The sequence below is a fragment of the Lagenorhynchus albirostris genome, chromosome 6 (assembly GCF_949774975.1).
Source record: "Lagenorhynchus albirostris chromosome 6, mLagAlb1.1, whole genome shotgun sequence".
Classification (NCBI taxonomy): domain Eukaryota; kingdom Metazoa; phylum Chordata; class Mammalia; order Artiodactyla; family Delphinidae; genus Lagenorhynchus; species Lagenorhynchus albirostris.
Window position 1 is genome coordinate 81,047,809 of NC_083100.1, and position 1,153,433 is coordinate 82,201,241.

The 1,153,433-nt window shown below is 38.4% G+C and overlaps 6 protein-coding genes, 1 non-coding gene and 1 pseudogene across 15 annotated transcripts; 2 read left to right on the forward strand and 6 right to left on the reverse strand.

Annotated features, from left to right (window-relative positions):
• Positions 1-8,394: 8,394 nt before the first annotated feature.
• KIF5C (kinesin family member 5C) lies at positions 8,395-171,587 on the reverse strand. Its single transcript, XM_060151509.1, has 26 exons — positions 171,462-171,587; positions 116,402-116,492; positions 108,111-108,184; positions 101,240-101,344; positions 95,963-96,011; positions 95,640-95,695; positions 94,648-94,735; positions 89,945-90,069; positions 87,185-87,289; positions 86,666-86,814; positions 71,584-71,732; positions 60,686-60,861; positions 55,144-55,212; positions 53,015-53,221; positions 50,688-50,834; positions 44,184-44,372; positions 40,359-40,476; positions 37,943-38,019; positions 36,881-36,990; positions 34,937-35,038; positions 34,487-34,547; positions 29,390-29,461; positions 26,380-26,484; positions 24,242-24,458; positions 22,984-23,097; positions 8,395-8,434 (listed from the first exon to the last, which is right to left on the reverse strand). The coding sequence occupies exons 1-25, from the start codon at positions 171,585-171,587 to the stop codon at positions 22,991-22,993; spliced, it is 2,874 nt and encodes a 957-aa protein (XP_060007492.1). The 3' UTR covers positions 8,395-8,434; positions 22,984-22,990.
• A 48,015-nt stretch (positions 171,588-219,602) lies between these two features.
• On the reverse strand, positions 219,603-327,145 carry EPC2 (enhancer of polycomb homolog 2). Of its 2 annotated transcripts, XM_060152939.1 has the most exons (14): positions 326,956-327,145; positions 284,772-284,931; positions 260,064-260,209; positions 248,959-249,165; positions 242,660-242,808; positions 241,547-241,679; positions 238,952-239,143; positions 235,584-235,673; positions 234,167-234,312; positions 233,714-234,057; positions 225,111-225,247; positions 223,778-223,937; positions 222,506-222,839; positions 219,603-221,506 (listed from the first exon to the last, which is right to left on the reverse strand). In XM_060152939.1, the coding sequence occupies exons 1-14, from the start codon at positions 327,106-327,108 to the stop codon at positions 221,434-221,436; spliced, it is 2,424 nt and encodes an 807-aa protein (XP_060008922.1). In that variant the 5' UTR covers positions 327,109-327,145; the 3' UTR covers positions 219,603-221,433. The 2 variants fall into 2 exon arrangements, with proteins under 2 accessions (XP_060008922.1, XP_060008924.1); XM_060152941.1 differs by lacking the exon at positions 238,952-239,143.
• A 145,189-nt stretch (positions 327,146-472,334) lies between these two features.
• MBD5 (methyl-CpG binding domain protein 5) lies at positions 472,335-877,974 on the reverse strand. The gene is made up of 19 exons (XM_060152942.1): positions 877,961-877,974; positions 877,315-877,351; positions 814,041-814,109; positions 808,692-808,817; positions 807,011-807,108; positions 736,320-736,413; positions 704,972-705,159; positions 616,059-616,180; positions 537,314-537,488; positions 526,555-527,227; positions 522,982-523,084; positions 521,736-521,916; positions 515,217-517,352; positions 501,959-502,984; positions 500,126-500,334; positions 495,351-496,559; positions 484,794-484,867; positions 475,887-475,962; positions 472,335-472,911 (listed from the first exon to the last, which is right to left on the reverse strand). Exons 10-19 carry the CDS (start codon positions 526,665-526,667, stop codon positions 472,840-472,842), a joined length of 5,199 nt encoding a protein of 1,732 aa, XP_060008925.1. The 5' UTR covers positions 526,668-527,227; positions 537,314-537,488; positions 616,059-616,180; positions 704,972-705,159; positions 736,320-736,413; positions 807,011-807,108; positions 808,692-808,817; positions 814,041-814,109; positions 877,315-877,351; positions 877,961-877,974; the 3' UTR covers positions 472,335-472,839.
• A 299-nt stretch (positions 877,975-878,273) lies between these two features.
• On the forward strand, positions 878,274-973,742 carry ORC4 (origin recognition complex subunit 4). Of its 5 annotated transcripts, XM_060152948.1 has the most exons (15): positions 878,274-878,408; positions 884,913-885,050; positions 932,173-932,246; positions 935,374-935,450; positions 936,017-936,107; positions 944,430-944,505; positions 944,940-945,025; positions 947,981-948,029; positions 949,869-950,020; positions 952,756-952,929; positions 958,753-958,839; positions 969,388-969,496; positions 970,224-970,319; positions 970,405-970,472; positions 972,699-973,742. In XM_060152948.1, the coding sequence occupies exons 3-15, from the start codon at positions 932,190-932,192 to the stop codon at positions 972,885-972,887; spliced, it is 1,311 nt and encodes a 436-aa protein (XP_060008931.1). In that variant the 5' UTR covers positions 878,274-878,408; positions 884,913-885,050; positions 932,173-932,189; the 3' UTR covers positions 972,888-973,742. The 5 variants fall into 5 exon arrangements, with proteins under 5 accessions (XP_060008931.1, XP_060008930.1, XP_060008934.1 ...); XM_060152947.1 differs by lacking the exon at positions 884,913-885,050 and having other exon boundaries at positions 878,280-878,408; XM_060152949.1 differs by lacking the exons at positions 878,274-878,408; positions 884,913-885,050 and adding an exon at positions 878,587-878,672.
• Positions 950,659-950,849, reverse strand: LOC132522562 (U2 spliceosomal RNA). Its single transcript, XR_009541298.1, has one exon. It is a non-coding gene; the product is annotated as a U2 spliceosomal RNA (small nuclear RNA).
• Positions 973,743-975,711: 1,969 nt separating the features above from the next.
• On the reverse strand, positions 975,712-1,061,718 carry ACVR2A (activin A receptor type 2A). 4 transcript variants are annotated; one of them, XM_060152943.1, is made up of 12 exons: positions 1,061,171-1,061,642; positions 1,030,297-1,030,353; positions 1,011,554-1,011,761; positions 1,007,992-1,008,101; positions 1,007,640-1,007,794; positions 992,144-992,287; positions 989,880-990,023; positions 988,712-988,857; positions 986,910-987,024; positions 983,787-983,925; positions 980,551-980,681; positions 975,712-979,465 (listed from the first exon to the last, which is right to left on the reverse strand). In XM_060152943.1, exons 1-12 carry the CDS (start codon positions 1,061,223-1,061,225, stop codon positions 979,271-979,273), a joined length of 1,599 nt encoding a protein of 532 aa, XP_060008926.1. In that variant the 5' UTR covers positions 1,061,226-1,061,642; the 3' UTR covers positions 975,712-979,270. The 4 variants fall into 4 exon arrangements, with proteins under 4 accessions (XP_060008926.1, XP_060008929.1, XP_060008927.1 ...); XM_060152946.1 differs by lacking the exon at positions 1,030,297-1,030,353 and having other exon boundaries at positions 1,061,520-1,061,718; XM_060152944.1 differs by lacking the exon at positions 1,030,297-1,030,353.
• Positions 1,061,719-1,088,003: 26,285 nt separating this feature from the next.
• On the reverse strand, positions 1,088,004-1,088,439 carry LOC132521840 (large ribosomal subunit protein uL24-like; annotated as a pseudogene).
• A 54,184-nt stretch (positions 1,088,440-1,142,623) lies between these two features.
• On the forward strand, positions 1,142,624-1,143,945 carry LOC132521841 (heterogeneous nuclear ribonucleoprotein H3-like). Its single transcript, XM_060151510.1, is given in 2 exon segments — positions 1,142,624-1,142,888; positions 1,142,891-1,143,945. Coding segments are annotated over 2 exon segments (993 nt in total). The 5' UTR covers positions 1,142,624-1,142,725; the 3' UTR covers positions 1,143,721-1,143,945.
• The last annotated feature ends 9,488 nt before the right edge of the window (positions 1,143,946-1,153,433 follow it).

Below are 1,153,433 nucleotides of genomic sequence, written 5' to 3' on the forward strand. Positions count from 1 at the left end.
CGGATCCCAGGCACTTTCTAGTAGAGGGAGCAGACAGCTTGTTTCCAGATGCTGAGTGTGCTTTTGTGTTCCGGCTTGGCTAAATGACTCCTTGAGCATCCCTGAGCTCACCTTGGGGGACTTGTTAAGCTCCTACAAAGATGCTGCTGGGCTGTAGGCTCTCAGCACTAGCTGTAATTATTGGGAATCTGAATAGACTTGATTCATGACTAGCGTCAGGGCATTGAGTGCGGAGCATTTGCGGGAGCCCTCAGTATGAACAGCCACCAGGCACAGAGGTGGAAACTAGCCCTAAACACTGCTCACTGCAGTTCTCAAGAGGGAGCATTTTCTCTCCCCATGAAACAGCCTAAGAGCAGACTTTCCCCCAAAGAAGAGGGTGGAGCAGTGGGAAGAGGGAGGACCCTAAATGGAGAGGTCCAGTGAAATTCCATTTCACTGGTAGAATTAGATGACTCCTGGGGTCTCCTCACAGCCTTCTTTCTCTCTTACTCTAAGTATCTGTGATGCTAAGTGAAGGTATAGCTGGGGTCCAAGGCAAAAACACCTGCTCCTGGGAAGTATTTGATAATAACTATTAAAAACAAGGCAACAGGGCTTCTCTGGTGGCGCAGTGGTTGAGAGTCCGTCTGCCGATGCAGGGGACACGGGTTCGTGCCCGGTCCGGGAAGATCCCACATGCCGCGGAGCGGCTGGGCCCGTGAGCCATGGCCGCTGAGCCTGCGCGTCCGGAGCCTGTGCTCCGCAACGGGAGAGGCCACAACAGTGAGAGGCCCGCGTACCGCAAAAAACAAAAAAAAAAACAAGGCAACAGGCCCCAAATGGAATCACTTATGCTAAGCCCCATGTCACCAAACTGAGACGAGACTGAATTACAGGTTCGGCTCTCCCAGAAATGGAATCTTAAACCAGGCAATAGGTAATCGCCTGATAGGCGCTGGTTAGGTCATCTGCCTTACAGACCCCTGACATTCCCTAAAGGAAACCGACCTTGCAATAACCAACCTGCTTTTTGCCTCTTTGTTCCTGCCTATAAAAGTCTTTCATTTTGTACAGCTCCTCGGAGCTTCTTTCTAGCTGCTAGATTGGATGCTGCCCAATTCATGAATCACTGAATAAAGCCAAATAAAATCTTTAAGATTTAGTCCGTTGAATTTCATTTTTCAACCTAACAATCCCTTACATTTGAGTAGCACTTTTATAAGATGCTTGCACACAATTTCTCATCTGATCCTAACAACAAACCGAAGGGCGGAGGACAGTGGGCTACAAATCTCCGTAATTCAGGTATGGAGATGAGGTCATCGAGATGCTACACAGGTAAACAACTTGACCACATCCCACAGTTGGTCCATGGGAAGTAAGAAGAGTCAGATCCAGGTCCCAAGTCCATCATTCTTTCCATTTAGGATGACTGAGTAGCATCACTGCTTGATGGCCAGTGCTCCAGGGGTATCTTGCCGCTGTGTACATGTCCCAGAAGGGGGCATTGCAGGGCAGCAAGGACGCCTGGGCTGCTGGTTGGGGTCTGGCTTGCAGGCAGCCAGGTTGCCACTAGCTGAAGGAATTAGCATCCCGTGACCTAGACACACCTACTACCAGCCTGTCCCTCCCAACCCTGCAGTAGCCCATCAGAAGCATCCTCAGACAGGTGAAGCACAGGTAATGGGAGTCTGCAGTAAAGTGGGGGGCTCAGGGCGAACCCCACTTGTGCTGTTCCTGCCCCTTTCTGTAGTTGGATGTGCACATGCATGTGTGGTATGATTGGCATGTTTACTTTTTCTAAAACTTAAAGCACTAAAGTGAGATCCTATTAATCATTATGACAGGGCTGGAGGTTAGGTACGGGGCAGCTATTATCAGCACAGCTCCCTGAGAGTCTTCTCCGAGGCCTCACACAGATCTGGGTGGGATAAGGGAACCCACCCAGTGCCCCCTCAGACTCTCCCTTAGAGCCGGCTCAGCTGGGACAAGAAAACCCTGCTTTATTTTTAGCTTGAGAAACTGAGGAATATAGGTTATACATTTTAAAATGCAAGCAGAGAAAATTAGTGTCCTAAAGAGAAAAAAACGTCAACATGGATAAGTGAAATTCTTACTACACACAGTTTGAAACCCGTGACACAAGTGACTGCTGCACTTTCTAAGTGTCCACTATGTACGAAAAAGATTCTAAGCACTGCGCTCCTGCAGGCAGCCTTCCTCCAGAAGCCCTGCAGTTGTATGTTGTCAGGCCCCCCCCCGCTGTGAGGCATCTCTTATTATTTCGATGATTCTTCCCTAGATGCTTTGATTGCTTAAAGTAATTCAAAAAACAAGGTCTCGGATTCCTATGAAAGGAGAAAACACAGAAAAGTTGCAAAGGAAGAACACTTTGTATGAATTCTTTACAAAAGGATTTTTGAGGCTGCTTGCTGGTTATCACTACACACACACACACACACACACACACACACACACGCAGCACTGTTCTGAGCAGCAGTGTTACTAGCTGTGGAGAGCACACACCTTAGGACCAGTCTTCCCGGGTTTCAATCTTGGCTTCTCCTCCCAGCTGTGAGACCTTGGGCAAGTTAACTAACCTCTCTGTGCCCGTTTACTCCCTGCTAAAGTGGAGATAATGGTGCCTACCTCCTGGAGTTATTAGGAGGATTAGATGGACTATTACATGTAAAGCACGTAATACAGTGTCTGGCTCACCGCCAGGATAGTCTCTCACCTTAATGCACTGCCTACTGCAGCTTTCCAAGCGTTACGAGGTTCTGGTGCTGGTACACGTCATCGGGAGCAAGTTTGCCAATTTCTCTCATTTCGGGTATACATTCTGAAGGAGTAAAGTATCTTTTCAGGTGAATTTTTTGAAAAGCTATCGTAAGAGAATGATTTGCAGCCTGGTCACGTGGAGGAGCGAGGGTCTGAAGGGTCCCAGAGAGAGGGGCTCCAAACAGAACCTCCTTCAGCGCTGGGGAAGCAAAGCAGGTGGAGGAGTCCAGCCTTTGCATCCATGGTGCATCACAAGTGGAAAGATCCCCAGGGATTACCTGCAAGTCTTTTATTTTGAGCCCAGCTAACCACACAGAAATCGGTGTTTTCTCTGCAGATTGGCTGAAGAACCACCAAATGCCGAAGGGAAAGTAAAAATCCCATGGCTCAGGATGCATTTGTCAAGTGAGCCCACATATTTTCATCTGATGTGTCACCCGAGAGATCCCTCCCACTCCTGTTCAATTTATTATGTACATGAGACAAATCACAAGATACAACCTGTCACAAATGCTAGAATTAAACCTGCAAATACACACATCACCGGTAATTGCCTCGGCAGATTATAGCTTCCTTTCCACATTCTACCACAGTTGCTCTAGCTCTGTAGTACTTCCGAGGCATAGCCCGAGCACCGTTCAGCACTCAATAGAACAGGAAACCTCGGGAAAGGCTCACAGGAACCCGGGGAACAGTGGGTGTTAGTGCAGACCTACTGCACTGCAGAGCTGCTTGTCCTGGAACCTATAGGGTCACTTCTCAGTGATACTGAAATGTGCTTTGTCATCAGGTCCTTTCAAAAGACCGCTTTCCCATCTTAAATAAACAGGCTTCAGCCTAAATATTCATCCACGATGTTTGAAGTTTTACTACCTAAGTCACCTTTAACAATCTGATATTTGGTAACTGCCTCTTCCAAGTTCTTTGGAGAATAACAAAGTCAAGGAGATGGATAAGACATCATAAAAGCACATGATTTGCAGTGTCCTCAACTCCACTTATAAAATCTTTATTCGGCATCCATCTTTCCACTTTTAATTGATGCCGGCAGTCGACTGTCTGGCTCCCGTGCAACATTAACCAAACCAAGAACCAGAATGAGGGTGTTTTAGATACACAAGGCCGTGCGTGGCCACAGGATTTCAGTGACCTGAGGCAGGGAAGTCTCCTTGCTAAGAGAGCAGATAAAAGTAATCCTGTGTCCCGCCATTTGTTATTCTCCAACGGCTTCACACTCTGGCATCCTCTCACAAGATCTCAGACCTGTACGTTAATAGCAATAATCAGTAAGCTAAACAGGAATACAAACACTCCAACACTTCTCAAAAGATGCCAATAACCTTTCAATATACGCAGAGGTCCAAGGCATTAGTTGGAGAATGCCAATGAGCTAAAACATATTATTAGAATAAGTGCCTTTCTTGAACAAGAAGGAATTCAGAAATTCAGCTAATACACTGGTCTATTGCACCTTAACTCGATCCTACTTTTTAAAAAGTTAAGACGCTTATTGACATAGGCGGCTGTCTTTTCAGTGCTGAAGGAACAAATGTCAGGTTTTCTTGGGTCCTCAATGAAGGAAAAATTTAAATACAGATACTCAAGCAAAGTAAAAGACAGAAAGGTCACGGTTGACCTTGCTCAGGCTTTGAATTCAAGCAGCTGCTCACTGAAATGAACTCCTTCAAGGCCAGAAAAAGGCCCATCCTCACAATGGCATTGAGGCCTTCAAGGAGAGTGTCTTTAAGATGACTCTAAGAAAAAACAGACCAGCCAAAGTTTAATTCAATTTTATTTTCCACTTTTAGTATTTTTCAAATTATACAACATGCAGTCCGCCAGAATATCCATACATCTTCATTTCAGAACCTAGAAGATCACCAAAATTTTCCATGGGCCAGGGAAGGGTTACTCCAGATCTTCTGTTACATGTACTATATTACAGCATCGTTACTTGATATAAACTGCCCTTCTCCCCCTCACACCACCAAAACAAGTTAGTCCACAATTTTGTTTTAATGAAAGCTACTGTACAGATACACAAAGCCCAGAGAACATACATCTGCAGTACACACGACATACTTTACAAACTAGACATGTATAATTCTACAGAGTGCCCTATCCCCCTTATATCTGCACATGGTGAAAAGTATTTTAAACTGAGGACAATTAGTAAATGTGTAAGCAGACTTCACGGAGCGGTACTGCCTTCGGCTGTTCCCTGACCCTTATTCAATACTTTCTAAAAAGTCTATAAACTGTTATTGTTCAATGAAGGCATTTTAGAGTGGGATGGTTCCTTTAGCTTGCTCACAATATGCGGGTGAGACAATCTATAAGTGAAATCCTCCGGGTCCCCCGCCTCCTGCCCCCTGCCAACAAACAACTTCCCTAATGTGTCATAAAGCCAGAGTCTAAATGTTTTCCACCTTGCTTAAAAAATACACTTCAAAGAGGGGACTGTTAAGAATTTTTATTTGCTTTCGGTTATTCCTCTAGGAAAGGAGAGGTAATAATCCCCCCATGCGTCCTGCTGATGGCTTAGTCTGGCTTTGGATAGGAATATCACGCCCTCATGTGAAGGTAGGGCTTCCAAAAACTCTCTAGGTGCTACATTCTAGACAGACGTTTTTATTTCTTCACTTATCCCAGTATTTCTACGAATTCTAATTTTCTTAATCATATGAAACTATTTCCTTTAAAAGTCTTAATCCACACTTATTTTTCTCCCTACTACCTGCCATTCCACATGGCAAACTGTAAAACGTTGGAAGAGATGATGCATTTAAACAGAATTCTCCAGTTATTGACCAAAACACACTTGGCGTTAATATATTTTAGCCTCTGACCACACATGTTGATATAGCAAACAGCATTCCTCTAATTTAACAAGCCACCATCCTGCAGGGAGACATTATTTTTAGAAATCATCTGGTTATTCCCTTTTAGCATCAAAGAGTAAACTTTCAAGAAGTAGCACGAAATATAAAATGATTCAGAGAGGAGAAACACACACACACAAGCACACACACACTAGCAAAAAGCAGCATACAACCGAAAGTATAATCATAGGCTCAGCCATTCACAAGTGTGGTTTTTACGCCTGGAGTACAAATGTAAAGGAACAATAGCCTAAAAAAGTGAAAACTGCATAAATGTGGCTTTTAACAAAAGAGGCCTACAGAATATGTGGTCCTGATATTACCTTATTAGACAAAGTAATATTAGAGATCCGTCTGAATATACCGTATAATCCATTCCCACGATCTGCCTACCTTTCAGTCACAGTGTAGGAAAATTAGTTTAGAGGTCCTATAAAGACTGAAGCTAGGTGAACTGACTGGCTGATCAGCAGCTAGCAGAATTATCTTTAAGAGACATCAAAGCCAACTTTCTCTGTGAATAAAAGGAAACTGAATTTTGTGAGTCCCTTATAGAGATCAAGAAATACGGAACTACAAGCGAATGTTTCTTTTTGAAACATGAAAGGGCCAAACACTTCTTTAGAATTAGAAAAGGGGTGCCCAGGGAAAACTTACTTCGGAAAAAACCTAAAATAATCTGTTAACAAGAGAGCCTGAAGGAAAGAATGCCTAACCTTTGTTCAATTTCCAACTATGGAGTTATTACACAGTTGCATAACAGACAGCAGTGGTATGACAATTTATTATTTGGCGATCCTCTCAAAGGCCGGTTTTAACTTCTAATATAAGAGGCAAACATCTCAACAGCAAGGTTATCATCTATGGCATATGTTATTACCTGATAAGGTTTGCAAAGCCTGCCCTACAAGGATCCTTCTGTCAGACGGCAAATAGCATTGGAGCGGTTATGTTGGGCGAGCATTAGCAACAATGTAAAAAAAATCAGACAGAATTTTTAAAACGTAAATGAATGCAAAATTGTCATTTTTACTAAATAAATACGTCAGTAGAATTCGTCCTCTTCTCTCTACTTACTAGCTGCCCCCCCCCAAAAAAAACCCACACATAAACAAAGTGCAACATTTAACAAATAAATTAAGTCAAAGCAGCTTTGCTTGGTTAGGGAAATTTTATACAAGAAAAGTCTAGAAGTCAATTCAGTCTTTAGTGCTTTATCCACAGACACACAAACGCACAGACACACACACACACGCACGCACGCACGCACGCACGCGCGCACACACACACACACACACACACACACACACACCCCTGAACTATCTTTCACCCACCAGCAATGAGAAAGCGCAAAGTCTCTTCTGGCAAAATTTCATTCCAGTGGTGACAGCAGCAGGGACAGTACCAGCTCACTCATCCTGGGCTGACACAACCATAGGATGGGTGCTTTCACTGAGACTGGTTTGGTTATCACTGACTTAACCCTCAAACTTATCAAAACAAGTAGTTAACCCTCAAATTTATCAAAACAAGTAGCAGCACACAAGACTAACTTAATTGAATCCTTGTCAGTTTCCCTGAAACTTTACTACTTGGAATCCGATCATTTTAATATGCACAACTGGAAATAAGAGTTGATTCAGCTCTAGATTCATGTATTTGAATAAAACAGTAGCCGAATGTAAAAAATCCGTCCACACCGATTTCTTCTAATTCTGCCTAAGAGGAAACCTATCTATTTGATGCCAAGGAGAGAACTCAACTAAGTGGTCGGCAAGGATGGGTTAATGTAACACATTATTCATGGCAACTTATTCACAGGCACAAAGATATGTCAATTGCTTTCCCCCTAGGGCTTCCTTTTTCAACTGCTGGAATGATCCTGGATTTCGTCAGCAATACCCCCACCAGGCTCAAGATGGTTCCGTAGAGAAAGAGGCCATCCCTGATGCAAGCTCCAGTAGGATGAGGGAAGAGGAAGCAAGGAGGGGGGCAGCCGCATTTCCACTCATCCAACTTTGCAGCATTTTCAACACTTCTGAAGGAATGATGTTCTACCTGGGCTGGCCGAGACTAGTCACTGCAGGTTCAATAGCAAGCAGCTCAGAGGTGAATGCTATCACTTTTCGCATTTACACAGATGTGTCTGAGTGAACAATTTCTACATTGCTACTGTCAGATTGTTTTTCTGCCTCGAAGAAATTTGCTTTGCATTTTAACGGATGCCATACTAAAAGGTGTATTTTACAGATCCAAAGATGCGACCAGGATATTCAAAATGCGTCTTTGGGGTGATTTGTATTGGAAAAGCGTCCAGAATGAAAATTTTGCGCCCTATAGCAGCACTTTTGTGTTCCCTAAAAATATAAAGTAATGTGTTTATTTTACAGGAAACCAGACAGTTGCGGCGGCGAAGCAGAAGCTGCTGCCTCCACGGCACTTGGTTGTTCCCCTCCAGGGAATGGTATTTGCTGGGACGTGGCTGCAGAGAAGGAGTCTCCAAGGACCACCCAGGGACCGCCCAATGCCCCGAGCCCGGGGCCACAGCAACAGATCCCAGGAGTAAGTGGATCTTCTGTAATTGCCCCCTTCAGATTTCTCGGGAAGAGAAAAGTCCAAGCACACATCTGTACACAGAAACTCTACACAGCTCAAATATCTGAAACTGGTGTACTGCAGATGGCTGGGGTGAGCAAGTGTAAAAGAAAATGGAAATTGTGTAGGAGGGAAAAAAAGTAAAGGAATTGGTGATTAATGTAGTCCTTGACATGCTACGTGGAGAGTCGTATCTGTTGAAAGAGAACCAAAGAGAGAACACAGGAGTTAGAGAACACAATGGAAATTCACTCCTCAGGAAGAAAAACAAAAAAAACTTTTAATTTTAGATATTTAGACCAGAGCTGTCCCCATAGAAATACCATGTGAGCCACACATCTAATTTTCAATGTTCAAGTGGCCACATTAAGCAGTGAAAAGCAACGGGTAAGATTAACTTTAATAATACATTTTATTTAACCCAATATACTCAATATTATCATTTCAACATGTAATCAAGTAGTAGGGATTGAGATATTTTCCATTACAATATTGCTACTAAGATAGTTCACAGTCTTTTTTCCCCCAGTGTTTGCCATCTGGTGTGTATTCTGCAGTTCCCACACATCTCAGTGTGGACTTGGCCACACTTCAAGTGCTCAGTGGTCACATGTGGCTAGTGGCTAGTCTACTGGACAGTACAGCCTCCTATTTACTGCTTTTACTCTAAGTATTTAGCCCTGACAACTGTCTCTTCCCAAAGCCATGCCTATTGAAACTATAGATGTTTGGAGAAACATAACACATTTTCTCATTCCTCCAGGGAACCCAAACATCCTTTCTCACTTGCCAGCACTTTAAGATACCCAGGCAGGTCAGACACACCCCCTTAGCCAGGCTCTCTCAAGAAGGAGGCTCCCAGTCCTGAAAGGTGTGTTTCACCTCCCCAGTGTGACGACGTTACTCAGCAGGGCACCCCCTATGATTTCACTCCACGTCCCACCAGATGTCCACCTGATCACCGTCAAGTCTCCAGGATGAAAGGCGACTAGTCCCGACTCAGAGGCCAGCCCTTTATCAGCCTTTGGACCAACTCTAATGAACTCAACTTTCAGGAAGAAACGGAAAGGCTCAACTTCCTCACATCAGCTGGAAGCCCTGGGTCTGCCTGTGATCCTGCCTGTGGGTCATGTGCAGAGCTCATGGTGCTTCTGGGGTGGGGAGTGGGTGACAAGAGAGCTAGGTGGAGGCTCATCCTTGAGAAACACATGGGGACTGCTGGCATAGGAAATGTGACAGACACGAAGAAAAACCCACCTGCTCTTCTGATTTTAAAAAGAACTCCATACAGATATATAACGGAATACTACTCAGCCACAAACAAGAATGAAATTTTGCCATTTGCAACAACATGGATGGACTTGGAGGGCATTATGCTAAGTGAAACAATTCAGGCAGAGAAAGACAGATACTGTATGCTACCACTTATATGTGGAATCTAAAAAGATAAAACAAACTAGTGAATATAACAAAAAAGAAACACACTCATGGATATAGAGAACAAACTAGTGGTTATCAATGACAGGGGAGGGAAGGGGAGAGGGGCAAGACAGGGGTAGGGGATTAAGAGGTACAAACTACTATGTATAAAGTAAATAAGCTACAAGGATATATTGCACAGCACAGGGAATACAGCCAATATTTTATAAGAACAATAAATGAAGTATAATCTAGAAAATTTTTAAATAACTATGTTGTACACCTGAAACTAATGTCATATTGTAAATCAACTACACCTCAATAAAGAAAAGAACTCCAACTCAACACCTCATGCTGTTTTTGCCCCTAGAAGGCTTACGTCCAAATTTAGTGCTTGACTGTGGTTCCTGCTACAATGCTCCCCGAGCCCACCCCCTGGACTCAGGTTCCTGCTATAGTGCTCTCTCCCTCTCTAATTTTTTTTTGGCTTCACTCTCCCGATTTATGTGTTTTAATACTGTAAACAATCTCACACATTTTTGTATAAATAAGCAGGATATAAATTATAATAGAAAAACTTCAGAGTGTGGAAAGGGATTTTAAAAGTAGATAAAAGCAAAGTGGGTGAGGGAAAAAAAAGGAATAAAGAACAAAAATTGAGTAGAAAAAAAAGAGAACACATTCCTTTTTAGAATACTACCTCTTCATGCAGCTCAATATCAAAGAAACAAACAACCCAATCCAAAAATGGGCAGAAGACCTAAATAGACATTTCTCCAAAGAAGATATACAGACTGCCAACAAACACATGAAAGGATGCTCAATATCACTAATCATTAGAGAAATGCAAATCAAAACTACAATGAAATATCATCTCACACCAGTCAGAATGGCCATCATCCAAAAATGTACAAACAATAAATGCTGGAGAGGGTGTGGAGAAAAGGGAACCCTCTTGCACTGCTGGTGGGAATGTAAATTGATACAGCCACTATGGAGAACAGTATGGAGGTTCCTTAAAAAACTACAAACAGAACTACCATACGACCCAGCAGTCCCACTACTGGGCATATACCCTGATAAAACCAGAATTCAGAAACAGTCATGTACCACATTGTTCATTGCAGCTCTATTTACAATAGCCAGGACATGGAAGCAACCTAAGTATCCATCGATAGATGAATGGATAAAGAAGATGTGACACATGTATACAATGGAATATTAGTCAGCCATAAAAAGAAACAAAGCTGAGTTATTTGTAGTGAGGTGGATGGACCTAGAGTCTGTCATACAGAGTGAAGTAAGTCAGAAAGAGAAAAACAAATACCGTATGCTAACACATATATATGGAATCTAAGAAAAAAAAATGGTTATGAAGAACCTAGGGGTAAGATGGGAATAAAGACACAGACCTACTAGAGAATGGACCTGAGGATATGGGGAGGGGGAAGGGTAAGCTGTGACAAAGTGAGAGAGTGGCATGGACATATATACACTACCAAATATAAATCAGATAGCTAATGGGAAGCAGCCGCATAGCACAGGGAGATCAGCTCCGTGCTTTGTGACCACCTGGAGGGGTGGGATAGGGAGGGTGGGAGGGAGGGAGACGCAAGAGGGAAGAGATATGGGAACATATGTATACGTATAACTGATTCACTTTGTTATAAAGCAGAAACTAACACACCATTGTAAAGCAATTATATTCCAATAAAGAGGTAAAAAAATAAAAATAAAAAAAGAATACTACCTTTTCCCCAACTCAAAAAATACATATTCAGGGAGCTCATCTGATAACTACCATTTCTTGCTCCAATAGTGCAATCACTTGCAATTACAAAGCTGCTCAATTAAAAATGGTAAAGCAACCTTATATTCCTGTCCTTTTTAGAAGTCCCAGAGAGAGAGGGAGAGAGAGAGATTTGCCTTTGGGAGGAGCCTCTGTACTGTTTAGACTTTCTGGTGAGATTTTGTGCTTATTATTAGGACCAGAAATGAAAAGCCTAAGAAAGCATAGTCACAACTGTCATTCAAATCCATTTTGAGCTGAAAACCAAGAGGCTCGGGAACGCTCTCTGCACACTCCCTTTGAAATGCCCATTTCACTGTCCTTCCAGGTTCATTTTTCCAAGCACAGGATCTCAGAATCACTTATGGCTCACCCTGGTCAGCTGAGACGGCCGTCCTACACACCTGGAGGCAGGGAGGTGCGAGCCCCTACCTTAAATTGTAGGGTTATGGCCTGACGTGATGACCGCAGCCAGCCCATGCTGACAGCCAAGCGCTAGGCACACAGACTCAAGAGGGCAGCCTCAACAGCTCCAGCCAACCACAGAGTGACACGATTTCCACAGAAGGCCTTTCATTCAAATCCCCCCTTCCCCCAACGTGTAAGATTCTGCACGTATTAGCTAATAGTTTGGAAGAAACGGGGCCACAAAGGAGGCCCCATCTGCTTAGTTTAAGCACCTCCAGGAGCGCAAGAGAGAACTGAGACTTTGTGAGGGGCTCTGAAAGGAAAACACGGAAACTCCACCAAGAAGACGTCCCTTATTATCTAGAGGTGCTTCTTTTTCATCCTGAGTTAAAGATCTTTACAGACATGTCTGCCAAAGCAGTCTTTCCAGCAGGCCCAAGAATGGATTTAACTAGGATATTCCCATCCATCCCACAACCTTCTGGAAGTTCACCTCCTTTGACAAATTCTGGGGAGAAAATGGATATAATGTATAGAGGTAAATGGGTGAGCCCCTAGAAAAAACATTTCTGACTGTTCCAATCAAATAGACTGACCATCCAGAGAGGTTGGTGCATCTCAAGAACATTTAAAACCCAGTTCTGTTGACCCTCCTTAGATGGTTTACAGGAGCCGCTCACTCTCCTAAAAGCAGGGTACTGAAACCAAGTGACCCGCTACTGGACTGTCCCTGGGCCTCTGCCCAACTGGAGATGGTAATGCAGAGTGGCAATGTGTGACTGACTGAGAAGGAAATAAAACCACCTTTCTTTAGAAGGGATGGGGAAGGTTGAAGAAAGAAGCTAATTTTATGTGGGTTTTGCAAGAAGTAGTCAGAGATGTTTCCCCCCCCCAACCTTGGCTTTTGCAATTGCCTGCAGTGGATTTATGCTTAATCCAAACAGTACATAGTTCTATCTTTCCTTTGCCTTTCTACAATTCAATCCCCACATTATAAGAATTAACAACTGTACTGGACATATCATTGCTGAACAGAAGTGGATTTATCCTACGCGGGCATTCATGCAATCTACTGTAGAGAGACAATTTTACTTGCTCTGAATTCATAAGTCTGAGAACCATGCCATTAAGGTGAATTAGGTCCAGCAGCTGACTGCGCTGGAAATGAAGGGTCCCTCTGTGATCCCTCCTGTTGAATTCACAATGCCAGTTTCTAAGTCCCATCCCAGGTCCCACCAGTGCCCGCCTGCAGGCATTTCTTTCCTCTCTTCCTGAGGTCCTGCTTCGTCTACTCCTTTTAGGCCTGTCCCCATGAAACCACCATAACACTGGAGAATATTTGTCAGGGCCAGATTTTTGCCAGGCATTCTTCTATGACTTTTCATTCTCTTTTCACATTGTCTTGTTCAATTCCCAGCACAAACCTGTGATGAAGGTACTATGATCATAACTTCTCCATGCCACAGTTTTCTTAGCTGTTAAATGGCCAAGAACCTTTCCTGGAGGGAAGAGGTTGGGTTTGCTTCATACACTTGAACTAAAACAACCCACTGCAGCAGATAGAAGGCAGCAGCAGATATGAGAATCCAGTTGTCGTTTATCAAGCTAAATAGTAAAGAGATTTGTGAAACCATAAGAGTGCCATGCTAAGTTTTTTGTTTTGTAAAATAATTATGTTTCATTAAAAATGGCATTTTTTTAAATTAATTAGTTAATTTAGTTTTGGCTGCATTGGGTCTTCATTGCTGCGCGTGGGCTTTCTCTAGTTGCAGCGAGCGGGGGCAACTCTTCGTTGCGGTGCGCGGGCTTCTCGTTGTGGTGGCTTCTCTTGTTGCAGAGCATGGGCTCTAGGCACGCGGGCTTCAGTAGTTGTGGCGCGTGGTCTCTAGAGCGCAGGCTCAGTAGTTGTGGCGCATGGGCTTAGTTGCTCTGCAGCATGTGGGATCTTCCCGGGCCAGGGCTCGAACCCTTGTCCCCTGCGTTGGCAGGCGGATTCTTAACCACCGCGCCACCAGGGAAGTCCAAAAATAGCATTTGTTAATAGAATTACTATTTTAAATGTTTCAATTTCTAACATAATACCTATCATAGATACAACCCAGAAATAGAAAAGCTCTTTGATGTTGATACTTTTTAAGAATGTCAAAGGTCCCAAGGTCAGGAACCCTGAGAACTGCTGCAGAGCAGATCACAGCTCTTAGACCAGCATCCACCACTACCAAGTTGTTAAGATCTTGACAGTTCACTCTGCCTCTGTGTAGCATGTTGAGTGAAGCTGGACTCCATCATGACCACACCAGCGATCACTGAGAGCTGGCTCTGTGCCAGGCACTCATCTAAGCCCTAAGATACTCATGTATCTAATCTTCACAGCCACCCTATGAGTAGGGGCTATCTGGCCACGTTTCACAGAGGAGGACACTGAGGCCCAGAGAAATGAGGTAATTATCCCAGGACGTGTCCAAGCTGGGATTCAACCCCAGGAAGTCCAGCTCCAGATCCTGAGCCCACAACCATCCAGCTACCCTGCCTGTAGCAAAGGGTCCCTCTCCGCATGCACATACTAGCTACTCATTTAATTGCTAGGATTTTCCAACAGCAGTAGCAAGTTGAACAGCCCAGTGGCTTTGATGCAGACCACATGTGTGGCTTCACGACCTACTGTAAAGGAAGCTTTTCGGCTTCAAAGGGCTAAATCCCAAAGCAGCAGCTCTCCCACCCTCCACGTGTGGAGTGAACCCATTTCTGCTCTGGCCAGAAGTCAACCTGTGCGTCTTATGCCGCTATATTTTTTATTTGTGATTAGGGTATCAAGAACAGGAGACAGGTCAAGATGAACCCCAACAATGGTGCAAGATAGGCTGGATGCAGGAATTCAGGACAGAGAGAAGGGTAATAAGAAGGAAAGACACAAGAGGGAGGGGATATGCAGATATATGTATACATATTGCTGATTCACTTTGTTATACAGCAGAAACTAATACACCATTGTAAAGCAACTATACTCCAATGAAGATGTTAAAAGAAAAAAGAAAAGAAAAAAGAAGGAAAGACAGAGTGTGTCAGAAAAGCAAATAGAGGGCTTCCCTGGTGGCACAGTGGTTGAGAGTCCGCCTGCCGATGCAGGGGACGTGGGTTCGTGCCCCAGTCCGGGAAGATCCCACATGCCGCGGAGCGGCTGGACCCGTGAGCCATGGCCGCTGAGCCTGCGCGTCCGGAGCCTGTACTCCACAACGGGAGAGGCCACAACACTGAGAGGCCTGCGTACCACCAAAAAAAAAAAAAAGAAAAGAAAAGAAAAGAAAAGAAAATAGAGTATAAATGAGCAGATGCCATTTTGAGAAGCTCAGCCTGAACCTAAGGATATACCAAGGACCAGCCAGAAACAGCCTTGTTGTTCCAACAGGCAAAAGCTTAGAGAGAAAACTCCATTCTGCCTGGGGTGGGTGAGGAAAGCAGTTAAGGGAGAAGGGTGAGGTGGGGCTTCAGAGAAGGTGGAACTTTCTCAATTCAAAGAAAGAAGAGCCAGCAGCCCAAGTGGACGTTATGTTTAGGGCTTCCGCTGGGAGTGGTGAATATGAGGAAATGGCCGGGGGCGTTTAAAGTGAAGGAGATCTGAGGTGTACGTGCGAGGCTAGAAAATACTGGGTTTCCTGTCTTTAATGCGCACTTGGAATTTCCCTGTTTGGATGTAGCTTACTGTGAGAAGACTGCTTGCAAAAGAAAGTCATTTGTGCGTTCCCAGTGCCTGGGCCAAGTATGACAGGCTGAAGATCCTGACAGCAGCAGGTACACAGGCAACACGGGGTCCAGGAATTCAGACCCTTGGTCCCAGATGACCACCACATCATGGCAGCAAAAGGAAAGGGTGGTGAAAGCCCATAAATCTTTGTTATGCGTGTGCCCCATCCCACCATTTAAGGAGTTAAAGGTCTTATCTTTATTAATATATGGGAAAAGAATCTGAAAAAGAATGGATATAGGTATATGTATAACTGAATCACTTTGCTGTGCACCTGACACAACCATTGTAAATCAACTCTACTCCAATGTAAAATAAAAATTAAATTTAAAAAAACGAAAACACTTAGACATACACTTTAAAAAAGAAGAAAACAATTAGCAAATATAGTCACGATAAGCTCCTGAGGTAGTAAAACCAGAAAGAGACAGAGCCATCCTACAGTGACGGTTAGTGACCCACGGAATGTCACATAAATCGTGACACAGGGGTCATGACAGACTCCTGGGCTCCTTTGATGGCTTCCTGTAGTTACGTTCACCTGGGTGACCCTGCTATGAACTGCAGAAGTGCTTCTCCAGAGCTCTTTTCTTTATGCCTCAAAACATGAAATCACAGTGTTAAAAAAAAATGCTTCTTCAAATGTACTGTAAGAGGCCAGTGAGTCCCTTCCAGCTCCGCCACTGCGATTTCGCCTAATATTTTATTAAAGTGTATCAAAACTTCATTAAATAGAATATGATTTCTAGACTTGATATATATGGTTTCTAATAAAAGGACAGTCCTCAAAATATCAGTCTTCATCTATATCAACAAAGCGAAAGGCATCCTCAGTCTTTGGTTCATTTCACAATATTTTCAATTTTATGCTTTTCTTGCCATGAAAATCTGAAGCGTTAACATGTGCGTATTCTAGGATTTTTTTTTTTTTTTTTTTACGCGGGCCTCTCACTGCTGTGGCCTCTCCCGTTGCGGAGCACAGGCTCCGGACGCGCAGGCCCAGCGGCCATGGCTCACGGGCCCAGCCACCCCGCAGCATGTGGGATCTTCCCGGACCGGGGCACGAACCCGTGTCCCCTGCATCGGCAGGCGGACTCTCAACCACTGTGGCACCAGGGAAGCCCAACATGTGCGTATTCTAGATTATCTAGCTGACCACCTGTCACCAGCTTCAGCACCACACCTGCTTTATGCCAACACAGAGTTGGTGCTTCTCCTCACAACTTTCATCATCTTCAGGCTAAAGCTGGGCAATGGGAAAATGATGCGTTCCAGCCACAAGAAGACAAAATGACCTGAAAGCATGCTGTGACTCTGCAGTGGTTTTTAACAGAGAAAGAGGGTGAAAGAATTGTCATGTCTTGACACATGAGCCAAACTTGACCAGAAGCAATGCATACCAGAGTCACACGGCACACAGCTCTTTATTTTCAGCAAAAGATTGTCATTCGTTAAATTAGTAAAGCTTAGTAAAGGTTGGTGATTTGGATTTTTGACTTTTTAAATCTATTTTCTAAATTTGTTTCAACTTGATAGTTATGGAAGATCCATTAAGTATAGGGAGCGTACACTGTTTTTAATGTGCAAATACTTGAGTATTAAAATAATTGAAATATTTTATAATTGTTTTATAATTTAAACTCCAGGAATCTGTGAGAATTTTATTTCCCTAAAAGTACTCTATTTACTACTCAAGCTTGAGAAATAACAGTCTACAGATAGGAAAACGAAGAGAACACAATTCTGCCCCAAAGCCGGTCAGAAAACAGGTTTCAGCAATGCCCCACTGGCGCCATCTGGTGGGCAATTCGAACCAGTGCCCACTGGCACCGCCGTACTCCAGGGCCCTCAGAACCAGGGAGCTGAACACGTATTTAAATGCTGTCTACTTTCCATATGGGGCCTCAAGTAAGCACTCAGCACTGCCCGAGAGGCCTATGTCACGCCTTCTCTCTTCAGCCTGCAGCACGGTCTCCCCCCACCCTCTCAGCTGGTAACCTGGCTTCTTACTTGCATGAGAAAACAAGCGCTAAGATGGCATCCACCTTACTGGATGGATCTACCAACACCCCCATCTACCAGCCACCAGCATCCGTACTTTCTGCTCTGCCTTCCTGTCACCTTGGGCGCAGTGTTGCCTCTGCTTATGTTCTGGATCACAGCACCTGTCAGAAAGCCAATACTCTCTACTGTAATTCTCCTGTCTCCTAAGTTATCAATTTCCCTTCCCAGCTGGATCATTACCATCAGCGTACAAATAAGCTGTAATGGCTCCTACCTTCAAAAAGAAATGCAAATCCCATCTTAACCCCACATCCCTCCATTCCTCTGCTCCTTCAAACAAAACTTCAAGCTGCATGCAGTGGCTGGCTCTATTTCCCCACCCCCATGCTCTGGCCCATGCTTCCCCCTCGTGCTGAAGCTGACATCACTGCCCTCAGTCTCTGTGGTTATCCTCCTGGAGCTCTGAGCAGCCTTTGGCACAGCTGAGGACCTCCCCTTAGGAAGCAGGGCTCCACTTCACCTCCTCAAACATCACATTCTTGCCCCCTCAGACCCCTTTACTGGTGCTACCTCCTTTTTCTGACCTTTCCATTGGCCAGTCCCCAGGCCTGGCCTAACTCTCCCCACCCTCCGCCTCTATCCACCTTTCTGCAGGTCATCTCCTCCACCCCATGGCCTTAAACACGATCTACGGGCTACAGTTCTCTATGATCTCAGCCCTCATCTTTCTCCCGAGCTTATGGGTCCCACTGCCTACTCAACATACCCGCTTGGATGGTGAGCTAGGTTGGATTGTCTAAGAGGCATCTCATAATCAACCAAACTCTCTGTTTTTCCATAAAATCTGTTCATTGCCCAATTTTCCCAGTCATGGCTAAAAGGTACCAGTATTGACCTGCTTGCTAGGACCCCAACCTAGGAATCACCTTTGATTCCCACCCACCCCTCCTTCTCTCCCCTCCACCCTCAGCTCTCCAACACAGGCTGACTCTGACCAGTTGCTGCTGCCACCCTGGCTCAATGCTACTCCCCCCAAAGTGGACACCCGCAATAGCCCCCAAGGGAGCCCCCTGCTCTTACGCTCACCCCACCCCCCTCCTTCCTCCAGAGTCCAGCCCAGGCAGACCTCTCCTCATCATGAACTGAGTTCCAGCACTCCCATGCCCGAAGTCCCCACTGGCCCTACACGCCTAGCTTACACTCTAAACTGCTCACCTCGGCCTCAAAGCCCTCATTTATCTGGTCCCATCTCCCTCCCCAACACTCCTAGTTTTAATGGTCTCCCCTGTTCTCCAGCCTTATCAGCCTTCCTGTGGTTCCTCAAATATGCCACAGTCTGGACCCACCTTCCAGCAAGTGTCTGTGCCCATGTCATTGCGGGGCTGGCATTTCTCATCATTTAGTTCTCAGCTCAAATGTCACTTCTAGATAAGTGTCCCTCGTCTCTATTTCATTAACCTGTTCTTATTTTCTTCAGAACACTTAACACTATTTGCAGTTACCGTCTTTATTTGCTGGCTATCTCCCCCCGACAGCGTGTCAGTACACAAGAACAGAGCCTTCTTTGTCTCTTTACTGTTAAACCAAGTACAGAGCAAGTACAAAATGCCTGATCCCATTTGGCGGATGAAGAAACTGAGGCTAAAAATAATCAAGCAATGTGCCCAATGTCACACAGGAATAGAGCCAAGGCCACATCTGGCCAACCCCATATCCCGTGTCGTCAGCTTACTGCACTGTACTGCCCCATGTCCAGCTTTGGGGGTTGAAAAAGATGGACCCCTCCTCCTGACGCAGCCCACCCCCCCCAGATTTGAATGAGATGAGATAAAAGCTGGCATTGTCCTGGGTTCTTCTGATTTCTGTATGTTGGCATCCTCGGTTGCTCTGAAACTTTGGGCATAAATTGAAAGACTCATTGTGTCTATATTCCTTGAATCCTAAATGAAGCAGAAAGAAATCCCAAAGGTACCCAGATGCTGCCCAAGTATGAATGTGCCGCTCTGGCTCCAAAAGGAGGGCTGGGAAGAGTCAGCAGTTGAGATCATTTCTACAGGACAGACACACTTCAGAACGAGAATCCAAAGAGCAGGAAAGATCATCTCAAAAAGCAATTAATTGCTAATTAATTAATTAGATCTCATCTAAGCGATTAATTCCATATTTTTTAAATAAGCTTATTTTTTAAATAAGCTTATTTTTTAATAAGCATTCCCTCACTTCCAATTATAATTCCCTACTCCATTGGTTATCATCCTTTTTTTAACCTCCACTGACCAATGCCCAGTTATTTTCATAAAAATAGTCAATGTTGCTGTTCATAACTTTTGGATAGATAAATGATAGTATCTTTAAAACCCCTTATATCTGGTCATAGCACCAAATAGGATACTCAGACATGGGCCTTCCCTGCCGTGGTTATGATCAATTGCTACAGACTAAAAACTATTTTGTAACAACTATGAGAATTAGAAGAGAATATAAACCAACATTCATGGACCACCTACTGTGTGCCAAGCTTGCAGTGCTAGCCTCTCCTACAGCTGACATTTTCTTGAGCACTTGTTATGTGCCAAGCAGCTCAGAAGTATGACCTCATTTAGTCCTCAAATCAATGCCCGTGGCCCAGGGAAAGGATTCTCCCTATTTCACAGACAAGGAAACCGACCGTAAGGTTAAGTAACTCGAAGGCAGTGGAAGACCTGACACCTGACCCGGGTCGCTCGTCCAAAGTCAGGCCCTTTGACCCTACCACCATCCCGACACCTGGATGGGGCCTGTTTGTTTGGTGACACTGTGAGGAAAACATGCAGTTACAGGAGTCATTTGAATAGATAAGGTGGGTGGTGGAGGTTCCAATTTCAGATAAAATCATCAAAACCACTCAAAACACTTTGAGTTAGAGAAAGAACGGCCATGACAGGTGAGGGTGGTTCTATACGCTGAAGGTCTTCAAAGTCTCACCAGACCTATTGATTTTCGGTCTTCAGAGTGAGAAGGGGATATACGGGTGAGGCCTAGCCAACATCTGGTTGTACGCACCCTCCATAAAACGTGGGTCTGATAGGCATTTACGGGCATGCACGAGGAGAGGGACTGTCCACTGCAGTCTCTGACCCTGGAATCCCTGGGCCGGTATAGTCATTAAAAGCTTGCTGGGAGCCAAGGGCACACACTAACCCGGTGCTCCCATCAAACGGGGTGATGTAGATATTATGTCTAGCACAGTGCCGCTGCAGATCAGGTGTCCAACAAGCAGAGTGTTGGTTGCCCACCCAACCTCCATCTCTTTGTCCTAGGCAACAGAACCCTACTCTTGTTTGGGGCAGTGATGTGCCCAGCTAAAGACGACCTTCTCCAGCCTCCCTTGAAGCTAGATGTGGCTGCGTGTTTCAACTCTGGCCAGAGGGATGCAGGCATCAGAGCTGGATGGGACTTCCGGGGAGGCTACTTAAAGGAAGCTCATTCAACTGTAAGAGCTGCTTTTGCGTCTCCCCAGCCTCCTCTCTGCTTGCTGAACACACAACACACAGGCACGATAGCTAGAACTGCAGAAGTCATTTAGGCGAGCTTGAGGAAGTCATTTAGGAGACCAGCAAGGAAGGTACGTGCTGAGGACAGTGAGTCTAAATTTAAGAGGCTATAGCTTTCTGTTGTCACTGTAGAGTTTTTCTACCAGTCACTGACAGACCACCCTCAAATGTCCTTTACGTGACAAAGAAATAAATGTCCATCCTGTATCAGCCACTTTAGGATATTTTAGGCTAGCAGGTCTCAAACTTAGGTGGCTAGCAAAATCACCTGGGGTACTTGGTAAAAATACAAAGGCTCTGGGCCTATGCTCCTTCAAGGAGCCTGGGTGTCTGGGGGTGCTAGATGATGCTGACACCTGTCAAAGGTCGAGAACCACTGCTTTAGGCTTTCTGTTCTAAGCGGCCCAATTTGTTCTTACAGTTCCCTTCAAGCGTCATCCCCGACACTGATAACGTGCGGTCAGAAGCAATTTTATAACATCCAGCTTCACTTTATTTCTGATTGAAAGCAGAGATCGCATCCGAACAGGGTGGCCCACAGCCAAGATAATTCTGCATCCACCCTCCCAGAATACGGCGGCGGGCACGCTGCCCGCCCGCGGCCTGCCTCGACCTGTCCCGCTCCTTGACATGCTGCCTGGGGCAGGGCAGGTGAAAGTCATCTGGGTGCAGCCGCCAAGCTTCCTCCGTGGAAGTTTTAGTCTGAGCCTTAGCAATGTTGTCGTACCCCCTGAGTGGAGTCTCCAGCCCCTCATATTCACTTTCCTTACCTGGATGCAAAAAGGACTGGGTGAGGAACCAGCGCTCTCCTGAGTTGCCCCTGATTGCTGCGGCTTTGCTGTCAAGCTCACAAGCTTTCCTAGTGAGGACGAAGACTCCAAGGTCAACGTTAGGATCCACCTCCTCCCATCTACGGGTTACTGGCCCAAAGTCAGAGTTTCTCTAAACAGAGTTTTCTGGCCACCTAGCTGTCTGCCCTGCCCAACAGTAAACTCTTTATCTCAAGTACAAGAGGACAGGCTTGTGCTCTCTCCTTCTCTTTTCTAAAAGGACATCACTTCTTCCCTTGTGCTGGTACAGCAATGTCAGGCATGTGGAGTGTGGGAAGAGAAGTTTTCAGACCGCCATCTCAAAGCAAAGAGTGGTCTGGACCCACCTAGACATAAATCTGCACAATTCTTAAAGACTCCATTTGTTGCGTTCAGATAGTAATTATAAAAATGTGACTTTCTAGGGCTTCCCTGGTGGCACAGCGGTTGAGAGTCTGCCTGCCGATGCAGGGCACACGGGTTCGTGCCCCGGTCCGGGAGGATCCCACATGCCGCGGAGCGGCTGGGCCCGTGAGCCATGGCCGCTGAGCCTGCGCATCCGGAGCCTGTGCTCCGCAACGGGAGAGGCCACAGCAGTGAGAGGCCCGCGTACCGCAAAAAAAAAAAAAAAAAAAAAAAAAGTGACTTTCTATTATCTGGCTCTTTCTTTATATCCAGTTCCTGAGACTTAAAGCAGGCACCCACACCTGCCTGCTCTGGGTAAAAGCAGTTGACAGACAGGTAATGCCCTTCTGGATGCCAGCTACAGAGGGGAGTCCCGCAGACAAAAGAAAGCTCGGATGATTCATTCACCGCACCCTGCCCGTCCCTGGAGGGTCCCTGGCACCAGGTGACCTTAGCTGGAAGACCCTGAGGTCCTAGACTGAGTTGAAGGTAGACCCAGGCTCCGTGCTGGGGTAGAGCTGCACCCTTTCCTCTCCACTGCAGGTCCACACACACATGGCTGAGAGCCAGGCAGAAGCAGGGAGAGCCCCAGGGCTGCCCCGGATGGAAGCCACCCCTGACACTAAGGACTCACTTCGTGTTTATTTCTGGTAGTGAGTGGAGTTTGAAGAGCTGCCTCCTCCCCCTCGGATGGCGTGGACGGCCGTTGGAGACGATGCTGGGTAGTGTCCAGGGCGGATGGGCTTGGCTGTATCCAACCGACAGAAAAGAGAGAAGAGACATTCAGAAAGGACTTAAACAGCTGCGCCGAGATACCTCCAGGTCACGTGCGAAAACCAAGAGGCACACTTTTTATCGACATTACAATTCTTATCGATCACCAGATCTTTCTGAAAGTGGGACGTTTGCCCTCCGATTAGTACAGTTAATCCAAGGCACCCAATGTTTAGGGGACAAAGAGACCTTGTGTATCAATTATTTCAATTCTTATCAAGGAAAATTAGAAACAGAGGACTTTCAGTTTTATCTGAGGCAGATCCGTGGGTCCCAATGGGTTCCAACAGTATCTCCCTGAAACTGGATGCAGAACTCTGTCTGTGATGCATTTTAGGGGGAGAGGGTTCACAGTTTTCAGTAAGACAGTCCAAGGGTATAAGACCCAATAAATGCGATGAACCACTAATGTAAGTTATGATCTTAAAACTAGAAACGTGAAGTTGCTGGTTTACATAACATCTGCACAGCAATATCGGATGAGAAATAATATTACATGTTATTGGAGATGTTTCAATTGAAAAAAGAAAAAGAAAAGAAAAGAAAAAGAAAGAAGCGCTCTAGACAACATCCTTAAATCCCTTCTACTGTCACAGCATTATCCCAAGAACTATGACTCAACAGGCACACTCTCATTCTTTGCATGGGTCCAAATCCAGGTCTTGAAGGGGCTGGATATCCAGGCCCCCTGCACTCACTGATGCCAGGCCTGGCTCTCTCCAGAGTATTTCCAAGGCTGTGCTTGCAAGCAGCTCTCCCTGAGGCTTCTGGCTACACGTAGCTCCTTCATGGTTCCGCCGGGTGCAGAACAGAAGGGGCCTTCGGGCTTTCCTGAGCAAGCCATATATTCCGGTATTCCGGAGAAAGTAGACCTCTGTCTGTTTACAGCCAAACACCTCTGCCTACAGCCAGGGCTGGCTGCCTTCTCTGCTCAGCTCAATAGCTTTGACGATCACAAGGTCCCCCAGAATCTCTCAGTGTAAGGAAGCGCACGCCTAGCCATCCCATCCTCCCAGGATGGACGCTGGGTGCCGGGAGGAGCCGGGCCGCCCCGCCCAGAGCTTCCAGCCAGAGGAGCCCTCGCCTTCTGTCAAGGGCCCGGGTGCGGGCACACGTACCGATCTGGGCCGAGTGGGCCCTCCTGGCCATGTTCTTGGCTCGCACAGCCTCCTTGATGCGGTCCACCTCCTGCTGGTAGCGCTTGCGGTCCCGCATGGCGTTCTCCTTGGCCTCCTTCAGCGCGCTCTCCAGTGCCTTGACGCGCTCGGCCGTGGCACGCAGGCGCTTCTCCAGCTTGGGCAGCTCACAGCGCAGGTCTGCGTTGTCCCGGACCAGCTGCGGCGGGAGGGGGAGGTGGGGAGTTACGGGGCGGGGGGGCTGGGCAGACGCACTGCGGGGGCTGAGAAGGTGACAGGAGAGCAGCTAGAACCACCACCCACGCGCCCCACCAGGGCCGTCTTGGAGGGTCTGTAAGACCATAAACGGTGGGACCAACGGGAATAAAAATCCCATACCCTGAGGCTCCAATTTGCCAAACACAGGATTCACAGGTACGAGAAAGCGGGGAGGGGTGTGCGATAGAATCAAAAGCCATTTCCAGCTGTAGGAAACTTTCAGGCGTGGGTGGGATTTACTGCCTCTTTTGTTTGAGGGGTGAGGGGGGGAATTGCCAGAGAAAATTGACTACTTGGACATTGGCATGTGAAAGATAAGAAATGTGAAGCCAGTTCAGACAGGCTCAGTGAAAGGCATTCATGTTCTAGAGCTCTCTGAAGGCCTCCTTCCAAGCCAGGACACATTGTCTACGCCAGCACCGGGTTTGGACCCCACTTTGCAACATATCCAGAGGCTAACAGGTAACTCAGGGATACTGCTCATTCTTTCATTACCTAAGACGCTCAGTTAAGAAGGAACAAGCTCACCCTGGGTTAAGAATGGGCTCAAGAGCCGTATCTGTTACTGCCTGGCCGTCTGACCAGGTGGGCGTCACTCAACCACTCTAAGTCTACAGGCTACATACATAGGATCACTGTGGGAATCCAAATGGATCAGGAAAAGTTCTGAGAATCTTAAGTGCTAAACAAAGGTTGAACTACTGCTGGGTCTACACCTGTTTTCTTTACTCCTGTGTCCCCCCGCACCCAGCACCAGCTCCAGTGCCCGGCAGAGAGTAGGTTTTTAATAAATATTCATTGAATTCATGAATAAAATAATTAATGAATTTCAGAGCTCTATTTCAAGTTCCCTGGTAGTTTCTGCTTTTCTATTTTTCATCAACAATTTGCTTGAATGACTTCAACCATGTTGAATCTGTCATCCTCCCTTTGGGGAAAAATGCCATCATCAGTAATGTTGAAGAGGATGTAACAAGTCAAAGAGACTTGTTATGACATCCCCTGGGCCACGGGGTCCAAAATGTTGGACCATTTTTATCAGATCCCAAATCTTGAGGATTTAGGGAAAACCGTCATGAACCTTCCAGCATTTAAACAGAAAGGAGACAAATAACCTGCCTAAGTCACCGGTAGGTTTGGACACTGTCACTCTGTCACTCTAGACAAACTCCAGGGTGTTGCAGGAACCTGAGAGGATGCCCAAGAAATAGGGTGACAGTGCAGAGAGGGGGCTGGTTCCGGCCCCAGTGCTCCCACGTGTGGGATGAAGCCAGTGGCTTCCTCGCCCAGTCTGTTTCCTCATCTATAAGAAGAGGGAGGCTGACCCAGCTCACTGGCATCCACTTTGCATTCTGTGGAGTCTTTGGGTCCACAGAGGGTCCTGAAAAGCATCACGGGAGACACCGAGGCCAGCTGGGGTTGGAGGCTGGGATGGGAGGCAGGATGAAAAGACACGACTGAACACCCTGCTCCCCAAGCCCCAGAGAGCTCACACTCAATTCCTTATATTTGGCTTCCATCAGGAAAGTATTTTAGGACTTCCCTGGTGGTCCAGTGGTTAAGACTCTGCGTTTCCACTGCAGGGGGTGCGGGTTCGATCCTTGGTTGGGGAACTAAGATCCCGCGTGCCAGGCGGCACGAGCAAAAAATAAAATTAAAAAAAAAAAAAGGTATTTTCTATACAAGGGAAGTCACTGAAGACTAAAAGAGTGCCAGGTCCCTTCCAGCACGGATGTTCCCTAGTGATGTACTGTCCTTTTACCTTCTGTATCAGAGTCACCTCCCTCACTAGGGCTGAATCCAGCGGGGCTTCTCTCCAGGAGAGAAAGAGAAGCAGGAGGAAGATGACGCAACCCTCCTACCTGTTTATGGACCTTAGTGAGCTGCTCCAGGTTATTCTCCAGGAAGGAAATTTTCTGCTTCTGGGCAGCACTGCCTCCTCCCTCGTCGCTGTCCAGCTCTACACTCTGCATCAACACCAAGGGGTCAGCGGGACAGGCCTCCACACTGCCCACCCCCAGTCCCAACATCACATGGATGAGCCGTTCGAAAGAAAACCCCCAATCTTACTAAAGGTTATTCTGAAAGTGAACATGAAGAGTGGTTCTAAAAGTTTAGACTCGACCTTCTTCCCAATTAATTTCCTTGATTGGTATCAAAAGTGTTCTTTCTTTGGACAGCTGACAAAAAAACTTCAAATCTTTTTTTGAGGGATTCAGCTCTCGTTGTGAAATATACCTCTCCCTTACACGCAGGTAGAGGCTTTTCTTTTCAAAAGGAAGTGTTCCAAAACTCATTAAGAAGAACTAGTGTGAAAACATAAGCCCAACAGGACAGGAATAAAGACACAGATGTAGAGAATGGACTTGAGGACACGGGGAGGGGGAAGGGGAAGCTGGGATGAAGTGAAAGAGCGGCATGGACATACATATACTACCAAATGTAAAACCGATAGCTAGTGAGAAGCAGACGCATAGCGCAGGGAGATCAGCTCCGTGCTTTGTGACCACCTAGAGGGGTGGGATAGGGAGGGTGGGAGGGAGGGAGATGCAAGAGGGAGGGGATATGGGGATATATGTATACGTATAGCTGATTCACTCTTATACAGCAGCGACTAACACAACAATGTAAAGCAATTATACTCCAATAAAGATGTTAAAAAAAGAAACAACATAAGCCCAAGACCCAAGTTTCATTTCAAACATCACAAGTGAGATAACAAGTCATCAAGCTGTGGGAAAGTGTCTGTGGTCCCACTGGGAAGTCTCAATGGCCTCTGCTTGTCCCTTCAGCTTCCAATTCCATGAAATTACTTAATGAATCCATCTCAGACTAGTCCTGGCATCTGCGCGCTGTGCTGGATCAACTCTCGAAATTTATCAGGTCTTGAGATTGATAAAAACACTGTTCTCCCAGCACTGCCACACTGAGTGGCCAGATAAGTTGGGAAATACATGTAGAAACACATCCTGGAGTCCCAAAATGGCAAAGCACGCTTGCTTTGTCTCATTATAGAAGAGATCATCACCCTGCTCTTTCTGAGACGTGATGTCTATATGAGCATCTCAAACCTGTCTCTTTGATCTAAATCCGGGGTTCTCAAACCCAGAAGAGGATTTGTTAAAACTCAGATTGCTGGGCCCTACCCTCATCTCCGAGTCAGTGGATCCAGGGTGGGTCTGAGAATTTGCACCTCTAGCAAGTTCCCAGGTGACGTTAGTGCTGCTAGCCAGGTGGCCACACTTTGAGAACCACTGGTCTAGGAATAGGCTCTTCCTAGAGAGTTTTATATCATGAAGTCAGGGAAGTCTGATCTCAAGCTCTGCACCCTCCTTGGAACACCTCCTCCCTCCAACTGAGCCTTTTTGGTTCTTGTCATAACCTCTCTAGTCTCTGTCTCCATCACCTCTGCTCTGGCCTCTCTCTCCTCCCTGGTCCGGGTCCTCCAGTCATTTCTATTTTGATGACGGTGATCACTACCTACCTGCCTGACCAGTGCCACCTTGAAACCTCCCATCATTCTCCACCCTCTTTCCTTGTTTTTATTTCCAGGCCTCCAAGCTCACTAGAATCGTGCTGTCAGGTGCCACGACAAATCCGTGCTCTGACCCTCAGCTGGACGCTCCCACACTGCTCAGCATCCTTTTGTTCGTCCCCAGCAAATCCCCCACAGCTGCCTGGGCCGCCTCTAGTCTCTGTGGGCTTCCCATTCTCTTCCTTCTTCTCCATCGAGCACCTTCTTCTCCACATTAACTGAGAAGGTCAAAGTCTTCAGATGCATCTCTTCCCAGTGTCATATATTTCCCTACGAATATCTCCATCTTGGCTTCTCCACGTCTCCTCTCTGGGAAAGTGGGTCCTTTCCATCTACCAAGCCTAATACATTCCCCTGTACCATCAATTCTGTCTTCTCAGATCCGACTCCATCAGTCACCTCCTCTTTTTTTTTTATAATATATTTCATCCCTTTTCCTTCGCTCCTTCACACAGACCCCCATGCACACACTTTTCTTAAATATACCTTCCGTCCATCCTGTCACACCTCTGGGCACGCCCACTGCCCCTCATCCATCACTTTCAAATATCTTTAAAGCATTTTGCTGTTCCCCCTCCCCCTCCCCCCTCCCAAAACCTCTGCTAGCTGCTCTGGGGGTTCACCGTTCAGTGACTCCCAAGATCACTGTCACTGTGTGTGGCACAAGGACCAAAGCAGCTCAGACTCTGGAGTCACACAGACCTGGATTACAATCCCATCTCTGGCTCTCCCCAGCTGCGTGATCTCGGGAGGTCACGTAACCTCTGAGCCCACCTCCACAGCTGCAAAACAGAACGCTAAGAACCACTTACATGGCTCCTGGGGAGAGCAAACAAGACGCCGGATGCTAAAGTGCTTCGTACACTCTGACCTGGCCCCTCATGGCCTCTTAACAAGCAAAGATGAGGCTCTAGCCCCTGACTTCTACGTTCCTGACATCGTTCACCAGGCTTCAGGGCCACGCCGTCTGATGAGACCCCTCTGGGTTTTCCCTGCAACGCTCAGAGGTTTTCACACTGTGGCCAGATAAATATGCGTTCGTTTGAAAGGATATTGGGTTGGCCCAAAAAGTTCGCTCGGGTTTTTCCATAAAATGTTACGGGAAAAACCCTAATGAACTTCTCTGGCCAACCCAATAACTTCCTTGTACTAAGAAGGAAAAATGTTCCCAAGTATTTTTCCCCCTCCAGCACATTCTTTTAATCACATTCTCTGGCATGAAGTAATTAATTTTTAAGCATAACCAGCCCCGACTTAAGCAAGTGATACTTCAACTGAAAATGATTCGTTCTGGCCAACTTTTCTTCTCAGTCCCATTCACACAAACTAGAACTCACTTTTTTAACCCGGGCGGTCAGATCCTGGACGAAGAGTTTACGGAGGTTGTGCAGAGTCTGTAGCTCTCGAGACTGGAAGAGAAGATTGTTAAAATGCCACTTAAATGAGGGAACACGCTGAATTTACGACACGGCTGGCACCAGACCATCAACCCCAGACAGCTCCATAAAGCTCTGTAAGCCAACCATCGAGGCCATGGGGCTCACCACTTCCTCTGACCTGCCCACCACTCATATCCTCCTCCACCTGGCATCTTCCCACGGGCACCCCAAGGTTCAGAGACTGGGAACTCGAACAATGAAGTGTAAACTAGAACAAAGCCTGCTCGTTTGCTGTGTTTTAAATAGAACCTTTTTTCCCCTTCAACCACAAAAATTCAAAAGTTTTCTCATAAAAATTCCTTGGAGGGCTGTGTTGTACCAGAATGGACTCTTTTTTATTGTGTACATGTTATACAAAATGCTGACAAATTTAAATGAAAAGTTAGCCACAGTTTCTCCCACCCTAACTGACCGACATTTTTCACGTTTCCACACCCCTCTGGCCGTGGTCCATATGCTCCTTTGCTTTACATCACTGAGCTTATGGACTTTCCACCTGGGTGACCCTGGGCAACTTATCTAACCTTTCTGTGCCTCAGCTTTCTTATTTGTAACATGAGGATAAAAATAGTAGTTGTCTCTGTTATATCCTTATCCTCTGAGATAAGGATCATCTCACTGAAGCTGTTATCAAGCTTCAGTGAGATGATCCTTATGAAACTCTTACAACCATTTCTGACACATAGTAAGCATTCAATAAATATTCGCTAGTATTAATGTACTGATGCATCATATTTGACAGACATTTCTTCATTAGACTTCTATTGCTTCCTTTGGTTGTTGTTACAACTTTCATGAAATTAACTTCTTGGGAGCATTTTTTTCCTTCATTTTGGAGTCTTTTCTACTAATGAACCCATAGGAATTAGATTGCTAAGACAAAGGTCTAAGTCAAATCTGGTGATCTCTGTTTAACAAAATCAGAAAACCAAAATATTTCCTTCCATTCAAGTCTCCGTGTATTTACCACAGGACGTACGACTAGTTCCCTTAAAAATATTTTCCCATAAGGAGAGAAACACACTCACATTTGTTTTTCAGTTTGTCTAAATTGACCTACTCTAACACAGAATGTCAAGGGATGGAGCTCACACAAGTTCACAGAAAAAAGGAAGAAACAGGCTCTAGAGCCATGGAAATAATAAGTTTCTTGAATAAAGGTTCTATGTTAATTTAAGGTCAAATTACTGGGTCCAATTCCATAATTGAGTTGAAATAAAAAGCACCTGAAGTCAATTGATTCCTCAGATGAGGCAAATTACTTTCTGCAGGGGGCCAAGCGGGCCTGCTGTCAGGAACGCCGTGCACGCGGTGCGTGCCCAGAGCTGAGCCACCGGCCGGCAGGTGCAGGGGGGCTGCTCCGAGCTCTCAGTGTTGTAGCTGTGCTGCCTGTGCCCCTGCCCGAGGGAGCTCGGCCTCGGCCCCCTGCTCTGCGAGCTCTCTCTCCCGCTTCAGGGATTTCATTACTGATTGAACTATAATCACAGTAAATACTTTCCATGAAAAACGCCACCACCCTGCAGGGACATGAGAAGAGAAGACCCGGGTGTCTTGTCAAAGGGCCAGGCGATTCTTCCAGGCCGAGCACCAAATAATCCAGAGTCCGGAGTTTGGCGACTTTCTCTCCTTACTGTTTGTTTTTAGGTAACTTCAAGAAACAGTTTAGGAGGGGCAGTTCAAGGCCTTGGAAACAGTTGATAAGTTGCACATGAATGCCTGCGTAACCCCATTTTGGCCTCCTGGGGCAATCAATTTTCCTCCATCGTATCCATTAGCATTCCTTCACCCACCCCGATTCCCTTCCCTTGTGAAGTCAGTCACAAGCCTTTCCTGGCACGGACGCTGCCCTCTGTGTAAAAGCCCAGGGCTCAGCTTCCTGTCACGGGGGACAGCGAGGGTGTGACCAGAGACGTGGGGACACAAGGCCCATCAACGCAGCAGGAGAGGTCCAGCCCCAGAGCCCACACAAAGTGTCCTATTAAAGCCAGATGGCTTCCCGGGACCCCAGAGACGTCCCCACTGGCTGGTTGGCCTTTCCCAACATCGCCCCCTGGAGTGGGCTTCACAGACTACAACCCCTGGGTGGCAGGTCCCACCCGGGCCTGTCCAGACAGTCCAGGAGGCAGCGCAGGCCTAGGGCTAAGGGGGGCTCAGGAAGGGTCAGCCAAGGACAGCAGGCCTGCCCCTGAGGAACACTGACAGCTTGGGGAGGATGTGATGGAAGGATAAGTAAAAACACCCACGTCTGGAATGGCACAGACCGTGGGGTTCCAGTTTGGGAATTGAAAGCGTGTGTGTGCGTGATGTGTGTGGACGGGCAGTGAGGGCTGCAGAGGGAACGTGGGAGGCTGTGTCAGTGGGTCCGTCCACGTGTGAGGGACCAAGTGTGTTGTGTGAGCATGTGTGTGTGGTAGGGGGGCTGGGGAGAATGGATGTGAGGGTGGGAACATAGGTGAGTGGGCTGGGCGGGGAGGTGGGGGAAGGAGAACCAGTGGAGGAGGCTAGTGAGGAAAATGTGTTGTTAAAAATGTATTCAGTGGACTTCCCTGGTGGCGCAGCGGTTAAGAATCTGCCTGCCAGTGCAGGGGACACGGGTTCAAGCCCTGGTCCGGGAAGATCCCACATGCCGTGCAGCAACTAGGTCTGTGAGCCACAACTACTGAGCCTGCACTCTAGAGCCTGTGTGCCACAACTGCTGAAGCCTGTGTGCCTGGAGCCCGTGCTCCACAACAAGAGAGGCACCGCAACGAGAAGCCTGTGCACTGCGGCGAGGAGTGGCCCCCGCTCGCTGCAACTAGAGAAATCTGCGTGCAGCGACGAAGACCCAACACAGCCAAAAATATAAATAAATAAATAAATAAATAAATAAATAAACATGTATTCAGTGGACTTCCCTGGAGGTCCAGTGATTAGGGCTCCGTGCTTCCACTGCAGGGGGCATGGGTTCGATCCCTGGTCAGGGAACTAAGATCCCACAAGTCGCTCAGTGAGGCCAAAACAAAACAAAACAAAAAAACATTCAAAAGGGCAAAAGAACATGCTCATGAGTGAGTGTGAAAGACAGAAAGCTTGTGAGTCTGGGAGAGAGTTAGCACGTGGGGTGAGTGTGTGTGAGTGGACATGAGGGAGGGTGTGAGAGTGAATGAGCAGAAGTGTGAGTGTGCCAATGAGGAAGTGTGGATGGTCACTAATGAGTGTGAATGTGTGTGTCAGCATGTTATGGGGTGTGCTGGGCGAGTGTGTAAGAATTTGTGAGTGGATGAACACAGGCGTGCGAATGTGAATGTGAGGGCCTGTGGGTGGGAGTGTGTGTGAAGATGTGTGTGTGAGAAAGAATAAGTGATTGTGCCTGAGCGTGGGTGAGGCCGTGAGAGAGAGAGGGGTGAAGAGTGAGCTTCTGGGTGTGGGCATGGAAGGTGTGTGTGCTGCGTGAGAGCGTGCATGAGAGAGTGCGAGGGTGTAAAGGAAGAAAAGATACTGAAATATTGATCTCTGGCTGGTGGGAATACAGTGACATTTTAATGTGCAATATATTTCTGAATTGTTGTAATTATCTATGATTATGGGTACCACTTCTCCAGGAGAACAGATGTGGAGGAAGCAACTTCATGGCTTCATTTCTGTTTCCCCTCCAGCCGCCCTGTCCACCGTCTTCTCCACCAGGCTCAAAAGGCCCAACTTCCTGTGAACAGTCATCCTACTTCTGTCCCGAACGGCTGGTGCCCTCCCAGCCCACACCTGGCTTTAAGGAGCAGCTAACGCTGGCCCAGCGGCCAGAGTGCAGCCTCGGGTCCAGCCCTGATCAACCACTTGCCTCCAGTCTGGGGTCACCGAGTTCTTGGATTCAGGCTCAGTCCCACATAAATTCCCAGGATGTGGGAATGAAATCAGAATGCATGACTGTATGTAAACAACAGTTTCTCTCTGTTGTCATGTCATGTGAAATGACTCGACATGTTTTCACCAAATTGAGACTATTTGGGGTGTCTGTCTTCAAACACAGGCTGCGTGGCATTTTGAAGGGCTCTTGAGAGCCCTCGGAGCCAGGCAGCTACCCCCCAGGGCAACTGAGACAGAAGTTGACCAGAGGAGACAAACCCAATGAAAGCACAGAGAAAACTAACCAGGATCTCAGATGGTGAGCCCTTCTTCCAAAGGGAAGTAGATCTGTCACTCTTCTGCCCCAAACCCTGCAGGTCCCAAGGCCCTACCTGGCCTGCACCTCCTCTGGCCTTGACCTCTCTGTGCCTACCTCCTGCCTTCCCCCCTTCTCTTGGTCACATACACATTGACCTCCCTGTTGTACCCCAACATGCCTGCCACGGGCTGACCTCAGGGCCTTGGCACTGGCTGCTGCCTCTCCTGGAAGGCTCCTCCCCCGGACATCCCCATGGCTCCTTCTTTTACCTGCTTCAAGTTCCTGCTTAAATGTCACCTCCCAGTGGGGCCACCCCAAACCAGTACCCCTGCACTTTCTATAACCATCTAATGGAGGTCATGATCTACATCCTTATTTCTCACTGTCTGTCTCCCCCAGGTGAAAGACAGCTTCACAAGGGCCAGCATCTTAACTCTGTTTTGTACTGATGCAACTCAAGCACCTAAAAGCATGCCAGCCCTCAGCAGGTGATCAATAAATATCCACTGATTGTTGCATGGAAGTAAGTCACAACATACAGAGGCTGTAAAATTGCAGGCACTGATTTGAGTTTAAATCTCAGTCAGGGCTCCATGGTTACAGTCTTAAGGATGGATGGATGGATGGATGGATGGATGGATGGATGGATGGATGGATGGATGGTTGGTTGGTTATTCACTCTGTTAAGACCAGGGGAATAAATTCTACAGCTCTCATGTTTCCATAGGAAGTTTTATGTTTAAAATGATATTCAAGAAAGGCATGCACAAATAAAATTTTAGAAGAAACAAATTCAAAAGATCATAAACCAATCTGGTCTCTGAGACTAAAATGAGTTGGGAAACACATCAACATACCACTGTCTCCTCCAGCCCTTTGAGGTCCTCTCTGGCTTGTTCTCTTTTATCATTGAGCAATCTAAAAAACAGAAAGGAACTGTGAACCACCAAAGGGGCATCAGAGATTCTTACAGATACCATCTGCATCTGCAGATAAGTCAACAAAACAAACCAACTCACCCAAACGGCCACGGTCTGTTTTTAAATTGGCCTGACCTAACCTGAATATTTGGGTATCTGAATCACCAAAGCAGACTTTTTAAGACTTTGCAGGGTGGTGGGGGGACTTCCCTGGCAGTCCAGTGGTTAAGACTCTGCGCTTCCACTGCAGGGGGCATGGGTCCGGTTCCTGGTCCCTGGTCAGGGAACTAAGATCCCGCGTGCCGTGCAGTTGGCAAAAAAAAAAAAAAAAAAAAAAAACTTCGAGAGGATGAGAGAAAACAGAGGAAATATTTAAAGCACACTCACAAGAGCTTTTCCAGTTTCATTTCTCTCTCTTGGTCCTCTATTTTCAGCTTGTTATAATCAGAACTGAGCTTCTCCTGTTCCAGTTGCAGTTTCTGATTCAAACTGAAATGGAGAGGAAAAAGCAATACATTCCACATCAGCCTGAAATTCTGAGTCATGCTGCTAAAGACGTGGTTCTGTTCTAACCCCATTAGCCCTGTGCAATAAAGGCGGCAATTCTGGAAGATTTGGAGGGATCACAGAACAACCTCACAGCTTCCTCCCTGCCCAAGTGAAAATGAAATTTCTGGGAACATCTAAGAGGCATGAAACATAAGGCTTTAATAATGTATTTATAGTTGGCTTGCGCAAGAGCTTTGGGAGGGAAAATAATGAGATGGGAAAGGGGCCGATATTTTAAAACAGAAAAACAGAGCCCAGTGAGAGTTCTGCTTTTCTGCCCTACAGATGGTACATACGCACTCCCAGAACCTTATTTGGCCACTTTGACCTTCCCTTCCTCTCTGGTCTGACGCTCCAAAAACACCCCCTAAATCCAAATCCCTAGCTGACACAGGGACAGTTCTGTTCTGTGAAGTCTTGGGGGCGAAAGGGGGCAGTGGGCAGAGAGGGGAAACGCAAAGAAAGTCCAGGGGCTGTTGCAAAAAAGAAACTCACCATCCAGTTGGGGGTATTTGGTCACCATTTATATCAGCCCGGTCCTTATAAAACCTTTCATACGGCCATGCCTACATGACTGTAGACAACAGATTATACACTCTCTGAAGGAAAACCCATGTGAAACGCAAAGGCCAAGGAAATGTCCCCACTTGTCAACTGACTCAGAGACCCTCCATCTCTCTCACCTTCCTTCCCTCCCCTCCCCTTCCAGCTGAACAATCTGAGGGTGATTCATCAACATAACAAATAAGAGTCACACTTACAGGGGAAAGCTCAGCATAAGTGGGAGCATGGGGGTGGACCAAAAGAAGGGGAGAGGCGATGCTACGTGCTTTCCTAGGGAGACTGTGCACAGAGCCCCATCACAGCATTTACATTTTTGCTTTTAAAATGCAAATGGGCTGTGTGAGTATCTCACACGGACATTGAGAGAGAATTAAACTCCAACTCCAGTTTGATTCTTGTTTAGCAGCGTGACCCTAAGGAAATCATTTAATCTTGCTTCCCATCTAGCAATGTTTCTTCATCTATAGAAACAGAGAGGAGGGAACCTTGAGTCTGGACCTGGGGTGGCGGGGAGGAGGAAGACAGGGGAGGAGGGTGTCAGTGGGTCGAAGTGTATTTCAATATAATTGGTTTTCTTATGTCTTTAATTGGGGGCATCTAAACACAGCCTGGGGACTTGTGTTGATGACGCGGGAAAGTGAGAGGAGTGGGGAGGGATAATTGCTGAGCAGGGGGCTCTTCAGCAGCTACAACAGGAGAATGGCCTTGAGCCCAGCTGCAATGCCCTCGAGCACAGACAGACACACAACAGCACGGGTCCCTAAGGCGTGTGCCCCTGCGAGCAGGTGTCTCTGGGGTGTGCAGTGTTCAGGTATGTATTGGGCTGGGGCAGCGGGAGCTGACTGTCTTCTCTGGAGCATTTCTTAACCCATCAGAAACCCTGAATCAGAAGCAATTCAGGGTCTTTGGGGGTCTTTTTCATCCTCTCATAGGAACAGCATCCCCACCTTCTGAGGTATGCGTCTGCCCAGCTGAATCACCAACGTGCCCCTGCTCCACGGGGACCAGGCAGGGCAGCTGGACCCGCCTGCCACCTGCCCACCAGAGCCCCCGGAGGCTCGGCTCCAGTTGGGGAGCAGACCGCAGAAGCATCACGTCCAGCTTGCTGAGGCACCGGGGCAGAGCCCAGGGTCCATGGGGCGGGGAAAGCAGAGACCTCCAGGCTGGCCCAGGGGCCGTGTCTGCCCCAACGCCCCACGAGCCCCCAGGCCAACTCACTCCCGAATCTCATCGATGATTTTCTGCTTCTCCTCGATTTCATCTCGGAGTCTGGACAGCTGCTTCTGATGAGCTTCCCGGTGGCTCTCCATCTGCTGCTCCAGCGCCTTCTGCAACCCAGGCCGGGAGAAATGTATCAGCCGCTCGTTGGCTCTCAGCCGGCTCTGTGACAAAGCCCTTGTTCGCTGTCTCCTACCCCATATCCCTCAGCTGTCAGATCCCCAAACCGGGGCCCTCGGAACCCACCGTGCTTTACAGGGATAACAAAACTCAAGGATCTGTTATAAAACTGAGTGGTCCCTACGGGCAAATTAGCCCATTCCATGAGTAAAGGGTCTCCCCTGACCTTCTATAGCTCATCTGAGCCACACGGCTTCTCTCGCCAGGTCAGTCAGAGGGCATGGACCTCTTACCACCTGGGTGACCTCAGACAAGCCATGGAACCTGTGGGGGTTGCACTTCCTCACCGTAAAATGTAGATAATTTCCCGGCCCTGCCCACAGCATGGATTTACAGTGCTAGTCAAAGGAGGCCTTTCCACCAAAGTGACGCAGACCCAGGAGAGGGGTTTGCCTAAAGCTAATCAAAAGTTCCACATTTTCTCCTATTTCATTGTATCCACCTAAAAATCTTATTTCCCAATCATCTTTCCCACTTTTCCTTTTCTGTTTAAAATGTGACCAAAAATAAAGATCTCTATGTTTAAGATGAAAACTCAAATTTGGGCTGTTTCGGGCGACCATTCCTGCAGAAGTTGTGCCAAGTGGCCCCATGCAGTGACTGGAAGGTGTGCCCTCTCCTTCCTCGTCATGAACGGGAAGAGAAATGTACCAACACAACATAACTACTATCTACAGACACCTCGGGATTCCTGGACACCTCCACCTCCATCTCATTGCTAAGCCCAGCCACACTCTGCGAGCAGCTCTGATGCCCAGCCCCAGTCCCCACCCGCCTCCCTCCTACCCTGCCACACACATCTCCGAAGGAGTTGGATTTTCCTAGATCAGGCAAATCCAGTCCAAACATGGGCTGGGCTTCTGGAAGGGGCTGCACACACACCTTCATTTCCTCAGCGTCCTGCAGCCGGGTCAGATGTTCCTTTTCTTTATCCTGGAAGCTGACTTCATGCATTTTTTCTGTTTTGAATTTTAAACGATGATTTAAGATTTAACTGGCAGGACTCACATCCAAAAGTAAAAATTAGAAAACGAAAAAAGAATGGGGTGAAACATCAGCTTATCTAACCAATTACAACCGTGGTAGAAAGGAACGTGCCTCTGAAGGAGGACTTCTGGCTTTTTAAATCAAGGCTGATCTCTCCTGGGAGATTATCGAAGTCCCTTGGGGACAGTGGCGATTGGAGGGGAAGTGCTAACTTGGAGCGGGTTACGCTGCAGCTGACCTAGCTGTCACCTCACGCCTCGGAGGACTGGTTCCCCGCCAGGCCTGGTGAGCTACTCCTGGGCAGCACACGTAAACGTGCTTTGTCAATGGTAATGCGCTGTGCTAATATTAGTGGTGTTTGGATTCGCGCCACTATTAGAGTTTCGGAAAGAGCTAATTTACCTCCCATGGTATTCTCTAAGAATCTGGAGCAGGAAAACAACCTAAGGATAGGCACAAAGAAAATAGAAATATAAAAGGACACCCTCCAGACTAAACAGGAAGGCCACGCCTCGTACTGGGGGCAGGGCTGTTATGTGGCACACCTCTGGGAGGGAGGGACAAGTCCCATCCTATTCTTGGTCAGTGGCCCTCCCTGAGCACAGCCCGAGGTGGAGGGAGCAAGAGCGTTTGGGACAGTGACATTCAAGTCATTAGGTATTCTCTCTAGTCTGTTTCACTTCATTTCAGCTCTTCTTGCTTTGATTCCATTTCCACTCAGTGGCACCACTGCAGAAGCCATTTACCAGAGGGAAAAGTTCTTTTCCATGTCAAGTTTTGGGTGGAGCATTCTGTTCCTAACACCCCCTATGACATAAAGAAAACCTTACAAGGTCAAAGCGGGGGTGAGTGTGCTCTCTTTCATCGTTAATTTACTTTGGCATTTGAAGTAACATGTATTTACTGGGCAAATGACTCTACAACAATAAAGGACATTAAAAAGGATAGCATCATCGCCAATCCTATTATCCTATCAAAACCATTTCCTTTCAAATATTAATTTACAGGCCTTGGGACATAAGCATCTATTGATTTTTAAATGTTATAACCACAGTAAAGACGAAATGACATATTAGGATGTTTAATCTAATGCATTATAAGCACTGCTGCATGGCCTTCATCTCCAAGATGAAAAAAATTGTTCTTTTAAACAACATACCATAGTTCATTTAACTCTTGGACATTTAGGTGGCTTCCTTTCTTTTTTTTTTTCACTAATATAAATAATTCTGCAATGAATATAGGAGATTTGAGGAGCAAAAGGTATGAGAAGTGTTAGAATTATTAATATGTATTTTCAAAATGCTTTCCAAAGGGACTCTACCAGTTTTCGTTGCAACTCATAATATGATCTGTATGTTCCCGTTTCACCACAACACCTACATTCTTAATCCTGTTCTGATTTCTACATTTCTAGTCATTTCTCTCAAATCTCTTCTATTTATTCACATTTATTGAGTGCTTCCTATGTGTTGGGCACTTCCCTCAACAAAGGGGGTCAGGAGACTGCCTGGCAAAGGAAGAGCTTGTTCAAAGGATGAGGGATGGGGCTTCCCTGGTGGCGCAGTGGTTGAGGGTCTGCCTGCCGATGCAGGGGACACGGGTTCGTGCCCCGGTCCGGGAGGATCCCACATGCCGCGGAGCGGCTGGGCCCGTGAGCCATGGCCGCTGAGCCTGCGCGTCCGGAGCCTGTGCTCCGCAACGGGAGAGGCCACAACAGTGAGAGGCCCGCGTACCGCAAAAAAAAAAAAAAAAAGGATGGGGGATGCAGGTAAGCCATGGGTGCAAGTTCAGGCTTTATATTAAGAGCAACAGGACACCAGGGAAGGGTCAGAGGCCTGGGGTTGGACACGAGGTAGAACTTGATTTTGGAATCCTCCTTTGGAATACAGCACAGTGGTCAGCCTAGAGCAGGCTGGAGATGAGCTCCTCAGTAGATGGATGTGGCCATAATTCTTAACTAGGATTAACGACAGCGACAGTGAAGACGGAGAAGAGCAGAACCAGAGAAGCCCCTGGCAGGTCGAATGGACAGGCCTTGGGGACAGACTGGACGCAGGAGGTAAAGAAGGGAGAGGATTCTGACTTGAACAGCAGGGTGGACTGAGGGAAAATGGCAAGAGGAGCACATATGGGGTGGGGGCAGTCTTCTAGACGTTTCTCTCCCCTCCCCGCCCCTGCCCAATTATGCCATTGTTTTCAGTAGACCTAGAAATGCTTTAATCGAGCAGAATTAAACATCATGAGTCCAGCCAACCAGACAGTGATTTAGGCTGAGAGTCAGACACCTGCAAAGTGGTCAGTTACTCACCTTGGGCTCGGAGCTTGGCCAGTTCTTCACTGAGCGAGTCTTGGGACTCTTCCAGCTGCCTCCTCTTCTGCTCCATGTTCTGCATGTAGTCTGTCAGGGATTTGATCTTGGCTTCATGCTTTAAACAAGCGAACAGATAAAAGGGAGCAGTGAAGGACTAGCAAGTGGCCATCCTGGCTCGCCCGGGACTGTCTGATGGGACAACGCAAGACAGGAGGAGTTCTTGAGTCCTTTTTCTGAGTCCCAGCACCCAAATGGTGCATATTCTGCCCTTTGTTTGGGATCTGTCCTTTTTCTTCCATGTGCTTCTCTGCTTCGTTCCCCACAGACCCACTCATGGCCGTGCCCTTCCTCACTGTCCTCTTAAGTGAGATACCAAAGCCCAAGCTGCTTTTCCTCCTTACAGAAAACAGAGTGTGCTGGAGAGAAAGGGACTGGGAAAACGTCCAGGCTGAGGGCTTCGTTCTTTGAAACTGCACCTCTGGATTTCTTCTTTGGAACTCAAATATGATGTCTTTTCTTTTTCTGTCTCTCAAACGCACCGATTCCTGTCTCGGGGACTTTGCGTTTACATTTTCCTCTCCCTAGGAAGCTCTCCCCAGCACCCTCCCAGCCATGGTCCTGGCTGGACCCTTATCACTCAGGCCCCGACATTTTCTTATAGCACCTAACTTTTGCTTGATTTATCTATTTTTTTTCTACTTGTTAGCTCCATGAAAATAGAGAGTTAATAAATAATAATGGTGTGAATGAATGAATGAGAGCTCGTGACTGACTAGGGACAGTAGTCACTTCTAGGCAGATGGAAATATGCAAACACTCCCTGCTCCAGATCTACAGGGTTCATATTTAGGCAGGAACACTCTGGAGACTGAGCTCTAATCTAACGAAATAACCTCTGGGAAATGGGACCCTGTTGGAGCAGTTGTTTTATAAGCATAGCTTTTGGTGACAAGGATGAGTGTAAACAAAGGAGATAACAGCATTTTAGCTGGAAATATTTTGTCAGATTCCTTAGATCATGTCAGAAAATAAAGAGCCAAGATTTCTCTTACTTTTGAACCCCAGGCAATTATGGCTGAATCTTTGGCTTTATGTAAATTGTAGCAGAGTACAAAATAGCACCTAATGGAAAACTGTATTTGTTGCTAATGCAGAAAGCACTGTCTAACTAAAACCGCCCTAATATTCTTGACTCTGATCTCATATACCCTGAGTGAGTGTCACTCTAAGATCTGGGCAACTGTCCTGGGCCCTACACTTTAGAGCACCCCACTTGGGCGGTCCTCTGGCTGCATCCCACTCCACTGAGCAAAGTTCATATGCCAAGGGAGCATGCCCACCTGGAGCCCACATCCTCTTCTAGACCACAGTGAGTCTGGGAAACTAGAAACTCCTTACTCCAATGGCCCTAAGGCCACTCCCAGGACCAGCAGTGCAGCTCCCATCATCCATTTATATAGATTACAGCTGACCCAGTTACACATTTCCATCAGTTCACAGAACGTGCAGAAGGGACTCGACGTGGACATGGAGGCTGGTACATCCAGATGGAAGGAGAGACACTGGGCTGCAGGCCGCAGGGCCTCTGTCTGTGCTCTTGCCTTGGCCTCCAAATATTAGGGGCCTCCGGAAGCACATGCTCTCAGTGTAACAGGTGATCTGGAAATCAGACTTGAGGTGTACCATGTCCTAATGTTTAGTGTTTTTCCTCTCAACTTCCACAAATTATAAAAATGTCAAACAGTAAAGCAAATACAGAAAAAGTAGTATAAATTTCACCCATGAACCACTCTAATTTATTAACCATGTCCCCCTAGATTCCTGGTCTTATCTATATGAATGCATATTTTGCCAAGTTGCAAGGCATAGCATAGATCTGTAACTCAGCATTTTCATTTTTACTTAACTTTATATAATTATACTTTCCAAATGACTGGTTTTTATCAGTTTTTTGTAAGAGCTGCATAAATCCTTCCATGTCACTTTATGTTATTAGTCTCTCAATAGATAGTTGCCTATTTTATTTAATTAAAATGAAAGTAATACTGCACTAAACATCTTCCATATAAATGCTAATAATTTTAATCAGGGAATGATAATACCATATGAAATGAAAAATTTTCATTTTCATTATCAATGAAAAATGCTATAAGTGAAATTACTGGACCAAAGTATACTTACATTTTTATGGTTTTTGATTCCCAAAGTCCTTTCCAAATGGACTGACCAAATTATACTTTTCTCAATAAGTTTCACTATCACACACCAGCACTGAATAATCTCTTAAATATTAATACATCTTTGCTTATTATGTTATTTATAAAATGGAAACTTGATGTTTAATTTGCATCCCTTAGACGATTATGGTAGGAGACAAGGAGATGGTTCTATGATGACACACCCCTATGTTTAAAAGCGTACAGGATGAAGTATGCTTTTGTCTGTTTCTCAGCACTGTCTGATGCGCCACTCCATACTGGTCTCTGTTTACCTCAAATGACTTCAGCTGTTTTAATACCTGGGCTAAGGCAGTGAGTAGCACACACTGGACCACTCACAGAAGCCTCAAGCCCAAACACCAAGCTCAGGTATCAGTGGCAGGTCAGAAACGAGGCTGCTATTTTCTGAAACCACCTTACTAAAATGAAAATACCCTTCTAATGGAAGAAGAGTAGCCTTACTCATTGAGGGGATGACATATGCCCCAGGAGCTTGAAGATTCCTTCAAGGCTTTGAGTTCACACACAGTTTGGTTTGAGTCCCAGCTCCGCCTTTCACTGGCTATATGAGTTTGGACAGTATATTTAACCTTTCAAGTCTCATTTTCCTTATTTAAAAAACAAGAACAATAATAAAACCTGCAGGCTTCCCTGGTGGTACAGTGGTTGGGAGTCCGCCTGCCGATGAAGGGGGCACGGGTTCGTGCCCCGGTCTGGGGGGATCCCGCGTGCCGCGGAGCGGCTGGGCCCGTGAGCCATGGCTGCTGGGCCTGCACGTCCAGAGCCTATGCTCCGCAATGGGAGAGGCCACAGCAGTGAGAGGCCCGCGTACAGCAAAATAAATAAATAAAACCTGCCCATCAGGAATTTTTTAAAGATCAAGTGAGAGGGGCTTCCCTGGTGGCGCAGTGGTTGAGAGTCCGCCTGCCAATGCAGGGGACATGGGTTCGTGCCCCGGTCCGGGAGGATCCCACATGCCGCAAAACGGCTGGGCCCGTGAGCCATGGCCGCTGAGCCTGCGCGTCCAGAGCCTGTGCTCCGCAACGGGAGAGGCCACAACAGTGAGAGGCCCGCGTACCGCAAAAAAAAAAAAAAAAAAAGATCAAGTGAGAGAATGCACGTAAAGTGCTTAACATAGTATATGGTGCGTTGTAAGCACTCAGTAAAAGGTTAACTGCTACTACTATTAATAATAGTAGTAGTGATGGTAGTTTCTGTTGTCCCATATTAAATTGGACCTGTGGTAGAGGTTAAAAGACGAAAGAATGTTGTCTTAGCTGATAGGAGTTTTAGATGCCACCCAGTCTTGTCCATTCATTACATATCTCTATCTATCCTACCTATCTACCTACTTAGCTAGATAAAGATATATAGACACGTCCTTTAACAGGGACTGAAGGTAATCCATGTAATTCACACAACTAAACCTAGCCTTAAGAAATAAGCCTGGGCTGTCATTGCCTAGGAGGCCATGGACAAGTCTTACGTAAAGCAAAGTCCATCAACTATCCCTGTTATGCACCATCGGCCCCAGAAAGAGCACGGAGGAAGCAGATTTTCCAGAGCACAAGGGTGTGAAATGAGGAAGAAAGGCGTGGCCTACCTGGGAGATGAGCAGCTGGCAGGCTGCCAGCTCCCGCTCACTGGCATTCATCTTCCTGTTGGAGTCCATCTGGGCGCTCTCGAGCTGTTTACTGCGGTTCACCAGAGATTTAACCTCCGACTTCATCTTGCTAATGTACAGCCGGGCCATGGTGAATTCCTCCTCGATGACTCCATTCACATCTGCCAACTGAGCACAGGAGGGAACACACTCAACTATGCCTACAATTTCCAGAGGTTCATGGGGGCCCTGAAACCTGTCCATGGGAACTCAAGATGTCTGTGGATTTCTGGTTAAGAAACCCTAATTGGAGGACCACAAGCTGAGAATTTTTCTCTAAAAAGTACTATATGTTTAACCCCAAGTTCCCTGGAACCTCGGGTAAAACTTTCAATTAAAAACCTCTACTGGGGGCTTCCCTGGTGCTGCAGTCGTTAAGAATCCGCCTGTCAATGCAGGGGACACAGGTTCGAGCCCTCGTCCAGGCAGATCCCAAAAGCCACGCAGCAACTAAGCCCGTGCGCCACAACTACTGAGCCTGCGCTCTAGAGCCCATGAGCCACAACTACTGAAGCCCACGCGCCTAGAGCCCGTGCTCCGCAACAAAGAGAAGCCTCCGTGATGAGAAGCCCATGCACCACAACCAAGAGTAGCCCCCCGTTCGCCACAACTAGAGAAAGCCCGCGCGCAGCAACGAAGACCCAATGCAGCCAAAAATAAATAAATCCTCTACTAACATAATCTTCAATTAACCAGGTTTTTCATTACAACTGATTTTTAGGATAAAAGAGATGACAGAAGAAAAAGACACTGAAATTTTAAAAAGAGCTAACTCTGAAGAGGTGTTCCATTCAATGTCTTACACCTTACATTTCTGGACCAGCAGCAAAGCCCAGTGTTCCTACGGTGACTCTGGGTCCCCATAAGAAGGCAAATCAAAATTTCAGTTATGTTCTCTATAATCTGCTATCCAGAAAGGCAAGCAGTCTAATAGCTTGAATATGTTTCCATAAGCAAGGGTTGAAATAAAAAGGATTTTCTATGTAGTCTTTGATTAAATAAAAAATCTAATGACTAAGAATGTGCTATTACCAAAAGTACCTCTGGATGAAAATTTTCCTGCATAACTTCTCAGTACTACCCATCTGTTTCCCTGCCTCTACCCAACTGTCCCTTCCAAGCACACAGGAATCTAGATCACCTAAGAATAACAATGTAAATCCACCTTTAGAAGAAAAGATTCTGACAACCAGCATTCCTGTACCATCTCATGTTTGTTGTCTAATTTTCAGAGTTCTACTGGAAACAAACACTGCAGCAAGCTACTTGGGATAAAAACCCATTTGCTGAGAAGCAGAGATGGTCTTGAAGGGCAACTGACCACAGGAGCAAAGCAACTGTGTGAATATTTTGTTTAACCACCAGAGGGCATCCTAGCACCTCAGGAGAAAACAAGAGCCCTGTCCAGTACCCAGCCCGTGAACAGAGGCTTCAGTTGGTTCTAAGACAATGATTCCAACTATGGTTTTTTGATGTTCCACAGTTCGCTGCCCACTTTTGTCATTATTGCCGTCATTAACTCATCGTATGACTATTTTTTCAGTAAACATTTAAGAGCTAGGAATATGGAATCGTGTATCAACCGGAAAATTGGTAGCAGATAGGAAATACGCTAGACAGTGCTGAGTGCCTGTAATTTGGTGTCACCCTTCCCCTAAAAATTCCACAACAGTATTTGTTAAATGACTCCAGTGTCCGTCAACACAATGCAGAATCTATGTTAACAGCAAGAAAATCCACGAGCATCGATATCTGACTCCATCTTACTTTGGTGGAGGTTCTCGCTCATCAGTTAGTTACATTTCTGACTGTCAACGATTTGCCTAGCAACACCACTCCTCATTACATTCCTTTTATAATCCAATACTATGGAGGTAACGGGTGAGAAAATCCCTCCATCTTTAAGTTCAGTTTTGTCCTTCTGCCTTGGTGACTGGTCCAACGTGGAACAGAGATGAGAAGCTCATTCTTTAGCCTGACCAGGTGTGCCTGCTTATTGTCTTTCTGTATAAAGGTACGGGGACATCCATCTCTTTCATGTGGAATTCACAACCTACACCATCTCCTGGTGGGAAAACATTGCTGAACCAAGAGGTAGAGCATCATGAGAAGGGAACAAACACCTCCTCCTCTAAGGCTCTCCTTAGATGAGGACACTTTGTATGCTATGCCCAGGTGCCATGTGAATCGGGCAAGAGTGAAAAAAATGTACAATAATGGGCTCCCTCCAAAGTGAGAGCTGGATATTTCTTCCCCCAAACCAGAACCATAACTTCTGAAGCCTACACTTGTCCTAGGAGGTCTAAAAGGAGATTTTGAATCCATACCTGATGGAAAAAAACAATACTCCAAACAAATGGTTTTAACTGTAAGGTTTCCTACCACTTATGAGTTCATATATTTAGTCATGTTTAGTTCAGAGTTTTCAGTAATTCCAGTAGATACTGTTATTTCGAAAAGAAGAATCAGAGTTTGCTGCTGCGCTATTATTTCATAACTCTCCCCTGGGTCTGACAATGACTCCACTGTACGTACTGGACTGTGCGATCCAGTATGGACGACTAATCCAGCAGAAGAGGCTGCCTCTCCTTCCATCTTGCCTGTATGGAAGGAGTCACCCCCACGCCCACCCCATGACTCTAGAGCACGGAGCAGCTGAGCAAGGTGCCATTCCTAGGTCAAGTAAAAGGTGAGTGAGGTGACTGTTCACATTCTAAGACCTTTAAAAAATCCTTTAAAAAAAAAGTGCTCAGAATCGTCAGGTTTATTTATAAGTGCAGTACAGAGCTAAGGTATGATACAGTTGCTTCCAAGAGCTTGAGGGGCAAGAGGGGACTGAAGAAGCAAGCTGTCCTGGGGGTGGGGACCCCAGTCACCCTTCTGGCTGGGGACTGGACCTCAGACCCCAGCCCCAGCAGACCCCAGGCTGTGTTGAAGAAGTTGGTGGAAAGGGAGCTGTCGGTGATGAAGACTGACTTCAGACCCAGGATCTGGAGCAGTTTTATCTGCGTCTCTGGTCCACCCATAGTCAGGTCCCTGATGGAGCTGGGGCCCAGGGTCTGTGTCACCTGCTTGAACTTCTTCACCTCCACCTCAGCCAGACCTGAGGTCGAAAGAAAATTAGGCAGCTAATCCAATCCATCTCGTTCACTCTACCTCAACCTGCTATTCTGCCTGTGGCTAGGAATCTGGAAATCTTCGTTTTAAAGAAAGACCGGTGACATCGGAACATGAAAGGAAGGGGAGGCTCGCTAATAAACCTGAATAAAGTCAACACTAGGCTCATCTTGTCATCAGCTGCTCTCATCTTGTTTTGTTGACTTAAAGTATTGCCTGGGCTCTGAAAATGTTTCCAGATGTGATTGAGCTGGAGAAATATGGGTTCTTCTGTTTCCTTGCTGTTTAGGCCCGTCATATCCTGGAACTGAGGACTGAGGGAGACTCCAACACCTATCTTTCCCTCTCACCCCAGAGCACTATTAGGAGGGACCTTGTGGGGACCGAACAACATGTTAGGAATAAAAATACAAGATCACTGAAAAAGATTTCCTTGATCTCGTTTTTTAGATCAAAACAATTATATCAGTTGAATACTCATAATCAGTAAGAAAAGTATCTGTACCCACAATGATAGATCTAAGAAATATACACATAACTCATGCAATTCCTGAGCTGACAACCTTCAAGATTATCTGGACTCATCTTGCCTTTTTTTTTTTTAAATTTTATTTATTTATTTGTTTGTTTTTATTTTTGGCTGCGTTGGGTCTTCGTTGCTGTGCACGGGCTACTCTTCGTTGCAGTACGCAGGCTTCTCATTGTCGTGGCTTCTCTTGTTGCAGAGCACGGGCTCTAGGCACGCAGGCTTCAGTAGTTGTGGCACGTGGGCTCAGTAGTTGTGGCTTGCGGGCTCTTGAGCACAGGCTCAGAAGTTGTGGCACACGGACTTAGTTGCTCCACGGCATGTGGGATCTTCTCAGACTAGGACTCGAACCCGTGTCCCTTGCATTGGCAGGCAGATTCTTAACCACTGCACCACCAGGGAAGCCCCTCATCTTGTCATTTTACAAATTAGGAAAATGAAACCGAGAGAAGTAAAGTAACTTGCCCAAAGTCACATAATTCCTCCCCTTTAGCTCTCATTGCCCTAATGATTAAATCATAATTGTAAGAAAAAAACCCAGAACAATTAAGAATATGATGCTATATAAGTGAAAGTTACCAATGAACTTAGTTACCAATGAAATTAACTAGGGCATCCGATTTCTGGAATCCAAAAAGAACTTAAAAACATTGAAAGTATTTAAAAAATAATCTCAATCATACTTCATATCCCAAAGGTAAGGACTCTTTTTTTTTTTAAATTCCAAAGCACCCGGACACTCCTTGATTTCATTAGCATTTTTCATCAGCTCTATTTTAGAACTTAGCATAAAAATATCTTCCTTTATCATTATCAGCAGCAGGCGCCAACTTCCCATAAATCAACTGTACCTTCACATTGCAAGGGCCATTTAATCACCCCAACCTCAGAAGTTTATAGCTCAACACCAATATATGCTTCTAAAAATAAATCCTCAAATACAAAATCACTAAACTGGAAAGGATTAATCTTATAGTACCTAAGAATTCGACGCTAAAATTAGATTCATTTGCAAAGATTCATGAAATATTCAGTTACAATACAGGTTCCATGAAAGAATGACTGGGTTTACAAGAAGCCATATACTCTAAACCTAGATCTGTTATACCATCGAAGGAGGACTTTCAATGTTTCCCAGAAATGTCAATAAACGAAAGTAATATGGGGAGGCTTCTCTAGTATTTAACAAACTCAACTCAAAACCTGAGTGTTCCCACAGAGAAGACTGACGTAGAATTTGGCCTTTTAAAGGCTGAAGGGCTAAACTCTAAGAATTTGGTTTTAGGGACCTGTGACGAAGCTGAATACTATAACACTATTCCCTGGCTGGATAAAATCCACACACGTTTAATCAATGGATACTCCCCAGAAGGCGCTGAGTGCATATAAAGCTATGGTAATCAAAACAGTGTGGTACAGCATAAAGATTAGATCACTGAAATAGACTAGAGAGACCAGAAATAGCCCTACACACTTCTGGAGGTGGCAGACATGCTCATTATCTTATTGTGGGGATGGTTTCATGAGTGTATACATATGTCAAAACTTCTCAAGCTGTATACTTTAAATATGTGCAGCTTACTTTCCGTCAATTATACCTCAATAAAGCTATTTTGTTTAACGTCACTTTCTTATTTTCCAACGTCCTCTCTATATTGTGGCAAATTGTTAATTGTTCTCAGATGATAACATCGTTTATTCTCTTTTCTCTCTATTCCTAACTCACAGACAACGTTACACCACCCTCTTTCTCCCCATCTCCCTTACATCCTTGCTACACCAAGGTGCGCCACCCAAGGGGTTAATCATGGTTAGTTTAAGCCCATTATAGTAATACTATTTCTCTTTGCCTTCCCAGCTTCCCTTGAAGTTTGAGGTGACCATGTGACCCAATTCTGGCCTTTATAATGTATAAGGGGATGTCTATTGGGGATTTCTAGGATTATAGTTCCCTCCTGGATGAAAGCTGGCTGCCTTTGCAGCCCATCCTGCCTTGGATGTGGTTGTGTGGGGATGGGATGATTGGTGCTATAGAAGCTATCTTGCTACCTTGAGATAAAAATCTATAGATGTGAAAAGCAATAGGCTGAGGAAAGCAGAAACAAAATAAAGAAAAGGCCTGGATGCCCGACATTGTTGAGATACTGCAACAAACCAAATTTTGCTTCTAAAACTTCAAGAAGCATAAGAATGACCTGGGGAATCTTGTTAAAATGAAAATTCTAATTCCGTAGGTCTGAGGTGGGCCTGAGAGTCTATAGCTCAAACAAGTTCCCAGGTGAATGCAGATCACAACCTGAAATAACAAGATTCTAGACTTCTCATATTGTGAATAATTAAATGTGGCTTTATTTTTTTAAGCCACTGTTAGAATCCTATTACTTCCAGCTGAAAGCTCTCCTAATTCATACTGATGGGTTGGCGATTTTCACTCTGTTGGATTCTCATAGAAAAGGAGAAACGTTTCTGAGGGTAGAACTTTTGCTTAACGTATCCAGTCCCAAACCTCTGTGACACTGGTATGCAACTTTGAGGAATAAGCCAACTTACATAAGGCCAAACAAGATTCGAGGACATCTCCTATAATTGAAAGGTAAATGTTTCTCTCCTCCTTAACCAATCATTTACTTAGTCACTCGATCAGCCCTTCGTTCGTTCATTCAAATATTATCAAGCGCGTAGCAGATGCAAAACACTGTGCTAAGCACTGGATACTCAGGAGAATAAAACACAGCCTCTGCTTGCTTAGAATCATGCCATTATACGAGCAGGAAGAGAGGATACAAGAAAGGCTAGCTTACAGTCTTCACATCATTGGTGCCAATAATTCCTCCTATCTCCCCCAGATCCTTCAGCAGCAAATTCAGGATCTCGGTAGCCCTCTTTTTCTGGTGATTGCTAAGCTCCTGCAGCTGGCTCAGCTCTCTTTGTGTGGCTGTCAATGTAGTCTGCAAAACACATTTTAACAACAAATTAAAAGGGTCACTCATCAATTTCATACACATGGCGTTGCAAAGAATAACAACAGAATGTAGGATAGCGTTCTTTTATCATTTCATGTGATTTCAACATAAGAGCCCTTTTCATCCAGACTATAGTATAGCACTGCATTCTCTGATAAGAAAAGGAATTTGTCTTGGCCTGATATGTCATTTATCTGCATATTAGACAACAACTTCCAGGTCACTTATTAAATAAGTTATCAAAAATAAGTTATTAAAAATAAATAAAGCCCAAAAGGAATCTTTACGTTTATTCTGTGTAATCATATCGTCCTACCTACCAAATGTTCTGTTTCAGTCCACATTCTCCAGGGTCTAAACATACCTGCAAGCATCCCCACCTCCACTTCCAAACAAAACCTGCTCCCTGGGACCACTTCCAAATTCCCATCTGGCTTCAAAACAGATGGGTCTGGGAGGCCCAAAGGGACATTAGTGAGTCTCGAAAACAACCTAGAAAAAGTCTTTTAATCTTCGCGGTGAAGCTGAATTGAACACTTCACCTCGTTTCAAAATTGGTCTGGTTCAACTGGAGACGGCTTCTTAATATATAGCAGACGCTCCATTTTACTGCCAAACACGAACAAATCCACCTTTCCCATCCTTCATGTATGTTACCCAAATGTACATATTTTTAATTAACAAACTCTCAACACCGACAGAACAGCCATCTTTTGGTGTCTTGGTACTAACTCAGCCAACAAAGAAAATAATTTCCCTAAATTATGGAGTTGTAGAGGTTAATGCAAAGACATTCATGTAATTCTTCCATATGCAGCTATTTTTACTAGAGCATTTTTACTAGAGGACTTTTAATGATATGACTAAAAATAGCACTCTAAACCAGTCTAGCAGTACTTTGGCTTGACAGAAAATAAAACCTGTATCATGGAAAACATTTCATTGTTTTGGGAAACAACTAGTACCAAGGACTAGTTAAAGAATCTGACAGAAAACCATAAGCAGAGAAAATCTAAGTCTCCTCCTTTCCTATATGACTTCTGCTTTGTTTCTCTGGTTCTTGTTTTTATTTTGGCATTGCCACTGCTTCTTTCATTTTGTTTTTAAAATCCACAGAAGCAGTAGTTCCCATCTTGCGAAACATTAAAAAGTCTTCCTTTGTGCAGCTGAATGTATGGAGTAAGGAGCATTTTCTATCAGCTCTACGGTCAGCAGATCAGAGCTTTCCTGCACCATCTGCTACTTCCCCTTGCCTGGGAGGACTGGCTGTTTTCCACAAAGCAGGCTGGGCACAATCCCATGACACCAGGCCACCAGGCCAAAGTGCCAAGGGCAGCCAGTTACAGCCACTCGGCTTCCCACCACCCATCTTCCAAGTAGAAAAAGACAAAATGGACACATCCCACCACCAGCCACCTCACCAAATGTTCACTGGCCCTCTGCCACTAGCTCACTGAGCAGAACCCGCAGCATCTTTCGCTGGGAGAATCTGAAAATTAGGAAATGTGAAGACTGAAACACTGGCTGAAAAGGACAACAGACAAACCAGGACAGCTTGGTCCTAGGCGAGGATAAGAAGCTCTGGGGAAGGAATGGACTGCATTCAGGAGGGTGTAAACAAGGAGAGTGAAATCCAGACCTTCCACAGGTCAGCCACTCTCCCCTGTTAATATAATATTTTGAGACTTATTTGCTAAGATTGTAGCATATGCACAGGTCCGTGCTAAGTGGTTTATGTAAACTGTCACTAATTCTCACGCCCTGAAAGGAACATGTTATTATCGCCATTTTTACAGATAAGGAAATGTATACTCAAGTTTAAATGTCTCGACTAAGGCCTAATAGTTGTAAAGTCAAAGTTTTAGCTAGGGTTTTTCTGGCTCCAAAGTCTGTGCTCTCTTGACTATCCTACAAGGCGTCCCTGCTGGTGTTACAAATCCCCTAGATATAAAACAGTTCTGACATGCAGTTCCGGGGGGAATGGACAAGTCACTTACACAAAGTATTTCAATAATTGGAGGATTTCAAAGAATGCATCTATGCCTAACACTGAAAAACCACTCAGCCAACTGCCTTGCTATACACAGTGTCTGTCAGCAAACATTAATATAAGTACACGATTGGCTGCTGAGGAAGTCCTGCCCCCTACACACAAATGCTCCAACCGTTTTCTGGGCCAGCTCATCTGTCAGCTGCTCATTGGCCCTGGTCTTGTCCTCCACTTCCTGTGACTTCTGGTCGTAATTGACAGCCAGCTCCTCCAAGGCCTGGAGAACTTCTTTCACCTCATCTTTGGCTGCCTCATTTTCAATCTGGAGACGTGTCAGCTCCTCCTGAATCTTCTCATAGTCTCTTCTTGTAGAAGCTAAAAGCTGGGGAAATTAGATGGCATGGAACTGGTGAATCGAACGTTCAAGAGTTTATACTCTGTGCTCTATCCAAAATAAAGTAATTTTTTTAAAAAACAGATAAAAGAAAATAAGTTGAAAAGCTCAGGATAACTAGAAATGGTACTATATATCCAGATGCTAAATGAAAAAATAGCATATTGTTTTGAAAATCTGTTTCTCTTTCTTTCTAATTTTTCTTTCTTTCTTTCTTATTTAAAGCTACATAGGCTTAACTCCAAGAATTGATTACACATCAAAAATCACCACACACACACACACACAAAAAAAAAACAAAAAACAAAAACACAGGGCTTCCCTGGTGGCACAGTGGTTGAGAGTCCGCCTGCCGATGCAGGGAACACGGGTTCGTGCCCCGGTCCGGGAAGATCCCGGGAGCGGCTGGGCCCGTGAGCCATGGCCGCTGAGCCTGCACGTCCGGAGCCTGTGCTCCACAACGGGAGAGGCCACAGCACTGAGAGGCCCGCGTACCGCAAAAAAATATATAAATAAATCACCACACTTTGTAGCTGGCTGGCTATTCCACAAGTTGAACAGAGGACGAGGAGGAATAATTTCCAAGGACTATAATAATACTTACATGGCTTTTTACTATTATCATTATTTCACATTGTAAACAGGTCGATTTTAGAGTCAACCAAAACAGTATAAAAGGGCAGTCACTAATTTTTCTTAATATTCATCACGGATTATAAAAGAATATACCCCAAACATTAACACTAGTTAAAAGTGAATGACTGAGCTTATGGATACTTTCATTATTTTTGTGCTTACTGTATTTTCTGATTTTCCTGTAATGAACAGATATTGTCTTGATAGTAGAGAAAAAAATATTAAGAGTTTTAACTGTAACAAAAAGGAAAGGTTATCACAGGCAGTTGTACCAAGTTGGAGATGAAAAGCAACAGAATGGGAGGAAGATGGCAGGAAACACAAAGCAAATGAAGACTCTAGTTAAAAGCGGAATCAGTTAAATATGGTTCCTGCCAAGGGAAGTGTTTGGGCAGAGGGCATAATCATTGTCCTGGAGAGATGAAGGATAACAAAGAGGAAGAGAAAAAGATCGTTAGAGAGAGAGTTATGTCTACGAGAGGGCTGGGACTGGGGCCATGAACTTAAGCCACTTGCTATAATTGCATCATATGATCCAACTCACAGCATTTTAGCAACAAAGCAGAAAGCACCCTAAAGCACAAAAGAGAAAACATACTTAGATGGCCTCAGTAAGAGAATTACGAATCATTTGTGTTTGATAGATTGGCTATCTGTTCTTTGCTTAGGTTCCTATTTGTAAAGTGCTTGGCAAAACACAATACAATAGAGACATTTACTGGAGAATTGAATGCCATCCAGGAAGAGACTGAAAAAAATTTCCCTCCTCATTACCGTATCACATATATTCTAACGCAGCACTTGGACCCCTATCTTCTTTGCTTTCCTCTCCTCTACCTTCTACTTCTGTTTTTGGGCTATTTTTTTTCCTACAAGACAGCACAAGAACATGGTGCATATCAAAGGCCTGAGCTGTCTGATTTGCAAAGCCGAAGAAAGGCAGAAGTGGCACAAACCAGGAGCGCTGGGTCCTGAGTATGAGGAAGCAGGATCATCCTTGCCCGACCTCCAAGCTCCTCTATTTCTGCCCTTCATAGACTGTGTAGCAGCCAGCTATGCGCTCTCAAAACCCTAGAGTTCTAGGAAGTCACATTTATTTTCTAAATTCCCCTAAAATCAGCTTTCAGCAGGCACTGAAAGGAAATCTTCCAAGAAATTTTCACATGATGCAGTGATTTTAAAAAAACACTTTGCGAGTTAAATTTCTGGAACATACATCAACAACAGAGTCATAAAAGAACTGTGTAAAAAAATTTTTTTATTGCATTCTTTACCTCATCCTGATCCAACATCTGTTGCTTTAGCTTTTCAGCCAGCTGGCTCTGCTGGTTAATTTCATCATCCTGAAACGAAATACCAGATTTAATTTTTTGTGGTTGGTTATGTCATTTTTGCTATCCTGGTTTCTCGACGGATGACCGTTGGACACCAGGATGCCAGCTATAAGCTGGCTGGTAAGATGAAGGAAATGGTGTGGTGCTTCCCCGCAGAAGAGAGAATTGGTTAAAATACCACTTTGCCCACCTTGCTCAGCCAATGAAACATCTGGATATTCTGGGAAATACAATATCCTACACATTCAACTCAATTCCTGCTCATCCAGAAATCGGCGATGAAGGGCTTGGGAACCGAAAGGAACTTTGGAGCTATCCCTCCAGCTTAAAGATGTTAACAGTGAACTCCTAGCTCAGAAAATAAGGGAGTGAATTTCTAACCACCTGCACTGTAATACATGCATGTCCCAAATCTTGTTAAACACATCTGTGACCGGGAACGCTGCCATCTGATAGGTAGAAGAGACCAGTATTTCCACTTCAAACCTCTTACGTGGAGAAACTGGAAAACATTTACTAGAGAATTAATCTTTGGCATTAACAGAGCTCCCTTTGATTAGGAGCTCATTTTCTTACCAGTCTGAAAAAACCTCAAGGAAGCTGGTGTGCAGAAACGTGATTGCTTCCTTTGTGGCCTGTCATGGAAGCGGGAAAGGATCTCCCCACAGGCGAGTTCACTCTTCTCACTCTCAACTTCTGCCACTAGGTGTTGCTGCCACAAAAGCCAGAACTGCGGCCTCTCGCGGCCCCATGCAGGCACCTCTGCCCCTCCCCTCCTTGGACGCGGTCCACCCAGTGTGGAAAGCAGCAGGCACCCAGCAGGCCTAACAGCACGAGACTCGCTCTTGGTTACGAAGATTTTCATGAGTTCAAACGAACTTGTGAAGCAAGACAGCTTGGCTTCACATGTGCCTCTCCCTTAGGAACAGGAGGAAATCCTCTGTGGTGACGCTTCTGGGGTCTAAACCCCAAGCAGAGTCGGATCCAGTTCAGTGCTGCCGTGTCCATCCTAGTGCCAGGAGCTGCCCAGGTGCTTCCACGTGCAGCCCATAAGAAACCTGCACTGTGCTTTCTGCCTTTTCCAGGGGCGGGGAGGGAAGAGGGTAAACTCAAGGGCCTAGGTGGCAGAACCTCAGTTTCCCACGGGATATCTTCCTGCCTGTTTGGTCGTGTCTGTGCATCCGTTTAAATCAGATTAAATGTAAAAATCGATTAAATCACAACTTGATGCTTTCCAGGGAGCAAGAAAATGCGAACACCAATATTATGAGATCTGCATCTCCTTTTCCTTTGTGTAGAACATCTTTGGGGCTTACTTCTCTGCTCAGGGAGATCCTGTTTCTACTGAACTTTTTACACCAACTCACCTATTTTATATATAAGAAAATTCAAATACCAGAATATTTTCCGAAAAGTGCTCGGAAACCTATTATCCACGGACTAGATCTTACCAGCTGGCATCAAGCCCGTGTAAACATGTTCTAAGAGATGCACTTGAATGTACAGATATAGACCGCACAGCACATCTTACTCTGAAGTTTTGAAAATTGTTTTACAATTTAAAATTCTTTAATGCTTCTAAAAAATACTTCAAGTCAGATTTCTGGCAGGAGAATTAGGGAAGTTATATCAGAGTGAAACCTCCCCCCCCAAAATGGTACTTCCACAGTGAGAAGACTATATGTTGGGCATATTTTCTCTTCTACTTTATAAACTTAGAATGCCATTTACCAGGAACGATTTTGTGCTTATGTCCCTCCGCACATAAATATTAAACATCTTAACAGAAAAGACTCAAGAAGTTTAACATGGGGGAGCTACCATCTCTTCCCCTGGGACGTATGAGCAACAGCTACAAGTGATATAAATCACAAGAGAAGCAAAACAGTAGTGCAAGTGTTTTGTTCTTATACTGTGTTCATTCCAAAGCCTGAGACGCAGGCTTGCTCCTGACAGGTGAAGGGCTGTGATGCAGTGATTTTTGAGGTACCGTGAGAATCTAAGGGCCTTAGCCCACCTGGGAAGGATGAAGAACAAGGACTACATTATAAAGATACGAATCACTTACATCAGAGACATTTCCAAAACTACACTTACCCTTTCTTAAGGAAACTTCTCTAAGGAATTAGCATAGTCTACTGTGATTCTTTTTTAATTTTCAAAACTTTCAGAGTAAGATGTGCTGTGCAGTCTATATCTATACATTCAAGTGCATCTCTTAGAACATGTTTACACAGGCTCACTCTGATGCCAACTGTTAAGATCTGTCTGTGGATAATGGTTTTCCAGGCACCTTTCAAAAAATATTCTGGTATTTGACATAAAATAAGAGAGCCGTCAACAGGTCACTGGTCACCTTTACTTATAAAGATGTTTTTGTTGCAATGGTAATCAGTGAAATGAGGTTCAACGTCTACTTCTACTTACACTTAATTCCTCTCTTACAACTCCAACAGTACAGAAGCTCTGGAGAGGTGATGGGGAATAAGAGAGACAGTGGCAGTGCTGAGCTGCCTATCTTACACCTCTGCTTTCGGCCCACCTCTGCACCACCACCCCTCTGACACCATATATAATGTGGCTTCTCCCTTAAGCAAACAAAGGGAGGAGACAGAAAAGAAAGAAAGAAACCAATATTTATTGAGCATCTGCTATGTCTTAGAAACTTTTATGCCCCAATGAAACCTTTTAAAGTAACAGATGCGAACTCCATGTTGCAGATGAGAAAAACATCTTCAGCAGGTGGGTCATCGGCCCAGGTCATCTCAGCATTGTTAACTCACAGGTCTGACTGCTTTTTGGAAACAACCTAAATGTCCATCGACAGATGAATGGATAAAGAAGATGTGGTACGTATATATGCAGTGGAATACTACTCAGCCATAAAAAGAATGAAATAATGCCATTTGCAGCAATGTGGATGCACCGAGAGATTATCATACTAAGAGAAGTAAGTCAGAAAGAGAAAGACAAATACCATATGATATCACTTGTATGTGGAATCTAAAATATGGCACAGATAAACCTATCTACAAAACAGAAATAGACTCACAGACATAGAGAACAGACTTGTGGTTGCCAAGGCAGGGGTGGGGGAAGGACTGGAAGTTTGGGATTAGCAGATGTAAACTATTATATATAGGATGGATAAACAACAAGGTCCTACTGTATAGCACAGGGAACTATATTCAATATCCTGTGATAAACCATAATGGAAAAGGATATAAAAAAAGAATGTCTATATGTGTATAACTGAGTCACTTTGCTGTAAGCAGAGATTGGCACTACACTGTAAATCAGCTATACTTCCATTAAAAAAATTAAGTATTAAAAAATAATAATAAAGTGCATGTTTTTCCATCACACAGAGCTGCCCTGGAAGAGCACCTGTCCTTAGACCCCTGGAGGGGCAGCACAGAGGGACAGAGGGGGCAGCAGGGAGGAGACCGCATAGTCTTTCTCCCACCGCATTCTAGACAAATTCATTAGGGCTGAAAAGTTCCTCATTTCAAGGGCTAAGGCCAAAATGGGATGAGCACCGGACTGGGAGTCAGAAGATGTGTAATCTCACTGCAGCTCTGCCACCTACAGGTGATGTAAGTCATCTAACCACCCTGGGCTAGCCTTTCATCTAGACTTAGATACTTTCAGCCCTGCCACTAATAATCTATGAAGGTGCCCTGTCCCGACCCATGCATTCTCAAAAGTATCACACCACCTACCTCATCAGAAGCATGAAATAGCTCCTAGAACCCTTAAGAGGAGGACAAATAAGAATGACAGCTGACAAATCATAATCAGGCCATCCATGGGTAGAGATATGAAGGTCAAACCACTAGCTTTGGTGCCCCCCTCCCCAGGCTGAGGCTCTGGGGCTCAGTCCTCTCCCAGATCTCTCAGCATCACCCTGTGATGGAACACACATGCTAATCTCAAAATGTGTGCTTAACAGGGTTTTCAAAACACACGCTAAAGGAAAATGATATAACAGAAAATGTCCTAGGTTGGTCATTAGGAGGCAGAGGCTCTAGGGTCAGCTCTGCCAGCTACCAACTGAGAACTGCCAAGGCCTGGCATTTCCTACACTTCAGGAGCTGGAGTTGAGACTCTGAAGTCTCCCTCAGAGCAAAGAGAAATCCTCATGCTGCCAACGTAAAGTTCCCAATTCCAATCACTGCGGGCTTCTATCCATAGAGACTAGAGAGCGGAATCAGGTTATCATCCCGCATCCAGGATTCTCTGGGGATACTAAAAATGAACCATCAATTCTAAATGCTATTAAACAATTGCATTTCTTTGGCGAAATCGAGAAATCCACAGACACTATTCACTTACTGATCTCCCTTTTCTCTCATTTTGTTTGAGGTTTTACATAAAACACCTGGGTAGAAATGGAAGGGTAACTATGTCTAGTGCCTAAAGAGTAATTAACCCAGCTCTCACGGTGTGAATATCTTATTAAATGTTACCCAAAGGGTAGGGTGACCCCAGTTTAACACTGCAGTTATAATGCAAACCCCCAGAGTCGTAAGCACAAAGAGAACCAGCTTCCTTATGGCAACCAGTTACATTTCCCTTGTGAAGGTGATACCAGACTCTGAGCTTTACTCAGAAGAGACAGGCCTGTAAGATTAATGACAACGTTAACATAACAAAGATGTTTCATCCAAGCCAGAGGTGTCCCCGAGCACTCTGAGCTGAACCACAGCAGAGAAGATTAAATCAGACTAAAAATATCGGCAACCTTGATGAAATGCACTGAAAGGATTTAGATATTCCAAGGGCAATACGCCAAGATCACGTGAAACATCAATTTAATTTCCTTTGCCTCTGGGATTCCTAACCCGACCTTCTTTGGGAATGAATGATACAGTGTTCTCCAAGATCTCTTTTCCTTTATTCCAGTTTGTGCACTGACATGGTTCTTTGAGTCCCAAAAGTTTGCCATGAAATTAGACATCCCAGCATGTCCAAACTACTTCGTCCAAGAGGATGCCCCTGAAAACAGCCTTCCTGATGCTGCTACTACTGGCTCCTCATTCCAGGGTCTTAGAGCTACATAATTAAAGTACACACCTGAGTTTTGGGAGCTACCACCTTCGCCCCTATAGCTGGGACACTGCTGGAATTTCCAAGAGGTGATGGACAGGCCCAGAGAAGAAAACAAGGGACAATTCAAGAAAGATCACGCAGCCTCCACTCTCATGCAGTGATAAGGCCCCATCCAATTTCTAGAGGTGAAGACTCTGTCTACCCAGGTCAACACTCCACTCTTCCGATCAAGTTTCCATTCCACGTGAATCCAATTCCCTGAGTCCGCCCAATGAAGAGCTAGGGTAAATACTAGGAAGACGGGCACAAACATCAGTCTGCAGCCCTACATCAGTTCTGGGGGGCTTGAGCTGCTTCCAGCCAGTAAATCTAGGACCTGCTGCTTTTAGTTTTTGTACCAGTGTGAGGTCTATAATCTCTGACTACAGACCTTATCATCCAGTTGTCGGTAGAGACTGGAGATCTCCTCATCATACTTCTCCTTCTCCTCTGCGGAGATGCCAGCAACCACAGGAACAATGTTGTCTATGACGGGGGTGTTATCACAGGGCTCCAGGGACTTCTGGTCCTTAGCACTGATCTGTTCATCCTCAGGCACAGCTTCTCCTGCAAAGCACAGCCGAGAGGAGTTAGGGATTGAAGAAATTCAGCGTGCAGCCCTCCAGGAAGAGGTCCAAAAATAGTCACTCCCGTGAAAAAGACACAGAGGACAGACTAAGGAGCTGTTGCATAGAGTTATAGCTTGTGTTCTTTCTATTTGACAAGAAAGGTCGCAGTGAATTGACCAAAATGGGTCTAAGGAAGAAGGAGACTATGTAACACTCCCTCTCCCATGATGCATCACTGAAGTAAACTGGTTACATCAACCACACGAGCTCTCCAACTTTGCAGCGATACCCAGAAATTTTGCATACAATTTTCTTTGTTGAGGAATATGCTAGGGCTTTACTAGACTCATATTCTCTCTAGCGATTGATTCAAAGGGAAACAGACCTCTGAGGCATCCTAATTACAATTAATTAGGTTACTGTTTCATTAATAGAAAGAGCCAAATCAAGGAACAAATTTGCCATTGTTAATAGAACACCGTAGGGCCCCAATCCTCAGACTCTGAGAATCTCTCACTCTGAAACAGGAAGTCAGGGTAGCCCCGGACCCGGGAACTCTGACTGACATCGCACCAACACACGTCCCACTACCACTCTCTCCTCCAGGAAGTCAGAATTAATTGTCTCAACTGGAGAGTTCAAATAGAATAATTTCTTATGATATCAGGTAATCCCAGGAAAGAAAAAGCAGCCCATCTAGAATATCATGCAGACACTCTGCATACCGCTTCTCGGTCTGCAGAGGAGCATTTATGGGGCCTTCGAAGGAAGTAGTACCAAATGTGAACGCAAATTGAGGGAAAAGGTGACGTTCTCAAGCTGGTCAACGGCTATCCCCAACAAGAAAACCACCTTGCAAAGACAGACTGCATAAAAAGGAGTCTATGAAAACCATGTGGCTCAACTGTGTCTTTTAAATATCTTCTTGGAAAGCAAACCAAAACCAAACATACTTTTCCATCACAATGTTTACCATCAGTTTCACACTCAGTTTGCTACAATCAGTGAGTGTCTGCAACATTCCAAACCTCACCCAGTTCTCAGCCCGTAAAATGCGTTCTGTGGAAATTCCCCAGGAAAACTGTCCTGAGCCAGAGGGAATTTCTCACAGAAAAAAAAAAAAAAAAAGACACCCCAAAACAAAGGAGAGAAGAACTGAACTAATCCATGGCTTCATGAACAGTATATATCAAGTCTCAAGAAACCCACCTGAACACTGATTGTGTACATTTATCTCAATATAAACAAAGCACTGTGATGGTTAGCTTTGCTGCCTAAGACTCCATTATCTCACTTGATAATCACAAAGGTACCACAGGCCTCCACGTCAAATACAATGAACACTCAATGATCTCACCTCGGTATCACAGTTCCATGTGAAGCAGCAACTTGAAGCAAAGCCTGGAATAAATGATTACTGTGCTGAATATACAACTGAGCCAACCTTTTTTTCTTCTGAAGCTCAACTACACTGTGCTGTACACCTAAGCTTTTTTCTAAAATTATTGACCTGAAACAAAACCAGAATATCTGAGTAGCCTTTGAGTTGAATCGGAACCAAATCATTATTTCATTCAGTTCCAATTCCTGGTTTGAAGCATCATCAACAACCTTAGTGTGCAGACCGGATTTCATCCAATGAAAGGATCTATATGATCTAGAGCCTGCTATGTCCATGGGCTATAAAAGCAGTACCGTGTTCTAGTTCCTAAGGATTTGTGTGTGTGTGCTTCAAGACATATATATATAAAATTATAAAAATATATATGTAAATATCTTTTTTTAACCATAGAGTATATACTAAAACTTTCGCCCTCCTTCTCCTCTACCTCCCAACTCTGTTCCTTCTCTAGAGAATTTCACCACTAACACTTTGGTAAATGTCCTTCCCCCACTCGGATCATGACTCTCTCTCTCTCTAATTTTTCAATCCTGGCTTCTGAAATTTGTGAACAGGGCAATCCAGGGCAGTATGAATTGATCTTCCAGCTAAAGCATATCGAAGATGAAACTCTTAACTGCACTAGACCAGAAACCAGCCAGAATACAGTCATATTGTCCACAGGCCAATTCAGCCCAAGTCCAGAGGTAAGATACAAAAACATCTGAAAAGGACATACTCCCTGCATTCTTTGGTTCCAAATGGCCACAGAGGCAGTGAGGTTGGGGTGAGCTAAGGAGTTGCCCAGTGTGTATTTCCGTTTGTCTGGGTGGGCAGACAAATGAATCCCACAACCTAGCAGTGGGTGACCTGCTCTAACCAAAAGTCACAGGCTTGACTACCCCTAAAGCTGCCTTCGTCTTCCACTGAGAAGTTATAGCATTACAAAGTTCCAGAGTTGTCCCAGTTTAGAGAGGTTCAACAAGCTAGCCAACACTGCTCTGAGGCACCTGAAAGTGACCGACAGACACCGCATAAACATGGTCAGTGGGACAGTAAGCCACCTATCAAGCCATTTCCTGATTAACCTCTCGCTTTTTGTAAAGGCGAAGAAATAACAATGCCTTTAACACAGCGCTGTTCTAAAGATTAATTAAACTAGTATATGTAAAAAACACAAAAGTCCATCTCTTATCCCCTCCTCTTCCTGACGAATTGTCAACTTTTTAGGTTTTGCAGATAAAATATCACTTTTACTTATCCTGAGATTAGTGTTTCTGGGGTCTTCACAATACCTTTGGTAGTTAGAGCTCAGTTCCCCCAAAAAATACAATACGGCCATACGAGTAGTGCCTTTAGGGTTTATTTATTTTTAACATCTTTATTGAAGTATAATTGCTTTACAATGTTGTGTTAGCGTCTGCTGCATAACAAAGTGAATCAGCTATACGTACACATATATCCCCATATCCCCTCCCTCTTGCATCTCCCTCCCACCCTCCCTATCCCACCCCTCTAGGTGGTCACAAAGCACCGAGCTGATCTCCCTGCGCTATGCCGCTGCTTCCCACTAGCTTGGGTTATTTTTATTATTGTGAAAACAATATTTGAAACCTATAGCAGGTTTTCTGGTTTCCCTTGAACAAGTCTCTGAATCGAAGCATCAACATGTTCCCCACAAAACTACATCTAAACAGCGAGCCCATCCCAGTTTTTATTCTAAAGGTCAGGCAGTCAGTATTATTTTTTGCAGCAGCCGTTCAGGCCAAGAAGAACAAAGCAGCAACACACAGGAACAAAAGCAGAGGGTGTCTGGGGGAGAGCACAGCTCCTGCCCAGAGAGGAACCAAGAACAGGTTTTCCCAAACACCGCTGCCCTTCAAAGGACCGAGCAAATGACTTCCAGAAGCGTCCCTGGTAACTACACTGTCCAGCTCACAGACATGTCTGGGGATTGTAAATTCCCAGCACTATGAAGGACCTGACACTAGGCAATCTGTCTCCATGGCAATCTCACAGCATTAATGGAGAATATTCCCTGCAATGCAGTGGATAGGGTCTCCGGAGAAGCCCCCATGAGGTGATTATGGAATAACTGATTGTAATACAGAAGACAGCTGCAAACAAACCCTGGAGAAATAATGCCCTAAAATCTGGAGGCAGGAGAACAAGAAAAGGATCACAAATGAAGATTAGCCTCTATTTTTATTCTCCTTTGCATGAAAAGCAAATTTCTCTTAATTTATCCCTTGAGGATTTATAAGGAAAGAGCTTATAATATTGTAAAGCATCTGCTATTTTAGAATGAAAACTCCGCCTCCCACCCCCCCCAAGAAACATTTCCCTTTTTTACATAAGCATTCTGGCATTTCCTAATTTCCTATTGTCAGATGTAATTACCTTTAAGGACTAAAACGATTTGTGTGTACACCGGAGCATTCAGTTGGAGCATACCTATAAGGTTGCAGAGCACTTTAATTATAAAATGAAAACCCCCCAGAGGGCATAAATAACATTTCCACAAGAAGTAGAAATCCATCAATCGCAATAAACAAGAATGACAGACTAATCAAAAATTCTTGTTAGTGCTATTAGTTAAAAAATGCTAAAACAGGCTTTTGGGGGTTTTGTTTTTTTCAAAAAAAAAAAAAAGAAAGAAAGAAAACCATTAGGCTGCCAGTAATTCATTAAAATTTCACACATGAAGTAGCAACAAGCTAGTTATCCTTTTCATAAATGGAGTCCCTACAGCCTCTGGAGAACATAGTAAGGTAATTGGCTTCTCTCTGCAGCTCCAGGGCAAAGATTGGCTGGTCACTCACCGCTTCCGCCAGAAACCAGACCAGATCTGGCAAAGGAGCCACTCTCTTTTAACACCAATTAAACAGGCCCAGTGGCAGACCTAATGGCAGGTAATTTCTATATCAAAGAAACGAAAAGGAAACCTTTAAGTTGCCAGATGGGCAGCTGGATACAAGATGTCATTATATAAATGGGAGGTTTAAAAAAAATCATTCCTTTATGGGATTATTTTGCACTCAAAGAGCATCTTTTACCCTATTTCCTCAAGATATTGTAAGAAGTTTAAGACATTCTCTAATCCTTTCTACAGTACTTTTCTAATAAACTGGTCACCCAGGACTCAGCATCCTCTTTACATTCTTCTTAAACAGGCCACACGATTCTCCTAGCGATCAGTATTTCTATTAGTGTTTCGTTGTGCTCTCAAAAGAAGGAAGAGGGCCTAACAAATTAGACCTCTCAAATGAAATGCTAACTTCTGAAGTTCTACAATAATCATGAGTCTGAGAGGGGGGCCAGCATCTTCTACATATTTAATGCCAAAAAAAGCAAATTGGGTCCGAACTACGGAGGCTGCACAGTTCCACAGAGCCCCCATCAGCCTCGAGGTTACAGATTTAGCTACTTGGAGAACCAAGCCTGCTGGCCTGGCAGGTTTTAAGTCTGGAGAACAAATCTGCTCTAGAGATTGCCGATTTTTCCACACCTTCTCAGATTGTGATGAAATAATTTCTTTGCAGGACTTCAGCAGATGGGGTAAATCTACATCCACTCTGTTAGAAAATATTATATTATGCAAGAGATGCTGCAGATATGCAGTTTCATCAGGTCATTTCCCTGCACTTCTGACACCTGGATATTCAGGGCCTCTTTTTCTGACTGAAGCCCTTGTAAAAAGTTATCATTTTTTTTAAGAACAAAATTCAAAGAAGTACCAGAGAAGAGGGCATGTGTAATGACTGACCTGGCAGAGACTGGGAACGATGGACTCAACCCCTCTCTAAGCATCATGCCCCTGGGCCTTCAGCCCTCCTTCTCCATCCTCTTGTCTAGAGTCTTTTTGATGGATTGAGGAGGAGGAGGGGGCAGCGGTGAACTGGAAGCTGAACTACCTAAATCTATCCCCACTTACAGGATGGTTCAAATCCTTTCTGTACGTCCGATCAACAAGCAACAGAGCTGGAAAAAAAGAAAGATCCTATTTCTGACAGCTGCCCACTCCCTCTATCTGTCCTTAAGCAAGTAGGCTGAACAAATTTCCATGAGGCTACAGTTGCCAACAGAGCCTCCAGATTTGCAGAAAGACTGCCCGTCGATTTTAGCCCACAAGATGTCACTAGGAGATTGTGGTGGACATGTGTTGTTTTTCAGACACTCAACAGCCACTCTCACAACAGCACCTTGACTGCCTTGTGAGGAATTACCCTCTCCAGTGCATGTAGTCTTGGTCAGACAACACAACAGGGTGTCCTGTCGTTCCCCAAAGCACACCACCCAGCGCAGTATCCTCTGACTCTCCAGGGCCTCTGGGTCTCCAACGCACGAGACAAGGATGGAAACACATCTAGAGGGGATCCACTCCAGGTGTGGCCCCTTATAAGCCCAGTTCCTCAGCTGTTCTTTCGGTTCTGTGAGTCACTCATAGCCTTCTTTTTTTTTTTTTAACTGAAGAATAGCTGATTTACAAAGTTGTGTTAGTTTCAGGCATACACCAAAGTGATTGTTATACATACACGTCTATTCTTTCTCAGATTCTTATCCGTTATAGGTTATTACAAGATACTGAATGTAGTTCCCTGCTTTCTCTTTTTGTTTAAGCTGGCAGGACCTTCACTGGCCCAGTGGGGAATGGAGCCAGGAGAGTGGAGGGTTCTCCCCACTCCTGCTTTGTAAAAACAAGGTGTGAGGGCTTCCCTGGTGGCGCAGTGGTTGAGAGTCCACCTGCCGATGCAGGGGACACGGGTTCGTGCCCCGGTCCGGGAAGATCCCACATGCCGCGGAGCGGCTGGGTCCGTGGGCCATGGCTGCCGAGCCTGCGCGTCCGGAGCCTGTGCTCCGCAACGGGAGAGGCCACAACAGTGAGAGGTCCACGTACCGCAAACAAACCAAAATAAAAAAAACAAGGTGTGACACCCCCCCCTTAAGCTCCCACGCACATGCCCTGGGCCACGCTGCCTGAATGGCAGTGGCAGAAATGAATTAAGGCTTGGTGTGGTATGTGCATTACTACGAGTCCCAGGCCATGTTCTGAGAATCAATGTTCTACTACACCCAGTGGAGAAAACCGCCAGGCTTGCATCGGAAGTAGCCCATTACACTATAAGAATATAGGTGGGGATGGGGTGAGGACCAGCCTACAGGCACGTAATAGGATAGTATTTCATGGCTTTTGAATGACTGGGCAGGGAATGCTCTCTCCTGTGGCCAACTGTATCAGACGTACCGCTCTTCACTTATTTACAGTATCTGCCTGGGCCCAACTGGCCGCTGAGACATCATATTATTTTGCCTCTCCTACTCCTTTGTATTCCTACCTCATTCTGTATAACAGCAAACCGGCAAAAGCACAGGCATGCACACATATGCATGCTTTTCCCTGCTCCACTCCTCCTCTCCTGCTCTCCTACCGCTGGGGTGGGGCAGCCAAATTCTTAAATGGTAAACACTGTGCGAGGAAAGGAATCTCTTTCCCTAGGGAGGGTGCACGCAGCTGACAACGCTCCTTTATCACGTTCTGACTGCAACCTGGGAATATCCATGCGTAGCTGTCACCGCAGCGAACTCAGCGGCTGCCCTCCCACACGTTTAGAACCAAGGTGCGTACCAAATTTCAGAAGCAAGTTGGAAATATCCTGCCACTTGGGTTGTAGTGGAGGGCACTGCCTCTTCTCTCCACTCCACCTTTCAAAATCCCCGCTCTCTAGTTGACACATCCCAGCCGTGCCCTCGTGACCATGAGGAATCAGGGTGCACGGGACACCATGGAAGGAATTCCAGTCCCTTTTTTTCACACTCATCTCCGTGGCCTAAACACAAACCACCAGGGCAGCACACAGGCTGCACCCACAGGGAAAGAGAATGAATTCAGGAGTCAAGCGCCCTGTGGAGTCACCTAGGGCGAGTCTCCCATCCTGCCTCAAGGGCTGCCGGAGGATTAAACACCTAGTCTCTCGGAACAGGACAGAAAGCCTCCGGGTTTTGTTGGATGTGCAGTTAATCCTTAAAATAGTTCTTCATTCATACCTGGTCAAAGGACCACTCCACCATGCCTCCACCTGTCTCCTTTCCTGCCTGACATTTTTATACCACTACAGTAGGTTCTCTACATTTGAAAACTTTTGCTTCCAGAAAAACAAAGTGTTAGCTTGCCGGACAGGAGAGCTGCAGCGATCTCCCTACTCTTAATCACTCAGTGATTACGTGGTAATGGTGGGGGTGAGTGGAGGGGTCTCTCAAGACCCTTCCTCTTCTCTTCCCTCTCCTCTCTTCAGAAGTCTATAGAGGACCTCACCCCTACCTATGACTTCAATTACCTCCAGAAGATCCATGGCAGCTCCCCTGAGCTCCAGACCTAACTTCTTATTTGGCATTTTCACCTGGATGTTACATCGGCACCTCAAACTCCCTTCTCACCTCCCTCGCCTCCCTTCTGGTTCTCCTCCTGTGTTTCTTGTCTCAGGGAGCACTTCTGCCCTCCATCCAACTCAGCAAGCTAGAAAACTTGACACTCTCTCTCCCTACGGCTTACTCCTCACCAAGCACTGCTGATTTCACCTCCTAAATATGTCTCCGGTCCGTCCATCTCTCTCCCTTTCCACTGCCCTGTCTCTCAATTCAACGACTATAATCTCATCTCTGGAAGACCACCCCAGGTCCTAGCCCTCCTCCCACACCCTCCAGTCCATCCTCCAACACAACCAATGGATCTTCAAAAATGTAAATCTCATCATACGATCTGCAGCTTCTCACTGCTTCCAAGATAATGACCAAAATCCTGAACAAGGACTACATAGCCCTGTACGGGCCTGCCTGTCCCTCTCTCACCCATCTCAGTCCGTCTCGCCCAGCCCCAGATCTCCACACTGGCCATCACTCCCGCCCCGTCAGCGTCATTGTAAACCTGGCTCCTCCCACCCTACCCGCACTTCCACCCTCACCTATTTTGCTCAGCTAACTGCTCTGTTTCTCTCAGATCTTATTCCCTAGGTCACTTATTGGGGGAAATCTTTGCTGACTTGAGTCAAGCTCAGGGCCCTCTGCTGTAAGAACTCTTAGCACCTTATACTTTCCCTTCTTGATGAACAGCACAGACTAGCATCACACGGTCATTCGTCGCGGTTGGAGACTATCTCCCCCACCAGCCTGTAAGCTCCGTGAGGGCAGAGACCATGCCTGACTGCTCACCCTTTAACCTCTGGCACTGCATTAAACACATGCTTACTTAACAGACATTTATGAAAGTCTATCACGTGTCAGAAACCATACATTAGTTCTCCTGAATTATGTAAGTTAAGGGCTTAGGTACGATCTCACCCTATAGGGCATGGAAAACAGTAAATATCTGAGTGGATCTGCAAGGTGGGACAAAGAATTAAAATGATGTCAAGTGAGCAATCCAAGAGCAGGGGACAGTACCCAAAAGAGATGCAAGGCATGAGCGTGGGTTAGGCAAACAGGGCAGTGGGCAGACCCCAGAGGACAGCTGACTAAGGGATGGAGAACTGGAGGGTTGGAGCTTGGCAAAGGACAGGAAAGAAAAGAAAAACACAAGGTTAGTTGCCCACACCACAGTGTTTCTAAGGCCAGTTCCCCCTCCCCTTGTCAAAAGGCTTTACTGAATGTTCCAGTTGCCCAGCAGAGAAGTGACCCAAGAGAATCCCAGAAATAGAACAAAATTTCATACAGCCACTCCCTGCCTTGCCAAGCACTCCTCCCCACTTTCCTACTCCTGCCAAATTGCAAGGAATCATCCACCAGCCGCAGGTGCTGAATTATTCAATAATTCCAGCAGCTTTCAAAACACTTGTGCAGCTAGAAAATCTCCCCAAAAGAAAAGAATTGTGTTATTTAGACTACTAGGTCATTTCTTGAACCTCTCTTGAATCCTGGTTGCCCACGTAATTGTTTTTTCAATTGAACAGTAGCTCATGGACACCCCACCCTTCCTAGCAAAAACAGTGGCAAACATATAATCACAAGATGATCTGCTGCTAACTCTGCAGTTATAAGCAGGCAGGTTACCTGCCAAACCTGCACAGCCATCCCTAGGCTCCTGCACTTACCCAAGACTGAGATCTGATGCAGCACCCGAAATAAGTACCAAACCCAGCAGCAGAGAATCTGAAGAACAACCTCCAACTATCCACTATTCCCCTACACACACACCAAGCTGCCTTGTTTCAGTGAAAAAAAAAAAAAGGGGGACTGCTACCTTCTAACCTCCGTCACCAAGCGAAAACCATTAAAATAATCTGTCTGAGCCTGGATCTGGAAACCCTTCTTCAGCACCTCACCCACAACCCACCCACCACTGCATGTCAGCCCTCTGAGATGTTTTCTTTGAGCAGAACGAACCAAAGAGAATGTTTCAGGGAAAAAGAAAAATGAGTCACGAAACAAGCCTTTAAGGCTCCATTTTAGGACAGAGTTTCTTCAGGAATCCCCTATTTCTGGCTCTGAAGAAGCAGAGCATGAGGATGAATTGGGCAAATAAAAATGCAAATATTTGCCAGCGGTGACTTTTAACCCCAAATCGATTATAAGACTCACATAGGAGAGAATGATATTTTTCATTTAATCAAAAGCAATCAGAGCCCCCAAAGTCTTGGGCACTGCCCTGTAAACCTCAAATATGGCTACCAGGGAGTGAATTACAGTGATAGAGGCGCATCTCACTGCAAACAGATTAAGGGAACCTTGTAAACAGTCACTTGCCCACACTAAGCATGTATGTCAGGGGCTTCCCTGGTGGTGCAGTGGTTAAGAATCCGCCTGCCAATACAGGGGACACGGGTTCGCGCCCTGGTCCGGGAAGATCCCACATGCCGCGGAGCAACTAAGCCCATGCGCCACGACTACTGAGCCTGCGCTCTAGAGCCCGCGAGCCACAACTACTGAAGCCTGCACACCTAGAGCCTGTGCTCTGCAACAAGAGAAGCCACCACAATGAGCAGCCCACGCACCACAACGAAGAGTAGCCCCCGCTCACTGCAACTGGAGAAAGCCCGCACACAGCAACAAAGACCCAACGCAGCCAAAAAATAAATTTTAAAAAATTAAAAAAAATTTAAAAACCCTTCCCCCGAAAGACATCGGGGAGTTTGGGTCAAAAAAAAAAAAAAAAAAGAGTGTACATCAGCCAAGTGATGGGGTGGGGTGGGGATGAGTGCTAGGGAATAAGACAATATCTGCTTGTTCACATAGGTGGTTGCAAGGCAGGACCAAGCTCCACCATCATCCACTCTTTCCCAAGTGCCCCAGGATGCCAACAGTTGTAGGGGGAAAAAAAGCACACGCTCATGCCTCATTCTTCCTTACCATTTCTCCACCTGTTTAGCTCCATCTCCAGATGCTGGAGAACATTCTTCAACGTCTTGTTTTTCTCTTTCTCTTTTTCATATTTCTTCTTCCATTCTTCCGCTGTCAGCTCCAGGTTCACAGAGACTGTATTCTTGATGGTCTTAGCCCTGGGGTGAAAAACATAAGGGAAAAAGTCTGAGCATAGCTACTAGCATTTGCTAAATCATGAATATAATTAAGCCTCAAATTCCTTTCACGCCAGAAGACTGGGACTTGGGGAGCACGAGGGACCCTGAAACTTTTACCTATCACCCTCCTAGCTGTATTAATGGCACCATTATTCCTAAGGCTCTAAACTCACCTTTCCGTTTTTATTTCTCCTTTACTTCCTGCCAGTCTCTAGATCCCATGGGATTTTCGTTCTTTTTTTTTTTTAATGAATTTATTTATTTATTTATGGTTACGTTGGGTCTTTGTTGCTGCGCATGGGCTTTCTCTAGTTGTGGCACACGGGCTTTCTCTAGTTGCGGCGAGCGGGGGCTACTCTTCGTTGCTGTGCACAGGCTTCTCATTGCAGTGGTTTCTCTTGTTGTGGAGCACGGGCTCTAGGTGCACGGGCTTCAGTAGTTGTGGTGCACGGGCTTAGTTGCTCTGCGGCATGTGGGATCTTCCGGGACCAGGGCTCGAACCCGTGTCCCCTGCACTGGCAGGCGGATTCTTAACCACTGCGCCACCAGGGAAGTCCCAGCATTTTCAATCGAATTATCTCTTGGGGTCTTTCTCTATTCCCTCTGCCACCACCTTGGTCTATGTTCTCAGTAACAACTTATGGTTATAGCGTTTTTCAAACATTCAGCATCCTCCTTTAAGCATCTTACATACCACTACCAGATTCATCTGCCCAAGTAGAGCTTTCTTTCAATTCAGTTAACTATGAAACACTGGGGATATACCAAGACAAACGAGACAAGGTCTCTGGCCTTGGAGCTTACAGTTTCTCATACCAATAAATACACAGACAAATCAGCTGTTTCTCTTACCCACATTTGGTACCTAGAATCATCCCTGATGTGTTTAACACATGCCAACACATGACACCCGAGACAGGTGGGTCACTTTATGAACTCAGCCTGGCCAGGTGAGACCGTGGCTCCCTGCCAGGCACATCCTTCCCCACCACACAGGCAACTGTCACCAAGTACGAGTGGAGGGCCCACTTTTCTCAAGAAAAGTCAGAAATTAAGATTTTTATTTGTATCTCCCAGCTTAAGACAATTCTTCAGAATGATGTGTGGGACAAACAGACATGTCTAATGGACACCATTTTGCCACTTGGGGTATAAGAGATGGAGTGGCCTCCTAGGATGGATGGCCTGGGATGGAGTGTGATGCCACAGTGCATTTTTGGACAGTATCTCAATGGAGCAAGAAGTGAGAGTTAAGGCACTGGGGGCTCCAGCCAGTAATGAAAACCAAATACATGATTCACTGACTTATGCACAAAAATGAACACATAAGCAGATCTGTCCAATTAAAAAGTAAATTGATGGAGGGAGATGCCAGAGGGAAGAGGTATGGGGACATATGTATATGTATAACTGATTCACTTTGTTATAAGGCAGAAACTAACACACCATTGTAAGGCAATTATACTCCAATAAAGATGTTTAAAAAAAGTAGGGCTTCCCTGGTGGCCCAGTTGTTGAGAGTCCGCCTGCCGATGCAGGGGATACGAGTTCGTGCCCCGGTCCGGGAAGATCCCACATGCCGCGGAGCGGCTGGGCCCGTGAGCCATGGCCGCTGAGCCTGCGCGTCCGGAGCCTGTGCTCCGCAACGGGAGAGGCCACAACAGTGAGAGGCCCGCGTACCACAAAAAAAAAAAAAAAAAGGAAATTGACGATGGCAGAATTCCACTTATTGCATACTTCTGAAGAAGTACAAACTTCATTTAAAAATATGTGATATCCTGTTTTATTTGCTATTGACTTTTTCATTTTAAACTCCCACCAGTTCTTGTCCTGTCACATTTGCTGGCACTATCTGATGTGTGATTCGGGTTAATTGCTGTTGTCATGAAACGACATTTTGGACATGATTTCTATTACAGTGAAAGAAATTCAGCAGTCCTCACCAGTGCTGCAGACGTCATTCCAAAAATTAATTCCTAAAGCAGACAACTAAATAACCCAACTGTCAAAAGAGGAGTTAAATGATTTCAATGTAATCATTTCAGTGTAATTCTCCCTCACTCACTGTAGCTTAAGGCTGCTGTCCCCAGAAGTGCTTCAACTCTAATTTTTCAAATAACAGCAATCTTATTGCTACTTTAAAGTCTATGCCGATTTGACACTTTCACCTCACCTTCTAACATCCTCAGGCAGTGTCGTGGGTGTTTCTCAGATACAAGCACAAACACTGCAGCATCCATTACCAACTTAGGTTAGTAAGAAAGTGAACAATAACCTATGGCTGAAATGCTTGTGGACATTTAAGGGTATACTTTGAGGATACTAATCTTTTTTTTTTTTTTTAACATTTCTTCCTTCCTTCCTTCCTTCCTTCCTTCCTCCCTCCCTCCCTCCCTCCCTTCCTTCATTTCTGCGTTGGGTCTTTGTTGCTGCACACGGGCTTTCTCTAGTTGCGGCGAGCAGGGGCTGCTCTTTGTTGTGGTGCGCAGGCTTCTCACTGTGGTGGCTTCTCTTGTTGTGGAGCATGGGCTCCAGGTGTGCGGGCTTCAGTAGTTGTGGCACACAGGCTCAGCAGTTGTGGCTTGCGGGATCTAGAGCGCAGGCTCAGTAGTTGTGGCGCGTGGGCTTAGTTGCTCTGCGGTGTGTGGGATCTTCCTGGACCAGGGCTCGAACCCGTGTCCCCTGCATTAGCAGGCAGATTCTTTTTTTTGTTTGTTTTTTGTTTTGTTTTGTTTTGTTTTTGCGGTACGCGGGCCTCTCACTGTTGTGGCCTCTCCCGTTGCGGAGCACAGGCTCCGGACGCACAGGCTTAGCGGCCATGGCTCACGGACCCAGCCGCTCCGCGGCATGTGGGATCTTCCCGGACCGGGGCACGAACCCGTGTCCCCTGCATCGGCAGGCGGACTATCAACCACTGCGCCACCAGGGAAGCCCGGCAGGCAGATTCTTAACCACTGCACCACCAGGGAAGTCCAAGGCTACTAATCTTACTTTTTACATCATAAAGATTCTCTTGATTTCCAGTGATACTAGAAAGAGAAGAGTAGAGCCTTTATGCTATACTCGGGCAGGTTTAGCCACAAGTCCAATTTTGTGAGCGGACCCAACAAGGTTATCCCTCGTATAGCTGAACCTCATTCTCAAAGTTCTTTTAAGTTGTTGAGAAAATTCTTTTTTCCCCATTCTCCCATTTCTGTAGTAATTTGAGTCCTGGCAAGAGATAGTCTACTCAAATTGGGAAGAGCTTAACAAAGGTATGGGAAGGGTGATGGGAAATAACAAGGGATAATGGGTACCCCACATTAGTGATGGGGGTGCCGTTACCACCCTTAGGCTAAAGGGGTCCCAGAGGGAGGGAGCTATAAGAAGAAGGCTGTCCATACTCACAGATACAGAGAACGAACTAGTGGTTACCAGTGGGGAGAGGGAAGTGGGGAGGGGCAACATAGGGGTAGGGGATTAAGAGGTACAAACCACAATGCATAAAATAAATATGCTACAAGGATATATTGTACAGCACAGGGAATACAGCCCATATTTTATAATAACTATAAATGGAGTATAACCTTTAAAAATTGTGAATCACTGTTTTGTACACCTGTAATTATATAATATTGTACATCAACTATACTTCAATTTTTTAAGAAGAGAACAAATTAAAAAAATATTTTAACCCTTAAAAAAAAGAAGGTGGCTTCCCAGTAGAAGCTGTAACAGTCTTTGGTCTAAGAACACAGCCAACCCAAAGTGACCCTTCAGGGAAGGAGTCAAGAAATTAATACCCTGACCTCACTCTCTCCTCTCCTTATGACTGCCTGCCCATGTTCCCTCCCCATTGGTGGAACCTAACTGGAAGCCAGAGGCAAGGGAGCCCATTGTAGCTGTCCAGACTGGTCACTGTCCCAGGGCACAGAGCAGAGCAGAGATGGTACAGAAACAATCCAGAGGAGCAGATGGAAGATACACAACCCAACTCCCATCTGGAACTGAGAACAATGGTGGGAAACTACGTCTCCTGCTGCTGTCCTAGACAGACTCCATTCAGTCCCAGATGAGGCAAAAACATCACGCCTCCCCACCCCCTAAAGGTAGAACATGAAGAAATCAGCTAACACTGAATGGGAGAGAGATCAATTAGCCCACAAGTGTTCTACAGATTTAAAATAATCTGAGATAAAATCTCAGGAGTTTTGCATGTGTCTGTAGAAATTGACAACCTGATTCTAAGATTTATAATAAAAATAAAGAGGGCCGAGAATAGCAAAGACAGTTTTGAAGGACAAAGCTGGAGGATGGAATATCAACATATTATAAAGCCACAGTAATTGAAACTGATTAAATAGTCCAGAAACTTTAGAATACAAACAGAATAGATTATCCAGAAACAGACACTCAGCTATGTAGCCATTTGATTTACAACAAAGGTGCGCATACAGCACAGAGGGAAGGGATGGTCCTTTCAGTACACGGTGCTGGGGCAGGGGTGGAGGTGACGATCTTTATCAACTCCCCCAGTAACATATAAAAAATTCTATTACAGATGAATCATTTGCATAAACGTGAAAGGTAAAACAATAAAGCTGCTAGAAGAAAACAGGAGAGTATCTTTAAGACCTTGGGGTAGGCAAAGATTAATTTCTTAAATAGAATAGAAAGAAAAGATAAATTTGACTTCATAAAAATTTAAAACCCTCTCTTAATTAAAAGTCACCATTAAAAGAATTAAAACATACGCTGCAAAGTGAGAGAAGATATAAACAATCCATATATCTGCCAAAGGACTTATCCAGAATAATCCCTATAAATCAATCAGAAAAAAAAGCAGACAGTGGGTGAAAACACTGGGCAAAGATCCGAATAGGAACTTCACAAAAGAAGTGCCAATAAATACCACCCACAAAGGGTGCCTTCAGGGAAATGCAAAATAAAATGACAACAGGATACTTCTACACACCCAATAGGATGGTTAAAAAATTTTAAACTGATAATACCAAGTGTTGATGAGGATGTGCAGTGACTATAATACTCAATTGCTACTAGAGGGAGTATAAGCTATTCCAATCATTTTAGAAAACTCTTTGGTACTATCTATTAAAACTAAATATCTTACATCCTGTGAGCTAGCAATTCCACTCATAGGTATATAACCAACAGAAATGAGGACATATGTTCACCTAAAGACATGACAACGAATGTCACAGCAACTTCATTTATAATAGCCACAAGCTGAAAACAATACAAATAACCGTCAACAGTAGAATGGATACATACATGCCATATTCATACAACAAAATATTATCTAACTATGAAAACTAAACTACTCCTACACCTAACAATGTAGTGTACTTCACAGATACAGTGTTGCATAAAAGAAGCCAGATACAAAATAATACTGCATGTTTCTATTTGTATCAAGTTCAAAGACAGCAAACAGTCATCTAAGTTGACAGAAGTCAGAATGACACTTACCCTTGAGAGTTGGGTACTGACTGGGAGGGTTCAACGAGAGGCTTCTAAGATGCCAGGTGGTGGTTACATGTGAATATACATGTATATTTAAATTTTAACTGAGTTGCATACTTAAATGTATTTTACTATATGTATGCTATATTCAACAAAAATAAGTTAAGAAAAATAAATTGATGTGGAAAGAAATCAAGTCAGATACAAATATTTCTAAATTGTGGAAGAAACAAGAGTTACTAAGAGAGATACTGAACTTCTGTGCCTGGATTTATTTCTTTTTAATAGAACAAATATTCTCCTATGTAGGACGTTGAAACCAACCTTGCAAAATGAAATAAAGAGTGTCTTGGTCCCTTGCTCCCACAAGAGACCTAGAATAAAAGGATGATGAACACGTATAATCTCTTGTTGCTTCTTACCATGAACTTTAGGAAAATCTACAGAGTAAAAGGGCCTAATGATTAGGTTCTATCTAATTTTGCCGCCAGTGTGGATTAGCTAGTGGTCTGATGAGTTTTCTTTTGTTTTGTTTTGTTTTTGCCCTGTTCACTGTAGAGCATGTCCAAGTGTCTTCCAGCTCTCATACTCATTGCTCTTTTATTTTGGTATTTTCCACATACGTGCTAGCTGTCAATCACACTAAGCAGCGTTACATCTGGACCCTCTGTTCAAACACAGTGAATAAACATGGATCCTGGGCACTCAGGACACAGTGCCAGGACCCATGAGCATTTCCTGCTCAGCCTGGTTTGCAAAAGGATTTCAGGTAGCTAACAAGGAAACATAAAATTGATGGGATAGCAGAAATTAAGAAATGCTCTTAAGGCAGGTTTTATCATTTTTTCTAGCTGAAGCTATATAGCAATAGCAATACCACCCAGCCCCATAGTTTTGAGACATCACCTCCTTGATACAGGAAAAAAACCCAATAATCCATAGGAGCCTTACCATAGCCATGAACTGACTACTCATTCATCATCTTTATGGGTCAATCTCACTCTGCTAACATATGATTAATCCAGTGTGACCTCATCACTCACAAGGGAGCACAAAAGTATCTTGGGTCTTCACTTTCAGAGATCCTCAGTTTGGTTTTTCAACCAGATCCCCTAAGCTGTATACAGAAATAAATGCCTGTTCCACAAGCTATGACCACAGCAGACACTGAGCAAAATCCTAACCAAAGGCTACTTAGGGGAAGAACCTTAATTGATATTAGGTTTACAGCTTAATAGCAAGACCTACTTAGCAGGAATGAGTCAAATCTTAAAGGTACAATGATCAGGGTTTCTGTTTTGCAGTTTTTTCTTTGTTTCAGCTTTCTTTAGAGAGATAAGTACCACTTAAATAATACGATCTAGGCCTGCACCAGATATAATATCTCTTCTCCCCATAGGGAGGGACCAGGATCCGGTTTTTAAAAGATCTCAAAGCTAATGAATGTTAACCATTTTTGGAGAAGGCAGACCAAGCATAGCAGACAGAGAGCAGAGACCACAGTACATACTCCACCTAGATCTCCATACAAACACAGTTACGTCAGAAAAGGATACACTGACATATTCCACTGAAGGATGGCAACGGAAGACTCTACCCCTCTGTCCTCGCGTGTTCTGTTATGTCCCTCCTCAGCACCTCTCAGTTCCTCTGTCACTGAACTCGCAATTTGCTTGTTCAGAACCACATGCCCAGGCTTCCAAGATTACTGATCGTGTGCATTTCTACCACCTTCATTAAGCCCCCATATGTGATGTCACCATTATTTGGCACTTGAATCAAACCCTTGTTGAAGCGGGGAAGTCGTAGAACCACTGGTTCACATCACTCTATGTCCTGTTAAATCCCATCCCCACCTATTTCCTGAATAATTGCCTATATTTGTACTTTCTGGCCAAGATCAGTTCTAAATGATATAGAAACTACATACTGTTGGAGTTTCTTCAAATTACCTCGGCCTCCCCTGGAACAGCCAGGAAGATGTTTGCTCTTGGTACCTTCCAATCTCTTGTGTTCAGCATTTTCTTTCCCTCTCCAGGATAGCAGTGGCATTTGAACAAGGAGCTCTAGACAAACCCACACCTTCAATGCATAGAATAAATCTGTAATGTATGATTCCACATGGCGAATGGTGTTGCGTGAGAGAGAGAGAAAGAGACTGAGATCTCTTGTGGGGTGGAAGAGGGTAGCCCGGCATCCCTCTCTATCAGTCAGGGTTCTCCAGAGAAACAGAACCAACAGGAGGGAGAAGGAGGGGAGGGGAGGGGAGGGGGGAGGGGAGGGGAGGGGAGGGGGGAGGGGAGGGGAGGGGGGAGGGGAGGGGAGGGAGGGGGGAGGGGAGGGAGGGGGGAGGGGGGAGGGGAGGGGGAGGGGAGGGGAGGGGAGGGGAGGGGGAGGGGGAGGGGAGGGGAGGGGGAGGGAGGGGAGGGGGGAGGGGAGGGGAGGGGAGGGGAGGGAGGGGAGGGAGGGGAGGGGGGGAGGGGAGGGGAGGGGGGAGGGGGGAGGGGAGGGGAGGGGGGAGGGGGGAGGGAGGGGAGGGGAGGGGGGAGGGAGGGGAGGGGAGGGGGGAGGGGAGGGGAGGGGGGAGGGGAGGGGGGGGGGAGGGGGGAGGGGAGGGGAGGGGAGGGGGAGGGGAGGGGACGGGGGAGGGGAGGGGAGGGGGGAGGGGAGGGGAGGGGGGAGGGGAGGGGAGGGAGGGGAGAGGGGAGGGATCTTATATATCTGATATCTTATATATCAGAGAGGATATCTATCTATCTATCTATTGAAATTGTCTCACTGGAAACTCAGGCAGAAATCGATGCTACAGTCTTGAGGCAGTCTCTTCTCCAGAAAACCTCAGTTTTTGCTCTTAACGTCTTCATCTGATTGGATGAGCCTCACCCCTATTATGGAGGATAATGTGCTTTACTTAAAGTCAACTAATGGTAGATGGTATCCACAAAAAAATTTCAGACCTAGGTTAGTGTTTGATTAAATAATTGGCTACTACAGCCTAGTCAAGTTAACACATAAAACCATCACACCTTCTAATCTGCTCTGGGTCCTAGTTCCCATATAAAACACCTAACCTTCTTCTGGACACATGACTGCCACAAAGCACCTTTCCGTTTCCCAGTAAGGCCATTTCCCTGCCCATGAGTCAGGGATGTAGGGAAGGAGAAATTAAAAGCTTTAAATTTTGTCTTTTGAAAAATTTTAATCTCCGGAGAAACATTAAGAAATGACCAGCTTGGGTAAAGATTTGGCATCTGGTTAAACTAACTGTCATCCACAGCGTTTCCTCCTCCAAGAGCAAAAATTAACCCTATTGGTGTTTGGCAACAGGCCCTCCAATAGGGGGTGATTTGATTCTTTCTCCATCCTATGTCAAACCTGCAGCCAAGCATCTCCCTTGGCCAAAGTGCTTGCTCTAGTCCCGCAGGGAACTTGTTGCTATGCTCTGGGGACATGCATTTTGCACACACACCACCCAGGCTCTGCCTAATCCAGCTGCCACTAAACTGAGCATGAAATGGCACAAGAGGTTTTTCAAAAAGTGCATATCGGAAAAAGAAAGAAGAATATTACTTTTCCTAAACTATCCATTCTCCTTTCACATTTAACATATAAATAAAGCCTTTGAATTATTCATGCTGGATCAATCAAACTCTTGGTGTCAACAATGTGCTGATTCAGGCTTTTTCTAAACTGATTGGTCTGCCCCCTGGGGACCCACCTTTCCCTCATTACCATCACAAATCAGGTACATTAAATAGGCTTCCATGACTGGGTGATTTGATAATTGTTAACTGGGTGATTTCCACACTTCTAAAACTTAAAAATAACCTTTTTGAATAGTGCTATAAAAGTACTTTGGGGACTTCCCTGGTGGTGCAGTGGTTAAGAATCCGCCTGCCAATGCAGGGGATACAGGTTCAAGCCCTGATCCGGGAAGATCCCACATGCCGCGGAGCAACTAATCCCGTGCGCCACGACTACTGAGCCTGTGCTCTAGAGCCCGCGAGACACAACTACTGAGCCCGTGTGCCACAACTACTGAAGCCCACGTGCCTAGAGCCCGTGCTCTGCAACAAGAGACACCACTACAATGAGAAGCCCGCACACCACAACTAGAGAAAGCTGAGTGCAGCGATGAAGACCCAATGCAGCAATTACATAAATAAATAAATAAATTTATTAAGATTAAAAAAAAAGAATGCATTACCTTTCCTCCAAAGGTTTCAGTATGCCTGACAGCACTTCATTTAAAAAAAAAAAAAGGGGGGGGGGCTTCCCTGGTGGTGCAGTGGTTGAGAATCTGCCTGCCAATGCAGGGGACACGGGTTCGAGCCCTGGTCTGGGAAGATCCCACATGCCACGGAGCAACTGGGCCCGTGAGCCACAACTACTGAGCCTGCGCCTCTGGAGCCTGTGCTCCGCAACAAGAGAGGCCGCAATAGTGAGAGGCCCGCGCACCACGATGAAGAGTGGACCCCGCTTGCCGCAACTAGAGAAAGCCCTCGCACAGAAACGAAGACCCAACACAGCCATAAGTAAATAAATAAATTTATTTTTAAAAAAAAAAGTACTTTGGAAGACTAATTAAAGACTAAGAAATGAAACTCTGGGAGCCAGATGAAAAAGAAAAATTGGTGAAAGTGCTCTAATTTGAGTCCCCATCCCTTAAAGCAGGAAGTGTTCAGCTTCCTGACAGAGGACGGCTTTTTGACTCTCTGCTGCCCTCAGGCATCTGTATACTCTGTCATGTTTCTACTGTATCAAAGGACCTACTACTGTTTTATTCAGAACATCAATACAGTATAGCCTAGCAACAAACATGGACTTTCTTCGTGTCCTTGAAAGAACCACGTGGCAAGAACTAAGGAACTTCATGCTGCCCTTAGGTTTGGCCACCCCTGCAACAAGAATATCATGAACACTCGTTATACTGAATTTGGGAGATGCCCGGCAGTCTTTTCTGAGTTCATAGTGCTTAATCTCATTAGCTATCAGATACCATGTCTAATCTGATGTTCAGACTCATGTCTGCGTGTAATTGGGTTCAATGTGTGTAGTTAACAATAAAGCGGGTACTGGCCCCACAGAGGAGTTAGACGTCTTTGAAGAATCCATTAACTAACTCGAAGATGGAGGAAAGGGAACAAAATTTCACACATTTCTAATTAAGGGCAGGAAAACAAACCAGATCGAAACCCAACCAAATTTCTGGACATAATGGTGTCATAGTTCAGCAACCGCTCTAATGTTCTAGGGATTCCTACATAATAAGCATTAGGTTCATCTGTTCATTCATTTTGATAACATTTGCCTGCTGACCACCTACGGTGTCCTAGTTGTCCTAGGTGCTTGTTAGGACAACAGAGGCTGGTAATAAACTAGTCCTTGTCTTCATGGAGCCTAGTATCCAGATGACTCTGACTAAAGATTATAGACCAACCTATTTCATTTGAAAATATAATTGACATACTATTTATTTCCTGGAATCCTAAATTATCAGCAGGATTTCTTTTTTTTTTAACATGCATACTAAAGGTCTTTTTATTTTTATATTTTTTAACATCTTTATTGGAGCATAATTGCTTTACAATGTTGTATTAGTTTCTGCTGTATAACAAAGTGAATCAGCTATATGTATACATATATCTCCATATCCACTCCCTCTTGCGTCTCCCTCCCACCCTCCCTATCCCACCCCTCTAGGTGGTCACAAAGCACCGAGCTGATCTCCCTGTGCTATGCGGCTGCTTCCCACTAGCTATCTATTTTACATTTGGTAGTGTATACATGTCAATGCTACTCTCTCACTTCGTCCCAGCTTACCCTTCCCCCTCCCTGTGTCCTCAAGTCCATTCTCTACATCTGCGTCTTTACTCCTGTGCTGCCCCTAGGTTCATCAGTACCTTTTCTCTTTTTTCTTAGATTACATATATCTATATATAGATTCCATAAATACGGTATTTATTTTTCTCTTTCTGACTTACTTCAGTCTGTATGACAGTCTCTAGGTCCATCCACCTCACTACAAATAACTCAGTTTCGTTTCTTTTATTGTATATATGTGCCACATCTTTTTTCTTTCTTTTTTTTTTTTTTTGTTGCGGTACGCGAGCCTCTCACTGCTGTGGCCTCTCCTGTTGCGGAGAACAGGCTCCGGATGTGCAGGCTCAGCGGCCATGGCTCAAGGACCTAGCCACTCCGCGGCATGTGGGGTCTTCCCGGACCGGGGCACGAACCCGTGTCCCCTGCATCAGCAGGCAGACTCTCAACCACTGCGCCACTAGGGAAGCCCTGTGCCACATCTTTTTGATCCATTCATCTGTCAATGGACACTTAGGTTGCTTCCGTGTCCTGCCTATTGTAAATAGAGCTGCAGTGAACATTGTAGTACATGACTCTTTTTGAACTATGGTTTTCTCAGGGTATATGCCCAGTAGTGGGATTGCTGGGTTGTATGGTAGTTCTATTTTTAGTTTTTTAAGGAATCTGTTCTCCATAGTGGCTGTATCAGTTTACATTCCCACCAACAGTGCAAAAGGGTTCCCTTTCTCCGCACCCTCTCCAGCATTTATTGTTTGTAGATTTTTTGATGATGGCCATTCTGACCGGTGTGAGGTGATACCTCACTGTACTTTTGATTTGAATTTCTCTAATGATTAGTAATGTTGAGCATCCTTTCATGTGTTTGTTGGCCATCTGTGTATCTTCTTTGGAGAAATGTCTATTTAAGTCTTCTTCAGCAGGATTTCTTTAATCATTCATTCCAGAAATTTAATTCTACTCCTACTTCATTCAGTCCTGATCCTTATATTACACCCATATCCTTGTACATTATGTCACGTTCAGTCCAGTCCCATACATGACCATGACTTTCCCAAGCCTGTTGAAAGATGGAGGAAAGAGGGGACTTGCAATCACTGGACACCTTATTCTGTGCCAGCCCTTGTGCTACGTAAAAAGTGAAGCAACTCGGGGGCTTCCCTGGTGGCGCAGTGGTTGAGAGTCCGCCTGCCGGTGCAGGGGACACGGGTTTGTGCCCCGGTCCGGGAGGATCCCGCATGCCGCGGAGCGGCTGGGCCCGTGAGCCATGGCTGCTCAGCCTGCGCGTCCGGAGCCTGTGCTCCGCGGCGGGAGAGGCCACAACAGTGAGAGGCCCACATACCGCAAAAAAAAAAAAAAAAAAAAGAAAAAAAAAGTGAAGCAACTCATTTAATCCTCCCAATAATTATCAGAAGTAGGTGTTATTATATTTCTTCATATAGGCAAGGAGATTCAGGCTCCAAGAGAAGGAAATGAGAGAAAAAAAATGGGTGAGAAGCAGAGCTTAGCTTCAAAGCTGGAGTAACTGACCCCAGAGGGCTGTGCTCATCAAGGTCCCTGATCAAGCAGCCCATATGGAAGAGGCTGTGGGTCAAATGATATAGTCTCGGTCCTATAACATCCCGCACATTTAGTTATTTACTGGCTGTGTCGTCTCAGGGGCAGGATGGCTTGGAGCCAAAGCCTCAATTTCATCCTCTGCACAAAGGGGAGAGATGCCTACCTGATAGAATTTCTATGAGGATTTTGACATGCCTGGCACACACTAGTTCCTTTAAAAAAGTGCTAGTGGGTTTCCCTGGTGGCGCAGTGGTTGAGAGTCCGCCTGCAGATGCAGGGGACACGGGTTCGTGCCCCGGTCCGGGAAGATCCCACATGCCGCGGAGCGGCTGGGCCCGTGAGCCATGGCCACTGAGCCTGCGCAACCGGAGCCTGTGATCCGCAACGGGAGAGGCCACAGCAGTGAGAGGCCCGCGTACCGCAAAAACAAGAAACGAACAGAAAAAGAAACCAGGAGAGATGGGGCAGGCAGGATGATCCCCACAGTCCTCTACGTTTCCCATAAACAGATACAGGTTTATAGGTATTCTGTGACCCTTAAGGAAAAGTAGGTGTTATCCTACTGCAATCCATTGACCTAAGCATTGTGCTAATCAAGGAAGTGATCTGAGAGGAAGTAAAGGACCCAAATCCAATTTAAAAGATATATTAGTTCTACAACCATTCTGTGTAATTATTATTTATTTAGACATCCCACAGGTGCCATGACTGGGTAATTCTATGTTCTGTTGAGGGTTCAGGAAATGACTGGGGTTTAATGCAGTTTAAACAAGCCGTAACAATCTCCCATTCAGAATGCCGACCACCATCTGGCCTTTCGCTAGGCATCTTAAACGATTTCTCAGGCATAACCACACAACACACTCCCAGGAGGAAGGCGGAGGGAGTGCTCCGTGCATAAGGCAGCTGGAGCCCACAGAGAACTGGTAACTTGTCTAAAGATCACACAGTTGTTTGAAGGGAATGACAGCAGCAGAATCCACAACTCCCAACCTCAGGTTCAGGCTCAGCCCATTGAGCATGGAAGATGCTCAGATGGCCCCAAGCCACAGCACCCCAGCACTCTGGGAACTAGCACCTGAGGCAGCCCTGCAGGGAGGATGGGGCTCAACACCTGGAACTGACAGACCATGACTGAAGATCAAGAAAGGAAGGAACAAACTAATCCATACCCATGAATGTTGTTGTAGGATTACTTTTTTTTTGTTTTGTTTTGCGTTATGCGGGCCTCTCACCGCTGTGGCCTCTCCCATTGCGGAGCACAGGCTCCGGACGCGCAGCTCAGCGGCCATGGCTCACGGGCCCAGCTGCTCCACGGCATGTGGGATCTTCCCGGACCGGGGCCGAACCCGTGTCCCCTGCATCGGCAGGCGGACTCTCAACCACTGCGCCACCAGGGAAGCCCTGTTGTAGGATTACTGACTGTCCTTGCTGCCTACCTCGTAAAATTCTCAGACATCTAGGAAATCTCCTTCGGACATTTTTGAAGGTGAGAAGAGGGTGGCCACCCTCCCCTTTCCTCAGCATACATGCTGCATCTCCTACCCCCAGGGTAAGTATCAGTATTTCTTCTCCCCACCCTTTTATATTTATGCAACTACTCTACAATCACCTAAGTTTCAGTTATTCTATCAAGCAAATTTGCAATGGATCCCAAATATGGAAGTGCTTACTGGTAGTAGTGGTACCACTAATCATACTACCAAGACTGGCAGTTACCAGTCGAGTTATATACACTTGAAATCCTGTGAACCTGAGAGACTTAACTGCATGACGAACAAAAGTAACACTCCATGGAATAACCAACAATCACATCTATAATAAGTTTGAGTTGTTTTTTTCAACATCATACCTTTGATAGGCATATTCCTACCCATTATTTTAAAACATACTTGTTCCTTTGGCCTCAATAAATGAGGTCTCAAGTTTACAGGTCACCTGCTGGATGCAATTTACTAACAGGCTGCTTGCTTCCCCACTCTGTTCCCTCTCTGACCCTAGCCCCTCGCTGCTCACTCCTAACACCTAAGACCCAGCTCAGAGCATAGGTTACGAGAGGCCACGCCCACCTTTGTCCAAACATTAGCGTTGACTTGGTCTCAGCTTCATTGAACACCGAGGGAGAACAGCAAATAACGATGGTGGTTCTACAGTTCCCGCCCAGAGAGTCCTGAAGAATCCGAGTCATCTTGCTGTCCCGGTACGGCACGTGTGTTTTCTATTTAGGAAAAGAAAACATATTGGCTGTTACAGCCCATTCAAAGAGAAAATACAGAGGCAAGCAAGTGAGTGATGGGAGCTGGGCTTAGAAACATGTGAAATAAAAACCTGTTGCCTGGTCTTTGGATCCTGCCAAAATTTAGAATGCCCATTCTGGGACCACCCGGGTCATACGAAATTAGCATCACCATTCACACATTTTAATGGGTTAGATTTCCCAGCAAGCAGGGCGTCCACAGCCAGGATTTCCCCTGTCCCTTTCTGAACAAAAACAAATGAATCTCTGGGGTGTGTGGCCAAGAGAGTACACGAGCTCAAAAGGTGACTTCTCATAATATCATTGAATAGATGGGGACAGGATCACTTACTGTCCCTTCTGCCAAGGCAGAGATCACGTTTCCAAGAGCAGACAAAGACTTATTGATATTTTTAGCTTCGTCGAGAACAGCTCCCTCGGCACCAGTTTTGCTGACCTACCAGAGAGAAGAGAAAACAGTAAGCTGCACAGGACAGCAAAAGCACAGAGGAGAAAATTCCAATTCACAGGAGGGCAAGCGGGGAGGAAGGGACTGACGTGAATCCTCCTGGAATGCAGGGGAAAATAAAGGTAAGTAAGAATCATGGTGATAAAACCTTCCCTTGTACCTGAGGCTGGGGATTTGTTCTCTCTTATTGTCATTTTCCTCTCAACTAGGTTTTACGGGGAACAGCTGAGATGCCTCAAGTGTAGAGCTGCGGATGCTTCCCAGGGGACATTTGTCCAGGGACACCAGGCTCCAAAAGTGCTGTCACTACAGAAAGGCTGGGGTCCTGCAAGACTGAACCATAGTCTACATGCCCAGGAAGCATTAAGAGAAAACACGGTCCCAGCCACAACGAATGCACTATTGGGAAAGCGTAGATTACAAGCTCCAACTTCAAGCAAAGGACAAGAAGTGGTAGGGATGGTTATCCGGACTCTCTGCTCCTTCCCTACTTATTCCCATAGCAAGAAAAAAAAAGGAACAATCATCCAAAAGGAAAAATACTCGACAAGACATGTAAGGCAAGAAAATGTACATTACATAGTGAATTTGTCTTTTTTCCTCTGCAGTTAGAGGGACCATGCACCATTCCTCCTCGGCTGTGTTATTACTGGTAATTTCCTATTTACAGCATTTGCTCTAGGTAGAAAGCAGTTCACAGATGCTAGAAAAAAGGGAACTCAACATGATTCATAGCTCTGCTGACTGGACAAACGACACGGCGGGGAGCGGCTGCGCTCTGAAGAAAGAAAGAAAAGTAGGGAAATGATTTTAAACTGTGCGAAGATGGATTTCAATTCTGTATAAAGGAGAAACTCCCAACGATAGAGATGAATGCATGAACAAGGGGAGATTTTTTCCCAAAGAAAAATTCAAAGATTTCTCTGGAAATCATGTGTGGGTCCCCTGCTTACAGATGAAGAAATCACAGAGCTGCTGTGTCACAAGTATTAATAGTAATAGTCTATTCACAAGGTGTTGTTTAAGGTGCTTTCACACTTGAGCATCTTAGCTCCACGAAATATGCGAGACAAGTACAATCACCTTCCTTTCACAGACAAGAAAATTTTGAGCTCCAGGGATGTCAAATTGCCCACCCAAGGGAAGAACACCATTTAAGAAAGACAGGACTAAGACCCAGAGCTCTGTTCTACTAGATCACACTGCTACATTCATGCAGACACATCTAGAGCAAGGAAAACAGATGTTAGCACAGGAAATGACGTGCAGGACCACAACTTTAAAATGCCTCATAAATATCATTAGTAATAACCACTGACACTGTGCAGGCCTCCACTCTCAACTGCCTGCATTAAGCACTTTTCAGCTGCGTTTAGGCCTTACGTACTCATCTCTGTGCTCTAAAGGGAAAGGGGGCAAGCTTGGGAAGAGGGAAGGGGTCACTGGGAGCTTTGTCTGGACCCATACAACAGGTGCGGCAGCAAAGCAGATGCTAGTTGCTAATGGCTGGTCTGGAAGTGAGCAATGCTGCTCTCTACTCCCGTTCTGGTGGGCATCTGTTTAAAGTTACAAGCCTGGACCAGTTCGATTTTCGACTGCCAGCTAGGAGGATACGTGTGATCTGCTCAAGGCTGAACAAACGCGGACAGGAGGACAATCCAAGTAGCCATTACTCACACGGATGTTAGTGGCCATAACTTGGCGTCCAGCAACTCAGTGGTGGGAGGAGTAAGTGGGGATCAATGACACAGTCTGGGAGACTGACTGACAGGAGACTGACTGACAGTCTGGGAGACTGTCCCCTGATGGGGACAGTTAGCACGACATCAGAGATGAGGGAGGCCACATGGTATTGTGCAGAGAGACTTGCTCTGTGATGCTGTCCGAGGTGCGCAGTGTCCCAGCCGGGGTGTGGCAGCAGGAGCCTCCGGGGGTGCTACGGAAGTGAGGCTGGGAGGGCAGAGGGGAGTTTCTGGGAAGCCTATTCGGTCTGGAGTATGGCCTCAGCCAGTGCCTGGGAGAGCATGGAAAGGGTACAGATGCCAAAAGAAAATCCTCACAAAATCAGAGAAGGGTCAGGGCTTGTGGCTAAAACACTGGCTCCAGACCCCGTAGACTGAAGGGAGTGAGGCTGCCCACACAGAACACGGTCAGTTCATGCCTCCTGCAGAGAGAAGCCGGGAAGGCAGGGAGAGCCCCACTTTCCAGATCTTCTATCAGCAAACAAACCTGCAGAGGCAGGCCTGCCACATTCCAGCGTCAAAGCCCCTTCCTGGCCTATTTGAATCTGTTAAAACACAGAGATCTTTCCTGTTCTCAGAAGTTCACGTCCCTCCACCATTTGTGCCACTGCCTTTGCCAGGCTAAGTTCACACCAACACTCGCCTCATGTCATCATCAGGGTCTATTAGGCATAAATCAGGTTGGCATTCAAAACACCTCCTGTGACATGAATAGGGGACTTCAGGACCAGAAAAGAAAGAGCAGAGAAATGAAGGTTAAATTTAATAACATCTTAGCACAACATCAGAAACTTTAAAAGCTCTTTAAAACCAGGGAATAGAAAGACATACAAATTATCCCATTGCACACTGAAGCCAATAACGGGGAAACTGTGGATAATACAAATAAAGAACCAATTACCTTTTCGCTCCCAGCCAAATCAACTAGATAAAGCTTCCCACTGAGTTTTTTTTCAGTCTCTACATTCTCTTGTTTAATATTAATCAGGAAGATACTGTGACTTCTAGAGCTGTGTTCATTCATGTCTGAAAAGGAAAACAGTTTACTGCTCTACAAAGAACATATAAATTTAGGTAGCAAGCATCTCAATAAAAAACACAACAAATCATGCCTAATAGCTCCGTTTTTTGTAAGTCCACCCAATTTAAAAAATCACCTGAGACCATTTCTCCTGCAAAACAACGCCCACTCTAGAAATGAAAGATTAAAATATTTTCACGTGGCAAAGAAATTAATCTAAAAATCGTGGTCAGTGGTTTAAGAAAACAGAGTCTTGAGCTCTGCCTAAAGCTGCCATCCTCCAACACCCCAATCCAGCCTACCTCTCTCCTTGAAGAGCTCAAGTCTTCCTCCCCTGCCTCATTGTAAGTCCCTCAGCCTTTATCATTCTGATGTATTCCATCTTCTTCATGTGTGTAAGCCTTGCCTTATCAGTGATATCATAAGCTTTCGTAAGGAAGAATTATGACTTTCTTAAGGAAGGATCAAGACATACATTTCTTCTATAACCCATGCTAGGCATATAGAAGGTCTCAAAGATGAAATATGCTTCATTAGGACCAAGTACCAAAAATAAAAATCTTCTTGGACCCTGGTCTTTGCTCACCAGGCAGGCAGAGACCCCAGTGACTGTTTTACTCAACCCCACTAGCAATTATTTCTCAAAACTATCTAACCAGATTATGTGGGAAAAAACCCTAAAAGATTCCACAAAAATGTTAGAACTAGTGAATTTGGCAAAGTTGCAGGATACAAATGCAATACATAAAAATCAGTTGCATTGGGCTTCCCTGGTGGCGCAGTGGTTGAGAGTCCACCTGCCGATGCAGGGGACACGGGTTTGTGCCCTGGTCCGGGAAGATCCCGCATGCCGCAGAGTGGCTGGGCCCGTGAGCCATGGCTGCTGAGCCTGCGCGTCCGGAGCCTGTGCTCCGCAACGGGAGAGGGCACAACAGTGAGAGGCCCGTGTACCGCAAAAAAAGAAAAAAAAAAATCAGTTCCATTATATATAATAATGAACAATCCAAAAAGGAAATTAAGAAAACAATTCCATTTAAAATTAGAACAAAAAGAATAAGATACTTAGGAATAAACTTAACCAAGGAAGTGAGAGGCATACACTGAAAACTATAAAATATTGCTAAAAGAAATTAAAGAATACACAAATAAATGGAAAGATAATCCTTGTTCTTGGAAAGACTTAATATTATTAAGATGTCCATACTACCAACAGATTCAATGCCATCTCTATCAAAATCACAATGATGTTTTTTGCAGAAATAGAAAAGTCCATCTTAAAATTCAGATGAATCTCAAAGGTCCCTGAATAGCCAAAACAATCCTTAAAAAGAGTAGAGTTTAAGGTCTCACACTTGCTGATTTCAAAACTTACTACAAAGCTATGGTAATCAAAACAGTGTGGTATTGTCATAAAGGTAGACATATAGACCAATGAAATAGACAGCCTACAAATAAACCCTCACATAATATGGTCAAATAATTTTCAACACGAGTGTCAAGAGTGACCATTCAATGGGGAAAGCACAGTCTCTTCACCAAATTGAAAACTGGATATCCACGTGCAAAAACGAAGTTGGACTCTTCCTTTAAGTCATATACAAAAGTTAACTCAAAAAGGACCAAAGACCTAAATGTAAAAACTAAAACTATAATACCTTAGAAGAAAACATAGGGGAAAAGGTTCATGACACGAGATTTGGCAACGATTTCTTGGATATGACACCAAAAAAACACAAGCAACAACAGCAACAAAAAAGATAAATTTAACTTCATCAAAATTAAAAACTTTTGGGCTTCCCTGATGGCACAGTGGTTGAGAGTCCGCCTGCCGATGCAGGGGACATGGGTTCGTGCTCCGGTCCAGGAGGATCCCACATGCCGCAGAGCGGCTGGGCCCGTGAGCCATGGCCGCTGAGCCTGTGCGTCCGAAGCCTGTGCTCCACAAGGGGAGAGGCCACAACAGTGAGAGGCCTGCGTACCGCAAAAAAAATAAATTAATTAAAAAAAAATAAAAACTTTTGTGTGTGAAAGGACACTATCAACAGTGAAAAGGTAACCCACAGAATAGAAAATATTTGTACATCATATATCAGGTAAGGGATTGAGATCCAGAATATATAAAGAACTCCTACAAATAAACAACAGTAAAAAGTCAAACAACCCAATTTAAAAAAAATGGGCCAAGGATTTGAATAGCACTTCTACAAAGAAGATGCACAAACGGCCAATAAGCATATGAAAAAATGTTAAACATCACTAATCCTTAGGGAAATGCAAATCAAAATCTCAATGAGATAGCACTTCACACCCATTAGGATGATGATTAAAAAGAAAAAAAAAAACCCAGAAAATAAGAAGTGTTGGCAAGGATATGGAGATATTAAAACTCTTGCACACTGTTGGTGGGAATATAAAATGGTGCACCTGCTATAGAAAACAGTATGGCTGTTCCTTAAAAAATTAAAAGGAGAATTACCGTATGATCCAGCAATTCTACTTCTGGGTATTTACCCAAAAGAACTGAAAGCAAGAACTTGAACAGATATTTATAAATACTTCCATGTTCATAGCAACATCACTCACAACAGCCAAAAGGTAGAAGCAACACAATGTCTACCTGTGGATGAATGGAAAACAAAATGTGGTCTATGCATACAATGGAATGCTATTCAGCCTTAAAAAGGAAGGAAATTCTGACACATGCTACATGGATGAATCTTGAGGACATTATGCTGAGTGAAACATGCACGTCACAAAAGGACTTATTTCATTCCACTTATATGAAGTACCTAGAGTTGGCAAATTCACTGAGACAGGAAGTAGGGTGGTGGTTACCAGGAGTTGGGAGGAGGGAGTATGGAGGGTTATTATTCAATGGATATGGAATTTCACTTTGGGATAATTAAAAATTCTGGGAAAAAAATTCTGGAAATAGGAAGTGGTGATGGTTGTAAATATTGTGAATGTACTTAATGCCACTAAATTGTACACTTAAAAGTGGTTAAAATGGTAAATTTTATGTTATGCATAATGTAACAAAATAAAAAAAACAACAACTTACCAGAATGATAAGAAAAATAGTAATGTTCTGGACCAACAGTTCTGAACCAGGGGGCCAAGAAGGACTGTCAGGTATGTCATGAATAATTCATAACTAACAATAACTTAAGAAACAGTGAAAAACTTCTTTACAAATGAGAGATGCTATTAGTATAAGAATATCAGTCTTACATTCTTTCCTATATGCGTATAAGCGGAAGAGAAAGAAGTAGAGCTTAACCTACACTGTATACAGGTCTAGGCTCACCTATGAAACTTGCCATGTATAGGAAGATCATCTGATACATTTGTGGGGGTAGGGAAACAGTTGAGCATTACAATTCTGGATCAAAGGATCATAGCACCAGTCAACCAAGCAAAGCTTGAATCTCTTCTACACAATGAGGGTAACTCACTACCTCTCCAGGTAGGCTTTACTTGGGGCAGCATCAAGGACTAGAGTTCTACTTGTGATAGGTTAAAATCTGCCTCCATGTAGCTTCAACAATTCTGGGTGGTCTACTCATTCAGATCAAACAAAGCAAGCTGACTCTCTTTCTTAATGTCAGCACCTTGAAGATATTATGAAGAATATGTTAAGAAACACTGCATTGCCCATATGCCCTCCCCAGATATTTTTCTCTCTTCAAAGCTAGAAATCCTTCAGGGACTTCCCTGGTGGTCGAGTGGCTAAGACTCCGTGCTCCCATTGCAGGGGGCCTGGGTTCGATCCCTGGTCAGGGAACTAGATCCTGCGTGCCGCAACTGAGAGCCTGCATGCCGCAACTAAAAGATCTCACCTGCCACAACTAAGACCCGGCACAGCCAAATAAATAAATATTTTTAAAAAAAAGTTAGAAATCCTTCATTCTTTCAAGTCCTCTTCACATGAACTCACTCTCATCTGTGCACATCTCATCTGAATAAGACAGACAGCCCCCATCTTTTCATGGAAACTCTGCTGCTCTAACCACCACCTGACCTGCTTCCCTGAGACAGGCCGAGGAAGGCATCGCAAGGTAAACCAGCTGACCTGACTATGTTTGTTACCAACAAGGCATCACAAAGTTTACAGTCAAGCTCCCGTTCCTCCATGTCTTTCTTTTCCTTGTTTACAAAGTGCAGAAATCTAACATGGTTTCTTTCCATGCGTATGACTGGCCTATAGAATCTGTTGGTTTGGATTTTTTTAAACAATAACATAGATAAAATAAATGAACTTAGAAGCTTACTTTCTTCCCCCTTTAGTTGGTTGGTTGGTTGTTTACCCCAGTTTTCAGGCTTAGGCTGTTACCAGGGCCCAGTCAGTGAGTGTCACCCGACATTTCCAACAGGCCCCTGGACAGCAGGAGGCGCTGTTTCCCAGGACCTGCCCAGGCCTGCTGGTATTGCTTACAACCCTGTGTTCTGAGTGCCTGTCACTGCTTTACAACCGCCTTCCCCTGCATTATTCCACTTGGACCTCATTACCCCCACCCAACCTGGTTGGTAGGCAGACATTTGTGTCCTAAGTTAGAGGGGAGGGAACACCACCCCAGGCTTACTCGTTACAGCCACGTGGCGGTTTGCTTTGCCTTCATCTATCACGTCCATGACCTCCTCGGGGCTTGACACAAACCGCTCGGTGCACCCCTGCAAGACAGCCAGATCAGGTTGGTCATGGAAAAACTGAAAAGCAACATGACTTTGAAACAGCTAAACATTTTCCCACTTCTCTTCTAGAGCTGCCAATCCAGAGAAAGGCTGCATTGTCGACCCAACAACTTTTCCTCCTCGCCTAGGGCTTGCAAGTGTACATTAAAAAGAAGTCTGGGGCTTCCCTGGTGGCGCAGTGTTTGAGAGTCCGCCTGCCGATGCAGGGGACACGCGTTCGTGCCCCGGTCCGGGAGGATCCCACATGCCGCGGAGCGGCTGGTCCCGTGAGCCGTGGCCGCTGAGCCTGCGTGTCCGGAGCCTGTGCTCCGCAACGGGAGAGGCCACAACAGTGAGAGGCCCACATACCGAAAAAAAAAAAAAAAAAAAAAAAAAAAAGTCCGAGCAAATGCTAGGAAACCCAGAAGTAAACCACAAAATAAATGCCAGACTTTAGGTACATATCCATAATCATCAGCAGTGGAGACAGAAAATAAAGAAGGAAACCAATGACGGAAAAAGAAATGGATGAAATCTTGCTTTGCCTTTCAATCTAGCCACCAACTTTAATTAGATACTGAAGTTGTAGACATAGTGCTATGACAGGTTTCTCCTAAGTGCAAAGTATGAACAACCGTACTCAATACCAAAGCCTCTTTAAAGGTGAATAATGTTCAGTTCTCCAGTTCTTACCTCATGTGATTTGACATCTGTGATAAACTTACATAGAAACAACTGAAGAAATTAAAAGTCAGTTTTTTAAACCAGATGAATATTAAATATAAGGAACATGATTAAATATCTATATGCAGTTTATAAGGTAATATTCTGGGCATCTTATGTAATAATTATGACAGTGACTGGAGGGAAATCAATTGCATCATCAATCAAGTTTTCCTCATACCTTTACGTACGGGACTCTGTTTTTATCTTCATGAACAGCCAAGTTTGTCTTGGATACTACAGAGATGATAATGATGACATGCAAAGAAGAAAACAAAAGTTAAAGACCCTGTATTGGAGAAAAAATAGAAATTGTTACAGAAGATAGGTAAATCTAATCACTTTGCAATGACTCAAGTTAAAGCTTTGGCTGAGAATAAGCAGATAGCCTGAAGGCAACAGAACATCTCTATAAATTCCTTAAGCAGAAGTGCTGTACATCATGCCAACCTTTCTGGACTTCAGTTACAGAACAAATAAAAGACAAGAATTCGGGTTACTCACCATCGAGTAAGTCCCTGATTTTGTCCAGGTAGATTTCAAAATAGGAAACCTGATTAAAAACAAATTGATTTTGAAACAGAAATGCCACCCTGTATTTCAAAAACATCATTATTAGAACTCTGTAAAAGCTTTTTGTTATGCCACGAAGAGTGAGAAGAGCTCTACAAAGTGAAGATTCAGAGTCTAGAGGGCGGAGCCCCAGCCCACTCCCCTGGCCTCCTATTTCCTGCTTGTCAGCTTGCTCTACAAGTCCCTGCTCAATGGGCCACTCTCCATCCCCACATCAGAGTGGCCTTCACTTCCAGTCAGGTGTTATTTACATCCTGTGCTAGACAGCCTTATAGGAGAACTCTACCTTTTCACCTTAGATGAGCACCAAGCAAACTTCTAGGTATGACAACAGCTAGAACAGAACATGTCCTTTGCAAGTAACTGTCAAAGATCAGTAGACCTCACCTCAGGCATGACATTAACAGCCGCTTCAGACCAGGGAGGGAGCATGTTCCAAACATTCACATGAAGAAGGTGGGGAGGGGGATAAGGGCAGTTTGCTTGGAACTACAGAACAGTAACAGGGAGAGAGCTGGTGATAGTGGACAGCTTTGGGGAGTCCAGGAAGGATCTGAACAAAATGCAATTTAATGAAACACAACTAGACTGTGAGAGGGAAAGGACGCCTTCCAATTAGTTATTCTCAAACTTCAGTCCCAGCACTGCCTATATCAGCATCTCCCATAGCGTCTGTTTAAATTGCCCTGAACCCTCCTGCAATCCTCCTGAATCAGAATCTCCAATAAGATTTAGGAATCGGCTTCTAAACTCCCCAGGTGATTCTTATCTTATCTCAGGCTGATATCTGAGAACAACTTTAACTGGATACGTGACCTTGGAGATTTAATGCACAAGTAACCAAGACCCCAGACCTCAATGTTCCCATCTGTCAAATGAAGCCATTCGACGTGATGATATCAAAATTCCCTCTAGGATTCTGTACTGTCTACACTTGCCTTCTGCAGACCAGATCAACTGTCCTCTCCTTCAAGTTCATGGATTTTTTTTTTTTTTGAAATCTAAACAGAGGATTGAGCCAAAAAGGTGTTTTAAAAGTTGAAAAGTAGTTGTAAAGTTGGGATGTAACTCTACCTGTGAAATCTCACCCCTACATCCCAGCTCTGGACCAGTCCTGCCTCGAGGCAGGGGAAAGTGAACACTCCCTAACCAGCACTAGTCCCAACCCAGCTCAGCCCTGGTTCATTATCTTTTGTCCGTGTCTCAGCCTGGAACCTCCTGATGCCTCGTTTCTCTGAGACCTGGGGTCCTGGCTTCAAACCCTGGAATCTGTAGCTGAGCATCCTCTCCCTAACAACCTCTGACTGCTTGAATGTCTGTCAAACAGCCCTGTCACTGACCCTCTCTGTCATAGATACAACTACCTGACCTTTGAAAGACCTACTGCTCTGGAAACCTCCCCCTGTGGCTGGAATCCTAGGGTCTGCTTGGCCTCTAACCTTAGACATTTCTAACCCAGCCCTTCTGCAGCCCACTCAACCCTGGTTCCAACCCATTCTATGTATTTCAGAATTGTCTGGTCTTCATTAAGACTTTTCTGTTATCTTTGAGATCTTAAGCTTGTGCCCTTATTTCCATAGGTTACAGAGAAAATTAATGACATCCAAAGACTGGTTGTGAACTAGATATTAGGAAATCTGGCAATTAGAATCTTGTTCATTTAATATAAGTAGAAAGAGAATCCTGATTTATTAGTTTCTTTTTACCATAGCAGATAGTGGCTGCTTTGGGGTGGGGGGTTGAATTTTTTTATTTTTGTCACCTCAAGTACTTTGTAAAACCAGATGGAAGAAAAATAAATAATCATTGTTTGGCACTAGGAGAAAGCATGTTCAGAAATAATGTTTAAAACCTCTGTGAGACCGGTCAGAATGGCCATCATCAAACAATCTACAAACAATAAATGCTGGAGAGGGTGTGGAGAAAAGGGAACCCTCTTGCACTGTTGGTGGGAATGTAAATTGATACAGCCACTATAGAGAACAGTATGGAGGTTCCTTAAAAATCTAAAAATAGAGCCACCATATAACCCAGCAATCCCACTCCCGGGGCATATACCCTGAGAAAACCATAGTTCAAAGAGTCATGTACCACAGTGTTCATTGCAGCACTATTTACAATAGCCAGGACATGGAAGCAACCTAAGTGTCCATCGACAGATGAATGGATAAAGAAGATGTGGCACATATATACAATGGAATATTACTCAGCCATAAAAAGGAATGAAATTGAGTTATTTGTATTGAGGTGGATGGACCTAGAGATTGTCATACAGAGAGAAGTAAGTCAGAAAGAGAAAAACAAATACTGTGTGCTAACACATATATATGGAACCTTAAAAAAAATGGTTATGAAGAACCTAAGGGCAGGACAGGAATAAAGATGCAGACATAGAGAATGGACCTGAGAACACGGCGGGGCGGTGGGAGGCGGGGCAGCACAGGGGGAAGGGCAGGGGAAAGGGTAAGCTGGGACGAAGTGAGAGAGTGGCATGGACATATATACACTACCAAACGTAAAATAGATAGCTAGTGGGAAGCAGCCGCATAGCACAGGGAGATCAGCTCGGTGCTTTGAGACCACCTAGAGGGGTGGGATAGGGAGGGTGGGAGGGAGGTTCAAGAAGGAGGGGATGTGGGGATATATGTATATGTATAGCTGATTCACTTTGTTATACAGCAGAAACTAACACAACATTGTAAAGCAATTAAACTCCAATAAAGATGTAAAAATAAATAAATAAATAAAACCTCTGTGGGACTCACTTTAAGGAAGAGATTTTCAATATTGCCTTAATCAAGCCTCTTTTTCTTGATTAAGCCTGTCACTACTCAGTTCAAAATAAGAAGCAGTCAATAACGAACCTGCTCATTTAGAATTATTATTTGTGAAATAAGACAGCCTAACTACAAATGCAGGACAGGAAGCTGGACTGTAAAATTCAGCCCTAGACGTGAGTGTTCTTCCTCCTCTCCTTCCCCTTCATGCTGGGGCTATTTTTATCTTAATAAGATTCTAATATGAGACCTTATTTTGAGGGCGATAATTGGTTTAACATCTTACTCCAGGATTATCCCATAAGAGCCCTATAGTGGTTTAAGGTATTTAAATGCAAACAGCCTTAAAGATGCACTAAGCTCCCAAATCTTGATCCCATCAAAGCAACAAGTGTCTGTACCCTCAGATATAAAAAACTCTAGCAAGGAGGAGAAGCTGGCTTCAGCCAACAAAAGGAGCTGTAAAGAAAAAGAGTTGCCGGATGTACTTTATAATTGGGCAAACAGTTTCTGACTTGTTTAAATATAATTTGGGGAAGGTACACAGCAGGAATAAGTAGAGGTGGAAATTTAATATAATGGAATAGGTACTGCATGTGGGGTTGGTCAGATCAAGAATCTAAATCTCAACGCTGGGGCTTCCCTGGTGGCGCAGTGGTTAAGAATCCACCTGCCAATGCAGGGGACACGGGTTCAAGCCCTGGTCCGGGAAGATCCCACATGCCACAGAGCAACTCAGCCCACGTGCCACAACTACTGAGCCTGAGCTCTAGAGCCCGCGTGCCACAACTACTGAAGCCCGTGCGCTTAGAGCCCGTGCTCTGCAACAAGAGAAGCCACTGCAGTGAGAAGCCCGCGCACCCCAACGAAGAGTAGCCCCCGCTCACCACAACTAGAGACAGCCCGTGCGTAGCAACGAAGACCCAACGCAGCCAAAAATAAATAAATTAATTAAGTCAATAAATCTCAACTCTGCCGAGGACTTGATATGTCACTCTGGCCATCTGGCTCTATATTCATGAACTTCAGTTTCTCACCTCTAAAATGATGGGCCTAGGCACCTGGGTCCCAGCCTTCAAGGATGAGCAGCCTCTTGGTTGATCTGCTCACCTCCAAGTCTGCTAACTGCCCCTTTCTCCTCCACCTCCTTGTCAACCCCGTCCCCAGTCACTGTGGCAGGGACCCTATCAGCCACGTGCATCCTGGACACAGCTGATCGGAGCTGGGGGCAGGGGGTACCTACTGGAGGCTGGGCCAATGGGCCCCTCCCCAGGGGAATGATGAATTGGAAATAAGGGAATGTAGAGCAGGAGCTGCCATGCACCCTCTTTCCCATACACAGAAAAGAGAAAGATGGTCTGGAACAAGGGAAAGAAATTAAGCAAGAGGGTGGGGATTAAAGAAATTAAGAAACGTGGGGACTGTGATGGAGATGGAGTTACTTTTGGGGGTAATGAAAATGTTCTGGAAGTAAATAGTGATCATGGTTGTACAATTTTGAAGATATCCTAAAAACCATCAAACTGTACACTTTAAAAAGGTTAAATTTATGGTATATCGCAATTTTTTTTAAGTTAAAAAAAAAAAAGGAAAAGCAGAGCCTGGATTTCTTACTTCTCCACAACTCCCCGCCCCCATGCCTGCTGTCAGATTCTGTATCTTATAACAACTTCCTCTATTTGCTTAAACAAGTAGCTTTCAGTCACTTGCAAACAAAGGCGTTCCAATGAATATACCCCTTCTACCAAATGTTATGAATTCACAGCTATAGTTGAGAGTAGAAATCTCTCTTTCAATTCAAATTTAAGCCAGAACGTAGGTTTGAAAAACAAAAACAAAAACGAGGAGGAAAAGAATTCCCTTTCCTAACATTTCTCAGAAAGCGCTCCTCAAGATACTAGTCTGTCATCCTCCAAGGAGGGTAAAGTATGTCCACAGTCAAATAAGATAGGAAATATAATACAGTACACGTCCACTTTGCAGAACTGCATTACACGTTAGCATATTTAAGCTTGGGGTAAGTTTAACATTGTTCAACAAAGCATTTTCCCAGCTAATTTGACCACATACGCCTTTTCCATTGCAGCCCACTGAGTAATAATATGAGGGATTGTATTCCACGGAACACACTTTGGGAAATGCTGTCCTCACCCAATCATGGACACAGGCCAGTCAGATCTACAGAAATCCACAGGGTAAAGGGTAGAATTCAGACAACTACCAAGATGATTCCATCCTAAAAAGGGCTTTGACTTTATCTCAGTATTTCCTCAGTATTAGCCTGAGTCATTAACTAATAAATATGGTTCTGCTGATCACAGGGATGTCATTTAAATTAGATAAAATCTTCTATGTATACATAAAAGAGAAAAGCAAAGAAACACGATCTGGGACTCAGTTTCTTCTCTTGGGACCCAATAATAGCACTTACCTTGATGTGGAACTCCAGGTTCTCGTCCATGGAATAGATGTGGTCAAAGATGTCATGTGCAATCCTTGGGATGATGCCCATGAGTTGAGGGTCGTGTAGCTTCCCCTAGTGAGTGAAAAAGACAAACACAGGGAGCTAAAGAATGCTGGGCGACATGTGAGAGGGAGAGAAGGGACCGAACCTGGGCTTCTTAAACAGGACTCTGTGGAACAGGAGCACCATGCAGGACTGCCTGCTCCCTAGGAGATCTACCCGACCTGCCAACAGACCGACCGTTAGCGGGGTAACTCAACCAGGCAGGGGAGAGCATGTCCTGCTGGCCTTGAAGGCCCCCAATATCCCCTTGTGCTGTCACTGCGGGCTGCAGATCAGTGTGTATGTGGGTGAGCGTGTGGGTAGGAAGGAGGGAAAGGGAGAAAGAATGAGGTTACGTGTGTGACTGTAACATACTAAATGTGGGCTGTGTTTCGGAAATTTTACAAACTGACCAGAACCTGCAAATCCAAGTTAATCTGCCTTAATGAAATCACCTTGCGAGCTGATAGATAACAGTTTCATTCACATCATCGTTGCTCAAAAATTTCTAAGAAACTTGTTCTGGAAATACCTTCAGTAGCACTTGACACACCAATCAAGAAAATCCATTTTATCGATTTCTTTTTAAAATCTGTAATTCCCAGCCCAAACTGTTCCAAATAAGTTTTGACTGTTTCTAATACATAAATCTGCTTATAAAATATTCTCTTATTCTTTCCTGGCCTTTTTCCACTTCTATTCATTTTACCTAAGGTGTGGATGGATAGGTGAATGTTTCTGTTATTTGGACTATCACTAAATCCATTTTCAAGATCCAGAATTTGCCACCTCTGAAGAGTTTCAAAAAGAGACAGCATAGGACCTGAAAGCAATTCCTAAAGAAGATTTCTAGAAGTGTTTCAAGCAACAGGCTTAGCAAGGACCTCGGTGCACACCTCCCAGAGAGCCTTCTTCATGCCCACACCAAAGGAACACTGAAAAGTTCTATCACGGGTTAAACAACCCGTCGGCAGACAAACACACGTCTAAAGGGATTGCCAGCAACTGTCTTCCCAGAGAATCACACATGCCTTTGAGAAGTTCTAAAACTCTAGGAAGAAACGGAACTGGAAGCAAAGCCAGTCTGCTCTTCAGTTTTCCAGGAATGCTCAACAGCCTTTACAACTTTGACGCATACATCTTTGTTCAAAATCTGCCCAATACCTGCAAGATCTGCTTTGTCTTCCTCAATTAAGTCCTCTCTTTCTTTCAGAGGTTCACTGCCTGGTGCTTCTCTAACAAGATGACTTCCGAGCCAACATTTGAGTTACCAAAAGCAAGAAGTTGCATGAACCCTGGCACTGACTACAGGCCACAAAGCACTTTCCATTATGAGTCCTCCTTCACGCACCTGATTCCCGACCTTCTACTCTGTTCAAAGCAAGAGAAAAGCCGAATTCAGACACATCTGGCCTCTGGCTCTTACTCGGAAAACAGGTACTCTTCTGGAATGCCCCATCTGCTAAGGACCCTAAATCATTTGAGGTGTTTCTACACTCCCTAAAGGCAGGGTGGCCAGTGCATATGTATTTCCTCCCACTGCTTATGATACTTGGTATAGTATCTACTACATAGAAATTACTGTAGAATTTAAATTAAACAGGGCTTCCCTGGTGGCGCAGTGGTTGAGAGTCTGCCTGCCAATGCAGGGGACACGGGTTCGTGCCCTGCTCCGGGAGGATCCCACATGCCGCGGAGCAGCTAGGCCCGTGAGCCATGGCCGCTGAGCCTGCGCGTCCGGAGCCTGTGCTCCGCAACGGGAGAGGCCACAACAGTGAGAGGCCCGCGTATCGCAAAACAAATAAAAAAATAAATAAATAATAACTTAAACAGTATATATAATGTACTTAGTGACAATAAATGTTATTATTCAGCTCATGATACATTTTCTCAAGAAGTTGCTGGGGTTTACTTGACTTGAAGAGTCTGAAAACATATATATTAATGGTTTGGGGTGGAAACATATCTAATGAAAACAAAACCAAATCACTGGCTTTGTTTTATGATGGCCTTTTGTTTTATGTTTTATGATGGTCTCCTGGACCATCATAAAACATGTAACAAATCAAATATTGGACCCCACCTGCTCTGGACTATAGAATTTGCTGGCAGAAATGGTACCTACAGTGAAAACACAGTCAAATGCGACACCACTGGGCCAATCTGACTCAAGAGGGTCCAAAGAGTGCCCTCCACGCTGCCACCCAGAGCTCTTTAATAATTCATCATAATCCTTTAGCTTCTCTTCAGTGGCCCACAGCCAAAGAAGAATGATCAATAATCCAAAAATCATTTATAACTGACTCAAATCTGTTTCCCTAGATGCTTTCCCTTTCAACGGATTTATCTTCCAATTGATTCTGGGTGCACACAAGTATCGACAACCCTTGTTTGCCTTTGGCAGGGTAAGAATCAAGGCAGAGCCAGGATGAGTCTGGATACTTCCTGTTTTGTTGCCCTGAAGACCCAACAAGGAGCAACAAGACCCAACAAGACAAGGAGCACACGTTCATTTGGAGAACACCTAATAATACCCCCATCCCCACAGTGACAGAGGGATGTCCAAGTCTACCACAGGTTTAGGGGCTGGGATGCTTGCTCTAGCTCATAAACCCAGGAGTGGTGAGGGACTATACTCAGTAAACTGAGGTTGCCCAAACAATCTGTGTGTGTGTGTGTGTGTGTGTGTGTGTGTGTGTGTGTGGTGTTAATGTACATGCTGTGTAGTGTGTGTGTGGTGTTCACATACATAGTGTGGGTGTGTGGTATGTGTGGTGTGTGTTGTGTGATGTGGATGTGTGTCATGTGGGTATGTGTAGTGCTGACTTCTGTGGTGGTGATGTATGTAGTCTGGGTGTGCTGTGGCTGTGTGTTCATGTAGTGTGTGTATCTGCAGTATATGTGGTGTGTGCAGTGTGTGGGTGTGAGTGGCATGTGGATGTGTGTGCAGGGCTATCGATGTGTGGTGGGTGTGTGGCATGGAGGGGTGTGGGGTATGTGCGTGGTGAGGACGGATGTGTGTGGTGTGTGTATGAGACAGAGAGGTGTTCCAGAAAGGTCTTCACTGCATCTATGTTGACTGCTTTGCAAATGAAATGCACATGTACACATACAATAAACAGTCACCTCAGGCAATAAAAGGTGGTCAGGAGGCAAAGAGCTATAGAAACTTAGAACAGAAAAGTCCCTTCCAGCTGGGGTGATATGGATGGCTTCCTTGAGAGACACCAAATCCTGAGGGATGAGTAAGATTAAGGACGGACAAAGAGGATGTGGGCAGAGGAGAGGAGATGGGAGTAACAGAACAAAGGTAGGAACTGAGAGAACAACGACAAGTTTAGTCGGCTGGAGCATCAGGGATGGACTCGAGGGGAATGTCCCACTCCGTCTTCTCGTTTCTCCCAGAAAGCAAAAAGAAGAGACATTTTAATGCTTGCATCCTGTATAATCCTCTTCAAAAACTTTTCCCACTTCTGAAGGTGGCCTTCTCGGAGCACACGTGAAAGCATAAAGCAGACCCAGGCCACTGGCCACAGAACAAGACTCCCTTTGTTCCAGCCCCAGTGGCCGTCTCAGTCTCCCAAGCAGGACAGTTTCCTGAAACACTTAAGATGGGAGAGCAGGGGGCCTGTCAGCGCAAGAGCACCAACGCACTCAGACAGGCTCATTAAAAATCACTTGGCAACTCCTCGCAGCAGAGCAGCCCACACGCTTCCAGGGCCTCCAGGTGTCCCTTTGGGCAGAAGGAAAAACACTGCGTGTCTCCATCCATCTAAATCCGTGTGCAGAAGAGGGCCACAAAGTGAGGCATGGGGCCGAGAGAAGCCCTTCCCAGCCTCCCGCGCTGAACGAAGGCCCAGCCCTCTCTTCCCCGGGCAGCCGGCACCCAGGGACCTCTCTTCCAACCCTCCCCTGAGCGCTGCCTGCCAGAGCCCAGCCAGGACCCAGTGCACCAAGGGTCCTATGGAGCTTAGCACCAACACTGCCAAGTATTTCCTCTTTGCACTGAAAATCCGCCTGAAATGCGCCATTTTCGGAAGCTAATCTTTCCAATTTTATGTCGGCTCATCTGTTTGTTCCCCTCAGGAGAAGGTATGGAATCACCACTGGATGTCAGACCCAAAATGGAGGGGATTAAAATGAAAAACAGCTTTTAAATGTGACACTTTCTGTCCATTCAGGGAGTTAACAGCCCCTTGCAAAAGCCTTTAAAGGATCACAATGTGTAATGCTGAATACATAAAATCCTCCTTTCAGATGGTGAGAGCCCTGCAGGGTTTTTTTAAATTTAATTGCATTCCAGGATCTTGGGTTTCCTGGTCTCCTACAGCCTCTGGATTTCAGCTTCGGGTTCCTCCTTTCCTCTGTTTTCCTCTAAAATATCCCCTACCTTTTCTCCGACCTAAAATCACCCAACAGAAAGAGCCAGATGAAGTGGGTGTAGGGGGTGAGAAGGTGCTAGAAAAGGACCCACAGCCACCCCTCTCCTTCCTCCTGTGGGCCTAAGCATGTGATCCTTCAAAGTCACGATAAAGAAAAGCAGCTCATGACTAGCAACCTTTTAAAACTGGCAAGGATGGAAAGGACAGAATTTAGGCAACTGTTAGAGCGGCCCGCACAGAATCCCATTCCCTTTAGGTCCCGTGGCTCCCTCTGGACCCACAGCACTGCTCCAGGAGTTGCGTGGCTGACACCGTGAGTCACAGAGGGCTGGCGATGCCCTCATTTAATAAGACGTCTCCAATTTTAGTGCGAAAGAGCTGGCATACCTCTTTGCCATCTCCTCACACCCACCTACCCCTGCCATACACACAAAACACAAACTAAGGTTTTACTCTGGGGACAGGTCTCTCCTTTGATAGTTTACAGTTTAAATTTCTGACATTTAGCAAACACCTTGTATTTCCCAAAGACGAATTAATCCCAAAGCTTAAAAGGTCACTCGTAGAGGCATTTTTGTAAGATGTGGGGGGATTTTAAATATTGCATTTTTTATATTGTATGTTGTTTGGTAACTTTCCAAAGAACTAAAGAATGATTCCCTCATGAGAAGCCATCTCTTAATCAATCAATCACTCTCTCTCTCTTTTTCTCTCTCTCTCTCTCTCATGCCTTATGAACCATGAAGAAGGTTCTGTCCATGGTTACTGGAATGGGTGGAACTTAGGAAATGTATGCCACTGAGGCTTTTCTAGCACCTAGAAGGTTAAGGGTCTGGGGCCCAGGAGGAGAGACAGGTGAGGGGCCAGAGCCGGAGAGTGGGGACGGCTGTGCCTGTACCGCCATTTCCAAGGAGTACTGCAGTAGGATGTGAGATGCAGAGGAGACGGAAAGGCTCAGGTGTCAGGAAACAGTCCTACTCCGTCTAGAAAAGGTGGCAAATAAACCTCGTGCTTCCTTTAATCCGTACAATCTCTGAACCACTCTGTCTCCAGCAAAATGGGGGGGAGGCGAGTCAACACAACAGGAATGAGATCCCCGGAGGCACACCCCACACTGGAAATCGGTGTGAGCAGAACATCAGAGCCCTGAGGATTTTAGCCTCGAGCCTTTGAAATCTCTTCTTCAATAGCAATGATTCATAAGCTAAACCGATGCTGCAGCAGCGTCTCGGTGACATTCCCAAGAGGGGACAGTAAATGAAAAACATAAGCTTGAAGGATTAAGGATTCATCTTACCCTGCTGCTTGTAAGCTGAATTCCCCAAACTTCCTCTGTGTAGTTTCCTATAATAACTGCTCTTCACCTCGCCTCACCTGTCAGGTGGGCCCAGCCTTTAGAAGAATTATCCAGCCCCAAAGACCACACAGGAGTCCGATCCATGGCAAAAGGCAGGAAAAGAAGAGGTAAAGGGGGCCAATTTTGTCTGCAGGCATGCCTCATCTGGAAGACAGCCTGGAGCCAGAGAGCTCCAGGGCTAACAGTTAGAGCTGGTGTCACACCCTCAAGAGCACAGAGAGGCCAGGTGTGTAAGTCTGCGGGGAAGGATGCTGAACACTTGCTCACAATGTGCGTGGAGGGCCCAGCCCCACCAACGTGGGTCAGCCAGGGCCACCATGAGGCTATCATTTTCACAAATACTTTATCGAAGCCTTCCTAGGTGACCACCACGGTCCCACACAATAGCAATGTAAGTCAAAAGGTGAACAAGACATTGAAGAGCACTGCTCCAGTGAAGCTTACACTTTATATTATGGTGAAATTTCACCCAGAGTTGCTAGATCTTCAGCATTTTCAACCAAAGTTGGACACTTAGAATTATTTGAAACCATCCCATTTTAAACACTGCCTGCAATTAAAAACAAACCAAAAACAAAAAACACTGTGCAGGTCAAACAAAAATATGTCTGTGGGCTGCATTTGGTCCACAAGCCAACTTCTCTCAACCTCTGACCTACCATTTTTCATTTATTCAGAAGAGACTCACCTCCCCAGAGGCCCTTCTTAGACTAAATGATTTTCACAGCAGACTTTCTCAGTAAGATTGGGGCGGCAGTCCACAGGGATACTCACACCACTGTTTAGCTTATCGATGATTATTTTAATTAGAATTTATTATTCCTATTTTGACAGAGCTATCAACAAAGGATTTTCTAAAATACTGAACTCCTGAGATTTTATTACTCAACAATATTTTTAAAACTCCTCAAAGACACAAAAAATTGTGACACGAACATAACCATCCCTTAACCATCTACCGCCCAGTCAAAAAGCCGCATGCACCTCGCATTTTGCTGGAAGCACCACTTCCGTTCAGTCATCTCAGAGACGACATAACAGCACGCTGCAACCTTACCTCCATGGTGTGCGTTTTTCCTGATGATGTCTGTCCATACGCAAAAATTGTCCCATTATAACCCTCAAGGACATCTGTGAGCAAGAAAAAAAATTAAAATTAACTCATTACTTTGATTGCATGCTAGTGCTAGTTGCCTGTTTTAAAATTGCATTTTCCAAATGGCCCACCTCATTTTTCACACAAATGATGTATTTCAACTCCACGTGCATTTTAAGTAGAATTGTGAGATAAAAGCAGGAACGAGGGCCTCCACTGCTCCACAAAATAAAAAGAAATGGACTCACATGGCTGCAGAATATACTAATGAAGAAGGAGGCAGACACACCTTCTCCTGGCAACATCAAAATCGAAACAGGTATCAAGCAGTGTATTTTCTTTTTAGTAGAAAGGTATTTGAGTTTTCTTCTCCACGTTGATCTCTTGAGATCAGTTGAGGTGGGGAAAAAAAAACCAAAACATTATCGTGCCCTGAGTGTCTGGAGTGAGGTGTAGAATAGGATTTCTCTCCTGAAGATCTGATTTGGGTCGGTTTAAACCCTGGCCCCGGCAGGCTCCTTGGGGAGGTGTCTTGAGAAGGCCGTGCTAAGCCCCTTCAGAGCAGAGCTACTCCACAGCTGGGGGGACAGGGTCCCACTCTATAAGCTGAGACACACGGTGACAATCCGATCAGCCCGGAAACCAACTGGGCCCTGACTCGAATTTAGGGCCTCTGTTTTTTCAGTGACTGTGCTAGCGAGATGATCCTGGCCCAAGAGCATCGGGAATTTCTTTTAGTTAAACAAGAAGCAGACTGTGCCCCACGCTGCAGGCCGCTTCCCTCTCTCTCATCCAGGGACGAGGGGAGGCGTGCGGACAGATGGACTGACCCTGCTATGAGCTGACGATTATCTGTGGGAATTCTTTCAAAGCAGCAAAGGTGATTAAAATATATTTAGTGCTCATTTCCCTCGATCCTACTTCATCCACATAAACATCACTGAAAGCGGAATGATGCATAATTAATATTCCCTGACCCACCATCTCTATATAAAGGGAGGAAGTCCTCATTCCTAAAAGCACGGAGGGGTGGGGACAGGAGCCCCATAAGGGGGTGTCCTCTCCAAGGCCATTTACAGAAAAATCAAGCCAGCCAATCAGCTCCATCTATTTCAGGCCCTGATTAGGTTGGTTGGTTTGCTTTTTTGGTCTCTCTCAATTTTATGATGCTGGTTAGTTTCTGTTGTTTTGTTGCGTCTTTTTTTTTTTTTTTTTTTTTGCTGTACGCGGGCCTCTCACTGCTGCGGCCCCTCCCGTTGCGGAGCACAGGCTCCGGACGCGCAGGCTCAGTGGCCATGGCTCACGGGCCCAGCCTCTCCGCGGCATGTGGGATCTTCCCGGACCGGGGCACGAACTCGTGTCCCCTGCATCGGCAGACGGACTCTCAACCACTGCGCCACCAGGGAAGCCCCTGTTGGGTCTTTTAAAAAAAAAATTTTAATGCACATTGTACTGGTCTGAGGTTTTGGAGTGTGAACTGGGATCAGAAAAGAAAGCAGGATTTTCCCTCGGGTAGCTAAAAAAAGAAAAATTAAGTGGCAGTTTTTTTTAATCCTGGCAGCCCTCAAGAGTTTGTGTCAAGCTATATTGAGAGAGAGAAAATGTTCGCACGTATCCAACTTCTGGTAATGGTTTCCCTGGTAACGGGGGAAGCAAAACTGTGAAGACTACAGTGTAAGGGTTGGAGGTTCAAGCTTCAGTTTTCTCAAAAATGCCAACTTGCCCAGAGAAAAGATTTCTACAGTCTGAAAATGGTGGCCGGAGTGGAGAGCTTCTACACAACCACAAATGTGACAGGCTTTCAGGGACCCAGGAAAGTGGTCTCCACCCTTGGTGGTTGTTTTCAAATTCTACATATCCATGGCACAACAACTCCAGACAATGAGAATGCCAGCCACAATCCCAGCGCTAAAGCTCCTGTTTATTAGAGACTAAACCTCTCCCCCACACTGAAAGGGCCTTCTTTCTTATCTTGAGTCCCCGTGGAGGAAGTAGCCTGGGACGACCCCTTACCTCAGGTGTTGGGGCAGGAAGACGGCAGCCAAGGCCAGGGGTCCAGCTCCCTGGGTTCCTCATCGCAGCCGCTGGCCACCCTACTCATTCGCCTGCACCACACAGGCGGCCCTGAACAACTGCCCCACGCTGAAGAAACCTCAGCTCAGAACCCAGCTCTGCAGATGGGAGAAAACCCAGCACTTGCTTCTTCCTCCGCCAGGAAGCAATGGGACCAAGGCATCTGAATGTTGCCCCGCAGACAACCCCCAGGCTCAGTCCACCCCTCTAAATCCACCCTCACTAAGAGAATGCACAATCCTCCTAACTCCTAGGGAGTCACCGCTCACCAAACTCCCTCAGGTTAAGGACTGGGGCACATATATGAAAACAAGAGCTCACGGACAGCATCGCTTGTTTGGGGTAGAGAGCTGAGAGGCACACGAGACTCTTACTTGGAGAATCCCTGAGTCTTTGCTGCGGCTATTTCAACACTGCGGGCAATTTCTTAGTTTTTTTTTTTTTTTTGAGAAAAAGAGAACACATAAGAGAAGCCCATTAGGACAAACTCCGTGTGGCCTTTTTTTTAACATCTTTATTGGAGTATAATTGCTTTAGAATGTTGTGTTAGTTTCTGCTGTATAACAAAGTGAATCAGCTATACAAATACATATATCCCCATATCCCCTCCCTCTCAAGTCTCCCTCCCACCCTCCCGATCCCAGCCCTCTAGGTGGTCACAAAGCACCGAGCTGATCTCCCTGTGCTATGCCGCTGCTTCCCACTAGCTATCTATTTTACGTTTGGTAGTGTATATATGTCCAGGCCACTCTCACTTTGTCACAGCTTAACTTCCCCATCCCCCGTGTGGCCTTTAAAGTGTTCAGAATCATGTTACAATTAATTTGTTGTTGGAGAACCCACCTCTGGTGCTCAAGGTTGAACAGGGCTGATGCCGCCCTCTATCAACTGGATTCCGAATCAGAAGGTAATTTTAAAAGAAAACAGGAAACTCTTCAAACCCAGTGTTCTCTACTTTCTTCCAAACTCCAGGTCTGGGGGAGTTTGTTTGTTGTTGAGGCTGTATTTGCTTATGAGAGGAGAGGAGAGGCCGGGAGGGGGGCGCAGCACAAAAGTGCATCTGGGGCTGGACCACTGAGATACGGGGAGATGGACACCCGCCAAGCACAGAGAGATGAGGGAACAGGCCTGTGCTCGGTGCCACTGAGCCACACAACCAACCCGCCTGCCTCTCGCAGAAACAGCCCACAGAAAGGCACTTTCATCCCGCTGAGGGACAGGTCCTGGGGCCGAGGAGAGCATTTGTTTCAGAGTCTCCGCCATAACATAATGACTGTTTCTATACACCAGCCACAGAGCCAGGAACCAGCCCAGCTGGACAGAACCTTTCTTTGTGATGGAGTCTGGCGTGATGTGACCTCAGCTCACACCACACAGCCAGCGGCGCCCCACGAGCACAGCACACGTCCATCGAGCGGCCAAGCAAACCCAAAAGAGAGTCCACAGCGGGTGGGAAGAGCCCTGGGAGGGAGGAGTGGAACGGGGTCCTTGAAAATACTTGCTGCTTCCCGATGCAGCCTTGAGGGCCAAGCTTTCCATCCTAGGTTTTATTAGTTCTGAGTCCAGGTCTTGCTGAAGCAGAAGAGTTAGTTCCATTATCAGGTAAGAATCTGGGGAAGACATAATCATACCTACGCACCAGGGTGCCTGAGGAGGCTGCTGTGGCCTCCTATCGACTCTCCAGGTGAAACAGTGGCCTGGTCGTGGCACCAGAGCCCCTGGCAATAGTGGCTGCAACTCATCCCTGGCTTGGAATCCTACGGCTTTTGCCAGCCAACCACACTACTCAGGCAGGCGGTGCCCAGAGAACGCAGAGACCGTTCTGCCGAATGCCAGAGGCCAACCAGGATACTGGCCCCACCAGTCCGAGGGCAGGCACTGTGCCCAGGTGAGGGCGTGCAGCGTCTTCAGAAGGCAAGTGTGTCTCACTATCGGCAGACAGCCAGGGCCACCCTTCAGCTCTGGAACCCAGTCTCCGTTCTCTCCCCTCTCCCCTTCCCCACCGCCATTCCTACCCCTGTCTTTTTGCAATGTGGTCCATATGGCCTGATGGAAAAGGAACAACTCATAAAATAATTACCAAATGCTCCTTATGGGCCCACCAGAAAAGTGGGGGCAGGATAGTAAAATTCAAGTAAGTCAGACGAACTCAGGTTCGAGGCCCAGCCTCGCTTCACTACTCCCTCAATGACCCGGCCAAGTTACTTCACCTCAATTTCCTCTTTAGTACAAAGGGAATAATAATGTTCACACCTCATAAAGTTGTAAAGATTTAAAATGCAATAACATATGTAAAATGCATACAGGGTGCCTGACAGATAAGAGCAGCTAAATAAATATAATTCTTAAGAGTCATATATAATAAAATGATAAAATAGATCTGATAATATCCTAAGCTTGTGACTCTTCAGTGGGTCCACATCACCTATAAGATAAAGCCCTTCAATTTCTATCAAATTCTGGTCCAGTCTAATTTTTTAGGTCTCATAGCCATGCACCCTGTACCATTCTAAGCTGCCCATATAATTTGGGTCTTTATGCTTTTGCTTTTGCTATTTCTTCTGCTTGTACCACCCTGCATTTTCTATGCTCCTCAGAACCCAACCTTTCCAAGAAGCCTTCATTCTCCAATCCTCCTCTCTACCCACCAAAACCAGTAGTGACTTTCTTCTGTGCTCCCATAGCATTTTGCACACACCCATCCTAAAGCACATAATCCCCACGTGTATGATAATTGTGCATGCGTCTGTCTCTTTCCCTATACTCAAAGATTCTTGCAGTCTTATGTATCTTGGTGACTCCAGTCCCTAGCAGTACTTACCACATGGCAAATACCTAATATACTTTCATAAATATATGAATGAAAGAAACAACTAAATGAATGCAATTTAAAGAAATTAGAACTGGAAAACAAGAAACCATCTTCTCTAGCACTGGATGGTCTACATCCAGTTAATTTGGAAGGCAAATGCCAGGGGTGGCTTCTGTAGGCTGGGACGCAGTTATTCTTATTTCAGTAATAGTGTCCGGTAGCCATGGTTTTTAATTCCTAGGGCATCCATAGGAACTTTTCTATTTACCATGCTGGTACTCACAAACCCTATAACCTCTTCTAGAAGAACTGGAAGAGATTCTACAGACTCTTTCAGAAGATGTTTTGAGAAATACACACCAGATAAAAAGGGGAGCGTGGGAGGTGCCAGGATTCTACAATCAAATGTTCGAAATATTTTTTTTTAACTCAGTGAAGTTGAAGGGAATGCAAAGACTGAGAGAGAATAAAGCTGTCCAGTTAAAAGGAGTCTTCCTGATCTCAAAAACATTAAGGGTTTAGATAGACTTGAAAAGAAAGCTCACCAGTCCACTACATTACCATGAATCACAGAGACCGTGATTTAAACTTCCTTTAGAAGTCATTTGATTCAATTCTTGGCCTCTAGAAAAAAAAGACCTCCACTGTACCACCTTCCACACTTGATGTCAATAGGGCTTGTCATGGCCACAGATGCCTCAGCTGTACCTAGTAATCTATTCCAAGCAGTTCTTTCTTATATGCCTACATTTTATCTTGCTGATGCAGAAATACACAGCCACTTCCCCTCACACTAGCCTCAGTGGATATTAAAAAAAGTTAAACTTGGTCTTCATTATGCCCCTAATAATTTTCTTTCAAGGGAGAATAAGATACTCTTTATTGCTACAAAATGAGTATGTTCGTGTTATATGTATGGTGCCCAAGAAATGTCTGTTTACTATATCATGTCAGAGCCTGATTTTATTCTATTATTATTATCTTAATTAATTAACTAATTAATTATTGGCTGCGTTGGGTCTTCATTGCTGCACGCGGGCTGTCTCTAGCTGCAGAGTGCGGGGTCCATTCCTCACTGTGGCGCGCAGGCCTCTCACTGCGGTGGCCTCTCTTGCTGCAGAGCATGGGCTCCAGGCATGCGGGCTTCAGTAGTTGTGGCACGCAGGCTCAGCAGTTGTGGCACACAGGCTCCAGAGCGCAGGCGCAGCAGTTGTGGCACACGGGCCCAGCTGCTCCACGGCATGTGGGATTCGATCCTCCCGGACCAGATATCGAACCTGTGTCCCCTGCATTGGCAGGCAGATTCCCAATCACTGCGCCACCAGGGAAGTCCCGATTTTATTCTAAATAGTTTTCTTTGTGGCTCACTATATATTTGGGCCTCAAGTTATCCATAGTTAGGGTGTCCACAGGAACCCCCCAGGGATTGCCCATTTCTGGCATTTCATATATTATAGAGAATTCCAAGCACTGAAAGGACCCAAACTTATCTAGTAAATAAAGACTCAAAGATTATTATTATTGTTTGTTAATCACAGGATTTTTAAAAAACAGAGTGTATCCATCTCTAATTACAATGTCAACTTAGAGAGGGCAGGTATGTGTTTAAATGGCCCTAACGCTTAGCATAGCACGTAGTAAATACTATTTAAATCTGATAATGAAGGAGGAGAGAAAAACAAGGAAATTCTGGCTCATATGTGATTAATCTTACTTTAATAAAAATATGGAAGAGTCTGACAATAGAGGGGAAGGAGGGCTGACTAGAAGCAAACTAGAGCTATATATTCCAGAAAGAAAGAGCAAATATGTTTAGATAGAAAGAGAAGCAAAAGAGTAGAAGTAGAGAGAAGACAAAAATTACCACCAGATACAGGCCCCAACGATTAATTCAAAAAAAGCTCATATTCAGGCATATTTTTTCTCTTCAATTTTCTATAATAATCTTACTGTGAACACCCTCTAACTTAATTGCTGTCTGCAACAAGAATGTGAATAACCATACACCTCAGCAAGGAACATTACATTCTGATGGGCGTCTCCCACGCAGGTGTCCAGGGTCAGAATTAATCTAACAGATGTACCCAGGGCTGATTTTCACGCATTTCAAGTAGTTAGGTTAGTCAGCTCAGCTTCTAAAAATAAGTGGATCTAATATGACAAGATGTTTGGGGTTTTTTTGTTTGTTTGTTTGTTTTACTTTTCACTCTTTGAATCTAGCACTGCCTATAAAAGTGGCAGCATCAAGACATGTGAAAGCACAATTGCTGCAGCATTCAAATTTGAAGGCAAGGATTTAAGGATGAAAAGCAAAGTATGAAAGGCAAAGATGCCCCTCAGCTCTGTCCAGATGGTGAGCTCCCCAAAGGCAAGCTCCACCCTGCCCCCGATTTAAAAGGGCAAGGTAGAGCAACGTGTAAATTGCTTTGTCTCCTTGCTGTTATTTTGACACAGATCCTTCAGGACCAAGGCCAGTCCCAGAGAATAGGATTGATCTCTAAGACACAGATTCAGGCTTCAGGCTACCTATGGGGAAGAACAGATGTCAGGATCTGGGTGGCATGCTTGAAAGTGGGTTAGATGAAAGTATAATTGAGGAATGCTGACTAGCAAGAACAACTCACTAACCAGCAAGGTAATGTGATCTTAGGATGCTGCAGAAAATTCCTTGATGCCCAAGAATTTCCCACATTTAAAGCTTCTTCCTGAAGACTATACTTTCAGGGATCATTTCTATTGACACATACATACTACTATATATAAATAGATAACTGTATAGCACAGAGAACTCTACTCAGTACTCTGTAATAGCCTATATGGGAAAAGAAGCTAAAAAAGAGTAGATATAGGTATATGTATAACAGATTCACTTTGCTGTACACCTGAAACTAACACAACATTGTAAATCGATTATACCCCAATAAAAAAATTTAAAATTAAAAAGAAAAAAAAGCTTCTTTCTGAAGAGACAGATGCACAAAATAAATCAACCAAAAATACACAACTGGAGTCTCAGAATAGATGTTTTTCTCCTGAGGAGGTACTATACCTTCAGCAGTATTTTAGAACCATTACAGAAATAGCATGACTATAGCTTACCTTGCTTTTAAACTTCTGGGTGACAGAATAACTCTGCCCAAAAGGTGGCAAAAGAAATAAAGAAATCTCCTTGGAAAGGAGGTATTGAGGAGTTAAATAACTTGCCTGACATCACAGCAAATCAGGGCCAGAACTCGCTATAATTCAGTGTTTCCAATTAGCAGGCCCCTGCTTATGGTCAAAGGGTATTGATTCCTAGGCTGCGAATACCACTTACTGTCTTCCATTACTCTGAAGCGCCCCGAGGAAATGAAGAGTTAGCACTTACCTTTGACAATTTGCTTTGCACACGCGTTGTAAACCTGCTCTTGGGTCGTGGTAGGAGGCAGCACTCTGTCGAAGACATATGGCTTTCCTTGCTAGAAGGAAATGGCAAAGCACATTAGACGCTTAGGAAGAAAAGGCACTAATGGCACTAGTCAGACCATAGGCACTAAGTCACCAAGCCCACTCTTTAAGGCAGTTCCTTACCAAGACTAGGGAAATTTTCTTTCTTTTTTTTTAAAAATAAATTTATTTATTTATTTTTATTTTTGGCTGCGTTGGACCTTCGTTGCTGTGCGCGGGCTAAGCGCGGTGAGCGGGGGCTACTCTTCGTTGCAGTGCGCAGGCTTCTCATTGCGGTGGCTTCTCTTGTTACGGAGCACGGGCTCTAGGCACGCGGGCTTCAGTAGTTGTGGCACTCGGGCTCAGTAGTTGTGGCGCATGTGCTTAGTTGCTCCGCAGCATGTGGGATCTTCCCGGACCAGGGCTCGAACCCATGTCCCCTGCATTGGTAGGCGGATTCTTAACCACTGCACCACCAGGGAAGCCCAAGACTAGGGAAATTTTCTAACATGAACGACATGTTTGTGTGTGTGTACTGTATGTTGAGAATATACTGTTTGTGTGTGTGTACTGTATGTTGGGAATCGGAAAGGAGAAAGAAGAAAAACATTTTGTTTTCCTACTTGAAGCACCTTTTCTGATGAAATGTAGGTTGACACGTCATTCACGCATTTAAACAAATATTTAGTCACTGAGAGTTTCTTCTGATCCAGGCATAGACTAGATGCTAACCAAATCAGAAGACAGTCCTGCCTGGAGAACATTCAATCAAGTGTGACAGCTATAATGAACAAGAAAGCAAACACACAGGAAAATGCAACGTGCCTAGGAATAACGTAAAGGGACAGAGGGGATGAGAGAAGGCCAAAGACGACCTCCGTGAAGCAGTACCAGTTAAGTGGATCTTTAAAAGATCAGAAAGGTGAAGAACCGCGGAAGAACATTCCAGGCAAAGGGTGGAGCAGACAAGAAGGGGCCTGGAGTGCTCAAGGAACTAGAGGGTGTACAAGAGGAGATGGGAAAGGAAATTAGCCAAGGTAACGCACTTGGATTTTATTCAGTGGGAAGATGCCATGATCTGATTTAAGAAGCTGCTCTTAATAGCCAGATATTATTGCTCTGTGTCCTAGATTACTCTAGTGTTTTCTTCACATGCATAAGTGGTGTCTTAACTGGGTGGAGGCTTTGGAGATAAAGGGGGGCCTCTACATAAATATATTTATAAATATATAAATCAAGTGCTCTCCCCAGGTGTGGGCTCTGGGGATTTGGCCCGACACTGGGCTGTGTGCGATTGGAGGAGGGAACTGCCGGAGGGAAGGGAAGAGGTTCTGCTGAGGTGCTACTGACCCCGGAGGTGCAGAGCCCTGCACTCCACCACTCAGCGTTCAACAAGCAGTTACTGGGCGTCTCCACGCCCGGTGCTGCACACTGGGGAAGCAGGTAGGGAGGACAGACACAGCCTTTTCCCCGGGAGAACCCCCCATCACAGCACCTCTCCCCCACCAATTACCACCCAGGCAAGGGGTGGTCTTCCCCCGGCCCCTTCACCTTCATTTTCCCCAAGTGCAGAAGGGAGGGCAGGAGAAGAGAAGGGAGGAGAGGAGAGAGCCAAGAGCCTCCTTCACTCCCACCCTGCACCTCCTACACGTGGCTCTGGACACGGGGAACCACCCAAGGTCAAGTCTGACACCTTGAAAAGATAACCGCTCATGGGGGATCCAAGGACAAGGCTTGTTACATCCCATAACCTTCACACAAAAGGAAGCACACAGCTGTCAGACCGGCTTAATATTTCACTCCTCTATGTCTATGGTAAAGCCACGTGCAGGTGAGGCTACGCGTTAGGGCTGTGCTCTCGAGCTTTAGTCTTTAAAAAAACAAGATTGCGCCGACCAGGTAAACGAGCTACTTCCAGCTTGGTTTTAGAAAAAAATGGAGAATTTTCAGGTACGATCAAATTTTGTTTTTATACAAAGCAGCAGAACCATTCATTCTGTTAAAATTCTGGAAAGGGATTATTTCCTGATGTTTTGTTCCCAGCAAGTCTCATTCACTCAGTGAATCTAGTATTGGGCTGAATGATCACGATTATACTCCTCACTGCAATCTATTGCCAACGATCAGCCCACCATATTCTTAGCAGCTTTATCTATTTGTAAAAGTCAACTAAATGTCAGTAGTGTAAAAGGTTAGAATAAACATTTACAGAGTCTGCCTAAGTATTTGTCGTCCGCTGAACCTTCTGGAAAGAAAATGCAGCTTTGCTTAATTTAAAACAAATCCATCATTTCTCCAAACTTGATGAGAATCACCAAAATAAACCGTCTTGCGTACAGCATGATCCTGCTTTAGGTTTTAGAGAAAATGCACTTGACACAGCAGGGGAAAGGGCCTATTAAATTATAGTATATGATACAAAAAATAGGAGTCCCCAATTTTGCCCTTTCATTTAAAATGTTTGTTGGAGTGTGCTGTGCTTTCACTTTAAAAGACGTAGAAAGCAAGAAATCTCTACTCTTCATTTCAATAGTATCACATTTACCAAGTGACAAACGCATAATATAACAATTTTCCATAAGCTGAAGTTAATTCCCAAACAGAAACTGCCTTCGAGAAAAGAGAAAATTTAGAAAATGATTTGTTATGAGACTTATCTTGTCAGGATTAGAACATAAATTAGTTAAAAATGTAAGCATTTTTATGTGTCTTTTCCTGCACCGAGGCGGTCATAGGCTTTTATTTTTAAGAACTGACTTGTGGCACAGTGGCCCAGCTGTATATACAACGGCCATTTAAGCAAAAATAACAACAACGAACTCATCACTCTCTGCTGTTTTGGTAAAGAAATGAAAATCTCACAAATCCTGGTCGAGACTGCAGCAAAGACCCCCAGGAGACAAGAGTCTCCCTGTTTCTGATCCCACTGCGGCTGAGGGTTTCTGTGCGCAGGCCATGGGCCCAGCTTGCTCTAGCTGTCACTACATTTGCAGCTGCAGAGTAAATTTTTGGATTTACATCTTAATACGGGTGCTGGGTGCTAACATTTGAAACTGAATGATGAGGTCACCAGTTACTCCTTCTAGAGACACTTTCCTTTCCAGGCACCTATTCAGCACACGGTCCTCTGAGACCTCTCTGGCCACTCTGTCCGTGACCTTTGCTGATGTCTCTTCCAGACTTCTGAGTGACAGTGTGTCCTGGACCCAGACCTCAGCCTCCTCTCTGTAATTCAAATGAACATGTCAGCCTTCAAATCTCACCCAAGCTCCAGATTCATATACTCAATCGCCTGCTAGACATTTCCACCTGGATGTCCATTAGCCATCTCAAACTTGACTGGACAAAACAGAACCATCAAGCCCTCTATGTCTGAGTAAGAACTGCACCACCAATCACCTAGTACTCAGGCCAAAATCATCCATCACGTCCCATAGATTCCAAATCCAAAATATATCCCAAATTCTATCGCTTCTCACCATCTACACCACATAACCCCAGTCCAAGCCACCATCGTTTCTCATCAAGACAACAGCTACAGTCTCCTGACCGGTCTCCCTGCCTCCATTCTTGCTCCTAACAATCCAATCTTCACTTAGCAGAGTGAGCTTTCTAGAACTGTAAATCGAATGGTATCATCCCTCTTAAAATTCTCCAGTGGCTCCTATTATACTTAGACTAGACCCTCTCCACCCTCAGTTCCCTGCATTCTCCTCCATCTTACTACAGCGTAGCCCACTGGACTTCCTTCAGTACCGTACTTATTCCTCGGCTCAGAGCCTTTGCTCTTAACGCTTCCACCTTCTTGGAATTCTCTCACTGCAGATCTTCACTTGGCTCACCACAGATCTTCATTTGGCTGTCTCTTCATCCCCTGCCAGATGACAACTCCAACTTCTCCTCCTTTGAGGGCTTCCGTGACGCTAAACTAAAGCAGCCCCACCCCACCCTGCCATCACTTTCTATTACATTACCCTATTTGGTTTGCTCCACAGAAATTACTATGTGACCCATTCTCAACCAATCAAATGGACCACTACTATTAAAGCATCTAACCGGCTAAGACAGAAGCCATATAAATGCCAAGACCTAATTGCATGTTATGCAAACCTGCTGCAATTTATGAAAGGAACCTGGATGGGACACACACTCCACATACATTACAACTGAAAATAAGGTAACCCAGCTTTGCCATGGAAGTCTCTCGCAGAGCAGTGCTAATTGCATGGGAGCAGTGTAGCTAAATAACTTACCAGGATCACATACAAAAAAATAACAGCAGATGGTTCTTACATTTTTATAGTTAAAATTAAAAAACAAAAAAGTCAAACCACCAGAATTCCTATCAAGTGATTGAGAGCAAAGTGTCTGTGAACTATATGGCCTGTCTGTTAACACATTTGACCTGTTACCCAACAACTGTTCCCCATCCTGGAAGGAATATTACTCTGGGAGACAGAAGAAAGCAAAAGACCCACTTAAAGTTTTAGAAAATGGGCACCAGGAGAGAGGTTAAGGAAACTGAAATTAATTATGCCCAAGAAGAGATAATCAAGAGGTAATCTAATAACAATCTCTGAGACCAACCAAGGGTTGTGACCAAAGGGGGCCAATGATTTAAATGATTTTTCTTCTATCTTTATTAAGAAAGAAAGAAACAGGAAAAAAAGACTTAAATTTCCACAACAAGATTTAAACTCACTCTGTGGGATTATCTTCAGACACTGAGTAGAGGAAGTGATTACTGAGAATATCACTAACCTCTCCATCCCAGGTGTTTGCGTGACTTCACTCCTGAAAGTACAGAATATGACAAGTTCTTCCTGTGCTGACCACCTTCTCACTACTGTCCACCAACACCATCACCAGCCACTGTGATCCAAATCCTTTTATATTTTATCTCTTTTAATTCTCACAGTAACTCCATGAGGTAGGTATTATTATCTCCATTTCACAAACTGGAAAACTAAGGCCCAGGCACATCACCAGCTCTATTACTTTGGGGAAATTACTTTAAGTCTCTAATTTCAAGTGTTCTTCCTTTACATCATGCTGTTTTCCTAGGTAGCTAATGATTTACTGGAAAAGTAGGAGACACATGGAACAGCAGATGTTAGGACTAACATGAAAGATGGAAGCAAAGCGATTAATGAGGCAACAAAAGACAGAGAGCCCTACCATAGCCTACAGAAGTCGAGACAGCGTTAACCATGAAGTTGGGATTGACAGGAACCCAATGAGGAAAGAAGGGCTTAAGATCAGGAAAGAAGGACAAGACTGGCAAGAAACACGGTGGGCATTATGCACATGGCAAGGCTTCCTTGCAACAGAAGGAATTAAAAACAGGTGAAAGCCAACCAGAGGCAAGGAAAAGGCAGATGTAAGACTTGTTATGAAAAGAAGGAGTTATTAAGAAAAATTCTAAAATTTTTCAGAGCCAAAAGGTCCTTGGTCCAAACCCAGCATTGTGTTTTACAGACAAACAAATGAGATTGGGAGAGGGTAGATGACCTGCAGAAAGTCACCCAGCCAGTTAGGTGGCTAGCAGGTCTGTGCCTGGAATCCAGACCTCCTGGCTCCCTGTGTCATGCTCTGAGAGTTCTGGCTTTAGAATCAATTGCTCTCTCTGAACATCAAGGAAACAAGCATGAGCCTCTGGTACTTTTTTCCCCTGCTTTCTTCCCCATCAATTCTAAATTATTTCCAAATATACAATTGATTAGTTCAACAAAGAGTTCTTGCTATGAGAGCTGGAGCAGTACAGCAGGAGAATTAGAATCATGGCCTCTCAGAGTTAACAGGAACTTGAGAGTCAGCCCATCCAATGCCCTCTCAATGCACAGCTCTCATCTCCACAGCCCTGCGAGGCAGCAGGGAACCTGCACGAAACTCAACTAGCTCCAAATGTTAGAAAGTTGTGTTCTTGTATCGATTTAAAATCGGCATCCCTGAAGCATCAGACCTGGCGCTGTCCTCCAGAACAAGACAGACCAAGGCTCTTGGCCTACATTTACATGGCAGTTTTTTTTCACTTTGGGAGCTAAGTGTTCAACATCCAAATCTCTTTTCTCTGAGAGAGAAAGGCAGATGTGCTTCCTTCCGGAAAGGTGTATGGATTTGTCTTGAATTGAAGGACTCCAAAGACGTCCAAGGTTAAGACATCAGTAAAACATTATATTAGTTTGCACAAGAATAAATCAAATAAGATAAACTCATAAACTGTCCAGGGCTTGGCAAACAATCTGAAAGAATGTTTCTAAAACATTAACTAAAAAGCAGGAAGCCTTTGGGTTAATGTTGATACTCATGTTTTTATTGACACAAATATTCTGCCAGAATAAGTTTTGTTTTGTGTTGTTTATTGAAATACAGCTCACATACCATGAAATTCACCCCTTTACTAAGCAAGTACAATTCAGTGGTTGTCAGAACATCCACTAGGTTGTGCAACCATCACCTCTGTCTAATTCCAGAGCATTTTCACTCCCCTAAAGAGAATCTCTGTACACATTAGCAGTCACTCCCCAGCCTCTCAATTCCCCCTGCCCTGGGAAACCACTAAGCTACTTCCTGTCTTTACAGATTTGCCTGTCCTGGAATCATATGATATGTAGCTTTTTGTGACAGGTTTCTTTTACTTATAATGTTTTCGAGGTTCATCCATGTTGTAGAATGAACCACTTCATTCACTTTCATGACTGAATAAAATTCCACTGTATGCATTTACCACATTTCATGGATCCATTCACCAATTGATGGACATTTGGGTTGTTTCCAGTTTTGGGCTATTGTGAGTCCTGCTAGGAACATTCATGTAGAAGTTTTTACGTAGACATATATTTTCATTTCTCCTGGTAATGTAACTAGGAGTGGAATTTCTGGGTGATATAGTAACTCTATGTTTAACTTTTTGAAGAACTGACAAATTGTTTTCCAAAGTGGCTATACCATTTTACATTCCCACCAGCAGCATATCAGGGTTCTAATTTCTCCACATCCTTGTCAACACTTGTAATTATCTGTTTTCTTTATTATAGCCATCCTAGTGGGCAGGCAGTGGTATTTCTTGCTGATATCGGGAGAATTTTTTAAATTGACACTTACATCATAAAATTTATATTAATTTATATTATGGACACAGAGATGTTCCCAGGCATTGTAACACATTGCTGTGCTGTTAACATTTATAAAATGGCCTGGAATGAATCATCTTATGAAAACTATAAATTATACACATCCACATGCTTTAAGAAAGAGAACAGTGGACCAGGAGGAGGGGACTTATAAAAGGATTTATAACGGTGTTTCTGTACTCCTCACTCCAGTAGCCAATACTTAATGTTGCCCAAAGAAGGCTGCCTACCAAAATATAGTGGAAATGAAGCCAAATACACTTGGGTATAATTCCCATTTCTCTGAGGCTCAGTTTCCTTGTCTGTAAAACAGAGTCAATATTATCCACAATTCAGGCCTCCTGTGAGGATTAGATGTGCTCATGCAAGTAAAGGATCTAGGGCAGCGCCTGGTGTTACAGAAGATGCTCAAGACATGGTCAGTGTTATTCTGTTACGAAAAATTTGAGCCAATTTTCACCGGGCATTTGTACTGCAAACTTACTCAGCAGTGACCCTTTAAAGGAAGGGATGCTAATAAGTGATAATCATTTATCATGTACCAGCTCCGAGACTTGGCATGCCGGTGCCCCTACCACACCCAAGTGCCAAATCACACCTCAGGCATCTAGGCCCCCAGGTCTGCGACTCGTGAGCTCTGCTCCACAGAGCACGGGGGCCACTTAATTTCCAGGGGTCCTCGAAAAAGTTACTCTGTGCTAAGGCCATCTCCTACACTCTTTAAAAATAAATAGAATTTCCATGTTCAGTCATAAAGCTTGTTCAGGAAAGCAGAGGAGCTGTGTCTGGTACGGGCACTTGTAGACCCACCAGCTTTGCTATTACAGATTTGGACCCTCCTGGAAACATCTGTGATTATACCAACTGCAAACCTAAAGTAGACGCTTCCAGGGTCCTGACCATATCCCCTCCATCTTCACCATTTCCACGCACACTGGCCTGACCTCCAGCATCTGCATCTCTGCCTGAGGGCTCTTCTGGCGCTGGAGCCCTCTCTGTCACCCGCAGCAGGCCAGAAGGACCTCCCCAGCACCAGCCCAGTGGTCTTCAACCAGTGACTGACAGAAGTTGGGGTAAACACTTCAGCTCCCTCACCCAGGGGTGGAAGGGGAGGGGAGAGTGACTCTGAGGCAGGTATTGCAAACTGGCTCCCAGGGTTCCCCACTGGGATGGAACTCCCATTGCACGTGGTGGTAACCTGGCGTGATGACACGCTCTCTGTTGGTTTCCTTCTCTTCCCTGTCTCACTTCTCCACTCTTCATCAGTGTGTCCAGGAACCACTTCCCAAAGAAACTTGAATTTGAATCCGTTCCAGTGTCTGCTTCTGGGAAGGTTCAAAGTAAGGCAAAATCCCAGACATTGTTGCTCTTTCAATCAGTAAGTAGGTCCTAAGAGATTCGGGGTTTGTTGAATCACTGTCAAATATGGAGCCATCACATTTGGTTGATGTCCAGACCAGGGACGGGGGGTGGGTGAGTGGAGATTGAAATCCTTATGAAAATTTAACAGGGTGTGGGTTTGGGACGCTGTCCTAGAAAAAGAGGTGACTTTTTCTTCATCAAAAGGTGCTGGTCACTTGCCAAGCCTGGGTCCATGGGGCCACATCTGCCCAGAGGATTACCAATTTCTCGCCTACACAAATGAGGGCTCCAGGCTCCTGAAGATCCTGACCTAGCAGAGTGTCTTGTACATAGCGGTACAGGGTAGGTGCTAAGTAAAATTCTGCTGCTGCTGCTGATGACTAATGCCTGCAGACGAGCATGCAGGGTGCCAGGACGCCGTGAAATGGTGCTGGGGTGCTGGAGGGAGGGACGGAATCCATACTCATTGTCTCTCTCCAGAGTATCAGAAACATCAGTTGTTACTGACCATACTCGTGCCCCACCTCCAAGATTTTAGCAGTCATGGAGTTGCCCTATCTTTTTCTGCATCCCTTCACTCCTCTTTACCCCATCACCTACCTTCCCGTGTATCTGGAACTGGCCTGCAAATTCCCAGAGCAGAAAGAAACCTCCCTGTGCCAAAGCATCCCATACCCAGCAGTGACCAGCTCTTTCCCATCACCGTTACATCCTCTCCTGGGTCCACCAATCTGCAAATGTAGTCTCACAAGGAAACCCTGAGGCCAATCAGCCCGATTGTTCCCGTCAGCTGAACCCTCCAGCTCCATCTTCTCGCCACTCCACTGCCTGGCCCCATCTACGCTGGGATGACTCTGTGACCGGGGATAGAAATGCTAAGCCAGAGCTGGGCGCAGACATTCCCATCTCCCTCCCCACACTGGCTCTGTGCCCCAGGGAAGGAGCTTGGTGCCAGTTCTGGCCAAAGCCAAGGCTGTTCCCAGGAGAGGCTGCAATAAAACTGACGTCCGTGAAGCCAGTGGAAGCAATTGGCTTCCACTGGAGTTGCCAAGGCAATGCCAACCTCTGCACGTCTTGAGAATGAACAAAGGCAACACACAAGCATGAATCTTGTAAGCCTTCTTCCTGTAGGGAACCAGCCTCAAATTCTTTCCTTTCTGCCGAAAGTCCTGTGCATGGACACACAAGCACTGTCAAAATCACAGACAGCTACGAAAAAACACTCTGGGAAGGCAAAGTGCCCAAGTGGCAATGAAGAAATTCCAAATTATTGCCTGGCTAATGGACAAAATGAAGACAGAAGCGTTACTTTTGTGAGAGAAATTAATGGGATCTGTGTTTCAAAAATAAGGTTCTTATTTGTATGTGATTTTCATTTCTTATCAAAATACAATGAACCCAGTCGTTGCCCTTCAGCTGTTCTGTACCCTAATCTACCAAGACGTAGAGATTAGGAGAGAGAGGAATTGATTCTACTCTAGGACCTCGTCCCACACATACTTTGTGACCTTAAACAATTTACCTATATTTTCTGGGTCTCTTCCTCTCTGACAAGTGAAAGATTGGCTGTTTCCAGCTCTAACATGTTGTAATAGTAATGAGGACCACAGCGGTTCTGGAATTTTTCCCTTTAAGAGTGGCTTCTGTCTTGACCACATAGGGCATGAGAGGAGGTAATCTTTAAACTGGAGTGAGCTCAATGTTCTATATACTTGGAGAAATGAATAAAAGTTGCTGCTGTAGTTGTTTCAGGAGATCTGATTTTCTGCCAAGTCAATTCGTGGGGAATAAAAAAATCAAACCTTTCTCACTGGAGAGAAGGTGAAAAGCTATTTCATTGAAGGGAGGGTTTATTTTGCCAAATGAAAGAGAGCAAAAACGACTCCGAGTCTTCCTTCTGGGGCACGCTGCCCTGGTGGCAGCTTCCTCGTGAGGCACTGGGCAATCCAGTCCAACTGCCACTCTGCAAATCTCTCCCAGTGATGCCAAGACTCCTGGTGGCATCTCCAACAACACGGAAGCCACATGGTTAACACATACATGTTCTCGTCCCTTTAGTTAAAAAATGAATTATAAAAACTTTTCCCCAGACCTGCACTTGACTAGGTATGGGGCGCACAGAGACTTCTGATAAACGTGCACTGCAAATATTCACTACAAATAGAACTAATATTCTACTAATTTTTTCACTCTTCATAAACAGCTTACATAATTGTGATTTTCCCATGCATTGGACAGCAGTTTTGCTTTTATGGTATATTCAGGTCCCTCATCTCCATTTCTTCCACATGATTTTGGTGGCTGGGCAGGAATATTAGCTTCCCTTTCCGAAGAATAACTTTCCATGACCATATGCAAAGCAACAATTTGAGCTGAGACTGGGATCCAGAATTCCTGGTTCCCAGCCAAGCCTTCTACCCATAACACCATATTGCATCTTGTCATTGATCCTCCAAGAACATAGTTAGTCTCCAACTACAGATTTTCTAAGAATTCCGCACATTTGAGTTTAGAACGCAGTATAACTTTGCTTTTAAGGTTTTAACCTTGCTTTTACATATTACTGAAAAAACGACTCCCATACATTACAGAAAAGAATGTCCCACAAAATAGAATGCTTCCATTAACCAAAACCAGCACCAGTTGTTAAGTTTGGGGTAGCTATGTTATAGTGGGCATCTAGGGCGCCAGCCCCGTTGAATTAGAGAGCATTAGCACTATAAAGGGGAGCTGCTCCATGCAAGCTCATTAGATCTTCCACATCCAGCGAAGCCTCGAATGGACAGGCTGGAACTCAGGATGCATAAGGCTCATGCATCCCAATCTAATGAAACTATATCGTCATCTAGGAGAACAGAAGTTTGACCCATGGAAGCAGACTTACCCAGTTAGCAAATGAGGTACTTGGGACACAACAACAACAACAACAACAACAAAAAATGTTTTGTTGTTGTTTTAAAGATTCAGTGTTACTGAATTCAGCCACAATTGTGTATTCAGCAAGCCTAAAAAAAGCTGTTTTAAGTGCAGTGGACACAGAAGGCTTGCATCTTTTAAAAAATTTAAATTTTACTTGGAGGATAGGGCACCATATTTGTCAGCACTTAAGGCACTGGAAGGTCTGGGTGACCACAAACAAGTTGGGATTTAAAGAGCAAAGTCTCCCAACACTTCCTTCTGCCTGCCCACGCCGCTCCTCCTGACTTGAAGTTCCACCATGTGAACCATTAACGGATCAGACAACAAGAGAAACTAGTATGGTTCCAGAAGGCTGTTAGAAATAGCTTTCTAGGGGCTTCCCTGGTGGCGCAGCGGTTGAGAGTCCGCCTGCCGATGCAGGGGACACGGGTTCGTGCCCCGGTCCGGGAAGATCCCACATGCTGTGGAGCGGCTGGGCCCGTGAGCCATGGCCGCTGAGCCTGCGCTCCACAACGGGAGAGGCCACAACAGTGAGAGGCCCGCGTACCGCAAAAAAAAAAAAAAAAAAAAGAATGTCCCCAGCTCTCTCACTGGACCTCTTCTCTTCTCCTTTGCACCCTCCTCTTCTGTACTCTCTCCCATGGGAGAGCTCAATCACTTCCATAGTTTCAACCATAAGTTGTGTGCAAAAGGCTCACAAAAGTCCCCTCCTAACTCTGAACCTCTCACCCATGTTACCAACTGTTTGATTAAAACCTCCAACTAGATGTCCCCAAATACCCTATACAATGGATGCTGACGAGAGAATCCATTGCCTTCTTCATCCTCATCTTCTCCCCCACCACCTTTTTCTACCCCTGTCCCCAATTATCTAAACTGAAAAGCTCAGAGTCATCTTGCCCACAGCCCTCCCTCATCACTGTCACCCAGACCATTGCCACAGAACAGTGGTTCATTTCTTTAGCCTATCTCTTGCTTTGCGTCTCAGCTATCATTACTTTTTGCCTACACTTGTGTAAGAGCCTTCTAGGTGGTCTACTTGTCTCGCCTCCCTCCAGTGCATTCTACATCCTTTGCCAAATCCATCTACCTTTGGCCCTGCTCCTAAAAGATGGCACTCAATTACTTGCTAGGATGACCTACTATACATAAGTTTGATGCTTTCCACAATGCGGGACCAACTCAGAGGTGGGTCCTTCCCTGCCCAACACTCCAGTGACGTGCTCACAGCAACTTCCCTGCATCCACCTCACTGCTGCAACTGTTCCCTCTAACTGGAATAACAACCTGATACCTTTACCTTGTTATCTGTCAAAGCACTACCTATTCTCTAAGATTCAAATGTTATCTCTCCCACGATAAAGCCTTTTCTTGAGCCTCTCAAATAGATGCCTGCTCTCTCTCTCACACTTCATATCTCTCCTTTTCCCTCCCCCTCTCTCTCTCTTTCTCTCTCCTTTGAACTTCCATAGCACTTTCATATGCTTCCAGGAGGACTCTGATCTCAGATCACAAGCTACTTCATATTACAGTCACCCAGAAGCACCACGTTATAAGAAAGCAGGATCCACGGTCAGAGATTAGGGTGAGAGAGAGAGAACTTACTTCAGTGACTCTCACCTGCCAAACCCTGTGCTTTGCCTAGGTCATCACATAGATTTCTCACAATTACTCTCTAATATAACTATCACTCCTTGCATTTTACAAGTGACGAGGTCAGGTTCAGAGAGGTCCCTGACTTGCACAGGGTCACAAAGCCTGTATTATATTTGCTTCACACGGTATCAGTAAGAACCAACTAACAAAAAGCATACAAAATCACTTTACAAATTGCAAAGTACTGTACACATATTTGTTATTAGTGTTATAACCTATATTACCCTTCTATAGACTTTTAATTATTTAAGGACATGTTTTCTACTTTACCCGTCTTTGGATTCCTGGCAATATTTATAATAATTATTTAAAGTGCTTAAATAGTTGCTTAATTAAATTGGATTTCAGGTGCCATGTCTTGAATTAACTCCAAAATAAAAGTTGCCATTTATTGAGCAGGTGTGTGGGCCAGACATAGACCATCTCTAATCTCCAAAGCAAGGCTGGAAGGCTGGTATTACTGTCTCATTTTACAGGTGGGAAAATCAGAGTTCAGAGACAATCAGGAACAATCACACAACTAGTAAGGAGCAGAAGAAGGAGGGTTGGATTTCAAAGCTCATGATTCCCGCCCCCCCATTCCAGACTCCCAATCACAAAGATCCAGTTCACCTAAACACCAACACAATCCAACAATGTTTCTGCATCAGAGATGATCCCCATCCCTTAGGAGCACAGAAACATTATTTTCTCTCTTGTACCCACAAGCACTGAGAGCCCCCTCTCAGATTCCCCTCAATATTACCACACAGCTGGACGTATTTCATATATTGTTACAGATTCAGAGTTTCTCTTCTCACTGCTTTATTCAACAAATATTAACAGACTCCTTCATGTGCCAGGCACTGTTCTAGACACTGGGAATGTAGTGGTGATGAGACATGAGTTCCCTGCTTTTATGGGGCTTTTATTTGAATGGAGTGGGAGGAGACAGGCAATAAGCAATGAAGTCATAACAGAGATCCTTTCTGCTAGTGTTCTGACGTGATGGAAATACAGAGGGTCAGGAGGACGGCTCAGAGCATGTGACATCAGAGTGGAGGCTAGGAGGCTTGTGAGCCACGGGAAGGATGAGGGGCAAAGTACTCCAGATAGAGGCAACCAAGACAGTGCGTCCTTGAGTTAGCAGGAGCTCAGTTTGCTGGAAAGTGGGCTGGTGTGTTTGGAGAGCAAGGAGCAGGGTGGTATGAGATGATAGGGGAAGAGCCAGGTGGGAGCTTGGTGCTAGAAAGCCCTGTAGCACATCCTTGTAATGTACTCTTTTTTTTTAATTTTTTTTATTGAAGTATAGTTAATTCACAATGTTGTGCTAATTTCTGCTGTACAGCAAAGTGACTCAGTTATACACATATATATTTTCTTAATATTCTTTTCCATTATGGTTTAATTCAAACCTATGTTCATAGCAGCATTATTCACAATAGCTAAACATGGAAACAACCTAAAAGTCCATTGCCAGATGAATGGATAAAGAAGATGTGGTACATATATACAATGGAATATTACTCAGCCATAAAAAAGAACAAAATCATGTCATTTGTAGTAACATGAATGCAACTAGAGATTATCATACCTTTTAATGTACTCTTAAGCAAAGGAATGGCCTGACTTGGCTTCTGCTTTTAAAAATATTACTCTGGGTTCCCTGGTGGCGCAGTGGTTGAGAGTCCGCCTGCCGATGCAGGGGACACGGGTTCGTGCCCCAGTCCGGGAAGATACCACATGCCGCGGAGCGGCTGGGCCTGTGAGCCATGGCCACTGATCCTGCACGTCCGGAGCCTGTGCTCCGCAACGGGAGAGGCCACAACAGTGAGAGGCCCACGTACCACAAAAAAAATATATATATATTACTCTGTATGCTCTGTGGGGACTTAGTGTTTGGGGAGGGAACATGAAGTAAAAGAAACATGAAGACCACTTAAGAGGCCATTTAGAAGTCCACAAAGAAAGGGGGCAACTTGGGTGGAGTGGGCAATGGAGATGGAAAGAGGGCGGGTAGGGGGGTGGGGACGCATGGTGCAAACGTGGATGACAAAGAACCACACAATGGACTCTTGCAAATGTCCATGAGTCAGATACGATGATCGCCATGCAAGAGTCACAGGCCTCAGATCACTTAAAGTCAGCCCGACATCAAGGCTGACCAGGCCAGGAAGGCTTCACTCATCCTTATCTCAAAACACTCTTCAGAGATTGCCTCTCCTCTTTCAGCCTCCAGGTTCAAGCACGCCAACGGGAGAGTCATCCAAATAGTCCAGAAATCAAGGTGAAGAGAGAGCCCGAGGGACCAAGTACCTCAAGTCAACATCTTTCATGCCCACAACGATCCCATGGAAGAGGTGCTATCATACACCCCCCCATATGACAGGGAGGGCAGAGTCCTCAACATCACTCAGTTGGGACATGGCACATCCATAATTGAGCCCAGGTCTGTCTGAGCCCATTGCCCACACTCCTCCAACCACACCACGTACAGAATCCAGACTTCACTGCAGGGACAATGAACTTCAGAGTATCTGGAGTGACTGTGAGTTGATAACACCCACCCCTGAAACTACTCTGGGTTCTCCTCCTTAACTTCCATTTCCTCCATTTTTTTCAAAATTTTCTAGGTATGGGACTTCCCTGGTGGCGCAGTGGATAGGACTCCGCACTCCCAATGCAGGGGGCCCGGGTTCGATCCCTGTTCAGGGAACTATATCCCACATGCATGCTGCAACTAAGGAGCTGGTGAGCTGCAACTACGGAGCCCGCCTGCCGCAACCAAGACCCAGCACAACCAAATAAATAGTAAAAACTAAAAATAAATAAAAATTTTCTAGGTAAAAAATATTTTCATTTATTTAACATATAATTATTGATGTTCTCTTGTGTCAGGCAACCTGCTAGGTCAATAGTGAGGAGGACACAGTTCCTAAGGACCAACAGTCCAGGGTCTGATGGGGGAGGCAAAGAAGCAGGAAAGGAAGGTGATTTTTCTCTCCTAGGTTCTTTAAACTCCATGAATGGTAAGGTTAAACGGATACTGGAGATCTAGCTGATATTTTCAGGGACTTCACTGCTTTGGTGCCACACTGGCCTCATTATGTTGATAACTTCTCATTCCATTTTATTATTCTGTAGGAGTTCCGTCTAATAAAAAAATGTGTCAGCTTAAAAAATGCAAAGTCTCGGGCTTCCCTGGTGGCGCAGTGGTTGAGAGTCCGCCTGCCGATGCAGGGGACACGGGTTCGTGCCCCGGTCCGGGAGGGTCCCACGTGCCGCCGAGCAGCTGGGCCCGTGAGCCATGGACGCTGAGCCTGCGCGTCCGGAGCCTGTGCTCCGCAACGGGAGAGGCCACAACAGTGACAGGCCCGCGTAACGCAAAAAAAAAAAATGCAAAGTCTCAGACAAAGCAACTCTTTTCTATTTTAAGCAGCCTTCAGAATGATAGCAGGGCTAAGAGCACCTCACCAGACAGGTGAGCACAACGCTGGGAAGGGTAGTAAGACAGACTGCTTGTCAGCTGCTGGACCCAGGCACCATGGGGAGCAGAAATCATCTCCTTGGATCCCAAGACAGCCCCATGGAGTACAGAATATTAGGATGCCTGATTTACAGTTAGAGAAACTGAGGCTCAGGGTGGGAAGGTTGCCCAGTAACTAAGTGTGGGATGGAACATGGGCCGTGTTCTGAACCCATCTTCTGTTCTGCTAAGGCCAGGGTGGGACTTTGCAATGACTAAGGGATTAGAAATATGAGACTGGACTGATGGACCTAGCTTTATTTTGTCTGGAGGAGAGAAATCTTGGAGGGTGATTCATGATAGCAAATTCAGGTTAGTTTTTAAACAAATTGAGACAGCTGCTCTCCATCTCCTGTGAGGGTAAAAGAAAAGACTCTCACGCTCAACCTGACAGGTGAAGTAGATAAAGAACGTCCAGACAGTGGGGTCTTGCTGGACCCTGACAAGCTCTGGTGTCCCCTCTAATTGTTTGCCAAACCACAAATGCTTCCTCTTAATCCTACTCTTTCTTCAAGGACCATTTCACATCCCACCTGCTGAGAAGTCTTTTTCTCTGGTTATTTTCTTTTTCTTTTGAGAATATATGTCTTCTCCCTAATTGAATGGCAACTCTCTGGAGGGAAGGAGCCAGGCCTTACCCAACCCCCTAGGTCTCTGATGAATTTCTCTGGAAAAGGCAAATGGAGATAGTGGTTCTAAAAGTTGCCATCTGAGCTGTCTGGAAAGGTCTACTTTCCACGCTGGTGAACCCCAGAATGCCCTTTCTACATCAATTCCATATCTGGGATTGAGGGCAATGCTGTAATGAAAGAAGAGCCAGGCCAGCCGAAACTTTCGATGTAAATAATAGCAACCATTTGAGTAGGTCGGAAAGATCTGAGACGGGGAAGGGACTTCCGGCCTGGAGTCTATGGGCTGAATCTCCAGTTGACCCAAACGACAGGAAATTATTGCTTTTACTCTAAGAGAGCCCGCTGAGAGGCCCCAGGTGGACAAACGTCCCAGGCCTCTCTACCGAGCTCCCTTAATTCAAGAAGCCTCACAAGACGCGGCACCGGAGGGCCCCAAAGTGCTGACTTTTAGATTAATAATCCCCCTTTGATGGGTCTGGAAAGCAGCTGCAACGTTCTTTGCCCTCAGTTTTCTAGCAACATCATGCCCTGAGCTCCAAGACTTCCTGCAGGAAAGCACCTCCCTCCCTGCGTTTCCAAAAAATCAGTGAGTGGGTATTTGACTAGATCTCCTCGGTCTCCACTTTCACAGCCACCTGCTTCCCTTGAGGCACTCCTGCTTGCTCTCCTCCCTCCTCTCCTAGGTAAACCCATCGTCCCGCATCCCTGGTCCTGGCTCCATCTATCCCCTCCCACATGCGTCTCTGCCGGCTCCTCCATCATTAGCTAAGAACATGCCCATGTCTTTACTATTCGAAAACAAACACTCCCATCCACCTTGTTTCTACCTTAACTTTCTGTGCCATCATCACACACCAAGCTTCTTAGAAAAAAGTAGAAAACCCTGCCTGCTTCCTGCCTCTAACTCACTCCTCAGTCTGTGACGGTCCCTGTGCTAAACGGGTACCAGCAAAGGCCTCTCAGTGGGCCCATCAGCAAACCCAGCTGCATCTCCTCCGTCATCACTGTAGAGCCCTTTCTGCGGTGTCTGCCCCCGTGCCCACATCCTGCTTCCAAAAGGATTTCTCCTGCAGCTCTGCATTCTCTTGGCACTCCTCTGACTTCTCTCACTTCTCTTCTTTCACATCATTGGCCTTCCCTAGGATAAGGTTTTTGTCTCCCTTCCCTCTCTAAACCATCTTTTCCCAACTCAGAGATCTGCGTGCTACCATCACAATTTTTGCTGCAGCCATGTACCACCCACTCACTTTTAATTTAGCGTTTTTCTTTAAATCAAGTCATCTTTCCTTAAATACACTTTCAATGAAACTCTCATATTACTATTATAAGTGAAACACTAGTATTAAGTGCTGTAAATAAAAGGCAGTAAAAAATACAATGCCGTATTAATGAATTCTAGCCAGATACCAATCCCTCCCAAGGGCTCCAAACCTAAGACCTGCTCTTTCCTTTCTTTAAAAGGGAAACTCCAAAGTATTCTAGATTAAAGGCTAGCACAACACTGAGGCTTTCTCATTGACAGAATCAGAAGGATTAAAAGAGGAATGAAAAGGAAATAACTTCTCACCATGGGATTCAATGTCATCTAAGGCCATGTCTACATACTGTTTAAAATTATCAACTACCAAGATAATACCCCTACTCAATACTAGGATTAGCTCTTATTCCCCCATGGTTCTCTCCAGGGGACTTACAAGTGTGACTTCTTCAACGGTTGACCATATTTCTTAGCTCCATTCTGCATGTCCTTAGAAAATGAAATTACAGACATAAAATGGAAACAAGATAGAGAGCAAACACCTGAAATGTCAGAACTGGTGCAGAACAGCAGCAATCCATCCAGGCTAGAGCCCAGATCCACCCCAGACGGGGCCATCCATCAGCGCTGGAGGCTGGAATGTGTCCAGAGACTGCCCATCATCAACATCTAATCAATCCATAAGAAACAATACTACAGCCAGCATCTGAAAGGTTTACATGCCAAATGCTGCACCATGCACCTCATATATACGTTCTTTGATATTCACAACACCCTTATGAAGCTGATGCCATTATTAGTCCCAATGGACTAATATGAGGAAACCAACATTTAAAGAAGTTAAGGAACTTGCCAAGGATTTCCAGTAAGTGGCAGATCCAACTTGCACCAAGTGTGTCTATAACTCTAGAGCCCTGGCTCTTAACTCTTCTGCTCCCCTGATGCTCAGACACAAAGCGATTTTAAACCTCATAAACCTCAAAATAATAGCCTGCTGCTCTTAAGCACGATTAAGACAATGGGTTGACACAACAGGAAAACTGTTCAATATGTAATTAAACATAATTACTGGTGTCCTCTAATTGTTTGGGAAAATAAATTTCTCGCAGTTGACACGCTATAATTCTGGTGTGTGCTGAGATAATGTTCAAGTCTTTGCTTCGATCTGTGAATCTCCAGCACATCCACAGATCATTGGTCAGATTTCACGGTGAGTACTAGGGTGGCTCAACGATACCTTCAATATGTAACTTAGAATCAGATAAGGTAGGGCTTGGAGGGATCTTAGCCAGCCCATCCAACCCTGCATTTTATACATGGGGACATCAGGGCCCAGAGAAAAAAACTTCCCAAGAACATGCAGGTCTCTGCCTCCTGCTCAAGTGCTCAGCACACCTCACTGATTAGACAGGTTTATGTCAGACCGCCTAAAGCTGAAAACCTGACTTCACTTAGCAGCTGTGTGACCTTGAGCAAGTTACTTAACCTCTCTGAGCTCGAGTTGGGAAGATAATAAGAGTAACTATTTCATAGGGTTTTGTGAGGATTAAATGAGCTAATATATGTAAATACTTGGAATGCTACCTGGGCACATGACATCTGATCAATACCTTTAGCCATTCATACTACTGCTTTAAATAGTAAGCTACATGGGGATGACAGGCCTTGGAAATACTTTAAAGTTCTCATCAGGGCTGCTATGAACAGCAGTAAGTATGCATTATGTGCTGAGGAGCTCTTAGAGGAGACGGCCAACATCTACTACACGGAGCTCAAACTATGAAGCAAAGGAGTTTAGCCAAGGTTCATTTCAGGAGGGAGAAGGGCACGGGAACCAGACCTTCGTGCCTTGTATTATGCTACTTAAACTCTGCAGGAATGAGCATCAGTGTCAGCTGCCATGATCTCGTGGGTAGACTTGTTTATTTGGGTGATCATGTTTCTAGAAGAGCAAACTCAAAAAAAAAAGTAATATGAGCAAATATTTATTGAACATATACTTAGTAAAAAAGCACTAGGCACTATATAAGATACAAAAAAAATTAGGATAGGGCCATCTAAGGCGAGCTTGGCAAATACAGGTGTACCTCAGAGATACTACAGGTTGGGTTCCACACCACTGCAATAAAGCAAATATCACAATTAAGTGAGTCACACGAATATTTTGGTTTCTCAGTGCATGTAAAAGTTATGTTTACGCTACCATAAAGTCTTCCAACTGTGCAGTAACATTGTGTCTAAAAAAGCCAATGTATATACCTTAATTAAAAAACGCTTTATTGCTAAAAATGCTAACCATCAACTGAGCCTTCAATGAGTCATAATCTTTTTGCAATAGTAACATCAAAGATCACTGATCACAGGTCACCATAACAAATATAATAATAATGAAAAAGGTTGAAATATTAGGAGAAGTATCAAAATGTAACAGAGACAAATGCTGTTGGAAAAATGGCACTGATAGACTTGCTTGACACCGGGTTGCCACAAACCTTCAATCTGCAAAAAACGCAATGGTGTGAAGTGCTTTATCGCAAAGCACAATATTAGGAGGTATGCCTGTCCCTAGACCTATACCCCATTTCTTTCTCATGTCCCACAGCAGACATCACTAATCAATCACAGCACACTTGCCCATAGAGTCCAATACAGCTCAAGTACGGCCTTACAATTCTTCTCAAACCAGTGGTCCACTGCCAGTTCATAAGTGTTGAGTTTTAGGGGATGACAGTATAAGCAGGCAACCCAAGAATGAGGCATGGGACTAAAACTCAGCAGGGTTCAAGGATTATTTTTACTTGGGTTCTTTGGATAAGACAGTTACATTTAAAACAGCTAAGAATACAAAATTCATCTTGTATGTGTTTCAGGGAAAAGGTGCAGAGCATCCAAACAATAATAGGTATAAGCAATATGAGATGCTCTTTTTTATAAGGCTTTTGTAGGAATACACAAGCACTCCAGAAACATTTTCATTCTCCCCAACCTCCCAGAAGAAGACCTAGCAGCATCCATTTGAAAGGTAAGAAACGTGAAGGAACAGAGACTGCAAGGTTCTTGTTAAAGATATCCTGGCAGTTAGCAGCCATCTGGGCCTTGTCCCCTGTATGAACAGTGGGAGGAAAGCTCAGGACCCAGAGAAATGAAACAAACCAGAGGAAGGGGAATCCAGGAATGTGAGTGGCGCTTCCGCTGGCCTGTCAACCAAAGAAGGTGTTGCACAGGCTCCACATATAGAAAGGAAGCATTGAAGTGAGAGGAAAGAGGGAAAGGATTTTTGTTCTGTCCGGGTCCAATCCTGACTGTTAGAAAGAGCCAGTGAGCTCAGTGAAGACGCCACCTCCATGCACAGCACCCCCACAAGAGGCAAGAAGTACAGACCCTACCTGATTCAAGCCAGAAACCTTGTTTAAAAAGTATACCTTGCTTACATTTGTTCGAAGTAGAAATGGAATATTGTAGAGCATACTGACTCAGTAAATGTAAAAAAAAAGGCTGTAACTGAGGCCATGTCTCACATAAGCCATTATCCAGATGGCAAATAATGTTTCCTCTTTAGTGCCAAAGAGATTGATGGGGAGAGGTTCCTGGGAGCGCAGAGCTGGGATGGAGTGCTATGCAGATAGGAGCCTGCTACGGGTGTGCCTGGCGTGGGGGTGGCATATGTGCCCCAGCTACTTGCCAAAGCAGCATTGAGAGAAAGTTGCTTTAAAACATTCAACTGGTAAATAACCTGCTATAAAGAATAAGAAAACCAGACTCCCTCATGCAAGAGCACCAAAATCACAACTGCTGAACGATCATCGACAGGAAGACACTGGAACTCACCAAAAAAGATACCCCACATCCAAAGGCAAAAGGAGAATCCACAATGAGACAGTAGGAGGGGTGCAATCACAATAAAATCAAATCCCAAAAACACTGGATGGGTCACTCACAAACTGGAGAACACTTATACCACAGAAGTTCACCCAGTGGAGTGAAGGTTCCGAGCCCCACGTCAGGCTTCCCAACCTGGGGGTCCGGCAACGGGAGAAGGAATTCCTAGAGAATCAGCCTTTGAAGGTTAGCAGGATTTGATTGCAGGATTTCGACAGGACTGGGGGAAACAGAGACTCCACTCTTGGGGGACACACACAAAGTAGTGTGTGCATCGGGACCCAGGGGAAGGAGCAGTGACCCCATAGGAGACTGAACCACATCTGCCTGCTGGTGTTGGAGGGTCTCCTGCAGAGGCAGGGGGTGGCTGTGGCTCACCATGAGGACAAGGACACTGACAGCAGAAGCTCTGGGAAGTAATCCTTGACATGAGCCCTACCAGAGTCCACCATTAGCCCCACCAAACAGTCTGTAGTCTCCAGTGCTCGGTCGCCTAAGACCAAACAACCAACAGGGAGGGAACCCAGCCCCACCCATCAGCAGACAAGCGGATTAAAGTTTTACGGAGCTCTGCCCACCAGAGCAACACCCAGCTCTACACACCACCAGTCCCTCCCATCAGGAAGCTTGCACAACCCTCTTAGGTAGTCTCTTCCATGAGAGGGCAGACAGCAGAAGCAAGAACTATAATCCTGCAGCCTGTGGAACAAAAACCACATTCGCAGAAAGACAGACAAGATGAAAAGGCAGAGGGCTATGTACCAGATGAAGGAACAAGATAAAACCCCAGAAAAACAACTAAATGAAATGGAGATAGGAAACCTTCCAGAAAAAGAATTCAGAATAATGACAGTGAAGATGATGCAGGGTCTTGAGAAAAAAATGGAGGCAAAGATCAAGAAGAGGCAAGAAATGTTTAACAGAGACCTAGAAGAATTAAAGAACAAACAAACAGAGAAGAACAATACAAAAACTGAAATCAAAAATACACTAGAAGAAATCAATAGCAGAGTAACTGAGGCAGAAGAACAGATAAGTGACCTGGGAGACAGAATGGTGGAATTCACTGCTGTGGAACAGATTAAGAAAAAAGAATGAAAAGAAATGAAGGGCTTCCCTGGTGCCGCAGTGGTTGAGAGTCTGCCTGCCGATGCAGGGGACACGGGTTCATGCCCCAGTCCAGGAGGATCCCACGTGCGGTGGAGCGGCTGGGCCAGTGAGCCATGGCCACTGAGCCTGCGTGTCCGGAGCCTGTGCTCCGCAACGGGAGAGGCCACAACAGTGACAGGCCCGCATACCGCAAAAAAAAAAAAAAGAAGAAAGAAAAGAAATGAAGACAGCCTAAGAGACCTCTGGGATAACATTAAACACAACAACATTTGCATTATAGGGGTCCCAGAAGAAGAGAGAGAGGAAGGACCCAAAAAAAATATTTGAAGAGATTATAGTCAAAAACTTGCCTAACATGGGAAAGGAAATAGCCACCCAAGTCCAGAAAGCACAGAAAGTCCCATACAGGATAAACCCAAGGAGAAACACACCGATACACACAGTAATCAAATTGGCAAAAATTAAGGACAGAGAAAAATTATTGAAAGCAGCAAGGGAAAAATGACAAATAACATACAAGGGAACTCCCGTAAACTTAACAGCTGATTTCTCAGCAGAAACTCTACAACCCAGAAGGGAGTGGCATGACATATTTAAACTGATGAAAGAGAAGAACCTACAGCCAAGATCACTCTACCAGGCAAGAATCTCCTTCAGATTCGATGGAGAAATCAAAAGCTTTACAGACAAGCAAAAGGTAAGAGAATTCAGCACCACCAAACTAGTTCCACAACAAATGCTAAAGGAACTTCTCTAACTGGGAAACACAGAAGAAGAAAAGGACGTGCAAAAACAAACCCAAAACAATTAAGAAAATGGTAATAGGAACATACATATCGATAATTACCTTAAACGTGAATGGATTAAATGCTCCAACCAAAAGACACAGGCTTGCTGAATGCATACAAAAACAAGACCCATATATATGCTGTCTACAAGAGACCCACTTCAGACGTAGGGCCACATTCAGACAGAAAGTGAGGGGATGGAAAAAGATATTCCATGCAAATGGAAATCACAAGAAAGCTGGAGTAGCAATACTCATATCAGATAAAATAGACTTTAAAATAAAGAATGTTACAAGAGACAAGGAAGGACACTACACAATGATCAAGGGATCAATCCAAGAAGAAGATATAACAATTATAAATATATATGCACCCAACATAGGAGCACCTTAATACATAAGGCAACTGCTAACAGCTATAAAAGAGGAAATCGACAGTAACATAATAATAGTGGGGGACTTTAACACCTCATTTACACCAATGGACAGATCATCCAAACAGAAAATTACTAAGGAAACACAAACTTTAAATGACACAATAGACCAGATAGATTTAATTGATATTTTTAGGACACTCCATCCAAAAACAGCAGATTACACTTTCTTCTCAAGTGCACACAGAACATTCTCCAGGATAGATCATATCTTGGGTCACAAATCAAGCCTCAGTATTTAAGAAAATTTAAGAAAATTGAAATCATATCAACCATGTTTTCAGACCACAATGCTAAGAGATTAGAAATGAATTACAGGGAAAGAAACGTAAAAAACACAAACACATGGAGGCTAAACAATACGTTACTAAATAACCAAGAGATCACTGAAGAAATCAAAGAGGAAATCAAAAAATACCTGAGACAAATGACAATGAAAACACGATGATCCAAAACCTATGGGATGCAGCAAAAGCAGTTCTAAGAGGGAAGTTTATAGCTATACAAGCCTACATCAAGAAACAAGAAAAATCTCAAATAAACAAACTAACCTTACACCTAAAGGAATTAGAGAAAGAAGAACAAACAAAACCCAAAGTTAGCAGAAGGAAAGAAATCATAAAGATCAAAGCAGAAATAAATGAAATAGAAACAAAGAAAACAATAGCAAAGATCAACAAAACAAAAAGCTGGTTCTTTGAAAAGATAAGCAAAATTGATAAACCATTAGCCAGACTCATCAAGAAACAGAGGGAGAAGACTCAAATCAATAAAATTAGAAACGAAAAAGGAGAAGTTACAACACACACCACAGAAATACAAAGCATCCTAAGAGACTACTACAAGCAACTCTATGCCAATAAAATGGACAACCTGGAAGAAATGGACAAATTCTTAGAAAGGTATAACCTTCCAAGACTGAACCAGGAAGAAATAGAAAATATGAACAGACCAATCTCAAGTAAGGAAATTGAAACTGTGATTTAAAATCTTCCAACAAACAAAACTCCAGGACCAGATGGCTTCACAGGCGAATTCTATCCAACATTTAACACCCATCCTTCTTAAATGCTTCCAAAAAACTGCAGAGGAAGGAACACTCTGAAACACATTCTATGAGGCCACCATCACCCTGATAACCAAAACCAGACAAAGCTACTACCAAAAAAAAAAAAATTACAGACCAATATCACTGATGAACATAGATGCAAAAATCCCCAACAAAATACTAGCAAAGAGAATCCAACAACACATGAAAAGGAACATAAACCATGATCAAGTGGGATTTATCCCATGGATGCAGGATTCTTCAATATACACAAATCAATCAATGTGATACACCATATTAACAAATTGAAGAACAAAAACCACATGATCACCTCAATAGATGCAGAAAAAGCTTTTGACAAAATTCAACACCCATTTATGATAAAAACTCTCCAGAAAGTGGGCAGAGAGGGAACCTACCTCAACATAATAAAGGCCATATACGACAAACTCACAGCAAACATCATTCTCAATGGTGAAAAACTGTAAGCGTTTCCTCTAAGATCAGGAACAAGACAAGGATGTCCACTTTCACCACTATTATTCAACACAGTTTTGGAAGTCCTAGCCATGGCAATCAGAGAAGAAAAAGAATTAAAAGGAATACAAAGTGGAAAAGAAGAAGTAAAACTGTTGCTGTTTGCAGATGACATGACACTATACAGAGAGAAACCTAAAGATGCCACCAGAGAACTACTAGAGCTAATCAATGAATTTGGTAAAGTTGCAGGATACAAAATTAGTGCACAGAAATCTCTGGCATTCCTATACACTAATGATGAAAAATCTGAAAGCGAAATCAAGGAAACACTCCCATTTACCACTGCAACAGAAAGAATAAAATATCTAGGAATAAACCTACCTAGGGAGACAAAAGACCTGTATGCAGAAAACTATAAGACACTGATGAAAGAAATTAAACATGATACAAACAGATGGAGAGATACACCATATTCTTGGATTGGAAGAATCAATATTGTGAAAATGACTATACTACCCAAAGCAATCTACAGATTCAATGCAATCCCTATCAAATTACCAGTGGCATTTTTTACAGAACTAGAACAAAAAATCTTAAAATTTGTATGGAGACACAAAAGACCCTCAATAGCCAAAGGAGTCTTGAGGGAAAAAACCAGAGCTGGAGGAATCAGACTCCCTGACTTCAGACTATACTACAAAGCTACAGTAATCAAGACAATACAGTACTGGCACAAAAACAGAAATATAGATCAATGGAACAGGATAGAAAGCCCAGAGATAAACCCACGCAACTATGGTCACCTAATCTATGACAAAGGAGGCAAAGATCTACAATGCATAAAAGACAGTCTTTTCAATAAGTGGTGCTGGGAAAATTGGAGAGCTACATGAAAAAGCATGACATTAGAACACTCCCTAACACCATACACAAAATAAACTCAAAATGGATTAGAGACCTAAATGTAAGACCAGGCACTATAAAACTCTTAGAGGAAAACATAGGAAGAACACTGACATAAAACACAGCAAGTCTTTTTTGATCCACCTCCTAGAGTAATGTAAGTAAAAACAAAAATAAACAAATGGGACCTAATGAAACTTAAAAAGCTTTTGCAAAGCAAAGGAAACTACAAACAAGTCGAAAAGACAACCCTCAGAATGGGAGAAAATATTTGCAAACGAATCAATGGACAAAGGATTAATCTCCAAAATATATAAGCAGCTCAATATTAAAAAAACAGACAACCTAATCGAAAAATGGGCAGAAGACCTAAATAGACATTTCTCCAAAGAAGACATACAGATGGCCAAGAAGCACATGAAAAGCTGCTCAACATCACTAATTATTAGAGAAATGCAAATCAAAACTACAATGAGGTATCACCCCACACCAGTTAGAATGGGCATCATCAGAAAATCTACAGGGCTTCCCTGGTGGTGCAGTGGTTGAGAGTCCGCCTGCCGATGCAGGGGACACAGGTTCATGCCCTGGTCTGGGAGGATCCCACATGTCACGAAGCGGCTGGGCCCGTGAGCCATGGCCGCTGAGCCTGCGGGTCCGGAGCCTGTGTTTCGCAACAGGAGAGGCCACAGCAGCAAGAAGCCCGCGTACCACAAAAAAAAAGAAATAAAAAGAAAATCTACAAACAACTAATGCTGGAGAGGATGTGGAGAAAAGGAAACTCTCTTGCACTGTTGGTGGGAATGTAAATTGATACAGTCACTATGGAGAACAGTATGGAGGTTCCTTAAAAAACTAAAAATAGAATTACCATATGACCCAGCAATCCCACTACTGGGCATACAGCCAGAGAAAACCGTAATTAAAAAAGACACATGCGCCCCAATGTTTATTGTAGCACTATTTACAATAGCCAGGTCATGGAAGCAACCTAAATGCCCATCGACAGACAAACGGATAAAGAAGAAGTGGTACATATATAGAATGGAATATTACTCAGCCATAAATAGGAATGAAATTGGGTCATTTGTAGAGACGTGGATGGACCTAGAGACTGTCATACAGAGTGAAGTAAGTCAGAAAGAGAAAAACAAATCTCGTATATTAACGCATATATGTGAAACTTAGAAAAATGGTACAGATGAACCGGTTTGTAGGGCAGAAATAGAGACACAGATGTAGAGAACAAATGTATGGACACCAAGGGGGGAAAGCAGCAGGGGGTGGGGGTGGGGGTGGGATGAATTGGGCAATTGGGATTGCCATGTATACACTGATGTGTATAAAATGGATAACTAATAAGAACCTGCTGTATAAAAAAATAAATAAAATAAAATTCAAGACAAAAAAAATAAAACCATTTATATCTCAGTTTAAAACCTCCTTAGTTCCGTTTCAACGTGCTTTCTTTTTAATTTTTCGAATAAGAAAAATGTTTACGTGGTTCCAACACCAAAAAGCATAAAAAAAGGTATACAGTGAGAATCTCCCTCACAACCCTGCCCTCCATCCCCTCAGATGCCAGCTGCCCCCCACCTCCCAGGCCACCCACTGCTACCGGCTCCCCACCTGGCTTCCTGAGTTCTCTGTTCATACAGAAGCAGACAAACATGGATTCTTAGTTTTCCCTCTTTATGCCCTAAAAGGTGGTAAGGTGGTGTGTGATCTACACCTGTCTCCACCTTGCTTATTTTTTTTTTTTAATTTATGGCCATGTTTATACCCTCCAGGTGTCATAAAATGTACTGGTCCACCTTGCTTTTTTCACTTAGTATATATTGAAGATCTTTCCATATATTAGGACATAGACAGCTTTCTTGCAATAAATTTTATTTTTAATTTACATATAATAAATGCATAGATCTGAAGTATTCCACTATTGATTCTGACAATCATGTACCCTTGTGTAATCATCACCTAAAACAAAATAATAGAACATTTGCATTGTGTTCCTTTTTAGTCAACCCCACCTCAAAACCACCAGTTTTGATTTCTGTTGCCATGATGCAATGCTTTTTTATGTGTGTCATAATGATCAAAAGATATCCTGTTCCTGTTAGAGACCAGAAATGAATGTCATGAGCTAGTTCACCCCTCTGTGAAGGCTCCTCTAACACAGCTCCCTGCCCCCCACACCTGCCCCAGTCTAGACCAGGTGCCCTCCTTGTGCTCCCACACCTGTACTTGCCCTCCAACTCTGCACCATCATAGCCTCTAAAATGATCTTTTCTCCCCCTGGTCTGTAAGCGCGAGCTCCATTCTTTGTCACCAATGCCTCTCCAGTGTCTACTAAGAAAGCACCAACTAGATATTTGTTAAACCCTTTCCCCAAGGCAGGTTGTAATTACAAAGTAAAAATATCGATTCCCTGACCAGTGTTGCTATGGAAATGGCTAAATGCAAACTTCGCTTCACAATTACGGTAACTGTCAGAGAGGAGGCAGGAACCTTGTAAAGAGGCAACGGTGTGTCAGCCCTGTGATGGGGAAGGGCCACTCACAGGATTCTGCAGGCGGACAGGGAGGGGCCTCTGTGTCAGCTGTCTGCTTTGCTGATGATGGAAAGAATGACGGACATTTCAGAGTTGATTTCCAAGGTGTCGAAAACAAATCAGAGGCTTTTCTTGGGCTGAGCATGGAACATGCACAGATAAGGCATTCCCTGCATCACTAAATCACTGAACTGTAAACTTTAAATAGAAAACGGAGAATCTAGGCAGGTTATCGGACAGAGTGTCCACAATGATGTGGGTTTAAGAATGAGGGGAGATAAATTGTCAGGAAAACAATCTGCTTTGAGGTCTGGGAAGTAGAAGGTATTGTCAAAATAGAGACATCTTTGGGGAATACTGAAAACTGAGCTGCAGAGAAGGCAAATGGGAAAACCCACAAAATCAGCAGAATAGCTTTCCAAGGAATAATCAAACAAGGAACCTGAAGAGTAGAAAAATGGTTCAATAAAGCTGACCGTGCAGCCAGATTCTAGGGCAGCTACCATCCTTAATTGTTTCTGTATTGGTTTGAGCAAAGCTTGAAGCAGGGCAGGATGAAGTGGCCCACTTGTGAGCCCACTTGTTCTCCATGGGATCTGAAGTCATCCTGCTGCCTCAGTGCCCCAGGACAGTCCTACGTTTAGCCATGAAAGCAGGAGCTGTCCATGAGGCTACAGGGGAGATGGGGAGACCCAACCTCAAGGAATTCAGGAAGAAGAAATTCCAAGACCTGGCTGAGGAAATCTGTTGAACTAGCTTTTAAGGAGCCTGTAGGTAAGTGGAGTGTTAATTATACATTTTTTTTTAATGCAAAGCCCAAGCGTGTCTAGGATGTTCTCATTTAAGAGAATAAAAGAAATCCCTTTTAATTTGCTTTACTTCAGCTGGTTTCCATTTTTTATTATCCAAAAGCTGAAACTGCCAAGAGTTTTTAACAATAAAAGCAGCAACTAGGGCTTCCCCGGTGGCACAGTGGTTGAGAGTCCGCCTGCCGATGCAGGGAACACGGGTTCGTGCCCGGGTACGGGAAGATCCCACATGCCGCGGAGCGGCTGGGCCCGTGAGCCATGGCCGCTGAGCCTGCGCGTCTGGAGTCTCTGCTCCGCAGCGGGAGAGGCCACAACGGTGAGAGGCCCGCGTACCGCAAAAAAAAAAAAAAAAAGCATCAACTAGTTAACATAAATAAAAGGAAACAGTAGGCTATAGCTATACATGCTTTGTCACTGAATTTTTTTTTCTTAATCTTTTTTAAACAGATTAAAAAGTCTTCTCTGCCAAAAGAATTATATAGGTCAATAATTGTGAATTCTGAAAAATATACTATTTAACTAATATTGTGTACAGCAAGCACCTGAAACAATTCTTTTATTTTAGAAGCAAGGATTGTACACATCTCCATTTCATATAAAATTTCCTTCTGAATATTGAACATTTTGTTGTAAATATGAAGATGGGCCCTTCAAATATTACTGTTTTTCTCACCTTAATTCATTTCTGGCAAATATACGTAAGTTTTCTTTGTAAAAAATTAAATAATCATGGGATGGTGTATTAGTTTCCTATTGCTGCTGTAACAAATTACCACACATTTAGTGGCTTAAAACAACACAGCTTTATCATCTTAACAGCTCTGTGGGTCAGAAGTCTGCAGTGGGCCTCACTGGGCGAACGTGAAGTTTAGTGCTGCATCTCTTTCCTAGAGGCTCTGGTGGAGAATCTGTGTTCTTGTCTTTTCTAGGTTTCGGAGGCCGCCCGCATTCCTTGGCTCATGCCCTCCTTCCATCTTCAAAGCAGCCATGACCAGCTGAGTCAAGTCCTGTCTTTCTCAAGATGTCATCATCTGTCTGGTTCTGACTCATCTGCACCCTTCTTCCCCATTTAAGGACCCTTGTGGTTAGACTGGGCTCACAGGGAAAATCCAGAACAACCTCCTTATCTTAAGGTCAACTGATTAGCAACCTCAATTCCATCTGCAACCTTTCCCCCCCCTTGTCATATAACATAACAGATTTAGGTTCCAGGGATTGGGAAATGGACACCTGTGGGGGCCATTATTCTGCCTTCCTCAGATGGGATGGGAAGTGTCTCAGGAGATACTTATTTCAGGGTCCTGGGACCTTGTGCATCTAATAAACGGTTTGGTGGTGATCTTAACGACACTCACTGAAGTCACCGCAGAAATAGGGACATTCAAGGTGAGCCTGCCTACTCGCTGCACGGGAACTGACAAACTTTGGCTGCTTCTGAATGGAAAGAGCTGCTCAGTCTAGGACTTTCCACCACCTAGATGCCTGAAGGTCTCCATTCCTATGTGGACTAGACAGGATGTCTGGTAAGAAGAGAGGTCTAGGGAAGAGGCGGGACTTCACACGATGGGCCACATGCAGAAGGTGCTGGGAGCGGGTGCTGCCAGTACATTGTGCAAACTCCTTTCACTTACAAGATCAATTCTTCTTCACTCACATCCGCCAGGTTTCTCAGCATCTCCATTTCACTGCAGACATGTTAAATTGGTCAATTTGCCTGAGATGATGCCCTCAGAGAAATAAAGCCAGGGCCCAGTTCATCTCTACTGACCCAAACCCCAGGCTTTCCCCACCAGCCACACCTCTCCCTGGAGCACCAGGACAGCAGGCCTATGGTGACTTACGGGGCACCAAGGTCGGACATCACACAGTTAACCTAAGTTAAAAACAGCAATTTTAAATTGCGTTCTATAACTCTTAACAAACATGCCACCAGTCTGGAAAATTTATTTCACCAGTTCCTCACATAGTGTCTGGCCCAGAGCTGGGGCTCGAAAAATACCTGTTGCACAAATAATCACATACTTTTGTAACACCTGTCAGGTGGAGTGTTGAGCTGATCAGGACATGAAAATGGTGAAGAGTAAAATTTTGATGTCCTCCAGCCTTTCCAAAGTAACACAAGGAATTTGATTTGGGGACTGTAAACTCGTAAAAAACAAAACAAAAAACTCCTCAGTAGGGAAACACTAGTCTACTATGTGCTGGTTCAGAATCTCATTTATCAGATCATAACTAGCATCTAAAAACATAAAAGGAGATAGAGTAGAATAGAAAAGGTCAGAGTACAGCACACATACTAATAGTATTGTTTCATAAAACTATTATTTCAGATGTGTGCTTTTGTGTCTGTGTGCTGAGCTGTAACATCAAATGTATTTCTGGATTTCCTGGTAAAATGGATCACGGTCTATTGATCAAAAACTTGAAAACCGCTGCTCTAGTCATCACAAAATTTTAGAATAGGCCAGCCTTTCATAGAATGAGAATTAACAATAACTCAGTCCCAAATGGCTGTTAGTTTTTAGCTTCTCAAGTTCCTATTGTCTTTTCTCCTGGCCATACACACGCACCCAGACTCCCAGACAGTTCCAGCAAGACAAGATAACAAATGATGCTAAGAGAATCACCTCCTTATTCTCTCTTCCAAGGCACTTTCAATCCCTTACCAAAACATTTGTCCAGGATTCTCCTTTGTCATCAACTAAAACAGGAGAGTCATCAGTATCATGATGCTCCCAAAGGGAAGAAGTCTATAAAATTGGTCTGACTGCTGCAGAAGACTTTTTCTTACGCAGTCATCGACCCCATTATGACAGCAGCATCTGGCTTTCAGGGAAGCCACTTCCAATGCTCAGGGTTCAAACTGCAATCATGCATCCCATCGGGGAAGCTGGCATGCCTCTTGCTTGGCCCCTCTATTCTCTTGTTTGGAGGCTCAGCTCAGCTCAGTTTTCATGCTCACATAAGTCACTCTCTGGGAGGGCTCCCCAAGAGTTCTCCTCTGGGGAACCTTAGCCGTTTTATTAGGAAAAAGCCAGGAAACCCCCCATGGGCTATAACCTCTAGAGGAAATGCTTGAGTTTTATCATCTCTGAACCCCCTGCGGGGTGTCACAGAGCCGTAGTGTGTACCACCTGTACAGACTAAACTAAACTGTTCCCCACAAAATTCGTATGTTGAAGCACTAATGTCCAATATGACTGTGTTTGGACCAGGGTCTTTAAGGAGGTAATTAAGGTTAAATGAGGTCATAAGGGTGGGACCCTAATCCAATAGGACTGGTGTCCATATAAGAAGAAGAGAGACAACAGAGATCTCTCTCTCTCCGTACACACACAGGGAAGAGGCCATGTGAGGACACAGTGAGAAGGTGTCACCTTCACCAGGAAGCTAGATCCCCCCAGAACCAACTCTGCTGGCACCTTGATCTTGGACTTCCAGCCTCCAGACTGTGATAAAATAAATTTCTGTTGTTTAAACCACCCAGACTGTGGTATTATATGATGGCAGTGCAAGCAGACTATTATCACCTAGACTGAACTGGATTTGAACAGGCTATGTTTTCCTACCATCGGAATTCATGGTGACTTTAAGTAGCTATCTTGAAACATAAATGTTAAGAGAAAAAAGCAAGTCACAGAAAAATATACACAGTAGTAAATATTTTACACATAGAAGGCCAAGCAAAGGTAAATAATATATCATTTAGGGCTCTAAAAAGTGTTTGCCATAAAACCATAAAGAATATTATGGAGGTGATAAAAGCAAAATTCAGGAGAGTGGTTGCTTCTGGGATGAGGGGATAACAGCTAGGACCTAGGGAGAGTCACACATTGGTAACATGCTATTAAGTACACAGTGACCTCATGGGTGTTAACTTTATTCGAATGTCTCATAGTTCATTTTTGTTATTTTTATACATATTAAATATTTTACAATTGAACTTATAAAAGTAAGATGTTGGAATAATATAACACCCATCATTTAACAGTAATTATTCTGGAGAGGGGGAATAGGGGGCATTTCTACCTTACAAATTTTACTTCCCTGAATCTCTTCAATTGTCTTGAAATATTTATATTATATTTATATTTGGAATAAAAAGTCAAGAAAATTAAAAGAGGTAAAAAGGAACTACTGAACACTTGTAATTACTTTCATAGTTTCTTTAATCTTCCCTCCCCTGCTTCCATTTTCCCGAATAATATGCTAGGATGAACAACTGACCATCTTTAAGAAAAATGCCTTGGTTGATCTCAAGTAATTCTGATCCCCAGACCATATGGCTCATATTGACTTATTAAATATGGTACACACACACTTACTTGAAAGGTAAGCTTCAGCTAGAATTAACCCATACTCTTTTGAAATGAAAACAATAGCTATGGGATTATAATAATAATTCAATCCCTCTGTAGGCTGGTTATTAGGAAAATGCCAGGAAACAGACATCCAAGGAAGGAAGTCTCATTTCTTTTTCTTTCAAGCCAATTTAGGTAAATTACAGACATTTCCCTTTCAGAGCTGAGGACTATCGACAGAACTTTAAGTATGGCTCATTTATATTAATGTCTTCAATTTACAATTTCCTGGATGCTTCTTTCTTTATGATGCTAGTTTTCAGTTCGTATTAAAATAATTTTGTAAGACTAGTTAAGTCGCAAGTCAAGAGAAGAGTGTTTTGTGTGTGGCTTCTACGTTTTAGAAGAAGAGGAAATCATTTGAAAGCAAATCATTTTCTGTACTTAATGAATCTCTAATTTCTTTCCTTTTTGGCTCTGCCAACTGAATAGAACGTAAAGGAGTTTGGATATTCAATACAAAACAACTTTTTCCTTTGGAAAATGGAACCACTTTGCAAAATTTACCCCAACTTTAAAGGCGTTTCATGCTCAATAAACCTTGAGTACTATTCAATCACTTATCAGTCTCATTGCCATTACTTGTGTGTGTGTGCGTCTGTCTGTCTGTTTCTCTCTCTTACTAGACAGAGTTGGTTGCCGGTGGGATGAATGGATCGTGCACCCTAAGGAATGCCTGTTCTCAGTTTGGCCCAATTATGGTGAATTCCGCAAAAGAAACATATGGGCATGTTTAGTCCTCAGGTAGGACTGATGAGAGGCATAATGAAACAAAAAATAATCATAACAATGAGCACTAACACCACAAGAAATACTTTTTCAGTTAGTCATTCATACATCCCATTGTGTATTACACACTCATTATGAATCATATGCTGAGAGTATGAAAATAAGTCAAACAATGTATATCAATCATACCTCAATAAAACTGTTTTAAAAAAAAAGAAAGAAAGAAAATCAATCATAGAAACCCTAACCTGGAGAGGAGCTCGCATCTAAGTGGGGTAATTCCAAGAAGAGAGAGACTAAGGACAAGAGAAATACCTACTGTGAGTTTCTAGTGTGAGAAAGAAGTTCAGGAGGACAGAAGGATGGGAATGGACTCCACGAGATGGGAACCTCATCAACAAAGGCCTGAAAGAGTGAAAGCCCAGACTGAGTTTGGCATACAGCGTACGGTTAGGTTTGAGAAAGGTTGAAGGGAACATATTGTGGAGGGTTTTGCTGAATAGCAGGAACAAGTTGAGGAGTTCACATTTATTTTAGTAAGCAAAGGAGAGTCCTTAAATGTTTTGAGCAGAGAATTGACATATTCTGGATGGAACTTCAGAAAGATTTTAGCAACAATATTCAAGAGACTAGAGAAAGTGAAGAGCAAGCAGGGGATTGTTTTCCAAGACTATCACAATCCAAGTAAGAAGTAATCAAGGTCCTCAAAACCCGTTCATGACTAAAAACAAAACAAAACAAAACAAACTAGGAATAGGTGGTACTTCCTTACCTTGATTATGGACATCTACTAAAAACCTACATCAAACATTGCTTTAAGATCAAGACCGAGACAAGGAGTCCTGCTTTTATTGTTTCTTATTTCAGACTGTCCAGGAGGTCCTATCCAATGCAGTAAGACAAGAAAAAAGAACTTAAAAGTACATGTTTGGGAAAGAAAGAAAAAAACTGACATTATTTGAAGATGACAAAAAATTATCTTCATGATATATCTTTTTAAATTTATTGACAATTTTTAAAAGAGAGTTTAGTAATATGGTTGAACACAGATGGACTTAGAAACCCAAGAAGCAGTCACAAATCTCTCCACTTTTAAGACACAGAAGAGTGAACACATGTTTTTATAAAAAAGCATCATAATTCTTTTCTCTGTGGACAGATCCATGTAGATTAATAGCAGACTGAAATATTCAGAAGTCTAGCTTACAAGGCTTCCTAACAAATACACCACACCCTTGAGAACAGTGGCATTGTATTCTATGGAATGCCCTAAACAGCCTTTCAGATGGAAATCACAGCAATAACAGAGAAGCTGATTCTGACCATCATATATAATTTGATATCAATGCAAAGACAAGAAAGAGACAGAAAAAAAATCCTCCATTTTCAAGGGTAGCCCTAGTTTACAGCTACCTTCTCCTACAGCGGTCCCAAACTTATGCCTCAGCTCAGAAACACCAAGTTAAACAAAGCTAAGTGTGCTGATTTATGGCAGGACTGCTTGAGGGGGCTGGGGGGCTCGGATCTCCAAGAGGGAGAGAATGTGGGTAACTCTTCCTACATTTAATTGATATCAAACCCTTTTATCAGGGAATAACTCAAGGAACTAGTGACCTAGAGAAACTCGAATTTAGAAAATGCTGTGCACTCAAACATTCTCAATTCCTGGTATGAACCAAAATAGCAAAATCAACATAGCAAACAGTTTAAAGCAAGGCCTCTGAGGCCAGTGTGCCTGGGTTTGAATCCCAGATCCACAACTTACTCTTGTGTGACCTTAGGCAAGTTACTTAACCTGTGTCCCAAATTTCTCATCTGTGGAAATGAGGAGATGGGTTAGGACAATAGTGGCTACCTCATAGAGTGGTACTGAGGATTAAAATAAATGGCTGAATAAACGTAAAGCATTTACGTGTTTGTTAAGTCAAGCAGATTTTGTGATACGCTGTCACTACTCTGTTAGAATTACAATATTTCGCAAGCAAGCAGGGAAGAGTATAACCTCATTGGTGTAAGAAGAAAATTACTGGTCATCAAACAGGTTCATAAAGGTCTCTGAGAAGAGCAGTAACACACAGATTGTCTGTAGTTCTGCTAATGAGACACTCTTATCAACTGATATTTATACTGAACACTAGAGTTGTGTTTGGGGTGGGGTACGGCAAATAGGAAATAAAAAAACAGGCTATTCTTAACTTTTAAAAGATTCCGGAGTTTTCTCTAAATACGGTTCTCCCAAGCATCCAAGTTGAAGGCACTTTCTCTCTGACCTCCCACACCCACTTTCCAGAGTAAGCTCCAGCTACTGAAATGCAATTTAGTGCTGAAGAAATTCTGCCAGAATTAAGCCACCTTAGAGGGTTGTTTTCTATCATCTCTTCCCTTAAAATAAGCGATATCAACAGACATCAACAGACATGAAACTACTGTTGTACAACGAGGAGCCTTTGACATATACAATATCCCAAATGAGACCATTCTTACCAACAATGCAAAAATCTTCCAGGAAATGTCTAGATCATCAGAAAAACATTATGTTAAATGTGGCTTAAGTTATGTATACTTTGCTGTGTGTCAATTCCTTGAAATGTGGTGATCCACACATGAAAAAAACCTCATCCCCTAACTATTGGGGTTAAACAAGATATATTAATCCTTTCAGATGACAGATCAAGGGACCATAACTGTTGAACTTCGTCTGGGATAGATGAGAACATGCATGTTTTGCATTGTACCACCAGGCATAAAGCTGTGAAGAGCAAACTTCAACAGTACCCGCCTTCGTGGGAACCTGAAAAGGTTGTTTGAGGCCAAGGGATACATGATTTAAGGAGAAATGTTTTGTGGGTGTATTTCTGAGCCAGCTACAGGCTAGAGTAGAGTTACCTGTCAACCAAACCAAGTTTCAATTCCTCTAGCCCCCTTTCAAGACCCTCTGCATCTCATTCCTTCCTGTTTATTCTAATCTGACCACCTTGCTGCTCCTCTGTCCTCAAGCCTCTTGAATGTGGCTTGCAGGCTTCCTCCAGTCCTTGAACACACAGTGATCACATTGAATACCTTTCCTCCCCTGTAAAAATTCTTACCTCATCCTTCCTTTTCTCTTTATCTCCTTCTGTGTTCTTTGAGCTTTATACCATGAGTATGCCTTAATTTATCACTTTTATAAAACCTAAAAGTTAATCAGAGTAATAGGTAAAAATTTCACAAATGAAATAAGTTTCTTAAGTAAGTGGTATTTGACACGATAATCAAGGCACCCCAAAAAAGTGACTAAACCTATTCAATAGAGAGCAATATTTTGTATTCAAAGTCAATTTTGTAAGAAAAGAAATGTGTCCTGTCTTCTCTAGTAAGATCAGAGAATAGAGACACCCAGGAAGGGGGCCCACAGCACTCTTTTCCTCTCATTTTCAGGCTGGCCCGAGTTCCTATTCATCTTGCTTTTCTTTTTGTTTACCTTACCTGGGTTCTTGTGTCGCAGCGCTGGGTTTGCCAGTGATGCCCACAGGACGATGAGCCTAGTTGGTGGGCTACCCCAGAACTAAAGAGCATGCTGGTGCCTGGATGTATAGAACCACTAAAGCATGAAGTCATGCGTTTTGCATGGTGTCACCATACCTCCTGGAAGGATGGACTCCTACAAGGTGCCCCAGGTCATCCGGCAAGATGTATCCCTACGTGAGCTGCTGTTAGGTTAGAGAAGGTCTGAAGTTCATCCAATGCCACAGCATGAATAATTATATCTGTGAGCATGTGAGAAGGGCCTTGAGTTAAACATAAGTGTAGACCACCACCTCCGAGCAATTCCTCTGATGAATGTTGGGAGGTGGACCAACACTTCCAAGTCCTTCCTTCGTCTTTAAAGCCCAGGAGGCTCCCCATTCACCAGCCTGACCCCAGAAGTGCCCGATGCCAACAACATGCCAAAGTAAAACAGATCACTGAATAGTTATACTTTTAGTTTAAAATTCATATAAAATCAGAGGAAATGCCTGGAACAAAACCCAAGACACATGAATCCCAGACCGCTGCTCTATAAATTACCCTCTCAAATGATTATCTCCTTTGCCTTAAAAATTAATTCCCTGCCAGATGGGATACTCACATATCCCCAGAGGCCATAGGGATGGGTAGACCCCTATAGAAAGCAACAGGATAATACTGAATAGGATCAATTTAAATATTCACAGCATTGGGTCCAGTAAATCAACTTCTGGAGAACGTATCGTCTAGAAATAATTCAGCAAAAGGAAACAGCTCTGTGCATGCATATGCTCACTAAAGCATCACCCACAGCAAGGGGGGACGAGAGCTGAATAAGCAAACTATGATCTATCAGCCCAAAGCACACTTAAGTCATCATTGAAAATTATAACCATGAAGATATTATACAACATGGAAAATCATTTCTGGAGTAGGATTTGGTTTTTTCAAAAAAGGCAGAATTGTATATCTATGGTATACATTTATTTTCCAAGATGTTAAGTGTCAACCGAGAGAGGAGAAAGGAGGATACAAAATAATTAACGTGGATGATGTGCGGTGGTAAGTTTATGGCTGATTTTGCCGTTGCTGTTCTTTCATGTTACCATCACGTGAATGAGCCTTTATGCCATTTACAAAGGAGGAAAAATCAATTCTGTGCCAACCCACACAAACAGGGACATAAGTAGGGGTGGAAAAGTTTCCAGCTCCTTCTCCAAAAAGCTGTGTGGCCTTCACCTGCAAGGTGACCTCTCCCCCAGATGCCAGGACAAAGAAGAGGCACCTGTGAGCGACGAAGGCGGCGTTGCCTAGGTTTCCCACAGCAGCGCGGCCTCCCCCTGACGTCCTCCTAATGGGAGCTTTTGTTCCGCTGCGGGGAGGGACCTTATTAGAAGGTGCCTGCGCTGAAGGGGAATGTATTTTCAGGACAAGAGGTCTCATCATTCCCAGCATTAGCGACAGAATGGAGACAAGGTAAGCAGCAAATTTGCCATCACCCTGGCGCTCCTTGCCTGGAAATTAAAATCCGCCAGCTGGGGAGGTCGACCCAGCACCCAGCGGAGGGTAGGGCGAGGCCCGCCGCCCCCGGGGCGGCTGCGGCTGGAGCCTGGCGGCAGGACGGCATTTCCAAGACGAGGCCCCCGTCACCTTTTGGTGTTCTCAATGTCACCCACGCAAAGGCATCACAAACCCGCATCACAAACCCGCTGCAAATGGCTGGTACTTAATTACAAGGTGCGGGGTGGAGCACAATCCTGGCGGCGGAGGCGGGGCTGGGGGGTGGGGGTGGGGCGGGGGTAGAGGAGAGTGACGCCCAGCTACAGCACACATCCCTTATCAGGTCTTTTTCTCAACCATATTTAAAACAGAAATCTCTAAAGCGGCTATGCAGAACTGCAAAGTAACTGAGGATAAAGAAGCAAATTTTACATTTGCAGAGCAGATTCCTACCCCAGCTTCGAGGTAAGGATCAAACGGTCCCCCTGCCTGAGGTTTCCCAGAACACCACTGGATGTGCTTTCTCTCTTTTTAACTCCATCAAGGTTGTGCTTCCTCTTCTCTTCGGACACTCATAGCACACTACTTCTTTTTTTTCACTTGCTTCCGCCCATTGAGTTAATTACATACACGGTTATTGATGGCAGGGATCTTGTCTTACTTATCACAGGAAGTCCACAGTGCCTAGCACTGACCTTAGCATACAATAAGCCCTCAATATGCCAAACTGGAACCAAAATTAATACATGCAAAAACAATCAGAATGCTAGCATCTAAATGTTACAGCAGCACTGTCATATATAAATATATTGCCAATAGAAATATAATGCCAGGACTTCCCTGGCGGTCCAGTGGTTAAGACTCCTCGCTTCCAATGCAGGGGGCGGGGTTCGATCCCTCCTCAGGGAACTAGGATCCCACATGCCGCATGCCACCACCAAAGAATAAGAAGAGAAAAAAAAGATATATATATATGTATATATGTATGTATATACACAATGTCAGACAAAAATGCAAGCCACACATGTAAGTTTAAATTTTCTAGTAGTCACATTTTAAAAAGTGTAAAGAAAAGGGGGGAATTTATTTCATCAATGTTATTTAACCCGATACATCCAAAATGTTATCATTTCAATATGAAATGAATACCAAAAGAATTAATGAATAAATTAATATTTTTACATTGCTTTTTTTTTTTTTGGTACAGAGCCTTTGAAAGCCAGTTTACATTTTACATCTCCTACACACCCCAGTTTGGACAACCACACTGCAAGTGCTTCATAGTCACATGAGGCTGGTGGCTACCATTTTGGACAGCATAGTATTACAGTGAAGCTCCCAAAAGTCCACAGTGCAGAAAAACACCTCTTTATAGAGGGAAACATGTTTCATAGTAATAAAGAACTCATTTAAAGTTTTACATTAACCTATATGTTACCTCTTTATATTTGTTTTTAATAGAACGAAGGAAGTGAGCATTAGATAGGTGTATATTTTCCCCTTTACAAACTTGTTTAGATAAATGTCTAGATCAGAAAATATTGTTTAAAATACATCCTCCACAGGGAACTATATTCAATATCCTGTGATAAAACATAATGGAAAAGAATATAAAAAAGAATGTCTATATTATGTATAACTGAATCACTTTGCTGTACAGCAGAGATTAACACAACATTGTAAATCAACTATACTTCAAAAAAAAAATTCTCAAGCCAGTCTTTTCCAAGAGGCATATTCATTAAGGAAAATTTAACAACACACATGAGCAAGCAAGTGTTCCTCTAGGATACAGTACTTCAGGTGGGGGTTTTTTCCCACTTGTTTGAGCAGATAATTAGTGGGTTGTGTTGTTTAGTAATTATTACTGAAGAGCTAAACACTTCTCTTCTAAAGTCTACTTTCACAAATATTAGATAAACAAACTATTAGTAGTTTGAAGACGGTTTCGATGCTATCGTGATGACATTAGTACCAGGGGCCCTGGAATGCCAGAAGCCTCCCCTAACAGTCAGCCGCCTTCTCCCCCTGGGCGGACGAGTTTGCTCTACACAGGAACAGGGATACAGCAGGTGTCCAAGCACCACCTGGGTAGGGCACTAGCACCCATTATCCCAATATCAAAATTGGCCAAGGCTTGGGCAAGGAGGCTTGTGTGGTCTTCCTGTTTTCTTCACCTCACCACCCCACCGTCCCACAGCCCAGCCTGTTCTGAACCTTAAGACCAGCCCACAGGGGCCCGAATTTGTGGGCCCAGACGAACTTATCCACTCAGCAGTAGATGATGCTGAGATGGAAAAACAGCCAGCCCCCGGGAGCCAGCCCAGGAAGCCAGACCCTGCAGGGGTCAACTTACCACAGAGGCCAGATAGAGGAAGGAACTGACCGCCTCCCAAGGGATCCTGTCCACCAGTAACCAGGACCAATAGAGGTTTGGACACTGACCAATCAGATTGGCATTTGCTCCTCTCTATGGAGCAAGAGGTGCCATGAAAGAGGAGCAGAAGTCCGTTCCCCCAAGGCTACCCCAAGTTCCTGATGTCAGACGGAGCCGTTGTCTACCCAGGTTCCCAGATGAACATCAGTAATCTCTGTGGAGTGAAGGACCCGATCATTCATTCAGTAAAAAACTATGATATAACCTCCTCAGAGAACTGAAGCAGGCTGTTCTTCGTTTCCCCTTGAGAACAAATGAGACCTGGGAGTGGGGAGACGGCTCTGTGAGAGAGCCTGGGAAGAGTCCCTGAGATTTGCTAGCCCGGAATTGTGTGACCAAGCTCTTCAAACAAAATGCTCCTGAAGTAACATTACTGATCAGCAGCTCTCACGACCATACTCTGCAGTCAAAGAAGTTAAAGCATCGATCGATCATGTGGGATTTGGTGTTTATTTGCACTTTTTCTCTAACCTCAACTCCCTTCCAAGGTTTCTTTTTTTATGAGAAAATGCGTAAAAAGAGAACTACAAACCTTTTTCCTTAAAGTATTGTGTTACACTGAATTCTCTTCTCACCTGCTCACCTGCATGTTTTCCCTTCAGCTCTGTGGATTTATTTTCCAGTATTCAGTTCACATCAAGGATGAGTATGCACTGACTGAAAAGATAATAAATACTAACACACCAAGACACACCTAAAAGAACTGCTCTAAATGTAGTTGGTACCGATTTTATAAGGGTGGGTACTGAGCTTAGAAGACAAATGAGTGACGTGTCCTGCTTTGCTGACGTTTATGCAAGCCAACTAAAGCAAGGGGAGATGCAGCAGTGAGGGAAGCTATAAAGCATGTTGCTCTTTAAATAGCTTTTGTGGGTGATTCTGCAATGCTGGCATTGGTTTATTAAAAAGGATAACTAGGACATTACTACTGTTAAGGGAGATGCGCTGGACATCTCGATTAGCCCTGATTGCTCTGTGTGTGTTTCTACTGCCACACATGACTCTATAGCAAAAGCCTCCCTCCCTCTTGTTTCAAGGTTGGTACGTATGAGCATTTCTTTTCCTCCACACTTGTAATCAATAGTACCTAGTATTCTGATCTGAGCAAACCAACTGTAGAAGAAACTTATAAGGCAATGGGAGGAATTTGTCTGGGTATTTGACATTAAGGAATTCTGCACATGTTAGCTGTGATCATGTTATTGTGGTTTTAAGAGTCCTGATCTTGTAGAGGTATCTATTAAAGTTTAGGGATAGAGTAATGTGAGACATCAGATTTCACTTTAAAATAATTGAGTGATTTGGGGAGATAAGGTTAGGGGTGTATAGAAAAAATAAGATTAGCCCATTTGTTGATGATAGCTAAAACTGGTTGATAGATTCATGGGGGTATATTTTGATATTCTTTCCACTTTGGTGTATGCTTGAAATTTTATATAAGTTTTTTTTAAGAGTAGCTAGTAATCAAAGGAAAAGAAAAAAAAAAAAGCTCTTTCTAGGGCTTTTTTGGGAGGGCTATTATATCCCTTCTCATCTTACCATTGCCTGGAAGATATCACAGGCCATTCACTGTTAGCTCCAAGAAGAAAGGACACATCCATCCTAGTTTTCTTTAAGACTACAATCTTGACCTCTATCTCTTGCTGTCTCAAGGGACAGATTTCGCTTTTGATCACCTCCAAGGAACAACATCCTTTAGGATACTGAAACTGACAAGAGACAGCCAACAAAATCCTATGGTTTACATTAAAAATCTGAAGACACTGCCGTGTTCTGGATCTATGGGTTAACAGTGCATGACGAAGCACACGCTCTTGGTAAGAATTTAATTTAGCTGAGGTATGAAGGGATGTCTTATGAGACAAATTGGCACCAACCCCATGGAGTCTGCCATGGGGCAAAGAAGTGAGAATATAAAACAGAAGACAATTCACCATCTCTAAATTGCTCCCCCTCAAAAACTGTGGATACCTTAAAATCATCTATATCCTTTTACCCAGCAATCCCAATTCTAGGAACGTATTCTAACAAAAAATTGGGCAAGAGCACAAAGAGATGCATACACCGATGTTTATCACACCTTTGTTTATAACTGAAAAGTAAAACAGAAGAAAAACAAATGTCCATCAGTAGAAAATGGTTAAAGTACTGATTAGACACATATGGAATTATATACAACCTTTAAAAATGCTGATGTCCGAGGTATACCATTAAGTAAAATGCTGGGTTTCAAAACAGATTTTATAAAATCATATCTTCATTTTAAAACAAAGTATGTTTCCTATAGAAAAGAGCTGGAATAAATAATAAGATGTTAACAATGATGTTTTCTGGTTCATAAAATTAACAGTGATTTTAACCTTTTCCTTCATGTTTTTCTGCACGGTCTGAGGTCTTTTCAGTGAGCATATATCAGGACGCCTGAAAAAGCTATTTCTTTTAAGACAACAACAACAAAACCATGAAGATATCCAAAGCAGGAAAGAAGTTACCAGAGCTAGACAAAGGTCAAAGGTAAAAATCCAAGCAAATAACCCCAGGCTTGGACATCTGACAGCCCAGGAGGGTCGGCATTCTTTCACTTCTTTCAAATGACATCTTGTACCGAGCAACCACTCTATTCCAGCTACTAGTCCAGGACTTGCAGATGGAAACGAATGGCACACGCTTCCTGCCCTCCAAGGGGTTTAGTCTAATTGGGGGAAAGGACACTTATACCCAAATAAATGAAATGCAGTAGTGGGGGAGGTCTGACAGGAGTCCTGCGTGGTACGAGGGGTGCAGGGAAGAAGCATTTAACTTGGCCAGGGTGGCGGGGGGGAGGGGGAGAGGAGCTGGTCACAAAAGTGTTCAGAAAACGCACCATGGGATGAGATTCTAAAGGCGAGTGGATGTTGCCATGCAGGTACACTTTGAGGACGGTCATCCCAGGCATGTGGGATGTGGGCAGCTGTGGCGGTGAAGGGCAGACATTGAGAAGCCTACTATTTTAGGGGAACAGAAGCCCAGATGTAACATGGGGTCGGGGGTGAGGTTAGGAAGGTAGGTAGGGCTGGGGGATGGAGGTCTCCAATGCCCCCACTGAAGCATCTGGGTTCCAAATGAACAAGACTCTCTCCCCTTTTTTTTGGCCGTGCCACGTGGCATGCAGGATCTTAGTTCCCCAACCAGGGACTGAACCCTGCAGTGAAAGCGTGGAGTCTTAACAGCTGGACCACCAGGGAAGTCCCAAGACTCTCTCCTTGATCGAACTTTAGTCAGGCTCCGCTGAGCCCTCTTCTCAACTGGGCCTTGACCTTGGACTTCCATGCCTGTCCCTGCAGAGTCCAATTTGAGCAAGACTCCTGCTAAGGCAGTTTAGAGAGAATCCCCGCCACCGTCAATATCTAATCACCCTCGATACTGCAATACGTGTATCTTAAAACGTTGATATCTGGCCTGCCTGCAGCAAGAATCCTATTAGGTCAGTTCAGCAAGAATCCCCCTTACCTTTCATGTCCCCTCTTAGCGACTGTCCATCCACCTATCCCCCCACCAACCTGCTCCACTTGTACTTGAGCCTGATTTCTCTTCCCTATTGCAGTACTATAGACCCCCTACTACAATAGTCTTCCTTACTATCTTTACAAGTGTGAGAATAATTTTTTCTTTAACACAACCTGAAGGTACCAGGGCACCTGTGAAGGGTCTAAGGCTTTCCCCAAATTAGTCAGTCTGACAGGTGTGCAGAGAAATAACCATTGTGGGTCTTACAACAGTGTACATTTTCTGAACCAGGCACCGTACTTGGCAATCTACACACGTTAGCTCATGTAACTGTCACAAGGTGGAGAGTGTTATTATCCCCATTTCACAGGCCGGGAAACTGAAACAGCATGGTGTAGCAATTTGTCCAAGTTCTTAAAGCTAAGAAGTCGCAGAGCTGGGAAATGATGGTCCTGGGCTGTCTGCCTCACGTCCAAATTTGGTGCTGGGGACAGTAAGATGAATCTAAAACTCTATTTTCTCGCAAGCTCTGCAATATTTGCAAATAACCACAAACTCAACATCTCTCTTCCTACTAAAAGGAACTTGGTTGATGTGCAGGAAATGGGTTAAGGGAGGAGCTTTCTCAGCCACAAAAATAGGACTCTATGGAAAACCTGACAGAAATCAAGTGAAATTGGATCTGTCAGGGAGCCTTTTTTTTTTTTTTTTAACTCAAGAGAAACCATTAGGGAGGATGTAGTTTTGTTTTTGCTTGTGTAACAAGTAGACACGGGTGAGAAACCTGAGGCCGGTACTAAAGAGAACCCAAAGGTGGGGGAGGTTTCGTATTCTGAAGGGAGGAGAAAAGCCAAGGATGCAAAACACTGTCATTAAACAGGGGCGTTAGGCCAGAGGAGCACAGGTGGAGGCAGAGGGAAATCCCCAGTGATGCCCAAGTTATTTAAGGAAATGCAGAAATTGGCATTTAGGGAGACTTGATTCCAGGCAGGGGAAAGGGGAAGACAGAACTGTCAATCAAGATACACTTACTAAGCAACAAGAAAATGACAGAAAAGGGGACAAAGACGTAAAAAAAACAGCTCCTGCTTCTCAGAAGCTTGCAATTTACATGAGGAGGATATACACACGCATGCGTGTGCACACACCTATGTGTGATCATTGCAGATAATAGGAACAGCTGATATAGTCTATGAGTAAATGGAACCTGAGCTCTGCCTTCCAATGGTTAGGAATTCCACAGGTAAGAGGAAAAGAGTGGCTATTCCAAGCAGGAGAATGGGGTGAACCAGTTCCTAGGAAATGGGGACGCAAGAAGGGCTTTCAGGGGCTAGCCAGAGTTAAGGGCAGTAATTTTGGGGGGCAAGGCTAATTCTGAAAATGAGGAAAATTAAAAGGGGAATAGGAAATGTGGGAGATAATTAGCATTTATTGAGCATTTTCTCTGTGCTAGACCCTGTTTTGACCACTTCATTTCATCCAAACGACCCTGTGAGATAAGTAATTATCTCCACCCTAAATATGACCAAACTGAGGCCCAGGAAAGCTAAGCAACTTGAAAAATGCTCCACAGAGAGCTAGTGAATCCACACTCGGTTCTGTCTGACTCTCCCCGCTGCCTCTACCAACCCCCCAGTCATTTACATAGCATCGACTGTGTGCTCACCACCAACATGAGTGGCCTCCAGTGACACATGCCAGGTTATAGCTACTCTCCTGTGTTCACTCATTCCAGGGTTTCAGAGGGTAGGTTTACAGGAAACCACTAAGTCATCTAAACATGTGACATCTCATGTAAACACCTCTGAAGTTAGGGCACAAGAGAGTGAAGGGCTGGTATATCTTGACACTACTAAACACTACTGTTAGTATTCACGAGACACAGTGACTGAATACATTCTTTAAAAGTCTGGCTTAAAATGTTACCGCTTTTAGGTGGGAACACAAAATGGTACAACCACTTTGGAAAACTGGCAATTTCATAGAGTTAAACATATAGTTACAATATGATCTATTGTAGTAATCCCACTCCTGGGTGTTTACCCAAGAGAAATAAAAAATTTATACTCACACCAGAACCTGTATTCAAAGGTTCATAACAGCTTTTTTCAGAATCATGCCAGATTGGAAACAATACAAATGTCCTTCAACAAGTGAATGGATAAACAAACTGTGACAAACTTGTATAAAGGAATACCACTAAGCAATAAAAAGGAATGAACTATTGATACATGCAACAGCAACAACCTAAACCTCAAAGGACCCAAGCTCAAAAAGATACTTAAATTTATGAGTTCTTTTTTTTTTTTGCGGTACGCGGGCCTCTCACTGCTGTGGCCTCTCCCGCTGCGGAGCAGAGGCTCCGGACGCGCAGGCTCAGCGGCCATGGCTCACGGGCCCAGCTGCTCCGCGGCATGTGGGATCTTCCCGGACCGGGGCACGAACCCGTGTCCCTTGCATCGGCAGGCGGACTCCCAACCACTGCGCCACCAGGGAAGCCCTATGATTCCATTTTTAAATATACAATTTGGAAAAGGCAAAAATTATACAAAGGAAGAACAGATAAATGGTTGCCAGGTGTTAAGAGAGGGGAGAAGGTTTGATTACGGGTGGGGGGTGGGGCAGGGCATGAGGACTTTTTTTTTTTTTTAGAATGATGAAATTTCTTTGAATCTTTTTTTTTTTTGCTTTGTATCTTGAGATGGTATGTGGAGGCAGAATAATGGCTCAAAAGATGTCCACACTAATCCCTAGAAGCTGTGAATATGTGAAAGTTACAGGATAAAAGGAATTTTGCAGATGGAATTAAGATTGCTAACCAGCTGCCCTTATATCAGGGAGATTATCCCCGATTATCTGACTGGGCTCACTGTAACCAAGTGGGCCCTGAAAAAGTGAAAGAGGGAGAAAGAGGAGTCAGTGAGAGAGACAAGCCATGGAAGAAGAGGCAGGAGAAATTTGAAGCATGAGAGGGAATCAACCCACTGCTGGCTCCTAAGGTAGAGGAAGGGGGCCATGTGGCCAGGACCTGCGAGTGGCCTCTAGAAGCTAAGAACAGCCCAGGCTGACAGCCAGCAAGGGGATGGGGACCTCAGTCCTACAACCACAAGGAACTGAATTCTGCCAACAACCTGAATGAGCAAAGAAATGAATTTTCTCCCAGACCCTCCAGAAAAGAACATGGCCCTGCCAACACCTTGCTCTTGACCTTGTGAGACTCTAAACAGAGAAACCAGCTGACTTGATGGACTTCTGATTGTCGACTGAAAAAAAAAAAAGCACAACCTAAAAGCTGAGAAATATGTTTTATTTAGGACAGTTACTGAGGACTATAGCCCGGGATGGCAGCCTCTCAGATAGCTCTGAGGGACTGTTCCAAAGAGTTAAAGGAGGAGTCGGGGTATACAGGAGTTTTTGCAGGGGCAAAAAACAAAACAAAACAAAACTATGTAGTGGAACATCAAAAGATTACTGCTAATCACAACAAACAGACATCTCAAGTTAATGATTTTAGTGCTTTTCTATGTATGGGAAGATGAAAGAGTCTGGGCTAAGGAAAACATTCCTTCGATATGCATCTTAACTATCTAGGGTCAATATTCTGTTTTTCTATGTCCTGAATTCCCCTCAGGGTGCACCATCAATGGCAGGCGACATCCTTTGTCCACAGGACCTATGGAAGCTGTGTGATAATAAACTTGTATCATTTTAAGCCTTTAAATTTGTTGTAATTTGTTACAGCAGCAACAGGAAACTAATACAGCATAGCTACACAACTCTATGCATTTTTCACACCCCTACAATAGAACTATACACCAAAAAAAGTGACTTTACTCTGTATACATTTTAAAAGAAAATACTCTTGCTTTAAAAGACCATTGCTATGGACAAAAAGAAAAGTTCTAGCCATATTTCTTCACATCTTCAGCCTATAATCTCCACAAAGATAACTCAGGCTTGGAATTTGGTCTCTGTCCTGGCTCCTGCCTTCCCTGCCCATCCACTGCCCAGAACTAATCTAAGCTCCTACAGCCTGAGGCCACTTTCCACCCGAAGGCCAGCTCAGGGTTTATAGATAATATTTTGCTTTGGCTTTCCAACAAGTCAGAACTTACACTGTCCCAGGGAAAGCACCCATGGTTAACAACACCTGCTTTCCCAGGATTGCAAACAAGAGGAAAGCCCAAAACTGAAGGGTATGAGTCCATTTCAAAGAACCTCACTGAGAACTCTCTAAAACAGCGTTCCAACAATACAGATGCATCAAAACCAACAGGCAGAGCTCAAAGTAATGGATGACTCACGCGGAATTTTAGCAGCTAATGGAGGAGTATTCTGAGAAATGCTGTAAATCCAATATTTTTCTCTGAAGAATTATGGAGTCCCAGCCCCGCCCTCCACTTCTAGCTCACCACGAGTATCATTAGTGCTCCTAATTTTTAACAAAGCTGGATACAGTTCTTTCCCAATTTTCTTATAACATTTAAGTGTATTACATGCTCTCTTACCAGTCCTGCTCAAATGAATAGCACATCTCTTTAAACTTCTTTTTTAACTACCCCCGACAGCCTACAGTCAATTAAAAGTCCATGAAATCAGTTAAATACATCAGAGTTAAGATTTCTAGACTCAACAAAGAGATCAATAAATATTTATTAAGTGCCTTCTATGGGCAAGGCCCTGGGAAGTACACAGAAGCAAAACATGGATGGGCCTTGTCTCTACACATGCCTTACAATGTCATTAAACATATGATCAAAATTAATAATAATCTAAGGCAAAAAAATCAGGAGATCATATACAGAATAAATGCTACAAGAGTTCATAGTGGGAAGAGACTGTGGCTGGAGCAGTCAGGGAAAGAAAGCTCTGCACAGGATGGGGGACGGTGTGGAGGGCGGGGTGGAGCAAGAATGGTAGAGATAATCCCTCCAAGACAGGACATTTCTTAAAAAAGAAAAATCTAGGAACTCCACCTGCAAAATCTCCCACTTAGCATACATCTCCATAAGAAATGAACAAGACATTAAAGGAAATAAAATCACCCCAGTTTCAAAAACAAATACAATGTCTGGGATTCTGAATTTGGACTCACAGATAACTGCACAGAAATTCATTCTTCACTCATCTCTCTTGGGAGTGAAGGTGACATTTCTGGATGGCTCTGGGCTTCTTTGGTCATCCCCACAATCTCTGTCCCTGCAAGCAAGGAAGGGAATGCCCCCCTAAGGCAGTTTCCACCTGCAACTGAGCCATGTGGGATGGTTCCTACTGAATTGACTTGGGGAGCCATTCTATTTGGTGTACAAAGTCAGATACAGGCTGCCAGAACTGTCACTTCCTTTAGTTACACGTTATTAATCAGGAATGGGAAGGGTTCTAGCACATGCCAACATAAGTCCCAGCACCCTTCAGCATCTGGCAGTCTTCCGTTCTGTACCACACTCACTGAAAGATGTGCAAAACCGTGTTCATAGCAGCTCCATCCATAAGAGCCCCAAAGTGGAAACTATCCAAACAGTTACTACCAGTTACTGGATAACTAAATTGTGGTATATTCATATGAGATACTACAGAACAATGAGGATGAACAAACTGCAGCTACGCACCACAACATGGATGAATCTGACAAGAGTAATGTTGAGCGCAAGAACTCACACACAGAAGTAAACATACTGTATGGTTTTATGTAGATAAAGCTTAAAAAAAAACTAAACTAAACCAATCTATGGCATTAGAAGTCAGAATAGTAGTTACTCTGAGGCAGAGGGAGTCAGTGACTGGGAGGGATGCTAGGGAGAATTCTGCAGTCCTGAAAATGTCTGTTTCTTAGTCTAAGAGGTGGTTACAAGGGAGTGTTTATTAAAAAAAAAAATCATCAAGCTGTACACTTATGAAAACACTTTTCTATATGAATGCTTTATTTCAAAGAAAAATTTACCTTAAAGAAAACTGAAAACTCTCTGTTGTATTAAAGGATTATAGTAAGGGACTTCCCTGGTGGCGCAGTGGTTAAGCATCCACCTGCCAATGCAGGGAACACGGGTTCGAACCCTGGTCTGGGAAGATCCCACATGCCGCGGAGTAACTAAGCCCGTGCGCCACAACTACTGAAGCCCGCGCACCTAGAGCCCGTGCTCCGCAACAAGAGAAACCACCGCAATGAGAAGCCTGCGCACCGCAACGAAGAGTAGCCCCCGCTCGCCACAACCAGAGAAGGCCTGTGCGCAGCAACGAAGACCCAATGCAGCCAAAGATAAATAAATAAATAAAAATTTTTTAAGAAAGGATTATAGTAAGATGATCATAAATGTTAATTTACAGTTGAAGAGCTACATGTGTATTCACATCTACAATCTTTTGTTTAATATACTTCTTTTATATGGTGACTTTGTTTTTACTTTATTCACTCAATAACATGAATATGTAGATGGGAATTAAATATATCCTCATAGTAGTGTCAAAATGAAAGAAGAATAACTGTAAGATTAAGGATCTCTGCCTTGCACACAGATCAAAGGGATGATTTCTTATTACTCCACTTCATTAGTCCTGGTATATCACCCTTAGAAGATGGAGGAAGAGGAGGAAGAGGAAGACGGAAAAGGAGAAGAAGGAGGAAAAGGGGAAGAAACAACTTCAGCTTTTCTTTAAAACCTCTGAAAAACTAGGGTCATCAGACCATGTTCTAGGGCTGCACAATTACTTGTTAAAACATTGTTACAAGAAAAGGGGCAGGGACTAGATGTCCCCAGTAACTCCCACTCTATCTAAACCATAGTGTGGCTCAGGAAGTAGCAAGTCAGACTATAGGCTGACCCTAGCTTAGAGGTGTATGCCAGCACCTCTGCCCCATCTGCCCCATGTACTGGCCATAGATATGTCACTATCCCATGTCTGCCATTAAGTATAGAATCTTCCTCATCAATAATTGTAGCATACATCTTTTCTTCAATTTAACACTAAGCAGACAGAAAACCCCTCTTTCCTGCCCTCTTAGGTCAGCTCTCAGGGTGAACTACCATCCCCATAGCATTTGGAGGTCATGGTTTTCTGATGGCTGTGAAAACTGGGAGGAGAGAAGAGGGCATCGAGAGGAGCTACCTTCCTAAGGGAGGTACAAGATGAAGCCCCGAGGCCAGAGCCTTGCCTCTGTTCCCCTCGCGCGGAGAGCGCCTGTCTTCCGGTTCAGCCAGCATCTGCCAGTGCTCAGGTCCCTAACCAGGGACTGCGGCACAACCTTGGCGAAGATGCTGGGACTGCTTGGGCCGGCAAATGTCGGCCTCTGGTGCCTAAGAAGGGCCGGGCTGACTCGGGCAGAGACCCTAAGTAAATTGTCACTTGTCAATCACTTGACCTAAATACACCAGCCACTGGGTGAAATAGGAGGGAGGGGGTTAGTCGGAGCATGCTCAGTAAACGGGATGACATCACTTAATCAATGCTGAGGCCGGGAAGGCTGCATCAGCAGCCTCGAGCAGGCTGCCAGGAACGTGTCAGCAGGGATCGGGAGGCTCCCATTAACTCGGTCCCTCCCCACGCGACTCGCATACAAAGAGGGCACCATCAGCTACACACGCTGGGGACAGCGGAGGGGGAAGGGCGGTGGAGCTGGGGGAGGCTGGCTTATTTCATTTGACATATTCTTTTGAGAACTAAAACCCAATGGTATTCCCTCCCCCCCACCAGCAGCCCCGCTGCAGAAAGAGCCAAGTCTGCGGAGGTGAGGGAAGGGGGGAGGGGTAACGTGGGAAGGGAGACCAAGAGGGAGGGGACCCCAGCCACACAAAGTAACTTCTTTGGGCACAGAGGCTATTTGGTTGCGCTCCGGACCCCCAGCCCCACAGACGTGGGCGCACAGCCTCCTCTCCACCCAGCGTGAAGCACACCCGAGGATCTGCGGACACCAAGTGGGGGTCGCCCTATTGCGGAAGGGTCAGAACCGAGGCCCAAGCCAGGGCAGCCTGGGTTGAGAGGAAGCAGGAGACACCAAGGCCACCAGTGTTCCCCCATCCCCCGCCTTCCGCGTGCAGAGCAAGGAGGAACGCCGCGGGGAGCCAATTCTGCACAGCTGTGGGAGCTCCGCGCCGAGGCTAGGATTTTTCCAGTACCTTGTTTCTTTCACCAAGCTCGTGAGAAGAGGCAAAGTGTTCGATAAATTGAACCAATGACTGGAATCATTTGTGGGTTACACGTGGGCTTGAGGGTAACCTGAACACACTACCCACGCGGTGTGGCCAGGGCGGGGAACAATGGGCCCACTCGGGCCCGCACCCCAATAACAATGGCGGCGCCGAACACTTCCTCGCCCCCCACCCCGACCCCCGCCGCCTGGGGCCCGCCCCATGGTCCCCAGTCGACCCTCCACCGGCCCAGGGGGGAACTACGGGGGGGGAGGGGATTTCTCGTCGAGTCCACCCTAGAGGGCAGCCCCGAGGGGATGTCCGAAGGGGTAGCCCGAGCATCTCTGCCAGATCTGGGGCGTCAGGGCTGCGGCGCGAAGCAGCAGGGGAGGCCAGACTTCCCAGCCACTTACCCCGATCACCACGGTCTCATCGCCTTTAAATTTGGGGATGAATTTGTCCCCGCGGAGGATCTCAGCTTCGTTGAGCGGCCGGAACCGGCACATCACTTTGATGCTGCATTCGGCTGGATCCGCCATCTCTGCCGGCGGCAGAGGGAAGGGGCGCGGGGATGGGCGGGGGGACGGGGTTCCGCACAACTAGGGAGGTGGTCGAGAACCGCACCGCCCGCAACGAGGCCGCCTCCCGCAGCCTCCGACGAAGCTTCTCAGCAGGTCATCGCGAACTCGGCGGGCTGGGCAGCTCTGGCCGCTCCGAGACCTGGTAGGTGGGCAGTCTATCAACCTTTGGCCCGTCCAGCTGCACACCTGCCTTCCCTGGCCCTGCCCTGGCCCTGCGCTGCGTCCCGGGACCACCTGCCCAGGACCACGCGGCGGGCGGACGAGGCGATGCGCAGGGAGCAAGCCTCTCCCGGCTCAGACCTCCCGGGCTCCTGCGAGCTCAGCCATCCTGCATCAGCACCAGCGCGCTCCGGCGCCTCCCCGCCCCGCCCCTTCGCCCCGCCCTCCCTCGGTCCGCCCCGGGACGGTGACGTCACTGCGGAGATCCGCCCCGCCCTCGCCCAGGCTCCACGAGCGAAGCGTCCTGGGACTTGTAGTCGTTGCACCTGCGGGTGGAAGGACAAGGATGCTCGGAGCTGGCTTTCAGAGACAACGCTGGTGCCCCGGGTGACACCTCCGAGAGCCTGCAGGTCTTGGCTGGCTGCCCAAGTCAATAACAGGATGGATGTCACATCCAATATTCCCGGTTAAAATCTCTATAAATAACCAGGTCTATATCATCTCTTTACATCATTTCATGATCCCAAAGGAAAAATCCCCTCTTAAGACAGTGTCCAACCAGTTATGAAGCATTTTCTCTGTGCTCAACAGTTTTTAAGCGTCGTGAGGAAATCGGAGGGAGGGGGGCAATGAGATTTGCATGAATATTTGAAGTCAGTAACTCCTGAAAATGCCTGTACATAGCAGTTCATACATATTTTGGGTCAGGGACTCCTTTAATATCTGATGAAAGTTAGGAACCTCTTCCATAACAAAAACAAAGACAAATAAACCTGTACACACCCACAGATTTTTTATGCTATTTGAGAGGGACTGGAGACAGCTGAAGCCTGTCTGTGACTCCCAGGTTAAGAGCCTCTTAATTACTACTAATTATTGTACAGTTTACAGAACCTCTGCCTAATGCCTACTTATAACCCCGTAGAATGAACAGAATGTATACAGGATCAAGTCCAAAGTACTTTGCAAAATATATCCAGGTCCCATGATCAGATTCTGTCTACTTATTAGCCTCATCTCTTGCCACTTCTTGTCTTGATGTTTACACTCTGACAAACACCAAACTACTTGCGGCTTCCTCCGTTTAAATTCACCTCTTGCTCTTCTTGCTTCTGGTATTTTGTTTAAGCGTTTACTCTCCCAGAGTCAAGCATTCATGCCTATTAGTAAGTACGTATATTAGGGCTCTTACCGTGGAAAATGATAGAAATCCACCTGGAGCCACTGAGTTAAAGGAGGGAGGGTGGGAGGGAGACTCAAGAGGGAGGGCATGTGGGGATATATGTATGCATATGGCTGATTCACTTTGTTGTACAACAGAAACTAACACAGTATTGTGAAGCAATTATACTCCAATAAAGATGAATTAAAAACATAAATAAACAAACAGAAAAAAAGAAGAAGACAGATTGATCTGGCTTATTAAAGGAATGATGAACAACCAAGCCAGGGAACAGGCAGACTACCAAGGCTCTCTCTCTACCACTGGTCCCTGTTCTCTCTTTTTATTGGCCTTACTCTCCCTCTAGATCATCCCTTCAACATGTCAAGAAACCCAGCTGCCAACAGCCCCTGCATTCATTCTTCAATTTCTGCCATTAGATAAGGATAGATGTTTGTTCAGAGATTTGGTTTGAAAACCCCTAGGGCAAGTCTGTGATTGGCCTGGGCTTCGGTTGGTGTCTACCTCTAGACAACTCGATCAGAGTCAAGGACGTTGTGAGATCCTGCAGGAATCTCACGGTCGGAAGCTACATGAAAAAAGAGGGACATCAGTCCCAGAAGAAGAGCGTTCTGCAGGGCTGGCAGAACAATTAGATGTCCACTCTCCCTTTCCAGTGCTATCTTTTCCTCTAAGACTCAGCTCAGCCCTCCCTCCTTAGGAAGGAGCCCTAAGTGAGCCCTCCCTCCTTAGGAAGCCTTCCCTGACTCACTAAACACTGAGAGAGTAGGTGGTCCTCCTTGTTGTCCCATTATCTCCTGTGTCCACCTCTGTCACTGCAATTCCACGGGCAATGATATCTGCCTCATCTTTATGTCTCTAGCATTTAGCACATAATAAACAGCACAGATGTAGAACCCATGGCAAGGTATGTAATTTCCTTAAGACTCAGTTTCCTCATCTCTATCATTGAAGTAATGATACCATCTCATAGAGTTTTTGAGGGAATTAGAAGAAATAATACTTTTAAAGCACCTAGCATGCTGCCTGTCACATGTATGATATAAATCTTTAAAAGTCAGATATGATGATGATGATGAAGTTATGAACAAATGAGTGTAAAACAAGTAATTTACTCAGTTAATTTTAGGAACACATCTGTTGATTAAATGCAGGTGTACCTGGGAATAGAGGTTCTCTACCTAGCTGAGAAGACACACCTACTGAAATAAACTTTTGTCAGCTATTGTGAGCAGTACCAATTTTATTTTCTGTCCTCAGATACAGTGAAAGTAGGTTTTAAAAGGCCCAAATGCTACATGTTCATCTATTTTCACCTTAGTAGTTCTCTGGCTCAGACACCCACAATCTTCAGTTGTCAACTTCACAATATACTGGAGAGGGCAGTCCAATCCCCAGTTTCCCTGAGCCCACCATAGGATGCCTAGAAGCTCACACACACTGGTTTGTCTGAAAAGGTCAGAACATGGATAACCTGGGGTGGTAAGAGAGAACTGACTGTGTGTCCCTGGGTTCACTCTTCATTTATTCATCCACCTATCCATCCATCAACTACTGATTGAACAAATGACATTTGCTGCCACTATATACATTTAGGTTTATTAAGTGAACTCAAGGGCACTATGGTCCCCCGCTTGAGGGGAAATTGCAAAATAAGTCATCACCCTCAGGCAACTTAGAAACAAGTCAGTACTGAGGTACAATGCTCAGTGGTGCTGAGAAGGCTTAATCAAGGAGACGGACTAGGTAGGATTTAAAAAAATTAAAAAGAAACACCAAAGCACAGACAACAAAAGAGAAAGTAGATAAACTGAACAATATCAAAATGATAAACTTCTATGCATCAAACAATACTATCCACAGAGTGAAAAGGCAACTCACAGGATGGGAGAAAATATTTTCAAATCATATATCTGATAAGAGATTGATATCCAGAATATATAAAGAACTACAAATCAATAATATTTTAAAATATGATTTAAAAATGGGCAAAGGACCTGAAAAGAACTTTCTTTGAAAAAGATGCACAAATGGCCAATAAGCACACGAAAAGATGCTCAACATCACTCATCATTAGGGAAATGAAAATCAAAATCACAATGAGAGGGGACTTCCCTGGTGGCGCAATGGTTAAGAATCCGCCTGCCAATGCAGGGGACACGGGTTCGAGCCCTGGTCCGGGAAGATCCCACATGCCGCGGAGCAACTAAGCCCGTGCGCCACAACTACTGAGCCTGCACTCTAGAGCCCGCAAGCCACAACTACTGAGCCCATGCACTACAACTACTGAAGCCCGCGCACCTAGAGCCCGTGCTCCGCAATGAGACAAGCCACCGCAATGAGAAGCCTGTGCATCGCAACGAAGAGTAGCCCCCGCTCGCTGCAACTAGAGAAAGCCCGCGCGCAGCAACGATAACCCAACACTGCCAAAAATAAATAAATAATAAAATTAATTAATTTAAAAAAAATCACAATGAGATACCACTTCATACCCATTAGGAAGGATTTTATCAAAAAAAGAAAATAAGTGTTCAGGAAGATATGGAAAAATTGAAACTATTGTACACTGTTGGTTGGAATGTAAAATGGTGTGGCTGCCATGGAAAACAATATGGCCATCCCTCAAAAAGTTAGAAATAGATTACCATATGATCCAGCAATTCCATTTCTGGGTATATACCTCAAACAATTGAAATCAGAGGCTCAAACACATGTGTGTATACCCATGTTCATAGCAGCATTATTCTCAATAGCTGAAACGTGGAAGCAACCCAAGTGTCCAAGTCATCTATGGGGAATGCGTAAACAAAATGTGGTATATACATACAATGAAATATTATTCAGCTTTAAAAAGGAAGGAAATTTAGACACGAGCTACAACATGTATGAACCTTGGGGACATTAAGTGAGATAAGCGAATCACAAGAGGACAAATACAGTATCAATTCCATCTATATGAGGTGCTTAGAGCAGTCAAATCCTAAAGACAGAAAGTAGAATGGTAGTTGCCAGTGGCTTGGGGGAGGGGAGAATGGGGAGCTATTATTTAATAGGTATGGAGTTTTAGTTTCTGAAGATGAAAAATGGAGATAGATGGTGGCGATGATTGCACAACAATGTGAATTTACTTAATACCACTGAACTGTACCCTGAAATAATGGTTTAAATAGTAAATTTTATGCTATAAAATATAATATGAATTTTATGTTGTTGTAGTATATTTTACCACAATTTTTTTACAGTGATTCCTATATTTGGGGTATGATTCTGACATCACGGGTTGGCGCACTCAGCTCCATTTGTTTTGGGGGTTTTTTTGTTTTCTGTTTTTTTGGACCGCACCACATGTGGCATCTTAGTTCCCCAACAGGGATTGAACCCATGCCCCCTGCAGTGGAAGCACGGAGTCTTAACCACTGGACTGCCAGGGAAGTCCCTATTTTACCACAGTTTTTTAAAGAAACGTTTGTGCACTGTTGGTAGGGATGTAAATTCATGCAGCCACTATTAAAAAAAGAAAAAAAATCAGCAAGGAGTTTCTTCAAAAAATTTAAAACAGAACTATCATATGATCTAGCAACTCCACTTCTGGATATTTACCCAAAGGAAACAAAATCTCTATCTTGAAAAGATATTTGTACCCTTGTGTTCACTGTAGCATTATTTACAATAGCGAAGACAGGGAAAAAATTGTGTCCATCTGCAGACAAATGGATAAAGAAGATGTGGTATATATACAATAGGGTATTATTAAGCCATAATAAAGAAGGAAATCCTGCATCTGCAGCAACATGGATGGAGCTTGAGGACATTATGCTAAGTGAAATAAGTCAGAAAAAAGATAGATACTGTATTACCTCACTTATACGTAGAATCTGAAAAAAAGCAAACTCATAGATATAGAGATCAGATTTGTGGTTACTAGAGGCCGGGGGTGGGGGAGTGGAGACTGGATGAAGGTGGTCAAAGGTACAAACTTCTAGTTATAAGATAAATAAGTCCTGGAGATGTCATGTACAGCATGATGACTATAGTTAACACTACCCTACTGCATATCTGTAAGTTGTTAAGAGAGTAGACCTTAAGAGTTCTCATCACTGTGTACAGTGATGGATGTTAACCAAACTTATTCTGGTAATCATTTCACAACATACATATATCAAATCATAATGTGGTACACTTAAAACTGATACAGTGTCATATGTCAATTTTATCTCAATTTTTTAAAAGATAAAGAAAAATAGAATAGAATTACCAGGGCTGGTGGTTGGGGGGAATGGCAGATGTTGGTCAAGGAGTACAGACTTCCACTTACAGAATGAATAAGTCCTGGGGATGTAATGTACAGCATAGTGACTATAGTTAACGATACTGTACCAAGTACTTGAAAGTTGCTCAGAGAATAGATCTTAAATGTTCTCCCCACCAAAAAGAAATGGTAATTACGTGACATGATGCAGGTGTTAGCTATCACTATAGTGATAATCATCTTGCAAAATATAAGTGCATCAAATTAACAAGTTTATATACCTTAGACTTATACAACATTATAGGTCAATTATATCGCAATAAAGCTAGAGAAACAAACAAATTAATAATAGATTTCCCCGGGGGGCGGAAGGAGTAAAAAGGGAAAGGGAGGTGATTGGGTCATTGGGGTTAATTCCTTGACATCCAGCCCACCACTCCCTACTGTGAAGCCAGAACATGCCGTGGAGAACCATCCCCAACTCCGGAGATGGGCTTTGGTTAGTCTCAGACAAACAGTATCATCCCATCCTCAGGGGTGGGCAGGATGAAGCCAAGGAGATAAAAGTTTGCCAGGTTTTTGGAAAGAGATTCTATTTCCCAACCTCTTCCTCCTCAGCTAAAGGATGACATTCAACACCAATTGTTACTGACACATTCTGTGACTGCATGGAGAACAAGGCTTAGGATGAAGCCAAGCTGTGGGCAACAGAGCCAAGAGACCAAAAATCCTGGGTCTTTGATCACATGATTGAGCCACTGAGATTCAACAACCCAAAACCCACCCTTCTCTAGATTTCTTTCTTGAGCCAGTAAACTTGCCTGTTCTTCAAGTCAACTTTCTGTGACTTGCAGCTGAAAGGGTATTAAGTGATACCAGAAGATATCTAGGGAGCAAGAGAGCAAGAGACACAGTCTGGAGGTCAGATGAAGCTTACATACCCAGGACAGCGAGAAAACCTATGCGACCAGAGTGAAATTAATGAGAGATTATGTCAAGAGGCTAAGTGAAACAAGCCAGAGAAAGATTACACCGCATGATCTCACTTATATGTGGAATCTAAGAAAAACAAACCGAACTCGTAGATACAGAGAACAGATTGGTGGTTGCCAGAGTAGGGGGTGAGGGAGAGGGGCGTCAAATGGTACACACTTCTAGTTATAAGATAAATAAGTCCTGGAGATGTCATGTACAGCATGGTGACTATAGTTAATAATACCACATTGCATATTTGAAAGTTGCTAAGAGAAAATCTCAAAAGTTCTCGTCATGAAAAAAGAAACTGTAACTATGTATGGGGATGGATGTTAACTAAACTTACTGTGGTGATCATTTCACAATATACATATATATGAATACAATGCTATATATCAATTATATCTCAGTTTTTTAAAATATATTAACAGTGAAGGAAAAAGAAATTGACTTTTAGAAAACCTTCCTGAACAGCTCTAGCCCACAGAGCTCTCTGCTGTCTCAGGCCGTCGGTCCCCTTGACCTGGCACTTGAGCACTTGCTGTCTTGCAGTGACATTCCCAGCGTTGTCTGGTTCTGTCCTCTAGTTCTTTCCTCTTCACAGTATTTTTCTTTCTGTTAAATGTCTTGTGTGTACGTCTTGCTCCCTCATCTATGTTGTGGGGATCATGTATCATTTACGTGCTTGATAAAAATATTTTCTGGGTGATCAGCCCATGTCCATCATGATCATGATAATGGCAAGGACAAATGAATGAATACATGAACCTGGAAATGATGATCTTGCATTGTAGATGGAGCCCTGGGCTCAGGACATGCATTTTTAAATAGAATTTTGTAGTTCATTTTATTTTTTTTTGCCCGCACCATGCAGCATGTGGGATCTCAGTTACCTGACCAGGGAAAGAACCCCTGTCCCCTGCATTGGAAGTGTGGAGTCCTAACCACTGGACCTGCATTTTTCATTCATTCTGCTGCTAGCAAGTTCTGCGACTTTAGAAAATATATTCAACTTCTCTGAATGATTTTTTTTACACCATCTGTTGAAATGGTGCTAAAAATATTATCTCTTCTGGATAAGTGAGAATTGAGAGAGAAATATGTGCCAAAATGCCTGGAAATAAGGTCTGGGAGAGGCTGTGAAGGGATTGAGGGAATCACCCCTTCCAAGAAAGCATGAGAAGAAAGAAAAGTATGTAATAATATAAAATGAATTATTCCAAGGCCTGGCATAATGCCAGACACAAAGTAGCAACTCAATAAATGTCTTTCATGTGCTCATGCATCACTCATTCATCCAACAAGTGTGCATTTCCCGTTGCAGCGATGAATCCCTGAGTGCCCTAGTCAAGGAATCATCTGCTTCAGGGATTGGTCAAGTCCTGCTGCCCTGATTTTTGCTCATGGTTAAGTTAAGAGGTGTGCTATGCTCTTCCAGGACAGCGCCTACTCCACTCCCCTCCCTCCTGACCCAGCAAAGCCTTCTTGAAGCTGGAATTTATAGGTCCTTTGAGGGCAGTTAAGGAACTGAGGAATTCACCCACTAGCACAGGGTAAGAGCCTCAAACGGCCTCCAAGTTCCCCAGCCACAGTTTCTTCTGACGCCTCCACCAGCAACACCTGCTTGGTCCAAAAAATTCAATGTTGAGATGGGACAGAAAATAAGTAAGGAATTATCTGGATCATTCAGGCAACAATGAACAGTCTCCCTTTGACTAGCTTGAGCCTAACAGAAATCAAGGCATGTGAATCCCACCCCATCCCCCCTTCTCTCTGGAGTGATCAGAATCATTTTCTGAACACTCTGCTTCTCTATTCAGCTCAGTCCTGGAGAACAGTTTCTATCCCAGTCTCTACTGCTAGTGAGAAGTGTAAATTGAAGCAATTATCTGGATTGTTCAAGGAAAAGAAGGCTCAGAAATCCTTCTGCCTGAGTTATCTAGGTAATTGCTTCAATTTTCACATCAGCTCCCCATCTTTGGCAGTCACTGGGATAGTCGTTTAACTCAAACCCTGGGGTCTGCAGGTTCCCGTGTGGGTTTAATCATTTCTGATGGTCTGGGCCCAGCTCCATTCCTATAAGTACAAAGAATATCTGGCCCTAGTGAAGATTAAAAACCAAATGAACAGGTGAAAATGTTTTTTAAAGTGTCGAAAAATCCCTTTAAAACTTGCAAAAAAAACTTGCAAAAATAGCCTATTGCCATGGAATGGAAAACCAGGGTGTCTTTTATAATTTATCACCTCAAGTGGCCCAGATAACCCAGCTCAGTGGGGAAGAAGCAAAGACTATCACTTCCTTTTAACATGACATTAGCTGATCTGAAGGAGAAAGCCTGTTCTCTCTAGGGGAGTTGACACATCAACTGAGATTCATTTTACTAGATTAAATCTTTAGAAATCTTTAGTATTAATTCTTGCAGAAAAAAATCCAGGGCTCTGAACAAATACAATGGAGAACCACTGAGACTAAGGAGGGAGAGCAGAGGAGAGAGAAAAGCCAAACTCTTGTGTCCTGGGGGTAGAGGTAGGGGCCCACCTGTGAATGAGCTCTGGCAACCAGGTACAAGGCACCAGGCCCAGTTAGGAGCTGAGATGCAGGAGGTGAGAGGCATGGGCACCTCTGCCCTTCCCCGGGCTGACAGCACAATCCTAGTGTGACCTGAATGTCAACGACTCCCTCATCTTTCAGCAACTATGCCTAACTTCATTCAGGCCCTACTTGGAGACAGAATTCAACATTGTTAGTTCCTTTAAAAATCCACCCTCAGGAAAGCTTAGGAAGTAATGTAAACTTTGCTAAAAATGTAACAGGAATCCCAGATGAGGGATTTCTATTGCACACCCCACAGTGAACTATTTAAAAACCACTGCTAGACAGACTTCATGTCTCTAAATTCCCATCTCCATCATGCACCACAGAGGGTCCTTTTCCATCCCAACACCCTATGTGACTCCTCTCTCCAGGTCCTGACATTTCCTGCACTGTTCTTCCCTGATGCAGAGTCAGTCTGTGGTGTTCCACCTGCCTCCCAGGCTTGCAGCCTCTAACTTATCACTGTGCTCAGCAAAACACAGGGGGCTCCTCTACTCAGCAGCTCCATCCTCCTCAGACACTGTGGGAAAGAAGAATAAATAAAAACACGTTTCCTATTGCCCACAGTGGAGAAATACAGTAGCATCCCTGGCAAATCAATTCATTGTAAATATGTTAAATAAAGACTGTGAATTCCAAGGTTGATGTGGTTCCCTTTAGAGATTCTCCTTTACTTTTTGAAACAGTAAATAAGATGAGGTTTTGTCCAACAGAGGTCAGAGAAAAGTACACAAAGACTAGAGCATTTTTTTTCAACAATGGTATTAGTTATCTACTGCTGCGTAACAAATTACCCCCACACCTAGTGGCTTAAAACAACATTTGTTATTTCACAGTGGGTCAGGAATTGGGCATCACTTAGCTGAGTCCTGTGGCCCAAGTTTCCTCTCTCATGCAGGCAGGGATGCAACCATCTCAAGGCTCAGACTGGGGAAGGATCCATTCCCTGCTCAGTCTTGTGTTTTTTGGCAGGATCCCACTCCTCACTGGTTGTTGGCCAGAGGCTACGCTCAGTTCTTCGTCATGTGAGCCTCTCAAGAGCAGTAGACATCATCAGAGCAAGTGAGAGAGAGGAAACAAGACCGAAACCACAGTCTTTCATAGCTTAATCTCATCCAATCATTTTTCCATACTTCCTTGATTAGAAGTAAGTCACTAGGTTCTGCATGCTTTCAAAGGAAGGGAATTACACTTAGGTGTGAATATCAGGAGGCATAGATCATTGCGGACCATCTTAGAAGGCTGCCTGTCACAACAATAAATGAATTAACTGTCACTTATTTGTCACTTACACTGAAACAGGGCAGAGAGTAGAGTCAAGGAGTACAACTTTGGAAAGAGACCCTTCTCTCAAAGAGCTTCAGTCTAATTGGGAGACAAGATATAAAGAGATTAAAAGAGAAATAGTCATTCTAAACAAACAACAAAAAAACCCTTAAGATGGCTACTATCAAAGGAAAAAAGAAACATATTAAACTTCATAAAAATATAAAATCTTATACATCAAAAATCATATGCAATAATAAAATAACACAACCTGCTAAGGAAGGTTTTTGCAACATATATGACAAAGAGTCGATATCCTTAATAAAGAATTCTTACAAGTCAATATGACAGTTGTAATGCACAATAGAAAAACTAACCGAGAGCATAAAAACTCAATAAACAAAAGAATTACAAATTACCCTTAAATACATGAAAAACTATTCAGCCTTATTAGTAACCAAAGGAATGCCTACTAAACTGGCAACGATTACAAAGAACGATAACACCCAATGCTGTAATGCACACAAAGAAGCCAACCTTCTCTTATCCTACTGGCAGGAGGGTAGATGTGTATAATTTTTCTGGAAGGGCAACATAAATCAAACCCTGAAATGTGTACAGAGGTAGACTTCCTACTGAAAGTGACAGAAATACCAGGCATGCACCACTTGTACCTTCAGGGAACAACAAGTGCAAACCTGAATGGACACATCTGGGGACTAAAATTGGAAAAGTGTGTTTATGCCAGATTACTGAGCGCCTTGGACCACAGGTGGTGGTGTCTGGGTGGCATTCAGCTGACAGTGGGAAATCACTGGAAGTTTTTAAGTGGGGAGTGATCAGATGAAAGGAGTTCTAAGCCCAGTTAGAAACACCAGTGAGATACAAATCCAGGGATAGAATGGGAGAGACTCATCACTCTCTCCATGGGCTCTCTGTTCCTCCCCCTTTGGCTTCACTGTATAGCAGAGCCAAACAGATAGCCCTTCTTACAGAATGGAGACTGTATGGATGGTTTCAGCCTTTGGGTCTCACTTGCAGTGGCCTTGAAATAACAACTGTAGATTATGTCTGTCCAGTCTATGAGTCTCTGGACAGTTCTGCTGACTTGGCTGGGCTCTCTCCCATTTTGGGGGATCAGCTGGCTGTCGGTGTGTTCTAAGATGGTCGAGGCTTCCCTTCACTTCTCTCCATCACCCCAGGAAGCCAGTCCAGGCATGTTCTCACGGCGAGGTAGCGTGAGCAAGCCCAGCTGTGTAAGAGATTAGGTGCAAACGTGCGTGTACGTTTCAAGCCTCTGCTTGCCTCACACTTCAAGTCAAGTCACATGACTGAGACCAGAGACAGAGTGAGAGACGACTGCAAAGCTGCAGGGCAAGGCTGTAAATACGGACTGAATCGTGTCCCCCTAAATTCATATATTGAAACCTTAACCTCCAGTGTGACCATATCTGGAGACAGGGCCTTTGGGAAGGTAATTAAGGTTAAATGAGGTTATAAGAGTGGGGTCCTAATCTGATAGGACGGTGGCCTTGTAAGAAGAGGAAGAGAGAAATCTCTCTCTCTACCATGTGAGGACACAGTGACCATCTGCCGCCATAAAGAGAGCTCTGACCACAACCGGACCCTGACGGAACCTTGACCTTAGACCCCCCCCAGCCTCCAGAACTGTGAGCATGTCAGTTTCTGTTGTTTAAGCCCCCAAGTCTGTGGCGTTTGGTTATGGCAGCCCGAGCTGACTAAGGTATGGACACATGGAGGCCATTTACTACCACGATGAGGGAGGGAAGGAGACAGGAAGCAGGGAGGAGGGAGGGAAGGAGGGAGGGAGGTTTACTTATTTTTAAATATGTGTATAGTTGAAAAAATGAATACGTTCCACTCTCTTTCATCTGAAAGTGCGTCATGCACTCTGTGCCTATCTGCAGTCTCCATCTGTGAGCAGAAGGCAGTCAGAAGGTAAGGAGGATCAGAACCAGAGAGAGAGAGAGAAGCGCCCTGAGACTGGCTCACTTTATTCCAAAAAGAAATAGAAATGGCTTGGGGATTTTCCATGCGTGGGACAAAACAAATTGCTGTGTGAAAGGTTCTCATTCTGCCTGGAGGACTCTCATCACAGCCTACTCTCTTCCTATTTTCAAAATGTCAAGTAAGCCTGAGGAATCAACTTAAAAAACAAAAGACAGGGCTTCCCTGGTGGCGCAGTGGTTGAGAGTCCGCCTGCCGATGCAGAGGACACGGGTTCGTGCCCCGGTCCAGGAGGATCCCACATTCGGCGGAGGGATGGAGGGACTCCCCTGGCGGTCCAGTGGTTACGAAGCCTTCCAATGAGGGGGTGGCGGGTGAGGGTTCCATCCCTGGTTGGGGAGTTAAGATCCCACATGCCTCAGGGTCAAGAAATCAAAACATGAAACAAAAGCAATACTGTAACAAATTCAAGAAGGACTTTAAAAATGGTCCACATGAAAGAAAAAAATAAAAAAATAAATAAGTAATTAAAAGAGTGAAGACACCTATAGGCCTCCCTGCCCTAAAATATAAATAAAAATTGGTCTTAACTAGCAAATCTACCTTAATATACTTTTGGTTTTTTTTTTGGCCACACCATGAGGCATGCAGAACTTCCCCAATCAGGGATTGACCCCACACCCCCTGCAGTGGAAGGCGAAGTCTTAACCACTGGACCACCAGGGAAATCCTACCGTAATATACTTTTGGTTGAGTTATTGGAATATCCTAATCAAAGGAAAATATTTATTCCCTCATTTAATGAGATTGATCACAAGACTCTGTCCTAGGAAACGATACCATGTAACTCTAAGAACGCTTTCAACTCAAAACTAACATTTATATTCTTGCTACCACAGGAGCTACTAACATAAGCAAGGCATGGTGCCTGCCTTCCTGGAGTTTGCCATCTAGGAGAGAAACAGAGACCTGGAAAATAACTGAATTGGGGGCTTCAGAGGAGTGGAATTGCAGTGTTCACAGAGTAAAGCCATGTCCTTGTGGGAGAGGCGTGGGGTCTCCACTGACAGCACCCCCAGGAGGGAGGCAGGCCTCAGGGAGGTTGGAGAAGGCTCCAGCTTCTCGCTGGGTCTCTCTGTTTGGAATCTTGGACATCAAGGGGTCCAGTGGTGGTAGGGCTCGAGATAGCAGGGCTGCACGAATGCAAGCTCCTGTGTATAACCCACTCCCCTTCCTCCATGTTCAGGCATTAGGAGTGAGGGAAGGGGGGCTGAGGAGCGGGTATTGCTTCTCTCCCACCAGGGGGGCCAACTCACCGTGCACCTCAGTGACACAGGGAAGGTCCTTCCTGGCTTCCTCATCCCTGGACACTGGCAGGGTGGCTTCCAGAAATGCAGACTCTGTAGAGATCCCGCCACACCTGCTAGCCTGCTGGGACCACCCGGTGCTTGGGTGTAACCTCTCTGAGGACCACGCTGCCTGCACTCACCTGTTTCACCACCTCCAGGCAGAAGAAGGTTGTCTCTGGTGGAAAAGCTTTGTAGGATGAACAGAGGTGTGTAAGGTGGACAAGGCAGCTCTTTTTTTTTTTTTTAATACTTATTTATTTGGTTGCACAGCGTCTTAGTTGCGGCAGGTGGGCTCCTAAGTTGCAGCACATGGGCTCCTTAGTTGCAGCTCCAGGGCTCCTTAGTTGTGGCATGCAAACCCTTAGTTGCAGCATGCATGTGGGATCTAGTTCCCTGACCATGGATCGAACCCAGGCCCCCTGCATTGGGAGCATGGAGACTTATCCACTGCCACCAGGGAAGTCCAAGGCAGTTGTGTCTTGATTTGGGCTCCCCAGAAGCAAAGCCTGAGATGGGCAGTCCCATGGCAGTGGTTTCTGAAAGAGTGAGGGGAGCAGGGGAGTGAGGCATGGTGAGGCCGCAGGAGACCGGCTCCAGCCTGGCCCCACCAGGAAACTCTGGTATATAACTGCAACCCTTTGAGGAAGGGGGTAGCCTTTTGTACCCCCGTGTCAGTCAGTCACTGGATGTGTGGGGTTCTCTCTCAGGTTAGGAGGAAGGCAACTCTCTAGAGAGGAGCTGACACTCCCAGCGCTGGGAGAGGGGAGCACAAGCTGGTAGAGGGGGTCTGGGTGGGGCACAATGGCGTCCACAATGGGCGGACGTGCTCAGCAGAGAGAAGGACCTGTGTGTGTCAAGAGTATATTGTGGGGGACTTCCCTGGCGGTCCAGTGGTTAGGAGTCAGCGCTTTCACTGCTGAGGGCCCAGGTTCAATCCCTGGGTGGGGAACTAAGATCCCGCAAGCCGTGTAGCACAGCCAAAAAATCCCCAAACAAACAAAAATTATGTTGCATTCAGAGCCCAGTTCTGCTGGTGTGTGAATGATGAGGATATAAATGAGCACGGAATGAGATGATGCAGGTGAAAATACAGTCCACCTGTAAGGTGCCGGCTAAATGTCCCATGTCTCACAGGGTTGGTGTGAAGACCAGATGGTGCACAACAGACAGAATGTCACTCTAGAAACTAGAAAAGCTCTACACAAGGGCGGGCTTCCCTGGTGGCGCAGTGGTTGAGAGTCCGCCTGCTGATGCGGGGAACACGGGTTCGTGCCCCGGTCCGGGAGGATCTCACATGCCGCCGAGCGGCTGGGCCCGTGAGCCATGGCCGCTGAGCCTGTATGTCTGGAGTCTGTGCTCCGCAACGGGAGAGGCCACAACAGCGAAAGGCCCGCATACCGCAAAAAAAAAAAAGATATGTTTTTGATAGTCATAAATCCATGCAAGAGGATTATGGATTATGAACTATATTCCAGGCACTGTGCTGGGCACTAGGGATTCGGCAGGAAGAAATACAGCCTTGGTGCATGTCTTCACGGAGCTTATGGTCTAGTGAGGGCAACAGACTTCACAGTCACACAAATACCTATTGAATTGCAATCGTGGCAGGTACTTTGGAAAGAAAAGTGCAGGATGTGTGGTGGTATTGGCTGGAGGGCTGGGGCGATCAGGGCAGGGCTCTGCAGCAGGTGTCATTTAAACTAAGATGGGAGGAAGGATAGGGAATATAGTGTGTGGAAGACACGAGGGGGAAGGATGCTGGTGGTTCTGGAGCAGTCAGACAAGCAATGGGGCTGGATAGTTCAGGGACTGAAGACTGAACCACAGAGATCTGATTTTTTAAAATTAGATAGATTGATAGGTGGACGGATCCATAGATAAATGGATGGATGGATGGATGGATAAAGATAGAATCTCTCTCTCTCTCTTTCTCTCTCTCTCTCTCTCTCTCTCTGCTAAGCTGTCATAAACTGAGACTTGTGATTCACTCCCTTCCTCTTACCCCTTTTAGATGACCAGACATATGTTTTCAATCGATACCAACATCTGTTACAGATTGTCACCATCAGGTAGAGTACTAGATTTCAGGTAGGATGTGTTTATTTAATTGCTCAGCCACATCACTAAGTCCAGTAAATTCTTTGTCTAAAATATCGTGCCCATATATCCTTCCTTATACGTCCCTAGCAACTATCCTAGACTAAGGTATAATGACGTCACAGCTAAATTACTGCAGGAGCTTCTTAACTGCTCGCTCTGCACCATATACTCTGATCTCATATTTATCCTTCCAATAGCCCCTCTAACACTTAATCCCATTCTTACTATTCCATAAATTACACTCAGTGTGGTAAGGCAACAAACCGAAATGGGAGTCATAGCTGTAGAAAAAGGGGAAGCAAAATTATACACAATCGCAGGAAAGATGTTCACGACCACCACCACCTCCAAATAGTAAGAGTTAGCTAAAAAGCTAATTGACCTAATATGTAAGGTCAGTAAAGTGGTCAGATGAAAAATACATGGATGAAATCACCTGTTTTTTCTTTTCATCAGGAATATACAGCTTGATAACGAAGATGGAATGCCATTAATAAGAGCTCAGGATTTCATGTAGCGGTGGAAAGAAACAGACACTTTCCTTACGTGGACAGTAAATTGAGAAGGTCCCAGGCTCTGGAGCTGGACTGCATGGGCTTCAATCCCAACTCCACTTCTTCAGAGCTGAGTGATCTGGGGCACGCTACCTAACCTACTATGCCTCAGTTTACTCATCCGTAAAATAGGGATGATAATCGTACTACCTCAAAGGTTACTATGAGGATTAATAAAGTAATACAGATCAAGTATTATGTGTTAGAGCAATGCCTGGCATAGAATAAGCACTATAGAAGTATTTGCTATTATTGTTTTTATTTTTTATTATTAGCTCTCAGCTACCTGTCACCTGCCCTGAAGTTCTGCCTTAAGCCCTGAGTCTCACAAATTCTTCTTTGAAAACAGTTCTGTTATTGCCTAACCTCTATCCCTTTGATTAATATAGGGGTTCAGTGCAAGTCCAAGACCCAGGTACCATGCTAGCTCTTCCATCATTATTGTCCCCCTTTATTTATTTATTTATTTAAATTTATTTATTTATTTATGGCTGCGTTGGGTCTTCGTTGCTGCGCACAGGCTTTCTCTAGTTGTGGCAAGCGGGGGCTACTCTTCTTTGCGGTGTGCAGGTTTCTCATTGCGCTGGCTTTTCTTGTTGCAGAGTATGGGCTCTAGGCACATGGGTTTCAGTACCTGTGGCACGTGGGCTCAGTAGTTGTAGCTCATGGGCTCTAGAGCGCAGGCTTAGTGGTTGTGGCACGTGGGCTTAGTTGCTCCGCGGCATGTGGGATTTTCCCGGACCAGGGCTCGAACCCGTGTCCCTGCATTAGCAGGCAGATTCTTAACCACTGAGCCACCAGGGAAGCCCTGTCCCCTTTTAAGTTAAGGGCATTTTCTCCCAAAGCCATCAAGTTTGTAGAGAGAGATACTACTCAGCATTCAGCAAGGATGACATTTTACTATCTTAAATTCTAAGTTTAGCTCCTGGGAACTAGTCTCAAATATCTTCATTTACAAGAGGATCTTTGCTTTACATTTGCATTTATAAAATTTCCATTTGAATGTAATTCTAGGTTCAAAATAATTACCTTGACAAGGCAGTTGGGTTTTTTTTAAAGATTTTTTTTTTATGTGGACCATTTTTAAAGCCTTTATTGAATTTGTTACAATATTGCTTCTGTTTTATGTTTTGGTTTTTTGGTCCCGAGGCATGTGGGATCTTAGCTCCCTGACCAGGGATGGAACCTGCACCCCCTGAACTGGAAGGTGCAGTTTTAACCACTGGACCACCAGGGAAGTCCCCTACAAGGCAGCTTTTAAATTACAAAAGCTGTTTGTTTTTTATCCTCTTCGATATTGTTTCAAAAAGTATTAGGATCCAGGTCTCAGCTTGGGCATGCCAGATACAGACATCCACTACCTTCATATTCCAAAGGCTTTAAGATAATGTTATGGCTGCATCTGGATAGCTTGGCCACTGGAATGTGAAGATGACAAGGGACCAAAGGTATCTGTTACATGGAGGCACCAAAGCATGCTGCAGGGCCCCCAAGCTAAGAGGAGTGAAATAGATGATTTTACTGGTGTTATTTTACTGTCTTATTTATTTCTCCTTTGTTATTCAGAGCTTTCAATAATCTTTAAAGAATATCTTCTAGCCTGTTCTCAGCTGTGCCAAATGGAATTAAGGGAATAGTTGAGTGTTATCTGTCCTCATACTTGGGTTGAACCCTCAAAGGTAAAGCAGTGGTCCCTGAAGCTAGCCAATAGGTAGTAGGGAGAAAGCCCCAGGAGAGAAGTGAATCTCAGGGCAAGGATGAGGGCTTTGAGGTCCAGCCAGCACTCCTCACTTGTTGATTCCTCCCCCATGGCCGGCCTTGGACGATCTGGACTAGATTTTATTAGGCTAGCTATTTGGTTCCTTTCAGCATAAAACTGAGTACTGTTAATACAAGGAGAAACGTTATATCATGTATCATGCCACAGGGAGTTAGAGGCAAGTGCTATGAGAATTCAAAGGAAAGAGAGAGCATTTCTAGCTCTCAAGGGGTCAAGCAAGACTTAGAGGAGGTGGCATTTGAAAACACAGTGGCTTAAACACACAAAGATTTATACTCGTTATAAGAAGGCAATGCAGGACTGATATGGCAGCTCCAGGAAGTAACAAAGGACTCAGGAATCAAAGTAAAAATGTTTTCTATGTTTCTACTCTGCCACCCTCACTGCGTGACTTCCATCCTTAAGATTGCCTCATTGTCCAAGGTGACTGCTAGCACTCCAGCCATCAGGACCATATTCTAGTCAACAAGAAAGGCAAAGGGTCACAATCCTGACTGAACAGCTCCCTTTAAGCAGTTTTCTTCAAGACACAGGTGATACATCCACTTACAGGCCAGAATTCACTTACCTGGCCACACCTAACTGCTATATAGTCTTTTGTCTGGGTGCACTGCTGCCTCAAATAACACTGGGGTTCTGTGCTTGAGGAGGAAGGGGGAAATGGCTATTAAATCTCAACTATAGTCTCTGGCACAGGAATTTTGAAAGTTTCTAAACAAAGTAATGGTATTGATCAAAATGCCCCAAAGAAAACCTCCTCTCAGTGGGGCATAGAATGGATTGGATGGGAATTCCACTTCCAGGATGGTAACATGAGGAGCTGAGTGGACCCAGTCCCCAGCAAAACAAGCAAAGCTGGTGAAAACCAGTTTTAAAACAAACATTTGTAATCTCTGGAAATTGTCCTATGGGCATACAACAAAGGAAGAAACATTTATTCAAGAAAATATATTAAACTTGATAAGAATAGCAAGTGTCCACGGCATTTGAGCCATGACCTACTCCCTCCCTCGCCCTACCCATCTCAGCTTGACGGAAGCTCCACTCCAAAGAGCTGTGATCCAGAAGACAGGACTCTCTCTCCCCTCATCTCCTAATCAATGGTTACCATATTTCCCTAGGAGAGCCAAGCCATCAGCATTTCTCATTCCCCCCATCTCCAAAGTAAAGAGGCTAAATTCCTGATGAGAACTTTACTACCATCCAGCCTTAACCCATAGGATGGAGGTTCTATCCCAGTCTTGACGAAACAAGAACACTGGGGCCTCAATCACCCTCATCGCAGTGCTCACTTGTAGGGTAGAGGCAAGCCAAGAAGACTAGAGACTACAATACCAGCCATTGCTCAGAGTGGTGGCTAAGAAATTTTGCCCAAGGGAGAGTCAGTCCATAAGAAAAGAGAGCTCCAAGGCTCTCATCAAAAGAACGGACTTTATTTGAAACAGCGTGTGCAGTAGTTCAAGCCTAAGAGTGCTATAGAAAACAACAGGTCCTTCTAATTAAGAGCAATAAGCTAAAACATAGGCTAACGTGTTCACCAGAGAGAACTAGGGAAAGACACTGCTAAAAACAGCCCAAGTGGCGTCAAAACAAATGTCAAAGACCAGCCTAAAAAAAAGCTAGTCTTGGGAGGGTTCTGAGAAGATGGCAGAGTAAGAAGTTCCAGAAATCTGTCTCCCCACCTAGGCAAGAGTTGTCGAGCAGAAACTGTCCAGTAAAGCAATTTTGAAGTTCTGGAGCCTATTGACAACCTAACATTCCACCTTAAGACAGTGGGTAAAAAAAAACAAAAGAGAAATTAAACCCAAATTTAGCAGAAGGAAAAAAACAGTAAGGATTAGAACAGAGATTTTTTAAAAAATAGTGAACAGAAAAGCAGGAGAATCAGTGAAATCACCTGGTTGTTGATTCTTCAAAAAGATAAACAAAATTGACAAACCTTTACCTGGACTGACCAAGAAAAACAAAGAGAAGACTCAAAATACTAAAATCATAAATGAAAGAGGGGATATTACTACTGGTATTGTCCCATTTTACAGATGAGGAAACTGAGGCTCAGAGAAGTTAAGGAACATGTCCAAGACCACATAGTAGCAACACTGGCCATCAAACCCAGGGCTATTTGTTGGAAAGCCTTGGATTTTCCCATTGTATCATGCAATGTGATCGTTTTTCTTGATACACAAAGTGAGTCCATGGACCAGCAGCATCAGCATCACCTGAGAGTTTGTTCAAAAAGCAGACTCTCGGGCTTCCCTGGTGGCGCAGTGGTTGAGAGTCCACCTGCCGATGCAGGGGATACGGGTTCGTGCCCCGGTCCGGGAAGATCCCACATGCCGCGGAGCGGCTAGGCCCATGAGCCATGGCCGCTGAGCCTGCGCGTCCGGAGCCTGTGCTCCACAACGGGAGAGGCCACAACAGTGAGAGGCCCGCGTACCGCAAAAAAAAAAAAAAAAAAAAGCAGACTCGCAGGCCCCACCCAGACCTGCTGAATGCAGAACCTGCATTTCAACAAGGTCCACAGGTTAAGTCAGATGTACGTTAGAGTACAAGAAGCACTATTCTGCTTAGTCTTTAAAAGACCTTGACAAGTGTCTGTTCCAAAGTCCAACTGCCTTGCTTTATAGACGAGGAAACTGAGGGTGAGAGAGGACTAGCAAGGTGCCCAATGTTCCTACCCTGATGTTTCTAACAAGGTGGACCATCCTGAGGACCCTGGCCAGTATGTTGCTGTGGCCAGAAAAGGCAGTCACATCATGGGAGTTGTCAATCAAGAATGACGCTAAAATTAAAGAAAAAACACTGCTCCATCTGTCACAGGAAAGCGACAGAGGGGCAGCTGCAGCGTCCCAGTCCCTGACCCAGCTCTGGTCCAGGCTCCCTTGTAAGAGCTGTAGTGATGCTTCCCCATGCCAGCTGTGAGCCTCTGGATGTTCTCACTTCTTTCTTCGCATCTTCACGGCCTGCCTATATGCTGTGCACACAATACGTGCTTAATTCACATCTGCTGACGTCACTGATGATAGTGGGTGGGAGAGATTTGCACAAGGAGTGAGGCCCCAACAAGAAGGGATGAGCTGAAGACAAAACCTGCACATTTGCCTGGGGCAGCCCTGCCAGGCTTCCCTCTCCCATTCACCTCCTTTAGTGTTTATTACAAAGTCTTAAGCTGCTTCAGCAGCTCTTGGGCTTTTCCAAATTCTTTAGCCAGCGTGCTAGTGTGTCAGCACTTTACTCTCTTGCATTGACCCCATTTCCCCTTCAATACCATTATTCCTGCTGGAACTGCCAAGGCGCTTTAGCTTTGAGCTCTAATGGACATTGGGCATCTGGGCCCTAAAGGATCAGCAAAAACTCTTTCCAGCCGCAGCTGGGCACCTGCGCCCAGTCCTCTCCATCCCCCAACCCCCAGGCTCTGCTTCCACCAGCCACTGCTTGCACTTACCCACTGCCTCCTTGCAGACTCTGCCCACCTCTGGACAACAGCGGGACCAGCATCCAGGGAGCTACGGCATGACCAAGGAGATAAAGAAGCCAAGAGGACAAAAAGGCCTGCAGAGCCTCTGGCCCAGCCTCCCTGCCTGAGTCAGGAACGTCCCCTGGCCACAGGCCCATGCTGGCCGGCCTGATCCCACCCCTGCAGTGGAGCGAGCATGATGGGGGGGGCCTTGCCTGTGCGCCCAGCCCCATTCCTTTATGCTGCTTGGGCTGGTTGTCCCTGGACAGCTCCTGGATTCTGAATCCAGCTGCCAGCTCCAACGCTTGGTATTCTTCTGTTCCCTCCTTCCTGATCTCAGCCTCTGGACTCAGCTCCTTGGACTGACAGAGCCTCTACATCATTCTCTAAGATTCTGGCCTCTCTGGCAGCAACTCCTTATTGTTCATGCCATAAGTTGTCCCGCTTACCAACGACCTGCCAGAGTCCAGGCCCAGTGGATGGTAGAATCCATCCCTGTTCACCTCCTTGGCTGGAACACAGGAGGCTGCCACGCATCCTAGACCCGTGTGGACTCACATCCCAGCAGCAGTCATACATACGTCAGGGGACAGACAGGAAAGAACAGACACATGGTCATTCAGCCTAAGGAGCTGATAAAATAGACACACGTTGAAAAACGGAACAAGTCGCAGCCATGTGTACACACTGATACCTCAGCCCCCTCATCTGGGCCTCTGTCCACGCATTTTTGACCAAACCCAGGAAACTTGACTTAGCGGCAGGGACAGCCAGCAAGGCTCTTTCCCATGGCTTTAGGGCAGATGCACAGAGATGGTCCATGACCTCTAGGAATTTAGTACCAAAATAGAAAGATAAAAAAAGTACAGCTGGATAAAAACCATTAGACCAGAGCCAAGTGGCCAGTGAAGTTGGATACCACAGGCAGGTCAGCTGGTGTGTGTGGGGACCACGTGAACTGGCCTCTGGGCTGCCGACAGGGCAGGCCCTGGGCGCTTCGCACGCAGCCTGGCTTGGGCGAGGGCAAGCCATGAGCTCCTCTTGAGCACAGACTCAGCAAGCCACCCTCCCCTCCAAGTCCAGGCACAGCTCACAGCACAGGTGGGAGTATCAGAAACTGTTCGCTCGATAGAAGACAGGACTGGCCGAGGTAGAACAGGTGGAAAAGGAGTTTTGGGCTCTCGGTCCTGCCCCGAGGAGGCGCAGAGGGAGGTGGGGAAGGGAGACACACGACCCAGCAGGGCCTAGCCACGTAAGAAATGGGGGGTTAGGGCACAGGGCCGGGAGAAAGTGCATCAAGATGAGGATGTTGAATGGAATCCATGAGCGAGACGTAGCGTTGCTTTAAGTGCAGGCAAAACAGTGGACAGAGAAGCGTAACGGTTGAAAGATGTGAGATGAATTCGTGAGAGCCTGAGTGACAATCTCGGCGGTATAACTTACTAGCTGTGTGACCTTGGATGCGTCAATTCACCTCGCTCAGCGTCAGTTCCCTCATCGGTAAATCAGGGATGCTGCTGAAGTTCGTACAGGCTTTCAGTGCTTGGTACCAACCCACGGCAGCCTCTGGGTTCAGCCACAGCGGGTGGTTGGGGGGCAAGTTCTGTGGGCCTCACTCTCCCACTCACAGGTTTGCTGTTGAGGAACCCGCCTGGTGCTTCTCAGCCTGCAGGCGTTTGGGCCTCAGGGCCTTCTCTGAAGCCGCGGAAGCCCTGTGTTGGAAGTTCAGGGAAGTTTGAGCCCCCATTAGGAACCCTCCACCAAAAGCAGATGGGAGCCAGTGGGTCAGTGGCCTAGCTGAGGGACAGTTAACCTCCTCTGCTTGGGACAGAAGATCTGGGGGCATTCCGTGTGCTCCTTAGATATCTTAGGGTGTCAGGCCTCTCTTGCCCATAGCAGCGACCTCCTTACCATTCTCTGGAGTGATTTTCCCTGTCTCCACCTCACTCTCCCTGCTCCTGGGATCACTTTCCCCTAGACAAGCTCAGACACATCCTTGTCTCAGGCTCCGCATTCAGGGAGGCCCCCAAATACAAATGCCTTCCTTGTGAGGTGATTGTAAAAGGACTAAATGAGATAATCCGGGACTTCCCTGGTGGTCCAGTGGTTAAGACTCCACGCTTCCAATGCCGGGGGCACGGGTTCGATCCCTGGTCGGGAAACTAAGATCCCTCATGCCCTGTGGCATGGCCAAAAACATACATACATACATAAATAAATAAAAGCTCCCTCAGATGATGCTGATGTACAGTCAAGGTTAAGAACTACTGAACTAGTGCAATGGTTCTTAACAACGAATGTACATCAGCATCAGCTGGGGAGATTTTAAAAAATAAATAAAAATAAAGGAGATAACCCACGTAAAGTTCTTGGAAGAAAAAAACAGCCTCTAAGTGACTGAGAAAGAAAAGAGCAGTGCCTGATACCTGTGATCCGGTCTGGTGCTCAGGGCTGGCTTCCATGTTCTTAGAAGTTCTTCTGATGCTCACAGCCAGGCCATGGGCTCCCCTGTGGGACATAAATGATCTCAGAGAAAACCACCGTCAGACCCTGGTGCTGTCAAGAAGTGAGACAAAAACACGCAATCCACAGAGCTCCCAAAGCCTCGCTCCCTCCTCAAGCCTTTGTAACTACATCAGGAGTAATGGAATATTTGTTATTTACTTTATCTTGTTAATAAAAGAAAAAAAGAAGACATTACATGTTACTAGCAAACGTGTTGAAGAATCTCTTCTGGAACTGTATTCTGGACGATTGTATATGATAGGAAACTCCTCTGATGGTCGGGTTTAACATCATCAGTGATAAGTCGTGGTGATGGTTTATAGTCCTGATATGTTGGGAAAAGAACGACACTTCACCTCTGGGATCTGCCTCTCAGAAACCCATCATCCCAGCTTAATTGTGAAAAAAGCATCAGACAATCTCAACTTGAGGGACATTTTACAAAATACTTGATCAATACTCCTCAAAACTGTCAAGGCCAACAAAAACAAAACAAGTCTGAGAAATTGTTATTTATAGCCAAGAGGAGTCTGAGAAGACACAAGGACTAAATGTCACGCAGTATCCTCGGTGGGATCCCGAAACAGAAAAAGGACATGAGGTAAAGGCTCAGACAATCTGAATGAAGTATTGACTTTAGTTTATAATGATGTATCAATATTCGGTCCCTAATTGTGAGGAATGTACTATAGTAACATAAGATGTTAGCAATTAGGGACCCAGGAACTCTCTGTACTGCCTTTGCAAGTTTTCTGTAAATCTAAAATTATTATAAAATAAATAGTTTATTATAGTGAGATAAACAAACCAATAAGCTTTGAGTACTGCATGTCCTATACATTATTTCTGTAACAGTAAATTCTGGTCAGGTTTGTCCTTTCCACCGTTTAAGATCGTCGGAGTGTGGTCTGCTCGACAGAATCGCCTGGAGTGGAGGCAAGCAAGTGGTGCATGGGCCCTGCCCCAGAAAATCGAGTTAGAAGTTCAAGGTCAACCAGTCCTACGTATGGCTGAAACTTGTCATCTCCTTTTGATATTTCAATAAAGTTCCCCAAACTAATACATTTATATTAAAAATTCAAATAATATCAAGTAAATAAAATAAGATGAAAGTCTGCCTCATTCCCACTGCTATCCTGCTCCTCCCTTTGGAGTTAAGAGCCTGGGCTTCCGTTTTTCTTTCATTTACAAACACACAGGGTCTTCTCTACACACATGGAATCACTGCATTGCATGGCATGCAGGATCTTAAGTTCCCCAACCGGTGATCGAACCCATACCCCTGCAGCAGAAGCGAGGAGTCCTAACCACTGGACCACTGTGTCCAGGGAATTCCCACTGTGTTATTCCTTTATTTCCCTCTGACTTTTACTGGACTTTCAAGGATCTTACATTTTTCCCTCCCTTAGTTATTTGAAAATTATATATTTTATTTCTATTTAACTGATGTCACATTTACCTTTTGACAGATTTTTAAGCATATTTTTTTCTATTGCTGTTGAAAATTAGTAAGCACCCATAATGTCCATACTCAAACAGGGTAACGCTGTCACCAAAATTGTGCCCCAGTTCTGCTCTTTAAAAGTATCCACTATGGAGAATTTCAAATACAGGCAAGAGTAGACCAAATAGTATAGTGAATTGCTCTGTGCATCTCAGCAGCTTCAAAAGGAGGAGTATGTACCAATTCAGGGCCAATCTCGTTTCCTCTACATCCCATCCACTTGCTCCTCCTGTATTATTTTGCAGCATATCCCAGATATCATATTACTTCATCTGTAAATTAAAAAACTATCTATCTCAAAATAGTATAAGGACTCCTCTTTTATATATAACAGTATCACACCTAAGAATCAATCAATAATATCATCAAATATCTAGTAAATATCCAGAACTTCAATTGTTTCGTAAACTTCATTCTTCATTGTTTCTTTTTTTTTTTTTTTACAGCTTGTTTGAATTGGAATCCAATTAAAGTCCACACACAGTAATTGGATGAAATGTGTTTATACTTTCTTTAATCTATAGGTTTCCCTTCCATCTTTTTTTTTTTTCTTACAAGTAATTTGTTGGGGAAAAAAACAGGCTGTTTGTCCCCCAGTTTCCCAAGTTGGCATTCTGCTGACTGCATCCATGGGGTCCTGTGTTCTCTGCATTGGCAGGTAGATCTATAGGCTTGGTCAGACCCAGGCAAGAGACTTTGGGAAGAACACCTGCTGGATGGTGGTGTGCACTTCCATCAGGAGGCACACAATGGCTTGCTGCTTTCTTTGTGTGATGTTAATAGTAACACTCAAAGATCCAAAATTATGATATTCAAAATCCACTATTCTTTATTTATTAGCTGGAATACTTCTACTAAAATAAATGTCACCTTGTGTACTACTGCTCTAGCTGGTGGCACTGTTAGTAAAGAGAAGTCAAGACAAATGCTTACTTCTTTCCTTTTATTTACTGTTTTCACAGTAATGGCTTGGTTCCTCAGCATCCTCCAGTGGTGACCAGTTAGATTTACTATTGGTGTCATTGCTGGTTTAATTCTATTATACACTCTTGCCTTTACACATATTTGATGTACTTAATCCACTGTAGTCATCATCCTCAGCGATGCTCACATTGCCCATCTTTGGCCAGTTGGAAGCTCTACAGGTTTGCTCCTGGGTACTGGCTGGGTTAAGATAAGCTATCACAACATCATATTTTGACGTTAATCTCTGGTAAATATCCAAGTTGAAAATCCACAAGGAATGGTTTTGCCCTGCCAAAAGATTTTATTTCTACAAGTCTTGGAGAATGGAAATCATCTCAACTTGACAAGAGGACTACATGAGAGACAGCAGATCATACTCCTCTGTGGAGGGCATACATCCTTGGTTAATATTATATGTAAATATGCTTTACACCTCCTTTTAGGCACAGATACGTCCTCTGATATGGGCAAAAATAGTTGGTGGTGAACTTGGCAGCCATACATTCATCCTTCTTCCAGTTTTCATCCTTTGTACCTAAACGCTTAGACTCTCCTGTGTGAGATTTTATTATTTGTTTCCCCAACCTCTTTCTTACTGATGTATAATTTACATAAATACAATGCACAGGTTAAATTGTACAAGTTGATGGGTTTTGACAAATGGAAATTTCATGTCTCTGTCACCTCCAACAAGAAGTAGAACATTTCCATCCTCAAGAAAGTTTTTCATGCCTCTCTCTACTCAATCCCATCCAGCCATTCACACATAACTACTGATTTGTTCTCTGTCACCGAAGATTAGATTTGTTTGTTTTGGACTTTACATGAAGGGACTCATACAGGACAAATGCTTCAGTGTTTCACTTCTTTCTCACAACTACATAATGTTTTGAAATATATCTCTGCGGTTGAACTAGTAGATCATTTTGTTTTTTTGGTTTTTTTTGTGCGGTACGCAGGCCTCTCACTGTTGTGGCCTCTCCCGTTGCAGAGCAGAGGCTCCGGACGCGCAGGCTCAGCGGCCATGGCTCACGGGCCCAGCCGCTCCGCGGCATGTGGGATCTTCCTGGACCGGGGCACGAACCCGTGTCCCCTGCATCAGCAGGCGGACTCCCAACCACTGTGCCACCAGGGAAGCCCCTAGTAGATCATTTTTAATGCTTAGTAGCATGCTGCAGTCTGTCAATCCTTTCACCAATCGATGGACATTTGGGTTGTTTCTAGTATTTGCCTGCAAATGAAGCAACTGTAAACATTCTTGTATAAGTCTTTCTGTAGACATATGTTTTTGTTTCTCTTGGGCTGGGATCGGAGTTGCATTGTAAATATATGCTTAACTTTATGAGAAACTACTAAACAGACTTGTGAAGTGATCAAACCATTTTACACTTCTATCCACAATGTATGAGCCTTCCAATTGCTCCACACCCTTACCAGCACTTGGTATTATCAAGCTTTTGAATTCCAACTGTTGCAATGGGTATGAAGTGATCTCTTGCTGCAATTTTAATCTGCATTTCCCTAAAACGACTAACGACATTGAACACATTTTCATGCACCTATTGGCTAATCATATATCTTCTTTTGTGAGGAGTCTGTTGAAGTCTTCTGACCCTTTGTTATTGGGTTGTTTATCTTTTTATCACTGCTTTGTAGAGATTCTTTGTATATCCTGGATATTCTTTCTATATCCTGGATATTCTTTCTATATCCTAATCCTTCATCAGATAAAACTAGGATTAAATGTTCACAATATTCCATGGCTTGCCATTTCATTTCCTTGGATTTTGTTTTGAATTTTATTTCTCATTCCATTTCCACACTTCAGGATCTTCCCCCAATTGCTAGCCCTCAATTGCTCAGCTCAAAATAGAAGATACCATTTATTGAGCACTTACTGTGGTCCCTCCACTGTGCCAAGCTCTACATACCCATTCACCTCTCCTGCTACTCACTACAATTCTGGGAGGCGAATCATGTCCACCACATTGAATCACTGGGGAAACTGAAGTTGAACAGCCTTCCAGTGTCACCCAGCCAGTAAGTGGCCTGCAGGCTCGAAAGCAGTGCCGTTCAATGTTGACTGCACATCTGAGTTACCTGGGTAGGGACAGGGTGAAAATTATTGAGGCCCAGGCTCCAACCTCAGAGATTCTGATTTAATTGGTCTGGGGAGGACCTTAGGCATGGGTATTTTTTAAAAAGCTCCAAAAGTGATGGTGATGTTCAGAACCTCTGATTTTAAATGAGCTCTGTGCTCTCCGCTGCTGCTGAGTGTGGGTCTTGAAGATCGCCCTGCCCACCGGTGCTGAAAGAGTTCAGTGACAAGCCTTCCCAGGGGCCATCTCTGTGTCATTTACTGGCTGTGCAAAGAGAAAGCGTGCCTGGCTCAGGCAGTTCTCACTGTGCAGACTGGATATGATTTGAGTTTTAACTTAAGGAGCTCTTTAAAATCTGTTCTCTCTTCCACCACCACCCCCCACCCCAGAAAAAGCATATCCAGACGTCAGCTTATAATACCAGGTCCAATTTTGGAGGCTGCGGCAATCTGGGGAAGCATCCAAGGTGTCCTTACAGACAGGCAGTCACAACTTGGAAGTGACGATTGCAGAGGGGTTTCAGTGTTGCGTGCAAATCTCCTCTCTTGCCAACAATTTTCAACTTGCTGCCATTTAGTGAGGCTTCGCCGCTCGTTCTCCAAGGAAAGCTGGCACCAAGTCGGGGGAGAGGGCTTGCTTTTCTTTTTACTATTCCACCAGTGCTGCTGTGGCTTTCAGAAGGTGAGCTGGGGTTCCTGAAAAGCCCGCATTTTTATCAAATGGGAAAAGGGCACGAGCCAGGGAGAGATAGGTTTCTCTAAAATAAGACGCTTCTTAGTTTTTCTCCCTGTGACGTTCACAGCCCGTATCAATGAGTCCAGAAAATCCTTATTTGTTCTGGAATCAGAACCCCGATGTCACTCAGTTCAGGGTAAAGGGACTGGAGGAATTCCATGTAATACTTCTGTGGCGCTTTGAAAATTACCATCATCGCTTGGTATCAAACACACAAAGAGTCTGCAAAACTATTAGGTATTTGTTCCTGGCAAACAAGCTTGCACAGAGAGGATATGCAAGACTTGCTGAGGGGAAACAAAATGATCCACATGAGGACAGACTCTCTGCCCAAAAAGCTCAGGCACCGTGTTCTGCAAAGCAAGGACATCTGAATTTGAGGAGTGGAGACGAGGGTCACGGCCACTTCAGGTGGTGATGATACCTGGAGCACTACATCTGGAGCTGTGGTTTTCAAAGTGCGGTCCCAGAGCCAATAGCACCGGCCACATTTGAGTCGTGGTAGAAATGCAGATTCATGGGTCCCATCCCAGAGTCAGAAACTTTGGGGGTGGGGCCCAGCCACCTGTGTCTTAAGGAGTCCTCCAGCGAGTCTGATGCACCTTAAAGTTTGAGATGCACTGACCTAGTTTAGACCTCAAGAGCCAATCTTGGAAAACTTGAGGGCTACTGAATTACAGGCAGGAGGCAAGGGGTGAGGGCCCTGCCTCAAGCTGTCTTCAGTCATTTCCTCCCTGGTATAAATGGGATGGGAGTGGGGTTGGGTGGGTGATGGTGAGAACTCCACCTAGAAGCAGAAGCAGAACGGCTGAGGAGGCAAAAGAGCATCTTTTCTGCTTTCCACTGAGGCTCCACAGGCAGCTTGGCCACCTTCCTGCAGAATTTTCCTGTGGGAGGAGGATACATTCCAGTGCGATAACAGAGCAGCAACATGAGTAGGATCCTGCCTTCTATTTCAGGAGCACAAGGTCTGCAAACAGCTGGAAGGGCTCCATGATGGGTTGGATTTAGGGAGGTAGGAGGGTGGCAGGGAGGTTCCCAGAAACAGTCTTGCCAGCCCACAGAAAGAGGGACCTCCTAGGGCCGACCCAATGCAGGCTGGGTATCAGCCCTAACTGGTTGCTATACACAGCCTGCACAACTGTACATGGCGGGCCTGCTCAGGAAATAGGAGCTTAACCAAACAGGAGCATCATGCTCAGAGCAAAGAAGAAATAAGAAGGAGCATGCCAGGACTGGGGGGGAGGACGAGGTGGATGAAAAGGAAGATAAGCCCCAGAACAGGGTGGTTTATGGGTACCTGAGATGAGACACACAGACACTGAACTGACTGTCATGAAGGAAGAAGTTTATTAAACTCACAGTTCCCTAGAAACAGGAGCCACGCTGCAGCATGCAGGGAAGCCACATCCAGAAGTGCTGGGGTGGGTCAGGAGGCAGAGAGAACAAGGAGAAAACATGGGTGAGAGTCTTTACTGTGGCTTCTCAAGAAGGCATGGGCAAGGCAGGATACGCTTGTTTAGGACTGGCTAGTTTGAGTCATTTCGATGACTACGGGGCTGTCCCTAATAGTCTGCTTTCTGGTCTGGGGGTGATTAGGGCAGGGAAGAGCAGAGAGTGAGAGCCCGACAGTGGTGTCTGGGGAGCAGGCTCTGGACTGGCTGCTTTGCATAGGGAGGCAGGTTACAGATGTGCTGTTTGCTCTCTCTAGGAACTGGGAGGGGCAGTCCTTCCAGGGTCAAAGCCGCAGAATACAGGAAATAAAAGACACAGCGACTGCGCAGGGAAAACCAAGCAATATCCTGAAAGCTGGCCTGCCTAATCGAGCCTGTCACTTTGTTCCCAACTGTCTGCGCCATATGCTGTGCAGCCCATAGCCCTCCTTACCTGGGACTATCAAGCACTTGAAATGTGGCCAGTGTGACTGTGGAGCTGAATTTTACACTTTTATTTAATTTTAATTAATATAAATATTTTTTTAAAGTATAACATCATCTTTCATTAAACAGATTTAGTAAGAGTGTAAAAACATTTCAGGGCTTCCCTGGTGGCGCAGTGGTTGAGAGTCTGCCTGCCGATGCAGGGGACACGGGTTCGTGCTCCGGTCCGGGAAGATCCCACATGCCGCGCAGCGGCTGGGCCCGTGAGCCATGGCCGCTGGGCCTGCGCGTCCGGAGCCTGTGCTCCGCAACGGGAGAGGCCACAACAGTGAGAGGCCCGCGTACCACAAAAAACAAAACAAAAAATTTCATTAATGATTTTTATATTGATTACATGTTGACATTATAATATTTTGGATATATTGGGTTCAATAAAATACTATTAAATTCATTCCACCTGTCTTTTTACATTTTTAATGTAATTTAAAATTACAGATACGGCTTGCATTACATTTTTACTGGACAGTGCTGGCCTATATATTCAATACTTCACAGTGATTAGAAGTAAAATCCTAAAACCGGAGTCAAAAAGCGGGATGCCCTGAGAGGCGGTGCTAACGAAACACACACGGTGCGTAACTTCCTCGTGCTGGAGGGTGACATTCTTCCTACTGGGGGTTGGCGTATGCTCCAGAGCATCTGGGAGAGAGGGGTGGGGTAGGCAGGAGATGTCAACACAGCTGAAAAAAATTTATGTTCAAGCAATGTCTTGACAGAGAGCGAGAGAGAGAGATCTACGTTACTTTCTGCAGCCCCCAAACAGCCATGAGGTCCAGAAGCAGCTGGCAATGTTTCTCGGCTGTTGCAGACCATGAGGGCTGCCAAAGCCCACCCGACTCCCTGCTCCATCTTCCCTGCCCCAGAGACTGCTCCCTGGATGGCCTGGTATGGCAGAGATAAGGGAAGCAAAGAAGGGCACGTGGAAGGACAGACAAGAAGTTCTAACAGCCTAGTGCCCACCGTGCTGAGTGCCTGCTTCTAAGCTGCCCTCTGGCCCCGTGTTCCTGTGAGGCTGCCAGCCCTGGGATGTGTGTGTGACTCACAGATATCCTCAAGGTTAGACTTTTGGGCATTGTGGTTATAAGTTATTACAAAATGTTTCTTGGCGCTGGATCCAGGAGCCCTGGCCCTGTGTCAGTTGCGGGAAAGCTTCTCAGCTGATGGGAATGAGGGGTAAGGGGCCAGGGCTCCTGTGCAAAGGACAGAGGCATAGCTGCCACCAGGCTCACTACCGGGAACACTGAAAGTCTGGGCAGGGCAGGGATGCAGGCCACATATGTACAGAAGGGTGGCCTGGCAGAGCTCCAGAGGACAATGTGTCCCAGCTGGCAGCCGTCTGCACACACACACTTTTGTCAGGGGCCGTAAGGAGCACCAGCCTCCGTGCAATCGTCACCTGAAATCCTGAGTCACATCCTCTGGTGAGCTGGGGGAGGGACCCCTTAGTAGAGGGATCTCTTAAGATGGGAAAGAGAACTTGCTATATGGTCCAGAAGAGGGACTATCTTGAACAAGGGAACAACCTTCTCGTTCCCACTGGTAGAAGAAATCCAATTCGTTCAGTCCAACAGGTAATATGTTTGTGCCTAATATGTGCCAGGCATGGGTGGAGAAGTCACCCGAGGTCCCTCCCTGTCCTTAAGTAGCTTAGAGGCAGATGAGGTCACTCCGTAATGAGTTCAAGTGCAAGTGCTATGAAAGGGAAGTAACGGGAAGTCAGCCTCATTGGAGAAGGCAGCCTCATCAGAAGACAAGGCTTGGGGCTTCCCTGGTGGCTCAGTGGTTGAGAGTATGCCTGCCGATGCAGGGGACACGGGTTCGTGCCCCGGTCTGGGAGGAGCCCGCATGCCGTGGAGCCGCTGAGCCTGCGCGTCCGGAGCCTATGCTCCGCAACAGGAGAGGCCGCAACAGTGAGAGGCCCACGTACCGCAAAAACAAACAAACAAAAACAGTGGCGCTTATTAAGACATAGAATTGGAAAAAAGTATAACCTTGGCACTGAGGACAGACTGGTTAGTGTGATCACTGGCCAGCATTGAAGGATAGATGGTCAGTGTGATGAGACGAATGATATCTGCGGCTGTTTAAGTTGTATTGAGGTGCACTGGAGGAGCAGGGGATAGGGAACCACTTGGAGGTAAGCGCAGAGATGATCAAGGAGAGGGAGTAAAGGCCAGGGTACCTCTTGGTGTTAAGGAAAAAACAAGCAATAAATTAATGAAGAAATCATGGTTTTCCAAGTAATTTACAAGAGCAACAAAAACCATGCCTAGGAGTAAGGCTAACAACAAATTTGCAAAGGTATCTATAGGTATATTCCATTCAATTTCTCCAAGATTCAGGACAACTCCAAGCAAACTGCCTACATAGATCTTAGAACCTAGGAAACTGATTCTAAAATGCATATGGATGGTATCGCGTATATGTGGAATCCTAAAAAAAATGATACAAATGAACTTATTTACAAAACAGAAACAGACTCACTGCCTTAGAAAACGAACTTATGGTTACCAGGGCGAAGGGTGGGGGAGAGGATAGATTAGGAGTTTGGGATTGACATGTACACACTACTATATTTAAAATAGATAACCAACAATCATGTACTACACAGCACAGAGAACTCTGCTCAATACTCTGTAATAACCTAAATGGGAAAAGAGTTTGAAAAAGAATAGATACATGTATACGTATAACTGAATCAATTTGCTTTACTCCTGAAACTAACACAACATTGTTAATCAACTATACTCCAATATAAAATAAAAATTCATATGGAAAGTTGCAAGAATAACCAAAGTTACTGAGAAAATAATATCTTTAATTTACCAGATATTATGAAATACTAAAAACTGTAGTAATTAAAACAAAGGTGGGAATAGGCGGTTAATGTCATGTGTTCTAACAATGTGGAAATAATAAAACTAACAAAAATGGGAGATAAAATGGGAAGTAAGGGCTTTCCTGGTGGCGCAGTGGTTGAGAGTCTGCCTGCCGATGCAGGGGACACAAGTTCGTGCCCCGGTCCGGGAAGATCCCACATGGCGCGGAGCGGCTGGGCCCGTGAGCCATGGCCGCTGAGCCTGTGCGTCCGGAGCTTGTGCTCCGCAGCGGGAGAGGCCACGGCAGTGAGAGGCCCGCGTACCGCAAAAAACAAACCAAAAAAACAAACAAAAAAAGGGGACTGTCACTGCACTTATTTTACTTCCCTTTTTTTTGCGGTACGCGGGCCTCTCACTGCTGTGGCCTCTCCCGCTGCGGAGCACAAGCTCCGGACGCACAGGCTCAGCGGCCATGGCTCACGGGCCCAGCCGCTCCGCGCCATGTGGGATCTTCCCGGACCGGGGTATCAGCAGGCGGACTCAACCACTGCGCCACCAGGGAAGCCCGACAGTCCCTTTTGAAATAGCTGAGAATCAAAGGATATCACTTATAGTAACATAAGCGTAAGTACTTTTAGCATACAAAGGGAAAACAAAGTTATTATTGACTAAAATTTGGTGCTGGAGAAGAGAGGGGCAGCAGGGCAAGGAAGACACAAGCTGATGAAATTGTTACTCATGGTAGGGAACCACTAGGTGTTGTTTAAAGAAAGAAGGAACTAAGAGTATGAATTATACAATGACCTACATGCAAAGAGAACCACTAAAACAAAAAATAGAAGCCTTCTTAAACACAAAGAGGACTACAACAACAACAAAGATGAACAAAGAAAGCAGATCACATGATGAAACACACGCACAAGTATGCATGCACACACATAAACATTAACACAAACATTAAACGTAAAACAATATGAAAGAACTGAGACAAAACATCTCTCTCATATCAGAGCATGTAAATGGGCTTAAATGATCTATCAAAAGCAATATGGGACTTCCTTGGTGGTCCTGTGGTTAAGACTCTGCACTTCTAATGCAGTGGGTGAGGGTTCAAACACTGGTCGGGGAACTAGGATCCCACATGCTGCATGGCACGGCCAAAAAAAAAAAACCAGCAATACACAATTCTATAAAATCTATGCTGTGTCGAGACGCACACAAAACAATGAGAATGATAGAGATTACAAATAAAGAGATGGACAAAACTATATCTGCCAGATGTCAGTGAAAATGGTAGAGCAGGCAGTTCCAAGGACCCATCCCGCCACAGAAACATCAAAAAAAAATCAAGCAAAAAATTTTAGAACCAACTTTGTCAACTCTGGAAAACAAAGGTTTACAGCAGGCAAGGGAACCCTATATCAAGAAAAAGGCAATCTATGGGGCTTCCCTGGTGGTGCAGTGGTTAGGAATCTGCTTGCCAAAGCAGGGGTCACGGGTTTGAGCCCTGGTCCAGGAAGATCCCACATGCTGCGGAGCAACTAAGCCCATGCACCACAACTACTGAGCCTGCGCTGTAGAGCCCATGAACCACAACTACCGAGCCCACGTGCCACAACTACTGAAGCATGCGTGCCTAGAGCCCGTGCTCTGCAATGAGAAGGCACTGCAATGAGAAGCCCGTGCACTGCAACAACAAAGAGTAGCCCCCACTCGCCGCAACTAGAGAAAGCCCACGCACAGCAACAAAGACACAACACAGCCAAAAATAACTAAATAAATAAGTAAAATAAATTAATTAAAAAAAAGAAAAAGGCAACCTAAACATGGTAGAAAAGCTTTGTGGTGTTTTTCTTTGCCCTTGTCCCACTAACCTCTGTGGCGTATCAGTGGTCTTGAAGATGGTGGTCCACATTCCCAGGGTAGGACTCTGGTTCCAAAAGGAGCAAAACAAACCTAACTTGCAAAGAATTGTGTTTGTCTATTCTAACCTGTCTAGGAGTTACCTGAAGAACTGATACTGGTGTTCTGTTTTTGTTTTGTCTAACTTGGAACTCGCTCAGGGTAGAAAAGTGGTGGACATTCCTTGAAAATACTGTAAGGCAAATCAACTGTCCAAAGCTACTTGGGGCAAAAAGATTATAACTAAAGCACAAAGTGCCCAAAGGCTTGGTGGAAAAGCTAGGGAGAGAGTTTTGGGAAATCAGGGAATTCGCAGGGACTCTTCCACACTGGGGAATTTAGAAAGCCACATGCATGCCCAGGGCAGAATACATGCACAGAAGATACCTGAGAAGACTCTAAGCTTTCTCCTCCAGCTGATCTCTAGGCTGAGTCCAAGAGGAAGGGAAGGCTAAAGCAGAGTTATAAATAGCCTGGCTAAACACTGAAGGAGTGCTCCAATACAAAGCAATTTGCAAAGACTGGGAAATATTTGTTTTTATTTATTTATTTTAATTTATTTATTTTTGGCTGAGTTGGGTCTTTGTTGCTGCACGAGGGCTTTCTCTAGTTGCGGCGAGCAGGGGGCTGCTCTTTGTTGCGGTGCACGGGCTTCTCGTTGTGGTGGCTTCTCTTGTTGTGGAACATGGGCTCTAGGCATGCGGGCTTCAGTAGTTGTGGCTCGCGGGCTCTAGAGTGCAGTCTCAGTAGTTGTGGCACATGGGCTTAGTTGCTCCGCGGCATGTGGGATCTTCCCGGACCAGGGCTCGAACCTGTGTCCCCTGCATTGGCAGGTGGATTCTTAACCACTGTGCCACCAGGGAAGTCCCTATTTGTGTTTTTAAAACTTTTTATTTCTCTGTCAACTTCCCCCCCACCCCAGCCCCACGGCCGCCAACCAGGGAAGGGGATGACTGAAGGAAATCTTTATTAAAACGCTAGCTGAACACAGATAAAAAACAGACACCAGAAACCCATACATGACAAAGAATACTGACTTTATAAATATACTTTAGAAAAGTTGCTAAAAAACAGCTACAGCCAACAACAAGCAAGAAAAACAAACTCTAAGGAGAGGAAAAAATCTGATTTCCAGAGTTACCATGTTATAGTATTCAAAATGTCCAGTTTTTCAACAAAAAATGATGAAGCATGTATCGGGACAAGAAAATATGGCCCATTCCTAGAAAAAAATTAATAGAAACTACCCCTGAGGAGACACAGACATTGGACTTATTAGAGAAAGACTTTAATTCAACTAGAAAAACTAGAGAAAAAAAAGCAAACTAAATGTGAAGCTAGTAGAGGAAGGAGATAAAGATCAGAGTGGGGATAAGTGAAATGCAGAACAGAAAAATGATGGAGGGAATCAATGAAACCAAAAGTCAATTCTTTGAAAGCAACTAAATTGACACACCTTTAGCTAGACTGACAAAGCAGAAAGAGAAAAAACCACAAATAACTAAAATTAGAAATGAAAATGAGACATTGTTACTGACCTTACGGAAGTAAAAAGGAATATAAGAAAATACTATGAACAATTAAATGCCAAAAAATTAGATAACATAGATGAAATGAACAAATTCTTATAAATACACAATTTACCAAAACTGATCCAAGAAGAAATTAAAAATCTGAATAGACCATAACAAGTAAAGAGATTGAACCAGTAGTAGAATGTCCCCCCACTTCTAGCACTATACAGAGTCATTGGTGATTCGAAACATTTGAAGAATAATTAATACCCATCTTTCCAAAATTCTTCCAAAAAACAGAAGAGAGAACACATTCTTTAAGGCCAGTATTAACCTGCTAACAAAGCTAGACAAAGACACCGCAGGAAAATTACAGACCAATATCCCTTATGAATATAGACACAAAAATGCTCAATAAAATATTGGTTAACCAACTCTAATAGCATATTAAAAGGATTATATACCATGACCAAGTGAATTTGTTCCAGGAATGCAAGGGTGGTTCAACATGAGAAAATCAATCAACATAATACAGGTTAATAGAACTACAAAAACAAACAAACAAACAAAACAACACATACATGGTCATCTCAATTAACACAGAAAAAAGCATTTGACAAAATCCAACACCCTTTCATGATAAAAAACAACAAAAAACCCTCAGAAAACTAAGAGTAAAAGGAACTCCCACAATATGATAAAGGATATTTATGAAAAACCCACAGTTAACACCATACTTAATAGAGAAAGAATGAAAGCTTTCGTTTAAAGATCAGGAACAAGACTTGGGTACCCACTTTCACCACTGCTATTCAATATTGTACTAGAAGTTCCAGCCAGAGTAATTAGGTAAGGAAAAGAAATAAAAGCCATCTCAATTGGAAAGGGAGAAGTAAAACTTTATCTAGTCACAGATGACATGATCCTATACATAGAAAATCTCAAAGATTCCACAAAAATAACTACTAGAGGTAATAAACAAATTCAGCAAAGTTACAGGACCCAAAATCAGTATGCAAAATCAGTTGTATTTCTGTATACCAGAAATGAACACTCTGTTAAAAAATTAAGAAAATCTCACTTAAAACAGTATCCAAAAGAATAAAAGAAATTTAACCAAGGAAGTGAAAGACTTGTATGCTGAAAACTACAAAACATTGCTGAAAGAAATTAAGATCTAAATTAATGGAAAGACAACCCATGTTCATGGATTGGAAAACTTAATATTGTTAAGACTGCAATACTACCCAAAGAAATATACAAGTTCAATGAAGTCCCTATAAAAAGTCCATCAGTGTTCTTGCAGACTTCTAAAAGTCAATCCTCAAATTCTCATGGAATTGTAAGAGCCCCAAATAATGAAAACAATCTTAAAAAAGATCAAAATTGGACAACTCACACTTCCTGATTTCAAAACTTATGTAAAGCAATGGTGGTAGTGGTATAAGGGTATATGTGTGTGTGTGTGTGTGTGTGTGTGTGTGTGTGTGTGTGTGTGTGTGTAACAATGGAATAGAATTAAGAATCCAGAAATTAACCCATACATCTATGGCCAGACACCTGTATTTTCTACAAGTGTCAAGACCACTTAACAGGGAAAGCAGAGTCTCTTCAAGAAATGTAGCTGGGACCATTGGGTATCACATGCAAAATAATAAAGTTGGTCCCCTAACTCACACCTTTTATGAAAATTAACTCAAAATATATAAATGATCTAAATATAAGAGCTCACAATCATTAAAATCTTATCAAAAATCACAGGAGTAAATCTTTATGATCTTGGATTTGGCAGTGAATTCTTAGATAATGTACCAGAAGCACAAGTAACAAAAGAAAAAATAGATAAACTGGAATTCAACAAAATTAAAGACTTTTGTGCATCAAAAGACATTATCAAGAAAGTGAAAAGATCAGATACAAAATGGAAGAAATTCTTTGCAAATCATATGAGTTACAAGGGTGTTATATCCAGAATATATAAAGAGGTCTTACAATTCAACATAAAAAGGGAAACAACTCAACTTAAAAATGAGTAAAGGACTTGAATATACATTTCTCCAGAAAAGATAAACAGATAGCCAACAAGCACATGAAAAGATGCTCAATTTCATTAGTCACTGGGGAAATGCAACTCAAAACAATGAGATACCACTTCACAAACACTACGATGGTTATATACATACATATACGTATACGTATACGTATACATATTTTAAAAGGAAAATAATAAGTGTTAGCGAGGATGTGGAGAAATTGGAACACTTGTACATTGCTGGAGGGAATGTAAAATGGTTTAGTCATGGTGGAAAACAGTTTGTGGCTTCCTCAAAAAGTTAAACATAGAATTACCACATGACCTAGCAATTCCATTCTTAGTTATATACTCAAAAGCACTGAAAATAGGTACTTAAGCAAATAAATGTATACACTTGTTCGTAGTAGCATTATTCACAATAGCCTAAAGGTGGGAAAAACCAAAAACGAACACATCAACAAATGAGTGGATAAATAAATTGTGGTAGACACTTACGCAATATCATGCAGCCATAAAAAGCACTGGTATATACTACAACGTATATATGCCTTAAAAACATTATGCTAAGTGAAAGAAGCCAGACACAAATGTCACATATGGTTCCAATTATATAAAATATCTAGAAAAGGTATATCCATAGAGACAGAAAACAGACTGATGGTTGCCTGGGGCTGGAGGGAGAGGGAACTGTGCGTTACTTACTGTCTCCTTTTGGGGTGTTGACATGTCTGGAACTAGATGTGGTAGTGGCACAACACTGAATTGTGTACTAAATACCACTGAACTGTTCACTGTTAAATGGTTAATTTTACGTTGTGAATGTCATCTCAGGAAAAACAAAAGCAAAAAACGTATATCCATAAAATTCAAACAAAGGAAGAAGGGGTCCATGACTTACTTTCGGGTGGGGTAGAATTTAGACAACTAAAATGCTAATTTCAAGCCATGTAGTTTTTAAGGGTCTCTTAACTTATGCAGTGTGTATAACAAAGCATCTAAATGTTCACTAGTAACATGGCCATCTGACATTTTTAAATAGAACTTATAACTAAGAGCTGAAAACTACTTAACCAAGCATTTGTTGGATCAAGGTTATGAATGTTCAGAAAGCACACAGGATTGGCAGCCTTCTGGGGTTAGTCCCAGACTGGGCACCGTTTAGTTCCAGATAAGCTTCTTCAGCTGGCTGGGTCTTCGTTTTTTCATATGTAAAATGAGAGGGTTGGACAAGATCATCAGTAGGCCTCCTTTTTAGTTACAAAAAGTCTGTGCAATCTATTCCCCAAGACAGAATGCAAAAAGGCAAAGCCTTTGAGAAAAGGGCTATACTTCATTCATAAACACCGAGACAAATCTCACCTGCCAGTGATGGAGGTTGGAGAGAACAGCACTTTCTAAAGCAGCCAGGACAGGATGGTTTACAGATGAAAAATTAACCCCAATTCAAGCCACATCTGGAAAATTGGTGTCAAATATCAACAGCTGGGTACAAATGTTATTTGCATTTTTTGGCAAACATTTGATGTGGGTTTGGTGTGAGCAAGAATTCTCTCTCCGAACTATAATAGCTTAAGTGGAAAGCTTTGATAACTCAATGCATTCCTGGTAAGTGTGTTAAAATCTGAGTTTTTGACAAAAATACACCTGGAAAGCATAGTGCCTAAGGAAACAGTGATTAGTCACAAACCCCAGATACGAGACTTACAGTGATCATTGATGAAGAAATATTTCTAGCTCACAAACACAATGACAAAACCAACAGCTACCCAATCTGCTCCCTGATTTTCTTATACTTGAGCACAACTGCTAATTTTGTATAAATATAAGCAGAAAAATAGCTTTTGGAAATCTTAAAACAAAGCCTATTTTCTGCCACTATCTACCCACAACCATCTGCCAGGTTTTGGATTAAAGATGACAGCAACCTCCTAAGGAAGCTTCATGGGGAAAACCAGTTTCTGAAGCTATAGGTCAATCATTTTAAGTGTAACTAAACTATTTTAGATTTCAAATCTGTTTGTTTAATAAGTCCAAGAGAAATAAAACTAAGTTTAGTGGTCACCACATTTTGGTTTAAAATAACAATAAAAAGAGTAAAAAATAAAAAAGAAATCTTTTGACTCTGAAGCTCTAATTGTTACTCATTCACTTATTTATTCAACAAATATTTCAGCAACTACCATGTGCCGGGGTCTGTGTTGAGTGCAGGAAATACGATGGAGAACCAGTTCCGGCCATCACGAGGCTCATGAGGCAGATGAAAGGACTAGTAAGCAGACAAATAATTTAAAATATTTCCTTCATATCACTCACAGATAAAGGGACAGAGAATAACAGCGGAGGACGGCCACAGAGCACCTCTCTGAAGAGGGGACACCTGAGGCCTAAAAGATGAAAAGGAGCTAGCGAATAGACAGAGAGGAGTATTCTAGGCAGAAGGAAAGCCCATGTGCAAAGGCACTGAGGCAGAAAATCATTCATTAAAGTCTGGACCGAATCCATCAGTGGGCTCAAGTGTGGTGAGGCGATAAAGTAATATGGATGAGTTTGGAGAGGAAGGCAGTGCAAGACACGAAAGATCTTACAGTCATGGTAGGATTTTGGGTTTTAAATGCAATGGGAAGCAGTGGGAGTGTTTTTAGGAAACAACTGAGAAAATCTGATTTGCAAAGGATAACATTTGCTACCACGTGAGTTGATTGGAAATGGGCAAGAACAGAAGTGGGGAGAAGCGCTGCTGCAGTGCAGAGAAAAACAGATGAACTAAATATATATATTGGAGCTCAGGTCAAAAGACTTGTCGGGAAAAAAAAAAAAAAGACTTGTCTAGGGACTGTTCCAGGTGTTGGGTTGAGGGAAGGGAGGAATCAAGGTGAGCCTTAGATGTCACATCTGAGATGGCGAAGACTGGGGCAAGCAGTGGTGGGATGGAGAGGTGGTGGTAACACATTTGGGAGCATGCAGGCGAAAGATTGCACATGGTAAGTGTGGGCATGTCTGTGAGACTTCCAAGTGTTGGCGTCAACAAAGCATTGGATATAGAAGAATGGAATTCAGCGTAGAGTTCTGGGATAAAGATAAAAATTGTGAAGTCACCAGATAAAGATAGTATTCAAATTCATGGCAGGGAAGAGTACATACAAAGAGAAAAAAAGCGAAGTCCCAAATGCTGTGTAAATGTTAGGCAAGAAAAGTTCGCCTAAGGCAGCTTCTTAAGGACAGTAACTTTGTCCCTGTAATCAAATACCACAGTCATATACAATTGGAAAGCATGTACTGACAGCCATGGTCTAAACAACCTGAAAGCATCTAACAGTGGTGGTGAATGAGCATTTGAAAAGTGGTGATTGGACCATCGCGGCAGGGGTGGGGAGGGACGACAATTCTCTCTCTGGGCACGCTGATGTTTGGGGGGTGATCTGGGAACTTAGAGTGCTTGAGATGGTAAGGTGTGAGGTACACTTATGAACTGCTATAGAGAATTTAAGCAGCCATAATTTTCATCCGTGATAAACTGCAAGACAGAATTATTTTTTAAAGCACACAATCTCAAAACTTTAAAGGAAGCATTTGTTATAAGCTTCATAATCAGCACTATTTCTAGTGGCTGTGAAGCTTGCTTAGTGAGAGGCACTCTCTGTGTGCCCTTGGAGCTAATGGGACTGGGCAAATAATTTAACCCTCCTTACTTCACAGCTAAGGAAATAAATCCTGAGCTTTTCCATAAAGTTACGCATCCATGGTCACAACTAATAAACAGAAAGATTAGACTAGTCATTCCCAACCTTAGCTGCAATCAACAAACACCATCTGGGGGAGTTTACCAAAAACCAGTCAACCAGCAAATCACACAAGCAAAGAAAGAACTAAAACAAAAGATAATATACTGACTCACTTTTGGAGATCCTGATTCAGTCAACCTGGGGTGAGACCCACACATCTGTACTTTAAAAGCTCTCCTGGGGGGCTTCCCTGGTGGCGCAGCGGTTGAGAGTCCACCTGCCGATGCAGGGGACACAGGTTTGTGCCCGGGTCTGGGAGGATCCCACATGCTGCAGAGCAGCTGGGCCCGTGAGTCATGGCCGCCGAGCCTGCGCGTCTGGAGCCCGTGCTTGGGCTCAGGCTTTCTGATCCACGCCCTCGTTTTTTTACCTCCTCACTGCTAAATCCTCATCACCTGTACTTCCTTACCTACCCAAACCACTCATCCCTTCCCCCCTGCACTCTACCTCTGCATGGTTCTTCTGAAGGAAATTAGAGACCCCTGGATCCAGATCTTCCTCCAAGATCACTACCAATCTCTTCCTCTGCCTCTTCCTCTCCCCACTTTCCCCTGGCCTCACGGACACTCAGAGTTTTGCTCTTCATACTTTTCCTCTTTCCATTCTACTTTTTCTCTAGCTGGTCTCATCCACTCCAGCTTCCGCAAGGTTTTTGTGTTGATGCTGGCCAGGAGGCTTAGCTCCAGCCTGGACCTGACCCGCTGCCCAACATCTAGGCCTGTGGGACTTAAGACTTACTTACAAAATAGCAAAGTGTTGCATTATAGAGTACTTTAAATCGTTTCCCTATATAAATATGTAGTTCCATTGAGGTTAATCCAAGGTATACTGAGATGGGGAGACTGGGCTGAGTGGGATGGAGTTAATTCAATTACACAGATGTGGCAGACACACACTACGGTGGCCCTATAATTCCTGTCCCCTAGTACCTATGTCTTTGTGTAATTCCCACCCCTTGAGAGTGGTCAAGGCCTGTGACTTGCTTAAGGTATAGAATATGGCAAAGGTGATTTTACAGATGTGACTAAGGTCTTCAATCAGCTGACTGAGCTAATCAAAGCGTACCAGGCTGCATGGGCCTGATTATAGATGAGCCTTTCACAAAGGCCTAGGTCTTCCCTGAAGCAAGAGACGTCACGCAGCAGAAACTCTCTCTTCCATTGCTAGCTTTAAAGAAGCAAATTCCTAGGAACTCTACAGCCGCAAGTAAGTGAACTGTCTGCAACCTGAGGGATCTTAGAAGTAGATCCTCCCCATTTGAGCCTCCAGAGAACACGAGAGCGGCTGCCACTCTGATTTCAGCTTTGTGCTGGACTCCTAGCCCACGCTGTAATATATGTGTTGTCTGTAATAGCTTATCACTCAGCAGTAGATAACTAATATAGACGTCTCATGTTAAAAAGCTGAAATCCTGCATCTTGGCTATTCCTAATTTGGGCTTACCTGGCCACTGACCAAGATCTACTTATGAGCGAGGAGAGCACATAAGAGACAGCCATTAGTAAGACAGGAGCTGTGTGTGCCCATGACCCCTGGTGGCGGTGGGACTGAGCAGAGGAAGTACACAGTGTTCTTCTATACGCTAATGGTTAAAGGTCTTCAACAATGGCAAATGTCATTGTTCTAGAATGTGCTATTTATCAAATCAACAGTTTGTATACGGCAGGTGAAATAATTTTTTTTGATTGGAGTAGAGTTCTTTCGTTCTATCAGTGGAAGATAACTGCAGTGATCCTAGGCTTTCCTGAGGATAACAGATGTTCACTCTGAGGGAGGGTCAACGTTCAGAGATACTTTATCATCTTCTTGACCTGCAATGTTACTCTAGTCAGCCAGCCAGGGAAGTAGGGGTTTTGTTCAAATATGCATTGCAAGAGAGGTTTCATGAGAATAACAAGACATCTTTAAGTATACACATAACTCTTAATCTTGATACAAGACCCCATTTCGAGACAGCCCATGCTTAAAATCCTGTGCCAAATAAATTACTGCTAAAGAAATATGTGGCTCAGTGTTACCTTCCTCTTCCCTGTTAAAACGTCAAGCTTTGCAGTAGGTCACAACTAAAAAGCTTAAGTCCATGTGTTTGAAATAAGAAACAGTCCCCCTTCAGACAAATACGAAAAGAAAAAGATGTGGTAGGAAGGTGCATAGGGTCTGATTTGGTATTGATCCTTTTGAATGGTGCTGGTAAGTCAATGGATACTGACAATGGCATGGAAGGTGATTTTCCTGGAAAGCAAGGGAGCCACCTGGGGAGGTTAAGAGGGGTAGGGGGAGATTTGATTCCTATGACATCAGAGCTGGCAGAGATGTCAGAGGTTATCTAATTCTACCCATCTGTCCTATGATACAAGTTGGGAAATATGAAGATGATAAAATCACCAGCCAATTAAATGGCAGAGAAGGGATTAAAGCCCAGCTCAACAAATTCTCTGATATTCTACTGCACTGTGATGTCTTGTTTTCCCCACTGATGCCTCCTCCAAAAAATAAGTAATTCTTGTGCCCTTCTGAGACTTGTAGTCACTGAAGTTGGTTAGAATTATTAGTTCTGCACAGGATAAGTTGCATTACATGATACAATTGTCAATATTTTACAGTCATCAATGACAGTAATGACTTTATAAAAAGCAGCTCTAGACTAACCATATGCTCAGCCTTAGCTCCCACATCATTTACTTCCTTGGTGAGAAATCAATGACACACGGGCCACATGTACACCTGCACCAAGCTTGGCAGGGTGGCCTCCTTTCTAGAGTTTTAGGAAATTGCTCATCTTACAGATGGGGAAACCAAGGTCCAGAAAGGGCTAAACTCAGCCACGTCCTGGCCCAGACCCAGCTTCCAAAGCTTTGTGCTGGTTGAGAGCTTTAGCACTTACCGGCTAGGTCTGGCAGACAGAGGAGGATAAACTGATAGGGCTGGGTTTGATTGATGGATGGCTAGAAGCCACAGGTGGATCTAATGCACTCAGTCTGGGAAGCAAAAAACAAACATTAATTGCCTGATGGTGTTAAGAGTGGAGGAGGTTGTTTTCTAGATGAAATTTAAAACTCTGCTACACAGATGCTGTCAATAAGTGGACTGAGAAGTACAATAAGTACTCCATTGAAGGTGGTACTTCTTTCACATTAAAGATGGGAGGCAGTGGTTAAAAGGTGGTGACTACCTGAATTTAATTCCTGGCTCAGTAACTTAGCTGTGTGACATAAGGCAAGTTACCTAACTTCTCTAAACTTCATTTTCCTGACCTGTAAAATGGGAAAAATAATAGTACTTTACACAATTGTTAGGACTAAATGAAAAACGTCACCGAGAGAGAACTCGACATGCTCCATGATGCTTGCTGTTATCATGCTGTGGTTAAAAGAAAAACAACTCTTGTGTTACAGAACATAATAATCAGAATTACTTGAGATACCCTTAACCTTTTGAAATGTAATAGTTTGTCAAGTTAGTGAAGGGACGACAAAACCTTTCAGTCGAAGGTGTACATACAGGTCAATAAAATTTGTTTGAAATACAGCATTATAGTCAAATACAGCAGTACACACTATGGAGCAATTTCTGAAATGTTACTACTTCTTACTACTCTCCCCCTGCCTCCCCAAAAAACAACCCTGGCAATAATCAACAAACAAAAAAACCCCACTAGGCACAGTTGCAAGTACCCTATTCAACATTTTTTTTAGAAGATAGAATGTGTGTGTGTACTGTATATATTATTTATTTTCTGTATATATTTTTTAAATGTGTCCTCCAGATATTTTAATTTTTCCCTTGGTCTTCTGCAAAAGGAAGATATGTAACACATCTTCAAATATACTTAGAGCTTTATCTTAATATTAATCATAATGATGATCTTGAATTACCAGGAGAAAAAAAGGGTACTCTCTTTAGAAAGGCAGAAAAATACAATTTGTAACTATTTTTACCTATACTCAATTACAAGATATCCCAGCACATGAAAGTTACCCCTTTGTTTAAAACAAACAAACCACCCCATCAAAAAACACACTCCAAGGACCCTAGAAGCTTATTGAACTACAAGTACCAATATTAGTTTCATCAGAAAAACCAAGAAATGGTGGTGTTGTCCAGTGGAGGACCTGTGCAAAAATAAACTCTTCAATTTAATAATGTAAAAACAAATATGTCACTAAAGTTCTTGAAAAGCACTGGAAAAATGTGTGTGCAAGTAACTGAAATCTGTGAAACAGTTATAATCACCAAGATATGGAAGGCTTAATTTTTCTATTTTACTTAAAAAACAAAAACAAAAAAACAAACTGGTGATCAGTTTCTGATAAATTCTGGATTTGCCACATCTCCAGAAACTGTACAAATACAGTTCTTTGTTTTATTTATATTATTTATAACATGTGTATCACAAGGCAAATTTTCTTCATGCTTTACTTCAGTAAAATGGAAATAAAAACCTTTCTCCAAAATCGGCACTAAAGTTGTTTTGAGTTCTTAATAGCAAGGAGATACATCCAACTAAAAGCAGAATGAACACAGTCATACTACACATCAAATCAAAATTATTTTCTTTATATCATCAGCAATGAGTAACTCCAGAGGTAGTATGGAAGAAACGAGCATGGATCCTATCAGGTCACAACCAATGAAGAAATTAAATTTATTTTTTCCTATGGTTTTGACCATAAATTGCTTTACATATTCAGGACCTGAATAAAAACCACTCTCAGCAGAAACCCTGGTCCATTAAATCAACTGACATATCAATTTACAACTTTCAGGACTGCAGATATAAAAAATGTAAAGTATAAAATTATGAAGTTTGAAATGGTTTTAATCATATTCATTAAAAATATTTACATTTCCCAGTACTTACTTGACAAAACCCCTTGCAATATAATTCTACTCTAAACTTTTATTTATAAAATGAGGCTAATTTATGAGATTTCAATGAATGTTATACTGCAAATTACTTACATTCTGTAAAATATTTTAAGAACTTTTCATATCAAAGGTAGTTTATATTGGATTATCTGAAACCCAATAGTGCCCACAGATGAGCTTCTTATAATTCTTTTCATTAATGCTTGGAAAGCACTGTGAAAATGAAAAGTGCTGTTAAGTGCTATCATCTCCCTTAAATTTTAACTTATACTGTGTGCACATTGTGAAATAAACACATATGCAGCATGTCCATGTTTTGATATGTATTTTTATTTCCCTGCAGTTTTCACTTATCAAGAACAAGTAACAGGGAAAGTTGTCTGAACTAGTGCATAAACAAACATTCTGAAACACCACTACACGTATCTAATATACAAGAACCGTATAAAAAAAGTCACTAAAACACTACACTGTGAAGGTGTCCAACGCTTACAGTCAGACGTTTTCCAACCCGTTACTTGCCTTGTAGCCACAGGAAACCTCTCCAAAACTGAAAAGACAAAATCTTGCCACGACCCCCCCCTCCCAGCACCCGGGATGGCTCGATATCTAGACCTCCAATGGTTACTGCAATCACACAATGCAGTACATACCTGGCAAAATATCCTTTATGTGGTGTGGTACAGGTAAAGCCAGTTAAAATATGCAGTCTTCAGATAAAATGTAATCCTTGAAAAATGTTCATACCTGCACAGTTTAAATGTGCTAGATGCATAATTTTTCCTAGTCCTTTTTTCTGTGTAATCATTTTTTATAAACTGGTATTATAAATAGAAATATACATTCAAAATATATGGAAAAGTGAGTTACTACATTAAATTTGCATGTATCGATCCATCCCTTTCCCCTGCACAGTAATAGAAAATACTATTTTGCCTTGAACTTCATATTTGACAGTGAAATGCCACTAAAGTATTTACCAAAAAGTCCATCTAGTCAAATTGTGAAACAAAATGAACCAAGTGAAAACTTTACAGTTCCTTTAGAAAAAAATTACAAGAATTTCATTTCCTAGCTATGAATCTTTAACTTTTTAGACACAAAGTTGGATTTATTTTTACAAGATACAAAATGTAAACATGGCAAAATAAATAGTTAAAACAAGTGATGCAGGATCCCATTTCATGCTCATGATCCCATTAAAGAATTATTTTTTAAAATCCATTCAGTTGCAAATTCAAGTGCAAAAGCATGATGATGAATATCTACTATTCAAGTAACAGAAATAATATTGATGATACAAATAAACTATATTACAAGGTAGTGATTTTCCCAATTTTACAAAATATACATCATATATCGATTTAACATCCGATATACTCTAGTCCATTTAGGTCCATTGTTACGCTCTGTGATCCACAGAGTGTCGCCTTTTGCATTCAGCTGGAATATGAATGACTGCACACCATCAGCACAGGTCAAAGCCACATGTTTTAGGTTATGTCACTTCCATAGCTACTGTTGTCTCTGCTATTCCATTTAAACCCAATCTTTCTGGTTCATGGTTCTCTCTATAATAAGGCAAAGAGTAAAATAAACATTAATACTCTATAGAATATGATGTGTATCACTTAGTATTTATAGATACATTTTTATGTAATTACAACAAAACACATACTGCAGAAGAACATCTCCCATTTTTATAATTTCTATACAGGAATGAGGAAACGTTTTCTTCAGCTAAAAAATCCTAGTAATTCCTAAGAACTTGATTATAACTATTTACTTAGGAAAGACAGTAATTTAACACAATATTTCAGTAGAAGCCAATGATAAATTACTTATGAAATATATAACATATGACAATCCAAGTGTTTTTACAATAGATGGAGCATATGATGCTCAAAAAGAATAATCATTTGGAGCACAATATTATTTAAATTATTTTCTACTATAGTTTAATTTTACAGCTTTACGGTCATGTAGTTATTAATCCATGCAAATCAATTTTTTTTATTCTCACGCATTAGTGTCACAGAAAGAAAAAATCTGAAATACATTATCATGGATTTAGTTAATTTCAGAATAGTCTCAATTTTAAAATATACATAGAATAATTTACTTTCCCTTTGTGTATAATACTGAAGAAAATACAAATTTTCATTTGAAAACTAAAGCTCTGGAAGCTAATAACAACTCTAGCCTTCCGGACTGTCTACACTACAAAGAAGTAATAGAAGAATAAATTAAGCTTCTAAAATAGACTGATGTATTTTTTCAGTTTGATGGTTCCCAAGTTGATGTGGGGTTTTTTCCTTTTTTTTTTTTTTTTTACAGTTCTGATTGGCATTTAAACATCCTACCAGTGACCTCAAACAAATGATCTAAGTCACAGAGCTTTAGACTAAGCAGATATTCAGTATCTGTTGAAAAGCAAGTCAATCAATTGACAAGACATCTATTGCTTGAGCAGTTAAAAAAAAAAAAAAGTATCTTTCCTCCCACAGGACAGCAGAAAGGGACAGAATGATACTTGAAACACACACAAACACACACACACACACACACACCTTGCTATGCTGCTGATGGCACTGCTAGGAGTAACCTTTGGCACTCTGTCCATACTGGCAGCAACTGTGGCAAGTTTTAAGGCTGTTGGCGATGGTGCTGAAGTCCGTGTATTGATATGCACATTGACTGGAGAAACAACACTGACGTTATTGAGGTGCACTGCATTTGTCAGGCAGGAATTGTTCATGGGAAGTGTTTGAGGACTGCTTGTGCACAATGCTGGGATTAAGTGGTTTGTAGTGGTGTGGCCAACTGTCCTTACAAGTTGTACAGCTGAAATCCCTGGGCTGGATGATAAAGCCATGTTGGTGGAGTATAATGTTTTAGAGGTTCCTGAAGGAGAAGGAAAAAAAAAATCGTTCCATTCAAGTCATGAGACATTAAACTTTTTAAAAAATTAGGAGCTTAAAAATAAAAAGAAATGCAAACATTTGTAATCTAGTTAAATACCAAATTAACCTTCCACATAACGGCCGCTCCAAAGAGACCTTCTGATTGGTAACATATTCACCTGTTTCAACCCCAAAGACACCCTCTTTCTACTAGCCTACACAAAAGGGTTTGCAAAGTATTGTCCTGCCTCCATATTTGGAAACTGTATAATAGGACAGAGAGGTCCTCTCTGGAGATTGAGGGCAGGTGCAGATGAAGGTTGGACTTCCATTAGAATTTACACATGCAAGAACATCAGTAAGGAAGGGCAATCACAATCATGGGTGTATGTAAAAGCAAGAGGAAAACCCTAGGGTCTGAGCAGTAGTTGAGAGTTGATAGGAACAGCAAATCTTTGAGGACTCGGTAGTAAGCAGCAGAAATACGTTCACAGCAATGCTGTATTTCATGAGGAGGAGTCAGAGAAAGCAGGCCTGTGAGTAGGTAAGACTGGGAAGGTAAACCCAATTTCCAATTTACTGATAAATTGTATTTCACCTTTTTATAAATGTACAAATGATTCAACGATGATGGTTAGCAATTAGCTCGATGTGTTGCCTAAGATGTGAGGCAACTGACAGTATGTGGATAAAACGAGGCAGGGTGAAGTGTTACATAGGTAGGAATCCAGTGGGTGTGGGAGGAAACAGGGAGCAGGCTCTATGTGAATTCTAGAAAACATCCAGCTATTCCACCATACATATCCATAGATATTATGAAGAGTCCAGATTGATTTCTTGTACGATGTTTTCCCTTGGATTTGAAAACCAAAAACCATACCTCAAATCACTGAGTTGCAACTTTGAGCTAGTAAGTATCACATGAAACAACAGGTTTACCTGAAGGCTGGACTACACCGTTTATGTTGTTGTGGCCAGTGTTCTGTTCCTTGGTTACCTCACTGCGACTTGGAACAGGTGCACTGACCACCGCAGATGCAGCAAAATGGGCGCTGGCTGAGTCAAGTGTTTTAGACATACAGTCAGAGGTGCTTGAGCCCTATAAAATAAACAAAATTAAACTCTCAGCTTTTTAGACATGAGTTCACGAACATGTTAAGAAATGAGCAAACTCAAGAGGCTGCTGCCTTTTTCATCTTGAACAGTTACAGGTGTTTAGGTTAAGAGATCTAGGACTCGATAGGCTATTTTCATCATATGAAACAGGAAAGCGACTAAAAACTGGGAAGCAATTATTTATGAGAAAGAGCTAGGGTAGTAAACAACCCAAACCTTTAATGCCCTATTCATTTTGCCAATAAGTGTTAATGAATGCCTTTAAAAATACTTGACAGTCTACATACTATGGGCAAAATGAAATAACAGAGATGACTAACAGTCATTTCTGTCCCAATGTAAAACTGTGTCTTAGCCTAATGTTTCAGTAGGTTGGACATACCTGAGATTCAGAAAAGGCAAACAAAGGCAAAGTTAATGGTCATATTCCTTTTGATTCTGTATTGAACTGCTTAGCTGTTACTAACAGCTTTTTAGTGGCTTAAACAACGTGAGTTTATTCTCATACAGTTCTGGAGGCCAGAAGTCCAAAATCAGTCTTAGAGGCTCTTATCAAGGTGTTGGCAGGGCTTTTTTTCTTCTGGCAATACAGTTTTATAAGGTATTTTTACTCTTATCCCGACTGTCAATCATTTAATGGTGCCTAGGAAAACCTCACCTAGTGGCAGTTTTTTTTCTTCAGGGAAATGTGATTCAAATAGGCAAAGGGCTATGTTGTCTGGATTTATGGCACAAGTCGAGACAATTACCTCTCAGCTCATGGGGCATGTTCACATGGCACTTAAATGCACAGGTTAGGAAGGAGTTAGGATAGTCATATCCTTGACAAAAATATTTTTGGAGGAGTAGGGGTGGGCGATGATGGTTCTAAGAGAATATAATCACTTCTATGAATTCTTAATAACCCTTCCAAAAATATGTACTTATTTCTTTCCTAAATTAAAAATACTATATTTGGCTCTAGTGCTCCTCTCATAAAATATAAACTAGTCACTTAAAATTATGTAAATGAACTGAAAAGACACTTAGGTTTGATCTCCAGAATCAAGAGTGGTAATGACAAGGTTATCTTCTGTGACCTGACTAAAATTTTCAAAAAAAGATATAATTATGAAAGAAAGGAATAGACATAACCATGATTAAAAGACAGGTTTACCTGTGCTTTTGGATGTGTCTGTTGCGAGGAATGCTGAGATTGCTGTTTCTGCTGAAGCTGAGCAAGTTGCTGCCTTTGCATTTGAACTAACTGCTGTTGATGAGTCTGAAATTGCTCTTCTGTGATACCCCCTGTCACTGGAAAAGGACATTAATTTTAGAAATACATATGTTTTAAAGTACCTTTAGCAACACAAGTAGAATACAATATGAAGTTATTCCACGATTAAGATGAAAAGCAATTTCAAATCACAATATACATCAGCAGCAAAGAACTGAATAAAAACGACAGACCTTTCAGCCAAAGTGGCTTATGCTAATATCTATGACCTTCTAATATCACATGCTAAAAAAGTTCCTATATGTAGATTTTACTGTATAACGTAGTTCAAATATAAGGATTCTCCCTTTTATTCAGACTTAAACCATAGTTTAAGCCAATAGATTTGATGTCTAAAATAAGTCCTATCTATAAAAACATGGGCTGGAAATCAGAGAAGTGTTCAGCATCCTCGGATGTAATCAACTATGCTGTTACCAACTGTTAACAGTTACTAAATGTCAAATAAAAAGAAGACATTTAAAACTTTTATTTAAAAAATTACTTAAGAAAAAGTTACAATAAGAAACACTTTTTTCAAAGAAATGTAAACAAACTTTCATTCACCACTGATATTTAAGGAGATCACTGATAAACTGATTTAGAGGACACAAAGCTATCTCCACAGAAGTCAGTATGTTACTAGAGTCACAAAACATTAAATCACATCAGAATACATGTACTACTAGAGTAATTTTACTCTATTTTTCTTCATTGCTTTCTTTCCTCTCTCCCAACTATTTCACTTAATCAACAAGTATTTACTATCTATGATGAAAAGTGCTGCATTAAGAGTTAAGAATGAATACAGGGAAAAAATAAATTAAAAAGAGGGTCCCTGCTATAAACTCCTACAGTGTAGTTGGGAAGAAAAGATACATATAAAGAAACACCAACTAATATGAGCCAACCTTTAAATGTAATCTAGCTATCTAATCTATATGACCTGAAGGAGTTTAGATAGGAGACTATACCTTCAACCTATGTTACTTAACTAGCCCCCGTCCCCAAGTTCTCCATTTAGTAGGATCATAAATGAGAAATTAAAAAAAAAAATTTGATGGTAAATTAGACATATAACAAGTTATGTAAAGTACAGCTTATTTTCTATGAAAAAGAATTAGGCCCCAGAGATGGACAAAGCTTTATATATACCTTCATTTCTGTTCTATAATGTTATCATTAAAATTAGTACTGGACTATCAGGAAAAAACAGTTCTGAGATAGCAATTTTATTTTTAGAAGATTAAAAAAACTGGGCCTATGATAGTGCTCACTCTAAAATTTTACTATTACCTGTATTTTTGAAGTACACATTAGTTATCTTACTGAATTACCAACAAAATCAAATGTCTTTCTTTGCACATGTTAAGTTCACTGCAAGTATTCTATTTTTAGATGAAAAAAAATTTAATTCTAAATTTAACATCTTCAAAATGAAATGAAAATGTGAAGTATTCATGAATTTCCAGCTGTTTTAAAACCTTGGGAGAGATGAAAAATAGTTTATTAGATACAAAGCCAGGAAGGAAAATCTTAAGTTAAACCCAAATAAATCTGTTTAAGTCCTATGTGTATAAACAGCGTACCAATTCAAAAGAAATGGACTTGGAATCTGATGTATGGTCTGCTCACTCAAATTCAGCATTATGTTTGTCCAGAGCTAAGATTTATGTTGTGATGAAAAGGTGAGAAGTCACAGTGGTTAATTTTAAGTGAGGAATAAACCAAATAAAGAGAATACACTTTTAGTAGCTATTTAAAAATTGAGAGAGAAATGAGAATCTTTTCTTTTTCCAAAAGCTTTTAAGTCAGACAATTATAAAATCTTACTAATCAGAATAAAGTATACATATAAATTACTAGAAAGAACAAATTGTATTCTTTTAATAAAAAAATTACTTTTGGTTAGTAGTCATTAGCTAACAAAGTGTTGCCAACTAGAGTATTCTACTTGCTTTTATAAAAAGATGATCACTTTATGTAGCTATTAAAAAGGGATGCTAATAAAATTTCCTGTTTTCTGGGGGGATATGTCTACTTACTGCCCTGACTTGTTGAAACCATTAATTTGCTCAGGAACCCCATCCTTTTCCCCATAGAAAACTCATAAAATCCCAACCAAGACGCAACTGAAATTACTCAAATAAATGTTCAAGTGTTGCCTAACTTTTTAAAACTCAGGCTGACTTTGATACCAAAATTCTCATCCCTGATTCTGTTATTAGTTGAAAACCACTGATATAAAACTTAATTCCAAAATATGGATATGCTTAAAATATTACATTCATTTTTTTTTCCTCTTCCCCCTCACCGCAAGCTCAGCATGTTGGATTCATTCTTGACATCTAGTTCTTTTTTTACTAAAAGGTGTTTTGTGCTTGAAAAATGCTTATGTTCCCCATTCAGAATTTTCTAGAGCATTAAACACTTTTAGACAAAAATAGCAATTAGTAATCATGACACAGAATTAGAACACATACAAAACATCCTCCCTAAATGACCTCTTTCATTTTGTTAGGGTGAGTGGAAAGTGGTAAGAAATGTATGGTTTTAATGACACAGACACAGTATTGAATTATCATCTTCAGGGTTGACTTACTAGTAGGTGGAGGATGGTAATGTGATTGAAAGCACCTTCTCCACTAATTATTTTTCCTTTCATAAATTACTGAAATACTTCCATAAGAAATTTATTTCTCACATTGGCTTTGAGTTATCAAGAGGCAAGCATTAAAATAACACCAGGAAAAGGTCATACTTAACAGTGTGAAGAAATCTCTTTAGGAATGAGATACAGAATAGGGGTCCAACTACGGATGGGTGGTAGTGGCATAAAGGGGAAGTGGGAATGTATGAAAAGAGAAACGATATCTGCTTCTCTTGCTTAGGGCCAAGCCAAGTTCTTTCTACTAGTTGCTCTCATGAGTTGCTAGCTTAAAAGTAAAATCCATGCTGGTCATCCATCTCCCCTACCCCACACCTCCAAGTCCTGTCAGTTTAAAAGTAACCACACTCTGATTGTTTTGTGAAGGCAATATTTCACTATTCCAGACAGACAGGAAGTGTTCCTTTCCCTAAGTAAGGAGTTTTGCAAATCTCCCTGGGTAACACATTCTAATAGGTCACATATTACAGAATTTCCCCTTTTACGTATGCAAATATGTCATTCTGTACATTAATAACACACTTGTATTTCTAAATATTTTGTGTATATAACTGACAGTCTGTTTTTCACTAAGCCTCTAACCTTTCTGGCTTTCTTTGTACCTGGCTCTTTACCTATCTTGGGTTTATCGGTCTGATTTACTCCTCAGATGAATCCATGTACTTTTTCTTAGAACACTTGTCACCATCCTTAGAATGTTGATTCTGTTTTCAAAGATCCTAGGCATCCCTCATTTCTTTCTTCACCTTTCAGGCATGTGGTTCCTATAAGGTGGTTCTGCTAGGTTGGTCCCTCATCACCTTTCCCTCTCATAATCCGACAGTGATCCATCAAAAACATACTCTAGGCATCTCCACTAGATTTTACACTGCTGTATTGATTCTAAAGCCCTAGATCACTGTTCCTTAAACCTGGGCCCATGGAGAATATATTCTTGAGTACGTGTGAAATCTTTACAAGTATTTGTCAACTCTGTACTGATGTTTCATTGATAAACTAATAAAAAGAAAAATCTAATCAAAACACCTTCTGTATTTTCTGGATGACCGCCCCACAACAGAAAATAAACATATGATTTTTGGGCTTGTACCTGCTGCCTTTTTAAAATAGTCTTTTAACTTTTAATGCAGTGTTTCTCAAAGTGGGCTAAGATGATGAATTCTTGGGAAGCCATGAATTTTTAAAGACACTAGCTGAGACCAAGTTTTTGTAGCTTAATGAAGAACATCTAATGTGGTAGGAAAGATTATCTAAAAGTCGAAATGAATATATTATTCAGCACTTCTTCACCTACCAGGCAGGTCTTTGTTATAAAAGTTTTAATACATGCTTTGTTGAAGCAATGCTGACTATACGCAATTTTTGTTTGTTTTAAAAGCTAGATCTGGGGCTATATGGAGGGGGAGAGAGATCCTATTTTAAACCTTCTAGGTCATAGCAAGGAATCAGGTAAAAGTTCACATAAAAACACTGGAGCTACTCTGAGGACAAATCTTCCAATCCATGAAAGACGACATTACCTGTCCAGGACTACACATCCTATAATGTAACTAATGAATAAACTGAAAAACTGTGGGGATAATAATGAGGGTGAAGATGGGAGGTGAGACGGTGAAGGGGGTGGGGAATGAGGAACAAATGAGATGTGAAGATAAAGAAAACAGACTAAAGATCCACTTAAACTTCCGACATCCAAGCTAAATAGTTATAACTGAAATTTCAATATTATTTCCTTTAGCAGTCAAACTAAAATCTTTTAAACTCCTGAAGTCTGAATCCATTTCCTACCCTTAGAAGTGACCCTAACTAAAAAAATAAATCCTTGTGAGTACCTTAGCTAGTTGTTAAAAACATAGTTTTACCTTTCTTAAAACTTTTATGCTTGCAAACATTTTATGGCAATTTTAAAAAGAATGGGAAAAGACACTGGAAAAATTAAAAACCAGGAATTTCTCTTGGAAAACTGCCCAAAATGTTGCTGATTTTACAAACTGGTAATATTAAGATATTTGAATCTGGTCAAAAGCTTCAAGAAGAGTTGCTAGTATCTATCTATTCAGTATACAATACAAATGAGAAAAGAAAAAACATGTTAACTTGCAACGATACTTTAGTCTAAACCAAGATTAAAAGTAAATTAATCCTTAAAGATGCTAAAAAAAAAAAAAAGCAAATTAATCCAGCCCTTCAAGTCTGAACAAGCAATGCTACTTTTAGATGTGAAATATATTTGCTTAAGGTTAGGATTTAAGAATAGTGTCTCAAAAGAATAGTTAAATACTGCAGTTTCAAATGACTGAAAACTTTACCACCTATTTATATAAAGAATATAATATCTGTCATGTATAATCCACGTATAAGCTCCTTGAAGGTAAGGATTATTGTCTTCTAAAACTCTGCAACTTTTAAACACTTAACATAGTGCTTTGCATATATTAGATCCTAAATAATTATGTATAAACTTAATTTTCCTTGGTTATCCACTTGCTATGTTCAGCACATCTATCTTTCCTTTCTGTCCTGCTTCTATTCTTTGAGAAGAGATTTTCAATTAAGAAAACATACTTTTATTTAACAGTTAACTAAATGAAGTCTTTAGTTCTTACTAATAACTATGACACACAGTTCTATTTGTTTCCCTTTAAGTCCATTCAGTACCGTATTGAAAATAATAATTAGAATACGTTCAGGACACAGAGATTATGACTTGAAAAACATTAACTGGGTTAAGAACAACATAAAAGTAAGAAAATACTTTGCCATTGGCCCTCAAGTTCAAGGTTGTTGTTTTTTTTTAAAGAACTAAGGAACTTGTGATACAAATAAATATTATTGTCAAGTATATCAGGTTTCTATTTATTTTTTCCCCCATTATTTATTTATTTTTAAAATTTTTATTGGAGTACAGTTGCTTTACAATGTTGTGTTAGTTTCTACTGTACAGCAAAGAGAATCAGCTATACGTATACGTATATACATATACGTATACATATATACATATACATATATGTATATACATACACATATACGTATATACATATACATATCCCCTCTTTTTTGGATTTCCTTCCCATTTAGGTCACCACAGAGCACTGAGTAGAGTTCCCTGTGCTATACAGTAGGTTCTTATTAGTTATCTATTTTATACATAGTATCAATAGTGTATATATGTATATATGTCAGGTTTCTATTTCTGATTAAATCCTTTATTTGCCGGGATTTCCCAGCTGTGAAACAGAAAATTCAGTACTTGACTCTCTGCCAGGTAACTGACGAATATCAGTCCTGTTACTCTTAAAGACATGCATGCTCTCCTGATCAAGTCCACGAAGAGTAAGCAGAAGGCAAAAGTGTTAGACACACAGATTAAAAGAAACCAAATATATGAAGATTCAATTCTTTTGTACATGTCCATCAAATATAAAAATATAACTTAAAAAAATTCCTATAACCTTCTCTTTAGGTAGAAAAGGAATTTCTATCAATATTTACTGAATTATAACTGAATCCACTTAAAATGATCTATCCAGAACTGAGAAACTATGTAATGAATATAACTGGTACAGGTGGGTACTTAAAACTGCCACAGGCGAACTCCCTGGCAATCCAGTGGTTAGGACCCCGCACTTTCACTGCCGTGGGACCAGGTTTGATCCCTGGTAGGGGAACTGAAGTCCCACATGCGGCATGGCGTGCCCCATACAAACAAAAATACTGCCATAGCTTTTCAGCTGTTTACAAAACTGCTGTTAAAAAGACTTGTTTCATTATGAATTTATACACTGTGCCTAACATTTTGAAACAAAAGAAATTTGTTAAAAACAAAACACCTTGTGGCCTCAATGACTAGAGGGTCATAGTTAGCAGAGAAAAAAACTTGAACAAAATCCTTTACTCTAGTAATAAAAAATTAAATACATATTTGAAAGATCTGATTCTAAAACATTGATTCTAATGTAGCTTAGCTGTTGCTTAAACCTTGAACTTTTTTAAGGGAAGAAAGAAATGGTACTAAGTTGAGACATAGTACCATTACATAACATACATAAACATAAGGCAGGAAAAATTACACAGACCAAAACTACTATTTTTTTTCTGATGGTAGGGGAAAGGCAAAAATAAAAAAAGCCTTATTATCTACGATGTTAGCATTGCATATTTGTGATTTAAGTTCCCTGAGAAGTGCATGCATGCCTAAAATAATACTTTAAATGCTTATTTTATGCTGATATATGGTAGTGTCATAAAATTCTAGAACTGACTGTATGGAATTATTTACGTTACATTCTGAATCCATACATACAGAGTACTGATGATATAATAACATGCGCAACAAACATTTTCTGGAAAACAGTCGAGTCACATAGATCTGGAGTGTATCAGGAATGTACAGTAGAAAGCTGCAAATATTTGGCCATATTCAACTTAAGAAGGAACATATTAAAATCACTTTTTTGTTACGGTATTCATTGGTAGAGAAAAACTTCAATCGATGGTCAAATCTAATTATAAATGCCTATATATGATGTTTTTAAACTCACTTTTTGGCAAAAACTATTGTGAGTAATTTTTGGTACAGGAATTCCAGTTAAGTTAAATAATTTGAACAATGTCTTAGAGTTGGCTCAAAAAAAGATTTGACCTAATATTCGTCAACTTCCTACTATTTTTAGATTTCTAAGAATCCTGCAACCTGAAGTCATAATAGGTATTTATCCATCTGAGCTTCAAAAGGTCATTAAACTTCACAGACTCATGAACTTTATATAACGGGATGCCATTTTCCTTACCTAAATTCGTTTGGGAGAAAATTAACCAACTAATTTGGAGAAATGATATGCCACCTTCCAATCATTCAAACAAATCCAATTTTCCATAACAACCTTTAAATAGATAAATGTCTAAGTCAAGTTTGAAAATAAACAGTTCAGTAATTAAGAAAGACGGAACACTATTGAGACCAAATGTCAACCTAAAATGATTTAAAATCACTTTGAAGAAGTTTAACAACAATTTTGCATACTAAAATGCACCATCTAGGAAATAATTTAGAAATATATATATTTTAGAGAAAGAAAGAATATCAATAGTATAAGTCAAGCCACATCTAGCTTTGCCTCTGGGTACCACGCATTTTTTGCAATGTATACATTACAAAGACATTTATAAATTATACATACTTGTATACATGTGATAAAGAGAAGACTATCCACAGAAGAAAACAAATCAAGATTACATTTTAGATCCTCTAGATGTTATATTATTTTATAATGCCTATGTATATTAATTTGAATACAATGTCTCTTAAGAGGAAAAACCTTTCCAATCTCAATTAGAGAGGTAAGTTATCAGACCAAAATTACAACTATTCATAGGGAACCTCTTTAAAAATCATTTTTCAGAAAGAAAACTTTTAATGGTACTCCTGAGAAGCAATGCTTACATTTAAGCAAAGTTAATATAATAAAATGAAAATTTTCTTTAACAAAAGCAGACAGTATTGTGCTATGATGATCTGAAAGCAGCTTATAACCACTTTGCCCACAGGGAATTCCCTATGCATTGTGCCTACACATTCACCATACCAGGCACACACATTCAAAATACAAGCCAGTGGTTTTATAGGTATCAGTTAGGACATTTTGGTTAAAATGTGAACCACAATAATAGAGTTTACTTTCTTAGGTTGGAAAAAAAATGTAATAGGTTAAGATAAAGTTCCTTTCCTCAGTAGGATCATGAAAATAAACCTTCAAAATTCACCCTGAGAGTCTATTTAGTGGATAATGAAAAATTAAGGAGAAGAGGATATACTTTTAACAAAGTGACAACTTACCTGATATGCCATTCTTGCTGGTGTTCAATAAAGCTACAGATGCTGCAGAAACTCTTTTATTGTTCACAGTCTGCCCTGGTTTTCTTGAGGTACATTCTTCACTATCACTGTCCTGTAAATTTAGTAGCCTTGGCTGGAAACACTGTAGTCGACATGATCTGATATTGCTTAATATTTCAGAAAGGGACAGTCTATTTTCACAATGTTTACTGGAAGCATTGGTCCGAGAGAAATTAGAAGAAAAGTCTATAGTTTGGGAAGCGCTTGAAAAACCATTCAGCATTTCAGGGTCTATCTGTTTCAGGACTGGGTCATGTTCTGTGGATATCCGGTCCATTATGACCCTGAAAAGCAATATAAAGCCAAATATTACCTAGAAGAACTTAACAACATTTTCTTTATACCCTCCCTTCCAGCTTGTAAACAAAAACCAGGTCAAAACAAATAGTTTACCTTCCACCTCTGCCAATTCGCCTCCTTGCAAATCCTATACATCTTCTCGGGACTGTGAGCATTGTAAGGCAATGCCTGTATCTCAACTTATCCAAATCTACCAATTCTGAATTTTCAAACGAATGGTTAGTTTGGTCCAAACGAGGCTGCAAAAAAATAAATAAATAAATAAAAATAAAATAAAATAAAAACTCATGGAATGATTCTGAAATGAAGAAAAGTTAAATCATGATAAAAATAAAGTAACTACAGCATTAGCAGAGCAATTAAAATTTAGATATAAAACTTTAAAATTAGGGTTTAAATATTAACCAGGTAAAATTCTACAAAACTGACTTAAAAGTTCACTCACCAAAATAACTCAAACTAAATTTAGTTTATGACTACAAATACATTTAAGATAATATTATATTTTAAAAGAAATATATCTTTAAAGAATAATGTGGCTTTTAACATTTATGTAGAAAAGTAGAGATAATGAAGTTAGTAATTTATAGACTTCCTACAGAGATAAACTAAAAGGAAATTTTTTGGAGTAAAAATTGCACTTCAAGAAGGTATGCATGTGTCAAATTCATACTTCCTCTTTACTTGTAAGAACATACAGTCCATTTCTTTGCCTTCCTATTTCTTCTAGCATTCTATTTTTCTATGTTACCACTTTCTGTCTCCTTTTTCTCAAACACATAACTTATAAACAATTCTCTACACCTCCCCTACATTAAATACATACATACACACACACACACACCTGAAAAAGCTGTAAGTGTATATGTTTACCATAATGCAACAAGACAAAAGGTCTCCAAAAGCCATATATGAGAGCCATCCTCACTACTCCATCGTTACACCTTACTTGAAACCTTAGCATCTGGAAGTGAGGGTCATTCCTTGATATAATATGCACCAAAACTTGACTTAACAGCACAAAGCATTTTCTAAGTGGGACAAAAAGTTATGAATATAATTATTTGACAATATATTGCCATGGGGGAGGTTTAAAAATGATTCCTTTATGTTTGATACTTACTGGGTTTGTATGGAAAAGATGGGCTTGCCCGAAAGTAAATTTCAATAAACACTCATCAGCCATCTAGGGTTCCATTAGAGATTCTGGGCTCCCCTAACTCCAGCAATGACATAGTGAGTAGCTGTCGTAACTGCTGAAGTAATAGTTAAAGCCCAAAGTGAGCTAGATTTCTAAAATACGAGCAGTTATCAATTTCCAAATAAAGCGTTCTGATCTCCTTTGAAAGGACTCAGTACCTTCGAGCATCTTTTACTGGTATCTGCATAGGGGATATTAAATAAAAAATGCTGATTGACTTCCCATTTTTAGATCAAGACTAAGTCACCCTGACATGAGTTACCTGTTAATTCCAGTTCACAAAAACACCACAAAAAATAAAGTTCTTACAGCATAATACTGGCATCCTGCCCGCCTCCTGAAAGCACAGGGACCATCAGGATCATTTTCTTCTTCAGGTTCTGATATTGGGGACGGTACCTAGAAAAAGAGGCATGAAGCATTCCATTTAGGAGTTATCAAAAGTCAACAATCTTTGTAATGGTCTAAAATTAGAATCTGATCACAAACAGTGAATCACTCCTATATTACATACAGTAGGCAGTGAATTCCCCAAAACATTTAAAGATTAGCAAAATTTTTCTATGGTTAAAAATCATTATTCTTAATGGACTGGTTCTTGCAGGTAAGCTCACATGGTATTATTGCCTAACTGTTTCTGAACATGCAAGGATTATAGGCTTAAAAAGAATTAGTATGGTTTTTATATATCCCATTTACATTTTGTAAATATTATACGTGGCCATAAATACTTTGTAATAATAGTTATGCTTCACCTATAAGTAGAGATGTTTTTACACAATAACTTTATTTCTCTATAATAAAGCCCAAAACTAGGAAGATAAAAAAGGTTTATGAATAGCCTCCCATCCCCAAAAGCCAAAAAGGTCATACATTTCACTCAAAGGGGAGTCCCTTATTTCCCCTCATTTTTATAAATCACTTTTTAAATTTAGCAGATCAGAAGCAGAGAATCAGAAGAGGAAAGAGGACCCGCTAAAAGGTAAGCAGACTGGTTGCAGAGAGAAGTACTAAGCCCAGCACCTGACAGCAAAAGAATAAAGACTTTCAAAAAGCTGTCACATATTAAAAAGCATAGGACCAAGTGATACTAGGTCAAATATCCCTACATAATCTGAGTGGACCTCTAGGGCAGCACTGATATATTATACAACAGCAAACTTTATAAATGTCATCAAAAACAGATTAAATGAAATACAAATATACTCTGATATGGCAGGGAAATAATATGGTTTAGATAAATTTCTACCCATAATGGTTAAAATTAAAAAAAAAAAAAAGTTTTAGTACTTAAGTTTCAGTTGTCTCGCAATTTCACTTTGGAGTACATCTCTTTTTCTGACAACGCTGACTCAACCATATTTACTTGCAAATTACCTCACGAATCCCTCTCTTCCTATTTTGAGAGGAAAAATGCTTTCTCCACATTATTTCCAAACTGTGGTAATTACCACTGAGCAGGGTCATCCAGGGGAGAAAGGCATTTGTTTGAGGTTCCAATATACCTCCACCAACACTATGGGGGAGACACAGAAATAGTAAGCTGGGGCTAATTCTTCTTCCTGGGGAACAAAACCCAAACCTGAAATTTGAAAGGAAATCCCAAATGTGAATTTTACACTTTGATTCCTTTACAAATCATCTACCTCTTTTAAAATATATACAGGAGATGTCACAAAGCCTCAGAAATTTTTTGCATCCCTTCCTCCTGACTACCCCAGGAGGGGATTCCAGGATTTGGTCTGAGACATAGGAAGAGAGAGCTGATGTTAGGAGAATCAGAAGCATGATCGAGAAGAGGCTGGGTTTTTATTCTGCTCTGCTGCAAATCAGTTGGAGAAGTCTGGTTAAAATGCTTGTTCTCTTAAGGCTCCCTATTCCTTTGTTCTTGTTTATTGGACAAAGAAGAAGCATATATTATTTTAATTATCTTTTTAGCAATAAAATCCTGATTTTGTAAGAGCTACATTCCAAATAGCTGCCTCACTGAATAATGTCCAACTCTAGGTACATGCCTACCTACAGTTTAGCAACAGGGGAATACCATTATAAAAATTAATGTTGTCAAAGACCTAGTATAAGGACTCAGAGGAACCTAAAAGTTTCAAAATGCAATTTCATGTGGGAATGGGAACTATATGAATAAACATATGAATTTAGAACAGAAATGAAGATCCCTTAATAGATGAGGAATATATGACTAGTATGCTGAGTGTGTCTATCAGGATGGATGGACTGATTCTAGCAATAAGGGAAAAGATTCTACTGGACATAGTATCCCCCTGGCATCATTCTTAAAGGGCTGGGAGTGTATAGCAAAACTTTACTGGCTTTTATAAATGCATTTATCTAACTATGTCATTTCTTACTTAAAATTCTTTAGGAACTTCTCAGTATATATAATGTCGATAGAGGCCATTTGCCATCTGACTACTACTCCAGGCATCATTCCGTTCACCTCTCTTCCCCTTTGTGTTTTATGCTCCAGCAATGCCAAACTGCTAGCAGTTCCCTCTAATATGCTGTTTTCTCTGCCTTGAGGCCTTCCCTACATCTTCTACCTGGGAAAGACCTACTATTTGTTCTCTCATTCCTTCAACTGTCATCTAATTAATGTCCCATGACTATTCAAAGCCCTGCCTGAGTCTAACTACATGATCCTCTGACAATTTTAATAAATGATTTCATTTAAGTGCTTTTTAAGGGCATACGAAATTAAACACATTTTTGTGCATTTGTTACAACGCGTAGGAATGCTAAAATATTATCTGGGGTAGAAAAACTAAATCATCTACAAAAGAATAAAACTAATATAATCTAGCCAAAGGGGACAAGTTTTATGTAAACTCTAGATTTTAAATAGTTACAACAACAAGGTGTTTTATGAACTGTCTTGCTTCCAAACATATCTGTCATGTTGGTTAAAAAAAAAAGTTTTTTAAATCAAGTAAGTCAAAATGTTAAAATATGATAAAGCTTGTGATAGTACTCTCTTTAGGTTGCCTACAACATACGGAAAAGAAAAAAGGAGGGCATTGCTAGATCAGGTGCTAAACAATATATGTTTTAAATTGATCCTTTAATATATAAAATAAGGTCTTGTTTTAAAGATAGCACATATGAAACAAAAATTAAGATTTTTACACTGCAAACATTTTGCTATAAAACTGTTGTGATATAACCAAATAATTATGTTCACAAGTTAAAACTTGAACCAGTTCTAAATTTTCTTTAGAATCAAATAGTTATTGCCAAACAAATTAGCAGAATTTACATTAAAAGTTGTAAAATACAATGCTGGTGGAATTATTGTTGGTGAATATTTACAATGATGTATTAAATGTCTTAAAATATTTATAATCTTTAGTTCAGGAATTCCATTTCTAATAATCTATTTTAAATACAGAGGGAAAAGGTAGAGATGTTAATTTTTATAAAAGGGAAAGCTGAAAACCACCTAAATGCTACACAACAGAATAAACTTTATTCAACTGATAGAAAATAACAGAAGCAAATACCATTTCAGTAACAAACATAAATAATGTGGAAACTGTTTATGTCATAACATTAGGTGAAGAAAGCAAGAATCAAAACTCTAAGATGTCAATTATGTTTTAAAATATAGCAATACAAAAGACTAGAGGAAAATGTCTTTAAAATAGTTTTAAAACAAGCACCTGTGGAAATTCATCTTCATCTGAGCTGTGAAAGTCATACTGCTTAATGTCACTCTTATTGATCACAGGCAGTGTCTCAGGAGCGGGCTGCTGAGACGCTAGCAAAGCCTCTGCTTTAGGCTTCTTTGGGTACTTCTTCTTTTGACGAACCACATCAGAAGCCTCTTCTTTCAAAGACAAATGATGCGGGTGCTGTTTACATGACGATTTTTCCCCCAAAAGGAAGAAATGAAAATCATTTTAGAAAGCACGAAAAACTATACTGCTCTTTAAAAAACATACATTTTTACCCCAGAGGTGATTTTACTTTCTGGTTTTAATATGCAAAAATTATTATGTGACCATAAACTGAAAAATGTTTTGCTTTCACAAATTACAGTGAAAAATAATTATGACACTTAAATTTACTTTTTACATTGTTATCAATACTTAAACTAAGATGTTAATGATTTTTAAAAATTGTTCTATTATGCAATCCAGCATTTAAAAAGTATTTAAATTATATTTTAATTTTATTTAAATCTACTAATTAATGATGAAAATTAACAACTATTTTTATTTTTAAAATGACTTGAATTAGATTATAAATTCATAAATTCATTTCTATGCTCATTTTCAATTTTTAAAAATGTCTACCTGTGGGGTAACTTTTTTTGAGACAGATAAACTTATTAATTAGGAAAAAAACTTCACTTTTTCAAATGAATAATTACTGCCTCAACTGAACAATAATCAAACTGTTCTCAGGTACCCCAGAGTTCAGTGGTGGTATGTGAGAGGCCATCTGGCAAAGAGACTGACTGATGGGGTGGGTTCTAGCACCCACCTCTCCTCAACAGAGCAGCTCTGTTTCTGTTTTAACATATTGCCATTCTTTTTTTTTTTTTTTTTTGGCAGTACGCAGGCCTCTCACTGCCGTGGCCTCTCCCGTTGCGGAGCACAGGCTCCAGATGCGCAGGCTCAGCGGCCATGGCTCACGGGCCCAGCCGCTCTGCGGCATGTGGGATCTTCCCGGACCGGGGCACGAACCAGTGTCCCCTGCATCGGCAGGCGGACTCTCAACCACTGAGCCACCAGGGAAGCCCTTGGCATTCTTTTAATAAATAGAGATCTACTACTTTAAAAAGTTTGAAAATGACTGTTCTAAGCATCAAAGTACAAGCACTATGAAAGTGTAAAAATATTGAGGAAGTTATACCTTTCCCCATGTAGCTCAGATTTTTGTAAAAACTACTTTAGGGTCAAAAATGTTACACATGATGAAAATGTTGCTTAAATGCCAAGTTACTGAGATATAAATGGTTTTATACAATGGATGTAGCTATGACATCAAAAAGAAACCCCCAACTTCTCAGAAACTACTTATATTTTAAGGTGGGATGTGTGACAAAGGAAATATAGTTAACTATGTGAAATAGGGTAGAGCAACAATGGATGCAACCGTATTTCTAAAATTAATATTTAAATAGGGTGGGTGTTTAATCTTAAAGATGATCTAAAATAAGAATCAATATATAACAAAGGCTGATTCTGTCAGTAATTTGGGGTTGAGATTTTCATATTCTATGCCTATCAATAATATGCCTTGGAAAAGCATTGATTTATCTAAAAAGGATTTTTTAAAATAACGTACAAAATGACATTTATTGTATTGTTAATGGCGAAGCAAGTGTGATTTAAAGGGTAGGTGGGCTAGATGCCTGTGATTAATAAGAAAGAACTTTGCTGTTTGAATTGACATGAGTTGAATAATGGAGGAGTCTTCCTGCTCCACATTCTTCCTTGACCTTTAGGAATGAACCCATGAAAACTGAGGATTGTGCACATTTTTAAAAGATGAATTTTCCACAAACACCCTAAGTCACTTTTAAAATCTTGCTACACAGTACAGCTCTACTGTCTAAATGCTCAGCCAATAACCTGTTTCTTTTTAAAATCTAAGCTCCTTAAAGGTTTTATTAATTTTTGTATTTCTCAACTGAATACTTTAATATTCACTTGGAACAGTGAATAATGAATAAATATAATTCTTCAGTCTAAGAAACTAAAGTAATTACTAGTGCTCTTTATTAGGAAGAAACTGTGATCCAGAAGTTATAGGACTTTTTCAAGTCAAGACAGATAGCAACTGATAAATGCTGGTTATGGCAATGGTGATGACAAAAAGAATAACTTCCAGTAGTCTCAATGAGGAAAGCTTTAATTTTAGATTTTGATGCCTGCCACTACGATGCAGGATTTGCTAAGGCTCGTGATAATAACTAAGCTTTAATTACCCATATTCTATAAAGAAGCAGACAGCATAGTTGAAAGCACACTGTCTTTGATGTTAGACCTAGACTCAAATTTTGAATCTGCCACTTAACAACTTTATGATCTGGAAGTCACACAGAGGTAAAAATCTATCTCAAAGGGAAGTTATAAGGATTAATGAATCAACGTGTGTATAAAAAATCCTAGCAAAGTGCTTGGCAAAAAGTAGGAACTCAAGCATGTTAATAACTTTCTTCCTTAACCAAACTATTATAAGACAACTTCAGAAAACAACTGTCTGATCAATACTACCATACATGCTTCTCCCCAGAAGATACTCACCTTAGTTTTACATTCTTGGACTTTGTGATGATTTCCATTATGATGAGTTGCTGGAGTGGCATATAACTCTTTTTCTGATCTATTGATCTTCACTTCATTAAGGATTTCACCACCATAGTCTCCCAAATGATATCTTGAAAAGGAAATAATACATAAGAAAATGTTACAGTTTAAAAATAAAAAAGAAATAAAAAACCAATGATACTTCATTTACTTGGAACACAACTAATCAAACACAGCCAACAATTAATCAGATTATTCTTTTTTTTTTTTTTTTTGCAGTACGCGGGCCTCTCCCGTTGCGCAGCACAGGCTCCAGACACGCAGGCTTAGCGGCCATGGCTCACGGGCCCAGCTGCTCCGCAGCATGTGGGATCTTCCCGGACCGGGGCACGAACCCGTGTCCCCTGCATCGGCAGGCGGACTCTCAACCACTGCGCCACCAGGGAAGCCCAATCAGATTATTCTTAAGAGAGAGAACTTACAGGAATAAAGAAGCCCATATTTGGGATTTAGTAAAAACAAAACCATCCCCCACCCCCACCCACCTAATCTCTAAGGGACACAGAAGACGGAATCCTCATATATTTTATATTTTCAAGCACTAGGAAATGATGTTTAGAATGCTTACCTCAGCAAACACACAAAATTTTGTTAGGTTTAGCACAGTCTACTTAATTATGTAGGAAAAGGATGATTACATCAGAGAATACATTTTCAAAATGCAATGAAACAAGTATTTCCTAACTAATCAGAAAATAAAATCAAATAAACATTTCTCTCTCTCAAATTTTGTTTAATAGAAACTTTAATTCAGAGAACTGGATAAAATGATCTCCAAGTTCTTTTCTAAATACAACTCAATGATTCTGCAACAACAACAAAAAATTACATATAACGGATCTACACTACACACAAAAATATCCCCCAAATTTGCAACCCGAACTGGTAACTTAATCTGATTTTTAAAACAAAAAAGTAGTAATCACAATTTTCAAAAAATGTAGATTTTGTTATATAATCAATTTCAGTTGTTATAAAGCTTAAATTTGGTTACATTTTGCCTACCATTTGACTAAAGCTGTTACTGGTTTGTAATAGTAGCAATGTTACCTTTTTTCCACAACTTCTAAGGTTAAGTGCAATAATTCTCGTTTTGTTTTCTCTCTTCTCTTAATCATTTCCAAAATTGTTATAGCTCTACTAAACTCTCGTCTCAGCTTCAACATCTTTTCATAAGAGGCTTCATCATTCTTACGATTCTATTGAAAATAACAAGTTTAGAAGAATAAATCCAATTGTCCACATTTCCAGCTTCATTCAACAAAATCTTATCAGACCCAAATTCATTCTATAAAAGCAAAATGTTAAAAAATCATCTAAAAAGCAATTACATTAAGAGAACCTATTTAACTCTGAAAATAAAAGTATAAGCAAATATCTCAATAAATATTAAAAAAAAATGTTGCCAGCTGTTGAAAAGATGGAATGACATAGAAGGGATAATTCCAATGTAAACAAAATTTTTAAAGTCTGTCTGAAACAAAACCTACTATATCAGAAAAATGCAGTCTTTTCATTTTGTTACAAGGTATTTTGCAATAACAGAGGGAAAGGGTTGTCAAATCAAGGTTACCTAAAAATAGCTAAAATGAGAAGCTTATTTGGGGGCTGGACAGTTCAATACACTACAGTGTAAACAATCATAATGATAAGCAAAGCATCACTTCAGAAACTCAGATATAAAACTGATTATGGGATATAAAGGATCTCAAGGAATCGAATGATCATGCTTCAGTGTAGTAACACCTAATTACAGAGTAGAAAAGACATCCAGTGAAAAGTCTGAATTTCATTAGAAGTTCTTACTTTGAACTGTAAGAAGTAACTTGAACTAACTCACAGGTGAAAGTCCTATCATAACTAGAGAAGGATCAATTGTAATTAGCAGCATCATTTGCATATAAAAGTAACTGTTAATAAAAATATTTTGTTCAATCAAATATCCACAGAATACTTACTTTATATTAGGCATGGGACTATTTGTTTTAAAATAGACCACTACCACCCCTCATTCTATATGTCTAGACAGACTGCATTTAAGCAAGCTTTCCATACCTGACTTAATAAAGCAATATGACATTAGAAAGAACCCAAAGAAAGCCAGGTTTCATACTGGAGGATTATAAAAGAGAAAATAAAACTTGAGAAAGATTCAAAGTTTTACTTTTTTCCTTTTGTGTATAGTTACTTGTATTTGAAAATTAATCATCACCTATAAAACATTACCTAAACTAAGTCCCATTAAGGTAGTGCATACTGAATATTAAAAAATACTATGTTAATAAATCATTCTTTTATCTTATCCAAAGGAAATCAATCTTTTTTCCCCCTTCAGCAGTACTATGTGAGAAAAGGCAAAAATCTAAAGCATGGTATTAAGCAAATATTTTTTTGTAACCAGGCAGCAATAATACCTTCCGAATGAAAAAAAACTAACATTACCAAGAGGAAATATTAAAAGTGGTCACTCTGTACAAAGTATTGCACATGTCCCCTATGCTCAAAAGGCTTAAAGTCTAATAAGAATGAGAGATATACAGATTCAAAAGATGAATAATAATAGCAGCTGAACCAAAAGTGCACCAGAACCTTTTAAAATTGTCCTCCTTTTCACTAAGGGTCCCTCTTGGACTGTATGCTTCTCTCCTTTCTTATTCATTTCCCGCTCTCTTTAGGCCCAAATAACTAGTGTTCCTAATTTTTCTTTATCCCAGTCCTGCCCTTTCTGCTCTACTTTGTAACCTTTTATTGTGAAATAATTTCAGATTACAAAAAAGTTACAAAAAAAGTATAAAGAATTCCCATATATCTTCATTCAGATTCTCCAAAGGTTAATATTTTACACTTGCTTTATGTATCTCTCTTTATGTATGTATCTATGTATGTATGTACATACACATCGTTATGGACCGTATGTTTGCATCTCCTGATAACTCATATGTTGAAACCCTAACTCTCCAATGTGATTTTTATTTGGAAGTAAGGCCTTTGGGAGTCCTGTAGAATGGATTAGTACCCTAAGAGACCCCAGAGAGATCTCTTGCCCCATCTGCCATGTGAGGACACAGCAAGAGGACCATCTATGAAACAGAAAGTGGTCCCTCAATAGTCACCAAATCTGATGGTACCTGGAACTTGGACTTCCCAACCTCCAGAACTGAGAAATAAATGTTTGTTGTTTAAGCCACCCAGTCTAATGTATTCTTGTTACAACAGCTCAAATGAACTAAGACACATATACATGTATATATATAAACACATACACACATACATAAACTATTAGCAATGGTGTTTTAAATATTTTTCGAGAAAAGTTGAAGATATAATGCTCCTTTATCCCCTAAACACTTTAATATATATTTTCTAAAAACAATGATAATCTCTTATACAATCACAGTACCATTATCGAAATCAGAAAATTAACATTGATATAAAAACTATTACTTAACTTACTGACTTTATTCATATTTCACCAATTGTCCCATTAATGTCCTTCACAGCGAGAAATAGTTATATACATATTTTATATATTTATATAATGTTGCTATAAAGGACATTAATGGGACAATAATAACTTTATTATTAAAATTCATTAATAATAATAAATTCTTTTTCCTGGTCTAGATTCAGGATTAAAATTGCGTTTAGCTGTCATGTCTCTTTACTCTCCTATAATTTGGAATAGTTCCTCTGTCTTTCTATGGTGATCATAACCTTGATAGTTTCAAAGAGCAGAAGCCACTTATTTTTGTAGAATGTTCCTCAATTTGGGTTTCTTTGATGTTTTTCCACAATTAAATTCATGTTGTAAACTTCTGGTAGGACCATCACAGAAGAGATACTGTGTCTCTCACTCAGCATATCAGGAGTTAAATGATACCTATTTGTCCCATTACTGCCCCATTGATCACTTGATTAAGATGGTGTTTGCCAGATTTCTCTAGTCAAATTAGTATTTTTCCTTTTTTAATTAAAAAGTATGCTGTGGGACTTACATAAGCATCTTGTTTCTCATCAAATTTCCCCCATCAGTTTAGCTTCCATTAATTCTAACTTTTGCCAGAAACAATTGCTACTATGGTGGTTGCCAAATGGTGATTTTTGAACTCCATCATTCCACTGACATTTATAAGTTGGAAATCTATGGTAAGGAAAAGTGTTCTCTTTCATCTATCAATCAATCAATCAATCATCTACTTATCCATCTATCCATCCATCCATTTACATCAGTATAGACTCATGGGTTACTTTATGGGTTATAATCCATTACTCTCCTTATTTTGACATACAAACTTGCCCACATCTGATCAGCAGGGTCACCCTTTAAGCTGGCTCCTGAGGCCTTCTAACATGGCTCCAACATTCTTCAATCACATTCTTATATTCTGGCAAAGCAGAATGTTCCAAGCTTATCTTTATGCTTTCCTAGCACAAGACCTAAAATCATTTTTCTAAGGAGTCCTGGTTCCCTTTAATGGAAAATAGTATTTAAAATCAAGATTTACATGTGAGTGTAATTGCTTCTATACCCTCTCGCAAACAGAGCTAGGAAATAAGCCTGTAATATATTTATGTACATACCCATGCATAGATCTATATCTATTTCTAGCTATATCAATATTAAAAACTGTAAGTTCATACTGACATTTTTTCTGTGCTTTTAAGATGGCCCTACTCCCTATATTCAAATCTACTCAATTCCCTTTACCCTTCTTCACAACTGTCTCTGCTTGGAGCAAATTCCTGTCTTCTTGTTCCAGTTACATATTATAGTTCTGACCAACTGCCAAATCTATAAGGAAGTGGTTTTCAAACTGCTGTAATTTAGAGTTAACTATAGATCTTTTTAAACCAAGGCTAATTCACGAGTGATTGTTATGTGCAGCCAGACTGAGAACCACTACCTTGGAAGTTTCCTCTCCTAACTATCTTGCCACACAGAGGGAGGAGAGAAGGCACAAACGCTAACAGTTTTACCTATGGGGTTAAACATATAAACGTATATGCTGATTCAAGACTTCCCAGTCAGTGCACTCAGAGATGCTGGTACCTTAACACCATGTCATCTGAGAATGTCCTAAAGCACTTAAGCACTCCCAAACTAAACATTAGTTTAATGATTAAAATTAAATTATAGACTTCCAAGCAAATATTTCAGAAGTCCTTTACTCTAGCTTTTGCATCAGCTATATAAATGTTTTTACGTTTGTGGGAATAGAAAAGGAAGCAGAGGACCTCTGTTAGCTGGTATTCATTGTTGCATATCTCAATGCCTGACCACCTCCTGAACACCTAGGGTGTCCACTCTCGATTGCTTTCCTAACTTTCTCATTTTAAAACTCATACACATTTCTAAGCAGCAAGAGTGTACATGAAGGGGAATAGTTTTTGGTCCCATAACTGAAAACAGAGAGGAATAAAAATACCATTGGAAAAGAAAATATACCACCTTGGAGAGGAAGATGAAAATAACAGGTAAGAGAAAGGGTAGGAATCAGAGTGTCAGGAAAATGCTGGCCTAGTTATTACACAATGGAGAAATGCCTAAACACAGGAACCTATTTCTAGCAACTCTCAAAACACACTGGTTAGAAAATAGTGATTTAACCTATTTAAGAATAAAACATATTTAAACATTTGTAATATTGTTTATATGTCAATAAATACTGATAATTTTAAGTACTTCATACCCATTCACTAAAAGAAGCCCAACAGTACTTTTCCTTCAAAAGACATTGCTCTAAGTCTATCTTTTGCAATATATCTGAATCAATTACATTTCTTTTAAAAAGTAACTGGAAGTTCAGATTTTTTCAATAATCCAGATAAACCTCTCCTTCCTCATGTCCATATTTATAAAGCTTTACTGTATTTACAAACTCATCTCATTATAGTCTTTTCTAAACAATGCACTAAATCTTCAAGAAATAGCTAATATTTCCTTAGCTAAGAACCAACACACCAAACTGAAAATTCAGTCTGGGTTAGGGAATGTCATACACAATTGGGAAATCCAAGAAAGAGTTATAAAAACTCTGGTTGTTAACCAGTAGGGAAGTTTCCCCTATAATGTACTATCCCTGGCAGCTGTTATGCTTCACAGCTGTTATATTAACAGCTGACAAGGACAAGCATTCAAGAGAATGAGAAAGCATTCTCATTCAGGAGAAACAGGAATCCACAGAAAATGCTTTGCCTCCAATTATAATTCCTCATGGTTTTTACATTTATATGTTCCTAATATTCCGCAATGTTAGAGAATGTGTTACCATGTCTGATGTTTACCGTTAATTATGAGAAATGGAAGGCAGTGACTACCAGTCTGAAATAATGCTTTCTTCTATACTGTATCATTTCACAGCCTGAGACCCCATTTCTCTTAAAATTCTGGCTCATCTTGCTTCTGAAAGCCAGATTAGGACAAGTTTGTCAATTCGAAATCTGACACAACCGACAACTCAGAAAAGGAGAAAAAGGTTCCATTGTGTTACTTGCGACTGTTAGCAGAACAGGCTTGAAAATGAACCTTTCCCAACTTCCCATGACCCCACAGTAGTTAGAGGGAGTAAAGTCCATTTTCACATGCATGATTTAGAATATGGTTTCAAAGGAACTCTTAAGCTTCCCAAACAGAGGATATGTATAGAATGTACAGTTTACTGAAGAATTCAAAACTTCAGAGTTTTCTTCCTAACACGAATTTCCTCACATCACTTCAACTGCAAGCCTAAAATGGTATAACCAATAGATTTATAAAGCCCATAGGTATTAAATAAACATTGCAAACAACTAGGGGACAGAAGCTACTGAATAGCAGCCTTTCTAATATAAAGTTCAACAATGTCATTAGCTTCTCTTTATATTCGAATTACTGAAAATTACTCAAGCTATCAGCAAAAAAAAAATATTGGTCTTAAATACTATCAAGGTACATTCAGTTAAATCTAATTTGCATATTACCTTTCTTTCTTTATTTATTTTTTAAACATCTTTATTGGAGCATAATTGCTTTACAATGGTGTGTTAGTTTCTGCTTTATAACAAAGTGAATCAGTTATACATATACATATGTTCCCATATCTCTTCCTTCTTGCGTCTCCCTCCCTCCCACCCTCCCTATCCCCACCCCTCTAGGTGGACACAAAGCACATAGCTGATCTCCCTGTGCTATGCGGCTACTTCCCACTAGCTATCTGTTTTACGGCTACTTCCCACTAGCTATCTATTTTACGTTTGGTAGTGTATATATGTCCATGACACTCTCTCACTTTGTCACAGCTTACCCTTCCCCCTCCCCATATCCTCAAGTCCATGCTCTAGTAAGACACAGACCTACTAGAGCATATTACCTTTCGAGTTTGCATTTTCTCTGTTCTCCTCCGAAAGGCAACATAAGGGTCATTGTTGGTAGAGCCATCTCTTTTCTCTTGTTTTATCTGAGGAATGAGGGACGGTCCCCTGCAGTTTTTACGTTTTCTCACCCAGTAGTCATATACAGCTTTAATAAGGTAATCATCTTCGTTTAGCAGCAGTTTTGCTTCTTGAAGTGTTACAAGCTAAATAAAAAATAAAAATGTCATCAACTACAATGCTTAAAAAAAATTAAAATTAAACTATACCTACAGGAAAAAATGTGATCAGTCTAACAATTATGATCAGATACCATGATGGCAGAAAACACAATTCAAACAAAGACTTTATTAAGATTCACCAAAATTAGAATTTTGCCCTAAGAGGTAGTGCGTTCCACCACTTAAAATATTTAAGAAGCCTGGATTAATGATAAGACTACAACAGATTTATGACTCAGGAAAGTCTTGAACTGGAAGACATCCAGGGTCCTTCAAAATTCTGATATTCTGGGATTCCACACATTGGAGGATCTACTAGTTTTCAATAGTCTAGTAGCTTCTTTCAGTGTTTTTGTTTTTCAACAGAAACTAGAATTTACAGGTGGTTTCTTTTTACCTCCCTCCAAAATAAACTATGAATATTTTCCAATGTATTGCAACTAAATAAGCACATGCCTCCTTTGAAATTGAAAAGGACAAAGTTAGCATGTTTCCAGAAGTCTCAACACTATGCAATCTTGAATTTCTGGTACCAATTACATATATAAACAATTCCTCTAACAAAGCTGATTAAATACTAGAGAATCCTTGTTCTAAACACTCATTTTGTTAATGACATTGTCATGTCTGGGACAGTGGCATCTCAGGGATCTATTTCTCCTTTATCAGTGCAGCCAATATATGCTGACATTATCTCAAAGTAAAGTTTGTAGAAATTTGCTTGGTCACATCTGTTTCCTTGCTCCTTGTGAAGATCAGAGAGGCTAATCAGCTTTAGTAAGATGGATTAGGGGTTACACATATCCATTTATAGTGAAGCTTAGAAAAAGATTATGGAGTTTTAGAGTTGTGAACCCTTACTGAAGTGATGCTATCCCAATCTTTTTACTTTTATCATTCTAGAGATGAAGATTCATTTTCAAAACAAATTGAGATATCTCCTAAAAACTTGGAAATGAGGGGAAAATTTTTATCACTGAAATTTTAAGATCAACATACTAATCAATTTGCAGGTTGTAGGAATTCATTTGAAGAAAGCATGACTTAGCAAATAAATTTTTGCTATGATCTGACTTCTCATATTGGTATAACTTCATGGAATAAATGTAATAATCAACTGGACTTCCAGTCCTATGATGGTGCTTACTAAAGCTAATTAGTTGGTTTCTTATTATAATTTGGTTGCCAAGATGGTTTGACCACAGCAAGAGAATACAGACGGTATCAACTCAAGTATTCTAGTCCACATGACAATAAAATTATAAGTGGCCATTCTTTGGTTTATTCAAAGTCTCAGTGGAGTCAGCTTAACTGCATCTGAGACACCGAGTAACTTGACCTTTAAAGTGGAAAGCCGGAGCCTGAAACATGAGATCAAACCAAAAGAACCAATATTTCCAAACATCAACTTTAAGTGGACACTCTCCCACTGTTAGCTGAAGTTCTCTGGAATGGTGATGTGTGCCTCCAAAGTCTACAGGGACGGTGGCAGAATAAAAATAGAGCTTTCTGGATCTAACAGAATTCCACCAAATGCTTAGAGCATAGCATAACTGGTAGCTCTCAAGTGCTCTGGGGACCAAAGGGAAACAATGCTGTGATATGCTATACGTGCTTCAGCTGTTTGGTCATTCTGCTTCTGATAAAATTTTATAACCTTCACTAATTAAATCAAGAACTTAATCTAACCTTTGAGTGGGGAGGAAGATAATCTCTTTCCTTCAACCAGCAGAGCAGTGGTGGGTTTCTTATATAACAACATTATCAAAATAACACTGCTTCCTATCTTCCTGCAGGAGGTGTCAGGAGATTAAAACACTGCCTCAGATTTTCTTCTCTGGTGCTTCTTGCCCCTGCTTTCAGAAATGTCCTTCTGCCTCATGCTTAAGTACCCTCTTTATATCTGAGGTAATAAGAATTCAATACACAGTTCAAACATCCTGACATTACTTTCCTATGTTAGCTGTAAGTCAACAACTGCTGTTTTTATATTGTCACACGGCCAATTTTTATTTTATTGGATAATTTTGGTTTTAGTCATTCTGTAAAACTTATCTTTAGCTATTCTAGGGCAACTAGTATCAGTGTCTCTCTGCTATCATGGTGACAGCATCAATTTGAGTGGACAAGAACTATTTACAGATAAAGTAGTCACAAATTATGTGACATGATTAAAAATCCACAAAAATCAGAATCCTACTACTTTTATACCTAAGGAAAAAGTTCTGCCATTTAGCATTTCATCTACTAGAAAGCAGTAGAAACCAGTATTCAAGTGGCAAAGGGGTCTGTGATAAATTTATTATTTCCAAGACAGCTCTGACTTACTTGATTTACTTATTTTGGGGGCTTAGGGATGGGAGATAAAAATTCTTCTTTTTCTAGATTGCAACAAGCTCCATCATTTAGTTTGCTTATATACAAAACTCATGGTCTAGCAATTTCAATAAATGCACAAATTTAATACACAAATGAATAAATTACATGTAAAAATTAATGCTTTTACATATAAAATAGCCAACTAAGCAGTAAGTAGTTAATAACTACTATCAGCCATCATTTGTGCTACAGGTTGTGGGGAAGATAACAAAAAAAACTTTAAGACAAATCCAATACTTAAAGAAACTTACAGTATGGGAATTAAGGCTAGACAAATACAAATTGAACAATAAGAGAACGTAAGAACTTTGCAACTGAGTATTAGTGCAGTAAGATAGAGGACACAGTCACAAAAAACTCCATCTGAGAGTGCCTGTGTTGGCAGCTTACGGTACAAGAATAAATTCTGAGGATAGATACCAAAGGAAAAGAACAAGAGGTAGAGGAGCAAAGGAAGAGGAGATGAAGAAACAAGAAGAATCAGGAAAGATGGAGGTCAACAAATTCAATACTACAGGGATATTAAGTAGGACGCAGACTAAACAGAGACTCCTGGATGATAATTAGGAGGCCATCAGTGACCTTAAACAGTGCAATATCAGTAAACTAAAATGGACTAAAAGGTAAACAATATGGCTTATCTTTTGAAAATTTAACTGCGACTTAATAAAAAAGGAGAGACGTAGGGTAGTAGTTTATTGAAAATTTAGGGACTAAAGGAAAAGGATTTTAAAAACCCACAAGATCCTGAGTTTTGGGAGTCACTGGAGAGAGAATGAATACAGTATAGGATCATCTGGAGTTAAGAGAGTAAGTTAAGTTTTGAAAAGGTTAAACTTGAGAGGTCTGTGGACCATTTAGATGGAGATGCCAACAGTCAGCACAAAAAGAGAAAAAAGAAAATCCTGGGGCTTGAGAAAGTGGTCAAGGCTAAAGGCATAGGTATTACTATAACCACAAAAATGCTCGATGAGGTGATATTACCCCCCAAAATAATCAGGACAAGAATACCAAGAACAGAATTTCAAGAAACCCTGATGTTTGCAGGAGTTGAATGAAACAGAGTCAGTAAAAGAAAATTAGAAGGAATGGTCATAAAAAAATCATAAGAAAACCAAAAGGGCATGAATTGTATTCAAAAGAACAAAGGTGAGGACAATTTGAAGAAATAAGGAGAACTCAAATAAGACAAAGGATGGGAACTGAAAATAATCACAGACTTTGGCAACAAGAGTTTTCAATAATGACTTCATTGCAATAGTCTCCACAGAATAATGCCAGCAGAAGCTTCTGCCCCAGTCCATCTTTTATGTCTTTCTCTACCAACTTAATAAATATTGGTTTAACCACAAACTTGATTCCTTGCCCTGGGATCTGGTACTATCCTAGCCCCCAAAAAGAGAAAACAAAGAACTCCATGAACCCCCCAGATCAGACACTTGGAATGAAGGGAGGCTTTTGCTATCTTTAATCCTTGGTTCTATTAATAAGACAATTTTCTTGTTCCTGTAACAAAGCCTTCACCTTAATCTCCTCTGCAGAAAGCAGATGCTATCAAGCTCTGAGAACCTAGCCACTTGTTTTAGAGTCTGGAAGCTTGCCACTGAGCAAAGAGAACTAAAATAGGATGGTGCTGATTATAGTGCATAGTTAATTTACTGTTTACATGCTTTTTGTTTATCTTGTACCCACTTAGATGATAAGCTCCACAAGGGCAGAACTTCTGTCACTTGTCTTGCTCACCTGAGCGCTAAATAAATATTACTAACTGAATGAAAAAAAGCAAATTACAGAACACACGGAAGAAGGCTTCTGATGATATAATTTCAACCACCATGAGAATTTTGGAGCAATCATGGAAAACAGAAGAAATGCCAAAAGTCTGATCAAGCCTAGGTTTGCTAGGAAAATTTACACATAAAGAAGAAAAACTGAAATTATATCTGATGCCAGTGACCAAAATCCTAGGAAAACTGTGAGCACTAATTATAATGAGTATCAATTTGATAATTAAACAAATTTCCAATAAAAAAAGACAATCCCTCAAAAAACAAACTAAGTTGAATTTTACAAACTTCAGTTTTAATGTACTTTTTTGGACAGTACACTAGATATTACTTTCCATCTAAATGGGGGACGGGTCCCATCCAAAAAAATGAGATGACAAAAAAAATATGTTACAGACGAAGGAGCAAGGTAAAAACCTACAAGACCAAATAAATGAAGAGGAAATAGGAAACCTACCTGAAAAAGAATTCAGAGTAATGATAGCAAAGATGATCCAAAATCTTGGAAATAGAATGGAGGCATGGATTGAGAAAATACAAGAAATCTTTAACAAAGACCTAGAAGAACTATAAACAAAAAACAAAAGGGGATGAACACAATAACTGAAATGAAAAATACACTAGAAGGAATCAATATTAGAATAACTGAGACAGAAGAGCAAATAAGTGAGCTGGAAGTATGGTAGAAATAACTGAGGAAGAGCAGAATAAAGAAAAAAGAATGAAAAGAGAATTGAGGACAGCTTCAGAGACCTCTGGGACAACATTAAATGCACCAACGTTCGAATTATAGGGGTCCCAGAAGAAGAGAAAGAGAAAGGGTCTGAGAAAATATCTGAAGAGATTATAGTAAAAAACTGCCCTAACATGGGAAAAGAAAGAACCACCCATGTCCAGGAAGCACAGTGTCCCATACAGGATAAACCCTAGCAGAACACAGTGAGACACATATTAATCAAACTAACAAAAATTAAATTCGAAGAAAAAATATTAAAAGTGGCAAGGGAAAACAACAAATAACATACAAAGGAATCCCTCTAAGGTTATCAACTGATTTTTCAGCAGAAACTCTGCAGGCCACAAAGGAGTGGCAGGATATATTTAAAGTGATGAAAGGGAAAAACCTACAACCAAGATTACTCTACCCAGCAAAGATCTCATTCAGATTCGATGGAGAAATTAAAAGCTTTACAGACAAGCAAAAGCTAAGAGAATTCAGCACCCCAAACCAGCTTTACAGCAAATGCTAAAGGAATTTCTCTAGGTGGGAAACACAAGAGAAGAAAAAGACCCACAAAAGCAAACCCAAATCAATTAAGAAAATAGTAATAGGAACATACATATTGATAATCACCGTGAATGTAAATGGATTAAATGCTGCAACCAAAAGACACAGACTGGGTGAATGGATACAGAAACAAGACCTGCATACATGTTGTCTAGAAGAGACCCACTTCAGACGTAGGGACACATACAGACTGAAAGTGAGGGGATGGAAAAAGATATTCCATGCAAATGGAAATCACAAGAAAGCTGGAGTAGCTATACTCATATCAGATAAAATAGACTTTAAAATAAAGAATGTTACAACAGACAAGGAAGGACACTACATAATGATCAAGGGATCAATCCAAGAAGAAGATATAACAATTATAAATATTTATGCACCCAACATAGGAGTACCTCAATACATAAGGCAACTGCTAACAGCTATAAAAGAGGAAATCGACAGTAACACAATAATAGTGGAGGACTTTAACACCTCACTTACACCTATGGACAGATCATCCAAACAGAAAATTAAGGAAACACAAGCTTTAAATGACATAATAGACTAGATAGATTTAAATGATATTTATAGGACATTCCATCCAAAAACAGATTACACTTTCTTCTCAAGTGTGCATGGAACATTCTCCAGGATAGATAACATCCTGGGTCACAAATCAAGCCTCAGTAAATTTAAGAAAATTGAAATCGTATCAAGCATCTTTTCCAACCACAACCTTATGAGATTAGAAATCAATTACAGGAAAAAAACTGTAAAAAAACATAAAACATGGATGCTAAACAGTGCACCGCCAAATAACCAAGAGATCACTGAAGAAATCAAAGAAATGAAAATATTTCTAGAAACGAATGACAATGAAAACACGATGGCCCAAAACCTATGGGATGCAACAAAAGCAGTTCTAAGAGGGAAGTTTATAGCAATTCAATCTCACCTCAAGAAACAAGAAAGTATCAAATAAACAATCTAACCTTACACCTAAAGCAACTAGAAAAAGAAGAACAAAGAAAACCAAAGTTAGTAGAAGGAAAGAAATCATAAAGATCAGAGCAGAAATAAATGAAATAGAAATGAAGAAAACAATAGTAAAGATCAATAAAACTAAAATTTGATTTTGAGAATATAAACAAAATTGATAAACCTTTAGCCAGACTCATCAAGAAAAAGAGGGAGAGGACTCAAATCAATAAAATTAGAAATGAAAAAGGAGAAATTACAACAGACACCACAGAAATACAAAGCATGCTAAGAGACTACTACAAGCAACTCTATGCCAATAAAATGGACAACCTGGAAGAAATGGACAAATTCTTAGAAAGGTATAACCTTCCAAGACTGAACCAGGAAGAAACAGAAAATATGAACAGACCAATCTTAAGTAAGGAAATTGAAACTGTAATTAAAAATCTTCCAGCAAACAAAAAATCCAGGACACGATGGCTTCACAGGTGAATTCTATCAAACAGTTAGAGAAGAGTTAACACCTATTCTTCTCAAACTCTTCCAAAAAACTGCAGAGGGAGGAATACTCCCAAACCCATTCTACAAGGCCACCATCACCCTGATACCAAAACCAGACAAAGACATCACAAAAAAAGAAAATTACAGACCAATATATCTATCACTGATGAACACAGACGCAAAAACCCTCAACAAAGTACTAGCAAACAGAATCCAACAGCACATTAAAAAGAGCATACACCGTGATAAAGTGGGATTTATCCCAGAGATGCAAGGATTCTTCAATATATGCAAATCAAACAATGCAATACACCATATTAACAAATTAAAGAATAAAAACCATATGATCATCTCAATAGATGCAGAAGAAGCTTTTGACAAAATTCAACACCCACTTATGATAAAAACTCTCCAGAAAGTGGGCATAGAGGGAACCTACCTCAACATAATAAAGGCCATATACAACAAACCAACAGCAAACATCATTCTCAATGTTGAAAAACTGAAAGCATTTTCTCTAAGTTCAGGAACAAGACAAGGTGTCCACTCTCGCTACTATTATTCAATAGTTTAGGAAGCCCTAGCCACAGCAATCAGAGAAGAAAAAGAAATACAAATTATAAAATATGAAGTAAAACTGTCACTGTTTGCTGATGACATGATACTATACATAGAAAATCCTAAAGATGCCACCAGAAAACTACTAGAACTAATCAGTGAATTTGGGAAGGTTGCAGGCAGGATACAAAATTAAGGCACAGAAATCTCTGGCATTCCTATACACTAACAATGAAAGACCAGAAAGAGAAATTAAGGAAACAATCCCATTTACCACTGCAACAAAAAGGATAAAATACCTAGGAATAAACCTATGTAAGGAGGCAAAAGACCTGTATGCAGAAAACTATAAGACACTGATGAAAGAAATCAAAGACAATGCAAACAGGTGGAGAAATATAACATGATCCTGGATTGGATGAATCAGTATTGTAAAAATGACTATCCTACCCAAAGCAATCTACAGGTTCAATGCAATTCCTATCAAATTACCAATGATATTTTTCACAGAATTAGAACAAAAAATTTTACAATTTGTATGGAAACACAAAAGACCCTGAATAGCTAAAGCAATCTTGCGAAAGAAAAATGGAGCTGGAGGAATCAGGCTCCCTGAGTTCAGACTATACTACAAAGCTACGGTAATCAAGACAGTACGGTACTGGCACAAAAACAGAAATATAGATCAATGGAACAGGATAGAAAGCCAAGAGATAAACCCACACACCTATGGTCACCTAATCTATGACAAAGGAGGCAAGAATATACAATGGAGAAAAGACAGCCTCTTCAATAAATGGTGCTGGGAAAACAGGACAACTACATGAAAAAGAATGAAATTAGAACACTACCTAACACCATATACAAAAATAAACTCCAAATGGATTAAAGACCTAAATGTAAGACCAGACACTATAAAACTCTTAGAGGAAAACATAGGAAAAACACTCTTTCACATAAATCGCAGCAAGATCTTTTATGACCACCTCCTAGAGTAATGAAAATAAAAACAAAAATAAGCAAATGGGACCTAATTAAACTTAAAAGCTTTTGCACAGCAAAGGAAACCATAAATAAGATGAAAAGACAATCATGGAATGGGAGAAAGTATTTGCAAACAAAGCAACGGACAATGGATTAATCTCCAAAATATACAAACAGCTCATGCAGTTCAATATCAAAAAACAAACCACCAAATCAAAAAATGGGCGGAAGACCTAAATAGACATTTGCAGATGACATGACACTATACAAAGAAAAGAAGAAGACATACACATGGCCAAGAGGCACATGAAAAGATGCTTAACATCACTAATTATTAGAGAAATGCAAATCAAAACTACAATGAGGTTATCACCTCACACGGGTCAGAATGGCCATAATCAAAAAATTTACAAACAATAAATGCTGGAGTGGGTACAGAGAAAAGGAAACCCTCTTGCACTGCTGGTGGGAATGTAAATTGATACAGCCACTGTGGAAAACACTATGGAGGTTCCTTAAAAAACTAAAAGTAGAACTACCATATGGACCCAGGAATCCCACTCCTGGGTATACCATGAGAAAACCATAATTCAAAGAGACTCATGTACCCCAATGTTCATTGCAGCACTATTTACAATAGCCAGGACACGGAAACAACCTAAAGGTCCATTAACAGATGAATGGATAAAGAAGATGTGATACATATATATAATGGAATATTACTCAGCCATAAAAAGAAATGAAATTGGGTCATTTGTAGAGATGTGGATAAACCTAGAATCTGTCATACAAAGTTAAGTAAGTCAGAAAGAGAAAAACAAGTATCGTCTATTAACGCATATATGTGGAATCTAGAAAAATGGTACAGATGAACCTATTTGCAGGGCAGGAATAGAAACGCAAACACAGAGAACGGACGAGTGGGCACAGTGGAGGAAGGGGAGGGTGGGATGAATTGGGAGATTAGGTTTGACATAAATACACTACCATGTATAAAACAGATAGCTGGTGGGAACCTGTTGTTTGGCACAAGTAGCTCAGCTCGGTGTATAACTGAATCACTTTGCTGTACAGCAGAAATTAACACAACATTGTAAATCAACCATACTTCAATAGAAAACTTACTTTAATTAAAAAAAATGGGGTCAGGGGAGACTGGTAGAAAGGCTAAAAATGCAAGAAAGTCACTTTACAATGGAAAAGTTTGGGAAATGTTCTGAAGAGTTGGTAATGCCTCAGGGATTTAAAGGACTTACTTGGAAGTTGGGGGGAAAATAATGAATTTGTATAGGTAAACAAGTGAAAACTTTTAACAGTCTAGTGTAAAAAGCTTATTTATTTATAGTGGTAACTTCTTACTACATTAATAAAAATTAGCATATTAATATACCACAGAGGTATACCAACAATTATTTTTTAAAATAGTTTTAAAATGTAATTGTAATATCATCACATGCCCATTATAGTAAATTTTGGAAAATACAGAAAAATAGAATAAAGAACATAAAAATCACCCATAATTCCAGCTCCTAAATATAACCATTGTTGGCATTTTGTTGTACATTCTTGTTCTTCTATGCACATGTAGAAATGCTTTAAACAAACCTTCAATAATTCTGTGTCCTGTTTTTGAAATCTCACATTATATAATGATCAACTTCCTGTGCCACTAGATACTCTTCAAAATAACAATTTTTAATGGTTGTATGATATTCCATCCTACAGACAACTTATAAGTTATTCTTAACAACCCTGTGCAGAAATCTTTGACACCTTCACTAATTATTTTTCTTGGGAATGATTCCTAGAGGTAGGACCACAAAATCAAAAGGTATAAACATTTTAAGGTTCCTGACATATGCTGCCTAACTGTTTTCCAGAAGGAACATACCATTTTAAATTCTCTATACCATACATAGAATGTCCCATTAAAGAAAATTCTTTATTACTTTGTGAATAATTTTTCCTTCACTTAAAATTTTAAATAATATATAAATAAGTAAAACTAAAATACATTTTAAATGATAAGAGTACCTTAATATAAATCTGAGTAATTGAATTGGTATGAGGTGTCTACCTAAGACACCAGCCAAGCAGTTAAGTTACTGAAGCACCAGAAAGACAGCTCCATGAAAAGGATCAAGAAGATATTATAAGAATGTAACTAGTATTAGTTTTATATCCAAATAAGAAAAAAGTCGGAATTGTACTCTTCATGCTCCTATTCAAAGAAAGTACGCTTAAGTATTCCTTAAGGAATATTGAACTTTCAAGGAATATTGTAAATAGAAATTCTAGGATCTCAGGAAAAGAAATTCAAGAGACAGTAAAATGTAATATACTCAAGTCTAAAGAAAATGCAAAATAAAGCTGCTAATTAGATTAACTGTTAATACAAGAGACATTTTTACAAGGTACAGTACCTGATTAGAACTGGCTTTTTCAAGTCTGTCAATCATAATTTCAAATTGCAAAGGCTTAATTTCCATCTTTCTGTTAAGTCTATTTAATAAGGTCTCATCTTCTGAATCCATATCATAATCTGGTTGTTCGTTGTCTAGATTAAAGGCTAGAAAAGAAAAAAAAATTCTTCAAACTCAGGAGAAATCATGGAGTTATACAGAGTCTATATTCAACCACAGGATACTCCCAAAGTATAAAGCATTGACCAAAGAGGAGTTCACGAGCAGACATCAAAAAATTGGTTTTAGAGATTCCGTTGAAGAAAAAATAAATTTTAATTCACATATGATTTAAAGTTTCACAGAACAGTAAAAACAGCAACTAGAATTTTTTATTTTAAAAATAAAGGGTCACAAATATATATATTAAAATATAAAGTAGCAATTATAAAAAAAGATATTTATTCACATGGTAGTTGGGAGCATAAAGAGAAGCTATGGAACTAAATTAACAGTCCAGAAATAAACTCAGGTATAAAATATATGATGGGAATGGCATTTCAAATCACTGGAGATAAAACAGATTTAAACAAACAAACAAAAAAAGAGGCGCTGGCCTGACAGACTAGTTTTCTTTAAAAATAAATAAATAAAATTAACATTTGCAACATTATAGATGGACCTGAGGGCGTTATGCTAAACGAAATAAGTCAGAGAGAGACAAATAATGTATGATCTCACTTCTACGTGGAACCTAAAAAACAACCCAAACTCATAGAAAGAGATCAGACTTGTGGTTACCAGAGGCAGAGGGTGGGAGGAAAGGGAAATAGAGGAAGGTGGAGGAGGAAGAGTATGAGAGAGAAGCAAAAATTGATAGGAAAGTATAATTTTCAAAATTTCACTTTTTTGGGGTACAGTTTCTTCTCTTGGCTATCTCTCAGGCTTTATCATCCATTAACAGAGAGAACAACCAATATGTCACGTTATCAAGAGATACTGCTTGGAATATTCTTAGGGATGTGAGCTAACAGCAAGAAATATGCTGTTTAAAATGAAATCTTCTTTAAGGATTGCCTAGCTCTGAGAAGTTGAATTCTGAATGTGCCCAGAAATTTATTTCTGGGCCCCTGAAGTCAACTGCTTATTTTTATGAACTGACAAAAATCAGCATGAGGTACTCACTAATATTTAGAATGGACCACTATAATTTGATTTACATTAGTACTATAAAAAGTATACACATTCCTGCTATAACATGATATATGAGTTTCTCAAAAAAAAATCCTCTATATGCAAAATTGTACACCAAAAATAACAGGCTTATGTAAAATCTATGTAACTTTGTGTTATCAGAGTCCAAGCAAACCATAAACGTTACAGTAGATGGCCACGTCTACTACCTCAAGGGATACTAAAAATGCACAAAAATAACAGAATGGAATTGCTGGCTTGTGGATACTGAGAGAACACAGACTGTAAGGGAACTTGGCGCGTTGGGGCTCCAGCAGGAAATGCAACCTGCCTCTATATGAGAGCTGTGCAAGGCTAGGGGGTACACCTTTCTGGGAAAGGCATCTTAGGTGCAGGCACTCATTTTTAATTTTTTTTTTTTTGCGGTACGCGGGCCTCTCACTGTTGTGGCCTCTCCCATTGCGGAGCGCAGGCTCCGGACGCGCAGGCTCCGCGGCACGTGGGATTTTCCCGGACCAGGGCACGAACCCGTGTCCCCTGCATCGGCAGGCGGACTCTCAACCACTGCGCCACCAGGGAAGCCCTAATTTTTTTAATATAGAGTTGAAAGGACTCTTTCCATGTTGAGCAGTCAAGGAAAAGCCTTTGCTCCTCCCTACTGAAGATTTTAATCCTTCTGTTGCTATTCCAGCCCCCTCTGGCAAAGAAAAATCATAGAAGAACCAGGACAACTTCTATGTAGTATTGACCTCATTCCCTCCTTTTATTGATTGTTGTTGAGCTAATTGGTATCATAAACACTTGTGCAGAGTAGTCTGTACAGCAAATGTGTATTACTAAGGACAAAAGTAATAATTTTATCCAGATCACCTGTCCTGATATTATTTTTCTTATAAAATCCTAAATGATACAGATTCCCCATGTCACAGCTCTTTTTGTAATGAATGAGATAGTGTTTATAAATCTACCAATTGATAAATAAATGAGAGAAATGTATATAAAAATATTTCACAGGGGCTTCCCTGGTGGCGCAGTGGTTGAGAGTCCGCCTGCCGATGCAGGGGACAAGGGTTCGTGCCCCGGTCCGGGAAGATCCCACATGTCGCGGAGCGGCTGGGCCCGTGAGCCATGGCCCCTGAGGCTGTGCATCCGGAGCCTGCGCTCCGCAACGGGAGAGGCCACAGCAGTGAGAGGCCCGCGTACCACAAAAAAAAAAAAAAAAAAATTTCACAGGCAATCAACTACATAATTATATAAGCATCTATGTTACTACTCACATTCAATTTGCATTCAAAGGGCTTTTATTTTGGATGGGGGTGTCAAGAGAAAGTGTTTTATTTTTTTAATGTGGTAAAATACAAGTAACAAAATTTATTATCTTAACCACTTTTAAGTGTACAGTTTAGTGATATTAGGTACACTCACAATGCTGTGCAATCACCACCACCATCCATCTCTAGAAAGCACAAGAAGGATTTTATAATTTCCTACTACCATTTCTTGCTTATGCTACCAAAAATATGGATATACTTAGTACTGTCTAGAAATAATACCTACCTCCTACATGTATCACAGAAACAATTTACAGAGTAAATCAAAAGATGTTTGTAAAACATACAAAATCCTGGTTTAGTACTAATTCAATTTATTAAGTGCTTACTTAATACGTCAGGTAGAAAGCTAGGTATGGTAGATGAAGAGATGAATCCCTGTCTGTAGTTCCTCATTTGGAATATGACAGTATTGACTTATACTTGTAAACACTCCTGTATAGGAAAAGAACTTTCCGTCTCTCAAGATTTTCCTCCCAAACACACATACCTGGTGGTCACTGGGCTTAGAACATTGTTTTTGTGTGTGTGTGTGTGTGTTTAAAAATCATTATTTATTTCTCCCGCAGTGCATCCCAAGTCTCTCCTACATCTGATTAGTTCCAAAACTATTCAACTCCAGAACTGGTCCAGCAATGCAGCTGCCTGCAGCCGAGCCTGGGAATTGTCAGATATCTGCCAAGGTGTTGTAAGGCATGGGCTGTGTCCAGAGATGGAAGTGTGGAAAGCAATGCTCCCAGTACCACTCAGCTCCACGTCTGTCAAGCACCTGGCTCAGGTGGGGCTCAGAATACTGTTTGTTTGTCTTAACAAAGCATTATAATATATCCTTTGAATTACATGACCATATCCCAGTTTACATCTTTTCTGTTCTCTGATTTAGAGGAGCAGTATGGCTATATATCATGCTTCTTTTGGATACTTGCAGTAAAGAGGTCAACTTGGGTACATATTTCTGAATTCTAGTTCTTTGGAAGGGAATTGCACCCCTGATGGATACTGTGTGCTACTGATGAGAACAATTCAATTTCCATTCCAAATGAGTAAACCCTTTTAAAACAAGCCTGGCAATATCCCTCATGCTCTTCCTTTCCTACCAGGTCCCAGGCAATATGGCTCTAGGAAATAAAGAGAAAAAAGGCCATTCTGCCATCAAAAAGAGAGTGACCAGAGAATACATTATGAATATTCACAAACACATCCATGGAACATGTACCTCATATATCGAGAAATCTGAAAACTCACCATGAAGGAGATGGAAACACCTCATGGGTATACTGCTAACAAGCTCAACAAAGCTGTCTGGACTAAAAGATTAGGAATGCACCCAACCATATTTGGGCTTGTTTATTCAGAAAACATTAACATGAAGATTTACTGAAGAAGCTCTATACACTGGTCACCTATGTACATATCCTCACTTTCAACTTGCAGAGGTACAGGAGAACAGTTTACAAATCCGAAGACCAGAAGGCTTTGCATTTCTTCCTTCTACACAGCATAGAGTAATAGGTATCTTGTAAAACAATGGGCAAACTAGGGTCATCTGTGTGGTCTACAAAGCATCTAATAATAAGCTGGTCTGCACCAAGACCCTAATGAGAAACAGAATTGTGCTCATCAACAGCACACAATACCTAGCAAAGGTACAAGTCCCACTATGCACTGTTCCTGAGTCACAAGGGGCAAAGCTGACTCCTAAGAAGAAAATTTAAACAAAGCCAGTCAAAAAATTTAAAACAAATATGATTAAGAAGGAAAATTTCTGAAGGAGTTCCTCCTCCACAGCAGACAAAGCTTCCTGAGAGCTTCGCTTCAAGGTCTGGCCAATGTGGTCAAGTGGCTAAGTAGATCGCTTTATGTGCTCAAGAGTGAGAAACTGGAGTTCCATCTAAGGAAGATCAGGGCCCACAGAGGCAGACCCTTCTCCCTACCATCTTAGTTCAAAAACCAAACAAACCCCAACAGACAGTTATTATGAAAAAAGTAATTGTTTAAAATCACAAAGTTACTAACAAGGAGAAAAAAAAGGGCTGCCCAATCCACCTTGAATACTTCCAGTGAAGGGGCAGACAGATGTATTGTTTGACAGCTGCTTCTTACACTGAGTCAGTATCTGTCTTGTATATTTCTTCTTCCACACCTCTAACAATTAAGTTTACTTTCATGTTAAAGAAAAAATTTTCACCTAAAAATCCACTCATACACACATTTTTATCTTCAATTTGAAACAGAAACAAACCATAAACAATACTCTTGAGATTTAAAAGTTTCACATGTAGATAAAGTGATATAAACAAGAGAGCAGCAATTCCTGATTTTAAATGTTTTTTTATTATCAAAATTACTCCATTTTTATTAGTGAACATTTTTTTACCTAAAGTTGCTTGTCTTCTGAACAGGAATCAAAGACAAGACTGCAGACACTAAAGGCCATGAGAATGGAGACAATATTTATTACTATGCTTTCAGATTCCTTTCCTTATGAGTTTATTTTCTCTGAAGATCAACATATATCATTAAGGGTCTATAATGTGCTAGGTTCTAAAAACAGAAAGGAAGAATGGGAATACTCAAGATTGTAAAAAAATTTTTTAAATCTGTATGCAACCTGTCAAGAGGAAAACTAGAATAAACAATATGCTGGGAGATCTAGACTCCAATTACCTTTACCCAAATTATATAGTAGTTACTCTTCTCTAGTAAACAGAGGGTAAAAATCTTAAAAAGTAATAGTTCTGGGACTTCCCTGGTGGTGCAGTGGTTAAGAATCTGCCTGCCAATGCAGGGGACACGGGTTTGATCCCTGGTCCAGGAAGATCCCATGTACCACGGAGCAACTAACCCCATGTGCCACAACTACTGAGCCTGTGCTCTAGATCCCATGAGCCACAACTACTGAGCCCATGAACCAAAACTACTGAAGCCTGCATGCTCTAGGGCCCATGTGCCGCAACTACTGAGCCCACGTGCTGCAACTACTGAAGCCCGCGTGCCCAGAGCCTGTGCTCCACAACAAGAGAAGCCACTGTAATGAGAAATCCGTGCACCGCAATGAAGAGTAGCCCTCGCTTGCTGCAACTAGAGAAAGCCTGCATGCAGCAATAAAGACCCACCGCAACCAAAAAAAAAAAAAAAAAAGGAATAGTTCCTAAGGATAGTTGCAGACCAAAACCCCGATGTTCAATTAATCATGTAATTCCCTTTCCTTGTGTTGGTGGAAAAACAACAGGTGTGGAGGAAAATTACATAACTAAAAAAAGTTTACTCAACAATATTTAATACAGTAAAAATCTCACTGTCATAAAGTAAACTGGATAATTTTCATTTTAAACAAGTTTTTTTTTCTTATTCCTGGAATCCATTTTGAATTTTCTCTTTCAAATCTCCTTGTTACCTTTTTTCTTTTTCTAGTACGCCAGGGTCACATTAAAAAGCAAGACAAAACAAAAAAGTTTACAAATAATAAAAAGTTACATGACCTAGAGTTGGAAACATCTTATCTTACAGATCAGAAAACCGAGGTTAAGAACTTTGGTGAGTTGAGCACAGGTTTCAGGGTCTTGACTCAGAGCTCAGTGCTTCTCCCACTACACCACACAGATGCTAAATTAAACTCTTCTAATCATAATAGCTGTAATAAAAAGTTCTTTGACTGTCAACGGGAAATAAATTAAAAGACTGTTTTTGTTCAGCCATGGACTTAAATTTTAAGATAATAAATTACATACATTTAATAACCAAAGATAAAAAAGATTAATTTACAAATAAAACAAATGCCAGTTGACTACAATGCATGTAAAAGAAGATACTGCGAACCCAGTGCACCAAGCACTCAAGGATTTGTTAAAAACAAACAATAGGGCTTCCCTGGTGGCGCAGTGGTTGAGAATCCTCCTGCTGATGCAGGGGACATGGGTTCGTGCCCTGGTCCGGGAAGATCCCACATGCCGCGGAGCAGCTTGGTCTGTGAGCCATGGCCGCTGAGCCTGCATGTCCAGAGCCTGTGCTCCGCAACGGGAGACCACAATAGTGAGAGGCCCCCACACCAAAACAAAAAAAACCCAAAAAACCCCACAAACAATAAAAATTAAAATGAGAACGAACTCTAATAAGACTTTCCCACTTAAAGTTATTTTACATCTAGAAAATGTCCAACATTTACCTATGAATCATCAATGATAATTTTTTAACATAAAAAGAAGCAACATTATACAAAGCTCCTACTTTCATGCATCTTTAAATTTCTTAAATGCTTACTTCTGGACACTATTTGCCAATATCCAATCCCTTTTTCTTTCTTTTTTTCCCTTTCTTTCTTTTTTCCCCCAATCCCTTTGATGCAAGCAACAAAATAAGACGGAGGCAATAGTGCACCTTGTTTTGTAAAGGTTCTTCTTTGAAAGTATTAACAATAACACTTATAAGAGTGTCATTCACTTAAAAACTCTCTAGTCTACCTCTTCTTCCAGCTCTGCATTTCCTTTCTTATACAACTTTCCAAAATTATGTTTATTAATCCTTTGAACCCAGTAACAACAAACACTGACTATACAACATGTACAACATGTGTAACAGGCTCCCTGATAAATTAAGATAGATAACAACACCATAAAGCATAGAGAAAGTGGTGAAAGGTAATTCCAGACAGAGAGGGTAGCAGGAAAAAAGACAGAGAATATGCTTAACTACAAAAGACATAAATTATCAATAATGAGTTTGGATAGGAGGCTATATGATTCCAATGTACCTTCAAATAGTAGGACAAAAATTCAAAACCATATGTCCACGGAAGCTGTATGCACATATATAAAATGTATATATATATATATTTTAAAAGTAGAGTTGAAGCGTTTTACAAGTCTAGCATCAGCAATGCTATTGCATATCTAAATCTCAGTTAAATGGAACCCAGTGTACAATAAAGTGGGCTCTGACCAGGTAGACCTGGAAGCAGTTGGAATAAAACATCTTCCTAAGATCCCACATACTTAACTCTAAGGAAGTCCAGGGATCTGACAAAGGCTCATAAGTCTCTCCTTGACATAAGTAGCATCAAAGCCTTTAAAACAGTGTTTCTCAAACTTAAGCATTCACCAGAATCATCTGATTGAATCAAACAGATTGCTGAGCTTGATGACCAGTTTCTGACCCAGTAGATCTGGAGTGTGCCTTGTGAATTTGTATTTCTAACAAGTTCCCAAGTGATGCTGGACAACCTTTTGAAGACCTCTAACCTAAACCCAAGTCTTCACTCTTAAAAGATTATAAACTTTACTTATTCCTAATGTGAAATACAATGAATTTTAAAAATTCTTGTATTGTTAAGATCCTCAGGCTTCAAATAACTTTCAAAGATACTTAATGATGAACTAGTATATCTCAAAGTGCAGAAGCAACCCAAGCACCATCTCCTCCTCTGCTTGGAGCTCTCCAAGGTTCTGATAACCTCCAAATCTAGTTATTCTAAATGTTGTACCAAGAGATCATATGAATCTTGATAAAGTCAGAATTCTTGACTTTGATTCCCCAAGATTTCCTATTGTTATAAGACTTGACTAGAGACCTTACTTACACTTTCCTCCCAATGTATAGAAAAAGAAAGTGAAGTGCAGAAGAGTTCAAGGCCACTTTTTACAAGATTATATAGTGATCCAAGGCTGTCTACCAACTAATTTATTCTGTAAGGAGTTCCAGGTTTATACTATAATCAGGATTATTCTCGTAGTCTTTCTGCTGACTAGCCAACAAACTACATTCCTGTCTCACTTTGAAGAATTCACTTTTTATATTAAAAAAAAAGTATTACTGGTCAAAATCAGTAGCAATGACTACAACTATGGGAAGCACAGACCATGAGAATGGGTAAGTGGATACTCTGAATTTTCGGGTAGAGATTTTCATAGTTAGAGAGGGGAAAGAGCCTAATGATATTAGATAGGACCCAGGGGGTGTGATACTGATTTAAAAAAAAAAAGGTGTATAAAGATAATGATCCCTTTATTCTCCCTCAAATTATGCTTTTTCTTATTAGTCTTCTCTTTTCTCCTCCTTCAGATTCTTCCTCCCGTGTTTTCTAACAACTCAATAGACAACTGGGCAAGTAACTGTTCAGGACATAAAAATGCTAATGGATTCTAATCACATGAAAAGACCCTCAACCTCATTCATAAGAAATCCAAATTAAAACTATACTGAGAAATCAGAGTAAAATCTGGGTTTCAGGTAATGATAATAATGTACCAGTATGATTTCTTAGATTCAACACATGTGCCACAGTAATGCATGATGACAATATTAGAGGAAACTGAAACTGGATGAGAGGTATACAGGAACACCCTGTACTACCGTCACAACTTTCCTGTAAATCTAAAATTTTTCCAAAATCAAAAGTTTATTTTAAAAAAATTACTACACTGAGGTGTATTATCTCTTACCTACCAACTGGCAAAAATCAAAACATTCAAAAGCAATCTTTTGACCAGGATATGGGGAAACAAGCTCTCTCATACTTTGCTAGTGGACATACAAACTGGTATAACCCTTAAAGAGGGCAATTTGATAACTTCTGTAAGAAAAAGATATAATCGTACCCTTATGAAATTCTTTATATTCAAAATTATTCACTGAAGCACTATTTGTAGTAACAAAAGACTGGAAACAATCCGAGTTTCCTTCCATAGGAAAATGGATAATAAACTAGCACATCCCAAACACAAAGGACTACTTATGCAGCAGTAAAAAGGCATGAGGACACACTCTACACGCTGATACAGGACAATTTCTAGACCATACTCTTACACACACACACAAAATATGCTAAAAAGTACATATAGTGTGCTAATTTTTCTGTAAGAAGGGGTATAAGAATATCATTTCCTATGTACTTCAATTTGTGTAACAAAACCCTAAAAGAATAGATAGACTAATACAAGTGGTTACTTATAAGGGGAGGATGACTGGAGTAGAGGGTAGACAGGGATGAAGTTGTTTTTGTATATTTTTATTTTGGAATATTCTAAATGCATTATCTATTTAAAGATAAATTAAAATCATGTTACTTTGCGACTCTAAAAATGATTTTGTGTTTTAAGAAAATATTCTGGGTCTGTGATCCCTATGTACTGTGATCCCCAGATTCTTCTGTTCAAACCTCTTATCTTATTCACTCTCAACCAATCTTTCAACAAGTACAGTAGGAGGACAAAAAGCCTCACTCAGACATCTGGGTTCATGCAGTATCTTGGCTTAATTAGTACAAACTAATTCTACAATTATATATTTTATATCAGTAAGAACACACATTCTATTAATATCTATAGTGTAAAATAATTAATAAATAAGTCACAGAAAGAGAACGTATCTTTCTAGCCCACTAAATGGTCAGGAACTTGAGAAATTAAACAGCAGTATTCTTTTTTTTTTTTTTTGCAGTACTTGGGCCTCTCACTGTTGTGACCTCTCCCGTTGCAGAGCACAAGCTCTGGACGTGCAGGCTCAGTGGCCATGGCTCACGGGCCTAGCTGCTCCGCGGCATGTGGTATCTTCCTGGACCAGGGCACGAACCCGTGTCCCCTGCATCGGGAGGCGGACTCTCAACCACTGCACCACCAGGGAAGCCCTAAACAGCAGTATTCTTATAAATAGACTTGTTTTAATGTTAGTAAAGTATTAAATGGACAAGGAAGTAAACTCAGTATACAGAAGATATCAGAAAGATTTAAAATAGAAATCTTAATAGATCTGAAAAAATCCAAACATATAGAACATGAATTAGAGAGCAATGAATAATTTCCTTTACAAAAAGAGACTCTTTAACTAAAGATTTCACCAAATATTCTTTTCAAAAACCAGCCCTACGGAAAAAAAAAAAAATCAGCCCTATGGTAGATATATCTCATTTTAAAATACACATTTTAGACTTCAAAACATACTGCAATGACACAATAATCAAATCGGTGTGGCTGCCATAAAGACAGACATACAGACCAATGGAACAGACAGCAAAGAAATAAACCATTATGTATATGACCAAATGATCAAAAAGGGTGCCAAGGCTAAACAATGGAGAAAGGATAGTCTCTTCAACAAATGGTGTTGGGAAAACTGGAAATCCACATGCAAAATATGAAGATGGACACTTATCTTACATCATATACAAATATCAACTTGAAACTCCTAGAAGAAAACAAAGGCAGAAAACTTCGTGACACTGGATTTGCCTATGATTACTTGAATATGACACCAATAGCACAGGCTACAAAAGCAAAAATAGACAAATGGGACTGCATCAAACTTAAAAACTTTTGCACAGCAAAGGAAACAATCTAAAGAGTGAAAATATGGAGTGGGAGAAAATATTTACAAAACATATATCTGATAAGGGTATAACATATATCTTTATGTAAGAATATATAAAGAACTCCTACAACTCAAGAACAAAATACCAAATAACCGATTTAAAGGATATGAATAGACAATTTGCCAAAGAAGATATACAAATAGCCAACAAGCATATGAAAAGATGCTAAACATCACTAAACATTAGGGAAACACAAGGCTAAAATGAGATGTCATCTCACCCTCATTAGGATGGCCACTTCTAAAATAAAACACAACACAAAAAATTACACTTGGGGTGAAAGTGGAGAAATTGGAACCCTGTGCATTGTTGGTAGGATGATAAAATAGGTGCTGCCACTGTGGAAAAAATATGAAGTTTCCTCAAATATTAAAAGTAGAATTACCATGTGATCCAGCAATCACACTTCTGTGCATATATCCAAAAGAACTGAAAATAGGATCTCAAAGAGATATGTGAACACCCATGTTCACTGCAATGTTATTTACAACTGCCAAGATATGGAAGCAACCAAAATGTCCATCAACAGATGAATGGATAAACTAAATGTGGTATATACACACAATGGAATATCATTCAACCTTAAAAAAGAAGGAAATCTTGTCATATGCTACAACATGGATGAACTTGTCATATGCTACAACATGGATGAACTTTAAATAAATGGAAAGTGAAATAAGCCAGTCACAAAAAGACAAATACCACAGGATTCCACTTAAAGTAGACAAATTCACAGATACAAAAAGTAGAACGGTGGTTGTCAGGTACTGTGGGGAGGGTGTTAACAGGGAACTGTTTAGTTTCAGTTATACAAAATAAAAAATTCTAGAACTTCCCTGGTGGCGCAGTGGTTAGGAATCCGCCCGCCAATGCAGGGCTCATGGGTTCGAGCCCTGGTCCAGGAAGATCCCACATGCCATGGAGCAACTAAACCCATGTGCCACAACTACTGAGCCTGCATTCTGGAGCCCGTGAGCCATAACTACTGAGCCTGCATGCCACAACTGCTGAAGCCCACATGCCTAGAGCCAGTGCTCCGCACCGCAATGAGAAGCCTGCGCACTGCAACAAAGAGTAGCCCCCGCTCGCTGCAACTAGAGAAAGCCTGCACGCAGCAACAAAGACCCAACACAGCCAAAAATGAATAAATAAAATAAATAAATTAAAAAAAATTTCTAGAGATCTGTTGTACAATGATGTGTACATAGTTAACAATACTGTAATGTATACTTAAAAAGTGTTAATAGAGAAAATTTGTTATGTGTTTTTTACCACAACAAAACAACAACAAAAACCCCATTTTAGGGACTTCCCTGGTGGTCCAGCAGTTAAGACTCTGAGCTCCCTACGCAGGGGGCCTGGGTTCGATCCCTGGTCAGGGATCCCGCATGCTGCAACTAAGAGGCCACATGCCGCAACTAAAGATCCCGCACACCGCAATGAAGATACCGCACGCTGCACCAAAGATCCTAGAGCAGCCAAATAAATAAATAATAAATAAATATTTAAAAAACAAAACAAAAACACCCATTTTAACCTGAATCAAATCCCAGGAAAACAGGCAAACCCAAATTGAGGAACACTGTACAAAATAAATGGCCTGTACTCAAAAATGTCAGTGGCATGACGCACAAAAAGATTTAGGAATAGCCCAAAGCCATCATGTGATGGCTGGATGCAACATATCATCTGAAGTTTTCCTTCACTATTAAGAATATTAATGGGGCAATTATTAAAATACAAATGAGGTGAACAGATTAGGTAACTGCAGTGGCAATTACTGATTTTGGTAACTGTGCTTTGGTTATGTAAAAGAATGTGTTTTTAAGAAACACACACTTGGGCTTCCCTGGTGGCGCAGTGGTTGAGAGTCCGCCTGCCGATGCAGGGGACACGGGTTCGTGCCCCAGTCCGGGAAGATCCCACATGCCGTGGAGCAGCTAGGCCCGTGAGCCATGGCCACTGAGCCTGCACGTCCGGAGCCTGTGCTCCGCAACGGGAGAGGCCACAACATTGAGAGGCCCGCGCACCGCAAAAAAAAAAAAAAAAAAAAAAAAAAAAAATAACGTGGAAGTAAGGACATTGCTGAACTCAACACCACTATCAATCATATTATGGATATAATAGACATCCATAGACCACGTCATCCAACAACACAGATTACACATTCTTTTCAAGCTCACAGGGAACACTGACCAAGATACCACATCCTGGGACATAAAAAAACACCTTAATAAATTTAAAAGAATAAAAATCATACAATATCTGCTCTCACATCACAATGGAATTAAACTAGCAATCAATAAGAGAAGCATAGCTGGAAAATCCCAAAATACTTAGATATTAAACAATACACTTATAAATATGGTCAAAGACGAAATATCAAGAGAAATTTTAAAATATTTTGAACTAAATGAAAATGTAACTCATCAAAATTTGTGGGATGTAAAAAAGCAGTGCTTAGAAGAAAATTTAAGCATTGAATGCATATATTAGAAAAGAAGAAAGATCTAAAATCAATAATCTAATCTTCCACCTGTGGGAACTGGAAAAGAAAGAGCAAATTAAATCCAAAGTAAGCAGAAGAAAAGAAACAGAGTAAGAAATAGAGCAAAAATCAGTGAAATCAATAGAGAAAAATATCAACAAAACCAAAAGCTGGTTTTTGGAAAAGATCAGTAAAATCAATAAGGCTCTAGCCAAGCTAACTCAGAAAAAACGAGACAGAACATAATTACTAATATCAGAAATTTAAAAATAGGGAGCATCACTACCGAAGCCACGGACATTAAAAGGATGGTCAAAGAATACTGTGAACAATTCTATGCCCACAAATTTGATAACCTTTATGAAATGGACTAATTCCTTGAAAGACACAATCTGCCAAAACTCACACAAGAAAAAATATACAATCTGAATAGGCCTGTCTCTATTAAAGAAATTGAATCAATAATTAATAATCTTCCAAAACTGAAAGTACCAGGCACAGATGGGCTCACTGGTGAATTTTACCTAACATTTAAGGAAGAAATCATATCAATACTCTACAATGTCTTTCAGAAGATAGAAGCAGAGGGAATTCTTCCTAACTCATTCTATGAGGCCAGCATTACCCTAATACCAAAATCAGATAAAGACATTACAAGAAAACTACAGACCAATATCTCTCACGAACATAGAAGCAAAAATCCTCAATAAAATAGAATCTAAAAATGTATAAAAAGAATTATACTCCATGACCAAGTGAGATTTATCACAGTACCTGTGATAAATACATTTTTTCCCTGCAAAGCTGGGGGAAAAAAAAATCAATGAATGTAATCCACCACATCAACAAAGAAAAAAAATCAAAATTATATCAATAGATATAATTATTTCTGCTCTATTTTGGTTTCTGGTCAAACCAAAAACCAAAACTCTATTGGTATCAGTAGATTTCTGCTCTATTTCTTATCCTATTTCTTTTCTTCTGTTTACTTTGGATTTAATTTGCTCTTCCTTTTACAGTTCCCACAGGTGGAAGATTAGATTACTGATGCAGAAATAGTGCAGAAAAAGCATTTAACAAAATCCAACATCCATTCATGATAAAAACTGACAGCAAACTAGGAATAGAGGGAAATTTCCTCAACTTGATAAAGAACATCTACAAAAAACTTACAGCAAACATCATACTTAGTGGTGTGAAACTAAGAGCTTTCCTACCAATATCAGAAACAATGCAAGGATGTCCCCTCTCACCACTGCTTTTCAACGTTGTACCAGAAGTCCCAGCTAACGCAGTAAGACAAAAAAAAAAAAAAAAGGAAACGAAAGCTATAAAGACTGGGAAGGGAGAAATTAAACTGTCTTTGTTCACAGATGATAAGCTTGTCTATGTACATATGTATATACATTCTATTAAAGAACTGACCCAAAACTCCTGGAACTAAGTGATTATAGCAAGGTTGCAGAACGCAAGGTTAATATACAAAAGTCAAACACTTTCCTATATACTGCAATGAGAAAGTGGAATTTGAAACTAAAAACACAAAACCATTTACATTAGCATCCAAAAAAATGAAACATTAAGGTACAAATCTAACAAAATACGTAAAAGTTCTATATGAGGAAAACAACAAAACTCTGGTGAAACATATCAAAGAATTAAATAAATGGAAAGACAGTCATGTTTATGGGTAGGAAGACTCAATTTGGTTAACACATCAGCTTTTCCCAACTTGATCTAAAGATTCAACGCAATCTCAATCGAAATCCCAGCAAGTCATTTTGTGTATCAATCAGTACTGACAAAGTGGTTCTCAAGTTTATATGAAGAATCAAAAAAATCCAGAATAGTCAACAGAATACTGAAGAAGAATAAAGTCAGAGGACTGACTTCAAGACTTACTATGAAGCTACAGTAATTCAGACAGTGTGCTATTGACCAAAAAACAGACAAAAAGATCAGTGGAAGAGAACAGAGGGTCCAGAAATAGCCCCATACAAATACACTCAACTGATCTTTGACAAAGGAGCAAAGACAAATTCAATGGAAAAAGAATAGTCTTTTCAACAAACAGTGCTGGGACAACTGGACATCCATATTAAAAAAGATGAATCTAGGCACAGACCTTACACCCTTCACAAAAAAAAACTCAAAATGAATCACAGACCTAAATGTAAAACAGACCTATAAATCTACTAGAAAGTAACATAGGAGAAAATCTAGATGCTGTTATGTTTGGTGATGAAATTTCAGAAATACCACCAAAAGCAAGATCCATGAAAGAAAAAAATTAAGTTAGACCTCTTTAAAATTAAGAACTTCTCCTCTATGAAGGACACTATTAAAAGAATGAAAAGAAAACCACAGACTGGGAGAAAATATTTAAAAAACTCATATCTGATAAAGAACTCCAAAATATACACAGGACACTTAAAATTCAACACTAAGAAAACAAAGATCCCAATTAAAAAATGGGTAAAAGATCCAACAGACACCTCACCAAGGAAGATATACAAACTGCAAATAATGATACGAAAAGGTACTCAACATCCTAGGTTATTAGGGAATTACAAGTCAAAATAATGAGATACCATTATATACCTATTAGAATAGCTAAAATTCTAAAATTGACAATACCAAGAGCTGATGAGGATACAGAGCAACATGAGCTCTCGTTCACTGCTGGTAGAAGTGCAAAATGGAATAGCCACTTTGGAAGTCAGTTTGGCAGTTTCTTACAAAGCTAAACACCGCCTTACTGTACAAACCAACAATTGCACTCCTAGGTATTTACCCAAAAGAGATAAAAACTTACGTCCACATAAAAACATGCTATTACTTAGAGTACATTTTTCATAGTTGCCAAAAATTGGAAGCAACCAAGGTGTCCTTCAATAGGTAAATGAATAAACAAACTCTGAATTATCCATACAATGGAATATTATTCAATGATTAAAAAAAAAAACTATCAAGCCAAAAAAAAATTAGAAGAATCTTAAATGCAAACTGATAAGTTAAGGAAGCTAGTCTGAAAAGCCTATGTACTGTATAATTTCACCTATATCACATTTTGGAAAAGGCAAAACTACAGAGAGAGCAAAAAGATCAGTGGTTGCCAGGGATTTGAAGGAATGAATAGGTGAAAATACAGGGAGTTTTTATCGTAATTCAACTATTCTATAAGGTAATGTAATGGTGGATCTATGACATGGATTTTTAAAAATCCATAAAACTGTACAACACAAACACCAAAGAGAATGGACTTTAGTTAATAAGGTACTGACTACATTAACTGTAACAAATGTACCACACTAATGCAAGATAATAATTGTGGAAATTTGTGTGTGTGTGTGTGTGTGTGTGTGTGTGTGTGTGTGTGTGTGTGTGTGTAGGAGGTAGTATATGGGAATTCGCTGTACTATCTGCTCAATCTTTTGTAAATCTAAAAATGTTTTAAAAAAACCCTATTAATCCACTTAAAACTATGTAAAGGACCTGAACAGGCATTTGTCCAACGAAGATACATGAATGGCTAACAGGTACATGGAAAGATGCTTGGCCTCACTAATTATTAGGGAAACGCAAATCACAATCACAAGATATTACCGCATGCCTGTTAGAATGACCAGCACCAGAAAGACAAGAGATAACAAATGCTGGTAAGTATGTGGAGAAAAGGGAACCCTTTGTGCACTGTCAGTAGGAATGCAAATTGATACAACCACTATGGAAAACAGTATGGAGGTTCCTCAAAAAGTTAAAAATAGAACTACAATATGATTCAGCCACCCCACTTCTGGGAATAAGCCAAAGGAAATGAAAACACTGTGTTGAAGAGATATATGCACCCCCATGTTTGCAGCAGCCTTATTTACAATAGCCAAGACATAGAAACAACCTAAGTGCCCATCGACAAACTAAAGTTGTGGTACAATGGAATATTATTCAGCCATTAAAAAGCAGGAAATTCTGCCCATTTACGGGCATTATGGATGGACCTTGAGGGCATTATGCTAAGTGAATTGAGTCAGACAGAGAAAGGTAGCAAATACTGTATGATCTCACTTAGAAGTAGATATAAAAAAAAAAATTTCCAACCCCCCATCCCAAACTCATAGAAAGAGAGATCAGACTTGTGATTACCAGAGGTGGGAGGCTGGGGGAGGGATAACTGGATGAAGGTGGTCAAAAGGTACAAACTTCCAGTTATGAGATAAGTAAGTTCTGGGGATGTAATGTACAACATGATGACTATAGTTAACATGGCTCTATGTTACATATGAAAGCTGTTAAGAGAGTAAATCCTAAGAGTTCACATCACAGGGGGAAAAATATTTTTATTCTTTTTTCTTTTTCTGTATATGAAGTGAAGGATGTTAACTAAATTTATTCTGGTAATCATTTCAAAGTATGTGTAAGGCAATTCATTATGCTGTACACCTTAAACTTACACAGTCCTGTATGTCAGCTATATCTCAATAAAACTAGAAGAAAAAAAAAGCATGGATTCTGGAATCTGACTGCCTGGTTCAAATTCTGGCTCCCTTAATTACAAGGTCTTGGGAGCATGCTTGGGAGCAGGATTTCATTGTGTATATATACCACATCTTCTTTATCCATTCATCTGTTTATGGACACTTAGGTTGCTTCCATATCTTGGCAACTGTAAATAATGCTGCTATGAACATTGAGGTGCATGTATCTTTTCAAATTAGTGTTCTTGTTTTTTTCAGATATACACCCAGGATTGGTACTGCTGGGTCATATGGTAGTTCTATTTTTAGCTTTTTAAGAAACCTCCATACTGTTCTCTGCAGTGGCTGCACCAATTTACATTCCCACCAACAGTGTATGAGGGTTCCCTTTTCTCTACACCCTCACCAACGTTTGTTATTTTTTTTCTTTTTGATGACAGCCATTCTGACAGGTGTGAGGTGACACCTCATTGTGGTTTTGATTTGCATTTCCATGATGATTAGTGATGCTGATCATCTTTTCATGTGCCTGTTGCCCATCTGCATGTCCTCTTTGGAAAAATGTCTATTCAGTTCTTCTGCCCACCCCCCCCTCGTTTTTCTGGCCATGCCAGGCAGCACGTGGGATCTTAGTTTCCCTGCCAGGGACTGAACACGCGCCCCCTGCATTGGAGTGCTGAGTCTTAACCACTGGACCACCAGGGAAGTCCCCTTCTACCCATTTATAAATCAGGTTGTGTTTCTGATGTTGAGTTGTATGCGCTGTTTATATATTTGGATATTAATCCCTTATTGATATCATTTGCAAATATTTTCTCCCATTCAGTACATTGTCTTTTCATCTTGTCAGTAGTTTCCTTTCTTGCACAAAAGCTTTTAAGTCTAATTATGTCCCATTTGTTTATTTTTGCTTTTATTTCCTTTACTTTAGGAGGCACATCCAAAAAAATATGGCTGCAATTTATGTCAGAGTGTTCTGCCTATTTTTTCCTCTAGGAGTTTTATAGTATCCAGTCTTACATTTAATCCATTCTTAGTTTATTTTTGCATATGGTGTTAGAGAATGTTCTAATTTCATTCTTTTACAAGTAGCTGTCCAGTTTTCCAAACACCACTTATTGAAGAGATTGTCTTTTCTCTATTGCATATTGTTGCCTATTTTGTTGTAGATTAATTGACCATAAGCAAGTGGGTTTATTTCTGGGCTCTCTATCCTGTTTCATTGATCTACATGTCTGTTTTTGTGCCAGTACCATACTGTTTTGATTACTGTAGCTTTGTAGTATAGTCTGAAGTCAGGGAGCATGATTCCTCTGGCTCTGTTCTTCTTTCTCAAGATTGTTTTGGCTATTCAGGGTCTTTTCTGTTTCCACACACATTTTAAAAGCATTGTTCTAGTTCTGTGAAAAATGCCCTTGGTAATTTTTTTAAAATAGTGGACATAAGTAAATGCATATAGGCCCAAGGGGCATGCTCCTTGTACTCAGACTTCTCTTTCACTTCTCTATCCCAGACTGTCAAATGATTATTTCGTTTTCCCAAATACCTGGAATGACTTAATATGTAATTTTCTAAGTTTTAGGGCTCCTCATCCTTTCCTGGATTAGTAGTTACCCAGATACTGCTCTACCATTTTAGCACTACTGCCCACACTCACAGCTTTATCCAAGGATAGGAGGCTCAGCACAATCTTGAGAAGAGAGGAAGACCCTTAAAGCCAGCTAACCTGAATGCAGGTTGCCCTCAGGGCCTGACCTTGCTCACTGCCCCTGATATCACTCCTCTAACCACCTCAACCTGGAATCTAGCTTCACCTGGAATGTGTTATCCACAAATCTGATACAATCCACTCCTATACTTGTGGCCTGGCTTTTCTGGTATTTATTTAAATGTGTGATGTTATTTCTGCTCAATTTGATTTCTTAATAGATATCCAGTGACATTTTTACAAGAAATGATGTTCCTAGAATGCATCCTTTCCACCAAAAAGTTTTACTGTATAAACAAAACAATGCTCTTCATTTGGTATCTTCTCCAACTCCTTCCAATCAAAACATATTTGCCCTGCCAAAGCAAAAGGTCAGTTATCATCATTTTTGTTTAATAGGGAGAACAGCAAAAAACATTCCAAGGATAATGAAATTAAAGTTGGATGTTAGATCAGCATCTGTCTCACTCTTGCTGAAAACCTAGTAGAATACATATGTCCACCTTACACTAAATAAGCAGAATTTTTCTTCTTTTCCAATTGTAGACTTGACAATGGTCAGCTTCACTGAACTGAGGAGTCAGTTTCAAGTGTACTGAGGTGTACAGCAGTGTACACGCATGGACAGGAACCTTCCCAGGGCTTAAGATGTTGGCTGCAGACACAAACAGCAGAATTCAGTTTCCTTTGAGTGGGTTCCTCTCCCTGCCTGACAGATAACAAGGGGTGCTACCCCACCAATTCTTTCTCCTGAACTCTTTCTTTCAGCCAAGAAACAGGTGAGACATTCTACTGATTTGTGTGTGTAGGAGTAATGCACTGAGAAGGGGAAGTGAACCTTCATTTCAAAACAAGCAAAGGAGTCCTGTTTCAAAGAAGCATTTAATTGAGTTCAAAACTGGACATAAATTAACTACAGAATACTTATGAAACAATATCTTAAGTTCCTTCACTTTCTAAAATTCTGAGATACTGTAAAATATGATATTAAGTAAAAGGGGTAATGGAAGGTCAAAATAAAGAATTTATTGCTATGTAAACAGTCATTTCCTTAAAAAAAAAAAAAAAGGTTTGGATCTTGAATTTAATGAAGTTCTTAAACTCCAAAAGGAATGAAAGAATTTTAACATCTGGGTTGAGGTACCCAAAGTAAATTTGTTATAACAGTAAGTAAAACAGAAGTAGCATTTTCTGTATGTCACACAACTGACCAATGTGTAGAATTAGCTTAAATGAGGAACAGTTTGAGTATCTTGGGTCATCAATGACTATAGGTCACCAAGATGCTTTCGACCTGGTCAGAACACCACAATGTGTTGTGATTAAATAAGTTCCCCAGAATACCAATATGGGTTACTATGGCGAACTGGTACCAAAAGGGACAGGAAAGAACAGGCAGGTTTATCTCACATCCACACCAAGACTGGAGTCATTCCACTCCTAACTCCTTCTTGGCAGATAATTTTTGTCCTAAAATGACACTGTTGGTGAATAAGTGAGCTCAATTTTTAACCTGATCCACAGAGCAGGTCTCTCAATTTCACTGTACACACCAATAATTTTATTCTTGTATTTTATTCTGTATATAATTTTGAGTCCTACGAGATCAATGTCTCAAAAAAGTCATGATGTGTACGCTTATATCTTCACCATTCATTCACTGATTTATTTATTTGGCAAATATTTAACTGCATACCTAATCATATGCTAGGTACTACAGTAAGCAGTAAAATTAAAAGGGAAAAAAGAAGTCCCTCCTTTCAATGAGCCTTATGAACTAGTGAAGCAACAGAGGGCAAACAATCACAACTGCAGGTGGTCGATGCACACAACACAGGAGAGCTTGAGGTAAACAGTGCCAAGAACTCTGCTTAGAGGGGTCAGGAAAAGGCTCCTAAAGGTAGTCCTGGAGACGAGCCTTGAAGAACAAGTTGTATTTTAAAAAGAGGAGAAGAGAAGTAAAGGGCTATGTAAAGCCCTGGAGGCATGAAAAAATAAGAGATAAGTCAGAGATCTAAAAGGAGCTCATTATTATTGTATCTGGAAGTGTGAAGGGTTAGAGGAATGGGGGGTGGGGTGCGGTGTACTGAGACTGTAGTGTAGGAATGTATGGAGAATGAGATGCAGCTTCTGTTCCTGAGGAACTTACAGTCTAGTGGAGGAAACAGACCTCCAACAGTTCATTTCAATGAGGCTGATGTCATGGTGGAAGAATACACAGCAAATTGTGACTGGACAGGCACAAAGGAGGGCCTTAAACACCATACAAATATGTTAAAATTTTATCCCACAGGCAACAGTGAGTCTTTGAAAAATTCTAAATGGGTACCAATCACAACAGTGGCAGTGTGGATGACTGGAAGGTACAAAGACAAGAGCAGAGCAATACAATACAATACTTTGGCAGACCAATACAAAGGTGTCTGCCAGAGCCCAGGCAAGCAATGTGATGGGCCTGAGCTAAGCCGCCCTACTGTGGCAACTATGCTTTTCTAGCCAGGGAAATGGGAGGCGATTCTTTCAAATCTATCATTAAAAGAAGAAAAAGAAAAATCCAGAGCAATATTTTCTGAAATTCCTTGTATTCAAGGGCTTAGAAAGAAGTTATAGCAAGCCTTCCTTGAAAAAAGAGTCAACAATAACGAGTTTAAATTTTAGTACAGATAAACTTAAGGTCAATAATAGGCATAGAGGTAAGCAAATAATGGAATATAAATTTGATAGAAAATTATATACACATTGAAAATGACAACAGGAGACTACAAAAACCTGAGGAACTTAAAATATATGTAGAAAAGGCAGGAAAAAAACTGTATGTGTAATACAATTTAGTATAGTATATAAAATATATATATGCTGACAGACTAAAAGAGAAAAAATGAAAGTTAAAATAATTTTCTATTATTTTTATTCCATTTATTACAACAATAGAATAAAATGAAATGAAAAAAACAACACAGATTAATGTTTATTGTATCTAATGGGCCCCACCCAGATGGGTTACATCCAAATTCTGGTTCCAGTTTCCTACAATGGCTTTTACAAATGGTCCTATTGTCCAGCTACATTGTTATTAAAATACAAAAAAAGGGGGGAGGGGATACGTTGGCTTAAAAAATCCTTAAAATTCATATTAAGAACAGCTATCTCATTCCTGATACAAAGACAAGGAAAATTCAACATGCTAAAGGGACTCAAAGTCAAAGACATAGTGGAAACAAATCACACAATTTTTGCAAGTGTATTTCTCTTGAACCCTTAGGGGAAAAGTCTCTGGAAAATGTTTTTGACACCTAAGGGCTTTTAAGCCATTTAAAAACAATTGAACCAGTCAACAAACATGCCATTTATTGAGCATCTATAAGCCATGCATTTAACACTAAAGATACAAAGGGAAAATAAAACATAGTCCCTGCCCTCAAGGAGCTCACAGTCTAAAAGGAGAGAAAGAATGGCTACAAACAATTGCAATCAAGTATGCTGAGTCCTCTGTTAGAGGTATGTACAAGGTACTAAGATAAGCAAAGAGAGGTAGAATGAGAAATCAGGGTAAGCTTCAAAAGGGAGTTTAGGTCTTAAATGAGCTACAGAAAGGGAAAGAAGACTTGAATAGCATATGCAAGGAAATGTGAAATGTGAAACAACAAGGCAAATGTGGATAATTTTAAGTTATTCCCTATGATGCAAAGAGTGAGGGAAAGAGCAACAGGAAATGAGGTAAAAGGGGTAGCAGGTAACAAATCACAAAGGGCCTTGTATTTGAATTAGAGAATCTGGCTATTACTAAATTTTGTCAAATCTATATAAGATGCACCATTACTTTATGTACTGCAAGAAAGAAAAAAAAAAGCTTTATATTGGGGTCTATCAATAAATTTAATAGAATACTCCTGCATAAAGCTATACTACCAAAGGGCAACAGCCTCAGCGTAAGATAAAGAAATAAACCAGCCATGTAGAAAGGAACAGCGTGAAACTATATTTCTCAACTTGCCCTTAGGTGGAAGGAGGGGAGAAAAAACCTCTCGCTGAGAACTGAATTCCAATCAGGTCTACAGCCTACGTGTGTGGTCTAAAAAAACAAACAAATAAAACTAAAGCTACCAGTGTGGTCCAAAAACAAACAAATAAAACAAAACAAACAAGTAAAGACTTTAAGGTGGTCTCAGGTTGGTCCCCAGATGCCTGGCAAAAACAAGTAGAAATTCTCTTTAGACAAACCAGATTTTAATCCACGAGAAAAGCAATTTAAGATATAATCTCATTTCAAATATGACAAAGGCACATCTTAGAATCGATGAAAAATAGTAGATCTTACAGCCAGCCTTGAATCTGGAGACGTTTCAGAATCACCTGGAGAACTTTTCAAAAAAACTTATTACCAGGCTGCATACCAGAGATTCTCAAACAGGGAGGCCTGACACAGCCCTAGAATCTCTATTTTAACAAACTACTAAAGGTTGTTTTTTTTTAAACACAGCCAGACAAGATACCAAGACACCAGCATTCTGTCTGCAAAATTAGCTGAAAATTCCTATTGTAGAATAAAGAACAACAGTAGGATTTTAAGCCACATCATGATTTGATCAGAAGACCACTCTGGTGCCAGTGGACCTGTGGAGAAGATAGGTTAGAAGAGGGTAAAGATAGGAGATGGTGGATAGTAAACAGAACAGTCAGGAGATCAGTGAAACAGTTTTAAGGCAAAAGATGGTGATCATTTAAATAGTAACGATGGGGACAAAAATAAGAGGATCGAAGGAGGCAGAATTAGAATTCCATAAAAACTACATGAAGGTAGAAGTGTAGGATCTAATTCTAAAAATTTTAGAAGACTTGCCCCTAATCAGCATAGTTGCCACTAGGCCTTGAAAAATAAATTTTTATTTGGGTATGGTAATCTACCACCTTTTAGCTGTATGATAAAGTGTAAGTGCTATAGAAAATCCTGTACTACATAACTATCAAATGTTCCAAATGCAACTCACACTCCAAATGATCTTGAAGTTGAGATGTAAGCATAGGGGGATTTTATTCTTTCACGTTTAACATTTCTATAAATCAGTGCATACAAACTGAAAAATTAAAATCTCTTTGGGCAAAAAGAAAGGATTCTTCACTGGTTGATAAATTTAAATTACAAACAGAAAACAATGAATTAACAAACTTACGCTGAATATGAATGAACTGCTTTGGCTGTTTAAACTCTCCTTTGTACAAGCGATTGTAATAGTTGACATTGCTCTCTGCCTCAGGAACTGGAATGACCATGCTCTCTTTTTTTTCTCTGAACACTTGCTGTGCTGAAATAGCTCGCTGTAAATGATGTTCCTGGAAAATGTAAAGTAGGCAACATGAGTTGTTTTAATAATGTCAATTCAATGCAAAATTCTATTTACAATTTACTGTTCAATAATTGCACAGTGCTTTAAGAATCAATTCTAAACAGTTCCTTTGCCACAGACCTTCAGAAAACATTGCTATCATTCTCCCTTAATACTTGTACTCATACTGATACCATGTTCGATGATTACAATTTTAATAAGTAGGATTTTTTCAAAAAATATTAAACATTCACAAACTAGAATTTAACATCTCAAGAATTTAACATTACAAGAAAATCGATCCCCTGGTTTGCTAAATTAATTGAGGTGTTTATCACCAATAACAAGATGACAGAAAAACATGCAAATAACAGGAAAAGAATTTGTATCACAGATTTTAAGTATCTTCTGCATTTATATACCTGAAACTTCAACAGTACAAAATTCTGAATATATTACTATCACGGCAGGAAATATTTTTTAACAAAGGTGAAACAAAAAGTTCTTATAAAATACACCCAGATTCTAGTAACTTTTCATTACCTCCACCACTTAGTGGACACTTTCTCCCTTGACCCACTATGGACCATTCCCAACAAAGCACCTTTACCTTGTGGAAAGTAGTAAATTAGGTCATGTCATCCCCCAAAGGATCCCCTTCATATTTAGATTAAAGGTTAAAATCACTCAACGCTTACAAGGCTTTATACCTCTCTGACCTTATTTCCTACTTTTCTCCTCCCAAACTTTATTCTAGCCACACTTCTCCTCTCCTTTAAGGTTCCTAAATATCCAAATGGATTGTTTCTGAAATTCCTTCAGTCTCATGTCATCAGAGAGGCCTTCTGTTATTTCCTTACCTAAAAGAGTACTGGCATATACCCAGAGAAAACCATAACTCAAAAAGACACATGCACCTCAATGTTCACTGCAGCACTATTTACAATAGCCCAGTCATGGAAGCAAACTAAATGCCCATTGACAGACAAATGGATAAAGAAGATGTGGTACATATATACAATGGAATATTACTCAGCCTTAAAAAGGGACAAAATTGGGTCACTTGTAGAGATGTGGATGGACCTAGGGACTGTCAAAACAGAGTGAAGTTAGTCAGAAAGAGAAAAGCAAATATATTAATGCATATATGTGGAATCTAGAAAAATGGTACAGATGAACCTGTCTGCAAGGCAGAAATAGAGGCACAGGCGCAGAGAACAAATGTATGGACACCAAGGGGGGAAGGGGGGGATGAATTGGGAGATTGCGACTGACATATATACGCTAACTAACATGTATAAAATAAATAACTAATGAGAACCTGCTATATAGCACAGGGAACGCTACTTCACTTTGTTGTGCGGTAGAAACTAACACAACATTGTAAAACAACTATATCCCAATTAAAAAAAAAGAGAGAGCGTACTGGCTATGCTGCAATGCATAAATTAAGATTTATTTATCAGCAGCCATCCTTTCAACACATTTCTGAGTACCTGGCAGACACCAGATACTACTCCTGTCCCTGAGAATTATGAGTGAATGAGAGACAGACTTTGCCATTAAGGAACTTAGGTAGTGAAAGAGAGATACCCGAGTATGCGATCTGAGCTTGACAAGCGTATCTCTTTTCAATTAGTCAAACCACTCGTTTTGGGAGGATAAAGATGTCCAAAGAAAGTAAAATGTAAATTAAGAGTTTTAGGATCAACAGGGATTTTTAGCAAGGCAAAAGAGGAAAAGAAGAAAACAACCCAGGCAGAGAAAACAGAATATCCAAAATGGACAAAAGCCCAGAGACATTCAATAAAAGGCAAATATTGAACAAAGGGACATGAGGGTGGGTGCTGGTTTAGATCTGAGAGTTTCTTCATCTTCAGTGCAAGGAAGAAATATGTTTTTCTTCATAGGGTAGAATCCCAAGTTGGAGTACTAAGTAAATTTCCCCATATAAAAACTACTATTGATTTAGTTAAAATCTATTAGTACTCAAATTTTTGAGTCGTCTAAGAAGTTGTGATGGGATCAAACATGCAAACAAACAGCATCAAGAAACTAGGAAGCCAGGCCTTGACTGAGGTTGGCAATTTCTAGCATTACTTAAGCCTATACTTTCCTATTACCTTCATGATATTTCACCTCTCCTAGTTAAAGAAAGTGATGCAATATGCAATGCCACCCTGCATTTATATGTTTTACAGCTCTCGAAGTACACCCACAATCACATGTCTATTAGCTCCTTACAATCTGGGGACACAGGCGTAGATATTATCTCATTTTGTAAATGAGACTCAGGAAACAAGTGACTTGCTCTTAGCAAATAGGAATGATATATAAGAGAGCCAAATTTCAGGACTCTGATTCCAGTGTTCCTTGACTATTCCATCCTTATTAGAAAAGTCTGACAGATAAAAAACCATGTTCTTGTAATGCTAATAATCTACAGACACAGGTAAAAAAAGGAAACTGAGTACATTTTTTATTTGAAGAGATTCTTTTGATATATATTTGACTTTGCCCTAAATACAAAACATTTCTAGGTATTATCCAATTTTGAAATACATCTTTAATAGATTAAGATTTAACATTAATTTTACAAATGAAAAAACTTAAAAACAGATCATGGATGACTCCCTTCTTAATGCGGCCTACAGATGACAGATGCAGCCAGAAATTGAGGCCAGATCATGACACCTCCCCCATTTTAATCTACAGACTAATCAGTGGCAAACATACAAAAGGCTCAAAGTAGGTACCGGTTTTGATTTGTCATTTTATTGGGGGAAGATGTTGACAGGAGTAATGCTGATTCCTTGTTACATGCTGCATCATACACTGGTGAGGTTACCTAATTTTTAAAAATAACTAAAAACCAAGCACTACCTAATTTCCTTTCCTTTAAAAAAGCATGCCTTTGACCCACTAACTCCACTAATGGAATTCATCAAAAGGCAACAAAGAAATGGGCAACACTGACTAAATGAAAATGCTCATCATGGCACTGTTTATAGCACCAAAAAAAAAAAAAAAAGTCTAAATAGCAATAAATACAGACTTAGTATATCTATTATGTCATATCCATAAAATGGAACTCTTAGGTAGTAGAAAAAAACAACATAATTTAGACCTCTACTGACACGAAAAAAGCCTGGAAGAATACAGAATAGAACACTCCACAAAATGCTGTAAGTATTTCTTCTTTGTCTCCTTTTGCAGTTTCAGAAATTTTCTATAGTAAATAGTAAATCTACATTTCTTCCATAAACTAAAAAAAAAAGAAAAATGCTATAAAAGTTTAACATCCTAAATGAAAGGACTCTCCACCAAAATACACAAAAATCACTTCTCATGGTTACTTTGACATTCTGAAATATCCTTTTGAAACCTACCATACTGTACCTAAACACGTTTTGTGTTTCCCTAGAAATATTATACTTTCTCTGTACTTTATACTTTTCCTAGTAACACATGAAATTACATGAAAAGCCGTTAAACGCAAACTAAAAGACGCTAAATAATTAATGACTTCTAGTCATGTATAATAAGTATCAGGTACAATCCTACAGGGACAGAGTAGAAATATTTTTTCTTTTGGATATGAGTACACTGAGACTCTATGATTTCTATGACGGAAATCAGCAGGACTGAAATTTGAATCATTATTTGTATGTCTCTTTTCCATCTTGCCAAGCTCATGCCCCAATTTGTAGGGTTTCAGAATGTATTGGGTTAGGCTGCATACAAAGTCAAACATTATTCGTTGATGTTTTAAAAATTTACATCCAAAATTCCCAATTAAAGATACCTGACTGAATAACTACATTTACCTACTCTACCTCACTATAATAGTAAACTTACTAGTAAAGGACTAAGAAACTTAAAAAGCCACTATAACAAATTGAATTAGAAATGAGCCATCAGCACAAAACAGAATACCGCAAAATTCTGGGAGATCAAAATCAAAAGAGGAAGTTTCAAATCCTTGCAGAGAAGAAAAATATAAAAACTGAGACCACCTCACCTATCCTGCAGAAAACCAAATGATGGGGATTTTGAAACACTAGCTAGAAAGAGCCAGAACGAAACAAGCTATTCTCTGCCTACTCCTCAAAAGCAGATCATGCTACACAGTCTACACAGACAAAAAAGGGAACCATTGAACTACGAATGTTGTGAACCACCCCAAATCTACAAAAAACGAACAAAAGAAAACCTAGTAAGTCTAGTACTATTATTAAAACCCAAAAAACGAGATTCAACTATACATCTAATAATGAACTCTCTCTACTCCAAAGTGGAGGTGGAGAAGAAAACTTTAAGAATGTCCCAAACTTAAATATCCTCAAAAGAAACACTTACAGATATGAAAAAAAAAAAAGTCACCCAAATAAGGAACTTAAAAACTAAAATCAGAGAAGGGGGCAAAAAACTCAGGGAAAAAAAATAGCAAGAGTTGACTGAACTCAGGAAAGAAAGAAAAAGACAATTACCTCAGAGATGAAAACTAAAATTACTAGAAGCCCAATGCAAAATGTACTCAAAGACATAAGTGTGTTGTATAAAGGCTGTCAAATAATCAAGAGAATAAAAATAAGATGAAAAAAGAACTAAAATGAGTAAGAAAGAAAATGATAGGATACAAAAACAGGCAAAGAACAAATGACATTCATATAATTGGAGTCCTTGAAGAAAGAACAAAAAATGCAACAGAACTAGTATTTAAGATAAAAGATATGAATCTACTTATCCAAAAAAAGCCCAACAGGGAGCAAAATGGCACACAAGAACTTGCATAACCAGACAAGATCTGATACTGTTTGGAGCAATCAGGAGAAAACATTCTGCTCACAGCTTCTCCCTTGGGAGGGAAAGAGAAAAGTGGAACGTGTGTCTAACATTCCAGCTTTTTGGGAAGTTGCCCAAGGGACTATCTTCTGTCTCACTTAACTCAGAAGGCTGACTGAACCAGCATTCTTTGGATGCCTGGGGGTTGAGGAGAACAAAAAAGAACTTAGAGTCTTGCTGCAACACCAGAAAACTTGCAGTACCACTGACAAACACCAGAGGGAGCAAAAGATTACAACAAGATCCGGATAAAGAAACAAGTAAACCTCTCTAACTGGGAAATTATGTGCAGATGCCCAAAGAAGATGTATCTCCAGAAAAGGTTTGAGGGGCTTCCAGACCCCCTACCTGAGTTGATTGGTAAGGGCCTTACCCTGTATGAAGCCAATTCATAAAGACTGGGAGTGGTGGCTACTTTTTCAAATGCACAAATTACAACAAAAATTAAAGGCACATGAAAAAAACAGGAAAAAAAATGGGTCAATCAAAAGAACAAAATAGGGCTTCCCTGGTGCCGCAGTGGTTGAGAGTCTGCCTGCTGACGCAGGGGATGCAGGTTCATGCCCCGGTCTGGGAAGATCCCACATGCTGCGGAGTGGCTAGGCCCGTGAGCCATGGCTGCTGAGCCTGCGCGTCCGGAGCCTGTGCTCCGCAACGGGAGAGGCCACAACAGTGAGAGGCCCGTGTACCGCAAAAAAAAAAAAAAAAAAAAAAAGAACAAAATAAATCTCCAGAAACTGACCCTAAAGAAATGGAGATCTGTGAATTTTCTGACAATAAAAGTTTAAAATAATCATCTTAATAAAGTTCAAAGCACTAAGAGAACACAAATAGACAACTAAAGAAAATCAAGGAAAATGATGCATGAACAAAATGCAAATATCAAGAAAGACATAGAAAACATAAAAAAGACCAAATGGAAAATCTGGACCTGAAAATTACAGTAACTGAATTGGGGGGGAAAAAAATCCACCCAGAGGGGTTCAACAGCAGAATCAATTAAGCAGAAAAAAGAATTAGTGAACTCAAGAAGAGTTCATTTGAAATTACTGAGTCAGGGGAATTTCAATACTCCACTTTCAATAATGAATACATCAACCAGAAAGAATATCAATAAGGAAACATAGGGCTTCAACAACACAAAGACCAGCTGAACCTAACAGACATAAACAGAACACTTCATACAGCAGCAGAGTACACATTCTTCTCAAGCTCACACAGAACATTCTCCAGGACAGATCACATGTTAGGCCACAAAACAAGTTTTATCAAATTTAAGAAGGCTGAAATTACATCAAGTATATTTTCCAACCACAATGGAATTAAAGTAGAAATCAAGAACAAAGGGAAAACTGGAAAATTCACAAATATGTAGAAACTGAACAACATACTTTTGAACAATCAATGGGTCAAGAAAGAAATTACAAAGGAATTTAGAAAAGAGACAAATGAAGATGAAAACACAACATAACAAAACTTACGGGATGCAGCAAAAGCAATACTAAGAGGGAAGTTTATAGCAATAAGTTTCTACCTACATTAAAAGAGATCTCAAATCAACAACCCAACTTTACACCTCAAGGAACGAAAAACAGAACAAACAAAACCCAAAGTTAGTACAAGAAAGGAAATAATAAAGATTAGACCAGAAATCAATGAAATTAAGAACAGAGAAATTTAAAAACACCAACAAAACTAAAAGTTGTTTTGAAAAGATCGACAAAATTGACAAACCCTTACCTACACGAACTAAGAAACACTCAAATACCAAAAATCAGAACTGAAGGAGAGACACTAAAACTGATGCCACGAGGGTGGCGGGGGGATGGGGGGGTGCGGTGGGGATCATAAGAGATTACTACAATTATATAACAACAAATTGGATAATTCAGAAGAAACACATAAATTTCTAGAAATATACAGCTTACCAAGACTAAATCATGAAAAAATTAAAACCGTGAACTACAGTAAGGATATTGAATCTATTCAATCAGTAATCAAACACCTCTCAACAAAGAAAAGCTCATCAACAGATGGCTTCACTAGAGAATTCCACCAACATTTAAAGACTCATCTACAATCCTTCTCAAAATCTTAAAAAAAAAAACTGAAGAGAAGGGAAAACTTCCAAACTCATTTTATGAGGCCAGTATTAACTTAATACTAAAATCAGAGAAAGCTACTACAAGGAGGGTGGGGAATAGGGAAATGGGTAAAGGTGGTCACAAGGTACAAAATTCCAGTTATAAGATTAATAAGTCGTGGGGGTTTAATGTACAGCACAGTGACTACAGTTAATACAGTATTGTATATTTGAAAGTTGCTAGGACAGTACACCTTAAAAGTCCTACTCACAAGAAAAAAAGAAAAGTAACTACATGAGGTGATAGATGTTAACTAAACTTATTGTGGTAATCATTTCACAACATATACATATATCAAATCATTATGTTGTACACTTTAATACAATGTTATGTATCAATTATATCTCAATAAAACTGGAAGGGGGGAGGCAGAAGGATACTACAAGTAAAAAAACAAAAAATACAAAACAACAAACTACAGACCAATATTGCTGATAAATGTCAATGCAAAAGTCCTTAACAAAATACTAGCAAACCAAATTGAACACATGAAGATGATTACACATCGTGACCAAGTGGGATTTATTTCTGCAATGCAAGAATGCTCAACATATGAAAATTAGTTAATGTAATACACCATAATAAGAGAATGAAGGACAAAAACCACATGATTATTTCAATTGACATGCTGAAAAAAATTCAACACTCTTTCATGATAAAAACACTCAACAAACTAGGAACAGAACAAAATCATCTCAATACAATAAAGGCCATATATGAAAAGCCCACAGCTAACAATATACTCAATGGTGGAAAATTGAAAGCTGTTCCTTTAAGATCAGGAACAAAGCAAGAATGCCTGCTTTTGCCACTTCGATTCAACACAATACTGGAACTCCTAGGGAGAGCAATTATCAAGAAAAAGAAACACCAAATTGGAAAGGAAGAAGTAAAAATATCTCTGTCCACAAATGACATAGCCTTTTATGTAGAAAACCCTAAAGATTTCACACATTAAAAAAAAAAAAAGTTAGACCTAGTAAACGCATCCAACAAAGTTATAAGACAGAAGATCAACACACAAAAATCAGTTGCATTTCTATACAGTGAACAATCTGTAATGGAAATTAAGAAAACAATCCCATCTTAATAGCATCAAAATACTTAGGAATAAACGTAACCAAGGAGGTGAAAGGCTTGTACACTGAAAAACACAAAACACTGCCTAAAGAAATTAAGAAAGACATAAGTAAATGAATGATGTCCTGTGTTCATGGACTAGAAGGCTTAATATTAGAAAACAGAACTACCGTATTATCCAATAATCACATTTCTGGGAATATATCCAAAAGAACTGAAAACAGGATCTTGTAGAGATATTTGCACTCCCATGTTTACTGCAGTGTTATTTATAATACAATAGCCAAGTGGTAGAAGAAACCCAAGTGTTTATTGACAGATAAATGGATATCAAACGAAGTGTGGTATGTACATATGATGGAATATTAGCCTTAAAAAGGAAGAACATTCTGACACATGCTACAACATGCATGAACCTTGAGAATATTATGCTAAGTGAAATAAGCTAGTCACAAAAGGACAAATACTGCATTGTTTATATGAGGTCTAAAGTAGTCAAATTCTTAGAAAGAGTGGTGGTTGCCAGGGGCTGGGGGAGGAGAAGAACGGAAGTCGTCGTTCAATGGGTATAGAGCTTCAGTTTTCCAAGATGAGAAAAGTGCTAGATATCTGTTGTATAATACTACTGTACACCTAAATATGATTAAGATACTAAATTTCAGGCTCTGCATTTTTTTACCACAATAAAAAAAGCTCATCAAGTACCTGGCAAAAGTAACCCAGAACAACAGACTGTGACATATATTTGTTTCAAAAATAATGAAAAAATCCTCAAAGCCTCCAAGCAAACAATAATAGTAACAATAACATATAATAATAACTTAAAAGGCCAAAAGAATCAGATGACATCAGACTTTAAAAATAACATAAAGCAAAGCATCAATGAGCAGCATTTTCAGAAATCTCAATGAACATAAAGTATGAATCCAGGATTTTACATCCAGCTAAGTTATCCTTTAAGTATCAAGGCTATACAAAGTACTCAGGGAATTCTGTAGGGGACTTTTGAGGAATCTACTAGAATAGTACTGTTCAGAAGAAATGTAATGGAAGCCACAAATGTGACCCACACATTTAAATTTTCTTGTAGCCACACCAAAAAAAGTAAAAAGAAAAAGGATGAAATTAATTTTAATAATATATCTTATTTAAGCCAATATAAATATCCAAACATTATCATTTCAACATGTAATCAATATAAAAAGGTATGGAGATATTTTACATTTTTTCTTCCACACCAAGTCTTAAAAACCTGTATGTAACACGTGTTTTACACGTATAGAACATCTCAATTCAGACTAGCCATATTTCAAATGCTCACCAGCCACAAATGACTAGTGTAGCCCATCATCATCTTGGATTCATCCAACCATGATATGAATGGAAAACTTCAACAAAACTATACACACACACACACACACACATATATATACACACACACATACACACATATATACATATATGTCAAAGATGGGGAAAAGGCTGGAGCAGTAATGTACAAACATCTGCACAGTAAAGTAGAAATAATGCAACTAAAAATGGGAGAAGGAAAACAAGATGAGAGCAAAATAAAAAAAGAAACTAGCCAATATAACATAATACAAAACAATTAAATATTATGAAAGAGTTGAGATCAAACATGTTCAGTCATATCAATAAATGTGAGTGGACTTATCTCACCTATGAAAACAAAAAGATTTTCAACTTGTCTCATAACCAAAGACTCAACTATATGCTTTATGCAAGAAATACCCCACCACCACCACCATCACCACAAAGAGTGAGTGAAAAAGAGTAAAAGGAACAGAAAAGTTTATCAGGTAATGGAATACAGTAAGAAAGACAAGCAGATCCTAATATCAGACAAGTAGAATTCAAGCCAAAGAGCATTAAGCATGACCCAAAACCCACAATTCATTACAAAGATCTTGAACTTCTATACACATTTATGAATATCTATATATCAACAATAATTTATGATCAAATAATCATTTCATGAAGAAAAAGCTACAGATATGCAAAGACAGACAAAGATACACTAAAAATAATTTTAAAAGACCACTCTCAGGGGGCTTCCCTGGTGGCGCAGTGGTTAAGAATCCACCTGCCAATGCAGGGGACTTGGGTTTGAGCCCTGGTCCGGGAAGATCCCACATGCCACAGAGCAACTAAGCCCGTGTGCCACACTACTGAGCCTGTACTCTAGAGCCCGCAAGCCACAACTACTGAAGCCCATGTGCCACAACTACTGAAGCTTGTGCGCCCGGAGCCTGTGCTCTGCAACAGGAGAAGCCGCCACAATGAGAAGCCCTCGGCAGCTAGAGACAGCCCGCGCACAGCCACAGAAGACCCAACGCAGTTGAAAACTAACTAACTAACTTATTAAATAAAATAAATCTATATATATATAAAAAAAGACCACTCTCAGCACAAGACAAATCAAGTGGACAAATAACAAGCAAGGACCTAATAAGCAACTTAATAAGGTAGAACTTATAGTTATTTATCAAACTTCACACACAATCCCCCTTCTTCTCAAGTACTCATGGAACTTTCACAAAATTGATCATGAATTGGCTAAGAATCACAAAGAATAGGGTATTATGAATGGAGTAGAAAGGATAAGGAGGGAGTGACCATTCTCTGAGCATATATCCTTTAACAGTTCTGAATTTTAAAACCCTGTTTATGTTTCACATGCTCTAAAAATAATCAAAATTAATGACGGTGTGAAGAGAACCCAAATTATAACACAAAGAGAAAAAACAAACCCATTTATTAGAAATGAATATTCATAGGTCTACAATGAAGGGGATTGGGAAAGAAATTTACATTCCTTTTGAAAATAATGATTTAAAGCTTATCTGTAAAATTTAGACCATATACACTTCAAAGGATTGTTGTGATGATTATATAAGTTAATAAGGTGTTCAGAATAGTCCACAGCACATTGTCAAGGATAAAAGTTTCTCATTTTTATTAAAACATATAATTAAAGTGCAATATTAATAGTAGCGAAATTTTTGAGAACAAAAGCAAAAAAAAATTAGAAAATTTGACAATGCAAAATCTTTTTTCAACACCCATTCATAAGAAAAAATTCACTGAAAGCAAGAAAAAGATGTCCTCAATCTGATAAAGGGCAGGCAGCACAAAGGAAAACCTACAGACCATCATACTTAATGGTCAAAGACTGCATTCTTTCCCCCAAGAGCAAAAACAAGCCTAAAAGGTCTATTCTCACCACTTCTAGGCCACATTTTCCCTGAGTTTCTAGCCACTGCAGTGAGGAAAGAAAAAGAAATAAGGGCAGGCAGACTGGAAAAAAAGAAGTAAAACTGCACATAATATGATCATGTAGGGAGAAAATCCTAGGGAATCTCAACAGAGCTACTAGAACTAAAAAGTGAACTTAACAAGACTGCAAGTCAATATTAATAACTCAATTGTACCTCTGTATACTACCAACTAAAAAATAAAAATAAAAAGCAATTACCATTTACAACAGTGTTAAACCACTAAATATTTACAGATAGGTACTTGCACATCAACATAAATGGAGAGATGTAGTATGCTCATGAATTGGAAGGTTCAATACTGTTCAAAAAATTTACTTGTGTAAAACTTCCCCAAAAATTCATCTAGACACTCAACACAATCCCAATCAAAACCCCAACAGGCATTTTTTTTTTCTTTTTTTACAGAAATGGACAAGCTGATTCTAAAATTCATATGGAAAGGCAAAATAGCCAAAATAATCTTGAAAGAAAAGAAATTTGAAGAACATACAATCTGATTACAAGCTACATTACAAAATATAAAGCTAAATTATTCAAAACATGTGTTACCAGCATAAGAATGTACATATAAAGCAATGGAAAAGAAGTCTAAACATAGACCCACATACATACATACACATAATGAATTTTAGACAAAGGTGCCAATTAATGGGGGAACTGAATGGGGGTAAGCATAGTCTTGCCAACAAATTGTCTGGACGTCAGTTTGGAAAAAAATAAGCCTATACTCCTAACTCAAACTATACACAAAAATTAACTCAAAAATAGGTCACAGAGACTTCTCTGGTGGCGCAGTGGTTAAGACTCTAAGCTCCCAATGCAGGGGGCCCGGGTTCAATCCCTGGTCAGGGAACTAGATCCCACATGCATGCTGCAACTAAGAATTCTCATGCCACAACTAAGGAGCCCACTGGCCGCAACTAAGGAGCACACGTGCTACAACTAAGGAGCCTGCAAGCCACAACTAAGGAACTCACCTGCCACAGCCAAATAAATAAATTATAAAAAACAAAACAAATAACTAGATTCTTTGACTCCACCCCAGACCTATTAAACCAGGATCTCTGGGAGAAGATTTTAGGAATCTGTGTTTAAAAAAAAAAAGACCTAAACACAAAGCCTAAACTTGTAAAACATCTACAAGAAAACACAGGAGAAAAATCTTAGTGACTCTGGGTTTGGGTAAGATTTCTTAGAACATAAAGCAAAACACATTTTAAATGAAAGAACTGATAAGATGGACTTCCTCAAAATGCAAATATTGTGCTATTCAAAATACATTCTTAAGGAAATAAAAAGACAAGTCAGACTGGGGGAAAAAGTATTCACAATAAGTATGTGAGAGGCCTTGTATGCAGAATATATAAATAACTCTTATAACTCAATAATAAAAAAACAACCCTTTTTTTTTTCTTTTCTTTTTTTGGCTGCAGATTGCAGCATGCGGGATCTTAGTTCTCCAACCAGGGATCGAACCTGTGCCCCCTGCACTGGGAGCAGAGTCTTAACCACTGGACCGCCAGAGAAGTCCCCAAAACAACCCACTTTTAAAAGAAAATGAGCCAATGATTTAAACAGATATTTCACAAAAGAAGATGCAGGAATGACCAATAAACACTTGAAAAAATGTTCAACATCTTTGTATCAGGAAAACGCAAAATAAAATCGCAGACAGTTTTGACTACACACCCACAAAATGACTAAAATTAAGAAACTGACAACATCAACTGGTGGTGGAAGGGTCAAAAGGTATCACCACTTTGTAAACTGTTGGGCAGGTTCTTATAAATATACACTTATCACATTGACCCAGCAATCCTACTGCTAAGTGTGTACCTGAGAAGTGAAATGCATGTCCACAAACAACTTGCACATGAACGTTAACTGCAATTTTACTCAAAACAGCCAAAAACTGGAAACAATAAAAACGCACATTAACAGGTGACTAAAGTAAATACATTCATTCAAAGGAATGCTACTCAGTTAAAAGAAAAAAAGAGGAGGGAGGTGGGGGAGACAAACTAATCATATATACTACATAGATGAATCTCAAAAGTACAACAAGCAACAACGAGATACAAGCAGCTACATTCTGTATGGTTCCCTTTATATGAAGTTTGAGAACAGGCAAAACTTATCTATAGCGACTGAAATCAGATCAGTAGCTGCCTGAAAAGGGGGTGGAAGATATGACTGCAAATAGGTTAAATGGAACTTCTGTGGGAAATGAAAATGTTCTATTCCTTGTTTGGGATGGTGGTTACACAGGTATATTTGTTTATTAAAACACAAAACCATAAACAAAATAAATTCTTTATGGTAATTCCCTGGCGGTCCAGTGGTTAGGATTCCGCACTTCCACGGTGGGGGACACAGGTTTGATCCCTGGTTGGGGAACTAAGATCCTGCATGCCACATGGCACGGTCAAATAAAATAAAATTAAAAATTATATAAATGCTTGGGCTTCCCTGATGGCGCAGTGGTTAAGAATCTGCCTGCCGGGCTTCCCTGGTGGCGCAGTGGTTGAGAGTCCACCTGCCGATGCAGGGGACACGGGTTCGTGCCCCGGCCCGGGAAGATCCCACATGCCGCAAAGCGGCTGGGCCCGTGAGCCATGGCTGCTGAGCCTGCGCATCCGGAGCCTGTGCTCCGCAACGGGAGAGGCCACAATAGTGAGAGGCCCACGTACTGCAAAAAAAAAAAAAAAAAAGAATCTGCCTGCCAATGCAGGGGACATGGGTTCGAGCCCTGGTCCGGGAAGATCCCACATGATGTGGAGCAACTAAGCCCAAGTGCCACAACTACTGAGCCTGAGCTCTAGAGCCCACGAGTCATAATTACTGAGCCCACGTGCCACAACTACTGAAGCCCGCACGCCTAGAGCCCGTGCTCCACAACAAGAAAAGCCACTGCAGTGAGAAGCACGCGCACGGCAAGGAAGAGTAGCCCCCACTCACCGCAACTAGAGAAAGCCCGCACGCAGCAACAGAAGCCCAACGCAGCCAAAAAAATAACATAAATTATAAAAAATAAACAAATACTTTATACTGTATGTAAATTATACTTCAATAAAATTGATTTTAAAAATCTAGAAAAAATAACCTTTGATGTAAACAAAAATTTAATGTAAACAAAACATGCTGGTATGGCAATCATTATTCACAATGCTGGTGAAATTGTGCTGAGTAAAACAGACACTTTCAAGAATGAGTGCTAGTGAATGTGTTAAAGTGTAAATTGGTATGTTCTGGAGAACAGTTTGGTAATATGTTTCTAAGCCTTCAAAAACTTTCTAACAGTTAATCTATTATTTACACAATAATTATAATAAGTAAAACTGGAAAAAACCTTATTATCTCCAATACTGGCATATGATAAACTTACACACTGCCATTCAAAACTTTTTGCAAGACAGTTTAATGACATGAAAATGCTTACACATTAAGTAGAAAAAGCATGCAACAAAATCACATATTGAAGATAATCTCAATTATAGTGAAATAAATAGAATAACAGGTGATAGCATGCATAAATGCAGAATTAAAAAGTAAAAAAACAAAGCTGGAAAGAAATGTGTCAAAGTATTAGGTACTGAAACTGTAGCTGGTCTCTATTTTCTTCTCTATATTTTCTACAATTTTCTCAAAGAATACGTACTACAAGAAAGCAACCAGTGCTAATCTTTAAAACCACTTAAACTGATCCCTTTCATGATCAAAAAAAAAAAAAGGAGGAAGACAAAGAAAAAAGGACTCTAGATAAGTCCTTATCCTATTCTAACTAAACCTGCTTCTCTTCTAGAACTAACTTTCCAAATCTGATTCTTAGTCCTGACAGCATATTAAAATCACCTGCCAAGGTCAAATATGGACTCTGGGAGATAAAAGCAGCAGCAGAAACCAGTTAAAAGGCTTCAGCAGCTAACTTCCACTCTAACAAAGATGAAATACATACAGTGGATATTATTCAGCTATAAGAAGGAGTGAAATACTGATGTATGCCACAACATGGGTGAACCTTTAAAACATTACACTATGTGAAAGAAGTCAGATACAACAGGCCACATATTGTATGATTCCATTTATAGGAAATGTTCAGAAATAGGCAAATGCATAAAGAAACTATATTAGCGGTTATTAAGGAGGGGGTTGGTGAACAAGTAGGATGGAGAGTGATTAATGGGTATGGGGTTTCTTTTTAGGGTGATGGAAGTGTTCTGGAATAAGACAGCTGTGACACTGCGTAACACTGTGAACGTACTAAAAACCACTGAACTGTACACTTTAATATGGTGAATTAAATATTATGTGAATTTTTATCACAATAAAAAATTGCAAAAAAAAAAGGGAGAGGGAATGAATTTACCCTTATACCTGAAGCAACAACAACAAAAATCTGGCTAAAGAGTTGAAACAATGGTTTTCTAAACACCAGATATCAGGCAATAAAGGACAATGACTAAAACCAGTGAGCCCCACGACTGCCTTATCTTACTACCTTCAAAGAATATTCCACGTTGTGGAGCACGAGGATGAAACGGAGGCAGAGGCTAGAAGACCTCCTAAGTTGAGGGGACAGAAATAATAGTCCAGGAAGACTAAGGCACCTAAAGTCCATAGGGAAGAGTACCAAAGAGGAAAGAACTACACAGAGAGAGGACGCAGGAGATCTGCAGAGGGTTCCCTGGAGTATTCAGCAAAATATTCATCAGCACTTGTGTGTGAAGAAACTACGTAACAGTGGAGAATGAACTATAACAAAGGATTAGCGGGAACAGTGCCTGTTACTCAGGGCCAGAAAGATCACCTGCTTCCATTAACCAGACTGGAAAAAAGATATGCTAACATAGAGGAACGAAGATAAGGATGACATCTGATTTCTCATCAGAAATAATCCAAGTGAGAAGACTAGAGCACCATTTTTTTAAATACTAGAAGGAAAAATTGTCAACCTATAATTCTATGTCCAGCAAAAATATCTTTCAAAAACAAAGAGATCTGTTGTACAATTCACACAGCTAGCAGTCTGTAATGCACATTTATAAATTGTTAAGAAGATAAACTTATGTGCTTTAATACACACACAAAAAAAGGTGAAATAAAGACATTTTTAGATGTACAAAAGTAGAAAGTATTCATCACCAGAAGACCTGCATTACAAGATGTGTTAACAGAAGTCCTTCGCGAAGAAGAAAAATGATACCAGATGAAAGTCTAGATATAAGATATATTTATGAAAAGCAGGAGTAATGATAACTACAATGGTAAATATATACATCTTTTTCTTATTATTTTGAAGTATTTGAAAATAATTGGTTCTTTAAATTAAAAAATAAGAATGTATTATAGGGTTTATACATATGTAAAATGCATGAAAACAATAGCATAAGGGCTGGACAGGGAGAAGTGGAAGTACGTTATTGTAAGGATCTTACAGTGTACATAAGTGGTATGTCACTTGAAGGTAGACTGGAATAAAGATGTATACCCAAAATCAGAGTTTCTCAACTTTGGCACTATTGATATTCTGGGCAAGGTAATTCTTTGTTGTGGAATTCTGCCTTGTGCTTTGTAGGATATTTACCAGCATCCCTGACCTCTACTAAAGAGATGTCGGTAGCACCCTCTACTTGTGAAAAATAATAAGTTTCCAGCAATTATCAAGTGTCCTCCAGGAAATAAATCAGACCCAATTAAGAACCAAGTCCCTAAAACAATCACTAAAGTAACAAAACAAAGACCTATGTGTAATAAGCCAAAAACAGAGATAAAATGGAATCATAAAAAAAAAATCCAAAAAGAAGGAAAAATAAGAAAAGGGAACAAAGAACAGAAGAAACAAATAGAAAACATTAAGATGACAGAGTGAAACCTAACCATATAAAAAGTCGTATTAGGGCTTCCCTGGTGGCGCAGTGGTTGAGAGTCCGCCTGCCGATGCAGGGGACACGGGTTCGTGTCCCGGTCCAGGAAGATCCCACATGCCGTGGAGCGGCTAGGCCCGTGAGCCATGGCTGCTGAGCCTGCGCGTCCGGAGTCTGTGCTCCGCAATGGGAGAGGCCACAGCAGTAAGAGGCCCGCGTACCGCAAAAAAAAAAAAAAGTCATATTAAGTCTCAGTAAACTAGTAATAGAGTACTTCCTGAACTTGATAAAAATCTACAGCTAACATTATAGTTAATGGTGAGAAACTTGAAGCTCACTAAGGTCAGATATAAGGCAAGGATGTCCCCTATCACTATTTTGTTTCAACATCATACTGGAAGTTCTAGTGACTGCAACAAGACCAGCAAAAGGAAATAAAAGATATACACATTGGGAAAAACGACATAAAATTGTCTTTGTTCACAGATGACATGATAGTCTATGTAGAAAATCTGAAAAAACTGACAAAAAACTCCTAGAACTAATAAAATAATTATAGCAAGGTTGCACAATTCAAGGTAAATATAAACTACTTTCCTATATACCAGCAATTAACAAGTGGAATTTGAAATTAAAACCACAATATCATTTACCCTAAAAATGAAATAGTTGTAAATCTAGCAAAATGTATACACTATTTCTAAGGGAAAACCACAAAATTCTGATGAACAAAATCAAAGAACTAACTAAATGGAGAGATAGCCCATGTTCATGCATAGGGAGACTCAATATCATCAAGCTGTCAATTGTTCCCAACTTGATTTATATCATAGATTCAATGTAATTCCAATCAAAACCAGCAAGTTCTTTTGTGGGTATTGACAAACTGATTCTAAAGTTTATATGGAGAGGTAAAACATCTAGATCAGCCAACAAAATATTGAAGGAGATGAACAAAATTAGAGAACTGATACCACCTGACTTCAAGACTATAAAGCTACAGTAATCAAGACAGAGTGGTACTGGGGAAAAAACAGACAAATAGATCGATGGAAGAAGACAGAGAGCCCAGAAAGAGACTCACATAATTAGTCAACAGACCTTTTTATTTTTCGGCACGCGGGCCTCTCACCGCTGTGGCCTCCCCCGCCGCGGAGCAACAGGCTCCGGATGCGCAGGCTCAGCGGCCATGGCCCACTGGCGCAGTCGCGCCGCGGCATGCGGGATCCTCCCGGACCAGGGCACAAACCCGTGTCCCCTGCATCGGCAGGCGGACTCTCAACCACCGCGCCACCAGGGAAGCCCTAGTCAACAGATCTTTGACAGAGCAGCAAAGGCAATATAATGGAGTGAAGGCAGTTTTCAATAAACGGTACCTGAACAACTGGACATCAACACGCAAAAAAATTAATGTAGACACAAACTTTACATCCTTCAGAAAAATTAACACAAAATGGATCACAGACCTAAATGTAAAATTCAAAACTATAAAACTCCTATAAGATAACATACGAGAAAACCTAGATGACCTTGAGTATGGCAATGATGTTTTAGATACAACACCAAAGGCACCACCCATGAAAGAGTCATCATCCCTCCGTATCCAAGAGGGATTGGTTCCAGGAGCCCCTGCATATATCAATATCCATGGATGCTCAAGACCCATAGTCACCCCTCTGAAAATGGTTCCAATAATATGACATTCTGGAAAATGCAAAACAATGGAGACAGTAAAAAGATCAGTGGTTGAAGGGGGATGGAGGGAAGCAATAAAAACACAGGATTTTTAGGGTAGTGAAAACACTCTTATGATACCATAATGATGGATACATATCATACACTTTTTCAAATCCTCAGAATTCACCAAGAGTGAACTGTAATGTAAAGTATGGACTTTGGACATTTATCATTTGTCAATGTAGGCTCATTAATAGTTAAAAACATGTAACATTGTAACAAAACGTACCATTCTGGTGGGAGATGTTGATAATGGGGGAGGCTATGCACTTGTGGGGACAGGGACTATATGGGAAATCTCTGTATCTTTCCCTCAATTTTGCTGTGAACATAAAACTGCTCTAAAAATGACCACCTAGAAGGGTGGGATAGGGAGATGCAAGAGGGAGGGGATGTGGGGATATATGTATATGTATAGCTGATTCATTTTGTTATACAGCAAAAACTAACACAACATTGTAAAGCAATTATACTCCAATAAAGATGTTAAAAAAAGAAAAAAATAATAAAGCCTTAACTTAAAAAAATATTAAACATAAATGGTCTCAACAAGATAATTAAGAAACAGAAATTGCCAGACTGGATTAAAAAATTTAAGACCCAATTTATAGGCAGCCTACAATAAATGTACTTTAGATATAAAGACATAAACAAGTTAAAAATTTTTAAATGGAAAAAGATACACCACACTAACTCTAATCAAAGAGACTTATTATGACCATATTAACATCCAACATAAATTTAAGAGCAAAGACTGTCACCAGGGATTAAGAAGTTTATTTCATAATGCTTAAATGGATCAATTAGCCAAGAGAACATTACAGCCCGACCCATCTATGCACCTAATAACAGAGCCTCAAGATACATGAAACTAAAACGAATACAGGGCTTCCCTGGTGGCACAGTGGTTAAGAATGCGCCTTCTGATGCAGGGGACACGGGGTCAAGCCCTGGTCCAGGAAGATCCCACATGCCGCTGAGCAACTAAGCCTGTGCGCCAGAACTACTGAGCTTGCACTCTAGTCTACAGCCTGCGAGCCACAACTACTGAAGCCCGTGCGCCTAGAGCCCATGTTCCGCAACAAGAGAAGCCACCGCAATGAGAAGCCTGCGCACCGCAACGAAGAGTAGCCCCTGCTCACCGCAACTAGAGAAAGCCCGTGTGCAGCAACAAAGACCCAACGCAGCCAAAAATAAATAAATAAAAATTTTTTAAATGTTAAAAAGTAAGATAAAGTAAAACGAATACAACTTCAAGGATAAATAGATAAATCCACATTAGAGATTTCAATACCACACTCTCAATAATAAATAAAACAACAAAAGAACAACACTACCAGCTAACTTGACCTGACTTTTTACAGAATGCTCCATCCATCAAAGGCAGCATACATCTTTTCACAATTACAGGGAATGTTTACCAAGACAGGATATATTCTAAACTACATTACAAAAAATTTACAAGAATTCAGATCACACAAACTATGTTCTCACAGTAGAATTAAGTTAGAAATTGCTAACAGAATGATCTCTGTGAAACCACTAAGTATTTGGAAACTAAATAACAGAGTTCTAAATAACTCAAGAATCAAAGAAGAAATCAAATGGCAATTAGAAAGTATCTTAAACTGAATAATAAAAAAAAACAGGTTGTGAGATGCTGCTGAAGAAGCCCTCTGGAAGAAATTTATAGCTTCTAAACATTGTAAAATAAATGTCTCATATCCATGACATTAGCTTCCACTTTAAAAAAACTAGAAAAAAAAAGCCAATTAAGCCCAAAGTAAACTCTGAAGGAAGGAAATAATCAAGATCAAAGTGAAAATCAATGAAATACAAAGACGATCAACAGAGAAAAATCAATGAAACCAAAAGTTGATTCTTTAACAAAATCAATAAAATTGATAAACTTCTAGCCAGATCAATGAGGGAAAAAGTGAGAAGACACAATTTATCAATGTCAGAAACAAGAGAGACATCATCCTAGAGAATATTATGAACAGATCCATGCCAATAAACTTGTCAATTAGATGAAAAGGACAAACTGCTTGAAAGAAACCAACTACCAAAGCTCATTCAGGAAGAAATAGGTAACCTGAGTAATCTTATGTCTATTAAAGAAATTCAACTGTAGTTAAAAACCTTCATACACAGAAAAACCTAGAGACAGATCGCTTCACTGGTAAATTCTACCAGATATCTGAAGAGGAAATAATACCAACTCTACAAAAAAATTATCCGAGATACTGAAGTGCAAGGAATACTTCCCAACTCACTGTATGAAGCCAGTATTACTCTGATACCAAAATCAGAAAAAGACTTTACAAGAAAAGAAAACTACAAATATCCCTTGTGAACATACATGTAATCATTCTAAACAAAAATTTAGCAAATTAAATCCAATGATTTATTAAAAGGACAATACATGACCAAATGAGGTTTATCCCAGGAATGCAGCTCTGGTTTACACCGAAAATCAATGTAATCACCATAATAATAAATCAAAAAAGGAAAAGCTGTATGATCATCTCTGTACATAGAAAAAAGCACTTACAAAATCCAACATCCACTCCAAAAATTCTCAGAAAACTAAAAATAAAAGGGAATTTCTTCAACCTGATCAAAGGCATCTACAAAAAAACTATATCATCATAATTAATTGAAATATTGAATACTTCTTCCCTAAAAGTAGGACTAAGACAGGGATATCTGCTCTCAACACTTCTATTCAATATTGTACTGGAGGTTCTAGTCAGTGTAATCACCAGACAGGAGGCAGGCAGGCAGAAAGATGGAGTGAGCAAGCACCCAGACTGAGAAAAGAAGATGTAAAACTGCCTTTATTCACAGACCCATTTGACCTTCTAAGTAGGAAACCCAAAGTAATCTATAGACAAACCTTCTAAAATTAGCGAGTTTAGCAATATTGCAAGATACAAAATCAATATACAAAAATCAACTGTATTTCTATCTCCTAGTTACAAACAACGGGACAATGAAGATAAAACAGATTAATCAAGACAAAGACCCCATTTCAAACACTGAAATATAACAATGTTCTAGTTCCTATGAATATATACTGAAACAACCTGCCACATATCCAACTTACAGCTGTTTGAATCAGTTGCTATGCAACCCTGAGGTCTTAACAAGCATGAAGAGTTCTGACCAACTAAGCCTTCATCTAGGTGAGACCAGTGTCAAGCTTTTCAACTCTATCAAAATAATTTTAATTATGTGATCCATAATCCTGGTATCAAAACACCAGAATCTTCTCTTTATTCATTTAGCACATCAAACATTTCAATCTTTACTTTAATTACATGTGTTATTTTTTAAGAATCTGCGACAGATTTAATTTTGTAACCAACCCTATATTTCATTCTTTTACTTAATAGTTGGCACTCAAGTTTAAACTCTATCCAGTTCCACCTAAAAAAGCCCAGTTAATCAGCATTTTAGGAAAAAGGCCAAGGCAGTGGCTCTCAAACTTCAGTGTGTTTCAGAATCATCTGTTGGTCTTGTTTCAAAACAGATTGCTTAGCAAAACTACCAGAATTTTCTGATTCAGTAGGTCTGGGATAGAACCAGAAAACTTACATTTCTAACAAGTTCCAATGTGATAATAAATCTGTGGGAACCACCAGTCTAAAGCAGTGGTACTCAGATTGTGGTACAGAAATTTAGAATAAGCATTTAGGAAGTTCTGAAGCATTTTGACAGTAATTTTGTCTGTTAAAATTAATAATTAAAAAAAAGAGTCCTTGTATTTTCCACATTTTTCTTTTATTTAGCTTTTCTAGTAACTCATTTTCCTTATACTTGAGAAAAGTATTAGCAAGCAATGAATTAAAATTAATTTAAAAAAACTGGTCTTTCACCACAGAAATTTTGAAAAACATGGGCCTAAAGCACATACTAGTCGGCCACTCCTCTAGTATTCTAAATACTGCCTTGGTAAGTAAACTTGCAGGTACTTCATTAACTTTGCCTCCCAAAGAAATAATCAGCTTTAGCTAAAAATCAATAAAATAAAGTCACATTATTCATGTTTCTGTTATTTTTTTTCCTGTAAAACTGTATTTAAAGGCATTCATCGGGACTTCCCTGGTGGCGCAGTGGTTGCCTGCCAATGCAGGGGACATGGGTCCGGTAAGATCCCACATGACGCGGAGGAACAAAGCCCGTGAGCCACAACTACTGAGCCTGTGTGCTGCAACTACTGAAGCCAGCGTGCCTAGAGCCCGTGCTCTGCGACAAGAGAAGCCACCACAATGAAGAGTAGCACCCACTCGCTGCAACTGGAGAAAGCCCGCGCGCAGCAAGGAAGACCCCCCACCCCCACCCCGCAGCCAAAAGTAAAGTAAATTTTAAAAAAATAAAGGCATTTATCAACTGAACAGATAAGTGCCCATTTGCAATAAATTCCTTTTAGAATTTAATAACAGGGTAAAGATTTTTCTCTTCTGAAAAACAGCTGTGTTAAATTTTAAATGATTAAGAACTGAATCACTCATTGCTTCTCCTTCTCCCTTAACTGCTTGTGGGGATATAAAGAAGAAATGGGGATAAGGGGCTTTACTGGTCTAAGTAACTCATCTTAAACAGAAGTGAAAAAGTGAAAGCAATCTTATTGTGTAGAAATATTTTATCACAAGCATTATAATTCTAGAATGTCTAACAAATCAACTTTTGGAAAACAATTTAAAGTTATACATCACTAACTTGTTCCACTTGATAAAGTAAATGTTTACTCTCTTGTTATCTGTGGGTTTTGAAACCTCATCTTATGTATTTATTTTTAGAATTTTTATTTTTTGGCCCTGTGGTGCAGCATGTGGGATCTTAGTTCCCCGACCAGGGATCAAACCCATGCCCCCTGCACTGGAAGCGTGGAGTCTTACCACTGGACCACCAGGGAAGTTTGGAAACCTTGTTTTAAATTGAGAATTTTCTAATGCTCATTAAGACCATGACCTTCAACATCAACACTAATTTAGGAAGGTGACACTAACATCAATGTGGCTTGGTCTTAAATATTCACACAGTAAATGAGGATGAGTAGTAGTAGAAAAAAATTCGAAACAGCAGGCAAAATAAATGATGGATATTTGGCTTTAAAAGGCATTATTTGATATTCAGTTAATTTATCTATTGATTAACAGTCAACTTCTGATATTATTTTGCATCCCTTGAATACTAAGAGTAGATAGATAACCCATACTGAAAATTTCAAGATACCTATATATGAAAATAACCAAAAATTAGACCACTGGTTATGACAAAGAAAAGTAAGAACATTAGGGGGAAAAAATGCTAGCAAATGGACCCATTCACCAGATAAATTACACAGAAAGAAAATGAGTATCTCTTACCCACAAGAAATTGTGCCAAACTAGAGAGCTCTACACTAGAAAAATGCCTGGGAAGCAATTCCTCCTGAAACTACCAAATCTGAAACGGGCAACAGGCAAAAACACTTTATTGCCATAAGCAAATCACCAGAAAGCAATCATCTGAGAGGGACAGAACTTTCCAATTTATCAATATTATCTGTCAAGATTTTTAAAAACCTTCCTCCATCTCCCAGCCACATTTGAGAATTTCACAGAAGTGTCAAAGCCCTCAAGTGGTTATAGCAAAAAAAACAAAAAGGGGGGGTGGGGGGAGAGTGGAGCAGGTTGAGAACTACAGCTCTAAACCAGAGCTCTCAAATTCTAATGTGCTTCTGAACCACCTAAGGATCTACTTAAAATGCACATTCTGATTCAACAGGCTGTAGGATGGAGTATGAAATTCTGCAATTTTAAGGAGCTCCCAGGTAACAACAAATCCACAGACCAAACTTTGAGTAGCAAGGTCCTAAACTATGTAAACAGCTTCCAGAAGGTACCACTATGGTATTAACCACTCTGGAAAACAGTTGGACAGCTCTTTTTTTTTTTTTTAATGGAACGTTTTAAATTTACCGACCATACATTCAAGCCATTTCACCCACCAGGTATTATTTACCCAAAACAAATGAAAGCAGATGTTCATACATAAATGTTCACAGCAGCCTTATCCGTCATAGCCAAAATCCAATGAACAGGTGAATGGATAAACTGTGGTATGTCCATAAACTGGAACACTATTCAGCAATAAAAAGGAATGAATATTGATACATGCTAAAATATGTATGAATCTCAAAACAACTATGCTGAGTAAAAGAGGCCAGACCAAAAAAGAAAACACACCGTATGATCTCATTCACATAAAAGTCTAGAAAATGCAACCACTAATCTACAGTGATAGAAATCAGATCAGTGTTTGCCTGAAGTGGGAGGGAGCTTATAAAGGGACATGAGGAAACAACTATTGGAGGTGATGAATATGTTTATTATCTTGACAGTAGTAATAGTTTCACAGGTGTATACAGATGTAAATACTTTCCAAACTGTACACATTAAGTATGTGCAGTTTATGTGTCAATCATACCTCAATAAATCTATTTTACAAAAATATCTGCCAAATACAAAATTCTGGCTAAAATAATGTCACTATATGTAACAAAATTCTAATTCTTTGAAAATTACACGTAATACTGTAATATTGAGATTTAAAACAAGAAATATATATCTGGTCTTTGTCCCATTTGTGGCACAGAGCTCCTAAAGCCCTTGGAATTTCCTTAGTGATAAGACTAATAAAAGTGTCTTGATATTCCTAGCAAATCCCTTTTAAACACCACTGAGTTTATGTTAATGAAGTGACATTTGGAAAGCACCTAAGGATGGGAGCTGGTTGCCAGGAGGACCAATCACATCATTAGAGGGTTGGAACTTTCAGACCCACTCCCCTGACCTCTGGGCAAGAGAGAGGAGCGGCAGAATGTAGATCAATTACCAATGGCCAATGATTTAATCAATCGTGTCTATGCAATGAAGCCTCCATAAAAAAACCCAAAAGGACTGGGTTCAGAGATCTTCCAGGTTGGTGAACACATGGAGGTGCTGGGAGAATGGCACTCTCAGCGAAGACATGGACACTCCCTGTCCCTCTCCCCACACCTTGCCCTATGCATCTCCTTCTATCTGGCAATTAGAGGTATACTATTTGGAAAAGCAGAGGTAAACTACCTCTATTAGCAAGTGATATGATATCTATATTTCAATAACCCAAGAGAAGCAATTCAAAAACAAGTACCAACAATTAAATAATAAAGTCACAGGATATAAAATTAACATATAGAAGTCAACAGCTTTTTAAAACACAAGCAATAACAAGTTATAAGGTATAATGGAAAAGGAGATTAGATTTACAACAGCAACCAAAGAGATAAAATTCCTAGGAATAAGCTTAACCAAAAACACACAAAACCAATGTAAGAAAAATGCTCCTGAATGATAATCAAGTAGACTTCAACAAATGAAGCGACAAACCATGTTCCTCGATAGGAAGTCAACTTCACAAAGACGTCAGTTCCTTACAAGCTAATTTATAAATGTATGGCGAATTCCAATAAAAACACCAACATTTTTTTTTGGAGTTAGACAAAATAATTATAAATTCATATGCAAAAATAGGCAACAATGATAAGAAACACTCTGCAAAAGGAGAGTAATAAGAATGGTAGAAGTGGGCTTCCCTGGTGGCCCAGTGGTTGAGAGTCCACCTGCTGATGCAGGGGACACGGGTTCGTGCCCCGGTCCGGGAAGATCCCACATGCCGCAGAGCGGCTGGGCCCGTGAGCCACGGCTGCTGAGCCTGCGCGTCCCGAACCTGTGCTCCGCATCGGGAGAGGCCACAACAGTGAGAGGCCCGTGCACCGCAAAAAAAATTAATAAAATAAAAATAAAAAAAATAAAGATAATGAAATGATTAACGATAAAGACAATAAACTTTGTGCACAATGAAACAAAACAGGAAGTTAAGAAATAAACCCAAATGCCTAAGAAAATTCAAATATGAGGAAAGTCGCATCTCAAACCAGAGAGAAATAATTTCTTAAAAAATGGTGTTTGGACAATTAGATATCCGTTTGGATGAAAAAACTGGATCTACAGAATGAGTACCTTACTGTGCTGTATTAATGTCCTAACAGTAGAATGTGAACAAGTTAGGCAACTCTTAATTATGTCATTGTTTCTAAACACAATTCCACTGCAATACAGGCGAACAATACATTTTACTTTAGTGCTTAAAACAAAGATTCTTCCTTTATAATCAATACATTTATATTCTTCGGTGATGGGTTTCCATGTAAAAACTCCAAGAATCCGTGAATAAAATTCTGCATTTTGGGCTTCCCTGGTGGCGCAGTGGTTGAGAGTCCGCCTGACGATGCAGGGGACGCGGGTTCGTGCCCCGATCCGGGAGGATCCTACATGCCGCGGAGTGGCTGGGCCCGTGGGCCATGGTCGCTGAGCCTGCGCGTCCGGAGCCTGTGCTCCGCAACGGGAGAGGCCCGCGTACCGCAAAAAAAAAAAAAAAAATTCTGCATTTCACAACAGTATAAACTCAATATAGGGCTTTTTAAATACCTCCTTAGACATCTCAGAATATTTAGAACTTTGTAATTCATATAAAATGAGGCTTAACAATGAAAAATCTGTATTATCTACTAAAAAGAGATTCTTAACTTCCTCTGAGTCATTTAGTCCATTATAACTGGTGATTGGAGAGAAGGAGGAGACATACATATAAAACTGTGGTTAAAAAAAAAATTTAGTAAGTTCTCAGACCCCATTAAGTCTATCTAGGTACCAGAGACATTAGTTAAGAAACCCTGATATAAAATTAAGACAACTGAAACCTCTTAATTCACGAGGCATCGAAATTGTTTTTACTCTATCACAAATCTGCTGAAAACACACAGCTAGAAATCCCATTTCCAGTGCACTGGCCTCATAGCTAGCTTTGTCTCTAGTCTTCTGCCACTGCCGCCACCGCCCCCACCCCCACTGCTGCTACCACCCATGTGCCGCCCTCCACGATCCATCTGACAATACTGACCTTTTACAAAGACAAACCTGATGATGTACCTCCAAAAGCCTAGCTCCCTATTATCAAGATTAAACCCTATGGTCTCTAAATGAAAGAAGAGAGTGTGTGTGTACACATGGAGAGAGAGTTTAATATCACTTACTACTTTATCATTACATAAGGAGTAAATAATACATAATCTCTGTTGCTGAGTTAGAGCAGTGTTTTTCAAACTGTAGGTTGAACCACTGGTGAATCATGAAATGAAATCAACAGAGTAGCTCATTTAACAAAACAGAAATGAAAAGGGAAAAAATATGTACAGCCAATCCTCACTGGCTCACAAATTCCATTCTTGCAAATTCATCTACTAGTTAAAGTTTATCTGTGACCCCAAAATCAATACTTTGATTTCACAGTCATTCACAGAATGTGCAGAGTGGCAAAGAATTTGAGTCGCCCCACCGGTCCACAGGCTCCCAGCTGAGGTCAAACTAGGCAATGCTCTGACTTCCTGCTTCAGCTCTCATACTGTAAACACGTGTCCTTTTAACATTCTATTCAGTGCCATGCTTTTCACATTTTTGTGGGGTTTTTTGAAGATATCATTGTTTACGCGCCTCTCCCCCAAATACAGTGAGGTGCTGTCTAATGTTTCTAAGCAGGAGAAGGCTGTAATGTGCCTTACAGAGAAAATATGTGTTAGACAAGCTTCATTCAGGCATGAGCTATAGTGCTGCTGGCTCTGAGTTCAATGTCAATAAATCAACAACACATAAAAGTATCTTTAACAGAAACATATATAATGCAAGGTTATGCATTGATTGCTTGATGAAATACTGTGACCAGAGGCTAAAAGGAGTCGAGGAGCAATGGTTCAATATTCGCTACTTCATTGTACATGGCAACTTTATAGAACATAACTACTACAAAAAATAAAAACTGTATATTAGTATGTGTGTGTCAAGCTGTACTTTATTTGGGGCACACACACACACACACACACACACACACACACACACAGTTACAGTCAAAAAAGTCTGAAAGCCAATGAATGAGAGCACAAGAGAAGGAACCCTGAAAGGAGTGGTAAAATGGCAAGGCAGAAAGGCAGGGATCATAGGCACAGATACTAATCCTTTTTTCCTATCTAGAATCAGAATCACCCATAAATTGTGATTTGATTGGTAAACCTAGGGGAAAGCCTACACCTGTACTTTACAAAAGCATCCCAGATAATGTGATGTGTGGCCAAGATGAGAACAACTATTTTCCCTCTTAAATTGGTGGTTCTCAAAGTGGGGTCACTGGACAAGCAGCATTAGGATCACCTGGGAATTGTTAATAATGCAAATTCCGTGGGCCCCATTCTGCACCTACTGAACCCTACACTCTGGGAATGGAGCCCAGCTGATCAGTGTCCCAGGTGATTCTGAGGCATGCCGAAATTTGAAAATCACTGACCTAAACCTTTTGTAATTTTTTTTTTCTTGAGGTATTTTGAGAGCCCTGATGAATTCTGCTAAGATGGTTGAGCTATTTCAAATAAGGCTGAAGGGTAACTACTACTTATCAAAGCACCTATAATGTATAGACAATCTTCTTCCTAGTATAGTGCTTTCTTTATGGAAAGTGGCCCCTGTGCTTTAAACAAAAGGAAGTAAATCTGTACACTGTCTAATAATCAAGCAGCACTGTTTCTTTAGGCCATTCTCCATAACACAAAGTTTCCTTTTCCCCAGAACTCTTTAAACAGGCACTATTCTTAACACGAGTTTGCCTGTCCTAAGAGGTGAACTTACATGAGACCACAAAAATTCTTTCAACCCTCTAACAACTCTCCTGGGCGTTACACACTTCTCAATATGAAAAGTAATGACATGAATCTTTAAAAACTCATGGCATTCTGGCATATGGAAATAATTTCAAAACTAATTTGTAAAAATTACTTAAATAATGTATTATACTCAATTAGCTATTACTTAAATTCACGTATACTACTCCAATTCAAATCATGTCCCTTGTGACACAATTTCCACAATATCATTTTTATCTTCCACATAACACACTAAACCTCACATGGAGTTATCTGTGTACTCTTTTCGGGGGAAGTACAAGCTGAAGACAGGTAGCACATCTTATCCCTTTCTGTATCTCAAGTACAAAGCAGACGTTGTTCATTCTGTTGGCAAATATTTAGTGAGTAACTGTCATATGTCATTTACTGTATTGGATGATCGACACAAAGGTAACACACACACAATTCCTGTGTTCATGGAGCTATTTACTAAATGAATAAACATTACAGACGACTACAGTGAAAGTCTGACAGGGTGCAATCTGTACGAAAGATCCAGCTTACCGAAGTGATACCTGAAATAAGACAGCTTTCTTCAAAAGGGTATCCTATTGTTGCTCTTCTGACCTAGGATGCTATTCAAAACTGTAAATAATTGTTAGAGAAAACACACACTGACAAGTTACTTAATCAATAGTTAATCTGACTTTAACATACTTTATATATAGGAAAATAAATAAAAGCCTTACTATGTACAATGCAAGGCGTACTAACAACCAAATTCCCACATGGGAATAACAAGTTAAGGTTTGATAACCAAACTCCAAACAATCCAACAGAAAACTACAATACGCCAATTCTCAATTCCTGAGAGATTTTTTTTTTTGGGGGGGGGCCTGAGAGATTTTAAAGAGAAGAAATTTAAAATCAAAATTACCTGACTTTAAAAAAAAAAAAATTACCTGACTTTATGACTCTAGATTAAAAAATTAACTCTAAGGTCACATATTACTCACTTATAAAATGAATACAACAAGAGAAAAATGTGTCCACTTTACCAAGTAAAAAGCATTTGTTTAGAAATTTTCTAACGCACGCACATGCACACAATGCTACCAATAGCTGCCTCTGTAGAGTGTCTGGGGACGTAGGGAAGGACATTTACTTTTTATGTATGTTAGTTTCTGCTATAAGGTTTTTATCTTTAAATCATGTGGGCCTATTACTTTTCAATTTTAAAAAGCTAGAAAATGTCTTAAACATGAAAAAAAAATTCTGTTTATAGTAGCATCTCCTTTATAATGATGGGGATAAAATCCGTAGCCTGACTATATTTTGGGGACAAGGATGACACAGAAATAGAACTGCCATTTAGGCGACAGAAACTCTTGAGGGGTTCTGAACCTCAGGTCATATTCCCCAAAACATTCACAGAAAGCATTGAGGGGCCCATGAACTTGGATGAGAAAATAATCATTTCTCTAATTTCACTAACTTCTAACAAATTTACCATTTCCTTCAATTATTAACATAGGCAACAGACCACAGTAGTATTAGCAATACTTGTGACCTAGCAATGCAACAGAAATCACAAACCTTTTCATTGTCATGTTACAGTGGTTGCACTTGTCAAAATATTTATACTTACCATTACTTCGAAAAGATAATCAGATCCAACTCTAGATCCTATTATTAATGTCTTAATAAAGCATGTAAATTAAAAGTTGTCTTAATACTTTGATAACTTATTTCAATATAACTAGTTTAGTTGATTTTATGCATTTGAAACATCATTCTGAGGAGTTTCAACAGACTGCCAAAGGAGTCCAAGTCACAAAAAAAATTTAAGAAGCCTTGGATAATGGTTCTCAAATCAACTGCAATAGTCCACATTGGGAAAACTTGAGGGAGGGAACATTTGGAGGTTATTCCAATTGGAATGCTACCAGGAATTAGTGGGCAGAAGACTGATGTAACAAACATCCTGGTATGCCTGTGACAGTCCATTCAACCAGCTACGAACTGAATGTCGAAAATGTCCCAGTTTAGAAACATCTCAAGGATCAAACAAATGGCAAGATTACCCTCTTCAGTAGCCTGCTAGTTCCCAAACTTAGGTGTTCATCCCAGGGTTCATTGGTATATTACAATATCTCTCATCATTCATTCTCTAGTGTACACCTCCCACTGAACAGATTTTCATCACTAAAATCTCCATGAGTTTCCTCCATGACTAATCTGTCTAAAAAAAATAGTAACTTCTAAAAACAAATACAATATTTAACTAGCAATTATTCAGGATTCAATTATTACTCTGAGAATTATCTGAAGATTTAGTCCTCTTGGCTGCTAATTTTTAAAGACTTTCATTTTTTTAATCAATTTGATTGTTAACTGCTCTGCCAGGAAACAAAGATGGAAGGAGCAAAATATACATACTGATTTGCTAATGTTTGAAAGCTATAAAAATATATTTAACTGGCAGGAGAAAAAATGTGAAACCACACCACAGAGTAATGTATGAAGATACTCTGTATATTTTACTCTTCTATATTCCTTCACATTTATTATCCTGTATAACTGAAAATCGTCTTTAATAATTAAAAAAATAGCAGTCATCTGTATAAGGCACTGACTTAAGTTTTTACAAAAAAGGTAATCTTTAAAATTACCTTTTGAGATACTTCTCATTAAACATACGAAGAAATGTGACTTAAAGAGATAAAGTAATGTATCTTGCCCAGAGGGAAAGTGATAGAAGCCAAAATTGAAACCTACGTCACAATTTCAAAGTTCCAACAACTTCATCAAATTAGCTGTACAATTTAGGGCTGCTCGTCAACTCCCCAACCAACAATCTCATGCTCTTCTGCCAACAACGACAAAAAAGGAGGTAAGAAAGCGAAAAGCAAAGATACGGATGCGAGTTAGAGAGCTAACAGACAGGCAGACTCTTCCACTCTGGGTTCCTCTGCAAGTAAAACTAGCTGACAAGAAAAAAGAAACCTAAAAGCAGATATAAGGAAATGGTGGTAGGGAGAATCTGGAAGTGACTGCCCTCTTCCTCCAGTATTAATCCCACAAAGAACAGTAATGCATAATGAAGTAGGCAAATCTGAAGTTCTGTTCCATTTAAGTGTAGACAAGGCAAAAAATCAGTTTTAAGATAAAAATCAAATAATTATAATGGACCTTCTGCTATCTACATGGGTCTGCTTCATGGCTTATTCCTACCTATCATCCTTTCCTCCTCATGCTGTCCCCTATGCTTCCATTACCTTCTCTACTTCACCTCTACTTAAAATGAAATAAGATGCCCAACTGTATATTTAGTAATACAATCAAATTCAATCCCAGTGCCAGGATCATGGTCAATGTCTGTATTACAAACTTTCTATCACATAAGTGCCTGGGTAGGTATCCAGCCTGTGCTGAATAAAACGAAGAAATGAAAGCATCCTTAAGGCATCTGGTCTACGTGAGAAAATAAATGTCTATTCTCTCACATGTACTTACTCTGTCATGCTATAACCGTACCCATACACACACACCCCTCAAATGAAAAACATGAGATATTAAAAAATTAAAATAAACTCATGTTATGAGCTGTAAGTATACCAAAATTCAAAACATTTATAGCAATCAGTAATAGTAGTAAAGATAGTGAAAATTTCATGAAAGCAAGGGAACTGATCATACGCAAAACACACAGAGTGGATTGCTCTCTTGATCTCCAGGAAAAAATAGTACAAGATAGTGGATAAATGTAACTGATCCTCATAAAAAAAGAACTCTAAACCAAATAGACAGCATTCCAATAGTGTTAAAGAGTTAAATTTTACCTATTAATATCTTCCTAATATTCAGTCTCTCATTTATTAGTTCTTCTCATCTGATTTACATTCTGTACAATATGCCCAGTAAGTAGACATGTGAATTCAAAGAAGCAAGTAATTTTTAGAGCCAAAGGTACTTTAAAGATCATTCAGTCCAATTCTCAGTCCAATTCTATTTCACAAATGAAGAAACTAAGGGCCAGGAAGGTTAAATAATTTATTTGAAGTCACAGAAAATTTCATCCCTTACTGCTCTGAATATTAGTGTGGAACATTTGCTTTCTTTAAAAGGATTTTGGAGACTTCTTCTACAGTCCTTAATTCAAGTTTCATTAAAAAACATAATACAGGGGCTTCCCTGGTGGCACAGTGGTTGAGGGTCCACCTGCCGATGCAGGGGATGCAGGTTCGTGCCCCGGTCTGGGAGGATCCCACATACCGCGGAGCAGCTGGGCCCATGAGCCATGTCTGCTGGGTCTGCGCGTCCGGAGCCTGTGCTCCGCAATGGGAGAGGCCACAACAGTGAGAGGCCCACGTACCACAAAAAAAAAAACAAAAAAAAAAAACCCATAATACAAAATATTCTAATCTCCTTAGAACACCTTACAAATTTGAGGTTTGCAAAAACACAACTAAGTATACACATTCACCTTGGGTCAAACCACGGATTAAACCAATCTAACTTCGTAACTTCTAATAATGATGTTATATATCCACCAGTAGTAGGTCTCTCAGGGCAGCTCCCTAGCTAAGCCCCATTCTCAGGAGGGTAGCCCTTAACAGCACTTGTATACTAACTTCCCTTGTTCCTTGACTTAGAAGTAGATAGATACCTGATACAAGCTAAATCAATAATGTCCTCTATCTCAGGAATCTGGAGGGCTTTGTTTTTGTTTCTTTGTCGGTTTGTTTGTTTTGCATGAAATAGTGTGAAACTTTAATACAATGTGGTTAAACACAACATTCAACCACATGAAAGTCATCTTCTGACAGATGAACTGGGCATTATTTCAAAAGATTCCTTAGTGTAACTTTATAAAATTCTTGCCTTCAGAAGTGTCTGACATTGATCTTGATACTTGTTAAAAACTCTGATATAAGATAACCACATCTCAACAGACAGAGATTTAGGAGATTATCCTAATGCCCATCTTCAGAATGCATCACCAAAGAACTGATCACTGTCTCCATCCCTTAATTCTTGGTATTTCCCCCAAAGTCGGCCCTCTGGATTAGAGCTATGCAAGGAATCTGGAGTTTGAAGCTAAAAGAAATACAGCAGTGATGATAATAGCTAATATTTATTGAATGCTTGCTGCATGTCACAAACTATTCCAAGCACACTACAATTCATCTTCCCAACAATCCCCATGAAATTTTACAGATGAAATTAATCCGCCCAAGGACTCAAACCCATAGAGTCTGGCTCCAGAATACATGCACTTAACCACTACCCTATACTACTTCTCAAAAGTCGAGAATTACTAGAATTGAGTGATATTAATGTCAGTTGCTGCTGAAGGGCCCACAGCTGCCCTGGTTCCTGGCTAGCCAAGCCTTGACTGTTCAAACCTTCCTTGGTGCCTGTGAGACAACCCCCAGGAACCTTAAAGAAATCAAATTTGGTTTCTGTTACTTGAAACCAACCTAATGGTCCCACATGTCAAATATCTTTAGGCCTCTTTTTTTTTTTCAGAGTTTTAAATTTATTTATTTATTTACTTATGGCTGTGTTGGGTCTTCGTTTCTGTGCGAGGGCTTTCTCTAGTTGTGGCAAGCGGGGGCCACTCTTCATCGCGGTGCGCGGGCCTCTCACTATCGCGGCTTCTCTTGTTGCAGAGCACAGGCTCCAGACGCGCAGGCTCAGTAACTGTGGCTCACGGGCCCAGTTGCTCCGCGGCATGTGGGACCTTCCCAGACCAGGGCTCGAACCCGTGTCCCCTGCATTGGCAGGCAGATTCTCAACCACTGCGCCACCAGGGAAACCCTAGGCCTCATTTTTAAAGAACTGATGCATAAGAAATCTAAACTTAAGACAACAGATAAACCATTCCTTTACATTTTTTAAAAAAGGAACATGTTTACAAAAGGCATTCTCTACAAAGTTTCTTTCGTAACATCATTCCCTGAGACAAATGACTCCTCCGTGCCCATGGGCTAATAAATGATTGAACAGAAGAGATGTAATGAACTTTAGATATCATCTAGTTCTCAACCCACTCATTTTACAGATGAAGCAATGGTGAAGATGAGAGCACTGGAGTCAATCACCCACAGGGCATGAGTTAAAATACTAGCTCTCCCATGTTCTGGTATAGGTAGGGGTGACCCTGGGCAAGTTGCTTAATTTCTAAAGCTTCAGTTTCTTCTTCTGGAAAAGAGATAATAGCATCTACACATCCTACCATTATAATGAGCTCTAAATCACCTACTGAGTTTAATAAAGTGCCTGGCACATGCTCAACACACTCACTAACATACACTCAATAAATGGTAGCTGTGATGGTAGTGATGATCGACGTGAGGCTCAGAGAAGGTAGGCAAACTTTCCCAGATAATATGGCCCCTTAAGGACAGAACCAAAACTAGAAACAGACTTCATACTTACACCTCAATACTTTGTTCTACACCTTCCTACAAACTCCTGGACCTAACATTTAAAACTATCTAAAATCTGGTATAATTCTCCTCTTTCAAAAATCTAATTTCCATCCCAACTTTTATTCATTCATTCACCAAATATTTACATAGTGCTGTCTATGTTCTAAACAGTTTCTAGTGCTGAAGATATAGCAGGGAACAAAGGAAGGGGAAGAAAAGAAGTGAAAGCCATCTGCATGTCCAAATAAAGGAGAAAGAGCTACGAGAATAATGTGCTCAGAAATAACAGTGTTACCGTCCTGAAGTTTCTATCAGCAGGGGAAAAAGAATAAACAAGGATAGATTAAAAATATAACACGGAAGAACCTTCCTTTAGTCTACTTAACATCCATAGAACTTGCTTTAAATATTCCTGTACTCAAGTATTTGCTTCAACATACACTATAAAATCAAACCTTAAAGCCCAAATTACTAAATTTCTTTCCAAGAAGACTTCTCTGTACATTCCAGCAACAGTTTACTCTTATTCCTGTCCACTATATTGACATCTAACTTTTTCTAATGCTCTTTTAAATGTCTGTCAGGTTGACTTAACCTGGTAGTTTTTTGCTAACTTTCAAGATATGTTTTTGACCCCAATGACTCATTTAAGTCCCCAATGACTCATTTAAGTTCCCTGAAGTCAAGATCTGTATCGTACGCTTCTTTTAATCCTAACAACACTTCAGCACACAGCTTTACAATACTTTTGATATTCAAACCCCTTTAAACAGTTTTCCAATATCTTATTCAGATAAAGCCTGGCACTTACATGATACCTGGCCAATATTTGCTTTTGATGAAATAATAAATGTGTAATGTTTTTACAATATCAATCTACAAAATTGTATTTTATATCCTAGAACCCTTCTATTATGAAACATGAAATATATTAGTACCAAAGATAACTCTGAAATGGTAGAAAGACTGAATATATTCTGACCCTATCATTCAAAATATCACTTAAAATATTAAGATAACGACAAAAATCAGGCAACTAACATGAGCAGAGAAATGGCAATCTAAATCAATCATGGTCTTTTACTTTAAAAACAAGCGGAATCATATACTTCATGTAGATTTTGGCTCACTCTAATGTGAGGAGGTATTTTACGCAAAGCTACATACACCTATGAGAGGAATAATTAACGCAAGATAAAGACCAATACTGCAGCCATACTCTGCGTAAGAAATTCTGCATTTAAAGAGGCCTCTGACTAAAGAGGAAATAAAAAGATTTAGTATTTAAGTATACATAGTTCCAAAGTAAGAAACCAAAAAGAGCATCTGGAAGAGTAATTTACCAAATTCTGCTAATGAATTATACACATACACACACACACAGAGCTAGAGTTTCACAAAAACATAGCTCTTGGTATAGAAGTAGAAGCTCATCCAACACTCAACAAACATTTATCAAGCATATGTTACGTGTTAAGGCACAGTTCTGGGCAACTGGAGTATATTAATGAACAAAACATGCAAAGATCCTTGCCCTTACAGAGATTACATTCTATTAGGAAAAAATCTAAAAAATAAAATAGTTTACCACAAATTTCTTACATACTTAAGATACCATAAACACTCAAACATAATGATGCCAATATATGGAGAAGCAAAGTTGATAAGACTTCTAAGAAAAAAAAAAAAGACAAAAAAAATGTGAAAGGCCTAGAGCAAAAGTCAGACACAGTTAAGTGATAAAAACTACACTTCTTAATAATTTAATATTCCAATAAAATCAATATCACTTTTTAAAGTTCCCATAATTATAAAAGGTAAAAATTACTCACAGAAACTATAATGAACTTAATAACAGTTCAGAAGATAATTCGGGGTTCTGTAAGAAGTCAATACGAAGCACCGTGGTTATGAGAATGGGTTTTTGTTACACTAAAGGACAAGAGTTTGAATTCTAGCCCTGTCAGTTATCAGCAGTGAGAACTTTAGGGCTGTTACAAAGATTAAATGAAAACCAAAAACTAGAAATAACTCAAACATCCAACAACAGACGGATGGATGAATATATTATAGTATATCAATTCACTGAAATGTTATTCAGCATTCAGTATATAGACTAATATACCCAACAGGAATGAATCTTTACTGCATCACACTAAGCAAAAGAAGCCAGACATAAAAAAGTATGTATGATTCCATTTATATGAAATTCTAAAAAAGATAAAACTAATCTAGTGAAAGAAGGCTTAGAACTACTGGAAGGACAGACTTGCAAAGAAGCAAAAGGGAACTTTTAGGGTATTTGATATGTTCCTATATCTTGATTGTGATGATATTTCCATGGGTGTACACATTTGTCAGAACTCTTTAAACCCTATGCTTTAAATGGGTCTGTTTTATTTTATACAGATTATACCTCAAAAAGTTGATTTGAAAGAGGATTAAATGGAATAATATATGTAAAGTTCTTAGCACAGTACCTGCAGCTCAACAAGTGTTCAAAAAATGGTAGATATTATTAAAATCATCAGCTATCATTATACAACACTCCTGGGGAGGTAGCAGAATACCAATTACCTGATCTTTCTGGTTGTTTAGATTCTAAGTAACTCTAAAGTATCTGACCTAGACCAAGTGCCATGAGGAGCACCAGAGACACTGAGTTATAAGAGGATGCCAACTGGCAGACCTTAGGCAAATACGATGAACATAGGAAAGGAAAGAAAAGAAGTATGCTTTCGTGTCCAAAAGAGAAGAACTAAAAGAATGATATGGCCAGCAATGACAGAGTGCTTCAGTGCCAAAGGACACCTAGACCACCTCACCTAGGTATTATCAAAATGTAACTCAAAACTGAGTTTATGACTACATAAACAAAGTCTAATAATAGTCCAATAGCTACACGGAGACAGTCCTTCATCTTATGGCCGGGGTGTGGGGATAGGGAGATGGGGGCCGTGGATCCATGAAGCCCATAAAGTGAAGTCAAATTATTCTGCCAACCAAGCAGGAAGAGGACATACTGTGGATGATTTAGAAATGCCAAGCAACAACTATAAACCCATAAACCAAGGTTTTTGTTGTTGATTTTTAACAAGTTATGTGATTAAAAAGAATAGACTTACAAAGGGAACTAATTAGAATATTTTGATAATGGAAGTTAAATTGAAACACAACTCAAGTGACACATTCATGAAATTTATATTTTACTGCTTCTTAGAACTGTTTATCAAGGTAGAATATATAGAGAACAAATAATTATGTTTAATAGGTCATATAAATACGACCAGAACAACTGAATTGGCTGTTACTCACTGAAGCACAAGTCCTCTGACCTATATGTTACTTTAAAAAAGAAAACGAATGGGACGAGGTGGCCGAGTGGTTAAGGCAATGCACTACTAAAAAAGAAAAAAAAAAAAACACCCCAACTGGACATTATGGAAAGCAAAAGACTCTAGACTATAAATCTTAACTGTCAGAGTTTGTTTAGTTTTGATTTTAAGAACCTTCACTTGTAACATTGAAGAGGCAGAAAAGACAGGATAAAGAGTCAGAAGTCCTGAGTTGCAACTCTAGTTCTACCAGTTCTACCTGCAGTTGAAGCAGGCTACTGAAAATAATAAAAATTAGCACCCATGCTCTAGATTGAAAATCACAAGTTTTACTGAAAAGGTTAGCATTATAGTACAAAATTGTAAGGGGGTTAAGCATTTATTTGTAATGCATCATTAAAACAGGAACTAAATTGCAAGTTTTCTTCTAAATTAAGATAAAATACCAAGACCTATGTGACCAAGGACCTAAAGCAATAAATAAGTACACTGCTAATCACTGTTTGCAAAAAGTAATATATCTTCCAGGGGCTAACTATTCATTCTAGAACAAGTTTCTTGATTCAAGTTCTTCCCAAACCAAAATAATAGGGTCCAAGTAATTACATACAATATTGATACTTTAAAACTCATGAGCTTCCCTGGTGGCGCAGTGGATAAGAATATGCCTGCCCATGAAGGGGACACGGGTTTGATCCCTGGTCCAGGAAGATCCCACATGCCGCGGAGCAACTAAGCCCGTGCGCCACAACTACTGAGCCTGCGCTCTAGAGCCCGCGAGCCACAACTACTGAGCCTGTGTGCCAAAACTACTGAAGCCCACGCGCCTAGAGCCCGTGCTCCTCAACAAGCGAAGCCATTGCAATGAGAACCCCGCGCACAGCAACGAAGAGTAGCCCCCGCTCGCGACAACTAGAGAAAGCCCCCGCACAGCAACGAAGACCCAACAAATAAATAAATTAAATAAGCCAAAAATAAATAAATAAAATAATTTTTAAAAAAAGACTCATTAGCCACCTTTCTTTTTGGGAAATAACATTAATAGAAATGTAACTTTGTGGAATCCCAAGTTGTGTTTTTTAAAGCTCAATTAAATTAATTCTTGTACATACTATTCCTTATTTTAATTATCTTTCCCATGGAAAATTGAGCTAAGCTAGAAATAAATTTTATTTAAAAACAGAAAGAATTTTCACATTTGACTTAGCTCTAAACCTTCAGCATAAATGTTGGGTTTTTATCTTGCTTACTTTTTAGAAAGTTGAATGTTCATCTGATATTGAGGACATACTTTTTCTACGGCAAGTGCAAGGCTTTCAAAAACAAACACCGAGAAACGTGATTCAATCACAGCAGAAAGTAGTAATAACAGGGTAATATAATGAGGTCACAACTCGAGCAGCCAATCAAAAGCATAAAAGCATTTCCTGCAATATTAATAGTCAAAAGAGAAAACCAATCACAGAAACCTCAGGCCTTCTTTTGACAGTCACAGAAGCAAGAGAACCAATCCACGCACACCCGGGGTTGACAATAAGGCGGGACCACAGGTTCATTGAAGAAATTCTTGAGGTTGCAGTTACTATGAACTTCGCACGCAAGTAACACCACTCCAGAGTCATAAACATTGTCAAGCCAGGTGAAATTCAACCGTATCCAAAATTTAACCCATCAGGGGGAAAAAACATTTTTGCCCTAAACTGCTGTTGTTATAAAAAATGCAGCTGTCAATTTCGATGCAGTAGGTCCTCAACTTCTAAAAGACACCCCCCCAACGCACATGACAATTCTCCGGAACGCGGCGCGAGGACAGCGCAGCGCCGGCGGCTCGCAGCTGAACATCCCCGGTCCCTTTCTAACGCCGCGCACTGAGCGGGCGCCGTCCCGGCTAGGCAGGCCGAACGAACTCGCTCCGCGGAGCGGAGCTAGCCGATCAGCGGCTTTCTAGCGCTACATCCTGCTGGTAGTGGCGGCCCCCGCCCTCCCCCGCCGCAGTGCTGCACCACCTCCATCCCGGGCACCCAAGCGGGCCGGGGAGCGAGGATTACCTTGCTAGAAGGAAGATGATGTTTGTTTTGAAAGCGCTTTACTTTCCGTTAAGTCATTTCAAAGAGAGCCCAATGCAAAACTAAATCTAAAAGTGGGGGGGAAATCTTCCCTAGTTAAAGGATCCCTCGCATCCCGCGCCGGGGGAACAAAAAAAAAAGGTAAACAGAGGCCGTACGCCAAGTGCGGCCAGAACATCCCCTGCGCCATTCCGGGCCGCCGCTTACGGCAAGGCCCCCTTACGGCAGCGTAAGCGGCGCTGCGAGCTAATCACAACACTGGGACGCAACAACATGGCGGCCGCGGGCGGGCGCTGCGCCGGCCGAGAGGGTTTACGCTACTCCGCCGGCGTAGGGTCCCATGCGTTAGAGCGGCTGCGGCGCCCTCCAGCGAGCGTAAAGCGCTCTGTGAATGGCGAAGCCCGACTGACAAAGGGGAGGGGGGAGGAGGGAAGGGGGGGTAATAAACACTCGAGTCCCTACCGATTCCTCCTCCTTCTCCATCCCGGTGGGCATCTGGGGCACGGCCCGGTTGATGGAGACGCAGTCGTTGAGATCAGGCATGTCCTTGCCGCGGTAGATAGGCAGCGGTTTGGCGGCGTCCAGCGCCCGCGCTCGGAAGGAGAGTTTACTCATTGTCTCCCCGCCTTACAGGAACAGCCCGGGCGGCGGCGGCGGGGCGGGAGGGGAGGGGGGGAGGACTCCCGCCGCCTCCTCCACCTCCTTCCTCAGTGCAGCGCGGCCGGCCCGCTCCTCCTCCTCCTCCTCACTGCCCCCGGCCACAGCATGGGCGCCCACCCCGCCCGAAAACAGCCCCCCGCCGCCCGCGGCCGCTTCCACACACTAGATCCGCCGCTCGCCCGCCCGATCCGCTCCCTGCGCCATGGCCAACATGGCGGACATTACCACAGCGGCGGCGAGCGATCCCGGCAGCCCGCGCGAGAGCGCGCCCCCGCCGCGGGGACGCGCTTCGCCCTCTCCCTCCCTCCCTCCCTCCTTCCTCTCCCTTCCCCTCCCTCGCCTGCCCACCCACTCTCTCCGCGGCGCGGCCGGCCCGCGGGAGCGTGCTCAGCCTTGGGCCGCTCCGGGTGAGGGGGCGGTGGCGGCGTTCCGCTCGGCAGCCCGCGCTCTCGCCGTGTGGCAGGTGCCAGGTGCGCAAGTTAACCCGCGCCCCCGAGCGTGCGCCTCTGCCTCCGCGGCCCCGCCACCCTGCTCGCTGGGTGCCCCGGAGGACGGTGCCGGGCAAAACACAGCCGCGCTGAGCAGCGCGAGCGTGCAGAAGTCTGTGAGCGCGAAAGGAAAATGTCAACCGGAGCCACAACTGCCCCACCGAGCCTCTACTTATAAAGAGCTTATCTCCAAGGCGCCCCGAGCGCCGGCTAATTCGCATCCTCCAATTCGCACATCCCTGAGAGGTGCGAAAGGTCCATTCCTTCTGCCCACTCCGAGACGCGCAGACCTGCCGGGTCTCTCCTGCCGGGAAAACGCTTACGCAGTCCCAGCCCTCTTCCCCGCATCCTCTCTTTAGTACCTGACCGAAAGAGCTCTCCAAGGTAAGGTATCCTCGCTTTCGCCGGGAGGATGCTAACGGCAATGAGGAAAAACGCTTGAGGCTGCCAGATGCAACAAGTGCGCTTGAACCTGTCACCCAAACTTCATAGAATTCTTTAGTGGATGATAGATACTTCTGATTTCAAAAATATGAGAGTTCTTAAAAATTAAGCTTATAGCATTTAACCAAGGCAGCACACATTTCCAACGTGGCCGATCTGTGTAAAATATTGGTGCTGTGGAAGACACAAAGAAGTTTGAGATACATAGTTCCTGCCCTGTGCAGCTTTCACATTGATGGGATGACAGAAAGGTTGGACAGATGATTAACAGCAAGAGATTTAAATAGTTGAAGAACAGGGCAGCCGTAAAGATAAATGACGGCAAAAAAAAAAAAAAGTTTATCATTTGAAGAAAACTATATAGGCGATACAAGGCACTAGAACATGAGTAATTACCAAATGAGTCGTACAGGCCGTAACTGCCGCGAGAGTTCAGAGAAAGGAGACTTCTTTAGCCTGAACCGGTTAGAGAAAGTTCTAAAGAGGAGAGAAAATCCAGTTAACTCAAATAAGTACCAAGCTATTGTTGACATCAACCTCGTTTAGCTGAGTTCCTTGGTTAGACTTTAAGCATTACAGTTTTCCTACAAAATCCCTAGGAAGAGTGTAACACATTTTGCCATTTTCTAATAATTGATAAGTATTTTGCCTAGCTCAGAGAAAAGTCGATGGTTTGCTGACATCCAGAATAGAAAAAAACCTATTCCTACTGTCATTTTTATGGGACATCAAAGCCCCATCTCTTCCTCCACTTCCTCATCTACTTCTTCCCTTCTATCTTTTTCCTTCCTGTCCTCCCTTTTCTCTCCACCTCCCGCTTTGAGGGCAAAATGGTGGGTATAGACTGCATGGCATAGTCTAACCCCTTTGGCCCAGCAAGAAATTCAGGCTTTTAGTGGGGCTTGAGTGTTTTCCATCTAAAGAATGGAGGTGCAGTGACTCACTTCTTGTAAGCAATACCTTCCTCAAACTTATGGGCATGTCCTGATCCGAGTGCTACCCTCTGGAACAGTTCCAATTCTCTGCAAGGAAGAACAAGATGTTGTTGGGAGGGGGTCAGCCCTGGATTCAAGCCTGAGAGGGGTGGGGGGAAGCAATGGTTGAAGAAATGCGTCATCCAGTGCTTTCATCTGGCTCTTCTCAGGTTCAGAAATGATAGCTTTCTTCTGTTCCCTGTATTTATTGCTACTCTCTCTCAAGAAGGAAAATACTGAGTATCTATAATATACCAGCCACTCTAGGGGTACTGTGTATCTATTATCTCAATTAATTGTATTTTAATAGAATCCCACTTAATTCTCATTATAGCCCTGTGAAGAAATTACAATTACAATTTTACTAATAAGGAAACAGGCTCAGACAGATAGTTTGCCAAGTTTCAACAATAATAAACTTGAAGAAGTAGGTTCAAATCCAGGTCTAGCCTGACTCCAAAACTCTTGTTTTCTCAGCAATGCCACCCTGTTATCCAAGCTCTTCAGTTTATTGACCATTCATCATTCTAAACTTGCTGATCCAAGTTACTGAGACCTTCCAACCAATGGCTAATAGAGTGCATAACCCAGAACCTAAGGATGCAATAACCTCAAGGAGGGTAGGACCAACATCTGCTCTGTTTATCACTGTATCCCCAGTTCTATGCCTCACGCATAGCCGGCACCTACTATATAGTTGTTGACTGATATCCCCTGAAAAAATTCAGTGATACTGACCCCATTCCACTCCCACTTGGAATTCACATATCTTCTTAGCCTGTCACCTGACCTAGCCATTGCTGCCAATATCTGCTCTTATGGCCTAACTGGCTCTTCAGCTTCCTCTTTTTGGGCCTAGGAATTTTAGAACCAGTTAAAGCCATTCAAAGAAACTTTTGTGAAACCTGAAATTCTATTACAGGAATGGGTTTTTGCTGTAGTAGTTGTTGGTTTGTTCTTTTTCTTTGACCACGTAGCAGATTTTTTTCCCCAAATTTCCATTTTCCTCTTGCCCTGTAGGCAATGATTATAGAGCTGGGAATAAAACAGTTTGAGGCAAATAACATAATACGCTTTTCAAGTGAGACACAGCCTGTGTTTTCTTGGCTTCAAATTCAGTGCCCAAACCAGAATGCCTCTGTTTCACATTTGGAAAGTAGCTTTTATTTGTATACAAATATTATTTTTCATAAAGTTTATTTCTAATCTATTTGTTGAATACCCATACACTTGTTAGTGCTAAAAACAGAAAATATTCTTCAACTTTTGAAGTACAGCCTGTTATAAAATGTCTTTATCAAAACCTGTTTCAAATGATTGTGCAGCCTAATAGTCTATTTTAGTTTCCACATACAATGCACTGAATATAGTCATTCTAAAATCAGTCCACTTCAAATATTCTCTGGACCAATTCCAAAGGACATGAATTTGGCCAAGCAAGTGTAATATATAAACACCCAAGAATTAGAAATAGTTTTAAAGCTATATCAAAATAAAACTACTTCTAAATGTACTCTAAATTAGAAAGGTCAAGTAACTGTAAGAATTGAAATTATAGTCCAGTTTCCACTTCCCCGTACTACTACTACGATCAGGGCAGGCAGCTTCGAAATAATGAACAAATTACCTTTTGAAAGGAACCTTAAAACTAGTAAACACAGTTGCTATTCAACTACTCCAGAGTTTTGTAAATGTCACGTTCTTTCTAATTGGCTCCTTATTTCGGCAAACCCAATTGAAAGTTAATTGGGTTGGTATGTGAACTGCATCCCCACCCCTCCCCCTTATGTTCCCAGGAATGAGCCCAGTACCAATACAGCTTCCTTGTTTTCCATATGTAATCTGAATGTGGGGTCTGCATTCATTACCATCAACTGGAATCAGCCCCCTGCTTCCAGTGCCCTTTTACTGAGGCAACTCTGAATCTTTGAGACATGGGGACAGAGGCTATGCTCAGAGGTGATATGCCAAACATCTACTTCCACCTTTATATTCCCCACAGTGGGAAAACCAGATGCTAAATAAAAATCGGCGGCTGTGCTTCTGTCTCTTAGCAGCAACGCTCCTCTCAGACCTGGCTGGAATCACAGGGTGCCACCTTGTGTATAAGTTGACGATTTACTTCCCAAGTTCCACAAAGGGTCCAGACAGACTCAAAAATAATCAGCCCGTAAGCTTTGTATTTTATTAACCAAGGAAAAATGAGACACATGTAATTGGAGGAAACAGATTTGGAAACACATAGCTCCAGAGGGTGCACAACACTCAATTTTGAATCACGCCGACAGCCTGTCTCATTTGTTGCCCCATCCTGACCGGAAAACACACCCAATACCCCACACATGGAATAGATTGACGCTGCTCACTCAAGCTTCTGGATAGAGATACCAGAAATCAGTAAAGCTCTTGTGACAGAGCTAATGAATCTGACGAGGACAGTTATCTGTGTCCAAACAGCAAGTAAGCTATGTAGATTTAACTTCAGGGCTCTGGATTTCTGAGAGGCACTAGGTTCCATGGAGGTGATGATTATGATCCTACTTATTTTAATAAAGTGCTGAGTTTGAAACAGAGAAATAATTGTTGGAGCAAGTCCACAGGAGGTAACATAGGCTCCTTCCCAATCCACCTACCTTGCCCTTGGGAAATTCCACACTTTAAATTCAGCACAGCTGCCATTCAGCTGAAGCCATGTTACATTCATGGAACTGGCTGGACCTTTCATGTTATTTTCAGTAGAGAGTTGGAGTGGAGAATCTGGGGCTTTGGGGCTGCAGTTGCACATCTCCTGTTGGCTTAGGTCTCCCGTAACATCCATTCTTCTCAGTTGCCTTCCCTGGCCTCCTCCACCAGCGCATCCTTTTCTCCTCAAGCATCTCTGAAAAGTAACTTGGAAGGTGGTTTCTCTCTCCTTGTGAGGGCACTTGGAAGATGGTTTCTCTCTCCTTGTGAGGGCAGTTCTCTCTCCTTGTGATGTGCTGGTGCATCTCAGACAAGTAAACCAGGCTCAGAGCATCGAGCTCTCTGGGGTCCAAAGTATTAGATGAGAGGAGTCTCCATTGTTAGGAACCTTGGGTTGCTATTCTAAATGTGGCTTCCTTTACCTATTTTTTTCTCTCTCCCACCACCAAAAGACTAATGTTGGGCTTCCCTGGTGGCGCAGTGGTTGAGAATCTGCCTGCTAATGCAGGGGACATGGGTTCAAGCCCTGGTCTGGGAGGATCCCACATGTCGCGGACCAACTGGGCCCGTGAGCCACAGCTACTGAGCCTGCGCGTCTGGAGCCTGTGCTCCGCAACGAGAGAGGCCGCGATAGTGAGAGGCCCGTGCGCCGTGATGAAGAGGGGCCCCCGCTTGCCACAACTAGAGAAAGCCCTCGCACAGAAACGAAGACCCAACACAGCAAAAATAAATTAATTAATTAATAAACTTCTACCCCCAACATCTTCTTTGAAAAAAAAAGACTAATGTTTATAAACACAGATTTGTGAATGGAATATGTAGTTGGAATCCTGAATTAAAGAAAATTGGTAATTGATTTAGTAATAGCCACACACCTTGTTGACCTTATCTTTGTGTTCCCAAGAACAAAATGGCCTGTTTCTTAAGAAAAGGGCCTGATATCAGCATATTGAGAGACCTCTGAACTCCAGAGTGACTTGTTAGGAGGCAGAAAGGAAAACAACTTTGTCTCCAAATTAGAAAACAGGTTTGCTTGTCTTTCATCAGCTGCTAATGGTGACCTTGGCAGAGAAAGAAACAGAAACCACTGAAATAAAATACACTAGTTACCTAGATATTTACTGGCTCACCTACACCCCTCACCTTTTTTTCAGAAGGGATTTCAGAGTAGCTAAAATGCTAGGATAACATTTGGGCTGTAAGTTTCCTAGTAATGTGGCGTTTCATAGCTGTGTGAAACTAGGAAACCTTGTCAGCTTCACAGATCACAATGTCCATTAGATAAAATGATTGCTCAGAAGATTTACAATTATTCCTGGTCCTAATCAGAATATCCAAGAGTAAATAGAGCAACGAGGTGGTATGAAAGACACCTTAGCGGTATCCTTATAATAGACACAAAAGGGAGCATCCTCTGGCGATTTCTTATAGTAACTTTCTATATAAGCTGACGGCATCATATGCAATCCAGCATAAACAATCCTGCAAGGGTTAAAATGGACCTGGATGTCTGAGGCCAAGAGCCACACCCCATGCAGATTCTGGAGCCGTGAATGGACTCTTCAGCCTCCAAGCAATTCTCCCTGAATAGTGTTTTTCTCTCAGCTGTGTCCTGATAAACTCTGTGACTGAGAGCTCAAAATTGTGGCTCCATTGGAACAGCCTGAAGTGTGGCTCTTCTAAGCGCCCAATTAAAGGCAGCCTTAAATGACTCTGCTGTGGAGGACAGAGAACGTCCTTTTCTGGAAAGAAAGGAGATTAACAAGGACCAGTGCCTGGACAGAGAGCTGTCCCTCCTGCTCTTGCAGTGAGCTAAGGGTGCACCCACTAGCTGAGCGTAGAAGTAATTTTGCCTTTGCATAAACAAGACGTGCATTGCTCTCTCAGGTCAGATGGCATGGGGAGGTGGGGTCCTGCACGCTGCATCCACACGATGGTTGCCCTCTAGCTGGTGGCAATAGCTGTTGTTTGCCAGCTCTGTTCTCTAGCTTTGTGTGTAGACGCTTTTGCACCAAGTTCCCCATCTTCCACACTTACCCGCTCCCGCAGTCCTTCGCAGCCGTGGTTATTCCCCTCTAGGGCTGGTACACAGGCCCATGCCTACAGATGACCCTGGCACTTTAGGATAACTTAACGGGACTCCGTGGACAAAGGGACTGTGGAAATGGACATCAGTTTGAAGGCCAATTTCCCCCACCACATGGATGCCCTCCATTAAGTTTGGGGGCAGCTATAGCTTGGTCCACAGTTTGCTGCTTGAAGACTCTACTGACCTTCTTGGTCCTTTCTCCTACTACTTCTGTATTTCATGGGGATGAAATGGCCTAAATAGTTTGTTTCAACCCATATATGCAATAGCTCCAGCTGTTTAAAACGTGCCTGAGTCCTTAACCAAAGAAAACAACATTTGAAACCTATTTTAGGCAGAGACAAGCCTGGACTATTCTACCGAAATATTCCCCCTAGTGAGGGAAATGAGATTGCAGGGAAAGGGGTGGTGGTAGAGAAAAATTCTTACTTTTCACTTCATAAACCCCTCTGTACTGAGTAAATAATAATAATAGTAATTCTAGATAGATGAATTTAAAAACTCCTTCTAAAAAATTAAAGTCAGATAAGGGAGCACTTGGGCTTGGGAGAGAGACCAAGGTTGTCTCCATGTATTCTACAACTCTTGTTATATTGCTTAACCTCTGTGAGTTTACTTGTGAAATGGATCTACTGTGCCTATCTCATAGGCTCCTCATGAGAGCTAAATGAGACAACGTGGTACAAATTGGCTAACACAGTGCCTGGCAAATAGTAGAGGCCCAATCAACATTAAAACTACTATTTCTTTTCTCTGCCCTCTGCCTTTTTATTTCCATGGCTTGAGGTGGTTAAAATTAGATACAGTTAGAACTGTAGCATATATAAGATGAAACCCTGCATTTCTACTCTGGCTTATGTTTTACTTTAAACTCTTTAACTTAAAACTAAACTAAACAGAACATTCCTCCCACCCCCCAAAACACCTCTTTCCCTGGCCCTGTTTGGGTCCCAGGCTTGTAGAACTATGATTCAAATCATCACAGCCATAGGGCCATGCCAAAGACATAACATTAGATCCTTCAAAGTGAGAAGATCTTATATTTATTAAGGATGGACCTATTTATAGCTACATACTTAATCAAACCCTCTGAAAACTTCAGTTTATTTTTCATTTTCCCGAAGTTCTCTTCAATAACTATTTATCACGTGGCCTTAAGACCCAGATTTGAGGGGAGGGATCTGCCTTTCCTTCCTTCTTTTTTCTTACCCTCCTTCCCTCCTTCTTTTCCCTGCTTCCATTTGCTTCTTATTTTAGGAAATTCCAAAGCTAATTTTTAAAAGTTCAAGTGTCTAAACAGCAACACAGCCATTTCCTGTTCAAAATCAGACAGAGATAGGCTACTTACCCATGAAAAACCTCATACCATAATCATGAGCTCGCTTGTGGCTGAGTTTATGTTCCCCTGGAAAAGGAATGCTACCACCTTCACAAGTGAGATTATAAAGGATATCAGCAGGGGTTCTAACATACTGGGAGGACTTCCAGAAGCATTTGCAAATGGTGTTTGAAAATAAAGTTTGTCTGCTTGTTTTCAACAAATCTGTTGGAACACATCCACCCTAATGTATGCCCTGCCTTGGCTTTGTAAAGAGCCAGATATTCCTCAGAGTCAAACCTGGTGACTAAAAGTGAGCAAGCCATTAGAGTAGTTTGTTTTTGTTTTGGTCACAGAGGAAGGAGGTAATGATAATGGTTTGCTTGCATGATTTGTAAACTGTCTCTGAAGGCCTTTTTCCAAAAGAAGAGTTCCATAAATGCAGTAAACTTGTCCAAGTCTCCACGTTGCAGGATCACACTGATTTGGGGGTACGTATACTGCTCACTATGTGCTTTTAAGCCAGTCCCATTGCTTACTCACCTTCTCTCCTCTTTATGATCCATTGGTATAACTTAATTAAGAGGAAACTATTGGAACATAAGACAGATAACCTTAATTCTACCCACCTTTCCTGACTCCTGAGCAATGAGAAAATTCTTCAGATGAGAGTTTAGCCAAAAAGAACAATAACATCCTTCTCGGCACTGTGTTCTCTGACAAGATATTCCTTCTTCATTATTTTTACAAATTTATGAGCAGCTCTGAAGGCATTTTATTCGAATAAGATGGAGAATATTCAAGCTTGACTTTGTTACTTTTAATATAGCCTGCAGTCTGTACAGAATTCATCACTTTTAGAGTCACCTTATTCTAATTAGAAATAATTTGCCATTATATGAAATAGTAAGAAGAGCGGGAATAGCCCCCAAAATACTTAGAATAGAGAATGTCAACTTCGTTTCCACCTGCAAACTGAAGATTCCTTTCCCACCCTAGAAGTTGTGCTTGCTCTCAATAGTACAGCTAACAGCCCGGAGCAGGCACAATTATTGACTTCTCCTCTGCCCTGTTGCTTGATCTATAGCAATAAATTCCCCGGGCGGCTGTGCAATTATACACAACGTGATCACTATCACAGCAGGCCCAGCTAGATACGGATACACAACACGATCACTTACCCAGTAGGCACCGTTCGATATGATTACACAACATGATCACGACACAGCAGGTCCTTTAAATATGTATTCCTAACATGGCCGTGACTAATATACCAGGCAACTTGCATGCTTCTGGACTGCAACCACCACCCCTGCAGGAACACCTTGATGGGGACGTGTCATAAAATACCCAACTCCACATGTGCACTCAGGTGTAGACACGCTGCACGTTTAGCACAGCAGGTTCTGCCCTACAAAAATTTGACCGTGGACACAGTGGAAACATTTGATCCTGCAGACAACATGTGATAGGACCTTCCAATGGACTGCTAACATGGCAGGCAATATTCTGACTTTAGCCAAGTGCAAATAAGCAAAAGCCTAATGATGAACAAAAGACCTGTAATTTAGAAAACGCTGCAACAAATGGCCCCAAAAGAAAAGACAAGGAGCTCACTGCCTTCCGTGGAGTGTGGATTTTCCTGCACCCACACCTCCAGTGCCCCTGGCAGAAGAGGATGGCTTTGACATTATCCTGTTACTCTCATTAGAGCACATCCTTTTGATGGAAGGTGCTGTGTCTCTGAGCTGCTTTGATGTGTGTGAAAATACGCCAACTTCTTTGTGTAAAGTAACGTTATCAGCAGTTCTGTAGAATAAAAAAGAAAAGCTTTTTAAGCAAATAAATGGAATACTTCTTTTTTTGCCAGCTTTAAAGAAACAAATGGATTTGCAAATTTGAAATCCAAATAAAATTTGAAATCAAATTAACAAAAAGGAGAGTAATTATTTTATCAAAGAGCTTTTCATTTACTTTTAAATGATGTTACTCCCATAGATTCCAATTTGGCTGATCTGGAATGTGGCCCAGAAATGTACATTTAACAGATACACCAGGTGATTCTGCATCAGAGTATTTTATATGGCTTCATCCCATTGGTTTTCTTTTCTCCTTCCTCTTTTCTTTTCTCTAAGTTTCATCTTCCTCTTGCTTTCCCTCTGTCTCATCTCCCATTCTCTCATCTTTTTTCCCTTGGCTCTATCTTCCTCCCGTAATTTTTTGTTTTCTCCCTAGGTATGGGCAGGAATGGGGAGATTGGGTGAAGGGCCATAAGGAAAAGAGAAGAAAGAAAATCCTGTCAATTTCATAAGTCTCAAGTCATGTTCCAAAACAGTGTGAGGTGTCACTGTAGTCCCTGTGCCCCTTTAATTGTAGCACACAGATCATGCCACCTAAGTTTCTACAGTCATGGTTAATAGAGGGAGGTCACCAGGAGTCAAGAGAAGACAGGCAGAGATCTTGGACTGAGCCTGCAATCGTCCAAGTTTGTTTCCACCAACTAAAAAATGCTGCATTTAAAGTACTTACAGCAAACCCAGGATTGGAACAACTATCGTCTTAAGTTCCCACTAATGGTCTTTGTAAATAAGGAGGATCCAGTATTCATGGTCATCCCGTTCCTCTGCTTTCTACCCCGATTCTTCATCTATTTACTGGTCATCTGTTGTTTTTTTTGTTTTAATATTTATTTATTTGGCTGCTCCGGGTCATAGTTGCCGCATGCGGGCTCTTAGTTGCAGCATGCGGGCTCTAGTTCTCTGACCAGGGATGGAGCCTGGGCCCCCTGCATTGGGAGCATGGAGTCTTAACCACTGGACCACCAGGGAAGTCCCGGTCATCTGGTTTTGTTTGCTTCTCCCCTGGACTGTTTCATTGAACACAGTGAAGTAATATAATTTGAAGAACCCTAATTTAGGAGTCACGAGGTCTGTATCCCCATCTGGCCCTGGCATTAGCTACCCTGTGAACCTGGAGAAGTCCTGCAACCTCTCCAGTCTCATTGTCTTCACTGTAAATTAAGGGGGTTATCTGCAATGCTCATTTTAGTTCTAAAATTATATAGAATAAAAAGAAGTCATATTCCTCTCCTATAATGCTTCAAGATAAATAAGGCATAAATTATAACAAAGTTTTTAGCATCCAGAATAAGTGATTTTTTTGTCCTTAAAAAAATTTAAACTAGCAGTATCTTGTCTAGAGTCAGAATTAAATGGCTGCCCGTTTCCTACTGTATTTGTTAGCTCATAATCAAAGGGAGTCTGAATGGTAAAATATAAACTTAAAAAGAGGTTAATGTTTTGAATTGAACTACTAGCTTCTTAAATGTCCTGATTATTAAGGATATATTATTTTTATCATGATTATCATTTAAGGAAACTACAAGAATGCCTTTTTAAAATTAAACAGTTTGAGTGGATTAAAACATTGGCTTTATTATTATCACAACTCATATTTAGGATCCCCCTGAGTAGCGTGGGGAAAAAATATTTAAACATCTTTTCTGAACACTTATAAACAAGATGAGAATAGGATATAGAAATAAGGCATATGAGTTCTTAGGACAGAAATCTTTCTCCTTGGACACAAAGTATCAGCCTTTATGGTGATATTCCACAGAAGGAGGGAAGAAGGGTACGGGAGCTGCAGGGAGGGAGGAAGGGGAAGGACAGAACTAACACTTATGGAACAATGTCATTTATCAGGCACTGTGTCATTTACCAGGCACTGTACGAGGCACTTTGAATTCATTTAGTACCTGACCACTGAATATCTTCTGTGCCTAATCTGAGAGCTGATCATGGAGTGTCAAGGAAGGAAGACATGGCCTTTGCCTACATTTAATCTCATAAAAGTCCATCTTTAAAAGTCCATATTATTGACCCATGTTCTTTGCACAGCTCACCTTGCATTTTACTGAAATTCATAAAGTATACAGTGTTTCCTCCCACCCCACCCCCACCCCCACCCACAGGACATAAACATACCTTTCCTTTTCTATCCTATACCTAGTGTTGGTCATGAATTAAGTGCTATTGAGTAGAGAACTATACAGGATCTGTAAAGCAAGTATTACCTCCTTTTACTCAATTAACAAAATTAATAAGAATATTAGCATCCAACTTTTACCATCTTCCCAGACAGAGAAGTCAATCAGGAAAATTAACAACAGCCTGAAATTTCCTTGGATTTCATACAGTTCTATATTTTTTGTTTTGATTTTTAATTTTTAAAAATTAAACTTACTTTAGTTTCACTTTAAAATTAAATTAAAATTAATTTTTTTTTTTTTTGCTGTACACGGCCTCTCACTGTTGGGGCCTCTCCCGTTGCAGAGCACAGGCTCCGGACACGCAGGCTCAGCGGCCATGGCTCACGGGCCCAGCTGCCCCGCGGACCCGGGGCACGAAGCCGTGCCCCCTGCATCGGCAGGCGGACTCTCAACCACTGCGCCACCAGGGAAGCCCTAAAATTAATTTTTAACTGTACAGTTCAGTATCACTAAGTATATTCACATTGTTGTGCAACCAGTCTCCAGAACTTGTTATCTTACAAAACTGAAACTCTATGCCCATTAACTAACAACTCCCGTTTCCCCTCCCCCCAGTCTCTGGCAGCCAGCATTCTACTTTCCTTTTCTATGAACTTGACTACTCTAGGACCTCATATAAGTGGAATCATACAGTATTTGTCTTTTTGTGACTGATTTATTTCACTTAGCATAATGTCCTCAAGGTTCATCCATGTTGTAGCATGTGTCAGAATCTTCTCTTTTAAATTTAACGCTAATATTCCATTATATGTGCGTACCACATTTTGTTTATCCATTCATCCATCAATAAGCACTTGGGTCACTCCTACATCTTGGCTATTGTGAATAATGCTGCTATGAACATGGGTGTGTAAATATCTCTTTGAGACCCTGCTTTCGATTCTTTTGAGTACATACTCAGAAGTGGAATTGCTAGATCATATAGTAATTCTATTTTTAATTTTTTGAGGAACCTCTGTACTGTTTTCCATAGGGGCTATACCATTTTACATTCCTACCAACAGTACACAAGGGTTTTAATTTCTCCCTATCCTTGCTAACCCTTTTTATTTTCTTCTTCTTCTTTTTTTTTTTTTAATAATAGCCATCCTGACTGGTGTGAGAGGATACCTCATTGTGGTTTTGATTTGCATTTCCTTAATGATTAGTGACGTTGAGCATCTTTCACATGCTTTTGGGCCATTTGTATATCTTCTTTGGAGAAATGTCTATTCAAGTTCTTTGCCCATTTTTAAATCAGGTTATTTGATTAAAAATAAGTAACTTGATTGTGTGGCATTTAGTGGTTTATGTAGCATTTTCACATACTTTACTATATTTTATATTCACAGTAACCCTGTCAAATTGGCAGGTAGGTATTTTGCCATCTACAATAACAAAAACTGAGAATGAGAGAAACTGAGTACTTTGACCAAATAGCCATTAATAGGCAGGACCAAGAGTTTGTGAGTTGAGTTCTATATTGTTTTTGTTTGAACATTTAAAAATATTTAGTACATATAATCAATGGAAAAAGCACAGAATGAATTTCTGGACCACTCATTAAAAATCATAGACAAGATGGGAATTCCCTGGTTGTCCAGTGGTTAGGACTCGGCACTTTCACTGCTGTGCACCTGGTCAGGGAACTAAGATCCCACAAGCTGTGTGGCATGGTTTAAAAAATAAAAAAATCATAGACAAGAAAACCAAGCTGTGAGTTTGAGATAAATTTCCTGGTGTCTTGTGGACCTAATCCCAATTTCCATGCCCCATTGCACTATATACATTTTCTTTTTCCAGATATCAGATCCAGGAATCTATTGTCAACAAGACTCTTTTCCAAACTATGAGATAGACATCCCTCGGCCTTCCTTCTGCATTCTGAGGGAAGTGAAACAAGGAAGCAGTGGAAAGGAACCCTGGGATATTCAGTCAAAGACGTTTCCCATCATGGCCCTAGGATCCTTGTTCTTAATCAGACATGATTTAAGTTAAAGGTCCAAGACTCCCAAACATAATACTGGTTTTCCATATATGTTGACTCAAGTTTGATGCTCTCCCCTCGTTGACTTTGTGTACGAAATTAGGGGACTCTTCCATTAAAATTAAACAGAAGGTACACTGCTTGGGAATCTTTGGACTTTTCTAGAGTGTGTTTCTGCTTGCAACCCTGGAATAAGAAGGGATGTTGGGGAGAGAGGAAAGTTGTAGAAACAGTTTCTTTTCCAAAGACCATGTCCTTGGGACTTTCACCTTTTTCACATCATTCATTCAAACAGTCAGTAATGCCTGCTACACTATCCACTTTCTACCAAGTTAGTAATGCTTTCTACTAAGTGCTATAATGATTCAAAGATGAGAAAGTACATGCCTTTAGTGCCTATTGCCTGGTAGAGGAGACAAGACATATACACATTTAACTATGATGCAACATAGAAAGTGATAGGTATCTTAAGAAGCCCACACAAAAATGCTACGGGGAGAGAAACTATGGAGAGATTACTTCTGGCTGATAGGCTTGGGAGTACGTCAGAGAAAGATTTAGGGGGAAATATTCTCTGATCCTTGAAAAATATATGAACAGGTAGAAATGGGGCAAGAAGTTCATTCTTGGCAGAAAGAAATGTGTGAACAAAGACACAAAGGAGGAAAGGAGAGGATGCCTTCCAGGATCAGGAACCTGAAGGATGAAGCATGGTGAGTGGAAAGATCTAAGAAACAGTCCACAACAATTCCAGTACTGGTCCTGCCTTTTTTTTTTTTTTTTTTTTTTTTTTTTTTTGCGTTACGCGGGCATCTCACTGTTGTGGCCTCTCCCATTGCGGAGCACAGGCTCCGGATGCGCAGGCTCAGCGGCCATGGCTCACGGGCCCAGCCGCTTCGCGGCATGTGGGATCTTCCCGGACCAGGGCACGACCCCGTGTCCCCTGCATCAGCAGGCAGACTCTCAACCACTGCGCCACCAGGGAAGCCCCTGGTCCTGCCTTTTAATGACTATTTGTTCAAAGTACTCAGTTTCTCTCATTCTCAGTTTTTGTTGTTGCAGATGGCAAAATATCTACCTGCCAACTCCACAAGGGTTATTGTGAATATAAAATATAGTAAAGTATGTGAAAATACTATGCAAACCACAAAAAGCTATACAAGCGTAAGAAGTTTTTATTGGTGGGTTGGGGCCCAATGATGGAAGGCTTTGAACATCAGACTGAGGGATTTGCACAAGCCACCTGCATCAGACCCAGAGGTCCTTCACCAAGAATTCCCATTGCTACCCAGGGAAAGTCCAGTTACCTCTTCTACACAATGTGATGTAATCTGGTACACCAGCTGTATACACATTTGGTAACTGGTATAGGTTACACACCTGTAACTCACTTTGTTAAATTAACTTGCTACAGTTTCAAAATTTTAAGCACAACCTTCCAGGTTTCTCTGTTTTCCTCTTCTATAGATTGACAGGTTTGTCCTCTGGCCTGGATGTTGGGGCCACCATTTCAAATTTCTTGTTTTCACAACTCCCCTTCTCAAGCCCACACTAGGACATTCCTCCCAGCTCCACTGATTCCTGAAGAATCAGACTCAGTCCTGGTCTGAGGTTTGGAACGCACTGCTCACCTCACATTGAAGGTAGTTCCTGCTTCACATAGATGAAAACGATTTAAATTCATTAAGGGTGAGTATATTCATTGGCAACAATGTCTCAGAGGACCTGCAGTAGGAGTTAAACTGTCATTGTTTTGAAATTTGTGCTGGTTTTTATTTTATACTTAACTTTTCAATTGTTATTAACAATGGATTATTTGCAAAATTAAAACCATTCAGAATAAAGGTAAAGTGAATTCCTCTTTCCTGCTGCCCACCCACTAACTGCTCCCAAATGCAGCACCATTTCTCTGTAATCAAATACTTTTGCCTGGACTCCTACTGGTCTCCTAACTCCACTGGTCTCCTAACTAGATGCTCCTGACCAGTCTTACCTTCTTCCCGTCCAGTCTCCACAATGGTGCCAGAATGGTTGTTCTGAACAGGTACAGCTGTTTGCACCTTTCCTTTGCTTCCTCGGCACTGCCTACAGCCCTCCATGACTTCCCCCTCTGCCACTTCTCCCCATTCCACACCACCCCTCACCACCCCGCCCCGGTGGCATGCCCTTTCAGCCACACCCCACACCCACTGCACTCCAAGCCTGCTGTGCTCTTCCACAGTTGGCGTTTCCATGTGCTATCCCCTGGAGTTTCCACTCAGTATCCTCAGAGTGCACCTTCAAGTCTCGTATCTATCAATCCCTCCTCGGTGAAGACACCCTGACGGGGATGCCCGCCCACCTTCCCCATCCCCACCCGGGACATCATGGATTCAGGCTTTCTCTCGGCACTTCGTGCAAAATTAACTCTATTGGGGCACTATTCGTATTTCATTATCACTATTTGTTTGCTCACCTGTTGCCACACTGGATCCTGAGCCTTTTATTTTTCCAAGCCTGGGGATCCAGCACAGTTGAGCCCAATAAATAGTTGTTAAATGAATGAATAATGTACCCACAAACCTTGACTTTAGAAAGTGCTCTACAAATCCTAGTTCCCTTTCGCCCGTTTTCCTGTCCCCTATTCTCTTCAGTGTCTAACAACCTTAATTTCCATTTCAGCCCGACCCAGGTCACCATATGGGGACCCCAACCACAGATGTCCACTTGGAGGGAGCCATCTTGCCAGTCATGATGAAGAGGCCATTTTCTATCTTCAAGCAGACTAGAGTGAAAGAAAAAATTCTCACATCCATCAACTCTATGGCACTCTCTTGCCTCAATCAACCTTTCGGTTACACTTTGGAGAGAAATATTTTGTCATATTCATTTCTACCGAAGTCTTGTAAAACAGAATTTTACCCAACTGAGTAATGACAGAAAAGAAAACTAAAGGTGATATACCAACCAATTTAAACTGGAAATTCAGTTGAATATTGCATGGCTTCTCTGTGCCGGCTGGGGTGTGAGCTAGGTCTCCACACATATTCTTCCCTCTGTCTGGAATAATTTATTTAGTTCAGGTTTCTCAACATTGGTGCAATGGATATTTGGGCCTGATCATTCTTCGCTGTGGGGCTTTCCAATGCATCCTAGGATATTTAGCAGCAACCCTTGCCTCTACCCACTCGATGCCAGCAACACCCCTGCCCCAACTGAGACAACCAAAAATGTCTCAAGGTATTGCCAAACATCCCCTGGAAGGCAAAATCACCCCTGCTTGAGAGTCATTGACATAACTGATTCCTGCTCACCCTTCGTATTTTAGCTAATGTGTCACCACCTCTTGGAAGCTTTCCTTAACCCCTCAGAATGGATCAAATGCCCCGTTACATGTTCTTATAACATTGTACACCGTTTCTTCAGAATATGTATCAAGGGTGGCAACTCTATATTTATTAGCGTGGCTATTTGCTTATTATTTTTTCCTAATCTATAAGATCCATGAAAATGGAAACTGGGTCTACTTTTCTCCCTGTCTTATGCCTTAGCACAGTTCCTAGTTCATATTAGGTACCACCGTAAACAAACGCTGTGTAAAAGAGAGACCGGGAATGCAGAGATCAAAGATGCCCTCAATAGCAAAATTCAAAAACTTTCAGAGGAAACATAGATATGAACCATTGGCCAGAGGCATCTAAGAAGAAATATAGTTCAGGGAGATGGGAACTTGTAAGTAATATTCTTTCCATATACTTGAAAGACAGTGGAGAGCAGCTATGAAATTAATGTCTCAGGAAAGTCTCAGATGAGACCCCATGGGGGTGTGAGAGGATGGGTACATACAGACGTGGAGTCATCTGCAAGAACACTGCTGTGGAGGCTAACATTAGCCCAGGAGCTGAGGCTCACATAACGGACTACAAGAAAAATTTTACGATACCATCTTTAGATGGCAGGACTCGACCTGTACAGAAAGCAGCAGCCCTGTAGCCCTTAAGGGAAGCCAGGACAGGAGGAAGCTAGGGGTACAGGGAATCATCCACTCACAGTTTCTGATACATACTGTATCCACGGCTAAATTCAAAACAAAGTAAACATTTTAAAATTTCCTTTACTGAATGAATAACAGATCATTTTCCTTTGTGAAGATGTAAGCAAAATAGGAACTAAACTATTTAATCTATCTGCTGTCAACGTCTTTTCCAAATAAGGGCTCTTAAATTGTTCTCACCTTTTCTTACTCTAAACTTTCCACTGTGATTTGTTTGATGTTTGTTTATTAGAGGGGTGTTGGAGTCAGGGTCTTGGCAGGAAAAAGACGGACACAATAAAGGAATTGTCTATAGGATGTGTTGAGAAACCACAAGGATGGTGCTATATCTCGGGTCTAAGAGTGAGGCACTGTTGTCACCTCTAAGCCTGAAGGGGTAAAGGAGAGGGGAGTGGTTACAGGAACAGAGAGACAGTTACATAGATAGAGAATGCAGAAGAGAATGCAGCCGGCTTGTAGTGACCAGGCAGGGAGGGAGCACAGAAAATGAATCTATACCCAGCTTTGCTCTGCTTCCCATCTCCACCTCCCTCTCATCTGCTTTTGCTCCTTAGTGGTAGCAATCCAGCAAGCAAGGTTACCTGCTGATTCAGTTCACAAAGGTGAGTCTCCAGGGCCAAGGACAGGAAGGAGAAAGGTACAAAGCGAATGTGGAGGGGCAGCAGAAAATATCCAGCACACTGTTTCCTTACACACCATTTCCAGATGGTGGACAATAATGTTATTTTGGAATTAACACAACGCTTTGTAAAATAACATTGATTTTGTGATATCACTTTTTTACTGGGAGATAGAGTATATTTCAACTGTGTGTATACTTTGAAAGTAGACACAACATAGGAAATCCTGCATGGCTATCTCAGAGACTTGATAATTTCCATAGTCATTGTAGTGACTCAGACTAAGAACTAGTCTAGCGCTAGCTTCCAGGTCCCCTGTTACACTCTTGAACATGGCTGCATGACAGAGACACAAAACTTAACCCGCTTCTGCCTCTCTCCTTTAGGGGTGTGATAGGATCACATAGTAGAGCCTTCTTAACTTTCCCTGCGAAGGATGTAGGAGCGGCAGACATGAGAAGAGTCATCAGGGTCCTTTGAAGAAGTTTAGAGGGAGGGAGAGAGGGTGGGAGAGAGAGAAAGAGAAATAAGCAGCCGTTGGGATGAGAGGGATGCTGGGGCAGTAGGTGGCTAAAAAGAAATGTTAGGATGTGTGGCTGTTTGTCATGCAATAATACACCTCTCCCCTTGGAATTTTCTGAGACCTAAATAAAGATTGAAATTACTTCCCAATTTAAATATGAAGCTGTTCAGAAAGAGACCCCAAGTCATCTCAGCCTTCTATAGGCTATAGGAGCAAAGAACAGATGGCCATCTGGACAAGGGCCCTAGAGCCAGAAGGAAAATCCAAAGAGCATGGCAACTCAGAGATGCCAGCAACAACATGATGCCTGGGTGAACTCTCCCCTACTCTCCCCTACATTTTCCAGGAAGAGAGAGCACTTTCACCAAGGGCAACATGGAGAAAGTACAGCCTAGCTCAACACACTAATAGGTGCAAACATTAACAAATGGGCTGGCGGCCACACCTACTAGACAGACCCCATCTTGGGATGATGAAGCCTACTGGGGTGATTCTAGTTGCTGAGACCAAGCTTGGGCTTCTGTCTGTCCCATCTCTTGAGTCCTGACCTGGGCTTCTCGCCCAAGCTCCCATCTGTCCTGCTCATTACTTGGCACTCTTTCCTGTTCACAGACTCAGCCTCCACCTGTGTGTGCCTTTGATGAACCCCTTCTGCAAACTCTAGCCCTAGCATGCATTTGAATTCCAAGTTTTGATAGCTGCTTTTCTCAACACTGCATTTCTTCCAATTTTGTTTGGGATTCTTGACACTGTCTTGGCTTGAAATATTGATACACACTATTCTTACCTCATAACCAGGAACAGGTGGGGTCTGATGCTAAACCATGTTCGTGCCATTATCCTCAAGATACTCCAGCCTGGCCAACTACCTCAATTCCTGCAAACCAATATTATATCACTAATATTTGTTTTTTTCCTGTAAGCCTAGAACTTTGCATGAATTCTCTCTTGTAATCCACAGGAAATACCTGTATGTAAGAGAATACTGCCTTTCCTATTTTACAGATGAAAATACTAAAACATAGAAAGGTTGAGTAACTTGTCTAAGATCAGAAAGCCAGCTGGTGGTAAAGCCGGCATTGGAACCCAGGCAGCCAGACTGCTGAGTCTATGCTTTCACCCACACATTTCAGAACATTTCCAACCTTCCGGAAAGGGGATGACCCAAGACCTTGCCTTCCTTCCGGTTTGGAACACCCTCCCTCATTCTGTACCTAGTGAGATCCTTCTTCACGTCTCAGTTTACATGTTTCCTCCTCAGAGAGACCTCCCTGTTCACCTGGCTAAAGACAGTCTCCCCTGCTTATATTCTCTCATGCATCCTGTTTTTCTCCTCTGTTAAATTTATCCCAACAAACATTCCTTTGCATGTTTACTTGTGGAATGTCTTACCTTGTTTTCTAAGGGACGGGGTCTGTTTTGCTCTGTACCATGTCCCTCACATTCAGCTCAGCAACTGACCCACAGTGGTCAATATTTTTTGAATAAAGGAACAAATGAATAGACTTCTTTCTGGCATTCTCCTCACTGCAGAACCTTTCAAAATTCCATGCAGTACCTAAATTGCTGGGTCTGTGGCAAATGCTTTTTGCTGTGTGCTTACTGCTGAGAAAGCACACATTCATCCTTTGAAGGTAGATTTTATTTTTAGAGGTAGATAAAAGCCTTTTGAGATCAAATTTGCAAGGAGCAAGCTTGTCACAACTAGGTAACCTAACTTTGGTTCAAAAGTGCCTTGTGATTATAAAATAGTAAGGCTGTGTGTGTATGTCCTACGGACACCGCAGAAGAGGGGTTCTAATGGTTGCCCGAAGGCCGTGTTCCTCACCAGTGTACAATCTACAGGGAACAACTCAATTGGTCACATACATTCTAGCACATCAGTTCAAGATTAACTTCATTGCTTTCTAATTAGATTTCCAGTGTGCCTCATTTAGTCCAGTGTCCTCAAACATTTTGGACTTCTGTATTCTTAAAAAGTATTGAAGATCCTCAAAGAGCTTTTGCAATAAGGATTATGTCTATCAATACTCACCATACTAAAAAGGAAAACTGAGGAATTTTAAAATCATCGATTTATTAGATTGCTTCAAAATTACATTTCTTTTGCTATGCTGTTTTGGAAAAAAATAATCCAGCGTCACCCACGTATGTGGTTAGAAAAGGAAAAGTGTTTTAATAGCCTTTTCAGATAATTGTGGGATGCTTTGATAGTATACCCTAACTTAACAATTGGTAGTTTCTTAAAGACTAGTTCAATATGAAATAAGAAACCATGTCAATGAAATTTTTGTACTTTGCTACATTCAAATCCATTCCCCTATCTTGCATGATTGGATCGACCCATGCGTGATTTTGTAGTACCACGTATTTGGTCAGTTAGGCCAAATATTGGTTCACTGCGTTATGCACATCTTCCAAAAGTTTGTGCATTTTGTCATACAATATCAAAAAGTAACATTCATTAATATCACTACTAACATTGTCAGGAATCTTCAAGTACTGGGAAGTTGTCAAGTTGATACTGGCGGATATGAGATTTCCAAAATTAGTAATTTTAGTAATTTTTGTTTGAAAGCATGAATTTATCATTGGCAACAAATACTGTCAGTTATTTTCCTTCATAGTGATAGGTCCACTTTATTCATTTTCAAGAAAATGTCTACAAAAGAACCATGAAAAAAAAAGGGTAGTTTAGCTCACAATTCAATCAATCACACAGTTGCTTTTCTTTGAACTACATTTGGCATACAGAAGTGCTTTATTTGTACTTCCCATTATATCAGACAGAATGTTAAAAAGACTTGTACTCAAGACGCAAGATTAAATGAAATTAATAATTTTTACTACTTCAACAAGGAAATTCTTAACTGAAACTGGCTTTTCTTTTTCTTTCTTTCTTCTTTCCTTTTTTTTTTTTTTTTTTTAACTGTGATTTTGTGGCAATTAAGAACACAATGACTACTGCCTGGTATCTTGACTTGTGCAAAGGCACCAGCAGGTTTGCCCACCATTGCTTTCACACCAGTGCAAATGTCAACACAGCAGCAAGGCAAATAACATCTTAGTATCTTAAAGAAAATAGCTTTGACCTTTCTAATCCCCTGAAAAGGTCTTGTGGACTTCCAGGAATCTGTAGACCACTCTTTGAGAACGGCTGTGTCCATCTATCTGCTGGGAAACTTTCCAAAAGGCTTCAGCAAAGGTGTGGCATTATCCTCCAGCATAATGTGACCAGACAATACACTGGTAAAACAGTGTAAGCCTGAAACTGGAAAATGGCTCAAAAACCATGAGAGAAAAGAGAATGTGTGAGAAGAGAGACTCAGTTATAGACGAGATTAGCAATTTTTGTTACAATATTTAGATACAAACAGATTGTCGTGGCACTGATTCTAAAATCTGCTTTTCTTTGCCCACAACATGCTTCGAGAACAGTCTCAAGGATCACTGTCTCTTGCTGGCTTCTTCTAATTCCTATTTCTCAGAATATAAACTCTAGAAATATGAATTTGCTTTTGAGGGGGAAAGGTAACAGGAATTCAGGGAGGAGGCGCCTTTACCTGTAACCAGAATTTGCCTTTTAGCACAAATTCAGCTGCTTCAGACCAGTTGGATTTGAGTTCTCACCTCTGGCTAATTTCACTTCATCTACACTTCATCTCTTTCCAGGGTGCTTTTCTGGTAGCGTTTAGTAGCTAATTCATAAATGCCTGATGACATCTGTGAGAGGACAACTTTGTGAGTAAGATATTTATTTGGGGGGGGGGCAGACTTTATTTTTAAAATGCAGAGCACAGTGGTTCCTTTAAAGCATGTGGCAGCCATAGAGCTGTTCTCCGCGTGGAGCAAATGCACTGTGTTCACAGTCAAGGAGCAGTGAGCAGGGGAACCCAGCTCTTAAGTACCTTTGTGTAATGTTGAACAACCTGGGATGCTGTGTTTGCACAGCGGCCCTAGGGGAAGGGACCTCCAAGAGGGAGCAATCCAGGTAGGATCTGGATGAGGGGGGAAAGAGGGAGGAGAACAGGCCACATTGGTCACATTGGTGCAGTTTGACTGTCAGAGAAAACAAAACCTTCTGTCTTCTTGGCCTCTTCACTGGCTCTGAACGGTGCAGGCAGAGTTCTCCTGGGCAGAACCCATTCCACTCCTGGGGATTAGGCTTGTACCAAAACCTCACCCTAGCACCAAGCCAGTGAGCCAGAAGCACTGAGAGAGGTTGCTGACCAGCAGCCTTACCCTGAGGCGGTGGAGGTAGGGTATGGGGGTGCACACAGCGGTGGACTCCTAGAAGTGGGCCAGCTGCTGCTTCCTGTCCCCACCCCTAGAGTGGATGGCACGGACTCTGCTGTAGCCCCTGACTGATGAATTGCAATCGAGAGAATTTTTCCCAACCTGCTGTGTCAATAGGCAGGAGGGAAAAGATTATGAAATAGGAACCAGGAGAAGGGGAAAGGGAACCAGAATGTTTTTCTTCTCCTGAGGAAAGGCTCACTGACGGGAGAACACTCAGCCTGGGCCAAGGCTGCCCATGGCAACAAAAACAAGGGTGCCTTACATTTTCAGAAGTACAACACCGTCATGGGGCATTTCCACACTCCATGTCACCACGGCTGCAGCTCACTCCAACCAAATGAGGTGGGCAAAGGGAAAAGCGAGCGTCACGACTCACAGAATGCTGGGGAATATTTCTAGAATAAGGAAATATACGGCTTGCAAGAGCTGCCCGTACATTGGAGCCGCAAGGCTGCTCCTCCGCGTAAAGCTAAAGGTAGAAATGAATGCCAGTGTGAGTGCTTTTAGAAACATTTCTTTCTGATGTCACAAAAACCAAGAAGGACCTGACCTTTCTCTCAAACGTAGAACATTCACAATGAGAACAGAAGGTATTCTGTTTTGGAGGTTTCTGATGAGATCGTTACATTTTTCTTTTCTTCCAAACAAGAATAAAGGCATCCAGTGACTTTCAGTTTGCCTTAGTCTTTTTCACTCCAAGGGCATTAAGACTTGACAGTGCACACAATTCCAGTAATAAGCGTTTGTTTGGTACCCGGGTAAAATCGCCAGTATCAGGACTTTCTCATCCTTAAGCTCCCATGGGCCTCCTGTTGGCACCTAGTGTCAGAAGAATTGGGAAAAGATTCCACTTCTTGGAGCCCAGGCTTCACGTCTGTGAAATGCAATGACAATGTCTACTTTACAAGTGCTGGAGTAAAGGAGACACAACACAGGTAAATGTGTACAGCACAACTGCCTGGCACTATAGTGTTGAGTAAACTCCTTCGATGGTGTGCTGGAGTTGATTTGTATGAGCTCACAAGAGCTGATTGTTATACTTTCCTGAACTTTGCTAGCCAGCTGCTAAACCACTGGTAGCCTGAGACCCATCATGCTAAGAGTATTCACACAACAGAAATTAGCAAACTATAAATCAGGGTTCCTCCCCACCCAGTCGCTAAAAATTTACAAATGCACCACTACTGCTCTTTTTTTTTTTTTTTTAATGAATTTATTTATTTATTTATGGCTGCGTTGGGTCTTCGTTGCTGCACGCCGGCTTTCTCTATTTGCGGCGAGCGGGGGCTACTCTTCGTTGGGGTGCACGGGCTTCTCATTGCGGTGGCTTCTCTTTTTTGCGGAGCATGGGCTCTAAGCACACGGGCTTCAGTAGTTGTGGCTCACGGGCTCTAGAGCGCAGGCTCAGTAGTTGTGGCACACAGGCTTAGTTGCTCCGCGGCATGTGGGATCTTCCTGGACCAGGGCTCAAACCCGTGTCCCCTGCATTGTCAGGTGGATTCTTAACCACTGCACCACCAGGGAAGTCCCTACTGCTCTTAATAAATATGTTTTTCTCTTTTCTCCTATTCAATATTGTGCTAAAAAAATAGGATAAACTAAATATTTTTTGGGTATAAATGTCTTGAAGATGCAATGAATTTTCTTTCACTGGGGCAGAGCCTCTGTTGGTTTAAAGCACCAGTGAGCAATTGTGGGATTCCAGGCATCAGCAAGCTTAGTGGCTATAACAGACACTGTTGGCTGCCTCTCCAACAACCACTGCTCCCCACCCTGCCTTTCTTCCCTCATCACCAAACTGGATTCCTTGATTTCAAGGAAGGTAGGCTCCGATCCAAATTTACAGCCCCAGAGATGGATCATGATTGCTCTAGTCAGTCATGACAGTGTGATTCTCCCTCACCTTTGATTGGTCTAGCAGCACTCATATAACCGATTCTGGCTTCCCTTCTTGGATAAAAAAGCAGACCCTTGTTCCATATGACCCAAAGCAATCTACAGAATTAATGTGATCTGTATCAAATTACCCATGACATTTTTCACAGAACTAGAACAAATAATCCTAAAATTTATATGGAACCATAAAAGACCCAGAATTACCACAGCAATCCTGAGGAAAAAGAACAAAGCTGGAGGGCTTCCCTGGTGGCGCAGTGGTTGAGAGTCCGCCTGCCGATGCAGGGGACACGGATTCGTGCCCCGGACGGGGAAGATCCCACATGCCGTGGAGCGGCTGGGCCCGTGAGCCATGGCCGCTGAGCCTGCGCATCCGGAGCCTGCGCTCCGCAACGGGAGAAGCCACACAGTGAGAGGGCCGCGTACCACAAAAAAAACCCCAAAAAACAGCATGGTAGTGGCACAAAAACAGACGTATGGATCAATGGAAAAGAATAGAGAGCCCAGAAATAAACCCACACATCTATGGTCAATTAATCTTCAACAAAGAAGGCAAGAATATACAATGGAGAAAAGACAGTCCCTTCAGCCACTGGTGTTGGGAAAGCTGGACAGCTTGCATATAAATCAATGAAGAGAGAACACACCCTCACACCATACACAAAAATAAACTCAAAACAGCTTAAAGACTTAAATGTAATAAAACATGACAACGTAAAACTCCTAGAAGAGAATGCAGGCATAACATAGGCTCTGACATAACATAGGCTCTGACATAAATTGTACCAATGTTTTCATAGGTCAGTCTCCCAAGGCAATAGAAATAAAAGCAAAAATAAACAAATGGGACCTAATCAAACTTATAAGCTTTTGCACAGCAAAGGAAACCATCAGCAAAATGAAAATATTGCAAACCATGTGACTGACAAAGCCTTAATCTCCAAAATACAGCTCATACAACTAAATAACAAAAAAACATACAACCCAATCAAAAAAGTGGGCAGAAGACCTAAACAGACATTTCTCCAGAGAAGATGTACAGATGGCCAATAGGCACATGAAAGGATGCTCAACTTCACTAATTATTAGAGAAATGCAAATCAAAACTACAGTGAGGTATCACCTCACACCAGTCAGAATGGCCATCATCAAAAAGTCTACAAATAATAAGTGCTAGAGAGAGTGTGGAGAAAAGGGAACCCTCTTGCACTGTTGTTGGGAATGTAACATTGGTGCAGCCACTTTGGAAAACAGTATGGAGCTTCCTTAAAAAAACTAAAAATGGAGTTACCATACTCCTGGGCATGTATCTGGAAAAAACTCTAATTTGAAAAGATACATGCACCCCCATGTTCATAGCAGCGCTATTTACAATAGCCAAGACATGGAAGCGACCTAAATGTCCATTGACAGCTGAATGGATAAAGAAGATGTGGTATATATATATATATATATATATATATATATATATATATATATACACACATACATACAACGGAATACTACTCAGCCATAAAAAAGAATGAAATAATGCAATTTGCAGCAACATGGATGGACCTAGAGATTATCATACCAAGTGAAGTAAGTCAGAAAGAGAAAGACAAATACCATATGATATCATTTATATGTGGAATCTAAAATATGATACAAATGAACTTATTTACAAAACAGAAATATTTTCACAGACATAGAAAACAAACTTATGGTTACCAGAGGGGAAGGGGTTGGGGAGGGGTAAATTAGGAGTTTGGGATTAGCAGATACAAACTACTATATATGAAATAGATAAACAACAGGGTCTTACTACATAGCACAGGGAACTATATTCAATATCCTGTAATAAACCATAATTTGAAAGACTATGAAAAAGAACATGTATATATATATTTATATACATATATATATATATATATAGAACACACATACACACACACACTGGTACTTTGCTGTACACCAGAAACTAGTACAACATTGTAAATCAACAATACTTCAAAAACAAAAAACAGACCCTTGTTAGAAGAAAGACTTTGAGTCTTTTTCTGCCCATTCACTTTAGTATGGGGATGGGATGCCATGTGGCCATAAGACAACAGGCAGGTGGGAGAAAAGCCAACTCCCTGAGGAGGTCTGAGTGGAAGAGTGGAGAGTGTCTATTTCTGTGACAGCATTATTGAGCCATTGAAAATGGCTCTCACCAATAAAAAATTGTTTAAACCACAATTATATTTTTCTATTACTTATAGCCCAAAGAATTCCTATCTAATACAGGAAGGCAATATATTGCAAGTGAGGCGGTCTTTTCAAAGTTCCCTAGATTACATTGTGTAGTTAACACCTACTTATAAAGCCCACCCTGGCTCTAATCTCAAAGGGCAAAGGGCTCAGAGTGAGAGGGGACCATATTATGGTGAGAAGATAGGTATGGAATGGGAGGGGAGATATTAATGGGTCTGGGAACTCCCCTCTGGACCTATGTGGATTTATTCAACTATTATAATTGAATCAAGCAAAGATGGGCATCCCTTTGAAGTTCTTAAAGGAACTTATAGGGTATTCCTCTAGGTACAACATCATTAGGATCTTCTTAGGATTACTGTATCCAGACTTATTCTGAATGCTTCCCAGAAAGGATATCTGGGAAATTCATACACAGGTGGCAAATAAATGAATGAGTTTTTTTTTTGAAGTATAGTTGCTATACAATATTATATAAGTTACAGGTGTACAACATAGTGATTCACAATTGTGGTTATACTCCATTTATAGTTATTATAAAATACTGGCTATATTCCCCCATGTTGTACAATATATCCTTATAGCTTATTTTATACCTAATAGTTTGTACCTCTTACTCCCCTACCCTGATATTGCCTCTCCCCACTTCCCTCTCCCCACTGGTAACCACTGTGGAATCTAAAAACTACAACAAACCAGTGAATATAACAAAAAAGAAGCAGACTCAAAGATACAGAGAAAGAGGTTTTCAGTGCTGGAGGAGGCGGTAGGGCTCTCTAGATGCTGTACCTATTACCCTTTCAAACAAAACTTGAGAAGAATATGTCATCATACATGTGAGAAAATAAGAACCCAAAGAGGATGAGGCTTTTCTAGCAGAGGAAATAGTGAACTCGCAATGATGTACTGGCCAGGTGTCAGAATCTGCTTATGACCCTCCCAAATGACAAGAATCTTGCAGCCAAGTCAGGGGACTGCCAACAGCCATGGAGCAGGGAGGAGGACATTTCAATGAAGTCGGCAGTGTAGATCTTGTTTCTGGAGGCAGAGGCAGAGACCTCTCTGCTGGATGGTATGGTTTCCCTCCATGCTCCACAGCAGGGGTTTTGCCAGACTGCTATAGGAGCTCCAGGCTCAGGAGACAGGAAGTGTTATTCAGGAGGGTATGCAAACAGGCCTATATGCTTCATCTCTCATGGTCACAGTTCCCAGCTCATCTCTTTCTCTGCAGTGTCTGTGACCACGTCTGATGGCAGCTTCTTCGTATACGCCAAAGGCTATAAGCTTCAGAGAGCTCAGCTGGCAGGCAAGTGCCGGAGAGGGACAATGCCAATAGTGAGAAGCCACATTCAGGGCCTTTAGCACTGGGAAATGACAGAGAATGCTAGGAAGTCCATGAATGGCCTCTGAGTCTGTTTAGAGCTTATCAAGTCCTCCTTTCTCCTTTTGCTGAAAACTCCCATGGAAGTGAAAGGAATCTCTGTCTTGTTTATTTCAAAGGGGGGTTTGTAAAAAAAAAAAAAAAATTCAACATTATCCAAGTAGTTCCTTACTGGCTAATTTTCAGAGCTAAATATCTCAGCTGTTGCAAAACATATCTTTTTCGTATTGGTCAAAGAAACTGGTGATGGGGTCTGACATCAGATGCATTTTCCGTTTATACATTCTGTTTCTCTCTCTTTAAAGAAATAGCCAATGCTTAAGGCTTTTCGGAAACTATTTGTAAGGAACAACTGCTCACTGATAAGAAGTTCATCAGGATAAAATCAACTTCAGGAAGCAGGGGAGTTACTGCAAAGTGTTCTTGTTATTTGGGATCAATGAACGGCAAATCTCTTAAAGCTGTCATAGACCCACAAAAGAAGCCTGTTCCCCACATAGAAAAGTAAGCAAGGATGTGTCAGGGGCACTCAGGAGTCATGGCCTTTACTTGGGGGTGTGAGTGGAATATTCCAGAAGTGATGTCTGAGTGAGTGTACAACCACTCCACTTCTCCCTCATCCAGGAAGCAGGCACAAAAAAGCTGTGTGTGTGTCTGTAAGCTATAATCATGCTATGATTACATCATTCAAAATAAGACTATAAATAGTTTCAGTGACAGAGACACAATCAAGTTACCTTTAAAAATGTGTGTTGGGGGCTTCCCTGGTGGCGCAGTGGTTGAGAGTCTGCCTGCTGATGCAGGGGACACGGGTTCGTGCCCCGGTCCTGGAGGATCCCACATGCCGCGGAGCGGCTGGGCCCGTGAGCCGTGGCCGCTGAGCCTGCGCGTGCGGAGTCTGTGCTCCGCAACGGGAGAGGCCACAACAGTGAGAGGCCCGCGTACAGAAAAAAAAAAAAAAAAAAAAAAGTGTGTTGGGAGCCATGCTTCTGCTGCTACTGCTAACAAGTTTTAAAAAATGGGACCCCCCCCCCAAAGCCAAATACCCTGCCATAGGGAGATCAGGAATTGGAGTAGCGTTGGGTGAAAGGAGGAGGAGGAATTTGCCCAGCTTCACACAGGTGGACCATCACTTGCTCTTCCTCAGCTCCTCTGCCCTCCTGTGCCTCCATTTCACTATTTCTGCTTTCTCAGAGTTTTTGCTTCCTCATCTTACTCACAGTTTCTGTTTCCCCTTAACTTCTCTGACCATGTGTGGATCTAACTGTACCTCCCAATTTCTCTCCATACACCCTCTCAGCCCCTGAGCTTGCTTCTCCCTGCCTCACTGGCCAAGTGTTTCCTCATTCTGGGCTCTGGGAGAGGGTTTGATGGCTCAGTTCCCCGCTTCCTATACAGCTGGCTGTCCTGAGGATTGATTGCCCTTAGATACAGCCAGTAGTAAGTTATGAATAGGGTCATGTGACTCAAAATGGGGAAGTCTTGGAGGTCTCTTGCTTGGGTGCAGTGCATGGGGGCAGATAATAGGAGATGGTTAATAGTCCTATTAACAATGGTGGGTACCACGATTGACATGTCTAATATAAATGTGTAAGTATGCAGTTAAAATATCCTCTTAACTTAAATTTATATTGAGGATTAAAAAATATTGATTTGTCTAACAGGACTAAAGTGTGTGTGTGTGTGTGTTTTATCCTGAATAAGAATTCTGAGTGAAAAAACAAATGGCATACAATATGCATCTCAATTGAAATGTTGCCTCCTCATGGCCTTTCTTCACCATCAAATATAGAGGAACCACTGAGCCACTTGCCCCCAACTCCTAATCACTTTATTTCCTCCATAGCTCCTATTATCTGAAATTACATTAAAAGATAATTTATTGCCTCTTTTTCCCTCCCCCCGAGACTGTAAGCTTCTTGAGGGCAGGGACTTGGTTGACCTTGTTTACCATTTTATTCTCCAGTACCTGAGACAGTGACTGACACAAATAAATATGAGTTAAATAAATGAATTAATAAATAAAATGGAGTTGATGATGAATATATAAGAGAAAAAGTATTTGTAGTCTTTAGAGCTCTAGCTTTAGTGTATATAAGAATCACTTGGTTCTTGTAAAAATGCAGACTCTTTGCAGATATCCTGATTGAGCTTTTTTGGGTTAAAGTCCACCACTGTAAACAACCACTCAGTGATTCTGATGTGAGTGTGCAAGGACCACATTTTGATATACACTGATGTAGTTGAACCTGCAAGACCTTTGACTTGAAATTCCCCACCCAATCAATACAAGAACAGATGTGAGATTACAGGGGCCAGAACTTGGAAGATCAGAGCTTGTCGCCTTTGTCATCAGGGCTGTCATGAGCTATGTCCTATCAACTAGTTCATTGTCCCCAATTAGAGCGTGCGCTGCTTTTACCAGAAGAAAGAAATGGATGCTAGGCAAGCATGAACAACGGATTTCCACTACAAATACCTTGGCAAGATAGCGTCACTCCCAAACTCCTTTCCGTGGTGGTGAGGCATTTCATGACCTGATTTCTGAAGAGCCACCCAGCCACAGCTGTCACAACTAACCAATCTCACTATTAACAGGGAAAGGCAGCACTTCTGGCAGTTTCCAACAGACCAACACGCTCTTTATCACCTCTGGGCAAGGGTGTGTTGGTGAATGTTCATCAACTGGGTTTTCTGAGGCAAAAAGCCCTGATAATTGGTATTTGCCCATTTCTGTGGTGTAAATCCTCCCACTGCGACTGAGTTCAGGCTGTCGGCATCCAGTTGGTAAATGTAGGGTTGCGAGGAGAGGCACACAGTCAGCTCTTCCAATAGGTATGAACAGGATCCAGCCCACCACTTCCTCTGGCTCTTCACACAGTCTGTTCTTTCTGCTTAGAACCACCTTCTCCAAGTTGTTCCACTTCTCCCCACACAATTCCAGCCTAATTCCTGCAGAGCTTCAACTGGTGGCCCAGCTGTAGTCACCTTGCCTGGGGGTGGGAGGCAATGCTCCTCCTACCTGCTTCTGAGCCACCTGTGCTTCCCTCTAGTACAGATGCTCAGGAGTGTCTCCATTAGACCACAAGCTCCTGGCATCCACCAGACTTTGCACAGTACCCAGCACATAGTGAGTACTCCAAAATGTTTATTGCATGCATGAATGAATGTACTCCTTGCGTCGCATGAAATCTCTTCATGGGGGTAGCTGTCAAGTTGACCTGGTACGAGGCCATGCAGAACATATTTATTGAAGCCATAAACAATGAGCTTGGAAAAGACTTTCCAAGAGTTGGGCTAGTTGCTGGCTCATTCCCACTTCATTAACCTGCTTGTGCCCAAGAGATCAGTAATTGCATTTCTTGGTCCCTAGTCCTGCATTTGCCTTCCCTGTGTCTGAAGCCCCACGGAGGCATATCATTAGTGAATGAGCACCTCTCACAAGGATGCAAGATGTCTGTGTGTGAGGTGAGTGCTTTGCTTGTTTTTGTTTGTGAGAAATGCTCACCAGAGGGACAATAAAGCCATCAGGATGGGGTGTGTGTGGCATGGCAGAGGATGCTGGGGCGATGGTGGGAGGGATATGGGGACAAGGAACAGTCAGGAGGAAAATCTGAAGGATATTGATTCATTCTCAACGTATTTTCTGAGCATGGAGGGAGTGAACATTCTGTATTCAAAGGGCTTTGAAGGTTGTTTTAATATTGCACCTTTTTCTGGGAAATCAGAGATAATAGATCTTTCTGACTCTCAGCAATAAAAAATAGACCAGCACCTCAAAGAAGGATCAGTGTCTACTTGTACAGGAAGTAGGAAATGAAGTGGTCAAGTCTCCTGGGTAGCCCATGGAAGAGACCTTCTGCCCATGTCCCTGTCCTGCCCCATGCCTTCACCCCAAGGGACAGTTAGGGTTGGAGTGCGTGCATGGGCACACATCTGCGGGCACACTGGCTGCAGTGCACATGGGAAGCAGATGACCGACAGCTACTGCCTCATGAGTGTGCCTTTATAATCATGTGGACTCTGTTGAAAGGGAAGGGAACCATCATTCCTTGAGACTTATAGCTATAATATCACTGTTATTGGAAGTTTTTTTCCTCTTTATTCTCTGCTTCACTTACTCCTTACATTTCCTCCAACAGTTTCTAAAACATTTTCACATGAGAACAAACATTTCCAGAGCTCCACTGAGTACCAGCCCTGTAGTTAGATGGAGGTAGAAAAACAGAGGCCTTGATCTCTGACATTAAGAATTTTACAGATAAAAGAAGTGGTTCTTTACCTGTGACCATGATCCCTAAGAGAGACCAGGGATGGCCTTCAGGGGTCTTGCACATGCCTTGAACTGGAATGCAAAATTTCAGTTGTTTGGGGAAAGGGTCCATCACTTTCACTGGTGTGTCAAAAAGTTCCTTCCTGAAGCCCACGATGTTAAGAGCTGGGCTGATGATGTAACAGAAAAAGGCTGCACTCAAGGTATCAGGAAAGCACATGGTCTCAAAACAACCCTGTATGGGGGTCAGAGCTCGGAGGTGATGCCCTGAAGGAGAAACAGGTGGGCTTGGGCCTCAAACGGGTGAGCTTTAAATCCTGGCTCTGCCCCTGAGCTTTGGGGGACCTTGGGCAAGTTGGGTGACCTCCCTGAAACCAGGTCCTCCCTTGCTTTGAGATTTAAATGGGATAGGGTCCAGTGCGTTTGAAAAGCTGGGCAACAGGGTACAGATTATTTATGTATTTATTTATTTAATTTTTAACATCTTTATTGGAGTATAATTGCTTTACAATGTTGTGTTATTTTCTGCTGTATAACAAAGTGAATTAGCTATGTGCATACGTATATCCCCACATGCCCTCCCTCTTGAGGCTCCCTCCCACCCTCCCTATCCCACCCCTCTAGGTGGTCACAAAGCACTGAGCTGATCTCCCTGTGCTATGCGGCTGCTTCCCACTAGCTATCTATTTTACATTCGGTAGTGTATATATGTCCATGCTACTCTCTCACTTCGTTCCAGCTTACCCTTCCCCCTCCCCATGTCCTTAAGTCCATTCTCTACATCTGTGTCTTTATTCCTGTCCTGCCCCTAGGTTCATCAGAACCATTTTTTTTTTAGATTCCATATATATGTGTTAGCATACGGTATTTGTTTTTCTCTTTCTGACTTACTTCACTCTGTATGACAGACTCTAGGTCCATCCACCTCACTACAAATAACTCAATTTCGTTTCTTTTTATGGCTGAGTAATATTCCACTGTATATATGTGCCACATCTTCTTTATCCATTCATCTGTCAATGGACACCTATGTTGCTTCCATGTCCTGGTTATTGTAAATAGAGCTGCGATGAACACTGTGGTACATGACTCTTTTTGAATTATGGTTTTCTCAGGGTATATGCCCATTAGTGGGATTGCTGGGTCATGTGATAGTTCTCTTTTTAGTTTTTAAGGAACCTCCATATTGTTCTCCATAGTGGCGGTACCAATTTACATTCCCATGAACAGTGCAAGAGGGTTCCCTTTTCTCCACACCCTCTCCAGCATTTATTTGTTGTAGATTTTTTGATGATGGCCATTCTGACTGGTGTGAGGTGATACCTCATTGTAGTTTTGATTTGCATTTCTCTAATGATGAGCGATGTTGAGCATCTTTTCATGTGTTTGTTGGCAATCTGTATATCTTTGGAGAAATGTCTATTTAGGTCTTCTGCCCATTTTTGGATTGGGTTGTTTGTTTTTTTGATATTGAGCTGCATGAGCTGCTTGTAAATTTTGGAAATTAATCGTTTGTCAGTTGCTTCGTTTGCCAATATTTTCTCCCATTCTGAGGGTTGTCTTTTCGTCTTTTTTATGGTTTCCTTTGCTGTGCAAAAGCTTTTAAGTTTCATTAGGTCCCATTTGTTTATTTTTCTTTTTTTTTCCATTTCTCTAGGAGGTGGGTCAAAAAGGATCTTTTGTGATTTATGTCATAGAGTATTCTGCCTATGTTTTTCTCTAAGAGTTTTATACTGTTTAGCCTTACATTTAGGTCTTAAATCTATTTTGAGTTTATTTTGTGTATGATGTTAGGAAGTGTTCTAATTTCATTCTTTTACATGTAGCTGTCCAGTTTTCACAACACCAGTTATTGAAGACACTGTCTTTTCTCCATTGTATACTCTTGCCTCCTTTATCAAAGATAAGGTGACCATACGTGCGTGGGTTTATCTCTGGGCTTTCTATCCTGTTCCATTTATCTGTATTTCTGTTTTTGTGCCAGTACCATATTGTCTTGATTACTGTAGCTTTGTAGTATAGTCTGAAGTCAGGGAGCCTGATTCCTCCAGCTTCGTTTTTCTTTCTCAAGATTGTTTTGGCTATTCAGGGACTTTTGTGTTTCCATACAAATTGTAAAATTTTTTGTTCTAGTTCTGTGAAAAATGCCATTGGTAGTTTGATAGGGATTGCATTGAATCTGTAGACTGCTTTGGGTAGTATAGTCATTTTCACAATGTTGATTTTTCCAATCCTAGGACATTGTATATCTCTCCATTTGTTTGTATCATCTTTAATTTCTTTCATCAGTGTCTTACAGTTTTCTGCATACAGGTCTTTTGTCTCCTTAGGTATGTTTATTCCTAGGTATTTTATTCTTTTTGTTGCAATGATAAATGGGAGTGTTTCCTTAATTTCTCTTTCAGATTTTTTATCATTAGTGTATGAGTGCAAGAGATTTCTGTGCATTAATTTTGTATCCTGCTACTCTACAAAATTCATTGATTAGCTCTAGTAGTTTTCTGGTAGCATCTTTAGGACTCTCTATGTATACTATCATGTCATCTGCAAACAGTGACAGTATTACTTCTTCTTTTCCAATTTGGATTCCTTTAATTTCTTTTTCTTCTCTGATTGTCATGGCTAAAACTTCCAAAATATGTTGAATAATAGTGGTGAGAGTGGGCACCCTTGTCTTGTTCCTGATCTTAGAGGAGATGCCTTCAGTTTTTCACCATTGAGAACAATCTTAGCTGTGGGTTTGTCAGATATGGCCTTTATTATGTTGAGGTAGGTTCCCTCTATGCCTACTTTCTGGAGAGTTTTTATCATAAATGGATGTTGAATTTTGTCAAAAGCTTTCTGTGCATCTATTGAGATGATCATATGGTTTTTATCCTGCAATTTGTTAATATGGTGTATCACATTGATTTGCGCATATTGAAGAATCCTTGCATTCCTGGGATAAACCCCACTTGATCATGTTGTATGATCCTTTTAGTGTGCTATTGGATTCTGTCTGCTAGTATTTTGTTGAGGATTTTTGCATCTATGTTCATCAGAGTTATTGGCCTGTAGTTTTCTTTTTTTGTGACATCTTTGTCTGGTTTTGGTATTAGGGTGATGGTGGCCTCGTAGAATGAGTTTGGGAGTGTTCCTCCCTCTGCTATATTTTGGAAGAGTTTGAGAAGGATAGGTGTTAGCTCTTCTCTAAATGTTTGCTAGAATTCACCTGTGAAGGCATCTGGTCCTGAGCTTTTGTTTGTTGGAAGATTTTTAATCACAGTTTCAATTTCAGTGCTTGTGATTGGTCTGTTTATACTTTCTATTTCTTCCTGGCTCAGTCTTGGAAGGTTGTGCTTTTCTAAGGATTTGCCCATTTCTTCCAGGTTGTCCATTTTATTGGCATATAGTTGCTTGTAGTAGTCTCTCATGATCCTTTGTATTTCTGCAGTATCCATTGTTACTTCTCCTTTTTCATTTCTAATTCTGTTGATTTGAGTCTTCTCCCTTTATTTCTTGATGAGTCTGGCTAATTGTTTATCATTTTTTCTTTATCTTCTCAAAGAAACAGCTTTTAGTTTTATTGATCTTTGTTATTGTTTCTTTCATTTCTTTTTCATTTATTTCTGATCTGATTTTTATGATTTCTTTCCTTCTGCTAACTTTGGGGTGTTTTTGTTCTTCTTTCTCTAATTGCTTTAGGTGTAAGTTTAGGTTGTTTATTTGAGATTTTTCTTGTTTCTTGAGGTAGGATTGTATTTATATAAACTTCCCTCTTAGAACTGCTTTTGCTGCATCCCGTTGGTTTTGGGTTGTCCTGTTTCCATTGTCATTTGTTTCTAGGTATATTTTGATTTCCTCTTTGATTTCTTCAGTGATCTCTTGGTTATTTAGTAGCATACTGTTTAGCCTCCATGTGTTTATATTTTTTACAGTTTTTTTTCCTGTAATTGATATCTAGTCTCATAGCATTGTGGTCGGAAAAGATACTTGATATGATTTCAATTTTCTTAAATTTACCAAGGCTTGATTTGTGACCCAAGATATGATCTATCCTGGAGAATGTTCCATGAGCATTTGAGAAGAAAGTGTATTCTGTTGTTTTTGGATGGAATGTCCTATAACTATCAATTAAGTCCATCTTGTTTAATGTATCATTTAAAGCTTGTGTTTTCTTATTTATTTTCATTTTGGATGATCTGTCCACTGGTGAAAGTCGGGTGGTAAAGTCCCCTACTATGAATGTGTTACTGTCGATTTCCCCTTTTATGGCTGTTAGCATTTGCCTTATGTATCGAGGTGCTCCTATGTTGGAAGCATAAATATTTACAATTGTTATACCTTCTTCTTGGATTGACCCCCTGATCATTATGTAGTGTCCTTCTTTGTCTCTTGTAATACTCTTTATTTTAAAGTCTATCTTGTCTGATATGAGAATTGCTACTCTAGCTTTCTTTTGATTTCCATTTGTATGGAATATCTTCTTCCATCCCCTCACTTTCAGTCTGTATGTGTCCTAGGTCTGAAGTGGTCTCTTGTAGACAGCATATGTATGGGTCTTGTTTTTGTATCCATTAAGTCAGTCTATGTCTTTTGGTTGGAGCATTTAATCCATTTACATTTAAGGTAATTATCGATATGTATGTTCCTATTACCATTTTCTTAATTGTTTTGGGTTTGTTTTTGTAGGTCTTTTCCTTCTCTTGTTTTTCCTACCTAGAAGTTCCTTTAACATTTCTTGTAAAGCTGGTTTGGTGGTGCTGAATTCTCTTACCTTTTGATTGTCTGTAAAGGTTTTAATTTCTCCCTCAGATCTGAATGAGATCCTTGCTGGGTAGAGTAATCTTGGTTGTAGGTTTTTCCCTTTCATCACTTTAAATATGTCTTGCCACTCCCTTCTGGCTTGCAGAGTTTCTGCTGAGAAATCAGCTGTTAACCTTATGGGAATTCCCTTGTATGTTATTTGTTTCTTTTCCTTTGCTGCTTTCAATATTTTTTCTTTGTATTTAATTTTTGGTAGTTTGATTAATATGTCTTGGTGTCTTTCTCTTTGGGTTTATCCTGTATAGTACTCTCTGTGCCTCCTGGACTTGATTGACTATTTCCTTTCCCATGTTAGGGAAGTTTTCAACTATAATCTCTTCAAATATTTTCTCAGTCCCTTTCTTTTTCTCTTCTTCTTCTGGGATCCCTATAATTTGAATGTTGGTGCATTCAATGTTGTCCCAGAGGTCTCTGAGACTGTCCTCAATTCTTTTCATTCTTTTTTCTTTATTCTGCTCCCTGGCAGTTATTTCCACCATTTTATCTTCCAGCTCACTTATCCATTCTTCTGCCTCAGTTATTCTGTTATTGATTCCTTCCAGAGTATTTTTAATTTCAGTAATTGTGTTGCTCATCCCTGTTGTTTGCACTTTAGTTCTTCTAGATCCTTGTTAAATGTACCTTGTATTTTCTCCATTCTGTTTCCGAGATTTTGGATCATCTTTACTATCATTACTCTGAATTCTTTTTCAAGTAGGTTGCCTATTTCATCTTTATTTATTTCTTCTTGTAGGCTTTTACCTTGCTCCTTTGTCTGTTACAAAATTTTGTCATTTCATTGTTTTTTGTTTTTTGTTTTTGATGGATGGTGCTGTATTCCTGTCTTACTGGTTGTTTGGCCTGAGATGTCCAGCACTGGAGTTTGCAGGCAGTTGGATAGAGCTGGGTCTTGGTGCTGAGATGAGGACCTCCGGGAGGCCTCACTCTGATTGACATTCCCTGGGGTCTGAGGTTCTCTGTTAGTCCAGCGGTTTGGACTCAGAGCTCCCACCACAGGAGCTCAGGTGCGACCACTGGCTTGGGAACCTAGATCCCTCAAGCTTCATGGCGCAGTAAAAAAAAAAAAAAAAAAAAGGAAGAAAGAAAGAAAAAAAGGAGCAGTACGATATCAATGAATGAAAAACAAAATAAAATTAGAAAGATAAAAAAAATATTAGGAAAAATAAAAGTATAATTGAAACTACCAGTTGCTGCAGGTTCCTCCCGTCCCCTTAGGTGTCTGTGGTCCCTCAACAGTGCCTGTAGGTGCCCTAGTTGTGAGGAGAATTCCACATCCTCCTAGTACGCCATCTTGACTCCACCCCCAGGTTATTTTTAAACAGCATGTTGGTTATATTTTCCAATGCTGTGCTCAGTGTGTTCTTCCATCTCCAGACCCCTTTTCAGGTGAAGAACTTCTAACTTTAAAGCTATGAGTCCAATTGTTCACCTGAAAAAGTACAAGAAGTACTTATTTTCTCTGTGTTTCTAGACTCTGTGAATGCTCTGCAGTGTACTGAAATTTAGAAAAATTTTACCTGAAAATGTGTCTGGAGGTTAAAGAAAAATAGTATGAGCATGTTATTTGAAAATGCAGTAGCACCCTGTTTAAAAATATGTTTATTCTATGTGCCCAGACTTTTCAGACACCCCGTATATATAGGTTGTTGAGACGCCATTTTATTTTGCTTTTTTCCCTGTGTTAGAAGCAGAGGTATGTGACTCCCAAACACAGCAGTCAGCAGCACAACAAGAGGTCCCCTCGTTCCTGGGCTACATTCCATCAACTGTTTACCGCCACATTGGCATGTGTGACTGGCCACATGCCCTGTCCTCTGTCCCTCCCTCTGTTGCTCTCAACTCCAGTGGCATGGAGGCAGCTAGCAGCCCTCCTCCATGCTCTCACTCCTGACACATGACTTCCCTAGGTTTGGCCTGAGGGGAAAAGACTGCTGGTCAGAGAAGAGTTCAGTTACATCTATTCATATGAACATGGTTTTTAAAAAATGATGGTTAGAGAAGAAGAAACTTGGAAGAGTCTTTGTCATCCCCTCCTCAGGTGGGGTGCCCCTGCTGCATGCCCCCAGAGGGCCCTGCCCTTTCCTTCTCTCAGCTCTTTGCACCCAGATTGCAACTGCTTTCTGGGTGCTCTGTCTTCCTCCCTGGCTCACATCCAGTGTTCACCAGCATAGAAAGTATCTTTCAAAGAATTACTTCTTAAAGAAACTAAGGTCTTCCTGAAAATGTTGCTACTTGAGAGTACAGAGTTACACTTGGAGATAAAAGTTTCTCAAGGGCTTCCCTGGTGGTGCAGTGGTTAAGAACCTGCCAATGCAGGGGACACGGGTTCAAGCTCTGGTGCGGGAAGATCCCACATGCTGCAGAGCAACTAAACCCGTGCGCCACAACTACAGAGCCTGTGCTCTAGAGCCCATGAGCCACGACTACTGAGCCCATGTGCCACTACTACTGAAGCCGACATGCCTAGAGCCCACGCTCTGCAACAAGAGAAGCCACCGCAGTGAGAACCCCACGCACTGCAACGAAGAGTAGTCCCTGCTCGCCTCAACTAGAGAAAGTCCGCGCACAGCAACAAAGACCCAATGCAGCCAAAAATAAATAAATAAAAGTTATTCAAGTAAGAAATGCCTTGTTATTAAAGCCAAACATCTGAACTACAACTTCCCAAATTCTTTTCTCCTGTGAAGCTGTGACATTAACATAAGAAGATAGTCAGGAAGCAAATAAGCCCGTTGGTGTGTTAACGGACTTTATTAATGCAAGGAGTGCTAAGGTGTCCTTTTAGAGTCCTAGATCCACTTCACATTTGTTTCTCTGTGTGAGTAGCATACCAAAGACAACTTTGTGCCTGGAAACAGTGAGGGAAGTGGTTCCCAACCCCAGCAGGGCAAAGGATCACTTAGAAGGTTTTTTGGAAAATACAGTTTCCCAAATTATAGTCCTGTAGATGCTGATTCCAGAGGTCTGAAGTAGGGCTTGGAATCTGTTTTTAACAAATGTTGCCCGTGATTCAGTTGATCAGTTAGGATTGGGGACTGACTTCTGAAAAAACTGTAACTAACTAGGCTTGAACTGTTTCTCCTTGACTCACATCTTTAAAGCAGTGGATGAGTATGTGTAAGAATCACCCACAGAGCTCATTAAAAATGCAGATTTCACATCCAGTAGAAAGTGGCTAAAATGACAAAGAGAGACAACAGCAAATATACGTGAAAAAGGGGAGCAGCTGGAACTCTCATTACATTGTTGATGGGAGCATAAAACTGTAGTCTTTTTGAAAAGCTGTTTGGCATTTTCTTATAAGGTTAAACATACACCTACTCTGTGATCAAGCAAGTCCAGTCCTAGGAATTTACCCAAGAGAAGTGAAAGCATATGTTCACATAAAGACTTGTGTACTAGTTGGGGAAAAGACAGCCTCTTCAATGAGTGTTGCTGGGAAAACTGAACAGCTACATGTAAAAGAATAAAATTAGAACACTCCCTAACACCATACACAAAAATCAACTCAAAATGGGTTAAACACCTAAATGTAAGGCTGGATATTATAAAACTCTTGGGGGAAAACATAGACAGAACACTCTCTGACATAAATTGCAGCAAGATCTTTTTTTGACCCATCTCCTAGAGAAATGGAAATAAAAACAAAAATAAACAAATGGGACCTAATGAAATCTCAAAGCTTTTGCACAGCAAAGGAAACCATAAATAAGACAAAAAGACAACCCTCAGAATGGGAGAAGATATTTGCCAATGAAGCAACGGACAAAGGATTAATCTCCAAAATATACAAGAAGCTCATGCAGTTCAATATCAAAAAAACAAACAACCCAATCCAAAAATGGGCAGAAGACCTAAATAGACATTTCTCCAAAGAAGACATACAGATGGCCAACAAACACATGAAAAGCTGCTCAACATCACTAATTATTAGAGAAATGCAAATCAAAACTACAAGGTATAACCTCACAGCAGTCAGAATGGCCATCATTAAAAAGCTACAAACAATAAATGCTAGAGAGGGTGTGGAGAAAAGGGAACCTTCCTGCACTGTTGGTGGGAATGTAAATTGGTACAGCCACCATGGAGAACAGTATAGAGGTTCATTAAAAAACTAAAAATAGAGCTACTGTATGATCCAGCAATCCCACTCCTGAGCATATACTTGGAGAAAGCCATAATTTAAAAAGATACATGCACCCCAATGTTGACTGCAGCTCTAGTTACAATAGCCAGGACATGGCAGCAACCTAAATGTCCATCAACAGAGGAATGGATATCGTATGATATTGCTTATATGTGGAATCTTAAAAAATGGTACAAATGAACTTATTTACAAAACAGAGTTACAGATATAGAAAACAATTTTATGGTTACCGGGGGAAAGAGGGGTAGGGATAAATTGGGAGATTGGGACTGACATATACACACTACTATATATAAAATAGATAACTAATAAGGACCTATTGTATAGCACAGGGAACTCTACTCAATACTCTGTAATGACCTATATGGGAAAAGAATCTAAAAAAGAATAGATGTATGTATATGTATAACTGATTCACTTTGCTGTACAGCAGAAAGTAACACAACATTGTAAATCAACTATACTCCAATACAAATTAAAAAAAAAAAAGACTTGTTACTAGTATACATAATAGCTAAAAACTAGAAACAACTTCTGGTGGACACACTGTAAGGTGACTCCTGATAAGCCACAGCCTTGTATAATCCCCTTGTCTAGAGTCTGGGTGAAATCTTGACTTGTTCTATGCAATGTAGCAAAGGCAATGGAATGTCACCCCCACAATTATGTTATATTTTATAAGATTCCATTTTAGTAGACTGAAGGGGAAGCCTCTCCTGCTGGCCTTGGAGGAGCAGACAGCCATGTTGTTAACCGTCTATGGACAGGGCCACATGGCAGAGAACTGCAGAGGGCAGCTGATGGCCAGTAAAAAGCCGAGCTCCTCAGTCCCACACTGCAAGGATCTGAATTCTGAGCTTGGAAGAGGTCCCTGAGCTCTAGACAGGAGTGCAGCCTGGCTGACACCATGCATGCAGTTTTGTGAGACTCTGAGCAGAGGATCCAGCTAAGCCATGTCTAGACTCCTGACCCATGGAAATTGTGAGATAATAAATGTGTGTCGTTTTAAACTGCTACATTTGTGGTAATTTGTTATGCTACCTAGAAAAGGAATACACAACTCAAATGTCCATCAACAGGTGAATGTATAAACCAATTGTAGCATATTCCTGCAATGGGATATTACTTATCAATAAAAAGAACTAATTTTTTTTTTTTTTTTTCAGTATGCAGGCCTCTCACTGTTGTGGCCTCTCCCGTTGCGGAGCACAGGCTCCGGACCTGCAGGCTCAGCGGCCATGGCTCACGGGCCCAGCCGCTCCGTGGCATGTGGGATCTTCCCGGACCAGGGCACGAACCCGTGTCCCCTGCATCGGCAGGCAGACTCTCAACCACTGTGCCACCAGGGAAGCCTAAGAACTAATTATTGACACATGTAAAAACATCGATAAATATCAAAAAACATGTTGAGTGAAAGAAGCCTGACTCAAAAGAGTATATGTGGGTTTGTCATATATGGCCTGTAGTATGTTGAGGTAGGTTCCCTCTATGCCCATTTTCTGTAGAGCTTTTACCATAAATAGGTGCTGAATTTTTTCAAAAGCTTTTTCTGCATCTATTGAGACGATCATATGGTTTTTATTCCTTAATTTGTTAATGTGGTGTATTGATTGATTTGTGTATATTGAAGAATCCTTGAATCCCTGGGATAAATCCCACCTGATCATGGTGTAAGATACTATTAATGTGCTGTTGGATTCTGTTTGCTAGTATTTTGTTCAGGAGTTTTGCATCTATGTTCATCAGTGATATTGGTCTATAATTTTCTTTTTTTGTGATATCTTTTTCTGGATTTGGTATCAGGGTGATGGTGGTTTTATAGAATGAATTTGGGAGTTTGAGAAGGATTGGTGTTAGCTCTTCTCTAAATGTTTGGTAGAATTCGCCTGTGAAGCCATCTGGTCCTGGACTTTTGTTTGCTGGAAGATTTTTAATTACGGTTTCAATTTCATTACCTGTGATAGGTCTGTTTATATTTTCTAATTCTTCCTGTTTCAGTCTTGGAAAATTGTACCTTTCCAAGAATTTGTCCATTTCTTCATGGTTGTCCATTTTATTGGCATATAGTTGTTTGTAGTAGTCTCTTATAATGCTTTGTATTTCTGCAGTGTCAGTTGTGATTTGTCCTTTTTCATTTCTAATTTTATTGATTTGCATCCTCTCCCTTCATTTCTTGATGAGTCTGGCTAAGCATTTCCACTAAATCAGGAACAAGACAAGGATGTCCACTCTCGCTACTCGTATTCAACATAGTTTTGGAAGTCCTAGCCACAGCAATCAGAGAAGAAAAAGAAATATAAGGAATACAAATTGGAAAAGAAGAAGTAAAACTGTCACAGTTTGCCATTGACATGACACTATACATAGGAAATCCTAAAGATGCCACCAGAAAACTACTAGAACTAATCAATGAATTTAGTAAGGTTGCAGGATACAAAATTAATGCACAGAAATCTCTGGCATTCCTATACAACAACAACGAAAAATCAGAAAGAGAAATTAAGGAAACACTCCCATTTGCCACTGCAACAAAAAGAATAAAAAACCTAGGAATAAACTTGCCTAAGGAGGCGAAAGACTTGTACTCAGAAAACTATAAAACACTGATGAAAAAAATCAAAGATGGAGAAATATACCATGTTCTTGAATCAGAAGAATCAATATTGTGAAAATGACTATACTCCCCAAAGCAATCTACAGATTCAATGCAATCCTTATCAAACTACCAATGGCATTCTTCACAGAATTAGAACAAAAAATCTTACAATTTGCATGGAAACACAAAAAACCCTGAATAGCCAAAGCAATCTTGAGAAAGAAAAATGGAGTTGGATGAACCTATTTGCAGGGCAGGAATAAAAAGGTAGACATAGAGAATGGACTTGATGACACAGGGTGGGAGGGCAAAACTGGGGTGAAGTGAGAGTAGCATCGACATATATACACAACCGAATGTAAAATAGTTGGCTGGTGGGAAGCAGCAGCATAGCACAGGGAGATCAGCTCAGTGCTTTGAGATGATCTAGAGGGGTGGGATAGGGAGGGTGGGAGGGAGGCTCCAGAGGGAGGGGATATGGGGATATATGTATGCATATGGCTGATTCGCTTTGTTGTGTAACAGAAACTAATACAGTATTGTGAAGCAATTATACTCCAATAAAGATCTATTAAAAAAAAAGTATATGTGGTGTGATAGAAATGAGAACAGTGGTTGCTTCAGAGCCGTGGGGTACTTGACTGGAAAGGGGCCTAAGGAAACTTTCTGGAATGATAGAAGTCTTGGTTGGGGTGGTGGTTATATAGGGTATACATATTTTTCAAATCCCATTGAATGATATACTTAAAATATATGCATTTATTGTATATAAATTATACTTCAGTTTTAGAAAAACACAAATACCTCTCCCTTCCAGATTATGATTCAGTGGGTCTAACCTGGGCAGTAGGATGTGGCATTTTTCATTGTTAACAAGTATCTCCAGGCAATTCTAATGCAGAAATCCTTGGATCATAATTTTAAAAACACCACCGAGTAGCGGATTATTTAAGGAGGAAAGATGGAAGAATCAGGAACATATGGTTTCTTTGGACTCAATCTAGCTTTCTCCCAAGAGATCTGTATTCTAATTAGAACAACAATGTCTTCATTTGTTATTTAGCCAGTCAACAAACAGCCAACTTGATTCAGTTCAATTAATTGAGTATTTTTGAAGTACTTGCTATTTATCTTATTCAAAGCAAACATAAGACATAGCCATTCTTCCAAAAGAGCTGAAAATTTAATTGAGGAAAATGCCCATATACGCATGAAACTGGAAACTGCAATTGTAATACAAACCAAACAAGAACCCACTCTTATTAGTTATCAGATCTAGTTTTTCTTGGTCACTTTCCAAAGTATTCCCAATGGCCTTGCTTCCCTCATATCATTTTATCTTTAAAGTCACCTTTTTATGGGATAGTTAATCATTTTAATGATCATTCAGATGTTGTTCTCCCTTGTAGGTTTCTGTTTTTTCAATCTTAAGGGTTTTTTTTCCCCTCTCATTTTATCCATTTTTGTTCTGGTTGGCCATGAATCGTGCTGCCGGGAGATTTAAAGAGCTCTCAGCTGAAGATCATACCAATAATCAGCCCCACCTGTCTTCCCTGATGTGTTGGCAAAGCTCTTGGTACTGCCCTGTGTTGCAAGAACCAAGGAAGGAGACTTATTCCTGTCAGATGCCCAGCTGGATAGATGAAATACAACATCTTAATTCCCAGATGCTGCTGTTCTTCACTGAGCTTACTTCACTTGGGGAAATTTCTGTTAGCTACCTAAGCATTGAATTTTAATCCTAATTAAGTATCACAATCCATAATGTTCATGCAAATTCATACTTCTGAAAGCTTCCTGACAATTTTCTACTTCATTTTCCTTGCTTCCAGGTCATTCTACATGATGCTTTTCTATTATGGACAATAAAATTGTCGATGGTCCAGAAAATAATGTTTATCTTTGGTAATACAGATGGAAACATTCTCTTTTATAATGGAAGAATAAGATACTCCAAATTGGCAAAGACTTTTAAAACATATTGTTGTTATAGTAAAGTCCCTTTTATCTAGAATGTAAATCCAGGGACCTAAACAAAACACTACAGTAAAGAAAAGTAACCAGGGTGGAGAATGCACAGGGAATCTTTGGTCCAAAGAAGGGAAGGTTCAAATGGGCTGTATTCTAAGATAGGATGGGCTGTCTACATGGCTCCAAGAAATAAAGTTAGGTCTAATGGTGGAAGGAATGGAGTGACAGATTTTAGTGCAATAAATAAGGAGACATTTCCTTACGAGGGTTATTCAAAGATAAGCTTCTTGGGAAGGTTTATTCATTTTCCATTGCTGCCATAAAAAATAATCACGAATTTAGCAGTTTAAAACAACCCTCACTACCTCACAGTTCTGTAAGTTTGGAGGTAATGTGTTACAGAGCAGTAGAGAACTAATACACATAGATTGATCCCTAATGCCTCTTTTTTGCTCACATTCCATGTCTAATCCATCATAAAATCTTATTGGCTCTACTCGTATCTAGAATCTGACCATCTCGCACCATCTCCACTGCCACCACCCTGGCCCATCATCTCACTGCTTCCATGCCTGCACTACCTCAGTCTATTCTTAAAGGAGCAACCACAATCCTTGCAAGACATTAGTTAGATCATGTCACTCCCCTGCTCAAACCCCTGCAATTATTTTCTCATTTCCCTTATATAAAAGCCAAATTCTTACAGTGACTCTACGTGGTGTTCCCTTCCCACTCCCATCCTCTCAGATCTCATCAATTATTAATCTACACTCCCTGTCCCCTCTCCCATCTCCCCCAACACTCCACACTCACCACACTCACCTCTTTGCCTCTTTTTAAATTTGCAAGCCCGTCCACCCTCCACAGCCCTCCCTACATCCTTAGCACTTATCACCCCCTGACATATTGTTTGGGGCCAGGCCCTTGCTCCCTAGCTCAGGACTCCTTTAATGGGCAGTCTTACCCCAGAGTTCCCCTATGGGTTGGCAGAGGTGCTGTCAGATCTGCATATTGGTCTCAAGGCTTTCCCAGCCTAATCTTGCCTCCTTTTCCTTTTATCTTTTAAAGGCATTACACCCAATAATCTTTTGCATTCCTAATCCCATTTTAGTGTCTGCTTCCCAGAGACCAAAACTTACACATGTACTGTTAGAAGCAATTTACCTATATTAACTCACTTAAATGCTTGGCTTTTTTTCCCTTCCAGCTTCTGTTCATAGAGCTTTCAAAATTTCTTAGGATCTAAACCCCCAGCATCATGGGAATTAACTAAGCTTCCTAAATCCTTATTTTTATCAGCAAAACTCTCCTGTTCTTAACCGTAAATCATGGCAAAATTCCCCCATTTTTCTCTTTTTGGAGAGAAAATAAATCTTTGTTAGACCCTTTTGCCCCCTCTAATTATCTGTCTTTTCATTGCCACACTTCCTAAACAAGCTGTCTCCTTTATCTCCATGTACACTTGTCCATGGACCTGGCCATCTGATATCCCACAGCTCTCCTGGGACTACTGCTGTAGCCGGCACTCAGTAAATCCCTGCTTGCCTCTGTTGGTTAGTGGTCCATATAACCCCCTCCCCCTCCGCCTCATTCATTTGTTTCTTCTGGATTTTCTTTGCTTTCTCATCTTCTCCCTCCACCTCTGGTCTGGATATTCCCAAAGGCCCAGTACTTGGCCCTCATCCCTTCTGTCTCTGTGCACCTTCTCCCAGAGAACTCACTCACCCTCACAGCTTCGGTTGTCACTTGCGTACTTCTAATGATGTTGATGTCTATCACTTCAGTATTTTATTACCATTTCGGAAGAAATTCCATAGAGGAGAAAAGCTTGACAGGGAAACCAGAAGCCCTAAACATAGACACTGGTAAATTCGATGACCCCAAATTTAAAACATCTGCATGGCTAAAAATCCAACAAAGGAGTTTAAAAACAACCAACAAACCAAACCTACCATAAGCAAACTTAACAGATAAATCATCAATTGAGAAAAATATTTATAATTAATATGGCAAATGCTAATTCTCTTACTATACAGACAACCCTTACAAATTCATGAAAATGCCCCAAAACAACCCAGTAAGGAAAAAATGGGGAAAAAGTATAAATAGAAAATTATAGGGTTAAAAAAAAGGCAAGTCGGTGCCGAGATAACTGGATTTTGACATACAAAAGAATAAATTTGGTCCCCTACCTCACAACATATACAAATGTTAACTCAAAACAGATCAAAGCTCTCAGTGTAAGAGCTAAAACTATAAAACTCCTAGAAGAAAATGTAAATCCTTGTGACCTTGGATTAGGCAAAATTTCCTTAGATGTGACGCCAAAAGCACAACAATCAAAAAAATAAATAAAGAGGACTTTTTCAAAATTAGAAACTTTTTTGCATCAAAGGACACTATCAAGAAAGTGAAGAGACAAGTCACAGAATGGGAGAAAATATTTGCAAATCATATAGTAAGGGATTAGTAGTACCTAGAATACGTAAAGAAAACTTACAAGTTAACGATTAAAAGTTTAAAAATTTTTAAATGAACAAATAAATTTTAAATGGGCAAAGCATTTGAATAGATATTTCTTCAAAGAAGATATACAAATGGTCAATAAGCACATGAAAAGCTGTTCAATCTCAGTGGTCACTAGGGAAATGCAAATCAAAACTATGATGAGATACCTCTTCACATGTACTAGGATGGTTATAATTTGGGGAAAAAAAGGATGATAAAAAATACTGGTAAAAAAAAAATACTGGTAAAGATGTATAGAATTGAAACCCTTGTGCACTACTGATTAGAATGCAAATGGTACAGCCACTGTGGAAAACAGCTTGGCAGTTCCTCAAAAAGTTAAATATAGAGTTATCATATGACCCAGCAATTCTATTCCTAGGTATATACTCAAGATAATTGAAAATATATGTTCATACAAAAACTTGTACACAAATGTATATAGCAACATTATTCATAATAGGCAAAAAGTGGAAACAGCCCAAATGTTCATCAATCGATGAATGGATAAACAAAATTTGGTATATCCATACTATGGAATATTATTCAACCATAAAAAGAAAGCACTGATACCTGCTACAACATGGATGAACCTTGAAAACATTATGCTAAGTGAAAGAAACTAGTCACAAAAGTCCACATATTACTTGATTCCATTTATAGGAAATATCCAGAATGTCTTGGAACTAGACAGAGGTGGTGGTTGTACTATCTTGTGAATATACTAAAAAGCACTGAAATATATACTTTAAAATAGTGAATTTTATGGTATGTGAATTATATCTCAAAAAAAAAATGAAAAAAAAGCAAGTGGCTAATACACATGGGAATAGATGATCAAACTCAATAGCAATCTTGAATATTCAATTGTTTTAATTTAACAATCAGGATTCATTTTTCCCATCATTAGATTGGTAAAGATTTAAAATCTATTACATGGGCTTCCCTGGTGGCGCAGTGGTTAAGAATCCGCCTGCCAATGCAGGGGATACGGGTTCAAGCCCTGGTCCGGGAAGATCCCACATGCCGCGGAGCAGCTAAGCCCGTGCGCCACAACTACTGAAACCCATGTGCCTAGAGCACATGCTCCAAAACAAGAGACGCCACCATAATGAGAAGCCCACGCACGGCAACTAAGAGTAGCCCCGCTCGCCGCAACTAGAGAAAGCCCGCGCGCAGCAATGAAGACCCAATGCAGCCAAAAATAAATAAATTTTAAAAATAATTTTTTTTAAAAAAGAAGGTTTAGGGCTTCCCTGGTGGCGCCGTGGTTGAGAGTCCGCCTGCTGATGCAGGGGACACATGTTCGTGCCCCAGTCCGGGAAGATCCCACATGCCGCGGAGCGGCTGGGCCCGTGAGCCACAGCCGCTGAGCCTGCTCGTCTGGAGCCTGTGCTCCGCAATGGGAGAGGCCACAACAGTGAGAGGCCCGTGTATGCAAAAAAAAAAAAAAAAAAGAAAGTTTTTTAATAAAATAAAATCTGTAACACACATAGCGTTTCATGGTAGCAGAGAAACGCATATATCCTGTTCGAGGAAGAGTACTCTGGCATATTGTGTTCGTACTCTTCGAGTAAATCACCTCAATTCCAAGAATTTACTCTATGCTTATATTTGTACAAATAAGTAATGTTTAAAGTTGTTAGCTGTAGCATTGTTATTAAGAGTTAAAAACTGGAAACCATTTAATTGTATAGCCACACAATGAATGGAATGTTAAGCTACTGCTAAAACAATAAAGTAGGCTTATATGGAAAGATGCCCATAATATACTGAAATGTTTTTTAAAAAGTTATCATATATACATATATATGTGTATATATTATATATATATCAGCTATAATCTTTTAAAATGTTACATTACATATACACTTATATGCCTTATACTTAAGCATATATACATTATACATAAAATACATCCTATTTTTGTCCAAAGTGTATGTATGCTTGCATGTTAATTTGTAGCATAAAGACTAGAGAAGCATACACTGAAATGTTAATAACGGTTGTTGGGGATGAAGGAAGATGAGATTTGGGGGAAATTTTACCTTCTATCTATCATTATTAAAGTTTTGAATAAAGTTGGGACCTCCCTGGTGGCGCAGTGGTTAAGAATCCGCCTGTCAGTGTAGGGGACATGGGTTTGATCTCTGGTCCGGGAAGATCCCACATGCCGCGGAGCAACTAAGCCCGTGCACCACAACTACTGAGCCTGCGCTCTAGAGCCTGCGTGCCACAGCTACTGAGGCTGCGTGCCGCAACTACTAACCCGCATGCCTAGAGCCCGTGCTCCACAACAAGAGAAGCCACCACAATAAGAAGCCCCGCAGCAAAGAGTAGCCCCTGCTCGCCACAACTGGAGAAAGCCCGCGTGCAGCAAAGAAGACCCAATGCAGCCAAAAATAAATAAATTAATTAATTAAAAAAAAATTCTCTCTAAAAATAAGCATGTTTAACTCTTCTATAATCAGAAAAACTAATCACTGTAAAAATTAGTGAATATCTTGAAAGCTCAAAATATAATATGAATACATTATGGCATATTTCAAGGTATTTTAAAAAGACCATTTTAGATAAGAAAATAAAATTTCTTAGAATCTAGGATATCCTGGAATCCTTTTTTCTGAAGTATTTCTTTACATGTGTTTTATCATCAGTTAATATATTTCCCCCCCACCTCTCACACAGTTACTAAGAGTTTTTATCTTTTTCTACCTGAAACATAAAAGAGCTGGGACTTTGGAAGTAAGAAGCTTCTGCTTGTGGACCATAATCCTGCTACATAGAGGATGGCTGTGCCTGTGAGGAATGATTAATTGCTAACATTACTCCGATTATCAATAACTTCACAGCTAACAAAGAACTCGGCGCATCTCACCTCCTTGAACCTCCTTGAGGGGGTATCTCACCTCCTTGAACCTCCTTGAGGGGCCTAATGCTATCCTAGGTTCCTTAAGATCAGGTTCCTGTCTCATTAACCACTGTGTCCCTGAGATCTGGCTCAGGCAATGTGCACAATTAGGTGTCTTCTAAACTGAACTGAAGTTGGGGAGAGAAAGAAGCAAAAGGATCCCCATTATCCACATGCATTAGGGGGAAAGTAGGGGTGAAGAGGAAAATATTAAAATAGGAATCACCCTGAAGCCATTTAATAGGATTTCAAATTTCTCCCCATCTCCCATCGCATTTTTAAGATCTAGTTAAGAAGGCAAGACAGGAACTCCAGAGGAAAGTGACAAGAGGGAAATGGACAATGGGAAACGACAAACGCTAGTTTTTCCTAGGTCCTGTTTTCCAGAAGCCAGTCATGTTCCCTGAACTACAGGCAACGAGTATAAGGCTAGCCTCAATCAGATAAAAGTACCAGGCATTTCATTATCCTCCAGTCATAGTGAATCGGTTTGTTGGTTTTTGTTGTTGCTTTGTTTTGTTTTTTGGTTTTTTTAAGCCAACCATAGTCTGGTCTCTCTTTGATATTTAGCTGAGCTGTATCAGGAGGTTACTATTTGAAATGATCACGCTTTTCAAATACCTCAGCTGGTGGTGAGCATGGCTATAATGCAAATGGTCTAAAGTCTCCTTTGAAACTACCAAACTTGAGGTTTCAGGTTGAGCCTTGCAGTTGCTTTAAATTCTCTCTTTGCTCTGAATTCTGCTCAGTTCAAATAAAATTCATGCTTCCTACATCAAGAAAGACAGGGAGCCATCTGAAATTTCCTGAAACACCTGGTACCAGGCAGGTTGAGGCAGGCAAACCTGTCATGCTGCCCTTGACAGGTTTGTGATAGCATCTTTTTTTGGTCTTTATGTTATTTACTGGCAAATTCCATGTAATGTCAGTGCTGATGAATGCAAAACAGCTACTGTGACAGCGCTATCACCACTCCCCAGAGCACAGACTTCGATTGATCTAGAGCAGAGTTTTGCAGACTGCAGGTGGTGTGACCCATTGGTGGGTTGCAAAACAATTCAGCGGATCATGACAGTGTTTAAAAATAAAACCAAATAGGTTAAAATGAAAAAATATCAGTTTATAGTTCATAGAAAATGTGAGAATTGTTTTATGAAACAAGTATTTTTAATATATCTTTATTGCAGTATAATTGCTTTACAATGTTGTGTTAGTTTCTGTTGTACAACAAAGTGAATCAGCTATAAGTATACATATATCCCCATATCCCCTCCCTCTTAAGCCTCCCTCCCATCCTCCATACCCCAGCTCTCTAGGTCTTCATAAAGCACTAAGCTGATCTCCCTGTGCTATGCGGTTGCTTCCCACTAGCTATCTATTTTATATTTGGTAGTATATATATATCAGTGCTACTCTCTCACTTCGTCCCAGCTTCCCCTTCCCCCCCCCCACCCGCCCCAGGTCCTCAAATCCTTTCTCTATATCTGCGTCTTTATTCCTGCCCTGCAACTAGGTTCATCAGAACCATTTATTTAGATTCCATACATATGTGTTAGCATACGGTATTTGTCTTTCTCTTTCTGACTTACTTCACTCTGTGTGACAGACTCTAGGTCCATCCACACCCTTACAAATAACTCAATTTTGTTCCTTTTTATGGCTGAGTAATATTCCATTGTATATATATTTCACATCTTCTTTATCCATTCATCTGTCAATGGACATTTAGATTACTTCCACATCCTGACCACTGCAAATAGTGCTGCAATAAATATTGTGGTACATGTATTTTTTGAATTATGGTTTTATCAGGGTATATGCCCAGTAGTGGGATTACTGGGTCATACAGTAGTTCTATTTTAATTTTTTAAGTTCTCCATAGTAGCTGTATCAATTTACACTCCCACCAACAGTGCAGGAGGGTTCCCTTTTCCCCACACCCTCTCCAGCATTTATTGTTTGTAGATTTTTTGATGATGGCCATTCTGACTGGTGTGAGGTGATACCTCATTGTGGGTTTGATTTGCATTTCTCTAATGTTTAGTGATGTTGAGCATCTTTTCATGTGTTTGTTGGCCGTCTGTATGTCTCCTTTGGAGAAATGTCTATTTACGTCTTCTGCCCATTTTTGGATTGGGTTGTTTGGTTTTTTGATATTGAGCTGCATGATCTGCTTGTATATTTTGGATATTAATTGTGTGTCAGTTGCTTCATTTGCAAATATTTTCTCCCATTCTGAGAGTTGTCTTTTCATCTTATTTATGGTTTCCTTTGCTGTGCAAAAGCTTTTAAGTTTCATTAGGTCCCATTTGTTTATTTTTGTTTTTATTTCCATTATTCTAGGAGGTGGGTCAAAAAAGATCTTGCTGTGATTTATTTCAAAGAGTGTTCTGCCTATGTTTTCCTCTAAGAGTTTTGTAGTGTCTGGCCTTACATTTAGGTCTTTAATCCATTTTTAGTTTATTTTTGTGTATGGTGTTAGGGGGTGTTCTAATTTCATTATTTTACATGTAGCTGTCCAGTTTTCCCAGCACCACTTATTGAAGAGGGTGTCTTTTCTCCATTGTATATTTTTGCCTCCTTTTTCAAAGATAAGGTGACCAGATGTGTGTGGCTTTATCTCTGGGCTCTCTATCCTGTTCCATTGATCTATGTTTCTGTTTTTGTGCCAGTACCATACTGTCTTGATTACTGTAGCTTTGTAGTATAGTCTGAAGTCAGGGAGCCTGATTCCTCCAGCTCCATTATTTTTCTCAAGATTTCTTTGGCTATTTAGGGTCTTTTGTGTTTCCATACATATTGTAAAATTTTTTGTTCTAGTTTTGTGAAAAATGCCGTTGGTAATTTGACAGGGATTGTATTGAATCTATAGATTGCTTTGGGTCTTATAGCCATTTTCACAATGTTGATTCTTCCAGTCCAAGAACATGGTATATCTCTCCATCTGTTTGCATTGTCTTTGATTTCTTTCATCAGTGTCTTATAGTTTTCTGCATACAGGTCTTTTGCTTCCTTAGGTAGGTTTGTTCCCAGGTATTTTATTCTTTTTGTTGCAATGGTAAGTGGGAGTGTTTTCTTGATTTCCCTTTCTGATTTTTCATTGTATAGGAATGCAAGAGATTTCTGTGCATTACTTTTGTATCCCGCTACTCTATCAAATTCATTGATTAGCTCTAGTAGTTTTCTGGTAGCATATTTAGGATTTTCTATGTATAGTATCATGTCATCGGCAAACAGTGACAGTTTTACTTCTTCTTTTACAATTTGGATTCCTTTATTTTTCTTCTCTGATTGCCATGGCTAAAACTTCCAAAACTATGTTGAATAATACTGGTGAGTGGGCACCCTTGTCTTGTTCCTGATCTTAGAGGAAATGCTTTCAGTTTTTCACCATTAAGAATGATGTTGGTTGTGGGTTTGTGGCTTTTATTATCTTGAGGTAGGTTCCCTCTATGCCTACTTTCTGGAGAGTTTTTATCATAAATGGGTGTTGAATTTTGTCAGAAGCTTTTTCTGCGTCTATTGAGATGATCATATGGTTTTTATCCTTCAGTTTGTTAATATGGTGTATCACATTGATTGATTTGCGTATACTGAAGAATCCTTGCATTCCTGGGATAAACCCCACTTGATCATGGTGTATGATCCTTTTAATGTGCTGTTGGATTCTGTTTGCTAGTATTTTGTTGAGGATTTTTGCATCTATGTTCATCAGAGATATTGGCCTGTAGTTTTCTTTTTTTGTGACATCTTTGTCTGGTTTTTGTATCAGGGTGATGGTGGCCTCATAGAATGAGTTTGGGAGTGTTCTTCCTTCTGCTATATTTTGAAAGAGTTTGCGAAGAACAGGTGTTAGCTCTTCTCTAAACGTTTGATAGAATTCTCTGGTGAAGCCATCTGGCCCTGGGCTTTTGTTTGTTGGAAGATTTTTTTTTTTTTCTTGTGGTACGCGGGCCTCTCACTGTTGTGGTCTCTCCCATTGCGGAGCACAGGCTCCGGATGCACAGGCCCAGCGGCCATGGCTCACAGGCCTAGCTTCTCCACGGCATGTGGGATCTTCCCGGACCAGGGCACGAACCCATGTCCCCTGCATCGGCAGGCAGACTCTCAACCACTGCGCCACCAGGGATGCCCCTGTTGGAAGATTTTTAAGCACAGTTTCAATTTCAGTGCTTGTGATTGGTCTGTTCATGTTTTCTATTTCTTCCCTGTCCAGTGTTGGAAGGTTGTACTTTTCTAAGAATTTGTTCATATCTTCCAGGTTGTCCATTTTATTGGCATACGGTTTCTTGTAGTAGTCTCTCATGATCCTTTGTATTTCTGCAGTGTCAGTTGTTACTTCTCCTTTTTCATTTCTAATGCTGTTGATTTGAGTCTTCTCCCTTTTTTTCCTGATGAGTCTGACTAAGGGTTTATCAATTTTGTTTATCTTCTCAAAGAACCCGATTTTAGTTTTACTGATCTTTGCTATTGTGAAACAAGTTTTAATTACATATACGTGTGCTTATGTATGTTGTAGGTTATAACGTAATATTAAATGCTTTTTTATAGTTATGGTCAAAAGAGGTTGAAAGCCATTGATCTAAGGCAGAAGTTGGCAAACTATGGTTCAAAGACCAACTTGTTGCTTATTGTCTGTATGGACTGCAAGCTAAGAATGGCTTTAAAAGAAGTATGTATCATGACATGTGAAAATCATGTGAAATTCCATATTTCCTATTGTCCATAAAGTAAATATTATTGGAACGAAGCCACACTTATTTGTTTATGTATTGTCTGTGGCCGCTTTTCCAAGAGTTGAGTAGTAGTTGCAACAGACACTTTGTGGCCCATAAAGCCTAAAATATTTACTATCATTACAGAATAAGGTTAGTGACCCATGATCTAGAAGACTTTCTTGATGCCTGTTTTTCAAGTCTGTAAATCTGTGCAATTTGGTTTGTAGAAGAAATAGGGCAACGATCTGACAGGATTGGAATATGATATTGGGGGAGTGTCGTGGACACTGCCACTACTCCCCACGCCCCTGGGATCCCCATGCTGTTCTGTGTGACCCTCCTCTGGCATCTGTGCTGTCTAACAGCCCAGACCTGCCGCTTTCTGCACAGTCCTGCCCTTGGGCTTCTGGAGTGGCCCTGCCCACCTAGCAGTGCCTAGGAGTTTCAGCTCCTGCAGGCAGGACCTTGGCCAAGATGCAAGGGTACTAAATGCTAATCCTCTTGCCTCAAGTCGAGTACAAAACTCTGAATGGTAACCTCCAGCTGCAGAGGTGCCCTGTGGGATCAGGCCATGTTCACCTCCTCTGGGGTTTGCCAGAATCATACACTTGCTTAACTTCTCTCCCCTCTCTGTCCACCTGCCCCATTCCCTCTCAGAGCACATAAAAGACAACCTTTTTAAACAGAATTCTGGCCTTAGTGGGTGCCACCAGGCTCCCTTGCTGAGTGTGGACTCTTTGCATGCTGCTGTTGGTGGTTTTCAGAAAGGAGGAAGGTAGTGTTTCTTACTGAAGATGAATTTGCAATGCGTTGTAATTTTAAAGAGCTCTGGGTGGAGTCAAGAGAATTGGATTCTAACTCTAATCGATCCACTGGGCAAGTAGTAATCTCTATAAGACTCCTTTTCCTGCGCTTGAAAAAGAACTAGATCAGCCAGTTTTTAAGGTTTCCTCTCACCTTCTGAGTCTCTTTGTGAAGTGGGTGATTGAAACCATCTTCTAGATGCTGACCAGTCTTGATCGGGCCATTGAGCCCACAGACTTGGCTGGGCTCCAAAATCCAGACTCTACCCACACAGCAGAGGAGCTAGACCTGTCATCTCAGGTGGGTGCCCAGGGCTCAGCAGAGCCCCTCCAGGGGCCCCTGGGCTCCCTCTACCATAAACCCAGAACTTGGCAGCCAGTCAGCAGTGCTCAGAGACTTTGTTTTTCTAATGTGGAGCCGCTACCGGTGGTTTTAGGCTTTAAAAACCTTTAAAACCTCTCCATCCCAGCCTGGGCTCTGCTGTACTGGGCTTCTGACTTGGTACCAGATCTTTGGTCTGCTCTTATTTTCTGTCGCGGTCACACTCCATAGCAGGCTGTTTTGCAGCAGTCCTATCAGTGTATCAAAGCACCTACCTGTGAGGAAGAGCATGTCTAGTAGACACACAGGGGGAGGGAAAACCCTAAAAAGGAGATGGGGAGCGCAGGGTGGGGTGGTGAGAAGGTGGGTGACTATAAGATGGCACTACTTTATTTTTATCTCGATCATTATAAAAACTTTATTTATTTTTATTTTTTGTAGTACGCAGCCCTCTCACTGTTGTGGCCTCTCCCATCGCGGAGCACAGGCTCTGGACGCGCAGGCTCAACGGCCATGGCTCACGGGCCCAGCCGCTCCGCGGCATGTGGGATCTTCCCGGACCGGGGCACGAACCCGCGTCCCCTGCATCGGCAGGCGGACTCTCAACCACTGCGCCACCAGGGAAGCCCCCATTATAAAAACTTTAAACAACACAAGGATATAAAGTGTTTCTCCAACCAGGTCTAAGGACACCTAGGGATTCGAGACATACTGTCTGAAACTTGTGGGCTCTTTATACAAAATTATTTGTAGCTATGTCTATTCATTTGCATAGCCTTCTTGACGATTAAATGTGAAAAAACACTGTCATCCAGATTCCAGATGACTTAAAGCTAGACCTCAATTTTATTACCTTTGTTTTAATTTATGCTTATAACTTCAGGAGTCAAGTGACAAAGTGACAGCATATTATCTTTTTTCTTTTTTCCGCACAATGAAACCAGCCTTATTATTTACTTTTAATGTTGTGTCAATAATCACAATCATTGAAAAACATTCCAATAACGCATGAAAGGGCAAGGAAAAAGTAAAAATCACTCAAAATCCTACTCCTCGTGCCATAACATGACTTTTTCTGGTTTTTAACTTTTTATGAGTTGAAAAGCAGATGTAACTGACATAATGTTGGCAGGTCCCAATGTCAAAATGATAACTGTCACCCTTATGTTGAATTATTTTCTAATTTGCACTTGAGTGGTATTTTCATATATGAAGACTTAAGTCAAAAAAAGTATTTAATAAATTGGGAATTCAAGCTGACATCCTGAACATTAACATAATTAAAATGAGTAATGGACTACTTCAATTAATGAGGAATAATGAGAAAAGACCAGAAGCAGACTTAATATGAAGATGGTGCATTTGGGCTATCTGAAAGCCACAGGACATCGTACTGTTGGTCATTTGAACATTTCATTTGCAGACAAAATAGAAACAATGATAAGAAAACTTGAATTATGGTCATTTTCTAAATGATATGAATGATTCATATCTTTATCATTTTCTTTCTAAGTTTTGACTGTGAACTCTATGTTGAAACTGCATTTTTTTCAACATCTGAACCTGCTCTGTTTCAAAAAACAGAGCAGGTTCAGATATTTTCCTGTTCCCCACAATATTTGATGTGTTAAAAATGTTATAATAATAACCTTACTTTTAAGGGAATAAAATCAATTTAGAGCTATCAAGTATCTTATTAAAATTGATCCATAGTTTTGGTTAAATGTGGTCTGATAATCTTGAATTTCAAACACAGACCTGAAGTTTTTCATATTTTATAGCATGATAGCAATATAAAGAGTATTATCAAAGTCAAATGCAAAATGATTTAATATAGACTTCTATCTGAGGTCTCTCTACAATTGTAACTTCATCAGAGATCTCATTTCAGCATAACATCCTCTACCAATTTGAGTTTTTATTATATAATTTTTTGGCATTTAATTTATAAATTGCATTTGTATTTTTACTAATGCTCCAACTTTCTGGGATCCCCAGTTGATGCTAAAAGCACCAAGAGTACACTGATTTCCAATTCTTGTACCTATTTAAGTAAAATTTAGGATTAAAAATTTTAAACTAATAGTGAGTATCACAAAGAACTATTTTCCTTTAGGGGATCCATACATTACTCAAATTTGAGAAATTCCAGCGTAAGGCTAAAAAAATGTTTCTTGTTCCTGTTGCAGGCTTTAGACTGTAAATAAATATATATATTTAATATCAATGAGACCATCCCATACATGCTGTTCTGTAACTTGAATTTTTACTCAATAATACACCACAGAACTCATTCTTTTCAATGGCTATAAAGTATTTTGTTATATGACTGGTTAGCCAGTCCCTCATTAAAATACTTTTGTTGTTTCCAGATTTCACACTCTCATGAGGAACATTGCAGTATATATCATTCTTCGTTTTGTAAACTTGTGTAGGGTAATTTTTATAGGTATGGAATTGCTGAGTCAAAGAGAAGGCACATTTAAATTTTGGATAGATACTGCCCAATTGTTTTCCAGAAAGGCTGTATCAATTTTCTACCCCATCCACAGAGTAGGAAAGTTTTGCCACATTCTCACCAACACTGAGAATCATAGAACTTTTAAATCTTTGGAAATCTGACGGTTGAAAAGTTAAAAATTGTGTGTAAACCGAGTTGATGGTATTCTATGTTTCAAATCGAATGTGTATAGATGCTGCTGTGCTTGTTGAAATATAAAATCATTTCAAAATGTTATTTCATTAAGTTATCTATTTATCGTTATGCATTTTCTCAAGCAACAGCTCCTTAAACCACTATCATGCAGAAGTTTTTTGTTTTGTTTTTTTTTAATATTGATTGATTGATTGATTGATTGCTGTGTTGGATCTTTGTCTCTGTGCGAGGGCTTTCTCTAGTTGCGGCAAGTGGGGGCCACTCTTCATCGTGGTGCACGGGCCTCTCACTATCGTGGCCTCTCTTGTTGCGGAGCACGGGCTCCAGACGCGCAGGCTCAGTAATTGTGGCTCACGGGCCCAGTTGCTCCGCAGCATGTGGGATCTTCCCAGACAAGGGCTTGAACCCATGTCCCCTGCACTGGCAGGCAGGCTCTCAACCACTGCACCACCAGGGAAGCCCCATGCAGAAGTTTTTGATTTTGTTTCTTTCAAAACAAGATGCTTGCAGTAAAATATCTGGAAGCCTGTAATTATTTGAGCTCTTGTCTACATGAGAAAACTACCCAATATGATGCAGAGAAAATGGCAGAACAACACCTGGGATGGGGCAGCCCTGCCAGCTGCCCTTTCCCTTTGTACTGATAAATACCACCCTAGTTGCCCCTGGGTTCAAAGAGGTCCCAAGGAAAGATGGGGGTCCCTCTCTAGGAGGAGTATTTTTACTTAATTAAGGAATAAGAGTTTCCTTTGTCTTTTTTGTTTCCAAGTTCCAGAGTCTTAATTTCCATTACTGTGGAATCAGCATGAGTAGACATTACCTTAAAAAAAAAGTGCTCAGCCATGTACCCAGGTGACATAAAAAGACATACTCAGCTGTGCCACTGCCCTTGAAGTTCCTTGATGGCAGGCTATGTGCCCCCTCTGTCCTTGCATCCCCCAGTGCCTGACAGAACACCTGACACAAATGAATGAATGAATGAACGAATGCTATGAGTGTCCATGTTCACTCTGTAAACCTGTGCAGAGCAACATGCTTTCTAATACCTTTCTCCTTCTCACACTTAACTGGGTTTTAGCCTTTAGAGAAATCCTTTTAGAAATTACTGGTACAGGTGTGTCTGATTTACTTTTGCTGGAATTGGTGACAAAATAGTTAAAAAGACGAGTACAAGTTCTCTCTGAAAACACAACTGACTGACTTCTTAAAAATGAACCTTCCTATGATAAGGGAAGAATATAACCTCCTAGCCTGGTTCAGTTCACACTATTTCAAAGAGAAAATTTACACCTCTGCTAGTGTCGTGGATACTGGATTAACCACAGTTACCAATTCTGCCAGTTACTTTCATCCAGAGACGAAAGCTTTGAATACAGACAGCAAATATGTTCCTCAGTAAATATCAAACACTACATTGCCAGCGACCTTTAAAACTTCATAATTTAGGGGACAAAAATAAAAAGCAAGTCTAACAATTGCCTGTAAGAGAAGTCTCTCTGCCCTCTCTCGCTTTTCACTTCCTTCAAAAGACTTAAAAAATTGAGATATAATTCACATACCATAAAATTCACCCTTCTGAGTGTACAATTCAGTAGTTTTTAGTATATTCACTCATCAGCACCATCTAATTCCAGAACACTTCCATCATCCCCAAAAAGGAATCCCCTACTGTCCAGGGCCCTGAGATTCATTTCCTTTTAGTTACCTCTAGATAATAGTGCCTGTAGCCTTGGGGAGGTGGTGGCCATTAGTATCACAGGCCTTGAGAGAGTTCTGTTTCCAAGGATGCTTTTCTTTTTCTGCCACCATCAGCAAATGCTACTGACTGAGCACAGAAATCACAGGGAATTCTCTGTAGGGCAATTACTCTTTGTCATATTAAAAAAGAGTTGTGGGGGGTGGGGCGGGGGGGTGTTGTCTGGGGAAAGATTAACTGGTGAGCACATAGATTATTGCCTTTGTTAAAGTATAGTATTGATTGTCATGGATGGCTGCAGATCACATCCTCCTGAAGAGATAAGGTAGCGGGGCAATTTCTTTCAGAGTTAAGCAAAGGCATTTGCCATCGCAGAGTCCAAGACTGGGTCTTGAATTCATTAACATAATACAAAACTCTCGCTGACAATTTGTGTCTGGCATTTTGTCTGGGAATGGAGCAAGGTGGTTCAGGAAAGAGCTACATGGGAAGATGTAAGAAAGAAAAGCAGCCCAACACCCAGGCGTTGGTCTGGCACTCACAGCTAAGTCTTGCTCTCCTGCTGAACATAAACAATTGTACAGAACGCTAACATACGGCAAGGCCGTGCTGTGACCACCACAATGGACCAAGGCAAAGACCAGACCACTCTGTTATTACGTCTGAATAGGGATTCACGTGAATATTTCCAAACCACAAAAATGACCAAACATCCTCCTGTCCTGGCTAATAGAAGTGGGTGCTGCTTCCTTACCAACCCTAGCATTAGCGTACCTTCATTTCTCTCACCTTCTAGATAAGAGGTATTAAGATATCAAATCCTAGAATTGCCTGTCCTTTCTGATAGCATCCAATCCAGAGCAAAGCCCTGCTTGTCTGATCCTCCTCAAAATCACATAACTCAAACTCAAATCGCATCATAACTCCTTTCCAACATCTCTTGCTGAAACAAGTGACGCACACAACCTGTTCATCTACAGATATGTTTCTTCTACTGGTCTTTGGATGAAGGACATTGATGGGGGGAGTAGGTCATCTTCTGTAAGGGTTACTTCAGGGAACCACAGAAGGGCTCCTACCTGAAACTATTTCACCTACGTACCTGCCACAAGGAAGACCCGAAATTCCACCATGAGAATGTTATTCCTTCGGGTTGACACTTAATGACTATTTAGGCAGAAATGCTCTCAGAGAAGAAGATGACCTTTGAAACACTCTCAATCATAGATGTTTAACTTTGAGGTAAGCCACTTCCATATTTCATTTATTCATCAAATTTCCTTACATTTTAGCCCCTTGAAATTAGGATACCGCCTATGACCCATAGCATCTTAAATTCTTTGAAACATGGTGATACTTCTGAGCTCGAGTTTCCTCAATTGTGAGCCCCATTGGTGGGTTAAATACTATTTCCAAACCTCAGTCATTTGCATACAACTCTTACAATTTTTGATCTATGCACATTCTACAGTAATGACATTCATATTATATTTGTCTTTACAGTAACTCACTTTTAAGATTTAGTAAATCTAGCTTTCCCCTCATAATAATATCCGTGGAGTCCTGGGCAAGATATGCTAGTTATAGCTTTCTTTAAAACATATTAAAATATATACACAACTATTAAAAATTGTAAAATGTTGCTCACATTCCACCAAAAAACATCTCTCTTGTCCCCCAGTGGTAGCTGTGCCATCCTTGGACAACACTGAACTAGCTGATACCTAGGTGTCTTCCTGGCTCCTATGTTCGGTGTTTCTATGGTTCTAAGAGGGGCACAGTCTGTCCACCAAAGTTTACAATCTAAGGGTCATGACAGACATGAACAGGGAATTCTCTGTAGGACAATTACTCTTTGTCATATTAAAAAAGAGTGGTGGGGGGAGAAAACATACAATCATACATATTTCTAAACAGAAAAATAGATCCTACTAAGTATTTATCAATATATGGCTTTTAAGTAAGTAATAAGATAATTGTGTTGGAGTCACTGGACCTTGAAGATTAATTAGCTTTATGTTGGTAAAAAGCACCAGATCTCTTGATACTTGGAAACACACATGAGGGATTTCAGATATAATCTTTGTCTTAAATATTTTAGTGGGTGTTGGGGATTTTGTTTGAGAGATAAGGGAACAGATTCGTTTTGAGTAGTCTGGGAAAGCCTCTTAGAGGAGAAAAGATTTTAGAAATTACACAAACGCTTCCCTTTATTATGACCAGCCAGAGGTCCCCTAAGCCTTGCAATTCGAAGTATATTTGGTGAACATCATCATGGCCAGGGAGCTTGTTAGAAATGCAGGTTCTCAGGTCCTAACTGCAGCCCTGCTGAATTGAATCTGCTTTTTTTCCTGATCCCAGGTGATTCATATGCACATTAAGTGTGAGAAGAACAGAGAAGAACCACCACCAGAGCCTACCTTAGCCACTGCTTATCTAAAAATGGTCCTTCAAGGACATAGCCCAGGCCAGGTAGCAAGGAGACCAGAGGTCCCTGATAGATTAAATACATTAGATTCGTGTGTTTCCCCTCCACGGTCTTTGAGGGATGTCACATTAAACAGAAGACTTAGGAAGGTGTATTTTATTTAGGGGGAAAAAATAAACATCAATTTAAACTAAAATCAAAACCCCCAAGCCATAACTTGTGGTCCAACAGCTGAATGAGTCTAAGAACCATATTAAAATAATACTTGTTTTCTTCCTTCTTCCAACCATCTCTACCATCTCACTACCCCTGTACCCACTGGCTCAGAAACACATCTGTCCTCCATTGTAAAACTGAAAGCTTCAGCTTGAACATGTAAAGTGATAAAGATTCATATAAAGGAAAATATTTATGGGTGAATATATTCACATGGAAAAGAAAATGTCATCTTTTATGTGGAAAAGGCATGAGCATTTCTATGAGAAAACGTTTTCCCTGAAAGCATTAGCCCAGAGGACTCCTTTACTGAACTCAAGACCGCTGTTCCTTCCTTTATTCATTCATTCAGTCAATACCCAACATGTATTAATTGAATGAATGAAATCATTTCCCTTCATGGGCAATAGCCTACAAAGCCTCCTTCTCCTCTCAGCCCCTCTGGAAACTCTGGATTCTTTCCAAAAGCCATTTGCTAGAATGGTTTCTGCCATCCTATCAACAGAATAAATCAAAAGCATTTAAAATATTGCCAGTGACTAAGTAGAAATTGGTTATTTAAAAGGCCAAATGAAATGAGCCAACCAGAAAACAAACAGCCAGCCAGTGGCTGCACATAATCATGGAGTTTCTGTCTTTTGAAGTGAGCCACACTCTAATCTTTAGATATAAGAGAAAAAGGTTTTATTTTTGCATATTCAAATTCCTTATCCCTAGATTTCCGTTCTGAACTCAAAATATGCCAGGCTCCAACACTGCCACCATTTTCTTTCTGTGTCTTCATCAACATATTCAAAAATTTTCTCAACTAGCCTCTTAACATTTGCTGTGGGGAATAATAAGATGTTATTGTCAGAACATTATCTTATAATGATATGTAATAATGGACTTTGATATATCCATGTGAATAAGAGTAAAGTCATTGATTTGAGTTTAAATGTTCCTCAAGAAGGACATTTTGATGAGCGCATCTCAAACCCTGAATGTTACTGTGCTTTAGTTTTCTCCAGGTATTTCTAGCAAGGAGGAAGAGTGGGAAGCAACTGCCAATGACTGTGCCCCTATTCCGTCCCAGTCAGTCTGCTGGGAGGTTGGTGAGAAATAAAGGTGGACAAAATACTAGAATAAAAGATATCGTAGGTGACCTACTATGTGGCAGGTATTGTTTTGGACTCTAAGCGTCTAAGGCAGAAATTCTAACGCAATGGTTCTCAGTAGTGGCTGTACAGTAGAATCACCTGGAATCTTTCAAAATATATACTAATGCTTGGACCCCATTCCCAGAAATTCTGATTCAATTGGTTGAGGTGGGGCTGGGGACATCAGAGTTTTTTTGAAACTCTCTAGGTGATCTGCCTGTGGGCCAAAGTTGAGAACCACTGCTCTGAAACATGTGTATTATAGCATTATATTAATATCATCCATATGTAAGTCTGAGTGATAAATTTATTGAGATCTCAGTGTACATAATAGATAGAACATCTTTCTTTATGATTCTTGAGAACAAGGGCCAAGTCTTTTATTTCCAGTACCTATCACAGTGTACAATCGATAAACGTGTGTTGAAGATCTTAATGATGATGACTGGGAAGCTTCTTGAAGTCATATTCATACGGCCTGGCCCATCTCAATCAAATATATGTTTATTAAATGAAAAAAAAGTGATGATGGAGTGGCACAGTACCATATTACTTCCTTGGAAAAAGAAGACATAGAAACTCTGCTAGCTCCACTGTTCCTGGCTCTGTGGAACTTTACTACCCATCTCCTCAGCAGCAAATGAGTAGCTTGAGTTCTTTGCCACCGATGAACCAGAGAGCCCTGAGCCTATCTCTGAGCCAGCTGTAGAGGTCCTTGGACCCTCCCCTCCTTCATGTGAGGCTCCTCCTTGCCAGGGTCAAGTTGTGATCAGAAGGGGAGATCAGGGAGTGTCTTCAGTCGGGGGATGAGACACAACACTGTGGCACCATAGGAGAAAAAAGAATTCCATGAACATTGGTAGCCAATGACTGAATTCTGCTGTGAGAATATCTCCTTTATTTACTTACTTGGAGTCAAACCTTCGCCCTTTTACAAATTCTTCCCTTTTTGATATGACTGACTATGGTGGAACTGAGTTCTCAGGCATTGAATGAGATTCATAAGATCAAGGGATATTATGCATGTTTACGTGTGTCTACAAGTTGTATTCAAATGTCACCTTCTGTAATGGAGTTCCTTTGAACAATTTGTGATGCTAGAACCTAGGTAGCATATCTTGCTGTCTTGGTACACAGTATACAAGATGTATCACGTTGTGTTCTTACAGTACGAGCATCCCACCACATTACAACACTTTATAACAGAGATTTGGATAGACTGGGAGTCAAATTATTTCACAAAGCCTAAAATGAATGTTCTAATATTGTCAGCCTCTTTGGTGGATACTAGTCTCTTCACCAAATACCAGTACGATAAGAGAACTCTCCACTATTTGACATTAACCTGTATATCTGGTGTGTGAGGCTCTATGTAGGATATTCTAGGATGAGGTCACATGCTGCAGCCATCAGCCACTGCAAATGCAGTTAGAGTTCTGAAGTGTTTCACCTGAGAAGATATTAGCTCTAACAGAAGCATCCACTGTTTCTCAGGCAGACACACAAAGAGCAAACACTAGGAATATACACAAAGGCAGCAGGAAGTTCCTCAATTCCGGAAGCCCTGACAACACACAGATCTGTTCCATGATACCACCTGGAAACCAGGACATTGCCAGGAGGGTTCACTTCCATATGATGGCATAATTGTAGGAGAAGGATCTGTGAACCAATTAAACAGCTTTTTTCCAGCTCTTGTCTCCTCACTGGGTCCATCTCTCACTAATGCTCTTACCCAAACCTTCACTTTGCGTTCTTGATTGCATTTTTAAATGCACCTGATTTCTAGAATGAGGAGATAAGATATAAATACACATCTATATTATATAACATATAAAAATACAGAGATCCAAACATCTCATTCTTTCTTTGAAGTTTAATTCTTGTTATTATAGTTCATCCCATTTCACCTGCAAATTGCCTCTTTATCAACTTCTATCATATTTTTTTACACCTTCTTCTTGTAATTTTGCAATAGCTTCTTACCATTCCAGCATCTTCAAAGTGTTCAAACACCCATTTATCAAACCAACTCTTTCCCTTCCACTCCCCACTGATATTTAACTGCCAGTGAATAGTTATGAAAAAGAAAATCATATGAGGTGCCAGATATATTGTCTTCATTTTCCTGACTCAAGTCTTTTCTGGGATTTTGTTTATAAAAGATTGACTACTTTGTCCGTAGCTTGATCTTTCTCTCCTTTCACATTTCTTCAGTTTCTCAGCTTCTTTACTGAGAGGAAATGATTGCAATCATCTAGGGAAATGTATCTAAGAATTAGAGTTGGACGCTAGAGGGGATATAATAGTTTGCTAGAGTTGCTGTAACAAAGTACCACAAACTAGGTGGCTTAAACAACAGAAATTTATTGTTTCACAGATCTGGAGGCTAGAAGTCCGAGATCAAGGTGTCAGCAGGATTGGTTCCTTCTAAGTGCTGTAAAGAAGAATCTGATCATGCCTTTCTTCGGTTTCTGGTTCTTTCCTGGCAGTCTTTTGTGTCCCTTGGCTTGTAGAAGCATCACCCCAATCTCTGCCTTCATTTCACACAGCATTCTCCCTGTGTGTGTGTTTCTGTCTCCAAATTTCCCCTTTTTATAAGGACACCAGTCATATTGGATTAGAGCCCTTTTTAATGACCTCATTTTAACCTGACTACCTCTGTAAAAACCCTATCACTAAATAAGGTTACATTCTGAGTTTTGGCGGGGTTAAGACTTCAAATTTTGTGGGGGCACAATTCAACCTTTAACAGGGGATTCCTTTTTCTGAGCTGTGCATGGCTGGACTGGCTATGTCTTTCTTCCTCAACAGCAGACTGGACCACACATTGGGCAGATCCTCTCAGTTTCTTTCTGCCTTTTGCCCACATGACAGTGGACTCACTTGGTATCATTTCAAAGGAAATAGTCATTACTGGAGAGAGTGAAAATAGCGACCGGGTTTCAAAGGACCTGCCCATCATCCCTATGGGAGAACAAAAGCCCTCCCAACTCTACTCACGCTTGTTCCCACCGCCCCTCACCCCTCCCCACTCCCCACCTCTTCTCCCAAGCTATAACCCCGTCTAACATTTTCTTCTGACCCTCCTCAGAAGTTACTCTGGCTTAACTCACTACCTGCTGCTTTGCAGAAAGCCAAGGAAGCAGCTTATTGAGGTGTCTTTCTCAAATAACAGATATGCTGAGCCCTCCTGCAGAGAACCCTTTGTCCCTCTAAGTCCGGAGATCAGGAAAAGTCTTATCTGTGAGTAAAGGGGTCAGTGGGACGAGCTGAAAATGCCACATCTGCGGGTGGTAGGGGGCAAGGAAATGAGTTGAATGAGATAGAAAGTAAATGGAGGAGCTCTGCTTGAAGTTTTGGTTCATTTTTCCAACCCGCGCATGATGTTTCTAGACCTCCTTGTTACAGGACAGAACATACCCCTTAACTGCCTCTCAGGCCTAAGGGAACAAAGCTGCAAAGCTATGTGGTGGTTTAAGTGGCTCTGTGTTTTGTTTTTGTCTTTGTTTTCCCAATGGAAAAACCAGTACTTTGTTCTCAACTAAACCATTTACAACCTTTGTGTTCTTCTGATTCTCTGACATCAGCCAAAATAAAAGGTACGTTTGCTTCAGGGAAACTTGTAAGCTAACTGAGTTCCTACAGAGACCGGGAAAGCTTATTGAAAATCATCTCCTAATACATCTGGGTATTAGACTTTCTAGAAAGGTGATTACTAGGAGACTTGAGAGACTAAGACAAAATGAAAAGAAAAGCACCTTTTGTTTGAGAAGATTTTTGGCAAAGGGCATAACCTGGGTGTGGTGGAAAAGGCAAACATTTACCTCTTACCAACTCTGTGACTTAACCTTTTTGAACCTCAATGTTTGCTTTTTAAACTTTCCAGATGAGGAAAATAATTCCTGCCTCAAGGGTGAATATTAAGTGAGATGATGCAGAATGACAATGACGGGTCATTTGTAGGCAAATTCTCCTGCCCATTTCAATAGAAGTATCTCAATATAGTTTTGATTCAAAGGTAGGAAAGGAAAATTAGAAACAATCAAAGTGAGAAAAGGAAAGTAGTTACTTAATACTGAAGCATCTCTCTGCTTGGAACTTGACAACAGCGCACCACTTACTAAGAGGCGTAGGATTGGCCAAAGCAAGGTTGAGACCACAGGCACTCTCTGGCCACCCGCTCCCCAATCCGGACTTAGTCTCTTCCTAAAAGCATGCGGGTTTCCAGGCACAGAAACACATCCACCTGCACACACATGTTTACCGATTGACAAGGAGACTTTAGTATTGTGCTGGCTCAGAAGGTGAGGAACGAAGGAGAGTCCCTTCTCCTAACAGTGTACTCTTTTTGTAGTGCGCAGTAACTGCACGTGCTGTCTTGTCTCTCCACGTGAATGAAGGGCAGAGAACAAGTCTGTTACTTCTGTTTCATGCACTGAAGCTCCACAATGCTGAGCAGAGAGTAGATGTTCAGTGAATGCTTTATTAACTGGATTTTCACTCTGGCTATAACAGTCAATTTATGTGGGACCAGCTCTCCATTGAACCCAACTAAAATATCTGGATTTTTAAAAAGAGCTACCTGTTTAAAGCCATTAGAGGGGTTACCACAGCAGCAGAAATTAGGGGCAGGGTCCTGGAGAGAGAGGAAAGGCATTGAGGTGAGACCAAGGTTGGGCCATTTCTCCCCTCCAGGGAGTTGCTGATTCATAGGAGGAATGGGGTGAGAGGCTGAGGATACAAAGTGATTGCTAATCAACTGTATTTCAATAAAGCTGGGGGAAAAAAATCAAAACAAATGCTCATAGAGCTTTAGGGAAAAAAGAAAGGGATGATTAAGAGACAGAGAAGCTGAGCAAAGTCTCACAGTGTTGAGAAAATAAAAACTGGAGCTGGGGGTTCACCAGGGAGAAGGGACCTCAGGCTCACAGCTGTGATACCTGAAGGGCTGCACCAAGGAGAAAAGAAGAACCAGAAATAGCTCTGTCAGCAGCAAGATTGATATCCAACCTCAGATCAGATCAATCCAAGGCTGGATTAAGGCAAACAGCCCCATTCTAACTGCTTTCCAGAAGCAAAAGTAAATCTACTCTGGAGGAAGATGGCACCATCCAGAACTTCTATACTTCTTCATACAATTATTCAATATTTACCTTTATATAGCTCCCCTTGCCTTTCAGATCCTCTTGCTGAGATGTGGAAAAGGCATGGACAGTCAGAAACCCTGGCCTCTAGGTCTGTTTCCTTATTTAGAGGGTGAGACAGGTTTATCCAGCTTTGAATTTCTCTGTCTCTATGTGTGGAATACTCACAGCCATGTATACTCACACGTGCTCACAGCCCAGGGAAGGAAGACACTCATGCCATGTGAAGCCACAGGAAACAGAGTGAACAACCAGGGGCTGTGGGAGGCAGGCTTTGTAGTACCAAGAGGGTAGGGGTGAGCCCTGCTTCCCATGGAGAGATGTGATTGGCTTGTTTGAAGTGTTCCGTGGGCTGGCTGGGAAATGGGAACCCACTTCTCAGGGATAAGCGGGAGCTGTGCCTGGTCCCTTTGATAAGGAGGGTTGTCTGGCTAGAGGATCGCCTCTGTGGAAGCTGAATGGGGAGGGGGCCTTGCATTTAGGCCATTTGAGGCTCTCCCGATTTTACCAGGTGTCAAGGTAGCACACAATTTGGAGCCTTCATTTCAGGCCTTACACTATACCTCCCAAGAGAGAAGCCCGCGTATCTACACCCAGTGTCCAACTTCTGTTCCTCTCCTCAATTGTCTTGACTTTTCATGCATCCTCACACCTCATACTCCTTTCTTACGGTCCCCGTGGCTCTCACCAGAGTTTGGGTCCTTATCACTCTGTCAGTGAAAAAATGTTGCCTGTCTCATCAGTAAACAAAGGATGTTGCATTAAGCCATCGCATTACAGCCACCCCGACTACGCACCCTGAGGAGACTCAGGGTGAGGAACCACAGGATACTGGCCCCGGATAACTGAGGCACATATCAAAGGAATGATTTCAACGAACTCAGACTTTTGCATCTTCCCATACACAGAAAAGTGCTCAATTCGTTAACTTGAGATGTCTGGTTTTCTTTAATGAACAGGAATCTTTTGATGTTCTGACCACCTGGTCTTTGTTGCAAAAAAGCCTGGTCTTTGTTCTTACGTATCCTGGCTCTTCCCTTGCCTGTTTGGAGCAGTCCCTCAGAGCCATCTGAGACGCTGCCTCCCAGGCTTAAGTCCTCAGTTTTGTCAGCCGAGTAAAACATAATTATCAACTTTTAGGTTGTGCATTTTTTTCAGTCGACACCTCCCATCTGTTGTGATAACATCATGCAATAGGTTTCTCTGCCTCTGTTTCTCCCCTGGTGGAATCTATTCTTGTCACAGCTGACATATTAATCTTCACAAAATACCACTTTAACCACACAGCCTCCCAGTACCTCCTCACAACCTGCCATAGCTCCCTACTGAACCTGTGATTTGGCCTTCCCAAGTTGTGTGAAAATGCAAGGACGGCTAGCACAGGACAGGCCCACGGAGCTAACAGTGATCAGCTGAGCTTCGGCAGCCAATTCTCTGACTTCAGGATGAAAAATTAGCTACCTGGCTTCATGTTGCTACTTTCTAAACATGATCAGATAATGAAACTTAAAAAGTAAAGTTAGTGCCAATTTTCTTATTGACATTTTTCTTTTCAATAAAATAGGTCACCTTGGTTGTAAAAATAGGCTTCGTATTTATTATCAGCGTCAAAAGGAGCTATTTTCATTTTGAATGATTAAAAGAAGACACGACTGTAATCATTTTTATTTTTTATGAATTGATCCTCTGCAAGAAAAGATTGGGGAAGATAGGCCCATCATAAAAGTTTTCATTTTCCCTGCTAACTCCCTGGATGCACTGCCTATCACAGGTACCGCACAGCATCCCCGTCACATAAATCCATCACTCATTCATCCAGCTGACTTTTTTTTCTAAATAGACTTTATTTTTAAGCACAATTTTAGGTTCACAGAAAAATTGAACAGAAAGTATAGAAAGTTCCCATATACACCCTGCCTCCATACTTGCATAATCTCCCCCACTATTAACATCCCACTTCACATGGGATGTGTTACAGTAGATGAACCTACATTGACACAATGTAGTCAATAGTTCACATTAGGGTTCACTCTTGGTGTTGTACATTCTATGGATCGGACAAATGTGTAATGACGTGTATCCACCATTGTAGTAACATATAGGATCGATTCCCTGCCCTAAAATCCTCTGTGATCTGCCTATACATTTCTCCCTCCCAACTAAACCCTGCCAGCCACTGATCTTTTTACTGTCTCTATAGTTTTGTCTTTTCCAGAATGTCAATATATTTGGAATCATACAATACGTAGCCTTTTCGATTTGGCTTCTTTACTAAGAAATATACATTTAAAGTTCCTCCATGTCTACTCATGGCTTGATAGCTTCAGTGCTGAATAACATTCCATTCTGGAGGTACAGTTTATTTATTCATTTACCTACTGAAGGACCACTTGGTTGCTTCAAAGTTTTGGCAGTTAAGAATAAAACTGCATCTTGGGACTTCCCTGGTGGCGCAGTGGTTAGGAATCCACCTGCCAATGCAGAGGACACGGGTTCGATCCCTGGTGCAGGAAGATTCCCACACGCCGCAGAGCAACTAAGCCCGTGCGCCACAACTACTGAGCCTTCGCTCTAGAGTCCGCGAGCCACAACTACTGAGCCCTCGTGCCACAACTACTGAAGCCCAAGCACCTAGAGCCCGTGCTCTGCAACAAGAGAAGCCACTCAGTGAGAAGCCCGTGCACCGCAATGAAGAGTAGCCCCCGCTCGCCACAACTAGAGAAAACCCATGAACAGCAACAAAGACCCAATGCAGCCAAAAATAAATAAATAAATAAAAATTAACAAAACAAAAAACTGCATCTTGCACACTTTTGGCCTTATAAACAAACCTACCTGGGCTGGCCAGGCCAAATGAGACTGTGGTGGGATTCCCAATAAGCAGCAATTCCCAATTAAGTGCTACTGTATATTAAGTGCTACTGTATATGTGTTTGCTAACTACACCCATGCCCAGGGCTGCATTATAAAATTCAGGTCCGGGCACTTTCAGGGATACCAGATTCCTCCAATAGAAATTAGTCAGTTAGCCTGCACAAGCATTTATTGAGTATATTCAATGTTCCGGTGGATGGTGAGGTAACTAAGATGACTAACTGCCCTCAGGAAGGCTTAAGAGCCATGTAGAGAACCCATTACTACAATAATGTCCTTACAACAAACATTTATTGAGCAAGTACTAAGTGCCAAGTGCAACTGGAAGGTATTTCATCCAAGCCACACAGTGACCCAGCAAGGACATTTCACAGAACAGGGAACTGAAGCTTAGGCAGGTTAAAGGAAAGCCCTGCCCAGCTGAACTACGGATACTTGTAGTGCATTTGGGACAATCCAGACCTGCCCCCTGTCCATTTGTTGCTATCCATAGGAAGCTACGCCTTGGGCCCTAAGATCCAAAACTGCGTTCTCTATTACTTTCCTTTTAAGTCGAGGGAAGAGTCAAGGATGCCAAGCAAACACACACACACAAATCACGAAAAGTACAACAGGTCTCTTGTCCTAGCAAGGAAACTTGATGCCTTCCTGACAACAGTTTAGCCTCCTGAATTAGAGCAAGATTCAGGAAGACATCCAGCCAGGAATGACTATCCACTTAGGAGGGAAAGGGAAGAAGGGAAGTCATTCTGAGCCTTTGCAGCAGCAGACGCTGCAGTTTTGGGCTGATACCTGACCCAGGAGCTTTCTGTGACAAGCTGTTCAAGAGATATGCCGATTGAAACAGAAGAGTGGCCAGGGAGATCCGAAAAAGAACAACCGCCGTAACAAAGTAACAAAATACTCAATAAAGTAAAGAAAAAGGAATTAATAAAAATATAAGGAGAAATTAATGAACTGAAAACAGTAAAAACTAATATAAACAACCTCCAAAGCTTATTAGTTAACAATAAAAAATACAATAGGTAATCTATATTCTTACTCACCAGGGCTGGTCTAGCTACTGCCACTGCTGAATGTCCAACCAACTGGCAACAGGAACAGGGCTGAGTTCCCCATAAAGTGGGGACCAACCAACCAATTGGTGGTAAGCTGCTTACACTGGACTCCTCCCATTCTGCAAGGGTCAGTGCTTCCTCTTGACTGGCATGGACACGTCACAGGTTTTCTTTTGCCTTTCCAACATCGCTGTCCAAGGGCTTCCAGAATGTTTCATACAACAACACAGAATCCTGCATAGTAACACAAAAGATGAGGGAACTCATTTTACAGCCAGAGGGGCATGCTGTGGACACATGACCATGGGATCCACTGATTCTATCATACACCATTCCACCCAGAATTTGCAAACCTGATTGAATAATAGGATGACAAAGCCAAGGTGCCAGCTTAGAAAGGATACCATCTTCTAGGATGCAGTATGCACCCTAAAATAATGACCATTATGAAGGGCTGTATCTCCAGTAGGTAGAATTCATGAGTCCAGGAGTCAAGGGGCAGGGGGAGGGGTGGGAGAGGACGGCTGTGCTTACCATCACTCCCAGCGATCCACTTGGGAAATGCATGCTTATAGCTCCTGCAAATCTCTGCCTGCAGGTTTGGAGTTCCTGGTTCCCAGAGGGAGAAACTCTTCCATCAGGAGTCACAGAAAAAGTCCCATTCAGCTTTTTTTTTTTTAATTAATTTATTTTTATTTTTGGCTGCCTTAGGTCTTTGTTACTGGGCGCGGGCATTCTCTAGTTGCAGCGAGCGGGGGCTGCTCTTCGTTGCGGTTCGCGGGCTTCTCACTGAGTGGCTTCTCTTGTTGCAGAGCACGGGCTTTAGGCACGTGGGCTTGAGTAGTTGTGGCACACAGGCTCCGTAGTTGTGGTGCAGGGGCTTAGTTGCTCCACGGCATGTGGGGTCTTCCCGGACCAGGGCTCGAACCCGTGTCCCCTGCACTGGCAGGTGGATTCTTAACCACTGCGCCACCAGGGAAGTCCCCCATTCAGCTTTAAGCTATGACTGCTACTTGTTCACTAGGGCTCCTTGAGCAAAGAGACCAGCAGAGAAGCAGACGGGTTACTCTCTTGGCAGGGGTAATTGGCCCCAATCAGCAGGAGTAGGTAGACTGCTTTTATACAATGGACAAGGTAGATTATGTTTGGCACCCATGTAATCCACTGGGTATCTCTGAATGGTCCTCTGCCTGATTTATAAAAAATTTTATTGAAGTATAGTTGATATACAATGTTGGGTTAATTTCTGCTATACAGCAGAGTGATTCAGTTTTTTTATATATATATATATATATAAAATTCTTTTTTATATTCTTTTCTATTATGATTTATCACAAGATATTGAATATAGTTCCCTGTGCTATACAGTAGGAACTTGTTGTTCATCCATCCTATATATAATAGTTTGCATCTGCTAATCCCAAACTCCAATACTTCCTTCCCCCACCTCGCCTCCCCCCTTGGGGACCACAGAGCTGTTCTCTATGTCTGTGAGTCTGTCTCTGTTTCGTAGTCCTCTGCCCAATTGTGATGGTAAATCAAACAGGGCAGCAGCTCTGTCCAGGGACTCAGAAACCTCAGGGACGAATTCCTGATTTCCCCCAACAGGATAGCCACGTAGACTAGCAGAGACGCTCGCTGAGGCTGAGGAAAGTGGAGAATGGCTAGTAGGTGATGAGCATCAGTTGTATCGAGATCAGCTATAGCAGTGGGGGCTATGGTTTGTGTCACTAACCTTACTTTAAGTTTCCCAGGGAACTGAGGAAAGTGGAGGACATGTTTGCAATGAGACAAATGTATTATTCTAAAAGGTATACTGAACTCACAAGGGGTAGACTGTCCTGGATGCTGTGGTGCTTGCCCTGGAGTCCCTCTTCAGGACTCAGGCACTCATTTCTCCAGCTGCTGGGGAAGCGTTGTTTGCTGGTGACTTGGCTTTCAGTAGAGTCTCTTCCCAAGAACTGTCCTTGGCTGAAGGAAGCTACCTCACCCAGGGTTATACCCCTTGCTGGTCAGCCAGGATCTAGCTGACGTGAGGGTCCAAAGGCCCGGCCTCCCTGCCTCAGTTGGAGACATCTCTGGAGGGTCTTCCCAGCTTCGGAGTTCAGGCCTCCACCTCACAGTTGAACTTCTCCCTCCACCCTCCTGTTTCCCTTACTCTGTCACGGTGCTGTTTGTGAGAGCACACCCCAACAATCATCTGCACGCAAAACCTCCTCACCCAGTCTGTCGCCTAGGAAACCCAACTCACAGTCCTGGTGATTGCACATTTTAGAAGCTGGCCCCACCGGCTTTTTTGTGGATACCAACCACTGCATCCTTGAGAGGCCAAGAGAAGCTGAGGGCAGGGAGTGCTGAAAGACGGCAGAGAAATCTCAGAAATACCCCCTTGCATCCTTGCTAATGGTTGGCTCTTTAGGGCAACAGCAGCAGGACTGAAGCCAGGCGTTCCACAGGCCCAGATATTTTCCATCTCTCTCAACTTTTCTCATAGAGCCTGAAGCCCAAGGATCCTACTCATCACTCTTTGGGGCTGATGATTCTGCCTTTTGTGGCATCCTCGAGAGGTCTCCTGTTAAGCAATCAGCGAAAGCGCTAACTACAGCCAGGAATGAAACTAAACGTGCTCCTTCCACCTGCTCTTAAATGTCTCCTCAAAGAGAAACTAAGGGATATTTCCCAAGCAGGATATGGCTTAACATCTTTCTTTTAAAATATATTTTTAGCAGTCTACAGTAAAAGGTAGCCTTATCTAAAAGGAAGCTTTATCAACCTCAAAACCATTTCTTCGTATTTCAACTCTCTTCAACTTTGCAAATGTGACTTTATAGTCTATTAGTCACCAAAAAGACATTTAGAGCAGACCAGAAACAAAGTTAGAGACAATGAATGAACCAGAAGATAACCCTTGTGGTTTGGGGGCCCAGCACAAAGTGAGAAAGTGGCTGTGGACGTTTTAGCCAGATTTTCCGCAGTCCCAAATGTAGAAGTCTCCGTGTTTTAAGGTCAACACTGGAGTAGGGACAAATGGCAAGTCGAAGAATGAAAAAAAAAAATGGTTAAATGAAGGATTACTGCTGTTGCTTCCCTGCCACCAGGCAATCATACAGAGGGAACTGGGGAGCACAGGTAGGTTCAAAGACACCTGCCGTCAGCCTGGTCAATCCCCTCCCCACTCAGTGTTCACTGTGCAGGCCCCAGAAACATTGGCAGGAGATTGCCACTTGGTTTGTATCATAATTTTCTCCTCTCAGGCAGAAAGTAGGGCGTTGTGAGTGCCAACTGCTGCGTGGAAGGAGATGACTGGAGGCCTTTACTTCAGCCTGTCCCTGGCTTCCTGTCACACAGGGAAGGACTGGGCTGTAGGATGGATGCTCTCTGTGCCACCTGGGAATCCTCAGGTCACTAAAGGGCCAGTTGATCATAAGATGCATCAATGCAGCAGCTCGTTGGTCTCACAATCAATTTCCTAATAAACTGACTCTCCTTTCTGCTCTGACAAAGGCTGAGCTGTCAAATGTGCTTTTCCTCCAGCAGACAGTTTTGCATCTCAAGGCAGGAACAGGCAGTTAGAGGAATAAGCGCTAGCCCAGCGGAGCCCTGCTCAGCCCTCTGTGGGGTCCCCAGTCCTGACCCTCCTTTCTTCTCTTCCTGGCATCATTCTCTGACTCCTTTCCTGAGCACCGGGATGGGGATGTTTTCAGAAGGCTTTATCAAGCTGGCCCAACAACAGAGCCACTCTGCCCCTATTAGCGCTAACAGAGCCAGGATGTGGTGATGCTGAGAAGCTCCGTCACACACTCTCGAGGTGTGCCTGGTGGCGCAGCCCAGGCAATGAGTTCACACACACCCACGCTGCTTTCGCCAGCTCACACCCAGGTCTGGGCAACATTAGCCCCAAAGGGGACATTTTCTATGGCAGCCCAGAAAGCTCTTAGTTCATTTTCATTTAGAAATGGTTTTACTCCATGAGGATGGCTGCAGTCCAGCAAATATGCCCACCCTCAGGCTTAGGAAGCCTTCTGGTTCAACAGAAGGACAGAGGACTGTGCTCTGTCATGGCACAGATATTTTTATTGAACACTTTTCTGAACCTTTACCTCGTTAGCCATGTCCTTTCACCTTTCTACCGTCGGAGGGTCCAGCGATCTTGTTCAGTCCTCTGGCTTCAGTCATCTGGTCCACGGAAGAGACGAAACAAGAACACTGCTGTGGTGGACTGAGCTGATGCATATCACTTTGTGATCAGGCTGCTTCTAGAAAAATCTCTCCACCCTGAAAAACTTCTACGTGCTTAGGATAGAAAGATGGCTGAGAAAGCACCGTTCTAAAGTCCTGCCATTGAGGTGTGGCACACGTGATGATGAAAGCACATACAGAAACCGCATGGCAAGAACCAAATTATCCTTTTTCTTTTTTCTCTATTCTTTTTGGGTTTTTCGTTTGTTTTTCCTTTGAAGAAGTGGTGATCACGAAGACTCATAGAGTAGACAGGTGAGTGGGATGTTAAAATACAGCTCATAAAACTGCTGCAGGACTCACTGAAAGGATCATGGCAGTGTAAGCCCTGGAGTCACACATCGAGGTCCAACTCTGCCTCTGCTCCCTGTCGGCTGTGGGGCCTTGGGGAAGTGACTTAACCTCTCTGTGTCAGGGATTCCTTATCTAGAAAACTGGGGGAAACGAAAGTTCCTGTCTCGCAGGCTTATTGTGAGGACTGAATGAGTTAACACGTGTGAAGCTCTTAGGTGTTCAATACGCATTAGCTGGTAGACAATTTTAGAACATCTGCTTTTATCCTTCCTGTGACGGGAATCTTTCCATCTTGCCAGGTAGATATAAAAGTAGAGGAAAAACAAACCCCAAGAGATGGGGAGGGAAGAGGAGAGGAAAAAAGATGGGACAGGAAGAGGAAAAAGCAGCAGGAGGCAGATCCCTGGGGTGGGTGGTGGGGTCCCCCACTTGCCTCTGTGGGCCAAGAGAGAGGCTTCTCCCCTGGGGAAGGAGTGAGTTATATATTCCAAAGGAGGTGAATTGCCCAGGGTCTCACAGGAGCCAGAATGAGAACATTTACAGGATTTCTGAGAAAACTGAGAAGCTGAGAGGCCACGACTGAATACACACCCCACAGTTTCACATGTCAACCCAGGAAATAATGCAGCATCAACGGTGAGGGAGCCGTGATTGTGCCCTAAAGGACATCAGTCCACACACTTAGCATTTGTTGTCATACGTGTTGTTACATTATGTGCAGAATTTTCTATTGATTAAATTTCTTGACGTAAATATGAAACAAGAGTATTAATCCACTACTTCATATATTCAAGAATGGTGGGGGAAAGGGCAGGGAGCTTCATGTCATTTGAGTATATTTCACGTCATTGAGTACCTGGCAAATGTGTGTTAGAAAAATGCCTTGATGTGGGTCCCACCAAGGGAGGAAGAGGAGTTTCCAAGTAGACAAGTAGGAAGGAGACAGACGTACCAAGCAAGGGGAAGAATGTGTCTGAAGTCTAAAGATGCAGAACAGCATGGTTTGTGCAGAATGCACCAGCAGTAGGGTAAAGGGCAAGGAGAGGAAGATGAGGCTGAGAGCTGGGGCTAGGCTAGGACGCTGTGTATCTTGTCTGGGCACTTGAACCCGATCTTTCTAAGCTGTGATAAATCACTGAATGGTGTTGAGCAGGGGAATGTTGGCTTAGAAACACAGTGGAGAAGGGTTTCGAAGGGACCACGACTGGACAGTGGGAAAATTATGAGACCCCCAGCAATAGTTCGAGTAAGACTGATGAAGGCCTGAGCTAAATCAGGACTCCAGGGGACGGCAATTCACCTTCTGAAAGTGAAATCAGTAGAACTTGCAGAGCTTATCCATAAGAGAAGAGAGACTCCCTGGTTCTGGTTTGGGTGACTGAGGGGATAATGGTGATTCAAGAGACCGAGGGTGTACAAATGGGGAAGATAACTTCCTTTTCGGATGCAGGATGGAGAGGAGGGCTGGGTGGGTAGGGGGATGTGTGTGTATATGAGTAGAAGAAGTGCACTGAGTGAAAGACACTTTCCAAAGCTAAATGGACAAGATATTTAGCTTATCTGCTGTTTTATACTGTCTTTGCCACCTCTCCTCTTTAGACAGGGAATATTTAAAGACACACCAAAGGAAGAACCAACAACTCACATTTACTAGGTGTTTCCTTTGTGACTTTTTCCGGTGGTTAAGTACTTTACCTATATTACCTCATTTGATCCTCAAAAGAGTCTTTTGAAATGAAAATCATCATTCCTAGTTTACAGATGAACAAAGTGAGATTCAAAAGGATTAAGTAATGTGCTAAAAGCCTCACAGTTAATAAATGGTAGAGCTGAAACCAGTCCATGAGAATAAAGAAAATTTCAGTAAAGAAGTAAGAATTTTTCATTGTTCATATTTGGTGGGGGGAGGGATAGGCTGATGAGACATTTGGGTGAACAAATGCACTTTGACACTTACACTTATTTTACGTTCACGCTTTCAAAACATGTTCACATTCCTTATCTCAGATTTCTCACAAAATATCTACATGAGGCTGCCAGGGCTGATACTTGTAACTCTATCAATCAGTGAACAAACATTGGCCAAGTATCCCCACCGAGCGAATCACTGCTCACAGGGTGTTTGCCGAAGTTTCCTTCATGGTCCTGCTCACAAGGGGTTGACAGTTGCTACAGGGGGGCCATATAAAAACATAAGGCAGACGGGCAAAGCACCAAATGGAGGCTACAAACCATTAGTTTTCAAACTGTGTCCTAGTTCCTCTAGGACAGTGGTTCTCAAGGAGTGGAATGATGTTGCCCTTTGGCAAAAGGGGGGACATTTGGCACAGAGTGGAGACGGGTTTGGTTCTCTCAGCTTTGGAGGGGAAGGGCGCTGACGTCTGGTGGGTAGAGGGCAGGGGAGCTGACAGTCGTCCCACAAGGCACAGGACAGCCCTCACAGCAGAGAAGTCTCCAGCCCAGAACAACAGTGGTGCCAAAGCTGAGAAACCTGCTCCAGGGTAATACAATTACCTTGATTTGAATTTCATTTTTAAATTTACACTTTTTAATTTAATTTAATTTATTTGTTTTTTACTTTTGGCTGCGTTGGGTCTTCGTTGCTGCGCGCAGGCTTTCTCTAGTTGCGGCGAGCGGGGGCTACTCTTCGTTGTGGTGTGTGGGCTTCTCATTGCGGTGGCTTCTCTTGTTGAGGAGCACGGGCTCTAGGCGCGTGGGCTTCAGCAGTTGTGGTACATGGGCTCAGTAGTTGTGGCTTGTGGGCTCTAGAGCACAGGCTCAGTAGTTGTGGCACATGGGCTCTAGAGCTCAGGCTCAGTGGTTGTGGCACACAGGCTTAGTTGCTCCACGGCATGTGGGATCTTCCCGGACCAGGGCTCGAACCCGTGTCCCCTGCATTGGCAGGTGGATTCTTAACCACTGTGCCAGCAGGGAAGCCCTGGACTTTATTTTAAAATAGCAATAAAACAACAGATATGCTGAAAATTATTACATACTAAATTTTCACACACTGTACTCACCAAAGGATTAACCTGTGCTGCCAATTTAAATACTTTTGTGAACTTGGACTAAATCTTCCTAGCGTAGTGATTGTAAAGGAGAACAATTTCTTAACAAGATTACCCACTACGAAGAATATCCTAAAATTTCTAGGTAAGTCATTATTTTAAAACAATTTAGCCATTTCTAACTCTTTGTGTGTATCAAGGTTTTTCTCAACAAAATACAGAAACACATTTGGAAGCTGAGGCTGACACAGACTACAAACTGTCATCCCTATCACGGTTTCATATTTTTGTATTTATCAAACAGCCTAAATGATTGACTTTAGAAGTAAAAGTCATTAAGTTTCAACTTATACATTTGAATTAAAGAAATACCGATCTCATTTGGAAAAAAAAGAAAGGCCTGTGCTACGAAAAAGACCTTTGAAAACCACTGGTACAGGGCATAAGATGTGGCTTGGCCCTCCAAGTGTGTCGCTCAGACAACAGCATCAGCATTGCTTGGTACAAATGCAGAATCTCAGGCCCCACCACGGACCTCCTGGATCAGGGCCTGCATTTCAACAAGATCTCGTGCACCTTAGAGTTTGAGAAGCCCTTGATCCATGGGACATCACAGAAATGAAATCAAATAGGGCTTATGGTAGGAACAGTAAGGCCTAAAAGCAAGGTGGGATTTCAGCAGGGTATGATTTGAATCAACTAGACTGGGAAACATGGGGCGGGTACTCTAGGTGGGGGGAGGGGCAAGGTGAGGGGCTCGGGAACAGACCGCCCTGGCCATACAGAGGGTTCTGGTAGCAGAACACTTAGGAACAGTTTCAAGAATCTGGGGCAGAGAAGAACTTGGGGCTGAGAGAGTCCTGCCACCAGCCAGCTCTCCCACTCCTGGCCTGCTTCAGACCCCCTTACCTTGTTGACCTTGTTGACGAGCAGCCTCCGCTGAATTCCAGGCCAGGATTCCCAACCGTGTCGCCACCATGAATCAATTAAACCTTCAATAGCCCCGAGATGTAGGGCCTCATTATCTCCATTTTCTAGATGGGGAGCCAACCACTTCCGGAAGCTGTAATTACCCAAGGTCAGAGGGCACCTGGGGCAGGAAGTCCGGTACGTAACAGCACATTCTTGGTCCTTCCAGCTTCTCTCTCCTGAGGGGCACAGAGGCCATAGCTGCGAGCCCTTCCACAGCTCCAGGCTTCACAGGGCCCCGGGATGGAGGAAGGGGGAGGCTGGCGGCTCGTCCCAGGCCGGGCTCTGTGGAGAGCACTTGACTCTAAAAGTAGCCCGGAGGGAGGGGGCTGTTGAGAGCATTGGCTGGAAAGACGCTGGGACAGGGCAGACTTGGGGAGTGACGGGGGGTTGCTGGGGAGGGTGGCAGAGGGGAGGCCTGCCTGCCCAAGGAGGCTTCTGGTGGGGCTGTTCCCAAGAGGAGTTTGAACCATAAAAGCCTCCAGTCCAGCAGCGAGGTAACTTCAGTTGAGTCAAGAATCACCTAGTCGGGCTTCCCTGGTGACGCAGTGGTTGAGAGTCCGTCTGCCGATGCAGGGCACACGGGTTCGTGCCCCGGTCTGGGAAGATCCCACATGCCGCGGAGCGGCTGGGCCCGTGAGCCATGGCCGCTGAGCCTGCGCGTCCGGAGCCTGTGCTCCGCAGCGGGAGAGGCCACAGCAGTGAGAGGCCCGCGTACCGCAAAAATAATAAAAAGAATCACCTAGTCTTCTTCAGAATCCAGATAGGTAGAACTGAAGCCTTATGTGTCTGCTGAATTTATAGGCCCCCCTACAAGCCCTGGGAAACAGAAGGTGCAGCTTGGCTGGCGGCCTGAAGCGTTGATTCTGCCCGGGGCCACCTGACCAGCCCTGATTTTGCTAGGAGTCTGTCCTGGCTTTCTCTTGACCTCTTGAGAGGCCCAGTGAGGTTTCTAAGCCAAGGCAATGGAATGGACTCTGGCAGAAGGACCAGTGACCAAGGGATAAGGGGAAGCCACTCCATCCCTGCAGGGCCCCCTCAGCCACCCGTCCTGAAGATGAAGCAGCTGGGACACCCCTCAGCCCTGCCCCCACTGCTCAGGGCATGTTGACATCCAGCTGGGGCCCCTTAACTCTGCCTGGAGGCTGATTCATCAGCTCCTGGGGGCTGAGTGTGTTAAGGCCCCGCCTCCCCTTGATGCTGCCCTTTGATTCCTGGTTAATGACTCCCAGCTGTGCGGGGTCCTGAGTTTGTTCAAACTTTGTGGTAAGAAAAGGCTGTGAAACCTGAGCTCTTTACAGGGTGGCTGTGGACACCTCTGGGGACAGAGCAAGGGCTGCTGGTCCTGGTGGAGGCTGCACCGTGGCCTGGGCCATATCCATAAAGGGAGGGAGACAGAGGCTGAGGTTGCTTGCAGGGAGACCTGGGAAGTCACCTTTACCTCTTGGTCTCCCAGGCCTGGTGGGCAGGCCTCAGGCATGAGATCTGTCCCTAAATTCAAGGAATCGTCTTTGGGACAGGTCTCAGCCTAAAAAGCCTAGGACTTCACCAGAGCAGAGGGACAAGGGTTTCTTGCCTCTCCCCCAAATTCCCCAAACTGGCTTTTCTGGGATATTAAGAAACTGTTACTGACAGAACCTAGGGAGGGGGTAATATTAAGCTGATAATGTTTTACTATAGGAAGCCTTCTGCAAGGTACAGCTAACACAGAAGTTGGCAAGGGTGGGAAGAGGTATGAAGGTAAACAAGGAGGCCCCAAGTTCATTGTTACGCACCTGGTTAAGGGGTCCAACAGGAGGGGTCCTCCTCAATCAGGAGGTCATGTGGGTGCAGGAGAGTCTCTTGGGAAGCATTTCCGGGGAAGGTGGGGGGCAGAAGAGAGAAAGGAAGACAATGAAGCTCAAAGCTGAGTGGGCAGCCCAGCCCCAGCCCAGGTACCTGATTTCAAAACCTGAAACGCTGGACAAGGATAGTATGGCCATATCGTGGAATACTACCTAGCCACTAAACCATGCTGCTCTTTAAGACTATTTAAGTAGATGGGAAATGCTCATGATGTATCTGTAAGTGAAAAAAGCTTGTATTACAAATACTACTTACAGATTTCCCTTATTTTGTTGAATGCACACACAGACACACACGTGGAAATGTGGTAACTGGAAGTCGCCAAAGCGTCCACAATGGTTAGCTCTGCGTAGTAGCATTTGTGGGTGTTTATTGTCTTCACGTCTTTCTATACATTCCATATTTTCTATAACCAGTGTGCCTTGCTTTTGTAAACAGGGAGAACAGTAACTTTACATACATGTAGCACAGGTTTCCTGTAAACTGTATGGCGTGTCAAAGAGTCCGTGGGCTGTGGGCCAGTGAGTTGGGGGCTTGGTGGGCACGGCTTGTTGCCCCAGAGCACCTATTCCCCCCTCTTCCTTCCTACAGAAGCCTCAGTGCTGTCTGCATCATGCTCCATATCTTCCCTTTGCCCTTCCAGACCCACTTCTCTCTTCCTCACTTTGAGCCCTGGGAGGCTGACCTTTATGGAGAACATCAAAAGCTCTGGTTGGGTTTGGCTATTGGGGACACCAGCAGGAGATCAAAGGGAGACAGGAGCATGCGGCTGTGGTATTGATTCCCCTGGCTTCCTCTCAGTGGGCTGGCTGTGTCTCTCTTTAGGAGGTCTTGACTCCTTCAAAAGGCTTACTCCACACAGCTCTGGCTTTGGGTTCCCTGCCCTACCCCTGCAGGCCTTGGGGTGGTACAGTGGGCAGAATGGTGGCCGCCAAAAGACATCCACGTCTTCATCCCTGGATTGAAAATGTGACCTCATTTGGAAAGAAAAGGTCTCTGCAGATGTAATTAAGGATCTTGAGAAGAGGAGATAATTCTGGATTATCCAGGTGGGCCCTAAATCTAATGCCAAGTGTCTTCATAAGAGAGAGGCAGAGGGAGATTTGACGGGTAGGAGAGAGGAGGCAGTGTGACCACGGAGGCAGAACTGGAGTGATACGGCCACAACTCAAGGAACGCCACAGTCACCAGAGGCTGAAAGAGGCAAAGAATGGATTCTCCCCTAGAGCCTCCAGAGGGAGTTCCCAACTTCTAGCCCCCAGAACTGTGAGGGAATAAATTTCTGTTGCTTTAAACCACCTGTTTGTAGTCATTTGTTACAGTAACTGCAGGAAACTAAAACAGGTAGTAATGGTGTCCCCATTGTTACCTGCCCTGGTGGGAATGGGGTTGCATGGTATTTTTGTGGTCTCTCTATGCTTTTCCCACACTTTGGTAGATAGTCCCACTCTTTTTAAAAAATATTTATTTATTTGGTTGTGTAGGGTCTTAGTTGTGGCATGCCGGATCATTTTTTAGTTGTGGCATGTGGGATCCAGTTCCCTGACCAGGGATCGAACCCAGGCTCGCTGCATTGGGAGTGTGGAGTCTTAGCCACTGGACCATCAGGGAAGTCCCAACAGTCCTGCTCTTAAACTCAACTGCATTACCCAGTTTTCGTGAGCCACCCATTTCCTGCCTGTCTCACATGATGTCTGGGGTGGATCCTGGTTCATCCAAGCAGTCTCCTAACTCTGGCCAAGTCAGAGGGAAACAGTAGCCTCTGGGACAGTTCATTGCTCCTGTGAGGGAGCCACAGGAAGAGATGGTCCTTCTTCCAGACTTGGGCATGTCCGGGCATGATGCCTGCAACTGCAGCATCAGTCTTGACACCAATTTGAGTCAACTAGTGAGCCAATGAATCAATTTACCAGCCCTGAAGGTGGTCCCAGTCTTCCTGTCATGTGAAATAATACATTTCTATATGGCTTATTTCAGTTTGAGTTGGCGTTATGTTGTTAGTGGCCGGAAGCCTACTAATTGATGGAGAATTAGATTGGTTCTATGTTCCCTTAAGGCAGAGATGGTCAAATTGGCTTTAAATATCCTAGCACCTAAAAAAAAAAAAAAAACAAACTTTCAAAATTTGAAAAATCTTGGTAAAAAAATGTTCATGACATATTCTACGTGCTCACACTTGGTTGGCAAATAGTAGGAAAGCAAAATGAGTAGAGATTTATAGTCAACCACCACGTTAAACAGGGAGAGGGCCTGAAATAACAGCAAAAAGGTGAAACAGAAACAATTCTTTGTAACATAACTGGATATTCAGTTCAGCAAATAACTATTAAACCTGCTATATGCTAGGCACTTAGCACTGGGGTGTCAGACGGGAATGAGACATTGGTCATTTTCCTTGAGGAGCTCAAAGATTGTTTTTTTTTTTTAATCTTTTTTTTCCAAATTAAAAAAAAAAACTTTTTTTCCCAGGTTATATTTTATCCAAATCATGCAAGAATAAATGCGAAACTGTTCATCCAGCAACGCTTGTACTCTTCACTTGCTGTGCTGCTGTTGATTGTATACTCGGTGAGAAACGTACTGTTAAGGTCAAAATGAGCACAATTCAGAGGGAGAAAAATAGTTAGAAAAATTTTTTTTTTTTTTGCGGTACGCGGGCTTCTCACTGCTGTGGTCTCTCCCATTGCGGAGCACAGGCTCTGGACGCGCAGGCTCAGCGGCCATGGCTCACGGGCCCAGCAGCTCCGCGGCACGTGGGATCTTCCTGGACCGGGGCACGAGCCCGTGTCACCTGCATCGGCAGGTGGACTCTCAACCACTGCGCCACCAGGGAAGCCCGTTAGAAAAACATTTGATTCAAAAGATCACATAAACAGAGTATGGGAGCAAAACTGGTCTTTACCCCAAAATGCTAAAAACTATGTTGTGCTTGTAAAGTATTACTTGGAACTGCAGCAAGTATCCCCCAGGGTCCCAGTTTGAAGAGAAGTGATTAAAGCTTGGGGTGGTGGGGTGGGGATGGGGTACACAATGATAGCATGCTGGGCTTACCCCCCAAACTTCACAGAACAAGGCAGATGGAGATAGAGCGGTTTCTTCACCAGCCAAGAACCCCGCCCCTCAATTCCAGGACCTGGAAGCAGACATCCTTCAGTAAGTATAGATGCATTCCTCAGTCAGAAACCACTCCCACCAGCCTGATAGTTCAACAGACAACCATTCCTTTGGGTCGAGTAGGACCTCTGCGTAAATCCTCTTTAAGATACTGATACCCTTGGGAGGGATATTCAAATTAATTCACAACAGTGGGTGATTCTTTTAGTTTTTGAACAGAGCTCTGAGAGAATGGGACACAGGAGATGAAGAAGGGGAGATTAAGGGAGAGAGTGGGACACAGGGGATGAAGAAGGGGGGGTTAAGGGGAGATATTAAGGGAATGCTAGCACAGGTGGCTCGTTCAAATTGGAAATCCCTGGGAAGCAGAAGGCTGAGGGAGGGGCCTGGTGACAAACCACTTACTTGTGCCTCTCTCCTTGGTCCTATTTCTCATCTCTGCTTAGCCTTCCTCTTTTGAGAAATGCGTAAATAGAAGCCAACCTCATCCAATGAACTTTCCCAAGGTTCACTCCAAGGGACACTGGTTCTACAAGATACTCTTAGAAGATGCTGTGTATTGAAAGTCCTCGGGGAGTCTACAAGTAGGTCGGCACATTGACGCTTCTGAGGAGTACAGCAGCTGGGAATCCTAATTTGTGTTTACGTAACCCAGCATTTTCCAAATTTTTTTTTGATGAAATAACTGTTTAGTGCATGTGAATTATCATGTCTTAAGAATGGATTCTGAGAAACACTTATCTGATGCTCGTGGTCTTCAGTTGCAGTGTTTGCTATCTGAGTTTTCAGATAATACAGCCCAGACTTCCTTCTTTTGCTGTTTTCCCTTGTTGATGCCACCCCAGAGCACGTGAGCAGGAAAGAGAAGAGGCCAAATGCATACCGAACCCTCTGCTCTTTCTTGTCGGCTTTCCTAGCAAACAATTTAGTCGGGAACAGATTTAAATAATTCCTCACTGTATAGTTAGCTGATTAGCTACAGATTGCAATTATCTAGACTCTCATTTCTTTATTACTTTGGAAAAACTGGACTTATTCTCAGCAAAACTTTGCTCCTTTAAAAGCAGTAGCCTCCTTAGTAAGCATCTTTTCATTATTCTGTAATCTTTGGAAAGAGCCCAAACATCTCTCCTCCCCAAGGAGAGCTGGTTCAGGAAAACTACCATTGTTCCTGGCCAGAGAATAGTTAAAATAGAATCAGTACAAATGTGACTGGATGTCCAGGATGTTGCCTGGAAGCTGCCGAACTACCAAGTATTTGAGACCAAGTGAGCTCTCTGAACCAGACACTGAGAACTTGTTAGAAATGCAAAATCTGGGGTCCCACCCCAGACCCCTCAAAGAGGAATCTGCATTTGAACAGATCCCCAAGTGATCTGTCTCCCTTGTACCTCAAAGTCGAAGAAGCACCAGGATTCATCCCATCCTTTTTCAAAAGTAATTACTGAGCACCCCACTATACAACAGCTCTGTCCTACATATTGAGGACACAGTGGTAAAAAGGCAGAGAAGTTCCCAGTTCTCATGCACTTTACATTCTAGTGGGGGAGATAGACATAAACAAGTTTAAAACAAAAGATTTCAGGAAGTGGTAAATGCTGGAAGAAATAAGAGCACCATGGATTAGAAAACAATTGGGGGTGAGAAACATTGCTCAGGAAGGGTCTCTCTGAATGAAGACCTGCACTACGAGAGAGAGGGGACATGAGACAGGCTGGGACAGGCGCACTCCAGGTAGATGGCACAGCTAGAGCAAAGGCCCGGAGGAGAGTATGAGCTTGGGACAGAAAGAAAGCAAGCAAGCCAGTGTGGCTAAGACCTAGTCAATTAGGAAACTCAGAGGTCAGAGAGGTCAGAGGTAGGGAAGGGCCAGATTACGTGCATCTGTGATTCTTAAAAACTTCACATACATGAGAATCACCTGGAGAAGGGCTTGTTAAAACACAGATTGCTGGGTCCCACCCCAAGAATTTCAGATTTAGCCACTCTTGGGCCGCACCCCATAATTTACATTTCTAACAAGGTCCAGGTGATACTGATGCCTCTGGTCCAGGGACCACACTTTGACAAGGCCCCTTGTGGGGCCTTGTTGGGAGTTCAGTTATATTCTGTTTGGTGGGATGCCATTGGAGGATTCTAAGCAGGGGAGTGACAAGATCTGACTTTCTTTTCCTCTGTCACCACCAGAAGAGCAGACCTTTCCAGGCATCCACTGCCACCTGGAGTTGCATCCCTTTCCTGCTTTGCTCATCCCCTATTTGTCCCAATTTCCCACCCTTCCTTTCCATTTCCTCCCAAACATTCCCATTGTGTCTTCTGGACAACCCTGCCCCCCAGCTCCCTGATCTCATCCTGTAACGGCCTCCCTGCCCCTCCTTGCCCTGCTTAGAGCCTGGCTGGTCCTGAGGACACTATTCCTGCAGTTCTTTCTGGCAGAGCCTGTCTGATCTCTTAGAGTCCACAAACTTCAAGGCCAGAAGGTAGTGTTGGTGCCTGCTTCTTCTCCATTGTTGCTCCCAGAGTGTAAGTCTTATTGCCTCTCACAAAGCCCCTGCCCATTAGAGGGTCCTGCTGTCTGACTCTAAGACTAGACCACATGTTCCCGTTCACTGAGGGCTACACCCCCTGTTCTCCATCTTCCTCTCTGCGCGGCTCCTGTCAACAGTGAAGTTAACCACACCAATGCTCCATCCAGCACACTGGCTTCTCAGTTTCCTCAACCTTCTCATCTCTAATGACCTCAAGGTCATAGTCTGAACCTTGTCACCTTCAGAGCCTGTCAGGCCTCTGCAAGCTCAAATGCCCACTGTCTTCCACAGCTTCCGCTCCTACAAGGCACTTGTTCGAGTGTCCATTGTAACAATTTTTCAACTCTCCTGGGATCGCCCTTCCATTGGCTCCACCACTTTTTACTATCCATCAGCTACCACCTGTGTTCACTCTTCTTGTCCAGCTTAGGGTTCCTGGTCCATCACTGTACATACTCCCTTCAAAAACCCTCATGCTAATAATTCCCTCCCCTTCTATTATAGCATCCTACAAAACACCATCCATTTCTCCATACCTGCCCTCAAGTAATTTTTTTTTTTTTTTTTTTTTTTTTTTGCGATACGCGCGCCTCTCACTGTTGTGGCCTCTCCCGTTGCGGAGCACAGGCTCCGGACGCGCAGGCTCAGTGGCCATGGCTCACGGGCCCAGCCACTGAGCGGCATGTGGGATCTTCCCGGACCAGGGCACGAACCTGTGTCCCCTGCATTGGCAGGCGGACTCTTAACCACTGCGCCACCAGGGAAGCCCTGCCCTCAAGTAATTTAATGTTACTATGGAAAAGCCATGTCAGCAGACTGTTTTCACTTTAAGTTCATGATCACAGACCTCAAAGGGGTACTCACAACAGCTAGGCCATTTTACTGTGTTTTTCTGGTAAACTAGCATTCATATTTTTTGAAGCAAGTTTTCTCTACCTTTTCTATCTTTAAAGCTCCCACAACCCTTCCTGCTTCTTCCTCCAGCTGATGAACTCTGCTCATAATTTCATGAGCAAAGAGAAACTATCAGATGTGAACTCCCTCACTTTTCCACCTTAAATCTACACATCTACATTTGTTGGCCTCTTCTCCTTCTCTCTGGTTAGTGTGTCCGTCCCCTGTCAAAGGCCCGTCAGTCCACTGGTGCTGAGTGGCCTCCCCTCATTTGTTCAATCACCCTCCATCAGCATCTCCCTCTCTATTGGATTATGCCCACTGGCATATACCCATGCTTTAGTATCTCCCATCTGTCTCTTCTGTAATTTATATCTGTACTGCTAAACAATACAGCTATTTTTAGCTTCTTCAATTTTAGACACTTTCGATTGCTTTCCTTCACCGTCCTCATGCACATTTCCCCCTTCCAGCCTCCCAGTGTAGTCAGTCATATCACCATTTTTGGCTAAGTCAGTGTTCAGTGTTTGCAGTACCATGACTTAAGTACTCACAGCTGAACCATATAGGATGCTATTCTTTCATGGGTCAACTTTGCTTTTCTTGGAATTACTAATTACCTCATTTTTTCATTGCTTAGTTTTAAAAGTAGCTAGTACCAAGTTTTTACCAAACTTTTCAAATTGCAAAGCCCCTCTCATGAATCACAGGTAATGAATCAAGATGGCTTCATCACACTTGAGTCCGGTGCCTTGGCTTTTGTGGCTAAAATATGACTTAGCTGGAAGTGCTGACCCGTGTTCTGGAATGTGGTCTCTCCAGCATGGTGGTTATAGAATAGCTGGACATCGCAGCTCAAGGCTCCAAGAGTGAGTGTTCAAGCAAGCAAGGTGGAAGCTGTTTGGCCTTTTAGGACCTTTTAGATGGAAAGTAACACAATGCCACCAAATTGTAACAGCTGAAGTAGTCAAAAGCTTATCCAGACTCAAGGAGAGGGGGCATAAACCTCATCTCTCAATGAGAGGAACGTCAAAGAATGTTTGTGGCTATGTTTTTCAACTGTCACAGAGATACATACACTTATACTTGCATTTGAGTGGAATGTCTTTGGAGGGAATCTCAAGGAACTGGTAAGGGGAGAAACTGGGGATAGAAGTAGGAAAGAGGCTAACTTTGCCCTGTAAGCCATTTTGTATCTTTTATAATTTTGCATCATGTGCTTGAATTACCTTTTCAAAAAATTAAATATTTTTAACCATGTTGCAGCTTTGCCTGCAGCTACACTTACCCCTAGAGGCCATGTCAGTTTCTAGGACACTCTAGACCACTGTTGTCCAATAGAATTTTCTATGATGATAGAAATACCTCTGCACTGTCCAATGTAGTAGCCATTAGCCACAGGTGGCTATTACAGTTAAAATTAAACTAAGTTAAAATTTAAGTCCTTAATCATACCAGCCACATTTCAAGTCCTAAATAACCACATGTGGCTGGTGGCTATGTCTTGGACAACACAGCTCTAGAACATGGGAGGCGCTTACATGAATGGGATGAGTGTGGGGAACATGAGAATCCTTGGGTCGATGGTCTCCCTGTAGCTTTACACAGGTACTTCCTAAAACAACTTTAAAGAAATACATACCCCCTTGCAAAAATTAAAGTTGACGTTTAAATGCTTCATCCTTAGTTTGAAAGTTTATCTTCGTTAGGAGTTATAAAAGATTAAACATTTCATAAGATGAGAATGAACTATAATTAGCATAAATATTTCATGAGATGGTTTGATAAGATAGGTTTAATTACTGAATAATGCAGACTGAATCTGAAAGAAATCACGTAACAAATTTAGCACCACTAACCTATCCTGCTTTAGTTGTTCTAAATTTAGAGCATCTCAATGGGGGCCACAGAAATACGCAGAAGACAGGGAAGGACAGAAAGCCGTAAGGGGCAAAGATGCTTTGATGAATCATTAAAGAAGCGCCCCAGAAACCAATATGTCAATCTCCCCCTTTTCTGGCTCAAGGAGGTTTTTACACTCCAGAGCAAACTACATGTAAGAGTACGATGGGTATGGGGAACATGGGAAATTTTATGAAATAATTTTAGAAATCTATACTTGGAAGTTAAGACTCTGGAAGTGGATTCTCTTTAGATCATTTGTGAACTTTTACCCCCTTGAAAAGTCTGTAGAATCTCAGGTGTACTTGAACCTGGATTTGAAGACAGCTGCCATTGGAAGATGGAGGCTGGGCTCAACACCCAGGTGCCTGTTGTTGCTGCTGCTACTGCTGTGGAAGTTTCCATTGAAACCTGCCAAGGAGTAAAGATGAGGACAGTTCCCTGGTGCCCCTCAAACTGAGACACGGTGGCCCTGTCAGCATCCCTGCCATAGGCCTCTGGCCTGCTCTCCAAGGCTGTCACTAAGGTAGAACTACGCCTGGGGTTTCTTCCACAGAGGCTGCTTCTCTTGTCTGGAATTTTTAAGCCTGTGTCGGGTGGAAAGGACCAAACGCAGGGCTTGGGAAGAATCAGCAGGACAAGACTTAGTTCCTTCCGACCAGTTGACTCAGCTCCAACACGCCCCTCCTCACCGTTGCCCCCTCCTCCCCTCTCTGTCTAGTTACTTCAGATGGAAGAGAGAATGGAGATGGATTTGGAGAAGCACAGTTCACTACAAGAGGGGGAACGGGGCTGAGAGGGGCTGGCCCAGGGGACAGTAGGCTAAGTCGGGGCTGATCAGAGTGTCCTCCACACAGTGGTGTCGTAGCTGACTTGCGGATCGCTCACACGATGAAAATTGCACGTGGTCAACATTTCTCTTTAAAGTCTCTGAAATCGGCCTCTGGATACTGCTTATGGGGTGGTATTTTGGTGCCACATTGGAAACCAACGCACCATCTCTCAAAACATCCAGTGGGAAAACCACATTTTTCTTCTGGCCAAGTAAGGATAAATTGGTGTTTCTTTGGTCAAACACTAGATGTGGGACTGGCTTACGTCTAAGCACTATATTGTATAAAAAGTATATTTCTTTAAATTCGAGGATCATACTTAGCAGTGGGAGCTCACACCGGGAGGCGCCGGCAGAAGCTGAGACCCTGAGGGCGGAGCCGAGCCCCATCTCTCTCGCCTCCCTCACATCAGTGCGGGACTCACGGGCAGAGGCACTGAAAGGACTGAAATGGCCATTTAAAAATCCCCCTGCCCCTCTTTCTTGGCCCCGCAATTTATCGCTGAATTTTGTAAGTCTGCGTCTGTGTATGAAATGTCTCTGCTATATTCCGTCGCTCCCCCACCATTTCCGGTCATGTCAGGAAGCTAGCAGGTATTTATGGGTTGCTACTATGTGCCAAGCACTGCACTAAGCAGTCTGCGCAGACCTTTCAGACAGGGGTTAGCACATAAGCCCCGCAATCTCACCCCACTCCCCATCTAAAAACTCCACCTCTGTCTACTTGCAGAGTCATGAGAGATACGGGTGACAAAGGAGGTCTACACATTTGGCCCACTTTTTCACACATGAGATCCCTGAGACTGCCAGGAAGTGGCATAAGTGGCAGCAATTCAACACCTAACGATCAAATGAGTGTCTAGATGGAGCCTGTCCTGGGGGGGGCGGGGGGAGAGGCGAAAGGAACCCAGAGACACAGCAGCTGAACGAATTGAGTTGAAATTGAAGACGGACGAGTTGAGTCTGGAAAAGTGAAGGCACTGCATTTGCCAAGAGGAATGCCATCTTGACAAACTTCAGTGGAAGAAGCTTAAGCCAGCAATGTATTTTCTCTCGTTTTTTGCCTTGGGGTGACATCTAAAACGTCAATTAACTTTGCCAGTATGTTATCAATTTGCCTATAAGTGTCATTTTAAAGGAAAGAAATTGCCTACTGTGAAGATGGTTGATTTAACAGCTTTTAAGACTTGTATCCATTTATTCTATCCTGTCCACCGTGGTGGCACACGTTCATCTCTTCTTGGAAATTGGCTCCACATTAACTGTCACAAGGTCATTTCCTCACTGCTGATTTTCTTCTCCCATCACATCCCCTTCATTAAACTTACACTGCCCATTTCCCAAAAGGCCACTGGGGAAGGTGTGCTCAGGCGAGCTCTCAGAGGGGTCCCCCTTGAGCTACTACCTAAATAGCCCATCTCACCCTGCAGACTCCAGAGAATAAACAAGCACAAACCAGCCTGAGAACAAGAGGCCAGCGGTGGGTGACGTCAGCTCCTCAAGGGAATCGTATTTCTGGTCCAACGCTGCCAGTGACTGCCTTCTGGTATTTTTAATGATAACTTGACTGATACTATATTACCTCTGTCACTGTATTTTATTTGAAGCACCCATTACTAAACTATCAGGATGTTATTTATCCCAGTAGCTAAAAGGCTGGTGTTTCCCTCTTTAACTCAGAACCCACCCCTTCTGCATCTCTCTGGACATCAGGACCTGTTTGTTGACGTCCCCTGGTGCTGTCTGCCTGGAATTATTAGCTGGCTCATACGCTCTCTGCTCAGGGGCTGACTGTCTTTTAAACTCATGCTCAAGCCCCAGCTCACAATTCTGCTCACACCGCAGCCCTGTGAGATGCCTTTCCACTCCTCCTCCTCCTTCAAGGCCTGGTTCTAGGTCCCATGACATCCAACAATCCCCTCCCTTCACCCATACTGACGTCTTCCTGATCTGAACTCCAATAGCCCTCCCAAGCTGCCTGATTCTATGGTACCTATTTCTGCCTTGGAGCTGTTAATGTGTTTCTATGGACAGGTCTTAGCTTCCCAACCAGACAGGCCTTCACCATCTTCAGAGTGCAGGCTCTGGTTTATTTTTTATTTATTTATTTTAAGAAACCTTGTTATTTCGTATTGGAGTATAGCTGATTAACAATGCTGTGATAGTTTCAGGTGCACAGCAAAGACACTCAGCCATACATAAACATGCATCTATTCTCCCCCAAACTCCCCTCCCATCCAGGCTGCCACATAACAGGGAGCAGAGCTCCCTGCGCTTTACAGAAAGTCCTTGTTGGTTATTAGTTTTAAATACAGCAGTGTGTACATGTCAATCCCAAACTCCCTCACTATCCCTTCCCTTCCCCCTTCCCCCCACCGCCGCCCCCAGCCTTCAGTGACCATAAATTCTGTTCTCTAAATCTGTGAGTCTGTTTCTGTTTTGTAAATAAGTTCATCTGTGTCATTTCAGCTCACGTTTATTTATCTTGATGTCCTCCATCCCCCCCTTACCACCACGTCTGGCACAGTACCTCGGAAGAGTAGGGGCTGAATTGCACGTGCAGCGTCACGTCCAGAACTTGAGGGAGAACACTCCAGCCTCCAAACATGCAGCTTGTGGGCTTCATGGCTCTGCCAGGTTCTTGCACAGCCTCCCTGTTCCATTGTGGAGCCATCAGAACTTTTGGTTGTGCCCGCCAAGGTGGCCCTTGGGAACCCCAGGCTGGAGTGCTGGATGGCAACCACCTGGGTGGCCTCTGTCACTCCAGGTGGGATCACACTGAGAGTCAGGGGTTGTTAAGTCCCTCGAGCAGTAGGGAACTTGAGATAGCAAGATGGAAAAGATCCGAGGTAGGCCCTGCATCTGCTGTATCTCTCTCTTGAATTCCTCAGACAGGTGAAAAATGACCTTTTCATTCCCAGTCACCCGAACACGGTATTCGCTGTTCCTAGCCCTGCCACCTTCCCCCACTCCACCCCCGCCCCATCTCCTGCAGAGGAGTTGTAGCCCTTCCATGTGGTCAGAGGTGGAAAGGTCCTCGCTCAGCTATTTGTTTATTCAACAAAGGTTTACTGAATGCCTACCTTGTGCGAGTGAACAACTCAGACCCCTGCCCTCACGGAGCCTACACGCTGGCAGGGGGAAGGCAGGCAGCAAACAATGCACATATTCCATAATAGCCTTATCGAGGATGCTAGGAAGCGATTGAAGGCCAAGGAGAAAAGCAGCTGGAGTAGGGCGGGGAAACATAGCTGGGCAGTGAGGGTCAACCAACCCCCTCGGATATTACGGGTCACAGAATCCAAACCTCTAGAGAGCTCTTTCACTCTTATTTGCTCCGAGGAGATTTTCAGGTAAGAACTGGGAGCCTGGTAAAGCTCAGGGTTGGTAGCGGAAGAGGCTCTAGAAGGAAGTTCCTGGGATCTTCCTGATGGCGTTTGTATTAGTTTCCTAGGGCTACCACAACAGAGTGCCACAAACGGGAGCCTTAGAACAACAGATACACATTGTCTCACAGTTCTGGAACCCAGAAGTCCAAAATCAAGGCGTCAGCAGGACCAGGCTCCTTCTGAAAACTGTAGGAGAACAATTCCTCGCCCCTTCCTAATTTCAGGCGATTGCTGGCAACCCTTGGCTTATACCCACATCACTCCAATACCTGCCTTTGCTGTCGCATGGCATTCTCCCTGTGTCTCTGTGTCTTCACGTGGTTGTCTTATAAGGACACTAGTCAGATTGGATTGGGTCGTTATAAGTAGGGACCCATCCTACTTCACTACAACCTCATCTTAACTAATTACATCTGCAATGACCCTATTTCCAAATAACATCCGTTTTGAGGTACTGTGGATGGATTAAGACTTCAACATATCTTTTTTTAGGGGGACACAATTCAACTGTAACAGTATCAGACTGGGAAGAAATGGGGTGAGGGCCTCAGTATAGTCCAGCATGAGAGAGAGCCAGGGATGGTCATAAACTGCTCTTGAAGTGGAAATATTTTCGGAAAGCAACAAACAATACTGGGCACAAGAGTGTGGGTTTGGAAGAAAATAAGTCTTGCAGAGGAAAGGGAAGGGAAGAGAAAGTAAGACAAGAATAAGGATTGAGGTGGTGGAGAGGGAAAGTGGGTGTCTGAGCCCAGGAAGATACACGGGTGGTGAGAGGCATGGGAAAGGAGGGTGGGAGGCATGCTCTGAAGGACAGGAAACTACAGACTCAGTGTAGGAAATCTCATCTCTGCAAGTAATCATTTTCGAGTTCATGAAGCAACTTCCTGCGTGAGGCTAGAAGGGCAGTGGGTGTTCTGACCAGCAGGCTGATGGTCTTGCTTCATGTTGGTTTAAAACGTGGAAGAGCACATGGGAGGAGCCCAGGGCTGTGGCATTTTGAGCCAGGTCCCCTGAGCTGTGGACCGGAGACCAGGCTGACAGGTACCACAGCTCGGGGGCTGGCAGAACTGCCTGGAGGAGCAGAGCTGCTTCCTGGGGGAGCTGAGCCCAGGGCCTAGCCAGGCACTGCCCACCCCACCCCACAGTGGGGAGCAGGCACAGCCCAGGTCCTCCCGGCTCCCTCCGAGGCAGACAGGAACTCACAGCAGCTAGACTCCCCAGTGCCATCCTGCCCATCTCTGCTCCGAGGGCTTCAGCTATAGTTCCAGCCAAGAATGAAACAGCTGGGGTTGGTGGAGCAGATGTCTCCATCTGGGGTTCTAGGGAATCATGTATCGCCTCCTCCCAGACACAGTGCTGTAATTAGCACAGATCATTGTGAAACACCTATTTTTCAGGGTCATCCCTCAGCAGATTTGGAAAGGAGGTGATGGTTTCTCTACAACCTCTAGTCACCCAGCATCCTGGGCTAACACTCTTGACTTCTAAATAGAAGTGAGTTCTGAACCTCTCATGTCCCTGGCAGTGTCCATCAAAATGTCTCTACCCTGTGTTTCATTTTGTTTCCTAATAGCTGGCAAGTCAGAACAACATAAAAGAACTAAGTTGTTAATAGATGATTATTCTCAACTGAGTTAGAGGTTTCGGTTGCCCAGAGAAGGAAGTGATTCTAGGCACCTAAGCAGAAAAGTCACTTACTTGCACGGCTAGGCGTCGTTCACAGTGTGGGCAGAGGGCATGAACCGGGCTTCAGTGGGAAACAAGGCCAAGCAGAGGTGACTCTTGGGAACCATCCTCTTGGTTCCTGCCCCTGGTGACTCTGGACGCTTGGCACCATTCCTTTGGACTCGATGTGATCACGGCACCTGTGGATAATCTCCAGCTGGCCTGGGCCACTTCTCCAGGATTGACGGTCAAGTGCTGCAGCAATGGATTGGAGCACCAGGTCCCGTGTCTCTCTCCAGCTGTCTGGAGGTGGGGAAAAGACCATCCATAAATTTTGGTTTCTATAGTAGAAAGTGGAGCCTGTTTTCCTATTTTAGGATTCATCTTATTTTAGAATTCCTCCCAAATAGGAAGTGTTCAATGTGGGCAGCCCACAAGAACAACTGTCTGCTAGAATAATACGTATGTATATTCATGAGGGTCCCCAGGACAACTCTAATCCTAAAGCTGCCTCTCCTGGGGACTTCAGGCACCATGGCAGATGGATGGGGAGACTTGCCTAATGTCATAGGCAGAAGCCCTAGAATCAATGCTCAGTTTCTCTGATTATAGACCCAAGTGCTGTTGACTGCAATGGCCTCATTAAGTGCCTTACACATCGCTGATGTCAACTAATATTTGCTAAGTGAATGAATGAATTATAGGTCTTCCACTATGTAATCACCTGCCTCAAACACATCCTGAAAAGAGGCAGGATAGAATTATCAATCAATCAAATAAAACCTGAGGGCCCTGGGGTAAATGATTTAATCTCTCCAGATCTCTGTCTTTATCTTGTAAGATAAAAGGTGGGATGAGACTGATCTCTAAGGATTTACCTTTGAACAAACTGAGAAAAAAAATTTTTTTAATTAATTAATGGCTGTGTTGGGTCTTCGTTGCTGCACGCCAGCTTTCTCTAGTTGCAGGGGCTACTCTTCGCTGCGGTGCACGGGCTTCTTGTTGCAATGGCTTCTCTTGTTGCGGAGCACGGGCTCTAGGCGCGCGGGCTTCAGTAGTAGTGGCACGTAGGCTCTAGAGCGCAGGCTCAGTAGTTGTGGCGCACGGGCTTAGTTGCTCTACAGCATGTGGGATCTTCCCGGACCAGGGCTCCAACCTGTGCCCCCAGCGTTGGCAGGCGGATTCTTAACCACTGCACCACCAGGGAAGTCCTGCAAAAAAAATTTTGGTCACATATGAGACAATTGGAAATTTGAACGCTGACTGGATAATTTGATGATGTTAAAGAATTACTGTTACTTAATAATGAGATAGTGATGAGATAATGAGATAATGATGATGTGGTTTCGTTTTTAAAAGTGCCTTTGTCTTTTAAAGATACATGCTTAAATACTTTTGGATGAAGAAATATGATGTTCAAGATTTGCTTCATAATGAATTGGAAAGGAAAGCAGGCAGGAAAACAGGTGAAAAGGGCCTTGAGTTGATCATTGTTAAGGCTTGGCAATACATACATGGGAACTTGTTACAGTGTTTTGTCTACTTTTTATACGGTTGAAACTTTCCATAATAAAATGTTTTTAAAAATCACAATTCTTTTCCTGCAGCCCCTGAAGTACCCATCCCAGTCAGAGCCTGATAGTTGCTTACCCAACAACTCTTACTCCCTGGCTCTTTCCTGAAAGAATCCCTGATTCCATCCAGGTGTCCACTCTTCCGCAAACAGCCCCTGTGATCAAGGCAAGGTGACCCCATCTCCACCTCCAGTCCTATTTGTCTCAGCCAATCAGAGTGAGCCCAACCTTCTCACTAATCATTGGTTCTGGAAGGACACGGGATGCAGGAGAGCTTTGCTGGGGCTTCTGAGAAGGTTCCTCTGTACTCTCCCGGGGGGCTGCTGGAAGCGGCACTTCTCTCCTGCCAGGAGGAAGGAGGTGGTCCCAAATGCCATCAGCAGCCATGCTACATCCTAGAGGAACGTCAGCTCAGGATGAAGCCGACATGCTGAACAGCAGAGCAGAGACATGGACCTGAATCCTTGCTATGAGCGCTGACCTTCTGGATCAAACAACCCTGAAGTCCACCCTCTCCCTCTGGACTCCCAATCACATGATATAATAGCTTTTCTTGTTGTTTGTGCAAATTTGATTTTTTCAGCCAAGAACATATATAACCAAGAGTATCCTAACAGATGCAGTGCTCGGTGAACACTCGCCCCGACTACTGTGAAATGAGGGCTATGCTAAAGGGAGGGAGCCATCTGTCCCCCAGTGACCACCACTGTTTGGAGGCAGGAAGCAGACTGTGTAGGAGAAAAAGGAAGGGCAGTGGTAGGAGTAGGTCTATCAGAAGGAGGAGGCATTGGAATGCCCTGCACTATTTTGAGCCTAGAGAGACAATTCTTCCTAATGTCAGACCATCCTGCTTTGAACGCCACTAACATGAAGCTCCAGACACAAGACCACGTGCTACCAGCAGGAAAGTTGTGCCCAGCCCTTGCTCCTGTGGATCGTCTTTGGAATACAATGGCACCCATTCCATGGCAAGATATTCATCACAGAAATTATGCTAATGCGTTTTTATAATTAAGGAACAGGTGGCCGGGTAGGGTCTGCAGCCTTCAGAAGGCTCTGGCTTTCCCCACACATTAGAGAGGGAATTGCTGGGCTTCTCCCCCATCCATGTGTCCCACACTTCTCATCCTTCTTAAGTGGACTTGAAATCCAAGATGGCACCCTTGAATGGAGCATCTCTGCTTTTATGGGAGCTGGTGCTGAACATTTCAGGAGGCAATGAATACTTAACTGCGGAAATCCTCAGAGTAGGGGTCATCCAGGACTCTCCTCTCGCCCACACCCAACGCATGCAGCCAAGCCCCAACTTTTCACCCAATTACTCCTCAGCCTCTCGTTGATTCATCCTCCCTTTTCTAGTTTCTCTGCCACCACCCCTTTGCAAATCATCACTGTCTCTCACCCAGACGATTTCAATAGCCCAACGGATTCTTTGAATCAATTTCCAACCTTTCCAACTCCATTCTTTCCACAGCAGCCTGAGTGCTCCTTTAAAAATGCAAATCTGGGGGCTTCCCTGGTGGCGCAGTGGTTAAGAATCTGCCTGCCAATGCAGGGGACACGGGTTTGAGCCCTCGTCCAGGAAGATCCCACATGTTACAGAGCAACAAAGCCCGTGCGTCACAACTACTGAACCTGCGCTCCAGAGCCCGCGAGCCACAACTACGGAAGCCCGGGCGCCTAGAGCCAGTGCTCCGCAACAAGAGAAGTCACTGCAGTGAGAAGACCAAGCACCGCAACAAAGAGTAGCCCCCGCTCGCCGCAACTAGAGAAAGCCCGTGCACAACAACGAAGACCCAACACAGCCAAAAATAAAAATAAAATAAATAAATTTAAAAAAAAATGCAAACCTGGGAAATTCCTGGTGGTCCAGTGGTTAGGACTCTGCTCTTTCACTGCTGAGGGTGCAGGTTCAATTCCTGGTCAGGGAACTAAGATCTCACAAGTCACAGGGTGTGACCAAAACAAAAGCAAACAAAGGAACAAAAAATGCAAATCTGCCAGTGCCTTTTCCTTGCCCCAGAAGCTGTGAATTTCTTCCCACTACCAACCACATCCTCCCTGCTTCTGCCGACCTCCCTCCGTACCTCCCTTGCCCCCTCTGCTCTAGTATCCTGGACATCTTGAATTCCTTATACACGCCCATTCTCTCACCTCAGGGCTTTCCCCGTAATCTGATCCCTCAGTTTGGAGCTGTCTGCTCTCCATCCCCCCACCCCCTCATTTGGGCATAGCCCACTCCTTGCAGCCTTATCTTCATTGTTACTTCCTTGGGGAGAAGGTTTCTTACTCTATCTCCCACCCCCAGCCAAGTTCCATCCTCTTTACCTGTGCCTGCAGTACCATGTCCTTCTCCTTCGTAATAAGCAGCAGTTACTACGCTGCCAGAGTTACAGGAAACTTGTACTTAATATCTTTCTTGCCAATTAGATTTAAGCGTAAGGAGGGTAGAGATTTTGTCCACGTTGCTTCACGCTCCATCCCAAGCACCTATCACAATGCCTGGCACATAATCAACAATTAGGCAATGAACACTGGTTGGCTGCCTGCCGGTGTAGCCGTCGCTGAGGCCTCCAAAAGTGCGGCCCCGCTGACCCCTCGAGACCCTATTTGGCCTCTTAAGCATCCACGGAGTTTCACATCTACCAAGTTCCCGCTCGAGGAGACAGAGCATGGAAAGAAACAGAAGTAGATGGATCCGAATCCAGTCTGGAACCTGGAAGCAATGCTATTGCCTTACGGAGAGAAAATGGTTTATTAGAATTCAGGACCTTCCCCTCGTAAGCAGACTTGTTTCCCACTGTTTGTTCTAAAATGTTTGGTGTGACTCAAAGGTACACACCACAGACTTGAAACAGAAAGCAAAGGCGGAGAGGAAGAAAGGCTGGAGCCATTTCCTGTTCACCCACAGCCCGCGTGGGGAGAGGGTCCTCGTCCTCCTCCTGCTTCCTCGGCGATAAGTAGGGGCGTTTCAAGTCCCCACATCGGTGCTCGCTCTTGGGCTGCAGGCAGACATCTGGCGGGAGAAGCCACAGCTACGATGCCCAAGGCGGGGGCAGCTGAAGGGCTGTGTGGGGAACCACTGGTCTCTCTCTCTGAGGCCTCTGGAGCAGCTCAGCTTCCTGAAAGGAAATGTGACCCGGGGTCACACCCTTCCCCCGCCACACAAGGCTGTCGGGCCAGGCTTTTCAGGGTCCCGTGAGCCTCATCTCCACTCTGGGTTTGAGAACACCCCCTTCTCTTCAGGGTCAGCCACGACCACTAGAAACTCATTGCCGTGTGTCCCTCTGGAAACACCATGAGGTCGCTGTCTCTGGAGTCAGACGTGGAGTGGTTGACACTGTGCTGTCAGGGGTGGGTCACCGATGGGGTGCATTGGGAGTGCGGGCTCGGGTCGGGGCAGGCGAGGGCCAAGGGAGCCCAGGGGCAGCTCAGGCAGCATGGCCTCTTTCAGGTGACCAGGCCACAGGGCCCCTGGGATCCTGTCATGTTGGAGCTGGGGAAGGCCAGAAGGTGCAAGCATGGGGACGGTTTGTCAGAAGGGGCAGGGTGGCGAGATTCAGCAGGCCATGTGGCTGAGAGCTCTTTAGCTCCCTGAGGCTCACTCTCCTCTGGTAACATGGGCTTGTCGTGGACCTGCAGAGAAACGCACGTGGATTCCCTAGCACCCAGGAGGCTCTGGATCCAGGAGCCAACGCGTACAATTACTACCCAGGGCCAAGCTCAGGAACCTCGCCTCCATTTCTCCCACCTCACCACGCTGCCTTCAGAGAGGTTTCTCTAACACACAAGCCAACCCTGTCAGTCATCAGCAAGGAAGCTTTCGGTGCCTTCCGGGGACCCACGTCAGAACTTCTGCAACTTTTCTGCTGAAGTATCCCTAACAAGAGTAACGCATGCCCTGAAGCAGCAGAGATGAAATTTCTTTCAAGTCTCCTGTTCTATCTTAAAAATTCATGAATTTTTCTGTCTGACTCCATAATATATTCATGCTGGTTTTAATAGAAATATATCATTTTCTTCAAATATTCAGATAAAGCGTACAGCTCTACGAAGTTGCTGGGAGAAGGCGGCCGGGTGGTGAGGAAGAGATGTGAGAGTTTAACGCCTCACATCTGGAATTCCTTTTAATTTTCCCCATAACCGTATGAGGTAAAGCCTTTTTCTTTTCTGTAAAAGAATTAAAACATTACAGGCTTTATAGAGCAGGATGTGAGCATCCCCCACAATAGGAGTCCCTAAAAGAAACCCTGGTAAACAGCATCCGTGGCACCATCATGTCCACCGGCCTTGCCGTGTCGTTGACCACCATCCCTGCCCCTGCAGTCTATGCGGTGTGTCTTGATCGTACAGTCACTTGCAGACACGGTTCTCAGCCTCTTAATTGAGAGCAGTGGCCGCCTGCCCATACCCCATTCTGTTAATTAAATGTAAGCTTTGGCCCAAAGTCAGCTCTGTCAGAAATCAAGAGAGGTGATAGAGGGGAATCTAGTTTCTCGAGGCCCTCGCCTCATCTTGATTTTAGATGTAGCTGAGCCTGTTGGAGAGTCATCGTCCAATGGACTCATGAGCTAGCAGGCAGCTCAGGGATCTGTTGGCATAAAGAGAGGAGTTGATGTGGACTTCGATTCAGAGCCTGGAGGGGAGGCAGGATGGAGCTGGGTATTGCGGCATCTGTCCCCCCTGCCCTGTGGAGGAGGGGATGGGATGAGAAGGGAGCTGCAGACTGTCAGTGAGCTGCCTGCAGCAGGGACTTCGGAGAACCAGATCCAGAGGATGAAATACAACACAGGGTTGCCCAGGTCTGTGGGGAATATAGAGGCTCAGAAGGAAGGCAGTGCTCCCAGAGGTCAGGCCAAAATGGTCATGAGCAGCTTCATGGGCAGCAGTCAGCAGTGAGGGGCCAGAGAGAGAGACCAGATTGCTCTTTCACACAGACAAGACTCCAGCAGTAGCCAGAGGGAGACTTAAAGGGGATGCCTGGTCAGAGGCAATGGGCCAGGATAATTTACTGTTAATGTTTATGTGCCCTAATAAACATTCACATCCAGGGAAGGCTTGGAGAAATTCGGTTTAGAGAAAATTTCCATCAACTAAGCATTTAATTACATGATCGTTTTTGCCTATATGAGTTCCTGGAAACAAAACCAAAAAAAAAAAAAAAAAAACCAAACTGGAATTTATACATTGAATGAATTTGCCCCTTTAAAATGGTACCTCAGACAACAACAGGGATGGATTTGGAGGGTATTATGCTCAGTAAAATAACTCAGATAAAGACAAATATTGTATGATATCACTTACATGTGGAATCTAAAAAATACAACAAACTAGAGAATATAACAAAAAAGAAACAGACTCACAGATCTAGAGAACAAACTAGAGGTCACCAGTGGGGAGAAAGGAGTGGGGAGGAGTGAGATAGGGGTAGGGGATTAAGAGGCACGAACTATTATGTATAAAATAAATAAGCTACAAGGATACACTGTATAGCACAAGGAATAGAGCCAATGTTTTATAATAACTATAAATAGAGTATAACCTTTCAAAATCATGAATCACTATGTTATATACCTGAAACTTATATAATATAGTACATCAACTATAGCACAATAAAAAAATAAAAATAAAGTGGTACCTCAGGAGGTTACACGCACATCCCAAGAGGCTCACAATATTGCAGAAATTATTTTTGGGAGCTGATTTCAGAACCATCCTGTGAGTCATACTTTAGAGTCAGCTGGTTTGATCACCCAGCTTATTCTTCAGATTTGTCTTTAAGTAATTTTTGTTTGATTCCAAAGATAAAATCCTCTATTAAATGATTATGCTCTTTCCCAAGCCTGTTTCTCTGGAGATGGTAAATTTCTTGACCCAAGAGAGCATGTCTGGTCTATCTTTGGCCACCCAAGCCCTGTCCAGGCACTTCAGAAATGCTTGATCGGTATTTAGTTGTGAGGTTGTTCACTCCATAGGGCTGTTTCCAACACTGTCATGTCTTATACATATTGCAGGCATCAAAACATTTGCTTTCTTTCCTCAGGTGGCTTTTGGTATCAAAGAGTTAATATTTATTCCAGAAAAGGAAGGGTTATTTAAATTTGCACCTCCCAAAACCCACAGTAGAAACACTTTCTGGAACGAGCATCAATCGTTTGGCTTTTTCTGTTGGTTGACGTCACAGACAACAGTCTGTCAACATTTTCCCCTACACTGGTTTTCTTTTCAGGGGCATAGAATCAAGATGAAAAAGCACAGCTCTGGGAGCACACAGAACAGAGATCTGGCACTCAAGGGATTGATTATGTATTCACTTATTTATTACAATTTTTAAAAAATGGCCCAGCTGCTTTGGCTCATACAAGCCGGGCTGCAATGTTTCACTTGATAGGATTCTCATCTGGTGGTTACATTCCCGAGTGATTTAATGCTAAGTGTGTTTTTTAATCCACAGCCGTGGATCCTGTGGGTTGAGCCACAACAGCCAAGTTCTCCGAGGGTGCACGGGACCACCTCACCTGACAGAAATCCTCTCCTGGGATCTGGAAGGCCCAGGCCCAGACCTGTCCCTTTGTATCTTGTAAAATGCTCCCAGGTAATGCTGAAGCTGACCCCTCGTTGAGAACGTGTGATCTATATCCTTCTGACCACTGCTGCTCTGCGGTTTCTCTCCTGTGATCGTCATTATGCCTGATGAGTTATGTTTTGGTCAAATGACAGACTAGCCCAACCCCAACTGTCCTAGACAGAAGGAGAAATTTGTTGGCTCCTGTAACTCGAAAGCCCAAGGATAGGTCTGGTACAAGAACAAGTGGTTGCCTTGATTCAGCTGCTCAAATGGTGTCATGATGAGGATTGTCTCATCTCTTGGATTGGCCCCCTCGTGCTGGTGTTTTTCTCAGACTTCTTGTGGAGGCGAGATTGCGGCCAGCTGCTCTGGCCTCGAAACCTCCAAGTCCATCAGAAAGTTAACCTGTATTTCTCAACTGTTTGAATGAAATTCTGTGATCTGATCTTCTCCTTGGTCTAAATGGGGTCTGAAGTACCCGTCTCATCTGTACCAGGTACAGGTATTCACGGGTAGAATACAGAAGCCACTCTAGATATTTAGAGCAGAGAGGGATTTAACTTTAGTACCAGGAGCTCACAAAATTGTTGGATCATCTGAAGAAATGTTCTAGGTTGAATCTTTAGAAGTGACTCTCAGAATACAGCAGAACTGACCTTCTCGGGAGAGATGGGGATCCAGAGGCCACCATGAGAACAGGTGAGTTCAAGACCACCTGTCATATTTGTGAATCAGGGATCGGGAGACCAGGAGGCTGATGGCATCACTGCCACTACCACCAACCTGCTTCTCAAACTCAAGACACGACTGACCAGGTGCTGGACCACTGCTGCAGGAGAGAGTGTCTCTGTGAGCATGTATGCCTGCAGAAAACGTGAAAGTCATAGGGACACCATCTCTTCTGCAATTCTGCCTTCCAAATCTAGTTTCAGTGGAAAATTTTGGATTATAATTTGAGTTCAGATCTTTGCCTCTAGAAGAGACGGGAAAAGGTAGTTTTTAGCTGTACCGCTTCTGCAACACAGGACAGCACACTGGAGGGCACTGGAAAGGATTATGAGGGCCAGTACACCGCAGGAGGAGGCTAGAGGGCACAAGGCTTTCCTCAGCCACGCCTTGAGCCACACCCCTAGCTTCTGGGACTGGGGGAAGGGTCAAGTCCACCTGCAGCCTGGGGACTAACAGTGGGATGAGGTTGGTTGTCCAGAGGAAATTAGGTTGTAGCATAACCATTACACTGTTACTAGCAGGAGAGGTAAAAGATGCTGGGTGACAAAACCCCCAAAATGTCCCCCGAAAGGTATATGATGCTTTATGGTTTACAGGTAATTTCACCTGCACCACTTCATTTGATTCTCACAAAAGCCCCACGAGGGGGAAGGTCAAATACTGTGATTCCCACCCTACCAAGAGGGAAATCCAGACTCAGAGGTTAAAAGCTCACCCCAGCTAATCCCTTACAGCTGTAGGAGGCAGTGCTTCGATTCAGACCCTGACTCCTGACTCGAATCCCAGTACCGTGGGCTGGAGCAGAATGTGGAAGAAACTTGTTTCTGAAGCCAAGTTTGCAAACCCCAGCCCTCGTGTGCAGAGCCTTGTGGCGGGACCTTGAGCAGGACAGCACTGCCGTGCTTTCTGGCAGCTCTGGCCACGCTGGAGCACAGGGTCGTGGAGGACTCCGCACAGAGAAAGGGGCAGGAAACTTGCACAAGCACTTGGGTGCTTTGCTCTCCCCTCATTTGGTCTTCATTTGAAGAATGAAACAGGGAGTTTCATGTTTGTTTGTTTAATGCTGAGTGTTCCAGGATGCCACAATATCATTTAAAATATCTGAATTTAGGGCATAGATGGGCTCATGTTTCTCCCAAACAGCAATATTTTTAGCATTAGCCATTCTCACATAGGTGCAAAATCTTCTTCGATAATAGATCAAAGCAAATCCCTCCTCCTAGCCTTCCTTGTGGGCTGCAAAACGACAGGGTTTGCATAAACCAGATTAGGGCTGCGCAGAGCTGCTACCAGCATTACAAATGGCTGCTGGTGTCAGCACCCAGGGAAACCTCCACTGCCGGATCAGCAAGCGATTCCTCGCCATCGACCCTCAGAGACTTGGGCCACCACAGTGACAGAGACCTCAAAACTGGACTGCACGGCATCCAAGCAATACCACATCTTGAGGAAGGGGACTTGCCCTGGGGTCAGTGGGGCAGCAAGAATTTGGGGGCACGTTCTTGGGGAAGTTGCCCCCTGGAAAACCTGCCCTGCAGGCCCTGCACAGCTGCTGCCTTCAGACGGCTCTACTCACTGGGCCGTGATCAAGGAGGTTTTTCCTTTGCACATGTGTGGCTGGGTCATCACACCCCTAGAATTCTCACAATCTGCCTTAGCTTGTCTGCTGTTAACAAATGACCACAGACTGGGTGGCTTAAATCACAAACATTTTTAACAGTTATAGAAGCTAGAAAGTCCAAGATCAATGTGCTGGTTGTTTCTTTTCTGTTTGGGTGAGAGCCCTCTTCCTGGTTTGCAGATGGCTTTCTTCTCATGTCCTCACATGCTAGAGAGCAGAGAGAGAGAGAAAGTTCTCTAGTCTCTTTTTATAAGGACACTAATCCCATCACGAGGGCTCTACCCTCATGACCTAATCACCTTCCAAAGGCCCCACCTCTTAATACCATCACACTGTGGGTTAGGATTTTGACAAGTGAATCTGGAGGGACACAAACATTCAGCCCATATCAGTATCCTGCTATAGAGAAGGCCCTTAGTAGAGGCTGGTCACCCCTAGGTCCTGCCCAAAAGTGACCAAGTTGGGCCAGTCTTCTCTCATTCACATCAGGCCCCAGTGAAGCCTTTATGACATTTCACACAGTGAGCTGGTTGGTTCTCTTTTCTCCTATCGCTTCATTTTAACCAAGCTGAGAAAATAGTTATGTTATCAGCTGAATTGTTTCCTCTCCCAAAATTCATATGTTGACACCCTAACCCCCAGCACCATCTCATCCTTGGGCCTAATTGCTCCCACTTGGAACACCTGCTTTGGAAACGTTTTCGCCAAGTGCCCCAGCCTCAGAAAAAGCCAGAACCTTGGTGATCTGACCCAGATCCCAGGGTTTCCCACAGCAACATAACTATCTCCCAAGCCTCCTCTTTGACTTAAAAAATTCACGTGGATTATACATCCTATTCTATAACATAGCTGGGTTCACATCTATATATATATATATATATATATATATTTTTTTTTTTTATGGTACGCGGGCCTCTCACTGTTGTGGCCTCTCCCGTTGCGGAGCACAGGCTCCGGACGCACAGGCTCAGCGGCCATGGCTCACGGGCCCAGCCGCTCCGCACCATGTGGGATCTTCCCAGACCAGGGCACGAACCCATGTCCCCTGCATCGGCAGGCGGACTCTCAACCACTGCGCCACCAGGGAAGCCCCACATCTATATTTTGAGTTACTCGCACCTGAGTGGAATGGATGCTCTCTGAAGATGTGTCACGTCTATGGTGGCTTCCAGTGCCTCCGGCACATCACTGTGTATGTCCAGGGGGTCTACGTACTCTAAGTGATCAGCCCCAAGGCTTAGGCCAGGATGCAGAGAATATATTAGAACTCCTACTCATAGGTATTTTTTTTTTAACATCTTTATTGGAGTATAATTGCTCCACAATGGTGTGTTAGTTTCTGCTGTATAACAAAGTGAATCAGCTATATGTATACATATATCCCCATATCCACTCCCTCTTGCGTCTGCCTCCCACCCTCCCTATCCCACCCCTCTAGGTGGTCACAAAGCACCGAGCTGATCTCCCTGTGCTATGCAGCTGCTTCCCACTAGCTATCTATTTTACGTTTGGTAGTGTATATATGTCCATGCCTCTCTCTCACTGCGTCCCAGTTTACCCTTCCCCCTCACCGTGTCCTCAAGGTACCACATCTTCTTTATCCATTCAGTTGTTGATGGACATTTATGTTGTTTCCGTGTATTGGCTATTATGAATAGTGCTGTTATGAACATAGGGGTGCATTATCTTTTCGAATTATAGTTTCGTCTGGATATATGCACAGGAGTGGGATAGCTGGATCGTATGGTAATTCTATTTTTAGTTTTCTGAGGAACCTCCATACCGTTCTCCATAGTGGCTCCCACCAACAGTGTGTGAGCGTTCTCTTTTCTCCACATCCTCTCCAGCATTTGTTATTTATAAGACGGTTTAGTGATGTCCATTCTGACCGATGTGAGGTGGTACCTCACTGAAGTTTTGAATTGCATTTCTCTAATAATTAGTGATATTGAACATCTTTTCATGTGCCTATTGGCCATCTGTATGTCTTCTTCGGAGAAATGTCTGTTTAGGTCTTCTGCCCATTTTTTGAGTGGGTTGTTTTGTTGTCATTGTTGAGTTGTATGAGCTGTTTGTATACTTTAGAAATTAAGCCCTTGATGGTTGCATCATTTGCAAATATTTTCCCCCATTTTGTAGGTTGTCTTTTTTTTTTTTAGCTTGTAGGTTGTCTTTTCATTTTGTTTATGGTTTCTTTTGCTGTGCAAAAGCTTAATTGTATCATTTTAGTGTATGTTCTACCCATATTTTTAATAGTTATAGTTTAGAACGCAGGACATGTCAATAAACAAACAAACACATACTGCAGCTGCCTTCAGAAAAAGTTTTCACTAGGGGTTGGTACTTTCAGAAATGTTGGGAGACTCTTAGCCTAGATTAAGAACCAGGTGTTCATGCCCAGCCCAGGGTCTGCACTCCAGCCCCCTACTTTGGGCTGCCCATGCTTACAGTGGTAGAGCACCTGTGAGCAGACCTTCCTTCTTTCCTTCCTTCCCTCCCTCCCTCCCTCCTCACCTGCCCTCTCTATCTCTCTCTCTTCTTCTCTTTGTTGGTTGTAGTCATAGCTGGCAAGAAAAGGCAGGGGTTATAAGGACACCCCTCGGGCAGGTTTCTGGCTGACTTGCGAAGGATGCAAAGACTGGCTTTCCTGATCCTTCCATGTGTACTGCTCTCTCTCTCTTTTCTTTCCAGGCAGGTGGCCAAGCCCTTGTTTTTGGAAAGTCCAAGCCCTTTGAGGGGGTGAAGACAAGGAGGGGGGAAGGAGAGAATAGTGCCTCACACGAAATCGGGCCACAGGGAAAAGTCATTTGTTCCATTTGACCTGGCAGGAGGAGAGTAGGTCTGAAGGCTCTGCAGGTCCCCAATCTCTGCCTACTTCTGGCAGCACCCGGGGGAGCTCGACCTCCCAGCGGAGTGGCCCTGTGGTTCCTCACCCAGCAGGCTGTATGTCCTCCTAGTGCCTGGGACAAAGGACTTCTCTCAGAGGAATCTCAGGGATGTTGTGGAGAATAAACTCCAGGCTGGAAGGGGCTTAGAGAGTCTGGAGTCCAACTCCCTTATATAAAAAATGGAGAAACTGCATAACTGAGTTGTTAAAATGACTTGCCCAAGATCACACAGCTAGTTAATCCAGTTTCTTACGCTTTTTTAAGAAAATAATTTGGTTTACAATAAATTCTGGCGAGGGTGTGGAGAAAAGGGAACCGTCCAACACTGTTGGTGGGAATTTAAATTGGTGCAGCCACTATGGAGAACAGTATGGAGGTTCCTTAAAAAACTAAAAATAGAATTACCATATGATCCAGCAATCCCAATCCTGGGCATACACCCAGAGAAAACCATACTTCAGAAAGGTGCATGAACGCCAATGTTCATTGCAGTACTATTTACAATAGCCAGGACATGGAAGCAACCTACGTGTCCATCGACAGAGGAGTGGATAAAGAAGATGCATTTTATATATATATATATATATATATATATATATATATATATATATATAATGGAATATTACTCGGCCATAAAAAAGAATGAAATAATGCCATTTGCAGTGACATGGATGGACCTAGAGATTGTCATACTGAGTGAAGTCAGACAGAGAAAGGTAAATATCATATGATATTGTTTATATGTGGAATCTATAAAATGGTACTAATGAACCTATTTATAAAACAGAAATAGAGTCACAGCTGTAGAAAACAAAACTTATGATTACCAAGGGGGCAAAGGGAGGTGGGGGGAATAAATTGGGAGATTGGGATTGACATATAGACACTACTCTATATAAAATAGATAACTAATAAGAACCTAATATATAGCACAGAAAACTCTATTCAATACTCTGTAATGACCTATATGGGAATAGAATCTAAAAAGGAGTGGATATATTTATATGTATAACTGGCTCACTTTGCTGTGCAGCAGAAACTAACACAACATTGTAAATCAACTATATTCCAATAAAAAATTTAAAAAATTAAAAGAATTAAAAAAACGATAATACAAAAAAATATAAAAAATAAAAAACATCAACAACATAAAACTAAAAACAGAGCTACCATGTGATTCAGCAATCCCACTTCTGGGCATATATCTGGAGAAAGCCATACTCCAAAAAGACACATGCACCCCAATGTTCATTGCAGCACTATTTACAATAGCCAAGACTTGGAAGCAACCTAAATGTCCACTGACAGAAGAATAGATAAAGAAGATGTGGTACATATATACAATGGAATATTACTCAGCCATAAAATAGAACAAAATAATGCCATTTGCAGCAACATGGATGGACCCAGGGATTATCATATTAAGTGAAATAAGCCAGACAGAGAAAGACAAATATCATATGATATCACTTATATATAGAATCCAAAAAAAAAAAGGATACAAATGAACTTATTTACAAAATAGAAATAGACCCACAGACAGAGAAAACAAACTTACGGTTACCAAAGGGCAAGTGGGGGGGGATAGATAAATTAGGAGTTTGGGATTAACGGATACACACTACTATTATAAAATAGATAACCAACAGGGCCTACTGTATAGCACAGGGAGCTATACCCAATTTTTTGTAATAACCTACAAGGGAAAAGAATCTGAAAAAATATATATGTATAACTGGATCACTGTGCTGTACACCTGAAACTAACACAACATTATAAATAAACTATACTTCAATTAAAAAAGATGAAAACCAAACCAAAAACGAAACATGGAAGTGTACACTTTAAAAAATTAAATATAACACATTTAATATTTTACAAGCATTTCATAATTGCAAATGATTGCCCTGTTTCACCCCCTTTGATTTAAGCCTTTTTAAGACCCAGAACTGGCTACATTTCTTTAAAGGATTCTTTTATCTAAACGAATTCTTCTTACTTTTTATGAGGAGGCTTTCTCTGTCTCTGTCTTGCCTTTCTCAGCATCTCTGGCGCCACCAGTTTGAATCACACACTCGCTTTCGATCTGACTGCATCTGTTTAGGCACATGCATCATGTCGCCCTGAGGTCACATTCTCTCATGCACACATTTGGAGGTTCTGTACCTCGGGGAGAGTTTTGCCCTCTCGAGGTGTTCGTTCATAGCCACTGCTCAGATGCCCCTAGAAGCCCGCTTTAGATTTGCCTCAGCCACTGTCTTTGGAGTAACTTTGATGACAGCAAGTCTTTATCATTCAGGAGGTAAATTTAGTTTTAAGAACTACAGAAAGTTATTTCAGGCAAGTCTGGCGGATAGAGTGGGTAATTTAGCTGGGTGAAAGCATTTGGAGTCAAACATAAGAGGTGACTGAGGCTAAAAGATATCCTACCCTCACCCCATGGCTATGCAGGCTCTTCCAGAGATGTTTAGACCAAGGACAGCATCATTGGAATATGCAGGAATGTCCTAAGAGGCCAATTCAGAGCGCACCGGGGGCTGCATTACCCATGCCAAAGACACTGCTTGTCCCCTCAACTTCTCTCCAGGGCCAGACTTCCTCAGGGGCATACTGATGCCTGCCTGTGGGAGGTATTTTAGGGACACTAGAGGCGATTTTCCCTCTTACTCACTCATTTGCTCATTTACTCATAAGACATTATTTAACAAATATTTATGAAGGGATTATTCTGAGCCAGGCACTGTGTTAACTGCTAGTGATACAATGAAGAACAAGACAAACCTGGTCCCTGTTCTGCTAAAGATTATTTAGCTCTGGCAGGAAAAGTCAGTCACTGAACAGATGATAACACCAAAAATTAAAGAGTTAAATTTTTGAAAAATTTTAAAATGTCAAAATATTTATTTAAAAAAACATTCTTAACTATGAGTTTAAAGTTGAAAAAGAATTCCTTTTAGTGAAGGAATGTTCTTCTACTAACTTCAAATAAAACTTGAGAGGAAGGCCTATTGGGATATGCCTAGTCAGTAACACTTTTGAATGAATCAGTTACCATACTTTTCCCCAGATAACAAAAGGATAATCTAGGCCTCTACTCTAGGGGTCATATGGTAGGCAGGATTTTAAAAAACAGCTCTATTGAAATATATTGCATATACCATACAATTCACCCATTTAAAATAAACAGCTTAATGGCTTTTGATATACTCACAGAGTTGTACGTTCATCACCGCAATCAACTTTAGAACATTTTTGTTACCCTAAAAGAAACCCTGCACCCCTTAGCCATCACTCTTCAACCTCTCTTCCCTCAGCCCTAAGCAGCTACTTTCTGCTTATATAGATTTATTTACCTAATCTGGACATTGTATATAAATGCCACCATATGTGTGAAGTCTTTTGTGGCTTCTTTCATTTACAATAATGCTTTCAAGGTTTACTCACATTGTTTCATGTATCAGTACCTCATTTCTTTTTACTGCCAAATAATATGCCATTGTCTGGCTATAACACATTTTGTTCATCCATTCATCACCTGATGAATGTTTGGGTTGTTTCCACATTTTGGCTATTATGAATAATGCTGCTGTGAACACTCATGTACAAGTCTTTGTGTGGACATATATCTTCACTTCTCTTGGGTATATATCTAGATGTAGAATTGCTAAATCATATGGTAACTCTATGCTTAAACATTTGAATAACTGTCAGACCGTTTCCCAAGGTAGCTGCACCATTTTACATTCTTAACAGTAATGTATAAGGGCTCTGGTTTCTCCATATCCTACTTCTTATTAACCAACTTTTTGGTTACAGCCATCTTAATGAGTATGAAGTGGTATCTCATTGTGATTTTGATTTCCTTTTCCCTGACAGCTAATAATGTTGAACATCTTTTTATGTGCTTATTGGCCATTTGAATATCTTCTGTGCCTATTCAGAATGCTTTGCCCATTTTTATTTTTACTGTTACTAAGTTGTAATAGTTCTTTATAAATTCTAGATGAAAGTCCTTATTAGATATATGATTTGAAAAAGTTTTCTTCCATTCTGTAGGCTGCCTTTTCACCTTCTTGATAGTGTCCTTTGAAACACAAAAGTTTTTAGTTTGATCATGTCCAGCTTATCTCTTTTTCTCTTTTGTTGCTCATGTTTTTGTTATCACATTAAAAAAAAAAAAAAACAACTGCCTAATCCAGAGTCATGAAGATTTGCAACTATATTTTCTTCTAAGTGTTTTATAGTTTTAGTGCTTAAATTTAGGTCTTTGATCCATTTTGAGTTCATTGTTGCAGATGGTGTGAGGTAGGTAGATAAGTTTTAATATGAGTTTGAAGAGGAGGGATACAAAGCACAGAGGATATCCAAGAATAAATAATAAAAATATAAAGAAACATCAATAAAAAATTAAGAAAAGAAACATGGAATTATTAGTTCACATAAAAGAACATTTTTGTGGACAATTCTATGAAAACTGGTTGGAGATTGTGACCAACATGGGTACGGAATTCATCCAAGTGGTAGAGATGGTGATGAAGTGGGAGGACATTCCATGCATCTCTACCAAGTGGTAGAGATGGTGATGAAGTGGGAGGACATTCCATGTGGTCAAATGGTGACCACATGAGATGAGAGTGTGGTGCATTCGAGGATGTACAGGCAGTCCGGCTGGCTGGAGCACTGTTGTGAAAGGAGGAGAGTGGGTGGGGCAGAGCATGTAAAAGGCCTCTGTGTTAGTCTGCTCAGGCTGCCATGACAAAACACCCCAGACTGGGTGGCTTCAACCACAGAAATTGATTTTCAAACAGTTTTGGAGGCTACAATTTCAAAATCAAGGTGCTGACATGATTGGTTTCCCTGAGGCATCTCTCCCTGGCTTGTAGATGGCTGCCTTCTCACTGTTTCCTCACATGACCTTCTCCCTGTTTGCCTACATCTCTGGTGTCCCTTCTTCTTATATGGACATCAGTCCTATTAGATTAGGGCCCCATCCTTATGACCTCATTTAACCTTAATAATTTCTTAAAGGCCCTATCTCATATACAGTCACATTGGGGGTGTTAGGGTTTCCATGTATATATTTTGGGGTGGAGGGGACACAATTCAGTCCATAACAGCCTCCAAAGCTACATCCAGGGGTTAAGCCTTTATCCCATGATTTTACCCAGCAGTGACATGTTAGATCTGTGTATTTAAAAGTCCACGCTGTAGTTTTTTGTTAGAAAACTACTAACAATGAAAGATCAGAAAGAGAAATTAAGGAAATAATCCCATTTACCATCCTAGGTATTTACCAATGCCTAGGAATCAACCTACCTAAGGAGACAAAAGACCTGTACTGTACTCAGAAAGAGTACAGAAAAGGCAAAAGACCTGTACTCAGAAAACTATATGATACTGATGAAAGAAATCAAAGAGGACACACAAACAGATGGAGAGATACACCATGTTCTTGGACTGGAATAGTCAATATTATCAAAATGACTATATTACCCAAAGCAATCTACAGATTCAACACAATCCCTATCAAATCACCAATGGCATTTTCCACAGAACAAAAAAGCTTACAATTTGTGTGGAAACACAAAAGACCCTGAATAGTCAAAGCAATCTTGAGAAAGAAAAACAGAGCTGGAGGAATCAGCACCCTGACTTCAGACTATACTACAAAGCTACAGTAATCAAGACAGTATGGTAGTGGCACAAAAACAGACTTATAGACCAATGGAACAAGATAGAAAGTCCAGAGATAAACCCACACACCTACCATCAACTAATCTATGACAAAGGAGGCAAGAATATACAATGGAGAAAAGACAGTCTCTTCAGTAAGTGGTGCTGTGAAAATTGGACAACTACATGTAAAAGAATGAAATTAGAACACTCCCTAACACCATACACAAAAATAAACTCAAAATGGATTAAAGACCTAAATGCAAGGTCGGATACTATAAAACTCTTAGAGCAAAACATAGGCAGAACACTGACATAAATTGCAGCTAGATCTCACCCACCTCCTAGAATAATGAAAATAAAACCAAAAATAAACAAATGGGGCCTAATTAAACTTAAAAGCTTTTGCATAGCAAAGGAAACCGTAAACAACAACCCATAGACAACCCACAGAATAGGAGAAAATATTTGCAAATGAAGTGACTGACAAGGGATTGACCTCCAAAATATACAAACAGTTCATGCAGCTCAATAACAAAAAAACAAAAAACCAAATCAAAAAATGGGCAGAAGATCTAAAGAGACATTTCTCCAAAGAAGACATACAGATGGCCAAAAGGCACATGAAAAGATGCTCAACATCACTAATTATTAGAGAAATGCAAATCAAAACTACAATCAGGTATCACCTCACACCAGTCAGAATGACCATCATCAAAAAGTCTACAAACAATAAATGCTGGAGAGGGTGTGGAGAAAAGGGAACCCTCCTACACTGTTGGTGGGAATGTAAATTGCTACAGCCACTATGGAGAACAGTATGGAGGTTCATTAAAAAACTAAACATAGAGCTACCATATAATCCAGCAATCCCACTCCTGGGCATATACCCAGAGAAAACTATAATTCGAAAAGATACATGCACCCCAATGTTCATTGCAGCTCTTTTTACAATAGCCAGGACATGGAAGCAACCTAAGTGTCCATCGACAGAGGAATGGATAAAGAAGATGTGGTACATATATACAATGGAATATTGCTCAGCCATAAAAAAGAACAAAATAATGCCATTTGCTGCAACATGGATGGACCTAGAAACTGTCATAATGAGTGAAGTAGGTCAGACAGAGAAGGACGAATATCATTATGATATCACTTATATGTGGAATCTAAAAAAATGCTACAAACTTGTTTACAAAACAGAAATAGAGTTACAGTTGTAGAAAACAACCCCCTGGTTACCAGAGGGGAAAGGGGAGGAGGGATAAATTGGGAGATCGGGATTGACATATACACATTACTATATATAAAATAGATAAGTAATAAGGATCAACTGTATAGCACAGGAAACTTTACTTGATACTCTGTAATGACCTATATGGGAAAAGAATCTAAAAAAGATTGGATCTGTTTATGTATAACAGATTCACTGTGCTGTACAGCAGAAAGTAATACAACATTGTAAATCAACTACACTCCAATAAAAAGTAAGAAAAAAAAAAGTCCACCCTGGCAGCAATGTGAGTTCTCAATTAGAGAGGGCTGAGCTGGGGCAGAGGGCCCAGTTAGGAAGCGGTCGCAGGTATGCAGGATGGGCTGATGGTGGTCTGAACTAAGGCAGCAGCAGGCGGAATGGAGATTCAGTTTGGGGGCATAGGGGATATTCTGGTGGAGGGGGCTACTCTTTGCTGAGAGGAAAAAAGACCGGTGAAGAGCCTGTTTAAAGGGCAGCTGGTGAGTGCCCCAGAGCTGAGGTGCTGGTGGGACAGAGGGAGATTGAGATAAACCCTAACGGATTTATCTCAAATAACAAGAAGGCTGGTGGCAAGCTTGGTGCACTGGTTTCACTGGAAGGCTCCATGCGAGCCTTAAAGCAGGGGGGGGAGGGCAAGCCTGAGGCTGCCCTGCTACCCACTACTCACCCCTCCTGGCAACAAAACAGCAAGTTCAAGACCTCTGCTCTCAGCTGGTGACCCAACCACAAGGATAAAGGACACAACAGACTGACAATGCAAACCAAGAAAAGAGCAAGGAATCAAGACATGTAAATACAGAAAAGAGGGCTTCCCTGGTGGCGCAGTGGTTGAGAGTCCGCCTGCTGATGCAGGGGACGTGGGTTCGTGCCCCAGTCCGGGAAGATCCCACATGCCATGGAGCGGCTGGGCCTGTGGGCCATAGCCGCTGAGCCTGCGTGTCCGGAGCCTGTGCTCCGCAACGGGAGAGGCCACAACGGTGAGAGGCCTGTGTACCGCAAAAAAAAAAAGCGGGGGGGAAGGGTGAATTCTAGAATCCTGCCCACCGAGGTGAGGCTCTGCAGAGCAGGGTCTGAAATCATTTTACTATCATCTCTGAAATCCTCTTCCAGCCTCTAGTCTGTGATCTCTGAGGACTTAGTGGTCTGAGCCGGTCACCTCCTTGCCACACTGTGGGGAGAGTGGAGCTGGGGCCCAGGGGAGGGTCCTCACCTACTTCTCCTAACTCACCATCCATCCGTTCACTCCCCATGGGGGAGGGAGGGCTGGGCGGGGAGAGAGGCCAGGTGAGGCCATCTAGCTGAAGCTCCTCCACAGAAAACCAGGAGGAGTGGCCCCAAATGATACATCCTGTGACCCAGGGTGGGGGAAGCCCACTCACCTCCCAGGACAAAACTCCCCTGTGCCATGTATGTTGCTGTCCTTTCCTCCTGACTTCTTGCTGCAGGAAAACCCTTGCTCCCTTTGTCTAAGACCAGTCCGCATCTGCACCGGCCCCTCCTGGCTCCCCGGGTGCCTCTCCCAGGCACCTTCAGCCTCTCCTTCTCTGCCGGCCTCTCTTCATCAGAGATCAAAAAAAAACCCTGAGTGAAAAGGCCCTTGTTCCCTCTTCTCCTCCCTGTTCATTATGCTTTAGAAGAGCGCCTACGATTGGCATCTCCACTCCTTCCTTTGCATTCACTTTTTAAATATTCTTTTCTGTATTGTTTTTTTTTTTTTTTTTTTTTTTCTGCGGTATGCGGGCCTCTCACTGTTGTGGCCTCTCCCGTTGCGGAGCACAGGCTCCAGACGCGCAGGCCCAGCGGCCATGGCTCAGCGGTCATGAGCAACTGAGCTCACATGTGCCTCCCTTGTTTCTACTTCCTGGTAAGATTTCCTCTGAAGAAAGCCTTCTTGTGGTTAAAAAAACAAACCTTTTTTTTAAACCACAAATCTAGTACAACTGCCTCATTTTTCAGATAAGGAGGTCCAGAGAGTAAACTCTCATCTTCCTTGTTCTCAGTTTTCAGTTCTGATTTGGGCATTGAACATTTTCTTAAACTGGGTGATACTTTCTACCCAAGTTCCAAACTGGAACCAAAAGTATTACAGTGAAACAAATTTACCTTGAAAGCTGAATTCAGGTCAGTGACCTTGGCAATAGCCAACAAGAAGCAAACAAGTGGCAGGAAGCAAAGGAGGCATGGGTATGAAGCTGCTTCTCTTCCCTTTACCTCCTCAAGTGCCTGCAGCCGGTGACCTCCGGCCTGAAAGCCGATTGGCAAAGGAGTCTGGGAGGCTCTGGTCTCCAGTGTCATACATTTTTCCGTCCAGAGTTACATGCAACCTTGGAAACACGTCTCTGCCAGGTGTCCCCTGGCCACTGACCCCTCCAGGGTCAGATCATGTGAGGCAGGAAAGAGAAGAGAGAGAAAATGGGGGACCCATGGGTGGGTTTATCTTCCTGCACCATCCTTCTCAGCCCCCTGCTTCCTGGTTGCCTGTCTCCCTGTCTCAGTCAGCTGGGGTTGCCGTAACAAAACACCACAGGCTTAGTGGCTTAAGCAACAGAAACGTATTTCTCACCATTCTGGAGGCTGGAAGTCCATGATCAAGGTGCTGGCAGGTTTGATTTCTCCTGAAGCCTCTCTCCTTGGCTTGCAAATGCCTCTTGCTGTGTCCTCACATGGCCTTTCTCTGTGCGTGCTCCCCTGAATAAGGATGCTTTGGGCAGAGGCTTATCCTCGCATTCATTTCATAGTGTGTCCCCAGAATCAGGACTGGTACAATTCTCAGTAACTTAACAGCCCAGAAGTGGGCTGGGAACACACATGCTGCAGAGAGCAGTTTCTATTTCGCTCTGGAAGCTCTGAAATCCTTAAAACCCTGCTGAACGCCAGGAAAAGCGCCCTTGCCTAATATGACACACCTGAGACTTCCCTGCCCTTTGGAGATTTAGGTTAAACTTGGCCCAAACTGTAATTCTGTGGCCTCCCTAAAGTGCCCTTGCCTCATTATCTCCAGTTTCTCTATGAATTTTTGTTAAGTTCCTTGGGCTTCTTGGCCTCAGACTAGATACAGGAGTCCCTTCTTTAGAGTTTCCACACACATCCAGACACATGCAGCGTTTTCACAGGTCATGTACTTTCCTGACGATTTCAGGTGGGGACAGAGCGAGATCACATCAGTACAAGACAACCTTCTGCAGTCTCCTCCTGGCCCCTTTCAGTCCTCACTTTCCCAAAGCCCAGGCTCCCTGCCTGATTTGGCCTCCGACAAGTGGTGTTCAGTTCTTTGTGCAGCAAGTGCTGTGGTATGCTGCCCAGATCCCCCCTTTCAAGGCTGAGGCATTCACTCCCCACTCGCATCTGCACAGGGTGTTGCCTGCTGAAGCTCTCACACCTGAGTCTCTCCCCAGGACCTGCCCTTGACTCAAGGGAGCTGCCTCACCTAACAGGGCATCCCAGGCCCAGTGGCTTCTCGAAGGGTGTGGGGTTCAAAGGCACAGCTCTTTGCCTCGGTTTGGGACAAGTCTGAGGGGCCATCCTAGCTCAAGTTCCCCACGGAATCGGCTGCTGCCTTTGCCGCAACTTCTCCCTCTGCTCAGTCTGGCTGCCCTCACCCCTCACAGGTGTTGATCCTGAGAGCATTCCCTGATAAACTGCTTGCACTCAGACTTCCACCTCCGAGACAGCCTCTGGAAAACCTGGCTCGAGACCCCGGGTCTGGCTGCCACAGGGGGCAGCCCTACCGTGGTGCTCTGTACCTCTGTAGTTTCCCCAGAGTCCTGGAAAGTCACGTGCTCTCCATGTTTTATCATCATCCCCATTTTATTGACAGAGCAACTAGGGCTCGGAAAGGAGGAGTCACGTCGGCCCAGTCTCACCGGCTCCATTAGTGGCTGGGTCAGCCAGAAAGGCACAGCCCCTGGGTTATGTGTAACTCCTCTTGGTTTGGTTAGTTGTCTAACTTGCCATTTGGCACTGTGGGCGCCTGATGGTAAAACTAAGCCATGTGGTCCCGGCTATGGGACAAGAAAAATCTCTCTCTCACCCTAATCCCACCCCTTTGTGCTTCCTTGCAGGTCTGTTCCATCAACAATCCCTTTTTCCCTCTAATATTTGCAGTCTCTCTCACCCAGAAAGCTCAAGTCTCCCATCTCATTTGGTTTGAGTTCTTTTGGTTGCCAGGAACTGAAGCCACTCTGGATGGCTCAGATGATCTCAGGAAATCCAATGAAACTCAAGTGCCTGACCTTAGGAAGGGTTGACTCCCAGGGGCTTCAGGGAGCACCTCTCATCTCCCTTTTGAGAGGCAGTGATCAAGGTGGCTAAAAGCCAGCCTATTTAGTTTATATCATGGCTTTCCTGCAAGTCATCTTGGGCAAAACTTCTTTGTGGCTTGGGTACAACTTCTTTGTGTCTTGGATTCCTCATCTGTAAAATGAGGACAATCATAGCACCCATCTCATAGGACAGTCATGAGAAATAAATGAGGTAATATTAATGTAAAGACTTACATCATGAGGCACCATAGGTTCATTACTGTCATCCCTTACTCGTGGCTTCTCCACTTCTCTCCTTGTATCTGTTGTTCTCTTGTTCTCCTTTCCCAGCCACTTCCTGTGGGTCCTCACAACTTCGGTACGCATATGAATGGATAATGGCCACTTCATTCTTCTGTACCTGATTTTCAGCTCAAGGAACCATTCCCAAAGAGTATCTTTCATCTGTCTCTCTTTGTTCAGGACTCCTATGAGAAGGTACACGATTGTCTCCAGTCATCTTTTTTTTTTTTGACTTATTTTAAACATTTTATCAAGAAGGCACATTTTTTTTTATATAGCAGGTCCTTATTAGTCATCAATTTTATACACATCAGTGTATACATGTCAATCCCAATCACCCAATTCATCCCAACACCACCCCCACCACCCTGCCACTTTCCCCCGCTGGTGTCCATACATTTGTTCTCTATATCTGTGTCTCAATTTCTTTCCTGCAAACCGGTTCTTCTGTACCATTTTTCTGGTTCCACATATATGCGTTAATATGTGATATTTGTTTTTCTCTTTCTGACTTACTTCATTCTGTATGACAGTCTCTAGATCCATCCATGTCTCAACAAATGACCCAATTTCGTTCCTTTTTATGGCTGAGTAATATTCCATTGTATACATGTACCACATCTTCTTTATCCATTCATCTGTCAACGGGTATTTAGGTTACTTCCATGACCTGGCTATTGTAAATAGTGCTGCAATGAACATTGGGGTGCATGTGTCTTTTTGAACTATGGTTTTCTCTGGGTATATGCCCAATAGTGCGATTGCTGGATCATATGATAATTCTATTTTTAGTCTTTTAAGGAACCTCCATACTGTTCTCCATAGTGGCTGTATCAATTTACATTCCCACCAACAGTGCAAGAGGGTTCCCTTTTCTCCACACCCTCTCCAGCATTTGTTGTTTGTAGATTTTCTGATGATGCCCATTCTAACTGGTGTGAGATGATACCTCATTGTAGTTTTGATTTGCATTTCTCTAATAATTAGTGATGTTGAGCAGCCTTTCATGTGCTTCTTGGCCATCTGTATGTCTTCTTTGGAGAAATGTCTATTTAGGTCTTCTGCCCATTTTTGGATTGGGTTGTTTGTTTTTTTAATATTGGTCTGCATAAGCTGTTTATATATTTTGGAGATTAATCCTTTGTCTGTTGATTCATTTGCAACTATTTTCTCCCATTCTGAGGGTTGTCTTTTCGTCTTGTTTATGGTTTCCTTTGCTGTGCAAAACCTTTGACGTTTCATTACGTCCCATTTTTTAAAATATGTTTTTATTTCCATTACTCTAGGAGGTGGATCAAAAAAGATCTTGCTGTGATTTATGTCAAAGAGTGTTCTGCCTATGTTTTCCTCTAAGAGTTTTATAGTGTCCGGTCTTACATTTAGGTCTCTAATCCATTTTGGGTTTACTTTTTTGTATGGTGTTAGGGAGTGTTCTAATTTCATTTTTTACACATAGCTGTTCAGTTTTCCCAGCACCATTTATTGAAGAGACTGTCTTTTCTCCATCCTTGCCTCCTTTGTCATAGATTAGTTGACCATGGGTGCATGGGTTTATCTCTGGGCTTCCTATCTTGTTCCATTGATCTGTGTTTCTGTTTCTGTGCCAGTACCATATTGTCTTGATTACTGTAGCTTTGTAGTAGAGTCTGAAGTCAGGGAGCCTGATTCCTCCAGCTCCATTTTCTTCCCTCAAGACTGCTTTGGCTATTCGGGGTCCTTTGTGTCTCCATACAGATTTTCAGATTTTTTGTTCTAGTTCTGTAAAAAATGCCATTGGTAATTTGATAGGGATTGCATTGAATCTGTAGATTGATTTGGGTAGTACTCATTTTCACAATATTGATTCTTCCAATCCAAGTACATGGTATATCTCTCCATCTGTTGTATCATCTTTAATTTCTTTCATCAGTGTCTTATAGTTTTCTGCATACATATCAGTGATATTGTTCTGTAATTTTCTTTTTTTGTAGTATCTTTGTCTATTTTTGGTATCAGGGTGATGGTGGCCTCATAGAAAGAGTTTGTCTCCCTAGGTAGGTTTATTCCTAGGTACTTTATTCTTTTTGTTGCAATGGTAAATGGGAGTGTTTCCTTAATTTCTTTTTCGGATTTTTCATCATTAGTGTATAGGAATGTGAGAGATTTCAATGCAGTAATTTTGTATCCTGCAACTTTACCAAATTCATTGATTAGCTCTAGTAGTTTTCTGGTGGCATATTTAGGACTCTCTATGTATAGTATCATGTCATCTGCAAACAGTGACAGTTTTGCTTCTTCTTTTCCAATTTGGATTCCTTTTATTTCTTTTTCTTCTATGATTGCCGTGGCTAAAACTTCCAAAATTATGTTGAATAATAGTGGTGAGAGTGAACATCCTTGTCTTGTTCCTGATCTTCTAGGAAATGATTTCAGTTTTTCTCCATTGAGAATGATGTTTGCTGTGGGTTTGTTGTATATGGCCTTTATTATGTTGAGGTAGGTTCCCTCTGTGCCCACTTTCTGGAGAGTTTTTATCATAAATGGGTATTGAATTTCGTCAAAAGCTTTTTCTGCATCTATTGAGATGATCATATGGTTTTTATTCTTCAATTTGTTAATATGGTGTATCACACTGAATGATTGGCATATATTGAAGAATCCTTGCATATCTGGGATAAATCCCACTTGATCATCGTGTATGATCCTTTTAATGTGTTGTTGGATTCTGTTTGCTAGTATTTTGTTGAGCATTTTTGCATCTATATTCATCAGTGATATTGGTCTGTAATATTCTTTTTTTGTAGTATCTTTGTCTGGTTTTGGTATCAGCGTGATGGTAGCCTCATAGAATGTGTTTGGGAGTGTTCCTTCCTCTGCAATTTTTTGGAAGAGTTTGAGAAGGATGGGTGTTAGCTCTTCTCTAAATGTTTGCTAGAATTCACCTGTGAAGCCATCTGGTCCTGGACTTTTGTTTGTTGGAAAATTTTAAATCACAGTTTCAATTTCATTACTTGTGATTCATCTGTTCATATTTTCTATTTCTTCCTGGTTCAGTCTTGGAAGGTTATACCTTTCTAAGAATTTGTCCATTCCTTCCAGGTTGTCCATTTTATTGGCATAAAGTTGCTTGTAGTAGTCTCTTAGGATGCTTTGTATTTCTGCAGTGTCTGTTGTAACTTCTCCATTTTCATTTCTAATTTTATTGATTTGAGTCCTCTCCCTCTTGATGAATCTGGCTAATGGTTTATCAATTTTGTTTATCTTCTCAAACAACCAGCTTTTAGTTTTATTGATCTTTGCTATTGTTTTCTTCATTTCTATTTCACTGATTTCTGCTCTGATCTTTATGATTTCTTTCCTTCTGCTAACTTTGGGTCTTGTTTGTTCTTCTTTCTCTAGTGCCTTTAGGTGTAAGGTTCGATTGTTTAGTTGAGATTTTTCTTGTTTCTTGATGTAGGCTTGTATAGCTATAAACTTCCCTCTTAGAACTGCTTTTGCTGCATCCCATAGGTTTTGGATCATTGTGTTTTCATTGTCATTTGTCTCTAGGTATTTTTTGATTTCCTCTTTGATTTCTTCAGTGATCTCTTGGTTATTTAGTAACGTATTTTTTAGCCTCCATGTGTTTGTGCTTTTTCCATTTTTTTCCCTGTAATTCATTTCTAATCTCATAGTGTTGTGGTCAGAAAAAATGCTTGATATGGTTTCAATTTTCTTAAATTTACTGAGGCTTGATTTGTGACCCAAGATGTGATCTATCCTGGAGAATGTTCCATGCACACTTGAGAAGAAGCTGTAATCTGCTGGTTTTGGATGGAATGTCCTAAAAATATCAATTAAATCTATCTGGTCTATTGTGTCATTTAAAGCTTCTGTTTCCTTATTTATTTTCATTTTGGATGACCTGTCCATTGGTGTAAGTGAGGTGTTAAAGTCCCCCGCTATTATTGTGTTACTGTTGATTTCCTCTTTTATAGCTGTTAGCAGTTGCCTTATATATTGAGGTGCTCCTATGTTGGGTGCATATATATTTATAATTGTTATATCTTCTTCCTGGATTGATCCCTCCTTGATCATTACATAGTGTCCTTCCTTGTCTCTTGTAACATTCTTTATTTTAAAGTCTATTTTATCTGATATGAGTATTGCTACTCCAGCTTTCTTGTGATTTCCATTTGCATGGAATATCTTTTTCCATCCCTTCACTTTCAGTCTGTATGTGTCCCTAGGTCTGAAGTGGGTCTCTCCTAGACAGCATATAGATGGCTCTTGTTTTTGTATCCATTCAGCAAGCCTGTGTCTTTTGGTTGGAGCATTTAATCCTTTCACATTTACGGTAATTATTGACATGTATGTTCCTATGACCATTTTCTTAATTGTTTTAGGTTTGTTTTTGTAGGTCCTTTTCTTCTCTTGTGTTTCCCACTTAGAGAAGTTCCTTTAGCATTTGTTGTAGAGCTGCTTTGGTGGTGCTGAATTCTCTTAGCTTTCACTTGTCTGTAAAACTTTTGATTTCTCCATCAAATCTGAATGAGATCCTTGCCGGCTAGAGTAATCTTGATTGTAGGTTCTTCCCTTTCATCACTTTAAGTATATCATATCACTCCCTTTTGGCTTGTAGAGTTTCTGCTGAGAAATCAGCTGTTAACCTTATGGGAGTTCCCTTGTATATTATTTGTTGTTTTTCCCTTGCTGCTTTCAATAATTTTTCTTTGTCTTTAATTTTTGCCAATTTGATTACTATGTATCTTGGCATGTTTCTCCTTGGGTTTATCCTGTATGGGAATCTCTGTGCTTCCTGGACTTGCATGGCTATTTCCTTTCCCATGTTAGGGAAGTTTTCGACTACAATCTCTTCAAATATTTTCTCTGGTCCTTTCTCTCTCTCTTCTCCTTCTGGGACCCCTATAATGCGAATGTTGTTGCATTTAATGTTGTCCCAGAGGTCTCTTAGGCTGTCTTCATTTCTTTTCATTCTGTTTTTTTTATTCTGTTCCAAAGCAGTGAATTCCACCATTCTGTCTTCCAGGTCACTTATCCGTTCTTCTGCCTCAGTTATTCTGCTATTGATTCCTTCTAGTGTAGTTTTCATTTCAGTTATTGTATTGTTCATCTCTGTTTGTTTGTTCTTTAATTCTTCTAGATCTTTGTTAAACATGTCTTGCATCTTCTCAATCTTTGCCTCCATTCTTTTTCCGAGGTCCTGGATCATCTTGACTATCATTATTCTGAATTCTTTTTCTGGAAGGTTGCCTATCTCCACTTCATTTAGTTGTTTTTCTGGGGTTGTATCTTGTTCCTTCATCTGGTACGTAGCCCTCTGCCTTTTCATCTTGTCCGTCTTTCTGTGAATGTGGTTTTTGTTCCATAGGCTGCAGGATTGTAGTTCTTCTTGCTTCTGCTGTCTGCCCTCTGGTGGATGAGGCTATCTAAGAGGCTTGTGCAAGTTTCCTCCCCAGTCATCTTTTTGAGCCCAGTCACTGAAGCGGTATGTCATTCACAACTTGGGTTGTCCTCCTCAAATCAGGTGCCCCCCTTGGTCCAGTCATCTGAGTCTGGGAGCCTGGAGTTGGCCAATTCCCTCTCCTCTCAGCAGGCACAGTGGGTGGGGTAGACTCTATGAGGAGGGAGAGTAGGGAGGGTGGAGACCCCAAGTATGGTTGCTGCCTCATCCTGAAAAACGGCACAGTCCTTTGACTTCCCCCATCCCTATGGTTTCTCTCACTGCACATGTTGAAAGAGTAATCTTTTGTTGATGGGTTTGCTTCCTCTCCACCTCCTTTACCCCTTAACTGCCCCATCTACCCCCTCACCTGGAAGTATTTCCTCAAAGCCCCTATTTGTCTTCTAGAAACAAAATCTACAGACATCTCCTCAGTCCTTTTTCTCTTTGCATTCCCTGCATCATTGAGCCTCCCAATCATCCCTCCTCTATGAAATCTCCCCTGACTTTCCATGCTGCTAACCGTCCTTATGGTCCTCTTGCCTCACTCATCATCTTGGCCACTTCTGCTACTTTACAAGATACTTGGGTGTCTAACCTTCTTAGATTGTAAGCTTCTAGAAGTCAGAGACTGCATCTTGTACAACTCCATATTCCACAAAGCCTTCCACACAGCAAGTGTGTAATATACATTATGAGTGTTTTATAACAATCCCCAAATCCTAGTGGCTTAAAACCACAAAGGTTTATTTCTTGCTCACGTTTCATGACTCTTGCAGGTCAGCTCCAGCTCTGCTCATCTCTGCTCAGCTCCAGTCTCCAAATCTCATCCTTTTTCTGGGATTGAGACCAAAGGAATAACAACCATCTAATTTACCTGGTTCTCACCACAGAGCATTGGGTTAGTCTCAGTGAGTACTTGGAATTGGTTTCATAGACTCATTGAAGAATTGTTATGTGTCTGGACCAAGTGGGACCTACCTTCCTGGTAGATTCCTGGTATCTAGAGTGGGCAAAACAAGGTGAACAGCCCCTTAATCCAGAATTTAATGTCACCCAGGTTTGTTAGTATCTGGGTATGATCAGTGTTGTAGGCAGTCAGTAAGCTTATGCTCAGTGGAGGAGATTCATTCTTACTGGAACAGATTGAGTCTGATGCCAATTCCTGGCAAGGATGAAGAGGGCCTTAGTGGGACTGCAACTAGTTAGTGAATTCCATCACTCTGTCAGGGACATGAACTACTTGTTAGAGGGCAAGATTTAAGACCCTGGAAGTTAATGCCCCCCCTTTGAGCACTGGCTGATTCTGAGCCATTCGTGATACAAAACTCAGCCCCTAAACTAGCTATAACAGTAAATCCAACCACACCAAAACTCATCAAGATTTTTTGCAATTTCACTGAAAATTTTCAGAGGCATGGAGGGAGTTCATGTTGCACAGCACGTAGCATCTTTCCTGTAAATCTCTTTACAACAAGGAAATATCTTTTAGATAAGTTTCTTCTCCTAAAATCTCCCGCTGATTTGCCTGTGGGAAATGGGGTAGATTGAAGGGTGGGAGACCTGCCTCTTTCTTCATCCTTCCCCCACAACCGTCAGTACCTCCTCTTCCAAGATGCTCTCTCCTGCTCTGCAACGTGGCTGGGGTATCTCCCTTCTACTCCACAAAAGGATTATCACAGCATCTTTCTTTTAAAGCCAACCTCCTTCCTCCAGAAACCTTCGCATAAGAGCTACCAGGAAAACATTTTCTCCATTTTGTTATGAACTGTACAAATATGCTTTTCATGTGTGCTTGGATACGGTTATACATTCACTCATTAACTTGGAGAAATCTATTTCAAGTACCTGAACTTCATCTTATATATGAGCCTTGAGGAAACGGGACAGTTTGGCTTAGTGGATAAGTGCTTGGACCCTGAGCCCACCTGGGCTCCTCTCTTGGGGCTACCACTTTCTATCTGGGTAAAACAGACAAATTAGGGGCTTTCCTGGTGGCGCAGTGGTTAAGAATCCACATGCCAATCCAGGGGACACGGGTTCAAGCCCGGGTCCGGGAAGATCCCACATGCCACGGAGCAACTAAGACCATGCGCCATAACTATTGAGCTTGCGCTCTAGAGCCCGTGAGCCACAGCTACTGAGCCCACATGTCACAACTACTGAAGCCCGCACACCTAGAGCCCGGGCTTGTAACAAGAGAAGCCACCGCAATGAGAAGCCCGAGCACCGCAACGAAGAGTAGCTTGCACTCGCCACAACTAGAGAAAGCCCGCGTGCAGCAACAAAGACCCAACGCAACCAAAAATAAATTAATAAAAATAAATTTTTAAAAAAACCAGACAAATTACCTGAAATCTTTCAGTTTTAGATTCCAGATCTATGAAATGGGGAAATAATAGTACTTGTCCCATAGGATGGGGAGTGGTATGTCATTTAATTTTCACAACACGTAGAGTGCTTAGCATTGTTTCTCGCACATAAGTTTTCCCCAAATATTAGCAATTATTTTTATCTTAGCAATATTTATACCAGCAAAGAGAATACATTCCAATCACATATTTTGTTGAAAACCTATGTAGTGGCTTTAAATGTGTCTGCAAATTTTTGTCACTCGCTCAGGAGAGGCAGTCAAATTCCCCTCTTCCAGAATATGGGCTGGCTTTAGGGCCTTGCTTCCAACCAAACGAATTGGGCAGAAGCAAAAACATGTGACTTAGGAGGCTAGGTTAGTAAGGCAGTGCAGCTTCCCGCTGGCTCTTTCTAATGTGTCTTGGGACACTTGCTCTGAGAACCCAGACGCAATGCTCTGAGGATGCCCAGAGCACATGGAGAAGCCATGTGTTCTGGCTAACAGTGCCATCTGAGGTCCCAGTTGACAGCCAGCATCAATCAGCCACTGGACATGTGGGGAGGAAGCCTTCATCATGACTCTGCAGGCACCACCTGACTGCAACCAACACCTCAGATGATAGCCACCTAGCTGAGCCTGGGGTAGGCACACCCAGGTGATGTGGATATAGCAGTGGTGAATCTTGACCAGAGTTGCCACTTATATTCTTTATTATTTCCTAGCTGTTTTCATGGGTGAATGTCATAGTTACAGAACAACATATGAGTTACATATCATCTAAGTGGCCTCATTTTTAGGCATATTGACAAGTGGCCTTTGTAAAACAACATTATATGGTACCATAGACTCCTATGGTCATCACAATACTCATTACACTTTAATAATTTCTTATCTTTGACACTAGACTATCCATCCTGTGAGAGTAGGCACATGGCAGCCATAGTTACCACTGTATCCTAGAATAGTGCTGGTACATGCTAAGTGCACAACAAATATTTGTTGGTATGTGTATAGATGGATGGCTGTCGTTCATCTGGTTTAAGATGTTTTGAATGGCTTTCCAAGTTCTCCTGGCCTAAAAGACCTGCTGGCACCCCACTTTTACCATGAGCTGGCTTCTGCTTACTTTCTGGGTTTATGGTCTACCTCTCTCCTTCCTGGACATCACATTCAAGATTTACTGGATCCCTCAGAGTTCCCGAAAACCACGCTATTCTCTACCTCTTTCCATCCCCCACCCAGTCCCTGGCCTTTGTACTTCTTTCTCTCTCTCTTGAATGTCCTTTACCTCTCCTGGTAATGCCTGAATTCCTGGACTTCCATAAGTCACTTACCTGATTCCGCAATATTTATGCCTCCCAGTAGTATCCAAAGCTGTTTGTAAGTCACACCTGGCTTGTGGCTCTTGTCAGTGTATTGCAATGATTGTTCACAAGTTTTTCTCATTTTCAGGAACAAAAACCCTTGAGGAAGGGGCCTTTATCTCAGAGATAAGATGCTCTATAAATATTTATTGAAGAAATGAACAGACAAATCTCCTCCCTTGGAAATCTTGGCATTATCTAGAAAAATGGAAATCTACCCAAATTACTTTATGGGAGTCACCATTGTCCATTTGGTTTCTTCTTTAGGCTTATGAAGCCTCCAGAACTCTGGGTTCAGATTAGAAATCTACTATGAGCCAGTATCCCTCTGAGCTGGTCTCCTCAAGAGAGTTTCCCAGGATAGGTAACTCCAAGATTTCTAGGAAAAGTTTGTCTTTGTGCCTTGAAAAGACCTTAACACATAAGTCTAAATACCTTATGACATCAAGGTACTATGTTTTGCATTCTTTGCAAAATACCTTCATAAGCATGTTCATGTGAACTTCATGATGACCCTGTGGGTCAGGTAGGGTGACACCAGTTCCCCTCAGGACAGATGAGAAAACTCAGGTTGAGAGATGTTAAGGCACTTGCCCAAGGTCACACAGCAGAGCTGAGACTACAGCTTGGTTCAGCTCCTTTTCTACAATACTATGACCTCATGAATGAGCTGCCTAGAACCACACACATTGGGTTTCTTTCAAGAAAGCTCCAGAACTTTCCTGGGGCTGGGAGTGCATAGAATACACATGCATGCACACAGGGTGCCTGGCCCAGGTATGTGAGCATGGCGTTGGCGTGTCCTCTCACTTCTACAAGGGTGGGAGCAGCAGTGCAGGGCCTACAGTCTGGCCCTTGCACATGGATCAGCAACTCTCCTGAGAAGGTGACCCTGTCTCACAGCCAGAGCGATAGATTTGATAGATGCTTTGAGCTTATAGAAAGATCAAGGTTAGTCATATAACCTAATATAAAACATGGATTCCACATCAGTTATCAGGTTTTCAGGACACTTTCCTTCCTTTCTTCTTTCTTTACCTACCATTTAATTAGAACTGAGCATAGAAAGTTGAATAAGAAAAACTGGGTCCCTCCTCAAGGAGCTCCCGTTGATGGTTTGGTTCCATCGCTGCCTTTGGTATTGGAGCAACATGCCATGATCTCCCAGTATTTCATCACTTAGAGTGATCTCCAAAGTTGAGTGCACGCACCCCAGGCACAGTGCAAGATAATCTACTGGTGTGAGAAAGAGGGAAAAAATAAAAATTTCTATTTCTGTTTGGTTCATCTCAGTCTTTCCTAATTTTTATTTTGGGTGTTTTGTAACACACGTAGTATATTAATTCAGTAGTACACATAGTACACACACACGTGCGCACGTATACTTATATATAGTATGTCCCCAATTTTATTTTTATTTTACTGATAGGAATTCCTGATAATAAAGTTTGGAAGCCACTGCTTCAGAACAAGGAAAGTTATTCTTTGAGGCAGGAACCACATCTCTTTTTTATTTTGTTCTCTGCTCAGAAAGCTATGAGCTCCTCAGAATGGCCATCGCTATATGGCCTGATCTCTTGGCTAACCTGGTTGCCTTACGAAGCACAGAAACACAGTGCACACACTTTCTCCTCCTCCCAGGAGGCCTCACCTGCTCCGTAATCACCTTGGACATTTGGGAAGAGCTGGGAAGCCAAGAGAAAGGTGGGGTTGGGGAACAATCTCTCTTCAGCTTTGCCTGCTCTTGTTCAGACAGATGGCTTGTCCAGAGAGTGCCGGTATATTACTCCACACCAGTCCTTGCATGCTTTCTTTCCTGGCTCCTGTGAATTTTTGCTTCCCATTCTGTGCCAAATAAACCAGAACAATGAGACTCAGCCTGAAATCACAGGCTCCTAACCTCCATGCTTGTTTTGAAATTCGAAGGAACCTACCGATTCTAGATGATCCCTATTTGATTGGAAAAGGGGGACAGAGACTGTAACAGATCTCAGATTTCCTAAGGATATCTTCCCTGACCATGAAAGCTATTTAAGATTAACTTGGCGGGGAGAGCTATGTTCTGGGGGGATTCAGTCACAGTCCAGGGACCAAAGCCCCGGGGGGCCAGTCATCCTGGCCACATTCCCCATAATCAGTGTTCTGCAGAGGCCCACGGAGCGGAAGACAGTAAACCCTGGAGAGGCCCTGCCCCTGGCCACTAAGTGTTCAGCTAAACCTACTCCTTTCACCTGTGTGTGACAAATTCTGCCCCCTCTTTTAGCAAGATGTGCCTAAGGCTTCACAGTCTTAGAAGTATTTTTCATATACTTCAATACTATACCTAGACTTTTTTCTACCTAGACAAAAAAGTCTAGGTATAGTATTTAGATATAAACTTCCAAGTAAGAAACAAATAGTAATCCTTAATAGCGCTGAAAAATACTACCAGATCATTAGTTCTTTCCTCTCCTCTTTAAAAGCATGCTTCCGTGTATTTCTCTCTTTTCATTTTCATGCATGTCTGAGGACAGGCTCATCCTAGGAGAGTTATGAACATCTTCTTCCAACCCTCCATATTCTCAAATGTTTGGGGAACTTCCTGACACTTGCTTGGTTCAAAGACACCTATGTTGAAATCAGGGAAGAGAAATAAATGGCTCCATGTGAAGAGCACGACCCCCTCAAGGGATTTCCCCCAGGAGACTGGTTCAAGATAAGTGAGGGCTTCGTCGTTCCCATCTGTGGATGAAGGAACTGAGTGAGGCTCCACTTCTATTAACAGTAATAACAGTACAATAGCTAGACTTGTATAGCATTTACTCCAAGCCTATACTCTTCTAAGGTCTTCATGTCGATTCATCTATTTAATCCTCAAGCAATGTTATGATCCTAGTAGCCCCACTTTCAGATGATGAAACTAAAGCACTTAGAGGGCAATTTGCTTGAGGTCACACCGCCACTGAATGACTGGACTCACACCCTAGGAGTCTGGCCCCAGAATCTTTTCAGGGGTTTGTCCTAATTCACGGAGCCAGTCAGGGGCAAGAATAGGGACACCATCTTGAGCTACTTATTTGAAGAGCCGGTTCTAACTACACTCTGTGGCTGAAGTTCCGTTTCTGTTCTGGTTACCACAGCCAATGCACTTCTTGGAGAAATCATTTTCCAGACTAGTTTCTTGGGACATCATTTTGCTGGTCCATTTCTGCATGTGGCATTATAGACAATGGAATTCATCTGAGAAACACCCCGGGAAGCAGATTCAGAAACTGGGCTGGACAGGGTGCACCAGAGAGGGCTTCTGTGTTGCAGTTTGCCCTGGACAGGGGAACCACTCTACCTTTAAAAGGCTTCCTGGGGAGACAGCAACTCTACACACAACTCCTCCTTATGTCTGACAACAACTTACCCTGGCAATAAGTTCCCTTTTCTAATTTAAACCTTTCAAACTGCAGCTTAACAATAAACAGTCCCTGAGTGCCTGCTATGTACCAGGCACTAAGAGTTTATCTGCATTATCTCATTCTATCCCTCATCAACCCCATGAGGGAAGTGCTGTTATTATCCCTCTTTCTTAGACCTGGAGGCTAAGCACAGAAAAAGTAACTTGCCCAAAGTCAAACAGCTATTTAGTGGTACAGCCTAGATTTCAATGTAGACAATCCCCCTCCAAGGACCAGTTTGTAAACGTTATAATGGGCTCTCTGTTGAGGCTCCATTTCCTGTGTACAGGACCCTGTGCTAGAGAGAAGGGCTATTTGCTGGCATCTGGATCATAAAATTGCTTCTGCCCCCACCTCCTTTTTTTAAACAGATAATTAGCTTTAAAAAGCCCTCGAGTTCAATGTTCATTGAATGCAGGAGGTGACTAATTGTGGTTGGGGATATTTTGAAGGGCATGTACATAAACACTGGCTGGAATGGATGATGAAAGGCCACTGTGGTCCCCCCTGCTGTGGGGCAGAGGTCCTTGTAGCCAGATGGCCTTTTCTGGGCCCTGACTCCCTGTGGGCCTGCTTTCCTGTGCCTTCATAACCCTTGGTGCTCACCTGGTACCTCTGACATCTCGCATGCTCCTCTGCAGCTTCCTGTTTTCCAGTGAGGTGTGTAGGATGAAGGGATGGTGCCGAGGGCCTGGACCTGACCTATACTTACCTGTGCATTCTGGGAAGCAGGCCTTGCTTCCTAACAATCTAACAGAATGCTTTGGGACTTCAAACTTTCCCAACTTCTGATCATCAAAGTAGAAACATTATTGCTCTACCAATAGAGCACTAATTTGTGTGAGAGACATAGGGAATCATGTTGTTGGCAGTAACTGTAAGTATACTGAATAGCATTTCTTCATGACTATTAGCGTGAATTTACACAAACATAGTTATGTACATACCTCAAGACTGGGATGGAACTTGCTCAACAAATGTAATATGAAGAATTATGGTGGGCTTAGATCTTTTAAAAATTTTCCTTTTAAAAAATGCTGCACCTGGAATATAGCCAATATTTTATAACAACTTTAAATGGAGTATATTCTACGAAAATCTTCAAATCACTAATCACTATGTTGTATACCTGAAACTAACGTAATCTTGTAATCAGCTATACCTCAAAATAATAAAATGCTGCGGGGACTTCCCTGGTGGTGCAGTGGTTAAGAATCCGCCTGCCAATTCAAGGGACACGAGCTCGAGCCCTGGTCCAGGAAGATCCCACATGCCCTGGAGCATCTAAGCCCGTGCGCCACAGCTACTGAACCTTCGCTCTAGAGCCCGTGAGCCACAACTACTGAAGCCCAAGCAACCCAGAGCCTGTGCTCCACAACAAGAGAAGCCACCGCAATGAGAAGCCCACGTGCCGCAACGAAGAGTAGCCCCCGCTCGCTGCAACTAGAGAAAGCCTGCGTGCAGCAACAAAGACCCAACGCAGCCAAAAATAAATAAAAATTTGTAAATAAATAAATAAAATAAAATGCTGCACTTGATGTTGTCCCCTTCCAACTTCCTGTTCTTCACCTGCAGTCAGAATAATCTTTCTAAAACACAAACCTGGTCATATCACGCCCATCCTTAAAACCCTGTCATGGTCCCCATTACTGTCACGTGACAGTGCAGTCTCTTTTTTTCTTAATATTTTTATTTTTATTTATGTATATATTTATTTGCCATGTGGTTCAGCTTATGGGATTTTAGATCCCCGACCAGGGATTGAACCTGGGCCCTCAGCAGTGAGAGCATGGAGTCCTGACCACTGGACCGCCAGGGAATTCCCTACAGTGCAGTCTTGACAGGACATGCCCCGACCCCCGCTCTGTTCTTTGCCCCACTTCTCTCCATACTCTCCCTAGCACTATGCACTTTAGCTGCTCTTCTTTCCTGCTTCCTCTAACCTCCAGGCCTCATACAAGCCCTTCTCTCTGCCCGTAAAAAGCTCTCCTTTACCCTCCCACAAGGCACACACTTCTCATTTGTCTAATTCTGATGCATCTTTCCCTGACCCTCACTCAAGCCCCCATTCCCCTTAAACTAGGTCAGGGGCCTGTGATGTGTACCCTATCCCAGCCCTTATCACCCTTTATCGTACTTACATGTTTAAGTGGCCTCCTCCTTAGCAGCTCTGTGAGGGCAGGAAATGGGTCTGCCTTACTCACATTGCTGCATATAGGTTGTGGCATAGAGTGGGACTCAACAAATGTTTACTGAATTAATAAATGTATCAATGACATCTCCAAGATCTATTGAACTGTTTCTGTCAGAACTTCAAAGAGGATCACACAAAAACTACAGATACCTGAACCAGGCTGATGTAGAGAGCTATTAAAATAGATCGAGGGTTTCCCTGGTGGCGCAGTGGTTGAGAGTCCACCTGCCGATGCAGGGGACACGGGTTCGTGCCCTGGTCCAGGAAGATCCCGCATGCCGTGGAGCGGCTGGGCCCGTGAGCCATGGCCGCTGAGCCTGCGCGTCCGGAACCTGTGCTCCACAACGGGAGAGGCCACGACAGTGAAAGGCCCGCGTACCGCAAAAAAAAAAAAAAAAAAAAAAAAGATCGATATATACATACATACATACACTTAGCCACATTCCTCATCTTGACGCAAGGGAGGCAGCTGCACTATCACCGGGAAGCCTTCCACCAAAGTGGCCCATCAGTCTTCTTGCAAACTCTGAACCACACTAGGTAATTCTAAGCCCTACCTGGGAGTTCTCAAAACAGGATTGTCGGGCTTCCCTAGTGGCGCAGTGGTTAAGAATCTGCCTGCCAGTGCAGGGAACACGGGTTCAAGCCCTGGTCCGGGAAGATCTCACATGCAGCAGAGCAACTAAGCCCGCGTGCCACAACTACTGAGGCTGCGCTCTAGAGCCCGCGAGCCACAACTACTGAGCTCACGTGCTACAATCACCGAAGCCCGTGTGCCTAGAGCCTGTGCTCCGCAACAAGAGAAGCCACCGCAATGAGAAGCCTGTGCACCTCAACGAAGATTAGCTCCCACTCACCGCAACTAGAGAAAGCCCGCGCGCAGCAACGAAGACCCAACGCAGCCAAAAATAAATAAATAAATAAATAAACAAACAAAAACAAAAAACAAAACAGGATTGTCCTGGGTCAATCTTATGATCAAAAGTGTCAAGTGCATTCAAAATGAAACTTAAGCTAGTATATTCACTTTCTTAAACATGGACTGAGAAGCATTCCTTTGGCATGGATTTTGTTTTGGATTTTGATCTAGGAATCAGTTTCCTGTTGATTACAGCATGCAAAACATGCCCATATTTTATACAGACGTATGTTCCAGAACTGATTCCGTTAACGCAGTGGTTTTCGAATCTCATTTTGTCTCCCACCTGTGCCCCTGACTCCCACGCCCGGAGATATTTGGCAATGTCTGGAGTCACCTCTGATTGTCGCAATTTGGAAGGGATGCTACTAGTATCTGGTGGGTAGAGGCCAGGGAGGCTGCCAAACATCCTAGAATACACAGGACAGGCCCCACAGCAAAGAATGAGCTCACCCAAAATGTCAACAGTGCTGAGGCCGAGGAGCTCTGAGTGGAGATGACACTCTGTAGATACCTTGGTGCACAGAACTAGGCCCTCTTTGTCTGTGTGGTGCTCTCCATGATGTATGAAAACAAAGCAGAAAAGAATACATTAAAAAGCAATAAGAAGGCTGTGGTTCCTCCCCTGCCTGTGATTTAGAAATTAAGATGCCCAGCCTGTCTCTAAAGTAGAATTATTCAGTTTGGGGAGGTTTCCTAGGTAGATCCCAGTCTTGAATCAATGAATCTCCTATGGAAATATCATAATGCAAGGCATTTAGTGTGGAACTGAATAGACTCTTGAGTGTGAAAAGGAGTTTTGGTGAATTCAAAACCATATTTGTTTTTCACATTGAAACCGTTCAGGTCATTTTCTTTTTCTAAGAGTATAACCATTTGGACAAAAATATCCATTTGATATGCAGGTGAAATGTAAATTGCTACTCTTCTACACAGACAATCCAGTGTATTTATACTTAATCCATAAAGGCATGATGTTACAAAACACAGTTGTATATTGTGAAGCCATCTGGCATCAAATTTTCCAATTTATAGACAACTTTGTATTTACATAACAAATTATTAAATCAACCATTTCTCCGGTTTATAAAAGGTCACTGAGGTACACACACAGTGTGTATAAAAGCAGATAAGGCTGATAACACATATTTACAGTAGATACAAATTAATCTTTCATATTTGAAGATAATGTTTTTTATATATTTTTTCTATATCAGACTGCCCACTGTTAGCAGGATTTCCCATGCTTGAGTTGTTTATTGCTTTTTGGCTCACTGATTTAATATTCACTTCTGGGTTGTTTACACATATGAATTACTAATGTTCTTATCTCTTTGGCTAATGCAAATGTGATAGAGTGAATGAAAGAAAAAGATAAACAATAATTCAGTATTACAGTTCTGGTTGGTTGATAGTATTTGTTCATAGTTCCCAAATGAGTCAAGTAATGCATAACTCATTTTATACACTACATGGAAAAGTCTTGAGTCTTGCATTACATCATTTGGGCATAAATGGGCAAAGTAAACAAGATATCAGATTTTCAGTAAGGTCTAGAATCTTGGCTTTCTTTTCAGAAAGAGCAATGTCACCAGCACCTTAAGCATCTTAGATTTTAAAATCTCAATGCGAAACCACTTGTGACTTACAAGGGAACTTTGCAAACTGCATGGAAGATTACCAAAGTTAACTACAATATGTTATCATGGTCTGAAATGAAAAAAAGAATCACCTCATGGGAGAAGTCAGCTGAAAATCTTCATAAAACTTACAGAAAGTAGAACAACCACCCTCCACTCCTCCCAAAATTCTGCAGTGTTAACGTTCAAAAAAGAAGCTTGTGTTTACTTAAAAAACAGACATAGCAAATAACTCAAAGTCAGGGTTCAAATAAAAGACTAAAAGTGGCCCACGATATCACAAGGGATGAATATTCTTCTCAAAGAATTTACATGCACAATAGGACTAAAAAGTACAAACCAAAAATGTTCCTTAAATAAATAAAAACCCTGATTGCTTTTAACGCTACAAACAAGACAGATTAAATAAGTGCTGCTCAGTTAGATTTCACTCATTTGAAATAATCTTAAAAAAACACTTAAAGGTATAATTTATTCTCCATGTGCTTCCTAAGACTTTTAAAGGGCACAAAATAAAATTAGGGACTATGCAGTTCTTTAAAGGAGCAAAATTTTTTCATTTTGCTTCCATTCTCAGATTTGTTGAAAAAAAAAGTTTATTTTAGGGAATAAAAAAATTTACTAATGTAGAAGGGCTAGCCTTCATTTTAAAAAAATGAATTGGCTTTAATACAAAGAGAATGAAATGGCTCTGTGGGCAAAATTCAAGTACGAATGACCAAGTTTTTAAATTGTAAAGTAGGTGCAACATTTAAAAAAATGTTACAGCACTGCATGTAATGCTAACAATATTTACATTAACTGCTTACATGAAACCATAGAACTGTAGAAGAGAGAAAAAAAGAAAAAAACCTGGGTTTCCTGGTGGCGCAGTGGTTGAGAGTCCGCCTGCCGATGCAGGGGACACGGGTTCGTGCCCCGGTCCGGGAAGATCCCACACGCCGCGGAGCGGCTGGGCCCGTGAGCCATGGCCGCTGAGCCTGCGCGTCCGGAGTCTGTGCTCCGCAATGGGAGAGGCCACAACAGTGAGAGGCCCGCGTACCGCAAAAAAAAAAACAGAAAAAGAAAAAGAAAAAAAACCAAACCTGTGTGGACTGAAACAATACCTAGCACCCACATGAAGCCATAAGCAACCAGTGAAATCATGGGCACAAACATACTTTACATGGTCTACTGATGTAAAGTATACACGGGTCAGGGATGCAGAAACCTAATTAGTTTAAAATATCAAAAAGAAGCCTTGGCAGACATAAACTCAGTCTGAAGACAAAAAAGCAAAGGCTAAAAAAGCTTCTACATATCAACACACACAAAACCCCACATACACGCAGACACACCCAAGACGCAAACACACATATGCTGTGAATCTGTAAATAAAGACAACCGTGTAGACAACACAGTAGAAAAGCAGACTGGTACAAAAAAAAGGACAACATTAATGGTTTAAACATACCAAATACATCAACTTATAACAAAAATAGTCAACTAAAGTACACAAGGTTACTTCAGGTGACTGCAGGAAGGACCAGGCAGGCAATCCGGCCATGACAGGAAAGACAAACTCAACCTACCCCCAGAAGGAAGGGTTCCTGCCTCCAGGCCATGAAGCCCAGTGTAGCCAGTTGCACTCCATCAGGCTTGGGGGTAGGGGTGAGAGTGGGAATGGAAAGGACAGAGAGACACAGGAGACCTGGGAGAAGAACTAAGAGCTGTTGATATCAAAAGTGAGCCCAGGTGCAGTGCTCTGTGCTGTGGCCCCGAGAAACCAAACAGGGGAATGACCTTGGTCTCCTTTTTCCTGAGTGACTGGAACTCTGCTACATCATGGGACTGAGGAGCTGGAGGGGTGGATGAGAGAAGAGAAGCGAGGTGGTGGGCAGTTAACGGGTTCAGAGCCTGCCACTGGAGGGCCTCCCAGAAGCCGAAGCAGTAGGCTGTGGAGGGAATCCCAGGCGAGAGGAAGAGGCAGTGCTCTCCCGAGGGTTAAGGGTTTGGAGGTGGGGTTGGTGGCTCTAAGAATAAAGAGATAAGGGATCCCTTCCTTTGACAATCCATCAATTGAATCCAATCCAATCAATTTCAGGCTGAAGGCCTGAAACTTGGCTCAATTGCCTGGGAGATAGGGTTATACCACCACCACAAAAACTGTGAAAAAAAGATATTTATGTTGTGCTACATTTCTTATTAATAACCTTGTACTTTACAATGGCTCACAGTTTTAGGTTTGTATACTTGCAATGTAGTATTTTCTCTCTACATTTGTTTCACATTTTTTTACTTAATATAATATAAATAATTTGGTTAATAGATTCAACCTGCACATTTCAGCCACATTAATATATATAAGAATCTATTAATGGTATAAATAATTCTTTAAATAAAATAAATCTGATATGCTACATAATACTGATAAAAAATTACCATTGCTAATAATTTCATAAGCCACCTTAACTTCTGGTGTAAGTAATACTGATGAATGGATGTGAAACTTGCTTTGATGATTTGTACTTATTTTTGCTGCTACAGAAAAACTGAATTATAATCAACCTTACCTCTGATAATGGTTTCAAAGTGGGGCTTTGCCTCCATGTACGGAAACAGAAAGTTTTATCTTGTCAGGTATTGTTTGCAAAAAAACCTCAACTCTGAGCGTCAGTGGTGGTGCAGCATAAGCTGTCTAGTTCAAGAGGTGGCTATCAAATGTTAACTACAGAAATGATTGAGTAAAATATCCCATCTAAGATTTTTTTTTTATAAAACCTATTCTACTTTAAAACTTAGGTAAAAAAAATATGCAACAAATGGTTGCAGTTTCTGAATTCTTAATTTAGACCTGTGAGCCCTTGTCCCTTTAGAAATCTGCAAGGTTTCGATTTCCTAGACACCCGAAATCAAGTCCAGTGCTTCCAGGCAAGGTTCATTCCAAACAGACAATATAAATGGACACTCAGTGGTGTGCAGTGTATGTCATAATTCAGTTAATACATTATCATGCCTTTTCTCTGCTGTTAAATACAAAAACAGCATCTTTTACATTATCATAGAAAAGCATTTAGGTTGTATTTTTATTTATCACTTTACACTTGTAGTCTCTGGTAGGTGTACTCCATAGAAACCAAAGAATTTTGTACACTATTTCTTTGTACAATAAAAGATAAAGTGTGCATTAGGTATGCTTGTACATGACAATATTGTACAATATTTACATTTTTGATATCACCATGAAATTCTGCATTTTCTATATACAACATGGAAAATTCTTCAGAAACATTTGGACTATTTCTTATAATCACAATTTTAGTATTATAGAAAAAGAGTTTCTCAGTAATCTCTTGACTATCACTCTCATCATTCAGGGATTCTGATTGGTTTTCCAGCATTCATTATCCTTCCTGATCAAAAAAAAAAAACATATTGTATCACTGTTTCTTTTAGCACCCTGTGGCGGTGTTAACTATCTGCCGTAGTATAAATATTGATATAACAGCGGCTATATCAATACTTATATACAGCTATATCTGTGCACATTCCTTTAATAAACACTGCGCATTGGTGGAGTAGTCCCTGTTATCTGGAGATCTTCCTCCTCTTGGGTTTGGGGGGTCTCATTTGTCTGTCTCCCTGTGGGATTTGGTGAACCTGGAAATAAAAGAGATGGGGAAAAAAACAACAACAGAGATTGAAATCACAAACACCATACGATTTCTGACAAAGAAACAGGGTAGGGAACAGACTCTGGCCCTCATTTTCTATCATTGCTATCCTGAGGCATTTAAAGTTTTTACCAAGGCCCAGATCACAGCGTGCCCACAGTCACTACAGAGGATGAGAAATCTTGGAAACTAACAAGCAGAGCAACACTCTGAGGACCCCCCCCAACTAGTGGAATACAGAGGAGGAACTGGAAAAAAAAAATCAATGTGGGAAATGGGACTTGCAGCTGCTACCCCCGTTGTCCATTTAAGACAAAAATAAGACGTTTCCCATCAGAGATTCCCTGAATTCCCTAATTTCACTGAAGTCTGGAAAAGTGGATAAATATATACTAAACATATTTTCTTCTTTATTTCATCACTGTACTTATTTTATAACTGCTAAGAAGGGTCAAAGATAATACAAACATACTCACAACTCAGCCCAAGGAGGTTTACTTAGGAGAAGAATCGGATGGAAAACAGAATACCACTACCATCTGTTGGCAAATCTAAGCTTGTGTAGCCCGGGAAGAGCAATTCATACAACTCATCTTTATATACAAATGCGGAAACTAGCCGCATTTAGGGCTGTGTATCAGATCGAATGTGGTAGAGCAGCAGCAGCACTTGGTTCCCAGGTATCAGACAGCATGTATGGTTTGGAGGGGCAGAGGACAAGCGCAAGGGAGGTGATCAGGTGCCCCACGTTGTATTGTGGCTGTTGTGATACAGATAGGAGGAGGCAAGGTCAGGACCCAGGAAAGGCAGGATGCGCCCAAGGCAATGGTGTAGTAAATGCTTAACAATCAGCTCCCTGTGGAGGGACACAAGCCCACTGTAGCCTATGCCAGTCTCTGTGGTATAATACATGTTTTCACCACAGCCAGTTTCAGGCTACCAATGGGATGCCACAGAACTCAGACTTAGGAAGGGATGTGCAGAATCAGCTCTCAAGATCCACTGCAAGTTGGCTCAAATGCATGTTTTAAAGGTAATGTTTAGATAAAAGCAAAGGCCAATGCTATTCAGAGTCAAATACAGAAAACTTTAAAAAATATTATATTTCAAAAATAACACCTATGAGTTTCTCACACTGCTTCATCCTCCTAACCCCTCCACATACATTCTTTAAAACCACTAGTCTCTGATAAAGAGCCAACTGAAACCTTTTTAAAATTGAGGAAAGAAGGCTTTATTCAAGACTGCGAACTAGTAACCTGTGGATCAAATGTGGCCTGGAAAGGGATTTTATTTAGCTATATGGTGTTTTAATATTTCAAAAATAGTTGGCAACACTAAAAAGTGAGAAATTTTACTTCTAGACTTGTAGCATCTCATGAAAAATGGGAAGATCTTGCAACACTGACACAATTCCTCACATGGCTCAGATGTGCTGCAGCATGGAAGCAGGAGCTCCTTCTGGACAGAGCACAGCCCCCAAGTTGCCAGGGTCCCCAGCACTGCTGACTGCCTGCTGGCCACAAAGGCCAAATGTCCTGAGACAGAGACTAGCGAGATATTGCCAAACCCATTTCTCTTCTTCCTGAGCAGGCACGGTGTATAGTACATTTAGTAGTCGCCTTGAATTAAAAAGGCCACATGATGGCCTTTGGGTCAGGCCAGTGGAAAGTTAGCACAAGTGATGAGCTTTCAGGTCTGGCCCATAAAACCTATCCTGGTGTCTTCTGTGTACACAGTCTTCTCTCCCCTGCTGGGCTGGATGCAAAGGATGTAATGGAGCACTCTGAGGCCCTAGGGAAGGGTGGACACTAGAAATAGAAATAATCTGAGCCCCTGAATGACGGTGTGGAGCAAGCCCTTCCTCAACCAGGAGACCCAAGTGAGGAACCATCTTTACGGCGCTGAGCCTCTAAGACTGAGAGTTGGTACACAGCCTACCTTGACCAGTGCACCTTGGTTGGCATTTCTTAATCCACTGAAATTGCTCTTTTACTCATACCTGACCCCTTTTACTTAATGATATTATTTGCCTGGCCCTAGAAGGCTTTTGAGTTTATAATCTCCGCTCCAGAATTTTCCTATAATTCTACCAGGAAAGTTAACATCTCAGGGCCTCAGTTTACCCACTTTTGAAATGTGTCGGATCACAAAATCTCTAAAGTCCATACCAATCCCAACACTCTATGAACGTATAACTTATCTCTGTCATTCAATAGCCACTAGATGACTTGTTAGGATTCAGATTACCTTCTTAACACAGTGTCAAGTAAAAGTAAATTACCTTTCATTGCTGAGTAGCTTTTGATAATTCGTATTTATTAGAGATTATCAAAATTATATTTTGAGCATTTACATTAGCCAATATATAAATTAGAGAATGATGAGTAAACCTCTCTCATTCAACACTATTATATGCACCATTCAAAAAAAATGTAAATAAAAAGTTGACTCTACTTCTTTAAAACCAGTGGTTATAGTGTTAAATAATTTAACAACAGAATGTTGGGCCAAATATTTTATGTTTTTACATAATAGTAGAAAGGAAATGAGAGGTCTATATACTCTTGATCTTGACCCTATGTTCAATTTCCCTTATTGTTTTATGGGCAGAGTGAAATTTATATTACTGAATACTTAGGCAACACTAATGATCACTGCTAGTCTGACAGTCAAATGTAAAAGCTGTAATTTGAACTTCAGTATTTTGCTGCTCACATTTTAAAAGAATGTTATGTGGGGAAAAAAAGGTACTTATCTCAGGAAAAATCATAGTTAATACCACTAGGTTATTTTTTCTTAAGTTATTTTTAATCTTTTCTGATATTAGTCTTTTTCTGAGCCTAGTAATTTAGTATTGCTATGTGAATTGCTTGACAGTACTTAAGGGACTTTACCAAAAAGTATAATACAATTTATTTCCAAAGAAACACAATACAATGGAAAAATAAATTAACTTACAGTCCCAGACATTTTGTCCAGTTCACTCATGGCCTCATGAATAGCAGCTTCTAAATGGTTATTTAGCTTTCCACTTCTGGAATTAATGAAAACAACACACCAGATTAATAAATTAAAGAAACAAAATCTCAATGTAATTCCCTAGTCAGAGAACGGAAGTACCCATTCCACAAGAGAAAGTCAATTTATATTTACATTTGACAATTCAGATGACAAAACACTCTGGGATTCTCACAACTGAATACTAATGATAGAGTCACAAAACTACAGAAAAAAAATGGAACACATGATTGGGGAAAATGGATTCTTTCCCCTTCCACATGTTTCTTCCATAGTCTGATGATTTTGCAAGAAAGCTGGGCCACAGGTCTCTTTTCCCACAGATGTAACTTGTCCTGTTAGAGTCCAGCCTGCTTTGCATTGCCTTTTGTTCTGGCTTGTCTCTTTTGCAGGCGATCCGGCTGTGTGGCCAGAGGAAGGGCTCTGAACTTCAGGCTCTGGCCACTAGGGAGCTCCCTCTACCCTCTCTGGAGCTCCTGGCTTCAGGAGTTGAACAAGTGAAGGCTGAAATCCTGGTACACATTTGTTCCAGGTGGGAAACAGTTCAACTCGCTACACCTGAGGCTCTGCCACATTTTTTTTTTCCCCCCCGCAAACCAAAATGACATAACTATTTGAGCAAATAAAGAATGATGGGCTCAGAGTGTCTATCACTCGTCTGACCTTTTCTCTGCACTCAGCATACCATCACATGTACTATAACACATGGAATATCTGCCATGATTGAAAGTTTTACCTAGAAAGCTGTTGAACTAATTACTAAAATCAGGCAAATCTACACTATCCATGTCTATAGTTAGGTACACTCTAATTTTTCCTTCTTGATGCATATAAAGAATTACCCAATTATTCTGAGTACTAAGGTGATTCATTTCATTTATCTTGTCACGACAATTACCAGAAAAGCTGCAGAGGTAAACCTTTTCAAAATAGGCTGCTAGCATGGCTTTCCAAGAATTAAGTCCTATCCCAGCATCTACATGGAGACTGGAAATTTGCAGTTGTAGAAGACTTTAGCTCACAGACCTATTTGGTTTGGCTCACATCATGTTTAGAAACATATTTGAGCTTTAGTGGAATGCTTTTATTATTTATTTATTTAAAATATTTATGTTTTTATAAACTTATTTATTTTACTTATTTATTTTTGGCTGTGTTGGGTCTTCATTGCTGCACGCAGGTTTTCTCTCGTTGCGGTTAGCCCTTTGTTGCAGTGCACGGGCTTCTCATTGTGGTGGCTTCTCTTGCTGTGGAGTACAGGCTCTAGGCACGCGGGCTTCAGTAGTTGTGGTGCATGGGCTTAGTTGCTCCGTGGCATGTGGGATCTTCCCAGACCAGGGCTTGAACCCGTGTCCCCTGCATTGGCAGGTGGATTCTCGACCACTGCGCCACCAGAGAAGCCCTAGTGGAATGCTTTCAGATGAGGCCTTTTGGTTTACCACAGCCCTCACCAAGTTTTACCCTCATACACCAGGACTGAAAAATTCATACATTTAGTTTCTGTATATAATCCTGAGTAGTATACTGCTAGGTACCTTGTGGATGCTCCATGTACTTACTAAATAAAAATATTTGTCTAAAGCTGAAACAACGGCTCCATATTTGGGGAAATATATATGCACTTAAGTCAGTTTAACTGAAAGGAAAGATTAATGTAGTGGTTGTAACTAAATTATAAGGGCAATGCAGCACCAACCTCTTCCCCCACCTTTTATTGGCCTGTAAGCTAGCCTCTAGCTTTTATATTCTTCCCATTTACTTTTAGAAATATAAACAATGCAGAAAAGTGCATAGAATAAATTAGCAATCCCTATCAAACCCATTTCCAAAAATAAACTGGTAATAAATTACATATTTCCTTTCATTCTTTTTTATAAAAAAATTAAGCTGAAGTTCCCATTTGTTATCAATTCCTAGTCCCATACTCTCCCACCCTCCTCCCCAAAGGCAACTAGCTGTGTTGTGTATTCTTACAGTGTGTTTTAATATTTTATATATCCATGAACAGTACCTAGTATTGTCTTTTACGTGTTTTATATATATATATATCAAATGGTGTCCTGATATACCTACCATTCTGCAACTTTTCTTTCCCTTTTATTGCTATTTTTGAGTACTGTCCAAGTTGATATAATCTATTCACATACTGTCTTTTATTTACCTACCTTTTCCAGTTTTAAGGGGCCCTGGGCATCTTGTGGAGTCAGTCTGAGTTGTTTTCCCAATGAGGAGTTTGCTAAGCATGATTCTGGGTGACTGGATAGGAATCCAATCCCAGGACTCTGTAGGGCAATTTAAGCTGAGCTGGGGTTGGGCTAGGGCCCCTTTTGTGGACTGTTTAGCAAACGTCTTGACAGTATCACAAACTGCCCATTTGCCTGACAATATTACACCTTGTGTAATGTGTTAAATAGCTTTATCCTTACTATTTCTTTTGTATAAAAGTATGAACATAAGTTTAAAAGATATTTGTTATGCATTTTTATTTACTATCTTATGGGTTTAAAATTGACTATGTAAAAGTTCTAAATATCTAAAAAGAGGTAAAATGTTTCAGTGAAAAACCATCAGAATCTTGGTTCTCTCACCTTTAATAACAAAAATAGCTAGTATTTATTGAAAAGTTTATATGTGCCAAGAATTGTATTAAATCTTTATATACATTATTTCATTTAATCCTTATAACAATCTGATGAAGTAGGTATTATGACAACTGTTTGTACGCAATACTTCATGACTTTTTAGGGAAAATTGGTGAAACCAACTGCAATTTTATAGCGAAGAAGATGGATATTTAACTACAAATAGTTTTCAAAAGTAACAGAGTCATAAAAATGTTTTCCCTAACTATGAAAAATTACAGTGACATCACCATTAAAGAATAAAAATAATTCAACATTATTTGTTGAATAAATAGACAAAATTTTAGGAGTTTGTGATTTCATTCTTCAACGAGATATTTAAAATGTTTATAAACACCTTGTATCAATTTAAGGTAATTAGTATGTTTTCCCTTTAACAAACTTAAGTAGTTATTAGAGGGTGAAATGACTACTTTTGGAAGAGAGAATAAATATGGAGATGTGGCGCAGGAAATTACATGAATACATCATTGGAATCAAGAGGTAAAGAGAGTTTCCCAGATGTCAAATCTGCATACTAATTTTTACACTAGCTGGTCAAGTCAGGAAAAAATGAGCTTAAAAGAGGAAGAGAAAGCTCCATGAGTCCAAGAAATGAAAAATTAGTCAAAATTCAGTCTTCTAGTCCAGAGGGCCTCCTTATGGAGGCTCTTCGACTATTTTCTCTTCCCCACTGACATTTAATAATAAACATTTTTACTGATGGACACTCTAAAAGCTACTTGATTAAGCAATAGATGTTCATATAATCACATTTCTAGTTATTAATGGAGATAATTGCCACTTACCTTCACTGCCTACATTGTCACACATTACCCTTATCCTCATTAGTTAAAAAAAAAAGCCAGGTTCACATCTGTGAATGGTATGAGAAATAAGAGGGAAATGAGAAGTGCACGTTGCTCTGGACTATCAGTTCAGAATTTAAGCAACTCACTTCATGTAGAACAGAACAAACTTGGATAAGACATAAATGTCAAGAAACTTCGATTCTAAAACCTAATCCACAGGGAAAGTATGCAGATTTAAGAAAATTCAACACATGAGAGATCAAGGTGGTGGAGTGCGAGGATACTGAATCTACCTGCACACCCCACCCCCTGCCCCAATGAATATATCAAAAATACAACTATTTGTGAGCAACTCTCACTGAAAACGACCTGGAGACTAGCAATAATGACTCCTCTACAACAAAGACTGTAGAGAAAGGTCCACATGGAGTCTGGTAGGAAGGGAGGAGAAGATATCTGGTCGGGAGTCGCACACAGAAGAGGAGGGGTTATCACCAGCTTGGAGATCCTCCCTGGGGAGCATGGGGTTCAAGCCACATTCAGGCACCCCAGCCCTGGAGTCCAACACTGGGAAGATGAGCCCCTGAGCTGGTTTGAAAACAAGTGGGGCTTACTGGAGGGCTGTAAGAAACCAAGACTCCGCTCTTGAAGAGTGCATGCACAGACTTGCTTACTCCCCCGCCACACACACACACACACACACACACACACACACACACACACACACACACACACACACACACACACACACACACAGCAGAGAGACAGCATATTGGAAACAGCCTGGTGCTTTGGCTGGCTTGTCAGCACACTCCCTAGCCTTCACTGGGTTCCTGCTCCAGCCCCTCTCGCTCAGGCACTGCTCTCCACTAGAGCAGGGGCTGTCATTGCCAGTGAGAGTGCACACATTTAGAGGGAATGGAGCCCGCACAGACCCTCTGACCAGGGCAGAAGCAGCCATTGCCAGTGCACGTATCCCTGACCACATCTGGAGGGAGGAGAACTAGCTCGATATATCAAGTGAAGACACTACTTTAAAAAGATACATGTACCCTAATGTTCATAGCAGGATTATTTACAATAGCCAAGATATGGAAGCAACCTAAGTGTGTCCATCAACAGAAGAATGGATAAAGAAGTAGTATATATATATACAATGAGAATACTACTCAGCCATAAAAAAGAATGAAATTTTGCCATTTTTAACAACATGGATGGACCTGGAAGGTATTATGCTTAGTGAAATAAGTCAGAGAAATACAAATACTGTATGTTTTCACTTACATGTGGAATCTAAAAAAAACAAAAACAAAAAAAATGAATGTAACAAAACAGAAACAGACTCACAGATACATAGAACAAACTAGTGGTTACCAGTAGGGAGGGGGTCGGGTGAAGGGCAAGATAGGGAAAGGGGATTAAGATGTATAAGCTACCAGGTATAAAATAAGATACAAGGATATAACATACAGCACAGGGAATATAGCCAGTATTTTATAATAACTTTAAACAGAGTTTAATCTATAAAAATATTGCATCACTAAGTTGTATACCTGAAAGTAATACTGTAAACCAAGTATATTTCAATTTTAAAAGATAAAGACAATTTAATACAATAAGTATCATTTCTTGGTTTTAAAGTAAAAGTATGATTTATGTTATTACTTTATCACTTTCCAGATTCATAAAAATAAGGTTACTGAACAAATATATATGTACATATAGGCAGAAGATTTGATCCTTACTTAAAATCATATCTAAAAGCTATGTAATCTTTTTCTTTAATGAAGCTATTTCCTCTTTTAAGTAGAAAATGACCCTGAGTGATTCTTCAATAAATACATTAATATTTCCTTTGTGATTAGGCTGTAATAAGTACATCACTTTAAAGATATGTATTTATTGTACAGTTTGATTTGATTATAGGATATTGAGAATTAAAATGACTACATAATGCTCTAAACGTCTAATATGGTGATAGAATGTTTCAACTGGCAAAAATACGTGATGATTTTGTTTGTTTCAACTGTACCTTTACAATAAAAATAACTGTTTACTAAAATAACTGTTTACAATAAAAATAACTGTTTACTAAATACCATGTTAAGGTTCTCTTTATAACAATTCTAAGAGGTTGGAATTAATATCCTCATTTTAGAAATGAAGAATTTAGGCTCAGAGAGGTTAAATAACGTACCCAAGGGTACATATAGCTATGTAGTGATGGAAACAGGATTTCAACTCAGGTCAAAAACCAACTCCCCTACCCCCTGGTTCTCCTCCTCCTTTCTGATCACTATTCCCATCTCCTTCATTATCTCTAGTAAATGTTCAAGTGCCCCAGCGTTCAATCCTTAGCCCACTATTCAAATTGGTAATATGTGACTGCAGTCAGTTTTACATAATCAAATACCACTTCTTCCCAGTTTCAGACTTGTACCTGTGGGATCACAGGTACCTCACACTGCACTCAACAGTTTTCTCCTGTGTTCCCCACTTCAGTTTACACTACCCATGAAGTCACCCAAGCTAAAACCCTGAGAGTTGTCCTTGATTGCTCGCTCTCCTTCACATTCCAACCAAATCACCATGATGTTCTGTCAGTTTTACCTCCTAAATATATATATATATATATATATATATCTTGATCGTATTCCTTCTCCTCCATTCTCATGGCTCCCCTCCTGGTCTGCTGGTCTGAGTCCTCATCCTCCCCTGTCCTCTGACAAGGCCTCCTAAATGGATGCCCTTGTCTCCAATACTGTTCTCCTAAAATTTATCCTCCATATAGCTATATCTAAAGTGAAAATCCAACCACCTGTCCCCTTCAGGCACTTCCAATAACATAAAGACCCACGAGGCCTTACTAGGCCCTTTATGGTCTGGCTCCTGATTATATCTTTGGCTTCATCTTTTACAGTTTCCTGTCCCCTAAATCCAACTGCTGATCTTATCTAAATGCTATCTCCCACCCCCACCCCATCATCCTTGTTTCTGTGTCTGGCTAATACCTATGCAGGTTTGGCTCAGCTATTAGCTCCTCTAGGACGTCTTCCATTACCTGAGTTTAATGCCACTTCTCTGTGATCCCCAAATATACTATACATATTCCTGTCATTGCAACTTTAGCATCTTAATTATTTGTTTCTACATCTGCCTCCTTCACTAAACAGTGATGTCCAGGGACTATAGCATTGTGCCTGGTTTGCACGGATTTTTTGCTAAATTAATCTCCTTAAATTGGAGAATAAATAAATGATTAAATAAATAAGTGACTGGGTTCAACATATCATTTATCATTATGTAACCTTCAACTAATTATTTAAGCTATTTCGGTCTGAGTGTCCTCATCTATAAATGGGTTCAGTAATTCTGGCCCATCTTCTGATTGGGAGAATAGAAAAATGGATTTTAAATCATATATGCAAAATGTAGAGTATTCTACTAGGCATTTATAAGGCAAGTCAGTTTACTTAGACAACAGTCTGATAAACAAAACTGTTTTGCTTCATATTTTTGTCTTTTACCTCTCCAATCCATACTCTTAAGTTTATGGTTTCATGAGAGTTCCTTTACATAATGCCACTTAGGACTCGTATAAATTCACCAGAAATAGTAAACTGGCTTTGAGGAAAAATGCTTAAACTGCTGTTTGTTACTCATTACCTTTCAGAAATTGCTTAATAGCAAATTTATGGGGAAAAATACAGCTCATTTCAAGGCAGTATATCTAAATATTTGGAGGAGTTATTTTATTTCTGTGTTATCAACAGTTTTGGATATATTGCACATAATCCAGCTAACTGGCATACCTCACCGAAGAAAAGATTTCAGGGATATTTTACATCCAATAAACAAGTACTATCAGGCTTCCTTGGTGGTGCAGTGGTTAAGAATCTGCCTGCCAATGCAAGGGACACGGGTTCGAGCCCTAGCCCGGGAAGATCCCACATGCCGCGGAACAACTAAGCCCGTGTGCCATAACTACTGAGCCTGAGCTCTAGAGCCCGCAAGCCACAACTACTGAAGCCTGCGCGACTAGAGCCTGTGCTCCGCAACAAGAGAAGTCACGACAATGAGAAGCCTACCCCCGCTCACCGCAACTAGAGAAAGCCCGCGCACAGCAACGAAGACCCAACACAGCCAAAAATAAATAAATAAATTTATAAAAAATAAAAAACAAGTACTATTGAATATTCTAAAGCAAATGGCCCACTGAAAATTTGTGACGCAGGTAGTTTGCAATTTCCCTCCTTTCATCCAGACCTTGTATGAATTTTATAGGCTTTATTCTACTACTAAGCTCTGCATTGTGTCACTGCAGTCAGAATAGAGGGGAGGGGACTTGCCTCACTGTGTGCCTTATCTACAGTGAATCTGGCAATTCACTTGGCCCTCACCACAACCAGTGCCAACTTGCTACCTTCCAAAGGAGTCCCGAACATAGGAGCACAGGAGTTTACTCCTTGCAGCTGGCATCTTTTTGAGACATTCTAGTGAGGTGAAGAGAGTCTCCCCAAGATTTGTTGAGTTCTAAAATTTTAGCTCTGGCAAGAATTACTGAAGACACCACTAAGAGAATGAGTGCCCTTTAATAGATATTATTATCATTATATAAGTCTTTTATACAAGATACACTACTAATCATTATGTTTTCATACTTCTTAGATGTTGGATAATATGAAAATTATAGTAACTGAACAGGTGTATTGATTATATACATATTTAAAATAACTTTCCATGTACATATACAGAAGCACATTTATAGTTCTCTACCTTAAAATGAAATAATAGTTATGATATATAAAACTACATTGCATTACAGTCAAATTGTGTTTCAAACATTATCTACTTGTCCATACTACATTTACTCAGACTATAAAGATCTAGAAAAAATTGAATAATAATAATGTCCCAAAGTTCAACTTATTACTATAATTCCAAAGAAAGCCTATTGCCCCTGCCCCAAGAAAAAGTAATGATTTACCATCACTTTGACTAACACTTAATCTGCCAAAGTTATTCACATGTGTACAACTAGGGGTGAGGGGGTATTCCCCCTCCCAAAGTATTTGAATTACAAAGGGATATACTTTTGCTACACTTTCAAAGACTAATTGCTACATGTTGAGAATATTAATCATATTTTCTTTCCCATTAAATGGGAGGGATGGAGACGGAAGGAGTAAGGAAAGAGCTGATGAAGTGGGAAACCCCACACACAGTATAAATTGTTAAGAAAATATTTTCTGTGTAGCTAATTTATCTATAATGGTCCTCTTGGATGATAACTATTAAGCAGCACTTAGGCAAGAACCAAGATGGACAAAATCAGTGAGATTTCATTGTCCCTTTGAAGGAAAACCAGTAAATTATATCCTTGAAAAACAAAACAGAAAAAAAATAGTGCTTACTTTCTGTTCCTTTTCCGGGCTCGGCTGTAAGCTTCTAAACCTTCTGTTAGTGTCTTCAACTTCTCGGGCTCCACCTGAGTGAAGGCATGAAGACCAAACCACATTACCCAGACCTGCAATTGTTAACAGTGTGTTTATTTTCCTGCTGTACAAGTAGGTGCTGCGCTGGGGGAAGGGAGGCTTAACCCTCATTGCCCTGTCAAATGCTCTGTCCTCACTCCAGCAGAGGTTGATTCTGCAGCTCCCAGGCTGCAACATCAGGAGAAATGAAAGACTGGCTTTCAAAAGTGTCAACATTTTCAAAATAATGTTTTAAGAACTAAACTTGGAATTTAAATAACCTTCATTTCACAAAATCGTATAAACAGGAGACCCTGGTTTGCTTTCTGCACTGCCTGATGCTCAGCAATTGCAAAGCTGTATTTCATTACGGATGAACAAGAGCGGTGGTTAGTGAAGGGGGTGGACTTTGGAGCCAGCAGATGGAAGTCTGAATCCCACCTCCTCACTTTCTAGCACGAATAAAACACTTAAATTTCCTGAGCCTCAGTTTCCTCCTCTGTAAAATGAGGACAATAATACCTACCTTCCTGCTAGAATCGCCGTGAGAATTAAAATGCAACAAGTCACGCTGAACACTTAGCTAAGCAGAGAGCAGCTAGTGTTACTCAGTATGCGTTAGGCTCTGCAGAGGCCAGAGAACGAGTGGGGCACTAATGTGCACGTCCTCCTTAATGATGTGGGAAGAGGGTGTTGCTACACCTGATGGGCGTGTCCTCTCCCCTGTCCTGCTTTCCCCCTTCCAGCCTAGGTTATGTGACCTCTGCTATCGCATCGCAGTGTGCCACTAAATGGTGGCTGGGGGATTAGTGGGGAAGGGGAGGTGCAGCCTTTGCCACCTGCCCCTTATAAACTCTATCATGGTTCTTGAAGCCACTTCTCCTAAGAAAAGCAATTAATAAATAGGAAATGTTGCATGTGAATAAAAACACATTTAGAAAAACACTGCTACTTTTATTGATCTTGAACACAATCTAAGTAGAAACAGTACTGCCTTGCTGTGTAAATATAGCTTCAAAGTAAGTTCCCCACCATCCCTTAACCCAGTTTTTCCCTCACCCCTACACTACTTTTGTACAAAAATTCAGAGGTTGCCAAAACGCCTAGTGGGTAAGAAAATTTACACTAATAAGCAAGGAAATGATTAACTTTTGTCTTTAAATCTTCCTGACTCATGAACACCATTCATAAATAATTTTTCTTTGACCCCTTCAAATCCAGTACACAGTAATGATTAACAAAGGGTCTCCATTATCAAGTCTGAAAACAAGCATTTCTAATTATTCAATGAGAAAAACAGTCAAATAATGGAAACATTTTCCTTTTCATGACTTCTGTATTTTGTCCCAAAGGATCCAAATGTCTTATATACACACGTTCATTGGGGATACCTAATGTATTGTGCCAGAACAAGAGAGAACTTTGTTCCAGTAACAATTCTACAGGAGTGATGAAGTGTCTTATTGGGATGACTGGAAAAGCTTAAGTAAGATGAATATATCCATGTGTTGTTTTCTAAAAAAAAGGTGCCTGGATACCTTTTCACATTTCACATTAGAAATGAGGTTCTATCGTGCATTCACTCACACAAGGAAAGTATGAAAGATATTTCACACCTTACATTTATGTAATTTATAGCTAATTCTGCTTATATTTAAATTATTTTCTTGGCAGCCAGGAGAAAGCTCTCCTGTAACATAAACTTCTACTAGACACGAACTGGTGTAGTGAGAGATCTCAGGAGGGATTGACGCAGGCAACAGAAAGCAGATTCACAGTGAAACAAAGCAACACATCACAATGAAAACTTACCCAATTGGTCTTAATTTTAAAAACTAAGTTAGGTTGAACTACTTTTAAAAAATCATCTATTTTTGTTTTTAATTAAGAAATAAGGGGCAGTAAAAGCATTTCTTGTGCAGTTATTATGTAGAAGGTACTCTTTTATTATTTAATGTGGTAATACTGCACACTAGTATTGTTTTGTCACTTTACAGATGGGACTAAGTGAGTTTAAGCAACATGGCCAGCACTGAAACTCAGACCTGACTCCAAAGCAGCCTCTCTCCACCACACCAACTCTAATATACATTGAAATATACATAATATATATAGGTATATATATAAATATATACATACACATATATACACATGTAGGTATATATGTATATACACAATACTCAAAAAATTAGGTCAAATTATTTTAAATCCAATTATAGTTTTATAGATATTTAGATGATACTTGCTCAAACTTATCTTCAAAAATTTTTTTATGCTTGGATAATTTTCTGGTGATTTTTTTGAACTAATTCTCTACCATGATTTCTTCATTTAAATATGCCTCTAAGGTTCTATGGTATCTCATAATAAATTACATTATTTATAAAGGATTCAATGACCTTGAAAGAGAAAGCAATGACGGTGCTTTCTGAAACTAAATATAAGTAAGACACACATCACTCTGTATTTCTGAGATGACAAGATCATACATATCCACAAGTAAATGTTTAGTTTATTTGGTTTCACAAGTTTAGTACTCTTCTGTATTATGAAATATAATACATGAAGTGGGTGTGTTTGTTCTGGGGAAATATTCATCTACTTCCACAATATTCAAGAAAGTCTTTAAAGATACCCGCCCCCTCCCCCACCAAAGGTATCAGGGAACAACAAAATAAATTCCATCTCTAGTCAAATAGAAATCATATTTAATGATTTAATGAATACTCCCTCATAAATTACTTAGCTAACTGGTAAATGAAGAAAGTACTGGGAATCAAATACATAAATATAACACTAAAAAGATTAAACACATACATATTTTAAAATAAAACTTACACTGAAGGAGCAAGTAATTTAAGACACTATTTTAATCTGTAATTTCATAATCTTATATTCCTGTATATCCAAAATGCAGAAGCTCCATAAGCTGATTCCTATCTTGGTGAGAAATTGGGGGAGAACTTTATAATGTATCTTTACCAATAATCTGCCAACATATTCTCATTCTAACAGTGATGATGCTAACAGTAATGGCTATCATGGTATAACTCTGCACATATGTCATTCTAGAATTAGAAAAAGATATCCAGAACTTATATGTATTTATAGTACATATATTACCTCAGGTATCAATATACACATATGTTGAATACTAAATCCCTTCTTTCATTCATTCAGATTCTTTAGATATAATAATTCTTTGACATAAATAGTCCTGTAGTCTGTCTGTAGGGTTAGAAACATACCCATAGAGCCAGACATTATTATATGGTGGAAGTTTGAGTTTTCTGAACAAGTCTGAAGCTCTGGTTGCTTATTCTGTTCAAAAGGCACGTATTAAACATTTGGTAATTTAATTAAGTTTGATCTGGGGTCAACACAGTAGCATGTAGTGTATCTCAGAAGTAAGTTTATGACAAAAGGAGACACAAACATTTCAGAGAGCCAAAGTGACCCTCTGAAAGCGAGGTATAGTATGTATTAGAAGAACCTGGACCAAAGATCCTAGATCACTTTTGAATAGAGCCAGTTAACTAGAGAAGATGTCAAAACTCCCTGCAGGTTTTAATCCCTGATAACAGGATTAAATCTCTTGGTGATTACTTTGTTGGTACTTAGTGCTGAGGCAAAGCTGTCACACAAAGGTCAAAGGATAGAGCAGAGCCACGTCACAGATTTCATAACAGAGATAAAAAAGCTGACCTCAATCGCCCCTTTTCATTCTTCACTTCCCATCCCATTTCTACAGTGTCATCAGCTCCTGTTGTTGGGGGAATGGTATCATGCAAAGAGTACTAAGCTTAGAGTTAGGAGACCAGGGTTGGGGCCTGGTTTAACTGCTTGTGACTTGTGCCCTTAGGAATGCCACTTCCCTGAGCTCCAAATGGAAATAATTGTGCACATCTTTATGGAGAGGATCTAAAAAGATTATAAATAGGAAGGTGCTTTATAAACACCAAAGCAGCCTTTCCCAAAGTGCCACCGGTGGCATGTGAAATTGTTTTAGGTGGAACATGGACAAACCTTTAATCATTTTTAATAGTTATATATCCATATAAATTTATATTAGAAAAATATGAAAACATTATACCTGTGATTTCACATATATCTTAGAATAAGACTAGAAGTTATTTTTAGTGGCTTGAATAGTGCCTACATAATACGTGCCCAAAATATTTGTTGAATGAATATATAAATGAGTAAATGAATTTAAAGAAAAATTTTAACTAATAGTACAGGTACCATGTGACTTGAGCTGAAGTCTGGGAAATGCAGTTCTGAAGCAATAAGCAAATAGGAGGCATTTATTAGGTTTGTTGTTATCAAATATTTATTAAATAGTAACTATTTTAATAGTAACTATTTTAATCTTCAAGCTGAAAATGTCTTGCTAACTTAAGTGCAATATTTCAACAGTTTTGCAAGTATGGGAATTAATGATAAACAAATAATTTGGGGGTAAAAAGTTGACTCACCTGTGACAGAAAGGATGAATCTAATTTTCCAAAAATAGCACTTAAGGAAAAATCCATAAAGTGAATCACGATTTTTTTCAAAGGGACTAAGCAAATCCACATTATTACAGTTTTAGTCAGTGGCATTATCTGAGGCTTTTTCTTGGTTTCCTTTCCTCTTCAGTTCAGACAGCAGCGTTTTTAAGTACTAGAGAACTATACTATAGGACTAGAGTAAATCTATTCTAAATATGACAATACATTTCATATAGATCCATATGACATATAGAATTAAATGTTTTGAATAAACTTGTACTTCTAAGGATACACTGTTTAAAAGTCCATATAACAGAAGCATGTATTTGCCTCATACCTGAGATTTCATTTGCTACTAACCATATGACAACTGTATTAACAAGCTCAAGAACTCTGTGCTTGGTCTCAGTTATCTATGAATGGAGACAGTCCTCCTTTTCCTCTTTAATCTTTCTCAGAAAAAAAAAAAGTTCATGGTATTCCACAATTTACTAAAGTTTACCTAAGCTTTGTATTCAGTTTAGTCTTTTCCCTAATATTCATATTTTTGATGTTACCTAGTTTTTCATGTTTATTACCTTTCAAATTTTGATCAGGCACTGACTTTGTCTGCCTGGATTTCATCTTGCTTATTCCTTTGCAAAAACGATTTTGCTCCTTTCTCAAAAAGATTCTGTTGCTACAGAGCATTGATTGCCCCAGCCGTCCCACCAGCCAAAATGCAGCCAAAATATTGTGGATATTGACTGGGTATAGAGAAAATAATTCATTTCCAGAAGTGGTTAAGAAAATACATAAGGCAAAGGGAATACACAAAGAACACTTTCAACAGAGAATGATAGTACCAAAGAATATAAATAGTTAACACTGATAATCAAGCCCAGAAAGAATGTTCTTCAAAGTAACAGTGTTTAAACCTCACAGGAGGGCATACCTCCCAAATTTAGTTCCCAGGCTCAATTTCTCAAGTTACACATCCCCAGAATGCCACTGTAAGCTATCTCTGGTTTTGCTCCATAACATCAAAACGTGAGTGCATGTGATACTGAACTGACATACAGAAAGTGATTGTGTCAAAAAAAATTTGGCATGAGTTTTAATAATGATGAGTTCTTTCTGTTTTAAACAACCATTCAGAGAGCTACTTTAATCTCTACCTGTCAAATATAACCATGTGGAAAAAAGTCAAAGTGTGAGTCTAGAGAATGAGCACCCTACCCATTGCTTTTAAAAACGTCTTCATTTAACCAAGTGGTGTTGAACCAACATGTAGAACTTTTCTGGGTAATCAGGAGATGTCTCTACCTGTCCAACAACAACAAACATTTCACTGAAAGGGAACATTTTGGTGCCAATATAGAAATAAATTCTTTCCTAAATTTGGCTTGAGTCAGAACACACATCGAATGTAACAATGAAATATGGAGACCAATGGGACAGTGTGCAAAAAGAGTAAAAATAATCTACTCAGAAAAAAATAAGAATTTTATTTTTTGATTATTACTTGATAGTCAATCCTTTTAGGCTAGTTAATGTAAGATCAAAGATGGTGGATGATAATTACAAAATATATCTTAGAAAAAAAGAGCATTTTTTCCTGTTTTAAAATAGTTATTGAAATAAATACATAAAGATAACCATTACCCCCCATAGTTGCACAGGCTTAAAATGTTTGTACATCATAGTGTATAGGTATAATGCCAGTGGAAGCCATTTTCCTTTCCAAGAATTCCTTAATACTGTGCCAAGATCTGGCAGTACATTTCTCCAGCCATGACTAAGCACTGAGGTCTTATTCTTGGCCACTAAATCTGAAACTATAAAGGGTTCATGGCTCAGATAGAAGCTTGTACCACTTCTTTAGAAAAAGTATAAATATCTTCTAGAATGTACTTCGTTACAAACTGATAGTCAAAGGAAAAAATGAATCAGTAAGGAGATACCACTTCCTGAATGGCATTATATAAGGCACATAACATCCTTCGGTGCTGTCACATAGCTTCAATATTGGGACAGTATTATATAGGGGTGATTCAGTGCAACTTTACACAGACTGTTAAAAATCTCTACTAATTATTGTTGAGTGTTTTGTGGGGTAGGAAGGTAGAGGAAGAAAGTCTGAGTTTATAGTGTTTAGAAACATTGAGGAGAGGGGGGCTTTCAAATTCACTCAACAAACTAAGTGCTTTAAAATGCTTCCAAGTAGAACTCCTGCTTAAAATGAACAGCTAATAGTAATTTATAATCAGATATGCCAATTTGTATGCAATGTCCTGAGGTTCGGAAAAAATAGTTATAAACTATTTCATTCATTAAATATGTTATTATTATCCTTTCACCCCCAGCCTGGTTAGTAAGTCCTTTTTACACAGATAATGCATAGGTAAACAATAATGAAGGTCAAATGACCACAATTCTATAATGGTGGAATCCAAATTCCTAAGGTTGGTTAATACAGTGCTTGCTTTGGCAGCACATATACATAAGGTTGTTTAATATAGACAACAGAGAGGAGGAGGCTAACTTTTACTGAGCCTCTTTTGTGTACCATCTATTTATGGTAATGCATTTAATTCTTAAACATCATTCTGAGTAGGAATTAATATTCCCACTTGAGCAGTGAGGAGATTTCAGCTCTGGAGATTAATATACCTATTCAGGACCATTTAGGTAACTGGCAGAGGTGAGTTTAAGCCCACACAAGAATGCCTGAAGCCCAGGCCTCTTTTTGCCACACCTGGCTTTCTCTCTAGTTCTCTGAGGACTGTGTTCACACAGTATTTGATATTTAGAAATCATACCTCCTAGAAAGGAATCTCAGAAATTGCAGGACATTTCTAATGCATTATTAGTAATTCTGCTACATTTAACACTCCACGGAAGATTAAAAATGTCTTTCTAAGCTGACCAAGTCATTTACTATCATGACAAACAGTTGGCTAAAGTATCAGGTTATGGACAACTTGGAGATCTCAGCGCCTGCTCCAATCACAGCCCTGACCTCTCAGTCCAGAGACCACTCATGCAACCTGAAAACATGAGAGGGGCCTGGCTTGATCTGAACTAGTAACCTGCAATCGTGTTCATTAATTATTATTATTTTTTCTACTTTGCCTGCTTCCAAAAAGGATTTGAAGTGACTTGCTGAGAACAAAGATTGTAACAGAAAACAAATGATAAGTTTGTGAGATGTGAGGGATGGGAGGAGGTAACATAATAAATCTATTCTAAAACTTGAGTTAACACAGATTTTATCTGGTGGGATCTGACAGGATCTTGGATTAAGTTACATACTTGGGTGGACACAGAAATACTAGTATGAAAATCTGAGAGGCTAAGAAGGTTTTAAATAATCATGTGTAAGCAAACTGTTTAGCGAACCTTTTCTTCTGAGATACTACAGAGACACATACTGGGGGAAATGGTCCCACATTCCACATCAGCAAGACAGAATTAATAAGATTTTACTATAATAAACAAATAGTTTATGAAGTCAGTCTCTGTCTTCCTCTCTTGACTTCATTAAAATGTCAGGCAGTATATGGAAGGAAACCTAATACACTGCTTACCTTTCTAAAAGCAGAAGTCTAGTTATAAACGTGGAAGACTTTATCCAATATTGTGAGGACTAAGGAGTTCAATGTAAATAAAATTTACATCATAATTGGTTCACAATTTTAAACCAATTTTACTGTAAAACATGTTTTATAGGAGATCTTTTCAAATAGATCATGCTTTGTCTTACACAGATATTAACCATAGTTTAATCCTTTCTAGGTAGACCAGGATCACCAAGACATGAGGCAGAGGACATCTGGCTTGAAGTCAGAGAGATCTGTGTTTGAAATTTCACCTTTCTTGGTATTATCAACTGAGAACAGGGTTTGGCTAGCTGGGCATCATTAAATAAGGTATGAGGAGGCCTTTCCTTTGTTTGGTGAACTATAGGGGGAAAAAGGGTTTGTGAAATAGCACTTTGTTTTTTTATGTGCAAAAGTGAGGTAGGTCCTGAAAAGACCAGAGGGTTTTTTTAAATGTTAAGTGCCCTAGAGCTTTTAAGGCTGTTATACCTTGATTTTTAATGACAGATAAACATTTCATGTGTTATCATGAATATTTTATTATAAATTTTCAGTTTTTCACCTCTAAATGTTTGCTTTCAATTACTTTTTCTGATTTACCGGAAGTATTTTTAGTGTATCTTGATATCAAGATTTTGATATCAAAGTTTTGAGAATGCAAAATTACAATGTCAGCCAATGGGAGGGGGGATATTTGAATTTACAGAAACAATTTTATGCTCTCTATTAGGAATCTACCTATTGTCTATAATAAAGAAGAAGAATCTGGATTTTTGAACCACTTTTATAGTGACTGAAAATCAGTTGAGTATTTAAATAAAGTAAAATAAATGTTTCTTGGACTCTTAGATAATGATTTTTTTTTTTTAAGTGCATCTCCTTAAACATCAGTGAGGAACTCAAATCTCAGGAATTTGCTAACACAGACTAAGCAGAAGATTAGGACCACTGTTTAATGTGAAATGTGTTGAAAGTACATGCCTTTATTCTCCTGAGGACATAAAAAGATATTTAGACAAGTCATTTAGGACAGGAAGAATGTTTCCAGGAAAGTGAGGCCATAATCTTTTCCTTAGTTAAGCTTTTTTTGGTAAAATGGCACGTAAAAAAGACTTGGTTTCATTTGCACAGAGATTATAAAACAGTTTAATGTCTACATCTTGTATGTGTAGCAGGTCCGTTTATATCATAAAAGCCCAGTTTTGCTGTTTCTAATTATATTTTGAATAAACTGTCAAAAATATTTAGGTTTATCAACCTAAAGAATGATTGTCTGGTCTCAGAGAGATTAGAGAATAAAATGTTTTGTGAATAGGAGTATGGAATTCATTTTCTTATCAAAGGTAGAAACATTATGCCCAGAGTGTATCTTGACAAGTATATATTAGGCATTATAAGCAACGGGTTAAAGGACCTCCTGGTCATTTGGAGAAAGACAATCCTTTTATTGTGCTGGCAAGAATGCTTTTGGTTTCCTTTGCCATGAAACCTAAATGCCAGTGGAGGTTTGAGCAGAGTTGAAAGAGCTTTATACAATATACTCTTTAAGAGAATAATATATACCTGTAAGAGGAATTTTTATTTCCTAAGGAGATGAAAAATTACATGTTTCTTCATCATATGTGGGGAATGTACATTATTATCTCCTCCTGCTCGGATATAAATTTTTCTATCTACTTTAAACATTCTGCATATTTCTTGCCTAGTGAGTCAATTCTACCAATTGTGAGGGGGAAAAAGAAGCTCAGAAGACCCCTACTAATTTCTTCTAAATTGAATGGTAGTTTCATGGAGAAGTTTTCATTGAATTTATGTGATCAGATTGTGTTAAGTAGAACCAGACTATGGGGTTAAACATTTCCATATGTTATAAAGGCCCAGAACGTTTCCTGAAAGGAGACTCCATTCTGAACTCAGATGTTACCTGCTGCTTCCAGAAATGGCTGCAACTCCACCCCAATTTTACCCTCTCGCCAGCTCTATGTGTCACTGTCAGCATACGGGAGAGATGCAGTCCCCGGGCACTTCCTGCTGCCTGGGAGGACCCCTACCTCTGCCACACTGCTGGTTTCCAGCAACCACCATATATTTTTTTTCTCCCATCATTGCCACTTGCCTTCATTCTCTGTGTATGAATGAAGAATTAGGTACATGCAAGGAAGGAAGGCAAAGTTAACAAAATTCTGGAAATCTGATTCTTGGGTTAGAGCCACTCTGAGCCCTAGTGGGATCTACAAATGCTTCACAACTCACCCCTTGACGATACGACATTTTGGTGACTACAACCATCCCCTCTTCATTTTATGCTCCAGAAGTTTGTGAGACCTCAATGAGTCATGAAGAATCCAAAGTGATGATAAAAAAAATAATAATTGATATCTGAACAAAGGTTAGTATTTGACAATGGATAAAGATTGGTATACCTTCCCTTCCTCGGGGCTTTGTTGACAAGAACTGTGAACGTCGTCTTCTCTTACTAATTTTCCAGGCCAGGAAGTCAGTCCTTTGATTTGGCCCCAGACCAAGTCGCCAACGTTGAACGTCCTTGGCCTATAATGTATCAATTCATTTGAAGAGGGGGAGTCTGGATTCCTTAGGTCATCTTCACTACTAATGCTTTTAGCGTCTGAAGGGCTAGGTACACACCCGTTAATGCTTTTGGCATTAAAGTCTCCATTGTAATGGATGTAGTCTTTGACCAGAGAACTTTCCAAACTATTTGAGGAGCTCGGAGATTGCTCCTCTAGGACCAGGTCTTGCTTTGTGGTGCTCAGCAGCTCTCCAAAGCCCCGACTCTGTCGAGGTCTGTTCCCATTGATGTGTGTACATCTTTCCACAGTGTTCTCTAGTCTCTCCTTAAAACTCATCATAGTTCTTTTGTAGTTATTATACCTGAAATTTTCCTCCAGAATTTTATCCCCTTGACAGTTTCTTGATGGTAACAGTATTGGGTGCTGTTCCCCAGGCAGAAATGGCAGTGTGGAGACATTGTTGAGTCTTTCGTGACAAGGACTATTGTGGATATGGTCTGGATGATCTAAAAATTCCTCACACTTCCACCTGTTTCGCTCCCCTCCAGGGCTTTGCTCCCCATCCCACTGTTTTTTAGATGTGTGGCAACTTGCCGACTTGAAATATTCAAACCCATCTCCTTCATTTGAGTTTTTCCCATGGTCCAGATTGCTGGGCAGCCGAGCCCCTCTTACACTTCTCAGCCTACCATCATGATCAACACTGCCCATGTTTCGTCCATGAATGACCGCACTGACAGCACTGGGGAGACTTAATGGGTCACCAATTGAAGCAGTGAAGGCACTCATGGCACTCAGAGCTGGAATGGGGCTGATCTGAGTTGTACTGTTGACTGCAGTGGTGATGACAACCTGCATTCCTTTGCTGGCTGCATCAACAACTGCTTTGTAAATAGCATCTATGGAAGCATCACCTTGGCCACCCACAATGAGGCCATCCTTCACCTGTTGACCAAGAGATGGGTCAATCCGCGATTGCAACTCACAAGATGTATCTTGGAAAGGTGGAAGTGTAGTGTTTGGATTTTCGGGAAGTGCTGTGAGCCCCGGCTGAGTGCTTATTCTTTTGTTTAGGAGAGCTGCATCTTCCTGCATTCTCACCTTAAAGAAATAGACAGGAAGCAGTGAGAGAGAGAGAAAAAAATATTCAAGTCCTTAAAGAGAAAGACCATAATTTTAAGATTTACCAGAAGACAAACAAATATAACAAGGAAGGCAATATAAAGAAAGAACAAGACTCAAAAATGAAATTAAAAGTCACTCTGTATAGAAAGCCTTATGTCTTGATTATATTTGGGTACTGTTTCTTTGATTAAAACATGTAACAGGTTTTTTTAAAAAATCATCATTACTAAACACTCTCTAGGAAAACTAAAGTTGAGGTGGTTGGATACAAAATGTTTCCAGGTGGGCTTCCCTGGTGGCGCAGTGGTTGAGAGTCCGCCTGCCGATGCAGGGGACACGGGTTCGTGCCCCGGTCCGGGAAGATCCCACATGCCGCGGAGCGGCTGGGCCCGTGAGCCATGGCCGCTGAGTCTGCGCGTCCGGAGCCTGTGCTCCGCAACAGGAGAGGCCACAACAGTGAGAGGCCCGCGTACCGCAAAAAAAAAAAAAAAACAAAACCAAAATGTTTCCAGGTGATGACTCCATGTTTTCAGTGTCATTACAGGTTTTGCAACTTGGAATTCAAAGAGAGAAACAAATCTGTCACCAGCACAGCTCAAATTAAAAAGGAAAGTAGATTTAAAAATGATTTCTAGCTCACTGATATTTCTACTGATCTAAGTGAAATATAAGATAAAACAAAACAAAATACATATACCCCTTTCTTAACAATAAACTATTTCTGATATGACACTAAATTTTTGAAGTCTTTAAATAGGGTAGTAATGCCTACTCTTGAACCTTACCAGGCCACTGCCTGAGGGACACCCCCATGCTGCCAACAGTGACAATGGCTTGCTACAGAGGTGATGCTTAATTGGGAAGTGGTGAAGGGAGGGAATGCCCGCCAGGGAAGAATATCAATACTCAGGACAGGAATGATGAGTGCAATTTGAAAAAGTCCACAGGTTATTCTAATTTCACCAACCTCAGCTAAGAATTGCTGCTATAGACCCTTGATACTTTGGATTTTTCCCCCACAGTGATCACTCCCTTCCTGTCTTTATATCCTTTCCTATTAAACCAGAACCTGGGATCTATCAGCACACAACTACACTCATGCCATTCTCCCCTTGTCTACACCTATTAGATAAAATCCCAATCTTGGATCAATTTAACTCCCTACCTTATATATCTATATGTACAGTGAGGATGTTGAGTATCTATCCACAGGAACTTATGGCTTCCAACCACAGCTGGGGGCTTACGTTCCCATCAATCCTATGATTCTCTGGTTAGGTATCACTCCCTCTCACAACTATTCAGGTATTTATCCACTTCCTCAAGCCAGCTGCTGTACCATATCCCACAGTATTCTTAGGAAATGACCTTACTTAGAGATAATGAAGTTCACAGGTTAAGAATTCTCATAATTCTTATACTCTGCTATTCCCTGCCTTCCGGCAGCACACACTTCTCTGCAGTATATGTGTCCCTGATCCTGTCCTGCTTCCCAGTGTAAGAGGAGCCCCTTCTACTCTCTGAGAGTCGTCCTCCATTCATGTTGTGGATCCCAAGCCTCTCCTCAGGGATCTTGCCTTATCTGTTACCCCTTTTCTTCTTTATGTTCAATCTCTTCCACTTTTTTTGGTCTCTTTCCTTTAGCATTCACCTATGTGCGTGGCTTCCATATTTTACAAGTTTGCATTCAACCTACACCCGCCTTGGGGCACTACCTTGTTTCTCGTATGTTCTTCATAGTTAAGTTTTTGAAAGTTTTTGAAAGGGTAATCCATACTCTTTCTTTTCTCATCCTTACATTCATTGCAGTCTGCTTGCTGCTCCCACAACTCCACCAAAACTGCATTCCACCAAGTCACTGGTGATGCTCTTACTGCTAAATCTAATGGAGTCCCTTCAGGCTTTATCTACCTATTTACTCAGTGACATGGTTGAGCACGTCCTCTTTCCTTCTAAATTCTTTTATTATATAAGACATATATGAACATTTTCTCATTGTCAGAAAAGAGAACAGCTTTCATCACTTCCCCACCCAAATCTGTACTTCTGCATGCCACTCTGATGCCATTTCCTTCTCAGAAGTAATCAATGTTCTAGTGCATCCCTGCAGACTTGTTTTTAATACCTTAAGGTGTGTAGGTGTATATCTAGTCTCCCTTCTTTCTTCCATTCCTTCCTTTCTTCCTGCCTTCTTTCTTTCTTTCACATAAATGGTATTGTATTTTAGTATTGTTCTATAATACTACAGTTTTGGAGCTCTGTAATCTTGTGGATCTTCTATATCAGATTATATAAATCTACCTAATCTTGTAAACTACTAGATAGATGGATATAGCATAACATTTTTTACTATTTCCCTCCTGATGGTTGCTTAAGTGGTTTCTAATTTTTGACGCCACAAATCAAGTTGTAATGAACATTCTAGACTGTGCCCTTTTGTTCACATTTGAAGATTTCTCTAAAATAGATACATAAAAGTTGAACTTCTGGGTCAAAGGAGGTGTGTGTATATATGTATATGTATACATATTTTATATGTATATAAATATATGTATATATGTACATATTTTATATATACATATTTTATATATATAAATATATATATATTTTATATATATATATATTTTTACCCTCCAAAAGGACTATATCAGCATACAATCAGACAAACATATATCTGAAAGAATCCATTTTCCCATGCCTCTGTCAGCAAGGGATATCATCAATCTGATGAACATAGTAATGTTGTAATTTATATAACTCTGATTATTCTTTTCATGTTTATTACTAATTATTATTTAATTTTCTCTGAATTGTCTGTTCATTTCTATTGCTCATTTTTCAAATCAATTATCTTTTTTCTTCCTAATTTGTAGGGGCTTTAAAAATATTATGAATGGGAATTATTTGCTATTATTATGCAAGCATTTTCTGCCAGGTTGCCACCTGTCTTGAACTTTGTTTAGAATACCTTTGGTCATACAGATTTTAAAGTTTTATGTATTCAATTCTGTTACCTCTTTTCTTTTTGACTTCTTGGTTTTGTGTCTTGCTGAAAGAGGCTTCTCTACCCCAAGATTATTTTAAAATCTTCTATATTTTTTTCATGTATTTATTTAGTGTTACTCTTTCCATCCAGCTCCTTAATCTACCATGAATTTATTCAGTTTGTAGAACTAAAAGAAGACCATGTGGCTGAAGCCGGGGAGAGAGTGGTGAGAGCTGGGGCTGGAGAGTGAGGCAGGGTAAGCATGTTAAGGATGTGGATTTTAATCATGGGAGCGATGGGAAACCACAAAAGGGTTTAACAGGGTAACATGATCAGTTTTTACTAACAGCTCCAAAAGGACCAGTGATATGCTTTAGACAAAATAAAATGCTTCACACAAAAACCTGGAATGTTTAACAATATTCATTATTGAGAAATAATAGTAAGTAAAGGTGAAAAGGTACATAACTACCTTCTTTCGTCTCTTCCCCCCCAATTAAGTAAAACAAATAGTAAATATTGTTTTCTACTAAAGTAACCCAGGGAAGGAGAGTACCTGAAAGTTCTGAAACAGACAAGCCATGGGGTTATTGTTAGCTGGGCAAGGAATTGTGGACTGTCCTTGAAAAGCCTGGAGATTCTGGTACCCCTGAAGAATCTGCTGCTGTTGCTGAGTTGGAGGAAACATCTGATTGTTGTTTAACAGCGACTGTAGATGAGTCAGTTGATGGTTATTCAAAGTACTGTTTATTGAGGACATGTCACCTATAGTTTGAAAAACATAAAATATAAGTCAATGTGATTCTTTGGAGGTTCTATGCCTATCTTTGTTGAGGATTCCTAAAACAAAAACTAAAAACTAGACTTACATGGTAATTCTTTTTTCTTTTTCTCCTCAAAGTCTTACTAAGTGGTAAGGAAAGAGTAGTTTTATTATTTAATTTCATCTTTCACAATTAGTGTTTTGAATTTGTATCATGGAGAGACAAGTTAAGTCTTTGGTCTATCCACTAGCCAATCCTTATATATTGATTTTCAGTGTTATAGAATTCCTTGAAACCATTTTTGTTAGAGCAACTACAATTAAAAGTTAAAATTAGTCCTAACTGCTTTAGCAAGCATAAGTATTTGACAAGATAGTTAAAACAAGTGGGTCTGATCAGGCCTGTTTACAAAATTTAGTTCTCAAGCCACAGTCATCAATAAATACCATCAAATAAAATCAGATTTGGTCTAGAAATATGTATTTTGTTTTGTTTTAATGTGTATTTTTTATACAAAATATGTATTTTGTATTTTGGTTACCTAAAACTAAAATTGTAAAGAAAGCTAATAATACAAAAGGATTCATTGTCACAGTCATTAAAAATAAATATTATATAATCAGATAGGATTAGTTAATAACTACATTTATATTCAAAATTCAAAATTAACTTGTTTTGAAATTACACTGAAATTATTTTGAGGATAACGTCACAGAAATTGCCCTATAGCTTGAAATCTGTAAATCTGTAATGCTTTGTAGGTTACTTAACTACATTGATTTGACCGCCAAATAGAACTAATTAAATTTTTTTGTAAAGGTGTCCATGAAATCTGGAAACATATTTTTTTAAGATACTGAAGATACCCTTGACAATATCATGTATATTTGCCTATGTTTCCAGACTTTATGGACATCATCTCTATACTTTATATTACAATTACTCACATCAAACAGCTGAACATACTTGACATTATTTTCTAAATTTTTTGAGATAAGACAATCTACATAAAGGATTTTGTTTTTAAGCCACAAAGTTCTAAAGAATAATACTGTTTGGGAAAACCTAGCAGTAGCTATTGGGGCCTTCTGTTTCCTTGAACTTGGGCAAACTTTAACTTTGAATGTTATTATGCCTTGCTTCTTATTTTGCTGGATAAGCATTTAGTTTTGTTTATTTAGGGATCACATGGAAAAACACTTCCTCAAACCGTTTTCATCCACAGTGCAGCTGCTCATACTAACCCTGTGATGCCACACCAACTAAAATTCAAATAAATGTTATTTTTAAGGTGCACCTGTGCTTTAAGTATTTGAAAAATAAGACTCTACTTGGCTTAAGAGAATGATGGGTAGGTTAGGTTTAGGTGGCATCAGAATTAGAAGGGAAAGCAGATTAAAATGATACTTAGTATTGCTAGAATAGGGGGAAAAGGAAGAAGGCATTTTCATGTTTGTATAACTATGGTTGTGTGTGGGTGTTATTATATTTAGTTCCTTAAGCAAGCTGTGACATAACAAAAACATTTTTAAAAATAGTGTGACAAAATGGAGTTTTTTTAAAAAGGAGAAAATGAATTAGAAAAACGTTTCTTTTGTAAAAATTTGTGAAAAAATTTAACTTACCAAGCAGACCTGTCCCCAGTAGAGGGTTAAGTAGCTGTGGCACCACAGAGTTACTGTTCAGTTTAGCTGGACCAGGTGTATTCCCAGCATTATTAGATATATTCAGCAATGTTTCTGCCATTGACACCACTGCTGTCCCACCAAGTGTTGAGACAGTCAGTGCTGCCACTGCTGATGATGTAGTGGTTGTGGTAGTGGTTGCCTGGGAAGAAGTTGCTATGGAAACCTCTGGATGATTAGCGGTGTTGGCCGATGCCGAGTTCAGGACACCTCCCAACAGCTGGGGATTCAAGGCCATTAATCCTGAGGCCCCAGTGACAGCTGGGAGGAACAGGGGGTTAAAAGTAGTGTCACTGCCTGCAAAGCTTGGTAAAGGGTTCCCCAGGGGGCTGGTTAAAAGGGTCTCAGCTCGGCTGTTCTCTGACTGATTGCTTGGCAAATGGTCTGGTGGGGCTGTCATCTGTGTTAATGAGGGTAAAGGGGTATTTTGCTGTTGCAAAAGATCTGAGATGGTCAGATTGAAAGATGGCAGGGGAAGCATGGCAGCTGCGTGGGCTTGGTTCTGAAGCAGGGCTGCTAAGAGTTGAAAGTGAACAGGCTGCAATACCTGCCCATCCATGTCACTGGAGAGAAAAGCTAAAGCAGCGTTTACATTCGGGTTGAGAAAACCTAAAGGGTGGAGGTTGATCTCAGACTTGCCTTCTCCTGCTGAAGGCTGGAGGATATTTAATAGATTCTGGTTTAGGAGATGCTGTTGATTCACTGGCAAAGAGATAGGTAGAGAACTGAGGAGGCTGGGGTTCAAGGGGTGTGGAAGATGGTTGTTTGAAGTGCTGTTGGATGGAAAATGAAGTGCGTGCTCCTGGCCAACAAAAGGAAAATCACTCCCAATGGGCAGCTGACTCTGCAGTGGGTTTCCAGCTGCGGTGGTGACTATGACGCCGTCTTGAAGGACAGATGTTGTCTTTGTGATGGCAGGGTGGTTGGTGCCAGCTATGGCTATGGAGGATGATGGTCCTGAACCGCCTAAAAGAAAGGGAAAAAAACCCACTTATTAATTATGGATGTTAAGGAAGACAGCTCTATAAAAATACATCAAGATACATTTCAAATAATATGTTACATGTCCTCTGTAGATTCTAGCCAGATAAACTGTAATTAGAGATGATTTGACATGTTAATGAAACTAGTTTGACTTCATACTTCTTGACTTACTTTGAACATGAATATATTGAAGAAGCTTAGTACTTGAAGCAATACCTGTTTCTAACTATCAAATATTTTGTCTTTCACAACCAGACAAGGTGAAAATGGAGGAAGTTGTGCTGTAGTCCATTCAATTGGGTAGATAAAAGTAACAATGCTTCATTTTTCAAAATATATTTTTACATTTAAAAAAAAGTTTTTGTTCTATATTTATAATACCAGTACTTTCTTTTAGTGGAAACCCCCCCCCCCACATAGAATATGCATGAGAATACAAAACAGAAAATAAAAAGTACCTATGTAGATAACTATTAATATTTTAGTGTATAGTTTTCTGGGCTTTTCCCACCTATATGTATATACATATGCAGACATATATATACATGTTACATATATTTTTTAACAAGAATGGAATCATATTGTTTTGCAGCTTTTTTTCATTTATCAATATATTGTGAATATCCTTTCATGTTAACTATAGATCCATTTTACTAGTATCATGGATGGATATACATAATTGATTCAATCCATTGTTGTGGATATTTCGATTGTTTACAATCTTTTACTATTTCAAGCAACACTAAGATAAACATTCTTATTAACTCATCTTTGCCAATATGCTCAATTATTTTCTAAGGGAAAATGCTTAAAAGTGGAATTCCAGGGACAAAGCGTTTACATATTTTTAAAGCTCTGGATAGACATTGTCAGACTGCCTCCAGTGAAGCTGATCAATATATATTCAATTTATATTTCTATAAACAATGTAGGCAGCGCTCATTTTTCTCACCAACACTGTGTTTTATCATTATTTTTAAATCTTTGTCATTCTAATAGCATAAAGATACTTTATACTCATGATTCCTTAAATCAGACCAGTCTTCACCCAAATAGCATTCTTTTTTTTTTTTTCCAAATAGCATTCTTAACCTTGAAAGTCTTATGTATGCTAAAGATGTATATATTAAAGTATACTAAAGTAATGCATATTAAATTCAGGGAACTTAATAATAAAATTTCAGTTGTGTATTATGATTGTTTTAGTTGTTATCAACCAAGTTACACAAAATAATTACCTAGAGAACTCAAAACCAAACAAACCAATGTCTGGACCCTATCCAAGACCAGCTGAAAACTCATCTCTTGGGGTACAGCCTGGGCAGTAGTATTCTTTGAAATCACCCCTGGTGATCCAGATGCACAAGGGGTGGGGTGGGGAGGGTGAGAATCACATTCTGCTGAAGGAACCTACAATCATTTTTTTGAAAAATGTCTTACCCTAAAGAAATGCATTGTTTCATTTAATACATGCATTTGGCAAATATTATAAGCACATACACTTAATTTATTAAAATATTAAACATGTATATGTTATTATGAACAATACCAGTGTTACTGAAAATCTAAAATAATTCAAACACTTTACTGCTGTGCTACATGTCATCATAACAAACTTTATATTTGACCACCTTACCATTGAGGCCTTGTTCAAATACACAGAAATGATTCCATAGTTGTAATAGTAGTACAAATATAACTATATATTATTCTTGTTTCCTCCTAACAGACTACCACAATAACTTTTCCTTTCTGACATAAAAACTCCATACTAATATTTTAAACCATGTAGCATATGGATTGATCATATTTATTGATCCAATAAAGTTTGGCATTTATACTTTGATTTTTTCATCATTATATATAACACACAAATGGACATCTTCCTGCATATGAAACTTTCCTACCTTTGAATTTTTTCTAAGGAAACTCATTGGCATGATTGTTGTGAGACTCAAAAATAGGTAAGTGAAAGGCTTGCAATGTGTAAAAGTATACAAATAAAAGGAGTTACCATTGTCATCATTATTATTGACATTAGTAGCTGCAGTTAGTTGTGATGACATGGTAATAGTAGTAAGTATAAATCAGCATATCCAACATATATATCTGTATAGCACGACTTTGCAATTTTTCCTAGCTGTTGTGGTCTTTTTTTTTTTTTTTTAAGCTCTGTTTCATTTAAAGGAGACAAAATGCCGAAGTAGGCATATGGTATACAATTCTTTAAATATTAATTCAGATTTGTAATAAAACAATCAACACCTTATACATTTCATTGCTTCTTAAATCTTTCTGCTATTTCCGTTAAATAGGTATGTGCCTTATTTGCGTTTGGAATCCATCTTTTTAAACAAGCTAATAAAAACTCTTATTTACTAGTAATCACTATCTATGGCTTTTTCCCCATCTGTTAAATAATAACGGCATATTTAAATGTACAGATCACCCATTCCTTTAATCACAGTCAGAGTACATTTTCAAAATACTCTAGTGTGTATATGACAAGGCTTTGTAGATGAAGGATTTCTGTAGAGGTTATTATTCTTTTATCTTTATTTTGTAAGAGAGAAACATCCATATTGAGGATTCATGAAAGTAGTCATTTGGGGACATTATTCTAAAAATTCTCCATCTAAATATTCTTGAGGAATGACAATAAAGAAAATATAGCTACTCTGGGTATATTTTTGCATTACAAACAAGAAGCGGGTGAATACCACAAGCTTCTTAAGGCTAATATGAGGATCAGGCATATTTTTTATTTTCTCTAATTTTCAACACACCAATTCAACAATCAAGTACACTCTACTGAACAAAAGGGTAGAAAAGGTGATACAAACAAATAAACAACAACAACACAACACCCTGCCCTTTCTTTAAGGAACTCAGAGTTTAGGCAATGTGATAAACACACAGATCTCTCTGTCTCTCTCAAATATACATTTTTTGAGAGCTTATTACAAACCAGGAAATTTTAAAGCTCTTTTCACGTATCTAGTATAGCTACAAGGCAATATGCCAGGAACAATAGCAGGTATATAACAAGGGGACAATTGTAAAACTGAAGGTGTCAGGAAAAACTAAGCAAGTGGTAACATTTGATCTGGGATTTGAGAGTGGAAAAGGAGATAGAAAAGGCTTCTAAGTAGAAGCAAAGTAATTTTTTAAAAAGGCAAGGAGATAATAAAGTGTATGGAGGGTAATAGAGTCCTATGTATCCTCAGAACAAAGAAATATGACTGAAAATATTGTATGCTGCTTTCCTACACACCCAAGCCCTCCCACCCATGGTTAAACCTGCTGCCTTAGATAAGCAGTGAAGAAATTTAAAATCATCTTTCTAAACCATTAAAGGCAAGGATCACTTCTTATTTCCCTCCGTATTTACAAGACCTAAGAGTCTCTGACACGTGGTTGGCATTCAAAAAGTGTTGGTTGAATCAATCTATTAAGATCGTAAAACTTGCATTCAACTTCTAGGAATCAGATCACTTGATGCTGTGTGTGTGTGGCAAGTGTGTATGTGGAGGAGAGAATACCACCCATTTGTGGAGAAAAGTGAAAACTGACTCTGTAGGGTATGATTGGTCCAATGCCAGGAGATAAGGGATGCTGGAAAGGAGATGGCTGAAAGATGTCAAGTTACTTTAGAAGACTCCCAAGTGTGCTGGGGAGTTAAAATAATCTTATGGAGGAAGATGTCCATCCCAAAGTACTCTGAATTCTTAAAGTCAACTCATTAATGGTTGGGGTCATTGAAAGAAGATCCTGAATTTTTATAGCAGGAGGGAAATTGGAAATTGCTTATTTCTGAAGCACTTAATCTTGAACAGGCATTCTCTGGTGAACTTACTTCATAGTTCTGCATAAAAACCTGTGGTCTGTTGAAGCATGTAGGGAAAAAGTGTTCTTAAAGCTGAGTTTTCTTTTGGCAGCTAAGATGTTTTGAGCTTAATCTAATGAGGGAGAGAGTTTTTTTAAAAGAGTTTTTAAAATAGCAAACTATTCACTAAACATTTAGCAGTTAAATAACTAAAAGGCAGCTGGGAGCCTCGAACAAGTTAGTAAGTTGGAGAAGTCCTTTAATTAGAAAAAATTATTATTTCACACCAGCCAGCAGCACCATGAACTGGCATAACTTCTTTTTCTCATTGTTTCTGTTACTTTTAAAGAAGTAGGAAATAAGACTGGAAAGCCATCCAAATAAACTTTCCTGGTGTGAGATCACATGCCTAGACACCCAATCAGACACTGAGATAGTCCAGTACAATTAGGAAACAACAGTGGTAGCTTTTTCCAGTGGGGTAGATTTCCAGATATAAACAGTATTCTTTGCACACACATATAATTTATGATGTGTGTGTGTGTGTCTGTATATGTGTGTGTATACAGAAATAGCATCAGTAATTTTTTAAGGATTTTTTAAAGGATGTTTTCCTATTACTAACAATTTCATTCTTGAGGTGTTTTATTTGCCTCATTTTTTAAACACTGCTTTTCAAAACAAAGGTAATGTCTACTTCTTTAGAGTTATTTCTCTTCTTCGTCACCAATATTCTTTGAGAAGAGTCATTGTTCATATCATGCTAAACTCTCTCTTGGTTAGTCCTTAAGTATTAATAATATTGTTGTACATGTCTTTGTATGTGTACAAGAGAGGGCATAAAGCTCGTTCCAAATGGACCAATAGGTGCTTTTAAAATGTCATTTTACCAGTTTGATCTATAGCTTCAATTTTGAATAAATACTACTTAATGCTAGAAAACTTCTTCTTAATTGATATGCCCAAATACTGGTTTTTATCCATAAATTCAAGAACCTAAGAAATACATCATACGGAACATACTCCTTCACTATTTGACCTTTATCATTTGCTTTGGCAAGTGTACTTTAATTGCAAACAGGGTCAATGATAATCCTTAATAAAAACGAATGCTTCTAGAGACAAGAGAAAATATCATGCCCTAGTGAGTCTAATAAATATAATTCACTTTTCAATCCCATGGAAATAGTAAAATTTTCTCTTCTATATTTAAAGGATTTAAAGAATTGAAAGATAACTTTTATGAGGTCTAGATCTTCCAACAAGATATTATTTTCCCAAGCCTTAGTAATGACAAGGTAATATGTATTTACAAAAATATACCAAACTCTATCTTTGTGTTTTGGATCCTGTTGTAAATTCCTAGCATTCCTTTACCAGGAGTAGGCAGGAAGCCCTAGGGACTAGTGTCTATTTGTTCTCCATAAGGAAGGGAGGGAGGGACCCAAAACCAACACAACTTAGGAGAAAAGGAAGAGGGGAAAGGGATCAGTGGCAGTATCTGAGGAAATACTCTCCACCCTCAACAGGGCCAACCTCTTAGGGAAGAGGAAAGAACAGTGGAAGGACTGTAGCTTGAATCTTGGAATATGAGGTCTGAGTGATTATGACCCTGTTGAGGAGGCGAGGCCAGTCTTCGGGTGGTAATGGGGTCAGACCAAAAACAGGGTGTTTTACTACTGATCACTTCTGCTTCCTTTATTAATACATAGAATTACTCTGAAAACTGTTGAAATGAAAAAAATTGCTTGAGATTTTTCACTGTTTCTCAAGTAACAAAGATTTTTGGGTTTTTTTTTACAAATGCTTTTTATCACATTTTTCTTAATATTTATTGTAAAGAAGCAAATGCTGAGAGAAGAGGTTAAGTCTCTTGCTTGGTAGGATTTCTGTTCTCTCAAAATGCTAGAATAACTGTTAAAATGCTCCATCCATCAATATACCAACTGGAAGTTTATCTCATTTTGTTTAATGAGCAGAGCAAGTAGAGATTCTAGATTATGAATAGTTAACTTTGTATCCTTCCATTGTGACTATTTTATTTTCAGTGTTAAACAGTGCAGAGCACATACTAGGTATTCAATAAATATTTGCTGAGTTAATTACCTCATGAATATTCTAAGACAGTGCTTAGACCTATTTAAGACTGTAAAATCGATTTAGTATGCCCCCAAACCAGTATATTTTGATAAATGAAATAGAAAAGAAAAAAAAAAGAGTACATTGCATAACTGGGATATTATTTTGTGGAAACTGTTTCTGTTAACTTATACATGTGAGTGCTGGGTCATGTTCTGCTGGTGGGTGATGAAATCATTTCAGTAGATCATGACTGTCATAAAAAAAAGAAATAGAATAAGATAGGATAAGATAGAATGGGATCTAAAATGTCAGAGTGCATCACACAGAGTGTTTTTTTCAGGAAACTTTTGTTGTACATTCAAAACATATCTCTAGTTAAATGGAATGCAAGTTAATTTCTTGCCGTGGTTAAAAGTAAAAATAAGTTTGAAAAACACTGCTTTAGGATCAGGCCTCTCAGTTGCTCAACTCCGTGGGGGATGGTCTATGGAGTTGTGTTCCAGGAAGCATGTTTATCAGACTCTAAAGTGAGAGGTATCCCTGTGGAGTCGTGCAGCACAGGAGCTCCGCTCTGGGGCATTTGTGATAAATACTACTCTTTCTTATACCCGTACCCATGGGTCTTGGATAGATATTTAGAATTTCCCTGGACTAGCTCCTACCCCAGGAGTATCTCAGCAACTCCTTCAGACTTCTGTTTGTCTAGTTCCATTCCTAATCTGTAAAAAGTTGAGTTGTTACTTTGACTTTGCAAGAAGTATAATTCTTAGAAAATAATTTTTACTCTACTCTTTGCTTTGTTAGCATTAATGTTGTTTGATATAAGTTCCTTGAAGGTAGGAAGTTTATGATTTGATTTATTTAGTACTCCATGCACGTGGAAATGAAATTTATTTTGATGACACTAGGAAAATGTTTAAGAATTACTTTTAATGAGTCAAGTCTTTGTAGAGTTGACATTACTGCCTAGAATTTAGGTACTTTTAGAAGCTGCTTCAATGTTCTTAGACCACTTGATTTTAGTAAATAATAGCTTAGGCATCCCCTTGAGAATTGAAGGATTTCTAGTGATTTTAGAAGTGAGCTTAGTGTGTTGCAATAGAATAAAATTCCCCCAATTTGCACACTGGGACAATTTATTTCTTGAAAGGTACAAAATAGATCATTGAATCAGTAAACATATCACACCACTCTGAGTTGTTATCACCTTTGATTACATAGACTCAGTGTCTAAATTCGAACATATTTTAACTCCTCTTTTTGTACACAAGGAAACATTAAACCTGGAATATGTAAACAAAGCAAGTGGTGTAACCCTGATATTAGGAAACCTTCTTAAACAGCAAGACACTGCCTGTTGTAAAAATAACTTACAGCAAAGAAGAAATGGCTCATTTTGCAAAAATTTAACTAAAAGAATAGACATAGATTTTTATCACATAATCAAGATTTTAATATAGTTTTGGTATTTGGTTAAAAAACAAGAGCAGAGGGCAAGTGTCAACCTAGAAGCCTATGCATCAATCAGGTGAGGTGTAAAATCTAGGCATTTAAAAACTTGGGTGGAAATACTTTCAATAGCAATTATTATTAATTCAGTCACAACCTTAAAGGAGTCTCTGCCTTTTTTCATTCTACATAAGTCTATAAAAGACTAGAGGCTTATTTCCACACAAACGTCCCATATCCTGAGACAGCTAACATAGAACAATCCATCCTGGAGTATTTTTATCCCATAATCTTTTTACAACTATAACCTCAAATGAAGGAAATGACAATTTCCCTTTATTTTCTTTACTGGCATGCTCTGAGAATAAATACATACATAGAACAAAAAACCAAGCTTGCACTTTGCAATATTTTATCCAAAGCATTCTTTTGTGATCTCTTATTTTCTTATACCTACCATATTAGTGGCTGCACTGAGTTTCAATCAAATGTATTTTGTGCTGAAAAAAAACCACTTTCTTTTCCAGAGTTAAAAAAAAAATATATATATATATATAAATATTCATGAGCAAATATTTATCCATAGGTTTATTTATATTCTTGTTAGTCAATGTATATCTTTAAGAGTTAAGGCAAATAAATGATTGAATTGTTTTCTCTTTTGGTACAAACTCATACTCTGCCCTTTCACAGGACTACATTTTCATGTGTTTTAGAAGAGTTGATTAAATGTTTTTTATTAGAAAAGAAATGAGAATATAAAAGGCATTTTAAAGTGAAAAAGTTATATTTAATGACTTTATCATATTGGAGGGAGGTAAGGTTCAGTTATTAAGTTGGTTAGCAGAATAATCTAAATCTTTTTGCTTCTTTGAAAATTGTGAAAACCCACAGGGCCATGGAAGGATGGGTTGTCATGTGGACACTGACAGGGCTGGGTCCTCTGCAGAGGCCCAGGTTACTGGCATGTGTGTTTTTGTTCTATGGTAAACAGGCGGGCAGCAGTCAGAGGCCCAAAGAGGCATGGACTTGATGAAATTTGTCAGTCAGGGGTACTGGATTTTGAATTCCTCCCTAAACCAAAACACCACAGGACACGTGCTGGAACCACTTAAGTGTTGAAACTTATCTCACTTCATAAACTGAAAGTTGCTTTAAATGTACACGAGTGATGGATTTCAGAACATACCTGCATTCAGCAGTTTGAGTGTTTGGACTGAGAATCAGGAACTGATTGGGGTTTGGTTGCCAGATCCACCAGAGCTTTGCTTTACAACTTGAGGAATGTCACCAAGTATCCTACTGGTCATTTTCTAAATCTGTTACATGGAAATATTAAACTTCACTTGTAATTTCATATCCAAAAAGCTAATAGAAACCTGTAAACTTTACAATGCAAAGTGTTTAGAGAGCTTTAGTGGAAAGGCAATTTCAAAACACCAAATAGAATTAATAAAACCTTGTATATTCTTAAGTTTTAGAAATGTTTTCTAAGCATTTCATACCTTTAATCTGATTTTTTTTTTTTTACTACTTTGCCTCCGATTCTCATATATGAGTTTTAATACATTTAAAATATGGACTGGTATTCACATATAGGCCTAAAAAATGAATATTTGGGCTGTTTATGATAGAAAAACTTTCTTTAAAAGAAGTTTTTGAAAACAAATAGCCAATCGAATTAAACGTTTTCAGAGTGATTTCTGGTCTTAAATAAGGTCTTAATGTAACATTTTTGAGCTGCTGCTCAGGAGAGTGGGGAAAAAAGGCACTGGATTGAGCAGGAGGTCACTTGAGTTCTGTTCATGCTCCATTACCACAAGGAAGAGTTGGGCGATGTTACCTGTGGGTCTCTTTCACCCTCACTGCGCTATCACACCTGGAATGGCAGGGCTAGCGTCTGCAGAGTTGCCTTCTTCAAAGGCCTATTGACACATCACCCACTAGGAAACCCATTTTTATCTGAGTGAGGTGATACAAATTCATTCAAATAAAGGTTACCAAATGTTATTCACAAATGAGGGGTAGTTCTTTTGATACTGTGGACATTTCATCTGCATTGGCACAAACATCCTAATTATTGTACACTAGGATATTAGAGTCCAAATAGAGAAGGCAAAATGACTGACTTTTGTCTAAAAGTGCATCAAAAGTTTACAAACGTAGTTCCTAACATGCATTGGTATGCTTTGATTCACTATCTGTTGGGTATTTTTAAAGATTTGAAAGTGAAAACAGTATTTTTCACAACTAGATGTTTCAAATGAAGAACTTATGCAGCTGGGAAGAAAATGGATTTTAGAATCAGATGAACCTGAGTTCAAATCCTAATTCAATTATGTATGACCTTGGACAGTTATTCAAGTTCTCTGAGGCCCAAAGTACTCATCTGTAAAATGAGGACAAGAATACCTTATACTTTGGAAAACTGCACAAATTAGAAATAATACAGGCAAATCACCTGGCACATCATAGGTACTCAATGACAGCTAAAAGCAACATTTTAAGAATAAAATGTGGTTTTCTTCTAATGCCTTACTAGTATGCTAGGAAAACTCAGCAAAACTTAAAGGGATAGTTGTAACTGTCATCAGCTGTCTCACTCTGAAAGCCCAGCTTTGGTGTTTATTTGATGGATGAATAAATGTCAGTGAAAATAAACATTCAGGCTAAGCAGTTATAATAACAGTACATTCAGTTGACACAGTTCACTGTGTATCTAAAAGAAACAAGATATTAGAGACCTCTTTAATATTCAGCTCATCAAAAGAATTATATTAATTAGTAAATCTACCCATTTTTATTACCAGCTGCACATCAGAGCTATTTACATTAAGCAGTATTTAATTTTATTAGGTTACTACTTTAAAAAGTTCTTACTGACCTAGATTTTTATCAGGGATACGCTTTCTGTTAGCTTACACATGATTGGTCACATCCATATCATTACTAGACATTTATTCTCATCCCTTTTAGCTATTTATATGCTAACACTTTACTTATATTAGTAAATTTTCAACATGTGTGTTTTGACACTCCCAGCACTGGCAAGCCAGATCTGATGTTTTACAGAGATGCACGGAACAAGAAAATACATGTCTAAGACTATATAAAATAAGTCAAAACTTGACAATCAGAAGAAACAAGAATATAAATAAATGTTGGTCTTTTCCATTATAGATAAATTAAAATACATCATTAATAAAATACGTACACTTTGCAATATGAACTTAGACCTGAAACAAAGTAAGTTGAGGTAAGGGGTATCAAAATTGAAAGATATAACACAATGAGACTAACAATGCCTCATCTAAATGATTGAAGGTATGCTTAATAAATATAGTGTATTTTTAAATAGTTACTGATTTTATGTAACCTTAATCTGATAAATGCACAAGATTAAATTTTCATTTGTTTGGGATTATCTAAAAAGGAATATGAATCATTGAAAAGCTGGAAGCCCCTTCAGAATAAGAATCCTGTTAAACACGTAAAAAATAGTTGCATGAGATTCCTTAGACTAAGAATATCAAGAAGGCACTAATCATTTCAATCATCATCTTCACCTTATATTCTTTTTAACAGAAGAGGTCAATGAACAGTTCTTCATTAAATACTGACATCAAAACATAACACATAACACAAGTTGTGGAGAATGGCAGGTAAAAGTAGTGACACCAGGAAGGAAAACACTTGATTTTACTATCAGCAACGAAGACATGTAGGTCATAATGCCTTTCCAGCATGGTGGTATAACACAGTCTACATATATCTACACAATAGATTATTAAAAGCCTCAGCAGTTTTCCCACTTCCAGTAGCAATCTGGTTTTAAAAGCCCACTGTTTTCATAGCTGAATAATATTGTCTCTATATTCATCTTTTATTTCCTCCCTGTCATTTCCCACCAATCTCTCAAATCGTCATTGTTGGGTTTTGGGTATTCTTTCTATTATTCTTATGGTCAAATTTTCTGATGTCTCAATGAATTTATCTCTATAGTGCTTCTTTACATTTTTTTGTAACAATTTCTGAGGACTCTACTGAAATAAAATATAGTTCTTTCTAATGTGTCTACTTTTAAATAAATTTGTCTCCTTCATTAATAGCGGATAAAGAGATACCATAATGTCAATGGTAAAAACAATGGTTTAGTTCTCCAAGAAAACTGTAAAATAATTTCAAGATCAAAAATTCTGGAAATCAGGTTTTCAAGCCTTTTTTATTGGAAAACTTCAATTATTACCTTTTTAAAAAAGGGAGTAGCCAATATCCATTTATGAATTTTTTCAAACAAATAATAATAAAGGATAGCAAACTAGGATAAGAAAACACATTAGAAGACAGCTTTCTACTTCATACAACTTCTAGTTACCTTTTCCTATCCATTCACCTATTTCTGGTCAGCAGCAAGAACAAAAAATCCATGTATTTCTGCCTTTTTTGGGGGGTTTTCCAAATGAGCTTCATTTACCTGAATACAAACAAGAGCTAGGGGAAACAGCTTTTATATTGGCATAGACCAAGTACATGTCTCATGAACCAGGAAATCCTGCCTTCTATGGCTTCTTTTGTAGTTTCGAGTCCAATGGTTATAGAACCAACTGAAAGTCGAACAAAATTCAAAATGACACAGGTTGACACATAACGGAAACACATGGAATCCTCTTGGCTGTTATTTTTTCTGAGACAAATCCCTAGCATTCTGTAAATAAAATTATAAATACTAAAGAAATGATGAGAATTTCACAATGGGGAAAGGATCATTTCTTATCATAATAAATATTTTGGTATAAATTTTAAAAAAACGTATAAAAGTTTAGTACCTTTGGGTACTTTTTTCTAATAAAACCATACCTGCTTCAGAACTTGTTTGATTATAGCTGCTAACAATGCTGTTTGGTATCACTGGAGTGGAGGACGTTGAAATTCTTGACTGAGGTGGATTGGGATGTAATGAATTTCCTAAGGCCATGCCCGACTGACTGAGCATCCCACAGTTCCCGCTAGCCTGAATCTGATTTATTAAACCTGCAAGATGGTGGTTTGGGACTGGACTGTTACTGTGAACAAAGTTAGTGTTTGCATTGTGGCAGTGCACGGCTTCCCCTCTTAAAGGTACGTCCTGTGTCAGTGGATTCTGAAGACCACTGGAGTTCACACTGGGGTCTGTAAAATGCAGCTGGTTAGCAGAGCAAGGCAAAGCAGTATTTGAGCGCCCGCAACCCGGGCTACTATTGCTACTCAAGTGAGAGCTTTGACAACTCATAGACTGTAGTAACTGAGACATTGAACTGATGGGAAACGACCCCTGACCCTGCTTCCTTAGCAAGTCGGGTCCAGGTTTAGGAACTGCAGAACTATCCATTTGAGACTGTCTGAGCAAACTCAACACTGTGGTAGGTGGCTGTTTTCTTTTCCGCAGTGAGTCCTTTTGCTGAGACATCAGCTTATCTCTTAGTGCTGCTCGACCACTTTGCCCTTCACCTGTTGGGAGAAGCATGTTGGCAGCAGGAGGGAACATGGTGTTTAAAGTGCTATGTCCTTCAGTGTTGCCACTGCCAGCAACAGCTCCAGAATTGCTACTGCTGCTACTGTTGTTACCAGCAAGTTTGTTTTGATTTGCTAGCTGTGCTTTGGCTGCTGCTGAGAGTAAACTACTTGCTGGAAAGGAGGCAGCATTGTGCTGGTTCAAGATCTGATTTAAAGGCATTCCCAGCAAACCAGGCTGACTCTTTACAGAACCGCTTCCGGCAGATGCAGTAGGAAAAGCTGCACTGCTTGGGGTATTTAGTACATTACTCATTCCAGCAATTAATGGGTTAGGGATATCCTTGTACTGATGATGTCCATCGGACTTGGTAGAAGGGCTTGATGGCATTGATGGCCTTGGGGACCCTATTGTTGACCTTGGTGACCTGGGTGGAACCTTAATACCACTACAAGTGGCCTGGGGTCCTAGAGGTGGCATCATGAAATTTCCATGATCTGATGATGTGGAAGATGAGCGTGATCTTTGGGGCGATGCCTCAATCCTTCCAATTCCAGTCCCCATCATGTGCACTGGGGATGTCACTGGAGAAGGGGACAGGGAGGTTGAAGCTGAATGCTGAACTCTTTGTACATGACTCCCATGATTCATGTGGCCAGGTTTTACGGTTGGCAAAGGGAGATTACTTGGCAAAGGAACAACAGCAGGAGGCATGCTTACATTCATCACAGGTACCTGAGAGTGGACATTTGAATGGAAACTAGTTGGATTAATGATAACAGGGTTCTGATTCACTGGTTTACTAGGAATAGGGTCAAGAATGCCAAGTGGATCTTTCTCAGATGTTAATGGCTTTTTCTGAAGAGCACAAGAAGGTGGAGGAGGGGGAGGTGGGCCTTGGGGTAGTTTGTGATGGAACATTGCTCGTGGTATTTCCATATTAGTTGAAAAATTACACATTGGTTTTTTCATTACTGGACTCTTTGTAGTCAAGGTTGGGGAAAGAGGTATATTAGTCCTTCCAGCCATTGCACAGGATGACTGTCCAGGAGAACCGTGTAGCATTACTGAAGGGGGAGAAAGAGGAGTCCTATTCAGGTGAATAGGACTAGAATTGGGAGCTCCATGAAAACCAGGATTATTTCTTGTGAAAACATCAGGGCTTCCAAGTGGGTCAGTCCTTGGAGAGATTGAGCCATCTCCATATATCTGGGAACCTGACGACGCTGGGCTGGGCAGGCCTCCATGGCTGCCACGGAATGGAGATTTCTGTCCGTGTTCACTGCTGCCCAATCTCTGCCGGGGGTAGACAGGGTGGAGTTCTTGTTGCTGGCTTCCAGGCAGTTCTTGTACATATAGCCTTCCCATGGCATTTGATGATCCAATCATTAATTTGAAAGGATTCTTACATTCAGGTATTACAGAATTTGTAATTCCTTCGTGAGACTTATTTCTTACAGATCTTGGAGTTGCTGCCCGTGAAGGTACTACTGGAGTTGCATCTGATGTGAAAGAGAAAAAAAAAAAAATCTGTTAGTAGTCTCAATTCTTTTGCGTTAGGATGGAGGGAGGGAAGGAAATGGGGAAGGGAGGGCATCTGAAAAAAGAAATCTGCAAACAGAAGCTGTGACTCTTTGCAATTAAAAAAAAAGTTCTGTACTCTACAATAAATTTTGATTGTAAAAGATGCACACTGTTCTCTCTTAGTTGACCAAAGGTTCTCAGTAACTGCTCATTATGCTTGTTTCCCTCATGTCTGTTGAGAAAGGATGGGGATCTGAATCTGTACATACTGACATTAGCCATTCTAATAGTATTTATAATATGCAAAATCAAGAATGACAGCCCAGATGGAAATGATGATGATTTTATTTTTTGGATTTGAATTTTTTAAGAACACAGTTACAATAGAAAATTGTAATCTGTGTGGCATAATATTTTCTTGAGTGATTTAAATGAATTACCATTTTCACCAGAAAATTTGTTGCCCTATAAAGGTTTGTATAACCTTACTAAAACCTCCTCGGGACAGCTACGAAAACTCTTCCTCATCCCAATATTTTCACTGTGAGAGTAACAGAGTCTTAATTTTTGTGAATTAAGTAAATAAGATTCTGAATCTTTTACAAAGGGAGTGATAACAACAGTAAATACAGTGAAGTTAAACAATCATGTTAAACTTCATATCAAGTTTGCAATACTTTAACACTTCAATTTCTTTCCCATTAATTAGTCATTGTTGTAAAACCAGCCTCAGTCAACCAAATTAGGTAAAAGATTGCAATTCTTTTATTAGGATAGAATTCTTAAGCAAAATTTAGTCAGAGTGCAAAAATCTTCAGTACTGGGCTCCAATTGAGTATTCTATTTTTACAGAGTGCATTGCTCCCTAGCTGGCTTTTTGGAATCCCTTCAGTTCTTTCAGAGATCAGACAGAATACAGGCAACAAAAGCAACCTGGTTCATCATACAGAATTTTCATTTGATGTCAGAATTCTAGGTTTAAGTTTTTTTAGCCCCAAAGGAAGTTTAACTATTTTATAAGGTTGTGACTTCTAAAACAGGGATGGCAAATAAAATTAGTTTCATATACCAATTCCCATCAACTGGTGGTGGCTGCTTAGAGAGCTATGCTGAAAAGGGTGCTGAGCTCTAGCTGGACTCCATGAGAAAATGCCAATGAGTCTATTAGAGGCACAGGAGATAAGAGTGGTACTATTCATACTATACATTGGCCACCCCAATTCTTAGACTTACAGCATATCAGCAAGTATACTCAGATTCATTTGCAATCAGAGGTATATTTACTTAAATGGATAATTACACATTTAAGATAAATAAACTTCTCCTACCTGCTGAGTAGTATACAGGTCAAATCATAACATAACAATTTCTAAGTCAGTGGTTCTCAACCTGGGATAAACAGAAGTCTTGGTAGTGTACAATCAAGAAGTAAGAGAATGTAGTGAACGTATATTTTTCTTGGGAAATGTGGGCTTTCTGTTTCTGGCATGGTAGAGATGCTTTGATAGAGTGATTTCTGTATATAATACAGTATATGAAAAGTTGAGAACCAATCATAAAAGAAAATCACAGCAGATAAACTCAACTGAATTCATTTTCTTGTTAAAGAAAGATTTTTACAGTTTGTAATCAAGGAAATAACATATGAAGAATATTTGGGGCACTGAGCTTGGCATATAGTGAGAACATAGTCGTCTGTATTAACATCACTAACATTATTACGGGACTGACTGTGTCCTCTTTAGTAATAAAACCACCAAGTTGTGTCTTTCCTTGTTCATTTATATAGCTGTCTACAATTCAATGATTAAAAATATAGACATTGGCATTTTTACATTCAACAGAATTTAGAAAGTAGCTGTCGTTTAGAAAGGATTTCTTCCATAGTGGGGAAAAATAGGTACCATCTTTAAAATAAAAGGAATACTAAACAGATAAACAAACAGAAGTCATGCTGCTCTTATGTTGCAGTTAGGAACTAAAGTATTACAAGAGTTGGCAAACGTAAATGCTAGGTACTCATCAAGTGCTTTTGTGTATATTAAGTAGACCTTTCGAAAGAGGTGTTGTATGTTTATGCATGTAAAATAAAGAGAGGTGAAAACTATTACATGAGTCTTCTTAATCTTTATTTAAATCCCAACCTTTTAATATAATTTAAAATTAGAAAATTGAAATAAATGCTATGTCTGAAGTTGGTAAAAGAGTAGAAATTAATCCAATAAAGTGTATCATTTTAAAAGGAGATGGAGATATACCTCTTATACCTATACTAGTTAAATATTTACCTTTAATTTCAATAATGAAACTTGTATGTATAGAGTAGGACAAAGGACCTAGACCAAGATTCTGCTCCAATCATTAAAAAGGAAACAAGGCAGACTCTGTAGACAGAGCTGAAATGGTTTGATATGATGTGAAGTGAGAATGGCAGCAGATATGAGCATGTGCAAACACATGTGCAAGGTAAGATGCAAAAATGAAAACATACTTACATCAAGGTGGCAGGCTAATGATAAATTTTAAATAATTTATTACTGTTAAATGTCTTTAAGTTGTTGCAATATCTTTTAATTTAAAAAACATAGCTCATTAAAGAAAAAGAAAAATTCACTAAAATATATTTTTTTCTTACATACCTTAGTGGAGCAAATTTTTCTGATCATTCCTGTTAAAGTTTAAAGGTTAGAGGGTTATTGGAGAGGAGCTCTCTGCTAATAACTGCCAAGTTTGTCTTTCCCTACCCTCTTCACATGAGTTCTAAGTGTGACTCTTTAATGACCTGTTTGGTGTCACAACTGCTTCTCTTTGTATCTAAAACTATCAATAATTTGGCCTCAATTTACCTATGCAGGTTTAATTTTCCACTCAAGTCACATTAGTTTCCACATCATTTCTTAATTATGCTATACTTATTCTAGACAAGAATTTTCTTATTTCCCTTATGTCTCTAAATCCTACCATTTTCCAGGGCTGGTTCAAATCTGAGTTCTACCATAAAGCTTTCTCTGATCACTACAAGTTATATTCCTCATCCTTATTTTTCAGAACTCTGCAGAACAATGCTACTTATCTTTCATAAACAAATGCTTTGGTGTTCAGCTGTATTTTATCCAGAATTACTATTTAAGTGTTAATGGTAATATTTTGGAGAGTTCATATTCTAGCCCTTACAAAAAGAAGTTCCTCAGCCTCAAAGTATAATTCCACAAATTACATATAAATCATAAAGGGAAAATGTATCTCAATAATGGACATAACTTTAACCAAGAAATCAAACTTAATGTCATCAATACGGGATAAACTGCCATCATGTGCTTCCTAATGAGGATATAACATCACCTATGCAGTATTCCTATCAAACGATGTTTAACCTGAATATAAATATGAGGAAGCAATCAGGCAAATCCAAATTGAGGAACATCTATAAAACTGGCCTAGACTCTTCAAAAGTATCAACATCATGAAAGAGTTAAAAAGACTGGGGAATTGATGTAGATTAAAGAAAAGTAACGTCTCTTTGCAGTTGCACAATCTTTGCATCCTGGATTTTAAAAAAGATTGGATTGAAAAAACTGTAAGAATATTATTAGGACAACTGGAGAAATCTGAATATAGACTGCATATTAGATAACACTATCATAACAGTTTTAAATTTCCTGAATGTGATAATTAGACCGCGGTTTATATAAGAGAACATCCATGTGTGTTGAAATACTTAGGGGTGAATTGTCACAATATCTGCAACTCCTGAAACAAAATGTTAACTGGTAAATCTAGGGTACTCGAACTGTTCATGTAATTTTTCTGCAGCTTTGAAATTTTTAAAAAATTTGTGTGTGCATACAAGCGTGTGTGCATGTATGTGTTGGATGGAGGTATAAAAAATTCTCGGCAAGGTGATTTGTTAGTAGGTGTTCAATATGTAGCTATTAAATGACTGAAAGAATAACACTGCCAGTTCTTGATAACATTGCTAGCTGCATTTAAGGACTTGATACTGCACGTTCCAATAAAGCCCTAGGAAAAAGGCTACATTTGTTTCCTAAACACCAATGGCACTTTCTCTTTTGTTAGCTCAGCTCTATGTACCTCCATAGCATTTGTATGTGCTAATCAGTGTTTATTTTCCTCATTAAACTAAATGATTTGGATAGGAAACTTTGGGTGACAACTTCATGGGAATTTTTCAGAACTAATTTGCTATTTGCAATAAAATGATAAAACATACATAATTTTAAATGCATTGTGCATGTTTGAAAAGTGGACTCAGAAAATGCTTGGCAAAGTGATTTCTAGTGACTCCTCCAGGAGAGGAGTGGGGGAGGAAAAATCCCTAAAACCTTCACCATATTACATACTTGTTCCTCCTCCGGGACTGGGGAGCACCAGAGAAGGATGTGGGGCTTCCATGCTTTTATGAAGTGTGGCCACTGCAATGATTTTTCTTTTATGTATGCATAGCTTTGTGACATCTTCATCTGCTTTAACATCTTCTGCAGTTCTCTGTTTCACAGCAGCTCCAGGATCAAAATTAAACACCTGGAAAAAGCACAGCCTTTGTTTAAAATATGTCTGTAAAAATATTAAGTAAAAAGATCCCCTTGTTAAAAAAAAAGTTTTGCACAGATTAACCCATAAATCTGAATACAACTTTCTCAAGTTTTTAAATTTAAGAAAAGCAACTTTATATATAATGGAATAAATACTTCTGCTGAACTCATGGTTTTTAGTGGCAGGGTAAATAATGAGAATTATCCTAATTCTGAGATAGCCAAGATAAATATATGGAAAGGAATAGTATCTGATAATGTTCCCAATTTTAGATACTTCCTGATGTTATAACAGTACAAAAACAGATGAAGTACAGTTAAGAAACCCTAAAATCTGACATTGCTATATGCTAACTTTTTCTTTGGCTTTACTTTATTGCTATATTAATATGACCTTTTCACTGATTTAAAAAATCTACCAATCTATTTAAAAAAATATTTATTGTGTATATACTTATAAGCTGTTTCAAGTGCTTTTTTGTGAATGAGGTGACACAAATAAAAAAGAAAAACTTGTCTATTAATCGTTAGTTCTATGATTGGGACTATTATAGATACCCAGAAAACAATGACATGTTTCTATAGTAAATATTTTATCATTTAAAATGATTTTACTTTTTACCTTGCAAAGGAGTAAAACAGTTTCACTTTTGGCTATGAGGGTTCAGCTTTGTAATTTAAGAAATATTTGTGGCAGATCTATCAACACCAGTACTAAAAATAACATTGCAGACTGAGCAGGAGGGAAAAAAATACTGCACTATTAAATAGTGAGCATGGGTATAGCTCTAATAAAACGGTGCAAAAGGGGTTTTGATGAAATATTTAATATGAATATAGGTTTGTCACCTTTGAAAATGACTCTTGGACTTGAACTATTTTCCACAATCTTTAAGCATTCCAAAATGCATGCAAAAGATATATAATTTAAGACTTTAAAATGTATAAATGATTGGAGAAGTAATATAAAAATGAAATGCCAAATGAGAAAAGCAAATATATGAAACACCTAAAAAATGAAAAATTGCTGATACATCTATTGCGAAATGGTTACCTTGGGAAGAATAAGAGGACATTCCAAGCCACACTTGCATGTTCCGTCAGTAAGCAGGTATGTTTTAACCTGCTCCAAGCAAGATAACAAAGACCCACTGGGACTGTGAAAATAGTTTAAAAAAACATCAGGAAATAATTCTGACTGCACATATTATATGAAAAACGGCATAATTTATAGTCTTACTGTCCTTCACAGGGTTTTTTCCTATGAAATATTTTCCTACTAAGGAAAAGCATTTTCTTTGTCAGTATTATGTTAGCTACTAAATTATAGCCTTTAACACTATCACTCTTTCTTCTGACCAAAATATTTCTCAGAAAAATACAGATCTTCATAGAAAAATAAATAAAAGTATTTTGACAACCAAGAGTGGACTAAGGATGGGAAAAATGTATTCTTAAGAAAGAGCAGGTAAGAAAGGAACAAGAAAACTACATGAAAGTAATCATTATCATTTTAAACTAGAAGATCTACTTCTAAAGCTGTTTGAGGAAAAACTGAAATTTAGGAACACATTGCAGGTCAAACCAGAAAGTCACTAAATTTACAAAAATTCGAGCTAACAAGTTCTTCCCTTTAATCTTGGAGTCTAGAACCAAGCTGCCCCTGTGTAAAAACAGGCTTCTCTTTTTCCTCCCTCATTCATGTGTTTCTTTGAAGATAGATCAGTGTGGCCCAGCTCAAATTCTACTGAAGATCCAAGCTGTACTTATAAGGATGGGGAACTCTTGAGGAGATAGGGTTTTAGGTGGCAGAAAGGTGCCTTGCAGGCCTTGCGGCTGGTGATTGGGTAGTGCTCTCAACATTACTACTCTTTGGGTCACAGAAGTTAGTATGATATGTGAATACTGATCAAATTTAAGTCTACAGATGAGGTACTAATCCTGATGACAGGATAAGTCTCTAATGTTTATTTACAATGAGGATTAGTTTAAAATGGGCAATTTGCATTTTAGGACTTCTATTATTAAGGTACTGATTTTACAGCTTGCATGCATATTATGTCTTGAAAACTATTATATACTTTTTATTCAAGAATATCTGTTATTTATGACTATTTACCAAAACTTTCGCTTAAGCCATCTGGTAAAGTTTAACCAGAAACGATATCTCCATTTCATAAACAAAGCTTTACATTACCGGGGGTAGACTATTCTGCTTCTACAAAAACACAGGTAGTAGTTTGGTGTCTATAAATAAACCAGCTTTAAAATGCAATTCGTATTTTACTTATGGACAATCATATAAGTGACTTACGCATGTAGAAAATCACAATTAAAATCCTCAACTTTGTTAACTCTCTCATTTATTTGGGCTAACAATTTTTTTCAGATGATATGCAAAGAATAATAATTCCCATATTACAGACTGGAGTTCCACCCTAGCGGTAGGGGCAGCAAGATGTTTTTGGAGGTCTGGTAATTTTGATAAAACAAAATCACTAGTTATGTGAAGAATCCATGAATTTTATGAAAAGAAACTGCCTAATGTGTTACAGTTAAAAAAAGTGTATGAATGAATCCTAGAGGCAGTTAATTGTAAAATTAAACTTGAAGATAAGAATTCCTGAATTCTATGAGTACTCTACTCTAGACACTTTAAAAACACTTCCTCTCAATCAGTCAGTTGGGTTCTTTCCTTTAGTTGCAGCTCTTTAATTAACTTTTGGGAGTAATAATTAACATAAAAATAGTTACAAGTCTTATGGCATAGATAAAGCTTAGAAGATTGGAAGCAGGTGGGAAATTTAATGTGCAGCCTCAATGCCACCCTGAGGCAGGAGCAGCTGGAGACTAACCTAAAAATTATAAGCAAACTGCACATTGCAAAGGAAGCTATAGAAGGAGGGCTAGCCTCTTCTACATGTTCAAGTAGTAATTTAACCAGTTATATACAAACAAATCAAACCCATGCTGGCTGAATTTATTTGAAGGTGTCTTACCTTATCTGGCAAAGTTAGTTTCCAAAATAATCTTTAGTGTACAGATTTGGATTGGGAGAATTCAAACTCATACTAACAGATAGTAAAGTCTACTCAGACTTGGAAAAGTCATGAGCAAGATAACTGACAGATTCCCAGACTTAATTTGCTTTAACCTAACTCTCAGCAACCTGAAAAGCTGATTTATCTTTCATAGGGATAAAGATGAAGTAAAACAAAAACAAAACAAACAAAATCCCCCCAAAACTAAATTATCAAGATTTTTGGAGTTATTTGCTCTAAGCTGAATATATATTTGCTCCTTACAGACTAGGAAAACCATAAATATGAACATAACACTGATATCTTGCTATATTATTGATACATTGATAACAAAGTATTTCTGGCAGTTTGTTAACAGCACTGACAATAGAAACACTTTGAGAAAGTTATTCCGTGTGTCCTCATCCATCTAAGCTACCATGGGGTGAGCTCTACATTCCCTGCTTTCTTATCCCTTCACCTCAATTAATATAGAGCATAGCTTGAATATTACAGAAACAAAAAACACGTGTGCAAAAGAATTTCAATTGGTCATTAAGTTTACCTCAAGAAATACCTTGCACAAAACAAACCAAACAACCAACCAGCCAACCAACCAACCCAGGACAGAATCTGAACTGACAGTAGAGTTGTTATAGTATGAAATCATTTGGGTTTATATAATGGAAAATTCTTCATTTATATAAATACATCTTTGCACAAATGAGAATTCCGTTGAAGCTGAGATACAAATAACCACAATGAAAGTAACAACATTAATGTAATGATGCAATGTGATATTTTTTTAAAAAGTTCTCTTTGTAATAGTTTTTCTTATTACATCACAAAGAAAGATTTATGGTATTCTAATCATATACTTACTGATAAACTACAAAGTAAGGAACTTAGGTGCCAATTGTTTAATAATAAGACTAAAACTTCTTGCCAACAGTTCAGTTACTTCATTCAAGTTGTTCAACATAATAAAGGCTGTCAAAATTTAAAAGAGCAGGCATTTATATGTAATTTGTATGATTTTTACTTGCGAGATGACTCCATCATGACTTATTCTTTTACTATTATATGCAGGGAATAGATTAAAAACTGCACAGAAAAAATAGGGAAATTATTTTTAGTTAATATCAGGCATTAAGAAACTAATAATTGAAACTGCCTATAGATAAAAACACTTAACCTTACATCAGAATAGCCAGCTGAAGCACTATGAAGGACACAATAATATTGTGAGGAGACATCGGGTCTGTTTTCAGTATTTTACATTCTCCTGTGAATGTAGTAATGATGCTCATGAGTTTCTTTTAGAAATCTTCCTATTTTTCTTTATCCTTGTTAGAGAGATAAGCAGGATGACATTTTATATAAACACAAATAATGCATAAAAATCCTCTCTTGTAACCTAAGGCAATTTACATCGCAAAACAGTACAGAATAAAAACACTTAAATATTTCCAGCATGAAGATCATTTATTCAAATTAATTTCAGGTGCTGTCCGTTATAATAGTTACACTCTCAGAGGAACAGACTGTACCTCCTTCAGCTGGGGACCACAAACTTGGAGGTAGCACAGGTAATAATAAGGGCTCACCTGACATAAAGCACTCCATTTTGATCCACACGACGCTGCCAACCCACAGGAACTTGTATAGCTGGAAGACCTCCATCCTTGTCCCCTCCGTCACACTCCTTGCCTCCATTCATTTTCTGTGTCTGCTTGGGACTCCCCAAAGATATCAGCAATAAGATGATATCCTTATATTACAGGGCATCATGGCCTTCAAAAATGGCCAACGCAGCACAGTTTTCCCCAGACTGTACAAAATGCATTGGGAAGCTTCGGCTCAGTTTGGAACCAAGTCCTTGAAATCTGCCATTGTAGAAAAAATCAGTTTCCCATTATAATCTACATTAAATAATCAATATTTAATTCCTAAGGATGGTCTACATGGGTAAAAACGAGTGCTTCTGACTAAGGAAAATCATATTCACCAATGCTGGTACCTGTCTGAAGTGGGGGAGGGGAGGAGTGTAAGTTTTTAGTTCAACATTTTGTCTTGAACCTTGATGTTGGACTAAAATAACCTCTATTGTTTAGAAACTGTTCTCATTTTTACAGTGTGAGTCAGTTAATATTTCCAGGTACTACCCGCCTTTATAGGCCACATTCTTTAAACTTTCTCTTCATCTTCCAATCTGAATCCAAGATGTTGCAGGTTGGTTCATCTGATGTTTTCATGTCTTCAAAATTCCAATAATGTAGCCTGAAACATATGTAAATATGTAAACACTTAATAATGAAAAACTGAGAAGCTGCACACTGTTTTTCTTTTTTTTAAACATCTTTATTGGAATATAATTGCTTTACAATGTTGTGTTAGTTTCTGCTGTATAACAAAGTGAACCAGCTATAAGTATACATATATCCCCACATCCCCTCCCTCTTGCGTCTCCCTCCCACTCTCCCTATCCCACCCCTCTAGGTGGTCACAAAGCACCGAGTTGATCTCCCTCTGCTATGTGGCTTCTTCCCACTAGCTATCTATTTTACATTTGGTAGTGTATATATGTCAATGCTACTCTCTCACTTCGTCCCAGCTTTCCCTTCCCCTCCCCGTGTCCTCAAGTCCATTCTCTATGTCTGCATCTTTATTCCTGTCCTGTCCCTAGGTTCATAAGAACCATTTTTGTTTGTTTGTTTTTAGATTCCATATATATGTGTTAGCATACGGTATTTGTTTTTTTCTTTCTGACTTAGTTCACTCTGTATGACAGACTCTAGGTCCATCCACCTCACTACAAATAGTTCAATTTTGTTTCTTTTTATGGTTGAGTAATATTCCATTGTATATATGTGCCACATCTTCTTTACCCATTCATCTGTCGATGGACACTTAGGTTGCTTCTACATCTTGGTTATTGTAAATAGTGCTGCAATTAACATTGTGGTACATGTCTCTTTTTGAATTATGGTTTTCTCAGGGTATATGCCCAGTAATGGGATTGCTGGATCATATGGTAGTTCCATTTTTGTTTTTTTAAGGAACCTCCATACTGTTCTAAGCTGTACACTTTTAAAAACAGAATAAACTGGTAAGTGTACTAAACCACTCTTAAGTCCTCTGCTGTCAAAATCACATGTCAAACTCAACGTGTTTTCTTCTTCCAACTTGATCCACTTACTCCAGTTAAAACAATTTGGTTGCTCTTGCAACTTTCTAATTGCAAGATAGAGATAGACCCATAATTATGGCGTTACACATATACACACAGAACCTCCTTCTAACTGACAATAAAAACATATTTACGCACAACCTCCTTCTGACAATAAAAACATATTTATCACCTCTTAGAACCTGACAACTAGAAAGTTGTGTGTTAATCCAATCACTATTTTTTTTGGCCATGTGGCATGTAGGATTAGTTCCCCGACCAGGGATTGAACCCATATCCCCTGCATTGGGAGCAAGAAGTCTTAACCACTGGACTGCCAGGGAAGTTCCTCAAAAACTGTGTTAAATGACTTAAGATTCATATCATAATAGTAAAACTTTAAAAAGTTAAAATAAAAATTAATATTTTAGATTGTTTTAAATATATGTGCATGTATAACTCAATCAACACATAGTGTAAGTATACACAAAACTACTCAATCTGCATTCTTAAAAGTCTACATATTTAAGTTGGTCCCAAATCTATTTTTAGATCTCTTCATTGAGAAAGCAGGAGAATGCTTTATAGTAAAAGGCATCATGATTCAGGCATACACCTTATTGCAGCCTTGGCTCTGAGGCAGATTAAAGGTGTTGTAATGAAGCAAATACTAATATAGCTGAAAGTCAGGAACCATGGGGATGGGTGTGGGAAACACTGGCAGGCAATGGGAAAACCAGCAAAAATTTATTGGGAAAAATGTGGGGTGTAAAGGATAGTGCCAAGTAGTACATTCTCAATGGTGACTCAAGGTGCTAATTTGCATTTCTGGGCCCACTCCCCTGGGTCTATGCCTCTCAAAGAAATGACCTGCTTGCACGCACAGCTTCCTATTTCTGTCTCCCATTCACTGACCCCTGCTGATCACATATGTGTTTTATTCATGTTTCATTTAACAGTTAATGAGTGGCTATTATGTACGAGGCACTATGCTATGTGCTGGATTACAAAGACGGTAAGACACCAGTTTATCCAAAGCCCCAGGAAATATTTGTGTTTGACACTAAAGAGGTGCTGAGGGACTTCCCTGGCAGTCCAGTGGTTAAGACTCTGCACTTCCACTGCAGGGGGTGAGAGTTTGATCCCTGGTCAGGGAAGTAAGATCCTGCAGGCGGTGTGGCAAAAAAAAAAAAAAAAAAAGCTGCTGAGTGGGGTAGAATAGAAAGGAAAGAGGCAGGGAGTGGGACGAGAAAGGATGGAGAGAGCAAGGAAGGGACAGTTCCTGTCCTCAAGAAGTTTCCAGCCTAGTGGAGTTCCTGGTGCTAGTGAAAGATGTAACAGAGATAAGAATTTTGTGTGATCCTGGACTCCCAGTTTGGCCAAATAGCAACAGACCCCAATGAGTGAAACTTTTTTTTTACAGTCCTTTTTCATGCTCATTTTACTACCTTGCTTTTTCCTAAAGAAACCTCTTCCGTGGTCTGTGGTCTTTAGATTGGACCACCTCTCATCTTCCTCACTTTCAAGCTTTCTTTTAGATGCCTATTTCTTTCTTTCTTTTTTTTGTCTGCCTGCTCTTGCGTGTGACTCCAACTTCCCCAAGACTGACTGGCTCATTCCATTAAGTAATTTGTAGATCTGCCAGATAATAACATTGGATTCATTTCTGCCAAATGTCTCCCTCATATTTCAATAATCAAAAATACAAATATCTGACGGCTGGGTTTTGCTTAGACCAGCGGTTCTCAAAGCATGGTCCTGCGACAAGCATCATTATTGTTACTAACATCTGGGAACATGTCAGAAATACAATTCACAGGACTGACCCCATACTTTCTAAATTAGAAACTCTGGGGGCAGTCTGTTTTTTAACAAGCCCTCTAAGTGATTCTAATGCATGCTCAAGCTTGAGACCCACTGGCTTAGACTAATGCCCCTGCTTTCCATCCCCGGACATGACCAGTTTTACATTTCTACACCATGCAGGCAGCCAGCCTACTACTTCCTTTTGTTCCTGGGAGGGTCATCCTTTTTTTGGCTGATACTTCACCATTCTAGAGGCAGCTCAGTTGTAAGGGCCTTAGGAACCCCTCACGCAGCTGAGGTCCAGTAACTATACAGTTATCATCTATTTATCTCTAAGAGGCATTGATTTCCTCAACATTCATATTGTAAATTTGGAAAATTCAGAGATGTTTGAGATGAAAACTAAAACTGAACTGTAATCTCACTGTTGAATCATAACCACTGCAAACATGGATGACTTTCTTTCAGTCATTGTTTTTGGAAATTTCTAAAAGCACACATTAAAAAAAAGAATTTAATCTAATAAACAATGGACCACTACTCCAAATTCACAATGTAAGCATTTTGTCACTTTTGCTTATTTAAAAAACAAAACACTTTAAAAATATTACAGATGAAGTTAAATACTACCCCTCACCCCCATCCAATTTCTCTTTTTCATCCCATTCACCTCCCCTCTGGCTTAAAGGCAACTAACATCCTTATTTTGGTCTGTATCTTTCCAGGCTATGTTTTTTTTTTAAATACATTTATTTATTTTATTTATTTATTTTTGGCTGCGTTGGGTCTCCGGTGCCACGTGCCGGCTTTCTCTAGTTGCGGCGGGTGGGGGCTACTCTTCCTTGCGGTGCGTGCGCTTCTCATTGCGGTGGCTTCTCTTGTTGCGGAGCACGGGCTCTAGGCATGCGGGCTTTAGTAGTTGCAGCATGCGGGCTCAGTAGCTGCGGCTCGCGGGCTCTAGAGTGCAGGCTCAGTAGTTGTGGCGCATGGGCTTAGTTGCTCCGTGGCGTGTGGGATCTTCCTGGACCAGGGTTCGAACCCGTGTCCCCTACATTGACAGACGGATTCTTAACAACTGCGCCACCAGGGAAGCCCGAGGCTATGTTTTTATATGTTTATTTCTTATGTATATATGTAAACAATATTTGGTTTTGTTATATGTATTTTAAAGTTTTTACATAAATACTATTATACATATATATCATTCTGCAACTTGCTTTTTAAAATTCAACATTGCTTTGAGTGCTATCTCTGCTGAGATACATAGATCTATCTCTGTTGCAGATATATAGATCCAATTTGTTAATTTTAAACATTTGAATGGTATTCTAACATATGACTTTACGATTATTCATCTATTGGTATATCAATCATATTAATGTTGGGTTGTAGGGTCTGCACGTTTAAACTTTAGAGGCACTGCCAAATTGCTCTCTAAAGTAGCTACACTAATTCCATTTTTTTCTATGTATAATAGTGCCTTCTTTCCTTTAAATATTGAATTATTACCACTTTATACTTTATTTTCACCTTGAGCATTTTACTATGGCATTAAATATTTTTCCAAAATATGACTTTTAATTGCTTAGAATTTTCTTGGACAGAGGTTTATAATTTATTTACTTACTTCCCTTTTGTGGACATAGATTTTCGCCTAAATTTTCACAATTACTAATAAATCTGAGGTAAATATCTCTGTACATAAATATATGGCCATTTTGATAATTCACTTAGAAGTATTTGCTAAAATAGAATTGCGTAATTTTAGGGCCTTTGATAAATTTCCTAAAGTGCCAAGAGGGTAGTTTTAGGAAAACATTTCAGGACATGCTTCTCAAACTTTTGAAATCCATGCATGCCCTCTTTTGCTGAATATTAAAATCTATTCTATTTGCCTCCGAGATTCTAATAAGTTTATCTTCTATATAGACCAATCATTCAAGATTTAGTCAAGTTTTATTTTTATAGTTTTATGATGAAAACACCAGTTTCTCCTCTTTTCCAAATTTAACATAAAAACTACATATCCACAACATTTTCCCTTCCCTCCTTCCCCAAAGATTCCATTATGACCCACCCTGTTTATATGGCTTGGTTCAAGCCCAGTAGACACAGGTTAAAACAGAAAAGATATTGTAATATGAAAGGCACCTCCATCTCATTAATACTAAGGATCAGGGATAGATCTTATACTTAGAACATAATTTAAATTTATTTCACAAACATTTCTGGTAGCAATAACAAAATTCACAAAGGTGTGTGTGTGTGTGTGTGTGTGTGTGTATGTTCTGAGAATATCTGCCACAATTCTACCAACAATTTCATTTTCCAAACACCTTTCAATATGCAAATTAGTCTATGAGAGTCGACTTTTGGTGAACTGAATTTTAGTGACCTGATTCACTTCTTTGCATTGGCTTCATTCAGAATTCAAATTAGATGTCACCTCCTCAAGGAGATCACACTGTAAATCCTAGGTATTCTCTGAAACTTTGTTACTTCACTGATACCTCTTATTACCCGATTTTTTTCTTATCATTTTTTGTTTGTTTATTGCCTATCTCTCCCCACAGGAATGTAAACTCCTCACAGCAGGGACTTGTTTCTCTAGGTTCCTCCAGTAGTCCCACTTCCTGGTGTAGTACCCCTGGCCTACAGGAGGTGCTTAAATACTTGATGAAGACTAGTTACAAGTTACTACAATGACTACATTCTAGTTAGCCAATACAGTTTTATATTTTGATTTTTACCACGTAGGCCTGTAAAGTTTTAGCAACACAGGCGTCTAAAGTGAAAGAAAAGTTTTTAAAAGAAGTCAACAGAAGCCGGTGACTATGCATGTTGACAAAAAATACAAAGGATGTTTTTTGCTCTAGATTTGTCCCTAATGATCTCAAAATCTCTGAGTAATAACTTCTGTGTAGCAAAAGTATGATAGGGCTTCTAAAAAAAACAATATGCTAACTTTATACTTTATTTGTAAAGTGCATCAGAGTTTTATTTAAATGGTTTATATACACAATTTAATTGGATTAATAATGGAACCACTAAAATAGATGAATGCAACCATATAAAAATGAAACTTGTATTTCAACAGGATGATAATCAATGCAATAGACCTTTTTTCTCTATCTGCTTTACTGACATTCTTGTCAACCTAAGAATAAATTCACTATGTTATGAAGTGATAAGTGTATATTTTAAAAGTTACACCCAAAACACCATGCAGACTAAATATCAGAGCATATGACATCATGAAAATAAGTAGGTAATCTTCATAAATCTTTCTGAATAACATCAAACATCATACATTCTTCTGAATAATGTCACACAACCTTGATTAATGTAAAAATAATGAATTGATTTTTAAGTCATGTGATATTATGAGTAAATTCTATTAAAATGTTTATAATGACATCACGTATTAATCTTGTGCTCAGGGCCATTACTTGGATACACAGTAGGACAGAATGAATCCTGAATGAGCTATTACCAAGGTGAGACGATATAAATTAGGTAAAACACCAATATTTAATGTTATATAAGTATAAGTTATCATTTGTACTTTTTATACAATGATTATAAACTTAACTCAGGAAATATTCAAAGTTAAGAAGTCTCCTCCAGTAAATCAACTATATACTTCAATAAAAAAATTAAAAAAAAAAAATTTTAAAAAATAGAAAAAAGAAGTCTCCTCCATTCTGACATTTGCAAGGGTGAATGCCTCATGTTCTCCAATTGAGAAAAAACGCTCACATAAAACCTACCTCTATACTTAAATTCCAAAACAATATGTACATGCAACAACAGGTATAATTGGATTAAGAAATAACGTAAGCGTTAGCATTTTGAAGAGTAATGTCTGAGTGGCTACAATGTTATCATTTGATTGGGTAATGAATGGATATACTCATCATCTTTCCATCATTATTAAGTTAAATTATGCTTCTTAGGGTAACCCTGAATGACATTTCCCTTTTCAGTGATCTTTCATCCTCATATCTATTATTTAAACAGTTCCTTAAAAGTACTTAGCCAGCCTTCCCATTCAACCTTCCCATCTGTTTCACCTTTCACCTATTTACTCAAGCTATGCATTTTTATTTATGAGCACACTTATCTTACAGTTATATCTTCTTTCATTTAAAAACAAAAACCTTCCAAAAAGTAGCCTCATTTTAACTCTGGTTATTATTTTCATTTGGTTCTTATATTCACTGTGCAGCCACCTCTTCCAAAACATACCTCTCAGATACATCTTTTGTAAGAGACCTAATGCCTCTGCCAGGCTCTACTTACTCACCCCAAAGTACTCCAGTACATTTACACCTGTTTTATACAGTTGTATCAGAATACCACAAGCACATCTTTCCTGCTCTGATCACTAAAACTCTCTAGTTTCAAACGTCCTTGCCCTTTCAGTGCAGAAGAGTGTAAACATTCAAAAACTGTGCATGAGGATCACATTCACGTGGAAGGTTACATTTTTTCACAAACTCGGAAGGTATAGGGATAGGCTCCTGAGAATGAGGCCAGTCTTCAGAGTCAAGGTAACAAGGATCCTGACCTATGCCCTTCTATGGTCAGGAGGATTACTTACACAGGCCATTTCATGTTACCAACGTTCAGCAACTTACACATTCTTGGCACATAGAAGCCTTTGGAGGATTAAGTGCTGAATGTAGTAGATTGCAATTGGCCACAAATATTTTGTAGCTCCTTCCATCAGGAATTGGGACTTATTACTCTGTGGAGAGAGAAAAGTCCAGCTGGTCCAGCTAGTCCAGCTGAAGCCCCAGACATGTAACTGAGCCCAGCCAGCATCATGTGGAACAGGGATGAGCTGTCCCAGTTAAGCCCAGCCTAGACTTCCAACCCACAATCATGAGTATTATTTCAAATAGCCAAACACTATACTGGAAATGATCTAGAAGTCTAAAATAGGGTTTTATTTAAATTAAGTACAGTATTGAGATGCTATGTAGCTGTACATTTTAATAGCTTGTGACCTTGGAAAAGTTTAAAAAATTTTCTTTCCTTATAAAATGGAGACTTTATAGAACTGCTTTGTTCTGGGGATACAATAAGTTAAAAGTCGTAAACTAGTACCTAGCACATAATAAATATCTAAGTTGTTATTATTTATACATAGCTATTAAAATCATGTTATTGAAAAGGTCCATGACATTGTCAGGTGAAAAAACACATGACAAAGTTGCATGTATAGTTATAAATCTTCATTTACAAAAATGCTACTATTTATGTAGATATAGTAATAGAACAGCAGTATCTTCCCCATGCTTATCCCTGGATAGGAGGAACATGAGTGACTTTTATTTTCTTCATTGCTTTTCTATATTTTCAAAAAATTTTTATAATAAAAATGTGTTGGATCTGTAATTAGGAAAATTATTATTTCCAAAAAAATTAAATGTTATATCCATAGAACAGCTAATTAATGTTTCCCCAATACTTAAAAGCATTAGGGAAGATTTTTATTGGAAACAGTCACAAGCTTTGTGCCTAGTATTATGCTATTACTTCTCTTTCTGTTTTAGCTAAGTGGAGAAAAAGATAGGGAGAGTCAGAAAGAATACCACATTAACCTGACTGACCTAAATAGTAGAAAGAAAAATTAAGGCTATCCCTTTGATTGGTTCTAAAATGCCTCAGGCTGTCACCCTTACTTTTCTGCTTGCAATGTCATCTGCCATCCCCATGTTTTTCATTAAACCAACTTCTGTTTATCTCAGTTTTTACATGTCACTTCCTCAGAGAGGCCTTCCCTGGTTTCTCCAGTCATTATTTGGCTTTCCAGATCTAAATTTAGTTCTCTTTATAACTCCCCCTTATGATATTCAGGAATTCACATGCATTACTACACATAACTGAGCTTTTTCTTTGCGCTCACCATTCTACATGACTACAAAGAAAAAGCAACTGAGGCAGCTAACTTCAAGTTACAGTTTCCCTTGTGCCTTTAAAAATATAGAAGGAAAGTGAGGGTTTGTATGCACATGTAGAAAATGCTTATGATGCAGTTTACTTTCTTAGAAGCCAAAAAGTGAACAATCACAGCTCCCAAATACATATTCTTTAAAAAAAATTCAGAGAACTGTTTTAAAGTGTAGTAACAGGTCACACCAGAACATTTATAAACTAATTAATAAACTCACTGTAACTCTGAGGGAAAATTTATTTATGATATATTTCTGCGTATTTGGCATCAACATAGTTGGCTAGTTTTGCTTTTCTATGGTATAGTAAAATTTCTCATAAAGATTATTTATAAAAAATACTTGCTTACATTTACATAATCTTTTTAAGAGTGCATTAAGCAAGTTTAAGGGGTTACTTTCACATTTTATCTGTGAATTACTAGTATTTTGGCTACTCAAGGTAGCTCAATAGGTCAAATCATTGTTAAAAAAAAGAATGTATATCAATTTTTTAAAATCAAAACTGTACTAAGAATGAAACAATTGTGATTTTTGTCCATCTGGGGGTTGTACAACATATTGAAACAACTAATGTTTATGTACTCTTTTACGTAAAAAATGTTTTAGCATTCTTCAATTCACATGGCAATGGATGCCAGGTTCCTACCTGGAGTAATTAGTTCCACATAGAGGTAATGGTCCCCACCGCCCCCCTGTAACACTGACAATCAAGTTACTCAAAGTGAAAATAGGAAGATTCCTCAGCCATTGAAGAAACAAATACATTGTCTCTTTATATGTATAAATATCTAGGAACACTTAAGTCTAATCAACATCTCCAGCAAACATAATTAAATGTAAAGGATAACCATAGTCTAATTAATTATCTGATAAGGTTCTCAAGATGCAAGAGAAAGAAGACAGTCTCTGTGTAAATTCTAGAAGGGGCAGCCCAAAGCACACAATCTCTAAATCCCATGATCTTTTACTGTGTTTATTTAGCTTACACATCAGGAAGGAAATGAGTAAGTAGTAATACCTGTTGATGTTTAGTGGTGGCATAAGAAAAGTGTCTCAAGGAGACTCCATCTAGCATTTGACTGCTCAGTGGAATGCTGATGGTGGCAGAGAAAATGTAGCAGCCAAAGAAAACTTATGCACAAAATGTTCAGGTTGGAGAGAAAGGTAGTTTCAATAGCACAAAACCAGGCATAGAATATTTTAGAGAACATGCTGAAGCAAAGCAAAACCTGTAGAAAATAAAGTCTGCAATTTAACAAATAGGTAAGCAAAATACAAAACCAAGTTACAAACACGAGGGCTCTGGGCCAAATCCCACCTGTGGAAGTATCTGGCACTCACACAGTTTGAGAATAATAATACAAGTGAATTAATTGACAATACTTAAATCAAAAGATGTCACATGAAAATTTGCATTTCCTGCTTTACCTGAGAAACTGGACAATGTGGTAACACTAGGTCAGCATTCCTGCCTTGCAACAATTATCTGGAACGGAGCAGTGGCTGCTCCTTCAGAAAGGACTTGGCTCTCCAGCACACTGCAGTGGCTTCCTGCTTCATTCCCACCAGCCTGGCCTCCGTAGGCACTTGGGTTTCCAACCTTCTGGAATAGAAAGGACCTTGAGGTAAGGCTTGAAGGACAGACTGTAGACCTTGACAAGAGGTACAACTTATTTCTTTTAATGACCATTTAACCTACACTTCATTGTTTCTTCACAAGGGTAGAGGATGAACTCTCTACTCTGTAGTGGATCTTCACGCATTGTTAGTATATGAAGGAATACCAGCCGGTAAGCCAGCTAAAACCACAAGCACACACAGTCAACCTTCTTAATGAAATTGATTTAACCCTGTGACTATGGTGATCGTTGAATTAGAGGAGTCAGAGGGTACAGAGAATGCTCATCCAACTTTAATTCTTTATCTTTCCTTCTTTCTTAGAACCATTGTCAGCAATACCACATTATCATTATTTCAGGAACTTAATGTTGGGATAAAAGAATTATGGAACCAAATTGTACATTATCATTATTGAGTTACAAAAAGACATTTTCCCCTGACTTTTAAAACGGCTTCCTTTTAGCAAATAAGGAAAAACATTATAAGGACTTTCAAAAGTATACTTGAGACCTTATTACCCCTTAATTTTCTCCTAACCATCAGGGAGACAAGGACAAGGTTGCTCCTCAGTGTGGGTAAAATAATCCTTGGTGCAGTTTAACTCATTTTGTTCTGTTTCCACAGGCATTGAACAACCCTTTAATTATTTGATGGATTTCATAGGAGCTTTGATATCATTAAGTTAGTGACTTAGATATCAGATACAGGTATTTCAATCAATGAAAACAAACCAACCAACAAACAGGTCACCTGGTTTAGAAATTAAATTCTTGCAAATATCGAATCAACATTGTGAAAATGACTATACTACCCAAAGCAATCTATAGATTCAATGCAGTCCCTATCAAACTAACAATGGCATTTTTCACAGAACTAGAACAAAAAATTTCAATTTGTATGGAAACACGAAAGACTCTGAATAGCCAAAACAATCTTGAGAAAGAAAAACGGAGCTGGAGGAATCAGGCTCCCTGATTTCAGACTATATTACAAAGCTACAGTAATCAAGACAGTATGGTACTGGCACAAAAACAGAAATATAGATCAATGGAACAGGATAGAAAGCCCAGAGATAAACCTACACACATATGGTCAACTAATCTATGACAAAGGAGGCAAGAATATACAATGGAGAAAAGATAGTCTCTTCAATAAGTGGTGCTGGGAAAACTGGACAGCTACATGTAAAAGAGTGAAATTAGAACACTCCCTAACACCATACACAAAAATAAACTCAAAATGGATTAAACACCTAAATGTAAGGTTAGACACTATAAAACTCTCAGAGGAAAACATAGGCAGAACACTCCATGACATAAATCACAGCAAGATCCTTTCTGACCCACCTCCTAGAGAAATGGAAATAAAAACAAAAATAAACAAATGGGGGGCTTCCCTGGTGGCACAGTGGTTGAGAGTCCACCTGCCAATACAGGGAACACGGGTTTGTGCCCCAGTCCGGGAAGATCCCACATGCCACGGAGCGGCTAGGCCCGTAAGGCATGGCCGCTGAGCCTGCGCATCTGGAGCCTGTGCTCCACAACAAGAGAGGTCACAGCAATGAGAGACCCACGTACTGTAAAAAAAACAAAAACAGGGTTTCCCTGGTGGCGCAGTGGTTGAGAGCCTGCCTGCTGATGCAGGGGACATGGGTTTGTGCCCCAGTCCGGGAAGATCCCACGTGCCGCAGAGCGGCTAGGCCCGTGAGCCGTGGCCGCTGAGCCTGCGCGTCCGGAGCCTGTGCTCCGCAATGGGAGACGCCACAACAGTGGGAGGCCTGCGTACCGCAAACAAAAACAAAAACAAAAACAAAAACAAAAACAAATGGGGCCTAATGAAACTTCAAAGCTTTTGCACAGCAAAGGAAACCATAAACAAGATGAAGAGACAACCCTCAGAATGGGAGAAAATATTTGCAAATGAAGCAATTAACAAAGGATTAACCTCCAAAATTTACAAGCAGCTCATGCAGCTCAATATCAAAAAAACAAACAACCCAATCCAAAAATGGGCAGAAGACCTAAACAGACATTTCTCCAAAGAAGATATATACAGATTGCCAACAAACACATGAAAGGATCCTCAACATCACTAATCATTAGAGAAATGCAAATCAAAACTACATTGAGGTATCACCTCATACCAGTCAGAATGGCCATCATCAAAAAATCTACAAACAATAAATGCTGTAGAGGGTGTGGAGAAAAGGGAACCCTCTTGCACTGTTGCTGGGAATGTAAATTGATACATTCACTATGGAGAACAGTATGGAGGTTCCTTAAAAAACTAAAAACAGAACTGCCATACGACCCAGCAATCCCACTACTGGGCATATACCCTGAGAAAACCATAATTCAAAAAGAGTCATGTACCACAATGTTCACTGCAGCACTATTTACAATAGCCAGGACATGAAAGCAATCTAAGTGTCCATTGACAGATGAATGGATAAAGAAGATGTGGCACATATATACAATGGAATATTACTCAGCCATAAAAAGAAACGAAATTGAGTTATTTGTAGTGAGGTGGATGGACCTAGAGACTGTCATACAGAGTGAAGTAAGTCAGAAAGAGAAAAACAAATACCGTATGCTAACACATATATATGGAATCTAAAAAAAAAAAAGTTCTGAAGAACCTAGGGGCAGGACAGGAATAAAGACGCAGACATAGAGAATGGACTTGAGGACACGGAGGGGGGAAGGGTAAGCTGGGACGATTTGAGAGAGTGGCATGGACATATATACACTACCAAATGTAAAACAGATAGCTAGTGGGAAGCAGTTGCATAGCACAGGGAGATCACCTCCGTGCCTTGTGACCACCTAGAGGTGTGGGATAGGGAGGGTGGCAGGGAGACGCAAGAGGGAGGAGATATGGGGATATATGTATATGTATAGCTGATTCACTTTGTTATACAGCAGAAACTAACACACCATTGTAAAGCAATTATACTCCAATAAAGATGTTAAAAAATATATATATATATATAGATGGTCTTTGTCAGAACCTAGAGGCCCATCACCCTTGAGAGGAATGGCGAAGTCAATGTTTTAAAATTGGAAAAGTAGGGATCACATCCTGGACCACAGTACTCCACAGGGTGCTCCTCTACCTTTGAGGTCTTTCCAGATATCTGGCCTACTTTTTCTTTTTGATTTTGGGTCAAAGCAGGACAGGGGACTGTGTAGGACAGGGTGTTGCAGCATGCTTGAGCAACGCTATTCCTCAGAAAGCAGCCAAGAGAGACAAAGAAACAACTAAGGGATGTGTGACCAAGGTTAAATAACTATGTTTCTATATTCCTGATATATTAAAGGTACTCCTGGCATTATATTTAATGTTTTAAGTTTATTGGGAGTCAACTACATGTGAAGCACTGTAACAGATACTCGGGGCCCAGACATAAAGAGAACATTGTTCCCCTAGCTCAAGGAGCTTACTGTCTGAGCGGTGGAGGGTAGGGAGGTGGGCAGTCAGGTAAACAGGTAATTAATTAGAACACTGAGTGACACCAGCTGTGCTAGGGCTAAGTATGGAGCGCTAAATGAACACAAAGAAAGAGCTAGTCCAGTTTTCAGGGATCAGAGAAAGGGGGAAGCAGGATACATCTAAGGATGTGCAGAGGTTACACAGGCAAAGAAAGGTTAGTAGGAGACCTGAAACCTTACCTAATCTATGCAAATGATCTTAGTTCAAAAGATTAATATTGAATATTTTATATTTATCTGGCAATAATAATCCCAATATGGTACTCATTTTTAGCTGGTAAGCAAGCATAAAGGTCTCATTTTGTTAGATCTGTTAACCTTGAGATGTGATAAGTGATGAGGCATTAATGAATATTTTCCACAGGAAGATCTGGATGCCTGCCCGATGCCTTAAATAGAAAATGATGCCCTGACATCCAGATAAGCAAATATTGTTCTGTATAAGAAATACTATGAAAGAATGATGATTCACTTCAGTAAGAAAGTGATTTAGATGTGACTGCACTGGAAGCAGAAGCTAAAACAAACAAGATATGGATGAGGGAGCCTTCCTCCATAGATAAAGTAGTTCAAAACTGTTTGGAAGTATATCCTTTAATAAAAATATGTCTTAAAATAAAAGAAGTCCATAAGTGATGAAAATAAGATGACTGTTGTGCTAAAGTTATTCTGGCCAAATGTATAAATAATACTGGCTGACATCCTACCATCTTCTGGGACTTTATACATACACATATTAACTCACTTAGACTTGTCACAGCCCTGTAAGTAAGTACTACTACTTTTTCTTTTCTAGCGTTGAGGAAACTGAGGCAAGAGAAATTAAATAATTTTACCTTTCCTTTTCCTGTCTGATAATCAATTTCCCTCTTTTCCTACTTTACTTTTCTTCTTAGTATTCATCACTATCTAACATACTGTATTTTACTATTTATCCTATTATTGTCTGTCTCCTCTGATAAGAACATAAGCTCTGTGAACATATGGATGTATTAGTCATCATAACAGACAAAAACCCTTGCTAATTAAAAAAACTTTTTAAAATTGAAGTATAGTTGATTTACAGTGTAGTGCCAATCTCTGCTGTACAGCAGAGTGACTCAGTTTTACACATATAGACATTATTTTTTAATATTCTTTCCCATTATGGTTTATCCCAGACTAATTTGTGCTTTGGGCTCAATAGCTTCTTGAAGGCTGGCTTTGTATCGCAACTATTTTTACTTCTCATAGCACAAAGTATAGAATCTTACACATGCTGGAGCCAAAAATATTTGTTGAGTGAATGATGAGTGTAATTAATCAGTAAGGATATACAAAGCCCTTGCCATGTATGGCACTGCACTTGTCACCATAAATGGGCAAGTACAAAATACCATCAGTGTTCTTCAAGAACTTAGGAACAGAAACAGGTAGATGCATGAGGAATACCTGGTGTACAATATAAAAAGTCCTCACATTTCATTACTTCCGTTGTTCAATCATATAATGATGCCTAAAAATGCTTATTTGCCACTTCTCTCAAGACATCCTAGTATTCTAATGCATTAATCTTTCTTGGAAATGCCACAACTGTTCACAACTCTATGCCTATGCACGTGTTGTTCCCTGGGCATAGAAAGATTTCCTCTCACTTTCTTAAAGCAACCTTCTGTCCTTTAACTAAATTCCAGGGTCAACTCCTCCATGAAGCCTCTTCCAGTCTCCTGCTTAGAGTTACTATCTCATTCTACAGTATTGCTTACATGCATGTAACAGCCCTTACCATATTCTGTTTTATGTACTTACATTATCAGGTACTGGGTATGAAAACAGTGTGCTTTGAGTTGAATTATTTGTTTTTCTCACCTAGAGAACTTTTTATTACTCCCCTAAAATATAATCACAAATAGAAAGGTTCTTAATGATATGTTAAAACCAATCAGTGATACACAAGGTGATTAATCGTAGGTGTGTATTTATTTAACCAAAATCAAATGAAGGCAGAATAGAATCTACTTTTCTTATTTTATTTTCAGCTCAACTTTTGGATTGAGAGACTATTTCCAGTGCCAAAAAGAGTATCTGACATGGGTTTCCCTGGTGGTGCAGTGGTTAAGAATCCACCTGCCAATGCAGGGGACACGGGTTCGAGCCCTGGTCCAGGAAGATCCCACATGCCGCGGAGCGACTAAGCCCATGCACCGCAACTACTGAGCCTGCACTCTAGAGCCTGCAAGCCACAACTACTGAAGTCCGCGTGCCGCAACTACTGAAGCCCATGCGCCTAGAGCCCGTGCCCCGCAACAAGAGAAGCCACCGCAATGAGAAGCCTGCGCAAATGAGAAGTCTACGCACCACAATGAAGAGTAGCCCTCACTCACCGCAGCTACAGAAAGCCCGCGTGCAGCAGTGAAGACCCAATGCAGCCAAAAATAAATAAATAAATAAATAAATTTATTTTTTAAAAAAACAGAGTATCTGGCACACAGAAGATTACTTGTTGAATAAATAAATGAATGCCTGTATACAAACCATGGCATTAAATGCTAAATGGCATGGCATAAACTAAATGTACTATAGGAACTCAGAGATGAGATAACGCATAATAGAAAGAACAGTGAACGAACAGGAAGTTTGGTATCTACAATTTTCCAGCTTATAACTTTGAGCAAGATATGTAACCTGAGCTTTAATTTTTCAATTTGTTAAGATTAATGGACTGAACTAGATCGGTAGTTTTCAAATTATTTTAGTTGTAGGTCTCTTTTGTCTAATAAAATCTAAATGGAACTTCCATTATAAAAAGCAGAAAAAGAGATTTGTTGGTAATAATTCATTTTGGAAGACCAAATTATAATATTACTTATTAAAATCCATCAATAAGAATAATGGGTTATTTTGATTAATAAAACGTATGAAACCAAGGGATATAGGTAACAGTTGCAATTTAAGTAATCTTCATCAACAAATTTATTTCTGTACTTTGTTTTGGTTTTATAATATTGAGACAATTCTGATTACCACATAAAAACTATTGTAAATGTCAACTTTTTGGAAAAATAGTAAATTTGGCTTTGGCAATATTAAAATCGCTGCAATCAAAATGGTCTAGAAGCTTGAAGGGAAGTAAAGAAAATCCTGTTTCCAAAATTGAATGACTATATCTAATCATTACTCATGTCTTTGGTCATGAATACAAAATATGGGTAAGAACTACCAAAAACTTAAATTAAGCAAGAAGACTTTCGTTAATACAATATTATCACATTAATTTGCCATTGCAGAATTGTTAAGGAGTGATAAGGATACATGGCAGGAAGACTCCTCTATGTCGTATTTGTATTTATTTAATGGAGCATACATATGCTGCAGCTATTCTCTTGCTTGCATAATTTAATTTGGAGATACAACAATGGACTCAAGTTTTAAAAAAAGGCCAACTAAAAATAAAAATGCATACTCATAAGAAGTTCACATATCTACAGGAAAATTGGTGGCAAGGCTTTAGTCAGCAGTTCATAAAAATATAAACTAGCAGCACAGTTTATTTTTGTTTCATGATGTGTTCATGTGTTACAATTTGGTATAACACATGTGAGTGGGCATGTTATTTTTATGACTGTGTTAAAATACTTAATATAATTTAAAAATGTAAATTAGTGTCCAACGTTTGGAAAACTCTGAAGAACCTCCTCTGAGCTAGATGTTCTCCTGGTCATTCCAATGCTATCCTTTCTACATAAGCTAGAAAAGCAAGAAATACTTTATAAAGATGACTTCAATGTTTTCAACTCAATCTTATATATGTTTACTGAGATTAGATACCCGTGGGATGGGGGAAGAGCCTGACCAGACTGAAGTGGAGAACTTGTGCTAGGGAGTATCAGAAATACAGCTTTAAAAAATATGTCAGTCTTCCTAGCATAGGATGAATCTCTATGCACATAAAGCTAAAAACAGCTTTGGTATCATAGATCCATGACATTTCTAACATAAGCATTGCTGGTCTACAAGTATCTTAATTTACAAATGCAATTTCATTCCTATGTACTTATTTTCTGATAATGACATCTGTCAGATGGCAAATAACTTTTCAGTGATTCTGCCTTTATTTACTTGAAGAACATATTCTGATTTGAACTACAGAGGAAAGTCTCTTAACGGACCTCCACATAAACAAAACACTGAATTAATCAAAACAGCATTTCCATTTGAAAACTGGCCAAAGCTTACTTCTGCTCTTACCACCTGAATTATATGCTTTTGAATATCAGTTGTGTTGTTTCCAAAGCTGTCTGAGTCAATAACACTTGTTGGTGTCATTTAGGAATTTAATAAAATATTTTGTAAACAAATGAAATATAAAAAGAGAATGACTGTTTCCATGAAAATTAAGTTGAAAAGGGCTTCCCTGGTGGCGCAGTGGTTGAGAGTCCGCCTGCCGATGCAGGGGACACGGGTTTGTGCCCCGGTCCGGGAAGATCCCACATGCCGCGGAGCGGCTGGGCCCGTGAGCCATGGCCACTGAGCCTGCGCGTCTGGAGCCTGTGCTTCGCAACGGGAGAGGCCACAACAGTGAGAGGCCCGCGTACCGCAAAAAAAAAAAAAAAAAAAAAATTAAGTTGAAAGCATAACTTTTAATACCCGCCTCTTAAAAAGTGAGGTTGAACAAGATGGAAAAGAGCAGAATCTTGGGGGGAAAACCCTAAAAATTGTGGTTAAGAGCACAAATTCTGGACCCAGACTGCTGAAAATAAAATTTCAACTCTACCTCTTGGTGTGTGACTTAGGGTAAGTTATATCTCTCTTCTTCAATTTTCTCATCTGCAAAATGAAGATAATACTAATATCTACCACACAGTGTTGAGCAAATTGAATAAGTGAAGATTTATAAAGTACTTAGCTCCTGGCCCATGGTAAGCGTTATGTAAATATTTGGTAAGTAAATAAAAATAGCTGGCCATAAAGGAAATCTCAGTGATTCCAGACAAATGAAATCACACACAATGTATCATCTGATCAAATTTCCAAACAGGACGTCATAACAAAATGGTATCCCCAAACATCCCTCTATTTGTAAATTTAAAAACAGTCACTCATATATAGGTAGCGGTGAAAGCCAATTTGAGGTCAATGATCATGAATTTATGGCAGAATCCAAAAGGTGAACTTATTCACCAGAACATGACTTATCAGACAAGACAGCAGTATGGACAGAGCTGGACCTCTGGCTTATTGAGTACAGGCACAGAAAAAACAAAAACAAAACAGATTATATGATTTTTGCAATTTAATACCAAAGTATTCTAAAAAATATACACAAACACTCACATAGAGTGGGGCAAGAGAGAATGATAAAGGAAATATGGCAAAATGTTAATTGCTGAATTTGTGCGAATAGAGTTCTTTGCACTATTGCAACGTCTCGGTAAGTTTGAAATTATTTCAAAAAATGTAAGAAAATCAAACAAAAATAAAATAGGACCATGGTTCTGAAGAGGGGTGGGCAAAAGATAGAGGGGCAATGAAGTCTGAGATATGGCACCTGTGTGACTGAAATATGGAACACAGAATCTAAGCTGGAATACAGGTTTATATGAAGTTAAAGGACATGCAGTACAGGTATCAGGGGAGGAGGAAAGGAACTGTGAGTATATGAGGCAGGAGAAATAGCCTAATCGGAAGGAGTTAAAATGTTGGGGAGACAAAACATAGACTTTTGAAGATTATAAGGCAAAGTGATTAAATGCCCAAATACATAAAGGAGAAAGAAAAATTCGACTTCAGGTCACAAAAGATTAATATAATGGGCTATTCTACTTTTGAATCGCTTCTCTACCTTGTTAATTCCCCTAGCCCCATATATTGGTTGGAGTAACTCAAGCTTAAGAACTGTTCATTAAAAAAAAAAAGAAAAGAAAAGAAAGGAAGAAAAGAAAGGAAGGAAGGAAGGAAGAAAGAAAACTCCAATCCATCTTGTGTGAATGGAGGACAAAATTTGGGAGAGGGGTAGGTAGAGAAGGATAAAACCTTCTGGAGAAGCTGAAAAAATGTGTCCCTTCTTAGGTGTTTATGTGGAATTGGCTTGGCCTTGAATATTTAGTAAGACATATAACTATTAAATGAGGTATGATTAATAGAAATAAAAAAATAAAACTGTCAGTACTTGAAGTCAACATGATCATTTTCCTAAAGTACCCAAACTGGAAAATTATTAGAACCAAGGACAAAGGTATTTAGAAGGTAGCTAAGTATAAAACTAACATACAAAAACAAGAAAGGGATAATTGCCCTATCAAATAGTAAAACATATTAAAAAGTTGTAGTATTGATACAAGAATAGGCAAGTAGTATAACAGAAGAGACTGGCTACAAATAAACCCATAGATATGCAAATTTAGTTGATGATAGAGGTGGCATTTTATTTTTTTTTATGAGGTGGTATTTTAAATCAGTAGGAAAGGGATGGCCAATTCAATATATGGCATTGGGACAACTGTATACTCACTTGGGGAAAAAAATGAGTTACTTTCATAACTCATGTAATTTACAAAAATGCATTCCAGATGATTCAAGACATAAGTCAAAAACAAAAACTAAATCAAGCTAAAACATAAATGCAGTAAGACAATATAAAAGAATGTTTATTTGAACTATATTTATGAAAGCCTTTTAAAGGAGATACAAAAAGCAAATGCAATTATGAAAAAGACTGTTAAATTTGACTACATCAAAATTTAAAACTTCTGTTCAGCAAAAGAATCACCAAAATACTTAAAAGACAATTGATAGGGGGAAAATATTTGCAACATATATAACAGTCTAAAGCATTAGTATCTGGAATGTATAAGTAACTTCTAAAAGTCAATAAAAAAAAGATATAAAGCCCAAAAGAAAAATGGACCATAAATATGGATAGGCTGAGAAGAGGAAATGCCAAAAAGGCCTGTAAGCTTAAGAAAAGATGTTTGATCTTCGTAGTAATCAGAAAATGCAAAATAAAGCAATAACAAAGTATCACTTTTCACTCCTAAGATGTGTAAACATTTTTAAAAGACTGGTAATAGCAAGTTCGGTCAAGAGTATGGGGTAACAGCTCGTGTCAAACTACTGGTAGAAGGACCATTTACCTCCTTTTAGGAGGTATATATATCAGCACCAGTATTAACTTAAGGTATGCATATTCTTTGAAACAGTAGCTCCTCTTCTTTATCATGCTTGGAAAAATAATAAAATATGTGCACAAAGAATTATGTAAAATGATATTCACTAGCACTGATCATTAGAATGAAAAATACAAAACAACCTAAATGCCTATTAACTAGGGAATGGGTAAATAATAAAACGTTCATAATATGGAAGATAATACAACAGTTAAAAGAGGTAGTTCTGGGCTTCCCTGGTGGCGCAGTGGTTGGGAGTCCGCCTGTTGATGCAGGGGACACGGGTTCGTGCTCCGGTCTGGAAAGATCCCACATGCCGCGGAGCGGCTGGGCCCGTGAGCCATGGCCGCTGAGCCTGCGCGTCCGGAGCCTGTGCTCCGCAACGGGAGAGGTTACGGCAGTGAGAGGCCCGCGTACCGCAAAAAAAAAAAAAGAGGTAGTTCTACAGTGATATGGAAAAATTTCTAAGACATATTGTCAAGTGAGGAAAAATGAATTGAAGAACATGTTCTAAAAGTAAAAACGTTTAGAATGGAGATGATCACTAATGTACTGCTATGGAAAGATCATCAGGATAGAATGCTGTTTACTGAAAAGGCGTAGAAGCAAAGGCCAGCCAGTAACAATGAACATTCCCAGGCTAAGCCTAAGGACTCTAAACACCATGGTCGGACTGAAAGAAACCAGATCTCCAGTTGCCTGTGATGCACAGACTTACTAAAGGCAGGAAAGAAAAGAAATCGAATTCCTATGAATTTCCCTAGGCATTGGAGGGTGATTAATGAACTACTATTTAATAGACATAGAGCTTCTGCCAGGCAATGACAGACACTTCAATGATTTCATTTAATTCTGACAATGCCAGGGTAAGTATTATTGGTTCCATTGGATAAATAAAGAAAGTAAGGCTCAAAAGTTAGGTACCGTCCCTAACTTTAAATGATCACTTAACTACTAAGTGCTATTCAAAGTGAGGTCTGGAGAGCACTGTCAGTCTGTAAGAACAGTGTGTGAAAGAGTGAGAAACTGTGCTAGCAATTTAACAGAGTTATGTTCACTGAATCTTATAATAAAATTTGGGCTTGAAAAAAAAAGATGCAGAATTTTTAAAAATTGTATTTGTATAAAGAAAAATAAAAAGTTACTTCCTAAAAAAAAGTAGAAACATTTAAGTTACATTAAAATATCATACATAAGGATTATAATAGTAGTTTTTGTATCTATTGATGGTGAAATTGGGTTCCTTTTCACATCAAATGCCATGAATTTTCAACCTTTTCTTCCTTGGGTGCCTTTTGTATCTTATCTTAGACTAAAATTACATGTCAGTAAGACACATGGTAGTAAGAAACATGTACTGAGTATCTACTAAAAATCTAGGTGCTCAAAAACAAGTAACACAAGGTATGTTCCCTCAAAACCTGAGGAATAACTTTTGGAAACCACTTGGGATGTTCACTCAGGAGGCATGAAGCAATCAAGTACTTAGGACAAAATTATGTTTATTTTTGGCAGTCTACACAAGGTGAAGTTCTACTTTTAAGAATTGACTCAGGTACGAATTTTAACATATTAGGTAGAGGTGTATAAGGTCCAATTACTCAAATCAAATACTGTTTTCTTTGTTCACTAACTTGAACTTCAATATTTTATAGCAAAAAAGCCTAGAATACTACATATAAGCCTTTATAAAAGCATCTGATTTTGTTTCTTTATTTTTATTAGGTAAATGTCCTTGGAATTCTTCAGCTTACAATTCAAAGTTTTTCCTTGACGCCTAAGAATGTTTAAAACACTTTTTTTGGACCAAGAATGAAAACATGGCAGTAACCTTGATATTAACATTGAACACATCAGTGTGTTACATTTGAGTTTCAAGAATACTCAGCATGGCAGAAATTCTTGGGAATCTGGAACTTGGAGGTTAAACCACTAAAGTTGGCTTAGGAGGCTTTAGGAATATTAGGAGATGAGATGATGCAAGCAATTTCATCTCTGGAAAAATCAATCTAATGTTAATGAAAAAATTTCCATGGCAACCTGATACAGAAGCAAAGGTGCAGAATAAAAAGATAAAGATTTTTTTAGTTCTAACTATAGGTACTGTTTGAAAACTTTACTCTTTATTGAAGTTTTTTGTTTCTAACCTTCAACAGGGTTATGTTTTAATATTTTTATTTTTATAGTTTTCAAGAAGGATATTGATGACTCAGATTAACCTGTAAGCTAATAAACTAGTCTCTATTGATCTAGAGAGTCAAAGTATCTGGAATGCTATGTAACTTTTAGGAGCATTTATTAATTCTAGTTCATAGCTGAGCAGTAATACTATTTATTGATTCATTATTTTTGTCAGAAAGATATCCAAATTAGAATCAGAAAACAGATGCTGGGGGCTTCCCTGGTGGCGCAGTGGTTGAGAGTCTGCCTGCCGATGCAGGACACGGGTTCGTGCCCCAGTCCGGGAAGATCCCACATGCTGCGGAGCAGCTAGGCCCGTGAGCCATGGCCACTGAGCCTGCGCATCCGGAGCCTGTGCTCCGCAACAGGAGAGGCCACAACAGTGAGAGGCCCGCGTACCGCAAAAAACCCCCCCCAAAACAGATGCTGACATATAAGTCATCTATTAAACACAGCAGGTAACAACAAAACATAGCTATGAATTTTTACACTGAAAACAAGAGGGAGAAGTAAAAGGAATTTACCAAATTTTTAAGAAAATAATCCTGAAACCCTCAAGTAAATTTCAAATTTATATTACCAGGTCATTTCTTACTAGTAATAAACAGTAAACAAATCCAAAGATGAGACTGCAGTGATAGTTTTAATGTTTCAGGCACAAACACTTCAAAAGACAACTGCAGCAATAATTTGTATATTTTAAGTATGAACACTTCAACAGACAATATCTTTTTCTTTTGTGGCCACATTGTGTGGCTTGTGGGATCTTAGTTCCCTGACCAGGGATCAAACTCAGGCCACGGCTGTGAAAGCTCCGAGTCCTAACCACTGGACTGCCAGGGAATTCCACGCCCCCCACCCCCTTTTTTTTCAACAGACAAAAATATTCTGTTTGAAAATAACACCAGGATATTATAATACAAATGCTTTGATTTAACTGTATTATGCGAATAATGCTGAATGATAAAGAGATAAAATCCCACACTATTTCATATTTTCAACTTTGGTGTTATATCAGACATCACAAACAGCTCACTACTGTATAAATTCTATTTTTCTAGGAAAATTTTTGGTAGCCTCAATCTACTTCATATATATATGACTATACATATAAATATATAAATATTCATATACACATACATATATATAAAATACCAGAAAGCCACAGGGAAATTTCATATACCAAATCTTGATTAATCTTATAAAATAACAAAAAGAAGACTTGTCATTAACATTAAAAATGAAATTATATTTAGTAAAAATGCATTTTGTGAGATGATACTGTTCTTAATCTTTTTCATTTGTTCAGCTGTAGATGTGTTTAGAGTAACTGGGTCACACTGAACCAGTAATTCAGATAATGAGAATTTTACAATACCTATATGTTCTTTCCCTCACTGGACTTTTTAATACTTCAGTATTAAAGAAAATCTTTGTTGAAAAGTCAGTTTTATTCTAAGTTTTATGATTTGTTTATAACATGGTTATTCATTCATTCATTCAAAAGTATATGAACTAGGTATAAAATCAAATGAAATTATTTAAATCCTTCATTATGGCCTACTACATATCAGACATAGTTGTAGGCAGTGGGGATCCTACAATTGGAAGGCTTACAATGCAGTGGTGGAGAAAGACCAAAAATCAAGAAATGAATATATAAATAAAATAACTGGCAGTCATGTTCAGTGCTGTGAAAGAAATAAATAAGGACCTAAGGGAGAACAAGGGTGAGGGGTAGGAAAGATCTCCCTTAGAGAGATGAAAGTCCTCCCTGAGGAGATGAAATTTAAGTGAGACCTGAAAGATGAGAGAGAAACTGGGCATGAGAAGGGAATCTGGGCAAGAGTATTCTAGGCAAAGGAAACAGCATGTGCAAAATTCCAGAGCTGGAAAAGGGTTGGGTGTGATCCAGAAACTGAAGGAAGATCCACGTTGCTGAAATGTAATGAGGGAAGTGGGGAGTGGCATGAGATGAGGCTGGAGAAATAGGCAGGGAGGGAATCATGTAGGGCCTCATTATTCATAATCATGTTGTGAATTTTTTTTTCATTGCAACGGGAAGCTTTCAAGAGTATAAGCATAGGATTGACAAGACTTTAATTGCACTTTAGGAAGTTATCTCTTTTTTGCTGTGTTAAGAATGGATTGGACCAGGGGACTTCCCTGGTGGTGTAATGATTAAGACTCCATGCTCCCAATGCAGGGGGCCTGGGAACTAGATCCCACACGCATGCTGCAACTAAGGAGCCCGTCTGCTGCAACTAAGATCCGGTGCAACCAAATAAATAAATATTAAAAAAAAAAAGAATGGATTGGGCCATATGATCCAGCAATCCCACTCCTGGGTATATACCTGGAGAAAACCATAATTTGAAAAGATACATGAACCCCAATGTTCATTGCAGCACTATTTACAATAGCCAGGACATGGAAGCAACCTAAATGTCCATCGACAGAGGAATGGATAAAGAAGATGTGGTACATATATACAATGGAATATTACTCAGCCATAAAAAAGAACAAAATAATGCCATTTGCAGCAACATGGATGCACCCAGAGTTTGTCATACTGAATGAAGTTAAGTCAGACAGAGAAAGACAAATATGATACCGCTAATATGCGGAATCCAAAAAAATAGTACAAATGAACCTATTAACAAAACAGAAATAGAGCCACAGATGTAGAAAACAAACTTATGGTTACCAAGGGGGAAGGGGCAGGGAGAGATAAATTGGGAGACTGGGATTAACATATACACAATACTATATATAAAATAGATAACTAATAAGAACCTAGTGTATAGCACAGGTAACTCTACTCACTACTCTGTAATGACCTATATGGGAATAGAATCTAAAAAAGAGTGGATATATGTGTATGTATAACTCATTCATTTTGCTGTACAGCAGAAAGTAACACACATTGTAAATCAACTACACTCCAATAAAAATTAATTTTAGGGCCTTCCCTGGTGGCGCAGTGGATGAGAGTCCGCCTGCCGACGCAGGGGACACGGGTTTGTGCCCCGGTCCGGGATGATCCCACATGCCGTGGAGCAGCTGGGCCCGTGAGCCATGGCCGCTGAGCCTGCGCTCCGCAACGGGAGAGGCCACAACAGTGAGAGGCCCGCGTACCGCAAAAAGAAAAAAATTTTAAAAGTTAAAAAAAAAAGAATGGATTGGGAGAAGCAATCTGATAGAAGTTTTTGTGATAAAGGCTGAGAGCTTGACAAAATTTTGGATGCCTATTCACAACTCTCTCTTTAAAGTACTTCTTTGTGTTTAACTGTGAATAATAAAAACAGGTATAGTTGGAATATAATTGGAAAAATCGGTCATCTTCTCTTGGACGTTGTAATAGCCTAGGAAGTGCACACTGGGTGTGGTCACAAAGGTATCTTACACTTTGGGAAAGTGTATTTCAAAGTATTCAAAGACAGACAAAAGTGCATTGTCAGCATCTATTATAAGGAACTCAAAGAAAGTTTTAAATTAAAAAAAAAAAAAAAAAGGACACTCTGACCATGACCATACAACCAGCCTAAGCCGAAAGATGAAGAAACCAGAGAGTTATGTAGAGGCTCAAGGGGTTGAACAGGGAGCTTTCCATGTGGCTTAGGTATAAAGAGGTATGTTTTAAAAGCAAAAGAAAAGTCATATAAACCGAAGATTCAGCCTTTAAGACTTTATGTCATTTGACTTCTTGATATTTACCTGACTACATTTTGTACCAGTCTCTTCTTTGTAAATGACTCTCCAGTTGTGTCCTTTTTCAGTTTATTGAATATGTCACACTTATTCTTGACTTCGGTCTTTTGCAGTTGCTGTTCCCTCTCCTAAACTCTTCTAATATCTGAGCTCAAACATCACCTCAAAATGCCATCTTGTTTATTTTCTTCATAGCACATATTCCTGACTAAAATAATCTGTTTATGTTTATTGCCTTTCTCTCATCACTAGAATTTATGCAACAGAGTAAGTACTTTGTCTATCCTTTCCATAAGTTACTCTCAGTGCTTAACACAGCATCTGGCACATTATAGACCTTCAATAAATACTTACTGAATGGAAAGAAGGAAGAAAAGTAGAAAGAAAAGAAGGGAAAAATGAAAAGTCATGCAAGAAAAATATAAAAACTTTTATCAAGTACAGAATGAATTGGGCTTTAGAAAAATCCTAAAGATATAAAAGGAACTTTTAAAGTTATGATTGGAACAAGAAGAAGATTCAGGGAAAGACTTTTATTTGGATAAACACTGAAATAATAAAATGAAATTAAAAGACAATTAAATTTCAATTTTGTTTCTGTCTTCTTGATCAAAGAGAATAAATCTTATGTCAAAATGAAAAAATAAATCTGATTAAGAATAAATCATAGAGGACTCTGGCTTCCAGCCAAGATGGAATAACAGGGGTCATATTTGCCCACTTGCTTGAAATTAACAAAAAAAAAACCCAGACAAAATATATGAAACAATGGTTTTTAAGAAATTAGACATCAGTCAATCAAGGTCAGTGATCTTTCAGAAACAGGAAACAAAGGAGATGAGCCCTAGAAATGCCCTAGCTTATTGCCTTGAGTGAGTTTCTATTCTGTGTGCAAAGAAGGTGAACCCAGTTGGAGCTCAGCAGACTAAGTTGAGGAGATGTAGCTGAAGAGTCAGGGGAGATCAAGGCAGTGTGAATTTGCAGGACAGAATGCCAGAGAAGAGAGAGCTGCAGGGAGAGAAATGGAGATATCTGTGGAAGGCTCCCTTTGAGCATCCCTCAGAGTACTGATAAATGCATGCATGTGAGGAAAATAACTGAGGCTGAGGAAAGAATTCCCTGAAAGGATAGAGAGAATAGCACTTGGCATTCACACTGGGCTGGGAACTAGAATACCTCATAATTCATTAGGTATAGAGTAGCATACTCAGAAGTGTCTTGCCTAATAGTGGGGAATACGTAGACTTAGACTAAACATTGTTCTGGTCCCACCTAATGAGTTTTAAAAGCAAGACTTAAAAGGATCAAATTGTTATTTCCAAGTAGCTTAAGTGCACTCCAGAGGAAAGCTGAAGAATATTTAAAGGCATACAAAAATACCCAGGACTCAAGAAGGAAAAATTCACAGTGTATAACATGAAGTAAAAATGATCAGACATGGAAAAAGCAGGAAAATAAAACATGTGGTGAGGCATAAAACCAGTCAATCTTGAATGAAATTCCAGGGAATTATGCTGAGTGAAAAAAGCCAATCCCCAAAGGTTATATACTATATAATTCCATTATTTAACATTTTTGAAGTGACAAAATTTTAGAAACAGAGAACAGAACTTACACATGGGACAGAATTGTACACACGGGATAGAACTGTACAGAACTAAATACACATACATGCACATGAATGAGTACCAGTAAAATCAAGGAACTGTGAACAAGATCAGTGCTTTGTATCAGTGTATTCTGGTTATGATATTACACTGGTTTTACAAGATGTTACCATTGGCAGAAAATGGGTAAAGGGTACATGGGATTTCTCTGTATTATTTGTTACAATTGCATGTGAACCTACAATTAAATGAAAATTTCAATTAAAAAGATCAATCAATTGAAACTTATCCAGACTCACAGATTTTAGAATTAGCAGATAAGAACATTGGCAGAGTTACTGTAACTGTAACATTGGCAGAGTTACTGTAACTATAAAAGAGATATGCAAGATAGTAAAATATAAAGAAATATGCAAGACAGTAAAACAAAACAAAAAAACAACCCAAATTGAACTTCTAGAGACAAAAACTATGAGGTGAAAAATACACTGAATGGGATTAACAGTGGATTAGACACTGCAGAAAAGATTAGTAAATGTGAAGACATAAGAATAGAAACTATCCAAAATGAAATGGAGAAAGAAAAGAGACTGAAAAAAAAACCGACAGTGTCAGTGACGTGTGGGATGATTCAAGTGTAATACAAGTGTGTAACTGGAATTCTTGAAGGAAAGAAGAAAGCAGGAACAAAAAAATTTAAAGAAACAATGGCTAAAATTTTCTTGGATTTAGTGATAATTATAAGCCCAGAGACCTAAGAAACAAAATAAATCCCAAACAAAAAAAGTATGAAGAAAACTACCCTAAGGCACACCATAATCAAATTGCTTGAAGTAAGAGTCTGAAAAGCAGCTGAGGGATGGAGGAATGTGTTATGTACAGAAGACCAAAGTTAAGGATGACAGCAGATTCCTCACTAAAAAGAATGCATGTGAGAAGACTGTGAGCTCTCATCTTTAAAGTACTAAAAAATCCCCCCAAATCTGTCAACCTAGAGTTCTACAGACAGCAAAAGTATCTTTCAAAAATGAAGGTGAGGCCTTCCCTGGTGGTGCAGTGGTTGGGAGTCCGCCTGCCGAAGTAGGAGATGTGGGTTCATGCCCCAGTCCGGGAAGATCCCACATGCCATGGAGCGGCTAGGCCCATGAGCCAAGGCCGCTGAGCCTGCGCGTCTGGAGCCTGTGCTCCGCAATGGGAGAGGCCACAACAGTGAGAGGCCCGCATACCGCAAAAAAAAAAAAAAAAAAAATGAGGGTGATATAAAGACTTTTTCAGATATACAAAGCTGAAAGAATTTAAGTAATGATAAAGAAAGATCCTCAGGAAGAAGCAAAATAATACCAGATTGAAATCTGGATCTAAGACAAAGGGAATGTAGAGCACCAGAAATAGAAATTATTTGGCTAAACATATCAAATCTTTTTCTTGCATTTAAATATCTTTAAAGATAATTAACAATTTAAATTTTTAAAAATGTAACATGAGGTTTATACTACACAAAAAAGGAAAATAGACGGAGAAGGGGAAAAGAACAAAGATCAAATGGGACAAATACAAAATAAAAAACATGGGACAAACAGCAAAATGATAGACAAACCTAACCAAATCACTTACCGTATCAAACACAAATGGTCTAAATACCCCAATTAAAAGGCAGGGGTTGCACTCTCACCACTATTATTAGACATAGTTTTGGAAGGTTTAGCCACAGCAATCAGAGAAGAAAAAGAAATAAAAGGAATCCAAATTGGAAAAGAAGAAGTAAAACGGTCACTGTTTGCAGAGAACATGATACTATACATAGAAGATCCTAAAGATGCCACCAGAAAACTACTAGAGCTAATCAATGCATCTGGTAAAATAGCAGGATACAAAATTAATGCACAAAAATCTCTTGCATTTCTATACACTAATAATAAAAAATCTGAAAGAGAAATGAAGGAAACACTCCCTTTACCATTGCAACAAAAAGAATAAAATATCTAGGAATAAACCTACCTAAGGAGACAAAACACCTGTATGCAGAAAACTACAAGACACTTATGAAAGAAATTAAAGATGATATAAACAGATGGAGACTCCCTCTTGTGACAGCACCGGAATCACAAATAACTGCTGAACAATCATCGACAGGAAGACACTGGAACTCACCAAAAAAGATACCGCACATCCAAAGACAAAGGAGAAGCCACAGTGAGATGGTAGGAGGGTCGTAATCACAATAAAATCAAATCCCATAATGGCTGGGTGGGTGACTCACAAACTGGAGAACACTGATACCACAGAAGTCCACCCACTGGAGTGAAGGTTCTGAGCCCCATGTCAGGCTTCCAAAGTTGGGGGTCCGGCAATGGGAGGAGGAATTCCTAGAGAATCAGACTTTGAAAGCTAGCGGATTTGATTGCAGGACTTCAACAGGACTGGGGGAAAGAGACTCCACTCTTGGAGAGCACACACAAAGTAGTGTGCGCATTGGGACACAACGGAAGGAGCAGTGACCCCACAGGAGGCTGAACCAGACCTACCTGCTAGTGTTGGAGGGTCTCCTTCAGAGGCGGGGTGTGGCTGTGTCTCACCATGAGGACAAGGACACTGGCAGCAGAAGTTCTGGAAAGTACTCCTTGGCATGAGCCCTCCCAGAGTCTGCCATCAGCCCCACCAAAGAGCCTGTGTAGGTTCCAGTGCTGGGTCACCTCAGGCTAAACAACCAACAGGGAGGGAACCTAGCCCCACTCATCAGCAGACAAGCGGATTAAAGTTTCACTGAGTTCTGCCTACCAGAGCAACAGCCAGCTCTACCCACCACCAGTTCCTCCTATCAGGAAACTTCCACAAGCCTCTTAGATAGCCTCATCCACCAGAGGGCAGACAGCAGAAGCAAGAAGAACTACAATCCTGCAGCCTGTGGAATAAAAACCACATTCACAGAAAGATACACAAGATGAAAAGGCAGATAGCTATGTACCAGAAGAAGGAACAAGATAAAACCCCAGAAAAACAACTAAATGAAGTGGAGATAGGCAATCTTCCAGAAAAAGAATTCAGAATAATGAGAGTGAGGATGATCTAGGGCCTCGGAAAATGAATGGAAGCAAAGATCGAGAAGATGCAAGAAATGTTTAAGAAAGACCTAGAAGAATTAAAGAGCAAACAAACAGAAATGAACAACACAATAACTGAAATGAAAACTACACTAGAAGGAATCAATAGCAGAATAACTGCAGCAGAAGAACAGATAAGTGACCTGGAAGACAGAATGGTGGAATTCACTGCTTTGGAACAGAATAAAGAGAAAAGAATGAAAAGAAATGAAGACAGCCTAAGAGACATCTGGGACATCATTAAACACAACAACATTCGCATTATAGGGGTCCCAGAAGGAGAAGAGAGAGAGAAAGGACCCGAGAAAATATTTCAAGAGATTATAGTCGAAAACTTCCCTAACATGGGAAAGGAAATAGCCACGCAAGTCCAGGAAGCACAGAGACTCCCATACAGGATAAACACGAGGAGAAACACGCTGAGACACATAGTAATCAAACTGGCAAAAATTAAAGACAAAGAAAAATGATTGAAAGCAGCAAGTGAAAAATGACAAATACCATACAAGGGAACTCCCATAAACTTAACAGCTGATTTCTCAGCAGAAACTCTACAAGCCAGAAGGGAGTGGCATGATATACTTAAAGTGATGAAAGGGAAGAACCTACAATCAAGATTACTCTACTGGCAAGGATCTAATTCAGATTCGAGGGAGAAATCAAAAGCTTTACAGACAAGCAAAAGCTAAGAGAATTCTGCACCACCAAACCAGACAAATGCTAAACGAACTTCTCTAAGTGGGAAACACAAGAGAAGAAAAGGACCTACAAAAACAAACCCAAAACAATTAAGAAAATGGGAATAGGAACATACATATCGATAATTACCTTAACTGTTAATGGATTAAATGCTCCACCCAAAAGACACAGGCTTGCTGAATGGATACAAAAACAAGACCCATCTATATGCTGTCTACAAGAGACCCACTTCAGACCTAGGGACACATACACACTGAAAGTGAGGGGATGGAAAAAGATATTCCATGCAAATGGAAATCAAAAGAAAGCTGGAGTAGCTACACTCATATCAGATAAAATAGACTTTAAAATACAGAATGTTACAAGAGACAAGAAAGGACACTACATAATGATCACGGGCTCAATCCAAGAAGAAGATATAACAATTATAAATATATACCCACGCAACATAGGAGCACTTCAATATATAAGGCAACTGCTAACAGATATAAAAGAGGAAATCAACAGTAACACAATATTAGTGGGGGACTTTAACACCTCACTTACACCAATGGACAGATCATCTAAAATGAAAATAAATAAGGAAACAGAAGCTTTAAATGACACAATAGACCAGACAGATTTAATTGAAATTTATAGGACATTCCATCCAAAACCAGCAGATTACACTTTCTTCTCAAGTGCGCACAGAACATTCTTCAGGATAGATCACATCTTGGGTCACAAATCAAGCCTCAGTAAAGTTAAGAAAATTGAAATCATATCATCTTTTCTGACCACAACACTTTGAGATTAGAAATGAATTACACGGAAACAAATGTAAAAAACACAAACACATGGAGGCTCAAAAATATGTTACTAAATAACCAAGAGATCACTGAAGAAATCAAAGAGGAAATCAAAAAATACCTAGAGACAAATGACATGAAAACACGATGATCCAAAACCTATGAGATGCAGCAAAAGTAGTTCTAAGATGGAAGCTTATAGCCATACAGGGCTACCTAAAGATACAAAAAAAATCTCAAATAAACAATTTAACTTTATGCCTCAAGAAAGAAGAACAAACAAAACCCATAGTTAGCACAAGGAAAGAAATCATAAAGATCAGAGCTGAAATAAGTAAAACAGAAACAAAGAAAACAATAGCAAAGATCAATAAAACTAAAGGCTGGTTCTTTGAGAAGATAAACAAAATTGATAAACCATTAGCCAGACTCATCAGGAAAAAGAGGGAGAGGACTGAGATCAATAAAATTAGAAATGGGAAAGGAGAAGTTACAACAGACACCGCAGAAATACAAAGCATCCTTAGAGACTACTATAAACAACTCTATGCCAATAAAATGGACAACCTGTAAGAAATGGACAAATTCTTAGAAAGGTATAAGCTTCCAAGACTGAACCAGGAAGAAATAGAAAATATGAACAGACCAATCACAAGTAATGAAATTGAAACAGTGATTAAAAATCTTCCAACAAACAAAAGTCCAGGACCAGATGGCTTCACAGGTGAATTCTATCAAACATTTAGAAAAGAGCTAACACCCATCCTTCCAAACTCCTCCAAAAAACTGCATATGAAGGAACATTCCCAAACTCATTCTATGAGGCCACCATCACCCTGATACCAAAACCAGACAAAGATACTACAAAAAAAAAAAAATTACAGACCAATATCACGTATGAATGTAGATGCAAAAATCCTCAACAAAATACTAGCAAACAGAATCCAACAACACATTAAAAGGATCATACACGATGATCAAGTGGGATTTATCCCAGGGATGCAAGGATTCTTCAATATACGCAAATCATTCAATGTGATACACCATATTAACAAATTGAAGAATAAAAACCATATGATCACCTCAATAGATGCAGAAAAACCTTTTGACAAAATTCAACACCATTAATGATAAAAACTCTCTAGAAAGTGGGCATAGAGGGAACCTACCTCAACATAATAAAGGCCATATACGACAAACCCACAGCAAACATCATTCTCAATGTTGAAAAACTGAAAGTATTTCCTCTAAGATCAGGAAAAGACAAGGGTGTCCACTCTTACCACTATTATTCAACATAGTTTTGGAAGTCCTAGCCATGGCAATCAGAGAAGAATAACAAATAAAATACAAACTGGAAAAGAAGAAGTATAAATCTCACTGTTGGCAGATGACATGATACTATACATAGAGAATCCTAAAGATGCCAGCAGAAAACTACTGGACCTAATCAATGAATTTGGTAAAGTTACAGGATACAAAATTAATGCACAGAAATCTCTTGCACTCCTATACACTAATGATGAAAAATCTGAAAGAGAAATGAAGGAAACACTCTCATTTACCATTGCAACAAAAAGAATAAAATATCTAGGAATAAACCTACCTAGGGAGACAAAAGACCTGTATGCAGAAGACTATAAGACACTGATGAAAGAAATAAAAGATGATACAAACAGATGGAGAGATACACCATGTTCTTGGATTGGAAGAATCAATATTGTGAAAATGACTATACTACCCAAAGCAATGCAATGTATACTACCCAGATCCAATGCAATCCCTATCAAATTACCAATGGCATTTTTTAAGGAAATAGAACAAAAAATCTTAAAATTTGTATGGAGACACAAAAGACGCAGAATAGCCAAAGCAGTCTTCAGGGAAAAAAATGGAGCTGGAGGAATCAGCCTCCCTGACTTCAGATTATACTACAAAGCTACAGTAATCAAGACAATATGGTACCTGCACAAAAACGGAAATATAGATCAATGGAACATGATAGAAAGCCCGGAGATAAACCCACGTACCTATGGTCAACTAATCTATGACAAAGGAGACAAGGATATACAATGCAGAAAAGACAGTCTCTTTATTTATTTATTTATTTTTTTGCGGTACGCGGGCCTCTCACTGTTGTGGCCTCTCCTGTCGCGGAGCACAGGCTCCAGACGCGCAGGCTCAGTGGCCATGGCTCACGGGCCCAGCCGCTCCGCGGCATGTGGGATCCTCCCGGACCGGGGCATGAACCCGTGTCCCCTGCATCGGCAGGCGGACTCCCAACCACTGCACCACCAGGGAAGCCCCAGACAGTCTCTTTAATAAGTGGTACTGGGAAAACTGGCCAGCTACATATAAAAGAATGAAATTGGAACACTCCCTAACAGCATACACAAAAATAAACTCAAAATGCATTAGAGACCTAAATGTAAGGGTAGACACTATAAAACTCTTAGAGGAAGACATAGGAAGAACACTCTTTGACATAAATCACAGCAAGATCTGTTTTGATCCACCTCCTAGAACAAGGGAAATAAAAAAAATATTTAAAGAAATGGGACCTAATGAAACTTAAAAGCTTCTGCAAAGCAAAGGAAACTACAAACAAGATGAAAAGACAACTGTCAGAATGGGAGAAAATATTTGCAAATGAAGCAACTGACAAAGGATTAATCTCCAAAATTTACAAGCAGCTCATGCAGCTCAAAAGCAAAAAAACAAACAACCCAATCCAAAAATGGGCAGAAGACCTAAATAGACATTTCTCCAAAGAAGATATACAGATGGTCAAGAAGCACATGAAAAGCTGCTTAATATCACTAATTATTAGAGAATGCAAATCAAAACTACAATGAAGTATCACCTCACACCAGTTAGAATGGGCATCCTCAGAAAATCTACAAACAACTAATGCTGGAGAGGGTGTGGAGAAAAGGGAACCCTCTTGCACTGTTGGTGGGAGTGTAAATTGATACAGCCACTATGGAGATCAGTATGGAGGTTCCTTAAGAAACTAAAAACAGAATTACCATATGATCCAGCAATCCCACTACTGGGCATATACCCAGAGAAAACCATAATTCAAAAAGACACATGCACCCCAATGTTCACTTCAGCACTATTTACAATAGCCAGGTCATGGGAACAACCTAAATGCCTATCGACAGACAAATGGATAAAGATGTGGTACATATATACAATGCAATATTACTCAGCCATAAAAAGGAACGAAATTGGGTCATTTTTAGAGACGTGGATGAATCTAGAGACTGTCATACAGGGTGAAGTAAGTCAGAAAGAGAAAAACAAATATGATATATTAACGCATATATGTGCAACTTAGAAAAATGGTACAGATGAACCGATTTGCAGGGCAGAATTTGAGACACAGATGTAGAGAACAAACGTATGGACATCAAGGGGAGAAGCAGCAGGGGGTGGTGGTGGTGCTGTGATGAATTGGGAGATTGAGATTGACATATATATACACTAATATGTATAAAATGGATAACTAATAAACACCTGCTGTATAAAAAGAATAAATAAAATAAAATTCAAAAATTCAAAAAAAAGAAAAAGATGATACAAACAGATGGAGAGATATACCATGCTCTTGGATTGGAAGAATCAACATTGTGAAAATGACTATACTACCCAAAGCAATCTACAGATTCAATGCAATCCCTATCAAACTAACAATGGCATTTTTTACAGAACTAGAACAAAAAACTTCACAATTTGTATGGAAACACATAAGACTCTGAATAGCCAAAGCAATATTAAGAAAGAAAAATGGAGCTGGAGGAATCAGGCTCCCTGATTTCAGACTATATTACAAAGCTATAGTAATCAAGACAGTATGGTACTGGCACAAAAACAGAAATACAGATCAGTGGAACAGGATAGAAAGCTCAGAGATAAACCCACGCACATACAGTTACCCTGTCTTTGATAAAGAGGGAAGAATATACAATGGATAAAAGAAAGCCTCTTTAATAAGTGGTGCTGCGGAAACTGGACAGCTACATGTAAAAGAATGAAATTAGAACATTCCCTAACACCATACACAAAAATAAACTCAAAATGGATTAAAGCCCTGAAATGTAAGGTTAGACACTATAAAACTCTTAGAGGAAAACATAGGCAAAACACACTATGACATAAATTACAGCAAGATCCTTTTTGACCCACCTCCTAGAGAAATGGAAATAAAAAACAAAAATAAACAAATGGGACCTAATGAAACTTGAAAGCTTTTGCATAGCTAAGGAAACCACAAACAAGATGAAAAGACAACCCTCAGAATGGGAGAAAATATTTGCAAATGAAGCAACTGACAAAGGATTAATCTCCAAAATTTACAAGCAGCTCATGTAGCTCAATATCAAGAAAACAAACAACCCAATCCAAAAATGGGCAGAAGACCTAAATAGACCTTTCTCCAAAGAAGATATACAGATTGCCAACAAACACATGAAAGGATGCTCAACATCGCTAATCATTAGAGAAATGCAAATCAAAACTACAATGAGGTATCACCTCACATCAGTCAGAATGGCCATCATCAAAAAACCTACAAACAGTAAATGCTGTAGAGGGTGTGGAGAAAAGGGAACCCTCTTGCACTGTTGGTGGGAATGTAAATTGATACATTCACTAGGAGAACAGTATGGAGGTTCCTTAAAAAACTAAAATTAGAACTGCCATATGACACAGCAATCCCACTACTGGGCATATACCCTGAGAATACCATAATTCAAAGAGTCATGTATCAGTGTTCATTGCAGCACTATTTCCAATAGCCAGGACATGGAAGGATCCTAAGTGTCTATTGACAGATGAATGGATAAAGATGTGGCACATATATGCAGTGGAATATTACTCAGCCATAAAAAGAAAGGAAACTGAGTTATTTGAAGTGAGGTGGATGGACCTAGAGACTGTCATACAGAGTGAAGTAAGTCAGAAAGAGAAAAACAAATATCGTAAACTAACACATATATATGGAATCTAAAAAAGAAAAAAAAAAAGGTTCTGAAGAACCTAGGGGCAGGACAGGAATAAAGACACAGACATAAAGAATGGACTTGAGAACACAGGGAGGAGGAAGGGTAAGCTGGGATGAAGTGAGAGAGTGGCATGGACATATATACCCTACCAAATGTAAAATAGATAGCTAGTGGGAAGCAGCTGCATGGCACAGGGAGATCAGCTCGGTGCTTTGTGCCTACCTAGAAGGGTGGGATAGGGAGGGTGGGAGGGAGACGCAAGAGGGAGTGGATATGGGGACATATGCATGTGTATAGCTGATTCACCTTGTTATAAAGTAGAAACTAACACACCATTGTGAAGCAATTATACTCTAATAAAGATGTTAAAAAAAAAGAGGCAGGGGTTGTCAGACTTTGTAAAAAATAAAAAGTAATGCTGCTTACAAAAATCATACTTTAAAGATAGCAACGAAATGACAATGATAAATCTATTAACACTAATCAAAAGAAAGGTAGAAGGGGCATTTGTGATAGCCCAAACTGAAAAAACCCAAATATCCATCACAGGTGAACAGACAGATAACCTAACTATGGTATATCCATATAGTGGAATATAACTCTGAAAAACAAACAAAAAACTATTGACTCATGTAACAGCAAGAATAAAACTCAAAGTCATCATCTTGAGCGAAAAGTGCCTAATGAAAAAGAGTATATACTGCATTTTCCCATTTATATAAAATTCTAGAAAATGAAAACTAATCTACAGTGACAGAAAACACATCAGTGATTGCTTGAGGACATCAAGAGGGTGCGGAGATAAGGGAGGTAGGAATTATAAAGAAATATAAGAAAACTTTTGGTGGATATGGATATGTTAGTTATCTTAATTGTGGGGATAGTTTCACATATGTTAAAACATCAAACTGTACTCCTTAAATATGTTTATTGTATGTCAACTATATCATAATAAAACCATTAAAAATAAATAAATAAAAGAAGGAACAACTCTTCCTTACAGAATAAGTCAATAAATGCAGAAGAAATGAGGAAGACAGAAAATCATTATTTGAACACCACAGTAATAACTGTGGCAGGCGTGATCAATGAATGCTAAAAATGGTAGACGAGAGTATAAGAAGAAACAGGATATTTGCATAGCATAAAAGTATTTCCTTCCAAATATTTATTAATTACAAAGGGGGAAAATAGTAACTTTACAGTGGAGAAACCTGACAGACACCCACTAAGCCAAGTGATCAAGGTTAACACCATCGGTAGAAAGACATATCAACATCATGCGCCCCCTGCTAGAATGCACTGAGAAGGGGACATCACTTCCAAATATTTGTCCCACAAATGCATAATGGCAATGTAATCAGACAAAACTTCAGATAAACCCAAACTGAGAGACATTAAAGAAAATGCCTGAGTAGGTGGTACTCAAAGGGTCAAGGGCATGAAGGGTAAGGAGACTAAGGAACTCTAACAGATTGGAGGAGACTAAGGAGACATGAAAATAAAGTGTAATGTGGGATCCTGGACTGTATCTTGAAAAGAAAAAGTACATTAATGGAAAAACTGGTGAAATCAGAATAAAGTCTATAGTTCAGTTAATAATATTGCATCAATATTAATTTCTTAGCTTTGACCACTTGATTATGCCCTATGCAAGATGTTAACATTATGGGAGGGTAGGTAAAGCCTGCATGGAAATGCTCTGCACAATTTTTATAACTCTCTTTTTAGTCTAAAATTATTTCAAAACAAAAAAAATTTTTACAGAATAAATCACAGGGATTTCCCTGGTGGTCCAGTGCTTAAGGTTCTGTGCTTCCACTGCAGGGGGCACGGGTTTGCCCTACATGATTGCCTGAAAGAAATGAATGAGAGAACCTGGAGATGAAATGACTGGATGGATGACGGTAATCCTTTTTTAAAAAATACATTGTTAAAATTAATTTATTTTATTTTTGGCTGTGTTGGGTCTTCGTTGCTACACGCAGTCTTTCTCTAGTTGCAGCGTGTTGGGGCTAGTCTTCATTGTAGTGCGCGGGCTTCTCATTGCGGTGGCTTGTCTTGTTGCAGAGCACGGGCTCTAGGCGTGTGGGCTTCAGTAGTTGTGGCGCATGGGCTTAGCTGCTCCGTGGCATGTGGGATCTTCCCGGAACAGGGCTCGAACCCGTGTCCCCTGCATTGGCAGGCAGATTCTTAACCACTGCACCACGAGAGAAGCCCTGGATGATGGTAATCTTTGAAGAACTACAGAGACTAGAAGAGATGATAAGAGACTAGATAATGAAACTCTAATTTTTTTGAAAAGGAAAAGAATGTGGAGATCTCAAGTTATAAACCAGTCAGGCTTTAAATCATGCTTTTTAAGCTCTGCAAGATTTCTGGAAGGAACTAATGAACAGATAGCTTTACATGTGTTTAGAAAGGAAGACAGTGATAACTATGAGCTAGTTCATCTTTACCAAGAACAAGTCATGTTAGACTAACCTCAGTCATTTCCTGAAAGTATCGCTTGCTTGGCAGATCGGAAAAATACTCTAGCCCTAGTAAATTTGATTTTAAGAAGGTATTTGGCAAAGTCATTAGAAAGCTTGTGGACCAGATGGTAAAAGAAGGGCTAGATGACATTTCAGAAGTTGTATATATTCATTATTGACTGAATGACTACAGATTTATGACTCAATGTCCAAGTTCAATCTATTAGAATTCTCTATTGGCAGATCGAAAGGCTTCTTCTCTGCAATCCTATCCAAATAACCATTTTCCATTAACAAGGATGAAGAAACTCTGAGATGGAAGAATGGTTGATGGTTGCAGAATAGAATTAGGATCCTAATATCCTTAAAGGGATTTTAAAAAAAAACCTTAAAAATTAAGATCAAGTGGAATATGGAGGAGATATAATTTATAGTATATGATATAAAATTTTGCTGTACAATATAGTTGGTAGAAGGGCCAACGGGATCATAGTTATCAGAGAGTGATATTCAGCCTACATTAGAATGGGGAATTCTGTGGACTTCCCTGGTGGTGCAGTGGTTGAGAATCCTCCTGCCAATGCAGGGGACATGGGTTTGATCTCTGGTCCGGGAAGATCCCACATGCCGCGGAGCAACTCAGCCCGTGTGCCACAACTACTGAGCCTGCGCTCTAGAGCCCGCACGCCACAACTACTGAAGCCAACTTGCCTAGAGCCCATGTTCCGCAGCAGGAGAAGCCATTGCTGTGAGAAGCCCACGCACCGCAACAAAGAGTAGCCCCCGCTTGCCGCAACTAGAGAAAGCCCGCGCACAGCAACGAAGACCCAATGCAGCCAAAAATTAAAAAAAAAAAAAGGTTATAAAGAAAAAGAACGGGGAATTCTGACAAACTGTAAAATTTTCCATATTGCACTCATCAAATTTCTTTAATTCATAGAAAAATGAGAATAAGTAAATTCTTATGATAGACTTTCCAAATGCCTTTGAAATGAGAATCTTTCTTGAAAAATCATCTTCCCCAGATAGAATGAGAGCCAGGATCTCATTTTAACCAGTTTCTGATTACCCTGGTGAATATAGGTAGAACAAACTCTCTGTTAGCAAAACGGAACAGCCTATTTATTAATGTATCATGGCTAAGGTCAGGTGAGAATATTTATACATGCTAATTTGGCACAGGGCCAGGATGGCAGTAGAGTTAGAGCTGGAGGAAATAGGAGAAAAATAATTATTAAGCACTGGTAATAGATGCTGAGCAGTAATTTTCCTATTGTGTCTGAAGTGCTAACCTTACTTTAACAAGCACCAGCTCCACTTTTATTTTATATAAGAGGATTCCATTAGATCAAAGATTCCTATATTTATAAATAAAACAACCCCCCGTCCCCAAACAATGATCTTTTAAAATATAAGGAGCAGAAGGCAAAAGTATAGGGGCCACAGAAAACACACTCGTGAATTAACTAGAGAATAATTAAACCAAATATAATCAAGTAGACCATGTAATCAGTTTGCCAGGGATTGGCAACCTTTGTTAAATAGTTCTCCTCAATATCAATCCTTTTCCATTTCATACATTTTTATCTCATAGAGAGATACTGAGGGCCTGAACTAGGATTCTGAGAATGAGACTAGAGAGAAGGAATACAATTGAGCAATATTTGGGTTCTGAAATAAGCAAATCTTAGTTATTATATGGATGTGTGGGGCCTGAGGATGATGTAAGGAGTCTAGGAAAGGGATGGCAAATAAGTTTTAATTCACATGCTGTCTGATATAGCATGGATTTCAGCAGAAAATAAGACAACAGTACACTCAAATTGGGTAATTTGTGAAAAACTTTACCTGCAAAGATGTGGAGTAGATTTAGGGGAACTGGCAAGGGATAGTATATGGCTCCAGGACTGGCAATACCAAAGACCCATTACACCCCTAGGTCAGAAAAGAGCAGTTTCTAGAATTGAAGAGGGTATTGACAGGAGTTGTGTCCTTCACTGTGACGACACCTGTAAAAATAAATATCTCAATATCACTCTTCTTCCACTTTTTGATCTTCTGTGGATGCCTCCCAGCAAACCCACCCAGAAGACACAGGACAAGAAAGCTCTTGATGTAGTCCTAAAGGTGACTGCACAGAGTTGGGTGAAGAATAAGCCGGATACCAAGCCTAATCGATTGACAGTAGTTGCCTACAACACCATGTTGAAAAGGATTCTGTGATGTCATCCAACCTCATTAGGATAAACAACCATGAGAGCCATATACCTATTATGAGAATGGGGTGAGGCAGTGTCAGCATGTGCTCATGAATCCTATGCCTGTAATAAGCATGTGTGTCTGCTGTTTCCCAACCCTGGAGTATGAAGACTTTCATACTTCTAGTTTGTCTGAATGATAAGTAGCTATACCAACAAATGAAACAAAAAATACAAGAGGAACATATTAGGGAGCAGGGACGATAAATTCAGTTTAGTTTATGTTGACTTGGAGACGCCCAAAGATCATCCCTGGATATATGAATCTGAAGTTCAGTGGGCAAGTCCAGCCTGGAAATGGGAGTTTTGGAATCAATAGTTTATATATGATAGTTGAAACCATAAGAATAGAGAGAACACAGAGAAAAAGAGTCATGGGTAAGTATGAATACTGGGGAATATCAACATTATAAGTGGAGGGCATAGAAAAAAACCTGCAAAAAGAAAAAGAGCAAGAATAGTCAGAAGGTTACAAGAAGCACCATGGAATGTAGATTCACAGAAACCAAGGGAGTAGAATATTTGGAGAAGAAAGTTGCCGTGAATGTCAAATGTTGAAGAACAGCTGTGAAATAAGGACTGAAAAATTTCCACTGGATACGACAATTAGAAGATTACTGGTGCCCTTGATGAGACCAGTTTTAGGAATATAATAAAAGAGGAAGCCCAATTTCAGTGGGATGAGAAGTTAATGAGAGACAAGCATGTGAACACTTCAAATATTGTTCTTTTGAATACAATGGATGAGGTGAAAAAAAGAATGAGTTGATGGTAGCCAGACAAAAACAGGATCAAAGGAGTATTTTTTTAGAGTGACAAAACAAAATTAAAGTATGAGGAGAAGGAGCTAATGGAGTGAAACTGAATACATAAGAACGAGAGAACTATTAGAGATGGCTGGAGCCTGTTCCCTAAGGGAAAGTGTCTTGCCCACACCCCTCAGTACAGGTGATTGACTATAGTAGGCATATAAATTGGTTAATGACCTATTAAGAAAAGATGAATTGAGCCAAATGGATTCTCTTTGTTAGGAGTATGAACTAAGAAATATGGAAATAACTGGCTGATTAGCAGTGGAAACTCAGAGGAAAGAGTAATGATTAAAAAAAAGAAGGCACAGCACAGCAGTGATGAGCAATGTTAAAGCTGAAGTCAGACAAAGTAAAAACCATGAGTGGATGATGGAATCATCTGTTAGGTAGAGCATAAGGAAGTTAGATCTTAGAGAGAAACAGAAGAGAACAGAGATGTGGGGGGGGAGAGGTGGAGGCACCAAGAGAGGCCATGTCCCTCTAAAGGAGTGACATAGAGAACTGCTTTGGTATCTGATAACTTTCCAGTTACGGTTCACTGGTATCCTTACATTAACTCATCTTTTCTCTTAATGTGAATGAGTTTCTGTTCCTCGAATCCCAAACTTCAACACTAAGACAAGGACTAAAAGCAAAGCCGCAGAGGAGTCAGGAAAGGAAAAGTCAAGTGAAAAGGGTTGCTTTGAACAAAACTGAAAATCTAATACTCAGTGATCCTAAGAAAGAAAGAACATGTGTTGATGCAGGAGCTGGAAGGAAGTCCATAGCTCAAACATTTATCAAAAAAAAGCAAAAAACAAAAAAGATTAAAACTAAATGAAGTTAAGCATCCAGCTAAAGAAGTTGGAAAAGAGTCACAGAGCAAGCCTAAAGAAACAAGAAGGAAGGAAATATAAATATAGGGGCAGGTGATGTAGAGGACAACATCAACAACCTCCACAATAGTAACAAACAAGAATAGCAACCCCAAACCTGATTATCTGAAAAGATTAATAAAATAAGTAGACTTTGGGCAAGACTGAAAAAAGACAAGACAATGTGCAAATAAACAAAATACAGAATTAAAAAAAGAAAATAACTATACACATCAAAAGATTAAAACAGGAGAATGGGTATTATGAACAACTATATATTAAAATATTTGAAAATAGAGATGAAATAAATAAATTTATAAATAAATAAATTCCCAGGAAAATGTAAAATATCACAACTATTACAAGAAGAAATAAAGAACTTGAATAAGTAACATAGAAATTGAAGTAACAGTCAAAGACCACACCTGTGAAGAAATCCCAGGACCAGATGGCTATGCTGGTAGGTTCGAACAAATTTTACGACATATAGAACTCTTATTTCATGTAATTTGATCCAGAAAAATACAAAAAGAATAAAGGCTACCCAAGTTATTTATGAAGCTAATATAATTTTAGCTAGTCAGATAGAAATAGCACCGCAAAAACCAATCCAGCTCCATGGTGAATTTAGTATGGAAGAAAAGCAAAAATATGACTTCATATGTTTGTTAATGCAAAAATGCATTTGCTATTTGCAAAATCTTAAGCCAGATTTCTGACATAAAGCAGTAAAAAGTGTAAATAATATACTAGACAGTAATAAGTTAATATTGTTTTAATATCTACCTTAAAGTTATAAGCATGACCTTTTCCTTGCAATTCAAAACTACCGTGAATCCTCAGTGGTCTCAACAACTCCTTTTCTTACTCCGAATCTGCCAACCTTCCCTTCTCCACCACTGTACTTTGTCACTGCTACTAATCCCTCAGGTGTGTTAGGGTTGAACATAAACTTAAGAACATCTGCTCTATCTCCAGTTCATCTCAGAGGAGGCTGAACTTTTTCTTTCAAAGTTGGTGAACTTCTCAGGCTAGGAAAATCAGACTTCCCAAATCAGGATAAGTGAGAAGAGAACGGAGTCCTGGACAAGGAGATGTCTGCCATTGGTCCCCCAAATCTGGTATATCTGGTTAACCTGTTAGGATAACTAAGAAGCACTGGTTTATAATGCATAGGAACCAATGAAATTAGCAGTTCGTTGTTTTGACTGCTGGGGGTACACAATCTGTTTCTCATGGCTTCAACGTATACTCCCTGCTAACCTGTGAGGATGACATAAGGCTAGCAATGCCTTTGGAAAAGGGAGATGTTAATTACAGACCATGTTGCTTTTCTATTTTGTTATTTTAACTGGGTAGGGGAAGAGAAAAGCTTGAGTAGTGTACTGTTTACTTTCCTTAATTTCAGATTTTTGACTCTGGAGGTGATTTATTTCTTTATTGTAGTATCACAGGAATTAAAGAGGAGATTCCGAAAACTATGGAAAACATAGATGGACATACATTTAAAAGATTAGATAGGAATACTTCCCCACAGGATTGTCAAACTTCTCAATTCTCTAAAACATGCTGACAGTTTATTTCTTTTATCCAGAAACTCTTACAGGAGTGAGAGCCGAATAATTTGCTGGAAGGTCTTTATCTTTACATCCCTTGGTCTCTACATAACAAAAAAGGCCTGTAGCCTATAAGGTTTCTGGAACTAACTAAATCCTAGTAATATAGAGCTAAAATTTAGAAATATATCATAACCCCTGGTAGAGAATTACAAGCTGTATTTAAGAGGTTGAAGGGCAGTGAATTTTTCTTTTTAACTTAGTTAAAAGCTGCTCGAATTTGTAGTTACACTACAAATTAAAGAATGAAAGCAAACCTTTCACTGTAAACATTATCCCCTAAGTTAATACTGGACTAAAATATTTCTTTAAATAAATCAAGAGATAATAATTCCTAAACTCTTTGTAACAAGAAAGAATGGGACAGATTTTTACAAATGCTATCTGTACTCCAGACCTGACAGACAAACACTGGGCAGCCATAGGCTGTAAAGGATGAAGAGAAGTTCCTCAGGTAAACTAGTGTAGGGAAGACCATTTAGCTCAGAGTCGGAGCTGAGGCTGCTTCTCCTTGGTTTGAGTTGCTGCTTAAGGGCTGTAATGCAGATATAATAGCATTAAGAAGTAACTTGGTAGGGAGGGTGGGAGGGAGGGAGACGCAAGAGGGAAGAGATATGGGAACATATGTATATGTATAACTGATTCACTTTGCTATAAAGCAGAAACTAACACACCATTGTAAAGCAATTATACCCCAATAAAGATGTTAAAAAAAAAAAAGTAACTTGGAAAGGTGTTCAACATCACTATCATCAAAGAAATGCAAATATAAAACACAATGAGATATCTTCTCACACCTGTCAGAATGGCTATCATCAAAAAGACAAAAACAAAACAAAACAAAACCAAAACCACACACACATACACACACACATACCCACACACCAAAAAACAGGTATTGCCAAGGACGTGGAGAAAAGGGAACCCTTGGTCACTTGTTGGGAATATAAATTGGTGCAGACACTATGGAAAACAGCATGCAGGTTCCTCAAAAATTTTAAAATAGAATTTAAATTTAAAAATAGAATTACCTGTAATCCAGCAGTTCTACTTCTGAGTACTTATCTGAAGAAAGTGAAAACACTAATTTGAAAAGACATATGCACTCTCATGTTCATTGCAGCATTATTTACAATAGACAAGAGATAGAAACAACCCAAGCGTCCATCAATGGATAATGAATGGATAAAGAAGATGTGGTATACAGATACAATGGGATATTATTCAGCTGTAAAAAAAAAAAAAAATTCTTGCCATTTGAGGCAACATGGGTGGAATGTGAGGGCATTATGTTATATGAAATAAGTCAGACAAAGGCTAATACCATATGACCTCACTTACATGTGGATTTTTTTTTTTTTTGCCATGCCACTCGGCTTGTGGGATCTTAGTTCCCCCACCAGGGATCGAACCCGTGCCCCCTGCAGTGGGAGTGCAGAGTCCTAACCACTGGACTGCCAGGGAATTTCCTACATGTGGAATTTAAACAAAACGAAACAAAGCAAGACAAAAATCAAGCTTATATATACAGAGAACAGATTGCTGGTTGCCAGAGATGGGGAGTCAGTAGTGGGTGAAATGGATGAAGAGAGTCAAAAGGTACAATCTTCCAGTTATAAGATAAATAAGTCATGGGGATGTAATGTACAACATGCTGACTACAGCTGGTAATACTGTGTTACATATTTGAAAGGTGCTAAAAGAGTAGATCTCAAAAATCCTCATCACAAGGAAAAAAAATTTTTTTGTAACTATGTATGGTAATAGAAGTTAATGTGACTTACTGTGATGATCATTTTGTAATATATAGAAATACTGAATCATTATGTTGTATACCTGAAACTAATATATCAATTATACCTCAATAAAAAAGTAGTAACTTGGAAGATGAAGTATACCAAAAAAGGCAGAGAATAAAGTTTCTTCAGTTTTCAGGCTATAGGGTATATTAGTGGTTCTGGAACTGTAGAGTGCTTAAGAATCACCAGTGCTGCTTGTTAAAATGCATATGTGCAGGCCAGACTGACAGTATTCTAACTGAGAAACTATAGGGTAGCATTTAGGCACCTGTACTTTTTAACAAGCACTTCCAGGTAATTTTGATAGAAGTGGAAGTCTAAATGCCACATATTGAAGAACACTGGTCTAAAATATAAAAAAGAAATAGAGTATCTGGCAGTTCCCCAGTTGATTTTGTTAATAAAAACCAATCAAATCCCATGACAAAGATTTGGAATTTGGAATTATGTTACTGTGTGTTGTCTACATTGCTCTTATTACAGAAATATCTATGGCAATAATAAAATGTGATATCACATCTTCCAGAAAACCCGTTCTAATATAAACTTTTGTCTACATTATTAGAAAAACAGACATCTGCAATAAGTAGCACCCCTTTTATATTCAGAAAAAAACAAACCAATGAAGTAATTTCTACTTGGTGAGAAAAAAGTAAAACAGAAATTTATATAACATAGTACACCAGATTGAGGGATGCTACAGGAAAAAATTATTAAATGTTCTATTTGTTTTTTAACAGTTCAATACTTCAGAGAGAACTGAAAAAAACAGATACATATAAAGGCAACAGAAACATTCCCTTAGAGAATACATGTTATATATCTATATCCCTTGAGGAAGAAATGCAAAACCTGAAACAAATGAATATCATCTGTTTTCAGAATAATGATTTAAATATTTGTTTTTATCCCACAACTTTATCAATATATCTATTAGGTTTCAGGCTATTAAGCTTTGAAAAAATACAGAATAATTGAAGAAATAAGCCTATTGTAAAAATATCTGGGCACTTCCATTAATTCTTACATGCTACTAAAAATCAGGCAGACTGAACATATTAGATGGGAATGGTATCTGCTGGTAAGAAACCCATTTTTTGTTTTAGGTGACCCCCAAAGTACATTACTTGTGAAATATGTGATGTCAAAAGAAAAGCATTCTAGAGTCAAAATTTACTTTCAGGCAGGAAAAAGAGATTTAAACAGTATAAATTACATTAAATTATTGGGTAGTTGGTGAAATTCCTTGCATTCAGTGCAGAGAGAAATATTAAGTCATTGAGTCATTCAGTCTAGTAAAGCAAGAATATGTCAAAAATATAGCTGGCTGCAAATTAAACCTGTAAATTTTTTTTTGTTTGTGTGCTGAAATATAAACTCATGTGATAAAACTGTTTTTAGATACAGATGTTCTTCCTAGTAAGTATTGTTCTTTAACATTGTTTTCTTAAACATCTAAAAAATAATCAACATTTCTCCAAGTCATTTGTAGAAGATAAAAAATACCTTGAAATATAACTTGCAACTTTCTAAGATTAAATATTCAGAAACCTCAGAATGTTTTCTTTGGTCTTTTCCATTATTAGGTTTTTAAAGAGTCCTGGGAGTTTCAATTTACTGGCTTGAAATGCAGACTTTACAGACTTATGTGATTTATGACTATGTCTGTTTCCTATTCAGGACCCTTTTCTTGCCTTTCTTATAGAAATATAAAAAGGAATTCCAAGAGAGGTTAATATCAAGTAGATATTCCGAAGTAGAATTCCTTAAAAATCCTGTTACAATTCTTCACTAGCATCACATTGATCTATGAATCAATTTGGAAAAACCTGAGTATACTGAATCTAATATATTAGTGCAACTCTCCATTTAGATCTTTACTGTTGCTCAATAAAGTTTATAGTTTTTCCATAGAGATCTTGCGTACTTTTGTTCATTTTATTTCTATGTACTTTAAGTCTTTGTGGCTGTAGTAAACAGCATGTTTTCTAACTTTTTTAACATTAGAAATTCAACTTATCTTTGTCTATTGATTTTATAGTCAGTCAACTTGCTAAACTCTCATATTATTTCTAACAGTTTACCTGTTCATTATTTTGAGTTTTCCAAGTAGACAATCATGTCATCTACAAATGAAGCCAGTTTTATTTCTTCCTTTCAAATGCTTATAGTTGATATTTCTTTTCTGTTCTTGCTGTGGGGACTCTGACCTCCACTACAATGTTAAATTGTCTTGTTCCAATTTTAAAGAAAATGTCTGTATTACATTGGTAAGAATAATATTTGCTGCATATTCCTGATAGATACCCTTTATGAAGTTAGGGAATCTTCCCTTTTTTCCCACTTTTGCTAAGAGGTTTTATTCCTCCTTCAATTTAGTTGAATGAGTCAACTATATTATTCAAAAATCTATTGAGATGACCACGTTTTTTCTCCTGTAAATATGCTAAATGACACATACAGATTTTTCCCCCCTAATGTTAAACCACATTTGCATTCTTTTGATGCCCTTCTTAGTCCTGATGTATTTTCTCCTTTTATTCATTGTTGTATTCAGTTTGCTAATGTTTTGTTTAGGATTTGATATTAACATTTGTGAGTGAGAATGAATCATACTTTTATTTTCTCTTGCTGTCTTTATCTGGTTTGGATATTAAGGTTTTGATATAGATGTATTTGCTGAATTTGGGGATACTTATTCTTTTTCTCTTCTCTGGAAGAGTATGTAAGTTTGAAATAATTTTTATTTGAAATGTCAGAGGGCAGTTGTAACTCTGCCAGAAGTGTTTTGTTTTTTTTTTTTTAAATGAGAAGGTTTTAACAAAGTATTTAATTCTTTAATGATTACAGAGTTATTTTGGTTTTCATCTGGCTCTTGAGTCACTTCTGGTAAGTGATAATTCTTAGGAGTTTGTATATTTTACCTAAGTTTTCAAAATTTATTGGTATCAAGTTGTTAAGCATATCCTCTTATCCTTTAATCTCTACTTGATTTGTAGGTGTGTACCTTTAAAAAAAACTGATAATATCATTTATTTCTGCTTTTTCCCTTTAATTTTTAACTGATTAAACTTCCAGAGGTTTATCTATTTCATAGGTGTTTTAAAAGAAGGAATTTCAGGCTTTGTTGATCCCACCTGCTAAATGTTTTCTATTTCATTCGTTTCTGCTCTGTTATCTCATTCTTACTTTTTGTTTTTAAAGCTATTGTTCATTTTCTAACTCATTAAATTGGAACCTTAAGTCATTGACTTTCAGCCTCCCTCCTTTTCTAATGTAAGCAGTTAAGGTTATGTATCCTATACCTTTGAAATGTTTAGTTTTTGTCCAGTTAGAAGTATTTCCTTTCTGGTTCATGAGTTATTCAAAAGTCTTTTTTCTTTAAATTTCCAAATGTATAGTCATTTAAAAATTTATCTTTTAGCTATTGACTTTTATTTATATGTCAGAAGATGTGGTCTGTAAGATAATTCTCTGAAATTTATTGACATTTTGTGGTTAAAAAATATGGTGTATTTTTGTAAATGAGTAATCACTTGAGAAGAATGCATACTGTCTAATTGTTGGGTACATAGTTCAATCAGACAAATGTATGTTAAAATTTATTATGGTATTGAGTTTATCACTTTCTTCCTTTAATTTTATCGAATTTTAATATTTTAATATATTTTGAAGCCATGTTTTTATGGGCATAGAGGCTTAATATTGTTATATATATTTTTATCCTTTTATCTCTTTAGTTTGGCTTGATTGTTGGGAAGTTTAGGTATGTCAGTTCTCTAACACTTGTTTTTGTTTTGTTTAAATTTCACTCATTTCTCTCACCCCCCAAACCCTACCTCTTGCAAGCACCAATCTGTTCTCTGTATCTATGAGCTTGATTTGTTTTTTCTGATTCCATATATAAGTGAAATCATACAGTATTTGTCTTTCTCTGACTTATTTCACTTAGCATTGTGCCCTTGAGTTCCATCCAAATTGTCTCTAATGCCAAGATTTCATTCTTTTTTATGGCTGAATAATATTCCATTGTACATATATGCCACATTTTCTTTATTCATTCATCCACTGATGGACACTTGTGTTGTTTCCATCTCTTGGCTATTGTAAATAATGCTGCAATGAACATGGGGCTGCATATATCTTTTCGAATTAATGTTTTCACTTTCTTCAGATAAATATTCAGAAGTGGAACTGCTGGATCATATGGTAATTCTGTTTTTAATTTTTTTGAGGAACTTCCATACTGTTTTCCATAGTGGCTGCATCAATTTACATTCCTACCAACAGTGCACAAGGGTTCCATTTTCTCCATGCTCACCAACACTTATTTTTTTACTCTTTGATGACAGCCATTCTAACAGGTGTAAGGTGATATCTCATTGTGGTCCGATTTGCATTTCCTTATATATTAATGATGTTGAGCATCTTTTCATGTACCTGTTGGCCATCTGTATGTCTTCCTGGGAAAAATATCTATTGAGACCTTCTGCCCAATTTTTATTTTTAAATTTTATTTTTTGTACATTTTGGATATTTGTCCCTTATCAGATGTAAGACTTGCAATTATTTTCTCCCATTCAGTAGGCTGTGTTTTCACTTTGTTGATAGTTTCTTTTGCTGTACAGAAGCTTTTTAGTTTTATGTAGTCACCCTTGTTTATTTTTGCTTTTGTTGGTTTGTTTTTGGTGTCAAATTCAACAAATTATTGCCAAGACTTATGTCAAGTAGCTTACTGTCTATGTTTTCTTCCAGGAATTTTTATGGTGTCAAGTCTTGTGTTCAAGTCTTTAACCTATTTTAATTTTTGTGTATGATGTAAGCAGTTCAGTTTCATTCTTCTTCATGAATGAGACTGTCTAATTTTCCCAACAAGATTTATCGAAGAGACTATCCTTTATCCATTTCATATTTCTGGCTCCCTTGTTGTAACTTAATTGACCATATATGTATGGGTTTATTTCTGGGATCTCTATTCTGTTCCATTGATCTACATGCCTGTTTTTATACTAATACCATACTGTTTTAATTACTATAGCTTTGTAATATAGTTTGAAACCAGGGAGCATGTTATATATTATATCTTTCTAGTGAACTGAACTTTTCATTATTATGTGGTGACTCTTTTTATCTCTAATCATGCTTGTCACATTAAGATTGACGCCCCAGGGCTTCCCTGGTGGTGCAGTGGTTGAGAGTCCGCCTCCCGATGCAGGGAATACGGGTTCGTGCCCTGGTCCGGGAAGATCCCACATGCTGCAGAGCAGCTGGGCCCGTGAGCCATGGCCGCTGAGCCTGCACGTCCAGAGCCTGTGCTCTGCAACGGGAGAGGCCACAATAGTGAGAGGCCCGCATACCACAAAAAAAAAAAAAAAAAGATTGACGCCCAAGCTTTTGTTTGTTTGGTGTTTGCCCAGTATAACTTTCTACTACCTTTTATTTTTAACTTTTTCATGTCTTTATATTTTCAGAGTGTCACTGATTGTAATTGCTAATGTTTTTAGACTTGTTTCAATTACTTTACACCTTTTGCTTTCTATTGGTCCCATTTTTCTATGCTTAAAAAAAAAACCTCTCTTCTTGTCTTAAAAATTGATTGGCATAGTTTTTATTTGTTTGGAACTTATTCCACTTTCTCCCTTCTATTGGACTGGATATCATACCCTTTTTTTTTTTTCCTGCACTGTGTGGCTTGTGGGATCGTAATTCCCCAACCAGGGATCAAACTCCAGGCCCAGCAGTGAAAGAGCTGAGTCCGAACCACTGGACTGCCATGGAATTGCCCTCATACACTCCTTTTATACTCTTTTAATTTCCTTGGAAATTTTACTATGAGTACTGATAATCCCTGCTGTATCCCTCCCCAGGCTTTCATGCTGTTGATGTCTGACATTACATTCTTTCCATTTTCTTCAACCCCCGAAACTTTAAATAATAATATCTATTATTACTACTAGTAGTAATGGTATTTTATATAGATTTTATTGGACTTATTTTATCTGCCAATTTTTTTCACTCATCATTACTTCTACCTTCATATATTTGACTTTGAAATTATTTCCTTTTTTCTGTCATTTTAATGATATTTTTCTTAATTAATCATTTCCTTTAGTTTATGTCTGTTGGTGGTAAACTCTGTTTTTGGTTGTCTACATTTTTTAGAACTTTGGCTTGAAAAAAAGTTTCACTAGGCACACAATTTTAGGTTTACAAGTATTTTCTCCCTGCACTTTAAAGATATTCCATTGAGTTTTAGCTTCCATTGTTGCTTTTGAGGGGTCTGTTGTCCATTTCATTGTTTCTTTTCAGCTTATGTGTTTTTACCCCCTCAGGCTGCTTTTACAACCTTTTCTTGTCTGATATCCTACAGTTTTACCATACAATCTCAAGATATGGATTTATTTTTATTTTTCTTGCTTGTTACATCTTGTGCTTCTGCTATTTGTAGACTCTATTCTTCACCATTTCTGGAGAATTATCAGTTATTAGCTCTTTAAATACTGTCTCTCCTTCATTTCCTCTATTTTTTCTGTGGGGAGTTTTGATTAGTCTCAGAATTTCCCATTTAAGCCTACAAATCTCTACCTTTGTTTCATGTTTTCAATGTATTTGTTTTTCTCATATATTCTGCCATTTTAAAACATCCCATCTAACCCACCAATTCTCCCTTCAGCTGTGTTCAAACTGATACATAATCCATTCTGCCAACTATCTGTCTGTTGACTCTTAAAGTCCTCATTGTTTCCACTGTTCTATACTCTGTTTAGTATTGTATGAGGTGAGGAGTTTGAAAATGCCTGGTTCCCCTGACAAATTTCCTATTGAATTCTTCCAATAAAAGACACCAGTTGCAGATTATAAAGAAAGAGTTGCTATTTGGGCAACAGGAAAGAGGTGATTCTGGAACCCAGCATTTTGAGAAGAGGCAGTGTGACTTTTTGGTACTTCTGGCTGAGATGACACCACTTTGGTGGATCCAAAAGTGACTGCAACAGCATCTCAGTGAGTCTAGGATCACAGGCTCCAACCAAGAAATGTTAGCAGCTTCTGAGTTCTGGCTATTACTCGTTTTTACTTTTTATTTGCTCTGCCAGTCATCCTCTCTTTGCTTTCCTGGTCCTTTCTAATAACCTGGGTAACCAATTCCCTGTATTAAATTGTCTCTGTATAAAATAATTAGAATGGTTTTTGTTTTTCTGACTAGACACTGACTAATACACCTATCCATTGAGGATTTCTTTTCGACAATTAAATTTTCCACTTGTAAGTTAAATTCTCTTGGCTTATTTTTAAAAGTATTTCAGGTTTGTTTTTACATATTCTACATCAGATAATTTCAGTATCTACAGTCCTTGGGGTCTAAATTTGTAATTTGTCGTTTCTACTGTAAAAATTAATAAACAGAAACCTCAATTAAACAGAGTTGTGATACCAGAAGAGGGAGCTCTCATGCTCTGAGATGACGGCAGAGCCTAGAGGAAGAAGAAAGACTTCTCTTCTTTCCTGGCAACAATTCTGCCAATCATAAACTCTTAGTTTACTATAGCCCTTCCGACTTCTTTCTCTCTTCTATAAAGCAGTTCTCCTTTCCTTGCTTTGTGGAGACTTGCATGTGGCTCACCATGGATGCAGACTCCAAATTTCACTTCTCTGCTGATCCCAAATTAACCCCCTTTTTTTCCCCTGGAGAAATAACTGGCAGCCTATTTGTTTTAGGTCAATACTGCTAAATCTCACTCACAATGGGTTATTTCCTTATATGTTTGCTGGACTTTGATTATGAACACATATATGGTTGACATAATCTGTAAATAAAACAGGAGGAGGGCTTCCCTGGTGGTGCAGTGGTTAAGAATCCGCCTGCCAAGGCAGGGGACACGGGTTCGAGCCCTGGTCCGGGAAGATCCCACATGCTGCAGAGCAGGTAAGCCCGTGCGCCTCAACTACTGAGCCGGTGCTCTAGAGCCCTCGAGCCACAACTACTGAGCCCATGTGCCACAACTACTGAAGCCCACGCGCCTAGAGCCCATGCTCCTCAACAAGAGAAGCCACTGCAATGAGAAGCCCGTGCAGCAACAAAGAGTAGCCCCCACTCACCACAACTAGAGAAAGCCTGCACACAGCAACGAAGACCCAATGCAGCCAAAAATAAATAAATAAAAATTAAAAAAAAAAGAGCCATCTTTAAAAACAAACAAACAAACAAAAAAACAAGAGGAAAAAACCCCACCTGGGGGCTTTAAGTGAGAATTTCTTCTAGCTTATTTATCTTGTTGTTGGCCTATAGGTTTCTTTCTGGATTAAGTGTTTTTACTTTCATTTGCCATTAAGACAACTCCCCCTGTCTTGTATGTTTACTGCTCATGGTTTAGTTTCAGCCCAAGTTTTTTTTTCCTTGCTTGTTGAGGTTTTACTTCAACCTGTGGAACATAACAATGAAATAATATTAAGTTTTAGGCAAGATTTGTTTGTTTACAATTAAGACAGCCCTTGAGAATAATCTGTTACACTGCTAGAAATGGAAGTCTTCATTCTGATTTTCTACTTATTCCACTGTTTTCAAAATAGTATTATTTTATAATAAAAATAATAGTTTCTAAAAAATTTAATGATAATTCAGACGACCAAGAATGTATTACTCTTCTCTTTCCAATTAAATATTTTCTTTAATTTTAACCATAAATAATAAAACATGAATATCAATTTCTTATGTTTAATTATATTTTACACAGTGTACCTCAGACTCTCCAAATTCTTTTCATTTGATGCATTATGTAAAATTCTAACCTCGCTAATATTAAAAATAGGAAGATGTAAGCCACAAAATATTTGTTACTTTCCAAATAGGTCAACGGATAGCAAAAAATTATATGTTTGTGCTTACCTATCACACATTTGTAAATAAGTATTTTTCCTATATATACTGTTAAAACATATCTGAGCTATACCAAATTCTAAATGAGTTTAATTAGTATAATAAACACTCTGGAGATACAGTAAGATAAAGTTAGCCAAAATTAATAAAAATGTATTGTTTAGAATTAGTGAATTATTTCAAGTGAATTATTTCAAGACAGAATAACATCAACATTTCTCTTTCTCTCTTTTTTATAATAGAAAAACCTTAAGTATTTCTGGCAAGGAGAAAAAAATCTCTTTAACACGGCTGATGAGCTATTTATGATACAGTATAAAAACAAACTATTCTTATAAAAAGCTGAATTATTCATTCTATTTAAAAGCAATACAAAAAGAAATTTAATCATGTTCTTATACTTGCAAAACTACAACTTATTAAGCAGTAAAAGAAATGCTTAAAATAAGGAAATTAGATGTTACTTTTCAATTTTGGAAAAGCATGCTCCTAAACTATTAAAACAGGTTAGCAATTTTGGAAGTTAATTTGAAAAAGTAGCAATATGATTCATGTCAACTTTGAAATTTATCAGGAAACCAAATGTCATTAAACTGATTTTCTTTCCTTTTACTATTTTATCTTTGCTTAGGATAGTTAAGGATTAATATATAAAACCATCTTACTCATATAGACTATTTTTTAAGGAGTGAAAACATATATAAATTAATGAATACTGCAATAAGCATGAAAAGAAAAAGGCAATTTATGTGGCTTATCTATATTTCCCTGTGCAAGCTCTGAATTACAAAAGGAAATATCGGAAGATTTTTTAAAGAGGCTTTCCACGCTCTATCCCAAATCTTGACTACATAACAGCTAATTTCTGTATCCTGGGAACATCTTTTCAAGTAAATTTAATGTAATGACAAAATGGAAACTTGTATTTCATTTGTTCCAATGATAAGCTTAAGAAATATGTACTCACTCAATTAACCAAATTTCTGGGGCACAAAGTTTAAATTGAAAATATGAACTAACTTTCCTTTTCCCTTCCTTCTTATAGGTATCCAATGTCAAGACTACCCTTGAAGAAGGGAGAGGATGTAGAATAGTTACACTGTGCAAAAGGGACAGAAGACAAAGCAAAAGGGAAGTACTGGAGGAAGCTACACAGAAGAGATAATTTTTCAACCTCCTTTTTAGATTTATACAATTTCTTATATTTTGACGAAAAGAATTTAGGGGAAGCAGTGAGAGACATATAACTACAACATCAATGGTGAGAAACACAGATAAAGTAGTCAAAGGTGGCTTCCATTTATTTGTGTAAGCTGTCCACTAAGCAAAAACACAGTTGTAACTTAGGGGCTCTAACTGGCAGTGATTGTTTCTTTTTTTAATATTCTGTTCATTTATTATTTACTTGTATATTGTCTGCCTCCTCCCCATCCTCCACTGTTCTAGAATATGAGCTACATGAGATCAGGAGCCTTGCCTTTTTTTTCTTTAATTAATTATTTTTCTTATTAGTCATCCATTTTATACACATCAGTGTAAACATGTCAATCTCAATCTCCCAATTCATCATACCCCAGGCCCCCGCTGCTTTCCCCCTCTGGTGTCCATACGTTTCTTCTCTACTTCTCTTTCTCAGTTTCTGCTCTGCAAACTGGTTCATCTGTACCATTTTCTAGGTTCCACATATATGCACTAATATATGATATTTGTTTTTCTCTTTCTGACTTACTTCATTCTGTACGACAGTCTCTAGATCCATCCACGTCTCTACAAATGACCCAGTTTCGTTCCTTTTTATGGCTGAGTAACATTCCATTGTATATATGTACCACATCTTCTTTATCCATTCGTCTGTCGATGGGAATTTAGGTTGCTTCCATGACCTGGTTACTGTAAATAGTGCTGCAATGAAAACTGGGGTGCATGTGTCTTTTTGAATTATGTTTTCTGAGGGTATACGCCCAGTAGTGGGATTGTTGGGTCGTATGGTAGTTCTATTTTTAGTTCTTTAAAGAACCTCCATACTGTTCTCCATAGTGGCTGTATCAATTTACATTCCCACCAACAGTGCAAGAGGGTTCCATTTTCTCCACACCCTCTCCAGAATTTATTGTTTGTAGATTTTTTGATGATGGCCATTCTGACCGGTGTGAGGTGATACCTCACTGTAGTCTTGATTTGCATTTCTCTAATGATTAGTGACGTTGAGCAGCTTTTCATGTGCTTCTTGGCAATCTGTATGTCTTCTTTGGAGAAATCTCTATTTAGGTATTCTGCCCATTTTTGGTTTGGGTTGTTTTTTTGCTATTGAGCTGCATGAGCTGCTTGTAAATTTTGGAGATTAATCCTTTGTCAGTTGCTTCATTTGCAAATATTTTCTCCCATTCTGAGGGTTGTCTTTTCATCTTGTTTATGGTTTCCTTTGCTGTGCAAAAGCTCTGAAGTTTCATTAGGTCCCATTTGTTTATTTTTGTTTTTATTTCCATTTCTGTAGGAGGTGGGTCAAAAGGGATCTTGCTGTGATTTATGTCATAGTGTGTTCTGCCTATGTTTTCCTCTAAGAGTTTTATAGTGTCTAGACTTACACTTAGGTCTTTAATCCATTTTGAGTTTATTTTTGTGTATGGTGTTAGGGAGTGTTCTAATTTCATTCTTTTACATGTAGCTGTCCAGTTTTCCCAGCACCACTTGTTGAAGACACTGTGTTTTCTCCACTGTATATCCTTCCCTCTTTTGTCATAGATTAGTTGACCATAGGTGCATGGGTTTATCTCTGGGCTTTCTATCTTGTTCCATTGAGCTATATTCCTGTTTTTGTGCCAGTACGATATTATCTGGATTACTGTAGCTCTGTAATATAGTCTGAAGTCAGGGAGTCTGATTCCTCCAGCTCCGTTATTTTCCCTCAAGATTGCTTGGCTATTCGAGGTCTTTTGTATCCTCATTTTAAGATTTTTTGTTCTAGTTCTTTAAAAAATGCCATTGGTAATTTGATAGGGATTGCATTGGATCTGGGTAGTATAGATTGTATTGCTTTGGGTAGTATAGTCATTTTCACAATATTGATTCTTCCAATCCAAGAACATGGTATATCTCTTCATCTGTTTGTAACATCTTTTTTTTTTTTTTTTTTTTTTTTGCGGTATGCGGGCCTCTCACTGCTGTGGCCTCTCCCGTTGCAGAGCACAGGCTCTGGACGCACAGGCCAAGCGGCCATGGCTCACGGGCCCAGCCGCTCTGCGGCATGTGGCATCCTCCTGGACCGGGGCACGAACCCACGTCCCCTGCATCGGCAGGTGGACTCTCAACCACTGCGCCACCAGAGAAGCCCCTGTATCACCTTTAATTTCTTTCATCAGTGTCTTATAGTTTTCTGCATACAGTTTTTTTGTCTCCCTAGGTAGGTTTACTCCTAGGTATTTTATTCTTTTTGTTGCAATGGTAAATGCGAGTGTTTCCTTAATTTCTCTTTCGATTTTTAATCATTAGTGTATAGGAATGCAAGAGATTTCTGTGCATTAATTCTGTATCCTGCAACTTTACCAAATTCATTGATTAGGTCCAGTAGTTTTCTGCTGGCATCTTTAGGATTCTCTATGTATAGTATGTCATCTGCAAACAGTGACAGTTTTACTTCTTCTTTTCCAGGTTGTTTTCCTTTTATTTGTTTTTCTTCTCTGATTGCCATGGCTAGGACTTCCAAAACTATGTTGAATAATAGTGGTGAGAGTGGATATCCTTCTCTTGTTCCTGATCTTAGATGAAATGCTTTCAGTTTTTCACCATTGAGAATGATGTTTGCTGTGGGTTTGTCATATATGGCCTTTATTATGTTGAGGTAGGTTCCCTCTATGCCCACTTTCTAGAGAGTTTTGATCACAAATCGGTGTTGATTTTTGTCAAAAGCTTTTTCTGCATCTGTTGAGATGATCATATGGTTTTTATTCTTCAGTTTGTTAATATGGTGTATCATATTGATTGATTTGCGTATTGAAGAATCCTTGCATCTCTGGGATAAATCCCACTTGATCATGGTGTATGATCCTTTTAATGTGTTGTTGGATTCTGTTTGCTAGTATTTTGTTGAGGATTTTTGCATGTACATTCATCAGTGATATTTGTCTGTAATTTTCTTTTTTATGTAGTATCTTTGTCTGGTTTTGGTATCAGTGTGATGGTGGCCTCACAGAATGAGTTTGGGAGTTTTCCTTCCTCTGCAATTTTTTGGAAGAGTTTGAAAAGGATGGGTGTTAGCTCTTCTCTAAATGTTTGATAGGATTCACCTGTGAAGCCATCTGGTCCTGGACTTTTGTTTATTGGAAGTTTTTAATCACAGTTTCAATTTCATTACTTGTGATCGGTCTGTTCATATTTTCTATTTCTTCCTGGTTCAGTCTTGGAAGGTTATACCTTTCTAAGAAGGTATACCATTTCTTCAAGGTTGTCATTTTATAGGCATAGAGTTGTTTGTAGTAGTCTCTCGGATGCTTTGTGTTTCTGCGTTGGCTGTTGTAACTTATTTTTCATTTCTAATTTTATTGATTTGAGTCTTCTCCCTCTTTTTCTTTTTTTTTTAATTTTTAAAATTTATTTACTTATCTATTTTTGGCTGTGTTTGGTGTTCGTTTCTGTGCGAGGGCTTTCTCCAGACACGGCGAGCGGGGGCCACTCCTCATTGCGGTTCACGGGCCTCTCACCACTGTGGCCTCTCTTGTTGCGGAGCACAAGCTCCAGAGGCGCAGGCTCAGCAGCCGTGGCTCAAGGGCCCAGTTGCTCTGCGGCATGTGGGATCCTCCCAGACCAGGGCTCGAACCCATGTCCTCTGCACTGGCAGGCAGACCCTCAACCACTGTGCCACCAGGGAATCCCCTCCCTCTTTTTCTAGATGAGTCTGGCTAATGGTTATTCAATTTTGTTTATCTTCTCAAAGAACCAGCTTTTAGTTTTATTGATCTTTGCTACTGTTTTCCTTGTTTCTATCTCATTTAATTCTGCTCTGATCTTTATGATTTCTTTCCTTCTGCTAACTTTGGGTTTTGTTTGTTCTTCTTTTCCTAGTTCCTTTAGGTGTAAGGTTCGATTGTTTGAGATTTTTCTTGTTTCTTGATGTAGGCTTGTGTAGCTTTAAACTTCCCTCTTAGAACTGCTTTTGCTGCATCCCATAGGTTTTGGATCATTGTGTTTTGATTGTCATTTGTCTCTAGGTATTTTTTGATTTCCTCTTTGATTTCTTCAGTGATCTCTTAGTTACTTAATAACGTATTGTTTAGCCTCCATGTGTTTGTGTTTTTTATGTTTCTTTTCCCTGTAACTGATTTCTAATCTCATAGTGTTGTGGTAAGAAAAGATGCTTGATATGATTTCAATTTTCTTAAATTTACTGAGGCTTGATTTGTGACCCAAGATGTGATGTATCCTGGAGAATGTTCTGTGTGCACTTGAGAAGAAAGTGTAATCTGCCGTTTTTGGATGGAATGTCCTATAAATTTCAATTAAATCTATGTGGTCTATTGTGCCATTTAAAGCTGTGTTTCCTTATCAATTTTCTGTCTGGATGATCTGTCCCTTGGTGTAAGTGAGGTGTTAAAGTCCCCCACTAATATTGTGTTACTGTCAATTTCCTCTTTTATAGCTGTTAGCAGCTGCCTTATGTATTGAGGTGCTCCTATGTTGGGTCCATATATATTTATAATTGTTGTATCTTCTTCTTGGATTGATTCCTTGATCATTATGTAGTGTCCTTTGTCTCTTGTAATAGTCTTTGTTTTAAAGTCTACTTTGTCTGATATGAGAATTCCTACTTCAGCTTTCTTTTGATTTCCATTTGCATTGAATATCTTTTTCCAACCCCTCACTTTCAGTCTGTATATGTCCCTAGGTCTGAAGTGGGTCTCTTGTAGACTGTATATAGATGGGTCTTGTTTTTGTATCCATTCAGCAAGCCTGTGTGTTTTGGTTGGAGCATTTAATCCATTCACATTTAAGGTAATTATCAATATGCATGTTCCTTTGACCATTTTCTTAATTGTTTTGGGTTTGTTTTTGTAGGTCCTTTTCTTCTCTTGTGTTTCCCACTTAGAGAAGTTCCTTTGGCATTTGTTGTAGAGCTGCTTTGGTGGTGCTGAATTCTCTTAGCTTTTGCTTGTCTGTAAAGCTTTTGATTTCTCCATCGAATCTGAATGAGATCGTTGCTGGCTAGAATAATCTTGATTGTAGCTTCTTCCCTTTCATCACTTTAAATATACCATGCCACTCCCTTCTGGCTTGTAGAGTTTCTGCTGAGAAATCAGCTGTTAACCTTATGGAAGTTCCCTTGTATGATATTTGTCATTTTCACTTGCTGCTTTCAATAATTTTTCTTTGTCTTTAATTTTTGCCAACTTGATTACTATGTGTCTCGGCGTGTTTCTCCTTGGGTTTATCCTGTATGGGACCCTCTGTGCTTCCTGGACTTGCGTGGCTATTTCCTTTCCCATGTTAGGGAAGTTTCCGACTATAATCTCTTGAAATATTTTCTCGGGTCCTTTCTCTCTTTCTTCTCCTTCGGTGACCCCTATTATACAAATGTTGTTGTGTTTAATGTTGTCCCAGAAGTCTCTTAGGCTGTCCTCATTTCTTTCCATTCTTTTTTCTTTATTCTGTTCTGCAGCAGTGAATTCCACCATTCTGTCCTCCAGGTTACTTACCCATTCTTCTGCCTCAGTTATTCTGCTAATGATTACTTCTAGTGTAGTTTTCATTTCAGTTATTGTATTTTTCATCTCTGTTTGTTTGTTCTTTAATTCTTCTAGGTCTTTGTTAAACATGTCTTGCAACTTCTCAATCTTTGCCTCCATTGTTTTTCTGAGGTCCTGGATCATCTTGACTATCATTATTCTACATTCTTTTTTCTGGAAGGTTGCCTATCTCCACTTCATTTAGTTGTTTTTCTGGGGTTTTATCTTGTTCTTTCATCTGGTATATAGTCCTCTGCCTTTTTGTCTTGTGTATCTTTCTGTGAATGTGGTTTTTGTTCCACCAGCTGCAGGATTGTAGTTCTCGCTTCTGCTGTCTGCCTTCTGGTTGATGAGGCTATCTAAGAGGCTTGTGGAAGTTTCCTGATGGGAGGTACTGGTGGTGGGTAGAGCTGGCTGTTGCTCTGGTGGGCAGAGCTCAGTGCTGGCAGTGATTTTGCACCCCAGGGGACATTTGTCAATTTCTGAAGACAATTTTAATTATCTGTGTGTGTGTGTGTGTGTGTGTGTGTGTGTGTGTGTGTGTATGCTACTGGCACCTAATGAGTAGAGGCTAGAGATGCTGCTAAACATCCCATAATGCACAGGACAGTCCCCAGCAACAAAGAATTATCCATCTGAAATGTCAATAGTGGTAAGGGCAAGAAATCTTGCCTTACACCACAGGTGTGCTCCTTTCGTTCAGTTCAACAATGAATGGTGGTTAGAGAAGTTAATATATGGTGGGTGATTTACTGAGAAAATAATTTGGATGCTCACTGAAGGCAAAGATTGGGATAAATTTCCCAGAGAAAGATAATGACCTATATCTGACCCCTAAAAATATAAAATGCTGCAAAGAAGATTTAACATGAAAATTAATCTAGTTCACTGTTGTCTGTGGCATTGGTCACCCTGGCTGCCACAACACTTTGAACACTTCCTTTATATTTTGTTAACTTTCTACAATACGATACCAATCTTCTCATGGCAGAGATCAGAAAACTAGCATTCTGAGACTGTCTTGCAGCTAGGCAAGTACCTTTGGTTCCAGGAATCAAATTCACAGAGCATGATTTTGACACTGGAAGCAAACAACCTGAGGATACAACTCTTCTTGGATAACTTGATTTGTTGGTAGAAATATCAGGTATTTCTTTGGGATATTCTTCTGGGACAGCAGTGATGTTCAGACGGATGCATCGTAAGTGCTGGGTGCCAGTGAAAAGAGTGTTTTTTGCTAGAGGAGCTCCTGAAAGATGCTTGGAAAATGTTATTAACTTCAGAGCCAGCTCTCTGGTCCTGCTGGAGTCTTGTAGCTACTTAATACCTTTTAATGTGTTTCCTTTGATAAACTGGTCAAAGAGGATTATGTTATTTGTAATAAAGAATCTTGACCAATACAAAAATATATGATTTAAAAATATTTCTTCCCTAAACTCTCTTTTTACTAATAAAGTAAAGATTCAGCAGTACGCCTAAGATATACTATTAAACCATGGTGTTCTGGAGCTGGTGCTTATAGAATTTTCATTAATTACATGTATTATACTTTGGAAAGGATGTTAAAATAAAAGTCCAGGGCTGTGGCATTCAGGATCAATGTTTAACATAATATTTGTATACAACAGGTATTAAATAATGTTAGCGAAGAAGTTAACTTGAATCCAAAATAAAATCATTATACTGGAATAGTGATCAAGTATTTAAAATAGTATTGTTTTCTAATGTTAAGAAAAAAGCACACTTAGGAGTAAAAAAAAGAAATGCTCTAAAATATAAGTATAGTCATATGTATGTGTGGCAGAAAGGAGGCTAGATATGACAATTCAGGAGGACAGTACAATCTGTATTATTATTACTTTGTATCTGCAGCACCAATTTGCACATCTGTCTGAAAGATCATCTTCTTCAGTACCCAAGGGTCCTGAGAGGAGGTACTCTGTCCTCCACACCTCAACCCCAGTTCAAGGGAGCAGACTGGTCACCTGCAGAGTCTCCTACTATGGGGAAACACTTAAATGGAAGGTCAACAGGGGCCAGGGTTTCACTTTCTTTTCCTTAATATTACTTTAAACTTTAGGTTACACTTAGAAAGTGTTCAACAAGCACCTGTTAACTAACTAATTTATCGAGGTTAAAAAAGAAAAAAGAAAACAGGATACCTTAGACCCATAACAAGAAATACAGAATATAGTCTTATATTGCTTAATGTTGCTCAAGGGTCTTTTACACTGTGAAAGATAATATGATGACTGAGGATTGTTAAACACCTACGTATACATTCAGAATTGTTCTGCCCCCTATCGCTGTAATAAAGATCATTGAAATAAAGGAATACATGGGCATATGTGTATATACACACACATACACAAAGATACTTATTTAGTCTGGAACAAGTAAATAGGCCTGTGTGCCATGTTCTAAGCTTTGCAACATTCTGGGTGTGGCAAATTGGCATCTAGTAAGTCACTCCAACCCAAGGAAGTATCTCAATATATTATATCAGTAATGTCATCAGGTAAGGCTATATTCAACACTTAAAAGGACTGTGCTGAAAAAGGAGGGTGTGGAAAGCCAATTCCAGTATTAAGAATAATTCTAATTGGTAAATACAAAAAAAAGGATTATAGTCACCTAATGACTATTGAGAGTATTTTACTTGCTTCACATTTTAATCGGGGATTTTTCAGTAAATGTAACTGGTTTCAGAATCTCCTAAAAAGGTGACTTGCAGGTAGACAGAAGCTTGTCCATTTTAAAATTTAAGCCATCATCAACATTTATGTCATATGAATACCATCAGTTTGAAATTTTCAAAATCCTGAAGATTCCAACATACTTTGGTCCAAAAAGTCTTATGATTTATCAATTATTGAAAAGCTAATAGATGTAATGCATAAGTGAAAGCAAAAATGGTACTTGTAAAACCTCTCCTTTCAATAGCAAATACAGATGAACATGATTTTATTTTTCCCCATATGAGATATAAATCAATAAGAATCATTACTGTGTTAGGTCATTATCCAATTATTCACTGTGTACTTCTCACTGTAATGAAATGGTATCACCAAACAAGAGGTATTATTCCCCCAATTGACTGAGATCTACTAAAGTCATGAGTGGAAATAAAAAATAAGTAAACAAAACCTTCTCAAAGATATTCTCTCCCTCTGCTTCATGAAAATGTTGAATGGTTCAGCTTATTTAAAAATTGGGCCTGCTTGCTTTCCTGTGACATTACAGAACAAAATTTTCATTTACCACTAAAGTCTGTTCTTACCAAAGTTAAAAATTAATTCTGTAGCCATATCAACACATAATTCTTTTAAAAATTAGATGACTATATACGACTAAACTATGTGTTTACTGCAGTACGCAACTAAAGATAAGATATAGGTCTTCAGGGGCTTCCCTGGTGGCGCAGTGGTTGAGAGTCCGCCTGCCGATGCAGGGGACATGGGTTCGTGCCCCGGTCCGGGAAGATCCCACATGCCGCGGAGCGGCTGGGCCCGTGAGCCATGGCTGCTGAGCCTGCGCCTCCGGAGCCCGTGCTCCGCAACGCGAGAGGCCACAACAGTGAGAGGCCCGCGTACCGCAAAAAAAAAAAAAAAAGATATAGGTCTTCACTACACTATAGAGAGCTAATTAGAACTGATCAAAGGCTAAAGTAGTTTTCCGCAGTTACCGTGGTAGCAGAGTTGGTAAAAATCAGAGACAGAATTGTAGAAAATAACAAAGACTGCCCAACATCCCAACTTCAAGTACAAGTGAGTTTCCATTAAGTCTTTTTGCATGATATTTAACTGTTAATGTCCTCAAACTTCTTGAGCCTACTACATTTTCTTCCACTTACCTTACTTCACTTAAACTCATGTTCTCTTTGCTAACCTTTCCCACCTTCTTATCTTTCATCTTAATTTCTGTATCCCTTTTTCTTGTGTTTGGAAATCTCCCTCTCTGTTCAAGGCTGTTTCTCCAAATTCATTACTACTACTTTTCAGAAACACTACATCACAATGCTTTTCCTATCACTGAGGGCTCACAATGTAATCATGATTTACTGTCCTTCACACACAAGGATGAAGGGAATGATCCAACAATCATTAGTATGACATGAGTTTGAGTTGGGTTTATAGTAGTAAAGGAAGAATTTTTACTAATGAATAAACAGTTTTCCTTAGGTATCTCTGAAAGCCAACAGTACGTGAGAGTTGTGTGCCCTGAACTGGCATATACCACTAACCATAAAGAGCCCAACAATCAGAAGAAATAAGACAAATAATTTTTAGGGAAAAAAAATTCTCATTATTATTAAGATATCTAATATAGATGATAAGACTGCATTTGTTGTCACATTTAACATATCATAGACATTCAATACATTGGTAATGTTAATAAGACTAATGTTTGTATTGAAAACAAACAATTTTGTGATTTGGATCACAAAATTCACCTCATATTTTACTAACCCCATCTTTGGTAGTCAAAATCACTGACTTCTACAACTACCCACTTTGGGTTAGGAGCTATGATGACATACCTCCATAGCACATTGTGCTTACTTATATCATATTTATTATATTGCATTGTTATGGTTCAGTCAGCTTGTCTTAAGCAACTGGAGAATGGGAACTATATCTTCTATGTCTGCAACATTAATCCAATTACAGAACCTGGCACACATGTGCATGAATTATACTTAATGAATGGAAGCCAAAGCAGCTTTTCCAACTGGGCATTCAATTACTAAGGGTAAATTTAATACATTGATTTTTTTTAATAGGAAGATCACTAGATGTATAAGAGAGTCACAACGCTGGTATCATGGGAAAAAAAAAATCACTTTTCTATTCCCAATTGAACGATTTTTTTGAACCGACACCAGTGAGGAGATTAGAGGACCAAAAATGGCTTTCACAGGAAGTATAAGAGGATGATGAAACCACCTGAAGTATACAGACCTCAACTTGAGATTCTGTGCCTTTCTTTCCCACTCTAAACTATGAATTTCTTACTAAAAGATCAGAGAGTTTAGAGAAGCTTTAGCAAAATTTTGAAAATCTTGAAGTTCTGGAATTAACCTAGTATTTATAGCCTAGCTTCCCAGAGCATTTTTTTTTTTCTCCATCTGCTGGCTGTTGATATGGTATAACCTGATATTCAGATTACAGAAACACAAGAAGAATGAGTTTCTCTTTTTAAATATGTTACGATAAAATCCTGGTTTCAAATCTTGGTGTGAGACAGTTATTCTCTTGCTAAAAAAATGTGAATGAGAAAAAAAGTAGGTCAACATTGATGCTGAATCCTTTCTTATGTAGATAAGAGCACCAAGATTTAATTCTATAAAATAATTTTACATGATGACACAGGACCACTTTCTCAGAGAAATTATATGGTTGTTAAAAGGGCAAGAATATTACTCACATGTTTTATTCAATACATTTTGAATGTAGACTATAAAATTCTTGGTGGAATTAAAAAAAATAAGATTCAACAGAAAAAAAATCATTTGCTGAAATGCTTATATGTTTACTTTTACTTAGAAAGCCATTAAATGTTCTGTGAGAAAACAATCCTTCATCTCTCTCAATATTTATAATGTTAAGAATAAGAATATGCCTTCTTGGGACTTCCCTGGTGGTCCAGTGGTTAAGACTCTGAGCTTCCGCTGCAGGGGGCACGGGTTCAATCCCTGGTCAGGGAACTAAGATCCCACATGCCGTGCGGTATGGCCTAATAATAATAATAATAATAATATTCTTTCTTACACAGAAACATCAAAACAATTTAAAAATCCTGCTTCAAACATACTCACATATTCACACATACTTTGCCCCTCTTAGTTTACCCCTCTTACACATTTATTTTTGGTCTAGACTCTTGGATTCAAAAATTATACCAGCTGATATCTGAATCTATTACAGTCTTTGTCTCCTGATTATCTATTAAACGGAAAATATCTTAAAAAAATTAAACCACAGAACAATTTAGTCCTCTGGATTTTACTCTGACTTGCCAACTTGCAATGTCAACTAACTTGCAAATGTAACTTCTGAAAAGAAAACAAATATTAATTAGTGTATAAAGACTATATAGCTTATGTGTCCAAAGAAGGCAAGATTTATACTTTGAGAAGGATAAAAGAAGTAAAACATATTTTTACTTCCTTCATGTAAATATACATATAATACATGTAAATAACATACATAACATAAATATACATATTGTGCCAGGTTTTAAAAAATGGCAATGCACACAAAATATTTAAAAGGATAATTTAATGATTATCCCACTTAAAAAATAAAACATAGTAATATATGACACAAAGAAAATATCAAAAACCAGGTAATTTTTTTAGTAAAAAGTCTTTTTAAAAAAACCTTTCTTAATTTAATACATAAACTATCACCTTTATAGAGTGGTGACAATGATTACAAAATATAGAAGGCAAAAAAGATTACCGGACAAAGCTCTTGTTACACTTGAATTAGCCACATAAAGTGGAGGATGAGGAATAAACAAGCGTGTGGCAGGTGGGGTGGAGGTTGGGAAGAATGGATGTAGTCTAAGTTTTATGTGTGTCTTGAAATAGCTGTCCATTGTACATTCTCCAAGTGCATTCATTTAAAATATTAATACCCTGAATTCACATGGTACATTTAACATAAAGAATTTAACATGAGGGACTTCCCTGGTGGTCCAGGGGTAAAGAGTCCACCTTACAATGCAGGGGACATGGGTTTGATCCCTGGACAGGGAACTAGGATCCCACATGCCGCAGGGCAACTAAGTCCGCATGCCACAATTACTGAGCTCGCGTGCCTCAACTAGAGAGCCTGTGTGCCACAAACTACAGAGCCCACGAGCTCTGGAACCCGCACGCCACAACTAGAGAAGAGAAAACTCGCCCACCACAACTAGAGAGAAGCCCGTGCTCTGCAAGGAAAGATCCTGCGGGCCTCAATGAGGATCCCGTGGGCCACAACTGAGACCCGATGCAGCCAAAAGTAAATAAAATAAATAAATCTTAAAAAAAAGAACTTAACATGGCTCACAAATACACTATTAATTACCTTTTCTTGAGAGAGGGGGATTAATCACCATATTAATTTAGGTTTATAATTTTATCAATTTGGACAAAGAGCAAGGAATACATTTCTAAGGTTTGGCCTTTTTTCTTAAATACTTGGAACAATTTGACCCATGATAATGAAACAGGTTTTAACTCTCAGTGGCATACTCGAGTTCAAAGAAGTATTAAAACTTTTTATTTTGGTATAAATTCAAACTCAGAGAAATGTTGCAAGAATAGGATGAGGAACTCTCCAGAAACATCATCCAGATTCCTCAACTGTTTACATTTTGCCCCATTTGTTTTGTCATCTAAGTATCTTATCTATTTATCTAATTTCTTATTTTGAGAGTAAATTGGAGCAATGTGCCAATTTACCTCTGAAAACTTCAGTAAGCATTTCCTTAGAACATGGGCATTCTCTTATATAACCACAATATAATTTTTGAAATCAAGAAATTTAATATATGTAATTCACAGTTCATATTAAATTTTTGATAACTATTAAATAATGCCCTTTTAGCATTTTATACTTTTTAAAAATCCCCTGGGCCAGGTTCCATTATCACACATTACATTTAGTTGTTAAAGATTCTTTAGTTTCCTTTAAAATGGAACTTTTACTTGGCCTCTCTTTGTCTTTCTTGATCTTGACATTTTTGAAGAATGCAGGCCAGGTATTTTGTTAAATGTCCCTCATTCTGAGTCTGTCTGATGTTTCCTCATGATTAGCTTTGCGTTATGCATTTTGGCGGGAATACTACAGAGGTAATGCTGTGTGCTTTTCAAGTGCATCATATCAGGAGGCACATTAAATGTCAGTTTAATACAATATTGATGGTGTTAAATTTCATCAGTTTGTTAATGTGATGTCCACTGGTTTATCCACTGTCAAATTATTGTTTCCTTTATAGTTAAAAAGTTATTCGTGGGGAAATATTTTATGTAAAATTTTACCCAGTAATTTTAGCATCCCATTGATGGTTTTCTAACTCCATGATCTGATCTCTTGTATTAGTTGTCGTTCTAATTTAAGAAAGAGCTTTCTCTTCTCTCTCATTTATTTATTTATTCATTTAATGGTTGGATTCTTATTTTATTCAGTGTGTTATAATTCATTATCATCATTATTTATTTTGATGCTCAAACTGTCTCAAATTTGGCCAGTGAGCATCTTTTCAAATGGTCTCCTGTCCCAAATATTTTTTGCAACTAAATTTTCCTTAAGAAAATCCCAACCATTCTACGTTCCACTCTACCTCCAAAGAAATAAAATATTTTTCCTTTATTTTTGTTTTTTTAAATAGCAGAAAGTTACTATGTCATATTCAAAAATGTTTTAGAAGAATATGCAATGACACATGACACTGATGAACTACTAAATTAAGTGACAAAACCCAACACGGTTTCTATTTTGGAAAAACTATTTCTTCTTTAGCTATTATTTCCTTAGAGTTGTAACATGCAATTTTTTAAAGTAAAAAATAATATGTTCATGATTTTAGAGTATTTTATCTAGAAATCATAAAGACCAATACTATATAACAACTTTAAAAATCTTTAACACTCTAAAATCATGCATATATTATTTTTAATTAATTAAAAATTAAAAAGATCTAATTAAACGTTGAGTTGTTATAAGATAATGCTGTAACCTAGGACATTTTTCAAATAGCTCTGGTCCCTCACAAGCACATGGTAAAATTCTTTGCTTATAAAGAACTTATACCGTCCTCTTTCTTGTAAGGAGAAAAATGTAAATATATAATTTAGAATAACTGAATATAACATTTCAGAATTACAAGGAATTTTGGAATATATTTAGTCCTGTATTTCCCAAACTATGTTTGGAAGATCACTTAAAATATAGGGTAACAGAAACTTTTAATACTACATCCATCTTTTGGAAATTCACATTAATACTGGGTACAGAATGAGCACAGAACTTATAATTTTTTAGAAGTTCATTCTTAATATCTAGCTGGGAAGTGGTAATCTCTTCATTTTTCAGAAGAGAAATATCTTTTATAATGTCTCATAGACAGCTGATGGCAGATCCAGAACAGAAAGTACAAATCTCCTGGCTACTGGCAGTTCTGTGTGTCTTGTTAACACAAGACCACTTCAGGACCCTTTTAGTTGGAGTCCTCTTTACCAAGAATTACTAAGAGCACAATATAATTGTTGTGAAACATGCTTTGATGCTCTTATTAATGAATAGTGATTGCTGCCCCAAATATGGGATCAGTGGTTCTGTGTTGTAGAGCCTAGCTTATATAACTCAACACAGTAAGTGACCTTTAAAAGTAAGTTGCTATAGTGATTTCCTATTTGTCTGACTATACAGATAATAATGTGAGCCCTTCTTGTATCAGAGACTGGATCTTGTGCGAAGTTGAAACAACTATATTAGTAAATATTGGACAAATTCATTCATTTATTCAGCATATATCCTACCTTTTAAAAATGGCTTTGCAACAGCTTATTGAAATACTTATAAAACAAGACAGTTAGTTTCCCAAACTGGTGTCCTGGAGAACACAGCTCTAAAAGATGGAACTTGATATGATGCAAAATAGTGTTCCAGGTCAAACATGTTTGGGAATGGTTGGGTTTACAGATTTCTTTTTTCCAGGACTACTAAGAAACTTTTACATGATAAGGGCATTATGCATTTTCAAGAAAGAAAAATATGAAGAATATATATATGTGTGTGTGTGTGTGTGTGTGTGTGTGTGTGTGTATTTTCACTTTCCAGATTTACTTGACAAGTGATATTTTCTCCCAGTCTTCATGATACAGCTTTTAGAAGACTGTTCCATGAAACACCAGTTTGGGAAATACTGATTTGGGAAAAAGGACGAGCAAATTCATCCAGGAGCTGGAGACAAATCAGAGCTCGGTGTACTGTTCAATTATAATAAGTATCTAGTCCTGATATGCCTCCCATTCCCACTCCCCCAAAAGGTATTAATATGCTGCACCCACACTTTCTGTTAGAGTCCTGGTTCCGGGCCACTCTCTTGTATTTGCTTATTGTTTATTTGTTTACTGCATCTCATTCTACCCAGCTTTGGCCAAACCTGGTTGTATTCCTTACTTATTTCTGCCTCTCCTTGTACTTCAGATTGGATTCTAGGCACTGAGTTTCCAGCTTATGGTCTTAGACTTCTCAGTACGGATTCTGGTCATCTGCCCTGGTACTCTGTAGTTTTCCCTGGCTATATAAAGAAACCTATGAATTAGTTTGGTAAGCTAATCTCTCTGTCATCAAGAGGACAAACAGGGCTTCCCTGGTGGTGCAGTGGTTGAGAGTCCACCTGCCGATGCAGGGGACATGGGTTCGTGCCCCAGTCCGGGAAGATCCCACATGCTGTGGAGCGGCTGAGCCCGTGAGCCATGGCTGCTGAGCCTGCGCGTCCGGAGCCTGTGCTCCGCAACGGGAGAGGCCACAACAGTGAGAGGCCCACGTACCGCAAAAAAAAAAAAAAACGAGGACAAACAAAACTACAGAGCTGATCCTTAGCACATTTGTGCTTTAATTTTCTTAGCTGGGAGTTGCTATGTAATCTGTTATTTCTTCTATTTTATAATATTTTTGCAGTGAGTAAAGAGAAAACAAATCAGATTCTTTCAGTACATACATGACTTGAAAGTCAGTCACCTGTTCAGATGCTTTAATTCATTCAGTGCTTTCCTTTCTGGGTTTTATTTTTTACACAAAAGTATTAAATGGTGAAAGAGCTTTCCACACTGGGAGAATATGGCTTCCTGAATGTGAAAGCTGACTTCTTGAAAGAGATGCTCTACACCAATCTGACAGATGATAAAATAACTTCTCTTGATGATCACAATTTTATACTGCAGACTCTAGATACTATTTTATTTTTAATAATTTAACAGAGTTCACCCCAAATTGCAAAATAGCAACAGACTAATTGCACCTTATTGGGGTTAGATTTCAAAATAAGTAGATTACTGTAATTCTAAACACAAGGTAAATAATGGGGAAAAATCCATAATGAGTCTTATCTAGCATGATCTAAAACTTTAAAATGAACAATCATTATTTGTGCCTTTTAAACTGGAATATAAAAGCATTATGTTCTATTAATTGAATATTTTAAAACAATATTTTATGCCAGATTTAAAAATGATTGTGCAGCAATATTAAATGGTGTGCACGTGCACCCTGTAATTCTAGCCTGTGGAAGCAGTTTCTGAGGTTTCACAGTAAATATCAGCAATGCAGCACACTCTACCTCAATTTTCAATATCTAGGTCACATGACTCACTTTGAATACTGTGAATAGAAAAAAAAAACAAGCAGGAAGATTTCTGTAGTGCTACCAAGAAATCATAACAACATTCAAATTATGAAAGAAAATAGCATAGTATGGTTTTAAAAATAATTCCTATGTAAAAATAGAAGCTAGTGCCCTGAAAATGAACTTCTGATCTATTATTTAAAATGAATAAAACCATTGAGGAGCGTTATTTACTTAATAAAATGCCTTTTGTTTTTACTACTCCCTCAGATGTGTGTGTGTGTACGTGCACACACTGTATGTGTGTGTGAGCACTGAACAGTCAGAAAGAGACAAGAAGAAGATACTGAAAATTTCCAGTTACAATAAAGGCAAATAGGTATGACAATAATGATATCTGAAATTACAATCTTTTTATTTATAGAAGGAAACTCAAGGGCTGGACAATATATTTTAATTATGAAAAATGCATAGTGGTTTCCTAATTTCTTTAAGCCACAATCACATAGTTGTAGATATCTGGAGTCTGGAATCTTCTTTACTGTAATTTTTATTATTTTCTTGAAATCTACTGAATTTATTAGGTTTTGGATTTAAAATTTCTCCTTTCCCCTTCCCCAGGTTATGTGAAAGACAGGAAGTAAATGAGAGACCCTAATAATCTATAATAAAACTCTGCTACCACTTATAATTTTTATGTATGTATATTTCTTTTTAAGGGAGATTCAAATGAAAGCAACTTGTCTAAGTGCATTTTTCTTAATCATTCAATAACATTAAAGAGAAATCACACATGACAGCACAACAAATTAGATGGGAAATACTAAAAAACTGCATTTAAGTGACTAGAATTTATAAAGATAGAACTTTGATAAAGAAATGATTCATAGTATAAAGACTTGGCTGTAATCAATGTATATTTCTTTAACAGCACTAAAGCTTACAAGTATCTTTTAATCAAGTACCCAACGGAGCTGCTTAAGACAACAAGAAAGCAGGAAAAACACTTTTTAGATGTAACATTCCATGAGCTGGCAACAATCCTCTTTAAAGTACCAAAATTTTCATACAGATACAGGTTAGGGGATTTGGATTAGCGAATTTACTCTAGTTATGGAAATATTCTAGAGGTGGTTTAAAAATGGGTCCACAGTATGAAGAAGGGGAAAATGAAGTTATATATTTTATCTCATTTAATCATCATTGCCACCCTATGAGACAGTATTTTGATCCTCATAGCTGTCATCTTACTGCAAATAAAGGATTATAAGCTTCTAGAAGTCAAAGGCTGGTTTAAGACTAATTTACTGCTATTCTATGCAAAATCACGTTTATATTCAATGATAAAAGAGATAGGTTGGTATTCAGCAACAGATGGAAAGCACTGCTAGAGTAGGTAGAGATTAGATGATTTCTGAAGAAAGTTACTTCTGTTTTAGCCTGGGGAATAATATATTATATAACATATTAATATTTTATGTTTATGTAATATGATAAATATATTTTGCTTAATATTTATTTCATTAAATATTGATCTATTTATGTCTAAGAACATATATTTATGTCATTATTTTAATAACTAGTTTTATTATCTAGCATGTGCTAGGTGCTATAAGCATCACATAATTATATCCAGGAAAACTTAGTCTGTTAGTTTATGCTGCTATACTTCAAATGACATTTGATCTGGTCATTTTTCTACTTACGAACATTCAATGACTTCTAGTTAAAGATGGGAGGTAGACCATACATGTTTTTACTTCTTTTAAGACCTACTAAAATGATAGTAAAGGAATAAAAAATAAGTGACACCACATTGTATGGGGGACAGACCATCAACAGATAAGAGATTTCAAAAAATTAATGTGAACAGGAAAATACAGAGAGGAAAATGCTGCGGTGGAGCACAGGAAACCTCAGCCTACAGTAGACATGGAGTGGCAAAAGCTAAGATCGGACCCATCAATCTGCAGAACTACAGAGAGGTTCAAAGGCTCGCGGATGCCCAGTGAGAGGGCAGCAATGAGAGCAGCAGTGAGAGGTTGGGCTGAAAACGGGGGGATTAATTTAAGGTTTGTATAAGGAACAGCTGGCACCCACATCCACTGAAGCAAGGCATTCCTAAAGAAATAATCAAAGGGCTCCTCTTGGGGAAAATCAATCCTATGAATAGCTTTTATCTCTGGCATTTAGGGACTCTCGATTGTAATGAATGGGTCCTGTCCTAGCCACCCTAAACACCTGAAATCAGGAAAAGCTGCCTTTGTATGCAAAGCTCCCAATCAGCTGTTTATTTCCTCACTGTTATATATGAACCTGTATCCAAGAATTACCAAATATTTAAAGAAAGCTTCCTGCATAAAAAAGAGGAAAAAAAAGAAAACAAAAAGCAAACAGAAAAATGAAGCTGAATTGGAGGCAATGGGTAACTTAGGGAAAAAAGATGAATTTTAAAAAGAACTCTAGCTAGCATCCTCAGGGACAGTGAGCAGACACATACACAAAATAATATTAGAGATGATTATAATAGTAACGATAATAGCAAATACATATAAGGCTTACTACATTCCAGATTTTATTCTTAACGTTTTATGTTTACAAACTCATTTAATCCTTAGAACTCTGAGATAAGCAGACTATTATTATCCCCATTTCAGATTAGGACAGAGACAGATAATTTAAAATTGCTCAAGGTCACAGAGTTACTAAGTGGGAGACAGGGATTCAAGCTCAGTCTGGCTCCAAAATCTGTGCTCTTAATCACTACCCTCTTCATCTTTAAACAAACAAAGACAAACAAACAAAACTCCCAGAGAATATGAAAGACTCTTGGAAAATGAAAACATAATTTTATATTTCAACCCTGCTATGAATCTCTTTTTTTGGTTTGGTTTTAGGAATTGAGAGCATTGCCTGGAAATAGATTTAAAAAGAAATAGAAAATATTATTATAAAGAAGAGACATTAGATGTTCAGCTCATGTGGTCCTTCACAGAATAACAACAGTTACAGAAGGAAAGAACAAGAAGAAAAAAAAGAAAAAAAGGAAGGACATTACTAAAGAAATAGTACAAGATGATTTTCTAGGGATTAAACTCCTCAGATGAAAGTGCTCACTGAATACAACATGAACAGAAAAAAGCCTATAACATGCACATCATTGGGAACTGAAAACACCAAGAAAAACAAGAATGGACCCCAAAAGTTACCAGAAGGAAAGAACAGATGAGCTACAAAGGAACAACTCAGGCTGGTGTAAATAAATTTTAAAAGATTGTGGAGCATCACCATCCAAGTTCAGTGGGAAAATGATTTGTACCCTAGAATCCCAGACAACCTACAATTCAGACGGCAAGCAGTTAAGATAGGCAGCAACTGCTTATCCTCAGCACATTCTTCAAAGTCGGTACTCTTTCTACAATTTTTAACACAATGATTGTTAAGACTATTATAAAAACAGTCAGTTGTAGAAGTGGCACAAAATGTCAGTTTTTAGACTGTGTCTCATGTAGAGCAAGTAGTCGAACGTGGCACCTTTTAATGCTTTTTCTCCCTCTCCAATACTGATGCACAAACCCCACTTCTCCCCTTTCCCCCAGTCAGGCCCTGCTCCCACGCTTGCACCTTCTGATGTTAGAACCTGGATACACTTCTAGTGAGAATAAAATAAAAAACATTCAAACATGTGAAAGTTCAGAAAGTTTATCATCCATATATTCTTTCTTAGAAAGTTGCTAAGGGATATGCTTCATTAAAGGAGGATGTACAACGAAAAAGAGAAAAAATGTGGGTTGAGGAGGAAAGGGAAGCCTTAGGATGACAGTTGTGCAGCCAAAGGATGTAAGGATCTAGAAGAGCAGCTCCCAGGGAAAAGAACAAAAACAAAAAGAGATGCCCAGAATGTTTCACATAATGAAGAGTTGGAAAGAATTGGGAATATGACAAAGAAAAACAATGCAAGAAAAACAAAAATAGGCAATTAGAAATTTTAAGAAAACTGAAAAATGGCCTAAGTAAGGGAATATAACCAAAGAAGACTACTTGGGACTATAATTAATCATTAATTCAAATGATTCTGTATCTGGCACTACTTTAGCCACTGAGATTATAAAAGTGAGGGGAAAAATAGTAAACCAAAAAAAATCAAAGAAATTAAAGTAGATAATCCTTGTCTCCTTGAAGCTGTAGTCAAGGACAGGGAGAGTGACAATAATTTTAAAAATTAAGTGAAATACAATATATGATTTGTATTAACAATAAGTGCTATAGCGAAAAATACAACAGACAGTAAAACAAGAATCCTAGGTAGGGGAGTTGCTATTTCCGATAAGATGGTCAGGAACAGCCCTACTGAGCAGCTGTCACTTGGGTCAAGAACTTAAGGAAGGGCAGGAACAGTCAATGTGGTCCTGTGGGTGAATGGATGTTCCAGGTGGTGGGAACAGAAAATGCAAAGGCACTTTTCACACAATAATATATAAATGCTTAATTATGGTTATAAAATAGATGTAAATGGCATCAATTTTAGAAATACAAAAATGAAAGAACTGAGAACAGAACCATGGAGAATGTGGACACACTTATCCTCATCTGCTAGAGGGGACAATCCCAAAGCAGCACCTACAGTTAATGGGATAAGAAATAAAGGTATTATAAAGGTATACTGCTGTATCCACAGTTACAACAGAGAAACCCAAAACAGAGATAAAACCAAATGAAGAATGATAGAGAAAAGGTAGAGGTGGGGTAGGGTTAAGTGAGTGAATTTATAATGCCTCCTTTATTTGTGTGTGTATGTGTGTGTGCGTTACTATATGATGCCTAAAAGTGATAAATTAAAAAATTTGAGGTGGAAGCAAATTACTTTTACCTGGATAAATGAAGATAAATATCAGAAGGAAAAGTGGAAAGAGAAGTGAGGCGTGCACACCCACCTACACACACACACACACACACACACACACACACACACACACACACACACACACACACCCTTTGGAAGCTCTTAGGATAAATAACACTGCCTACAGGGCCCTGCCTGCCTCACCAGCCTCACTTCATGCCTCCTTCACCTGCACTCTCTGCTCTGACCACACTGGCCCCCTTTCAGTTTCCTGCGCAAGCAAGTCCCTATGCTGTTCCTTCCATCTGAAATGTTTGGCCCAATATTCACCTCCAGGCTGACTTATCCATTAGGTACAGCGGGCACAAGTGCCTAGGGCCCAAAATACTTTTAGGAGTCCATTTCTATTAAAATAAGGAAAAAAAACCACTTTTCGTTGAAAGAAAATGTTCTAGTATATAATACTAACATATTTGTCTTCATACCAGTATAATCACAAAATACAATTTTTAATATTCTTATGGAGGAAGGGGCCCATGAAGGCAAAAGTGTCTAGGGCCCATAAAAGTCACAGTGTGGCCCCTGCCTATCCTACTCCCCATTTCCACCTGACCTTGTGGATCCTACTCATCCCTCAGATCTTAGCCAAAAAGCCCCTTCTTCGGAGATCCTTTGCCTGATTTTCCCAGACTATATGAGGTCCCTACATATGTTCTTGCATTACCTTATAATGTGGAAATGAAATAAATTGTGTAATTTTCTGTTTAATAAAATCAGGAACTGTGCCTACCTCATTTACCACTATGTTCCCAGTACAAAGCCTTATATGTATTGATGTGAGGCCATGTAGGACTGAGAATTTTCTACTGTGGCTCCCTCAAGCCCTGGTTCAGGTTTCTGATCCCAAATTTACTACTTACTATTTAATCTCTTATTGACTCAGTTTCCTCATTTAAAATTGGGGATAATAATGGAGTTTTGAGTTAGAATGTGAATTAGAATAGTGACCGGCATATAGTAAACCCTATATAAAGCCTCGTTACCCTTCTTCATGTTATTAGATGATTACGAGAACACTACCCTTTTTATTAGTATTATCATCATTATTATTCCATACATTGGGTGAGTTAAGTAAATGTTTTAGTTTGTTAATTTCCTCCCTCTTACTATCTATTATGTAAATATGTTTTAAAAGAGGGTGGACTCGTTTTAAGAACTTAAGTCACAAAGTTTTTAGAGAAGAGTTAGAGCAAAGAGCTATAAGGATCGAAGGAAATGGAGATTTTGGTAATTGAAAATACGTAATTATCCATGAATTCAAAACTTCAGGGCTTTCAAAATAGCCACACTAACCAGTTCATAATTTTACATGATAAGATCGGGCTAGAAGAATGTTTTTAGCAAAGAGTAGTAAATGAGAATTCTCTCAAACATAAATTTCCATGAAAATCTAATAAAAATGAGAGGTGGAATTTATTATCTTTTTAAAAAAAATCTTACCCATTTCCCCTGAATAGATGCTCTACACAGTTGAACACAATTTTCAATAGTGATATTACTTTCTTGGGGTTACAATTTTTTAATACATAATTCCATCTGAAGGTAAATAAAAATACATACCCCCAAAGCAGTAAAAATAAAATAAAGCAACAGTAAATGAAAAGCCTGCCAACGGTTTTCATTTTGGTAAACATTTATCTTAACATTTAAGCTTCAGACTCCTGAGATGACCCTTGGGATAAAATGACAGACTCAAGTCTTGATTCCTTCTGGTATTTCAAACAATACTCCACAAACTAAGGACCATTTATTTTGAGGATAAATGACTGTCTAGGAGGATTAATGTCCTCGGGCTTTGCCTGGGGTCTGTAATCTCACCTAATCATTATTCACAATCACCCAGAAAAGCCTCAAGCTAAAACTGTGATTGCTACTTAGAACTAAACTTGCAAATTCATTAAAAAAATTCTTTCTTCTTTCATGATTTCATTTTTTTGCTTAATTCATGTGCACCTTTAGACACGAACTGCAGCAAGCATTAAAACCTAGAGCAACAGTCAACACGTTTTGAGTGTTGCTTTCTTCATTAATTTATGAAAAAGATAAGCCATCCTTTATTTGAAAACCAAAATAAAATTTATAAATGCAAAAATGAATTGAGGGATGCAGCATTCCCTGAAAATAAGGGAATAATCTAGAGTCAAATCATGCCACAAATTTCTTTAATTAGACCTTTCACATTATTTTTCCTTAGGATGTAATTTCTTGCCATCTATCTTGCCAAAACTTTCCATTCCTGCTTTATCTCTAGGATTGACTGCTGGAATCCTCTCTCTGTTCTTCCAGTAACTCTGTCTACTTTAGTTGATAGAGAAATACAATTTCTTACTGATTATAACATTTAGGAGTCTCTTCTCTGAATAACAGCAATTAAGAGTGAGGGCTATGTGTCTCGGGCTGCCTGGGTTAGAGTCAGATTCCTTACCTCTGTAAAAGGGGATAATAAAAGATTTTACCTCAAAGCACACTGTAAGGATTAAATGAAATAAGTAATTCAAAGTATTTAGTAGATTGACTGCTACATAGTAAGCACTGAATAACTGTTATTATTGCTAATAATGATAACTTTTTAGAACCTTTTATTTATAATACTTCTTAAATATCTTCTGAGAAAACTGGATAAAGAAACATTCTTGTGACTTTGGATAAGCTTCAGCTAAGCTCTCTGCTCTTCTCTTTTCTCATTTATAAAATGAAATAATCTGGCAATATTAACCTAAAGGAGTCTCTTAACTATAAAAACTTACATGATATTACTTAGCTGTGACGAAGGTTCAGATTTATTTTCCTTCTCTGCATTTGATATGTATTGACAACCTTATTTCCAGTTGAGACTAACTCTGGTTTTTTTATCCTTCTTCTTTGAATAAGAATCATGTCTAATGATATTCTGTACTCTTTCTGGCATTAGTAATCATGAGATACTTTCTTAACTTCTTATGATGAACTTTTACATTCAGTATCAAACCCCAAAGAAGGCCTTAAGATGGTATTGCTTTCTTCTGAACTGATAGCTCAAAAACTAATCAGATATTAACCACATATAACAAATGAAATTCTATCTAATCCATGGATTAAAAAAAACCAAAACAAACCCTGTTATGTTTCTGGAGAGGTGTATACGAAGTTTTACTCAAAAGGCTTGGAAAGTCTTTTTAATATAGTAACATAATTCGCAATTTAGGATAGTGCCTTCTGAGGACAGGAAAATAAAATTTATATCATGGTATAAGAAGAGTTATAGATTCTAATAAGGCATAACTTTAGTAAAAAAGGAAGCTGAAGCTTTTTATTAAGATATAACTTTAGGGGCTTCCCTGGTGGCGCAGTGGTTGAGAATCTGCCTGCTAATGCAGGGGACACGGGTTCAAGCCCTGGTCTGGAGGGATCCCACATGCTGCGGAGCAACTAGGCCCGTGAGCCACAACTACTGAGCCTGCGTGTCTGGAGCCTGTGCTCCACAACAAGAGAGGCCGCGATAGTGAGAGGCCCGCGCACCGTGATGAAGAGTGGCCCCCGCTTGCCACAACTAGAGAAAGCCCTCGCATAGAAATGAAGACCCAACACAGCAAAAATAAATAATTAATAAACTCCTACCCCCAACATCTAAAAAAAAAAAAAAAAAAGATTAAAAGAACAGGATTTGGTTAAAAAAAAAGATACAACTTTAGTAACAAAAAAGTTATACGGATATCATACAGATATGTATATTTAATCAATGCGAGAGGAGTAACATAAGTATTTAGTATAATTAAATTCTCATAGAGGCTATTTTAAAATCCTAAATTATGTAACAATAATCTTAACTAATGCTGATGTTTGGTTTAACATTATAAGTATCTTGTAGTGAAAGTCAGTGATTCCAGCAAGACAAACTATGGCAGATGTAAAATACAGGTTAGTTAAAAATACCTTTAAAGTCAGTGTGCATACTGAAGTACTTAATGATTTAATATCTGAATTTGCTTCAAAATAATACAGACGATATAAGCGAAACAAGATTAGCTGTGAGTTCTTAATTACTGAAGCCAGACTGAGGTACATGGAGGTTCATTATACTATTCTGCCAAATACTCTGTGTTTAAAACCGTCCGTAATATACACAGTTCAAAAAAAAAAAAAAAAAAAAGCCAATGTACCAGCAGACACCAAAACCAGAACCCATGAGGAAGATGATAGATTTAACCTCATAAAAATGCTAACTTTATATGGCAAAAAGTAAGTACATAAAACAAAAACAACCAGCTTTACAACAAATGTTAAAGGAACTTCCCTAGGTGGGAAAGAGACCAGCAACATAAAACAACCTTGTATACATATAGACTGCTATATCAAAACCTCATGGGAACAGCAAACCAAAAAATTACAATACATAACACACAAAAAGAAAAAGCAACCCAAACACAACACCAAAGATAGTTATCAAATCACAAGAGAAGAGAACAAAAGAGAAAGGGAAGAAGAAAGACCTACAAAAACAAATCCAAAACAATTAAGAAAACGTCAATAGGAACATACATATCAATAATCACCTTAAATGTAAATGGATTAAATGCTCCAACCAAAAGAAAAAGACGGGCTGAATGGATACAAAAACAAGACCCATGTATATGCTGTCTAAAAGAGACCCACTTCAGCTCTAGGGACACATACAGACTGAAAATGAGGGGATAGAAAAAGGTATTCCATACAAATAGAAACCAAAAGAAAGCTGGAGTAGCAGCTTTTTAATCAGACAAAATAAACTTTAAAATAAAGACTGTTACAAGACACAAGGAAGGACACTACATAATGATGAAGGGACCAATCCAAGAAGAAGACATAACAATTGTAAATATATATGCACCCAACATAGGAGCACCTCAATATATAAGGCAAATGCTAACAGCCATAAAACAAGAAACTGACAGTAACACAATAATAGTGGGGGACTTTAACACCCCAATTACCCCAATGGACAAATCATCCACACAGAAGACCAATAAGGAAACACAAGCCTTAAATGACACATTAGACGAGAGAGACTTAATTGATATTGATAGGACATTCCATCCAAAAGCAGCAGAATACACTTTCTTCTCAAGTGAGCATGGAACATTCTCCAGGAGAGTTCACATCCTGGTCCACAAATCAAGCCTTGGTAAATTTAAGAAAATTGAAATCATATCAAGCATCTTTTCTGACCACAACTCAATGAGACTAGAAATCAATTATAGGAAAAAAACTGTAAAAAACACAAACACATGGAGGCTAAACAATGTTACTAAACAACCAATGGATCACTGAAGAAATCAAAGAAGAAATAAAAAAATACCTAGAGGCAAACAACAATGAAGACACAATGATCCAAAACCTATGGGACGCAGCAAAAGCAGTTCTGAAAGGGAGGTTTATAACAATGCAATCTTAGCTCAGGAAACAAGAAAAATCTCAAATAAACAACCTAAAAACACAACTAAAGCAACTAGAGAAAGAAGAACAAACAAAACCCAAAGTTAGTAGAATGAAAGAAATCATAAAGATCAGACCAGAAATAAATGAAATACAGATGAAGAAAACAATGGCAAAGATCAATAAAACTAAAAGCTGTTTCTTTGAGAAGATAAACAAATTTGATAAATCTTATGCCAGACTCATCAGCAAAAAAAGGGACAGGACTCAAATCAATAAAATTAGAAATGAAAATGGAGAAGTTACAACTGACACCACAAATACAAACCATCAAAAGAGACTACTATAAGCAACTATATGCCAATAACATGGACAACTTAGAAGAAATGGACAAACTCTGAGAAAGGTACAACTTTCCAAGCCTGAACCAGGAAGAAATAGATAACATGAACAGACCAATTACAAGTAATGAGATTGAAACTGTGATTAAAAACTTCAAACATACAAAAGTCCAGGACTAGATGGCTTCACAGGTGAATTCTATCAAATATTTAGAGAAGAGTTAACACCAATCCTTCTCAAACTCTTCCAAAAAACTGCAGAGGAACAAACACTCCCAAACTCATTCTATGAGGCCACCATCATCCTGATACCAAAACCAGACAAAGATATCATAAACAAAGAAAATTACAGGCCAATATCACTGATGAATGTAGATGCAAAAATCCTCAACAAAAGACTAGCAAACCGAATCCAACAACACATTAAAAAGATCACACACCATGATCAAGTGGAATATATCTCAGGGACACAAGGATTCTTCAACATACACAAACCAATCAATTTATACACCACATTAACAAACTGAAGGAAAAAACCCATATGATCATCTCAATAGATGCAGAAAAAGCTTTTCACAAAACTCAACACCTATTTATGATAAAAACTCTCCAGACAGTGGACATGGAGGTAACATACCTCAACATAATAAAGGCCATATACGACAAACCCACAGCAACATTATTCTCAATGGTGAAAAACTGAAAGCATTTTCTCAAAGATCAGGAACAAGATAAAGATGTCCACTCTAGCCACTTGGGTTCAACATAGTTTTGTAAGTCCTAGCCACAGCAATCAGAGAAGAAAAAGAAAGAAATCCGGAAAAGAAGAAGTAAAACTGAAACTGTTTGCAGATGACATGATACTATACATAGAAAAGCCTAAAGATGCTACCAGAAAACTACTAGAGCTCATCAATGAGTTTGGTAAAGTTTCAGGATACATAATTAATACACAGAAATCTCTTGCATTCCTACACACTAACAACGAAAGTTCAGAAAGAGAAATTAAGGAAACAATCCCATTTACCATCACATCAAAAAGAATAAAATACCTAGGAATAAACCTACTTAAGGATGCAAAAGACCTGTACTCTGAAAACTATAAGATACTGATGAAAGAAATCAAAGATGACACAAAGAAATGGAGAGATATACCATGTTCTTGGATTGGAAGAATCAATATTATCAAAATGACTATACTATCCAAGGCAATCTACAGATTCAATGGAATCCCTATCAAACTAACAATGGCATTTTTCACAGAACTAGAAAAATTTTTTTTACAATTTTACAACACAAAAGACCCTGAATAGCCAAAGCATCCTGAGAAAGAAAAACAGAGCTGGAAGAACCAGGCTCCCTGACTTCAGACTATTCTACAAAGCTACAGTAATCAAAACCATATGGTAGTGGCACAAAACCAGAAACATAGATCAATAAAACAGGATAGAAAGTCCAGAGATGAACCCACACACCTATCGTCAACTAATCTATGACAAAGGAGGCAAGAATATAAAATGGAGAAAAGATGGTCCCTTCAATAAGTAGTGTGGGGAAAACTGGACAGTTACATGTAAAATAATAAAATTAGAACACTCCCTAACATCATACACAAAATAAACTCAAAATGGATTAAAGACCTAAATGTAAGGTGGCAAAGTATAAAACTCTTAGAGGAAAACATAGGCAGAACATTCTCTGACATAAATTGCAGAAAGATCTTTTCTGGCCCACCTCCTAGAGTAATGAAAACAAAACCAAAAATAAACAAATGGGACCTAATGAAACTTAAAAGCTTTTGCACAGCAAAGGAAACCATAAACAAAATGAAAAGACAACCCACAGAATGGGAGAAAAGATTTGCAAATGAAGTGACCAGGGAGGGATTCATCTCCAATATATATAAACAGTTCATGCAGCTCAATAACAAAAAAACAAACAACCCAATCAAAAAATGAGCAGAAGACCTAAATAGACATTTCTCCAAAGAAGGCATACAGATGGCCAACAAACACATGAAAAGATGCTCAACATCACTAATTATTAGAGAAAAGCAAATCAAAACTACAATGAGTTATCACTTCACACCAGTCAGAATGGCCATCATCAAAAAGTCTACAAACAATAAATGCTGGAGAGGGTGTGGGGAAAAGGGAACCCTCCTGCACTGTTGGTGGGAATGTAAATTGCTACAGCCACTATGGAGAACAGTATGGAGGTTCCTTAAAAAACTAAAAATAGAAGTACCATGCGATCCAGCAATCCCACTCCTGGGCATATATCTGAACAAAACCATAATTTGAAAAGACACATGCACTCCAATGTTCACTGACGCTCTATTTACAATAGCCAAGACATGGAAGCAGCCTAAATGTCCATCGACAGAGGAATGAATAAAGAAGATGTGGTACATATATACAATGGAATATTATTCAGCCATAAAAAAGAACAAAATAATGCCATTTGCAGCAACATGGATGGACCCAGAGATTGTCATACTGAGTGAAGTAAGTCAGACAGAGAAGGACAAGTATCATATAATATCGCTTATATATGGAATCTAAAAAAATGATACAAATGAACTTATTTACAAAATAGAAACAGAGTTACAGATGTAGAAAACAAACTTATGGTTACCAAGGGGGAAAGTGGTAGGGAGGAATTAATTGGGAGATTGGGATTGATATATACACAGTACTATAAATAAAGTAGACAATCAACAAGGATCTACTGTATAGCACAAGGAAGTCTACTCAATATTCTGTGATAACCTATATGGGAAAAGAATCTGAAAAATAATGGATACAGGTATATGTATAACTGAATCACTTTGCTGTACACCTGAAATGAACACAACATTGTAAATCAACTACACTCTAATATAAAATTAAATTAAATTTAAAAAAATTAAAAAAGAAGCATTCTAGCCAAGGAGCATTTATATTCTATTATTTTTAGTCATAATATATGTACATATGTATATAATAATACATAATGCATAATTATATATGTATTATTATGCATCATATAGACATATATCAATAAATTCAGAAAGACATGATAACATATAAAAAGTACTTATCTCAAGGTGGTAAGATTACTCTACTTTTCCATATTGTCTTCTTTTTTTTTACAATAAACATGTATTAATTTTATAATAGAAATATTCTTTAGAGGTGTTTGTATGTCAACTATTTCGAGAAGTCCAGCATTTTATTTATTTTCTGAATTTTAGAATTTTATTTATTTTTTTATACAGCAGGTTCTTATTAGTTATCCATTTTATACATATTAGTGTATATATGTCAATCCCAATCTCCCAATTGGCATTTTAATCTATAGATGTCAGATGTTTTTCATATTCAATAAATATTAAGTTCACAGACAAGATAACTATAATTATATGAAGAATTCATGCAGAGAAAACAACTCCTACCTTCTGCAGAGAAACTGATAAAAACATAACATGTGCTGTGAGACCCAGCAGCGTAATGGAGGCAGTAAATCTCTAGATGCTCTATGCCTTTACGAGTCCCTATAAAGGAGTACCTCTTCTCTCTGTAACAGAAATAACATAGACACACACATTTATTTAAAGGAATGTAAATTATCCTTAAGTACACACTGCAGCTATATAGGCTGCTGCCTGTTTTCAAATGGGGTCTCACAGAAAAACAGTTGGAAATATTACCACTTTTAAAAAAAAATAAATAAATTTATTTATTTATTTTTGGCTGCATTGGGTCTTTGTTGCTGTGTGCAAGCTTTCTCTAGTTGCGGTGCACGGGGGCTACCCTTCATTGCGGTACGTGGGCTTCTCATTGTGGTGGCTTCTCTTGTTGCAGATCATGGGCTCTAGGCGCGTAGGCTTCGGTAGTTGTGGCAAGCGGACTCAGTAGTTGTGGTTCATGGGCTCTAGAGCACAGGCTCAGTAGTTGTGGAGGATGGGCTTAGCTGCTCTGCAGCATGTGGGATCTTCACGGACCAGGGATCAAAGCCGTGTCCCCTGAATTGGCAGGCGGATTCTTAACCTCTGTGCCACCAGGGAAGTCCTATTTTTTTTTTTAATTTACCATTTTAACCATTTTATTTATTTACTTTTGACTGTATTGGGTTTTAGTTGTGGCATGAGGGACCTTTGTTGTGCCATGTGGGCTTCTTAGTTGCGGCATGCATGCGGGATCTAGTTCCCCGACCAGGGACTGAATCCACGCCCTCTGCATTGGAAGTGTGGAGTCTTAACCACTGGACCACCAGGGAAGTCCCCCATTACCACTTATTTGTTATATGACCTTGGGAACATTACTTATCCTCTCTGTGCCTTAGTTTCCTCATCTGTAAATAGGGATAATAACAGTACCCAAGTAGAAGGGTCATTATAAAGATTAATATTCATAAAGTACAACAGTGTCAGATACAATAACAATAGTGTATGCCATATATGTGGTTTTTAAAGAGAAATACCTGAGTGGGGTTGATTATATTAATAGAGACTCTTCACAGAGCATATTACTTTCAGTGATATTTTACTTCTGTTAACATCTCAAGTAATTCTCACTTCAGTGCTATGAATGGATATTATTACCACCTGGCCCTCCGCTTTGCAAATCAGAAAGTTGATTTTATCAGAGCTCCCCAAACTGTTACAAACTCACAAGAACTGATAAATTTAAAAAGGCAACTTTTTGTTGTTCCAAAATGATAGCAAATGGACTGGATATAATACTATTTCCTGCTACCTGGTCTATTTAAGTACAAACCACTTAGAAACTACCTGTTTAGTGTAAAGTTAAAGCAAGTAGAATTGAAAAACTCAAACTGGATCTTCCATCAAACCATAGTAGTGTGCTTTTCTACTGTGTTACTAATCTCCTCTTACACTTGATATGATACCTTGAGAAAGCACAACATCACCAATGGAATATTCTTGCCAAGAATGTTTAATCTCAATCTAATAATCAAAAAAAAAATCAGAAAAATCTAAATTAAGGGACATCTTGCAAACAATTTGCCCAGACTTTTAAAACATGTCAACAACATGACACAAGAAGGCTGGGAATTTTTCTTTTTTTAAGTTTAAAGGAGGTTAAATGGATATGACAACTGAATACAATGCATGATCCTTGAGTGGATCTTGGAATCAGGGGGAAAAAAGACAGCTATAATTACTGAACAGTTGGGAAATTTAAAATACAGACTTTTAAAATCCCTATTAGTTAATACATTTAAAATTAGGTGGATTATTCCTGTAAATAAAAATTATTCATTCATGAGTTTATATGCATCATAATTAATTAAACATCTACTCAGTGTGATAGGCCTGCAGATAATAAAAATTCTTGCAAGTAACAGACCTTAAAATACAGTCTTGGCCTGGCCAAAGAGGTCAGGTGACGGGTAGTGCGGACCCCTCTTAGTCTGGCAAGTTAGCAAAGTGGCTAAACCACCATCTGATATATTTGGGACTCAGGCCATCTTCCTACTGAAGTGTTTTCCCTTCTAATGAAGGGGAAAAATTCAGAATGTTGGAGCAGGCTGCTGCTTCATGCAGCCTTCAATAAAGTTCTACAAGAAAGAGTGGCACATCAGGAAGCAGAGAAGGGCAAAAAAGATAGCTTTGCCAAAAGAGCTACTTTCTGTCTGTGGATGAGAATCAGATGATCTGGAGCTTGGCAGGACTGAAGAAGCCAAATTATAAATGTTTTATAATTATCTTTTATTTATTTTTGAATAGGTTATTTGCATGATATAGAATTTGAGAGATATAAAAAGGCAGTGAAAAATTTCCCATCCAGTCCTGTCCCCCAGACATCTATTTTCCCTCCCCAGAGGCAATCCCTGCTACCGCTCATGTATTCTTCCAGAAATGTTTAATGCATTGCCATATCTATACATGTATTTACAGAAATGGAGCAGGTTATACACTCTGTTCTATACCTTGTTTTCTTTATGTAATATGTTTTGTCAATTGATCACTTCAGTACATAGAGAGCTGCATTATTATATATTATTTTCATAAAGCTTATACTGTAAAAACTACAGAGTAGATAAGAACGCAAGACGACACAACAGGTGTTTTCCCATGGAAAGGAAAAAAAAATACTGTCCACCAGACAAAAAAGAGCATTGAGGTATCTGAGGGTAGAGTACTGAAGATGACGACTGAGAAAGGTAGCTGGGAGGATTTGTCTGAAGACATCTTTGGATTCAGAGAGTACCAGTGCATTGTGGCAGAACATCTGAAAAGTTACTGAAGTCTTTGCCATGAGAGGGGTGCAAAAGTGGCTAAGACTGATCTGGAAGACATTAAGGAGACTGGGGTTTGAGGAAACAGGGTGAAGAGTACCTGGTCCTCACAACTGGAGACCACAGCAAGAACCTCAGCAGTAGACTAAGTATATGAAGTCCAGAGGCCCAGCAAGAGGAAACACATCTCAGCGGATGATGGCACATGGTGCCCAAATGCCAAGGGCCCTGAGTAACTCAGCAGAGACCAGCAAGCAGAGAGAAGAATGTGGAAGCCCATGCTTATCCGCTGATATCAGGACGATATGAGTCTCCCCAGGAACTTGGGGAAGAGCAGAAGCAAAGGAGAGGATAAGAAGAAGAATCTTAAAGCCTAAATTGACTCAATTTTAACTCAGAAGTGACCAAGTTACTACCAGCTGGTAAGATTAAGTTTTCCTTTATCTATGGAAGTGATGGGGTTGGGGGACCAGGAGAAGAGGTTTGTGAGTTAATCCTGTTCACACACAGGCAAACGGTATTTTACACACTTAATAAGATTTAAACCTACATAGCTCATAAGGCTGTTACAAGGATTCAATGAAATGGTTGTGTGAAAATGTACAAAGAATAAATGGTGTGATTTTCTGGTTACAATTTTTTTTTATATCTTTATTGGAGTATAATTGCTTTACAATGTTGCATTAGTTTCTGCTGGTTACAGTTTTTGATAGCAACCTTTCTGTGACTTCCCCCCAAGTTCTGGGGAACTTTACGGTGGTCCTATATTTCCAAATTTTATTACACACGGCCACTTCCAAAGAGTATTAGCTTTGAAGTAAGTGAATCCTCAGTTCAAATTCTACCTCTGTCACCCACTAGCTGTAAGAATCTGGGGAAGTAACTTAACTTCTCTGAGTCTCTGAATCTTTATTCATAAAACATAGTGTGACAATCAAAAATTATGTTATACTGTATTAGGTGAAATAATGAAATGTACACACGACACTGTCTTTAATAACCAAAAATCACTGTATACATATATTAAGTAAGATAATGAAACAAACAATTACTTCCTCTAAAGGTTAAACAATGTTGCCCAGTTTTTGATTTGGAAATTTTGATAATCTTGTCCATGTCCTGACTCTAATATATTGAGCTCTGTAATATATGGCTCTTAGTTATTGTTCCCAGGGCAATGGAGTACTAAACACCCCCACACACTGTGAAGAAAGCAGGCCTGTGTCATAATAAAAGCATTCAATATAAAATATATGACACATAACCAGCAATCTCTTCAAGTCTTACTCTGAGACTGAGTATAGGAATTGGATATGGTAATTTCCCATTTTCTTAAAATAGAAATTGTCTTTTTGAAAAAGATATTAAAAAAAAAGGTATTTATCTCAAATCTAACACATGTTAGAAAGAAAAACTACTCAGTAGATAATAATGTTGATTTCTGGTTAAAGATGGTAGATTGAACATATACTTAATTCCATCCCCTTTCAAAACCACATTAAAATACAATATAATATTAAATATTTCATTAAAAAGCATGAAACAAGAAAGAAAAAGAGAATGAGGGATGAATGACAGTACCAAAATTTGGAAACTAGACAGCAGAAGGACTACAGCTAACTGACTTAGCAAATCCAAACTAAACCTTAAACTAGTCGGAGATAAAGCCAGGAAAAAGTTTTATTTGCATTACAGTTTCCAAGAAACTTAGTAATTGGTAGCACCCAGACTTATGGAAGTAGTTTAAAGGTAGAAATAAGAGCAAGGCTGGTTGGAAGTCTGTTTAAGAATTAGTCTCTTGCATTCCCTCTCTACCATCTGCAACTGGACAAGTACACCTCCCTCTATCATCCTAGCCGAAGACAAAGTTTATTCTTTGGAGTGGTAAAACAGAAGGTTCCCAAACTGGGAAATTTGGAGAATTCTGGTCAGCAGAGTACTCTACTGAAAACAGAACTGAATGAAATTTTATACTTTGAATATGACATCCCAAGTCCTCTTCTACTTAGTTTGTAAAATGCTAGTAGCGCATCTTATAACCTCTAGGTAGGAGAGTGAAAGATTCTTCTTTGGAGAATCTAACTGGATTAAAGAGAATCTAACTGGATTAAAAACTGGATTAAAGTTCTCAATAAATTGACACTGGGAGTTCCTGAACAAAACAGCATAGTCAGATCTATGGAATGCACAGTCATCAAGCCCCAATTATGTATTATCCAGATATCCCCCTTTCTTTAAACATGAGCAGTGGGAAATTAATGGATTAAATGTGAAGCTGAAAAAAAATCAAGAAGTAGAAATATAATCATTTATTTAGAGATATTCTTCTTCATAAACACCGAAAGAAACACCTAGAAAGAACTGAAAGTGATTGCTTCTGGTAATTGGAAAAATGGTGAAAAGAGGTGTAGAATAGGAAACTGCTAATTTCTTTCAAAAATAAGTCTTGTAGGACTACTTGATTTTTTAAACTATGTGCATGTGTAACTTTGATAAATATAGAACAAAACAGTATAAAATTAACATTAACAATGATCTGTAGGAACTTAGCAATTCAAATTTAAATTCTTAAATGTGGCTGTGTATGAACTGCTGTACTGTCCAACCTTAAAGGGTAAGTTTTTAGAAAACAGGTGTTACACCAGACAAATATCTGCTATGGTAGCCAGCACATGGCAGGTAACTAAACATTGCTACTTTAACTGGTAACAATGAAAAACAAAAACAGGCACTGTGGTGGGTTCTAGACCTCCTGGGTTCAAATCTTGATTCTAACCCTTTCTAGTTATATAGTCTTGGACAAGATATTAAATCTCTTTTTGTTTATGCTTCCTTATCTGTAAAATCCTCATTTCATAGGAATGTTGTGAGTGTTAACATATATTATAGGAAGAGTGTTTAGCACAGTGCCTGAGGCATAAGGAATGGTTAATAAATGCTAGCTATTTTAATTTTTATCCCCAAATCCTAACTCTGGATGTTAAGGATCATGTCTACTGTACCTCCTACTACTCCCTTGCACAGACCTCACGACATTTTATTTCCCACAAATGTCTTGTTCAACAACTCTAACCCTAATCATCACCCTAAAATCAATATTGCCTGGTTCACTTCAAAACACAAACTAGAAATAAATACCTGGAACCATCTCTTTTGTCTTATCCATTCTTACTTTCCTTTTCCTTTAAGGCAGCCTGGAGCAGAATTTGTAAGCAGAGGACCTAAGTTTGGGCAGATCATTTAGCCTCTCTAACTATCCATTTTCTCATCTGTTAAGTGGAGATGATAATACCTGCTGGAGTGGATACTTGAAGTTTGTTTCTCCACCATGCTTTCCTGCTATTTCTGCTAACTGTATACCAATTTTCCTTTTGACAACTCACCCGTTCGACAGCTTTAGAGGTGGGCCTAACTGCCAAAGCCAGTCTGCATAGCCCCCTATCCCTCTGTCCACAGTGAGGTTTCCAAGGATGGATACTTAATCAGATCAGGACCACTGACACTCAAAACTGTCAGTGACACCAAGTGTGGAGCTGACAATGAAGCCAATTCAGGGGATAAGAACTGCGAGCCTCAGATTAGTCTTTCTGGAGACCATTCTATCCTATAAACCACAATATCTCCTTTTAGCCTAAGCTTGTGTGTGTGGAGTGGGGAGGGAGGGGAGGGGGAGGGGAGGGCAGAAAGGGCAAGTGTTCTTCAGCTAAATGAGTCTTAACTCCTATCAACCATGTAAGTATTATCTCTACTGTTTCTAAGATGAACTGAGATAATAAATATAAAAATCTTGGATAAATGTAAAAGAGTATGCAAATGTTAATTGTTAAAAATTGTAATAACACAAGCCCAATTTCTTCACAAAGTATACTATCCTTGTAATAATTATAACTTATTTTCACAAAAATCAAAGTACCTTATTAAAAATCTGGACATGATGGATAGTATTTGTGAATATATATTTTGCATAAAAAATATAAGAATGCCCAATTGTCCAAATTATTCCAGGTCATGCACGTGACAGCAGCTCAGACGGCTTCCTTATCTACCAGATTTAAAAGGTTAGGCTAGTACACCCCAAATCTCTATTTTACCCTTTGATATTTAAAGTTGTATGCTCCATAAACCTGTTTGAATCCTTTTGAAAATATGTATTCTGTACTAATTACTTGCAAGTGAATTTTATCAGACTTAATTAGTAAAGTCTAGAGTAGTACAATTATTTTATTATTTATAAGTAAAACACAAATTAAAGAGAAACTGAAAAATGGTACCTAGTCCCTATAAAAGCGATTTTATAAATGTATAAAATAAAATACTCTGAATTCAGAATAAAAATTAGAAATAAATGATATCCCAAGTGACCTCAAAGGGTATAAAAAGGCGTTTGTTTTCTTAAATAGATCCATCGCTTCATGTCTACAGGATTAATATGACTGACAATTCTTTTCTTTCTGGCTAAAGCAAAAGTAAACTTTAGCTCAACTCCTGTTTAATTTCTCAGAAACGAAAGAAGTGCAATTGAAATAAATGCTGCTTTACAGTATTTGCTTCATCTGATATCTCCTAGGTCTTATCTCTAGATTATATTCCTCTAGGTAAAGGATCAGATAATCAGGTAATAAGGATGACTTTGGTCTCATCTTCCATTATCAATACCCAATGATAACAATGAATATAATAATGAGAAAATCATGAGCATGAATGTATACATTTTTTTCATGATGGAAAATATCCAATACAAAATGAAAAAAAAAAACTGGGCTGTAATGGCATTTTTTTAAAGAAAGAAAACGATGAGATAAGAATGCTATTCTTTAATTAAAACAAGTTATAATATCAGGGTCACTGTTAAAAGTTTAATACCAATTAAAAATAGTATTAGACAGATAATTAGTCAGGAAACATAATAAAATGCTTAAATTCCAGTCCAACAAAACCAACAACTCTCCTTAATAAACTGGACTATGAAGAATGTGGTATTTTAATAAATATACTTTAAGTCACTTTTGTCCTTCAAAATGGTTATCTTTGGAGGCTGTAAACAAGCCCAGAAATGCCAGAATTGTGAAAATATTTCTGGAATTTCTCTTTTGTAATTGCCTCTACAGTTAACTTTTGTACGACACAAGATCCCTTGTTGTTTCTGACCCCAAAAGGCATACATAACTTTTGACCCACTAAGCTTAGTTTGACATGACATTTAGTTGGTTTAAGAATTCAGATGAAACTAGTAATGTGCATGCAAAATAGTATCTTAAGGAACAAAAGCAATTCCATAAATATTTTGTGCAAAGGCAGTATCCATGGAGTAAGTCTACAGTTTCCAAAAGTGCTTCTGAGAGTCAAAAAATAATAAAGATTTTAAAATGTTGTTGCCTTCCCTATGTCTTAAATTAAGAATAAAATAGCAGTCTGAATATGCAGACATAAACTATCAAATTTCAGATTGTGAGAATAAATTTTTTTAAAATTGCAGCTTCTAAAAATTAATTCAATCTAACAAACATTTATTGAATGTATTCTATTTATCTATAGGAGTGCTATAGGTACAATAGAAAACAGCAAAATAAGTAATATACAGGCCAGGTGTTCAGAGCAATTATAAGCTAAGTGGAAGAGAAAGTTATGTACAATAACCAGTACAACATTCTACTTCAGTTCTAGACTTAAACATTCTAAATAAAGCTAAAATCTTAGTTATATAAGCTAATTTACATTCAAACGTTTTAGTCCATAGTTTCTCATGTCATTCCTTTTATCACTAGCATTGTGTACCATTATAAATACATATCACATCACATTGTATAAATTTATTTATCCTCAGCTGGTCTATGAGCTCCTCCACATGAACTAGAGGTCATGGCACAACATCTACTGTAATGTACATGAACAACAACTGTGTGAATCATAAGGCAGGAAGTTAAATTACTGAAAGAAAGGCAAAGCGGTATGAGAAAATCAGAAAAGGAATGGTTTTAATTCCCACTGGAGAAAGCTTCAAAAACAAGGGAGCATTTAAAGAAAACTGAGATCTTAATATACAGAAACATAACAAGAGAGAGAGGATTATGGGCAGATGGAACAGGAAAAGTTTGCAAAACTATGAAGGTAAGGAAGGTACTGGGTATGCTTTACAATATTCATAATCCAGTATCACTGGAATTCCAAGCTTTTGTGATTGATTAATAGATGTATTAACTATAGGAGGGGTACTGGGAATAACACTTAGACAAATTAGCAGCAATCTGAGTGGGTCATCTTTCTCAGACCTGTACTACCAGGGGACCAACAGTACACGTCTATCAAAATGGTGCCACAAAAAATGGCCTTTGAAAATCTGCTCTTATGTCTGAACACAATTCAGATGTCTATATTATTTTAGAATAATGTAGAGCACTCCTTTCCAAATGGCATTTCATGGAATAATGCACTTAGAGAAATGCGAACATTTGCAGAACCCAGTTCAATTCAGTATATTTTCCCAAATAATTTGACCTTGGAACATTTCTGTCATAAAATTCCTGTTAACATCTCAGTTTAGAAAATATTATTGTAATTTCCCTATTTTTAATATATAAGGTATCACTACACTTTAACTTAAAATTTGAGTCATCAAATGGGTCTATTTCATGCATTATGATGTTAATAGTACTACTGGGAACAACTCCTAAATATCCACCAATTTGGTAGCAAACAGAGGATATGAGACAGTATCATAATAAGAAATTATCAATATAAATTTACGTCATCTTATATACCCAAACCTACATGGATTATTTAATAGTTTATGGTGAATTAATCATAGGCTACAGTGAAATTTAGTCAGATAAACATAAGGTTTGATTTAGCTATATCTCCTTAAAAAATATAAAGAAACTGGAAACAACATGAATGTCTACAAATAGGGGAAAAGTTAAAAAAAATTTGGTACCTCCATACTACACAGTATTGCAGTCATTAAAAAAATAAATTAGAGCTATTTCTACAAAGCACTGTAGAGCGAGAAATGCAAGGTGCAGGGTGTGTGTGTGTGTGTGTGTGTGTGTGTGTGTATGTAATCCCATCTTTTAAAGTAATGAACAATTCATCTCTCTATATGTGTCTATACATATATATGTGTATACACATTGAGTATATGGAGAATACATATAGATTAAGAAAAAAGACTGCATAAAAATATAATAATTTTACTGGTATATAAAATAAAAATAAGATCTAAGAAAATGAAGAATATTAAAACCTAGAGAAATTACATCAAAGTTGATTAAAACTAATACAATAAATCTTTCCTATTTGATTTCTTTGATGAATTCCCATTAATTATGGTAGGGGCTGGGGCAGGTGAGATGTACATTTCGTAGCATGAGTTATATATTCTTTCATTGTTTGATTCGTACTTTTCTCACATTCCCAGTATATACTCTACATTCCAGCTATAGTAAACAACCTAGCATTTACTGGGATACTCTGTGCTACTTCATAATCCTGTGCCTTTGTACACACCGTGTCCACTGCCCGAAATGTCCTTTTTTTTGCTTCTCTGCATGTTGAACTCTTAAAAAGTTTATGTGTAAGACTTAGTCAAACAAATATTAAAAATGCAACCTGTTGTATAATAAGCATTGAGTAAGTATTACAGGAATTCAAAGTCCTGACTGGAGTAGTCAGGAAAAGCTAGTAAATGAATTAGGTCTTGAAAGATTAACACTTTAACAGAAGTGAGGAGAGAGGGTACAGGCATACCTCGGAGATATTGTAGGTTCAGTTCCAGACCACTGCACTAAAGCAAATATTATTCTCAAAAAGCAACTCACACAAATTTTTTGGTTTCCCAGTGCATATAAAAGTTATGTTTACCCTCTACTGTTGTCTATTAATTGTGCAATAGCATTATGTCTGAAAAACGGTGTACATACCTTAATTAAAAAACTTTATTGCTAAAAAATGCTAACAAACATCTGAGCCTTCAGTGAGTCATAATCTTTTCCCTGGTGGAAGGTCCTGCCTCGATGTTGATGGCTGCTGACTGATCAGGGTGGTGGGTGCTGAAGGCTGGGGTGGCTGTGAGAATTTCTTAAAATAAGACAACAGTGACATTTGGTGCATTGATTGACTCTTGCTCTCACAATTTCTCTGTAGCATGCAATGTTGTTTGATAGCATTTTACCCATACCCACAGCAGGACTTCTTTCAAAACTGGACTGAATCCTCTCAAACCCTGCTGCTGTTTTATCAGCTAAGTTACTGTCATTTCAACAATCTTCACAGCATCTTCATTAAGAGTAGATTCCACCTCAAGAAACCACTTTCTTTGCTTATCCTTAAGAAGCAACTCCTCACCCATTCAAGTTTTATCATGAGATTGTAGCAATTCAGCCACATCTTCAGCCTCCACTTCTAATTTTAGTTTTTTGCTGTTTCCACCACATCCACAGTTACTTTCTCCACTGAAATCTTGAACCCCTCAAAGTCATCCATGAGGGTTGCAATCGATTTTTTGTAAACTCCTATTTCTGTTGATATTTTGACCTCTTGCCATGAATCACAAATATTCTTAATGGCATTTGGAATGGTGAATCCTTTCCAGAAGGTTTGCAATTTACTTTGCCCAGATCCATCAGAGGAATCACTATCTATGGCAGCTATAGCCTTATTAAACGTATTTCTTAAAGAATAGGGCTTGAAAGTTGAAATTACTCCTTGATCCATGGACTGCAGAATGGATGTTGTGTTAGCAGGCATGAAAACAACATGAATCTCATTGCACATCTCCATCAAAGCTCTTGGGTGACAGGTACATTGTTAATGAGCAGTAATATTTCAAAAGGAATCTCTTTTCTGAGCAGTAGGTCTCATCAGTGGGCTTAAAATATTCAGTAAACAATGTTGTCAACAGATGTGCTGTCTCCCAGGCTTTGTTGTTCCATTTATAGAGCACAGGCAGAGTAGATTTAGCATAATTCTTAAGGGCCTTAGGATTTTCAGAATGGTAAATGAGCACTGACTTCAACTTCATCAGCTGCATTAGCCCCAACAAGAGAGACAGCCTATCCTTTGATGCTTTGAAGCCAGGCACTGAATTCTCCTCTCTACCTATGAAAGTGCTAGACGGCATCTTCTTCCAACATAGGGCTATACTGAAAATCTGTTGTATAGTGTACCAATCTTCATTATCTTTTTTTTTAACATCTTTATTGGAATATAATTGCTTTACAATGGTGTGTTAGTTTCGGCTGTATAACAAAGTAAATCAGCTATACATATACATATATCCCCATATCGCCTCCCTCTTGTGTCTCCCTCCCATCCTCCCTATCCCACCCTTCTAGGTGATCACAAAGCGCCAAGCTATCTCCCTGTGCTATGTGGCTGCTTCCGACTAGCTATCTATTTTACATTTGGTAGTATATATAAATCCATGCCACTCTCTCACTTCATCCCAGCTTACCATTCCACCTCCCCGTGTCCTCAAGTCCATTCTCAACGTCTGCATCTTTATTCCTGTCCTGCCCCTAGGTTCTTCATAACCATTTTTTTTTCAGATTCCATATATATGTGTTAGCATACAGTATTTGTTTTTCTCTTTCTTAACCTTCATTATCTTAGCTAGATCTTCTGGGTAACTTGCTGCTGCTTCTACATCAGCACTTGCTGCTTTACCTTGCACTTTGATGCTATGGAGATGGCTTCTTTTCTTAAACCTCATGAACCAACCTCTGCTAACTTTAAACTTTTTTTTTTGCAGTGTCCTCAACTCTCTCAGCCTTCACAGAAATGAAGAGCATTAAGGCCTTGCTCTGGATTAGGCTTTGGCTTAAGAGAATGTTGTGGCTGGTTTGATCTTCTATCCAAGACCACTAAAACTTTCTTCATATCAGCAATAAGGCTGTTTTGCTTTCTTGTCATTCATATGTTCACTGGACTCACACTTCTAATTTCCTTTAAGAACTCTTCCTTTGCATTCACAACTTGGCTAACTGTCTGGCACAAGAGGCCTAGCTTTCAACCTGTTTTAACTTTCTACATGCCTTGCTCACTGAGCTTAATAATTTCTAGCTTTTGATTTAAAGGGAGAGATGTGCAACTCCTCCTTTCACTTGAACACTTAGGGGCCACTGTAGGGTTATTAATTGGGCTAATTTCAATATTGTTTTGTCTCAGGGAACAGGGAGACCCAAGGAGAGGGAGAGAGATGGGGGAACAGCCAGTTAGTGAAGCAGTCAGAACACACACAATACTGATTGAGTTCCATATCTTACATGGGTGTGGTTCCTGGTGCCCCAAAACAATTACACCAGTAACATCAAAGATCACTGATTACAGATCACCATAACAAATACAATAATAATTAAAAAGTTTGAAATATTGCAAGAATTACTACCGAAACTTGACACAGAGACATGAAGTGAGCAAACGCTGTTGGAAAAATGGCGCCAAAAGACTTGCTTAACGCAGGGTTGCCACAAACGTTCAATATATAAAAAATGCAATATCTGTGAAGTGCAATAAAGCAAAGTCCAATAAAATGAGGTATGCCTATATTACAAAGCGGGGAGAAAGGACAAAAGCCAAGATGTATAGGTGGTATACAGTACATGACATCTTTAGGAGGGTATGTGGTAAATACTTATGGATGGGTAGATGGATTTATCAGAGGATTAATACAGGGAAACAGCAAGTTATAAGATGGGAAGGTTGGAATATGGCCAGATAACTTAGACTCTAAAATATGAAGCAGGGCTTCCCTGATGGCTCAGTGGTTAAGAATCTGCCTGCCAATGCAGGGGACATGGGTTCCATCCCTGGTCTGGGAAGATCCCACATGCTGTGGAGCAACTAAGCCAGTGCGCCACAATTACTGAACCCGAGTTCTAGAGCCCGTGAGCCACAATTACAGAAGCCTGTGTGCCTAGAGCCCATGCTCCGCAACAAGAGAAGCCACCGCAATGAGAAGCCCGCGCACCACAACGAAGAGTAGCCCCCCGCTCTCCACAACTAGAGAAAGCCCGTGCACAGCAACAAAGACCCAACGCAGCCAAAAATAAATAAATAAATAAATAAGAAGCAAAGGCACCTAAAATCTATCCTGAATACCCAGGCTCTTCAAATAGGAGAATGCAAACCTCATGTGACATTAGAAGGCCCAGAATAAATATAAAGCATCTTTCTGGCTCATCAATTTTATTTGAAAATTTGAAGAATTAAGTAATTTAAGTTTTAATCTAAATTTAAAACACTATTTTAAAACATTTATTTAAATTTAATACATTATTTTTATATTAAAACAAACAGATGTACTATGGAGTGGGATGTAAAATTTGTGCAAATTTTTAAGATAAAACAGGAAACTTCCAAGAAATACTGAGCTTGTGGTGAGCTATGCTACCAGATCCTAGAGGGTGCTCTCATTTACATCCTTTCCTGGCAGTGGAAATATAGTCATTAAAGCAATTTGAGCAAGGTAGTAACAGGACTGAAGTGATGATTTACTTGTATTAATCTAGCAGCAGGATGCAGGCTGGCCTAGAAATGGGGGAGAAGATTAGAAATCTGTATCCTAGCTAAAGAACTATTCCAACAGTCCAGAATAGCAGCTATTAGAATGGAAAGAAACTTGACAAGCTCTATTAAGGAACTTAGTATTTCAACTAATATAGCAACCTTGCAGTATATTAGAATTGACTGAATGATACTAGACCTTCTTTATATTGAGAGGCAGTTTACTGTTGGTTAAGTACCAACTCTGGTGCCAGAATTCTTAGGGTTAAATTTCAGCTCAGGCACTTACATGCTGTATAAGTTTTGTACAAACTGTTCTGTATCTCTACTTCCTCATCTGTGTAATGGGAATAATGACAGTACTACCTACTTCACTGTATTGCTGTGAGGACTAAATGAGTTAATACGTGTAAAGTACCTAGAACAGTGCCTGGCACAGTAAACACTATTTAAGTGTTAGCTGCCACAATTACTTTAAAAAAAAACTATTTATATTAACCCTCATCTTTCCTGAGATTTTAAGTTCCAAGGAACTAGGGAGATCTACAGTGTGAGTATATCTTCTCTAATTCTGTGACGGCCCAGAGATCAATGAGGTCTTTAAAAACATTATAGGTTGAGCCAGTTCATCAGTACATTTTATACCCTGTTGCCCCTTTGTTACCATTAAAAATATTACCATCAAATTCTCTTATAAATTTGATAACGTATTTTAAAAATGTCCACAGCAAGTGTTTTTGGCATCTAGTAAGACTAAATTTATTTGATAGAAGATAATTGTTGATACTAAAAAATGGAGAAAAAATGTATATCTATCTTCTCAGAATGGGCAAACTCAATGATTTGCTATATGTTATGGTACGTTATACTGCACTGGTAGGTTTTATTAGGTTGGGCCACATAAAATTGTCATACTTAATCATTTTTGACTTACAAAAATGACATTTTCATATGGTTCAGCTTCATATTACCTTAAACATACTTTGGACAAATAATATATACTTTTATTTTTCTTAAGCAAATTCTACACTTTTTTTTGTTTGTTAAAATAAGCATGAAATGGGACTTCCCTGGTGGTGCAGTGGTTAAGAATCCGCCTGCCAGTGCAGGGTCATGGGTTCGAGCCCTGGTCTGGGAAGATCCCACATGCCACGGAGCAACTAAGCCCGTGTGCCACAACTACTAAGCCTGCGCTCTACAGCCCACAAACCACAACTACTAAGCCTGCGTGCCACAACTACTGAAGTCCAGGCGCCTAGAGCCTGTGCTCTGCAACAAGAGAAGCCACCGCAATGAGAAGCCCATGCACCGCAACAGGAGTAGCTCCCCCTTGCAGCAACTACAGAAAGCGCACATGCAGCAATGAAGACCCAACACAGCCAAAAACAAAACAAAACAAAACAAAAAAACACAGAATGATTTGAACAAAATCACTCTTATGTAAGATACCAGTCTGGAACTTGCAAAACTCCTCTGTCTTGACCTTTAACCTCTGATTCCTCCCCTAGTTTCTGCAGTGCTGTTGTGAGCAGGCTGGCCTTAGAGATATCTCCCTACTAACTTTGCATGTATTAGTCACCAAATGCCTTGCCTTTGTTCTTAATATTGCTTTTTAAAAAATTATTATTGAAGTATAGTTGATTTACAATATTGTGTTAGTTTTAGGTATACAGCAAAGTGATTCAGTTTTATATATATATATATATATACACACACACACACACACACACACACACACACATTTTTCAGATTATTTTCCATTATAGATTATTACAAGATATTGAATATAGTTCCCTGTGTTATACAGTAAATCACTGTTGCTTATCTATTTTACATAGAGTAGTGTGTATCTGTTAGTTCCATGCTCCTAATTTATCCCCCCCTTTCCCCTTTGGTATGATATCACTTATATGTGGAATCTAAAAAAAATACAAATGAATCTATATACAAAACAGAAACAGACTCATAGACTTAGAAACAAACTCATGGGATATTGCTTGGAAAGATTTTCTAGAATGGTAACATTATTCTTCAGAAACTGAAAGGTTTTTGAGTATACTAATGAATGAAAAACCAAATGGTTGACTTTCCACTGAATGTCTTTTGTAATGTTTTGGGGGATATGCTAAAATTCAGAAGGTCATACTTATTAAAATCAGTAGCAGCTCTAATTATTTGGCTGGCCATCTGCAATCTGGCCATGTGCAATCATTGTTTCATTCTCTGAGACCAACTAAAAGTATAAATAGTATCTTCAGACTTAATTTTAGTTTTGAATAGCTCTTGTAATACAGCCATAGTATTCATAACAATACATGAAATAATATAAGGACACATTATTAGCATATGTTTTAGTGTGATACTTTCATTTTTAGTTTTAGAAGAGTAAGATGAAATGTACCCCAGCTCTTAAAAACCAGACAAACAAAAAACAGACTAGAACTGCTTTAATTCCTGGATATCAAAAGAATCCAATCTAAGTTATACATCTATATGAAGTTAAATGGACTTGATAAAAATTTAAGTGTCTTTATTAGCAATAGCTATTTATAAACAGCAAGAAACTTGGAGAAAATATTGCCCCAGACTGCTCTGCATGTTTAGTTAGCTTTAAAGGTTAAAGGGCTCTCTGATGGGAGAGGGAGGACTTCACCCTGGATTACTCCAAAAGGAAAATTTTAGAATTAGTAGCAAGACAAAGCTAGAAAGCAGTGATTAACTTGGAACAATGTAGAACCTCATAATACTATGAGCAAAGCTCAAATCCAAGCGAATTCCAACCAGCATTTCCCCACCTCCAATTTATTCTTTATGTGATAGAGTAATTTTTTTTCAAAATATAAATCTGAGCATAACATCTGCCAGTTAAAAACCTTCAATAACTTTACATTGTTCATGAACTTAAAATAAAAGTGTCTTCAGATGGTCTTGTAGAGCTACTATGATCCAGTTACTTAATTCCTCTAACAACTTTCTATCCATTGACATCTTTCACCAATTAGTTCACTTTATCTTCTGGACACATTGTCCCGTCAGTGGCTGGTATTCTCTATGTTCCTTCCAGCCATATATGACTTCCTGCTATGCCTTCTGCCTAAAATGTTCTTTCCTTCCCTCTTGATATAGTTAACCCATATTCTACTGGCAATTAACTATAAGACAATATAATTCATTATTATATTGGCCTGTGAATGAAGTGTAATGGGGTGGTTATTCTATTAGGTGTCCCTGTATCTTAGTTACCAGCAATAGAAATCAACTCAGTGCAATTTCAGCAAAAAAATTTATTAAAAGGTAGGAAGCATCTCACAGAATTCTCCAGGGAGTCGTAGAATCAGCTTTGGAGGCGAACCAGCCAGAAAAGAGGCAGCAGTGTACAGTGCTCCTGCTTGGGAGCTGCAAGCTGGACGCTGCCACCAGAACGACTTTTCTGCTATATTGGACACTGGAAGTAGCTGCCACTGCCAGTACTACCTTCTCTGTAAATGGAGTCTGTGGTCTGTTTTTAAATGTCTCTAGGTTTTGCTTCAAAGATGTTGTGTGTATGCTTGATTAAGAGTCTTGTTTGTGGAGTCACACTCAATATGTAAGGAAGGCTGAGAAAGTCAAGAGTTGGCATTTTAAGTCTTTTAGGTAGGAACTATCTCTAATTCAGAATGTAGGGAACTCTCTGAGCACAGAAAGAGGATCCTACCACTAATTAGCCAAGAGCAACAACATATATCCATTAGACTAAGAATGGAGACAGAATTGACAAAAATTTTTCAGAGAAGGTAATATTTTAGTTGGGTCTGTCTCTTGTTTCTGTTGAACAAGATTTTGTCAGGAAATGTGAAAGCAAGTGAAAGGGAAGATGCTGCAAAGAGAGAAATGAGAGCAGCAATGGTTCCTAAGTAGCTTTATGATCAACTAAGGAGCTTTTAAAAAACTCATCATCTGTAAAGAATCTGATTCAGTAGATGTGGACTGGGGCCCTACCACCTCACATTATTTTCAGGATATTTTTGCAATCACTTGGTTTAGCATCTCTGAAAGGAAAGGCATGAACACGTGAAGTAAATGATACGTTCGGAGAAAGTAGTAAGTTGCTGGTCCAGTATAAGTAAAGCACAGGCAGAAGATCAGAGATGAGGCAAGACCAGTAAACTATGGCCAAATAGGAAACGTTATAAAAGACTTCCTGAGCAGTTTTAAGTTTATTCTCCAGGCCACCAGACATTTTTGAAAATTGGAATAACACAACAGAGAAACCTGTTAACCTGCATGTGGGTGAAATATTAACACTTCAGTGAACAATAGGAAACGACTAGATATCAATTATTAAACAAAACAGAAAAATTATTACCAAGAAAATGGAATAAAACTGAGCCTTTTTAACATATTGTATGCAGGTGCCTGAAGGCTTAATCAAACAATAGATCCAGAAGATCTTTTACTCTGTTTTTCTTGGGTGAATTAGAGTGGAGGATTAGTAGCCAATGCAGACTGGGTGGGGAGAAGTGAGAACTCTTCAAATTCTTTAACTCCTTAGAGTCAAACTCTTAAAATTTAACTTCAGAACTCTTAAAATTCTAAAGAACTTGAGACAAAGTTCTTTAAACAGAGTACAGAGCAAAGATCACCTTTTGCCAGGGAGGCTCTGGGAAGAGAATGGCTGCTGGAGAAGGAAGGAGGGCCTGTCCCATCCTGGCTGGCATAGCCTGGGTTAACTAGGGAATCATCTCTCAGAGAAAGCGGAAAGTTTCCCCTTTGGCTTTGTTACATTGCATATGGATGAAGGCAATAACATGACAAAAACTAAGATTGGCTGTGACCCAGAATTGCTTATTTCCTTTCCTTGTATATGACTTACAAAGTGTCATCTATATAAACAGGTGATCTTAAGTTAGGTTGAATATATATTCACACTGTTGGCCATAAGTCTACACATGTATTATTGATATTTGGAGATGCTGTAATTCATTGACATGTAATGTATAAAGTGATTTATGGCATGATGATGTTGATTTCTAGAGCTATACCAACATATTAATAAATTATAAATCACACAGTAATAAAGGTCCTCTGTGAAGAACAGAGAGGTTGATAGGATACCATCCAAAAGTTAATGACCAAGATCCACTTGTGAAATGGATGAGGAGCTCACCAGTAAAACAATCATAACTGGTAAAAATTATAAAAACAAAGTCACTGAAAATTTCTGGAAATTGTCCTAAGGGTACAAAGTAAATGAAGAAACATTAAGCAAGACAATTTACTAACTCTTGGTAAGAACAGTGAGAGTCATTGGCACTTGAATCATGACCCACTCACTCCCTCATCTGTGCCCACCAGCTCAGTAAGGAGGAGGGAGGGAGCAAAGCTGTATTGCAGTAAGGAAATGACACCAGATTGTAACGCAAATCCACAAGAACAAACAAAGGGAACCAGAAATGGTAAATAAGAAGGTTAATGTAACAAACTATAAATACACACTTGCTTTCCTTTCTTCTCTTAGCTTCTTAAAAGACATAAAATTATACAAAGTGTTGTTATGTTTGTAACACATATACATGTAAGTGCATAACACTTATACAGCACAAAAAGGCAGAAGAGGAAATAGGGCTATATAGAAATAAAATTATCTCGCTGGAATTAAGTTAGTAAAATCTGAAGTAGAATCTGATAAGTTAAGGTGTACATGGTAAGTCCAGGAGAAATCAGTCAGAAAATAACTTTAAAATATAATGAAAAATCATTAAGGGAACTAAAATATTACATGAGAAAATATTCACTTAATTGAAAAGAAAGCAGTAAAGGAGGAATAGAGGAACAAAAAAAGATATGAGACATACTGAAAGCAAAGAATGAAATTTTAGACATAAATCTAAATGTATTAATAACATTAAATGCAAATGGATTAAACAATCTATCAAAAAGCAGAGACTGTCAAATTGGATTAAAAAAACAAAATGTAACTATATGCTATAGGTGAGACAGTTTAGATTCAAAGACACAAATAGGTTGAAATTTTTAAAATGGAAAAACACAGCTCATGCAAATGGCAACCAAAGGAAGCTGCATAAAATAGGTTTTAAAACAAAATTATTATGAAAGATAAAGGACACTTTATAATGATAAAAAGTAGAACCATTGGAAGATATAATAATTATAAACACATATGTATCTAACAACAGAGCCTCAAATTACATGAGGCAAAACTGACAGAACTGAAGGGAGAAATATACAATTCAACAATAGTTGGAGTCTTCAATATCCCACTTTCATTAATGGAAGGAACAACTAGGCAGAAGGTCAGCAAGGAAACAAAAGACTTGAATAACACTATAAACCAACCAGTTAGATTCAGCAGACATTCATAAAATATTCTACTCAAGAATATCTGAATACACATTCTTCTAATTGGACACAGAACATTCTCCTGGCTAGACCATATCTTGTGAATAAAAAAAAAAAGCCTCAATAAATTTAAAAGGATTGAATCATACAAAGTATGTTCTCCAATCACAACAGAATGAAATAAAAAATCAGTACCAGAAAGAAATTTGGGAAATTAAAAAATATGTAGATATTAAACAACACATTCTTCAATAATCAGTGGATCAAGAAAGAAATAAAAGATATATTAGAAAATATTTTAAGATGAATGAAAACAAGATATAATGTACCAAAACATATGGGATGAAGCTAGAGCAGTACTTAGAGGAAAATTATAAGCACCTATATTAAAAAAGAAGAAAGAGGGCTTCCCTGGTGGCGTAGTGGTTGAGAGTCCGCCTGCCAATGCAGGGTACATAGGTTCGTGCCCCAGTCTGGGAAGATCCCACATGCCGCGGAGCGGCTGGGCCCGTGAGCCATGGCCACTGAGCCTGCGCATCTGGAGCCTGTGCTCCGCAACGGGAGAGGCCACAGCAGTGAGGGGCCCGCGTACCACAAAAAAAAAAAAGAAGAAAGATCTCAAATCAGTAACCTAACTTTCCACCTTAAGACACCAATAAGAGAAATTAAACTGAAAGAAAGTAGAAGGAAGGAAATAATAAAAATTATAGTGGAAATAAATAAAATGGAGACTAGAAAAAGTAGAGAAGAACAAATAAAACCAAAATCTGGTTCTTTGGAAAGATCAACCAAATTGACAAAACTTTAGCTACATTAATCAAGAAAAAAAAAAAAAAAGACAGAGAAGGCACAAATTGCTAATATCAGAAATGAAAGAGAGGATATTACTGACTTGTAGAAAAAAAAGAATATAGGGAATACAAAATCAAAAAATTAGATAACTTAGGTGAAATAGGCAAATTCCTGAGATATAAACTACTACAACTGACTCAAGAAGAAATATAAAATCTGAATAGACCTGTAACAAGTAAAGTGATTGAATCAGTAATATAAAAATTTCCCACAATGTGTTAATGTAGATTCATCAATATAACAAGTGTACCACTCTGGTGGGGGATGTTGATAATGAAAGATTCACACACGTATAGGGACAGGAGGTTTTACGGGAAATCACTGTATCTTCCCCTCAATTTTTCTGTGAAACTAAAACTGCTCTAAAAAAGTCTTAAAAAAAAAACCTTCCCATATATAAAAGCCTAGGCCCAGATGGATTCGCTGAATTCTTTCAAACATTTAAAGAACAATCAATACCAACTCTTCACAAATTGTTCCAAAACAACAGGAGAAGAGAACACTTCTCCTTTCATTCTGAAGCCATTATTACCCTGATACAAAAATTAGACAAAGACATCACAAGAAAACTATAGAACAATATCTCTTATGAATACAGACACAGACATCCTCAACTAAATAGTACTAAACCAAATTCAGCAACATATGAAAAGGATCATACACCATGACTATGTGGAAGTTATCTCAGGAATGTAGGGCTTGTTTAACATCCAAAAATTAATTAATGTAATCCATCATATCAATAGAATAAAGACAAAAATCAAGTGATCATCTCAATAGATGCAGAATAAGAATTTGACAAAATCTAACACCTCTTCATAATAACAGTATCCAATAAATTAGAATAAGAAGGGAACTTCTTTAACTAATAAAAGGCATCTATGAAAAACCCACAGCTTACATCATACCTAATGAAGTAAGAATGAATGCTTTCCCCTTAGATCAGGAAGAAGACAAAGGATGTCCACTCTCACTACTTTTACTCAACATTGTACTAGAGGTTCTAGCCAAGGAAACTAGGCAAGTAAATGTAATAAAAGACATCTGGATTGGTAAAAAGTAAAACTATTTGTGTTTCAGATGATATGATCTCACATGAAGAAAATCAAAATAAATCCCCCAAGAAACTATAGAAATTAATAAACAAGTTCAGCAAGGTTACAGGATGCAAGATCAATATACAAAAATCAGCCATATTTCCCTATAGTAGCCATGAATAATATGAAATGAAAGGAAGAAAAATTTCCATTTACATATCAAAAGAATAAAATATTTAGAAATATATTTATTAAAAGAAGTGTAAACCTACATTCTCAAAAGTATAAAACATTGTTGGAAAAAATTAAAGAAGACAAATAAATGGAAAGACATCTCATGTTCATGGATGAACATGAGCCTTAATATTTTTAGGATGCCAATATTCCCCAAATTGATCTCTAGATTAATCTCTATCAAAATTACAGCTGGCTTCTTTAAAGAAATTCACAAGCTGAACTTAAAATTCATATGGAAATTCAAGGGAACCAGAATAGCTAGAGTAAAGAAAAACAAGAACAAAGTTGGAGGACTCTTACTTTCTTATTTCAAACATCACAAAACTATAGTATTTAAAAAAAGAAATGGTGCTATGACAACTGGATACTCACATTAAAAAAATAAATGTAGTTGGGTATGTTTCTTATACCATACACAAAAAAATTAACTCAAAATAGATCTTAGAACTAAATGTACAAGCTAAAACTCTTAGAAATAAATATAGGAATAAATTTTTGTGATTTTTGATTAAGCAGTCTTCTTAGATATGATACCAAAATCACAAGTGATAAAGAATAAGTTGTATATGATCAAAATTAAAACTTCTGTGCTTCACAAGAATGAATTTATATTTAGAATATATAAAGAACCCTTAAAACAATAATAAAGACAACTTGAAAGCAGGTAAAGCATCTGAATAGTCATTTCTTTAAGAAATATACAAATGGTCAATAAGCACAAGAAAAGATTCTCAACATCATCTGACATTAGGGAAATACACAATACCACAATCAGGTACCAATTTACATCCATTAGGATGGTAATAACAAAATAAAAAAGATACTAGCAAGCACTGACAAAGATATGAAGAAAGTGAAAGCCTCATACACCCTTGGTAGGCTAAAAAATGGTGCAGCAACTTTGGAAAACAGCCTCATAGTTCCTCAAATGTTAAAAATAGAGATACCATATGACTCAGTAATTCTACACCTAGTTATATACTGAAGAGCAATAAGAACATATGGTCACACAAACACTTGTACATAAAGGCTCAAAGCAGCATTATTCATAATAGCTAAAAAGTAGAAACTACCTAAATATTCATCAACTGATGACTGGATAAATAAAAATGGGTATATCCATAAATGGAATATTACTCGGTAATGAAAAGGAACAAATTAATGATATATGCTACAAAATGAACATTAAAAATATTGTGCCTAGTGAAAGAAACGAGTCACAAAAGACCACATTTTATGATTCCATTTTTAAGAAATTCCAGAATAGGAAAATCTATGGAGACAAAAAGCAGATTACTGGTTGCCTAGGGAGGGCCAAAGCGGGGAACACAACTTGGGGGAAATGAGGAGTTATTGCTAATGGGTATAGATTTCTTCTTGGAGTGAGGAAAATGTTTTAAAATTCATTGTAGTGAAGGTTGCACAACTATGTGAATATACTAAAAAACATTGAATTATATAATTTAATTGGGTTGATTGTATTAGATATAAATTATATGTCAATAAAGCTATAACATACTAAAACACTGAACTACATAATTTAATTGGGTGGATTGTATGATATATGAATTACAGGTCAATAAAGCTGTTACATATATTTTAAAAAGTTAATGGCCCAACTATACTAGTATGTGCAAATTATAAACAACAATGCCTGAACTAGAACTGTGAGTTGAGTTTCAGAAAATGAAGTTTTGTGTCTGCAATTTGAACCACCCATGTCAGTGACATTAAACAATACATGAGAAAGATTAAGAGTAGTCCATCTCAAATAGAGGTAAAGTTTCCTTCGATAGTTCACTAGTCTGTTTCTTAAAACATGAGGTTGGACTCAGCACACATAATTAGGTGAAAGCTACAAGGGGCAATTCTATCTGGTTTCATAAGAAGGAAATGAAGAGTAAATAATGGGTAGTAAAGGCAGGAGTCTGGAAGCTGCCACACTGAAATGGGCAGGCATTTGGCTTAGTCTCTGGTAAGTCAAAAGAAGGCCTGTAAGTACCCACTGTATAGCACAGGGAACTCTACTCAATACTCTGTAATGATCTATATGTATAAATGATTCACTTTGCTGTACAGCAGAAACTAACACAACATTGTAAATCAACTATACTCCAATAAAAATTTATATATATACATATAATATATATGTAAATGAATATATATATATATACATATATATATATATATATACATATATATACATATATATATATATATATATATATATATATATGAGAGAGAAGGCCAGATGAGAAAAGGAATCTGATGATTTGCATTGAGGCCTCTTTCATTTGGAAGGAGGAAGAGTCATGGCAGAATGACTGTGAATTTGATCAGGTCCTCAGTGTTTTAAAGTAGTTCTAGTTTTCCTTTTTTATTTTGAAGTTCCTAAAAACTATTAAAAGGCAAGATTCTCTTTTTTTTTTTTTTTTTTTGCGGTATGCGGGCCTCTCACTGTTGTGGCCTCTCCCGTTGCAGAGCACAGGCTCCGGACGCACAGGCTCAGCGGCCATGGCTCACGGGCCTAGCCGCTCTGCGGCATGTGGGATCTTCCCAGACCAGGGCATGAACCCACGTCCCCTGCATCAGCAGGCGGACTCTCAACCACTGCGCCACCAGCGAAGCCCGGGTTCTTATTTTTTAAAAGTATGTCTTTCCCCAAAGAGATATGATTTAAGTTTTGCTTCATAGATTAAAAAATATAAGGCAGCTTGTTTTTGCATTCTAAAAATAATACATGATTTTTATAGGATTATTAGAGAACACAAATAAATGTAAGAAAGAAACAGTTCTACCACTGAAAGACAAATCACTGTTAAATTGTTACGTTTTTTTTGCATAGCTTCTTCCAGACATTTTCCCCTACGCATTTCGTTTGTAAAGCAGTGATAATAGTATACCTAAATTTTATACATTTTTTAACAAAAAAGTCAATGTTTCAAATTCCTTGCAAACATTATTTATAATAACATCATATTATTGTACTGTAATGTGCCTATTACCATTCACTCTTATTAATTATTTAGGTTTTTTCCAAAGTTAATTATTATAAATAATATTGCAGTTTCCTTAGAATAATGCTTTTTCTATACTTCTTTAGAATAGATTTTTAGAAATTGGGTCAAAGGATAATAATATCTTTAGGCTTCTGGTATACATATATATCTTAATTGCTTTCCAAGAGTTGTACCAATTTACATCCAACAGCAGTGTCAGAAAATACTTGTTTCTGAACACCTTCACAAATACATCATCTCACCCTCATAAATGCTATCCTCTCAGAAAGTCTTTAGAGCATGAATCTGCAATTGTACTCGCAATGCATATTAGAAGAATTCATTATAAGTTTAGTAATGGGGTATTGGTTAAAATTTCCTACAAAGGCTTTTTGTAGTTTCACGAAAGTATTGTACCCATACACTAAATAGGAATCAAGTTAATGTTTCTTATTCTGGAAAAGAATGGGTTTGCATCAGCCAAATCAAATAAATATTTTGGTCGTGTCTACCATTAATAAGGTGTAATAATAGAAATTGGAGAGTATGATGGATTATAAGAAGCTTAGAGTTTGGTTGGAAAGGTATAAGCACAAAAGTAGTTCAGTAACAATGTAAGATTTAAATAAGTTTCAGAAAATAGCAGAAGAGTTGTTCATGGTTGGCATAAAATTATCTGTCAAAGGAGCAATATGGAGAACGAAACTTCTAGAAGTTCACAGGAAAGAGAAATCACTTAAGGTTAGAATGAGATTTGCTAATCAAAGAACTTACTACATATATAGGAAACCTAGAAAAGTCTTTGTCTTAACATTATTCAAAAGTCTTTGAACAATAAATGTCAGAATTTTTAAGTTCTGTTTAATTAGTGTTTTATAACATTTGGCCATTATATCCCCCATTTCTAGATTACTGTTCTTTCATTTTTAAAATTTCTACTTTAAGACTCACTTCTAACAAATTAGGTTGTGACAGATTAACTAAATTCATCCTTGCAGTGAGTGGTTAACTGCACGTGTGGTTCATCTAGTTCTGTCATCAGGGCTTTCTTTTCCTTGGTATGGATTTGTCCTTGGAGCATCTACTGTAATGTAGTAGTGCGTCACCTGGTGTTATGCTCTTTTGTCTAATATCTATCACATAGAAAAATATCTTTCTTGGCTGGTAGAATATTATTCATGCTAAATGAATATCAGTATCAACACTGGCAGCCTAGTTTAACCAATGCTACGAATGAATTTCCATCTTATTACTTTGAAGAAATCAATTCACTTTTTTCAAAGTCTAAAGGTTACACACACACACACACACACACACACACACACACACACATTTTTATGGTACTTAAAGAAATATATAGTTGATGAGTATATGTCAGATAGGAAGCTTTTACATTAAACTCAAAAAACTTCAGAATCTGCCACCCAGAAAGGCACAGTTCCATATCCAGAAGACTAAAGACCCAAAAGAGTTCCCATTATCTGGATATTCATCACCCAAGCAAAAGTTCTCACACCATAAAATACTGACTAATGCATGCATCACTCACTAACTGTTCCCTACTCAAATATTCTTCCCAGCTCAACACTAAAGAGCCTGTCCTTACCCATCATGATGAAAGTTCTGCTGGTCAATCTTCCCTTAATCACTGGATGATGTAAATGTATATGTTTTTTGGGATGCTATTTATGGCTATAAATAATGTAATGCAAATTGACTCAAAGTCAATACTGGGAAAAATGCAGAATATCATGAGGTTAATGAAAGTGATATTTGAATACTACACAAATCATACATAAAGCCAGTTATACCAGTTAAAATGAAATAGAGAAAATGGATGATGATTCAATGGGTGCTACAAAGGAGAATAATTTGAATATCAAAGGATTGGAGAGGGCATTGGGAAAATTGAAAAAATGCTCTGAATATTTTTGTAAGAAAGGAATCTTTTAAAAAGCATGCTAGGAAGTTAAACATTAAGGACAGAATGTCATATTGTGTTATCAACTGTGTTAGACATCAGAAAAAAGAAAAAAATGTTATTCACTCTTTGTTGATTTTTGTTATTCCCACAGTTAAAATTATAACCTGTCTTTAAATAGCCTTTGGTTTAATACTTTTCATAATAAAGTCTTACTAAACTTTCCCTCTTCACTCCTATGTCCCTACTATTTACCATAAATCTTTAGTTCCTATTTCATTTAAATTTCTCACCCTGGTACCAATTATTCTTAGATAACAACAATAATACAGGACAAATCATGAAAAGAATTTTGATTTTTAAAAATGAATAAAACCAGATTTAAATGAATTTCTTTTTAACAGAGATGTGAACCTTAATTAAGTGTGCTCATAAACAAAGCATTCCACAGTTCTGGTAAAGTGCAAAGAAAGCAATGTCCATCATCTTCAATCTTTGCTTATACCATTTAAAAAGGAGCCATCTTAAGAGTGCAGGGAGGAGGAGCTTAAGATGGCAGAAGAGTAGGGCATGGAGATCACCTTCCTCCCCACAAATACATCAGAAATACATCTACATGTGGAACAACTCCTACAGAACACCTACTGAACGCTGGCAGAAGACCTCAGACCTCCCAAGAGGCAAGAAACTCCCCACGTACCTGGGTAGAGCAAAAGAGAAAAGAATAAACAGAGACGAAAGAATAGGGACGGGACCTGCACCAGTGGGAGGGAGCTGTGAAGGAGGAAAGGTTCCCACACACTAGGAAGCCCCTTTACGGGCGGAGACTGCGGGTGGCGGCGGGGGAAAGCTTTGGAGCCGCGGAGGAGAGCACAGCAACAGGGGTGCAGAGGGCAAAGCAGAGAGATTCCTGCACAGAGGATCGGTGCCGACCAGCACTCACCAGCCCAAGAGGCTTGTCTGCTCACCCGCCGGGGCGGGTGTGGGCTGGGAGCTGAGGCTCAGGCTTCGAAGGTCACATCCCAGGGAGAGGACTGGGGTTGGCTGTGTGAACACAGCCTGAAGGGGGCTAGTGGACCACAGCTAGCTGGAAGGGAGTCTAGGAAAAAGTCTGGAGCTGCTGAAGAGGCAAGACACTTTTTATTGCCTCTTTGTTTCCCGGTACGCGAGGAGAGGGGATTAAGAGCGCTGCTTAAAGGAGCTCCAGAGACGGGCGTGAGCCGCGGGTATCAGCGCGGACCCTAGAAACAGGTATGAGAAACTAAGGCTGCTGCTGCCGCCACCAAGTCTGTGTGCAAGCAAAGGTCACTATCCACACCTCCCCTCCTGGAAGCCTGTGCAGCCTGCCACTGCCAGAGTCCCGAGATCCAGGGACAACTTCCCCGGGAGAACGCATGGTGCGCCTCACGCTGGTGCAACGTCATGCTGGCCTCTGCTGCCGCAGGCTCGCCCCACATCCATACCCCTCCCTCCCCGCGGCCTGAGTGAGCCAGAGCCCCCTAATCAGCTGCTCCTTTAACCCCGTCCTGTCTGAGCGGGGAACAGACACTCTCAGGTGACCTACACGCAGAGGTGGGGCCAAATCCAAAGCTGAGCCCCTGGGAGCTGTGTGAACAAAGAAGAGAAAGAGAAATCTCTCCCAGCAGCCTCAGAAGCAGCGGATTAAAGCTCCACAATCAACTTGATGTACCCTGCATCTGTGGAATACCTGAATAGACAACGAATCATCCCAAATTGAGGAGGTGGACTTTGGGAGCAACGATATACATATATTTTTACCTTTTTCTCTTTTTGTGAGTGTGTATGCATATGCTTCTGTGTGTGATTTTGTCTGTATAGCTTTGCTTTTACCATTTGTCCTACAGTCTGTCTGTCCGTTTTTGGTTTTTTTGGTTTTTGTTAGCATAGTTTTTAGCACTTGTTATCATTGGTGGATTTGTATTTCGGTTTGGTTGATCTTTCTTTCTATCTTTTTACTTTTTATTACTTTAAAATGTTTTTTAACAATTATTTTTTACTTTAATAACTATTTTATCTTCTTTTCTTTTCTTTTATCTTCTTTCTTTCTTTCTTTTTTTCTCCCTTGTATTCTGAACTGTGGGGATGACAGGCTCTTGGTGCTCCAGCCAGGTGTAAGGGCTGTGCCTCTGAGGTGGGAGAGCCAAGTTCAGGACACTGGTCCGTAAGAGACCTCCCAACTCCACGTAATATCAAACGGCAAAAACCTCCCAGAGATCTCCATCTCAACGCCAAGACCCAGCTCCACTTAATGACCAGCAAGCTACAGTGCTGGGCACCCTATGCCAAACAACTAGAAAGACAGGAACACAGACACACCCATTAGCAGAGAGGCTGCCTAAAATCATAATAAGGTCACAGACACCCCAAAACACATGACCAGACGTGGACCTGCCCACCAGAAAGACAAGATCCAGCCCCATCCACCAGAACACAGGCACTAGTCCCCTCCATAAGGAAGCCTACACAACCCACTGAACCAACCTTAGCCACAGGGGGCAGACACCAAAAACAACAGGAACCACAAACCTGCAGTCTGCGAAAAGGAGACCCCCCCCCCAAAACAGTAAGTTAAGCAAAATGAGAAGACAGAGAAACACACAGCAGATGAAGGAGCAAGGTAAAAACCCACCAGACCTACAAAATGAAGAGGAAATAGGCAGTCTACCTGAAAAAGAATTCAGAATAATGATAGTAGAGATGATCCAAAATCTTGGAAATAGAATGGAGAAAATACAAGAAGTGTTTAACAAGGACCTAAAAGAACTAAAGAGCAAGCAAACAGTGATGAACAACACAATAAATGAAATTAAAAATACTCTAGGGCTTCCCTGGTGGTGCAGTGGTTGAGCGTCCACCTGCCGATGCAGGGGACACAGGTTAGTGCCTTGGCCCAGGAAGATCCCACATGCCGCGGAGCGGCTAGGCCCGTGAGCCATGGCCACTGAGCCTGTGCGTCCAGAGCGTACCGCAAGAAAAAAAAAAAGAAAAAAAATACTCTAGAAGGGATCAATAAAAGAATAACTGAGGCAGAACGGAAAAGTGACCTGGGAGATAAAATAGTGGAAATAACTACCACAGAGTAGAATAACGAAAAAAGAATGAAAAGAATTGAGGACAGTCTCAGAGACCTCTGGGACAACATTAAACACACCAGCATTCGAAATATAGGGGTCCCAGAAGAAGAGATAAAGAAAGGGACTGAGAAAATATTTGAAGAGATTATAGTTGAAAACTTCCCTAATATGGGAAAGGAAATAGTTAATCAAGTCCAGGAAGCACAGAGAGTCCCATACAGGATAAATCCAAGGAGAAACAAGCCATGACACATATTAATCAAACTATCAAAAATTAAGTACAAAGAAAACATATTAAAAGCAGCAAAGGAAAAACAACAAATAACATACAAGGGAATCCTCATGAAGTTAACAGCTGATCTTTCAGCAGAAACTCTGCAAGCCAGAAGGGAATGGCATGATATACTTAAAGTGATGAAAGGGAAGAATCTACAACCAAGATTACTATACTTAAAGTGATGAAAGGGAAGAACCCACAACCAAGATTACTCTAGCCGGCAAGGGTCTCATTCAGATTCGATGGAGAAATCAAAAGCTTTACAGACAAGCAAAAGCTAAGAGAATTCAGCACCACCAAACCAGCTTTACAACAAATGCTAAAGGAACTTCTCTAGGCAGGACACACAAGGGAACAAAAAGACCTACAATAACAAACCCAAAACCATTAAGAAAATGGTAATAGGAACATACATACCGATAATTACCTTAAATGTAAATGGATTAAATGCTCCAAACAAAAGACATAGGGGGGCTGAATAGATACAAAAACAAGATCCATATATATGCTGTCTACAAGAGACCCACTTCAGACCTAGGGAAACATACAGACTGAAAGTGAAGGGATGGAAAAAGTTATTCCATGCAAATGGAAACCAAAAGAAAGCTGAAGTAGGAATTCTCATATCAGACAAAATAGACTTTAAAACAAAGACTATTACAAGAGACAAAGGACACTACATAATGATCAAGGAATCAATCCAAGAAGAAGATATAACAATTGTAAATATTTATGCACCCAACATAGGAGCACCTCAATACATAAGGCAAATGCTAACAGCCATAAAAGGGGAAATTGACAGTAACACAATCATAGTAGGGGACTTTACCACCCCACTTTCACCAATGGACAGATCATCCAAAATGAAAATAAATAAGGAAACACAAGCTTTAAATGACACATTAAACAAGATGGACTTAATTGATATTTATAGGACATTCCATTCAAAAACAACAGAATACATTTTCTTCTCAAGTGCTCATGGAATATTCTCCAGAATACATCATATTTTGGGTCACAAATCAAGCCTTGGTAAATTTAAGAATATTGAAATCGTATTAAGTATCTTTTCTGACCAGAACGCTATGAGACTAGATATCAACTACAGGAAAAAAATCTGTGAAAAAAATACAAACCCATGGAGGCTAAACAATACACTACTGGGTTTCCCTGGTGGTGCAGTGGTTGAGAATCTGCCTGCCGAAGCATGGGACACGGGTTCGTGCCCTGGTCTGGGAAGATCCCACATGCCACGGAGCGGCTGGGCCTGTGAGCCATAGCCGCTGACCCTGCGCATCTGGAGCCTATGCTCTGCAACGGGAGAGGCCACAACAGTGAGAGGCTTGTGTACCGCAAATAAAAAAAAAACAGTGCACTACTTAATAACCAAGAGATCACTGAAGAAATCAAAGAGGAAACCAAAAACTACCTAGAAATAAATGATAATGAAAACACAACGACCCAAAACCTATGGGATGCAGCAAAAGCAGTTCTAAAAGGGAAGTTTATAGCAATACAATCCTACCTTAAGAAACAAGAAATATCTCAAATAAACAACCTAACCTTACACCTAAAGCAACTAGAGAAAGAAGAACAAACAAAATCCAAAATTAGCAGAAGGAAAGAAATTATAAATATCAGATCAGAAATAAATGAAAAAGAAATGAAGAAAACAATAGCAAAGATCAACAAAACTAAAAGCTGGTTCTTTGAGAAGATAAACAAAATTGATAAACCTTACGGTAGACTCATCAGCAAAAAAGGGAGAGGACTCAAATCAATAAAATTAGAAATGAAAAATGAGAAGTTACAACTGACACCACAGAAATACAAAGCATCAAAAGAGACTAATATAAGCAACTATATGCCAATAAAATGGAAAACCTGGAAGAAATGGACAAATTCTTAGAAATGCACAACATTCTGAGACCGAACCAGGAAGAAACAGAAAATATGAACAGACCAATCACAAGCACTGAAATTGAAACTGAGATTAAAAATCTTCCACTAAACAAAAGCCCAGGACGAGATGGCTTCACAGGTGAATTCTATCAAACATTTAGTGAAGAGCTAACACCTATCCTTCTAAAACTCTTCCAAAATATAGCAGAGGAGGAACACTCCCAAACTCATTCTACGAGGCCATCATCACCCTGATACTAACACCAGACAAGGTGTCACAAAGAAAGAAAACTACTGGCCAATACACTGATGAACACAGATGCAAAATTCCTCAACAAAATAGTAGCAAACAGAATCCAACAGCACATTAAAAGGATCATACACCAGATCAAGTGGGGTTTATCCCAGGAATGCAAGGATTCTTCAATATAAGCAAATCAGTCAATGTGATACACCATATTAACAAATTGAAGGAGAAAAAACATGATCATCTCAATAGATGCAGAGAAAGCTTTCAACAAAATTCAACACCATTTATGATAAAAACCCTGCAGAAAGTAGGCATAGAGGGAACTTACCCCAACATAATAAAGGCCATATATGATAAACCCACGGTCAACATCGTCCTCATCGGTGAAAAACTGAAACCATTTCCAGTAAGAGCAGGAAAAAGACAAGGTTGCCCACTCTCACCACTATTATTCAACATAGTTTTGGAAGTCTTAGCCACAGCAATCAGAGAAGAAAAAGAAATAAAAGGAATCCAAATCAGAAAAGAAGAAGTAAAGCTGTCACTGTTTATAGATGACATGATACTATACATAGAGAATCCTAAAGATGCTACCAGAAAACAACTAGAGCTAAACAATGAATATGTTAAAGTAGCAGGATACAAAATTAATGCACAAAAATCCCTTGCATTCCTATATACTAATGATGAAAAATCTGAAAGTGTAATTAAGAAAACACTCCCATTTACCATTGCAACAAAAAGAATAAAATACCTAGGAATAAACTTAACTAAGGAGACAAAAGACATGTATGCAGTAAATTATAAGATACTGATGAAAGAAATTAAAAATGATACAAATATATGGAGAGATATACCACGTTCTTGGATTGGAAGAATCAACACTGTGAAAATGACTATACTACCCAAAGCAACCTACAGATTCAACGCAATCCCTATCAAATTACCAATGGCAGTTTTCACAGAACTAGAACAAAAAATTTTACAATTTGTTTGGAAACACAAAAGACCCCAAATAGCCAAAGCAATCTTGAGAAAGAAAAACGGAGCTTGAGGAATCAGGCTCCTGGACTTCAGACTATACAACAAAGCTACAGTAATCAAGACAGTATGGTACTGGCACAAAAACAGGAATATAGATCAATGGAACAGGATAGAAAGCCCAGAGATAAACCCACGCACATATGGTCACCTTATCTTTGATAAAGGAGGCAAGAATATACAGTGGAGAAAAGACAGCCTCTTCAATAAGTGGTGCTGGGAAAACTGGACAGCTACATGTAAAAGAATGAAATTAGAACAATCCCTAACACCATACACAAAAACAAACTCAAAATGGGTTAAAGACCTAAATGTAAGGCCAGACACTATAAAACGGTTAGGAAAATATAGGCAGAACACTCTATGACATAAATCCCAGCAAGATCCTTTTTGACCCACCTCCTAGAGAAATGGAAATAAAAACAAAAATAAACAAATGGGACCTAATGTAACTTAAAAGCTTCAGCACAGCAAAGGAAACCATAAACAAGATGAAAAGACAACCCTCAGAATGGGAGAAAATATTTGCAAATGAAGCAACTGACAAAGGATTAATCTCCAAAATTTACAAACAGCTCATGCAGCTCAATATCAAAAAAACAAACAACCCCAATGCAAAAATGGACAAAAGACCTAAATAGACATTTCTCCAAAGAAGACATACAGATGGCCTAGAGGCACATGAAAAGGCTCAACACCACTAATTATTAGAGAAATGCAAATCAAAACTACAATGAGATATCATCTCACGCCAGTCAGAATGGCCAGCATCAAAAAATCTACAAACAATCAATGCTGGAGAGGGTGTGGAGAAAAGGGAACCCTCTTGCACTGTTGGTGGGAATGTAAATGGATACAGCCACTATGGAGAACAGTATGGAGGTTCCTGAAAAAGCTAAAAACAGAACTGCCATACGACCCAGCAATCCCACTACTGGGCATATACCCTGAGAAAACCATAATTCAAAAAGAGTCATGTACCACAATGTTCAGTGCAGCTCTTTTTACAATAGCCAGGACATGGAAGCAGCCTAAGTGTCCATTGACAGATGAATGGATAAAGAAGATGTGGCACATATATACAATGGAATATTACCCAGCCGTAGAAAGAAACAAAATTGAACTATTTGTAGTGAGGTGGATGGAACTAGAGTCTGTCATACAGAGTGAAGTAAGTCAGAAAGAGAAAAACAAATACCGTATGCTAACATATATATATGGATTCTAAAATTTTTAAAAAAATGGTCATGAAGAACCTAGGGGCAAGATGCGAACAAAGATGCAGACCTACTAGCGAATGGACTTGAGGACACAGGAAGGGGTAAGGGTAAGCTGGGACAAACTGAGAGAGTGGCATCGACATATATACACTACCAAATGTAAAACTGATAGCTAGTGGGAAGCAGCCGCATAGCACAGGGAGATCAGCTCGGTGCTTTGTGACCACCTAGATGGGTGGGATATGGAGGGTAGGAGGGAGGGAGACACAAGAGGGAAGTGATATGGGCATATATGTATATGTATAACTGATTCACTTTCTTATAAAGCAGAAACTAACACACTATTGTAAAGCAATTACACTCCAATAAAGATGTAAAAAAAATAAAAGATAAAATAAGAGTGTAGGGTGTTAGGTGAGCAAATGATTAAAGCTCAACTAAATAGAAAAGAAGTGTGCAAAGTCTGGAAGATTAAAATCAATGAAAAGTTATACAGTAAGTCAGCTCATCAGCTCAGGGATCAAAATGCAGAAGAAATACGATTGTAATTCTGATCATAACTTTGCTGTATCATTTCTCAGCAACTAAAGTATTTTAAAGATACAATATGTATCTTCAGAAGTCAAATGACATGGATATGGAATAATCTATCAGGTGGAAAAAAGGCAAGATTCATTTCGAAAGTGATAAAAATCAATGAAAGTTTTCCAAGATTCTAAGAAAATACGTTCATTTATTAGGAAGGAAAGAAATTTCTATGGTAAGTAGTCCAACCATTAAATCAAATGTCAGATTTCATGTTTGTAAAAACAAATAGTTTAACAATGATAACTACATTTTTGTGCTGAAATATTACTGCTAAATACTCTATGGAAACCTAAAAATACTGGTAATAAAAACAAGTGTTTGCTGATATTAAAACTTTAACTAAATTATATAGTATTCTGAAGAGGATGTAGGAAAAAAATAAGGGAAGTAGTCATATACAGAAATGTAGTCAATTAGAGTGCATGCCCCAATCAACAGTGGCAGTGCAATAATATGTGTAACTGTGGCCAGATAGTCTGATTATTCAAGACAAACCAGAGATTTGGATTTCAATGCAAAATCTCCCCATTTTGAAAGATTATGTGATACAGATGATACAAGCCTGCTCGCTGAATCTGGCCTGTAGGACAGTCGTTTGCAAACCAAGTACAAAGGAATGCTATTTTGGTTATCTATGGCTGATTTACATTTTTAGTGCAGAAAGAAAATGTTTCAAACACTTTAGTCCAATTTTCTCATGTCAATCTTATTAATACCATTCTTTTTTTAAAGTAAATTTACAAATGAAAATATAAAATTGTAATATCGTTTTATCCATTTCTAAGTGTTTTGACGCTGGGTAGGAGGCAGAAGAGAAAATATATGTGCATCTGAACTTGGCAATACTTAGTGAAGAACCGTTATCATGTCAAAGATACACAACTGCAATCGAGACTACTTTTTCTGCTTTCCTTTAGGTTTCTCTTAGTTATTCAGAAAGACAGAGTGGTGAAAACTGAGCTGTGTATTTGTTTCAAGAGCAGATGGGAAAAGTAGCTACTCTCAAATGTGATTAAAATGTGAGGCCTCCATCTAGTATTTATTTTTCTGTTTAAGCTTCAGATTTTAGGCTTAAGCAACTTTAATCAAGAGAAGAAGGACCAGACAGCTGCTGCAGCCTTAGTCCACTGCTTATGTCTCTGCCTGGAGAATGCTATAACAACAAACAATCACAGCAAACAATCAACTCTATCTTTTGTCAAAGCTATGAGAAAAACTCATTCATATATTGTTGGGGGGAGTCCAGTGAAGGTGTAAAAGCTTCATCGTGGAGAGCAACTAGCCATTTTATCTTATTTATTAAAATAAAAATGTACTTACTATTTTGTATCCTGATTATGGTGGTTGTGACACAAATCTACATATGTGTTAAAATTTATAGTACGGGACATCAAAAAGAAAAAAGTCAGTTTCACTGTATGATAATAAGAAAACAAAGCAAGTGAGCGTAGCACGTGGGCACAGGGTTGTAGACATTTTCAGGTTGATAATCATAGTACCTTAAAGGTGGGCAATGCTGACAATTCTCATCCATTATCTCATCTAATTTCATAATCAACCAATTAAGACAGAGCCTGGTCTCCAATTTTTGCAGAGGAGTACACCAAGGCTCCGTGAGAGGGGAAATGACTTGTCCAAACCCACGTGGCCAGGGAATAAAGAAGCCTGGACCAAATCCAGGCTGCCTGCACAACTCCAACAGGCTCCATCCCCGATGCCTCTACTCTCTGTTGTTTTGCGGTGGTTGCAACAATAAACTTATTTTTAAAGAATGCACTTATTCTTTCACCCCGTAAATCCTACTTTGGATTGAATCTTTCTATCTTGTGTTTTTGTGTATAAACAGATACCAGAAGGATACATAAGAAACCAGTAATAGCTTTGACCAGAAGGGGGTGATGGTGGGAGCAGATGGGAACGGGATTGAAAGTAAGATTCTCAGTGAATACTTTTTCATACTGCTTTGTTTTTTGAACCATATGTGGAAAGTTAAGAAGACAGTTAAGGAAGGGGTTAAAAGGAGCTGAGTGGAACTACAAGTTTACGTGCTAACCTTTTACTGGGCTTCCAGGAACTAAAATTTTAGTTTAATGTTTATTCTGCTCTGGTAACGACAAAGCATTCCACTTAGAGTAGTTTCTGCTACATTTGAGTCTGGAGAAAGAAGGGAAAAACTGTATTGGAGACTTAGGTGGGGAACACATTTCTTGTGACTTAAAATAGAGCCACTGGGACATCCCTGGTGGTGCAGTGGTTAAGAATCTGCCTGCCAATGCAGGGGACATGGGTTCGAGCCCTGGTCTGGGAAGATCCCGTGTGCTGCAGAGCAACTAAGCCCGTGCACCACAGCTACTGAGCCTGCACTCTAGAGCCCATGAGTCACAACTACTGAGCCCGTGTGCCACAACTACTGAAGCCCACGCGCCTAGAGCCCGTGTTCTGCAACAAGAGAAGCCACCGCAATGAGAAGCCCACACACTGCAACGAAGAGTAGCCCCTGCTCACCTCAACTAGAGGAAGCCCACACACAACAACGAAGACCCAATGCAGCCAAAAAAAAAAAAAAAGAGAGAGACATCAACTACGGATAAACAGCTCACATCTTAGAGTGCGGCATAGTCCACTAAAGGTATGCAGTAATTTTATTTGAATAGGGAAGGAAATGCCTGCTCAGCTGACTCCAGAACTAAAATTAGGATTCCTTTATTGCTTTTCCAAATTGCTAAGAACTAAATATTGTATGCTGTGTTTGAAAGAGCAAAGGATTCTAAAACTTTGGTCTCAGCAGTTAAACTGTCAAATATAAACACTAGATAATGTATATCACTGCCATTCCCTAACAATCATTCTTCATAGACTACTCTCTGAGAGTTTATCCTTATTACAAAAGTACAGGATGGACTGCAAATGAAACAAACTTTACAGGCTCAGGGTAACCTGCTTTCCATATGAGCTCCATAAAGCCACTGTAATGAAGGCAAGCAATCACAGCTTATATTTCTACAGTGATTTACAGTTTACAGATTGCATTCTCATAATTTATTTAACCTTTACAAACACACTGGTATGTGGGTATTATTATCCTTGTTTAAGAAATTAAGAAACTGAGGTTCAGAGAGGTGATGTTGTTGGATAAAATCCCACCTCCAGGGACTGGCAGAGTCCAGATGTGTACCCAGATCTTCTGATTCTGAGCTCAAATGATTTTCTATTATCGCACAGTTATATATGATTATCAATGCCTGTCATAAATACACACCTGATTAGTTTAGATATAACTAGTGATAGTTATACCTGATGAGACGATTAAGTCTTAAAGTTGGTCTGTAAGGAAAAACTATCCAGTAGTCAAAATTGCCTTTGAAGATAATTTAAATCACCCATAAGGTATAAACATAACATGGGGGGTTAACAATCTTGGTAATACTTAATTTCAAAGTACAAATCAATATATCACATTTACTAGGGTATATACCTAAATATAATTTTATACATGTGTTATTTACATATATTTCACAAAAGAGAATGGTTCTAGGTGAATTTATACAATTTAATGTGCATATCATGAACTTCACTGTAAAAATAATAGCTAACGTTCATTGAGGGCTTACTACAAGTCATATATTATACTAATGTTTTATATATTACCATATTTAATCCTTTACATGTCTATGAAGTAGATACAAACTCATAAATACAGATGAAGAAACAAATGTCTTCGAAAGGTTGAGTCACACAGGGAGTGAATACCAATTGCCATGATTTGAACCTATTCACTTTGAGTCTAGAAATTATGCCCGTAGAATATGAATTGGTGTTCATTTTCTTGTTCTGGTGCACCAAATCTATGGCATTAAATAAGGTGGCAGAATGAATCTTATATATATATCAAAGATGAAGGGTTTGACAAAGATTCATATCCTAACTTCCAAATTCTTACATAAAAACTATATTGATAGGACTTCTTCTGGTCAAGATGGCAGTGGGAGTACACATTTTAGAGACTTCTCTGTTTAAGATACTTAGTAATAACAGATAAGAGAAAACAGTAAAAAATACAATTGTATAAAAATAAAAATTGACATGCAACAGAACACAAAGTAGTAAGCAAGGATGACAGCATAGACTTGTTTGGTTCCAGGTTTGGTAGCAGTCAGAGGCACCAGGGGTTGGATACTGCATGGGGGTGGGGACAAAAATAACTACCCGGCAAAAGACTTGAGTCAGTCTCAGTGCATGATACCTATACTGAGGAATGACTCCCTAAACTATGAAAAGAGGCTGAAAAAAGTTCTTAGAACTAAAGGTCATAAAAACGCAGGAGTCCAGAGGACACTAAGTCTACCTCCTAAAACACAGGCCAAGTCACATACTGACTCAGTGATAAAGCAGAAAAAGACAGAGATAGAGAAAAAAGTTTCCCTTCAATATGAACATGCAAAATAATTTCCAAAGTACATGAGGCAAATTAAAGCCAAGAAAAAAAGTCAACAACCGCAACAATTAGGAGAGTATGTATGTCTTCTTTGGAGAAATGTCTATTTAGGTCTTCTGGCCATTTTTTGATTGGGTTGCTTGTTTTTTTCATATTGAGCTGCATGAGCTGTTTGTAAATTTTGGAGATTAATCCCTTGTCGGTCGCATCGTTTGCAAATATTTTCTCCCATTCTGTGGATTGTCTTTTTGCTTTGTTTATGGTTTCCTTTGCTGTGCAAAAGCTTTTGAGTTTAATTAGGTCCCATTTGTTTATTTTTGTTCTTATTTTCATTACTCTAGGAGGTGGATCAAAAAAGATCTTGCTGTGATTTATATCAAAGAGTATTCTGCCTATGTTTTCCTCTAAGAGTTTTATAGTGTCTGGCCTTACATTTAGATCTTTAACCCATTTTGAGTTTATTTTTGTGTATGGTGTTAGGGCGTGTTCTAATTTCATTCTCTTTTAAAAAAATTTATTTTATTCCTTTATTTTCCTTATTTTTTAAATTTAATTTTTATTTTGGCTACACTGGGTCTTAGTTGCGGCACACAGGATCTTTGTTGAGGCATGTGAGATCTTTTCATTACGGCGTGTGGTCTGCTTGGGTTTCTCTCTAGGTGTAGTGCTTGGGCTTCTCTCAAGTTGTGGTGTGTGTGTTTTCTCTCTCAAGTTGTGGCGTGCAGGGCTCCAGGGTGTGTGGGCTCTGTAGTTGTGGCGTGCAGGCTCTAGAGTGTGTGGGTTCTATAGTTTGCAGCATGCGGGCTCTCTTGTTGAGGTGTGTGAGCTCAATGGTTGTGGTGTGTGGGCTTAGTTACCCTGCAGCATGTGGGATCTTAGTTCCCCAACCAGGGATTGAACCCATGTCCCCTGCCTTGGAAGGCAGATTCCTTACCACTGGACCACCTAATTTCATTCTTTTACATGTAGCTGTCCAGTTTTCCCAGCACCACTTACTCAAGAGACCGCCTTTTCTCCATTGTATGTCTTGCTTCCTTTGTCATACATTAATTGACCATATGTGCGTGGGTTTATTTCTGGGCTTTCTATTCTGTTCCATTGTTCTATATTTCTGTTTTTGTGCCAGTATCACACTGTTTTGATTACTGTAGTTTTGTAGTACAGTCTTAAGTCAGGGAGCCTGATTCCTCCAGCTCCGTAGATATTTCTCCAAAGAAGACACACAGATGGCTGACAGGCACATGAAAAGATGCTCAACACTGCTAATTACTAGAGAAATGCAAATCAAAACTACAATGAGATATCACATCACACCAGTCAGAATGGCCATCATCAAAAAGTCTACAAACAATAAATGCTGGAGCGGGTGTGCAGAAAAGGGAACCGTCCTACACTGTTGGTGGGAATGTAAATTGGTACAGCCACTATGGAGAACAGTCTGGAGATTCCTTAAATAACAAAATAGAGCTACCATATGATCCAGCAATCCCACTCCTGGGCATATATCTGGACAAAACACACGCACCTCAGTGTTCACTGCAGAGCTGTTTACAACAGCCAAGTCACAGAAGCAACCAAAATGTCCATTGACAGATGAATGGATAAAGAAGATGCTACATATACACAATGGAATATTACTCACCCATTAAAAAGAATGAAATAATGCCATCTGCAGCAACATGGACAGACCTGGAGATTATCATACTAAGTGAAGTAAGTCAGACAGAGAAAGACAAATATCATATGATATCGTTTATATGTGGAGTCTAAAAAACATGATACAAATGAACTTATTTAGAAAACAGAAACAGACTCAGAAACTTCGAAGACAAACTTATGGTTACAAAAGGGGAAAAGTGGGGTGGGGAGGGATAAATTGGGAGTTTGGGATTGACATATACACACTACTATATGTAAAATAGATAACCAACAAGGACCTACTGTATAGCACAGGGAACTCTATTTAATATTCTAGAATAACCTAAATGGGAAAAGAATTTGAAAAAGAATAATATATGTATATGTATAACTGAATCACTTTGCTGTACACCTGAAACTAACACAACATTGCAAATCAACTATGGTCCAATACAAAATAAAAATTTAAAAAGAGTATGTAAAGTTAAAAAAAGAAAAAAGTATGCAAGAACAAATATATACTTGGAGGAATCAGAAAACATCTTAAAAATAAGAGTTTAAAATTCACAAAGAAATACTGAATAAACAACACCTATAAAAATAAAAAGAAAATACAAAACAAAAAGAAAAGACAAGAGTAGATGTATATGTAAAAATACAACAAAAATTCTTGGAGATGAAAATATGTTAGTTGAAAAAGAAAATTGTAGCATACAGTAGAAATTCTAGACTGGATATAGTAGAAAAGACAGTAAACTAGAAAACAGGATTAAGGAATTCACAAAGAGTGAGATACAGAGAGGTGAAAATTGTGAAACAGCTACTAACAGTCAGGGAGGAAACAGGCTCGAACATCTACCAAAACAGATATTTCAGAAATCGAATATAAAAGGCATGGCAGATAAGCAATGTTTAGACATGTGCCTGAGATATTTCTGGTACTAAAGATCAATGTGATATCTAAGATTGAAAGCATCATCACCATTAAATCTACAGAAAGATACGTGAAAATAAATCCACACCTCAACCCCCACATAGAGCAAATGTAAAAATCAAGGTGGATAAGAAAATCTTAATACTGTTAGAGAGAAAAAAAGATTAGCTGTAAAGAAATAATAATTAAATAGCAGACTTCTTATTGTATCCAAAGATGCTGGGAGATATAGAGGAATATCTTCAAAGTACTGAGGGAAAAACAACTGCAACCTAAACATTTAAAACTATGTACCATTAAGTAGTAAGGCCAAAATAAAGGTATTTTTAGGCCTATAAGATCTAGTTTACCTGCTAGACATGTTTGTTGAAATAGCTACTTCTTAAAGCAAGGAAAAAACTGAACATTGAGGGAAAGCATGGGACATAAGACATAACTCTGAGCACAGAAATCAAATTAATCTTTTTAAAAATAAAACCAACAAAACACAAAGATGTTATTACAATTCTAGAAAAAATTATTAAGAAAGGTGGGAGATAAACCTGCAAAGATTGCTTAGGTAGAGGATAGAATAAATGATTTTCAAATTTATGAGAAAATACGATAGTACTTATGTATATTAAAATTTATGGGTAATGATTAAAATGATCAGAATATAAAGTTACAGTTTCCAAACCAGCAGAGGAGAAATAAAAAAGCAGAAAAGAATATAAGTTCAACAGATAGCATGAAAGGAGGAAAAAAGGAAAGAAAAATTAAACAAAACCAAAATAAAATGGTAAAAATGAATCAAATGTGTCTATGTCTACAATAAATACAAATGCGTTAAACTAACTTCTTAAAAAATATGAGAATGGAATTAGGGAAATGAATCCAGCTTTATGATGCTCAGATGAGACACACCTAGAACCAAATGATTCAGTGGTATAAAAACAAAGAAAAATGGAAAAGATATTCCAGGCAGTACTAGTACTTCTTTTGGCTAAGAGGTAAGAATGTAGAAGATTTGAACAACAGAATTAATAAGTTTTTCTAGCAGCTGTATATAGAACATAGCACCAAAAAATAGAGAATTCCTTTCCAGTATATATGAGACCATTGATGAAAAATGAGGACATAAGAAACTTCAAAATAAGCCTCAATAAGTATAAAAGATTCAGAATAATACAGGCCAGTAGTCTGATCATAATGAACTACTGAGCCATGTAAAAATACAGATAAATTTCAAGTGTATTACATTAAGTGAAAGAAGACAAAATCAAAAGGCTACACACGGTATGATTATATTTATATGACAATCTGGAAGAGACACAACTATAGGGACATAAAACAAACCATTGGTTTCCAAGGACTGGAGTTGAGAAGAGGCACAGACTACAAAAGGGCACTAAGAAATTCTTGTGGGTGATGGAGGTTCTATAACCTCACTATGGTGGTGGGTAAATGAATATGTACATTTGCCAAAGCTCAGAACTGTACAGTAAAAAGGTAATTTTACTTTGTACAACTTATACCCTAATTAACCTGATTTTGAAACCCTGCTTAATTAATTAAAATAGTAATAAAGGTATCACTTCAGATGCATTTATTAAATTAGAAAAAGCTTAAAAATCAATAAAATGTTTCAATCAAAGAAGTGTGAAAAAAAGAGTAAATATAAGTAATAAGGGGACTTCCCTGGAGGTCCAGTGGTTAAGACTCTGCGCTTCCAATGTAGGGGGCACGGGTTTGATCCATGGTCAGGGAACTAAGGTTCTGCATGCCGCATGGCGCGGCCTTAAAATAAAGGAAAGAAAAAGGAGGGAAATGATAAAGATAACAATGTAAACCAATCTCTAGCCAGACTGATGAACAGAGCAAACAAAAGACATTATGAATGAGAAGGGGACACTATCACAGATAAGGTATGAAAAATAACAAAATATTAAAAACTTTAGGACATATTTGCTAGTGTGGAGGAATTGAACAATTTATGCCTGTTTGCCTGTTTTCTTAATCTGATAGAATTCAAGGGAAGGGGTAGGTTTTACAAAATGCTTCATAGTGGCATACTAAAATCAAACTTTAACGATCTATATTCCTCCTGAGGTCTCACTAGGAATCTTTTCCCTATTACGCAAATCTTATGCATCTTTTCAGTCCCAAGGCTCTGAACTTTCCATAAGTTCTTCCCATTTCTCATAGCTGCTCTCTAATTGCCTTCTCTACATGATTATTGCCCATTCAACCAGACTTTACACTTACTTTGTATTCTCAGATGGGCTTAACAAAATGCCCTCTAAATACTGTGAATAACAACTGAAAATTGTTCCTGAAGAATGATGTTGAAGAAAGGAAGACACAATTGTTTTCTGAAGTTATAGAGTCAAGAGTAAATCAACTGAGTATATTAAAACTAGAAAAAGACAAACTTTCCCTTTCCTCTTCCCTGGGTTTGAAGTTTTTGAAAGGACTAATAGAAGCTTTATCAAATTCTGAACTCCTGATACTGGATATATATACAACTGCTCTTTATGATAAGAAAACAAACAAAAAAACATCATATATATGAAGAGAAGGTGTTTGTTCTGAAGAGGCACACTAAATATTTCCCTATAAAACAGATTTATGTCAAGAAAGAGCGTATCATTTCAAAAAAAATCTCCTAGATGGCAACTAAAGTCAATGCATAATTCTCGACTGGAAACTGGACTAGAGAAAAAAATTACTATAATAGGACAGTATTGAGATAACTGGCAAAATTTGAATATAGACTGTATATTTAGATAACAGTACTGCATCAGTGTTAAATTTAAATTTTCTGATTTCAATAACTATTTTAAGTCATGTAAAAGAATGTCCCTACTTTAGGAGATATTACTGAAGTAACTATTTAGACAGAAGTCAAGGTCTGTAATTTAATCTCAAATCGTTTAGCCAAATAATGATAAGTGATTCATGGATATGACAAGACATAAACCAAATATGGCAAATGTGAAAAACACTGATCTAGGTGAAGAGTATAATGATATTAATTAAACTATTCTTCCAAATTTTCTGTAGCTTTGAGACTTTTCAAAATAAAATTTTAAAAAATACTCAAATAATAGTTAAAAAATAACAAGTTTTTAAAAATTAAAAAAGGGCTTCCCTGGTGGCGCAGTGGTTGAGAGTCCGCCTGACGATGCAGGGGACGTGGGTTCGTGCCCCAGTTGGGGAAGATCCCCATGCCGCGGAGCGGCTGGGCCCGTGAGCCATGGCTGCTGAGCCTGTGCGTCCAGAGCCTGTGCTCCGCAATGGGAGAGGCACAACAGTGAGAGGTCCACGTACCGCAAAAAAAAAAAAAAAAAAAAAAATTAAAAAAGAATTTTAAATTTGTTTAAAAACAAATATATAACTATCCAAAAATATTTCAAATTAAAATAGAAAGTTTATAACTATGAAAAATATGAAATCAGTAAATATTGCTTTTAAATAAAAACATGAACACCAAATTTATAAAAAGCAATAAATGCTGCAAGCAGCAAATAGGTGAATTTAGAAGACTGTTTTAGAAGACTGTTCTCCTAGAATTCAAACTAAAAGGCAAAAGAAATAAAAAGCAAAGAGAAAGTGATTCCGAGGATATGATGGTTAATTTTATGTCAACTTGGTTGTACTCTAGTGCACAGTGGTCTGATCAAATACCAGTCTAGATATTCCTGTGAAGGTAATTTTTGGATGTAATCAACATGTAAAATCAATAGATGCTGGACTTCCCTGGTGGTCCAGTGGTTAAGAATCCGCCTTCTAATGCTGGGGACGTGCATTCGGTCTCTGGTGGGGGAACTAAGATCCCACATGCCATGGGGCAACTAACCCATGCATCACAACTACAGGGCTCACACACTCTAGAGCCTGCATGCCACAACTAGAGAGCCCCTGTGCTGCAACTACTGAGCCTGCACACTCTGGACCCCATGCGCCACAACTAAAGAGAAGCCCGTGTGCCACAATGAAGGATCCTATGTGCCACAACTAAGACCCGACATAGCCAAATTAATTAACTAATTAATGAAAAAAATCAATAGATGTTGAGTAACGCAGTTAACTGGTAATGTGGGTGGGTCTCATCGAATCACTTGAAGGCATTTAGAGGAAAGACTGAGGTCCTCCAAGTAGAAATGAATTCTGTCTACAGACTGCCTTGGGATGCAAGACTGCAACATCAACTCCTGCTGGAATTTTCAGACTGAAATCTGCCTACAGATTTCAAACTTGCCTGCCAGCTGCCACAACTGCACAAACCAATTCCTTAAAATAAATCTCTTTATATACATAAAATAATCTCTTTATATATACAAATATGTATACATTCATACATATGGTATGCATACACATACATATATCCCGTTGGTTCTCTGGAGAACCCGCATACAGAGGACAAATCCAGGAGGTCCAATATAATAAGAATTTGAGTGGGAGAAAAGATAGTAGATGGGAGGGGAGCAATCAAATAAATAATACTGGAAATTTTCCTGAGATAAAGGAAATATGAATTTTCACAATAAAAGGGCTTACTCAAACTTACACAAAGAAGTCTTACTCATAAAAAACCCTGGTGATACATTTAAATCTAAAGAATTTAAATAATAAAGGAAAGACAAAACCCTATATGGGTTTCAAGCAGAAAAAACATGTCATCTAAAATGAAATACATCAGATTGACACTAGACTTCTCTCATACCATATGTAATAGAAGGCAGTGGACCATAATCAATTAATTTTTAAAAGTAAAAGATTTCTGCCCAAGAACTAAAACTAGCCTAGCTCTATTGTTCACTTTCAAAGACACAAAAATATTTCACAGTCATGCAAGGACTCAGAAACTTACCATCCATCATAAAAACAAATGAATTTGGGGCTTCCCTGGTGGTGCAGTGGTTGAGAGTCTGCCTGCCGATGCAGGGGACATGGGCTCGTACCCTGGTCTGGGAGGATCCCACATGCCACGGAGCAGCTGGGCCCGTGGGCCATGGCCGCTGAGCCTGCGCGTCTGGAGCCTGTGCTCCACAGCAGGAGAGGCCACAACAGTGAGAGGCCCGCGTATCGCAAAAAAACCCAAACAAACAAAAAAACAAAAACAAAAAACAAAAAACAAATGAATTTAAGAAATGCAAAATACTTAATAATGAAGAAGTATCACCAAAAAACTATTAAAGCTTTGGATTATATGCCCAAGTTAACATGGGTCTAAGCCAAAGAACATGTTAAAATAATCATTTAACAAAATTTAAGTAATGTAAAAAAGATAACGTTGATCTAAAGCTAAAAGTCAAGATTATCATGACAAAAAAGTGGTATGCGTGCATGTGCACATGCACTTGTGTGTGTGTTTGTGGCAAGGGTAAGCATGGGAGGAAGTAAAATGTTAAATCTCTCATTGTACATGAGGGGAACTATTACATAATTTTATTCATGACTTTGAAAGAAGAATAAAGCACTAGTAGAGTAAAAATATAATGTAAAACTTCCAAGTGGGAACTAGAATATAGAAAGATCAAGAAAAACTCAGCAGATATAGCAAAATATAGGAAGAGAAAAAGAAAAGAGCAAACTAAAAAAAAACAGTCCAAAAAGAGATGCAAAAATCCTCAACAAAATATCAGCAAACCAAATTCAATAATACATTAAAAGGGTAATATACCATGATCAAATGGAATTTATCCTAGGAATGCAAGGATGGTTCAATATCCCCAAGTCAATCAATGTGATACACCACAATAACAAGCTGAAGAATAAAAATCATATGATCATCTCAATAGATGTAGAAAAAATTTCTGACAAAATTCAATATCCGTTTATGATAAAAACTCTCAACTAAGTGGGTGTTGAGGGAAATCTACCTCAACATAGTAAAGGTCATATATGACAGCCCACAGCTAACTCCATACTCAATGGTCAAAAGCTGAAAGTATTTCCTACAAGAGCAGGAACAAGACAAGGATACTCACCCTAGACACGTTATTCAACAACCCAATAGTATTGGAAGTCCTAGTCATAGCAATCAGATAAGAAATAGAAATAATCCAAAATGGAAAGGAAGAAGTAAAACTGTCACTGTTTGCAGATGACATGATACTATACACAGAAAATCCTAAAGATACTACCAAAAATCTATTAGAGCTAATCAATGGATTTGGTAAAGTTGCAGAATACAAAATTAATATGCAGAAACCTGTTGCATTTCTATACACTAATAATGAACTATTGGAAAGAGAAATTAAGGAAAAAATTCCATTTACACTTGCATCAAAAAGAATAAAATACCTAGGAATAAATCTGACTAAAGAGGTAAAAGACCTGTACTTGGAAAACTGTAAGACACTGATGAAAGAAATTGAAGATGACAAAAACAGATGGGAAGATATACTGTGTTCATAGATTGGAAGAATTAATATTGTTAAAGTGTCCATAACTACCCAAGGCAATCTACAGATTCAATGCAATTTCTTTAAAAATACCAATGGCATTTTTCACAGAAGAAATAATTTTAAACTTTGTATGAAAACACAAAAGACCCTGAATAGCCAAAAGAATCTTGAGAAAGAAGAACAAAGCTGGATGTATCATGCTCCCTGATTTCAACTACACTACAAAGCTACAGACATCAAAACAGTATGGTACTGTCACAAAAACAGACACAGAGATAAATGGAACAGAATAGAGAGCCCAGAAATAAACCCACACACTTATGGTCAATGAATCTATGCCAGAGGGAGCAAGAATATACATTAGGGAAAAGACAGCCTCTCCAAAAAATTATAGGCAGTAAGCTCTTTGACATCAGTCTTAGTAATATTTTTTTGGATATGTCTTCTCAGGCAAGGGAAATAAAAGCAAAAATAAACAAGCAGGAATACATCAAACTAAAAAGCTTTTGCACAGTGAAGGAAACTATCTACAAAATGAAAAGGCCACCTAGTAAACAGAAGAATATATTTGCAAACAATATATCTGATGAAGAGTTAATATCCAAAATATACAAAAAACTCATACCAGTCAACATCAGCAAAACAAACCACCCAATTATAAAATGGGCAGAGGACCTGAATAGACATCTTTCCAAAGAAGACATACAGATGGCCAACAGGCACAGGAAAAGACGCTCACCATCACTAATCATTAGGGAAATGAAAATCAAAAGCACAATGAGACATCATCTCACACCTGTTAGAATGGCTATTTTCAAAAAGACAGCAAATAAGAATCGTCAAGAATGTGGAGAAAAGGGAACTCTCATGTTCTGTTGGTGGGAATGTAAATTGGTGCAGCCACTATGAAAAATAGTATGGAGGTTCCTCAAAAAAAACTAAAAATGGAACTACCATATTGATCCAGCAATTCCACTTTTGGTTATATATGCAAAGAAAACAAAAACACTAATCCAAAAAGTACATGCATCCCAATGTTCACTGCAGCATTATTTACAAAAGCCAAGATATGGGAACAACCTAAGTGTCCACTGACAGATGAATGGATAAAGAATATATAATACACTACTATTTAGCCATAAAAGGAAGGAAATCTTGCCATTTGCAACCACATGGATGGGCACACTTATATGTGAAATCTGAAAAACAAATGAGCAAACATAACAAAAGAGAAACAGTTATAGATACAGAGAACAATCAGGTGGTTGCCAGAGGGGAGGTGGGGGTGGTGCAGAAGAAATAGGTGAGGGAGATTAAGCAAACGTCCAGTTGCAAAATAAATCAGTCATGGATATGAAGTGTACAGTGTGGGCAATATAATCAACAACTATGAAATATCTTTGTATGGTGACATATGGTAACTTACACTTATTGTGATCATTTTGTAATGTATAGGAGTATCAAATCACTATGTTGCATAACTGGAACTAACAGTGTTGTAGGTCAATGACACTTCAAAAATCAAATAAAAAAAACTCATAGAAAAAGAAATCAGATTTGTGTTTACTAGAGGCGGGGGTAGGGGTAGGGTGAATTGGATGAAGGCAGTCAAAAGGTACAACCTCCCTGTTAAGTACCAGGGCTGTAATGTACAACATGATAAACATATAATTAACACTGCTATATGTTATATATGAAAGTTGTTAAGAGAGTAAATCCTAAGAGTTCTCATCACAAAGAAAAATATTTTTTTCTTCTATTTCTTTAATTTTGTATCTATATGAGATGATAGATGTTCACTTAACTTAGTGTGATAATCATTTCATGATGTAGGTAAGTCAAACCATTATGCTATACAGCTTAAACATTCAGGGTTGTATGTCAATTATATCTAAATAAAACTGGAAGAAAAAAACAGTCCAACACTGATAAGTATATGTGATGACAGTGAACTGCTTATATTCATAAGGGATACAGGCGAATTCAAGCACTGTCACTTCCCAGGGCACACATGAGAGATATAACAAAAGAATAAAAGAGAAATGTTTTCTAAAAATAAGTGTAAAAAATAGAGAACATGGAAACAAACATATTTCTTCTCATAGTAACAGTGAGATCATTCAGTTCTTTGTCTAGAAAAATAAGACTCTTAGGCTAGTCTAGACAACAAAATTGATTTCTATGCTCCTTTCTATGCTATAAGAAAGCAATTCTATGCTATATAAGAAATTATATGCTACAAGATTCACATGTTAAAAATTTCTAAGCAAAGGTTAAAATTAATGGAAAAGATAAAGATATATCAAGCAAATACAAACAAAAAAAGGAAGAGTGGCAACGTTAACAGCACATTTGGGGAAATCAAAGCAAATGCACATTTACCGACAAAGTGAATTTAAAAAAACTGATCAGAAGTGTAGATCTACAGTAAGGATATATATATATATTTTATGAAGTTTTATACTACAAATAACATAGCACTTAAAAAGGAAACAAAAGAAAGCTATTTGAAATTCAAGGAAAACATGAAAAGATGGAAATAATTGTTTTGGGATAACAGCTTCTCTAACAGTCATTTACAAATCAAGCATTTAGAAGTAAATTAAAGGATTAACCAACAGAATGGATGCACATAACTTTGTATATAACAGAAACACATTTTCTTCAAACATCCATATAATGTTTATCAAAACCGATTATATTCTGTACTACATAGAAAACTTCACTGAACTCCAAAAATAGGGAACCCTCTTGCACTGTTGGTGGGAATGTAAATTGATACAGCCACTGTGGAGAACAGTATGGAGGTTCCTTAAAAAACTACAAGTAGAACTACCATATGACCCAGCAATCCCACTACTGGGCATATACCCTGAGAAAACCATAATTCAAAAAGAGTCATGTACCAAAATGTTCATTGCAGCTCTATTTACAATAGCCTGGAGATGGAAACAACCTAAGTGTCCATCGTCGGATGAATGGATAAAGAAGATGTGGCACATATATACAATGGAATATTACTCAGCCATAAAAAGAAACGAAATTGAGCTACTTGTAATGAGGTGGATAGACCTAGAGTCTGTCATACAGAGTGAAGTAAGTCAGAAAGAGAAAAACAAATACCTTATGCTAACACATATATATGGAATTTAAGAAAAAAAAATGTCATGAAGAACCTAGGGGTAAGACAGGAATAAAGACACAGACCTACTAGAGAATGGACTTGAGGATATGGGGAGGGGGAAGGGTAAGCTGTGACAAAGCGAGAGAGTGGCAAGGACATATATACACTACCAAACGTAAGGTAGATAGCTAGTGGGAAGCAGCCGCATAGCACAGGGAGATCAGCTTGGTGCTTTGTGACCGCCTGGAGGGGTGGGATAGGGAGGGTGGGAGGGAGGGAGATGCAAGAGGGAAGAGATATGGGAACATATGTATATGTATAACTGATTCACTTTGTTATAAAGCAGAAACTAACACACCATTGTAAAGCAATTATACTCCAATAAAGATGTAAAAAAAAAAACAGAAAAAGAAATCTATAGGGCAGCCACTAATCACCGGGCAATAAAACTGGAAACTACTGACTAAAGATAAAGAGTATAAATAATACTATCTAGAGACTAAAAATCATTCTCCAAAGAGGAAATAAAAACATAAATTGCATATTCTATGCTTTAAAAAGAACAGTAAAGGCAGTCAAAAGCTCTTAAGATGTGTTTCTGCTGTGAGATTATACGTTGAACACATATTTCCATTTCCTCTCTCTTGAGATCTCATTAATATACTAGTAATGAAATACTATTTTAAAGGGAAAAGCATACAATAAGGAAAAAAAATGAAGGGCCATCTATCTGTAGAAAAGGGAGTTTAATAACTTTGGAAAGAATGAAAGTAGAAGGAGTGGTAAGTGATAAAGCAGAGCTTAGAAAGTAAAGTTGAGAAAAATCTTTAAAAAGTAGAATTACAAGCACAAGGAAGGATATAGTAAGTTAAGAGTTATAGAGGACTGATTCTAAAGGGTTAACATTCAACTAAGTCTCAGAATGAGAAAAAATAAAGACATAGAAATGAAAAAAATAATCATAGAAATAACAGAAGGTAGAATGCCACAGACAAAAAGGATATAAGACCTCAGATTTAAGGAGACCTGTATGCCAAGTACAATAGATTTAAAAAGTACCTATAATTAGACATATCTTTATGAAAATTTGGACCACCAGATAAAGAGCTCTTACAGGCTTCCAGAAGGAAGAAACAAGTCACAGATCAATCATCTGATCAGCAACACTGAAAGAAATGGAGCAATATCTTAAATTTGTGAGAAGATGATTTTGAAATCAGATATCTAACAAATGCAATTTTCGATCTTTTCTTTTTTTCTTTTTGGCTGTGCCACATAGCTTATAGGATATTAGTTCCCCGACTGGGGACTGAACCCAGGCTCCCAGCATTGGAAGTGAGATTCCCAACCACTGGACCACAAACGCAGTTTTCAAATATGAAAAGTCGAATAAAAAGACTTTCAGGCATAGAAGAATTTCCTATTATCCTTTCTTGGATGATTATTTGAGCTTGAGCATCTAGCAATAGGGAGGGAATCAAGAAAGAGGAAAACTAAGGAGTGTAAGAAATGGCAGATCCCACTCAGGAGAGTTGATTAGACACTCAGATGTTTAAGTGTCAGACTAAAATATACTCTAGCAAATGGAAAAAAATGGAGAGACTGAAGGAAAGATGAGTATCAAGGAAGAATACAATAGAAACAAAAAAGCATACACACTTGGTAACGGTAATAAACCTCATAGAAACTATACTATTAAAATCAGTAGGAATAGGATGGGTTCTTCTGGACAATAGGTTATTTATATTGAAAAATTAGATCCCGGGCTTCCCTGGTGGCGCAGTGGTTGAGAGCCCGCCTGCTGATGCAGGGGACATCGGTTCGTGCCCCGGTCTGGGAACATCCCACATGCCGCAGAGCGGCTGGGCCCGTGAGCCATGGCCGCTGAGCCCGCGTGTCCGGAGCCTGTGCTCCATAATGGGAGAGGCCACAACAGTGAGAGGCACGCGTACCACAAAAAAAAAAAAAAAAAAAATTAGATCCCTACCTTAAATCATATGTAAGGCAAATTCCAGGTGGATTTAAGCCCTACACATGAACTGCAGACTTAAACATAAGATTTTAAAAAATTAATGAATACTATTGTTTATCAACATATATTTAAAAAGTACATAAAAACATCCATGCATTTGAATATATTAATTTCAGAATAGTGGTTACCTCTGTAAAGGGAGGACTGGAGAAGGGATGGAAAGTGGGCTTTAGCTTTGTCAGTAACATACTATTATTTTTTTTTTAAGTGAGAGAGAAATCAGAATTAAATGTAATTTGATTTGATTGAGTTACTTAATTATCCTGTAGTTTTCAGTATATTTGAAATATTTCATAGCAAAAAATAAGGTGAGAAAAATTGCAACATTTTTAACCCATCTGATCTTTATTTTGGTGTAAGTTATGAGGCTAGTGTATTAATTTCATTCCAAACTGCCACAACACTATTTATTGAATAATCCATAATTTTCCCATTTTAATTTGAAATGCCACCTGTATCATGTTGTAAATTTTTTACACTTGGGCCTATTTCTGTCTTTCTTTTTTATTTGTCTATTCTGCTATTCAGTAGAATTGCAGTTTAGTTATTAAAACCTTTATGTTCATTTCAGCATTATTTTAAAAAGCCAAGATATTGAAACAACCTAAGTGTCCACTGACAAATGAATGGATAAAGAATATATAATGGACTATTATTCAGCCATAAAAAGAATGAGATCTTGCCATTTGTGACAACATGATGGACCTCAAGGGCATAATGCTAAGTGAAATAAGTTAGACAAAGACAAATACCATATGGTCTCACTTATATATGGAATCTAAAAAACAAAAGAAAAAACAACAAACAAAAAACCCCCAAGCTTATAGATACAGAGAATGGATAGGTGTTTGCCAGAGGCAGGGGGTGTGGAGATGGGTAAAACTGGTAAAGGAGTCAAAAGGTAGAAACTTCCAGTTATAAAATAAATGTCATGGGGATGTAATGTAAAGCATGGTGACTAAAGTTAATACTGTATTGCATATTTCAAAGTTGCTAAGAGAGTAAATCTTAAAAGTTCTCATCACAAGAAGAAAAAAATTCTGTAACTGTGTATGGTGACAGATGTTAACTAGACTTCTGTGGTGATCATTCTGTAATACATACAAATATCAAATCATTACGTTGTATACCTGAAACTAACATAATGTGTTATATCAATTACACCTCAATTAAAAAAGAATCTTTATAATCAAGTTGAAAATATACAGACAGCCTAGCCTGCATTACTCCTCCCTCTCTTCACAACTCTTCCTCCTCTCTCAAATCAGCATTAGCCTTGTACTTCCTTTACTGTTCCTCATAGCATTCAAAGTAAATGTTAAAAGAGCTGTGAAGCTTGGAACTATTTATGTCAGCTCCACGAATACAGGGATTTCCCTGTTTTGTTTTTTGCTGTATCCCTAATAGCGTCTACAGATTTTGATACAGGGTAGTCCCTGAATAAGCATCTGTTCAGTAAATTCATTCATTTTCCCTAAACAAACAAACAAACAAAAAAACCCAAAACATGAAAAACCCTGACAAACTAGATTCACATTATATTTACAGACTAATGTGGAGGAAAATTTGCACCTTTTTTGTATTTAGTCAAACCAACATATATCTATTTGTTAATATGTTTTTAAATGTCTCAACAAAGCTTTATAATTTTATAACTTTCTTCAGATAAACTGTTCAGGACATTCCTTTTATGTTTATTCTTGGTATAATTTTTGTTATTACTGATACCCTTTTTATCTTTTTTTTGTTTCAATATTAAAGTTATTTATTAATCACACATAATATATAACAAGCTCCAAAGACAGCTAAGTGACATCAGGATTCTTTTAAAAGACTGATTATTAGTAGATAAGAGAGTTACTGATTTTTGTGAGTTTATTTTTTATCCCGCAAACTTGCTGCTATGTTCTTTTAATTCAACATAGATAACAGTACCATCTGCAAGTAATGACATTGTGTTTTGCTAGCTAAACTGTATATCTCTTTCCTTTTTTCATTGGGTAGAACTTCTAATATGTTGAGAAGTTGGAATAATAGGCAACCTTTTCTTTTATTCAGACTTTCAAATGGCATGCTTGCTGTTTTTGGTTTTACTTATTTAATTTCTGTAGATAACATTTATCAGGTTAAGGAATTTTCCTTCTATTCCTAATTTGCTAAGTTTTTCTTATAATTATTGTTGAATTTTAGTGAATGCTTTTTACACATCTGTTGCGATAATCATATAATTTTCTGCTTTAATTTGTTCGACGTAATAGATTACACTGATAGATTTTTTTAAAAAAATTGAGCCATTCTTGAATTTCTTCCATAAAGCCTAATGGTCCAGAGATACTAACGCTCACATAAAACATTACTCACCTCAGTTTACCAATATTTTATTTAGGATTTTTGCATCATAGTATTCATGTGAGACTGGTTTATAACTTTTCCGATTTGTCTTTGCCTGATTCTGATATTAAAATCAAAGAGAAAAGCTTTCCCACTTTTCTTGAAACCCTTCTTTCCTCCTCCACCCTAGTCCAAGCCACCAACTGGATTATCCTCTAATCCTCCCTTTTTTTCAAATATATTTAAGTATTTATTTTTTCTCTTTCCCAAATCATTTTTCTTACCCTCAGCCTACCACCTCACACATGCTCTAAAATGTAACCTCCACAAGAATAAGGAACTTGTCTCTTCCCAGAAATTAGGCCTGTGTCAAATCTATACAGCAGGGGCTCAAAAATATGTTCAATTGAAAAAAAAAATCCTACTTTTCATCAATCAGATTAGCAAAGACAAAAAGCTTGAAATATCCATATTGGGACTTTGGGGAAAAATGAACACACATTTATATGCATACATTGAGATAATTTTTCTGAAAAGTAATTTGAAGATAACAACCGGAAGTCTTTAAAATGTGATACCTTTTGACCAAGTAAGTGTATTTCTAGCATTTTTTCTAAAGTAATCGAATCTAATGAAAAACATTTTTTATTAAAGCATTGTTTATGATTAAAAAACTGTAAACAACCTAAGTGTTCAAAGATATTGATTTTTGAATAAATTATAATACATCTATACAATGGAACAGTATGTACTTCTAAAACTGTCACATAAGATGTTCAGTAGAAATAGTGAAGTTGCTGGAGTTCTGGGAGAGAAATTAGAAGTAACCTATATAAAGCCAAGCTACCTTTTGGCCAGACTCATAATGCCATGTTCAGATAAAAACAAACAAAACAGCAGCCTATATCCAAAAAGCACTGAAAAGCGGAAAGAGATTTTAAATCTTTACTGAACTCTCATGAACAAGCACTAATGTAGGATTTCATTGCTAATGCATAGTAAAAGATCTTAAAATTCTCTTTTGTCCAGAGCAGCATGGCTGCCCCAGAATCTCATCTCATACCCGCAAATATTCCTCAAACTATCTCTCCAAGCTCCACCCAATATGACATTTTCCTCCAATATATACCCTCCTCCAGTCTTCTGGATTGATTATTTTCTCCTTCTAACTTCCTAGTGTAAATCAATCAAGCTTTCTCAGCTTCTTTCAATTCTCCTCCCTTCCAACATTATAAAACAGCCCAAGAATTGACCCCGAAGCTGAGCAGGCAAACAGGAAAAGATTTATTAACTTTTAAGTATTTACAATCTTTTATCCTCCCCAATGCCTTCCAAGATTTCTCCTTTTTCTTCTCCTCTCCCTCTATCTTCCCCCACCACCATTTTTCTCTCTCTCTCTCCCTCCCCATTCTCCCCTCTCTCTCTCTCTCACATACACACCCACCACAATTTTATAGATTTGGGCCATGATACATTTCGACCTAAAAACCTCAACTGTGTCTTTAAAAATGCTTGGCAATCCTACATTTCCCTGCTTTGTCCTTTTCTCTATTTACAGCCCAGGCCTTTCTCCTGAATTCCAGATTCAAAAATGCCTCTGCTTTTTGGATATCTTCATTTGGGTGTCTTAGAGCATTCCAAACATAAAATTTAAAGAGAATGGAAAAACTTAACAACTTTCTCTCCAAATCTTCTTCTCCCTCCTGTATTCTCCATCCCAACTATCAACTTCTCACTCAGTCAAACAAAAAGCCCTCGTGTGATCCCTGACTTTCCTAGTTCCTTCATATTCCATGTTAATTAATCACCAAGTCCTGATCTTTCCAACTGTTAAAATCTCTTGAATCTGTACACTACTGTACACATTAGCTGCCACTACCCAAGATCAGACCAGCAGCCATTCTTTCTTCTATTTCGCCTTCCTGTCTCCAAGTCTGTCTAATTTCAGTTCACTGTTTATACTATTGTCAAAACAACCTTTCTAAAATGCCAATCTCATTCTGTCACTTAACAGCCTGGGTTCTGGAGTCTGACTGCTGAGTTCTGAACCCTGGTTTAATGATCAAGTAGGAGAGAGAGTGTATGCTACAGTGGTTAAGCACACAGACACTACGGTTTGTCTGCTTTGGTTCAAATCCCAACATTTATGAATACGTGATCTTGGAACAATTACTTAGCCTTGTTGGGCTTAGTTTTCTTAATTGTAACATTGAAATAACAAAAGCATCTATGTTATAGAGTGGTTGTGAGGATTACAATAATATAACACTCTTGTAGATTACAAGCCATATGAAGAATTGCTATTATTATTATATGGCCTTATAGAGATTAGATCGCCTTTTTGTAACTTCAGTCTCATCTATAAATAGAAATAATATGTACAACATAGTTTTTTTGATATTAGATGATATAAAGAGACTCATACTAGATGTCACATCCTCTGTTAAAGCATTTTCAGACCTCCCAATTCTCCAAGTCAGGAATAAATGTATATGCCCCCACTGTACCAGTATGTACTCCATATCATAGCACTTATCATATGTAGTTACAGTTGACTGCTTCTGTGTCTCCCTCATCATACTGGATGTTCTTGAATTGCAGGAGCTATATATCCCCCAGCAGTTTTCCTACTGTATATCATAGCAAAATTTTATTGTACAAATGAATGAATATATACATAGCGCCTTTCCCAATGTCTAGCAAATAGTAGGTGGTCAATATATGTTAATTCCCTTTATCAATTTTCTCAATCTATGGTGGGGATGGTAGTATGACAGTCTCCTACTAGAGTTCTCTCTGCTTTGAATCTTGACCTTTACCAGATAAAGTACCAGGCCATTTAGTGAGCCCTTTTACCTGAATCTAAACCAATTGTCATTGCTGAGTTTCAGTATCCCAACGTTAATAATCTCCTCATAATAAGAGATTAAGTCTCTATTTTCATTTCTGGGCCTTTTTCTGAAGGGCTAACACTGGAGAAAAATGCTTCTAAGAACAGTTCAGGATACATCCTTCAAACACCTAATGCCATGTGACATGGATAAGCTTTATTTTTACAACAAACATCTTCATGAGTGGAAGAGGTTTGTTCAGTTTAAAGATTTTGCCTTGGAGATGCCTTAACTCTCAGAGATTTCTCATAAAGGTACCTAGTGTTTTATACTTGGTGATAAAAGTAGAATATGAATCAATATCTTTCAGTGTTTCTTAATGCAGACATCTGATACGTTGGATAGGAAAAATCTTTGTTAGTGGGGACTGTTCCACGCTCTGCAAGTAATTTAACACTATTGGACCCTTCCAGTAGTACTCAGCTCCCTCCAACCACTGTGAGAGTCAACAGTGCCTCCAGATCTATCCAAACTGTTTCTGGCATGGGTGAGGGGGAATGAAAATGATCACACTTAGTCGAGAATCATTTTCAGTAAGATCATACACATAACCTCTAAAATATATTCATTTCTCTAATATACTTAATACATACTTTGTCCCTGATTTCCTATTGATGAAAGCAAGGCAGGAGTTGTGAAGGTTATGATTATGCATTTCCCCTCTCAAAATGACCTGTACTCTTGACATATACAAGTAAAACGTTAAGAGAAATCAACATTTGTATTAATTGTTGAATATGTATACATTTAAAAAATATTACCTTTGAAATGTTTTTACATTTACTCAGTTTTAAGCTAAACATACAGAACGTGGCACTCCCTATTAAAATTAGGAAACAATTCTTCTGAAAAATGACCACAATTCTTAAAAAACCATGACTAACAGGTACTTTAAATTGAATAGAAATTATGTAAAATGTATGCTTTAAATCAATTAATATAGACAATTACACCTCTATCTTATTAGCTATAGTAAGCTACTGAAAACTTTTTAAAATATTATGCATAGGTATTGAATATTTTCAAATGACTGTTGTCATTTTTATCAAAATGGTCATACAAACAAAAAATGGTATGAAAGTGAAACCCAATCATTTTTTATTTTGATGATAACAAGAATGCTGAGTCACAAGGAAGTCCATAATGCATGGGAGGTCTCGCCTTTCTTTACTCATCATGACACTTAACCTCACTGCAACAAGAAAATACAAATCAGTAAGATAAATGATTCAAATACATCAAGCAATAAGGGCTTCTGAAGTACAGTATTTCTTGAGTCAAAAGGAAATATAAACAAAGTCCTAATTTATAATGCAAACCTAGCCTTTTCTGTTTTGAAATAACTGCTCTGGCAGGTTTCTTACATTGTTTTGAAGAAGTCAGGCATTCCTACCTTTCTTCTTTACACCCATCTGCCCCCCACCTGTATCTTTTTTCTTTTTAAAGAATATTTATTGAGCATTTTTGTACCCATAGCACTATACAAGGCACTCTGAATTATGGCAGGGTGAAAAATGAAGAAAAGGGGAAATGCAAATTAAAACAACAACGAGATACCACTACACTATTAGAATGGCCAAAATCTGAACACTGACATCAAATGCTGCGGAGGATGTAGAGCAAAGGGAACTCTCATACATTGCTGCTGGGCATCGAAAATGGTACAGCCACTTTGGAAGACAGTTTGGTGGTTTCTTACAAAACTAAACATACTCTTATCACATGACCCAGCAAATCCTTGGTATTTACCCAAGGAATTGAAAACTTACATTCACAGAAAAATCTGGACATGGACGTTTATAGCACCTTTATTTGTAATTGTCAAAATTTGGGGGCAACCAAGATGTCCCTTAGTAGATGAACAGATAAAGTATGGTATATCCGGACAATAGAATATTAACCAGTGCTAAAAAAAATTGAGCTATTAAGTCATGAAATGACATAGAGGAATCTTAGATGCGTATTAAGTAAAAGTAGCCAATCAGAAAGGCTACATACTGTATGATTCTAACTACATGATATCTGGAAAAGGCAAAATTATGGAGACAGTAGAAAGATCAGTGGTTGCCAGGGGGGAGGTGGGTGTAGGGATGAATAAACAGAGAACATAGAATTTTTAGGGCAGTGAAAACAGTATGATATTCTAATGATGGATATATGTCATTATACTTTTGTCAAACCTATAGAATGTATAGCACCAAGAGTAAAGCCTAAGGACTCTTGAGTGATTATGCTGTGTCACTGTAGGTTCAGCCTTGGTAAAAAATGTACCATTCAGATTAGTGATATTGATCATCGAGGAGGTTACACATGTGCGGGGTCAAGGAGTATATGAGAAATCTCTATACCTTCCTCTTAATTTTGTTGTGAATGTAAAACTGCTCTAAAAAATAGTCTTTTAAAAACATGAAGAAAAAAAAGAGGACCTATTTTTTAAAAAGTCACAGTATTTTTCAAATAGTATTCGGTTATCCAGTATTTTTCTGGATAACAGAATAAAGTCTTAAAAAAGGACTAGATAAAACAGGCATGCTGCAAGTAATAAAGTCTAAAGTGGTTGAGTGGGATAGTAGAAAGAACACTAACCCTGAATTAGAAAACTTGGGATCAAATCCCAATTTCTGTGTGAAACTGGGAAAGGCATTTATGTTTACTTTTTCGAAGTCCCAGTTTTCTCTTCTGTAAATTAAGAATAATAAGATTTCTCTTAGAGTTGTTTTGAGAATCACTGAGCTAAATCTCTGAAAGCACTGGCTTAGTATAATGATTGGCACACATAACTAGCCACCCAGTAAATGCTTCTTTTCCATATAGTCTGGGAATGAAAACCAAGGCAGGATCACTATCTGTGTTTTATTAATTTGCCTAAAGTTCATAATCTATAGGGGGAAAAACACTGATACAGGAGAGCAGGGAAAACACTGATATAGGAGAGCAGGAAAGCCCTAGCTATCTTGATTCAAACCTATTTCTGCCAATCCATTCTCCACTTTGTGTACTATTTCGTGGGACCCACTGAAGAAAAAGGCTATCTTATGGCTAGATATTAGTTGCAGTAACAGAATTCAGAACATAGTGTTTTCTTACATTAGGAAGGTGGCCTAGGAAAGCAGGTACATCCAGAAGAGTCAAAATTAGAAAGAAGCATGATAAGAAATTAGCTCAAAAGGCAGTTATATGGGGCAGGGCTTCTCAAATTGGCACTATGTAGATTTTGGGTGAGGTAATTCTTTGTTATGGGAGGCTGTCATAGCATCATCCCTGGCCTCATATTACACTGCACCCATAACAACCCAAAATGCCACCAGACATTGCCAAATGTTTCTTTAGGGGGAAAAACTACCCTTGGTTGAGAACCACTGATTTATTTTTTATTTATTTATTTTAACATCTTTATTGGACTGTAATTGCTTTACAATGGTGTGTTAGTTTCTGCTTTATAACAAAGTAAATCAGTTATACGTATGCATATATCCCCATATCTCTTCCCTCTTGCGTCTCCCTCCCTCCCACCCTCCCTATCCCATCCTTCTAGTTGGTCACAAAGTACCAAGCTGATCTCCCTGTGCTGTGTGGCTGCTACCCACTAGCTATCGGTTTTACATTTGGTAGTGTATATATGTCCATGTCACTCTCTCATTTTGTCTCAGGTTACCCTTCCCCCGCCCCATGTCCTCAAGTACATTCTCTAGTAGGTCTGTGTCTTTATTCCTGTTTTGCCCCAGGTTCTTCATGACAATTTTTTTTTTTTTTTAGATTCCATATATATGTGTTAGCATAAGGTATTTGTTTTTCTCTTTCTGACTTACTTCACTCTGTATGACAGACTCTAGGTCCATCCACCTCACTACAAATAACTCAATTTCGTTTCTTGTTATGGCTGAGTAATACTCCATTGTATATATGTGCCACATCTTCTGTATCCATTCATCTGTCGATGGACACTTAGGTTGCTTCCATGTCCTGACTATTGTAAACAGAGCTGCAATGAACATTGTGGTAATACCTTTTTGAATTATGGTTTTCTCAGGGTATATGCCCAGTAGTGGGACTGCTGGCTCATATGGTAGTTCTATTTTTAGCTTTTTAAGGAACCTCATACTGTTCTCCATAGTGGCTGTATCAATTTACATCAAACTCTTAGAGGAAAACATAGGCAGAACACTCTATGACATAAATCACAGCAAGATCCTTTTTGACCCACCTCCTAGAGAAATGGAAATAAAAACAAAAATAAACAAATGGGATCTAATGAAACTTAAAAGCTTTTGCACAGCTAAGGAAACCATAAACAAGATGAAAAGACAACCCTCAGAATGGGAGAAAATATTTGCAAATGAAGCAGCTGACAAAGGATTAATCTCCAAAATTTACATGCAGCTCATGCAACTCAGTATCAAAAAAACAAACAACCCAAACCAAAAATGGGGAGAAGACCTAAACAGGCATTTCTCCAAAGAAGATATACAGATTGCCAACAAACACATGAAAGAATGCTCAACATCATTAATCATTAGAGAAATGCAAATCAAAACTACAATGAGATATCACCTCACACTGGTCAGAATGGCCAGCATCAAAAAATCTACAAACAATCAATGCTGGAGAGGGTGTGGAGAAAAGGGAACCCTCTTGCACCGTTGGTGAGAAACACTGATTTAGATGGTAACAGTGGTAGGGACAAAAAGAGTGAGATAACTAATAATACTGTCCAAAAGATTCACAGTTGAAAAAAGGCACAATTTAAGAAGATTTCTGAACACAAAAATGATATATGTTTATATGAATCATGTCTGGGGAAAACTATCAGCAGTAACTCTCAAGTAGACAATGTAGTATCTACTTGATACTACAGAAGAAGAATGAATGTAATGTAATGACTGTGTCAAAGGTCAGAAGCTGAGAGAAGGGACCAATGAATTGGGTGGGGGTAGACAAAGATGTGGGAGTGAGTCAGCTCAGAGGTAACTTTTCCAGTGTAACAATTTAAATTTTCTCCTTAATTTTTTTGCCAAAACAGTAACTGAGGAACACACAATAGCAGATTTTGCCCCTTTAGATAAGTGGGCAGGTGGACAGACAAGTAAGAGGATCAGAAATAAAAGATCATCTGAAAGCAAAATCAGCTTAAAATATAGTAACTCTTTGGCCCATTTATCTGTTTTCCCATAATAATCAATGAGCCCAATATCATTTATTGAAAAGTCAATCCTTATCATAACACTAGCTCTGTTATATAGTAAGTTTCCACCCACATAGATATTCCTGGGTTATTTTGTTTCACTGGCCAATCCAGTTACCTTTGCACCAGTATATTGCTGTATTAATTACTAAAGCTTTAAACCAAATCTTTATATGTGGTAGGTCAAGTCTCCCCACCTTATTATTATTCTTTCGTGAACTTAATCCCTTCTATTATTTCTTAATTAAACACATTTGTTTTATATTGTTTGATAATTTTAATATCTGAAATGTTTACTAATCTTATTCTCCTGAATACTGTTTCTGATACTCATTTATGACAACTTGTTTTGTAATTTTTGATTGCAAACTCATTTATTTATTTATTCATTTTTTTGCGGTACATGGGCCTCTCACTGTTGTGGCCTCTCCCATTGCGAAGCACAGGCTCCGGACGCGCAGGCTCAGCGGCCATGGTTCACAGGCCTAGCCACTCCACGGCATGTGGGATCTTCCTGGACCGGGGCACGAACCAGTGTCCCCTGCATCAGCAGATGGACTCTCAACCACTGTGCCACCAGGAAAGCCTGCAAACTCATTTTTTAAAAGAAATTTTACCTGTGGGGATTTTTTGAGTCCTTCATTGAAGGTAGAGTCCTTCAGAGGGGATTTATGTTTGCTTCTGCCAGGTACTTGGGGGGATTTTAAACTTAGGACCACTGTAAATTCTTGCATTAATTTTCTTTTTTATAACACCATGTAGTGTGAATTTCAGTAGCAAACCCACAAGACCAGCTTGTGGTTACAAGTGATCAGGGAGATATTCTTTTCACTATATTCAGTGCTAAGGTTTGAGCCAATCAGTTTTTCTTGCAGTGCTGTGGGTGGTGACAGCCTGATTTTATTATGCACTCTTACAATGAAGGTGCAGAGATTTGAAGTCTATGTTGAGGGGACCTGAAGTTTAAACTCTCCACCAAAGAAGAACCTGGAGTTTGACTGCTTCTTGTTCCTCTTTCAATAAGGAATGAGTGGGCTTTCCTGGTGGCGCAGTGGTTGAGAGTCCGCCTGCCGATGCAAGGGTCACAGGTTCGTGACCTGGTCCGGGAAGATCCCACATGCCGCGGAGTGACTGGGCCCATGAGTCATGGCCGCTGAGCCTGCGCGTCCGGAGCCTGTGCTCCACGACGGGGGAGGCCACAACGGTGAGAGGCCTGCATACTGCAAAAAAAAAAAAAAAAAAAAAAGGAATGAGCACGTGAAAACCCTAGCCCAGGGTTTACCAGGTTCAACAAATACTCTAAGGCATACCTCTCTGGATCACATTTTTACCTAGGTTTCTTGTTGTTTGTTTGTTTTAACCTCTTTGGCTAAACAAACCATCACCATCTTCCACACTGCCTTTCCAGTTCACAGTTGCATGCAAACACTATTTTTATATCTATCACATCATTTCTGGTTGTTTACCCTGAGACGTTCGGGTATGTAGTTCACCATACTAACAAGATATAAAGGCTACATTTTATTTTTTTCCTTCAGATTTATCTACCCTTTACTTATTTCTTTAAGATGTCTCTATTTTTTTATTTTTCTGCTTTCAACAAGTCAGATACTCATCTTGAAGAACCTCAAATGATATGGAAGTATAAAAGTTACAGTCCCCCACCCCACTTCCACATAACCCTATTGCAAAGACACTGTTAATACTTTGCTCTCATATAATATATATTTTTATTTTATATATTTTGTTATACAAAACAGTATACCTACTCATATTTCCCTATTGTTCTTTAACATGGTTTTAAAAAAAGAAACACTGTATCAGGTAGAATTTAACACATTAATTACAGCTCTTCTTCATGAACCTTTTCAAAAGAAAACACTGTCTTGCAAATCTTGAATTTATTTCTCTTTTGTTCAATTTAGAATCCTACTTTCTGAAAGACACTCTGAAAGTATATTTTAACATACTTTATTGAATATGCAATGTTTGCTTGGAGACCCACACTCACCAATTCACTTTATGCTATTTATTAGTAAATAATTTAAATAGACTCAACATGACATATTTTCAAGGCTTGACATTCTCATTTCTTTTTATAAAATTCCATTCCTGGATTAGGATTTTGTAAGTCATTAGGTATAGTGGGATTACAAAATATTTTCAATATGCTCAATATACTACATAAATTTTATTTCAAATGATACTAAGTAGATTTAAAGTAGCTGTTATATTCCTTAAAGGGACTCAATACTCTCACTGGCTTTGAGCTACCATCTTCTTTGGTTGCTCTGATATGCTGCAAAAGCATACCTCTTTTGAGGGATCAAATGAACAATTAATGACATCTACCATTTCAATATTTTGGAGGTCCACTAGCCAAGAGGGTATCAATACACACATATATATATATTTTTTGCGGTACGTGGGCCTCTCACTGTTGTGGCCTCTCCTGTTGAGGAGCACAGGCTCTGGACGCGCAGGCTCAGCGGCCATGGCTCACGGACCCAGCCGCTCCGCGGCATGTGGGATCTTCCCAGACCAGGGCACGAACCCGTGTCCCCTACATCGGCAGGTGGGCTGTCAACCACTGCACCACCAGGGAAGCCCCAATACACATATTTTTAAGCTGTGATGAAAACCCATGCTAATTTACTTAAAGTACTTACTGATTAAAATAAAATACTGCTCCTACCATAGAATCTATTTATTGTGAGAAAAAGAGCAAAGATCTCTGCTTAAATTTTGTCTATCAAAAGATGTTTTAAATGTGGATTTTGGCAAACTTTTGGAATCAAATGCATTGGCTCTTTGAGAATTAAAATGAATTTCTGGCAGGGATGGGTTGCAGAGTCTACAAGAAAACCTGCTGCAAGTTTAATAAAGAAACTAACTGGATAAAAGTTAACATTTATATCAATCATGGTTTCAAAGAATAGTGATAGAGATAGGAAAAGGAACAGGTGAAAAGAAAGTTTCTTTCTGATCGTAAAAAGCTTGTAACAGAGAATGAGAGAAAAACCCTAGGCAATAAAAATCGTTGTACAAGAAAGGAAATGTAATTATAATATATTACTTGGTTTTGCAGTGAACAATATTTATATAACATCAATAAGGTAAACATTAATTTTTAAAACTATATTGGTAAGATAGGGAGACATAGAGCTACTAGGTGGTATAAGTGAGCTAAGTCATCACCTATGATAAATTATCTATAATTTCTATCTATAAATAATGTCTAATATTGGTAAACCTAGACATAGCATTATTTACAATTAGGTGGCTAAATACTTGAGAAAATTTGAAGCAATTAGAAACTAAAAGCAGTTATCTTCAGGTGGATTCCTATGGAGGGGGCACTCAATACTATTTGATTTAACATGTGCCTATAACGAGTAAATTTTCTGAAAAAGAAGTAAAAAGAGTAAGGCCATAACAGGGAATTGAAGGCACATGCTTTCTCACTCCACTTCGGCGTTTTAGCATCCAATAGAGAGGCAACATGGTACAACAAGTGTTGGATTCAGATCAGCACAAACATGCATTTGAATTCTGGCTGTGCAATTGAGTATTTCAAATACCTGCGGGAAAGCCAGTTAATGTTTTTGAAGACCATATTTTTTTATATATAATTAGGCAATAATTATTCCTATAATGCAGAGTTACTGTGAGGACTACCAACAATCTATATGAAGCATATGGCGCCTAGAAAATGCTTAATTAATAGTTGCTGCTATAATTATTCATTATTTCTTGCCAATAAAAACAATAGCTAGCTATATCAAAGTCTATGCATACTTTCTAAAGCCTCATTCTTATTTTGAAATCTGAATCACATAACTATCTGGCAAGCTTTATCATCTGCACTTTACAGCTGAGCAAAAAGGACAAGCCTATTTGCCCAAATCCTCCTACTGGTAAGAATTTAAACTTGAAACAAAATTACAAATGCTTAGTTTGCTCAGTCTGTCTCAAAAATAGTTCTGTCTCGTTCAAACAATAAACAGAAAAGCAGAGAAGGCAAGGATATATAGCCTTTTCTGAGGTTTAGTACACTGTTTTCATCATACATAATGATGAAATCATTAATCATAAATAAGTTCTTTCACCATAGTTAGCAATAAGGTGATTAATGGTGGGGAAAATAGAAGAAAAGTTCTAAACAGAAAATAGCTATGAATCTAGGTACCAGTCCAAGGCCCAAAGTTTTCTAATATTCAAAAGACAGAGAGAGAAATTTAATTAGTTTTACTTAATGTAGCCTAGATAATAGAATTAATAGAACTCTAATAGTAGAGTTAGAGTCAACTGGGATCATGTACTTCCTGACCTAACTTTGTTATTCATTTGTACCTAAGCCCTCATAATTTCTTAAAGTATGCTCAAAAATTGATCTTTCCCTTAAAATGACAGAGGAGAACAATTAAATATAACTTTCAGGAATGTGGGTTATAATGTAACTTTTCAAGCCTGATGGTGTCTGGCCTTGTTATAATTCATGGAGTCAAAAAAAGAAACCGTCATTCATATGCCATCTATGCCTAGGACACTGCTCACCACCTGTGAACCACCTCTGAAGGGCTGGACTTGTAAATCCAGGTCTGTGAACAATGAACTAGAATTCCAACTAAATGTAAACTTCTTGAAAGCAGGGAGTTAGTCTTGTTCACTGCTCTCTCAACAGTGCCTTCCTTATTAATGCCTGGTGAACACTAGATGCTCAGTTGACATTTGTGGAATGGATGAAAGAGTAAATAATCATTCCTAAGTGATTGAGTTTTCACTCTGCAAAGACAAAATTACTAAGTACAAAATCATATAATAAACTTATTTTATTTATAACTCATGACATATTTTTCCTTAATTAAAAATCAAATAATATAGATAAAATGAAGTGCTATCAATCTGGAGTTAAAATTCTGCTACTTATACAATGCAATATCAATGTTATGGTTTAACTACTTCTGTTTCATAATGAGGTACTTTCACCCATCCTTTATTTGTAAAAATAATGAGAACAGTAAGAGTAACTGTAACAATTTTTTCTAACTTAAACTATTATAGCCACTATAAATAGGCCTGACATACATTAGCTCATTCACTCTTTACAACAAATTTCTGAGACAGATATTATCACCACATTTGACAGATGAAGAAAACAGAGTTTAAAATGGAGGTGTCCAAGGTCACAAAGATGGTAAAATCCATATAAAATTACTCTAATTCTAAAGTAAACAGTTTAATCACAGAGACAGTCGACATACACACACACACAGACTCACAATACATCGAGCCTGCTACCCAACCGCAAGCATGAGACAATGTTCATCTATTCTTTCAACATTTATTGAACACCTATTATGCTCCAGGCACTATGCTGGGCAATCTTAAGATCACTTGTAATTCTGAAATAAGTGGCATACAACATTACTCTCTGAGACCTTACTGTTGAAAACTATACTCCGAAGGTTTCCCCACTCTTTTCATATCCAGGTGTAACATGTGGGCTTTTGTTTGTCCTACTAGCTACATACTTCTTTGAGGCAGGGTGGCACCAGATTCATTTTCTTGTGTTCCCTAAAAATGCCTAGGCACAGTGTGATGTTATAAAAAGTTCTCAATAAACATAGTTTGAACTAAATTTCCTGGGCTGAGAAAAAATGTAAATGAAGATTTTATCTTCAAATCTTCCATGCAATTATCCTATACTTAAAAAATATATAAATGCCCCAAATGAGACAGTTTTATTTTTTAAATATTTTATCGGTGAGTTTTAATAAAATTGTTAAATTTTCATAGAAATAAATATAAAATCTATTCTTATAAATCTCATGTTCTATGTAAACAGGCTTTGCTTGCTTTTCATATATTATAATCTTAGGTAATGTTCTTTTTATAATATGGCCTTTCCCTACAATCTAATTTTGTGCATATGATTTCAAAAGGATAAAAAGATTCTATTTTAAAAGGAATAAATAATAATTTTTCTATTTTTTCTCAGAGCTATTATGATTATAGAAATATATGAACACTTGATTTCACAAGAATCATATATAAAAAAAGAACCCACAGCTTGACAGGAATTATTTTATTTCCTCTTCTGACACTGCATTTTGCTTTTTAGTCTAGATAAAAATAAAATCAATTTGAAAGGACAGATTTTAATCTCAGATGCTACTAAGGATTTTTTTTTTTGGTAGAAAAAAATATGTGGCAATTCATGCTATGCATTAGAGATCAGAATCTAGCCCTGAGTTTACATGCCTGATGGGTTTCTATTTGAACGGGCATAAATGTGAATAGTAACTGTAATAATGCTTACCAGAGAGAGAGTTGATGCAACATCAACCAGTTTCCCCTTTTATCTATAGCATTAAATTGCTCCACTATAGCAAAAATACTTTAACAAACCACACACAAAATCCTATGCATTGCCTAGATATAACCCCAAACAATACATATGCACATCTATAACATGATTCCAGTATACAGAACAAATATTGATGTTAACTATTCATAGAAAAGCTCATTCTATAACCAATTTCTGAAGTTCCATGTTTGCCCAGGGTACAAATTAATCATTTGTGAGTCACAAGTAAACCAGGAGGAGAGAAGAGTTCATTACATAGTGGTATATACTATTTACTGACCATATATATGAGGACCACTTATTTTACTGGGCCTAAGTATTCTCATTGAATATTCTGGCTGGTTCTAAAATTGGAAAGTTAGCCTCTTTCTTCTCTGTTACAAAAAAAAAAATGCTACAGTAGTATCTTCTGGCCACTAGTCAGTTGGCTGGCTCTTAAATGCTCAAAGAAGAGAAAAGGACATTGCGCAGAACGTTGACCATGCAGCCTTACTGTTAGTAATCCTCATTTTGCTATTCCTCCTTCGAATCATAATCTGGCAGTTTCTCCTTTGTATATGGATAATACTGACACAGGAACCTCTGGGAAGCATAAACTTATCTTGCAGAATTGATTTAATTGATTTGTACTCCTATTATCTAGCAGTAAGATCTTAGGTAAGTCATCCCATATAGTAATATCTGACCTTCCAATCTTATAGAATTATGTTAAGGAGAGTAGCATTTATGAGTGTCAATGAAGTTCTAGGCCCTGTGCCCATGTTTTACATATGTCTTCACATTTAATATTCAAAAGTAATCAACCTTTTAAGGTACATAGGCTCATTTCCATTTTACATATAAGGGCCATATAAACTCACTTAAGATCAGAAATTTGAAGTAACGACATAATAAATGTCAGAGCCAGGAATCAAATCTAGGTCTAAGTGACTAAACTGATCATGAAGTAAAATAATAAACATGAATGTGAAATAATGAAGTAGATAGATAAATATGAAAATAAAAATCCTTTGGAATTCCAATTAGGTAATTGAGGAGTAATTTGAATCAGACTTGTTATCCCACTGATAACAATTATAAACTGTGGAAAAATACTAAAACAAACAAATTTAAAAGAACTATCTGAAGACACAATGGAGAGTGACCAAAAGCAGGCAGAAACAGAAAGAGAGAATTTTATGCTTGAAAGAGGAGAACATCACTGGGCAAGATCTACATTTATATGGGTTTCCCTTGAGGTAAAAAGATGGGGGAGCAGCTAGAATTAACGCAGAAGGCCAGACTTTTATTGATTGAGGTATCAGAGGCCAGAGTTCAAAGTTCAGAGAATGGTTGACAATTGAGTGTTCGGAGAGGTGGATTTCAGAAAAAAGGAAAACAGAGAAGGAGTTTAAAAATTTGCATGTAGGGCTTCCCTGGTGGCGCAGTGGTTGAGAGTCCGCCTGCCGATGCAGGGGACACAGGTTCGTGCCCCGGTCTGGGAAGATCCCACATGCCGCGGAGCGGCTGGGCCCGTGAGCCATGGCTGCTGGGCCTGTGTGTCCGGAGCCTGTGCTCCGCAACGGGAGAGGCCACAACAGTAAGAGGCCCGCATACTGCAAAAAAAAAAAAAATTTGCATGTATACTCCCACCAGGGTTGATCCCTGAACTGCACATTTTTGGGGAAGACGCTAAAGAACCCAGCAGAAAGTAACAGATGGAAGGCTGAAACAGGTATTTCTATTGCTGCTCACTGTGTGAGACAGAGTTTGGAGTTTGAATCCCACCAAATTAAAGCAGCTTGGTGAACAGCTCAGGGTTTCCACAGAAATCCCTCAAGGGCAACATTTTAGGAGTAAAGATTATATCCCTGTACTAAAAGAGTCACCCTAGGATTAAGGGCAAATCCCAAAGAGACCTACTCTAACAAAACATAAAACCAAGCCTTTACTAGATAAAGACAGCAGCTAGTGAAAGTCAATACTCTTCAGAGGAAGATGACAGAATCCAGAATCTCTAATGTGTATATCTATCCAGTATACAATAAACATGAACAAACAGTAAAATGTGACCCAAAGTCCATAGAAAAAGCTTCCCATAGAAAAGACTCTGAGAACACTCACACAAGTATTTTAAGGAAGCTATTATAAACATTATCAAGAACATAAAGGAAAATATCATCACAATGAATGCACAAATAGAGATCTTATCAGGGAAACAGAAACAATAAGAAAGAATTGAGCATACTTAAAAATGATTAAAATAATACATTTTGTTACGTATATTTTACCAGAATACATTTTTTTAAAAGAATCAAATTGAAATTGTAGCAATAAAAAGCTCAGCATCAAAATGAAAAATTCACTGTTCAGGCTTAATAGCATATTGGATATCACAGATAAACCAGCTGGAGAACTGGAAGACAGATGAATAGAAATTTCTCAAGGACAGATAGAAAAATATTAGGAAAAAAATCCACAATCTCAGTGACCCACGTACCTATCCAATGAACAACATCAAGTAATCTAGTGTACATGTATTTGGAGCCCCTCAAGGAGAAGAGAGAGAAAATGGGACAGGAAAAAATATGTGAATAAGTAAAAAGATTTCAAAATTCCCCATGTTTGGTGAAAAAAATCAACCTACAGATCCAAAAAGCTCAGCAAAACTCAAGAAGGAAATATACAAAGAAACATACTCTAGGGACATCATGTCAGATTGCTGCAGATCAAAGGTAAAGAGTAAATCTTAAAGTAGTCATAGGAAAAAAGAGTAATTCTATTAAAAGCAATTATATTAATATTGTTCTGAATATACTAGCTAATTAGAAAGGAGAAAAAGAATAAAAGATAAATATTAGGAATGAAAAGGTACCACTCTCAACAATGGATAGATCAATCCATACAGAGACCAAATAAGGAAATAGTGGATTTGAACAACACTACAGACCAAATGGACCTAAGAGATATGTACAGAACATTCCATCTAACAGCAGTGGAATATACATTCTTTTCAAGTATATATGGAAAAATTTCTAGAATAGATCATATATTAGGCCACAAAACAAATGTCAACAAATTCAAGAAGAGAGAAATTATATCAAGGATGTATTCCAACCATAATGGTATGAAATTAGAAATCATAACAGGAGGAAAGCTGGAAAATACACAAATACATTGAAATTAAAGTGTACACTCCTAAACAACCAATGGATCAACGAAGAACTCAGAACGGGAATAAAAAACATTGAAACAAATGAAAATGGAAACACAGCACACCAAAACTAGTGTGATACAGCAAAAGCAGTTCTAGCAGGAAGGTTTATAGATATAAATGCATACATAATAGAAAGATCTCTAATAAACAACCTAACATTATACCTCAAGGAACTTGAAAAAGAACAAACTAAGCCCAAAGTTAGCATTAGGAAGAAAATAAAGATCAGAGCAGAAATAAATGAAATAGAGAATAGGAAAAGAATAGAAAAGATTAACAAAACTTAAGAGTTGGTTCTTTAAAAAGATAAACAAAATGGACAAAACTTTAGGTACACTAAGTAAAAAAGAGAGAGGATTCTAATAAATAAAATTATAAATGAAGGGGGAGACATTACAACAGACACCACAGAAATATAAAGGATAATAAGAGACTACTATGAACAATAACACGCCAATATGCTGGACAACCTAAAAAAATGGTTACACTTCTAGAAATATGCAACCTACCACAACTGAATCATGAAGAAATAGAAAACATGAACAGACCAATAATGAATAAGGAGACAGAGTCAGCAATCAAAAACCTCCCAACAAACAAAAGGCTAGGTAGGTTTAGATGGTTTCACTGGTGAATTCTACCAAACATTTACAGAAGAATTAACACCAGTCCTTCACAAACTCTTCCAAAAAGCTCAAGAGGAGAGAACACTCCTAAACTCATTTTACAAGGCCAGCCTACCCTAATACCAAAGCCAGATAAGGATACCACAAGAAAAGAAAAATACAGGCCAATATCCCTAATGAAAATACATGCAGAAATTCTCAACAAAATATTAGCAAAGTGAATTCAACAGCACACTAAAAGGATCATACACCATGTTCAAGTGGGATTCATTCATGGGATGCAATGATGATTCAGTATATGCAAACCAATAAGTGTGATACATCACATTAATAGAATGAAGATCAAAATCAAATGATCTCAACAGATGCCCAAAAAGGCATTTGACAAAATCCAATATCCTTTCATGATTAAAAACTCTCAACAAAAACCTCAACATAATAAAGGCCATATAGACAAGCCTACAGCTAACATCATACCTATGGTGAAAGTTTGAAACCTTTCCTCTAAGATCAGGAACAAAACAAGGATGCCCACTCTCACCACTTTTATTCAACACAGTACTGGAATTCCTAACCAGAGCAATCAGGCAAGAAAAAGGAATAAAAGCCATCCACATGGAAAAGAAAGGGTAAAACTTTCCCTGTTTGCACAGGATATGATCTTACATATCGGAAAACCTTGACTCCACCAAAAAACTGTTAAAACTAATAAGTGAATTCAGTAAAGTTGCAGGAGAAAAATCAATATGCAAAAATCAGTTGCATTTCTATATGCTAACAATGAATAATCTGAAAAAGAAATATAGAAAACAATCCCATTCACAATAGTATCAAATAAAATACTTAGGAATAAATTTAACCAAGGGGCTGAAAGATCTGTACATTGAAAACCAGAAGACACTGATGAAAGAAACTGAAGAAGACACAAATAAGTGGGAAGATATCTCATGTTAATGGATTGAAAGAATTAATATTAAATAAAATGTCCATACTACCGAAAGCCATCTTTAGATTCAATGCAATTCCTATCAAAATTTCAATGGCATTTTTTACAGAGAAAAAAAATGCAAAAATTTGTATAGAATATAAAAGGTCCCAAACAGCCAAAGCAATCTTGACAAAGAAGAACAAAGCTGGAGGCATCACGCTTCCTGATTTCAAACTATATTAAAAAACTATAGTAATCAATATAGTATGGTATTGGCATAAAACAGACACAGAGACCAATGGAACAGAATCGAGATCCCAGAAATAAACCCACACATACGGTCAGCAAGGGACCAAGCTGACAAGGGAAGCAAGAAAATTCAGTAGGGAAAAGACAGTGTCTTCAACAGTGTTGAGAACACTGAATATCCACATGCTAAAGAATGAAAATGGACCTCTATCTTACACCACTCACAATAATTAACCTTAACTGGATTAAACACTTAAATGTAAGACCTGAAACCATAAAACTCTTAGAAGAAAACATAGTGAAAAAACTCCTTGACATTGGTATTGGCCACGATTTTTTGATTAAGGGGTTAATATCCAAAACATATAAGAAACTCATACTACTCAATAGCAAAAAAATAAACCTGATGTTTAAAAACTGGGTAAAAGAATTGAACAGACATTTTTTCTGAAGAAGATATACAAATGGCTAACAGTTCCATAAAAAGGTGCTCAACATCATTAATCATTGGGGAAATACAGATAAAAACCACAGTGAGATACCACTCTACACCTGGTAGAATGGCTATTATCAAAAAGACCAAGAGATAACAAGTGCTGGCAAAGATGTGAAGAAGAGGGAACTGTTGTGGATTGTTGGTGGAAATGTAGATTGGTATAGCCACTATAGAAAACAGTATAGAGGTTCCTCACTTCTGGGTACATAGCTGAAGAAAATGAAATCAGTATCTCAAAGAGGTATCTACATCTCCATGTTCATTGAAGCATCATTTACAATAGCCAAGGCATGTAAACAACCTGTGTCCGCCAGTGAATGAATGGATAAGGAAAATATGATGATGTATATATTGATAAAAATAAATGGAATAGTACTCATCTGTAAAGAAGAAGGAAATTCTGCCATTTTTGACATCAGACATCATGGATTAACCCTGAGGGCATTATAGAATGATTTCACTTATACATGGAATCTTAAAAAACAAACGAACAACTGAACTCAGAAACAGAGAGTAGGTTGGTGGTTGCTAGAGGTGTGGGGAGGATGAGGTTGGGGAAATGGGTACAAACTTCTGGTTATAAGATGAATAAGTTCTGGGGATCTAATGTACAGCATGGTGACTATAGTTAACAATACTGTATTGTATACCTGAAAGTTACTAAGAGAAAAGATCTTGAAAGCTCTCACCATACACACACACAGTAGCTATTTGAGGAGATGGATGTGTTAACTAACATTGTGGTAATTATTTGCAGTATATACACATATCAAATCATTACATTGTACACCTTTAACTTACACAATGTTTTCTGTCAATTATATCTCAATAAACCCAAGAAAATAAAAAGAGGAGACAATTATATCCTAGTTTTCGTGATGACATGCACGTATACTTGAAATCCCCGAGAAAATCAATGGAAAAACTAAGACAAAAAAGAATTTATAAAGGTAACTAGTTATATAATTAGTATATGGAAATCTAGGACTCTCCTTACAAGCCAAGTTAAAAAAATAAAAACTAGAAATAAACCCACTTAATATGAAAAACACTAGAAAAATAAATAACTCAAAATAAATCCAGATACCTGCAAGACATATAATTTGTTTTCAGAATAGATATATCAATATTCTAAGACTGCTGATCTCCTAAATTAATATATTATTTTACTAAGATTCTTATTAAAATACCAATAGAATTTTCTTATTTTGAGAACTTGAAAGATGACACTAAAGTTCATATGGCTAAAACATGTCATTATCTAGGAATATTTTGAAAAAAAGGAGGAGTAAAGAAAGGACCAGTCCTTCCAGATGTTAAAAACATTGTAAAAGTGCAGTAATTAAAGAGTTTAGTTCTAGAGAAGAAATAGACAAATGGAAAAATGTATAATGAGAATCCTGAAATACACTACAATATATATACGATTTTAATATATGATAAAGGTGACATTTTAAGAAAAGGTTATTTCAGTAAAAGCCACTGGGACATGAACAAAATTCTAGGTGACTTAAACACTTAAACACAAAAAATTTTATAAAATAATTGGGGGTGGTGGTAGATGAATAGGCAGAACATAGAAGATTTTTAAGGCAGTGAAATATTATGTATGATACTATGATGGTGAATACATGCCATTATACATTTGTCCAAATCTATAGAATATACAATACCAACAGTGAACCCTAATGTGAAGTATAGACTCCAGGTAACAATGATGTGTCAATGTAGGTGTATCAATTGTAACAAATGTACTGCTGTGTTGGGCATATTGATAATGGGAGGTTATGCATATTTGGGGGCAGGAGTCTATGGGAAATCTATGCACTTTCCTCATAGTTTTGTTGTGAAACTAAAACTGCTGTAAAACAAAGTATCTTAACAAAAATTAAGCCATATGGGTAGGGAAGAAAAAACGGTGTTATATATCTTATAATCTTGGACATAAATTCCAGAAGCCATAGTAGAAAATAATGATAATTTGACTAAACTAAAATTAAAAATTTCAGTGTGAGAAAAAGAGACTACCATAAATCAAGTTGAAGGACAAAATTAAACAACGAATTAATGTTCAAATTAAACATTTGAAATGCATCAAAAAGGCATATTTTATTTGTATACAAAGAGCTCTTAGAAATCAATAATACAGAGACAAATAGCAGAAAGGCCACTAGCAAACAACAATAGATATGCTGTGTTTATGTACAAAAAAAGGCATATAAAAGTATATGCAGTGCATAAATGTGTATGCATATGTGTGCGGCACATGTATGTGCATACATGTACTTGTATATGGATAGAATTCTGAAATGATACATTAAAAAAGTTAATAGAAGTTACTTGTGGGAAGTAGAAACAGGATGGCTTCAAATTTTACTTTTTATTTTACACTTTTCCATATTATTTGTTTCTTATTTTAAAAACCATGAGTATGTATTGTTTTTATAATTCAAAAGCAAAACCTGATAGAAACACATTACTTCTGTAGAACCCCACCAGTAATATGCTAACCAATATATTCATTTCTGTAGTCCGTCTCCTCACTCACTGACAACATTACATGCTGTATTCTATTATGGCATTAGAAACATTTCAAAAAAAGGGAGTGACTTAGTAAAATCCGGTAAAACAGAAAGCAGTACAACTCTAGACTAAGGGAAGTTTACTAAATAAAGGTAGCACAATTTTACTTACGAACTTTTTTTATCCTTGTATTATTTTTGAAATATATAGCAGAAAAAAGAAAATGATTATTGCCGTTTTCATTTTGGTTCTTTAAAGTCAGAACTAGAGAGTTTTGTCTAGAACTCCCTTTCTCTTCATTCCCTCTGGGATTCTAAAATCAATCAAGTCTCGCCTTTCAAGGCCCATCACACTCAGACTTCTCTCTTATGGATGCGTCTTCTCTAACCTCAGCAGTTTTTTTTTCCAGGAAACTGGTCTCTCTGCCCAAGATTCTAGCTATTAACAAGCAATAGCTGCATGAAAAGCAACTTGATCAGTTGCATGAAAAGCAACTTGACCAGTTGCATGCTCAATAGAGAAGCATGCAGACAAGGAACAATGACAGTAATTAATGTAATGATCTGAGTCTGACCCATTAGTATAGTAATTTGAGATACAGTATATTGCATATTGTAGAGAGTTTTAAGAAGTTTCTCCTCAAAGATGCTGGATCAAGGTGACACTTTTTCTCCAATAAATTGGACAACATAGAAGAAATTGAAAAATTTCTAGAAACATACAATCTGCCAAGACTGAATGAAGAACAGACAATTTGAACAGACTGATCAGTAGTAGTGAAACTGAATTTTTAATTAAAAAAACTCCCAGCAAACAAAAGTCCAGGACTGGATGGCTTCAAATGGAATTCTACCAAACATATAAAGAAGAGTTAATAACTACCCTTCTCAAACTACTCCAAAAGATTGAAGAAGATGGACTACTCCCAAATTCATTCTACAAGGCCACCATTACCCTGATACCAAAACCAGACAAAGACTCTACAAAAAAAAGAATATTACAGGCCAATATCTTTGATGAATATAGATGTAAAAATCTCCACCAAAATATTAGCAAACTGAATCCAACAATACATAAAAAGGGTCACACAGCATGATCAAGTGGGATTTATTCTAGGGATATAAGGATTGTTCAGTATTCACAAATCAGTCAATGTGATACACCACATTAATAAAAGGTTAAAAATCATGTGATCATCTCAATGTACACAGAAAAAGCATTTGACAAAATTCAACATCCATTCATGATAAAAACTCACATCAAAGTGGGTACAGAGGGAATATATCTCAACATAATAAAGGCCATTTATGACACACCCACAGCTAACATCATGCTCAGTGATGAAAACCAGAAAGCCTTTCCTCTAAATTCAGGGACAAGAAAAGGATACCCACTCTCGCCACTTTTATTTAACATAGTACTGGAAGTCCTAGCCACAGGAGGCAGATGAGAAAAAAAAAAAAAGGCATCCAAATTGGAAGGGAAGAAGTAAAACCATCACTATTTGCAGATGTCATGACACTATCTATATATAAAAACCCCTAAAGTCTCCACTAAAAAACTACTAGAACTAGTAAATGAATTCAGCAAAGTTGCAGGATACAAGATTAACAAACAGAAATCTGTTGCTTTCTATACACTAATAATGGACCATCAGAAAGAGAAAGTAAAAAAATATTCCTGTTTAAAATTTCATCAAAAAGAACATCTTGGAATAAACTTAACCAAGGAAGTGAAAGACCTATACTCTGAAAACTATGAAACACTGATGAAGGAAACTGAAGATGATATAAAGCAATGGAAAGATATCCCGTACTCTTGGATTGGAGGAATTAATATTGTTAAAATGTCCATAACTACCCAAAGCAATGTACAGATTTAATTCAATCCCTATCAAAATACCCATGACATTTTTCACAGAACCAGATCAAATAATCCTAAAATTCATATGGAAACATAAAAGACTCCAAATTGCCAAAGCAATCTTGAGAAAGGAGAACAAAGCTGGAGTTATCATCCTCTCAGGCTTCAACTATACTTAAGCTACAGTAATCAAAACAGCATGATAATGACACAAAAACAGACATAGATCAATGGAACAGAATTGAGACTCCAGAAATAAACTCACAAACCTATGGTCAATTAATCTATGACAAAAGAGGCAAGACTATACAATGGAGAAAAGACAGTCTCTTCAATAAGTGGTGCTGGGAAAAACGGACAGTTACATGTAAAAGAATGAGATTAGAACAATTCTTTATACCATATACAAAAAGAAACTCAAGTTGGATTAAAGACCTAAATGTAAGACCTGAAGCCATAAAACTCCCAGAAGAACATAGGCAGGATACACTGACATAAATCGTAACGATATTTTTTTGGATCTGTTTCCTAAGGCAAAAGAAATAAAAGCAAAAATAAACAAATGGGACCTTATTAAATTTAAAAGCTTTTGTACAACAAAGGAAACCACTGATGAAATGAAAAGATAACCTACAGAATGGGAGAAAATACTTGCAAATCATATGACTGACAAGGGGTTAATATCTAAAATATATAAACAGCTCATAGAACTCAGTATCAAAAAAGCCACCCAATCAAAAAATGGGATGAAGACCAGAATAGACATTTGTCTAAAGAAGACATTCAGATGGTTAACAGGCACATGAAAAGATGATTAATATGGCTAATTATTAGAGAAATGCAAATCTAAACAAAGAGATATCACCTCACAACTGTCAGAATGGCTACCATCAAAAATCTACAAATAACAACTATTGGCAAGCATGTGGAGAAAATGGAACCCTTGTACACTGTTGGTGGCAATATAAATTGCTGCAGCCACTATGGAAAACAGTATGCAGGTTCCCTAAAAAACTAAAAATAGAACTACCGTATGATCCAGCAATTCTACTCCTGGGTATATATCTGGAAAAAACTCCACTAATTCGAAAAGATACATGCACCTCAATGTTCATAGCAGCTCTATTTACAACAGCCAAGATATGGAAGCAACCCAAATGTCCATCAACAGACAAATGAATAAAGAAGACGTGGTCATCTATACAATGGAATATATTACTCAGCCATAAAAAGGAATAAAATTCTGCCATTTGCAGCAACGTGGATGGACCTAGAGAATAGTATGCTTAGTGAAATAAGTCAGACAGAGAAAGACAAATACTGTATGATATCATATGTGCAATCTAACAATTAAAACAAATGAGTGTATATAGCAAAACAGAAACAGACTCACAGATATAGAAAATAAACTAGTGGTTACCAGTGGGGAGAGGGAAGGGGGAGGGAAGATAGGGGTATGAGATTAAGAGATACAAACCACTATGCATAAAATAGATAAGGAACAAGGATATAGTATATGGCACAGGGAATCACAGTCATTATCTTGTAGTAACTTTCAATGGAGTATAAATGTAAAATACTGAATCACTGTGCTATACATCTGAAGCTAATATAATATTATAAATCAACAATACTTCAATTTTTTTAAAAATGACACTTTTTCTAATAATCACAATGTAATTTCTTTCTGAACATTTAATTACATTGGAACTCCTATTTCATACATTTCAGTTAGCTCCTAAATGGTAACAGAATTAACACATATACAAATGAAATACAATTATGCCATTTAATTGCCTCCATTATACTATATTGTAGTGATTATCAAATCTAGTATATTCTATTTTTCTTCATATCCATAAATTTTATCTTCCAGTATGGTGTCTGGCAAATAAAAGTGTCCTAAATATATAGAAGAATAAGTAAGTGCAAAGAAAGGACTGTTATTTACAAATATAGTATGTTAGAGTTGGAAAGGACCTTAGAGGTTTCTAATCTATAAGAATTCCCTAAGCCACCCTTAGCCTATCCCTAATCACCACCATAACTTCCACTGTCATACTCCAAATGGTTATTCAATCTCACTGGGAACACTCCATTGATGTTAAATCCTCCACCTAAGAAATCAGTCCATTCCAGTTTCAGATGTACCCTGGGCCTCTGAATATAGACATTTGAGGGCAAAAGTACAATTTCCTTACATTTCCATCAGGTATTTTTTACCAGAGGTACAGGGTATTTACTTCACTGTTACTGATCCTCTTCATATTATAAAGCTTCAAAGTTTTCCTAATTAGATCAGCACATCTCTAAGTAAATATTTTATTCCCAATTTTGTGAGGTACATTCTCATCCAAAAGTCTACTATTTTGTTTGGCTGCATCAGATCTTAGTTGCGGCACGTGGGGTCTTTTCCTTGCGGCGCGCGGGCTCTTTGTTGTGGCATGCAGACTTCTCTTTAGTGGTGGTGGGCGGGTTTTCTCTCTCTAGTTGTGGCGTGTGGCCTGCAGGCACCAAGGAGCATGGGCTCTGTAGTTTGCAGCATGCGGGCTCTCTGGTTGAAGCGTGTGAACTCAGTAGTTGCAGTGCATGGCTTGGCTGCCCCGTGACACGTGGGATCTTAGTTCCCCGACCAGGGATTGAACCGGTGTCCCCTGCATTTCAAGGTGGATTCTTTACCACTGGACCACAGGGAAGTCCCCAAAAGTCTACTATTCTTATTGACTGCTTGATTGATTGAAGTATAGTTGATTTACAGTGTTTCAGGTGTGCAGCAAAGTGATTCAGTTATACACACACACACATATACACATATATATTCTTTTTCAGATTCTTTTCCATTATAGGTTATTATAAGGTATTGAATATAGTTTCCTGTGCTATATGATAGGTCCTTGTTGTTTATCTATTTTATATATAGTAGTGTGTATATGTTAATCCTAAATCCCTAATTTATCCCTCCCCTTTCTTTCCCCTTTGGTTTGTTTTCTATGTCTGTGAGTCTATTTTTGTTTTGTAAATAAATCCCTTTGTATAATTTTTTTAGATTTCACATATAAGTGATATCATATGATACTTGCCTTCCTCTGTCTGTTAAGTCTACTACTCTTGTATCATATCCACTTTTAGAGAATCTGATTCTGTGGACTAAATAAAGCTCAAAGTCATGCAGCTAGTAATTGGCAGAATCAAGATTAACCTGTAGAGACAGGACCAAAACATCTGTGTTTTTAAAAAGCTTTCCAGGTTATGCTGAAGCACAGTCAGGGTGGAGAACCACCACTCTACTAATTTGATCCATAGTTTAGAAAATCTCACTCCGTAAATACACAGTCAACTATTCATTTAACCATGCATTTTGTTTTTTTCCCCAAAGTCTAAACATTCTTTTGGAAAAATAGATAAAAATATAAACCAAAGCCTGGAATCCTTTAGGCCTAAGTTCTGGGAAATAAAGAACATAACTCCACTTTTCAGCACTGTAAATTCTCTAGTTCCTACTTCTGTTTATCATTTATACCAAACTCAAGGAAAATATTTAACATGAATGGTGTATAACTGAGTTGGCTTCAGAATTAACTTATCTTGCAATAGCAATCCTTCTGGATGCTGTCTACAGCAGAGGGCCTAATTACAATTTTCTTCATTAACTTCAAAAACATTTATTGAGTGTCTATTGCATGCAAAAAATAATTTGAAGCAGGTTTTACCCACAAGAAAAGTATGTTTTGGAAACTTCACGTGCTTCATGCAAGAATGGAAAAACACAAGGACCCTACAATAGGATTTTATAATGCTTTACCTCCCTTCCTTTCGGAAGCTCAAAGAGAAGAAAATAAACATAAAATCTTTATATTGAAGTGCTGAAATAAGAGTGTACACCCTGTATAAGTTTTATTACATGAAAAATCTGTGACAATTGTCTAAATATATGGGAAATGAATGCAAAAAAAGATAAGATAAAAATGTACTGATGATCTATATACCACATACCAAGTATAAGTTAGAAAGACTTGACTAGAATAAAGCATAGAATTAATGTTAAAAATATATAGTGGCTATGTTCATTTTGAAAGGTCATCAATTTTTCTTAACTTTATTTAAAGCGAATTTCTTACTCATGGAAATAAAAAGTAACCTTGGTTTGAATCAAGTAAAGGAAAGGAAAAACTGACTCAGTTCATTTACAAAGTACAACTACCAGTTCAATTATAAATGCAAACGCTATACCATCTTTACAGTCTTCAGGGTGTTTCATTTGTTGATATGTATAATATGGACTCAAGCCTTTGATAATAAAACAATAATGCTATTATTTGAACTTTGACCTCAAGTAAACAAATAAAATGATAGCTATTGTTATATAATTTTAAGAAATAGAGCTATAGAGGAGATGGGAAAAAGTATCAAGAAACAGTGTTGAAGAAAAGATACTGCCAAATCATTATAAGCAAAAGGTGTCTTTTCACAACTGTAAAAACTTCTTTCTTAGGAGAAAAAACTCTTTGTTTTTAAAATCAATTTTTCTTCCCTAACTTTATTTTCAGTTAAAAAAAAATATAGATATATATAAAAGACAGTGTTATTGTTGAATTGTGTTCCCCCAAAAGACACTGTTCAAATCTTAACCCTCAACACCTATGAATGTGACCTTATTTGGAAACAGGACCTTAGCAGTTGTAATCAAGTTAAGATGAAGTCATGATGAATCCAACATGACTGTGTCCTTATAATAAGAGAACAGACACAGACACACAGGGAGAAAACCATGTGATGAGGGAGGCAGAGATTGGAGTGATGAGTCTATAAACCAACACATGCCAAGGAATGTCGCCAATACGTTAAAAAAACGGCATAGAGCAGATTCTCCCCAATGCCTTCAAAATAACATGGCCCTATGGACAATTTGATTTCAGAATTCTAGTCTCAAGAACTTTGGAGAATAAATTTTTGTTAATTTAAACCATCCAGTTTGTGGTAATCTGTTACAGAAACCTAGGAAACTTTAACAGAGAACCAAACTGCCTGTTTACTTTTATTTTTCTAGTGAAATGTCAAATCAGTTTCTCAGACTAAATAAATATCTGATCAATGTGTACATAAAAGATATTTAATCCAAATAAGAAAATTCTTCAAATCATTCTGCCTTGCACATGGAATATTTCTCCAAATAATAGTGGTTGATACGAAGTTAAATTTTATAATAGGCAGTGAGTCCATGAACACCCAAGTAAAATTTCTTGCAAAATTTGGAATATACATAGTTTTCATGAGACTAAAAGGTTAACAACCATTTTTTAAGAATTATGTTTTTTAATGGTTATTTCTGGATAAACTATTTTTACATGTTTAAAAATCAACTTTCAACTGCTGATTGGGAAACTTCAATGGGCATAAAATTTACTAGCAGTACAACAAACATGATAAAAGAAATTTGGCATGAGTATAATGGACAAATTCATTATTGCTTTTGCAAGAGTTCAGCTTGCTACTATGAGGAAACCTGTTTTTACTCATTTTGCAAAAAGTAGAATAATTGCATCACCTATTTATTGAATTATGTACTACACAAGTGCTAGGTAGCTAAGCTTTTTACTTATATTATGCATCCCATTTAATCCTTACAATTATATTATTATTATCAAATTTAAAGATGTACAAACTGGGGGTCAGAGAGAATCAATTTGTTCAAGGTCACACAGCTGGTGGGTGTGGCACAGTTGTGGTTAATCAGTCAGTCTTAATCTGTTCTATGAATTTGTGTTCTTGAATAGTAAGCTTGTAAGTCATACCCGCTATGCTCTAATTGCTTTTCTAACTACTGAAAATTTTTTAACTCATAATTTTCAAATAAATGTTAAAATATGGGAAATAAATGAAATAGCACTTTTGATTAGAATTATAAATATCTGTGGCTTATTAATGACATGGTCATAAATAGAATGCAATTCAAAGAGAACAAAGGGCTGGTTCTTAATACAATGTGGAAGAAATATAAATTACAGTTATCTGACACAAGATACGTTGCTGTGGTTAAAGAATAACTGAAGATCAAAATAAGATATGACATGTGGATGAGTTAAAAAAGGAAATATTAGAGAAAGAAGAAATTTGACTACAGGTTGCTTACAGAGAAGCACTGTTTATAGGAACTAGTTCCATTAATTTAGCAATGGTCAATTTTAACTATTTTCTTAAATAGGTGAATTATGTATATCGAACTAAGAGAAGATTTAAATCATGATTAGAGTGTAATTCTGAGAAAAGAAGTTTTAGAAACAGTCACTTAATAAAAGGGTTAAGAAAGATCTCCCTACTCCTGAGAGCTGTTATACTAGATTGGTTTACTGAAGGAAGCAATGAAATCTATTTTTCTGAAGATCCTTAAAAAGAGAAGGCATACATTATCAGCAGTTCAGAAAGGTTTAGGTGTCTCTCTGCCAGAAAGCCGCCAGTGGATAATCACTTATGGTTCTATAAAGCCTAGTGACTGCATAATAATGCTATTCTTATAACTACGAGGAAAGGGCAACACAGCTGCTTTTTCTTTTCTTTTGTGATCAGGATTTGCTGTCCAAAAAGTTGCAGAATAATTTGAATGTAATTAGATGAAATTTTCCCCAACAGAAAAGCAAGAACTAATTTTGACTCTAGTTACTGAAAGAAAACTCAGAAGCTACACTGGGTTTTTTAAACATTTATGGTCTCCTTTACCTAGAAAGCATCCCTTATGTACAGCTTAAAAAGCAGACTCATTTGCTGGATGACTTTAGGCCTATGAGTTGAATTAACACTAAATTAAAAATTCTGAACATACCTACAGTTTCTTTGTTTGTATAAAATGCTTGGAGAAATTCAACTTTAGTGCATTCTACTCAAATTTTTGAGTTTACTTTTACTTCATTTTATATTCATCTACTTAAGTCTTTATTTTTCATGAAAGTAGAGAAAGCAGATTCCATACATTTATTATTTTTTTCTTTATAATCCAGTCAATTTCTTTCCAAGCAAACCCCCTTTAAAGGGTAATGTAATTAATTTCAATTTTGAAGATGGCACTGTGGTCCATAATCCTTGGCCAGCTATTTTTCCAGGAGCAATAAGAGCTGCTGTGAAAGTAACGAAATGTTCAATGGGATCTTGTGGTGTATGATTCTCATAAAATATAAAGCTATTAGGGATGTAAAGGGATCACACCCCAAGATTTTGGAGCACTTCAGAATAGTTGTTTAAAATAAGTGAAGGAAAAAAAAGTAGAAATTAAACAAAAAAAATTCATACATGGTACAGATAATTTTAAAATAAGTAGAAAATAATTCTAACTTCCCAAACTATTTAGTATTTATAGTTATATGATATGTGTGTCCAAGATAGATGCAAAGAGCCCTATTTTCAAACATGGGTACTTAATTTTTATTATTTAGATTTTTTGTATTTAGGGATATAATGTAGTCCTATACTATATAGTACTCCAGGTAAGGGCAAAAGCAGCTTACTATAATTTTTGACATGCAGCAGTACTCAGGAAAAAAAGAAAAAGAAAAAGAAATAGCTATGCTTATATAAATTGCTATACTAAAGACTACTTTTTATTTTTTCATTAAAACGTAAGACAATTCTACTTGTTTATACATACTTAATAATAGAAAACTCAGCACAAATATTTCATTGCTTGCCTCCAAAAAATTGTTGACATCCTCTGTGGCCATCTGTCAAGGTGATCATTCCTTTGTGTTTGATGGAATTAGAGGAGTATCACAGTTCTACAGATTGATGAAGAAAAATATTCTGTGCTCTTGGCTTCTGGTATATATTTCCTTGGTCCTGTTAAAAAGGAAATAAGGGTGAATTCTGAACAGACAGTTATTCTATATTTCTTTAGATTCATATTTAAAGACATTTTGAGATTCTTAACGAGGTCTCGTTAAGAATCATAGAATTTTAGTCTTACACACAGGACTTGCTAAATTTATGACTCCAGGTAAGAAAGAGCTATATAAATCAGATGATTCAATCCCCATATCTTACAGGATAGGAAACTGAAATCCAGACAGGTTAAACAACTCAACCATTGTTACAATCAACTGGTAGCAGAGCCAGTGTGACAAACCAGTTCTTATCATTTCAAATTCAGGGCTCTTTCCTCTAGTTATCTCCCAGCAGGTAGAAGAGAAGACTCTCTGGAAGAGGAAGGGAGACTGGGAATAGCATTATCATGAACAAGCTAGTTTCTCAGCCCTAATGCTTAGAGAAAAATCTAGAAAGAAAGAACAAACATGATAGTTAAGTAATATTTAGATTATTAATTCAAAGCACAGCACTTGCTCAATGAACACCTACGATACTATTTTATTAAAGTACGATTAAGAGGTATTTTATTAAAAATGACCAATCACTTAAATTTCTGAATTTCAAACAATTATGATCATTTATTTTTTCTAATCTTTGGTACTGCAACAATCTATTATCCATATAGCAAAAAAAGGATATTTTTATTATCCACAGAGCAATATTTTTAATAAGAAAATTGGATTTTAGACACTCTTGATCAAAACACTTCAAAGATATCCCAGAACATCTATGATAAAATCCAAAGGCCTTATCTTGCCTTAGATGATTGGGCCCTGGCTACCTCTGAGAGCCTATCCTATCATTTTTCCCCTTGCTGTGTAATCTACAGCTTAGTGGTCTTCTTGTTCTTCCTTAAATATACTAAGCACACTTTTGGGTAAGGTCTTTGACCTTGGTTCCTCCTCAGACTGGAACATTTCTCCATCTAGGCGCATGTCTGTTCCCAATGACTGAAACATTCTTTTCCCTGAGAGCTCCACTGCATGTTTCAAGAATCTGCTCAAATGTCACCTCCCAGAGAGGTTTTCTCTTACTACTAGCTACACGACTTTCCCACCCTCCAGCATTCATCCCTCTCCCTACTGACCCTCATTTTTCTATACCCATACGTACTTCATTTCCAGTCACAGTATTTATAATTTCTAGATATTAAACAACCCAATATAATCCCCAGGGGGCCAGATGTGTTTTGGGATTAAGTATTATTTGAATTTTTAAAGGTAACATGGTAAATGGACTACAATTATGCAGCCTCTCCCCCTAGTCTGAGAGGTCTGGGACAGCACTCTGAAATAAAATGTTAATATCTCTACAGCAAAACATATATCCATTCTCAGTGGTATCTGTAAAAAGACAATAAATAGCTCATATCAATTTTACCACTAAACAAGTTACGATTAGGTCAGGTTTTACCATTATATGAATTGCAAAAACTTTCAGTTTTAGAGCTTTTGGATTTTGGAATTGCAGATAAAGGATTGTGGAATATACTATGCATTAGTTTGTTTATTGCCTGTCTCCTCTATGTAATGTATGCTCACAAGACCAGCTTTTTTTTTCTTTTTCTGCTGTATGCCCAAGTACCTAACAGATAAGTACTCAATAAATATTAGTTAAGTAGGTAAGTGAAGGTTTCTGTAAGGATTAGTTTTTTTTTTTTAACATTATAAGTAAACCCTATCCTATAATAATATTCTTCTCAGTTGAAGGAAGTTGAAAAAATTATTTTAAAAGCTTCTTAAAATTATTTCTTCTTATATGGGTTGCTGAAAGAAAAAAATATGATAAACAGCACTTAGATAATATTACTCTACCATAAAAAGGAACAAAATTGGGTCATTTGTAGAGACGTGGATGGACCTAGAGACTGTCATACAGAGTGAAGTAAGTCAGAAAGAGAAAAACAAGTATCGTATATTAACGCATATATGTGGAACCTAGAAAAATGGTACAGATGAACCGGTTTGCAGGGCAGAAATAGAAACACAGAAGTAGAGAACAAACGTATGGACACCAAGGGGGTAAAGTGGCGGGGGGTGGGATGAATTGGGAGATTGGGGTTGACGTGTATACACTAATATGTATAAAATAGATAATAAGAACCTGCTGTATAAAAAAATAAAATTCAAAAAAAACCCCAAACAAAACTACAGGAAACAGCATCTGGGCTGTGTAATATAGTGGGAAGAGTTTTCAACTGGAATTCTAGAGATCTAGGTGATTCCTTGCATTCCCATTTTCTATTTAATTACTTATCTATTTATCATTTATCTATCCACCTTCCATCCATCTATCTCTTTATCTTTGATTTAGATACCTTACCATTCTTGGCCCAACATATTATCTCTAAAATGAGAAGGCAGAACTCAATCTTTAGTAGTTCTATGACTTTACTGAATTAAGTAATTGAGGCAGTAACCACTCTGACTATCCCAGAAGCTGGCTGGCCAGTCTGAAAGACATATAATCTTGTTCATCTAATCTACAATTTAAAAATTAGAGGTAAGTTTTTAATTAAATTTAAGCATGCATGTTTTGAAGTGACACATTTGTAAAATATCTACCTCATATCACAGGTAAACAATACTGAACTTCTGTGTGAGTTTCTGCATAAGAGTATGCCTAATAATAACAAATATTTATTGGGCATTTACTATGTGCCAAGTGCTATTCTAAGCTCCGTATGTATAGTATTAAACTTACAACAATTCTATTAGCTAGATACTAATATTAAATCTCTGTGGTATATTAGATTATTCCTCCCTTTCCCCACCACACATTCATGGGAGGTGCATGTGTACCTCTCTGCTCTTTGAGTTTGGGCTTGGCCACGTGACTTGCTTTGACCAAAGAGGATAACAGCAGGCAACACACAAGCAGAGCCTTGAAATACCTAGCTTTAGTAAGTGGGCTTCCTCCTTGCACTCTTGCTTTTTATTCTGAGAAAAAAATGTTTCAGGTAGCTATAGGTCCAAGGAAGATGAGATATGTGGCACAGACTTAGGCCCATCCTCCACTTGGAACCACGTCCAGTTGAGCTCAACCTGGATCAGACCTCCTCCTGCTTACCCCCAGACTTCTGAGCAAGAACTAAATGCATTTGTGACATGCCAGTGAGATTTTTGTGGTGGTCTGTACTGCAGCAAAAGCTCACTGATAAACTTCCTTTTTATAGACAGCAAAAATGAGGGTCAGAGATTGAGTAATTTGTCCAAACTTTCACAGCTAATAAAGCGGTGGAGGTGGATATGAAGCCATGCAAGTCTAGCTCAAGGGCCTCCACTCTAAGTCCCTATGCTATATTGCCACTACATTATACTGGCATACTGTATTATAAGATATTAAGCCATTTATTAATACGGCAGTGGGTGATCTGGCACATATTGAAATTCGTAATTGTAAATGTAGTCTAATTGTCAGTGGACAAAGATGTCCTGTAGCTTTGAGTGTAAAGTTCCATCTTGAGACATTAATAAATATAAAATAAACGTACTATTTTCTGGAGTCAAACTAATAAGACTACACATCTCTTGAAGTAGCTTCCCAGCTCACCCTGACACTGAACAGTGGCCCTCAGTGCTCATAGCTCTACCGCATAATTCTACCCTCTGACTTTGGCTGACCAATTCAGGACTGCATCTGTTATCTAAGCTGAATCATCCAGGTTTCTCTTTTAGTAGCTTGAAATTTCGACATGTGAGTGGGAGTCCCCAGGAATGGCTCTACTCTAGAGAAAGGTGAAATCCCCAGAGCTATCCTTGTTCATTTTCTTCCCACCTGTGAATTTCATGATACTCTAGTATCTTCCCAAGCAAATGCCCTTTTAAAATAGGCTTGCCAAACTCTGTTTCTTCTTACTGCAACCAAAAGAAAATCCATTGTTTTCTTTTAAAAAATCCATTGTTCTTTTTGTTATAATTTAAAAGTGCAGAGGAAGGATTTCTTAAAAAGACCTAATGAAGCTTGCATTTGCTTTTTGATCCTGTCAAAGTAATTTTGCAGTTTAGAGTTATGGATTGTGTGTCTCCTGATACTAGTTAAAAATTCTTCCATATTTTAAAAACCAGGGTTCATGGACCCTAAAGGATCTGTGGATAGAACTATATTTTAGTAAAGTTGCAAAAAGTAGATTTCCTTTGTAATCCTATGTATTTAAGTACATTTTGTTTGTAAGGAGCTTTCTATATGCCTTTTGATAATGAAAGACAAGTAAACATATGGGATTATTTTTGTCATTGATTCACTCAGAAACTATTTATGAGACTCAAATATATTCCAGACATTGTTTTAGGTACTGAAGATACAACAGGGATGAGACAAAGTCTCTGCACTCATAAAGGAATAAGAAAGAATATGAGGAATATAATTTAAAAATTTCATAGTACTGTTAGTAATGAACTTGGTACATCTATACAGTAAGGAGATGAGGGTAGCTTGAAAGTGTGAGAGTATGTGGTGGTAAAATGCCTGTGGAAAGTTTATGAGCAATCCTTAATCTATACCTAATCTTCAAGAGGAATATATCAGCATATATAGGGAACCCTGCAAGAAATCCTATGTAAGAGTAAATAATAAAGCATTCAATACTACCACCACCACAATGGCAATGATTTTTATGCTTTTTACTTTACCAGTGATTTCATATCTGCTACTACAATATAACCTCAATACTTCTTCCAGATGAGCAGGAGAGAAAATGAAGCCTCAGAAGTTTGAGAAATTTGACCACTTTGAGTAGTGGTAAAACCAACTACACCCTGGTTTCTAAGTTTCCCAGCTTTTCTTTTCATTATACCACACTACATCATCTTAACAAAAGACGATTAGTTTCACAGCAGGCAGCGTTGAAATTTCCTTTTATTTACTTCTGTGAGCTACTTGTGAAGTGGGAGAAAGAAGCAACATTATTGGGGTCACACAGAAGCTGCTGGTAACAAATTGAACATCTTTTGTCTTCAGGCATAAGCTCAAATCACTTTGGGATGTCATGATAGAATTGGTAGTGGAGGAGTTTAAGAATGTATTACAGCAGACTTTTCCCAACCAGAAGATTTAACCATCTAGAGTAGGGGTTGGCCAACTTCAGCCAGAGAAAAAACCCAGTTTGCCACCTGTTTTTTTGTATGCCCCCCGCGTCCCCCCAAGCCAAGAATGGTATTTACATTTTAAGTGGTTCAGAAAGCACCACAAGAAAAAAAAATCATGACACCTGAAAATTATATGAAATTCAAATTTAAGTGTCCATAAATAAAGCTGAAACACAGCCATGCTCATTCGTTCATGTATCACCTGTGACTTCTTTCATGCCTCAACAGTAGTTGAGGACCTGCTGGTCAGTCAAGCCTAAAATATTTACTATCTATCTGGCCTTTAACAGAAAAAGTTAGCTGATCGCTGATCTAGAAGGTCACAGAGTTTTCCAAGGAGTTCATGTTAAAGGTGGTAAAAACACCTGTTTAAAATTTTAATTTAAGAAATTAATAACTGCATAGTTATTTAATGGAATGATTTGAGAGCACCCGAGGCATATGAGTCAATGACTATCCTAGGGGCCTGAGAAGCATGCTTGCATCTCAGCCACTCAGGCAGCTGATCACTCGGATGACCTCCTTGACACCATGGTGTTTGTGATTATTACAGAGGTTTAAATTGTTTAACTACCAGTCCTACATTTTCAAATTTACTGTCACACAGATTGCTGGTTAAAGATAGCAAACACAAAGAAACTTTTGGTGACATATAATTAATGAGGAGAATAAAAATTCTATGAAGCCTGTAAATCTGCCTTAAGATGACTGTCATCAAATCTGTAAGTTGCATTTATCTAATCAAAAGGAACCCCTAAAAGACTCAAATATTCTAAAAGTCAGTATTAAAAAGAATATGGTGATGATCATTTTCAAAATTTTCTTGAGTAAAATTTTCTCTTATTTAGAAATTAAAATCAGCTGATTTTGCAAGCAGATTTACAGGCTTCATAGGAGTTTTATGCAATAAACAGTTTTCTAAATATTTATGTTTTTGAAACTTGTTGTATTTAGAAATGTTACTTCTCTGAATGTTCACTATAGAGGTCCATTTCCCCTTGATTTGTAATGTTCCTTCATAAAGCTTTGGGTTGTGATCTAATTTTTAACAATATAGGTTCCCAACATTTTTATAACTGAAAAACAATGACATTCTTCTTGAAAGTTTTAACACTTACCTATTAAAAAATGTTGAGAAACACTGTACCGAAGAATAGGGAAAATAAGTGATAATACTTATTGACTCTACATATTCATTCATTATTCTTCCAGCAAACAAATGAGCAGAAACTCTTTGCCAGCCTTGTAGAAAAAAGCCAAGAGATAAATGACAGTTTTTGTTTTCAAGGAGCTTACAGGCTGGTAGCTAGAAAAGTGACAAGTATACTGATTGTTAAAATTCAGTTTGTTAACTTCTTTAATAGATGTAAAGTAAGGTGCTCACAGATGTAAAGAAGCTGCTACTTTATAATCTAGACAAAAATGAACTCAGTTCCTGGTGGTGAAAACAGAAGAGAGACTCTTTTCAAAAAGGATGCACTTTAGTTACAGATATAAGGAAGGCAGGGTCTAGTGAATGTTTATCTAGAAAAAAGGATAAATTAAATATTCTCAACAGATGACCAAATTCTCCTTTTCTCTTAATTTCCAGAGAGTTTACACAATACCTTCATTCAAAACTTTTGGGAGTCAGATGTGTTTTGTAATTAACAACTTTTTAGTTTTGAAAGGTAAGTTTAAATCCATTATAACTGTTAAAAAACATACCAAAACTAAAAAAAACCAACAAAAAAACACAAGTTTTTAATGCCTAAAACATACATCAAAGACTGCTCTGTACCAAAAGATAATTTTAGGCTTCTTGTTGCTGATAATAACTTATTCAAAAAGAATAAACTATCATGAGTTGATGAACAGATACATAAAATGTAGTACCATCCATACAATGGAATATTATTTGGCCATAAAAAGGAATGAAATTCTGACACATGCTACAACATGGATGAAACTTGAAAACATTATGCTAAGTGAAAGGATCAAGACACAAAGAGCAGAATAATGTATGATTCTATGTATATAAAATGTACAGAATAGGCAAATACATAGAGGCAAAAAGAAGATTAATGACTGCTAGGGGCTTGAAGTAGAGGGGAATGAAGAGTGACTGCTAAGGGGTACAGGGTTTCTTTTTGGGGTGATGAAAATGTTCTGGAATAAGTGGTAATTGATGTACAACATTCTGAATACACCAAAAAGCACTGAACTGTACAATTTAAAATTGTGAAATTTATAACAAATTGTATTTTAATAAAGCTGTCATCAAAATTTTTTCTATGAAGAAGAATGAACTTATTTTATCAGAGAATGTTCAATCTCTAAAGTATTAAAAATAAACTGCTAAGATGAACTATCCTAGGGAACTATTTCTGTTTGTGACTGAATAACCACATTGATCTTGTAAGATAGCTAAAAGAAAGTAGTAATAAAGTTCTTCAGACACTTCACGTTTAAAAATCTAAGCACATACACAAAAATCTAAAACATGGGAACACATATAATTAGTATGGATAAGTAAAGAATAAGAAAAGAATCAAACGATAGACTAAACCTGGTTTAGATCATAGTTTGTCCTTACTTCAAACACACAACAAAAATTAAAAATTCCAATCAGATGCTGAAAATAGTCCTAAAGCGTTAATCTGGTATTTTTTCCCCCTCTAAATTCAAAGTCCAAATTCTTTTTATTCCAAATTAAGTTAGGAAATATTTATAAACCAATCTACAACCACTACAATAGGATCACTGTGAACAATGGTATTTGGGAACTGGAATAAATTTAAAATTGAAGATTCAATCAGAAGAATGAAAGAATGAAGAAATTAGAATCTGTCTGAATTTGAACCTGAAGTTTTAACATGCAAAAGGTGAATTATAGAGCAAAAAACAAACAAGAAAAGAGACAGCAAAGTCCACCAAAATCTATGTTCATTTACTTGAGTCCCATACTGATGTTCCAGTTAGGCTTGAGCTGAAGATATTACTATCTAGAATACTTAAATTGGCTTGATGATTCAGGTGTTAAGATCAACTGAATGATTGCTTCCATTGGTAGATCACAACTAGTCAGCAAATGGGTAAAGAGAGAAATTTACTCCAGTGGTTTGGGAAACTCTACAGTAAAATTACAACTGCATAATCTTCATATATATATATGAAAATTTATACATATACTGAAAATTTATGAGTCAAAAAGCTTTATATATGTAGCAAGAAACACTTTCTTTAATATTCATGAAAATAAATTGTAACAGGATAAAATTCTTACCAAATTACCAATATTTATTTAGTTATATATTTTTTATACTTTGTGTCTTATTCCTATTGGGCAATGTAAGTAAAATAAATAAATTTCAATTTATAAATATAACATAACAATATGATTACTAGATTCTAGGAAATGACCATGAGATAAATTCAAGCAGCTCCCAATATTTACTTTAATATGTGGTAAATCACAACAACACTATTAGAAATTCTTTTATTTGTTTTGGGTTTTTAAGATCATAATATAAGTTTACTACTAGAAAGCTTAATAATATAAAGTATAAAATATAATTGGATCTAGGTAATTTAGCAAAATATGAGCTTCCCAATCATTTTTATAGAAGCTGCTATCGAACAGTTTGTATAAAATCATGTGGTATGTTTGAAGTATGAGAAAAAAAAGAATTCAGAATTCTTTCATAAGTAGTACACTCAACATTGGAGATAGAAAGGAATGATGGGTAGGTACATATATGTGACAATAACATAGCAACAGCAACTGATTCGTATGAAAATCAGTCTATAGGTCCTGTTTAGGATGAAGAAATTGGCTAATGCTTGCAGCTAGAAGTAAGTAGTTTTATGGCTTTACTTTTCTTTTTGGAATTAAAATATTAAAATAACATGTAAAGAGGGAATTCCCTGGTGGTGCAGTGGTTAAGACTTTGCCTTCTAATGCAGGAGGTGAGTGTTTGATACCTGGTCGGGGAGCTAAGATCGCACATGCCTCGTGGCCAAAAAACCAAAACATAAAACAGAAGCAATACAGTAACAAATTCAATAAAGACTTTAAAAATGGTGTACAGCAAAAAAATCTTTACAAAAAAAAACCATGTAAAGATACTGTGATCAGGAGACCTTCAAGATGGAGGAGGAGTGAGACTTGGAGATCACCTTCCTCCCCACAAATACATCAGAAATACATCTACCTGTGCAACAACTCCTACAGAACACCTACTGAACGCTGGTAGACCTCACACTTCCCAAAAGGCAAGAAACTCCCCACGTACCTGGCTAGGGCAAAAGAAAAAAGAAAAAACAGACAAAAGAATAGGGCAGGACCTGCCCCTCTGGGAGGGAGCTGTGAAGGAGGAAAAGTTTCCACACACTAGGAAGCCCCTTTATGGGCAGAGATGGGGGGTGGCAAGGGGGAATCTTCGGAGCCACGGAAGAGAGCACAGCAATAGGGGTGCAGAGGGCAAAGTGGAGAGATTCTAGCACAGGGGATAGGTGCCGACCAGCACTCATCAGCCCGAGAGGCTTGTCTGCTCACCTGCCAGGGCGGGTGGGGGCTGGGAGCTGAGGCTCCAGCTTCGGAAGTCAGATGCCAGGGAGAGGACTGGGGTTGGCTGTGTGAATGCAGCCTGAAGGGGGCAAGTGCACCACAGCTAGCCGGGAGGGAGTCTGGAAAGGCCTAAGAGGCAAGAGACTATTGTTTTGGGGTGCGCAAGGAGATTCAGAGCACCACCTAAACGAGCTCCAGAGACGGGTGTGAGCCGCGGCTATCAGTGTGAACACAAGAGACAGGCATGAAACACTAAGGCTGCTGCTGCCGCCACCAAGAAGCCTGTGTGCAAGCACAGGTCACTATCCACACCTCCTCTCCTGGGAGCCTGTGCAGCCTGCCACTGCCAGGGTCCCGTGATCTAGGGACAACTTCCCCAGGAGAACACACGGCATGCCTCAGGCTGGTGGAACATCACGCCAGCCTCTGCCACCGCAGGCTTGTCCCGCATTCCGTACCCCTCCCTCCCCTGGCCTGAGTGAGCCAGAGCCCCAGGATCAGCTGCTCCTTTAAGCCCCTTCTATATGAGCAAAGAACAGACACACTCAGGCGACCTACATGCAGAGGTGGGGCCAAATCCAAAGCTGAACCCCAGGAGCTGTGCGAACAAAGAAAAGAAAGGGAAATCTCTCCCAGCAGCTTCAGGAGCAGTGGATTAAATCTCCACAATCAACTTGAGGTACGCTGCATCTGTGGAATACCTGAATAGACAACGAAATCCCAAATTGAGGAGGTGGACTTTGGGAGCAACTGTAAACTTGGGGTTTGCTTTCTGCATCTAATTTGTTTCTGGTTTTATGTTTATCTTAGTTTAGTACTTAGAGGTTATTATCATTGGTGGATTTGTTTATTGATTTGATTGCTCTCTTCCTTTTAAGATATAAATACATTTTCCCTTTTTCTCTTTTTACGAGTGTGTATGTATATGCTTCTTTGTGTGATTTTGTCTATATACCTTTGCTTTTACCATTTGTCCTAGGGTTCTGTCTGTCGTTTTTTTCTTTATTTTTCTGTATAGTTTTTAGTGCTGCTTATCATTGGCGGATTTGTTTTTTGGTTTCGCTGCTCTCTTTTTTCTTTCTTTTTTTTTAAAAATTACTTTTCAAAAATTTTTTATTATTAATAATTTAAAATTTTTTAATTTTAATAACTTTATTTTATTTTTTTCTTTCTTTCTTTTTCTCTGAGCCATGTGGCTGACAGGGTCTTGGGGCTCCGGCTGGGTGTCCAGCCTGTGCCTCTGAGGTGGGAGAGCCAACTTGAGGACGTTGGTCCACCAGAGATATCCTGGCTCCACGTAATATGAAACAGCGAAATCTCTCCCAGAGATCTGCATCTCAATGGTAAGACTGAGTTCCACTTAATGACCAGAAAGCTACAGTGTTGGACACCCTATGCCATACAACGAGCAAGACAGGAATACAACCCGACCCATTAGCAGAGAGGCTGCCTAAAAACATAATACGGTCACAGACACCCCAAAACACACCTCCGGGCGTAGTCCTGCCCACCAGAAAGACAAGATCCAGCCTCAGCCACCAGAACAAAAGGTACCAGTCCCCTCCACGAGAAAGCCTACACAAGCCACTGAACCAACTTTAGCCATTGGGGGAAGACACCAAAAACGACAGGAACTATGAACCTGCAGCAGGCGAAAAGGAGATCCCAAACACAGTAAGTTAAGCAAAATGAGAAGGCAGAGAAACACACAGCATATGAAGGAGCAAGGTAAAAACCAACCAGACCAAACAAATGAAGAGAAACTAGGCAGTCTACCTGAAAAAAAATTCAGAGTAATGATAGTAAAGATGATCCAAAATCTTGGAAATAGAATGGAAAAATTACAAGAAACATTTAACAAGCACCTAGAAGAACTAAAGAGCAAACAAACAATGATGAACAACACAATAAATGAAATTAAAAATTCTCTAGAAGGAATCAATAGCAGAAAAACTGAGGCAGAAGAAAGGATAAGTGACCTGGAAGATAAAATAATGGAAATAACTACCACAGAGCAGAATAAAGAAAAAAGAATGAAAAGAACGGAGGACAGTCTCAGAGACCTCTGGGAGAACATTAAACGCACCAACATTCGAATTATAGGGGTTCCAGAAGAAGAAGAGAAAAAGAAATGGACTGAGAAAATATTTGAAGAGATTATAGTCGAAAACTTCCCCAGTATGGGAAAGGAAATAGTCAATCAAGTCCAGGAAGCACAGAGAGTCCCATACAGGATAAATTCAAGGAGAAACACGCCAAGACACATATTAATCAAAACTATAAAAAAATAAATATGAAGAAAAAATATTAAAAGCAGCAAGGGAAAAACAACAAATAACATACAAGGGAATCCCCATAAGGTTAACAGCTGATCTTTCAGCAGAAACTCTGCAAGCCAGAAGGGAGTGGCAGGACATATTGAAAGTGATGAAAGGGAAAAACCTACAACCAAGATTACTCTAGCTGGCAAGGATCTCATTTGATTTGACAGAGAAATTAAAACCTTTATAGACAAGCAAAAGCTAAGAGAACTCAGCACCACCAAACCAGCTTTACAACAAATGCCAAAGGAACTTCTCTAGGCAGGAAACACAAGAGAAGGAAAAGACCTACAAAAACAAACCCAAAACAAGTAGGAAAATGGTAATAGGAACATACATAATGATAACTACCTTAAATGTAAATGGATTAAAGCTCCAACCAAAAGACATAGACTGGCTGAATGGATAAATAAACAAGACCCATATATATGCTGTCTACAAGAGACCACTTCAGACCTAGGGACACATACAGACTGAAAGTGAGGGGATGGAAAAAGATATTCCATGCAAATGGAAATATAAAGAAAGCTGGAGTAGCAGTTTTCATATGACAAAATAGACTTTAAAATAAAGAGTATTACAAGAGACAAAGAAGGACACTACATAATGATCAAGGGAGCAATCCAAGAAGATATAACAACTGTAAATATTTATGCACCTAACACAGGGGCACCTCAATACATAAGGAAAATGCTAACAGCCGTAAGGGGGAAATCGACAGTAACACAATCATAGTAGGGGAAGTTAACACCCCACTTTCACCAATGGACAGATCATCCAAAATGAAAATAAATAAGGAAACACAAGCTTTAAATGACACATTAAACAAGATGAACTTAACTGATATCTACAGGACATTCCATCCAGAAACAACAGAATACACTTTCTTCTTAAGTGCTCATGGAACATTCTCCAGGATACATCATACCTTGGGTCACAAATCAAGCCTTGGTAAATTTAAGAAAACTGAAATCATATCAAGTATCTTTTCTGACCAGAACGCTATGAGCCTAGATATCAATTACAGGAAAAAATCTGTAAAAAATATAAACACATGGAGGCTAAATAATACACTACTAAATAACCAAGAGATCACTGAAGAAATCAAAGAGGAAATCAAAAACTACCTAGAAACAAATGACAATGAAAACACAAAGACCCAAAACCTATGGGATGTAGCAAAAGCAGTTCTAAGAGGGAAGTTTATAGCAATACAATCCTACTTCAAGAAACATGAAGCATCTCAAATAAACAATCTAACCTTACACCTAAAGCAATTAGCGAAAGAAGAACAAAAAACCCTCAAAGATAGCAGAAGGAAAGAAATCATAAAGATCAGATCAGAAATAAATGAAAAAGAAATGAAGAAAACAATAGCAAAGATCAATAAAACTAAAAGCTGTTTCTTTGAGAAGATAAAATTGATAAACCATTAGCCAGACTCATCAAGAAAAAGAGGGAGAAGACTCAAATCAATAAAATTATAAATGAAAAAGGAGAAGTAACAAGTGACACTGCAGAAATACAAAGGATCATGAGAGACTACTACCAGCAACTATATGCCAATACAATGGACAACCTGGAAGAAATAGACAAATTCTTGGAAAAGCACAACATTCTGAGACTTGAACCAGGAAGAAATAGAAAATATAAACAGACCAATCACAAGCACTGAAATTGAAACTGTGATTAAAAATCTTCCAATAAACAAAAGCCCAGGACCAGAGGCCTTCACAGGCGAATTCTATCTAACATTTAGAGAAGAGCTAACACCTACCTTCTCAAACTCTTCCAAAATATAGCAGAGGGAGGAACACTCCCAAACTCATTCTACGAGGCCACCATCACCCTGATACCAAAACCAGAGAAAGATGTCACAAAGAAAGAAAACTACAGGCCAATATCACTGCTAAACATAGATGCAAAAATCCTCAACAAAATACTAGCAAACGGAATCCAACAGCACATTAAAAGGATCATACACTATAATCAAGTGGGGTTTATCCTAGGAATGAAAGGATTCTTCAATATATGTGAATCAATCAATGTGATACACCATATTAAGAAATTGGAGGATAAAAACCATATGATTATCTCAATAGATGCAGAAAAGCTTTCGACAAAATTCAACACCCATTTAAGATAAAAACCCTCCAGAAAGTAGGCATAAAGGGAACTTACCTCAACATAAGAAAGGTCATATAGGAGAAATCCACGGCCAACATCGTTCTCAATGGTGAAAACTGAAAGCATTTCCTCTAAGATCAGGAAAAAGATAAGGTTGTCCACTGTTACCACTATTATTCAACATAGTTTTGGAAGTTTTAGCCACAGCAATCAGAGAAGAAAAAGAAATAAAAGGAATCCAAATCGGAAAAGAAGAAGTAAAACTGTCACTCTTTGCAGATGACATGATACTATACAAAGAGAATCCTAAAGATGCTATCAGAAAACTACTAGAGCTAATCAATGAATCTGGTAAAGTAGCAGGATCCAAAATTAATGCACAGAAATATTTTGCATTCCTATACACTAAAGACGAAAAATCTGAAAGAGAAATTAAGGAAACACTCCCATTTACCATTGCAATGACAACAAAAACATACCTAGGAATAAACCTACCTAAGGAGACAAAAGATCTGTATGTAGAAAACTGTAAGACACTGATGAAAGAAATTAAAGACGATACAAAGAGATCGAGAGATATACCATGTTCTTGAATTGGAAGAATCAACATTGTGAAAATGACTATACTACCCAAAGCAATGTACAGATTCAATGCAATCCCTATGAAATTACCAATGGCATTTTTCACAAAACTAGAACAAAAAATTTCACAATCTATATGGAAACACAAAAGTCCCTGAATAGCCAAAGCATTCTTGAGAAAGGAAAATGGAGCTGGAGGAATCAGGCTCCTGGACTGCAGAGTATATTTACAAAGCCACAGTAATCAAGGCAGTATGGTACTGGCACAAAAGCAGAAGTATAGATCAATGGGACAGGATAGAAAGCCCAGGGATAAACCCATGCACATATGGTCACCCTATATTTGATGAAGGAGGCAAGAATACACAATGGAGAAAGACAGCCTCTTCAATAAGTGGTGCTGGGACAACTGGACAGCTATATGCAAAGAAATCAAACTGGACTACTTTCTCACACCATATACAAAAATAAGCTCAAAATGGATTAAAGACTTAAATATACGAGTTTAAACCATAAAGATTCTCGAATCTTTATTATTTATTATTATTTATTTATTATTTATTATTCTTCTTCTATAACTTATAGAAGAGAGGCACTTGGTGACACTATTTGTATTAACTTTATACTTCATGAAAGCATTTGCTTTGTTATGAAAAGTTTTGGTTTAAAGTTTCTAAGAAAAATAAGTAATTAAACAGAAAAGTTGGGGAATGAAGAGTCCATATAAGTGACAGACAAAAGAATCTATAAAAGTAACTAATAGCCAAGTGATGCTTATAGGCAACTTAAAAGAAATTGACTGCTAAAAATGTAAAACAAGAAGTAGGTATATAGCAAGATCACAAAATTGCTTCTAGTCACACATTTCACTCAGAAGAAATGAAATCTTATAATTTAAGCCTATTAGAGTAGTTATCTGGGTGAAGCAAAAACACAGTACAATGTCATTATTTCATGTCTTCACAACTGTATGACATGCAAGCTATGTAAAATCCATTAATTAACTAATGTGGAATACAGCAAGGAAAGTTCTACTAATTACACATTGTTGAATATTTTCAAGTCCCATACACAGAGATTAAAGTATAACTGCATAATACAAAGTAAAAATAAACAGATTTGTACAATTAGCAAGAAGCCCCAAATTATACACTATATGTATTTTCATATAATATAACCCTTCCTTCTGGTTTGCTCTTCATTGCCTTTCTTGTTCTCTAACCCCTCACATTTTAAAACTTAGCCCCAAGACCCAGAATTATACAGTCCATCCTACCCACTCTAGCTCATAGTATGCTCCCCTTTCTCTGGACTCTTGGTTGAGAGTACTACCCACTTAAAAGTCATGAGATAGAGCAAAAAGCCAACTGATTTTTTTCCCATAGCACAGAGATAATCCATCGTATGTTTATTTCTAAGGTCATTTAAAAAATTTATTAAAGTAATTCATAATGCTGGTAAAATTCAAAGAGCACTGCAGGTTGTAAAGTGAAAAATAAAAGCCCCGTCTCTCTCTCCACAGATGAACACCATTATAATTTCCTTCATATCTCATTCTATAGATTTTATACATCTGTCTTAGAAACTCTTGGGGACAAATGTATTTAGGAATCTGGAGTTTTTCAGATTTAGAAAGATAATTTGATGCATTTATTGAATTTTACCACTAACACCAGTCAATGGTGTCTAGCCAGCAGCTCACAATCAAAGACATTCATGTTATCTGTAGTGAATATTCACCCTTTGATATAAACATAGAACATAAATAATTTCACATATTAACAAGTAGCTTTTATTTTTTTCCTCAGAGGATATTTTATTCCTCCAGCTTTGTTGAGATATAATTGGTATATTTCTGTACAACGTGATAATTCACGTTCTGTACAACGTGATACACATAGTGCAAAATGATTACCTCAGTAAGGTTAGTTAACCCATCTATCACCTCACTTAATTACAGTTTTGTGTGTGTGTTTGTGGTAAGAACATTTAAGATCTACTCTCTTTACAACTTTCAAGTATATAGTATAAGTATTGCTAACTATAGGCACCATGCTAAATATTAGATCCCAAGAACTTACTCCTCTTATAACTGGGAGTTTGTACACTTTGACCAAAATCTCCCCATTTCCCCTACTTCCCAGCCCTTGGCAATCACCCTTCTAATCTCTGTTTCTATGAGTTTGATTTTTTTTTTTTAAAGACTTCACATATATTTGAGATCATGCAGTATTTGTCTTTCTCTGTGTGACATATTTCACTAAGCATAATGCCCTCAAGGTCCATTCATGTTGTCACAAATGGGAGGATTTCCTTCTCTTTTTATGGCTGAATAATATTCATATATACATACATATAGATATACAGTCATATGTAAATATATATGATATGTATATATCACATTTTCACATATATATCCCATTTTCATTATGCATTCATTCATCAATGGACACTTAGGTTGTTTCCATGTTGTGGCTATAGTGAATAATGTTGCAATAAGCATGGGGGTGCAGGTATCACTTTGAGATAATGATTTCATTTCCTTCCAATATATTCCCAGAAGTGGGATATATATATGCAGATGTGGGGCCATACAGCAGATCTACTTTTAATTTTTTCCATGTTTTCCATAATGGATGTACCAATTTACATTCACCCTTAGGGTTCCCTTTTCTCCACACCATTGCCAACACATGTTGTTTATTTATTTTTTGATAACAGCCATTCTTACAGGTGTGAGGTGATATCTCATTGTGGTTTTGATTTGCATTTCCCTGATGATTAGTGAGGCTGAACTCCTTTCCCGGTACCTGTTGGCCACCTGTATGTCTTTTTTTGAAAAATTTCTATTCAGGTCCTATGCCCATTTTTAAACCAGATTGTCCACTTTTTGGCTGTTGAGTTGTATGAGTTCTTCATATATTTTGGATATTAACCTCTTATCTGGTGTGTGGTCATAAATAGCTTTTAAATTCTCAATGAACTCAGGTGGGCTCTTAATGTTCCCTGGTCAGTCAGGCTTTACCGCCAAAATGTACTGAGGGAAAAAGAACCTTTTGTATTTCAGAGCCTTTTACCTTTTAGAATTGCAATTATAGACCTGTATTAACTCTACCCATGGAAACACAATATATTACCATATACCTAAATGATAAATTGTGTCCTTTTATTCATTCACATACTTCACTATAAATGAAACGCAATCTTGTTCTTAGTCATGGTATTCAATGACTGAAATCTAAGAACACTACATATTTGACTCTCACTAAATACAGGTAGTAACTTAGTACCCACTAGTAAAGGGTCTCATTGTTGAGTTATTTCTGGATTTGTGTATATTTCCTAGAAGCAGCTTATACAGAGAATTCAGAAAAGAGAACTCAGTTAGTTGGGTCAAGTGAAAATGCTCTATCACATGGCATGTGGTGTATTCATTCAATGTCTTAACTATTGTCTCCAACACTGCAACATCATGCCTTGCATTGCTTCTGGATGTATCCCATCCACATTCCCTCTTTGCTATTGATTGTGGGTTATAATTATTTATATCTTTTATATATGTTTGGTTCAGCCTTTGATATTTGCCTCCTTTCATTTCCAACTTCTTTTTTACCCCTCTGTATGTTCCCTTACAAGCTGTTTTCACTAGATGTTCAATCTGGCTAATAATCGTTCCAACTCTTTTGATATTTTGTAAGCATTTGTTTCATAGTCTCATAAAGTTTTTACACACTAAAACTTTTAAGCATTTTGAGTTAATAAATGATCAGAAACACATAAAATCTGTATAAACAATTTTATATACTATATTAAGCTCAAAATAAGTATGACGTTCATTTTTAAAACTGCATAATATAAGCTTAATTGTAAAAAGATTAAATAAGTAAGCACTCTGAAATGCATTCCTGCCTTAAATGGTCACTACCTGCCTGTCACCTCAATTTTTAAAAAATTATTTATTTATTATTTATTTTTGCTATACAGTAGGTCCTTGTTGGTTATCCCTCTTAAGCACAGCAGTGTGTACTTCTCAAACTCCCAGTCCATCCCCACCCCCCTCAATTTTTTAATTGAGATCTATCTTATATTTGCCACCTGCTAATATAGTAAGAAATGGTTTATTAAGGATCATTTGATGCTTGTACATTTATGTCTAGAATGAGCATGTAAAAAACGTTCAGCTAAACCTTGGGGAAACATATCTAAGTTTTGTATAAATATAAATAAGCATATATGTATTCCTTTTAAAATTATTAAGATGAGAACATTCTATGTATGTCCTATAACTCAGTTTAAAAAAAAAATTTAACAAGGGTATCCTTCCGTTATACCACAGAGATCTGCTTGTTTAGACTGGATGAGACCTAAGTCATGCAGCTGAATGCAGCTGGAGAAAAACCAATAAATATACTGACTGGTCTCACTTTTAAATTCATGAAGAACTCAAGTGGGCTCTTAACACTCTCAGTCAATCATAGTATAATTTCTTAGTCCATTCAATCTCTCATTTTCCTAGATAATGTCTTCACACCTCCTGTTCCTTGAGTCCTCTCTCTTGCACTACACATCTAGTCTGTCAGGAATCCAGTTGATTTAATTTCAAATTACATCGAAGCTCCAATGACTTCTCACCACTTCCACTGCTATTCCTCTGGTCTAAGGAACCATTATTTCCAAATTACGTCCCAGGTTTTACACTTGCTCCCCATCAGCCTATTTGTAATAATTATCATTGGTAAAACCAGAGTAAGCTTTTCAGAAATTTGTCAGATCATGTTACTTCTCTGCTAAGACAAAGTCCAATGGATATCATTATCTTTTTGGCCCCATATCCTACCACTATCCCTCTTGCTCTGCTAAAGACACACTGGCCTCTAACCCTTTTATTTAAAACATCTGACATGTCCCTCTCCCAAGGAGTCTACACTGGTTGTTCCTGCTACCTGGGAACATTCTTTCCTCAGATATCCACATGACTAACCCCCTTGCTTCTTTTAAGTCTTTGCTTAAATTTGCTCTTTCTTGATAAGACTTACCCTGCTAATCATATTTAACATTGCAACACCTTCTCCCAATTCCACTGACATTGCCAATACAACTTACTCTGTTTATGTTTTTTTCCATAGCACATATTATCTTCTGAGGTACAACACTATGTATGTATTATGATTATTTTTAAATGTCCCTCTCCCACCACTTGAAGGTAAGCTCCATGAGGGTTTGGATCTTTGTTTTGTTCACTGATCCCAAGCACCTAAAACACAGCCTGGCACAAAGTAGGCCCTCAATAAATACTTGAGAAAAAAAATGAACAAAAGTTTATTCATTTAATTTAAGATATATATTTATTTTAATAACTTTTAAAAGCTTAAAATATTTTATAGTAAAATTTACCTCCCATTCCTGTTCTCCATCTATCTAATTCCTATTCTCTCTCCATGAGATAATATCATCACTGTTATTAATTCCTTGTGTATCCTTGCAGTGATTTTTCTGCATAAGTAAGCATATAAAAATGAACATTCTTTTCCCCATTATCTTTGAACCACAAAGGTAGCATCCTATACATACTGTTCTGTATGTGTAATATTTTAATTTTAATTGTAACTTGAAAAACTAGACCATGAAGATTTTTCTTTATTAGAAATAGCAAGTTCCTGGTTTGCTTTTAACAGATGCATAGTATTTCATCTGGATAGCCCATAGTTAAATTTGTCCCATATAGATGCACATTAGGTCTCTCCAACATTTGCTATTAAATATTGCTAAGAATAACTTTGTACCTATCTCATAAAGTAATATATCAGTGGATAAACTCCTAGAAGTAATTAACTAGGTCATTGGAAAACATGCTTTTCTAATTTTGACAGATACTGCCAATTACCCTCCATATGATTTGTGTCAATATACAGTCCACCAGGAACATAAAAGAATGCCTCCATTCTCACCAAAACTATTATATCCAATTTTGAGAATTTCAGAAATTCCAATAGGTGACAGGTAGTAATTCACGGTGGCTTTTCTTTTATTAAGAGTGAAGTTGAAATTTTCATATGCTTATGAGGCATTTGTATTTCTTTTTCTGTAAACAGCCTGTTCACATACTTCATCATTTTTCTGACTGCAACGTTAGTCTTTTAACTTATTTTGTGTTTTTTAGGTATATTTTAAAAAATTTAGCCACTTTGGGTGTTGGGAAAGCTGGACAGCCACATGTAAATCAATGAAGTTAGAACACTCCCTCACACCATACACAAAAATAAACTCAAAATGGCTTAAAGACTTAAAAGATATGACCCCATAAAACTACTAGAACAGAACATAGGCAAAACAGTCTCTGACATAAATTGTAGCAATGTTTTCTTAGGTCAATCTCCCTAGGAAAAAGAAATAAAAGCAAAAAGAAACAAATGGGGCCCAATGAAACTTACAAGCTTTTGCACAGAAAAGGAAACCATAAACAACAAAAAGACAACCTAGGGAGTGGAAGAAAATATCTCAAATGATGTGACCCACATACAAACAGCTCATACAACTCAATATTAAAACATACAAACAGCTCATACAACTCAATATTAAAAAAACAAACAACCTAATCAAAAAATGGGCAGAAGACCTAAAGAGACATTTCTCCAAAGAAGACATACAGATGGCTAACAGGTACATGAGACAATGCTCAAAATCACTAATTATTAGAGTAATGCAAATCAAAACTACAATGAGGTATCATCTCACACTGTTCAGAATGGCCATCATCAAAAAGCCTGCAAATGATAAATGTGCGAGAGGGTATGGAGAAAAAGGAAACTTCCTACACTGTTGGTGGGAATATAAATTGGTGCAGCCACTGTGGAGAACAGTATGTAGGTTCCTTAAGAAACTAAAAATAGAGTTACCATATGATCCAGCGATCCCACTCCTGGGCATGTATCTAGAAAAGATGAAAACTCTAATTCAAAAAGACACATGCAACCCAATGTTCACAGCAGCACTATTTACAATAGCCAAGATATGGAAGCAACCCAAGTGTCAATCAGCACAGGATGGATAAAGAAGATGTGGTACATATATACAATGGAATATTACTCAGCCATAAAAAAGAACAAAATAATGCCATTTGCAGTGACATGGATGGACCTAGAGATTATCAAATTTAAGTGAAGTCAGATAAAGACAAATATCATGATATCACTTATTTGTGGAACCTAAAAAAATGATACAAATGAACTTATTTACAAAACAGAACAGACTCACAGACATAGAAAACAACCTAATGGATACCAAAGGTGAAAGGAAGGAGGATAAGTTAGGCATTTGGGATTAAAAGACACACACCTACTATACATAAAACAGATAAATACAAGGACCTAATGTATAGCACTGGGAGCTATATTCAGTATCTTGTAATCACCTACAATGGAAAAGAATCTGAAAAAGAATATATATATAACTGAATCACTTTGCTATATACCTGAAACACAATATTGTAAATCAAACTATACTACAATAAATTTTTTTTTTTTAAATTTAGTCACTTCGGGCTCCCCTGGTGGTGCAGTGGTGGGGAGTCCGCCTGCCAATGTGGGGACATGGGTTTGTGCCCCGGTCTGGGAGGATCCCACGTGCCGCGGAGCGGCTGGGCCCGTGAGCCATGGCCGCTGGGCCTGCGCGTCCGGAGCCTGTGCTCCGCGACGGGAGAGGCCACAGCGGTGAGAGGGCTGCGTACCCCGCGCAAAAAAAAAAAAAAAAAAAAAATTTAGTCACTTCAGTAAGAATTGCAAACTTTTTTTTTCTATGTACAAGTTTGTCTTTTGAGTTTTGCTTCTATGTGTGTGTGTTTGTGTTGCAAAATGAGGTCAGATTTATTAGTCATGTCATTTTGCAGCTTATAGATCTTGTTTTGAATATGTTTTTCTAAAGTCAAAATAAGAAAAAATGAAACCACTCCCGTGTTTACTGAGACCCTCTGTAGCTTCATATTTTACATTTAAATATTTGGTACATTTATAATATATCTTGGTGTATGGTGTGAGGTATGGATTCAACTTTTCTTTCCAGATGGCTAACCAGTTGTCCCAACATGTATTAAACAATTGCCCACTGATATGAGATGCCATCTTTATTATTTTCAATATTCCTGCATTTATTAAGTCTATTGCTAAGTTTATAATCCTGTTCATTCTGTCATTTCATACACCAATATAGCCGTTTCCAACTAGGTTTCTGTGAGAGAATTAAATTCTACAAAAATATGTGAATAAAATTTTCTTAACTATCCCAAGGGTAGTACTTTCCTGATTTTCCCAAGAATGGTACATAGTATCATTCTAGATGCATAGGAAGTTAATTCACTACATACATTGGCTAAATAATGGCTACCCAAAGTTATCACATCCTAATCCCTGTAAACTGTAAATGTCATCTTATAAGGAAGAAGGGTCTTTCCAGATGTGATTAAATCAAGGATTCTGAAATGAGGACATTTTCCTGGATTATTCAGGTGAGTCCTAAATGCAATCACAAGGGCCCTTATAAGAGAAAATCAGACACACACAGAAATGGAGGAGGCAGTGTGGCCATGGAGCCCAAGACTGAAGTGGGGATGTGGCCATAAGCCAAGGAATGCTGGCAGCCACCACAAGCTTCAAGAAGTGAGGAAACAATTCTCCCTGGAGCCTTAGAAGAAGCATAGCCCTTGATTTTGATTTTGGCCCAGGGACACTACTTTCAGACTTCTGGCATCTGGAACTGTGAGAGAATAAAAAATCTGTTGTATTAAACCACAAAGTTTGTGGTAATTGTTATAGAAGCCATAGGAAACTAATAATATTCTTAGGTTTATGGCACATACTCAAACAATATACGTAAGCACAATGTGGCACTAGGGCTTAATTTAAAATTATTTTGTTACACATGAAAATTACCCATACGTATACATTAATCTTGTGTCACAATAGCTTATTGAATGCTATTATTTGTAGTAGTCACTCAGTTGATTAAGTAAAATCCACTGGATGGTAGTTCCAAGTATATAATCATATGATCTGCACATGGAGCTTTTAACTTCATCTTTCTAAATTTCTTTTATAGTTCTAGTATTTTTCTCTTGGCTTTTTGCCCTCATCACAACATCAAATGATAGTCATGACAGTGGGCATCTTTGCAATGTTCCTGACTTGTGCAAATGCTTTCAGTGTTTCCTCATTTTTCCCTCACCCTCACGCCTGGCTGATTTGTTTTGTACTGAGAGAATTAATAAACTTTCCAAGTCTGGTGTGTTTTTGACTATTTTCCCTTGTACCTACATTGTTTTTGCTTTATAAGTGTTGGCACCATGTTATTTGGTTTGCAGATATTCATAACTGCTACATCTTCATTGTGTATCGTACTTTTTGCATTAAAAAATGATTTTGTTCATCTCATTTGATGTTTATGTGGAACGACTGGTCTGGCCTGACATTAAGTATTTGCTTGCCTTTATCTGTCTTAATTTTAATTTTTATCCTTCTTTAGTTTTCAATATTTTAAAAGCAATTTCTTGTATTTCTTGCATATATCAGAAAATAGCATTTTGCTCTGTGATTTAGTTGGAAATCCACTTTCTAAAAAACCAACACAAGCTAAAAGCCCATTTACATTAATTTTTCTCTCGGCTGATTCCCTTCAGTACAATCTTAAATGATAATTGTGACAGTGGGCATCTGATAAATGGAATTGCTTTTCATTCTTTTTATTTTAACTTACTTTAGGGATTTTTTTTTTAAAAGAAATATTTTATCATTAGTTATCTTGTTTCTCTCCATGCGTAGCTTCTCTGTACATATCTTTGTTCCAGTAGTTATGTTTTTATAACTTTATGCAACTTTGTATTTATAAATTAACTTAGGTAATTTATACAACTTTGTCTTTTATTTCTCTATTCAAAATCTATTAGTTCACTTCTATAAGCAATTAAGATATTAGCATATTTCCTGTTACTCTGTCCTGCTCTTTCTTTCCTTCATATTTCAGTAAATACTTTTTAGTATTTTCCTCTGTACTGTTAAACTCTGCTAATACTTTTATTATTTGCAGCTTTAATGGACATTCTTTGAGTTTCAAGTATTAAAGAAGTGGAAATCAACAAACTTATAACTACAAAACCCAGGATGAAAAGGGGAGAAAATAGGTCAAGGTAGTGAGTAATTTCTATTTTTAGAGAATAGAATATAGTGTTTATATTTTGTTCTCATCTTTATTTTACAGTTAAATCCTTTCAATGCTCACTGCTTATCTTTCTGTGGTAATTTAAGGTATTTCCATCGGAATGGCAGTAGTTCTTCTTCTAGGAATTTTTTTCAAAACAATATTCTTTGAGTTCAAAACTGTCTGTAGTTTTTATACCTAAAGACACTTTGAATTTAAAATACAAAATACTTTGTTTTTTATATGGTCATGTAGATGTTACTCCACTGTCAACTGGCCCTAAATGTTATTGTGGATAAATCAGAGACAAGGGCAAATATTTTTCCCCATTTCCCTCTAATCAGTGACTTAATCATTCTTTCTTCATGTTTAAAGTCTGGAAGTTCATGAAGCTATGTCTCAGTACTGACAGTTCTTAGTTAATTTTCCCTGGCCCATGGTGTGCCTTTTCCATATGTACCTTCTATTTTATAAAAGATATTAAATTTTATCCTTAAATATTTGTTCTTTTTTTTTCTTTAGTGTCTATCTCAATTTATCTATCAATACTTATAGACATAACACACAAAATTTTTTCTATAATTATTCTATTCTTTCTTTGGCTTCTTTTGTTCATTCTTCTCATTTTAACCCTTTATATTCCTTAAAAGTACTTTCCATAATGTCTAGTCTCTTCTCTGTTCTTTCCAACTTCAACTTTGAAGTAAGTATTTCTTAAGTTTGTTTTGGCCAGCTCATAATTCACCTTCTGTCATTTTATAACATGTTTCCCAGAGTTCTTGCTTTCTGGATCAGTTCTGCTCCTAGAGTTGATTGCTTTATTCATTTTCTCTCTTCTCTGTCTCTGTGTCTTTCTATCCATCACTCCGTGTCTCTCTCTTTCCTTTTCTTTCTTTATGGAGAAACATATTTAAATATATTTTCAGTAATATTAGGATTCAGTTGTAATCTCCAAACTCTGAAATAGGCAAAAGCAGCTGAGACCTGATAGTAGCCACATGAGCGTAAGTGAAGAGAAGCAGTTTTGGAGAAATGTAGTGGTAAAGGACACCACAGTGTGGATCTCAGAAAGTGATGGCAAAAAATATGCCCTGAAAGTACATAACACACCCTAAGTTGTTACAGGCCTTGTTTATAATCACAGGTATGGGAACACAGGTGAGTTGTGTTATCAGCAGAATCTAGCAGACTCCGTTAGATTTAGAGAAGTAAAGAAGGTAGGGGTTACACACAGAATACATAAACAAGCCATATTTACAGGAAATATTTTGTGTCTGTGGCAGCAGAGAAGACTGCTCCTTGGAAAGCAAATTGGGAACAATACTCTGGACCCTCTCCACCAACACACACACACACACACACACACACACACACACACACACACACACATACACACACACGCATACATGCCAGGTAAAACCATTACATTCGGTCATGAGTAATTAAAAAAAAGGACTAGCATGGCACTGATAACAAGGATACTCTAAGCGAATGAAAAGAATAGCAAAACATAATGACAGGCAGCAACTGATCACTAGAAAAATGTTACTACAATGCAAGGGAGAGGTTGGAAAATGGAACATTTTCATGTTTGTTAGCCATCTGTATTTCTTCTTTGATAAATTACATGTTCAAGTCTTATAAAAATGGGTTGTCTTTTCCATATTGAATTGTTGACACTCTTTGTATATTAAGAAAATCAGCATCTTCCTTGTTGTAGCTACTAACTATTAATTCTTAGGTTTTGAAGTGCTTTTTAAAGTTAATTTATATATCTTTTTAATTATTTAAAATTTTTATAGTAAAAATTACACATCTATTATTTTATGGCTTTTAAAGAGTTGCTTTTAAAACAAAATACTAAAGTCACAGTTATCATCCAATGTTTTCCAAAGATGTTTTAAATTTCAGAAATCACATCAATCCTTTGTTCAAAACCCACCGATGGCTTCTTGTAGAGTTAAAATAAAACCTAAACTTTAAATTCCTTAATAAGACCTCTAAGTCTCATACATAATTTGCCCCAGCAAGAATCTTTTTAGGGGAGATATATATATATCTATATATATATAAATAAAACTTTATATATATATATAAAGTTTTTTTTAAGTAAGAAAGAATTAAAAAGAAATAAAGATATAGTATGAAAGTGTGTAAGAAAAACTGAAATAAGATGGTAGAAACACATTCAAATGCATCAAAATTTATAACTATTATATGTTTATTTATCATTTCTTTTTGTTAGTGGGTCTATGAACTTCCTGCTTGTGCTCTCTACTCTTTTTTCTTTTTGTACATGGAAATACCTTTAATTATTCTTCTGATCATAAATGGTTACAATAAAGTGTCAAACTCTGGAGATAAAGTAAAAATCTTCCAAAGTTAACTACAATTTGGTATATACTGTACAGGACATTAGACTGGATGGCTGCCTATTTTTTTCCGAACACTTAACCTTCCCTGAACATAATAACCTTACTTGTTCTTTTGTCAAAATATTTACCTTTTACACAACCTTAACACACGTAACCAGCAGTATGGCAAAGGTTTTAAGAGATGTAAAGAAGTCAATTCAGAGCATTGTTAACCAAAGTTTCTGGTTATAGAATAGTAGAAAACTATTGGAGTTCAGGATTAATTTAGGTATGTGTCAGTGGCAGTTTAAGTCAAGCAAGATTGGGCAGATCAGAGCCCACTGGTCAGGGTTAGGACATTAGCTCAAAACAGAGTGACTATTACATGGCTCAGATGTGGACACTGAGATTGTCTAGGTATTTCCTGACTGAAAGGAAAGTGGGTCTGGGCTATTATACCTGCAGGTGGGAGGACAATCAGGTGTTAGCAGTACCCATGAGAGGGGGACTGGAAGAAGCTGAGGGGAAAACTTGAATAGATCAAAAGGGATTAAAGACATAAATAGCATTCAAAGAAATCTCACAACCAGATACTTTTACATATGAGTTTTAACATACATTAAAGAAACAGTAAATTCGTATTATATAAAGTTATTCTAGAAAACAGAAAAAGAGTAAAAGCTGCTCATCTCATTTTATAAGGCCAGTGTAATCTTAATTGCAAAACCAGACAAGGAAAATGAAGAAAAAAGTATAGCACATTCCACTTAAGAATGTAGATTCTAAAATCCTAAATAAAATATTTGCTAACCAAATACAGTAATGTATTAAAATAATGCACCATGGTCAAGTAGGGTGTAAACTAGTACTGCAGGCATGGTTTAACATTAGAAATTCTATCCATATAATTCACAACATTAATATACCAGGATAAATATCACATGATTATTTTAACAGATGTATAAAAAACATTTAATGGGTTTGAAAGTTATTTATGGTAAGAATGCATAACAAGCTAGAAATAAGAACCTTTCTTAATTTGGTAAAGGTTTTATATTAAAAACCTTCAGCAAGCATTATGCTTAAGTGAGAAATTAGATATATTCTCTCTAAGATTAGGCATAAGATGAGAATGCCTACTGTCAGTACTACCATTTAACATAGTTCCAGAGGAACTGACCAAAGCTATTGGAAAGAAGAAAGAAGTAGAAGTATGTAAGGATAAGGAAATTAGAAATAAAACCGTCATTATGTATAGTTGATAATATGATCATCTCCCTATAAAAATGAAAGAGAGTACAGTAATGTTATTAAGAATGAGAATTCAGTGTTAGAACCAAGGTCAAGTTTCAAAAACTCAATAGCATTTCTGTACACCAGAAGCAGACTTCAAGAAAATATTTTTAATTGAATATTTAAAACATGAATATCTACTTAAAGGACGTCATGCATAAAATTAAAAAGTTGAAAAAATGGAAGACTGTTTTTAATATCTAAAACTGATAGGAAATGAAGATCTAAAATATATAATAAACTCTTAAAGAACATTAACCAACAGATAGGAACCCAAATGAAAAATAAAGAATATGAACAAGGAATTTCAGAAGAGGGACGCCAAAAGGCCAACAAGAATATGAAAGAGATACTCAAACTCATTAGTGATAAGAATTCAAATTAAAACAGTGAGCTACAGAATTACACACATTAGATTGAGAGTATTAGAAAGCTAGATAATGTCAAGGGTTGGCAGGAAGGAGGGGGTTACCGCTGGTGAAAGTGTGGTCCAAGTATTTATTTGGCAGAGCATCTGGCAGGACTCAGACAAATTAAGTATAAACCCAGCAATTCTGTTCCTGGGTATATATCCCAAAGAAATCCTTGCAAAGTTCTAAGCTAGGAGAAATATGAGGATGTTCATCGTGGCATTGTTTGTTGCAACAGAAAATTGGAAGCAATCTGGGTGGAAATCACTGGAAATGTGGATAGTTAAAACATGATAGCTACAAACCTTGGAATACTATGCAGCAGTTAGAAGCAATGTAAACACAACAACATAAATAAATGATAAAAATGTAGAGATAAGTAAAATGAAACAGTAATAAAGAGAATGAGTTACACAGCACAATACCATTTATGCATATTAAAATTTAATGTGCATAAGTAGGGGAGAAGGCATAAGATATAGTTAAGACAAGCTCAACCGTGAGATAACTGTTGAAGCTGAGAGACGGGCACATGAAACTTCATGATATTATACTCTCTTTTCTTTTTTATTTATTTAAAAATTTCCACTTAAAATATTAAAAAAATACATATATATAAACCAATACTCATGTTCTGAAGATACATATAAACAAAAGAGAACAGTGCAACAGATATTAGACTATCACATTAGAATGATTTCCTATGAGTCCAGGTCAGCAGCATGACAGTGGAAATGAGAATAAAAGAAAATATATAAATAAATAAAGTGCTTTTCATGGACCAGTGATGACAGTGTGTCATGTGAACTAAGGAATGTGATTAACTCTATTTTCTATGCAAAAGGTACAGTGAAAAGGAAACCTTGGGCTTCCCCGGTGGCGCAGTGGTTGAGAGTCTGCCTGCCGATGCAGGGGACATGGGTTCGTGCCCCGGTCCAGGAAGAGGCACAACAGTGAGAGGCCCGCGTACCGCAAAAAAAAAAAAAAAAAAGGAAACCTTTTTTTTACTTTTTTTTGAATCAGAAGGATCTATGTTAGACTGTGGAGATAAAGGAACTATAAAAATAACTGTCTAATTATTATAATTCAGAAAACAATTTAATAGCTCTTCTAAGCAACCAACTCACCATATAAAACTATAGAAACAAATTAAAAATAAGTAATATTTATATTTTCAAGAGAAGTCATGTTTGACAATAATATTCATCACAGAAAACTAGCAAAAATCACTAAGCTGCTAACCAGAAATTAAGGGGAACAAATAGACTCTAAGTATCTACACTCAAAAAGAAGAAAAATAGAGAGCAAAGGAAAAGAAAATTCCTGCACCAGAGGCTGTATACTGTTTTATTTGATTCACACAGTAGCAGAAGTGGAGTTTGTCACAGGAAAAATTTTATGCTGATATTGAAAAATTAGGACTTTTCAAAGTATTTCTGGTTTCTTCTGAAAAAAAATTTGATTTTACTGGTCTAATATTCCCACTTAGAAAGGATTCTAGAGCTAAACAAAAGTGTCCCATTAACAGGTCACATATTCTCCAAGGTTCCAGTGTACCTACCTGACACACAAAATTATTTAAAGTACCTTTTTTGCATTTTGTATTCTTTGTATCTCACTCAAAATTTTACCAAGTGTATTCAGAAATTTACTTAGTAACATAAGCATGTAAACAGTCATGGGAGACATGCACAGAATATAAGTGAAAGGATATGGTAAGTCAAAACAAATCTTTGGGGGCTCAAGAAATAGTGAAAAAGAGGTTGGTATTCAGAGGTAATACTATTAGTATTTGAAACTATGACAGTGTTTTTTTGGAGTGGTTAAAAAACACACTTTTAATATGGTTAAGGACATAAATAAATTTAAAAAATACAGTGGATACTAGTTTCTGTAAAATTATTTTTTCAAGTTAAGCTCTACTGAGTTATGCACACAGTTTTGATGGAAGCTTACTTAATCTCTTCTCCAGTCTTCTTAATTGGTTTGCACTCTTCCATAATACATCAATTTTATCAACTTCCCATTATAAATGAAATCTGATACTTCCTGTCAAGATGGTATTAGGGCATAAAAATTTGTTTCCGAAAATGAATGAATGTGGTTGTGAGATTGCTTAGACAGGGCCAGTGACAAAAAGTAAGCAAGTTTAGCAAATTAAATTATAATTTGGCAGCCCTAACCATTTAAATTAGCTTATTTATGAGGCTATATTTATTACTTACCTTGAGTGTCTATTTTTTAAAGATCTTGTCTGTAAACCATATACCCTTCAATATCTACTTCCCATACGCAGAAACTGTTATCTTCAATAAGCATCTAAAAGAGAAACATAAGAAAATATCATGACTTTGAGGTTATAAATATTTTTCCACTTATTTTAACTATTAAAGGAGATCTTGAAATTATTTTTATGATTTCTTTAATAACTGTGTGCAAAGGGAGGTATGTATCATAGGACATATTTTATGTAATTAAACAGTAATAATAATTCTTCCCTTTAGAAGATCAGAAAGTTTTGTGAAACATGTATTTTGATCCCTGGCATAGAGTTTAATAGTTTCTATAAGTACTAATTTTATCTCGCTAACCTAGTTTCTATCAACATTTTTAAGAAATATAATTTTAAACACATTGATTCTGATGTCCTACATGAATGTAGCCCTACCCTAGAAAATACTTCCCTTGTTCAGAATGAATAATTACCAAAAATATATTCTCAATTACATTTGAGTTGCCTATAAAAGTCAAAATCATAGAAATCAATTAGTTAAATATTCTGTCCTCATGAAAAGGTATTATTTACCCCTTATCACTTCAACTGCCCAATCAGTGCTTTACATCAACCTAGTAAAGCTTAGCAGGGGTCTTTTAAAAGAAATTGCCTCTACCAGAGAATTGGGATTATTCAGAGAAAATGCTCTTTGTTGAAATAATTTGATTCTGATTTCCTTTGACTTTTTAAATATGCCTGAGACAAGCAGTTAGGGAAACAGGATTTGGATGCTACAGTGCCATACCTTTAGCATGTGGTTTTCAGTACTATGGATTCCAAAGTCAATCAATAACTTTTTGATTAGGAACATCATTGTTCCTTTCTGTCATTAGTGTAGATCCCTGTTTCAGTTGCAGCTACACATTAAAAACACCTGGGGCACTTCTAAATGTATGGAGACTCAGTCTCTGCCCTAAATATTCTGATTTAATTGGTATCACATGGGGGCCAGAAACTAGCTATTTTTCAAAAGCATTTAGGAAGGATATCTGTTCTGCAGGTTAAGAAACAATCTCACTGCAACTATTTGACTTAGTTTCTACAGATAATAAGACATTAACTTAAAAAAAATACTTACTACAGATGTCTATGAAAACTAGTAAGATACTTGCTAATCTCACTACTCAATATTTAAAATGACTTCAAAGCTTCCATGACACACATAAACCTATCTCAACAATCTATATGTTAGATTACATGGATCCAAGCATGGCATAATGGTGGTTGTAGTGAATCCCAAACTATAATGCACTTAAGGACCAAAGGTACTACTTTAAGATAAAATATAGATTCCCAGGTGCCATGCCCAGAGATTCTGATTCAGAAGAACTAGGCTAATAGGAGTCTCTATTTTTAGAGGTATCTCTGGTGATCATAATACAAAAGGTCTACAGTCCCTGTAAAACAGTGCTCTAAGGGAGTTCCCTGACAGTCCAGTGGTTAGGACTCTGTGCTCTCACTGCCGAGGGCACAGATTTGACTCTGGTTAGGGAACTAAGATCCCGCAAGCTGCGTATCGCGGCCAAAAACAAAACAAAGAAAACAGTGCTCCAAGTATTTATAAATAGTGACTATTACTAGAACTTCATTATAAGCATTTATAAAAAAACTTCTTGAGTTTACTCTGCGGTTACATTTCTGATCTTTAAAGATAATTCTAAAACCCACTGGTAAAAAGTAACTTTAAACAAGAGTAAATAGGATTTCAGCAATAAATCAATGTAGTTAAGCTAAAATAATGTTTATGGATCATATATTTTGTAAGCTTTGCTATCCTCCTAAATAAACTGTGTACGTAATTGATAAAATACTTGTGGCTCAAAAAAGAGAAAATCAGGTTATATTCTATAATGAAAATTTAATCTAAAACCTCATATATAACTAGAAACATGCCCTCAATGTCTCAAAATTAAAATTTTTTGTCCTTAACTTAGTGGGGGGAAAAAGCTACTCTAATATCATTTGCTCTGTTTAAATACAAAGCCAAGAAAACATCTTGATTCATTTTCCTCAAGAACATACACACACACACAAACATAACTTACTAAAAATAACATGAAATAGGCTGTTAACATTTTAGTTTTGAAAATTCTTATAAACAGGTCCAGAAGTACTTCACAATAAAAATAATATATTCAACATCACTTACTCTTTAGATTTTTTCTGAAAAAGAAAAGTCTAATAAACAGAGGTAAGTATCGGAGTCTCTGTTATACACAATAAAGATGGTAATCAACAAGTACTAAACCTTGAAAGAAAACTATAGATATTTTCTCTTATCTGCCTAAGATGGAAGAGCTCCTAATAAAGTATTCTTCCTACATGCATGTGCCGCTAAAGACTCTAGGTTTTTCTACTGAGTTAACATCAATCTTAAATTCGTGACCAAAGTCGATTTTTTCTCCCAGGCTTAGTGCTGCTTAACAGCTGGGCAACAGTCATGGACTTCCCAAATGTCTTCACAAAAAGGGAGCTATTCCACCTCTCAAACCAGCAGCAGAGGCTGTAAGTCTGCCTCTGTGATTCACAGCTATGAAATGAAGTCCCAGTGTCTTTTAATAGAAGACTCTTGATCTTCTATTATCTGACCTCAGCTGCCTTTTGCTGTTTATCTCTCATCTCTTGGTCAACCAAAAATTAGCTCAGATACTGCTTGCTCCTTAACGGAAATTTCCATCAACCTGACACTAAAGCTATCTTTCTCTTCTGACTTCCTTCACTCATTATTGCAAATTACTTAGCTAATTAATCAGATACTCACTTGTGGTCCCTTATTTCTACTTTTGTTATTATTTAAGATTTAGCATGTTTTTCTAGTAATTAAGTACAGTGTTTTACAGTGATTAAGTGAGGCACCTAGCTTTTCTCTTTAGTATACTTTGACTATGAATGCTTTAAAAATTGTAATCTCCCTATGCTGCATGAACTTTCCCATCTGTTCTGAAGACTATGGCACCTAACTCTCTTAATGTCTAATAAGCCAGGTAATTTTGTCTGAGAGTAATAGCGTAATAATCACTGGTATTAATAGCAACTAAATTAACAAGAATGAACAATTTTCAGTAAATTAGAATCTATTTAAATATACTTAACACAGAAGTCATAGGGAACATGGTTCAGTGTTTCCTTAGGAAAACCACCTGTTTTAAGAAGAACCAATAACTCTAAATCACACAATACTTTACATCACCAAAGAATTCACAACCTATATATATTACTCTTCAATGATTAAAAATACAGACTTCTAGATAATGGACATTAGGTATCTCCAACATTTGTCATATAAGTTGCTAAAACTTCCTCCTTGCTTTTTAATACAGTAGTAAGAACTAACATTTATTGATTTCTAAATTCTATGTAGCATTAATTAATTTAATCCTCACAACAATACTAAGAAATGCTTTTATCATCTACATTTTACAGATAAGTAAGTTGAGGAAGAGAGAGAGTAACTTGCCCAATGTTTCACAGATAATAACTGGCAGAGCTGGGTTTTCAACTCATGCAGTCTACAATTAACTATAGCATTTCATGAAACCCTCATCCATTAGCTCTGGTAGCCTTATCTAATACATCCTCATATCATTTCCGCCTTACGCCTTCCACCCTTTTGCAGTTTATCAGGTTTCCCACAGAAAGGAAAATGTCATCGTGGTCTACTTCCAACACTTCTTCCTCACAATAAGATGATTTCTAAGTTCTCATTTAGCGCTACATGCTTCCTATTATTTCTGTACCATTTACATAATAAAGCCTCTGTGATATAAAGGGTGTATCCTAAAAACCTCAGTCTTGCTTCTGAATGTAATGTACTATAAGCCTAATCACATTAAAATCAATGAAGTATGGTTCAATACTGGGATATAAAACTTATGGTTTTAACTCAATTTTTTCTACAAAAAAATTTGCCTTCTTAAAGTATCACTGCACTCCCAAGTTTAAAACATGGAAGTTTTTATAGGAAGAAAACATGCTTTCTACTTCCCTGAGCTATGGAATTATATTTAACTAAACTTTTACAGGTTATTGCTTTCATACCATTAGCAGTATGCAATTTCATAGCCCTCCAGATCCCATTTATTCTGATCTGACAGTGATGTAAAAATTTTTTTTAATTCACAAGTTTCATACATGGCTGAATAGAAACAGATTATAGAAAGAAATTACAGAATAAAAAAACCTCACAAAGTCTTAACAGAAAACAAACATTCAAAGAATTAAAAATATTTTTAGCCTATGTTTGCTTTCTTAAAGTTTCCAAATTTCTTCAGTACAAGAGCTCTAATCATGCAATCCATGGAAGATTTGTTTTCTCAACTGTTTTTATCATAGAGAATAATCTTAGCCTGAGCATATTCAAGCCATTCTTAGTGCCAGTTAGGACCATTATTAGATTTATTCCAGATCATTCTTTTAGTGGATCTGGAATAACTTTTATATATGTTTTTCTGTAGTTATTCTATTTTTTTGTGGTAAACAGCCTAAGAGGCCCTTATTGAGTATGCCCAAGTCACTTTCAAAAACAACCAAACATAGGTTATTCTAAATCCTGTCCACCAAAGTAAGCCTTGTCTTTAGCCCTCTTGCAACTTGTCCATATGATCTGGCTTCAGTAGGAAACTATAAAGTCCAAAGCAACTGAAGTTCTCTCTATGAAAGGTGATAATAACCAGGGTATTCAAAGTATTCACAGTAAATGATATATTTTCATTAAATAAAGAAAAAATAGCCATCCTTTTTTTTTTCCCTACTAGCATTCTCTAAAAACATCCATCTGGTCTAGGCAGGGTATCTCTTCAGCTAAAATAAACAATCAATTTGGTTGTGACAGACCTCCTTAATTACATCTGTTATTTGGAGAATACTAGTGAGTGATTTTTTGGCTACACTAATATGCAAACACCTTGAGAACTGACCTTTCTGGAGAGAAAAAACTAAGTACAACATTTTGCCAAATACAGTACCAAGAACACACATATGAATATTCTGGCAATACTAAATTCAACTTTAATCTTATTATCCTATTGGGCTTGTTGATAGACAATTAATGAGCTAATAGAGCTGGAGCCAGTAAATGGGTTGGCAGCTCATTTATTACTATAATTCTATATAGTCTCTCTCAACCTCAAAAATAAGGTTCTCATTCCTCAACTACTATGGAATGAGAACTCAAGGTTGACAAAAATGAGTATGTTGTAGAGAAAAAAATGGATTGGGAGAACGAAATCAAGTGAATATGAGGGTCTGTGTTAATAGGTTTACATTCAATAAAACAAAAATTTTTTAAAGGAATCATTTCATTTATCCTTCCATGTGTTAGAAATTTTCAGGGACTTCCTCAGAGGCAGTGCTATAGAAACAGTATAAAGCTATTTATAGGATAAATAGCTAGGATGATGTCGATGCCATCTTCTTATCTTCTCAGGTTCTGCCTCTTGCCTCCTGAGTCTTGTCCCAGTAGTCTCTCAACACATTTCTAGCAGTTTATCCCCCCTTTATCTTTTTGTGTGTGAGTGTGTGTGTGGCTTCCTTAAAAAGTCACTACCACTGACATAACCTCAGTTTTCTTTTCTAAAACATCATATTCCTCTTTCTCTGATTATCATCATCAACAGGAGTTGCCTACATTTCCAGAATACCAGAAATGAAGTACTTTTCAATGCTGGAAAATTCTATAGAGGAGGAAAAGGAAGGGAAGAAATGTAAGAGTGACAACAACTACTGATTTCACTGTTCAGGATTATGCTAAAAGGGTAGATGAGATTACTGGACAAGAGACAGGGATATCAAAGAAGGAATTTCAACATCAGAGGGTATGCTTAAATTCCTTCTGAAACATGGTAACCTTGAAGGCCCCTTTCAACTCCATGATTCTTTGAATTTATGATTAGGAATCACAACAAATTTTATGAGCAAACAAGAGAAGAATGTTTTGAAAAAAGCATTCACAAGTCAAACACCAAAGTTGTACTGCCTCCTTTTGGAGGAAGACAACAGAAATTCATGAACATTTAACAGAGTATCACTAATTTTTTAAATTCTAAAGCAATATGGCAAAATACAGGCACTAGTCGTACCAGTCAGCAATTTACTACCTAACATATTTAACTAACCCCAAGGTTAAAACCTTGGGGTTTAAATATTATAAATTGATCATGAGCCAACATGAAGAATAAAACCAAAACCTGGGGAATGATGCTGAACTTCATGCCACCAAAGGAAAGAACTGGAATTTTGCCTAACAAAAAAGATGTTCTGGGGCTTCCCTGGTGGCGCAGTGGTTGAGAGTCCGCCTGCCGATGCAGGGGACACGGGTTCGTGCCCCGGTCCGGGAGGATCCCACATGCCGCGGAGCGGCTGTGCCCATGAGCCATGGCTGCTGGGCCTGCACGTCTGGAGCCTGTGCTCCGCGATGAGAGAGGCCACAACGGTGAGAGGCCTGCGTACCGCAAAACAAAACAAAACAAAAAAGATGTTCTGCTGCTGCTGAAACAGACAATGGGTCCATGACCTCGTGTGCACGCGCACGCACGAGAGAGAGAGAGAGAGAGAGAGAGAGAGAGAGAGAGAGAGAGAGAGAGAGAGAGAGAGACCATTGTTTTTGTGCACAAAAATTAGGAGGCCTTAAAGAAGTTTCACATATTTTCCAGTATATTAATGGTGCTACAACAACATTTTGGGGTATTTGACATAAAAGACACTGACATCTCAAAGAACACTATTATGAAGAAAGATTTCATGAATCTATCATAAATCCAGTCCACTGCCTAAAAAGAAATCCAGATCCAGAATATGAACCATGTTTTATTTACATGGTGGTAACAAAGATAATAGGTCTAAAATAATAGGTCCACTGTATTTAACTGAACAAATTACTGCAGTGTTATAGGAGCTTTAGCAGAAAATATTGAATCAAAACTCAGAAAAAGTCTCTTTGGAAGATGTTCTCTATATAAAAACAAAATCATGTAAGTTAAAAAATAAGATATGCTAGACTCATTAATTAGTACTTGTTAGTTAAGACTAATTTGAGAGAAAACTAATTAGAGGGAAGATATATTTACATTAACTTATAGAAAAATTTTAAATAAATACAATTTAAAGTATGTGCATACAGACTAAAAATTGCTCTCTTGTAGATATTTTTTAAATAAGCAGCTTCACAATACAGCTATAGATTATTAAAACTGGCATAAAAAGTGCTCCTAGGCAAACACCAAATTTATGCTATAAGACTTTTTAAACGTCCTTTAATATGTAAATACCCTCCTTCCAATATTTATAGCATTGATAATGTAAAGAAAGCATAATCTTTTTATATAACATATACTTTATATATAACACATAGTTTATATAACACATGTAAAGCCAAAGTGACTTTTCAAATTATAAACAAAACAGCCCTCCAAAATGATGAATCATCACTCCTCATTAATGGAAATAAATATTCAAGGTAATATCCTAATAAAAGAGACTTTAGCCAATATAACTGAAAAAAAGCAACAAGTGGTTGTATATTGGGAGAATATTAAAAAGTTATAAAAGAAAGAAATGGAGGGAAAAAAACCAAAATGAAAATTACCTACATAACCAAATCAAATTCTACCACAATTTCCAACAGAAACAAAAAGATAGCAGGGAGAGGTGATAGAGCTCTGTGCAAGGAGGTGAAGTCCCCATATGTCAACCCATTGAAACAATAAAATGACAAGCAGAGAAAATGCAAATAAATGCACAGAAGAATAGGAATATCATCCTTAGTGATGTCTGAAAAACACGTTAATGTGACTAAAGTATCAAAGCCACCAGTGCTTGGAGGAACCACTAGGATCTGACCTTCTGTAGATTTTTGGTGCTGGCACTCATAACAGCAAAAGAAACCATATTATGTAAGAAATTCTGTGAGCTGCAGTAATGACTGATTTTATGACATCTGGAAACAGCTATCTTTTACCAAAAGAACAATATTTCAAAAACAATATTTCAAATCCTACCAAGAACAGCTCAATATTATGCCAACTTGTCAAATAATGAAGAGTTTTGTTGGAGAAAATAACACACTGCCAAAGGAATAAATTCCTTATAAACAGAAAAAGATGTCTGGATTATACAAATTACCTCTAGGATTAAACAAAGATGGGGTCATTATTGACTCGGTGAAAGATAATTGAGAAATAAAAAAATGAAATCCAAATATGAGCACAAATGCAACCAAAAAGAGCTTCTGAGTCACTCTTGTTTATTAGAGATTTTTCAGGTTTAGAGGATTGTCCTGTCAAGATTTTGTGGGATGTATGAAAAATTAATGGAATATCATTTTAGATCTTTCAAAGGTGACAAGTCAAATGCTATACATATAAAATGTGAAGTCTTTCCAGAAATTTGTTCCATCTTCTCTGTGTTTATAATGAGCTGAATGACTATGCAGAAAAATACTTGAACGTTTAAACCACAGATTATAGGCCATTTTTCTCTGAGTGATTTAAGTCTTAATACCACCTCTCACATATAGCTTTAAATGCTACTTAAAATTAGTCGAATATTAAATGTTCCAAACATGGCCAGCATTTATAATGCTGTGATCTTCTGATGATTCCTTAGCACTGAGAATACAGCTGTAGGTACCATGGTAGATACAGAAATAATAAAACGCACCCTATATAAATATACAGTAAGTAGATCTTTAACTAGGTACAGTAAACTGCAAATTAATATGTGGAAGGAAAACTTAGTATGATGGGTTCATGTTCGGTAAAAATTAAATATAAAACGTTTAAAATATTTACTGATTGGCTGGTTGCAACAGAGAGCAAATGAAGCAAAAAATAAAATGAAATATTCAGTTCTTTTATATAAAAATAATAGGAAGAAATGATCTCAAAGCAGTTAAAAAAATACAAGAGCAAATGAAGCAAAAAATAAAATGAAATATTCAGTTCTTTCATATAAAAATAATAGAAATGATCTCAAAGCAGTTAAAAAAATACGAAATATTGTGATACAAACCAAGAAAAAATGTATTCATTCACTGAAATCTGCATTTCAAATAATTTTTCTATCACACAAAAAGGTGAAAGAATAAATACTCTCAGTCATTTTCTGTTGCTCCCAGATTATGAAATTAAGAGATTAGGTTTTTAGCAAATTTGAACATACACTATATAGATTATTAGGTAAAAATCATCATTGTTTTATTTTTCTTGGATGTGGATAAAGAAGACGTAACAAGAAGAAGGTTATAAATGAGAGCAAATTCACATTTGGAAAAGCAAACCGACAAAGTCTTTACAATAACTTAATACAATTTTTGGTCAGAGAACCATAAATCGCAAGTTTCTTCCAAACTATTGCAAGTTCATAATTTAAAAAAAATTGTTGACTGTAAATAAAGGCAATGTATGTTAACTGGAGATCGATCAATCATCAATCAATATAACTGAAAAGGACCATACAATAAAAGTTTAGCAGAAATCTCAAGGAAGGAATTCTCAGTTATACCTGATCCTATAAATGTGTCTTAAAAAACATTAAAAATTAATACAGTATTCAAATCTTTACATATCTATCCAAATATTAGATATATCAAGATTATGTATTTTGATATATCTAATGTTTGGTCAGAATGAACAGTGTGGCTATACCAGTTGTTAAATACTAAATAGTAAAAGACTTCCATACTTGTTGGAAAATAGCCACTGCTCCAACCTCTCCATATGTCCCCTTCTCTCTCTTGTGGGGGGAGGGACCTCTCCCCCCACCAGAGTTCTCCATGTTCTAATCCCTAAGGAGCTAACACTTGGCAGAGCATAAGGCCTACAAGACCCTGGCATCCACCATGGTTGGTGCTTGGACCATACCAGCCCTTACATAATTCGAACCTCTCCTCTGTTAATAAGACAGGGCACAAGCTTTAAGCTTGGAGTCAGAGAGACTATATTACAGCAGCTCTGCTATTTGAGTAAATCACTGGATCTTTTGAAATTTCAACTTCTTTTGAAATAAAGTTATTACTAGCTACCTAGTAGGGCTGATTGTGGATTATGTGAAATGACATAATGGGCTTATTATTAGCACACAGTAGGCATACCATTTACTTTCTCCTCACCTTACTAGGAACATAGTAAATATTACATGGAAAAATAAGCAAAAACTGCAATCCTTTATCACAAATGGGTCATGTTTTAAATATTCATTTTTGAAATGAGTAGAATTAGAATGAATGTTCCCCATAGTAATCATTATATAAAAGTAGTTATGGGCTTCCCTGGTGGCGCAGTGGTTGAGAGTCTGCCTGCCGATGCAGGGGACGCGGGTTTGTGCCCCGGTCTGGAAAGATCCCACATGCCGCGGAGCGGCTGGGCCCGTGAGCCATGGCCGCTGAGCCTGCACGTCCGGAGCCTGTGCTCCGCAACGGGAGAGGCCACAACAGTGAGAGGCCTGTGTACCGCCAAAAAAAAAAGCAGTTATGTATCTCAACAATATTATAAATTCCAATTTTATCCATAATGCACTGTTCTCATACATGAAAAATTTATTGGGCATGCATATATGATAAGCACTATTCTAAGAATTTTACATTTAAGTTATTTAATCCTCAAAAACTCTTACAGAGTAGTATGTTCTTATCATGCCCACTTAACAAACGAGGAAATCAAGGCAAGGTGAAGTAACATGTGCTTGGTCACATTAGCTCGTTGAGTGGCAGAGCCAGGATTTGACCAAGGGCCTATGTTCCTCCTAATCACTATACTGTATTGTCTTTGGAGTTATATAAATCATAAAACCTATAAATACTTATAAAAAGTAAAACACTGAGAAGAAATACATAGTAGTTTCTCAATTTGTGATATAAACAAAGCAGGTCAAACTGAGCAAAAGAAGAAAAAAGAGTGCTACACTGAATTTATCTTGCATGCTGGTGGCTGGAGGAAAAGCAGGCTAAGACAAATTAGATTTATGGAGACACCAAGTTTGTCTATTGTCAAAGGCTTTAAATGCTGCTATCATTGGTTCTTCATCACAGTTAAACTTCCTGAGTTATCTTTCCTTTTCTTATTTACATATCTATCATAGGTTTTACAAAATGACACTTAAAGGGTGGAAAATCCAGCAGGAAATCTATAGTCCCTAAAATGGGCTTGATTTCTCCCTCCTCTTTCAGGGTAAGTGTCCTTTTAAAGACAGCCTGCAAACAGTTTGCAGCTGGTTTCGGCCTGGGCTCCCCAAACTGGATTATCAACAGTGACAAGGCTCTTGCCTGGCACCTTTCCCTCAGATCAAGAGAATGGGCATATTTGATCCAAGGGGGTTAAACTCAGCCACTGCCTGACTCTATCTTCTTCAAACTAGACCTAGGCCTTCTTTTTACCCTTGAGACTCCTCTGAATGCTCTGTGACCATTTCTGGCTTTGAAAGGTTACTTTTTAAATTCACTTCTTGGTGTGCTAAATAATTTATCTCTAACATTCTTAGTATTTTTAGATTGCTCTTAATATTTTCCTCTGAGCAATGAATTACATTTTACTTCTAGAATCAAGGTGGCCGTTAAGTATTTTATTCATTTATTTGGTATATTAAATGCTCTGAATGCTAGTTTCTAGTCTCTCAGTATCTTATTACTTTATTATTTTGTTTTCAATTCTTAGCATTTTTAGGTATCCCTAAACATTTATATTTGAGCATTTTAAGAGTATTAAGGTTTGTTTTAATTTAGACTGTAGGTTTCAATATATTTTTTGTTAGAACTATACTTAATTTTTTGGTTAAAATGCATTTTTTCTTACTTCCAGTGTTGAGACTTTACTATTTATATTGATTCTAGTATTTTAAAGTTATGTTTACAATTTTAATAAAAGGGTGACCATATAAGACCCTTTTACTTACATAACTTTGCTAATTTTTACCAGTATTTGGTAGCTAGTAATTTTAACAGTTTTGTATCATACAAAATACTATCATACTAAATATTTTCAGTCCCAAACAATTAATAGATAACCTTTACAACTGCCCATTTACTCTAAACAATTTATCATAACAGTATAAAATAAATTATACCAGCAAAATGGGAAGGATTCTCATCTTTGGGTTTATTAGTTATCTTAGTGGGGTTTCCAAGGAAGCAGACCCTGAGACTAGGACTGAGTGGACATAATTTATTTGGGAGGTTCAGCGAAACTGGTAGGGGAGGGGGCAAGGTGATAAGAGAAGGGCAGGCAGCTAATACAGGGTACATTATTAAGCTAGGTATCACAGAAGCCAATAGAAACAATCTAATGGGGGAACCTGGCAAATGGTATAAGATACATGTCTCAGAACTGCCTAAGCCAAGGACAAGAAGCTGAAACGTATCACTCATTGCTTAAAGTTTTCCCCCAGTAGCTTCCAGCAGCTCAAAGGTAATCCTATGGCTTAGATGCAGGTGCTGGCCTTTGGAAGGCTGATGTGTACAAAACAGTGAAGGGCTACAAGAGCATATGGACAGAGTACCACATTACCTATTAAAGCTGTTAGGTAGCCCCCAATCACCACAGTGATCATTCCAACAAAGTAAATTTAGCCCAAGATGTTGGTGAAATTTTGGCAAACCAGTTCTAACTGGAAGCTGAAATTAGATATTGGTGACAATATCTAAGTACTGGGCTGTCCAAAAAGTTCGTTCGGGTTTTTCAATAAGATGTTACAAAGACCCTAACAAACTTTTTGGCCAGCCCAATATTACTACTAAAAAGGTAGTTTGTAACTTCTCAATTCACAATGCTAACCCAATAGGAGCCTGGTACAAAGACACTAGGAAACATATAAGTTCAAGGAATAATACCAGCCTATGATTTAACTCTTTCAAGAAATAATCCTTACAGATTCCTATAATGTCTCAAACTACAGCAAGGACCAACATCCATCAGAACAAAGAATGTGAAGCATCAAACCAAATCATCAGTCTGGCCGGTCCCTAATAAATGGCTACATTCCTATTGCAACTTGAAGGCCCATGGTATTAAAAAAAAATCAAAGTATGGATAAAGTCATTTGGAGGATCCACAAACACTTTCCCCGAAAAGACAATACTGCCCTGACCTAAGTAAAATTTCTGTTACTCAGATTTGAATTCTTCCTTAGCTTTAAAGTCTTTCTTTGCTCCTCTTAGTATTCATCCGAGTTGCATCTTAGAGCCTCCTCCTTTTGGAGTATTCGATAGCATTTATGTTTCTTGGGGTCACTTGATGGTTGCTGACCTGGAGAGCTCAGGTCCAGGTCCTGGTGTTATCATAATGCCAGAGCTCCTGTGGTCAATGTGATGTCAAATCTGATGGATTCCTATTTCTGGATCTTCACTCTGCTCAATGTCTCACTTTGGATTAGTGCTTACAGACAACTGGATAGCTAAACCAAACTAGATGGCTGTCTTGAGCTCTGTGGGCCATATAGGGGCATCTTTGGTCACATACTACCCACTGATGTAGGTTTATTAAAAGAGCGGTGATCTTTCAAAAGCTAAACATACCAGTGAGAAAAATAACTGTATATCAACTATGTATCTGTACCAAGCAAGATCAATACTGTAGCTATGAAACTGAATTGTAGTTGTGATTTTTTGCAGAGAACAGAGAAAAAAAGGTGGAAAGCAAGTGCTGTGTGAAAGTAAAGAAATGACGTTTCCCCTTAAACCGTGCCATGTTACTTATCATTCTATTTGGGACAATTATGCATGCATTTACTTCCTCTGAATTATATTTTTACGACATAGTTGCCAAGCATTGGTCTATCTCTACTGCAGAAAGTAGCGTCCCAGACTTTGTCAGAGCACCTCTGCTGTCACTCTGTGGGTTCTGTGGTTGTCAGACTTACTTTTAAAGTGTGAATGCACGGGGTGGGTATTTTTGAGGGGGTGGGGTTGGGGGAGAGGTAGTAGGAAATGAAAAGGGTAAGAGATTCACCTTGGAAACATATTTTCCTTCTCAAAATGAAGAAGTCTGGTAAAGAAATATAGCACATAAAGCACTAAAAACTTGGGAAAAAAGAATAAAATTGTACTTTCGTATATTTTTAAAAGAGCAGTTTGCAATATAAAATTATATACTATTAATAACTCTTGAGTAAAACAATCATTTTATGTACAATATGTCTAATTTCTTATCATCTCAACTTTAATAACAAGAATAACAGAAATTTATAGCTGGGCAGCAACATGGACGGGCCTAGAGATTATCATACTAAATGAAGTCAGAAAGAGACAAATACTATATGATATCACTTATATGTAGAATCTAAAATATGACACAAATGAACTTATCTATCTAACAGAAACAGACTCACAGACATAGAGAACAGAATTGTGGCTGCCAAGGGGGAGGGAAGGGTGGAAGAGGAATGGACTGGGAGTTTGAGATTACCAGATGCAAACTATATATATAGAATGGATAAACAAAAAGGTCCTACTGTATAGCACAGGGAACTATATTCAATATCCTGTGATAAACCACAATGAAAAAGAGTATGTAAAAGAATACATATGTATGTATAACTGAGTCACTTTGCCATACACCAGAAACTAACACAACATTGTAAGTCAACTATACCTGAATAAAATACATTTTAAAAAGAAGAAATTTACAGCTAGAAGAAACTTTAGTAATCTCCCAGACCTTGCTTCATTTTCAAGAAAAGAAAACAGAGCTAAAAGGTTGACTTGCTGAAGCGATAAAAGGGCTAGGATCCAGGTCTCCTCATTTCCTCTCAAATGTCCATTTCACAAAAAACTTTAAAATACTATTAACATAGTTTTTACGCAATTTGCAGAGCTTTTCATCTGTGCTCCACAACATAATACCTTCTTCATATATGTACTTGTAGGAAGTATTATAAGCATTGCACCACCTCCGAACTTGAGCATATTTCAAATCTGTATATCTTTTAATTATTTTCTCACTAACAGTGTGAAAGGATGAGTGTGTACGGCTATATATATATTATATATATATATTATATTATACACCTTATATTATATTATACACCTATATATTATACATCTTGACTGTTAACAATTCCATTAACATGAAATACATCTGAATTACTGTAATTCTTTTAAAATTTACAGCAAGTCACCAGTCTCAAAAGATAAAGAGCTATTTTCTTAAAGTCACACCTTCTAAAATTAAGCAAAGTGTGGAAAAGGGGGATGTGGACATGTAAATTAAAAAAAAAATTATCCCAGCACTTTAACCCAAAGTTTTTCTCCCCTGCCCACATTTTTTATTGTTTTTCTCTCCGCTCCAAAACTATATATAAACAAGAAAAGTGCTTCTAACAGCTCTTCATTGATCCATAAAAGGTTTTAAATCAACAATATAGTACTACTTCATTAACAAGTCATCTGGGTACAGAGGTTTTTTTTTTTTTTTTGTGGTACGTGGGCCTCTCACTGCTGTGGCCTCTCCCGTTGCGGAGCACAGGCTCTGGACACGCAGGCTCAGCGGCCATGGCTCACGGGCCCAGCCGCTCCGCGGCACGTTGGGATCCTCCCAGACTGGGGCATGAACCCGCATCCCCTGCATTGGCAGGCGGACTCCCAAACACTGCACCACCAGGGAAGCCCTGGGTACAGAGTTTTTTGGCTTGGACATGAAACAGGTTGAAAGAAGTTCCTGACTGAAGAAAATGCTGGCTCAGAATGAAGGCCAACATGAAGATAACTAGTCTAGATGCACCTGAGGGAAAGACCCATTTACAATAAGAAATATAGTGAGTATAAATTATATTCTCACAAGTGCACAGTTGTTTAATTATATTAAGAGTAAAATAGCTTTGGGGAGAAACCAAAACAAATCAATCCTATTTACAGCACAACTTCTCTAAGATGTGTTTTAGGTTCCTGCTTTGGAGGCTTGGAGAATGTCTTCCTCTTGCTGTCTACTGGCATACAGACAACATGGGAGGATCAAAGAATAAGCCTTCTTCTCTAAAGGGAGCTCTCTAGGTACAGCACAAACGTGGCATTAATTAGATCTTCACAAACCAGATGCTCAGAATCCAGAATGCCTAGACTTGTTCCTTGTGACTGGGACAACCTATAACAATTCAGTCACAGGAATTATAGGTTTTAAATGAACAGAAATCAAAATATTTTTTCCCAACCTGTGAAAATCTGATCTGGATTCAAGTAATATTTTTTTTTTTTTTTAACATCTTTATTGGAGTATAATTGCTTTACAATGGTATGTTAGCTTCAGCTTCACAACAAAATGAATCAGTTATATACATACATATATTCCCATATCTCTTCCCGCTTGCGTCTCCCTCCCTCCCACCCTCCCTATCCCACCCCTCCAGGCGGTCACAAAGCACCGAGCTGATCTCCCTGTGCTATGCGGCTGCTTCCCACTAGCTATTTACCTTACGTTTGGTAGTGTATATATGTCCATGCCTCTTTATCGCTTTGTCACCGTTTACCCTTCCCCCTCCCCATAACCTCAAGTCCATTCTCTAGTAAGTCTGTGTCTTTATTCCTGTTTCACCCCTAGGTTTTTCATGACATTTTTTTTTTTAAATTCCATATATATGTGTTAGCATACGGTATTTGTCTCTCTCTTTCTGACTTACTTCACTCTGTATGACAGACTCTAGGTCTATCCACCTCATTACAAATAGCTCAATTTCGTCTCTTTTTATGGCTGAGTAATATTCCATTGTATATATGTGCCACATCTTCTTTATCCATTCATCTGATGATGGGCACTTAGGTTGTTTCCATCTCCGGGCTATTGTAAATAGAGCTGCAATGAACATTTTGGTACATGACTCTTTTTGAATTATGGTTTTCTCAGGGTATATGCCCAGTAGTGGGATTGCTGGGTCATATGGTAGTTCTATTTGTAGCTTTTTAAGGAACCTCCATACTGTTCTCCACAGTGGCTGTATCAATTTACATTCCCACCAACAGTGCAAGAGGGTTCCCTTTTCTCCACACCCTCTCCAGCATTTATTGTTTCTAGATTTTTTGATGATGGCCATTCTGACTGGTGTGAGATGATATCTCATTGTAGTTTTGATTTGCATTTCTCTCATGATTAGTGATGTTGAGCATTCTTTCATGTGTTTGTTGGCACTCTGTATATCTTCTTTGGAGAAATGTCTATGTAGGTCTTCTGCCCATTTTTGGATTGGGTTGTTTGTTTTTTTGTTATTAAGCTGCATGAGGTGCTTATAAATTTTGGAGATCAATCCTTTGTCAGTTGCTTCATTTGCAAATATTTTCTCCCATTCTGAGGGTTGTCTTTTGGTCTTCTTTATGGTTTCCTTTGCTGCGCAAAAGCTTTTAAGTTTCATTAGGTCCCATTTGTTTACTCTTGTTTTTATTTCCATTTCTCTAGGAGGTGGGTCAAAAAGGACCTTGCTGTGATTTATGTCATAGAGTGTTCTGCCTATGTTTTCCTCTAAGAGTTTGATAGTTTCTGGCCTTACATTTAGGTCTTTAATCCATTTTGAGCTTATTTTTGTGTATGGTGTTAGGGAGTGATCTAATTTCATACCTTTACATGTAGCTGTCCAGTTTTCCCAGCACCACTTATTGAATAGGCTGTCCTTTCTCCACTGTACATTTCTGCCTCCTTTGTCAAAGATAAGGTGACCATATGTGCGTGGGTTTATCTCTGGGCTTTCTATCCTGTTCCATTGATCTATCTTTCTGTTTTTGTGCCAGTACCATACCGTCTTGATAACTGTAGCTTTGTAGTATAGTCTGAAGTCTGGGAGCCTGATTCCTCCAGTTCCTTCTTTCGTTCTCAAAATTGCTTTGGCTATTCGGGGTCTTTTGTGTTTCCATACAAATTGCAAAATTTTTTGTTCTAGTTCTGTGAAAAATGCCAGTGGTAGTTTGATAGGGATTGCATTGAATCTATAGATTGCTTTCGGTAGTAGAGTCATTTTCACAATGTTGATTCTTCCAATCCAAGAACATGGTATATCTCTCCATCTATTTGTATCGTCTTTAATTTCTTTCATCAGTGTCTTATAATTTTCTGCATACAGATCTTTTGTCTCCTTAGGTAGGTTTATTCCTAGATATTTTATTCTTTTTGTTGCAATGGTAAATGGGAGTGTTTTCTTGATTTCACTTTCAGATTTTTCATCATTAGTATATAGGAATGCCAGAGATTTCTGTGCATTAATTTTGTATCCTGCCACTTTACCAAATTCATTGATTAGCTCTAGTAGTTTTCTGGTAGCATCTTTAGGGTTCTCTATGTATAGGATCATGTCATCTGCAAACAGTGACAGCTTTACTTCTTCTTTTCCGATTTGGATTCCTTTTATTTCCTTTTCTTCTCTGATTGCTGTGGCTAAAACTTCCAAAACTATGTTGAATAAGAGTGGTGAGAGTGGGCAACCTTGTCTTGTTCCTGATCTTAGTGGAAATGCTTTCAGTTTTTCACCATTGAGGATGATGTTTGCTGTGGGCTTGTCATATATGGCCTTTATTATGTTGAGGAAAGTTCCCTCTATGCCTACTTTCTGCAGGGTTTTTATCATAAATGGGTGTTGAATTTTGTCAAAAGCTTTCTCTGCATCTATTGAGATGATCATATGGTTTTTCTCCTTCAGTTTGTTAATATGGTTTATCACATTGATAGATTTGCGTATATTGAAGAATCCTTGCATTCCTGGAATAAACCCCACTTGATCATGGTGTATGATCCTTTTAATGTGCTGTTGGATTCTGTTTGCTAGTATTTTGTTGAGGATTTTTGCATCTATGTTCATCAGTGATATTGGCCTGTAGTTTTCTTTCTTTGTGACATCCTTGTCTGGTTTTGGTATCAAGGTGATGGTGGCCTCGTAGAAGGAGTTTGGGAGTGTTCCTCCCTCTGCTATATTTTGGAAGAGTTTGAGAAGGATAGGTGTTAGCTCTTCTCTAAATGTTTGATAGAATTCGCCTGTGAAGCCATCTGGTCCTGGGCTTTTCTTTGTTGGAAGATTTTTAATCACAGTTTCAATTTCAGTGCTTGTGATTGGTCTGTTCATATTTTCTATTTCTTCCTGATTCAGTCTTGGCAGGTTGTGCATTTCCAAGAATTTGTCCATTTCTTCCAGATTGTCCATTTTATTGGCATAGAGTTGCTTGTAGTAATCTCTCATGATCTCTTTTATTTCTGCAGTGTCAGTTGTTACCTCTCCTTTTTCATTTCTAATTCTATTGATTTGAGTCTTCTCCCTTTTTTTCTTGATGAGTCTGGCTAGTGGTTTATCTATTTTGTTTATCTTCTCAAAGAACCAGCTTTTAGTTTTATTGATCTTTGCTATTGTTTCCTTCATTTCTTTTTCATTTATTTCTGATCTGATTTTTATGATTTCTTTCCTTCTGCTAGCTTTGGGGTTTTTTTGTTCTTCTTTCTCTAATTGCTTGAGGTGCAAGGTTAGGTTGTTTATTCGAGATGTTTCCTGCTTCTTAAGGTGGGCTTGTATTGCTATAAGCTTCCCCCTTAGAACTGCTTTTGCTGCATCCCACAGGTTTTGGGTCGTTGTGTCTCCATTGTCATTTGTTTCTAGGTATTTTTTGATTTCCTCTTTGATTTCTTCAGTGGTCACTTCATTATTAAGTAGTGTATTGTTTAGCCTCCATGTGTTTGTATTTTTTACAGATCTTTTCCTGTAATTGATATCTAGTCTCATGGCATTGTGGTCAGAAAAGATACTTGATACAATTTCAATTTTCTTAAATTTACCAAGGCTTGATTTGTGACCCAAGATATGATCTATCCTGGAGAATGTTCCATGAGCACTTGAGAAAAATGTGTATTCTGTTGTTTTTGGATGGAATGTCTGGATTCAAGTAATATTTAACTTACTTTCTAGTTTATGCTATATACTTTCCCTAATATAATGTGATTTCATCATCATTAAAACCTTAGGGTATAGGTGTTCTCATCTTCACTTAGCAGATGAGAAAACCAAGAGACTAAGAGAGGACAAAGCTCTGGCCCTGGATTGAAAAACTGTGGTGGTAGAACCCAAGCCCAAGTCTAGTGCTGACTCCATCTTTCCACATTGTTTTGTTAGTTGTTAGTATCAAAATTCAGATTTATTACATTTTAAAATTATTTGTCTGTTTTATTACAAAGTGATTGGGATAGCTTATAAAGTACCAGTACCATATATTAAAATGGAAATAAGTGAGAAAATTGAGATAAAGAAAAATTATGAGTGGGAAAAGTTGAGATTAAGAAAGAGTTGTAGGAAATGAATGTTTTTATATATCATTATGATGACAGTACAGGAACATATTAATATATAAGACCTACTTTAGCAATATATCGCTTTTTTCAAAATATCATTAGTTCAGCAATGTTGTCAGGTATAATCACTCTGGAATTCTCTTTTCTATGGGTCCCTCTATTTTCAGTGATGTAGTTGTCAACAATGATCCAAAAATCAGAAAAGGCCTCCCTTTTCCCAGGTGGCCAGGATGATGTGATCTCTGTGGGAACTCCGCCCTAGGAACCTAGTTCCATCTACTACGTGGTTTTCAAAGGTAGAACTGTATTTCCAATTCCAAAACAGTAAATTACCAAAAAAAAAACCCCTATAACTTGAGGCTTGGGGGTTTCAGTTATTCCCTGTTTGATGGAATAATGCAGAAAGTCTACAGAACTAGTACAGTGACCAAGAACATCTACATAGATATTTCTAGTTCCTAATATATTCATTTCCAGAGAGATTTTAATTCAAATATGATCAAACTCATTTCAATAAATTACATTAGTATAATGTAATAACTCGAGTAAACCCAGTTTTGATCACATTATATATTATGAAAACTGGAAGGTATATTACATATTATATATGGAAAATAGAAAGAATATATCAAAGCCTAACTTCTCCTAAGTGTTATTAGCACTTTCCAGAAAAACACCTATGCAATCCATTTCAAACCCATCTTTTCAATTAAATATTTATTAATTAGTATTCAAACTACAATTTCCTCCTGGGAAGAAACAGAGTGTATCCATTTAACACAGCACGAAAATAGCATATAGTATAACAAGGTTTACAAGCCTGGCTTTTATCCTATAAATGTTTTTGGATCTTGTGACATAAATAATTCCTCATTAGAGTAAAGAAAGCTGACACACTCCTCAACTGGGCTAAGGGGTAAAGAGTCGAGTTTATCTGTCAGTATTTAAATTCACGTGCCTCTGAAATGACTGATATAAGTGGAAAAAGTGCAAAGGGCAAGAAGTTTAACTCCACCCCATCTCAGTCCCATTCTCATGATATACTCCTGCTCAGCACCAACTTCGGTTTTCTGAGTAGGTGCAGTCCTTTGTGGTTTACTGAGAATCTGACATTCCAGGTCCTCTACTTCCAAGTCTGCCACTATAATATCTTGTGAGGGGACAAAACTACACACGACCTACATTTTAAATTCTCCTCTCTGCTCACCTACTTACCTATTCTCTTTCCTTTCTTCCCTCTCTTTCTTGCTTCAAAGATAGAAATTAGATATGGTATGACTTACTTCTCCAAACAGACTATGGGAATAAATAGGCATCACTAGGTTTAACACTAAAATTTAAATATTATGACTAAAATAGATCTTGGAAGAAATAACAAATGCTCACCTACCAAAAGCATTTCCTGGATTGTTAATAAGACCTGACTCTTGAAGCTATATATAATTTATTAATTCCAGTGTAGATATCTCAACATATACCTAATTTTAGACTTCCATGTTGTTAGCATTATATATACATCATAGTTCTTCTAGTAAACTAACATTAAAGAACATAACTGGGTCTTCTCTCTTAATTCAATACAGTAAACTTTGGAAACCCTACTGTGTGAGATCGGTTTCAGGTGCTCTTGAGCGTTTTAAGGGGTACAAAGAGTTGGAGATATCAATGTGCACAAATCACCATAAAAGCAGAGATACAAATAAAATACCATGGAAACTAAGAGGTGGGAGGGATTAATAACTCCTTTGTAACTCTTGAAGAATTAAGATATAAAGTAAATCAAATTCTGGTGGACTGAGATTCAAAATCTAATACTAAGGAACTCAGATGCAAGTCTATCCCTAATTATAACTTTCAACACGAATCTCATAAACTCCTCTGCTTATCCATCTCAAAGATATCTCCCACAATAGATCCAATGTCTTGGAAAGATCCCACTCAACAGCTTCTTGTTATATTTCACATGACCTCTGAAAATGCCATCAACTCTAGGAAGCTCTCTCACCTGGTCTCAAATGCTGTGATTGTTCTCTATAACATGTAATGACTACCCTACCCACATTACTTACTATTTATGATATCAGTGTACACTTACATAACTACCTTAAACTTTGGTACCTTTACTGTCAGGTACTGTGCTGAATTGCTTTACTTGTATTTATTCTGTTGATCCTCACAACAACCCTGCATGCTACTTAACAAAACCGACTCTATTTCATGCATCAAGAAACTAAGGTTTACAAAAATTAAGTCACATGCAGAAAACTAACAAAATTAATAAATTATAGTCAGGAAGTCTAGCTCCAGAGGCCACACTACCAATCAATAAGCAATACTACCTTGCTTAACATTGTTGTAAATGTTATATTAAAAAACTCTTGCCTATGAGAGCCTGAGATACCATGACAATTCCATTTGCTTTGTGTACACATGAGATAATTGCACACCCAAATCATCTGTGGAACATCTTAACACAGATATCCATAACCCACCCTAGAAGATATTGATTCATTTTGTCCACAGTTGGATTGGGCCTCTGTATGCTTAGAAAACCCCACAGGTATTTCTGATGTGTAGCCAGGGTTGACAGCTAACGTACATTACACACTTTTACAACACAGACACATTTTAAATAGCATGAGCGCCAATTTGGATTTCTCAGCGGCTGCCACGAACACTGTATTAAGAAGGATACTAGGGCCAGTGCAAGCTCAGATTGCCTGGATTCAAATCTTGGCTTTGGCATTAATTACCTGTGTGACCTTGTGTTCAGCTTCCCTATATGAAAACATGAATAATACTGGTGTTTACTAGGGTTGCTGAGATGAATAAAAACTTTACTAAGTAAGGAATTTAGAACAGTGCCTGGCACGTGGAAAATTTCAATAAATATTAGCAACTGTCATGGGAGTGGCATCCTAAGTACTAAGTATTTGCCAATTCAGACCTGAGAAATGACACTCTTGGCGGCTGAAACTTAATGAGTTTAATGTTATACCTATGAGAAAAGACGTTTAATATGTACACTTCTAACTGAGAAACATACTTAGAACACAACTTATTTGCAAATTGAGGACTATTTGTATTTGAAGCTTTGTGGTAGTGATGTCCAGCATGGCACAGAAAAATAAAACCTATGTTATGTAGTAGAAAAAGCATAGATTTAGAAGTAGGGTACTAGTGTTTGAGCCTCAATTGACTACTCAATTTACTCAATTTAGTACTCAACTGTACTCAATTTACACTTGCTCTGTATAAACCAGAGCAGAACATTCAACTTTTTGTTCTCCTCTCTGTAAAGCGGGTATATAAAGTTTTAACTCTGCAATGTTTCTGTGACGATTACATGAGATGATGAATGTGAATGTATTTAGTATACAGTTGGACACATGGTAAATATTCAATAAATTTAATGTTCCCCCCATGTGAGCCCCCCAATCCTATTTAACCTATTTAAAGCTAAAAGACAATATAAACTGCCAAGTCTAACCTCCCAATTTAGTATGTTAATAACATTTTCTCTATTCTGGCTCTTTGTACCATGATGGTTATGGTTCTGGATATAATGAACAGACCACTGACAAAATTGGAGCCCCCATGGCTGATGATCTTAACAGAGTCAACTGCAAGAGACTCGAATGGAAAGCCTGCCATTTAAACCCAGGGACAAGGGCTTCATGTGCTTAAAGGAGCTAAAGGAATACTCACAATTTTCTTCCCATCTTTTTCTATGTATGCTTGTTTTACAAAACTGTCCAAAGGTATAATTTTGTATTCAATGTTCTTCATATGACATGTTCTCTTGAGCATTTCCCCATTTCGTTAAAAATTCTTTACAAATATTATCTGCACTGGCTGCATAGTTGACTAGCATAAAGATGTATCATATATAATTGCTCCCTTTCTGTTAGGCTTTGATTTTGTTTATAAATTTTTTTTCTTAATAAATTTATTTATTTATTTGTTTTTATATTTGGCTGTGTTGGGACTTCGTTGCCGTGCGTGGGCTTTCTCTAGTTGCAGCGAGAGGGGGCTACTCTTCGTTGCGGTGCACGGGCTTCTCATCGTCACGGCTTCTCTTGTTGCAGAACACGGGCTCTAGGCGCGTGGGCTTCAGAAGCTGTGGCTTGCAGGCTCTAGAGCGCAGGCTCAGTAGTTGTGGCGCATGGGCTTAGTTGCTCCGCGGCATGTGGGATCTTCCCGGACCAGGGCTCAAACCCGTGTCCCCTGCATTGGCAGGCGGATTCTTAACCACTGCGTCACCAGGGAAGCCCTGATTTTGTTTATAAATTTTTGCTATTATAAATAATGCTGAACGGAATATCCTTATTCATTAACATTTCTATATTATTTCCTTAGGATGAATATTCTAAAGCATAATTTATTGAGGTAAAATTCGCATAACATAAAATTAACTATTTTAAAGTGAACAATTCAGTGGCATTTTGTACATTCGCAATGTTGTGCAACCACCACCATTACTTCTGAAACATTTCCATCAGGATGAATATTTTGAGGTATTAATAAGAATGAACATTAAAAAAAATACAATATATACTGTTAAACTGCCTTCAAAAAGTAGGCCAATTTATACTTTCATCAGTAGTATCTGAGAGAACCCATTTCATAGCACACTTATTTCCAAGTATATTAAAAAGTAAAAAACCTTGACAGTGAAAAAGGTTTTACAAAATATCTTTCTTCATTTTCAGTGATGAACAGTAAAGTTTTGATTTTTAAAATATTTACTTGTCATCTATGTTTCTTCTTTTTCAGAACTGTCCATAGTAATGACACAATTCTGAGATTCTATGAGGCATCTCCAGTAGTTTTTACAATGGATGCTTTAAAGGTTCCTATGTAAGGGATACATGGGCTCAGATGAGGTTAAACTTGAAATTATTCAAGGTCTCTGGAAGTGCCAGGAAGGCTAGTTTTGTGTTTTGGGATACTTACATACCTACATTGGTGAAATCATTCCATTGTCTATGATAAAACGCTAGGTTTTTAAAAAGTAGTAAGCAGAGATGAAAAATATAAAGGATTATTATAAGAAAACAAAAATGACAAATATTTTCATTCAAATATTAATTTACAAAATGATTTAAATATTTAACAGTGAGCCTATCACTCTGTGGCTAAAAGTAAAGGAATTCTAAAATTACTAAAAATGATTAAGAGTGCACAAGTATGATAGGGAGATTTCTGCAAGTTTTGAAAGGCAAAACTAAAGATAATGCTAAATTAAGAATGTAACGCCTTTAGATTCTTTAAAAAGATGCAACTCAGATTCATACATGACATTGATTTCGGTGGGATAGTCTCTGAGAATTATAGCTCTAAGAATTTATTATATTAAATTCACTAAACATTTGTTAAATGTGGCTAAGTGCCATGCACTATACTGGGGCTAAGGATACACAGATGAAAACAAAAACAAAAAACCCATAGACCTTCAACGAATTCACACTAGTGGAGAAGTTTAACATATAAACAAACTGTTACAGATTGAGATAATTGCAATGAAAAGATCACAAAGAAGTGGGTGGTAGCAAAGAAGAGGAAATGATTAGCTTTGAGTTTTCAGGGAAAGATTCTTAGAGAAGAAGACATTTGAGATTAATTTTGAAAGCAAAAATGAATTCATGAAGTTGGCAAGGGCCAAAGAATATTCCAAGTATTTGCTAAGGCCTGAAGACTTAAAATTTCTGTGTTCTGGAGGGTAATTACAAGCAGTTCCACACTACTAGTACATAAACGTAAGAGTGGAGTCTTAGGGAGCTGACACTGAAGAGGCAAAAGGCAGATTAATGAACCCTGTGTGCTGAAAAGGGAACCCGCACACACTGTTGCTGGTAATGTAAACTGGTGCAACCACTATGGGAAACAGTATGGAGATTTCACAAAAAATTAAGAATTGAACTACCACGTGATCCAGCTATCCCACTTCTGGGTATTTATCCAAAGAATCCAAAAACTGTAATTTGAAGAGATATATGCATCCCTATGTTCTTCACAGCATTATTTACAACTGCCAAAATATGGAAACAACCTAAGTGCCCATCAACAAATTGATAAAGAAGATGTGAAAAAAAATACATATTTGTTTTTATTTATATTTATATATATACACACACATACAAGCATATGGAATACTACTCAGCCATAAAAATGGATGAAATTTGCCATTTGTGACAACATGGATGGACCTTGAGGGTATTCTGCTAAGTGAAATAAGTCAGATGGAGAAAGACAAATACCGTATTATTTTACTCATATGGGGAATCTGAAACACAAACAAAATAAATGAACAAACCAAATCAAACAAAAACAAACATGTAGATACAAAGAACACAGTAGTGGTTACCCGAGGGTAAGGAGTGCGTGGTGGGTGTGTGTGAAATGGGTAAAGGGGATCAACCAGATGGTGATGATTGGAAATTAAATTTTTGGTGGTGAGCACTCTGTAGGGTATACAGAAGTGGAAATATGTTGTACATACGAAACTTATGTTATAAACCAGTGTTATCTCAAATAAAAATAAATTTAAAAAAACAGAATGTGTGCTATATTACAGAACTTGAATTTAACATAAAGCCAATAGGAAGTCATTGGTGGGTTTTAATTCTGGGAGATAAATTACTATATTCAAGTCATAAAATGATCATTTTGGTAACAAATGGATTAACTGAACATTTTAAAAGGACCTGAAGATACTAGACATGATCTGGCTCTTTGTACCTCTCCAGTTTGAGTCTGAGCTACTCTCCTCTGTCCTCTAGTTGGTCACATTATGCTACATTCAGTTCTATTTTCTGGGCATTCACACAAATGGTCCCTTAGCTTGGAAAGGTCTAACTCCCACTCTGAGGGTCTAACGCCCACTTATCTTTTAGATCTCAACTGGAAGATAATTTCTCCTGGAAAGCTTGCACTAACCCTCATAAATCAGAGTTGCCCACCCACCACTAAGTACTAAGACTGCTAGAACTTCCAATCTCAAAGCACTTATTACACAGTCATGTTACTAACTGCCTGTATAATTTTCTCTCCAATTACTGTGAATTTTGTTAAGGACAACGGTCATGTCTAGCTTGATGACCATGATATCCACAATACCTAGTGCAGGGCCTGGAACACAGAAGTTGTTCAAAACAATCTCTTGAATGAGTGATGAACATAAAGTGTGAGGCTAGCAGCAGGTCAGTCAGCTGATCAATAATAAAGGCTTGAACTAAGGCAAAAGCAGTGAGAATGAAGAGGACAGACAGGAGTGTAATATGGGAGTTGTAATCCGTAAAACTTGGTGAGTTACTAGATGTAAGAGGAGGAAATGAAAGGAGAATGATAGATTAAGTAGTGAAGGCTAGTTCCCTATTTTTAAGAAAAGTATAGACAGGACCAACACAAACATGTTGCCTATAACTCTTTGACCTCTCTCCTACTGCTCTCTCCCTCACACAGGCCAGGCACAATGGCTACCTTGTTGCTTCCTCAAACTGCCAGGCACACCCTTGCCTCACAGTGCGCAGCTGCTATTTCCCCATCCTGAAATAATCTTCCTCCAGATATCCACATGGCTTGCTCCCTCACCTCCTCAGATCTTTGCTCAAATGGCACCTTTTTAGTGATTGACTTCCCCCCAAATCCTACTTAGAACTGCAACCTTTATCCTCATCTTGGCTTTCCTTAGTTCTCTTCCCTGCTTTATTTTTCTCCACAGAATTTATCAATATCAGACACATAACATATTTTATTTTCTTTGCCTCCCACTAGAAATAGGATCCCTGAGGGGTAAGGATTTGTAATTTGTTTACTTCACTACTGTATCCCCAGGGCTTAGAACAGAGTAGGCACTCAATGAATACTGAATTGATTCATTGAATGAATGAACAGTGTTGTCCATATGGGCAGAGAGAAGAAAGAAAAAGTATGCAGGAGATGATTATAAGTTCATTCTTAGATATACTTCATTAGGAGACATCTGTGGGATATCCCAACTGGTGCTCAGGGAAAAGCTTTCAGCTGGTGTCATGAAGCATTTCATGCCCAGAGACAATATGTAGAGGAAAAAGGAAATTATAAAGACCTATGGAAATTGGGAAACACCAGTATTTAAGGAGTGGGCAAAGGAAGAAGAGCAAGCAAAGAAATCTGAAGAAGAATACCCACAGGAGTAGGAAGAACCCTAGAAAAGGGGAAAAGAAACAATTTCAAGAAGTTCAATAGCATCAAATATAACAGAAACTAAAATAAAGGAAGAGGACGATCCATAGGATTTCATAACTAGGTCAGTGTTGAGGCAATGCAGTCTTAGAAGAGCACAAAATAATCACGAGAATAATTACCACTTACTGAGCACCTACTTATATGCTATGCAAGATGCTTCCTGCTAAAATATACCATATCTCGAATCCTCCCAACCACACTGCCAGGTAGCTATTCTATTACCTAAATTTTATAGAAGAAACTTAGGCTCAGAAAGGGTAAGTGGCTAATAGCTGTATAGGTGAATAACAAGTGAAGGAGCTAAGGTTTGAGTCATAATGAAAACACACTTAAAAATATTTTGTTCATTTGACATTCAATATAAATTCCACATAAATTAATTTTCTGTGTAATTAATTTTCCAGGTACAAAAAGCTTGCCACTTTAAGCACCAATACTCACATATTTAAAGATCTTTAAAAGTTTAAAGCTTACACTCGATAACTCAAGAATACCATTATGACTATTACTTGCTGTGTTTATGCCTTTGGGAACTCTTGAGTTGTCTGGAGTTTTTGCTTTTATGATGAAAGGCACTACAATGATTTTTTTAATTTGAGTATCTGTATCTTCAATTCATAATTTTTCTGCCTATGGGACAGAACCATGCTAACTGCTATACATATATCATTTTATGTAGTCCTCACCTCGTGTTTATAATTTAAGTTCTATTATAAGAAAAAAGAGGCATAGAGGGGTTAAATAACTTATCCAATGTCACACAGCCAGTCCTAGCAAACATTCTAAGTGCCTGAGCCTCCAACTCCAAAGCTCAAATTCTTAATTCTGACTCAGCTGTTTTCCAGGCTAATTTTCCAAGGAGGTCCTTAGTCACTTTGCAGATAGTTCAGATTTCCAGATAAGTAATTGCAGATAGAAGAAGTATTACCCTAAATAAACTCTGAGTTATTAAACTTCCAGAAAATGTAATGTTAACTGGAAAAAAAAAAGTTAAACTTTTAGAATTTTGGACAAATTCTAACAATTTGAGAAAAAAAATGGAAGCAGGTAGCATATTAAGCATAACTTTACCCACCCGTTAAATGTTTACCAACACAGCAAATCTTCAATATTTGTGAGTGCTCTGTCCTAATCGTTTAATAACTGCATTAATTTCCTATTTGCTGCCAAAATAAATTACCACAAACTTATGGCTTAACACAACACAATTTATTACCTTGTTGTTCTGTAGGTTAGTAATCTTGCATGGGTCTCACTGGGCTAATATCAAGGTGTTGGCAGAGCTGCATTCCTTTCTGGAGGCATTTAAGGAGAATCAGTTTCCTTGCCTTTCCCAGCTTCTAGAGGCCTCACACACTCCTTGGCTTGTTTTTCCCTCCTCCATTCTCAAAGCCCACAAGGGCAGGTTGAGTCCTTCCTTTTCACATGAAATCACTCTCACCTCCTCTCCTGCTTTCCTCTTTCACTTTTGAAGACTCTTATGATTACACTGGGATCACCTGCATAATCCAGGATACTCTCCCTTTTTTAAGGTTTAGCTGATTAGCAACTTCAACTGCAACCTTAATTCCCCTTTGCCATTTAAGGTAACACATTCACAGGTTCTGAAGATTACAACATGGACATCTTTGGGGAGCGTCATTTTTGGTACTGTGTCTACCACAGTAACCAAGAAAATCCTCAACCATAGCATGATATGATCCTACTATTGGAGAACAGCGTGGAGACATGTGTTTTCCATTTCTTTTTATTTCTCTTACCGATAGAAAAAGGAGGAAAGAGATACTAGCCTGACTGGGAAATACTAAATTGGATTATACTATATGGCAGGAAAATTTAGACTGAATTTTAAAAATCTCTCTTTCACATCTTAAAAATAATCTTCAGATATCCTCAGTCTACGGAATAATATTTAGCAGCATATTGCTATGGTCCTGAAAGGTACTTACCTTCTGTAAAAGTAAGAGTATCTTTTTGTTAGTCATCATTCCTTCATCCTTTGCCCTTGGAATTGATAAAGACTTTCACCCTGCCTGGGACTTCCCTTTGCCCTCTAAATATACATATATTTAGAGCTCAAGCTATTTGAATGAAAAATATTAGTAATTCATCTTAAGTGTTAAGCAAGGACAACACTTTTCAGAGGTTTTACTGTATTTTAGAAGAGTTAGTTATCCCAACTAATTTTTCCAGCAGTAGAAACACATGTGGGCAATACATTTTAAGCCATGAGTGGGGAAAGCTTTGGAATCATCTGCTTAACATAGCTCACCTTCCTTTCTTTCCCTGTTTCCTCCAATTTCCCAGATGGTAACTTAAAACTACCCCCACTTCCACTGCAAGAAGCTGAACAAGGAGGAACTGTTAACCATAAATAAACAATAATTCACAAATTGCCAAATAAAGGAGGGATGTCTCTGATATTAAGTGAAACTATAACCTTTATCACAAAAGTAACAAAAAACAAAAAATAAACTGTGTAGGAATAAACTTAAAACTTAGGTAGGATCAATACAAAGAAAACTTTGAAACTCTACTGGGAAAACAGGACAAAAATGAAATAACATACCTTGTTGTTAGAATGATGTTAACACTGGAAGGGTAACAACTATCCCAAAATTAATGTATAAATATATTTACTGCAGTGTTTCTCAAAGTATGGTGCCTCAGACCAGCAGCATCAATGTCACCCTTGGAATTTTTAGAAATGCAAATTCCCAAGCCCCAGCCCAGACTTAGTGTATCAGGAACTCTAAAGGTAGGGTCCAACAAACTATGTTTTAACAAGCTTTCTACATGATCCTGATTGATACATGCAAAAATGTGAGATCACTGTTTTTTAATGTAATTATCAACAAAAGTAACAACAGGATTTGTTTCTTCAAGAAGGAAACAGAATTAGACAAGCTGATTCTAAAGGTCTCATGGAAAAAATAAACATTAAAATTTGGCACTAGAGAAGGGACAAATTGGCAAAGACATAGCATGATATGATCCTACTATCCTACTAAAAGAATTTAGTATTCAAAAGGAGTGGCATTTTAAATCAAGGAGAATGGTGCAGAGACAACTCCTTAGCACTCACAAACAATGAATCAGCCAAATAAATGAATAAATGGAACAATAAGTTCTTGGAAGAAATTGTTTGAATTTTCATAAACTTAGAAAAAGCAAAGACCTTTCTAAAAAGACATAAAAACCACAGGAAAAAGACTGAAAAATTTGACTATTTTTAAAAAATTAAGAAAAAAAATACTGTAAACATGCCAAATGATAAATAATCAACTAGAGATAGGAATATTTGTAATACATAAAACAGACCTAAAGTCTAATCACCCTAACTCACAAAGATCTATTACAAATCAAAAACTCGCTTAAAAAAAAAAATGAATGAAGGATATGAAAAGAGGCACTCTTAAGGGTGGTGTGTGGTGGTGGAGGAAGATTTACAAATATGTAAAAAGGTATTAGTAAAAATTTATTAGAGAAGAAAATTAGAGAAGAAAATTAAAATGATATATTTTTCCATCTTTGAAATTAGCAAAATGTATTATATAATACAGTGTTGCAAGGGTGAGGAGAAACAGCATTCTCTTTTACCAGGGATAGAAGTATAAACTGATGAAACATCACTGGAGCAGCAATTTATCAACATCCATCAAAATTTAAAAACAAATACATCTTACATTACATAGGTAGGGATTTATCCTATAGTGATATCAGCACACACGGTCAAGATGTAAATGCAACAATGTTCACTCCATCATTGTTTGAAATAACAAAACAGTAGACCAACCCAAATATCTGATACTAGAAAATTCATAAATAATGGATACTAGAAAATTCATAAATAATGGACTATCCATCATGGGATACCAAACAACTACAACAAGAGCAAAACCAGACTGAGATAGCTTCATGAATACAGATCAATATGGACCAATATCTAAGGTAAATTATCAAGTGCAAAGAAAATGGTATAGACTATAGTATACAGTATATTTCTATATGTATAAAAGGAAACATAGATCTTATCTCTATACACATATATGCTTCTCTAGGCATATATTTATGAAGAACACAATTGCTAATACTAGTTAATATTCCAGATGGGACTGGGGAAAAAAGGTGTTTAGGGTAGAAATCTTATTTACAGTACTCTTTTGTTCTATTTGTACTATCTGAATTGTTTTTAAAAAACAGAGATCAATATTTGGAATGGTAGAATAAAGACCTCCAAAAATAGCTTCTGCATAAAAGCAATGATAATACTGGAAAAAACTGTCAAAATCACCTTTTTCAAAACTCTGGAAATTAACTGAAGGCTTAATGACAATCCAAGGACTGTTTATTCAAGATAAATGGCTGAATCTTGGTAAGAGCAAATCTTATATTTTAATTTTTGTTAATCCCATTCCCCTCTCAGGTTCTGGAGTAGCCTTGAAAACCAAGCGCCACATAATTCTGGTAGCTATATAAACTTGCAGCTTATCAGCCACTTAAGGGATTAGTACAGATTTAGAGTTCCCCAAAATGTCCATCCCCAGAGAACTGTCACTATTCGACTAATCTTGCAGGTCATTACATGGTTCCATTTTGCACTTCATTTCATTTGACTCAGACCTACCTCTGTAAAAAGTCCTCCCCCCAGGGCATTTGTTGAGGACAATCAGCAGCAATTGTTTAACACTAAAGCTATCGGAGGTGGCTTTGATAGTTGGGACTAACAAGAGGCTGATCAAAAAAATTAAAGGGAAAACTGGAGAATGGGATGTCCACACAGGGCTATGAAAAGGTCCAACATACCCTGGAGGGTCATGAACAGGCATAGGGCTTTGTGCATGACCATGAAAGATTAGAGAAGGTTCTAAGCTCTTACCTCTGGCTGACTTTGAGGCTCTGTGTAAGGAGAAAGTGAAGGCTAAGTCTAAGGCAGAGTTGTAAACTGCCTGATGGAGCACTGAGAACATACCCCAACACATACACAGAGCTTTCTCAGGAAAGGATAAGAGATTTATTAGTTCAACCTCCCATCAATCATTAGATAGCTACTAAGGTAACAGAACAGGGACTGTAGTGATCAAAAATAACAAATAATACAGACTTTATAGAAAAATCACTGAAAAAACAAGTAGCAACAACAACAGAGACAGCAACAATAACAAACCTTAGGGAGGATGGCATCTGATTTCTAGAGTTGATTATTATTCAAAATGTCAAGTTTTAACAAAAAAATATGAGATATGCAAACAAGGAAGTATGGCTCATAAATAGGAAAAATAGCAATCAATAGAAACTGTCTCTGAGGAAGCCCCAAAGTTAGACTTATTAGACAAAATTTTAAATCACCTATAATAAATAAGTTCAAAGAACTAAAAAAAAAAAGTCCAAGAATTAAATGAAAATATGCAAATGATGTTTCACCAACTACTGAATCACAATAAAGAGAGAAAATTAAAAAAAAATAATAAAACAAATTCTGGCATTGAAAAGTAAAATAACTAAAGTTTGAATAGTATATATAAACTGGCAGAAAAAAGTATCAGTTAACTTGAAGACAGGTCAATTGCAATTATCCAATATAAGAAGCAAAAAGCAAAAAGAATTTTAAAAAATTAACTGAGCCAGACACCAGTGGGACAGCATCCAGCATCCCAGGGAATGCAAAACAGAAGTCCCAGAAGGAGAGGAGAGAGAGAAAGGAGCAGAAAGAATATCTGAAGAAATAATGACTGAAAACTCCCCAAATATACTGAAAAAAGCCACATTAATCTTAATATCCCAGAAGCTCAACAGAAGTACAATAAACTCAAAGAGATCCACACTCAAACACATCATAGTCAAAATGTCAAAAAACAAAGACAAGAGATATTCTTTAAAACAGCAATAGAAAATAGACTCATCATGTACAGGGGACCCTCAGTAAGATTAAAGGCTGACTTCTCATCAGAAGCCATGGAGGCCAAATGGCACTTGGATGACATATTCAAAGTGCTCAAAGAAAACAACTGTCAAAAAAGAATCTTACATCCAGCAAAACTATTCTTTAAAAATGAAGGAGAAATCAAGATATTTCCAGAAAAACAAAAACTGAGGGAATATGTTGCTAGCAGCTCTGCCCAGGAAATAAAAAAGAGAATCCTTCAGCCTAATACTAGACAATAACTGTAATCTACATTACAAAGAGCACCAGTAAAGGTAACTACATAGATAAGTATAAGAGACAGTATAAATATATATTTTTATTGTAATTCTTTTCTTCTATAAGATTTAAAAAACAGCTGCATAATTTTAAAACTTTGTTGATGGACTGATAGTGTATAAGAAATGTAATTTATATGACAATAGTAGTACAAAGTAAAGAAGGGAATGAAACTATAGTGGAGCAAAGTTTTTGCAATGACATTAAGTTGGTGTTAATCTAAACTAGATTGTTTTAGGTTAAGATGTTAATTATAGTCACCAGGGCAACCATTAAGAAAATAGCTGAAAAATACAGTAAAAGAAGCAACAAGACAATTAACATGGTATACTAAAAAAAAAATCTATCAAACTCAAAAGGTGGTAATAACGAAGAAAGAGGGGGGGAAAAACATAAAAAACACAGACAGCAAGTAGCAAAATGGCAGATGTAATTCTTACCTTATCAGTTATTACATTATATATAAATGGGACAAACACCCCAATCAAAAGTCAGAAATTGGCAGAATGGATTAAAAAACATGATCCAGTTATATACTGTCTACAAGAGAAACACTTTAGATTCAAAGACAAAAATAGGTTGAAACTTAAAGGATGAAAAAAATATGTCATACAAACAGTAACCAAAAGAGAGCTGGAATGGATACACTAATATGAGACAAAAGAGACTTTAAGCCAAAATTTTTACTAGAGATAAAGAAGGACGTTTTATAATAATGAGTCAGTTTATCAGAAAGACATAACTATTGTAAACATATATGTACTTAACAAAAAAGTCCCAAAATACTTGAAGCAAAAACTCACATAACTGAAGGGAAAAAATAGACAATTGAACAGTAATAGTTGGAGACTCCACTATTCTATTTTCAACAATGGACAGACTAGGCAGAAAATTAGTAAGGAAATAAAAGACTTAAAAGAGTACTAAAAATCAACGGGACCTAACAGAGATCTATAGAACACTCCAACCAACAACAGTAGACTATTATTTTTAAACGCACATGGAAATTCACAAATATGTGGAAATTAAATGACACATTCCTAAATAATCAATGAGTCAAATAAGATATCACAAGGGAAATCAGAAAATATTTTAAATGAATAAAAATGTAAACAGAATACACCAAAACCAGTATGATTCAACTAAAGTAGTGTTCAGAAGGAAATTTATAGCTGTAAATACCTTTTTTTTTTTTAAAAAAAAAGATCTCAAGTCAGATCAGGAATAGAAGAGGGCTAAACAACACAAAATTAACTCTTACTTCCACAAAAAGTAGGATATTGTATTTTTAAAATTGATTTTATTTTTATCAAGGTAACATACGTATGTAGTTTATAAAGTAAAATAATATTAAAAGACTTCTAGTGAAAAACAGCATTCTTCTGCCACATACCTTTCTATTCTATGTCCCCAGAGGCAATCATGCTCAACTCTTCTGGCTTTTTCCTTTGGGATTAACCTATATATTTCTAAATGATATTCTTATTCTTCTATTTCTTCACTTGTCAATTTTAAACACTACTGGTTGATTCCCAATCATATATGAAGACTTAACTCTTCTGTACACTTATCCCACATTTCTACACATCTCTGATGCCAAAATAATGTTATAATTTTGGGTTAATTGAATAGCCAATGTTTACGTATCATGACTTATAAACACTATAGGGCAAGAAGTGAATTAGGTCCATGCCTATTTTTTTCTTCTGGAGTTAATAATTCCCTCATTTTTTTCACTAACCTAGTTTTCTAGGTACTTAATACAATTATTATGTACTCTTCCAACATCACTGCAACATGCATATCAATATTTTTTCTATATGCTCAAACATATCATTTTCCTTTGTTTCCTGGTGAGTTCCTTCTTGAAGGTTCTCTTTTAAGAGTACAATGTTAACTGGTTGTCTTTTTGGTTTGCTGAATAGCAGCCATGCTGACACTTTTCTTTATCCCTCTCCTGAGTGGGATCCCTTATTTTCAGTTGTCTACATCTTTTTCCATCATAATTTACTTAATCATCTAGCAAAACACATTTTGCAGTAATTTCCTAGGAATCAGTCCATGGAAAGTATTTTTGGGGGGTTGGAGGGAGGACTCTTTCTATTCTACCATCACACTTGATTTGTCTGGGGATAAAATTCTAAGTAATAAAATTGTTTCCAATACAATTTTGAAGAAATTGTTCCATAGTGTATTTGTGGAGAAGTCCAATGCCATTATACTCCTTTGGATGTGAACTATCCCCATTCCTTGCCCTTGGGAAGCTCTTACCATTTTTTCTTTATCCTTGGTATGCTGAAATTTTGTGAAAATTTTCTGTGGTATGCATAATTTTCATTTATTGTGCTGGATATTCAGTGGGCTTTTTCAGTGTGAAGACTCATATCCTTCAGTTCTGAGAAATTTAATAATATATCTTATTTCATTGACAATTTCTTTTCCCCTCTACTTTTTTCTGTTCTTCTTTTATGAAGTCCTATTTGCAATATCATGGGGCTCCTGGTTAAGCCTTGAATCTCATGTATTTTCTGCCTTTTGGTTTCTTATTCTTTGCTTCTTGTTCTATTTTCTAGGAGCTCACCATACTTTCTTTTCCAGCCTATTAAAGTTTACAATTAAATTTTATTTATGTTATAGTATTTTTAACTTCAGAGTTCTGCCTTTTCTAATTTAAAAAATTTAAATAGCACCTTGTTTAATGAATTTTGTGTTTTCTTATTTAATGGACTCCATATTTTCTCTTAACTCTTTGAGGATATAGTTTGTTTTTCTCTAACTTGTGTATGTTTCTTTTCTTTTTGCTTTTGTATTTTAATTATCTGGCTACCTTCATTGTCAGTTCCCTCTGTTGCTTTAGATTTATCATGTTTTTCATGTTGGAGGCTTTCCTTAAATTACTGGAAAACTGCTGGAATGAACTGTTGGACATTCACTCATATTAAGAATGAAACACCAAAAGAAAGTGTCTGGGTAGGACTTGTCAACTGTGGGCTTCACTGAGAGTTAATCACCTTAATCAGATAAGATGTTCTATTTGTAGGAGGAGCTCCAAATGTTAGGATCTGAAGATCTCTTACTCTTTAGAGTAAGCGATACTCAAGAGGCATCGAGAGTAAAGTGCAATTTCCTTACTCTGTTTTGCTGTACAGGTTGAAACTACTTTGAGCAGGCTATACAAAACCTATAGCAATTTCAAGGATATTTCATAAATACATTCACCTAATCTGACATTACAAAAATTATTTTATAATTAATTCTGATGATAATTTTAAGTGATTTGTCAATTTAAAATGCTTTAGGCAAAATAAAGTTCAGGGCTTCCCTGGTGGCGCAGTGGTTGGGAGTCTGCCTGCTGATGCAGGGGACACGGGTTCGTGCCCCGGTCTGGGAGGATCCCACATGCCGTGGAGCGGCTGGGCCGGTGAGCCATGGCTGCTGGGCCTGAATGTCCGGAGCCTGTGCTCCGCAACGGGAGAGGCCACAGCAGTGAGAGGCCTGCGTACCGCAAAGAAAAACAAAACAAAACAAAAATAAAGTTCAAACTAGTTAAGGCATTTCCACAGACTTTCACAATATGTTAGACATGTTTTATACATCCTTATACTGAGGAAAAGACTGCCAACAAACAATTCTAGGCCCAACTAAGTGTATCATACATTGTGCAGGTTAGAAGAAAGAACTGTGGATATACAACCATGAGAGATAATACTACTTATCTAAACCATCTAATGAAAATACTCAAAAAAGTACTTGAACCAAACAACATATGAATCAGAATAGAAACCCCAAAACAGAAGATGATGAATAATAGAAAACAGTGCAATAGCCTTGCAATATATATGTTAAAACTAAATGGAAAATGATTCACTGGAAATTTGTAATGTAACTATGAAGTAAGGATTCTTAAAACAGAGGAGACATATGGCAAGGGAAAAGTCTAATAAATCTGGAACTAAAAGTACTGAACTATGTCAGCAAAACTGAGTTGGAAGGGGGTAAAGGAAAGTAAAAGGTCACCCTAAATGTCATTGGGAAGGGGAATTAAAACATTCTAAAGCTTTCATCTAGGAGAGGGGAATAGAGTGGATTGGTGGAGAGTTTATTTGGTTTCTGGTTTTCATATAACTGTGGAGAAATATATGTCAGATAATGAGTATTAAAATAAAAAAGCACATTATTTCCAGATTAACAAGGCACAAAAGGAAATAATAACAAACGGAAAAATGAAATTAATAGTAATTTGAACAAATCAGTAAAAAGAAAGGAAAGGGAAAAGAGCAAACAACAACAAAAAAAATGAACATAAAGTAATATGGAAGAAGTCCAATGACGTATATCAGTTGTCACTCTGCACAGTGATATGAGGATTCCTCTTAAATAGAGGGAGTTTCAGACAGGGTTAAAAAGTAAAACTCAGCAATATGATTATTTTGTAAAAAAACACATTTAAACACGTTTATTTAACACATTTAAAAGAAATTACTACATATCTTTCTTGTTTCAGTGCTAAGAATTAAAAAATATAAATGTAAATATATATATGTCTGTCTGTCTCTATCCAACCATTAAGATAAACAAGAGCTAGGCATGATAAGTAGAAGTAAAGTCAAATTTTGTTCAAAGGTTGGATGATACACAGCTATTTAGCAGAAAAATATTTTCTTCACATTCCAGATAACTCCAGAGGAATATTTTCTTTGTGACATGCATGGCAATTTGGATATCTATCCTCATTACCCTTGCTTTGCAAATAAATTTTCGTAATGTAATGTGAATTTCGAGACAATTATTTTTCTTTTCAAAATAAGTTACAAATAGTATGCTTAACTTGCCTTTTTTCTGAAAATAGGATAGTTTTACTTATACATTCTATTTTCTATGTTTGACAACTAAAATGACAAGAAAAACAAAGAAGAAAAGTAAAGGCAGAAATGTCACAGTAGGAAAGTTTATCCAAATGAAAGTTAAAAGTTGGAGATAAACAAAGGCAAATTCATATCTCAATATTCTACTGAGAATAACTTACTTGAAATGGCATAATTTGTAAATATAAGGTTTTTAAGGTAAACTACAAAACCGAATCTCTTGAAATATGAGAAAAGAAAATACCATCTACCCTAAATGACATTTGATTACCATAAGAAAAACTTATACAAAGATTGTCCTAAAAATATGATATGTATGCTTCTTTAAAAGATGAAGAAACAAATTAAACTATTATTGGACCTCATGAATAGCAGAGATAAACTTTTTATATTTCCTTTATAAGTGATTGCATAATCCCTTCATATTATGTATTCTGAGACACTAACTGTGAATTTTTTTTTAAAGTAACATTCTGGTATGGTGCTACCAATATCCCCACTTTCTAATAAAAATTTTATTGTTAATAAATGGACCATTCAATTATTTTTATGTAGCAACAATAGTATATGGATACATAAGATGACAGATTACTAAATCATCCTTCAGATAAGTGTTCTCTGTTTCATGCATTTTATGTAAATGAACAAATATTCTTACGGAAATGTACGCATGTGCCTGTAAAAGAAAGAAGAACATAGTAGCTAGAGCCCACAAAACCAGGTTCTGGTTAAAAACAAATCACATTAGGTTTTAATATTCCAGTGATTTACAAAATATCTTGAAATATGATGTATAGCTAACAGTTGATTTAAGAAATTTACCAGTCTACCGTCACTGAACTAACCTAGATGAAGAAACTGATTACAACTGAAATCTCACTTTCACTCCTGCATAACTTTCTCAAAGATTTGTTTGGGAACTGTCTCATGCTTAGTCACCCTCTAAATATGATTTTTATGAGCAAAAGCAGTTAGCTATTTTTGTGTTATGCAAGATGGGAAAAGATGTATTCCTTTTCGAGCAACATAATTTGATTTTTATGCTTATTCAATATTAAAAAAGTTCATTTTTATATTTTAGAATTGCCATATGGATATACTTCACTAAAGATCCATTCCTATTGAAAGCCTAGAGAACTTTTGTTTACACTAAGAGGTAAAAGCAACAGAGGGTAAATTATGCATTGTCTATGTGTATTTTATTTTCATTCTAGTATTTGAACAGTTGACTTTGAACAGTAGACTAAGTAGATTTAGTCTACAGAAAAATAAAAACACGAAGGAGCAGATCTAAAAAACTACCACAATACATATAAAATTCTCTTTTTCCAATCTTCTAAAAATAGATTTGATTACTTATTGAGAACTTTCAATGTGCGAGGCATTGTGCTCAGTGAATTATCTCACTTAATCCCCATAATACACTAGATCTATGCAGCAAGCAAATTATTCCCATTTTGCTAGTGAGGAAACAAAGTTGGAGAGGTCACATGGGCAGAATCATAGCTCAAGTCTGACTTCAAAGCTCTTTCCTCTAAAATCATATAAAAGTCATTTATCAAAAACATTTAACTCTAAGATGACAACGTGAAAAGTAGTCATTAGTGAATAGTATCCCAAAAGGAACATACACACACACACACACACACACAAACACACACACTCACATCCCATAAGTGAAGAGGTCATCATGCTGAAAAGATACAATAACATCTCAGTCATCTGGAACCATCAAAGACTTAGAAACTTTAAGGAGATTTTTCCAGATAATTAAAACACAGCACTCTATTCATCATTTAAAATATTTAAGGGCATTTTTCTAAATACACATAATACATTTTCCTATATTCTTAACAGAATAAACTTTTTAGAATAATATAACTTTTCTTGATAATGCAAATTTATTCTTATTAAAATTGGAATCTCTTCTGGTTAAAAAAATTCAGTGACTATGCTGTAATTAATTATAGCGGTGACCTTAGCTGTCAATGAGAGTAGTGCTATTTGCCCTTATTGTAATAGGACCCAGGTGACCATACTTTTTGACTTCTTAAATCTTTTCTAACATTTTCCTATTTCTTATTAGTTGGCTACTGCAAGCATGCCTACCTCTGCCTGATATGCCCTTCATTCCATTAAAAAAAAAAAAAAAACCCCTAAACAACTGCAGGTTGGGAAATAGAAAAACAAGCAGATCTTTTAATCTTTCCAACATCCTTCCTCTCTTCTATCTATTCACTCAACAGATATTGTGTGGCTATTTTAGGAGCCAGGCACTGTGCTAGATGCTGGTCAGAATTAGATTTTATGTTCTAACAACTATGAACATGACTGATAAACAATTTCTCCTGGGAATACTTTATTAAATCACCCAGCCGATGTTGATGCTGGTGGTCCAGGATCCACATTTTGTTAAATACAATATTACAGGGAACTGAGGTAAAAAAAAAATCAATATTATACTTAAAAAAAGAAAGGTAAAGTTTGATACAAATTGGAAAAAGAAAAGAGAATGGCTGTGGCAGTTCAGGTATGAACTGGGTATGGGTTTGGGTGCAGTATCTCTCAGCATGGTTCATTTAGTACCTGTAAAATAATCATCCACAGTGTTTATTAATAAAATGTGGATTCCTCAGCCTTATCCCAGATCTACTGAATTAGAAAATGTGGGGCCGAAGCATGAGAACATCCATTTCTAAGAAACTCACGTCTAATATAAACAGCTACAACTGGAAGCTATGTTAGAAACAAAATACCCTTATAACTAAGACAAAATTGATTTTCTGGGACTTCCCTGGTGGCGCAGTGGTTAAGAGTCTGCCTGCCAATGCAGGGGACATGGGTTCGATCCCTGGTCCGGGAAGATCCCATATGCTGTGGAGCAGCTAAGCCCATGTGCCAGAACTACTGAGCCTGTGCTCTAGAGCCTGCGAGCCACAACTACTGAGCCTGCGTGCCACAACTACTGAAGCCCGCATGCCCTAGAGCCCGTGCACACAACTACTGAACCACGTGCCACAACTATTGAAGCCCGTGCACTCTAGGGCCTGCGTGCTGCAACTACTGAAGCCCACACGCCTAGAGGCTGTGCTCTGCAACAAGAGAAGCCACCACAATGAGAAGCCCATGCACCTCAACAAAGAGTAGCCCTTGCTTGCCACAACTAGAGAAAGCCTGCATGCAGCAACAAAGACCCAATGCAGCCAAAAAGTAATAATAATAATAATAATAAAAGTAGATTTTCTATCTTACATACGTATGAAGGCTATTCTTTCATTCCTTCCTTAAAGATTTACTCGTTATATGTCAAACAGGGTATCTAGATGTTCATAGTATAAAGATGACCAACAGATAGTCCCTAAACTATAAAAGCTTAGAGTCTAATGTTCTTAAAGACAGCAAAATCAATAGCCTTTTCACTTAATAAGCTCTAATTAATTTCTATTTTTGAACATGGACAAGTGATTACTGTAATTAGTTGATAGTATAACTTGACCCATAAATCCTCTTTAAAAATAGGAACAAAATAAGTCCTTTGAATGGCCTCTATACCACATTTTATGACTAAGAATTTCTCATTCATCTCTTACTATGAGGAAATAAGATGTTATGGATGAATGCAGTTTTCAGGTAGGTGAAGCTTCACTTAATAACTGCCCAAACTATTTTGACTCTAATCACTTTAGGCGAGCTTTCTAAAATTTATTACATATTTTCTGGTCTCCTCAACCTTGCTCAGGAGAATCACTAACGATCATTAAAGTGAGTAAATCCTTGCTGCTACTCACTCTGGAGTACGCTATATGAGAAAAAGCTGGATAGCAAATCAAGGTCTGCAATTTGGCAGGTCCATCCTTTGGACGTTTGTTTGGACACTTGTATTTAACACCACTGTTTTCTCCTTGTACAGTGTGTTAATACACATCCCTGTCTCTCCTGACCAGGAGTCATAAGAACTTCTTTGGTATGATAATTTAACTGGTCTATGAGGTAGGTTCCTCAGTTCCCAGAGTAAATTTTGTTTATATCACACAGCTTATACTTTAAGTTAGACAATCTCAAACAAATGTTTCAAATTTGATGAATTTTGATGAAAATTTTCTACACGCTTATTTCTAGATGTTTGTATGGTAACAAACAGAAATACCGGTTATAGGAAGCAATATATTGAAAATAAATTTGCATGGTTTCATTGACCTAGTTTATCACTAAAAGATGATATTCTAGAGGCATTTGCTATACTGTGTCAACTTCTAGAACTACAGTGTTTCTAACATACTACTATGTGGGAAGAGTTGAGAGCTGTCAGAAAAACCAGAAGATGAACTTTATTTAACCAATTTACCTAAAACTTATATTAACATTTTCTTAAAATAGTATACTAACATTTTTTTTTCCAAAATAGTTAGAATGGTTATAGTTCTCTCTTTTAGAAAATAATGCATGGGCTTTGAAACTATTATTTCCCTAAATGTTCAGAGACTTTGCTTGTAGATCCATGGAGCAAAGACTGTGCTCCATCCATAACAATTATTTCAAAGCCTACAGAAGCCAACAAAATCTCTGTGATGTCACAAAATTTCTTTAATTTGAAAACTATTTGAATCACATACATTTAAACAACAGGATATTAAAACTTTTTGAAAGTGTCAGGGAGGTAGGTAGTCCAAATTTCAGAAGGCTATTAAATTATGTTTAAGTATTCTATAGATGGAAGTTAGTACATAAAGTAAAAAGAATTTAAGTTCTGTATTATTTAATAACAAATTAAATATTAATACCAAATTCTACGTTTGTCTTGTCAATTATTTAGTAAAGTATACTTAATGTCTGAATTATCAATTTTTATAGAGTATAGCCACAAAAAAGCTACGGAGATATAGAACTAATGAGTTCTTCCCCCAAATTTCAATATTTTCATCAATTGCCAAGTTCTTAAAACTTATTACCAACAAAATATTCCTTTTTCTTAATGATCAGTGATACTTTCAATTCAGTGACAACTTTCTTTGTACAATGCGTCAGCCGTATTTCCACTGAGCCTATCTTTTAAGATGTAACACTATGATCTGAGTCACTATTTTGGTTAGGAAGTTCCTTAAGTTTCCCTCAGCCATAGCTTGTGTTTTCTTGTTCAGGACTGCTGACAGTTCTTTGCTGCTTTTAATTCTCCTGAACTGTAGTATCTTCAAAATTGGGATTGGATAGATAAAGGCATTTTGGAGATCATTATAAAATGACAAAAAGTAGTCTGAAATTGATAGCCTAAAAAAATAGAGTTAAAGCTTCAACTCTTACAAGATCAAAACTTTGCATCAAATTTTACAATAGTGCTGACAGGAGCATTCAATTAGATGCCAGACTTTTTTTTTTTTCCTTAAAGAACAGGAATTGTGCTGGTATACTAAATAAGTGTAAACACTCCATACACATGAAACCTATTAACTTTAAGGTTTTTCTAAGAGAGAGGTGGAAGTGAAGCTTCAGATATTTGCTGTTGGTAAAACAGTTTTCAGATATTTAAAGACTGACTCACTAGCAATACACACATATACATGAATGTGTATATCTGAGTGTGTCCATATATGAAAATTTATACACTACTTTTTTGTGCTGATTGTCGTTTTCAGTCCATACATGGCTATGTGGTATGACGGAAAAAGGACAGGCCCATGAAGGAAGAAACTTGGGACTTAGTTTCTCCTCCAATCCTAATTAACATGTGACTTTGGACAGACAAGTGTTTGTAATTGGCCTTCAGGATACCAGGACCTTTACTACCCAAAATACAGGTCTATTGTAAGGGTCAATAATATACGTACTATATTATATGCATGTAAAGAAATACATGTAGATGTGGTTTTTAAAGTAGTTTCTCAACTAAAGTGTCACAGTAATTAATTATTAATAATTAAGTACTGAAACTTGCAAAAACATTTTAAATTTATTTTTACTTCAAGGAATATTTAATACTATTGTTCAACTGTAAATTATATTCTCTCCTTCAGTTAAGTGCATTCTGATATGCTTTTCTGAGTAAGGAATGTGCTGTACATGTGACTACTATCCATCATGTAGTTATGTTGGATAAGAGATGTCAACTTCTATTTCAGTATAAACAGTTAGGGAAAAAAAATGGTATTATCATTGTTCCTATTATTAACATAGCCCAGGTTAGAGCCCTCCTCTTAAAGCTGTAATTCATACATCAGTCTGAGAAACGTAAGCACAAAGGATTGCTTTGTTTTTTCCCTTTGGTGTATGTGTAAAGTATGGGAAGGAAGCATTTAGGAGTAAGCACTCAGTATATATAGTGAAATATAACAAGAACACATATGGAAGGTAATATTTAGCCATCTAAAGACTAAAGTTATAGTTCTTTATCCAAAGCCTTTAGTAATTTTTCCTTTGTAAAGGTACCTACTTCTTGACCCGTAATTCTCAATGCCTTGGCTGGTAGATAACAGATCTCTTGAACACATTTTTATTTTAGTTACTGCTTCCTCTTAAGATGGCTAAAACCAGAAAAAAAGCATGTACTTGTAATACTAACATATTTTTCATTTCCTTCTAAGCTAGTCATACAGCTTTGTAAATTTCTCTTTTTACTTTCCTTTTCAGCATAACAAAAACTTTTCATAGCCAATATTTTTAAAACATTTGGAAACACTTTAAAAACAATCACAGCATTATTCATTCCTTCAATATTTACTGACCTATCAAGTGGCAACTACTCCTTATGCTAGCTACACAGTCCCAGATCTTAAGGAAGCCGAATACAAGAGACAGAAAAATAAATAAGGCATCTGCAGTACAATTATGATAAATGTTGAAAGGAGTTAAGCATAGGGGGCTATCGAGCAATGCTGGAGACACCCTTGAGGTTGAAGATAGTTTTCTGAGATGACAGCAAGGCTAAGTCCTGAATTCTTCATGGGCAAACAAAAATTTGGGTAGGGTATTTCAAGTGGAGGGAATATCATAAGAATTTATATACTATATTACATAATTGTCATAATCACATTTACTTTTTTAGAAAGGCCTAGATTAGAATATGGAAAATGAATCAGAAAAAGGCAAAAACCTCCACAGCCTAGAGTAATGAAAATAAAAACAAAAGTAAACAAATGGGACCTAATTAAATGTAAAAGCTTTTGCACAACAAAGGAAACCATTAACAAAATGAAAAAACAACCCTCAGAGTGGGAGAAAATATTTGCAAATGAAGCAACTGACAAGGGATTAATCTCCAAAATATACAAACAGCTCATGCAGCTCAATATCAAATAAAACCAAAAAACCCAATCAAAAAATGGGAGAAATACATAGATATTTCTCCAAAGACATACAGATGGCCAAAAACACAAGAAAAGATACTCAACATGGCTAATTCTTAGAGAAATAAAAATCAAAACTACAATGAGGTATCCCTCACATCAGTCAGAATGGCCATCATCAAAAAATCTACAAACAATAAATGCTGGAGAGGGTGTGGAGAAAAGGGATCCCTCTTACACTGTTGGTGGGAATGTAAATTGGTACAGTCACTATGGAGAACAGTACGGAGATTCCTTAAAAAACTAAAAATAGAAGTACCATATGACCCAGCAATCCCACTACTGGGCATATACCCTGAGAAAACTATAATTCAAAAAGAGTCATGTACTACAATGTTCACTGCAGCTCTATTTACAATAGCCAGGACATGGAAGCAACCTAAGTGTCCACTGACAGATGAATGGATAAAGAAGATGTGGCACATATATGCAATGGGATATTACTCAGCCTTAAAAAGAAACGAAATTGAGTTATTTGTAGTGAGGTGGATGGACACAGAGACTGTCATACAGAGTGAATTAAGTCAGAAAGAGAAAGACAAACATCGTATAATATTGCTTATGTGTGCAATCTAGAAAAATGGTACAGATGAACTTATTTGCAAAGCAGAAATAGAGTCACAGATGTACAAAACAAACTTATGGTTACCAAGGGGGGAAGTGGGGGGTGGGATGAATTGGGAGATTGGGATTGACATATATACGCTACTATATATAAAATACATAACTGATGAGAACCTACTGTATAGCACAGGGAACTCTACTCAGTGCTCTGTGGTGACCTAGATGGGAAGGAAATCTTAAAAAGAGTGGATACATGTATTCATATAACTGATTCATTTCTCTGTACAGCAGAAACTAACACAACATTGTAAAGCAGCTATACTCCAATACCAATTAATAAAAATAAATAAAAAGAAAAAAAGATAAAAGGCAAAAACTAAGAAGTTAACCACTATTCCATTTTAATAATGTATATAAATTAGCAATATAGCTTATAGGCATTTATATAAAATGAAATAAACACAACATTTAAAGTAGAAAAAGAATGTTAATTAAGTCATCTTTGGTAATAATAAAAAGCTAAAAGCAAAATGAAAACCCAAAATCATAATGAACAATAACAAAAACCCCTAATTTGTAAATAAGGGATTGGTTAGAAAATTATGAAAGACTCATACCATGGAATAATATGCAGCCAAGAGAAAGACTTAATCACTGTAGTTTTGAGTCTAAGATGCTAGAAATGGTAAAATATAACCTGGATTCAGAGACCTTAAAGTAAGGAAAAAGTACCTCTTAGAATTGATGAAATATGAAATTATGTATATATATGAATTTTTGTATGTCAAAAACATCTCAAAGTTAAAAAGCATTTCTAAATAAATATCTTCCTAGTTCCACTTGTATATTAAACATGTTTATACTTATATGTATTTTATTATATCATTTAATGTATTTTTTACATACATACATATTTCTTTTACTTAGATAACTACATTTTCTTGATTTGATATATTATAAATATACATGTACTTTTATTTTTTATTCACTTACATTTTATATTAATTCTATTCCTAGACTTTCAGATGGTATTCATTTAATATCAGTCTTTCTGGAAAAAAAGTCATTAAATTTAACATATATACCTACTGTAAGATATAGCCTAATTTCAGAAATGTTAAAATGTGAAAAAATTTGCATTTCAGATGGTAGGAATACAGTAACGCTTGCATATGCAAGAAAAATGATTAGAAAGATACAGGAGAAATTAAAAACTTAATACTCTAGGGAAGAACACGGTAGGGAGAGGGGCACTAATTTTTCACTTTCTACCTTTTAAAACTCTTTCAGTAATTAAAAAAAATAACATATTACTCTTAAAATTAACATTTCTTAGAAAAATCACTATGAACATTTGTTTTAACTTCCATAGTTTAAGTGATCTATCCTTTGTCTTGTTGGATACTTCACTCTTTTGAGTTCCAACTTTAGTGTTCTATCCAATATCCTTCACTGGTTCCCCTTCTACGGCCCAATTTTGTTATTGTTCCCCCACGTTTCAGTTCTCATCAGTCTTCTTCCTGTACAGATACCTCCTTTGGAGACTTTACCTATTTAATGGTGTCAGCTCATATCTATTAGGTTCCTTAGGTCTCACTTCTCACATGTGAATAATAGATAAATAAAGTAGGAAATAGTTTATTACCAGTTGTCTGAGGGACTTTTCTAAGTGGATATCACACAGTCAACACTCAATGAACATATTCAAAACACAACCCACCTTATTCATTCTCAATCCTACTTTGATAATTGCTCCATATCTTGGTTAATGAATCAAACTTTCATTCTAGAAACCTCAGAAACACCTGTGATTCCTATCCTTTTTACAAGGTTACAAGGTCCCCAACATAGGCAGTCACCAGTCAGTAATTAATAAACAATGTTGAATTTATACCAACATTGTTTCTAACATTCTCTCCCTTTCAAAGTCCCATAACTTGCATACATCTCTCATTTGTATTATACTGGGTTAGCTAAAAAGTTCATTCTGGTTTTTCTGTAAGCTGTCACAGAATAACCCGAATGAACTCTTTGGCCAACCCATAATAGCTTTCTGAGTTCCCTGTTTCTAATCTCCCCATGATAATTCACATTAAAGTCATTTTCCTAAAATGTAGAAAGTCTATTCAGTTAATAGTGCTAATCTGAAAAGCTTCCCACACTATAAAGCTCAAACTCCTCAGTTTCTAATATTTCCACAAATTTTTAGTAAGTACTTTTTATGTGCCTATATATGTGATAAAGAGGAGAAAGACTTTAAAAAAAATTAGGATTGGAGGTAAAAGCTAAGGAGAAGAACAGCACTTGATGAGACCACAAAGTTGCATATTCTTAGCAATCACTACTCTCTACCCAACTCACCATTGCCCACCTCCATCTGTCTATCCTTAGTTTACCCTACCTTTGGCCAAGTCGTTTGGCTCACATATGGCCTCTAATATTCACCTATCCTTCTTCTTTAAGGGACAGCCTTAAAGGCGATAAAAATGGCCAAGAATGAACTCTATATAACACTTTAGAGTTTACAAAAGCTGCTTTCATATCCACTGCATTAACATAATTACCCACCATTTATTTGACATTTTGAGGCTAACATAGCATAGTTTACTATTACAGACAAAAGAGTCAACCTAATAAATAGGAAAAGGTATATGCTATTTTCATCAAGCCATCCTAAGGAAAAGTTAAGAAAATAAAATATATCATTTATGCAATTTTTAGGAAATGAAATGTTTGACATAATTTTCTAAGGAACGGATATTTACCTCCTTAGATGTCAAACTTTAAAAAAATTTAACCACTTTTGAAGAAAAGCATTCGAAAATATATCATACACATTCCTACCTTGCTAAGTAGAAAGATATAGAATGATTTTAACTCTATTTGATGATTTCAGTCCATCTATTATGATACACTGTCATAATATTACTGTCTCTCATTTATTTAGATTCCTCTTTATTTATTGATTGATTGCAGTACACGGGCCTTTCACTGTTGTGGCCTCTCCCGTTGCGGAGCACAGGCTCCGGATGCGCAGGCTCAGTGGCCATGGCTCACGGGCCTAGTCGCTCCATGGCATGTGGGATCCTCCCGGATCGGGTCACAAACCTGTGTCCCCTGCATTGGCTGGTGGACTCTCAACCACTGAGCCACCAGGGAAGCCTAGATTCCTCTTTAAATAAAGGTTGTATCTCTTCCATCCAAATACTTTTACACATCTCTACATTCAGGTATTACTTCTAATCTTTTTTGTACTGGACAGCTAGAAAATGATGTTAAGATTTAATAATGTTGGGCTTCCCTGGTGGCACAGTGGTTGAGAGTACACCTGTCAATGCAAGGGACACGGGTTTGTGCCCTGGTCCGGGAAGATCCCACATGCCGCGGAGTGGCTGGGCCCGTGAGCCATGGCTGCTGAGCCTGCGTGTCTGGAGCCTGTGCTCCACAACAGGAGAGGCCACAACGGTGAGAGGCCCGCGTACAGCACACACACAAAAATAATAATAATAATAATAATGTTATTGAGGGTCTAAAGAGAAAGTAAAGTGCTTTAATACAAGTACTTCATGAGAACTCTTTTCAGTGCTCTGAGTTTTTATATTACTTTATCTCTGTATTAGGAGTTGTACTCAAATGGTTGCTTGTGCTAAAATTTATTTCATATCAAAAGTGGGGAGGTCCGTTAATTTTGGAATTTCTCTAGATAGCTAAAAGAATAATTTAAGTTGGTATTCAAATTTTAAAAGATGAGAGTAAATCATATGTTGATTGTTCATAAGGTAAGGAAATTCACATGTTGAAACAAATGCTTTCATAGTTGACTCTAAAGAAATGCAAAGAATTTCATTTGGAAACTTCTTAGATCTGTATGTCTAACTCATAATAACAGGAAATAAGAAAACATTATACCTGTCTCCTTTCCTTCAATTTCCATCAAAGGACTTCTCAGAAAAGAAAATGATTTTTTTTTTACTCTGATATAAAAAGCTTAGAAACTTAGTTCTTTAAATTTTAGGATGTCCCTTATATGACAAACCCACAGCCAACATCCTTCTCAATGGTGAAAAACAGAAACCATTTGCTCTAAGATCAGGAAAAAGACAAGGTTGCCCACTCTCACCACTATTATTCAACATAGTTTTGGAAGCCTTAGTCACAGCAGACAGAGATGGAAAAGAAATAAAAGGAATCCAAATCGGCAAAGAAGAAGTAAAACTGTCACTGTCTGCAGATGACATGATCCTATACATAGAGAATCCTAAAAATGCTACCAGCAATCAGAGAAGAAAAGGAAATAAAAGGAATCCAAATCGGAAAAGAAGAAGTAAAGCTATCACTGTTTGCAGATGACATGATCCTATACATAGAGAACCCTAAAGATGCTACCAGAAAACTACTAGAGCTAATCAATGAATTTGGTAAAGTAGCAGGATACAAAAGTAATGCACAGAAATCTCTTGCATTCCTATACACTAATGATGAAAAATCTGAAAGAGAAATTAAGGAAACACTCCCATTTACCATTGCAACAAAAAGAATAAAATATCTAGGAATAAACCTACCTAAGGAGACAAAAGACCTGTATGCAGAAAACTGTAAGACACTGATGAAAGAAATTAAAGATGATACAGATGGAGAGATATACCTTGTTCTTGCATTGGAAGAATCAACATTGTGAAAATGACTATACTACCCAAAGCAATCTACAGATTCAATGCAATCCCTATCAAACTACCAGTGGCATTTTTCACAGAACTAGAACCAAAAATTTCACAATTTGTATGGAAACACAAAAGACCCCAAACAGCCAAAGCAACCCTGAGAAAGAAAAATGGAGCTTGAGGAATCAGGCTCCCTGACTTCAGACTATACTACAAAGCTACAGTAATCAGACAGTATGGTACTGGCACAAAAGCAGAAATATAGATCAGTGGAACAGGATAGGAAGACCAGAGATAAACCCACACACATATGGTCACCTTATCTTTGATAAAGGAGGCAAGAATATACAGTGGAGAAAAGACAGTCTCTTCAATAAGTGGTGCTGGGAAAACTGGACAGCTACATGTAAAAGAATGAAATTAGAACACTACCTAACACCATACACAAAGATAAACTCAAAATGGATTAAAGACCTAAATGTAAGGGAAGACACTATAACACTCTTGAGGAAAACATAGGCAGAACACTCCATAACAGCAAGATCCTTTTTGACCCACCTCCTAGAGAAATGGAAATAAAAACAAAAATAAACAAATGGGACCTAATGAAACTTAAAAGCTTTTGCACAGCAAAGGAAACCATAAACACGACCAAAAGACAACCCTCAGAATGGGAGAAAATATTTGCAAATGAAGCAACTGACAAATGATTAATCTCCAAAATATACAAGCAGCTCATGCAGCTCAATATCAAAAAAACAAAGAACCCAATCCAAAAATGGGCAGAAGGCCTAAGTCGACATTTCTCCAAAGAAGATATACAGATTATCAACAAACACATGAAAGGATGCTCAACATCACTAACCATTAGAGAAATGCAAATAAAACTACAATGAGGTATCACCTCACAGCGGTCAGAATGGCCATCATTAAAAAGCTACAAACAATAAATGCTGGAGAGGGTGTGGAGAAAAGGGAAACCTCTTGCACTCGTGGTGGGAATGTAAATTGATACAGCCACTATGGAGAACAGTATGGAGGTTCCTCAAAAAACTAAAAATAGAAGTACCATATGACCCAGCAATCCCACTACTGGGCATATACCCTGAGAAAACCATAATTCAAAAAGAGTCATGTACCACAATGTTCACTGCAGCTCTGTTTACAATAGCCAGGACATGGAAGCAACCTAAGTGTCCACTGACAGATGAATGGCACATATATACAATGGAATATTACTCAGCCATAAAAAGAAACGAAATTGAGTTATTTGTAGTGAGGTGGATGGACCTAGAGACTGTCTTACAGAGTGAAGTAAGTCAGAAAGAGATTAACAAATACCGTATGCTAACACATATATATGCAATAAAAAAAATGGTTCTGAAGAACTTAGGGGCAGGACAGGAATAAAGATGCAGACATAGAGAATGGACCTGAGGACACGGTGAGGGGGAAGGGTAAGCTGGGATGAAGTGAGAGAGTGGCATGGACAGATATACACTACCAAATGTAAAATAGATAGGTAGTGGGAAGCAGCCACACAGCACAGGGAGATCAGCCTGATGCTTTGTGTCCACCTAGAGAGGTGGGATAGGGAGGGTGGGAGGGAGATGCAAGAGGGAGGAGATATGGGGATGTACGTATATGTATAGCTGATTCACTCTGTTATACAGCAGAAACTAACAAACCATTGTAAAGCAAATATACTCCAATAAAGATGTTAAAAAAAATTTAGGATGTCCTTAATGAATCTAGTCTGTCATGGCAAGATGTCTTGCTTTCACAGCTGTTCATTAATGTTCTCTAAGGAAGTAGCTTAGGTAAATAACTAAATATCAAAACCAGGACGATGCCTCTCAAGTTTTTTTAGATATAGTACATGGCTTTGTAAAAGAAACATGACTGAAGAACCAAGGTCATCTGACAGAAAAGGTAAGACATAAAAATAAACCAAACTAACTTAAAAACTTTCCAAATATTGAACAAGGGTTTCTGAGTCTTACATTGCCTAATTTTATAGGTGCTAGATATGCAGTCTTAGACAAGCTTGCTTGAATATTCTTCTACTATTAGAGATACGTATTATTGTAAACAACAACGAGATTGAAATAAAAGCTCTGAAAGAAATGTTATTTTCTTAAAGAAATCTCTTCTAAACAAGCTGTACATGTGAAAAAATATAATTCAGGCATTAACTATGCATACCTTTAATAAGAACTGAGATATATTATTGCTTACAATGGGGACATCAGCTATTCGAAATGCTTTACTTGTAAATAGTCTAGTCTTTAAAAAGCTCTATAAGGTAGGTAATGAAATCAGTGAAACCCAGTTTTACAGATGAGGAAACTCAGGTGCACAGAAGTTAAAGTTGCTCAAGTTCACACAACTGGAAAGAAGAAACACTGTTTAATAAAAAGTAGAAGAGCTGATAATATAACTGAAGGATATTTTAGTTACTGCAGTCTTTATATGATGTAAATTCTAAAATACAAAATGTTAAATCCAATGTAAAAATGGAGTACTGAGTATTTTTAATTCAACAATTTAAACACTGCCCCAAACAAACCAGAAACAGAAGGGAACTGCCTCAACTTGATACAGGGCATCATGAAAAACCCACAGCTATCATCATACTTAATGATGAGAGACTGTATGCTTTCTCTCCAAATCAGGAACAAGTCTTTTCCCCTTGTATACAATATGATACTAGAGTTTCTAGGTAGGGCAATTAGGCAAGAAAAAGGAGAAAAAAAAAAAAAAAAAGAAAGGAGAGCCAGATTTCAAAGGAAAAAGTAAACTGATCTTTATTTACAGAGGACATGATTTTTTTAATATGTAGAAAATCCTAAGGAATCCACCATAGAAACTACTAGAATAAGTGAGTTCAGTAAGACACCAGGATAAAAGACCAATATACAAAAGTCAGCTGTACATCAATACACTAGCAATGAACAATCTGAAAGTGAAATTAAGAAAACAATTCTATTTACAAGAGCCTGAAAAGAAAATACTTAGAAATAAACTTCTAAAAAGTATAAGACTTAAGCTTTAAATTTTTAAAACTACAAAATATTAAGATATTAAAGAAAACCTAAATAAGTTGAAGAATACGGCATACTTCTGAATCAGAAGACTTACCATTATTAAGACAGTAACAGTAATATTCCTGAAATTGTCTACAGAATAAATGCAATCACTATCAAATAATCTATCAAATTCTGCAGAACTGACAAGCTGATTAGGATTTCAAATGGAAATGCAAGAATAACCAAAATAATCTTGAAAAAGAATAACAAAGTAGAGAACCGACACTTCACAAAATGAAAACAATGTGATAATGGCACAAGAATACAGGTGTAGATTAATGGAACAGATCCAAGAGTCAAGAAATAAATCCTTACATTTATGGTCAACTGGTTTTTGACAAGGATTCTAAGACCATTCAATGGTGAAATAATAGTCTTTTCAACAAACAATGCTGGGTGTAATCAAATATCCATATGAAAAAGAAAAAAGTGGACCACTTCCTTATATCATACACAAACATTAACTCTAAATGGGTCACATAGTTTGCTGTAAGAGATATATTATAAAACTTTAAAAGAAAAGATAGGAATAAATGTTTGCGACCTTGGGACAGGCAAAGCATTCTTTAGATACGACACCAAAAACACAAGCAATAAAAGAAAAATAAAGTTAGACTTCACCAATATTAGGAACTTTTGTGTTATAAGGAATACCATCAAGAAAGTGAAAAGACAACCCACAGAATGGGAGAAAATATCTGTAAATCATGTACCTAATAGGGGACAACTCAAATGTCCATCAATTGACAGATGGATAAACAAAATGTTATAACCATATACTGAAATACTATTCATCAATGCAAAGGAATTAGGATACATACTGTAACATAGGCAAGCATTATGTTACACAAGAGAAGCAAGTCACAAAAGACCACATATTATATGATTCCGTTTGTATGAATAAGCAAATCCATAGGAAAAGAACGAGTAAATTAGTGATTTCTTAGAGCTGGAGGGTGGGGAGAATAGGGAGTGACCACTAATGGGTACATGGGGTTTTTTGGGGGGTAATTAAAATACTCTAAAAATTGATTGTGTTGATTATTGCACTATTCTATGAATGTATTAAAAAATCACTGAATCATACACTTTTGGTGGGTGAATTATCAATATTTGGTATAAGTTACAGCTCAATAAAACTGTTAAAATAACTTAAATATCATATTTTTACCTTATATAAATTACTTGTGAGTGAAACCTACCTTAGGTGACCTGGGGAGATGCCCCCTTTGTGAAAGAGAAAAGGTTAAAATCCTCTTTGTCATGTGCTGCCTATTTTGACCAACACCAAGCTAGAACAGTTCTACTATTAAACTATTATCAGATATAATAGTTTAATATTAATGACTGTAAAGCTAAAATGATTAACTTTTAATAGTTTTTCTTGAAAATACAATTGATTTATAACAATAATTTAATACAGCAAATTAATTCATTCCTGTAATTGGGGGCACATTTTTGAAACTAACTTATTTGGTAGAATGAGACTATGTCACCCATTGTTTTAGTCAGTCCCTGGGGACATTACATAGGTTCACTCATCTTTTGTGAATATTTACTGAGTACTGATTATGGCGGCACTGTGCTAAGTGCTGGGTATTCAGTGGTGACCATTCTTTGAGGGGTATGGTGGAATAATGGTAATGCCTACTTTAGTAATAAGCAGGACAAGATGTTTTGTAGTGTTTTATGCTTTATGGTAAAGACTTCCCAGGTCACAAACAGTTTTTTCCTGTGTCCTGGAGCAGAACCCAAATTCTCTTTTAACTAAAGATGCAGCATGCTATAAGCATGAATTTTTAATTCAATCTGTATGACTATTTTTTTTTCCTAGCTATGAGACCTTGAACAAGTTATTTAGATTCTCTGTGCCTTAATTTCTACATCAACAAAATGGGGATAATGGTTGCCCTTCACAGAAACTCCATTTTTTAATTGAAAAAGTAGAGAATAAATAGCCATAAGAAATCTATTTAAGAACTGTTATTGAAATTCTGTAGACGCTATAGCCATGTACCTTTTCATCATAATCTCCAAAGATGTTTTCACGTTGTAGAAATGCCTTTTTTCCCCCAGCTTCTCTTGTGGGTAATTACTTAAAAAAACAGTAAGAGAAATGATGTTTATGGAAAATTATTTGTAAGCTATATATATTTTTTCAACTCTTTTAGGTAGTATTCTTAAACTTTCACTACCAGAAGACTAAAAACTCAAACTATGTTATCTTATCTATATTATACAAAAAGGTATAAAATAACAAGGAATGACTTATTTGACCACTGTAATTTATGGAAAAGGACTGAACCTCTATTCTACAAGTTGATCATATTCAGTAATAAAAATTCCTATTTCCCAGCCAGGGAAACCCTGCAGCCAGATCTATCAATGTGCTGAAGAAGCCCAAGAGAGACAACAATACTATTAATGGAGATCTATCTACACAAATAGAAATTACTGGACATAAGAGAAAAATCAGCAGCTCAAAAGAGAAGAGCAATGTGAACAAGCTGTGCAAATGGCACCCAATGAAGAGAAACAATGCAAGAAACAAGAGAGGTGACTGAAATTTTCTAATTTTGTTTTCAGTTACATTTGAGGGGTATTGTGGAAATAAAACAAGAATAAACTCCCACGGAAAAGGAGCAATCAATAATAAAACAAAACCAAAAAAGGTTGTACTATTCTACATACTCCCCCTGGTCCATGAAATTCAGATTTTCTCTACATATTCAGGTGTTATTTTTAAACTCAACCTGAGAAGCAATCGATTAAATCCACTGTTATTTTTATTTTTAATTCTTAGATGTTTAGTTTTCAGATGTTTGCTGTTGGCAGAAAGCAATGGTAAGATTCAGAGGTCTGGCAAGGCATTTCAAAGTCAAGTAGGACTCAGGAATTCTTTGTTAAGGGAAGTTCTGTGCACTAAAGGAGTGTGGCAGACATCCCTGGCTCCTGACCACTGAATACCACCAGTAGTCCTTTCTCAATCATGGTGATAACCTAAAAAGGACCCTAGCATTTCCAATATATCCCTTGGGGGAATATACAAGGGAGCTGAGAAGGAGCAGTACTAGCCACACACACATACAAAAGAGGTAAATACTTAAATGTCGAAAATAAAAAGATCTCTAGGATAGAATACAGGATGATAATTTCATAATCTTGCAGTAGAGATTTCCTTTCTTAGCATGACACAAAGACCAGAAATCATAAAAGAAAAGATTGACACACTTGACTAAACCAAAATGTAGATATGATAAATTGGGGAAACATATTTATAACTTACAAAAGGGACAAGTAAATATTCTTAATATAAAAAATTCTCCCACAAACTTAATAAAAAAGAAACTATCCAAGAGAAAAACAAACAAAAGAAATGACTAGAAAATTCACTAAAGAAGAAAATTTATATAACAATAGGGATATTTTAGTACTTATTATGTACCAGATGCAATAGGTACATAGCATCTGCCTTACATGAATTTCGTTATTAAGGAGAGGCTATAGAATTCTCAACAATTCTACAGTGTCTTCTAATTTCAGATCAGTATTATAGTAAGGTCAATTAGCTTGCCAAAGTTACACAGCATGTCAATGATGGAGACTGGGTTTCAAGCTCTAATACCAGAACTCAAGAGTTTTATCACTGTTTTCTACCAGTAACAATGTCACTGCTACAGGTGTATTTAATGGAATAATAAGTACACAGATGTCTGTACAAGACAATAAGTGCACTCACTATTTATAACTGAGAAAAAAGTAAATAATCTAAATAATTATCAACAAGGAATTTATTTACTAACATATAGCATATCCACCATACCATGTAATATGCAGGAATTAAAAACAGTAAGGTAAATCTATGTAGCAATATGGGAATATTTTAGTAATATGTTGGTAGATTTTTAAAAATCAACTTGCAAAACAGAATTAGAGTATGATCTCATGTTATTTTTATTATTTACAATAATTAGTAAAAACATCTTCCTTTTGGAAAAAAAAGAAGGGAAAACTACATTTAACAAATCATTTCCTATATAAGCTCATAGGTTTTATATATTGGTAAAATGTCTTATGCTGTTACATAGGTATTACCTTCAATTTATACTGGAAATTTCTGATGTGTTATTCCTAATGACAGCAGGTAATAACTAACTTATTCTCACCTCTAAACAATTAACCAACAATTTTATAGCTTGCTAAGAGATTATCTAGAGTACTCATAGTATTTAAGTCAGCCACCTTCCTTATTGGTTTTCTCTAAAAATTCCATTAAGCTATTTCAGGATAGAGTACTTTAAAAAAAAGTAGTTGAGCAACATGTATCAAAAATTTTAAAATTTCAATCCTCTTTGATCTAGCAATAGCTAGATTTTTCATTCAAAAGAAATTGTGACCACAGATTTATTTCATCAGTATCATCAGAGCGCTAGTATAATAAAAAATTTAAATCAATCACAGGAAGCTGTTTAAATAAGTCATGGAACAACTACACAATATTATACAGCCATATAAAATAATAGTGCAGAAAAAATTAAATAACCTGGAAAGAGGTCCACAGTATATTGTTAATGACAAAATTCAAGTAACAAAGTGGCATATACAACATGAACTCATTTCAAAACTAGAAATCCCTAAAGAGAAAGATCTGGGAGGGTAAGCACCAAAGTGATTATCTCTGGATGGTGTAATTACATGTGATTTTAATTTTCCTCTTCTATATTTTCTAAAAGAAAAAATATTACATTTGTAATAACAAAATTAGTAGTTGAAAAAATTGAAAAGAATCAAAATTGTGTGCTGTGTTATATTTACCATATGGTATATAGTCATCTTCAGATTATTCATAGAGAGGGGAAAAAATGGGGTACAAAAGCAAAGTGATGATCATTTATTAACCCAGTTCACCATCTTGTCCTACTTTTCCTAGCAGCCTCTTCCATGCTAAAAATTGGCTGTCACAACAGAATAAGGTGTACTTAGGCTACTCACATTCCACTGCAACACGGAAAGTAGTGAATGGGTCCTCCATGCATGTCATTTTAAGTTCCTCTATCCTCTAACAAAACTGGGGATGTCAACAACATTTTAATTAGAGATTGGAAGCTGTTAACAGTAAATGCCAAAAATATCAATAGTACAAGTTTGAGAGTAGTTACTATAAATCAGAAAGTTTTCCACAAGGTAATATTCCCAGCAGATGAAATACAATGTACCTATTTTTTAAGAGTTAAACTTTATGTGCAAAAGGGAAGCATCAATCATTGAAAGAATTATTATGAGAATTAAGAAGATGCTCTAAAGTCATACCACCTATTTCTCAACCAACCCCAACCTCACCTGAGGTATTACAGATGGAGCGAACGTGATAAAACCAGCAAGATTTTTAGCTATGGTTTGAAAATGCACAGCTGCAGATGCCATACAATAGAGGGTCCAACTCATTGTATGCTAGAGTAGAAGTAATATTGGTGATTGTTTTCTACATATCTGGTCTAATAAAACTTTTAGATTACCAAACAGATACCTGAATTTTAGAGCTAGTCAGAGGCAGAACTGGGCCTCCAAGGATTTCTGAGTCTAACTGAAAGAATTTTTAAAATTCCAAGTTCAGCACTATAATAATAGACAAAATGAGATAGACAAGCCATAAACAGAATTATCATGGGGATTAGATTTAAATACAAATCAGTATAATTGGGTGGCAAAGTAGATAATGACTCAATGATAAGCATTTAAAAATAGTAAATTTTTAAGAGAAGAAATAGCACTTTAGACTCTTTTTATTAAGTATTAGAGACCACGAACTACAAAGAGGCTCATGTGATAATTCCTCATGCTTTTTTTTTATTTTGAAATGTGTGAAAAATTCATAAAGACATTCATTTTGCACCTAGTAGCAAGTATTTGGTGCAAAGGTTTGCTAGGCCAGTTTAGAAAAACAATTCAAGAGAAGCTAATAAATGGTATAGTTTTTTAAAGAAAGAAAGAGCATTTTAGTTCAGGATATTTATGACAGAGCAGAACCGCCAATAAAAAATATACATGCTGAGGAGATTCCTTGGAGAACAGGATTTCAGTAGAGACATTAAAGGTTCTCACAAATGAGTATGTGTACACATACAGATACACACACACACACACACACACACACACACACATAATTTCTTATATAGGCTGAAAAAAAAATGAATCAAAACAAATTGTTAGAGAAACAAATTGTTCTCTTTTACTACTAAAGAGATATAGTTGTAGATATAGAATAGCTAAATTTAAATTCTGTGACACTATACATCAAAGTTACAAAAATGTATTTCACTTTTCCAAGATCTCTGAAAACTTGCAAACTTAAGGAAAGTTCCAATAATAGTACCTCCAGAGAACACCTAATAACTTCCACCTAGTTTAACATATTTTTAACCACTTGCCACATTTGCCCTCCCCCCTTTATGGGTATGTGCTTGTGTGTCTGCATACCTATATCTATACATACACTTTTTTTTTTGCTGAACTATTTGAGAGTTACTTGTACACACTGCAGCACTTGATTGATGTATACTCTTCAGTATGTATCACCCAAGAATAATGATACTCTCTACATAATTGTGATAATATAATTATCACATTCAGGACACTTTACATTGATAATATAATTTATAATCCATATTTCTATTTTACCATTTGTCTCCCAAGCCATTTGCCTTTTGTTGGTTTTACTGTTTTGTTTTTTTTTTCAAATTATGATCCAATCAATCTTCATTCTCCTTTCATCTAGAGCAATTCTCCAATCTTGTCTAGTTTTTCACATCACTGACATTTTGGAAGTCTAGATCACTTGTTTCTCAGACTATTTCTCGATTTGAATCTGTCTGGTTAATTCCTCATGAATAGATTTAGGTTAAACACTATTGGCAGGACTATAACAAAGGTGCATCTTTTCCTTCTGAGGTGCAACATATTAGGAGGCACATGATGCCACACTGTCCTTTATTGGTGTTTTGAAGTTTAATCGTATGGTTAAGATGGTAGCTGCCAGATTTCTCCATTTTACAGGTAATATTCTAATTAATAAGTGACCTGTGAGGTGATACTTGGAGACCATGTGAATATCCTGTTTACAAGCAGTCTTTTTACCCAATAATTTTAGCATCAACTGGTGACTGCGGCCTTAATTATTACAATCGTTGTAAAGAAAAGTGATTTTCCATTTCTTTTATCCTTTCTACATTTGTTAGATGGCATTCTGTAAAAAGCACTTTCCCTTCATCCATTCTTCTCTCTAATTTCTTTTATGTATCAGTGTGGACTTACAGATTATTGTTTTTAATTCAGTGTGTTACAATCCATTTCTATCATTATTTTTTTGATTTGGGACATAACTGTCTCAAATATGTTCAGAGGGAGCCCCCTTAAAGCTAGCTCCTATGCTCTTTGGACATGTCTGTTCAGTTTTTAAGCCTGTTCCAAAATACATTTAAAAATAACGACATTTGAAAACAAAAGTCAATATTATATCAAATAGAACTCTACTAGAAGTACTCCCTCCAAACTCAGGAATAAAAATAAGGATATTAATTATTACCAATATTATTCAAAGTGGTTTTGAATATATTTTACATATGTAAAACAACAGAAAAAGAAACATAAGGAATTAATATAACATAGGAAGAGGTAAGATATTATTTTGATGAAATGTACACTATGAAATCTAAAAGAATCAGTGCAGAAATTATAGCATTAATGAGTAGTAATTTTTCCAGATGTAAGTCAAACATGCTAAAGTAATATCATCAAGTTACAACTAGGTAGAAAATAGAAAGGAAGAAGAGACTTCATTCCAAATAACGAGGAAAAACTGCATTATTTAGAATGTAATTTAATAAGAGCTGCATTTAATCTCTACGAAGACAACCATTAAACTTAATTAGTATCTTTAAACTATGACTTAAATAAATGGAGACATGTTCTTGAATGGGTGGCCATAATATTATGAGTTTTTAGTTAAACATAGTGGATTAAACATATGTTCCTTTCTACTCCTTCCTGAAACACCATTTAAAAGATAGTAAATGTATATATACATTTTAAATTATAATACTACAAGAAAAAAAAGAAAGGAGACAAAACAGATAGAAGGTATCAATATACTTTTTGAAACTGGAAACTGAATTGATTAAAAATAACCCAAAGGGTGAGAAAGGTAAGGGAGAAAGAGAAGGAGGTAGGCAGGAAGCAGGGGAGGAAGGGAGGGGAAGAGAGAGAGACAGAAAAGGCAGTTTTATCGCAAAACTTCAGAAAAGCTAAGGAATTGTATTTCTGGATAGAAGGGTATAATAAGGTAGGGCTTCAAATGGATAGATTTGTTCACAATTTTTTAAAAGAGGATGCCAAACTGATCTTCCCTACTCTGGAGCCAGGTGACTACTTAAATAGTTGATTGAAGTTTTATTCTGTAAAAGTTTGAACCAAGAGGCTTTAGATTATGAGTCACCAAAAAGAGATGAGAGTGGAATAATTTGTCTTATTTAACAACTGGGATTAAGTAAAGGTTTATTACACCACTCCCTTTCCACTGATTGCCTCCCAGAATGCTGGCATACAGGGTTTTCCTCCAGAGACAAGACACTGGAAAATTCCTCTCTGAGTAATCTGAACTGCCTAAGAGTAAATACCTGCAGATACTGACATTTGGTGACCTCCCAACAAAGAGATCAGTTCATCGTGCATTCAAAGCTCAGTGAAGCTCTCCAATCAACAAGCTCTGCTCATAGTACACAGAGATAGGAATTCAAACCACATAAACAGAAAAACTGAACGTGGAGAAACATACATTCAGGGAACAGAAGAAACTTCAAAAAATGTATTTAAAAACTTCACAGAAATAAGAAACTATATTGTATCCAGGAAGCAAGAATCAGAAGCTATAAAAAAAGAAACTCTCAGAGAACAAGATCGATCAATGAAAAAAGAAAGGCAGAGTTTTAAAGTGGATTCAAATATAAAGCTAAAAACTCTTCCCTAAGGTAGAAACAAAATGATAGAGAAATGAACAATAGGAAACAAAAGATACGACAGTAAGAGTCTAAGAGGTCCGGTATCCAAATAAAAGGAGTTCCAAGGATACAACAACAACAACAACAACAACAACATGGTCAATAACAGCAAATTAGAAGACAGGAAACCATCAAAGAAATAAAACATGAAAAATCTGCAAATGGAATACCCAGGTCAAAGGATGAAAACTGAGCAAACAACAAGGTGAATCATTAAGAGAGTAGAAAGCACTGAGGAAAAAGAGAAGGTTCTAAAAGATTCCAGAGACTGGGCAGGGAGAACTCCTGTGCCTAAGATGAAATTCTGAAAGGTTACTGTTCTTTTAACAACAATATTAGAAACTAAAAGATAATGGTCTCAAAAACTCTGAAATAGATATGGGATTCAGGAAACTGAATTAGAACTATTTTTCATCCCTGCTAATATTTCCTGTTAACGATTACGGAGCACAATTTTACAAACTTTAATGGAAAAAGCTTAGATAAATCAGACATACAATCAGACAAACCTGGATTGAACTCTAGCTCAACTTCTCACTAGATTTGTAATCAATGGGTTATTTAGCTTCATTTTCATAAGAGAATAATAATGCCTAACTCATAGAATTGTTCTAAGAATTATACATAACTTTTATGAAACACCAAAAAGGTATTTGATAATATGTTACCATTATTTTCAGAACTATCATTTGTATTATTTAATTGAAGTGCTAGCCGTAATAGATAAATGCTAAAAAAAGTAAATATTTAAACAATTGTAGAAAATATGTTAAATTTTAGTAATTAAATAAACAGAATATCAATATGATGTGGTCATCAAATTGATCACTGCAAAGCTATGTAGAAACATGGAAAAATAATTAGAAATTGTCAAAGAAAATGTCAGATTATAAAATATATGTACAGAATAATTTTAACTACATAAAAATATATATGCCTAAGCATTAGAACTGAAAAGTCAATATACAGAAATATAGTTTTATTAGAGTACTGGCATCTTGAATTATGATTCTTATTTAAGAATTTACTTAACGGCATGTTATCTATTTTTAATAGTGTTCAGATCACTGTAGAAACTACGAATAAGTAAAAAGAAACTGTGTTAATAATCACCCCAAACCGCATGCCCAAGAGCTATTAATTTTGACTTTTGCAATGGATTATGATTATATATATACACACCATTGTTTTTTAAAAATTAGACTGTATATTTTAACTTGCAACCGTCTCTGTTTCCCCTCAACAAATTACCACAAACTTCTTTTGATGGCATTCAAAGAAATCTTTTAAAATTGCATTTAGCATTTCATTATTTGGATGTTTCATACTCAACTCAACCCATTCTCTTATTGTGAGGTAAATGTTTGTTTCCAATATTTTAATTTTCTGTAAAGTGATGTAATGTCCACTCTCATGGCTAAATCTCTATACATACCTTTAATTGTTTTTATAAATTCGTAGAAGCGAAATTTATGTGTCATAAATATAAATCTTTTAACTTGGATATACACTGCCAAACTGCTCTGCACAGGAGTTGTAGCAATTAACATCTTTGCCAATAAGAGATAAGAAAGTTTCTGGATTTTTGAATGCTCGTTAATTTGGGGTTTCAAATTCTGTTTCCTTCCTTCTTCCTTTCTTTTCTTCCTTACTTTTCTAATTTGATAAGAAAAACGGTACTCTATAGTTACTTCTATCAGTATTTCTTGGATCACTAATGATTTTAAATATTTGAAACATTCATGTCTGTGTATGTCCGCTGTCCAAATTTCTTGAAGCACCATGCTCAGAGTCAGTTTGGGACTTTAGTCTTGGCTTTGCCATTTACAAGCTGTATAACGGACTTCTATATCCTGTAACACGAGTATCACCTGAAAACAACTAAAATAAAATAAGAAATATAAAAAATACTTAAATGATCCCATGAGGTAAGAAAAAAAGTAAGGAATTCTGGGGACAAGACTAAGTGAAGACTGGTATTCAGAGTAGTAAGGTAAGCACTTGAGTTGTCTTTTGTCTTAAGAATATTTGCTGAATCAGCTGAAGTTGAGTATTAATTTTTGAGGCCTCAAAAGGTAGGATGTCTAACAGCAGACCCCCCCCCCCAAGAGTGCTGGGGCCACAAAGCACTACTCACTTAGTATAAGAGTTAGTTAGACACAATAATGATGATCATGATAATAATAGGAAAACACTTATAGAACTTACTGTGTTCTAAGTGCTTCAAAGATATTAACTCATTTTATCCTCAGAAAACCCATAAAAACGGCACCATTATAATCTTTATCTTAGAGACCAAGACACTGAAGAACAGAAAGGTTAAGTAATTTGTTCAAGGTTAGCAGTAGAGCCAAAATGCAAATTCAGACAGTCTGGGTCTAGGCACAATGCTCTTAAGCATTATGCCATAACACCCCCACCCTCTTGCTTCCTTCCCTAAGAGGAAATGTAAGGGAAATTGCCTATACAGAACTTTGACACTGGATGGATGGGAAAAATAAGTTCTCTCTGATAATTTGTAACCACGAGCTAACCCTCACTGCAGTTTGCAGTCTGAAGTCTCACTACTCTTTTGTTACACAAAATCTCAAGCCAAGATTTTAAAGTGGTCCTATATTAATAGTATCATACTAATACTGTCAGGCATCTGATAGAAACGAATGTACACCTTGAAACACAGGTATCAAAATACTTTCACATGTAAAGTTCAAAGAAAAATGAGTAGCTCAAGATTTTAAAAATCATTTAAATATATTAAAAAACAAGGCATCATATGTAAAACAAATAAACAACAACGTATGGCAGAATCCCTCCTAAGAAGTTGCCAGGTATTAGAATTACTGCACATACAATAAATATGTTTAACATGTTTCAAGAAGTAAAAAGTTTAATAATGTAAGAAAAGATGAATTCTGAAAAAAGGAGAAAAGAGAATTTTTAAAAATGCAAAGTATGATAAAGCAAAAGAAGTCAATCAATAGGTTAAACAGTAACTTCAATATAGTTGAAATGAGAATTAGAGAACTGTAATCGAGAAATGAATATATTATGTCAGATGTAATCCTGAGACATAAAGAGGCATGGAAAATATTGCAAACAGATCTCATGTACATCTGAATTAAAGCTCTAGCAAAGACAGAAAGAGGTAGAGGATATATTGGAAGAGTGAAACTGTTAATACAAGAAAAAGAAAAGACATCAAAAGCAAACAGAAAAAAAAGATAAATTACATTCAAAGGACTGACAGACCAATAATTAAACTTTTGAAAGAAAAAGAATCCACAAGACAGTGAAATAATAACTTTAATGGGCTAAAAGAAATTAACCTAGTAACCTAGAATTTTATACCCAATAAAATTCTTCTAACAATGAGAGTGAAATAAGGTCATTTAGAGATAAAGACTGAGAGTGTTTATCACTCTCATGTCCTCATTGAATTTATTTTCAATCAAAAGTTCTGAAATGCCTAAAGAATGATGAGGTGAAAAAAAGTGGTAAATATAAACAATATTAACATTATAAAATATGATATTTATTTCTTACAGAATTAAAAACATAAGCAAAAATATATAAATTTGGAAAAGGTAAGCAGAGTTAAAATATTCTCTTCTAAGGTCTTTTTGTTTGGGTAGAGAGTAAAGGTATGCATATAATTTAAACAGTATACATGATAACATTTCTAGGGTAAGCAAGTATAACCTCCAAACCAGTAGGAAAAAAAATGAATGAGAAAAAAATAGTGAAGAATGCACAAAGAAGTCAATAAAAGAAAGAAAGAGAAACAAAGAAATGATGGGAAAATAAATATACCAAATTAAATGGCAGAAATAAACCCAAATACATCAGTAATTACAATAAACGTAAACTGGCTGTATAGTCTAGTTAAAAGATAAAAATTGTCAGATTGGATTTAAAAAAACTTAGCTATATTGTTCTCTTTTCAAAAGATACATCCATAACATAAATAAAAGTACAAAATGGAAAAAGATATTAATACAAATATCAAAATTATATTAATATAAGGAAAAAAGCATTACTAGAAATAAAGAGGATCATTGTTAAATGATAAAAAGTTTACTTCTTAAGTCAGAAAGAAAAAGACAAATACCATATGCTAACACATATATATGGAATTTAAGAAAAAAAAATGTCATGAAGAACCTAGGGGTAAGGCAGGAATAAAGACGCAGACCTCCTAGAGAACGGACTTGAGGTTATGGGGAGGGGGAAGGGTGAGCTGTGACAGGGCGAGAGAGAGTCATGGACATATACACACTAACAAACGTAGTAAGGTAGATAGCTAGTGGGAAGCAGCCGCATGGCACAGGGATATTGGCTCGGTGCTTTGTGACAGCCTGGAGGGGTGGGATAGGGAGGGTGGGAGGGAGGGAGACGCAAGAGGGAAGACATATGGGAACATAAGTTTATGTATGACTGATTCACTTTGTTATAAAGCAGAAACTAACACACCATTGTAAAGCAATTATACCCCAATAAAGATGTTAAAAAAAAAAAGTTTACTTCTTCAGGAAAATATAACAATAACAAAGTTGTACACAGCTAACGATCTCAAAATATATCAAGCAAAACTTGACAAGGAAAACTAAACAAACGATGTAAAATGGGCGATATATAGTTTAGCTTAGTAACTGAAAGGTCAAGAAGACAACGTCATAAGAACATAAAAGATTTGAACAATTACCCTTATCTAATGGACATATGTATAAAATGATACCCAGAGTTGTAAAATACACGTTATTTTCAAGTACATTTCCAAAATAGAACACTTCAAAAGCTGATCACAAACTAGGCCACAAAAATAAGGCTCAGCAAGTTAAATAATTGATATTATACAAACCACATTCTTTAACAACAATGAGATTAAGATAGAATTTAATAACAAAAAGATAACTAGAAATAATTCAATTGTTTTAAAAATAAGCAGCATACTTCTAAATAACTCGAAATGGAAATTGGAACTAAATATTCAGTGACAACCTAATATGAAAACCTGTGGTATATGTGAAAATCAATAACTGAAGAGAATTTTATAACCTTAAATGCCTACTATGGAAAAGGATGAAAATTAGTGACCTGAGAATCCAATAAAACAGACTTTATAAAAGAAACACAATAAACTTTAAAAAAAAAAAAAACAGGAGTTGAAAAAAGCAAAGGACAAGAAATAATTAAAATAAAAACCCAGAAATTGATGAAATAGAAAATAAAGATAAAATAGAGGTGACGGGAAAGCTAAAAATTGACTCTCTGAAAAGCGTAAAACTTCAAACCTCTGGATAGATTCAGCAAAAAGTTGTAAGGAAGAAAGGAAGAAAAAAGGGAGGGAGGGAAGAAGCGAGGAAGAGAAGGAGGAAGGGCAGGCATGCAGAAGTAGCTAGTGTCAGAAACTACATAACTACAGATGCTGCAGACATTAAAATAATAAGAGCATATTAAAACAGCTTCATGCCAATACATTTGAAGACAGATGAAATGAACAAACTAGAAAAATATAGCTTACTGCCACTGATTCAAGATTAAATAGAAAATTCTGAACAAAACTACTAAAGAAATTGAATCAACAGTAAAAATCTCCTCACAAATAAAATTCCAGATTCAGCTGTACAATCTAAGGTGTTATTTAACCTCTATGATTCTTTGTTTACTTATTTATGATATCCCATATTATCTCGTAAGTATTATGCTATCTCGCAAGCAATTTAATTTGAAGATTATATAAAAAAGTACATAAGGCAATCTGTGAACTCTAAGGTGTTACAAAAACTATAAATATTATTCACCTAATTTTAGATAAAAATCAGAAAGCCCATAACTTTAAAAAGACACATTCCAAAGAATCTTCCACAAAGTAAAATTTTCTCCAAAAGGCAAATCTTATTTTGCTACTGCATCCACTAAATACCTAATGATACATTCTTTGGGAGGAAAACTGGCCACAAAATAATACAACTGCAAATTAAAAATTCTGAAAAAATTTAGAGTAACCTTTACAAATAGTCAATATTGTGTGTTAAAAACTTAATGACAAAGTTACAAAATGTAGTTTAAGTAGTAACTATTTTTTGTTTAGTGCAATAGGTTAAAGATCCAAAGAAACAAAAAATAATATTGCAGAATGGGATGAAGAAGCATAACAAGACAATGTTTCATGGGTAATGAGTTAATGCTTTTTCCTTGTGAAACATAACCTTCTATGAATGTGCGCTTCATAAAATACCTATAAATCTATTCATATTCATCTTTTCATGTATGCTTTCATTCAACAAAGATGTTAGTGCCTACCAGGTATGAGGCACAAGTTTAGATGTTGAGGATACAAAGATGAAAAACAGTGAAGCTCACAACAATTTTACAGTCCAGTGAAGGAGAGAGAGATATATAAAGAGAAGTACCTGAGTATGCACAGGATACTACAGATGTTCACAGAGGAGGTACACCTAATGCAAAATGAAAAGATCGGAGAATGTCCGCAGAAGGGATGACTTCTAAGCTGTGTATGAGAGAAGAAATTAGAGTTAGCTAGGGGGAGACGGCTGGCCATTCCAGGAGGAGGGAACTCAGGCCACTGCTGTCACAGCTCCTCATGCCCCCTCTTACAACCTCATCATGCATTAATATGTTACATTACACTGGTCAAGCATGGCACCTGTCACAAAAATTATTTCATAAAGAACAGGATTTTAAATTTACTATTGGATAATGCTAAAAATGAGCTTTAATAATGTGAGTTATATAATGTGTTTAAATTATTCTCCTAACTCTGGCAAGATACCTTAAATTTATTTTGAAATCAAACTTTAGACATCCATGTTTGACTAAAATACAGTGAAATTAAAAAAAAAATCATGCCCATGTTGTTTCAGTTTTCCATATAGTGACATAGCTAGAAATTATAAGAAGCCAAGGGATGTATGACGGGATGGGAAAGTCGGGGGAGAGTCGGGCGTATCTCTGGTCCAGAACAAAGAAAGGGCACTTCACTGAATTCTGAGGCTACCTTTCCAAACTATTCCATGTACTAACTTGCCACCTTAGTATGCAGCATGTATCAGAATGTCAACAGGTTGTGTGTTTTCCTGAAAAGGTTCCCTGAACTAAGGCCACTATCCTGGGCTCTTCTTCTAGGACTGATTGGCTTTGGGGATTGTTTCTTATACCACTACTTCTATCTTAACTTTTCTATAACTCCAGTAACATTTACCCATGAACCACTAAATTAAATATTAAAGTATTTTCAAGGCCATAATGTTTTCAATTGCATTAATTTTGATCTCTGTAAGAAATGCACTCTACCATTAGGGATAGCTGTTACTCTGAAGAGGAAAAAAGTCACTGATGGAAAGCAAAATAATAGAAAGATCAAGTAGTAAGTAGCAACACAGTTGGGGCTGTGTTTGGCTTTGGTACAGTAAAGAAAAAGTTGATAATGTACATTTTGTTTTCTTCATGCTGCTTACATGGATACATGAGAAATTTATTCTAAGGCAACAGTCTGATTTCTCACAGAATGCTCTATTTTCTTACAGGAACTTATATTCTGATTAAATTTTTCCCATCTATCTTCTCTTGGTGAGTAGGAATGTTCTAGTCTTATACAACATAATAAATCATGCTTTTCATAGTTCCTTTTGTCTGACTTTAAAATTTCTTTGATTTGCCAATGAACAGACTGTGAGCTCCTAGTAGGGCCAATGTTCTGTTCTTATAAGTCTTCTGCTTTGTAAATGCCTACTACAAACAATCCAGGTTTATATATTCAGCTAGCTGAATAAAACAAGCGATTCTGATCACTCACATAAATGTTACATCAAAATCAAAATACTCAGCTGAGAAATATTACAGAAAAACTACAGGTACTGATACTAAATTGAAAGAACTCAGCATTTGGAGTTAGACGGATCTGGCTAGAATCTTATTGTCACTACTATGTCATAGCTGTGTAACAGACAAGCTACTTCATTTCTTCTAGCCTTTTGCTTTCTTCTCTTGAAATAAACAGAATAACATACACTCTTCAGAGGATTAAATGAGGTAACAAATGTACAGCAACTAGCAAAAAATAGTGGACATTACCATTTTCAACTCTGCTTTTTATCAAAGTAGATGGGGAGGTCTTTCTTAGGTCAGTGACTTTGAGATTTGGCTGAAGTAGATGAAAGCAATATCCTGTTTAACTTCATGCCCAGATCAACCTTGTTCCTACAATATTTTTGAGGCAGAAGAAAGGAGGATGGGATGGATTAGAACAGCAAACTTGAAAACAAGACTAGATACATGACTTTTAAACATTTTCCTTCTAATTTAATTCAGGCCCACCTGGATCACTTTAAATTGGAGGATTCTGTGAATGGTTAAGATAGGCTAAGTGAAACAACAAAGAGCTTGATTTGCATTTATGGGTATGTATTATGTATGTATATAGAGAGTGTTCAACGTATTTGTGTATGTATATACACGCATGTGTGAGTACACATACATACCTTACACAAACACACATAAGACAAATCTACGCATGGGAAAATCAGGACCAAACAAAGAAAAACAAAGAGAAATGTAATGAGTTGTAATTTAAAATTTAACATCTATTTTTACTGAAAGAACACAATTTTTAAAAAGTTTAGTATTCAGTTTATATTATAGCTGAGGCTAGTAGTCAGTATAGTGAAATAAAATGACGTTAAAAAAACAAACCCAACACTCTCCTATCCTAGCTAGCAAGCATAAAGATGGTAAAGTAGTACTGAAGTTCCTTTACTTAAATTTATTTTAGGTTCTGAAAGGATGTGCATTTAATTTCATTTATTTATATGTTTAAGGTGACAGCATACAAGCATTAGTTATATTGTAGTTTTATCTCTGTTTTAATTTTAAAACTTTGTTGATTTTTCTTTGAACCATGTCTAGCCTTCTTTTCTGCTTTTGCACTTATTGGACAGGATGGAGCTACTAACATTTATAAAATACCTCAAAAGTAATGTCAAAGACATCGTGGATGAATAACCGACAGGTGAACTATAAAGGGAAATTAATGACTGTTACTGGTGCAGTGGAACATAGATTTGATCTTATTTGTGAACATTCTTAAGTGAGGAATATGCAAGATTGTACCTTCCAAAGATGCTAATCAATAAATCAATCCTTTCCCACATTCTCTTCTTACAATGTGACTGACACTCCTCCCACTGAGAGGTAGGTGGTATTTTCCCTTCCCTTCAACATGAGCCCATGACTGTTCTAACAAGTAGAATATGGTAAAGATGATTAGGTCACCTGAGGTTAGATCATAAAAAGTATATAAAACTTCCACCTAATTTTCTTCTTCTTGAGACACTTGCTTTTGGGTCCTGGTCCCCATGCTATGAGGAAACTCAAACTAGCCCATGAGGAGACCATACAAAGTAGTCCTTTTAGAGAAGAATTAATTCCCCAAGCCAACATCCAAAATTAATTGCTAAAAAGTTGAATGAACAATGATGCAGATGACTTTAGCTCTCACAGACTTCCAATCCTCAAGCTGGACCCCAAACATCATGGAATTGAGACAAACCATCCCCACTATGCCCTGTCTGAAATCCTGACCCAGAATCTGTGAGTATAATAAATGTATGTTCTATCCCATTAGTTTTGGGTAATTTGTTATGCACCATTAGATAACTGGAATAAGGTACTTCCATACATGCAAGTTTGAGACTCTGGCATTTGAGGCCTATGTATAGAGGTTTGTACTTGTATGAAAATCTGAGTATATCTCTAATGATGGAGATGGGGAAGACAGGGGGGGTTAACATCTGATCTAATTTTCCCAGTCAATATATGGCTTTTGCTTTCTCTTGCATTAGGGACATTCTATTCTATTCTCTCAGCCTGAACATTCATCCTCCCCTGTGACCCAACACTCACTCTGATCTTCATCTCCTCAAAGGTCTTAGGTCTTACATAAAATGTCACATTCTCCCAGAAGACTCATCTGACTGCTAAGGAATGGATTTAGGTGCCCCTTCTATTAGATTTTAGTGAATTTATCACACTATGTTCCAGTTATTTATCCCTCCATCCTACTAGCCCGTAAGCTCCTTGAGGATATGAACTTTCTTATTTACTACTGCATACCCAGCATCAAGTAGTGATGGATGATCAATAAAAATCATCTTGATAAATGAGTATATGAATGAATGAATGCTTCTCTCTACCTCTACCCTGCTATAAAGGACTGAAAGGCAAGACCCTGGAAAGCTGGAGAAAGTAGATATTCAGAAACTGCAGGTTAGACGGGAATGAACAAAGACACAATGAAGTTAGCAGCTAAAGTCATAGGGTCTGATGAATTTCAGAGACAAAACAGTCTCCATTCTGGTTTCAGAAAATTCTGCAAATCAGACTCAGTTCTCCCTCAGTTTGTCTTACCTTTCTCTCCCGACACACACTTTCATTTCCTCATGTTACCTTGGTTTGTAGACCCTCATGATAACCTCCAGAAATTCAAAATCTCCTAATTTATCCAGGTCTGCCATTAAAAATGCCCCATACTTAGGATCATACAGCTGGCAGTTTTCAAGACAGTACTGATTTCATACATTTTTTTCTTTTCATTAATCTAAACATCAATCTACATGAAATAATATCATTATAAAAACTACCATATAAACGCATTCATGAATTGATGGAAGTGTAAGATGGATCCCAATTTTCTGGAGAGAAAAAAAGGACATCTGACTAAAGATTCCAAAATTATGCTCCAATTCTTGGAAGTTTTTGCTTCCATTCCTTAGTACTGATTTAAACTAAGTATCAATTTAATTATAACAATTAACTCTAGAGTATGAATCACTTTATCCCTCCCCAGGGATTATCAACAGGAGATGAGGGACTTGTTTCCTTAAACAAATTACCCAGTAAAGAATTACTTTTGAGTTAGGAATATCTTTCAGCATTCACTGTCTACTGCAGGTAGTGTATGCAAAAAGTCTCTCAAGGAGTACAAGTCTATGCTTTTTGCAGACTTGTATATTTATCCCTCTTCCTCGTTGTCACCTACTAGATAACTTCCTCTTCAAAAACTTCTTTCATTTTTTATCCCCTTGCACCTGGCTCACAGGCTTTTATTTTTACCCCAAAGTTGCAATCAACCAGAGTAACCACAATATGCTACATTAATAATCCCATACTTGTCTTCCATTTCTTGATTTTTCTTAGTGATTCAATCTACCATTTTTTTCCATGGACATGTCCCAGATGTCATTACTGCTCTACCCTCAAAATAATAAATTTAGACATTCTACTCTCTGACCATGACCTCCCAACATCCCAGCATTCTCTACTAATTACAATCCAATATATATACATTCTCAAGGCAAGTCATCTCCAAAGTAGGAAGTGTAAGACAATTGTAAGACAAGTGTCTTAAAATACACTTGTAAGACAAGTGTAAGACAATCCTGTAGAGCACAAGATGAAAGTCTTAGAACTTTTTAATCTTTCATTATTTATATTTTATATTTTTATAGTTTATATTTTTGTAGAATATATAAAGTAGGTTGCAGGTTATACAAAGTAGATTTTATTATACTTATGTAATTTAATATATTTTTAATAAGCTTTATATAAAGTATATGAGCATACAGGTAAATACATATAATTTATAAATATATACATCGATGGTATGTGTTAAAAAATTGAAGACCATTTCATTGGCTACTTTCTACCTTTTGTTCTTTCTCATTACTGCCTTCCCTACTCTGTTTTTATTGCGTTGTACATCACGTAAGCCACTCCCCTGTCAATATATTCAATTCCCCTGCCTCACTGTCCTTCCATTGTATCTGGGTTCCTGAGTGCTTCAACAGAAAAATTACAAAATATAAAACTCTACAGATAGTGGCCACCATAAATCCTTGGTAAGCACCCTCAATTTGGGCCTCAATGATGCCTGGTAATCCTATTAGCTTTTCCTCTTTAGCTCTCTCAACCTCTCCCTAGTGATTGTTTCAAACATTCATCACTTTTCTAAAAACTCTGTCCTTACCAGCTCTTCCCTCACTCCCAGCAGAGCATATAAAGTGCTGGTTAATAGGAAAAAAAAAAATCACTGCCCTTAGATGAGATGAGAACTCAGTTCCCTCAATTTTCTACCACCAATGCTACAAACTACTATTCATAGATTTCCAACATTTCTTCTTCCCTCCTCTTAGTATGGAAAGGTATTTCTTTTCGTGCTCTGGTTTTTTAGTCTCAATCCTCTTACCTGTTTATCATTTCTGTTGCTAATTTGTTCAGTCTCTCTATTACCCTTAGCAGTTAAACATGCTTAAGTCTCTCCAATTATTAAAAGAGCTCTCCTCCAGTCTCAGGTTCTTTCCAGGTAGTACTCTTTTTTTCTCCTTCTTTTTTCCTCCTTCTTTTCTCCTTCTCCGTCTTTTTTCACAGACACTGTGAAAATTAAGAACCTCTGCCTTAAATGTTGTCCACAGGGCTCTGCCACAGGCCCTCTTTCCTTTACAGTATGCATGTACAAACTCACCTACTCTTGTGGCTTAAGTATGATCTAAATGCTGATAAATCCCAAATCTGTATCTTCAGCTCAGATCTCTCTTCGGATTTCTAGACCTATCTATGTATTCAAATCTTTCATTCAGACAGAAACACTCTGATGGTTTATATGTCTCGAACTCAAGATATCTCAAACTGAATTAATCACTCCCCATCCCCCAAATAACCCACTTATTACTGTTCTTCCAATGAACTACTAAATTCCAACAACTATAACTCTTAAATATCTCTCCAATCTATTACTTTCTATCCCTATTCTTCCTACAGGTCACCATCATTGCTTAACTGGACTGATACTGGAGATTCTTAACTGGCCTCGCACCTACAATCTTGCTCTCCTTCAATCCATACTCTTCACTGCAACCAGAATGACTTTTCTAAAATGCAAACTTTATTACATTATTCTACTCACATTGCTCAAACTTTATCATGCTTTAAACCTTCCAGTGGCTTCTCCTCGCCTTCAGAATAATTTTAAAATACCTTAACACAACTTATAAAGTCCTTCATGAATGTGCCCCTGCCTGCCCTCCCCCTACATTCAAAGCTCAAATACTGAATTTCCAGTTCTTTAAAGGGTCATCCTTCTCTCTCCTCTAGGCACTGGAACAAGATTATTCCTACCTGAAATAATTTTTCCATGTCTTTACTGGTGTAGGTAACTACTTATTTTTCAGGTCTCAATTTAAATGCCACAGCTTCCAGGGAGGCCTTTCCTATGTCCAGTCTGTGGTATAGGCCAGTGGCAGAGCTGGTGCTCAACAAATAGTCAAATGTACCTCCTCTGCATTTTCTAGCATGCCTTCGAGTAAGGTTGGGGGAATGAGGTTGATTTCTGGCCAGTAAGATGAGAGGAAAAAGAAGTAAACAACTTACAGGATTGTCCTTAAAAATGTCCAATTCTCTACTTCCTACTTCCTCTGTCATGACAACTGAAGAAGCCACCTGAAGAAGCAAGATGGAGGAGAAATGCCTGATATAAACTGGATCTTACTTGTGTGAAAAGCAAATTCCTTGTGTAATAAATTACTGAGATATCTGGGTTAATTTGCTACCAAGATTAACCTAGCCTACACTTACTAATAACAATACAGGGCTTCTGCTATATACTCCCACAGGACTCCTTTACTACCTAGCATAGTTTGTTATTGCTTACCTGTCTGTGTGCCCAGATAAGACTCTTAGCATTTTAAGGAAAAGTTTTGTGCTTCTCCTGTTCCCTGCCTTATGTCTAGAATGTAGCATAGTGCTTGAAACTTACAAGGCATTAAGAAAATATTTTGGTACATGAATGAATGGATCAATATAACCTACTTTGTTTAGTAGAATACTGTAGTACCACCAGTTTGAATTTGTAAGTAATACTATATACCAGATATTTTATCTGCCAGTATTTTTTCTATATCTTTTATTTTTCGTCAAAAGCAGCTATATATATTTTGTATCCTGTTTTAATTTTTTTCACTAAACATGTTTTAATTTTTTTCACTAAACTAAACACTAAAAAAAAAAGAAAAAACTTGATACATACTATCAATGTTTTTTCAATTCAAGGCATCTAGAAAGGCATACCATAAATGTATAAGAATTTTTTTTTTTGCGGTACGCGGGCCTCTCACTGTTGTGGCCTCTCCCGTTGCGGAGCACAGGCTCCGGACGCGCAGGCTCAGTGGCCATGGCTCACGGGCCCAGCCGCTCCGCGGCATGTGGGATCTTCCCGGACCGGGGCACGAACCCGTGTCCCCTGCATCGGCAGGCGGACTCTCAACCACTGCGCCACCAGGGAAGCCCTCGATTAAGTTTTTAATGCGGAAAAATTGAAGCTATCAATTCCAAAACAAAGGGTACTACCAGAGACTGCATAAATAAGACATCTAAAAAAATATATATATAAACCCAATTATACTACAATTAAGAGGAACATAACAGAAATGGAGACATAGCATTGACTCTGATGATTCTCTTGTTCCTCCTCCACTCCACCATAATTCTCCAAAGATAAATGAAATTTTGATTCTAAGAGCCAAGGAAAGCACAATGCCTGGCATCAGCAGATCCAAGTTTAAGTTCTGGCCACTTCATTTAGTAGTTGTATGGCCTTATGCATAATCTCTCTGTATTTATATTATTTTTGAGAGAGGTGTGTCTCTTTCTGCAGCAGAGTTTCTCAGCCTAACACTACTGATATTTTTGGACTGGATAACTCTTTGTTGTTGGAGGCTGTCTTGTGCACTGTAAGATGTTTAGCGCAGCATATCTGACCTCTACCCACTAGATGCCAGTAGTAATATCTTGCTACTCTCAGGTGAGGACAATCAAAAATATCTCCAAACATTGTGCAATGTGCAATGAGGAGCTGAGAACCACTGCTTTAAGATAAGGAAGAACAATACTTTATAGTTCTATAGCTTTTTCAGTAATTTATCCCCCATTTTTTCCAGAACGTCTAACAAATTACCAGGTTAAATGTTCATAGTCTGTCTGCATCATTTTCCTTTTCCTTCTCTGTTCTCTTGTAATTCGCTTTTAAATAGTCAAAAGCATATCAAAGAAAGAAAGAAAAGGAAAAGTGTAAATGTTAAACTGATTATACAATTTGTCCTGGGGTAATTAAAATTTGATAATATTGCTCTTTTAACTCTTAACAATATTTCAATGACTTTCTATATTCTCTTTTAAGAAGAAAAGGGTACTTCAATTTCCCTTCTCCCACACTTGGTGGCTTTATAGCTCAGGGATCCCAATTAACATTTAACACTTGCAAACACTGAAAAACTGCTTCTTCACTCTGAAATTTTTTTTTTCCAACTCTGTTGAAGGTAGCAAGAATACTTCAAAGATAATCTAACTCAAATTAATGGAATTAATTTAAAAATGAGTATTATGCATGGGGACATATATTGCTCATAATAAGTAATTTGTAGTTATACTATTCTACACACTCTCAAAACACTTTATAAATGTTAAATCTAATTATTAAATGTTCCCACCTTTCATAAGAAAGGAATGAATTTTAAGCACCTGAAAATAAAGTCTTCAAATAAAGGTATTTCCTTAAAATACACCCTATATTACTAAAGCACTTTAATACTAAATAAATCAAGTGTACTTTTTACTTAAATACAGATTGTATATGTACTAAAGGGATTAAATAATGCAACCAATAATATAAAATGACAGGCGGTCAGCTATAAATCATTTCCTAGCAATTACATTTAATTTTGTATTCCCTTCAAGATCTAATGTAAAAATAACATAAGGAAGTAGTTTTAATTTCTAAAGCAACAGAATATGGGGAAATTTGTTCAGTCTCAAATACTTCTTTAAATAATGTTATCTTAATATTCACTGTGTTCTTTCAAGAATTTGAAAATGAACATTTCTATGACAAACAACATTTTCCCACCTGTTAAAAAGAGTTGCTGAATCTGGATTTCTTAATTGTGATCCAACATTTTCAAGTGATTAGGCATATGCTGAGAGTAATGTTAACCTTTTAACTATATTTAGTGAGGAAAGAGTATAACTTGTGGTAATTTTATTTTTCATTTATTATTTATACCCTGCTAGCTTCCAGTAATGTTTTAAGATGATTCACCTGGTCTTTTACACTGGCATTATGAGGCAGCATCCAATGGTAGAAAAAGCACTGGCTTTGGAAATAGACACACTTAGGTTTCAAGCCTTTCACTGGCACAGTACCCAAGGAATTTTGGTCAAGTCACTTATCTTACTCTCTGAATAGCTGATTCTATACCTATTAGCTCTGATACTTGTATGTACCTGGCTTGTGGCTGCCATTCCATAAGTTACAATACATTTCTTCCTCCTCAAAAATGGTTAGACTTTTAGAGAATTAAGCATTTTATTTTTTACAATATTCTCTTCTAGATCAAAAAAGATAAGGCTTTGGTACCGTGCCGGATAGAAAAAAATCAATATCTCAAAATATCAATGCAGATGCCATTCTGGATTCATTCTTTTTTTTGAACTACTTTATATGTACTCATACCACTAAACTTAGCTGAACACTACTTAATGGGTACATATGAAAATGACAGTAGAAATCAATATTTCAAGACAGATAAAATTTAAGTGGGATTGTGAAAATATTTTAATGTCCCTGAGTAAACCTTCAGTTTAGAGCAATGGGCTTCAAATACAGGGCTCTGTACTTAATTTTCCTTCTAAGATCTATAGGAGATACTAGATTATACTAATCCTTAGAATGCCAATGCACTTCTTTGATCAAGCTTTGTCTGCAACTTATTAAAAATTTAATTACTCTTTGCAGCAGCTGGTCTCTGTTTTAATAAAAAACAGACTGCGAGGTCCCACCTCCAGAGTTTCTGATTCAATAGCTCTTGGCTAGGTCTTTGGAATTTGCTTTTCTATCAAAGTTCCAGGTGACGCTGATGCTGCTAGCCAGGTTATTTTAGCAGGCTATGAGAACCACTGGTCCAAATATCTCTAAATCTACATTATTCCTAGTTTTCTGTAATCTGAATAATCTGTTATATTTTCTAGACACAATTCATTCATTTATTCCTACAGCTATTTCTTGGCTAGGCTGTTTAAGGTTCTGGTGAACAAGATAGACAAGGTTCCTGCTCTCATGGAGCTTACATTCTATTAGTAAGGGGGACAATAAATACATAAATAAACAGAAAAATACAGGACAGCAGTAAATGCCATAAACAGAATTAAAACAAGGTAATGTGACTTGAGTGATTTCTTTAGATTTGGTGGTGGTTGGAGAAGACTTTTCTAAGGAGTTAACATTTAAGCTGAGATCTGACTAACAAGAGCCACGTATGGAAAGACTGAGAGAAGAACATTCTAGGTAGGGGGAACAACTTGTGTAAATGTCCTAAAGGAGAAACAAGTTTGGTGTGTCAAGAAATAGGTTAATTTGGATTGCAAATGAGGGTAGATAGATACTCAGGGGCCAAGTCAATCACATAGTATCATCTGGGATGGGGTAAATAGTTCGGAGAGTTTCCTGTAAGTGAAGACCTCCAATACACCATACTGAAAAATTCTGCCATTGGAGTACACATAATGAATACTGTAATTAATCTGATGGCATTGTATTTGTAAGAAAAGGTCTCACTGTCTCACTATATAATAATAGAATATACCACTAATTGGTAAGGATAGTAGGCATGGTCTAAAAAATTTAGGGCTAAAAACAAAAGTCAGAGGCTCAGAAGGCTCTGTTACCTATTACCCATGTGATCAAGGACATGGTAAAATCTTCAGTTCTCTGGATCTCAATTTCCTCATCTATAAAAGGGAATAGAGTAAGTATCTCCAAAACTGTTATGAAGATTAAACAAGATAATTAATATATAATACCCAGTAATTACCCATTATTTTGTGGGTACTTAATAAAATGTTATTCCAGATCAGTCTCTTCTGCTCTTCCAGATAAACTCATCAGCTCAAAGCAATGAAAGAAGAATTGAAACATGCTAAGTTTTCAAGAAAACTCTTTCTTTTGTATCTGAATTTCCATAGCTTCAACTTCCTAATAATCCCATATCATTTAGTGTCTGTATCTGAATGTTCAAATGTTACAAAATAATAAACCTAAGAATAGCATGTATTTTAAATCAACGTACAAAAACCTATACACCAAATAAATGTTGCTCTATTCAAAGTACAGGATTACAGGGACTTCCCTTACGGTCCAGGGGTTAAAACTCCATGCTCCCACTGCAGGGGGCATGGTTTTGATCCCTAGATCCCTAGTCGGGGAACTAAGATCCCACATGCCACAGGGTGTGGCCAAAAAACCCCGAAAAACAAAGTATAGGATTACAGGTCTACATTGTTCCGAATAGCTTTGAACCTTCTCTTCTAGAACTACTGTAAGAATCTATTTAAAAGCCCAACAGAATTCTACTGATTTTAAACTTTCACTTGTTTTTGACCAAGAAACAAAGCACAAAAACAAAACTTTGCTTATTAGACATTACTCAGACAGTTGCTTGTTAATTCAAACTTAGCCCTCAAAAAATGACTGATAATACAGGTAACATTCAAAATGATGTCATACTGTTTAGACAACCTAAGGAGTTCCAAAAGTATTTAAGCAAAGCAACAGCACTGAAATAAGTACATAGCCTCTCATATGATTACTTTCTAAGAAAAGATACTTGTTTGCATGGATAGTTTCTAGGATATTTGTTTAAAAGCAGTGTACCAATATGTACATTATGTGTATACATACAGGACAGAGTGAAATTGGGAAACCATTTATAGGAAAAGGTACTAATGGGTGTATTCCTTCGCAAACTGACTTGTCATATAAACTAATAATCTGCAAGAAACTAAAAGGTCATGATGGACAAGAAGCCATGCTTCTAGCTTTTCTAACTTCTTGGTAGTAGTGCTCTAATATTCTTTCTTCCTGGTGTCAGTTACTTAATAGCTCATCTATCATGTAGTTTTGAATAAAAACTTTTTTATGAAAGGAAAATTGAAAGACAGAGAAGAGTTAAGTGTATAGTTCAAAATTAAAGACAAAGGTAAAGTGGTACATAAGAAAGAAGGGAAAATAGTTGCATTACTTCCAAATAAACATGAGAATTACAGATGGTATAAATGGAAAAGGATTAGGCAGGGCAGTTCCTAGAGTCTAAAGATGAAAAGAATGATAGGGAAGCCAGAAGAAGCAAAAAGAACTCCATCTCCACCCTGCATCCTGTTGGTTAAAGGAGCCTTTAGCAATGGTCTGGGCCTGTTGGAATTGCTCCTCTTGTTGCATGATGGGATAAGTGAGACTCAGAAGTCACATGAAGGCTGCAGTAGGTGTGTGTTTATGTTTGAGGGCTGGCCAAGATGGAGTAAAGGAGATAGGTACAATTTAAAAATATTTTCTATAGAAACACTGCTAATATTATGCCTTAAATACACTATGGATTGATTAAAGGGACATAATACCACCAAGCATAACCACCAGGTAAAACAGCATTTCTATGATAAAGCAATTCTGAGTGAAAAAACTGATATACAAATTACAGACTGCCTGTATTACTCTCTCCAGGATGATGAGGCCTATCACAGTTAACAGTTACTAAGTATGTGACCCCAGGGTCACATGACTAAAACTACTAACAGACACGATACCTCTCACTCAAAACCACTGGGGCTAGCAGAATTTCAGCACTGATATATATGTATTTTGCTTTTAATTTTAGAAAGGTAATATAGTGCATATAGTATATATGATGTGATATCCCCAGAGGTGACTGGGGCAGCACCTGAGAATCAAACGCATAAATATTTCTGCAGTAAAATATAGCAGTATTCACACATGGGAAACATAAAGCCTACAAATAGCCTCACATAAACTCAGTTCTGGATTTGCGACCAACTGAGTTAAGTTCAAGTCAGATTTTGCTGCCTTAACTAAATACACTTTTACTTAATTTTTTATTTAAAAAGTGTGAGTTCCCTCCCTCCTCCCTCTGAACTTTTTAAAGTTCAGAATTATAGATACGGGACTATGGACACGTATCAGTATCTGCAAATGTTACTCTCTCAACGTGATCCGTGGTCACCTTTAAAAAAGAAAATTTGGGGGGCTTCCTAACTAGCTAAAGACTATGTGACAATAGCCAAAAAGCTTTTAAAAGCCCTGGATATCAGAAATTGTTCTGGTGCCCAAGGAATCTTACAAAGGTTTCAAAGGCTGAGGTAATAACAGTTTCTCTTGGACTGGATGTTAGAAAATGCCATTATTCAAAATATGAGATTTAGATTAGCTTCTCTGCCACAATCAACAATTACTATAATAATTATAACAGTGATGTGGGAAACATTGCTTTACACTGGCTGCCAAGAAAACCAGCCATTCCTTGTTTCCTCACACTCAAGCAGAAATGCCCTGAACCTGGACAGTGTTTCTCAACCCTGACCTTGTTTCAGTGGTCAGGACCTGCTGTGTTGGCTACTCAGACCAAATACATTTTTGTGACACAGAGGATCCATCCCTGGGTCAATCTGCCTAGTGTTTCCTTCTCCCTCCTTCCTACTGATCCCTTTTCTGCCAGCTTCTTAGTAGCTGGAACCTACTCACTTCTGCTTTCAGGGGCTTTCCTGACTTAAAATTAGACTCCATCTTCTATTATTTGAGAATTTATATTCTCTCCAGGGTAGCTAATTTTCTGCTTAAAGCTCTGTGTTTGCAGAGACCCTCATTATCTGTCACCTCTTATCACCCTAAATCAGCTTTGGTCCCAGGCTTCTCTTGGCCTGCCACATCCTGTGCCATTGGTAGGAAAAGAAATGCTGTTACTCTTCTGAAAGTATTGGTTTACAGTTATAAAATATGTACTCCTTCTATGTTTTCTCTTCTTCACAGATCTCCCCATCAACTTCCATAATCAAATACAATGGAAGCCATTAGCCAAATATTTCAAAAAAAGACAAAAACGTTATATTAGAAAAATAAGAACAAATTTAAAGACAATCAAAAATATTTAATACAACTCTTTAAAAACCCACTGTCATTAACAGTGTCAATTCTCAACCAAATAAATAAGGAAAAATGATGGCAACAAGAAAATGCTGTTAGTTGGAGATGGAGGATAGGGGAGTAGATTGTTTGAGAATGAGAGAAAAAGGCCTCAGGGGGGAAAAAAATCAGCCACCATTAAATGGCAAAAATATTCTATAAATAGTAACAAGATAACCTGTATTTACATAATGGCTTTCTTCCAAAGAATTCATGGTGATGTATTTTTTTTTAAATGAAGACAATTTTTTCTTAAAGAAGATGAGTCAATATAGGGTAAGCTTGAATCACTCTTAAAAGTATATATTTGCACAGTGAAGGTTAATCGCTTGGTTCTAAAAAACAAAACAAAAAACACAGACTATTAAAGACATTGTTTTTTAATCTGAGACAAAGACTTTAACAGGCCCAAGTTTCCACTGAAAGATCAATGTAACATGATGAAAAATTTATACATACTGAAATAATGAATTGGAAATCAACACACATTATACTGAAATATTTAAATATTTTAAAAAGTTATATTTTAAGAGGTAAAAAATAAGGGAAAATATTAACTAAGATCTGTCAAAATTGTTTTATTTATTCAATGGCTATTATAATATAGTATCTTTTGTTTTATATGTCCTTGTTTGGGGAATATTTTAAATTCTAGTTGGGTGAATTTTATAATCCCAAAATAAAGATGAAGCTTCAGTTAGGCATGTCACAGGGAGTTGGTGGCATCTTATATGAGAAGAGAAGCATGGAAAAGGTTAGGTAGTTAAGTGATTTGCCCAATATTAATGGCAAAACGAGGCAGAGATCTTGTTATTTGACTTCAAGTCCAATGCTTTTAAGTACTACATAAATCTGTATTCTAGGGGCTTCCCTGGTGGCGCAGTGGTTGAGAGTCTGCCTGCCAATGCAGGGGACACGGGTTCGAGCCCTGATCTGGGAAGATCCCACATGCCGTGGAGCAACTGGGCCCGTGAGCCACAACTACTGAGCCTGCGCATCTGGAGCCTGTGCTCCACAACAAGAGAGGCTGCGACAGTGAGAGGCCCGTGCACCGCGATGAAGAGCGGTCCCCGCTCACCGCAACTAGAGAAAGCCCTCGCACAGAAACAAAGACCCAACACAGCCAAATAAATAAATAAATAAAATTAAAAAAAAAATCTGTATTCTATAAAATGAAACTAAGTATTAAATTGCAAGCAGGCAAAAAAAGACTTTATATAGTATTTATAAGCCAGGTTTTCAATTTTTTTGTGCAATCTTTATCTAGCAGAAAAAAGTTTCCTGATAGCGAAAATGTGCAGGATTAAAAAATATTTTTTATAAATGATATAAACAATGGATAAAAAGAGAAATATTTCAATAAGGACATGGTGGAATACAGGGCCTTGATTGGGATGCTCTATATCTAATTTTTGGGTGAAATACGTTAAGTGAATATTTATAAAGTGAAAAATATACAAAATATACTTGGGGGGAAGCATGTATGATATCTTTTCATCTTCTCACTTAAAAAATTTTTAACAAAGTATGTTTAGTGACTCTCAATCAAGCAGAAGTTGATTTAAAATCATAAATAATACTAATATGCAATCAATCCTTTTACAAAAATATTTTCCACTTGAGAGTATTTCCCAGTGTTTCAAAAGTCATAATCTCTTTCATAGTCAAAATCAACCAAACAAAAAGTGGCTTTGTGAATATGGTTATATGTTGATTTTTGAAACAAAACTCCTTAACATATTACAGAGCAGATATACTGGATGGTTAGTAACAGCAAAGGGTCAACACAAATTTTATACATTTGACTTTTAATTTCACTTGTGGTGGAAATCAGCAAATATGAGCAATAACAGAGTTCAGATTCTGGGACTGAACAGACTTGGATTTGAACCTCCACTCTCTCACATAGCGCCTGAATAACTACGGCCACTGACTTCTTTGTGCCCATTTCTTCATAAATTTGTTGTGAGAATCATAGTAAATCATGCCTAAATGGCCAAGAAGAACACTGGTTACAATTATTAACAAGATTTTTATAGGGGATAACCTACTCATTTTGTTGGAAACATGGCAAATGGTCTTGAAATTATGCCGAGGCTACCAGCAAAAAGGTAAGATTATCTTATTCCTTTTTGGGTTGCAAATGCACAAGACGGTTCTGTAATAAAAACCTACTTCCCCTGAAATCACATGCAGATTAAGGAATGCAAGTATAACAATTGTATAAGTATGAAGTTAATGTTTAATCCTTCAACTGGACAGAAAACTCCGTAAGGTTTCGGATCATGTTTGTTTCTTTTACCACTTACCCTAATACCTAGCACAGCTCTGGTGCATGGTGGTGACTCAGTAAATATCTGTTGAATGAATAAGTGAATGAATGAGCTAATGTCAATCAGAGAAGATATAGAAAGGCCAAAAGATGAATAATGGGAAATATGACCATCTGAGATGAAGAACAATCAACAATGAAATGCTGGTGGTCCTGGGAAAATGGCAAAGACCTGAGGAGTTTAGAGAACCTGTGAGAGTCGAAAGGAACAAGGAGACTTGAAAGAAGCTTGACAGGGAGAAGGATATGTGCTCTAGGAAAGGGAAGATACCACAGAAAACACTGAACAAGTGACAAGAATCAGAAAATTCAGGTTTCATAATGAGAGATCCTGTCATATAAACATTCCAGTGGTTCTGGAGAGAGCAGTTTCAGCCTAAAACTATAGAGGTGTAGGACTAGAGAAAGGAAATTATACTTTCACAAAGTCTAAAGGATCCATGAAAAATGCCTCTGGTTTTGCACAAGAAGGGCAAAATATTTCCTTAAAGAGGAAAGAAGCATGGAAGGACACAGCAACCAAAAAGAATGAGGCTACAGAACAAAAGAAAGCAGAAAGATTCAGAAGAATCTAAAAATTATTTACATAGTATCACGCTAATGAATAAAAGGAAATGAGTATACTGGCCATGAGGAAGATTAAATGATTTACCTCCTAAATTAATGTAATCACCTTCAAAATGAGCAGTTACTGATATTTTGTATGGTTTGTGTGCTAAGATACCTGAAATTCCCCCACAAAAGCATGAGTGACAGTGCAGTAGGCACTATGTAGAAGAAACAGAAGGATTTAAAGCTATGATTCTGGGGTGGACCCAGAGAGGGGTGCATCAGCTCATCTGAGCATGCACGGAACCACCTGGGACGCCTTCTGAGTGAGTGCCGCCTTGGATTGTGCTGCAATACAGGGTCCATTTACGGAAAGCAGATTAGGATTTATGGGATGTGCCTATCACCTCTCTGCCCTGCTCACTGTACTGCAGTCCCTTGGTATCTGCATGGGAGTGGTTCCAGGACCCGATGTGGATCTGCAGATGCTCAAGTTCCATAGTCGGCCCTTCCACAAATGTGGAACTTGCCGATACCGAGGGCCAACTATACTCGTTCCTCCTCAGAGCCAGATGTTTTGTTACGAGTAATGCGGATGTAACTGCTTATCAAGTTTGATTTTGCTTGGCTCCATGGTGATACATTCTCTGTAGTTCAAGGTATCTTTAATCCTTGTGACAAATTTCATATTCCTCTGGTTTTACAGCTTAAACCAGGGGAGATAGTAAGGGAACAGAGAACATAAATAATTTACACTGGAACATAATTAATTAGGAGTTAACTGCATATCTCATGTGTTATTTATTTGCTCATTCAACATATACTTATTTTGCTACTACTATATCCCAGAACGATTATAAATGCTAGGGATGTAACAATTTAAAAAGACAAGAACCCCATCCTCTCAGAGTTTTTATTCAGGTGTTTGTGGGAATGCAAAGGTTTGGAGACAACAAACAAGTTAACATTTATTTAACCACTTTCACATTGCCTAGAACTCTGACTCTATGAGCCATGAGCTGCTTCTTATACTGATATATACTCTAAAGGAAGTATGGCCTTTTGGGTACTTGAATTACCCTTACATTTAATATAAGTGCCTTTGAAACATCTGCTATAATTAGAAGCAGCAAATGCTTTTCTATATTTAATTCTAGCTTCCTTTATTGCATTTTGTGAAAACATATTTATTCTTCTCATCATAAAAGTAACAACCATATTACAGAAATATTGAATCTAGAAGAAAGGGAAAAAAGGGCCCTAATTTTAGCAACTTAATACAAATCATTCAGGATTTCACTACATTTCCTTCTAACATTTTTAATGTTTAAATAGCTGTATGTTTACATAGTTATAATTATAATATGTAATACTTTTGAATATTTTTGTTTTCTTTTAAGCATTTTCTCCTTACTTCATAATTCCTGTTTACTTTAAAATTTAGTAGATCCAAAAAAGAAATGATACAAGTGAACATATTTACAAAACAGAAACGGACTCACAGACTTAGAGAATGAACTTATGGTTACCAGGGGGGTAGGGTGAAGGGAAGGGATAGTCAGGTAGTTTGGGATTGACATGTACACACTGCTATATTTAAAAAGGATAACCAACAAGGACCTACTGTATAGCACAGGGAGCTCTGCTCAATGTTATGTGGCAGCCTGGATGAGAGGGGAGTCTGGGGGAAAATGAATACACGTATATGTATGGTTGAGTCGCTCTGCTGTGCACCTGAAACTATCACAACATTGTTAATCAGCTATACTCCAATATAAAATAAAAAGTTGAAAAAAAATTTAGTAGATCCACAAATTAGTGAAAAAGCCACATATGTATTTATCTTTCTCCCAGACCATCTAAAAACTTTAAGAATGAATGTAAAAAGTCTATTTTAAGCCTAACTAGTCTTTAAAGTGGGGCTCAATGCTAAAGGTTTTAGGCCTAAACAATGCTAGGTCAAAATGTGATGTTAGGTATAATTTTTAAAGTATTATCATATATAGTAAGTGTTGTATTTACATTACCACACATTTCTACTTTAGATATGCTGTTGGATAAAATGGGAAAATCAATGAGATCATTTTTTTCAATAATATACATTTATTTAGCAACTAGTAAAATGCTAGGTTCCAAACATATAACTCGAAAGTTCAGAAAACTAAAGAATCACACTTTTAAAATAAAAGAATATTTATACAAATTAAACTACTGCTTCTCTCATGACTCTACATTCCTGGATCATTTTCTGATGTTAGCTGAAACTTGCTAGCTGTAGAAGACATGTCTAAAACTAAATACAGAATACACAGAATTTCCATATATACTAATTTTATTGAAGGGTTATGATTTTAAGACATCTCTTGCATCACAAGATATAAACGCCTCAGCTAGATGACTACTCACTCATAAATTTAGTATATGAATACATGTATCTTCTAACTGAGGGAAAGATTAATCATTTGCCCCTAAATCCATACCTTCAGACTTCGCCTTCATGTTGATTCTAAACTTCCTTTACACAATAAGACAAAGGTTTTTGTTTGTCTGTTTTGTTTTGATTTTGTCTCAATAATCCCCAAAGATCCACTAGAGATAAAGTAGTATTTATTAACATGCAAACATGCTTTATTAAATTAAAATTAAATTAGCTTCTGTGATCTGGACACTAATGAAAATATGCAAAGGCAAGTTTTAATAGGCAGGAGAGTGGTCACAGCTATAATTGAGATAGGGATGCCATGGATGGACAGGGACTGCTTCTCTGACTTGAGAATCAAAGGCACATAGAAAATGGTTTATTTTCTGTATTCACCCACTAACAAAATATTCTATGAAGCTTCACTTTCTCTCATTTGCATTATCAAAACTGACTTTGCTTCTCTAACTACAATATCCTCAGGGGCAGTTACTCCTGCCAACACTACTGTCACCCTCTAAAATATCTGAAAGTCACTGACATAAGACTGATATAAGAGGATAACGCCGATGTACGTGAGGCCTAACCCAGTACTCAGGATATTGACAACACAAAGCCAATGGTTTTGACATTGGCAAATAGAGTCAAACTATTCACAATTCTGCTGAAATTCCAGGTCAGCATTTTATGAATTAGAACTGGCCTGGGTGGCAATGAATAACTTCAGATACTTGATCATTTCAATTTTGTTTTAAAAACTTTAATGAGGCTGACCTGGAAATATATTTCAGTGGATTTCTCAAAATGAAGACAGAAAAGCTATACATCGAGAATAGATAAGAGAGATGGGTCAACAATGTTAAACATTTTTCTTTAAACGTGTCTTAGAAGGTTAGGTATTAGGTCATTAGTTCCAGTCTGTGTAGCATTTATCTCCATGAATAAAATATTTTGATGATAAAATATTTTGATAGTTAATAAAATATTGACAATTACACACCTTTTTTTGTGATATTAAATTTTCCAACATAATGACAGGATTATTGGCTGATTCCAAATTATAGCTATGATAACCCATTATGTGAAATTATGTTTGCAGTTAGCATTAACCAAAGAAGTTCATGATTACCAGCAAAAATACTAATAGAAATTAGAGATCTGAAAGGGTCAAAGGATGTGTGTTAAAAGAAGTATGGGTAGGACTTCCCTTGTGGTGCAGTGGTTATGAATCTGCCTGCCAATGCAGGGGACGTGGGTTCGAGCCCTGGTCCAGGAAGATCCCACGTGCTGCGGAGCAACTTAGCCCGTGTGACACAACTACTGAGCCTGCGCTCTAGAGCCCGCGAGCCACAACTATTGAGCCCACGTGCCACAACTACTGAAGCCCACGCGCCTAGAGCCTGTGCTCCGCAACAAGAGAAGCCACCGCAATGAGAAGCCTGTGCACTGCAATGAAGAGTAGCCCCCACTGGCGGCAACTAGAGAAAGCCAGCATGCAGCAACAGACTCAACACAGCCAAAAATAAATAATAAATAAACTTATAAAAAAAAAAGTATAGGTAATATACACTTACACTGGACTATTTTAGCTACCGCAGAAAGGGCAGCCAGTCACATGACCTTCTTACGTAATGGTACATTTGCAGTGGCTAAATTGTAGGGTAGTTCACTTAATGCAAATTAACAATAAAATGACTACATAAGGAAAAGGTGATTTTAAATGATAATCTCAGAATTACATATAGCAGCAGTCAATAGCCATGGGAAGTGGATCACATATAATCCATAGTAAATACTGGCACATTTGGCATATTTAGAGCAATCTGCTGGTCCTCAAAACAAACAGAAGGCTAGTAAAATACTATGCCAACAAGCACCCACTAAGTACACAGGTCATTTAGTATACAAGCTCAGAATCTGATTAGAGTTACTGGAATCATAGACCCGAGCCTCGTCTGTCATCCAGTCATAGTCATAAAATTAGAAAGATCCTTCGGAATCACTTGGAAAGGTATGCTTCCTATTGTTAAGAAAACAAACTCTAGTGCTTGTAAAATAGTGGAGAGGAACGTTTAAGAGCTCAAGCTCTGAAGCTCCAGAACTGAAAGAGGATTTTCCGCAGATCTATAAAAATCTGGCTCCTATAAACTGAACAGGATAGAAGCTAACCTTGGCCAAGACTAGAATTCTACAAACTGTTGTTAAACAGGTGTTTTTGGCATGGACAATCTACATTCCACATATTAGAATACCTTAAGTAGATTCTAAAACTGGTGTGGAATCTGTCAGAGTTCTAAAATCTTAAGTGCAAAAACAAATAAAATAAAATTGGGGATATAATTGAATTGAGCTCTGATGGTCAATATAAGACTGCATAAAATGTAAGCTCAAGGCATCTTTTCTCTCCTCATGCTATAAAAGTTGTATATTTTGGAGGCTTTTCCTCCAAAATTGCTGTAGAATAAACCATATTTGCTTCATACAATTCCTCTCAACCTGAATCAGAATACCCTCTTCCTTTATTTTGAACTTGAAGTACCAGGAGTGATTTTCACTTGTCCTTCTATATCAAGTGCTGCCTCATTCATAGTAAGGGACTTCATATAGAGTCTCTGAACCCCGTATACTTTGAACCACAGCCTTTTGTTCAGTTTAAGAAATATCTACAATTATAATCCTTAATTGAGAAGCCAAATCCATAGAATGGAAAATAAAATATCTACTTTTATGTGTACTTCCATCCACTGCCTTTGATTTCTAAAGTCCATAAAATTTAGATGTTACTTCTCTGAAGAAGCAGATAACCTTATGGCTGCTTTACTTCCTGTTCCCAAAGAAATCATTACTTAATATCTACATATACCCACTTTAGGGGTCTGACCATCTTGTGGCTATGCAACTACGCATCAAATCTAATACAGATCCCATGTCTCCAATGCCCAGTAACAAGACCACTCAAGATGCCAATAAAGTCACCATTCCAACAACACAGAAAAATATATTTCCATCGAAATACAGTAACAGGTCAAACAAAAGGCACACTGTTGAGATATCCTGAGCTTACAAGATAACTGTGTGCCTCTTATCTGACAATGGGCTAGATAGCAATTAGTTTGAGGAGCTTCAAATTTAAATACAGATGTTACAGAACAGAGGTCAATAAACTTTTTTTTACTGTAAAGGGTCATATAGGAAGTATTTTAGGCTGGGTGGGCCACTTACAGTTTCTGTTGAATATTCTTTTTTGTTCATTTGCTTTTTCAACTGTTTAAAAATATTAAGACATTTTTAGCTTAAGGGCCATATAAAAACAGGCTGCAGGCCAAATTTGGCCTGTGGGTGACACTTTGCTGATCCCTAATATAGAATAACCTGCTTCTTGTCTCTACTAGACTCTAAGAACCTAGAGATGAGGGATGAAAAGTGTTCAACCACTTTAATATTTCCACTGTTCAGTACAGTGAGTTGCACGTAGCAGCCATTCAAAAAATATTCGATTAATGAATGAATAAACAAGTGAATGAATGAATGAATGATCTGTCAACAGTCCAGTAACAGAATTATTACTTACAATATTATTTGTCCTGCCTACCAATAACTAGTTCTTTACTCTGAGGCAGGTAGATGACTAACTTCACAACCTCCTTGTGATTGGATGTGTTACTTCTGGTCTGGATCATTTAATGGCAGATGTGAGACCTTCCAGGGCTCTTTTCTCCCCCCTTTCTTTCCAGTTTGATGATCAGCAATGATTGAAATGGTGGCTGCTCCATAAGGTCCCTAAGTGATTATTATGAACAGAGATACCTCTGATCATGATGGTCATACAAGGAGAACAAGAAACAAACCTTTGTTGTTTTAAACCACTGAGGTTTTGTGGTTGTTTCTCACTACTTCATAATATTGTCTATCCTGATTGATACAGTACCAATCATACTCATCTTCAGACTACATACAACCTATTTTAAAATTCACACCTGGCTGTAGTACAAAGCAGAAAGACAAAGGCATCTTTATCACTCTGCTAAAAAATCAAGTGCTCTGAGTTTTCAAATAGTTTCTAAGGGTGATCTAGGGCAAATCACCAATCACTTCAATTTTATGACCTGTTTTCCTAACCAGGATAGGATAATCAGCTTACTTTTTTTTTTTTTTTTTAATTGGGGTATAGTTGTTTTAGGATAGTTACTTTCTAAGATCACATTTGCAGGGAAAATTAAGAAAACAACTATACAGATGTTATTTACAGTTGAATAAGTTGGCTAATTACTAAATTTCCTGTTTCCTTGAAAACTAGTTATTTTGATCATTAATACATTGATGTAGAAACAATAAGAAACTGGATAAGTACTTTCTCATATATTTCTTACAGTATAGATTGCTATTTGCTAAAACCCCTGTAAGAGAAATTGTATCTATAAAAGTATATCTAATCAATAATATTAATCCTGAGAGGGAAAAGCTATAGATTCAGAAACACTTAAGAGACACATCAACCAATTGCAATGTATGGATCTTCTTTAGATCCTGATTCAAGTAAATTTTAAAAAATCAAAAAACAAACAAAAAACCCCCTCAAAAAACCAAACTTACAACTGGAAAAAATCTGAAAACTGACATGTATGATGATAATTAAGGACTATTTCTAACTTTTTAACGTGTGATAGTAATAGTATGGGTTTTTAAAAAATGAATTCCTGCTTTTAGATATACATATAGAAATATTTATAAATGAAAAAAGTTCTAATAGCTAATGTTATAACATTTTCAGGACAATTATTTCCATTTCTCTTACCCTAGTCTAGAGCTTTAGTAAAGAAAGGTAATGGGGATAGAGATCAGACAAGGAAAAAAGGTATGCAGGCAGGATTCTAGACTCCTATTCTGATTTCAAACAGAGTAAATCAGTTTTTACTTTTGCCTGTGACTACCAAAAAAACCCAAGAAACAAACCTGACTAAATCCAGTTTATCCCAATATGCCCTACAGCCCCATTATCATTAGCCACTCCCTGAGTCATCTATAGTCTTCCTTGGTTGCCTCATTCTACTCGTCTTCTTCCCTGAGGCATCTTTTCAATAATCCCTTCCGACAATGCTTTTTCTACTGCACCTCTGTTACTGCCACTGTAATTAATAATTAACAATTGACAATCCTCTATGCCTCACTGTCTTCACAAAATGCTACGTCTAGAGACCTATTTGCCTTAATAGAAACCCAGAGGACACCCTTCTCTGGTAGCCCTTTCTAGAGAAGGATATCTTTACTCTCCCAGCACCCTTGTATTAACACTGGGGATTAACAGCCTCCCCCGCCCAGAGGCTGGGGGAAGTAGGAGGTCAACATTCCTCCAGCCACTCATTTCCAAATCATGACTGCCACTCCTCATATAAAAAATTCTATTCCTTTGAGGTTTATTACTTTCCACTTATACGCACTACATTTTTTGTTTCCACCGAGGCAATGTTTTTAAATGAAAGAGCAAGGAAGGAAAAGGGATAAGAAAATCATTCACACGGTTTTAAACTGATTCATGAAAAACAATTACAACACTGAATTTTAATATTAACTTCACACCCACCAATTTTAGCAATGTGCCCTCCCCTTAAGTCCAAGAGTTTTATTTGTACATCAAGAGAAAGAGTTTAATGCGCAGTCTGACTTACCTACTACCACCTCCCCCAACACACACACAAAGCACAGTAAATCTAAAATTAAGGCAACAGTGACCTTTTTCTCTTCTAAACTGACATCATCACTACAGTAGGGTCTTGACCTGATCTATCTTCTTGTCACACAGTAACAAAAAATCATCACAGCAAGAATCTCACACTTTTAAGGAGAGCAGGCTATTTAGATTAAATCAGGTACTAAGTAGAAGACTAAAATATTTCTTTGTGAGGATTCTTGGCCAGTTCTATGGGAGGGGTCTAAGGCCTTGGGTTTCCAAAAAAACCTAGATGGAGTATTCACTGCATCTATCACTTCATGTCCTATGCCATTTTTGTTAAAAGGGTAAACTTTAGGGCTACATATGCGTACTCCAGAACATTAACAAAACAAAACAGAAATTTATAGTTCTCAGTCAAATCACTGTAGTTTAGAAAACTTACAGAAAACATACATAAACATTTACCCCTGGTAAAGGAAATACTACTCTCAGTCAGACCCAACTTATCTAGCTTTCAGGAGATATGAAAATTTAGAATGATAAAATTTTTGAGTTAATAAATAAATCTGATACATTCATAATATAAGAGCCTGTCATGGAAAGTAATATTCTATTGTCAGGGGGTAATCAAGTGCCATTTTATTCAGTTTTTATACAACAGCTAATTCAGGTGCCCCCTGAAGAACTAAAGTGATATGCTATGTGATGTGCTAAATCTAAAAGCATTCAACTTACTACTCAATCAAACCCTTGGTTGGTATATAGGTTATATCCCCAGAAAAAAAACAATAAGCTGAACTAAATCACAGTGAAAGGAGCCAGTATTTTTCTTTATGCTGTATAACACAGATACTTCTAAAAGCATTTTTTAGAAACAGAGCAAACCATGTTGATAATTTCTAAAATAGAAATACTACCTACAAAGACAAAAGTCTGTATTTTGGCCCATAAATTTTTTAGATGTTTGATCCCTAGTAAAACGGGAATCTGTTTTGCATCCAAAAATATATTATCCCAAGGGATGACACTGTGTGAGATGGTATAATTTAGTAAACTTATTTTTAACTAAATGATGACTCATTTTCACTATGCAGACTTCAGGTAACTACAATATATGTATACATAGTCCCATTAACTAAATGTGTTTTGTATCTGACTTTCAGTATATCTCAAGATGTTATATCTATTATAATAAATGCTAATATTATATTAGATAGTATGATCAGGGCAGAAACTATGTTCGAATTAGGCATACTGAATTCTCTAGATGCATATAATGATTAAAAGAAGGTGAATAGATATGTACACTTAGCTATAATTTCCTCCAGAAGATAACATCTGATCATGTAAGACATTTTGTAAACATGTACTATCCAAAGAACTTTAAATTTTTTCTTCATATAATCTTTCCAATTTAGTATTTGATCACACCATGAAAATTATTTAAAAACAAAACTTAATGATTACAAAACTCACAGTATGTTAACCATTTATTCCATTTTCAACTAAAAAGAGAGTTATCCAACATGACATCTTCTAAGAAAAATTTGTAAGACAAAAACAACCAGTTTTGTTCTTTAAAAGTGTTTAAAACAGAATGCATTTTTTTTTTTTTTTTTTTTTTTTTTTTTGCGGTACGCGGGCCTCTCACCGCTGGGCCTCTCCCGTTGCGGAGCACAGGCTCCGGTCGCACAGGCCCAGCAGCCATGGCTCACGGGCCCAGCCACTAAGCAGCATGTGGGATCTTCCCAGACCGGGGCACGAACCCGTGTCCCCTGCATCGGCAGGCGGACTCTCAACCACTGCGCCACCAGGGAAGCCCAACAGAATGCATTTTAAAGACAGAGGGCAACCTAGGAGGACTCACGGACAGAAATGGGTAATGCTGAACTAGCACAGAGAAAACATCTAAGATCATCTTTAATGAACAGACAGTCCAACAGGTAGAAACATACTGGGCATATATATTAGCTATAATACCATTAAAGCATTGAAAGACCTCAGTCTGAGCCCCAAGGTCTATTATTTAATGATTGTGTAACTGTGGACAAGTCACTTCTCCTCTCTACATGCCAATTTTCTCATCTCAAAAAAAGGGGATAGGGCTTCCCTGGTGGTGCAGTGGTTGAGAGTCCGCCTGCCAATGCAGGGGACACGGGTTCGTGCCCCGGTCCGGGAAGATCCCACATGCCGCGGAGCGGCTAGGCCCATGAGCCATGGCCGCTGAGCCTGAGCGTCCAGAGTCTGTGCTCCGCAAAAGGCGAGGCCACAACAGAGAGAGGCCCGCGTACCGCAAAAAAAAAAAAAAGGGGGGGGGGATAAGAAGAGTACCTATTTCACTGGATTATTAGGAGGATTAAATGAGACTATAAAGTGACTTAGCACAATGTCTGCCTCAATAACTGTGGCCCTCTGCTAACTATTCACATATTTATATGTACATATACATAAACCCACATTTTTATATATACACACACATAAAGAAAAATACATCATACATAAATATCTATGTATATTTACATATGTAAAACAGTTGGAGTGTGTCAGAAAGAGGGAGAGAATATAATCTACTAGACTGATACTAGTGATTTTAACTTTAAATAAAAATAATTCTCAATATTTTAAACTATGTCTATCATTTATAGACATAGTTTAAACGTAATTTAAAGTTAAATTATTACTTTACTTGGAGTTATCATCAATTTATAGTAATATTAAAGTTTTACACTTACATTTTAAAAGACTGTTATATAAACAAAATATTAAGTTCTTTTATAATGTTATTTCTGTATTTCCAATTTTCACAGCAGTGAAGCTGCCAGACTTTTCTATAATTCTAACAATCTAGAATGTGCTATGTAGTATCAGAGGAATGGCATGAAGTTTAACAATGCAAAAATGAAAAAAAAATCTCCAAAATACACTTTTGGACAAGATGGTGAAATGTGAACTAGAGATATGCCCTCAAACTTTTATACCTGGTACTCTACTTATTTCTCCATTAAAGAACCTTGGTCCCACCATAATAAAACAGAATGGTCATTCTGTCTGAGGATTTTTTTGTTGGTTTGTTTTTCCAGAGGTTCTCTTATTGATTTATGTTCTAACAATTGTGGTGATACTTTTGAATAAAGCAGCTGGGATTACTTCTCTGTCCTACTAGTAGCAAACATACTACAAATTTCAAATTACTGAAATGGATATTACATATATCATCACATAAAAGCACCAGTGACTGAATCTTACCCCTAAAATAGAGTGCTATGTTGATATACAGAGAAGTCTTTACGGAAGCATCACATGCTTTTGTCCTTTGATCTTATTCAGTATTTGTGTTATTTAATTAATGAAGATATTGAAAAAATAAGGATAAAATGGCTTAGCAATACTTTATATAAATAGGAATCACCTACTGTAGAGTTTCCCACAAGCTCCTTATTATCCAGCATTGTGACACAGCTGCTAAACACAGTAACATAGTATAAGGTGACATTTATATAAATGTTAAATCCAGAAAAAAGCACTGGCTATATAACCATTTACTGTGAGCTCTTAAGAAAGACTCCTGTCAATAAGGAAAAAACATAAATGCCAACAATAGTGGATTGATCAAATAAATTATGGTTCTTCCATTTAGTATAATTCTATCTGGAATTTTAAAATTATGTTGATAAACATGTATTGTCATGAAAATATATTTACGATGTATCAAATGAAAAAAGGTTGTGTAACAGTATGCACATTTTGATCCCATTAAAAAAATTACAATAGAATAGATATGTCTCTTTTGCTCTGTCTCTCATTTCCTCCCTCCTTCTACCTTTACATTGTATATTCACACAGAGTAACAAAAGGTATGTAATGAAAAACATGTATACTAACAGTATCTCTGAACAATGAAATTACACATTTGGAAACTTTACTCTCATTTATCCATACATTACAATTTTTCGAAAGAGAACTACTCGTTCCTGTAATATTAAAAAAAATTAAATGAATGAATCCTGCATTAGCTAAAAATTTGGGTTTTAGTCTAAAGTGTTTTCTCAATTCTTAAGAACCTTTGTGATATTTTCCTTTACCTACTGGTAACAACACATCACTTAAAATTATAACCAGAGAATGAAATCCTTTCTCATAAATGATCTAGAAGGGCAAATTTTAAATAGAAGAATTGAGTAACTGTTAGTAAAATTAGATGAAGAATCTATCAACATGGTACAGAGAGCAACGACACAGTGAAAGTGAAATGAGGTACCCACAAAGTGCTAACTGGTTACAATTATCACTCATCATCTCCTTATTCTTAAGATGATCCCTAATTCATAAAAGCCACAAAAAAGGAAACTATCGATGCACCATCAGTGGGAATACTTGACAAATGAACAAATAAATACTGCAGTGTACAACCAAATCAGACTTTCTCCAACAGAAGTTACTTGTTGGAAGTATTCTACAACCCAGTGTGGAAAAAACTCCTGGATTCAGATATGATCTCAAAGGGAGCATTACTGTGAAATAACTAATCTAAGATCTGCTTCTGTTCTTCCAATACATTCTCTCCTTAGCATGATCTCAGAAACAAAGTGTACGTTGCCAGATGCTCAAACCACACTAAAAAATCTTAGATCAAACTGAATATGCAGATTCACAGGCCAACCACAAGCTACAGCAGGCAACAGTCTACCCAGAATGTTACAGGACAAGTACTGATGTTTGCCAGCAGGGCAGTGACAGCTGTTCCTCTTCTGTAGGAGTCCTTGTAGCAGTCCACGTAATGGTCTCCTAGATCATGGCTTCAGTACAAGATGAGACCCACATCAGACAGATGAGGAAGCTGCACTGATTTAGAGGCCTCATGTCCCGCCAGGTGTCAGTACCTCTTGTAACAACTCCATAGGCATAGCTTCCAGGATCCCTTCAAGGGACACATCCATTTATAGGAGTCACCACATTCAGGGAAACCCAAAGATATGGCTTCCTGCCAGGTATGTGTAGTGCTATCAGTACAGATGAAGTTTATCAATTTTTACCATAAGCAATGTTGCCTAGTGACACAGCTGATATATTACCCTTATCAGGTTACCAAGGAAACAGAGCGAGCAGTTAACAGAAGGTCAAACTCTCATGTTGAAGGGGAAAAGGTTTTCTTAAACCTTTACCCACACAGGGCAAGATGCTTTCTATAGCACCGGTGTGAGATGAGCGTAAGAATGACCACTCAGTTATCATGAGATTTTAAAAGTCAGCTTTGGAGGATAGGGGGAGGGATGGAAGTAGGGGGTAGTGTAAGACAGAGGAAAGGAATTGAATGAAATTATTTTGTAACCCTGAACAGCATCCTATTTCCACTTGTTTTAATTCCAGTTAACAGTTGAATAAAAATAGAATCTAAATTCAATGTTTTTGTTTTTTAAGTAACATTGAGAGTGAGATCCTAAACAATATTTACTTATGTAACAAGTCATCTGGAATGAATCTATAGGATACAGATTAATTTATTGAGTCTTGGAGGTATCAGAACTTAAGAAAAATTTATTTATGTCTTGGCAAATGAGATAAGGTGTTTACTGAATTCTTGAAGACTTTATCTTGCTCCATGTCTAACGATAATTTGTAAAGAAAATCAAATATAACAAAAATGCCTAACAATTACTGAGTGGCTCTTAATTGGGGTGCAAAATACTTTTTTTGATGTAGATACATTTAAAGCTCATAGACATTTCAGCATCTAGCATAGTGTCTGGTTCAGAGTGAATGCTCAATAAATGTACTGAATTAATGAATATTCAGAGTGTATGCACCCTTTGTATTCTATTTTGCACAGTTACTGTGAATAGGGTCAAAACTTCTAACAACATTAACTTGTGTTTCTTAGTATTAACCAGAATAGATACAACTAGCCTTAAATCTATATTCAGTTCGAAACACTTATTGAGCACCTTGATGTGCCATGATCTATGCTAGGTGCTGGGAACGCCATCTTTGCTCTCTAGGCGTTCCCAGAAAATTCTAACATGACAGAGTACAAAACTGGATGGTGCCAAAAATTCTCTGAAGAACAAAAGAAGCCTGACAGTATGTCCAAGCCAAATCTCAAATGATAAGAATGAAACAAGCACAGATAAATGAAGTGCATTCTTCACCGAAAGTATAGCTTGAGCAAAGCCCTGGAGGTGAGAAAAAACATAGTATATGTGGTAGATTTAAAAACAGTTTAGTACTGCTGAAGGAAATACTAAGGTGAGTAGATTGTGAGAGATGAGGCATCATTATCAGATATACGTAAAATATTTACCTATTAACACACAGCATTTAAAAATCAATAAATACCTATAAATCTACCCAGTGAAAATAATGTTGTAAATGCCTCTTGGCCCTCCCTATCCCCAAAGCTTTAACAATACCATCTGCTTAATTCTGGAACATACAAATAACAGATATGTTGTATTAATCACACATCAATTAAATGCTAAATTCATCTTTTCAGCTCTGCTTTGAATATATTCCAGCCAATGAGCATCAACAGACGATCTTCCTACCTTTAAGAAAAATCACACAAGGCACAGAGTTTACAGTGTTTTCTATTAAAAAAAAAAACCCTATAATCCATAGAATATTCAAACTTAGCATTTTATTTTGTAACATTCCTATCCCACACTTTCCATGTCATCTCTAATTTATCTAACAGGCGGTCATTTAATTTAACACACTCAGCTTTGAAAAAACTCACATTTTAATTCACATTTTAATTCATACTGTGATATCCCTATATTAATTTCCTTTCCTAAAAATGGCTGTCCTACATCTTTTTTTTTTTTTTTTTTTTGCGGTACGCGGGCCTCTCACTGTTGTGGCCTCTCCCGTTGCAGAGCACAGTCTCCGGACGCGCAGGCTCAGCAGCCATGGCTCACGGGCCTAGCCGCTCTGCGGCATGTGGGATCTTCCTGGACCGGGGCACGAACCCATGTCCCCTGCATCGGCAGGTGGACTCTCAACCACTGCACCACCAGGGAAGCCCCCCTACATCTTTTTTGAATGATGATCTGAAATGTTCATAACACTGCTTCTGAACTGTTACTGTCAAAGAAAACAGTCTGGTTTCAACTACGGGATAGAGAATGTTCACAGGCTAGGAAAACACAGAAACACCTCCCAAACTCAAAGGTTTGCTCTTCTGATAGCTGGAACCTCAACTGATAGGTTCACACAGTCTACTGGGGTCCAGCTTCCTCTAATCTTAAAGCTATTCTCACCGACCTTCCTCCCACTTCTGCCTTAACAACGCTGGGAAATACCAGGATATATGAAGAGAGGAGAGCCTCAACATGGGGGCCTATGAGGCTGGAAAGAGGCCTGCCAGGCCCTTCTTGGTACATGCTCCAGAATAAAGCAAAGATGTTTCACCCTTCCCCTGTTTCTTCTCTGAGCAGTTGGGGCTTATACATTTGAAAACTGGGGATGACGTTAGGAGCTACCTAGTCCCAAATCTTCCTTTTGGAAAGTGGTGATGCCTAAATTTATTTTCTCAGATGCTGGCTGTGCAACTCTGTCAGACTCTAAAGCAGTAAAGAATCTCACCTAATCACTGGGTTGTAGGGCTTGAAGGAGGTAAGACAAGCAGGAACCATAATTTTAGGTATCAAGAAGTGACCACAATATACAATTTCACCTCTCAAGTATGTTATCAGAAATACATCAATATAAAAGCAGTGGACTATACAAAAGAACAAATTGCTGTCAATATTTTAAGTATTGTTTTTCATACATCAATTACTAAAGGAATAAAGGGAGGAAAGGAGGGGAAGCAAGAAGGAAGGAAGGGAGGGGAAATTGGCCAACATAAAGCTTCCAATTATTTGCCAGGTAGTTATCTCAAAGTTAGTGCTCTTTTGTCACTAGGTAAGAGGAGGGTGAGCTCAGCTGTGAGGCTTGATGGGCCCTATGAAAAATGGCTGGGAATGGACATGGTTGGGGCGGGGGGCATTAGCTGGCCGCAGAGAAACGTGAGGAGCCGCAAAAATTAGAGTGTCCAAGGTGTTATGAGGAAAAATGTAGATTTGATCTAGGGTAGCACTAACTTCTAAATGATATTAGCTGGTAGAAGGAGCAATATGGAAGGGATCTTTGTGTAGTGATGACACATGAAGATAAGTAGTAGAAGCAGTACGTTTCCTGAGATCAATCCTATATAAGGCAGAAGCATAAGTATTCTCTGCCTGGTATAAGAGGCTGCAGTCCCATGAGATCCCAGGAAATGGAAGTTTACCAATACTGGACAAGTTATCAGACTCTAGTCTGATCAAACAGGGTGACAATGGTGGAGAAGGGTATATACCTTATTGGCATTAGAGCACTTACAGACTCAACCTAGGCATTTGGACAATGTGCTAAAAGGCAGAAAGGTTAATTTCCAAGAATGAGATCACTAATACCCTGACTAGGAACTGGGTTGGGCAGAGTCTGTAGGTCAAAGGTCTCAGATACTGGTAAATAAGAAAGCAGCAATATTATAATTGGTACATTCATAGGTTTTACAGGATGTATAAATTGTACAGTGATGGCAAAAGGGGCCATTAGAGAGGACGCATCAAGATCACCAACTTTTTTTTTTTTTTTTAATAAGTGAGCCCTTGTTCACACGTAGGCAGTCTCATCCAAAATATGCATTAGCACAGGAATTAGCAAACCAAGCCCACTGTCTGTCTGTTTTTGTAAAAAAAGTTCTATTGGAACACAGTCATGCCATTCATTTATGTATTGTCAGTGGCTAGTTTTGTGCTACAAAAGCAAAGTTGAGTCTAGCTCATAAAACATTCAGGGCCTTACCGGGTGGCCCTTTACAGAAAAAGTGTGTTGACCCCTTTGTTAGGGCAATACAATTTAGAAAGAATCCTAAGGATCCCCAACTTCTGTTCCTGCCATTTATTTTGCTTCTATTTCCCAGGTAAATTAAAATCTGGATGTTTTTCAATGGCAAGGTTTAAACTAAAACAGAGACAAGAAATGTATAAAGCTCCTAAAATTTCAGGAAAGACACAAGTTCAAAACATCTGAAGAATAACTTAAATTCTAAAGAAACCAAAGAAACATCGGTACTCAATCCATCCACAATCCCTAAAACAAACTCTAAAAGTAATGTGTACCTCATATTTCTTTAAAAACATTTTGTGTTTTTTTTCCCCTGTTAGTGATGAAGATAATTCTCAAAAATTTTATTGGAGTACTGAGAGAGAGGCTAAGCAAACTGCTTCTCAAACTGGGTCACAGATGCCAAGGAATCTGTAAACATCTTCTCAGAAATTCTTGTGTTCTCCAAGACAATTTGTAATTTTCTAGAAAAGAATCTGCAATATATATATTTTTTCCTTTTAGCGTAGTATATACAATATTTCAGAAATCCTTATCAGAATATGCCAGTGGTGGAAAGAAAAATGACACCCCCCAAAATCATACTAACAGTTAAAACTCAGGAACAATTTTATGATTCAAGTACCATTAATTATTAAAAATTCCTAAACCTAAGTTTAAACTAGATATTCGTTTGCCTGTAACAGTAATCACACATCTGCAAAACAAAATATCATTTACATGAAGTTAAAACAAAAAGACTTCAGCAAAAGTTTATATATTATTCTGAGCTTATAGAATATAGACAAAGTATTAAATATTTAAGCTACTAAATACAAAATATAAAATTATATGCATTTTGAAAGTATGTTAAGGGACTCAAATTTCAATGATTAGGGTAGCTCAAAAGAATGTAGTTTAGAAAATATGCAAATTTGGAATAAAAACTAAGTGTTTTAAGAGCAGGAACCATGCTGTTTTTTACTTTTTACAAATTAAGATTCTAGGAAGTAATGTCAAATTTTCACATCTTGCAACTTTCCTCTCACCAAAAACAAAACAAAACAAAAATGATATCATACATGTGTATATATTATTATATTTATTCATCTCAAGGTTAAGGCTGCCAACAGGAAGAGAATTTGTAAAACGATTTTATGATAATTCTGATTTCAATCTAACATGCAAACAAACTGGGAAGATATTTTCAGCCAACATGACAAAATGTTAATATCCATACTATACAATACACTCTTATGTATTCATAAATAAAAAATTAGGCCCTCAATAGATGAAAAGAACAAAGTGAATATCAATGGATAGCCTATTAAAAAAAAAGGAAGTACCAATGGTAAAAAAGTACATGAGAAACATTTAATATCCTGAGGATACAAAGAAATAAAAATTAAAGATTTTAAAGAAGAAAGAACCCAAAGCATTCAATGGTAAATAAGACAATCTAATATAGTGCCAGAGTAGATATGTAAATTGACAATATGAAAGATAGCTTTAAAAATCTTCATAGGGACTTCCCTGGTGGTCCAGTGGTTAAGACTCCATGCTTCCAATGTAGGAGGCGCGGGTTCGATCTCTGGTCAGGGAACTAAGATCCCACATGCCACAAGGCGTGGCCAAAACATTAAAAAAAAAAAAAACTTCATAAACTTTGATTCAGGAATTTCATTTTCAAGAATTCTAGCCTTTGGAAGTTGAGATGCTGATAAAGTCTTATGTAAAAAAATACTTATTGCCGTGGAATAATAAATATTAGAAACAATCTAAGGTCTAACATTAAGGGAATGGCTAAGTTATGGTGTATATACACAAAGAAATATTAATTTAAAAGTTTTGAAAAACATGGAAATATATTTATAATAGCATAAATTTCCCCTTTTCTTTGATTAAGAAAAACTAGATACACAATGCACAGGTATAGAGAAAAAACATAAAGGGAGGAAAGGGTAGAGAAAAAAACAAAGAAACATGCTGAAGTCTTAACAGTGGTTCCTTCTAGTTTTATGTACTTCCTAGCTTTACCGAAGTGACTAGGAAGTAAACTTAAAAACAGAAAAGAGAAACATAAAAAGAAAAAAACCTCACCACTGTGCCATTGATCACTTAAATACTATTACCAGCTACTTATAATTACAATATTCTTATAATTACAGATCGGTCTGACTTGTATCTCTAATAGGCAAGCAGGGTTATTTATGACAAAGGAAAGAACATTTTGTAAAGGAGTTACATTCTAAATAAAAATTCTATGGGATTGCGAATATGTTCAAAAAATGAAAAATTAGTAAAAAATTATTTATATTATTTTTAAACACCTTGACAAAATTAAACCTCAAAAACTATTTCAAAAACTGCAACACCCAGAGATTGGGAAACTTTTTTGCAGTGGAGAAGAAAACGCATAACACACAAAGAATCTAAGGAGGGATAAAGGGTATCATCATCAGAAATAAGTCCTATCTAACCTTTTCATAATCTTGGTGGAAACATGTATAAAGCCTATTTAGTTAGAAAATGAACAGATAATAAAATGGCAAGGTGACAGGATAAACAGCAGACCCATATCCCCATCTATAAAGGCCAGGTAAAATGGTACATGATTTGACTGAGGTAAGGTCATTTAGGGAGAAATGACAAAAATATATTTATAAAACAAATAATCAGTCATTATAAGAAAAAGAAACTTGGAAGTAATATTTTTTTAAATGTCTTTTGTGAAGTTTTCTGTTTAACACTCGAAATTCTGGGCATTATTAAGAAGGATACTAACAAAATAAATCTTTTACTTTGAAGTTTTCAATGAATTTTGGAATGGCAGTCCATACCTCAGTTAGGCCCTAAAATAATCAGTTTACAAGTGTATGCAACGTAAAAGCAGATTAGTACAATTAACCCTCACTGTAACAAACTGGAAGAATTTCCTTTGGTTATTTCTTAATTGGAAAATAATTTTAAATGTTTAAATCCAGACTATTAAACAATATTTTAATTATACTAGTATATTGGCACAGCTCACTTAATACTAATTACATTTCTACTAGTCTAATGTATTAAGGTAAAACTGCTGTACTATATCCAAACTTAAGAATATGATAATTCTAATGTAAACACAGTGACTGCAGTTGATAGCACTGCATTGTATAACTAAAATTTGTTATGAGAATAGAACTTAAATGTTCTCACGAAAGAAAGAGAAAGAAAGAAACGAAGGAAGGAAGGAAGGAAGAAAAAAAAAGAGGGAGGGGAAGGGAGGGAGGGGGAGGGGAGGGAAGGAGAGGGGAGGGGAGGGAAGGAGAGGGGAGGGGAGAGAAGGAGAGGGGAGGGGAGAGGAGGAAGGAAGGGAAGAAAGGTAAACATAGGTGATGGATTCCTTAATTAATCTGATAGAGGGAATCCTTTCACCTTGCATATGTATACACATAGTACCCTTTAAATAGCTTATGATTTTGTCAATTATGCCTCAATCAAGCTGGAAAAAAAAAGAGTCTGGTGATGCCAATAGGGCTGAAAAGTTGATTACTGGGCACTCCATTACTAAACGTGTGAATGTTGTAGTTTACTGTATATATGGAAAGCAAATAGTAAATTATACTTTTCTTCAATTGTTAGAACCAGGTTTCACACATGTGCAAATATTTTCATATTAAAAAAGTCACTGACAACTCTTGGGTTCAATATGTATTTATAAATCATGGTATGATGAAAATATGCAAACTACAGAAACAGATACATGAGTTTTTTGGTTTTTTTTTTAATACCACAATGAAGGATTAATAAGAAGTTCTTGCCAGGGTTCTTCATCCAGAAAGTCTTTCTGCTGCTGTTGTATCTATAATATTAGCAACATTACAAAGGTACACACAACAGGAGACTAGCTACTGTAAAAACTTATATGCAAAATTTCCATTTATTTACTCACTCATTCACCCATGTATGCAACCATCCATCCAATATACCTCATGAAACACTTTCACTGTGTTCCAATGACTTAATTTCTGAAATAGCCAGGAGAAGTTTTGACCAAGCTCATATAAGGCCACTATGTTCTTCTGGAATGCCATGTTGAATACACAAAAAAATGCAGTCTAGCAGGAAGTTTTTAAACTAATAACTCAAGCAAACTTTTTGCCTAACAGACATTCTTTGAACAAATCTTTTAAGGTCAGACAGAAATAATGAAATCTACCCGAGGAAAACTTCAAGCACTGTATCTATTCTATATAGAAGCTAGAGATAAATGGAAAAGTATGTGGGGAGACAGATCAACCTTTATGACCACACTTTGCTCATTCTTTTAACGAAGTGATGAAACTAAATATAAATGACAGTGGGGAATATTTAGTAGTAAACAAGTTAGAGCCTCTGAAAATCTTTTTTAAGCATTTGCAATGGAAATAAAATTAAAGCAATCTGAAAAATCGAAACAACTATTCATATATTGGGACATGTTAAGCCATCCATGGTCTAAAATTGCTTCTTAATGAGATCACACATACTACAAAGGTCTACAGAACAAAACTTACACAAATATAAATGTTAGCAACACTGGAGTGAGACGGGTTTGAACTCTGGCTTGTCCCATTTACTGGTATTTAGCATTTCAGTCTTGGTTTCATTACCTGGAAAATACAGACACTACCTAATCTGTAGTTTATCTGTGAGTATCTAACATACAGCAATCACAGAAAACAGTTCATGACACTGTTAAATAATACATAAAAGTTCAATGTTACATAAATGTAATACATACTGTAAGATGGAAGCAGGAAAAAAAAAACAAAGGGAAAAATGCTGACCCAAACTCTGAGATAAAAGGTAGGGAGGGGAGAGTTACTCCTTCCTCCCTTTAAACAGTGCTCTAAGAACACTATTCTTTGTGGAGTTTAAAAGTACAGGGTAAAGAACATCATTGTTGATAAAAAGTCTTTGGAAATGAACTATAAATCGCACTGAAGATTTTAATGTCTGTTCTTTATAATCAATAAATCTGAACCAGATTTACAGTACTCATTTCAGGGCCCAGAAAACAAAACAAATTAGAAAATAAAACAACAACTCAGTAAAAGTTTTTAGAACCTAATTTTTTTTTTAAGTATGGGAATAATTTTGTGGGCCTTCTCTTCATGCTACTGCTAATATCTAAGACTGAAGGGAAAAACCTAAGTAATGATAGTACTGCAAATGCACTTGACTAAATTACAAACCCTAAAGTACACTGAATATATATATATATATATGTTTTTTTTAGCATGTTGGATTTAAAATTGGAAAAACTGATCCCAGTATTATAGTATAGGATTTTAAGAATTATAGTCCTTTTACTAAGTAAGTAACAAGGTCTTCATATTGCTCACATCCCATGACCACAATGCCTTTAAATGCAGAAATCAGTAACAAGAAAGATACTCGTACAGGCTTGAGGCAAAACAAAAACAAAACCAAAAATAAACAGAAGAATTTTTAAAAACTTCAGAAGTCACTGAAGAAATCACAACAGAAATCAGAAAATATTTATAAGAAAACATTAACAAAAACCATACATATCAAAACTTGTAGGATACAGCTAAAGCAATACTTAGTGGACATTTAATTGCCTTAAATGCTTACATTAGGAAAGATAAATGGCTGAAAATTAATGAGAAAGCATCTAAGTTAAAGTTTTAAAAGTCAGCATAATATATAATGAATAAAGCAAAATAAAAAAGTAGAAGGAAGAAAATAATACAGATAGTTATGGAAAGAAATTAGGTAGGAAATAAGCAGCCAATAGTAAGTATCAATATACAGTAAGTCCCCTACATATGAACCTTCAAGTTGTGAACTTTCAAAGATGTGAACATGCATTCCATCAGTGTCAGGTGTGAGTGAAATTGCAGCTTGCCCTCCGTCTCCTATTGCTGAGGATCCTTCAGCTCAACCATCTCCCACCTCCACTCCCTCCTGCAGTCAGTAACTCTTCTTGCCCTTTCACTCGATGCCAGCCCTAATATGCCAGCTGTTGTACTGTACTACTGTACTATTCAAGGCACTATACTGTAAGATTAAAAATGTTTTCTTTATTTTTTGTTTGTTTTTTATGTATTATTTGTGTGAAAAGCATTATAATCCTATTACAGTACAGTACTATATAGCCGATTGTGTTAGTTGGGTACCTAGGCTAACTTTGTTGGACTTACAAACAAATTGGACTCACGAACGCACTCTCGGAACAGAACTCCTTCGTACGTAGGGGACTCACTGTACCCAAAAGCTAGTTCTTCAAAAGATGAACAAAATTGATAATGCCATTACAGGGTTAATCATGAACAACATGACAAGCATAAATTAAAAAGTTAAATATGAAAAATGGAATATAACAAATAATGCATATGATTAAACAGATAAGAGAATATTAAGAACAATTTTATGCCAATAAATTTGAAAACATAAATGACACAGATGAACCCCCCAAAAATCCAATAAATTATCTAAAGAACAAACTAGAATCCTAAATATATTTCAGCCGCTAAAGTAATTATATCAAAAGTTAAAATTTTTCTCACAAGAAAACAACAGTTCTGATGGGTTACAGGTGAATTTCACTATGCATTCAAGAAACAAAATTGTAATCTTATACAAACACTTCCAGAGAATAAAAAAAAAAAAGGTTAAACTCATCAACTAATTTTACAAAAAAAAGACAATTACAGAACAGTCTTGCTTTATGAATAGAGATGCAAAATGCCCAAAGTAAACATTTTAAAATCTAATCCAGTATTGAATAAAAAAGATATTACAATATGACTAAGTTGGTTTTATAACAGGAATGCCAAGTTGGTTTAATTTGGGAAATTGCTTAAATGTAATTTAACATTTGCATTAACAGATTAAAGGAGAAAAATCATATAATCATCTCAATAAATGCATTTAATGTAACTTAGTATTTGTGCATGATAAAAACTTTTAATACTAGGAACAGAAGAGGACTTTAAAAATCTAATAAAAGGCATCCACAAGAAAAAAAGTCATGTTTAAAGGTGATGTGGAAAGCATTCTTTTTAAGATCAGCAACATTACAAGCATGTCCATTGCCATCAGCACTATAGATTCTAGCCCCCATATGAAGCCAAAGAGAAGAAATAATAGGTATCAGGTTTGGAGAGGAACAAACAAAAGTTTTATTATTTGCCGAGAATGATTATTTTAAAAATACCCCAAGAGTGTACAAATAAATTATTAGAATGAAAAAAGAGTGTTTAGTAAGCTTTCTGGATAAATAACAAACATACGAAAGACAAATGACAAACTGATGGTGAAATTTCCACAGAAGAACTGCATGACAAGATTTATACTATCTGCTATCAAGACTTATTTTAAAGGTGTAGCAATTAAGGCAAGGATTGGATTAATTGATCAATGGAACACAATGGTGAGTCCAGAAGTTGACCTATTCATATATTAAAACATAACTTAAGGCCAATTTGATATTGAAAATCAACGGTAAAGGAAAATCTATTCAAGAGACAATCCTGGAACACTTAACCACATGGGGAAAAAAATAAAATTATATCCTTATCTCAAATTCTACACAGAAATCAAATTCAAGTGCAAGTGGGTACAAAGACCTAAATGTGAAAGACAAAACTTTAAAATAAAAAGAAATTATAGAAGAATTTATTAAACATGACACAAAAAGAACTAAGAACTTCTGCTTATCAAAGCACCATAAAAATAAATTGCAAACAGGAGAAGATATTTGCAACATACCAACAGAGGATTAGTATCCAGACATATAAATAATTCCTAAGATGACAAAATGGAATCACAAATGTACTATATACATATGAAAATATACTTATCATCAGTAATTTGAGAAATGCAAATTAAAACTATGAGATGACATTTCACACCTACCAGATGGCAAAACTTTGGAAAAAAAAGTGGGAGGTGGGCAATACCAAGGGTCAGAGAAACAGCAGAGCAATGGAAACTCTCATTCCCTGGTGGTGGAAGTATAAATTGATATAATGATTTTAGAAAACAGACTGAATTTATCTTGTAAAAGCTGAACATATGAATAGACTGTGATCCTGCAATTCTTATGTAAACCTACCTTAGAGTAGTACTTCTCAAATTATCCATTGTGAACAATCAGTTGTATTTTTAAAAATTTCCTATCTATCACAGATTAGATCAATACTATGTAAACTACAATAAAAATGCATTATGAGGTAACTGGTCATGTGCTCGGATGTTGCAGCTGTGAAAGTTTCTAAACATTCTCAACTTCTGGACTTACTGTGTCACAGACCAGTGACAGTCTGCAGGTCAGTACTGGTCCATGGAACATTTTAAAGAGCATTATGTTAGAGCAGTGTTAACCAAGATAATTTTCAGTGATAATGGAAATGTGTATCTGAGCTTGAAAGACTGAAATCACAGTGTGTTCTGATCACAATGGAATGTAATAAGATAATCAACAGCAGAAGAAAATTTGGAAAATTCATAAATATGTGGAAATTAAACAACATACTTCTAAACAATCAATAGATCAAAAAAGAAGTCACAAGAAAAAACAGAAAATACCTTAATATAAGTGAAAATGAAAACACAACATATGAAAACTTATGGTATGCAGTGAAAGCAGTGTTAAGAGGAAAATTTATAGCTGTAAATGCCCACATCAAAAAAGAAAAAAGATCTCAAATCAATAACATAATCTTCACCTTAAGAGACTAGAAAGAGTAAACTAAACCCAAAGCAAGAAGAAAGTAATAAAGATTAAAGCAGAGATAAAGCATAAAGAATAGGAAAAGTAAAAGAGAAACACTGATAAAACCAAAAGTTGGTTCTCTTAAAAGATAACAAAACTGACAAATTTTAGCTAGACTGACCTAGTAAAAAAGAGAGAAGACTAAGATTACTAAAATCAGGAATGAAAACAGGGACATTACTACTGACTTTATACAAATAAAAAGAATTGTAAGAGAATACTATGAACAGTTGTATGCCAAACAAATTAGATAACCGAGACAAAATGACAAATTCCTAGAAACACACAAATAACCAAAACTGACTAAGAAATAGAAAATCTGAATATACCTAGAACAAGTAAAAAGACTAAATCAATAATCAAAAAATTTCTAATATAAAAGTCCAGGACTAGACGGCATCACTGGTGAATTCTATCAAACTTTATAGAAAAATTAACACCAATTTTTCTCAAACGTTTCCAAAAAACAAGAGGAAAGAATACTTCCTAACTCATTCTATGAGACCACTATTCCCTGATACCAAGGCCAAATAGAGAAATCACAAGAAAACTACAGACCGATATCTCCTATGAATATAAATACAATTATCATCAAATACTAAAAATCAAATCCAGCAGCATCTAAATGGATTACATATGACACCCAAGTGGGATTTATCCTAGGAGTGCATGGTTGGTTCAACATTTGAAAATTAATCAATGTGAAACTAACATATTAATAGAACAAAGAAAAAAAATACAACCATTGCAATAGATGAAAATTCTATGCCTAATGCTTAACCAAAGATTTCTAGGAATTTCTAGTGCTACCCAAATTCCTCCCTTGGCTCAAAGGAAAAGTTAAGAATGGCTGACTCCATGGGATATTCTACAAAATCCACATGATTTTTAGCTTCTAGAGCGCTAAGGTGCTGTCCAATTTTGGGGTGCTGTCCATCAAACCACAGTCTAGTTGGTTAATCTATCTCATGTGTTTCCAGAAATTTTCAGCAACCACAGGAAATTTCTTCTTTCTTACTGTCTCCCTACAACATGGACGATTTTACTTTTGATGCTGACACCATCTCTCAGATACTAACATCACTAATGAACTCCCATTCCTTTGCTCCTCCTACCCCACCCACCCTTTGACCCAGTGTTTAGTGCTCACTGTTCGGAGGACTGGCAGTGTTTGCTTAGACTAGGCAAGACTTCATGCCTGATGAGTGGACCACCCCAGCACCCCAGGCTGAGACAGGGCAATTTTTCAGAGGTTTCTCTCATACTCAACCTAAAGAATTTATCACTTCTCTAGAGGAGCAAAGTTGTAACTTTAGGCCCTCTGGGGTACTTTTCAAGCACAGAGTTTCACCTGAGAAGATTCAGTTCCCTGCATGTTTTTTTACTCCCATCCTTTCCTCTCTTAGAGGTTTTTCTACCATTTGTCTTTCTCTGAACGAGTTATGTTACCTTCTCCTTCCTTTTGAATATGCTCTTCCTTTTCCCTGAAAAGCCTCACTCCTCTCCATCCTCCAACTCTAAACCAGCAAACTGGTTCATTCTTCAAGTCACAGTCTTCGTTGATAAACACTTTCCTAATGCCCCCAAAGACATCTGGGTGCTTCTTCTCTCAGTTTTTTTTTTTTATTATAACCAACCCCCAAAGCATTTTCCAGGTTATTAATTATTGATTCTCAAAATGTAGTAGGATATAGTGCATGTATTCATAAATTATAAATTCTTCAAGGGCAGAGGTTGTGCCTTACTCATCTTTATAATTCCAACGCCTAATAAACAGTAAGCACTCAATAAATCACTTCTTAAATAAATAAGATTTTTAAAAAGGCCTATCAGGAGTCACAACATAGTTAACATTTACGGAGTCCTGATGAGACCTTCTTATGGACCAGGCACTGTGCCAACAGCTTTGCATGCATTCTCTCTGAATCTTCTAAAATCCCTGCGGGATAGGTAGAGTTAATAACCCCTTTTTACGAATGGTAAAATGATGCTTCGCAAAACTAAGTATTTCAGGATTTGAACTCAAATTCTGATCTCCAAAGTTCATGCTCCTACCCACTTTATATTTCAAAGGGAAAGGATATAACAAGTTGATATGAGGATTGTTTCAAGAGAGCATATGTAAACATTTAAATTGGGTGTTATCTATGGTATCTTAGTAGAGGCTGCTTTGTAAGGCTAAGATAACCATATGCATGAAATCTTACAAACAATGGTTTCTCTACTTTTGCTGCTTCTGTACCTCATGCCTTAGTACATGCTGTTCTCAGTCTACCAAGCCCTTACCATCTTACCCATCTGTAGAATTCCAATTAATATTTTAAAACTTTGCTAGGGCAGCACTTTGGACTTGAGGTTTTTCTGACAAAGGAGACATTCTCCTAAGGGGTTTCTGTTCCTCACAATTACTTTATTAATATATATTTGTAGACGATATTATATTTACTTACATGTCTATCTTCCTTGTTCATGCTGAACTTTTTCAAAAGCAGAGTCCGTGTCTTACCCATCTTCACACTCCTAGTGCTTGTGTAGCAAAAAGCTGTGCATGTATCAAGGTGTTTAGTAAAAATATTGGCTAATTGAATTTGTGTTTCCCAGTTGGGCCTTTTGTAGGTTTTGAGGTATTACCTGCCTCTAATCCTGGCCAAGCAGGATGTGAAAAATATCCAGACCTGCCACTGCCCATGTTCCTTTCTTTTCAGAACTTCCCCTTTCTCCACACAAAATGTATTCTATTCCTTTTGGTTGCAGGGCCCTTATTTCAATCCAGGTCTGTCTGACTCTCTGCAAAGCCTATGTTCTTAATGACTAAAATATACCCAGGACATGCGTCTGTTATGACTTGGGCTAGATTTGAAAGTACAAATAAAAACAAAGCAAACACCTCATAATCTTGAGGGTAGATAGACACTAAAAGTAGAGATAATTACCTTATCAGATAAAAGATAAATGTGTATGCCATCAACTTAGAGGGAGCAAATTAATTCTGCTTGAGAAGGGTTAGGATGGTATGATAGGAAGTGACATCTGAGTTCAGACTTGTAGTAAAACTATGTCCTTTTGGGTTGTGAGGGAGGGGAGCAGCAAGGCAAGAGGCATTGTACAGAAGACAGCACTTGTGTAAAGGCAAAGGGACTTGAAGAAGCACAACATAACCTTGGAGAGGAAGCAATTGGGTGAGCTGCAAGAAAAGAAATAAGAGGAGAAGTAATGGGAGATGAGGCTGGAGGTCTAAGCTGAAGTAAAATAGTGAAGATAAAGGGCTTATGAGCCAGACTGAAAATAAGATTTTACATAAGCCAAAATGAAAGGGTACCTCTTACGGTTTTTAATCAGGGTCATGACATAACTAGATTTATGTTTGGGAACTAACGTCAGTAAAAGATAGAATATGGACTAGTGTAGAGAAAGCTAGAGGCAAATTAATTAACTAAAGAGACTATGTAATACTATCATTGCCTAGCCAAGGAATGAGCTAAGGAAGCAGCAGTAGGCCTAACACAAAGATAGAACTGAAAAGACTTATGGATTAGAAAGGAGACAAATTCTATAAGATCTGGTGACTGCTTGACTATGGAGGAAAAGGAAGGGGTGGCAGAAGACTGTGACATTTCTAACTTGGGAAACTGGGGTGAACAGGGAAGACAACATCCAAGAGAGTAAACATGAGCAGAAGAGAGGTCTGTGGGAGATATTTATAAGTTTAATTATATAAATGCGGATTTTGAAGGACCTCTGGGATGTACCGTTAACCACTCACTCTAGGACTTAATCATATATTGTCAAATTAACATGTGTTTATGCAGACTTCTAAACTAATGATAAAACCTTTAAAGATCTTGTATCTTATTTCTTTCACAACATCACTGGTATATAGAAAGCCTTCTTTAAAACAACCACAAACCCTTGGTGAACTGATTTGATCTGTATGCACTATGACTGTATACGTAAATCAAGACATAGTTTTATTATCCATTCTAGGACTGAGGAGTAAAAGTCTTCATAACTTCTAAATTGCTATGTGCAGAGAATCCTAACATACTTAATAGCATGAAGACAAGAGAGAAAGAAGAGAAATGACATCTTTTCTTTACATTTGCTGGTAGCTAGAGGACATTTTCCCCTATAACACTTAATCTGCCGTTTATCCTGGAATAATTAGTCTCCAAGCTACTTGAGAAAGTCACCTAATCCAAGTTCAGTGTTTTATTCACCATTCCCAAGCACTACGGTATCAGATATTGCCTGTGCCAAATAATCTATGACCTTAGGAAGTTACACAAGTGGACCCTTACTTTAAATCTGTAAAAGAGGATAACGAAGCCTATCTTCCAAATAAGGATTAAATGTTACGTATAAAAATGTCTATACTATGTCTGGCACATAATAAGCAAGTAAGTTAGTATCTTTCCTTCAAGTATCTTCATGAGAGAAGAATCTACATTAGCTTTTTAAAAAATATTGTTTTTAATATAAAGACTTTGGATATACAGCTGAGCCTTGAACAACATGGTTTGAACTGCACAGATCCACTTACATGAGGATTTTTTCCATAGTAAATACTACAGCACCACATGATCCACTGTTGGTTGAATCTGCAGATGCGGAACCGGGGATACAGAGGAACCACAGATATGGAGGGCTGATTATAAGTTACAGGTGGACTTCTGACTGCAGGGAGGGTCAGTGCCCCTAACAACCACATTGTTCGAGGGTCAACCATATTTTAAAGTCACCTTCCAAGTTAGTAAACCATAGTGGTTAAGAAATCAAGTACTGATATTAAACCTAGTTTAAAATTTACTAATCACGTGACCTTGGTTGAGTTAGTTCACCTCAATACGTTTTCTCATCTATAAAATGGGAATAAAAATTGTACTTACTTTGAAGATGACTGTGTGGAATAAATGACATAATGCAAATAAAATACATACTTATTATGTACCAGTTAGCACGCTAATCAAAAAGTTAGCTATTACAATACATGTGTCAAATATGAAAATATAATGTAATTCTTACTGCAGAGATAAACTATACTATTTGTGTATATTATATTTTGCATACCATTTGCATGTGTGAACATATGTGTGTGTGCCCTTGAGGGACACATGAGGAGGAAGTCAAAGGGAACAAGAAACTGAATTCAATACACTGAAAAATATACCATAAAAAGAAGTACATTCTTTTTTTTTTTTTTTTTGCAGTACGCGGGCCTCCCACTGCTGTGGCCTCTCCCTTTGCGGAGCACAGGCTCTGGACGCGCAGGCTCAGCGGCCACGGCTCACAGGCCCAGCCGCTCCGCGGCATGTGGGATCTTCCCGGACTGGGGCACGAACCCGTGTCCTCTGCATCAGCAGGCGGACTCTCAACCACTGCGCCATCAGGGAAGCCCCAAGAAGTACATTCTTGTATGATAAAAAAGATGCAGTGACAAGGTCACAAACTAAATTTTAAATCTTTGTGGAATAACTATCTAAACTGTTCTTATGCAAGTTTGGATGATCATAGGAGACATGAAAAAATCTATAGGGTATTTTCATGTATTTTCCAGAAACCTTAGAATAGATTTTTACATAATACTTACTGAATTAACTTTAATTTCCTTTTAAGAAAGCAATATACAGATGAACATTAATAGGACTTTTTATTTTACCAATAATATAACAATAGTACAAGTATTATTCCCACACAGAAATGGTATTTCTCACTTACCCACTGATCACCTTATAGTTACTTTCTTCCTCATATCAATAAAAAAGCCTTCAGTGAGTAATTTACATCATTTTACTTGATCTTCCCTGACTCTCAGCAACATGTTTAGTGAGAAAGTTGACTAAAATATATGGTGTAATTGTTGACAAGGAATTTTTTCTTGTGTTTAAAGAAATGTCCTAAGAATACTGGACTCAAAACCTGTCTCTCAGCATCATAGTACAAAAGTGTTTATGCATTAATACTAAATAGTTCAGCTACATGGGCATACTAGCTCATTAATCCAGATGCAATAACTTAAAATAACAGCATGTCCCTATTAGTCTAAAGTTCAACCCTGAATTTATCTATGAAGGAAACCAGCAAAAATAAATTAAGACCTTAACAACACCTGGACAGAAATGTTTGGTCAAATTTTACATACTATTTTCAAGCAGTCTTTAAACTGTTTTAGCAGCATAATTTATATACCACCACTTAATATGTGCATTACAAATAAGGCTGATTCATTCAGATATAGAGATGACTCCTGGAGATAGTTCATAATACTATGTACATTTATTTGAAGTACATTTATTTATGTATTTTAAAATAATTCTCTACGTCTCATTTTTCCAAAATTCACACTGTATTCAACCTCAATTATTCTGGGGTAGCAGTATTTTGAAGTACCTACCATTGGAAATCTCAGTATGATGTCTATTAACCTCTTGAGTAACTGTAGATACATTTTTAGAGCAAATAAGTATATTTTACAAAGACTAGAAATAAGTTAAATTTATCTAAATTTGTACATCATATGTACCCACAGACCTAGGATCTAAAATGTTTCTTTCATAACATTTCTTTTAATTAAAATGATCAACCCAGCACAAATAACTTCATTTCTTTATAATCCTGGTACTCATTAACTCATTAACATTAAAGGCATCTAGTTGATATTTTGTAGGCAGGTAAGAAATTAGTAGGTAACATATGGTAAGTCAAGTATCAATATCACTTAAAATCTTGTTTCTAGGCCAAGGCCAGAACTGGTAATAATACATAAAGCTCTAGAGCAGTGACTCTGAAACTTCAGTAGTGAACAGAAGACTCATGTGGAAATGCTTTTTAAAATGCAAATTTCAGAACCCAGGTCACTGGAAATTCTATTACAGTAGCTTTGGGGTATAGCCCAGTAGTCTGTGTTTTAAACAGGCAACTCAGGTGATTCTGATGCAAGTGGTTGAAGGGAGTTAATTATTAGTCTTCAGAAGGTCACAAACTCCGATACATAAAGAAAGTAATATAGAATTTTTCATAGACACCCTCACTCAAGAGAATAATGCTTTTATCAGACTCTCAAAGGGAGCCAAGACCCAAAAGAGGGTAAAAGCCATGTTGCCTTCAGAAGCCCTAAAGTCTCAGTAAAAAAATCCCTTTTCAGCAACTGGATTCCTATAACTTGTAAGACTTCATTTAGCATTACTAGTCTAGTCTCCTTTGCCTTTTTCAGCTGTAGAGGCAGGCACCTTGCAATTTTTTTTTTTTTAAATAAAATTACCAAATGCTAGTATGGAAACTTTATCAACATCACTGTTTTCTTTCCAAGAGATTATGAGATCTGCAACTCTACTTGTCACTGCTTTTTTTCACTCCTTTTTCTTTTCCCGAATTTGTTGAAATAAGTTTTATTTTACTATTAATTTAATGTTGATTTTAGAGGAACTGTACAGCTTTAAAAAAATAATGTAATAAATCTTGATAATGTAAAATTTTTAAAATTGTACTTTTTTTAAGGCTAATCTAAATATCTTTAGGTATCCAAGGGCATTATTTAAAATAAAAAAAATAAATAAAAAGGGCCTTTGGCCTTTTACTTGAAGGTCTCTATAGCTTACTCACAGCTGTGAGAAACATTTTATCTGTAAGTTATAAACCTCTTTCTTCTTCATAGAGGCATATGCTTCTCATCAGCCATAAAAAGGAAGATGCAACTTTAAATTGTTATATAGGCACTAAAAATAAATGATAGGAAAAGGAAGGGTAGAGATGTACAATCACTGAACTCTTAGTGCAACAGCACTTTTTTTCATGAGGACGCTTAATTACTCTAATGACTATTATGTAGAAAAGAAAAGGAAGAAAAAAGCATGCTTTTTCTGAACCCTAGTATCATCCACTTAATAGCTCTTATTATAATAGCATTTACTATTTATATCCACATACAGTCTTATAAAACAGAAATTCTATTAAAGCAAGAATACTATATGCTAATCACCTATTGGCAACTAAACTGCTCACCTGAGGTTTAGTAGCTAAATAGTACTTTTGTATATATCTTATTTATCTGTTCCCAGTGAAAGGTAAGCAGCAAACCAGGAAGGGAGCAATCCCCCTTAGGTTGCAGAGCTTTTCTATCCCTGTCACTCCCAGAGTAAAATACTGGCTCAAGATACATTTAACTTGCTAAAAAACTACATTATGCTGTGAGAAGATTTCAACATGTATGTTTCCACGTTAAGTTCTTCATCTCTAACTATTTAAGGAGAAAGTCCATTCCCCTTAAGAAATGTCAAGTTACAAGCCACTAGGTATTAAATAAAAGTTTTTTGTTTATGCTTTTGAAGAGAGGGAGGGTAGAGAGAAAGCAGAAGAAAGGCAGTGGAGGCAAGGTAGAAACTTCTGCTGCTGCAGTAATCAATTTCTACAACAAAATATGTGTAACCTTACTCGCTTTAGAATAACTGGGTGGCATTATGTATGATATGCATGAGTGTGCACGTGTGTGCTGGGACAAGGGGGAGGGCTGTTAATACCTGGTTCTCATCCTCCTCCCTAAGAAAGACCTTTATGACGGCAAGGTGGTGGCTCTTCTGGAGGTCCATTTCAAGGTACTTCAAGGCATGAACGCCTATATATATCGATTATTTTTAAACATTACTTTCCTGAAACTTCAAAACTCACTTCAATTTCACCTGACTAGTCAGAAGGTCCCTATCCAAATTCTTCCCTGGGTTGAGCCAGGATGAGTGTTCTCAGTTATCTCGCTCTAGTCTCAGAGAGCTCTAGTCTCAACTAGAGTTGAGGATCCAGAAGCCATCCTCACAGGAATTCATCACTCTAGTGTCACACCCAAAACAAGTTATTGAGTCCAGATTCTGCAGTGCCATCAGTGCTCCAGCACCCTGTGAACCTGATGTTTAAGGATCTCTCAAGAGCAAGGCATGAGAATTTGAAGACAGCAGATCTTAGCTCTAGAACAATAATTCTTAATACTGGCTGCACTTTAGCATCATCTGAGGAACTTTTAAAAATAACAATACTAGGGTCCCCACCTTCAGAGATTCTTATTTAAATGTTAGAGGTTGGCCTTGGATGATTTCAATGTGCATTCACTAGAACTATCTTAGACCAAGAAGAAAGCGTATATGAAAGTATTGCTTTAATATGCCAACTTGTTAGGGATGGGGTAAACAATTAATAAACTAATGTATGTATATATGACAAAGATTACATCGTATGTGTTACCAAAGCTGACATTAGAGTTTGTACAAATAAAATAGAAAAAAATGTATTTTTAAAAAAACCTATTATTATTGTTGTTTACACCAATAATCTATCATATTTTCCTAATTATAATGAATTTCAACAATACCATTAAATATACATCTGGGCTTCCCTGGTGGTGCAGTGGTTGAGAGTCCGCCTGCCAATGCAGGGGACACGGGTTCGTGCCCCGGTCCGGGAAGATCCCACATGCCGCGGAGCGGCTGGGCCTGTGAGCCATGGCCACTGGGCCTGCGTGTCCGGAGCCTGTGCTCCGCAACGGGAGAGGCCACAACAGTGAGAGGCCCGCATACCGCAAAAAAAAAAAAAAAAAAAAAAAAAAAAAAAAAAAAATATATATATATATATATATATATATATATACATCAACTTAACTGTGTTAGTTTTATTTAATTAGATGACAGACTTGGAGAAACAGAGAATCATTAAGCAAGATATTTAACTCTGTACATATACTATATGCTCAGGTTTGATGGACATGAACTTTCCTATCAGTAGGGTGCTCTGATTAAATATCAAACTAGACAATAGCCCAGTATTACAGACCATTGAGTTCCCTTGTACTAAAAGAGTAGCAACAGCACGTGCCCAAACTAAGTATCAAATATTTTGAAACATAACTGACAGGCCAGTACTCTAGCTCAATTGATACTCATATAATAATGTCTTTTTTACATATAAAAACTCCTTACTCCATATATTATTTTCATATAGACTCTACAAACTAATTTCAAAGATAATAAAATTACACAATATACAATAGTAACTTACTTGATAAAATGAATATATTCAGAAGTTAGATGCAAATGGAGTTTCTATATGCAGAACACTTTTTCATTAGTTTATGATTAAAATTTCAGAAATGCTTTATCCTCATTTCTGATTACTATTCAAGCAGCAGTGGCTTCTGACATTTCAGCACTGAGTTTCCTTGTGTTTCTCTTAGCCAAGGGTAGGAAATGATTTTTTAAACACTTCAGTACATTAGAAGAGCTTTCTATTTAAAGGAATTCTTCAGTGAAACCTTTTCACCATTTACTTTACAGCCTTTGTATGTTCAATTTTTCATGTAACAAATTTCTTAAAATCTGGCACAACAATAAAGTGAAAATAGTATGTGTCCCTAAGAGACAAAACCATAGATATATACGAGAAAAATAGTAAAGGTTAAAAAATACAGAAGGCATTACACCCTAACTATAAATAATGTATAAATATGTAGTGAGATACTCAAAGAAAAAAGAATTTTCTTATAAAGTATGTCCATATCATCATATTATATCTGGAAGAATGATACAGTATTATTATTTCTGAGATGACAGATCTAAGGTTGTAAAGCAGAACATGCATTTTTAACTCCCAGTTATTATTTTTGTCTGTAGTCTGTTGCACCATCTTTCTCCTTTGCCATATGCATTGTAGATGAGATGTTTCCTGTTGTTACTATGTCTAGCTTTGCAGACTCAACTTTCAGTTTATTTACTTCTCAAACTGTGATCCTGTAATTGTGCTTTGCTGTCCCTAAGTCAAAGTAAGTTACTAGGATGTGTACGTAGTTTTCCTATTTAATAGCCTTTAAAAAAAACCACAAAAAACAAAATTCAAACTATTTGTTAACTTAAAGGAATTAAACAGTAACACTGAAAGTGAAATACAAAAATTATAATGGAAACGAAGATGAAATCATATAACTTTCTTACAAATCCTTATATCTATTAGTTTAGTCAAAACATTGTATGTGATTGGAATACCCTTTAATTTAAATTTATTACAAAGTATTTTCTTATCAGACATAACCAGAATTAGTCTATAGTAACAGGATTTCAAACTAGTGTTAGATCAAAACCATCCCAGAAAAACTTGTGCCTTTAATCTTCCACCATCCCCTGCTTTTCTCTTCTTTTTTCAGCAAGAAGTATGCTGTAGCTAAGTAAATTCAAGATAATTAAAGGAAACAACTTTCTTCACTGAGAAAAAGAAGCATACACCCCTGAAAAGTTCTAATAGACAAGAGCTTCAGGAACCATGGCACCAACATAGGTGTCTTCCAGGGGCAGAGCTCCCTTCTAAAAATTTTGTACAAATATGGACTTAGCAAAAATGAAAGATCATTCAGTAAATGTTAAAGGAGAACAAAAAGAAATTTTTAAAAATTCAAATAAAATGAAAACAAACATGTAGAAATAAGTTTAAAAAGTACAATTCCTCACAGTATATTAACTACATTCAAGTCGAAGTGGCTGGTCCAAATTTCTAGGCACTTTGTCTTATTTTCTTCTCTTTTCACTTTCTGCTTTAACCCAAGTGGCAAATATAAGTATACTAGGAGGCAGGGGACCTTGGTCTTAAATATACCACTTGCTATATGACCCTGGATAAATCATTTACCTTTTCTGGGTCTCTATTTCTTCATCAATAAAATTAAGAGGTTGAAAATTACATGTATTTATTATTATTACCTAGAAAGGCCTGCCTTACAGCTCAACTTATATCTCCATTCTCTAGCTACCTGAAAGAACTGTTCTTTGTATAGCTGATCACTCTTAAGCTCCATGATCCCTACCTGTCTTATTTATTGCTGAATATCTGGCTCACAGCAAGTAGTTGAACATGTGTAGAACAAACTGAATGAATATTTATGCTTCTCTATACCACTATGAAAAACCTGAGATTCTTCTTGTATCCTAGGACTCTCTTTACCTAACTGCATCATAATATGAATACATAGATAATAATGTACATCTTTTCTCTCTTTGAAAAAAATTCCTGCTTATGAAAATATTACTATTTTCTTGAGTCAGGATTTGATGTCCCTTAGCAGCTGATGGTAGTCTTAATAATATTCTAAAGTGTCCACAACATTCTCATTTAAAGAGAATAATCCTTTTCATAAGCCATAACTTTAAAAACGATTATTTAAAACATAACGATATTTTTTCTAGAAACTTAAAGTGGTTTAATCACATCAGGACTCACAAAATAATTTAAATTTTCAAACTGGGTTATTAGGTGATTAGGATCCCCCTGAGTCTATGCCCCTAATAACTGGCAGAATGAATATATGAAAACACCAGAAAGAGAGAGAGAGATATGGAGAGAGCAAACATTCTGCAAAACTTTTTAAAAATTTAAACATTACTCCATGCAGAAAATACTATGGACACTATGTCTTTGAGTCAATACCTTGCTATTTTAAACACATAAAGAGTTATCTTTATTCAGTTTTCTATAATAAAAGTTGCATTTACATGGAAGTCCCCATAAAGGTTTGCAAACTATTAGACTAAAACACTAAATTTTAAGTTTTGTTAGTTTTAAAGAGAAAATTCATAATAAATTATTTTACATAAAAGACCTCCTAAGCAACTATTAGACAGTCTTCTATTACTTATTTGTCTAAGCAACCATCTACAATTCTCTCTTAAAGAGATGGTTTTGAGATTTCTGGTCATCACCATTTATTATTTTCTGGATCCCAACCGAACTGTTCATCACTTTCTTAAATTGATGAATTATAGACCCTATGCAATATTCTAAACGAGAAAAAACAAACATCTAGGGGCTTCCCTGGTGGCGCAGTGGTTGGGGGTCCGCCTGCCGATGCAGGGGACACGGGTTCGTGCCCCGGTCCGGGAGGATCCCGCATGCCGCGGAGCGGCTGGGCCCGTGAGCCATGGCCGCTGGGCCTGTGCATCCGGAGCCTGTGCTCTGCAACGGGAGAGGCCACAGCAGTGAGAGGCCCGCATACCGCAAAAAAAACACAAAAAAACAAAAAAAACAAACATCTATTTAAAATGTCTTTCTAATATATCTTTCTAAAAAACAGAAACTGTTCTTATAATCCTAAAGGTTTTCAAAAGTTCATTGTACAATAATTTATTCTTTGAAACTTGGAATCACTTTTCACAGAAACTAAATAAGAATGATGGTTAAGTTTTTTAGGTGGCTCAGAAAAGCACATTGAGGCGATAGTACTACAGTACTTCCTGATACTATGAGAAATAGGAGAGAAGTTTTCCACCTAGATTATCAAACAGGGGTGGGGAGGGTGGGGGGATGGGGGTGGAGGGGAAGCCAGTTGATAACTAAAAAAAGATACTCAACTGTTACATGTCCTGAGGGATACATAGGCCACCACTTAGCTTTAATTAGTCTAATCCCAGTTAAGACAAAAAATTTTTTTTCATACCATCTTTCCATTCAATCAACCTTAAGTAAGAGGACACATCCAAAGGAGACACAAGCCAGTGAAAGTTTTGACGAACAAAATAATATACCTTTAACATTTAGTTTGCCAACTAATAAGCTTGTTGTTTGAATAGAGATGTGTGGCTCAACATACCGGCACATGGAATATTCTGAATTCTAATTTTAGTCTTCCTACTGACTTTAAATACTGCCATGCTTTAAAAGGTCCTAAACTTTCTTTATGTCTCAGTTTCTTTATGGGAAACAGTAGGGATTTTTTTCCCTCTATCTCTCAATGATAAGATTAAGAAGTAAAAAAAGAATTTGTCAAATAAAAATGCTACATAAAAGTCTCATACACTTTTCAAGGAACTGTAAATTAAACTGAATTTGTTTTATTCTGCCAAATGAAAAATTACCAAATTAGACTCTTACCAAAACATATTAGTCACCATTAAAAACAATGAAATAATGCCATTTGCAGCAACATGGATGACCTAGAGAATGTCATGTTAAGTCAGTCAGACAGAGAAAGAGAAATATTGTATGATATTGCTTATATGTGATACAAATGAACTTATTTACAAAACAGAAACAGACTCACAGACTTGAAGAACAAACTTAAGGTTACGGGGTGGGGGGGTGGGAGGGAAGGGAAGTGGGGAGGGATAGGGAGTTTGGGATTGACATGAACACACTACTATATTTAAAATGGATAACCAACAAGGACCTACAAAAGAGCACAGGGAACTTTGCTCAATATTATGTAACAACCTAATTGGGAAAAGAATTTGAAGGCCTCCCTGGTGGCGCAGTGGTTGAGAGTCCGCCTGCCCATGCAGGGCACACGGGTTCGTGCCCTGGTCCGGGAAGATCCCACATGCTGCGGAGCGGCCGGGCCTGTGAGCCATGGCAGGCTGTCCGGAGCCTGTGCTCCGCAACGGGAGAGACCACAACAGTGAGAGGCCCGCGTACCGCAAAAAAAAAAAAAAAGAATTTGGAAAAGAATAGATATATGTATATGTATAACTGAATAACTTTGTTGTACACCTGAAACTAACACAACATTGTTAATCAACTATACTCTAATATAAAATAAAACGTTTAAAAAAAGTTACAATTTTTTCTATATTACAATATACAAATAATGCATATAATCACTATTAACAGTTAACACTTTTATGGCACTCAGGAAATTCGAGGTATTTTTAAAGGTGAAATATATATATACATATATATATATATCCAAATCTCTACCACTTAACTATGTGCCATTCTGTGCCTCAATTTCCTCATCAGTAAAACACGTGTAATAATTGTGCTCACCTCAGGGTGGTCTAGAGTCCAGGCTCTTAACCTTTTTTGCAATATTGCCTGTTTAATGTGGGGTAATTAAGGCTAAAAAAAAGGAAATAATTTAATACTACTTCACTTACTAAGAATTACCAAAAGCACAGCTTAAGCTACCAGTAGAATACCTACATTAATGAATTGTGACCATTTATTCAAATTTCTCTAATATCTGAGTTCAACAACATTTATAGGTGCCCATTTTATTAGCAAAGTACAGAATAGCAAAAAAATGGAGTAAATCAAGCCCTCATTTGTAGAATTTCAGGAAAGTCTTAAAAGTAGTTTTACGAGTAACAGATTATTTTATTTTTTTAAAAAGGTAAACAATTTAAAATTTTAATGTATATATAATTTCACAAAGATTCTAAAACATGATTACTAATAGAAGAAGCAGAGAAGGAAAAGGAAAGGAAGCCAAGTTTTAGTAAATGTCCACAACATGCTAGGAATTCATATGCACTCAGTACTCTATCATTTAATAGTCACAACTCTGTGAGAAATGCATCACTATACTAATTTTACAGATAAACTAAAGTTCAGAACCGTAACAGCTCACCAAAGGTTGAATACTACAGTAGTCAGTATATACAACCCGTGTTTAAACCTAGGCATGTCTCTGAAGCTATAAAGGTTGTTCCCTATTTATAAAAAGAGTATAATGGTTACCACTGATCATCTGTGAATATAGTGGTTAGAAGAGTATAGAAACATACTATTAAGTTCAACATTTAATTTTAAGGATAAATTTCATAACCTTTCTTTCCCAAAGTTGTAGGATTTTAACAACAGAAAATGGTATTTGTCTCACTTTTACATTCTTAACAGAAGTTCTTGCACAGGTGCATACAAGCTGTGAGGAAATACTTCCTTAAGTGTGTTCCTCAGAATGTTTTTTCTGGTTGTTAAGATTAAATAAGATAATGTATGTAAAATGCTTAGCACAGTTAGTGGCACAAAGTAAGCACTCAATAAATGTGAGTGATTACTACTGCAGTAAAACAATCCTATTCAGCATTCTTCAATCATGTTTTCTAAACTTTGATGAAGAAACCTTCCTGGAGGTAGAGGGATCATGCCTATTAACTTATCACAGAACTAGGGATCTCTGGAATACACTTTGACAGACAGACAAGTAGAAAGCTGTATAACAGAGGGAACACATCAATCACGGAATAATTCCCAAGTGATGATTCTTCAATTCTGTTTAGAAGGTATGATGACCTCTTAGAGTTATTAGTTACATTTAGTGAACTGTCTTTTCAAACACTAATGAGCTTCCCAAATACTTATGGTCTATGAATCATCAGTAGTTTACTAGACACTGTAGTAAAATAAAGCAATGCTAGTGATACTGTCTCATTTAGAATGTTTTATAAATAAGTAAAAAAGCAAATACATAAGTAAATAAACACTAAACTCAATTCTGTAGTTCTTAATTTTAGATATTAATCTTTTAAAAGTCATACCTGAGAATGCCACAAAGTTCAAGATCACCTGATGAAGGATGATGCATTGGCAGAATTCATCAACCAAGAGTAATGTGATGTACCCTGTCTATTCAGCAAATGCTTGCATATATTTTGCCTTTTTCTTATAATTTAACACATTTTGTGATATTTTGGTCTTAATAAAATTCAAGTAACTTATCCATCTTTTTATAATGTTCTTAATACTTGGGGCATTTCTTGAAGTTTTAGTTATTAATTAAATTGTTTATTAATACAGACAGAAACTGGTGTTCAAAGAGGCTTAAAATGTACAAGAAATGAAAATATCTTATTGACAATGTTCTAAGTTAAATGGAAAATAAGAATCAAAAGTTAAATTTCTTTAACTTTGTCTTTAAAAGTACTACTCCAAGGGAGATACATCAATATTTTCAAGGCTAACACAGAGGCCTGAAATAGTTAACATAACTTAGTAATTTATAATTACTTCTGACTGTATGAATTACTCTAAAAAAAACCAAAATAAAGTTGGCATTGTATTGTTACCATTTTGCAATTCTGCTTTTCTTAAAAGAAGTTAAAAAAATTTTGTGTTCCAATATGTTGACACAAATATGTCAAGATTGGAACAATTTGTGAATGTGATGTCTTCTACTTTCTCTGTCTTGGTACGCTCCAGACATGACACTGTTTCATATCCAGGTGCCAGTTGAGGGTCCTCTCAAGTTGTCCAACTGAATGTGACAATCATTTCCTATGATCTCTTACAGCAGCCTGATATACTTGCAGACATATTCTTTTTCTTCATTATTCAAACGTAGTCAATCACACCCAGGACATTCTCTTGAGCACATACAGACATCAATTTAATCCCCTTTTTTGCTTTTCTTTTCTAACTTCCACCTAGGTATGTTTAGGGCACAACATAATATTCACTACTTTCCATTGTTAATCTGTGTTAAAGGGGTTTTAGGAGACCTGACCACTACAACAATGATTCTACGGGAAAAAGCGTTATGAGTTTTAAACTGAAATAAAAATGAACTCCTTAACAACCCTTTTATAAGTACAGCTGACTCTTGAACAACAGGGGTTTGAACCACGTGGGTCCACTTATACACAGATTTTCTTCAATAGTAAATACTACAGTACTACACGATCTGCGATTGGTTGAATCCTCCCATACGGAGGAACCGCGGATAATGAGACCAACTATAAATTATACTCAGGTTTTTGACCGCTTGAAGCGTTGGCATCCCTAACCCCCAAGCTGTTCAAGGGTCAACTGTGGTAGTAAGCTTTTGTGTTGAGTATAAAGAATATTAGTCTAAGTTTAAATAGTAACCCTAAGGCTAATAAAATCTTGGCCTACAACATACTGCAATTTGGCTCCTACATAACTCCTTAGCATCACTTCTTACCATACACTCTCTAGTTCTTAGCTTCTGTCACTCTGACCTTCATTTAATATTAGGTACTACGCTCCCCATCCCCCCATCAGGACCTTTGTACATACTGTTCCTTCCGTCCACAAAACTTTTTTCTGTCTCTTGATCAAGTTAACTCAAATTCATCAAAATTTCAGCTAACTAAACACTTTCTCAAAACAAAACAAAAGCTTCCCTTGGTCCCCACTAACTGATTAATTATCCTCCTAAAAGGCCTCATATTAAATACCATGTACCTCTCTACAGCAAATGAAACAGTTTCAACTTGCATTTATTTATGTGATTTGATTACTATCCTTCCCTATTTCTAGGACTTCAGTTTAGAAGAGCAAGATCCATGTCTATTTTTCCTCACGATTCCAGTGAGCACATAACAGGTGTCAACCTACATTTGTTGAAGGAAGACATCGACTAACTACTGATTAAAAAAAAAAAAAAAGATAAACACCAAGTCAATGACCCCTACATAGATTTAAAAGAAAATATTTCATGACTTTTTGGATGAAACAAAATACAGAGTCATATTTTATAGAACTTGTGAAACTGCCCATTTTTCAGAAAAAAAAAGTTCAGTACATAGTGGTAGGGGGTAGGTGGGATGGTAAGTTACATGACGGGGCCAGTTGGAAACAAATTAAATGCACATAAACCTTATAAAGTAAATGGAGAAAAAGTAAGCTGCATCTTTTTGTTATTTTTAGAATTTATTTATATATAAGATTTATAGTTTCAATTGTGTACTATTTACTACTGATCCTAGAGACCAACCTGAGTATGAATTTTAATTATGAAGGGAAAAAGAAACTCAGTATCCTTGGATAAAATTTTCCTATTTTAACTATAGTGTTTCATTTCCAATGCATATTCCCAATACACTTGCTTCAGACTCTGACGGATTTTCCAGTCATAATTGCAAACAACTATTCATTGTCTTATTTTTTATGCAAGTTATTTTGTCCCCTATTCCTTTTCTGACCTGCATTCTGGGAAATAAAATTTTAGAAACATAAATGCAAAGTATATTATTTCTAATCACTTTCCTAACTTATCGGGTTATTCTGAATTTTAATCCTAGCTTTCAAACTAGTAAAAATAAGCGTCCCCATCCCCTTATCCCATTGGAAGCTTTGTCTTTACTTGAATTACTCTCTTCTGTGCCAACCTAGCATCTCTCCTCTACCTAAACTCTGATTAACTCATGTCCTCTCAGGAAGGCCACTGTGATTAACTCTACAGAATTCTAATTGCTTCTTTACTCTGCATGTTTACATACTGAGTCTGATGTTATTTTACAAAGGCTCCTGAAGTGTTTTTCAAGTACAAGTTTCAGTCACTTAAAAAAAAAAAAAGGACTTAATCTTAAAACCTCCTGTTTTATTTTTGTCTTTATTCAAACCAGTATCTAAATATGGAAAACATCATAAAAATGTTAAGTGACTATGCCATCTGTATTTTGAATGAGCATACAATAATTTGGATCACTGATTAAAATAACAAAAGTCTATCTTAGGCCCATACATTGTATCTTATCTCAGACTGAAACTAATTTACTGTCTACCACTTTAAGACTGACAGTCCCCACCACTGGTTCTCCAGTCTGTATTTTCCCAAGATAGTGAGAAATGCATTTGGCAATAAGAAGCAAAATATTTAAAAATCAGGATAGATTACATCCATTGTTCCTGCCTCAAGTGACTAGGCTTTTCACCCTGTTAGATAAGATTAGATCAGTCTAACAGACTTTATTCTGTATCAAGCTATGATGATTGTTGGCCAATACTCAATTCTCTTCAAGGTAGTCAAGAGATATATTAATGTGACAATTAGGGGCTAGGACTGCAATTTTCCTGGGTCATTCTTTTTCTGAATCCTTTAATACGTAAGTATATTTCTCCATTATAAAATTACTACATGGATATGAGCTTATTCTTAAAAAAAAAAAAAATCCCAGTAATACTAAAGTATGCAAAACAGGAAGAGTTCTTCAACCTTCCAGCATCCCACATACATACTTTCTATAAACTAAGGATACAATTTGGTACGTATTTTCCAGACCATTTCTTAATGTATTTACAAAAATATAAGGCATATATTTGACACAATTTTTAATTTTATAAATATATATGCAGATATACAAAATTATATGTATGTAAATATATATATTCTTATATGTTGTATGTATATTAACCTGTATGTATTTTTTTTCACACAAATGGGATCATACTGTGCACATTATTTTGTGACTTGGTTTCAACTTAGCTTATCTTACAGATCCTTCCAGGTTTTTAGCCTACAAGTCAAATTTTGCATGGTTGTTGTTAGCGCTTATCTTTAGATACCACAGGTAGTCTTTCCTAACTTTCTACCCTATAATAATCCCAAAATAAAAGGATCATTACTTTCAGTGCCAAGGAAAATGAGAAATACAGCTTTTTCCACTGTAATGTTTCTTAATTAAAAGCATTTTAGCAAGTTTTCATTCAATTTAATATAATTTTTCATCGTTCCTGAAATGTTTAAATCTCCTTTAAATTTATATTTTAACAAAAAATATATGTATATACATAAAGAATATATACATTTAATAAATCAAGGTCTAAAATTAATAAAAACTAAAATTTAGTTTTATAAAAAGCAAAAGCAATATAAGATAGGAAATTTGCCTACTAATTAGAAAAATTAGACACATACACAATTCATTTTCTGACTCACTGAGGTAAACTATACAACAGAGAAGCTGCTGAAAAAATATTTTCAGATAATTCTTAACAGCTTAAAAAATTTTAAAAACAGTTTATCAATGTACTTAAACATAGAAACCACAAACAGTATGAGCAGCAGACCGGAAAGGCAACATAAGATTAAATTAAAATATGTATTATGTGGATCTAGTCCCCTCTCATACATATAAAAATACTGTAGTAATGTGATTGCTGCTTTTGTTTTCTAATAAACAAAATATTGCTATAGTCTTCAAACTAGAAACAGGAGTCAAATCAATTGGATAGCAAACTAACACTTAACTAAGAATTTACTAATGTTAAAAAAGCTAAACTGGATCATTTTAATAAGATATGCAATAATATAAGCCGCTAGGTTTTATTATCAAAAACGATTGTTGAAGGAAATGCTATACTAATTCTAGAATGAAAAAAGCTTCATTTTTAGACTTCTATGAAGTAATTAAATGTTAATACTTCCTAAATAAGAAAAAGGAATTCATAAGGAGTGGCATGATTTAGGAAAGCCTATGGCTATACAAAATCATTGCCATTATTACTGGCGGTATTTGCATCTGGTAAGAGCTTTCTGATATATAGTGAACAGAACACTGTAGCTTTAATTGAAGTTTGAATGTTATAAACAGTTAGATGTCTGGCTCTGGCCTGCATTCTAATACCATCAGCAGAACAGAGATGGGAAGCATAAACAAACCTTTTAACTAGATTACAGTCTCTAAAATGGCCAAGAAATCCTTCAGCACAAACTCCTGTGTGACAAATGTGGAAGAAGGAAAATGATTTTAGAATAATGCTAAAAAAACAGCCTCTAAATTTCTGTCATTACTGGAACATGTAATTGATTTCCTAAATATTTTGATGTCGCTTAACATTCAGTAATGGTAAACTTTATATTTACTTTCCAAATAAATAAAAATCCTTTTTACTTTACATAGCAGCTATTTTTTTAGATCAGTATATCCCAAGTAAAGAAGCTATTTGAAAATCAATACTTTCTTTTGTTGCAAGTGGAATACTTCCCTCCCCCAACACCAGTGAGCCTAGATTATTATTTTTAGATACTAGTAATATTAAGAATGTATGGATTAAGTTAATTTGTGGTAAACAGATTAGTAGACACTTCTGAACTGGGTGTATAGAAAACGATAGCTTTGAATACATGGAAAACTCACAGAATTTAATTACAACTTCTCTAAGAAAAGGTTATATAGGTCAAGTGAAATAAGGACTCAAATCAGAATTACTCACAACCAACTTTGAATGAAGTATATGCTTTTCACCAGGTATGATATCATTAGTGATTTTCTTTTCTGTTATGTCTAGCTACATTAGAAGATATACCTTAATATATGTTAGGCCTGACTTGCACCTTGTTTCTCTGAAGAGTTATACTGAGTCATTCCAACTTCTAAAATCTTACATGATATAGAAATACCTCAAACAGAGATGCTTAAGAGTTAGAATCTCTACTTTTAACTGAATTACCTTTAGGTTATCTAAGGAGATTATTTAGGATCACAGACTTATTCAATCCCACCAATTATTCAGATTGGTTTAAAAATAAGAAATCACATGTTATAAACATTCCTTTCTGAAGAATAATAGATGACACAGAACAGTTCTTTAGCATTTAAAAATATTTCCAAACTCTACAGGTCATAATGCTTTGGCGTAACGTTTATAGGATAATAGAGTCAATGTAAGCATACAGGATGAATTGCATTACTTAGGATGGATATGGAAGTTACTCGATTAATAAAATAGAATTTTAAAAAATTACCCTTTTCTCCTAAAAGCAAAGGATGTTAAAAATCAACTCTGATTAGCTGGATCAAAAAGTATCTTAATTCAGTAGCTGCTTTAAAGAACAACTATATAATAATTTAGGCATCTAGAGAATCCAACAAGTTGTCCATTCTTATACTAAAAAAATTTGACTTTAAGCAATACTAAAAAGAGTACATTGAACTTAATCATATATACATGATGTAATAATTATGAAAATATTGTAAGATAGAAGGTCCAGAAAGTATGTATATATACACATCAAAACATTAGGCAATATAAACTCCCCTTTATTTACAGGTTTTCCATTATCAACAGTTATATAAAAATTTTTATAGTAAATATTCACTGGGTCACAAATTGTTGGAACCTCCAAACTTCATGAAACAAGATACTAAATTTAACTCCATGCAAGACAAAGGAAGTTCAATATGTAGAAGGCCTAAATGTCATTTTTGCCATACAAAGAGAAGACTGACTCTATGTATATTTTATTTCAAGTTGCACGCTGGTCTGCATCTATGTTCCTGATAAAGGATTGGATTTTTTGGTTTGTTTTCCTGTCCTTATAAATTTTTAGAAATTTTCCATTGCTCTGTCAATAAGCTATTGGGGCCATAATTTTACTAATGTTTACCAGCATACTTACTGACTGATAAAAACTCTTTATTGTGACTGTTTTTAATTAGAAAGTGTCATGAATTTACTATGATGGAATATTTTGCTGCCACATGAAAAATTCCTTTTTTGTCAGTAACAGGTTTCTTCATTTATAACATGGGGACAATGTTACAAAGTTAACAAGATCACTGTAAGGGCTGACTGAGATTGATAATATTTATCACAGTGCTAGGCACTCATAATAATCGGTAAGTATAATTATTACTAATATAGAAAGTTAAGAATGAATGTAACAGAGATCAGAATTGACTGACCCTCAGAAGTCTATATACCTTCACAAGATAATGTACCAGCAGGGGATCCCCTCCTTTTTAAAAATTGTGAATCTATATTATTCTAAGAGGTATATAAGAGCAAAGGAAATTCAGGAAATCTCTTTCTCTCTAGTATACTTTTAAATTTACTGATGAAAACTTTTTAAACATGCATTTTTCCACCTAACAGTATCCATTTAGTTAATAAAATTTATTTAGGCAGAGACATCAAATAAAGATATGACCAATTTGCCTGTGGAATACAATTAAGGATATGTCTTCACATTAAATTGTAAGGACTTGTAGGCATTGTTTCTCAGATGCCTAGCAGAGTGCCTGACATACAGTAGATGCTCAATAAATGTTTAATGAATAATTAAGTACAATCTGTTCTGCACATACATTCAAAATACAGACAAGTTTGCAAAAGTACATAAGCTGGACATAGGCCTTCTGGCTGACCTCCTGGGGTCCCACTGATGACTAGCAATAAATGTTCATATCCATAGAAAACTGGAAAGTTGATAATTGTCTGGGTAAGGACCGAAAAAGCAAAGTCAGGGAAACATGTCACCTAAGTATCAGTTGCTTTATAGAGATAGTAAAAGCAGCCTAATCATTCCAGTAACCTATTGTACCAGTTACTCAATGAAATAAAATTTAAATGTATCCTGAACATTTGCTAGTACATTCTTAATTGGAGTTTTTTTATCATCTCTTATTTAAAATAAATCACTTTTGTCAAATTGCATCCTGTACAGAATATGTTTTCACTTTTTATGAGTACTATTTGTTAACAGGATTTAAATTGGCTATTAGAAAAAGTGAGAACCACAGTTAAGATAAAGAAAAAAAATATTCGTGGTAGTGAATAAATTGTAGCAGGAAGGAAAGGAAAATGGAAGAAATTCTACATCTGAGAGTCAAGAAATTCAAATATGCCTAACTCTAATAACAATTATACAAACAAGCAGTAGGGCCTACTGTGTACCGGACACTGTGCTGTAAGGTATATAAATATTAACAAGAAAAAAATCTTTAGTCTTACTTAAGCAGTTCATAAAGCATGAATCACAAGTAAACATTTATAATACAATACGCATTCTTTATATATATATACATATATATCCTTAATACAAGAGTAAGAAGGGTATTCATTGATTAATTGGAAGTGCGGGGGAAAAATAAGCATTAGGGAAAGCTGAAATAATTCTCAAAATAGTAATAATCCAAGATGAGGGAAATCAGTATCTCCTAAAAAAATCAACAACAAATTACTGAATTATAAATGGACAAAATTATGGCTTTAGAGCTATTTGCCTTAATATTCTTAGTATACGCCCCCATATAAAACCCTTAAGTGCCATACACATAACTGTGCACAAGTTTCATTCCTGACAAAAGAATATGAGGTAGTGTAGCACAGTGAATGTCAAGAAACCAGAGTTCTCTGGTCCATGTGCATCCACTTACAGGCCTTGGAACTATGCACAAGTTCCTCAAACTCTCTGAACTTCAGCAATATGGAAAATGAAGAGTTGGATAAAGTGACCTCCAAGATATCACCAAGTTGAAAATTACAATTCTAAAATATATCTTAATACTTAAAAAATAAGCCATAATGAAAATAAACAGACTCCTAAAGGTAAGTCATTATCCAACTTAGAGGAGGTCTGGAATCTTCAAACCATATAGGGTTACCCTGGGGGGTGGTGGATAAGAAATGTTTTCAAAGGAAAACAGAAAGGAAGTAAAGGTATCATAATCAAGCTGTGAATTTTCACTCAGCTGCCTACTAGGAAATTACCACCCCAGTTACCTACACAATTCGCTTTACTTAAGTGATTTCTTCACTAAGTTCTACTTTCCATCTTTTATGTTAAGGTTCCTGAGGTATTAAGGTGAGGACAAGAAATCTTAGGTGGACCTGGAATAGTATTATTGGGAGACAAACTTGAACTTGGCACAGATTTCTCCTTAAGTGCACCAATTACACCTCAGAGAAAGGTAAGAAATTGTTCAAATTTATAACAGAAAGGAGGGAAATAGGACCATGTTGTTTACTGCTACACAGCTTTTTTTCCCCCTGGGTGTAAATGTCTACTTTTGCACACAGTTGGTAATTAAAATTTTACAGAACAAGTTTCTACATACGCAATGCTTTTCTGTCAGTAAAATGTAAGTATATGGTGTTTTGGCTTTACCGTCAAGAAAACAAAAAATTAAAAGTATTATCATGTCTTTCTAATATTTATGTCAAATATCCTTCTAGATTTATTTTTCTTCAATCCTTTCTAGTTGATCAAATTGCTGTTTTCACATTGCCAGTCTGATCACAAAATTGCTACTTTACAGCAGAATATTTTTTGCTGACATAAATTATGGGATCAGAGATACCAATGCAGTTTCAAAAAAGGTGTGTGTGTGTGTGTGTGTGTGTGTGTGTGTGTGTGTGTGTGTGAGAGAGAGAGAGAGAGAGAGAGAGAGAGAGAGAGAGTGAGAGGGAATGTGTGTGTGTGAATGTGTGCATCCATCTTTAAGGAAAGGATAAAGAAATGTACATATGAAACAAAATTCCACTTTGCAATGTAAGCCCTAGTAAAAGGCCTACATCAGAAATATACTTTCTAGCATTTCTGAAATCAAATACAGTACTGAATTTGAAAAACATTCACTAAGAACATACCAAGTAAAAATGAAGAATACTTTTATCAAGACTGTTACTCTATAAAACTAAATTTAGATTTATCTTTCAATTAATATCTCACTACAATGCATATTCTAACTACAACATCATGATTTCTTTGACTCATGAAAACATATCTTAGAAATTTGTCTCCTTTCACATATAGTGAGCAGTTTGGTTCAGTACCCCCAAGAGATAAAAAACTCATCTCAATTTACAACAGTAAATAAATAATTCAGTTAAAACTGAAAGTGGTACCAATCCAGCAAACTATTGATGGAGAGGTTTGGCCTTCCATGAAGCCAGAACAACATAAAAGTTTTCAATGGGGATTACTTGTTCAGACAAGTTACAAAGATTAGAAAAATACCCAGATTAATTATGAAACAGATAATATTTTCATCTTATGTAAAATAAATACCAGGAACGTATATAGGGAGAAACAATACCAGTGGTATTAAAACTTTAAGCATTTTAAGCTTTGAACTTTATATGCTGATATATGAAACAAACATTTAACAAAAAAAGCAATAATACAAGTCAAAACCTAACCAAAGGCCTCTATCAACCAAAAATTTGAAATTTTCTATGCAAGTCAGACAAAACGAAAAAAAGGAAAATTAAACCCAGAAAGCAAAAACCAATCAAGTCTGTTCCAACACTGAAGTCAATATCCAAATCACACAGAACCAAAACGGGTAAAACACTCAGGTCTACAAATGGATAAGCAGTTCCGATACAATCCAGATCCCGACATTTTCCCACTCAGAAACAAATGCAGTGGAGCTTTTCCTAGGGAAAAAGGAAAAAAGCTCTCCAAATGCTTTTTTTAAAGTGACATCTAGAAAGTGTGCCTCTTTCTGTCTCTTTCCCTGGCGCCTCATTGGAGGAAGGAGGGGGTTGTTTTTGTATTCTCCCCCACTGGAGCAAGACACAATCAGATGTTAGCTAGAGGAGAGAAACCACTTTTGACAACAGCAAATAAAAATAAAAAGTGCCCTTCCTACTCTGACAGGATGGGCACCCACCTCACACACCCCTCCCCACTCCAGCCCCTCCTTCACTGCCCCCCCAGCATCACCCCCTCCTCACCCCGGAGCTCCACTGCGTATGTGGTTTGGTGCTACTGTTGCCCCGGAGTTAAAGTCAGAGCCAGAGGAAGGCAATGAAGCCCCCACAGACACACTTACCTTTCCTGCCCCCCACTTTTGAGTGCCTTCCCTGGAGCTGTGGAGGATGACACAAAGGGTAATAAAGGGGGGGGAGTGGAGGAGGAGGAGGAGGCGAAGGAGGAGGAGAGCTGGGGAAGTGGCTGCTCCCGGGTGTAGTGAGATGTCTCCAGCCAGGGCCAAGCAGCAGCAGCAGTAGCAGCAGCAGCAGCAGCAGCAGCAGCAGTAGCAGCAGCAGCAGCAGCAGCAGAGAAGGGTCTGTGTTGCTAAGAGGCTTTTGGTCTCTTTCTCTCCTTTCACGGCCAAAGAGGAGGAGGATGGAGGGGGCTCGGGAGGGAGGCTAGTGGAGGGGTGAGGGGGTAGGAGTCGTGGATGGGGGATTTTTGAAGAAGAAGAAACTCCTTCTCCTTCTCTCTCAGGCTCAATCCCCCTCTCAGGTCTCAGGGCTGGAGGGTGGGGGAAGGAACTCAGCCGCCTTCCCCCCACCCCCCTCAATTCAAGGTTGAAGTGGGGTAAAATTAGTGTCCTGTCCCTTTAAAAATAGAAATAAAAGGTGCCCCCCCTCTGCCACTGCCTCTCTCTTCATCATCAGCTGCTGCTGCTGCTGGGGTCTCTCTGCTTGGGGGGGGGAGGGGGGGTTCGGGTAGAAGAGACGGGAGGCACTCACTGCGCATGTCTCTCTCTGACGGGAGGCTGGTTGGTTGAAGGCAGGAGGAGGGGGAGGGGAGGAAATGAGATGGTTTCCCAGAAGGCTCCGAGGCGATCGCGACCCGGAAGACATTGTAGCGGGGTGGGGGGTGGGGGGTAGAGAGGCGGGGGCGGGGAGTAGGAGGAAGTCGCTACTCTTTAACACCCCCAGTCCCCTCCCCCACCCCTAAGGGAAAGTGGAGAAACGGAAGTGGGCGTGGACGGAGGCGAAAGGAGGTCACGTGTTTGTGAGGGGGGGCGGGATGGGAGAGGCGGTGCTTGCGCAGGGCATGCCGGGAGTCTTGGTGTAACGTTGGCAGCAGCAGGTGAAGCGGAATAGAGAACGCGGCGAGAGGAGCAAGTGAAGGGATTCCTGCTGTCTCCAGAATCCTGCTCTGCCCTGATAAGGGCAGGCTTTTCCGTGAGAGGTAACATGGCGTAGGCAGGCCTCAGAACGAAAGCCGTGGGCGCCAGTGGCGAAAGGCGAATCGAAAAGGGGAGGACGGAAGGGTGTGGAGACTGGGAATGCGGGAAGGGGGGCAGGCTTGTCTAGGCCTGGCAGGCCAGAAACTAGGCGGGCTCCTTCCGTCTCGTGGCTTCCCTGTGAGCCAGCCGGCGACGAATGCTTGACGAGCGTCTGGCGTCCTGATGAGAGTAGATCTGTGGCAGGTGGTGACTACACCCCGGTGATGGTGAGGAATGTGATGGTCCAGGTGTAAGAGAGGAATGGGATCTCAGGAGCCTCATTAGATGACTCTGGTGACTGCTTCTTCAGCCCAGAGCGGGGCACCTGTCCAGGGAGAGAGACAAGCTGTGTGAATTTTGACAACTTCTGGCATTAGACGCAGTGTTTATATGGGGTGTGAGGACCAGCAGCCCTTACTTGGCTGACCTCCCTGGAATTCTGGAGAGGCTTTGGGGAGGGAGCAAGCTGGGAGTTCTTCAGTGGAACTTCTCTCCTTGTCTTGCCTTGGTGCCGCAACACAACGCCTGTGGCTGTTCTCAGAAGGGCATGTGAGATTGTGTAACCCTTGATAGTGTGTGTCATGGTTGAGAGAGAAGGGACATCATCGAAGTTTCCCTTTCTGTAGTGTAGATAACAGATTTTTTAAAAAGGTATTTAAAGTGTCTTTGGTTATTAGCCTCGGATTTAGAGCCTTTGGTTTCTCAACTAGATGCTACTATTTTTGCTGGAAATAGTTTCCCTCATGTTAATTAAGAATATTTAAGAAAGGATTCATGGATTTTCATTAATAAAGTTTTTTTTTAGTAAAGTACACCGTTTCTTTTTCACATTCAGTCCATATAATCATAACTAAAACCATTCTAGTCTGTCAATTATCTTCCTTTGTAAAGGTGCTTTGAAAGATTATGACCCATATATAGTTTCTTTTAAGACCGAGAATCTGAAATTCCTCATGTTTATTGTGTTGATATTATTTAATTCTGTAGTGGTTCCTTTAGGGTACTCAGTTAAAGTTCCTACTTATTTCTCTTGTGTGTTTTGACAGTGGATTCTATCTATGCATCATTGACTAGTGCTTTTACCACTTTCAGTGTGTGCAGTAATGTTGTCAAATGGAATAAAAACTAGACTCCTGTGCCTTAATGTTTTGTCTATATTGGAACCAAATGTTTGCCACTTTAGAACAGAAAAAAATTATAGCAGAGCCATAAAAGTGCCTTAGATAACAATTTTTAAATCTTTTTTATGGCAAAATACTAAATGTGCAAAAAAGTGTACAGATCATAGATATGCAGTATAATGAATAGAAATAAAGTGAACAAAATGTGCAAAAATGCACAAATCGTAGATGTACAGTATAATGAATAATTATAAAGTGAACACTGTAATCACCACCAAAGTGAAGAATTAGAACATTGCTGGCACCCTCTCCCCACCCCCCATTCATTCTTATTCATTCCTCTCTCCTCACCACACCCAAAGGTTAATTGGGATTGTCTGGATTTTTATGGTAATGATTTCCTACTTTTATTTCAAGTATTTTTTACCCACCTTTGTCAGCATTCCTAAACAATATACATTAATTTTGCCTGTTTTCTACCTATATGTAATTGAATTATGTTATGTATAGTTTTTCTCCCATGTTGAAATTTTTAATCCTGTTAACAGCTTTAGTTCACATATTTTCATTGTTGTATAGTAATGTTTATAGTATAGTAAGTGTAGTAAGTCTTTTTATGAATAAACCACAATTAATTTAACTAGTGTAGTATTGTGGACATTTGGATTGTGTCCAGTTTTTAGTGCTTAGAAATAATGCTTCTGTGAATTTTCTTACACATGCATTTCATGTACATAGCATGCATTTCTGTAGAGTGTGGATTATGCCAAACTTTCCAAAGCGAATATATAAATTTAGACTCCCACCAACAATGTATGATAAATCCTTTTTTCTACAGTTTTCATAACAATTGATATTTTTTGTTTTTGCCGACCTGATGAAGGTAGCTTTAGGTTATTGGTTTAATTTGCAGATCCTGGTTATTAATGGGGGTGAGCATTTTTTTCAAAAATTTATTGGGTATTTTAGAGGCAAATGTTGTGAGGCATTATGTTCCTGTAAATGGCTTTACTGTACCCTGTTAGTTTGACTGGATGTAGAATTCTAAATTGGTAATGTTTCTCTTCAGATTTGAGAAGGAACTCGTAGTGTTTGATATAAAGTTTGAAGCCATTCTTACTTTTAACACTGCACTTTACTTCTCACCTATGGAAGCATCTACAACCTTTTTGTCTGAAACTTATAGAATCTTCTTTTTGTTTTACTCAGTGTTCTGAAATGTCACAGTAATGTGAGTTGACTTATGAGTCTATAGAAATCTACTTTGCTGTGCATTTCATGTATTCTTTCAGTTTGACAACCTGTATGCCTCAGCTCTGAGAAAGTTTCTGATACATTTTCTGTAATTTCCTTGCCTCTGTGTTTTTTGTAACTGCAATTAGATATTGTACTCCTGGACCTGTTTCTTTTCTCCCATTTTTCATCTTTTTCCAGTCTTTTGCTTTTCACTTTCCGGGAAATTTACTTGATTTTTCAAGCCTTGAAACTTCCGTTTCTCTTATCATATTTTTAATTTTGAATAATTTGATCTTTGTATTTTTTTCCAAAGCATTCTGGTATTTTTTTTCTCTTTGTGGATTTAAAGTTTTGTTTTGAGGTTTATTTCTCCCTGCGTGCTCTGTGTTTTCTAAGTTATTCTTTCTGTTGGTATATTTTAGTCTCATTTTAGAGGCTTTCCTCAGCTCTGTTGTGATCCTTGATTCTGTGTTCAAATTTATGTAAGGGACATTGGAAACCTATTTCATGTCTCTCTTAACTTAGCTAGGGTTTGCTAGCTATTGATGGTTCTCACTGTGGAAAGATTTGGCTGGGACATATTTCGGGGGGAAAACCCTGATATCAATTTCTTTAGGTATTTGGAAGCTTTTTCTCTTGGGCCAGTAAGAGTCCAACAAGAAGGATTTTCCAGTCGTCTGCCTATAAGTCAGTGGTTCTCAGCTGTGGCAATAGATCTCCCCAGGGGTCATTTGGCAATGCCTAAGAGACACATTTGATTATTAAGAATGGGTTCCTACTGAAAACAGGTGGGTAGATGCTGCAGGTGCTGTTGAAAATCCTGCGATGCACAGGGCAGCCACCCACAACAGTTATCCAGTTCAAAATGTCAGTACTGCCTATCATGAGAAATCCTGCTCCAGGGTATAAGCCTGATTTCCAGTGCTTCTGAGAACCAGGTGAAAGCAGAGCTCAGGAATCTCAACATTCTCTCTCTCTCTCTCTCTCTCTCTCTCTCTCTCTCTCTCTCTCTCCTCCCCCTCCCCCCCCCCCCCTCTCTCTCTCTCTCTCTATATATATATATTTATTTTTATATTTATATATATTTATTTATTTATATATAGATAGATATTCCTGCCCTAGGCAGGAATAAGCAAATATTATTTCCATATGACAAGTCTTTAGCTATTATTTGAAATGCTTTCTTTGTAGTGAAACTATAGTCACAAAACATCAACAGAGGACTGTGTATCTGAATATATCTTTGTGGGGTTGTGTTATTTTTAACCACAAGTTGGCCACGAATTGTTTAAAGAAATTGAAAATATTTTTGCATTGAATGGTTTAGGAATGAACACATAATAGTCTACTAATTCTGTTTTGGGGGATGTGTTTCTGCTGTTAAAATCTAAAATGTTCCTCAAACAATCCTTTATTCACCTTAGGTCTGTGGTTTCTAGTGGAGGTGGGACGGCCTCCTACGGGGTGTTTGTGGGGCATTTCTGGTCCCAAGGACGGCAGCCAGTCCCAGAGAGGGCAGGGGCCAGGATAGACTGCCTGCAGTGCTTGGGGTGGTCCAGCATGAGGAAGAATGGCTCTGTGCCCCCACGTGCCTTTCCCACGTCTCCCAGGATGTTTACATGGGTTAAAAAAAAAAAAGAACATTATGATTTGAGCCTAGTACTCCATTTTTAAAATAAACACATAGTATTTTTGCAGGGTTTTAACGTACACTGAAATTTTCCACAAATGCAATTACTGAGTAATTTGAGGGAAAGTAGTACTTTGTTTTGTTGGGAACTTTACCAAGAGCTGTTCATCATTTTGGCAACGCCCTTATGATATCTGAGCTGCTGGTAGGGCACGCCTGTATCCGTCCTCGTTTGTAGCCATGGCATGCAAATATATAACAGAGGGAATTGGGGATTCATTATAGACCCGCTTTGTGTTCTGATGGAGTGGCATAGAGGTTCTGTTTAATTTTAACCATTTTAGCACTGCAGGTCTTTTGGAGATGGCTTTGTCAATGAATTCTAGCCGAAATTAAAATACTGGTTATTAAGTGACCTTGATGTTCTGTGTTCATCTTATTTGAACAGAATTGGCTGATGAGTTTGGATAGCTTTGTATATTTTACTAATGCTTTAATGGGAAAATAAAATGTGAGTTGACCATTATAAACTAGGAGGTAGATGAAGTATGGAACAGACAGTTGTTCCCCATCCTTTTATTTCAATTTGTTTCCCCCTTTTCAGTCCCAATCTGCCTTAAATGCTTATCTTCAAGCAAGCATTTGTTGGGGTTGTTAGTTTTTCCTAATTTTTTTCTCCTTAATCTCACATTCTTCTCTTTCTCCCTCCTCACCTCCATAAAAACACAACAAAATCTTAGTCTTTTATATTTTATACTGCTTCCTTGATTAATATTGGAATTGAAATTTAGTATGACATTTTGACTGAAAGGTTGAAGTCAGACTTGGCAAGATTAAAATTCTAAGTGTGTTAGCTTTTCTTTTGGCACACATATGCACATTTTCACATTTCCTTAGGGCTTTCATCTTTCTGCAATTTAAAAAATATACATATTTTTATGTAGATGACCCAGAAATGTCAACTTATATTGTTCTCAACACAATCATTTCTAGTCCGGTATATGTCTGGGTCAACTTACTTTATAATGAGTAAATACCAAAAATATTTTCTCTAAAAGTTGGGTGGTTTGTATCATGTCCAGTTGTGTTATAGCACCACTCTGATGCAATGTCTCATGGGCCTAATGTATTTAAAATTTTATATTGAAATAAGTTTTATATATGTGACATACATTTTAAAAGTTTTTTATTGTCACAGTTAGCACTGATTATTCTGTACACTCAAATTATAAGATACATTATTTAATTTAAATACACAAGATAATTGTTTTGTAAGTTACCAAAAAGTAATATACATTCAGTGTAAAAATGATCAGAAAAAATGAAAATTACCTATAATCCCTACACCTATAAATCTGTTAAGATGTTGATATATGTAATTTTAGTGTTTTTTACCTATGTTTCTGTACATTTATTAACAAAGCTGGATCATAAAATTTTGTATTCTTTTAAAAGAAATAACATGTAGCTAGCATCTTTCCAATGTATTAAGTACTTGTATAAAATAATATGATGCTTATTTGCTTTATATTGCAGATATCTGCCAGCCTCTGTGAGCTATGTTCCTGAATAATGCCATGATCAGTGTTGACAAGAGAAAATAAAATATAAAAAGTTTTCTCATTCCCTATATAAATGTTCTTAAAGCATCTGATTTCTTTAAAAACAACAACAAACAGATGAATTAATTTTAAAGTAGCTTTAAAGTAGCTAACATTCCCCTTGAATTACTGTCCATTGTTTTACAAATATTTCTGTAGGGTCACAATCTGCTAAAGCAGATTTTGCCCATACATTTTATTTTTTTACTTCATTTTATAGATTGTCTGTCTTACTGACTTGAACTGATTATCTTTTGTGCTTACATTTCATTTTCACAAATCTTCTATAAGCTTGTATTCCTACCTGGTGTTTTCACAAATTGTGCCTTTGATTGTGCCTTTTTTTTTTTTCTTTGTAATTTTTTAATGGATGTGGGGTTTTTTCCATTTGTTTGTTTTCCAGAAAAATTGAATGTATAGTACAATGAATTGCTATATATCCACACTCACCCAGTTCCTCTTACTATTAACCTAGTTTCCCTTATTAACATTTTGCCTTAGTGTGGTACATTTGTTGCAATTGATGAACCAGTATTGATGCATTATTTTAATCAAAGTGTATAGTTTACATTAAGGTTCACTCTTTGAATTGAACATTATGGGTTTTGACAAATGTATAATGACATATATCCACAATGACAGCATCATACAGAATAGTTTAACTGCTCCAAAGTCCCCTATGCTCTATGCTCCCATGCATGCCTTGAACTCTTGGCAATCACTGATTTTTCATTATCTCCATAGTTTTGCTTTTTCCAAATTGTCATATGGTTAGAATCATACAGTGTGTGCCCCTTTCAGATTTGCTTTTTCCCTTAGCAATATGCCTGTAAGTTTCCTCCATTTCTCTTCATGGCCTGATAGCTCATTTCTTTTTAGCGCTGAATATTTCATCTTATGGACGTATCACAGTTTGTTTATCCATATACCTAATGAAGGGCACCTTGGTTGCTTCGAAGTTTTGGCAATTATGAATGAAGTTGTCATAAACATTCAGATGCGGGTCTTTGTGTGGACGTAAGTCTTCAGTTCACTTGGGTAAATACCAAGGTGCATGATTGCTGGATTATGTGTAAGAGTACATTTAGTTTTGTAAGAAACTGCTCACCTGTCTACCAAAGTCCATATACTTACCATTTTGCACTCCAGTCAGCAATAAATCAGAGTTGTAATTACTCCATGTCCTCATCAGCACTGGTCTTGTCATTGTTTTGGATTTAGCCATTCTAATGGTTATAGATTGTTGTTTTAATGTGCAATTCCCTAGTGATACATGGTATTGAACTTTTTTGTGTGTGTGTGGTACACGGGCCTCTCACTGTTGTGGCCTCTCCCGTTGGGGAGCACAGGCTCTGGACGCGCAGGCTCAGCGGCCATGGCTCACGGGCCCAGCCGCTCCGCAGCATGTGGGATCTTCCTGGAGCGGGGCACGAACCCGTGTCCCCCTGCATCGGCAGGCGGACTCCACCAGGGAGGCCCCTGAACATCTTTTCTTAGGCTCATTTGCAATCTGTATGTCTTATTTGTTGAGTTTCGTGTCCAGATCTTTTGTACATTTTTAAGCTGGATTGCTTATTTTCTTATAGTTGAGTTTTAAGAGTCCTTCGTATATTTTGGATACCAATCTTTTATCAGATATGTGTTTTGCAAATACTTTTTCTCAGTTTGTGGCTTCATTCTCTTAATGGTGTCTTTTGCAGAACAGAAAATTTTACTTTAAATAAAGTCCATTTTATCACATTTTCTTTCATGGTTCATACTTTTGGTGTTGTATCCAAAAATTAATTGCCAAACCCAAGGGCACCTACATTTTTCCTGTGTTCCTTTTTAGAAGTCTTATAGTTTTGTGTTTTACGTATAGGTCTCTGATCCATTTTGCATGAAAAGTATAAGGTGTATGTCAACTCATTTTTTCTGCCTGCAGGTGTCTAGTTGTTCCCACACCATTTGTTGAGAAGTGGAGAACGACTTCTTTCTCTTTTGAATTGCTTTTGCTTCTTTGTCACAAATTAGTTGACTATATTTATGTGGGTCTATATCTGAGCTCTCTACTCTGTTCCATTGATTTGTTTGTCTGTTCTTTCCCCATTACCACACTGTATTATTATCTGTTATCTTAATAGTAAGTCTTGTAGTGGGGTAGTTTCTGACCTCCAGCTTTGTTCCTGTTCAGTATTGTATTGGCTGTTCTGTCTTCTGCCTTTTCATGTAAACTTTAAAATAACTTACTATAATTTTGATTGGGATTGCATTGAATCTGTAAGTCAGGATTGGAAGAACTGACATCTTAACACTATTGAGTCTTCCTATCCATATACATGGAATATCTCTCCATTTATTTAGATCCTCTTTAATTTCTTTCACCATAGTTTTATAGTTACCTCATATAGATCTTATACGTATTTTGTTAGATTTATGCATACATTTTTTGTGGGGCTTTTTTTTTTTTGATACTAATGTAAATGGTATTATATTTTTAATTCCGATTTCCAGTTGTTTGTTACTGGCATAGGAAAGCAATTGACATTGGTAATACTAACCTCTCTCTCTCCCCCCCTCCCCCTCCCTCCCTCCCTCTCTCTCTCTCTCTCTCTCTCCCTCTCTCTCTCTCTCTCTCTCTCTCTCTCTCTCTATATATATATATATAAAAAACCTGCACCCTTGCTTCAATACCTTATTGATTCCAATAGTACCTATTGTGTGTGTAGATTCTTTGGGATTTTCTACATACACGATCATGCCATCTGCAAACAGAGACATTTTTACTCTTTCCTTCCTGTGAACCTTTTCTTTTCTTTTCTTGTCTTACTGTATGATGTTGACTAGCAGTGGTGATTCTTACATTCTTCTTGATCTTAGTAGGAAAGCATCTAGTTTCTTAGTATTAAAAATCATGTTAGCTATAGAGTTTTTTAGTTTTTTTTTTTTTTTACCGAGTTAAAAAGGTTCCTTATAGTCCTAGTTTGCTGAAATTCTTTATCATGAGTGGATGTTGGATTTTGTCAAATGCTTTTTCTTCTTTATCCTGTTGATGTTGTAAATTACATTAATTGCTTTAGGAATGTTGAATTAACTTTGCATACCTGGAATAAATCCCACTTACTCTTTGTGTATAATTATTTTTATGTGTTTTTATTTCTGTGTGTTTATCATAGAAACTTTGGAAAGCCAATAAGGAATCACACAGATAAGAATCGTGGTGCAGAATGGAATAAGAGACTCTATCCTTGCAATATCTTTTATTTTCAAATTGAAGTATAGTTGGTTTACAACATTGTGTTAGTTTCTGGTGTACCACAAAATGATTCAGATATACATATATATACATATTCTTTTCCATTTATTACAGGATATTGAATACAGTTCCCTGTGTGATACAGTAGGACCTCATTGTTTATGTTTATCTATATCATTGTTTATATTGTTTATCAGTTTATATCTGCTAATCCCAAACTCCTACTAATTTATCCCTCCCCCCTCCCCTTTCCTTTTGGTAACCATAAGTTTGTTTTCTATGTCTGTGAGTCTATTTCTGTTTTGTAAATAAGTTCATTTGTATCATTTTTTTAGAATCCACATATAAGTGATATCATATGATATTTGTCTTGTCTGATTTACTTCACCTAGTATGGTAATCTCTAGGTCCATTCATGTTGCTGAAAATGGCATTATTTCATTCTTTTTATGGCTGAATAGTATTCCTTTGTGTGTGTGTGTGTGTGTGTGTGTGTGTGTACATACATACACTATATTTTCTCCATTGTGTATTCATGCCTCCTTTGTCATAGATTAATTGACCATAAGTGCATGGGTTTATTTCTGGGCTTTCTATCCTGTTCCATTTATCTGTTGTCTCTTTTTGTGCCAGGACTGTACTGTTTTGATTACTGTAGCTTTGTAGTATAGTCTGAAGCCAGGGAGCGTGACTCTTCTAACTCCGTTCTTTTTTCTCAAGATTGTTTTGGCTATTTGGGGGCTTTTGTATCGCCGTACAAAGTTTAAAATTATTTGTTCTACTTCTGTGAAAAATACCATTGATAATTCCATAGGGATTGCACTTAATCTGTACCTTGCCTTGGGCAGTATGGTCATTTTAACAATATTGATTCTTTCAATACAAGAACATGGTATATCTTTCCATCTGTTTGTGTCATCTTCAATTTCTTTCATCAGAGTCTTTATAGTTGTGGTATTACAAGCCTTTTGCCTCCTTAGGTAGGTTTATTCCTAGATATTTTATTCTTTTTGATGCAATGGTAAATGGGATTGTTTTCATTTTATTGACGTAAAATTGCTTGTAGTAGTCTCTTAGGGTCTTTTCTATTTCTGTGGTGCCAGTGGTAACTTTTTTTATTTCTGAATTTATTGATTTAGGCCCTCTTTTTCTTGGTGAGGCTGGGTGTTTATCAATTTTGTTTATCTTCTCAAACAACCAGCTTTTTTTTTTTTTTTTTTTAGAGAACGCATCTTTATTTTATTTTATTTTATTTTTTTGCGGTACACGGGCCTCTCACTGTTGTGGCCTCTCCCGTTGCGGAGCACAGGCTCCGGACGTGCAGGCTCAGCGGCCATGGCTCACGGGCCCAGCCACTCGGTGGCATGTGGGATCTTCCCGGACCAGGGCATGAACCCGCGTCCCCTGCATCGGCAGGCAGACTCTCAACCACTGTGCCACCAGGGAAGCCCACAACCAGCTTTTAATTTCATTGATCTTTTCTATTTTTTTAGTCTCTATTTCATTGATTTCTCCTCTGATCTTTATGATTTCCTTGTACTAACTTTGGAATTTGTTTGTTCTTCTTTATCTAGTTTCTTTAGGTGTAAAGTTATGTTGTTTATTTGACATTTTTCTTGTATACCAAGGTAAGCTTGTATTGCTATAAACTTCCCTCTTAGAACTGCTTTTGCTGCATTGCATAAGTTTGGATCTTTGTATATTCATTTTTATTTGTATCTAGGTATTTCTTGATGTCCTCTTTGTCTTCTTCAGTGATCCATTGGTTGTTTAGTGGCATATTGTTTAGCCTCCATGTGTTTATTTTTTGCAGTTTTTCTTCTTGTAGTTGATTTCTAGTCTCATAGCATTGTGATCAGAAAAGATACTTGATATGATTTCAGTTTTCTTAAATTTACCAAGGCTTGTTCTGTGGCATAGCATGTGATCTGTCTAGGGCAATGTTCTATGTGCACTTGAAAAGCATGTATTCTGCTTTTGGATGGGATGCTGTCTATATATTAATTCAGTCCATTTGGTTGAATGTGTTATTCAAGGCCTGTGTTTCTTTATTGATTTTCTATCTGGATGATCTGTCCATTGATGTAAGCGAGGTGTTAAAGTCCTCTACTATTACTATGTTACTGTTCATTTCTCCTTTTATGTTACCTTATTTATTGAGGTTCTCCTATGTTGGGTGCGTATGTATTTACAATTGTTATGTCTTGGATTGATCCCTTGATCATTATGTAGTGTTCTTCTTTGTCTCTTGTAGCAGTCTTTATTTTAGTTTTTTTTTTTTTTTTTGCGGTACGCGGGCCTCTCACTGTTGTGGCCTCTCCCGTCGTGGAACACAGGCTCCGGACGCGCAGGCCCAGTGGCCACGGTCCACAGGCCCAGCCGCCCCGCTGCACATGGGATCCTCCCAGACCGGGGCACGAACCCGCGTCCCCTGCATCGGCAGGCGGACTCCCAACCACTGTGCCGCCAGGGAAGCCCTATTTTAGTTTTAACGTCTATTTTGTCTGATATAAGTATTGCTACTCCGACTTTCTTTTGATTTCCGTTTGCATGGAATACTTTTTTCATCCCCTCACTTTCATTCTTTATGTGTCTCTAGATGTGAAATGAGTCTTTCGTAGGCAGCATATACATGCATCTTGTTTTTGTATCCATTCAGCCACTCTGTCTTTTGCTTGGAGTGTTTAGTCCGTTTACATTTAAGGTAATTATAGATATGTATGCTCTTATTGCCATTTTGTTAACTGTTTTGGATTTGTTATAGGTCTTTTGTTCCCCCTTCTTTTGTTCTCTCGTGACTTGATGACTATCTTTAGTGTTATGTGTGGATTCGTTTTTTTTTGTGTGTGTGTATATTGTAGATTTTTGGTTTGAGATTACCATGAGGTTTTTGTCTAACAGCGCGTATATATATGTGTATGTATGTATATATGATTGTTTTAAGTTGTTGACCTCCTCAAGTCCATTTTAAAACCCTGTCTTTGTACTCTCTTTCCTTCACGTATACTGTTTTTGATACTGTATTTTACATCTAATTGTTCTGTATATATATCCCTTAACTGTTTATTGTGAATATGGATGTTTCTACTACTTTTGTCTTTTGAACTTCCTAGTAGCTTTGTGTGTGGATGATTTTCTATCTTTACTGTATGTATGTCTTTCCCAGTGAGCTATTTCATTTCATAGTTTTCTTGTTTCTAGTTGTGGCCTTTTCTTTTTGCCTAGAGAAGTTCCTTTAACATTTGTTGTAAAACTGGTGGTGCTGAATTCTTTTAGCTTTTGCTTTTGCTTTTCTGTAAAGCTTTTAATTTCTCCATCAAATTGAATGAGAGACTTGCTGGGTAGAGTATTCTTAGTTGTAGGTTTTTCTTTTTCATCACTTTGAATTTATCATGCCTTTTGGCCTGCCGAGTGTCTGCTGAAAAGTCAGCTGATAGCCATATGGGAATTTCTTTGTATATAATTTGTTGCTTTTCCCTTGTTGCTTTTAATATTTTCTCTCTATATATATATTTTTAGTATGTATTTGTTTATTTGTTTGGCTGCATCACGTCTTAGTTGCAGCATGTGGGATCTTCGTTGCCGTGTGCGGAATCTTTAGTTGTGGCATGCAGGATCTTTAGTTGCAGCATGAGAACTCTTAGTTGTGGCATGTGGGATCTATTTCCCTGACCAAGGATCGAACACTGGGCCCCCTGCATTGGGAGCATGGAGTCTTAGCCACTGGACCACCAAGGAAGTCCCTATTCTCTCTCTCTCTTTTTTTTTTTCCTATTCTCTCTTTATCTTTAATTTTTGTCATTTTGTTTACAATGTATCTTGGTCTGTTCTTCTTAGAGTTAATCCTGTATGGGAGTCTGTGCTACTTGGACTTGGGTGACTGTTTCCTTTCCCAGGTTAGGGAAATTTTCAGCTATTATCTCTTAAAATATTTTCTCAGGCCCTTTCTCTCTTTCTTCTCATTCTGGGACACCTATACTGCAAATACTAGTGCACTTGATGTTGTCGCAGAGGTATCTTAAACTGTCCTTGTTTCTTTTCTTTTCTTTTTTTTTTTCGTTAAGCAGCAGTGATTTCCACTACTCTGTCTTCCAGCTCACTGATCCATTCCTGTGTATCATTTAATCTACTGTTGATTTCTTCTAATGTATGTTTCATTTTAGTTATTGTATTTTTCATCTCTGGTTGTTCTTTATGTTTTCTAACTTTTTGTTAAAAACTTCTAATTTCTCGCTCTGTGCCTCTGTTCTTCTCCCGAGTTTTTTCATCTTTATGATCATTACTCTGAATTCTTTCTCAGTTATATTGTCTGTCTCCACTTCACTTAGTTATTTTTCTGGTGTTTTAGCTTATTCCCTGCATCTGGAACATAGTTTTCTGCTACCTCATTTTTCTGAGTTGCTTTTTGTATTTTTATGTGTGTGTCAGGTTATGTATTTAATCTTGGAGAAGTGGCCTTCTGTAGGAGACATCCTATGTCTCCCAGCAGTGCACTCCCCTTTCATCACCCAAGCTATATGCTCTAGGGTTTTCCCCTAAGAGGGCTGCGTGGGTCCTTCTGTTGTGGCAGGTTGACTATGTAGGTGGTCTGGTAGGCTTGGTTGCCCCCTAGTCCGGTTGGGTGCCACACTCTACCTTGTTTGGATGCTGCTGGCTGCTGTTTAGTGGGACCTGGTCACAAGGTGGCTGGTTGAAGAACCCTAGGGAACCCCAGGGCTAGTACTGGCTCTGCTGGGTAGAATCAGGGTCCCCAAGACTCTGGGACTGTTGCCCACCCCCTGGGAGGTGGAGCCAGATCTGAGGTTAGTGCTAGACTACTGGCAGGCAGAGCTGGTTCCTGGAATCTGGCTGCAGGCCCTGAGGTCCAGAGCTCATTTCAGATCGTTGTTTGGGGGGTGGGGGGTGTTCCTGACACAGTTGAGTATGGAGTCTGGAGTGTCCCAAAGCTTCCATTTGCCTGCTAGTAGACAGGACCAGGGCCCATCTGGTCCCAGGGTAGGGTCTGGCCTGCTGTGGGTGGCCTGTGTCCACAGGCTTCAGGATTATAGTTTTCTGGTGTCTGCTCCCTGCTGGGTAAATCTGGTCCAGAGGCTAGGGCAGGCTTCCTGGAAAGGAAAAGGGAAAGGCCATGCCTGCCCATTAGTGGGTGGAGCTGTGTCTTGGCCCTCTGGTGGGCAGGGCTGTGTCTAGAGAGTTGTCTACGGGCAGCTGTGGGCTCAGGAAGTCTTTAGGCATCCTGTCTGCTGATGGGGGGGGGTTGCATCCCCCGCCCAGTTAGTTGTTTGGCCTGAGGTGGTCCATCACTACAGGCTGTTGGGTGAGGCCAGGTGTTGGTGCTAATGAGTGAACAAGGCAGCTGCTGGCAGCTTGTTCATATGGTTAGACGTTCCCAAATATGTCAACCACCAGTGTTTGTGTCCCGGGGTGAGCTGCAGCCGCCTCTCCGGGAGATTCTTCAAGACCAGAAAGTAGGTCTGGCCCTGGCTGCTATCAAATTACTGCTTTTGTGCTGAATCCCAGTGCACATTTGTGTGCCCCTTTCAAGAGTGAAATCTCTATTTTTCCCAGCCCTGTGGGGCTCCTGCAGTTAAGCCTGCTTGCCTTCAAAGCCAAATGCTCTTGGGACTCATCTTCCTGGTGCTGGAGCCCCTGGGCTGGGGAGCCTGACATGGGGCCCAGAGCTCTCATGCCTGTGGGAGAACCTGTGCATTATAATTATTCTCTATTTTGTGGGTCACTGACCTTGGGGGAATGGGATTTGATTATATCACAAGTCTGCCCTTCCTACCCATCTTACTGTGCTTCCTTCTTTATGTTTTTAGCTGTAGAAGATACTTTTTGGCAGGTTCCAGTCTTTTTCATCCATGGTTGTTCTGCAGATAGTGTGATTTTGGTGTTCTCGTGAGAGGAGGTGAGCTCATGGTCTTTCTACTCTGCCATCTTGGCTGCTCTCTTCTCCAAGTTCTTTCACATTCAAGATGGCATTCTGGAATGGCACTGCTTTTAAAACCCATAGTGGACACTAGGCTGTCAGGGCTTTCACTGCAGAGCTTGGATGGCAGACTGATCTTGCCAGAGCTCATGAGGCCTATGCAGAACAGGTCATCCTTTGGGTATGCAGGCGGTAGTCCCCTGCAGCAGAGTGCTCTAAAACACAGATATTCCATGTATAGAAATGCCTCAGTTATCCAGTGTTCGGACATCCAGCAGCCTAAAGCATCTGGAATGGCTCCAAACCTGCAAAAAAAACCAGCACTGTCATTCATAATTTTTGATTTTTGATTTTTCTTACTTGACTTTTAATCTCTGTATTGTAGGATTTTCTAGTTATCTTTTTATTATTTATTCCTAGTTTAATTCCATTATGGTATTAGAGCATACTTTAATATGATTTGTAGTCTTCCAGATTTTAGGTGTGTTTTATGGCCCAGAATGTGGTCTATCTTGGTAAATGTGACTTGTGAACTTGAGAAGAATGTGTATTACCTTATTGGAGAGTTAATTCCTTTATCAATATGTAATGCCCTCTTTATTCCCAATACTTCTTCTTGCTCTGAAATTTGCTCTGTGTGAAATTAACATAGCTACTTAAACTTTCTTTGGATTAGTGTATGTCTTCTTCCATTTCTGTACTTTAATGTGTGTCATTTTTAAAGTCAGTTTCTTATAGAGGACATAAAGTTATGGTTTGTTTTTTTAATTACACTGTTTTTAATTGGTCTATTTATTTAGACCATTGACATTTAAAGTCATTACTGACATAATAGATTTATATCTACTACATTTATTATTGTTTTCTTTTGTTTCATTGTTCTTTGTTTCTTTTTTGTCTCTACTCTTGTTTTTTTTTTTTCCTTCCCCTGCCTTCTCTGGCATTTTATATTTGGGTTCTTTTCCTCTTTCAGGCTATAAATTATACTTTTTAAAAACTTCTTTTAGTGGTTGCTGTAGTATTTGTAGTATACACTTATAAGCAATGCAAGTCCACTTTCAAATAACACTATACCATTTATCGGGTAGTACAAGTATCATATAACAGTATTTCCAGTTCCTCCTATCCCTTGTAACATTTTCTCTCATCACTTCTACATTGTTAAGCATATCAATGGTATTCTTTATTTCTGTGCCACTGTTTTCTATTTCTGGCATTTCCTTTTGATTCATTCTTTGCTTGTTACATTGCCCATCTGTAATTGCAGGTTGTCTGCTTTTTCCATTAGATCCCTTAGCATATTAGTCATAGTTGTTTTAAATTCCCAGTCTATTAATTCCAAATTCTCTGCCATATCTAAATCTCATTCTGTCTCTTCTCTTCAAACTGTGTGTTTTTCTCCTTTTATTATGCCTTGTAATTTTTTTGTTGAGAGCCAGACATGATGAACTAGATATAAAGAACTGAGGTAAGTCTTTAGTGTGATATTTTATGTTCCTTTATCTCAGAGGTAGACTGTGTTTATTGTTTACTGTACCTGTATGTGTCAGAAGCTAAAATTTCTTTTAGTGTCCTTACTTTTGTCTCCACTCTTTTCTTTGAATTTCTTTAGCAATTTCTTAAATAAGATCTGAGAGTTGTTCTTTTAGTTGTAATCCCCAGTTAAAATACCCAAGCCCTATCATATGGTAAGATGTGAGGGGAGGGGAAACATTCCATGTTTCTTTGATTTGGTCTTGGTTTTGTTTTATATTTGTGAGAGAGCCTGTGTGCCTGGGATGTGACTTTCACAGGTGCTTGTCAGCTCCCTCCCCCCATTCTCCAACACACACACATTACCCTTTTTAGGTGAGTCAGGAAGGCTAGAAGGAGCTAGAGTTGTATATTTCTTTTCCTCAGGTCAGTTACGCTCTGGTAAAAGAGTTTCCTTTCAGGGCAAGCCCTGTTAAGGAGGACAGAATGGTCTTGGATGTATTTCAGTATGGGTACTTTTCCCTTACCCCTATTGAAGCAGGAGCAGACTTTTCTCTGGCTTTCTCTGAGAACCTAGTGAGGTTCCTGGAGGTAAAATTCAGGAAAGTTGGGAGGCTTCCCTAAGCCTGGGCCCTCTTGGAGTTTTTAACTTAAACTTGTCTACATTGAGTCTCTAGCAGTTTGTCAGTTACATTTTAAGTTTTCATACCTTGGAACTGGCTTCAATGTAATTTCTGTTTCCAGGCTTCTGCTCCAATAAACTGTGATTCTCTATATCTGCCTGTGTGTCTCTAATTTTAGAGGAAACAGTTTGCCCTATGACTTCATTCCTTTTAGGGATTAAGGGAGAGTTGTTTTTTAATTCAGTTTTTTTCTTGTGAGGACAAGAGTATCAACCTCTAAGCTCTTTACATGCCAGACAGAAAGCCTTGATCCTTTTTGAACAAAAAAATGGTATTTTTTTTTTTAACCAAATTCACCAGGACTTTAGTTGAAGAGTAATTGGCTTTCATTGTGTTTGTATTGTGACTTGGTTAACTAATTTCCTGGTACTGGATATTTAATTTTTTCTTTTTATAACCAGAGCTATATTAAACATCCTTTCAGCTAAGTATTTGTACATATCTGTGATTATTTCTTTTGAGTAAAATTCTGAAAGTGGAATTGCTGAATGGAAGGCAGTAAAATTGTGGCTTCTACTACTGTGTGTTTGTACCATTATTGTGTGTTAGTTTCATTAACCACAACTTCACCAACCCCAAGTATTGTCCCAACTGAAACAAAACACTTTACTTCCGTATGCCAAAAATGATATCTCATTTAATCATTTTTCATTTAGTTTTAATAAAGAACTGCATTTTAAAGTTGAGATTTATTTTTTATTTTCCTAAGTTATTTTGTATTAACATCAGAATATTGCTTAATGATTTTGCCACTCATCAGTGATAGCTAATAAGGCAGTGGAATGTTAAACAGTGCAACTTTCCAGTTTACTGCCTCAATATTGTTATACTGCATTCATTAATCACTGAAACAGGAGCTGCTTACAGATGCTTAATTATGTAATACAATAAACTGATTAATAAATTTGTATATTTTCATCAATAAGCATAATACTTTAACAAAGTAAATATAAACATGTTGTTTCAATGGTTGAATTGATAGTTTGGTAACTTAAATTGAGCATTTTTCAGTTTGAAGGAATCTTACAGTCCAACTTTTATTGGGAAGAGCGGTAGTGTTTAAACTCATATATGGAACCACTTAAAATTGGGTTAGTGAGTTTTTGTTGTTGCTTGTTTTCTCTAGAATGCTGTTAAGTATTAGTAGTAGTGAACATATTATTCATGATTTTATTTGCAACACTGTTTACAATGGATTTTTGATACCTATCCTATTTCAAATTAAAGAACCAGGTTTCTAGCAATCTAAAAGATGCACTTTCTTATTTACATATTATATTTGCTAATATTTGAGGCAGAGTCTCTGTTTCTCTTTATGAATTCTGTATGAGCTTTATCTGTAAAAATTTTTTACCTTCTGTCCAGTTTTATTTACAAAGATTATATCAGGTATGTAGAATAAAGTTAGAAGGCCTATATCTTTTTTTCTAGATATTGGAACTGTTTAAATCCTTTTGAACTTCTGTTTTGAGTGTTTAGGTTAAAAATTATCTTCCCAAACTACCTTGGTCTATAGCCATTTGGGGGCTTAGTTTTGAGTACCCTTTCCATTTCTTTTGTGATAACTAATTTGTTCAGGTTTTCTGCCTCTACTTTCCTTACTATTTATTAGTAATTATTTCTTCAATTTTGTGCTTTGATCCTTGTTTTCTGTTATGCAGTCTTTCGATTTACTTAATTTTCTATGTAAGTTACTTGTTGCAAATTACGTATTTATTTTCGTCTTTAATAATAAGTTTGTTTAATACTGTACAGTTCTGCACCCAGTTTCAGCCTAGGGTTGTGGGAAGGGCAGGTTTTCCCATACCACCAAGCACTTCTCAGACACCAGGTGAGTGTCCTACAATTCAACTTAATTCTGACACTTTTTACCCAGAGGTAGCATCAGATTCCACAGGTTAATGAGTCAGTCTTACAAGACACCCCCAGCCCCTTCAGATGCCAGTTGCAAGTCAAGGTTGTCACCTGTGCTTCTGATCAACCCACTATAGTTCAGAGGTTCCAATGACAACCCCCTTAGGCACACACACACCCTTAGGCTTGATTAATTTGCCTGAGTGGCTCATAGAATTCAGAGAAACATTTTACTTACTAGATGAGCAGTTTATTATGAAAGGATATAACTCAGGAATAGTCATTTGGAAGAGATGTGTATGGCAGGTTATGGGGAAGTGGAGCTCTGAGACCGTACGTCTCAGAGTGGGTGCTACTCTCCCCAAATCTCCACACGTTCACCAACCCAGAAGTTCTTCAAAACCAATACTTGGGGGATTTTTATGGAGGAGGCTTCATTACATAGGCATGATGAACCATTAACTCCGTTTTTAGCCTTTCTCCCTACTCAAGAGAATGGGAGGCAAGGCTAAAAAATTCCAAGCTTCTTATGTATTGTTCTTTCTGCTGGCTAGCCCTCATTCAGGACCCATCCAGGAGCCCACTGAAAGTCGCCTCATTAGAACAAAAGGCACTCTTATCACCCAGGAAATCACAAGGGTTTTAGGATCCCTGTGTCAGGAACTGAGTTTAATAACCAAATATTAGAACCAAAAATGCTCCTGGTGCTCTTATTACTTTAGGAAATTACAAGGGTTTCTGAAGCTCTGTGCCAGAAACCAGGGGCAGAGACCAATATATATATTTTTATTACCTCACAAATACCATACATTTTTCTCTAAATTTTACCTTGGTCACATTCTCTAGATTTTGTGATATTTTTGCGGTTTTGTTTTTCTTTTTTTTTTAAACAGGAAGTTTACAGTATTTCTCAATATCAATAATTGGAATATCAGTACTTTTATTTTTTTAATAAATTCTGAAGGAGGGTATATTAGTTATTTGTTGCTATGTAGCAAACTACTCCAAAACAGGTGCAACCAGTAGTTGCTTAAAACAACATTTATTTTCTCACACAGTTTCTGTGGGTCAGGAATTCAGGGGCAGCTTAGATAGACGGTTGTGGCTCTTGGTCTCTCATGGGTTATGGTCAAGATATTAGCTGGAGTTGCCGTCATCTGAAGGCTTGACAGGAGCTGGAGAATCTGCATCTAAACTGGTTCACTCATATGGTTGGCAAGTTACTACTTACTCCTGGCAAGAGTCCTCAGTTCCTTATGATGTGGACCTCTTCATAGTGTTGCCTGACTGTCTTCCCTACATGACAGGTGGCTTCACCCAGAGCAGGTGGTCCAGAGGAAGTCAAATTTTCTATCCTCAGAAGTCACACTCCATTATTACCACAATAACGTGTTGGTTATACCAGCCAGCTCAATAGTGTGATAGGGGATTACTCAAGGAAATGAATACTAGAAGATGAGAACCATTGGGGGCCATTTTGGAGGGTAGTTAAAGTGGAATAAATAAAACCTTGCACTTTGAGAATAAGATCTCCTCTCTTAAGAGGGCCAGAAAGTTATCTGGCGCACCACCTCCCCTTCTCAGACCTCAGTATCTACTCCAAGTTTCTTCTGAATTTCTTGTATAAGAAATTCTCATTTTATACATAGCTATAATTGTTGCTTTCAGTTGGGATAAATGGAGCTACTGAGTATTCAGCGTTGGAGATTGGTATGCTTTTCTACCATTCATTTTCTTTGTCTTCTCTGTGATCATTGTCCTGCTGATACTTTTTTCTTTTGGCTGTGCCCTGCGGCTTTTTTGTGGGATTTTTAGTTCCCTGACCAAGAATCAAACCCGGCCCTTCGGCAGTGAGAGCTCGGAGTCCTAATCACTGGACCTCCAGGGAGTTCCCTGTTGTGCTGCTACTTTAGATCTTACATTTATTCTGGAGTTCCCCTGAGGAAACTTATTTGTTTTAAGTTTTCTTTTACTAATATTGTGTTGTAACTCCCTCTATACTAGTGGATTTTTAGCCCATGTGCTTTATGTCTTCCAGATGTTCTTCAGCATTCTGGTCATCTCAGCTTTTTAGCTTTCCTGATTGCATAGATTTATCCTTTTTATTGTTGTTTCTTCTGTGACATTTCTGAAGGAAGTCAAGGTAAACTGAAATAGTCAGCCTTCTTAAAGGGGAAGCCTCTGCTTCTGAGCCTACCCCTTTGTTAGAGTTGACTCATTGTTATGCAGTCTGGTCTACCTCCAAAGGGAGAAAAGACTATTTCCCTGAGTGCTTTCTCGTGTTTACTTAGAAAAGACCTTTTTTTTTTATTAGCAAGTAGATTGCACCACAAATCCAGTGTCGGAGATTCCGTGTTTGTTTACCTGCTGCTGCCTTTTCAAGGGAGTAATCTGGATATCATGAGTTAGTTCTGTCTTATTTAAGAATTAGGAAATTCATAGGTCAGGATGTATTTGAGTTTTTTTCAACTATAATCTGAGTTCTCCCTGTAGCCAGTTTAATGGTCCTTTTGTTTATGGTTGTTGGGCGTTTTTTGTTTCAATGAGGGTGAATTTTCTTGTTTTCCTTACATCAGTAGTTAAGGAATAGCATTTTCTCAGGACAGAGAATGGTGTGTACATGAGAAAAGCTGTATATAGAATGACATCAATATAGGAAACAGTATATTTGAACCTATCTGCTCAAAATCAATCATCCGTTAGTTGTCTCACTGACAGCCCTTTAACCTTGGGGGAAAGAAAGATTTACAGAAAAGGATGGATGTATTGCACCCGAATTCTTAACCTAGATCTGCCTGCAACTGGATCTGTGAATAAATTTGCGTCTCAGGTTTTCCTATGTGAAAATGAGAGAGTTATATTTGGTGATCTTTTAAAAGTAAGTGAGTCTATAACTTTTATTAAGACAGTTTGGATAGCCTATTGCATTAAAGTAATTACAATGAACGGTTATTTTGCAATGCAAGCAATAACAAGTTTTTTGAGCATTCTCCTGGTTTGGAGTCTGAAAAGGATGTGTTTTCTTCTGTATTGTATAATGCTATATAAGAAATTCTAAGCTGCCTTTTTAAAGCAAAAAAACCCCCCAAAAACCCGCAACTTTTTCTTAGCACACTCTCCCGTAAAAAAGAAAAGCCAACTGTTTTAAGATCTTATTACAGTAAAAATGCTTAAACTCAAGTTTTCATCTGTCATGGCAAAGTTACCCAAACATGCTGATTGGGGGGGTGGGGTGGTGGCTGTGTATTCAGTAGTAAACACAATTGGAGAACATAATTTCTTTGGCCCTAGTGCTCAAATTGTAGGAATTTGGTCTCCTTACGTTTCCTGCATAAGCTGAAAGTCTCATTAGAAACATACTGTTCTTAAAGTTTTTAGCAAAAATTCTTAGAGTTTGTATTCACATGGGTAATTTCTAGAAATTCTCAGATTGTTTCTCTCTAAGGCAATGTTTTCAATTTTCTCTCTACTTAAATAGTTTAATTAACATTTGCTAATTAATTCATTGGGGTTGTAGCATATAATATTTACATAAATTCAACTGTGTGAGCATGTCAAAGGAAAAAATTATTTTAATAGTAGGGGGGATTCTATTCATCATTTTTCTCAAATGAACATATGCCCTGGAGTAATGGTCTTGCGAAAAAGTACAGTACTACTTTATAAGCAGTTCAGAGCTTTTCAGAGAAAATTTGACCATATGTGCTCTTTCCTTACTCACTGACTTTAGTGCCAGGTCTTAAATCTTGAGTCCCATGTATGACACTTTCCTCTTTCCAAAAAAAATAATGTTTTCATTGAATTCAAATCTTTGTTTCCTTTATACTATTTATCCATCCAAATAAACACATTAGCTCTGATTCACAAGCTTAATTCTTCCTTCTATTCAGCACATTTCTAGTCAGATTCTGTGTGCTCAGAGAATGTAGAATACTGTTAGCCAGTGTAATATTTAAGATGTAGTTATAACATAAATCAGTGCCAATAAAGTGTTATAATGCATTCCAAAGGCTGGAAGGGTTTCTAGATTCTTTGCAAGTTTGTGTTGCTTCTTTCATTAGCTTCTTTCATAGTTCAGAAGTGAATATATTTTATTTTTAGATATGTGTCTTAAGTCCTTCCGGGACTTCCCTGGTGGCGCAGTGGCTAAGAATCTGCCTGCCAGTGCAGGGGACATGGGTTTGCGCCCTGGTCCGGGAAGATCCCACATGCCGCAGAGCAACTGAGCCCGTGCGCCACAACTACTGAGCCTGTGCTCTAGAGCCCACGAGCCACAACTACTGAAGCCCGCGCGCCTAGAGCCATGCTCCGCAACAAGAGAAGCCACCGCAATGAGAAGCCCGCGCACCGCAATGAAGAGTAGCCCCCACTCGCCGCAACTAGAGAAAAACCGCGCGCAGCAGCGAAGACCCAACACAGCCCAAAATAAATATATAAGTAAAATTTATAAAAAATTAAAAAGTAAAGAAGTCTTCTCAATATTTCTTTTTTATGTATTCTTTTACACTAATGCAAAGTTTATACTTCTCATCATTTACAAGGGATGTTCCATGGTTAATAATCATAAAGTACTGTAGTAACTTATAAATTGCCTTTTTTTCCTGAAGATTTCATGTTGTTAAACCTATGATTCTCCCACTGAAGTTGTTTACTTAGTTTGTGATGGTTGCACATATTCTCAAAAACAACTTGATGGGCATATTTGATGTCAGGATTCTAATAGGTACTTTACAAATAAATACATTTACTAAAAGATATATATGTAGAGTACCTATGCACATATATGTATGCATAAATATACACATATATGTGTGAGGGTGTGTCTCCATGTGTATATGTGATTCCAGGCACACTGCTATGCAATATTGAAAACTCAGAGGTGAGAGACAGAATGGCTTTTCTGGAGAATTGCAAGCATTTCCATATGGTCATTTTTGAGTATTAGACATTATAAAATATTTTTCTTCACTTTAATATCAATTAAGAAAACAGCATGTCATCATATGATTAGACTACAGATTATTAAACCTTGGATTCATTTGATCTGAGTGAGTTCCTAAGTAAATTGCACCCCTGTATATTCGCTGGGAACAAATGAGGAGAAAAAAAGATTTTATAAAATTCTCAGCAATTACCACAGTTCACTGTGGACAAGTTTATCTAGAAATCACAAAAGGCTTTTATTTTATTTGGAATTATGCTTCAGCTCTGTGGAGAACTCAAGGAAACATCTTACCAGAAAATGTTCCCCAACTTGACTTACTAAATGTGCATAATTTCATAGACAGCATTTTCAACCTTATCCCTTTAGGAGTAGTAAAAATATGTTTGCTTGTCTGTTAACTTGGAATTTATACCTATTTTATTGCTTATTTCTTCCACCTTTAAAATTTCTCTTAACTCTATTTTAATCTTCACCTTGCTGCAAATGCTCTATGTGGAAAGAGATATGTGAAAACTAATTCTACCTGACTGATAAACAGCTTAAATATGTTCTTACCTAAGTTTCATGTCAAAGAACATTAACAAAGCGTGGAAACCACCCACAGATTTCTTCTAAAATGCCTTTTCTATATTATGTGACTGTTTATCACAACGTTTTTCTAACTGAAGAGAGAGGCAAAGTTCTAATCTTCTGTCCATTCTTCTTTGAAAAATGTCAACCATGCAGAGTTAGACACTAGATAAACAGTAGTAGAATTTGTATTTTTCAACTTTCTCCTAAATTAGATAGAAGTTGATAATGGTATTATTTTCAGTGTTTTCTTCAGTCATCATCAGAAAGAGAGTATTACTTTCTTTTTTTTTTTTTTTTCAATTTACCAAGAGTTCTTGTCACAAAGTAATATGCCCCACTACTGGAACTTTAGGGTTTTAACCAAAAAAACGTTACTAAAGAAAATAATGATCGTTTGTATGGTTTTTTTTTTGTGTGCGGTACACGGGCCTCTCACTGTTGTGGCCTCTCCCGTTGCGGAGCACAGGCTCCAGACGCGCAGGCTCCACAGCATGTGGGATCTTCCCAGACCCGGGGCACGAAGCCGTGTCCCCTGCATCGGCAGGCGGACTCTCAACCACTGTGCCACCAGGGAAGCCCCATTTGTATGTTTTTAATTTTGAGTCCCATCCTCCAATTTTACAAAGGTTTTTGTAGAAATTTTATTAGTACATTTCATTTTCTCTCATGTAAATTATTTGTTTTTGCAAACTGATTGGGACGTGGTGTGTTTTTATATTTCTAACAAATGCTTATAAAACTCACTCATACTCTTTGTAGGAATATCTGTTAATAGACTAGAAAGTCGTCTTCATAAGTGTTTTTAAGTACATAGGTATGAGAATTTTTATACATAATACACCATTTTCAGCCATAAAATCAGAAGTGAAAACATTTTCAAAGTGCTCTTTCCATAGCATAAGTTTCTTTCAAAAAGCAGTTTCTTTTCTACTTTCATCTGAAAGTTCTACACCAAGAATTTTTGTTTGGAGTTTTGTTTGTTTTTTGCTAAATAACATGATTTTGACAGGCAGCCACTTTTCATTCCAGGAAAGATCAGCAATTTATTGGAACACCTGAATCATTTTTCTTTTATTTAAAACATCAACAATACTTTAGTTCAGCAAGGCAACAATTTTTCTTTTTTTTCTCTTTGCTTTATTGTTTGCTGTTTCTCTTCCATATACATCTAGATCGACATGTATTCACACATACACACACAAATAATATATATACATAACATTTTTCTGAATGATTCAAGAGTAAGTTACTTGCATAAAGCCCTTCACCCCCAAATATTTCAGTGAGCATTTCCTCTAAATAATAATATTCTCCCATCCAAGTGGGCCCCGTATTGTTTTATAATAAGCTGAAAGTGAATAAACGTGATGGTGCCCTTTGTAACCCCTATCTGTTACTGATCTCCCACTCTTTCCTTAGGACTCCTGGGTTGCTGGTAGTGACATGATATGACCTGCTAACAGGGATGAAGTGAAGATATTAATGTCATTTTATATATTAAATATTATATAAGCTTAAATCTTTTTTTGGATAAATATGTATATAAGTAAAAGTTTTAAAATACTTTACCTGAGAGAGTTGTTTTGCACCACCCATCTTGGAAGGCATTGATCTGCAGGCTAGGAAAAACTATTTATTGTCTCTTCGACCTACTTGGAAAACTTTGAAACTAATAGGACATGTTCTCACCACTTTTCTCTTGTAAATGCTCTCTTTGGTATACAGTTTTATAGGTCTTACTCACATTACTACTATGGCTTTCATCTAATTTTCCTTTCTCTTTACCTTGTCATTTCACTGACTCCACTCACTTGAAATATAAGGATACTCCTGTAGGGCTTGCCTGAGGTGCTTCACTGAATCCAGTTTGCATTAACCAAAGACATATCAAACAAAACTTGCCCCTCTTTTTGCGTTTCATTCAAAACGCAGATTATTTTATGGTGCTACAAAAGATTTTAATAAAACGTTAAAAATACATAGTGTGTACAAATATATGTATATATACGTATAAATGTGGCAAGTTGTTCTTTTAAGTGACAGATATTATGAAGCAGTATCTAGAGACTCCATTTTGGTAAAAAGTGTGTGTGTGTGTGTGTGTGTGTGTGTGTGTGTGTGTGTGTGCTTAATACCAGTAGTGGTATTGCTTGCATTCAGTTTTCCTGAATTTAACCAAGTAAAAATTGTTGGAATTGCTGAACTTTGAATATTTATTAAACCCAAGAGATGATTTTATAAAAGATTCCAATCTAAGGTTTAAAAAAAGTTCCTTTTTCTATAATGCATGTTTCAACTTTAGACCCTATTGTCTTCCTACGGTGAAAAATGAAGAAATTTGCATTCTTATGCATTCACTTCTTTTTTGGTATAATTATTTTCACATTTATCAAGATTTATATGTTTATTACCTATTTTGCAACTATAATGCTTATAGTTCAGTTTTTTGTTTTTTGTTTTTTTTTTGGCTGCGTTGCGTCTTCGTTGCTGCACGCGGGCTTTCTCTAGTTGCGGCGAGTGGGGGCTACTCTTTATTGTGGTGTGTGGGCTTCTCATTGTGGTGGCTTCTCCTGTTGAGGAGGATGGGCCCTAGGGCGCACGGGCTTCAGTAGTTGCAGCACGTGGGCTCAGTATTTGCAATGCATGGGCTCTAGGGCGTTGTGGCTCAGTAGTTGTGGTGCATGGGCTTAGTTGCTCCGTGGCAACCAGGGATCAAACCCGCGTCCCCTGCATTGGCAGGTGGATTCTTAACCACTGCACCACCAGGGAAGCCCCTAGTTGTTTAGTTTTAATTCTTCACTTTAGTGGATTCACAGGTCACCATCATGTGTGTGCATGGGGGGGGTGAATCATGCTTTAATTGGCTGGATTTCATGGTTGAGCTCCCCACACTCCGCTCCCCCACAAAGCTTTATTTGCACTGTTTATTGAGTCCATTCTAGTTTGATAAGGTTATACCTGTTATACCTTTATATGTGAATGAAATCTTTACTGATCATGAGTCTTTACACTCTCTCTCTCAGAACTTTGTAAATATTAATCCACTGTCTTTCAGCATTTATTTTTCTACCTTGAAGATGTTTTCAGCCTGTATGCCTGATGAATTTTTTCTTTAATTTTAAGGTTTAATAAATGAATCATGATTTTTACAGTTTGCTTGCCTCCTTATTTGATGCACTTGTGAACGTTTGGGGGCTTTGGAGAGTGGGGTTTAAGTTGGGAACTATGTACAATGCTTCTAGAATTTCCTAGGCTTTTGTTTCTTTATAGTATTAACTTCTGCCTCTTTCGTTCTTTAGTTACTGCTTAGACATTCTTTTCTCTTTTTCTCAGAGTGTTTTTTTTGTGGTAAAGTACATATAACATAAAATTTACCATCTTAACCATTTTTAAATGTACGGTTTGGTGGCATTAAATACATTCATACAAGTACACTACCATCATCACCATCCATCTCCAGAACTTTTTTCATCTTGTAAACTGAAACTCTATACCCATTAAAAACTAACTACTCATTCTCCCCTTGCCCCCAGCCCCTGGCTACCACCACACTACATTTTGTCTATATGATTTTGACTCTTCTGAGTATTTAATATAAGTGGAATCATACATTATTTGTCTTTTAGTGACTGCCTTAATTCACTTTGCATAATGTCCTTAAGCTTCATCTATGTTGTGGCATGTGTCAGAATTTCCTTCCTTTTTAGGGTTTAATATCCCATTTTAGGTATATACCGTATTTTGATTATCCATTTATCTGTCATTGGACACTTCCATATTTTATCAATTGTGCTACTGTGAACATGAGTGTACAAATATCTGAGACCCTGATTTCAGTTCTTTTCAGTATTTATACCCAGAAGTGGAATGACTGCACCATATGACAACACTGTTTTTAATTTTTTGAGGAACTGCCATATTGTTTTCCACAGGCTTCTCTACCATTTTACATTCCCAGCTAACAGTGCTAAGGGTTCTCATATCTCCACATTGTCTTCAACACTTGTTATTTAACGTTTTTGGTTTTGTTTTAATATAGTAACCATCCGAATGGGTGTGAGGTGGTATCTCATAGCCTTGATTTGAATTTTCCTAATTATTAGTGATGTTGAGCATCTTTGCATGTGCTTGTTTGTATATCTTTCCTGAAGAAATGTCCATTCAGATCCTTCACCCATTTTTGAATTAGGTTATTTGTTTTTGTTGCTGAGTTTTAATATTAATTGTCATATATGTATTTTTAATCCTTGATTGGATAAATGATTTGCAAATATTTTCTCACATTCTGCGGGTTGTCGTTGTACTCTGTTAATAGTGTCTTTCAGTGCACAAATTTTAAATTTTTCATGAAGTCCAATTTATCTCTTTTTTTCTTTTGCCTGTGTTTTTGGTGTCATATCCAGGAAACTATTGCAAAATTAAATATCATGAAGCTTTTACCCTATATTTATTTATCTTAAATTTCTTCTAAGAGATTTATAGTTTTAGGTCATTTATTTAGCTCTTTGATGAGTTGATTTTTTTATATAGTGTTCATAAGGATCCAACTTCATTCTTTTGCATGTGGATATTCAGTTTCCCCAGAATCATTTTTTAAAAGACTGTCTTTGCCCCATTGAATAGCCTTGGCACCATTGTCAAAAATCGGGGGGAGGGGTATTTATTTTTTTATTTCTAGGTTGTCTATTCTGTTTCATTGGTCTATATGTCTGTCTTTATGCCAGTACTATGTTGTTTTGATTACTGCAGCATTGTAGTAAGTGTTGAAATCAGAAAGTGTTAGTCCTCCAGCTTTGTTGTTCCTTTATCAGCCTTGTTTTGGCTATTTAGTGTCCTTTAAGACTCCATATGAACTTTAGCATGAGTTTTTCTTTTTTTCCAAATACATCATTGGGATTTTGATAGAGATTACATTGAATCTGTAGATCAAACCAGGTAATGTTGACATCTTACAATATTTTAAGTCTTCTAATCTATGAACATGGGATGTATTTCCATTTATAAGTTTATTTCAGTAGTGCTTTGTACATTTCATTGTACAAGTCTTTCACCTCCTTGGCTAAGTTAATTCGTACATATTTTATTCTATTTGATACTACCGTAAATGGAATTGTTTTCTTTTTTTCTTTTACTTTTTTTTGGGGGGTGGAGGGTGGGTAGTTATGCTTTTATTTTATTGTTTTTATTTTTATAAATTTATTTATTTAATTTTGGTTGTGTTGGGTCTTCATTGCTGCGTGTGGGCTTTCTCTAGTTGTGGCAAGCAGGGGGCTACTCTTCATTGTGGTGCAAGAGCTTCTCATTGCGGTGTCTCCTCTTGTTGCGGACAACAGACTCTAGGTGCATGGGCTTCAGTAGTTGTGGCTCTCGGGCTCCAGAGTGCAGGCTCAGTAGTTGTGGCACACGGGCTTAGTTGCTCCGTGTCATGTGGGATCTTCCCAGACCAGTGCTTGAACCCGTGTCCCCTGCAATGGCAGGCGGATTCTCAACCACTGTGCCACCAGGGAAGACACTAGACTTTTATTTTAAATTGAAGTATAGTTGATTTAAAATGTGTTAGTTTCAGATGTGCAGCAAAGTGATTCAGTTTATATATATAATTCAGTTTATATATATATATGTAAAATATATATACATTTCAGCTTCCTTTCCATTATAGGTTATTATAAGATATTGAATATAGTTCTCTGTGCTATACAGTAGGTCCTTGTTGTTTATATTATATGTAGTAGTGTTTATTGGAATTGTTTTATTGATTTCCCTTTCAGATTGTTTTAGAAATGCAGCTGAATTTTTTACATTGACTTTGTATCCTACTATTTTGCTGAACTCATTTATTCTAACAGTTTCTTCATGGAATCTTTATGGTTTTCTACATACAAGATTATGTCATCTGTGAACAGAGACAATTTTACTTCTTCTGTTCCAATTTGGATACCTTTAATTCTTTTCTTGCCTAATTGCTCAGACTAGAACTTCCAGTACTATGTTGAATAGAACATAGAAGGGGTGAAAGCAGTCATCCTTGCCTTGTTCCTGATTATGGAGGAAAAGTTTTCAATCTTTCACCATGATGTTCACTGTGGGTTTTTAATATATGGCTTTTATTATGCTGACATAGTTTTCTTCTGTCCCTAGTTTGTTTAGTTGAACTTTTAATGCTGCTTGTGCATCACTTGAGATAATTATGTGTTTTTTTCCCTTGATTACGTTAATGTGAAGTGTTACATACATCAATTTTTACATGTTGAACCATCCTTGCATTTCAAGAATAAATCCCACTTGGTCATGATGTATGATCTTTTTAATATGCTGCTGAATTCAGTTCGCTAATATTTTGTTGAGGATTTTTACATCAGTGTTCATAAGAATTGAGGTCTGTAATGTTCTTATAGTGTCTTTGGTACCAGTGTAATGTTGGCCTCAAAGAATGAATTAGAACGTGTTCCGTTTTCAATTTTTTGGATAAGTTTGGGAAGAATTGATGCTAGTTCTTTAAATGTTTGGTAGAATTCCAGGGCTCTTCTTTGTCAAGAGATTTTTGACTTTTGATTCAATCTCTTTACTAGTTATATGTCTAGTCAGATACTCTATTTCCTTGTGATTTAGTCTTGGTAGATTTTGTGTTTCTATGAATTTGTCCATTTTATCTAGGTTTTTCAATTTGTGGGCATGCAATTTATAGTACTCTTCTAATTTTTCTTTATTTCTGTAGAATTGGTAGTACTGTCCCCACATTGACTTCTGATTTTATTAATTTGAATCTCTCCTCTTTTTTTCATAGTCCATCTAGCTAAAGATTTGTCAATTTTGTTGATCTTTTCAAAGATACAACTTTTGGTTTCTCTGTTGTTTTTCTATTCCCTATTTTTAAGAAAAATCTCTGCTCTAATCTTTATTATTTCATTCCATCTGCTGTCTTTAGGCTTAATCTGTTTACACTTTGTTTAGTTTCTTAAGGTTGTAGAGTATGTTATTGATTTGAGATTTTTCTTCTTCTTCAATTAAAGAGTTGATAGCTCTGAATTTCTCCTTTAGCACTGCTTTACCTGTGTGCCAGGAGTTTGGTAAATTGTGTTTTCATTTTCATTTATCTTTGGGTATTTTCTAATATCCCATGTGATTTCTTCTTTGATCCATTGATTGTTTAAGAATGTGTTGTTTAATTTCCACAAATTTGTGAATTGTCTTCTTTTTCTTCCAGTATATCTAACTTTATCCCAATTGGGTTGGAGAAGGTACTCGGTATGGTATCTATCTTTAAAAATCTGTTGAGACTTAATTTGTGTCCTAATATATGGTATATCCTGGAAAATGACCCATGTGCACTTGAGAAGAATGTATATTTCATTGTGTAGTGTATTTTGAATAGGTCTGTTACATCTGGTTGGTATATTATGTTCTTCATGTCCTCTCTTTACTTATTTTCCATATGGTTCTATCCAGTGAGAGTGGGGTATTGAAATCTCCGACTGTTATTGTAGAACTGTATTTCTCCCTTCAGTTCTGTTCATTTTTTTCTTCATGTACTTTGAAGGTTTGTTATTTGGATTGTAAATGTTTATAATTGTTATATCTTCTTGTTGTGTTGAACCTTTTATTAATGTATTTATTTGTCTCTTGCATCCTTTTTTGATTTAAAGTCTATTTCATCTGATATTACTATAGACACCTCTGCTGTCTTTTGGTTATTTGTATGGAATATCTTTTCCCATTCTTTCACATTCAAACTATATGTGCCTTTGGATTTAAAGTTGAACCTCTTGTAGCTATCATATAGTTGCATCATATTTGTTATCTATTCTGCCAGTCTCTTTTGATTATAGAGTTTAACTCTTTATGTTAAAAACTACTTACGGGGCTTCCCTAGTGGCGCAGTGGTTGAGAGTCCGCCTGCCGATGCAGGAGACACGGGTTCATGCCCCAGTCCGGGAAGATCCCACATGCCGTGGAGCGGCTGGGCCCGTGAGCCATGGCCGATGAGCCTGTGCTTCCGGAGCCTGTGCTCTGCAATGGGAGAGGCCACAACAGTGAGAGGCCTGCATACCGCAAAAAAAAACACCTATTTACGGATAAGGAATTTTTTCTTTCATTTTGCTATTTTCTGTATGTGTTATAGCTTTTTTGTACCTCATTTTCTGTATTACTGTCTACTCTTGTGCTTAGTTGATTGGGGGTGTGGTAAGGAAACATTTAAATTCCTTTGTTATTTCTTCTTGTGTATATTCATAAATAATTTCTTTGCAGTTACCATAGGGATTACATTTAAAATTCTGAAATTGTAACACTAGTTTGCTTATGTTATTTAAATAACATATCAAAATGTCTGCTCCTTTACTACTACATTCCCGCCCTTTTAAGTTGTTCATGTCACAGTTACATCTTTATACATTGTGTACCCAAAGACATAAACTGTTATTTGAAATGCATTAGTCATTTAAATTATGTAGAAAACAAAATGTGGAATTAAAGACCAAATTAGAATAATACTAGCTTTTAAAATCACTCATGTACTTTTATTGAGACATTTATCTCCTTATGTGGTTTTGTGTTCCTGTCTTGTGTCCTTTTATTACACCTTGCAGGACTTCCCTATGCATTTATTGCAGTGCAGGTCTAGTAGTAACAGATTCCGTCTTTTATTTACCTATGAATGACTTAAGTTCTCCCTTGCTCTTAAAGGATAGTTTTTCGGGATATATGCTTCTTGGGTGACAGGTTTTTATTTTTTTTAATCTTTTTGCACTTTGACAATATTGGCCCACTCCCTTCTTGTCTCTCAAGTTTTTGATGAGGACTCTGATGATAATCTTATTGAGGATCTCTTGTATGTGAAGTGTTGCTTCTTTCCTTCACCTTTCAAGACTTTCTCTGTCTTGAAAATTTGATTATAATGTGTCTGTGTAGATCTCTGTGAGTTCATCAAATTTCTAGTTCATTGAGCTTCTTTCATTAAATTTGGAGTTTCAGCTATTATTTCTTTATATATTCTCTCATCCCTTTTTTCTTTCTCCTTCTGGGACTCCCACAGTGTATTTGTCGGCCCATTTGATGGTGTCCCACAGGTCCCTTAGGCTCTGTTCACCTTTCTTCAATCTTTTTTCTGTTTGTTTCTCTGACTTGGTAATTTTCATTGTCCTATCTTCATGTTCACTCATTCTTTCTTCTGCCTGATCAAATATGCCTTATAATTCTTGTAGTAAAGTTTTCACCTCATTTATTATACTTTCAGCTCCAGAATTTCCTTTTCAGTTTTCTTTATTAATATTATTTCCATTTTGTTCATATTTAATTTTCTTGACTTTTTGTAAATTTTACTTTAGTTCTTTGAGAATCTCTAAGACAGTTGCTTTAGAATCTAGTAGATCTGCCATCAGGTCTTTTTAAAGAACATCTTCTGTTTATTTATATTTTTTCTTTTTATGGGCTATACTTTCCTCTTTATATTTCTTGATAATTTTAATTTGAAAACTGGACATTTGAATTTAATCATTTGGTAACTCTGGAAATCAGATTTCCCCATTCTGCAGGGTTTGCTGGGTTTTTGTTGTTATTTTTGTTTATTGTTTTGCTTTCTTAAAATTGTGTGTTCTGTTTCTTTGCCAAAGATCAACTGAGGTATATACTTAAGGTCTTCTTAGGTGCTTTTGAGCCTGGTCTTTTCCCTGGGCATGCATGGTGACTTTCCAATTTCCCTCATATGTGCAGTTTCTTTTAAATGTCCTAGTATTTGATGTCTGTCTTTCCAAAAGAGAATAAGAGTAAAATGAAGGGAGGGTGAAAGGGCGCTGGCCCCCTAGCATACTTCAGCAGGAACAAGAGGGACTTGCAACAGTCAGGGGAGATGGAACAGCAGTGTCTACCTGTCTCTGTTCCTCTGAGATGAGAAGCTGTGATCAGATCACAGATCCTTGACATATGGACAGCAGGATCCTTTTTACCCACCCTTTCACGACAAGCTATGTGTAAGCTGCTCCAGGAACGTGTGCATACAACTGCCACCCATTGAACTGGGTAATGGGGAATGGGTAGCTACTACTGTGCTAAGAGCTGAAATTGACCAAAATTAATGGCAACTTGCTTTCCTAGGCTTCTCTTGGAAATTTCAAACCTTTAATATACTATATTCTAGAGTTCCAAAATAGTTTCATCAGACAGATTGTGCAAGTGCAATTGCTCTCTTGGTATAGAGACAGATTCCTGTTGCTTTCTACTCCACCATCTTCTCATAATCTACCTAGGACATTTCTTTTTAACTATTTGTTTTATTAGATATTACAAGTACGAAGAAAGACTCCACACAAAAACTACTAGAACTGATAAACGAATTCAGCAAGGTCGCAGGATACAAGGTTAACATAAAGAAATCTGTTGCATTTCTTTACACTAACAGTGAAATATAATAAAGTAAAAAAACAGTCCCTTTTAAAATTGCAGCAAAAAAATAAAATAGGAATAAACCTGACCAAGGAGGTGAAAGACTTACATGCTGAGAACTATAAAACATGATAAAAGTAATTGAAGATGATTCAAAGAAATGGAAAGATACCCCATGTTCTTGGAGCAGAATTAACATTGTTAAAGTGGCCATACATCCCAAAGCAATGTACAGATTTAATGTGATCCCTATCGGATTACCTATGACATTTTTCACAGAACTAAAACAAATAATCCTAAAATTTATAGGGAACCATAAAAGACCCAGAATTGCCAAAGTAATCCTGAGGAAGAAGAACAAATCTGGAGGTATAAACCTCCCAGACTTCAGACAATACTACAAAGCTATAGTAATCAAAACAATGTGGTATTGGCACAAAAACAGACATGGCTCAATGGAACAGAATAGAGAGCCCAGGAATAAACCTACAGTTAATTAATCTTTGGCAAAGGAGACAAGAATATACAATGGAGAAAAGACAGTCTCTTCAGCCAGTGGTGTTGGGAAAGCGGGACAGCTGCATGTAAATCAGTGAAGTTTGAACACACCTTCATACCCTATACAAAAATAAACTCAAAATGGCTTAAAGATTTAAATATAAGATCTGACACCATAAAACTCCTAGAAGAGAACATAGGCAAAACATTCTTTGACATAAGTCATAGCAGTGTTTTCTTAGCTCATTCTCCCAGGGCAATAGAAATAAAAGCAAAAATAAGCAAATGACACCTAATCAAACATATAAGCTTTCACACAACAAAGGAAACCATCAACAAAATGTAAAGACAGCCTATGAACTGGGAGAAAAGATTTGCAAACAAAGTGACCGACAAGGGATTAAACTCCAAAATATACAAACAGCTCATGCAGCTCAATGACAAAACAAAAACAAAGAAAACCCAATCAAAAAATGGGTGGAAGATCTAAATAGACATTTCTCCAAAGAAGACATACAGATGGCCAAAAATCACACGAAAATATGGTCAACATCACTAATTATTAGAGAAATGCAAATCAAAACTATAATGAGGTACCACCTCAGAACAGTCAGAATGGCCATCATCAAAAAGTCTACAAATAATAAATGCTGGAGAGGGTGTGGAGAACAGAGAACCCTCCTACAATGTTTGTTGGTGGCAATGTAAATTGGTACAGTCACTATGGAGAGCAGTATGGAGGTTCCTTAAAAAGCTAAAAATAGAGTTGCCATGTGATCTAGCAATACCACTCCTGGTCATATATCCGGAGAAAACTAATTCGAAAAGGTACATGCACCCCAGTGTTCACAGCATCGCTATTCACAATAGCCAAGATATGGAAGCAACCTAAATATCCATCGATAGGTGAATGGATAAAGAAGATGTGGTATATATACACAATGGAATACTATCAGCCATAAAAAAAATAATGAAATAGTGCCATTTGCAGCAACATGGATAGACCTAGAGATTATCATACTAAGTAAAGTAAGTCAGACAAATACCATATGATATCACTTATAAGTAGAATCTAAAATATGACACAAGTGAACTTATTTACAAAACAGAAACAGATTCACAGACATAGAAAAAACTTACGGTTTCCAAAGGGGAAAGGGAGTGGGCGAGGGATAAATTAGGAGTTTGGGATTAGCATATAGAAAATACTATATATAAAATAGGTAAACAATGAGGTCCTACTGTATCACACAGGGAACTGTATTCAGTATCCTGTAATAAATGGAAAAGAATATGTGTATATATGTATATCTGAATCACTTTGCTGTACACCAGAAACTAAAACAATGTTGTAAATCAACTATACTTCAATTTGAAAAAAAAGATGTTGCAGAGAGTCTCTTATTCCATTTTGCACCACAGTTCTTATCTACGTGATTTCTTACTGGCTTTCCAAAGTTTCTATGATAAACGTGTTACTTTCTAATGAATAAAAAAAGTAAGTTTATGGTCTTAAAAATATAGATGCCTATAAAAAACATAAATTGTACAGATACACATTTGAAGAAATGGATTATCATCCTTGAACTTCTGGAATACTAGCAATTTTCTTTCAGAATGCATCCTTCCACTGTTTTTATTCCCCTAAAGAAAAGTCCAGTGATGATTTTGATGGCTTTTCTGATGTTTACAGGGTTTTTTTTCCTCCCTTCCTCTTGAGACTAAATGACCATTGTGTTGGTGTCACTAGATGTAACAGCTCCTGCTTATAAGTTGTGATCTTGGGCAAGTCATTTAAAACCTCTCTGTTCAATTTCTACTCAAATAAAAGGTAGACTATATGTTCTTTATGGTTTCTTTCACCACTAAGTCCATGAGTTTATCCCTTGTTTTATACTTGTGTTGCCTTTTCTGCTTTTTATATTCATATGTATTATTCCAATGAGATTTTAAGCTTCTTGAGGATAGAGACCAACTTTTACATTTCATCTTTCCTGTAATGCTTGCCACATGGCCTTGTAATAAGTAAACATTCACTAAATACTTGTTAGATTGAGTTGATTGAGAAACTTTGAAATCAACTTGGAGCCCGTTGGTTGTCTCGTTTAATAAAAGGAGGTGTTTATATAGAATAAGCATTTATTTAATTCCTTTTCAAAATGCATTTATTTTCTGTCATTTGAAATGTCATTCTCAGCAACAATTTGTGTTTCAGTGTAGCAAAAATGTTTCTTTAAGCAGTATCTGAAACTGAAGCCATAAGCTCACATATATGTATATATGTCACCTATACATGTATACATAAACTCACACACACATACAGACGACAATCAATATGCCAAAGGTATGTTGTGTGGCCCTGTTATTTCATGTTATTAACTTCTTGGGCCAAAGGAACTTAATCATTAAATGTTATCACCACATAACAATATCACCAGAAATTTTATATCTAGTTTATATAACTGGCAACAAGTTGAGTGCCTAAAATCTGTGGCATGAAAGGACTTGTGACTTAACAGTATTATTTTGGCGAAGCAATAATTTGCTTTTGACTTAAAAACATTATATTAATTCAGTGATTTGTTGAGCAGCTTATTCTTAGATATAGCTGGTGGTATTCCAAAGCAAGTCTCATGATCTGTGCCCTTGTAATATTTGATAATTCTAAGTTAAGACAGTAATATTCAAAATTAGGTTGACTTTTGTCATAATATAAATGTTGTGTTGTGAGTCAGCAAGCTGAGAGGTATTTGGTCAGTTGACTAGACATTAGAAAAAAATCTGATTTGAAGGAGTGTGTCAGGAGTCTATCCACATATGTTTTCCTTCGTTCGTTTAGTACTGTTAGTCTGAAAGACAATGACTCGAACTAGCCTAAAATGAAGAGGTCAAGTTAACTGTGTATACCAAGTAGATTTTTGTTTAACATCTGTAGAGTGGCAAAACACTTGGACATCTGACTGGATATTGAACTATATTTGTAAATAAGTTATTAGTGACATTTATTTTCTAGTGTTTTTAGAAGTTAAGTGATTTCCCTAATTATTTTTATTGTTGGCCGAATAGAGTTGATCTAAAATATATGATGCAGAAACAATGAAGTAGAAATAGAGTACAGGCTTTGAACTGAGGAAGTCACCATTAGAAAAAAAAGATCTATAACTGCTCATGAAATCCCAGGAGTAGAAAAGGACATGCTTCATAATTCTCAGGGATTTATCAACATGTAGGTTTTGGAAAGCATAGGAATGGGTAATTATCATGATAAATACACCACCTTGGTTGATAAGTGGGAGCTGAATCTACACGTGATTGAGTCTTGAACTTATTTGTTTAACCATCCTGCTTTGGTTAACATGTTTTTAAAAGTCTGAAATTCCACATATAGTTATGGTAAGTAGTGTTCAATGAATATATCTCAATATTTCACCTTTATCATCCTTTCAGTGGTAAGGGTGTAAGTTGCAGGGATCTTACTGTCATGGGGAATGTAGATAGACTGTTCTGAGCAGGCAGCTTCAGGTGGCATATTTTAATAATTACTGTCATTTTTGTCCTTTGTCAGTGCAGGAATAAATTCTAAATCGTCAGTACCTTTCTGGTTTATAATATAGAAGTCCTCTGGAATTGGTATAGCAAGAATCTTCTCAATCATATATAGGTGTGCACCTTTATGTGTGTGTCAGAACTGAGTATCATCTAAGACAGTACAAAAGTCAGAGCTACAATGCCACTCACTTACTTGAGCCCATAGTGTAGGACACTGGTTCCTAGACCTGGTTGTATAGAAGAGTCAATCAGGGAACATTGTGTAGATTACAGATTTTTGACTGAGACCCAGAAATCATATTTTAAAAGCATTTTCCCAGGTGATTATGATGATATTTGGGAAACTGATATAGAATAAAACAAATACTCGGTTGGTTCTTTGTGTATGTTTTCTAATTAGAGTTTAATGTTACCCTTGTGTCCAAAATTTCATGAATGTTTGCTGATTTTTATTTGCCTTTTAAAAATGAAAAGTGTAATAATTCGTGAGTTTGTACTCTTGTTTTATGAGGAAGAATTCTTTCATTGGACATACCACATTAAAGGTATTACCTTGCTAGGTGCACTGGGATTTATAATAGTGGAATTCTATCATCGATGAATTGACTATAACCTAACTGCTCTACAGTTTGTCTCTTTACCATTTTACTACATAGTCCCTAAGAATGTTATAATTAGAAAGGTGAGAAGAATAATTAGAATTCAGAAAAATTTTAAGGATGCCTGTTAGTTTTCTCTGTAGCTTTGGCCATTTCTCTATTGACAGCTTTGCGATGAAGATAAAATATTTGAGTAGCATAGCCAGGATGCCTTTCAGTTTAGTTCCTTAGATCTGGACATTTTGAACATCTAAGGGAAAGATCATTAATGTAAAACAAATTATATCTGCTATTTGTAAGTGTATGTGTGCATATTCAGCAAATGGTTTGCTTTACTTGGCTATTGTATAAATGAATATACTGGCTTGGGTAGTTCTGTGTGTGCATATTTATGCATGGTTAAAATGCCATTGTTTATTTTTAGTTGTCTGGTTAAGAGTTTTTAATTCTTCCAACTTAGTTTTTTAAAAGAATAGTCACTGCCATGTTTGTATTCTGAACCATTTGGTCTGGTAGTAGTATATAGAGAAAAGGTCACATAACTCAAGAGTCAACTTTAAATGTCACATAAACACATATAATAAATAAAAGCAGATTATTTACTTGGTTAAATGCATTAACCATGACCAACACATTGAAACAATAAAGGGGAAGAAAAGTTATGTTTTTTGTTTTCCTGCTTTACTGCTCTTAATAGACTATCTGTGGTGGTCTACTTGGATTTTCCATGCAGTAGTCTCATTCTGGGCAGTATTTGAAGCACCTAGCCTTTGCCATAGAAAAGTATCTCTCGTCTGTGAATCTCAGTAAGTTTCTCCATTCCGTTTTCACTTCAACTGCGAGGATTTCATATGTGACACTTACTGCTCAAGAGATCAATGTCCAGAGGAAGTGGCAAACCAAAGCAGAATGAAGTTGGCTCAGGTTTTACAAAAAAGATTCCACTAACATTTACCAAGAACTCTACAGGCATGGTCTGTGATGTTAATCCTTTTTTTTTTTTTTCCCAACTTTGACTGTATGTCAGAATTTAACATTTACTGCTTTAAAAGGGGGAGGGGGGTGTTTTCTACCCCTGAAGATTCAAGAGTGTTGCCCAGGGATTTTTTTTAAATGAATATTCATCCATTTTGCTTGTGTCTTCCTGGATACTACGAACTTTGCATCATAGTAACTGACACAGCCTGTCCCACAGTGTTACAGCATTAGTGCTTAACCAGTTCCTCATTCATCTTGTAATTCGGACAGTGAGACTGTAATTTTCCGTTAGCTCCATAGAGCAAATGCCTGTCCTCCTCTCCTGAATCAAGCACATCTTTTTTGGCCTTTTTGTGTTAAAAGTCTTTCATGTTGTTTGATACCAGTCTTAGACTGGTTGATAACTTTTAAGTATTTTATTTTTTAGGTACTAATTTTTACTTTTAATTATTTTAGCCTAGGCATATTTAATTTGTCCCAAGAAATATTGTTGAATCAAAAACTGTTATTAAAACATTGTCTTCTATGATGTTAAAATATACATATCAAAAAACAATTTAAAAATTCTTTGCAGGAAAGAAAGGACTTTTTTTTTTTTTAAATCAGGGGATGACATAAATATAAAATATCCAGGCAAATGTTTTTTTCTATCTTTCCACTCTTTTATTTTAAAAGTTTATATGAATATTTAGACAACCAGAAGAATCTCCCAAGTAGATCACAGGACTGTATACTTTTTCGGAATATCCTCAGAAGGCTCTCTAAATTATCAGCTGGTAAAACAAAAACCTTTTGTTACTTTTAAGTAACAGGAGGAAAGAGAAACTCCTTGTTTCCTCTTATGTTGTATGATTTGTGATCTCTTTATCTATCTGCTAAGAAGCCTTCTAGGGCTTCAAAGCTTATTTGTTTATTTACCGTGATGAAAGTCCGTTGGCCTCCTGATGCCTGTTTTATTCCACATTCTCCTCTTTTCCCTTCACGATCCTCAAATACTTACGTTAGGCTTAGCTTGGTTTGAAGAGATGCTGTCTATACCCGTGGATTTCTTCATTTTCTTTGGCCTCTTAGCAGTTTTATCCGCTTTGATGTGGAATGCACAGTAATAAAGTCAGTTTTCTCAGTAGCTCACAAAGTGTGGTTCCAGGACAGGCAACAGGAACATCCTCTGGGAATTTATGAGAAATGAAATTCTCAAGGTCTATCCTAGACCTATTATTAAATCAGAAACTCTGGGGATGAGACCCAGCAATCTTAATCACTTCTAGGTGTTGAATAGCTTTGGGCACTAGGGATTTGAAGTCTTTAGGGTCCATATAACTCTATATAGATTGATCTGCCCATAATTTCTTATTATTACTAGTATTAAAATGTTTTTTATATTGAGGAATACTTAGTGAATTTATACCATTGAAGTTGCCATCATAGTTCTGGTGTACCTTAGTTGGAGTTGTACTCGATACTTCATTGCATGGTCAAAGTACCCTCAAAGAAATTGTTTAATGGGAACGTATGTATATGTATAACTGATTCACTTTGTTATAAAGCAGAAACTAACACACCATTGTAAAGCAATTATACTCCAATAAAGATGTTAAAAAAAAAAGAAATTATTTAGAACAAGAGTCTAATTCTGTGCTTCATTCCCCCCAGCCCACAACTCTAATTGTTTCTAATCTTGGTTCTTCTCTCCAGTGTAATATAATAATTTATAAAGGGTACTCTGTATCACCATGCTTGGCATTTGACAGCATGGCATATCAGGTAAAACATTTCATTTAATCCCCACAGTAATCCTGTGAATTAAATAATGCTTTTATCTCAAACTTTACAGAGGAGAACACTGGGGCTTAGGAAGGTTAATTTGCGAAGGTCACACCACAGAACCAAGAATTCAAATCTATGCTTGATGACAGAACTCTTAGGGACAGTTGATATTACCATCAATCTCAGTTTTCAAGTTCTGCTTCTCCTTGACTTTGTCTGAATTTGCATTTATCTTAAATTTGATATATAAATGGCCTTCTTTCAGACTTCTCCTTGCTTACAGTTCTGATTTCAATAATATCCTCAAATATTTCTTTATTTCATTGCGTGTGACTTACTTTCTAAGAAAAATCAAAACTTTCTAGAAAGATTCTAGTGTCTTCATCTTCACTTCTTCTGCCTTCGCTTTTCTGGTTTAACTTCAGAAATGAAAACCTTGAACTCTCTTTTTTCATATGTTCAGTATTACTATATATTAGATTTAAAATCTGTGTTGCCTATATTTTAGACAAGCTAAAACTGGCATTCAGTAACTGCAAGTTTGAAATGAGTAGGGAGAGTATTCCAAATCACAGCAAAATTAAAATAATGAAATTGAGGATGGCTGGAGTACTTGTAAATATTAATAAAATACGTAAAAGTGTAGATTTTGACTAGTAAATTTAATATTCATTTCAGATATTCCTTTTAATCCTCCAAGTCTTAATTGAAGGCAGTGTAAATAAGAATGAAGTATGGTAGCCTAATTCCAGAAAGGAGAATATATTACTAATCTTTTTTTAATGTGTTACTAGCAAACTGTCAACCCATTATAAAAAGACAGAAATAATTGATAATCTTTTTCTAAAGATAATTGACTTTACCTTCTCTTACATCATCAGACTTATAGCTTTATAAGGTATATCATTTGATTTAAAAATTATTTGTTAAAAAACATGTGTACTTTATCTTTTGTTAATTTGGGGACTTCTCTATTAAAAGAAATTAATTTCTTAACCAAATTAACTATATTTTAACCAACTTGAATTTCCATTGATGTGACACTACCATGATAATATTATACTACATGTATTTTACTTGAAGTATAAATCATTCTGTATTTATTTTATATAAATATTTATATAAATATATATTAGTATATATATAATTTTTCTTTCATGCTTGGCAGGGTTTTTTTGAGGGTCATGGCATGTAATTATTCAAAACTTTTAAATTTAGCTAAGCAGTTGATTTAAACTAATCTGGCTCCTTTTTAGCAGCTAATTTGCCTGTGGACATTCTCCATTGCCTAACATTCATTCACTTATCAAATATTTTCTTGAAAACCAACTGTATGCCATTTTTGCACTACTTGATTTGGATACAATGATAACATGATTTCTGAGTCTTTCTTTCAAGGAGCTGTGGTCCAGTGGAGCAAACATAAGTAAACACAGAGTTAGTTACATCACTGTATGCTGATTAAGTTCTGTGAAAGGGGAAGATAGCACTTGAGGGATACAGAACCCTCAGATTTTGCCCAGACTAGGAGTGTTCAGCGGTGTCACAGAAAGTATTCCAAAGGAAATAATATCTCAACTAAGGCCTGAGTTTGGAGTGAGTCAGGGTATAGAGAATTGTTGATTCTCCCAGGCATATTAAGAGAAGGAGCTGTGAGCTAAACTGGGAAATTAGTCATTCGGAACCTTCCTTTTAAATGATGTTAGGGAATTTGGAATTTAGAACTTTGGGGGTTGAGGATGGAGTTGAAGGGTTTTTACATGAAAATGGGAGTAAGAGTTGGAGGCAATAAAGAAGCTGGCATAGATTTCCAGTCAAGAAATAATGGTGATCTAAAGTAGGATGAAGGCAGCTAGTGACAGGAGTGGATTGGGTTCAATTTTTTTAGGCTATAGAATAGACCAATTGTTACTTGAAACTCTGAAACTGAAAATTAGGTTTATTCACCTTAGAAAGCATAAGTTGAGAGGAGGATTTACTGGAAACCAATAATATAAAAAGTATAGGTGCTAAAGAAATACTGTGAGGGTAAGCCATTCTTTGGGATTACCCATTTCACTGCTCGTCGTAAGAGTATAAATAAAATAGTAGTTTCTACCAAAATTTCTACAACTAAATAATCTTTGTCACCTATTGTATTTGATACCAACATGACTTAGTCATGCATAGACGTTCAGCTCCTTTTACACTTTATGTCTAGTCCTGCTATTTAGAATAGCAAGTAAAATCATGGTATCAAAAGCACAGTAGGAAGTGGAAGGAGGTGTCCCATGATCCACTGGTAAATTTGAGGAGAAATTCAATCAATCTATTTGCAGATAAAGAAGATTTAGTTATACCAGTTATACTCTCATTTTTGTCATTAAGCACTTCAAAAAAACCTATAAAATTAGAGTTTAATTTTGTTTTAACTTTTTATTTTGACATTATTATAGACTCACAGAAGTTGCAAATATAATTCATAGTGTCCCATAAACCCTTCACCCACATTCTCTTAAGGGTGACATCTTATAAAATGATACTGCATGTCAAAACCAGAAAACTGACATTGGTATAACACTGTTAACAAGACTACAGACCTTATTCAGTTCTCAACAGTTTTTACTAGCACTCATTTTTGTGTGTCTGTATAATTTTCTGTGATTTTATCCCATGGTTAGATTTGTTTGAACACCATTGCAATAAAGATGCTGAACTGTTCCATCATTACAGAGAACATTCTTCATGTAACTCCTTTTTGTAGTCATACTCACCCCTAAGTTCTGTCTCCTCACAATCGTGAATCTGTTCTTCATCTTCATAATAGTTTTGTCATTCCAAGAATGTTTTTTAAATGGAATTGTAAAATATGTAATTTTTTTGAGATCAGCCTTTTTTTTCTTTTTTCTGTTCACTAAGCATGATGCCCTTGAGAGCCATCCAAGTTATTTCACATATCAGTAGTTAATCTCTTTTTTTTTTCCTCAGTTACAGTCCCCCTGTATGTATGGATGTTTCAGTTTCTTTAACTCCATTGGCTCTTTGAAGGACATCTGTATTGTTTTCAGTTTTTTGGCTATTACAAATAAAATTGTTGTGAATATTCACATTTACAGGTTTTTGTTTGAGGATAAATTTTCATTTCTTTGGTATAAATACCGAGTACAATTGCCATGTTACATGGTAAGTGTTTGTTTATAAGAAACTGCCAAAGCATAGGAGAGGTTAAAACGGGTTCAAGATGGTGGAGTAGAAGGACGTGCTCTCACTCTCTTTTTCGAGAACTTCAGAATCACAACTAACTGCTGAACAGGAAGACACTGGAACTCATCAAAAAAGATACCCCACATCCAAAGACAAAGAAGAAACAGCAATGAGATGGTAGGAGGGGTGCAAACACAATAAAATCAAATCCCATAACCACTGGGTGGGTGACTCACAAATTGGAGAACAGTTTTACCACAGAAGTCCACCCACTGGACTGAAGGTTCTGACTGCCACGTCAGGCTTCCCAACCTGGGGTTCCGGCAATGGGAGGAGGAATTCCCAGAGAATCAGACTTTGAAGGCTAGCGGGATTTGATTGCAGGACTTTGACAGAACTGGGGGAAATAGAGACTCCACTCATGGAGGGCACACACAAAGTAGTGTACATATCAGGATCCAGGGGAAAGGAGCAGTGACCCTATAGGAGACTGAACCAGACCTACGTGATAGTGTTGGAGGGTCTCCTGAAGAGGCAGGGGCTGGCTGTGGCTCACCACAGGGACAAGGACACTGGCAGCAGAAGTTCTGGGAAGTACTCCTTGGCATGTGCCCTCCTGGAGTCTACCATTAGCCCCACCAAAGAGCCAGATAGGCTCCAGTGCTGGGTCACCTCAGGCCAAACAACCAACAGGGAGGGAACTCAGCCCCACCCATCAGCAAACAAGTGGATTAAAGTTTTACTGAGCTCTGCCCACCACTAGTCCCTCCCATCAGGAAGCTTGCACAAGCCTCTTAGCCTCATCCATCAGAGGGCAGACAGCAGAAGCAAGAAGAACTACAGTCCTGCAGCTTGTGGAACAAAAACCACATTCACAGAAAGACAAAATGAAAAGGCAGAGGACTATGTACCAGATGAAGGAACAAGATAAAACCCCAGAAAAAACAACTAAATGAAGTGGAGATAGGCAACCTTCTAGAAAAAGAATTCAGAATGATGATAGTGAAGATGATCCAGGACCTCAGAAAAAGAATGAGGCAAATATCAAAAAGATGCAAGAAATGTTTAACAAAGACCTAGAAGAATTAAAGAACCAACACCTAGAAGAATTAAAGGATAAACAAACAGACATGAACAATACAATAACTGAAGTGAAAAATACAATAGAAGGAATCAATACTAGAATAACTGAGGCAGAAGAACGGATAAGTGACCTGGAAGACAGAAAGGTGGAATTAGCTGCTGCAGAACAGAATAAAAAAAAAAAGAATGAAAAGAAATGAAGACAGCCTAAGAGACCTCTGGAACAATATTAAATGCACCAACATTGGCATTATAGGGGTCCCAGAAGAAGAAGATTGAGAGAAAGGACCTGAGAAAATATTTGAGGAGATTACAGGCAAAAAGTTCCCTAACATGGGAAAGGAAATAGTCAAGTCCAGGAAGCACAGAGAGTCCCATACAGGATAAACCCAAGGAGAGACATGCCAAGACACATAGTAATCAAATTGACAAGAATTAAATAAAAAGAAGAATTATTAAAAGCAACAAGGGAAAAATAACATACAAGGGAACTCCCATAAGGTTAACAGCTGATTTCTTAGCAAAAACTCTACAAGCCAGAAGGGAGTGGCACAATATATTTAAAGTGATGAAAAGGAGGAACCTACAACCAAGATTGCTCTAGCTGGCAAGGATCTTATTCAGATTCAACAGAAATCAAAAGCTTTACAGACAAGCAAAAGCTAAGAGAATTCAGCTTCACCAAACCATCTCTACAGCAAATGCTAAAGGAACATTTCTAAGTGGGAAACAAGAGAAGAAAAGCACCTACGAAAACAAACCCAAAACAATTAAGAAAATGGTAATAGGAACATACATATCGATAATTACCTTAAATGTGAATGGATTAAATGCTCCAACCAAAAGACACAGGCTTGCTGAATGAATACAAAAACAAGACCCATCTATATGCTGTCTACAAGAGACCCACTTCAGACCTAGGGACACATACAGACTGCAAGTGAGGGGATGGAAAAAGATACTCCATGCAAATGGAAATCAAAAGAAAGCTGGGGTAGCAATACTCATATCAGATAAAATAGACTTTGAAACAAAGATTGTTACAAGAGACAAGGGAGGACACTACATAACGATCAAGGGATCAATCCATGAAGAAGATATAACAATTATAAATATCTATGAACCCAACATAGGAGCACCTCAGTACATAAGGCAAATGCTAACAGCTATAAAAGAGAAAATCGACAGTAACACAGTAATAGTGAGGGATTTTAACAGCTCACTTACACCAATGGACAGATCATCCAGACAGAAAATTAATAAGGAAACACAAGATTTAAATGACACAATAGAGCAGAAAGATTTAATTGATATTTATAGCACATTTCATCCAAAACCAGCAGATTACACTTTCTTCTTAGTTGCACACAGAACATTCTCCAGGATAGACCACATCTTGGGTCACAAATCAAACCTCAGTAAATTTAAGGAAATTGAAATCATAGCATCTTTTCTGACAACAATGCTATGAGATTAGAAATCAGTTTCAGGTTAAAAACCGCAAAAAACACAAACACAGGCTAATCAATATGTTACTAAATAACCAAAAGATCACTTAAGAAATCAAAGAGTAAGTCAAACAATACCTAGAGAAAAATGACAATGAAAACACAATGATCAAAAACCTGTGGGATGCAGCAAAAGCAGTTCTAAAAGGGCAGTTTATAGCAATACAATCCTGCCTCAAGTAACAAGAAATATCTCATACAATCTAACCTTACACCTTAAGGATACTAGAGAAAGAAGACAAACAAAACCCAAACTGAGTAGAAGGAAAGAAGTCATAAAGATCAGAGGAGAAAGAAAGTAGAAACATAGAAAACAGTAGCAAAGATCAATAAAACTAAAAGCTGTTTCTTTGAGAAGATAAACAAAATTGATAAACCTTTAGCCAGACTCATCAAGAATCAATAAAATTAGAAATGAAAATCAAGAAGTAACAACTGACACTGTAGAGATACAAAGGATCATGAGAGATTACTACAAGCAACTATATGCCCATAAAATGGACAACCTGGAGGAAGTGGACAAATTCTTAGACAAGCACAACCTTTCAAGACTGAACCAAGAAAAATAGAAAATATGAACAGACAAATCAGAAGTAATGAAATTGAAACTATGATTAAAAATCTTGCAGCAAACAAAAGTCCAGGACCAGATGGTTTCACAGGTGAATTGTATTGAACATTTAGAGAAGAGCTAATACACATCCTTCTCAAACTCTTCCAAAAAAATTGCAGAGGAAGGAACACTCCCGAACTCATTCTACGAGGCCACCATCACCCTGATACAAAAATCAAAGATACTACAAAAAATGAAAATTACAGACCAACATTACTGATGTGTATAGATGCAAAAATTCCAAACAAAATACTAGCAGACAAAATCCAGCAACACACTAAAAGGATCATACATGATGGTCAAGAGGGATTTATACCAGGGATTCAAGGATTCTTCAATATACACAAATCAGTGTGATACACAATATTAACAGATTGAAGAATAGAAACCATATGATCATCTTAATAGATGCAGTCAAAGCTTTTGACAAAATTCAACACCCATTTATGATTAAAAAATCTCCAGAACATGGACACAGAGGGAACCAACCTCAACATAATAAAGGCCATATAAGATAAACCCACAGCAAGCATCATTCTCTATGGTGAAAAACTGAAAGCATTTCCTCTAAGCTCAGGAACAAAACAAGGATGTCCACTCTTGCCACTAGTATTCAGCATAGTTTTGGAAGTCCTAACCACGGCAATCAGAGAAGAAAAAAATAAAAGGAATCCAAATTGGAAAAGTAGAAGTAAAATTGTCACTGTTTGCAGATGACATGATACTATACATAAATAATCCTAAAAATGCCACTAGAAAACTACTAGAGCTAATGAATTAATTTGGTAAAGTTGCAGGATACAAAATTAATGCACAGAAATCTTTTACATCCCTAACAATGAAAGATCAGAAAGAGAAATTAAGGAAACAATTCTATTCACCATTGTAACAAAAATAATAAAATACCTAGGAATAAATCTACCTAAGGAGGTAAAAGACCTGTACTCAGAAAACTATAAGACACTGATGAAAGAAATCAAAGATGACACAAACAGATTGAGAGATATACCATGTTCTTGGATTGGAAGAATCAATATTGTGAAAATGACTCTAGTACCCAAAGCAAACTACAGATTCAGTGTAATCCCTATCAAAATACCAAAGGCATTTTGTACAGAACTAGAGCAAAAAAAATCTTAAAATTTATATGGAAATATAAAAGACTCCAAATAGCCAAAGCAATCTTGAGGGAAAAAAGCGGAGCTGGAGGAATCAGACTCCCTGACTTCAGACTATACTACAAAGCTACAGCGATCAAGATAATATGGTACTGACACAAAAACAGAAATATCGATCAGTGGAACAGGATAGAAAGCCCAGAGATAAACCCACACACCTTTGGTCAGCTAATATATGACAAAGGAGGCAAGGATATGCAATGGAGAAAAGAGTTTCTTCAGTAACTGGTGCTGGGAAAACTGGACAGTTACATGTATAAGAATGAAATTAGCACACTCCCTGACACCATACACAAAAATAAACTCAAAATGAATTAAAGACCTAAATGTAAGACTGGACACTATAAAATCTTCGAGGAAAACATAGGAAGAACACTCTTTGACATAAATCACAGCAAGGTCTTTTTTGACCCACCTCCTAGAGTAACGGAAATAAAAACAGAAATAAACAAATGGGATCTAATGAAACTTAAAAGCTTTTGCATAACAAAGGAAACTATAAGCAAGACGAAAGTACAACCCTCAGAATGGGAGAAAACATTTGCAAACAAATCAACAGACAAAGGATTAATCTCCAAAATACATAAACAGCTTATGCAGCTCAATATTAAAAAAAAAAAAACCCACTCAAAAAATGGGCAGAAGACCTAAATATGACATTTCTCCAAAGACATATAGATGACCAAAAGGCACATGAGAAGATGCTCAACATCACTAATTATTAGAGAAATGCAAATCAAAAGTACAATGAGGTATCAACTGATACTGGTTAGAATGGGCATCATCAGAAAATCTACAAACAATAAATGCTGCAGAGGGTGTGGGGAGAAGGGAACCCTCTTGTACTGTTGGTGGGAATGTAAATTGATGCAGCCACTATGGAGAACAGCATGGAGGTTCCTTAAACTAAAAATAGAACTACCATGTGTCCCAGCAATCCCATTACTGGGCATATACCCAGAGAAAACCATAATTTAAAAATACACATGCACCCCAGTGTTCATTACAGCACTGTTTACAGTAGCCAGGTCATGGAAGCAACCTAAATGCCCATAGACAGACAAATGTCTAAGGAAATTGTACATATATGCAATGGGATATTACTCAGCCATAAAAAGGAATGAAATTGTGTCATTTCTAGAGATGTGGATAGACCTATATACTGTCATACAGAGTGAAGTAAGTCAAAGAGTAAAACAAGTATTGTACATTAACTCATATATGTGGAGTCTAGAAAAATGGTACAGATGAACTGGTTTGCAATGCAGAGGTGGAGACACGGATGTAGAGAATAAACGTATGGACACCAAGGGGCAAAAGCGGGGTGTTGGGTGGTTGTGGGATTAATTGGGAGATTGGAAGTGACATGTATACACTAATATGTATAAAATAGATAGCTAATAACCAGCTGTATAAAAAAATAAAATTAAGTTAAATTGAAAAAAAAACTGCCAAAAGGAAACTTTGCAGAATGGCTATAACATTTCACATTCTTACCAGTAGTTGTATTAGAGATGTGGATTCTCTGCATCCTCACCAGCATTTGCTGTTTTCACGTTTTAATTTTTGCTGTTCAAATAGGTGTGTACATATACCTCATTGTGGTTATAATTTGCATTTTTCTAATGACTAATGTGTTTCATGTGTTTATTTGGCATCCATATACCCTCTTTGGTTGAAGTGTCTATGCCCTTTGTCCATTTTTCTAGATTTCTGTATTGTTGAGCTTTGAAGCTTCTCTGTATATAAGTCCTTTGTCAGATATGTGGTTTGCATCTATCATTCCAAAACTTGTCGTTTCATCTATAAAGTTAGAATTGTCTTTTAAAATATTCTTTGTAATAGAGTGGAGATTTGACTGTTATTTGGAGGGGCTAGATGTATTAAAATCAATGTCAATTAAGACTCAATTTGCAGTAAAAATTTATGTGGGTTAGGAACTGAAGTAGTGTGTATGTGTATGTTTCTTTCATGAATGATCACCAAATGACGAATATGTTTGTTTTTAGTGGCTTACCTGAATTATATTTGATGCAAAGAGGCAGATTAGACACCTACCCTGCAACCTCAGGCATTTTACTTACCTCTTCTGAGCATGTTTTTTCAACCCATGAAATGGGGAGAAATATGTTTTAATTCCATTAATACTGTGAAATCGCTAATATAGCTCTATAAAGATAAGGTATATTGTAAAAGCTCTCCTCCATTTTTTAAAAATTCACTTCTCCTTATTGTCTAGGGGACATTTGTTCCATTGTTTCCTGTGATTTCAGATTTTGGCTTGTAGACCTTCTTCACAATCAAGAGTATCTTAAACCAGAATGAGGATATCATTTCATGTTGCTAAAATGGTTTTTTGCCCACACACAACTCTGATTTAAGGGAAAAATTTTAAATAGAATAAAATTAAAATAATTAATGTAAAGTTTCTCAAGCAAGGTGCCTCATACAGAGAAAAAGCTGCTAGAAGGGCTCTAAGGGTGACTGAGGAAACCACTTTTCTCTTAAGAAAGAAGCTTCTTAAGGGACCAAGACATCAGTAGAGTACTCTGTTCTTGAGTTTCCAATTTGAGTGCCTGGAGCCGGAAGCCCTTTGGGGTTTAAGAAGGGAGGGACAGATTTGCTTGTTACCTGTTTTTCAAAGCATTTCTCAACTGCTGTCCTGTTAGAAACAGCATTCCAAGGGTTGGCATCTGTCAGTATATGAAATTAATAAATATGAATATAAAATACGTCACAGAGGTTGATCTTCCTTTAAGTTATTGAAATGTGTACTTTTTAAAAACAGTTGAGGGCTTCCCTGGTGGCGCAGTGGTTGAGAGTCCGCCTGCCAATGCAGGGGACATGGGTTCGTGCCCTGGTCTGGGAAGATCCCACATACCGTGGAGCGGCTAGGCCCATGAGCCATGGCCGCTGAGCCTGCACATCCCCGGAGCCTGTGCTCCGCAACGGGAGAGGCCACAACAGTGAGAGGCCCGTGTACCGCAAAAAAATAAAACAGTTGACTAAATAGCAGTTAACCAAGTATATACAATTATAGCTATATATAATAGTTATATATAATCAAGTATACCGTGACTGGGTTTAAATCTTGACTCTGTGACTTACACACTGGTTTTGGTCAAGCTACTTAACCTTTCTGTGTCTTCTAATCTGAAAGCAGTGTTAACGATCATATTTATCCCATAGGGTTATTCTTAGGATTAAATGAGTTCATAAAATCAGAGCACTTGTAACAGTTACTGGCTAAGCTATTATTACCTGATTAGTAAAGTAATTATATAGGAAATTGTTGATGAGAAAATTAGATCTTTTAGCCAAAGGTGTTTATCTATGAGTATATTGCCCTCAAGGAGAATTTTACAGAACTTCTTTTTTTTCGTTAGTATATATGTATTTTTCATTCCAGTTACCATTGCCAATTTTATTTTGGACATTATGCTAAAATGCTTGGAACTTTTAAATATCCTCAATTTGGGGACACTGACAGTTAACCAAATTTTGTTTAGTGTGATTTGATTATGAAAAAGAAGTACAGGCAGTTCTGTATGTTTACAGAAGAGACATTTTACCTAGTCTGTAATGAGTGTTTATGACTGATGAGTAGAACAAGAAAGCGAAAGCTTTCTGGAAGGGCTGATCCTGTGGGATGGATGTGGGGAGAAACACTGTATGTAAAGGAAGCATATAGATTGGTTTTTGTTTTTGTTTTTAAAGGCAAGGAAGGGAAGCTGAATAGTAAATTGAAAAGAAAGGTAGGAGTAATTGTGTGTGAGAACCATCTAAATTGTGGAATGGAGTGTCAATTAAACCTGTACTTAGACAAAGAGGAGCCGTTGAGATGGGTTTTTTTTCTGTTTTTATTGAAAAACAATTTACATACATCACTGTATAATTTTAAGATGTTTAGCAGGATGGTTTTATTTACATATATTATGAAATGATTCCTACAATTAGGTTCAACTGAGAATTTTTAAAGTTTGAGAAATTTGAACATTTTTCATGTTTTAAAACTTGTTTATTTTGATTCTATAATAGTACATTCTTAAATAATCTCTATAAGTTAATAGTCTTTATATTCATGCTAAAAATTATTTTTCTTTTTTTTAAGGATTTCAGTTTGTTGAAATGAGCAGTCGTAAATCAAAGAGTAACAACTTAATACAAGCAGAATACCTTTCACAGGTTGGTATATATTTTCATTACTCTGAAGGTCTGTTACCATGCAAAGGTGATAAGAGAATTAGTCATCTTCTTAACTTGAATTCTTCCCTTAGCATGTATGAAGAACCACTCTTTTCATTCTCAAGGGAAGAGTATCTTTGCTACTTCCTAATTTCAACCTCTAAGTCTTTGGATAGATGGAATCCTAACTTTACTCATGTCTTCCTAAATGTGCTCTAGTTCAGTTTAGTTTAATATTATCTTTAGAGTTTTGTACTACTTTTGGTAAATTTATTCCTAAGTATTTTATTCCTTTTGGTGCTATTGTAAACGGAATTGTTTTCTTAATTTTATGTTTTATTTATTGCAAGTGTATCTAAATGAAATTGATTTTTCTATATTAATCTTGTATTCTGTAACCTTCCTGAACTCGTTTATTCTAATTTTTTTTAGTTTATTCCTTAGGATTTTCTTTATATAAGATCATGTCATCTGCAATAGAGGTAGTTTTAATTCTTTCTTCTCAATCTAGATGAATCTCATTTCTTTTTCTTGTCTAATTGCCCTGACTAGAACCTTCAGTATAACACTGAATAAACTAGCAAGAGCAGACAATCTTATTTTGTTTTTGATATTGGGGAAATGCGTTCAGTCTTTCACCATTGAGTATGATGTTAGCTGTAGGTTTTTGTGTGTGTTCTTTATCAGGTTGAGGAAGTCCCTTTATATTCCTAGTATGTTGAGTGTTTTTATCATGAACATTTAATGTTTTCTTAAGTGCATATATATCTCTTTCGAGGAGTCTAGTAGGGAATGTGCATGATATTTCTACACTGGCATTTCTTTTTTAAAGATTTTTTTGATGTGGACCATGTTTAAAGTCTTTATTGAGTTTATTACAATATTGCTTTTGTTTTATGTTTTGGTTTTTTGGCCATGAGATATATGGGATCTTAGCTCCCCAACCGGTGATCGAACCCACACCCCCTACATTGTAAGGTGAAGTCTTAACCACTGAACTGCCAGGGAACTCCTTACACTGGCATTTCTATTTATCTGGCTTGACCAGACTACATTTCTTTTAAACAAAAACTAAATGTTGGGCTTCCCTGGTGGCACAGTGGTTGAGAGTCCGCCTGCCAATGCAGGGGACACGGGTTCGTGCCCCGGTCCAGGAAGATCCCACATGCCGCAGAATGGCTGGGCCCGTGAGCCATGGCCGCTGAGCCTGTGCGCCGGAGCCTGTGCTCTGCAACGGTAGAGGCCACAACAGTGAGAGGCCCACGTACCGCAAAAAAAAAAAAACAAAACTAAATGTTTTTGGCATTCCTTTGTGAGACCTTACCTTCCTTCTTTTAGAAGGAAAATGTTTAATTCTGTTTTTTAATTTAACTTTTACATATCTTTGTAAAGTGAACAAATCTTCCATGTGCAGCTTAATTAATTTCTACACATGTATACACCTGTTTAACTTTCATCTCAGATCACTTTAGGATTTTTGAACCTCTGACTATTCACTACAACTTCACTTTATCTCTCACTTTATTTTATACAGTTGTCTCTCTAATAAGACTTTAATGAAGTTTAAAAAAAGAAAAGGACTGAGGGTTGTCTTTTGACTTCTAGTGATCTTATCTAGGGGGCGGAATACACACTATGATTCGTTGAATCTATATATGCCCCTTTAATTTTTTTACAGATATCAGCTATTACCTGTATAGTACCTATATTGTGTTATAGATAACTGCCTCTTTTAATCATCAAAACAGGCCTGCCAGAAAAGTGTTACTGTTTCTTTGGCACCAATCTTCCTATTCTTTCCACTTCCTCTATAACTATAAGTATGGATTATTTTATCCCCAGTGAATAATTTGCTTTGATCATCCTCTGGTACATGTAAAGAGAACTCAGATCTATTTCTTTGGTATGTGAAGGATCAGTCCCATGCTGTCAGTCTGGGAGAAGCAAATAATCCTGGAGGCTTCTTGTTTCTGCTGATGGGGCTAAATCTGAAACAGCCTCCTAAGGTTTTTGTCACTGAGGACCTCTGTATTAGCAGCAAAGCAGAAAAGGAATGATTTTAATGATCCATATTTTTAAAGATCGTGATTGGCTTTTTTTTTTTTTTTTTAACAACTGAATCTAAGCCCTTTGTTCTAAGGCAAACTCAAAATTTAGGTCTTTAGAAGAGTTTTTTCTTAATTCCAGTCATTTCGTATTTTATGTCCTAGGTGAATATAATTTCTTCCATATAATTGAGCAAATCCTTATATGCTGTTACTGCTATTTTGCAGGTTGTTTCTTGAATGTGTCATTTTTTTCCAAATACATTCATTTCTTTCCAATATATTTGCAGTGTTTTTTTAGGCATAGATCATGTTCTTTTAGTAGTATGGTGCTCTGCATCTAATAGGCCCTCAATAACTATATGGACTTTTAAATTTTTTTTTTTTTTTTTTTTGCGGTACGCGGGCCTCTCACTGCTGTGGCCTCTCCCGTTGCGGAGCAACAGGCTCCGGACGCGCAGGCTCAGCGGCCATGGCCCACGGGCACAGCCGCTCCGCGGCACGTGCGATCCTCCCGGACCGGGGCTCGAACCCGTGTCCCCTGCATCGGCAGGCAGACTCTCAACCACTGCACCACCAGGGAAGCCCTAAATTTCTTTTATTTCCTCGGAATCCTGACTTTTGTGACAGGTAGAGATTGATAAGGCTTGAGGTAAACCAGTTTAGATGTGTTGGTCTCTAGAGACTGAGGTGTGGTTCATGAGCATTATTAAATTAGATTACATTATTAGATTCTCTCCTGTCTTTGTTTGTTGGCTGATATGTTACGCAAAGTGAGGTATTCATTCACTCACATGGATTAAAACAGCCCTCAAATTGCTGATGTATCTAAAGGAACTAATTCTCTTGTTGAAAGCTTCATAACTAAGTTCTCATCCTTTCTCTCGGCCTTGAGATAGGTAAAAAGAATTGTTAATTTTACAACTTAGGAAAATGCCAGATGTCATGATGATAAGTTATTTAGGGAGGGTTGAATTGATTCATTAATACCTAATTCTGACTGCTATAAATGTATATTCTTGTTCTTTTTTGTTTGCATATGTAATATTTTCATTTATATTTATTCACTTTATTTTTATCAGGCACAAAGAATTTTACGGGAAAGATTTTGTCATCAGAGTCCACATAGTAACCTATTTGGAGTACAAGTACAATATAAGTAAGTTTAGCTATCTGCTTGTCTGTTATGAAACTACTTACAGATGCCCTTTAGGTTTTGCAAAAATTGTCATACACAGATTTTATTAAACAAGGCTAACAGACATTTTATAGAGGTAAAAAATTTTGCTTTGTATATAAAAAAATGACTGTTGTGAAGCAAGAGCAGATATCAATATTTCCATAGTGAAAAAAACCTTTTAACTTTCAATCTTGTATCATTTCTATAATCTGGTATTATGGAGAGAATTCTGAGCTTGCACCTACCTAATACTCAGCAGCCAGCTGTGGAGTGAAAGGTTCTAAGAGTTGCCACTGTTGTCCCTTGTCCCATACTATCATAAAGACCAAGATACTTCAGTGTTACTTGGTTTCTCTTTTTGACGTTTCCAGAGAATCAGTATTTGTGTTCTTCTCTGTAGGACTATTTAGAGCATAAGTCAAGTGCCCAGAAGAAGAGAAAAAAGGAATGGCTGTTTTTTGTTCAAATTCAGCTTTTAAAAAGTATTACCTAGCAAATTATTTCAGCTTTCCTTTTTAAATTTTGGCCTATTTATATCATTTCAGACACTTAATTGAGCTGCTAAAAAGAACTGCTATTCATGGAGAAAGTAATTCTGTTCTCATTATTGGACCCCGAGGATCAGGAAAGACCATGGTAAAAGCTGTTGATTTCTGATGTTCCTTTGCTTTGTAGGCATGTGATGATTCTTAGGGACAACACTGGAAATATTTTTCATTGTTTTCATTATTGTGTTACTAATATTTTGCTTTTTTTTTTTATTTAAATCATAGAAGACATGCAAAGCCTGTATAGAGTGGTATATTTGAGTTGAACAATGTTTTTTACCTTTTTCTCCCTCACAGTAACAAATTTTCAAATAATGTTTGTTCCATCATGGTCTTTTATCCTTGAAGAATTTGTGATTGACAATGGACAAAGCAGACTAGCAGCTATTGAGCCTGTACCTTGTGTCTTTTATTTATGTTTTGTCATTTATTCTTTACATTAACCCTGCAAGGTAGGTTTGGTATTGTCTCTATTTGTAGATTAGGTAACTATCATACCATGCATTCTTTTTTTTCCTCTTATTGTTTAACCCTAACTCAGGCAGTTTTTATATGTACACTCACGTCTTCTAGAATTCTCTTCTACTTTCCCTCTTTACTATATTTGCTTAGTCACCTTCAAAAGATACTGTTGATTTTTTCCCTCAGTTTCTCTTTCTTCATTCATTATATAAGACAAATTATGGCTGTTATATTGCAAGTATTACTATTTAATTATAAAATCTGTTTTCTGCTATATTCCATGCAATAAATTTAGATTTCTCACTAATATGCTTTTTATATTATGTGTATAAGTAAAACTATGTATTATTTTATATTAAGTAAAATTATGTAAAATAGAAATAAAATTACGTTTTTATTTATTTATTTATTTTTTTTGCGGTATGCGGGCCTCTCACTGTTGTGGCCTCTCCCGTTGCGGAGCACAGGCTCCGGCCGCTCCGCGGCATGTGGGATCTTCCCGGACCGCGGCACAAACCCATGTCCCCTACATTGGCAGGCGGACTCTCAACCACTGCGCCACCAGGGAAGCCCTACGTTTTTATTTTTTAAGCAGTATGTTTTCACTGTACATTATGTAAGATGAGGAAATTAGGACTTTAGGATTTTACTGTTATCACCCATTTCCAGTATTGTTTGAAGTACATCAATTGGGAATTTAGATCTAGATAATTTCTTTTCTTTTTTAATCTTTTAAGAGTTTTTCATTTATTATAATCACATTTACGATAGTATTTATTTTTGACTGTTTAATTTGGTTCAGTCCTTGGGCTCAGTCCTTATATGTAACCACTGTTTCTTTATTCTTGTTTTTTTATTACGATTTTCCTTTTTGTGTTCGACTTCAGTGCTATTTGGGGTAGTTTTTACAGGAGAACCATGTGACTAATATGCTTTGGAATTATTAGACTATTTAAAATTATTAACAATAATTCTATTAACAATAGAAAAACTGAGCAAAGATATGCACAGAAAGATCATAGGAAATTAAATACAAAGCGATCTTAAACTTATAAACGTGTTCAATTTCACTCATATTTAGTAAATTAAATAAAAACTATAGTAATTTTCTCTATCAGGTTGACAAGAAAATCTGTAAGATTGATAACATACTGATGTTTTTGCTGGTGGTATAAATTAGAATTAGACAAAATCTAACCACACTACAAATGTGTATACCCTTTGACTCAGCAACATTTCTAGGAATTTACTGTTGTGAAATGATGCGTGTACAGTTACTTATTTCAGCACTGTTTGTTAATAGTGAAAGATGAGAAACAATATAAATGCCCATCAACAGAATACTGGTTGACAAATCATGGTACATCCATCCATATAATGGACTATGATACAGCGGTAAAAACGAATAAGGAAATATTTGTAGACAGTACATAAAGAAAAGGAAAAAAATGCTCATATTTCTGTTGGTTCATCTGTGAACCAAAAATTCCCTGAAATGTGTATATATTTTTAAAAATTTTTATTGGAGTATAGTTGATTTACAATGTTGTGTTAGTTTCAGGTATATATCAAAGGTGAATCAGTTTTACATATACACACATCCACTCTTTTTTTAGATTCTTTTCCTATATAGGCCATTACAGAGTATTGACTAGAGTTCCCTGTGCTATACAGTAGGTTCTTATTAGTTATCTGTTTTATATATAGTAGTATGTATATGTCAATCCCAGTCTTCCAATGTATCCCTGCCCCCTTTATCCCCTGGTAACCATAAGTTTGTTTTCTACATCTGTGACTTGTTTGTAAATAAGTTCATTTATACCCTTTTTTTTAGATTCCACGTATAAGTGCTATCATATGATATTTGTCTTTCTGTGTCTGACTTACTTCAGTCAGTATGACAATCTCTAGGTCCATCCATGTTGCTGCAAATGGCATTATTTTGTTCTTTTTTATGGCTGAGTAATATTCCATTGTATATATGTACCACATCTTCTTTTTCCATTCCTCTGTTGATGGACATTTAGGTTGCTTCCATGTCTTGGCTATTGTAAACAGTGCTGTAGTGACCATTGGGGTGCATGTATCTTTTCAAATTATGGTTTTCTTCAGGTATATGCCTAAGAGTGGGATTGCTGGGTCACAAGGTAGTTCTATTTTTAATTTTTTAAGGAACCACCATACTGTTCTCCATAGTGTCTGGAGAACAATTTACATTCCCACCAACAGTGTAGGAGAGTTCCCTTTTCTCCACACTCTCTCCAGCATTTATTATTTGTAGATTTTTTTGATGATGGCCATTCTGACCGGTGTGAGGTGATACCTCATTGTAGTTTTGATTTGCATTTCTCTAATAATTAGTGATGTTGAGCATCTTTTCGTGTGCATTTTTTTTAAATTTATTTTTGGCTGCATTGGGTCTTCGTTGCTGACCGCTGGCTTCTCTCTAGTTGCGGCGAGTGGGGGCTGCCCCTCGCTGCCGTGCGCTGGCTTCTTATTGCAGTGGCTTCTCTTGTTGCGGAGCACGGGCTCTAGTCACCCGGGCTTCAGTAGTTGTGGCACGTGGGCTCAGCAGTTGTGGCTCACGGGCTCTAGAGCACAGGCTCAGTAGTTGTGGCGCATGGGCTTAGCTGCTCCGTGGCATGTGGGATCTTCTCGGACCAGGGCTCGAACCCGTGTCCCCTGCATTGGCAGGCAGATTCCCAACCACTGCACCACCAGGGAAGTCCCCATTTTTTATATATAAATTTATTTTTATTTTTGGTTGTGTTGGGTCTTCGTTGCTGTGCAGTGGCTTTCTGTGCTTGTGGCGAGTGGCGGCTACTCTTCGTTGCAGTGCATGGGCTTCTTATTGTGGTGGCTTCTCTCATTGCGGAGCATGGGCTCTAGGCACGTGGGCTTCAGTAGTTGTGGCTGACGGGCTCTAGAGCACAGGCTCAACAGTTGTTGTTGCGCACGGGCTTAGTTGCTCCGCGGCATGTGGGATCTTCCTGGACCAGGGCTAGAACCTGTGTCCCCTGCATTGGCAGAAGGATTCTTTACCACTGCACCACCAGGGAAGTCCTTTCATGTGCTCTTTGGCCATCCATGTGCCTCCCTAAGATATTAAACACAAATATAGTGAGTTATTTGTTGAGGCAGGGATATGGGAACAGAGGTAGGAATCTTTTCACTGCATATCTGTTTATACTTTTTGAGGGGTAAACTATATGACCATACAATCTATCTTAAAAACTAAAGAATGGAAAGTTGGTTGAAGGCAAGGGTAAAAACCCCAACAACCTGCTTAACAGAACAAATCACTAAAGTCATTCAGACCACAGAAATGCAAAAGAGAATTGAAGTTTAGTAATATGGGGAAATGTAAAAAATATTTTAAATACATCAAAAATTATTTTGCACATTACTTACAACATGGCTGGGATTGAATTCTTGGGTCACAGTTTTTTCTCCTTTGGAATTACGTAGATTTTATTCAATTTGTATTCTGTGGGAAAACTCCAAGGGTAGGCTTTTCTTTTTTCCTTTATAAATTGCTGTTTCAATCTGGATAGTTTAGATTATGCAGTCATAACAACCCTAAATTTCAGTGTCTTGACACAAAAGTTTATTCTTTACTTTTGCTCTATGCATAGTGTGGATCAGCAAGGGGACACTGTTCTCTGTAGTCACTCAAAGGAAGTGGTGGATGTTATGTCAGCATTTCTCCACAAACACCCCCGTGGAAGAAAGGGAGCATGATGAATCATGGACACTCTTAAAGTTCCTACCCAGAGGTGATACAGAACACATCTCACAGTTCATTGAACAGAGTGAGTCACATGGTCACACCTAATTTCAAGAGAGCAAGGAAGTGCATTTTTCCTAGGTGCCTAGAAAGGGAGGTTAAGCAGAAGTAAGGTGAACATCACTGATGACCACCACAGCTAACATGTTTTGAGTTTGTGATATTTCCTCGTCTGGATGCTTTTAGAATTTCTCTGTCTTAGCAGTGTGAACATTTCACAGGCTATTTCCAAGTGTGGGTCATAAAAACTGAAGCTCTGCAAACCCTCTTAATGTGAATTTAAGTCTTTCTTTAGTAAAGGATAATTTTCCTTTCTTTCCAGTTTTCATTATTTTATTGTCTTTGGAAAACACATTATCCTACATATTTTTTATTTATTTAATTTAATTAATTTATTTTTTTTTGTGGTACATGGGCCTCTCACTGCTGTGGTCTCTCCCGCCGCGGAGCACAGGACCCTGACACGCAGGCTCAGCGGCCATGGTCCACGGGCCCAGCCACTCTGTGGTATGTGGGATCCTCCCGGACCGGGGCACGAACCCGCGTCCCCTGCATCAGCAGGCAGACTCTCTACCACTACGCCACCAGGGAAGCTCTATCCTATGTATTTTTTTTTTTTTTTTTTTTTTTTTGCTGTACGCGGGCCTCTCACTGTTGTGGCCTCTCCCGTTGCAGAGCACAGGCCCTGGAGGCGCAGGCTCAGCGGCCATGGCTCACGGGCCCAGCTGCTCCGCGGCATGTGGGATCTTCCCGGACTGTTGCACGAACCCGTGTCCCCTGTGTCGGCAGGTGGACTCTCAACCACTGTGCCACCAGGGAAGCCCTATCCTATGTATTTTGGAAGAACATTTTTACATAATACTTTAATTCTTCAAGGAGCTCCATAGTGATACTCTTGTATCAGTACAGGAGAAAATGAGATCTAGGAAATCAGTACATTAGACCTGTTATTCTGTGGTACACTGCACATCTTGAAACAAAGTAACAATACAACAGAGAAGTTGAATCTCAGTGATTTATACATCAAAGTGTCAAGCCTAAAAATATAACTTGAACAGCTAATGACTGAATTTATTCTGAACTTTCATCTTGGAAGTTTGTCCCTAAAGGCATGGAGAAAGTTCAGAAAAAAGGAAACAGAGCTAGTAAACGCTTACAAAGTTGTATAAGTAAATACAAATTAAAGCTATACTCCATTTCATTAGTAAATTGGCTAAAATAGATATATTTTTTTACAGAAAAAGTAAGCAGATAGTACAGAGTTCCCATATAATCTCCACATACATACATGCACACACGTGCACACAGTTTCCCCTATCATTAATATCTTGCTTTAGTGTGGTACATTTGTTAAAATTAATGAAAGTGATAGTGAGACATCATTACTAACTAAAATCCATTGTCTACATTAAGGGTCACTCTTTGAATTCTACAAGTCTGTGGGTACAGCACACTGTTCTGGTGTTTTGACGTCATTTATCTAATGTGAGTTAACTGGAATATGGAAGAACCCATACCTGGTATTCCATTTTGGTACAATTTAATTTATTCCTACTGCACTCCAATATTGAGAGGTCAAAAGGATAAGGAGTATTGTTTAACTCGTGCCACTTTTGTGATTTGTTGTATGTGGGAGTATCCTGAGATATAAAATATATTCTTAGATAAGAATTTTATTATGTAACATAATTAGTATAATTATATATATCGTAGCATTAGTACAGTCGTGTTAGTAATATTATTTAGTATAATCATGTAAATTTGAACTTAAAAAATAAGATTACAGTATATTTAAAACACTATCCTTGGCCAAACTATCCAAAATACAAAAATTCAAAATCTACAGTTAAGCGATAAAGGTAACAGGTATTGTGGTTTGTTGTATTTCAAACATTTATTTTAAAAATAGATATGGTTCCAAATGACAGATTGGACCCTGGAAAATACTCTTCTATATAGAGATAACTGTAGACAAAGAAACTTGCTAGATGGTTAAGTAGGATGTTTCTTCTAGTTGATATTTCCTCTAGTTGCATATTGTTGAATCTTGTGTTCCATAAAGTATTTGGGAATAGTAATAGTAGGTAAGCATAAAAATCTCTGGGTGTTGGCAGTTCTAAGCAAGCTGTGCTACTATGTTGGTAAAATTAATTTTTAGCTACAAAGAATGTGGAGATGGGGTAGCCAAATTCGTTATGATGGTTAGTGTAACATAACCAACTAAGTTTTTTTAGTACATAATATAGTGTAAAATATTTGAAAAGATGACATTGTTTCCTTGAAAAAAAAACTGGCATTATGTGATTGGTAACCTAGCTAATTACACAGTAAATTTTAGCAATATCCAGAGTGGAACTAAAATTATTATTTGAAGACATACTTGCTAATATGATCATTTCAGACGGTCACACCTCGTTAAAAAATTGTGAGCTGATTCAAGCAAATCATAGTAACCTGGTGTTAAAGTAAATTCAGTGGAAAGAGGCTATAAATCTGTTACAACTCTCTCTATGCATATGTAAAATGAAGGTATTATTATTAACCCTGTTTCATTTTGCAAAGAATTTGAAATGGTTTTGAACAATTCATCAAACGTAAAATTATTTTAAACATAAAATCAGAGCCAGGGAAATATAAATATTATGTAAGTAAAATATCAAGAGGTGGGGGAAAGAACACAGCAGGTTACTAAGAGAATACAGCATAGGAGACCCGAGTTTGTATCATTTGGGGGCTAACTCTTGCGATAGGGTCTGACTTGATCCAAAGACGGAAAAGTACCACCTCATCTTCTGACAGTTTTCTGTAAAGAATGTAACATCTCAGCTGGGCTTTTACTCATAGTATGACAGTTGACATTTTGAGATTGTCTTTTTTTAAGAGGACTTTTTTAAGAGGACTACCTGTGATCTGAGGTAGAATTCCATATGCTTTAGAAACTATACAGATATACCAGGAATAGCTAGTATGTTTGCTATACTGTTGTGAAACGTAATAATTTAAAATGAGGGTATTTGTTTTCTTTCTATTGCACAAAGATATTACAGTGACAAATAGAGGTAGAATATTGCAAATACAAATAGTATTTTATTTTTCAAACTAGCTTACCAGTTGTCTCAGTGACTTTGTTGAATAATCCTTTTTGTCCTCACTAAATTTTGATGCCATCTTTATTGTATACATAGCCTAATTTCCTGGACTATATATTTTGGGATAGTACCATTCTATTTCTATTTTCATATTAAAAAGAATAATCTGCCATTACTCTTCCTTTTAAAAAGCTTTATGTTTTTTCTTAATTCTATTTATTTTCAAATTTAAGGAAATATGTAGTATTAATATGAAGAGATATATATGATAGTGCAATATGAGTGATAAGATGTCACAAATCAAAAAATATAAAGAATGTAAGTATGTGGCATAGAAACCTGTAATTATAAAAATGTGAAGCTTTATAATTGAACAGTTTAAGGTGGCATAACACTTTCTGGGTATTTTTAGTAGTAATTACTATTATATTTTATTAGTATTAATAATTTTTTTTTAATTGTGAGCTCTAAGTTTAATAAGGGCTTTCTTTGCTTACCTAGCAGCTAACAAAGGCAACATCTCTTTTTTCAGCTTAACCTCTTCGTATTTCTTTTTTAATTTTCATTTTAAGGTAACATACAAAGTAGTTCACAGTATTTCATAAAAATTGCTGTATTGGGGGCAGATGTTTTGCTATCATTTAGCATTGTTCTTGTACTTATTTTCAATAGCTTTTAACTGATTTCAGTGATAATTTTGTAGAGTAAATGGTGGAGACATATAATGAACTGACTGAAACATGAAGTTCTTAAGTGGCCATAGTTTTATGTGACTTCTACTGTAGAGAAGTATTTCTTTGAAAACTTAAGGGTTATTTCTGAACGTTTATTAGAAGTTTGGGTAGCTGATTGAGAGAGTGTGGCATCAGTCCAGGCTCTGGCATCTTAAGAGTCAGACTTTAGGAGTTCAGTTAAACTTTCTATCTACAGAGAATCTGCACATTTAATTGTTGATTTTTAAATGACAATCTGTTTATATTCTGTTCCTATTACTGATAGTTTAAAAAAGAATATGGGCTTATCATCTTTTACCTATTATTAAATATTTCATAAACTTTTTAATATTATTTAGTTAATAAACCATGCTTTGAAAGAACTAATGGAAGTAGAAGAAGTGAGTGAAAATGTATTACAAGTTCACTTAAATGGTAAGTATGTCCTCATTTTGTTATTGGAAATGATGTAAGCCATGTGAGCTTTTTATGTTATGAACCTTAATTTACTAGTGTGTTTTAAATCTGCATTAATAACTATATTTTAAAAACTAAATCCTTGTTTAACAACTTTTACTTTAGCACACTGTACACAGTATTTTTAGAAATTAAAAAAATATTAATAAAGGAGACACATAAGGTCTCTTGTTTTTTTTAAATACTAATCCCAAGGAAGATGGTTCTTTGAGTCTATTAAATGTTTTCACTGTTGAGTTTTTAAAAGGAAATAATGTACACTAACAGGCTTTGACTTTTTTCTTTCTAGTTAAATTTTTAAAAGCATTAGAAAATTTACTTGAAAATAATCTGCATTGTATCAAATACATATTTCATTGTTATTAAATACTTTAAAATGGGCTTTATTTCAGGACTGCTGCAGATCAATGATAAAATTGCCTTAAAGGAAATCACAAGGCAGTTAAATCTGGAAAATGTAGTTGGAGATAAAGTTTTTGTAAGTATCATTTTCATTATTTTATTAAATAGGCTTCAAATTAAAGTCTGTATAGCATAGATATGTTTATATTTTTGGAAGAGTAGGAAGAGTTCAGAGATTCTAAATTGAAATATGTAAGATTCTTATAAGAATGTACAATGTACTAGGATGCATTTATTCATCAAATCTTTATGTTTAGATTTTTTTTGAAGTAGGTTATACTAGTTATAAAATACTTCAAGAAATCCAGGTTTGTGTAGATATTATCTGAGTTTGTTTCTTTATCTGTAAGGTAAATATTATGATTCTCTACCCTTGGAGATAGATTAATATGTTTTTAAAAATACTACACTCTGGCAGTCTATTTCTAGTCTTATGAGACTTGGATAGCATGGGAGTAGTGGAAAATGTATTGAATTTGAAGCTACAAAAAGTGGATTTGAGTCTTGCCCTATAACTATTGACTACCTGGTAATCATGGCTAATAAATATCTTTGAATTACAGATTCCTCACCTGTTAAATTGGCATTATCTTATTATACTTACCTCACAGATTTATTCTAAAGAAGAAAAGAAGTATTAAACATCATTTATGTTTTTTTTTTTTTAAATAGGATGGTAATATGCTGTGCAAATGTCAGTTATCTCTTATTATTAAAATGTTCTCAGAAAGTTACCCACATCTCATTATTGTAGCTTGGAATCTCAGGACAGTAAACATCAATAACTTAAACTGATAAGAAATGTTTTGGAACTTTTATTAAACTTTTTACCTACCACTTGATTTATAAGGCTCAAGGGAAACATGATTAACTTGCAGCTGCCTTAATTTTCATAATGAAATGACTCATCTGCTTAATGCAATTGAAGCAGGTTGTAGACGTTCCAAGTTCATTTTCTGGTCACTGGTGATCGTTCAGTGGTGTCACTCTAATCTCTAAACTGTGTCTCTGTTCTGCAGTAACACTGACATAGTTGTGTAAGCCTCCTAACATTTAGTAATTTTATTCTTTAAAAATTACCTATAACAAGTTGAGCCAATCATGTGTTACCCTTCCATTATCTACAGGTCTTTTTTTTTTTTTTTTGGCTGCATTGGGTCTTCATTGCTGCACGCGGGCTTTCTCTAGTTGTGGTGAGCGGGGATAATCTTCATTGCGGTGGGCAGGCTTCTCATTGCAGTGGCTTCTCTTGTTGCGGAGCACGGGCTCTAGGTGCGTGGGCTTCAGTATTTGTGGCACATGGGCTCAGTAGTTGTGGCTCGCGGGCTCTAGAGCGCAGGCTCAGTAGTTGTGGCACGCAGGCTTAGTTGTTCTGCGGCATGTGGGATCTTCCCGGACCAGGGATCGAACCCGTGTCCCCTGCATTGGCAGGCGGATTCTTAAACACTGCACCACCAGGGAAGTCCCTATCTACAGGTCTTTGAAGTGCAAGTTCAAATGCTTCTTCTGTAAATCTGTTGTTCTACCTCCTGTCCAGAATGTAATGTAGAAGATAGCGGCCTAGTTGGCAAAGGAGAGTTACTATTACGTAGACTCTGTTTGGCTTTTGGTTTCCAGTAGATAAGTGTTTCTGACTTTTCTAAATAGAGCTATTTGTGTTGGATTCATATGAAATAATACAAGGCACAGTTGGTTATCATCCTAGTCATCACTATTGTTATCATAATCCCCACATATACAGATTATTAGTTTAACTTCTACATTGTATAGATTGGGCACCTGAGGCTAAGAGAACATAATTAGTGTGCCTAAAGTCATAAAATGACAAAGGCTGGGCATTAAGAAACTAAGTGATTTAACCCAGACCCTTTCTGTTTTGATGTACTTAGAGCAAACTTGTATATTCATTTTTTTATATATATATATATATATATATACACACACACACACACACACACACACACATAAATGTGTATATTTATATAAATATATACTCATATAAGTAAATTCTTATAATATGTGCATATGAATTTAAGTATATACTTACACTTAATGTCAGGTATAATAGTCTTTAAAAAAATAGCAAAATGTAAGCAACCTTTGAGTAACTTTGACCACTGATTTTCCAACAGATTGTCTCTGAGCCTTTGTTTATGTTATGGTAAATACCTCTTGCCCTGCCTACCTTGGAAATAGTATTACTTGACAGTATGTAATCATCACAAAATATGTAGAAGCTCTTTAAAACCTGTTATGCTATTTTATATCAGTTCTCTCTACTGGGAAACAAACAAGTGGGTTTCTTTTTTCCTGTATATCTCCTCAAATTTAAAGTTGGCTGTTTCTTTAAATTAAGAAATCTGAATGAAGTAAAAATTAAGGACTTAAGTGAAAAAATATTTTAATGAGGCCTTTATCCACAAGCTGGAACATCTGGATAATGCATCTGCTACTCTGTTAATTTCCAACCAGAATATTTAAGTTGTATCCAAAAATGTTTTGGCTGTGTTCCAAGTAAACATAGCCAAATTTGATATGATATATACAGATTCTATAATATTCTCTTGAATAGAGAAACACTGTTGTATTGTCTGATGTTTGAGGCAAGTTTCTTCTCCCTTTTCCTTTTGGATCTCATTTAAATTCATGGTAATTTTTTTAATGGTACAAGTTTGAGACTTGCTAGAGACTGATGTGTTTCAAGATACAAAGTGCAATGGATTTCTTGATCTCTGACTATTCAGAATATAACAACTCTTAAAAATTACCTTTAAATAAAGTTAACAGTTTTACAGATTTTATCCAGAAAATATAAAATTTTGAACATGGCATAATAATGCCATTTTCAGTGCTATGCCATCTCTACTTTTGTATTTAAGTTTTAGATTGTAAGCATAGAGATATTCAGCTCAGAATCTGGCCAGTGACTTTGGCCAGATACACGGTGTCTATACAGTATATAGAATCATATAGCCCTCTTTTATTCTTTATTTCACTAAACTTCTAGTCATGGTATCTTTTTGTTATTCAGGGAAGCTTTGCCGAAAACCTTTCATTTCTTCTGGAAGCTTTAAAAAAAGGTAAATATTAGTATGTTTAACAATATCAAACAATAATTGTTTAGCTTTATTTATCCCTTGATCATACGCTTTTACAAAAACAAATAAAGAAATATAAAAAAGAATAAAATAATGACCATTGAAATCCCTAATAATAGTGATTATTCCAACTAACATTTGATTTCATATCTTTATTCACCTGTAGTATATCGTTGGTATAGACATAATTTTCAATAAGAATAAAATCTTTTCTATTTTGTTGTGTGATATACATCTTTTCACTTACTCATGGTATGTCGTAAGCATCTTTCCATGTCAGTAAATATTGAGGTGCATCATCATTTTTATGGTTCTCATATATTTCATTTTAAAAATATAAATTAACTATAATTTATAATTCTAATATAATGAATTATAATTTATTAATCACCAGCTATCAACTTTTATTTCTAATTTTGTATAATTAGGAAGAAATGCTTAAATGATCATCCAGATTTCCTGGGGTAAATTTCAATGAGTAGAATTCTAGATTAAAAGTTTCTACATTTAAAAGAATAAATATTAATTACCAAACTACCCTAGAAGGTCCATTTTCTAAACATATTTAAAAGTACTTTTTTCCTACAGGACCTCAAAAACAATTATTTTCATGTTTGCCTATTTAATAGAAAAAAATTTTTATTTTAGTTTAATTTGCATAATTTGTATACTGATGATGCTCATATCAAATTTTAATTGGCCACTGATATTTCCTGGTTTGTGTTTTTCCTGTTGGTTCTTTGCCTTATTTTGGTGGTTTATCTCATACTTATTATATGAATTCTTGCACTTGTTTCTTTCTTCTCTTAAGTTTGGTTTGGACTTTTCTGCTGAATAGAAGTTTAAAATTTTTTACATAGTCAAAATTTTTCTCTCCTTCATACTTTGACATTCACTTATATTTTCATCCAGTACATATAATTCATAATTTGGCTGGAATTTATTTTGGTAAGGTGTAAAGTAAAGATCTAATCTTGAATATACCACTTTTTCCATTGTTATGTAATGCTATATTTTATCAAAAACTAAAGTACTGTATTTTGTAGGTCTAGACTTCTGAGTGGTCCCTGTGGTTTTAATGTCATTTAGGTTAATGCATATGTTTTATTATCTATTGGATAATATTATCAGATATTATCTAACAGATAATAATTATTATTAATAAATCTGTTTATTATCAGTTTTTTTCACTTTTTATGCAAATATAAAGCCTTAGACCTTAAGGTAATAGTGATTGTTCTGCTAAAGTATTCCATTGTTGTGAGGAGAAAAACAAATCTACAGAAGTGTTAAAATTGTCATTAGTAGGAGTTAAAGTAGCTTTGGTTAAACTTCACAGTACAACGGTTATTTATAAAAATTATTTCTATGGGAAGATTTACTTTGTATTTCTACTAACTAAAAATAAGTCTCTTTTGAAGTAATAGTTTTATGTCCCTCTGTATTTAATCCCAAAGTGTTTTGGTCTCTGTAGGTGTTAAAAGATCCTTGTCAATTTTCTGATGATAGAAGAATTACGTTTACATAATTTAAAAAAACAATAATCTTCAGTCATTTAAATGATTTTCTTAACATCAGTAAAGCTACTAGAGTCTGGTGATTAGACTGAATTACCTGAGGGCCATAGGGGCTATTTTGTCCTTTGAATAATTTTTTTTGTTGAATAAATGTACAAGCATTGGTAAGTACCCCACCCAAAGTAGGTTATCAATATATTTTTTTTGAATTGAGTTTTAAAAAATGAAATGTAATAAATAGTTTGGAAATTTAAGAAAGGCTGATATAATTGCTTGTTAATATAAAACTCTTATTTTTTCTTAGGTGACCGGACTAGTAGTTGCCCAGTGATCTTCATATTAGATGAATTTGATCTTTTTGCTCATCATAAAAACCAAACACTCCTCTATAATCTTTTTGACATTTCTCAGTCTGCACAGACTCCGGTAGCAGTTATTGGTCTTACATGTAGATTGGTAAGTGTTTCTATTTTAAAAATTGATTATAATATTTAGAAAATTAAAGTTTAATTACTGACTTAGTTACTATGTAGGTCATTTTTCAAATGTATTTCATCAATACTTGGCACATTTATCCCACTTTTCAACTCAAATTGAGGAAAACAAGGAAATATTTATCACATATCTTGATAGACTAATACCTCCTGCCGTCTAACCAAATCACTGAATAAAAAAATGTGAAGTGAGATTATGCTAATAAATATAATTTCTACATTAGCAAATAAAGAGAAAGGTAAATGACCTCACTACCATTTTATAAAAATTGCTAATAGTTTCTACTTTTTACATTTAAGATTCTTTCCATATTTTAAAAATGCTTGGAATCAACTCAAAATGATACTGTCCCAACTTTGTAAGTATACATCTCCAGAAATGGAAGGGATTATCTCTATCAGGCTGTCACTGTAGATAGTGGCTTCTTTGCTCCTTGGAGGATTTTAGAATGATTTAACCATAGTGTTAATGTCACTATCACATTACTTTGTGAAGACTCCATGTATGTTGAACCCTGTGTACCTTCAGACAGCTTATGTAGGTCTTTTTGCATTTACCTTATCTATCTCTTTTTCTTTTTTTAAAAAATTTTTCCCCGAAGTGGGTGCACCATTCTTGGAAGTACTGCAGTACCAGGTCGATGCGTGGAATGGATGGAGCAAGTTCCTATTCCATCTCCTAGTTCCAGAAATCCATTTAATTCATTGTCCTCGGATAGAGCACGTATCGGTTATTAAACTGATAAGAACAGATACTATACTTGATCTTAGCCGAAAGGCCGAGAAGCAGTGTGTTTACCTTCTTTTACTCTCCTAGTATGAACTTTCTAATTGAATTCAGGTAAAACTGGTTTTTAAGAGTCACCCGCTTCTTATACTATGGCTGCCATGCATCTGTAGCTTTCATCCTTTTTCCTCCTTCATTTATGTCAGGCTTATGTCAAGCCCTCATTCTCCTTTTGTACAGCTCATTCCCTTTCTTAGAAATGTGAAACTCTTTACTAAGTCATCGTTCAACAGTCTTGCTAGTGCTGTTTCTCAAAGGAGTGGCTTTCTCTGTCCTCCTTCCCCAGTGCTCTAGAGCTTACAATGTATGCTTTCATAATAAGCCTCTCTCACAGAAAATCTGGCTGGTTCTCCACATATCTTTATTCTTCTTTTCAAAATGTAGCAATCTAACACAGTGGTTAAGGAAGCACATTCCTCCTTGCTAAAAGCTCTTCCTTTGGGTGGAAATGGCAGTGGCAAATGCTTTTGACCCAGTGAGGGACCAAATAAAGGGTTAGTAGCTCCTTAGCCATATTATCAGAGGCTCTTTTTTATTCTGTATGTATAATTCTCCAACTGTGTAATTCAAGTCTAAGTATATATCTATGTGTCCATGTTTATAGGGAAAGAGCAAAAGGAATGATGGAGTAGTGATTTTGCTAGCAAATAACCTCTTCCTTGTGGCAGTAATTTTTTTTTTTCTACTATTCCCTGTATCCCCACATTACCAATTTCTGTCATTACTGCCCACCACCAAACTATCAGTTATTGTTCACCTCTAAAATTCTTTTACTTCCATCTCTTTCCATTCCCAAGTTCAGGCTCTTTAATTATTGCTTACCTGTATGGGTGATCTAGAACTGCTCCTTAGTAGAAAGTAAATGTATAATATTTCTGTCTCTGAACATAACTTTTAATTGTCTTATGCTGTCACTATATTTTTCTTTAACCTGTAAACACATCTCAGGTTTTTCATTCACCCTCCTCCACTCTAACCCCAAGCTATTAATCTTTCCTGTCTTCCTTTCCACACTAACCATGATGCCATGATGCCTTTTTGGTCGCTTTAATTCTTTCCTGTGTATCATTGGTTTCTTAACCTAGAGTCATCTGGGTAGATTTGAAAATCCGTATTTCTGGGCCTCACCACAGCTTTTTGTTTTTCTTCTTTTATAGAAAATTGACACTAAACTTGCTCCCTCACTTCTCAAGGAAAAATAGCACTAATACAAGTAGTTTCTCAAATATTGTTATAAAAAAGCCAAAAGACAGAATAATTTACCAGTGTCACACTGTGTTCCTGCCAGTTTCCTCTTCTACAGTTTGTTCCTTAAGTCCAGCGTGGCTTCAGCTTAAATTTGTATAGTTTAGTGAATTGAATGTTTCTCCATTACACATGCTGCTTCTTGAGTCTTTGTTACATAAAACAATGAAGAAGATGTTTAAATTTTCATGAATGTTAATAAGTCTAATTACATTTTATTATATTAATTTTTATCTGAATTCTTCATAGAATGTATGAAATTGTTTATTGATAGCTATAATTTTTTAGTAGTTATTGTTGGCCTTGCAATGTTAAAGATAAGCTGAGAAAAACATGGTTGGAAAAAGGCTTGACATCACCAGGCTTACAAGTGCTTAGAAGGGGATTAAAAGTAGCTTGGATTAAAAATACTTTCAGAGGCTTGGTTTATTTCCAAGCCGCATTCTCTTACCTCTACTACCTTGTAGCCCTAAGTAGATCAAGAGAATAATTAAATTTTTTTTAATGCTTAATTGTGTATTACAGGATAAGCATTTTTAATGCTTAATTGTCTATTACAGGATAAACATTGCTGATTATAAGTGATAGTTCAAATAGTTATACCTCTAACATTGGTATGGTTATTTTAAATATGCATCTTACGGAGATTTTTGTTTGTTTTTAAGGATATTTTGGAACTCTTAGAAAAGAGAGTGAAGTCACGATTTTCCCACCGGCAGATACACTTAATGAATTCATTTGGTTTTCCACAGTATCTTAAAATATTTAAAGAACAATTATCTCTACCTGCAGTATTTCCAGGCAAGATTTTTGCTGAGAAGTGGAATGAAAATGTTCAGGTAGTTTGGAAAAAAGACAATAATATTAAAGTAATATTTGTGTCTTGCTATACCATTTGAAAGCAATTAAAACTTGAAAATCTTTAAAATCTGTAAGTTAGCATAAAATTTCTAATATTACTGTGGCACAAAACTGCATTAATACAAATTATACTCTTTTGTTTGTGTATTTTCTTTTCAAAAACAGTTGAAATGTCATACTTCTAAATTTTTTTTCTCAAAGGAACTTTTATGAGATTTATTTGTATCTGGTTTATATTTTAGATTACTTTGTTAATGAACTTCATCATTAAATATTTATTTTCTTTATTTATAAGTTTAGCAATATATTAATTTAGTAAGGTTCATACCTACCTATCCAGTGTGGATTTTTCTTTTCCAGTTCTCATGAACAACTTAAGCGTTTTTCTCATTGGGTCTATTAAGAGGCAATTCAGACTGTGGCAACTTTGGTTATATTATCTATATTGACATATCCCATCTTTGAGTCCTTGGAGCCCTGAGGGTCTTAAGTTGCAAATGCACACTCACTTGTTGTTTTAAACATCTTCTGAACCTTGTGGACTCTAAATATACTTAAGTTGAACAGCCTAATTTGTACAGACTGTTGTTTTATCAGCTAAGCGTACTAGCATCAGTTTATCTTATACTGACAAGTTTTAGTTGGCAGGGAAAAGGGAGAGAGTGTATGTGTGTGAATGTGTGTTTAATAATGTGTTTGAAAAAAAATATTACTGAATAAATCTTACAAGTCAAAAATATGGACCTTGTGAAAGTGGAAAATAATATAGAGTCCTTGGTTATGAAAGAATTAGGAAAAACTGGTCTATAATATTAAATACTAATGAGTGAGGATGATTAGATCTGCTTAGAATTGAACAGTCTATATTCTTTGGCTCTAAAAGATTGTTTTATGTTATAGCAATAATGATAGATTATATTTTTTTACTGTAAAATCTTAAATATCAATACCAAATTAAAAGTGAAAGTTTGCATTTATTTTGCTCTTTAACGATTCTTGGTTTTTTTCCCATCTTTGTTGAGGTATAATTGACAAGTTAGAAATTGCTTATATTTAAGGTATACAACTTGATGTTTTGGTATACATTGTGAAATACCACAGTCAAGCTATAATATTTAACATATCCATCACCTCATATAGATTTCTTTCTTTTCTCCTTTTTTTTAATTTTGTGGTAAAACAGTTAAGTTCTATCTTCTAAGCACATTTCAAGTATATAGTACTGTATCGTTAACTGTAATCACGTTGCTATCCATTACTTATGCAGAACCTAACTTGTATAACTGAAACTTGATTCTTATTTTGATTTTAAAATAGAGTCAGCTTATGTGAGCACTATTAATTTTGACACAGTTTTTTAAAATTAAAAGTTACGAACAAAATTTAATCAGTGCTTAAGAATACATGGTAAAAGGTAGAATTTTCCCTTATGTCGATGCCCGTCTTCCCTCCTTTCACTACAAAGTAATTATTTGGTTCATAGAATTTCAGACCTTATATATTGATACATGCCAAATTTGTTTTTACATAAAGGATTCAAACCTTAAATATTATTCTTTGGTTTACCTTTTTTACTTTGTTGTAATCGTTAATCTCATATTTTTTCCTAATATAACTGTACAGAATTGTATATCAAAATGATTGACTTTATCCTTAAATCATGATACTGTGTCATGATATAATTAGGTGTGGGTCCTTCCTTCCACCTTCCTCCCCAAATTAACTTTTCCTGGGACTCAGATATTTACTAGCTCGTGCAAGTTTTTCTTGATACTATGTCTAATTATAAGAGTCCATGCTATAAGAACACTTTATAGTTGGTGCTCTCACATTGTCTTTTCCTTTACCTGGATCTGGAGTGGGTCAGTGCTCTGAATCTTTGGCCTCTGAATCCACTTTTGAGTGCGTCACAGACTTTCACCTTTTACAACTCCTGAACTGATTGTCTTGTTGCAACAGTGTGTTTTTCTGATTGCTTTAGTGATCAAATGCAGTCTTAGTATTTAAATGTCTGTGCTTTCCCAGGGCTTTTATTATTCTTATCCCTGCTCACTTTCTTTTCCTAAGACGACTACGTAAGCCCAGATTATACTGTACTGTCATCCATCTTTCTGTCCCTCCCAGCTATGTTGTATTCTGAGATCCTAGAATGGGTATATAAAGGAAGTAGATGGTGACAGTTACTGTGAAGCATAACTCTGGATGACTCAGAAAATGGTAAGCATGTGATGGAGAGTGGCTAACCCTAGGTTTTTGGTCCTTCTTTGCTGATCACTGAATTTAGAGGCAGGATGATAGGAATGAATGTGAACACTCTCCTGTCACCTTTTTGATAATCTTACAGTTCTTTCATAAGGTAGAACTAATACCACTGGAGTTTGTGTCTCTTAGTTCTAATATTTTCTTGCCCTATCCTAATCATCATTTGCCACCTCCCTTTAGGGTATGCTCATAAATGAGCTTCACTTGAAAAAAATATGTCAGCACCATGGCCAGAGGCCCTGTCTGAAAAGGGGGGGTGTGCACTGAAGGAGCTATCCTTTCACTCAGTGCTGACTATCCAGCAAGTTTTTCTAATTCCAAGGTTAAACAAAAGCAATGGTATAGGTGACAGGTCACCTAGGGAATCTCATCCAAGAAATATCTTCAGGATAGACTTGAACCTGGACATCCTGCCTAACTTGAATATTTGTTTTAGCCCTATCCCAAATATGTAAGCAGGGTAAATACCATCTCAGCATGGCAGTATAAGAAAAATCTGTATAAAAGAGCATTTAAAAGGACCATAGCTCAGAATGACCATCATCAAAACATCTACAAACAGTAAATGCTGGAGAGGGTGTGGAGAAAAGGGAACCCTCTTGCACTGTTGGTGGGAATGTAAATTGATACAGCCACTATGGAGAACAGTATGGAGGTTCTTTGAAAAACTAAAAATAGAACTACCATATGACCCAGCAATCCCACTCTCAAGGCATATACCCTGAGAAGACCATAATTCAAAGAGTCATGTATCAGTGTTCATTGCAGCTCTATTTACAATAGCCAGGACATGGAAGCAACCTAAGTGTCCATCGACAGATGAATGGATAAAGAAGTTGTGGTACATATATACAATGGAATATTACTCAACCATAAAAAGAAATGAAATTGAACTATTTGTAGTGAGGTGGATGGACCTAGAGACTGTCATACAGATTGAAGTAAGTCAGAAAGAGAAAAACAAATACCATATGCTAACCCATATATATGGAATCTAAAAAAATTAAAAAGGTTCTGAAGAACCTAGGGGCAGGACAGGAATAAAGACTCAGACATAGAGAATGGACTTGAGGACACAGAGGGGGGAAGGGTAAGCTGGGAGGAAGTGAGAGAGTGGCATGGATGTATATACACTACCAAATGTAAAATAGATAGCTAGTGGGAAGCAGCCGCATAGCACAGGGAGATCAGCTGGGTGCTTTGTGACCACCTAGAGGGGTGGGATAGGGAGGGTGGGAGGGAGACGCAAGAGGGAGGAGATGTGGGGATATATGTATATGTATAGCTGATTCACTTGGTTATACAGCAGAAACACACCATTGTAAAGCAATTATACTCCAATAAAGATGTTAAATAAATTAATTAATTAAATGAAAGGACCATAGCTAATTCTCCTCAAAGGAAATTCCCACAAAGTGCTATAGCTAAGTTCAAGAAAGATCTACCAACTTTCTTAACCTTCCCTGTTTAGTTAACAGAAGGTAAGAATGTTTAGCAGGAAGACTAGGAGATTTAGTATATATACTGCTGCCACTAAGTTATCCCTGGAGCAGCATGAGCCCTCAAGTACTAGTGTAATCCTGCCGGTCAAGCACACTGCAGTGAGCACATTAAGAACTTGTTTCTGCAAGTGCTACTCCTGTGCTCATCAGTGACAAGGGAATGTGTCAGCTTCCCTGAATAAGGCAGAGAAGACTAAAAACAGTAGCAAGGGAATGGGGACTGTAACTAGGATAATATATTTACTGAGAGCATAAAACTTCATCCCATTCGACTAGAACTTAGTCATGAATCTGTATCTTTTCACAGTGGAAGAAGTAGAGACATACAGTTTCAGCTCTAGGAAATACAGAAATACTTAGTTTTCTGGGCCTTTTTTTTTTTGGAAAAAGAATCGTTATTCTTTGCAGATGAGTTTTGAAAAATTATGTCAGTCTTATCCAAGCCTTTTTTGGCTCTGCCAACTCTGATTTTACTGTCCTTTCATCTGATCTTTTCTTTGGTGCCAAGTGAACCTCACCTTTCATTAATCCTAATTCACTGCAGTCACTGTGTTTAGTCTTCTCTTTCTCTCTTAAAGGGCTTGCTGTTGCTATATATATATTTGTATCATCAACAGGGTTAAATATCCTTGGAAGCATACCAGATGAACATAAAATAATAAAGCAAAGTAATACAAATAAAAAACTTTGGGAAATTAACCGTAGTCCTTGCTTCTGCAGTTGTTGACTCTTACCAAGTCACTTATAAAGTTGATATATTAAATATATATTTAGATATTTCTTTTTCAAAGGGCCCTATTGAGCTCTAAATTTCCAAAGCCATCAACTTCTCAAAATACATCTTAATTTAGTTATACAAAGTATGCAGTTTACATTGTTGATCACCACTTCCCTCTTGAAGTGTTGTCCCTCTTGTTTTCTTCCCCTGGTTTTATTGCTCTCTCTTGGATTCTATTCCAGTCTTCAACATCTTTTTCAGTCTCTTACTTTGCTCCTCTTTTTCCATTTACTACTTCTTTTTTTTTTTTTTTTTTTTTTTTTTCAGTACGAGGGCCTCTCACTGTTGTGGCCTCTCCCGTTGCGGAGCACAGGCTCTGGACGCGCAGGCCAGCCTGCTGGACGGGCCCAGCCGCTCCGCGGCATGTGGGATCTTCCCGGACCGGGGCACGAACCCTTGTCCCCTGCATCGGCAGGCGGACTCTCAACCACTGCGCCACCAGGGAAGCCCCTCCATTTACTTCTTAAACATTTATAATACAAGTTTTACTTCCTGACCACATCTCCCTCTTCACTTCTCCTGGGACATTCTGTTCCCCATAGTTTCATCTTTGATTTTTTTCTAACCCCTCTCAAACCCTTCATCGCTGCTCCCCAGCGGTTGATTCTCCATCAAACATGTCTTCTATAAATATGTTTAATTGTTTCTTGTCTTCACACCACTGTGTTAATCCAGACTCATTTTGTTTCTTACATGGACAATTGCAGTTGCCTCCAGTTAGGTTTTCCTGCCTTTGTCTTTCCGTACAGTCACTTAGCCAAAGCTGAAACTCAGGATGACATTACTACTCATCTTCTGTCCATATGCCACAATCTCCCTACGTTGTTCATGATGTTCCCTATAACTGGATTGCTCTTTGTAGCATATTGACTCATACAGTTTAAGCATTCTTTGTAACACTTTACCTTGTTTTTGAAGTATAGTAAACAACCGTTATTCTCTGTTTCATTTAGTGGTGCATTTTGATCATCCCATTAGTATGACTGTATAGTTTCCCTCTTTAGACTGGAAATTTTGTGGTAGCAAGGGTTATGTTTTATCTTGGTGTCTTTGGAATTAACGTAAAGGGATAAGAAGAAAAACAATAGAGTGGAAATTTGATTTTGATTTTTGTTTTCCACAAATAAGACCAGCACCTGTTTAATAATGGATAAATACCAGATAGAGTTCATGAGATACACCAGCCAGTGAGGCACAAGGTTATAGTTAGGTTTTAAACTGCATTGTTCCTTAATTCTGTTTTGATTTTTTTCCTCTAGAGTCTCTCAGAAGATAGGAATGTGCGAGACGTGCTGCAGAAGCATTTCAATGTCAGCAAAAGCCTGCGGTCATTACACACGCTACTGGTTTGTATTAGTTTTATTTTTATCACTCATTTCTTTCACCAGGTAATTATGTTCTGATGGGAATTGGTTAAACCTCTAGATAAACTTTGGGAAAATAAACATGTCTACTACATTAGGTCTTCCAATCCATGAATATGGTACGTCTTTTCTTTTATTTAGTTCTTCTTTGATTTCTTTCATCATCATTTTATAATTCTCACCTCACACATGCTGTACATGTTTACAGTGTATACCTAAGTGTTTAGTTTCCTGTGGAGCAAGTTTAAATGATATTTTGTTTTTAATTTTGGTTTTAGCATGCCCATTATTAGTGTATAGAAATGTGACTGAGTTTTGTGTTGATGTTGTATTCTGCAATGTTGCTGAACTAATTTATTTTAGGACTTTTTTTAACAGATTCTTTGAGATTTTCTATGTAGATAATCATATCATCTGCAAATAAAGAGTTTTATTTTTTTCCTTTCTAATTTGTATATCTTTTCTTTCTTTTTCTTGTCTTTTTTGCAATGGCTAGAACTTCTTACACTATGTTGGATAAGAATGGTGAGGGTAGATAATTGCCAGTCTTAGGGGGAAAGGATTTAGTCTTTTACTGTTAAGTATGATATAAGCTGTAGGTTTTTAATACATGTTTATTATCAAGTTAAGGTAATTCCCATCTATTCCTAACTTGTTGAGAGTTTATTATGATTGTGTTGGATTTTATTAAATGCTTATTCTGTATCAATGAATATGATCTATGACTTTGCTTCTTTAGCCTGTTGATATGTTGAATTACCTTGCTTGATTTTTGAATCTTGAACTAGCTTTACATGCCTGGACAAATCCTACCTGGTCATGGTCTTTCACCCAGTAATTATATCTTAAGCTTAAACAGTATCAAGAAAGGGGTACTTAATTGTTCTGAAAAGTAAAGTTTTTCCTTCTCTTAGAGTATTTGATACTAGTCTAATATTTCTAGAAATTTATTTATTCATTATTACAAAAGGTATGGCAAATACCTTTCAAAGAGAAAATAATTTTGGTTTCCTGAGTTTCTTCTTGATCACTTCCATTTATAATAATAATGGGTATCATTTATTAAAGAGCACATGAGTCAGGTGACCTAGTTACTTTACCAGCGTTATGTCTAGTTATATTAATCCTGTTTTTTAATCTTTGGATGTATTTTATCCTTACCTTTGAGGAAACTGATGCTCTTTGAGGTTAAATAACTTACCCCAGGTCACACAGCTAGTAGATGGCAAACCCAGGACTCAAATCCAGGGCTGTCTGGCTTCAAGCTTATCATAACTGCTTTACTATATGGTTCTGCCACTTTTTACAGATTCTCCATCTCCATTTCTGGTCTTGCTTAGGAAACTTAAGAGTGTTTTCCTCTCTATATACTTTCCCTCTCGTTAGCACATCCCCCTCCCATTTATCAAAACCACACTGCCATTTTCAGCAACAGCTGTCTTTATCACAGAAGTATTACAGGCTAAGAATTTTTAGAGTAGAGATTTTAGTTATTTATTTACCAAAATTAGACTTCATTTACTAGCTTACGGTATATGGAGGATACACACACACATGTATATACATAAACACATACCTTTCATTATTCTGGGAAAATATCTCTGCCTCAGAATTGTCAACATAAAAAACCATTGTTTTGCCAGTTTCCTATATTTTTAATTCAAGGAGATGACTCAATTTTTGTTTGGGGTTTTCTAATTTAAGAAAATTTTTAGAATTGGTGGAAATTATAAAGAAAGGAGAAAGACCTGCCTGAGATTAAATATAGTTTGGATAATTTTTCAACAAAAATAGATCAGTTATACACATAGAAAAAACACCGTCATTGCATAGCCTAAAGTAAATTTCAGGTTGATAAACCTAACTTTATGTAGAAAAACAAAACTTTTTTTTAAATTACAAGAAACATATAAGAGAATATGTTTGTATTCTTGAGGTAGGGAAAGGTTTCTTACAGAAGTTACACAGAGCACAAGTCATAACAAAAAAGATGGTTAAAGTTAATTACATTGAATTTTTAAATGTCTAGACACTGAAAGATACCATAGGTGAAGTGAAGACTGATAAGGAGAGGAAAAATGGAATGTGTATAATCATCAACACTGTCCATAATATATAAAGAGCTTCTACAGTAATCAATAAAGGAATGAACTGACCAGAGGGCAGACAGCAGAAGCAAGAACTACAATCCTGCAGCCTGTGGAACAAAAACCACATTCACAGAAAGATAGACAAGATGAAAACACAGAGGGCTATGTACCAGATGAAGGAACAAGATAAAACCCCAGAAAAACAACTAAATGAAGTGCAGATAGGCAACCTTCCAGAAAAAGAATTTAGAATAATGATAGTGAAGATGATCCAGGACCTCGGAAAAAGAATGGAGGCAAAGATCGAGAAGATGTAAGACATGTTTAACAAAGACCTAGAAGAATTAAAGAACAAAAAAACAGATGAACAATACAATAACTGAAATGAAAACTACACGAGAAGGAATCAGTAGCAGAATAACTGAGGCAGAAGAACATATAAGTGACCTGGAAGACAGAATGGTGGAATTCACTGCTGCAGAACAGAATAGAGAAAAAAGAATGAAAAGAAATGAAGACAGCCTAAGAGACCTCTAGGACAACATTAAACGCAACAACATTTGCATTATAGGGGTCCCAGAAAGGGAGGAGAGAGAGAAAGGACCAGAGAAAATATTTGAAGTGATTATCATAGTTGAAAACTTGCCTAACATGGGAAAGGAAATAGCCACCCAAGTCCAGGAAGCAGAGTCCCATACAGGATAAAACCAAGAAGAAACATGCCAAGACACATAGTAATCAAATTGGCAAAAATTAAAGACAAAGAAAAATTATTGAAAGCAGCAAGGGAAAAACGACAAATAACATACAAGGGAACTCCCATAAGGTTAACAGCTGATTTCTCAGCAGAAACTCTACAAGCCAGAAGGGAGTGGCATGAGAAAGTGATGAAAGGGAAGAACCTACAATCAAGATTACTCTAGCCAGCAACGATCTCATTCAGATTCGATGGAGAAATCAAAAGCTTTACAACAAGCAAAAGCTGAGAGAATTCATCACCACCAAACCAGCTCTACAACAAATGCTAAAGGAACTTCTCTAAGTGGGAAACACAAGAGAAGAAAAGGACGTACAAACACAAACCCAAAACAATTAAGAAAATGGTCGTAGGAACATACATATCGATAATTACCTTAAACGTGAATGGATTAAATACTCCAACCAAAAGACACAGGCTTGCTGAATGGATACAAAAACAAGACCCATCTATATGCTGTCTACAAGAGACCCACTTCAGACCTAGGGACACTTACAGACTGAAAGTGAGGGAATGGAAAAAGATATTCCATGCAAATGGAAATCACAAGAAAGCTGGAGTAGCAATACTCATATCAGATAAAATAGACTTTAAAATAAAGAATGTTACAAGAGACAAGGAAGGACACTACATAATGATCAATGGATCAATCCAAAAGAAGATATAACAATTATAAATATATATGCACCCAACATAGGAGCACATCAATACATAAGGCAGCTGCTAACAGCTATGAAAGAGGAAATCAACCGTAACACAATAATAGTGGGCGACTTTAACACCTCACTTACACCAAGGGACAGATCATCCAAAATAAAAATAAATAAGGAAACAGAAGCTTTAAATGACACAATAGACCAGATAGATTTAATTTTATTTATAGGACATTTCATCCCAAAACAGCAGATTACACTTTCTTCTCAAATGCGCACAGAATATTCTCCAGGATAGATCACATCTTGGGTCACAAATCAACCCCAGTAATTTTAAGAAAATTGAAATCATATCAAGAATCTTTTCTGACCACAGCACTATGAAATTAGAAATCAATTACAGGGAAAAAAACATAAAAGACCACAAACACATGGAGGCTAAGCACTAAGTTACTGAGTAACCAAGAGATCACTGAAGAAATCAAAGAGGAAGTTAAATAATACCTAGCAATGAGTGACAATGAAAACACAACGATCCAAAACCTATGGGATGCAGCAAAAGCAGTTCTAAGAGGGAAGTTTATAGCTATACAAGCCTACCGCAAGAAACAAGAAATGTGTCAAATAAACAATCTAACCTTACACCTAAAGGAACTACATAAAGAAGAACAAAAAAAATCCAAAGTTAGCAGAAGGAAAGAAATCATAAAGATCAGAGCAGAAATCAGTGAAATAGAAACAAAGAAAATAATAGCAAAGATCAATAAAACTAAAAGCTGGTTCTTTGAGAAGGTAAACAAATTGATAAACCGTTAGCCAGACTCATCAAGAAAAAGAGGGAGAAGACTCAAATCGATAAAATTAGAAATGAAAAAGGAGAAGTTAACAACAGAAACCACAGAAATACAAAGCATCCTAAGAGACTACTACAGGCAACTCTATGCCAATAAAATGGACAACCTGGAAGAAATGGACAAATTCTTAGAAAGGTATAACCTTCCAAGACTGAACCAGGAAGAAATAGAAAATATGAACAGACCAATCACAAGTAATGAAATTGAAACAGTGATTAAAAATCTTCTAACAAGCAAAAGTCCAGGACCAGATGGCTTCACAGGTGAATTCTATCAAACATTTAGAGAAGAGCTAACACCCATCCTTCTCAAACTCTTCCAAAAAGTGGTGGAGGAAGGAACACTCCCAAACTCATTCTGTGAGGCCACCATCACCCTGATACCAAAACCAGACAAAGATACTACAAAAGAAGAAAATTACAGACCAATATTACTGATGAATATAGATGCAAAATCCTCAACAAACTACCAGCAAACAGAATCCAACAACACATTAAAAGGATCATACACCATGATCAAGTGGGACTTATCCCAGGGATGCAAGGATTCTTCAATATACACAAATCAATCAATGTGATACACCATATTAACAAATTGAAGAATAAAAACCATATGATCATCTCAATAGATGCAGAAAAAGCTTTTGACAGAATTCAACACTCATTTATGATAAAAACTCTTCAGAAAGTGGGCATAAAGGGAACCTACCTCAACATAATAAATGCCATATATGACAAAGCCACCGCAAACATCATTCTCAATGGTGAAAAACTGAAAGCATTTCCTCTAAGATCAGGAACAAGGCAAGGATGTCGACTCTCACCACTATTATACAACATAGTTTTGGAAGCTTTAGCCACAGCAATCAGAAGAAAAAGAAATAAAAGGAATACAAATTGGAAAAGAAGAAGTAAAAGTGTCACTGCAGATGACATGATACCATACATAGAGAATCCTAAAGATGCCACCAGAAAACTACTAGAGCTAATCAATGAATTTGGTAAAGTTGCAAGATACAAAATTAATGCACAGAAATCTCTTGCATTCCTATACACTAATGATGAAAACTCTGAAAGAGAAGTTAAGGAAACACTCCCATTTACCATTGTAACAGAAAGAATAAAATACCTAGGAATAAACCTACCTGGGGAGACGAAAGACCTGTATGCAGAAAACTATAAGACACTGATGAAAGAAATTAAAGATGATATAAACAGATGGAGAGATATACTATGTTCTTGGATCGGAAGAATCAATATTGTGAAAATGACTATACTACCCAAAGCAATCTACAGATTCAATGCAATCCCTAGCAAATTACCAATGGCATTTTTTACGGAACTAGAACAAAAAATCTTAAAATTTGTATGGAGACACAACAGACCCTGAATAGCTAAAGCAGTCTTGGGGGCAGAAAACAGAGCTGGAGGAATCAGACTCCCTGAGTTCAGACTGTACTACAAAGCTACAGTAATCAAGACAATATGGTACTGGCACAAAAACAGAAACATAGATCAATGGAACAAGATAGCAAGCCCAGAGATAAACCCACGCACCCATGGTCAACTAATCTATGACAAAGGAGTCAAAGATATACAATGGAGAAAAGACAGTCTCTTCATAAGTGGTGCTGGGAAAACTGGACAGCTACATGTAAAAGAATGAAATTAGAGCACTCCCTAACACCATACACAAAAATAAACTCAAAATGGATTAGAGACCTAAATGTAAGACCGGACACTATAAAATTCTTAGAGGAAAACATAGGAAGAACACTCTTTGACAGAAATCACAGAAAGATCTTTTTTGATCCATCTCCTAGAGTAATGGAAATAAAAACAAAAATAAACAAATGGGACCTAATGAAACTTCAAAGCTTTTGCACAGCAAAGGAAACCATAAACAAGATGAAAAGACAACCCTCTGAATGGGAGAAAATATTTGCAAATGAATCAGCAGACAAAGGATTAATCTCCAAAATGTATAAACAGCTCAACAGCTCAATAGTAAAAAAAACAACCCAATCCAATGGGCAAAAGACCTAAATAGACATTTCTCCAAAGAAGACATACAGATGGCCAAGAAGCACATGAAAATTTACTCAACCTCACTAATTATTAGAGAAATGCAAATCAAAACTACAATGAGGTATCACCTCACACCAGTTAGAATAGGCATCCTCAGAAAATCTACAAACAACAAATGCTGGAGAGGGTGTGGAGAAAAGGGAACCCTCTTGCACCGTTGGTGGGAATGTAAATTGATACAGCCACTATGGAGAACAGTGTGGAGGTTCCTTAAAAACTAGAACTACCATATGATCCAGCAATCCCACTACTGGGCATATACCCAGAGAAAACCATAATTCAAAAAGACACATGCACCCCAATGTTCATTGCAGCACTATTTACAATAGCCAGGTCATGGAAGCAAACTAAATGCCCCTCGACAGACGAATGGTTAAAGAGGATGTGGTACATATATGCAATGGAATATTACTCAGCCATAAAAAGGAACGAAATTGGGTCATTTGTTGAGATGTGGATGGATCTAGAGACTGTCATAGAGTGAAGTAAGAAAAAGAAAAACAAATATAGTATATTAATGCATATATGTGGAACCTAGAAAAATGGTACAGATGAACCGGTTTGCAGGGCAGAAGTTGAGACACAGATGTAGAGAACAAACGTATGGACACCAAGGGGGGAAAACCGCGGTGGGGTGAGGATGGTGGTGTGCTGAATTGGGTGATTGGGATTGTCATGTATACACTGATGTGTATAAAATTGATGACTAATAAGAACCTGCAATATAAAAAAAATAAAATTTAAAAATTAAATAAAAAAGACCACCTGAGGACAGATTAAAGGAGTGCAGGCCCTGCATACACCCTGATCCTTATCAGCAACCCTGGCCTTGAACCATTGTTATAAAACTCCTCACTAAATCCTCCCAGGTTGGGACCCACAGTTTTCAAGGGCAGGAGTCTGCTGTCTCCCTCTTTGCCTGGCAAAGCAATAAAGCTATTCTTTTCTACTTCATCCAAAACTCTGTCTCTGAGATACAATTCAGCACCGGTGCACAGAGCCCGAGTTTTTGCATCCCGACCATAAAAAAAAAAACAATAATGAAAAATAAAGGGAAGAACTAAGAATATGAGTGCAAGCAATCCACCATTGTAGAATCCCACATGACTTATAAATTGCAAAGATATTTAACCTCTCCAGTAATTAGGGAAATGGTACAATTTAAACTTAACAGTTAAACCCTTTTTTCTGCCAATCTGGTGGGTGTCAAAAGTTTATGTCTGGGGCTTCCCTGGTGGTGCAGTGGTTGAGAGTCCGCCTGCCGATGCAGGGGACACAGGTTCGTGCCCCGGTCCGGGAGGATCCCACCTACCGCGGAGCGGCTGGGCCTGTGAGCCATCGCCGTTGAGCCTGCGCGTCTGGAGCCTGTGCTCCGCAACGGGAGAGGCCACAACAGTGAGAGGCCCGCGTACTGCAACAATAACAACAACAAAAGTTTATGTCTGATGATATGGTGACTGTTAACGTTTATTGCTGCTAGTAGTGTAAATATGTATAGATACTTTGGAGAGCAATATGGAAAATTAGGTATCTAGAGAGACTCAAATACACAAGAAGGCATGTACAAGATTGTTTATTGCAGCCTTGTTTATAGTCCCTCCCCCAAAATGACAGATACCCATCAATAAGGGAAAGAATAATTAAATTGTGCATATATACAAAGGAATATAACAAAAAAAAGAATAAACCACAATTGACATCTGGACATAGATGAATTCTCATGACAGTTGTTTAGTGAAGAAAGAGTAGCATTAAGTACAATATGGTATTTATATAAAAGTTGAAAATTACTCTGTATTGTCTAGGAATACAAAGATATGTAGTAGAAGGATGAAGACTTGCATGATTTTTTTGCATGGAGAAGAGTAGAGAGTCCAACCAGGGCAAGAGACAGGAGCTTCAACTCTGTAAGTTTATATTTTGTAAGCTGAGAAAGTGGTCATGGATATTCATTATATTATTCTCTTGCCTTTTTATATGTCAAAAATATTTTATAATAAAAGCAAAAAGAAAAGGTAAGAGAAAGGGAAGGAGCTACTGGGTACCTGGATCCCTCCCAGTATGGGGAATGAAGGACAAGGATTACCAAACTTTTTTGTTCAGTTAAAGACCCTGGGCCCTGGTTAAAAAAGGGAGAGAGTTCAAGGCAATAGAAATAAAAGGAAAAATAAACAAATGGGACCTAATCAAACTTACAGGCTTTTGTACAGCAAAGGAAACCATAAACAAAGCAAAAAGACAACCTAAGGACTGGGAGAAAATATTTGCAAATGATGTGACAGACAAGGGCTTAATTTCCAAAATATACGAACAGATCATACAACTTAATAATAACAACAATTAAAAAACCCAATCGAAAAATAGGCAGTAGACCTAAATAGATACTTCTCCAAAGAAGGCATACAGATGGTAACGGGCACATGAAAAGATGTTCAACATTGCTAATTATTAGAGAAATGCAAATCAAAACTACAATGAGGTACCGCCTCACACTGGTCAGAATGGCCATCATTAAAAAGTCTACAAATAACAAATGCTGGAGAGAGTGTGGAATGTAAATTTGTGCAGCAACTATGTTGGTGGGAATGTGAATTCGTGCAGCTGCTATGGAAAACAGTATGGAGGTTCTTCAAAAAACTAAAAATAGATTTGCCATGTGATCCAGTAATCCCACTCCTGGGCATATATTTGCACAAACCTATAATTCAAAAAGATACATGCAACCATATGTTCATAGCAGCACTATTCACAATAGCCAAGACATGGAAACAACCTAAATGTCTATCGATAGATGAATGGATAATGAAGATGTGGTACACATATATACAGTGGAATACTACTCAGCCATTAAAAAATGAATGAAATAATGCCATTTGCAACAACATGGATGGACCTAGAGATCATCATACTAACTGAAGTAAGTCAGAAAGAGAAAGACAAATACCATATACTATCAATTATATGTGGAATCTAAAATATGACACAAATGAACTTATCTACGAAGCAGAGACAGACTCACAGACATAGAGAATAGACTTGTGGCTGCCGAGGGTGAGAGTGGGGTGGTGGAGGGATGGATTGGTAGTATGGGATTAGCAGATGCAAAATATAGGTAGAATGGATAAACAACAAGTTCCCACTGTATAGCACAGGGAACTATATTCAATATCCTGTGATAAACCATAGTGAAAAAGAGTGTATATATATGTATAACTGAATCACTTTGCTATACAGTAGAAATTAACACAACATTGTAAATCAACTATGCTTCAATAAAATACATATTTTTTTTAAAAAAGGAGTTTCTAGTGTTAGTGTCCCAAATATTACATGGCATATACTTACACTAAGAAATTACTCATTGTTTACCTGGAATTCAAATTTAATGAGATGTCATGCATTTTTACCTGCTCACCCTACTTACATGACTAAATTTAAATGCTGAGTCAATTATATTTCAATGAAAAATAAATTTTTAAAAAATTAAGTAAAATTTAGATGTTAGGAAAGTTACAAATAAATAAATCTTCAAATGCAGAAGTTTTTGTTAGTCATTGGACAGAGCACTTGCTACATGGAGGCAACTTGTCCTTGCTTTCAAGGAGAGTTGTTTCTTGGTATAATTTTGTTTTTGTTTTTTTAATTTTTAATACAATTGAATATAAAGTAGCTCACCTCTGTCACTTAAGACTAATAACCTGGATTGGTCGATTGGGTGGTAAGAAAGTTTTTACAAGTCACACTTCTGCCTTTTTGGTTTGGTTTAGTCTGGGGCTTTAAATAGTAGTCTTACTTATTTTTGGTCTCTTCTCGTCACCCTACTCCTAAAGTATTTTTCTTTTGAGGAGTTGTAAACAAACAAGATATGCAAATGGAAAGGGGTAGAGAGAGCAGCAAGAATTTTTTAATGCTTTACATTTATACAGTTACATGACATATGAACTGAAATACTGTATTTTAATAGAGCTAAATATGAGAATACCTTTCCCAGGCATTACTATTTACTCTTTCATAACTCTCTGAATTAAGAAGTTTTGTTAAAGTGCCTAAGTAAATATGCAGTTGTTTTTCTGATCTGCATTTCCTTAGATGCTTGCTTTAAATCGTGTAACACCATCACACCCATTTATGACTGCAGCAGATCTGATGGAGGCAAACCAGCTGTGTAGCATGGACTCTAAAGCAAATATTGTACATGGTGAGAAACCTGCTTAATTAGTAGTTTTTTAAATGTTTGAGTTTATATAATGGTATGATTTTCAAAATTATAATTAACATTGGGTATAGTATTTTATATACAGAATACTTTTATATCCATACGTCCTTTAACTCAGCCCTTTAAAAGGTATTGTTCCTCCCATTTAAAGTGAAAGGAACTCGAGGCACTGCCTCACTTGCTACATTGTAAATCCAGCTGAGACTGTATTGCAGGCGTTCTCATTGCACCAAGTGTTAATGAAGGGCACTGGCTTTTAGCCATTTGGGGTTCACTATCCCTTTTGAGAACCTAATGAACCTTTTCCTCTCCAGGAAATTAAAAAATTAGATATCATTTCCAGGGGATTAGAGATTCTGAATAATCGAGGGCCCTGTGTAATTTTAAAGTTACATCATAATTGCAGCTCTGGTTTATGTGGTTAAGTGTTAGATAGTATTGTCTCGAATCCTTGTACCATCTCTGGAAGTTTAGAACGATCCTATTTTACATATATGAAAACTGAGCTCAGGGAGGTTGAGTAACTTTCTTAAGATTATTCAGATAATAGTGACTGAAACGCATTTGAACCTAGAGGGGTGTCTTGACCTCCCTCCACCCCTCAAAACCATAATCTTTCACTTTATCCTTCTATTTGAAGGAAAGTTATTTCAGTCTTATATATCAGTAAATAAACTATACCTCATAGTTTGTTCCCCTTTTATTATAGGTCTGTCAGTCTTGGAAATCTGTCTTATCATAGCAATGAAACATTTAAATGACATCTATGAAGAGGAACCCTTTAATTTTCAAATGGTTTATAATGGTGAGATGAGACATTGGTATTTTCTAACACTACTACCCCCACTGCTTATTTGAAGCTACTAATGCTGTCATTGCTTTCTGTCCAGAGTTTCAGAAGTTTGTTCAAAGGAAGGCCCATTCTGTTTATAATTTTGAGAAACCTGTTGTCATGAAGGTAAGAGTTTTAATTTTTAAAGGCTTATTTTTACATCTGATTTGATTGTATATATCATAGTTGCACTTTCATTAATTTTGAAACATTAGGTATTATTATAGGAATTTTATTCAAAACAGACCAAAAAAAATCAATCTAAAAATGAAATGTTTGAATCATTCTGAAGAATGCAGCCAGTTCTTTTTACAGTTTTGGGGGTATACTGCCCTCTACTGTCTCTTCCTAGAACTGGCATCGTGCAAAGGATCTACTCGTTACAGTCATAACCCTATACCTTTATACCTCTAAGCTTGGCTTTATAATCTCAGCAGTAAAAAGAGACCGAATGGGTCATTAAGAAAACAAAAAAGAATCTCATTGGTTGGTGAGGGTATACAGAGAAAGTTTTGTTAGGGGTGAGGCATGAGTTTTAAAACTTGAGGAACTTTATTCTAGCATACCATTGTCCACCAGAAATATGAGCCACATAATGTAATTTTAGATTTTCTAGTAGCAACAAAAAAGTAAAACAAAAAAAAGGTGAAATTAACTTGGACAGTAAATTTTATTTACTGTACCAAAATCTTTTGATCTATAGTCAATATAGAAAATTATTAATGAAGTTTATTTTCTTTTGTGTTAAATCTTTGAAATTCTGTGTGTTTACATTTAAAGCACATCTTAATTCACTGACTATTCATTGGAAATAATTGCTCTGTAGATTCCATCAATTATTTTTTTTAGATTCCTTATTTAGCTGAAGTAGATTTACATTATGAAATTGTTTCAAACATACAAATTTTCTAAGTGTTAGTTTTTTAATTAAACTTAATAAAAATTAAATAAAATTAAAAATAGAGTCCCAGATTTCAAATGCTCAAGAGCCCCGTGTAGCTAGTGGTTACCTATTGGACAGTACAGCTCTAGAGGACTTTATGGGAAGAAACACCTTTTTTGATTTTTTTTTTAAGCAGTGGACCCATAGCTTCTTTAGCATCCTTTATAAGGGATTAGTAGTCAATTTTATTTCTTACAGCAACCAAAAAATGTGAGATCAGGGCATTGCCATTTCTTCAAAACAATAGGAAAAGTATTTAGTATACTGGAGGTTGGTTTTTTCCTCCCTTCCTAATGTCCATATTTGTCTGATAGTCATAGCTTGTGGGAGTTGTATGAGTGGAAAGGTTTAGCTGAGCACTTAAATTTTTATGAGTAATTTGAAGCTGCTCATTTCTACCTTTTAATTAAATAAGAAAGTATTTTGCTACCTAGAAATACTTTAAATCTCCTCAGTTTTATTCAGCCAGTACCTGCAGCCTCTAGTATTTTCTCATTTTCAGAAATTAATGGTGTCTGAACTGTTTCTCTTTTCATCAGAAGAATTTTTATAGTACATAAAGAATATATTCCAACAGTATTTTTCACAATGAGGCTTAAGAATAGAAAGCTCATAATCTATTTCAGTGTCTCAGTATTTAATGGTTAGTAGGTCATGATTTACTGGGTTTTTTTTAATACATTAATAAAATACCTGAAACAACAAACATGGTTAGAAAAGACATAATACATGAATGTTGGAGGTAAGAGGAAGCAGACAGTAAAGAGCCCTGTTAAGGTGGGGAAGATGAAAGAAAGGGACTTTCTGACGGGTTGTAGTGGTCTGTCAGACTTCTTAGGGAAACAGGAGCCTGTCTTTTCCTCCATACCTGTACCACTCTGCTGAATCATTTATTTATAGGGTTAGCTGAACAGGTGTACTCCTACAGGTCTTTCCTGCCTCCCTCTCTTTTTACAGCTGTATTAAACTTTTACACAGCAAAGTCTTACAAAGGTAGAAACAAAATGTAAAGGCGAATTTGAGTAACCTAGGCAATTAGTCAAAAAGTACTGGTCTTATCAGATCTTAGGTTTTTATAGAGAACTAGAAACTGTTAACTTAAGTACTAGGAGGAGATATGACATAGAATGAGGTTAGGAACAAAAACCACGTTGTACAAACTGAATTAAGTTTGCCCTGTTTATATTCAGTGATGCAGGGACGGATAACTGTATATAGACACTGCCTCGTGTGATGTGTGAAGTTTTTATGAGGTTAATGAGAGTTGTTTTTGAACTTTACTGATATCTATTAAGTTTTGTTTCCTGGTACTCTATTCCACAACTGACCAAGATCCTGACTGTTCTCTGAGTTAATGTTGTTTACTTTACTTTCCCTATTCAACCTAAACTATTTCTTTCATCTTTCAGGCCTTTGAACATTTACAACAATTAGAATTAATAAGGCCCATGGAAAGAACATCAGTAAATGCACAGAGGGAGTACCAGCTGATGAAACTACTTTTGGATAATACGCAAATTATGAATGCTTTGCAAAAATACCCTAACTGTCCTACAGATGTTAGGCAGTGGGCAACATCCTCCCTAAGCTGGTTATGAATATAACCATGGCTTCAGTTGTGGAGTTTCAGGCATACTTCTCTAAAGAATGTTGTCCTTCAACAAGATATGTTATTACATTTTCTTATATTTATAAAAATGTATTTTTGTATTTATGGGAGACTGTTACACATGTAGCATTATGGCTGTGCCTTGCCTTTGAATCACGGCACATGAGCAGTTACATGATTTATAATTCCAGTAATTTAGATTATGTTGTAGGTAGTTGTTCAAAAAAATAAATATGACTATTTTAGGGATTGAATCATATGCTTATTTAACACTTGTGAAGTATTTATGTGGTACATTTGAAGAGTTCATTTCAACCCAGCAGCCAGATGTTTTTACAAACCTTAAACAAAGCAGTAAAGAAACAATGGTAAGAGTTGAGGTGTAATGAGTAATCTTTTGGTCCTTTGGGAGGTGCTGCAGTTTTTCTGTATTCATGGAAATTTGGGATTCTGTCCCAGACCCACGTCTTCTAGTTCAGGAGACTGATCAGTTTGGCTAGAAGATGGTTTACACGGAAGAAAAAAGCAAAAGGTTTGACCATTTTCTTCCAGGCTTCTTATAATATGGTACTCATACCATCTACAGAAGAATCTTTTGTAGCATGTTTTAAAATGCAGATTCTGGGGCCTGTTCTAGGGACTAGCATTTGTCTTTCTGACACAGGCAGTTTAGGGGATCCTGTGAACCCACCCCCACAGATAATGGAAAGCGTATGACGGTGCTAACTAAACCTGCTTGTATCAAAATGTGGAGCCCTAGGAGGGAGGAACGTGGGAATGGCAAAGCATCAGGAATCCATGAACTAATGCTGGTATATGTTTAAAATGAAATTTAGTAAGCATTCGTTACGTGTTAGTGACTTCATTTATTTAAAAATATTTGATTCTTATTTTCATGGAAGGTTTACTAAAGACAGACTCCCTATCCTTGTGCAGTCTGTAATCCTTTTAACTGTCAAAGACCTTATGATATTTAGTTACTGTTGTTTACAGGTGAGAAAACTAACACAGTAGTGACCCTGTCCAGAGGATTGACAGACCCTGGAATTCAACTCATTTCGTTGACACCAAAACTCAGTAATGCGTTCCTTACCATGTATTTTTAAAAGTATACTCTAAAAAACTATTTACGTGGTTTTTAAGAAGTATTGCGTTTAGAATGGAATATGAGATTTCTGTGCATAAAAATAGCTCTTTAGTAGTTGCAACCTGTTCTTTGTATACCGGCATTCTAAGTTTTCAGATCACTGTCATTTACTTTTCAGCAGTGTATTATGAAAGCTAAGGCTTGCACCCTGGTTCTATGCAATAGTCTACAGATTTTTAGGAGATATTTTGAAAAAATACTTCCCATGGTGGCATCACTATTACCAGAAGCAAGGATTTTGCACTTGAGCTAAGATTGTCCCTTTAAAAATTCTTCTCAACTGTTTAGAGAAGTACCCTCTGCTTAAAGGTACTGACCATAAAAGCACCCAAAGAACTGGCTTGAAGATTGCAAATTTTTATCAGCTTAAGATGCCACTAGAAGTTTGAGGGCCCTCACCTGCCTTACAGAAAATCCATCAATATCAGTGAAAGAGCTATGAAACACACTAGAAAAAGTAGGTTAGCAGAAGTCATACAAATGAAGCACGTGCCTACATTTCAAGGGCATTTTTTTCAGAGGAATGTTGATGTACCCCTTTCCACATTCCCTAATACAGAGAAGCTAAATATACTTAAAATTTTTTAAACTAACTTCATCTCTTAAATTGCTTAAACCATCATGAATAAAATAAAAACCAAATCTGAAAAAGCCCTAGTAAAAAGCTTTCGAGAATAATGTAAACAAATATGGCTTAAAGATATTTTCATTTACTAGAGGAGGAATGTAGCCTGTTAACAGCGCAATCAAAAGACTGAAAACCAGGTGAGGAGGAATGTTAGCGCCATCAGTGCAGTTTTCACTCATGTGATTCCCTCCAGGTGCCTTACCAAAAACAGGATCTTATTAAGAAAAAAAGTCTTTCCAATTTTGTGGACATGCATGTGAATGGCTCTGAGGAGATAAGAGCTGTTGGTCCAAACTTACCACATCATAATGCTATATGTGTTGATTATATACTATTAACTGTCTGAAGAATCTGTTTTGCAGAACAACGCTGTGGAAACAGTTTCGGTCTTTCTGTAGAGATTCCTTGCAGATTCCACCATGGTTTGCATTTTCATTTGGTTTTAGAAGACAACGCAGGTTCTTTCAAACCACCATAACCTAAGTGTTGCCCTTTCCTTCACCTTTACCCCCCAAAAATTGAGAATCCATGGGTGTGAACTGTGACGCTCAGTGTGACAAGGTAGGGCTCTTCCACCCCCCCTTTCTTCGAAAGTCACAGGATAAACAAAAGAATTTGCAACACTAAAAATGTAAATGAATGCTAGCTTCCTTGGTGATCTCTCTCACCGATTACCCTAAGTGAAAATACCAGAATTCTTCTGTTCAACTGGTAAACTAGTTACAGTTGGGAAGAGTAGTTTATGTCTTTGATGTCTATTACCTAAGCCACTTTTTTAAAATCTCCGTATGAAAAGACAAGGTAACTAAGACCATTTAGCCTCTCTTAAAATTGGCAGGACCAACATATGTAGTTTAGTGGGAATACAATCTGTTTACACAACAAAGGAGGGAAATGCCACAACTGACAAACCTCCCTTTCACCTATCCCCATTCTTGCAAATCTCAAGGTGTAAGCCTCACTGTAAATTATAAAGCTACTGTTCCCCTCTTTAAGAACGTATAACTAAAGAAAAACTTCATATGCAAATCATACCATATTTATTTTTTTATTTAACTTGGGAATGGAATGGGGATAGCATACATTTTATTTGTACAATATTTAACAATCACTTACCCAAGGTGGGGTTTTATGGGACTTTTTTTTTTCTTTTTTAACTTTTTGTTAAATACTTGCAGAAAAAATAGCAAGTACAATTTGACAGTAGTACAACAACCTGTGCCCAAAACACTGACAAGAAATACAGAGTAAAGCTAAAATAACTGTTTACCAATATTTTGAGAGGTAACAAATAGGATATGGGTTGAGACTGCATTAAAAAATGTACTGCTGGTTGAATATCTGAGGTAAATGATGTTCAATCAAGATGCTACTTGTATCATTTTGCCCATAAATCAGTAAATAATTTTATGCACATTATACCAAATGTTCCTAAAAAGTATTTTAAAAAGGTAAAAAAGAGAAACTGGAAAATATCCGTGGTGAAGCATTTTTTTAAAACAGTTATCACTTTATTCCACTAAACTATCATCTGGCCAGGATTTTTCCCCTACCACCTGCATTTTACTTAAATGTAGCTGTTACCTAGGAGTGAGGAAAGGGGGAAGAACAGATTCTTTTTAGTTTCATGATATATGACTCATTTTTAAGTTATAAACTTTTTTTTTTCCTGATTGTATTTTTGAAACATCACCATGAAGGATAGTGCAAGTTCATGGGACCAACAATTGTGAGGCACAGTCTCTGTTCTGGAATTCACAAGGTACCTGTAATAAACATTCAAACAAGAATCACACATCACATGCTAAAAACTTCCTAGCATCTAAAATACATACAAGAGCTGTGCAGGGCATAAACTTCGAATAAAGCCAAACACTGGTTAATCCATCAGTCCTATGGCAGTTGATCATAAAGCATTCCTTACACGGAGATCTGGGCAAGGTAGAGAGTATAAGTTAGAGCAGCAGTTCTGATGGGTGTCATAAAGGCAAAATACAAGACGAATCATAAGGAGCACCATACACATGAGGAAAAAATTACTGGGGTCTTAGTGTACCCCAAAACAAATCATTTTTCTCTTTTTGATCTTTCTTTTTTTCAGTATCCCTAAGCTCAAAAGTTTTTATTAACTTGCCCACTTACACTGACTGTAAACCAAACATGAAAATGCCCTGCAAAAGAAAGTTTTAACAAGACTAGGTATCAGGACAGGTAGTCACTGGAACATTCTTATTTTACTGCTTATAAAAAGTATTTTTCTGTCAATGTAATTCTCAAAAGGATACAGGTTTTAAAATTGGTTAGCTAGAGTTTTAAGTACAATACCCAGGATTTCTAAAAATTTTTTCTAACATGAAGAGAAAACTTTATTTTGTGAATAAGTGGTCTTATAAAGTTTATCTCTAAGATTCACATAAGCCAAACATTCATCATAATATTCCCTTTTGTTTTCTTTTGATTTGATTTTTTTTTTAACTTTTAAAAACAGGATTGTTCACAACAGGTAGAAATTAGTCTTCAGGAGATTAACAATTTTCATGTATGAACATTCTCATTTTCCCTTCTTAATTAGTTTCCAAGTGGAAGCAAAACCAGACCAAGAAATTGAGAAGCCAAGTACTTTTTGAAATAAAGGTGAACTCAACATTGAAATGGGAATTCTTAGAAATACAACAAAGCCTTGGGTACATTATGTGACCAAGAGCACAAAGTTCTGTATGGTGTGTGGCACACAGACAACAATGCTGTTATTCTTCTTTCCCTCCCTGCTTAAAGGAGTCTTGTTGACCTATGTATTATTTATAAATAATATAATTTATTATTCCCAGAGATTAAGTGCATGTTTTATGTAAAATGTAGTGTACTGTGTGGTTAAATAGCCATTTGAAGATAACACATTCACAGTGAGCTCCTGATAGTGACACGTAAAAAATTCTTTTATAAAATTAATGTATGGATTTTAAAATGACCTGACAAAAGTACATAGCATAATACTGGCTATTTGTTGGTCATCAGTAATCCAGAAATTCAGGAAATTAATGTTTTACTTTGGCCTATAAATTTGAGAAAGAATCCAATTATAGTCTAATGTAATATTGTTTTGAAAAGCACTTTGGCACCTACCTACCGTCAATTCCATTTTCTTATCAAAGATAAGGCATGAACTATCCTAAACTAATATCAGGGTTAGTTGTAAAAGCAATTCGTGGGAGGAGGCTAAGCTATGTTACCTATATCAACATTGGTTACCTCTAAATGTCATTGCATATTTTAAGTTATAAGTTTAACTTGTTATCCCTGATTTGTTTTAAAGCAGTAACATCTGAAATCTGTGCTTAAAAATTTAAATCTCTATCCTAGGATAATTCTTGACATATCACAGACATCAAATATTACTCTGACAAGATGGCACCAAGCAGAAATATAGTGATAAAGTTACAAGTCTCGAAGCAGAGAGTGAGGAATTCTGGGTAATGACACTTCCTGAGGTGATCCTAAAACAGTGATAAAGAATGTCCCACACACTGTTTGGTGAAAAGAAATACACTACAATTTTACATATATAAATAGGAAAAAAAAATCTATTTTAAAAGAATAAAAATGAAGAGCTTTCCAGTGTTACAGCTCACTTTAAAAAATTTAAATCATGCTTTAAATTTTCAAATAGTCCCCAAGCACAGCACACCTAGAAAAATACGTAGGTAAGTATGCAACATTTTGGGAACTGGATATAAGATGAAGCTTTAAAATATGGGAGAAAGGGGAAAGACACCATTTTTTCATTTCAAAAAACAGCACTTTTTTTTCCTTAAATCACAAGCTAGCACAAGAAAAGCTAAAACACTGCTTTACGAATGGCCACTTACTGTTGGCACTAAGCATAGCTTACCTTTTTTCTTAAATAACACAGTGAATTTGTAATACCTTGTTACAAAACGGGTCAATTTATTATTCAAATTTTGTTAGTGTTTTCAATTTTATAATTTAGCAACCGTGGAACTGAGGTATACCTTGTTGAGGGAGGTTAAAGTAATGCTTGGAAGCCTCTTTACTGTACCCCACTTAGATGACTTTGTTTATGTACACAGAACAGCAGCACACTAAACATTCACAAGCTGTGTCATATTGGCATTACAATAGTCATTTATAGAAACACAACAGCAAATGCAATAAAAACAAGTTACCCTTTTTAAAATCTGAAATGAAAAGTTTTTGATTTAAAAAAAAATAGCAGTAGTTCATTTAAGGAATTAGTGTCTTCGGACAGACATTAAGAAATCTGATGTCAGTTTTCAAACACTTGATTAGCCAGGTCCAAAAAGATCCTTGATTTGGAGAGGGCCACATTCTTCATGTACACTTCTTCAAAAGTTTCTTTTTAGAGTTTGCAACTTTTCTCTTAGTCTCATGTCCTTCATGTCTCTGCTACAGGCAATGCCATTAAGTCTCCCAGAGCCACCTTTTGAAACGAGGGTCTTCTTTCTGAGATGTCCAGGAGACATCTTACTCATTTCACACGGAAAATAAACTGTAAGCAGTTTCGTTAGCAGCTCCAGTTCAGAGTCCTGTTTCTCAGTGTGTACACATGGTGCAACCATCATAGACTAGATTCTTTGGGAGGAAAGTCAACATTTGTCACCATCGTGACCACTGTTACAATGTCCTCTGTGGTAATGATATTTGTTAGTCTTTGCATCTGAGTAATTCTTTCACCTACACATCCAGCTGATAACCTGGCTTCTGCATCGTGATCCCAACATTCTTCTATCGTTTCACAGAGCATTGCCATTCCCTAAAAAGGAAAAACACATTCAAACACCACGTCAGTTTTTGTTTTCTGTTAGGAAACAGACTAAAACTCTCACAAAAAAATTGCTATTTTTGTGGGTCGAAGAAAGTTTCAAGATTAGCCAAGTTTGATATTTGTCAGCATTCACTTTTGAGTATCTATTATATGCAGACACATGGAGAAAAGCACTGAGAGAAATCAATGTTTTTTTCTGAGCATTGGGACTATCACAGCAGGCGATTTTTTTTTTCGAGTATAATTGCTTTACAATGTCATGTTAGTTTCTGCTGCACAGTGAAGTGAATCAGCCAATATGTATACATATATCCCCTCCCTCTTGGACCTCCCTCCCCCTGACCCAATCCTACCCATCTAGGTCTTCACAGAGCACCCTTTCTTTAATTCCAGAAATCCCTGACCATTGTTCATAAACCAGGTAATTTAAATGCTAACCTCTGAATTGTATTCAAAACCGAGGCTTTAAGAAGTTTACCAATCTTTATTGTTTTCTTAATATCAGCATTTCTACCTTGCAGTTAAAGTAGGAAAAAAGGTTCAAAAGCCAACCTTAAGGATTTTCTACCTGGCTTTATCCATGTTTCTAGTTATATCTAGACCAAAATAACCAGGGCAGTTTTCTTCCACCCTTCACCTACCTAGTCTCTTAAGTTCTTAAGAACTTGAAAATCATCCAGTCCCAAATCAAAATGCAAAAACTGTCATGGAGAGGAGAAAACTGGGCGCTTCACTTTCTTAAATGACCTGGGAAGGTGGTGATCAGCAAGCCTACCCGACTATCCGCAGGCTCAGAGCCAAGTACTCCTCCCCCTGGGAAGATCTCCAAACGGGGGGCACACTCATCTGCACAAGAAAGACCACAGAGCTGAGTGCCCCAAGGCTCTGACCTCACCATCTTCCTCACCAGTGAACATAGCCTTAATTCTGTTGTTTCTAGAACTCTAGTTCAGAATATCCTGTATGAAGACCACCACCTCAGAAAAAAAGAGAAATGTGCAGAGATATCAATCATTCCTCTGAAAAACATTTTTTATTGGAAATTCAAGTGCAAAGCTAACTATATAACTTACAGCATGTTTCTGCCAATAATCTCTTAGAACAGGCCTCTTTTTTTTATGCACAACAACTTCCTGCATGTCTTCAAGAGAGGGATGCTGGCCAATTTCCTCCTCAAATGGCAACATGTATTCATCTACAGGTCCTGAAATGTAAAAAAAAGGGGAAAAATCATTGTAATTCAAATCTTCCTAACTTCCAAACTGGAACAAGCTTTCTAAAACACACTCTGAATCACCTTTTCCCAACTGTCATATGCTATAGTGACGGGAGAGAAACAAACCCTCAACTGTACTTATACCGCAGTGTGACGCAAACTTTAGAGGAAATCAGAAAGTCTGTAATTTGGCATGTAACTCTGCTAAGGACTGTGAAAGGAGCTTTATTACCTGTTGTATAAGGAATGCCTATCTCTGTTTGTATATAGCACATAGGGAACCATGGATCTCTGCATATTAAGGACATAATAGCTCTTTAAGGTACCCACTCTTGCAATTCAGATCAGACTGTAAATAGTAGTGCTTTCATCTCTGAAGATTTTGGGTTCGGTCTGCTATAACCATTTTTATTCTGACATGCCCAAACCCCCTACACATTCCACGTGAGGAATTACGTACCCCAGAATCACACCTCTTCTCTGCCCTCACAGGAGCTGCCAGATATTGTTTTTTAAAAATCACAAATGTACTCTACAAAAAGGGTCCCCAACGAATCAGAATGTGCCTTCACAGACAAGCAAGATTTATTCTACATGTTCCTTTTTTTCTTAGGCCTACGCAAATATGGAAATTCAGTTAGGAGTTTGTAATAACTAATAACTGATGAGCACTTATGCTAACCAGGAACTTTATATTATTTACTTCCATTTTATCTTCACAGAGTGAAGGTGGCATTACCCTATTTTACAGATAAAAAGCTCAAGAAAAAGTTCCATCATCTGCACAAGGGCATACAGCTGTTAAGTGATAGAGTTGGAATTTGAATCCACCTCAGTGACTCTAAAGTCTGTGCTTTCAATCACTAAACTGTCTCCCGTTGACAGAAATTGGTCGCTAATGAGCAATTTCAGTGACCAGATGTGTCTGTATATAGACATAAACCTTGTATAAGTTCTCAAAACACACCAAATACTCCTGCATAGAATATAAGTTATAAACAGCTGATCAAGAAGGAGGCTATCTAACTCAACCCTGTCTAAATATAAGAATCCTTGATGGCTGGATAGTCAGTCTCTGCTGAAGCATTTCCAATCACTTAGAGTACTGACATTCTAAGGTGTCTATTTAACCCTTGCTACTCAAAGTGTGGTCCACAGGTCCAGCACTGGCACTGATGGGGTAGCTTTTGTAAGAAATGTAAATATCAGGCCCCACCTCAGACCTACCGAGTCAAAATCTGAATTTTAACAAGATTCCCAGGAGTTTGGTTTGCACGTTAAAGTTTGAGAATCACTGAACTGAACCATCAACAATTAGCCATCTAAAAAATTGAAAAGCACTTACGTTAGCAGTGTTCATACTGTCCCCTCTGCTTCAATTTCTGACTTGAATCAGAAATGCCTGACTCTGAAATTGAGTATTTCATAGCACATGCAAGGCATTTAAGAAATGTAAGCATCTATCCTTATCCTATTCTTTTTCCATAAAAACTTCCCTGATAACCTCTCCTCCCCACCAACAAAGCAAGTCCTCACACCTCTAAGCTCCCATAACACTCCCTTAACATTTCTCAGGTATTAACATTCATCCAAAAACATTTGCCTATGTAGACAATTCATACTTACCTTACTCTGGAGTTAATTGTCCAGGATACATTTTATCACCTTAACTAAACTGTATATTACTTGTGTATCCCCTATAACACTACATCCAACTGGCTTGCTTTGGAGAGTTCATGTTAATGAAATTCTGAAGAAATATATTTTCCTGTAACATCTGCCATCTAACCTACTTGTGCCTCCATAAATGCACGCAATAAATGCATTTTTTCTTCCACTTTGAGCCAAAACACACTGAACAGCTTACTCTTCTTCCTATAGACTTCTAAGCTAAAATTATATCCAAATTGCTTCAACCTTTCTTAGGTTCTGGATCCATTCCCACGCCAATTTTGGAAGAATGAATGGCTGTCCATTCCTGAGCACTTTCCACTAAATTCCCTTTAAAAGCAGAGTATCCCAAATCAAGTTTCATATACCAGAGGTAGTCTGTCCTACACTGAGAAACTATTACAGTACTCAGAAAATATTCTTATAAACATAGGTTAAGATGGTTATAACTTTTATAAATTAAAGTTTTAAAAGATCAAACTAATTTACTTGGTTTGGGAGTTTAATAGGAAATTTGCCTTATATTCTCATATCCAAAAAAGTAGTATAATTGGAGAGGGTAGAGACCTTCTGAGGAGCACTAAAGACAGAATACCTACAACGCTATAATTCTGTCACACTAGGAACATAATATGCAGGTTTATAATGAGTCAATCAATGTAAATATTTTTAGGACTTGAAAAGGACTTCAAGAACAAGGACTAGGAATCCCTTAGAACCAAGGTGATGTGCTAGGGAATGTAACTTATGTTCACAATAATGTCTACATCAGATCAGACTTAACAAAGCTTTAAGGAGGCAGAATCTAACTTGTGCTGTAACACACACTCAGTTCTGGGTCATGGAGGATAGAATGGTAATTCAATCCATCACAGGAGGGCTGAAGAGCCAGCCTGAGTATCCTGGGAGGCAAAATCCCCCGACTCTGTGCACCTCCTCTCACCCAAGAGTTGACTTTAACTCTTAGGTGTCTCAGGACCCTCGTGATCTTACCAAAGTAGCAGCCCTCTCCCTGAATCTGGATCAGAGTTTCAAATCTTGATTTCACCACTTATCACTCTGCAACTAAAACAGACAAGCTATTTAATTTCTATTTAAAATTTGAGCATCAAATTCCTCACAACTGAGGTGATAATTACCTCCAAAGTTGTTTTAGGAAATAAGCTGAAGGTATGTAAAGTGCCCAGCAAAACATCTGGCAATGGTAATGGATCAATACGTATCAGTACCTTTCCTCTCCTGCCCTCCCCATCCCCTGCCTCCTGAGTTTTCTTTATGCTACCACCTCTTGGAGTCTATTTTTAAAAAACTGTACTTTAAAATATTACCTTTGAGAGTAATCAACCCTTTTCATACACGTGTAGTAGGTACAGGTATACATATATATGTATATGTCTTTTAAAAAAATATATGTTCCCTTACCATCTGCAGCAGTACAGCGAGAAGCCAGTTCCCACAGGACTAATCCCATGGCGTACATATCTATCCTCAAAAATGCATCCCTTTGGAAGTTTATAGCACCCTCTAATACCTCTGGAGCCATATACCTTCGGGTACCAACCTGAAAAAGATGTTGAAAGCAAGCAGCACTTACTAACTTTGTGAACTAACATTTTATGATTTTGTAAAGAGAATCAAAACCAAGTGTGCTCTAGTATTAGGTAAGATAACTAAATTATGACTACCAGAATTTTATTCCATTTCAAGTAATACAACAGCCAAGACCCTGGAAACAGTGGATGCAACCATCAGTAGGGACTGCTTAAATAAGTAAGAGTACTATGCAGCTCTTAAAAAGAACATGAGGTAAATCTATAAGGACAAATATGGAAAGATTTCCAAAAATACTGTAAGATGAAAACACCAAAGAACAAAGCAGTATATATACTAAGATCCCTTCTGGATACACTTAACAGATATATCAACAGACATTATGCTGGTCTAGGCTTCGACTTTTTCCCCCTTCTGGAAGTAATCACAAGAAACTGAACAATGGTTATTTGTGGAGAGAGGATGGAACAGAGAAAAAAGGCTGTATACTTTTTAACTGTACATTGTTTGAAATGTATCTTTTTTAAAAAAATACTCCTTTTGAGAGTTTCTCTTTCTCTGTACGAAAAAAAAAACCCTAATAAACATAAAATGAATTAGCCAAGTACAGGATGGATAAACTTTTTAAAGTTCTGTTTCCACAAAATCTATGTATTTGTTTCTTCATGAATTCTGTCTTAAATTCTTTATTGATATCTGTCCCTAACAATCTGGTATTTCTTAGTAATGTAACTATGGTTACTAAGCTAGCACAGCTAACTTTGGTTGGTGCTTGACAAGATTCATATATGAACACTTAATTTCTGTGAGATAGGTGGTTAGATTAATCCACTTGAGTTTAATAGGTCTAGGGACCGGCCCAGATACTGGTATTTCCAAAAGCTCCATAAGTTAAGTGACTATGATCTATAGACTAGAAGTTGGGCAATTATCTGCAAATATACATATAAAGAGATGTTTAAGAAGAAACAAGGATAGATCACTAAGACACTGAAGTTCAAAAACCCGAAGTTTTTAATTCATTTAATAAGGAGAACACTTTAAAGAAAGGGTAAAAAGGTAGCTTTGCCTTTTTTGCTACTTTAAATAACTATTTTAATTGTACTGTAAGTAAGCTTTTCCCCAAAATCTACTTTTCTCCTGAAGATAAATGTTATGCCTTCCAAAGTACTTCTTTTCTTATGAAATGATGACATCTTCCTTTTTAGTATAAAATGTCCTCTCTTTTATAAATTGATGATGATATTAGAGAAAAATGTTATTTTTTTCCCAGTGTTCTTTGCAATATATAAAATATGCAATAACAAGCATTTTGAAACTTTCTGGTCCATGAAATCTAAAGGCAAGGAATCAGTGATGTATTATTCATTATTATATATATATATGTAATTATTATGTATTATTAGTTATTTTTACCCTCATCATGTAAGCCAATCATGAGGGCATTAAAAGATATGAATGAAGGGAGATTAGTTCGGTGCTTTGCGATGACCTAGAGGGGTGGGACAGGGAGGATGGGAGGGAGGCTCAAGAGGTAGTGGGTATGAGGACATGCATATGCATATGGCTGATTCGCTTTGTTGTGCAACAGTGTGACACTAACACAGTATTGTGAAGCAATTATACTCCAATAAAGATCTATTAAAAAAAACTTGAAAAAAAAGATATGAATGAATCCCCAAATTCTTTTCTTAAAAAGGGGGGAGGTTTATAAGGTACCAAAGGATTAAACTCTTCCCAAAATTTAGTCTTAAGGTAATCAGACAATCAGCTCAGAAGCCTGGTCCTAGGCTTCCTGCACAATCTCCCATCTCAGTACATTCTCCGCAAAACTGCCTTCCTTCCCAAATACATATGTTGTCAACTTTTCTAGAACTATGACTGCTGACTAAATCCTTAAATCATTAGTCAATGTTGTCAAAATTTGTTGTGCTATGTTCTTGGAGGTCAGTAGGACACACTGGGCAAAAAGAAAGCTGAGAATCAGATGATCAAATAATTTGCCTGATTTGAAAGATGAAGTAATGATTGTGCAAAATCATTTGGCTTTGTAAGGAAATATCACCTTTCAGGTCAAACTAGTTTGAAAACACCTTTCCTAGAGCCTCAGTTTCTGAGAATAAAATGTATGGATAATGTTCTTTTCCTCTTTGGCTTCCTTAAAGGCTCCCATTGCTGAAGTCTCTGTGCAGACCTTGGTTAGTAAAATTAAACTCCTTGCTCAGGGCCTTAGAAGTCCTCTGAACTCTGGAGAGAATTCAGAGAAAAGCTATAAAGTTGATTAAAGAGTTAAAGAAGCAATAGAGACCAAGAAGCAAGAAACTATCATTGCTGTCTGGAAAAACAGGCACTAGATCTTAGTACATTATAACATGAATAGTGACTGATTATTCTTCCATTCCTCTTAAGATAGTGAAAGAATTAACAAGTTAAAACTAGTGAGTTAATACTAAGAACTCCCTAGAAGAATGAGGCTTATTAAAATGTGTTGGATTCTTCTTTGATTAGTTTTAAAAATAGAATCCTATGACATCTAAATTGTTTTATGAATTGCTTGATCTAAACCACCTGAGGTCCTAACAGTCCTTCATCACCATATGAAAATATCTTCCTCAGCAAATTTAACATATTACTCTTAAGAGAGTCTTTTTTTTTTTTTTTTTTTTTTTCCTGCAGTACGCGGGCCTCTCTCACTGTTGTGGCCTCTCCCATTGTGGAGCACAGGCTCCGGCCGCGCAGGCTCAGTGGCCATGGCTCACGGGCCCAGCCGCTCCGCGGCATGTGGGATCTTCCCGGACCGGGGCACGAACCCGTGTCCCCTGCATCGGCAGGCAGACTCTCAACCACTGTGCCACCAGGGAAGCCCGAGAGTATTTTTATAATAGATACCAATTTAAGAACCAGCACAATAATTTTAGACCAACTGATCCCAGATGCCATCTAAGAAAATATGGGACAAGATTATTTTTTCTTACAGTTTACAGTTATCCTTACCTGTCCATGGGTATCACCTGCAGACTTGCCAGCCTCAAACTTTAACGCCAACCCAAAGTCAGCAATGCAAGCTGTCAGATTGTTTTTCAACAGCACATTTTTACTTTTGATGTCCCTTGCAAATAGAAAGATAAAGTATTCAAATTCAGTTTAAACAAGTTATCTTTTAAATTTTTTGACTGTAAGTAGGAAGAGAGACTATGTATGCTTTTAAAAAAAATAGTTATTTCAAAGTATGAAATACAGAAAAGGGCAGAGGGACAAAATAAAGTCTCCAGATAGCCTGAAGCACAAGGGTACAGTGACCTAGTCGTATCCATTACATGGACAATAAGAAGGAATTCTCTCCATAAAGCAGTTTTATAAAGAGCTGCCATTCCAAAAGTACTGTCCAGCCTACATGTTATCTATGTCACTCCTAACTACCAATCATAAAATTGTTGTTGTTTTAAGATAATAAGCATATTTCAGAGTTTATAGTTAGAAACTCTCATTGACACTGAAATTTAAAAACCACAATGAAAGAATTTTCAGTTAAAGCTGAATTGGATGACACACAGGCCTACATTTTAAAACGGTCCCTTATTTTAATGGTTCTTATTACATTCACCAACTTGGCTGTACAAAAGCATCTCTACGAATGTATAAGAGAAATTTTTCACCATAAACATACACTGCTCCAGCTGGATCCTGGTGTTCCAAAAAGAGTAACCATTTTAAGGCAATCAGATGTCTTCCTCTACACATTAGCCTCAACTAGCTCATCCTAGGGCTTACTATACCCCAGTAAACACACCGGTACCATGAGCAATGGTAAATTTATGTGTGCAGACACAAAGTGTGAGACAAAGGACGCATAGATAGACAACCACAAATGCTACAAAAATCAGTTTTAGACTCAAACGATTTTTAGGGACCCTACTTATAATAACCTTTGGGGGTTCCAAAGGATTAGTTCCCTATAGGACTAGGTGAGGTGAGCAAAAATCCAGGAGGACAGGGTTAGACTATGTAGGAAGGTGAGAAGGGAAGCTATTTCTGAGGTAGAAGTCATTTAAGGTTTTCAAAATCAGAATCTACATTAGAATTGGAATAAAAGTAATGCCTCCCAGCAACCTAAGACACCACCTGATGGCACTCAACTAAGTATTTGTTAAATGAATCAGGTAATTTAAAACATCCATCTTTAAACTGAATATAAGATGACAGATTGACCCCATGTTCAAGGAAGTTAAATACACAATGGCAAACTGAATCCCATGTTTAAGGGAACTAACGGTTTCCCTTTTAAGGATATGACAATTGTTGGGTCCAAGTACTATTTCTTCACTGAAAAAGAAAATTTAGTAAACCCAATTATTCAAATAATACCTCCTTCCACCTCAACTTAGGTAATGATCACATGGTCATTCAAAACACAAGCAAAAAAGATACTCAAAATCTCTCCTTAATTACATCCCCTTATACCTATTTATAATCATCTTTGAAGTAAATCATGTTTTGAGGTAAAACAGATTTCTCCTTTGAGACAAAGAAAATACACTTTTTCTTAACTATGTTTTCGGAAATGAGACAAATTGAAACATAAGTCAATAATTAACCTTTGACAATGATGTTAATATATACATTATCCAAAATACTTCCTGGCCAATCTCAAAGCTAATTTGAAAAACAAGTGAAAATCAATGCTTCCTATAGCATGATTAGGTAACTAGGGGAAAAATAAATTTTGCCCAGGGGAATTGAAAGTTTAAATAATAAATACTGAATTATTGGGTAAAATAATATAAATTTAGCTCTACCTGTGAGATATGGCGGGTTTGTGGCCATCTTTTAGGCCAGGTATATCCTCATGTAAATATGCCAATCCTCTAGCCATGGTTTCTGCAATATGACACAATTCATTCCAAGAGACCACATTAGCCTTAAGAAAGTCTGATAGTGAACCCTAAAGGAAGGGGGAAAAAAAACAACTTATGTTCTTGACAAAAGCCGTATGTATATGGAGACTTTCCTTTTTACTTTTAAGAGGTCATGGAAGGCAACATAGTTTTCCTTTCAGTGAATAATACCCAAAACGCAATCTTTCTGGAAGGGTTCAAGTTTCACATTAATAAACATTTGAAAGGAATACCACTAATCTTTAAAGGTTTGCTACAAGCACAGTTGGTCAATTTCCCATTGAGAAGGCAAAATTAACAAAAAAAAAAAAAGGTTATTGAAAATCTAAAGTTCTAGAAAATATTTTAAAAGTTAAAATATGTTGACTATAGAGATGTTATAAATAGGACTAGGAGAACAAAAATTAAAACATACGAACAACAACTAACCTAAAGAATCTTCCTCTAGAGATTACTGCCAACCTTTTAGTCAAGAATTAAGGGAATTAAAACAGCCACTTTTTTCTGACAGTGATGAAACTGATTGCCAAGAAGATCACAATTTCCTACTCCATTAATGTATACTTTCATACTAACTCTGAAAGCAGAAAAATTGAGGAAAAATAGCAAGTGTGTTTTGGTGGTAATTACCCTACAAATCAGTGACTGATCAAAGATCAGATAAATTTCCTGACCCTAGTTTTGTCACTAAGTGACATCAATTAAAGAATTTTAAGAAACAAAATTCAAGCTGAAAAAATGTCTCATGTAATAAAAGTGGACAGTAAATGGTAAATGAAAATTCCTAAGCATTGGCTATACTAAAATAATTATTTGTAAGAGAAGTATAATTGCAGCACAAGAAATCAGGGACAAAAGACTGGTATTATATAAGTAGAGGGTTAGGTGAAAAAGTTGTCATCTTTGTTCTTCTATTAAATAAATCATTTTTAAAGCAGGTTTTTATTTATAAATATTAACCAACTATAATAACACACTGTTCCCAGAAAAATAAGTGAGGGCTTTGTAGCCAACTTTAGGAAGTAAGCCAACCCTGACTTCACTGAGTTAAAATGGAAAGTAGTTTTACCTTTTCATGAAATGCTGTGATTAGCCAAAGATCCACATCAACACTGGTACCTCGTTTTTCTGCACCAATGAACTGTAGTATGTTCTCATGCTTCATTCCAGGCAAACTATAGACTTCATATTCATTCTGCCATGACTGTTTGTCCTAGAGTTAAAAAGAATAGTAAGAATGCAAAGAACACAGGCAAATAAACCGTATCTAAGAGATTACTCAAGTAGGTTCTAAGGCAATTTTTTTTAAAGGCTAAGTATTAAGAGATTCTTTGGTTTTGTTTTGTCCTGTTTTTTAATAAAAGAAAACTTTGACAACAGGTAACAGTTACATACCAAATGCCTGCCCTGCCCCATTCCTTCAAACATACTTTTTTGTGTTTGTAATTTGTAAACATAGAAGTTGATCAGAAATACTGCACTTCTGAATCCTAACAATGGCAACACATTCCACATACAAGTTAGTACTACAGTGTAATTTTATCACGGTGTGAAGTTACCTGTGTTACTATTAAGAATAATCTCTCTGAGAGATGAAATTCAGGGAGAATGACTTCATCTAAATAGAAAACAAATTTTTTTCAAACACTAACAGCATGTCAAACCTTCTTAACAAAATGTTTAGAATACCCTGCAGAGTCAATAAGAGAGCAATGGGGTATAAATATGCAATACAATAATTTGAAACACCACAGATTCACTTGTGCCTGCAAGTGATCCATACCTCTTACATGTCTACTTATAAAGGATTAGTTTCTTTTCACAATGGGAGAATAACGAAAGTGGGAGGCACCACAGCATAACGGTTAGGAACCCTCTGGATCCAAGCTATCTAAGAACCTTTGGCATGTTACATAATCATTCAGCTTCCTGATCAGCAAAACAAGGACTGTAGTGGGTGCCCCATAGGGTCGTTGTATTATACATATATTGTGTGTTATATTATATGTATGGGTAATAATACATATTAGTGAGTACTCACATATGTAAAGTACCTCTATCTGACACAATAGAACCATTCAGTAAAATGTTAGCTACTGTTCTTGTTGTTACTCTGACGTTAATAGCATCCAAATGCGCTTCTCTAATTTTTAAGCTTCCTCACATGAAATAAGAACCCTGATCTTCTTTGTGAACCTTGGCCCAAAAGACTTTTCTTTTCAGAACTAAACTACAGTTAACAGTAATAAAAAAAAAAAAAGTAATAAACTTCTTCACAGACTCTAAGGAACAGACTTTCAAGGAGGTAAGAGGGCAAAAATCTAGGTATATTAAGACAAAGAAATTGAATAATTTTGGTATAAGGAAGATCTACTATACAGGTGCAGGGGTGAAGCCTGCATCAAAAAACCCAGCCAGGATCGCAATACCATGCACAGCATTAGCCACAGGTGTGTATAAGCAGAAAACAGGAACAAAGGAATTATCATAGATCTATACCACCAATGGAGCAAAACTAAAGAATATCTCAGAGGTGCATGAGACCAGGGTTTTATAAGGTTGGCCCCCTTTAATAGAAAAACAAGTCAACAGTAAACCAATTATTTGGAGTCTTGACTCAATGCCTCTGAAAATTCACCAAACAAAATCTGAAATGATTACACCAATACTCAAAGTAGAACAAAAATGAATCAGCCTGGTAATATATCTCCAAACAGCGATTCTAAAACAAAGCACACTACTCTTTCAATATTCAGTTTGCTTTTTCTGATAATGTCAATGGGACATTAAAAGTTAACCACTCAGGGCTCCCCTGGTGGCACAGTGGTTGAGAGTCCACCTGCCAACGCAGGGGACACGGGTTCGTGCCCCGGTCCGGGAAGATCCCACATGCCGCGGAGCAGCTGGGCCCGTGAGCCATGGCCACTGAGCCTGTGCATCCGGGGCCTGTGCTCCGCAACGGGAGAGGCCACAGCAGTGAGAGGTCCGCGTACCGCAAAAAAAAAAAAAAAGTTAACCACTCAGACAATGATTTATATTTTTTAATTAGAATCCTCATCTTCACTTTGCATTTCTGTAGAATTTTTACTGGCAAAAAATCTCCTATATGCTTATGTATTGTAATTCCACCACTCTAAACAAACATGACTGTTGTACCATTAATTTCTCAGATGAGAAGGCAGACATAAAAGGGCTAACCACTTCCCCCGGTATCACAAAGAACCACCATGAAACATACGGCTTGTGTTTTCAGACTGTTTCTGAGTTCCAATGACCTAGCCAGTCGCATCTTTTAAAAAATATATGCAGACTAGAAAACTGCAATAAACATACCTGTATTGGAAATATTTTCACAGCCACATATTCATTGAGTAACTGGGCTTTCCACACACAACCAAATCTTCCCCTTGCTTTCACTTCTAGTAACTGCAGTGGCTTCAAACCTAGTAATGGAGAAGGAGGGGGTGGTCCTGGGTCCTACAGATAAACAATAATAATATTATCTAAAGAGCAGCACATGACACATCTCGCTTCTAAATATCAGTATACTGAGAAATCGATTGACAGAAACGGTAGACACATACAAATGACATTAACTTCAATCTTGCCAAAACTGAATTCTCAAGCATTACTAATTACCTATAGTGATCAAAAAGCAAGAAACTTGAATTAAGAGTTTTCACAATAACATTCCTACTGCTACATATATATATATATATATATATATATATATATATATATATATATAGCAATCAGGAGAAAAGATCTAAAATCTTTTTGATCCAGTCTCACTAATTCTCCTAAGATTTTTCTGTGACCTTCAGGATATTACTAATGGTATTTTAATTTCATCCAGTTGATTATTCCTTATAGGATAAGGATTTGAAAAGTGCCAGATACAGCAAATTATGGCTATGTCTCAAAGAAACCACTCCTCAAAATCCATTACTTTCCCCAGTGAGTGTTTAAATCTTTCTTCATTAATATCAGAAATACCCACACAGCTATTCTCAAACACATTACAAATAGGTATTTCAAATACAAAGCACATAAAAGGAATATGTAAGTTAGTGTTGCTATAACCAAACTGCTCCATTCATTCTAACTTTTCCACCCGGTAACAATTTGTCCCTTTGCTTATAATTACTTCCCAGAACTGATCTGAGATATTATTAGTATTCTGGGACTCATGGGCAAAGAAAGTACAAATAATTCAGAAAATAAGTGGTCATCATATTAGATGAGAAGGTATGGAAAATGAAAGAGAAGTATACTGCTATAGTTAATTTTTTAAATGGAGCAACTATAATATATAAATAGGAGTACAGCATCACCAGGGGATCCTCCTATACAAAGTAGAGTGGCTACCCTTCGCTGAAAACATTGTATTAGTTAAATATCTGCAACTAAAGCAAGAGGTAGAAAGCCTTTTGGAAAGCTTCCAGAGGAAAGTAGTAACATGTTTGAAGTCCTGTGTAATGAGTATTGTTAGCAAGAACTAAAATTTCTGTGGCAACAGACTTTATGACACTGAGTGGCACTTAAGACACTTGGAGATTGTATGTCACCCCTTTATCAATGCATGTCTCTCTGCCTTTACTCTCCTTCCTTAAAACAAACAAACAAACGAAAACCTCCTCTTCTAATGCCTCAGGACAGTAAGTGCTCCCTTTAGGCATTATTCAGCCCCTGGATGCCACTCAAGATTTTTTAAAAGTTGGCATCTATGTTAGAAAGACCCTCAGCAATAGAAACACTGCAAAGTATTAAAGAGAAAAAATAATGTAATTTCTTCTTCTAAAGTAGACAATCTTTCTAAAATGGTTTGAGAATTCCTATTTTAAAACAGTATGATAAACCAGAAGACTTCCTGTGACCCATTTTAACATCAGATATTTATTTTTTAAATGTCTGCAAAAGTTGCTTTTCCTTCACACATTCAAAACATGAAAGGTTAGTAGAGCTAAAGATTATTTTAGTTTAACAGAGTGACAAGAAAGTCAGATGTACATCTTATAGAAGTATGGCCTCTCAAATTATGATTCTCAGTGGGAGGGGACACAAGACGCTCTGGAGAAGTTTTACCAGAACTGAATCCTCCCTCCCTCATTCCTTGACTGATCATATATATCTGCAATAAGAGACCCCACTGATCGTAGTACATGACTTATGTGAATGTGGAGACAGGAGGGAACAAGTTGAAACCACTCTTCTAGAGGCAAAGAAAACCACTCAGTGCTCTAAGTTCAAGAATTATTGGATAACTGCATAAAAGAGTAATTGTGCTAACTAAACAAAGTTCACTTTGAAAAACTTTAAATAACTATAAGGTTAAAGTCAATGATTCCCCCTCCTTTAGAGATAAGTTAGAAAAGTTGAGTTTTCAAAGCAGGGATGACAAAAATTAAAGTATGCAGATAAGGGTTGAAAGCTGAAGAGGGAAAATAACCAGGTAAAGAGTAATACAGCACTATATGTAAACACTAAAATTTTTAATAAATTGACTGATAATGTCTCTTTAGATAACATACACATTATCCATTCCCTATTCTAAAGAGTACCAACCATATGGATATGATTCAGTCTATAAAATAGGATTTAGATAACTTAATCCACACCTCAAATTAAGAATATGTCGGCAGTTCAAAATAAGACTTTACTCTGTATGACAGACTCTAGGTACATCCACCTCACTACAAATAACTCAATTTCATTTATATTCCATTGTATATATGTGCCACATCTTCTTTATCCATTCATCTGTCGATGGACACTTAGGTTGCTTCCGTGTCCTGGCTACTGTAGCTGATTCATGTTGTTATAAAGCAGAAACTAACACACCACTGTAAAGCAATTATACTCCAATAAAGATGTTTAAAAAAAAAAAAAGAATACCCAAAGTAAGACTTTAATATAATATTAACCTTAATTTTAGGAAACAAAAATTTCCAATGCCTATGTTTAGAATTAAAAAAAAAAATCACTGAATGTTTTCCAAATGCGTAGATAAACTTAAAAGTTCCCATAAGTTTCCAAGACTCTGTTTACAAAGTTTGTAAGCTACCGTTATTTCAGTAAGAAATCTTAGATCACTCTCCTAATGAAATTCCCATTATAGTCAGCATTATATATTAACAACCTGAAAATATGCTTTGTCAAAATTACTTATAAGTAAAAAGCTTAAATTTAGGAGAACACAGGCCAATTTTCAAAGGGTAAGAAGAAGATCTACAAAGGCACACTCCTACAAAATGTCAAAACTTTTAGAAATGATAATTCTACAATTCTTAGAAAGGTTAGGTTCAAAAATGAGAACTGTAACAGATTACAACTCTATAAAATCTATACTACCAGTCAATATATCTTTTTGCTTTTCTAATAAAATGTTATCGGACTATTCTTCTAATTCATACTTCTCAGTTCTTCCATTTAACAGCTTACATCTAAAAGAAGTTTTAACCACTTCCCTCATATCTAGCTTTTACTTATCCTATAATCTAAGAATATTAGACATTATTTTCTGTTTATTAACAGCATTATACTAATTTACCCAAAAAAACCTCATACTTGATTCTAGGAATAAAGATTTATACTCTTAAAATATATGAGAACCTGGGGAGACAAATTCAGACTTAAACTTCATAATGACAACAACATTCTGATATTATCCATAAAACATGGCTTTGCCCTGCTACAGAGAAAAACCACTTTTGGAGGGGTAACTATAAGGACTACAGAGTTCCTGAAAACTTTCCCTAAGTTCCAGCTCTCTTCCAGCACCCATGCTATTTTGCACAGTTAAAAAGATTTTCATTAGAACATGGCTCTGATTACATCTCTTCTTTACCCACTTGTATGTGAAAATTATGGCATCAGAAGACATGTTGAGAAGCGACAAATGACAATAGCTGGAAAAAGTGCCCCCCACCCCTGCACCACTACCCAGTATCATTACTATAACCAACAGTGGATAAAAGATTAGAGGTGAAGAGCTGTAAAGCAGTCTGTGATCATTTTACTTATTCTGAGTTCTCCATATGAAAGGTGAATTCTAATCTAAATAAAGCCTTCAACTTCCAGACAGCAAAAGATCAAGTTATACTTCTCTAGCCAGTCCATTTGCTAAAGATGCCAAAGATGAAAGAAACTACCTGAAAATATAGATTTCACATTAAAAGATAATGGATTCCACCAGAAAGTCAGCATCTGTTAAAAATGAGCACATGCTGACATTTAAGGTAATGACATACTATAAAAATTAAGCAATACAAGGTTTGTAAGGCTAAAAATCTAGCCATTAGGTGTTAACTTCTAGTCAACTAAACCAGTTGTGTTTCTACATTTCACCTTAGATAAGTATAAACACTGGTAACAATTCTTTAAAACCCAAAACTATTACTATGACAAGCCAATCATGTTTTTAATACTAGAAGTGGAAAAAAAACTACAACATAAATTTATAAACTATAGAGGATGGACAATAAAGCAACAACAACAACAAAAAATCTAAGAACAAAATGTTTAGTATGTATCCACAAAAAGTGCCACAACCATAAAACAAACATCAATGCATCTTACCTCTATCATTATATGAAAGGCGTGCTTGTGAAGAAAAAACACAGGCAAAAGAAATTACGATTTATATCCAGAATGAAATGAAAAATGACACATCAGTTACAAAAGTGAAGGAAGGAGAATAATGATTTAGCTTTTTAAAAGCTGGCAATGATCCAATGTATCATATTTTTTAAATGAGAACTGAGAACACTTTCCTTATAAACAGAGGAAAGTAATATATTCTTTTTTAAATCTTGGACATTACCTATCAGATAAGAGGTATTATTATATAGATGACTCTAGTATGACCCCAAGTTACCTGATCCAATGGACTTCAAGCCAGCAAATAAACTAAACCTAGTCTTAAATAATTGTTACTTATTTTTCTAAGAAGTTCTAAGGACTAACTATAAGAGTTTTTTTTTAAAAAAAGCAATTTAGCTGAGAAGCTATGCGTTGGAATTGGACTCTGGACACCAGAGGGCAGTACTGCCTTTAACAAAAACTGTAGGAGCAGCAAAAGAAATTTTTATATAGCTAGAGTTAAGTTTCTCAGACAGTTGTCCTAAGAATCTAGAATCTCCAACTTCCTGAACTGCTTCATTCCCCTCTCATGGAAGACAGGAGAATCCTTACAGTGAGACAAAAAAACATTTCTGGTGCCTATGTGAGGGTGTGCAACATAAATAATACACTAGGGAAAGAAAATAAGATGGGAGAAGAGTAAGATCAGAACTGAGTAGAACACAGTGACAGACCAGGCCTACTGTTAACTACTTCCCCAGCTACAATCCAGAGTGAAGAGGGCAAGCAGCGGTGGCCCTGGAAGGAAGCATCCATGCATATTTTTCAGGCTCAGGACACTCAGATACTGATAAAGAACAAGATTTTCATTTTCCTAGTCATCCCACAACAGGTAAGGAAGGGCCCTAATTTAAAATCAAGAGAAATATTGTCACCAGTGTAAAGAAAGACTTCAAATTCCTCCAAACACTTGACTATATTTCCCAGTTTCCAATATTTCTACAGAGAACAAATAGCACTGACGAAAAAGATTTGACAACTTGTTTATATGTACCAGTTGCTTAACTAGTTTTTCTTGCTTCTTGATTTTCTCCTGTGATAATGATTCAGGATTATTTAATAATTCATCTAAAAGGCTTAGCTAATCCCACTATCAAAACATTTTATCAGTACTCCAAAGTAAAATTCATTCCTTGAAAGAAATACATGCCAAATGAGTAACTAGACTGTAGCTTCCAAGGCTTAAACATCTCTGTTTTTCTTTTCATACCAGTGCTTTCAGAGACAAAGATGCCACTGTAATAACACTGGGCAAGTAGGTGCTGTGCATGCATCTTACCAAAAAAGTGTACCTTTGCTCAATATACCTCTCAACAAATGAGTATTAGAATAAGCTATAGAACGATCCAAACTAAACAAAAGACACCAAGAGCAGGCCTCAATGCATAAACTATGTTACAAAATAAGAGGCAAAACAAAATAAGAATACAAAAAAAAATAATTCACCGAAATACACAAATAGATAAAGAGTAATAACCAAACAAAGTAATCTGTATTCACAACTTGGAAAATGAAACTTGAATATCATGCACTGTGACTGGAGATAATAGTGAAAACCAAATCAGCACATTAATGTCAAGTAATTAGGTTGCTGGATGAGAAAGAGCCTTGCTGCTTATTCCTTAAGGGGAAAAGAAATTAACTATTGACAAACATCAGAAAGGAATGAATAATACTTCTCTATTCATTCAACAAATCTTTACTGAGCACCTAGTTTGTGCCAGCCACTGGCTACCCAGGCTCTCATGACACTTACTATAATGTGGGGAAGAAAGACTAATCAAAGAATCATACTAATGAATGCATAATTATAAAATAAGAGCAATAAAAAGCAATTTAGTTACCTGGAGCACCTGTAAAGAGAAACCTAACTTATACTGGGCAAGGTAAATAAGAGAAGACCTCCTGAGGAGAGGATCCTTGAGCAACGAAATAAGTACTAGAGGGAGGCAGATAAGGTGGAAAAAAACAGTACTGGGACACATCCTAGATTTCTGTCTTGTGCAACCAAATGGTTACTGGTTCCATTTACTGAGAACCAGGTCTGAGAGAGAAGATCATTACCCTTGTATTGTTAAGTGCTTGGAGACATCTAAGTGGAAATATTTAGAACGCAGTTAGATAAACAGAACTAGAATACAAAGAAATCTTTCTAGAAATATGGATTTTACATGCTATAAATATACGTGAAATATACTATAAATTTTCTCTTACCATTTAAACCATTCCAAGATTTATATTTATATATAATTTTTTTAATAACTCACTCAACAACCTCTTTGGATGATTAAGAAGAATTAAGTAGCTGCTCAACAAAGTATTTGAAAACTGACAAATTCTGAATTTGTCTCCTCTTAAATCATATAATTATCTTACATTCTAAGACATTTTACAATTGCAAATTTTAAAAAAGACTATTGCCAAGCAGACAGAAATAGAATATGTAAAGAAATAATACAGTATGTGTATCAGGACAAATGCTTCTGAGCTAAGGAAAGCAAGACATTATACATTAACAGATTTAATAATACTGATACTGTCAAATACACAGCCATGATTCTATCCAATCAGGTCTTCAAAATTACTCTATGATACACCAACTCCTACTGCTCACATCTTAACTCCTTCCAAAAGCAAAGCATGAAGGCAGACCAAGGTGGATGAATGAGGATTCTGAGTAAGTTCCCTAAGAAGTGATTAGCTCCTCAGGGCAGTCAGCACTGGAGCTGCAAGTCTGAAAGAGAGACGGCAGACATGCCTATTCTTCTGGCTGCTGCTCAGGAGCATCAGGTTTATTACTGGGTACAGAAGAAACTTTATTTTTATTTAGCATTTGTGTTCTGCAAGTGGAAAAAAGGAAAAGGACCGTGCTACACATTAATAAATTGTGATGTGATAAAATGGTTATGTTTATCTGCAAGGCTATATATAGTCACTATAAAAACTATTTTAAATGTAAATTATGTACTCTGATCCCTCCCTGTATCCTACTTTAGTTTTTTATGGACCCAACCTAATAATTTACTGAAATGAGCTATTCAATTAAAATTACTTCAATGGATAATAATAATCCTTGGACATAAATGTCCAAGGCTTTGCCATTCAGCAGACTGACTCTAGGCAAAGTCACTTCACCTATATATATACATCATGGGGTACTGAAAGATTACACTGAGTTAATATGTATAAAGTGCTCTGTATAGTGCTTGACAGAGTACTCAAAATGAAATTTTTTATTATTTGAAATTAACTTCAAAGTATTGACACACATATATGCCAATATTTTGAAATTATTTTCAAGTAAAATAATTTCAATAAATCATTTTTAATATTGAAATCAATGGTTTCAACAAAAATTCTTCCTTTGGAGTACAATTTTGAGGTCATTGGCAATTAACGGCTAAAACTTATTGAGCACTTAAAATTAGCCCAGCACCCTAGATGTGGCTCTTCTCCCAATCACTATAGAAATGGAATCAAACATTTCTCCTCCTTTCCTCCATCTTTGCCCAAAATTGTTGAAGCAATTCCCTTTTTACTCTTTTTACCCTTCCTCTCCAAGCTGCAAAGTCAAACAACCAATCAACCAACCTATGTTTAGTACACCTACATGTTAACTGTAGGCTCCCTTAGAAGGGCCAGCAAAGACTGTCCCTGAGCCACTTAACATTATACATCAAGCACAGCGCCTGGCATACAGTAGGTGGTCAAGCAACAGATGAATAGTTAAGCAAAAATAAAACAAACCAAGGTGAACCCAGCCTATCTGATGCAAGCAGCTTTCACTAACAAATGGACTTCTTCACTTTTATTATCTCAAATTAATAGAAAAAGGTTTGACAGCAATGAAGTAGCTAGGAATGATGGAACAGATCGAGGATGAGGTTCAGGAAATAAAAAACAGAGAAAAGCAAGCTCACTTCTTCCTATCTACCATCTCCTTGCCAGACAAGAAAAAGGAGATATTATGCACTCTGGTCTATATGCATCAGTCCCATTTGCAAATTGGCAAACAACGCGGGGCCCTTCACAGGCCAAAGAAAAACTGATTTCAAGATTTTAAAATTTAATATGTCATTTTTAGAAATAAGGTGCTTTGAGTAATTTTAATGTGCAGCTTTAACTTGTTTTAAGCTTTTGATACAGCTTTTTTTTTCCCCTTTCGCTCCTTCTCCCCTTCTTTTTTGCTTTTGGACACAGAATTTCAGCCAACCTCCAAGTGGGCCTGTCTGTACATTTGTAAGAGAAACAACTTATATACACCTAACTAGAGTAATACTTTGTCAAGCTGCATATCTATGGATAATTTATGATACTTCTCCCTACAATTAGTTTAGAAGTATATATAAAAGTAAGTTGTGGGGCCTCCCTGGTGGCACAGTGGTTAAGAATCCACCTGCCAATGCAGGGGACATGGGTTCGATCCCTGGTCCAGGAAGATCCCACATGCCGTGGAGCTACTAAGCCCGTGTGCCACAACTACCTGAGCCTGCACTCTAGAGCCCACGAACCACAACTACTGAAGCCTATGTGCTCTAAGGCCTGTGTACCACAACTACTGAGCCTATGTGCTGAACTACTGAAGCCCGTGCACCTAGAGCCCATGCTCTAGGCAAGAGAAGCCACTGCAATGCGAAGCCCACGCAATGCAACAAAGAGTAGCCCCGCTTGCTGCAACTAGAGAAAGCCCACGTGAAGCAACAAAGACACAACACAGCCAAAAATAAATTAAAAAAAAATTTTTTTAAGTAAGTTGTAATTTAGGTTATCAGTACAAAAATAATGATACAAAGAGACATTTGTAGTAGCCCTGTACTATTTCTCAGGCATATATGGAAAAAAAAAGAAAAAAAGGTGCTCAAGAGTTAGGCAGTAGAATTATACCACCACATTAAATATCCTAAAATAATACAATTAAAAACTATTTGTGAAGTGTAGGTTCTAGCTCTTAGCAGAAACCTAACACAAAATCTAAGCTAATAAAACATCAAATTTTGGTATTTTATGAGAATACATTAAAGCTCCACTAAATTTCACTTAAAAACACATCATACAATCAGAATGAGATAGATTCAAAGTACTAAGCTGAAAAGCTGTCGTCAATATACTGTTAAAAGAAAGCAACTGTAGAATAACATTTTATAGTTTACAAAAAAGAAAAAATATATATACTCAAACGAGATTAGAGAAAGATGTGAAAAGATACACATCAACCTGTTAAAACTGTTTATTTCAGGAAATTGATAAAGGAAAAAGAGGAAGAACAAATGATTCTCTCCTTTTTTTGGACATACTTCTTTCTGAATAATTTGCCTTGCTATATAACAAGCAAGCATTTGTAGTTAATTTTTAAATGGAAGAGAAAGTGAAAGAGAGAGATGTGTTCTTAAACTCCAGCCATTCAGCAATCAACCTATTTCAAGATGTGCTTCTACAGATGTAATATTTATTCTGTAAGTATAATTTAATACTAACGTATTAAATATTCAATAAAACTCGGTAAACTTCTCCCTGCATCTTCTCCAAATAGGGAAGCAGCACACTCTCCTAAATTGACTTGGCTGAATAATGTTATGCTACTCCTTTAGTATCTTATTAATTTTAAATGGGTACATATATAAACTCATGTTCAACAGGAAAATACTACAAAGCATTGTCACACATGGCTTGGTTTCTCAGTGGATAGTAATCTCACCGTGAAACGACAACCTATTATTACTTTAATATTAAGGTCAACAGCATTGTTTTGTATGCAGAACTCAATATTCCAAACATCTGAAAGCCTTTAGTCAGACCAAAATCTAGACAAAATGTCATGAAAATGTTATGTCAGGACTGAAGAGATTGATGTCATTTAAAAAGTATTAATGCTGCAATACTTTAGTGCTATTATATAGCCTTCAAAAATTAACAAGAAACTAACTTCATACCTTGTTAAAGGTAGGTAATTTCTAGCCCCTAAACTGCATTTTCTTATCAAGTGGTATTTTTTATCAGCACAAATATAGATTTTATAAGAAGGAAACTTAAGCTTACATATGGGTATGAAAGCAATGCAAACAGTTTCACTGAAACCACATTAACCACAATAAGACTTCTTAATAGAGTCAATGCATCAATTCCCTCATATTCATGACTCACTGGTACTAGAAAAACCAGTTTGCATTCAATTTACTTACTGGAGATTGTAAGAGCATCTACCTACATACAGAAAGACAGTTTCAGGACAGGCAAAAGAAAAGGTGACCCAGGTAATGCAAATTAAAAGGATGCTTCACACCTGTGATTACACAAAGACTCGAATAATGGCATTCTCTTATAAAAGCCTGAAATACTTCAACTTATTTTACCCCCAAGAAATAAAGTCCTAAAGCACATAAAATGTTTATTAAACAATTCCTGGGTATACTGCATTATCATCTTAATATAACACTAAATGAAACAATTCAGCAATTCATCACTTACAGAATGGTTATTACATACAAACACTGCATGAGATACAGTAGTGACTACAATACATACCTTGTCTTTAAGGAGCTTATAATAAAGTATGATAATGGAACATGCTCACAAATGGCCAGAACCTTTCTCAACCTAAGTTATTTCATCTGAGTCACAAAAGAGAGAAACTGACTTGAGCACTATTTTCTCAATTCTTTCAAGGATGGCACGTAACTAATACCATTATAGATACATATGATGGATGGCTTAGGGTGTAATGGAAGAAAAGAATCAAAAGGCAGACAAAGTATGGAAGATAACATGCCATGTTCCAAACTTTGTATTCTTGCTGTTGGATCACTCAGAACCCTCAAAAATTTTTAAGCACGGAAGTAACATAATCAGACATGTAAAATGTTACTGTATAGCAATAGTATAAATGGAGAGAGAGAACCGGAAACAAGAAGACAAGCTATGAGACTACAGAAATAATCTCAGCCTCCAGCGTAATAATGTCCTGAAAACCACAGGATCAGAAGGATGAAAAGGTATTGGAGTTCATAAATAACAGGGCTAAGAATAGGAGAAGTTGCTGTCTCCAAGGCTTTCACCCAGGATGAGGGGAAGACAGTGATAACATGAAAAAGTGTTAGAAACATAGTAGTTACAGGTTATAAAGAAAGAAGAATGGCTTATTTCTTAAAAAAAAAAAAAAGCACAATTATGTTTTTCTATGTCTTTAACTATGATAGATGTACTTTAGAATATTTTTTATTTTAAAATAAATTAGAACCATAATTAAAGACCAGATTTTAAAGCATGTTTATTCCTGTATCACTTCAAAATACTAACAAAACCAGAAGAAACTTTAAACAACTTGATGTCTTACAAATAAAGAATCCTACCATTTAAGTGCCAGAACCAGCTTATTAAGAGATGTATGTAGGTATGTCTTAGTCCTTCAGAATACCCTGTAAGACTGATCGTTTACCCACAAAGAGAATGAAAGACTGAGATCAGACCAATGAATGAGCACAGTATATGTAATGTTAGCTTGTTCTGCTGAGAATCACTGTAAATTCTCTTCAAATATAGTTCTTATTGTAGGAAGGATCCATCAATAAGCTATCACCAACCTTTAGCCAACGCTTTAAGAAAAAGTTTCCCTAAGAAAAGAGAATGACAAATTTTATGTCATTGTCTAAAAGTGAAGAAATTAGAAGGAAGATTGTTGCAGAAATGCACAACAAGAATGTAAGATCTTTTCCTAACTGGTCTTGAAATTAAACTTTGAATATGGGGACATGAATATGGGGTGAAATGCAGAAGACACCTTAAGACTTCAAATCTGTAGTATGTTTCCCCTACCGACTTCTCCTGTCCCTCAAAAAAGCCTTGAATAGCTAGGGCATTGGCACTATCAACTCAAAAGCACAAGAATCTTTACCTGCAACCCAATCAATGTTCATAAACCCTATTCTAAAATGTGTGCTAAAAAAATTTTAGTGGAAAACAGATGACTTGTTTATTTCCCCTTCTGTCCTCTGTGAGACAATATGATCACGTTATTGCCCACTTTAGTAGTCAAACTACTCAACATCCCAAAATAGGAAAATAAATTCACTTATAGAATGATTTTGAAATGGCAGGGATGTTTACTGAATTATCTGAAACAGCAAAAGCGTCTGCTTTCTGAAAAAAGAGAGGCAGAACAGCATAAGCAGTAAGAGCAAAGCTTTAGTGTCAGAGAGTCCTTGGTTCAGATTCCAGCTCTGATACTTGTGAGCTTTGCTATGTCTCAATTTCTTTATCTATAAAATGGGGATTATAACACTACATAAACAAACCTGTGAGGTAAAATCAGATCAGTCCTTTCCACACCTGGCTGGTCACCAGAACTGCCTGGAAAACTTATTAGAATCATAATATCCCAGGCCCCATTCCATACTTTCAGGGGTGTGGTCCAGGAATTTGTATTTCTTAAGAAATTCCCAAGATGATCCTTACATACTGGTCACAACTTGGAAATCATGGGGAAATTTTTATGTATTTTTTGTATATTTTTTATATATATATTAATACATCTATGTAACTTACCAGTACTCTAGTACACTGTAAATGTTCAATTAATGCTTGATACAATTATCAATCATTTTTCTGAAGCAGAAATAAAACTGAGTATTTTGTAACAAGATGGCCACTAAGTAATCTTGCAGAAGTAGTCTGCATAAACCTCTCACCAAAAATGAGACTTACAGCATGACTCTATACCGTTTCAAACAGTGAAAAATGACATATATGAAGTTCCACACTGATGACAATGCTCCTTTTCCACAACACAGTTTATGACAGAAGGAAAGCATAAAGTCAGGCATGTCTTAAATTTTTCATAACAAAGCCTGACCATTCCAGGTCATTCCTTCACAAAACTTTTTTAAGTTCATTCCTTATTTTTCAGCAATTCATACAATTCATGCAAATTCACTAGAGAACAACACAAACACTAAATAAATGTGTACAATAACATTAACCATTGCAACAAATATCTAAAACCCACAGAGATGGATACTCATTGAACATTCCTAGTCCTTATTTATGAATAATAATGCATCTTTCCTTTTTAAAAATCCAAACCCTTGAATTAATTAGCATTTCTAAATAAAGTGGCCTCAAATATATGATATCCAGCCCTTTAAATAAAAATGTCCAACCACACTTTTTTACCAATATTTTATATAAATCAATGTTATCTATAGGATTACATTATTATTTTTAAAGTTCTATTAAGAAACTTAACAAATTTGTTTTTAAGTGTAGTTTCCAGTTTGTTTCTATCATATCACAAATCCAGGGCAAATTTAGACACTTAAACACTCTTTCTTTATTTTCTTTTCTTTTCTTTTGTGTTAAATTCACAACAATTTAATCACTAATTAGAGACAATATAAGAAAACAAAACAAAAAAAAGTAGATCTCTATGAAGCAAACTGACTACTTTGCAAAATCATGTACAGGGAATAATCATTTTTGAAAATAGAATTATATAAGCCCAAGGTGGCATCGTTATTTATGTCATTACAATCTGCACAAATACATTTAAAATATTCTTTGCACAAATATTTGTTGTACCCACCATCAAAGAAAGTAAAATGGAGCTTCCTAAAACCCCCTATCAATATATTTTATGTGCCAAATTTAATTTCCATTTGTCCATAACTCTCCTTTTGAACCAGCATCACAGACTTCTGAATTGATATGATTACATTCAAATTGGAGGTTTAGAAGGAAGTTAGCTCCCACATTTATTTCTGCTGGTGATCCTAATAAAGGCAACTGCTCTTAGGTTACTGAAAGAGACAGTTTCACAAATCAATGCATGTCACCAACAGTAAATACTCATTCTGTTAAATGTAGATATTACATAAAAAACAGTTACCACCAACAGAAAGTAAAGTGTATTCTATGGACACTTTGGAGTAAACTACATATATTTATTAGGCACTAAATTTTTAAAATTTTAAAGTACTTCTTAAAGTGATTTTTAACAAATCTACAAGTTATCTACTAATGTTAAAAGTTAAAATATTTCAGCTGTACAAAATAGTGTGTTTACCTAATTTACTAAATGAGGAGTTTTACCTTTGGGCTTATTTCTTCATATACACATCTTACAAAGATTACAGGGATCAATGATCTAATGCCAACAGATTGCTTCAAGCACTGAGAAAGGAATATGTTATGTAAATAAAGCTTAAAGTGAAGAAGTTGTTTTGGTCATTAAATTATAAGACTTTACCATTTTCTTCTACCAAGTTTTAACCATTAATCCTAGTGGTATTAGAGAAACAAAGTTAAACCAAGAGATCCAGAAGGCTGAGGTAATCTGATCTTAAGAGTCAAAAGAAACACAAAAGAAACACAAAAAGACATCTCAAGCAATTAAACCAAAAGTTATCACGTTTCCTCTGCCTGTAGAATAATAACTACTTATATTAAAAGTCCTTGTAAAGCACTGAATCAGCTCCAACTGTCCACATGACAGAGAGTGAGGAAAACTTCATGAATTTATTCTGACTACCTACCCACCACACCTATATTTTCAGATATATTCGGTGTCAAGGGAGGGAGAATCAAGGGCATTAAAAAAGTTTTCAGACTTCAGTACATGTTTGATATGCTGCAAATAAAAATATATACACTTGGAACTACAAACAACACATGATGAGAACTGTTGCTCCTCTTCCCAGAACAAGAATTTTATAGATATATCCTCTTGATGCCTTTGTGAAACTTCTCTACCCCACGTTCTTGGTTACCTTACTGGGTCCCTCACCATGGTTAAAAGGATTTTTTGGCAAGTAGTTTTGAAAAAGACACAAAAACTTAGGAGTGGAGGAGAAAAGAGAAGGGAAAGAAAGAGCTATGATATCACTTCTCCATCATCAATTACTTCTTAAGAAAGACAGCAGAGTATATCCCACATTTTAAAGTACTATGATGACAGTAAAACTCTCCAAATAAGAACAGGAATGGGAATACTCTTTATTCTACTCCACTTCAACCCTTAAACTTAGGACACAGCAAATTAATAAGTTTGCAAAATTAGCTACAGTTTCCATGACAATAAATATTCAAAAATTAACCCTAAAGGAAAATGATTTGTAACAATCTACTGTGGTTTCACCACAGTAGTATTTCTTTAAAGTGTAAAATCTAAAACAACATAAAGTACAAGACAATAACTTACTTGAGTTGGAACAAGCACAGGAGGATAAGCCATCTTATGATGCCTGTACACCCAAAATGCACAAATGACAATCCCCGCAATTAGCATAAGTGGCACCAAAGAATAGAGCAAGATGTTGTAATAGGGTGGCTTTGGTGTAACTGGATTTGAAGTAGCTGTGGAAAAGAGGAGGAAGAAAACCACTCAGATTTGGTCGACAAAATTTCACAATAAATATTTATTATAGCATCAAATTTTAGGAGAAAAAATAAAGAGTAGGAGAAGATGGGAGTAAATTATTCCATCAATACAAACATGCTTTGTTTTCAGTCTACTAGTTGAACAGACATATGCATTTTCCCTGTGAACTTACGCTGTGTGACTTCCATCTCCGGAAAATAAGAAAACCTTTCATTACACATATTGCCCTCACAGCAACAAAAATATACTTCAGGGCTATCTTTTTTTTCTATACAATCAGTCCTATAAACAAAAAGAGGAGAAATAATTAAAATCATTATTACTCTGAATCTACAATAGGTGTTTTTCTAAAGTTCTCAGAGATAAAATAATGAATAAGTCATTAATAGTCAACTTTGAGATTTTTATTAATATTCAATAATCAATTCTTAAAAGTCAAAAATGTTCCTTGAATCCTATTATTAAATCTCATCAGAAAAATAAATCAACAGCTGATTTTATAACAATCACATTGGCTCCTTGAAACCACTTCTTTAATTTGGTTTTTAATGATCAATCTAAGGCAACCATCTTTTTAATTGTTTGTTTAATTAGTAGAAAAGCTTGAAGAGGAACATAAAGCCAATGAAGAAGAAATTTGGTCTAAGGGTACTTTTACTCACAGGAAATATAGCTTTCCCGTTTTATGAATACAAAAACTGAACACTATATATAAAAAACTGTATGTGTACACATATAAATACATACCTATACGCCTATGTATACATATAAATACACAGGCACAAAATAATTCGTGTTCATATCTTGTGGCAGAACATATTTCAACATCAGAGACCTAAACCAGGCTTGGGAATTAAGCCATTTTTGCAGGAGATTTAAATTCCCTGAACACAATGAACAGGGTTAAGGATAAGCAACAAGAGCAATATGTAACAACAAACATACAGGCCCTAGTAACTCAAAAAACTGACTGGAGGTGGGCTAACTTAAGGGGTAGGGGGAGGCAGTCTTTTATATAGGACCTGAATTACTGAAAAGATAGGGATTTAGCATCTAGATTAAATCCTAATCAACCACTAAAAAATTAGCTATAGCTAGTTTTTAAAATCAGATATTTAAATATTGCTAATAACATCAGGTAGATTTAAAGACACATTACAAATAAACTGTGAACTTTTATAATGGCTGTTAGAATAACAAGGTTGAATTTAACTCTAAAGGGAAAAGCTCAAGAAATTTCAGGGAGAAGGCAATTTTAATAAAATTAAACTTTGAAATAAAATCTATACCAATGTCTATGTAGTAGAAAGTAAAGGACAAATGAAAGCTAAATTTCTAACAATTTATAAAGAAAAATGTACAAATTTAATATTTAGAATCATGAATCAAATCATAGGTTAACATGATTAAATACCTAGCCTAGTTAACTGAAGTAAATTATCAATACTTTTCGCCATTCAATTTCATTCTTTTTACCACTGTCTTTTCCTCCACACTTTGACATTTCTTGAATCTTCTTTTCCTTTCTCTTATTTATGTTACTACCTTTAGTATTTGTTTTTTAATCAAATTCAGAACATAAAAGCAGAAATTCACATACTTTTAAATTGGCATTTAACCCCTAGAAACAAAGCTGATGTAGTAATTATCACTGTAAGAGCAGGCATTTGCACTGAACAACTCACTCACATTATCGAGCAAAGTATAATCTCCAGTAATACTGGTTTTAGGTGAGAAGCACAGTAGCGTTTTACAATAAAAAGAACAGGGATCCCTGATTTCAACTAATTAATAAAGACAGTTTTGAATAAAGATGACCTCCAAACCTCATTTTTTCCCCAACTTCTTCCTCAATTTTTCTTTTTTATAAATTGAGATATAATTTGCTATAACATTATATTAGTTTCAGGTGTACAACCTAGTGATTGGATATTTGCATATATTGTGAAATGATCACCACAGTAAGTCTAGTTAACATCTCATCACCACAGTTACAAATTTTTTTTCTTGTGAATTGAACTTTTAAGATTTACTTAAAAGTTGCTAAGTTCCTTAGCAACTTTCAAATATACAATACAGTATTATTAACTATAGTCACCATTACATCACATCCCCCATTATATCCCCAGGACCTATTTGTTTTATAACTGAAAATTCAAACCCTTTTGACTCCCTTCAACCATATGCCCACCCCTCACCCCCGGCCTCTGGCAACCACCAATGGTTCTCTCTATATATGGGTTCTTTTCTTTTTTTTAAAGATTCCACATACTAGTGAGATCATATGGTATTTGTCTTTCTCTGTCTGATTTATTTCACTTAGCATAATGCCCTCAAGGTCATCAGTGTTGTCGCAAATGGCAAGATGTTCTTCTTTTTTATGGCTGAAAAATAGTTCATTGTATACATAGACCATATTTTCTTTACCCATTCAACCACTGACAGACACTTAGGTTGTTTCCACATCTTGGATATTGTAAATAATGCTGCAATAAACATGGAGGTGCATATATCTTTTCAAGTTAGTGTTTCCGTTTCCTTTGGATATATACCCAAAAGTGGAACTGCTATATCACTGCTATTTTTAATTTTCTGAGGAACATCTATACTGTTTCCCTAGTGGCTCTACTTACTCTTTCATAACAGCAAATATCACTTAATTATCACCTCTGTTAAGAAAGAAGCTAATAATCAGAAATACAGCTAAAATGTATAATTACAGAGTAATAATCCCCGGAAAATTCAAATATATAGAAGTATATCCTAAATACTAAATATATACCTAAATGACCATTTTAATTTTCACCAAAAGTGGAGCTAATTCAATTTTCATGAGTTTATTCAACACATTTTACTACTAATCACATATGTCCAATCAACCACAGATTCGTGGTAATCTATTAAAGCCCCTGAAAGTGGATCAGGATGTAGCTAGAGTTCCGTGAGTGTATTAGTTATTTGGCTCCAAAAAGTCTGGTTATCTAGGATTCTGTACCTTCTGCAGTCATCAGCACCCACCCTCAGTGAAAATCCTGTGGCCCAGGCAGTTTAAGTGATCGGCCAAACATCTAGGGACACCTTGCAGAAAGATCACAGGCAGTCAATGACATATCCACTATATTTTATTTCCAACAGAATAAAACAATTTAAACAAGATTTTTTAAATAAAATGTAGCTTTCTATGAGAATTGTGTTAGTTCTGATGTAATTCTGAATGTCAAGTTAAAATGTCTCTTGGGATAAAGAACAAAGGCCTACTCTGCAAGGAAATGTAGTGAGATCAATTTCTTCCAGATACATAAAGAGGGAACTAAAAGGAAATTAAATACTATGATTAAGCTTTATTCTCCTTCAGGATAGATTTTCAACAGATATAGTCTCTCTTAAAGCAATTTTAAAAATCCTTTTTCCTTAAAATTGGTGTTTAAAAAAAACCTATAACCCTACAACATAAGGAAAGAAATGTTTCTTATCTAAAGTTCTCACTACTTGATAGCTTATTCAAAGTATATTAAAGATAAAACATAAACATGCTATATTTATTTTTTTACTTTAAAATATATATCTTGTCATTACAACATGTTATAATGGTCTTCATAATCCCATCTTAAAAAAGAAACATTTAAGTGAAAATCTATGCATTGATCTTTCTCCTTTTAAAAAAATGGGGGGAGGGAAATGGAGGAAATGAAAATTATTCAACACTATCATAAAAAAATAAAATGTGTTCTTACCTGTCATAGCAGTTGATATCATCCAGCCAACAACCTTGCTTCACTATTTCAATGGAACCAGAAATATTCTTCCAGGTAGCAAAACAATGCCGCCGTTTGTCTTTGTCACCATAACAGGATTCAACACCAGTTCGATTGGTTCTATCTCTTTCCCAATTAGCATTATAGAAAATACACTCCTGAGTTTCTGATCTACCAAGTATAGCACCTATAAGATAATAAGACGACAACTTTTAATATAACTGTATTTGTTCCTAAACAGATCGTCTCGTCTCCCAGTATATGAAACTTCAAATCTTCCTGAAATGTCAATAATTTACTGCCTTACTAGTGTTATAACATTGGGTTCAGGTTTCCAGGTCAATCTCTGTACTTTAAGTATAATAAACATAATAATAAAAAGCAACCACATATATCACAAGGTTTCTCTGTAAAAGGCCAGTTTCACTTAAGAATGTCCTTGATGGAAAGCAGTACAATTGTTAATTTTTTAAAAATCTTGACCCTTGAGTAGACTTCTTCTCAATATTCTGTGTGACAAAATGGGAACTAACCAAAAGCACTGCTGCTACACACTGAAGTACAATGATTGCCTCCAAAAAAGCCCTTGCATGATTGAGTTGTGAACTAAACCAACCAAGGCTATTCAGACAAGTATTTGGCAGAAATGTTCCCAAAATGAACCAAGTAAACCTGTTATTTCAAGAAAAACACCTGACAGTATGCACTGCCAATAATAAAATATGAGTTTTCAAGCAAAAATAAGAATTTTGGAAAATCTGTATTTACCACCACAATTAGCCTGACACCTTCCCAATACTTAAAGAATTTCTGATGAGTGGTGATATTAACAAATGTGACTTTTAAATACAGAATAATGAGATGTGCCAATATTCAGAAAGTCTATATAATTCAGAGAATCAATATTTTCCAAGTGGATTATGTATGACGTTTGAAAAACACTCATGGGCAAAAAATCCATACAAAGTTCAAGACAGCCAAGTAGATTTTAACGTTACAGAGGACAAAAAGTTCATTAGCGGTTTCCACACTGTAACTAACTTTTAAGAAACTATCTCTTGTCTTACATGGAAAAGCAAGGGAACTGGAATACCCAAAATAATTCTGAAAAAGATGTACAGAACAATTCATACTGTTTGTTTTTTCGTTGGCCGCACTGCGTGGCTTGTGAGAGATCGTAGTTCCCCACTCAGGCATTGAACCCAGGCCATGGCAATGAAAGCGCCTAGTCCTAACCACTGGACCACCAGGGAACTCCCCATATTACTTGTTTTTAAGACTTTCACTAAAGCTTCGGCAATCAAGACAGTGTGGTCTTAGTGAAAAGACAGACACACGAACCTACAGGACAGGACAGAGAATCCAGAAATAGACCCATACACATACAGTCAATTGATACATAGCAAAGGTACCAATGCATTTAGCAGAGAAAGTCAACAACTGACGCTGGAACAATTGAACATCTATATGCAAAACAAAGAACCTCACCTCATGTCAACTCATAGCTCATGCTATATACAAATTAACTCTAAACAGATCACAAACTCAAAATAAAACCTAAAACTATAAAATTTCTAGAAAAAATGAAAAATATGGTGACCCTAAATTATGAAAGATTTCTTAGAACACAAAACACATGAGCTACAAAAGAAAAAACTGGTAAGTTGAACTTCATTAAAATTGAAACTTCTCTTTGAAAGTTAAGGAAAAAAATTTAGACTGGGAGCAAATACTTGCAAAGTATATACCTTAAAAATAACTGATATTCAGAAAATATAAAGACCTCTCACAACTCAACAATATGAAAACATACTACCCAATTTCTAAAAACTGAACAAGAGATTAAAAGACATGCTTTATCAAAGAGATATGAACGGGAAATACTACATAAAAAGATATTCAATATCACTAATAATCCACAATTATCTTAAAAAAGGATTAAAATATTCCTCACTTTTCTAACTATATATCTGTGTATGGCCAAATTTCCTTCATATCAAAACAGCACAACAGATTGCTGTATCACGAACTGAGTGGAAAAAACAGATATAAGAATCCAGTTGTCTTCTACTAAAACAATTATAAAGAGATCTGTAACAATTTCACTAATTTTTTTGTTGTCTTGGAAAATATTTTTCATAAAAACCTATTCTTTTGTTAACATATAATGGATTTATTGTCACTTCTAAATAACTTTTTTTAAAATTTTCTGCCTTAATTTCTAATATGATGAATACTTACAGATACAAACCACATAAAAACTCTTTGGGGTAAGTCTAAAGAAGTTCCGAGACCAAAAAGTTTGAGAACTGCTGCTCTACAGTGCTCTAGCACAGAGATATAATTATAAGCTGATAAAATCTGTGGCAGTAATGGTGCTGTGGACTCCTCAACTACGGAAGAAATAATAGTGTGAGCGGACATGTAAACTATGGCTGGTAAGTCTATGTCCACTGTATTTTATAAAAGAAGGGCTGCTACTACTATTCATCTGTATATAAACAGTAGCCATTTTGTAAATTATTCCTTTTCAGAAACCTGTTGAAAATAACAGCAAATTAAGTTTCCTCCTTTACTAAATAACCACAAAGAAATCATACTCTGCCCACGTTATCTCAAAACAGGGGATGGCAAACTTTTTCTGTAAAGGGCCAGAGAGTAAATATTTTAGCTTTTGCAGGCCATATGGCCTCTTTCACAACTACTCAATTCTGCCATTGTAGCACAAAAGCATCCAGAGGACAGTAAATGAATGAGCATTGTTACATTCGAATAAAACTTTATTTACAGTGAAAATTAAATTTCATGTAATTTTTACATGTCACAAAATACTATTCTTTTTTTGATTTTTTTTTCCAACCATTTAAAAATGTAAATATCATTCTTAGTTCACAAGCTGGATTTGGCCCACAGGCTGTGTGGTCAGCTACCTCTTCTTTTTTTAAAGATTTTTTTTTTTTTTGATGTGGACCATTTTTAAAGTCTTTATTGAATTTGTTACAATATTGCTTCTGTTTTAAGTTTTGGTTTTTTGGCAGCGAGGCATGTGGGATCTTAGCTCCCCGACCAGGGATCGAACCCACACTCCCTGCATTGGAAGGTGAAGTCTTAACCACTGGACTGCCAGGGAAGTCCTGGTCAGCTACCTCTTGAAACAACACCCTAATTTCCACAGTCTAGCTAACCTGCCTTTCGTTTGTTTTGTTTGTTGGGGAGGAGTCTTCTATGAACTATCACTTGTGTAATTCATGTTAAAAACCACTATTAATTATTTTTAATTTCCAAAAGAAGACTCCATTGAAGCATACGAACAACACTTGAACTAAATAAAACTGACCTCCCAAAAAAGAACATTGCCTATAAAAAAATGCCAAATAGGTTTTATCTTTGGCGTCAATTCCAATCAATTAAGAGTGGCTGCCAGGAGCCATGTACTGAGAAAGATTTTGAGGTAAAGGGTTTTGAAATTAGTATAGAAGGAGGCGGGAAAACATCAGTATCTTTTCTTTGCCACCTCTGGTCTTGAAAAAAGATAAACAAATGACTATTTTCTTTATTTCTTTTAATACTTCTTTATATATATTTTTTTTTTTTCTTTTTTTTGTGGTACGCGGGCCTCTCACTGTTGTGGCCTCTCCCATTGTGGAGCACAGGCTCCGGACGCGCAGGCTCAGCAGCCATGGCTCACGGGCCCAGCTGCTCCGCGGCATGTGGGATCTTCCCGAACCAGGGCACGAACCCGTGTCCCCTGCATCGGCAGGCGGACTCTCAACCACTGCGCCACCAGGGAAGCCCTACTTCTTAATATCTAATGGTAAGTTAAGATTTCAGATGATTTTCTAGATCTAGACTATCACTTGATTGATATTATCCATAGATAGAAAGAAAACTGCTTAATGGGGAAAACTGACAATCTTGCCACCCCCCCTCCTCAAGCTGATTGGGTAATCAGTCTCTATCCATCACGTCTCCAACTGACCACTAAATATAATAACATGATAATTATAAAAATAAACCAAGTTATATGTATTTTTATGTTAAGCTCACATAGTGACTTTAAAGGTGTAGTTCTAAAAAGGATGACAAAAGTTACCTATATTTACTAGTTTTTAAGAGCAGCTCCCAATTTAAAATTTTCTGAAACTTTAAATTTCTACCATAGGTTTATTCTATCAAGGTAATTCCAAATAGTTAATATGACTTTAAAAAGAAATAAATGAACATAAAAGGTCTGTGTGCAGGGTTTATTATAATGGTTCTTAACAAATGATGGGCATCAGAATCCCCTATGTGTTTTCTTGAATTCATGTTTGAGTGCCATTTTGTATGCCCCAGGAATGAGTAGTTGAAAAGTACGTGGGGGGCAGCAGGAAAATATATAGATGTATAGATATTGTACGTATGTTTTCTTTTCTCCTTTTGGCAAAGACCCACTGGTGATCTAATGTTCCTCCCCAGTGAAGTACCACTGGCTTAGTAGACTGTGACCTGAACTTGGAATTTAGTTTACAAACTGTGACCTTGAACAAGTTACCAAACCTTTCACAGCTTTGTTTCCATATTTGTTTCAATTTCCCTAATAAATCCATAATTATTATGGATAATTCCATAGTTTCATAACTCACACTCAGGCAAGTTATAGCAAATCAGTAAGTCTAGTCACAGAATTTAGTATCAGAATTATTTTAGATAATAGTTCTATTACTAAAGTACTGCTTATACATAATGACTCATACTGACCATTTCATTTTTCCTACCATTTAAGAAAGAAAAAAAAAGAAATACACAGGACCTGAAATTTGTTAGAACATTTGGCCATAAAGTAGACCTGTAAAAGTCATACTCAAAATCTGAAATACGCCTCCCATGAGGAAAAAGTAAATTTTACCTACTGCAACTGCATCTGAGGACAATTAGGGTTTTGTTTTTTGAAAGCATGAAGTATTAAAATAATACACCAACACTAATTTTACACAATCTCTTCCAGAAAAAGATGAAGAGGGACTACTTAACTAATTTTCTGAAGCCAGTATTACCTTGACACAAAAACCAAAGACAGAACAAAAAAGAAGAGGGGTAATACAGACCAGTATCTCTCACTAACTTAGATGTAAAAGTTCTCAAGAAAATTTTAGCAAACAAAATCCAAAACTGTATTTTTTTTAAAGTAATACATCACAACCAAGTACAATCTATTCCAGGCATGTAAGGTTGGTTTGATATTCAAAAATCAGTAAATGCAATCTGCCAAATAAACAGGCTAAAAGAGAAAAATCATATGGTCTATCAGTGTAACAGGAATAGATAGAAACTCCCCCAAAGTCACAAACAGCACCTACAAAAAAACCTACAGCCAACATCATACTTAATGGTGAAAGACTGAATGCTTTCCCTCTAATATTAGAAACAAGGCAATAATGTCTACTCCCACCACTTTTATTTAACACTGTACTGAAAGTTTTAGCTCTTGCAATAAGGCAAGAAAAAGAAATTAAAGGCATACCGATTGGAAAAGAAGATATAAAACTGTTTCTATTTGCAGATGAAATGACTGTCTATTTAGGAAATTCCAAGGAATCTTCAAACAAAAAAAATGCTAGAACTAGCGAGTGAGTTCCGTAAGATCACAGAATACAAATCAACACACAAAAATCAACTGTGTTTCTTTATACTGACAATGAACAAGTGGAACTGAAATTAAAAATTAAAAGTACCAGTTACAATTGCTCCTAAGAAAATACATATAGTCTAATAAAACATATATAGGATTTTTATGATGAAAAGTTATAAAATGTTGATGAAAGAAATCAAAGAAGACCTAAACACTTGGAGAGACATACTGTACTCATGGATTGGAAGAGTCAACATAATAAAGATGTCAATTTTCCCTAAACTGATATATAGGATTAATCCAATTCACATCAAAATCTCAGCAAATTTCTTTGTAGACACCTAAAAGAGCTTACTAATGTGTTGAAAAAGAATAATAAAGGGACAAATCACTCTTCTTGGTGTTAAGGCTTACCATATAGTTGCAGTAGCATGACAGTGTGGTACTGGTGGAGACAAAGACACAAAGAGCAGTGGAACAGATAGAGAACCCAGAAACAGACCCATACGAATATGCCCAATTAATTTTTAACAAATGAGCAAAAGAATTTTAAAGGAGGAGAGACAGCCTTTTCAATAAATGGTACTGGAACAGTGGACATGGTTCACGCAAATATTTCTTAAATGCCCTCCCCTTTGCAATCTAGCTAACAGTTTCTGAAAGCCCAGCTCTTGCAAAAAGCCTCCCAGGCTAAATCTCACATATGTGACAATTTTCAAGTTTTCTCATCAGAACTCCTCCTTCCCACAAAATGCACACTACTTGCAATCCAATATAAAATATTTTATATTTATTCATTGTTTTTAGTTAGTTGTCTATATAAGTCCTTTCATACATCAGAATGCTATTGGATCTAAGACTGTCTTACTTGCCCTCCAAACATAAACAGTACTTAATGAATGATTAAAATGTAAAAATGTGATGTGACAACTGAATTTTAAAAATCCACCAACTAGGGCTTCCCTGGTGGCGCAGTGGTTGAAAGTCCGCCTGCCGATGCAGGGGACACGGGTTCATGCCCCGGTCCGGGAAGATCCCACATGCCGCGGAGCAGCTGGGCCCATGAGCCATGGCCGCTAAGCCTGTGCGTCCTGAGCCTGTGCTCTGCAACGGGAGAGGCCACAACAGTGAGAGGCCTGTATACAGCAAAAAAAAAAAAAAAAAAAAAAAAATCCACCAACTACTACTGCACCCCCATCTCCTTTGAAACAGATAGATGGAATTAAAGAGTCTTTTACAATTAAGAATTGTATTAATTTCTTATCTGATTAAGATGACACTGTTTTTCACGGTCCTGTGACCAGCCTCATCCTATCACAATTTTCCTACGGTATGCAACCAACATTAAACAGAAAGAAAAGAACTGTTTTGACAACTTACAAATCTGAGGCTCACTTCTGGAAAAGTATTTTAATGCTGTCTGAAACTATCAACAAGTCATTGAGAACACAGTATAAACAGGTTACTACTGAATGCCTTCCCTAACCTTGTGCCTCCCAAAGGCAACTTAGTCTGCTAGGAAGGGTTACTGAAGTTTCAAAAATAATGAAAAGCAATTCTTGTTTTCCCTTCACATGTCACTGCTTCCCACCACTCTAGGGGTAGAACACATGTCCAAAGAGAATCAGCTATGGAAGGCAGATCAAACTGAATGATGCTTTTAATCAAAAACACTTTATAGTGCAAATAAAATAAAATAAAATTGTATCAAAACATTGATACAACCCTCATGCAACCCTCAATATGACAGATACCCTAATTTTCCCCAATGAGGAGATATTTTAAAAATCTTTTGACCAACTTGAAATATACAAACCTTTCTATATTTGTATGAAAAGCCTAATGTATACTTATTTTAACTCATTAATTTAGTTTTATGAATGTTTTAAAATCATGAAGCACAAAACTTTTAAAAACAATTTTATTCAAACTTCACATACGTCTTTCAACAAGTGTCATCTCATTACCTTCTTTTTGAGTCATTTAAAAGTAACAAAACTTGAATTATCTTCATTTCCGTTTAAGTTGTTTGAGAAACAGTACTTTTTGAAGTCATATAGAATATTGTCACTGGAAATGTTTCTCCAAGCCACAAACTTCCACTCCCATAATACTAAGACACTGTTTTTTTCCCATTGTTCTATAGGTATATATTGTGATGTGCATAAAGTACTTACAATATTGCTCTTAAAAGTGAGATTTTAAAGGCTTTTTTTTTACAACCTTTGTGAATAGTTTACAACAAATTATGATAGTTAAACAACCCTCCCAAGAATAATTTCTTATCTGTTTGAACTCTTTATTCCACTTTTCCCTCAGGAAACTTCCATAAAAATTCAAAACTAGCACTGACTGGCATCATTTCAAGCCTGTCTTCTACAAACATTATTCTTCTATTCAAAATAAAATTATTGAGCAAGAGCCTCAAAATATTAAAAACTTTGCAAAGTCTCAAATATAAAATGACTTTTTCTGGGAATAATCTTTGAAGAAAACTTTGCTTTTATGTTGAACATATACAGATGAAAAAAATTGATCATATGCCTGTACTGTAAAACACCAAGATAAGGGCTATAAATAAATGCAGTAGGACTTTGGAGATGATAACCTGGACCTCCACTAGACTATGAGCTTCCAGAACAAGCCCTACTATCATTGCTGTATCAGCAGTACCTGGCACAGTACAGGCACTCAATAAACATGCACTAAATCAATCAATTAACAAGGAAATGAAAAAAGAAGGTTTTATGGAGGAAAGGGGACTAAAGCAGGACTATTAAGGAAAGAGACAGAACTGAGCTAAACAGAGACAGAGAAGATCATGATCAAATAAACAGGGCTGTGGTTAATCAGTGTTTGACAAGATTGCTTTCACTAAACATGAACGTTCCATATTCTTCAGTATTGGGTATAATCAAGGCAGATGTGCAAGACATCAAAAGTTAAGAATAGAAGTTATATTTTTAAGATTAACCTGAAAATCAGTACTGTGTTGGAATGGAAGGAAACTCAGCAAGCCATACTAACTACCCAATAAAAACCAGGAGTCTGTAATATCCATGCTTATCAGATGGCCACAGGTATCAAAAGGACTGGCAAATTAGGATATGGAGATCAAGTTTTTGCTTTATACAGTCTCCTATTTGGTCTAAGTGTAAGAAAGTAAGATATAAGTGACCTGAGTTAGGTATCTGGCTGTTGATAAATGTTTAGCTTACATCATCTTACAAAATAAAGCTTTATTCTATATATATTTACCCTATGTTTCCCTTTTTTGCTAACTCTCTTTCTGATGTTATGTTCTTACTGTCATGAAAGGTATGTATTGTCCGGGATAAGCAAGGTATCTTCAAAGATAAGGCACAACAGAAAAGTGGTTTTGCCTATAGCCACAAAATGTGTGGGCTACCTATAAATGCCCAGATCTCAAGACTGAAATAATTCTATGCAGTTCTCTGGCACTCATTCAAAATACAAATTACATCAAAACAGGTACAAGCATATACAAGTATTACCTAGACCATATAAAACAGGTTTCTGATATTAGATGTTCATTTTGGGGGGAACAGGGAGATCACGCTGACTGCAGCTAGAGGCCAATACTCCCATCAGAATAAATGGACTATTTTTTCAATTGCACAAAAGCCAAAACTGGGCATAAACTTAGAAGAATAAGAGATAAAGGTAAATTCTCAGAACAGACATCCTAAGATAGATTAAGGAACCCCCCCCCCACACACACACACACAAAGTAGTTTCTACTAAAAACAACCTACAAGTCTCAATTACTCTGAAAAGACACTAGGTACATTAAGGGGTTTTAGTGCTTCATTTACTTGGGAAAATGCAGGCTTTCTTTTAGTAAATCATCAAACTCTGATGTAAAAACGGATCACTTCAGCTGCTATGAAAGTAATGTGAAATATTACCCTTGAGGAACCAGCAGTATTAAGAGTGAGAAACTTAACAAAACAAAACAAAACAACTCATCACAAAGTTTTCATCAAAGTAACATCTGGCAACTTAAAACGAGCAACTGAAGAAAATCAGCAATACTTATTAGAGAAGTTTTAAATAGCAGTACACTTCTATTAAAGGACAAGAATACAAACTGAAAACTCACTATATTAAATAACAGCTATATCACAACTAGCCTTATTTTAAAAATCACCAATGGCCTTCATATTTATAACTAAGATGCTTAGTACTTAGAAGAGAAGAATCTAAAATTCTTGTTTATTACTTCTATGTGTTGTGTAATTTCTTTAAAACTCCATAAACACATCAAAGGTCTTCTGGTATCCTTTCTTTTCTATATTAATAAACATCACAGAAGTCACCTTCCCTATTTGGCTGCCCTGGGCTGTTTTTAAGTATTAGGAAAAAAAGTAAAGTCCACAATGTCCCAAAAGACTTCTGATAAACAAGTTAGAAATATGAGGAAGGAGAATAAATTTTCAAATAAAATTTCTGGATGGCAATGCAACATTTTAGGACCTGTCAATCTAATTTTTATTTTTATTTTTTTAAACTAAGCACCTTCCTACCACCAAACAATCACTTCCAAAGGAAAACACAAACACTTTCTGGCAATTTTCCCAGAAATTTTTTTTGCCTTGCCTGTTATACTCAGTACTATCAGTCTGACAAAACAGTTCAAGATTCTGTCCACCTAGCTAAAGTAATATAAACTAAAAACAGAACTTATGTTGTATAAAATAAAAATATAAACACTGTACGTTGTAACACTAGACACAGTGTGTGCATACGTGGGCGTGAGAAGGAGAATAAAAGCAGATGTCAACATTTAACCAGTGGTTATCTAAGGACTCCTAATGTTAATTCCTGACAAATTACTAAGATAACCGCCTAAAATGTATTTTAACACTGTTAACTCATAAGTGACTGATTTTCCTCATATAGGTCCAAAATAAGTATATATCTACTTTTATACAGACCAGGGTTTGAAGAAAACATAAATTTCTCAAACCTCTCTCTTAAAAAGCCTTAACAAAATTTTAGAGGCCCAAAGAGAACACCAAATTTGAAATAGAATTTCCTTTTATAAAAGAGGCAAGCAAAACCTCTGTAAATAAAGCCCTTACAAATTTTAGTTTTTAATTCACTTAATTGTAGATCTAGTTCAATACAAAGAGGTTTAATAAGAGTTACCAGATCATGAAATGAAAAAAGGCAAAATATCAACTCTTAATTTGGAAATAGTTCTCAAACAACTGAGAACACAGTTTGATTATATTTAGTAAGTTTTTAAAAACACGTATATTTACCAGCTTCACTCTTAAGAAACTACTGATCTCTTAGCTCTTAAAAGATTAAAATACTCAGTTAATTTTCTATGATATTTCTATAACTATTACCCCACCCTCCAAAAATGAAAGATTCATTTGCTACTTAATTCATAAGAGAAAAGGGAAAGCCCTTAAGACTAATAACCCTTTTAAAAAAATCCCTAAATCACAACAATACAAAACATGCACCCTTCCTCTAAAACCCAGAGAAAACTAAGCAAAAATTTCAGGTAAACATTCTAAATCAAATGAATATTTGATTCTAGGTTACAGTTACTGGCCTCTTGTGTAAAATTTGTAAAAGCTGTATTTGTAAAAGTCATGTTTGCCCATTTTAAAGATAAACACATCCATCTAATACCTTTCATCCATCTCTACCTTTCTGTGGAGCAAAATTTTTAAAGAACCTCATTTTTTAAACTCTTTTTTAAGCACAGAAGATGCTCTACCCCTGGCTTGTTCAATAAAAGATGCTAACTTAATCTGTGCTGAATTACTAAACACTAAATAACAAAAGACATCCATTATAAAGTTCTCCCCCAAAAGAAAGAAAAATTTCTTTAAAAGTAACATCTTTACACCCTTAAACGTAACCGTTCTCATTCTCTTAAGGAATGACTTGACATCTTTTTAGGCAGAAATATACTTTAAGTTGGTATATTTTGTTGGTAGCCTGGAATAAAAGCATTGATTTTATCATCAACCGCCAAAGAATTTCATTTTCCTGAATACATAAAGTTTATATAGAATAATAGGAAACAGGAAAAGAGCAAACCACAAAACTCCAAATTTGTGATTCAACTGACTAGAACCTGGGAACACATTTAAGATTACTTTTCTAGGACAGTCCAAGAAAACCTGGCAACTTTCCAGACCTCGACCTCCCTGTGCCTTTTTAATAATTGGGGGGGGGGGGGGGGGCGGGTAATGGTTGTATGAAAAGACCTGCTTTCTTCTAATTTTAACCAATATAAGTAGGCTTCTTATAACATTATGAGGGAGAGATTTCTACAAACAAAGAACAAGAAAAACAGAAGCCCAATGTTTTCCCCCTCACAAATTAGAAAATTCCACCCTTCTACCCCTCTGCCCCTTGGCGGGACACTTTTAAAATCTACTTTGGTGACACACTACATGAAATCTTAAGAGGACATTATGTCTTTCACACAGGTAGAGCATCTTCCACATTCAACAAATATATAGTGCTCGTAAGGCATTTTGATATTTAAGTACTAAACAAAATAGTAAAAAAAAAATATTTTCAAAATTTGAGATACCTTTAACCTCAACCTGGGAAAAAGAAAAAAATGAGTCCTAATTTTCAAAACAAGACACTAGAAGTAGAAAGCAGGAGAGAAACTTACAAATCTTTAGATATTTCTGAACTTCAATTAAGGCTTATTCTAATTCCTCCTGTAAGGTAAAAATGGGAAGGCACAAACGATAAATAAATGATCAGAAGGTCACAAAGACTAGGGAATTTCAAGTATGCTTCTTTAGCAATGTATTTTATTTAAAAGAAAAAACTCATGTTATTGCCTCTAAAAAAGTAGGATTTTGTGTTGGAACTGAATTTGGAAGATAAAAAGATGACTAAAAAAATATAAAATTTGAATGAGATATCCTGACAGCATACAAAAGAGCTCACTAGTCATCACTGCTTGGTATTACAGAACTGCCACACCACCAACTCCTTATTAGTAGACAGGTAGTACAGACACCTTAGAAAGCAAATAAACCCTCCATACAGGCCTTCATACTAGCTATAAAGAAACCATACTTTCATACTAGCACCCTTAAATGAATAAAACAATAAAATAATGTTACCTAGCTTGTCAAATGAAAATTTATAGATAACTGACATCAAAAAAAAAAAGAGCAAAATAATTTTGTCATAAGAAATCAAATTGTAAAAAAATCTAAGCTAGTTTTTGAAGGCAGTGAGTGTCAGCAGAGTAAGAAGGTTATACTGCAAGTTATACTGCAAGTCACCAATCTCTCTCCCTGCGCTAGGGCAATAGCCTCCCTAACTGATTTCCCAGGTTCCACTTTTACCCTATTCAAACAAAATCAAGTCACTCCCCCACTTTAAAGCCATTCAATGGCTTTCCACTACCCTTGGCCTTAAAATAAAATTTGAACAAATCCTATAAGGCCTTCCACAGTTTGGCCTCTGCCCAGCCTTAATTCACACCAGACAAGTGAAGTTCTTTCTTGGAACATCAAACTCCTTCAGGCCTTGATACATTCTTTCTACCACCGCCTCCCCATCCCTAACCCCTTTTAATGGGTGAGATACTGGAGTGGAGTAAGCATTGAAAAAATGCTTGGAAAAGTTTAATAGAGTTACCAGATCATGAAATGAAAAAAGGCAAAATATCAACTCTTAATTTGGAAATAGTTCTCAAACAACTGAGAACACAGTTTGATTATATTTAGTAAGTTTTTAAAAACACATATATTTACCAGCTTCACTCTTAAGAAACTACTGATCTCTTAGCTCTTAAAAAATTAAAATACTCAGTTAATTTTCTATGATATTTCTATAACTATTACCCCACCCTCCAAAAATGAAAGATTCATTTGCTACTTAATTCATAAGAGAAAAGGGGAAAGCCCTTAAAACTAATAACCCTTTAAAAAAAATCCCTAAATCACAACAATACAAAACATGCACCCTTCCTCTAAAACCCAGAGAAAACTAAGCAAAAATTTCAGGTAAACGTTCTAAATCAAATGAATATTTGATTCTAGGTTACAGTTACTGGCCTCTTGTGTAAAACCTGTAAAAGCTATATTTGTAAAAGTCATGTTTGCCCATTTTTAAGATAAACACATCCATATAGTACCTTTCAACAGCTACCAAAGTTGTTTTAGATGTTGGCTTGTCTGAATCTTATAAAAGAGTAGCAGGAATAGTAAAAACCAGATTAACACACTCATTCTTATTTAATATTACAAAGTATATTCTATCTAAATCTTTCATGTTTACAATTTTAAAACATTTCCTTCAAATCTCTTCTAAACTTGAAGAAAACATTTTTTTCTTGAACACTTTAATAGACTTGCTATATTAATACTGCCCAGATCTAACAATTTTGTTCTATGTTACTTACCACAAAAGAATTATTAATAGTATCTCAATAAAATTTTCCCTCCACAACTTAATGGAACAAAATATATATACTACAGGCAATAATTTTTACTATAAGTATTCATACTTCTCTGTACAGGCATACCTCGGGGTTCGGGTTCCAGATAACTGCAACAAAGTGACTATCGCAATAAACCAAGTCGCACAAATTTTTTGCCTTCCCAGTGCATATAGAAGTTATGTTTACACTATACTGTAGTCTATTAACTGTACAAAAAGCATTATGCCTGAAAAGACAGTGTACATACCTTAAGTAAAAAATACTTTACTGCTAAAAAATGCTAACCATCACCTAAGCCTTCAGTGAGTCATAATCTTTTTGCCAGTGGAGGGTCTTGCCTTGATGTTGATGGCTGCTGACTGATCAGGCTAGTGGTTGCTGAATCTTTGGGTGACTCTGGCACTATCTTAAAATAAGACAACAATGATGTTTGCCACATCAATTGATTCTTCCTTTTATGAATGATTTCTCTGTAGCAGGCAATGCTGTTTCATAGCATTTTACCCACAACAGAACTTCTTTCAAAATGGGAGTCAATCCTCTCAAACTCTGCAGCTGCTTTATAAACTAAGTTTATACAATATTCTAAATACTTTGCTGTTATTTCAACAATCATCATAGTGTCTTCACCAGGAGTAGATCCCATCTCAAGAAACCACTTTCTTTGCTCATCCATAAGAAATAAATCCTTATCCATTCAAGTTTTATCATGAGGCTGCAGCAATTCAGTCACATCTGCAGGCTCCACTTCTAATTCTAGTTCTCTTGCTAATTCCACATCTGCAGTTACTTCCTCCACTGAAGTCTTGAACCCCAAGCCCCTCAATCTGTGAGAGCTGGAATCAACTGCTTCCAAATTCCTGTTAATGTTGATATTTTCACCTCTTCCCATGAATCACAAATGTTCTTAATGGCAGCTAGAATGGTGGTGAATCCTTTCCAGAAGGTTTCCAACTTACTTTGCCCAGATCCATCAGAGGAATCACTCACTATCTATAGCACCCATGGCCTTATGAAATGTATTTCTTAAATAATAAGACCTGAAAGTTGAAATTACTCCTTGATCCATGGGCCACAAAATGGATACTGCATTAGCAGGCATGAAAACAACATAATCTCATTGAGCATCTTCATCAGAACTCTTGGGTGACCAGGTGCATTGTCAGCGAGCAGTAATATTTGAAAGGAATCTTTTTTTTTTTCCCCCTAAGCAATAGGTCTCAATAGTGGGCTTAAAATATTCAGTAAACCATGCTGTAAACAGATGTCCAGGCTTTGTTGTTCCATTTATAGAGCACATGCAGAACAGATTTAGCATAATTCTTAAGGTCCCTAGGATTTTCATAATGGTAAATGGCATTGGCTTCAACTTCAAGTCACCAGCTGCATTAGTCCCTAATAAGAGAGTCAGCCTGTCCTTTGAAGCTCTGAAGCCAGGCACTGACTTCTCCTCTCTAGCTATGAAAGTCCTAGATGGCCTCTTCTTCCAATAGAAGGCTGTTTTGTCTATACTGAAAATCTGTTCTTTAGTGTAGTCACCTTCATTCATTATCTTAGCTGGATCTTCTGGAAAACTTGCTGCAGCTTTTACATCAGCACTTGCTGCTCTCACCTTGCAGTTTGATATTATGGAGACAGCTTCTTTCCTTAAACTCAGGAACCAACCTTTGCTAGCTTCAAACTTTTCTTCTGCAGCTTCCTCACCTCTCTCAGGCTTCAGAGAACTGAAGAAAGTTAGGGGCTTGCTCTGGATTAGGCTCTGGTTTAAAGGAATATTGTGGTTGGTTTGATCTTCTATCCAGACCACTGAAACTTTCTCCATGTCAGCAGTAAGGCTGTTTTGCTTATCATTTGTGTGTTCACTGGAGTAGCACTTTTAATTTCCTTCAAGAATTTTTCCTTTGCTTTCACAACTTGGCTGTTTGGCACAAGAGGCCTAGCTCTTGGCCTATCTCAGCTTTCAACATGCCTTCCTCACTAAGCTTAATCATTTCTAGCTTTCGATTTAAAGTGAGAGATGTGTGACTCTTCCTGTCACTTAAACACTAAGAGGCCACTGTAGGGTTATTAATTGGCCTAATTTCAATATTGTTGTGTCTCAGAGAATAAGGAGGCCCAAGGAGAGGGGGAGAGATGAGGGAACAGCTGACCGGTAGAGTAGTCAGAATACACACAACATTTAACAATTAATTTCGCCGTCTTGTATCGGTACAGTTTGTGGTGCCCCAAAACAATTACAACAGTAACATCAAAGATCACTGATCACAGATCACCATACCAAATAACGAAAAAGTGTGAAATATTGTGAGTACTACCAAAACTTGACACAGAGACACGCTGTGAGCAAATGCTGCTGGAAAAACAGCACCGCTAGACTTGTTCAATGCAGGGTTGCCACAAACTTCCAATTTGTAAAGTATGCTATATCCATGCAGTAGTTAAGAAATTTGGTTTTCAAAGAGTAAAAGAGCAGCATGATAAAGGTAGCACTAACAGTTTTCATCAAGTATCAAAGGAAGAGCAGAACATAGACATTCTAGACTAGTCTGCTTCAGAAAGCTTTCATATAAACCTCTATAAAGCACACTACTCATAGTTAGTCCACAAATTTTATCACCTTCGCTAATATAACTTGCATTTGAAATGTCACGTTTACATTGAAAACAAGGTATGTCTACTACAACAATAATCAATAGCTGGTAAGATTTCCTATCTAATGAATGATTTTTTTGTGTGTGTGGCTGTGACACGCAGCATGCGGGATCTTAGTTCCCTGACCAGGGATCGAACCTGCACCCCCTGCAGCAGAAGTGCACAGTCTTAACCACTGGACCACCACGGAAGTCCTCTATACGAATGATTAAACTATTTTCTAATAAGCCACCACCTATATACCCCATTAACAAAACCAGAAAAACTCCTCTTTACTTAAACTAATAGTAAAAGGAACTTTTTGCGTTCAGGAGTATGACAGACAACCCCGGAAATGTAGAACTGAAGAAGAGTAAATAAAGTTAAACTATTTACTTTTAAATCTGATAGTGGAAGGGGGTTAACACATTGATACATCCTTGCTTATGTCCTACTAAGTTCAGTACGTTAAATGTCTTAAAAAGAATTGTTGGGCCCACCCTGAGTGCCATTCCACCATTTTTTCAACATCCTCCCACCCAGAAATGTTTATATCTACCATTTTCTTAAGGAACAAAGATCCACAGAACCCTAACAACTATCAGGGCTGTTCCCAGTCTTTTATTTGTGAAACATTTAAACATGAGGTTAAAAAATTCTTATTAGTAAGCCACTGAAAGATACCAAAATAAGATTCAAAAAAGTTCAAATATAGGGCATTTTCCTCCAAGTTAAAAGCTACTTTTCCAGTGCCAGAAACTAATTAAGGACACAGCTGGCCAATGTGTAGGTTTAGGGCTACCCTAGAAATAGAAATCTGGGTTCAGACGTGTAGCAAAAAGCAAAGGAATTCAGAGACACAAAAACTTTAGCAATAATGCTACTGTTGTTGCCCTTTTTTTGATGTATTTGTGCACTGAGGAGATGGAGAAGGGACAGGAGCAACCGGAGATAAGAAAAGGATGGAGATAAAAAGCAGTTGAAAGGACATGGGGAACAACTGCAACCATCCGAGTTGTTCTCTGTTAAGCAGCTGGCTGGCTGGTGACTCAGGGGTCAACAATTCTAATCCCTGGCCTTCACTGAATCTGAAAACCAATTCCTGGTGGAATTTACACACCCTCTTCCCAGTTAGCACTTATACCCACCTGCCCCAATTTTCAGTGAAGAACAATTTTGCTTTTTAAAAACAAACTAAGAACAGGGAATGACTGCAATAAAAGTTTGAGCCCAACAGGAACTTAAGTATCAATAGGTATTAAAAGCCTCATAAGTCTGATGAAGAGAATGCAAGTGATAAGCTGATGAAAATTATGTCCTAGGTGCCACAAAATCTATGATCTCTCTTTAACATTAGCATTTTTCAAATATAAATTAGCACTTACAGCATATACCTAACACTTGAGAAGAGGTTTAGGAGTAAATACCTAAGAGAAAAGGCAGCAGCACTGGTATAAGTAAAGAAAATGGGTTTTATCAAACCAATTTTTAATTTTTTACTTAGTCTGGTACTTAGGAATTTTAAATCTGTAATAAGCGATTTCATTAATTATACCATACAGTAAAAAGGGAAACCAAGAAGCCAGGGTAAGAGACAAAAATTGAGATATATTACAAGAAAAACAGAAGTAACAGTGATTGAGCAGACTGTTTAAATAAGAAACAGGAAAAAGGACCAAAAACTGAGGATTGTTCATGGGAATAAAGGCATTTAATCAGTTCAAGAGGTGAACGCTAGTGTTGCAGATCATGCTTGCAGGAGCACAGTACTAGGCATGCAATAAAGCTCAACAGCTTTTCTAACAGAAGTACTACACACTGCCTATCTTATTTTCTGCTTCCCTATTTATTTTGCCACAAAATCTTAAATTTTCACTAATGGATGGTAACATTTTGGAATCCCTGAAACTAACTTTAAAAGGAAGGCTAAGAAGTATAGACTCAGTCAAGATCCAACAATGTCCTACGATTTTCTTTCTTATAAAAATGTTTTCTGCGATATTAAACAGCTTTAACCTGCAGGTGGTAGATTTGTCCCTTCATTTGACAAGATGGTAACACCATCTTGAGTTCCTATGGGAAAAACATACACAAACACATGTAGAGTTCTAATGTGCAATATTTTTATGTTCACTTTCAAGCTGGAAGCAAACTATTCCTAATTTATGTTGTGCAGCCAGTGCCTACAAAATTTATGCCTCTAGAGGAAACAAGAAACAGAGCCATGCTTCTCAAAGTGTGGGCCATGAACAACCTCCATCTAAATCACCAAAACACTCATTTCTGGCCCCAGTCCAGACCAACTAAATTGAATTCTCTAAAAGTGTGCTGTCTGGTCAACACACTGCATGCTTAAAAACCATTTAATAAGTATTTCTATATATTAAATTATGTGTAGGGATTAGACACCAAAATAAGAATGTTTTAAAGCATGAAACGCTATAACCAACACAAAGTATATACCCAGTAACAGTCTGCCCTCTCTGGAAATGGAAAAAATGGGGGATTATATTTTATCCCCAGAAAACACCCTAGTAGTGGGGGTGGTTTTTTTGTTTGTTGAGAGCAGAGGGTTTAATTGATGGAACAGTATGAAAGTACAGATAATCCCTAAATAGGACAACCTAAACAACTGAATCACAAAAATTCTTTTAAAAAATTATTCCTAATATTATTAGGAATTATTATTCCTAGTATTAAACACTTTAATGCCTAAATTAAAAAATTAGAACAGGGACTTCCCTGGTGGCGCGGTGGTTAAGAATCTGCCTGCCAATGTAGAGGACACAGGTTCAGTCCCTGGTCCAGGAAGATCCCACATGCCACAGAGCAGCTAAGCCCGTGTGCCGCGACTACTGAAGCCCGCGCACCCTAGGGCCCACGTGCCGCAACTACTGAGCCCGCATGCTGCAACTACTGAAGCCCGCGTGCCTAGAGCCCATGCTCCGCAACAAGAGAAGCCACCGCACTGAGAAGGCCGCGCACCGCAACAAAGAGTAGCCCCCACTCGCCGCAACTAGAGAAAGCCTGCGCGCCGCAACGAAGACCCAATGCAGCCAAAAATAAATAAATAAATTTTTTTAAAATGTATTACAATCTATAGGAGTCTAAAATTTAATTATCTTTTCACCTAAACTTATGTTTACAAACTGAAAGATATCTTACTTGATCCTCACAACAATCCTACAGGGGAAATAGGAATAGATATCATTATTCCTATCCAACTCCTACTCTAGGCTTATAATACAATGAACTTACAAAAAAGATCTCAGAATCATCCTTTCTGGTGGTTCTCAAACTAGATGCGGTGTGGATCAGCTATACCTGAGTGCAAAATAAAACTTCCTTGGCTCTACTCTCAGAGATTGACTCAGTGGGTATACAGTGGAGATCAAGAAACTGCATTTTTATCCAGTACTCAAGGTGATTCTAATGCTGTGAGGTCCTCAAACCAGAGTTGGAGAAACACTAATCAATTCAATTCTAATTGAGTCCCAGAAAGATAAAGTGATTAGGTCACTGTGGTGGAGCTGTGACTCAATTCCAGATTTCTGTTCTTTTTTTCACTATCCAAACAATTCACAAAACAAGACTTAGAAAGTCTTTCTTCACTTAATAGGAATTACACATAAAGAAATTTTCATCAACTGTTACCAACCTAAACTCTGAAAACTGCTTTGAGGGGTAATAGCTCAGAAGATGTGGTGTAAGCATGTATTCCAAGAAAACACTATAGTATCTCTTTTTCCTCCCTCTGGATATTCCAAACTAAGAGGAATAACAGGAAGATGTGTCATACTGGCCAAAGTCACTGAATACATAATCTTATTCAATCCATGTAATTCTATGAAGTAGATGCTATTTCTGCCCATTTTATGGATGAAGAAACTGAGGCTTGGGTGGTTTTACCTCACCAAGGAACGTAAAGTTAATGGTCAGGACAGGACTGGACCAAAATTGAAAGTATGAGCTCTTAACCTCACTTACATACTGTGGCCAATGTCCCCATCACTAGGTCCTCTTATTCACTGCTTAAGCAATAAATATTGATATAGTATTCTGCATAATCTTTCATTTGCTCTTAAGTCACCAAGAACTTGGTCCAGTTCCTATTTCATAAAAATCAATCATTTACCTCAGACCCTTCCTCTCTACTATATTAGTGTAAATCATCCTCCCCTGCCTCCCTGCCACCCACACTATTTCTCTGCAATCAATTTTGCCTGTTGATCTCAGTGGTTTTTCTTGGGTGCCATTATGAGTAGCTACTGCTTTCCTCCAAACTATAATGACATAGCCTAGGCTAAAAAGCCCTTAGTTGGGAAAGCTGTTTTCCTTAAAATGATAATTATTTTGTTCTTCTTATAGAATACTGGCCATTGTCAAGTCCTGCCATTTCCTATTTTCACCTTCTTTTGAATCTCTGCTGTTTTCATCTTCCAGCTGGTTTCCCACCATCTACCAAAGTTCTTTCACACCAGTTTCTCAATCTGACTCCCTCCTGAAGTTACAAACCATTTCATACAAAATTACCTGCACCAAGTGTATCTTAGAGATTCAGCAAACACTCTACGACACCTGAGTTGTCCAATACAGTAGTCACTAGCCATGTGTGGTGACTGAGCACTAGAAAGATGGCTAATCTGAATTAACATGTGCCGTCAGTGTAAAATATACACTGGCTTTCAAAGACTTAGTACAAAAAAAATTAATAATTTTCATACTGATTACATGTTGAAATAATATTTCTAATAAAATGTATTAAATGAAGTATATTATTAAAATTAATCTCACCTTTTTTTCTAATGTTTTTTAATGTGGCTACTAGAAAATCTAAAATTATATTTTTGTATAATTTATATGCTCACAGTATGGCTTGCATTATATTTCTTTTGCAGCACTGCTCTAGACACTCCACCATCCTGAGCTTGATTGGCCCAATGCCCTCACTGTAACACATGCCATATGTGATCTTCTTAGAACATACTCACTCTATCTGTTCAGTCATCTCCTAAAAGCTATAACAATTAGTTCACCCCATTAAAAAATCCAAAACAATGCTTTATCACAAATAATATACATGCACAGTTTAAGGAACATCATCTGGAAATGAAGCTACCATGGATGTCTCCAAAGTGGGAACTACAAGCTAGGTGTCAAGTAAATGAGCTACTCAGAGGCACATAAAACACCCTGCCTATTCTAAAAATAGTCCTCTCTTATACTTGGAAATTATTCTCTGGAATTTTTCTCATTGCTTTTTCTCCTTTGTACATAAAAGGTGCCCCCAAGAAGGTGACGCAATGGCTATCTCTAACAAAGGAAAATCCTAGAAACCATAAAAAGACAAGTAAAACTTCCATCACTAAAAGATCTATACATAAAACCAAATGAATGAGATTTTGGGAGTTAAAGTATATGTTATTAGGAAAGAAAATCATTATAACTTTCAGAAAGGATGCATTTAACAACATCTGTCACAAATCCTACTCAACCAGATGACCTGGAGATAGTAGTAGGTGACTCAGATTCCTACCATGGTCACCTGGTAGCAATTCCGTCAAAGGAAGAAGTCATACCAACACTTCTTTAATTGTATAAGCCAAGAGATGCATCAATGACAAGTTTCCTGAATTTTCAGAAGTGGCAGTGATAAACCAAAACATCAGATGAAAAACCATGGCAATCTGTTAATGTCAGACTGATAAAGAAACAAAAGATAGAGGTTTCTCTTGAGAAATACTCTGAAAATATAAAGCAGAACACAATGTAGGCTACCAATGCTTTAAATCAACTACTTAGCATATTGAATATCCATGGAATCCAACTTTCCATTAAGATATAAGAAGCTTTTTACATCAAGGCATATTTTACTTTTAATTGGGCTTTACATAATGTGTTCAATGTGGAGAAATAATGTATGACTCCTTTTTGATAGGTGCAAAACTGGTAGGCAGGACACATTTAAGAAGTTAACTGTCAATCATTTAAATTTTACTGGGTAGAATATGTACACGCCAAACCATGGGCTCTATGTTTCCAATGCTGATTCAAAGGAGGAAATGGAAAGTATATGATCAGGTTTGCCACTACTTGGGATTAAAAAAAAACTTGCATCAGAGAGCTAGCAATCTTCACCAGTAAGAATTCCTAATACAGCAGCTACTTAAATTGTTTCTCTCCTACTCATGCCAAAGACCAACCAACAAACAAAATCAAGTCACAAGGAATGTTAATGGGAAGTAACAAGAGAAGAGAATGAGCAGAAAAATAAACAAGATCTCATCTTGAAGAAGAGCAAGAAGATGGCACTGTGAGCAGTGTTCTAAGATGATCCCGAAAGCAGGAGGCAAGTTTGTCTTTAAAATGAAATCTTAACAGATGGTTAAGTAGGGGACTCAGTCCTCAGAATATTTATAAAATGAGTTTTTCAATACATATCTGCTCAATTCCACTGAAACCAAAAAGATAGTACAAGGCTTAAAAGCAACTGTTCCACACTTTTTCTTGCTAGGACTTACCTGAAGCAGATAGCACAGCTTTTTACCTTTTTGTTTTCTTTCACAAAATATTGATACATCAGCTTTAAAAATTTATTTATAATTAAATACACCATATATACATAAATGCACAGGCACCTAGGATAGATGTTGTGCAAAATCTCCTATGAAGGATAAGATACAAAACTCTTTATTTAAATAAAACTCTGACTTTAAAAGCAGACCAAATTAAATTATTTCTTGATGTCCCTTCAGGTCCTTAGAATTTAGGTATTAAAATTAAAGAAAGTGATTAGCAGAAGGTAATTAACAATTAATTTAGTAATAATGTACTAGCTTGTCAGCATTTACTCAACAGTGACCAAAAGGAAAAAGAAAATGTCTTCCTAACAAATTCTTAATATCATAAAAATCCACAAGTGTAAGAATTAGAAGTTGCGACATTGCAGGGGAAACACCTTTCCACGTATGTGCTCTGGGCACAGGAGGGGAGTTCCGAACATCAGACAATACCCATATCTAAGCACTCCGAGTAAGCAAAGTGTTATGGAAACACACCAAAAGAAATAAAACAGTCCCTTTCTGCCCTTGGGGAATCTGTAATCCATTCTGAATATCAGATATACCAAAAATTTAGAAATTATTTAAAATAATATTTTTGCTTCGTTGCAAACAAAGTACATGAGGAATGTGAAGACTTAAAGGGATAAAAAGGATTAATTAGAAAAGGCTTCACAGAAAAGAAGCAGTTTATGAAAACTATTCTAGCTATATTTGGAAAGTAAAGATATCTGTCAAAGGAAGAGGGTACTCAAGGAAAAGAATGGCACACATACAGAAAGCAGTCTATACTGAGAAATAATAAAAAACAAAGCCCATTAAAAGGAAAGAAGGAAGAAGTGGGGTCTTCACAATAGAGTGAATGGATTAACAGGAGAAATAAATGAAAAAAGTCAGGGAAAACAGTTCTTGCAACTAAAAGGTGTAGGATAATTACCTATGGTATCAGAGTCCCTCCATAGTGACAGGTCAGCAGGCCTGAAAGTGTAAAGGGTAAATCTCTGTCCTAGGCAGCCCACAGGGTACTAGGATAGGCCAAAGAACTTTACAAAGTGTGACACCTGCTCTCAAGTTGTAAATGCTTGAACAAGAAAAATCAGAAGTGACTTGTTAAATTCAGCACTCTGGCAAGGTATACTTTACTCAAAGACTAATTCAAAAACAGCAGGTAGGTAGAGTTACTTGAGATTAAAAGCACATTTTTGATTAAAGAAGTAACAGAGATCACCAGGTAGAATATTAAAAGGAGGAAGAAATAGGCCAACACTTAACTTGAGGCTATGCTACATGAGATGACCACAATGACTAACAAGCATGTTTGAATATTGAAGGTTTCCTTGTACTTCAGACATTTTTTCACTCCAGTAAAAAATTTTTCTCTTTGAAGAGAACACACACTCACACCCTCCACACACACCTTCCTCTCACACCCACACGCATTCCCCCAAAACACACCCTCACACCCCCACCCTCCTCTCACACCCCTACACACACGTCTCCTCACACACCCTCCTCTCTCATACTCCACCACACCCTCACACGCCCCCGCCCCTTCCTCTTACACACCCCCACATGCCCTCACATGCTGTCTCCTCACACGTGCCCACAAGCTTCACATCCCCACACTCACGCTCTCCTACACCCCAAGCACATCCATATCCCGCTCAACGCAAGTATGCTACCTCACTGTCCCCCCCATCTGAGCTCCTGTCCCTACCTTCACCTTTCCTCCCCCAACTCTCAACCCCACAGCAACCACCTTCCCGTCTATCTAAATTTTAATTCATCTTTCAAGGCTCATTGAAGTTTCGTTTTCTTTATGAAGCTCTCCAGGATACCTTTACCTTTTGATGATTTTTCTTGGTCTTGGGATTTCTTACCCACCCAACTGGCATTCAGCTGGTTTCTCATGCAACTTAGCACTTAAATATAAACTATATTGTAACATTTACTGTGGATTTATATATAAAATTCTCTCCTCAACTAGAGCATAAGCACAGGCCACAGCTTTCTGTTTTCTCTACAGGAGCACAATAAAGGGCACACCCCTTTGAATGACTGTTACCTATATGCTATTCCCCTTTCTGACCTAATTTTGTCTAATAGCTCCCCAAACACATTCAATCCCTGGATTTCCTTCCACAATTCACAATATCACATTTAAACACACAACTAAAAGTGTCCCACAGTAATAAACTGGTTATTGGTTTAAGGGAATACACAAAAGACAAGAATGAATAATCAGTCTCCCTTATGAATGATGTAAAATCAATTTTAACATTTTTACAAATAACCTGAAAAGGCATGGGTACAGCAAGACCTCCAGACTTACTGATGTTACCGTGTCAAAAGGGAGCAACTTTAGAAAGTTCTCTTAAGGGTATAAAAGTATAATATTAGAATATTTTCTAATATTAAAGGAAGAATAATGTAAACTACCCTTACTGAATGATAAGCTGAGGGGAAAAAAAAACATAGTAGTTATCAGGATTGTTTTAAAAATATTAAAATAACAGAAAGTACTGATATATTCATAAAGGGCAGCATCTTATAATCTTTAGGAAAGGAACTAAAACAAACAACAAAAAAAAAACCCAGACATTTCTAAAACTTTGCACAAAATAAACAGGTTATTTCACATTGTTATTTCAAGAAGAAATAGAGCCTTTCCTCAAAATTCAAGAGTTGGTGTAACTTCTCAGTTTAACAATCTACAAGGGTTGTTACGGGGGAAAAATGAAAATTAAAATCTTAAAGCATAGCATCCAAGACTCCATCTCATTTGTACTGAATTTATTTTTCTAACCATATCTCCCATTACATTTTCTACCTTTTCTCTCCTGTCTAAAAGAAGTATTCAGCCTATCTGTAAGTATTATCATATTTACCGCCTCAATGCTCTTACACATGCTGGCCACTCTGAATTGACTCTTCTCCATCAAAGGCCACTTGCTGAAATACTACCATTCTTCCCAGGTCCAAATGCCACTACCCCCACATACAATTCTGATTACAACTAATCAATGAACACGAGCTGAGCACCAACTCTACCAGCACTGAGTCAGGCACCTAAAATTCAGAGACGAATCCCTTACAGATCTTATGTGAACAGAGAAAACTGGAGAAAATGTCAATAATGTAGGGAGTATAACAATAAGTGGATGAATAAGATGCTGTGGGAATACGGAAAGGAGTACCTAACAGTCTGCCTAGGAAAGAGTGGCCCCACAGGAACTGCAGGAAGTACAAAATGAGTAGAGTCTGGGGGCAAAAAACAAGTATGTGGGGAGAGGGGAGAGATTAGGAGGTTTTTTTAGTGTTACAGGATCAAAGTGGGAGGCAGTGATGGCAGGAAATTAAGCTGGAAATGAACAGTCCCAGAGGGTACTATATGTCATGTTAAAAAGCTTGACCTTCGTCCTACGTAGGTGATGAGAAGTCGGTGGGGGGGATTTAAGCTGTTGAGCGTCAGGGTCAGATCTCCACATTCATGATAGATCTCAGTATCTACAGTCTCCATGGTTTCTAGCAAAGAGTATAGAAGACAGGTTTTCTTTTTCCCTGGTGCTTTTTTGTTTGCTTTGTTTGGAAGTGGGAGGGAGAAAGGTCCATTTAAGAGTCTAGGCAAGGAATGGTAAGGGTAAAACTAACACACTGGTGATGGGAATGGAAAAGCAAGAATAGATTCAACAAATATCCAGAAGGTAAAATTTATAGGATTTAGTAATTTCTTGGATTTGGCAGAACACTAAGAAGTAAGCATTGAAGATGGCACCCAGGTTTCTGGCTCCAAGAGGTTTAAATTTTAATCTTTCCCTTTCTATTAGCTCTCTCCTGAACCAACTCCTCAAGCACATAAACATCTCAACTTTAGCTTTCTTCCATCTCTTTACATCCCTTCTCAGCCAACATTTCCTAAAAAGTAATCGACCACCACCAAACCTACTTCCTTATTCACAACTCACTCCCCATCTTCTACAACATAGTTTTTGTCTCCACCATTCCACTGAAATGTCTCTTGCTAAAGTTACAAATAATCTCCAAATTTACAAATTTAGTGGTGACTTTTCAGGTTCTATCTTACTTAATCTCTCTGGCACCATCAAATACTCCCTCCATCTAGATTTCTTACAATGACACTAATCTTCCTTCTACCTTTCTGGCCACAGCTGGTTCTCCTCTACAAGCTCTTCCTTGTCCTCTCCCCCTACGCTGAAAAAATTAGCGTTTCAAAGCGTTTGATCTTTGGTTTTCTTTTTTCTTCTTCTTCTGCCAAGTTGATTTCATGCCTGTAAATCTACTGGCCAAAGACTCAAATCTTTCTCCAGCTTAGACCTATATCATCAACTACTTTATCAGGATGAACCACAAGTACTTTGACCTCACCCCGATGAAAACTTAACGCATCTCTTTATGCTAAATAGCACTAACCTGATGAAGCACTCTCTGGCTCAAAATGGCCCTTCCACAGCCTTCAACATGAAGTTAACACTCCTTCGAAAATCAAGTCCTGATCCCTGCTCACCTCTGCACTCACCCATCACTGTTCCACATGCCCCATAATATGGCTTATGATCTAGGTCCCACGAACTAATTCCAGTTCCTCAAATTTGACATGTAATAATTATTCATGCCCCATATAAGTTGTTTCCTCTGCATCTGTCTGGCCACTCTCAGTTCCTTTAGTCCCTTTCTACTCAAAGTACGGGGCCGACAGCATGGCATCACTGGGAGCCTGTTAGAAAGGTAGAACCTCAGGCCCCACTCCAGACACAATGAATCAACATCTGCATTTTTAACATTATCTCCAAGTGATTCATATGCCTATTAAAGCCTGAGAAGCTCTGCATTAATTTACTATGACCACTATTATAATATACAACAGGTATCACAGAAAAGGGCAAATCTAGCACACATCACTTTCAGAGCCTTAGCCTAAATCATTCCCTTACACACACTGCTTTTGACTGAGCAGTAATGGATTCTGTAATTGACTCTCCTATTCTTACAGTCACCTCTCTCCCTCTGGACTTAATACTTCATACCATTTTGCTGGTATTGACATTGGCTCCACTGGACAATTCTCACTCTCTGCCCTGAGGCTTTATGTCCTTAGACCTTGAGGTTTCTATACTGGCTGTCTTACCACCAGGAAGTACATCCACCAGACTTGATAAGACAACATAAAACAGTCTTCCCACTTTGTTCACCTGATAAAATTCTAATCATCCTTCGATCACCTCAAGCATCACTGAGGGAAAACATTACCTGACTCCCTCCAAACTGAATCAGGCTATTTTTTGTTTGTTTGTTTGTTTTTTGTTTTTGCGGTGTGCGGGCCTCTCACTGTCGTGGCCTCTCCCGTTGCGGAGCACAGGCTCTGGATGCGCAGGCTCAGAGGCCATGGTTCACGGGCCCAGCCGCTCCGCAGCATGTGGGATCTTCCCGGACCGGGGCACGAACCCATGTCCCCTGCATCGGCAGGCGGACTCTCAACCACTGCGCCACCAGGGAAGCCCCAGACTATCTTTTTCTACAGTCCCAGGCACTCTAATATTGACATAATGTGCTGCATAATTTTTAGTTTACTAATCATTCTCCTCCAACTAAGCTGTGTGTCCTCTAGAGTAAAGACTGTGTCTTATTCATCTCTATATTCCCAGTTCTGACATGCTTATTGTTTACTGGATGGCTAATAAATAAGTCTGGAGCTCAAGAGGGAGATCAAAGTTAGAGATATAACTATGGATACCTATATTTAGAAGAGAAATGGGATTACTTCAGCAGGGAAGGTTATACGGACTAAGAATTCCATAGGGTTGAACTCTGAGAAATGCAAAACTAAAAGGATGGGCAGATTGAAAAACTGGCGTGGTGAGGAGCTGTAGTCAGAAACACTGAGAGAGTTAAAGGGACAAAAGAATTTCAAGAAGGAACAGGTAGACAATAGCATCAAAGTTACAGGAAAGTCAAGTAGTAACCGAATATAGATAACAAGAATCCTTTAGATTAGGCAATTAGAAAATCATTAATCTTTGAGGGAATTATTTCACATACTTTAGGATAACAAAGAAAACAGAAGGTAGGAAAGAAACTTTTCAAGACAGTGAGAAGAAAAAGAAAGACTCTTTCACATTAACGTATTCAATAAATATTTATTGAGCATTAGACACTAGGGATGCAGTGATAAACATGAGGGCCATAATCCCCATCCAAATGGTGCTTTTATTTTAGCAGCAATAAATTCAGAAAAAACAAAGCCCAGAAGGACTCAAGAAGACTAGACCAAGGAGAATCTGAAAGGCATCCCTCACCTAGTAAAGTCCTAAAAGATAACCAAAGTGCCCCCCCCCCGCAAAAAAGAGAAAGAAATGTCTGTTAGTGCCTAACACCATTAATTTTAATAATTAACATATGAAATGTTTTTATATTACATTTTCAGTTTCAGAATGTGTATTATGTTTAGAGTATAAGGTTTATCACTCCAAAGTGACTAGTTTCTTAGACAATCAAAGACTTCATATTCCTTTTGTAATCTCCATAGTAATTGGCATAATAATGAGCACACAGTAGGTACCCCTTAAATGACAGATGATTTCAGTTATAGCTACATGGATTCAGGATACAACAATACTAAAATTTTTCTATAAATTCAGTCACTTAAATTCAAATCAAATCCCTATGGATTTATTGGTTTCTACTACTCATTTGCCACATTTTATTCATTATTCCTAGCCTAAGAAACACAGAAATAAGGGACTTCCTTTTCTTTCTATTTTCTTCATCATCTTTCAGTTTCCTGCAAGCTGATTTATAATTTAAAAGTTATAGTAACAGAAAATTGAAGTCCTTGGATTTGGAAAAACAATGTGTGTGTTAAATCTTTTGACCAATCTGTCTTTTTTTTTTAATTAATTAATTTATTTAAATATTTGGCTGCGTTAGGTCTTCATTGTGCGGGCTTTCTCTAGTTGCGGCGAGCGGGGGCTACTCTTCATTGTGGTGTGCCGGCTTCTCATTGCGGTGTGTGGGCTTCTCACTGCAGTGGCTTCTCTTGTTGCGGAGCACGGGCTCTAGGCACGTGGGCTTCAGTAGCTGCAGCACACAGGCTCAGCAGTTGTGGCTCGCGGGCTCTAGAGCGCAGGCTCAGTAGTTGTGGCACACAGGCTCAGTTGCTCCACGGCGTGTGGGATCTTCCCAGACCAGGGCTCGAACCCGGGTCCCCTGCATTGGCAGGCGGATTCTTAACCACTGTGCCACCAGGGAAGTCCCTACCAATCTGTCTTAATATGAATGCAGGCAAGGGAATCACAAATCCAAATGCCAGAACCACTCATTCTTGTCTATCTAACATGTTCTTCCTCACCCACCAATCATAGGTAACAGGCACCAAGTAAGCAATTAACAACCACTATCATTAAATTCTTTTCCAAATATGAGTCAAAAAGAACATTGGATTTGTCTGGTTCTACATGAGCAAATTTCAATTAATTCAACCTCTCTGAATCAACGATAATCATTTTTAAAAGATGCATTTACTTTGATCATTTGATTCACTAATTACTCAAGTGGTGATCAGAGCAAATGAATTCTGACCTAGTTCTGATTCTGGCTCACTGTATAACCAAAAGGAACAACTTCTGTTTCTCAGTCTTTAAACAGCTGTGGACAAACAATTACTTTCATTTAAGAGGTGGAGAAAGTTCTGCTATATCAGCTACAGTACCCATGATATATTATCAACAATTCAATTTGATAACTCAGCATTTTTTACTACATCATAGGATTTGAGGAGTACCACAAATAGCAGCTGCTGTCAGAGTGGGAACGGGGGAGGGAAGCCTGGCTGAACAGGTTCAAAGAAAGTCGCATTGCACTGGAATTGGTAACTCCTGTTTTAATACACATTTTAGAATATGTGATTCAATAGAATAATAGATTTAATCCCTGCAGATCTAGGCTACATACACTGGCTCTGGTACTTATTTAGTTAGGTATCCTTAGGCAAGTCACTGAATCTCAGTTTCTTCACCTATAAAATGGGGATAATACTTATCTTGTAGGGTGAGTCACACACATTATCACTAAAACTTAAAAGCACTTAGCCCAGAGCATGCAATAAGCAGTGACTATTAATAATGGCTGTTTTAACAAATGGTAATAATTAATAACATCATTGTTTTACATAATGACTGAGCTGTGATATAACTTGCCAGTTCCAATTTTGACCAAAGAAATGTAATAATGTAAAATTGTGGCACATGTGTAATGGGCCTTAACCTAATAATGGCCCATTAGGAAAACAATTTTAACCATTCTTCATCAAGAGCAAAACGTGATTAACAAAAGCACTTCTGAAGCAATCAAAGGCAGGATTTACCTACAAATTTCCTTCAGCAATAATTAACATATGTGGATTTATGATTGCCATCAAGCTATCCAAGCAAGAGCAAAACAACCTCTGCCCTGGAATTAGAGCTCATTTTAGTGCTTCCTACTGCTGTATTGCTACTTCTGGCTCCCGCCTTGCCCAGCGCCAAGCATGAATTTCTTAAAATGTGGTATAAGGATTATCTGCAAAGCAACTACCTCTAGTATAAATGGCTGCAAACACTTCCTCCCCTAGGGTGGGAGACAGCAGAGGATAATGAGGCAAAAGTTGGTCTTTACTTTTATAAAAGAACAAAGAACTTAAAAATTAGGGTTTAAGTTCTAGCTCCACTGGTTAGTGACTTCAGACTAATTCTATTATCTTAGAGTCTGAGCTAAAAAAACAAACAAACAAAACAACATGAAACCTATCTCAAATAGGGTCACACAGGATCAAATAGGAACATACATGAAATCACTTAGAAAACTATAAAGCATTAATAAAAAGAAGTTACCCTCCCAGAAGTGATGATATTCAAATATTGAGAAAATAAAACTACATACACTTTTGGAAGTTACAGTTATTCCCCTAACATACCCACTCCCTTGTCTTTTTTTTTTTTTAACATCTTTATTGGAGTATAACTGCTTTACAATGGTGTGTTAGTTTCTGCTTTACAACAAAGTGAATCAGTTATACATATACACGTATCCACATATCTCCTCCCTCTTGCATCTCCCTCCCTCTCACCCTCCCTATCCCACCCCTCTAGGTGGTCGCTAACTTAGCTGATCTCCCTGTGCTATGCAGCTGCTTCCCACTAGCTATCTATTTTACATTTGGTAGTGTATATATGTCCATGCCACTCTCTCACTTTCTCCCAGCTTACCCTTCCCCCTCCCCATGTCCCCAAGTCCGTTCTCTAGTAGGTCTTTGGCTTTATTCCCGTCTTGCCCCTAGGTTCTTATCACCATTTTTTTGTTTGTTTTTTAGATTCCATATATATGTATTAGCATACGGTCTTTGTTTTTCTCTTTCTGACTTACTTCACTCTGTATGACAGACTCTAGGTCCATCCACCTCACTACAAATAACTCAGTTTCGCTCCCTTTTGTCTTTATCTCACTTTGGAAAAAAGATTTTGAGGTACTCTCATTTGTGAATATATTGATACTACTGAATGATGCACTACTCCACTCTATAGTTTTCTGAAAAGATCTCCCCATATTTCTATATAAAACAATACCACCAAATTACATAACTGGAAACGTTAGTGCAGTCGTCCTTGGGTATCCAAGGGAGATTGATTCCAGGACACCTTCCCCACCCCTCCCAGGGATACCAAAACCAGAGGATGTTCAAATCCCTTCTATAAAATGATGCAGTATTTGCATATAACCTGTACATTCTCATGCATACTTTAAATCATCTCTAGACTACTCATAATACCTCATGCAATGTAAATGCTATGAAAATAGTTGCCAATGTGCAGCAAATGTGGCACTTTCTGGAATTTTTTCCCCAAATATTTCTGATCCCCAATTGGTTGAATCCATGGATGGGGAACCCAGGGAGAGCCAACTGTATTCTTCCCTGGATACCAGCTGATGTTTTAGAATTAAACCAGAGTCCAATATATATACATAAATAAATGTAAATGTTGTAAATAAAACAAACAGTACTGTATCCTAAACAAAACAGCATGGCCATCTGCCAAATATCAGTTTCTCGCTAAATATACATTAGCAACTATTTTTTTAAAGCCTTTTTTTTTTTAAGAGCAGTTTTAGGTTCACAATAAAATTTAAAGGAAGATGCAGAAATTTCCCATATACCCCCCTGACCCCACACATGCATAGCCTCCCTCATTATCAACATCACTCACCAGAGTGTCACATTTGTTACCGAAGACCAACCTACACTGATACATCAGAATTACCCAAATTCCATGGTTTACCTTAGGGTTCACTTTTGGTGATGTACATTGTATGGGTTCAGACAAATGTATAATGACATATACCCATCACTATAAAATCACACAGAGTATTTTTACTGCCCTAAAAATACTGTTCTCTGCCTATTCATCCCTTTTCTCCCACCCGATCCCTGGCAACCACTGATCATTTTACTGTCTCCATAATTTTTCCTTTTCCAGATGTCATATAGTTGTAATCATACAGTATGTAGCCTTTTCAGACTGGCTCTTAGTAATATGCATTTAAGGTTCCTCCATGTTTTCTCATGACTTGACAGCTCATTTCTTTTTAGTGCTGAAAAATATATAATTGTCTGGAGGTACCACAGTTTATTTATCGATTAACCTACTGAAGGACATTTTGGTTCTTCCAAGTTTTGGCAATTAGGAATAAAGCTGCTATAAACATCTGTGTATAGGTTTCTGTGTGAAAATGTTTTCAATTCCTTTGAGTAAATACGAAAAAGCATGATTGCTGGATCATATGGTAAGAGGATTTTTAGTTTTGTAAGAAACCACCAAACTGTCTTCCAAAGTAGCTATACCATTTTGCATTCCCACCAGAAATGAATGAGAGTTCCTGTTGTTCCACATCCTTGCTAGCAGTCGGTGGTGTCAGTGTTCCAGATTTTGGCCATTCTAATAGGTGTGTAGTGGTACCTAGTTGTTTTAACTTGCATTTCCCTGATGACATATGATGTAGAGCATCTTTTCATATGCTTATTTACCATCTGCATATCTTCTTTGGTGAGGTATCTGAGGTATCTTTGGCCCATTTTTTAATCGGGTTGTTCATTTTCTTCTTGTTGAGTCTTAAGAGTTCTTTGTTTATTTTGGATAACAATCCTTTATCAAATATTGCAAATATTTTCTCCCAGTCTGTGTTTTATCTTTCAAGTAATATTTTTATTGAGTTATTCAGAATGCCTACTACATGCCAGATATCATTCAATGCACTTTAGATATATTAACTCACTTACACTTTATAACAACTGTATAAAGTAAGTACCATTATTATTTCCATTTTCCAGATAAGAGAGGTTAAATAACTTGCCCTAGGTCACAGAGACAGAAAATAATGGAGCCAAGATATATCACCAGCCACTCTGGCTCCAATGCTCTTAACCTACATCAAATACTAACTTAGCGCTATAATGAATGAGCCTAAAAGAACTCCAGGTCAGCTGGAAGACAGACACATTCGCGAGCAATTATAATACAGAACATGGTAAGCAGTACCATAGGGGTAAGAGATTGGGCTAAAAGATATTAAGTCCAAGTCTTCAGATATTACTAGTTGAAACGTTTTCTATATGAATTAGTGATTCCCATTACAAAATCAAGAATCTCAACTCAGCTTGAGAAAGATAAACACATTTTACAAGTATCTGTCATCTTTCCATTCAATTAACCAGGTATCTGCTATCATTTCATTACTTTTCTAGTTAAGAACAACAGCCTCCCTATCAGTCTACTTCTTCCCAAGACAGTTCCAAATCAAGTTAGAAATCAGAATCAGCATCAATTTGTTTTCACCATACTTGCTAACTTAATACATAAGAGAAAGAGATGTCTTAAACACTGATTCTGATTTTTAAGTACCTAAAATGGGTAACTAAGTCTAGACTAACCAAGTATTGCTTAAGAGAGGCTTTCCTTTAATAACTAAAAAAGAACTATTTTCAATTAGCATATCAAAGCTACAAGTCTCCAAAGCCAAGACTTCGGCTTATATCACAATTAATAGCAGGCCCTTTTCTACCTACACCCACTTATACACTGCCACTTGGGAAAAGCCAATTCATCTGGGTGGCCAGGTGGCCCAGCTACTTGGGTTTCCCTCCTCACTCTCCTTTCAGCTAAAGACAAGATTATATTACTCTTCCTCACTAAACCTCATCCTCAAACCCTTCCTTGCTGTTTCTAGTATGAATTAACAGTCCATGTTGGTGGTGAGGTATGAAGGAGCAGGGATAGTAGTACAGTAGAGAAATAAGAAAAATTAAAGGTAAAATGACAGAGCCCCTTCTTTTCTAACACATCATGTCATTCTTCATATAGAGTTCCTAACCATTTTCTTCCAGTGGCCCTGTCCTAATACTTAAGCCAATGTCTCAAGAAATCTGGTGAGCTGCCACCAATGGGGATGTTTTTCATCCTCTGAAACACAACGGAAGTCATACATGGCTTCTTTCCCTACGGGGGAAACAACATGGTATAAAATATCAAGCACATATTCTTTTTTTTTTGCAGTACGCAGGCCTCTCACTGTTGTGGCCTCTCCCGTTGCGGAGCATAGGCTCCGGACGCGCAGGCTCAGTGGCCATGGCTCACGGGCCCAGCCGCTCCGCGGCATGTGGGATCTCCCCGGACCGGGGCACGAACCCGTGTCCCCTGCATTGGCAGGCAGACTCTCAACCACTGCGCCACCAGGGAAGCCCAAGCACATATTCTTAAATAAGGTAAGAATCTGTTTGAATCTCAATTATGATGCTTACTAGCTGTATGACCCTGTTTTCTCACCTGTAAAACAGGTTAACTACCTCATAAGGTAACTCTTTACCAGAAACACGCTGTCCCAAGTGGTCAAGAGGCTTCCTTTATATTTTTCATTTGGCTCTCATATGCAGTAAGAGGGGAAAAAAGATCTCAGGATCAGTACCTCAAACCCTTAGAACCACAGGCTTTCAAACATTCTGACTACAAATCACAGTAAGAAATACATTTTTCACTGTGACCCAGTACATGTATACATACAATCACACACATAACTGAGGTTTCACAAAACAGTACTACCCCTACTGTGTGTGATTCATCCTGATATCTTCTATTTTCTTTCATTCTTCTCTCCCCACCACCTTTCTCCTCCCTAATCACATACACAAAGCGCTTTTTAGTCCTGTCACCATACCACCCTATTGAAGCCCCAAGGAGCAGGGTACTTGAAATGAGAGAGCAGGGAAGAAGGAAATTCTGAGAGTGCTGGGGAGAGTCTATGTTTCTTCTGGTCTCAGAAGGAATACTAAATCCATTTTCCCTCAGACACAGTGTTATTCCTAGGGATAAAGCTGTATTGCTGGAATACAGAACACTGGAGGTAAAACAGGCTTGTAGATTGGTCTGGGAACGTAACCAACACAGATGACGATCATCCTATAAGAAAATGCTTCCCAGGTTCCAAACAAAGTTTTTGGAAAATAATGTATTTATTTCTAAGTTGGGGGAGGGTGCTACTTATACAATGCAGTATGCCAGGGGTTGGTAAACTATTGCCCATGGATCAAATCCAGTTTGCAGCTGTACAGATGCTGAACAATGGTTTTTACATTTTCAAATGGTTGAAAAAAAGAATATACTATTTTGTGACACATGAAAATTATATGAAATTCAAATTCCAGTATCTATAAATAAAGTTTTATTGGAACGCAGTCACACTGACTCATTTACGTATTGTCTATGACTGCTTTTGTGTTACAACTGGCAGAGCTGAGTAGCTCCAAAAGAGACTGACTAAAATATTTACTATCTGGCCCTTTACAAAAAAGTCTGTGGACTCTATCCTAAGCACTTGAAAGCATTCAATATTCATTCACAAATATTTGTTAAGCACCTATTACGTGTCAAACACTGGGGAAACTACAGTGCATAAGTCAGATATGGTCCCCCTCATAAGTATTAATGGAAGGCAAGTGGGGAAAAAAAGTTTGGAGGAATAAGAAACAGTTGATTTGTTTGTAGGAGCTATGGGTCACTGTAAGGAATAGACATTCTTCTAAGATTTTATATTCAGTTGTTCACAGAATTAATTCCTTTATTCACAGGGTAAAGATAAATGTCTACTGATGAAGAATCACAAATTCTGAATTAAAAGTGTTATTACAGTTCACTTGAACCTCTCCTATTGCTCTCCTTGAAAAAAATCATTTATTACAAATATTTTGAATAACATTATGAAGTTTTAAAAGCTTCATATATATGTATGTGTGTGTATACATATACACACACATATACGAGTGTGCTTATGTCTGTGCATGCAGTCTTTGATCCTCACTGTAATCTTGTGAGGCAGTATTATAAACTCCATTTTACAGATGAATAAACTAAGGTTATGGAATTTTCTCAAGTTCACATGGTATATCACACCATGGTAAAGAAAGGCCCAACACAAAAATTTTCTCCCTACAGAATGTTTGTTGTTTCTACTATACCTGCCCCCAAACTGCATAATTAACTACTTTCACTGAATTTGAAATGAAGGACCTACTGCTATTTGTTTGTTTTTGAGAAAACCATTCTTTGCAAGCAACAGCTACGCTTGTACCAACAAGATTAGCTTCTGTTTCTGTAACTAGTCCTTGCTGGGTAACCACATGTTCCAAAGGTAGAAAATTCTATAATCTTGTAACAGACTAGGCTCATCTACTCTTATGCTCTCTTAGTGAGCCGATTTCTTTCCGTATCATGGAAATAAGACTAGATATTAATTATAAAAATCCTGCTTAATCAGGGTTGCTAAATATATGTTGCTAGACTAAGAATTACAAATCTTGATGTAGGGCTATTCTTGGGCTATGGCGGTGAAAGATCTGTAGATAAAAGACCAAAACTACCCTTCACTGATTCAAAAAGAAAAAATATGTAACAATATTCTTCTCTGACCCTAAGCTTTTAATTTTATTTCATTCTTTGGTTTGAGTAGTTTATTCTTCATAAAAATGATTCTGACAGAGATAGTTAATTTAGAAAACAGTACCTGATAGTTTGTTAGGTCCTCTCAGCAGTTAAACCCTACTAATTTAATTGCTTCTATTATTTCTAGCCCTCTCAGCTAACAGGCAATCTCTATTTACATTTTAACAAACAATTAAATTAGCAATTAATTTCCTAATTCAACACCCAAACTGGTATTATGTACCTCTAAAGAACTAAGAACAGAATATTTTAAAAGGTTACCTGGAAAGATTTACTATGCAATATTTATAGAGAATGAAAGGATGGTCATTTAGAAAGGGATTTTATTCTTCTTCTGAATGCCTACTAATCAAATTGCTTTACTATCACCATGCTCATCTTGAATAATTAATATCTTGCAACTGCCCTTACTCATTTTTTATCATTTCCTTTTAGCTTTGACCTCTCATTTCTCCCCAAACCATTTTAAAATGTACTTACAGAAGTTAATTTCAACTCTTAGCTTAAAAAAAAAAAAAAAATAGCAAATTCTACTCACTAATCTTGTATGTATGAAACTCCACTACCAAGTAGCACAAAGCCTAGCAACCAGTTCTTCTTCTAGAACTACTTTAAGGTCATAATAAATAAAATGGCCTGTAATATTTACAGGGTGAAGCTAGACTTCTTTACAGAAGAAGATGGCTAACCAAAGACGGGCAGTTAGGTTTACCTACTTCCAAAATGAAAGAAACTAAATGAAACCAAGTGAAAAGAGGCAGCCACTATTATATTGCTAAATTCAGTAAAGTTTAACAGTCTCTTCTGGCTTTATCTCTGTGTAATAATGCAGTTTTTCCCTCGTCAAAGATGATGCTGCTGAACTTCTGCCAATATAGTTGATTTCCCTGTGCCAAGCACCACCTCCCCCTCCCACTAACAGTAGAGGCTTGAAATCTTTCAGATAAAAATATTCAAGCTAACTACTTAACAGAGGCGATAGCCCTGAGTAAAAATAATAGCCTACAGTATTAACTATTTATCCTTTCAGCCTTTATTGTAAGACCTTGATAACCCGTAAAGATATCAAATTCCTAAGAATTAAGATACAAAATATGCTGAGTTTTCTGCTTCTAAATCTTCAGCCATATCAACAATACCGTATATTACATGTTAAAACAATAAAGAGGTAACATTATTTTTTTTAAAATAGGCATTTGAAAAGAAGTAAAGCCAAAGTTTCAAAGAGAAATAGGAATGGTTAGTAAGAATATAAATTAGCAGGTGCATGGAATCTAAAGATAGGCATTTGCCACAAAAATTCAATAACCTCTGGTCTGTGTTTTCTCTCTCTGAGTTTTTTTTTTTTTTTTGAGACGCTGTATTCAGTTCTCACATGCACAATAAGCTATCCATTTTTCTTAAGTAATAATAAGTAGGGGAAAAAATGGGGTAACTAGTAAAATAAGACTGGTAAGTGTAGGCAAGTTCTAGAATACAAAGCTAGAAAGGATCTTAGAGAGTCTCTCTAGCTTAGGAAGACATAACAGTCTCCTAACTGGTCTCACCTCCTCACTCCTACACACCTCCAATATATTTTCTGGATAGCTGCCAGTGATCTTAACACATAACCCAGGTCAAGCTCCTCCTTAAAGCTCTTTGCTTTCCATTGCCCTTTGGATTTTATTCTCTTTCCCAGCTTAGATCAAAAGCCCTGCAGGATCTTGTCCCTATCTATCTCTCCAGTCCCATCCTTGCACTCATTTCTTCAGGCAGCCAGCCAAATATTTACTGAGCTTCTACTCTGTGCCAGAAACCGTGCCATGACCTGGGGGTACTGTGATGAATAAGTGAGAAACTCTGTCTCACAGAATTTACGCTCTAGTAGTGGAAAGAACAGATGATAAATAGGTAGATAAATAAACTGAATAATTAGAGACTGTGATAGGTGATGTGAGGCAAATAAAGAGTTACCCTCTCAGAACCCTGTCAGAGCACATATGACAATTTGTAATTATTTTATTCGTTTGACTACTTACTTTATGACTGTAAGCTCTGTGAGGGCATTATCATGTCTGTCTTGTTCACTGCTACATCCCAACCACCTAGCAGTACCCCTAGCATGTAGTTCAATATTTATTTGTTAAATAAATGAATACTTATTTCATCCTCTTTAAGTTAGTGATGAGTAAAGTCTTCATGGTTACCAAGGTCAAAGAAGAGTCAGTAGGAAAGCAGGAATTTAAATGAGAGACTCTTAAGTTTTAATCCAAAATATTATACCACATTCAAAATATTGACCTCAAAACTCCACTGATCATGTTTACGAAGCTTGTGGCTGGTAGCTGGTACTGGTACCCCCAAACTGACTTGAGAATCTTTCAAGATTTTACATGAAAAGTTTTAAAACACTTAAGGTTTAGGTGAAATTTCTTATGAGAAATACTTTAAATTCCAACAAATACATAAAGATGAAGGTTTAATGCCAATGTTTCCTTTTAACGCATGCTAGAACAATGAGACCTTAAAGAACTCTTTGTAAAAGAACTATGATAGCTGAATGTTCTAGATGTTTCCTGGCACCTACTTGGCAGCGTTATTGATATTTTCTTTGGCTGAATCATTTAGTCAGAATATTATTTCATATTAACTTATAAGTAATTTACGAGCAAATTTTTAAAGCCTCCCAAGAACTGAATCTGTATTTTTAAATGTTTTACATATTACGTTTTTAAAGATAGGTTAAAAACTGACATGTATGTAAGATCTATTATGAACCAGCTACTGTGTTATGTGGCATATTATTTCATTTACTACATCTTGGTTTACAAATTTAAAAAATTAATCTCAGCACTTTAGAAATTTGCCAACATCTGATAACTTGCCCATGCCTCTTCCTCTTGAAATAATGCCTTGGAACAAGCTTGATTTACAATATATCATAAAGATGTGAAGACCAACAGATTTTTCCCAGTAGAGGTCTCATTTCTATAAAATATAGTTAGTAATCATAAGTAGGAAAAAATCCTTTCTCAAAAGCTTTAGATAAGATAGGCTTATTACTATGATATGTAAAGACGATTCATTTTAAAAAGGCAAGCCTCCCCTACATGAGTCCTCCTAATAATTATCTCATTGCTTTACATTTATTTTTCTTCAGCAACATTAGAGAATATAATGATTTCCAATATGATTACAGCTACTGATAGTCAGCCAAAGAAAAAAATACTTTTATCTAGTCCAAAAGAATGGTATTGAAAAGGTTTAGGATTCAGGTCTGAATCACATATACCAACTTCAGAAAAGTTTCTAAAACTACTTTTATAAAACAGTATAATTTACTGTGAAGAAAATGCCTCACATAGATTTCAAAGAATATAATCTGAATGACCAGTATGAGCAATCACTGCAATTACTGGAATCTGACCATTACTTAAACACAAACAACACATTGAGCTACTAGAGCTTAGAATTAACTCAACCTCACAATGGAGACATATACACCGTACAGTGTATGTGTGTTAAAGAATATTATATGCTCTCACGTTTTTTATGAACTCTTATTTTCCCAAATCTGTTTATATTTTCATTCATGCTTATATTCTAAATTCATCTCTGTCTGTAGAATTTCTTTAGTTATGAAAGTGCTTCCTATTTTCTTCTGGCTTGTTATTTCTTTACCAATTTTATTTAGTAGTGCTACCATCCCACCTTAATCTTCAAGCTGTTTTTCTATTTTATAGTCCACATACTATAAGTATTCGGGACATCTATCAGGGTCTCCATCATCCACCCGCTTACCTCCTCTTGGTTTTAATTACTTTTCATCTGGATTTAACCCTCTCAACTGAGATTGTTCTACTTCAAGCAGTTATAAACATTTTTTCATCACAGAAATCTCTTCCTCTGATTTAGTCAAAAATTCCTCCATTTCAACTTGCCTTCCATCCACAGTCAAGTTTACTCACAAATGCTTTCTGTATTCCTCATCCCATTTTGTTCCTAATCCCTCATATTAAGATGAATATACTTAACCTCCTGCCAAGACATTTTTTTTTCCTATTATTGGGACCTATCTCCTCCAACAAGCCTTTCCTAAATGAAAAAATCTGAACTGTTCAAATTACAATCTAATTTTGTTTTAGCACCTTTGTGTGTCCATAAGTCATCCAGCTAGTCCAGGAGAGATACCAGCTCAGTCAGGGTAGGTCCATGTTCTCCCTTGGGACCAGTTTTCTGTATATTCTGCACCTAGGCACAAGTTCTCCTTTGCAGATTAAATAATGAGCATATTTTTCACTGCGCATATTTTTTATTACACATATTTACATAGGCAGCTTCCTTCTCTACTCAGAGGATTGGGTCAAAAGAATAAAGCCAGTATTTTTTAGGAGTTTAGAACCCATTAGTGGGTCACTGAATTAATTAATGGGTCATAATCAAAAATTTGTTAATGAAATAGAATAAAAAAACAAACAAAAGTGTCCTGCACACAATAAGTTCATGAAACTTCTATTTCTGATAAATACACATACACATTTATGTATATGGGAACTGAGTCAAGTGGTCAAAAAAGCTGAAAGCCACTGAATTTGAAGCACTCTACGATGTCTTCTAAATCTATACAATTCAAATTATATTAAAAGATTTAGTCTAAGGAACCGAGACACAGCATTAAAAAAGGGGGCAGAACTTAAGGATACTCAAAAAACAACCAGCAAAATCACTTTTTCTTAATAAAATGTCACTATTAAACTATATCCTTAGAACTATAGAATCATAAAGCTTTTAGAGTAGGAAAAAAGTTCAGAGATCATCTAATCCAAGTTTATCGCTTTAATATACAAAAGAAACTCAGGCCCAGAAATGAAAAAATGTCACTTCATTTATTCAGTAAGCATTTGCTACGCACGTATTGTGTACCAGGTTTTAGGAGTGGGTTTGTGGATAAAGAGAAGATGTCTTCAAAGAGCTCAGAGTCTACACTGTATATATGCAAGTAAATATTTACATTAATTACTGAAATCAAGGTCATTTATAAAGAACAGAAATCAACTAACTCAATCTGGGCTGAGTGGCAGAGAACTGTTGTTTTTAAAGAGGTGGTACTTCTCAGTCTTAAACACAAGGAGTTAGCCAGGTAAAGGAGAAAGAAATAACATGTACAAAAGTACCATACTAATATACAATAAAGGAGGACACATTCAGGAAACTGAAGGTTGAGTTTGTATATCTGGAATATAGGACTCATGCTGAGGAGGAGGCACAGCAGAATACCTAGAATTTATCTGACATTTAATCTTCAAACCACTATGTGAGGTAGTGGTTTACTGAGGAGGAGGCACAGCAGAATACCTAGAATTTATCTGACATTTAATCTTCAAACCACTATGTGAGGTAGGCACTATTAATATCCCCATTTTGTAGATGACAAAACTGAAGCACAAAAGGTGAAGTGATCTGCCTAAGGTTAAGTTGTGAAGCGAGGATGTAAAAGCAAGAAAGTCTAACTCCAGAGCCTATACTCTTATCCTCTATACCAAGAGGTTAGAGAAAACAGGCAGGATCTAAATGAAAAAGGACCTTGTATGCCCTTCTAAGACTTCAGATTTTATGTTAAAGGTGACTCACAGTCCATGAAAGGTTTTAAGCAGGAGTGACATATTCAGACTTATTTTTTAATGAGGTCAGTCTGGCAGGTATGTGGTTGGATTGGAAGAGGAATTAGTGACAGGGAACTTAGCTAGTCATAGCTAGAAAGATACTACAATAATTCAGGTAAGAGAAATGATAGATGAGCTGTACAGCGGCAGTGCTGGCACCAGAACCCAAGTCTACTGACCACCACAACCGCTTAAGAACCTCCCATTTTTCCCCTTAAGTCACCATACTAATAGTTTAAGAAATCCAACCTCAGGAACAACAGCACATTCCCTTTAGGCCCCTTTATTAAACAAAGCATAACCACTAGATGTGTTGCGTATATGAAAGTGACTAACAGAACAGCTGGAGAATGACAGAAAGTCAATTGCTATCTGCAGTTTTCTCACCTTCTTGACTTCTCCTTCTCCTTCCTCTATATACTATTCCTGGAACTTTCATGTTCAATAGTCAATTTGAAATCAATGTTCTGTCTAGACATGACTATTATAACCAACCTAACAATTAAATACACCACAGAGGAAGTCTAATGTGGTCCCAGCTGTGGCAATAAATATACTCTCTGGTCTGGTCAAATTTTGGCTTAAACAGAGGTGATGAATGAATAATAATAAGAGATAGACTTTCTGAAAGCAGCAAGAGTTAAAGAAAAACAGAATATTAAAAACGGATATGAATCAGAGCAATGTAAAGTTCAAGCCATTTGTTTCCAAGAGAGTAACACCAGTCCCAAGTGTGTGTGGTATTCCAGAAACCAACAAATGAAAGAACAGTAGAAAAGACTATCTGGTCAATTCTCAAGCATTCTAAATTCAATCCCTTTAGATTTAAACCAAGGGTGAGCCCTCCTGAGCCACCCTTGAGACTAAGGAACAAGTGGGTTCCACAAACAAGCAGCCTACAGTATAGGGAGGAAAGTACAGAAGGGACAGAGAAGATAAAGAAGAGAGGAAAGTAGAAAGGGAATCACAATGAAAGGGAATGGAAGAAATGATGTTACAGAATATGGAATAAAACTGAGGCGTGCTAGTGACCTCAATATCAAATGTTGCCAACCTTAGTTAACTTACTGAGGGGCACCATGATAGTGGCAACATTAGAGAGCATGAAAAGACACATTTAAATCACAGATTTATGAGACACCAACGATGAGAAATAAGGATAATGACAAAACTAAAAAAGCAACAAAATAGTTTTAGAATCTAAAGAGACAATTTAAAGATTATTAAAATCTCATTTGGTTTAGTTATGCTTTTACTTCTCATGAAACAATGAGTCTGATGGACACAAAAGGTGAAAATGTCAGTTAGTACCAGAGATATGTCTGGGGAGATGTGTTATAAAGAAAGTATGAGACTTACTTGTATACTTTTCTGTGGGAGCAATTTCAGAATTTTTCCTTTCTATTGGTTAGTGCTACTTATTTTAAGTATTTCACTGTAATTCTTATCCTGGCTGGCTGGGTAACTTCCTTAAAACCAGAGTTCAAAACAAGGTAAACACTTTTTAATTATGGTCAAATTTTAACCCCAAAAAGGACAAGGGTCTGCAATAGATCACAGAGTATTACTTAGCGGTATAGCCTAAATGAGTCTAATGGTAACCAAAACCCAGATAATGATTCTCAAAAAAATTATGTAATTAAGAAATTACTTTAAAAGTTTCTTAAAATTAAAGTTTGCTAGGTAAAGGAAATACTCTTAAAAAAAAAAACTCAAGGTGTAAATTCAGTTTTTCCATTCAGGTAAAATATAATAGTGAAAATATTTCTTCCATACGAAGCTTACGAAATTTTCAGATACCATATTAATCTCTCTCTCCCTCTCCCTCCCTCCTTCTTCTCCTTCCTTCCCTCCCCCCCACCCCCCCGTCCACACACACCTGCTGCCAGCACATCACTCACAGTAATTTCAATAAGGATAAAAGGAAATATTCTTAAAGATGATTATTATTGCAAAGAAACTACTGAATCAAAACAAATATAATTAAACTTGATACCTTGACCAATCATTTATCATATCCATGAATATGCAGGCTTCATAAGTACTCCATTATAACAAGTGACTGGAGAAAGTTTATTCAAAACAGTCAGCAAAATATTTTTATTAAAGCATAATAGGATGAAATAATGTGTATACCTATAGCCTATTTTTCTAATCATTCTAATTTTACAAGCTAATGAAAACTCTCATTACAAGGTCAGCTGGAGATCATCAATACCATGTACCTGTAAAATCTAGATGATTAACTGTGTGAGGGGGAGCAGAGACCTTTTACTAACACACTAATGCTTTTTAAAATTAAGAGTTTAGAATAGGGCTTCTCAACCTGAACACTATTGACATTCTGAGCCAGATAATTCTTTGTTGTGGAAGGCTGTCCTGTGCATTATAGGATGATTAGCCAGCATCCCATCCTCTATCCACTAGATACCAGTAGCACACCCTCCCCTCCTCCCACGCAGTTGTGACAACCGAATACATCTCTAAATGGCCCCTGGGGGAGAGCTGCAGGGCTGGGGAGCAAAAGTCACCCAAGCTTGAGAACTACTGTCTTATCATAAACAGAAAAAAATGAATTGAGGGAGAGGGTGTTGTTTTGTTTTTCTTCTGGTCTTAATGTTCCAAGATATTATATTTGAATTTGATCACGGATTATATTTGAGAGATTCTACCTTTGAAAACAAAGCATGTAATATCTATCACTTGTTAGTCAAAGTTCAGAAGAGTCCCAGAAGATTCACTGTACTGCCAATGACCCCTCAACCACACATACACACACATCCGTGCACACATACACACACAGTACTGCCTAGCTGAACTGAAGAAAATGCACAAAATTACTGTATTTGCATTTCTTATTTCATCAAATATATGGACCAGACTGTTCCAGTTCCCACAGAAACCAAGAGAATTCTCAACTTATCCAATGCAACTCAAATACAATAGCTGCATCACTCTAGATATGATAAACCTAAGTCCTAGAGCAAATATTAAACTCATCCTCACATTTTAACAAATTTGGAGGATGATACAAACTAACCATAATGCTTTAAAAACAAAACAACTAAGAAGTAGATTGGTGTTTTGAAACAGAACCTGAGGAAGGATAAGAGTAATGAAAAAATTCAAAATCAAAGGGAATGTGAAGGCATTTCAGCATGAGGGAAAATCTCAAAAATGTTTCCCCCAGAATGAGAGGAGTGAATTATACACTTAGCCATATCCCAGAGGAATAGTCTACATAATCAGTCTCCAGTATACATACCATGGGATGGAAAATGAAAAATCAAAGTCCACAAAATACTAAAAAAAACAGTAAACATCCATCCTAAACATCTGAAATAAAACTGCTCTTTACTACTGTTCTTCACCTGATTTTTAAAACAATCAAATACCCATAAACAAAAAAAAATTACAACTTCAGAAATTTTTTAATTCTCATAAAAATAGCCATTCTCATGCTTCCAGCAGGTCAGATTACATATTACATAGAAAAATCAATTCGGAAAAAAAAACATAAAAAATTCTTTTTTAGAGTGCATTTGATGCATAACAAAAGCCCTTCAAAAAAATCAGATACTTTAATAAAAATCTTCATGTATAAATATGGATGAAAGTCTTTAAGATTTATTTCAATTATCTTCAACAGAATTATATTTTAGTTCAACTAGGATTGTTTTTTTTTTTAAAAAAACGATGCAACGATACTTAGTTTAATGTAAGTGCAATATCTATGTGCTCTCCAGCAACAAAATTACTTTATTTCAAAATTTTAGCTATTAACCTCCTGACTCAGTGAAAATAATCCTACAAGAAACTAATGCTCAATTCTTTTTATTCCCAAGCCAAGCAGAGGAAGCTGTAAGATTTGTAGCGACAGCCTTCTTTTCCAGAAGTAATACCTTGAGACTGCTCAAGAATAGCCTCCTTCACCAATTAGTGTGACTCAGGTGGGTCTGGGAGGGAATAATGTCCACAATTCTTTGGTCAGTGGCCATGATGCCCCTCCTCCTCAAGGGCAGAAGATCAGAAAAAGGGATGAGAACAAGAGGAGTTCACCAACCAGAACATATAGCGCCAGAGGAGGAAGAGTACTACAGGAAAAATTAAAACTACATGGTTAAGTTATGTCACAAAAGCAAGAGGTTTAATGTTATCCAGTATTCATTCATTTCAGAGACACCATTGTTTATCTTCCTCCCCAAACCGTGCACAAAAAGAACTGTCAGCCTGCCTTAAGCATGTTCTTTCTTCCATTTAAACAGACATGATTCTGTTGGTTAATCTCTGGCAATGATCGCCATTTCACAACACATTCAGCCCACCCGGAACTGATCAATACCACTACAGACATAAGACTAGACTTTATCCATTTATTAACCACAAGGAAATGTACCATTCAGCAAAATTCTATACATTACAAAAGATTCTATTAAAAAGGGGGGCAGGGAGGATGGGTGGACACAGACACACACACACACACACACAAATACACACACCACAGAGGTACACAAAGAAAAGACTACCACCCTCTAATTTCCCTGTGGCAAACGAGATAAAGACATGGCCACAAACCTGTCAATTCGTTGTCCCCCTATAATTCTATCTCACAACCTAGTAACTGAATATTGAATTTTATGATAAATAGATCCACTGCCACTTTAAAATTGTTTCTTCTATCAAACTAACTCTCCTCTTAGGTACATTTGCACACCTCTGAGCTAGATGCTGTATTCATTTACAGAATTTCAAATACAAAAGACTAGTTTTCCAACCACTGGTTGCAACCACAGAACGTTCTCACAAAATCAAAATTTCAAATATAAATGGGCCAGATTATTCTTCCAACCCTGGAAGACTACAGTGTATTTGGCAGTGTGAACAATTTCAAATGGGCTGTTCTAAACCGAAAACAATGCTTCAATACAACGCGTTTGAAATAAGTATTCCGTAGGTAAGCAAAATCTCTGCCAGAAAAGAGCACATAAATGGTGGTTGAAAGCCAGCACATTACCAACACACAGCGGCATACCTCTTCTGCACTGGGTTATTGCTAATACTCCAACAACAACAACTACAACTATTTTTAACACTGCTGGACACTTAAGTTGAAGAAAACGTGAGGGGAGACCCAGATGAAATTGCTGATATAATGCATTGTTTCTCACGGTCAAAATTAAGTAGCAGCTGACTTTGATCTCTGTTGTGATAGTCACTGAAGCACTAATTAAAAGACGTTAAAACACAAACAACAACAAAAAAAAAAAACACCCTTATTTTGGAGAATGCCACACTAAAGGACATTTTGGAATACGCCTTTCGGGTCTCAAACCTTTGCATAAATTGTCACTTGTGGTATTTGCGGCTTAATTGCAACCCAACCAGCGCTGTCATCCAGTGTTACGGCCACAAACCATGACTTTCTCACTTCCACAACAACAGAGCAGTCACTCTTACCAACCTAACTCAAAACGAGGAAAATTCATGGAGATTTCCATATCATAATCAGCCCTGGGGGGCGGCCGCCGAGGGGCTCGGGGTGGGGGGAAACCTCCCCAGGCTCCGCTGAAGCTCGTCGACCCGACAACAACCGCAGCCGCCAGCAGCGGCAGCGGCAGCAGCCCCGCCGCGCCGCGCTCCATGCACCTACCTGAAGAACAAGAGATAAGAAAGACGGCAAACGCCAACTTTGCAGCAGCTCCCATTTTCCCGAGGCGCCGGGGAAGCCGTAGGAAGTTCTCGCTAGATATCCAGTTCCCTGGGTCTTCCTCGGAAACAAACCTCCTGGTGTAAAATCAACCGTCATAAAACATATTCGGAAGCCCCGACCAAAAAAGCGTTCACGGGGTCAAAAAAAGAGGGAAAAAAATGAAAAATAAAAACAGCGAGCACAACAATTAAAAAAAAATGCACCACGGGGGAAAAACCGCCACACACAAGCACAACACACAAAACCAAACAACGAAAAGCCAACAACAACAAAAGCGGGTTTAAATCACTGTCAAAATCACTGTCAGCTCCGCTCGCCTCTCGGGTCTCTCGGAACAAAACGCCAGGCTGAGGCGGCGGCTGCGGCGTCCGCTGCCGCCCGGACAGTCCGGGAACCGAGCTGGGTCCGACGTCCGGACCGACCTTCAGCCCGGACACCCAAAGTCCCCCGGACCACTGGCGGTTGAGCTCGCGGCGGTGGCGGCCGAGGCGGCGGCGGCGGCGCGGGGAAGGAGAGGCGAGCGGCGGCGGCAGCGCAGGCGGCGGCCAAGTTCTGGTCCAGGCTCTGGCTCCGGCTCCAGGCTCCGGGCTCGGCCGCGTTTTCGGTTCCCTGGCCTCCGCCGGCCCCGCCCCCTAAACTTCCGGTTCCGGCCCGAAGCTGGAAGCCAGGCACCGCGGAGGAACGCTCCGCAGCGGCGGCGGCTGCGGCGGTGGCAGCGGCGGCCGGGCGCAGCGCGCGTGCCGGGCCGGGAGCGCGAGGAGATTGTCGGGGAAGCAAGGCGGGAGCGGGGGAGGGGTGAGAGAGCGAGGGCGGGGCCGGCAGGAGGGCGAGGAGGCGGGGCGGGCGGAGGCTCGATACCACGAGGCCTCGTGGTTCGGCCTGCTTGGCCTGCTGGGCGGTGGGGCTACAGTGGGTGGCAAGTAAATGCTGTTGGGGTCTCGAGTGCCTGGTTTCCTAACCGTGCTCTACTGGCCTCTCTGCGGAGCGCACGCCCGAATGGTCACGGGGAGCCCAAGAGGAACAGGACCCCGGGGCGGGGCGGGTGACTGGTGACTCCTCGGGGGGGGCGTCTGCGGCGCCCTGTCTTTCCTCTGGGGGGACGCCTCGTCCGCTCTGAAATCCCGGGCGCCGGGAAGCCGGGGGTGGGGAGTCGGTCCTCCGCGCCTGCCGAGCTGCAGGAGCTGGTGTTTGTACCCCCAGTCCTAGCGGTGTGTCCCACCCCTGTGGCTTCTGTTTTAAGCGTTTTGTCTTTCGGCTAAAAGAGAAAAGAAACGGGGAAAAATAACCCGCGGAGGATGGGCTGTCCACCCGTGCAGGATTTCCACAGCAATTATCATGATGTGCAATATGAATCCATTCCCACCTTCCCTTTTGTACACAAAGCATTGTGTTGAGAATTGTTCTGCATGTAATAGGTTCTCAAATATTTAAAACGCGCTTAAGAGGAAACCTGCAGATTTCGATCGACATATCTGATGATCAGACAAGTGTTTACTTTTTCAAATTTTAGTTCTTTTAGGGCTAATTTTTACCCCTTAATCCAAGTTGATTGCTTAAAAGATGCTGCTAGGCATGGAATGGGATCCAAAATGTAAAAGTAGGATCTCTGCTCACAGTATTTGCTGTACTCGAGTTGACTACAGAATACAAACTGAAGAGAGTATTAAAGGTACTAGCTTTGTTATTTACTACACTTTAGCGAGCTCCGTGAAGATGGGGTCTTACGTCTTCTTCCCCGTTTTATGCCAGCCCTAAGAGTGTCTAGCCTGATATGATAGGTGCTTAATAAATAACTGTATAAGTGACTAGGTTATAACTGCCTGTTTCTTAAATACAATATTCTCACATGTAATCTACAAGTTTGGGGGTTTTATTAATAAAAAATAAAACATCTGGACTATATGGCTAATTCATGTTTTGCTTATGGTTTACTGATTCCCACATTTTCCCACAAAGCCAAGCCTTCTCCCTTGTACTTATAGAGTCTTATTTTTCTCTTCCTGTAAATTACTGTGTATTTCTATTAAGTTCATCCTGTAATTATCTGGCCATTTCTACAGCTTGTCAAGGTTATTAGTAATCATTGTGGCTCTTTAAGCTCTCTCCAAGATTTCCAGTTCCCAAGTCGTGGTGCTCAGAATTTGAATGATACTGTGCAACAGTTAAGTCCCTAGTTGGTCTTCAAGGTGTCTAAATGTAATCTCATATTATGTAGTTCTCTGGACTTTATGAGCTGGTCAAGGAATAAATATAAATCTTCCATTCCCTAACATTTCTGGAGTAGAAGAGTGTATTTTATTTAGTTCATTCAGGAATTTGATGTTAGTTATGCCCTGAATCAGGCCCCACTGTTGTCTTATCTCTGCATCGCTTCAATCTTTCTTGAATTGTGAAACCAGAGCAAGTGGAATAACTGGAATAACCAGCAATAGGACTAAAACTTGAAAATATATTCCTTATCTTACCACCCAAATTTCCAGTATAAGAACGGAAGAGAAGATGAAAAATATTTTTCTGTAATATGAAAGAGGAGCAACAAGTCAAAGTCTTCACTAGACTATTCTCTAATAGTTAAAATAACTCCATGGTAAAAGTTATTAACATCCAGTAACAGTAACTATCCATTTTGTTCCTGAATCTGTGTTCACTCCCGCCCTCTGCATTTCTTAAAAATTCAAAAATATTTACTGTATATAAAATAGATAACCAACAGACACCTACTGTGTAGTACAGGGAACTAAACTCAATATCTTGTAATAACCTGTATGTGTGTGTGTGTGAATCACTTTGCTGTACACCTGAAACTAACACAACATTGTAAATCAACTATATTTCAAAAAAATTTTTTAAAAACCTAGGTATAATAGAAGTATTATACTTAATGTTGATGATTCTAAAGACATGCCTATATTAATTAGATCAACAAACTAACTTAATATTGAATATTCCCCAGTTCACATGAACCAGAAACCTATTGTGGCTAGTTTCTTTCATTTTTAGAAATATTTAGTTTGTAAGTAGAAAAAAAGAATTCAAAAAAAATTTAACAGAATAAGACATGAGAGTATATGACTAATTCCTTCTTTAAAAAGAAGACAGAGGTAGCTGCAGCTAACCCTACTGCCCCTCTTTCCTTCCTATTTTCTACAATCACTTTTTCTTATCTATGAATCCAACACCTCCCTAACACAATGCAAGCTGTACAAACTGGATTTAGGAAGGAAGGAAAGGAAAGGAAAAGGAAACATGAAAGGAATTCTGGTCTGCCTGAGCATTAGACTGTTATGTGTTAAACAGCTTCAGCTAACATCACTCAGTCCCCAAACCTGATACCTAGCCTTGTAGCCACTCCAATGCCAGAATTTCTTTTTAACATTTTTTTAAAATAACTTTATTTATTTTTGGCTGCATTGGGTCTGTTGCTGTGCGTGGGCTTTCTCTAGTTGCCGCGAGGGGTCTACTCTTCACTGCGGTGTGCAAGCTTCTCATTGCAGTGGCTTCTCATTGCAGAGCATGGGCTCTAGGCGCGCGGGCTTCAGTAGCTGTGGCACGTGGCTCAGTAGTTGTGGCTTGCGGGCTCTAGAGTGCAGGCTCAGTAGTTATGGCGCACAGGCTCGGTTGCTCTGCGGCATGTGGGATCTTCCCGGACCAGGGATTGAACTCGTGTCCCCTGCATTGGCAGGAGCATTCTTAACTACTGTGCACCAGGGAAGTCCTTTTTTTTTTATTATTTTTTTTATTTGGCTGTGTTGGCCCTTAGTTGCGGCACACGGGCTTCTCTCTAGTTGTGGCACTCAGGCTCTAGAGCACACAGGCTCAGTAGTTGCGGCTCATGGGCTTAGTTGCCACACAGTATGTGGGATCTTAGTTCCCCGACCAGGGATCGAACCCGCGTCCCCTACATTGGAAGTCGGATTCTTAACCACTGTGCCACCAGGGAAGTCCCAATGCCAGAATTTCGAGTCCAGAGTCTTGACAGAAGTTCAATTGAACTTGCAGTTATTACCAGCTGGAAGACTCTTGAGAAGCCAATTTACTCTAGAGATTCAAGTGTGTGTTGGCTGGATGAGGAAACAGAGGTAAATGAGTATCATAGACTGCTTCCAGAACAAAAGTTGATTTCTTCCTATGCTTGAAATTCACATGGCTCAAAAATGTATAGATTAAGTTTAAATCTTCAGCTCCAAGGTAGGGCTGGAATTGAACTGGGCTGGAATTGACCTTGCCTTTGAGATTGGATAGTATGCCATATATCATGAGGAAATTCACCTTAAGGTATTCACCTGTCTTTGGATATACCAACAGCCACAAATAAGCAAGGCATGCCAAATCTCTCTTCCTTCATCTTCAGGAAGGTGACAAAATCCCTTTGGAGTATGAGGGATGTTGAATTCCTCTTAGATGAAGGATTTTAAAGTATTTCTGCTGCTTTCAGCTACTGTAAAAATCTACTCCTATGTTCAGATAACATGGACATTCCTGAAGTGGCACAAGTAAAGAATTTCTTATATACCTAAGCTGTAAGGCATAATATAAGGGGAAGAAATTTAGTAACTTGGTAAGTCAAAGGCAGGCAGATAATAATCAGCCTATCTTCCATGAATATCCTTCACACCCTAAATGCTCAAGGTGGGAAGAAAATTCCCTATATCCTAGCTTTTGGTACTGTTATAAGGATGTGGGAATGGCTAAGGGATAAAACATTAAGGCAGAATATTTTAGGTCAGGAAAGTGAGTTAGAAGAGTTAAGAGAAACTAGCTGTGATGGAAATAATGTATCCAGCACTTTGATTACAAGGCTATACCAACCCAGCTAGTAATAAAATCTCAACAACCAATTGGTTTTTCTGTAACATCCCAAGGGCAACATTTGACTTTTTCTCCTGCTAGCAACTTGTTCAAAATCCAGTAAGTATGTGGGAAATAGAACAGGCTTAATTCAGGGAAGGTTTTTGTGTCTTTTTTTGCCCATCCTCCAATTTATACTCATGACCACAGGGACTTAGTTTTCTATCTTATTTCTAATAGTTTTCTAACTATTTTATTTCTAAATTTTATAACTTTTATAAATGCTACAACTATTTTATTGCTTGGTATTCTAACTATTTTATTTCTGATAGTTTTCAACTATTCTTTCTATAACAAAGAATAGTTGAGACTTTGAGATACCCTACCTAACCCAATGCCAATGACTTAAGACATTCAAGTTGGAGTAAACCAAAACTGCTCAAAGTACAGTTCTAAAACTAGTGTTAACCTTAAACTGTTTGTTACTGATCTTCAATGAGACTAGTACAGACATTGACAACAACTGTTTAATTTTTGTAGAAACTTGACAGAATAATTTTACTACAATTGAAGGTAATAATAAAAATAAGTGAGCTTATATTTTGTTTTTATTTATAGTTCATGTTTTTAGTAATTCAATGTTATTGTATTTTACAAAAGTCTCATAGATTGGAAATTTGCCAACTACAGTTTGAGAGGCATTGAAGTAGAGAATAGGCTATATACCCAACATTCTTTCTCGAAAACAGTGCCCTTCATCCATTTTGACAAATGCTTAAAATCTTAAATAAAGCTTTGATGCTATAGTCCTAAAATATTCTATAATGCAAGACTGCATAAGAATCAGTCATTTTCATTACATTGTCCATCTTCATCTGTGATATTCATTTATTTGACAAGTAATTATTAGCTATAAGATTTGTGCTATATGTTGATTGTATAGTGATAAATGAAATGTATACAGTCTCTGCCCTCATTGAGCTTACAGTATTATAAGGAAGACAGAAAAATAGCAAGTAAACAAATAATTGTCAAATGGGAAGGATTATTTCTAAATATTGACAGGATGTTGAGATAAAGAATAAGAGTGATAGTACTGGATAGGAAAAACGGGCTTATATAAGAGAATGATTCAGGAAGGACTGACTAAGGAAGTGGCATTTAAACTGAAACCTACAAGATGAAAAAGAGATAGCTATGAGAGGAGCTAGTTAAGAAGGAAAAGTATGTACAAAACCTACCATATGTTGAAGAAATTGAAAGGAGGCTCTTGTGGCAGTGAAAGAGTGGTATGAATAAGGAGACAGAGGGATACAGGCCCCAGACTGCAAGATCTTATAGGCCAAAGTAAGGTTCTTGTATTTTATTCAAAGTGAAGTGTCCAGCCATTGGAGGATTTTAAGTAAGGGAGTTACATGGTCTGGTTTATGTTGAAAAGATCACTCTTGCTCTTGTATGGAGAACGGGTTGCAAGAGATTACCAAAGGAAGCAGAGAGCTAGTTAGAAGGATGTTGCAGTAAGTCAGGCAAGACATTATGGTATCACGAACTATTATGGAAAGAAGCAGGCAGATTCAAGATATATTTTGGAAGCAGAATCAACAGGATTTGCCGACGAATTGGATGACTCCTACTTTTTTTCTTGAGCAAAGGAGCAGAGGTAGTTACATTTGTTGAGTTGGGCAAGATTTAGGGGGAGAGATATATGATAGGGAAGGGAGTAAAGAGATGAATAGTGAAAGATCTCAATTTTGAAAATGTTAAATTTGAGACACCTGTGAGACATCAAAATGGAGATGTAGAGCAAGCAATTGGATGGAGGTGACTGAAGTTTGGAAGAACATGGTCTCACAGATACAAATTTGGGAACTGTCAGCACACAAATGGTATTCAAGGCCATGGAAATGAATTAGAGTATCTAAATAAAGAGTGGACAGAGAAAAGAAATTTAGTGAGTAGAGGATTAAAAGCCAGGAAAGGGGATGAAAAAGTAATGAAAAAGCCAAAGAGATGAGATAAAAACCAAGAGAGAGGCAGATGTCATACATGAAAGTGTTTTGTAAAAGGGAAATAGGAACAGTATTGAAATCTATAGAGACATAAGTAAATTGAAGAGTAAAAATATAAGGGTCCACTGCATGTGGCATCATGGAGAGAACTGCTCTCCTTGACGGTAGTTTCAGCAGAAGCCATATTGAGGCAGGCAGGAAGAAGAAAGGGCAAGCAGAAGCCGGTGAGTTTGTACAACTTGACACTGGAGGGTGATGATAGTCTTGGCTGAGAACTCTAAATTCCCTGAAATATAAAGCAAGGTTTTCAGCTTAAAGTGGAAGGGACATGATAAAAAGTTACAAAATAGTCCTGATTGAGGTTGGAGACAGAAGCATCATAGTAGAATTGCCAGACTTGAGCACCCATTTGAGGTTGGAGATCATGTTTATCATGACTCCAGTCTGCCCAGCTGTGTGTGGTTATTTCCCAGAACACATAGTTATTGGCACCACAGAGAAGGCAGATGAATGAGTTCTTCAATGGTTGGATTTGAGGAAGAAAGGAACAAGGAAGTTATGGGAGTTGAATGGGAGTCATTGGGACAATGAATAATGGAATTTGAGTCTTATAAGAAGAAAATATAGCATAGAAGAGGCTGTTGTGGATAGAAAGAAGTGATACGTGTAATGGATTAGAAGGCTGACACCATTCAGAGGAATCCTTGCTTCCGGGCAGATATTTAAGCAAGTGAGTGAGAAGGATAGGAGAGATAATCTAAGAATAGAATTCAATGTATTGAGGGGAGTCATATCTGGTGACGACAGTGGCCAGGGATTTACCACTGCAGTGATAGAAAAAAATGGTCCCTGGCAATGAAGAGATGAAAAAATTGGATATCAAAACCTCCAGGGAGCTGGATGGGTCATTTGCAAGGATATTGAAACCACCCAGAATGGTGACAAAGATTAGGCTGGAAAGTAAAAATTAAGACTTCAAGAATTCAGGAATGTTATGTGAAGGCTGTTCGATGACAGCATTCTTCAGCATTATCTCTAACAAGATCAATGGTTTTTAATGTGTTTTCATACACATTCTTACTTAATTTTCATTACAACTTTACGAAGCAGGTAGCCTTGATAATATTATTACCATTTCATAATAAGAGAAAAAAACTGAGTCTCAGAAAAACTACAAATATATTAGAAGCAGTTAAAAGGAGGCACATGGTAAAGAGAGACAATTTATTGTCTTCTATTTTATATTAAATTCAAATTTATGAAATAAATTGAGGATAATTTATTAAATATTTAAAAGCATTCTTTTTAAGGCCTCCTTTTCAATGGCACCTTTCCAAAGTACAAGTATATTTTAAATTTCTCTATATACAAAAAATTCAATTTTCATATTTTTATCAGAAGCATAGACTCTGCAAAGTAAGATAAAGCACCAGGCAAAGGAGTAATCTGATCATTTCCCTTTTATAATATGGTTAGAGCATTTAAAACAATCCATGCTGAGATAAAATTATCATAAAATTTAAGAATAATTATTATTAAAACTCTATTTCTGAAGAATTATAAATAAGAAAAGGAAAAGGATAGATGTGAGTTTACTGTTATTATTGTGCGTAAATGTGAATTTTTGCAATTTGGCAGTAGGGAATAGTACATGTGTATAATATATAATACTTCTTACAATTAAAAAAAAACAGTGGGGGGAAGAAAGATTATTTTCCTCTCTATTTTAAAAACAATTTGTTTTCTCAGGCTAAACTACTCTGGATTTTCCTACCTGTTTAAGCATGCAAATTAGGCAAAACACTTAACTGCACTTTATTGTGCTTCATTTTAACTTAAATCAGAAGAATTTTAATCGAAGCAGTACTGAGGCTTTAGGGGAAACTTAATTGTAGGAATGTTTGTAGTAATCTTAACTGGTCAAAATATATGCACTTCTTCATATTCAAAATCTGTTATTACTAGCTACTCTAGCAAATAAGTGATAATTTTATCCCATTTTTCAGGTGAAAAAATACAAATGTTAAATGGCTTGCCCCGGGGCACAAATTGAATCAGTAGCAGAAGTAGGATTATAACTCCCAACTACTGACTCAAAGCTTAGTCCAATGAGCCATGCGTTTCTCAAGTAGTAAGCATATTAATTGTCCCTCCAAGCAGGAAACAGCTCTAAGTGGAGCACGTTCCATCCAGAAGACCTATGCTACATAGTAGAGAGACAAACTTCTCTCACTTAAAAAAAAAAAAAAAAATTACCCACCAAACTGTCAATCTCATCTTTTTGTAAGGAGGAAATATATGTTATATATTCAAAAAGTAATGCAAAATATATGTCATTAAAAGGCACTAAATTTTGTACTTGTAAAACCAAAAAGATGTTTTGATTTTATCTTTCAACACTGACATTGGACCTGGGATACACAGAACAGTGAATCTTCAATATTAGATAAAAACCTACATAATTCAGGAATCCATTTTCCCTTTGTGATTTAGGCTAATCATAGAAAAAAAAGCAACTGTACAAATTTTATTTAACATTTGAATAAATGCTTTCCTGACTCATTTTTCTTACTTCAAGTCCACCCAGGTACATAATTTTTCTGACTCAATTTTAACTCTGCAGTTTCAAAACCACAAATAAAAAGACTATGTTGAAAGTAGAGATTAAGGAAAATTGCAAATTGAAAGTAAATGGTTCAACTTCCACTTCTGGCTATGAAAGAATAGCTTATACTACTTTAACTCTCCTATTGAGAAGAACTATTTGAAAGTATATACAACAATTGTTTGAAGTCACTAGACAGGAACTAAGGAAGCCAGCACTGGAGGGACCAAGATCCTAGAGAGGAGAAAACTATAATAAATTGAGCTCCACATTCACCTCAAATGTTCACTTATATATTTGCAGATTCATGGCATGGGTAATACAGGCTAAGAAAGTGTCAGCCTGGGCTTATAGCAGTCTCACTGGAGTAGGGAGACAGATGTTCAAGCTTGAGTGTAACAGGGTGATTAGGATATGAAAGACTAAGATCCAGAAGTTGAAAAAAATTACAGAGGAGGAAGCCCAGACTTCTGTGTGATTTCCCCTTACGGCGTGTGCTGACTCTTAAACCGTGCAGGGTAAAATGCAGAGAAACTAAGTGTAAAGGAACAGCTTGGAGGTTAAAGAGTGAGCAGAGATTTTTGGCAGTCTTGGAGACCTTGGGAGACAAAGATGAAAGTTTAGAGACCATCAAGGTGCAAGAGCCCAAGTAAACACCTCGGGATTTCATAAGAGAACCCAAGAAGTCTACTCCTTAAAAATTAAAGGCTATGCTTTAAGAGTTAGAACAAACTGGAAATTGATGATGCTAAAAGTCTGAAATCCAGCAGCCACTGGAGTAATGTAATAAGTCCATCCATTACATGACTGGGGCATATTAAATCCTTTCTGGAAAAAGATGACTTTATGTAGTGTCTGCAACTTTTTTACACACAATGTTCAGCATACAATTTAAAAATTAACAAGTATATAAAAAACAGGACCAAATGGAAATGATAGAACCAGAAATTACAAGAACTAAAACAAATTGAAAGATGAGTTTTTAATGGATTAGGCACATTAGAAAGAAGGATAGTGAACTAAGAGAGAAGACTGTCAAAAATATTCAAATTTAAATATAGAGATTGAAAGAGGTAGAAAATACAGGAGAATAAGAGCTATGTGGAAGAGTTTAAAAGTCTGATATACCTGTACTTGGAGTCCCAGAAGGATAAAATTGCATGAATTGAACAAAAGCAACATTTCAAATACTATTGGCAACTACTTTTAGAAAACTGATGAAAGACAGGAAGTCATAAATTCAAGAAGCTCCACAACACCACAGAAGAAATACAAGGAAGCTATACCCAGAGCATCATAATCAAACATCTGAAAAACAATGATAAAAATAAATGTTGAAAGTAGTCAGAGAAAAAATATATGTATACATTACTTTCAAAGGAGCAAAAATAAGATTTAAGTCTGACTTTTTGATACAAACTATGGAATCCAGAAGACAATGGAATGTCATCTTTAAAGTTCTGAAAGAACATAATTCCCAACCCAAAATTCTATACTCACAAAATATCCATCAGAAAAGAATGTGAAATAAATACACTTTCAGACAAACAAAAGCAGAGAGAATTTGCTGCTAACAGATTTATAGTAAAAAAAAACTCTAAAGGAATTTTTTTCAGGTTTACACATGGAACTTCAGGAAAAAAATTAAGAACACAGGAAAGGGTAAATTAGTAAATCTACACAAATAATAGTAGTAATGCATTATAGGATTTAAAATATATGCAGGGGCTTCCCTGGTGGCGCAGTGGTTGAGAGTCCGCCTGCCGATGGAGGGGACACGGGTTCGTGCCCCGGTCCGGGAAGATCCCACATGCCACAGAGCAGCTGGGCCCGTGAGCCATGGCTTCTGAGCCTGCGCGTCCAGAGCCTGTGCTCTGCAACAGAGAGGCCACAACAGTGAGAGGCCTGCGTACCGCAAAAAAAAAAAAAAAAAAAAAAAAAAAAAAATATATATATATATATATATATATATATGCAGGATTAAAATAGATGACAACACTAGAAGTGTTATCCGAGAAGTGTAAATGTACTAATTTAAGGTAGACTGTAACACGCAAAGGATGAATGTTGGAATCTCTTATTTATGATAACCAACAAAATAACAAATATATAACTAATAATCTAATAGATGTGGCAAATGGAATAATAAACACTTGATTAATCTAAAAGAAGATGGTATAATAGAGTAAGAAGGTAGATTTAAATCCAAATACAGCAATAATTACACTTAGTTGGATTAATACTCCAATTAAATGAAAAAGATGGTCAAAGTGAACAGAAAAACAATAACCGACTGTATGCACCTTATGAGATACACCTGAAATATAAGGACTCTTAAATGTATAAAGTAATAGTTATGAAAAATATAATATGAAATAATAACCAAAAGAAAACAATGTAGTTATACCAGGCAAAGAAACTCTAGGGCAAAAAGTATTACTAGAGAAAAAAATGAGTGCTTCATAATGATAAAGGGATCAACAAGATTACAAACTTAAATTTTAATATAACTTACATAATAATAAAGTCTTAAATATGTAAATAATGATATTACAGATAAAAATGTTTCAGTAGTTTGTGTCTTTCTAGTATTAATACTTTGCTCATTTCAGCTTGGTTGTCTAATTTGTTGACATACAGTGTTCATAGTATTCCATTATAATCTTTCTTATTTCTGTAAGATTGGTACAAATGGCCCATTTTTCATTTCTAATTTTAGTAATTTGAGTCTTCTTTCTCAGTTCTTTTTCTCTTCTTTTTTTTTTTTGATCAATCTAGCTAAAGGATTGCCAATTTTTTGATATTTTCAAATAATCGATCTTTAGTTTTGTTGTTTTTTCTTTATCTTTTTCCCTACTTTATTTATTTCCTCTCTAATCTTTGTTTTTCCTTCCTGTTTGTTTTGGATTTAGTTTGCTCTTCTTTTTCTAGTTTCTTAAGGTGGAAGTTTTGGCTATTTGAGATATTTCTTCTTTTTTAATCTAGGCATTTATAACTGTTCATTTTTCTCTGAGCACTTCTTTCACTGTATGCCATAAGTTTTAGCATGTTGTGTTTTCATTTTCATTCATCTCAAAGTATATTCTAATTTTCCTTGTGATTTTTTGATCCATTTATTATTTAGGAGTGTGTTGTTCAATTTTCACATATTTATGAGCTTCTCAAATTTCCTTGTTATTGATTTTTAATATTATTACATTGTGGCCAAAGGACACATATTGTATGATTTCAATCATTTTAAATTTATTGTAGCTTCTTTTATGGCCTAACATATGGTCTATCCTAGAGAATTATTCCACGTGCACTTGAGAAGAATGTGAATTCTGCTGTTGTTGGGTGGAGTGTTCTATAGATGTATTTTAGGCCTAGTTGTCTTATACTGTCATGCACTTTTCAATTTTCTTGTTGATCTTCTCTCTCCATTATTGAAAGTAGGATATCGCTGTCTCAAACTGTTTTTTTTTTTTAATTTTTTATTGGAGCATAGTTGATTTACAATGCTGTGCCAGTTTCAGGCATAGACCAAAGTGAATCAGTCACAAACATCCACTCTTTTTTTTTTTTTTTAAGATTCTTTTCCCATATAGGCCATTACAGAGTATTGAGTAGAGTTCCCTGTGCTATACAGCAGGTTCTTATTAGTTTTTTCTATATAGTAGTGTGTATATGTCAATCCCAATCTCCCAATTTACCCCTCCCCCCATCCTCTGGTAACCATAAGTTTGTTTTCTACATCTGCAACTCTACTTCTGTCAAACTGTTGTTTTTGAATTGTCTGTTTCTTTCTTGAATTCCACAAGTTTTTTCTTCATGTATTTTGGAGCTCTGCTGTGAGGTGCATATATATTTAAAGTTGTTATGCTATTCTGAGGGATTGACTCATTTATTATTATAGAATGCCCTTCTTTGTCTCTAATAACTGTTTTTGTCTTAAAATCTACTTTGTTGGATATTAGTATAGCCACTCTAGGTCTCTTTTGGTTACTAGGTCTCTTTGGTTACAGTAACCAAAGAGATTTTTTTCCTATTCTTTTACTTTCAACCTTTTAATTCTTTGAATCACACATGTGTCTTTTATAGACAGCATATAGTTGGATCATTTTTTAAAAATTCATTTTGCTGATATCTGTCTTGATTCAAATGCTTAATTCATTCACATGTAATGTAATTACTGGTAATGTAGGATTTCATTTACCTTTTTGTTTTTTGTGTTCTATGTCTTATGCCTTTTTTCCCTTTCTGTATTTTTTTTGTTAGATATTTCCTAGTGTACTACTTTAATTCCCTTGTTGTTTATACTATTACATTATTTTGAGGGTTTTTTTTAGTGGTTTCCCTGGGAATTACAATTAGCATACTAACTTAAAACAATCTACTTCAGATTATTACCAACTTAATTTCAATAATGTATAAAAATTTTGCTCCACTATAGTTCATTTTCCCACCCCAACTTTTGTGCTATTATTGTCATACAAATTATATTTGTATATATTAAGTCCATCAATGTGGTTTTATAATTTATGTGTATATCTTTTAATTCATACAGGGAAATAAAAGCATTACAAACAAAAATACATTTTTAATCTTTGTTTTTTGACAGTTTGACAATATGATTTGTCTGTGTAAAGGGGTTAATCTCTTTATGTTTAACACACTTTGGGTTTGTTGAGCTTCCTGGACCTATAGATTAATATTTTGTATCAAATTTGGAAAAGGTTTGGTCATTGTTTCTTTAAATATTTTTTGTATCTCTTTCTCTCTTCTTCTGAGACTCCTATTATGCATATGTTGGTATTATTGACAGTGTTCCACAGATCTCTGAGGCTCTGTCCATTTTTCTTCATTAAGAAAAAAAATTCTGTTTCTCAGACTGGACAATTTCTATTTGACCTATCTTCAAGTTTGCCCATTCTTATTCTGTCAGTTCAAATCTGACCTTGAGCCCCTCTGGTGAAATTTTCATTTTGTTTATTGTATTTTTCAATTCCAAATTTTCTAATTGGTATATATATATATATATATATATATATATACACACACACATATGTAATTTCTATCTTTTTGTGAAATTCTCTATTTGATGAGCCATCTTTCTCATACTTTAATTCTTTAGCTATGATTTCCTTTCATTCTTTAAACATGTTTACGGTAGCTGATTTAAATTCTTTGCCTAGTAAGATTTACATCTGAGATTCCTCAGAGGTAGTTTCCATTAACTGCTTTTTTCCCCTGTGTATTGGCCATACTTTCCTGTCCTAGCAAGTCTTGTAATTTGTTTTGCTGTTGTTGAAAACTGGAGTTTTATATAATATAATGTGCTAACTTCATAAATTAAAATCCCCTCCTTCCAGGGTTTATTGTTGTTGGTGTTTGTTGTTGTTATCATTCCCAAGTTAATCTCTTTCAGCGTGTTGAAACAATATGTCCAAGATTTTTCTAAGAGGATCTGTGTGTGTCTGTGTTGGGGCATGCCTTCAGTGCTCTGGCATTTTATGTCTGCCTTAGCCTTCATTTCCTATGTGCACAGGGCCTCTGGTTGTGCTAGAGGTGAGAGAATAGGGCCTTCCCTGGTCTTTCTGGGGCATGCACACAGTCGTGCATGTGCATGTGGCCTCCTAGATACCCAGGAATATGTTGGAGCTTTCCAAAGCCCACTATGGACATCTATTGTCCAGAGTTCCCTTTTACATTTTTTGGCAAGCCACTTATTTTTCTCAAATGGTATCTCTGTTTTAAACAGCTATGATGTTAAACAATTGCTGCTGAATGTTTTTGACAGTGCCCTGGGGATAGAGCTCTCCTCACCAAGCAAACTCTGGGTTAGTCAAAATAAAGACAAGCCTCATGAATGGGGCTTTTCCAGGAAGCTTCCAGACAGGTCGAATAATGACAATTGACTGAGGACTTTGGGGAGTTCCAAATCCATTCTGCCCTCTTCAGTGTCTACTAGGGTGCTTTTCACAGCTACTATGGTGTGAGACTGCTTATTTTCAAGGCTACCATGGATCTGGGGAGAGGGCAATCAAAATAGGGCAAGTTAAAATGTCACAAAGCTCACTGTTTTGTCAAAATTCAATTGTTTTTCTTGAATAAATGCTCTTCAGATTGCTGTAAATCTTTGGTTTATTCCCAGATATCTGAAGAATTTGATTTTGACAATTTTTAATAGTGTTCTCATTGCTTTTATAGGACAGGAGATTTTCAGAGTGCCATTCCAAAAGTGCTTCTGTATTCTTAAAGTGAAAATATACAGCAATCAAAATAATGAACAACTGCTTCATACAACCACAACTATGACTCTCACAGAAATAAGGTTGAGCCAAAGAAGCCAGACACAAAGAGTACATACCATATGATTTCATTTATATGAACTTCCAAAACAGTTAAAATAAGTCTATAGTGATTAAATTCAGAATAGTGGTTATCTTTGGGATAGTCAACTGGAATGAGGCATGAGGAAATATCCTAGGATGTTTGTATTGTTCTTTATTATCTTGACTTGGATGGTGGTTACATGGGTGTATTCATTTACTAAAATTCTTTGAGCAATGCACTTTGTGAACTTTACTGTATGAATTTATACTCTCATAAAAACTTAAAAAGTAAATAAAAGTAAATGGTTAACCTCAGGCCCTTCTTTAATTCTTAGATATAGATTCCCTTGCAGAGTTTTATGCAAAGAGTAAAAGGTTTCATATTCAGAGTTATGAGATTCATATATGTGCCACTGAGATATAGGAATGATTTCTTTTTAATACTATTGTTTATACTAATAACAGAAGCCTATATGTCTGCAATGCTCTATAGTTCTTAAATTGCTTTCACATATCTTATCATCTGTACAACTCTTGAAGTTGGAGGTCAAATGTTATATTTTCCCTTGAGTAGACTCAGTTGTAGAGTCAGAATTTGTGAATAACAGAGTAAAAATGGATACTTTTCATGTATTATTATTAGATGATTATGCTTCTTTACCATACTTACATTTTTTTTTAGAATATTGATAGTCACCAACTTATCAATATTAGATTGGTGCCCACAGTTTTAGAATTCTCTATTAAATCATTCTTAAAAGATGATATTAATCCTTGATTCTTTAGGTAATCCTAGGATTCTAGGAATAGACAGAATTTTAAACCTCCTCTTTTAAGTCTCTCTGTGAGATACAAGGGTATTTGTCATTCAGCTTAAACATACCTTATGATGAGATTTCACAATGTTAATTCATTAAAATATCACATACTTTTTACAATAAGGAAGTTGTCCCATGATTATACTCTCTGTTTCTGCAGCCTGCTCTTTTTCAGCCTTCTACTCAAACATAGAATGATTGATCACAATCTATGATTCCTTTCTAGATATTTGAGGAATATTAAGACCTATCCTCATATTAATGACCTTTTCCCTACTTCATTTAGGCTTTCCTCCTGTCATTTACTAAACATTCATATATTGGTTGAACTTCTCCCTGTCAGGAAGAAAGGGAGAAGTAATTGTCATTCTATCTATGCTATGAAGTTTTGTCATTCTATCTATGCTATGCAGTTTTATTCTAGAAAACAGTACTCTGATTAAGACCTGGTCAGTGATCAATATAAAGGTTTTGTTATTATTTTTATTGTTTCAGTTATATCATGATTACCAGATAATATTCTGCCTGTTTATGTAAATTTCTAACATCTATTTCTCTTATTTAGGTTATTTAATCTGCATTTGTCCCCATTAAAGGTCATTAGATTTGTGAAGATGACTTAGAATTTAATCATGTTTTCTTAAGTAATAGGCATGCCAGCTAACTTTACATCTTTGGCTAGTTTAATAAGTATATTCTCAACATAAATTCTGAAATCACAAATGAGAATAATAAATAAAGCAGGACTTACAAAGCTGCTATGCATTTGTGGATAGCTACTAGAAAACCTTAATTTGCTTTTCAGGCAAATGAACAATAGCACACAAGTGAGAAAGTGCTATTTATAAAGAGAATAAGGGGCTATAGAAATTTATTTATGCTTTGGCAATTAAGTTCCAAATGGCTGATGAAATGCCACTCTCAGATCCCAAACAGAAATCAACTTTAGCTGGATTTTCTCTGCCCCTCATTTTGAGCAAAAAACTTACCTTCTCAATCACTTAAAAATGCAAGGAGGGGAGAGATTTCTCCTCCAAATATCTCTCTACAGCCTGATACCCTTTTCTCTCTCTGGAGCATACCTTTCCCATTATATCTACCAAAATACAGTATATACAATCTGTTCAGTTCCATGTCTGATATTAGCATCCTTTTGGACAAGCTTAGGAAAAAACTATAGATAGATGAAGTAAGTTACTGGTTAAGATATTGCTTCATTAGCTCAGTACAGCCTGAAAACAGTAAGCCATCTCTCTTAAGCAATCTCAGTTCTTTCGTTTTCTGCTCTCTCCTTGAGTCCAAACCCTTGAAATCACCGCCTTTTCTTTCTAGTTCAGTCTACCCCCATTCTCAAGCTGAGGGCAGATAAACCTTTTTGGAAAACCATATCATTGAAGGTGCAGGGTCCTTTTCTGCCTGGATCAGTTTCAGGCTAAAGCTGAAGTTCTTGTTCTCTCATCTGAAGTTCTCTCATCTGAATGTTCAGTCTGTCCAGGGTCACTGGGATCAAACCCACAGAAATCCCGTGATCAGGCTTCCTGCCTTTATTCTGGATGTGTGGTAATATGCAGAGATTGTCTGAGCTCAGCTTTTCATTATCAGCCCTTCCTGAGTTTGTTCTTCACCTTCTTTTTTCATGTTCTTTACCATCTAAACCTAGAGTTTTCTTAAAATCTTATTTCTTCCTAGCACCCCTGTGTAATCCACACTATGTTCCCCTCTTTCTTCCTCTAAACATATACAAACAATATCAATGACCTACCTGAGTGGCCCCCAGTTTCCAGCATTCAGGGATTACCACCACTTTGCTATTACCTCTCTACTTTTCTCATCAAATTATTAAATACAGTAAAGTAATAGTATATTTCACCTCAATTATACTTTAATCTCTCTCTCTGGACATAGATCCAGTTTGGGGGATGATGACAAGGGTAATTTAGAGGATATCTGATAAGATGTACCACAGCAAAAGAGACTGAGAATGTACTTTAAGCTTTGCTTATTTTAATTTTTTTGTTATAGAAAATGTTCAAAATATACCAAAGTAGAGGAATACTATATTGAACTCTCAGGTATCCATCACCCAATTTCTACAATTATCAGCTACTTTTTTTAATATATTTTTGGCCACTGTATCATATTAAAATTGCTTTCTCAAAGATTATTATCCCCAATGACCAAACTGTTTTTTATTCTAAATCCGGTCCTGAAACCAAACTAAAACACAGGGAAAAAAAGAGGAAAAAAAGAAAAACAAACAAACTGAATACAGAGGGATATCTCTTTTATATTATCTTTACCACATAAAGCAAGTTGCAACATAAAATGTCTTATAAATTCTCCCTTGAAACAATGGCTGAAGGGAATTCTAGATTATTGGAGTTTGCTTTTCTTTTATCACACTAGTGTTGTCATAGTTACCCTACAATGTATTCTTCAATGAAACCTCTGGACAAAAGATAGAATCAGTTTCAATCTAGGCAGGTTAGGGTCTGGGGATATCTATTTATGAGGAAGTATTAACAGCTGCAGCATCTTATCAATAAGAGGGAAGAAGTTTTCAAAGAGCTGAAGTAGTCTGGTTTATACCACCTCTAGGTAATGGGAGAATCTGACAAAGCTACAAAGATTAGTTAGCCATCACTGTGTTTCCAGTGATTCACATGACGACAGTGAATCAAATGATATTTAGTGGAAACCTGTCATGAGGATAGTCTCCTTAATATCTTTATTGATGAAATAAAAGAATTCAGAGCATACTGTTAGACTCATAGTGAACTGAATTAGGTGGTTTGCTAATATCCTAGGGCCCAGAGAGAAATGACCTTGAAAGTTGGTAAAATGTTAGTCTGAAAACAGGGTGTGGAATCAGAGGTGACAAATAGAAGGTGAGGTTTAAGTACAAAGAAACTCCCATAAATTCAGTTTGAAAGATAATTCTTCCACTATGCTTTTCATTTGATGGACTTGCACTAAAACAATGTATCCATATGGATCTTTGAAAAAAAACTTTAAAATTCTGTATACAAAATGGAGGAGTCTCCAAGATTAATGGCACAATCAACAAAAGTAGAGAAAATTTTACCTTACAAAATAAGATTTAAAAGGTGTAAAGTATGTTGTGAAGAATGCTATGGTCTGAATGTGTGTGTCCACCACAAATTCATATGTTGAAATCCTAACCCCCAAAGGTGACTGTATTAGGAGGTCGACTGTATGGGAGGTCTTAAGTCATGAGGGTGGAGCCCTCATGAATGGCATTAGTATCCTTATAAAAGAGGTTCCAGAGATATCCTTAGCCTCTTCCACCATGTGAGGATACAATGTAAAGTCTGTGACCCAAAAAGGGCCCTTGATCAGCCAGGCTGGCACCCTGATCTCGGACTTCCAGGCTCCAGAACTACGAGAAATAAATTTCTGTTGTTTATAAGCTACCCAGTCTGTGGCATTTTGTTATAGCAGCCTGGGCAGACTAAGAGAAGGAAAATACTGAATGGTCTATTTTGGTGGGTTGTTTTTTTTTTTTTTTTTGGTATGTTTAGAAAAGATTAAAAAGAAGAGAAAGATTTAAAGGAGCACACATTCTATTTGGGCATAATTCCCTTATTCTTAGGTAAAGGAACAAAAATAAGTAAAAAATGTATTCTACTTAGTTCTCTTTCCAAAGTGTAGCTTTGACAGTGTACTTTTTAGTAGAAAGAGTACACTGGCAATGAAGAAGATAGTTTTATTTATTTACTTATTGATTTGGTGGGTTTTTGGTCTTTTTTATTGAATCATAATTGACATACAATATTATATTAGTTTCAGGTATACAACATAGTGATTCCATATTTTTATATATCATGAAATGATCACCGTTAAGTCTAGTAACCATTTGTCACCATACAAAGTTATTATAATATCATTGACTATATTCCCTATGCTGTACATTACATCCCCATAACTTATTTATTTTATAACAAGAAGTTTGTACCTATTAATCCCTCTGACCTATTTCACCCATCCTTTGCCCCCTCTCCTCTGGCAACCATAGGTTTGTTTTCTGTATATATGAGTCTGTTTCTGTTTTGTTCTTTTTATACAGTATTTATCTTACTGTGTCTGACTTAACTTCAACTAGAATAATACCCTCTAGGTCTATCCTAGTTATTGCAAATGGCATGCATTCTTTCTTTTTTACTGTTGAGTAGTATTCCATTGTATATATACCACATCTTCTTTATCCATTCATCTATTGGTGAACACTTAGGTTGTTTCCATACCTTGGCTATGGTAAACAATGCTGCAATGAACATGGGAGTACATATCTTTTTGAATTAGTGTTTTTGTTTTCTTCAGATAAATACCAAGAGCTGGAATTGCTGGATGATATGATAGTCATATTTTTAATACAACTCAGTACTGTTTTCCATAGAGGCCACACTAACTTACATTCCCACCAACAGTGCATGAGGTTTCCCTTTTCTTCACATCCTCCCCAATAATTGTTATTTGTTGTCTTTTTGATAATAGCCATTCTGACGAGTGCAGTGTGAAGGTGAGAAGTGGTATCTCATTGTAGGTTTCGTTTGTATTTCCATGATTATTAGTAATGTTGAGTATCTTTTCATGTGCCTGTTGACCATCTGTCTGTCTTCTTCGGAAAAATGTTTATTCAGGTCCTCTGTCCATTTTTCAATTGGGTTTTGTTTTTTGTTTTTGTTTTTTTTTGATATTGAGCTGTATCAGTTCTGTATATATTTTGGATATCAATCCCTTACAGGATATATTGTTTGCAATTATCTTCTCCCATTCAATAGGTTGCCTTTTTGTTTTGTTGATGGTTTCTTTTGCTGCGCAAAAGTTTTTTAGTTTGATGTAGTCACATTTGTTTACTGTTGCTAGAAGATAGTTTTAACTGACCTTTCACCCTCCCCAGCAGCGAATGGTTGCTTATGACTAGGGCCCTAAAGGAATAGCTTCTCTGGGGTGGCACAGTCAGTCTTTCCCTGTCCTGTACCCTAAAATGTCATATGTTCACATAGTTCAAAATTTTCAAAATATGTAAAAAGGAACACAGTGAAAAGTTTTGCTCTCACCCTGTCCACCATTTACATAGCTCTCTCACACACACATACAGAGAGTGCCATAATCAGTTATTATTTTCTTATATGTTCTTGCAGAGTTTCTTTATACATCTTTTTTTTAAAAAGTAGCATACAACATATCCTGTTTTATCGATTACTATTTTTTTTGCCTTTAACAATACATCTACATATTAATAATCAATACTAGAGAGATCCTCACTTTCTATAAAGCCACTGTGCAGTACTTTACACTGTAAATGTTCAATGACTTTTTAACCATTCTCCTATTGATGAGCATGTGAGTTGTTTCTAGTTTTTATTTCAAGCAATACAGGCCTGGATAATGTTACACATAATGTCATTTCACATATGGGCAAATATATCTGTAGGATAAATTCCTAGAAGTGCTATTGTGAATCAATGGGTATATGCAGTTTCAATAAACCTTGCAAAATTTTCTTTCATCAGAGTTGTACCAATTTCAACTCTCCCTAATGTATGAGAGGGCCTGTTTTCCTATAAGCAATAAAATGTATTATCAAGCTCTTAGACCATTGCCAATCTGAAAAGTGATATCAGTGTAGTTTTAATATGTATTTCTTTTCTTACGAGTGGACTTGATCATCTACTTATGTTTACAGGCCATTTAGATTTTCTTTCTATGACTTGAATATATATATCTCTGCCTATCTTTCTATTATATTTTTGGTCTTTTATTGGTATCTAGTAGTTCTTCGTATGTTAGGGAGATTAGAATTTATCTGTGATGAGTTTCTCAGTTTGTAACTTACCTTTTGACTTTGTTTATAGTTTTATATGTCATTAAATTTATTATTTTCTTTCATGGATTCTAGATTTTGAGTTATAAGGACCATCTCCACTGAAATACTAAAAAGGAACTTCCTGTGACTTCTTCTAATACTTATATGCTCTATTTTGTATGAACATCTTTCATTCATTTGAAATGTATCCTGGTTGTACTAGAGTATGGTGTGTGGTATGAATCCAACGTCTTTTCTCCACAGGTAGTTTGCCATCATTTAGTGAGGTGTTTACCTCTTCACCGCTTATTTGAAATGCTATATTTTTCATATATTGAATTGCGGTATGCATTTGGAATTATTTCTGGACTTTGTATAATATTCTATTAGTCATTTTATCTAATGATGAACCAGTACCACACTATTTGTGTCCAGGTTTTTATGTTTTAATATCTGATAGTGCTAAGTTGCCCTCATTGCCTCTTTTTTCCCTCAGTCTTTCTGCCTATTTTTGATTAATTATTTTTCCATATAAACTTTATGATCACTTTGCCTTGTTTCAAAAACCCCACTGTCAATATTTTTCTTATTGGGCTCATGTTGAAATTATAAATTAACTCAGAAAGAATTGTCATCTTTTTGGTATTTACCAACTAGGTACATCTTCCCTTTGTACAAAATTTCTTATATGTTTTCCAGTAGTGTTTTTTGTTTGTTTGTTTGTTTGTTTGTTTTGCGGTATGCGGGGCTCTCACTGCCGTGGCCTCTCCCGTTGCGGAGCACAGGCTCCGGACGTGCAGGCTCAGCGGCCATGGCTCACGGGCGCAGCCGCTTCGTGGCATGTGGGATCTTCCCGGACTGGGGCACGAACCCGCGTCCCCTGCATCGGTAGGCGGACTCTCAACCACTGTGCCACCAAGGAAGCCCTCCAGTAGTGTTTTAACATTTCTTATTAAGTTTATTAATGTGCCTTTCATCTTTTTTCTTTTTTTAAATCAGTACTTGAATCTATTATATATTCATGCCATTTGTTGTCTTTTGTGTATTAATTTTGTGCCCCACTACCTTGCTAAATAGCTTTTTGGTTGAATCTCTTGAGTTTTCTAGGTATATAATCATAATACTTAGCTGGATGAATCCTAATGGATGCTGTGGAGAAGGAGAAATTGGGCTTTTCAGTTTAGTGCATGGAAGTTCCTTCTGACAAATCTCAAGAATGACAAATATGGACACATTATGGACTCTTTGATACTCTAGACCAGACTAGGTAATGCCCAGTATTCAAAAGCTGTAGGATCATTTTAGGAAGAATTTACTGGAATAAGTATTGTTTTCAAACAAATAATTCATTATTATCTTTTTGTTTTGTTTTGTTTTTTGTTTGGGGGGGGTGGTTTGCGGTACGCGGGCCTCTCACTGTTGTGGCCTCTCCCGTTGTGGAGCACAGGCTCTGGACACGCAGGCTCAGCGGCCGTGGCTCACGGGCCCAGCCGCTCCGCGGCATGTGGGATCTTCCTGGACCGGGGCACGAACCCATGTCCCCTGCATCGGCAGGCAGACTCTCAACCACTGCGCCACCAGGGAAGCCCCCATTATTATCTTAATCTCAGTTATCATAATTGTCATCACATGTTACATGTAAATATAACTTGTATTGAAAAATTAACTAATATAAAGCTACCTATTTGTTACCACCATTGTTATTACCAAAAATTTCAAAGATATCTCTAGGATATCCATGTAAGGTTCAACGGAGTTTAACTCTAATACAATATGGCAAAGAAAAAAATCCAGTTGTATGCAACTAACTGTCCATCAGTCTTGCAGTAGAATTTGTGGTTAAGTAGCCTAAATGAGTTGCTTAGTTTGTGATGGGCACAGAAAATCCTCCTTGCTGAAGTTACTAAACCCTCCTCACCTAACAATGATATCCTCTGTTGATCTTCAGGGCATGGTGTCTCATCTGTTTAGTCTGGCCTTTTATTTGACTTTCATTGACTTTGTGGCCAAGCCTGTTTTCTTTGTTTGATATGTTAACCCAAATATGTAGGTGAACTCAACCATTTAGTGATGGGCATGTAATTTTTAATAATAACACTTATTTTATTTGATAACAGAATGCAATTTTCACTAGTAAATGGAGAAGCAAATGTTTGACTTTTGAGTAATAGCTTGCTATCTTTTAGAGGAATTGTCCAACTGTCTTTTGCTAGGAAACACAGACTTCTGGTAGCTGAATTCCTGCTAACTTCCTTTTTTTTTTTGTATATACAATGTTCAACCTTAGATTAGATATATACAACTTAAGGTCTTTTTAAAGTGCTTGCTAGGATATTAGCACCTTTTAGTGCTAGTTTCTGGAGAGCTGCAGCTGTCACCCAAGTCTTAGTACTGAGCTAGCCATAATAACATGAAATTTGGTGTGTTGAAGAATCTTCTCATTTGAGGTACATCACAAGTTGTCCATATTAGAAAAAATATACACAGTCATACTGGGCTGTGTGCCAATGAATATAAAAGACGTTCAATAGAGGAACCAACGATTGTGAATGTGTAGATTTGTACCTGTTGGCACTGAAATCCTGATTTGGTCTAGTAAATTCAACTTTATTGCCTTGTTTCTGCTTTGGTTGAATCTCAATATTTTACCTCTCATCTACAAAATTCTCTAAAAATAAAGCCAAGATATAAAATGCTTTTAAAATCCTAAATAAGTTTTATATAAATTTCAGTTTTCTCTGAGACATTACTCCTAAAATAAAACCAGTGAAACTTCAGAACAAATAACATGAAGAACTGACATCTTAAGTCACTATTCTGTGTGCACTGAGAGATGCTGGCACTTGGAATACTCTCATCATGCAAATCAAAACTACAATGAGGTATCACCTCACACCGGTCAGAATGGCCATCATCAAAAAATCTAGAAACAATAAATGCTGGAGAGGGTGTGCAGAAAAGGGAACACTCTTGCACTGCTGGTGGGAATGTAAATTGATACAGCCACTGTGGAGAACAGTATGGAGGTTCCTTAAAAAACTACAAATAGAAATACCATATGACCCAGCAATCCCACTACTGGGCATATACCCTGAGAAAACCATAATTCAAAAAGACACATGCACCCCAATGTTCATTGCAGCACTATTTACAATACCCAGGACAAGGAAGCAACCTAAGTGTCCATCATCGGATGAATGGATAAAGAAGATGTGGCACATATATACAATGGAATATTACTCAGTCATAAAAAGAAACAAAATTGAGTTATTTGTAGTGAGGTGGATGGACCTAGAGTCTGTCATACAGAGTGAAGTCAGAAAGAGAAAAATAAAAACCGTACGCTAACATGTATATATGGAATCTAAGAAAAAAAAAAAGTCATGAAGAACCTAGGGGTAAGATGGGAATAAAGACACAGACTTACTAGAAAATGGACTTGAGGATATGGGGAGGGGGAAGGGTAAGCTGTGACAAAGTGAGAGAGTGGCATGGACATATATACACTACCAAACGTAAAATAGATAGCTAGTGGGAAGCAGCCGCATAGCACAGGGAGATCAGCTCGGTGCTTTGTGACCACCTAGAGGGGTGGGATAGGGAGGGTGGGAGGGAGGGAGACCCGAGAGGGAAGAGATATGGGAACATATGTATATGTATAACTGATTCACTTTGTTATAAAGCAGAAACTAACACACCATTGGAAAGCAATTATACTCCAATAAAGATGTTAAAAAAAAAATAGGGGGCTTCCTTTGGTTTCAAGTGTGAATTACTTATATAAATGTCCTTTTAGAATCTGTTTATGTAGAGACCATATGGGATGTTAGAAAATGTTTTCACTTATTTCACAGGCCATTTGATTTGCTAATATACTTAAGTTTCAATATTCAATAGTCATTCATGTAACATTTTCTTTTATTGATGTGGTTTTGAAAAGTTTCAGGTACCTATGTGCAAATGCTTCTCAAGAACATTTCCTTGTCTCTGGGGTGTGCTATGACTTTTACCCTCTCTTTGTCTTTTTTCTGGATTATTTTTAAAACATAGTGGTTTTCAAACATAGTGCATGTTTCAGAGAAAAGAATAAGACTTGGAGAAGAGCAGAGGTAGAGACAAGCCCATGTTTCTTCACATGGCCAGCAGAAGGGCAAAGGAAGGCCTTCTCTACTATTTTATGATTGACCAAAACACTTTAAGAGAACACTTTAATAAAAAGGTCCCTAATTTTATTCCTGGAAGTCTTTGATTATCTCAGTCTTTTGGCCCAAACTGATAGCAAATCAACAAGCAAGAACTTGAAACAATTTCTCATCCTTTTGCACAGTGGGAGTATGGGGCAGCTGGTAGGGTTAGGGAGTTGTTGGGTTTTTTTTTTTCATTTTAGCAGGTATTGTATATAAGTTACTTTATTCCCACATCTTCTCAATTGTTTCTTCCCTTTTTAAGCCCTTTTCCTCTCCTACTTGGCAAGATTTGGCTTTTCATCCAGAGATCTTTTTGCAACCTTTGTTCACTTTTAGCCTGTTGATAATCACCTTGCTGGGTTGAATGCCCACACGGACAGTTGTGCCACTGGCTTCTCCTGCTGCACACGTTCAGTGTAGATGATACATTTCTTCCTGTAAACTTGAACTGCTTTGCCAATTTGCTGACCTTTGTAGTGTCCTCACACAACCTGAACGTCATCATCCTTTCAGATGGACATGGGTTGGACATTGTACTTCTGTCTCAGCTCTTTGGAAAGAGGGAAAGACATAATCTTCCTGGGAAAGTGGGAAAGTGAGTTGAAATGCTTTTATGGTTCTTCCTCTGGTCACAAGTCACAAAGGGATTGAACTTCATTTTGGCTGTTGCTGCTTCGGTAATGACCACAACAGGAAAGAGAAGATGGAGTTTTCAGAGAAGTTTCTCTAACTGTAATCTCTTCATTTGTTTGAGTGTGCAGTTCTGCCTTTCTAATCTCTGGTCAGCCTTTTGCCTGACCTACTCGATGTTTTTCCTTTGAAAAGCTGGAATTTATAATTTTCACACATTTGGAATCCTAGTCAGGCATTTAGTTGCCCCTTTTAAAATTAAGGTTTGGTTTAATCTTTTTTGTTGCTGTTGCTGGTGGTAACTTTCTTTCTAAGTTTAAAGAGGCATGTTTTAGACATATTAGGAAGAGAATGGCCTCTGGAGTCAGACATGTCAGGGTCTGGACCTGTATTCACCATGTACTGATTTTTCACTTCTTAAATTAGTTATATTACATGTCACATGTAAGTTGGTTGTAATAAGAATTGGTCTTATTACCATAAGACCACAGGTCTTATGTGATTGCACATAGGATCTGCTATGAAAATTCACTGACATCACACTTGTAAAGTACTACCCAGAGCCTAACACGTGAGTAACACTCTGTACACATGAGATTTCTTAAAATTTATTTGAGGTATTCTAATGCTTATTTATTTTTGTGAAAGGATTTATGTTTAAAAAATAAATATATGTATATATAATTTCATTCATTCATCAAATATTTGTTGTACACCATCTTTATGCCAGGCACAGGTTTAAAAGGTGGGAATATGTGGTGAATATTTAACAAATATTAAATTTATACAAGATTTTGCATTCTTATGGGGAAGATAGACAATAAACAAAATAAACATGCAAAATATATGTCAAATGATGATAACTGCATTGGAAAGGGGGTTGTGCCCTGAGCAGGTAATGCTTGAGTGGAGACTTAAAGGAGGTTAGAGAGTAAGCTGTGTATCTACCTAGGGGAAGAGGGTGTAAAAGTTAATAAACAGTAAGCTCAATTAAAACACAGTTTTCTATTTTATTCAATTTATTTATTATTTATTTATTGTTTATTTATTTATTTTTATATTTTTTTAACATCTTTATTGGGGTATAATTGCTTTATAATGGTGTGTTAGTTTCTGCTTTATAACAAAGTGAATCAGCTATACATATACATATGTTCCCATATCTCTTCCCTCTTCAGTTTTCTATTTTAAATGTCAAGGGGGTGCTCTCATGCCCTACCATAATAGCAGAGCCCAACAGGAAGAGGAAAACTTCCTTTTGCCTGGCAAGAGCTCAGCCAAGGAAAGACTGTCACAACTCATTCAATGAAAAGCCACTATAACTTCAAAATCTCAATTCCTCCAATGGACTCTTTGTTTACTATAGCCCTCCCAACTTCCTTTTCCCTCCTATAAAAGAATTCTTCTCTCCTTCTTGGGGGAACTTGCATGTGGCTCACCACGGTTGCAGACCCTGAATTGCTATTCTTTGTTGATCCTGAATAAACCCATTTTTGCTGGAGAAATAACTGGCGGTCTATTGTTTAAGGTCCATAAGGGGATGGTAGGTACATTACCCTGAGGCAAGGAGGTCAGTGTGTCTAGAGTGAAGTAGGAGATGTGGTCAGATAGCAGAGGCTATATCATGAGGAACCTTCTAGGCTATATGTAAGGACTTTTGGTATCACTCTGAGTGAAAGTGGATCCAGTAGAGAGGTTTGAACATAAAAATGGCATGATCTAATATTTTAAAAGAAAGCACTCAGGCTGCTCTGTTGAGAAAAGACTATTAGAAGGACTAGGTCAGAGGCAGGGGAGACCAGTGAGGAGGCTGTTACAGTGAATTGCAGGGGCCTGGACCAGAGTGGTAGGTGGCAGAGGAGGCAGTGAGAAGTAATTAGAATCTGGATGTATTTTTGCATATAGGGTTGATATGACTTCTTGAAGGATTATTGTAGGGAGTGGGGAAAGAAAGATAAGTAAAAGGTGACTCCAAAATTTTTGGCCCAAGAAACTGGGGCTAGTTGCTAGTCACTGAGAGGGAAAAACTGCAACATGAACACATTTGGAATGGAGGTAAATATGGAGATCAGAAGTTTGGATTGGAAACATTTAAGATTAAAATGCCTATTAGGCTTAGAAGTAGAAATGTTCATTGGGCCTATAAAGTCATGGGACTAGATGAGAGCTACCAGGGGAAGAGTGTATGTAGACAAGAGATGAAGTCCTGGGCCCCTCTAGCATTACGAGGTGCTGGAGATGAGGAGGAACTATCTGATTTGTAAATATGTTGCTAGTAGTGAAAGTGTAGGGGGATATATTTTGAGGAAAATTATCTATATTCCACCTTGCTTCCCAATTCAAACCCTAAGAGAGTGAGGTATTGGCTTCCTGGAATAACAAATATTGCATATCTCTTGCTTAAGAAGCATATAATACTAGATATGGTCACGGAATTTGTACAGAAAGTAGATTTTAAAAAGTCATCTCCACACTGGAGATACTAAAACCCCTAAAAAAAAAGTCTACAGCAAGCATCAGTAAATTTAGAAATGGCTTATAAATACACCAAAAGTAGAAAAGTGGGGTAATGACCAGGACTGGAAAGTGACGGCCAGTGTTTCTAGGAAGTAGAACCATGCAGCTGGTTTAGAAATGGTTTATGTTAGCGACAAGCCTCGGTGCAGGTTTCTAAAGAGAATATGAATTTGTAGAAAGGAGAGAATTTCAAAATCGAGAATGGCTTATTATCCACTGGATTAGCAGGGCTAGTTTTTCAGTGAGTGAGTCATTTCTTCATTATTTTATCACTCAGTATCCCTGAAACAGAGGGCTCACTTGGAAGGAGCAACTGAGGAGAATTTAAGGAATGAACTATCTCTAAAGGTGTAGGTAGGGTTGAACCGGTAAGAGGGGCCTGGCTAGACCTTCTATAGGGCCAGGGAGCAGGGAAGGCAGCTGTGCTGCAGCTGCAGGAGAGGATCAGCTGACAGTAGCTGTGGCCTTCAGCAGAGGAACGCAGGCACTGCTAACCTGCAGTCTGGCATGGAGGGAAGCAGAAGAATAAATACTCAACCTCACCATCCTTCCATTTCCTGATGTCCTGTTGGAGCCTCTCATTGGTGGGATGCAGCGGGAAACCAGAGGGCAAGCAAATCTAGAGATGTGGTCCATACAAGTCAGCCTCCTGGGGCACAGATCAGGTCAGGAAGGATGGAGAGTGGATGGAGAGACAAAAATGAAACCATCCAGTACACTTATCTCCATAAGAAAGTTTATAATAAGTTTCTGGGAAAAGTCAGAGGATTATGAGAATTTTGGCACCATTAAGAACTTTGAACCATCATGAATGGAATGATAGATTCCCACTCCTTCAATGTTAAGTCTTTAAAAAAAAAGCTCACCTTATTTTCCCCTTTCTTCCTTTATTTGGCATCATTGTCCTATTTGATTGTTTTGTTTTGATAAAGCTCTGCTTATATTTGTTATTCAGTATTTATAAAGGCCTTGACATGCCTCTTCCCATATGAGAAGAGTCTGCTTCTAAGCTGGGTACCAGGTTTAAGCTATACAAAGTCTCGCTTGGCTATGGCACTGTGTAGTTTGTTTTCAAACTTTTCTTCTTATTAGTTGTACAGATGGTCCTCAACTTACAATTGTTTGCCTTAGAATTTTTCTACTTTTACGATGGTGAGAAAGACATGCATTCAGTAGAAACTGAACCTTCAGATTTTGAATTTTGATCTTTTCCCAGGCTAGGGATATGTGGTACTATCTTCCTTCCTGATGCTGGGCGGTTAGCTGTTGCTCCCAGTCAGCCACATAATCAAGACGGGAAACAACTGATACACTTATGACCATCCTGTACCCATAGAACCATTTTTTCACTTTCAGTATAGTATTCAATAAATTACACGAGATATTCAACACTTGATTATAAAATAGGCTCTGTGTTAGATGATTTTGCTGAACTTTAGGCTAATACAAGTGTTCTGACCACATTTAAGTTAGGGTAGGCTAAGTTATGATGTTCAGTAGGTGTATTAATGCATTTTCGATTTATGATATTTTCAACATATGATGGGTTTATTGGGACATAACCCCATTGTAAGTTGAGGAAGATCTGTAATTGGATAACTTGTCATTAGAGATAGTTAAAATTCTCATTCTAGCAAAATAGTCACTTCCTAAATTGTAATTTTCCCCCTTCCATATACTGTTTCCTGTTAACCTCAATATTTGCAACCATTCTCTTTATGACTCTAAAACTTTCTCACTACAGACACCTCGTGAACATATTCAGTTCAACTATATAAGTAGAGTCAGTAAGATGAGGTAGAGTCTACAGAAAACATGTCACAAAATTATAATATTCAGGATGTGTAAAGTTATATTGAAAATTATCTTAGAACAAACATCATAATCTATTAAGAATATGCCAATCATTTGTAAATATCCATTACTTTCTCCTAAATGCATGTAGCTTTTGTCAAGGACTGCTAACTCTTCCCTAATATTGATTTTCTCCTTCTTTCTTTAGTAATAGAACTCTCAACATTTAGCTGGGCACAAGCCTGCTCAGATAAAGACCACATTTCCCAGTCACTCTTGCTGCTACGTTTTGGCCATATGTTTTAGGGTCCGAAAAATGGTATGTGAGCAGAATGCAGCCACACTGGTGAGAGCTGCAAAAGCCATCTTAGACCAGGGATGAAAGCCATGACTTGAGAATGGTAGAACAAAGTAGTAAGTGTCTAGGTCTTCAAGACCACAGAGCTGCTATATAAGCCCTGGACTGTTTATGCTCTAGCTCCTACAAGAGAAAGAAATCAATGTCTATTTGTTTGAGCTATTGTTTCTTGGCCTTTGTGACAGCAGTCAGACGTATCCCAATTTACTCATGGTCCTTCTAATAAAGGCCTGTGTGCTAAAGTACAACAGTAGTTGCATTTATTATCTGTTGATAGAGAACATACATAATGAAAAAGAGGTATTATAAATGCAGGAAGATTTTAAGTGAATTTTTTAAAATTAATCACAGCTACAAGCATTTGAACACATAAGTGAGATATATTGTTTATTCACTCTATTGATAATGCTTGGACTGGCAATGCGGACTTAAGGACTCTGCCAGACCCCTACTCCACATGAATTTTTGAAGTCCATGGACTTAGGCCTTAGAGTTGAAAATGAGATTAGGCAGTATAAGAGCCAGCTTAGAAGGTACAAATAAAGTCTGAAATGCCAGGTCAACTATACTGCTGTAGACTATAACCAGGTACATGAAGAGAGCTGAGGCCCAGAGGGTCCAGCATCTAGAGTGGACACTGTGGCAACTTCCCCAACATCACTTTAATGCTTTCCCATCACAGAGCAGTCATCCCACTTGGTAGGGGGGTGCTGGGTTGAATAGTGTCCCCCCAAATTCATGTCCACCTGGAACCTATAGAATGTGACTTATGTGGAAATAGGATCTTTGCAGATATAATCAAGTTAAGATGAGGTCATGCTGGATTAGGGTGGTCCCTAATCCAGTGATTGGTGTCATTATAAGAAGAGGGAAATTTAGACACAGACCCATAGAAAATCACCATGGGAAGACACAGGCAGAGATTGGAGTTATGCTGCCACAAACCAAGGAACACCAAGGACTGCCAGCAACCACCAGAAGCTAGAAGAAGCAAGGAGGGATTCTTTCTTAGAGTCTTCGGAGAGAGCATGGCTCAGCAAACACCTTGATTTTGGACTTCCAGCCTTCAGGATGATAAGAGAACAAATTTTTGTTGTCTTAAGTCGCCCAGTTTCTGGTACTTTGTTATGGCAGCCCTAGGAAACTAATACAATGGAACTGATCCTACCCCCAGTTGCAGGATGGGAATATATTCATGTTTAACAACGAAGGCATGATCCATCCAAACAGAAGAGATGCCTCCTGCATTGCTGGAGCTGGGTCCAAATGGATCCCTGCTTTGCAGATGTTAACTTTTTACTTGCTGGATAAAGACGGATCAGACGGATTCAGGCTGATGCAGTGAGGAACATCTGGGAGACTTAGAGCATTGGCTTCTTATCATCTGGTTTAGAAGCACTTCAATATTTTAAAAACCTATGGAGTTGTATCAGTGTGTGCCAGGCACATGCCTTGGTTGGTCTTTCCTTCTTGCCACTACAGGTGATTCAAGAGTGGCCCAAATTGGGCCAATCAAAATGAAGCTCAGGACTTTTATTCTTTGGCTGGGGGAGAGCATGCCCTTTCTTGGGAGGTGTGAATGGGAAAGAACCCTGGTTGCTGTGAGCTGAAATTTTACAACCTGGAAAGAAGCTAGCCTAAGGACAGAGCCAACAATCAAAGAAGGAAGAACTACACAACTGCAGCCAAATCATTTGGAACTCTGGTCATTTGCACCTGAATCTCTCCCATCCTTTGAACTATTAGTTATTTGGGCCAATAAATTTGCTTTATTGTTTCTGCAAGTTTGCATTGGTTTTTCTGTTGTTTGTAACTAGAAGCATCCTAACTGATATAGTCCCTGGAACTTTCTTAGCAGATATTTATTAGGTTCTTCTCTTTGAAACATCTTATTTTGATGTCCACTAGTGTAATTATTTTGTAATTACCTTTTACCTTTGTGTTCCGTTAATAAATGAGACATGAGGCAGGCTTTAAGGAAATAGGACTTTGATGAAAGACTACTGTCGTCAATTTTATACTGAATCTTTATTTTAGAATACAACTCAAAAGCAAATAGACACGTGTATTCACACACACACACACACACACACACACACACACACACACACACCCCTGCAATTTCCCCAACTGCATTCCGTGCCGTACATAATAAGAACTAACTTGTATTATAGATGCAGTTGACAGACAAAATGGTACAAACAAATGGGAGAGCATCTGTAATCTATGCGGAATAGTGGAAAAATAAAGTATTAACTCAAAGAAATATGGCTTTGTGAATAAAATTCTCTTCCTTAAGAATAACTGAAAAATAAATCAAGTGGTAGTGCAAGGGCCAATTTAAATATAGAGGTTAGCAAGGGAATGGAGATGGAGAGAGATGAATAGAGGCAGCCAGGGAAAAATCATGAAGCTGAAACTCCTTTTTCTCTGTCTCAGCCTTCAAAATAAATCTCTCTTTTGCAGGGGCCATTTCAAAAACAGGGCTAAGGAGGGGCAGAAACAAAGCACCAGTGTCCTCTGTGGCCCCTAAAAATGAAAAATTTGAGTTAACTCAGTCGACTTAGGTAACCTTGAATTACTGTTCATCTATTTGCATTCTGAATTTGAGGCTTCTTGCTTTATACTCTGCAGTTACTGTCTATACATTGTTAACAATAAATATTAGAAAATGCAACTCCAGATTTAGCCAACATTTCAGTCACCTCTGATTGACTTTGAAATTAGTATATTGCTCTCAATAATAATGAAAAAGAATTTTAGAAAGGAAACCATGAAGATGATAAAGTAGCTTTTCCCAGTATGCAATGCATGTTAAATTGCTGGTGTCTGAAGAATATGGAACTGAGATTTTATCAATACATGCAGTATCACACATTTCCTATTTTAGTTGCTAATTAGTATTCAGGTGTGCAGCAGAATACATGAAATTAAATGCTAATGCTGTTTCATTTGTGATTTAACATGTACAAGTTGTTACTATATACAGCATTACCTTGTCTATGCACATGTATAATTGTTTTTTTCTTTTTTCTTTGTAATCATATTATCTTCATGTATCATTTGATTCAATCTTCTAAAGGCATGATATGAATAAATAGTCTCGGTTTCAAAAAAATCATTACCTTCTATAGTTTAGAAATGAAAATAAGAGCTATTTGAGAGTCATTTTTAAAAGGCTTTAAATGAGGATTTAGTTTAATTGGCCCACTAGTATAGAAATTTTAGCTTTTTCCTATATTTTGTTTCACTTAATTTGTGATTAACAGCTACATAAAATTGAGAACCACCTAATGGAAGTAGTTTTATAAATATTGCATGCCATTTTATGTTCTTCAATTTGTACTTCCCTTATCATGTATTTTTATGTTAAAAAATTTCAAAGTTAATGTGTTAGGAAGTAACTAGCTACTTTAGTTAGATTTCTCTTCCTTAAAGAAAATTACTATAATGGTCACTTTTGCTAAAATGCAATTACTGTCACTAACAGTCAATCATATTTTTATACAAGAAACTTTAACAACCTTTGAATGCATTAAGAAAAGTATATGAAAAAGACTCAGTGTGAAATAAGACTAGACAACCAACCTTCCTCCACCTGAATATTTGATGTGAAAAAACTCAGCTCCCTTTCTTGTAATTCATTTTAATGCCTATCTAAGATCACTGTGAAAGTTTTGTAATATAGTAGTAAGCAAGTTTCTTAGAATATCATTGAAAAATGCTATGTGTATTCAACAACTTGTTACTATTATTGTTTCTGGTGAATAGTTTACCCTTAATCCATAAGAATCTGTAGTTCTCAAGTTTTTCGAGTTAAACCAAAAGACATAATTTGAAAAGGTTTAACACTGTTATATTCCAATAGATGAAAATATCTCCACATGAAAAGTGAAGGTTAGGAAATACAAACTGTATCAGCTCTTGGCTTTTATAAAAAGATCACTAGTTGTGGTCAGAAACATTTTTTGTGTGTGTCTCGAAGTATTGTGTAGTCACATGGAGATGTATTTTTTCCCCAAAGCATCTGTAATATACTCATGAAGACAGAATACTAAATATACATGAGATTACTGCTACTCAAAACATTACACCCCTCGTATAGTATTGGGAGAAACAGATGACTTGGTCCATACTGTTATTTAATAAGGTGTATTAACATGATGAATATGTTTAAGTGGGACATTAAAATATACTAAAGAGGGCTTCCCTGGTGGCGCAGCGGTTGAGAGTCCGCCTGCCAATGCAGGGGACACGGGTTCCTGCCCTGGTCCGGGAAGCTCCCACATGCCGCGGAGCGGCTGGGCCCGTCAGCCATGGCCGCTGAGCCTGCGCGTCCGGAGCCTGTGCTCCGCAATGGGAGAGGCCACAATGGTGAGAGGCCCGCGTACCGCAAAAAAAAAAAAAAAAAAAAAAGATTATTTTATGTAGCTATTGTACTAAAACACAAATTAACGTCTCGTAGCATAGGCGATCACAGCTCTGTTCTCTCTCTTAATCCTCTCTGTCCTCCTCTCTACTCTCACATCTGTTTTGTCTATTTCCTGTAGTATCTTTAATGGTATCTCCGTCCAGCTAGTCTCCTAAACTGTATACATGAAAGGAATTCTGATTCCTCCCTCCTCCTTAGCTCCTTCATTCAATCCATTACTACTCATTTCCATTTGAACATTACAGGATGTCTAGTTTAGCCCCGTGTCAGGCTTCTCTGTAACCTCCATAAGGTCTCTGTGTAATCAGTCTCTCTCCTTTGTCATTGTCCCTTCTCCCTGCTTCCAGAGTTATGTTTCCAAACTCCTTGACATGACATATTATTTCCATCCCATTCTGTCTGTTCTCACTCCCTGTCAGCTTCCTGGATATCCCTTCCACTGTTATATAGTTAATCCACAATGTCCTATTACAGTGGGTGCTGTCTTTCTTCCTGGAATACCATTTTCTAGGGTCTCTGATTAGAAAATTATTGTTTCTCTATCAAGATCTTCATCTAAAAGGCTTTCTCTGACACCCCAGGCAAAATGACGTGTTTGTTCCTCTGTGCTGTCACAGCTGTCTGGATACCAGTGGTTCGTAGTACTGTCTGTGTTTCTTGAGCTTTCCTCTCCTCCACTGTGAGCTTCTTGAGGACAAGGACGTATCTTATTCTTTTTGGTATCCCTAGTGCTAAGCTTAGTGCGTGACAATACAGTGGGCTCGAAATCAGAGTGAAGAAATGAGGGAATGAAGAAATTCTTTGGTACTTTTAGTTGTGAACAAATTTCAGTGCTATGACTTAAGGATTAACATTCTGTCCAGAAACAAAGCCACTAAGAAAAATGATAATTTTAAGACAAACGATAAAAATTAACTTTTACCAATTTACCTCAAAGTAAAATCCATTACAATTAGAGGTCATTCTTCATTATTAGGAAGCCTCTCCATTTTTATGGATTCTTTTTTTTTTGTATTAAAAAATATGAGTTGTGCATGACCAATGGGTTACAGCAGCATGCATCATTATTTGTTAATAAAAAAAATTCCAAGCAAAGGCAAAACATTCCAGGATAGCTGCTGGACATTAGATTTCTTTCATTTCCCTCAAAGCTAAAGCTGCCCATAAAGTTCATCTGGTGGCGATGTTTTGAATGCATTTTACATTGAGATAGCAGCAGGCCAGGGCTATCTACAGAAAACTGCGTTTGGTTCTACTGCCAATATGTGCTTTTTTTCCTACAGTTCATCTGTTATCAGAGAACTAATAAAGGTGCTTCTTTATGTCACTGTCATGCTTTCTAGAAAAGGGAAAAGAATAATAACATAAACTTCAACATCTTCCCTCTCTCAATTAACAAAGATCTTACAGCTCTTTGATTTAAAGTACATTTGCATTAGACACCATTTTAATCTGGCCATGACCCCTGGATTACTTCAGGAGTGGCTCCTCCTTCATTCTAGGGATTTCGGTGGAAATGACAGACCCAGTGTCCCGCCAGCTTCTGCTGTGGGAGCGGGCAGGACACCCAAGCCTGTTCAATCATAGTATCTCATCCTTCTGTCTTACAGTGTTTGATGCAAGTAGTGGGCAAATGATCTGGACAAGGCAATTTGGAACAATTCAATGTGTGTGTGCGCATGGGGGTGGGAGGAGGAGAGAAATGGCTTATTTATTTTTTGCATTCAAGATGTAAGGATGCACACTTGGGAGATACCGGCAGTTATGTCTTCTGACAGGTGGAGATAGCCTGCTTAGGGTACAAAAACATGACCCTTACCCACAAAGAGAAGCAGAGACTAGCACAGTTGAGAGATGGTGAATAAACCCTAACGATACTATTTGCACCCCTGAACTTAGCTATGCCTGAAGTGACAGCCATCCTTAAATTTCCAGGTATACGAGCCAATAAATCCCCTCTTTTTTTCTTAAGCTAGTTTGAGTTCTTGCAACCAAAACAGTATGCATCAGAGTGACATTATGATGGAAAAAACTAAGTGTTATGGCTGTTTAAGTATGAAATGTCAGGGTTAAATACATAAACTCATGATCTGTTACCACATGGGAAGTAGGTTCTGGACATGGACCCTCTGACATCTCTCAGTGTTTTCTGCCCTAGAACACTTGAAAGTTCTAGCAAATCATTTTATTTCATACTCTCCTATTTTAAATACAACTTTCAGTTGATTCACAATAAAAGTACTAACGTGGTGTGATGTCTTTTCCCCTGTCAATTTCCCCACATCCTCTTCCCATGTGGTTTCAGGTTAGAGGTGGCCACAATAGAAATTTGAGCGGGATTTGGCACCAAAGGGCAGCCACTTCTAGGCTCAGAGGATTGCTGCAGGGCAGGTGCTGTTGAACTTTGTGCATATTGTCACAGACCTGCTGTTGGCAAGGAGCACCTCCTGGGCCCACAGCACCTCCAGCTGCCATCGAACTCCTTCAGCTTCTGAGAATCCTGGGCCGGGGGCACATACAGCTCTGTAGCAGAGGATACTGGCTTATCTCACAAGTTGCCCAAATCACTGGGACTGGAGGCAGTGCTGATTAGGTGAACTTTCAGTTTTTCCTCGCAGGCTGCAGTTTGTCCTTGGTTGCCCTACTTCATTCTCTTCCTGACTGCTGATGCTCAGGCTTAGCACCAGATTTAGAGGCAGCAGACATCCATGACTGCATAAGGCTAATGCCTACAGTAGTGAATTCCTTGTTCTCTGTCACTCATACTGGCTTTGCCTGTCTGATGGAACCCTAACTCACAAGCAGGCTGGTTTTTGTTATTCATTTCTAAAGCAATCTGAGAGCTTCTCTCTTATTGGGAAACAACACTGATGAGGTTGAAAAAATACAGGCTTTGTACTCAGGCTTTACATGCTACCTTTGGCACTTTGGTGCTTGTTATCTGTGTGTCTTTGACCAACTTATTTGATCTCCTGATGCCTTAGTTTCTTCAGCTATCAAATGGGGACGAGTATATCTGCCAATGGGACTGCTATTAGGAGTCACAAAGAAATAGCATTTGTTTTGCCACTAGACTATTGTTCATTATTGCAGTCCCAGCATCTAGCTCAAAAATTACTATATTGTACCTATTCCATAATCTTTTCTAAATTGATGGATAAATGAGTATGTGCTTAATTCATGTTATTCTCCTCATTCTTTATTTGAGGAGTTGTGGTAGAGTAGATTTTTGCTCAGATAATACTTAGTCTCTCCCTCTTCAACATCTCCAAGAGAGAAGTTTATTTCCCTCTCCCATTGATGTTGAACTTAGCCATGTGACTGCCTTGGCCAGTGGGATGTTAGAAATATGAGCAAAGGTTTGACATGTGCGTCCACACTAAGATTTTCCCACTTTCTCTTCTGTCTCCATCAAGAAAAGAATATACCCACGTAGCTACTGCTTCAGCCTGGGCCTCTGAATGAGACCAGTGAATGAGAGCAATTCTGGTCTAGTCTGAAGCAAAGACACTCCTCCAGCTGATCCACAGATATGTGACTAAGAATCAATGCTTATCTTTCTGACTTAAGTACTGGGGTGGTTTGTTACAGAACACTCGACTGATACAGAGGGGGTTAATTGTAAAGATAGAACATATACTTATAGATTTAGCATGTAAAAGAAACTTTAAAATTCACTTGGGTCAATGTGCCTATTATAAATTAGATAGATAGATTTGAACAATAGTTTAAGACTCTCTTTGGTCAGATTAATCCATCTTCTAACATAGCCCATAAGTACCAATTCTGGTCATAGTCCTGAAATAGCTGGAAGGGGCATTCAAAGAGCATAAGACTTGGCAGCTATCCTCGAAGAGTACAAGAATATGTCCTTAAGAAAAGTGAGAATCTTCTTTAAAAAAAAAAAAGATACCTCATCTCAGAGTCTTCAGCTGGCTCAGTAGGATCTTTTTGTTACTTATCATTTGGACATGTAGAAAGAATTCTGCACTACTTACAGGCCATGACCTTGGAGAAGAAGAAAGTCAACTTCATTTCCTCATCTTTAAAAGGAGGATATAATAGTTACCACCCAATGGAGTTGTGAAACCTAAATGAAAGCATGAATACAAAGCTCTTAGCACACTGTCTGGCACATAATAAGTGGCCAGTATCAGTTAGCCCTTGTTGTAGTTGTTATTCTCATGTGTGACAGAATGTTTGGGTAAGAGGCCGGGTTAATTCTGCCATGCTAAGCCATGGTGAAGTGATAAGTATATCATAATTTTTTTTTTACAACTATTCTTATGGAGTCTGTTGGATCAGATTTAAAATTTCCTTTCCTTGGGTAAGGAATCCAAATACTCTTAGTTATCTTAGCTGTTCACTTATGAATTATCTACTATTTTTTCACATTTCTTATTTTATTTGTAAAGACTATGAATCAAGGAAGGTGTGATCTGAGCCAACAACAGTGGGACAATAATAGCCTGGTACAGAGTACATATTTTATGATTTTATTTTATTTTTTCTGGCAATATTCATTCCCATCCTATCTTTCTCTATTCTTAGCCAAAAGTTTGGTAGGTGGGACTTACCCTATTTTCAGCCCTGGACTGGACCTTGTTTGGCTTTTCAGTGTCTCTTCCCTGTGGCCCTTGTGATTGGTTCAGAGTTAGGCATGTGATCCAATCTGGACCAGAAATATCCTGAACCAAAATTTGTATTTGACTGTTGGAGTTTTTCTTTTCTTGGCTGGCAAGATATTAAGATATCAGCTGTGCAGTTGCTGCAGATGGGGCCACTAGGGGCAAAGACATGGAGCTAGAGAATAAAAGCAACAGCAAGGAAGGTAAAGTGTGGAGATGGAGACAAGTTGCCTCACGGTTAAAATCCATGAAGCTGCTAAATTCAGCCTTGCCTCAAGTCGGAACTGCTTCTGGATTTCAGCTCCTTAAGCACTGTTTAAAGCAGCTTGAGTTGGGTTTTCTGTTATCTGCAACATAAAGAGTAATGCACCTACATGCCACAACCTTATTTATATATGACCTGTGAAGAGCTCAAGTGATCAATAATAAAGATAAGGTTTTAAAAGACCTTTTTAAAATAAATGAAAGTTCTGCTTTAGCACTGTGGCACATTCAGCTGGCTGCCCATTTTTCACTGTTTTTTTTCCTTCCTTTTGACTTTGGGTGTGTAGCAGAATAAGGATCCCTTAACTACACTTTCAAAACACTTTCTTAAGAAAATATAATGTAAGACATAATGCTAGATGAAAAAGCAGGACAAAAAATTTCTATATACATACACACATATAATACGTGTATAATTCTATATGTAGTATAATCTCAACTATGTAGACATATATAGGAAAATATTACTTTCATAATCAAAATATAATAAACATTTTAAAAAGTACTTCTTCCACTATTAACATAAAATGTTGTCCTTTTTAGGCATGAAACACCCCCTCACTATCTAGACAGTCCTTGTGACACTTGTGTTATGCTCATTTGTCACACAATCATTTCACTTTAGAACTAGATTGTGATCAAACATTACAGCACATTAATTCCCCAGTGAGACAAGTTAGAATATAGTGTGCCCTACTGTTTTGTCACATTTTCCCCTTGTTATTGTAACATTCTTTTAACATCACCAAATTTGGTTCTTTTATCAAAATGATTGACTCCTAAATTGGAAGATTTGTTTGATGGTTAGGCTCCATATCTGGAGTTAGAGAGTTCTGCTTAAGATTTATAAGAGCATGTGAGTGGCGTTATCATCGTCAGCCTTACATAACACATATATCGGGTACAAGGTTTCCCATTCTTGAAACTGTAGTTCAGAAACAAAGAGAAAGTAAAAGAAAAACTTTCCATTCTTGAAGGTAAGTGTAAAATGTTTTAGTGATTTTTTATGCACTCTCTAATCATTGCTAAATTTTATTGCTCTTATTTTGATATATACCTTTAACAATATTTGTCCTTCTGGTGAAGCAAAGGAAATGAGTTGTTCAAGGTAGAGGGCTAATAAAGCTGACATCAATTTAATAAGAATTTTGAAATATCATTGACGTGGTTGATTTGTAAGCTCCATGACTAATTTTGTTGCTTTTAATGGTCATGAGAGTATGTTTACACTTTCAGGAGTACAGACAAAGTGATGGAGTGGTTAACAGGAGGGGAAAAAGTCACAAAAGGGTATGATGCATACGTCTTCCTAATGAGTGATATAATAGCTAAGGTGTTTTTAAAATGTGAGTTATTTTCTAATGTCTTTGACCATACATAGCTTCTTAGGGCTGAGACTCTTAGCCTCTGAGATGCAGCGTTGAGGGGTTGTGGTGAGAGAAGAAAGAAAAGAGAAGTGGAAAACAGCCTTGAGGATTTGCTCTGTGCTGGTTCCACAAGGAGGTGAGAATACTGTAGTTTTCTCAAAGTTGACTTTTAAAACTCCGATGATACAATGCAGCCACGGTTATATAATACTGGTGACAGAGAAAAAAAAATCTACATTCATCATTTAGGTTCTTTTGGTGTTGTAATGAGTGAGCTACTCAAGGTCATTATTCGAACTAAAGTATAAACCTAATTCACAGTAAAATAAGACAAATTATCACAGGATGTTACTAAACTTTGATTCAACCTAGATGTTAAGTCATGTATCTTGACACATTAAATCACAGTAAATGAACATTTCTTTTTCTATCAAGATATGTATCCTAATATACTCAATTATAGATAAGATGATAGATTTCTGTCAAGATATTTACACTAATATGGCCTGGCCCACCAAGCTGAGGTGTTAGCGCAGCCATTTCTCACTAGGCACTCTGTTCTTCATGCCTCTGCATGAAGCACCCTGTGAACAAGTGAAACTTGACAAAGCACAAAGGAAAAGAAAAAAAAAAAAGTAAGCTGCAAACCCTCTGAAAAATATGCCTCTGCACCTCTAGCTCTTGAGGAGGTTGGCATCTTCAGTGGAGTCTCCTACTGCAGGGTGACCTTCAAGATGGTGGAGGAGTAAGATGTAGACATTCACCTTCCTCCCCACAAATACACCAAAAAAAACATCTACATGTGGAACAACTCCTACAGAACCCCTACTGCATGCTGGCAGAAGACCTCAGACTTCCCAAAAGGCAAGAAGATCCCCATGTACATGGCTGTGTGGCTGACAGGGTCTTGGTGCTCCAGGCGGGTGTCAGACCTGAGCCTCTGAGGTGGGATAGCTGAGATCAGGACATTGGGCCACCAGAGACCTCCTGGCCCCATGTAATATCAATCGGTGAGAGCTCTCCCAGAGATCTCCATCTTAACGTTAAGACGCAGCTCCACCCAACGGCCAGCAAGCTCCAGTGCTAGATGCCCCATGCCAAACAACTAGCAAGACAGGAACACAACCCCACCCATTAACAGAGAGGTTGCCTAAAATCATACTAAGTTCACAGACACGCCAAAACGCACCACTGGAGAAGTCCTGCCCACCAGAAAGACAAGATCCAGCCTCACCCACCAGAACACAGGCACCATCCCCTCCACCAGGAAGCCTACACAAGCCACTGAACCAACCTCATGCACTTGGGGCAGACACCAAAAAAAATGGGAATTACAAACCTGCAGTCTACGAAAAGGATACCCCAAACAGAGTAAACAAAATGAGAAGACAGAGAAATAGGCAGCAGATGAAGGAGCAAGGTAAAAACTAACCAAACCAAACAAATTAAGAGAAAATAGGCAGTCTACCTGAAAAAGAATTCAGAGTAATGACAGTAAAGATGATCCAAAATCTTGGAAATAGAATGGAGAAAATACAAGAAATGTTTAACAAGGACCTAGAAGAATTAAAGAGCAAAAAAATAATGATGAACAACATAATAAATGAAATTAAAAATACTCTAGAAGCAATCAATAGCAGAATAAGTGAGGCAGAAGAACTGATTAGTGACCTGGAAGATAAAATAGTGCGAATAACTACTTCAGGGCAGACCTGGATGATAAAATAGTGGAAATAACTACTTCAGGGCAGAGCAAAGAAAAAAGAATGAAAAGAATTGAGGACAGTCTCAGAGACCACTGGTGAAACATTAAACACACCAACATTTGAATTATAGGGGTTGCAGGAGAAGAAGAGAAAAAGAAAGGGTCTGAGAAAATATGTGAAGAGATCATAGTTGAAAACTTCCCTAACATGGGAAAGGAAATAGTCAATCAAGTCCAGGAAGTGTAGAGAGTCCCATACAGGATAAATTCAAGAAGAAACATGCCAAGACACATATTAATCAAACTATCAAACATTAAATACAAAGAAAAAATATTAAAAGCAGAGAGGGAAAACCAACAAATAAATACAAGGGAATTCCCATAAGGTTAACAGCTGATCTTTCAGCAGAAACTCTGCAAGCCAGAAGGGAGTGGCAAGACATATTTAAAGTGATGAAAGGGAAAAACCTACAACCAAGATTACTCTACCCATCAAGGATCTTATTGCGATTCGATGGAGAAATTAAAAGCTTTACAGACAAGCAAAAGTTAAGAGAATTCAGCACTACCAAACCAGCTTTACAACAAATGCTAAAGGAACTTCTCTAGGCAGGAAACATAAGAGAAGGAAAAGACCTATAAAAACAAACCCAAAACAATTAAGAAAATGGTAATAGGAACATACATATCGATAATTACCTTAAATTAAATGGATTATATTCTCCAAGCAACAGAAATAGACTGGCTGAATGGATACAAAAATAAGACCCATATATACGCTGTCTACAAGAGATCCACTTCAGACCCAGGCACACATACAGACTGAAAGTCAGGGGATGGAAAAATATATTCCATGCAAATGGGAACCAAAAGAAAGCTGGAGTAGCAATTCTCATATCAGACAAAATAGACTTTAAAACAAAGACTATTACAAGAGACAAAGAAGGACACTACATAATGATCGAGGAATCCATACAAGAAGAAGATATAACAATTGTAAATATTTATGCACCCAACATAGGAGCACTTCAATATATAAAGCAAATGTTAAGAGCCATAAAAGGGGAAATGGACAATAATAGTAGGGGACTTTAACACCCCACTTTCACCAATGGACAGATCATCCAAAATGAAAATAAATAAGGAAACACAAGCTTTAAAAGACACATTAGACAAGATGGACTTAATTGATATTTATAGGACATTCCATCCAAAAATAACAAAATACACTTTCTTCTCAAGCACTCACAGAATATTCTCCAGGATAGATCATATCTTGGGTCACAAATTTAAGCCTTGGTAAATTTAAGAAAATTGAAATCATATCAAGTATCTTTTCCGACCACAATGCTATGAGACTAGATATCAATTACAGGGAAAAAAATGTAAAAAATACAAACACATGGAGGCTAAGCAATATGCTACTAAATAACCAAGAAATCACTGAAGAAATCAAAGAGGAAATCAAAAAATACCTAGAAACAAATGGCAATGAAAACACGATGACCAAAAACCAGTGGGATGCAGCAAAAGCTGTTCTAAGAGGGAAGTTTATAGCAATACAATCATACCTCAAGAAACAAGAAACATCTGAAACAAACAACCTAACCCTACACCTAAAGCAACTAGAGAAAGAAGAACAAAAAAACCCCAAATTTAGCAGATGGAAAGAAATCATAAAGATAAAATAAGAAATAAATGAAAAAGAAATGAAGGAAACAATAGCAAAGATCAATAAAACTAAAAGCTGGTTCTTTGAGAAGATAAACAAAACTGATAACCCATTAGCCAGACTCATCAAGAAAAAAAGGGAGAAGATTCAAATCAACAGAATTAGAAATGAAAAAGGAGAAGTAACAACTGCCACTGCACAAATACAAGGATCATGAGAGATTACTACAAGCAACTATATGCCAATAAAATGGACAACCTGGAAGAAATGGACAAATTCTTTGAAAAGCACAACCTTCCAAGATGGAACCAGAAAGAAACAGAAAATATGAACAGACCAATCACAACCACTGAAATTGAAACTCTGATTAAAAATCTTCCAACAAACAAAAGCCCAGGACCAGATGGCTTCACAGGTGAATTCTATCAAAATTTAGAGAAGAGCTAACACCTATCCTTCTCAAACTCTTCCAGAATGTAGCAGAGGGAGGAATACTCCTAAACTCATTCTACGAGGCCAACATCACCCTGATACCAAAACCAGACAAAGATGTCACAAAAAAAGAAAACTACAGGCCAATATCACTGATGAATATAGAGAGAAAAATCCTCAACAAAATACTAGCAAACAGAATCCAACAGCACATTAAAAGGACCATACACCATGATAAAGTGGGGTTTATCCCAGGAATGCAAGGATTCTTCAATATATGAAAATCAATCAGTGTGATACACCATATTAATAAATTGAAGGATAAAAACCATATGATAATCTTAATAGATACAGAAAAAGCTTTCAACAAAATTCAACACCCATTTATGATAAAAACTCTCCAGAGGGCTTCCCTGGTGGTGCAGCGGTTGAGAGTCCGCCTGCCGATGCAGGGAACACGGGTTCGTGCTCCGGTCTGGGAAGATCCCACATGCCGCGGAGCAGCTAGGCCCGTGAGCCATGGCCGCTGAGCCTGCGCATCCAGAGCCTGTTCTCTGCAACAGGAGAGGCCACAACAGTGAGAGGCCCATGTACCGCAGAAAAACAAAACAAAACAAAACAAAAAACTCTCCAGAAAGTAGGCATAGAGGGAACTTACCTCAACATAATAAAGGCCATATATGACAACTCCACAGCTAACATCGTTCTCAATGGTGAAAAAGTAAAACCATTTCCTCTAAGATCAGGAACAAGACAAGGTTTCCCACTCTCACCACTATTATTCAACATAGTTTTGGAAGCTTTAGCCATGGCAATCAGAGAAGGAAAAGAAATAAAAGGAATCCAAATCAGAAAAGAAGTAAAACTGTTACTGTTTGCAGATGTCATGATACTATACACAGAGAATCCTAAAGATGCTACCAGAAAACTTCTAGAGCTAATCAATGAATTTGGTAAAGTTGCAGGATACAAAAGTAATGCACAGAAATCTCTCACATTCCTATACACTAATGATTAAAAATCTCAAAGAGAAATTAAGGAAACACTCCCATTTTTCACTGCAACAAAAAGATTAAAATACCTAGGAATAAACTTACCTAAGGAGAAAAAGGACCTGTATGCAGAAAACTATAAGACACTGATGGAAGAAATTAAAGACAATACACACAGATGGAGAGATATACCGTGTTCTTGGATTGGAAGAATCAACATTGTGAAAATGTGCACACTACCCAAAGCAATCTGCAGATTCAATGCAATCCCTATCAAACTACCACTGGCATTTTTCACAGAACTAGAACAAAAAAATTCACAATCTGTATGGAAACACAAAAGACCCTGAATAGCCAAAGCAACCTTGAGAAAGAAAAACGGAGCTGGAGGAATCAGGCTCCCTGACTTCAGACTATACTACAAAGCTACAGTAATCAAGACAGTATGGTACTGGCACAAAAACAGAAATATAGATCAACGGAACAGGATAGAGAGCCCAGAGATAAAGCCACACACATCTGGTCACCTTATTTTTGAAAAAGGAGGCAAAAATATACAATGGAGAAAAGACAGCCTCTTCAATAAATGGTACTGGGAAAACTGGACAGCTACATGTAAAAGAATGAAATTAGAACACTTCCTAACACCATACTCAAAAATAAACTCAAAATGGATTAACGATCTAAATGTAAGACCAGACACTATAAAACTCTTAGAGGAAAACACAGGCAGAACACTCTATGACATAAATCACAGCAAGATCCTCTTTGACTCACCTCCTAGAGAAATGGAAATAAATACAAAAATAAACAAATGGGACCTAATGGAACTTCAAAGCTTTTGCAAAGCAAAGGAAATCATAAACAAGACCAAAAGACAACCCTCAGAATGGGAGAAAATATTTGTAAACAAAGCAACTGACAAAGGATTAATCTCCAAAATACACAAGCAGCTCATGCAGCTCAATATCAAAAAAACACAGCCCAATCCAAAAATGGGCAGAAGACCTAAATAGACATTTCTCCAAAGAAGATATACAGATTGCCAACAAACACATGAAAGGATGCTCAACATCACTAATCATTAGAGAAATGCAAATCAAAACTACAATGAGGTATCACCTCACACCAGTCAGAAAGGCCATCACCAAAAAAATCTAGAAACAATATATGCTGGAGAGGGTGTGGAGAAAAGGGAACCCTCTTGCACTGTTGGTGGGAATGTAAATTGATACAGCCACTATGGAGAATAGTATGGAGATGCCTTAAAAGACTAAAACTAGAACTACCATACGACCCAGCAATCCCACTACTGGGCATATACCCAGAGAAAACCGTAATTCAAAAAGACGCATGCACCCCAATGTTCATTGCAGCTCTATTTACAATAGCCAGGACATGGAAGCAACCTAAGTGTGCCTCGACAGATGAATGGATAAAGAAGATGTGGCACATATATACAATGAAATATTACTTAGCCATAAAAAGAAACAAAATTGAGTTATTAGCAGTGAGGTGGATGGACCTAGAGTCTGTCATACAGAGTGAAGTAAGTCAGAAAGAGAAAAACAAATACCGTATGCTAACACATATATACGGAATGTAAAAAAAAAAAAAAGTTCCGATGAACCTAGGGGCAGGACAGGAATAAAGACGGAGATGTAGAGAATGGACTTGAGGACATGGAGAGGGGTGAAGGGTAAGCTGGGACAAAGAGAGAGTAGCAATGACATATATACACTACCAAATGTAAAATAGATAGCTAGTGGGAAGCAGCTGCATAGCACAGGGAGATCAGCTCAGTGCTTTATGACCACCTAGAGGGGTGGGATAGGGAGGGTGGGAGGGAGATGCAAGAGGGGGGGATATGGGGATTTATGTATACATATAGCTGATTCACTTTGTAATACAGCAGAAACTAACACACCACTGTAAAGTAACTATACTCCAATAAAGATGTTAAAAAAAACCCAAAAACCTCAAAAAACAAAACAGAAAAAGATATTTACACTAATATACTCAATTACAGATAAATATTTTTCTTTTTCCTTGCTAAAGATTTGTAGCAGAACTTAATAGATATTGTGTTCATGGAGAATGCTTGTCAAATATCCACTGAATTTACTATAATATTTGAAACAATATACGTTGACCAAGGTTAGTTACATTTTTAGTTCCTTCCTAATATAAAGGCCTTACTTCACTTGTTCTTACCTTATATATCACACACACACACACACACACACACACACGCACGCATGAGCATGCACACACATACAAATCCTTGGGTACTTTACATATCTAAAGAAGAAATTTTACATATGGCATTTTTTCCCCACTCAGTGTTAAGTTTAACAGTTGTTTTAGAAGTTATTAACAGACAAACTGACAAATTAAAAATTCAAAAATTTAACTGTCGTTAGTGGCAGAGAATATTTTTAATATAATTATCAAGCATTAAAATCCATACTGAAAATATGAAATCTATCATCGTTTTCCCCAAACCTGTGATGGTGCCAGAACTTTAGCTTATTTTCCATATTTACAATTAAATATGTTTAAGACTTCTTAGAGGCCTGGAGAGATTGTACCTTAGGAACTGTCCATGGTTCTTTAACTTACAGTCTTTTTAAAAACTTACTCTAGGGACTTCCTTAATAGCGTAGTGGTTAAGAGTCCACCTGCCAATGCAGGGGACATGGGTTCAATCCGTGGTCTGGGAAGATCTCACATGCTGCAGAGCAAATAAGCCTGTGTGCGACAACTACTGAACCTGCACTCTAGAGCCCATGAGCCACAACTACTGAGCCCATGTGCCGCAACTACTGAAGCCCACGCGCTCTAGGGCCTGCATGCTGCAACTACTGAGTGCGCATGCTGCAACTACGGAAGCCCGCACACCTAGAGCCTGTGCTCTGCAATGAGAAAAGCCACTGCAATGAGAAGCCCGCGTGCCGCAACGAAGAGTAGCCCCCGCTCGCTGCAAATAGAGAAAGTCCGCACACAGCAACAAAGACCCAACGTAGCCAAAAAAACCCCAAAAACCAAAAACAAACTTACTCTCTGTTGTGATTTCAATAGTATACTTTAGATCTTGAGAGCATGGACTCTGGAGCCAGGCTGCCTGGCTAGGCTCCCTATTAGCTATCTAACCTTGTTCACATTATTTAAATTCTCTTCTCTCAGTCTCCTCATTTGTGAAATGGGGATCATTGTATACTTCATCATAGGGATGTTGGCAAGACTACATAAGCTGATAAATGTAAACCATTGAGAATTGTGCCTGGCATAGAGGAGGCTTGATCAATATTAACAATTTTGGTGATTTTATTGTACTCTCTCAAGGGTTGATTTAAAACAATCAAATTCATATTACTTTATTATGCTTTCAAATCACAATATGTCACACCAAATACATATTAAGAGCATCAAGCCCTATATTATTCTATTTAAATGAAAAGTTCAGAACATCTAATGAATACTTTCAATAACACTTTCTATTGCATTCTGTAAAGAAGACAATTAATTAGTTAAAATGAGATTTTCTTCATCGGTGTCACAAATATTCTGATAAACTTGAAATAAAGTATTTAATATACATGTTAGAGGAAGCATATAAGTCTAATAAAAGAACTTTCTCATTTCCAAGGTGCTTGTGATGTTTAATTAGTTAACATTTGAAAAGTGCTTTGTGGATTAAAAGTGCTACACAAGTGCTAAATCTTCATTGTTAGTAACAAAAGATTAAGTTAGAAAGAACACATCAAGAATTTTTTACAAAGGAATTGTATTCTATTGTAATTTTTGCTTTTCAACTTTGTGGAAAACTGCCATTGAAGTTTATTCTCCTAAGAGATAAAAGCAGAGCACTTTCACTGGAAACCTCAGTTCAGTTAACCCAGTGATAAATGGTGGGACTTTGACTAAGCCACTCTAAACCAATACTTCTCACTTTCATTATTACTGAAGTGAAGATAATGATACTTAACCTCTACCTACTTAATGCATATTATGAAAATAAATACTTCTGTAAGGTAATGACATTAGCTTTGAGCTCTTTGCAGGACAGTACAATTTGTAAATGTTATGGTTATTGCTCAGGGACACCACATTCCCCAAGTGTTTGGTGCAAGGGTGTTGAAGCAGGTGAAGAGTCTTTGCCTACAGCACTGATTGCAGAGCCAGTCAGTCTCCTCTCCATGACCCTCCATCTCCTCATAAGGAGGGCAAGCTAGAGAATCCCCGAGCTGCAAGTGCTCTTAGAGACCACCTACTCCAACACTTTCATTCCCCAGACACAAGTAAAATCCACTTTGAAAACTGTAATTGCACACTATAAAGGGGTGAACTATATGGTATATGGATGACCTGGCAATAAAACTGTTTTTTAAAAAACATCTGTGTAAGCAAACGTGTTTGTGTGTGTGTATGTGTGGTGCATGTGTGTAAACGTCTGCTTCTTTGGCCATTCTCTAAACTGAGTGGCAAACCTGCTTTACTCACCCTGTTCTCATTCCATTTGTGGTCTTTGATGGATTGTGGAATGCAGTGATGTTGGTCAGACAAGGACCCCAGATGATCTCTTCTTTCTTAAGAGCTAACAGCAAAGAGTGAAGAAAAGTTATTTAGGCTCTTTTTTCAAGAGGCTCTGAGAAGGTCTTGTTTACACTTCAAAATTTCCTTTCCACACTCTTCCCCAACTCAGTTCCTTACTCAGTCCCTAACTGTTGGTTTCTGACATTTTACCTGGGAGCTCCAATCTTTAGCTCAGTTGTTCTCAACTGGGAGTTCTTCACGGGGCATTTGGAAATGGGAAGAGACACTTGGATTACTACAGCCAGTTGGAGCAGGAGACAGGGATGATGGCAAATGCTCTCCATGAGCAGTCAGTCATGTGTAAGAAAGAACTATCCTACCCAAATGGCAACAGTGCATGTGGTGAGAGACACTGACAGAGGCTAGCTTAAGACTTTGGTTTCTTTTAACATGTCAATACTGAAGCTGTCATTTTCACTCAGAACTTACCGTAAGATCCATCTTCTTTCCTTAGAAACAGTTTTGATATGTAGACTGGTTAAGAGATGGTGGAAAGAGCACATGCATGTGAACTCCCTGGAAATGATGCTCTCCTGGGGGAAGAAGATGGGAAGGGAAGACTCTGTGGCAGGTACTGTTGGTTGGCTGACCCACAGCAATTTCCAACTCCCTTCCTTCTTGTCTCCTTTCACTAAAGACGCTAGGAAAATGAATTTACTTCCCCAGATTTCCTGACATCTGGAAAATGTGACAAACTGCTGACCAATGAGATGTAAGTAACACCTTGCCTGGGGTGGGAGTAGGGGTTTCTGGTAAAGTACTGCTTTCCTGGTAGGAGGGGTGGCTGGTGTTGCCACGTCCCCTCTTTCCTGCCCTGGGTATGGATATGATGTCCAGAGCCATCCTTCAACATAAGATGAAAATCAGGCTGAGGAAAAGCAGTAAACTGAATATGGTAAAGGAGAAGAGTAGAAAGAGCCTGAATCTCAGAACATATTTGAGCAGTAGAACTGAACCTGTCAAATGCTACCCTTGATCTTGTTATGTGAGAAGAAGAAATTTTTTATTGGTTTGAGCTTGTTGGTTGGGTTTTCTATTATTTGTAGCTGAACACATTCCTAAAAACATAGAATCAAAGGTAAACTGCCTATGTATGCATAATTGTGCATATATCTACCACTGCCTCTTCCCAGAATATCTTGCCAATCGGGATTGCTCTACTCTGTGTTCCAAAGAGTAGCCAAACCTGACAAGGCCCTCATTTAACTACCTTCAAAATTTTTGAGAGTCTACTACTTGAAAAGCAATTTAGCAGAAATAAAAAGATACAGTCCCTACTTCAGTGAGGCTGAATTTTGAGACAAATAAGGGAGGTAAATGATTTTACTAAATTATTCTGATCTGGCCTATATAAGAACCCTTAATATAGTCAATTTGGAAAGTATAGAACAGGGTTTGGAAGAGGGAGAGATTGGAGACAGAGAGGCCACATAAGAAGTTACTGCAATCATTTAGGTGAGGGCAGTGCTCATAATCTGTTTCAAGAGATGCCATTGCTCAGTGGCTGAACAGATGATATAAGGCAGAATGTCTGAGTTATCAAAGATACTTTTCTTTTTACTTGAAGAATTGGCCTTTAAACTGCTTTCCTACATTTTCATGATACTGCTTGCTGGAATCACCTATTCTCATATTAAAATTTGATTAAGCATCTGTGATGTGCTTAGTGGGAGAAAGTGTTGCTTGGCAGTTAGGAGTGTACACTCTGGCTTTGAATTCTGGCTCCACTATTTACAAACATGGATTTGAACACCTCTGTGACTTAGTTCTGTCATCTGTAAAATGGGGATAAAATTAATGCTACTTCATAGTGCTGTTGAAATGATTATATGCAATAATACATGTTAAGTGCAGACAGCAGGGCCTGGCATACAGTAAGTGCTTAATAAGCATTAGCTATTATGTGTACAACATTGGATGAAATCCTTGGGAATGCGAAGAGGGGTACAAAGAATGTTAGGGCCATAATCCTACCGTTTAGGCGTTTAATAATGTTGGGGAAGAGACAGGAAGGGACGATTCGGTTAGCTAAAGTTACCTGGAAGAAGGAGCGGAATTGAGATAAGTCTAATTGTAGCAACTCTGACATGAAGTATGTGGTTCTGTATGTACCTCAAGCCAGGTTTTAGACCTGGTGATTCTAATGTGCACAGACATGGATTACTGCCCAGACTCTTCCCGGACACTGTGAAGCTCAGAGTGCAGCTGCTGTCAGGGCTGAACAATTTTCCCGAGGCAGCTGGGAGGTGAGCTTTGGGCACAGAGCCTCTGAATAAGGTAGAGTTGAGTCCCCCTGCTTCTTGGGACTGGGGAAAGAGATGTGATTGGCCGTGCTTCCCCTGTTGTTCAAAGAGGATTTGCAGTGGCTTATACAAAATACAATAGGACAAAAAAAAAAAAAAAAAAAGAGGAAATTTTAGGGTAAAATGAAAGAAATAAGAATATGAAAACAAGATTCAGCCTGAATTATAAATGCTTGGAGAAAATTTGTTGGATAATCTTAAACTGGAAGGAGAAAACTGAGTAATTCAATTTTAAGCTAACAGAGAACTGATCAAAATATTTTATACAAATGGCTTGTCTTTGTCTTCATTTTTTTTCCCATAAAGGTGGCAATATATTATATTTTTTTAACCGACAACGTGTGTAGTTTTATATAAGCACATTGTTAATCTCAGTGCTCAGGAATGCATAGAACCCAGCATCATCTTGTATGAGTTTTCTGAGATTGGATTACATCATTACGCCCACATAAATATGTAAACTTCATGCTGCATTTATTTAACACAACAAGACCCAGTTACTAAAACATCCTTTGTTCCTTTCAGTTTCTACCATATGATATTGTTTAGAGGAGGGTTTTGGTTCTAAGCACATAAGACATTTTTTAAATAAATGAGAATTTACTTTCTTTGTGAGGATGTGGGTTGTCTATTTGAAGCACTAGAAAAGCCACTCTTTTAGGCTTTATGTTTTTATTTGCACAGAGATCTGCAGTAACCTTCAGTGAGTTGTTGGAAGTGGGTATGTGGTATCTTTTAGTGTTCAAATAGCCAGGATTGGAGAAGTCCTTTCTTTGCATTTCCTCCTTTCTCCTGTCCTCACACATATGTATGGGGCCACAAGCAGATCCTATTGACTCAGCCATAAATGGGGGCAGATGGACCTATGACAGTCCTCTACCTGTTTTCATCACTTCTATTTGCGAGTGCACATTCCAGGTCAGATGGAGAATTCAAGGAAGGCAGAACTCACTATCATTCAGAGATGTAGCCACAGAACTTAATTCTTCCCCACAGAAAGGCATAAAGGTGTGCTTCTTTGTGATTCTGCATGTTCCTTTAGCATATTTGAAGCTAGAGAGGTGAGATACAGAACAAATGAAAGTACTAATGAGAAACTGTACGAAAACATTGTCATTCGTGTATCAGAGAGGTTCTATTGCAATGAGTTGAAAAAGCATCATTGAAACTAGTTTTTTCTTTTAAAAATCCTTTTTGTCATTTATAATAAGATTTGAGATTGCCTTTTTCTGTAATACAGCAAAGATGATGAAAAGAATTTCTAACTACAAAAAGGCTATTAAACAGACTTTTTTAAAAAAGCAGATTACAGGGTTTTGTTTGTAAGATTCACAAACATGTTAATAATAAGTAGTTGGTGGTAAAGTTGTTAAAATGGAAAACAAAAAGAATAATACAAATTTTCTCCATTTTTGTGTGATAGAGGAAAACAGAGCTAAGAACATTTGCAGGTAATCAATATGCCATCTTAGCTCTGTAATTAACAATTTATCCTTTGATGTGCTTTGAAATACTTATAAGTGTGGGGGGGGTGTGTTCCCTAAATAAAAAGCTTACTTTTTTCATCTTGCTGTTTTATAGTGAAGACCTTAAATTATTTTTATTTAAAAATTAAATAAAATTTTGTGAAGCTTAATTTACTATACATTTATAGTAAATTATTATGAGAGAGAGAACGTGACTAGTTTTTGTCTTTTTCTCTCTCTTTGAATTGACCTCATCCATAATGAAAGTTGGTGGTTATTATGCTCAACCTAACTCCTCTATTTAAATGCACTTATATCTATATTTGTAGTTAAAAGGGAGGAATGAATAATTTCCTTTATTTTCAGGAATAAGGAATTATTGAAATTAGAAAGGTGTTTATATCATTGTATTCACATCCATGGCTAGTTTTATGATTATTCCCCATGTTTCTCCAGGTACTTTTTTCCATCTCACTATGAATTATTTGAGTGATTGGGTTCCCCATAATTGGCATAATAAAATATTTTATGATGGAGTAGGGGAAGACTTCTCAGCTTGTGGACCTTAAATGGTATGGGAATATTTGAGTATAGGTGAAGTTTTCTCTTCTGTTCTTGAGATAAATGAACAAAGACAGACAGGTTTCCGATATCAGAACTGAAGGATATTTGAGTACCAAAAATGCATGTAGTACTGTGCAAGAGGGAGCCAAGAGAATCAACAAGACATAGTCTCCAGGAACTTGAAGCTCATAACCTAAAAATACAACCTGCCTGTTCCTAGCTCTGTCTCAGAGGTGGTCAGAGCCTGCCTGGACTATATTCAGGGCCTGGACCATTATGTTTGTGTCCCTACCAGAAGCAAACCTGCAAAGAAGGAAGATGCTTTCCATGCTTAAATCTATTCGTTATTTTTCTACTAGGCTACCTTACTGTTAAACAGAAAGTGGTCCTCTAAAGCACTGTTTGTTATTGTCTCTTTTATTAAATGTTAAGTCCCAAAGCAGTTCTTTTGTTGTTGTTTTTGCAACAATGAACTTTTTGTATTAGGTAGCTGGTCAGCTTCTCTATAATCATGCTCTATATCCATAAACTAATAATGAGCAAAGCTACAATAGGGATACAAGATCTCTGAATTAAAATTATTTCTGTAGACTCCATGCTTTATGATGTTTTACTACTCAAATCAATTTTTCCCCTTTACACTGATGATATTTTACGGAACCAGAGTTTTGTCCATGGCATAGCATACGGTTTCATCTTTTTGGGGACATCAAAAGTTCTTCACATGCTGCCCTCCTACTTCCAGTGTTACCTCACTGACTACAATTTGCGCAAACAATCTTAGATGTCATGAAATTGCAACCATGAAACTGCTGTCACGTTTAGCCTCTGTATCTTACTGGAAATGTGTCTGATTAAGTTTGGCTACCTGGGGGTGGGAGAGGGGACAGATACGTATTGTTGGCAAAGAGATGAGGAAAACTGAGAATGTCTATGGCCACAGGGGTTCTTCCAGGCAGACCTACCAGACCAAGGAAGCCCTGCAACCTTGACAGTGGGAGGAAAATGCTATAGGGTTCTTATTTTTAAGTGCAAAAAAAAAAAAAAAAAGATTGGAAGGGCCACACAAGGCAACCTATTTCACATTTTTGATCAGAGAAGGCCCTATCTAGACACCACACTGAAAAAAAATCTTCCAACTTATGACTTTTTAAGAAGTAAATGATTCATGCAAACTTAAAAACACAAAATGAATTTTGAATGCCCTGAAGTTTAGAAATATAAAAATATGCTTTATTCTAATGCCATTGAGCATAAAAATGTTATATAAGGGGAGTCTAAGGATGGTATGCCAAAACAGTATTATAAATAGTGAGTTCAGATAGATAATGGAGGCTTGAGGTCAGCTGAAATATGCAGGGAAAGTTATAAGGAGACCACCTAAGATACTTGAGGAATTGGTAGGATTTAGACAGATAGGCATGATGGGCAAAAAATAGCATAAGCAAACACAAGAGAATGGGGTGTTTCATAGCATGTGTTGTGGAATGAATGGTGAGAACAGCAGAGTCCTTTCAGCTGGGCAGCTCAGGTGGGAAGGGCCAGTGTGTGGCAGTCATGTCTGAACGTGTGGTTGAGGAGTTTGCACTGGATGGTGGTGCCACAGAACAAGTGATATATATATAGTTAGAGGCATTTAAAATAATCATGCTTTCTACAATGCACCTTTCACTTACAGTTTTAATATACTTGATTACCCTGTGTAATCTGTGAAAACTACACGGCATGTAAAAGCAAAGGGTGGAGTGAGATGACTAGTATTTATTACATGCCTGCCAGGCACTGTATACATACATATTTTTTAAAAGACACTGACTATTAGTTATTAACTATATGACTTATTCAAGTCAATCTCTCTGCGACTGTATTTACTTATAAATAAAATAAGTACAATAATATCCCTACAACTATGTACCTACCTATCCAACCATACATCTAGTGGACTGGGAAATTAAGGGAAAGTCTCTTTTGTGTTGAATACGTATAATGAATTCAACAAATATTTGTTCAGTGGATACTTAAATGGGCTATTTTGAGGACCAAATGAATTGAGTAAAAACTGAGAAAAGTCAACTGGAGAGTGATATATAAATGAAGGAAAAATCTCTTCCCTCTGCTTCCTTCTCCAGTTCTCTGCTGAAATTACACTAATTGCTGGTCTGAGTAGAGAATCATTCCCACCTCAAATTCAAACTACCCAACTTGAGCTAGGCCACTCTAGCACAGAAACTTTAATGGGCTCGCCAAACCTATTTCCTTTTTATCTCTGGCAAACAGCTAAATATTTCCTTATCTCTCCTGCAATAAGGTGAGTCCATGTGCCTGAGTTCTAGCTAATGCTATGGGGGTAGACATGATATAGAGGCAAAGCCCCTAAAATCTCCAGGCAATGATCCTGAGATCTCCTTCAAGATTCTCACATTCTCTCTTTCCCCACTTGCTGGCTGCATGACACCTGGCGACTAGGAAGTCGTATTAGTTTGCTAGGATGGCCATAAGAAAGTACCATGGACTGGGTTGTTTAAAACAACAGATTTTAGTTTTTCACAGTTCTGGAGACCAGAAGTCCAAGATTAAGGTGTCTGCAGAATTGGTTCCTTCTGAGGGCCTTAAGCAAAGAATCTGTTCCAGGCCTCTCTCCCTGGCTTGTAGATGGGTTTCTAAATTTCTTCCTCTTCTAAGGACATAGTCATATTTGATTGTGCCCACCCTCATGACCTCATTTTAACTTAACTCTGTAAAGACCCTGTCTCCATATACGGTCACATTCTGAGGTTACTGGAAGTTAGTACTTAAATGAATCTTGGTGAGGGGAACACAAGCCCATAACAGAAGCCATTATGTTACAGTTGGGAGTATCTAAGCTCCCCTTTGTCCCTAACATGCTTTGATTATGACATGAGAAACCTTTATAGAAACCTTTATAATTTAACTCATTAAGATGTTGGTGTTATTATAGCAGCTAGGATATCTTGACTAGTACAGAAATTGTTACCAACACTGGGCTGCTATATAATAAAACCCTAAACTATATGGCATTGGTTAGCGAGGCAGGGTAGGTAGCAAAGAAACTAATGTTAAAGGCTGAAAAAATGACAAACGATGACAATCCATGTTATATAGTAGCAAATGGTTTGATAAAACAGTCACCACTTATATTTTGGAGGCAGATGATATCTCTGTTGAACAAATAGCTCTAGAGGAAATAGTTGGAAAGAATCAACTTAGCAGTGTATTGACTACTGTTGGCTAATTTTTGAAAAATATTTCAAAAGATAGATAAGGTCAGGAAAGAACTGGCCCCTTAGCAAGCAGAAATTAAAGTAATAGAGACTATTAATTTGGGGCCTTGAAGAGTTAACAAAGATGACCATTACCAAGCCCCAATCAGTAGAAAATAAGACTGAAAAAATTTAAAAAAAAACATTATATCCAAGCATTTGGCAAAGATCAAATTAAGGATGTGGTTTTCCAACCAGGATTGATGGCACTGAGGTGACTGCCATTAAATTGAGATAGCAAGGTTCAGAGTGAGGAAATAAAGCATATTTGAGAATTATGTCTAGAAAAAAAATTGGGGGATGTTTACTTAGCTAACAGGATGAACATGAATACAGTAGAACAGAAATATTCTATGCTTTTGAGGGAACTGTATTACCAAAGAAACAAGCTTGGATTAAAAACAAATCTTGATTGTTTAAGTAGAAAGACAACTCTTGGGCTCTCAACCTGTTCCAATAGGAAGCAGCCTGTAAAAACTGTGCAGTCTGTAAGAAGGAAGTACTCCCAAGTACCCATTTCAGACATGGCCAAAGGAGATGCTGGACAAGGAAGAAGCTCCCAGTGGGTAGAGACAGTAGCCATGGATAAAATAGTCAAAGGAGTTCTCCCAAAGAGTAGAATCAGGGCCTGTACAAGAACATCTTCACCTACTCCACACTCCAGAGTGGTAGGCTCTCATAGTGTCTGCTGAGCAGGATTTTAGGATTGCTTTAACTCATGTCTGTTTCCTCTTCCCAAATGGGAGTGTTTTGGTGATAAGTATGTGCCCATTCCACCACTGAATTTTGGGAGTATGTGTGTTGAGAGGCAGATAATTTGTGGCTTTTTTAGTTCATAGTTTACAAGAACTTGAGAAATCCCATCTGGACCTGGTGGAGGGCCTGAGCATTACTCAGAGATCCTTGTGTTTGGGCTGGATGCAGTGACTGAATGGAAATTGGGGCTGTCTCTCATGGGAGGTGGTGATTTTGTTCTGCATATGGGAGGAGGGGGTAAAATAGGTATGTGGTGACCAAGACTGTGGCAGAAACACTTTCATGTGCTCACCAAATCTGTTTTATTTTCCAGCTGGCATGCAGCAAAATACATTTCCCAGCATTTCCTGCAGTTAGTTTAAGCCCTATAACTGAGTTCTGACCAGTGGAGTGTGGGTAGAAGTGAGATATACCTCTTCTGGGCCTGACCTCTAAATGTCTTACAAATCCTCCGTAATGCCTCTTTCCTCATTCTCTTGTTGGAGGAAGCCAGGGTGGTCTAGACACCACAGCTGAAGAGTAACGAAACTGGGGTCCCCGAGTGGGTACATGGAGCCAAGTAAAGCCCCTCACCCACCCTAACTTTTGCTCCCTCTGAACTCCACTAACCCTCATTGAACTGTGACATAAGTGAGAAATACATTCTTATTGTGTTAGGCCACTAAGATCTGGGGGCTGTTTGTTACACCAGTTGGCATAGACTGACAGGCATTGATGTTGCTAGATAATCCTTCTACTTTTTCTTGGTTTACACCTTCTCACGTTCTTCACAATTTCCTCTTCACTAAGCTCATAAATTCAACGGAGGGATAGAAGATACAGTCAGCCTACCCTCAAACTTAAGGCCCCAATTCATCCCAACCCCCTCAATCTCAAAATATCCAAATTCCCTGAGAAGTAGTTTTGTGTACAATCTTAAGTAGTATCTCTGCATGGATGACCCTAAACCTACTTCTTCAGTTTTGGCTGCTCGTGAATTGCAGACCTTAATTTCCAACTGGCTACTCAGCATCTTTCCAAAATCAACTTGAGTTTGATTTTCAAATAAGAAATACATCACTACACTCATTATCTTTCCCTCAAAATCTGGACCTCCTGGGCTTCCCTGGTGGCGCAGTGGTTGAGAGTCCGCCTGCCGATGCAGGGGACGTGGGTTCGTGCCCCGGTCCGGTAAGATCCCACATGCCGTGAAGCGGCTGGGCCCGTGAGCCATGGCCGCTGAGCCTGCGCGTCCGGAGCCTGTGCTCCAGAACGGGAGAGGCCACAGCGGTGAGAGGCCCACGTACCACAAAACAAAAACAGAAACAAACAAACAAAAAATCTGGACCTCCTTTTTCAGTTAATGGGATCATAAGTCTTCCTGTAATCCAGCTAAAGACTTGAATCATTTCGATCCCTTCCACCATTTGACCCTTCATCTCCACTCTAACACCTGACAGTATTTCTTTGCTGTCTTATACATATTCCTTATGTTCCCTCTTTCATTAATCGGGACCTCCTCATCTTATCTCTGGTCCATTATGGTTTTACCTGACTCTAGTCTTCCCATCAACTCCATCCTTCTAATGCTTTCAGAATTACATTTCAAAAATTGTGGCTGAATCATGATACTCCTTTTCTAAGAAGCTCTTGTGTTCACTACTTACAAAATAAATCCAAATTCCTTAATTTAGCATTTAAGAGTTCTTATCCCTTTACCCCAATCTAACCTTTAGTCCCTACCTGTATTCTCCAGCCACATCAGTATTCTCTATATTGCCATCTCCACTTTAACATCCCCTATTACTGCTACAAGGTGCTAACAAATGTTCTCAATTCTGTCAATGGCGTCTACCTCAGGATCACCAGAAAATTAAAAAAACTTATATTCCCAGGCCACACCGTTATAGATACTGTGGTCCTTTTAATCTGTTTCACACCAACTATGCAATGCAGTCTCCTTTTTTCTTTGGTGGGGGTGTGCAATAAGAATTTTGAAAACTGCAGGGGCTTTAAACACAGGGTTTCTTGGGTATTTCACGGACTACTGAATCAGAATTTATAGGGTTAGGGTTTCCCCTGGCATTTCTGATATGCGGCAGATTTGGGAACCTCTGGTAGGTAAGCTGAGAGTAAGAAAGAATAGAATAAGATATTAAATAGGTACTCTAAATAATACTGCCAAGGAACAGAAAAGGGAAATATTATGAAATCAGGGAAGGTTTCGCTGAGTCAGCATGTTTACAAAAAACTAGATATACTAGCATTTGGAGTTTGAAAAACGAAAGTCCCTTATCCTTACAGGATCTTCAATCGTTGGGAAGAATATGAAAATAGACATACCTTGTTTTGATTTATTGTGCTTTGCAGTTGTTGCTTTTTTTTTTTTTTTTTTTTTTACAAGTTGAAGGTTTGTGGGAACACAGTGCTGAGCAAGGGTTGTCAGACCAGGCTCAACTGCCTGATGCACAGCAAGCCAAAGGCTGAGATGCTGAGGTTTGCAGCAGAGTTTATTCACGAGACAGCCAAGCGAGGAAATGGGAGAACAAATCTCAAATCTGCCTCCTCAAACTCGGGCGCTTGGGATATTTATGGGATAAAGCTGAGGTGTGGGAAGCATGGGGAAAGGTGATTGGAAATAAGAAAAAGGTAAGATAATCTTCATTCTGGGCAGATGCAACTAAACTTCTTTATGTAACTCATGTTCAAAAAATGGCAGCCTTAGTACTTTCTGTGGGTGGAGTTTTTGGTCCTCTGACATCAAAAGGTCACCAAGAGGACACTTGCACATGCCCAGTTGGAAGGTCCGTTGTCCTAACCAGTGTTAACTGGCTGGAGCTTGAACTGGACACAGCTGGCTCCAAGTTCTTGAAAAACAACTCGGCAAACAATTTATTGTTTAGGCTACTTGATGCTTGGAGGATATGCTAGTTTTTTGTAGCAACAATTAAAGGAGCTTAATCAGTGAAGGCAGGTTACAAGTTTAATGGATCTGATGATTACCCTTAGTTTCACAAGTCTTTCTGCACCGTTTTTTTGTTTGTTTGTTTGTTTTTTCGGTACGCGGGCCTCTCACTGTTGTGGCCTCTCCCAGGCCATCTCACAGGCTCCGGACATGCAGGCTCAGCGGCCATGGCTCACGGGCCCAGCCGCTCCACGGCATGTGGGATCTTCCTGGACCGGGGCACGAACCCGTGTCCCCTGCATCGGCAGGCGGACGCTCAACCACTGAGCCACCAGGGAAGCCCTCTGCACCATTTTTCCAATGACATTTGCTCACTTTGTGTCTTTGTGTCACATTTTGGCAGTTCTCCCAATATTTCACTTTTCCATTTTATTGTATTTGTTACGGTGACCTGTGATCAGTGATCTTTGATGTTACTATCGCCAAAAAATATGACTCCCTGAAGGCTTAGATGATGGTTAGCACTTTTTAGCAATAAAATATTTTGTAATTAAGGTATGCACATTGGGTTTTTTTCGACATAATGTTATTGCACACTTAATAGACTACAGTATAGTCTAAACATAACTTTTGTAAGCACCAAGAAACAAAAAAAATTGTGTACCTCACTTTGTTGTGTCACTTGCTTTATTGAGGTGGGCTGGAACTGAACGTGCAATATCTCTTGAGGTCTGCCTGTAAAGGGAAAGTGACTTCTTTAAAGTAGGTAAATTACTAAAGTATACACTAAACTAAACTGTACTATGGCAAACGTCATATCTAGCAAAAAAGAGAGCATATGTGCTCAGGAAACCAACCCTCTCAAAAGACAAGAGACAAAAGCACACTGACAAGTAATTAAAGTGGGGAGGCATGAGGAGGCGAGATGACAAAGGCATTTGTGTCCATCTGGCTATGTAAGCCAACTGACTAGCCTGTCAAGTAGGGAAGTAAGAGAAAAGAGCCATTAAGGACTCTACTCTCTCTGTCCTAGTCCTTATGTTTCTGCCTTGAATGAAGAAAAACAGCAATTGTATAACTCATAATAACAAATGAACAGACTGATGGCAGAAAAGCCTATGACTTGCTATAACAACTCTATGATGAGTCAGCCTCTCTATTCTGACCTCGACATATGAATAGGAGAATTATATCCTTTTTGCTTTTGTTCTTGGCTTTAGCAATCAGTAAGCCAACAGATGCCATTCAGTAAGTAATTTAAGGTAGAATGTGGCCACCATGGAATGTCATATTTTGAGATACAAGCAAATATTTGGATACAAAGTGATTTTCTGTGATACTTTTTCTCTTTAACCATGAGGATAATCATTTCAAGGAATTCCGAATCTTGAAAAGGGTTAACAACATAGTGTTTTGAAACCAGATCTGATCTGTTTCTCAAGCTGTGCTGTATTTAGAGATATATTTAGTTTTGCAGATGTCTTTTGAGTCTATCATTGGAATTGGACTTTCCCATCAAAACCAGATACTGCTCCCCGAGGAGCCAGAATAGGGTGTCCCGTGCAGTTTGGTGGGACCATTTTCATTTTGCCTTCCACTGTGAAACAGCACAGAGCTGATATAGTTTTTTTTTTGTCTGACCCAGAGAAGTTATCTCCAATTGATTGCACAAGAGAGGTTATAGAGTTTTATTTGGGGATTACCTTGACTAAGAAAAGTCTTCTGGAGTTGTATAATTATGTCAGTCTCAAAGTTTTTAGGAAATGTAGAAATAGGAATTTAAAAACATGGTTTAGAGATTAATTTATATTTCTTTCAGAGAATAGCTGGTGAAAATGGGGGGATGGGGTGGGGCTGGGATGTGACGAAAAAGAGAAAAGTGTTTAAGATTCTGGTGGTACAAGATTCTATAATGAGCCTCCAACCAGTCAAGGGGTGGGAAGCCAAGATCTGAGGAACTCAACATTATATCTGAGGTTGGCATAAACAGAAACAAGGACCATTCTTTTTTAAATTGGGGGCTGAATTTTTAAATGCTCTAGGAATCACTGAGTATGGCAAAAAGCCTGGCATGTATATCATCTGATTGAATAGATGAAAAAAGATCATTCAGGGTAAAATGGTTTTCTATTGCTATTTTGTCCAATTTTTCCCCCAAAGGTGTGATTTACATAACAAAGTTAGCAAAAATTTCCAGGCCTAATTATCACTTTCAAAATAGAACCTGGAAATTATCCATTGGTAACTGAAGATTACATATTGTTTTTTAAAAAGCAAATCTTGAGTTCAGCTCAAATGTTACCCTTAAAACTGGATTGTATTATTTTGCCACTTCAAATCAAATGCCTTTCTAGCATCAAAGAAAGCAGCCCCCAAGCTAATTCATAACTCAAGTGCTGTCAATTTAGGTTATACTAAAGCTTTAGCTTTTTTATAGTTAAAAAAATAAAAGACAATATGAAAAACATATTTAGAATGACAAGTTGCCTGTGTGGTATTCTACACAGTCCTTTCTACTTTGTAGAGATTTTTTTTCAATCTATGCTCTATTACAGAGACAGTAGAGGAGGTGGTTAAGAGCGCAGACTATGGGTTAGGCTGCTTGAAGTTATATTCTGGCTGTGTTACTCCCTGGCTGTGAGCCCTTGGGCAAGTTTTGAAACTTCTCTGGGTCTCAGTTCTTTTATCTGTAAAAGGGAATAATAATAGGACTTCTCTCATGGGGTTTATTGAGAAGATTAAATGAGTCAATATAAGCAAAGCACTTAGTGCCTACATTGAGAAAGTATTCAGTATTTATTATACTCTAATACATTCCCTACATTGAATTCAGGAAGATTCAGACCCCTGTATACAAAAGAACACTTATCACCCCTGTCACACACATACTAAGCTAGTTGAGAATTTTTTTTTTCATGTAGAGGTGAATTAAATTAGTACAAAAGGATTTTTTTCAATGTAAATATGATTTAAGCAACTTTCTTGAAAAGCTAACTAATTTAAACAATACCAGCAAATACAGGCTTTTATATCCAACTTTTCTTTGATAAGAGCTTTTTTTCCCTAAAATATTTGATAGCAGCTTAACTTTATTATGTAGTTTGATTAGTAAATAATAAATACTTTCTGAATTCTTATGGAAGACAAAGCACTGTGTTAATGACTATGGACAAAGGGGTAGTGATAATCAAGGTAGTCACACATATAAATAAATATACACACTAATGCTACTCTATAGGAACTTATTTATTTTTGGTAATTTTATCCGCATCACAAAACTTTGGGAATCCAATATGCCTTAGACTGTACCATGAGAAAGAAAGAAACTCTTTGTGTTGAACTACTGAGGTTTGGGGGTTCTCTTCTATGGTAATTATAATTGTTTACCTTAACTAATAAAGTTGGGTTCTGAAATCTCTAGTAGGACTAAGAATATGAGATTTGGAACTGTTTTTACGGCCAGTATTTTTGGTTGGTCTCAAGAAATCCTGCCTCAAAAGCAGAGCAGATAAAACTCCTTTGTTCACATTTTGAAAGTTTGTTGAGCACCCACTGCATAAGCAAGTGCTATGTAAGACACTGGGGATAAAAAGGAAGAATAAGACATAGTTGCTGTCTGCAAGGAGTTCATGGATTAAGAGCAGCAGCAGTGTCAATAAAATAACTAACATTGATTGAGTAATTTCTACATGCCTTGCTTTCATTATTTTCTCTATTCCTCATAAAAACTCTTCTAGGTGTCCATTTTGAAGATAAGGAAAATGGAGCCTAAAGAAATGAAGAAACTTGGATGTATTTCCAGGTACTATTATAGGGAAAGTACGCAAATAAAATATAGTGGGATTAAAGCTAATTGAATGTCTAAAATGCTTACGGCATGTTGGGCATTATGCTATATTATTTAATCCAAATAATGTTGTCACACTTAATCCAAATAATACTGCCACAAAGGTATTTACAATTATCCTCAAGTTATAGAGAAGGCTATAACGGTCAGAGAGGTTAAATTCCCCTAGATCACTCTGTAGTAGTGGAGTAAGAAATCCAAATCTGCATCTTTCTGGCTTCAAAACCCAAGTTCTCTCAACCACATCAAGTGGTCTGTGCAAGGTTGGGAAAGGAGAGAGAACTGCAAGAAACACGGCCAGATCATGGTGACCTGGTGGGTGACGAGTAGCCATCGAAAGATTTTGGCAGAGGAATATCAGATTTGTGTTGCAGAAAGAGCAGTTTGGTAGCATTTAAGAAGACTGATTATATCTTTAAAAGTTGTCTTAATTACAATTACTATACTACTTTATTGACTTAAAAGCGTCACCATGATTAAGGTCATGAACAAGATGCTTCATCAACCCTCTCACATTTTGGAATTTAGATTTTTCACTTTCTCTTTCCTCCGTTAGATGAGTCATGCCTATCCAGTCCTGAGTCTAGGTTCCCAGCTTTTATGAGAGTATCCACTACAGTCCTACGCCCTTCACTGTGTGTACTTATTCCATTTTATATCTTCCTTCCTTATTTACACCTTGACATTGTCATCTAGATTTGACTATGGTTGATATTCTCACATCAGTGTGGGAATAGAGGTACCCGTTGTGTACCATAGTAGTGTAATAAGGTGGAATATGTGTTGATTTGATGGAATTATCAATGCTATATTGTTTATCCAGCAATGTATTGTACTGTTTAAGGGTTAGGGATCCAGACGAGAACTGCCTGGGTAAGAATCCTGCAGTGCAACTTACTAGCTGTTAAGCACTTTGCTCAATGTCATTTAGCTAAATAAATACCTGGAACAGGGTGAGCCATTTGCTCTAATAGAGGAACATACACAGAGTACAATGGGAATGAATTCTCGTTGAATGCTTACAATGCAAAAAGTATGCTAGGCATTATGCTGCATGCTTCACACATCTCATTGCATTTAATAAGAACATGGCAGACCTTGTATAGCTACATACTTTACATATATACTTTTGCACTTAATGAGACTATGATGGACTCCGAATGTAGGTATTGTTTCCTAAGGTTCACCTCTTTGTGCATTACTTTTCTTATCTTTATAAGGATAGTGATGGTAAGTATGTCTTAGGGGTATTATGAAGATTAAATGAATTAACTTATTACCCTGTGCCTAGCATATAGTAAACTCTCAATCAATGTTAGCTATTAACTGATGAATCAAAGAATGATACGAAATAAAATCTCATGGCCTTTGAGACAGATGATAAAGTATGAAAGGGCCACATTCATATAGGAAAAAAAAAAAAAAGAAAGAAATCCAGTAAAGAAAACAACCATTTTTCCAGCTGGTTTATTAGATTAAAGTAGAGCAAGTTGACTAGCTGCAAAAATTGTGCTGTGTATCTATGACCACAAGTACAGAAATAGCACTGGTTTTTAGACTTAAACATCCTTGATAATTTATTGAAAAATCTTATAAAATGAATACTTTAAGCAATTATATGTTCACTGATTAAACCTCAGAAACTAAACTTTAATGAAAGAAAATCAGCTTAACTCTTAAGTGTACCAATCTAATGGAATCCAAGTCAGAAAATGCTCAATTTAAATTCTATGAAACTGAAAAATAAGCAGATGAAATTGTCTGTAAATATCAGTTAGATGTCACTTTGATTTCTTAACCAGTTTTATATATGTAAATAACCTTCATATGCATACAGAGAATATTAGGTGAAAATGCAACCTTATCAAGAAAAATTTACAGAAAAATAATCTGTAGAAAGAAAAAGGGACAGTGCACATCAAATCAGACTGAGCTGAAAACATGAGTGCCATGAGCTCTCAGACATAGTATGAATGAGAATGGGACATAGCTCTCATTCAATATTAGAGGAATATTAAAATTTTCTTCTACTAAACATTGAAATGATCCTTGACAAATCTGAGTGGCCACACTGATTGGTTTTCCCATGCTGAGGCATGGTCCAGTGAGGGCTGTGTTTAAACTGGTCTTTTTTTCTCTCTAATAGCTTATTGGATCAAAAATACCAAATCATTCAACCTTCACTCTTCTGAGCACTCAGTAGCTATTCAATTCCCGATATACTGGTAATTTTAATATCTTTATTCTTGGGTCTCCAGTCAAAAAGGAAATTTCTGAGATGAATTTCAAGCTATATTATTTAATTACTAAGGAAAATTTGGGTTCGTTTTCTTATTTCAAATCATCTTTTTTCACATAGCTGGATTTCTGTGCTGCTTTTGTGCTAAGAGCTATTCCTGAACACAGAGAGTCAATCCGGGGAAGAATGAACCCCCAGAGTTTTGAAACTAAATGGCTGGTTATATGTTGGAGACAGTGTAAATAAGGAGATGGTTCTCAGTTAATACTAAAAAAATACTAAAAAATGAAAAAAAAAAAAAAGGTTCAGGAGACCCATTAATGAGGAATTAATCCCCCACTCCAGCCAGGTAACATTTAGGAGTCAATAAAAACTAGAGATTGTTGGTCTATATTGTTTTGCTTTTTGTTTCTATCATCAGCAGGCATCTGTTTGAACACAGTGGTGGAAGGAATGTTGTATGGATGTGTGCGTGTGTGTGCGTGTGTGTGTGTCTGCACCTATGTGCGTGGAAGAGAATCAAGGTAGGAGTTGGGGAAAGGGTTCCACAGGGACCTTCCTTTCTGAAGGTTTAATTCTTAAGATGTGTCTGTGTGGTGTATTTGACACTCAAGGAAAAAGACCAAGTTGCTGGCATTTTAATATTTGTTCTGCCTCTGTTTTTATTCTCTTCTGAAATTCCACTAATCTTTTAGGAAAGAAATTTGCTGAAATCTATGCAGTCTGCTGGATTCTTCTTTTTTTTTTCACTGCTGGCATGTTATTTTTAAATTATTTTTTATTTTTAAAAATATTTATTTATTTTGGCTGGGTTGGGTCTTAGTTGTGGCTCGCGGGATCTTCATTGTGGCATGCGGGATCTTTTAGTCACAGCATGTGGGCTTCTTAGTTTTGGCATGCATGCGGGATGTTCTCCGACCAGGGATCAAACCCGGGCCCCCTGCATTGGGACCGCAGAGTCTTACCCACTGGACCTCCAGGGAAGTCCCTGCTGGGTTATTCTTGTGGAAACTAAAGGGCTAGTGTGGCAAAGGAAAGGAGATCCATTTAATCCCTTCCTCTCCAGGTTCCAGTAATGCTCTGAGTTCCATGTGGAGGCCTAGTGCTGAAGGGCATCCCACAGGGAAGCCATCATGGAGCGAGCAGCCCCTGGAGAGAACATGGCAGTAAGAGCAGGCTCTGATTGCACCCAGAGGACAGAGACCACCATTTTCCTGAAGGAGGAGGTAGTGACTCCAGGAACTCCTGGGATCCTTGTAAATACTTCAACACTGGACCTGCTGATGGTTTCTGGGCAGCACATCTCCTCACTCATTTCCACATATGCTTCTCAAAAGACACCTTACCCTATGCGACATCTACTCCTCTTTTTGTACTGTTTCTAGGTTGTCCTCAACATTCACTTAAAGACACATTTTCATGATGAAAAAAAAATTATTTGAATATATCACTTGTCAAACATCCCCTTCTCAGTGGACCTTCCCTGGACACCTTATTTATAATTGTAACTTTTTCTCTACCAACATTCCTTTATCCCGTTCCTTGATATATTTTCTCTGTAACACTTGTCACCATTCTCACATTATGTGTTTAAATTATTGACCCATTTCCCCAAATAGAAAGCAAACTTCATGAGGGCAGGGTTTTATCTTTTTGCTCACTACTGTATATCCCTGGTCCTAGAACAATGTCAGTGTCTACTGGTCATTCAGTGAATATTTGAGGAATGTTGATGCAGATGACAAATGAAAGACCCTAGTTCCCTCACGTCTATGCACACAGCATGCAGGTGAGTCCCAGTCTTAGTCTGAGCCATCCAATCCAATTGCGACAGTCATGTTTGCACAGGCACACGTTCCACAGGGAGAGTGTAGCACCGCCAATTGTTTCCTTTAGCAAATTTGGCCTCATATCTTACCCTGACACCCTTGGTCTCTCAGGATCCTCTCACCTACTCACATACCAGCTATTATTTGCTAAAGTAGTGTGTTAGTACAATTATTTGAGTTATTCTGGCTTTCCTTTCATTGATCTCGGTCAGAGGTGCCACTCCTGGAAACATAGATAGGTCTCCTTTTTTGCTGACTTCCTGAGGCTTTTTCTGCTGCTTTCAGCAATGTTGCATTCATCACCATCATCTTTGCCACCTCCCACATCGCTGCTCTCCCTCTCTCTCAGAGACAATGGATGGTTCTCTGATGCTGATTTTGGAAAACAAACAAACAAACAAGCACTCCAAACTAAAAACTGTTCCTAGAAGGGCAGGCGCATGGATTCTATAATGTCCCACTCTCATTCTGACGTCCTGGGAACTGAGAAAAAAAGAAGTCCAAACTGGCCAGGACCGTTCTTGCCTGCTAGTGGATACGTGTGTGGGACAGCATCAAAGGCTTCCTCCTTCGGCATGTCACTGCAGCTCTCTCTCTGACCCCTCAGGCCCTTTGCTTTCTATTGCAAATCTTGTGCTTGGAACTATTTCTGGTTCTGTGCTTGATTCTTGGGCTTGATTATTGGGCTGTCTGGTCAAGGACTAGGACTTTTAGTTTCCTTTGAACACAGCCTCAAGCTAGTCCTGCTTATTCTTCTCCTCGCTGCTGCTACTCTTGGAGCTGGGGAGGTTGAACCTGAAGGGTTTCTGCTCCAGCCTTTTCATTCCCTATTGAGGATGCCTGGCTTCAACCAGAGTGGAGATGAGAATGAGAAGCCAAACATTCTAACCCATGTGTACTGGAGCACTGGATCTGCTGATGGCAGAAATACAACTGACTCAAAGAAGATTTAGACAAACACTCTACAGACTCATGACACTCACCCCCACCATTGCCCTAGGCCAACTTTCAGCAGCTGATAAATCTTCCCTCCTCCACATGCACTTTGTCTAAGGAACTCTGCCTTTTTTTGTCCAGGGCAGCATTAGATTCCCACACAGGTTAGAGGGCTGGGGAAGTCTAGAGAGGCTTCTTTGGGACTCTATCTGTCCTTGGAATAAAGCATTGCTCACAGCTAAGCTCTCCCCACAGGGACTCTCAACCTTGGAGCAGTTAGTATGTATTTGGTGTCAAGAGCAGCCTTGAGGGTAAGTAAGGAGGAATGTTATATTAATCAAACAGCAGCTTCAGGCTGGTTAGGGGAAGGTGGAGGTGGGTAAGGTATTGCTTACACACTGTGTGCCCACTTGGAAGTCTTGGTGTCATCTTGGCTGTGATGTCAAAAATTCCCTATCTTGGGCTTCCCTGGTGGCGCAGTGGTTGGGAGTCCGCCTGCCGATGCAGGGGACGCGGGTTCGTACCCCGGTCCGGGAAGATCCCACGTGCCACGGAGCGGCTGGGCCCGTGATCCATGGCCGCTGGGCCTGCGCGTCCGGAGCCTGTGCTCCGCGGCAGGAGAGGCCACAGCAGTGAGAGGCCCGCGTACCGCAAAAAAAAAAAAAAAAAAAAAATTCCCTATCTTTGTATATAGAAACAAACATAGTCTCTTGCACATAATTTAAGTTTTAAAATATTTACGGGCCAACGTTTATTGAGTGCCTACTCTGTACACATTGTTGGGCTGGGAGATGGGAGTGCTAAAGCTTACAATGAACAAGAACTACTTCCTGCTTCTGTCTTTTGGGGAGACAGATAAGCGTGGAAATGATACAAAAGGGTAAAAAAGGGTCACGGCAAGTGATGAGTGTGAGGGCTGAGAATGGAAGTAGCCAGCAAAAAATTTCTAATTTTGAGCATTAGCGTGACAGTGCATGTGGCTTTTATTCCTTTTGCAAAAGGAAGAAGAAAATATCTGTGCTTTTTTTTAATAAGACTATTAAGCTAAACTACTTCCAACAACTTAGAGAAATTTGGTTATTCATGAGAATAACACCTTTTCTAAAAGAAATAAAGTTAATTTTCTATTCTTCTGCAAAGGAGGTCATTAATTATACATTTTAGATTTCATCAATTTCATTTAGATGAGACTAACATTTTAACTAGATGTCAAAGAGACATAAGGTATTAAGCTAAATACACTGGATTACAATAAATGGTTATTAAAAAACATAATTCTGTTACTCTAGTAGTTTTCTCACTTGGGTGTCTCATTGAAGGCCTGAGTTTCACATTTAGGCAGTTAAGTCAATGTACAGCAATTCTGTGAGCTTTAAACAAAAGCTTCTAAACAATTGAGTCATTTCCAGATTAAGGACAGATGGATGGTATTTTTTTTTTTTGAGCACTTAAAAAAACACAAAATCAACAAAGACACTGGCATCCACAGTAGAAACTATCTATCTGCAAAAGAATCAACATACCTCTTATCCTGCTCCCACTAGGAATTTACTATTTTTGAGATAGGAACTTTATCTTGAAAAAGTTTAATGCATGTGATCCTGTGTTTTGGTGACTGTCATTGCCAACAAATGTAGGAAAAGAGAGAAGAAAAAGCTAAGAGTGTTTGCTGTTTGACATGCTTGCTGATTTTCCCAGGTTGCTGTTCTGTGTTCATTTCCTACTGTTTTTCAAAAATTGCCCTCTGATTGGACAGCCCCCTATCAAGATAAACAGAAGTAACACCATGCTCTCTCCAGTACTGCATGGGGTAGCCAGAGCCATCTTTCATTTTTCACCTCGTCTTCTGCTCCCTTGGCCCAGATTCACAAACGGAGAATTGTTTCTTTTTTAAATTCTTTTTTCTTAAGGAATCCAATGAAAAATGTTAATTGATTTTAACTGTTTTTTAATTAAACCAGTGTGTGTGTATGTGTAGCGGGGAGAGCATTCATGTTCCAGTGAAGATTTAAGTTAATGGTTTTCTAGAATATAGTTTGGGGATTAAAAAGTTTCTTTAAACCCTCTGAATTCACACATCTGGAGGGAAATTTGAATAGTTCCAACAGTTGTGTGATGGGAGGCTGATACATGTGGGTTGCGTCTGTCTGACCCTGCTTTCCTGTCCTAGGGTCTATCCCGTAAGCACAGCAAAGCAGTAAAGAGGAGTGAGGTGAACTGTACCACAAAAGGTAAGATAGTAAGTCAGACTCATCTTGGATTTTATCCTGCATGGAATTCTCAGGCTGGTCATACATATTTCCCCTATATTTTTGCATGTTCTTATTTTTGTATTTGTTCAGTCTCTGTGAGATTTGTTCTGTCCCTTTTATATTTTGAGTTCTTTAAGAGGTATGGTTACTATCTTCTGCTTCCCATTTCCCCACACAGAATCTATTTCAGCACTCCACACATAGTGGCTATTTAATAGATAATTGTTAACAGACTGACCTTTTTTCTCCCAGTAACTGACTGAAATTGGGTTCTCGTTTTTTTTTTTCTTTTTTCTTCATTTTGTTCTATGCAAAATCAGTGACCTTAATCTGCACCGTGGTACATAAAGAAAAGGGATCACTAGAATTGACATGAATTTGAAACAGCAAAGAAATGGGTCATCCAAATTGAATTAAACGATGTGGAGACTTTATAAATAAAAGAAGCCTCTGCTTTGTAAGTGGCCACTTACTATTAGTAATCATTACTTATTTTTTTGTTTCCAACTATCGTGGACTTGATTTTCTTCAGAGTGGCTTCAAAAGATTTCTAAGAGCAAGCTCATCCTTTTAAAATGCTTATTTACAGTTTTGCCTGCTCTTTTCAATGTGAGGTACAGGCATTAAACTGTAAGATTCCTGTTAAACATGGTTGAAGCTGAGGAGATAAATTCCCAAATGAAGGGGCAAAAAAATACCCTTTAGTATTCCTTAAGAGGAAGAAGCAATTGCAATTTTGTAGGTTTTGGAGAGCTTCCCTCTTTCCCCTTTTCATTTTGTCATCATTTTGCTTTATTAGAAAACAAGTACCCATCTGTTTTTTATGTGAAAAAAATGTTTCTTAATTGTGTTTATATGAAAGCCAATAATTCCAAGAAACTTGATTAATCTACGGCAATAAATAAATGACTTCAAGAAAGTACTTATAAAGGACACTACCCTTCAAGTTTTCAGTTTTTCTCACATTCTTAAGTTTCTTGGGTAAAATTCTTGATTTCCCAATTGCTACTAATCTTTATTGCAATTATTACTGAAAAAGGAAGATCAATAGGAGAAAAATGAATCATGGCATAAAAGAGAAAATTTGTAGCAGCTACCTGAGCTAGGGCTTATCTTTCAGAAGGGCAATTGGATAGATGTAGAGGCAAAGGAACTAGTATTTAAAAACCCATTTTAGCCATGTCCTCACAGGAAAAGTCTATGTCTAGACAACATGGCCTATTAGTCTGATCAGAAAAAATGTCAGACTTTTCAATTTGACAGAGATTTTCCCACATAATTATAATTGTATATATTGTAACATGGAATCTAGAAATATCAATTCCAACACATGAAATAGTTGATATAATCCCTCGGACTCTCACTGGTTAAATGTTTCAGTTCAACTCTTTGTTAGATGGTCCCTGTCGATTAATTCACTTGAATAAGCTACTGTTAGTGCATATAATTGGTTATATAAGCAGAACCATAAAGTTTTCAAAAAAGTATTCCGATAAGGCAATTGTGGAATAGATATGAATTTCCTTCTCATCTTCTTGTTTCTAAAGTAAATTATAAGAATAAATTTCAGAAGGAAAACCAATATATACTTATTCAGAATGTTTTGCTATTTGGACCATAGACCACCTCAAATACTTTGGAAATTTGAAATTTACTTATAATGCATTTTCACATACATCCAAGAAACTGATCAATGATAATCCAACACCAAAACATCATTTAACGAATAGTGCTTGTGAAGCCTATGTGTACCAGGGACTGTGCTAAACTCTATGAGACACAAGCTTCTTTCCCAATGAAGGTTATAGGCTAGTGGTTCTGAAACTAGAGAAATAAATGGCATCTGAAATGGGTGTGAGCATTCTGGGAATTAATCCTCATTAATAGCTGTTCTTCTAATGACTAACAGATGCTGTGAACAGGTACAAGGTGCACTTCTGGTAATGAGTAGGGGTTATCTTGGTCTTGGTGAAGGCAAATAGAGGAGAAGCCCTAGGTATCTTTGAATTTGACTAAGGGAGAACAGAACAGGTTTTTCACTATCTAGTTGAGGAAGTAGAAAGGAGACCTGAAAAGAGAAATGGTTCACCCACGTATATGAGGTTTAAAAAGAAAATAGAATTAGACAAAGAAGAGAATGGAATATATTTTCAGCTTCATGTGTCCATATTTTATCCCTAGCAATCTTGAAGAGAGCTTTTTTAACTTCAGTTGGTGTTCCCCTATGAGATGCCAATAACAAAGGCAATAAATCCCAGCCCTATTCAATTCTGAAGTCTTGGTCTTTTTTAGCTTACTAACACGGCCTTGGAAACCCAGTAAAATATGTAGGGTTATTGATGGTGATGGTGTAGCTGAGACCAGTATGTAGTTTAGCAACAATATATGTGTTTATTGTTTTATTGTGAATTAACAGTTGTGTATGTATACTTAATTTGTGTGATCAAACATACTTACACTTAAATCTCCTCTAGATATACTGATGGCCAATATTAACAAGAATTAAAAAAATAATTGTCAGATTCACACATTTTCTCCATAACACATAGTTAATTACACAACTGAGGGATCAAAGTCTTGTGCTATGAAAGTATGTTTGCTTTTCACACCAGGGAGCCAAGTTTAGCAGCCCTTGAGGAATTCAAACAGAAACTGTCTACTAGTCAGAGGCCTAGTAAAGGACATAGTTAGATAAAAGCCGAGGGAATAGAAAGACAAGCATAGGCACAATCCATCCACTTTTGTTTATAGTTCTTTTTTCTTAGTGCCTACTACATGAGTTTCCATCTTTCGTCTATAAATTGTCCAGTTTTAGTTGCAAGCCACAGTACTCTGGCTAGTTTAAAGAGAAAGAGATTAATTATTAAAGTATCTTCAGATAGCTCACAAAATTTCTATAGTAGCCACTGAACGAGGTTTGAATGCCACACATGCTTAAACAATACAACTTGCAGCTCTGCTCCACCATGTTGCAGGACTGTTACTAGCAAGAGAACACTGCTGCCACCCTCCACTGATTGTGCTTGTTGCCACATGCCAGACACCTTCTAAAGAATCAGATACTACCACTCCCCCATTTGCCAGAAGGTCAATTTCCCTACATGTGGCCACTGGTTCATGTTGCTACCTTCCATGTTTTACTTCTGGAGTCTTCTATGGGTATATTTGCTTGACACAACCTAGGTCTGATGCTTGCACTGTAGCTGTAAGTGAGACTGAAAGAAGTAGTGTTCTTTTGTTTGTTTGCTTTTGTTTAATTCTACTTTGGCAGGGCTAGATTCATAATATAAGAATCTATTGAAATTTTTAGAATGTTCAAAAGCTATCAGGCAGCTACAAATGATAAAGTTCTAAAGGCTATGACTAAAGAAACTTAGTGAGGACACATTTATTTCAGGATGAGCTAGAATTTAAAATTAAATGGTACATTAACAGGATGTGCTGACTAAAAGTTGGAGGTTAAGATCTTTTTTGAATCTTGACGTGCAGGATTTGGACAAATTGTAATTTCTAACTTGCAAACATCCAAAATACCTAGGGATAAACTTAACATGAAATATGCATGACTGATGAAATGTGCTGAGGGGCATAAAAGGAGACAAAAAAATGGAAAGACATCTTTTCTTGGCTAGAAACAATCACTAATGTTAAGATGTCCATGATCTCAAAGTCAATCAAGGTATGAATGGTAATCCTAGTCAGAATTCCAAATGGGATTTTTTGGAGGGAATTTGACTAAATGATTCTAAAGATTCTAAAAGATTCCTTATCTAAAACATAATCTTGGATCATAAATATAGCCAACAATATTCTGAAAAATATAATAGTCAATGAATATAGCAGCTAATAAAATTCTGAAAAAGAAAAGTGATGATGGGTAACTTTCCCCAGCATCAAGGCATTATTAAGTAAGCAATGTGGTTTTGCTACAACAGGAATAGACAGAGGATGAGACAAAACAATGAGTCTAGAAGGAGACTCAAGTTAGTAGGGGAATAAAATATATGATAAAGATGGCAATATCAAAAAGATGGATACTTTAATGAATAATGTTAAGAAAACTGTTTAGTCATTCAGAAAAAAAAAGAGCTCAATACTGACTTGACTTGTTACGTTAATATAAAATCCAAATGGATTAAAGATTTAGTGTAAAAAACTAAACCATAGAATTAAAAGACAAAAACCAAGGGTAGCTAGTATTACACTCTTGTGGAGGAGAAAGCCTTTTACCATCATACACACACACTCCCCCTCCTATATACCATAAAGAAAAATATTAAAACACTTAAGTATAAAAATTTAAAAAACTGATTATAGCAAAAGAAACCATGAAAAACAACAGAAAAAACAAACTGGGAAAACTATTTCAAACAAATGTTTGAGAATGTATGTGAAAATAAAACCAGGTGACAATACATTCTTGTGTTTAAGGAAAACAGTTTTCAACATTTTCATACACATGCAACATATATGGACTGACAATCTGTGTCTCTTCCATAACTTAGTCCCTTTATAGAATTGTCATTGACTGTGTGTTTTATAGAACCTAGTAAAGCTATGCTGAAAACTTTTTAAAGATTTGGTTAATTCATCTGGCAAATTTTTAAAGTTCAAGGAGCATAGTTGTTTAAAAAAAAGTTTGTTGTCTGCTGTATTAAATCTAGTTTTGTATATTGACTATGTTTCCCTTGACAAAAAAATCTTTAGATAAGTTGCATTTCCATAAAAAGTAATGAAAAGTCTGCTGGTATTATGCAGACTCTTCTAACTTCTTTTGCTTCACTGGATCCGAGGAAGAGAAGGCAAGATTTTTAAAAGGGGGATTGTGTTCCCTTCAGATTGTTATTCTAAATCTGACTTGATGGCAGAATCCAAAGTACATCATCTCCCAGATAAAGCTAGCTGCTTGCCAGACTGCTCTGTTACAATTGAACTGTAAATGGCTCACATCAGCACATTCTGTCAACTTTATATAAACCCCACTTTATGTAATGTGATTATAGATCCCCTGAACACTGTTCTGTACCTGCAGCTTGCAGACTGATTCTCTTGATATTCTCTATCAGATATGATGACCAGGAAAAGCAGCATGGGCTGTCGAGGATACAGGCAGAGAAAACAGGTGGCTAGTGCCTGCTTGTTTCATTTTTCTAGAAGCCTGTTACCCCATGTTCAAAAGAGAGTAGGTAACTATGTTCTCTCTTACCTTTACTCCCAAGCATTTACTCCTTGATCCCTGTATTTATCACATGCAGAGATGTTTTGGGGATGGCTTACTTTGACTAAAGGCCCTGAGCACTCCATAAGAAGAGCACGTGATCCACGTGGTCAACTTGCCAGTCTTCACAATGGGATTTATCCAGGAAAGCTTCACTCTCCGTTTCTCTTTGACGTTATGATTCCCTGTGGTCCCTGATAATGCTGCCTTGATGGCATAAAGAGTTGCTGGAAGATTCAGTTCAGATCGACAAGCATTTATTGAACCTCTGCTGGGTGTAAGCACTGAGTGAGGCACTGGGGATGCAAGGCATATAATGCAAGATCTCTCTTTTGTAGAGGTGACAGGCTAGTGGGAAGACAGACAAAAATCAGAGTTTCAATGCAATATGATTAATTCTGAGATAAGACTCCTGGATGCTGAGTACAGGAAGGGGTACTTAATTTAACCTGGAAAGTTAATACAGGAAAGGTTTCCTGGGGAGATGATGCCTGAGCTGAGTCTTGAAGATTGAGAAAGAATTGTATAAGTGGGAAGGGAAATCCACACAAAAAGTACAGCCTGAAAAACATCACAGAGATGTGAAGTAGCATGGGCACGTGGGCAGGGAAACTCCCAGAAATCAGAATTCTTGTAGGGAAATTTTTCAGATGTGGGTGGGAGATGAGGCTGAAGAAGGTAGCAGGCGTCAGATTGAGAGGGAACTGGATGCTGTGCTACAACCTTGGGCTTTATCCTATAGGAAATGCTGAGTCCTTTATTCCTTGCTTTCTCTCGTACCCACGTTCAATCCTTCAGCAAACCCTCTTGACCAGGTATGCCAAATTTGACCACCATCACCATCACAGTCCAAGCTCCCATGGATCACAGCAGTAACTCCACAATTATAGTGGGAATAAGTCTCCTTCCATTTTGGCTCTCCTAAAGTCTACCCTTTTCACAGAAGTGAGAGTGGTCCCTCTAAAATATAAATCAGATAATAACATTCCCCAGTGAGTGCTCAAACCTCCAATGGCTTCTTCACATCTAAAATAAAATCCACATTCTTACCAAGGCCTGGAAGGCAAATCCTTACTTGAATTGGCCCCTGCCCTGCTCCCCACTTTGCCTTCAACCCCCTTACACACTGGGCTCCAAACTCACAGGCCGCCTTGATGTGCTAGAACATGCTGGCATCTCTCTGACTCAGGCGTTTGCACTCGTTAATCCCTCTGCCTATTGTGCTCTTCCTTCCTTCCTGTCCATCTCTCATGGTCGACCCTCTCCCTTCACTCCCTTCTGCTGAGACAGGCCCCTCCTGTCTACCCTTTCTAAGATACCCCCACCTCCATCACTCTCTGTCTCTCTTTTCTACCGCATATGTCATTGTACAGTTGTCTTCTTATTGCCTGTCTTACCTACAGTAATGCAAGCTTCAAGAAGGCAAAAATGTATCTGTTTGTTTACTGTTGTATTCCCAGTGCTGGAGCACCGGGGATTTGTCGAATGAATAGATGAATGAATTCAGAACCATTCAAAACTTGGGAGTGAAAGGATCAGGTATGTGTTTTAGGCTGGTCACTCTGGCTGCAATGTGGAGTATATAAGGGGGTAGATTTGGGGTAAGGGAGGTGGGTAGACAGGAGTTAGAGAGACCAGTTTGGAAGTTCTTGTGTTAGTCCAGGTGAACAGTATGAAGGACTGAACTAAGGCAGTGGTATTTGGCATGAAGGAAGAGGAGATCGACTTAAGAAGTGTTTTGGAGATAAAACTGGCCAAACATGATCAAATTACATCTGGGCCTCTCTTCAGATTCTTGGCTACATAAGGGGATGATAAAGGATACTGGAGCCCTTAGCGGTTGCCGCCGGAGACGGTTGGAAGAACCGTTGTGGGAGCGCTGCACGAGGCGGGCGACTTCTCCCTGCTCAGGACCGGACCCCGCGAGCAGCGGAGTCGGCGCTACTGTTGCCCGACAGGCATTTAAATCAAATGGTATTGAGATGGATTGGGTTATGAAACATAATGGTCCAAATGACACTAATGATGGGACAGTACGACTTCGTGGACTGCCATTTGGTTGCAGCAAAGAGGAAATAGTTCAGTTCTTTCAAGGGTTGGAAATCGTGCCAAATGGGATAACACTGACAATGGACTACCGGGGAGAGGCACAGGGGAGGCCTTCGTGCAGTTTGCTTCAAAGGAGATAGCAGAAAATGCTCTGGGGAAACACAAGGAAAGAATAGGGCACAGGTATATTGAGATCTTCAGAAGTAGCAGGAGTGAAATCAAAGGATTTTATGATCCACCAAGAAGATTGCTGGGCCAGCAACCGGGACCATATAATAGACCAATAGGAGGAAGAGGGGGTTATTATGGAGCTGGGCATGGAAGTTATGGAGGTTTTGATGACTATGGTGGCTATAATAATTATGGCTATGAAAATGATGGCTTTGATGAGAGAATGAGAGATGGAAGAGGTATGGGAGGACATGGCTATGGTGGAGCTGGTGATGCAAGCTCAGGTTTTCATGGTGGTCATTTTGTACATATGAAGGGATTACCTTTCCATGCAACCAAAAGTGACATTGCTAATTTCTTCTCACCACTAAATCCAATCCGAGCGCATATTGATATTGGAGCTGATGGCAGAGCAACAGGAGAAGCAGATGTAGAGTTTATGACACACGAAGATGCAGTACCTGCCATGTCTAAAGATAAGAATAACATGCAACATCGATACATTGAACTCTTCTTGAATTCAACTCCTGGAGGTGGCTCTGGAATGGGAGGTTCTGGAATGGGAGCTTATGGCAGAGATGGAATGGATAATCAGGGAGGCTATGGATCTGTTGGAAGAATGGGAATGGGGAACAATTACAGTGGAATATATGGTTCTTCTGATGGTTTGGGTGGTTATGGCTGTAGTGGTGGAGGCAGTGGCGGTTACTATGGGCAAGGTGGCATGAGTGGAGGTGGATGGCGTGGGATGTACTGAAGCATAACCACCGATATAAAAGTCCTGACAACAGCATCTGGTCTACTAGACTTTCTTACAGATTTAATTTCTTTTGTATTTTAAGAACTTTATAATGACTGAAGGAATGTGTTTTCAAACTATTATTTGGTAAAGCAACAGATTGTGATGGGAAAATCTGTTTTCTGTAGGTTTTATTTGTTGCATACTTTGACTTAAAAAAATAAATTTTTATATTCAAAAAAAAAAAAAAAGGATACTGGAACTGTAAGTGGTCCAGAATGAGAGGGAGCAGCCAGTGCTTTTCCATTTCAGCATTTCCATGGATTAAAACTGCTGAGGCATTCATGTGTCCCTTGTGAAGCACAGAAGCATTGTCTTGCTGCAGATCCCAATGACTACAATGAGTTGGATGTATTTTTGGCACCAGATAGATGTTCAATAATAGTTTTAATGATAGTTTCTACAGCAATTGGGTTTACCCTAGAGGCTGCCCATCTCTCTAATGACTAGGGCCAAGCCAGCTTATCTTATAAGATCTGGCAAAATTACAGTGTGAACTGGTAATGCCGTGGGCTGTTTGACAAATTATACCAGGTCTGTCTCTGAGGAACTTATCTGAGCCTCCAGAGACTTCAAGAATACTGACTTCAAAGGGAGTACTGTGCTATTATGAACACTACAAACCATGTACCTAGCAAAACAAGAAGGAGATCCACAGTGCCTAACTTACAGAAGTATTTGATCTGCTTGAAATTTCTGAAAATGTATTTGAGCTGTTGAAATTGACACTTTGTAGAGTGTTACAATTTTGTTTTCAACATGGCTTGGGAAAGTTCTTTTTAGCTTGGGAAAATTTATTATCTTAGCCAAGGAAAGAATTATGTGGCCTCAAATCTATAAACTTTCAATCCAAGAGAGATTATGAAATTATTTTGGATGATTGAGACAGAGGTCTTTCCAAAGAAAAGGTTTATCACATGGGTGATTTAAAACACTACTAAAATTGCCTCTCTAAGCAATGACCTAGAAATCTGACAATGCGATAATGAATTCTCAAACAAATAAAACAAACAAACACAAAAATCACATTGGAACATTTCACAATTGGCAGGATGAAAACTGGCAACAATGACTTCTGGAAAAGTGAATTGGATCTTATAGCATTAAAATGAGTTTGGGGACTATAACATGAAGTCAACAACTGTGTGAGAATTTTGGAATGCTCAATTTCCCACAATCTCATCATTTCTCTGCCTGACAATTGTAATTATTCTTCATCGACTTGACAGTCAAACTTGCTTCCTGTAGTGATAATATACCTGCTACCATGCTGACCATATTGGAGAAACGGCTTTTTCTTTGATAGGTTTGTTCATTTTGAAGCTAACTTTCTGTGTCATTCTAACCACTCTCTTACATTATTCATTAACTAATTGACATCCATATTTCTGACAGTAGTTTTCAACTTTGGAAAAAATGAGGAGATACATTCTTGTCCCCCTGATTATGAAGAAAAGACTACTTCACTCATGTCACATATTAAAACTTAGGCAAATTATGATATACTACTTCAGAAAATATTGGACATTATTGTATGCTTCCAAAACTTCCAAGGTCATTAAGTAATCATGGAGTTAATGTATGAGACATTATAAAGGAATCTAATTCTATATAGTTTGAGAATATATGGATGGGACACTAAGACCAGATCGTATGGTAAAAAAAAAAAAGAAAAATAATAGAATAATTATAAAGTAGAAGTGCTTGATAGTTATAAAAGCTATTGATTTGAAATCCATTCACTTAATTATTTATTCAATAAGTTTTTACTTACTTCTGACAAGGTGACATTTGAGCAAGACTTAAAGGAGGTGGTGGAGTAAACTTTGCAGAGATACACGAGGAAACACCTTTCTAAACGGAGGGAAGTGCCAGTGCAAAGACCTTGAGGAGAGACCATGCCTGGAGTATTGGAGAAGGAGCAAGGAAGAGCATAGAGGCTGTGGGCTGGATCAGAGTAATGCACTGGTTGGGGGTCGATGAGGTCCGGGGTTGACAGGGTTTATACAGGCCAATGTAGGAATTTGGGCTTTATTGTGGGTAAAATGGGGAGGACTTACAGTGTTTTGACATGTCATGACTTAAGTTTTAAAAGAGTCAGTCTGTCTGGTGTATTGACAATAGGTTGTAGGGGGCATGGGTGGAATCAAGGAGACTCTTTAAGGGGATAATACAGGATGGTGGCTTCAATGGGTGGGAGCAGTGGAAGTGGTAAGCAGTGGTCAGATTCTGGATGTATTTTAAAAATATAAATTCTTTACTACTGTTGGATGGATTGGTGATGTGAGAGAAAGATGAAAGTTAAGGACAATTCTAGGGGTTTTGGTGAGCAAGTGGCAGGAAAGAGTTGTCCTTTCTGTTAGATTTTTAGAAGATTACCACTGGGTGACTTCAAATGACAGAAATGTATTCTCTCACAGTTCTGGAGACTATAAGTTCAAAATCATGGTGTTGGCAAACTTGCACTCCCTCTGAAGGTTCTAGGGGATAATCCATTCTTTGTGTCTTCCAGCTCTGGTGGCTGTCAGCTTTCATTGACTTCCCTTGGCTATATCATTCCAGTCTCTGCCTCTATGACTCCTGCTCTCTGTCTCTTAGGGTGCTTGTCTTAGGCCTCACATGGGGTGATTCAGGATGATTCTATCACAAGATCCTTAACTATATCTGAAAGTCTCCTTTACTAAATAAGGTGATGTTCACAGGTTCCAGGGATTTGCACTTGGATATATTTTGGAGGGCCCATTATTCAACCCATTATACCATTCACTGAAATGAAGGAAATGGTGAGAAAAGCAAATGAGGTGAGAGAGAGGGATGTATACAATTTTCATTTTAGCTGAGAGGACACCTGATAACTGCCTGAGTTGTTGAATTAAATAATCAGGTATTATTATTAAAGATATTCATTCTATTGGTCATGTAAAAGAAAACGTTATCAAATCCCTGTAAAAATCCAACATTCTGTTCAAATTTAGCCATTAGCCTCATTCTTCATTTACTATTTTAACTCAAGCTGTTAAAAGAAGTGAGTTGTTTATGTTTGAATTTTATTTCCACTCCTTTCCACCAATCTATGGTTTGTGAAAAAAAAAACATTTATTCGATAGATATTTATTTGGTGTCTAGAGTGTGCAGTTAACCATGCTAGGCAATTCAGACATGCAAATATTATTAAGAAATAATTTCTATTACTAAAGAACTTATAGATAATAATTTGGCTCAAACTAGTGTCCCCCTCCCCCCCCATTCTATCCTAATGTGACTTATTATGCATATAGCTTACTTACAGTAGGTGTTTGGGGAGTGAGAATATAGGTGACTGAGTTTCCTTTGCTTATTAAGATTTATAGGGGTCACAAAACCAACTTTTTGTTTCACAATCTCTCGCCCTCATTACAGTGAGAAAGTTTAGGCAATCATAGATAGTGAGCTGTAGGCTCCAAAAGTACTTCAAAATGCAGGAACAAGACACCAGAATGAATACATAGTGGGTGGAATCAGTTTACTTGGAGAAGCTTTTCCTAGAAATAACCCATCCTACACTCTGATTTGGAGAAGAGTTTGCTGAAGAGACAGAAGTGCCGGGAAACAAGCACCATAAAATGTAACTAATGTAAAAGAAACTGTAATCCTAGAAATGGAAACATGCTAGAAACAAATGGTCCTTATGGAGTTTAGGAAAAGGAAAGTTGGTGAGTAATTTCAGTGTTTATCCTTGACTGTTCAACAAGGGCAAGAGACTATGTTTTATGTCACTAGTAATCTTGATTAGATCACTTGAAAGGTGACAACTTCTCTGATTTCTCAGACAGCTTGATTTAAATAGTTGACACGACTATACAACCTCCTTTGCAGTGAATCTGGGCTCAGCAGACAGCAGATTGTTATTATAAAGAGTTTGGAGTGCACTGCCTGACATATAAGCTCCACAAAGATTAGCTACTATTATAAATTATTATTTTATTTTCCTTGCTCTTTATTATTTCTCCCAGTATGATCAAACTGTTGGGGGTGAAACTGATGAAATTGAGTTTGTAACTTTCTTGGCCAGTCTAGACTGTGATGATTCTGATGATTAGTTATTTAACTAACCACTCCTGAAACAGTTTACCAGTTCTCTCCTAATATAACGACAAGAATATTTCCTCACATTGAGCTAATATTTGTTGATAATTGTCACGTATCATCACCTAATGATTGTCTCCTTGTTTAATCACACTGAAATGCTGTTTGATTATGCCCTTCTTCCACAAACACCTTTTAATAGGTCAGTGGTAGCCTCCAAATAGTCTAAACTCCTTAAAGTAGTGTTCAAGACCTGCTGGTTATCATTTGATTCCAAACTGATTCCAACTTACTTTTCCCACCACACCACCATATTATTTCCAGGCTACCACCAAAATAGATTATTAATCACATTCCCCCTTTAAAAAATGTATGCTGTCCTACCTCTATGCCTTTGCCTATGTGCTTCCTGGAATAATCCAACTTCCTACAGTTACTCATCTCCTGTTAGGCTCCTTACTATTGCTCAAAGGCCACCTCCTCCACCAAACATTTCCAGTTCTCTCGGGCTGGAAATGACTGATGTAAAACACTGTGGTTCATGGGTCTACTTTTATGATGTTTGCCATTTCACAGTAATTTGTCTACATGTGGGAGATGTAGTGTGATATCACAGGAAGGAGCTAATGCTTCTTGGACTCAGACCCAAGTCCTGCTAACTAGTTTTATAAACTTGAAGCACTTACTTAAAATCTGTGAGCTTAGTCTCTTCATCTGTAAAATGAGAATAGTAATACCTACACTATCATGTTAAAATGAAGATTAAATGAGATAGTATATGTGCTGTAAAGCTCTTGGTGCAGTCCTTTGCACATTATGTGACCAATATATGTCTGAAATTATTATTTTACTGCTATTATTATGTCCTCCCCTACTTAAAGACTATAGTCATTTTGAGGTCAAAGACCATGCAGTCTCATTTCTCTTTATATTCTGCTTAGCATAGCATCTTGTACATAGGCCTTCCTTTGCTAAATTTGTGAGTGTGTGTGTATCAGTTTTGCCTCTCCAACTATATTATACATTTCTGAAAGTCAGTAACAATGCCATGTGCACTATAGTATATATGTTTAGTGCCCAGTTAAAGGCTGGTGTAATGTGTATATAACCAGGTAGGAATAAGACCTGTTTAAGCACCCTCTGCTAGGAATGACACTCCTACACTAGTTAGTCACTTTGGGCAACTGAATCTTGACTGCAGTTGTTACTTGATGTCTTGGGGATCACTTCTTCCAAACAACATTCTTTAATAAGGTTTGAAGGAATTGTGTGCAATTGAGAATAACTGAACCCATGATATGAAATTAGTACTCTTATACTTAAAACTAAGTTATACTTGAATATATGCCAACATATTACAGTGAATATTGAATGTTATTCTGATGGTGACATTCATCTCTTTACGTGAGGGAACTGGTGAAATCTTAGGTAAGTGTGGATCAGAAAAATATCTCTGACCTAGTGTTGACCCCTTTGTATAGTTCCTTTTGTGGGTCCTACACTCTGCATGTCCTACATCTTCCTGCCTCAGAATGGACATGCATTGTCTCAGACTCAGGATTACTACTGGAAGAGGATATTTAGTTGTTATGTTTACAGTTGCTTAGAACAGCCTTTAAGTAGAATTCTCATGAACCATTTCTTTAGGTAATTGCATCAAATGTAATTTGCATCAAATCCATTATTGCATCAAATCCATTACTGCATCAAATGTAAGGGGATTCCTGGCCTCCCTTATATTCTACAAAATCCTTGCCCCAATTTTGGTTCCTGGAGTGGGAATGTTCTTTGCAAGCATTGCTGCAACTCCAAGAGTTTCTGGATTTGCCCTATATTGAAGGACTGAAAAAAATTTATATATTTCCATGGATTTTTGACATAATGGAGCAGCCACTGGTTGGATTCAATAATGAAAAATAATGCTCTGCTGTGTAGAAGTCATTTCTATGGCTTTCTGTATGTCATAGACAAATATCTTCTATGCCTACCTCTAATTTAAAAAAAATTAAGGGCTTCCCTGGTGGCGCAGTGGTTAAGAATCCGCCTGCCAATGCAGGGGACACTGTTTCAAGCCCTGGTCTAGGAAGATCCCACATACTGTGGAGCAACTAAGCCCATGCTCCACAACTACTGAGCCTGTGCTCTAGAGCCTGGGAGCCACAACTACTGAGCCTGCGTGCCACAACTACTGGAGCCCACGCACCTGGAGCCCGTGCTCCACAGCAAGAGAAGCCACCGCAGTGAGAAGCCTGTGCACTGCAAAGAAGAGTAGCCTCTGCTCGCTGCAACTACGGAAAAGCCTGCATGCAGCAAAAAGACCCAATGCAGCCAAAAATAAATAAATAAAATTAATTAAAAAAATAAATAAAAAAATTAAGCATTGCTTGAGCTACATGGCACTATTAAACGCTCAACACTTATTGAGTAACTTTGGAGTTTATGTTATTATTCTTACAGTTTATAAGATGTTTGAATCCTAAGAATAACAAAACTCCCAAATACTTACTTATCTAAATTCACAGTATCTGAGAAGTGTCTTGTGACAGTCATGTAACCTATATATCATCCTCACAAATGAAGCTTAGGCAATTATATATCACTATGGAAGTGGAACGATTACAAACTAATTGTATTAAGTCAGGTTGGAATAACATTATCATAGTATGAAGGAGTAAATTCAGAGATGAAGGTGAGATGATGAATGGAAATTAACAAGAAATTTGAAATCACTTAAACATTTTCTCTGGTGGATTGCTCCCCAGAGTCTCTCTTAATTCTTCATCAGTTATGTGATATACATTGTACATGGTTTTGCAACATTAAAACTATCTCTCTTACAGATACTGTAATTTATTTTTAGGTAACAAAACTGGATTTTTGTTTGGAGAAGATAATTTTTGAAAGGGAAGGGAAGTTATAATTCAATCATATCTTCACAGCTGGATAGAAATTAATTTTAGTTGGTGTTAGAAAAATTAAGTGCTATAACATTTTTTTCTTTGAATAAATGGAATTTTAGCTCTGATAGTGAGTCTCTAGTGTCACCTGTCTTATTTTAACAATTCGGAGAAACTGAGAGATATTCAAAGACACACAGGAGTTGTAACACAACTTAAGTCTCTTGACTTCTAATCCAGGGCATTTTTCACTACTTTTCATTCTTTCTCTAATTCTTTTAATTGTAAAATTATATCAGAAAGAACTACTGTTATGGACTGAATGTTTATATCCCTCCCAAATACATATGTTGAAGCCCTAACTCCCAATGTGACTGTATCTGGAGATGGGGCCTTTATGGAAGCAATTAGGGTTACATGAGGTCGTGAGGATGGGGCCCTGATGATGAGATTAGTGCCCCTGTATGAAGAGACATCAGAAAACTTGCTGACTCTCTCTACGCTATGTAAGGACACAGTGAGAAGGGAGCTGTCTACAAGCCAGGAAAAGAGCCATTATTAGAAAACCAAACATGTTGGCACCCTGATCTTGGAGTTGCAAGCTTCCAGAATGGTGAAAAAATAAATTTGTTTTTTAACCCATCCAGTCTATGGTGTTTTGTTATGGTAGCCCAAGAAGTCTAATATAACCAATAAAAGAAAAAAAAATACTTTTTTGTAAATATGACCAAATTTGGCTATTTCCCATTTATTTGGTGTTGTTACAAGTTCTGACATTGCCTTAATGAAGTACAATTAGAAGGTGAGAAGGAAAACAAAAGTATCTTCATCTCAGCAGTGCATGCTGTTTCTGCAACTCACAAATTCACACTTGTAGATAGAGGTGTACTGCATGATTTTTTAAAAAATATATTTATTTATTTATTTAATTTTGGCTGCATTGGGTCTTCATTGCTGCATGCGGGCTTCCCCTAGTTGTGGTGAGTAGGGGCTACTCTTCGTTGTGGTGCACAGGCTTCTCATCGAGGTGGCTTCTCTTGTTGCGGAGCATGGGCTCTAGGCGTGTGGGCTTCAGTAGTTGTGGCACTAGGGCTCAATAGTTGTGGCTCGTGGTCTCTAGAGTGCAGTCTCAATAACTGGCGCACGGGCTTAGTTGCTCTGTGGCATGTGGGATCTTCCCGGACCAGGGCTCGAATCCATGTCTCCTGCACTGGCAGGAGGATTCTTAACCACTGTGCCCCCAGGGAAGTCCTGTACTGAATGATTTATGTGCACTTTCTACTCTTGCACCTGCCCTAGAGATGGATCTTATGTAGACAAAGATTAATTTTATTAAAAAGAATATTTATTATGCCTTAAAATTTCTCTTTCAAGTGAGAATATGTTATTCACTACTGAGCGTTCAGGGCTAAATTAGGTGATTCCTTATTATCTTGGTCAAAAGGGTTAGTAGCAAAGGGAGTTTTGCATTTCTTATGCTGCAGGGCACCCATCCATGCTATTGCCCCAGCTTCCAATGATAAGAATTATCTGGCAGGGTAAAATTAGCTCTACAATTTCTACTCGACAAAGAAATCTGAACATTTTGAAAGGGACTAAAATCAAAACTGATGGTTTCTTTCCAAATTTTGATATGGGCTTTCTTCATTAAAAAAAAAAAAGTTCTTGATTTTCCTATTATAAGTCAAAACTGGATGGGTCATGTGTTTGGGGGGACATTGTGGTTAATGCTTGTATTGAGAATTACCAGGAAGGGCCAAGTTGATTTTGTTTAAATCCAAAGTAAATATGTATATAAGGTTATTGATTATGATAGAGAAACATCTGGAAAGATTTGAAAATGTACTAGTTAATAGTGGTTATGTCTGGGAAGTGAGACTATTAACATATTTTATAATTTATGTATATTTATGTTATCAAAATAATGTTAAAGCAAAGATAACCAGTAGGACTTTTTTAAAGCTTTTTTTTAAAGCTATAGCTTTAAAATCAGTGAGCTTTCAGCCAGAAATAAAACATATTTTCATTTGGATAAAAAGAGGCATTTAAGAAAGCAGCAATATGAACACACCTGGAATATAATATAGGTTATTTTATAAAAAGAGGCCCATAGAGCAAACACTAAACCTCCAACTTTCCAAAACACTTCTTTTAGTGTTTTATTCTGCAGTAAAAGGGTGCTTGGGTATTAATAACAACAATGATACATTTTATCTAATAGGGTTTTATAGAGTATCAATTAAGAGACATTCTCTCATTTGAGCCCAATAAGAATACTCTCCAATAGGCAGGGCAAATATGGCTTTCTTCATCTTACTCATGTAGTAATTGGGGCTCACAAAAATTAAGTGACTTGTCCAGACTGAAAGAATTAGAAATGGCTGGGTCAGAAGTAGAAACAAAGTCCAGTGTTTTTTCCAGTATAGAACTCTGGATTCACTATCACCACGTACTCACCTCCCACTCACTTGAATGTTTCATCAGGTTTTCATCTCAACCAGTCCAGTGGACTTGACCTTATAAAGGTCACTGTGGAACTCCATCTTGCCTTATCAATGGTCAATTTTGAGTTCTTAGTTTACTTGACCTCTTGGCAACACTCTTTCCTCAAAATTTAAAAAAAAAGAAAAACTTTAAAAAATAGAAATATATGGACATGCCATAAAATTCACAAGGTACAAGAGGAATAAACTGAGAATAAGTCTCTAT

Excerpts from the sequence above, each read along its gene's own strand:
- EPC2 (XM_060152939.1), bottom strand. The coding sequence starts at position 327,108 with ATGAGTAAACTCTCCTTCCGAGCGCGGGCGCTGGACGCCGCCAAACCG. Across the intron at positions 241,680-242,659 it reads TTAGAAGTTGTGGAAAAAAG|ATATCATTTGGGAGACTATG; the intron begins GTAACATTGCTA and ends TTCCTTTTCAAG. Across the intron at positions 223,938-225,110 it reads AGACACATCCAAAAGCACAG|GGCTCAAGCACCTCTGACTG; the intron begins GTAAACCTGTCT and ends TTTATTTTATAG.
- MBD5 (XM_060152942.1), bottom strand. The coding sequence starts at position 526,667 with ATGAATGGAGGCAAGGAGTGTGACGGAGGGGACAAGGATGGAGGTCTT. Across the intron at positions 521,917-522,981 it reads GTCCTCTTATTCTTCCCAAG|GTGTTTAATTTTGATCCTGG; the intron begins GTAACCATTTCG and ends TGCTTTTTCCAG. Across the intron at positions 517,353-521,735 it reads CAGTCCCGGAGGAGGAACAA|ATGCAACTCCAGTAGTACCT; the intron begins GTATGTAATATG and ends CTTTCACATCAG.
- KIF5C (XM_060151509.1), bottom strand. The coding sequence starts at position 171,587 with ATGGCGGATCCAGCCGAATGCAGCATCAAAGTGATGTGCCGGTTCCGG. Across the intron at positions 94,736-95,639 it reads ACAGAGTCCCGTACGTAAAG|GGGTGCACCGAGCGGTTTGT; the intron begins GTATGAGGAAAA and ends GCTGTCTTGCAG. Across the intron at positions 86,815-87,184 it reads CTGCCTTGGCAGAAGGGACA|AAAACACACGTGCCGTACCG; the intron begins GTAAGTGATCCT and ends TTTCCTAAATAG.
- ORC4 (XM_060152948.1), top strand. The coding sequence starts at position 932,190 with ATGAGCAGTCGTAAATCAAAGAGTAACAACTTAATACAAGCAGAATAC. Across the intron at positions 936,108-944,429 it reads GAGGATCAGGAAAGACCATG|TTAATAAACCATGCTTTGAA; the intron begins GTAAAAGCTGTT and ends AATATTATTTAG. Across the intron at positions 970,320-970,404 it reads TTTTCAAATGGTTTATAATG|AGTTTCAGAAGTTTGTTCAA; the intron begins GTGAGATGAGAC and ends CTTTCTGTCCAG.
- ACVR2A (XM_060152943.1), bottom strand. The coding sequence starts at position 1,061,225 with ATGGGAGCTGCTGCAAAGTTGGCGTTTGCCGTCTTTCTTATCTCTTGT. Across the intron at positions 1,011,762-1,030,296 it reads GACAAATCTACCACCTGCAG|GTGCTATACTTGGTAGATCA; the intron begins GTTAAAGCTGTT and ends ATTATCTTATAG. Across the intron at positions 992,288-1,007,639 it reads CTGTGCTTGTTCCAACTCAA|GACCCAGGACCACCCCCTCC; the intron begins GTAAGTTATTGT and ends GTTTATCTGTAG.